At 45.8% G+C, this 1,153,433-nt stretch overlaps 2 protein-coding genes, 1 long non-coding RNA gene, 2 pseudogenes and 2 gene segments (V, D, J or C); all 7 read left to right on the top strand.

The window, feature by feature from the left end:
- Window positions 1-246,875: 246,875 nt before the first annotated feature.
- Window positions 246,876-1,131,166, top strand: LOC136627977 (Ig lambda-1 chain V regions MOPC 104E/RPC20/J558/S104-like). The segment is given in 4 exon segments: window positions 246,876-246,939; window positions 247,014-247,328; window positions 1,127,400-1,127,435; window positions 1,130,665-1,131,166. Coding segments are annotated over 4 exon segments (714 nt in total).
- Window positions 754,453-757,710, top strand: LOC136627195 (uncharacterized; annotated as a pseudogene).
- LOC136626979 (uncharacterized) lies at window positions 908,792-912,326 on the top strand. The gene is made up of 4 exons (XM_066601934.1): window positions 908,792-909,102; window positions 909,222-909,325; window positions 909,419-909,565; window positions 911,249-912,326. Exons 1-4 carry the CDS (start codon window positions 909,010-909,012, stop codon window positions 911,718-911,720), a joined length of 816 nt encoding a protein of 271 aa, XP_066458031.1. The 5' UTR covers window positions 908,792-909,009; the 3' UTR covers window positions 911,721-912,326.
- On the top strand, window positions 1,083,153-1,091,820 carry LOC136627194 (uncharacterized; annotated as a pseudogene).
- Window positions 1,096,934-1,125,439, top strand: LOC136627193 (immunoglobulin gamma-1 heavy chain-like). The gene is made up of 6 exons (XM_066602125.1): window positions 1,096,934-1,097,174; window positions 1,099,498-1,099,815; window positions 1,117,682-1,117,717; window positions 1,119,447-1,119,765; window positions 1,123,458-1,123,543; window positions 1,124,938-1,125,439. The coding sequence occupies exons 1-6, from the start codon at window positions 1,096,934-1,096,936 to the stop codon at window positions 1,125,255-1,125,257; spliced, it is 1,320 nt and encodes a 439-aa protein (XP_066458222.1). The 3' UTR covers window positions 1,125,258-1,125,439.
- Window positions 1,131,167-1,138,547: 7,381 nt separating the features above from the next.
- LOC136626978 (uncharacterized) lies at window positions 1,138,548-1,142,366 on the top strand. Its single transcript, XR_010792725.1, has 2 exons — window positions 1,138,548-1,138,661; window positions 1,141,866-1,142,366. It is a non-coding gene; the product is annotated as an uncharacterized lncRNA (long non-coding RNA).
- Window positions 1,142,367-1,147,861: 5,495 nt separating this feature from the next.
- LOC136628824 (Ig lambda chain C region-like) lies at window positions 1,147,862-1,148,233 on the top strand. The segment is given in 1 exon segment: window positions 1,147,862-1,148,233. A coding segment is annotated over 1 exon segment (372 nt).
- The last annotated feature ends 5,200 nt before the right edge of the window (window positions 1,148,234-1,153,433 follow it).

Raw genomic sequence — 1,153,433 nt, 5'->3', positions numbered from 1 at the left:
CTCTGACTCTGTCCCAGCCTCCACTAAATTCACCCAATGTGCCGTCAGGGAGATATAGTGGCCCTGCCCGCCTGTGCTTGTCCACGTGTCCATTGTTAAGTGGACCTTGGCAGTAACCGCGTTGGTGAGGTCGCGTACAATGTTGCGGGAGACGTGGTCGTGCAGGGCTGGGACGGCACATCGAGAAAAGTAGTGGCGACTGGGAACCGAGTAGTGCGGGGCCGCCGCTGCCATCATGCTTTTGAAAGCCTCCGTTTCCACAAGCCTATACGGCAGCATCTCCAGGCTGATCAATTTGGCTATGTGCACGTTTAACGCTTGAGCGTGCGGGTGCGTGGCGGCGTACTTGCGCTTGCACTCAAACACTTGCGCTAGCGACGGCTGGACGGTGCGCTGAGAGACATTGGTGGATGGGGCCGAGGACAGCGGAGGTGAGGGTGTGGGTGCAGGCCAGGAGACGGTAGTGCCTGTGTCCTGAGAGGGGGGTTGGATCTCAGTGGCAGGTTGGGGCACAGGGGGAGAGGCAGTGGTACAAACCGGAGGCGGAGAACGGCCTTCGTCCCACGTTTTGGGGGTGCTTGGCCATCATATGCCTGCGCATGCTGGTGGTATTACGAGTAGAGCAGAAACAGAACGCTGTAATTAAATGTGCTGCTTATTGGCCTGTGGTTGGAGGCTGACTTCGCTTACGGAATGCACAGCAGAGCCAGGAAAGAATTTTGCGCAAGCCTGCTGTAACACTTAGCTAGCTGCGTATTAATTAGGACTACTACCCCTAGCACAGACGCAGTACACTGAGGACGGTCACAAGCAGGCCAAATAGAAAGTTTTTTCCCAAATTTTTTTGGAAAAGCCCACTGCATATATAGACAGTATATGTCTTTCAGCTTTTTCACTGTCCCTGCCTCACCACTACTTGCCCTAAACTATGTAAAATTACTGCAGACTGTTTCCCTCTGGACAGGATGACAGCAGTGATGTAACGGCCAACGCAGAGCCAGGAAAGAATTTTGCGCAAGCCTGCTGTAACACTTAGCTGGCTGCGTATTAATTAGGACTACTACCCCCAGCAGAGACGCAGTACACTGAGGACGGTCACAGGCAGCCCAAATAGATTTTTTTGTCCCAAATTTTTTTGGAAAAGCCCACGGCCTATATAGACAGTATATGTCTTTCACCTTTTTTACTCTCCCTGTCTCAGCACTACTGGCCCTATACTATGTAAAATTACTGCAGACTGAGGACGCAATGCTCTGCACGGCCGATATACAAAAAAAAAAAGTGCAACACTGCAAAAAGCAGCCTCAACAGTACTGCACACGGTCAGATGTGGCCCTAAGAAGGACCGTTGGGGTTCTTGAAGCCTAAAATCACTCCTAACACTTTCACTATAGCAGCTCCAGCATCAGCAGCACTTTCCCTGAGCTATGTCAGAATGCATCTGTGGCGAGCCGCGGGAGGGGCCGATTTATATACTCCTGTGACACCTGATCTCGCCAGCCACTCACTGCAGGGGGGTGGTATAGGGCTGGAACATCACAGGAGAAAGTTGTAATGCCTTCCCTGTCTTTCTATTGGCCAGAAAAGCGCGCTAACGTCTCAGAGACGAAAGTGAAAGTAACTCGAACATCGCCAGGTGCTCACTTCTAGTAACAAGCATCTCGAACACGCTAATACTCGAACGAGCATCAAGCTCGGACGAGTACGTTCGCTCATCTCTAATATATATATATATATATATATATTATATATATATATATACATACATACATACACACACATTGGAGACAGCATAATAACAATATATACAATAGAGTAAACATAAGCTATCTTTTCTAACATATTAGGGTGCATTTCCACGGCCATGTTTTCACCACATATCGCAGCACGGCAAATGAAAAAAAAAACAGCATACATGGGCTTGCGCAGTGCCATACACAGTCAAATGTGATCTCTGCCAGCAGAGCGTAGGGGCTGCGATGAGTACAGCGCTGTGAGACTCACAGCACTGTACTCAAATTCCTTGCTGAATGATCCCTAAGGGTTAATGTCCATGGGTGGTTTTTCACCATGTATTAAACGCACGTGTGATATGCAGTGAATAGAATCTATGAAAGTCAATGGACTTTCTTTCTTCCATGCACATCAGCATGTGGACAGCGTGTACATACGGCAGAGAAATAAATCACAGCATGCTCTACTTCTCCACGTGTGATACAGAGCCGTTCTATGGGCTCCGTATAAAACGCTGTCCTTACACAGGCATTACTAGAGGGCAGCGTTTCAAAACAAATTTGAAAAAAAAAAAAAAAATCACACTGAGCATATTCGTGACGTCAGATTCCTGGACATGTGCAGTGCATACTCAGCCCATATGCAGCCTCTGCCAGCAGAGCAAAAGGGCTGCGTATGTGTAAAATGATGCAGCAGACCTGCACCGTTTTACGCATACGCTTGTGGAAATCAACCCCTGAGGCCACTCTCACACATGGCATTGGCGAAATGCCGCAATTTTGATGGCAGTGTTTTGCTGCAATTTTTACTGCTGTTTTCAGACACATCTCACAGCGTTCACAGCACTTTTTAATGCGCCCCATCATTGTGATGGGTGATGAGGTGCGTTAAAAAGTGCAAAAACAGCCACAATAAAACAGACAGCGCTTGAAAATTACGACATTAGAAAACACAGTGTTTGAGTGCAGGTCTGCAAGCCCCTCATTGAAATCAATTGGGAATTGTACCACAATTACCATGGCATTCAAAATGCCGCGGTAATTGCGGTAAAAAGCGTATGTGGGAGAGAGGCCTTAGATGTTTTTCTGAGACAGACAGTACTTATAATTTCTGCCAAATTGCCAATGCTCTGTTTCTGCCGCTCCACATCCATTCCCATTCACTGGATGAGTGATTGGATTGGCACTGCAGAAGCCAGGAGAGGGAGCACCATGAAAAGCCCTGGGGTTTGCCCTTCTGACCGCACTTTCACTAGGTTCCCTGAGCACTGCGGGCAGCTTCTCTGGCATGCTGGCACATCCTCCTGGACCTCTGCTCAGGAAGAAGACAAGGAAGGAAACTGAGCAGAGGTCGGGGAGAAAACTGTAGCGTGCCAGAGAAGCTGCCCACGGTGCTCAGAGGACCTGATAGAAAAATGTGGTCATGCAGCGTTAGTGCCGATAATACTAATGGATTTCCCTTTTCAATTCAAAAGGCTGCAATTTCCTCTAAAAATAGCATTTCCGATGAAGATCAATAAGTCTCAAGGGCAAACACTTAAGGTAGTAGGTGTACATTAAGAAAAAAACATGTTTTTCTCATGGGCAATTGCATGTGGTGTGCTCACGTGTATACAGCCCACAAAACCTTTATATCCTAGCAATAGGTGACAAGACCAAAAACGTAGTGTACAGAACTGTGCTGAAGTAGCATATTGCAGTTACATTCCTTTCACTATTTCAACGTTTTAGTTTTCAATATACAGTAAAACACAAATTAGATAAGGAAAAATACAAATTCCACGTGGACAAAGTCGCAGGTAACAAGCTAGTAACTTTTATAATATTGTTTCCTGGGTAAAAGTATTAAATTACTATAATACTGCTCCTATGTACAAGAATATAACTACTATAGTACTGCACCCTATGTACAAGAATATAACTACTATAATACTGTACCCTATGTACAAGAATATAACTACTATAATACTGCTCCCTATGTACAAGAATATTACTAGGATAATACTGCCCCCAATGTACAAGAATGTAACTACTATAATACTGCTCCTATGTACAAGAATATAACTACTATAATACTGCCCTCTATGTACAAGCGTATAACTACTATAATATTGCCCCCTATGTACAAGAATATAACTGCTCTAATACTGCTCCTATGTACATGAATATAATTACTATAATACTGCCTCCTAGGTACAAGAATATAACTACTATAATACTGCTTCTATGTACAAAAATATAACTACAATAATACTGCCCCCTATGTACAAAAATATAACTACTGTAATACTGCTCCTATGTACAAGAATATAACTACTATAATACTGTCCTCTATGTGCAAGAATATAACTACTATACTACTGTCCCCTATGTATAAAAATATAACTACTATATTACTGCCCCTATGTACAAAAATATAACTACTATAACACTGCTATGTACAAGAATATAACTACAATAATACTGTCCCCTATGTGCAAGAATATAACTACTATAATACTGCTCCTATGTACAAGAATACAACTATAATAATATAGTACTCTATGTACAAGAATATAATTTATAATGCTGCCCCCTATGTACAAGAATATAACTACTATAACACTGCCCCTATGTACAAGAATATAACTACTATAATACTGTCTCCTATGTACAAGAATATAACTACTATAATACTGCTCCTATGTACAAGAATATAACTTCAATAATACTGCCCTCTATGTGCAAGAATATAACTACTATAATACTGCTTCTATGTACAAGAATATTACTAGGATAATACTGCCCCCTATCTACAAGAATATAATTACTTTAATGCTGCTCCTATGTAGACAAATATAACTACTACCATACTGCCCCCTATGTACAAGAAAATAAACTGTTATAATACTGCTTCTCAGGTACAAGTATACAACTGCTATGTTACTACTCCTATGTACAAAAGTATAGAACACTATAAAAATCCTTCCTATGTTCTAGAATAGAGATGAGTGAACTGAACCCGTCAAATCCAAATTCTGGACAAATTTTACTAAAAGTTTGGTTCTGCACAAGCTGAACCCAAGCGTTGTTGGTCTTGGCAGAATCATTTAAGATGGCAGGCACCACATGGCAGATAGGAAAGGGAGGAAGGAATTCATATTCTCTGGACAGCCCATAATGTCTTGCAAAAAGGTCTCCCAGCCAATCAGGAGGTCGGAGCCTTTAAAAAAGACTGTGCAGAGCCATTTTAGCCAGAGCAACAGCATTGAGAAGGTCTGTGAGGGATAGTGTGTGTGTGACATTACAGTGTACAGTACTGGGGCACTTGAAAGCAGAGCTTTGTGCATATGTTGTAAGCTGCACACTGTTGCGTCCTCCGGAAATGCAACCTCAACAACACAAACAAAAGGCACAACTGTGCAAAAGGAAACATAAAACTAAGGGGAATTCTCTCCCTATCGTCCCCTAACCCGGGAGGGGGCCCTGCCTACTCAGCGGACCGACCGCTCTGACAAGTACGAGCCCGCACGCGTGCCTGGGCCACTGACATGTCCCTATAACGGAGCCCTCGCACAACAGAAAGGCAAAACAGAAAACCAAACAAAGCATAAAAGAACTTAGCTAGGAGCTTTAGCCAAGGTTTTTTCCTCCGTCGCTGTCCAAAGGTAACTGAAGGATTGACCAGCACAAGAGATCATGCTGGCACTGTTTAAGTAGGAGCCAAGCTACTCAGCACCAGGTGCTGACTGATGTTACTCCTGCAACTATCACATCCCTCAGCTCCAGGAGAAGCAAGGGCACACCCAAAACCTGGTCTGGCCTGCAAGCCAGATGCAGGCCTCAGAACGGCTGCAACAGTACCTCCCCTTCTAGAAGGGGCCCCAGGACCCTTAGGACCAGGACGACCAGGGTTTGATCCATGAAAATTTTTTACCAGCCAATCTGCATGAACATCCGCTGCAGGAACCCATGACCTCTCTTCTGGGCCATAATCGCGCCAGTGCACCAGGTACTGCAGGGAATTCCTGACTAGACGGGAGTCCAGAATGCGACTGATTACAAACTGCTCCTCCCCATCCACTAGCACAGGAGACGGGGGTGGTGAGTCATTCCCAGAATTGATGAATCTTTTGAGCAGAGATTTATGGAACACATTGTTAACCTTTCCAATCCAATTTGTATCCTGGTTTTCCTAGGGGGCTTACTCTTTTTCTGCCATTATACAACGGCGCTATATACTGGCTAAAGCGAGTACTGCATGAGGTGACACGTTGGATAGGCTCCGACAGCAGAGAGGCTGGCAATATACAGTAAGAGAACCCCGACGGATGTCTTCCAACATCAGAGCTGTACAGCCTTAAATCATAATGTCTTCAGAGGGCAGACAGTGGATTAGAAAGGGTTAATTTTCATCGTGTTGGGAATTTCTAACCGGAAGGCCACCGCGTTAATCTTCTCAATTATTTTAAACGGACCGATAAATCGCGGGCCCAGTTTAGCGGATGGTTGTTTGAGTTTTACATTTCTGGTAGACAACCACACCAAGTCTCCAACACAGAATCCCGCCCCCTCAGAGCGGTGCCTGTCTGCAATTCGCTTGCTTCGCCGAACGGATCGCTGTAAATTTTTCTGGAACTACGCCCACCCGGCCTCAATATCGGAACAAAACTCATTTGCTCCTGGTACCTCCGAAACCCTCTTGGAAAGGGGGCCAAAACATGGGTGAAATCCGTAGTTACAAAAGAACGGTGAAGTCCCCGTAGCCTCCAGTGGTCTATTGTTTAGAGCAAATCCGCTAGTGGTAAAAACTTCGACCAGTCCTCCTGATTTTCCGAGGCATAACAACATAAATACTGCTCCAGGTTCTGATTACACCTCTCAGTTTGCCGAAAGCTGGACACCCAAACGAGAGCAGACTATTTGCCAAAAGCTAGACACAAATTGTACGCCGCGATTGGAAGACTATATTCTTGGGCAAACCATGTAGTCTAACGATGTGGCAAATGAACAAACTCACCAACGACTTGGCATTAGGTAAACCGGGGAGTGCCACAAAATGGCACATTTTACTAAACCGGTCCACTACCACCCACACAACCGTGTTGCCATCGGAAGGTGGTAAATCCGTAATGAAGTCTATGGACAAATGCGTCCATGGTCTCTTAGGATTAGGCAGCGGCAATAACATACCGGCTGGCCGACTGCGGGATGACTTGGTTCTGGCACACACCTCACATGATGAAACAAAACTGAACGTATCCCGTCGTAATGACGGCCACCAATAGGTTCTCGAGAGTAATTTACTGGTATTATTAATCCCCAGATGCCCGGCCAACACTGAACTGTGAATCTTGGCCAGCACCTGTAACCCTAGATGAACAGGAACAAAAAGCTTCCCAGCCGGAAGCTTTGACGGGGCCAAATTTTGTGCTTTACGGACTTGCTCCTCTAATTCTAATGACACTGCCGACACCACCACCCCTTCAGACAGGATAAGGGCCGGAGGTTCCTCAGAAACTACTGGAAGAAAACTTCTGGAAAGAGCATTGGCCTTCACATTCTTCCAGCCTGGACGATACGTAACTAAAAAATTGAAACGGGAAAAGAAAAGCTACCAGTGTGCCTGTCTGGAATTAAGTCTCTTGGCAGATTCCAGATATATGAGGTTTTTGTGATCCGTGAAAACCGTTACTTTGTGTCGCGCCCCCTCTAGAAAATGACGCCACTCCTCAAATGCCCATTTAATCGCCAGCAATTCCCTGTCCCCACTGTCATAATTTCGCTCCGAAGACGAAAATGTACGAGAGAAGAATGCACACGGGCGGAGATCTTGCAATGTCTCCATTCCCTGAGATAGAACTGCTCCAACCCTCATCTCTGAAGCATCGACCTCAACAATAAACAGCCTGGAAGAATCTGGCTGCACCAGAACCGGAGCTGTAGCAAAACACCTCTTCAATCTCTGAAATGACTGCATAGCTTCCGTCGACCATTTAGTAGGAAAGCACCCCTTCTTAGTCATATCAGTGAGAGGTTTAACTATCACCGAAAAATTCCTAATGAATCTACAGTAATAGTTGGTGAACCCCAAGAACCTTTGTAAGGCTTTCACATTTTCTGGTAGGACCCAATCCTGTACAGCTCGGACCTTCTCAGGATCCATCATGAACCCTTCGTGGATAATTATATGCCACTAAAATGTAATCTCTTGTACAGCAAACACACACTTTTCTCTTTTGGCAAACAAACAATTCTCACGCAAAGCTTGGAGGACCTGGCGAACATGAGAAACATGGGACTCAAAATCCGGAGAAAAGATCAAAATATCATCCAAGTATACTAGTACAAATCTGCCCACAAATTGAGAGAGAACCTCATTGATCAAGGACTGAAATACAGCAAGGGCATTAGTGAGACCAAAAGGCATCACCAGACTCTTGAAATGCCCCTCTGGGGTATTAAACGCAGTCTTCCACTCATCCCCCTCCTTAATTCGGATTAAATTATATGCCCCGCGCTAGTCTAGTTTGGAAAACCAGTTGGAGCCATTCAACTGCGAAAACAGATCTGGAATAAGGGGGAGAGGGTATGGATTGCGTTTCGAGATTTTGTTCAATTCCCTAAAGTCAACACAGGGACGTAACCTGCCATCTTTTTTCTTTACAAAAAAGAAACCAGCTGCTAGTGGGGAATTAGATGGTCGTATATGATTCCTTCTCAAGCTGTCCTAGATATAATCTTTGAGCGCCTGTTTCTCAGGGACCGATATGTTGAACATGCGACTCTTGGGGAACTTGCAGTCAGGGAGAACTTCAATGGCACAATCCCCCTTTCTGTGCGGTGGTAATTTGTCTGCCCCCTCTTGGGAAAACACATTAGAGAAGTCAGCGATAAATTCAGGCAACTCCTCTGCAGGCTATATCAGCAGAAATGCAACCGGACAGACAACCAGGGCTCCATTTACCAATGTCCCCCTTTTCCCAGTCCACTACTTGCGTAGGGAGGGATTCCATGACATATAGTGTTATACATTCCGTGTGGAACAGCCCAATCCTTAAATGGACATTAGGTACACAAAAACTCAGATTTCTCTGCGATAGTGGAGCAGCATCAATGGCGGACACCGGGATGGGGGAATCCAAAGCACTCATCTCTAAGCCTAAACGTTTGACAGTCTCCTGATGTATTAAATTAATACTAGCTCCACAATCCAAAAAGACTTGTATGGGACTGTCAACATTGCCACAACAAAATTCAGCGGGAAGTACGAGCCTGGAAGAAGATACCCAAGCAATCTGATGGCCTAGAGGAATCTAACCTCCAGGCCATCTAGTTTTCCGACTGAGCATTACGACGTGGGCAAAACTCCCATAATGGAACTGGCTCTTTAAAGCAGTGTCATTCCACTGAGTTTCTGCTGCCCAACGTCGAAACTTAGCACAATAATCTTCAACAGTGGAATCTCTCTGTCGCAAACGTCTGATATTTCCCTCAGCCACCACTATCTTATCGCAGTTGTCATAAATAAGACCCAAAGCAGCAAAAAAGTTATCCACTGAAGTCAGAGCCTCAGACGCCGGGGGTAATGAAAACGCCCATGCCTGTGGTGCCCCCTGCAGTCTGGACATTACAATGCCCACCCTCTGGGCGTCGTCCCCCGAAGAGCGAGGACGCAGTCTGAAATACAGCTTACAGGCCTTTCGAAAGGATCCGAATTTCTGTCTATCACCAGAAAAACAGTCAGGTAGCTCAATTTTTGGTTCCTTGCTGGGAACCTGTAGCGCAAGTTGTCGCTGTTTAATCTCAGCGACCTCAGCATCCAACGTGCCAAGCTGGTGCGACAAAACCTCAAGGGGATTCATGTTAACTGCACAGAATCTCCCTGAGTAGGTAAGGGCTGGTCAATCTGTTGTGTCCTCCAGAAATGCAACCTCAAAAACACAAACAAAAGGCACAACTGTGCAAAAGGAAACATAAAACTAAGGGGAATTCTCTCCCCATCGTCCCCTAACCCGGGAGGGGTCCCTGCATACTCGGTGGACCAACCACTCCAGGAGAAGCAAGGGCACACCCAAAACCTGGTCTGGCCTGCAAGCCAGATGCAGGCCTCAGAACGGCTGCAACACACACAATCTATTCCAGTGCAATTTATAGTAGAGGCGGAGGATGTAATGTTTTCACAGATTTTTTCTCTTCATAGCTGTGTGAGCTATTCGGACGGTTACAGGCAGTTCACGCAGTGTGTTGTGTGCTTTCTAATCTGCACGTAATCTGTTCTTGCGCAATTTATTAGTGGAGTCCAGGAGTAAAATTTTGTGAATGGAGCCAAGTGGGTTGGAATGATCTCTGACCCACTGCACCCCCATTCACTAGCCATGCTTGTTCCTGTGTAAAAGCACTGGAGCGAATATTGCTGGGGCGACCTGTCGGGTATCTGCACCGAACAGGGCCTGAAAACTACAGCTATGTGTATCATTTGGTTGTGCCAGTCACCACATAAGAATATTTTGGGTGGGCAGCCGGTGGCCATGGGTTAGGGAAGAAAGCTAAAATGGCTGCTTTGTTGGTAAATGTTAGGACTTTTAATGCAACAATGGAGAAGAGTAGTTTGGCTGCACTCATACAGCATTGTCTGTGCACATTTGACATATGTTTTGGGAAAGGTCCAATGCATCTGTTAAACATTTCCATAGTGCTCAATCACTCAATGTATGCCAAAATAGTGCCTTTTTAGCCTTTGTTGGGTTAGTATACGTCAGGGAGCCTTTTTCATGTTTGTCGCAAGTTCTCAGTGCGCTAAAAACCTCAATGAAAACCGTGGTAAAACTGTATGTGTATTTTCCAGTGTGGATTTAGTTTCTTTTTTTTTTTACTGCACTGCCTAAATACACCCTATGTTAGGTTTTCAGATCGCTCACATTTAATGGAACATTGCCCAGTTTCCTAACTATTAGAGGGCATATGGCTCTTGTACTGTAAAGAGATTCATTAAATATGGGCAGAATTACACAAAACCACATACAGTACATAACCACTCACAACAAAGAAACGTATATCTATAGGTTTTGCATACTGGGAGGTACAAAGCTCTCTTTATAAGTGACACACCAGTGAATAGACTCAGCTCAGCGGTGTAGTTGTCTCCTGGCACCTGGTGCATCATGGTCAAGTTGCAGAGTATTTGCTTGCTGTTCCTCCTAATAGTTGGTAAGAGAAATGTAACTTATAAAATAGGAGATGCCTTGAGGAACTGTGAGAAGTGCAGCATCATTGTTCTATAATGCCGTCATTATACTATAAATGTAACCCTTATTTCTTCCAGAGTCCCAGGCTCAGCACTCAGTGACCCAGGAACCCTCCATAACAACGTCTCCTGGGCAAACCGTCAGGATGTCATGTACTTTGGGAGGAGGTCTAACTGTGGCCTCAAACGGAGTGTGGTTTTACCAACAAAAGGACAGGAACGTCCCCAGATATATCCTATATTATTATACTGAATCCAGCAAGGGCAAGGGGCCAGATGTCCCAGCACGTTTTGTAGGGTCTGCCAGTGGTAATATAGGTTACTTGAGTATAAATGGCGTTCAGATGGAGGATGATGCCACCTATCACTGTGCGACATGGACTGGTAGCCAGTGACACAGTGTTAGAAGATTATGAGGAAGTAACACAGATACCTGCATGTACCGTCTGTACATTCTCCTGTCACATATGGCAATTACTTTTATTCTGAGCATTCCCTTATTGCTCAGTTGGTGGAGATGGTGCAACCCTTGATCCTGAAGTTTGAATAGAAGTAGTTTTACTGCACTTTTCCTTGGCACACTGAAACTGCAACTCATCTATTGAGATTACTCACAATCGCTGCATACTTCACCCAGTGAATCTCTAATCTTGGTTATTGTGTAATCGGTATATTTGGCTATGGCCTATGACCTTTTCTATTGTATGGATGTGATAGACTCCCAGTAGACGTGCGGTCATCATACAGTCCCCCCAGACTTGGCAGAGGACTGCTTCATAGTGAGCAAAACAGTGAATGGGTTTTCTGAGTTATTTTTTAACTTTTGTTAAAATGCTGGCCATATGGCAAAATAACACAACAGACCATACTTACCAGTCCTGTCTCCCTTCACCTCCAGCAACACCTCTCCATTTACTCCGTCAGGTCGGCTTACAAACTGAAGAGTCAGGATCAGTCTGGCAATAGAAAATCATAGACTGCTGCATTCAATCAGAGACCTCAACGGTTGGCTACTGAGGTTCAAGATTGGCTGCAGTAGCCTGCGACATCGAATCAACAGGCTGACTGCAGCCTGTAAACAGAATGCTAGCAGGGTGAATAAAGAGGTGGCGCTAGAGTTGGGAGCTGGGATTGGTACATTTTTTGTAACAAAGAAAAACTTGGTAAACTTCTTTAAAATGTATCTGAGTTTTCGACAAATTTTCTGAAAATATAATCCGTTGTCTATACCCACTCATTCGCTGTTGATTACACCCATTTTCATGTCTGTAAGTTCTTCAGTAGGGAGGCAGTATCTGAATACCCACCCCTCTGTTTTTTTAGGATGATCAGGTATTTAGAGACATTCTAGCCAAATGGTTAGTGAACCCACTATAATGGGTGTAATGTGTAAGCACACAGAGACACACACCCACATGCTGTAACAGTAGCAGAGGCAGAGACATTGCTATCACAATGTCTGCTGGTCTGTCAGCATGCAGCCCGTAAATGCAGGGGAGCGGCCTATGAAGATATCCTCTCCCCCTGTAATGGAAACATTCCTGTGTCCTTGTTACTAAGGAAGTTCTGTACCTAATGTCAGAGAGTGGATTGCAGAGAAGCTAGAAGGAAGAATCATAGTGGCAAGCACTGCAAACGTTGATTAACAGGTAAAGCAACACAATTTTAATGCAACTATATTACAGAAATTATTAGACAAACACAAGCTAGTAGATGAGTATGAGTTGTATGAAATGTTAGTGCCACTTTTAGTTCTATAACCTTTCAAGTATTTGCGACCTCCAAGTGTGATCTGCAAACACCAAGCTTATATTATGCCATTGTTGGCTTGTAGCCATCAAGCATTTGTGCCTCTGTTGTGAAAGGAAATCATGTCTTCTGTCCAATAGGCAGTGTTCTACAACTGTTTCTTAATGGGAAATCAAATAACTGCCCCCTATGGTCTTCGGGTGTCAATCCCCAGAAATGATAAGTTAGCTATTCAGGAATCTGGAAAGTATAATAAAAATAAAGATATGCTACATGGGGCTGAATGATTGTGCTGGGTACTGAGAGTGGCATGATCATGGTTGGTGACCACAGTAATGCCCCAAGAAAACCCTCACTCAGTGGCAGGTGGAAGGCAGATTGAGTTTTGTTGACTTTGTGGAGATAATTATATGCCACCATAGATAAATGGCGTACAAATAAGGATAAATTTGAATTGCAAATAAGGAAAACGGAACAATACCTCTGCAGCGCCACCTATTGGAAGACAGCATTCCTGCAAGTCATTGTTAGACTCTTTATACAAGCCTTATAACAATTGAAAACAAAGCCAGAATACCATACACAGAGAGCTGTTTCAGGGTTTTTGCCCCCTCATTAGTGTGCAGTAGGCTTCTGGCTTGGCTAGTGAGAGGACTATGCTGTGGGTCGGGAAGGGTATCATCTCTCATTAAGGAGAGCACCTAGAAGGTGTGTGAGGAGACACCTAGAAGGTGAGTGAGGAGACTTTAAAGGCCATCTATGCTCCTCTGGGAAATATGAAAATAAGGAAGATGAAGCAATACCTCTGCAGCACCAGTTAGGGTGTTCTGGCAGGGATCTGTGGTTCTACATGGGTTTCCAGTGCCACAGCCCTACAGGTGGGGGTTGATTGAGATGGGTGGGTGTGGATTTCTCAAATCAGCCAATCACCACCGGTCTGCTGCTCATATATATCAGCTCCTCTGCTAGAAGCTGCTGGGCTTTCCTCTGTGTTCAGTGTGAACAGTGTCATGTTCCTACATGTCGGTGCACATGCTGGATGTGTGGTGTGTACAGTTCTGTTCAGAGTGCATGGTGTTCTGCGTTGTATGCAAATCCCCGGTCTTTTGGTGTGAGTTGTGTTCAGTCCTGCTGTGTTTCTGTTACGGTATCCTACCTGATGATACGCCAGCCCGGGTTGCCCTAGAACTTACCCGCAACCCCTGTCCCTGCCTACTTGCCTCCACTCCTGGCTACCCTCAGGCGGGCAACTGGGCAGCAGTCCCTACACTCGCTAGGGACCGAGGAGGGATGCTGGCGTACCAAGATGGAACAGGGTAGAATACCGACAGGAAGGGCAGATGAATAAACCAACAGAAAATATAAGCAGACCGAGGCAGATTCGATGACCTGGCAGATAAAACAAAAGCTGACAGCAGGAGACTGACAGAGGCAGGATGCTAGCACACTGAACAGAAACCAATAACTGGCAGTGAATGGACCTCACTGCCAGCCTTATAAACAGAAGCCTCCGCCCAGGGGCGGAGAGGAGGAGGCGACACCTCCCAGCAGAATCCCATAGCAGGGACTCGTGCATAGAGCTGCACTCACAGGCGATACTTGTTTAGAACCAAATGTACATTTCTCCAACTTGACAAAAAGTCAAACGGGTCTGAACCAACCTCAGGTGCTGCACATGTGAATCCCAGTCAGGAGAATACACTAGAATGTCATCAAGATACATGACCAGAAATACCCCCAGGAAGTCCTGAAAGACCGCGTTCATAAAACCCTGAAACACAGCAGGGGCGTTACAGAGTCCGAAAGGCATGACCAGACATTCAAAATGTCCTAACGGGGTGTTGAACGCCGTCTTCCATTCATCTCCCTCTCGAATGTGAATTAAATTGTAAGCCCCCCTTAAGTCCAATTTGGAGAACCAGTGGGCCCCTACCACTTTATTCGAGATATGGGACTTAAGGGCTTCATGCTCACGCTCTGACAAACTGAAAATGGCTCCCTTAGGGATGGGACTGTTGGGAATCAGATCAATACCACAGTCCCACTCCCTATGGGCAGGCAAAGTCTCAGACAGTTTTTTGGAGAATACGTTCTGAAAATCCGACAAATACTCCGGGACAAGCACAGTATCTGCTGAGCACATAGCTATAGTAGTTAAGTGATTATGACAGGATGACCCCCAATGAGTCAATTCCCGGGTGGACCAATCAAATTGGGGGTTGTGCAGTGCCAACCAGGGCATAGCAAGCACCACATCAACAGATATCTTTTACATAACCAGGAAAGACAGATTCTCAGAATGGAGAACACCCACAGTGAACTGCAGAATGGGAGTCCTCCATTTAACAACACCTGCGGAGAGAGGGGTTGAATCAATATCAATGAAGCGCATGGGGGGCTTCAGCATGGAAAATTCGGTTATCACAGGTCTGACCAAATTTAAATTAATCAGATTGATGGCAGCACCCGAATCAATATAGGCTTGATCGGAGCGAATAAAATTCCGGAAGCCAACCTGACAAGGCACCAACAACCTAGGGATAACCTGTGACCCTAGGCGACCCTTCCGAGAATCGCCTAGGATCTGTAGTTTTTCCGCCGGTTCAGACTAATGTTACCGTTGCTTCTGTGGACAGGTTGCTACTCAATGTCCGGCTTCCCCACAGTAGAGGCAAAGATGGTGAGTAATCCGAAACTGTTGCCGTTCCCCGGGACTTAGCTGGTCCACTTCCATAGGCTCAGCCCCAGGAGGGGAACGGATCTACAGGACTCCCTAGTTTTACAGGCCTGACATTCCTTTTCTCTAGATCTCAGTCTCCTGTCAGCCTTTACTGCCAATACCATTGCCTCATTAAGTGTTATGGGATGGGAAATAATTAGATCTTTGTTAAGCGGGATGGGAAATAATTAGATCTTTGACAGCATCAGAAAGACCCAACAAAAACACATCTTTGAGGGCACCATCATTCCAGGAGGTTTCACCGGCATACTGTCTAAACCTAGAGCAATAGTCTTCAGCACACTGCTGCCCCTGATACAAAGCCATGAGGAGAGATGCGGCTAACCCCGCCCAGTCCAGCTCATCAAAAATACCTCCTAGTTCCTGAAAAATGCATCAACAGACTGCAGGCAAGCAGAACTCTCGGGTAAGGAGTAGGCCCATGTCTGGGGGGGACCCCGCAGTAAGGACAGAATCAATCCCACCTTCTGGGACTCAGAGCCGGAGGTTCCGGGCCGCATCCGGAAATATAGTCTACATGCCTGCTGAAAAACAAAAAACTTGCTTCTCTCCCCAGAAAACACCTCAGGGAGAGGACACTTGGGCTCAGGAATAGATGGGGCGGCATGAACCTGCACCAACACCCGCTGCTCCTGGGCCACCATACGACCGGACAGGTCTTGGATCACGCCCACTAGCTCCTGCAACTGATTAGCAAGGGCGCTCATAGTCCCCATTGGAGAGCAAACAAAAAACCCGCAGGGTAATTTTAAGGGCCAGTTATTATGTTGCGGTATCCTACCCGATGATACGCCAGCCCGGGATGCCCTAGAACTTACCCGCAACCCCTGTCCCTGCCTACTTGCCTCCACTCCTGGCTAACCCCAGGCAGGCAACTGGGCGGCGGTCCCTACACTCGCTAGGGACCCAGGAGGGATGCTGGCGTACCAAGATGGAACAGGGTAGAATACCGACAGGAAGGGCAGGTGAATAAACGAACAGAAAATAGCAGCAGACCGAGGCAGATGGCTAACCTGGCAGATATAGCAAAAGCTGACAACAGAAGACTGACAGAGGCAGGATGCTAGCACACTGAACAGAAACCAATAACTGTCAGTGAATGGACATCACTGCCAGCCTTATAAACAGAAGCCTCCGCCCAGGGGTGGAGAGGGGGAGGCGACACCTCCCAGCAGAATCCCATTACAGGGACTCGTGCATAGAGCTGCACTCACAGGTGCACGCTGCCGCCTGGCCCTCGAGCGTGCGCACCGCGCCGACCAACCACCCGCGGCCCCGGAAGCCGCCGCATGGTAACAGTTTCGTTTGTCATCTAGGTCTAGGTCCCTAGGTTCCAGCGCAGGGCCATCTTTGTCAGGACAATTGCCCAGCATACAGGCAGGTTTTATGTGAAAGTCTCATTAGAGTAGGGACCCGCGAGACAACAAGGTCCTTTGAATTGGGCTCATGGGCTTAAGTATCTTGGCCAGAATATATGAACCAATACCTTGCATCATATCTATTTACATCTGTTGATGCGTGCAGGTATGCCTTATCATGTTTTTGGCATTTGTCAGTCAGTGTGTTATGTCTGTCTGTGAGTTATGTTCACTGTTTCCAAGTTCCAACGGAGTTTTACCAGTTTATGTGTGTGAATGATGTAACAGAATGCACACATTTGTGTGGTGTGAACTGTGTCCTGTGCTGCTTGAATCGGTTACCATCTAGGATGAATTTAGGTACATAAGTTCCAGCATGGGGCTGTCCTTATCAGGATGATCACCCCGCATGCAGGCAGGTTTCCTGGGGTTAGTTGTCTCATTAGAGGAGAGACTCATGACGCAATGAGGACTTGTGAAGTGGGCTCACGGACTTAAGTATCTTGGCCAAAATACGAACTGATACCTCGTACATTCTATATTTATTCTATCTGGCTTTGAGTGCAGGTATGCAGGTGAGTGTTTTGAGTGTTTGTTGGTCATGGGTTATGTCTGTTTCTTAGTTATATCTGCTGTTTCAGAGTTCTGCCAGAGTTTCGCCAGTTTGTGAGTATGAATGACATAACACCCACCTATTAGAAGACAACATTCCTGCCAGTCAATGTTAGACTCTTTAAACAAGCCTTATAACAATGACTTAAAGGGGTTGTCCCGCGGCAGCAAGTGGGTCTATACACTTCTGTATGGCCATATTAATGCACTTTGTAATGTACATTGTGCATTAATTATGAGCCATACAGAAGTTATAAAAAGTTTTTTACTTACCTGCTCCGTTGCTAGCGTCCTCGTTCCCATGGAGCCGACTAATTTTCGCCCTCCGATGGCCAAATTAGCCGCGCTTGCGCAGTCCTGGTCTTCTGCTCTCTTCAATGGAGCCGCTCGTGCAGAATGCCGGCTCCGTGTAGCTCCGCCCCGTCACGTGCCGATTCCAGCCAATCAGGAGGCTGGAATCGGCAATGGACCGCACAGAAGAGCTGCGGTCCACGGAGGAAGAGGATTCCGGCGGCCATCTTCACCGGTAAGTATAGAAGTCACCGGAGCGCGGGGATTAAGGTAAGCGCTCCGGTAAGCTTTCTTTAGGTCCCTGCATCGGGGTTGTCTCGCGCCGAACGGGGGGGGGGGTTGAAAAAAAAAAAAACCCGTTTCGGCGCGGGACAACCCCTCTAAATTATAAATAAATTATGAAGGATTCTAGATAGGGGATTGATTTGATTACACAATGGGGTAGTAAAAGTCAACTTTTGTACAAATTTTAGAAATAAATTTGCTTTCCAAAATTGCATTAAGGTGAGTATGGATGTCAACCTCTAGGTAAAAATGTTGCGAACACCAAGTTGTCCACTTTCAGTATGATATAGAATGCTGCCAAAGTAACCTGCTCTCACAGTAAAAGATAGAATAACATTTAATTAAAGTAAGTCTTTTAAAGAGAATAGAACATCTACAAGAATATAACTACTCTAATATTACCTGGTTTATATAAGAATGTAACTATTATAATACAACTTCCTATGTACAAGAATACGACTACTATAATGCTGCCCCTCTATGTACAAGAATACAGCTATGATAATTCTGCCTCTTATGTACAAGAACATTACTATAATACTACCCCTATGTACAAGAATATAACTACTATAATAATGCCCCTATGTACAAGAATATAACTGTAATAATACTGCTTGCTAGGTACAAGAATATAACTACCATAATACTGCCCCCCATGCACAATTATATAACTATTATAATATTGCTTGCTAGGTACACAAATATAACTACTATAATACTTCCCCCTATGTGCAAGATTATAACTACTATAATATTGCCTTCTATGTACAAGAACATTATTCAAATACTATCTCTTATGTACAAGAATATTACTACTATAATAATGCCTCTATGTGCAAGAATATATTTCGTGACTCATACAGGGGAACTCCGGTACTCCAGGCAGCGGCTCTACCGGCTGAGCTATCCAACCCTTTGGATAACTCCACTGTGTGACCTGGTTCTGGTTCTGTGCTCCTGTTTCCCTGATTGGCCCCACCTTGTCCCTTGATTAACTACATTATATAAACCTGGCCCTGTCTCTCTCTTCTTGCGAGACTATTGTGCTCCAAGCCTGTAGTTGAGCTCCACTACCTGCCCGCTCCTCACACTGCAAACAGACAGACTTGTATACTGACCACTATCTTCACCCCGACTACGCTACCTGTCTGCTCCTAATGTACTGCAACCGATACTACCCGTGTACTGACCACTGACTTCAACCTGACTACTCTACCTCATCTGTTCCTATTGTACTGCAATCAATACTACCCATGTACAGATCACTGGTTACCCTGACTAGGCTATCGGCCCGTACTGGTCACAACAAGAGCCTCTAACCCAGAACCAGATCGTTACAATTTAACTGCTATAATGCTGCCCCCTATGTGCAAGAATATAACTACTATAATACTGCTTGATAGGTACAAGAATTTAACCAATATAATGTTCCTATGTACAAGAATATAGTTACTATAATCCTGCCCCCTTTGTACAATAATTAAACTACTATAACCACTGTTAGGCCTCTATTTGCTGTGGCAATCCATCAGCGATTTCATGGTAGACAGCCAATAATGTCAAAAAGGGACCTCCTTCCCTCCCTCCCTCTGTTAACTCTGTACATGCCACGATCGCAGCATGAAAGGGGTTAATGAGACGATCTGTGTTCTTGCTGATCCCCACTGTTGCAGAGGAATGCTTGCTGTCATTGACAGCCAACCCCCGCTACAGAAGGTGTGAGCTCAGCTCCATCTACATGCCATAAGTGTATAGAAATTTATGGTAACCCCCTGCCGCCCCTTGATGTCTATGTACGTCATGTGGTGGAAAAGGGTTAAGCTAGCCTCTGATTGGCCACAGCAGTCACGTGCTTCTGCCCTGCCGTCTATCTGGAAGTCGGCACCAGGGCAGTGTGAGCTCTGCTTCGCGGATCCGAGGAGAGGTGAGTATTATCTATTTTATATAGCGGGCCCAGCTGCTGGAAAAGTAATACTAATAACTAGGTGATATACCGGTGAATTGCACGGCGATTGTATGAATAGAAGTCGTGGAATGTACAAAGTGGGTTACAAAAATGAGCCCAGCACCACACTCTTATGAACGGAAATCCAAAGGAAATCTGTGTTGCCCATAGCAACCAATCACAGCTCAGCTTTCATTGCACTTCAGCAGTATAAGAAATAACCAATCACATCGCAGCTTTCATTTTACCTCAGCAGTATAAGAAATAGCAAACAGTCACAGCGCAGCTTTTATTTTACCTCAGCTGTGTAAGATATGGAAGCTGAGCTGCAATTGGTTGTTATTGGCAATATTAGTCAGTATTTGTCGCCTGCTGCTGGAGAAGGCTCATGCAAAATTTAACTCAAATCAGAATAGAGCTGTGGCTTTGTATATGACACAAATAAACAAACAGATTTGCGTTTTATATCTAAACACACCAGGTGGGAGAAAGTGCACAAATAAAAGACCCTTTTACACGGACCGATAAATCGTTCAATTAACATACTGCAGCATCCGAGGAGTGGGCCCCCACCTAGGAGACAGCAGGGTAGAGTTTGGGCCTTGTCACTGGCTCTACCGTCTTCAACCTGGAGGGTAACCATAGACACATCCAAGTGGCCGAGGGCAGGCAATTAAATAGGGAAACCCAACAGTGGTTTACCTGTAGTCCTTTAGTCACATGTGACGCCACCGTTCTGTCCTCCGCGGGGAATTCTAGATGTTGTAATAAAGAGTCCACACACGCAGAGTTGGCTTTTTAAAGGCAGAACCGGAAACAGTCGACAAAACCATTTACTTGGAGCATAACTTAAAGAAACTTAGAACAGTCCAAAACAGTTTTACATCCACCGGCCAAAGACACTGGTGCAGGAGAATACGTGGTGTGACAGGGAGGAAACACGGGAGGACAGAGGGACTTTCACAGACCAAGTTAACTGTGGTTCTCTGTTTCCGGACACACTCCTACTTCCACTCGCCAACTCTCTACTGATACATACTCACGGTTTAGGAATTGCACTCAGCGCTACACGGTGAACGCCCACAGTCTTGCAGTTTCTCTTGATACTCAGCATTGGGGCCCCAATAGGCTAGACCCTGGAGACACAAAGCATCCTCTCTGCGTCTTCCATCCTCTAGCCCCACAGACTGATGGTGTCTGTGTACCAACAGGCTTCCAGAAAGAACAAGCTAAAAGCCCAAAGGGAAAAGAAGTGCTGGAAAGGCTAAAAGACCCACTCATGTTCCTTGCAACCACATATATATCACAAGGTCACATAATATACAAAAAACATACATTTCCAGACATAACCCAGACAGTAACCCATTCAGTGCTGCAGCTATGCAATACACATCATATTTACTCACATGGAAGACACTGACAACACATGAACCCAAAACACACACAGACCATTCAGACATGTCTAGAAAGTTGTTGTGCATTGACTTCAGTACACTAGAATACAATTATCGTTCAGTGTAAATCCATGCCCCGACTGAATGGCAAATGAGAATTTGTTTGCTTCTTGTAATATTTATAATTCAACAATGGAGAAGAGTAGTTTGGCTGCACTCATACAGCATTTGCTCTGCACATTTGATATATGTGCTGGGAAAGGTCTCAATGCATCTGTTAAACATGTCGATAGTCCTCAATCAATCAATAGTGTCTTTTTGACCTTTGTTGGGCTAGTATACGTCAGGGAGCCTTTTCAATGCTTGTCTCAGTTCTCAGTGAGATAAAAACCTCAATGAAAACCGTGATAAAACTGTATCTGTTTTTGTAACTGTATCTGTATCTGGTAAAACCGCATGTGGTTTTTCTAGTGTAGTGTTGGGGCCTTTTTTGTACTCCACTGCCTAAGTTAGGTTTCCAGATTGCCCGCATTAACAGAATATTGCCCAGTTTCCTAACCTTAAGGACGCCTACCCACTTGCATTGCCGATTTTCGCGCGTTTTTCGCGGCGTTTTTTGCGCGTTTTTTGCAGCCCTCCATTGACAATCATGGATGCATTAAGAGAAAAATAAGGAGACATATGCAACTGACAGTTCCTATGTGAAAAAACCCCACGAAACGGAAAAAAAACCCCAGATGGACAAGAACACATTCTATACTAATTGCTCTTGAGAAAAAACGCAAAACATCACAGGAAAAAAAATCGCAAGTGGGTAGGCGCCCTAAGAGGGCACATGGCTCTTGTACTGTAAAGAGATTCATTAAACATGGGCAGAATTACACAAAACCACATCTAGTACATAACCACTCACAACAAAGAAATGTCTATCTATATGTTTTTGCATACTGGGAGGTACAAAGATCTCTTTATAAGTCACACACCAGTGAATAGACTCAGCTCAGCGGTGTAGTTGTCTCCTGGCACCTGGTGCATCATGGTCAAGTTGCAGAGTATTTGCTTGCTGTTCCTCCTAATAGTTGGTAAGAGAAATGTAACTTATAGAATAGGAGATGCCTTGAGGAACTGTGAGAAGTGCAGCATCATTGTCCTGTAATGCCGTCATTATACTATAAATGTAACCCTTATTTCTTCCAGAGTCCCAGGCTCAGCACTCAGTGACCCAGGAACCCTCCATAACAACGTCTCCTGGGCAAACCGTCAGGATGTCATGTACTTTGGGAGGAGGTCTAACTGTGGCCTCAAATAGGGTGGTGTTTTACCAACAAAAGGACAGGAACGTCCCCAGATATATCCTATATTATAATACTGAGTCCAGCAAGGGCAAGGGGCCAGATGTCCCAGCACGTTTTGTAGGGTCTGCCAGCGGTAATATAGGTTACTTGAATATAAATGGCGTTCAGATGGAGGATGATGCCACCTATTACTGTGCTACATGGACTGGTAGCCAGTGACACAGTGTTAGAAGATTATGAGGAAGTAACACAGATACCTGCATGTACCGTCTGTACATTCTCCTGTCACATATGGCAATTACTTTTCTTCTGAGTATTCCCTTATTGCTTAGTTGGTGTAGATGGTGAAACCCTTGATGCCGAAGTTTGAATAGAAGTAGTTTTACTGCACTTTTTCATGACACATTGGAACTACAACTCATCTACTGAGGTTACTCACAATTGCTGCATACTTCCCTTTTATTCTTCACCCAATGAATCTCTAATCTATCTGCATATGTGGGTATGGACTATAGCCCTTTCCCTGCAATGCACTGCTTCAAAGTGAGCAAAAGAGTTAAAGGAGATGTCTCGAGGAAGCAGTGAATTTTTTTTTTGCCCAGTCCCCCCCATTAAGTACACATTACTAAGCCCCCCTGTAAATGACATTTCTAGCTGGTTCGTACTTACCGTTCCAGCGTTTCAGCAACTTATAAAAGTTTCCCCAAGATGGCCGCCGGCTCTTTTCCCGTCGCTCGCTGCAGCCCGACGTGCGCGCTCCCGAGACGCTGCCAGCTGTGTCTCCATGGCAACCAGACGCCCCGCAGCCGCCGACCGGACCCACCGCAGCCGCCGACCAGTCACCCACCGCCAGGCAGCAGGTAACCGGCGCAGCCCCCCCGGCGCAGCGACAGCCCCCCCGGCCCAGCGCTAGTTCCCCCGGCCTAGCGACAGCCCCCCCCCGGCCCAGCGACAGCCCCCCCCCGGCCCAGCGCTAGTTCCCCCGGCCCAGCGACAGCCCCCCCCGGCCCAGCGCTAGTTCCCCTGGCCTAGCGACAGCCCCCCCCGGCCCAGCGCTAGTTCCCCCGGCGCAGCGACAGCCCCCCCCGGCCCAGCGACAGCCCCCCCCCCCCGGCCCAGCGCTAGTTCCCCCCGCGCAGCGACAGCCCCCCCATCGCAGCCCCCCCCCCGGCGCAGCCCGGCGCAGCGGCAGCCCCCCCGGCCCATGACTTACCAGGACAGCTGGACGGCAGGACAGCTGGGCAGCCTCTCCGGACAGCTCGGCAGCTCTGCACCTTCCTCTAACAGAGGAAGGTACAGAATGGCCGCTCCAGCGCGCTCCCGAGCAGTGACAGCTCGTCTGCGCATGCGCAGAAGAGCTGTAGCGGGGAGCACACTGAAGCGGCTCGTGCTAAATGGAGAAGACCGGACTGCGCAAGCGCGTCTAAAAAAGCAAGCTGCCGGCGAATTTAGACGGAACCATGGAGACGAGGACGCTAGCAACGGAGCAGGTAAGTGGAATAACTTCTGTATGGCTCATATTTAATGCACGATGTATATTACAAAGTGCATTAATATGGCCATACGGAAGTGTATAACCCCACTTTGTTTCGCGAGACCACCCCTTTAAAGGTGCTTTCTTAGTTATTTTTTAACTTATGTTAAAAATACAATCCAAGTGGCAAAGTGAATGGGATAGCGCCTAGGATATAGGTTAAAAAAAATTCTTGCAGTGGGACCCGACCCAAAGGCCTGCAGAGAGCACTGTGGACTTACCCGCTCAAACAGCTCCGGCTCTTTCATGTGCCGGCTGTCGTGCAGCTGGCGCATGCGCAGAGCGGAGCAGGCGGCCGGTGAGTGACGTTAGAACATGCCGCGGTTTGTTTGCTGTGCGTAATTTTGCGCAGACAAACAGCGGACGTCTGCATAGGAGTGCGTGCTGTAATGCAATCCTATGCAGGCGTGTACGGGCGGAAATTCTGCGGGGAATCCCGCCATGGAATTTCCGCCTGTCTGCAGGCGGCCTTAGGCATTGCCTTGCTTACAGATGGTGCAGCCGTAGCTACTAAGGTCTCAATATTAGCAGTTTTGTTGCAGTGGCTGTAGGGAAAACATGGTTATAGAAATGTCTTCTACATATCATGTTTATTTCAGATCCAACACTTTTACAACTGTGGCCAGCTCCAAGTGATTCAGGGTGTCAGAAAAAGTTATCTAGATTGCAGCATCTACCAGTGTCCAAAATGCATTGATTCAGACAATGACATAAAACATTTTACACCAGCATAGATGCTGCTGTCTGGTTACATTTTTTACTGAGTTTGTGATAACGATATGAATGAAAAATATCAATTCTCGCATTTTATTATAATTACTTTTTATGCCCTTAACCATGTGGCATAACATTTTTATAGTATAGGTCATTACAAATGTGGCGAAATATATATATTTGATAAAGGGGGTTTGTAGGGAAAAGTGTTTTGTTTAAATAATTTCATTTAAAACATTTTTTTATCGCATTTTTGTACCTCAGAAAGACTTGAAGATGCAATTGTTTGATTGCTGGTATACTACATCGCACTGCTTATGTAGTGCAGTGCAGTATACTTTTGACTGAAGAGGAAGGTCTGATAGGCTAGCATGCCTGGCAGACACGTAGGTCTTAATTAGGCCTCTGGCTACCATGAGAACCCATCGATCACATTGTTGAGCTACCTTCCCCTATCACCCACTTACATGATGTGATCGCTATTGATAACAGCAAGTAAGGGGTTAAACGGTCGGGAAAGGTGGTTTCCCCGCTCCTTGCCGTTAGTGCAGGATACAGGCTGTCATCTAACTCCCAGGAGCCGTCTCTTCCTGGCACGTGATTCCTGTGTGGACCTTAGATTGATCTGCCATAAAAAGACAGCAGCCAACCTAAGACCCCTTACTGCCTGCAATCAAACCCATACGGCTGGTCACTAAGGTGTTAAAACACAATTCAAACCCAAAATGTTATATTGGCCTTATATTACTAAATAATTTTAGTAATAGTTTAATAATTTTGATTTCTTTACTTACAAATATATTAGCATTTTTCTATTTTCTTGTGGCATACATTTTTGTAAAAGTAACAACAGAAAGTTCAACTATACTGAATTTTACCTTTGAATTTGTGAAGCAAGGTGGGTGGTGTTACGATATGGTGCGATGGTGACAGATGGAGGCGGAGGAAGCACATCTATTTTTTTCATAAAAAACTTTACTTAACCAGAAAAGTACAAATGACACTTCACTCCATAAGAGGATATGAGGTTACTTAAACATTGCATAAAACAGCACATAGAATTATACTTCACATGTAATTCTCAGACACATTTCTTTTACACAACCACTGGAACTGGACTGCAACAGGTCACCTGATACAATGTGAACAATTAGTGCATATGTCTGATACTAACTCCAGCACTGGTAGCCAAGACCATCAGCACCCCATTTGGGTGTGTATTTGATATCAAACATACCAATTTGCCTCAGGTCTATCCCTGCTATATCTCACTTCCCCAACAAGTGCTTGTTGCGCCCTCACATACATCATATCACACGTCGCCTTTGGTGTGTCACATTTACAGTTTACTTCACAGCCATATGTAATTCACCCAGGCTTGTCAAACATGTGCCCAACACTGGCCTCATATTAACCCAATCTCTTATGGTACACTAACATCTCCTGCCCAGCAGGGGCCATGTCCTCACACCAGGAGACACCGACATCTTAGACATCAACACTACTCTCGAGGTCTGCCATGCTTTGCACTACTCAGTAATATCCAAATGAAGCGGCAGCATCAAGGGTGTAGAAACTGTATAGAAAAATGTATTGCTCCATAAAAATTTCTATACAATTTCTACACCCTTAATGCTGCCGCTTTATTTGGATATTACTGCGTATACTTGGGATTGGAGGTCCGTGATCCCACAGGTGGTTTGGCATAGTACTGATTGAACCTCTGCACTAATGTGTATCCGCTAGGTGTGCTGCAGGACTCTTCTCTACAATACTCGATGCTTTACACTAGTATCTCTTTTTTCATATCTGGTGCTTTGCTGCACCTTTATATTAGCATACATCATTAAAATAACCATCATTGCTCTACCCAATACAGGGGTACACTGCATCACTGGCTACAATAGGTTAAATATCTTCATTCCAAATTAACCTTTAACTTCTCAGTATGAACTATAAATCAGTCCAAACACTTAGCAAGCCTGATAATTCATTAATGTCTCACACTGGTGCACACCAGTCTTTAACAAGGCCAAGCCTCATTCTCGTGTCCTCTCATCAAGTGGGGCTTAACCCACTGACCCACGAAAGTTCTGACAAACATCCTGCAGTAGGGTCCACAGCAATGCTTGTTGTTTTTTCAACCCTTTCGCCATACACCTTTGCCCCATAGTCATCAAGCCCTTGCCCAGTCTCCTTGAGTGGCCTGATGAAGGAGCCGGTGTGGTTCTGTAATGCCTAGCCCGTATAAAGTTTTATCTCTCTCCGTTCTGCCTGCCTATTGTGCATAAAGCAACGCCGTCTGCGTTTTCATATCCCTGTCCTCGCTGATCTTCCTGACCTTTCTCCAGTGTTCCACATGCAGCCGGGCTACAGCTGTTCTACCACTCTTCATTGGCTGCTGGGTATAAGTGCTTCCTCGTGGTTTGTGTGCCTTCTTACCTTCTTTGTGAGAGCCTGACCACAAAGAACTGGGTAAATTTATCCACATTTTATTTCAGAACTCCAGTGATTCTTGTTCTATGAGAGCACTGTTTCTTTCTATGGTTGCAGAACTTTTCCAAGATGGTCAACGCTGTAGAATCACGTGAGGGAGCAGGGTCAAAGTTCCTTCAGCTAATCCCTAGAGATGAGCGAGCATACTCGTCCGAGCTTGATACTCGTTCGAGTATTAGGGTGTTCGAGATGCTCGTTACTCGAGACGAGTACCACGCGATGTTCGAGTTACTTTCATTTTCTTCCCTGAGAAATTTGCGCGCTTTTCTGGCCAATAGACAGACAGGGAAGGCATTACAACTTCCCCCTGCAATGTTCAAGCCCTATACCACCCCCCTGCAGTGAGTGGCTGGCGAGATTAGGTGTCACCCGAGTATTAAAATCTGCCCTCCCGCGGCTCGCCACAGATGCCTTCTGACATAAATCAGGGAAAGTGCTGCTGCTGGTGCTGCTGCTATAGGGAGAGCGTTAGGAGTTATTTTAGGCTTCAAGAACCCCAACGGTCCTTCTTAGGCCATAGAAATCGCAGATCGCACCTATTCCTGTTCTCTACTCTAATTGTGCTCAATGGGGCCGGTGGCAGCAGCGCCGACCCCATTGAGAACATATAGAAGACAAATCATTCTTCTCTGCCACAGCTGTAACAGCTGTGGCAGAGAAGAACGATGTTTGCCCATTGAATTCAATGGAGCCGGCAATACAGCAGGTTCCACTGAAAGCAATGGGCTGTCGGCGATCGCGGGATGAATTGTCGGGAAGGGCTTAAATATATAAGCCCTTCCCTGCCATTCATCCAGAAATGTGTTACAATAAAAATATATACCGTATATGCCGGCGTATAAGGCGACGGGGCGTATAAGACGACCCCCCAGCTGTCACCTTATACGCCGGGAATACAGCGGAGCAAAGAATAAAAATCGTTACTCACTTCTCCTGGCGTTCTGCAGCGCTGCTGCAGGCTGTCGCTCCCTCCTGGTCCCCGGCAGAGCATTGCTTTCTGGACACAGGGCTTGAAATCCCCGCCTCCAGAAAACACACGTGCCTTCAGCCAATCACAGCCAATGACAATGATGTCATTGAATAGCAAGCACCACATCAACAGATATCTTTTCCATAACCAGGAAAGACAGATTCTCAGAATGGAGAACACCCACAGTGAACTGCAGAATGGGAGTCCTCCATTTAACAACACCTGCGGAGAGAGGGGTTGAATCAATATCAATGAAGCGCATGGGGGGCTTCAGCATGGAAAATTCGGTTATCACAGGTCTGACAAAATTTTAATTAATCAGATTGATGGCAGCACCTGAATCAATATAGGCTTGACCGGAGCGAATAAAATTCCGGAAGCCAACCTGACAAGGCACCAACAACCTAGGGAGTACCTGTGACCCTAGGCGACCCATCCGAGAATCGCCTAGGATCTGTAGTTTTTCCGCCGGTTCAGACTAATGTTACCGTTGCTTCTGTGGACAGGTTGCTACTCGATGTCCGGCTTCCCCACAGTAGAGGCAAAGATGGTGAGTCATCCGGAACTGTCGCCGTTCCCTGGGACTTAGCTGGTCCACTTCCATAGGCTCAGCCCCAGGAGGGGAACGGATCTACAGGACTCCCTAGTTTTACAGGCCTGACATTCCTTTTCTCTAGATCTCAGTCTCCTGTCAGCCTTTACTGCCAATACCATTGCCTCATTAAGTGTTATGGGAGCGGGATGGGAAATAATTAGATCTTTGACAGCATAGAAAGACCCAACAAAAACACATCTTTGAGGGCACCATCATTCCAGAAGGTTTCACCGGCATACTGTCTAAACCTAGAGCAATTGTCTTCAGCACACTGCTGCCCCTGATGCAAAGCCATGAGGAGAGATGCGGCTAACCCCGCCCGGTCCAGCTCATCAAAAATACCTCCTAGTTCCTGAAAAATGCATCAACAGACTGCAGGCAAGCAGAATTCTCGGGTAAGGAGTAGGCCCATGTCTGGGGGGGACCCCGCAGTAAGGACAGAATCAAGCCCACCTTCTGGGACTCAGAGCCGGAGGTTCTGGGCCGCATCCGGAAATATAGTCTACATGCCTGCTGAAAAACAAAAAACTTGCTTCTCTCCCCAGAAAACACCTCAGGGAGAGGACACTTGGGCTCAGGAATAGATGGGGCGGCATGAACCTGCACCAACACCCGCTGCTCCTGGGCCACCATACGACCGGACAGGTCTTGGATCCCGCCCACTAGCTCCTGCAGCTGATTAGCAAGGGCGCTCATAGTCTCCATTGGAGAGCAAACAAAAACCCGCAGGGTAATTTTAAGGGCCAGTTATTATGTTGCGGTATCCTACCCGATGATACGCCAGCCCGGGATGCCCTAGAACTTACCCGCAACCCCTGTCCCTGCCTACTTGCCTCCACTCCTGGCTAACCCCAGGCAGGCAACTGGGCGGCGGTCCCTACACTCGCTAGGGACCGAGGAGGGATGCTGGCGTACCAAGATGGAACAGGGTAGAATACCGACAGGAAGGGCAGGTGAATAAACCAACAGAAAATAGCAGCAGACCGAGGCAGATGGCTAACCTGGCAGATATAGCAAAAGCTGACAACAGAAGACTGACAGAGGCAGGATGCTAGCACACTGAACAGAAACCAATAACTGTCAGTGAATGGACCTCACTGCCAGCCTTATAAACAGAAGCCTCCGCCCAGGGGTGGAGAGGGGGAGGCGACACCTCCCAGCAGAATCCCATTACAGGGACTCGTGCATAGAGCTGCACTCACAGGCGCACGCCGCCGCCTGGCCCTCGAGCGCGCGCACCGCGCCAACCAACCACCCGCGGCCCCGGAAGCCGCATGGTAACAGTTTCGTTTGTCATCTAGGTCTAGGTCCCTAGGTTCCAGCACAGGGCCATCTTTGTCAGGACGATTGCCCAGCATACAGGCAGGTTTTATGTGAAAGTCTCATTAGAGTAGGGACCCGCGAGACAACAAGGTCCTTTGAATTGGGCTCATGGGCTTAAGTATCTTGGCCAGAATATATGAACCAATACCTTGCATCGTATCTATTTACATCTGTTGATGCGTGCAGGTATGCCTTATCATGTTTTTGGCGTTTGTCAGTCAGTGTGTTATGTCTGTCTGTGAGTTATGCTCACTGTTTCCAAGTTCCAACGGAGTTTTACCAGTTTATGAGTGTGAATGATGTAACAGAATGCACACATTTGTGTGGTGTGTCCTGTGCTGCTTGAATCGGTTACCATCTAGGATGAATTTAGGTACATAAGTTCCAGCATGGGGCTGTCCTTATCAGGATGATCACCCCGCATGCAGGCAGGTTTCCTGGGGTTAGTTGTCTCATTAGAGGAGAGACCCATGACGCAATGAGGACTTGTGAAGTGGGCTCACGGACTTAAGTATCTTGGCCAAAATACGAACTGATACTTCGTACATTCTATATTTATTCTATCTGGCTTTGAGTGCAGGTATGCAGGTGAGTGTTTTGAGTGTTTGTTGGTCATGGGTTATGTCTGTTTCTTAGTTATATCTGCTGTTTCAGAGTTCTGCCAGAGTTTCGCCAGTTTGTGAGTATGAATGACATAACACCCACCTATTAGAAGACAACATTCCTGCCAGTCAATGTTAGACTCTTTAAACAAGCCTTATAACAATGACTTAAATTATAAATAAATTATGATGGATTCTAGATAGGGGATTGATTTGATTACACAATGGGGTAGAAAAAGTCAACTTTTGTACAAATTTTAGAAATAAATTTGCTTTCCAAAATTGCATTAAGGTGAGTATGGATGTCAACCTCTAGGTAAAAATGTTGCGAACACCAAGTTGTCCACTTTCAGTATGATATAGAATGGTGCCAAAGTAACCTGCTCTCACAGTAAAAGATATAATAACATTTAATTAAAGTAAGTCTTTTAAAGAGAATAGAACATCTACAAGAATATAAATACTCCAATATTACCTGGTTTATATAAGAATATAACTATTATAATTAGAGATGAGCGAGCACCAAAATGCTCGGGTGCTCGTTACTCGGGACGAAATTATCGCGATGCTCGAGGGTTCGTTTCGAGTAACGAACCCCATTGAAGTCAATGGGCGACCCGAGCATTTTTGTATTTCGCCGATGCTCGCTAAGGTTTTCATGTGTGAAAATCTGGGCAATTCAAGAAAGTGATGGGAACGACACACCAACGGATAGGGCAGGCGAGGGGCTACATGTTGGGCTGCATCTCAAGTTCACTGGTCCCACTATTAAGCCACAATACCGGCAGGAGTGGGCCCCCCCCCCAACAACTTTTACTTCTGAAAAGCCCTCATTAGCAATGCATACCTTAGCTAAGCACCACACTACCTCCAACAAAGCACAATCACTGCCTGCATGACACTCCGCTGCCACTTCTCCTGGGTTACATGCTGCCCAACCCCCTCCGCACGACCCAGTGTCCACAGCGCACACAAAAGTGTCCCTGCGCAGCCTTCAGCTACCCTCATGCCACACCACCCTCATGTCTATTTATAAGTGCGTCTGCCATGACGAGGAACCGCAGGCACACACTGCAGAGGGTTGGCATGGCTAGGCAGCGACCCTCTTTAAAAAGGGCGGGGCGATAGCCCACAATGCTGTACAGAAGCAATGAGAAATATAATCCTGTGCCACCGCCATCAGGAGCTGCACACGTGGGCATAGCAATGGGGAACCTATGTGCCACACACTATTCATTCTGTCAAGGTGTCTGCATGCCCCAGTCAGACCGCGGTTTTTAATTCATAGACACAGGCAGGTACAACTCCCTATTGTGAAGTCCCTGTGGACCGACAGCATGGGTGGCTCCCTGGAACCCACCGGCGGTACATAAAAATATCCCATTGCATTGCCCAACACAGCTGAGGTAGTAATGTTGTGCTTAATGCAGGTGGGCTTCGGCCCACACTGCATGCCCCAGTCTGACTGGGGTTCTTTAGAAGTGGAAACAGATGCATTTACATCTCCCTGTGGACCGACAGCATGGGTGGCTCCCTGGAACCCACCGGCGGTACATAAAAATATCCCATTGCATTGCCCAACACAGCTGAGGTAGTAATGTTGTGCTTAATGCAGGTGGGCTTCGGCCCACACTGCATGCCCCAGTCTGACTGGGGTTCTTTAGAAGTGGAAACAGATGCATTTACAAGTCCCTGTGGACCGACAGCATGGGTGGCTCCCTGGAACCCACCGGCGGTACATAAAAATATCCCATTGCATTGCCCAACACAGCTGAGGTAGTAATGTTGTGCTTAATGCAGGTGGGCTTCAGCCCACACTGCATGCCCCAGTCTGACTGGGGTTCTTTAGAAGTGGAAACAGATGCATTTATAATTCTCTGTGGACCCACAGCATGCGTGGGTGCCAGGAAGCCACCGGCGGTACATAAAAATATCCCATTGCATTGCCCAACACAGCGGATGTAACATCAGCTGTAATGCAGGTGGGCTAAAAATTCATTTGATTACACTGTAGGCGAGGGCCCACAAAAATTGCTGTATCAACAGTACTAATGTACATCAGAAAAATTGGCCATGGCCAACCAAGAGGGCAGGTGAAACCCATTAATCGCTTTGGTTAATGTGGCTTAAGTGGTAACTAGGCCTGGAGGCAGCCCAGTTTAACGAAAAATTGGTTCAAGTTAAAGTTTCAACGCTTTTAAGCGCATTGAAACGTATAAAAAATTTTAAGAAAAATTATATGAGTGAGCCTTGTGGCCCTAAGAAAAATTGCCCGTTCGGCGTGATTACGTGAGGTTTCAGGAGGAGGAGCAGGAGGAGGAGGAGGAGGAATATTATACACAGATTGATGAAGCAGAAATGTCCCCGTTTTGGATGGTGAGAGAGAACGATGCTTCCATCCGCGGGTGCAGCCTACGTATTGCTTAGGTATCGCTGCTGTCCGCTGGTGGAGAAGAGAAGTCTGGGGAAATCCAGGCTTTGTTCATCTTGATGAGTGTAAGCCTGTCGGCACTGTCGGTTGAGAGGCGGGTACGCTTATCTGTGATGATTCCCCCAGCCGCACTAAACACCCTCTCTGACAGGACGCTAGCCGCAGGACAAGCAAGCACCTCCAGGGCATACAGCGCGAGTTCAGGCCACGTGTCCAGCTTCGACACCCAGTAGTTGTAGGTGGCAGAGGCGTCAGGGAGGACGGTCGTGCGATCGGCTACGTACTCCCTCACCATCCTTTTACAGTGCTCCCGCCGACTCAGCCTTGACTGGGGAGCGGTGACACAGTCTTGCTGGGGAGCCATAAAGCTGTCCAGGGCCTTAAAGACTGTTGCATTGCCTGTGCTGTACATGCTGCTCGATCTCCGCACCTCCCCTGCTACCTGGCCCTCGGAAGTGCGCCTTCTGCCACTAGCGCTGTCAGATGGGAATTTTACCATCAGCTTGTCCGCCAGGGTCCTGTGGTATAGCAACACTCTCGAACCCCTTTCCTCTTCGGGAATGAGAGTGGAAAGGTTCTCCTTATACCGTGGGTCGAGCAGTGTGTACACCCATTAATCCGTAGTGGCCAGAATGCGTGCAACGCGAGGGTCACGAGAAAGGCATCCTAACATGAAGTCAGCCATGTGTGCCAGGGTACCTGTACGCAACACATGGCTGTCTTCACTAGGAAGATCACTTTCAGGATCCTCCTCCTCCTCAGGCCATACACGCTGAAAGGATGACAGGCAAGCAGCATGGGTACCGTCAGCAGTGGGCCAAGCTGTCTCTTCCCCCTCATCCTCCTCATGCTCCTCCTCCTCCTCCTGAACGCGCTGAGATATAGACAGGAGGGTGCTCTGACTATCCAGCGACATACTGTCTTCCCCCGGCTCTGTTTCCGAGCGCAAAGCGTCTGCCTTTATGCTTTGCAGGGAACTTCTCAAGATGCATAGCAGAGGAATGGTGACGCTAATGATTGCAGCATCGCCGCTCACCACCTGGGTAGACTGCTCAAAGTTTCGAAGGACCTGGCAGATGTCTGCCAACCAGGCCCACTCTTCTGAAAATAATTGAGGAGGCTGACTCCCACTGCGCCGCCCATGTTGGAGTAGGTATTTCACTATAGCTCTACGCTGCTCATAGAGCCTGGCCAACATGTGGAGCGTAGAGTTCCACCGTGTGGGCACGTCGCACAGCAGTCGGTGCACTGGCAGATTAAACCGATGTTGCAGGGTTCGCAGGGTGGCAGAGTCCGTGTGGGTCTTGCGGAAATGTGCGCAGAGCCGGCGCACCTTTCCGAGCAGGTCTGACAAGCGTGGGTAGATTTTCAGAAAGCGCTGAACCACCAAATTAAAGACGTGGGCCAGGCATGGCGCGTGCGTGAGGCTGCCGAGCTGCAGAGCCGCCACCAGGTTACGGCCGTTGTCACACACGACCATGCCCGGTTGGAGGCTCAGCGGCGCAAGCCAGCGGTCGGTCTGCTCTGTCAGACCCTGCAGCAGTTCATGGGCCGTGTGCCTCTTATCTCCTAAGCTGAGTAGTTTCAGCACGGCCTGCTGACGCTTGCCCACCGCTGTGCTGCCACGCCGCGCGACACCGACTGCTGGCGATGTGCTGCTGCTGACACATCTTGATTGCGAGACAGAGGTTGCGTTGGAGGAGGAGGAGGAGGAGGAGGGTGCTTTAGTGGAGGAAGCATACACCGCCGCAGATACCACCACCGAGCTACCATACACCTTTGCCCCCTAGTCATCAAGCCCTTGCCCAGTCTCCTTGAGTTGGCCTGATGAAGGAGCCGGTGTGGTTCTGTAATGCCTAGCCCGTATAAAGTTTTATCTCTCTCCGTTCTGCCTGCCTATTGTGCATACAGCAGTGCCGTCTGCGTTTCCATATCCCTGTCCTCGCTGATCTTCCTGACCTTTCTCCAGTGTTCCACATGCAGCCGGGCTACAGCTGTTCTACCACTCTTCATTGGCTGATGGGTACAAGTGCTTCCTCGTGGTTTGCGTGCCTTCTTACCTTCTTTGTGAGAGCTTGACCACAAAGAACTGGGTAAATTTATCCACATTTTATTTCAGAACTCCAGTGATTCTTGTTCTATGAGAGCACTGTTTCTTTCTATGGTTGCAGAACTTTTCCAAGATGGTCAACGCTGTAGAATCACGTGAGGGAGCAGGGTCAAAGTTCCCTTAGCTAATCACTATATCAGAGCTGAGCTCCATTAAATAAGGTGACCTCCCTCTGAAGGTCCTGACAGGGACATAAAACAAGGTACACCACTGCATCCATACACATGTACAATAGACTGTTTAACCCATTTTGTTCCACCCTTACATTTGTTTCTCAAAAACAGATGGTAAAACCATCACTTTGTTGTTTAGACATGGTGATGAAATGACAGTTTTACCATACGTTTTTGAGAAGCAAATACAAAAGTTTCTTTTTAGAAGCCCGTTTTTTTTTGAGGCACATTATAATATACGGTACAACATAATTGTTAGGTAGGCCTAATTGCTGAGCCATCCCTCGGTTGTTGGTGAGGCTCAGCTGGTGAGGTAGGTTTGACAGAAGTGATTAAAGGCGCAGGAATTTCTCTGACTGCACTATTTTCTGGTTCAGCATCAAAACTTTGGCAATTTACTAAACAAGTTATGCCAGAATTATGATATTTTAAAAGTTGCAATTTTTTTCTAAATTGTACTTGCTCAAAAATATGCAACTTTACAAGCCTCGTAGCTAATACAGCTTTCATATTCTGGGAAAGGAGAAGAGAAAGGCAGCATGGATTGGCCAAACATACATCAAACTTATTAAAGACTATACACCTATTAATAAATTTACCGGACTTCACTCCTTTTTCACTCTTTACTTAGACCGGCGTAACATCAGTCTAAATAAATTTTCCCCGATTTCTTTTTGCATATATTAATGTTGTTACTAAGTTTGAAGAGACAAATTTTAAAAGAAATTGCTGTAATTTTCACAAATTTTGTCACAGACTATGACCAGTGTTGCGATCCCGGAATCACCATGTCCTTGCTGGTGAGGCCCCAGTAGAAAAAGATTGAGAAGTTGTGATTCAGCCCATACCATCCACAGGTGCTTAGTAGTTGTTACACTGGGTCATGAAAATCGCAATGTCCTATATGTGCATGCAAACTACTGTTGGTGCACATGGCTGGGCTCAGAAGGGAAGGAGTACAGATTTTTCTGGAATAAGGCTGCGATTCGGAATCACCATGTCCTTGCTGGTGAGGCCCCAGTAGAAAAAGATTGAGAAGTTGTGAGTCAGCCCATACCAGGTTTGCATAAAGCAGGTGTGTCCATGTGAGCTAAAAATATAAAGTCCTGTACAGTTGAGTGAAATCAAACAGGAGAGGTCCAGTGATTCAGCATGCACTGGGCAACCATGTTCCTCTTCTTCTTTGTCTACCTGCACTTATGTAAGTAATGCAGTAGTCCAGCTAAAGTTGCTAAGATGATCACTATTTAGAGCAGCACAATGGTTATATTGACTTTTATAAAACAGATCTCTAGAACTATCTACTCGGCTTAACAAAGTATTAAATATCTGCAATGATTTCATTATTCCGTTTTGCAGGTCTCTGTGAAGAGCAGATTCTAACACAGACTTCCTCAGAGACCGTGTCACTAAGTGGGACAGCCAGATTACCCTGTGTCTTTGCATCTAAATATAATAGTGCAACTACATCTATGAGCTGGTTTCAGCTCAAGCCTGGGAGCTCTCCAAAATTTGTGTATCAGTATTACACAAGTACTAACCAGCGAAGAGGTCAAGGAATCCCCGAGAGATTTACTGTGTCTCCAGACACCTCCAAAAATCTTTGGGAGTTGGTGATAGCTGATGTGAAGTCTGAAGATGAAGCAGTTTATTATTGTAGTGTTTGGAGTGAGCCGTGTCACAGTGATTAATAAGAAAGAGGAACTTATAAAAAAACTCAATTCTCATTACTTTTTAGAGGATTGCAGAAAAATGTATTGATTTTCACAAATAAATGTTTAATCAGTGCATTTTTGGACAGCACTGGATGTTGCTGTCTGGATGCTTTTTGTCTGAAAGCTCTATAGGGGTATGAACAACCCCAAGAGATTGTTCCTGCAGGCATAGTTTGATTCTAATTGAAAACTGTACGGTTCTAACTATTACTGTCAGGTTGTGTCAAAGTGACATCATCAACTGAGGCTTCAGTGACATCATATATAGAGACCTATAAAACTGCAAAAAACATTCAAACTATTCACTATGTAGCCAAAGAAAATCAAACCAGCTCATCCTTTGTATAGTTCTCCTGGTGCACAGATCACTCACAAACTTGAGATGTGGAGTCACATAGAAAAATAAACTTGTTGATCCAGCTCACAGGAGATGCTAATTAAAATTCATGTCTTTAATGGAATAAGTTAAAAAATGCACATACCAATACCTACAATGAAATCGTGACGAAGGAGGCATTGTTTAACTATGTTCCAATAAAGATATGAATTTTAATTAGCATCTGCTGTAGACTATGTCAATAAATAATGATAGACTCATGTGTGTTTATTTCTCAACGCGTTTCCCCGCTAGATACCAGCGGATGAACATCATAATAAAAATACTCTTGATACTCCTGATGAGCTCTGTGAGAAATAAACACACATGAGTCTATCATTATTTATTGACATCTGAGCTCTATGAGAAATGAACATACATGAGTTGATCATCGTTTATTGACATCTGAGCTTTATTCTTCAGGAAAGAAATTTTGAATTTCAGTAAAATAGCATTTGCACCAGTGCTACGTGAGCAAGGTTATTTGTATATACGCTCACATAAATAAGGAGCGATTTATATGCAACCCCAAATCGGCACGCATATTAGCACTTTCTACTTAGCTTAAGCAGCGCTGCTGATTAGAGCCACCTGATTGGCTCTTCGGCACCACGTGACTACACAGCGTGCACGCGGATTGCCTTCAGCAGCCATGCACTACACACTACAGTTAAGCAGCACGGGGTTAGGGTTTAGGGTTAGGTTTAGGGTTAGGGTTTAGGGTTAGGTGTAGGGTTAGTTTTAGGGTTTAGGGTTAGGTTTAGGGTTAGTGTTTAGGGTTAGGTAACCCTAACCCTAAACCTAACCCCGTGCTGCTTAAGTGTAGTGTGTAGTGCACGTCTGCTTAACTGTAGTGTGTAGTGCATGGCTGCTGAAGGCAATCCGCGTACACGCTGTGTAGTCACGTGGTGCAGAAGAGCCAATCAGGTGGCTCTAATCAACAGCGCTGCCTAAGCTAAGCAGAAAGTGCTAATATGCAATCGGGACGCATATGGTGTTTTCCATTTTTTCTACACTCCAAGAATATTTGTGTATGAAATTTGGACATACATATGCCTACTCAAATGAGCAGATGTAGGATATAGGCCTTGAATTTTGTGTTTGCATCTATACAATTATCTGTTGATACTGGAACTATATCCAGCTCGTTGTGGTGCAAAGTATCCTAGGCGCTTTTATGTGTCTTCTATGTGTGTCTGTTCTTGTATGTTTGTCATTTCCCCTGGGACCTAATTTGTTTTGTCCCTTGGAGGAACCTGTGGTGTGCCCTGTATTTGGATTTTTAAGTATTATACAAATAAAATCATGTTATTTTAAATTTCGTCTAAACTGTGAAGGGCCTTCTCCAATCCATCTCCACTCTAGCTTGAGCAACCTCAACTGCTGCTCTCTTTTGCATCACACCTCCTCTCTCTCTTCCCGACAACAACCACCTTCTTCAACTCCTTCCCCCTTTTTTCTGACTCAACACACATGTCACGCATTCAGCAGGTTAGGGAGACAGAACACATAACTAAGATAGGATGAGTTGACGCAAAGCACAAATACCAATACACTTACGTACAACAATCCGCAAAAAGAAGACAAACGTCCCAGAAAGACCCTCTGGGCCACTACAATTTCAGAATTTTTGCAAGCCCCTGAAATGCCCAAAATTGTAGGCCAAAAGTGCCTCCTAGTTTGGAAACCAGAGCCCTCAAAAATCATCAAGAAGTGTAGTGAACATTTTACCCCCACGGGTGTTTTGTGATAGTTGTTAACATTGGACTATGCAAATGAAAAACTTCCTTTTTTCCAATAAGTTTAGCCTCAAATTTTTCATATTCACCAAGGACAATAGGAGAAAAAGCACCGCACAATTTCTCCTGAGTATGGAAATGCCTCATATGTGGGCATCCACTGCTGTTTCATCACCTATAAGGAGTGCAGTGACTGTTTTGATCCCACAGGTGCTTAGTAGTTGTTACACTGGGTCATGAAAATCACAATATCTTATATGTGCATGCAAACTACTGTTGGTATATTTTCTGGAATAAGGCCACTTTCACAGGGCGACAAAATCGTGCTATTTTTTTGTGACAGTGCTACAAATTACATGTATGTGAAGCCCGTGCTTTTCAATGAGCTCTTTCACATTAGCGATGTTTTGTTGGCTGTTACATTGCAAAAAGGAAAATTTTTAAACCACATTTGTTTTTTCCACAAAGGGACTTGAACATGCAATCATTTGATTACTTAAATAATACACTGTACTTCTTTTGGAGTGTATTTTCTAAATCGGTCATATTCTTCACTGACAGTAAAGCCTATTACTGTCAATGAGGAAACTGACCACAGTAGGTCTGCATACATGACAGACCGGAAAGAGCTCGTGATTTGACCTAGCTGCCATGGCAACCATTAGCAGTCCATGATTGGTTTGTGGGGGTGCCGATGGGGTGAAGGTGGGAGCTCCTTCCCTCTCCAAATCCCATAGATGCTGTGGTTTGCATTACAGCACCAAATATAGGGTTAAATTGCCAGGATTGGACGTAACTCCAATCCCGACAGGAGCAGCGGAAGCCCAACTATCAATTACAGCCGCCTCCCGCTGACAGCACTGGTGTTTGAGCTCCTGAGTCTGCATAGCGGGACTGCTGTACGTGTATAGTGGCTTCCACTAACACCTTGGTGGCTGCGACATATGTGTACGTCGAATATTGCCACCGTGACATCCCAGACAACTACCCCCGCCATCTCCTCAGTGGTGTGCCTTGTGTCTCGGTCGTTGCAAAAGCACGCAGCAAACATAGGACATGTCCTATCTATACACGCACCTCGGAGCCAACATGCGAGTTTGCACTTGCATGGCCTATCTTTTGTTAGGTGCGCTGATTCAGCGCGCCTAACATTCTCTCATGTAAACGCTTCTATAGAAACCTTTTGGTTCCTATTAGAAGTGTGTTCTGTGCGCTGCTAACAGTGCGAAAACAGCGCTCGTCTGAACGAGGCCTTAGATGTATTTGCCTCTATTTTGATGCGGTGGCATTGTGGTAGTTGCAAGCATTTTATGAGTAAAATACCCATGCTGGTTGACTGGGTCTTCCAAAAAGTTAGAGCCAAAGATTAGCATTGCCTGTAGCAAGTTGAGCATGGTTTTAAGTTAGCATAGTCCAAAGAGTTGAAAATATTGTCACATAAAGGTGTTGTAATCTAAGTATCCAATTTTAGCAATTAAGGCAATGTTTTCCTAATAGCAAAAGAGCACCAAATCTTGTCCTAAAGGTCCTAAAATTACAATATATAAGAAGACATGTTTTCTAGAATAAACATTGCCTCTTGTTGGAACACTTTGTAAGTTGAAAATGTGGGTGTTCATAACTCACAAGTGACTGACACGTCTGGAAGGATGATTTGCATATCTGGAAGTCTTTTTATTATAAAAAGCTTGTTTAAGATGAGACATGATGTCCTTCACCTTCAGATGTGCACAATGTTCTGGAATTGTCTTTGGGTTGTCATTGTGGTGTACTGCACGAGTAAGGCATATTATTATATGTATATTACATGGGGAAATAGTATGCATTTTTGGAAAAATAAGTGTTGTAATAAATCAAATTACTTCTGTATAGTTATCTATTTTTTTTCTTTCATCTAGGTGGTTCAGCCCAACATGTACTGACACAGGAGCCAGTGGTCAGCGCATCCCTAGGTCAAAGGATCATTCTATCCTGCCATTTGAGCACAGGACCTATATTACATACAAACTTTCCATACTGGTATCAGCACAAACCTGGTCAAACTCCTCGTGTCCTAGTATTTGATACCAATATACGCCCCTCTGGAATTCCTGACAGGTTCTCTGGCTCTAGATCTGGTAATTTTTTCTATCTCACAATATCAGAGGTACGAGCTGAAGACGATGCAGATTACTATTGCCTTGTATGGTTCAGTGGTCTAGCTCACTGTGACTAAGGAACTTGAAGAGCTAAAACAAAAACCTCAGACAGTTGTTATCACTTCCTCGAAAAACCATTCTTCTAAGAAAAAAGGACTTTCCCCTTCTTGGGCCGCTTGCACACGAATGGGTCGGATTCCGGATGCGAGTGGAAAATCACAATTGATTTCCACTCGTGTGCAGAAAAAAACGCTTTTCCATAGCATGGTATGGATGGTATTTGCTGCAGAACCCAGGGGCAGACGCTGACCACAGATTACGCAATGCAAATACGCTTGTGTGCAGGCGGCCTTAGACAAGTCATATGAAAATTGTAAGTGTGACATGTGTATGAATTTCCAGAACCACCAGGAAATGGAATTTAGTTCTTGGACAAGCTTTTAGTGACTTGTGAAGAAGTAACCAATAGGCTAAGAACACTATTCCATATCACTATTCTCTATCCCTGAACTTCAGCTATAGACATGATATTTTTTTGAAGGATTGGTCATTGAAAAAAATCATGACTGCTGACAGGCTGCCGTTGCAATCATGTGACAAAAGTTTTGCGATAGCAGAGGATTTTCATCAGAATTTTTCTGGTGGACAAGACGGAGGATGCTTGCACATTAGTTGATTTCTTTATTGTTGGAACTTCCCCACAGGAAATTATTTTGCCAAAAAAAGTTAATAACAAGGAAAGGAAGTTACAGGTCCTCATCTTTTTTAGAAGAGGAGGGAGAAATTTCCAATGGGAGAGAGGATCACACTACCTACGCCCCAGAAGCTTCTTCTGGATATGGAGTGGCTTGGCTTTCTCATACCGCATCCCCTATACCCTTAACCTTCAGGCTAGATCCACCACCTCCTCAAAAAGGTACAAGTAGAGCAAATGTCTGAAATGTGGTTGGCAGAATGATAGACAATTAAAGGAGTCCTCTGAGGTCAGGAGATTTTCCCAAATAGTAATTAAGTCACATTTAGATAAAGATAACCTAATTTCTAGTACTCATACTGAGTTTCCACATACTCTATACAAGCCCAAATATGCCCAGATATTGAAACTGCTTAAATTTCCATCCTGGCTTCCTCACAGAAACAGGACCAGAGAGACTTCCACAGGAATGTGCTTTGTAAGCTCATTAGCTCCCTCCTGTTGACCTATACGAACTGCAATACACATCGCCTGTTCAAGAGTCTTATTACTAGGTGGTAGTGAATCAAGAGATCTTAACCCTTTCCAATCCACTGTGTGACGTCTTCATTCATTCTGATTGAAGCTTGTACAGCTCCAATGTCAGAAGACGTCTGACAAGGTCTTCTTACCGTCTATTGCCAGCCACTCTGCTGTCAGAGCTTCTATGGCACAAACACACTGGCTTTAGCCAGCAGATGGCACCGTTGTATAACAGTAATATGAGAAGGCCTTTTAGGAAACCCTGAATCCAAAATTGGATTGGAAAGGGTTAAAACTTATGAGATAGTCTAAAACAAAACTGGCTTCTGAGTGCAGGGTCATTCCATTGTGTTTCTATTGCCCACTGGCAGAATTGTCCACAATAGTCTTTCCTTGAGATAAATAGAGACTGTCCTTGATGCAAATGTCTGATTTTACCTTCAGCCAAGGAGACTATATCAGGATCATTATACAACAAGCTTAATGTGGAAAAAAAATAGTCGACAGATGAGAAAGCTTTTGAGGCTGGTGGTAAAGAGAAGTCCAGTGCCGTGGATTCTCCCCGTAAATGATACATTATGATCCAATTATGATGCAATCTGAAAAAAAGTCTACAGTACTCATGGAAGGTGAAACAATTCTGCCTTCTGGATGAATATTGCAGGATAAACGATAGGGCAAATTCCCTTATGGGAGCTTGTGGTTTAATTTCTATGACTTCTAGAGAAATAGCCTGGAGTTGACTTTTGAACCTCTCACTGGGATCCATGTTAAATCTATCTCAGAGACCCCTCCAAGAGATGTTACGGCTGGTTGTTATATTATGTTCATGTGGAGCGTAGAAAACTGCACCCCTCATGGACCTCACTTAGATATCACTCTTATCCATGAGGAACAAATATAGACACATATTTAAAAAACAAAACACAGGGAACAGAAAAGAGACCAAAAAACAATGAGAAAAAATGCAGGAATGGGATCACTATCTCTAACCAACTCTGATGTGGTGGACCTGCCTAAAAGTAGGTTGATCACTGCAATAGGGACAGCTCCAAGTCTCATATCTAGGGGATTCAATCTAGCCCTAGGGATTAGGGAAGGGTAGGGAAGAATATAGAACAGATGGAAAAGCAACATATATGCACACAGTAGCAGAGCTAGGCAAAAGGTGAATAAGCAGTCACAGTAAACGTTTCATCACTGGTACTGGCTGCAGATGACCGCTGCCACACCAGACACTTCAGGCTGAAAAATACCCAGCACCCATGTAGAGGTGGGCTCAGAATACATACACTTTCATTATGGCTAATTGGTCAATTAGGGGGAACACCTCCCTGTCAGACAATGAGTCCAAACACCACAGGAGGCATTGTTACAGGGTTTAGAAGGACACATTTTACACTGAGCCCTACTGAGGGATTTTCAGCAGATGATACCTCAGGGACCTTCTGCAGTGAGAGTAAGAAGGTACTCAGCGGCACCCAGCGCATTCATGTGGACTGGGGCTGATGTTGTAACGTACCCCAGCTCCACTTTCTGATTGCAGCCTTTGCGCAGCTACAGAACACTTGGAAAACCATTGCATTTGTCTTCTTTCATGGTTTTCATGTCTTCAATATGAATCTACAATGTACAAAAAAATCAAGAAAAACCATGGAATGAAAGGGTGTGTTCAAACTTTTGACTGGTATGTATTAAAATATTTGGGGAGACAGCCAATTCTAAGTTTTGCTATAGAGCCCTGTGAGCTCTATATACTTGCTTCTATCCTCAGCCTTCTCATTTCATAGATCTCTATGATACTGTGAATATGTGTCAGTAGACCCACAGTTCAACCATACCGTGAGCCCAAAAATGCGGCCATAATACACTTGTTTGAAACTGGCCACATACAGAAGAAACTGGCCATATATAGTTAGCTCGGATGTCATATTTATGTATTGAGCTTGGTTCTTGAGCTGTTTTTTGTGTTATGAGCTTGGTTCCAGTGCTGTATATATATGTACTAAGCTTAGTTTTGTAATTATATTTATGCACTGAGCTTTGCCAGAAATCTTCCACCAATAATTGCAAGTTATGATATGAAGAAGGAAGACAGGAAAATTATAATTCCTAGCTTGCTCATGTTATTGTTAATGGTTGTCACTAGTCTTCTCTTTATACATTTAAACCTGTATAATGCTGTTGGCTATATGGAATGTGATCTCTGCTTGTGCCAGTAGTGGGCAGTATCAGATGGTACTTTTTCACAAACACTAAAAAATGTTTGTCTTTAAATTAAAATCTTTATTTGAAGACATAAACATCTGTCCATAAGTATCAGTTTATTCCTGCTTCTCATCTCATGTAGAATCCCATGCTCACAAGCAACAACACAAATGTTGATTCCCTTGAATAAGTTATTTTGTAACTAAATTGTTGCTTATGATGATTTTGAAGGTTTAGTAATCTATAGTTTTATGATAACATTATTTAGAAAATGGTTCTTTTTATGTAATATGTAGGATCCAGGTTTCAATGGCGGGCAATAGTTCACATTCTGAATAAAAAATTATGGCAACTATAGCTCAATAACAATAATGACATTAAGGCTGGGGCTTCACGATGACTTTTGGCAGGGACAAGGGTGGCACGACGAATCATCACTGTGTAGTCCTGCAACTTCACACTGAGATGCAAGTTGTAGGTTGCAAAAAAAGCCACAGAGGTTGGATTTTTTGCAACCTGTGACCTGTGGTTTTGGCAGCCTGTGAATCTAACTACAACTGCATTGACCATAATGCTAGTGCAAGGTCTCACATTGAGGCCAATGCGGTTGCAGTGGGAGTCACAAGTTGCCACGAATGCAGTTTGTAGGTCATAAAAAATCCAACTTCAATGTGTTTTTTGCAACTTCCGACCTGTGGTCTCAGCAACCTGCAGCTTGCAACATGACCCCATTGATATTAGGCCTCATTCACACAAGTGTCACAATTTTAAGCTGCCCACATTGTGGCCAAAAATCGCATGACACAGGAGTCGGTGATCAGCGCATCCCTAAATCAGCAGGTCACTCTATCCTGCCAGTTGAACACAGGCCCTGTATTAGAGACATATTATCCATACTGGCTTCAGCAAAAGCCTGGTCAGCCTCCTCGCGTCCTGATATATAATACCAACATTCGCCCCTCTGGGACCCCTAACAGGTTCTCTGGCTCTAGATCTGGCAGTTTTGCTTATCTGACAATATCAGCGGCACAAGCAGAAGACGATGCAGATTACGTTTGTTTTATGTGGTTTAACAGTGCAGCTCACTGTGATTAAGGAACTTAAAGCAATATATCAAAAACCTCATTCAGGTCTTATCACTTCCTCCAGAAACCATTCTACGCAGCTCAAGAAAATATTATTAGGGAGTTCAGCAGAGGTGCTGCTAAACTTCCTCCCACCTCCCTTTGCCGGCAGCTCCCATACGCTCCTATAGGAGTCCATGGGACCAGCCGGCGTATTCCAGTCAAAAGATAGGTCCAGAGCCATCTTTTCCGGGCAGCGTAAAAGCGGCCAGGCAGAAGGCGCACCGTCTGCACTATCTTTTCTGGCCGGTGGATTTTATGCTCCAAAGAATCGCCCATCTGAACAAATGCGTTGGTATCCAATGCTTCAGATGCTCACGAATTTTGGCCAGTGCAACGTCCAGAGAGCCGGCCCTCAGCCAAGGAGACAGGGGGGCAGAAAGGCACTGTCACGGGGCTCTACCATCTCCTTCCCTGGGGGTAGCATTGGACCCGACCAAGTTACTGCTGGGAGAGTTTCACAGGGCAACCCAGTATACGGTTTACCTTAAATCCTTTGTCACTCATTACACCATCGTTGCGCCCTCTGCGGTAAATCCAGAAGTTGAAAATAAATAGTCCACACACAGGGATAATGTTTCAGAGCAAACCTGGGAACGCTCGGTTAAGCTTGTTTACTTATAGAAGCAGTTACAATTCAACACTTTACATACGTCAGCAAGGTACCAGTGCAAACACAATAGTGGTGCGACAGGGAGGATTCACAGGATGTCAGACGAGTCCATGGTCTGGATACTCTGACGAATCATACCAAAAACCTAGTCAGGTCTAAAAAACATGAAGATTTATTGAAACGACGTAATGTATCTACATTTGGCCATCTGAGTGGGCAAATTGGGGGGATATTGATGTGTCATTGGCCAATTCTTGCTCGGGGTAATCCGAATATTACAGAATTTAAAAGCAATCCTCTTATGTCCTTTTTTTAGAAGCCCCAATATACGGGATAAATTAGTCAGTCTGTTACCATGCAGCGCGGCAAGGGGTCCCGCGGTCGGCGCGCGTCGCTCCGGCGGCCTGGAGCCTTGTGTCGGGGTTATCCCAGCGGCTTGGGGCGGCCGGTGGGCGGCGGCGTGGGCGTGTCCGCCCGTAGGGTGCCACCCGCACTCCTCCGTTCTTCTTATACAGCAGTGGGTGGAGTTGCCTCCTCCCACTCTCCGCCCCTGGGCGGAGCCTTGTGGTTAAAAGACTGGCAGTGAATTGAGCTCACTGCCAGTTATTGGTTCTGCTTGCACCTAGCCAATCTGTCTGCAGTTTCCTCAGCCAGTCCCTAGTTGCCGGTCAGCTCCCTCTGGTTCCTCATTGCTCTGTCTGCTCTTGTCGGTTCTGTTAGCCTCTAGTTTAGTCTGGCTCAGTCAGCACTAGTTGCTATCCAGTATCCTTTCTGTTTGCCTGTGAGCTCCATCTCCAGCCTTGTAAGTTTTGTTGGTCGGTTCCATCTGCCTCCTCTGTCGGCACTCTGTTCCCCCCATTAGGTAGCTTGCTTCTTGTCAGTCGCCAGGTCCCGAGCCAGGGCAGGGACCGCCGTCCAGTTGTCCGCCTGGGGTTAGCCAGGGCCGAGGCAAGTAGGCAGGGACAGTGGGGTGCGGGAAGATCAGGGCACCCCATCTGGCGCTCGGGGGGCAGAGTGCCGTAACACAGTCCCTTGTATGAATCTCCAAGCTCTTCTCTACAATGCCTACATAAGACATCTAAGCCTGGTTATTTTGCCTGTCTGAATTGTTCGTGGTGTGGCAATTTAATTAGGGGCAACACCTTTAGACATCCCCATAGACATTCCATGTTAATGGCAGATATACCTACACCACATCATTTGTCGTCTATCTCATTATATGACCCTTTTGCCTTGGCATATGTGGGTGAGATGGCAATGCAGGTTCGCTCGCGGAGGATTAGTCATGAGAGTATGATTAGAACCAAGAAGACAGATTTACCCATTCCAAATATGGGTAAATATGAACTACTCTATTAGCCAGTGTAGATTTAAGATAATCGACCATGTTCCGCCACTGACTAGAGGAGGCGACTGAGAAAAAGTTTTTTGAAAAAGGAGCTTAAATGGATTCATACAGTAGATACGTTAACTCCAAAAGGTCTGAATGTGGATTACCACTTCTTTCCATATATTGATCCATCGTCTGTTTGTTCGATTCACCTGTATCCTTGTTATGTTACTGAACGTATTTGACTTTTTTCTCTTTTGGTTTTGTTATTTTCTAACTGATATTATATTTTCTGTTTTTATTCAGTACACATGTTGTGCTCAGGAGAAGTGGGTTTGAATTTCCCGATAACCTAAGAAGCAGCTACCTAAATGCAATATAAGCGCTAATTCTGAAGGATTATAAAATCTTAATAAAACATTATGCAGACATCGCTAATGCTTTCATCATTCTTTATGGCTTGTGACTGCTGCATGTATCTATGACTTATGCTCATATGTTGTTCACATAGTCCCTACGGAATACTGCATATAAAAGACAATAAATTATATTTCTATGTAGAACAATGGGTTAATACTTGTGGTATGATAAAAAAAAACCTCCCGGGTGAATTAGGTTACATTTATTGTGGGTGAATATGAGGATTATGCTTGATCTACATAATATGCATATAATATAGCAGAGGATGAGTATTATTTAATCTTGCACCATTAAGCCTTCTTTATATGGGTGGTATACTACACAGGATTGTGTGAATTATTACACGTTACATCTCTACGGTGAGCGGTCCTGCAGCAGTAAATAGTGAGGGTAATTGATACATATTTTGTTGACGTGTGACGATACTTTCATGGTGATGGGTCATATGACCTATGACATGTGCCTATATACGTTAAGCACTACTCTGACACATGCGCAGTGATGTCTTAATGACATGTGATATTATTGCTGCAGCAATGGCTCCTGTGGCTATGTCATGTGATTCGGGAGACATTTGAGTCTTCTGGACATGCGCAGTGCCATTGACGGATGCATGGTAATGTTTCCATAGTGATAGGTCCCATGACTTCTATCATGTGTCCTTTTATGTTAAGCAATGTTCTGATACATGCGCATTAACATTTCAATGACGCACGATATTGCTTTTGCAATGAAAACTCATGTGACCATGTCATGTGATGCGTGAGATACCCGGCTATTCTGGACATGCGCGGTGACATCATGGGATGCCAGTACTGGGCTTTACATATGGCGGCGGTCCCCACTATATCTTGGAGTATATCATGGTCCTTTTTAGGTATTTAATGTGTTAATTCCTCAATCAAGTGAAGGTTGATGTTGATAGGCTGCTTTTCAGCCACACACGTTACTGTTTGGGGTGGTTTTATGATTGCTACATAAATGTATGTTTGTTCAGTACCACTAAGGAACTCGAAAAAGACCACTTGGCTCGAAATGTTGTTTCCTTGGTTTTTATGGAGGAATAAAACTTTGTGTGTTTTTGCATCCACAACTGCTGCCACTCGTCTATTTACTTCTGGAGTCCACGGTCCAAATTACCTGTGGGGTCTTACTCCCGGACACTCTTTTTCTCTCTCTCCAGCTCTCTACCGGTCAACATACACATTTGGAAACGGGCACTTAGCGCTGCATGGCGGTTCCTCTCACTCTCTGTCCTCCATCTTAGTAACCGGTAGGCCTGGGTCAATAGGGTCCAGGGCACACATCAGGCCATCCCTCAACCTCTTCCATCTTGGGCACACATAGGCCGAGCCGTGTCTGTGTGAATCACTTGCTAACTTGCAGGCTTGTCAGACAAACTCCCAGATCTGTACCTTGCACTGACTTTTGCAAGAAGAACTAGAAGCCAACTCTCTTGCATCCACGTATATAAAACATGATAATGTGACATACAACAAGATACATTTTCTCAGACATAACCCAGACATTAACCCATTCAGTGCTGCGGAGGTGAAATACACATCAAATTCACTCACATAGAAGACACTGACAATACAAATGCACAAGACAAACACATGCATACTTATGGAGGGGCCACGTTAACTCTGGGCCACTACACACGCGTGTATCGTGCCAAAATTGCTGCCATAAGACGCTGATGTGAATAAAGCCTGAGGCTTTGTCCACATCAGCGCTGAGGTCTACGCTGCTGAATTCTATTAAATCTTATATATAAAAAGCTAAATCCGTTTGTTTGTTTGTGTCGTATACAAATCCACAGTTCGGCCCCGGTTTTAGTGAAATTTTGCATGAGCGTCCTTCAGCACCAGGCAATGAATACTGGCTTAATTAAAAATCAAAAACGCACTGACTTCCCCTGTAATTTTTGTTGCCAATAGCAACCAATCACAGCTCAGCCTTAATTTCTTATACTGCTGAGGTGAAATGAAAGCTGCACTGTGATTAGTTGCTAGGGGCAACACAGATTTTCTTTCGGACAGCTGTTATATTGCCAATAGCAACCAATCACAGTTCAGCTTTCATTTCTTATACTGCTGAAGTAAAATGAAAGCTGCACTGTGATTGGTTGCTATTTCCTATACTGATATACCACCAAAACACACTTTTTGCATGTCAGCGACTTCGCTGACAGTGTCTGCTGGTGGCCCTGATGTAGCAACTAATGACATTAATGAACATTTCAGCTTAAAGAAATATTACTGAAGATGATTGCGCATAAGGTTGATGAGTAGAGATGAGCGAGCATACTCGATAAGGCAAACTACTCGAGCGAGTAGTGCCTAATTCGAGTACCTGCCCGCTCGAGTACCTGCCCGCTCGTCTCTAAAGATTCGGGTGCCGGCACGGGTGACAGGTCAGTTGCGGCGGTGAGCAGGGGGAAGAGGGGAGGAGAGGGAGAGAGAGATCTCCCCGCTCTCCCCCAACGCTCCCACCCCCTGCCGGCACCCGAATCTTTAGAGACGAGCGGGCAGGTACTCGAATTAGGCACTACTTGCTCGAGTAGTTTGCCTTATCGAGTATGCTCGCTCATTTCTATTGATGAGCGAACCTGATGAACGAATGATTTGGGGTCACTGCAAAATGGCGTAGTAACATCAGTTATTATGTAGGAGGAGGATATAACTCTGAAAGCCCAATTTTCAATAACCAATCCCTGCACTTATAGCGCTGTGCAATGCACGGGTATATCACCCAGTACAGAAAGAAATAGCATAGTATGTTACACTACTTCTTCCGTAAAAGGCTGAACAGCATGATGGGGACCACTGGCTATAATGGGGCCATTTGGCACTGTTGGTCTCCATCATAAGACTGCTCTGTTTGACCCGGAGTGTCTGCTTTACTGCTCCCATAATGGGGCAGGGAAATGAAAACCACAATGCTGATGGGAACATAGCCTTAGCTGCTGCTAATTGATGACATTTGGCAAGCCTAATTGATATTAATGAGACTGTTAATAGAAAGCATTCACTACATTATGTTGTAAAAAAATGGAGCAGAATGATGAGAAAGGCAACAATGGTGATATACGGTACATAATGTATCATTTCTCTAATTTACATACTTTATCAAAAATGCTATTTATGGTAGTCTGTATTTCATCTGTGATGTGAAGCCGACAGACCAATCTTGACAGTTCATATTACACCACTGTTTTATTATAATACTGTCTTGAATGAAAGCCCAGGACAACTGTGGCCAGTATCACATGCATGATGATTATTAACCCCTTCCAGGCATGTGCCGTACATTAATGATGCAGCATGACAGTAGTTTCGGCATCCTGCTGTACATGTATAGGTCTTTGTTCTTCTCCCATTTTGATATTGTGGTCACCTATCGTCCGAGTAGTTAAAACGTTAAGGCGGATGCCCTGTTAAGAAGTTTTGCCTCTCAAGCCTCCGAGGAGCCCACTACTCCAATTTTGGCCAAAGGATTGGTGATTTCGGACCTCTTCGGATCTAGAGGATCAGATAAGGGAGGCTGAAGATCTTGACTCTCATACTCTTCCAAAAAACAAGTTATTTGTACCCGCTAAACTGCACCTCTAGTTGATCAATGAGATGTATGATTCCATTTTAGCCAGACATCCAGGGATAAATTAATTTCTAGGAAGTTTAGGTAGCTGTCTATCTGCCTATTTCATGTCCCAGAGAAAAATGAGTTCTCATCCTGCCCAGCCAAGGTATGGAAAGAGGTTCAAGTGAACATCAAACGTTTGGTCTTTGGGTATAAGAAAGCAGCAGATAGAAAAATCTCTGTAAGTCCTAGTTTTTCAGTAGGGAAGAGAGTCTGGCTCTCTACAAGATATATTAAACACAAATTTATTTCTTTTAAATTAGGACCCAAGTTTATTCGCTCCTATAAAATAGAGGAGATTATCAATCCTTCAGGTTGGAGATCCCACAGCCTTCAAAATCTCCAATGTTTTCCACAAATCTCTGCGTAAGACATATTCTACAATCACATCTCCTCCTCCACCGGTGATTTTTGATGGTAATATACAATTTGAAATTACAAAAATGTTGGACTCTTGTTGAATGCCTAATTTGTTACAGTTTCTAGTGCATTGGTGTGGGTCTGGACCTGGGAGAGAACATGGGTTCCAGCAATATATGTCAATATTGAGCACTTGATTAACCACTTGCCACCCAAGCTAGTTTTGGTCTGGCCAAGCCCAATTTTTCTAATCTGATATTTTTTTACTTCATGTGGTAATAACTTTAAAATATTGTTACTTATTCAAGTGATTTTGAGATTGTTTCTTCATGGCACATTTTACTTTTTATCTGTAGTAAACCTTGGTTAATATGTTTTGCGTTTATGTAGAGCAAAATCTAAAATGTAAAGAAATTTGAAAAAAATTGTATTTTTCAAAATTTGACATTTTCTGCTTGTAATACATATACGGTAGTCATACCTCACAAACAAGTTAATAAATAACATTTACCATCATGTCGGCATAATTTTTTGACTTTCCTTTTAATGGGCTGCCTGACTTCCGAGATGGAGGGGGAGGGCACAGCAGTGCTTTGTCGCAGTGATGGCTGTGACTGGCTGTCACAACAGTCACCTGCCTGGAGATCACGCAAAGTTCTATGATGTGAGCTGTTATTAGACTCGCAGATCACAGAGCTCCTACACAGCAGGAAAGTGGGGCTCTAGGTGGATTCACTGCACAGATGTTTTAAAACGTGTATGCAGAGATACATCAGGACCGCCCAAATGTTTATAGTTTATGGGTGGTCCTGAAGTCGTTAAAGGGGTTGTCCCGCGCCGAAACGGGTTTTTTTTTTTTTCAACCCCCCCCCCGTTCGGCGCGAGACAACCCCGATGCAGGGAGGTAAAGAAAGCTCACCGGAGCGCTTACCTTAATCCCCGCGCTCCGGTGACTTCTCTACTCACCGCTGAAGATGGCCTCTTCCTCCGTGGACCGCAGCTCTTCTGTGCGGTCCACTGCCGATTCCAGCCTCCTGATTGGCTGGAATCGGCACGTGACGGGGCGGAGCTACACGGAGCTACACGGAGCCCCATAGAAGACTGCAGAAGACCCGGACTGCGCAAGCGCGGCTAATTTGGCCATCGGAGGCCAAAAATTAGTCGGCTCCATGGAGACGAGGACGCTAGCAACGGAGCAGGTAAGTATAAAACTTTTTATAACTTCTGTATGGCTCATAATTAATGCACAATGTACATTACAAAGTGCATTATTATGGCCATACAGAAGTGTATAGACCCACTTGCTGCCTCGGGACATCTCCTTTAAGATATTTCATAAAAGAACCCCCTTCCCATTAGGTCCTAAGGGCCACTCCTCGGAGAGGGGGTACTGTCATGGGGCCGATAGTGTTGTGACTTCCTGGTCTATGGACAGGTTTGGGAGCACGTCACTACAGAGCATGTGACGTGCGGGATGGTGCATGCGCACAATCATTTAGCGCTGGACAACAAGGGACTAACATTTCCCTCTGGGGCCAGCAATGATAAGCTTGCTTGATTGTTTGATAAGCCACTCAGCCTATCAGTTATAATTGTAATGTATATAAACTGGCATTTTAGTATTAAGGGTACAGGTTATGCAGTTTGTATACCTATCACACTGTGCCAGAGATATTTCTAGTACCGTGTTTCCCTGAAAATAAGACAGTGTCTTATATTAATTTTTGTTCAAAAAGGTTTAACTTTTTTACATGTATAGCTGCCTGGACACTATTTAAATAGACCTTTTTAATTAACTGTTAGCAGGGCTTAATTTTGGAGTAGGGCTTATGTTTCAAGCATCCTCAATAAGCCTGAAAAATCATTTTACATCCTCAAAAATTCTGGAAAAATCATGCTATGTCTTATTTTCAGGGTACATCTTATTTTCAGGGAAACAGGGTATGATTCGGTGTATTTACCGTTCTATTATAGTTACTTAGTCAGTTTAGTTCTTCAGTTTTATTTAGTTTCTGTCTCTAAGGGTTAAAGGTAGCAGTTGCCAGTTTCCCTTGGATCTTTTCTGGTCTCTCTCCCATAGTGGGTTCATCGTTTTCAAGGTGAGTGCTCCTCTTGAGAGATCACTTTGGATCAGGTTGTTCTAGTTATCTTGTCTGTGAAACCCTCCATTCCTAGTTATATTCAGTTCTGTTATTTTTAGTTAATCTGCAAGAACCCTTAGCATCAGTCATCGCTTTTCCACTGTCTTGGTATCCTATACTTGCCACTTCCAGTTGTGCAAACATGTCGTCCCAAAAATGACAGATGTGTTTTGAGTTGTTTTTTTAATTTTGCTTTGCTCCCTTTTTTGTTTCATTTTGCTGTTTTTTGTTCTTTTTTTCTTCTTGTTTGTGGCTTCTTAACAAATTTCCAGGGATGTGTCCAAGGAGTGTTACTATTTATTCAATTTATTTTAAATGTCAAGTTCATACTATGGATCAGACATGTCATGAATAAGAACATTGTAGTTCAAAATGCGTAGGAAAACCATTTGCACTTTGACCTGCAGCCATTGGAGTGTTCCTTTAAATTTAGAATGGTCAATAAGACTACCAGGATCTGAGTTATCTCATGTGTTCACCACTGTGCTCTTTCTGCCAATCCAGCCCAGTTAACTTTATTTATAGTGCAAAGCAGAACAAAGGAAAGTATAGTGTCCAGTCATGGTGGACAACACCTTAGAAAGTAGCAAATCATACAAAATCTAACACTGACGAAGGAATTAATTATGTGACGTGTTGCTTACATCACTCTAATCTATTATTCAGAAAACATCATGGAGAGCTGAACCAGAATATGTAATCACAAGTTGGTGTGACATTACCAATAGGGAATGAAGTTTCTTTGAACCCCTTTCAACCACCGCAATTTTTAGCAGCAATGTTTTTCATCTTGGGTTTTAAGGAGTCATATCATTTGTATTTTTCACCAAAGCTGTAAGAATCCTTGCTTTTTTGCAGGATGTGTTGTATTTTAATTGGTAAAACTTATTATGCCATGTAATATATTGAAAACGCTAAAAACAATTGTGGTATGGGATGGAAAACAAAAAATAAAGATGTTACTTTTTTTAAATTGTCTTTTAGAGTTTTTTTTTAACTGCTCTGTAAAAATGACATCTTAACTTTATTCAGTAAATCAGTATAATGAAAGTAATACCAAGTTCATATAGTTTTTACAAAATCAAAATACCTTTAAAAAATAAAATTTTGCTTTTTGGCACTATATTCTGGGCATTTTTATTTTTTTGTCAGTGGTTGTGTGAGGGATTGTTTGTTGCAGGGAGAGTCATAGTTTTGTTCCATTCTCTATTTCCTTTCCTTTCCATTTTCTTTTTACAGTGTGTTAACCATGCAGGAAAAATAATGAAATATTTAAAGTTTGGATGTTTATGTGGAGAAACCATATGTTAACTTTTATTGCTTATATTTTTGCATGAAATCAGTTGAATTTTTTTTCACTTTTAGTATTTTTTTCAAATATTTTTGAAAATTCTATAAACTTTTGTTGACAATTTTGCCGGTTTCATCCTCTAACAGGATTGAATGCAAAAATTGAGATGGCAGGACTAGAAACCTCCATTAGACCTCTGGATGCCATGAAAACGCCTCAGCACCCCAGTGGAGCATGGGAGAAAGCTTACTCCCTCTAACTGCGTAGATACTGTGGTCACTATTGACGGTACCATTTAAAGGGGTTGTCCCGCGCCGAAACGTTTTTGTTTTTTTTTTTCAATAGCTTTGTTCGGCGCGAGACAAACCCGATGCATGTGTTGAAAAAAAACAAACGGATAGTACTTACCCGAATCCCCGCGCTCCGGTGACTTCTTACTTACCTTGCGAAGATGGCCCCCGGGACCTTCACCCTCGGTGGACCGCTGGTCTTCTGTGCGGTCCATTGCCGATTCCAGCCTCCTGATTGGCTGGAATCGGCACACGTGACGGGGCGGAGCTACGAGGAGCAGCTCTCCAGCACAATCAGCCCCATTCAACACGGAGAAGACCGGACTGCGCAAGCGCGTCTAATCGGGCGATTAGACGCTGAAAATTAGACGGCACCATGGAGACGAGGACGCTAGCAACGGAACAGGTAAGTGAATAACTTCTGTATGGCTCATAATTAATGCACAATGTACATTACAAAGTGCATTAATATGGCCATACAGAAGTGTATACCCCAACTTTGTTTCGCGGGACAACCCCTTTAAGGGATTAAAAGGCTAGTATTGTAGTTATCTTCTATCCAGCCATTGCAGGCTGGTGTCAGCCAGGGGCATTGCAAGGGTCTTAAAAGATCAGGGGCATGATTCCCAAGGTATATGTTGAGCCCCCCGCAAATACATACTTTCCACATGACACTGCTGCTGCTATATCGAGACCAATATGGTAGTTTTCTCATTATGCAGCATAGTAGCTAGAAAACTGTCAATCAGGGTAGGTCAGTGGGGTTAGCAGCAGATCATCAATAAACTGGACTTGTCTCTTGCTGGGATCTGCAGGAATATGATGTAAGTTCAAAAAAACACACTGCATTAACTGACAAATTACTGAAATCAGCGTCTCTGTCCCTACTTTAGGCTGCCCTCAGTGACAGCAGCATAAAAGACATCCCAGTTCCCCTTGAAGTTTGTCTCTAACAACAGAGACAATGAAACTCATTTTAGAAGGTGGAGAAGGGTGATGACTATAGAGAGTAGAGGGAGGATGAAAAAAGGTGAGAGAATCATGTCGGCACTGCAGCAGTTCTTTATATGTAACCTAGTTAAGAAGAAGAATCTGCTGTCTTCTCTGCAGCTTCAGAGTTCTGCTGTGGATTTTCACCAGCCAATTGGTCAAATCCTTCTGCGACAACTTGTTACAGTTTATACACAGAATCTCACCAAGAATTGACACATTAACCGTTTCCAATCTACTGTCTGACGTCTGAAGATATTTTGATTGAAAGCTGTAGAGCTTTTGTTGGAAGACGTCCGGTAGGGTATTCTTACTGTATATTACTGCCTGCTCTGTTGTTGCGAGGCCTTTCCAGCATGTCCCATACCGCAATACTGGCTCTAGCCAGCAGATGGCGCCAATGTATAATGGCAGAAAGAGAGAGCCCCCTAGAAAAACCCTGAATCCAAAATTGGATTGCAGAGGGTTAATTCTGTTTTTTGTAATGTGGATTTCAGAATCTGCATGTGGAAAAATCTGTTTGGTAGGAACTATACCTCGTATTTTGACTTGGTGTGGCTATTGCCGTGGATTTAAGCATGGGATTTCTATCTAAAACTGCAACAAAATTCCACCTTGTAAAAGAGAAAAATGTTTAACAGATACACACAAATGTGAATTAAAACATGAGCGTTCAGAAACAGCATCACAGCAAACTTTTTAAAGGGAACATACTTTAACATAAAGTGGGACTATAAGGGTAAGTTCACATGGTGGAGTTTGCTGTAAAATTTTCTATTATGAATTCAGTCTGAAAAGCCTTGTAAAAATCTGCAGCTGTTTACTGCAGCTTTTGATGCTGATCTGCTCATGGAATTTGGCTCGTGCGGAATTTCGACAAAGAAAATCGCATTTCTGCGACAAGTGACATGATACTTCTTGACTCAGAAATGCTCATTTCTGCTTTGGGATTCAGCACATGGAGTTTGCCGAGCGACAGGGCAAATTCCATGTGTAGATGCATGCTAACGCCTGGTTTAGACACAACGATTCTCACTAAAAAGTCGCGTGCATTTTCAGGGCAAGGTGATTGACAGTGTTGAGCAATCACTCTGCGCTCCGAGCGGGGTATACAGAAGACAGCTGGACCGCTATCTTCTGTATACTCGTGCTGTGTTCCCCGAGCACACAGCTGTTATACAACTGAGTGCTCCGAGTGGAGTATGCAGAAGACAAGTGTGGCTGCTTGTCTTCTGCATCCAGCTGTTCTCTTCTCGGAGTGCTCAGCTGGCATACAGCTGAGTGCTCCGAGCGGGGTATGCAGAAGACAAGCAGGGCCACTTATCTTATGCATTTAGCTGTTCTCTTTTGCTCTCAGCGGAATATGAGGAACACAACTGGAGCGCTTTTTTCTTCATACCCAGGCTGTATTCACGGAACGGGATACCACTGAAACAATAGTATCAGCGGTATCCCGCTGTGAACTCCTGATAAGGCTCATTGTTCTCTTTCAGGGTGGCTTCACACGAACGTGTTTTTGTGCATACATAGGTGCGTACATAGGTGTGCACCCATGTACGTGCAAAAACACGTGTGAATGCAGGTTTGTGCATTGTTTTCAATGGAGCCGCTGGATTCTTTCAGGCTACAAAACATCTCATGTGGATAAACCCATTACAAACCATGAGCTTCACAGCCATGTGTTTTGTGGCAATGATTTTCTAGTGAGATGTTCTAGCCCACTTTTGCACAATAAATCTCCTTTATTGTAAAGTAATTTGTTTTTGCATTGCTGCATACAAAGACTGATACCTTTCTTATTTTTACATGGATGGAGCTGGGTGAGGGCTTGTTTTTTGTGTGACAAGCTGTAGTTTTTTATGGTACAACTGCAGATCACACATGACTTCTTTGATCATTTTTATTACATTTTTTGGGAGGCGAAATGTACAAAAAGCATTGTGGTTCTTTTTTTTGCTTTTCTTATAGCAGTTGCTTGGAAAAGAGTATGTTCTTACAATATTGGCTACAACCACAAGTCCAAACAATGTCTGATATTATACAACAGATCAAACACCTCCTCCATATGGATAGGCTGGAAACAGAACGACGGGCAGAATCGCACTCCAAAAGATTCTTCCGACAATGGCGTTACTTCATAGAAACATTTCTCACTACCTCAGAAATCTGGTCATGTGTGTACCCCTTTAAGGATACTACCTGGTCCCTCACCTTGGAAAATGCTGGCCAGCTAGGGAGGTTGAAACTAGATGGCTAAACTATGAGGAATTCCAAATAACTCAGAAGGTTTCTGTATTTTGAATATGACTGACATCTAGACGAGAGTGGAGAGTCCTAGGTCCAAAGTTAAGCTTTAGAAAGTTTGAGATACATTTAAGATGCTATGTAAGGTATATGAATACTACCAATTTTGTTTTTTCTTTTTCTTTTTCCTTTCTCTATTTAATGTCTTGTAATTTTATTTTAAATGTATGTTCTGACAATGGAATATAGGTAACTGGAAGCTCTAACCACTAGAATTTTACAGGATTATGTATGTACAAGCTCATGCGGTTTCCATGATGTAATGCAATGTACTATTATTTCAATCATTCTTATTGTTATGTTATAGCTAAAGGCCAATAAAAAGATGTTTTTTTTTAATTTAGTGGACGGAATTTCTGCGGCAAATCCGCCCTGTGTGAACCCAGCCTAAGTGCTGCTATTTTCTTTATATCAGTATTCTCGAAGAACAGAAAAAAGTCAAGTGCTGTGATCTGATCATTTGCCTACAAGGCCGCACCTTTACCTTCTGCTGTGTTATAAAGTCTCCAGAGAAGCTACAGAAAGTATATTTCTTTGCTTCAGCAAACTTATTTCCTCTTTTCCATCATGTCTTGGTTTTTGATCCTCTATATGCTCATCACTTACTCATGTAAGATTGTGATAGCGGTAGGTGTGAGGAGACTTCCCCTTTCTACTCTTTGTAATATTATGCTCCTCTTACAGATTCTATGGCCCAGGTTACAGTTATTCAGGACAGAATGGTTTCAGTATCTCCAGGCACGAACATACAGATGACCTGCAGTTGGAGTCAAGGCTCAGTAGTTGCATCTAACTTCCCAAACTGGGTATATCAAAAACCGGGAAGTGTCCCTCAAGGTTTAGTCGGCAGTAATGGTAACAATAACCACAACGTGAAACCGCCAACAACGTCAGATCGATACACAGGATCCATATCAAGCGGATCGGCTGTCCTGTCCATCAGTGGAGTACAAGCTAACGATGACGGGGTTTATTATTGTGCTCTTTGGACAGGCAGTGCATACACAGTGATATAAAGTGGTGTGAAACTAGGTCATTAACCATCTGCATCAACCATCTGCGAGATCAACAGATGTACACAGCAAAGCTAGGACCCCCTATTACTCAGAACACATCGTAGAGAGCTGAGCAAGAATATATAATAATTCATCACATCACCAATACAGGCAGGAATTCTGTACCTAAACCCCCTGTAACCAAAGGCATTTTTGCTGTAACTTTTTTCTTTTTGCATGACCGCCTTCCAGGAACCATAACTTTTTTTTACTTTCACATCAACATAGCGACATCAGAGCTTTTTACTCTTAGCAAATTAGTTGTATTTGTTAATAGCACAATTTTTTTCATTGGGTGGAATATAAAAAATATTTGCACATTTAAAAAAAAATTTTTTTAGCTTTGCTTTTACAGCATTCACTGTGCGGTAAAAATCACATCCAAAATGTATTCTTTGGGTCAGTACAATTACAGTCGTACCAATTTTATATAGTTTTTGTTTTGTTTAAAAAAAAATTCAAAAATGTTTTTGAATTGTGTCAGCATATTCTGACACCCATAACATTTTACTTTTTGTTAATTGAACTGTGTGATGGGTTGTTTTTTGCAAGGTAAGCTGTAGGGTTAATTTATATCATATATGAGTTTTCGAGGTGACAAAAAAAACTGCTTTTCTAGCATTATTTCTTTTTTTTGTCATTCAACATGCAGAATAAATAATGAAATATTTTAATAGTTTAGACTTTTACTGATGCAGTGATACCAATTATGCAGGTAGGTTGAGGAGACCGAGGACATGAGGCCTGCTTTTGAATAGGAGAGTTCAGCCAAGTTTATGACAGTTTTCTGTTGTACTGTGAAAGATGTATCCTAAAGATGCAAAATGTTTGGTACCATGTTAGCATGACATATCTATCATGAAGATACAAAAGCTTAATGATTGGCTACATTGATGCAAAACTCACAGTAGTGCAGTATGGAAATTAAGGACATCTGAGAAGGAAACAAAGACACCAGAATACCCATGCCTGTGAGTTACTGCGTATCACACGGGTGTATAGAGCCTGCATAATACATGGTAAAAATATGGTCGTGTGAGCCTGGCCTTTACACAGTAACAGCATGCAGCTGTAGTGGCCCAGCAGGTTCTACAGAACATTCACAGCAACACTTGTCCTGTCACACCTGTCTATGTTTCGTCCTTGGACACAGAAGTTGCCGTCCGTAGGAGAGACCCTGTTTCTTCCCTGGTGTCCTATTGGCTGATAGTCAGCTTCATACTCACTTGTGCAGAGTCCAAGGGCGGGAAAACAATAATACAAGTCCCTATGCAGAGGGGGAGGAGTTGAGAAAGTGCGGGAAAAAGAAGTGATAAAAGGAGGAGACAGTGAACAGTTAGGAGAGTTGCAGCCAGGAGGGAGAGAGGAGAGGTTGTAGTCGTGTCACAGGAGGAGGTACTTGCACAAGAGAGAAAGCAGTTATCAGCACATTTCTTCCCAGGGTCGAGCGAGGTCTAATTACGCTCCCTTGGTGATCCACAGCAGAGAGAAAACAGAGCCTTTCCAGGTCGGTCCTCTACAAAACAGTGAGTCTAAAATTTACCCAGTGAAATCAAAGCCAGAACTAGTTTAGTTCACCACCTACATTCTGCTTCATCTACACTTTGCTATATTCACTTATCCCTTCATCTAAAGTAACTAGTGGGGAAATTGTCTTTCAAATCAGTTTCAAAGAAAGTTAAGAAAAGAGCGTTGAAGTTGATTCTTAATCAAGTCAATATCGCTGTATTCTTCACCGTGTTCAATTCACTACATACTGCTGATTCTTCTTGTGCCATTTTCCAAGTACCATTGTGGAGATTGTATTTTCTATTGTTTGAAATATCAGTTTAGTAAATCTGCATACTCCCAGATTACTACCACAAGCTACTGGACTCGTCTCAGTTATTTCATTGGCATTCCATCTCGAGGGTCCGGTTGGAGTACTGGAGTCACTCATGACAAAACAGGCCTTCTTGTTAAGCGTGCCATGGTATGTTCTTTGGGTCACTGCACAACCCCCGAGCAGAGCATTCTTAGCTCCACTGTCAGGAGGGACCATAGAGCCACCCTTTTGCAAAACCTTGTGGTCTCTCTCACTTTGGCGCGCTTGGCTCGGTCGTTGCACAGCCATTGGAAAAAAGAGCTGATTGTCATGATGTGAAGCCTTTCCCCCAGTTGCATAAGAGAAGGAATCCACCTTCTGCCTGCCAGAGTGAGGGGGAGAGCGCTCATAAGCGCTACTGTTAAGCGCAAGAAAGTGAAGGTCCCTGGTCTCCTGCCAGAGAGTAATGTCAGGGAGCAGGGAAGAGAAGTGCTGGACAACACCATTTTTGAAACCTTGGGTGAAGCTTAATGAGTTGGATCCAGCCTGATAGTGATACAGGCAGTGATGTGAAAAGCGCATCACCATCCAGAAGAGACAGCCCCATGATAGAGAGATTGAAGTAAATAATAGGCAATGCCCCACCCAGTAATGCTGCAGCCAGCGGCAAACATCTTGAGTATAAAATAAATTATAGCTGTGCCATGAGGGCAGAGAGTGGCAACAGTTTGTGTTGTTCAGCCCAGCAGTGTTAAGGGGCTGGAAGAGGATGTGGCAGCAGCCATTGGGAACAGTTTTGAGCGCACTCTCTCCGGTCTGGGGAGCAGCGCAAGAAAAGCAATGCAGTCAATGATGAAAGGGACCAATGACTCAGAGGCTGAACATGACACAGAGTTGTGTGGAAGGAGAGGGAGTCTCCCTTCCCACAGGAAACTTGGTCCCCAATGTAGATGACAGCACTGTGGAATTGAAAGCATGGAACTAGCTGCAGGGTTTGTGTAAGACCAGTTCAACAGGACATTAGTGTGCTCAAACTAGGGACAATGATGATGACGGATGGATTTGGACTGGGGAAGTGCAACGTCTGAGGAGCAGACCCACAGCCAAGGAGATGGTGGGGTAGATAAGGATTTCTGTCATGGTGGCTCTACCATCTCCTCCCCAGATGGTAGCTTGGGACCCATCCAAGTTACTGCTGGGGGGGGTCACAGGGAAAGGGTAACTAGCAGTTACCTTAAAATCCGTTCTCACTTGTAACGCCACCATTCCATCCTGTGCAGTGAGTCTTGAAGTGAGAATAAAGTAGTCCATGCACAGGAATAACTTTCTGGACCAACCGGGAATGGTTGTTAATACCCATTTACTTAACTCCAATAAAGTTCCAATACAACAATAACAGTTCGGCACAATTTACACTTTCATAAAATGGTGTGACAGGGAGGACTTCTCAGAGTAATTCAGACAATCCACAGTCCTAGTTATCTGTGTGAACCTGCTCCTGGCCACGCTATCTTTCTCTCCAACTCTCTACCAGTCAACACCCGCTCTTCTGGTGTCCTTCTTCTCTCTCACTCTCAGTGCTGATAGTGGCAGTGGTACATCCTGGGTGAAGCAGACCCAGGCCACGCTGAGGGATACCTTTCAGCCTCTTCCATTCTGGACCACACAGACCAGACAGTATCTGCATGGCTCACTTGCTTGCAGACTTTGCAAGACTGCTCCACTTACTAACCAACTGCCCTTGCTGCTCTTAGGAACCACACACCCAGGATAGGACACATAAACACGCCACCATGACAGGGACAACTGGACAGAGTAAGTTGACATACAGAGTCGGAATCACACCATGCAGCAGCCAAAATGCAAACGCTAGTAGCAGGTGTTAAGCTATAAATGCCCGGTATTAGTTGACATTTTGATCAAAATATGGAAGCTAGCGGGCCACGTCACGGCTCCTGTCTATACCGCTAGTCCCTACACTAACCAGGAGTCCAGCGCCACCAACCTTTCCTGCAACCACCATGCATAGAACCTGTTCACACCACAGACAGAGACAGAATGAACACTGAACAGGACTGTCCACACCTGATGTCTGGCCACCTGTACAGACACTGGACAAGACGCTGTTCACACACCTAACACATATACAGGCATGCAAGACTACAAACCCTAGAGAGAAGGGATACCAGCTTCCTCTTACAGAGGTGATTGTGAATATATATGCAGCAGACCTGTGGGGATTGGCTGGCAGGAGGAACTCTACACCCAGCCAGCTCAATTATCCCGCACCTGTGAAGGTGTGCTCCTGGAACCCTGTAGTACAACAGATCCCAGCAGCACAACCTGACAAAAACATTTAACATTACAGAGGGGCTCTGTTAACTCTGGGCCACTACAGAAGTATCTCACCAAAGGGACTATAGTACATGGGTTGCAACTTGGTGTTGATAGTTACCTGTTAGTGATGCTAGGTGTAGAACAGCTAGTGAGCCATGTAATGTGTGGCGGCTGGCGCTTCTGCACACATCCGCAGTGAAGAAAAGAGAAGACCCACAGAAGATCTGGATGGATAAGTAAAAGTCCCGCAGTGTCCTCGGCCACGGGTAGGGTCGGATCCTGCTGCAGGCTCCCATATGAGAAATATGATCTGGCCGTGGACATGAGGCCTATGTGTGTCTATTTATTTTTATATGTACAATAAACTTTGGTACTCTGATTTTTGGTGTCGTGTTCATACACACTACCTGTTCTTGGTCTCCTTAGTCTGATATTCAGTGTGTTGCCTACTGCATCCATTTATTATCTGAAACTTACATTCACTATGTATTAAAGTGTTGCCCGTTATTTTCTTGTTTGTTTGATGTTAAGTTAACCCTTTAAATGTTGATGTCAGTTCTGTCAGCAGCATATAAATCACCCGATTGCTTTTGAGATAGTGAGGTGCCGTTTGGTTTCCATGTCAGCCTGGGGCCTTCCGTATGCACCCCAGTGCTGACATGGCTCATTGTCCATTGATAGAATGCCTGTCAGATCTCGGTATAATGTAATACTATGGTTGCTAGTTCACGTCCCCTATGCGGACTAAAATAAAATGTACAACTGATTTTAAGAACATTTTATTAATTATTGAAAGTATAAAATATGTATCAAAAGTTTAAACCCCTCCATGTTTCCCGATATTTATAATAAAAAATAAACATATTTGGCAATGCTGCGTCCATACAACTCTGATCTATCAAGGGTATGCATTATTTATCCTGCATTTGTTCTACAGAAAACAAATACACAATGCCAGAATTGCACTTTTTTCATCTCCCTGTCTCAAAGACAAAATGTAATTAAAAGTGATTAGAAAGTTGTATGTACACCAAAATGGTATCAATAGAGACTACTGGACATCCTGCAAAAAATGAGCCTTCAATAAGAAAAAGTACCTTCACAGATATAGACTTAAAAACAAAAAAATTCTAGCGCTCCTAAATGAGTCACTCTACAGCGTAGGCAGAGTGACCCCTTACTATCTTACTAAGTCTAGAGATAAGGTAGCCAAAGGATAGAGGATGCTTAGCAAAAATAACAAAGGGTATCGCCTGTCGCTCTAATGGTGAGCAACACTGTAGAGTGACTCATTTAGGAGCGCTAGAATTAGTATCAGTAAAGCTCTTTTTCTATCAGCTATCGGACATATAACTGGTGATACATAGTCTGGGGATACCTCTTAGTAAGAGGGATTACGCACGGTGGGTTATATATCTGCCGGGTTCCTTTATAACTAAACAGAACATCCTTTTGAAACTAGACAACTGATTATAGATTGTGCATCTGGTGAAACCCCTCACAATAAAGGGACATACACTGCTTACCATCTTAAGCAGTTGATTCAATTTAATTGGCCGGTAGCTCAATCTATGCGAGTAACATATATGACAAGCTCTAGAACTATCTAGAAGCACGAATACCCGCAGATAGAGTTTTGATGCTCTGCGTCTATTTATTAAGATACGACAGGATATATTAAATCCAGTTAAATTTTCGAATCTCGTGAGATATTTAAAACGGCATTATGCGATTGAGCAATTAGCTCCTGATGAACTGTTTTTGATTTGAACAGGGAAACGCGTCGAGCAGACCACGAGCATACAACCTGAGTTAGCACTGGAGCAGAATATCTGACAACAAGTGTTAGCTCTACAGTGTACTCGCATATTCAAAAGTACCTTGCCAAAAAATCTACTATTTGAAAGGTAATGATCAATCCATATTTCTCAGCTATAAGAGATCTTTAATATTCCGTAACTTGATTAAAGGGGAGTCATTTTAACCCCCATTATAATATAACTGGATATATTGCAACTTAACAAAAAGCATCCTGTATGTGAAACTCTGTGTGACAACTGTGAACTATAAAGTACGGGGATACTAAGACAGCAGTTCAAGACATAAACTATCGAAAAAGACACCGTCATCTGACTCATATATTTTACATAGGATTGTCAGCTTTGTCGGTGCCATGATACTATCGAGCGGCGATAGCCCTTGATCTATCCCCTGTAGTATACACAAAAAAATCCGTAATCTTGCACAGTTCTAGAATCTTTGTCTTGTCGATGTTAATACGTCTTTTTTGTGTTAGCCCAGGCTTTTAATAATTTTCCATAACGTTTTTTTGTTTTTAAGTCTATATCGGTGAAGGGCCTGATTAGTAACATATAGATTATACATACCACTGTGAATTCTTTACAATAAGAAAAAGTAAAAGCGTAATGGCTGACAGAAGATGGCACCCGAAAATAATTTTGTTTTTCCAAACTTTTAAAATTTCTGGATGGAGTGAAGGCCTTTACCCACTAGCGTTGCGATATCACTGCTTTTTTTTCTGCAAATGTCAATGGGACTTTCTAATGTTAAAATCGCATAGCACAAAAATCGCAGAAGCACATACTTGTGATTTTTGTGCGATGCAATTACAACATTAGAAAGTCCCATTGACATTTGCAGAAGTAAAACGCAGCAATATCGCAGCGTTAAGAAAACGCTAGTGGATAAAAGCCCTGAAATGGGAAAAAACTATTTTGCCATTTTTTGGTTTTCAAGGTGCAGTAAAAATGACATCTAGAGATGAGCGAGCACCAAAATGCTCGGGTGCTCGTTACTCGAAACGAATTTTCCGCGATGCTCGAGGGTTCGTTTCGAGTAACGAACCCCATTGAAGTCAATGGGCGACTCGAGCATTTTTGTATATCGCCGATGCTCGCTAAGGTTTTCATTTGTGAAAATCGGGGCAATTCAAGAAAGTGATGGGAACGACACAGAAACGGATAGGGCAGGCGAGGGGCTACATGTTGGGCTGCATCTCAAGTTCCCAGGTCCCACAATTAAGCCACAATAGCAGCAAGAGTGGGCCCCCCCCCAACAACTTTAACATCTGAAAAGCCCTCATTAGCAATGCATACCTTAGCTAAGCACCACACTACCTCCAACAAAGCACAATCACTGCCTGCATGACACTCCGCTGCCACTTCTTCTGGGTTACATGCTGCCAATTCCCCCCCCCCCACGACCCAGTGTCCACAGCGCACACCAAACTGTCCCTGCCCAGCCTTCAGCTGCCCTCATGCCACGCCACCCTCATGTCTATTTATAAGTGCGTCTGCCACAGAAAAAGCAGGCACACACTGCAGAGGGTTGGCACGGCTAGGCAGCGACCCTCTTTAAAAGGGGCGGGGCGATAGCCCACAATGCTGTACAGAAGCAATGAGAAATCCAATCCTGTGCCACCTCCATCTGGAGCTGCACACGTGGGCATAGCAATGGGGAACCTATGTGCCACACACTATTCATTCTGTCAAGGTGTCTGCACGCCCCAGTCAGACCGCGTTTTTTTATAAATAGTCACAGGCAGGTACAACTCCGCAATGGGAATTCCGTGTGCACCCACAGCATGGGTGGCTCTCTGGAACCCACCGGCTGTACATACATATATCCCATTGCATTGCCCATCACAGCTGAGGTAGTAATGTCATGTTTAATGCAGGTGGGCTTCGGCCCACACTGCATGCCCCAGTCAGACTGGGGTTCTTTAGAAGCGGAAAGAGATGCATTTACAACTTCCTGTGGACCCAAAACATGGGTGGCTCCCTGGAACCCACCGGCGGTACATAAATATATCCCATTGCATTGCCCAACACAGCTGAGGTAGTAATGTCATGTTTAATGCAGGTGGGCTTCGGCCCACACTGCATGCCCCAGTCAGACTGGGGTTCTTTAGAAGTGGAAACAGATGCATTTACAACTCCCTGTGGACCCACCGCATGGGTGGCTCCCTGGAACCCACCGGCGGTACATAAATATATCCCATTGCAGTGCCCATCATAGCTGAGGTAGTAATGTCATGTTTAATGCAGGTGGGCTTCGGCCCACACTGCATGCCCCAGTCAGACTGGGGTTCTTTAGAAGTGGAAACAGATGCATTTACAACTCCCTGTGGACCCACCGCATGGGTGGCTCCCTGGAACCCACCGGCGGTACATAAAAATATCCCATTGCATTGCCCAACACAGCGGATGTAACGTCAGCTGTAATGCAGGTGGGCTAAAAATTCATTTGATTACACTGTAGGTGAGGGCCCACAAAAATTGCTGTATCAACAGTACTAATGTACATCAGAAAAATTGGCCATGGCCAACCAAGAGGGTAGGTGAAACCTATTAATCGCTTTGGTTAATGTGGCTTAATTGGTAACTAGGCCAGGAGGCAGCCCAGTTTAAATAAAAATTGGTGGAGGTGAAAGTTTCAACGCTTTAATGAGCATTGAAACGTATAAAAATTGTTTAGAAAAATTATATGACTGAGCCTTGTGGGCCTAAGAAAAATTGCCCGTTCGGCGTGATTATGTGAGGTTTCAGGAGGAGGAGCAGGAGGAGGAATATTATACACAGATTGATGAAGCGAAAAGGTCCCCGTTTTTGATGGGGATACAGAACGATGCTTCCATCCGCGGGTGCAGCCTACCTATTGCTTAGGTATCGCTGCTGTCCGCTGGTGGAGAAGAGAAGTCTGGGGAAATCCAGGCTTTGTTCATCTTGATGAGTGTTAGCCTGTCGGCACTGTCGGTTGACAGGCGGGTACGCTTATCTGTGATGATTCCCCCAGCCGCACTAAACACCCTCTCTGACAAGACGCTAGCCGCAGGACAAGCAAGCACCTCCAGGGCATACAGCGCGAGTTCAGGCCACGTGTCCAGCTTCGACACCCAGTAGTTGTAGGGGGCAGAGGCATCACGGAGGACGGTCGTGCGATCGGCTACGTACTCCCTCACCATCCTCTTACAGTGCTCCCGCCGACTCAGCCGTGACTGGGGAGCGGTGACACAGTCTTGCTGGGGAGCCATAAAGCTGTCAAGGGCCTTAAAGAGTGTTGGCCTGCCTGTGCTGTACATGCTGCCTGATCTCCGCGCCTCCCCTGCTACCTGGCCCTCGGAACTGCGCCTTCTGCCACTAGCGCTGTCATATGGGAATTTTACCATCAGTTTGTCCGCCAGGGTCCTGTGGTATAGCAACACTCTCGAACCCCTTTCCTCTTCGGGTATCAGAGTGGAAAGGTTCTCCTTATACCGTGGGTCGAGCAGTGTGTACACCCAGTAATCCGTAGTGGCCAGAATGCGTGTAACGCGAGGGTCACGAGAAAGGCATCCTAACATGAAGTCAGCCATGTGTGCCAGGGTACCTGTACGCAACACATGGCTGTCCTCCCTAGGAAGATCACTTTCAGGATCCTCCTCCTCCTCCTCCTCCTCAGGCCATACACGCTGAAAGGATGACAGGCCAGCAGCATGTGTACCCTCACCAGTGGGCCAAGCTGTGTCTTCCCCCTCCTCCTCATCTTCCTCCTCCTCCTCCTCCTCACCGCGCTGAGATATAGACAGGAGGGTGCTCTGACTATCCAGCGACATACTGTCTTCCCCTGGCTCTGTTTCCGAGTGCAAAGCATCTGCCTTTATGCTTTGCAGGGAACTTCTCAAGAGGCATAAAAGAGGAATGGAGACGCTAATGATTGCAGCATCGCCGCTCACCACCTGGGTAGACTCCTCAAAGTTTCGAAGGACCTGGCAGATGTCTTTTCTGAAAAGAATTGAGGAGGCTGACTCCCACTGCGCCGCCCATGTTGGAGTTGGTATTCCACTATAGCTCTTTGCTGCTCATAGAGCCTGGCCAACATGTGGAGCGTAGAGTTCCACCGTGTGGGCACGTCGTACAGCAGTCGGTGCACTGGCAGATTAAACCGATGTTGCAGGGTGCGCAGGGTGGCAGCGTCCGTGTGGGACTTGCGGAAATGTGCGCAGAGCTGGCGCACTTTTCCGAGCAGGTCTGACAAGCGTGGGTAGCTTTTCAGAAAGCGCTGAACCACTAAATTAAAGACGTGGGCCAGGCATTGCACGTGCGTGGGGCTGCCGAGCTGCAGAGCCGCCACCAGGTTACGGCCATTGTCACACACGACCATGCCCGGTTGGAGGCTCAGCGGCGCAAGCCAGCGGTCGGTCTGCTCTGTCAGACCCTGCAGCAGTTCGTGGGCCGTGTGCCTCCTATCTCCTAAGCTGAGTAGTTTCAGCACGGCCTGCTGACGCTTGCCCACCGCTGTGCTGCCACGACGCGCGACACCGACTGCTGCCGACGTGCTGCTGCTGCTGACACGTCTTGATTGCGAGACAGAGGTTGCGTTGGAGGAGGAGGAGGAGGAGGAGGGTGGTTTAGTGGAGGAAGCATACACCGCCGCAGATACAACCACCGAGCTGTGGCCCGCAATTCTGGGGGTGGGTAGGACGTGAGCGGTCCCAGGCTCTGACTCTGTCCCAGCCTCCACTAAATTCACCCAATGTGCCGTCAGGGAGATATAGTGGCCCTGCCTGCCTGTGCTTGTCCACGTGTCCGTTGTTAAGTGGACCTTGGCAGTAACCGCGTTGGTGACGTGGTCGTGCAGGGCTGGGACGGCACATCGGGAAAAGTAGTGGCGACTGGGAACTGAGTAGCGCGGGGCCGCCGCCGCCATCATACTTTTGAAGGACTCCGTTTCCACAACCCTATACGGCAGCATCTCCAGGCTGATAAATTTGGCTACGTGCACGTTTAACGCTTGAGCGTGCGGGTGCGTGGCGGCGTACTTGCGCTTGCGCTCAAACACTTGCACTAGCGACGGCTGGACGCTGCGCTGACAGACATTGCTGGATGGGGCTGAGGACAGTGGAGGTGAGGGTGTGGGTGCAGGCCAGGAGACGGTAGTGCCTGAGTCCTCAAAGCGGAGTTGGATCTCAGTGGCAGGTTGGGGCACAGGGGGAGAGGCAGCGGTGCAAACCGGAGGCGGTGAACGGCCTTCGTCCCACCTTGTGGGGTGCTTGGCCATCATATGTCTGCGCATGCTGGTGGTGGTGAGGCTGCTGGTGGTGGCTCCCCGGCTGATCTTGGCGCGACAAAGGTTGCACACCACTGTTCGTCGGTCGTCTGCACTCTCAGTGAAAAACTGCCAGACCTTTGAGCACCTCGGCCTCTGCAGGGTGGCATGGCGCGAGGGGGCGCTTTGGGAAACAGTTGGTGGATTATTCGGTCTGGCCCTGCCTCTACCCCTGGACACCGCACTGCCTCTTGCAACCTGCCCTGCTGCTGCCCTTGCCTCCCCCTCTGAAGACCTGTCCTCAGTAGGCGTAGCAAACCAGGTGGGGTCAGTCACCTCATTGTCCTGCTGCTCTTCCTCAGAATCCTCGGTGCGCTCCTCCCTCGGACTTAATGCCCTTACTACTACCTCACTGATAGATAGCTGTGTCTCATCGTCATCGGCCTCCTCACCCACTGAAAGGTCTTGAGACAGTTGCCGGAAGTCCCCAGCCTCATCCCCTGGACCCCGGGAACTTTCGAATGGTTGGGCATCAGTCACGATAAACTCCTCTGGTGGGAGAGGAACCACTGCTGCCCAATCTGAGCAGGGGCCCGAGAACAGTTCCTGGGAGTCTTCCCGCTCCTCAGAATGTCTCATTTTCATGGAGTGAGGAGGCTGGGAGGAGGGAGGAGCAGCAGCCAGAGGATTCTGAGTTGCAGCAGTGGACGGCGCAGAACTCTGGGTGGACAATAGGTTGCTGGAAGCACTTTCTGCCATCCACGACAGGACCTGCTCACACTGCTCATTTTCTAATAAAGGTCTACCGCGTGGACGCATTAAATGTACTATGAATGTGGGGACGCCAGAAACGTGCCTCTCTCCTAATCCCGCAGCAGTCGGCTGCGATACACCTGGATCAGGAGCTCGGCCTGTGCCCACACCCAGACTAGGGCCTCCGCGTCCTTGGCCGCACCCACGTCCTCTAGGCCTACCCCTACCCCTCAGCATGCTGTATTACCAGGAATGCAGAAACACAACACTGTAATTAAATGTGCCGCTTATTGGCCTGTGGTTGGAGGCTGAGTTCGCTTACGGAACGCCAGGAAATAATTTGGCGCAAGCCTGCTGTAACACTTAGCTGGCTGCGTATTTATTTGGAGAAATACTACCCCCAGCAGACACGGACCCAGAACACTGAGCAGAGTGACAGGCAGGCCAAATAGATTTTTTCCAAATATTTTTTTCAAAAGGACCACTGCGTATATTCAATCTATAATATATGTCTTCTGGCCCTGCCTACACAATTCTGTCCCTGGACTGTGTGACGGAACTGCAGTGTTGCACTGTTATTAACTGCAACAGACCGGTGATTTCAGAGCCAGGAAATAATTTGGCGCAAGCCTGCTGTAAGACTTAGCTGGCTGCGTATTTATTTGGAGAAATACTACCCCCAGCAGACACGGACCCAGAACACTGAGCAGAGTGACAGGCAGGCCAAATAGATTTTTTCCAAATATTTTTTTCAAAAGGACCACTGCGTATATTCAATCTATAATATATGTCTTCTGGCCCTGCCTACACAATTCTGTCCCTGATGTGTGTGTCACGGAACTGCAGTGTTGCACTGTTATTAACTGCAACAGACCGGTGATTTCAGAGCCAGGAAATAATTTGGCGCAAGCCTGCTGTAACACTTAGCTGGCTGCGTATTTATTTGGAGAAATACTACCCCCAGCAGACACGAACCCAGAACACTGAGCAGAGTGACAGGCAGGCCAAATAGATTTTTTCCAAATATTTTTTTCTAAAGGACCACTGCGTATATTCAATCTATAATATATGTCTTCTGGCCCTGCCTACACAATTCTGTCCCTGGACTGTGTGACGGAACTGCAGTGTTGCACTGTTATTAACTGCAACAGACCGGTGATTTCAGAGCCAGGAAATAATTTGGCGCAAGCCTGCTGTAACACTTAGCTGGCTGCGTATTTATTTGGAGAAATACTACCCCCAGTAGACACAGACCCAGAACACTGAGCAGAGTGACAGGCAGGCCAAATAGATTTTTTTCAAATATTTTTTTCTAAAGGACCACTGCGTATATTCAATCTATAATATATGTCTTCTGGCCCTGCCTACACAATTCTATCCCTGGAGTATTACTGCAGGGCGCAATGCTCTGCACGGCCGATACACCAAAAAAAAAAAAGTGCAACACTGCTAAAAGCAGCCTCCACACTACTGCACACGGTTAGATGTGGCCCTAAGAAGGACCGTTGGGGTTCTTGAAGCCTACAATAACTCCTAACGCTCTCCCTGCCTCCACACTTCTGTCCCTGGACTATTACTGCAGGGCGCAATGCTCTGCACGGCCGATATACCAAAAAAAAAAAGTGCAACACTGCCAAAAGCAGCCTCCACACTACTGCACACGGTTAGATGTGGCCCTAAGAAGGACCGTTGGGGTTCTTGAAGCCTACACTAACTCCTAACACTCTCCCTACAGCAGCTCCAACACGATACCACTGTCCCTCAGCTATCTCACAACGCATCTGAGGCGAGCCGCGGGAGGGGCCGATTTTTATACTCGGGTGACACCTGATCTCGCCAGCCACTCACTGCAGGGGGGTGGTATAGGGCTTGAACGTCGCAGGGGGAAGTTGTAATGCCTTCCCTGTCTTTCAATTGGCCAGAAAAGCGCGCTAACGTCTCAGAGAGGAAAGTGAAAGTAACCCGAACATCGCGTGGTACTCGTTACGAGTAACGAGCATCTCGAACACGCTAATACTCGAACGAGTATCAAGCTCGGACGAGTACGTTCGCTCATCTCTAATGACATCTTATCTTTGTTATCTGTTTATTCTGTGAGTCAGTACAATTATAGAAATACCAAATTTGTATAGTATTTTTTGCACTACTTAAAAAATAAAAAAAACATAAAAAAACGCTTTCTGTCTCCATCTTTTTGGCCCCCACAACTTTTTTTAATTTTTCTGTTGATGGCCTGGTGTGAGAGCTTGTTTTTTTGTGGGGAAACCTGTAGTTTTGATAGGCACTAGAGATGAGCAAGCACACTTGGATAAGGCAGTTATTCTCTCACCCCCCCCCCCCCCTGCTCGTGGATCAGCTGAATGGGTGACAGATGGAGCCCCCTGTGTTAGCAACATTTAACAAGTGGGATGTAAGTTACAGTATCCATACAGCTTGACATGTGATATTATAATATCTCAGACTTTTACAAATGTGGCAAAACCAATTGTGTTATTTTTTTTCATGAAAGAACTGGGATTTTTTTTTTCAACTTTTAACATTTTTCTTTCTAATATTTAAAATCTTTAAAACAATGATAACACACGTATAAAGAGTAGATGAATAGTTAGTGTAATCTGGTGAGTAATAATTGTAGGTCCATGTGGACAAGACACTGAAGTGTAGATGATATTTACATAGTGAGGCCCGTCCTCCCCTCTGTGGATGTATATAAGCAGGCGGCCGTCACGGTGTAACTGTCTGCACAGAGAATATCTCCTGCACCATGTCCTGCTTCTTCCTCCTCCTCTCTCTAGTTCTCTATTGTGCATGTAAGCCCCGGATCTCAGCACAGATTACAGGAGACACTCACATTCTCTAGTGTAACATCCATTTCTTTCTCATTACAGATGCATCGGCTCAGTTTACTGTGACTCAGGATGCTTCAGTGTCAGCGTCTCCTGGTGAGACTGTCCGCCTCACCTGTAGTCGAAGTGGGGGGTCAGTAACTGGGGATAACTACCCATCTTGGTACTACCAGACACCAGGAAGCCCCCCTAAACGCCTAGTTTACAATACAGGTACCAGACCCTCAGGAATATCAGATTGATTCAGTGGATCCATATCTGGGGGTTCAGCCATTCTGTCCATCAGCAGAGTCCAGGCTACAGATGAAGGAAGTTATCACTGTCTCCTGTATGATGGTAGTGGCGTAAGCACAGTAGTATATGGTAATGAGGAACATGTACAAATACTTCCTGCATGTCCAATATGAAACAGCAGGGGCAGCAGAGCATCTACTACATCACTGTACTGAAAAATATGCAAAATTTGGAGACATTCATTTTTTATGTTAACCACAAACACCTGGAACTGACATCAACCCTTTAATGACAGGAATAGAGATGAGTGAGCACCCAAATGCTCGGGTCCGCGTCATTTGAGTTGAGCTTTTCGTAAAATTCGAGAGCTCTTCTCGAGTAACGAACCCCATGGTCTACAATGGGAGACTGGAGCTTTTTTGTATGTGGGACGCCGGGTCCCAAGCTTTTTTTTTCTTGGTTCATCTCACTAAGTTCCTGGGGATTAATCAAGACGTGCGGTATGTAAGAGGAACAAAGTGGCATGCATACGGCACCTGATATCCCCTAACGATCTCCCTGACTAGGGCTGTTGCTCTATGCATATTGCCCCATTAACTCCCTAAGGGGCGGTTACGAACGTTCCAATTGGATAAGGAGGCACACACCTTGATAAGGGAGGTGCCAGACCAGGCCTTATAAGGAGGCAGTTGTCCAACTCAACTCAGATGCCTCAAGTCTCCCTTCAAGGCTGGAGTTGCTGCTAGGTTTCCATTTTATTGATTTTGCTTCTTTTACCAACAAACCTGTGCCTGGATACCAGCGATTAGTGCTGGACCCCGAGCTTAGACTAGTGTGATAGGGCACTTCTAGTTTATCTAAACAGGGCTTGTTCTTTAAACCCCAGGCATTTTAGGGTCAGAATATAGCTCTAGAGTGAGATCGAGGGACATGGTTTATGCACTCCTATGTGTCTGACTGAGCTTTATAACCTGGAGGGTTAATTCATAGGAACCTACGACCTAGCATTTTCCATTATTGTCCTTGCTTGCAAGTATATACCATCATTGCTATTGCAAACTTGGACCCCTATTATGGTTCTTATAGATATATACTCGGCTTAGCACTGGGGGGCATAGTGTGACCTATAAGACATATGCCTTTGGTGCTGGCAATACATGAACCTTTTTATCTGGTTCTGTGGCGTGGAGTAAGGCTCCTGATGAGTCGCCCTAGCGACAGAAATGCGTCGAGCCTATAAACAGCTTTATTCAGAGCCAATAAAGAACCTGAGCTTATAAATAGCTTCATTTATAGCCAATAAAGAACCTACTAATAGCTTTATTCAGAGCTAACAAAGAGTTACATTCACACATGAGTACCTTGTTAGGTCCCTTCAATCTGGTATACAACCAGATAAGTTACAAAGTGTTGGTAGGATAGGGTTTTACACACAATCAAGGACTATGTATCTAATCAGTTGATTTTTGGACTGAGACAGGCACCGTTTTGTTCTGGAGCAGGATGCTATAATCAGCAACATGGACCTAGCAAACTATTTCCAGCTGACAGAACATACATCTTGGCCTTTTACATTGGCTGTAGATGACACTGTACACCCTAGCCCCAGCTTTTTTGGCTGTTTAAGGGCCAGTTGATTAGGTGTACTACGGTGCTTATCAGAGCATCTTGCGCACTTTTCTTTTACTAATGTTTTAGAAAAAAACATTAGTAAAAGTTACATTGTAGTTAAAAGGAGTCTAGTCTGTGAAGGTAGTTTTTATCCACATGTATACATAGATGCTATAGGAGTGCCAAGGGAGGTGCCAGGTAAATTCATGGCCAGGGATCAGGTTAAGGTAGGCTTTGAATCCCTATTTGCTATTGTCACTGTTAACAAGAATGTAGACTGGAGGTTTGTAAATTACACCAGGGATGCTTTACAAGGGTTAGCTGACCACTTAGGGCCCACTGCATCCATGGCGTTCCAAAATAGAATGGCCCTGGATATGATCCTAGCGGAAACAGGTGGGGTGTGTAAGATGATTGGCAAAACTTGCTGCACCTACATTCCCGATAACACCGGACCCACAGGTAAAGTGACTGTCGCTATTAAAAAATTAACCAGTCTGTCAGAAGAACTTAAAAGGAATTCAGGGGTTACAGATCCCTGGGACCAGTATTTTTCTTGGTTGGAGGGATGGCAGAAAGTTCTGATTCAAGTGGGTATAATCCTGGGCATTGTTTTGTTAGTTTTGCTGATTTCCTGTACGTGTATTACCGCTTTGATCAAAAGGAGTAGGAGTAAGGGACTGGACAATGTGACACCAACATTTCCTTTGTTTGAAAGAGATGAAGAGCCAGTCCCGATAATGCCAACCACCGTACGTTACAAAAGACATGGAGGGATGGACTAATGCTACACTTGCCCCGGTCTCCTAAGATGGATTATCAGTGGAATTCCCATTTGCCCAGGGATAGTGCAGAAGATCATAGGTTCCAGCGAGGGCGCACTCTGCAGAGTGTTAACTTGTACGTATAGAGGGTATGGATGCCCGGAAAATGAGCCCAGGGAATCCATGGCCTCCTTCTGAGGTGAGGTAGGGCGCTCCCCTCCTAAGAATAGAGTCTTGCGGGCAGTGGGGAAGCCCTGACGGAAAGGAGTGACCGAGGAAGAGTGCGAGGCCTGGTACTTGATCTCCATATTAAGTTTTTAGAGGGGGTTTGAGAGGGAAATATATGTGTATGTAAGTAGAAAATACAAATATGTATATATATTGTTATATGTCTTTTTATGTGTATGCTAATTTTATGCAATGCTATAATGCAAAAAAAAACTTAATATGGACCTTACTGAAGCTTGATTAGATATTATGCTAAAAGCTTTGCAAGGCAAAGAGAAATGTATCCTGGGACTAAGAAAAGATAAAGAAGAACTGAACTTTGCACAGAGACTAGAAATCAGAAGCGTCTTGTCTAGATAAAGACTGTTTAACTACGTATATGACTAACACTGCCTCAGGTGGAACTGCGGACATTACATATATGGTTATGCAGTGGGTTTAAGCCAAAAAGACAGTTACACACTTTTAATGACATGATTAGGGGTATAAAGCCCCATGTAATCTATAATAAAGTGCTCAGTTACTCCCCATATGAGGAACTATACCAGACCTCCTTGTGTGGTGTTTTTTTTCTTTATAGCTGGCAACGGGGCATTGGGGTGGGCCTGATTGGTGCTGTACACAGAATTTCCCTGATATGACTTTTGGGACCTCCACGATACCAAGAACGGGTGTCCCAAAGGGCCCTGCATGAATAGATCTAGAGTTGCGCATGCAGACGGCCTTTAAATTAATTTCAGTGGAAGCACAAGAGATTGCCAAGCACTATCCAATGCTCTCATTGAAAAAAACGAGAGGTGGCTTGCATGCACAATGGCTGCTCTGTTCATACAGGGAGCTTTGGGGTCCCCACTCTTGGAATCAGTGGGGTCCCAATGGATAAACCACAACAGATCATAAAATTATCCTCTGTCCTTTGGATAGGGGATAAGGCCTCATTGACAACAGCATTAGGGCTTCATTAGGGCTTTCAATCTCTCTATTCCATTTTTAGAGCACAAAAAAGGAATTAAAATGGAAATAAGTGTTTCAGTTTTGTTTGCTATTCATTTCCATGTGTCTTAAAAAAAACTGAAAGCAACTGGAAAACTTTGAGTTTGATTCTATTCCATTAGTTTCCATTTAGCAACAGAACAAATAGCGCTGCAGACCGTGCTGTTTGTTATGTAAAAAAAAGAAACGGAAGCCTCACAGAACGGAAGCAAACTTAACTTCAACAGGGGGCATAAAGCTTAGTGGTTAAATGCACAAACAGACAAACAGATGGGTGATTACTAGAGATGAGCGAACGTACTCGTCCGAGCTTGATATTCGTGCGAATATTAGGGTGTTCGGGATGCTCGTTACTCGTAACGAGTACCACGTGGTGTTCCGGTTACTTTCAGTTTCCTCTCTGAGACGTTAGCGCGCTTTTCTGGCCAATTGAAAGACAGGGAAGGCATTACAACTTCCCCCTGTGACGTTCAAGCCCTATACCACCCCCCTGCTGTGAGTGGCTGGAAAGATCAGATGTCACCCGAGTATAAAAATCGGCCCCTCCCGCGGCTCGCCACACATGCCTTGTGACTTAGCTGAGGGAAAGTACTATCGTGCTGGAGCTGCTGTAGGGAGAGCGTTAGGAGTTAGTGTAGGCTTCAAGAACCCCAACGGCCCTTCTCAGGGCCACATCTACTAGTGTGCAGTACTGTGTTAGCACAGTATTTTTTTTGTTTTTTTCCAAAATTGGATCTGCAGAGCATTGCGCCCTGCAATAGGGACAGAAGTGGGGGTTAGGCAGGGAGAGTGTTAGGAGTTAGTGTAGGCTTCAAGAACCCCAACGGTCCTTTCTAGGGTCACATCTATCCGTGTGCAGTACTGTCCAGGCTGCTGTTAGCAGTGTTGCATTTTTTTTTTTTCTTCTCAAAACCGGCTGTGCAGACCATTGCACCCGGCATTAATACTACAGGGATAGAATTGTGTAGGCAGGGCCAGAAGACATACATTATTCATTCAATACACGCAGTGTGGGCCTATCCTTTTAAACAAAAGGGAAGAAAGTATATTTGCCCTGCCTGTGTCAGTCCTAAGGGCTCTGGGTACGTGTGTGCTGTGTGGAGAACGTAAAAAAATCAGACGCAACCAGCTACGGTTGAGTGCAGCCTTGCGCCAATTTCTTTCCTGCCTGGGAAATACCTGCTCTGCCACAGTTAGTAACTCTGCAACAGTAAAGTTCTGTGACAGTTTTGCAGGGCCGCAACACAGTGTCAGTTATTAAACTTATTATTCAGTGAATAGACGCAGTGGGCCTATCCTTTTAAACAAAAGGGAAGAAAGTATATTTGCCCTGCCTGTGTCAGTCCTAAGGGCTCTGGGTACGTGTGTGCTGCGTGGAGAACGTAAAAAAATCAGACGCAACCAGCTACGGTTGAGTGCAGCCTTGCGCCAATTTCTTTCCTGCCTGGGAAATCAAATCACTGGTAATACAGCATGCTGAGGGGTAGGGGTAGGCCTAGAGGATGTGGACGCAGCCGAGGACGCGGAGGGCCAAGTGAGGGTGTGGGCACAGGCCGAGCCAGTGCGGTGGCCAGGGGTAGAGGCAGAGCCAGACCGAATAATCCACCAACTGTTTCCCAAAGCGCCCCCTCGCGCCATGCCACCCTGCACAGGTCAAGATGCTCTACGGTGTGGCAGTTTTTCACAGAGACGCCTGACGACCGACGAACAGTGGTGTGCAACCTTTGTCGCGCCAAGATCAGCTGGCGAGGCACCACCAACAGCATGCACAGGCATATGATGGCCAAGCACCCCACAAGGTGGGACGATGCCCGTTCACCGCCTCCGGTTTGCACCACTGCCTCTCCCCCTGTGCCCCAACCTGCCACTGAGATCCAACCCCCCTCTGAGGACACAGGCACTACCGTCTCCTGGCCTGCACCCACACCCTCACCTCCGCTGTCCTCGGCCCCATCCAGCAATGTCTCTCAGCGCAGCGTCCAGACATCGCTAGTGCCACAGTTTGAGCGCAAGCGCAAGTACGACGCCACGCACCCGCACGCTCAAGCGTCAAACGTGCACATTGCAAAATTGATCAGCCTGGAGATGCTGCCGTATAGGCTTGTGGAAACGGAGGCTTTCAAAAGCATGATGGCGGCGGCTGCCCCGCGCTACTCAATTCCCAGTCGCCACTACTTTTCCCGATGTGCCGTCCCAGCCCTGCACGACCACGTCTCCCGCAACATTGTACGCGCCCTCACCAACGCGGTTACTGCCAAGGTCCATTTAACAACGGACATGTGGACAAGCACAGGCAGGCAGGGCCACTATATCTCCCTGACGGCACATTGGGTGAATTTAGTGGAGGCTGGGTCAGAGTCAGAGCCTGGGACCGCTCACGTCCTACCCACCCCCAGAATTGCGGGCCACAGCTCGGTGGTGGTATCTGCGGCGGTGTATGCTTCCTCCACTAAAGCACCTTCCTCCTCCTCCTCCTCCAACGCAACCTCTGTCTCGCAATCAAGATGTGTCAGCAGCACGTCGCCAGCAGTCGGTGTCACGCGACGTGGCAGCACAGCGGTGGGCAAGCGTCAGCAGGCCGTGCTGAAACTACTCAGCTTAGGAGAGAAGAGGCACACGGCCCACGAACTGCTGCAGGGTCTGACAGAGCAGACCGGCCGCTGGCTTGCGCCGCTGAGCCTCCAACCGGGCATGGTCGTGTGTGACAATGGCCGTAAGCTGGTGGCGGCTCTGCAGCTCGGCAGCCTCACGCACGTGCCATGCCTGGCCCATGTCTTTAATTTGGTGGTTCAGCGCTTTCTGAAAAGCTACCCCCACTTGTCATACCTGCTCAGAAAGGTGCGCCAGCTCTGCGCACATTTCCGCAAATCCCACACGCACGCTGCCACCCTGTGGACACTGCAACATAGGTTTAATCTGCCAGTGCACCGACTGCTGTGCGACGTGCCCACACAGTGGAACTCTACGCTCCACATGTTGGCCAGACTCTATGAGCAGCGTAGAGCTATAGTGGAATACCAACTCCAACTTGCGCGGCGCAGTGGGAGTCAGCCTCCTCAATTATTTACAGAAGAGTGGCCCTGGTTGGCAGCCATCTGCCAGGTCCTTGGAAAATTTGAGGAGTCTACCCAGGTGGTGAGCGGCGATGCTGCAATCATTAGCGTCACCATTCGTCTGCTATGCATCTTGAGAAGTTCCCTGCAAAGCATAAAGGCAGACGCTTTGCGCTCGAAAACAGAGCCGGGGGAAGACAGTATGTCGCTGGATAGTCAGAGCACCCTCCTGTCTATATCTCAGCGCGTTGAGGAGGAGGAGCATGAGGAGGATGAGGAGGAGGGGGAAGAGACAGCTTGGCCCACTGGTGAGGGTACACATGCTGCTGGGCTGTCATCCTTTCAGCGTGTATGGCCTGAGGAGGAGGAGGATCCTGAAAGTGATCTTCCTAGTGAAGACAGCCATGTGTTGCGTACAGGTACCCTGGCACACATGGCTGACTTCATGTTAGGATGCGTTTCTCGTGACCCTCGCGTTACACGCATTCTGGCCACTACGGATTACTGGGTGTACACACTGCTTGATCCACGGTATAAGGAGAGCCTTTGCACTCTCATTCCCGAAGAGGAAAGGGGTTCGAGAATGATGCTATACCACAGGGCGCTGGTGGACAAACTGATGGTAAACTTCCCATCCGACAGCGCTAGTGGCAGAAGGCGCAGTTCCGAGGGCCAGGTAGCAGGGGAGGCGCAGAGATCAGGCAGCATGTACAGCGCAGACAGGGGAACATTCTCCAAGGCCTTTGCCAGCTTTATGGCTCCCCAGCAAGACTGTGTCACCGCTCCCCAGTCAAGGCTGAGTCGGCGGGAGCACTGTAAAAGGATGGTGAGGGAGTACGTAGCCGATCGCACGACCGTCCTCCGTGACGCCTCTGCCCCCTACAACTACTGGGTGTCGAAGCTGGACACGTGGCCTGAACTCGCGCTGTATGCCCTGGAGGTGCTTGCTTGTCCTGCGGCTAGCGTCTTGTCAGAGAGTGTGTTTAGTGTGGCTGGGGGAATCATCACGGATAAGCGTACCCACCTGTCAACCGACAGTGCCGACAGGCTAACACTCATCAAGATGAACAAAGCCTGGATTTCCCCAGACTTCTGTTCTCCACCAGCGGACAGCAGCGATACGTAAGCAATACGTAGGCTGCACCCGCGGATGGAAGCTACGTTCTCTCTCACCATCCAAAACGGGGACATTTCTGCTTCATCAATCTGTGTATAATATTCCTCCTCCTCCTCCTGCTCCTCCTCCTGAAACCTCACGTAATCACACTGAACGGGCAATTTTTCTTAGGGCCACAAGGCTCACTCATATAATTTTCTAAACAATTTTTATATGTTTCAATGCTCTTAAAAGCGTTGAAACTTTAACTTGAACCAATTTTTCGTTAAACTGGGCTGCCTCCAGGCCTAGTTACCAATTTTTGTGGGCCCTCGCCTACAGTGTAATCAAATGAATTTTTAGCCCACCTGCATTACAGCTGACGTTACATCCGCTGTGTTGGGCAATGCAATGGGATATTTTTGTGTATCGCCGGTGGGTTCCAGGGAGCCACCCATGCTGTAGGTGCACACGGAGTTTAACCTACATCTGTCCACTTGTAAAGAACCCCAGTCTGACTGGGGCATGCAGTGTGGGCCGAAGCCCACCTGTATTAAGCACGACATTACTACCTCAGCTGTGTTGGGCAATGCAATGGGATATTTCTATGTACCGCCGGTGGCTTCCTGGCACCCACCCATGCTGTGGGTCCACAGGGAATTATAAATGCATCTGTTTCCACTTCTAAAGAACCCCAGTCAGACTGGGGCATGCAGTGTGGGCCGAAGCCCACCTGTATTAAGCACAACATTACTACCTCAGCTGTGTTGGGCAATGCAATGGGATATTTTTATGTACCGCCGGTGGCTTCCTGGCACCCACCCAAGCTGTGGGTCTACAGGGAATTATAAATGCATCTGTTTCCACTTGAAAAGAACCCCAGTCTGACTGGGGCATGCAGTGTGGGCCGAAGCCCACCTGCATTAAACATGACATTACTACCTCAACTGTGATGGGTACTGCAATGGGATATTTTTATGTACCGCCGGTGGGTTCCAGGGAGCCACCCATGCTGTCGGTCGACAGGGACTTCACAATAGGGAGTTGTACCTGGCTGTGTCTATGAATTAAAAACCCCGGTCTGACTGGGGCATGCAGACACCTTGACAGAATGAATAGTGTGTGGCACATAGGTTCCCCATTGCTATGCCCACGTGTGCAGCTCCTGATGGTGGTGGCACGGGATTATATTTCTCATTGCTTCTGTACAGCATTGTGGGCTATCACCCCGCCCCTTTTAAAGAGGGTCGCTGCCTAGCCGTGCCAACCCTCTGCAGTGTGTGCCTGCGGTTCCTCCTCATGGCAGACGCACTTCTAAATAGACATGAGTGTGGCGTGGCATGAGGGCAGCTGAAGGCTGCGCAGGGACAATTTGGTGTGCGCTGTGGGGGGGAGGGGGGGCGGTTGGGCCCAGGAGAAGTGGCAGTGGAGTGTCATGCAGGCAGTGATTGTGCTTTGTTGGAGATAGTGTGGTGCTTAGCTAAGGTATGCATTGCTAATGAGGGCTTTTCAGAAGTAAAAGTTTTTGGGAGGGGGGGGGGCCCACTCTTGCCGCTATTGTGGCTTAATAGTGGGACCTGTGGACTTGAGATGCAGCCCAACATGTAGCCCCTCGCCTGCCCTATCCGTTGCTGTGTCGTTCCCATCACTTTCTTGAATTGCCCAGATTTTCACACATGAAAACCTTAGCGAGCATCGGCGAAATACAAAAATGCTCGGGTCGCCCATTGACTTCAATGGGGTTCGTTACTCGAAACGAACCCTCGAGCATCTCGATAATTTCGTCCCGAGTAACGAGCACCCGAGCATTTTGGTGCTCGCTCATCTCTAGTGATTACTATTGATAACATAACAGTCTCTCTCAGAGGGCACACAGCATATTATTTACAGGGTCGTCACTTTAACAGAACATAGCGAGGCACTTTGAGTTGGCCCTTCAATAATCTGTGGTCACAACAAGAGTTTTTTTTTATTAGAAATAGTTGCATGTCCTATTATTATCTGTTTTTACCGATTAGACTAGGACATGCAATATGCAGAGTCTGTGGAGATTGGACAGCACACATATGGCTGTGTGAATCTTGCCATATGGCAGATGGGAATGAAAGACAAGGTATACAATTAAAATCACTGTTATCTGGCAATGTGCGGCAAAGTGAGCCAAGTATACTTTAAACAGGAACATTTGTAAAACGTAATGATTAGGCTTTCCACTTAAGAAGAGCAAGATAATTGTAGTTGACAGTGGGGCGGTAAATAGTGGAAGACTACATCAATGTAAACTGTTTGGCTGGAGTTACACAGATGTATTTGCGTGCTGTATGCAGAGAATAAAACCCATTGATTTCATTGGGTTTATTCTCATTCCCCTATTTTTGCGCACGCAATTAAAAAAATTAATATGCTCTATTGTAGGGAAGATTTGTGCCCTCTTATGGGGGTAGTGAAAATGTGAACTCGATACACGTGTAATTGCTCTTTGCACTGCGCAATTTTGTGAAAAAACGCACACATCTGGAATTAATTAGGCTACCCAGCCTTGTAAATCAAGGAACAGGTGTGTCCCACAGCCATAGAAAAGGTCTTCAACAGCAAAAAATGTACCTTAAAATGCGCAAAGGAGCGACGTTCATGGTGCAAATAGGTAGTGCTGCTCTTACAGCTGTTAGTCACTCCTAGCTAGTACTGGGATTGGACAGAGAGTTTTCCCCCTAGCTTAGTATTGGTGGAGAAGAAAAGTATAAAAGGTAGAGAGTGGGCGGGGTTAGTCAGTCTAGTCCAGGCCGGGAGAAAGTCTAGTCCAGAGGACCACAGAGGAACAAGGTGAACATCTACAATAGCCAGTGCGGTGGGAAGTAGAACGTTGTAAGTGTGAGTACTGAAACAACCAGAATTGTTAAAGAGAACAGAATTGGAAGGAGAGAGATAGAGGGCAAGGAGAAGGAAGAGTTGAGAAGGAAGCAGAAAGAAGCAATGTTAAGCCAGCAAGCAAGTCATTAGTTATTCCTTTACAGTCTGTGTCATCTAACTGAATCAATAGTGAAGAATGCATGTGGATTCTGTGATCTAAATAATGTCAACGTAATGGGAGTGCTGTAACTGCTTTTGGGACAAAGAACTCTTCTACTAAAGTTTGGAATTGTTTTTCATCTAAAGTCTGCTTCCTGAAGTGCTTCCCACAACCTACAAGAACTGCACTGAGGTACTACACAACACTCTAGGAGAGCCAGGATACTACCCCCATTTTTGTTTAGTTCTCCAATTTTTATGCGTTATTATTTTTGTCCGGAATGGGTAGCTACCCATATATGGACTGGAAACAAGACAAATTTATATCCTACCCTACACGACGTAGTAGTAAGCCACGGGTAGTAAGCTATAACAGCTGTATATTGTTTATTCTTATTTATTATTTTTACCACTGGTTTAGTTTGGCCTAACAGACTACCATTTTTGCCATCTGCCAGGAGAAGCAGTAGAGCCACCGTGACTACCATCTCATTTCTGTTGCGCTGCTAAAAAGCCTCCTAGGTTGGGTTGTTACACATGCGTGACTGCAATAAAGAGGAAGGGAAACATAGAAGCCCTATTCTTTGAATTGGTCGGGATCTCAGCAGTCAGACCCCCACCAATTAGAGTGTTATCACCTACTATGTCGATAGATGAAAAAAATTGTTCTTGGTTGTTAGCCATTTAGTCATTCATGATGCTCAGCGACCCTAAAAGCTCCCTCCCTCCATGTTTTTCGGTTTTGCACTACTTCTTTCAGTTGTGTGATATCCATGCCAGTATCAGCTTTGACAGTAATAAGCTATCGTGTCCTTTGGTGGCCAGGTTTTCTTTTGCCACTGATCTGTCCAAGAATTATAGACTCTGCTCGCATTACAAGGCCAAAATACGTGCGTCTGAGTCTGGTCATTTTGCCCTCCAGTGATTTATCGGGTCTTATACGTTTGAAGAACTTCTCTGTTTGTTACTCTCGCTGTCCAGGGTACACGCAGCCGCTTTCGCCAGCACCACAGTTCAAATGCATCAATCCTCCTTCTATCAGCTTTTTTTGCAGTCCAGCTTTCACATCCATACATGGCTATGGGGAAAATGGTGGTTTGTACTATCCTGCATTTAATTGCTATACCAATATCCCTACTTTTTCAGATTTTGTCCATGTTTTGCATTCAGCTTCGCCCCAGTGCTATCCTACATTTTATCTCTGGCATAGATTCTTTAGCCTGGTCAAATTTTGAGCCAAGGTAGATGAAGTCTCGCATGTGTTCCATGACCTCATTGTCGATTTTGATTTGAATTTGGTCATTTTTTGTAGTTATCATAATTTTAGTTTTCTTTAAACGGGTTCTGTCATTAAAAGAAAAAAAATCCTATACTTACTTATTCCTCCCCAGGCAGTCTACTTACCATATCTTCTCCCCGCCAATCCTCTCCTGTCTCCTGCAGTTTCCCCAGGTCACCTCACAGCAAGCCGCCCGAATTCTCTTTTTTTGGTGACGAAGCGTCTATTCACAGTCAGTCTTCTTCCTGCTGGGCAATGTACGCTACACCACTAGTAACGCAGTGTTCACAGCCTAGCAGGAAGTGCCGACCTATTGCAGAGACTGCGCATGTGTGCAGTCTCGGCAATAGTGCAGTTTCGTCAATAGATTGTCACTCCCTGCTAGGCTATGAACACTATGTCACAAGTAACGTAGCGTACATTGCCTGGCAGGAAGTAGAATGCAAGGAATGAATGCATCATAACAAGAAAAAGCGGATCTGGGCGGCTTGCTGTGAGGTGACCCAGGGGACTGGAGAAGATCAGTGAGGGAAAGATGTGGTAAGGTATCTCACTGGGGAGGAATAGGTAAATATTGATTTTTTTAATGAAAAAACCCTTTAAATTCAAGTAGAGGCCCATTTTTCCACTTTCAGTTTTAATCTTACATAACAGCTGCTTCAGACCTGCTTCTGTTTCTGCAAGAAGAGCTGTGTCATCTGCATAATGGAGATTGTTGATGTTTCTTCCACCTATTTTCACCCTGATTTCCAATTCATCTAGTTCCATTTTTCGCATGATCACTTCTGTATATAGGTTAAACAAGAAGGGTGAGAGGATGGAGCCCTTTCAGTCACGTTTGCTGATCCCAAACCAATCTGTGTCTCCATATTGTGTTCTCACAGTGGCTTCTTGATTGGTATAAAGTGATTTTATTAGCTTGACTAGATGTGCCGATACACCTATCTCTTGTAGGGCCTGCCATAGCTTGCCATGGTCGGCGCAGTCAAAGGCCTTGATGCAGTTGACGAAGCACATGTAGATACTCTTTTGTTATTCTTGAGATTTTTCCATGGTCCATCGCAGATTTGCAATATGGTAGTGGGTGCCACGTCCTTGCTGGAATCCTGCCTGTGCATTAGGGAGCGCTGCTTCAACTACTGATCTCAGTCTTTCCTGTATAATTTTGAAAAGGATCTTGCATGCATTCAAATGAGGGCTATTGTTTGGTAGTTGGAGCAATTCTGGGAGTCACCTTTGTTTGGTAGAGGGATGAAGACAGATCTTTTCCAGTCCTGTGGGCATTGTGTAAATGCCCATACTGCCTGGCACAGAGTGTGATGGTTTTCACTGGTACTGGCAACAATAGCTTTGCCGGTATGTTATCTATGCCTGGTGCTTTATTTTTGGCTAGTTGTTTCATTGCCATAACCACTTCTGACTCCATAATGGAGGGCTCCAAGTCCACAGGCTCCACCTCATGCAATGGTCCAGGTATGTTGTTGCAGGCATACAGTTTATCTGTGCATTCTCTCCACCTATCCGTGATACTCTGTTGGTCATTCACTTCCTTCCATTTTTTCCTTTGATTGTGCTGTTGCGTGCCAGGAAAGCTTTTCGGGCCATCTTGACCTGTGAGAATAGACCTCGCATATGGTGTTTCATGGCTACTGCTTCGAGCTATTTGCAACGCTCATTGCAGTCCATTTCTTTGTCTTTCCTTGCTGCTCTCTGAAAATCGGCATTTAGTTGCCTAACTTCGTCTTTGTTGCTGGCCGTCTTTGCTTCTCTTCTTTTATCAGCTATTCTGAGGGTTTGCTTGGACAACCAATAGCGTTGTTTTGCCTGCTTCTTATAGGTGAGATGCTTATTATCTGTTTCTAGAACTGTGGACTGTATACCGTGCCATAGTTCCTTTGGATGCATTTCTGATGTGTCAAGCAGTTCGAATCGGTTTGTTATCTCAACAGTGTATGATTAGGGGATTTTAGCAGTGTCGAATTTTCTCAATGGAGCACCTTTCTTAATGATACAGAATTTGATCTTGATCTTAGCTACAATGAGTTCATGTTGTTGGTACGAACCCTTTATTTAGTTTTGTTAGAGACTACATTGCCATTTTTGTGCCCAAAACTCTGTATTAGTTAGATGCAGATTTGTTTTGGATATTGGTACAGATATGCTGCAGATTTCACCTCCTCATTTGAAGGGGTGAAATCCACTGTGAAAATCTGCAGCATAAATTAACCTGCTAAGGATTTAACATCTACCAGTCAATTTACGCTGTAGATCTTTTCCGGAGCATGTGGATAATATTTCTTGAAATCTCATTCACTTGGAATGAACTGGAAGTGGAGTATAGAAAAAGAGAAATCTCTGCGCTTGTAAGGGTTCTATTGTTGTTACTAGTGCAGAGATTTCCTTTTTTCTGTACTCCACTTCCACTGCCTTTTACCCACACCTTTCCAGGTGTAGGGTTTTTGAAGTCCCTAGCTGCACTCCAACTACTGGATGTCCTACGGGTTGTAAGGCACTCAGAAGCATTGCAGCGGATGGGGGTCTGTCTGATTTCTGTTGTGACATCTGGCATTTTATAGGATATAATACCACAGCACGCTGCGCTATTTTGTCTGGGATTTCATGCAGAATCCCCATATATGAACATAGCCTAACATATTGCATGTGTACCTCAAAATCCAAAAGAAAATGTAGCTAGTCCAGAGTAACACAAGTCCTCATACAACTACATTGACCTAAAAATAAAAAGATAATGACCAGTGGAATGCTGGAGGTAGAAAGACTTATAAATTATTTGATCCCTGGGGCCAAAAATGATGTGGTCTTCAAAAGGGTTAAAATATAAATACACATGTATAGAGTAGATAACTATATGAGAATAATGTGGTGAGTAATCATTGTAGGTCCATGGGAAGCCATTCCTGTCTGTAGATGATATTTACATAGTGAGGTCCGTCCTCCTCTGTGTTGATGTATATAAGCACACGGCCGTCACGGTGTAACTGTCTGCACAGAGAATATCTCCTTCACCATGTCCTGCTTCTTCCTCCTCCTCTCTCTAGTTCTCTATTGTGCATGTAAGCCCCGGATCTCAGCATAGATTACAGGAGACACTCGCATTCTCTAGTGTAACATCCATTTCTTTCTCATTACAGATGCATCGGCTCAGTTTACTGTGACTCAGGATGCTTCAGTGTCAGCGTCTCCTGGAGGGACTGTCCGCCTCACCTGTAGTCGAAGTGGGGGGTCAGTAACTGGGGGTAACTACCCATCTTGGTACTACCACACACCGGGAAGCCCCCCTAAACTCCTAGTTTACAATACTGGTACCACAGCCTCAGGAATATCAGATCAATTCAGTGGATCCATATCTGAGGGTTCAGCCGTTCTGTCCATCAGCAGAGTCCAGTCTACAGATGAAGGAGTTTATTACTGTTTCCTGTATGCTGGTGGCAGCATACCACACAGTAGTATACGGTGATGAGGAACATGTACAAATACCTCATGCATGTACAATATGAAACAGCAGGGGCAGCAGAGCATCGTGTACATCACTGTACTGAAAAATAAGCAAGTTTTTGAGCCATTCACTTCATTTTTATGTTAACCACAAACACCTGGAACTGACATCAACCTTTTAATCTGTTTTCTTTTTAATTTCCAAATTCATAGAAACAAAACACAATGATGCGAGGGCTTGTTTTTTGTGGGAGAACTTAAATTTTATTAGGATGAGCGCTAGTCTTCATTGATCCCATTTTTGGGAGCCTATAACGTTTTGATCGCCTTTTATTCCATTTTTTAATGGCTTAAACGGATGGGCGTGATTTTGTCCAGTTATGCGGCCATGAAAAACACGGCCGCTTAATGGGATGAAGCAAAACCATTGATTTCAATGGTTACGTTTTCACTATCGGGATCCTCGTGCATCAATACTATGCACAAGAATAAATAGGACTTATTCTATCTTTCTTGCATGTAGTTTTTCTGGTAACAGACAAAGGTTTACTACTTTTAGGGAATCTGCAGACTATATTTTAGATTGCGCCCCATTTCTTCAGGTGATGAGAGTCAAAGAGTGGGAATTGTGATTTCTGGATTACAGGGAGACCCACCGGCTTGGGCCTTTTATTTATTCCCCACATCCAAGGCTTTGTTATCTGTGCATAATTTTTTTTTTTACTCTCAGACTGACTTATGAAGACCTGGACAGGGTGTCATTGGCAGAGGCGAAGATCAGGGCTTTACGTTAGGGCGGACGTTCCATTAAGGAGGTTTGTGCAGAGTTTCTGGGCTGGGGGTGTCTGAGACACAATGGAATGATACAGCTTTACAGAGACAGTTTTGTTTTGGCCTTAACAATTAAACAAAGAATCTGATGATTTCACATCTGGCACCTTGCTGTTTGGATGACACCATGACATTGGCCATCCACATTGGGCAGCATGTGAGAGAATGACATGGGGAGCAAACTATTGGGTTATCTATGGAATGCGGATGAACCCACACAGTTAGGTTTTGTATATGAGGGGTCTGGGAGAGGGGGCAAGATCCGATTTGGGGGACGTTGTTTTGTGTTCGGAAGAACAGGGCACTTCATCCAGACTTGTTCATATTGCAGATCTGTTGAGGATACTGGGTGATTTGGAGGTTGGAGGGAAGTTTTCCCAGGGCCCATAGAATGCTTGGATGTCTTCACCCAAGTTGGATATTCCCGCCGAGATCTGTTCTGCTGTGGGGGATTTTTTTGTGACGGCCTATTTTGGATTGTGGCAGCAGTGTCAACTTAATCCATCGAGAAGCAGTCAAATACACAGGTTTCGAGATAAGAGTGCTGCAGTACCCTATTCCAGTGTCCACTATTTACTCCACCCTTATCTAGAAACTTTTAGAGTATGTTGTCCTTGAAGTTCATCTTAAAATTGGTCTGTTTCACACCAAGACTAATGTATAGCATGGAGTTGCTCTCGGCATACTGTAATGCTAGGCGTGCCTTGGTTGCACAACCCTGTGGTGGATTGGAAAAAGGGAGATATAAGCAAATACATAAACCAAATCCTTCCTGTACTCAAGATTGTATGTTCGCAGAAGTGTTCTCGGTTCAGGTGGGTGAATTACCTGATTTCATGTAGGAATTTGCGGACGTTTTTTCTGATGAGGGAGCAGACAGGTTACCACCCCATCAAAAAAGGACTTATTCCATTGAGCTTGTCCCACGCTGTAATCTACCCAAAAGTCGCTTGTACAAATTAACGATTTCTGAAAGTCAGACCCTTAGGAAGTATACAGAGGACAGTATAAAAAAGGAGCATATTTCTCCTTCTCATTCTCCATTGGCCGTTTTTTTTGTGAAGAAAAAGGATGAGGAGTTGCAGTCTTGTTTAGATTTCAGGGAATTGAACAAAATTATAAAGCGAGAGCTGTATCCATTGCCACTTATCCCAGATCTTTTTAGTCAGTTATATGGGGCTAGCTGGTTTACTAAATTAGATTTACAGGGTGCTTATAATTTTATTCGGAAGTTGATTAAGGAGGAAGATGAATGGAAGACAGCTTTTACCACCCCGGAGGGACATTTTTAAAACTTGGGCATGCCTTTTGGCTTAACCAATGTGCCTGTAGTGTTTTAAGCCTTAATAAATGAAATTCTACATGAATTTATCCGTCACTTTGTACTCATGTATTTGGATGACGTTCTTATTTTTTCACCAGACTATGAATCTCGTGTTTCTCATGTTTGTCTTGTCTGTGTGCAGTACGCAACAGTAAATTATTTGTAAAAAAAAAAAATGTGTCTTTGCTGTTTAAAAAGTTTCATTTTTGTGCCATATTATCACCCCAAAGGGATTCAGGACGGACCCAGAGAAGGTTTGGGCATTTCAAGACTGGGTGAGACCAGAAAATATTAAAGCCCTTCAGAGATTTCTGGGATTCTTCAATTATTATCGCAAGTGGGGAGCGGCGGGGGAGACGGGGAGGAACGGAGGGGAGATCTCTCTCTCCTTCTCTCCCCCCTGCTCCCCCCGCCCTCGCAACTCACCTGTCACCCGCACCGGCCCCCGAGACGAGCGGGGAGATACTTGGCTAAGGCACTACTCGCTCGAGTAATGTGCCTTAGCGAGTATACTCGCTCATCTCTAGTTGCTTACCATCAAAATGGTCTCCGGAAGCATTACAGTCTTTTCAGTCACTGAAAGAAGTTTTGTAAATGCTCCGCTCTTGGAGCAGCTGGAGGTGTCCAGACCTTTTGGGACAGAGGTGTCTGCTGCTGAACAAGATTATGATATAGAGAACTGTTGGCCATCAAGTTGGCCTTTGAGGAATGGAGTCATCTCCTTGAAGGGGCACAACATAAAGTGATGGTTTTCACAGACCATAAAAACTTGATCTACTTTGAGTAGGCAAAAAAGGCTTAATTCGAGACAGGTGCGCTGGTCCTTATTTTTTTCACGTTTCAACTTTGTAGTCATGTACCGTCCCGGTAGTGAAAATGTCAGGGCAGATGCTTTGTCCAGGAGTTTGGCTCTAGCTGTTTCCGCTGCCGATTCTTGCTGAAGGCATAGGAGTATCAGCGGTGTCACTGGATTTGATTACGCAAATTTATCAGTCTCGGAATTGGGCTCCATCGGGTCTTCCTGAGAGGAAGCTTTTTGTGACAGTACATTTGCGTTTGCGAGTTCTTGGTCTTGGCAGGTCATCCCGAAATAAATAATACTAGAAAACTATCAACTAGAACCTTTTGGTTACCGGGGTTGAATAGGGATGTTTTTAATTTTGTTTCTGCATGTCGGTTATGTACCTAAACAAAACACCTCAGACTCTTACTGCAGGAAGCTTGTTACTGCTGCCTGTTTCTGAAAAACCTCAGACTCATTTGTTTTTGGATTTCATTATGGATTTGCCAGTCTCCAAGAGGAATACAGCCATCTGGGTGGTGGTCGATCGCTTTAGTAAGATGTGCCATTTTTTGGCACTACCTAGTCTCCCAAAAGATATGACATTGGCAAAATCACTTATATCTCTCATGTGATAAGATTACATGGATTACCGGCTAAAATCGTCTCTGGACAAGGAGTATAGTTTGTTTCCAAATTCTTGCGGTGTTTGCGTACTCGGTTGGGAATTCAACTCTCCTCCTCCGCATATCATCCTCAGACTAATGGCAAAACAAAAAGGTGTAATCAAATTTTAGAGCAAAACTTGTGATTCTATATTTTGGATAATCAGGTGGAGTGGTCTGAATTTTTGTCTTTGGCTGAGTTCGCACTGAACAATAGGTCTTTAGAATCTACAGGCACTTTGCCATTTTTTGGTATCAACGGATTTCACCGTTTTTTTTGTTTGTTTACTCATGCACATTCGGGGGTACCAGAAGAAAGAGAGCTTTTCTCTAACATTGAATTAATTTGGGAGAAGGTCCAGGGAAATCTCAAGAGGACCATAAGTAATTACAAGTGGGTAGCTCATAGTAGGCATTCAGTAGGGGTTGATTTCTTAGTGGGATTCAGAGTCTGGCTGTCTACCAGGAATGTTAAACTTAAACAGGCCCGTGATTTGTTGGACCGTTCAAAAAAATTTAAAAGATCAATGTGTTTTCTTTTAGGTTGGAGCTTTCGGACTCCTTGAGGATATGTGTTTCACAAGTCTCTTCTTAAACAATATATTGATCCTTCCTGCCCTGGTAGAAGTGGATGGAGATTTTCAATTTGAGATCAGTCGCATTTAATAATCCAGCTATGTGAGGAACACACTACAGTATTTGATTAGCGCATAAACCGTGTTTTTTTCCTGACAATTCAAACTCTGTGCTATTGCGCAAGTTTAAATAAAAAAGCGGGAAGATAGGTCCTGCCCTATCTTTCTCGCCCGTAGGAAAACTGTGTGCAAGATAGATGGGACAAGCCCTATCTTTTCTCGCAAATAGTATTAATGCATGAGAATCCTGCTAATAAAAATGAAAACATTGAAATCAATGATTTCGTTTTAACCCGTTATACAGCCACAGACACCAAACAGCATGAAATCACGGTCATCTCAAGAATCCCTTGGGGCTAAAACAGATGAAAATATGCGCAAATACGCTGGCCACCACAGAACATATTTGTAAATGAACAAGTTATGAGTCTATGTTGATGTGGTGTATTTTTTACTGTTCAAACCCGTGGTGTTGCGTACAAAAAAAGCATAAAGATAGGGCAAGGCCTATCATTTCTTGTGTATAGGAATTGCATGTGAGAAACACGCTCATGAGAACGAACCCATTGAAGCCAATGAGGTTATGCTACAGAATTTCCGTAGCGGAAAGTTCTGCAGCACTTCCGCATAAAAAGCCTTGTCAGAATCAACACAACTGGTGCATATTTTGACCAGGAGTCTGCTGCCGATGCAGAGCTGATTTTGTCAGCCACAGCACTCATCCTCATCTCGCACCCCATCACACATCACCAGGCAGCCTCTAGTGAGTGCTGAGCCGCTGGTCAGATGATACCACTTTCAAATCACTGATTCTCACAAGTTTTTTATGCGGAAATGCTGCAGAAATTGCAGCTGAATTTGCTAGGAATTCCACAGCACCTCCGCTACGTGTAAATCTCTATCATTATATCTGTTTTATCATATAAAATAATAGTGGGTGAAAACTCTATTCCCATGCCTCAGAATCATTCAACTAAAACATGCTCCCACCACATATGGCTCATTAAACCTCTTACCCCGCAGTCTCTAAAACAGTTTGCAACAAAACCAAAAAAAAATCTATCTAACCTAACTGATGTCAAACAAACACAATGTAAAGTAGTAATGTATGGAAGTTTCAACTCACAACATTTCTTTACTCACTTTATTTAAATTATCACTAATTATCACTAATCCTACCCCACCTACTCAACAGCCATTCAAAATGAAAATCTTTTTTCCTACTTAATCATATAACTTGTTCTAGCTTCCGGAGGCCTGTTAGTGCAGCGCCCAAGGAATGGGTCTCGGCCTAGGAAATGGCGGGGATTGGTGTCGGGCCTTGTCACGGTGGCACTACTTTCTCCCACCCAGACCATAACCAAAGAACGAATCCCAAGGGCAGGCTATTAAATGGGGATCGTGGCTTACTTGGTTCTGTGGTTGTCACGGGTGACGCCTCTGTTCCTTCCTCCGCGGTGAAGCTGTAGATCTAATAAAGTACACACACACACTGGGAGTAGTGAAAACACCCAATTGCTGTGAACAGTCGACAACGGGAACTTTACTTGAAATAACTTGCATTAAATACAGTGGATCAAAACAGTTGCAGAAAAACACACCGGTGCAGGCAGCATAGAATGATGAGGACAGGGAGGCAGACACAGGATGATACCAGGCCCACAGTCTTTGTTATCTGTGTAGCACCGCTCCTGGTAAACAATACTGCTGAGGAGAACAAGAACTCTCTACTGGTCACTCACACAGCTTGAACTCTGCAACTCCACATTTCAGGCACACTTCAGGGTAGGGGTCCTAGGAAAGGCGTCTAGGCCACCTCTCTTTTTCCTCCATCTTCACCACATGCAGGTTGAAGGTACCTGCTCGTGGGCAGACTATTCCGCACAGCTCCAAAAAGCCAAAATCCACACGCCAGCCAGCTTATTTGGAAACCAACAGCCAAAAAGCCCAAAAGCAAAAAACATAAAACTAAACTCCACTAATGCAGCTTGCAACCACATTTATAGGAGAAGGTCACATGACTTACAAAAGTAACATTTCCAGACATAAACAAGACAGTAACTCATTCAGTGCTGCAGCTAGGCAATACGCTTTATATTCGTACAACATAAAACAGACTGACAATACACATAGGGCACGAGACTACATAGATCACTCAGAACCTTTCAGAGCCTCTCTTACATAAACTTCTGTAGACTACATTAGTTTCTGAATATATTAAATAAATAGTGGCATAGTGGCACAGTGGTTACCATGGGCTGTTTCTTCTGGGCGGTGATGCATTAATTGCTACACTGCCCACATCACTGGAGGCAGGTTCTTCTCTCATACAGGCACTTACTACCCACTTCCATCCTTCCCGCTCCCTGTTGCTGCACTGGCATAAGGCCTTTTCACAGACACTTGCCATGTGCTTTTCTTTAGCCTCCTTCCCACTTCAACTGTAGGATAGGCTCGGTGGGGGGTATTCCACACAATTCAGGTGCATGGCCTCCTCAGGCTCCACAGAAGGGCGAGCCGTTAAAAGCTATTGTTCACAGAGCGGTAGAGCCACTTACATGTAAGAGAGAGTACCCATCTTACAGGCCTGCCATGGATTTTTAAAGATACACAAATTAGTTTAGGACTGCGCCCCAAGTAGGTGAATAAAAACAATAGAACCATAAAGAAGTCAGACTCATCCGGTGTGAGCAGCGCATCAACAGGCAGGCCGCCACACTTCTGGTCCTATTTCACCAACATTCACTGGTGACATTGTGGTAAGGAAAAACTGGGTAAGTTAAAAAAATACATCCCTAGACATATGTGCACCATAATTTAGGTCATGGTGCTCATAGGTGGTTCCCTTTAAGTATTAACAACAGTGCTTTCCATTATCTCTGTTATCTTGCTTTACAATGTAAACACACATATGCAGTATCCGCCGCGTAATACACGGCGGAAATCCGCTGCGTTGCCCGCAGCTATTAGGTTCTATTGAACCTAATAGCTCAATGCTCACGGTGCGGAATTCCGCACCGTGAAATCACCCGACCTCACCCGCGGCATGTTCTATTTGCTGCGGGCGTACGCGCGGACGGCTTCCATTGCAGTCAATGGAAGCCGTCCGTCATGTTATCATCCGCTGTAGCACAGCAGAAGATAGCGTGAAACCGCTTCCCTGCCTACCGCCGCTGCGTCATATGACGTGGCCGACACGTCATGTGACGTGGCCGGCGCATCACATGACGCTGCGGCGCGTCACGCCAAAGCGTCATGTGGGACATAGGACGCCGGATCCGGAGGTAAGTATTGGGGTCTCCGGGGGGCACCGTGACGGGCTCCGCCGCGGAATTCCGCGGTGGGACCCGTCACGGCCATGTGAAGCCGGCCTAAAGAGTAGATAAATGAGGGACAGAAAAGGTGCTCTAACAGACCACAATGACTATAATGGGGTCTGTCTGATTTCTCTCATGACGTCTGGCATTTTATAGGGCATAATACCACAGCATGCTGCACTATTTTGTCTGGGATTTTGTGACGAATCTCCATATATGAACATAGCCTAACATATTGTATGTGTACCTCAAAACCAATCCAAAAGGAAACACAGCTAGTTCAATGTAACACAAGTCCTCATACAACTACATTGACCTAAAAATAAAAAGATTATGACCAGTAGAAAGACTTAGGCCTCATGTCCACGGGGAAATTATATTAGCAAATTCGCGCGTGAAAAAAACGCAAATCTGCATCCCATAGGAAAGCATTGACCATCCGCAGTTAATTAAATAGCTGTGGATGGTATTTCAAGTGATTTGCAGATTTCACGCATGTTAAAAAAAAAAGTAACATGCTCCATTTTAGATCATGCGTGCCGGAGCTCCTAGAGCTCATATCTCAATTGATCTCCTGCATGAAAGAAAAGACAATTTTAGTGCATCCACAGCAGAATTCCGCGTGGGCCTGTTTTCCCTGTGGACATGAGGCCTAATAAATTATTTGGTCCTTGGGGCTAAAAATGCGGTGGTCTTCAAAAGGATTAAAATATAAATACTAGAGATGAGCGAACACCAAAATGTTCGGGTGTTCGTTATTCGTAACGAACTTCCCGTGATGCTCGAGGGTTCGTTTCGAACAACGAACCCCATTGAAGTCAATGGGCGACCAGAACATTTTTGTATTTCGCTGATGCTCGCTAAGGTTTTCATGTGTGAAAATCTGGGCAATTCAGGAAAGTGATGGGAATGACACAGTGACGGATAGGGCAGGCGAGGGGCTACATGTTGGGCTGCATCTCAAGTTCACAGGTCCCACTATTAAGCCACAATACCGGCAAGAGTGGGCCCCCCCCCTCCCAACAACTTTTACTTCTGAAAAGCCCTCATTAGCATGGCATACCTTTGCTAAGCACCACACTACCTCCAACAAAGCACAATCACTGCCTGCATGACACTCCACTGACACTTCTCCTGGGTTACATGCTGCCCAACCGCCCCCCCTCCCCCCCACAGCGCACACCAAAGTGTCCCTGCGCAGCCTTCAGCTGCCCTCATGCCACACCACGCTCATGTCTATTTAGAATTGCGTCTGCCATGACGAGGGACCGCAGGCACACACTGCAGAGGTTGGCACGGCTAGGCAGCGACCCTCTTTAAAAGTGGCGGAGCGATAGCCCACAATGCTGTACAGAAGCAATGATAAATAGAATCCTGTGCCACCGCCATCAGGAGCTGCACACGTGGGCATAGCAATGGGGAACCTATGTGCCACACACTATTCATTCTGTCAAGGTGTCTGCATGCCCCAGTCAGACCGGGCTTTTTAATTCATAGACACAGGCAGGTACAACTCCCTATTGTGAAGTCCCTGTCGACCCACAGCATGGGTGGCTCCCTGGAACCCACCGGCGGTACACAGAAATATCCCATTGCATTGCCCAACACAGCTGAGGTAGTAATGTCGTGCTTAATGCAGGTGGGCTTCGGCCCACACTGCATGCCCCAGTCTGACTGGGGTTCTTTATAAGTGTACAGATGTAGTAAAAACTCCGTGTGCACCTACAGCATGGGTGGGTGCCAGGAAGCCACCGGCGGTACATAGAAATATCCCATTGCATTGCCCAACACAGCTGAGGTAGTAATGTTGTGCTTAACCCTTTCCAATCCAATTTGTATATGGTTTTCCTAGGGGGCTTACTCTTTTTCTGCTGTTATACAACGGCGCTATATGCTGGCTAAAGCCAGTACTGCATGAGCTGACACGTAGGATAGGCTCCGACAGCAGAGAGGCTGGCAATATACAGTAAGAGAACCCCGACGGACGTCTACCAACAACGGAGCTGTACAGCCTTAAACCCTAATGTCTTCACAGGTCACACAGTGGACTGGAAAGGGTTAATGCAGGTGGGTTTCGGCCCACACTGCATGCCCCAGTCAGACTGGGGTTCTTTACAAGTGGACACATGTAGGTTTAACTCCCTGTGGACCCACTGCCTGGGTGGGTGCCAGGAAGCCACCGGCGGTACATAGAAATATCCCATTGCATTGCCCAACACAGCTGAGGTAGTAATGTCGTGCGTAATACAGGTGGGCTTCGGCCCACACTGCATGCCCCAGTCAGACGGGTTCTTTAGAAGTGTACAGAAGTATTAAAAACTCAGTGTGCACCTACAGCATGGGTGGCTCCCTGGAACCCACCGGCGGTACACAAAAATATCCCATTGCATTGCCCAACACAGCTGAGGTAGTAATGTCGTGCGTAATGCAGGTGGGCTTCGGCCCACACTGCATGCCCCAGTCAGACTGGGGTTCTTTACAAGTGGACACATGTAGGTTTAACTCCCTGTGGACCCACTGCCTGGGTGGGTGCCAGGAAGCCACCGGCGGTACATAGAAATATCCCATTGCATTGCCCAACACAGCTGAGGTAGTAATGTCGTGCGTAATACAGGTGGGCTTCGGCCCACACTGCATGCCCCAGTCAGACGGGTTCTTTAGAAGTGTACAGAAGTATTAAAAACTCAGTGTGCACCTACAGCATGGGTGGCTCCCTGGAACCCACCGGCGGTACACAAAAATATCCCATTGCATTGCCCAACACAGCTGAGGTAACGTCAGCTGTAATGCAGGTGGGCTAAAAATTAATTTGATTACACTGTAGGCGAGGGCCCACAAAAATTGCTGTATCAACAGTACTAATGTACATCCCAAAAATTGGCCATGGCCAGCCAAGAGGGCAGGTGAAACCCATTAATCGCTTTGGTTAATGTGGCTTAAGTGGTAACTAGGCCTGGAGGCAGCCCAGTGTAACGAAAAATTGGTTCAAGTTAAAGTTCCAATGCTTTTAAGCGCATTGAAACTTATAAAAATTGTTCAGAAAAATTATTTGAGTGAGCCTTGTGGCCCTAAGAAAAATTGCCCGTTCAGCGTGATTACGTGAGGTTTCACGAGGAGGAGCAGGAGGAGGAGGAGGAGGAATATTAGACACAGATTGATGAAGCACAAATGTCCCCGTTTTGGATGGTGAGAGAGAACGTAGCTTCCATCCGCGGGTGCAGCCTACGTATTGCTTACGTATCGCTGCTGTCCGCTGGTGGAGAACAGAAGTCTGGCGAAATCCAGCCTTTGTTCATCTTGATGAGTGTTAGCCTGTCGGCACTGTCGGTTGACAAGCGGCTACGCTTATCGGTGATGATTCCCCCAGCCGCACTAAACACCCTCTCCGACAACACGCTAGCCGCAGGACAAGCAAGCACCTCAAGGGCATACAGGGCTAGTTCAGGCCACGTGTCCAGCTTCGACACCCAGTAGTTGTAGGGGGCAGAGGCGTCACCAAGGATGGTCGTGCGATCCGCTACGTACTCCCTCACCATCCTTTTGCAGTGCTCCCGCCGACTCAGCCGTGACTGGGGAGCGGTGACACAGTCTTGGTGGGGAGCCATAAAGCTGGCCAGGCCCTTAAAGACTGTTGCACTGCCTGGGATGTACATGCTGCTCGATCTACGCACATCCCCTGCAACATGGCCCTCGGAACTGCGCCTTCTGCCACTAGCGCTGTCGGCTGGGAATTTTACCATCAGCTTGTCCGCAAGGGTCCTGTGGTATAGCAACACTCTCGAACCCCTTTCCTCTTCGGGAATCAGAGTGGGCAGGTTCTCCTTATACCGTGGATCGAGCAGTGTGTACACCCAGTAATCCGTAGTGGCCAGAATGCGTGCAACGCGAGGGTCACGAGAAAGGCATCCTAACATGAAGTCAGCCATGTGTGCCAGGGTACCTGTACGCAACACATGGCTGTCTTCACTAGGAAGATCACTTTCAGGATCCTCCTCCTCCTCCTCCTCCTCAGGCCATACACGCTGAAAGGATGACAGGCAATCAGCCGGTGTACCGTCAGCAGCGGGCCAAGCTGTCTCTTCCCCCTCCTCCTCATCCTCCTCATGCTCCTCCTCCTCCTCCTGTACGCGCTGAGAAATAGACAGGAGGGTGCCCTGACTATCCAGCGGCATACTGTCTTCCCCCGCCCCCGTTTCCGAGCGCAAAGCAGCTGCCTTTATGGTTTGCAGGGAATTTCTCAAGATGCATAGCAGAGGAATGGTGACGCTAATGATTGTAGCATCGCCGCTCACCACCTGGGTAGACTCCTCAAAATTACCAAGGACATGGCAGATGTCTGCCAACCAGGCCCACTCTTCTGAAAGGAATTGAGGAGGCTGACTCCCACTGCGCCGCCCATGTTGGAGTTGGTATTCGACTATAGCTCTACGCTGTTCATAGAGCCTGGCCAACATGTGGAGCGTAGAGTTCCACCGTGTGGGCACGTCGCACAGCAGTCGGTGCACTGGCAGCTTAAAGTGATGTTGCAGGGTGCGCAGGGTGGCAGCGTCCGTGTGGGACTTGCGGAAATGTGCGCAGAGCCGGCGCGCCTTTACGAGCAGGTCTGACAAGCGTGGGTAGCTTTTCAGAAACCGCTGAACCACCAAATTAAAGACGTGGGCCAGGCATGGCACGTGCGTGAGGCTGCCGAGCTGCAGAGCCGCCACCAGGTTACGGCCGTTGTCACACACGACCATGCCCGGTTGGAGGCTCAGCGGCGCAAGCCAGCGGTCGGTCTGCTGTGTCAGACCCTGCAGCAGTTCGTGGGCCGTGTGCCTCTTATCGCCTAAGCTGAGTAGTTTCAGCACGGCCTGCTGACGCTTGCCCACCGCTGTGCTGCCACACCGCGCGACACCGACTGCTGGCGACATGCTGCTGCTAACACATCTTGATTGTGAGACAGAGGAGGAGGAGGAGGAGGAGGGTGCTTTAGTGGAGGAAGCATACACCTCCGCAGATACCACCACCGAGCTGGGGCCCGCAATTCTGGGGGTGGGTAGGACGTGAGCGGTCCCAGGCTCTGACTCTGTCCCAGCCTCCACTAAATTCACCCAATGTGCCGTCAGGGAGATGTAGTGGCCCTGCCCGCCTGTGCTTGTCCACGTGTCCGTAGTTAAGTGGACCGTGGCAGTAACCGCGTTGGTGAGGGCGCGCACAATGTTGCGGGAGACGTGGTCGTGCAGGGCTGGGACGGCACATCGGGAAAAGTAGTGGCAACTGGGAACTGAGTAGCGCGGGGCCGCCGCCTCCATGATACTTTTGAAGGACTCCGTTTCCACAACCCTATACGGCAGCATCTCAAGGCTGATGAATTTTGCGATGCGGACGGTTAACGTTTGAGCGTGCGGGTGCGTGGCGGCGTACTTGCGCTTGCGCTCGAACACTTGCGCAAGTGACGGCTGAACGGTGCGCTGAACTACACTGCTGGATGGGGCCGAGGACAGCGGAGATGAGGGTGTGGGTGCAGGCCATGAGGCGGTAGTGCCTGTGTCCTGAGAGGGGGGTTGCATCTCAGTGGCAGGTTGGGGCACAGGGGGAGAGGCAGGGGTGCAAACCGGAGGCGGTGAACGGCCTTTGTCCCACCTTGCGGGGTGCTTGGCCATCATATGTCTGCGCATGGTGGTGGTGGTGAGGCTGTTGGTGTTGGCTCCCCGGCTGAGCTTTGCGCGACAAAGGTTGCACACCACTGTTCGTCGGTCGTCAGGCGTCTCTGTGAAAAACTGCCAGACCTTAGAGCACCTCGGCCTCCGCAGGGTGGCATGGCGCGAGGGGGCGCTTTGGGAAACACTTGGTGGATTATTCGGTCTGGCCCTGCCTCTACCCCTGGCCACTGCACTGCCTCTTGCAACCTGCCCTGCTGATGCCCTTGACTCCCCCTCTGAAGACCTGTCCTCCTGAGTAAGCGTTGCACACCAGGTGGGGTCAGTCACCTCATCGTCCTGCTGCTCTTCCTCCGAATCCTCTGTGCGCTGCTCCCTGGGACTTACTGCCCTTACTACTACCTCACTGCAAGACAACTGTGTCTGATCGTCATCGTCCTCCTCACCCACAGAAAGTTGTTGAGACAGTTGGCGGAAGTCCCCAGCCTCTTCCCCCGGACCCCGGGAACTTTCGAATGGTTGGGCATCAGTGACGATAAACTCCTCTGGTGGGAGAGGAACCGCTGCTGCCCAATCTAAGCAGGGGCCCGAGAACAGTTCCTGGGAGTGTTCCCGCTCCTGAGCAGGTGTCATTGTAGTGGAGTGAGGAGGCTGGGAGGAAGGAGGAGCAGCAGACAGAGGATTCGGATTGGCAGCAGTGGACGGCGCAGAACTGCGGGTAGACGATAGGTTGCTCGAAGCACTTTCTGCCATCCAGGACAGGACCTGCTCACACTGCTCATTTTCTAATAACCGTCTCCCGCGTGGACCCATTAATTGGGCGATGAATGTGGGGACGCCAGAAACGTGCCTCTCTCCTAATCGCGCAGCAGACAGCTGCGACACACCTGGATCAGGAGCTTGGCCTGTGCCCACACCCTCACTTGGCCCTCCGCGTCCTCGGCCACGTCCACGTCCACGTCCTCTAGGCTTACCCCTACCCCTCAGCATGCTGTATTACCAGTGATTAGATTTCCCAGGCAGGAAATAAATTGGCGCAAGACTGCAGGCCAAATATAATTTTTGCCCTTTTTGGAAAACGAAAGGCCCCACTGCCTCTAGTGAATGAATTATCTAAGTTTAATAACTGTGCTGTGTCCCTGCTTATGTGTCACAGAACGTGAGGGTAGCAGAGTTATTATAACTCTTGGAGAGCAGGTATTTTTTTTCCCAATTAAGGAAAGCAAATGGCGAACCCAGCAGTAAAGCGTAGCTGGCTGCGTATGATTTAGCAATGTTTTTCACGCAGCTCACACGTGTCCACCGCCCGTAAGGACGGACAGAGGCTGGACAAATAGATTTGTTTTCAGTTTTTTCCCACCAACAGGCAGCACTGCGTATATTCTATGAACCTGAGAAGTTTAATAACTGTGCTGTGTCCCTGCTTATGTGTCACAGAACGTGAGGGTAGCAGAGTTATTATAACTCTTGGAGAGCAGGTATTTTTTTTCCCAATTAAGGAAAGCAAATGGCGAACCCAGCAGTAAAGCGTAGCTGGCTGCGTATGATTTAGCAATGTTTTTCACGCAGCTCACACGTGTCCACCGCCCGTAAGGACGGACAGAGGCTGGACAAATAGATTTGTTTTCAGTTTTTTCCCACCAACAGGCAGCACTGCGTATATTCTATGAACCTGAGAAGTTTAATAACTGTGCTGTGTCCCTGCTTATGTGTCACAGAACGTGAGGGTAGCAGAGTTATTATAACTCTTGGAGAGCAGGTATTTTTTTTCCCAATTAAGGAAAGCAAATGGCGAAGCCAGCAGTAAAGCGTAGCTGGCTGCGTATGATTTAGCAATGTTTTTCACGCAGCTCACACGTGTCCACCGCCCGTAAGGACGGACAGAGGCTGGACAAATAGATTTGTTTTCAGTTTTTTCCCACCAACAGGCAGCACTGCGTATATTCTATGAACCTGAGAAGTTTAATAACTGTGCTGTGTCCCTGCTTATGTGTCACAGAACGTGAGGGTAGCAGAGTTATTATAACTCTTGGAGAGCAGGTATTTTTTTTCCCAATTAAGGAAAGCAAATGGCGAACCCAGCAGTAAAGCGTAGCTGGCTGCGTATGATTTAGCAATGTTTTTCACGCAGCTCACACGTCTCCACAGGCGTAAGGACGGACACAGGCTGGACAAATAGATTTCTTTTCAGTTTTTTCCCACCAACAGGCAGCACTGCGTATATTCAATGAACCTGAGAAGTTTAATAACTGTGCTGTGTCCCTGCTTATGTGTCACAGAACGTGAGGGTAGCAGAGTTATTATAACTCTTGGAGAGCAGGTATTTTTTTTCCCAATTAAGGAAAGCAAATGGCGAACCCAGCAGTAAAGCGTAGCTGGCTGCGTATGATTTAGCAATGTTTTTCACGCAGCTCACACGTGTCCACCGCCCGTAAGGACGGACAGAGGCTGGACAAATAGATTTGTTTTCAGTTTTTTCCCACCAAGAGGCAGCACTGCGTATATTCTATGAATAATAACTGTGTTGTGGCCCTGCCTATACAATTCTTTCCCTGCAGTATCAATGGAGGGTGGAATGCTCTGCAGAGGCGATTTTGAGAAGCCCAAAAAAAATGCAGCACAGCCAACAGCAGCCTGGACAGTACTGCACACGGATAAATATGGCCCTAGAAAGGACCGTTGAGGTTCTTGAAGGCTACACTCACTCCTAACACTCTCCCTGCCTATGCAGCACTTCTGTCCCTAATGCCAGGTGCAACGGTCTGCAGAGGCGATTTTGAGAAAAAAAAAATCCCACTGCTAACAGCAGCCAACACACAGCTATCAGTGGCCCTAATAAGGACCTTTGGGGGGTCTTGAAGCCTACACTAACTACCAATTCTTTCCCTACAGCAGCTCCGGTATAAACAGCACTGTCCCTCATCTAACTCACACCGCATCTGAGGCGAGCCGCGGGAGGGGCCGACTTTTATATTAGGCGAACACCTGATCTCGCCAGCCACTCACAGCAGGGGGGTGGTATAGGGCTTAAACGTTGCAGGGGGAAGTTGTAATGCCTTCCCTGTCTTTCAATTGGCCAGAAAAGCGCGCTAACGTCTCAGGGAAGGAAGTGAAAGTAACCAGAACACCGCATGGTGTTCGTCACGAATAACGAACATCCCGAACACCCTAATATTCGCACGAATATCAAGCTCGGACGAACGCGTTCGCTCATCTCTAATAAATACACATGTATAAAAAGTAGATAAATATATGAGAATAATGTGGTCAGTAATCATTGTAGGTCCATGTGGACAAGACACTGAAGTGTAGATGATATTTACATAGTGAGGTCCGTCCTCCTCTCTGTGGATGTATATAAGCAGACGGCCGTCACGGTGTAACTGTCTGCACAGAGAATATCTCCTGCACCATGTCCTGCTTCTTCCTCCTCCTCTCTCTAGTTCTCTATTGTGCATGTAAGCCCCGGATCTCAGCACAGATTACAGGAGACACTCGCATTCTCTAGTGTAACATCCATTTCTTTCTCATTACAGATGCATCGGCTCAGTTTACTGTGACTCAGGATGCTTCAGTGTCAGCGTCTCCTGGAGGGACTGTCCGCCTCACCTGTAGTCGAAGTGGGGGGTCAGTAACTGGGGGCGATAACGTACCATCTTGGTACTACCAGACACCTGGAAGCCCCCCTAAACTGCTTGTTTACAGTACTGGTAGCAGCAACCAGAATAACAGACCCTCAGGAATACCAGATCGATACAGTGGATCCATATCTGCGGGTTCAGCCGTTTTGTCCATCAGCAATGTCCAGGCTACAGATGAAGGAAGTTATCACTGTCTCCTCTATGCTGGTAGTGGTACATACAAATGCACAGTAGTATATGGTAATGAGGAACATGTACAAATACCTCCTGCATGTCCAATATGAAACAGCAGGGGCAGCAGAGCATCTACTACATCACTGTAAGGAAAAACAAGCAGGTCTTTGAGCAGTTTACTTTCTTTTTGTGTTAACAGGAAACACCTGGAACTGATATTAATATGATTTGTGATTTAAATTATCCCCTTAATGATGTTAAGCTCAATTTTGCCTTCAGTGTGCAGCATAGATACCTGTTTTTGTCTCATTTCAGAGCTATAACTTTTATATATTTTTTCATAGGTTTTTATTAGAGATGAGCGAGCACCAAAATGCTCGGGTGCTCGTTACTCGGGACGAACTTTTCGCGATGCTCAAGGGTTCGTTTCGAGTAACGAACCCCATTGAAGTCAATGGGCGACCCGAGCATTTTTGTATATCGCCGATGCTCGCTAAGGTTTTCGTTTGTGAAAATCTGGGCAATTCAAGAAAGTGATGGGAACGACACAGCAATGGATAGGGCAGGCAAGGGGCTACATGTTGGGCTGCATCTCAAGTTCCCAGGTCCCACTATTAAGCCACAATAGCGGCAAGAGTGCCCCCCCCCCGCACTGTCAGCATAAAGATCGTTCTCCTCTGCCATAGCTGTAACAGCTGTGGCAGAGAAGAACGATGTTTGCCCATTGAATTCAATGGAGCCAGCCGGGAATACAGTGGAGCAAAGAATAAAAATCATTACTCACTTCTCCTGGCGTTCTGCGGCGCTCCTGCAGGCTGTCGCTCCCTCCTGGTCCCCGGCAGAGCAGTGCTTTCTGGACGCAGGGCTTGAAATCCCCGCCTCCAGAAACACACGTGCCTTCAGCCAATCACAGCCATTCAATGACATCATTGTTATTGGCTGTGATTGGCTGAAGGCACGTGTGTTTCTGGAGGCGGGGATTTAAAGCCCTTCGTAGAGAAACCAATGCTCTGCCGTGGACCAGGAGGGAGCGACAGCCTGCAGCAGCGGCGCAGAACGCCAGGAGAAGTGAGTAATGATTTTTATTCTTTGCTCCACTGTATTCCCGGCGTATAAGGTGACAGTTGGGGGGTCATCTTATACGCCCCGTCGCCTTATATGCCGCTATATATTTTTATTGTAACACATTTCTGGATGAATTGCAGGGAAGGGCTTATATATTTAAGCCCTTCCCAACAATTCATCCTGCGCTCGCCTGCAGCCCATTGCTTTCAGTGGAACCTGCTGTATTGCCGGCTCCATTGAATTCAATGGGCAAACATCGTTCTTCTCTGCCACAGCTGTTACAGCTGTGGAAGAGAAGAATGATTTGTCTTCTATATGTTCTCAATGGGGTCGGCGCTGCTGCCGCCGGCCCCATTGAGCGCATATAGAGAAGAGAACAGGAATTGCAGATCGCACATAGGTGCGATCTGCGATTTCTATGGCCTAAGAAGGACTGTTGGGGTTCTTGAAGCCTAAAATAACTCCTAACGGTCTCCCTATAGCAGCAGCACTTTCCCTGATTTATGTCAGAATGCATCTATGGCGAGCCGCGGGAGGGGCAGATTTTAATACTCGGGTGACACCTAATCTCGCCAGCCACTCACTGCAGGGGGGTGGTATAGGGCTTGAACGTTGCAGGGGGAAGTTGTAATGCCTTCCCTGTCTTTCTATTGGCCAGAAAAGCGCGCAAATTTCTCAGGGAAGAAAATGAAAGTAACCCGAACATCGCGTAGTACTCGTTACGAGTAACGAGCATCTCGAACACCCTAATACTCGAACGAGTATCAAGCTCGGACGAGTATGCTCGCTCATCTCTAGTTTTTATGTCATACAGAAAGCACTTTAAATTGATGTATCATCTGATGTATCATGGGTTGTTTTGTAACTTCTATTTGATAATAAACAGTTTTTGTATTCATAGCAGTCAAAACAAGAGATAATACAACAGACTTCATTTTAAGGCCGCCTGCAGACAGGCGGAAATTCCGCGGTGGGATTTCCCGTAGAATTTCCGCCCCTGGAAGCTGCCATAGGATTGCATTAACAAACACAGACGACATGCTCTATTTCTGTGCGGGGCTCTGTAAGGTCGGTCACTCACCGACCGCCGGCCCTGCTCTGCGCATGCGCCGGCTGCCCGGCAGCCAGCACATGAAAGAGCCGGGGCCGCGGGAGAGGTGAGTGCCCGCGCTGCTCTCTGCAGACGCTCGGCTCGGGTCCCGCTGCAAGAATTGTCGCAGCCGGATCCGACCCGGCTGTCTGCAGGCGGCCTAAGGCAATGAAGAGGTCATAATAGTTACATATATGTGTAGGGTCGTCCTCCAGAGTGAATTCTACTAATGGGGCTAGGTAATTCCAGTCTAACACTCCTTATGAATTAATCATTTTTATTAAATGTATATGTTCCCTTACTTGTTATTATTTATTTACAGTTTAACATAATTAAAGGGGTTGTACAAGAAAACACCACTGAGAACCCCATCAATCCCGAGAATGTCCTCCCATCGATCCTGTCCAATGCCCCTTATTGTGTCATTGGGGGCTCTCTACACCCACCCACAGGGATGTTAGACTGAATGTAGCGGTGGCCTAGCATACATAGTTGCCACCTCAGGTCTTGTTTATTTCACTGAAGCTGATGGAAATAGCCAAGTGCTTATACTCAGCTATCTGTGGCAGCCCCAATAAAAATTAATGGGAGTTTTACCACATGTGTGACCACCACTCCATTCCATCTATTCCTCACTGAGAGGGGTGCAGTAAACCCACAGTGAGTAGGAGGGGGGGCAGAGAACCTCCATTCTCTGCATCAGTGGTGCTCTCAGCTCAGCAGTGACACCCAACCAATCACACTTTTATGACCTCTCCTTCGGAGAGGTGATAAAGGTGTTTTCTTGTAAAACGCCTTTAATACTAGATTCACATCTGTGTTAGAAGCTCCGTTCTGATCCTCTGGCACAGATATGGCATAAAATCCTGGACAAAATAGTTGAAGCCTCTGCTATCTTATCTGGGAAAATGCTGGAGGGCAGTATAAGACCCCATTATAGTTAATGGGGTCTGTGCGGCACCATGTGTTTCAATCATTGGACAGATGCAGCATTGCGTTTTCCTACTCCCATGACAGAGCAGGAAAGTGGAATGTCGAACACTGTTGTGCACCCAGCCTAATTTTGATATATTAAAATTTTGAATAGTTGCCCCCTCAAAAATTCTGCATTATTTGTGTTTTATGTCTAATAATTCTTGGGGCACATGCCTCACCCAGCTAAACTCCTGCCCCACTAGCTTGATTGTGAAATCAGTTTTGAGCGATCACTTTTGCATAATCTATAGTAGCTAAGTAGCTGCTAAAGAGCTATGCAGGCGGAGCAGGACACCGCTGCTATCGCTCAGAAAGCAATACAGCTGTTTTGCATTAGCAAACAGCTGCACTGTTCTCTGCGCTTACAGCTCATGTCCCGCTGTAAACAACCAGCGGGACATGAGCTTAAAGAATCTTATCAGCGCTGCCGACTGTGATAACAGCCTGCACCGCCGATAAGAGTTCATTGCTCAATACTAGAAAACTAGAATTGAGCAAGGAACAAATCGTGCATGAAAACTGCATGATGTCCGTGCATTTAGACGTTATGGTTATTGCTCAAAAGATGGCTTTGAGCGAATTTTGAGCGATAATCGTTGTGTTTAAATGGGCCGTTAGGCAGTTGTGGAAAAATGCTGCAAAGCATGATTTTTTTACAGAAGGTATCTGATTGAATACTAATTTGATCTGCAGCAGAACAACAGTAGATTTAAATCGTAAAGAAGAACAAGGAGTCCTGGAAGTGATGATATAGCCCACACAGAGCCCTGATCTCAACATCATCAAGTCTGCCTGGGATTACATGGAGAGATAGAAGTATTTTTAAAACCACGGTATTTTGTTGTGAAACACACAGCGGCGTAAGAGAATACACCCTTGCAATATGTAACGGGTTAGATGCTGAGGCTGCCACATGCCTTACAAAAAGTGTGAACTTAACGGTTGTGAGAGATGTCATAATATCCTCTTATACGCCATCTTGCTGTGTGTTTCTTTTTCCATCTTTCTTTCTGTATCTTTAAAATAAGACAATGTGTTCAGGTGCAGTGGCTCAAGTACAAAGCAACCAGATGAATGCAAGGCCCCACAGAAAGAAGAATTAACTGTGTCTCCTTCCACGAGGGTGAAGGGCAGCTGAACCATCCTCTTATCCCCAGGAAAAAAGGGTCTGAAGGACAAGGGAGCAGAAACTGGACTTCATTTAAGAAAATATAAATGATTATGCTGCTTTAAAAAATTGATGATAATTAGTTCCTTCTGTTGATATGTCTATATATCTATCTTTCTATATTGATACATCTCTATATAATCTTTAGGGCTTATTCACACGAGCGTCAGCGTGTAAACGTTTGCGTGTGCGCCGCGTAAATGCGCCGATCAGGGCGTTTTTTACGCCGGTTGGGTTTCTGTAACTTCGCCCGTTCACATGGTCGTCGTTAAGTTAGCGAAAATACGGCGAAGCTTTCGGCACGAGCGGTAGTAAATGCTCACACATAGGGTTACTGTTTGGCCCCACCCATCGAGTTTCCTAACGTATTTAGTCCACAGCTCGTAATTCACTGTAGCTGCTTTTGGTGTGGCAGCTTCATGCCACTTTGTTTGTGTGTCAGCTGGTGAACAAAATGATACCTTACACGCGGCATGAAGCAGCCATTTCTTGGCTGTTTCACTGTCGGTTTTGTGCAGCGCGTAGGAGGCGCCATGCTAGGAATACTAATGTCAGTCAAGCGTCCCAGACTGGTCTCGTTTCCCAGAGAAGGAGGGATAGAATACGGCCTTATTGGGTTCACCCCTTGTTACTGCATGCCCAGAGTCTAGGATATTTTGATGAACTTTATGGAAGTCTCAGGCACTATCCTGAACAATTCGTAACCTTTTGCCGACTAACTGCCAACCAATTTGACGACCTATTGGCAGGATTGCTGGTGGCCCTCTCACGCCAAAATACTATCATGCGGGACTGCGTCTCACCACCGGAAAGGCTGTTGATAACATTGCGGTAAGTTGCCTTATTGGTAATCTGTGGTCATGGCTTGCTAGTATTTATATATATAGTGTACGTAGCAGTGTGCTTGGATATGTACTAGTGGCAATGTATGTGCCATTCTTCCTGGGTTTGGCCAGTGTGAATGTTCACATAAATAGTATCTGTATATTTGTGCTGCAATATGCGTCATTTCTCAATTAGTGTTTGGGGGCCGAAGTATTTCTGATGATGAACACGGCATGGTTGTCTGTGTCACTATTGCCAAGGCAGCAGCCTGGATGCAACACTTCGCTCCCTAACTGCTGCCTTCAGTCGTTAGGCTTGACTCTAGACAAAGCAGAAGACATTGTCTTTGTTACCTTGTCTTTCAACATGGTGTTTGTAGCGAATGACCGTCGAGAATCTAAAAACAGCACTGCATGGCTGCAAGTGGGCGTTGTTAGCGTTGCATTGTAAGAAATGCAACACTTTCTCTAGCTTTAGGACGTTAAGTTATGGCACCATTGCATTTCATAGCATCTTGACTGTCATTGTCTTTCCATTTCTGTTGCAGGTTCCTGGCAACAGGAAATTCCTATGCGCCCCTTTTCTTTTATTTCCATCATGGGATCTCAACGGTTGCAAGCATTGTTTCTGAAACATGCCATTTAACCCCTTAGTGACCAGGCTTTTTTGCTTTTTTCCATTTTTGTTTTTTCCTACTCCCTTTTAAAAAAATCGTAGCTCCTTTATTTATCCATCGACGTCGCTGTATGAGGGCTTGTTTTTTGCGGGACTAGTTGTATTTTTCAATGGCACTATTTATTGTACCATATAATGTACTGAAAAACTTTTTAAAAATTCTTAGCGGAGAGAAGTGTAAAAAAAAACGACATTCCACCATCTTTCGGTGCGTCCTGTTTCTACGGCGCACAAACTGCAACAAAAACAACCTGATATTTTTATTCTATGGGTCAGTACGATTACTACGATACCAAACTTATATAGTTTTTTTTTTTGCTGTAGTACTTGTATTTTTTTTTTAAGATATTTAATTTTTTTCAATTATTTTCTGCGGTCATTTAGTGCGCACAATAACTTTTTTATTTTTCTGTCGACGTAGTTGTGCAAGGGCTCAATTTTTGCGGGATGTCCTGTAGTTTCCGATAGTATCAATTTGGAATACATACAACTTTTTGATTGCTTTTTATTGCATTTTTTCTGGAAGACAGAAAAAAGTGTATTTCTGGCATTCTTTATTTTTTTTTTCGGACGACGTTCACCGTGCAGGAAAAATAATGCACTACTTTGATAGATCGGACTTTTACGGACGTGGCGATACCAAATACATATTTTTATTTTATGATTTAGATTTTTTAGTAATTGATATGGCAAAAGGGGGGTGATTTAAACTTTTATAACTTTTTTTTTTTTACAATTTAAAAAACTTTATTGACCTTTTTTCTTACTTTACTTTGAAGTCCCCCTGGGGGACTTTAACATGCGATGCTTTTGATCGCTCCTGCAGTATGACGTAATGCTATAGCATTACGTCATACTGCTTTTTTACAGGCAGTCTATCAAGCCACCCTGTGTGGATAGCTTGATAGGCAGTCTGCTAAGGCAGCCCTGGGGCCATTCATTAGGCCCCCGGCTGCCATGACACATGCACGGCTCCCCCGATCTCACCGCGGGGTGGCCGTGCGGGACCCCCGAACAGCGTTCGGGGGATTTAAATGCCGCTGTCAAAATTGACAGCGGCATTTAAAGGGTTAATAGCCGCGATCGGCCGAATGGCCGAGCGTGGCTATTGCCCACGGGTGTCAGCTGTAATAAACAGCTGACGCCCGCGCTGTATGGAGGGAGGTAGCGGCGCTACCCCCCTCCATACACGTCCTGCAGCTGCAGGACGTAAAAACACTATAGTGTGGTCGTTAAGGGGTTAATATGGGACCTCCTTGTGCCAATGGTGATGGCCTCCCCCTCACAGCAACAGTGGCTGCACATAACGGCTGGTTTTTGGAAGAGTGCCCAGTTCCCAAGTTGTCTAGGGGCCCTGGACGGAAAGCACATTCGTGTCCGAAAGCCCCCACACTCAGGGTCCCGATACTACAACTATCGGCATTTTTTTCCGTGGTCCTTTTAGCCATTACCGACAACTATTATTGCTTCCGCATAGTTGATATTGGCGCCTATGCAAGTGCTGCTGATGCCCGCATCTTCAGTGCTTCCAGAATGAGTAGACGGCTTTTGGCCGGCCAGCTTGCTATGCCTGAACCACGAGCTCTTCCTGGTTTGCCAGGCCCTGCTGCCCCATTTGTTTTTGTGGCAGATTTGGGCTTTGGGCTCTCTACTCATGTCATGCGTCCCTTTGCTCGCAGGGGCATAAATACCAGGAGGCAGGTTTTTAATTATCGCCTTACACGGGCTAGGTGGTATGTTGAATGTGCATTTGGGATATTGGCAAACCGGTGGCGAGTGCTCCACAGCGTGATTCAACTATCTCCTGTCAACATGTGTGCGGTAATTAAGGCCTATTTGGTCCTGCATAATTTCTGTAGGCGTGACAATGCTGCTGACGGTCAACCCCCATTTCTGCCTTCAAATTTAGACCCAATGCAGTTTCAAAGGGCACCATAATCTGCTGTGCGACTTTGGGACCAGTTTGCTGATTCTTTTATGAGTCTGCACAGACACCTTCCCTGGCAGTTGGACCATGTGCAGAGAAGCAGATGAAGTGCTCTCTCCTAGCAGTATTTTTTTTTAAGCCTAACTTTGTTAGTTTTGTAAAAATTTCCCCCCCATTATGGGCAGAGTTTGTTAGGGGCTCGCAATTTTTGAGGCCCCTTGTCGTGGGTTGCGAGCTTAATATAATGTGGGAAGCAGGTATTGGAATATGCCAACTAAATATATACGCTGGTGTTTCAGAACAAGTTGCCCACATTATAAACCAAGACCTCGAAGGGCTCTAGTGGCAAAGGGACAGAAAATGCTAATTTTGATCTTACAAAATGCAAGCCACCAAATGTGTGTTTTGCAGGCACTTTGCCATTAGTGCCCATTAAACTGTTACAGTGATGTAGCCTTTAATGATTATAATTAAATTGCTAGTTGCCCAATAGAGTCAACAGTGCCAGTGAAGACTTAAGAAAGCCTTAAAATGCCGTGCATTGATTTATTTTGCAAATTGCTGCACTTTGTATTGCCTTCTGTTAATACCATTACCCATGCTTAAACATTGTCCCAAGTGTTTTCCATCTCTTTATCTTTACAATGCCATTTTATTGTGTAAAGCAAAGTGTAGCTAGACCACATTGACTTAAAAAAAAACTAGAAAGCAGAAAGATGTGATTCTGTATCTTGTGGGATATGCTTTGCCCTGCAATGTTAGGGCCATTGCAAAAACAAACTGTCAACTCAAGCTGCGCTATTCTTTGTGAAGCCCTAGGCTTTTGTTTAAAAATTATTGTTGAAATTTCTGGTGTAATTTCTTAAAAAAGTCAAACTAGCTGTACAGAAGTGTTTAAAGGTAGGGACGCTTACCCAAAAACTGAAAAACTGTTTCTGTATACGATGTTTGTCCATTTTCAGCACCACAGCATGTGTTAACGCATGGAGATATTGCCATGACGGGGCTTGACAATGTATTTAACAGTCATATACCGTTTTGACATAGGTCGAGGCTGTCACTGGACTGGTTGCTGTTTTGCTGTTAATGAAAAAACATGCTGCCATCCCAGCAGAAATTGCATTTTAACACTGTCCTCTCTACTAGCATCCCGTAGAATGTTGTCAAGCAATGCATAACAAGTGCATAATGTGATGGTAGTGAAGTGCGAAAACCTCTATTTCCATGGAAAATAGTGAGGAGACACCAGTCAGCCCACAGAGTGTCTAATAATTTGCCCTGACATACTTGCACACACTAACATGGCAAGACACTGGCTAAACAGTATCAAATTACTGCCAGTCAGCTGCCGGACGCGGCGCAGCCTGGAGTGCTGAAGTGCCGTAAGAATATTGTGTACATGACAGCTACTGTAAGCAGTTGTGGGCAGCTGCGCATTTTGTAAAACTAGCAAAAACACTCCGGCCTCACACAGCGCAGAACATGTAAAGGCCATTGGTGTCTCAACAAAAATATATAGTCTCTACATCAAATATAACAGCGATCGGTGTTCACTCGTGTGTAGTGCTGCAAAGGACAAATCTTGTTTCACACTTAACCCCAGCCATTCAATATCTGCCTCTGTTTCCTGTGCACCACAAAGGTTGTTCAACCACCATGAGCTGTTTGCTAGCTGCACAGTTTTGCACTCTCAATACCAAATCACACCAGAAGTATGCTTAAAAACTCATTGACTGGCAGTGAGATACCAGGACAAACTATGGTGGCAAAACTGCTTGTGGGTGACAGAGGATGGATGAAGTGGTGGTATAGGGCAGCAACCTCATTGCAGTTGTGACCTTTTTCCATCCGTGACCATCAAACGAAAATGCCCAGTTCTAAGTAGCTTAACACATTTGGCTGTACAGTTGCCAAATTGTTTAGCTGCAGGAGCAAATACGCGCCTATGCCTGCTATTAACAAGGTTAGCAAAGCATTGTTCATTACGGGAGTAGTAAGTGCCTTTTTGAAACCGTAGTGTTCTTGACAACTTAGCCCTGCATGTAATTTCTTGAGATGTTGCGAGTATCAATGTTTGTCACTGGGATAACAAAATACAATAAATCTGCAAAATATGTTTTAATACATTAAGAACTTGGTGTACATATATATTAATATGGCTTGCAGAAGGCAAAAACTTGCCTTCTGTTGTAAGAATAGTTGTTAAAACAAATTATAAACAAAAACAAAGTGCACGCTGTTTAACATGAGCACAAACAATGGCCTGAAACAGTAGTCTGGGAACGACATTACAGTCGCGTGCCAATATTTACTTGCCACCACTCTTGGAGTGTGGCAAGATTCTTCAACACCCCAGCAACCGTACTCTGTAGAGCCAGCACAAGGGCCATGCATGCCGAAAGATTTTGCATGAAGGGGTCGTTTAGCTCACCACTGGGGTAAGTGTCCAATACTGTAGTAAAGAGAAAAGGGGTGGAAAATTAGTTTGCGACACCCCTCTGTCAAGAATATATTTTGCAAAAAACAACTGCCATTCAACCAGGGCTGTAGGCCAAGTGTTCTGTAACTGTAGAAACTCTGAGGCATGACGGAGACAAAAGATGTAGGCCTTTACTTCGATGCAATGCAAAAAGCACAAGGTATTAAGAGTATAGAAACTAAACTTACAATTAGTTGTCACAGAAAATAGGGGCAACGATGTGATGTTGCCGACTGCTATGCATTGTGGTGTTCTTCTATGGATAAGCTAATTCAGTTGGAAGCATGGGTGTTCAAAGGACAGCGAAAACCCACAGGCTATAGCTCCTGAACCATTATTTTACATCAACAGGAAGGCACTGAAGCACGATTGTTACCTAGCTATGCACACGCTGCAACATTAAACAGTCTATGTTTACAAAAACATCCTTAAAGGGGTTGTCCCACGGCAGCAAGTGGGTCTATACACTTCTGTATGGCCATATTAATGCACTTTGTAATGTACATTGTGCATTAATTATGAGCCATACAGAAATTATAAAAAGTTTTTCACTTACCTGCTCCGTTGCTAGCGTCCTCGTCTCCATGGTTGCCGTCTAATTTTCGCCGTCTAATGGCCAAATTAGACGTGCTTGCGCAGTCCGGGTCTTCTTATCTTCTCAATGGGGCTCCGTGTAGCTCCGTGTAGCTCCGCCCCGTCACGTGCCGATTCCAGCCAATCAGGAGGCTGGAATCGGCAATGGACCGCACAGAAGCCCTGCGGTCCACGGAGGGAGAAGATGCCGGCGGCCATCTTCACCGGGTAAGTAAGAAGTCACCGGAGCGCGGGGATTCAGGTAAGCGCTGTCCGGTGATCTTTTTTAACCCCTGCATCGGGGTTGTCTCGCGCCGAACGGGGGGGGGGGTTGAAAAAAAAAAAAAAACGTTTCGGCGCGGGACAACCCCTTTAATGTCTAACTTGGAAGAGCAAGTGACTATCAGTATTGCAACTTGGGTCTTCTCCCATGGTGCACCGTGGGCTCTGTGCGGTCCATTGCCGATTCCAGCCTCCTGATTGGCTGGAATCGGCACACGTGACGGGGCGGAGCTACGTGATGATGCGTAGAAGGGGGCGGAGCCAGAACTCCGCTCATGCCGAGACCCAAGAGAAGGGAGAAGACCCTTCTGCGCAAGCGTGTCTAATCGGGAGATTAGACGCTGAAATTAGACGGCACCATGGAGACGGGGACGCCAGCAACGGAACAGGTAAGTGAATAACTTCTGTATGGCTCATATTTAATGCACGATGTATATTACAAAGTGCATTAATATGGCCATACAGAAGTGCTTACCCCCACTTGCTATCTCGGGACAACCCCTTTAATTCAAAGTGGCCAGATCAAGGTTTTGGCGAGGGAGTTAGGGTTTTGTTAACGGAGCAAACAGCCCACCCATTTAGTGCATTGCACCCAGTTGTAGTGTAGCATTTTTTTGCCAAACTGACACCTATATACATTAAAAAACAAAATGCAATAAAGCGCAGGTTATATGCTAAATGTGAAGGGAGGTATTTATTTAAACACTATCACGCTGCATATAATCCAAGAACTCACCTGGCCTACTGGGCAAAGATGGCGCACCTTCAGGAGGTGGAGTTTGTGGAAAAACAGCAAACCCACGGCAGGATAACATAAAAGGAAATAGATGCAAAGAAGCAGTCACGAAAATGCAAACAACTTTGCCCCAAACTGCCATAAGGCACATGCATGGACAGACAGTCAGGTAGACCGGCTATTTGGTCTTTTCGGTTGTAAACTCCAGTAACACAGCTAAAAGTTATACTTTAGATAAAAACCTTCCATGCCCTAGAGCTTCACACATTTTAAAGGGTGCAAACATGAAATGCAGGCTGCACATAAAACAGACATAATGGCCAGCGCAGACCCTAAATACAAAAGGACAGTTCTACAAAACGCACAATGCATTACAAGACTGCTAAGGGACAGAGAGGCAAACTTTTACTCTACCCAGGGTATTACCAAAGCAACAAATGCACACCTACCATATATACCGGCGTATAAGACGACTTTTGAACCCCGAAAAATCTGCTCTGCAGTCGGGGGTCGTCTTATGCGCCGGTAATACAAAAAAAAAAAAGTGTAAAAAAAAAATTCATTACTCACCTCCCCCAGCGTTCTGTCGCGCTCCGGCAGGATGTCGCTCGCTCCTCGTCCCCGGCGCAGCATTGCTTTCTGAATACGGGGCTTGAAATCCCCGCTTCCAGAAAGCTAATACACACGCCGTCAGCCGGTACAGCTATTCAATGACAGCATTGAATGGCTGTGATTGGCTGAAGGCGCACGTGGCTTCAGCCAATCACACCCATTCAATGATGTCATTGAATAGTGTGATTGGCTGAAGCCACGTGCGCCTTCAGCCAATCACAGCCATTCAATGCTGTCATTGAATGGCTGTAACTGGCTGACGGCGTGTGTATTAGCTTTCTGGAGGCGGGGATTTCAAGCCCCGCATTCAGAAAGCAATGCTGCGCCGGGGACGAGGAGCGAGCGACATCCTGCCGGAGCGCGACAGAACGCCGGGGGAGGTGAGTACAGATTTTTTTTTTCTCCACTGTAATACCGGCGTATAAGGTGAAAGTTGGGGGGTCGTCTTATACGCCCCGTCGCCTTATACACCGGTATATACGGTACCTAACACTTCACGTTGCTGCGTGTCAGCAGACCGCCACTCTGCCCCATGCACATTTTGTGCCACCTCCCACCACAATGCCTACTTCCGTGTTACATTGCGAAAATGTCTGTGTCGGGTGTCCCACAGCGCTGGCCTCGCTTCAACAGCTGGAATCAGGCGATTCATATTGCAGTCAGTAGTGATGGTAAAGGCAAGCAGAATTCTGCCATAGATTGAAGACGCTGCCAGAAGCACTTTAAATGCGTGCGCACACCCATTCATAGGTGTCGGCATAATTACCCACTAAATGCCTTCGCTACGGCAGCGTGATTGCACTGATTAACAGCACCTGCGAACCATTCTGCTGTCCGCCATTACATACGTGAACGGAAAACATCTATCCTGAACACACGCCCAAGCGCCTTTGCGCCTCCTGGAATAGTTTTCAATTGCTATACCGTATATACGTAGCGTTTTTTCAAATGTTTCACGGAACGACGCTTATACGCGACGTACATTCGCCCGTATGCATGCAGCCATTGCATCAAAGGGACCTAATGGTTGCCTATACACGCTCGGACGTATAAGCGCGGTGTTTACTCACTCGTGTAAATAAGCCCTAAAGGTGAATGTACTCTATACATATATTTATTCACATATGAATTTAACCTTGTAAGCCTTAACCAATTGATAACATAGTCAACAGCCTTTTTGCATGTGTTGTGTGATACATACATTCTTATGAATTTTTGGGTGTAGAATCCAAATTTGCCTTTGGAAATGATGTATCACGTAAGGTTTTTATGTAGTGTTGTTTTTTTTGTCTATTTTTAAAAAAGCTTTTTGTGTTGTTTTTGCTCTCCTTTTCTGGTGAATTATGTATATAAAATTAAACCAGTGACTACGCTCAAATCTTTAATTGGATGTAATACACAGTGGATGAAGTTCTAAAAATGGTCAGTAGATGGTAGAACAACGTAGTTGTGCAGGAAGGGTATTGGCGTTAACCTATAGAGGTACTGCTGTTTAGTGTGAGTTGTAACCTGCATGAAGCACTTCATTGTTAGCTCAGCGTATCGGTAATTTTTGAGTTTCTGAATTAGTGTTATCAGTGTTTTTTGTGTTTCCTGTGTGAGTTAGTAAAACTTTCTGACATATCAGAGTTATAGTTAGTACTATGGCAACTAAACTTCATTGTTTTTAAACCACTCTGACAAATTTTGTTGTGTGTGGAAAATTCACTCCAAAAACCCAAAGGAAGCCACTCACTGATTTAGCTACGCTGCCTGTCCATGGGCAATGATCTGCCGGCGATAAATCACTGGCGGATTATGCTGTGTAAAGCTTTCCATAACATTGCTACGGAAAGCACAGCACTGGCGTCCACGAGCGGAGACTCATAGCAAATCTCCGCTCATGGAATTTAAATCGCAGAATGCTGTGATTGCCGCGATTCTCCGCAGTGAGCCTATCTATCAGATGGGCTCACCTCAGAGATCTGTCAGCGCTCCCGCTTCCTTCCCCGCGGCGGAATATTGCTAGCAATATTCCACCTCGGCCGTGGACAGGGGGCCTAAAGAAGGCTTGTAAACAGTATTTTGATTGTGTTCTCAGAGATCAGGATAAAAAATTTGCACCTCATATTGCTTGCATAACAACTCTAACAGAATGGATGAAAGGAAATTGCCAAGCCATGCTGTTTGTTCTAATAGTTTGGTGTGAGCCAACTAATCAAGCGCATTGTTATTTTTGCCTCACAAATATTGCAGGACATTCTAGTAAAACCAGACATAAAATGTCCAGACATACAATATGTGTCTTCAGTGCATAAAACTGTGCCTCATGGGGAAGGCTTGCGTTTTCCTGTCCATAACTTGCAAAACACTGCATCAGAGGGAAGTGAATCAGAAGATGCATGACTTGTAGAAGAGTGCAACCCTGAATCTCATGACAGATCTCCTCCCCTCATGGAATAGAAGGAACTAAACAATTCGGTGCGTGATTTACAACTTTCTAAACAGGGAGCTGAACTATTGGATTATAGATTGAAACAATGGAACCTTCTAGCTGAATGGACAAAGAATTCAACTTTTAGATCGAGAATTAGCTGTTTATCTGAATATTTAAAATGCAGACCTCAATTTGTGTGTGTATATGCACAAATGGTTTGATAATAGAGCTGGGTATTCAACATAACACACAGGAATAGTGACTATTGATTCCAGTAATACTAGCTTAAAAGCAGTGCTATTGCATAATGGCAACAAACTCCCGTCACTGCTTTTGGCCTATGCAGTGGACATGAGAGAAACATATGAAAGCATGGCTTTGGTAGTGGAGGCAATCAAATATAAAGATCATGAGTGGCAGATATGCTGTTGCAGAACTGCTTACAGGTTTGCTGGATGGGTTTACTAAGTATTGCTGTTTTATATGCTTATGGGACAGCCGAGACACCAACGGCCACTACAAAATCAAGGGATTGCCTGTGAGGAAATCATATATACCTGGAAAAAAAATGTGAAAAATACTCTATTGGTTGGACTGAGTGAAGTTATTTTGCCTCCACTTCATATCAAATTGGGCCTGATGAAGAACTTTGTAAAAGCTCTTGATAAAGAAGGTCAGGTTCTTAATCATTTGAAAGTTTCAGCTCCCCTTATGGATCAGATCCATAAGGGGAGCTAAGGATACTCATCCCCATCCTCTGCAATATCCAATTATGTTCTAGTTCTCCAGAACATGACGCCGGCGTCTACGCATGCGAGCCAGAAGGCATTACATCATGCACATGTGCAGAGGGCTGGGAAGCCCGGGAAGTTTAAAAACTCCCTGCCCACAGCTAGTATGATTAGCCGAGAGCACGGAGCTGTCACCGGAAGCTGCTGTATGCGGTTCTTGGTCACATGATCGCTGTTATCTGATGGATAACAGCAATCATGTAAAAGTTACAAAAAAGTGTAAAAAAAGGAAAAAAGTTTGTTTCATCTCCCCCTATGAATCATATTCGTGAGGGGAGATGAAATTATGTCCCTAAGGCCCCGGGATGCATGCACAAAAGTCACAGATTGCCGGGATAATATAAGATGTCCCTGCTTTTGGCTACCGAATGTACCTGAGAGCCCGGACATTTTACGACTGCTGCGGTACGCGTTACCTGGTCACGTTATCCATTGGATAGCAGTGACCACGGAGCAGTAAAAAAAAAATTAAAGTTTCACCTCCCGTCATGGATCTGACCTGTTGACTAGGTGAAATTACTTACCTAAGGCCTTCGGCAATGTCCCCTGATGGGATCTTTATCTGCGGACCTTTCCCCATCTTTGGCACATGCACCTGTTGCAAAAATTGCGAACGCAAGCTCAGAAGCTAGGGAGGGCCCGGGAAATTTAAAACCTCCTTGCTCCTAAAGGTAGCCCAGACCCTGGAGCAGTGATCGAGGGCCGCAGTGACAGGTCTCTGGTCACGTGATCGCCGTTATCCAACGAATAATGCCGATCAGTAAAATTTAAAAGACAGTTGAAGCTTAACGCTCTGATTGGTTTGGGCCCCGTTTGCATACGAAAATAAGACTAGGGCCACAATGGGCATGTCTCTGAACACATAGGATATCAATTTTGGGCTGAAAGTCTTCATTCTTATGTGTGCTATACAAAAAAACCTGTTTTTGAAATGACACAATTGCGGGAAAAAAAACAAATCGTAATTTTTTTCCTTCTACTTTGCTTAGATTCATTCAAAAACTGTGGGGTTGAAATATGCAGTACACCCCTAGACGAATTTGCTAAGGGATTTAGTTTTCAAAATGGGGTTATTTGTGAGGGTTCTCCATCGTTTTGGCTGCTTAAGGGCTCTGCAAGTATGCAATGTGGCCTAAATCACCTTCAAGCAAAATGTCTGTTCTGAAAGCCACCGGCTGCTCCTTTCATTTTGAGCCTGTTATGCATACAGACATAAGATTAGGGCCACAATGGGTATGTTTCTGAACACACTGACAAACATGGGTATACATTTTGGGGTGTAAATCCTCATTTTCACGTGCACTTTAGAAAAAAAAATACTTCTTTAAAATGACATTTTCAAAAATATGAAATTTCATTTTTTCTCTTTTCAATTGCATTAACTCCTGAAAAAAAATGGTGTTGTCAAAATACTCCTAAGGCTGGGTTCACACAGGGTGGATTTGCCGCACGGAATTTTGCCGCGGCAAATCCGCCCGCGGCTGCTGATCTCGGGATTAACCAGCCATGTGGACGAAATTTCTTGCTGCGGCCAAACCGCGGGATTTCCGGCGGGAATACGACCCATATGAACCCAGCCTAACACCCCTCAGTGAATACATTAAGGGGCATCATTTTTAAAATGGGGTCATTTGTGGGGGTATCTATCATTCTCACACCTATGAGCCTTTGCAATCTTGGCTTGGTGTAGGAAAACAAAATGTTCCTCAAAATTTTAATAACTAAGGTAAAATTTATATGTCCCCTAAGTTGTTAAAAAAACCTAAAGTTTTTCAAATGTGCGTCCAGAATAAAGTAAACAGATGGAAATATATATCTTATCAAAAATTTGTGCAATATAGTTGCACATATTTGAGATATTCCAATCAAAAATGTGAAAAAATGACAATTTTTTCAAAATGTTCCCTATTGGCGCTTTTAATAAATATACACGAATTCTATCAGTATATTTTGACCACCTAAATGAAGTACAATTGTGTCGAAAAAACTATGCTAGAATCATTTGGATATGCAAAACCTTAACGGAGTTCTTCTATGTTAAAGTGACATATGTCAGATTTCCAAAATTTAGCCTGGTCATTAAGGCGTAAACAGGCTTGACCACTAAGGGGTTAAAGCCAGTCAATATTTATCAATGCTGTATTACTGTCTCTCTATTAGTGTTGTGTATTTCGGTTGTCCTCATGGAAGATTTTCTTGTCTGTCTCTTTCATTGTAGATCAGAGATCGAATGGTTTTTGAAATAAGGAACGCTCTTGGTTGGGTTAGGAGTGGAATAGTAAACTTGGGGGGATTGGGCATGTGGATTCAGGAGTATCTGAAAGATACAAGCCATCGAGCCATCTTCTCACCTGAGCAAAATCTCTGCTTTTTGTGAGAAGGGTCTTTTTGTGGGAAAGAAAGCTCAGCCATTTTGAATGTTGACTTCTTCTTGTGCTGCTCCAAAACCTGAACTTTTTCTTTTTCCTTCATCAAGCTCTAAAATCTGCATTAGTGTGGGATACTATGAGGTTGCCTGCTTCCAGGGGCTTGTTTGGATCTGTTTTGCCACTCCTGATCAATGTGAGACAGACTTTGTTGTATGTGGCCCTGCAGGCCACAGCTCTGGAACGTTTTCAGCCCTTCTTCTGAGTTGGTGATGACGTCGTTTCTTTCGTTCCTGAAGACTATTAGTTTGATGGAGAATCCACGCTTATACATTATCTTTAGAGATGAGCGAGCACCAAAATGCTCGGGTGCTCGTTATTCGGGACGAACTTTTCGCGATGCTCGAGGGTTCGTTTCGAGTAACGAACCCCATTGAAGTCAATGGGCGACCGGAGCATTTTTGTATTTCGCCGATGCTCGCTAAGGTTTCCTTGTGTGAAAATCTGGGCAATTCAAGAAAGTGATGGGAACGACACAGCAACGGATAGGGCAGGCGAGGGGCTACATGTTGGGCTGCATCTCAAGTTCACAGGTCCCACTATTAAGCCACAATAGCGGCAAGAGTGGGGCCCCCCCCTCCCAAAAACTTTTACTTCTGAAAAGCCCTCATTAGCATGGCATACCTTAGCTAAGCACCACACTACCTCCAACAAAGCACAATCACTGCCTGCATGACACTCCACTGCCACTTCTCCTGGGTTACATGCTGCCCAACCCCCCCCCCCCTCCCCCCCACAGCGCACACCAAAGTGTCCCTGCGCAGCCTTCAGCTGCCCTCATGCCACACCACCCTCATGTCTATTTAGAAGTGCGTCTGCCATGACGAGGAACCGCAGGCACACACTGCAGAGGGTTGGCACGGCTAGGCAGCGACCCTCTTTAAAAGGGGCAGGGCAATAGCCCACAATGCTGTACAGAAGCAATGAGAAATAGAATCCTGTGCCACCGCCATCAGGAGTTGCACACGTGGGCATAGCAATGGGGAACCTATGTGCCACACACTATTCATTCTGTCAAGGTGTCTGCATGCCCCAGTCAGACCGCGGTTTTTAATTCATAGACACAGGCAGGTACAACTCCCTATTGTGAAGTCCCTGTGGACCCACAGCATGGGTGGCTCCCTGGAACCCACCGGCGGTACACAGAAATATCCCATTGCATTGCCCAACACAGCTGAGGTAGTAATGTCGTGCTTAATGCAGGTGGGCTTCGGCCCACACTGCATGCCCCAGTCAGACTGGGGTTCTTTACAAGTGGAAACAGATGCATTTATAATTCCCTGTGGACCCACAGCATGGGTGGGTGCCAGGAAGCCACCGGCGGTACATAGAAATATCCCATTGCATTGCCCAACACAGCTGAGGTAGTAATGTCGTGCTTAATACAGGTGGGCTTCGGCCCACACTGCATGCCCCAGTCAGACTGGGGTTCTTTACAAGTGGACACATGTAGGTTAAACTCCGTGTGCACCTACAGCATGGGTGGCTCCCTGGAACCCACCGGCGGTACATAAAAATATCCCATTGCATTGCCCAACACAGCTGAGGTAGTAATGTCGTGCTTAATGCAGGTGGGCTTCGGCCCACACTGCATGCCCCAGTCAGACTGGGGTTCTTTACAAGTGGACACAGATGCATTTATAATTCCCTGTGGACCCACAGCATGGGTGGGTGCCAGGAAGCCACCGGCGGTACATAGAAATATCCCATTGCATTGCCCAACACAGCTGAGGTAGTAATGTCGTGCTTAATGCAGGTGGGCTTCGGCCCACACTGCATGCCCCAGTCAGACTGGGGTTCTTTACAAGTGGACACATGTAGGTTAAACTCCGTGTGCACCTACAGCATGGGTGGCTCCCTGGAACCCACCGGCGATACACAAAAATATCCCATTGCATTGCCCAACACAGCGGATGTAACGTCAGCTGTAATGCAGGTGGGCTAAAAATTCATTTGATTACACTGTAGGCGAGGGCCCACAAAAATTGCTGTATCAACAGTACTAATGTACATCCAAAAAATTGGCCATGCCCAACCAAGATGGCAGGTGAAACCCATTAATCGCTTTGGTTAATGTGGCTTAAGTGGTAACTAGGCCTGGAGGCAGCCCAGTTTAACGAAAAATTGGTTCAAGTTAAAGTTTCAACGCTTTTAAGAGCATTGAAACATATAAAAATTGTTTAGAAAAATTATTTGAGTGAGCCTTGTGGCCCTAAGAAAAATTGCCCGTTCAGCGTGATTACGTGAGGTTTCAGGAGGAGGAGCAGGAGGAGGAGGAATATTAGACACAGATTGATGAAGCAGAAATGTCCCCGTTTTGGATGGTGAGAGAGAACGTAGCTTCCATCCGCGGGTGCAGCCTACGTATTGCTTAGGTATCGCTGCTGTCCGCTGGTGGAGAAGAGAAGTCTGGGGAAATCCAGGCTTTGTTCATCTTGATGAGTGTAAGCCTGTCGGCACTGTCGTTTGACAGGTGGGTACGCTTATCCGTGATGATTCCCCCAGCCACACTAAACACCCCCCTCTGACAAGACGCTAGCCGCAGGACAAGCAAGCACCTCCAGGGCATACAGCGCGAGTTCAGGCCACGTGTCCAGCTTCGACACCCAGTAGTTGTAGGGGGCAGAGGCGTCACAGAGGACGGTCGTGCGATCGGCTACGTACTCCCTCACCATCCTTTTACAGTGCTCCCGCCGACTCAGCCTTGACTGGGGAGCGGTGACACAGTCTTGCTGGGGAGCCATAAAGCTGGCAAAGGCCTTGGAGAATGTTCCCCTGCCTGCGCTGTACATGCTGCCTGATCTCTGCGCCTCCCCTGCTACCTGGCCCTCGGAACTGCGCCTTCTGCCACTAGCGCTGTCGGATGGGAAGTTTACCATCAGTTTGTCCACCAGCGCCCTGTGGTATAGCAACACTCTCGAACCCCTTTCCTCTTCGGGAATGAGAGTGGGAAGGTTCTCCTTATAGCGTGGGTCGAGCAGTGTGTACACCCAGTAATCCTTAGTGGCCAGAATGCGTGTAACGCGAGGGTCACGAGAAAGGCATCCTAACATGAAGTCAGCCATGTGTGCCAGGGTACCTGTACGCAACACATGGCTGTCTTCACTAGGAAGATCACTTTCAGGATCCTCCTCCTCCTCCTCTTCCTCCTCCTCAGGCCATACACGCTGAAAGGATGACAGCCCAGCAGCATGTGTACCCTCACCAGTGGGCCAAGCTGTCTCTTCCCCCTCCTCCTCATCCTCCTCATGCTCCTCCTCCTCCTCCTCCTCAACGCGCTGAGATATAGACAGGCGGGTGCTCTGACTATCCAGCGACATACTGTCTTCCCCCGGCTCTGTTTCCGAGCGCAAAGCGTCTGCCTTTATACTTTGCAGGGAACTTCTCAAGATGCATAGCAGAGAAATGGTGACGCTAATGATTGCAGCATCGCCGCTCACCACCTGGGTAGACTCCTCAAATTTTCCAAGGACCTGGCAGATGGCTGCCAACCAGGGCCACTCTTCTGTAAATAATTGAGGAGGCTGACTCCCACTGCGCCGCGCAAGTTGGAGTTGGTATTCCACTATAGCTCTACGCTGCTCATAGAGTCTGGCCAACATGTGGAGCGTAGAGTTCTACTGTGTGGGCACGTCGCACAGCAGTCGGTGCACTGGCAGATTAAACCTATGTTGCAGTGTCCGCAGGGTGGCAGCGTGCGTGTGGGATTTGCGGAAATGTGCGCAGAGCTGGCGCACCTTTCCGAGCAGGTATGACAAGTGGGGGTAGCTTTTCAGAAAGCGCTGAACCACCAAATTAAAGACATGGGCCAGGCATGGCACGTGCGTGAGGCTGCCGAGCTGCAGAGCCGCCACCAGCTTACGGCCGTTGTCACACACGACCATGCCCGGTTGGAGGCTCAGTGGTCGGTCTGCCAGTGGTCGGTCTGCTCTGTCAGACCCTGCAGCAGTTCGTGGGCCGTGTGCCTCTTCTCTCCTAAGCTGAGTAGTTTCAGCACGGCCTGCTGACGCTTGCCCACCGCTGTGCTGCCACGCTGCGTGACACCGACTGCTGGCGACGTGCTGCTGACACATCTTGATTGCGAGACAGAGGTTGCGTTGGAGGAGGAGGAGGAAGGTGCTTCAGTGGAGGAAGCATACACCGCCGCAGATACCACCACCGAGCTGTGGCCCGCAATTCTGGGGGTGGGTAGGACGTGAGCGGTCCCAGGCTCTGACTCTGTCCCAGCCTCCACTAAATTCACCCAATGTGCCGTCAGGGAGATATAGTGGCCCTGCCCGCCTGTGCTTGTCCACGTGTCCGTTGTTAAGTGGACCTTGGCAGTAACCACGTTGGTGAGGGCGCGTACAATGTTGCGGGAGACGTGGTCGTGCAGGGCTGGGACGGCACATCGGGAAAAGTAGTGGCGACTGGGAACCGAGTAGAGCGGGGCAGCCGCCGCCATCATGCTTTTGAAAGCCTCCGTTTCCACAAGCCTATACGGCAGCATCTCTAGGCTGATCAATTTTGCAATGTGCACGTTTAACGCTTGAGCGTGCGGGAGCGTGGCGTCGTAGTTGCGCTTGCGCTCAAACTGTGGCACTAGCGACGTCTGGACGCTGCGCTGAGAGACATTGCTGGATGGGGCCGAGGACAGCGGAGATGAGGGTGTGGGTGCAGGCCAGGAGACGGTAGTGCCTGTGTCCTCAGAGGGGGGTTGGATCTCAGTGGCAGGTTGGGGCACAGGGGGGCGAGGCAGTGGTGCAAACCGGAGGCGGTGAACGGGCATCGTCCCACCTTGTGGGGTGCTTGGCCATCATATGCCTGCGCATGCTGTTGGTGGTGCCTCCCCAGCTGATCTTGGCGCGACAAAGGTTGCACACCACTGTTCGTTGGTCGTCAGGCGTCTCTGTGAAAAACTGCCACACCGTAGAGCACCTTGACCTGTGCAGGGTGGCATGGCGCGAGGGGGCGCTTTGGGAAACAGTTGGTGGATTATTTGGTCTGGCCCTGCCTCTACCCCTGGCCACCGCACTGGCTCGGCCTGTGCCCACACCCTCACTTGGCCCTCCGCGTCCTCGGCCGCGTCCACATCCTCTAGGCCTACCCCTACCCCTCAGCATGCTGTATTACCAGTGATTTGATTTCCCAGGCAGGAAAGAAATTGGCGCAAGGCTACACTCAACCGTAGCTGGTTGCGTCTGATTTTTGTACGTTGTCCACGCAGCACACACGTACACGGAGACCTTAGGACTGACACAGGCAGGCCAAATATAATTTCTTTCCTTTTTTGCAAAGGGAAGCCCCCACTGCGTATATTCAATGAACAAGAAGTTTAATATCTGTGGTGTCGCCCTCAAAAAGTGTCACACAACTATAGTGTAGCAGAGTTATTAACTCTAGCAGAGCAGGTATTTGCCAGTCAGGAAAGACAATGGCGCTAGGCTGCAGTAAACCGTAGCTGGTTGCGTCTGATTTTTGTACGTTGTCCACGCAGCACACACGTACACGGAGACCTTAGGACTGACACAGGCAGGCCAAATATAATTTCTTTTCCTTTTTTGCAAAGGGAAGCACCCACTGCGTATATTTAATGAACAAGAAGTTTAATATCTGTGGTGTGGCCCTCAAAAAGTGTCACACAACTATAGTGTAGCAGAGTTATTAACTCTAGCAGAGCAGGTATTTGCCAGTCAGGAAAGACAATGGCGCAAGCCTGCAGTAAACCGTAGCTGGTTGCGTCTGATTTTTGTACGTTGTCCACGCAGCACACACGTACACGGAGACCTTAGGACTGACACAGGCAGGCCAAATATAATTTCTTTTCCTTTTTTGCAAAGGGAAGCACCCACTGCGTATATTCAATGAACAAGAAGTTTAATATCTGTGGTGTGGCCCTCAAAAAGTGTCACACAACTATAGTGTAGCAGAGTTATTAACTCTAGCAGAGCAGGTATTTGCCAGTCAGGAAAGACAATGGCGCAAGCCTGCAGTAAACCGTAGCTGGTTGCGTCTGATTTTTGTACGTTGTCCACGCAGCACACACGTACACGGAGACCTTAGGACTGACACAGGCTGGCCAAATATAATTTTTTGTCCTTTTTTGCAAAGGGAAGGACCCACTGCGTATATTCAATGAACAATAACTGTGTTGTGGCCCTGCCTACACAATTCTGTCCCTGTAGTATCAATGGAGGGTGCAATGCTCTGCACAGATGATTTTTAGAAAAAAAAAAAAATGCAACACTGCTAACAGCAGCCAGCACAGTACTGCACACGGTTAAATTTGGCCCTAGAAAGGACCGTTGAGGTTCTTGAAGGCTACACTCACTCCTAACACTCTCCCTGCCTATACACCACTTCTGTCCCTAATGCCGGGTGCAATGCTCTGCACTGACGATTTTGAGGGAAAAAAAAAAAAAAACACTGCTAGCAGCAGCCTGCACACAGGTAGATGTGGCCCTGAGAAGGACCGTTGGGGTTCTTGAAGCCTACACTGACTCCTAACGCTCTCCCTACAGCAGCACCAGCACGATAGTACTTTCCCTCAGCTAACTCACAAGGCATGTGTGGCGAGCCGCGGGAGGGGCCGACTTTTATACTCGGGTGACATCTGATCTTCCCAGCCACTCACAGCAGGGGGGTGGTATAGGGCTTGAACGTCACAGGGGGAAGTTGTAATGCCTTCCCTGTCTTTCAATTGGCCAGAAAAGCGCGCTAATGTCTCAGAGAGGAAACTGAAATTAACCAGAACACCGTGTGGTGCTCGTTACGAGTAACGAGCATCCCGAACACCCTAATATTCGCACGAATATCAAGCTCGGACGAGTACGTTCGCTCATCTCTAATTATCTTGCTTTCACAGAGAATATTCGTAGTCTGTGTAAATTTTTTCTGAGCCATCATGGTTGCTTCAGGTTGACCTGCAAAAGGCTTGCGGTTCTCATAGGGGTGTGGGAGGGCTTTTAGTTTCTTGGTTGCATACATAATCATGTCCTTTGTGTGGTAAAAGTGGATGTGCACCATAACGTCCCTAGGCAGGTTTTCTGCAATCGCCTTTGGTCATGGTAGCCTATGCACTGTATTCACAATGCGTTCCTCCTGTGAGGTTTCAGGGAGTAGAGCTTTAATAAGATCTTGCACGTATTCTTAGAGTGCTGCTGGCTCTACCATCTCCGCTATTCCTCTTATTTTAATGTTGTTGCAGTGATTTTGGTCTTCTAAAACAGCCACTTTATTTTTACTGCCTCAAGCTCCGCCACTAGCCTGAAGTGGTCATCCATCAGGTCATTATGTGAGCTGGTCATTTCACCCATTTTGTTTTTTCAGATGGTTTATTCTGCCTCCAATCACTTCCATGGAGGAGCTAATGGATGTATGCATAGCTTTCAGTTCTCTTTGCAGAGTCCTCTTTAGTACAAGGTTCATCTCTCTTATAAAATATTCTGATGCGTCCTTGTCTGAGCAACTAATGTTAAGTCTTGGGTCTCTCTCCTTTGCTCCCTCCCTTGCTGCTGCTTCCTCCTCAATGTTTTCATTAACTGCATAAATCTCACTTCTATGCATGTCTCCTCTTGGTTGTGCAGTGGGCACCCTTTCATTTATGGGGCTTTGGGAGTGTGCAGTTTCACCATTACTTCTCTCCTTTCTTCTGTTTTCCCTGCTGCCATCTTCCTCTCCTCCTCCCTGTGGTGCTATGGGTGCCATTTCCTACATGGCGCTTTGCGAGTATACAGTTGCACCACTGCTCATTTCTTGCATTCTATTCTCCCAGCTCCCATCTGCTTTTCCTTCTCTCTTTGGTGTTGTAGACACAAATTCAATCATGGGGCTCTGTAAATGAGTGGCTTCACTACTGCCCCTCTCCTCTCCTCCATCTTTCCAGCTGCTTCCCCTGCCTCCTGTAGTCCTTTGGGTGCCATTTTCCTCGTGGGGTTCTGGAAGTGAGCAGTTGCTCTGTATCTCCCTTCCTCCTCTTCCCTACTCCAGTTCATTTCCTGCCTAGGAGGCAAGGGGACTGGGAAAACCCACTTACTCTGACAACAGTGCTAGGAATACTCCAAGTCCGCCGCGCCCGGTGCCTTCAAATATCCTGCGCCTGCGGCCTGCACCTCCGTCTCTCCTCCTGTGTCATGTGCTGGGAAGAACTCCGTCAGTCTCCGCGGCCCTTCTCTCATCGGTCTCTTCCTCGGTTTCTTCTTTTCTTCTCCTGCTTGGCAGTAAGTTCAGATTCTCTCTCTCTTTCCCTGGTCTGTTGCTTCTTGAAGTCTTGACTAGCGGAGCTCACTACTCAGGGTTTGTTCCCGCCACCATCCAGGCCACGCCGCTTTAAAAAAAAAATCTATTGGACAACAAAATAGATTCTGAGTGTATGCTAATGATGCCAGGTCACTCTGCAAAGTATGAATATTGGCTTGCTGGGCATTGTTCTGGGAGCAGAATGTCACTCTCTCCCTTACGTCTTTGCATACAAAGCCTTCAGCAATGGGCTGCTTGGAGGCTAACAAAATTGCTCCAGGGTTGCCCAAAGAAGTGCAAGGGATTAAGGGGCCTCTCCTTGGTAAATAAGTATTTTTTGTGCACACACATATGTAATCATTCTGTTGAGCAAGGATATTATTTTGCTGTTAACTTTTCTGCTGCCTGTAGCAATCTGCACCACTGCATAACATCATCACATAGCACAATGTACAGAAGGACTGAGCAGGGGAGATATGAATAAATTGCAGCAGATAACTTACCATTAGCTCCAGAAGGCATGTCATTGTGGGAGTGTTACTTTCACCCCATCCTTCCTTTTGCTATCCTAGACTTCAATAAACACTGGCTCATTTCCACTTCCTGTTCTGTGATAGTTCTGTCTCCAGTAACACACTTGACAGTAGGTAGTTGACAGTGATTTTTTAGCACAAAGATGTCATTTTAGGTCAATAACCTACATAAAAAATTTGCTAGTTATCACACTGGCTATCACTCTGGCTAAATAAACACAAACTATTTCAAATGTTATTGACCATTTAGGCCTCATGTCCACTCAAAAAATACAATCCGCGCAGAATCTGCCGCGGATTTCCACGGCGGATCCCGCGCGGATTTGCTTTAACCCATTCCCGCTGCAGGGCGTAAGTTTACGTCCTGGGAGCGGGGTACTTCCCGCAACAGGGCGTAAACTTACGTCCTGGAGATAGCGCTGGATCACATATGATCCAGCGCTATCCCGCAGCGGGAGCCGGCTGTCAGTCACAGCCGGCATCTCGCTGCAGCAGCGGGGGGACATCAGAGATGCGCCCGCCACTTTTAACCCCTTCCCTGCCGCGATCTAAGTAGATCGCGGCAGGGGAAGAGTTCACAGCGGGAGCGCGGCTCCCTCTGTGTCTCCGGCCGGAACTCGCGATGTCATCGCGAGAGCCCGGCCTGTCACCATGGCAACAGGACGCCAGACACTGGCGTCCTGTATTGCCTATGCCTGAGATCGCTGTATGAGCGATAAGGCATGGGAGAGCAGTAGCTCTGCCATGCCTTATGACAGCGATCATCAGGGCAGTGATTAAAGTCCCTCAGAGGGACACAAACAGTGTAAAAAAAAGAAAGATTTAAAAAATGAATTAAAAAAAATGTAAAAAAAAAGAGTAAAAAAACCATTTTTTATGCTTTTTCTCAGATTAGCATAAAAAAAGGTAAAAAAAAAATAAAATCCCACATATTTGGTATTGTCGCGTCCGTAACGATGCGTACAATAAGTTGCACATGCTATTGACTGTGCACCGAAAAAAACGCTAAAAAAAAGCTAAAAAACTGAGGCAAAATGCTCATTTTTAGCATTTTGCCTCACTAAAAACGCAATAAAAGTGATCAAAAAATAAATAATCTACAGCTCGTCTCGCAAAAAATAAGCCCTCATAGAGCTCTGTACATCAAAAAATAAAAAAGTTACGTGACTTTGAATGCAGCAATTTAGAATAGAAAAAAGATTTCCAAAAAAAAGGGGTTTTATTGCAGAAAAGTGGGAAAACCTAAAAAAAATATTAGAATTTTGGTATCGTTGTAACCGTACTGGTCTGCAGAAAAAATGGAAAGTCTCATTTATGCTGCATGATTAACGGTGTAAAAAAAAATAAAAAAATCTATGGCAGAATTGATGCGTTTTCTCTCTCTGCTATCATTAAAAAAATAAAATAAAATTTACAATATAGTCTATGTACCCAAAATTGGCATAGATAAAAACTACAGTTCGCCACGCAAAAAACAAGCCCTTATACGGCCGCGTCCACGGAAAAATAAAAAAGTTATGGCTTTTGAAAAATGGAGATGGAAAAATACCAAAAAATCGCTTGGTCCTCAACGCCAAAATAGGCCATGTCATGAAGGGGTTAAATGGCTTTTTTTTTTTGCTGCAGATATCCGCACACATTGCTATCAATGTGATAGCAATGTTGCCGATCCGCGCGGAATCCGCGGCAAATGGAGCATGCCGCGTTTTTTCTCCCACGCATGAAAAACGCAATTCTTTTAAAATGCCATCCGCGGGTGCAAAAATCAATTTAATGGACCCGCGGATGGCAATGATTTTCTATGGGCAAAATCCGCTGCGGATTCCGCAATTCCATTTACCCAGTGGACATGAGGCCTTAAGGTTAAAAGGCTTCGCAATCACTTAACTACTGATGACTTATCCAGGATAGGTCAAAAATAGTTAACCTGTCCGCCTCTTGGGAATCTGTTGTCAGTGTCTGTGACAACATCTGATTTTCATGGCCGCATAATGTAACAAAAACATGCCTATCTGCTTAAGCCCTTAACCCTTACAGCAGATTCGCAATTAAAAATGTGGCTAGATTCGCACCATTTACAGGCATATTTGGCCATCAAAAATGGTGTGATCTTCAAAGGGTTAAAGTAAAAATGCACATGTATTATGACTAGATAAATATATGAGAATAATGTGGTGAGTAATCATTGTAGGTCCATGTGGACAAGACACTGAAGTGTAGATGATATTTACATAGTAACGTCCGTCCTCCTCTTTGTGGGTGTATATAAGCAGATGGCCGTCACGGTGTAACTGTCTGCACAGAGAATATCTCCTGCACCATGTCCTGCTTCTTCCTCCTCCTCTCTCTAGTTCTCTATTGTGCATGTAAGCCCCGGATCTCAGCACAGATTACAGGAGACACTCGCATTCTCTAGTGTAACATCCATTTCTTTCTCATTACAGATGCATCGGCTCAGTTTACTGTGACTCAGGATGCTTCAGTGTCAGCGTCTTCTGGAGAGACTGTCCGCCTCACTTGTAGTCGAAGTGGGCGGTCAGTAGCTGGGGGTAACTACCCATCTCGATTCTACCAGACACTGGGAAGCCCCCCTAAACTCCTAGTTTACAATACAGGTACCAGACCCTCAGGAATATCAGATTGATTCAGTGGATCCATATCTGCGGGTTCAGCCATTCGGTCCATCAGCAGAGTCCAGGCTACAGATGAAGGAAGTTATCACTGTCTCCTCTATGATGGTAGTGGCGTAAGCACAGTAGTATATGGTAATGAGGAACATGTACAAATACTTCCTGCATGTCCAATATGAAACAGCAGGGGCAGCAGAGCATCTACTACATCACTGAACTGAAAAATATGCAAAATTTGGAGACGTTCACTCCTTTTTTATGTTAACCACAAACACCTGGAACTGACATCAACCCTTTAATGACAGGAATAGAGATGAGTGAGCACCCAAATGCTCGGGTCAGCGTCATTCGAGTTGAGCGTTTCGTAAAATTCAACAGCTCTACTCGAGTAACGAACCCCATCGGCTACAATGGGAGACTTGAGCATTTTTGTATGTGGGACGCCGGGTCCCAAGCTTTTTTTTTCTTCTTAGTTCGTCTCTCTAAGTTCCTGGGGATTAATCAAGACGTGCGGTATGTAAGAGTAACAAAATGGAATCCATACGGCACCTGATATCCCTTAACGATCTCCCTGACTAGGGTTGTTGCTCTATGCATATTGCCCCATTAACTCCCTAAGGGGCGGTTACGAACGTTCCAGTTGGATAAGGAGGCACACACCTTGATAAGGGAGGTGCCAGACCAGGCCTTATAAGGAGGCAGTTGTCCAACTCAACTCAGATGCCTCCAGTCTACCTTCGAGGCTGGAGTTGCTGCTAGGTTTCCATTTTATTGATTTTGCTTCTCTTACCAACAAACCTGTGGCTGGATACCAGCGATTAGTGCTGGACCCCGAGCTTAGATTAATGGGATAGGGCACTTCTAGCTTATCTAAACAGGGCTTGTTCTTTAAACCCCAGGCATTTTAGGGTCAGAATATAGCTCTAGAGTGAGATCGAGGGACATGGTTCATGCACTCCTATGTCAAATCTATTGTATTCAGGCAGCATCAGAAAATGTAAAAATGTGCTTCTTTATTCAAACCATTAAAAAATGGTGGATGTAGCAGGCAGCCACGTATCGGCCCTACAATTGGGCCTTTGTCAAGCTATCAATCCACTCCACACAATAACATATATAGTATTAGTCTACCAATCACCATCAGATCAACAATTTCTACAAACAAGAAACATATGTGCAATGCACTCACCTATCAGGCCCATCACTGAAGCTATAGGGAAGCATGGCAACATCCATAAGCATGGGAACATTACAGCAAATCATCGCGCCACCCGGTCGGCCTCGCTGTGACGTCATCGCGTATTGTGTCATCACGCAAGCGTCCCCATTACGCATGCGCAGGGGATCACAAGCGTTCGGCTTCCTTGAAAGGCATCAGCAGATCGCTGTTATGGACTGGGCCTGCGCGGTCCACGTAGGCACGCTTCAACATAGCCCACAGTTACCGCCCTCCATGTATGTCATCCGCCCATACTTGGTTCATTACCTTCGGTTCAAAATTTATCGGAATCACCATATAGGTATCAAGGAGCCTAATAAAGAGTTACCCAACCAGCGAGGGGTCTATTATTTCGTTATCTTAACTCATATGTAAAGTACCGCTGGCAATATCACTATTCACGGTAGAGGCAATCATTTGGGGCGCAGCATTATGCTGAATCTGATACTCTGACACTTACATGACAATCACTTAGGTAAGAATTATATCTCAACTGGCGATAATGTAGTACCGAGATAGACAACCTACTCAATACTTTTGTACACAATAATAGATCATAGATGCTGCATAACAAACATCATTTATTGACAATATATGCATCATCACATATCCCGAAAGTATCATGTTCATCAATCTGCACATATTGCATTAAACAAAAACAATATATGGTAAACGCCACAATAAATCGTAAACCGTAATGCAAGGCACAGAGTCCCAAAGATTCTAGATTTATGCCAACACAGGATGCCGCCATGTAGTGTTCCCCAACTCCGCAATGGACCTGCAGGGAAATACCAACACATACACAAAATTAAAATAAATATATACAGGTATAGTGCAACACACAAATACATTACAATATAGAGATAGACTTAAAATTTATACAAACATAAACTTTAAAATTGTATAAGCAGTAGGGTCAGTTTACAAATGGCAAAGGGTTATAGTCAAGATTCAACCCATAAGGGGCTAGAGAGTCAAGTTCGAAGATCCATTGTGCTTCGAGAAATTTAAGCCTCTTCTTTCCATCACCCCCACGCAAACTAATAGGGACAGCATCTATAATCCGGTAGCTAAGTTGACTGATATTGTGTCGTGCTTCTTGAAAATGTTTGGCCACAGGACCATCTTTCTTGCCCGTGCACGTTCCAGCCAACAGGTACCTTCTATGGAGTGGACAGTTTTGCGGACATTGTTTCCAAAGAGATCCGTAAATTAAGGTATAGTGAATATAGACACTCAATTTAAAATAATGTTACCAGACTAGAAATGGAGGTTATTAAGGTACTAAGTGAAGACCAGTCCATCACCATTAGGCCCGCCGACAAAGGCGGAGTCGTGGTGGTGATGGACTCGGTATATTACCATACAGAATTGTTGCAACAGTTGTCCGATCAGGACACCTATGAGTCACTAGCCAAGGATCCCACAGAAAGGTACTAGAAAGATCTTAAGCTGTATTCGGAGGAGGCTCATTTATCAGGGATCATTGATGCTAAATTGAAGGCCTTTTTGTTTGTACCGTACCCAATTGTACCAGTTATATATACTATACCCAAAATTCACAAGAACCTTAAGGAACCCCCTGGCCGCCCCATTGTGTCGGGCAGGGGGTCACTTATGAGTAATGTCTCACGCTTTTTGGATAAAGTTTTGAGAGAATTTGTTACATCTACTACATCGTATATACGTGACACCTCCGACTTCCTCCTCAAAATACAGGAAGTGGAGGTATCAGAAACATCTATACTTGGATCATTCGATGTCACATCCCTGTACACTAACATCCAACATGACAAAGGGCTTGAGGCTGTGAATTATCATCTAGTACGTTCCAATTTCAGTAATAGAAAAATCATATTCCTCCTTACACTATTAGAGATGGTTCTCAACAGGAATTTTTTTCTCTATGGTGACACCTTTTACCGGCAGTGCCGCGGAACAGCAATGGGCACTAACGTTGCGCCAATGTACGCCAATCTTTTTATGGCGTACGTTGAGGAGGAATTCATTTACAATTTACATCTTTGGAACAGAATGAGGATGTGGGTACGTTATATAGACGATGTTTTTATTATCTGGGAGGGTAGGCAACATGAGCTCCTTGAGTTCCATGAAGAACTTAACAGCTTGGTCCCAAGCTTAAAATTCACCCTTACATGATCTATTGAATCGGTTCAATTTTTCGATGTCCTAGTATATAAACAGGCAGGACGTTTGAGTTCGGATTTGTTCACAAAAACCACGGACAGAAATAACTTGCTGGCCTACAACAGTTTTCATCCCCCAAAGATGAAAGACTCCCTCCCTTGGAGTCAGCTGCTCAGGGTTCGACGTGTCGTTTGTGATGAACACATTGACAAACGCTTGGAGTAAATGTGCTCCAAGTTTCGTATGCGCGGATACCCTGAGCAGCTGACTTCCAAATTATGTGAGAAGGCGCGACAGACAGATCATAAATCTCTTCTTTCACCGAAAATAAGACAGGATGACAAGAAACGTCTGCCATTTGTCTCATCCTTTGGACCCATGAGCAGACGTGTGGGCCAGATTATTAAGCGACATTGGCCCTTATTGACGAAGTGTTATGAAGAGATACCTGAATTCAGAGTTCCTCCAATCTTTGCGTATCGACGAGTTGCTAACCTTAGAGACAAGTTAGTCCATACAGTAGGTAAACCTAGAGATCAGACAGGACAGATGATGTTGGCCTCGCAGAGGAAAGGTAACTTTCCTTGCCTGAATTGTGCTAGCTGCAGTAACATGGTGCGCGGTAGCACATTTACGCATCCACATACAGGCAGGAGTTACAATATCAATGGTAAATATACATGCAGTACTTCGTTTGTCGTTTAGATCATTTCTTGCCCGTGCGGGCTGCTCTATGTGGGAGAGACGACCCTGGAATGCAGGAGCCGTATCTCCAAACATAAGAGCACAATCTGCACGGGCAAGAAAGATGTTCCTGTGGCCAAACATTTTCAAGAAGCACGACACAATATCAGTCAACTTAGATACCGAATTATAGATGCTGTCCCTATTAGTTTGCGTGGTGGTGATAGAGAGAAGAGGCTTAAATTTCTCAAAGCACAATGGATCTTCGAACTTGACTCTCTAGCCCCTTATGGGTTGAATCTTGACTATAACCCTTTGCCATTTGTAAACTGACCCTACTGCTTATACAATTTTAAAGTTTATGTTTGTATAAATTTTAAGTCTATCTCTATATTGTAATGTATTTGTGTGTTGCACTATACCTGTATATATTGATTTTAATTTTGTGTATGTGTTGGTATTTCCCTGCAGGTCCATTGCGGAGTTGGGGAACACTACATGGCGGCATCCTGTGTTGGCATAAATCTAGAATCTTTTGGACTCTGTGCCTTGCATTACGGTTTACGATTTATTGTGGCGTTTACCATATATTGTTTTTGTTTAATGCAATATGTGCAGATTGATGAACATGATACTTTCGGGATATGTGATGATGCATATATTGTCAATAAATGATGTTTGTTATGCAGCATCTATGATCTATTATTGTGTACAAAAGCATTGAGTAGGTTGTCTATCTCGGTACTACATTATCGCCAGTTGAGATATAATTCTTACCTAAGTGATTGTCATGTAAGTGTCAGAGTATCAGATTCAGCATAATGCTGCGCCCCAAATGATTGCCTCTACCGTGAATAGTGATATTGCCAGCGGTACTTTACATATGAGTTAAGGTAACGAAATAATAGACCCCTCGCTGGTTGGGTAACTCTTTATTAGGCTCCTTGATACCTGTATGGTGATTCCGATAAATTTTGAACCGAAGGTAATGAACCAAGTATGGGCGGATGACATACATGGAGGGCGGTAACTGTGGGCTACGTTGAAGCGTGCCTACATGGACCACGCAGGCCCAGTCCATAACAGCGATCTGCTGATGCCTTTCAAGGAAGCCGAACGCTTGTGATCCCCTGCGCATGCGTAATGGGGACGCTTGCGTGATGACACAATACGCGATGACGTCACAGCGAGGCCGACCGGGTGGCGCGATGATTTGCTGTAATGTTCCCATGCTTATGGATGTTGCCATGCTTCCCTATAGCTTCAGTGATGGGCCTGATAGGTGAGTGCATTGCACATATGTTTCTTGTTTGTAGAAATTGTTGATCTGATGGTGATTGGTAGACTAATACTATATATGTTATTGTGTGGAGTGGATTGATAGCTTGACAAAGGCCCAATTGTAGGGCCGATACGTGGCTGCCTGCTACATCCACCATTTTTTAATGGTTTGAATAAAGAAGCACTTTTTTACATTTTCTGATGCTGCCTGAATACAATAGATTTGCCAGTGGATATTTATGGACCTAGGGAGTCAGGTCCCTTTCTTTTGGGCTCTGCATCATTTCCATATGCTTCATGCTTAAAGCAGAAAACAATTGAGTGCTGCTGCTATCTTCTATGATTTTCGCCTGACTATGCACTCCTATGTGTCTGACTGAGCTTTATAACCTGGAGGGTTAATTCATAGGAACCTTCGACCTAGCATTTTCCATTATTGTTCTTGCTTGCAAGTATATGCCATCATTGCTATTGCAAACTTGGACCCCTATTATGGTTTTTATAGCTATATACTCGGCTTAGCACTGAGGGGCATAGTGTGACCTATAAGACATATGTCTTTGGTGCTGGCAATACATGAACCTTTTTATCTGGTTCTGTGGCATGGAGAAAGGCTCCTGATGAGTCGCCCTAGCGACAGAAATGCGTCGAGCCTATAAACAGCTTTATTCAGAGCCAATAAAAAACCTGAGCTTATAAATAGCTTCATTTATAGCCAATAAAGAACCTACTAATAGCTTTATTCAGAGCTAACAAAGAGTTACATTCACACATACGTACCTTGTTAGGTTCCTTCAATCTGGTATACAACCAGATAAGTTACAAAGTGTTGGTAGGATAGGGTTTTACACACAATCAAGGACTATGTATCTAATCAGTTGATTTTTGGACTGAGATAGGCACTGTTTTGTTCTGGAGCAGGATGCTATAATCAGCAACATGGACCTAGCAAACTATTTCCAGCTGACAGAACATACATCTTGACCTCTTACATTGGCTGTAGATGACACTGTACACCCTAGCCCCAGCTTTTTTGGCTGTTTAAGGGACAGTTGATTAGGTGTACTACAGTGCTTATCAGAGCATCTTGCGCACTTACACATTTTCTTTTACTAATGTTTTAGAAAAAAACATTAGTAAAAGTTACATGTAGTTAAAGGAGATGTCCCGCGCCGAAACGGGTTGTTTTTTTTTTAAACCCCCCCCCCCGTTCGGCGCGAGACAACCCCGATGCAGGGGTTAAAAAAACCACCCGCACAGCGCTTACCTGAATCCCGGCGGTCCGGTGACTTCAATACTTACCGCTGAAGATGGCCGCCGGGATCCTCCGTCTTCGTGGACCGCAGCTCTTCTGTGCGGTCCACTGCCGATTCCAGCCTCCTGATTGGCTGGAATCGGCACGTGACGGGGCGGAGCTACACGGAGCCGCTCTCTGGCACGAGCGGCTCCATAGAAGACTGCTGAAGACCCGGACTGCGCAAGCGCGGCTAATTTGGCCATCGGAGGCCAAAAATTAGTCGGCTCCATGGGAACGAGGACGCTAGCAACGGAGCAGGTAAGTAAAAAACTTTTTATAACTTCTGTATGGCTCATAATTAATGCACAATGTACATTACAAAGTGCATTATTATGGCCATACAGAAGTGTATAGACCCACTTGCTGCCTCGGGACAACCCCTTTAAAAGGAGTCTAGTCTGTGAAGGTAGTTTTTATCCACATGTATACATAGATGCTATAGGAGTGCCAAGGGAGGTGCCAGGTGAATTCATGGCCAGGGATCAGGTTAAGGCGGGTTTTGAATCCCTATTTGCTATTGTCACTGTTAACAAGAATGTAGACTGGATAAATTATATCTATTACAATCAGCAGAGGTTTGTAAATTATACCAGGGATGCTTTACAAGGGTTAGCTGACCACTTAGGGCCCACTGCATCCATGGCGTTCCAAAATAGAATGGCCCTGGATATGATCTTAGCGGAAAAAGGTGGGGTGTGTAAGATGATTGGCAAAACTTGCTGCACCTACATTCCCGATAACACTGGACCCACAGGTAAAGTGACTGTCGCTATTAAAAAATTAACCAGTCTGTCAGAAGAACTTAAAAGGAATTCAGGGGTTACAGATCCCTGGGACCAGTATTTTTCTTGGTTGAAGGGATGGCAGAAAGTTCTGATTCAAGTGGGTATAATCCTGGGCATTGTTTTGTTAGTTTTGCTGATTTCCTGTACGTGTATTATCCCTTTGATCAAAAGGAGTAGGAGTAAGGGACTAGACAATGTGACACCAACATTTCCTTTGTTTGAAAGAGATGAAGAGCCAGTCCCGATAATGCCAACCACCGTACGTTACAAAAGACATGGAGGGATGGACTAATGCTACACCTGCCCCGGTCTCCTAAAATGGATTATCAGTGGAATTCCCATTTGCCCAGGGATAGTGCAGAAGATCATAGGTTCCAGCGAGGGCGCACTCTGCATAGTGTTAACTTGTACGTATAGAGGGTATGAATGGCCGGAAAATGAGCCCAGGGAATCCATGGCCTCCTTCTGAGGTGAGGTAGGGAGCTCCCCTCCTAAGAATAGAGTCTTGCGGGCAGTAGGGAAGCCCTGACGGAAAGGAGGAGTGACCGAGGAAGAGTGCGAGGCCTGGTACTTGATCTCCATATTAAGTTTTTAGGGGGGGTTTGAGAGGGAAATATATGTGTATGTAAGTAGAAAATACAAATATGTATATATATTGTTATATGTCTTTTTTTATGTGTATGCTAATTTTATGCAATGCTATAATGCAAAAAAAACTTAATATGGACCTTACTGAAGCTTGATTAGATATTATGCTAAAAGCTTTGCAAAGCAAAGAGAAATGTATCCTGGGACTAAGAAAAGATAAAGAAGAACTGAACTTTGCACAGAGACAAGAAATCAGAAGCGTCTTGTCTAGATAAAGACTGTTTAACTACGTATATGACTAACACTGCCTCAGGTGGAACTGCGGACATTACATATATGGTTATGCAGTGGGTTTGAGCCAATAAGACAGTTACACACTTTTAATGACGCGATTAGGGGTATAAAGCCCCATGTAATCTATAATAAAGTGCTCAGTTACTCCCCATGTGAGGAACTATACCAGACCTCCTTGTGTGGTGTTTTTTTTCTTTATAGCTGGCAACGGGGCATTGGGGTGGGCCTGATTGGTGCTGTACACAGAATTTCCCTGATATGACTTTTGGGATCTCCACGATACCAAGAACGGGTGTCCCAAAGGGCCCTGCATGAATAGATCTAGAGGTGCGCATGCAGACCGCCTTTAAATTCATTTCAGTGGAAGCACAAGAGATTGCCAAGCACTATCCAATGCTCTGATTGAAAAAAACGAGAGGTGGCTTGCATGCACAATGGCTGCTTTGTTCATACAGGGATCTTTGGGGTCCCCACTCTTGGAATCAGTGGGGTCCCAATGGATAAACCGCAACAGATCATAAAATTATCCTCTGTCCTGTGGATAGGGGATAAGGCCTCATTGACAACAGCATTAGGGCTTCATTAGGGCTTTCAATCTCTCTATTCCATTTTTAGAGCACAAAAAAGGAATTAAAATGGAAATAAGTGTTTCCGTTTTGTTTGCTATTCATTTCCATGTGTCTTAAAAAAAAAACTGAAAGCAACTGGAAAACTTTGAGTTTGATTCTATTCCATTAGTTTCCATTTAGCAACAGACCAAATAGCGCTGCAGACCGTGCTGTTTGTTATGTAAAAAAAGAAACGGAAGCCTCACAGAACGGAAGCAAACTTAACTTCAACAGGGGGTAAAAGGCTTAATGGTTAAATGCACAAACAGACGCACAGATGGGTGGTTACCAGAGATGAGCGAACGTACTCGTCCGAGCTTGATATTCGTGCGAATATTAGGGTGTTCGGGATGCTCGTTACTCATAACGAGTACCACGCGGTGTTCCGGTTACTTTCAGTTTCCTCTCTGAGACGTTAGCGCGCTTTTCTGGCCAATTGAAAGACAGGGAAGGCATTACAACTTCCCCCTGTGACGTTCAAGCCCTATACCACCCCCCTGCTGTGAGTGGCTGGGGCGATCAGATGTCACCCGAGTATAAAAGTCGGCCCCTCCCGCGGCTCGGCTCAGATGCCGTGTGAGTTAGTGAGGGAAAGTGCTGGTCTATTGGAGTTGCTGTAGGGAGAGTGTTTGTAGTGAGTGTAGGCTTCAAGAACCCCAACGGTCCTTCTTAGGGCCACATCTACGTGTGTGCAGGCTGCTGTTAGCAGTGGAAAATTTTTTTTTTCTTCTCAAAATCGGCAGTGCAGAGCATTGCACCCGGTATTAGGGACAGAAGTGGTGCTTAGGCAGGGAGAGTGTTAGGAGTGAGTGTAGCCTTCAAGAACCTCAACGGTCCTTTCTAGGGCCAAATTTAACCGTGTGCAGTACTGTGCTGGCTGCTGTTAGCAGTGTTGCTTTTTTTTTTTTTTCAAAAAATCGTCTGTGCAGAGCATTGCACCCTCCATTGATACTACAGGGACAGAATTGTGTAGGCAGGGCCACAACACAGTTATTGTTCATTGAATATCCGCAGTGGGGCCCTCCCTTTGCAAATTTGCGAAAAAATTATATTTGGCCTGCCTGTGTCAGTCCTAAGGTCTCCGTGTACGTGTGTGCTGCGTGGAGAACGTACAAAAATCAAACGCAACCAGCTACGGTTTACTGCAGGCTTGCGCCATTGTCTTTCCTGACTGGCAAATACCTGCTCTGCCAGAGTTAATAACTCTGCTACACTAAAGTTGTGTGACACTTTTTCAGGGCCACACCACAGTTATTAATTAAACGTATTGTTCATTGAATATCCGCAGTGGGGCCCTCCCTTTGCAAAAAAGCAGGGAAAAAATTATATTTGGCCTGCCTGTGTCAGTCCTAAGGTCTCCGTGTACGTGTGTGCTGCGTGGAGAACGTACAAAAATCAAACGCAACCAGCTACGGTTTACTGCAGGTTTGCGCCATTGTCTTTTGCTGACTGGCAAATACCTGCTCTGCCAGAGTTAATAACTCTGCTACACTAAAGTTGTGTGACACTTTTTCAGGGCCACACCACAGTTATTAATTAAACGTATTGTTCATTGAATATCCGCAGTGGGGCCCTCCCTTTGCAAAAAAGCAGGGAAAAAATTATATTTGGCCTGCCTGTGTCAGTCCTAAGGTCTCCGTGTACGTGTGTGCTGCGTGGAGAACGTACAAAAATCAAACGCAACCAGCTACGGTTTACTGCAGGCTTGCGCCATTGTCTTTCCTGACTGGCAAATACCTGCTCTGCCAGAGTTAATAACTCTGCTACACTAAAGTTGTGTGACACTTTTTCAGGGCCACACCACAGTTATTAATTAAACGTATTGTTCATTGAATATCCGCAGTGGGGCCCTCCCTTTGCAAAAAAGCAGGGAAAAAATTATATTTGGCCTGCCTGTGTCAGTCCTAAGGTCTCCGTGTACGTGTGTGCTGCGTGGAGAATGTACAAAAATCAAACGCAACCAGCTACGGTTTACTGCAGGCTTGCGCCATTGTCTTTCCTGACTGGCAAATACCTGCTCTGCCAGAGTTAATAACTCTGCCACACTAAAGTTGTGTGACACTTTTTCAGGGCCACACCACAGTTATTAATTAAACGTATTGTTCATTGAATATCCGCAGTGGGGCCCTCCCTTTGCAAAAAAGCAGGGAAAAAATTATATTTGGCCTGCCTGTGTCAGTCCTAAGGTCTCCGTGTACGTGTGTGCTGCGTGGAGAACGTACAAAAATCAAACGCAACTAGCTACGGTTTACTGCAGGCTTGCGCCATTGTCTTTCCTGACTGGCAAATACCTGCTCTGCCAGAGTTAATAACTCTGCTACACTAAAGTTGTGTGACACTTTTTCAGGGCCACACCACAGTTATTAATTAAACGTATTGTTCATTGAATATCCGGAGTGGGGCCTTCCCTTTGCAAAAAAGCGAAAAAATTATATTTGGCCTGCAGGCTTGCGCCAATTTATTTCCTGCCTGGGAAATCAAATCACTGGTAATACAGCATGCTGAGGGGTAGGGGTAGGCCTAGAGGACGTGGACGCAGCCGAGGACGCGGAGGGCCAAGTGAGGGTGTGGGCACAGGCCGAGCTCCTGATCCAGGTGTGTCGCAGCCGACTGCTGCGCGATTAGGAGAGAGGCACGTTTCTGGCGTCCCCACATTCATCGCCCAATTAATGGGTCCACGCGGGAGACCTTTATTAGAAAATGAGCAGTGTGAGCAGGTCCTGTCCTGGATGGCAGAAAGTGCTTCGAGCAAGCTATCATCCACCCAGAGTTCTGCGCCGTCCAGTGCTGCAAATCCGAATCCTCTGTCTGCTGCTCCTCCTTCCTCCCAGCCTCCTCACTCCACTACAATGACACATGCTCAGGAGCGGGAACACTCCCAGGAACTTTTCTCGGGCCCCTGCTCAGATTGGGCAGCAGTGGTTCCTCTACCACCAGAGGAGTTTATCGTCACTGATGCCCAACCATTGGAAAGTTCCCGGGGTCCGGGGGATGAGGCTGGGGACTTCCGGCAACTGTCTCAAGACCTTTCAGTGGGTGAGGAGGACGATGACGATGAGACACAGTTGTCTTGCAGTGAGGTAGTAGTAAGGGCAGTAAGTCCGAGGGAGCAGCGAACAGAGGATTCGGAGGAAGAGCAGCAGGACGATGAGGTGACTGACCCCACCTGGTGTGCAACGCCTACACAGGACAGGTCTTCAGAGGGGGAGGCACGGGCAGCAGCAGGGCAGGTTGCAAGAGGCAGTGCGGTGGCCAGGGGTAGAGGCAGGGCCAGACCGAATAATCCACCAACTGTTTCCCAAAGCGCCCCCTCGCGCCATGCCACCCTGCAGAGGCCGAGGTGCTCTAAGGTCTGGCAGTTTTTCACAGAGACGCCTGACGACCGACGAACAGTGGTGTGCAACCTTTGTGGCGCCAAGATCAGCCGGGGAGCCACCACCAACAGCCTCACCACCACCAGCATGCGCAGACATATGATGGCCAAGCACCCCACAAGGTGGGACGAAGGCCGTTCACCGCCTCCGGTTTGCACCGCTGCCTCTCCCCCTGTGCCCCAACCTGCCACTGAGATACAACCCCCCTCTCAGGACACAGGTACGACCGTCCCATGGCCTGCACCCGCACCCTCACCTCCGCTGTCCTCGGCCCAATCCAGCAATGTCTCGCACCGCACCGTCCGGCCGTCGCTAGCGCAAGTCTTTGAGCGGAAGCGCAAGTATGCCACCACGCACCCGCACGCTCAATCGTTAACCGTCCACATAGCCAAATTTATCAGCCTTGAGATGCTGCCGTATAGGGTTGTGGAAACGGAGTCCTTCAAAGCTATGATGGCGGCGGCGGCCCCGCGCTACTCAGTTCCCAGTCGCCACTACTTTTCCCGATGTGCCGTCCCAGCCCTGCACGACCACGTCTCCCGCAACATTGTACGCGCCCTCACCAATGCGGTTAGTGGCAAGGTCCACTTAACTACGGACACGTGGACAAGCACAGGCGGGCAGGGCCACTACATCTCCCTGACGGCACATTGGGTGAATTTAGTGGAGGCTGGGACAGAGTCAGAGCCTGGGACCGCTCACGTCCTACCCACCCCCAGAATTGCGGGCCCCAGCTCGGTGGTGGTATGTTCGGCGGTGTATGCTTCTTCCACTAAAGCACCCTCCTCCTCTTCCTCCTCCTCCTCAACCTCTGTCTCGCAATCTAGATGTGTCAGCAGCAGCAGGACGTCGCCAGCAGTCGGTGTCGCGCGGCGTGGCAGCACAGCGGTGGGCAAGCGTCAGCAGGCCGTGCTGAAACTACTCAGCTTAGGAGATAGGAGGCACACAGCCCACGAACTGCTGCAGGGTCTGACAGAGCAGACCGACCGTTGGCTTGCGCCGCTGAGCCTCCAACCGGGCATGGTCGTGTGTGACAACGGCCGTAACCTGGTGGCGGCTCTGCAGCTCGGCAGCCTCACGCACGTGCCATGCCTGGCCCACGTCTTTAATTTGGTGGTTCAGCGCTTTCTGAAAAGCTACCCACGCTTGTCAGACCTGCTCGTAAAGGTGCGCCGGCTCTGCGCACATTTCCGCAAGTCCCACACGGACGCTGCCACCCTGCGCACCCTGCAACATCGCTTTAATCTGCCAGTGCACCGACTGCTGTGCGACGTGCCCACACGGTGGAACTCTACGCTCCACATGTTGGCTAGGCTCTATGAGCAGCGTAGAGCTATAGTGGAATACCAACTCCAACATGGGCGGCGCAGTGGGAGTCAGCCTCCTCAATTCTTTTCAGAAGAGTGGGCCTGGTTGGCAGACATCTGCCAGGTCCTTCGAAACTTTGAGCAGTCTACCCAGGTGGTGAGCGGCGATGCTGCAATCATTAGCGTCACCATTCCTCTGCTATGCATCTTGAGAAGTTCCCTGCAAACCATAAAGGCAGCCGCTTTGCGCTCGGAAACAGAGCCGGGGGAAGACAGTATGTCGCTGGATAGTCAGAGCACCCTCCTGTCTATATCTCAGCCTGTCATCATTTCAGCGTGTATGGCCTGAGGAGGAGGAGGAGGAGGATCATGAAAGTGATCTTCCTAGTGCGGACAGCCATGTGTTGCGTACAGGTACCCTGGCACACATGGCTGACTTCATGTTAGGATGCCTTTCTCGTGACCTTCGCATTCAACGCATTCTGGCCACTACGGATTACTGGGTGTACACACTGCTCGACCCACGCTATAAGGAGAACCTTCCCAGTCTCATTCCCGAAGAGGAAAGGGGTTCGAGAGTGTTGCTATACCACAGGACCCTGGCGGACAAGCTGATGGTAAAATTCCCATCCGACAGCGGTAGTGGCAGAAGGCGCAGTTCCGAGGGCCAGGTAGCAGGGGAGGTGCGTAGATCGAGCAGCATGTACAGCCCAGGCAGTGCAACAGTCTTTAAGGGCCTGGCCAGCTTTATGGCTCCCCAGCAAGACTGTGTCACCGCTCCCCAGTCAAGGCTGAGTCGGCGGGAGCACTGTAAAAGGATGGTGAGGGAGTACGTAGCCGATCGCACGACCATCCTCGGTGACGCCTCTGCCCCCTACAACTACTGGGTGTCGAAGCTGGACACGTGGCCTGAACTAGCGCTGTATGCCCTGGAGGTGCTTGCTTTTCCTGCGGCTAGCGTCTTGTCGGAGAGGGTGTTTAGTGCGGCTGGGGGAATCATCACAGATAAGCGTACCCGCCTGTCAACCGACAGTGCCGACAGGCTAACACTCATCAAGATGAACAAAGCCTGGATTTCCCCAGACTTCTCTTCTCCACCAGCGGACAGCAGCGATACGTAAGCAATACGTAGGCTGCACCCGCGGATGGAAGCTACGTTCTCTCTCACCATCCAAAACGGGGACATTTCTGCTTCATCAATCTGTGTCTAATATTCCTCCTCCTCCTCCTGCTCCTCCTCCTGAAACCTCACGTAATCACGCTGAACGGGCAATTTTTCTTAGGGCCACAAGGCTCACTCATCTAATTTTTCTAAACAATTTTTATATGTTTCAATGCTCTTAAAAGCGTTGAAACTTTAACTTGAACCAATTTTTCGTTAAACTGGGCTGCCTCCAGGCCTAGTTACCACTTAAGCCACATTAACCAAAGCGATTAATGGGTTTCACCTGCCATCTTGGTTGGGCATGGCCAATTTTTACTGAGGTACATTAGTACTGTTGGTACACCAATTTTTTTGGGCCCTCACCTACAGTGTAATCATAGCAATTTGTATGTTTTTCGCCTGCACTCATGGTACGGAAGTGTGTGTGGGGTTGGCCTACACTTTAGCTACATAAATGTAACTTGGGCCTTGGCTATACTGCAGCTACTGAAATGGAACTAAGACTTTGCTCCCGCTATACTGCTGCTTCGGAATTGTTACTGGGGCCTGTCTTGAGTGCTACTATTGCTGACATGGAACGAAGACTGCGCTCCCGCTATACTGCTGCTTCGGAATTGTTACTGGGGCTTGTCTTGAGTGCTACTATTGCTGACATGGAACGAAGACTGCGCTCCCGCTATACTGCTGCTTCAGAATTGTTACTGGGGCTTGTCTTGAGTGCTACTATTGCTGACATGGAACGAAGACTGCTCTCCCGCTATAATGCTGCTTCGGAATTGTTACTGGGGCCTGTCTTGAGTGCTACTATTGCTGACATGGAACGAAGACTGCGCTCCCGCTATAATGCTGCTAGTGATATGTTAGTGGGGCCTGTCCTAATGCTACGGCTGAAATGTTACTAATTATGGGCTCTGCCTATACCGCTGCTAATGGTATGTCTCTGGGGTGTGGAAACAGAGGCTTCCCAAAGACATGATGGCGGCGAGGCCATTTCCCACCAACGCGGTTACTGTTAAGGTGCATATAACCACGGACACGTGGAGAGGACACGTAGTGCCTCAAAAACATCCCCCTCCTCCTCCAACAGGGAAAACATTCTTGGCAAATGCCTTTGCATTGGTTCGTCTGGTGGCAGTCCAAGAATTTCACCTTTACCGACACTACAAGAGAGCCCCCCCACCATCCCCCCGCCACGGCCCACTTAATCCTGGCCACATTCCGAAAACCAACAAAATAAAACCGCGCTACTAGGTCCGCAGTCACCACCACATTACCACCAACGCGGTTACTGTTAAGGTGCATATAACCACGGACACGTGGAGAGGACACGTAGTGCCTCAAAAACATCCCCCTCCTCCTCCAACAGGGAAAACATTCTTGGCAAATGCCTTTGCATTAGTTCGTCTGGTGGCAGTCCAAGAATTTCACCTTTACCGACACTACAAGAGAGCCCCCCCACCAACCCCCCGCCACGGCCCACTTAATCCTGGCCACATTCCGAAAACCAACAAAATAAAACCGCGCTACTAGGTCCGCAGTCACCACCACATTACCACCAACGCGGTTACTGTTAAGGTACATATTACCAGTCTGACTGGGGCATGCAGACACCTTGACAGAATGAATAGTGTGTGGCACATAGGTTCCCCATTGCTATGCCCACGTGTGCAGCTCCTGATGGCGGTGGCACAGGATTGGATTTCTCATTGCTTCTGTACAGCATTGTGGGCTATCGCCCCGCCCCTTTTAAAGAGGGTCGCTGCCTAGCCGTGCCAACCCCTCTGCAGTGTGTACCTGCGGTTCCTCCTCATGGCAGACGCACTTCTAAATAGACATGAGGGTGGTGTGGCATGAGGGCAGCTGAAGGCTGCGCAGGGACACTTTGGTGTGCGCTGTGGGGGGGAGGGGGGGCGGTTGGTCAGCATGTAACCCAGGAGAAGTGGCAGTGGAGTGTCATGCAGGCAGTGATTGTGCTTTGTTGTAGCTAGTGTGGTGCTTAGCAAAGGTATGCCATGCTAATGAGGGCTTTTCAGAAGTAAAAGTTTTTGGGAGGGGGGGGGGCCCACTCTTGCCGCTATTGTGGCTTAATAGTGGGACCTGTGAACTTGAGATGCAGCCCAACATGTAGCCCCTCGCCTGCCCTATCCGTTGCTGTGTCGTTCCCATCACTTTGTAGAATTGCCCAGATTTTCACACATGAAAACCTTAGCGAGCATCGGCGAAATACAAAAATGCTCGGGTCGCCCATTGACTTCAATGGGGTTCGTTATTCGAAACGAACCCTCGAGCATCGCGAAAAGTTCGTTCCGAGTAACGAGCACGCTCATCTCTAGTGGTTACTATTGATAACATAACAGTCTCTCTCAGAGGGCACGCAGCATATTATTTACAGGGCCGTCACTTCAACAGAACATAGCGAGGCACTTTGAGTTGGCCCTTCAATAATCTGTGGTCACAACAAGAGTTTTTTTTCGATTAGAAATAGCTGCATGTCCTATTATTATCTGTTTTTACCGATTAGACTAGGACATGCAATATGCAGAGTCTGTGGAGATTGGACAGCACACATATGGCTGTGTGAATCTTGCCATATGGCAGATGGGAATGAAAGACAAGGTATACAATTAAAATCACTGTTATCTGGCAATGTGTGGCAAAGTGAGCCAAGTATACTTTAAACAGGAACATTTGTAAAACGTAATGATAAGGCTTTGCACTTAAGAAGAGCAAGATAATTGTAGTTGACAGTGGGGCGGTAAATAGTGGAAGACTACATCAATGTAAACTGTTTGGCTGGAATTACACAGATGTATTTGCGTGCTGTATGCAGAGAATAAAACCCATTGATTACATTGGGTTTATTCTCATTCCCCTATTTTTGTGCACGCAATTAAAAAAATGAATATGCTCTATTGTAGGGCAGATTTGTGCCCTCTTATAGGGGTAGTGAAAATGTGAACTCGATACACATGTAATTGCTCTTTGCGCTGCGCAATTTTGTGAAAAAATGCACACATCTGGAACTAATTAGGCTACCCAGCCTTGTAAATCAAGGAACAGGTGTGTCCCACAGCCATAGAAAACGTCTTCAACAGCAAAAAATGTACCTTAAAATGCGTAAAGGAGCGACGTTCATGGTGCAAATACGTAGCGCTGCCCTTACACCTGTCAGTCACTCCTAGCTAGTACTGGGATTGGACAGAGTTTTCCCCCTAGCTTAGTATTGGTGGAGAAGAAAAGTATAAAAGGTAGAGAGTGGGCAGGGTTAGTCAGTCTAGTCCAGGCCTGGAGAGAGTCTAGTCCAGAGGACCACGGAGGAACAAGGTGAACATCTACGATAGCCAGTGTGGTGGGAAGTAGAACGTTGTAAGTGTGAGTACTGAAACAACCAGAATTGTTAAAGAGAACAGAAGAGGAAGGAGAGAGATAGAGGACAAGGAGAAGGAAGAGTTGAGAAGGAAGCAGAAAGAAGCAATGTTAAAGGGGTTGTCCCGCGCCGAAACGGGTTTTTTTTTTTTAACCCCCCCCGTTCAGTGCGAGACAACCCCGATGCAGGGGTTAAAAAAACAAACTGCACAGCGCTTACCTGAATCCCGGCGGTCCGGCGTCTTCATACTCACCTGCTGAAGATGGCCGCCGGGGTCTGCTCCCTCCGTGGACCGCAGCTCTTCTGTGCGGTCCATTGCCGATTCCAGCCTCCTGATTGGCTGGAATCGGCACGTGACGGGGCGGAGCTACACGGAGCCGGCATTCTGCACGAGCGGCCCCATAGAAGACAGCAGAAGACCCGGACTGCACAAGCGCGGCTAATTTGGCCATCGGAGGCCGAAAATTAGTCCGCACCATGGGAACGAGGACGCCAGCAACAGAGCAGGTAAATGAAAAACTTTTGATAACTTCTGTATGGCTCATAATTAATGCACAATGTACATTACAAAGTGCATTAATATGGCCATACAGAAGTGTATAGACCCACTTGCTGCCGCGGGACAACCCCTTTAAGCCTGCAAGCAAGTCATTAGTTATTCCTTTACAGTCCGTGTCATCTAACTGAATCTATAGTGAAGAATGCATGTGGATTCTGTGATCTAAATAATGTCAACGTAATGGGACTGGTGTAACTGCTTTTGGGACAAAGAACTCTTCTACTAAAGTTTGGAATTGTTTTTCATCTAAAGTCTGCTTCCTGAAGTGCTTCCCACAACCTACAAGAACTGCACTGAGGTACTACACAACACTCTAGGAGAGCCAGGATACTACCCCCATTTTTGTTTAGTTCTCCAATTTTTATGCATTATTATTTTTGTCCGGAAGGGGTAGCTACCCATATATGGACTGGCAACAAGACAAATTAACATCCTACCCTACACGACGTAGTAGTAAGCTATAACAGCTGTATATTGTTTATTCTTATTTATTATTTTTACCACTGGTTTAGTTTGGCCTAACAGACTACCATTTTTGCCATCTGCCAGGAGAAGCAGTAGAGCCACCGTGACTACCATCTCATTTCTGTTCCGCTGCTAAAATGCCTCCTAGGTTGGGTTGTTACACATGCGTGACTGCAATAAAGAGGAAGGGAAACATAGAAGCCCTATTCTTTGAATTGATGGGGATCTCAGCAGCCAGACCCCCACCAATTAGAGTGTTATCACCTACTATGTCGATAGATGAAAAAAATTGTTCTTGGTTGTTAGCCATTTAGTCATTCATGATGCTCAGCGACCCTAAAAGCGAGCTCCCTCCATGTTTTTCGGTTTTGCACTACTTCTTTCAGTTGTGTGATATCCATGCCAGTATCAGCTTTGACAGTAATAAGCTATCGTGTCCTTTGGTGGCCAGGTTTTCTTTTGCCACTGATCTGTCCAAGAATTATAGACTCTGCTCACATTACAAGGCCAAAATACGTGAGTCTGAGTCTGGTCATTTTGCCCTCCAGTGATTTATCGGGTCTTATACGTTTGAAGAACTTCTCTGTTTGTTACTCTTGCTGTCCAGGGTACACGCAGCCGCTTTCGCCAGCACCACAGCTCAAATGTATCAATCCTCCTTCTATCAGCTTTTTTTTGCAGTACACCTTTCACATCCATACATGGCTATGGGGAAAATGGTGGTTTGTACTATCCTGCATTTAATTGCTATACCAATATCCCTACTTTTTCAGATTTTGTCCATGTTTTGCATTCAGCTTCGCCCCAGTGCTATCCTACATTTTATCTCTGGCATAGATTCTTTAGCCTGGTCAAATTTTGAGCCAAGGTAGATGAAGTCTCGCATGTGTTCCATGACCTCATTGTCGATTTTGATTTGAATTTGGTCATTTTTTGTAGTTATCATAATTTTAGTTTTCTTTAAACGGGTTCTGTCATTAAAAGAAAAAAAATCCTATACTTACTTATTCCTTCCCAGGCAGTCTACTTACCATATCTTCTCCCCGCCAATCCTCTCCTGTCTCCTGCAGTTTCCCCAGGTCACCTCACAGCAAGCCGCCCAAATTCTCTTTTTTTTGGTGACGAAGCGTTTATTCACAGTCAGTCTTCTTCCTGCTGGGCAATGTACGCTACATCACTAGTAACGCAGTGTTCACAGCCTAGCAGGAAGTGCCGACCTATTGCAGAGACTGCGCATGTGTGCAGTCTCGGCAATAGTGCAGTTTCGTCAATCGATTGTCACTCCCTGCTAGGCTATGAACACTATGTCACAAGTAACGTAGCGTACATTGCCTGGCAGGAAGTAGAATGCAAGGAATGAATGCATCATAACAAGAAAAAGCGGATCTGGGCGGCTTGCTGTGAGGTGACCCAGGGGACTGGAGAAGATCAGTGAGGGAAAGATGTGGTAAGGTATCTCACTGGGGAGGAATAGGTAAGTATTGATTTTTTTAATGAAAAAACCCTTTAAATTCAAGTAGAGGCCCATTTTTCCACTTTCAGTTTTAATCTTACATAACAGCTGCTTCAGACCTGCTTCTGTTTCTGCAAGCAGAGCTGTGTCATCTGCATAATGGAGATTGTTGATGTTTCTTCCACCTATTTTCACCCTGATTTCCAATTCATCTAGTTCCATTTTTCGCATGATCACTTCTGTATATAGGTTAAATAAGAAGGGTGAGAGGATGGAGCCCTTTCAGTCACGTTTGCTGATCCCAAACCAATCTGTGTCTCCATATTGTGTTCTCACAGTGGCTTCTTGATTGGTATAAAGTGATTTTATTAGCTTGACTAGATGTGCCGATACACCTATCTCTTGTAGGGCCTGCCATAGCTTGCCATGGTCGGCGCAGTCAAAGGCCTTGATGCAGTCGACGAAGCACATGTAGATATTCTTTTGTTATTCTTGAGATTTTTCCATGGTCCATCGCAGATTTGCAATATGGTAGTGGGTGCCACGTCCTTGCTGGAATCCTGCCTGTGCATTAGGGAGCGCCGCTTCAACTACTGATCTCAGTCTTTCCTGTATAATTTTGAAAAGGATCTTGCATGCATTCAAATGAGGGCTATTGTTTGGTAGTTGGAGCAATTCTGAGAGTCACCTTTGTTTGGTAGAGGGATGAAGAAGACAGATCTTTTCCAGTTCTGTGGGCATTGTGTAAATGCCCATACTGCCTGGCACAGAGTGTGATGGTTTTCACTGGTACTGGCAACAATAGCTTTGCCGGTATGTTATCTATGCCTGGTGCTTTATTTTTGGCTAGTTGTTTCATTGCCATAACCACTTCTGACTCCATAATGGAGGGCTCCAAGTCCACAGGCTCCACCTCATGCAATGGTCCAGGTATGTTGTTGCAGGCATACAGTTTATCTGTGCATTCTCACCACCTATCCGTGATACTCTGTTGGTCATTCACTTCCTTCCATTTTTTCCTTTGATTGTGCTGTTGCGTGCCAGGAAAGCTTTTCGGGCCATCTTGACCTGTGAGAATAAACCTCGCATATGGTGTTTCATGGCTACTGCTTCGAGCTATTTGCAAAGCTCATTGCAGTCCATTTCTTTGTCTTTCCTTGCTGCTCTCTGAAAATCGGCATTTAGTTGCCTAACTTCGTCTTTGTTGCTGGCCGTCTTTGCTTCTCTTCTTTTATCAGCTATTCTGAGGGTTTGCTTGGACAACCAATAGCGTCGTTTTTCCTGCTTCTTATAGGCGAGATGCTTATTATCTGTTTCTAGAACTGTGGACTGTATACCGTGCCATAGTTCCTTTGGATGCATTTCTGATGTGTCAAGCAGTTCGAATCGGTTTGTTACCTCAACAGTGTATGATTAGGGGATTTTAGCGGTGTCGAATTTTCTCAATGGAGCACCTTTCTTAATGATACAGAATTTGATCTTGATCTTAGCTACAATGAGTTCATGTTGTTGGTACGAACCCTTTATTTAGTTTTGTTAGAGACTACATTGCCATTTTTGTGCCCAAAACTCTGTATTAGTTAGATGCAGATTTGTTTTGGATATTGGTACAGATATACTGCAGATTTCACCTCCTCATTTGAAGGGGTGAAATCCAATGTGAAAATCTGCAGCATAAATTAACCTGCTAAGGATTTAACATCCACCAGTCAATTTACGCTGTAGATCTTTTCCGGAGCATGTGGATAATATTTCTTGAAATCTCATTCACTTGGAATGAACTGGAAGTGGAGTATAGAAAAAGAGAAATCTCTGCGCTTGTAAGGGTTCTATTGTTGTTACTAGTGCAGAGATTTCCCTTTTTCTGTACTCCACTTCCACTGCCTTTTACCCACACCTTTCCAGGTGTAGGGTTTTTGAAGTCCCTAGCTGCCCTCCAACTACTGGATGTTCTACGGGTTGTAAGGCACTCAGAAGCATCGTAGCGGACGGGGGTCTGTCTGATTTCTGTCGTGACATCTGGCATTTTATAGGATGTAATACCACGGCACACTGCGTTATTTTGTCTGGGATTTCATGCAGAATCCCAATATATGAACATAGCCTAACATATTGCATGTGTACCTCAAAATCCAAAAGAAAATGTAGCTAGTCCATAGTAACACAAGTCCTCATACAACTACATTGACCTAAAAATAAAAAGATAATGACCAGTGGAATGCTGGAGGTAGAAAGACCTAATAAATTATTTGATCCTTGGGGCCAAAAATTGTGTGGTCTTTAAAAGGGTTAAGATATAAATGCACATGTATAAAGAGTAGATAACTATATGAGAATAATGTAGTGAGTAATCATTGTAGGTCCATGTGAAGCCATTCCTGTCTGTAGATGATATTTACATAGTGAGGTCCGTCCTCCTCTTTGTGGATGTATATAAGCAGACGGCCGTCACGGTGTAACTGTCTGCACAGAGAATATCTCCTGCACCATGTCCTGCTTCTTCCTCCTCCTCTCTCTAGTTCTCTATTGTGCATGTAAGCCCCGGATCTCAGCACAGATTACAGGAGACACTTGCATTCTCTAGTGTAACATCCATTTCTTTCTCCTTACAGATGCATCGGCTCAGTTTACTGTGACTCAGGATGCTTCAGTGTCAGCGTCTCCTGGAGGGGCTGTCCGCCTCACCTGTAGTCGAAGTGGGGGGTCAGTAACTAGGGGTAACTACCCATCTTGGTACTACCACACACCTGGAAGCCCCCCTAAACTCCTAGTTTACAGTTATGATACCAGCGACCAGAATAGAAGACCCTCAGGAATATCAGATCAATTCAGTGGATCCATATCTGCGGGTTCAGCCGTTCTGTCCATCAGCAGAGTCCAGGCTACAGATGAAGGAGTTTATTACTGTTTCCTGTATGCTAGTGGCAGCATACCACACAGTAGTATACGGTGATGTGAAACATGTACAAATACCTCATGCATGTACAATATGAAACAGCAGGGGCAGCAAAGCATCTAGTACATCACAGTACTGAAAAATAAGCAAGTTTTTGAGCCATTCACTTCATTTTTATGTTAACCACAAACACCTGGAACTGACATCAACCTTTTAATCTGTTTTCTTTTTAATTTCCAAATTCATAGAAACAAAACACAATGATGCGAGGACTTGTTTTTTGTGGGACAACTTAAATTTTATTAGAATGAGCGCTAGTCTTCATTGATCCCATTTTTGGGAACATATAATGTTTTGATCGCCTTTTATTCCATTTTTTAATGGCTTAAACGGATGGGCGTGATTTTGTCCAGTTATGCGGCCATGAAAAACACGGCCGCTTAATGGGATGAAGCAAAACCATTGATTTCAATGGTTACGTTTTCACTATCGGGATCCTCATGCATCAATACTATGCACAAGAATAAATAGGACTTATTCTATCTTTCTTGCATGTAGTTTTTCTGGTAACAGACAAAGGTTTACTACTTTTAGGGAATCTGCAGACTATATTTTAGATTGCGCCCCATTTCTTCAGGTGATGAGAGTCAAAGAGTGGGAATTGTGATTTCTGGATTACAGGGAGACCCACCAGCTTGGGCCTTTTATTTATTCCCCATGTCCAAGGCTTTGTTATCTGTACATAATTTTTTTTCTACTCTCAGACTGACTTACGAAGACTTGGACAGGGTGTCATTGGCAGAGGGGAAGATCAGGGCTTTACATTAGGGTGGACGTTCCATTGAGGAGGTTTGTGCAGAGTTTCTGGGTTGGGGGTGTCTGAGACACAATGGAATGATACAGCTTTACAGAGACAGTTTTGTTTTGGCTTTAACAATTAAACAAAGAATCTGATGATTTCACATCTGGCACCTTGCTGTTTGGATGACACCATGACATTGGCCATCCACATTGGGCAGCATGTGAGAGAATGACATGGGGAGCAAACTATTGGGTTATCTATGGAATGCGGATGAACCCACACAGTTAGGTTTTGTATATGAGGGGTCTGGGAGAGGGGGCAAGATCCGATTTGGGGGACGTTGTTTTGTGTTCGGAAGAACAGGGCACTTCATCCAGACTTGTTCACATTGCAGATCTGTTGAGGATACTGGGTGATTTGGAGGTTGGAGGGAAGTCTTCCCAGGGCCCATAGATTGCTTGGATGTCTTCACCCAAGTTTGATATTCCCGCCGAGATCTGTTCTGCTGTGGGGGATTTTTTTGTCACGGTTTTTTTTGGATTGTGGCAGCAGTGTCAACTTAATCCATCGAGAAGCAGTCAAATACACGGGTTTCGAGATAAGAGTGCTGCAGTACCCTATTCTAGTGTCCACTATTTACTCCACCCTTATCTAGAAACTTTTAGAGTATGTTGTCCTTGAAGTTCATCTTAAAATTGGTCTGTTTCACACCAAGACTAATGTATAGCATGGAGTTGCTCTCGGCATACTGTAATGCTAGGCGTGCCTTGGTTGCACAACTCTGTGGTGGATTGGAAAAAGGGAGATATAAGCAAATACATAAACCAAATCCTTCCTGTACTCAAGATTGTATGGTCGCAGAAGTGTTCTCGGTTCAGGTGGGTGAATTACCTGATTTCATGTAGGAATTTACGGACGTTTTTTCTGATGAGGGAGCAGACAGGTTACCACCCCATCAAAAAGGACTTATTCCATTGAGCTTGTCCCACGCTGTAATCTACCCAAAAGTCGCTTGTACAAATTAACGATTTCTGAAAGTCAGACCCTTAGGAAGTATACAGAGGACAGTATAAAAAAGGAGCATATTTCTCATTCTCCATTGGCCGTTTTTTTTGTGAAGAAAAAGGATGAGGAGTTGCAGTCTTGTTTAGATTTCAGGGAATTGAACAAAATTACAAAGCGAGAGCCGTATCCATTGCCACTTATCCCAGATCTTTTTAGTCAGTTATATGGGGCTAGCTGGTTTACTAAATTAGATTTACAGGGTGCTTATAATTTTATTCGGAAGTTGATTAAGGAGGAAGATGAATGGAAGACAGCTTTTACCACCCCGGAGGGACATTTTTAAAACTTGGGCATGCCTTTTGGCTTAACCAATGTGCCTGTAGTGTTTTAAGCCTTAATAAATGAAATTCTACATGAATTTATCTGTCACTTTGAACTCATGTATTTGGATGACGTTCTTATTTTTTCACCAGACTATGAATCTCATGTTTCTCATGTTTGTCTTGTCTGTGTGCAGTACGCAACAGTAAATTATTTGTACAAAAAAAAAATGTGTCTTTGCTAGAGATGAGCGAACGTACTCGTCCGAGCTTGATGCTCGTTCGAGTATTAGTATGTTTGAGATGCTCGTTATTCGAAACGAGCACCACGCGTTGTTCGAGTTACTTTCACTTTCATCTCTGAGACGTTAGCGCGCTTTTCTGGCCAATAGAAAGACAGGGAAGGCATTACAACTTCCCCCTGCGACGTTCAAGCCCTATACCACCCCCCTGCAGTGAGTGGCTGGCGAGGTCAGGTGTCACACGAGTATATAAATCGGCCCCTCCCGCGGCTCGCCACAGATGCATTCAGACATAGCTTAGGGAAAGTGCTGCTGATGCTGGAGCTGCTATAGGGAGAGTGTTAGGAGTTATTGTAGGCTTCAAGAACCCCAATGGTCCTTCTTAGGGCCACATCTGACCATGTGCAGTACTGTTGAGGCTGCTTTTTGCAGTGTTGCACATTTTTTTTTTTTTGTATATCGGCCGTGCAGAACATTGCGTCCAGAGCAATGCGTCCTGCAGTAATTTTACATAGTCCAGGGCCAGTAGTGGTGAGGCAGGGACAGAAGACATATACAGTCTATATAGGCAGTGGGCTTTTCCAAAAACATTTGGGAAAAAAAATCTATTTGGGCTGCCTGTGACCGTCCTCAGTGTACTGGGTCTCTGCTGGGGGTAGTTGTCCTAATTAATACGCAGCCAGCTAAGTGTTACAGCAGGCTTGCGCAAAATTCTTTCCTGGCTCTGTGTTGCCTGTTACATCACCGCTGTATTCCTGTCCACAGTGAAACAGTCTGCAGTAATTTTACATAGTCCAGGGCCAGTAGTGGTGAGGCAGGGACAGAAGACATATACAGTCTATATAGGCAGTGGGCTTTTCCAAAAACATTTGGGAAAAAAAATCTATTTGGGCTGCCTGTGACCGTCCTCAGTGTACTGGGTCTCTGCTGGGGGTAGTTGTCCTAATTAATACGCAGCCAGCTAAGTGTTACAGCAGGCTTGCGCAAAATTCTTTCCTGGCTCTGTGTTGCCTGTTACATCACCGCTGTATTCCTGTCCACAGTGAAACAGTCTGCAGTAATTTTACATAGTCCAGGGCCAGTAGTGGTGAGGCAGGGACAGAAGACATATACAGTCTATATAGGCAGTGGGCTTTTCCAAAAACATTTGGGAAAAAAAATCTATTTGGGCTGCCTGTGACCGTCCTCAGTGTACTGGGTCTCTGCTGGGGGTAGTTGTCCTAATTCATACGCAGCCAGCTAAGTGTTACAGCAGGCTTGCGCAAAATTCTTTCCTGGCTCTGTGTTGCCTGTTACATCACCGCTGTATTCCTGTCCACAGTGAAACAGTCTGCAGTAATTTTACATAGTCCAGGGCCAGTAGTGGTGAGGCAGGGACAGAAGACATATACAGTCTATATAGGCAGTGGGCTTTTCCAAAAACATTTGGGAAAAAAAATCTATTTGGGCTGCCTGTGACCGTCCTCAGTGTACTGGGTCTCTGCTGGGGGTAGTTGTCCTAATTCATACGCAGCCAGCTAAGTGTTACAGCAGGCTTGCGCAAAATTCTTTCCAGGCTCTGCTGTGCATTCCATAAGCGAAGTCAGCCTCCAACCACAGGCCAATAAGCGGCACATTTAATTACAGCGTTCTGTTTCTGCACTACTGGTAATACACCATGCTGAGGGGTAGGGGTAGGCCTAGGAGACGTGGACACGGGCGAGGACGCGGAGGCCCAAGTCAGGGTGTGGGCACAGGCCGAGCTCCTGATCCAGGTGTATCGCAGCCGACTGCTGCGGGATTAGGAGAGAGGCACGTTTCTGGCGTCCCCAGATTCATCTCACAATTAATGGGTCCACGCGGTAGACCTTTATTAGAAAATGAGCAGTGTGAGCAGGTCCTGTCGTGGATGGCAGAAAGTGCATCCAGCAATCTATCGACCACCCAGAGTTCTGCGCCGTCCACTGCTGCAACTCTGAATCCTCTGGCTGCTGCTTCTCCTTCCTCCCAGCCTCCTCACTCAATGAAAATGACACATTCTGAGGAGCAGGCAGACTCCCAGGAACTGTTCTCGGGCCCCTGCCCAGAATGGGCAGCAATGTTTCGGAATCCTCTCCCACTGGAGGAGCTTGTCGTGACCGATGCCCAACCTTTGGAAAGTTCCCGGGGTCCGGGGGATGAGGCTGGGGACTTCCGGCAACTGTCTCAAGAGCTTTCAGTGGGTGAGGAGGACGATGACGATGAGACACAGTTGTCTATCAGTGAGGTAGTAGTAAGGGCAGTAAGTCCGAGGGAGGAGCACACAGAGGATTCTGAGGAAGAGCAGCAGGACGATGAGGTGACTGACCCCACCTGGTTTGCTACGCCTACTGAGGACAGGTCTTCAGAGGGGGAGGCAAGGGCAGCAGCAGGGCAGGTTGGAAGAGGCAGTGCGGTGGCCAGGGGTAGAGGCAGGGCCAGACCGAATAATCCACTAACTGTTTCCCAAAGCGCCCCCTCGCGCCATGCCACCCTGCAGAGGCCGAGGTGCTCAAACGTCTGGCAGTTTTTCACTGAGAGTGCAGACGACCGACGAACAGTGGTGTGCAACCTGTGTCGCGCCAAGATCAGCAGGGGAGCACCACCACCAGCCTCACCACCACCAGCATGCGCAGACATATGATGGCCAAGCACCCCACAAGGTGGGACGAAGGCCGTTCACCGCCTCCGGTTTGCACCGCTGCCTCTCCCCCTGTGCCCCAACCTGCCACTGAGATCCAACCCCGCTCTCAGGACACAGGCACTACCGTCTCCTGGCCTGCACCCTCACCTCCGCTGTCCTCGGCCCCATCCACCAATGTCTGTCAGCGCACCGTCCAGCCGTCGCTAGCGCAAGTGTTGGAGCGCAAGCGCAAGTACGCCACCAAGCGCCCGCACGCTCAAGCGTTAAACGTGCACATAGCCAAATTTATCAGCCTGGAGATACTGCCGTATAGGGTTGTGGAAACGGAGGCTTTCAAAGGTATGATGGCGGCGGCGGCGGCCCTGCGCTACTCAGTTCCCAGTCGCCACTACTTTTCCCGATGTGCCGTCCCAGCCCTGCACGACCACGTCTCCCGCCACATTGTACGCGCCCTCACCAACGCGGTTACTGCCAAGGTCCACTTAACAACGGACACGTGGACAAGCACAGGCGGGCAGGGCCACTATATCTCCCTGACGGCACATTGGGTGAATTTAGTGGAGGCTGGGTCAGAGTCTGAGCCTGGGACCGCTCATGTCCTACCCACCCCCAGAATTGCGGGTCCCAGCTCAGTGGTGGTATATGCGGCGGTGTATGCTTCCTCCACTAAACCATCCTCCTCCTCCTCCGCAACCTCTGTCTCGCAATCAAGATGTGTCAGCAGCAGCACGTCGCCAGCAGTCGGTGTCGCGCGGCGTGGCAGCAGACCGGTGGGCAAGCGTCAGCAGGCCGTGCTGAAACTACTCAGCTTAGGAGATAAGAGGCACAAGGCCCACGAACTGCTGCAGGGTCTGACAGAGCAGACTGACCGCTGGCTTGCGCCGCTGAACCTCCAACCGGGCATGGTCGTGTGTGACAACGGCCGTAACCTGGTGGCGGCTCTGCAGCTCGGCAGCCTCACGCACGTGCCATGCCTGGCCCACATCTTTAATTTGGTGGTTCAGCGCTTTCTGAAAAGCTACCCACGCTTGTCAGACCTGCTCGGAAAGGTGCGTCGGCTGTGCGCACATTTCCGCAAGTCCCACACGGACGCTGCCACCCTGCGCACCCTGCAACATCGGTTTAATCTGCCAGTGCACCGACTGCTGTGCGACGTGCCCACATGGTGGAACTCTACGCTCCACATGTTGGCCAGGCTCTATGAGCAGCGTAGAGCTATAGTGGAATACCAACTCCAACATGGGTGGCGCAGTGGGAGTCAGCCTCCTCAATTCTTTACAGAAGAGTGGGCCTGGTTGGCAGACATCTGCCAGGTCCTTGGAAACTTTGAGGAGTCTACCCAGATGGTGAGCGGCGATGCTGCAATCATTAGCGTCACCATTCCTCTGCTATGCCTCTTGAGAAGTTCCCTGCAAAGCATAAAGGCAGACGCTTTGGGCTCGGAAACAGCCGGGGGAAGACAGTATGTCGCTGGATAGTCAGAGCACCCTCATGTCTATATCTCAGCGCGTTGAGGAGGAGGAGGAGCATGAGGAGGATGAGGAGGAGGGGGAAGAGACAGCTTGGCCCACTGCTGAGGGTACCCATGCTGCTTGCCTGTCATCCTTTCAGCGTGTATGGCCTGAGGAGGAGGAGGAGGATCCTGAAAGTGATCTTCCTAGTGAGGACAGCCATGTGTTGCGTACAGGTACCCTGGCACACATGGCGGACTTCATGTTAGGATGCCTTTCTCGTGACCCTTGCGTTACACGCATTCTGGCCACTACGGATTACTGGGTGTACACACTGCTCGACCTACGGTATAAGGAGAACCTTTCCACTCTGATACCCGAAGATGAAAGGGGTTCGAGAGTGATGCTATACCACAGGTCCCTGGCGGACAAGCTGATGGTAAAATTCCCATCCGACAGCGCTAGTGGCAGAAGGCGCAGTTCCGAGGGCCAGGTAGCAGGGGAGGCGCGGAGATCAGGCAGCATGTACAGCACAGGCAGGGGAACACTCTCCAAGGCCTTTGACAGCTTTCTGGCTCCCCAACAAGACTGTGTCACCGCTCCCCAGTCAAGGCTGAGTCGGCGGGAGCACTGTAAAAGGATGGTGAGGGAGTACGTAGCCGATCGCACGACCGTCCTCGGTGACGCCTCTGCCCCCTACAACTACTGGGTGTCGAAGCTGGACACGTGGCCTGAACTCGCGCTGTATGCCCTGGAGGTGCTTGCTTGTCCTGCGGCTAGCGTCTTGTCAGAGAGGGTGTTTAGTGCGGCTGGGGGAATCATCACAGATAAGCGTACCCGCCTGTCAACCGACAGTGCCGACAGGCTTACACTCATCAAGATGAACAAAGCCTGGATTTCCCCAGATTTCTCTTCTCCACCAGCGGACAGCAGCGATACCTAAGCAATACGTAGGCTGCACCCGCGGATGGAAGCATTGTTCTCTATCACCATCAAAAATGGGGACCTTTTAGCTTCATCAATCTGTGTATTCTATTCATCCTCCTCCTCCTGCTCCTCCTCCTGAAACCTGATGTAATCACGCCGAACGGGCAATTTTTCTTAATTTTTGTAAAATTTTTTTATACGTTTCAATGCTAATTAAAGCGTTGCAACTTGCACCTGAACCAATTTTTATTTTAACTGGGCTGCCTCCAGGCCTAGTTACAAATTAAGCCACATTAACCAAAGCGATTAATGGGTTTCACCTGCCCTCTTGGTTGGGCATGGGCAATTTTTCTGAGGTACATTAGTACTGTTGGTACACCAATTTTTTGGGGCCCAAAAATCCAATTAATTTTTGCCCACCTGCAATAAAGCTGACGTTACATCAGCTGTGCTGGGCACTGCAATGGGATATATTTATGTACCGCCGGTGGGTTCCAGGGAGCCACCCATGCTGTCGGTCCACACGGAGTTGTAACTGCATGTGTCCACTTCTAAAGAACCCCAGTCTGACTGGGGCATGCAGTGTGGGCCGAAGCCCACCTGCATTAAGCATGACATTACCTCAGCTGTGATGGGCAATGCAATGGGATATATTTATGTGCCGCTGGTGGCTTCCTGGCACCCACCCATGCTGTCGGTGCACAGGGACTTCACAATAGGGAATTGTACCTGCCTGTGTCTATGAATTAAAAACCCCGGTCAGGTTGGGGCATGCAGTGTGGGCCGAAGCCCACCTGCATTTAATCTGACGTTAGCTCTGCTGTCCAGGGCACTGCAATGGAATACATTTATGTACAGCCGGTGGGTTCCAGGGAGCCACCCATGCTGTGGGTGCACACGGAATTCCCATTGCGGAGTTGTACCTGCCTGTGACTATTTATAAAAAAACGCGGTCTGACTGGGGCATGCAGACACCTTGACAGAATGAATAGTGTGTGACACATAGGTTCCCCATTGCTATGCCCACGTGTGCAGCTCCTGATGGCGGTGGCACAGGATTATATTTCTCATTGCTTCTGTACAGCATTGTGGGCTATCGTCCTGCCCCTTTTAAAGAGGGTCGCTGCCTAGCTGTGCCAACCCTCTGCAGTGTGTGCCTGCGGTTCCTCCTCATGGCAGAAGCACTTATACATAGACATGAGTGTGGCGTGGCATGAGGGCAGCTGAAGGCTGCGCAGGGACACTTTGGTGTGTGCTGTGGACACTGGGTCATGCGGGGGGGGGGGGGGGTTGGGCAGCATGTAACCCAGGAGAAGTGGCAGCGGAGTGTCATGCAGGCAGTGATTGTGCTTTGTTGGAGGTAGTGTGGTGCTTAGCTAAGGTATGCATTGCTAATGAGGGCTTTTCAGAAGTAAAAATTGTTGGGGGGGGGGCACTCTTGCCGCTATTGTGGCTTAATAGTGGAACCTGGGAACTTGAGATGCAGCCCAACATGTAGCCCCTCGCCTGCCCTATCCGTTGCTGTGTCGTTCCCATCACTTTCTTGAATTGCCCAGATTTTCACAAATGGAAACCTGGAAACCTTAGCGAGCATCGGCGATATACAAAAATGCTCGGGTCGCCCATTGACTTCAATGGGGTTCGTTATTCAAAACGAACCCTCGAGCATCGCGAAATTTTCGTCCCGAGTAACGAGCACCCGAGCATTTTGGTGCTCGCTCATCTCTAGTCTTTGCTGTTTAAAAAGTTTCATTTCTGTGCCACATTATCACCCCAAAGGGATTCAGGATGGACCCAGAGAAGGTTTGGGCATTTCAAGACTGGGTGAGAGTAGAAAATATTAAAGCCCTTCAGAGATTTCTGGGATTCTCCAATTATTATCGCAAGTGGGGAGCGGCGGAGGAGACGGGGAGGAACGGAGGGGAGATCTCTCTCTCCCTTTCTCCCCCCTGCTCCCCGCGGCAACTCACCTGTCACCCGCACCGGCCCCCGAGATGAGCGGGGAGATACTTGGCTAAGGCACTACTCGCTCGAGTAATGTGCCTTAGCGAGTATACTCGCTCATCTCTAGTTGCTTACCATCAAAATGGTCTCCGGAAGCATTACAGTCTTTTCAGTCACTGAAAGAAGTTTTGTAAATGCTCCGCTCTTGGAGCAGCTGGAGGTGTCCAGGCCTTTTGTGACAGAGGTGTCTGCTGCTGAACAAAATTATGATATAGAGAACTGTTGGCCATCAAGTTGGCCTTTAAGGAATGGAGTCATCTCCTTGATCTACTTTGAGTAGGCAAAAAAGACAGGTGCGCTGGTCCTTATTTTTTTCACGTTTCAACTTTGTAGTCATTTACCGTCCCGGTAGTGAAAATGTCAGGGTAGATGCTTTGTCCAGGAGTTTAGCTCTAGCTGTTTCCGCTGCTGATTCTTGCTGAAGGCATAGGAGTATCAGCGGTGTCACTGGATTTGATTACACAAATTTATCAGTCTCGGAATTGGGCTCCATCGGGTCTTCCTGAGAGGAAGCTTTTTGTGATAGTACATTTGCGTTTGCGAGTTCTTGGTCTTGACAGGTCATCCCGAAATAAATAATACTAGAAAACTATCAACTAGAACCTTTTGGTGACCGGGGTTGAATAGGGATATTTTTAATTTTGTTTCTGCATGTCGGTTATGTGCCTAAGCAAAACACCTCAGACTCTTACTGCAGGAAGCTTGTTACCGCTGCCTGTTTCTGAAAAACCTCAGACTCATTTGTTTTTGGATTTTATTATGGATTTGCCACTTTCCAAGAGGAATACAGCCATCTGGGTGGTGGTCGATCGCTTTAGTAAGATGTGCCATTTTTTGGCACTACCTAGTCTCCCAAAAGCTATGACATTGGCAAAATCACTTATATCTCTCATGTGATAAGATTACATGGATTACCGGCTAAAATCGTCTCTGGACAGGGAGTATAGTTTGTTTCCAAATTCTTGCGGTGTTTGCGTACTCGGTTGGGAATTCAACTCTCCTCCTCCTCCGCATATCATCCTCAGACTAATGACAAAACAAAAAGGTGTAATCAAATTTTGGAGCAAAACTTGTGATTCTATATTTTGGATAATCAGGTGGAGTGGTCCGAATTTTTGTCTTTGGCTGAGTTCGCACTGAACAATAGGTCTTTAGAATCTACAGGCACTTTGCCATTTTTTGGTATCAACGGATTTCACCGTTTTTTTTGTTTGTTTACTCATGCACATTCGGGGGTACCAGAAGAAGGAGAGCTTTTCTCTAACATTGAATTAATTTGGGAGAAGGTCCAGGGAAATCTCAAGAGGACCATAAGTAATTACAAGTGGGTAGCTCATAGTAGGCATTCAGTAGGGGTTGATTTCTTAGTGGGATTCAGAGTCTGGCTGTCTACCAGGAATGTTAAACTTAAACAGGCCCGTGATTTGTTGGACCGTTTAAAATAATTTAAAAGATCAATGTGTTTTCTTTTAGGTTGGAGCTTTCGGACTCCTTGAGGATATGTGTTTCACAAGTCTCTTCTTAAACAATATATTGATCCTTCCTGCCCTGGTAGAAGTGGATGGAGATTTTCAATTTGAGATCACTCGCATTATATAATCCAGCTATGTGAGGAACACACTACAGTATTTGATTAGTGCATAAACCGTGTTTTTTTCCTGACAATTCAAACTCGGTGCTATTGCGCAAGTTTAAATAAAAAAGCGGGAAGATAGGTCCTGCCCTATCTTTCTAGCCCGTAGGAAAACTGTGTGCAAGATAGATGGGACAAGCCCTATCTTTTCTCGCAAATAGTATTAATGCATGAGAATCCTGCTAATAAAAATGAAAACATTGAAATCAATGATTTTGTTTTAACCCGTTATACAGCCGTAAAAGTCACGGACACCAAACAGCATGACATCACGGTCATCTCAAGAATCCCTTGGGGCTAAAACAGATGAAAATATGCACAAATACGCTGGCCACCACAGAACATATTTGTAAATGAACAAGTTATGAGTCTATGTTGATGTGGTGTATTTTTTACTGTTCAAACCCGTGGTGTTGCGTACAAAAAAGCATAAAGATAGGGCAAGGCCTATCTTTTCTTGTGTATAGGAATTGCATGTGAGAAACACGCTCATTAGAACGAACCCATTGAAGCCAATGAGGGTATGCTGCAGAATTTCCGTAGCGGAAAGTTCTGCAGCACTTCCGCATAAAAAGCCTTGTCAGAATCAACACAATTGGTGCATATTTTGACCAGGAGTCTGCTGCCGATGCAGAGCTGATTTTGTCAGCCACAGCACTCATCCTCATCTCGCACCCCATCACACATCACCAGGCAGCCTCACTGATTTTCACAAGTTTTTTATGCGGAAATGCTGCAGAAATTGCAGCTGAATTTGCTAGGAATTCTACAGCACCTCCGCTACGTGTGAATCTCTATCATTATATCTGTTTTATCATATAAAATAATAGGGGGTGAAAACTCTATTCCCATGCCTCAGAATCATTCAACTAAAACATGCTCCCACCACATATGGCTCATTAAACCTCTTATCCCGCAGTCTCTAAAACAGTTTGCAACAAAACCAGAAAAAAATCTATTCAACCTAACTGATGTCAAACAAACACAATGTAAAGTAGTAATGTATGGAAGTTTCAACTCACAACATTTCTTTACTCACTTTATTTAAATTATCACTAATTATCACTAATCCTACCCCACCTACTCAACAGCCATTCAAAATGAAAATCTTTTTTCCTACTTAATCATATAACTTGTTCTAGCTTCCGGAGGCCTGTTAGTGCAGCGCCTAAGGAATGGGTCTCGGCCTAGCAGATGGCGGGGATTGGTGTCGGGCCTTGTCACGGTGGCACTACTTTCTCCCACCCAGACCATAACTAAAGAACGAATCCCAAGGGCAGGCTATTAAATGGGGATCGTGGCTTACTTGGTTCTGTGATTGTCACGGGTGACGCCTCTGTTCCTTCCTCCGCGGTGAAGCTGTAGATCTAATAAAGTACACACACACACTGGGAGTAGTGAAAACACCCAATTGCTGTGAACAGTCGACAACGGGAACTTTACTTGAAATAACTTGCATTAAATACAGTGGATCAAAACAGTTGCAGAAAAACACACCGGTGCAGGCAGCATAGAATGATGAGGACAGGGAGGCAGACACAGGATGATACCAGGCCCACAGTCTGTTATCTGTGTAGCACCGCTCCTGGTAAACAATACTGCTGAGGAGAACAAGAACTCTCTACTGGTCACTCACACAGCTTGAACTCTGCAACTCCACATTTCAGGCACACTTCAGGGTAGGGGTCCTAGGAAAGGCGTCTAGGCCACCTCTCTTTTTCCTCCATCTTCACCACATGCAGGTTGAAGGTACCTGCATGTGGGCAGACTATTCCGCACAGCTCCAAAAAGCCAAAATCCACATGCCAGCCAGCTTATTTGGAAACCAACAGCCAAAAAGCCCAAAAGCAAAAAACATAAAACTAAACTCCACTAATGCAGCTTGCAACCACATTTATAGGAGAAGGTCACATGACTTACAAAAGTAACATTTCCAGACATAAACAAGACAGTAACTCATTCAGTGCTGCAGCTAGGCAATACGCTTTATATTCGTACAACATAAAACAGACTGACAATACACATAGGGCACGAGGCTACATAGATCACTCAGAACCTTTCAGAGCCTCTCTTACATAAACTTCTGTAGACTACATTAGTTTCTGAATATATTAAATAAATAGTGGCATAGTGGCACAGTGGTTACCATGGGCTGTTTCTTCTGGGCGGTGATGCATTAATTGCTACACTGCCCACATCACTGGAGGCAGGTTCTTCTCTCATACAGGCACTTACTACCCACTTCCATCCTCCCCGCACCCTGTTGCTGCACTGGCATAAGGCCTTTTCACAGGCACTTGCCATGTGCTTTTCTTTAGCCTCCTTCCCACTTCAACTGTAGGATAGGCTCGGTGGGCGGTATTCCACACAATTCAGGTGCATGGCCTCCTCAGGCTCCACAGAAGGGCGAGCCGTTAAAAGCTATTGTTCACAGAGCGGTAGAGCCACTTACATGTAAGAGAGAGTACCCATCTTACAGGCCTGCCATGGATTTTTAAAGATACACAAATTAGTTTAGGACTGCGCCCCAAGTAGGTGAATAAAAACAATAGAACCATAAAGAAGTCAGACTCATCCGGTGTGAGCAGCGCATCAACAGGCAGGCCGCCACACTTCTGGTCCTATTTCACCAACATTCACTGGTGACATTGTGGTAAGGAAAAACTGGGTAAGTTAAAAAAATAGATCCCTAGACATATGTGCACCATAATTTAGGTCATGGTGCTCATAGGTGGTTCCCTTTAAGTATTAACAACAGTGCTTTCCATTATCTCTGCTATCTTGCTTTACAATGTAAACACACATATGCAGTATCCGCCGCGTAATACACGGCGGAAATCCGCTGCGTTGCCCGCAGCTATTAGGTTCTATTGAACCTAATAGCTCAATGCTCACGGTGCGGAATTCCACCGCGGAATTCCGCACCGTGAAATCACCCGACCTCACCTCGGCATGTTCTATTTGCTGCGGGCGTACGCGCGGAAGGCTTCCATTGCAGTCAATGGAAGCCGTCCGTCATGTTATCATCCGCTGTAGCACAGCGGAAGATAGCGTGAAACCGCTTGCTTGCCTACCGCCGCTGCGTCATATGACGTGGCCGGCACGTCATGTGACGCTGTGGGCGTGTCATGTGACGTGGCCGGCGCATCACATGACGCTGCGGTGTGTCACGCCAAAGCGTCATGTGGGACGTAGGACGCCGGATCCGGAGGTAAGTATTGGGGTCTCTGGGGGGCGCCGTGACGGGCTCCGCCGCGGAATTCCGCGGCTGGACCCGTCACGGCCATGTGAAGCCGGCCTAAAGAGTAGATAAATGAGGGACAGAAAAGGTGCTCTAACAGACCACACTGACTATAATGGGGTCTGTCTGATTTCTCTCATGACGTCTGGCATTTTATAGGGCATAATACCACAGCATGCTGCACTATTTTGTCTGGGATTTTGTGACGAATCTCCATATATGAACATAGCCTAACATATTGTATGTGTACCTCAAAACCAATCCAAAAGAAAACACAGCTAGTTCAATGTAACACAAGTCCTCATACAACTACATTGACCTAAAAATAAAAAGATTATGACCAGTAGAAAGACTTAGGCCTCATGTCCACGGGGAAATTATATTAGCAAATTCGCGCGTGAAAAAAACGCAAATCTGCATCCCATAGGAAAGCATTGACCATCCGCAGTTAACTAAATAGCTGTGGATGGTATTTCAAGTGATTTGCAGATTTCACGCATGTTAAAAAAAAAAAGTAACATGCTCCATTTTAGATCATGCGTGTTGGAGCTCATAGAGCTCATATCTCAATTGATCTCCTGCATGAAAGAAAAGACAATTTTAGTGCATCCACAGCAGAATTCCGTGTGGGCCTGTTTTCCCTGTGGACATGAGGCCTATAAATTATTTGGTCCTTGGGGCTAAAAATGCGGTGGTCTTCAAAAGGATTAAAATATAAATACACATGTATAAAGAGTAGATAAATATATGAGAATAATGTGGTCAGTAATCATTGTAGGTCCATGTGGACAAGACACTGAAGTGTAGATGATATTTACATAGTGAGGTCTGTCCTCCTCTCTGTGGATGTATATAAGCAGGCGGCCGTCACGGTGTAAGTGTCTGCACAGAGAATATCTCCTGCACCATGTCCTCCTTCTTCCTCCTCCTCTCTCTAGTTCTCTATTGTGCATGTAAGCCCCGGATCTCAGCACAGATTACAGGAGACACTCGCATTCTCTAGTGTAACATCCATTTCTTTCTCATTACAGATGCATCGGCTCAGTTTACTGTGACTCAGGATGCTTCAGTGTCAGCGTCTCCTGGAGGGACTGTCCGCCTCACCTGTAGTCGAAGTGGGGGGTCAGTAACTGGGGGCGATAACTACCCATCTTGGTACTACCACACACCTGGAAGCCCCCCTAAACTGCTTGTTTACAGTACTGGTAGCAGCAACCAGAATAACAGACCCTCAGGAATACCAGATCGATACAGTGGATCCATATCTGCGGGTTCAGCCGTTTTGTCCATCAGCAATGTCCAGGCTACAGATGAAGGAAGTTATCACTGTCTCCTCTATGCTGGTAGTGGCATAAGCACAGTAGTATATGGTAATGAGGAACATGTACAAATACCTCCTGCATGTCCAATATGAAACAGCAGGGGCAGCAGAGCATCTACTATATCACTGTAAGGAAAAACAAGCAGGTCTTTGAGCAGTTTACTTTCTTTTTGTGTTAACAGGAAACACCTGGAACTGATATTAATATGATTTGTGATTTAAATTATCCCCTTAATGATGTTAAGCTCAATTTTGCCTTCAGTGTGCAGCATAGATACCTGTTTTTGTCTCATTTCAGAGCTATAACTTTTATATTTTTTCATAGGTTTTTATTAGAGATGAGCGAGCACCAAAATGCTCGGGTGCTCGTTACTCGGGACGAACGTTTCGCGATGCTCAAGGGTTCGTTTCGAGTAACGAACCCCATTGAAGTCAATGGGCGACCAGAGCATTTTTGTATATCGCCGATGCTCGCTAAGGTTTTCGTTTGTGAAAATCTGGGCAATTCAAGAAAGTGATGGGAACGACACAGCAACGGATAGGGCAGGCGAGGGGCTACATGTTGGGCTGCATCTCAAGTTCCCAGGTCCCACTATTAAGCCACAATAGCGGCAAGAGTGGCCCCCCCCCCCGCACTGTCAGCATAAAGATCGTTCTCCTCTGCCATAGCTGTAACACCTGTGGCAGAGAAGAACGATGTTTGCCCATTGAATTCAATGGAGCCAGCAATACAGCAGGTTCCAGTGAAAGCAATGGGCTGCCGGCGATCGCAGGATGAATTGTCGGGAAGGGCTTAAATATATAAGCCCTTCCCTGCAATTCATCCCGAAATGTGTTACAATAAAAATATATACCGGCGTATAAGGCGACGGGGCGTATAAGACGACCCCCCCAACTGTCACCTTATACGCCAGAAATACAGTGGAGCAAAGAATAAAAATCATTACTTACTTCTCCTGGCGTTCTGCGGCACTCCTGCAGGCTGTCGCTCCCTCCTGGTCCCCGGCAGAGCATTGCTTTCTGGACGCAGGGCTTGAAATCCCCGCCTCCAGAAACACACGTGCCTTCAGCCAATCACAGCCATTCAATGACATCATTGTCATTGGCTGTGATTGGCTGAAGGCACGTGTGTTTCTGGAGGCGGGGATTTAAAGCCCTTCGTAGAGAAAGCAATGCTCTGCCGTGGACCAGGAGGGAGCGACAGCCTGCAGCAGCACCGCAGAACGCCAGGAGAAGTAAGTAATGATTTTTATTCTTTGCTCCACTGTATTCCCGGCGTATAAGGTGACAGTTGGGGGGTCGTCTTATACGCCCCGTCGCCTTATACGCCGGTATGTATTTTTATTGTAACACATTTCTGGATGAATTGCAGGGAAGGGCTTATATATTTAAGCCCTTCCCAACAATTCATCCTGCGCTCGCCCGCAGCCCATTGCTTTCAGTGGAACCTGCTGTATTGCCGGCTCCATTGAATTCAATGGGCAAACATTGTTCTTCTCTGCCACAGCTGTTGCAGCTGTGGCAGAGAAGAATGATTTGTCTTCTATATGTTCTCAATGGGGTCGGCGCTGCTGCTGCCAGCCCCATTGAGCGCATATAGAGAAGAGAACAGGAATCGCAGATCGCACATAGGTGCGATCTGCGATTTCTATGGCCTAAGAAGGACCGTTGGGGTTCTTGAAGCCTAAAATAACTCCTAACGGTCTCCCTATAGCAGCAGCACTTTCCCTGATTTATGTCAGAATGCATCTGTGGCGAGCCGCGGGAGGGGCAGATTTTAATACTCGGGTGACACCTAATCTCGCCAGCCACTCACTGCAGGGGGGTGGTATAGGGCTTGAACGTTGCAGGGGGAAGTTGTAATGCCTTCCCTGTCTTTCTATTGGCTAGAAAAGCGCGCAAATTTCTCAGGGAAGAAAATGAAAGTAACCCGAACACCGCGTGGTACTCGTTACGAGTAACGAGCATCTCGAACACCCTAATACTTGAACGAGTATGCTCGCTCATCTCTAGTTTTTATGTCATACAGAAAGCACTTTAAATTGATGTATCATCTGATGTATCATGGGTTGTTTTGTAACTTCTATTTGATAATAAACAGTTTTTGTATTCATAGCAGTCAAAACAAGAGATAATACAACTGAAGCTAGACAGACTTCATTTTAAGGCCGCCTGCAGACAGGCGGAAATTCCGCGGCGGGATTTCCCGCAGAATTTCCGCCCCTGGAAGCTGCCATAGGATTGCGTTAACAAACACAGACGACATGCTCTATTTCTGTGCGGGGCTCTGTGAGCCCCGCACAGAAAAGTCACTCACCGACCGCCGGCCCTGCTCTGCGCATGCGCCGGCTGCCCGGCAGCCAGCACATGAAAGAGCCGGGGCCGCGGGAGAGGTGAGTGCCCGCGCTGCTCTCTGCAGACGCTCGGCTCGGGTCCCGCTGCAAGAATTGTCGCAGCCGGATCCGACCCGGCTGTCTGCAGGCGGCCTAAGGCAATGAAGAGGTCATAATAGTTACATATATGTGTAGGGTCGTCCTCCAGAGTGAATTCTACTAACGGGGCTAGGTAATTCCGGTCTAACACTCCTTATGAATTAATCATTTTTATTAAATGTATATGTTCCCTTACTTGTAATTATTTATTTACAGTTTAACATAATTAAAGGGGTTGTACAAGAAAACACCACTGAGAACCCCATCAATCCCGAGAATGTCCTCCCATCGATCCTGTCCAATGCCCCCTATTGTGTCATTGGGGGCTCTCTACACCCACCCACAGGGATGTTAGACTGAATGTAGTGGTGGCCTAGCATACATAGTTGCCACCTCAGGTCTTGTTTATTTTACTGAAGCTGATGGAAATAGCCAAGTGCTTATACTCAGCTATCTGTGGCAGCCCCAATAAAAATTAATGGGAGTTTTACCACATGTGTGACCACCACTCCATTCCATCTATTCCTCACTGAGAGGGGTGCAGTAAACCCACAGTGAGTAGGAGGGGGGGCAGAGAACCTCCATTCTCTGCATCAGTGGTGCTCTCAGCTCAGCAGTGACACCCAACCAATCACACTTTTATGACCTCTCCTTCGGAGAGGTGATAAACGTGTTTTCTTATAAAACGCCTTTAATACTAGATTCACATCTGTGTTAGAAGCTCCGTTCTGATCCTCTGGCACAGATATGGCCTAAAATCCTGGACAAAATAGTTGAAGCCTCTGCTATCTTATCTGGGAAAATGCTGGAGGGCAGTATAAGACCCCATTATAGTTAATGGGGTCTGTGCGGCACCATGTGTTTCAATCATTGGACAGATGCAGCACTGCGTTTTCCTACTCCCATGACAGAGCAGGAAAGTGGAATGTCGAACACTGTTGTGCACCCAGCCTAATTTTGATATATTAAAATTTTGAATAGTTGCCCCCTCAAAAATTCTGCATTATTTGTGTTTTATGTCTAATAATTCTTGGGGCATATGCCTCACCCAGCTAAACTCCTGCCCCACTAGCTTGATTGTGAAATCAGTTTTGAGCGATCACCTTTGCATAACCTATAGTAGCTAAGTAGCTGCTAAAGAGCTATGCAGGCGGAGCAGGACACCGCCGCTATCGCTCAGAAAGCAATACAGCTGTTTTGCATAAGCAAACAGCTGCACTGTTCTCTGCGCTTACAGCTCATGTCCCGCTGTAAACAACCAGCGGGACACGAGCTTAAAGAATCTTATCAGCGCTGCCGACTGTGATAACAGCCTGCACCGCCGATAAGAGTTCATTGCTCAATACTAGAAAACTAGAATTGAGCAAGGAACAAATCGTGCATGAAAACTGCACGATGTCCGTGCATTTAGACGTTATGGTTATCGCTCAAAAGATGGCTTTGAGCGAATTTTGAGCGATAATCGTTGTGTCTAAATGGGCCGTTAGGCAGTTGTGGAAAAATGCTGCAAAGCATGATTTTTTTACAGAAGGTGTCTGATTGAATACTAATTTGATCTGCAGCAGAACAACAGTAGATTTAAAGCGTAAAGAAGAACAAGGAGTCCTGGAAGTGATGATATAGCCCACACAGAGCCCTGATCTCAACATCATCAAGTCTGCCTGTGATTACATGGAGAGATAGAAGTATTTTTAAAACCACGGTATTTTGTTGTGAAACACACAGCGGCGTAAGAGAATACACCCTTGCAATATGTAACCGGTTAGATGCTGAGGCTGCCACATGCCTTACAAAAAGTGTGAACTTAACGGTTGTGAGAGATGTCATAATATCCTCTTATACGCCATCTTGCTGTGTGTTTCTTTTTCCATCTTTCTTTCTGTATCTTTAAAATAAGACAATGTGTTCAGGTGCAGTGGCTCAAGTACAAAGCAACCAGATGAATGCAAGGCCCCACAGAAAGAAGCTACAATTAACTGTGTCTCCTTCCACGAGGGTGAAGGGCAGCTGAACCATCCTCTTATCCCCAGGAAAAAAGGGGCTGAAGGACAAGGGAGCAGAAACTAGACTTCATTTAAGAAAATATAAATGATTATGCTGCTTTAAAAAATTGATGATAATTAGTTCCTTCTGTTGATATGTCTATATATCTATCTTTCTATATTGATACATCTCTATATAATCTTTAGGGCTTATTCACACGAGCGTCAGCGTGTAAACGTTTGCGTGTGCGCCGCGTAAATGCGCTGATCAGGGCGTTTTTTACGCCGGTTGGGTTTCTGTAACTTCGCCCGTTCACATGGTCGTCGTTAAGTTAGCGAAAATACGGCGAAGCTTTCGGCACGAGCGGTAGTAAATGCTCACACATAGGGTTACTGTTTGGCCCCACCCATCGAGTTTCCTAACGTGCTTAGTCCACAGCTCGTAATTCACTGTAGCTGCTTTTGGTGTGGCAGCTTCATGCCACTTTGTTTGTGTGTCAGCTGGTGAACAAAATGATACCTTAGACGCGGCATGAAGCAGCCATTGCTTGGCTGTTTCACTGTCGGTTTTGTGCAGCGCGTAGGAGGTGCCATGCTAGGAATACTAATGTCAGTCAAGCGTCCCAGACTGGTCTCGTTTCCCAGAGAAGGAGGGATAGAATACGGCCTTATTGGGTTCACCCCTTGTTACTGCATGCCCAGAGTCTAGGATATTTTGATGAACTTTATGGAAGTCTCAGGCACTATCCTGAACAATTTGTAACCTTTTGCCGACTAACTGTCAACCAATTTGATGACCTATTGGCAGGATTGCTGGTGGCCCTCTCACGCCAAAATACTATCATGCGGGACTGCGTCTCACCACCGGAAAGGCTGTTGATAACAATGTTCTGCCTATCGTTTTCAGGTATGTGGCAGCGAACTGAATTGTGTTTTCTTCCCATTGCAACTTGCACTGTATGTAAGTGCTGCTGAGCAAAACAATGGTAGTGTTAGGCGCCCTTCCCAGCCTCAATGGTTAAATGTAATTGTGTTGCACACCTTGATGTAAGCGCAACTACTCAGCTGTGCAGGAGATGTGTAGTTGTGTTTTGTGCAGATAAGTGGAGACTAGGTGTGGCTGCTGTATGCAGTGACAAAGGCTGACTGCAACTATGTTCAGTGTGTGTAGCAGTGCTCTAGAGGCAAATCCACAACAGCTCATACTGGGTAATAGTGTTTGGAGGCATGGGATGTGGCATCGAGTCCACTGTATTTTATGTTACAATGTGCGTCATTTCTCAATTAGTGTTCGGGGGCCGAAGTATTTCTGATGATGAACACGACATGGTTGTCTGTGTCACTATTGCCAAGGCAGCAGCCTGGATGCAACACTTCGCTCCCTAACTGCTGCCTTCAGTCATTAGGTTTGACTCTAGACAAAGCAGACGACATTGTCTTTGTTACCTTGTCTTTCCACGTGGTGTTTGCAGCGAATGACCGTCAAGAATCTAAAAACAGCACTACATGGCTGCAAGTGGGCGTTGTTAGCGTTGCATTGTAAGAAGTGCAACACTTTCTCTAGCTTTAGGACATTAAGTTATGGCACCATTGCATTCCATAGCATCTTGACTGTCATTGTCTTTCCATTTCTGTTACAGGTTCCTGGCCACAGGAAATTCCTATGCGTCCCTTTTCTTTTATTTCCATCGTGGGATCTCAACGGTTGCAAGCATTGTTTCTGAAACAAGCCATTTAATATGGGACCTCCTTGTGCCAATGATGATGGCCTCCCCCTCACAGCAACAGTGGCTGCACATAACAGCTGGTTTTTGGGAGAGTGCCCAGTTCCCAAGTTGTCTGGGGGCCCTGAATGGAAAGCACATTCGTGTCCGAAAGCCCCCACAGTCAGGGTCCCGATACTACAACTATCTGCATTTTTTTCCGTGGTCCTTCTAGCCATTGCCGACAACTATTATTGCTTCCGCATAGTTGATATTGGCGCCAATGCAAGTGCTGCTGATGCCCGCATCTTCAGTGCTTCCAGAATGAGTAGACGGCTTTTGGCCGGCCAGCTTGCTATGCCTGAACCATGAGCTCTTCCTGGTTTGCCAGGCCCTGCTGCCCCATTTGTTTTTGTGGCAGATTTGGGCTTTGGGCTCTCTAATCATGTCATACGTCACTTTGCTCGCAGGGGCATAAGTACCAGGAGGCAGGATTTTAATTACTGCCTTACACGGGCTAGGCGGTATGTTGAATGTGCATTTGGGGTATTGGCAAACCGGTGGTGAGTGCTCCACAGCGTGAGTCAACTATTTCCTGTCAACGTGTGTGCGGTAATTAAGGCCTATGTGGTCCTGCATAATTTCTGTAGGCGTGACAATGCTGCTGATGGTCAACCCCCATTTCTGCCTTCAAATTTAGACCCAATGCAGTTTCAAAGGGCACCATAATCTGCTGTGCGACTTTGGGACCAGTTTGCTGATTTTTTTTATGAGCCCGCACGGACACCTTCCCTGGCAGTTGGACCATGTGCAGGGAAGCAGATGAAGTGCTCTCTCCTAGCAGTATTTTTTTTTAAGCCTAACTTTGTTAGTTTTAAAAACAAATTTCCCCCATTATGGGCATAGTTTGTTAGGGATTTACAAAATTTGAGGCCCCTTGTCGTGGGTTGCGAGCTTAATATAATGTGGGAAGCAGGTATTGGAATATGCCAACTAAATATATACGCTGGTGTTTCAGAACAAGTTGCCCACATTATAAACCAAGACCTCGAAGGACTCTAATGGCAAATGGACAGAAAATGCTAATTTTGGTCTTACAAAATGCAAGCTGCCAAATGTGTGTTTTGCAGGCCCTTTGCCATTAGTGCCCATTAAACTGTTACAGTGATGTAGCCTTTAATGATTATAATTAAATTGCTAGTTGCCCAATAGAGTCAACAGTGCCAGTGAAGACTTAAGAAAGCCTTAAAATGCCGTGCATTGATTTATTTTGCAAATTGCTGCAGTTTGTATTGCCTTCTGTTAATACCATTACCCATGCTTAAACATTGTCGCAGGTGTTTTCCATCTCTTTATCTTTGCAATGCCATTTTATTGTGTAAAGCAAAGTGTAGCTAGACCACATTAACTTTTAAGAAAACTAGAAAGCAGAACGTGTGTTTCTGTATCTTGTGGGATATGCTTTGCCCTGCAATGTTAAGGCCTTTGCAAAAACAAACTCTCAACTCAAGCTGCGCTATTCTTTGTGAAGCCCTAGGCTTTTGTTTAAAAATTATTGTCGAAATTTCAGGTGCAATTTCTTTAAAAAGTCAAACTAGCTGTACAGAATTGATTAAAGGGAGGGACGCTTACCCAAAAACTGAAAAACTGTGTCTGTATAAGATGTTTGCCCATTTTCAGCACCACATCATGTGTTAACGCATGCAGATATTGCCATGAGGGGGCTTGGCAATGTATTTGACAGTCATATACCGTTTTGACATAGGTCGAGGCTGTCGCTGGACTGGTTGCTGTTTTGCTGTTAATGAAAAAATATGCTGCCATCCCAGCAGAAATTGCATTTTAACACTGTCCTCTCTACTAGCATCCCGTAGAATGTTGTCTAGCAATGCATAACAAGTGCAGAATTTGAGGGTAGTGAAGTGCGAAAACCTCTATTTCCTTGGAAAACAGTGAGGAGACACCAGTCAGCCCATAGAGTGTCTAATAATTTGCCCTGACATACTTGCACACACTAACATGGCAAGACACTGGCTAAACAGTATCACATTACTGCCAGTCAGCTGCCGGACACGGCGCAGCCTGGAGTGCTGAAGTGGCGTAAGAATATCGTGTACATGACAGCTACTGTAAGCAGTTGTGGGCAGCTGCGCATTTTGTAAAACCAGCAAAAACACTCCCGCCTCACACAGTGCAGAACATGTAAAGGCCATTGGTGTCTCAACAAAAACTTGCTTCACACCTAACCCCAGCCATTCAATTCATGCCTGTTTCCTGTGCACCACAAAGGTTGTTCAACCACCATGAGCTGTTTGCTAGCTACACAGTCTCAATAGCAAATCACACCAGAAGTATGCTTAAAAACTCATTGACTGGCAATGAGATAGCAGGACAAACTATGGTGGCAAAACTGCTTGCGGGTGACAGAGGATGGATGAAGTGGTGGTATAGGGCAGCAACCACATTGCAGTTGTGGCCTTCTTCCATCCGTGACCATCAAACGAAAATGCCCAGTTCTAAGTAGCTTAACACATTTGGCTGTACAGTTGCCAAATTGTTTAGCTGCAGGAGCAAATACGCGCCTATGCCTGCTATTAACAAGGTTAGCAAAGCATTGTTCATTACGAGAGTAGTAAGTGCCTTTTTGAAACCGTAGTGTTCTTGACAACTTAGCCCTGCATGTAATTTCTTGAGATGTTGCGAGTACCAATGTTTGTCACTGGGATAACAAAATACAATAAATCTGCAAAATATGTTTTAATACATTAAGAACTTGGTGTACATATATATTAATATGGCTTGCAGAAGGCAAAAACTTGCCTTCTGTTGCGAGAATAGTTGTTAAAACAAATTATAAACAAAAACAAAGTGCACGCTGTTTAACATGAGCACAAACAATGGCCTGAAACAGTAGTCTGGGAACGACATTACAGTCGCGTGCCAATATTTACTTGCCACCACTCTTGGAGTGTGGCAAGATTCTCCAACACCCCAGCAACCGTACTCTGTAGAGCCAGCACAAGGGCCATGCATGCCGAAAGATTTTGCATGAAGGGGTCGTTTAGCTCACCACTGGGGTAAGTGTCCAATACTGTAGGAAAGAGAAAAGGGGTGGAAAATTAGTTTGCGACACCCCTCTGTCAAGAATATATTTTGCAAAAAACAACTGCCATTCAACCAGGGCTGTAGGCCAAGTGTTCTGTAACTGTAGAAACTCTGAGGCATGACGGAGACAAAAGATGTAGGCCTTTACTACGATGCAATGCAAAAAGCACAAGGTATTAAGAGTATAGAAACTAAACTTACAATTAGTTGTCACAGAAAATAGGGGCAACGATGTGATGTTGCCGACTGCTATGCATTGTGGTGTTCTTTTATGGATAAGCTAATTCAGTTGGAAGCATGGGTGTTCAAAGGACAGCGAAAACCCACAGGCTATAGCTCCTGAACCATTATTTTACATCAACAGGAAGGCACTGAAGCACGATTGTTACCTAGCTATGCACACGCTGCAACATTAAACAGTCTATGTTTACAAAAACATCCTTAATGTCTAACTTGGAAGAGCAAGTGACTCTCAGTATTGCAACTTTTTCAACAATGTGCAACAGCCATTTACACATATCAATGTAATCGCATGAACGTTTGGTTGCCAGGATACATGCAAAAATATTTAGCGCCCATTGTAAGGGTGGAAGTCAACTTTGTTGGAAAGTGAACTTTGGAGACATTAGGGCCAGTAGTACATACCCCACCTTTTTGCTACAGGCAGTAAAGAGAACTGTTAAGCTTCTCATTACGCAAGGTGATGTGACACTTTGTCATGCTTTGTGTATTGGAGACAGGAAGCTTTGGCCAATTGGCCTTTGGCGTGGGACAGCATTAACATTGAACATAGGGTGGGCCATTGTTGCATAGATTTTCAACATATCTGTCCTGTTGAGTTTGTGTATGTGAACAGTGGTAATTTTTTGGGAAATATGTAAGTAAAATATTACTGGTTTCCCATGCGGTTTTGCCCCAAAATAGCCAAGTGCATACATCCCATTGGTGAACAGCACAAATGTAGCATTGATTCTGTCATCCTATTGGAGCTATTGTCATTTTTGTATTGGCCTTACAAACAAGTGTAAGTGCTCAAAGAAAAACACACAAACAATCAGCACTTAAAGGGGTTGTCCCGCGCCGAAACGTTTTTTTTTTAATTCAATAGGCCCCCCGTTCGGCGCGGGACAAACCCAATGCATGTGTTAAAAAAAAAAAAGTTTAGTACTTACCCGAATCCCCGCGCTGCGGCGACTTCTTCCTTACCTTAGCAAGATGGCCGCCGAGATCTTCACCCACGATGCACCGCGGGTCTTCTCCCATGGTGCACCATGGGCTCTGTGCGGTCCATTGCCGATTCCAGCCTCCTGATTGGCTGGAATCGGCACATGTGACGGGGCGGAGCTACGCAATGACGCGTAGAAGGGGGCGGAGCCAGAACTCCGCTTGTGCCGAGACCCAAGAGAAGGGAGAAGACCCTTCTGCGCAAGCGTGTCTAATCGGGAGATTAGACGCTGAAATTAGACGGCACCATGGAAACGGGGACGCCAGCAACGGAGCAGGTAAGTGAATAACTTCTGTATGGCTCATATTTAATGCACGATGTATATTACAAAGTGCATTAATATGGCCATACAGAAGTGCTTACCCCCACTTGCTTTCTTGGGACAACCCCTTTAATTCAAAGTGGCCAGATCAAGGTTTTGGCGAGGGAATTAGGGTTTTGTTAACGGAGCAAACAGCCCACCCATTTAGTGCATTGCACCCAGTTGTAGTGTAGCATTTTTTTGCCAAACTGACACCTATATACATAAAAAAACAAAATGCAATAAAGCGCAGGCTATATGCCAAATGTGAAGGGAGGTATTTATTTAAACACTATCACGCTGCATATAATCCAAGAACTCACCTGGCCTACTGGGCAAAGATGGTGCACCTTCAGGAGGTGGAGTTTGTGGAAAAACAGCAAACCCACGGCAGGATAACATAAAAGGAAATAGATGCAAAGAAGCAGTCACGAAAATGCAAACAACTTTGCCCCAAACTGCCATAAGGCACATGCATGGACAGACAGTCAGGTAGACCAGCTATTTGGTTTTTTCGGTTGTAAACTCCAGTAACACAGCTAAAAGTTATACTTTAGATAAAAACCTTCCATGCCCTAGAGCTTCACATATTTTAAAGGGTGCAAACATGAAATGCAGGCTGCACATAAAACAGACATAATGGCCAGCGCAGACCCTAAATACAAAAGGACAGTTCTACAAAACGCACAATGCATTACAAGACTGCTAAGGGACAGAGAGGCAAACTTTTACTCTACCCAGGGTATTACCAAAGCAACAAATGCACACCTACCTAACACTTCACGTTGCTACGTGTCAGCAGACCGCCACTCTGCCCCATGCACATTTTGTGCCACCTCCCACCACAATGCCTACTTCCGTGTTACATTGCGAAAATGTCTGTGTCGGGTGTCCCACAGAGCTGGCCTCGCTTCAACAGCTGGAATCAGGCGATTCATATTGCAGTCAGTAGTGATGGTAAAGGCAAGCAGAATTCTGCCATAGATTGGAGACGCTGCCAGAAGCACTTTAAATGCGTGCGCACACCCATTCATAGGTGTCCGCATAATTACCCACTAAATGCCTTCGCTACGGCAGCGTGATTGCACTGATTAACAGCACCTGCGAACCATTCTGCTGTCCGCCATTACATACGTGAACGGAAAACATCCATCCCGAACACACGCCCAAGCGCCTTTGCGCCTCCTGGAATAGTTTCCAATTGCCATACCGTATATACGTAGCGTTTTTTCAAATGTTTCACGGAACGACGCTTATACGTGACGTACATTCGCCCGTATGCATGCAGCCATTGCATCAAAGGGACCTAATGGTTGCCTATACACGCTCGGACGTATAAGCGCGGTGTTTACTCACTCGTGTAAATAAGCCCTAAAGGTGAATGTACTCTATACATATATTTATTCACATATGAATTTAACCTTGTAAGCCTTAACCAATTGATAACACTAGTCAACAGCCTTTTTGCATGTGTTGTGTGATACATACATTCTTATGAATTTTTGGGTGTAGAATCCAAATTTGCCTTTGGAAATGATGTATCACGTAAGGTTTTTATGTAGTGTTGTTTTTTTGTCTATTTTTAAAAAAGCTTTTTGTGTTGTTTTTTCTCTCCTTTTCTGGTGAATTATGTATATAAAATTAAACCAGTGACTACGCTCAAATCTTTAATTGGATGTAATACACAGTGGATGAAGTTCTAAAAATGGTCAGTAGATGCTAGAACAACGTAGTTGTGCAGGAAGGGTATTGGCGTTAACCTATAGAGGTACTGCTGTTTAGTGTGAGTTGTAACCTGCATGAAGCACTTCATTGTTAGCTCAGCGTATCGGTAATTTTTGAGTTTCTGAATTAGTGTTATCAGTAGAGATGAGCGAGCACCAAAATGCTCGGGTGCTCGTTACTCGAGATGAAATTTTTGCGATGCTCGAGGGTTCGTTTCGAGTAACGAACCCCATTGAAGTCAATGGGCAACTCGAGCATTTTTGTATATCGCCGATGCTCGCTAAGGTTTTCATTTGTGAAAATCTGGGAAATTCAAGAAAGTGATGGGAACGACACAGAAACGGATAGGGCAGGCGAGGGGCTACATGTTGGGCTGCATATGAAGTTCCCAGGTCCCACTATTAAGCCACAATAGCAGCAAGAGTGGGCCCCCCCCCCCAACAACTTTTACATCTGAAAAGCCCTCATTAGCAATGCATACCTTAGCTAAGCACCACACTACCTCCAACAAAGCACAATCACTGCCTGCATGACACTCCGCTGCCACTTCTCCAGGGTTACATGCTGCCAAATCCCCCCCCCCCACGACCCAGTGTCCACAGTGCACACCAAACTGTCCCTGCCCAGCCTTCAGCTGCCCTCATGCCACGCCACCCTCATGTCTATTTATAAGTGCGTCTGCCACAGGAAAAGCAGGCACACACTGCAGAGGGTTGGCACGGCTAGGCAGTGACCCTCTTTAAAAGGGGCTGGGCGATAGCCCACAATGCTGTACAGAAGCAATGAGACATTCAATCCTGTGCCACCTCCATCTGGAGCTGCACACGTGGGCATAGCAATGGGGAACCTATGTGCCACACACTATTCATTCTGTCAAGGTGTCTGCATGCCCCAGTCAGACCGCGGTTTTTTATATATAGTCACAGGCAGGTACAACTCCGCAATGGGAATTCCGTGTGCACCCACAGCATGGGTGGCTCCCTGGAACCCACCGGCGGTACATAAATATATCCCATTGCAGTGCCCATCACAGCTGATGTAATGTTGTGCTTAATGCAGGTGGGCTTCGGCCCACAATGCATACCCCAGTCAGACTGGGGTTCTTTAGAAGTGGACACATGCAGTTACAACTCCCTGTGAACCCACAGCATGGGTGGGTGCCAGGAAGCCACCGGCGGTACATAAAAATATCCCATTGCATTGCCCATCACAGCTGAGGTAATAATGTCATGTTTAATGCAGGTGGGCTTCGGTCCACACTGCATGCCCCAGTCAGACTGGGTTTCTTTAGAAGTGCACACAGATGCATTTACAACTCCCTGTGGACCCACAGCATGGGTGGGTGCCAGGAAGCCACCGGCGGTACATAAAAATATCCCATTGCATTGCCCATCACAGCTGAGGTAGTAATGTCATGTCTAATGCAGGTGGGCTTCGGCCCACACTGCATGCCCCAGTCAGACTGGGGTTCTTTACAAGTGGAAACAGATGCATGTACAACTCCCTGTGGACCCACAGCATGGGTGGGTGCCAGAAAGCCACCGGCGGTACATAAATACATCCCATTGCAGTGCCCAACACAGCTGATGTAATGTCGTGCTTAATGCAGGTGGGCTTCGGCCCACACTGCATACCCTAGTCAGACTGGGGTTCTTTAGAAGTGGACACAGATGCATTTACAATTCCCTGTGGACCCACAGCATGGGTGGGTGCCAGGAAGCCACCGGCGGTACATAAAAATATCCCATTGCATTGCCCATCACAGCTGAGGTAGTAATGTCATGTCTAATGCAGGTGGGCTTCGGCCCACACTGCATGCCCCAGTCAGACTGGGGTTCTTTAGAAGTGGAAACAGATGCATGTACAACTCCCTGTGGAACCACAGCATGGGTGGGTGCCAGAAAGCCACCGGCGGTACATAAATACATCCCATTGCCGTGCCCAACACAGCTGATGTAACGTCAGCTGTAATGCAGGTGGGCTAAAAATTAATTTGATTACACTGTAGGCGAGGGCCCACAAAAATTGCTGTATCAACAGTACTAATGTACATCAGAAAAATTGCCCATGCCCAACCAAGAGAGCAGGTGAAACCCATTAATCGCTTTGGTTAATGTGGCTTAATTGGTAACTAGGCCAGGAGGCAGCCCAGTTAAAATAAAAATTGGTTGAGGTGAAAGTTTCAACGCTTTAATGAGCATTGAAACGTATAAAAATTGTTTAGAAAAATTATATGACTGAGCCTTGTGGGCCTAAGAAAAATTGCCCGTTCGGCGTGATTATGTGAGGTTTCAGGAGGAGGAGCAGGAGGAGGAGGAGGAGGAATATTATACACAGATAGATGAAGCGAAAAGGTCCCCGTTTTTGATGGGGATACAGAACGATGCTTCCATCCGCGGGTGCAGCCTACGTATTGCTTACGTATCGCTGCTGTCCGCTGGTGGAGAAGAGAAGTCTGGGGAAATCCAGGCTTTGTTCATCTTGATGAGTGTTAGCCTGTCGGCACTGTCGGTTGACAGGCGGGTACGCTTATCTGTGATGATTCCCCCAGCCGCACTAAACACCCTCTCTGACAAGACGCTAGCCGCAGGACAAGCAAGCACCTCCAGGGCATACAGCTCGAGTTCAGGCCACGTGTCCAGCTTCGACACCCAGTAGTTGTAGGGGGCAGAGGCGTCACGGAGGACGGTCGTGCGATCGGCTACGTACTCCCTCACCATCCTTTTACAGTGCTCCCGCCGACTCAGCCGTGACTGGGGAGCGGTGACACAGTCTTGCTGGGGAGCCATAAAGCAGTCAAGGGCCTTAAAGAGTGTTGCCCTGCCTGTGCTGTACATGCTGCCTGATCTCCGCGCCTCCCCTGCTACCTGGCCCTCGGAACTGCGCCTTCGGCCACTAGCGCTGTCGTATGGGAATTTTACCATCAGTTTGTGCGCCAGGGTCCTGTGGTATAGCAACACTCTCGAACCCCTTTCCTCTTCGGGTATGAGAGTGGAAAGGTTCTCCTTATACCGTGGGTTGAGCAGTGTGTACACCCAGTAATCCGTAGTGGCCAGAATGCGTGTAACGCGAGGGTCACGAGAAAGGCATCCTAACATGAAGTCAGCCATTAGTGCCAGGGTACCTGTACGCAACACATGACTGTCCTCACTAGGAAGATCACTTTCAGGATCCTCCTCCTCCTCAGGCCATACACGCTGAAAGGATGACAGGCCAACAGCATGTGTACCCTCACCAGTGGGCCAAGCTGTCTCTTCCCCCTCCTCCTCATCTTCCTCCTCCTCCTCCTCACCGCACTGAGATATAGACAGGAGGGTGCTCTGACTATCCAGCGACATACTGTCTTCCCCCGGCTCTGTTTCCGAGCGCAAAGCGTCTGCCTTTATGCTTTGCAGGGAACTTCTCAAGAGGCATAGCAGAGGAATGGTGACGCTAATGATTGCAGCATCGCCGCTCACCACCTGGGTAGACTCCTCAAACATTCCAAGGACCTGGCAGATGTCTGCCAACCAGGCCCACTCTTCTGAAAATAATTGAGGAGGCTGACTCCCAGTGCGCCGCCCATGTTGGAGTTCGTATTCCACTATAGCTCTACGTTGCTCATAGAGCCTGGCCAACATGTGGAGCGTAGAGTTCCACCGTGTGGGCACGTCGCACAGCAGTCGGTGCACTGCCAGATTAAACCGATGTTGCAGGGTGCGCAGGGTGGCAGCGTCCGTGTGGGACTTGCGGAAATGTGCGCAGAGCCGACGCACCTTTCCGAGCAGGTCTGACAAGCCTGGGTAGCTTTTCAGAAAGCGCTGAACCACCAAATTAAAGACGTGGGCCAGGCATGGCACATGCGTGAGGCTGCCGAGCTGCAGAGCCGCCACCAGGTTACGGCCGTTGTCACACACGACCATGCCCGGTTGGAGGCTCAGCGGCGCAAACCAGCGGTCGGTTTGCTCTGTCAGACCCTGCAGCAGTTCGTGGGCCGTGTGCCTCTTATCTCCTAAGCTGAGTAGTTTCAGCACGGCCTGCTGACGCTTGCCCACCGCTGTGCTGCCACGACGCGCGACACCGACTGCTGGCGTCGTGCTGCTGCTGCTGACACATCTTGATTGCGAGACAGAGGTTGTGTTGGAGGAGGAGGAGGAGGGTGGTTTACTGGAGAAAGCATACACTGCCGCAGATACCACCACCGAGCTGGGGCCCGCAATTCTGGGGGTGGGTAGGACGTGAGCGGTCCCAGGCTCTGACTCTGTCCCAGCCTCCACTAAATTCACCCAATGTGCCGTCAGGGAGATATAGTGGCCCTGCCCGCCTGTGCTTGTCCACGTGTCCGTTGTTAAGTGGACCTTGGCAGTAACCGCGTTGGTGAGGGCGCGTACAATGTTGCAGACGTGGTCGTGCAGGGCTGGGACGGCACATCGGGAAAAATAGTGGCGACTGGGAACTGAGTAGCGCGGGGCCGCCGCCGCCATCATACTTTTGAAGGACTCCGTTTCCACAACCCTATACGGCAGCATCTCCAGGCTGATAAATTTGGCTACGTGCACGTTTAACGCTTGAGCGTGCGGGTGCGTGGCGGCGTACTTGCGCTTGCGCTCAAACACTTGCGCTAGCGACGGCTGGACGGTGCGCTGACAGACATTGGTGGATGGGGCCGAGGACAGCGGAGGTGAGGGTGTGGGTGCAGGCCAGCAGACGGTAGTGCCTGTGTCCTCAGAGCGGGGTTGGATCTCAGTGGCAGGTTGGGGCACAGGGGGAGAGGTAGCGGTGCAAACCGGAGGCGGTGAACAGCCTTCGTCCCACCTTGTTGGGTGCTTGGCCATCATATGTCTGCGCATGCTGGTGGTGGTAAGGCTGGTGGTGGTGGCTCCCCGTCTGATCTTGGCACGACAAAGGTTGCACACCACTGTTCGTCGGTCGTCTGCACTCTCAGTGAAAAACTGCCAGACCTTTGAGCACCTCGGCCTCTGCAGGGTGGCATGGCGCGAGGGGGCGTTTTGGGAAACAGTTGGTGGATTATTCGGTCTGGCCCTGCCTCTACCCCTGGCCACCGCACTGCCTCTTGCAACCTGCCCTGCTGCTGCCCTTGCCTCCCCCTCTGAAGACCTGTCCTCAGTAGGCGTAGCAAACCAGGTGGGGTCAGTCACCTCATTGTCCTGCTGCTCTTCCTCAGAATCCTCAGTGCGCTCCTCCCTCGGACTTAATGCCCTTACTACTACCTCACTGATAGACAACTGTGTCTCATCGTCATCGGCCTTCTCACCCACTGAAAGGTCTTGAGACAGTTGCCGGAAGTCCCCAGCCTCATCCCCCGGACCCCGGGAACTTTGCAATGGTTGGGCATCAGTCACGATAAACTCCTCTGGTGGGAGAGGAACCACTGCTGCCCAATCTGAGCAGGGGCCCGAGAACAGTTCCTGGGAGTCTGCCCGCTCCTCAGAATGTCTCATTTTCATGGAGTGAGGAGGCTGGGAGGAAGGAGGAGCAGCAGCCAGAGGATTCTGAGTTGCAGCAGTGGACGCCGCAGAACTGTGGGTGGACGATAGGTTGCTGGAAGCACTTTCTGCCATCCACGACAGGACCTGCTCACACTGCTCATTTTCTAATAAAGGTCTACCGCGTGGACCCATTAAATGTGCTATGAATGTGGGGACGCCAGAAACGTGCCTCTCTCCTAATCCCGCAGCAGTCGGCTGCGATACACCTGGATCAGGAGCTCGGCCTGTGCCCACACCCGGACTAGGGCCTCCGCGTCCTCGGCCGCGCCCACGTCCTCTAGGCCTACCCCTACCCCTCTGCATGCTGTATTACCAGTAATGCAGAAACAGAACGCTGTAATTAAATGTGCCGCTTATTGGCCTGAGGTTGGAGGCTGACTTCGCTTACGGAACGCCAGGAAATAATTTGGCGCACGCCTGCTGTAACACTTAGCTGCCTGCGTATTTATTTGTAGAACTACTACACCCAGCACACACGGACCCAGAACACTGAGCACAGTGACAGGCAGGCCAAATAGATTTTTTGCCCAATATTTTTTTGAAAAGGCCAACTGCGTATATTCAGTCAATAATATATGTCTTCTGGCCCTGGAGTGTGTGACAGAACTGCAGAGTGCTGCACTGTTATTAACTGCAACAGAGCGGTGATTTCAGAGCCAGGAAATAATTTGGCGCACGCCTGCTGTAACACTTAGCTGCCTGCGTATTTATTTGTAGAACTACTACACCCAGCACATACGGACCCAGAACACTGAGCACAGTGACAGGCAGGCCAAATAGATTTTTTGCCCAATATTTTTTTGAAAAGGACCACTGCGTATATTCAGTCAATAATATATGTCTTCTGGCCCTGCCTACACAATTCTGTCCCTGGAGTATTACTGCAGGGCGCAATGCTCTGCACGGCCGATATATCAAAAAAAAAAAGAAAAGTGCAACACTGCAAAAAGCAGCCTCCACAGTACTGCACACGGTTAGATGTGGCCCTAAGAAGGACCGTTGGGGTTCTTGAAGCCTACAATCACTCCTAACACTCTCCCTGCCTAACCACCACTTCTGTCCCTGTAGTATTACTGCAGGGCACAATGCTCTGCACGGCCGATATACCAAAAAAAAAAAAAGTGCAACACTGCAAAAAGCAGCCTCCACAGTACTGCACACGGTTAGATGTGGCCCTAAGAAGGACTGTTGGGGTTCTTGAAGCCTACACTAACTCCTAACACTCTCCCTATAGCAGCTCCAACACGATAGCATTTTCCCTCAGCTATGTCACAACGCATCTGAGGCAAGCCGCGGGAGGGGCCGATTTTTATACTCGGGTGACACCTGATCTCGCCAGCCACTCACTGCAGGGGGTGGTATAGGGCTTGAACGTCGCAGGGGGAAGTTGTAATGCCTTCCCTGTCTTTCAATTGGCCAGAAAAGCGCGCTAACGTCTCAGAGATGAAAGTGAAAGTAACCCGAACATCGCGTGGTACTCGTCACGAGTAACGAGCATCTCGAACACGCTAATACTCGAACGAGTATCAAGCTCGGACGAGTACATTCGCTCATCTCTAGTTATCAGTGTTTTTTGTGTTTCCTGTGTGAGTTAGTAAAACTTTCTGACATATCAGAGTTATAGTTAGTACTATGGCAACTAAACTTCATTGTTTTTAAACCACTCTGACAAATTTTGTTGTGTGTGGAAAATTCACTCCAAAAACCCAAAGGAAGCCACTCACTGATTTAGCTACGCTGCCTGTCCATGGGCAATGATCTGCCGGCGATAAATCACTGGCGGATTATGCTGTGTAAAGCTTTCCATAACATTGCTACGGAAAGCACAGCACTGGCGTCCACGAGCGGAGACTCATAGCAAATCTCCGCTCATGGGATTTAAATCGCAGAATGCTGCGATTGCCGCGATTCTCCGCGGTGAGCCTATCTATCAGATGGGCTCACCTCGGAGATCTGTCAGCGCTCCCGCTTCCTTCCCCGCGGCGGAATATTGCTAGCAATATTCCACCTCGGCCGTGGACAGGGGGCCTAAAGAAGGCTTGTAAACAGTATTTTGATTGTGTTCTCAGAGATCAGGATAAAAAATTTGCACCTCATATTGCTTGCATAACAACTCTAACAGAATGGATGAAAGGAAATTGCCAAGCCATGCTGTTTGTTCTAATAGTTTGGTGTGAGCCAACTAATCAAGCGCATTGTTATTTTTGCCTCACAAATATTGCAGGACATTCTAGTAAAACCAGACATAAAATGTCCAGACATACAATATGTGTCTTCAGTGCATAAAACTGTGCCTCATGGGGAAGGCTTGCGTTTTCCTGTCCATAACTTGCAAAACACTGCATCAGAGGAAAGTGAATCAGAAGATGCATGACTTGTAGAAGAGTGCAACCCTGAATCTCATGACAGATCTCCTCCCCTCATGGAATAGAAGGAACTAAACAATTCGGTGCGTGATTTACAACTTTCTAAACAGGGAGCTGAACTATTGGATTATAGATTGAAACAATGGAACCTTCTAGCTGAATGGACAAAGAATTCAACTTTTAGATCGAGAAGTAGCTGTTTATCTGAATATTTAAAATGCAGACCTCAATTTGTGTGTGTATACATATGAATGGTTTGATAATAGAGCTGGGTATTCAACATAACCCACAGGAATAGTGACTATTGATTCCAGTAATACTAGCTTAAAAGCAGTGCTATTGCATAATGGCAACAAACTCCCGTCACGGCCTTTGGCCTATGCAGTGGACATGAGAGAAACATATGAAAGCATGGCTTTGGTAGTGGAGGCAATCAAATATAAAGATCATGAGTGGCAGATATGCTGTAAATTAAGAGTTGCAGCACTGCTTACAGGTTTGCTGGGTGGGTTTACTAAATATTGCTGTTTTATATGCTTATGGGACAACCGAGACACCAACAGCCACTACAAAATCAAGGGATTGCCTGTGAGGAAATCATTTATACCTGGAGAAACATGTGATAAATACTCTATTGGTTGGACTGAGTAAAGTCATTTTGCCTCCACTTCATATCAAATTGGGCCTGATGAAGAACTTCGTAAAAGCTCTTGATAAAGAAGGTCAGGTTCTCAATCATTTGAAAGTAATGTTTCCCAAGTTGAGCAACATAAAGCTAAAAGAGGGCATATTTGTTGGGCAACAAGTCAGAAAATTGCTGAAAGATCCAACCTTTAATAATAAACTCACAAATCTCGAATTAGCCCCTTGGTCCTCTTTCAAAGTGACATTACATAGTTTTTTGGGCAACTAAAAAGACAATAACTATGTATCCATAGTGAGCACTTTATTGGACATCTACCAGAACATGGGGTGTAGATTGTCTAAAAATTCATTTTTTACATTTGCACCTTTATTTCTTCCTGGAAATCTTTCACCAAGATATCCTTAGTATGGAGTATCATTATCTAGGACACTGGAGCCCTTCAATGATTGGGCATTACTGCTGGTTCCTGTTTAGGGAGACTAATAAAACACCATACAAGAGAAAAGCTTCATCATCCAATTTTGCCAAATCAGTTTGAACGTAGCCATATGTAAATCTTATTTTTATTATTGGTCTCACGTTCCCAAATACATTACCAGGAAGACAGTGAGTTCTGAGCGTAATTTTATTTTTGCATTTAACCCCTTAGTGACCACCCCATAGTGTTTTTTACGTCCTGCCTAAGTTGGCCTTAATTAATCCCCAAGGACGTAAAAACATACATCCTCTGGGGATTAAAAAACTGCAGACTCTGGACATAACAGCTCTAGGCTCTTGGAGATAGCCGTCAACCTGGAGCTGTCATGGCGAGCCCTGGGAAGCCCCTCCCATCCCGGTCACACAATCGCTGGTAATCGCATTAAAGTCAATGCAGTTAAAAGAAGTTAAAGTTTCAGCTCCCCTTATGGATCAGATCCATAAGGGGAGCTAAGGATACTCATCCCCATCCTCTGCAATATCCAATTATGTTCTAGTTCTCCAGAACATGACGCCGGCGTCTACGCATGTGAGCCAGAAGGCATTACGTCATGCACATGTGCAGAGGGCTGGAAAGCCCGGGAAGTTTAAAAACTCCCTGCCCACAGCTAGTATGATTAGCCGAGAGCACGGAGCTGTCACCAGAAGCTGCTGTATGCGGTTCTTGGTCACATGATCGCTGTTATCTGATGGATAGCAGCAATCATGTAAAAGTTACAAAAAAGTGTAAAAAAAGGAAAAAAGTTTGTTTCATCTCCCCCTATGAATCATATTCGTGAGGGGAGATGAAATTATGTCCCTAAGGCCCCGGGATGCATGCACAAAAGTCACAGATTGCCGGGATAATATAAGATGTCCCTGCTTTTGGCTACCGAATGTACCTGAGAGCCCGGACATTTCACGACTGCTGCGGTACGCGTTACCTGGTCACGTTATCCATTGGATAGCAGTGACCACGGAGAAGTAAAAAAAAAATTAAAGTTTCACCTCCCGTCATGGATCTGATTCGTGAGGGGAGGTGAAATTACTTACCTAAGGCCTTCGGCAATGTCCCCTGATGGGATCTTTATCTGCGGACCTTTCCCCATCTTTGGCACATGCACCTGTTGCAAAAATTGCGAACGCAAGCTCAGAAGCTAGGGAGGGCCCGGGAAATTTAAAACCTCCTTGCTCCTAAAGGTAGCCCAGACCCTGGAGCAGTGACCGAGGGCCGCAGTGACAGGTCTCTGGTCACGTGATCGCCGTTATCCAACGAATAATGCCGATCAGTAAAATTTAAAAGACAGTTGAAGCTTAACGCTCTGATTGGTTTGGGCCCCGTTTGCATACGAAAATAAGATTAGGGCCACAATGGGCATGTCTCTGAACACATAGGATATCAATTTTGGGCTGAAAGTCTTCATTCTTATGTGTGCTATACAAAAAAACCTGTTTTTAAAATGACACAATTGCGGAAAAAAAAACAAATCGTAATTTTTTTCCTTCTACTTTGCTTAGATTCATTCATAAACGGTGGGGTTAAAATACGCAGTACACCCCTAGACGAATTTGCTAAGGGATTTAGTTTTCAAAATGGGGTTATTTGTGAAGGTTCTCCATCGTTTTGGCTGCTTAAGGGCTCTGCAAGTATGCAATGTGGCCTAAATCACCTTCAAGCAAAATGTCTGTTCTGAAAGCCACTGGCTGCTCCTTTCATTTTGAGCCTGTTATGCATACAGACATAAGATTAGGGCCACAATGGGTATGTTTCTGAACACACTGACAAACATGGGTACACATTTTGGGGTGTAAATCCTCATTTTCACGTGCACTTTAGAAAACAAAATACTTCTTTAACTCCTTCCCGCTCCTGGACGTACCTGGTACGTCATGGCAGCCTGGTACTTCCCACAACATGACGTACCTGGTACGTCCTGGAGATAGCACGGGATCACATGTGATCCCGCGCTATCCCGCAGCGGGAGCCGGCTGTCAGTCACAGCCGGCGTCCCGCTCCAACAGCGGGGGGACATCGGAGATGCGCCCGCCGCTGTTAACCCCTTCCCTGCCGCGATCTAAGTAGATCGCGGCAGGGAAAGAGTTCACAGAGGGATCGCGATCCCTGTGTGTCTCCGGCCGGAACTCGCGATGTTATCGCGAGAGCCCGGCCTGTCACCATGGCAACAGGACGCCAGACACTGGCGTCCTGTATTGCCTGTGCCTATAATCGCTGTACAAGCGATAAGGCATGGCAGAGCAGTAGCTCTGCCATGCCTTATGACAGCGATCATAGGCACAGTGATGTAAGTCCCTCAGAGGGACTCAAATAGTATTAAAAAAAAGAAAAGAAAAGTGTAAAAAAAAGAAAAATGTAAAAAAAAAAATGTAAAAAACCCCTTTTTTATGCTTTTTCTAATATTAGCATAAAAAAAGGGAAAAAAAACTAAAACCCCACATATTGGGTATTGACGCGTCCGTAACGACGTGTACAAAAAGTTGAACACGCTTTTTATTTTGTACGACAAAAAGCGTAAAAAAAAAACGCTAAAAAACAGAGGCAAAATGCTAATTTTTAGCATTTTGCCTCACAAAAAATGCAATAAAAGTGATCAAAAAAGGCGTACATTTCCCAAAATGGTACCAATAAAAACTACAGCTCGTCTCGCAAAAAATAAGCCCTTAAAGAGCTACGTACATAGAAAAATAAAAAAGTTACAGGACTTTGAATGCAGCTATAGAGAAAAAAAAAAGATTTCCAAAAAAAGGGGGTTTTATTGCAAAAAAGTGTAAAAACCTAAAAAAAATATAACAATTTTGGTATCGTTGTTACCGTACCGACCCGCAGAAAAAATTTAGTGTGTCATTTATGCTGCATGATTAACGCTGTAAAAAAAAAAAAAAATCTATGGCAGAATTGATGCGTTTTCTCTCCCTGTTATCATTAAAAAAAGAAAAAAAAAATTTACGATATTGTCTATATACCCAAAAGTGGCACCGATAAAAACTACAGATCGCCACGCAAAAAACAAGCCCTTACACGGCCGCGTCCACGGAAAAATAAAAAAGTTATGGCTTTTGAAAAATGGAGATGGAAAAATACCAAAAAATCGCTTGGTCCTGAACGCCAAAATAGGCCATGTCATTAAGGGGTTAAAATGACATATTTTCAAAAATATGAAATTTCATTTTTTCTCTTTTCAATTGCATTAACTCCTGAAAAGAAATGGTGTTGTCAAAATACTCCTAAGGCTGCGTTCACACAGGGTGGATTTGCCGCACGGAATTTTGCCGCGGCAAATCCACCCGCGGCTGCTGATCTCGGGATTAGCCAGCCATGTGGACGAAATTTCTTGCTGCGGCCAAACCGCGGGATTTCCGGCAGGAATACGGCCCGTATGAACCCAGCCTAACACCCCTCAGTGAATACATTAAGGGGCGTCATTTTTAAAATGGGGTCATTTGTGGGGGTATCTATCATTCTCACACCTATGAGCCTTTGCAATCTTGGCTTGGTGTAGGAAAACAAAATGTTCCTCAAAATTTTAATAACTAATGTAAAATTTATATGTCCCCTAAGTTGTTAAAAAAAACTAAAGTTTTTCAAATGTGCGTCGAGAATAAAGTAAACAGATGGAAATATATATCTTATCAAAAATTTGTGCAATATAGTTGCACATATTTGAGATATTCCAATCAAAAATGTGAAAAAATGACAATTTTTTCAAAATGTTCCCTATTTGCGCTTTTAATAAATATACACAAATTCTATCAGTATATTTTGACCACCTAAATGAAGTACAATTGTGTCGAAAAAACTATGTTAGAATCATTTGGATATGCAAAACCTTAACGGAGTTCTTCTATGTTAAAGTGACATATGTCAGATTTCCAAAATTTAGCCTGGTCATTAAGGCGTAAACAGGCTTGACCACTAAGGGGTTAAAGCCAGTCAATATTTATCAATGCTGTATTACTGTCTCTCTATTAGTGTTGTGTATTTCGGTTGTCCTCATGGAAGATTTTCTTGTCTGTCTCTTTCATTGTAGATCAGAGATCGAATGGTTTTTGAAATAAGGAACGCTCTTGGTTGGGTTAGGAGTGGAATAGTAAACTTGGGGGGATTGGGCATGTGGATTCAGGAGTATCTGACAGATACAAGCCATCGAACCATCTTACCACCTGAGCAAAATCTCTGCTTTTTGTGAGAAGGGTCTTTTTGTGGGAAAGAAAGCTCAGCCATTTTGAATGTTGACTTCTTCTTGTGCAGCTCCAAAACCTGAACTTTTTCTTTTTCCTTCATCAAGCTCTAAAATCTGCATTAGTGTGGGATACTTTGAGGTTGCCTGCTTCCAGGGGCTTGCTTGGATCTGTTTTGCCACTCCTGATCAATGTGAGACAGACTTTGTTGTATGTGGCCCTGCAGGCCACAGCTCTGGAACGTTTTCAGCCCTTCTTCTGAGTTGGTGATGACGTAGTTGCTTTCGTTCCTGAAGACTATTAGTTTGATGGAGAATCCACGCTTATACATTATCTTGCTTTCACAGAGAATATTCGTAGTCTGTGTAAATTTTTTCTGAGCCATCATGGTTGCTTCAGGTTGACCTGCAAAAGGCTTGCGGTTCTCATAGGGGTGTGGGAGGGCTTTTAGTTTCTTGGTTGCATACATAATCATGTCCTTTGTGTGGTAAAAGTGGATGTGCACCATAACGTCCCTAGGCAGGTTTTCTGCAATCGCCTTTGGTCATGGTAGCCTATGCACTGTATTCACAATGCGTTCCTCCTGTGAGGTTTCAGGGAGTAGAGCTTTAATTAGATCTTGCACGTATTCTTAGAGTGCTGCTGGCTCTACCATCTCCGCTATTCCTCTTATTTTAATGTTGTTGCAGTGATTTTGGTCTTCTAAAACAGCCACTTTATTTTTACTGCCTCAAGCTCCGCCACTAGCCTGAAGTGGTCATCCATCAGGTCATTATGTGAGCTGGTCATTTCACCCATTTTGTTTTTTCAGATGGTTTATTCTGCCTCCAATCACTTCCATGGAGGAGCTAATGGATGTATGCATAGCTTTCAGTTCTCTTTGCAGAGTCCTCTTTAGTACATGGTTCATCTCTCTTATAAAATATTCTGATGCGTCCTTGTCTGAGCAACTAATGTTAAGTCTTGGGTCTCTCTCCTTTGCTCCCTCCCTTGCTGCTGCTTCCTCCTCAATGTTTTCATTAACTGCATAAATCTCACTTCTATGCATGTCTCCTCTTGGTTGTGCAGTGGGCACCCTTTCATTTATGGGGCTCTGGGAGTGTGCAGTTTCACCATTACTTCTCTCCTTTCTTCTGTTTTCCCTGCTGCCATCTTCCTCTCCTCCTCCCTGTGGTGCTATGGGTGCCATTTCCTACATGGCGCTTTGCGAGTATACAGTTGCACCACTGCTCATTTCTTGCATTCTATTCTCCCAGCTCCCATCTGCTTTTCCTTCTCTCTTTGGTGTTGTAGACACAAATTCAATCATGGGGCTCTGTAAATGAGTGGCTTCACTACTGCCCCTCTCCTCTCCTCCATCTTTCCAGCTGCTTCCCCTGCCTCCTGTAGTCCTTTGGGTGCCATTTTCCTCGTGGGGTTCTGGAAGTGAGCAGTTGCTCTGTATCTCCCTTCCTCCTCTTCCCTACTCCAGTTCATTTCCTGCCTAGGAGGCAAGGGGACTGGGAAAACCCACTTACTCTGACAGCAGTGCTAGGAATACTCCAAGTCCGCCGCGCCCGGTGCCTTCAGATATCCTGCGCCTGCGGCCTGCACCTCCGTCTCTCCTCCTGTGTCGTGTGCTGGGAAGAACTTTGTCAGTCTCCGCGGTCCTTCTCTCATCGGTCTCTTCCTCGGTTTCTTCTTTTCTTCTCCTGCTTGTCAGTAAGTTCAGATTCTCTCTCTCTTTCCCTGGTCTGTTGCTTCTTGAAGTCTTGACTAGCGGAGCTCACTACTCAGGGTCTGTTCCCGCCACCATCCAGGTCACGCCGCTTTAAAAAAAAATCTATTGGACAACAAAATAGATTCTGAGTGTATGCTAATGATGCCAGGTCACTCTGCAAAGTATGAATATTGGCTTGCTGGGCATTGTTCTGGGAGCAGAATGTCACTCTCTCCCTTACTTCTTTGCATACAAAGCCTACAGCAATGGGCTGCTTGGAGGCTAACAAAATTGCTCCAGGGTTGCCCAAAGAAGTGCAAGGGATTAAGGGGCCTCTCCTTGGTAAATAAGTCTTTTTTGTGCACACACATATGTAATCATTCTGTTGAGCAAGGATATTATTTTGCTGTTAACTTTTCTGCTGCCTGTAGCAATCTGCACCCCTGCATAACATCATCACATAGCACAATGTACAGAAGGACTGAGCAGGGGAGATATGAATAAATTGCAGCAGATAACTTACCATTAGCTCCAGAAGGCATGTCATTGTGGGAGTGTTACTCTCACCCCATCCTTCCTTTTGCTATCCTAGACTTCAATAAACACTGGCTCATTTCCACTTCCTGTTCTGTGATAGTTCTGTCTCCAGTAACACACTAGACAGTAGGTAGTTGACAGTGATTTTTTAGCACAAAGATGTCATTTTAGGTCAATAACCTACATAAAAAATTTGCTAGTTATCACACTGGCTATCACTCTGGCTAAATAAACACAAACTATTTCAAATGTTATTGACCATTTAGGCCTCATGTCCTCTCAAAAAATACAATCCGCGCAGAATCTGCCGCGGATTTCCACGGCGGATCCCACGCGGATTTGCTTTAAATGGCTTTTTTTTTTTTTTGCTGCAGATATCCGCACACATTGCTATCAATGTGATAGCAATGTTGCCGATCCGCGCGGAATCCGCGGCAAATGGAGCATGCCGCGTTTTTTCTCCCACGCATGAAAAACGCAATTCTTTTAAAATGCCATCCGCGGGTGCAAAAATCAATTTAATGGACCCGCGGATGGCAATGATTTTCTATGGGCAAAATCTGCTGCGGATTCCGCAATTCCATTTACCCAGTGGACATGAGGCGTTAAGGTTAAAAGGCTTCGCTATCACTTAACTACTGATGACTTATCCAGGATAGGTCAAAAATAGTTAACCTGTCCGCCTCTTGGGAATCTGTTGTCAGTGTCTGTGACAACATCTGATTTTCATGGCCACATAATGTAACAAAAACATGCCTATCTGCTTAAGCCCTTAACCCTTACAGCAGATTCGCAATTAAAAATGTGGCTAAATTCGCACCATTTACAGGCATATTTGGCCATCAAAAATGGTGTGATCTTCAAAGGATTAAAGTAAAAATGCACATGTATTATGACTAGATAAATATATGAGAATAATGTGATGAGTAATCATTGTAGGTCCATGTGGACAAGACACTGAAGTGTAGATGATATTTACATAGTGAGGTCCGCCCTCCTCTTTGTGGATGTATATAAGCAGACGGCCGTCACGGTGTAACTGTCTGCACAGAGAATATCTCCTGCACCATGTCCTGCTTCTTCCTCCTCCTCTCTCTAGTTCTCTATTGTGCATGTAAGCCCCGGGTCTCAGCACAGATTACAGGAGACACTCGCATTCTCTAGTGTAACATCCATTTCTTTCTCATTACAGATGCATCGGCTCAGTTTACTGTGACTCAGGATGCTTCAGTGTCAGCGTCTCCTGGAGGGACTGTCCGCCTCACCTGTAGTCAAAGTGGGGGGTCAGTAACTGGGGGTAACTACCCATCTTGGTACTACCACACACCTGGAAACCCCCCTAAACTCCTAGTTTACAATACAGGTACCAGACCCCCAGGAATATCAGATCGATTCAGTGGGTCCATATCTGAGGATTCAGCCGTTCTGTCCATCAGCAGAGTCCAGCCTACAGATGAAGGAGAATATCACTGTCTCCTCTTTACTGTCTACGCTAGTAGGATGTATACACAGTAGTATCCAGTGATGAGGAACATGTACAAATACTTCATGCATGTCCTCCATTAAACACTAGAGAAAGCAGTACAATTTCTATCATTTTTAAGAACTATACAAGAAGATTTTAGAACATTTCTCACATTTGGAACTGCTTTCAATTTATAGTAAAGAGGTTTTCCAGGGTGAGCCGGCTGTCAGTGCCAGACTACACCAGATTCAGAAAGGAAACTGCTGCTCTGACCCCTGTGTAGTGGCCTGTGCTCATAATTACAAGCATGGCTCCTATTGATTTCAGTGTGCGTGTGGCAGTGTGGGAGGTAAAAGCTTTGGCTCCTGCCACACTTCGGGGGGTTGTGGCATTGCTCAATGCTGGAGGAGACTATCCTCTCTGGGATGAGGTACTGTGAGATCCAAGAGAGGAGCTTATATGTTTGCTGCCCTGAGATGGTTCCTGAGAGAACGCCTGAATGGAATATTGTTGATTTCTTCCCTATGGCGTTGAAAATAAATGGACTTGCTTTACTTTCACCACAAACTGGCCTGTGTGGGTTCTCTCAGTGCTGCCAACCATCTCAGAATAGATGACAGTGATCTTGAGTGAGTGAAAATCCACTAGATGGTCACATATGATGGAGGAACCATTTATGGGCATATTTGGCCTCTGCAGCTTTGTGCTTATTTGCACTGTGGAAAGTATGAAGCTCTGGCTTCATGATCCACCTACAGTTGGACACAAACAACATTTTGCACAAAGAAGTAAACATAATTCTCTGCTGATATTGACCTACATTTACTACATTTTACACCAGTCTGAGTAAAGGAGGCAGCTGGAGTATACAGTATTTACGCACTGGATGAGAAGGGGTTCCCGCAATTGGGTATTCACTTACCTCCTATTGCTTGCATTTGCTCAGAAGCTATGCTTGTGCCATCCGCAGCAGGAATCGGCTGTGACTGACAGTCGGCGTTCCGCTGCAACAGCGGAGATCGGTGAGTACACCGATGCCTGATGTTAACCCCTTACATGTCATGATCAATGTTGATTGTGGCATGAGAATGTGACTACCCTCTGTAACATTATTGGCCATCAACCATGTAATCGCGGAGGAATGATGGGTTGACATTGCAACAGTACGCCAGTCAATGTCATCCGGGTCTGCCAAGGAGTGATCACTATGATAAGTGATAATGCATTGCTTTACTTCTGTACTGCAGTGTTTTATCAGAGTAATCATGGCATATCAGGTTCAAGCCATAGAAAATATAAAAAAAAAATATATTAATAATAGTTAAAAAAATCTTTTTTGGTGCTCTTTCCCCTCTTGTTTAAAATAATTAAAAAAACCACATTTGTACCATACATTGAATAGTTTTAGCTCGCAAGCCAAATGATATAAAAAAGCAAAAAAAAAACAAAAAAACCAAAATGCTTCTTTTATTTACTTCACCTCCCAGAAAACCCTACAGTTAAAGTGATCAAAAAAAGCCAAATGTATCCTAAAATGGTACTAATAAAAACTACAGCTCATGCAAAAATAAGCCCTCAAAGCATTAAGTCGATGAAAAAATTTAAATGTCATGGGACTTTAAATACGGTGATGCAAAAAAAAGTATTTGATTGTGCAAAACTGGAAAACCTAACAAAATATATAATTTTGGTATTGTCGGAATTCCACCAACCCGCAGAAAAAAAATATAATGTCATTTATGCTGCATGACTAATGCTGTAAAAAAAATCATGCCAAATAGGTGTGTTTTTTCTCCCTCCCCTCCAAAAATAATTAATAAAAGTTATGCAGTACATTATATATAACAAAAAAATTGTACTAATAAAAGCTGCAGCTCACCACACAAAGAATAAGGCCTCATATGGCCATATGGATGGAAAAATAAAAAACGTATGACCTTGGAAAAAGAGATGAAAATCTTCAGAAAATTGTTGTGTCCTTAGCTCCGAAATAGGCTGCATCACCAAGGGATTGACAAAAAATTTTTCCTGCCATTTTTCAAGTCTCATGAGAAGCCTTAGGGCTCAGTCAGATTAGCGTTTTTTATTGTTCACCTATGTGCGCAAACAAATGCTCTGCACGGATGTGCAAAATGCACGTGATCGAAGCTCCGTGCTACTGGAGCAGCTGTGCTTGTAGAAGCGCAGCTGCTCCACAAAGGTCTACTGAATACTGAACTGTGACAGCACTGTCACAGTGTTCAGTGATGAGGGGACTGATTGCAGGGACGAAAGAATCCCCTGTCACAGCTGTGGCAGAGGATCGCGATCGCCCCCTTAAAAGCAATGGTATGCAGGCGACCGCAGCAGTGATTTTTAGGCAAGGGCTTGAAACTAGCTGAATGAATAAAAAATAAATGAATACATCACCCAGCGGCGCTGTCGGAGCTTCGGTGCTTCTTCCTTCTGGCTCCCCAGCAGTGTTCTTTAGCATTTTCTTAAGGCCGGGGATTTAAAAATCCCTGCTTCCAGAAAGCGCTGCCTCTAATTGGCTAAGTGCTGTGACTAATCACAGGCAGTGCTCAGCCATTGAATGACATCTGAGCGCTGCCTCTGATTGGTCACGGCGCTCAGCCAATTAGAGGCAGCGCTCAGGCATTCATTGAATTCACAGTATGACCGCTTTCAGGTGAGTGTATTTTTGCTCCATATTAGGTCTGTGTTGAGGAGACCACAACATGGAGCTAATGTAAATCCAAAGAGTTGATCACATAGCCATAGCAGTTTTTTTCTAAAACGTAGCACAATCTATTTATTTTGCGTATTTTCCTCTGGATTTGTGTTCTTTTCTATTCAGTAAACACAGATCACTATTTGTTCAATTGAAAGCAATAAAAATTACAAAGGCAAGGGACATCTAGTAAAATCCACAAAGCATCCATGGAAAAATCCACAAATATTACATGCAGATATTGGTGAGGATAAGCTGCACATTTCAGCCTCTCATTTGAAGAGCTGATATTCGTGGTGATAATCTGCAGCATAATTTGACACTCTGCAGATATACACTTCCCGGTCAATTTACATTGTAGATTTTTTTCTGCAGCATATGGATACAATTTTTTTTTTATCTCACCCACTTGGGCTGAAGTGTATTATGTTGTATATTATTTGCAGGCAAATCCACGATGTGAAATCTGCAGAGTATACATCCCGTGTGAACATACCCTCACTATAACAATCTGTACTGTACATCCATAAAATAAGAAAAGAGGAAAATGCCACTATATTTTACCATTTCCTTTAGAATCTAAATGATATAAACTGAAATCAATGACAGTAATTACTAAGGCTTCACTCACACTTCCGCTTGTATTTGTCTTGTTTGGCTGCGTTATAGAAGCTAAGCAACAAAAATAATGGAAGAGTGGAATTCGGCACTGACTATAATGGAGTTTGTTGGGTTTCTGTCATTACGCCTGGCATTTTTCTTTGAACATTAAATTTTTATTAAAAGAAATTTGAGGGTAACAAGTTACATATGATTTACATGTGTGTATATTTTTGTAAACATACGTATAAATTTGTGAAACACAATAATACTTTTAATAGCAGAGTTAAAGAAAGTAACTAAAATAAACAAAACAAATAAAGCAAATAACACAAATAAGACTGGGCTCAGTTATGGTCAATGTTGACATACTTTTACGCCTGGCATTTTATTGAACAAAATATCACATCATATTGCACAATTTTTATCTGAGCTTTTATACCGGATCTGCAGATGTGAACACTGCCTAACGTGTCGTGTACCTTAAAACCGTTCCCACAAAACTATAGCTAGTCCAACATAGAAGGCCAATATGCTTCAGGCAAAAACAAATAAATCTTTTTGTCCTTAGGATCAAAAATGGTGTGATCTTCAAAGGGTTAAAGTATAAATACACAAGTATAATGACTAGATAAGTATATGAGTATAATGTCGTGAATAATCATTGTAGGTCCATGTGAAGCCATTCCTGTCTGTAGATGATATTTACATAGTGAGGTCCGTCCTCCTCTTTGGGGATGTATATAAGCAGACGGCCGTCACGGTGTAACTGTCTGCACAGAGAATATCTCCTGCACCATGTCCTGCTTCTTCCTCCTCCTCTCTCTAGTTCTCTATTGTGCATGTAAGCCCCGATCTCAGCACAGATTACAGGAGACACTCGCATTCTCTAGTGTAACATCCATTTCTTTCTCATTACAGATGCATCGGCTCAGTTTACTGTGACTCAGGATGCTTCAGTGTCAGCGTCTCCTGGAGAGACTGTCCGCCTCACCTGTAGTCGAAGTGGGGGGTCAGTAGCTGGGGATAACTACCCATCTTGGTTCTACCAGACACCTGGAAGTCCCCCTAAACTCCTAGTTTACAATACAGGTAGCAGCAACCAGAATAGAAGACCCTCAGGAATACCAGATCGTTTCAGTGGATCCATATCTGCGGGTTCAGCCGTTCTGTCCATCAGCAGTGTCCAGGCTACAGATGAAGGAAGTTATCACTGTTTTCTCTATACTGGTAGTGGTAATATATACACAGTGGTATACGGTGATGAGGAGCATGTACAAATACCTCATGCATGTCTAATATGAAACAGCAGGGGCAGCAGAGCATCTACTACATCACTGTAATGACTTTGCTTCTATCACTTTGCTTCTATGTTAACACCAAACACCTGAAACTGATGTTAATGTAATTTGTGATTTCTATGAACCCTTTAATGATACCAAGCTCTTTTTGGCCTTGAGAATGCAGCATACTTTTCTGTTTTTGCCTCACCAAGAGGCATAACTTTTTTTTCATTGTTTTTATGTCATTCAGTAAGCATTTTTAAATTTATATTATGGGTTGTATTATATGGATTGTATGACATGGGTGATTTTTGCCTGAAAGACAGTTTTTATTCAAAATAGCAGTCAAAACAAGAGTTACCATGATGGAACTCAGACTCCATTGTAGGTCAATAGACAAGACAAGAAATCAACAGTTAATATTTGCCTTGTTGTAGGGTGGGCCACAAGTGTCGGTTCTACTGGTGGTCCTTAGGAACTACAATCCAATATGGCTTATAAATTAATGATTTATGTTAAAAACCAGAGACTAATTTGGCTGTCCAGCCAGTTCAATTACAGTGTGGGTGTGTCCTTCACCGATGTGAACAGGCCTGGCAGCATAGAAAAGTACAGTAGAATATGCGGAAATGCAAGCAACAGCTCGCAATAGCAATCTGTTCACAGTGCTATTACGCCACACTATCACGAGCGTATCTATGCATACACTTGTCTGCACGAGCCCTTACACTCATGTGAAGCCAGCCTTATGGAGATCACACTGTCGAAGATCCATAGAATTTCCATAGCAACAGGTTTACAGTGGGTTTTGGTGCAGCAATGCTGTGGAATTGCATTCCAAAGGGTGAAATCTGTACTGAAGATCCACAGCATAAATTATGAATTTAATTAAATCCACATCACAGGATAATTTATGTATAGATTTAGTACAGTGTGTGGTTGGGATTTTGCATCTGCAGTAGGTTTCTTATGTGAAATTCCACTATGAAAATCTGCAGCAAGTTCACCCCATGTGAACCTTAATATGCTTTTCGCTATTGCTCTCTGAGCCCTCTCCTACCATTCACTCACCCATTGGCATCACTTTAGCCTCCGTTATTGGTGCCTGACCCATGCACCCCTCAGAAATCTTCCCATGTATTAATTGCAGTTTACTGCCTATATCCAAGCAAACTGATGAAGTGGCCTTGCACCTTAAAACGAATTTGGCTATAATAAAGAGCAAACATGGCTCATATACTGTTTGTAACAAATGTAATAATAATAATAATAATAATCTTTATTTGTATAGCGCCAAATTATTCCGCACCCCTCTTCTGGAATGGCACGAAACACAGCTTCTGGTTGCAGATGATGGACAAGCCAAAACAATGGCAACGCAGAGCTCTTTCTGCCCCTCAATAGGCATAATTCAATGTGGCATTGAAAGATCCACAGGCGATGGTGTGAATGGGGACTGTGCGTGCGGAGGTGGATGCTGGGTGGAGCGACCTCTGTTCCATCGTCAGTAAGTAATGGGCTCCCCACTGATGAAGGTTGGCCAAGTGCTCCCAGAGTCCATCTAGGTCACTCTGCAGTACATTGATCTGCAGATGAAACAGAAAGAGCTCCTGGAAAAACCAGGCCACCCTCTCCTCAGGGGGAACATCTCACCACGCAGTGGGTTCAAACAAAAAAAAAATGTAATGGAGAATGAGTCCTACCAACACAACAAATACACATTTGTTTCAGTAGTTAATATAATTAGAGATTGACTAAGCAGGAAACATCAGAAAAGTCATGTGTCCCTTGCTTTGCCACTGTAGGTGGAGACAACATTTCTTAAGTCAATTCTGTTGTAACTGTCAAATATTTTAGGACACTTTGGGCTGCTTCTCCTACTGTTATACCAGATGGTTATTTGTTCAGGCCTCAGTGTGTAACCTGTGTTTTGCAATTACCTGTCACAGGGCGGGACGGGTCCAAGTTCAGTCTATCCACCTCCACCAGAGGGACCTCAGAGGACGCATCCCGACAGGGGAACCCTCTGCTGAACTTTTATCCCTCGCAGAGGGCTCTTCTGCTGACAAGGAGAGCAATGCGTTGGAATGCGTATCCCACAATGCGGGGCAGGTTTCTACAGTGCGGATCATCTCCCTTTTATCCATCTTGAATAACATTTTTGTATAAATGTCTGCAGTACTTAAACCACGCTACAAGGACATTTTTTTTAATAGTAGATGCACTTAGAGGCGGGGAAAAAACACCCATAATTCATTGAAAACAGTTGTGAACAATTCGAACGTCAGAGCTTTGAGCGAATGGAAGCGCCCAGATTTACAAATGCTTTAACAAAGGGGAGCGTACTAAGCTGGTGTGGAAACAGATGAATCGAGGTCCAACATAATTACAGACGATTGCAACATTCAGGTGCTGATGTAGAAAATTTCATCAAGTGAAACAAGTATGTAAAATGTGTAATATTATATGTTTTGTCATAAAAATAGCCCGACTAGATTTTACGGGAGAGCAGCTCACCTAAATTAACAAATACGGTTTGGTAATGAAACAAACCGTCGTAAAAATGCATGCGTCTATGAGCCTTCGCCAGGGGCGCAAGTAATGCAAAGCTTCTTTAAATGCCTCCATTCATGTGGCCCCTTTGCCTAGACGTTACACAGTAGCCCCATAGCGGGGACACATCGTCAGCATTTGCAATTGATTTCACTTTCACATAGAAGCCTATGCACTCGTTCACATGATCGGAATACAGAGCAGCGTGTTCTAAAGAACACAATAGCATTTTTGCGAAAATTCTTTGCGAATCACAGAACGCAGATAGCCGCGTTTTAAAATATAGTGTCCTATAATTTGCGTCGAAAAAGTTTTTGTGCATGTAAAAATCGGACATGTGAATCGCAAACGCAAAAAACACGCACAGCAAAAAAACAGCCATCTGACTGAGCCCTAAGTTTGGTATCGTAGTAATTGTACTGAACTATAGAATAAAGTTGTCATGTCATTTTTGTTGCAGTTTGTGCGGCGTAGAAGCAAGATGCACCGAAAGATGGCAGAAGTTTTTTTTTTGCATTTTACGCCACTTAGAATTTTTTAAAAGTTTTTCAGTACATTATATGGTATATTAAATAGTACCATTGAAAAATACAACTCATCCTGCAAAAAAAGACCTCATACAGTGACGTCGATGGATAAATAAAGGATTTTTTTTAAAAGGGGGAGGAAAAAACTAAAATAGAAAAAAAAGGCAACATCATTAAGTGGTTAAACCTGTATAATGCTGTTGGCTATGTGTAATGTAATCTCTGCTTATGCCAGTAGTGGGCAGTATCAGATTGTACTTTATCACTAGCACTGAATTATCAGTATTACAGTAAATTCTTAATTAAAACGTTTGTCTTCAAATGAAAATCTTTATTTGAAGACATAAACATATACAGGCAGCATCTGTCCATAAGTATCAGTTTATTCCGGCTTCTCATCTCATGTAGAATCCCATGCTCACAAGCAATAACACACATGTTAATTCCCTTGAATAAGTTATTTTGTAACTAAATTGGTGGTTATGATTATGTTATAGGTTTAGTAATCTATAGTTTTATGATAACGTTATTTACAAGCCTTTTTTTTTTCGTGTAAAATGTGGGATCCCGGTTTCCATGGCTAGGTAAGTAGAGGGGGTGCAGAGGGTGCGGTCGCACCTGGGCCCAGGAACCCTAGGGGACCCAAAAAGTCTCTCTTCCCCATATTGCAAACCAATACTATCAATGAAGCTTTATAGTTGGGGGCCCAGTTCCAGATTTTGCACTAGGGCCCCGCAGCTTCAAGTTATGCCTCTAGGCGAGAAATAGTTCCCATTCTGAATAAGAAATTATGGCAACTATAGCTCAATAACAAAAATGAGATCAAGGCTAGAGCTACACAATGACTTTTGGCAGAGACAAGGGTTGCACAACTAAAGCTCACTGAGTAGTCCTGTGACCTCACACTCACATTAAGGTCAACGGGGTCGAATGCAAGTTGTAGGTTGCAAAAAACCCACAGAGGTTGGATTTTTTGTAACCTGTTGTCCTGGCAATCTATTGTAGCGGGCCGGAATTTAGAGTAGGTGTAAGTGCCGTTTTGTGTAAACTGTCTAGTGTGTATCTGTGTTCTATGGAAGTGCTAACAAGCTTTGTTGTGGCCAATCTGTTTACCTAACTTGTTTATTGTGTGTGGCAGTATGGGAATTTAGTAGTTGTTGAGAGGCGGAGTCTAGAATAGAGTAGTTAGAGATATTGGAGAGATGTAGTCGGTGGAGGAGGACATGTCGCTTCTGCTTCTGCCTGCGCAGAGCCGTAGGCCTATCTCATTTGCCGAGGGATATTTTCCATCTTCCAGGGGCTAAAGCACAGAGTAACGGTTCCTGCTATGACAAGTCAGTAGAAGTAACTAGCAAGCAGGAAAAGGCAAGAGTTGTGTATTAACACACCGTGTCAGGAGTATACCTCCAGGGAGAGTTTATCAGATAACTTGGACTGAGGACACCTAGATTAGGGGAAGAAAAGTGTCTCCTAGAAGAATGCGTGTGTGAGTAACAGAGTTTAATCAGAAGGAGGCCAACTCGGAATCTCGTGTTTGAGATTGTCAACTTGTGTTATACTTGGAAAGTCAAAATTGAAGAAAATTTATTTCATTACATTACAGTACTTGAGGGGGTACTCAATTAATAAATGGAATGGGAGGTCTGGAATACCCAAAAAGGCTATCAAAATTGGGATTATTCACCTGGGAAAAAATACAGTTATGGGGTGATTTAATAACTATGTATAAATACATTAGGGGACGATACAAGGATCTCTCCCATCATCTGTTTATTCCCAGGACTGCAACGGTAACAAAAGGGCATCCTCTAGTTTCAGAGGAATGAAGGTTTCATCATCAACATAGAAGGGGGTTCTTTCCTGTAAGAGCAGTGAGATTGTGGAACTCTCTGCCTGAGGATGTGGTGATGGCAAAATCATTAGAGGAGTTTAACCCTTTCCAATCCACTGTCTGACCTCTGAAGACATTTATGATTTAAGGCTGTACAGCTCCCATGTTGGAAGACATCCGTCGGGGTTCTCTTACTATATATTGCCAGCCTCTCTGCTGTCGGAGCCTATTCAACGTGTCAGCTCATGCAGTACTGGCTTTAGCCAGCATATAGCACCGTTGTATAACGGCAGAAAAAGAGTAAGCCCCCTAAGAAAACCAGGATACAAAATTGCATTGGAAAGGGTTAAGAGGAGACTAGACATCTTTCTAGAGCGCTATGATATTACAGGATATAGACATTAAATAACCATCGTGGTTGTTTATCTGGGTCTTGGAGTCAGGTAGGAACTTTCAAAATGTTGATCCAGGGATTATTCTGACTGCCATTATGGAGTTGGGAAGGAATTTTTTCCTCCAAGGGGGCTAATTGGCTTCTGCCTCATTTGATTTTATTGCCTTCCTCTGGTTCAACGAGGGGGTGGAAAAAGGCTGAACTATATGGGCATTGTTTCCCTTCTGCCTAGCATACTATGTGACTATGTAAGCAACCGTTTGCTGGAAAAGAGGTACTAGTGTAATGTGACAACTCCGTTAAAACTAATTACAATCTCTTACATCTGCCTGTTGTTTTTGCATTGCACGCGACTGAGCTGGGCCACATTTTCAGGCATTGTTGGGGAGAGACGACTGAGCCAGCCATGACAACAATCTTGAAAGCCTTGTGTTCTCACCCACAATGGCCCAGCCTCCGCTTGGACGCCGCACTTTGACTCTAACTGCAACTGCATTGACCTAATGTGAGTACGAGGTCTCCCTACTTGTGTACAGGAAACCTGTCAGACTAGGGGATTTGAGTGGGAATAGTCCCGTAGGAACCTGCTACCAAGTCCCATTTCCTGTAGATTTCCAAACTATGTTTTTTTTAAAACGCTGCAGCATCTCAGAAAACAAAACACACACATTATGTGTGCTTGTGGTTTGGACAACATGAACCTTGTGACAGAACCTCTTTATGGCCACTCTCAAATATCAGTTCTTTACCGCGATTACCACAGCGATTTGAACGGCACGGTAGTTGCGATATAACGCTTCCAGACTTAAGCTTGATTGCGGCATTTTCCCATGCCGCGATTTTCAAGCGCTGTCTGCTCTACTTTACTGTGTTTAGCACACCTCATCACCCGTCACTACAATGGAGTGTGCTAGATCCCACTGTTGGAAGCTAGAACATGCGGACAAAAACAAGAGTAAAATGATAGCAAAACACCACAATCAAAATTGTGGCGTTTTGCCGGCTGCATGTGTAAGAGTTGCCTAAGGCTATATTCATACAGCCAAGTAAAGTTGCATCAGAGATTCTTGAGCACAACTAGTGGGCATATGCCCATGTGGTTTTTGATACCCGTGGGCAGCAGACATTGCATGTATGATTAGGGTCCATTAATTGCACCAAAATAGGACATACTGTAATGTTTCTCTCGTGGACCATTGGTCTGCATGAAAATCTGCTCACTGCTCATGTGAATTACCTAATTGGCAATAATAGGCCCGAGCACTGCTCATGAAATACAAGGACAGGACTCAGACAGGAAAATCGTCTGTCTGAATGGGCCCTCATCCAGGAAAAAAAACATGGCATGCCAGATTTACACATTCAATGCTTCATGCAGTTGATGTTTTTTGAGCCATACGCAGGAGTGCATCCAGAACAGAGGAAAATGAAGAAGGCCCTTCTTTAGAACGGTTTCAGACGAGCATATGCACAAATATATTTGCCGATACAGAACATATTTTTGCATAAATGAAGTTAGGAGAATGCAAGAAGCAATTAGTTACATCCGTGCCAGCAGATATATAGGGCCAGCTGTCTTCTTTTTCCTGCGTTGTATGCAGAGTAACTCCCTTTTTTTGAGCTGCCATAGAGTTCTAACTTTAACTTTCTAAATTTAACTTTATTTATAGTACAGAGCAGTGTAGTGTACAGAAGTTTATGTGTGGAAGCTTCTAGATGTTTCTGAATGATGTATGTAGTCTTGTGCTTATGTGTATTGTCAATGTGTTCCATGTGAGTGAATATAATGTGTATTGCATAGCTGCAGCACTGAATGGGTTACTGTCTGGGTTATGTCTGGAAAAGTATCTATTTGTTTGTCATGTGACCTCATTTTATATATGTGTATTAGAGATGAGCGAGCACCAAAATGCTCGGGTGCTCGTTACTCGGAACGAACTTTTCGCGATGCTCGAGGGTTCGTTTCGAATAACGAACCCCATTGAAGTAAATGGGCGACCCAAGCATTTTTGTATTTCGCCGATGCTCGCTAAGGTTTTCATGTGTGAAAATCTGGGCAATTCAAGAAAGTGATGGGAACGACACAGCAACGGATAGGGCAGGCGAGGGGCTACGTGTTGGGCTGCATCTCAAGTTCACAGGTCCCACTATTAAGCCACAATAGCGGCAAGAGTGGGCCCCCCCCCCCCCCCCCCTCCCAAAAACTTTTACTTCTGAAAAGCCCTCATTAGCATGGCATACCTTTGCTAAGCACCACACTAGCTACAACAAAGCACAATCACTGCCTGGATGACACTCCGCTGCCATTTCTCCTGGGTTACATGCTGACCAACCGCCCCCCTCCCCCCCCACAGCGCACACCAAAGTGTCCCTGCGCAGCCTTCAGCTGCCCTAATGCCACACCACCCTCATGTCTATTTAGAAGTGCGTCTGCCATGAGGAGGAACCGCAGGCACACACTGCAGAGGGGTTGGCACGGCTAGGCAGCGACCCTCTTTAAAAGGGGCGGGGCGATAGCCCACAATGCTGTACAGAAGCAATGAGAAATAGAATCCTGTGCCACCGCCATCAGGAGCTGCACACGTGGGCATAGCAATGGGGAACCTATGTGCCACACACTATTCATTCTGTCAAGGTGTCTGCATGCCCCAGTCAGACTGGTAATATGTACCTTAACAGTAACCGCGTTGGTGGTAATGTGGTGGTGACTACGGACCTAGTAGCGCAGTTTTATTTTGTTGGTTTTCGGAATGTGGCCAGGATTAAGTGGGCCGTGGCGGGGGGATGGTGGGGGGGGCTCTCTTGTAGTGTCGGTAAAGGTGAAATTCTTGGACTGGCACCAGACGAACCAATGCAAAGGCATTTGCCAAGAATGTTTTCCCTGTTGGAGGAGGAGGGGGATGTTTTTGAGGCACTACGTGTCCTCTCCACGTGTCTGTGGTTATATGCACCTTAACAGTAACCGCGTTGGTGGTAATGTGGTGGTGACTGCGGACCTAGTAGCGCGGTTTTATTTTGTTGGTTTTCGGAATGTGGCCAGGATTAAGTGGGCCGTGGCGGGGGGATGGTGGAGGGGCTCTCTTGTAGTGTCGGTTAAGGTGAAATTCTTGGACTGGCACCAGACGAACCAATGCAAAGGCATTTGCCAAGAATGTTTTCCCTGTTGGAGGAGGAGGGGGATGTTTTTGAGGCACTACGTGTCCTCTCCACGTGTCCGTGGTTATATGCAGCTTAACAGTAACCGCGTTGGTGGGAAATGGCCTCGCCGCCATCATGTCTTTGGGAAGCCTCTGTTTCCACACCCCAGAGACATACCATTAGCAGCGGTATAGGCAGAGCCCAGAATTCGTAACATTTCAGCCGTAGCATTAGGACAGGCCCCACTAACATATCACTAGCAGCATTATAGCGGGAGCGCAGTCTTCGTTCCATGTCAGCAATAGTAGCACTCAAGACAGGCCCCAGTAACAATTCCGAAGCAGCAGTATAGCGGGAGCGCAGTCTTCGTTCCATGTCAGCAATAGTAGCACTCAAGACAGGCCCCAGTAACAATTCCGAAGCAGCAGTATAGCGGGAGCGCAGTCTTCGTTCCATGTCAGCAATAGTAGCACTCAAGACAGGCCCCAGTAACAATTCCGAAGCAGCAGTATAGCGGGAGCGCAGTCTTTGTTCCATGTCAGTAATAGTAGCACTCAAGACAGGCCCCAGTAACAATTCCGAAGCAGCAGTATAGCCGGAGTGCAGTCTTCGTTCCATGTCAGTAATAGTAGCACTCAAGACAGGCCCCAGTAACAATTCCGAAGCAGCAGTATAGCGGGAGCGCAGTCTTCGTTCCATGTCAGTAATAGTAGCACTCAAGACAGGCCCCAGTAACAATTCCGAAGCAGCAGTATAGTGGGAGCGCAGTCTTAGTTCCATTTCAGTAGCTGCAGTATAGCCAAGGCCCAAGTTACATTTATGTAGCTAAAGTGTAGGCCAACCCCACACACACTTCTGTACCATGAGTGCAGGCGAAGAACATACAAATTGCTATGATTACACTGTAGGTGAGGGCCCCAAAAAATTGGTGTACCAACAGTACTAATTTACCTCAGTAAAAATTGGCCATGCCCAACCAAGATGGCAGGTGAAACCCATTAATCGCTTTGGTTAATGTGGCTTAAGTGGTAACTAGGCCTGGAGGCAGCCCAGTTTAACGAAAAATTGGTTCAAGTTAAAGTTTCAACGCTTTTAAGAGCATTGAAACATATAAAAATTGTTTCGAAAAATTAGATGAGTGAGCCTTGTGGCCCTAAGAAAAATTGCCCGTTCAGCGTGATTACGTGCGGTTTTAGGAGGAGGAGCAGGAGGAGGAGGAGGAATATTAGACACAGATTGATGAAGCAGAAATGTCCCCGTTTTGGATGGTGAGAGAGAACGTAGCTTCCATCCGCGGGTGCAGCCTACGTATTGCTTACGTATCGCTGCTGTCCGCTGGTGGAGAAGAGAAGTCTGGGGAAATCCAGGCTTTGTTCATCTTGATGAGTGTTAGCCTGTCGGCACTGTCGGTTGACAGGCGGGTACGCTTATCTGTGATGATTCCCCCAGCCGCACTAAACACCCTCTCCGACAAGACGCTAGCCGCAGGACAAGCAAGCACCTCCAGGGCATACAGCGCGAGTTCAGGCCACGTGTCCAGCTTCGACACCCAGTAGTTGTAGGTGGCAGAGGCGTCACGGAGGATGGTCGTGCGATCCGCTACGTACTCCCTCACCATCCTTTTACAGTGCTCCCGCCGACTCAGCCTTGACTGGGGAGCGGTGACACAGTCTTGGTGGGGAGCCATAAAGCTGTCCAGGCCCTTAAAGACTGTTGCACTGCCTGGGCTGTAAATGCTGCTCGTTCTCCGCACCTCCCCTGCTACCGGGCCCTCGGAACTGCGCCTTCTGCCACTAGCGCTGTCGGATGGGAATTTTACCATCAGCTTGTCCGCAAGGGTCCTGTGGTATAGCAACACTCTTGAACCCCTTTCCTCTTCGGGAATGAGACTGGGAAGGTTCTCCTTATAGCGTGGGTCGAGCAGTGTGTACACCCAGTAATCCGTACTGGCCAGAATGCGTGCAACGCGAGGCTCACGAGAAAGGCATCCTAACATGAAGTCAGCCATGTGTGCCAGGGTACCCGTACGCAACACATGGCTGTCTTCACTAGGAAGATCACTTTCAGGATCCTCCTACTCCTCCTCCTCCTCCTCCTCCTCATCCTCCTCAGGCCATACACGCTGAAAGGATGACAGGCAAGCAGCAGGGGCACCGTCAGCAGTGGGCCAAGCTGTCTCTTCCCCCTCCTCCTCATCCTCCTCATGCTCCTCCTCCTCCCTGAATGCGCTGAGATATAGACAGGAGGGTGCTCTGACTATCCAGCGACATACTGTCTTCCCCCGCCTCCGTTTCCGAGCGCAAAGCGGCTGCCTTTATGGTTTGCAGGGAACTTCTCAAGATGCATAGCAGAGGAATGGTGACGCTAATGATTGCAGCATCGCCGCTCACCACCTGGGTAGACTGCTCAAAGTTTCCAAGGACCTGGCAGATGTCTGCCAACCAGGCCCACTCTTCTGAAAAGAATTGAGGAGGCTGACTCCCACTGCGCCGCCCATGTTGGAGTTGGTATTCCACGATAGCTCTACGCTGCTCATAGAGCCTGGCCAACATGTGGAGCGTAGAGTTCCACCGTGTGGGCACGTCGCACAGCAGTCGGTGCACTGGCAGATTAAAGCGATGTTGCAGGGTGCGCAGGGTGGCAGCGTCCGTGTGGGACTTGCGGAAATGTGCGCAGAGCCGGCGCACCTTTATGAGCAGGTCTGACAAGCGTGGGTAGCTTTTCAGAAAGCGCTGAACCACCAAATTAAAGACATGGGCCAGGCATGGCACGTGCGTGAGGCTGCCGAGCTGCAGAGCCGCCACCAGGTTACGGCCGTTGTCACACACGACCATGCCCGGTTGGAGGCTCAGCGGCGCAAGCCAACGGTCGGTCTGCTCTGTCAGACCCTGCAGCAGTTCGTGGGCCGTGTGCCTCCTATCTCCTAAGCTGAGTAGTTTCAGCACGGCCTGCTGACGCTTGCCCACCGCTGTGCTGCCACGCCGCGCGACACCGACTGCTGGCGATGTCCTGCTGCTGCTGACACATCTAGATTGCGAGACAGAGGTTGAGGAGGAGGAGGGTGCTTTAGTGGACGAAGCATACACCGCCGAACATACCAGCACCGAGCTGGGGCCCGCAATTCTGGGGGTGGGTAGGACGTGAGCGGTCCCAGGCTCTGACTCTGTCCCAGCCTCCACTAAATTCACCCAATGTGCCATCAGGGAGATGTAGTGGCCCTGCCCGCCTGTGCTTGTCCACGTGTCCGTAGTTAAGTGGACCTTGCCACTAACCGCATTGGTGAGGGCGCGTACAATGTTGCGGGAGACGTGGTCGTGCAGGGCTGGGACTGCACATCGGGAAAAGTAGTGGCGACTGGGAACTGAGTAGCGCGGGGCCGCCGCCGCCATCATAGCTTTGAAAGCCTCCGTTTCCACAACCCTATACGGCAGCATCTCAAGGCTGATAAATTTGGTGATGTGGACGGTTAACGATTGAGCGTGCGGGTGCGTGGCGGCGTACTTGCGCTTGCGCTCCAACACTTGCGCTAGTGACGGCTGGACTGTGCGGTGCGAGACATTGGTGGATGGGGCCGAGGACAGCGGAGGTGAGGGTGTGGGTGCAGGCCATGAGACGGTTGTGCCTGTGTCCTGAGAGGGGGGTTGTATCTCAGTTGCAGGTTGGGGCACAGGGGGAGAGGCAGCGGTGCAAACCAGAGGCGGTAAACGGCCTTCGTCCCACCTTGTGGGGTGCTTGGCCATCATATGTCTGCGCATGCTGGTGGTGGTGAGGCTGTTGGTGGTGGCTCCCCGGCTGATCTTGGCGTGACAAAGGTTGCACACCACTGTTCGTCGGTCCTCAGGCGTCTCTGTGAAAAACTGCCAGACCTTTGAGCACCTCGGCCTCTGCAGGGTGGCATGGCGCGAGGGGGCGCTTTGGGAAACAGTTGGTGGATTATTCAGTCTGGCCCTGCCTCTACCCCTGGACACCGCACTGCCTCTTGCAACCTGCCCTGCTGCTGCCTCCCCCTCTGAAGACCTGTCCTGAGTAGGCGTTGCACACCAGGTGGGGTCAGTCACCTCATCGTCCAGCTGCTCTTCCTCCGAATCCTCTGTGCGCTCCTCCCTCGCACTTACTGCCCTTACTACTACCTCACTGCAAGACAACTGTGTCTCATCGTCATCGTCCTCCTCACCCACTGAAAGGTCTTGAGACAGTTGGCAGAAGTCCCCAGCCTCATCCCCCGGACCCCGGGAACTTTCCAATGGTTGGGCATCAGTGATGATAAACTCCTCTGGTGGGAGAGGAACCACTGCTGCCCAATCTGAGCAGGGGCCCGAGAACAGTTCCTGAGAGTCTTCCCGCTCCTGAGCATGTGTCATTGTAGTGGAGTGAGGAGGCTGGGAGGAAGGAGGAGCAGCAGACAGAGGATTCGGGTTTGCAGCACTGGACGGCGCAGAACTCTGGGTGGATGATAGCTTGCTGGAAGCACTTTCTGCCATCCAGGACAGGACCTGCTCACACTGCTCATTTTCTAATAAAGGTCTCCCGCGTGGACCCATTAATTGTGCGATGAATGTGGGGACGCCAGAAACGTGCCTCTCTCCTAATCGCGCAGCAGTCGGCTGCGACACACCTGGATCAGGAGCTCGGCCTGTGCCCACACCCTCACTTGGGCCTACGCGTCCTCGGCCGCGTCCACGTCCTCTAGCCCTACCCCTACCCCTACCCCTCAGCATGCTGTATTACCAGTGATTTCACAGCCAGGAAATAAATTGGCGCAAGCCTGCAGGCCAAATAGAATTTTTTCCCTGCTTTTTACAAGGAACACCCACACTGCGTGTATTCAATGAATACTAAGTTTAATAACTGTGTTGTGGCCCTGCCAATTTGTCCCAGAACTGCAGTGATGCAAAGTAATTCGCTACCTACAGCAGATCAGGGATTTCCCATGCAGGAAAAAAATTGCCGCACGCCTGCGGTAAAACGTAGCTGATTTTTTCTGAACGTTCAGCGCACAGCACACACGTACACAGAGCCCTGAGTACTGTAAGAGGCAGGCCAAATAGAATTTTTTCCCTGCTTTTTACAAGGAACACCCACACTGCGTGTATTCAATGAATAATGTATGTCTTCTGGCCCTGCCTACACAATTCTATCCCTGTAGTATTAATGCCGGGTGCAATGCTCTGCACAGCCGGTTTTGAGAAAAAAAAATATGCAACACTGCTAACAGCAGCCTGGACAGTACTGCACACGGATAGATGTGCCCCTAGAAAGGACCGTTGGGTTCTTGAAGCCTACACTAACTCCTAACACTCTCCCTGCCTAACCCCCACTTCTGTCCCTATTGCAGGGCGCAATGCTCTGCAGATCCAATTTTGGAAAAAAAAATAAAAAATACTGTGCTAACACAGTACTGCACACTAGTAGATGTGGCCCTAAGAAGGGCCGTTGGGGTTCTTGAAGCCTACACTAACTCCTAACGCTCTCCCTACAGCAGCTCCAGCACGATAGTACTTTCCCTCAGCTAAGTCACAAGGCATGTGTGGCGAGCCGTGGGAGGGGCCGATTTTTATACTCGGGTGACATCAGATCTCCCCAGCCACTCACAGCAGGGGGGTGGTATAGGGCTTGAACGTCACAGGGGGGAGTTGTAATGCCTTCCCTGTCTTTCAATTGGCCAGAAAAGCGCACTAACGTCTCAGAGAGGAAACTGAAAGTAACCGGAACACCGCGTGGTACTCGTTACGAGTAACGAGCATCCCGAACACCCTAATATTCGCACGAATATCAAGCTCGGACGAGTACGTTCGCTCATCTCTAATGTGTATGCAAGGTGCATGAATGGGTCTTTGATTGGGTCTGTCCCTGGAGGTCTTCCTATCTGATGTGTGGAGAGGAGGTACTCTACACACAGACACCTTTAGCCTGTGTGTAATGGATATGGAAGAGGCCAAGAGGATGGAGGACGCGTGATGTGGACTCCCTTCTTTGTCCCTGTATGAAGCAGTAGGAGCATGAAAGGCCGCCAGAAGTGCGAGTTCCCACTTACAGTGCAGTGTACAAATCTGCTACTCTGTGAGTGTATACCAGTAGAGAGACGGTAAAATGTCCGTAAGAAAGTGTCCAGGAGCAGAGATTCACAGATAACTTGGACTGTTTAAGTCACTCTTTTCTCCCATGTTTGCCTCCCTGTCACACCATGTGTTTTCCTGCACTGCCAGTGCAGGAAAACACATGGTGTGACAGTGGATGTCAAGTGTAGACTGTACTGAACTTTATTTTCAACTTGTGTTTAAGTAAACAGCTTTACTGACTATTCCCAGTTCTGCCTGTAAACCTAACCTTGCGTGTGGATGGTTTATTCTGACAATGAGAGATCACCGTGGAGGAAGGAACGATGGTGTCACCCGTGACAAAAGTGGATTAAGGTAAACCCTCAATATGTTACCCCAATTTAATAGCCTGCTCTCAGCCCTGTGGACGTGTCTCTGGCTACTCTCCGGATGGGGGGTCGGTAGTGCCACCGTGACAAGGCCTACATCTAAACCTCTGGCTACTCTCCTAGGCTGGGGCCTGCTCCTTGGACGCTGCAGCTGGACAAAGGAAAGTATAGAGTCCAGTCATGGTGGACAACATCTTACAAAGTAGCAAATCATACAAACTCTAACAATGACTAATGAATAAATTATGTAACATGTTGCTTACATCACTCACTACATTTTTAATTTTTAGTTAATAAAGAACTTGGATCCTAATCCAGTGCTGGATTTTTTTTTAATGCCATGATCTTGGTATGTGTAAAGATACTTCATTCTACTCTTTGTAATCTTCTGCTCCTCTTTGGCCCAGTATACAGTTATTAATGACAGAACTGTTTGCTGCTGTTCCCATCATATAATATTACAATTGGATACAATTTAGGGGTAAAAGTGTACATTTTACTTCTACAACAAAAAGATTCCTGTGGACTGTATCATAGGCCGATTTTAATTGTGGAATCTGGAGTGGACGACTGCCTCCAGATTCCGCAGTGAATACTGCCCATAGCATACAATGCAAAAGTGATTCTTCATGCACATCAATTGCGGTTTCCGCACAGATGGCTTCCTTTGAAGTCAATGGAAGCCATCCGATCCCATGGCTTTTTGGTATGCAAAATGCTGATAATTACAGATAATAACCTGTACAAGATCCCCCACCTTGAAAAAGCAGGAGGAGCTTGTTCTGGTTAATTATTAGCATTTTGCAGGTCAAAGTAAATGCTGCTATTTTCTTTATATCCGTATTCTCGAAGAACAGAAAAAAGTCAAGTGCTGTGATCTGATCATTTGCCTACAAGGCCGCACCTTTACCTTCTGCTGTGTTATAAAGTCTCCAGAGAAGCTACAGAAAGTATATTTCTTTGCTTCAGCAAACTTATTTCCTCTTTTCCATCATGTCTTGGTTTTTGATCCTCTATATGCTCATCACTTGCTCATGTAAGATTGTGATAGCGGTATGTGTGAGGAGACTTCCCCTTTCTACTCTTTGTAATATTATGCTCCTCTTACAGATTCTATGGCCCAGGTTACAGTTATTCAGGACAGAATGGTTTCAGTATCTCCAGGCACGAACATACAGATGACCTGCATTTGGAGTCAAGGCTCAGTAGTTGGATCTAACTACCCACACTGGGTATATCAAGAACCTGAAAGAGTCCCTCAAGGTTTAGTCGGCAGTAATGGTAACAATAACCACAACCTGAAACCGCCAACAACATCAGATCGATTCACAGGATCCATATCAAGCGGATCGGCTGTCCTGTCCATCAGTAGTGTACAAGCTAACGATGACGGGGTTTATTATTGTGCTCTTTGGACAGGCAGTGCATACACAGTGATATAAAGTGGTGTGAAACTCGGTCGTTAACCATCTGTATCAACCATCTGGGAGATCAACAGATGCATACAGCAAAGCTGTTCGCTCAAAGCTAGGACCTCTATTACTCAGAACACATCATGGAGAGCTGAGCCAGAATATATAACCACATGTAGGTGTGACATCACCAATGGAGGCAGGAATTCTGTCTCTAAACCCCCTCTAACCAAACCTATTTTTGCAGTAACTTTTTTATTTTTGCATGCTTGTCTTCCAATACCCATAATTTTTTTTTATATTTGCACTAACATAACCACATGAGAGGTTTTTTTTTTAACAAATGAATTGTTCTAGTTAATAGAACAATTTTTCTTGTATTATATAATGTATTCTGAAACTTTTAAAAATGTTTTCATATGGTGGAAGAGAAAAATCTTTTTTTTTGTTTCGCTTTTATGGCATTCACTGTGCGATAAAAATCACATAGTAAATATATTCTTCATATTAGTATGATTACAGTCATACCAAATTTACTGTATATAGTTTTTTCTTTATTAAAAAAACTTGGTTTGTGTCATTAGAGTCTCCCAGAATGTCATCCTGGTCCCCCCATAAATGCCATACATGTTTGTCTTATGTAGATACACTGTGCAAAGCATGTTTTGTCATATCCCATGTGTGTGTTGCACAGCTACAGCACTTGAGAGGTTAACTTCAGTAAAATCATTGCCTGCCTGTAAATGTATCAGTCTGTCATGTCATGTGGTGTAAGTGAAGGTATAAATAAGAGTGCTTGACAGCAGGAAAGGGTCTTCCATTTTGTCTGCTACCAGGTCTGCTACCTAACACAGAGTCACATGGAAGCACCTTTAACTTCCCCATGGTGAAGATGGACGAGAAGAAGAGACTTCCTGTAGCAACTGCATCTTGGATGTGAGTGAGCCCAAAGCTTTAAGAGAGAGACCCTTTGTGAGTAACCACGTCTTCTGGCGAGACTCAATGCAGAGGTACAACTTCAAACACACAAGTTTTTGCCTGTGCGGCCGTCCAAAGCCAGGATCACCGCACAGAAGTACGCGTCAAGTCACAACAATGCGTTTCTAGTGTGGGGTGCAAATTCTAAAAGTAATTGATTAGTAGCAGAGAATCTGAGGAGTGACCACTACCCCCTTTCTCCTCTGGAGTGCTCCCAGTCCAGGAGCAGTGCCGTACAGATAACGTGGACTCTAGGACCAGTTTCATCCTGTGTATCCTCCCTGACCTCTGTTCTTCTTCTTCTTTAGAATTCTATGAATGGACCAAGCGCTGCGTGTGATTGCCTGAGCGCTCAGCCAATCACACACAGCCCTTTCAGCAGGCGGGGATTTTAAATCCCCGTCTGCTGAAAGAACATAATTACAGTTCCGGGACACGAGCAGAGAGACGCGCCTGAGCCCTGGCAGCCAGCGGAGTGGTAAGTATGTATTTTATTTTTTGGCAGCTCCATTGAAATCAATAGGAGTGCCTCGCGGTCTCCTCCCACAGCTGTCCCCTATACTCCCCATGCTCGTTTGAACGCACCCTTTACTCCCCATGCTCGTCTGAACCCACCCTTTACTCTACAAAGCAGATTTTAGCGGGAATAAGTTTACACTGTGGTAATTAAGGCCCCTCAATGAAGAGTGAGTGAAACTAATTTTTCTTCAACATTATTGGACCTGAGCGCAGAATATTGTTTGGCTTCTGACCACATCCTACAATTTTCCAGCCAGATAAGACTTCTAGCTCATTGTGTAATTTACCCCTTGTGCAGTCTTTTGACCAAATAGACTGTTGAAATTTCCTCAGGAATACCCACAAGATGAGTATAGCGCTGAGTGGGATAATGGCAAACAGCAAATGTAAGATTGACATTGCTGCACTGTTTGAAAGTGGCGAAGAAGAAAGCGATATAAGCTACTTGGAAAGTGACAGTGATCTAGAAAATATCAGCAGCAGTGATGAGAGTGACAGTGGTGAAGAACTGCTTGAGAGCGCAGACATTGAGCTACAGAAAAAAACATCGGAGACACTTCAGCACCATTTTCAGTGGACTAAATGGGAATGTAACCCTGTAGAACAGCCCAGTAGAAAACCTTTTTTTTCTGGTTTTGCAGGTGTTTGTGCACCACCTTCTTCAACTGCTTCAGCTCTGCAATGTTTTGAGCTTTTTTTCACTGACGATTTTGTATGCAATATCGTCATAGAAACAAATAGGTATGCAAAAAATTGCATAAATGATGCAGAAGATATGGGAACAGGAGCAGAAGCGAGAATTCGATTTTGGTCGGACGTGTGTGAAAATGAGATGCGGCTTTTTTTAGCTTTGATTTTGACAATGGGCTTAATTAGCAAGCCAGAATTGAAGCTCTATTGGTCCAGAGATTATATATTCCAGACCCCTATTTTTTATGAGACTATGTCTCTAAAAAGATTCCAGCTATTACTTCGCTGTCTATACTTTGCAAATAATGAAGAAGCAGACAGTAATGACCGTCTACGCAAAATTAGGCCACTACTAGAACTTCTTTGTAATTAATTTAGGAAAACATATATTCCAGAACAAAATATTTCCGTGGATGAAAGTCTAATGTTGTTCAAAGAAAGGCTAGCGATGAAGCTTTATATTCCGCAAAAGAGAGCCAGGTTTGGGATAAAAAAAATCTTTTTATGCGAGTCGCTATCAGGATATGCCTGGGACTTTTTCATTTACACTGGACAAGGGGAAGAAACACGGGATACAGAGAGTACTTCACAGAAACTGATAAGCCATGCTTCAGTGACCAAACTCGTGCTCTGCCCAGAACTTTGTGGGAAAGGCTATGTCGTTTTTGTGGACCGGTGGTTCTCAAGCCCTATGCTATTCCATGAGCTGCAGCAGTATGGTTTCAGAGCCTGTGGAACTGTCGACTTATAGTGGAAGGAAATGCCTAAAGAATTGAAGTCTGCTAAATTGGAAAAAGGGGACGTACTTTGCTATGTTTGTGCTGCAATCAAATGGCAAGAAAAAAAAGATGTGGCAATGTTATCCACATATCACAGGGGAATAATATGCAACACCCGGAAAACAGACAGAAATACCAAAGAAGTGGTGAGAAAACCTGACGTAGTCATGGAGTACAATACAAACATGGGTGGAGTTGACAGTTTGGACCAAAAAATAAAGCCGTACGAATGCCTCAGGAAGAGCGTCAGATGGCATCGGAAGCTATTCTTCCATTTCCTAAACATGACTCTTGTGAATGCCCATATTGTGTATGTGAAAAGTGGTGGAGAAAAATACAGTTTCCTGCAATTTAGGCATAAATTAATTCATGGACTCCTAGAGAAGTATACGATGGAAAGGAAACCAGCCCTGGGAGTAAGACCCCCCAAAACAGACACAGCTGCTCGTCTTACTGAAAGACATTTCCCATCTCATATCCCACCCACACCAAAGAAGAAGTTTCCCAGCAGAGTGTGCAGAGTTTGTCCCGTAAGGAAAGAAACCAGATGGGAATGCAAGCTTTGTGGGAATATCGCATTACATCCAGAAGGTTGCTTTGAGACGTATCACACCGAAAGAAAGGATTAGAATTTCTTGGTAGATTTTTTTTCATTTATGAATTCTTTTATTTTATTTTCCAAAATTGTTATAATCAATTCTCTCATTACAAAAAAATGTTGCAAAGTGATTGTCCTGTTTTTTAATAAATACTTGCGTGAGAAAATTGCATGGTTGACTCATTTTAAAAAACCTGCCCTCTGAGGCACGACATGGTAACAATAAACCTGCCACTCAAGGGGTTAATAGTTTAGACTTTTACTGACGCAGTTATACCAATTATGGAGGTAGGCCGAGGAGACCCAGGAAATCAGGCCTGCTTTTGAATAGGAAAGTTAAGCCAAGGCTATGACAGTTTTCTGCTGTACTGTAAAAGATCTATCCTAAAGATGCAAAAAGCTTAGGGGTTGGCTACATTGATGGAAAGGCTCCCACAGAGGCAAGAAACACTCCAGGACTGTGATCAAAAACTCATAGTAGTGCAGTATGGAAGTTAAAGGGGTTGTCCCGAGGCAGCAAGTGGGTCTATACACTTCTGCATGGCCATAATAATGCACTTTGTAATGTACATTGTGCATTAATTATGAGCCATGCAGAAGTTATAAAAAGTTTTATACTTACCTGCTCCGTTGCTGGCGTCCTCGTCTCCATGGTGCCGACTAATTTTCGCCCTCCGATGGCCAAATTAGCCGCGCTTGCGCAGTCCGGGTCTTCTCCTGTTCTCTATGGGGCTCCGTGTAGCTCCATGTAGCTCCGCCCCGTCACGTGCCGATTCCAGCCAATCAGGAGGCTGGAATCGGCAATGGACCGCACAGAAGCCCTGCGGTCCATGAAGACAGAGGATCCCGGCGGCCATCTTCAGCAGGTGAGTATGAAGACGCCGGACCGCCGGGATTCAGGTAAGCGCTGTGCGGGTGGTATTTTTAACCCCTGCATCGGGGTTGTCTCGGGCCGGGGGTTTAAAAAAAAAAAAAAACCCGTTTCGGCGCGGGACAACCCCTTTAAGGACATCTGAGGAGGGAACAAAGCCACGACTGGTACCAATGCCTGTGTAAACTGCTGTTGTTGAAGGATTGTGCTTTAATCTTTGGATGTTGTACCGCACTGCACCTGTAATTGGGTAGGTTTACCATGCTTCCTCTTACACAGGAGTGGCATACAGCTACTGGCAGAGAAAGCTGATGGCCATGGTGTGAAGCCAAGCCCCCAGGTGCAGGAACTCCTGACAGGAGAAGTCCCACTTCTGCCTGCCAGAGTTGAGATCGTGGCGTGTTTTAGACACGACAATCTGCTTATCACCTGATCGTGCAGTTGGTGTCATAAAGGCGTGCATTGTTTTACATAATTTTGTTCGCCTTCTTGAGGAACTGTAGGATCAAGATATCCCCCCTTGCTCACTACCTCCGGTTTTTGGTGGAAATGCACATCAATGTGGTCGTCCTGCTGCTGCAGGCCTAGCCATTCGGGAAATCCTTACCGATTATTTGCAGACCACCGAAGGTGCTGTTGCCTGGCAGCAAGGTGCTGTCCGTCGCTGACAATAGGCTAAAAATACAGTTCATAACGTTCCTGCAAATAATGTGTGTATTCTCCCTCTGAATTATTAATGGTCCGCACTGGCCCATGTTCCATAGGGCGTTAACATTAGTTGCTCGTGTTTTTTTAAAAATTATTATTTATCTTTATGTCGGACTTATATCTAGGCAAATAAGTAAAGTGACAATGACATTTTTATTCCACATATGTTGTCTTAACATTTTAAAATACATGCCTTCTGTATTAGTAATCAAGAAAATTGTTTGATCCATTTTTTTCCACAAATAGCGGGAAACCTCCAGAAATAAATTTTGTTCAATTTTTGTGTTTTATCTCTTTAATTTGCTTAGTGTTTAACTGCTGCTTTGCCAGGCACTTGAAGTCCATTGTGTAAGTAGTCTTGGGTCCATAGTGTGAAGAGTTAATGTTAAGTAATTTTTTGCCCTTAAGACAAGGAAGATGGTGACGTACATTGCCAAAAGATGTTTTTTTCTTGGTTAATTTTGCGGATCTGCTAGCATGATGAAAACATCTGGCTGACCATACTTTAAAAGACTCAAAAATTATAAAAAAAAAAAAAACCTTCGAAACAAAATTGATAATTATTTTAAGCTCGTCTTTTAAATCTTAGCAGTGTGATCCCGACACCAAGAAGACTAAAATGTTCTTAGCATTTTAAAATTGCATGACAAGGCCACATAAAAACTAAAAACATGCAATAGTTTGCCACATCCCTTTTTTTATATCATTTTTTTGGAGATCAAGTGTCGCAGTTTATGTTTGGCCGTGAACGTATGTGAATACCCCAATGTGGAGGAGAGAGGGGGGTATTAACAAACGTTAAAATGGGTATTAATATGATGTATATGTCTGCCTTGTGTTGTGCACTCTTATTCAACATGGCATCCATCCTTGGCCAAACTGGGTAGGTAGTGTCTTCAGCAGTGCGACTGTGGTGCAGTGTTCAGCAACATTACAATCATCAAACCTGAACATTGCCCAGTGTTGACAAGGCACACAAGGATAGATACAAGTCTGACTATGATATATTTATCCTGCTGTGGGACACAAGTCTCCCAAGGCGACTTTCAAACACTTCTATGTCTGTTATGGGTAAACATCATATTCTGAGCATGTTTATAATGAGGACAGTAGTGGAGGAAGTGTGACCAACCACTCCCACTCCCCCTTGCAAAGCAAGTTTGTCTTTTAATATGTTGATACTCCGAATTTTTGTCGCCTGGTAAAAAAAAAATGTTTCTTAATTGGTCCAAGGTACCAGCATTGACCAAAGGCTGATGTGAGCTCAGGCCAATGGTTGACATTGCTCTCAGAACTGATGTAATACCTAAAAATCCTCCAAGCGTGGATCTAAAGAGACAATTGTTGTCTGGACTTAATTGTGTACTAGCTCACTGTGTATAAACAGCAACATAGAGTGCACCTTTGTCATGTAAAGAAAATGGATTTCAGTGTACCTAACATAACATGGTCAACCTTTTGCATTCTCTCATTCACATTACCTCAGACCACTCACGCTTGCAAACAAGACCCACCATTGCCAACAAAGCATGACAAGGCAGCCCTTGACACTTGCCGATATGGCAAATTACATGCTGTAATACAAAATTGCCAACCACAGAGAAGCAGAACTGTGTAATGGGTTGTCATGTCTAATCTTTATAGAAAATGTGGGTCACTTTTTACAACATATATTCCTAAACACTGCCAACAAGGTAAGGGCACGCATTACGTTTATTTGTAAAGTAGTATTTATTGGTTAGGAACACCAGAGTTTTCCGGATTATAAAACACAAATAGTTTTTTCCTATTTAGTTGGAAAACCACATTTAACATTATGTGTTTAATTTGTTTTAACTCTTTTTTTTTTCTTTTTACATAAAAAATGCGATAAAAAAATAAAATACAAATGAACGTTTACATCACTTTTTAGAGATTGGTCTTTTCCCTCAAAGGTGACTGAAGGTGTGTGTGTCACAGTCATAAACAACATAAAAAAGAATGTGCATTTCACAATAACCATGTAGAATAAAACAAACATTTTCAAACATATATTGGCACTGCAGTTTGCAATAGGCGGGCAAATGCTGGGTCGAAGGGCCTTCATCAGCATTCTCATTTATATTTTGCCGCCCAGAAGAAGAATGAGGTGCATTTTGGGGGTTCTCTTGAGCAGTTGGAACAATGGCCCGAAACTCATCACCCTCAAGTAATTGGCAAAATGACCGATGAGGAACTGCACCCTCAAAGGGTGAATCCACACGGTGTGGTCGAAGGTTTGGGGATTCTGGTGGAGGGTGCTGGTGGCTTACCGAGGGCTGGGGAAAATGTACTTCTTGCAAATAGCAAATAGCAGCCAATGCCTGCTATAAGTGGCCGTACCCGTGCTTCATTTTGGCCAGCTGTCAGAATGACAATTACAGTATGGAGTATATCCATCTGCAAAGGCGCTTCTACATGCTGCAGGCAGACTCTTGCTCCTGCTGGGTCCAAAGGTATTTTAGAACCTGCAGATCTACTTGTTGGCCCACTGTAGGAATGGCAGGATTACGGCAGGGTCTCCTTGAGGGCTGGGGCTGAGGTCGTCTTGGTCGTTGAGGCACTCCGGATTCCGCAATGCAAACTCGCCTGTGTGCAGACTGCCTTAACTTTATTCATTGACTCAGTATGATGAAGGTGATACCAAGTTCATATAGTTTTTACAAAATAAACCCCCCCTTTTTTTTTTGTAAATCAATTTTTATTAAGGTTTACAGGTAATAAACACATAAAGCATCAGGGAGCGTATACAGAGAGTTTAGCACTGATATGAAAATACACTACAGTTTGAGATGGTAATGAGCTTATGAAGAACATGAAAAACTAGTACGACTCCCTGGATCGGGGTGAACTTAACATACTATTTGCCATTTCCCTAGGTATAACTTGGGGGCCGGCAAGAATTCTATTAAGTAGGTACCTAAAGACAGGGGGGCGCACTGACAGACAATGGGAGAGGGGGGGGGGGGGGAGTAAAGGGGAAAGGGTGGGAGATAAAAGGTAGAGCAGCAAGGCAGTACAGCAAGATAGGTGCTCTTTACCTGTCCCCCAAACAAGGGGAGGTCCAAGGGCCCAACTCCGTGTTGCTATAGCAATCGGGGCAATAGCGTCCTCAACCAGGACCGAGCTCCATTAGGCTGATAGTGGTTCCATGCTCAGCCTGGAGATTAATGGGCTCGGGACTCAGGGTTCTCATCTGGGCAGCGCCGGCGGGCAGGTCCGTCAGCCAACGTCTCTCCTGATGGCACGCCATGGGGACCATATTTTTAGAAATTTGTCATGGGTCCCGCTGGACCAACCAGATAGCTTCTCAAGGCTCGCTAGAAGGTCTACTCTGTCCCTCCAGAGGGCTAGGGTAGGAGGGTCATGTTGCCTCCACATCATGGGAATAAGAGCTTTAGTAGTATCAATTAACTGAGCAATCAGTTTATGTTTGAGAGCGTGGAAGGCAGGAGATGGCCTCCACAGGAGAACCACCCCAGGGGAAAGGGTCAGATCAGGGGAAAGACTCCTCAGCACCACCTCCACATCCTTCCAAAAGGTGGATATAAGCGGGCACTCCCACCAGATGTGCAAGTATGAGCCGAGCGAAGCTTCACATCTCCAGCACCTGTCCTGCGAGGCTAGTTTGTGATTAAATAACCATTGTGGAGTACTATACCACCTCGTTAGAAGTTTGTAGTGGGATTCCTGTGAAATGACACAGGGAGAAAGTCCGAGAGCTGTTTTGAGGATAAGTTTGGTGTCACTTTGGGAGAGGGATATCCGTAGCTCCCTTTCCCAGGAGGCGAGGAAGGCAGGTTTCGTAGCCAGGGAGAGAGAGATGAAATTTTTCCGAATCAAGGATATTTTCCGTGAGGGTGTGGAGGATGTCCCAATCACCTTCTCAAAGGGAGTCAGGGGCCTGGATGACTTATAAGATTTGAGGAAGTCTCCAAGTATTTTCAATATGTGGTTGGATATCAGGAAAGGTGGCGGCTGATTGGGGAGGAGTTCTTGTAGAGTGGTGGTGGTGGGGTTATGGGATAAGGAGAGGACATCCTGTAGATGCCTACTCGCAAAAACCCTCCATGCCCCAGCAGAGCAAGAGTCAAGTGAAAGATCCATCAGTTTGTAGAGCGCACACAGAGGGGTGCAGGGGGAGGGTCTTGGTGTCAAGGATTCTCTCAGAGCCTTCCATGTCTCCAGAGGTCCTCTTAGTAGGGGACTAGTTCTCCGGTTTCTATGTTTCTTTATATTGGGGAACCAGAGGTCCTCTAGGAGTGTAGGGCCATAAGATCCTCTGGCCAAGGCCTGAATGAGGGGTTCTTTACTCGGGTGGGAGAGCTCCAGCCAGTAATTCAGTTGGGTCGCAAGATAGAAATCTCGAACTCAGAAGGTCCACTCCTAACCAGGAGACAGTGGGGTAGCATCGGTCTCCTCCCCATCCACAGATACCTGGAGAAGATCGTGCGAAGGGTCTTGAAAAAGCTGGATGGGAGGAAAATGGGGAGGAGTCGGATCTTATATAATATAATCGGTATGACATAGGATTTTAGAATATTTTTTCTGCCCAGCCAAGAAATAAAAGGAAGGTCATAAGAGCGTAATAGGTTTTTTATCTTGGGAATCAGGGGGAGAAAATTAGCCGTAAATAGGTCTTCAGCTTTTTTAGTAAATCTGATGCCCAGAAAGTCCATGCCTGAGTCAGACCAAGTAAAGGGGGAGTTAAGACTGAGAGTTCTATATCGGGCGTTGGGAATTGAGATGTTCAGGACAGTCAACTTAGCTAGATTAATTTTGAAGTTGGCGAGAGCGCCGTATTCCTCTAGGAGTGAAATGAGGCGGGGGAGGCCTCTTTCCGGGTTTGTTATCAGGAGAATGATATCATCCGCGTATGCAGCTGTCGTTAGGGTCTCCTTGCCAATCTTCAATCCCTGAATCACCGGGTCTAATCTGATTTTCTGGAGGAAGGGCTCAAGGGCCAAGATGAAAAGGGTAGGGGAGAGGGGGCAGCCCTGGCGAGTGCCGTTGTTTATATTAAAAGGCGGGGAGAGGGAGTTATTAATTTTAAGTCGGGCGTGGGGCATCGCATATAGGGATAAGATTGCAGTTACAAATTTGGGAATGATATTAAAGTGTAGAAGGACAAGTTCCATATATAGCCAATTGACCCGATCGAACGCTTTTTCGGCGTCAGTGCCTACTAGAGCCAGCGGGATTTTGTGGGTTTGAGCGTATCTTGCTGCGTGGAGTAATTTCAGACAATTGTCCTTACCTTCCCTTCCTTTAACGAAGCCGGTTTGCTCCGGGTCAATCAGTGTAGCTACATGTTTTTCTAGTCTTTTTGTGAGTAGTTTAGCCCAGAGCTTCATGTCTAGATTTATTAAGGAAATTGGGCGGTAGCTCCCGCAGGACTCGGGGGCTTTATTTTCTTTATGGACTAAAGTGATGTGGGCTTCTTGTGTTTGTTTGGGTAGGGGGGTTCCCTGTAGTAGTGAGTTGAAATGTTCCGTTAGACGGGGCACTAATACAGCAGTAAATGACTTGTAGTACATTGGGGGAAGGCCATCGGGCCCAGGACTTTTGCCAGGGGGAGAGGAGGATATGAGGTTCTCCACCTCCTGGGGAGTCACAGTGACCAGGAAGTCGGCTGTGTCTGCATTATCAATTCTGGGGAGGTTCAGGTCTGCTAAGAAGGAATCAATCCGTTCCCTTGCAAGGAGTCTGGTCTCCGGGGATAGAGGGTCACAGAGGTTATATAGATGTGAATAAAAGTTCTGAAATTCGCTGGGTGTTGTTGAAACCCGAGAGCCAGTTTGGGTTTTAATGGACTTGAAGAGGTTTCTAGCGTGCGCTTTTTTAATGAGGGAGGACATAAATCTACTTCCTTTATTCCCCTGAGCATACACCACATAAAGATAAAGGTGTTTTTTATTATATTTTGCTTCAAGCAGGAGTTTGAGTTCCCCCCTGAGGGAGGTTAGATTTTCTAGTACCGACTTCGCTTGGGAATGTTTAGCTACCTGTTCGAGCTTGGCGATTTGAAAGAGTTTATCGTCAATTACTCTTGAGCCCAAGGCAATCAGGAGTCCTCTTATAAAAGCCTTGTGAGCCTCCCAGACCACAGGGACTGATAAGCCTTCTGGATTGTTGAGTTGAAAGTATTCCTCGATCTGTTTAGCGAGGCATGTTCTATCGCTTTCCAGGTCGAGGAGAGAAGGATTAAGCCTCCACCACCACTCTCGAGCAGAGGGGTTCGGTATACGGAGATTAGTGTGGACAGGAACATGATCCGAAATGGTAATAGGCCCGATGTAGGATTTCACCGTGGATTGCAGTAGGGAGCAGGACACAAAAATGTAGTCCAGGTGCTGGAAGGAGTGGACTGAAGAGTAGAAAGTATAATCCTTGGAGGAGGGGTTCAGGTGTCTCCATGTATCGACCAGACCCATTTCTGATAGGGTGCCAAGAAGCTTTCTTAGTTTTCTTTGGGAGGATTGGGATTTCCCCACTGACAAGTCCATTAAAGGACACAGCGTGAGGTTAAAATCTCCTCCCAATAGGATCTGGCCACTAGCAAAGTGTCTAAGTACCTCCAATTGCTTAATCAGCCATGGAACCTGGTCGGTATTTGGCGCATATAGATTGGCAAGGGTTATTTTGTTATTGTTAAGTGTGCCTCTCAAGAATAGAACCCTGCCTTCCTCATCTGAGTATTGAGCCTCGCAGCAAAAGGCCATGGATCTGTGAAGCAGAATCGCAATGCCCTTGGAGGCCGACACAGGGTGTGAGCTATAGAATCCCTGAGGGAACAATTTACCCGGGAGGGATAGGCATCTATTTCCCCTGAAGTGTGTCTCCTGCAGGAAGACAACCCCTGACCCATACCTCTTTAATAGAAGCGCTATATGATGCCTCTTGGAGGGAGAGTTCAGGCACTTGACGTTAAATGAGGTGATGCGAAGTGGATCCTCCATGTCGACGCCGCTGCGCAGACGAGCTGGTCCTCTCCTGAAGTGGAGAAAAAGTGTGTATGTTAGAGATGGAAGTAAAGATACTGGCTGGAGCTTGGCTGTTGAACCTCGCTACTATAGGGTGGTGGGTCAAGGGGTGGGGGGACAAGAGTGGGAGGTGGGACGGTAGGGGTGGGACCTACACAGAAGGGGAGTGAGAACACAAAGGCAGTAACGAGCAGAGAAATTTAGCGAAAACAGAAGGGTTGCTTGAAGGTGGGCTCGTCCTTCAGTGGGGGGGAGAGTTGTCTGGTCTTCAACGTATTGAAGGGCAGTCAACTAGTAATACAGCCTGAACAGTCAGGCGCCCGCTGGGTCACTCTTTTTTTTTTTTTTTTTTTGTGAATGAGCTATATCAATAACAGCAAAACCTGTCAGGGGGTGTAACATGAGAGAACAGGGTGAGGGCGGCAGAACAGTTCCTGCAGACACTATTGGTCGCGCCAGCGCCTCGAGGCAAACATGCAGTCAGGAAAGTCTACACGATAGGTGAGGCCAGGTGGTTCCGAGGCCTATCTCCGGATGACCGAGGTGCTATGGGCCGCTAGGAGAAAGTCTGTCCAAAAAAACCCGGAAATCCCTTCATTCCGGTGTCAGACTAATAAAGGTCTGGGGGATAGCAACAGTCAGCAGAACCTGTTAAGAGGTGTAACTTGAGGAGATAAGGTGAGAACATCGGAACCGTTCCCGTGGACATTATAGACTTCCTCCGGACCTTAAGGCAATCAGGTGGTCGGGAGAGTCGGCACAGGAGGAGGGACCAGGTGGTCCCGAGACCCATCTCCAGGTGACCGAGGTGATGTGCGTCAAAAGGAGAGAGTCTCTCATAAGTGAAATAAAAGTCTCTTTGTTCAGACGTCCGAGTTGTTAGAGGGTTCTTTTGGCTTTTTCTTTTTTCCTCTTGGGGACTTTAGATTTCCGGCCTGTTGCCAAACCTCCGGTGGGGGCAGTCTCGGCAATTTAGGGAACTCCGGGAGAGGGAGCCAGCATGGGAGCTCTATGGGGTCGAGCTCTAGGTGTTCCCAACAACCGCGAAGATCCTCTGGGGAACGGATGGTGAATCTGCGTCCCTTATGTGTGATGCCAATACCGAAAGGAAAAAGCCAAGAGTATCTGATTTCCCTTGCTCTGAGGGCTTCTAGAAGGGGTCAAAGAAGCTGGCGTTTTGTCAGAATGGAGGGGGCCAGGTCTTGAAATATTTGTATGGGCTGGTCTCCATACTTAAGGTTCTTGTGAGATCTTGCTGCTTTTAGGATAGCGGAGGTATCTTGGAACGACAGCAGCTTGCCGATAACATCCCTTGGGGGGTCTGTCTGTAGGAGAGGGGGGGGGGGGGATCTGAGCGCCCTGTGAATACCCTCAACTACTATGGAGGAAGCCCTGTCTGTTCCTAGCAAACCCTCAAAAATTTTGGCGGCCACCTTAGGGAGGGCTTCTGTAGCCCAGGACTCTGGAAGGTTCTTAATGCAGATATTGCAATGGCGGTTGCGAATTTCCAGATCTTCCTGCATAGTAAGTGCCCGGTTCAGGTGGTCATGCTGATCTTTAAGCACTTGGGCTATTAGCTGCTAGGGCATGGGAGGTGACTGAGGCAGATGTTGTTTCTAAATCCTCAATTCTGCGCCCCAATTGTTTTATGTCCTCTTTAATTTAGGTCTGTAATAACCGGGTGGAGAGCGTTCATGATAAGCTCTTTCATGAACCCTTTAGAGATAGCTTCTGTGTCCTCTTCATCAGATGAAACCTCCCCCTCCCTCTCCTTACTATGTGCAGGTGCAGTCTCGCAGGCCGGCGCCATCTTAGATGCAGGTCATGGGGACCGGGAGCCGCGCTCTTTCAGGTAATGCTGCATCCCTGTTTGGTTCTTAGTGGAGCAGGGGGTGCCCAGCTGCTCTCCGCTCCTCTCCCTCGTGTTCCCCCGCATCTCCACGCTGACAGGCAGTGATTAGAAGCTCCGGTGGTCAGGCTCCGCACCCAAATAAAAACACCTTTAAGATATAAATTTTGCTTTGTGCTACTATAATCTGAGATCTATCGCTTTTTTTATTTTTCTGTCAATGGGGTTTTTTGGAGAGCCAAATTTACAAGAAGCATTTTGGTTTCTTTTCTGCTCCTTTATAGCATTTGTTGTGCAGGAAAAGAGTATGTTCAATTTATTATACAAGTTGTTATGTATATGGTGATACCAAACATGTATTTTATTTGCAAAAAAGGTAAAAGTGCAAAAAAGGATTTCTAACATTTTTTTAACCTGGATTTTTAAAAAACTTTTAAAAAAGGGATTTGGGTTCCTGGAGAACTGGGCTGACTTTGCTGTCGGCTACAGGCTCTACCATAGGGACGGGCTGCATCTTAATGGGGAGGGTGCAGCTGTGCTGGGGGATAAGATGGCTAGAAGGCTGGAGGAGTGTTTAAACTAGGGACTGGGGGGGAGGGTAAAATGAGAAATAGTGGGGTAGCCAGTGTAACTATCGACCCGGGTCCAAGCAAAGGGAATGGGGGTCGAGCAGGGGGTGGGGTTAGTACAGTTAGAACTGATAGATCAGCCATAAGTACGAAAAGCAACAAAACAAATTTAAAAAACAAAAAAAACAATATAAATTGTATGACCACGAATGCAAGAAGTCTGATTGGTAAAGTGGGTGAGCTTGAAGCGAGAATGACTGATGAAAATTATGATATAGTCGGAATTACGGAAACATGGCTGGATGATAAGTGCGATTGGGCGGTGAATTTGCAGGGGTACAATCTCTTCAGAAGGGACCAAAGGAACCAGAAAGGGGGAGGGGTATGTCTGTACGTCAAATCAAACTTGAAGCCGAGGCTACAGGAGGATATAGGGGTAGGAGAAGAACAGGTGGAATCTTTGTGGCTAGAAATACAGGGAGGAAAAAAATAACAAAATCCTGATAGGGGTCTTCTATAGACCACCAAAAGCAACAGAAGAAACTGATAACTTACTATTAAGGCAGATAGAAGAGGTGTCAAACCGCAATGAAGTAATTATCATGGGGGACTTTAATTATCCAGATATAACATGGGAGAACGAAACCTGCAAATCTCATAGGGGTGATAAGTTCTTGAGAGTAAGTAAAGACAATTACCTGAACCAACTTGTGCAGGAACCAACAAGAGGGAGGGCCATTCTGGACCTAGTACTAACTAACAAACCGGAACGTATAAAGGGGGTGCAGGTTGAGGGGCTCTTGGGGAACAGTGACCACAATATAATCAATTTCCAGCTGTCATTCAATAGGAAGCCTTATCAGGGAGTGGCAAAGAAACTAATCTTTAGTAAAGCAAAATTTGCTGAGCTTAGAACTACTATCGGTAACATTAAATGGGACAACATCCTCAAAAATAACGGTACAGAGGACAAATGGGAAAAGTTCAAAAGGATCCTAATCACCTCATGTGAGCAGTTCATTCCCTTTAAAAATAAAAGAAACTCAACTAAAAGGAAACCAATGTGGCTCGACAAGACGGTAAGAGGGGCAATAAATGAAAAAAAGAAAGCGTTCAAACTACTAAAGCAACAAGGTAGCGAAGAAGCGCTAAAATCGTACAGGGAAAAAAACAAAATATGCAAAGATAAGACCAAAACTGCCAAGGAGGAAGCAGAAAGACAGATCGCCAAAGAGAGCAAAAACAACCCAAAGCTATTTTTCAACTATATTAACAGCAAAAGGATTTGCAGGGAGAGCACTGGCCCTTTAAAAAATAATGCAGGAGAGATCATTGATGATGACGGAGGGAAAGCAAATCTACTAAACAGTTTCTTCTTAAGTGTATTCACAAATGAAAAGGAAATGCCACACAAGATGCAGGGGAATAAAATGAACCCATCACAAACTATCTCATACCTAACGCAGGAGGATGTGCGGAAGCGACTAAAGAAGACTAAAATTGATAAATCGCCGGGCCCAGATGGATTACACCCAAGGATACTAAGGGAACTAAGTGACGAGATAGCTAGGCCGCTATATCTAATATTTCTAGACACTATCAAGACCGGTGTAGTACCATTGGATTGGCGCATTGCCAACGTGGTTCCAATTTACAAAAAAGGGAGCAAAAGTGAGCCTGATAACTACAGGCCAGTAAGTCTCACTTCAGTAACGGGAAAAATTTTTGAGGGGATTCTGAGAGACGCCATCGATGAGCACCTCAAGGAGAACAAGGGAATAACTCCTCACCAGCATGGATTCATGAAGGGTCGCTCATGTCAGACAAATCTGATCAGTTTCTACGATGAAGTAAGCTCTAAGCTGGACCAGGGAGAATCTATTGATCTTGTATATCTGGACTTCTCTAAAGCCTTTGACACAGTGCCACACAATAGGCTAATATACAAAATGAGGCAGCTCGGACTGGGCGAAAACGTGTGTAAGTGGGTAAAAAATTGGCTCAATGATAGAAAGCAGAGGGTGGTAATGAATGGTTCGTACTCTGATTGGACCACAGTCGCTAGCGGGGTGCCACAGAGTTCAGTATTAGGCCCCACTCTGTTCAACATATTTATCAACGACCTGATAGAGGGGCTGCACAGCAAAATATCAATATTTGCAGATGACACAAAATTATACAATATAATTAATGCAACGGAGGACAATGTGCGGCTACAAACGGACCTGGATAAACTGGGGGCTTGGGCAGGAAAATGGCAAATGAAGTTCAATGTTGAAAAATGTAAGACTATGCACATGGGTAGGAGAAACGGATGTCACCAATATTCGATTAATGGAGTACCGCTAGGAAAAAGTGATATGGAAAAGGATCTGGGGGTATTAGTGGATAGTAGACTAAACTGGAGTGACCAATGCCAGTCAGCTGCTGCAAATGCAAATAAAGTCTTGGGGTGCATTAAAAGAGGTATAGGGGCGAAGGATGAGAACATTAGCCTTCCATTATATAAGGCACTAGTCAGGCCTCACATGGAATACTGCATACAATTCTGGTCACTGGTGCTCAGGAAAGATGTTACAGTGCTGGAGGTGGTTCAAAGAAGGGCAACTAAACTAATACATGGAATGACAGGACTGGAATTCCCAGAGAGGCTATCCAAATTGGGATTATTTACTCTAGAAAAAAGACGACTAAGGGGTGATCAAATAACTATGTATAAATACATAAGGGGACAATACAAGGATCTCTCCCATGATCTGTTTACACCCAGGACCGTGACGGTAACAAGAGGACATCCGCTACGATTAGAGGAAAGTAGGTTTCATCACCAACATAGAAGGGGATTCTTTACTGTAAGAGCAGTTAGACTGTGGAACTCTCTGCCAGAGGAAGTGGTGATGGCAAAATCCATAGAGGAGTTTAAAAGGGGACTTGATGTCTTTCTGGAGAGGAAGGACATTATAGGATATAAATCTTAGGTTAATTGTTAATCCGGGTATACAGGCAGGTAGGAACTATTAGGGGTTGATCCAGGGAACAGTCTGATTGCCATTAGGGAGTCGGGAAGGAATTTTCTCCCCAAAAGGGCTATCTGGCTTCTGCCCTTGGGGTTTTTTGCCTTCCTCTGGATCAACACAGGAAGATACACAGGCTGGACTAGATGGACAATTGTCTTCATTCGGCCTTACATACTATGTTACTATGTTAGTCCATGCCTCTGTAGGGGGACTTAAATCTGTGATCTTATGATTTATCACATAATACACTATATTTCTTTATCTTTGCTAGCACAAGCCATTGCAGATCCACGGACATCCAATGTTTAACCACTGACATTCCACTACCAACATTTATTGTGGCAAATAAGGGGTTAATTGTGCAGATCAGCACATGAGCACTCTCCATCTACATGCAGTACATGTACAGCATTTCATGCTAACTGTCTCCTTCCCATAATGTACATATACGTAAAAGGGTTAAACATTTTCCTTTCAGCTAGTATGCCACATTTTTAAGCTCCTGCGCTATTTTTCTTCATAGGTGTCATTTATAACACATTTGTCTGCAGAAATTACACTTAAGTCTTTTATCATTTAAAAATCTTGCTGTCTATTGCAAAAGACCATTATATGAATATGATATATTCCACAGGAATATGAAATGTTTTGTTGTATAAGTAAAATGCACGTTATTAGTCCTAAATTATATTCAATTGTAATATTATATGATGGAAACAGCAGCATTAGATATACCATTTACCCAATATAGATATAGTTCTTTAAAAATAACAAAGGGTGTATCAAAGTACAAGGAGGCAAAAACTAAAAACTTCCCTTGGTCCTTGGAGACATTAGAGAGAAATTACGAAAGAATGATGTAATGATTGCCAACCATTGGTAAATTCCTGGATCGTGTCCATACAAAACCAAAATTGATACATGTGCAAAATTTACAGCATTTTCGTGGCAATTTCCACCCCTTAAAACCATGTCAAAATCCTCGGCTTTTTGGTATGCAAAATGCTGATAATTACAGATAATAACTTTTACAGCTGGAGGAGGTTGAACAGGTTATTATTAGAGATGAGCGAACATACTCGTCCGAGCTTGATGCTCGGGCGAATATTAGGGTGTTCGGGATGTTCGTTATTCGTAACGAACACCACACGATGTTCGGATGTTCGGGTTACTTTAACTTTCTTCCCTGAGAAATCTTTTCTATATGCGCTCAATGGGGCCGGCGGCAGCAGCGCCAACCCCATTGAGAACATATAGAAGACAAATCCTTCTTTTCTGCCACAGCTGTAACAGCTGTGACAGAGAAGAACGATGTTTGCCCATTGAATTCAATGGAACCGGCAATACAGCCGACTCCACTGAATGCAATGGGCTGCCGGCGATCGCGGGATGAATTGTCGGAAAGGGGTTAAATATATAAGCCCTTTCCTGCAATTCATCCAGAAATGTGTAAAAATAAAAAATATATATATACTCACCTGGTGCCCGCAGACGGAGTTCAGCGCGGCAGGCTGCAGTTCTCCTGAACTGCTCTGAACAGCTGTGAGTAGTATTCAGCAGCCGGGGATTTAAAATCCCCGCCTGCTGAATAAGATGCCTCTGAATGGTCACAGCCTGACCAATCAGAGGCCAGCCCTCACTCACACCCATTCATGAATTCATGAATGGGTGAGTGAGGGCTGCCTCTGATTGGCTCAGGGGCAGGAGAGCTGCCCCTGAGCCAATCAGAGGCAGCCCTCACTCACCCATTCATGAATTCATGAATGGGTGTGAGTGAGGGCTGGCCTCTGATTGGTCAGGCTGTGACCAATCAGAGGCATCTTATTCAGCAGGCGGGGATTTTAAATCCCCGGCTGCTGAATACTACTCACAGCTGTTCAGAGCAGTTCAGGAGAACTGCAGCCTGCCGCGCTGAACTCCGTCTGCCGGCACCAGGTGAGTATATATATATTTTTTATTTTTACACATTTCTGGATGAATTGCAGGAAAGGGCTTATATATTTAACCCCTTTCCGACAATTCATCCCGCGATCGCCGGCAGCCCATTGCATTCAGTGGAGTCGGCTGTATTGACGGCTCCATTGAATTCAATGGGCTAACATCGTTCTTCTCTGCCACAGCTGTTACAGCTGTGGCAGAGGAGAACTTGCTGTGTCGTTCCCATCATTTTCTTGAATTGCCAAGATTTTCACACATGAAAACCTTAGCGAGCATCGGCGAAATACAAAAATGTTCCGGTCGCCCATTGACTTCAATGGGGTTCGTTATTCGAAACGAACACCCGAACATCGCGGGAAGTTCGTTTCGAATAACGCGAACCCGAACATTTTGGTGTTCGCTCATCTTTAGTTATTATCAGTAATTATCAGCATTTTGCAGGTCACAGTAAATGCTGCCATTTTCTTCATATCAGTATTCTAGAAGAACAGAAGAAAGTCAAGGCAGTGCTGTGCTCTGATCATTTGCCTACAAGGCCGCACCTTTACCTTCTGTTGTGTTATAAAGTCTCCAGAGAAGCTACAGAAAGTATATTTCTTTGCTTCAGCAAACTTATTTCCTCTTTTCCATCATGTCTTGGTTTTTGATCCTCTATATGCTCATCACTTGCTCATGTAAGATTGTGATAGCGGTAGGTGTGAGGAGACTTCCCCTTTCTACTCTTTGTAATATTATGCTCCTCTTACAGATTCTATGGCCCAGGTTACAGTTATTCAGGAAAGAATGGTTTCAGTATCACCAGGCACGAACATACAGATGACCTGCGGTTGGAGTCAAGGCTCAGTAGTTGCAACTAACTACCCAAAATGGGTATATCAAGAACCTGGAAGACTCCCTCAAGGTATAATCGGCAGTAATGGTAACAACCACAACCTGAAACCGCCAACAACATCAGATCGATTCACAGGATCCATATCAAGCGGATCGGCTGTCCTGTCCATCAGTGGAGTACAAGCTAATGATGACGGGGTTTATTATTGTGTTCTTTGGACAGGCAGTGCATACACAGTGATATAAAGTGGTGTGAAACTAGGTCGTTAACCATCTGCATCAACCATCTGGGAGATCAACAGATGCATACAGCAAAGCTGTTCACTCAAAGCTGGGAACCCTATTACTTAGAACACATCATGGAGAGCTGAGCCAGATTATATAACCACATGTAGGTGTGACATCACCAATGGAGGCCGGAATTCTTTTGTACTGACTCTTAAACCCACTCTAACCAAAGACATTATTGCTGTAACCTTTTTGTTTTTGCATGCTTGTCTTCCAGTAGCCCTAACGTTTTTTTATTTTTATGTCAACATTACCACATGGCAGCTTTTTGTTTTTACCAAATGAGTTGTATTTGTTAATAGCACAATGTTTTGAGCAATATAATCTATTCTGAAATGTAAAAACATTTTTCTTGGGATGGAATGGAAACTTTTTTTTACAGCTTTTAAAAACTATGTTTTTGCTTTCCTTTTATGGCATTCACTGCATGGTAAAAAGAAAATCATATGTTAAATGTATTCTTCAGGTCAGTATGATTACATTGGTACCAAATTTATATATTTTTTTTTACTTAAAAAAAACATTTAATTGAGAAAAACTTTGGTTTGTGTCACCATAATCTGACACCCATCACTCTTTTTTTATTTTTAGTTAATGGAGCTGTGTGAGGGATTGTTTTTTGCAAGGTAAGCTGTAGTTTTCAATTACGTTTTACCCTTTTTTTGTGAGGTGAGGTGACAAAAAATCCTGCATCTGTATCATTATTCATTTATTTGGCATTGAACATGCAGGATAAATAATGGAATATTTTAATAGTTTAGACTTTTATTGATGCAATAATACCAATTATGCAAGTAAGCTGAGGAGACCCAGAACATGAGGCCTGCTGTTAAATTGGAGAGTTAAGCCAAGGCTATGACTATTTCCTGTTGTACTGTGAAACATCTATCCTAAAGATGCAAAAGGTTTGTTCTCAGTAAGATAAACCAAGTAATCTGGTAGATATGGTACCTTTTACTGGCTAACAAAAATACATGATGTTATAGCGAGCTTCCGAACCTGCTCAGGGTTCTTCCTCAGGCTTAAATGGAATAGATCAGAAGTGGCATATATATTAACACACATACATATAGAAAAGCACAGACATGGTGTGATTAATTTGCACTTAAAACAATACCAGAACAGAATGAATAGAGGGTGTAGTTGGCTGGAAAGAGGCACTACATAGCACTATTTAGTTATGGGGACCAGAAATATAATAACCGGCCCTAGGGTTTAATCTGAGTCAGTTTACACAAGGGATGCAGGTGACCTAGCAACCAGATAGGCTGTGATTGGCTGCAGACAAACTGGTCAGGTAATATAGATTATAAACAGCCGGACACCAGTCACAGAAGCCAGAGTGAGCCAGAGGGTGAGCCTATAAAAGAGAGTGAGTGAGACGCATCAGGCAAAGCAGGCAGAGAGAGAGCGCCAGAAAAGAAAAGCACCCGACAGGAGAAAAGAAAGTGGCAGGCAAGAGAGAGAAGTGAAAAGAAACAGAGATCAGCCTTGACAGAGAGAAAGAGAGAAACAAGAGAGAAATCTGACAAACCGTGAGTAACTGAGAAAGAGAAACAGCTTTGACAGTGAATAAAAACAAAAGATAAAAGAGATAGAAATATGAAGAGAGGGAGATAAAGAAATAAAATATATAAATACAAAGAAGGATAGATAGAAGAAATCCAGAGTAAGCTCCCAGGGTTTAAATGTGTTAGACACAGGTGTCTATATTGTTGCAATTTGTGTATCAGTTATCATGTACTGAATGTTATGAAGAAAACTACCTCATCTCACTGCCTTATTTAATAATACCAGTTTTACAACAAATTAAAGGGGTTGTCCTGCGCCGAAACGGGTTTTTTTTTTTTCAACCCCCCCCCCGGTCGGCGCGAGACAACCCCGATGCAGGGAGGTAAAGAAAGCTTACCGGAGCGCTTACCTTAATCCCCGCGCTCCGGTGACTTCAATACTTACCGCTGAAGATGGCCGCCGGGATCCTCTGTCTCCGTGGACCGCAGCTCTTCTGTGCGGTCCATTGCCGATTCCAGCCTCCTGATTGGCTGGAATCGGCACGTGACGGGGCGGAGCTACACGGAGCCTGCATTCTGCACGAGCGGCTCCATAGAAGACTGCAGAAGACCCGGACTGCGCAAGCGCGGCTAATTTGGCCATCGGAGGGCGAAAATTAGTCGGCACCATGGAGACGAGGACGCCAGCAACGGAGCAGGTAAGTATAAAACTTTTTATAACTTCTGTATGGCTCATAATTAATGCACAATGTATATTACAAAGTGCATTATTATGGCCATACAGAAGTGTATAGACCCACTTGCTGCCGCGGGACAACCCCTTTAAGCAAAATATCTGACTCCATGTATTATTCCACACCTCACCACTCACAACTACAAATTGTGCCCAAGGGCACTGGCGTCCAAACAAAACAAATCCCAATTAATTGCCAGCCACAAAGAATAATAAAAAAAATTAGCGCTCACCATAGCGCTTTGTGGCATCATGATAGTGCTTTGGGCAGGCACGAAAACTGCATTGAGGCATCACGACAAGGAGTTAATACTTAATTAGTCCACTGATAGGGAATGTGAAAGATTTATGGTCTCTAAATTAGTATTAGGGAGTCACCAGGCCATCATGTTATCTCTGCTCCAGATTTCTCATATTCTCCACTAATGTAAGAAGCCCCCTCCAAGGTTCATTCTGGTCTTGACAGTGTCAAAGGTTGCTATAAACGTGTACTCCCAAATTCTTCTGTGACGTTGGGATTTGAAATTGCCTTTTAATATTGTAACTTTCATATGTTCTATGTTGTGTCCATGATTAGAAAAATGCTCCAGCGCAGGTACTTCTATTTTTCCTTCTTTAATTGTGTGGCAATTAGATCTAAGCCTTGCTCTAAGTTTTTGTCCTGTTTCTCTAACATAAATACCCCCAACAGGACATTTACTGCACAGGATCAGGTACACAACTTGGACATGGAAAATGTGAATGTCCCAGGGATCTTATAGTCCCGCTGTGTGTTGGGGATTTCTATCCTGTCCGTGATCAGTACATGTGAGCAGGTCTTGCAGCTCCTTACATTGCAGAGATAAGTTCCCTTTTGTGTGTCAGAGGGCAATGCACTCCTGATTATAAAGATCCTCAAATTTGGAAGTTGCCTGCAACACTGAAGGGGAAGATCTGGGAATATGGTTTTTAGACGGTCATCCTTGAGTAGGTTATGATGGAGTTTCTTTGCAGTTTTCCTTTGTACCTCTAGCTGTGAATTGTAGGTCTGTCCTCCTTGTATTGGAGTAGTTGATTTCTGGGTATCCTGGTGGCTCTGGTGATTTGGTCATCAATTGAGGTGGGATGGTAGCCCTGATTTAAAAATGTGCTTTTAAGATGGTATAAATGTTCCTCCCTGTCTGTTGGGATGGAGCAGATCTGGTTGTATCTGATGGCCTGTCTGTAGACGATGAAGTTTTTGCTGTGTTTCGGATGGGAACTGTTCAATCTGAGGTATGTGGACCGATCAATCGGTTTTGGTATAGGGATGTCTGTATGGAGTTGTTTGAAATTTTTATGGTGGTGTCCAAAAAATTGATTTCTGTATACGAGTAGCTTAATGTCAGTTATATGGTGGGATGAAATGCATTTAATCTCTCATGGAATTTTATTAGTTTTTGTTCAGTGTTGGTCCAGATGATTATGATGTCATCAATGTAACGGAAATAGGCCAATGGTTTGCTGGAGCAGGGTGCCATCCTCATACACAATTATTTCTCCTTTGGCAAAGAGATATTTTTGCAACTCACTGGAACCTCCATGGGTAGTAAAATAGCACCACAATATGCCAACTTTTTCATGGCAAAACTGGAGCGTGCTGTTCTGGCCTCCAGTTCCAGCAAACTATTGGCCTACTTCTGCTACATTGCTGACATGATAATCATAATAGGGAAAAAATATGTGCATGTGTTTTAGCCCTGATATAGCTCACAAATAGCAAAATTGATATAGATATATAGACATACAGAAGCTAACAACAATTAAAACAGTATACAAAACAATAAATATGCAGTAAAGGTCACTACAATATGTGACCTAAACACCCATATCTCCTCCAAGGTGTCTTACACAATGCCAACCTGTAAATGAATATAAATGTTCCAAATAAAAGGCCAATACTAAAAAGCCAAAAGTAAATAGTAAGCTTAAAGTGCAAGCATAAAATCAGTAAAAGATCTCTGCACTCAAAAGGGTTGATGAAAAATGAAATTGAGTAGGGTCACTTACATGAGGAGGAGGGGGTAGTGTCCCTGGTGTAGAGAAAGTACCCACTCCTTGAGACTAGAAAAATCCAAAAGGAAATCGATGTAGAGAAGTGGAATCCTTTTATTAGGCAGAACTAGTATGGTGATAGCATGCACCTTTTCAAGCATGAACAGACATGGGGAAGGAAGGGTTTTTATGGTAGACAAAATACAAAATGAAACCAAGATGGGTTAACTCACTGACAGGACTGAGGCTGCTTCCTGCACCCATTTATTATATGGAACTCAGATTTGCTATGAATAAAAATGGGGTGGGTTATTTTCTTGTTTGTTTGGTGTGAGCTCTATAAATGTAGATTTCAGTTCTGTCAGTAAATCCCTTGATTACTTTTGAGATCGTGGGGTACTGTTCGGTTGCTATGGTAGCCTGGGGCCTTCCGGAAGCCCCCCAGTGCTGACATGGCTCATTGCCCATTGATAGAATCCCTGTCAGATCTCGGTATAATATAGTACTATGGTAGCAAATTCAACTCTCATATAGGAACTAACAGATAATTTAAAAATGATTTCAAGAATGTTTTATTAGAAAAAATAAAAATGTATTAACAGTTTAATCCCCACCCCTTCCTTTCCCCATATTTATAATAGAAACTTAAAGCAAAACAAACAAAAAAAAACATTTGGTATCGCTGCATCCATAAAACTCTGATCTATCAAGGTAGTGCATTATTTATCCTGCAGGGTGAAAGTTTTACAAAAAAAAAAAATTGCAATGCCAGAATTATGCTATTTTGGTCACCCTGTCTCCAAGAAAAAGTGTAATAAAAAGCGATCAAAAAGTTGTATATACTCCAAAATGGTACCAATAGAAACTACTGGACATCCAACAAAAAATGAACCCTCACACAACTATGTGGACAGAAAAGTAAATAAAAGTTAGGACTGACAGATTATGGCAGCAAAAAATAATTTTATGTTTTTCCAAAGATGTATTGGTAAACTGTTAAACATTTCCAAATGGAGTGAAATAGAAAAAAAAATATTTTGCTATTTTTTGGAGGTTCTGCTTTTATGGCATTCAAGGTGTAGTAAAAATTATGTTATCTTTATCCTATGGGTTAGTAGTAGAGTTGAGCGAACGTACTCTGTCGAGCTTGATGCCCGTTCGAGTATTAGCATACTCGATGGTGCTCGTTACTCAAACAAGCATCAAATCGTGTTCGACCCCGCCCCAGCTTTTGGCTCCTTCCCCCTATGACGTGCCTGTTTTGGCCCCTTCCCGCTGAAGCGCGCGTCATTGGAAAAGAGAAAGAGAGAGAAAAAAAAGCTCGGGACACGGCATCCCACATACAAAAATGCTCAAGTCTCCCATTGTAGTCAATGGGGTTCATTACTCGAGTAGAGCTCTCGAATTTTACGAAAAGCTTGACTCGAATAATGCGGACCCGAGCATTTCGATGCTCGCTCATCTCTAGTTAGTAGGATTATAGCAATACCGAATTTATATAGTTTTTATTTTTACGTTGCACTACTTAAAAAGTAGAAACCTTAAAAACAATGTTTCTGTCTCCATCTTTTGGCCCTTACAACTTTTTTTTATTTTTCTGTTGATGGGCTTGTTTATTGTGGGGCAACCTGTAGTTTTTATTAACATAAACTTGGGGTATGTATGACTTTTTGATTACTTTTTATTCTATTTTTTTTCATGGAGACAGGGTGACCAAGAAACGCTATTTTTTGTTTCTTTAGAGCTGTCATCATACGAGATAACTAATGTCAATGTCATTTTCAGAAATAAGACTTATATGCATGTGGAGATACAAATTTTCTCATTTTTTAAATAAACTTTTTACATTTCTTAACAATTAAAAAACTTTTATTTTTACTTAAACTCTTGTTTTTGCTTTTCTAGCTCCCATAAGGGAGTTGAACTGATGAGCGCATATGCAATCTATTCCAATAATTAAGTATTGCAGTATATTGGTGATGTATTGGCATTTTATTAAACCTATTGTTGGTGAGCTGCATCAATGATAGCTGGAGCCCCGTGTCAGTAGTATTTAAATAGTTAAGAAGTAGGAGGGGGCGTGGCTTGTGAATGGCGAGCTAGGACGCACCTTGGCTTAGCTCCTGCTATCCCCACGGATTTACTACATTTCGGCCATCCCTTGCATCCTGAGGAGGATTTACTTACCATTATGGGCAAGAGAAGAACACAGTCCAGGGGCCCTGGAGCGGGTGAGGCGGAGAACTCCGGCATCGGCCGCTTCTTCACTGCCACGGCTACAGCAGACCGGGAGGCGGTGGAACACGAGGGAGAGGAGCGCCAGGTGCCCCTCCCTTCAGAAGCCACAGACATTCTGTGCGCTCACTCCCCTGAGGAGGCCCCGGAACCCAGCGCCAGCAGAGAGAGCAGAGAGAGCAGAGAGAGGAGGATCCCGCGCCGTCCGGACACGGCACAGCCGGCGGGTATGCAGCGGCCGCAGAGAGGAGAAAAGACAGTTTACAGCTCCCACTCTGCCAAGACCAATGAGATGAATCAGGAACAGGCTGCTGCGTGGTCCCAAACCCCAGGCAGAGAAGAGACAGTCAACTTTATGAGCCCTGCGTCTCAGATAGGACTGCCTCTCCATCTCCCAAAATGGCGCCCTGCAGGAGCCTGTTTTACCTCATGTGGCACCCCTAGTGCCTCACAGGGGAGAGCTAATACCCTAATATACTGTGGGCCCAACCCAGAGACCAGTGTGAAACATACAGGATGACCCCCCTCCAGCTTGAGCTATGCTCACACACTTCAACAGAGTTCCCCGCTCTCTGCAGAGACTGAAAGTTCTCTCTCCTGGAACTCGTCCCCCACATGCAATACCAAAAATACAGGTGTTCCCTGCTCCCCCTCAGTAAGTGCGATCTCTGACACCAGCCAATGGGATTGGAAAACCCATCTTAAATCTCTTCCCACCAAGTCTGAAATAGACTCACTCTTCCAACATCTTGAATCTACGCATAAACAGGCTGTGGCCCAAATCCAGAAAGAAGTGCACCAAATTGGCCATAGAGTAAATGCAGTGGAGGAGGCGCACGAATGAACCTTGTCCACGCTCGAATCATATAGGCAGGTCATAACAGCCCATTCCACACAGCTGACCAATATTCTATCTCAGATTGCCGAACTCAAAAACAGACACAGGCGAAACAACATCCGCATTCGAGGCCTGTCAGAAGAAATCACGAATGCTCAGTTAGAACAATGGGCCCAGAACTTCTTCGGATCCTAAATACAGAGGCCCCAAGATAAACCGATAGAGATAGACCGGATCCATAGAACCTTGGGGCCCAATCCCCTGACCCCAAGTGGCCACGTGACATCGCATGTCGCATCCACTTCTTCAAAGACAAAGAGGACATTCTAAAAAGAGCTAGGAGTGTCGAAAACCTGTCATTTAATGGATCTCCAATCCTGCTGCTCCAAGATCTAGCCAAAAGGACACTCCAGCTACGTAAAGCTCTGAAACCACTACTAGACACCCTGAGAGGCAAAAGAAATCCCTTATCACTAGGGATACCCCTTCCTGCTCGAGGCTTGGAGAGAGGGCAAGTCGGCAGTCTTCCGCTCCCTGGGCGACCTCCCAAACTTCCTAGGGACATTCAACCTCCCTATGGTGTCTCTACTGGATTGGCCATACCTTCCGTCTCTCCTGGCTCCTGACCCCAGAGACGAATAGCAAACAGTCACCCCAAAACGACAGAGAGAACACCGTTGATCCCGTAGAATGCAGACCTGAAGACTGGATACCTGCCGGAGAATCTACACTTTCTGACTGGGGTGTGCATGTGGGCGTTGCCGTCTCTTGATCTCTTCACAGGTTCAAGAAGGGGTGATTTCCCCCATAGACGGGCCTCGACATGTACACATGTTTTTTCCTTGGTCCCTGGACCCTGTTGTATTAGTTCCTTAGCAGGACTACTCTTCTGTTACTTCTTCCCTCATAATCAATTCCTTCCTCCTCTGACTAACTATCATCCTTCATATAGAAGATACTTAGGCCTGATGTAAGTTTGCAACCCCTAAGGGATTTTCTTGTTATCCGTGGGGACTGGTGGGGGCGCCTACCCTGCCATTTCCTTCTTCGCTCCCATTTAGGCGGGACGACATATAGTGTGGTCCGTTACCAAGTGTTTGACCCATGTCAGCCAAGAAGAGCCCGGAACTGTTCCGGATATCTTGCTATATTTTTCTCTGCTCTCTCTTCTCTTATCTCTTCTCTTTTTTTTCTGTTTTTCTCTCCTTTCCTTATTCTCTCTACTGTCATCATGCATGCTCTCCCCCTCCCTTCTCACTCTCCCCATCCCCCATGTCTTCCTCCCGTCCCCATGGCCCACGGCAGCCACTAATATGAGTTGACAAATATGGACAATCTGACTTTTTGTTCTTATAACGCCAGGGGCCTAAATATGCCAGCCAAGAGAGGTCAGATTCTCTACTATTTTCATAAACACAAAGTGATGATTGCTATGTTTAATGAGACCCACTTCCTCGCAGGCAGCATTCCTAATTTTACCTCCAAATACTACAATACATGGTACCATAGTTCTCATCCAAAGAAAAAATCATGTGGGCCTCGATTGCTATCTATAAACAATTCCCACACCAAATTATATCTACCAAGATTGATGCGGAAGGGGGATATACTTTTCTTAAAATATCATTCAATAACAAAATATTAACAATTGTCAATGCTTACTTCCCCAACCATCTCCAGGTGTCGTTTGGTGTTCGGCTCATTGAAAAACTCTCAAGATTTGCTGCCGACTCCAGAATAATCCTCGGTGGGGACTTCAACTTCTGTCTTAATCCTGAACAGGACTCGTCGGCGGGTAGGTCTAGGGTCTCTACACTTCTCTTAAGAAAATTTAAAAGGGCCTTAGCTTCCCTGAAATTAGTCGACTTGTGGCGAATCCTACACCCAAACACAAAAGATTATAGCTACCACTCGGTTACACACAATAGCTACAATAGACTAGACTATATATTTATTTCACAGGATCTCCTGGACCTGTCCCCTGCTAGTTCTATGGGGATCTTTCTATGGTCTGAGCACGCTTCAGTGTATGGTGCCCTACGCGGGGTTATCGAAAAAAGAGAGAACCATACATGGCGCCTTAATGATAATCTTCTTAAAGGGGTTGTCCCGCACGAAACGGGTTTTTTTTTTTCAACAGCCCCCCCGTTCGGCGCGAGACAAACCCGATGCAGGGGTTGAAAAAGAAAACCGGACAGTGCTTACCTGCATCCCCGCGCTCCGGTGACTTCTTACTTACCTGGTGAAGATGGCCGCCGGGATCTTCTCCCTCGGTGGACCGCAGGGCTTCTGTGCGGTCCATTGCTGATTCTAGCCTCCTGATTGGCTGGAATCGGCACGTGACGGGGCGGAGCTACCAGGAGCCGCTCTCCGGCACGAGCGGCCCCATTCAGAAAAGAAGAAGACCGGACTGCGCAAGCGCGTCTAATCCGGCGACTAGACGCTGAAAATTAGACGGCACCATGGAGACGGGGACGCTAGCAACGGAACAGGTAAGTGAATAACTTCTGATAACTTCTGTTTGGCTCATAATTAATGCACAATGTACATTACAAAGTGCATTAATATGGCCATACAGAAGTGTATAACCCCACTTGCTTTCGCGGGACAACCCCTTTAATGACCCATTATGCGCAGAGGCAATTAGACAAATTCCTGTAACTTTTTACAACCCTGCCACTAAAGCTACCTAAAACTTATTTTGACAGGATCCACCAAGTATCTTGGGACTTTGTGTGGGGGGCTCTAGACCCCGGGTGAAATTCAAGACCCTTATACGTCAAAAAAAAGATGGAGGAGTAGGTCTCCCCAGTTTCTCCTTATACCATAAGGCCTCCATTTGCAACTACATCCTGGATATCTTGCAGAATAGATTATCCAAGCTTTGGGTTGAACCTGAGTACGAAAACATCCCCTCACAATTAATGGGCTCATTCTGGCTCCCGCCTGCAGCATTCTGCAAAATACCATCAATGCCACCTTTTACGAGCCGGCTTCTCAACATCTGGAACGGTTTTGCTATTCGCCTTGGCCTGATATCTAGACTGGGTCCTCTCACTCCTCTGACTGGAAATCCAGATTTTCCCCTAATGTTCGAGGGTCTCTCTCTACCACCAGGGAAGACCCATTCTGCCCTGCGGATCAGGGATGTCATCTCTGCCTCAGTAGTTTGTCCTTTGAATGAGATCCAGGGTAGCAGGGCCACCAGACCTGGAGCGTGGTTACAATATCTTCAGATCAAGCAATTTATGCAGTCTCAGGGATCTATGGATGTTCTCCGGTCTCCTCTCTCTCAGTTTGAACAACTTTGTATGTCTCCCACACTAATCAAATCGGGGGTCTCTGTGATTTACCACCTCCTTGTGCTGGCAGACACCCATAACGATACAGTTAGATGTGTGGGGAACTGGGAGATGGAACTGGGGAAATCTTTTTCAGAAGAGGACTGGCTTAAGTCCTTCACACTAACTCACACCCTCACAATTTCATCCAAATTCCAAGAAACTAATTATAAGCTACTATCCCAGTGGTATAGAACACCCACAAGTCTGGCCAAAATATACCCCCAGACCCCGGACACCTGCTGGCGTTGCTCTCAGGGAGGAGGCAGTTTTCTCCATATGTGGTGGGATTGCCCTTTGATCTTCCCCCTATGGCGAGGTATAATAAACCTCTATAACGCGATTTTTAGAGACCCAGTGGTCCTTTCGCCGGAAGCAGCCTTGTTATCTATACTCCCTGGCTCCATAGCCAAAAACAAAAAAAGCCCCCTCAAATTCTTCCTAATAGCCATAAGACAAATAATTCCAAAGCTATGGAAGTCTTCCTCGCCCCCCACGAGAATCTTATGGCTGGAAACTATGGACCATATAGCCCAAATGGAAGAAATAATCACTCATGATGAAAACAAAAGAGAAACGTTTTACTCAGCTTGGTCGGCCTGGATACTCTTCCGTAACTCAAAGGATCTCAAGATCTGGCTCCAATCAGGCGTTGTCTCAGTCTAACTTTTTCTACTCCCATTGTCCAAGCTGCGTCAAATGTGAGCTGTTCTGGCGATGCAGTTGGCTCTTCCCACTTCCCTTTCCCTACAATCCGCCCCTCCCGACCCCCTCCCCTTTCTCTCACTCAATCTTTTTTCTTGTCTTTCTCTCTATCCCTTTCTTATCTTTCTATTTTGATATCTTGATATTTTGATATTTTATTATATTTTCTCTCACAAAACGCTATGTTGAAGACACTTAGTGATACCAGAACATGTGAGAAGTCTACGATATGATGTTAATGTTAATGTACTTGAAAACCCAATAAAAATACTTTGAACGATAAATAGTTAACAAGTAGAATGTGAGTTACAGTATGTCTGTTGATGTAGCTGTGTGGGCACTTGTTTTTTGCAGGGCAAGCTGTAATTTTTATTTGCACCAGTATAGGATACTTGTGACATTTTAATCACTTTTTATTCAATTTTTTTTGTTTATATTGTACTATTTCAGGCAGCCTTTTAAGCCCTACCACTAAGGTCTACAGGTTTCCCCATTGTTGCTGGCTTGCTAAGGCCCTTGCTTCTCTTATAACAGCAGAACTCTGAATGAGCATGTCTGCAAATCACGTATTTGTATTTAAAGTTACATGAGGCAAAAAAATTACAATGCCCCTCATTGGAATGCAAGCAAGCTTCAGTTTTTTTTCCTGCAGTCAACACACCATTGCTACTGGCAGTGTCTATCTGAAGTCAGGACAGTTTTTCTTGCTACTGATCCAGTATTAGCTGTATCCAGGAATCTGTGGCCTTTGATGCCCAGCCAACACCTGGGCACCAGGGCACTCTGCTATGCAACTTATAGGCATTGTATATTGTATCCAAATACGGTATACAAAGAACTCTGAAACTCTCTCCATGTACTTGTGACTCAAAATATAAGCCATAACTGAAAAGGCCTGTACCCAATTCCAAAAGGTTTTAGTAAATATGACTTTTTATTGACACTTCTTTCTACATGTCTCTCCTTATCAACAGACAATTGATCAGGGAAGATTAGCGACCAAATGTCAAGATATTCATTTTGTTGACGGTTACCTCAGTTATGAAGCTCGTAACCAAAGGACACAATCTGCAAAAATAAGAAGCATAAAACATTGTTTTTGACACTTGACTAGCCATCTCAGGTGAGGTGAAACTGTGCCTAGGGAAAATAAATTTAAGGCCACTACTGTAGCGGAGCCTGCATCTAACTTTTTGATAACATTTTTAAATATATAGACAAGATCTTAATTTCCTGTTTAGCCAAAACCTAAGGAGAATTAGTCCATGCTCTGAGGCAGGGCAACTCACCATCCAACTACTGAAGTGTAGGTCTTATGTCAGACACAGATTAGGGAAACTGTAAAATTAAAGTGATTCTGACATGAAAAAAAAAAGTTACTTACCTTGACTGGCCAGGACCGATCACCAGGCATGTCCCCTCCATCCGGCATCTTCTTCTGTCGCTTCTAGAAGCAGAGCAGGAGCGGTCACAATGACCGCTTCCTGCTCTGCTCCATCCGTCAGCCACTTTTGAGGTAAACGGACGGGCCGCCCACAGCAAGCACGTCACAAGCCATGCTTGCTGTGAGCGGCCCGTCCATCCTGGCTGAACTCTGCGCGTGCGCAGTGGAGACACGGCGCGTCCTGACTCCTGTCAGATGGCAACTTCCACTGCGCATGCGCGCAATCCCGGAGGGGGGGGGGGGCGTCCTTGGCTTGTCGGAGGAAGAAGACTGCCTGCTGGGAGATGACCCCCTGATGACAACAACAACAGAACACAAGGTAAGTATTATGTTTTTATGCTTTAACAGCCAAAAATCGTGGGTTCCCTGTGTCCATTAGGCAGACCAGGGAACAATGGCTGTTAAAGCATAAAAACATTATTCGTGTCAGCACCCCTTTAAGGCTGAAATCCCAGTAGAAACACCATCTGCTTGAGATAACTAGCTCTTACTGACATTGCAACTGCTCTTCTTTGGTGATGATTACTGCCCCTACATTTTGAACTTCTCTCATTGAGACCGGAGGATGATAAGACTCAGAAGACCTAGTTCACTCCCTAGAGAAGTAGCAAGACTCTTTTTGATCCATGAGCAGCATCTCTGGAAATAGATCTGCACCCCCTAGTGGAGGACTGCAATAATTCAGGCACCTGTGGGCTGGAAATAAGCTCCTCTGAAGAAGCATTTCCCTATGGTTCCCTCTGAAACCACAGGGAGAGCATAGGAAATTGGAGAGGAAGGGGGAACTGTTTAACTAGGTTTAGGGGAATCAGGCTGCGCAGTCCATCTAGGGCTGTTTTAATACCTGAATGACCCAGAACATTGGTATTAAAACAGGCCCCCTTCACTGTCACCTCGCCTCCCTTTGTCACCAAATTTTTTGGTTAACCCCCCCCCCCCCACACACACACACACAAATACCTAATCCAGTAGACTGCACTCCTTTGTGTGGCTTTGCCACTGTCTCCCTTCAATTCCGAGTACAGTGTTCATGTGGTTATCAATGCACACAGGCCTCAACAGGTACTGAGATCAATGATTGGCTATAGCGAACACGTGCTTAGGCATGTGATCACTGAAACCAGAGGTGAACAGATACCATGTAGACTGAAGTGGCAGGGGCGCGTAAGAAATGAGTATAACTTGTTTTACTACTTTTGATGCTCCTCAATACTCATTGTGGTCAGAGCTGGAAGTGTAATAGAAGGCATCACTCCCACTGATTTGAAAGGTAGCAGAGGCTTTCGCTTACACTTCCAGCTCTGACAATAATGCGGATTTTCGTCTCTGTACTGACACTGGGCTGAAGGATCATATGATTGGTGGGGATCCTGAGCAGTGTACCCCTGCCGATCAACTACTGCTGACATATTTTTGGGTCAAAAAAATCCCACTAATACCTAATCCAGCAGACTGCACTACTCTTTGAGGCTTCCCCATAATCTCCATTCACATCTATTAACGGTAAATTGGCTGTAGCCATCACGTGCTTAGGCATGTGACCATTGAAACCAGAGGTGAGCAGAGACTGTTGATACTGGAGTGGCAGGGACATGTAACAGGTGAGTATAACTTGTTTTATTATTTTTCATGCTCCTCAATACTCATTGTGGTCAAAGTGTAATGGAAGGCATCTCTCCCACTGATTTCAATGGCTGTGAAGCCTTTGTATTACACTTCCATCTCTGACCATGATGCAGATGTGCACTGTCTCTGCACTAACAGCGTACTGGAGAATCAACTGATTGGTAGGGATCCTGAGAAGTGGACCCATGCAGATAAACTATTGCTGACTTATCCTGAGTATAGGTCATCAATATTAAATGCTCGAAATACCCCTTTAAAAAATAAATTCACATATATAAAGAGTAGATAAATATATGAGAATAATGTGGTGAGTAATCATTGTAGGTCCATGTGGACAAGACACTGAAGTGTAGATGATATTTACATAGTGAGGTCCGACCTCCTCTCTGTGGGTGTATATAAGCAGACGGCCGTCACAGTGTAACTGTCTGCACAGAGAATATCTTCTGCACCATGTCCTGCTTCTTCCTCCTCCTCTCCCTAGTTCTCTATTGTGCATGTAAGCCCCGGATCTCAGCACAGATTACCGGAGACACTCGCATTCTCTAGTGTAACAACCATTTCTTTCTCCTTACAGATGCATCGGCTCAGTTTACTGTGACTCAGGATGCTTCAGTGTCAGCGTCTCCTGGAGAGACTGTCCGCCTCACCTGTAGTCGAAGTGGGGGGTCAGTAGCTGGGGGTAACTACCCATCTTGGTACTACCAGACAGCTGGAGGTCCCCCTAAACTTCTAGTTTACAGTACTGGTAGCAGCAACCAGAATAACAGACCCCCAGGAATATCAGATCGATACAGTGGATCCATATCTGGGGATTCAGCCGTTCTGTCCATCAGAGGAGTCCAGTCTACAGATGAAGGAAGTTATCACTGTCTTCTCTATGCTGGTGGCAACGTACCACACAGTAGTATATGGTGATAAGGAACATGTACAAATACCTCCTGCATGTCCAATATGAAACAGCAGGGGCAGCAGAGCATTTGTTACATCACTGTAATGAAAAACAAGCAGGTCTTTGAGCCGTTCTTTTTTAATAGTAACCACAAACACCTGGAACTGACATTAGTTTGATTTGTGATTTCTATAAACCTCTTAATGATACTAAGCTCATTTTTGCCTTGAGAATGCAGCATAATTTTCTGTTTTTGCCTCACCAAGAGACATAACTTCTAAAATGTTTCATTGTTTTTATGTCATTCAGTAAACATATTTTACATTTATGATAGTTCAGTAACTGGGGTAACTAACTACCCATGGAAGTCCTCCTAAACTCCTAGTTTACAGTAGCAGTATCACCAACCAGACCCTCAGGAATATCAGATCGATTCAGTGGATCCATATCTGGGGGTTCAGCCGTTCTGTCCATCAGCAGAGTCCAGTCTAAAGATGCAGGAGATTATTACTGCTTCTTGTCTACGGGTAGCGTACCACACAGTACTATACGGTGATAAGGAACTTGAACAAATACCTCATGCATGTCCTCCATTAAACACTAGAGGAAGCAGTACATTTCCTATCATTTTTTAAATCTTAATTCTTGGTTTATGAACTTTGGGTTGGTTACAGAAAGGAAAAAGTGGAAGGGGGAGTAGGGGTGTGGTAACCCTAAAATTCTCACGTTAACAAACTTGTACATAGCACTTGAAACGTCAGTGAATGAGAGTACAAAAAGTGAGAGAGGGTTAACAAAGGTAGGAGGGGGGAGTGGGTGGATTAAAAAAGGGAATTCAGAACTCTGCTTGTTGATCCAATTGTACGATATATGTATTACCTTGATGGGGTATGTTGCTTAGCTGAGAAGTAGATGTGTGGGATGGGCATCATTTATGCCTATAGGAAATCCATTTGGACCATGTTTTAAGCTATTTATCCATTTAATTCACCAGAGATACAGCGGCACCACAATCACATCCCCATCAGGGGAAAGCAGCAAAAACTTCGCACAATGTTGCACGTTCTGCAGAGATCCGGACAGCAGGATCCAAAGTTTTACAGTCCATATAATGTAGTGGCAGAGCAGCAGTTGAGGAATTCGATTCAATCTATACTCACACAGAGATCATCTGATCAAAGCGTTTTATTCAGAGCATAAGCTCCACAGCGCTGCAACGTTTCAACTGCTAACCCGGTCTTTGTCAAGCATTTTATGACCGGGTTAGCGGTTGAAACGTTGCAGCGCTGTGGAGCTTATGCTCTGAATAAAACGCTTTGATCAAATGATCTCTGTGTGAGTATAGATTGAATTGAATTCCTCAACTGCTGCTCTGCCACTACATTATATGGACTGTTAAGCTATTTATCCACCTTTTCTTCTTGAAAAAATGTATTTTTTTCCAAACTGCTTAGTGTGCAGATCTCGTTTCTTTCTAAGCTGTTCTTCTAAGGATGCTTAGTCAGAAACAAATGGGTTAATCCAGTAGTGTGGACTTGTTTCCATGTATGTGTTTTTAGTGTAATTTTCAATAAAGACATGTTATCATATTATACCCTGGACCTATGGTGCTGGAGTTCTTAAGTCATGCTGCATATTTATTGTATGTCACCCTGCTCCAGGATTTCCTCCGCGCACATGAGCTCTGGATATATGCAGGTGAGATGGCTTCTGTTTGTTACTTCATTGGTGCAGATTTGGATGCAGTTTTTTGGTGTATCCACTGCAGACTTCACGCTTGCAATTGAAGAGGTGAAATCTACTTCAGACTCTTGTCAATATTCATATCAAAATATGGGATTTTATGCTGTGGAAAATTTGCAATCTTTCAGCTTCATGTGAACGTACCCTCAGTATATACCCCCATACTATATCTCCCCATTCGTCCTTTTTTCCTCGCAGAATACATGCCGTATACTGTCTCTGCCACCAACAGAATGTATTCCCTCCCACAGTACATATCCTCTACAGCATGTATATATTGTGACCATTGGGGGGATTGTCACTCGCTCAGGTTTGCCATTTTCTATTCTGAGATGGTTGGCAGCATTCAGAAAACCCACACAGGACAGTTTGTGCTGGAGGTAAAGCAAGTCCATTTATTTCACCAACATAGGGGAGAAATCAGCAATATTCCATTCAGGCATTTTCTCAGCAACCATCTCTTGGCAGCAAACATACAAGCTCCTCACTGGGATCTCACGGGCCCTCGTCCCAGAGAGGGCAGTCTCCTCCAGCATTGGAGAACTACACAACCCCCTTAGTGTGGTAGGAACCAAAGGCCGTCGGTCTTTTCACAATTTCAACTTTTCCAGGGTCGAAGCACCGTTCTCGGGAATCTCTCTGTTCCTGGTTATCAATGCAACTTTTTTCATGTTCTGTAAAACTCAGAACCTTTTCACTTTCTTACATATTCTCATCTACCTTCAAAACATTTTCTTCAATCTTCACTTCAGCTAACCCACTGGACCCAACTTCAACTTGTATCTTATCTAACACAGGAACTCTTTCTCCAACTTGTTCCTAAACTGGCACTTTTAGACATTCTTCAACTTTCACCTCTGACGCAGTTTCAATAGATGCTGAAACACAACTTTTATCCTCAGTATTAGTGCTTGTAAGGATAACTTCTGTCTCCTCTGCTTCTGACAACTCTTTCACACGAGCTCATATACACCACGTTTTTACGTCGGAGAAAATATGTTCACATGGCGGTGGCGTTTAATCGCCCAAAAGGGCATTTTCACACTCACAGCTAGAGCTAGTATACGTTCTCTCACCCATTCACACAACCAGTGTTTTATGGGCGAAAATATCGTGAAAAGCGTGCAGGGTCAGCGCACAGTAAAAGAAAGGAAAGGGTTAATGACTTTCCCACCCACTTAAGCATAGCTATTTAAAAGGATGCACGTTCTCTCTCTCTCTCTCTCTCGCATTTTGGACTGGTTTGGGTGGCCATTTACATAGTTTTCGCAGCAGTGGCGAAATTATGAATTTGGACAGTGATGATCACGTTGTGACGTAGCTACTTCACCAGCATTTCTGCACTATGCGGAGCAGGAGGCAGGGCAGGTCAGGGTGGCCTGCTTTGCTCATAATGCCAGTCAGGCAAATATTTCCAACAATAGAAGGCGCAAAGTGCTGCGCTTTTGGGTGCACCCCCTGCTTCAGGAGCGCCAGTGTGCAGGCCATTTTCAGGAGACGTATGAGGGTCTGCGGCGGCACCCTGACCAGTTCACTTTCTTTTACCGCCTTAAAATGATGCTATTTGACCTCTGTTTGGCAGAGGTGCGGCCAACACTTTTGTGGAGAGACACTAATATGCAAGCTTGTGTCTCAGTCACAGAAAGACTGCTGATCACCTTGCGGTAAGTACCACCTGCCAAAATTTGTGTAGGTGGTTTTTGGGAGTGCAATTTGCAGCAGCTGGTTTCCTGTAACGCTGCCATGTAGTGCATTCACATGAATGAAACTTAAAAGTGAATGTGGCAGGAAAGCTCACTGTTAATGGTTCAGGTTTTTTTTTAAAGTGGTAAATAAAATTGCCCCCAAACACTAATTACGATTTGTGCTGATAGCTGCAATATTCTGTGTAGGTTCGCCCTGCTGCTGCATGAGATATTGCATGACTTTCCCCCTTCTTTCAGCTACGCAACGTTAAAGGCACGCTAATCTTCCCGCCCCCCAAAAAAACGGTTTTTGGGAGGTATGCGGGTGGGGGATTTGCAAATAACAGTGTGCTTAGTGTTGTGTCTGTGACCCTGCTTCTGCGCCCACTGCTGTTATCTGCGCTCCTTAAGTGTGTTCTAATCTCTAGGATGTCCCTATTATTTCCCTGCCGGCCCACTCTTTTTGCAGATTTGCACGTGGTGGCATGTGACATTAGGTTTATCCAAATGCGTCAGGCCCCAACAGGCTAGAGGTGGCGCATAGAATTTAATGCAGTTATAGGAAAGGCTAGGGGCACATGTCTCTACTTTGTGTTGTGACTAAGTTGTGCCTTTTCCTTTCTGTTCACAGATTCCTGGCTATTGGCAATTCATATGCATCACTACATTTTGAGTTTCGGCGCAGAATTGCCACCATATCTGTCGTTGTCCAAGAGACATGTAATTGCCTCTGGGAGCACCTTGTCCCAAAAGTAATGTCACTTCCAATGTGACAGGGATGGCAGGAGATTGCAAGGGGGTTTTGGGAGACTGCGTAGTTTCCCAACTGCATCGGGGCCCTGGATGAAAAGAACATTCGTGTCCAAAAGCCTTCACACTCAGGGTCCCGCTACTTCAACTATCACTTTTTTTCCTGTGGTCCTTTTGGCTATGGTGGATAGCAACTATTGGGGCCTATGGAAGCACTACTGATGGTTGCATCTTTATTGCTTCTAGAATAAGTAAACGGCTTTCAGACGGCCAGCTTGCCCTTTCAGAACCACGCGTTCTTCTTGGGATGGTCAGCTCAACTGCTCCTTTTGTGTTTGTGGCAGATTTGGGATTTGGTCTGTCTAATCATGTCATGCATCTCTTTGCTCGCAGGGACATGGATACCAGGAGGCGTATTTTTAATTACCGTCTCATGCATCCCTGGCGTTATGTTAAATGTACCTTTGGAATACTTGTAAACAGTTGACGGGTCTTCCACAGTGCCATTCAACTGGAGCCAGACAACATGTGTGGGGTTATTAAAGTGTGCGTGGTGTTGCATAATTTTTGCTGGCAAAACAATGCTGTTTGGAAGGCATTCTTTCAGACAAAATAAAAGGAAGAATAAATCATATTATTGCTTTCTTGTCCACGGTTTTGTGCCTGCACGGGAGCTGGACAAGGTTCCCTCTCTGGCTGTGGGCCCTGTGCCTTCATTGGCCGCTGCATGGAAATAAACAAAGAAGGATTAACAAACTGAGAGGGCCTAGCACCCTTGCAAGCCATCTGTACATATTGACACCTGCACATCCATATTTGCGAACATTAGGTGGCATGCACACCTTTCTTTCTTTAATTGTAAGGTCTGTTCATAAATTGCAACACTAAATCCCTTTTGAGATGGTGGCTCCAATTTCCTCCCTGTGAAAGGTCCCCTATTCATGGGCCTGTCTGACACAGCTAAAATGCAAAAACGGGAACCATAGAACTTCACTTTTTCTTCAGCATATATTGTTCTGCTAGCTTTTAACATTGGGTTGAGAGCTTCTGCACACCATTCACGCACAGCACCTATTAATTACTGACCACAAAATGAGTTTATAGTTTTGCATCGAAAGATGTGAATGTCTGCGCAGTTGCATTAACGGTCCTTTAAAATTACAGCTTGCCTGTTCAATTTTTGGGGAGCAATAAACTGCAGCGCAGTCCAAAAGATATTTACTAGAGATGAGCGAGCATACTCGTCCGAGCTTGATGCTCGTTCGAGTATTAGGGTGCTCGAGATGCTCGTTACTCGAGACGAGCACCACGCGGTACTCGTCTCAATTAAACGAGCACTGACCATTGAATTCAATGGAGCCAGCAATACAGCCGGCTCCATTGAAAGCAATGGGCTGCCGGCGAGCGCGGGATGAATTTTCGGGAAGGGCTTAAAAATATAAGCCCTTACCTGAAAATCACCCTAAAATGTGTAAGAAAAAAAATTTATAGTCACCTTTCTGCTGCAGCCAGAGCTCAGCCGCGTCTGGCCGGCAGTTCTCCTGAACTGCTGTGAGTAGTATTTAGCAGCCGGGGATTTAAAATCCCCGCCTGCTAAATGAGCTGCTTCTGATTGGTCACAGCCTCACCAATCAGAGGCAGCTCTCACTCACACTCATTCATGAATTCATGAATGGGTGAGTGAGTGCTGCCTCTGATTGGCTCAGCGCAGGGACCAATCAGGGGCAGCTCTCAGCTGAATGACAGTGAGGCTGTGATCAATCAGAGGCAGCTCATTCAGCAGGCGGGGATTTTAAATCCCCGGCTGCTGAATACTACTCACAGCAGTTCAGGAGAACTGCCGGCCAGACGCGGCTGAACTCCGGCTGCAGCGGAATGGTGAGTATAAATATTTTTTTTATTTTTACACATTTTAGGATGATTTTCAGGTAAGGGCTTATATTTTTAAGCCCTTCCCGAAAATTCATCCTGCGCTCGCCGGCAGCCCATTGCTTTCAATGGAGCCGGCTGTATTGCCGGCTCCATTGAATTCAATGGGCTAACATCGTTCTTCTCTGCCACAGCTGTTACAGCTGTGGCAGAGGAGAACAATCTTTATGCTGACAGTGCGGGGGGGGGGGGGGGGGGGTCTCACTCTTGCCACTATTGTGGCTTAATAGTGAGACCTCGGAGCCCGAAATGCAGCCCTGCATGTTGCTCCTCGCCAGCCCTATCCATTTCTGTGTTTTTTACATGACTTTGGTGATTTGCTAAGATTTTCACAAATGAAAACCTTAGTGGAGCACCAGTCATATACAAAAATGCTCGAGTCCCCCATTGACTTCAATGGGGTTCGTTACTCGAAACGAACTCTCGAGCATCACTGAGAGTTCGACTCGAGTAACGAGCACTAGAGCATTTTGGTGCTCGCTCATCTCTAATATTTACCCTGAAAAAAAGTGGGCCATACGTAAGCTATGAACACCAGCTCCTAATATCCCAAATAGAGAATGAACAGCAAATTGTGCGAACGTGGCTAAAGGGAAAATAGTGGCAAATAGCAACTGAATGGAAGTTTCACTGTTGTGGGAAAAATGTTCGCACAAAAACACGGACTCCAGTGGCTGAGCAGCCAGAAGCACTCTTCAGTGGGTTCTGGCTGCAAAACCGCTTCTAGTAGAGTCTCACTTGCCGCTTTCATCTTGTGGACATAACGGGGCTGTAGTTTGCAGAAATTATCCTCTAAGGAGCGTCAGTACCACGCGGCCTAGTCTAAAGATTCGCTGTTCTGCTTAGTCTACCTGTGTGCAGGGAGAATGACTGGTCGGCGTGGTGCTGTTGCCCCTACGGGAGGACCACTGCTGCCGCTGGCCCTGCACAGGGCTAACAGGGCCCTCCTGTACCCCAGCCTCCTCTGCATCTTCCTTAGAACTTGCTATAGATCCTGACATGGCAATCAGTGCAGACCGGTCTGCTCCCACTGACTCTGTACTTGGGCCAGAAGCTGGAACTTCCGGGGTGGCCTCCTGGCTGTCCTCCTCCAGAGGAGGTTGAGGTCCTGGGGGAAAACAAGAAAACGAGTTAAAATGGAAAGGAATATCAAGGCCGGGCAAGAAAAACAAAAACACTGTTAAAATAGGGCACTAGCGCCTGATGGGTAGCATCTTAGCCCTGTGCCCAGGTGTTATGGCGAGGGACAAAGGGGTGGATGTCAGAAGGTGGACTCCAAAGGGAAAAAGGAGGTAGGACAGTCCTCCAGATGGTTTATGTTAACGTATGGCAATAACGGCATGGCTCAAAGAGGTGCCAAAATGTGCTGGCACATGCCAGTCACTGTCTGTTAACAAACAGACAGAAGTGTACCTTTACATTCGGCATGTTTTTTTTTTGTAACCCCAATATTAAAAAAAACAAACGCTTTAGGCTATTTTTCTATTAAAAAAGGGAGAAACCACATTAATAGAACATGCATCACTGCAGCACCAATTAACCCCATATGCTGCTACATGTATGGGCTACAAAATAGGCAACAGGATGTAATGCATTTTTTTGCACATGTACAATTCTGGATACTCTTTGGCTTGTAAGGCAAGATTGAGCAACTGGCCGGCCCCCCAAAACTTAAATACCCACGCATTAGATACTTATGATGGCAAATCAAATTTGCTATCCAGAAAGCCTAAAACAGATTGGAATATTTGTATCATTTTTGTGTGTGCTCCCCATCAGCAGGATGGTACCGATTTCCAATTCCTGGAAACTCCAGCTACTATTGTTTTTGTCAATCACTGATGGGGTCCAGACACATATGGAGGAAAACAGGAGAAATTAGTGTCCACAAAACTAAGAACCACCCCTAACTAGCTTTCCTTCACTGTCCTCCGAGCAAGTCAGCAGGAACAAGTGGCTAAAAAGCATGTTGCTTGTGGTTGGAGCATCTGTAAACCCCCCACAAACACTCTTAAAATATTAAGGCTGCGCTAGCCTACAAAATATACCACGCGCCATGTTGTTCGACAATTGCGGCACAGCTTTTTGTGAACAACATGGTGAAAGTCTCTCTACAGCCACTTAGGCAATGGGGTCACACTTTGATACATAGCATATCTTGTTAGAAAAAAAACAATTTACACAATATTTACATAGGTGTAAACCTACCTAGCTCTGCTCGCTTCTCCGGGTCAGCAGCCTCCCACTCTACCCCATGGACTGCGCGGGCAACCTGATGCCACAGGTCTTCTTCATCTAATCTTTTTGTAGCTGGTGTCCCACAAAGCGGGCCTGGCTTCAACGGACGGAATTATTCAAGTCAGCGGCATGTTTTCTCACACGTGCACAGCTGCAAGAAAACTACGCTGTGAGGTGAGGTAGGGCAAAAAGGCGAAGACCTGAGGTGCTGCCCCTTTTACTGAGTTTGGCTGCTAATGCACAGCTGCACACATAATTGTTAGCAGCTCTACAGTGAAAGCTTCACACGCGAAATGGTTAACCATATTTTAAAGATGATTTTACAGAAATAAGAAAATGTTAAAAACTTGCAGCGAGAATTTGTCTGCCATCACATACATGCCGCACCTCAAGTTCGTGCTGATACGACGAAAAGGCAGTACACCCTTGCTTTGCTGCCTGTTGCAAGGAGCGAAAACTACAGCCCCCAACCACCTGCCTTAACTGCTAACATTGAAAACCTATGGCGTCTTCCGCCGTATTTCGCCCAAAACATAGTTCTTGGTTTTGGCATGAGAATATATGCCTAGTCCAACATATATGCAGCGTATGCTCTATTTTTCACGCTGCCAGCATATTTACATGCCATATTTTCGCCCAAGTGAACAAATCCATTGTGAATTTATGCCTCTATTGCAAGCGTATATACACATGTGCATTAATAATGCGTTGTATATGCGCTCATGTGAATAAAGCCAGAAAGAGGAATTTCTTGGCTCTTTACCTCAATTGACATAGAACCAACTTCAAACTGCAGTTCATTTGATGCACCTAAATCTCCTTCAGGGCTCCTACCCACTTGAGTTTTTTTTAACACTGCATTAACGCTGCGTTTTTTTTAATGCAAATGTCAATGGGACTTTCTAATGTTAAAAACGCATCGCACAAAAATCGCAAAGCACAAACTTGCCATGTGTTTTTAACATTAGAAAGTTCCAACTGAAGAACATACAGTTGCAGACAAAGATGCCTTTTACAACCAGCTTGCCACCACCGTGCAGTCCATCCCTCTGCATGATAGACTCACACTGCTACATAGGGCTACGAAGACATTGTTGGACCCCTTGGCGAAGGCCCAACCAACGACAATTCACATCGAATGCTGTTATTCTGTGCCTCAACGGGCCTCACAGTGGCGGAGTCCTGGTTCCAGAGATGTAGCATCCATAGGTTTACCTGGCAATCCAACGATGGACGTACAAAAAAAGGAACTGGACCGCATACTCATTTGTCATCGCAATTCTATCAAATCGTGTCGAGTCTATCGCGGGGCAGAAGCTCCAGCAAATACAGACCACCGTTTGTTAATTGCCAAAATAGCAGTTCCACTCCGTCTGCCCCATAAGACCTGATTACAACCTTTCCTGAATGTTGACGCCCTGAGGGAAGATTCAGCACTCGAAGTTCAGTATAACATCACAATCGAAAACTGGTTGCACGTTCTGGGCAATCTCCCAGATGAACCAAAGGCAGCTTAGAATGTCACAAGAGACGCTATCCGTGAAGCTGCAAAGACCGTTCTTGAATACTTGCGTCCCCGTAGGCAGCCCTGGCTAGTGGACGACACTATGCAGGTCCTTGAAGCAAAGGCCTGTCTTAAGAACGATGTAAGCGGCTGAAGGGCGTGTTCCGGGCAAAGGCCAAAAAAGACAGGGAGCGGTACTATAATACTCTGGCTGATGAAGCTGGGGATTGTCTGAAGTCAACAATCTAAGAGCAGCATACAAAGTAGTCACCAGAATCCAAGGGTTCTCAGGGACCAGCTGGCATACGCCAATCCACAAATCTGATGGCAGCCCTTGTACCAACCGTGATGAGACATTCCAAGGCTGGCGTGAACATCCGCCCTAATCCGTGCCATGACCTCGACGATCTCGCATCCGTTGCTGTTTACGACCATTTTGTGCTTGCGGATGCTCTGTAACGGGAAGATGTCCATTTTGATATTCAGAAACTTAGACACGGACACGCCGCTTGCTCAACTGTTGAAATGCACAATTGAGCCGATAAGCATCAACTATTTCTGCATGCCTGGTCCTGTGGAAAAGTCCCAGTCAAATGGAAGGAGGGCATCATCCTCACCTTGTACAAGGGGAAGGGACCAAAAACTGCATGCTCTCGTTACAGGCCGATAATGCTCCTTTCGGTTCCTGGCAAGATCTTCGCGCACGTTATACTCTTAAGGGTAAAACCACCCCTGACCTCCAAGCGGAGACTCCAGCAGTCAGGCTTCACGGCAGGCCGCTCCACCATGGGTGCCATACTCACTCTTAGGCTCCTCCGAGAGATACACAGAGAATTTAACAGACTGCTCCTTGTCGCGTATGTCGGTCTCAAGACAGAGTTCAACTCGGTTGACAGAGAAGCCCTCTGGAAGGCCTTGCGTGGCATCGGCGTCCCCACATCCCTTCTAAACCTACTAAAAGACGTGCATCAGGGCACATCTGCCAAAGTCTGTATCAATGGTTCAACCTCTGCTAGTTTTGAGATCTCATCTGGTGTTCGACAAGGTTGAGTCTTGGCTCCCTCACTCTTTTGTAGGGCCAGGGACTGGATCCTTCAGCATATTGTCCAATGTAATGGGGTCACTCTTCCGGAGTACCATTTCACCAACCTGAACTACGCCGACGATGTTGCACTCCTGGACTTCGCATCTAATAATCTGAGACACTCATTGGAACAGTTTAATTATGAGGCTTCTCGGCTTGGCCTCCACATCTGGCAAAAAACCAAGCTGCAGAATTTCAGGAGCTGGTGCAATCTCTCCGGACCTAGACATAAACGGCCAGAGAGTCGACACTGTCAGTAAATTTGTGTACCCTGGAAGCGTTCAGCACACAGATGCGAAGGCACTTCCAGACATCCTGCGGAGAATAGCGCTGAGAGCCTTGGTGATGAGGTCCCTGGATAAACTCTGACGGAGGCAGAACATAACACTCAGGACCGAGATTCGATTCTACCAAACCTGCGTTATGCCAATATTATTGTGAGGCTCTGAAACTTAAACCTTGCTGTTGCAAACCACTGAGCTTCTGGAGTCCTTTCACATGTGATGCCAACGCTAGATTCTCCGTGTCGGTTGGTTTGACTTCATCAGAAACAGTGAGATACTGGCTTGCATGGGGCTTAAGTCAATCACAGAAATAATAACAAGGAGAATACTCACACTTTTTGGTCATGTTGCACGCTTGTCAGAAGCTGTCCCGGCCCACGGTGCTCAAACCGCAGTAATTGCTAGAAAAATCAAGAGACGACCCCCTGCCTGATTGCGGAGGCCTCCTGGCCGTCCGCGGCATTTGTTGGTACAACAGATAGGCAACGGTACCTCCTCTGACATCTACACTGAATGGAACAATGCTCTCAGTCGTGGTCATTCTCGATCGGCGCCACAGACCCTCATCGTCCAAGTGAGATAACTGAACTGATGGACATTCGCTTTAAAAACTCATTTGAATTAGAGACACTTTCTTCTGGTTTCACCTCATTTGATGCAATCTTTTCAGGTTGCTTGGTGCAGGTGAAACTTCTTTAAGATCCCTTAACAAGGTCTTTTCTTTTACTTGCTGTCTGAGGGCACCTTCACACTGGCGATGAAATCGCACGATTTCCCAGCGCTGCGAGAAATCGCAAAATTATGACGCCAATGGCTTCAAAATGGCACCATGCACATGTGTGATGTTTTAACGCTTGCGATGCAGCATTAAAACAAAATCGTGGCATGTCCATTCTTTTTACAATCTTGCCCTCTTGCTTCCAGTGGGGCTGGCGGCAGCAGCACCGGTCCCATTGAAATCAATGAGAGATGCTCGCAATCCTCTACCACTGCTGTGACAGCAGTGGCAGGGGACTCCCCGTGGCAAGGATTTTTGGGGAAGGGCTTAAAATATAAGCCCTACCCCAAAACTAATCCATGACTGTAGAAAAAAAAAAAGTACTAATACATCACCTTAGAAGCGCTGTCATCTCCGGCGTGTCCTCTAGCAGGTCCACAGCACTCTTCTTCTCTTCTGGCAAGGGATTGCAAAATCCCCGCCTCCTGAAAGCACTGCTTCTGATTGGCTGAGTGCTATGACCAGTCAGAGGCAGCGCTTAGTCTCACAGTGGAATTCCTCAGTTATTAGGTTCTATTGAACACAGTTCACCACCCATCACAATGATGGAGTGCGTTAAAAATTGCTGTCAAACGCGTTCAAAACCGCTGTAAAATGGTGCGATTTTGAACGCAGCGTTTTGTAAACTCATGTATGAGAGCGGCCTAAGACTAATTTTACACAGGCGAGTTCAATTTGTATCAAAAACGTCTAGCTTCACTTTAGGGAAGTAGCTATCCTATGGCTACATTCAGACAAGTGTATGTATACTGCGCATTTGTTCTGTGTTTTATAGACTGCAATACAGAAACTAAATCAATGTATCTATTACATAGCAATGTTTTAATAGTGCATCAAGCACTACTTTGGTCTGTTTTTGCCTCTGTTTGCATTCATTGGTATTACTAATGAGCGAATATGGATCCATATTTACCCTGCAGAAAATAATACTAATGACGGCAAATACAGATGAAATACGGATAAGATACAGTTGTAAAGTCACCTGTAACATATCTGTAGTACAAGCATGTGAAGTAATGCTTGTGTGAAAGTAGCTTTAGGGGTAGACATTATTGAAATACTTTATGCTCATTGGGTTTATTTTACTACAAGTTCCATTAGTAAGTATTGACACTATTGCTTTCCATTATCTCTGCTATCTAGAGTTACAATGTAAATACGCATGAAAGTGTATGAGAATAGTGTGGTGAGTAATCAATGTAGGTCCATGTGGACAAGACACTGAAGTGTAGATGATATTTACATAGTGAGGTCCGACCTCCTCTCTGTGGATGTATATAAGCAGACAGACGTCACGGTGTAACTGTCTGCACAGAGAATATCTCCTGCACCATGTCCTGCTTCTTCCTCCTCCTCTCTCTAGTTCTCTATTGTGCATGTAAGCCCCGGATCTCAGCACATATTACAGGAGACACTCGCATTCTCTAGTGTAACATCCATTTCTTTCTCATTACAGATGCATCGGCTCAGTTTACTGTGACTCAGGATGCTTCAGTGTCAGCGTCTCCTGGAGGGACTGTCCGCCTCACCTGTAGTCGAAGTGGGGGGTCAATTACTTCGAGTAACTACCCATCTTGGTACTACCAGACAGCTGGAAGCCCCCCTAAACTGCTAGTTTACAGTACTGGTAGCAGCCAGAATAACATACCCTCAGGAATATCAGATCGATTCAGTGGATCCATATCTGCGGGTTCAGCCGTTCTGTCCATCAGAGGAATCCAGTCTACAGATGAAGGAAGTTATCACTGTCTCCTCTATGCTGGTAGTGACAGATGCACAGTAGTTAACGGTGATGAGGAACACGTACAAATACCTCCTGCATGTCCAATATGAAACAGCAGAGGCAGCAGAGCATCTACTACATCACTGCAAGGAAAAAGAAGAAGGGCTTTCAGCCGTTCTTTTTAACAGTTGTTACAAGAGGTTGCTAGCACTATTTTGGATTTTCCTCGCAGCTTTCCCTAGCGCTGGTGGGAGTGTCTATGGGAGTCTTCTGCTACCCGTTGCAACTGCCTAGCAATTAGGGAGGGCTTTTATTCCTGTCTTGGCTATGGACCTGTACTGATTAATCTTTAGGGTACCTTCACACTGGCAGTAAAATTGCACGATGCGAGAGTGAGTGAAAACACAGAATTATGAAACCAATGATTTTCAATGGTTTCCTTCATATTTGTGATGTTTTCACTCACGCGATGTTGCGAGAAAAAAAATCGCAGCATGTCCTATCTTTCTGCATTTCCTTTTTTAATCTCTCATATTTCCTGTCGGAGCCTTCTTGTTATCGCATGGCAAAGCACGAACTTGCGAATTTTGTGTGATGCGTTTTTAACATTAGAAAGTCCTATTGACTTTCGTACTTAAAAATCGTGGCAAAATTGCGTGAGAAAACCAGAAGTAGCAGCGATATTTTAGCGAGAAAAGGCAGCGCTGATGCAAAATTGAGGAAAAAAAGGTGCAATTTTGCCGTGGTTTTCTCACGGCGATATCACGATCACCAGTGTGAAGGAGTCCTCAGTCTTCTGATGCTTGGTGGAGTCAGAACTGGTTCTTGGCCTCTTGTTTTTCCCTGCTCATCTCAGGCTAAGTACAGTGGTTAGCGGTGGAAGTTGTATTCTTACTTAGTTGTTTACTTCTGTTGCTGATAGGAACAGTCAGTGGCCGAGTATCGTGGGTCGGTGTGTTCTTATCAGGATGGGACATCCGCTCTAGGCAGGTACGGTCTCTCATTCTGAGTCATATAGGGAAAGTTCCTCTCTATCTTTTACATTTCCTATGGTGGTTTATGTTTTTGTTCCACTGTGTGAACATAGCCCAGGAACTGTTCGGGGGACCAGTTTCAGTCCATCCTGATCAGATGTGACAATAGTAACCACAAACAGCTGGAACATACATTAGTTTGATTTGTGATTTACATGAACCCTTAATGATACTAAGCACATTTTAGCCTTAAGCGTGTAGAATAATTTTCTGTTTTTGCCTCACTAATGGCTCGTCAACACTGGCGTTTTTCTTGACGGATTCAGTTTTACTAAAAACGAAAATCAGAATATGGATAAATGGAATGTATCAGTAAGCTTTCCACTTACATCCGTTTTTCAGCATTTAAAAAAAATCAATTTTCTTATGTAGCTGCTAAACATGAAGAGGTTTTGTGTGTGGTGCCTCAGGCCTTAGGACTGTTGCTTTTCAGTGCTGGAGTTGTAGGCTTAAATCTGACCAAGGGTGATATCTCTATTAGGTTTTCATGTTCTCCATGTTTATTCTTCTTGCTCTTCTCTTTCTCTGGTAAAGAAAGAACAAGCATAGAAGCTTGGTCGTTGGTGGTTCAAATCTGACTGGGGTCAGACACATTATAGTTGTAAGTCACTATATACATAATGACATACAACTATGGGAAAATAAAAAAAAAGACGTTCCAAAATATAAGGGGAGAACTTGGAGTATAAGGATTGAAAGCTCCCAAAAATGATCAACTAGCAGACTTGTAACAGTCCAAGGTGCAAAAGAGGCCTTGCAACAAAAAAGACAAAGCCCCTATATAACAAAGTAGTGTAGAACAGAACAAATAAGCATTTCTGTAGCTTGCCTCCATAGGATATATAACCCCTTATGTTTGTATATATCACAGTAGAGTGCCCTCAAGGAGCGTCAGACGGCACACATCCCTACTTAACCAGACGTCTAATAATAAGCCAGTAACACTGTAAACATATATTCCTGCCTGTATAATACTGCAAAGATATGCAGTTTGGACACTATTAATGCCTAGCAAGGTAACTGTAACAACCCTGGTTAGTTTCTGAAATAGTAAATGAGCACAGTATAGATATGTCCCTGCCTAACATAATTGCAAAGATGCATAGTTAAGTATACTATTAGTATCTGTCATGGTAGCTATATTATAATTGTCAGCCTCTGAGAAACCAGATTAGACAGAGGTTATAAAGGATTGAGATCCACCCACCACTGCCTCATCATCACTATGTCATCATCAATAGGAAAGTGCCATAGTGATGACCCAATAAGATAGCAACACGTTGGGTTTATCAGTAAGAGTCTTTATAATTTTTGTACTTACAGCCACTGCTCCATCTTGTTGGTGGGGGAGGCTTTATACACACTGACCAGTACCCTTTTCTCTTCCCAGTTTCGACTGGGGTGATAGAGGTGAAACTTCTTTGTGATTTTTTTGTTTTTTCATTGTTGTATGTCATCTGGCAATGTGCGGCAAAGGGAGACAGGTATACTTTAAATAGGAGGATATGTAAGACATAATGAAGAGGATTTGGACTTAAGAGTCGGAGTGAAGTGGTAAACAGTAGAAGACTACATCAGCATGAACTGTTTTAGAGCCTAAAATTGTCCAATGCGCGGTGCCGCACCATTTATTTCAATAAGGTTGACAGAAATAACTAAGTGCAAATGCTTGGCCATCTCCAGCGGTCCCATTGAAAACAAATGGAGCACCACCACATATGCAGTAAGAAGGAAGAGGGACAAGGAAACGCTATTCTCTGGATTGGTGGGGGTCCAAGCAGTAAGATTCTCACAATTCGAGTTTTATTACCTACCATGTTGTTTTACGTTGTAGATGTTTTCGGCAGCGTGTGGATAAGATTTTTTGTAATATGCTATAGATTTTTTGAAGACGTAAAATCAGCAGGGTGAACATACCCTTACCATAACAATGTGTACTGCAAATCTACAAGAGAAGAAAAGAGGAATTGTAACTATATTTTGTCATTCCCCTTAAAATATAAATTATATAAAGCAGCACAGTCAACATCGCAAAGCACCTTGCCAGACTTCTTTACGGACCAATCAAGCGACACCTGTTCTCAAACTGCGCCATCACCCGGAAACCCTAACTTACAGATCACAAGTGAACAAGCAATGGAAGGACAGTCAAGCAAACCTACAGAACCTACTGCAGAAACGACCCTGTCTAAGGCCGCCTGCAGACGAGCGGAAATCCCGCCGCGGGATTTCCGCCGCTGAAAGTCTGCATAGGAGTGCATTACAATACGCACTCCTATGCAGACGGCCGAGGTTTGGCCGCGCGAAATCTCGCGCGGCAAACAAACCGCGGCATGTTCTAATTTTCTGTGGGGCACGCACTCACCTGGCCGCCGGCTCCGGTCTGCGCATGCGCCGGCTGCGCGGCAGCCGGCACATCAAAGAGCCGGGGCCGCCAGGCGCGGGCGAGTACGCGCTCGTCCCTGCAGGCTCTGGGGTCGGATCGCGCGGCGAGATTTCTCGCTGCCGGATCCGACCCGCTCGTCTGCAGGCGGCCATAGTCAGACAGCACCCTACTTACTCAAATTCAGCATATCATTAGAGAGGAATTGCAAACTGTGATGCGGGACATGTCCAAACAACTAGGTGATCTGGGCCAGAGAACAAGTGATCTTGAGCAGAAGACTGATGAAATAGTTGATGCTTTTGATTATGAAAGAACAAGGTGGGAGGACTACGCTACCCACGTGGAAGCACTTGAGTTAAAATGTGAGGACCTGGAGAATCGGAGCCATAGGGCTAATATCAGAAGCAAAGGGCTCCCAGAATCCATCAGCAACCTAAAAGAAGCGGCCCTCAACTTGTTCTCTGCCCCCCTGCCACAGGTCGCCCAAGAATCTCTCCACATGGATAGGATCCACCATTCTTTCAGCAAGCCCAACAATCCGGACACACCGAGAGATGTTTTCCTTAAAATGCACTATTAAGATATGAGAGACCAGATCCTCGTCGCAGCTCGAGAAGTGAGAGCCCTACCAGGGGTACCTTCGGAGGTCCAGATCTTCACCGACATAGCTCCAGCCACATTGGCAAGGAGAAGAGTATTACGGCCCATCACAACCGCCTTATAGCAGGGGGTATTAGGTATCACTGGCACTGTCCGTTTGCACTTCAAGTCAGCCACAATCAGTGTGCCTTCATGATCCGATCCTTGGATGACGGAAAGCGTGCCCTGTAAGAAATGGGAATCCCCTTTGGCTTGGTAGTGAAGGTTCTCCTAGATCCCAACGAACATGGCCCACAGCCGGCGGACAACGAGTACCACGCTTACCGAATTCAGGTCTTCCCTGACTGTCACAAGGAGTCACTGTTCACTCTCTGGGTGCCTAAGGTTTCCAGCCACCGACATGTAATGTATAACCCGGCCCTCTGTGTTGGGTTTCCAATTCAGCCATTCTCCGGTAATGGACACCACATTTTTTAGTGGCTCAACCCCACCCCACCTGCCTCCATGCTCGCATTATTTCATGGACATGATTTCCCACATACCCCTTCCTCATTAGGCACCATAAGTCCTTCAAGACTTTGGACACTGACTCTCGCACCAGCAAGGGGGGCAGATGCGGGACCCTATTCTTCCTGGGGGGAGAGCTCACTTCACTGATTTCTAATATTTTTGCAGTCATAAAGAACTGGGACGGGATAGAGAGACTTGATGCTCTCTCTACTTCAGGCTCCTGGAGGGCCCCTTATAATTATTGGGAGCCCCTCTCAGCCTGGACTACCCAGGATTTTCCTAACCCCATTTGATTTATTTGTGTTTCTATGTTTCATGGTTTATATTTTGTCATTTATATGTTATTGCATGAAAGTTGAACTGCCCTTTGACTGGTGCAATCCTGACAAGTACACCCACATGGCTCTTGACCTCCGCACCCCAAATATAACACACTACAGCACTTAAACCTCAATCCCAATGGCGGTTATTGTTTCCCTGAATGTTCGGGGCTTTAACTCCCCATTTAAGAGGCGTAAAGCCTTTTTACAATATCTCAAGGAAAGACCGGAGGTTATATGCCTTCAAGAAACCCATTTTTGCACCTCCTCAGCCCCTAGACATCTTCATGTCCAGTACTCACAGGTGTTCTCCTCTTTTTCCCTTCACTGTCTCCTTAAAAACACTGGCCCTGGTCGACGTGTGGAGAGTGTTTCATGGGACCAAAAGGGGATACAGCTACTTCTCACAAACCAATAAGACTTACTCTCACTTAGACTGGACCCTGATCTCCACTCACCTTGCCCCTACCCTGGCACAGGCCACACATATACCATGAGCTTGGTTAGACCATGATGTAGTTCCAACACAATTTGTTACACAGAATGCCCTGAGGCCTCCAAAATGGTGGCGACTCAATGAGTCCCTTTTAAAAGACCCAATCACCTGAGCAGAGATATCTCAGCAGCTTGATATATATCTATTCACTAATGTACACCCTGAGTCACAACCAACATGGGTTTGGTGAACACAAAAGGCCTATCTAAGAGGACAAATAACCAGGATAGCGGCAGGTAAGAAAAGAGAGAAAACACAAACTCAAAATATGCTGGAGAAGCGCCTCACTCTGCTCGAAACCGCCAACCAACAGAGACCCAATATTTCACTAACTAAAGAAATCAGGGAAATAAAAGTCAAACTAAATCTTCTTTACCCCTCACTAGCAGAAAAGGCTCTGATCTGGACGCAAGCCACTTATTTTAAACTGGTAAATAAACCCGACAAATTGTTAGCGGCATAATTACATGTGAAAGAACGGATCAACTTGGTCTATTCAATTAGGACAGGAAATGGAGCGTGCACATCGAATCCAGACAGAATCGCTAAGGCATTTCATGAATTGTATACGTCGCTCTATAAATACAAACCCCAGCAAACTCCTTTGGCTCCTATGAACTTTCTAAAACTTTCTAAAACCCCTCCATTTACCTAAGCTCACCACAACCTATAGTAACAAATTAAATAGACCCATCTCTTGTGAAGAAATTGAAGATGTCATTAAGAATCTAAAACAAGGAAAAGCCCCGGGCCCAGATGGATTCACGGCCCTCTATTATAAGAAATTTTGTGACGTCTCTGATCCCCATCTCACAATCTTCTATAATGAGATCCTCACAGGGAAGCATCCACCGAGAGAACTCCTTGAAGCGCATATAACGGACATACCAAAACCAAATAAAGATCACACCTCTCTAAAAAACTACCGACCGATATCGCTGCTCAACCTTGATTATAAAATATTAACAAGTATACTCACCAAACTCCTGAATCCCTTACTTCCTCATCTGATCCACAAAGACTAGGTAAGCTTTATACCTTCCTGACAAGCGCCAGATAATGTAAGAAAAGTCCTAAACCTGATCCATATAGCCCAGGGCTGGAAAATCCCAATGCTAGCTCTGGCGCTGGACATAAAAAAGGCTTTTGATAGCCTATCGTGGGACTACCTCTTCACAGTCCTTAACAAGATGGGGATTCACGGAGCTTATACTAACTCTTAGATCACAATACTATACTCCCTCGGCAACCCTGAAACTCCCTTTTCCAAACCCACCCGATTGTTATACAGAGAGGAACTAGATAGGGGTGCCCCTATCCCGGCTTTATTTGCTTTGGCAATGGAACCACTTGCATAAGGGAGAACCCTGATGTAGCAGGGATCATGCAAGATTGGAAGGCGTATAAGGCCAACCTATTTGCAGATGACATCCTGCTTACCCTAGCTAGACCACTAACATCTCTTCCTACGTTAATGGCCATCCTGGACACATTTGCAGTGATTTCATGGCTACAGGTCAATATAGAAAAAATAGAAGGACTGTATATTAATATCACCCTGAGCATGCAGAAATCAATTGAGATTACCTTTGGTTTTCAGTCCCCGCAACACTACCTCACATACCTAGGTATTAAGATCACTTCATCTTTGGGTACACTTTATAAGTGGAATACCCCCCCCCCCCCTTCCCCGTTTAACAAGCTCAAAAGCGAACTGAAAAAATGGGATCAGGACACACTCTCTTGGATAGGGCGCATATATTCCATTAAAATGAACACATTGTCACGTTTGCTTTATATGTTTCGTTGTCTCCCTATAGCAGTTCCAGCACATGATCTTAAAGATATGCAAAAAGCAATTTTCCAATTTATTTGGAACAATAAAAGACCCCGCGTAAAACAGAAGATCATGTTTTATCATAGGAGAGAAGGGGGACTCTCGGTACCCAACTTGCAGAAATGTTATGCTGCGGCACAATTATCACAAATACCCCCCCATGTTTGTGCTTCCAGGAGCCCCCCTCTGGGTAGATTTAGAAGCCTCATTGGTCTCCCCTGTAGGACTTGGGGCCATGTTCTTGAATAAAGATGAAAAGTCAGGAGACATGCAAAGCAAGTCCCACCTAACATATAATCTCCATCTACTATGGAGGAAAAATAGATTTAAACATTCACTGATGTCAGCGCACCCTCCGATGCTCCCCATTATATCTAACTAGGCCTTTTCACCAAATATTCAAGGAGAGAGTCTGGCATGGTGGAGGAACAGTGGTATCACGTTATTACACCAGTTTACCTCATTAGACAAGCCTGTCCCCACAACAAAACTCTCGGAAATACATGATCCCAGCTCATCTATGGATAGAAGTTAATCAGATATGTAGTTTAATACGCTACAGGCTTTCCTGCCCCTTCACCTCTATGAACCCAACTTCTTTTGAAAGGCTCTGTTTGAGATCACCTATGCAACCAGGGATGATTTTATTCCTGTACTCACATGAGGACAAACTGCCCTTCATAAAGTATTTGGAATCAGACCTGAATTTATTGCTATCGCTTGCAAGGTGGCGTCACTGCTGCACCTTTATTTCTAAGGGAAGTCACCAAGTGACTTTAACGGAATCCTCATACAAAATACTTCACAGGGCGTATAATGTTCCTATAATCCTCCACAAGTTCTCCCCAACTTCCTCCCCCTATTGTTTCACGGGGTGTGGAGCTCTCAGGACTGTATCCCATATATGGTGGACTTGTCCACTGGTGAGATCCCTATGGGAACAAGTAATCAACTTAATAACAAGAGTCTTGGGTAGGACTTCCCACTTCTCCCAACAGCTTGCCTCCTGGCGAACAAACCTAGGGGATTTAACAATCAACAACACAAGCTTTCCCAATACATTTGCATGGCAGCTAGAATCTATATTGCCTCTCAATGGCTCTCGCCTGTTTTACACCTGGAACCAATTTTAAAGAGAATATCCAGAATGATGCTGTATGAGAAGTTGTCCGCTATGAGGGAAGATCGCATAGAAGGCTTTCTTAAGACCTGGCAGACATGGTCTGAATACCTCAACATCCCAGGTCTGTCCCGGTTGCTAGCAATATGAGAGGAGGAATTGACACCTTGAAATGAGGTAGAGGGGAGGGGTAGGGAAGGAACTGGATGACACCATAAAACAGTGGAAGAGAAGGTGGGGTGGTCGGAAGCTGAACACATATCACTACAGAGCCAATCCTGAAATTAACACCAGATGACAAATTTAAACAAGTCAATAAGGCAGTGTATGTTTGTCTGTTTGTAAGTTTGTTTATTTGCTTTGTTAAAATGATTATGCTATTGGATATATAAGATCCCCCTACGAGGGGCAATATCAAGCATATCAGTTTGTTATATTGATAAATATGCAAAAAAAATTTTTAAATCTAAATTATATAAACTGAAATAAATGACAGTAATTACTAAGGCTTCATTCAAATTGTGGCAAGGTGCACAGAATGGCCTGCAGGGGCTGTAACATAGGCCTTCTGTGTACTGGAAGGTGTGTTAATCAGCAGGGACAACTGTACAAGTGTGTCTGGAGGAGCTAAAATCTCCAGACCCATTCAGTCCCAGGTTGAAAGCCAGAGTGGGAGGCTGCGGTAGAAAATGGAGGATGTGCTGGCAGGGAATGGCGCACAAAGTGCTGCAGAGTGCAATTTGCATTTAAAGAGCGAAGTGGCAGAAAGTGCAGTTCCTGCAGGCGACAAAGGTATCTTGCAGCAGACTTCCTTGTTCTTATCGGTATCACAAGTATGAAGCCACATTGGGGTTGTCTACAAATGGACTGTTGCATGTTTAGATGTCCAGAAGCAAAGTGGCCAGTCAAACTCCAATGGAGTATAAATAAAGTCGCAGTAATTGAGAAAGTGAACTGTACTCAAAGGGGTTCATCAGTCTATCCAGAGAAGCTGCAGAACTGTAGGTTGGATCCAAGGAATGGGGAAATTGTTTTAGGAATTCTTTAAAGGGTGCAATATGGACCTAAAAGGGGTAATGTTGCAAATGTTTTGTAGGTTAGTGTAGTAAAAACTGCACAGTGTGCACTGGTATCTAGGTGAGACATATCTGGAGAGTGCACTAACACAAATGTAATTAAAATGTTGCGTGATATGTTTTTCTTGCAGGATGTCATAGTGAAAACGGCACTGCGCATTAAAGTCTAAAGAAAACATGTGTGAAAACTGTATAGCTAAAAATGTGTTACTCAAAAAGTTTTCTATTGACACAGAAACCTCATGTGAGAAGAATTGTGGAATGTTTCATCCTGTCTATGAAATGTCTAGAATTTGCAGAAGTTTTCACCAATCTACACAGGTGAAGGCAGAGTGTGAACAGGCTATTACAGAGAGTTCAGCCACAACCCATGAGGGAGTTAGCTCAAATGTGTCTCTAGTGTTAGAGAGTAGAAATAAGGGAAAAACTGCATGTAGTACTGAAAATGAATGCAAACTAGAGAAAGGGGTTGCCAGTGTAGTTTCCTGTGCAACTGAAATCATTGCCAGTAGCAACCAAACATCAGTTGTGACTACAGATAGCAAAATTGCAAAGAAACAGAAGACTGCTTCTCTTATGACAGTAGAAGTAGTCAGTGTGGATCCTGAAGTCCAAAATGAAAAAGAAAGTGTAAAGTTATTCAGAGTTTAGGAGGAACTTGTCACAATGCGTGTAGTCATGGATGCTCTTGTGAGGCAAGGGTTACTGATAGAAAAGGAAACAGGAAGACTCCAGAGTGAAAGAAAGAATGCTCTCAAGGAAGCAGCTCGGCTGAAAACAGAAAGTCTTAAAGGAGATTGAGCACCTCAGAAGATTAGCTAAAGCTGATTACAGGTTGTTGCTGGAAAAGCAAACTGCTCAGTGTGAACAAGACTTGGAAGAATTGAGAAGTGAGAAAAAGAAATAAGAGGGATATCTTTCAAAAGCCCACAAAGAGATACAAGACCAAAGATGAAGTGGATCGCAGATTATGTCTAAAATTACAAACTAGGCAGTGTGAACAGGACTTTAAGAAAATATAAATAAGAGCCTGAGAGTTAGAGTTGCAAGTCAGAAGGAGAGTCTGCAGATTTGCATAACCAAATTGCAGAGTAGATAATGCAGCTAAGAAAAATGGTGAATTGGAGACTCTGATAAGTGAACTCAAAGAAAACCTGCAAATGGAGAAAGCTGCTTGTGGAAAAGCAAACAAAGATCTTGGAAGAAATACTGAGCTTCAAGGAAGCCCAGGAAGCACTCTATGAGCAAGTGGTGACCCAGCTACAGATAAGCATTGATGAAGCTAAAGTCTAAAAACAGAAACACGCACAGGTTGTGGAAGAACTGACCCAACAGCTAGAGCAAACTGGCCTTTTACAAAGTTTCTTACACTTTTTCAAATGGGCTTTGGACAGTGAGTGTATTGGGCTGACCCATGAGATGATGGTGCTATTGGAAGACACGCGCGACTTCGAATGCAAGAGAAACTCGGTAGAGATGCAGCTTCAAGAGCTACAAGTAAAAATCACTGAAGGTGACAGAGTACAGGCAAAACTGTCTGAGAATGCAAGTAGACTACAGGTGGAAATGGAATCACAGATCCAAGAGTCTCAAAAATTGTTGCGAGAAGAAATTAGTCAGAAGCTACAGGAAGTACACACCTGAAGAGAATGGAAGATGGGAGAAATGTATTCCTCAAGCAGTTAGAGGAAGATGCCAAAATGAAGAAAAACCTTTCAAAGCAGATTTCAACACTTCAGGCCCAGGTGCCCAATATGGAAAAAATGGAGAAGAATACTCCATGCTTGGATTTTGTTGAAGAGTGGAAGAGGAAAATTCAAAGAGAATTAGAAGCTACAGATCAATGGTATGAAGAAAAAGCAGCTGCTTACGATAAACTTGAGAAGTTTAAAACGACTCTTCAGCAGGTATTAGAAGATATTACTCTAGAGCTTGGTCATCAATATCAGATTGTCTCCAAACTGGAGAAGAAACAAAATACTTGTGACCTTGAGCTTATGGAAGAGAAAATCCGGTCTGCGAGATATGCCATTAAATGTGAGCATGCTGAGGAAAGGGCTAATACGAAAGACTGAAGTGCTAACCTTGACATGCACCCTGAAAGTGGTGTAGGATAAAAAGGCTGTGTTTCAAAGGTTTGCCAAAAAGTTAAGCGTGGAGATGAAACACTGGGTATTGAATAATCATGATGCTGAAAGGAGGGTTCGGAGACTAGAGTGGTCTAGAAACCAGTTCAGACAGCAAATAAAAGACAAGATCTTGTTGGAGAATCTTAAAATTTAGAGGCAAGCAGTAAAGCATGCCAAATTATATTTAGAAGGTGACCTGGACACTACAGGGGAACAATTTGTGAAAATTGAAAAAGTCTTGAGGGCAGAAATTGCCTCTGTAAACAATAGTAAAGAGAAGGCAAAAGGTGAGGCTGCTGAAGCTGAAAATATCACTAAAGAAGAAAACTGGAAAAGTTGCCTCAGAATTTGCTGTTGAAGAAAACCATGTAAAAATTTGATGAAAGTAGTAGAACAAAGTCAGTAGAGGCAGACTCTACACAGGGAGCTGTAGAAAAGCAACTGAAGATCCAACAGTAGTTCAGGAAAAAGAAAGATGAATTACAGCAAGAGATGCAAAGTTGAGAGGTGGCAGCTAGGAAAGTGCCAGTCATGGAACAGGAAGAAAATTGCAGTAATAGCCTGGCACATAGAGATTCCCAAGTCTGGAGTTTTGACCCTAGTGGGGCAAAAGCTGTGATTAGGCCTACAGCCTTTATAAGAAGGGAAGGGGGGGGGATTTGTAGCAAGGTGGTGTACAGACTGGCCTTCATGGGGCTGTGAACAGGTCTTCTGTGTACTGGAAGGTGTGCTAATTAGCAGGAACAGCTGTACAGGTGTGTCTGGAGGAGCTCCAGACACATTCAGTCCCGGGCTGCAGCAGCATGAGGAACTGTGAACCTGAGGTCTGTCGCGGCCGAAAATAGGGCCTATCACTTGTCTAACAGAAGAGGATGCATTCTAGACTCCTTGGATGTGGGATAGTGATGAGCACCCTGCAGGTTAGAAACCCTTAAATTGTACTATGTTCCAGTATGTGTTTGCTGCGTGTGAAATAAAATTGGTGGAAGACAGCATTTGAAGTAATCCAATGGTCCTGCACCTTTATACGTGTGGTGCCAACCATCTTGAATAGAGAACATGCCGATCCCAGACAGTGAAAACCCCCCAGGTTACCACAGCATTTACACTTGTATTTCCTTTGTTCAGCTGTGTTATAGAAGCTGAGCCATGAAAATAATGTAAGTGTCAGATTTGGCACATGACAGACAGAAAAGGTGCTTCAACAGTCCCCACTGACTATAATGGGGGCTGCCTGATTTCTGTCATGACATTGGGTATTTTATCAGACATAATACCACAGCATGCTGTGTAAATCTGTCTGTGATTTTGTGTGGAATCTCCATATGTGATCTCAGCCTAACAAACTGTATGTGTACCTCAAAACCAATCCAAAAGAAAATATAGCTAGTCCAATGTAACATAAGGCCCCATACAACTACATTGACCTCAAAATAAAAAGGTTTCGACCAGTGAAATGTAGGAGGCAAAAAGACTAATCAATCTTTTGTACTTGAGGCCAAAAATGGTGTGGTCTTCAAAGAGTTAAAATATATTATAATGTGGTGAGTAATCATTGTAGGTCCATGTGGACACTTAAGCCATTCCTAACCAACAAATAGAAATTAGGGCCACAGCACTCCAATAGTGACCACTTAAGTAGGGAAGACCTCAATCAAGGTGCAGGCTCCAGATGGAAGGCCTCTGACCCAATAGCCTTCAATAATATATCCAAACGTAGAGCCTTTTTAATGGAGTAAATGAAGTTTACATTTTTTATACGAACAGATGTACTACTGAGTCCCTGAGTGCAGCACCTATCTGCTCTACGACTGAAGCCATTCCTGTCTGTAGATGATATTTACATAGTGAGGCCCGTCCCCCTCTCTGTGGATGTATATAAGCAGATGGCCGTCACGGTGTAACTGTCTGCACAGAGAATATCTCCTGCACCATGTCCTGCTTCTTCCTCCTCCTCTCTCTAGTTCTCTATTGTGCATGTAAGCCCCGGATCTCAGCACAGATTACAGGAGACGCTCGCATTCTCTAGTGTAACATCCATTTCTTTCTCATTACAGATGCATCGGCTCAGTTTACTGTGACTCAGGATGCTTCAGTGTCAGCGTCTCCTGGAGGGACTGTCCGCCTCACCTGTAGTCGAAGTGGAGGGTCAGTAGCTGGGGATAACTACCCATCTTGGTACTACCACACACCTGGAAGCTCCCCTAAGCTGCTAGTTTACAGTTATGGTACCAGCGACCAGAATAGAAGACCCCCAGGAATATCAGATCAATTCAGTGGAGCCATATCTGGGGGTTCAGCCGTTCTGTCCATCAGAGGAGTCCAGTCTACAGATGAAGGAAGTTATCTCTGTCTCCTCTATGCTGGTAGTGGTACAAACAAGTGCACAGTAGTATATGGTGATGAGGAACATGTACAAATACCTCCTGCATGTCTAGTATGAAACAGCAGGGGCAGCAGATCATCTACTACATCACTGTAATGAAAAACAAGCAGGTCTTTGAGCAGTTCACTCCATTCTTATGTTAACAACCAAAATCTGGAACTGATATTAAAGGGGCTGTCCCGTTGTGAGAAGTTCATGTCAGCACTTCTGTATGGCCCTTACAATGCTCTTGTAATATACTTAGTGCATTGTAAATGAGTCATACAGAAATTTTATACTTACCTACAGGGGTTTCCTCCCCCCCTGTGTTGACGATCCCGTTGTCCCTGGATCCGACAAATTCTTGCAGCTGGCTTCTTCACACGTCGGGCATGCGCAGTAGAGATTGTTGGCCCCTGGACGAGCCTGGTATAGTTTGTGCATGTGCAGTAGCTGCAGTCAGGCTGTAATCGCTTTTCATTCCTGGACAGCCGCGACGAGAATCAGAAGCGTCCAGCGGTGACTGTAAAGTGGCAGAGAGTAACTGTAAGGCTCACTGCGGAGATCTGTCTGCCGGTTACTGCTCGCGGATGGCGGAGATTTGTCATGGGATTTCGCAACACCTGTGGACAGGCAGCCTTACTGGGAGGGTCTGCTGTCAGGGTACTTGTCAGGGGGCGGGGGATGGGGAGCTGTCAGTATACTTGCCGCACCATAGAGGGAGGGTGGGTGCTGTCAGTGTACTTGTCAGGGGGCTTTGGGGGTGCTGACAGTGTACTAGTCACGCGGGGCTGTGTGCTGTCAGTGCATTTGTCATGCCGGGGGGAAGGTGGGGTTGGGGGTGCTGCCAGTGTACTTGCCATGGGGGGGAGTCATTGTACTTATTCGGGAGGGGTTGTCAGCTTACTTGTCAGGAGGGATGGGGGCTGTCAGTGTACTTTTCAGGAGGGGGGGTGGCTGCCAGTGTACTTGTCGGAGGGGGGGGGGGGTTCACCAACCCAGCCAGCCACCATACCCACCCACCCAGTGTAATCCTGGGGAGAAGGTGAGCTGGGACCATTGTGAATGGTTGTCCTGTGTTCTCTACATATAGGTGTCACCTCTCAGTGTATTCGTGCCCATGCAGGGAGGGGAGGAGGTGAGCTGTTATTATTGTAAATGGTGGCTCCTGTGTTTTCTACATAAAGGTGTCACCTCTCAGTGTAATCCTGTCTGTGCAGGGAGGGGAGGAGGTGAGCTGTGACAATTGTCAATGGTGGATCCTGTGTTATCTATATATAAATGTCTCATCTCATTGTAATCCTGCCTGTGCTGGGAGAAGAGGAGGTGAGCTATGACTATTGTAAATGGTTGGACTGCGGACAACGTGTTGCTGTGGGGGTTGGGGTGCTGACAACTAGTAGCCGCAAGGGCTGGGGTGCTGACAATTAGTTGCCGCCAGGGTTGGGGTGCTGACTAGCAGTCGCCGCAGGGGCCAGGGTGCTGACAACTTGTCGCCATCTGTGGGGGTTGGGGTGCTGGCAACTTTTCGCCGCTGGGGAAAGGGGGCTGTCAGTGTTACTTGTCGAGCTGGGGTGGTGGTGGTGGAGTTGGGGTGAGCTTTCAGTGTTACTTGTCGCGCGGGGGGTGGGTGGGCTGTCAGTGTACTTGTTGCGCCGGGGTGGGAGGCTGTCACCGTAACATAACTTGTGGGTGGGAGAGGCCTGTCGAACGAGTATGCTTGTTTCACAACGGGATGGCTGCAGAAGATTACTCTCCCCTGTCCCTCTCCATTCACTTTACACAGCAGCCGTTCAATATTGAACGGTTGCTGTCTACACTGAACTCTCATCCTGAACAATGAGTGTGCAAAGACAGTCTCTCCTGGCCCCGCCCCCTCTAAATACACTGTACAGCAGAACATGCCTTACTGTAGAGGGACTTAGAGAGGGCGGGGCCTGGGCAGGGAGAGACTGTATATTAGTTCAATAGAGGTGGGCGTGTCGTGGGCAGAGCTAGGATGGGAGCTGAGCGAAGCCAGGAAACCCTGCTTATTCATGTCTGTGTCTTGCTGTCATTGGGAGCGCGCACACAGAGGGGGGAGAGCGCCGGGCATTGTGGGAAGGCAGCACAACGGCGCCATCTTTGAAAGCTACACTGAACATCAGATATCAAAGTAAGAAACAGACATTCCAGCTGATCTGCCTGCCGGTTTGAGCCCCTGTATGCTGTGTGTTCGGATGCTTAGTGAAAGGGAAGCAGCATTTTTATAAAAAAATTTCACCCTGCATGGCGGGACAGCCCCTTTAATATGATTTGTGATTTATATTATCCCCGTAATGATACTAAGCTTATGTTTGCCTTCAGCATGCAGCACAGACATCTGCGTCTGCCTCATTCAGAAAGCACTTTAAATTAATGATATGGGATGTATCATGTGTTGTTTTGTTTCTATTGATAATTATTGACTTCTATTTAATAATATTCTATTTCATAATTGATTACTATTTGATAATACAAAAGCTGTTTATCATAATAAAAATCTTTTGAATTCATAGTAGTAGTCAAAACCAGTCAGACAGAGTTCATTGCAAGGCGATAAGGAGGTCTAAAAATGGGCACGCAATATTTACATGCATGTGTAGGGTGGTCCTCCATAGTGAATTCTACTAGTGGGGCTTAGGAACCCCAGTCAAAAACTCCTTATCAATTAATCATTTTTCGCTAATTACTCTTTTAGGGTAAGGACATACAGTCTGGTCTGGATATGGCTTTGATGCAGTCAAAAGCTGCATGTGGTTGACAGTTTAGTTTTTGTCACCACGTTGTTGCAGTTGCCATGCATCTTTTAACTGCATATACGTTGTTAGTACTGGTGTCTAGTATAATGTATCAATATAAAAGATGGCTGCACTATTGTATAGGACAATCCCTTTTACCGCGTGTGTCTCCCCTATTTCCTCTTGTGAGCAGTGCTCCCACGACTAACTAGTTTAATATTATACATAATGCTTGATTTTGTCTGTCCATGTACCCTCTGATTGGTAAGGAGCAGCATAAAATGTTGACGATATTATCATCATCATTAATGAGCCTGACCGTTGGGTAGTATGAAAAAGTGGCTGTCCAAATAGCTGTCTGCCATCATGGGGCCATGTGCTGTCCATGGAATATTGAGGCTTCATCAGGTTTTGGTTGTACAGATTGGTTAATCAGATTGGTTAATCAGTGACAGAACCTGTTTCTCGGAATTTGGAAAGACATTTGGCAACTGCATTGCGGGTAATTGGAGGTCTGGTTGGGTGGCTTTGATAAGAATAAGCTGCCATTAGTGTGTACATGAGGAACAACACTATTTCTGGCCATTATATGATTTGTATACTGCACTTTTACCTATGTTGTTCCTCTGTGGCCTGTATATGTGATTCTCAGTTCTCTCAGGACTGATGAGAGGAGCCTGTGTGCTGTGTTCTTTAGATTGTACACAGAGAACTTCAGATTCTGCTCTCTAACTCTTTGTAGCACACATACATAACAAGGGGCACACCATCCATGAGGCAATTCGGGCCTCTTGCCTCAGGTAGCACCATCTAATTGAGAAGCAGACAGAAGCAGAGGACCAGCGATAATGTGGAGAGAATGATTAAGAGCTTGTAATTAAGTCATTATCATATGACATGAGGGGGCGGAGATCAGCTGTAAAGAATAGGATAATTGCTGGTTGAAGGACCTGCGATGATACATTCAGGGTTTTCTCTTTTTGGGTGAAATGTAGGAGAATGCTGGGAGTTATAGTTTCCTTCTCTTATATCCCCTTCATAGAATATCCTCTGAAATTCCTTAATAGTCTGGATGTGCTGAGAGTTGTAGTTCTTAATTCTTATACTCCTTCCAATGTAATGTCCTCAAATATCACATAACAACATGTAGCTGTTGGGAGTTGTAATCCCTCCCTCTTATGTTCTTCCACTGTAATTTCCTCTGATAATCCAGAAAGGCGTGAAGATGCTGGGAGTTGTATACAGAGAAGTAGTTGTGAGGGCAACTGGGACAATCTCTAGACCCATTTTCTCATTTCCCTTCTCTGGACTACCAAAGATGTACCCCAATAACCGACCACTGTTTTACATCACCATAAGTGTGACCATTAACCCTTTTTCTGTTCTAGACGCCAAAAATTCTGCCCATTAACCTTTTCCATGCCTTAGGCCAAGAGGTGTGTGGCCACTAACCTTTCAGTGTTTCTGAAACCCATGATACACCATTTTTAGAGTATGTTCACACTTGGCAAATATGCTGCGGATTTTCTGCAGTGGAATTGGTTGACAAAAATTGGCAGTGTATTGCAGTAGCAACAAAGTGAATGGGTTTTTAAGAAATCCCGTTCACATGTTACTGAAAAAATACATTGCATAATTGACCTGTGGTGCTAATGTTATGCTACGGGTTTTCATTGTGGAATTCACCTCTTTAAAGTGTAGCTGCACTTTCTTTTAATGTCCAGAATAGGCGATTCTAAGTACTTTTGCAATATGTTTTATTACGGCTTCTGTCCTTTATAGCATCACTTTTCCACCTTACCCGATGCACGGTTGGGGTGTACAGCACTGTATATAACAACCCGATGCACTGAGACACTGATAGTGCATCAGACCCGGCAAGAAATGGGCTCTGTGCGGGGAGAAGCCATCTGTTGCACAGAACTATCCTCAAGATAGGTCAAAAACAGTTAATAGTTAGGGCTGGTGTTATCAGCGGCTGGGAGAATAGCTGATTGGCTGTGGTACCGAGCAGTGGACCCACACCAACCAGCAATTATTGACCCATCCTAAAGATACATCATCAATAATTTAGTGGTAGACAATCCCTTTAAGGGCTCAGTCAGACGAGTGGAGATACGTGCGTTTTTCTGTGCAGGAAAAAAACGCACTGCGTGCGGACAAAAATCCGTCCACACCAGCGGTGCGTTTTTTTTCCCGCGCAGATCTCCGCTCATCTGACTGAGCCCTAACACTGTTGTATTCCTCAATTACTATGCCCCCTTTCAGTGGTGACCCACAAGTGGGTCAAGGGCCACGCATAATAGCGACCCTCTTACAAGCATGCTTTGTGATCTTTTTGTAAACTCAATACCTGGCTTTAAACTAATTAAAACACAATGCCAAAACTTTCTATGTTGTTAATTGGTTTTCTTTATGTATAAGTTTTAGTTGCTAGCTACGTAATTTCTTTTGGCCATTTAGCTACAAGAGAAGGGCTGCTACTATGTCACAGAGCATGCCTGAAAAGAGTCAGATGCGGTGTATGGATCTCATAGGTGGGTGCTGCGAGAACCAGGGAGCAGGTGAGTATAAAAAATACATCCCCTGGCTCCCGATAACCTTCAATAACTGCACCATAATTCAGTTTATGGTGCTAGTAGGAGGTGACAGGTTCTCTTTAAGGGTGGACACCCACTTGCGTTTTTTTTCCCTGCGATGCGACAGCGATGATTAAGAAAGCAATGCTTTTCAATGGTTTTATACTCATTTGCGATGTTTCAGCAGAGCTGCGCACTGCAGAGAAGAAATTTGTGATATCGCTCAGTGTTTTCAATGGGGTCAGCGGCAGCAGCGCTAGCCCCAATGAAAACATAGGGAGAAAATCGCAGACTTCTGCCACAGCTGTGACAGCTGTGGCAGGAGTTTTGTTCATCCCCGTGGGGACCGCGGGGATGAAGGAATCCTTTGCCACAGCTGTGACAGCTGTGGCAGAAGGGCAGCATGCTATCCCATTGCTTTCAATGAGATCGGCGCTGCTGCCGGTCCCATTGAAAGCTGTGGTTTGTGGCAAACACTGCAGTATGATTTTCGGGGAAGGGCTTGAAATATAAGCCATTCTTTGAAAATCATCCCTAGCTGGTTAAAAAAAAAAAAAAAAACTTTACTTACCTCTCCGCTGCTCAGACGCTGGCTCCCCTGCACTGCTATCTAGCACTTTCAGCAGGCGGGTATTTAAAAATCTCCGACTCCTGAAAGGGCTGTGCTGATTGGCTGAGCACTCAGCCAATTACAGACAGCATTTAGCTATTCATCAATGAACGCTCAGCCAATCTGCACAGCCCTTTCAGGAGGCAGGGCTTTTTAAATCCCCGCCTTCTGAAAGTGCTGGACAGCAGTGCAGGGAAGCCAGCCGGAGGACGCGTCTGAGCGTCGGAGAGGTGAGTAAAGTTTTTTTGTTGTTTTAACCAGCTAGGGATGATTTTCAGGGAAGGGCTTATATTTCAAGCCCTTCCCTGAAAGTCATGCTGTGGGGATAGCCACAAAACCACTGCTTTCAATGGGGCCGACAGGATTGAAGGAAACTCCTGCTACAGTTGTCACAGCTGTGGCAGAAGTCCGTGGTATACTCCTATATGTTTTCAATGGGGCTAGCACTGCTGCTGGCCCCATTGAAAACATTGGTGATATCGCAGCGTTTTTCTTGCACTGCGAGGCGAGTGTTTTTACTCGCTCTCGCAGTGCAAGAAATAAAAACGCCAGTGGCTGTCCACCCTAAAGGAGTTTTCTGGGACTTATCCTTAAGCTAAGACATCAATAGTTGGTTCAGCACTTGGGATCCCTAGTGATCAGCTGATATCGGAGTAGCTGTAAGTGTGGAAGGAACCAGAAGAAGGCAAGCTGTGCATTCTCTGCAGCAGTCCAGGTTTGTACTTGCAGGTTCAGCTCTCAGTGGGAACTGTGCCTGCAATTACAAACCCAGGCCACTTCATTGTGAATGGAGCTATCTGTTTCCGGTTCCATCAGGGCCAAGAACAGCTACTCGCCAGGGGTCCTGAACAGTGGACCTTCGCTGATTAACTATTGATAACCTATTGTGGGGATCGGTCATACATAGTAAAGTCCAGAAAAAACGCTTTAACATCAGGACCTACCTATAGATGCCAAACACCACACACACTGCATTGAAGGTTTAGAATTGGGCTGTTGTGCGAATGCAGCAGTAGAAATGACCATTTAACTATGCACATACTGTAACTCATGGAGAGCTGTCACATTACAGATCCGCTCAGAGGCATGACTTGAAGTTCCTAGGAAACGTAAAATTTGTAAAAAGACCCACAACTACCATGTGCAAAAATCAGGATAGTGCTTCCAGAGTAAACTATAATATTATATCATGATTGTTATACTAGTGTAAAGTCTCACTCACCCGGTGTTCAGTGAAGATCCTGTCTGCTAGGATCCTCACTCACACCCTTAGTACAGGTATTCTTGTATGTCCTGTGCCTTTAACTCCCTGGTGTCCTGCTGGGCCAGTCAGCTGGGGAGCCGCGTTCGTCCTCCGTCTCTCAGCCATACTGGCTGGTATATATAGACCACCAGCTGCAAAAGTATGTAGTTAGTTTACTATCTTACATCAAAGACTCGGGACATCTTTTAGAGATCATCAGAGACATAGAATGGCAATCCACCTTATGGTGTAGTGTAGACGTCGAAGCACTCTATTCAAATATTGGACATAAAATTGGAGTAGAAGCAGTGGAGAAAATATTAAGGGAGGACATACTCATGCCAGACCATCAGAGGCAATTTATCACTAAAAGCATAATGTTCATTTTAAGGAATAACATCTTCATATATAATGATAAATTTTATAGACAGTGCAACGGCACCGCCATGGGAACGAAATGCGCACCTACGTTCGCTAATCTGGTCATGGGTGCATTTGAAAAAGAAAGGTTTGAAGACAAACGGATAAAATTGTATAAACGTTTTATAGACGATCTCCTCATCATTTGGGATGGAACAAAAGAAGATCTCACTGAATTTATAGAAAATCTGTCAGTAAATGAGTTTAATTTCAGATTTACATATGAGATTTCAGCCACAAAGATAGTTTATTTCGATCTGGAAATAGAAGGAAAACACAACAAGATCATTACGCGAACCCACTTTAAGAAAGTTGATGCTAATAGTTATTTGAACTATAAGAGTTGCCACCATAGAAATTGGAAGAAAAATGTTCCTTATGGACAATTCCAACGGATAAGGAAGAATTGCACGAGAGAGGAAGACTATAGAGAACAAGCTAAAATAGTGGAAAAAAGATTTAGAGACAAAGGTTACCCCAAAACTTTGGTAGAGGCGGCTTACATCAAAGCTTTGAACCAGGAAGACAGAATAATGAAAAGGAAAAGACAGAATAACAAAGAATCCGGGAAAAAACAGGAGAGGTATGAAACAGCTTTTACTACGAAATTTAGTGCACACTCAGGCGCAATCAACGGTATATTGAAAAAGAATTGGACCATCTTAAAGGAGGACCCATTCCTAGAGAAACAACTAACAGTAAGACCGTTATGCATCTTTCGGAAGAACAGAACATTAAAAAATCTCATAGCGCCATCTTACCCAAAAAAAGAAAAAGATCAAAAGGGGAAAAAAGACGGAGAAAAAGGCGGAGTATATAAATGCAAAGAAAGAAGATGCATGTGTTGCACAAACATCAACCAGGGTACTAAAAACATACAGTTACCGAATGGAGAAGACTTTAAGATTAAACAAAAAATGACATGCAATGTATCAAAATTAATCTACATGTTAGAATGCCCATGTGGGCTAAGGTACATAGGAAGGACTATAAATACGTTACGTGAACGACTCAATAAACATCGCAGTAATATAAGAAAAGGTTTTGAAAAACATAGCATTTCGCGACATTTTAATACACACCACGCCAAAGATCCTTTACTTTTAAAAGTTACCCCCATAGAACATATCCAGGAAAAATCAATAGAAAAATTACGGACAAGAGAAATGTTCTGGATATTCCGTCTGAATACCCTGGTACCTAGAGGCCTCAATGAGGTTGTAGAGAAGCTATAGAAATATTAAGTTTTCCAATAAAAAAACACAATAGACGGATTCGAGTTTTATCATAATTTTATTTTATTATATTATTATCGTGATTTTATTAATATATATGAATATTATGATATTATAAATACTTAATTTTAATGATACTAACATTTATATATATGAATTTTAGAGTGAGCTGATTTAAATGTTTTATATTAATTTATGTCATTTATGATGAGATAATAGTAGTAACAAATATGAGATACATGTATATAAGTATGAATAGAGATTGAACAATAACGCTAGAAGAATGAAATGTTGTAATTATACAAATAATGATAAGATAGGTGGAGGCCAGTAACACCGATATCTTTATTTCATTTAGATAGATGCGATCGTGCCCGTCCACTCTCTCTCCCACAGAAGGAGCAGCGCCCGATCATGTGACGTCACGACACCACGAGACCCGGTCATGTGACACGGACGGAGGGGGCGTGACGCCGCAGGACGCTGGAGGAGACGCAGGACGGGGCAGACCGCATGGAGATAAGGTATGTGATTTTATTATAAATAGTTTGCATTTTAATGTATTGTCACACTTGAAAAAGTCCCCACGAAGGGACGAAACGCGTTGTGTAAATAAACTTGATAGAAGTACCATATTCCCGGAGCGCGGACCTGTTTTTTACTGCACACTGACACAACTACCATGTGTCATTTATAATACTACTGTACATATACTACAGGCTGTGCCAGGCAGTATGGGCATCCACACAATGGCCACAGGACTGGAAAAGATCTGTCTTCATCCCTCTACCTAAGAAAGTCGACTCCCAGAATTGCTCCAACTACCAAACAATAGCCCTCATTCTGCATGCAAGCAAGATCATTCTCAAAATTACACAGGGAAAACTGAGATCAGTAGTCGAAGCAGCACTCCCTGATGGGCAGGCAGGATTCCGGCGAGGATGTGGCACTCACGACCATATTGCAAACCTGTGATGGACCATGGAAAAAGCTTGAGAATACCAAAAGAATATCTGCATGCGCTTCATCGACTACATCAGGGTCTTTGACTGTATCGGTCATGACAGGCCATGACAAGCTATGGCACGCCCTACAAGAGCTGGGTGTATCGGCACATCTAGTCAAGCTAATATAATCACTTTATATCGATCAAGAAGCCACTGTGAGAACACAGTATGGGGACACAGATGGGTTTGGGATTGGCAAAAGCTTCCGACATGGCTGCATCTTCTCACCCTTCTTGTTTAACCTATATGCGGAAGTGATCTTGCAGAAAATGCACCTAGACGAATTGGAAACCAGGCTGAAAATAGGTGGCAAAAACATCAACATTCTCTGTTATGCAGATCACACAACTCTGCTTGCAGAAACAAAAGCAGGTCTGAAGCAGCTGATATGGAAGATTAAAACTGAAAGTGAAAAAATGGACCTCTATCTGAATTTAAAGGGGTTGTCCCGCGGCAGCAAGTGGGTCTATACACTTCTGTATGGCCATATTAATGCACTTTGTAATGTACATTGTGCATTAATTATGAGCCATACAGAAGTTATAAAAAGTTTTTTACTTACCTGCTCCGTTGCTAGCGTCCTCGTTCCCATGGAGCCGACTAATTTTCGCCCTCCGATGGCCAAATTAGCCGCGCTTGCGCAGTCCGGGTCTTCTGCTCTCTTCAATGGAGCCGCTCGTGCAGAATGCCGGCTCCGTGTAGCTCCGCCCCGTCACGTGCCGATTCCAGCCAATCAGGAGGCTGGAATCGGCAATGGACCGCACAGAAGAGCTGCGGTCCACGGAGGGAGCAGACCCCGGCGGCCATCTTCAGCAGGTAAGTATGAAGACGCCGGACCGCCGGGATTCAGGTAAGCACTCTCCGTTTGTTTTTTTTAACCCCTGCATCGGGGTTGTCTCGCGCCAAACGGGGGGGGGGGGGGGGTGTTAAAAAAAACAAAAAACCCGTTTCGGCGCGGGACAACCCCTTTAAAGAAGACTAAAATTATGACAACTCCAAAAAATGGCCAAATTCAAATCAAAACAACGAAGCCATAGAATGCATCCAAGACTTCATCTTCCTTGGCTCAAAAATTGAACAGGCTGGACTGTGGTGCTGGCGAAAGCGGCTGCGTGAACCTGGATGGTGAGAGTAACAAACAAAGAAGTCCTGAATCGTATAAGACCCGATATATCTGTGGAGGGCAAGATGACTCAGCTTCACGTATTTTGACCATGTAATGCAAGCAGAGTCAATAGAAAAATCTATAATGTTTGGACAGATCAGTGGCAAAAGAAGACCCGGCCACAAAATGACACGATGGTCGATACTGTCACAGCTGATACTGGCATGGATATCAAACAACTGAAAGAAGCAGCGCAAAACCGAAAAACATGGGGGGGGCTCGCCTTTGGTGTCGCCGAGGGTTGTGAATGACTAAACGGCTGTTTAGGGGCATAATATATTCTAGATTAGTTCACTGTTCTGCTCCAAATTGGTTATATTGACAAATAGCATGCATGCAAATGTATCTGAGTCTGACTGCATGTTGGTCATTCTCTAACACACTTCTGGTTTATTCAATGCAATAGCACAGTCTTTTACGGACAAACGTTACATCACAAAAAAGAGTTATTCTGATGATAAAGGATTAGTTAATACAATAATATGGTAATTCACAGAAAAAGTATCAGAAGTGAAAGAATTTGCAGATGTATAATGCTATCTGTAAATGAGCAGCTTCTCCAATCAGGATACAGAACTGCTCTGTGAGAAACGTGTAGGAGGCAGATACAACATGCTGCTTGCACATACCAGTGTATTATACTGGTGCATAATATTGAACTAGTTAACCATTTAACTGATAGCTATTTCCTATGAATAACAACAACAACAATATATATACATTGTATTATATTGCAACTATTGCTTGGCACTCACAAGGAAACTAATACTTTTTGCTTCACTTACTGAATATCTTCTAAGTTTCTACTTCAGCCAGTAGTATCATAGTATGTAAGGCCAAAAAAAGACATCTGTCCATCCAGTTCAGCCTATTAACCCGCAATATCGATCCAAAGGAAGGCAAAAAGACAACAACGAGGTAGAAGCCAATGTTCCCCATTTAAGGGGAAAAAAATTCCTTTCTGACTCCAATCTGCGTTGTACGCAAGTTAACTTCCTCCCCCTCCCTTTTCTTCAGCATAAGGGTTACTACCCACTATAGTTTTTTTTTCACTGTGAAATTCGCAGCGTTTTTTTTTTTCTGCAGGGGTCTATGGGACTTGTAATGTTAAAATCGCGATCGCGCGAAATCACGATTTTGCGATAAATTGCGATTTTGCGCGATCGCGATTTTAACATTACAAGTCCCATAGACCCCTGCAGAAAAAAAACGGCTGCGAATTTCGCAGTGAAAAAAAACTGTAGTGGGTAGTCACCCTTATAGGGCCAAAGATAAGTCAAGGACTATTTTTTTACCCAGTGTTTACAAGATACGTATGAGAAAGATAGAGCAGGTCCTATCTTTTCTCACACAAATACACGTTCTTCTGAGCGATGCCATTGAAATCCAAGACATCGCTTGGATGCTTTATACGTGCGAGTTTTTAATATGCGTAAATGCCTTCACAAATATGTTTGTGTGAATAAGCCCTAAGGGTATGTCTACAAGGGACATATTGCACGCATAGTAAAGGCTTAAACAGATGAACATGTTTATGCACGTTTTTGCGTGTGTGAAAATCACGCCCACAAAATGTGATGAATAGATGCCATTGATTTCAAAGAGTTTGTCCTCATGATAGGACCTGACCTATTTTTTGGTGTTTTAAGCCGCAAGCTGCCATGGAAGTCTATGGCAGGTTCAAAAAAAAAAAAGGGAAGTGTTTGAACCTGCGTAAAACACAGGGAAAAGAGGACAGCTGGCTCTTATTAGGCTTTAAATAGCCTTTTTATTCCAAAGAAAGGGAGTATCATGCACGCATCTGAACTAGCTTAGCAAGTACTACATTACAGTACTGTGCACAGATACGCACGCAATAGCCTATTTATTGCCCTTTCCAGACCTTGCTCATTCTCAAATGTGCTGCGTTGCTTAAAAAGTATACACCATGTGTGAACATACCCTTACCATAATAATGTATACTGTACATCTATAGAATAGGAAAATGTCATTATCTTTGCCATTTGCCTTAGAATATTAAATACATGAACTGAAATAAATGACAGCAAATATTAAGGTGTCATTCACATAATCACTTGAATTTGTCTTCTTTGGCTAGGCTAATGTAACATAAGGCCTCATACAACTACATTTATCTAAAACTGAAAAGCTTATGGCCACTGTTATGCTTGAGGCAAAAGGACAAAAAAAAATCTTTGGTACTTGGGGCCCAAAAATGGTGTGGTCTTTGAATGGTTAAATATAAATACACACATATAAAGAGTAGATAAATAGATTAGTGTCATCTTGTAAGAAATCATTGTAGGTCCATGTGGACAAGACACTGAAGTGTAGATGATATTTACATAGTAAGGTCCGTCCTCCTCTGTGTTGATGTATATAAGCAGACGGCCGTCACGGTGTAACTGTCTGCACAGAGAATATCTCCTGCACCATGTCCTGCTTCTTCCTCCTCCTCTCTCTAGTTCTCTATTGTGCATGTAAGCCCCAGATCTCAGCACAGATTACAGGAGACACTCGCATTCTCTAGTGTAACATCCATTTCTTTCTCATTACAGATGCATCGGCTCAGTTTACTGTGACTCAGGATGCTTCAGTGTCAGCGTCTCCTGGAGAGACTGTCCGCCTCACCTGTAGTCGAAGTGGGGGGTCAGTAACTGGTGATAACCACCCAGCTTGGTTCCATCTGATACCTGGAAGCCCCCCTAAACTTCTAGTTCACAATACTGGTACCAGACCCCCAGGAATATCAGATCGATTCAGTGGATACATATCTGGGGGTTCAGCCATTCTGTCCATAAGAGGAGTCCAGTCCACAGATGAAGGAAGTTATCACTGTTTCCTCTATACTGCCTATGCTGGTAATGGTGTATACACACAGTACTATACGGTGATGAGGAACTTGTACAAATACCTCATGCATGTCATTCAACACTAGAGGAAGCAGAGCATTTCCTATTAATTTTAAGATTTTAGAACAGTTCTCACATTTGGAACTGCTTTAAATTAATATCAACGTCGTTTTTTAAGCAGTGCCAGGTGTCAGTGCCGAATTACACCAGGGTTGGAGAGGAAGATGCTGCTCCGATCCCTGTGTCATGGCAATTGCTCGAAATTGCAGGTGCAGCTGTCATTGAAATCAAGGGGACCGCAGCCTGCTATTACAAATGCAGCTCCCAATGATTTCAATGAGAGCTATGCCTATAATTACAAGCATCGGACACTACACAGGGCTCGGAGAAGTAGCTTACCCTCTGATCCTGATGTAGCTTGGGACTAATGCACCGAGTGAGGCCTAGGAGGGATTAAGTAGTGAGGGAAACGAAGATGGTAGTCACAGTAGCTCTGCTGCTCCTCCTGGCAAGGTGGTAACTATGGTCTGGACGCGGTGCTACACAGTGGTAAATTTTGGAAGTTCTCACTGCATGCTGCTCGCGGGGTAGGGCAAGGTAAGATGTTGGTAAACCAGTGGGGTGCTACTTGTGGAGTCGGGTAGGGGAAGATGTTGTTTTGTCATGATGCCATTTCGTATATGGGTAGGGACCCGTTCCGAACAAAAAATTATAAGTATAAAAAGTGGAGATCTAAACAAAAATGTGGATAGTAGTCCTTGCCTCTGAAACATTGCAGTGTGGTACCTCAGTGCAGATGGTGTAGATGGTGGGAAATTATGTTTAATCTCTTAACCCATTAAGGACCAGGCACCGTAAATTTACAGTGCCTGGTCCTAGGCTTAAAGCACCGCCGATAGTAAAATTACGGCGGCGCTTTAAGCCTCCTGCTCTGCAATCAATCAGAGGCAGGAACGGGTTATTAGCTGTTAGTGACAGCTGATAACCAGGAGAAGAAGGCAGGAGGGGTTTTTAACCCTTCCTGCCTTCTGCTTCCCCGAGTACAGTACTGAAAATGAAAGTAAACTGTAACTTTCACATCGGGAGCCCGGGGGGTCCTGTGACTGCCTGGGTTCCCTGCTACAGCAGAGCTGGACGGTCACACTAGACCTTGGACATCTCTGCCAGTGACTAATGTCACTGCAGGGGCTGTTTTCCCCTGTAACTGGGGCTCCTATGGATGCCCCATCTACAGTGGGAAAGTGTCAAATTAATTAATTAATTAATTAATGTCCCCCAGAGGTCTTACATGACGTCATGGGGGGCATAGATAGTAAAAAACATAATTCCATACATCAGTAAAACAAAATACATACATAAGGAAGAAAATAACAAGAAGCCGACGCCAACAAAAAACGTTGCTGTATGCGCCCTGTAAACCAAAACCATATATACTATATATAAAAACGTCTGAAATAAATAGAGGAACCCATTCCCATACTTTATTTTAGCATAAATATACTATATAAAAAAATAACTATAAATGTTAAAAAAGTCATTTTTTTAGCATTTTACCTATACTATAAAACTAAAAAAAAAAGGGAAAAAGTCAGTGAAAAAGATATTTTAAAATATGCCCTATATGTCATGGAAAAAAAACGCAGTAAAAATAATTTTGGTAGCTAAAGGAAACAAAATAGGGCAGAAAAACCGCCACATGGCTAAAATCCCTAAAAAGTGTCTGGTCCGTACAAAACAGCTTGGTCCTTAAGGGGTTAAAGGTTATCCTATCTCAAACAGCTATGGCTGAAATGAGAATACCCATCTGTATGTAGCAGTCATAGGTGGTTGGGTAAGTAGCTGTGTGTGCTGCTTCCATTACTCCCACAACTTTGCTTCTGTAACAAAGAAGTGAAGATGAGTTATGAAAACCACATAGTACATTGTATTCCCAGTCACATCTAGCTTCTGCATACAGATGGGCATTCCCATCGCAGTCATAATTGCTTGAGATCGGTATAATACTTTAAAAGGAGTATGTAGGCTCCTGTGAGCCCCATAAACTTAAAGGGGTTGTCCCGCGACAGCAAGTGGGATTGTGCACTTCTGTATGGCCATATTAATGCACTTTGTAATATACATCGTGCATTAAATATGAGCCATACAGAAGTTATTCACTTACCTGCTCGTTGCTAGCGTCCCCGTCGCCATGGTGCTGTCTAACGTCAGCGTCTAATCGCCCGATTAGACGCGCTTGCGCAGATGGGTCTTTTCCCTTCGGCTCAGCTCGGCAGCAGTGGCGTTCTGGCTCCGCCCCTTGTACGCGTCATCGCGTAGCTCCGCCCCATCACATGTGCCGATTCCAGCCAATCAGGAGGCTGGAATCGGCACATGTGACGGGGCGGAGCTACGTGATGACGCGCACAAGGGGGCGGAGCCAGAACGCCGCTGCTGCCGAGCCGAAGGGAAAAGACCCATCTGCGCAAGCGCGTCTAATCGGGCGACTAGACGCTGAAGTTAGACGGCACCATGGCAACGGGGACACTAGCAACGGAGCAGGTAAGTGAATAACTTCTGTATGGCTCATATTTAATGCACGATGTATATTACAAAGTGCATTAATATGGCCATACAGAAGTGCACAACGCCACTTGCTGCCGCGGGACAACCCCTTTAAGTTATGGGCTTATAGGAGCCGACATGCTAAATCTGGAGATGAGAGGGGAATATAGTCATGCTGTGGATTTTCAAATCCTTAGCATTTTCTTGTTGTCATGGAAAAATAATGGATTTTTACTGTATATTTAATTCATTGCAATGTAATGAGTGAATGCTGTGAAAATGTGCATGAAAATCTGCAATAAAACCATGTTCTGATTTAATTGTGGATTTACATGCACAAAATTTCGTTGAATTCCTTGAATTTTCTGCCTGTTTTCTATTGGACAGTGTTGTGCTGGTATTGTTCAGTAGCTGCATCAAATTTTACAACAACTCTGTGCTTTGCTGTAATATGGTGAATGTTAGCTAGTGTTATCGGAACCCCAATGGGTCCCTCTTATTTTTACTGTCTGCTCCAAATTGTAATTGAGAAGTTGTGCATGCATATAAAACTGAGGACACAAAGCTGTATCAAAGGCAATATGCTTCTGTTTTTTATCAGAAAGTAACATAGTTTTTTTTTACTGACAAAGCATTTCATCACAAAAGAGGAGTGTACAGAAAGGTAATCGTATTTACATCTGATTGGTTACCTTTCATATACAAAATGACATAACATTAAAGTCATAAGAACTCAGGATAAAATTGTGACAACTGCAAAAAATGACATGATATTAGAGATACATACTTTTAAAGTTATAAGAACTCAGGATGGGTCTAGTTTCTAACGATTAACATATGTTAATGCCTTAAGGTGTGTGTTACTATTAAAACATGTGATTTCTAAGAAGCAAAGAGAAACAAAACTTAACAGAGAATACACGTATTACTATCACTGCTTGGCTAAAGAAATGCAAAGGTGGTGATGAGCAGCTTTTCTTATCAGTGAAGGGGGCCCAAAATTGCTCCCAGACTAGTTCTGCCTGAGAACATTTCACAGGAGAGGATACAAGAATCTTACACATACAAGCATGTAATATTGAACAAGTTAACCATTTAGCTGCTGCTATTTACCTGCTGTTTATTTCTAGCAGGAAGCCATACTAATTGATACATTTTTGCATAGGCTGGTGTGAGAAACATAGGAAAAGATATGTACAATAGAATGCATGTATCCTTACTATAACAGTCCTTTTTTTTTTTTTTATATCCGCCAGGTGCAGAGGCCTGACATGTACATACTCGAGTCCTAATGACAAGAGACAGACTTCCAACACGATTTAACTGGATCCCCTGACTAGTTCCCCATGTACTGCTCACAATGAAAATACATCACAGGAAGGAGCTGGAGGGAGGGACCGAAGGTTGATAGAAAGTAGATTCAGTGTCAGAGTCAATAGGCAAAGCATCATAATATATTATAGGATCAGCTTTGTCAATAGTCTTGGAGATAAATCCTTAAATAATGCAGCAGCCAATAATAGCAATATCAGCAAGAATAGTCACTAAGGTTATAGCAAAAGATGAAATCCAGTGGCTCCATTTGCTGAAAGTATCATTCCACCAGTCGTCAAATAGGCCGGAGACCCAGAATTATTTGCTAGTTCTTCAGAGAGGCTAGTTAGACCTTTCAGCACCTTAGTAATGGAACCATAACTGTGAAAAAGATAACAGGGATTATACAACCCGCGAGAAAGCATATAGTTTTCATAGAGGGGAGATTTTCTTGCAACTTAACAACTGTAATGGTGGTCAGGAACACTTGGTATGGCTGTTGAATCTGCGTTCTAGAGCTTTGTGGCCGTGTCTTTTCATAACCACCCAATCTCCTAGTTTCATGGAATGATATCCTTCTAAGCGGTCAGGATCTGGAAGGGAAGCAAAAACTTGAGAATGTACATTAGTTAGGCATTTTGTGCGAGCGATAACATAGTTTGTCAAGCTATTATGCTGCATCTGGAGTTGCTGTGAAAAATACAATGCTAACCTTGGGGTACCATTTAATCTCTCTACTTTACCACTGCTTTGTGTATGCTACAGAGCATGAAAAGCCTGTTCTACCCCCAATGCTTTCATTATTTTCTTCATCACTTCTCCAATGAAGTTGGTCACTCTTAATTCTCTTTGGTACACCGTACCAGCATACCACCTCAGAAATACGTAATTGGCGGTGGCATTTTTGACCAGGTAGGCCAGACTGCCCAACCTGACAACAGGTCTAGGCAGACCAGAACGCCCTCGTACCTGTTCACCCTTGGCAGTTAGATGTAATCTATTTGAAGACGCCGGAATGGGTAGTCGGGATAAGAGGTGCACTTCATGGAAGTCTTTACAGACCTACCCACATTGTTCTGTGCGCAAATTTAGCTGCCGTGACACTAAATCCTGGTGCAGACCAGTGACTACTGACCACATCTGTCATAGCTGTTTTTGACAGGTGTGTATTTCTATTGGAAGCCTGAGTCATGATGGGATAGAGGGCCTGTGGGAGACAGAGCTTGTTGCATACCATCCATGCTCCTCCAGGTATCTCCTTGGTTGCCTGCTTTTATAACTGCATCAACAGGTCATAATCCCCCGGGGGGTGACGTCTGAAGAGGTACCCCTGAGGGATTAAGTCTGGGCTTCTGTGTGTCCGTCTTTGCAGCCTGATTGGTGATTTCTGGTTGCCTCTTTTATGCCATCCTTAGAGTGGCCTTTTGTTTTGATTCTGGCCACTTTCATGCCAATGTGAGACATTTTTTCTGTCAAAAATGCCTCCCATCACTTCAGTAAAGTAACAATCCTCTGGTTTGGCTTTCAGCCGCGTCAGAGAACAGCAAGTATTTACTATTGTTTACAATGAGAAACCTCTCATCGCATGCCGTGCGATGTGTTTTCCTGTCCAATTGAAAACAATGGGTGATGCGTTCTGAAAAACACAAATATATAGGACATGCAATGCAGGAAAAAGCAATCACTCATGTATGTAACTGCATTCAAAAGAATAGGGTTCGTGTAAGATTTGTGTGTCTCGCAGCACACACAAATCTCACACGATTTTCTCAGCCGTGGGAAAGTGGCCTGACACTGACTGTTTGACGGAGGTGTTGGAACAGAACAGAGGGTGATTAGCTCTCTGATTAGACAACTCCATTTAAGGTGTTTTATTATTAAAATAAAACCCCATCCAACAGCTGCGCCCTGCCTAAAATAATACACAAGGGTATACTCACTTCTCCTGGAGCCCCAGGACACAGCTGGCAGTCAGCACTGGCATCGGTGGTGACTTCTTGCTAGATGGTCTGGCTGGAAGCATGTGACCACTGGGGCCAATCAAAAGACACAGTGTTACATCCCCAAACTCCTAGAATCATGGTGGCCGGGACATGAGCGCAGCTGCCAGAAGCACCGACAGTTGCGCTGCAGCCTTTGATTGCTTCTGCCCCACCCACCTACGTGAAAGTTAACAACAATGCCAGCGCCATTGTACTGCTACAATTGTAGGCTCCGATTGTACTGCTACATGAAATATAATCTGACCCCAGTTTACAAATTCCTTGCTATTGCATTCTGCATATTCTGCAAATCTTGTGCTTTTAGAAAAAGTGTTGTCTTCTCGGAACAAGCCCTTTAATGATCATATTATGCCTTTCTCATTTTCCCCTTCAGATTTTACCATACGTATGCTACAGACATAACAGTATAGCATTATAGTAAGGATATATGTATTCTATGGTATATATCTTTTCCTGTGTTTCTCACTTCAGCCTATGCAAACATGCCTAAATATATATGTGTATATATATATATATATATATAAATATATATATATATATATATATATATATATATATATATATATAAAAATAATTTTGCATTTAGCAGCAGGTAAACAGCAGCAGCTAAATAGTTAACTTGTAATATTACATGCTTGTATGTGCAAGATTCTTGTATCATCTCCTACGAATCGTTCTTATGCAAAACTAGCCTGGGAGCGATTTTGGGCCCCCTCCACTGATAAGACCATTCACAGAAAATGGCTGTTACTTTCTGACTGAGGAGTGCATAGATGAAGTGGTTAGTGGGCTCATGTATCTTGGCCAACATCCAACCAATGCCTTGCATTTATTATCTATTATTCATGTGCAGTGTGGCTTTAAGACTCCAGGGGAGCCCAGGGTGGCAGTATCAATGTGGTTCACTGAAGGAAATGCAGGGCAACCCGCCGAATTATCATGGCGTCATTAATAGGTTGCTGGTCTGCATGGTGAAATACATATATCAGAATGGTCTGGCACCCTGTATCCACTATGTGTGGGAGTGTACACCAAGCATCCACCCAACTTATTATCAGGAGGCACTGTGAGTGGTTGTTTTATCGGTGTCCTGCACAGGTGTTAATGGCTCCTCCATTTGATAGTCAGCTACCTGCATGGTGAGAGGAGGATGCATCTATATGCACTCCTCAGTCGGTAAGTAACGGCCATTTTCTGTGATTTGTTTTTAATTCTTGATTTCCCCTTCTCCACTGATAAGAGAAGCTGCTCACCACTACCTTTGTATTTCTTAAGCTAAGCAGTGATATTAATAAGTTCATTCTCCGTTAGGTTTTGTTTCTCTTTGCTTCCTAGAAATCACGTGTTTTAATAGTAACACACACCTTAAGGCATTAATATATATTAATCATTAGAAACTAGACCTATTCTGAGTTCTTATAACTTTAAGAGTATGTATCTCTAATGTTACGTCATTTTTTGCAGTTATCATAATTTTAGACTTCTTTAAATTCAGGTAGAGGCCCATTTCTTAACTTTTAGTTTTAATCTTATATATCAGCTGCTTCAGACCTGCTTCTGTTTCTGCAAGCTGCTAATGTGGCTTCTGCATAGCGGAGATTGTTGATGTTTCTGCCACCTATTTTCACCACGATTTTTAATTCGTCTAGGTCCATTTTCCGCATGATCACTTCTGCATATAGGTTAAACACGAATGCTTTTCTGATGTGTCAAGCAGTTCAAATGTGTTTGATGCCTCAATAGTATATGATTGGGGGATTTTAGAGGTGTCAAATTTTCTCAGTTGAGCACCTCTCTTAATGCTATGGAATTTGATATTGATCTTAGCTGCAAGGAGTTCATGATCAGTGGCACAGTCAACGCCATGAAAGGTTTTTATTGCAATGACTCAACTTCGCCAATGATGATTACACCAGATGTAATCCATCTGATTTAAATGGAGGCCATTGGGAGATGTCCACATGTACAGTCAGCGTTTAGGTTGCATAAATCATGCATTTGTTATCCTGAGCTGATTTTTCTGACAGAACTGTACCAGGAGATCTCCGGCTTCATTTCTTTCACGAAGCCAAAATCTTCCTGTGATGGTTGATTCTGGCTGGCTGACGACTTTGGAATTGAAGTCGCCCATAATGTAAATGATGTCCTTCTCTGCATCATGAGAAAAACCCTGGCTACTTATAGTCAGACTTTGCTCTTCCCCAGTTGCATTTTGAGAGTCCTTTGGCCTGAGGGGCCAACCATCAGATACCATATCTGAATCATTTGAGAGCTCTTTCATAGGCTTTCCAAGGCAAAATTTTTACAGGGTAGGTCGCCAGGTCTTTCCCTAACCATCCCCATTTATCCGGGTTTGGGATCGGCATGTAAGAATGATTCCTACATGGCTGAGTTACAGAAAGAAGTAGTCTACTATCAAAACTATAGTACCCAACAGGGGGGCGTGGCCTGGACGGCTCTAATGGCGGACGCTTCTTGCTGAGGTCCGTGCAGAAGATTACCCCAAGCGACAATAAAGCGACACAGAAGAGCCCGGAGAACCTAAAAACATACCTGCAAGGCACCGGAGAGGCTGCAGCTCGCACAGATGAGTAGAAGAAGGCAGACAAGAACAGGACCGAAACGCCTGACTGATTTCTTCCAGGCGTGCAGCACGGAGGGGGAGCCTTCAATGGAGGACAACACATCCCGCGCAGTGAGTAGTGAGGAGATCGGAGCGGCGGAAGGGGGAGCCCCCGCTGCAGGAGGGGAAGAGGAGCGGGCTTCCTCCAGCCCCGTGCCCTTACAGTCACCCATGGAGGTCCCAGTAAACCAAAATGCCCATAAATCGCCACATCACCAAACAGCCACCGCACAGTATGTGCAGGAGAGTGACATTCCAGCTTCTCTAAACACAGGGGAGAAGGAGGGGGGGCCAGACAGCCCAGCGACATCTTCTTCTCACTCCCCACAGTCAGTACAACATCAGCAGATATCTCAGGATAATCTAGCTAGGGGAAACAATGATATATACTCCCCTAGCACTAGCCCTGAAAAAAGGAGGCCAAGGAGGGAAGAACCTAGTCAAAAAGAGTTTATATTATACAGTAATACCGGGGATACCACTTTAGACCCCATCTTAAATATTGCCTGTTCCAGCCAAGCTGCCTCTGAATACCTTATTAGAGACATGGTGCTAGCACTAAGAGGATCTCTCAAAAGCGATCGCTCAGCGCTTAATACACAAGTAAGCACTGCCATAAACAACCTGGGAGAAAGAGTTGATAAAATAGAAAACAAAACAAGCGAAATTACAAGCTCGCATAATGAACTCATCGACGCCCTTTACAAACTAGAAGCGGAGGTGGAAGCTCTAAAAAACAAAATTGCGGATATAGAAGACCGTAATAGGCGCAACAATATCAAGTTTAGAGGGTTACCTGAAGAAGTAAGACCTGAAAAACTAAATAGTTTTGCGCAAGATCTTATCAAAATACTAATACCAAACTCCAAACCAGAAGAAAACATCCTGGATAGAATACATAGGCTTCCCAAGCCCAAAAACCTACCAGATAGCATCCCTAGAGATGTGATAGCGAGGGTGCATTTTTACCATACCAAAGATGAAGTAATGCGTGTCTCCAGAAACATGAAAGAACTCCCGAAACCATACAACAACATTAAACTGTTTTCAGATTTTTCACAAACCACTATGCAAGCCGGGAAGAAACTCTCTCCCATAACGGCAATTTTAAGAGATAACAAAATCCCATACAGATGGGGTTTCCCAACTAAACTATATTTAAATATGGAAGGCTCTCCCACTACTATCACTTCATATGAAGAAGGAAAGACTTTCCTAAAAAAGTGGGACCTTCCGGCGCCACAAGAAAGCACCCCCCCCTCTCATGTCTCCAAAGAATGGTCTCAAAAACAAACATCTAAACTCAAGAGACAGCCTCCCGCTCGCCACTGAGATCAACATAAAAAACAATCTCAAACAGAGACTCACAGAATTTAAAGGGGTATTATCCGTCCAGAGGCCGAAACACCATATACCCCCCAAAAATGGCCTTTTTCCGCAGGGTCAAGATGGACTCCAAACCTTGCAAAGGTCCTTTTCTGTTACACACGCGCAACCAAGCGTACCAAACACTGAAAACTGAAAGTTTTACTTCACAGACAACCCCCAAACCCCTCCGCAACCTTCCCCCTACTAAGACATCATCACAGGAACCCCATCTCACCAATCCACTACTCGACCCAAACGAACAAATTCAGCCAAGCAAGATTTCCAAGAAGAGAATCAAGATACTAACAGCTCACTACTCTACGCACAAATGGAGTTGAATCTACTCTCACTAAACGCCAAAGGCCTTAATTCACCTTATAAAAGATCTCAATTGTGGAGAGACGCCCTATCCTCCAAGACGGACATACTCTGTATTCAAGAGACCCATTTCGCAAAAGACAGGGCCCCCAGCATGTCCCACCACAAATTTCCAAAGATCTTTTTTGCTAATGCCCTCAAGAAGAAAGCAGGAGTCTTAATCGCAATCAGAGATTCAGTGGACTTTCATCTCATAGAGGAGATAACAGATTCTGCCGGAAGATACTTAATACTGATATGCAAAATAAGGGACCTTCTCGTCACCCTGGTCAATATCTACGCACCAAATTCGAAGCAAATGGGGGGGTGGGGCCTGACCTCCGAGCGTGATGGCTGCCTGAGTCTAGCGCTCCGTCTGCGAGGTAGTCCTGCGGGGTCCCTTCAGCAGCTGTACACAGCGAACATGCCGAAATCGATGAAGGAGAGGAGCGCGGAGCAGCTGAGCACCCCTCGGGCGCAGAAGAATCAAGTAGGGATGCAGCGGTTCCTGAAGGAACGGGACTCGCGGTCCCCGCACCAGCCGGCCAAGATGGCGCCGTCCCACGAGGGTGCCGCGCCGGTAAACAGTAAGGAGACGGGAGGGGAGTCCTCTTCTGAAGAAGAAGAGGATAATGAAGTCATATCTAAAGGCTTTATGAAGCAGCTCCTCGCTAACGCCCTGAAGCCCCTAATCTCTGATCTATCCGAAATTAAAGAGGATGTGAAGCATCTGGGGCGCAGAGTGGAAGATTTGGAGGCCTCTTCCTCCGCCATTACAGCTCACGCCCGTGCCTTGACGCAGGTGTTGAAAGATCAACATGAGCACCTGAACCGTGCCATGATAGCCCAAGAAGACCTAGAGAACCGTAGCAGGAGGTGTAATGTGAGAATAAAGGGGCTCCCCGAGTCATTTGAGGCAGACTCCCTCCTTAAAGTAGGAGCTGAAATCTTTGAACTTTTACTAGGTCCTGAGAAATCGCTTCAAATGGGGATTGAGCGCATTCACAGGGCGCTTAGGCCCCCGCCTCCTGTAAACGAGCGGCCTAGAGACATTATTTGTAAAATGGTCTCTCATCAAGACACCCTTGCCATTTTAAATTCGGCGAGAAAGCACAATGGGATAAAGTATGGTGGGCACGCACTGCAATTTTTTCAGGATCTGGCTCCCTCTACCCTGTACAAGAGGAGACTCCTGCGACCGCTACTTGAAGCCCTCAGGGCAAAAGACTTGCGTTATGCCTGGCTGTTTCCTTTTGGGCTCGGGATTCCCGTAGGAGGGCGCAGACTTATCATCCGAACCCCAGAAGATCTGCATAAAGCCTGGCCCCTGCTGGATATCCCCCCGCTGGATTTGCCGTGTTGGCTCCCACTTCCAGGGTTCCCGGACCTGCCAAAACTCCCTCCGCCGGATGCTTGGCAACCTGCCTCCAGCGCTAAATCTCCGAGAGGGAAGCGCAGGAAAGCAAAAGACCCCTGTAATAACGAAGACACTTGAATCTCCGGTTGATAATGATAATGTGTACCTTTTTTACAGGCTGGGCTCACACGGACTGTTATGCATGGTTTTGAGTGTGCCTGTGCGAAGCCGAGTCGACATTCGGGCTGTGGCTCCCGTTTGACCCCGTCGTCGATGATACGGTTGTGTATTGTCAATATATGATGATGCTTTATGATTAGTTGTGGTTATTGTTTAGCAGTCTCTTTCGCTTGGATTGTACCTACTTTTCAGCCTACCCGGGAGAGGATACAGGTCCTTCCACCCATCCCCCGGGGCTGTTTGTTTTCAAAGGACCCCGCTGGACCCTTGCGGTTCAGGCTATCTATAGTTGATCGGTCTTTATTCGTATAAGGGCTGACCAACCCGCCTCACACCCTCCTTTCCCCCACCCTTCCCCCATTTTCTCACATTTAGGCGGACAAGTCGCCGTGAGATCCTGTAGTTTCTCTTCACGGAGAGAGTAGAACTTAACTTGTCCGTTCATACGTTCTCTGTTTTGTCTATTCAAAAGTTATCATCCATTTTGTTTCTGTCAAGTTTGTACCCCCCACCCACCCAGTCTCTCCCTAGTGCTGTCTTCTGTCCTTGCCCTCTTTCCCTTAGCCCGCCAGTCTCGTGCATCCGGGTAAACGTCTCTGCATATAGGAGGGGCTTCTGATTCCTCCCATCTGAGATTAACGTCTCCTTCTCTCCCACGTTCTCCAAAGTTAGGCCTGCCAGCGACCGTCTCGACATGAATGACCCACTGAAATGGACCTCGTGGAATGTGAAGGGACTGAACTCCCCATCCAAGAGGCATCACATAGCGCTGCTGCTGAGAAGGTATGGAACTAAAATTGCTTTTCTGCAGGAGACCCACTTCAGGGGAAATAGACGGTTATCACTCCCTGGGAAACAGTTTGGGCAGGCATACCACAGCACGCATCCAACATCCGCTGTTAGGGGAGTTTCTGTTCTGTTCCATCACTCGGTAGCTTTTATGTGTGAGGCTCAACATTCGGACGAAGAGGGAAGGGTCCTCTTTTTAAGAGGTAAACTTCAAAATCAAAAAGTGACGATCGCCAATCTGTACGCTCCCAATGTGGGGCAAGTGCCCTGGCTGCTAGGACAGCTCGAGACCCTGAAGTATTTTGCAGAGGGCCCTATTCTCCTGGGAGGTGATTTGAATTTGACTTTAAGACCTATCCTCGACTCGTCGACTGGAAAGTCCCACGTTTCTCAAGCTAAGCTGGGCCGACTATATCGCAGTTTCTCGGAGTTGGGTTTGGTGGATGCATGGAGACATTTCAACCCATCTACGAAAGATTTTACCTTTTATTCCCATGTCCACCATTCCTTCCAACACCTTGACTATTTTTTCATCCCTTCGTCCCTGTTGAGCTCACTCAGAGGGGCTAAAATAGATTCCATCCTGGTCTCCGACCACGCTCCACTCCACATTAGCATTGACTTTACCCCTCCCCCCCCTCGCGAATGGATCTGGAGATTGAGCCCAGCGCTCCTAGATGCAGAAGAGGATAGACAATATCTCAGGTCCCGCTTGGAGGAATTCTTCCAATTGAATAAATCTCCTGAGGTTTCAGTTCCAATGACATGGGAGGCTCACAAGGCCTATGCGAGAGGTTTGTTAATTGCGTTGAGGGCTAGAATTAAGAAAAGACTACAAAAAGAGACAGATGAAAAGCTACAGCAAATTACCAAATTAGAACAAGCTGCGAAGAGTTCCCAATGCAAGGCCTCTTTAGATAAACTTACCAGTCTCAGGAGGGAGCTGAAAAAGGACTTTGATGAAAAATACAATAAGAAATATCTGCATTTACAAAAAACTGTATACATACAGGGTAATAGGGGGAGTAAGTGGACCTCAGCCCTTATCAAGAAAGCCCAAAAAAGGAACTTCATTAGCTCCTTAAAAACCGGTACGGGCAGGACCATTACATCCTCAAAGGATATAGCGGAGGAGTTCCAAGCTTTTTACTCCCAACTGTATAACATCAGACCCCCCTACGCCCCGGAAGAGAGACAGACGGCTCACACTCGGATACAGGCCTTTTTGGGCGAGTTAGATCTTCCCTGCTTGAGCGAGGAGGCGGTTGAGACTCTGACGAAGCCAGTCTCCTCTCGGGAGGTGGAGGACATCCTGACCTCGTCCCCTTCGGGCAAAAGTCCCGGTCCTGATGACCTACCTGCCGCCTATTATAAAGTCTTCAAATCATGCCTGACTCCGCAATTAACAGAATTGTTTAACTCCCTGCTGCAAGGAGGCGCACTGCCTAAACAAGCGCAGGAAGCGCATATTACGTTAATTCATAAAGAGAATAAAGATCCTGAAGCCTGCGGGAGTTACAGGCCCATCTCTCTAATTAACTTTGACGTGAAGATGTGGGCCAAACTTCTCGCAAAAAGACTAGATAGTTACATCCCATCCCTTATAAATGAGGAGCAGGCTGGCTTCGTCAGAGGAAGAGAGGGCAGGGATAACTCAATCAGACTCTTACACGCTATAAATCACGCACAAACTTCTAACATTCCTCTGGCTTCAGTAGGCTCTGACGCAGAAAAAGCCTTTGACCGGGTCGACTGGCTTTACATGCAAACAGTTCTCTCCCAATTTAAAATACCTCCCACTTTCATCGCCGCCATTTTCTCTCTTTACGCCTCACCATATGCCAAACTAAAAATTAATGGGATCCTGTCGCCTTCTTTTAACATCAGTAATGGTACGCGTCAGGGATGTCCCCTATCTCCCTCCCTATTTATTCTCGCCCTTGAGCCGTTCTTGCAGAAAGTGCGGCTAGATACGAGCATCCGGGGGCTAAAAATAGGACAGAAAACCCTCTCCCTGGCCGCGTACGCAGACGACATTGTCTTCTTGGTCTCTAATCCAGAGGAAGACCTGCCTCGTCTCACCATGTTGTTGGAGGAGTTTGGTTCCTTATCTAATTTTAAAATAAACTATTCAAAATCAAAGGTCCTGAGCGTCTCGATCTCATCTAACCGGAGACGGGCACTGCAGTCAAATTCACCCTTCACATGGGCTACAGCAGACATTGAATTCCTGGGCATTAGATTAACTAAGAAAGTAGAGGATCTATTCTCGGCTAATTTTGCTCCCCTCCTGCCTAGGATAAAAAATCTGTTGCGCTCATATGACTTTCCTTTTCTGTCATGGTTAGGGAGGAGGAACATTCTTCAATCCTACGTCATGCCAATTCTCTTATATAGGATACGTCTCCTCCCGATCCATATTCCTAATTCTTTCTTTAAGTCATTACGCTCAGTTATTTTGAACTATGTATGGAGGGGCAGAAGGGCGAGACTGGCTCACAGTTTGCTAGAAAAGAGAAGGCCGGACGGGGGCATAGATCTGCCTAACCCCAGGGACTTATACTTGTCTACCCAGCTTGGTCTCTGGATGGAGTTGGTACACCCAATTAAGGATCATATGGTACAGGATCTTGCTTTATTATCTCATGGACCCACTCTTCTGGGAGACTTATGGTTCCCGAAGCAGATTCTACGGGGACGAGGGAGAGTTGGCCCCCTCTTGAGAGGGGCTATGGAGACCTGGCTTAAGCTGGGAGATGAGCTAGCACCTCTGCCCTCGCCTCTCATCCCTTTAAATGCTCTGCATTTGGCAATAGGACTTCAACTAGACCCATGCTCCGCAAGTGGTTGGCGGTCCCTAACTGATAGAAAACTAGCAGACTTACAGACGTGGGCTCACCTGCCCCCCTCGGAGATTTTGGAGGCACTGTTGCCCGGGCATAAGCTTCCTTTTCTCGTGACGATGCATATAGAGCATATCTTCAGGAAGTTTCTGACTATGCATAGGTCGACGAGACCCTTGACTAATTTTGAGAAATCTCTTAAAGATCAAAACAAAGCTAAGAGGAAACTCGCTGTCATTCGTAAGCAATATGTGTCTCCCCTACACAACTCTAAACCCGCGTTCATCACCTCCTGGGAGAAGGAGCTCAAGATCTCTCTGTCAGAGAGTGATACGAGGGTCATCCTCAGCAACTCATTTGGCGCTTCCCCATGTGTCACTTCGCAGGAATCACATTATAAGCTGTTGTCTAGATGGTACAGAACTCCCCAGTGGCTGTTGGACCATAAACTTACATCTAGGGGATCCTGCTGGAGGTGTGACCCTGAGACTGGCTCTTATCTACATCTGTGGTGGGACTGTCCGGTGTTGGTTCCTTTCTGGAGAGAGGTTGGGCGCGTGCTGTGTAGGCTAGCACCGGGGCTGGTCCTTTCCCATGAGGTGGTTTTTCTGTGGAGACCGTCCACTACCTTCCATCCGCAGAAGAACAAATTGATAGCACTCTTAATTGATGTTGCTAAGTCTTTCATCCCTCTTCTATGGCTCAAGAAGGATCCTCCCTCCTTGACCAAATGGAAAGAGAGGGTTGATCTCCTGGCCAGCTTAGAGGAGCTGAACAGCTATGCCAATAGTTCCCATGAGAAATTTTTGGAAACGTGGGGCCCTTGGCGAGCCATCAGGAGGGATGTAGGCTAATCCTGGGGGGCCCCCGAGTCCTCGGGGAGACGGCACCAGTTCCCCCACCCTTCCGTATGTTTTTCTGGCACCTGGACTCTTGATCCCCGCTATTATTATTATTATCATTATCACTATCATATCATATTATTACACCACCTCCCCCTTGCTCTGTCCTCACGATTGTAAGAGGCCCCCCGGGTCTCATCAGTCTTGTCGTACTCTGTTTCTCTCGGAACGGACTTCCATTAGGGGCGGTGACTGTAGTGGTACGAGATGACCCCCCTATTGTTCTCTACCCCCCCCACCCTAACTCTCCCCCCCCTATCCTACCCTTTGTAGTGTGCTCCCTATTGTTCCTGTTTCCCCCCGTGTTCATGGATATTGGATTGGACCCAGAGTTATCCCGTCTGGGGCCAACCCCGGACGCGGTTCTCCCTTTCCAAATGGTTATTAATATCGCTGATGTTTTTGTCTCTACGCCAAAATTGGGCGTTTGGTATCTCAAAGATTTGTTTCCTGCTCATATGGGGATCTTTATTTGCTACTGGAGACGTTGTCTTATATTCTTATAGCATGTCGTTGTTTGTTATAAAATTCAAAATGTCAATAAAAATTTGAATAAAAATAAAAAAATAAAAAAATTCGAAGCAAATAAATTTCTTGAGCAAAGTGATGAGGATGATAAAGAAAATCCAGAAAGGAAATCTGATTATTTGTGGGGACTTCAACCTTATAGCGGACAAGAATATGGACACTAGCTCTCCAGACAAACGAAGAGGCCCGACCTTATCATCCTGGATTCAGAAGACAGATATGTATGATGCCTTTAGATGTCTGAATGCAGGTTCGAGGGAATATACCTTTTATTCCCCACGACATATGTCCTTTTCCAGAATTGACATGTTCCTGGTGGACTTCCAAATTCTTAAAAGAATACAGAAAGCAAGTATAGGAATAACCGCGTGGTCGGACCACGCTCCAGTTACCTTAACAATTAAACTAGATTCCCAAGTTCCCCTATGTGGAAATTGGAGAAATAACACGTTTCTTATGAAACTACCAAATTTCCAAAAGAAAATAAAAGGTGTATTGGAGGAATATTTTAAAATCAACGACTCCCCAGGAACATGTCGGTTCATTCTGTGGAATGCACATAAATGTGTGATCAGAGGAGCTATGATCCAACAAGGGTCTATTTATAAAAAAGAGAAAGAAAAATTACTCAAAAATACTCTATCAGAACTAGCCACAATAGAAAAAGAACTACAAGATTCACCATCCATCAACGTACATAATAAGCTAATAGACTTGAGACTCAAAGTCAGAAATATGCTGATAGATAGCCACGAAAAAAAACTGAGACTTTTAAAGTCTACATATTATACGAGCAATAACAAATTCACAAGGATAATGGCCAATAGGGTTAAACAAAAGAGGGTTAAAACAAAAATTCCATACATAGTAGACCCATCCTCTGGTAACAAAATATCCAACTCGCTTGAAATAGCGGAAATTTTTAGGAAATATTATGAATCACTGTACAATATAAATAAGGAGCCCCACACCACGCATCCCTCGGAAGAAGAGATAAATCACTTTCTGTCCTCCATCCAACGACCAACATTGAACAAAACCCAATTGAACAAATTAAATGCACCTGTTTCCCCCCAGGAAGTGTCACAAGTTATCAACAAGTCCAAAAAAGATAAGGCACCAGGACTGGATGGTTTTACCTCCGAGTACTACAAAATATTTCAGAAGCAGTTAGTACCCCACATGCACAATCTATTCAACCAAGCAATGTTAAAAGGCCACCTCCCCCAGGAGATGTTACAAGCTAACATAGTGACAATACCAAAACCCGGAAAGGATGCCTCTTCCCCTATCAACTATAGACCAATATCATTGCTCAATAATGATACTAAATATTACGCAAAAATACTAGCTATGCGTCTTCTTGAGGTAATCCCTAATTTAATCCATAGAGATCAGTCAGGATTCGTAAAAGGAAGGCAGACATCGGACGCTACCAGGAGGCTGATGGATGTGCTGGGAAAGGTGGAGGCCTGTCGGACGCCTTGTCTATTCCTAACTTTGGATGCCGAGAAGGTGTTCGACAGGATCCACTGGGGTTATGCCTTCTCGGTGCTCAAAAAACTGGGCTTCGAAGGAACGATCTTAGGAGCGATTCAAGCTTTATATGGTACCCCTACGGCAAAAATCCTCATTAATGGAGTCATATCGAATGCGTTCACAATTACAAATGGAACCCGGCAGGGGTACCCCCTTTCCCCGGCCCTTTTTATATTAACTATGGAACCCTTGGCTGAGGCAATCCGTATGGAGGCCAATATTAGAGGCGTCTCATTGTCTGCTAGGCAACATAAAGTCGGTTTATTTGCTGACGACGTCGTCCTGATGCTAATCTCCCCCATGGAATCCCTTAGAACAGCCTATGAGCTCCTACAAAAATTTGGAAAAATTTCATACTACAAACTCAACCCCTCAAAATCCAAAATTTTAGCATTCAATATCCATACAGAGCTACAAGCCCAACTTAAAAGAGAATTCCCATTCGCGTTAGAATCTAAAGAAATGCACTATTTGGGCATAACAATCACAACGCCAATGGGAGATTCGATGGAATCCAACATTATAACCCTGATGGAAGATATCCAAAATAACCTACAGAATTACAGCAGAGTAGAGTTTTCCTGGGTTGGGAGAATTGTACTGTACAAGATGCTGGTTCTCCCTAAGATCTTGTACAAATTCCGCACAATAGCAACTAACTGCCCCGCTAAACTTCTCAAAAATTTACAAAAACAGATGATGACATTTATCTGGGGGGGGGGGGGGAAGGCCGAGAGTAGCGGCATCCATTATGTATAGCCCAAGAAAACAGGGGGGCATGGGTGTCCCGAATCTAACTGCATATTATAAAGCGTACATAATCTCCCAGCTGAGAGCTTGGTGCAACCCACAATCAGGGATAAGCTCGCCAAACATCGAACAAAACATAATGGGGAAAAGATCCCTTAAAAATTTACTATTAGCAACGAGCCTAAATTCCATCATAAAACCTATGAAAAACCATATGATCAATATAGCAATAATCACATGGAAGCTACTGATACGTCTATCTAGGAATCACAGCCCTAGGAAGCTAGTTCCCCTTCCAATTGGAATTCTGGAATACTGGTCGGACAACCTATGTGTACAAACCTGGTCAAACAAAGGTATTAAATTAATGTCAGATGTTTTAAGTGAGAGCGGAGTAGCTATGAAAACATTTAAATCTCTTCAGATAGAATTTGGCCTTGCAGACAAGGAATTCTTAACATACGCCCAAATTCGTGGTATACTAGCATCTTCCGCCTTTTGGAAGCTATATTTACCATCTTACTTATATAGCTTTATATTCGATCCCCCACCATACAAATTAAAACTAAAAACTATCTACGAAATATTTTGCGGAAATGGAGACCAGGAACCAAATCACCAGAAAAAATACATTTTTTAAATTGGGAGAAAGAGCTGAGACAATCTTTCCCAATAGAACAATGGAACATAGCACACCAATGGGCTCTCAAGGCATCTTCCAGTGCATCTCTCTTAGAGGTTCACAATAAAGTGGCCACAAGATGGTATAGAACCCCAATCAGGCTAGCTGACTTCTTTGCCGAGGTATCTGAAAAATGTTGGAGAGATTGGGGAGATCGGGGCTCGCTCCTCCATGTTTTTTGGGGATGCCCTAACATACAAATTATGTGGAAGGAATATCTTCTTTTACTCAATAATATCACAGGAGTGAACATACCACCCAAACCTGAATTAGCAATTCTACTGCTAGGTATAAACGACATACCAAGGGAAGTCAGGAAATTAGTGGCACATGGTCTTCTCTCTATCAAACTTTTAATAGCTAGAAATTGGAAAACAAACCGTGTCCCCTCATTAACCGATCTGACCCAACTTCTCTCAGAACATTGTATCTACGAAAAAATATTTGCATACAGAAACGACAGTCAGTCAATTTATGGAAATATGGGAACCATGGATAGTTTACTCCCAATTAGATAACTTTACACCTCATCAAATAAACACAAATAATACAGAGGCACAAGATTAACAGTACGAGTGGTCGCTACAAGAAAATTCTTGGTTCAATTATATATTTGCTTGGCTAGAGTTTTGGATTAATACCCTGTCATTCTACCCCCCCCCACACACACACACACACACACCCCTCCTCCCCCCCCCATCCTTAGTTGTACCCCTTTTTTTTCCCATATGCTTCAGTTTATATGTAGATTTAAAGAAAAATCGTAAAACTGCAATCACATCTCTGTATAATTAAAGTTAATAGTTAGAGATGAGCGAACGTACTTCGTTCGAGTATTAGCGTGTTCGAGATGCTCGTTACTCGAGACGAGTACCACGCGATGTTTGAGTTACTTTCACTTTCATCTCTGAGACGTTAGCACGCTTTTCTGGCCAATAGAAAGACAGGGAAGGCATTACAACTTCCCCCTGCGACGTTCAAGCCCTATACCACCCCCCTGCAGTGAGTGGCTGGCGAGATCAGGTGTCACCCGAGTATAAAAATCGGCCCCTCCCGCGGCTCGCCACAGATGCATTCTGACATAGTTCAGGGAAAGTGCTGTCTTGCTGGAGTTGCTATAGGGAGAGTGTTAGGAGTTATTTTAGGCTTCAAGAACCCCAACGGTCCTTGTTAGGGCCACATCTGACCATGTGCAGTACTGTTGAGGCTGGTTTTTGCAGTGTTGCACATTTTTTATTTTTTTTTGTATATCGGCCGTGCAGAGCATTGCGTCCTCAGTCTGCAGTAATTTTACATAGTATAGGGCCAGTAGTGCTGAGGCAGGGACAGTGAAAAAGGTGAAAGACGTATACTGTCTATATAGGCAGTGGGCTTTTTCAAAAAAATTTGGGAAAAAACATTCTATTTGGGCTGCCTGTGACCGTCCTGAGTGTACTGCGTCTCTGCTGGGGGTAGTAGTCCTAATTAATACGCTGCCAGCTAAGTGTTACAGCAGGCTTGCGCAAAATTCTTTCCTGGCTCTGCGTTGGCCGTTACATCACCGCTGTCATCCTGTCCAGAGGGAAACAGTCTGCAGTAATTTTACATAGTATAGGGTCAGTAGTGCTGAGGCAGGGACAGTGAAAAAGGTGAAAGACGTATACTGTCTATATAGGCAGTGGGCTTTTCCAAAACAATTTTGGAAAAAACATTCTATTTGGGCTGCCTGTGACCGTCCTGAGTGTACTGCGTCTCTGCTGGGGGTAGTAGTCCTAATTAATACGCAGCCAGCTAAGTGTTACAGCAGGCTTGCGCAAAATTCTTTCCTGGCTCTGCGTTGGCCGTTACATCACCGCTGTCATTTTGTCCAGAGGGAAACAGTCTGCAGTAATTTTACATAGTATAGGGCCAGTAGTGCTGAGGCAGGGACAGTGAAAAAGGTGAAAGACGTATACTGTCTATATAGGCAGTGGGCTTTTCCAAAAAAATTTGGGACAAAAAAATATATTTGGGCTGCCTGTGACCGTCCTGACTGTACTGCGTCTCTGCTGGGGGTAGTAGTCCTAATTAATACGCAGCCAGCTAAGTGTTACAGCAAAATTCTTTCCTGGCTCTGCTGTGCATTCCGTAAGCGAAGTCAGCCTCCAACCACAGGCCAATAAGCGGCACATTTAATTACAGCGTTCTGTTTCTGCACTACTGGTAATACACCATGCTGAGGGGTAGGGGTAGGCCTAGAGGACGTGGACGTGGACGCGGGCGAGGACGCGGAGGCCCAAGTCAGGGTGTGGGCACAGGCCGAGCTTCTGATCCAGGTGTATCGCAGCCGACTGCTGCGGGATTAGGAGAGAGGCACGTTTCTGGCGTCCCCAGATTAATCTCATAATTAATGGGTCCACGCGGTAGACCTTTATTAGAAAATGAGCAGTGTGAGCAGGTCCTGTCGTGGATGTCAGAAAGTGCATCCAGCAATCTATCGACCACCCAGAGTTCTGCGCCGTCCACTGCTGCAACTCTGAATCCTCTGGCTGCTGCTCCTCCTTCCTCCCAGCCTCCTCACTCCATTACAATGACACATTCTGAGGAGCAGGCAGACTCCCAGGAACTGTTCTCGGGCCCCTGCCCAGAATGGGCAGCAATGGTTCCGAATCCTCTCCCACTGGAGGAGTTTGTCGTGACCGATGCCCAACCTTTGGAAAGTTCCCGGGGTCCGGGGGATGAGGCTGGGGACTTCCGGCAACTGTCTCAAGACCTTTCAGTGGGTGAGGAGGACGACGACGATGAGACACTGTTGTCTATCACTCAGGTAGTAGTAATTGGAGTAAGTCCGAGGGAGGAGCGCACAGAGGATTCGGAGGAAGAGCAGCAGGACGATGAGGTGACTGACCCCACCTGGTTTGCTAAGCCTACTGAGGACAGGTCTTCAGAGGGGGAGGCAAATGCAGCAGCAGGGCAGGTTGGAAGAGCCAGTACAGTGGCCAGGGGTAGAGGCAGGGCCAGACCGAATAATCCACCAACTGTTTCCCAAAGTGCCCCCTCGCGCCATGCCACCCTGCAGAGGCCGAGGTGCTCTAAGGTCTGGCAGTTTTTCACTGAGAGTGCAGACGACCGATGAACAGTGGTGTGCAACCTTTGTCGCGCCAAGATCAGCCGGGGAGCCACCACCACCAGCCTCACTATCACCAGCATGCACAGACATATGATGGCCAAGCACCCCACAAGGTGGGACGAAGGCCGTTCACCACCTCCGGTTTGCACCACTGCCTCTCCCCCTGTGCCCCAACCTGCCACTGAGATCCAACCCCCCTCTCAGGACACAGGCACTACCGTCTACTGGCCTGCACCCACACCCTCACCTCCACTGTCCTCGGCCCCATCCACCAATGTCTCTCAGTGCAGCGTCCAGCCGTTGCTAGCGCAAGTGTTTGAGCGCAAGCGCAAGTACGCCGCCACGCAGCCGCACGCTCAAGCGTTAAACGTGCACATAGCCAAATTGATCAGCCTGGAGATGCTGCCGTATAGGCTTGTGGAAACGGAGGCTTTCAAAAGCATGATGGCGGTGGCGGCCCCGCGCTACTCGGTTCCCAGTCGCCACAACTTTTCCCGATGTGCCGTCGCAGCCCTGCACGACCACGTCTCCCGCAACATTGTACGCGCCCTCACCAACGCGGTTACTGCCAAGGTCCACTTAACAACGGACACGTGGACAAGCACAGGCGGGCAGGGCCACTATATCTCCCTGATGGCACATTGGGTGAATTTAGTGGAGGCTGGGACAGAGTCAGAGCCTGGGACCGCTCACGTCTTACCCACCCCCAGAATTGCGGGCCCCAGCTCGGTGGTGGTATCTGCGGCGGTGTATGCTTCCTCCACTAAAACACCCTCCTCCTCCTCCGCAACCTCTGTCTCGCAATCAAGATGTGTCAGCAGCAGCACGTCGCCAGCAGTCGGTGTCACGCGGCGTGGCAGCACAGCGGTGGGCAAGCGTCAGCAGGCCGTGCTGAAACTACTCAGCTTAGGAGAGAAGAGGCACACGGCCCACGAACTGCTGCAGGGTCTGACAGAGCAGACCGACCGCTGGCTTGCGCCGCTGAGCCTCCAACCGGGCATGGTCGTGTGTGACAACGGCCGTAACCTGGTGGCGGCTCTGCAGCTCGGCAACCTCACGCAAGTGCCATGCCTGGCCCACGTCTTTAATTTGGTGGTTCAGCGCTTTCTGAAAAGCTGCCCACGCTTGCCAGACCTGCTCAGAAAGGTGCACTGGCTCTGCGCACATTTCCGCAAGTCCCACACGGACGCTGCCACCCTGCGGACCCTGCAACATCGGTTCCATCTGCCAGTGCACCGACTGCTGTGCGACGTGCCCACACGGTGGAACTCTACGCTCCACATGTTGGCCAGGCTCTATGAGCAGCGTAGAGCTATAGTGGAATACCAACTCCAACATGGGCGGCGCAGTGGGAGTCAGCCTCCTCAATTCTTTACAGAAGAGTGGGCCTGGTTGGCAGACATCTGCCAGGTCCTTGGAAACTTTGAGGAGTCTACCCAGATGGTGAGCGGCGATGCTGCAATCATTAGCGTCACCATTCCTCTGCTATGCCTCTTGAGAAGTTCCCTGCAAAGCATAAAAGCAGATGCTTTGCGCTCGGAAAAGGAGGCGGGGGAAGACAGTATGTCGCTGGATAGTCAGAGCACCCTCCTGTCTATATCTCAGCGTGTTGAGGAGGAGGAGGTGGAGGAGCATGAGGAGGAGGGGGAAGAGACAGCTTGGCCCACTGCTGAGGGTACCCATGCTGCTTGCCTGTCATCCTTTCAGCGTGTATGGCCTGAGGAGGAGGAGGATCCAGAAAGTGATCTTCCTAGTGAGGACAGCCATGTGTTGCGTACAGGTACCCTGGCACACATGGCTGACTTCATGTTAGGATGCCTTTCTCGTGACCCTCGCGTTACACGCATTCTGGCCACTACGGATTACTGGGTGTACACACTGCTCGACCCACGGTATAAGGAGAACCTTTCCACTCTTATACCCGAAGAGGAAAGGGGTTCGAGAGTGATGCTATACCACAGGACCCTGGCGGACAAGCTGATGGTAAAATTCCCATCCGACAGCACTAGTGGCAGAAGGCGCAGTTCCGAGGGCCAGGTAGCAGAGGAGGCGCGGAGATCAGGCAGCATGTACAGCACAGGCAGGGGAACACTCTCCAAGGCCTTTGCCAGCTTTATGGGTCCCCAGCAAGACTGTGTCACCGCTCCCCAGTCAAGGATGAGTCGGCGGGAGCACTGTAAAAGGATGGTGAGGGAGTACGTAGCCGATCGCACGACCATCCTCGGTGACGCCTCTGCCCCCTACAACTACTGGGTGTCGAAGCTGGACACGTGGCCTGAACTAGCGCTGTATGCCCTGGAGGTGCTTGCTTGTCCTGCGGCTAGCGTCTTGTCAGAGAGTGTGTTTAGTGCGGCTGGGGGAATCATCACGGATAAGCGTACCCACCTGTCAACCGACAGTGCCGACAGGCTTACACTCATCAAGATGAACAAAGCCTGGATTTCCCCAGACTTTTCTTCTCCACCAGCGGACAGCAGCGATACCTAAACAATACGTAGGCTGCACCCGCGGATGGAAGTATCGTTCTCTATCACCATCAAAAACGTGGACCTTTTAGCTTCATCAATCTGTGTATTATATTCATCCTCCTCCTCCTGCTCCTCCTCCTGAAACCTCACGTAATCACGCCGAACGGGCAATTTTTCTTAGGCCCACAAGGCTCAGTCATATAATTTTTGTAAACAATTTTTATACGTTTCAATGCTCATTAAAGCGTTGAAACTTGCACCTGAACCAATTTTTATTTTAACTGGGCTGCCTCCAGGCCTAGTTACAAATTAAGCCACATTAACCAAAGTGATTAATGGGTTTCACCTGCCCTCTTGGTTGGGCATGGGCAATTTTTCTGAGGTACATTAGAACTGTTGGTACACCAATTTTTTGGGGCCCTCACCTACAGTGTAATCCAATTAATTTTTTGCCCACCTGCATTAAAGCTGACGTTACATCAGCTGTGCTGAGCACTGCAATGGGACATATTTATGTACCGCCGGTGGGTTCCAGGGAGCCACCCATGCTGTCGGTCCACACGGAGTTGTAACTGCATGTGTCCACTTCTAAAGAACCCCAGTCTGACTGGGGCATGCAGTGTGGGCCGAAGCCCACCTGCATTGAACATGACATTACCTCAGCTGTGATGGGCAATGCAATGGGATATATTTATGTACCGCCGGTGGGTTCCAGGGAGCCACCCATGCTGTCGGTCCACACGAAGTTGTAACTACATGTGTCCACTTCTAAAGAACCCCAGTCTGACTGGGGCATGCAGTGTGGGCCGAAGCCTACCTGCATTTAACATGACATTACCTCAGCTATGATGAGCAATGCAATGGGATATATTTATGTACCGCCGGTGGCTTCCTGGCACCCACCCATGCTGTTGGTCCACACGGAGTTGTAACTGCATGTGTCCACTTCTAAAGAACCCCAGTCTGACTGGGGCATGCAGTGTGGGCCGAAGCCCACCTGCATTTAACAGGACATTACCTCAGCTGTGATGGGCAATGCAATGGGATATATTTATGTACCGCCGGTGGGTTCCAGGGAGCCACCCATGCTGTCGGTCCACACGGAGTTGTAACTGCATGTGTCCACTTCTAAAGAACCCCAGTCTGACTGGGGCATGCAGTGTGGGCCGAAGCCCACCTGCATTTAACATGACACTACCTCAGCTGTGATGGGCAATGCAATGGGATATATTTATGTACTGCCGGTGGGTTCCAGGGAGCCACCCATGCTGTCGGTCCACACGGAGTTGTAACTGCATGTGTCCACTTCTAAAGAACCCCAGTCTGACTGGGGCATGCAGTGTGGGCCGAAGCCCACCTGCATTAAACATGACATTACCTCAGCTGTGCTGGGCACTGCAATGGGATATATTTATGTACCGCCGGTGGGTTCCAGGGAGCCACCCATGCTGTCGGTCCACACGGAGTTGTAACTGCATGTGTCCACTTCTAAAGAACCCCAGTCTGACTGGGGCATGCAGTGTAGGCCAAAGCCCACCTGCATTTAACATGACATTACCTTAGCTGTGATGGGCAATGCAATGGGATATATTTATGTACCGCCCGGTGGCTTCCTGGCACCCACCCATGCTGTCGGTCCACACGAAGTTGTAACTGCATGTGTCTACTTATAAAGAACCCCAGTCTGACTGGGGTATGCAGTGTGGGCCGAAGCCCACCTGCATTTAATCTGACGTTAGCTCTGCTGTCCAGGACACTGCAATGGGATACATTTATGTACAGCCGGTGGGTTCCAGGGAGCCACCCATGCTGTGGGTGCACACGGAATTCCCATTGCGGAGTTGTACCTGCCTGTGACTATTTATAAAAAAACGCGGTCTGACTGGGGCATGCAGACACCTTGACAGAATGAATAGTGTGTGGCACATTGGTTCCCCATTGCTATGCCCACGTGTGCAGCTCCAGATGGAGGTGGCACAGGATTGGATTTCTCATTGCTTCTGTACAGCATTGTGGGCTATCGCCCCCCGCCCCTTTTAAAGAGGGTCGCTGCCTAACCGTGCCAACCCTCTGCAGTGTGTGCCTACGGTTCCTCCTCATGGCAGACGCACTTATAAATAGACATGAGGGTGGTGTGGCATGAGGGCAGCTGAAGGCTGCGCAGGGACAATTTGGTGTGCGCTGTGGACACTGGGTCGTGCAGGGGGGGGGGGGTTGGGCAGCATGTAACCCAGGAGAAGCGGCAGCGGAGTGTCATGCAGGCAGTGATTGTGCTTTGTTGGAGGTAGTGTGGTGCTTAGCTAAGGTATGCATTGCTAATGAGGGCTTTTCAGAAGTAAAAATTGTTGGGAGGGGGGGTGGCCCACTCTTGCCGCTATTGTGGCTTAATAGTGGGACCTGGGAACTTGAGATGCAGCCCAACATGTAGCCCCTCGCCTGCCCTATCCGTTTCTGTGTCGTTCCCATCACTTTCTTGAATTGCCCAGATTTTCACAAATGGAAACCTTAGCGAGTATCGGCGATATACAAAAATGCTCGGGTCGCCCATTGACTTCAATAGGGTTCGTTACTCGAAACGAACCCTCGAGCATCGCGAAAATTTCGTCCCGAGTAACGAGCACCCGAGCATTTTGGTGCTCGCTCATCTCTATTAATAGTTTATGACAGTCTAATTGTTGAATGCAAGAAATAACATGTAAGGAAGAGAAATTACCAGATTGTTATGTAATGTGCAAAATGTTAATAAAAATTTACTGAATATTAAAACTATAGTACCCAACAGAGTATGACTTAGCGGTGTGCAACCTGTGTGGCTGCACAGGGGGCAACACCCTCTCAGAGTACAAGGGGCGGCATCATTTAACTTCTTTAGAGATGAAGCCTGTTTGCACCTTAATGACCAACTAATTTTTCAGTTTTTTTTCATCGCTGCATTCCAGGAGCCACAACTTTTTAATTTTTCCATTGGCATAGCCATATGAGGGCTTGTGTTTTGTGGGAAAAGTAGTGTTTTTAATGTCATCATTTTTGAGTACATATAATGTAGTGTATAACTTTTATTATTTTTTGGGGTGGATTGGGGGGGAAAAGAAATTCTGTCATTTGTTTTTTGGATTTCATTTTTACGGCATTCAGTGTGTAAAATAAATAATGTAATAACATTATTCTATATGTCAGCTTGACTCCAATGATACCAAGTTTATACTGTTTTTTTATGTTTCGCTATTTTTGTACACAATTTTTTTTTTGTGTCGCCGTTTTCCAAGAACCATAGCATTTTTATTTTTCCATCGACAGAACTCTGAGGTCTTATTTTTTGCGGGATAAACTTTAGTCTAGAATTTTTGGGAGCATATAACATTTTGACTCCTTTTTATTCCATTATTTGCCAGAGGCAAGATTAACAAAAGCTGCAATTCTGACATATTTTTAAAATTTAGCGGCATTCACCATCCAGAATAAATTATATGGTAAATTAATTTTGCAGGCCAGAACGCTTATTGACATACCAAATTTATATAGTTTTTTTTTTGCAACTTTTTCACTTATTTGGAACCAGACATTTTCATTAATAGTGAATTTCATGGACATACTCTGCATTGTATAATGACTTTGGCTCATGATTGCAAGCAATTTCTTTTCTCACTGTATATGTCCTTGAAACATTCAAAATCCCAAATCATATATTTTTAATTATCGATGTCCAGACTACAAAAGCAAACTTTTTTCGAAATGAAAGTCATTTTCCATTATATTTTACAATAAGCTAACAGGAACAAATAAACTTTTCTTAGACACAAAAAATGCATTGCCTAGTGTAATAAACAACCTGAATTTTACTCCATGGTTACTTACTACTAGGCATGCTAACTCAGTTCTGTGTCCGTTACTAGCAATAAATCAAAACAATATGAAAGCCAGTGGGACATTTAAAAGTAGGGCCCCCATGGGAATTAAATGGTTAATATGTTTGTTTTTTGGCTCTATTAAGAGGGTGCTTGTATAACTCCCCTATACTGAGAGGTGATTTCAAAATCAGCTGAGGAATCCTTGAGCACTTTCCAGAACATCTGCCTGGAGAATCAGGTAGCTTGGTGACACAAGCTGGATTGGCTGTCCAGTGGCTGAAGGGAAGATCTGGAGCCCATAAGAGGAAAAGCGGGAACCTAGCATTGAGAGGTCGATTGAAGACCAGACGTCTCTTACCGCGATGGAGAACCTCTTCAGGCAGCTGATCATCTGTGCTGAAGAAGCCAGTGCAGAAGGATATTTGAAGTGGTGCCTTTTCTCCTCCTGCAGGAAAGCACCGGAGCTGATGCCGGAAAGTGTGTTGATGTCACAGATGTTGGTGATCCTAAAAAGGGAGGTTATGACCTCTGCATCGGACGTGCCAGTAAGAGAGCCATGAGGGAATGGAGGCACTTTCGTAAAAGCATCTGCTTCGTCATTTAACGAGGGCCAATGTAAGTGATTACAGAATTGTAGATACATGAATATTTATTTGTGGTGGACACATGCTATGCTGCTGTCTTTTAAAACAGCTACTCGGTTTAACGTCCATTCCAGTTTTCTGTGCTTTGCGCAAAACTTGTGAGAGAACATTGGTCACGTGAATGCAGCCCAAGAATAACTTCACACGGGCGAGTGCAACCCAGGGCCGCAAATCACGGCCCGATATCATGCTCGTCATCAAGTGAATTCCCTGCGGTTGTGAGGCGTTTTTATGTCAAAACCGCCTCGCATCACTTGGGGGAAAAAGTGTAAAAAATCAGCACCATTTTATCTACGTGTGAACGTACCCCTAGGGTGCTAAAGATAGCAAGCTAGGGAGATATATACTGTGGGGGGGGGGGGGGGGGGATATAGGGAATATATGAGGGAGTTATGCAAAAGAAGTTATGAGAAGGGTTGCATTTGGGTTCAGTGTTTTGGGGGGGTTTTTCAACAAGTTTTTCACCTATTTAGTGATGGCTGATTCATACCAACATGCAGCTGTGAGATGTTGTTTCCTTTTCCACTTCTCCAAGCACTCGTAAACAAAAGTCAAATGGAGCAAGATCGGCTGAATACGGATGGTGGGGCGAGGGTGTCTTACCATTTGACAAACATTGCTTAAAACTCAGCAGGTGCAATTGTGATGGCCAGCTGTCGCAGGTCTGCTGCTCAATGGCGACTCCCTGGCATCCACTGCAGAACCCACTTAACGACCTCCATGTGGCGATAATTGGTTGAATATATTAAAGGTGTGAAGGATTTGTGACGTCAGTGCTTTTCAGCACAATATGTAATGGGTGAGGATACGGAAGAAATCACACAGATGACGTTTGGTGAGGATGGGAAGACCCTCTTAAATAGTCATGTGTGGACAGTTTTCGTTTGAAAGATTGAGAATCACTTTTACTAGGTGTTGCCTGTGTACTTGAAAGTACTCATTTGCATGTACTTGCTTATATGTACATATGAGAATATATTATGCAAACTATAAGGCTGGATTCACACAGGGCGGACTTGCCGCGGTTTTGCCGCAGCAGATCCGCCCGCGGCCGCTAATCTCGGGATTAGCCAGCCATGTGGATGAGATTTCTCAGAAATCTCGTCCACACGGGACGGCTAATCCGCTGCGGTAAATCAGGTCGAAACCATGGCTGCGGCCGCCACAGCTTCAAAAGATGCAGCATGTCTATTTACTTTTTTTTTTTTGTTTATTTACATCGCTGCCGCGCTCTTCTCTATGGGAGCGCCGGCTGCAACGGAAAAGCATGCGGCCGAGCCACTTCAAAGCCGCCGCGGCTTGAACCGCGGCGGTTCTCCCGGCGGAAGTCTCGCGGTTTTTGCTGCGGCCAAACTGCGAGATTGCCGACGGGAATCCGCCCCGTGTGAACCCAGCCTAATACAGTAAACAATTGTAAGGGTTTAAAAGTGTTCATAAAAATTATTTATAAATAACTGTAAAAAAAGCAAACCTTTAAATAATTTTATTACATAGCAGTACCAAACACTGAATGATGTATACACATTTGGAATCACTATATGGGCCATTTTACATGCGTGGAATAATAAATAGTGCAAACTATGAATTTTCATGTGGAATTGCAGGCTGATTTAAGCGATTTTCATTCCACATCAAAATCTGCATGGAACCATTCAAATTTGCTACAGAATTTACCAAAGACTTTCAGTGAAGAATGCGGAAAATTCCACCCGTGTGAAAGGGCCCTAAAGCCTCCTCCATGCACACTTTTATCAATGTTTTAGGGCTTAAATAGGCGACCGTATGCACAAATATGCTTTCTGCAACGGAGCGTACTTACGCATAAACAAGTTGAAACTCTTTGTTGATGGGCCTGTACAAATCCTGTGCTATTGCGTGTACAGCACAAAAAAATGCAGATTGGGTAGGACCTCTGTTTTCTCACATGTAGGAAATGGGAGCGAAAAACACACTTGTGAGAACAAACCCATTGAAATCAATAGCTTTTGATTTTCACGCCCGTAAAACCTTCTGCAAATGCATCCATCTGTTTAAACCCTTAATCTGCTTCCAGATAACAATGAATTTGAAATATTTTTCGCTGCACTTTTACAAGCGTTTTTGTAGTATTTTTTTATTCAAGAGATTTTTTACATTAATTTTTTTCCAGTCGTTTTTCATATCCCATAAGAAGCCATTGGGGAAAAATGCCAGAAAAATTGCCATACCTGGGACGTGCTGCATTTTGACAAAAATACCACCGATCCAAAATAAGCAAAAAATGGCCAGACATATGCCCCAAAGTAGCAATGTTTGTAGAGCATTTTCTAATTCACTGTTGACTTTCTATGCAGAATCTAGCCACAGCATTTTTGGGCAAAAAAAAAAACGCAGGAAAAAAAGCTTAAACAGACAATGGTATATTACAAAAGGCTTGCAAGTTTTTTGCACAATGAACAAGTGTATTTTGTAGGCAAATACTGAGCATATTTGCACAGGGACCGCTCGTTCACAAGGGTGAGGGAATAGGCCTGCTCTCATTTTAAATGGCTAATTATCCTAATGTGGTGACGGTGGTTGCAGTAATGGGCAGCGTTTAATGCTTACCCATGCATGCAGATGTGCATGTTTGCACACCTCTCATAAACCTCTAAGTAGTTCTTTGGTGGGCAAACACACACAAGATAGAGCAGATCATATTTTTTGGGCCCGCAAAAACAGTGGGCACGGGGGAAAAAATGAGAATAAGCCCACTCAATTCAATGGATTCTATTCTCCACGTTTCAGAGGTGGGAATTTCCCATGTGTAAAATCGGAGTAAAACACGCTCTACTGCTTTAAGCCTTAAACCGCGTAGTATGCGAATCCACCCTAAGGGCTCCTTCACAGTGGCAATAAAATTAAACTTTTTTGAGCGATGCAAGAGTGAGTGAAAACGAAGTATTAAGCAATCAATGAATTTCAATGGCTCATTCCGATGCTTTTACTCCTGCGATGTAAAGTGAAAAAGAATCGTGGCACGTCCTTTCCTTCTGCGTTTTGCCCTTTTCATCTCCCATGTTTCCCTATGGAGCCTTTTTTTATCATATCGTAAAGTACAAACCTCCGATTTTCGTGTAATACGTTTTTAACATTAGAAACTACTATTGTCTATCATGAGAAAATCGAAAGTGGCAGTGATGTTTTTGCAAGAAAAAGCATCCCTCAGACATACCATGAGCAAAAATGCGATTTTGCCGCAATTTTTTTTGCAGCAAATTCGCAATCGCCAGTGTGAAGGGGCCCTAAGACTAGGTTCACAAAGAGCATGTTGTTCGCATTGTAAAATCCACAGACTCCATGGTAAATACACATATGTTACATGTGGATTTTGGTTAAGAATTAGCTGCAGATTTTACCCCTCATTGGGGATGAACTTCTTGGTGAAAATCTGCCACATAAATTGATGTGCTGCGAATTTAAAGTCCACGGGTAAATTTATGTGGCAGATGTTTTTCCACAGCATGGGGGCTCCTTCACACAGCTGTATGCGTTTTTACGTTCACCTGTACGCACCGTTTAATCGCATGAATGAAGTTTTGCCCCACTGGACTCTCAAGCAGAAGGTGCAAATTTAAAGCCATTCACACGGGGCTCTGCTGCATGAATGTTAAACAATATGCAAGAGTGATGGCAAGCAACGATCGGAATAATCGTAATGCTTAATTATGTCCTATTTTCCCAGCGTTGTACGCAGGATAACTCCCTCCCCCTCCCTTTTTTCTAGCTGCTATAGAAGTCTATGGGAGCTTGCTGCATATAACATCAAAAGATAGAGCAAGACCTATCTTTTCACGCACTGTATGAAAGAAGACATCCGAAAACGGTCACGTATGTCTTATTTTTCATGCGCCTATTTTTTACGCAGTAAAAAATTTTGTTTGAATGAAGCCATTGAGATACAATGCTTCACATGGTCGCATTTTAAGTGCATTTTTTTACGCACCAAAATACCTGTGTAAATATAGTCATGTGAATAAGCCCTGAGATAGGTTTCTTGAAAGCTTATCTACTTCGTCTAATCTATAATATGTTGTATATTTTCAGCACGCAAACGCACAAGATAAAATCTGCAGAGTATACGCCATGTGTGAACATACCCTTACCGTAACAATGTGTACTGTTCATCTATTGATTAAGAAAACAGTAAATTCCACTATTTTTCACCATTTATCTTAGAACTAGCGTACCGAACATGTTGGGGCATGTTCAAGGGCGTCCGATGTTGATGACATCAGTGATGACATCACAATAGCAGGTGGCTTACTTATTCGATCTACGTGGGGGGGTGGTAACTTTCGATGACGCTCGCGCGCGCGCCATTTATCGTAGGATAGTTGTACTATGCCTATAATCTTCCCAGGAGTGTACTCAACAACTTCCCAAAGTTTCATGGCGATCGGATGAATGGTGTAGTAGCGCATAAAGGACAAACAGACAGACAGACACGCAGACAGACAGACAGATACGCACGCACGCACACAGACATACATTCAATTTTATATATATAGATATATAGTAATATAGTAGTATAGTGTATATAATGTATAAACAGAAATCAATTACAGTAATTACTAAAGCCTGGTTTAGACACTGTTTAGACATTATTGCTCAAAAAATCTTTTGAGCGATTTTTGAGCGATAATCGTTGTGTGCTTTTTTACAGCACAAGGTGATCGCTCAAACGTTGAGCGATCACCTTGCGCTCCAAGTGAGGGATGCAGAAGACAAGCGGCGCCGCTTGTCTTCTGCATCCGGCTGTTCCCCGCTCGGAGCGCCTGGCTATTATACAGCCAAGCGCTCCAAGCTGGGTATGAAGAACACAGCTGAACCCCTGTGTTCTTCATACCCCACCTGTCTTCAAGGAGCGGAATACAGCTGAAGCAGCATTCTAAAAGATCAGCGATCAGTGACAATTTAACGAAAACTGCACAATGTCATTGAAGTGAGACACAATGATTATCACCCAAAAGATGGCTTTGAACGATTTTTGAGCGAAAACGTTGTGTCTAAAACAGCCTTTAGGCTTCATTCACACCTACACTTGTATTTCCCTTGTTTGGCTGCGTTATACAAACCTAGCAATGAAAATAATGGAAGTGAATAAAATCATTGGAGTCTGTTGGACCCCCTGACTATAATAGTGTCTGTCACGTTTCTATCAGGATGCCTGGCATCTTATTGAACAAAACAGCATAGCATCCTGTGCAAATTTATTTTGTACCTGATCTACAGATGTGATCAGTGCCTAACATACTGTATGTGTATCTCAAAACCATTCAAAATGAGAATACAGCTAGTCCAATGTAACACAACTACATTACCTAAGGATAAAAAGGTTATGACCAGCGGAATGCTGGAGGCAAAAACACTAATAAATCTCTAGTACTCTGAGCCAAAAATTGTGTGGTCTTCAAAGGGTTAAAAAATATATATGCACATGTATAAAGAGGCGATATATATAAGAATAATGTGGTGAGTAATCATTGTAGGTCCATGTGAAGCCATTCCTGTCTGTAGATGATATTTACATAGTGAGGTCCGACCTCCTCTTTGTGGGTGTATATAAGCAGACGGCCGTCACGGTGTAACTGTCTGCACAGAGAATATCTCCTGCACCATGTCCTGCTTCTTCCTCCTCCTCTCTCTAGTTCTCTATTGTGCATGTAAGCCCCGGATCTCAGCACAGATTACAGGAGACACTCGCATTCTCTAGTGTAACATCCATTTCTTTCTCATTACAGATGCATCGGCTCAGTTTACTGTGACTCAGGATGCTTCAGTGTCAGCGTCTCCTGGAGGGACTGTCCGCCTCACCTGTAGTCGAAGTGGGGGGTCAGTAGCTTGGGATAACTACCCAGATTGGTACTACCACACACCTGGAAGCCCCCCTAAACTCCTAGTTTACAGTACTAGTAGCAGCCAGAATAACAGACCCCCAGGAATATCAGATCGATTCAGTGGATCCATGTCTGGGGGTTCAGCCGTTCTGTCCGTCAGCAATGTCCAGGCTACAGATGAAGGAGTTTTTTACTGTGTCCTCTATGCTGGTAGTAACAGAAGCACAGTAGTATATGGTGATGAGGAACATGTACAAATACCTTCTGCATGTCCAATATGAAACAGCAGGGGCAGCAGAGCATCTACTACATCACTGTAATGAAAAACAAGCTTTGAGACGCTTTTTTTTAATAGTAAACACAAACACCTGGAACTGACATTAGTTTGATTTGTGTGTTATAATATCCTCTTAATGATGCTAAGCACATTTTGGCCTTGAGAATGCAGCATCATTCTTTGTTTGCCAAGAGACATAAGGTCGATATTTTTTAATTATTTTTATGTAATTCAATAAACATTTTACATTTATGATTTGGGTTGTATGATATGGGTTGCATTATATGGATTGTATGATGTGGATTGTTTTGTGCCTCTCATTTGATGAAAGGCAATTTTTATTCAAAATAGCAGTCCAAACAAGAAATACCATGATGGAACTCAAATTCTTTTCTTAGTCAATGGAGATGACAAAAAATGAACTGTTAATATTTGCATGATTCTGTTCAGAAGCACAGCTGGAATCGATGTGGTGGGCTTGGAAGAAGGAGGGTTCTTCCTCTTGTCATGGCAGATGACACTCGGCTTGTTGCAAATAAAACCTCTGCGAGCAGCTGCAGTAGGCTTAGAGGAAAAAGGGGACATATTCATTGTCACCCATAGGCCATGTACCCAGAACACAGGTACGCCTCTGCCTCTTGGGCTCTCTGCCTCCCAACCAACAGGAACAAAGATGACCCCGAGTTGGTCCCGCAAAAAAACAGTGGAGTCCCATCCTTAACGTTCCTTCTGGCTACCCCCAGCCCGGAGTTTCAGGCGGCTGTGCATGCAGATGCCACCCTGGGGGCGTTAAGGGATCTCTCAGGAAAACCACCATCTGAGTCCAACAAGGAGAGGTTCTTCTGGGAACAAGGGAGGTTATACTGGGAAACTAACCCAGGTAACCCCCAGCTGGAGTGGCGGGAAAAAAAGCAGCTGGTAGTGCCCCATCAGTTCAGGCAAGAGTTACTTAGAGTCACGTATGAGGTCCCACTACCTAGACACTTAGAGGTTAATAAGTCCAATGCTTTGCTAGCCCACCATTTCTGCTGACCTAAGATGGGTGCAGACATAGCCAATTACTATCGCCCATGTATGACGTGCCAAAAAATGGGGAAATCAGGGCCTATCCCAAAGGCTCCCCTAATTCCTTCGTTGATCTATGAAGAGCCTTTCCAGAGAGTTGCTGTGGATTTGATCGAGCCCCTGGCCATCCCCAGCAGCTCTGGGAAACACTATATACTGACCGTGGTTGACTATGACACCAGGTACTCTAAGGCTGTGTCCCTGTCCTTCATCTGGGATAAGAAGGTGGCAGATGCACTTCTGTCCATCTTCTCCTGTGTAGGCTTCCCTAAGGAGATGCTTACCAATCAGGGGCCCCAGTTTATGACCAGCTTAATGCAGTGTCTCTATAAGAAAACACAGGTGCAACATCTGGTAGTCAGCCCGTATCACCCACCAACTAATGGTCTGTGTGAATGGTTCAATGGCACCCTGTAGCAGATGCTTTTATGTGTTTTTCTGCGATTTGGTTGTCATTCTTTCGACTCTGATTTCATGACCTACAGTTGGACAAACACAACATTTTTTACAAAGAAGTAAATTCAATTCTCAGCAGATATTGGCCTATATTTACTACATTTTATACTAATCAGTAGGCAGTTGGAGTGATTTGCAACACATTTATTAGAAGGCGCATTTCTCTAAATAAATATGGGTGCATTTTTACTTCTGTGTTAGTGAGGAAATGGAATCTAGTATCTAGGAGCAAACATAGATTCAAGTCAAAATGTGCATTTTTTTTAGTGTTTTGAATTTAATACTGATATGTTGCACATCATCACTTGCATCCGTTTTATCAATTTTTATAAAGCTTAGATAGCTTCATCAAATGAGATGAGACCTCATAATTCAGATCCAAATGCCAAAATTAAGGCCCCAAAGATAAGTGTGAAAAGGCGGCAGAACATCCCAAAATCGCTGCTTGGCCTGTTTTCATGCTCAATCGACCTTTTGGTTCCTCTTTAGATCCACCGCCACTTGTGGACTGCATGGAGATTCTTTTATAAGATTGTATCTGGATGTTCATTTCAGTGGTGACTATGTATCATTGTTTTTAAGATATACAAAAGATACTGAAACTTTGTGCAGATTCAATTTTTCTGGAATTTAAAGGGTATGGAAATACCCTGATCTGCATACACCATTGTGGCACCTATATGTTGTAGTTACTAATTTCATATTAATAAACCAAAATTTAGATCCCAAACTAAACCCCAAAATTCAGACCCCAGATCCGACCACATATCTCAGATGCCACATAAGACCCCTAGATTCAGACTGCAGACAATACCCCAAAGTTGAGACTTCGGATCAGGCCCCTCTAAGGAGCAGAAGATTTGTGTGGTGTCATAGGTCGACTTCACATGGGTGAGGAAATCACACAAGATTTGTGCATTGCAAGACGCACAAGTCTTGTATGAATATGAACCCCATTTGTTTGAAATGGAATGCAGGAAGCAAATTGTGGCATGTCCTATCTTAGTGATTGCTCTCTAACTGCATTGAAATACGATGCAACATCTGATGCATTGCCATGGACGTAGGAAATGAACAAAGATTTATTCAGTGTCGACACAAATGAGTCTCTAGACACAAAGGATCTCAAATCCAGACAACCTTGTGACATCACAACAGAGCCCTAAATACTATGTAGGCAGTCTAATTAGAAGCTAATACTTATTGGTTCATCTTATCTCTTATACCAGTTACATATACAGAAAGTAATGGTAGACAGAGCTAGCGGGGAACGAGGGAGATCATCGCTGCAACCCAGCATCCAATTTACACTCTCCATATAGGAGACTTGTTAGGTACAGAGGGGAGGGGTACAGAGTTGTGAGAGTGAATTCCTGTGCATGCTCCTAGAACGGCGTTGCACCGTTTCCTTGACTACAAGCAAAAGATTACATACATGGTAAAACAGACTGCATACACAAACATTTTATCTTATAAGTCCTCATACCACATTTTCCTCCCTTTGATAGCTATCACTTGCTTATAGCCTATCATCCTAATTTAGGGTATGCAGTAAATCCTGTGTATCCCATGCTCCATCAGGGTGACTACCCACTAGCGTTTTTTTTTCTGCTGCGAATTTGCTGCTATTTTTTCTTCCAATTGTCAATGGGACTTCCTAATGTTAAAACCGCAACGCCACGCAATGTGACTCAACGCGACACAATGCAACTTTGCGTTTTTAACATTAGAAAGTCCCATTGACAATTGAAAGAAAAACTAGCAAATTCGCAGCAGAAAAAAAACGCTAGTGGGTAGTCACCCTCAGTGTCTATCCATGTTTCAGAAGGAGAGTATACTGGATTATAGCATATGATCTGTGAACCTTGTTCACACTTGTAGTAGGTGGTCTTATTGTATGTGTAACCCCCTACTTGTCTCCCCTTACCTGTGCAGAAGTATGGCACACTAATGTTCGTGTGATGTGCGTACCCATTCTAGCTTCTTGAATACATTTATCGCAATTATTGGCACAAGTCTAAATTTTCCTGTATAAAATAATCTCCCCCAACACAGTCTTTAGTAGGTACTTCATTCTTCTCATTATCTTGCAGCTGTAGCTTTCCCCTTTTTTAGGTGTTTGTGCGAAAACCACTGTCTGTGAAGAAAATACTGTCTCTGGTGCCTTCTGGGCTTCCAGGAGGGGGCAAGGTCCCTGTCTGGTGCAAGGCACTTCTGGAGGTTTTTAAGGTGAACTTCAGGGGATCCATCGGGTGTGGTAAGCAGGCATGGTCAGTGTAGGCCACTTTAACTTTGGTCTGGTGGATTCAAGGTCCCATCTCTGCAACTTTAACAACATTCGGGGTAGACGGGATAACGGTGTATGGACCCTTCCATTTTGGTTTGCGAGGCCTCTGGTGCCAATCTTTCACCCAGACTTTTTTTCCTGGAAGAAAAAAAAAGTACACAGCAGTATCCAGACATATAGGTAACTTTTGCAAAGCAATATTTAAACAAGTAGGTAACCTTTCTCCTGCTCTTTTGGTGATGGTTACCATGGTCTTACCCAGGCCAAGCATCTGCTGGTGATTTATCATCTCTCCCACTATTTTGTTGTCTGCTCTTATCCCCAACACTACTTGTCTAGGCCTACCCTACACCATCTTAAGAGGGGAATAACCAGTTATTTTGGTGGGGGCAGATCTAATTCTAAGCAGAGCAATAAGTAGGACTTGTCTCCTAACAGAGCTTCCCTAAGGCAAGTTTTATAGTTCAGTTCATGCGCTCAGCCTTTCCTAGGTTCTGAGGCCCGTAGGTAGTGTGCAAAGTACAATTTCCATATGATCTTGAGGCAGCTGGCTAGCTCTTGTTTCATCTCTGCAGTAAAGGCTGGTCCATTCTCTGACCCAATCCGCATCGGTAGGCCGTGTCTTGGAATCATGTCTCTAAGTAGTGCTCTGGCCACTTCGGTCACTTTTTCAGTCCTAGTGGGGTAGGCCTCCACCCACTCCATGTAAGTGCAGACAAAGACCAGGAGATACTTCCATCCATCAGCTGCAGGCATTTGAGTAAAATCCATTAGTACATCTTGGAAGAGGGCAGCTCCATAAGATTGTATCCCTGAAGTCTTCAGAGATCCTTCCCTTGTCTGGGACTTTTTGCAATGTAAATGACACATTTTCTGGTACTCACCTGGTAAATCTTGGCATGTACAGCACATCTTGGCTTAGAGCTTCCATAGTGGTGGACCCATAGTGTGTCCTCATGCACTTTCTTAACAATCTCTGATGGTAGTGCTGTTGGGACCACACTTCTTCCATCCAAGGATGAACCAGCCTTCAGGTGTGAATTTCGCACCTTTTGTCTTCTGCCATTCCTGTTCACTTTGATTGTAGCATGGGTTCCAGTTGCTGAGAGGAACCAGGAAAAAGGCTTGTAGCTTGACAGGACTTTTGGCATTTTAGGAGAGTGGAAGCTTGTTTAGCCTCAGCATCTACTTCTCTGTTTCCCTGTGCAACGAATGAGTCTCCCTTCTGTCTTACTTTACAGTGAATGACCCACTCCTCTTCTGACAGTTCCATAATGAGAGGAACATACTTCACTTCTTGACCCACTGAAGGGATCAGACTCTTTTCTTTTCCCAGGGTCCCATTAACATGGAGTGTGAGGGAGGCATACTTTGATTCAGTGAAAATATTGACTTTCATCCCAGCTGCCAGCTGTAGGGCTTCTGATAAGTGCAATAAGTTCTGCCTTTTCAGCTGGAGTTCCTCTGAGCAGCAGTTCTGCTTTTGTAGTAGTTTGTAGGGTGACCACTGCATATTCAACATAGCATATGCCTTTATCCACGAGGCTGCTACCATCTGTGTACTATTCAATATCAGGAGCTTCAAGAGGTTGTCCTGTTGATCAGGATAGCTGGTAAAAACTTCATCCATCACCTCACAGCTGTTATAGTCAGGGGTTCCATTTCTGGTGGACAACAGGGTTGCTGGATTTAGAGTAGTACACACTTCCAACTTCAGTCTTGGGTTTTCACATAGGAGGCCTTGATACTTGATCATGCGAGCATTTGTCAGCCAGTGGTGACCTTTGACGTCCATCAGAGTTAGGACAGAAGGTGGCACATACTGTAAGATCTTGACCCAGGGTTAGCTTATCAGCCTTCGTAACCAAGGCCACTGTTGCTGCAAGTCTTCTCAGGCTGGAAGGCCATCCCAAGTTGCTTGGAGAGATAGGCATTATCAAGTTGTTTAGAGAGATAGGCAATAGGTTGATGTCATGATCCCATCATCTGGGTGAGAACACCAATTGCCAGTCCCTTCTTCTCGTGAACATATAGAATGAATGGTCTTTCCAGATTAGGAAAGGGCAGTGCAGGTGCTTTTAGGAGAGCCTGCTTGAGGTTGTCATGGGCCCTTGCATGTTCCTGCTTTCAGCAGTAGGGGGCATCTTCACCTCCCTTTGTGACTTCATAGAGGGGTTTTACCATTTCAGCAAAGCCAGGTATCCATATTCTGCAAAATCTGTCAGTTTCAAGGAATTCTCTGACTTTTTCTTCTGGTGGTGGATACAGGGATATTGCAGATGGTCTAATTTCTTTCAACTCCTAGTTGTACCTTTCCTTGTGAGATGTGAAATCCCATGTATTTGACAGTTGCTTAGCAGATTTGTGGCTTCTTTCTTGAGACTTTGTATCCGGCTTCATAGAGATGATGAAGCACTGTCTTACTGTTCTGCAGACATCGCTTAGAGGTAGACTTAGTTATGAAGAGGTCATCCACATACTGTAGCAATACATTGCCTGGCTGGGAAGGGAGAGAGCGTTTCCTTAGGTCAGTAGCAAGAGCTTCTCCAAAGAGTGTGGGTGAGTTCTTGAGTTCTCTGGGCAAGTGGCACTTTTCTCCAGTTCCTGGGTCTTCCTATTGGAAGACAAAGATAAGCTGACCATCCTCTGGTGAAGAAAGCATCTTTAAAATTCAGCACAGTAGTGAGTTGCTTCCCGAGGTATTAGTCCAAGCAAAGTGTATGGGTTGAGCACTGTCTGATGCAAAGTAACCACAGCTTGATTCACTGCTCTGAGATCCTGTACCGGGCGATACTCTGTTATTCCAGGTTTCTTTACAGGCAGGAGAAGGGTGTTCCAAAGTGATTGGCTTCTCCGATTGGATACCGTACTTTAGAAACTTTTCCAGGTGCAGTGTGATGCCCTGGCAGGCAGCAGATGGTAGGCAGTATTACTTGATGGACACCGGTTGTGCCCCTGACTTCAGCTGCACTGCGACTGGAAGCATATTATTGTTATGTATTCGAGTGTTGAACCACTGTGTCATCCCTCTCGGCAGGAAAACAACTCCGTGAAACTGACAGCTGACCCAGAGACCGGATACTCACTCCTCAGTGCATAGCTTGGTACGAGATGGAAACTAGGACTGAGCTAGCCCTGCACTGATAAGGAATATGAAATCCCTGCTTAACAGAGAGCAGGGTCATCATCCTGACAAGGACGGCCCTGCACTGGAAACTGGGCGCTGACTAACCCTGTCACGACCCGAACACCAGAACGGGTCATATTAAGCAGGAACAGAGGTCGAGGGTGAGAGTAGGTAATGGAGAACCTGGAAGGTACACGACTTGCAAATAGCTACAGCAGAGTGAAGATCAGTAACAACAGAGATCACTGTAGAAGAAGCAGCCAGAAGCTTTCTTACAATTCTGAGCTAGTCCTGGTGGATCATCTTCCGCCTATTCTGCTAGCAGCTTCATTACTAGGTCCGGGGTGGGACTTGAGTGATCTGACTCATGAATGACAGCAAACAATCTCCATTCTTTCTCCTGAGACACTGTGAGTGAGAGGATGTGAGCAGGAGTTGGAACATCTTTTTCAAGTTGTAAAGGCATCTGTCTGTCCAGTTCAAAGGACATTCAGACCTGTATATTTCTCATCATATCCTGTCCCAATTTTGGTATATGACGGTTCAGTGGATACAGGAATTGATAAGTGACTTCTTTGTCTCCCAAGGTGCATTGCTGTGGTACAATAAAGTGATACTTCCCCCCTTGTCCAGTAGCTCTCACAATTTGGGCTGTTCTGCATTAAAGAGATGCTAGTTGTCAGATTATAACTGAGTGTTCAGCTCCGGTATCAACCATAAAATCCACAAAATGACCCCATACATTTATTTTGACCATAGGTTCCTGTGGGCCCAGCAGGTAGGAACCTGGTTATCCTCATTCAGCATTATCTTCATACAGCGGAACAATAGGAGCAAAACAAGATGGAGGTTGTGGAGGTGGGCCTGAATGGCTCTGCCATTTGGTTGTCTCTGGCAGCGTCCATTTTGGGCCTGGCCCCCTTCCTCCTTCTCTTCCTGTATGAGCAGAGGAAGTGAGGGGGCAGTCTGTACTCCAGTGACCATGCTTCCTGCACTGTCTGCATTGGTTTCCATCAAGGGGGCGGTCTTGGGGCCCACCCTTGTGTACTTATGAAGGAGGTAGGTTGTTTCGGGCGTTGTTCGGTGGTGGGAGCTATTTAGATTGGATTGCTGCAGCCAACAACTCTGCCATATTTCTCATTGTTTAACAGTCCTTTGTCCCCCACCATTGTGTGGCTGTAACTTTCTTCTAATGTCACTAGCTGCCTGAGCTACATCGATGAGTTAAACATACATTGTTTTCAGCTTTGGAGGGGTCAAAGGGGGTATACAATCTATGCGCTTCACACAATGAGTGTTGATTTTCCGGTTCAAAAGATTGGAACTGGTATAAGGAGATATACAGCACAACAACACACAAGGGAATGCATAACACATAGAACATTGCTTATTCATACTATATATGTCCAGCCATCTCTCCAGACCTCCAGAATAACTCACTGTTTACTCTACTGGCCAACACGGTACCAACCCCCTTTTTTCATATCACAAGAACACAGAAGCATCATGACTAGAGCACATACAAGGGTGTCAGGCTACAAGCTAAAGCTTGTTAGAGGCACTGATATACCCAGCTCAGTTATCTCACACTTGTGGCATTTATTCCTAGAACTACAAGTCCCAGCCCACAATCTAACCCCTTCCTCTTTCTTTGTTCTACCTCTGGCCATAGAGACTACTGTAAGAAGGTAGTGGTTTTTCCTCGACTCTAAAGGAGACGCCATATTTTGGGTGCAGCTTTTTCACTACTCTCAATCATCTTTATGCAACATTCCTTTGCATATTTTAATACATAGTGCTTTCATTTTAACAATCTGTATCCATCAATTCAACGTACTGAAGCATATGCTGACTTTTCCAAGCAATTCTAAATCAAGGCTGCATTCTTGTGGGCAAGTTGATAATAGCTTCTGCAATTCTATTTCACACAAATATTTTAACCTTTTGTTGTCCAATTTCACATTACTAACTTTACAGTACAGTTTACTGACGTTTTGTAGCATGCATTCAAGCTGTGATTGTGAGATTGCACTTGTCTGTTATGGGTTACTTTCTCTATACCAAAACATGTAAAACTTGCGGTGCTACATAAATGTGAATTAACCAAATGGTTAGCCACATTTTAGCTGCCAGTTTACCTTTTGCTATATATTGTAGATGATCTGATATTCTGATGCTCAATTTACGTGTAGTGCATCCAATATTTTGTAGCTTACATGCCGTACAACCTGCCATTTAAACAACTCCTCTTGACTTGCAATTTATATATGATTTGATTGGATATACTGTACTAATATTGTCACTTCCAAACTCCTTTACACTTCTTGGTGCAAATTTTCACATAGGGCACTGTAATTGCATGCATCTGTAAAAGCCATTGTTTTTTGCCAATTAATGTTTGTCTGTTTATTAATATTCCTGTTTGGATTATCTCTATTTTTCTTAAACATGTAATCAACTGATTTTGCCCTTCTGCACACACATCTGGTACCTGACTCCAATATAGATTTTAATTTTGGATCTTGTTTTAAAATGGCTAGGTTGTTTAAAAAAATTGACCTGTGTAAATTGTCTGCTAAAAGGGGTTGAAGAAGTGATACATTCTTTGCTTTTGGATCTGTCTATATTCCTTTGATTTAAACTAATTTCTCTTGTTTGTCTAGAAGCTGCTATTTTTTTGCCCGTTGTAGAATACGTGTTCTGTATCCCCTCTTCCTCAACCTATTACAGATTTCTTTTTCTGTGTGTTGATAATCTTAGAGTGCAATTGCGCTTTGCCCTCAATAACTCTCCCAATGGAATTGCTTGTATGGTTTGCATCGGATGGCAACTTGATGAGCATAAAATCGTGTTGCCAGCATCTTTTTTTCTATATAATAGACTGGTGATAGACCCACCCTGACTGTTTTCCTTAATGAGAATATCCAAAAAAGGGATCTGTTTGTAATCAAAATCCATAGTAAAATCCAGATTGCAATCATTTTCATTAATGTAGGTTAGAAAACTGGCTAATTTGATCTTATTGTTTATTTCATATTCATCCCTGTTCATACCATCACTTGTCAAGTGCCATATAATAATTACGTCATCAATATAACGCCCGTACCAACAGATTTTGTCAATAAAGGGGTTATATTGATCATAAATATATATAAATTCCCACTATGACATATACAATATTGCTAAAGAAGGGGGGAATCTTGAGCCCATTGGCGCTCCCACCAATTTTATATATTGTACAGAATTGAACATGAAAACATTATGTGTCAGTAAAAAGTCAGTTGCTTTCATCAAAAAAGCTCTTTCAGAATCATTATATTGTGTATGAGACCTAAGGTGAAATGCAAATGCCTGTAACGCCAAATGGTGTGGGATAGAAGAATAAAGTGCTTTGATTTTGCAAGTTACCCAAGATTTATCCACTCCCCATTTGTATCCTGCCATTGTTTGAATAACTTTATTGCTATTGGCAATATATCCAGGGATTTTTCCTACCACAGGCTGCAATTTCTTATCTAACCAAAAATGCCAAGTCTCTCACATAAGGATCCTCGTCCCGAAACTATTGGGTGCTTGGGAGGTGGAAACACATTTTTATGAGACTTTGGAATTCCATAAATATTTGCAAGAATGGGGTTTTTGGGAACTAGGTAAGCCCTTTCCTTATCACTTAATACCCCCATTGAACCCCCTCTGACAACCAAATCGGACAATGAATGGGCAAATGTCATGGTGGGATCAACCTCTAATTTTCTGTAGGTCTTGTCATCATTCAGTATTTTTTCAACACAAACTATATAATGCATTATCCATTATAGTAATGGTGCCCCCTTTATCTGATTGCTGGATTATTAAATCTGTATCATTAATGAGAGTTTGTAAGTCATGCCTCTGAGACATTGAGATATTGGAACTTTTATATTTGGATACATCTTTCTTTTGACTGGATCTATAAAGATCATTGAGATCTCTTTCCATACTGTTCTGAAAATCATCTACCTATCTTGTTCTAAGATGTTTGGGGTAGAACGAAGGATTAGGAATCTTCATATCTGATGGCATTAGAATTGAATCTGGTATCGTGTTAGTGTCCATCTGTTGTTCTTTTTGTTATTGTTCTAAATCCCAAAGAAAGGCAATATCCCTCATTGTTAAATCTGCATATTTATCATCTTGTTTCACAAGATCATAGCTAGCTGTTCTATTTGACTCATTGATTTTGACTTGTTCACAGAATTGCTTTTTTACTAAGAGGTCCCGTACAAATTTGTTTAAGTCCAGCATAGTGTTAAAAGGGTCAAATGTGCAGTCCGGTACAAAATTCATACCCTTATTTATAATTTCCAATTGCTGGTTAGATAGAAAAGGGGGTGTAAAGAAGATTGTATTGTCCACTAATTCCGAATGGTTGGTCTGCGGCTGGGGTATCTTCTTCTTGGTATATAGTCCCCTCTCGGCGCCTCGTTTTTTGACAATCTCTCCATAGTCTGCACTGTTTGTATTGATTCTACAGATACCTGAGGATCCCCACTGGAGACATCTGATGATACATAAGACATATCTCCATCCCAATCCAAGGAAGAGAATGTGACACTGTTCAGATTACCTGTATGACTTCTCATAGATTGTTTCTTAAAGGGGTTGTCCCGCGCCGAAACGGTTTTTTTTTTTTTCAACCCCCCCCCCCCCCCCCCCCGTTCGGCGCGAGACAACCCCGATGCAGGGGTTAAAAAAGAACACCGGAGAGCGCTTACCTGAATCCCCGCGCTCCGGTGACTTCTTACTTACCTGCGGAAGATGGCCGCCGGGATCTTCTCCCTCCGTGGACCGCAGGGCTTCTGTGCGGTCCATTGCCGATTCCAGCCTCCTGATTGGCTGGAATCGGCACGTGACGGGACGGAGCTACACGGAGCCGGCATCCTGCACGAGCGGCCCCATTCAGAAAAGAAGAGGACCCGGACTGCGCAAGCACGGCTAATTTTGCCATTAGCCGCCGAAAATTAGTCGGCTCCATGGGAACGAGGACGCTAGCAACGGAGCAGGTAAGTGAAAAACTTCTTATAACTTCTGTATGGCTCATAATTAATGCACAATGTACATTACAAAGTGCATTAATATGGCCATACAGAAGTGTATAGACCCACTTGCTGCCGCGTAGCTGCTGCCGGCGGCTCCATTGAAAACAATGGTCTGTCATTTATTCAGCGAGAGCTGCCTGTGATTGGCTGAGTGCCTCAGCCAATCACAATCAGCTCTTTCAGCAGGTGGGGATTTTAAATCCCCACCTGCTGATAAATCAGCACTACAGAGTCGGGGACAGTGGAGAGAAGACACGGCTGAGCCCCTGCAGCTGAAAGGAGGTGAGTATGTATTTTTTTTTTGTTTTTTACACTACTCTTACTGGTTTTTCAGGGAAGGGCTTTAAATATAAATTCAATGACAGGGAGCCGTCAGCAGGATCCTCTACCGCAGCTGTCATGTGTGATAGCTGCGGTAGGGAATTGAAGAATTCCTCTGCTGCATCTGTCACAGATGTGGCAGGTGCAGCAGCAGGGAATTCTTTTTACTTGCGGGGATAAAGGAAACATCTGCCGCATGCGGCTGATGTGTTCTTCATCCCTGCAGGGGACACGGCAGCGGCGGAGAGGTAAGTTTTTTTTTTTCTACCCTAAAATTATTGTTTTTCAGGGAAGGGCTTATATGTAAAGCCCTTCCATGAAAAACAATTCAGGGGTGCCAGCAGACCATTGTCTTCAATTGAGCCGCTGGAAGCAATATGTGGGGAGGAGAGTGGGAAATTTTCCTGAACACCCGAGCACCACGTGGTGCTCTCACGAGTAATGAGTACTTTTGAGTATGCTAATGCTCGGATGAGCATGCTCGCTCATCTCTATTACATACTTATAATTACATTTATACTTAAGTAGTAACAGAAAAATATATATTTAATATGCTTCAGCCTACGGGCTGGTAACAGGGAAACAATAACTTATAAGTCCTCGTACCACAGCATCTCACATTGTTATCAATGGGTCTGGCGGCAGCATCGCCCTACATGCTAGGTGCACGTGGTACGATGTGAGGTCTCACCCATTAAAAACAATGGCAGATACAGTGGAGGATCACCACTTCACCGAAGTGATGCGAGGCTGTTTAGTTACAAAAATGCCTTTACATCCATGGCAAAATAGCATGTTGGCGAGTGCGATATCGAGATGTGATTCACTATTACACAGCTTTACCTTTATGGCATCCATGAATAGAGCAGCACCATGCATGCATGACTACTGCTCCATTCAATCTCTTCCTCACTGCAAGGAGTATAGTGAGCGCACAGTGAGGAAGAGAGGGGGCACAAGACTTCTATTATCCATCCTGTGGCTTGGTGATTAAAGTTGTTTTTGGTAATGCCCCTTTATGTTTTGCTGGCAGCTACTTTGCCATTTTTGCGCCAAACTTACCAAAATGTCACATGCTATTGATAAGTTTTGTTGCTTAAAAAGATGAATGCGATTTCTTCATGTTTCGTATCACATTTCATGTCTTTAAAACCTGGCCAACAGCCACACCCACTTTTCACTACACTTTTAAAAACTAACTTCATTGTGCAAACGGTTCTAATTTCCGGTGTAAATGGATAACAAATGTTTCCTGTAACAGATCAGATACTACTTTGGAGATAAAAGGTGCAAATACATTGATAAATGTGGGCAAGTGTTTACAAATTACATATCATGTAGTTCCTTACTATATGTATTGATTCTTGAGGCCAGTGAACTTTGTTTTTAGGTCAGTTGCACTGCTGTACCTCTATTGATTTGACAGAATATACAATATAATAGCCTGGTCCGGCAGTGTGTGGGACAGGACAGTTCTCCTATAAGGTGAGCAGTGTGGGATGAACAGGAGGCGATGTTTGAAGAAGGGAATATCCTTTTAAATGGTCTTGTGTGGACAGTTTTCATTCGAAAGATGGAGAATCACTTGCACTAGGTGTTGCCTTAACATTTGCATGTACTTGCATGTCATACCTGAAAAGTGGCCCAGAATTGGGCACTACATAATATCATATGTAAAATGGTTTTAATTGTGTATATCCCTTTACATTTTATGATGTTAGACATTGGAGATGTAACTGTCTACTAAAATCTGCTTGACAGCCACCCTGTTCCTCTATAGGCTTTCAGCTGCCCTGTTCTCATTGGCCATTCTACCATATGGCAATAGACAGTAAAGTGACAGAGGAAGCCCGTGATTGGTTGAGGAGTGTCCTGCATGGATTGGTAGATGGGTTCCTGTCAGAAAAATCAGTCTGTTTTAGAGTGTCACATTAGGAGTGAGTGAGTGAGAGAAAGATCAAGTAAAGAGGTATTTACAGTGTGGTGAGAAGGAGAGGTGTAGTGAGTACCAGCAAGGATTACAGATATTGTAACAAGAAAATATATAGAAAGATTTTTTTGCCTGTAATTACATACAGAGAAGAGTACAGATGTGTTTACCTGTAACCGCCTGATAAAGTCTCCAAATAAATTATTTTTTAATTGTTCAACTGTTACCCTGTCTCCTGGAGCACCTTCTCACCCAATACCACCTGCACAGAGCACTACACCACTCTTCAAGGGAAGGGACAGCAACCCCCTTCATCCCCAATTTCTCCCTTTTTTTTACTCATAGCTGGCTTAGAAAATGCTGTGTTCAAACGCATGTCTGCAAGGCCCCATTATAAATAATGGGAGCGTTCTTACGTTCAAAACCTTGTGGTAAAATGTGCATGTGTGAGAGTGGCTTATGAGTATGTCCACAAGGGGCATGTTGTTCGCATAGTAAAATTTACAGACTCCATCACAAAATCTGCATATGTTACATGTGGATATTGGTGAGGATTAGTTGCAGATTTTACCCTCTGATTGAGAGGCGAAAATCTGCAGCATAAACTGATGTGCTGCGAATTTAAAATCCACGGGTCAATTTATGTGGCAGATTTTTTCTATAACATGGGGGCTCCTTCACACAACCATATACGTTCTTATGTTCACCCATATGCACCGTATAATCGCATGAATGAAGTTTTGCCACACTGGACTCTTCCGTAGAAGGTGTGTATTTAAAGCCATTCACGCAGGACGCTGCTGCATAAATGTTAAATAATGCGCAGAAGCGATGGCAGGTAATCAGAATGCCTAATTAGGGCCAACTGTCTTCTTTTCTCAATGTTGTATGCAGGGTAACTCCACCCCCTTCCCCTTTTTTTCCAGCTGTTTGTCTGAATGAAGCCATTGAAATCCAATGCTTCACATGGTCATGTTTTAGGTGCGTTTTTTACGCGAGTAAGTAATGTGAATAAGTACAGTCATGTGAATAAGCCCTAAGATAGGTTTCTTGAAATCTTATCCATTTTGTCTGAACTGTAACATGTTGCATATTTTCAGCACGCAAACGCACGTGATAAAATATGCAGATATACGCCACGTGTGAACATACACTTACTGTAAAATTGTGTACTGTTCATCTATTAATTAAGAAAACAGTAAATTCCACTATTTTTCACCATTTATCTTAGAATATATAGTAATATATTAGTATAGTATTTATAATGTATAAGCAGAAATAAATGATAGTAATTACTAAGGGCTCAGTCACACGCGCGTTCTGACACGTGAATTTGCATGTGCATAACTGAATGAATGAGTGTTGCCTCTGATTGGCTGAGCACAGGGACCAATCAGAGGCAACTCTAAGCTGTCATTCAATAGCTAAGATCTGCCTCTGATTAGTCACAGTGCTCAGCCAATTAGAGGCAGTCCTTTCAGCAGGCGGGGATTTGCTGAAAGCTCCTCATAGCAGTGCAGGAAAAGAGTCGGCTGGACATGGCTGAGTCCCGCAAGCTGCAGAGAGGTGAGTATAGATTTTTTTTTAGGATGGTTTTCAGGCAAGGGCTTATGTTTTAAGTGCAGTGCAGGGCTTGCTGGCAGCCCATTGCTTTCAATGGAGCCGGCTGTATTGCTGGCTCCATTGAATTTAATGGGAGAACATTGCGCTGTGACAGAGGATCGCAATCTTCACTATATGTTCTCAATGGGGTCGTCTGCTGCCGCAGACCCCATAGAGCGCAAGGTGAAACCCCTGGATGTGACAGCATCCAGGGGTTTCACATACACAAAGCACTGGTTTGCCGCAGTTACATGCGTTCTGCGAACCGGTGTCCTATAATTTTCGCCGCAGGCGTTTTTCCGCACGTAAAATTCACTCATGTGACTGCTCACATTGAAAAGCATTGGTTGTAACTAGTGCGATCTTTTTTACATGCGGAAGGCTTCATTCATACCTACACCCTTAAAAATAAAACCTACCCAGGTAATAAGTGTAGACAGCCTTCCGGTCCCTCACGCAGGGCTGCAGTACTATGTAGTCCTGAACACTGACAGAGCATTTCTTCCTGGTAGCAAGCAATTGCTCTGATTGGTTAACCCCTTAATGACGCGGTCACTTTTTCTTTTTCCATTTTCGTTTTTTCCTACCCCCTTCAAAAAAATCGTAACTCCTTTATTTGTCCATCGACGTCACTGTATGAGGGCTTGTTTTTTGCGGGACGAGTTGTATTTTTCAATGGTGCTATTTAAAGTACCATATAATGCACTGAAAAACTTTTAAAAAATTCTAAGTGGAGTAAAATTTAAAAAAACGACATTTCGCCATCTTTTAGTGCGTCTTGTTTCTACGGCGCACAAACGGCAACAAAAGCGACATGATAACTTTATTCTATGGGTCAGTACGATTACTACGATACCAAACTTGTATAGTTTTTTTCCTACTATACTACTCTTTTTTTTTAAAGACATTTAATTTTTTAAAATTATTTTCTGTGGTCATTTTGTGCGCGCAATAACTTTTTTATTTTCCCGTCGACGTAGTTGAGCAAGGGCTCATTTTTTGCGGAATGTCCTGTAGTTTCCGATAGTATTAATTTGGAATACATATGACTTTTTGATCGCTTTTTATTGCGTTTTTTCTGGGAGACAGGGTAACTAAAAAAGTGCATTTCAGGAATTCTTTATTTTTTTTTCAGATGACGTTCACCGTGCGGGAAAAATAATGCACTACTTTGATAGATCGGACTTTTGCGGACGCGGCGATACCAAATACATATTTTTATTTTATGATTTAGATTTTTTAATAATAGATATGGCAAAAGGGGGGTGATTTAAACTTTTATAACTTTTTTTTCAATTAAAAAACTTTATTGATTTTTTTTTAACTTTACTTTGAAGTCATACTGCAATTTAACAGGCAGTCTATCAAGCCACCCCACGGGTCTGGTAAGGCAGCCCTGGGGCCTTTAATTAGGCCCCCGGCTGCCATGACACCTGCACGGTTCCCCCGATCTCACCGCGGGGGGCCGTGCAGGACCCCCGAACATCGTTCGGGGGATTTAAATGCCGCTGTCAGAATTGACAGCGGCATTTAAATGGTTAATAGCCACGAATGGCCGATAGCGGCTATTGCCTGCGGGTGTCAGCTGTTATAAACAGCTGACGCCCACACTGTATGAAGCGAGGTTGCCACGCAACCACTCTTCATAATACCCCGCCGCTCCATGACATACCGGTACGTTAATCGAGCGCTGCATCAGCCAATTAGAGTCGGTGCTCGATTAACCAATCACAGCTATTCAATGATGTCATTCAGTGAATGGCTGTGATTGGTTAATCGAGCGCTAACTCTGATAGCAATGAAAATAATAAAAGTTAAAAAAATAAATAGAGGCTGTTGGACCCCCTGACTATAATAGCATCTGTCAGGTTTCTGACATGATGCCTGGCACTTTATTGAACAAAACAGCATAGCATCAGGGATTTTGTACCTGATCTGCAGATGTGATCAGTGCCTAACATACTGTATATGTATCTCATAACCATTCAGAAAGAGAATACAGCTAGTCCAATGTAACACAACTACATTACCTAAGGATAAAAAGCTTATGACCAGCGGAATGCTGGAATCAAAAACACTAATAAACCTTTAGTACTATGAGCCAAAAATGGTGTGGTCTTCAAAGGGTTAAAGTATAAATACACATGTATAAAGAGCAGATAAATATATGAGAATAGTCTGATGAGTAGAGATGAGCGAACGTACTCGTCCGAGCTTGATATTCGTGCGAATATTAGGGTGTTCGGGATGCTCGTTACTCTTAACGAGCACCACGCGGTGTTCCGGTTACTTTGTTTCCTCTCTGAGACGTTAGCGCGCTTTTCTGGCCAATTGAAAGACAGGGAAGGCATTACAACTTCCCCCTGTGACGTTCAAGCCCTATACCACCCCCCTGCTGTGAGTGGCTGGGGCGATCAGATGTCACCCGAGTATAAAAGTCGGCCCCTCCCGCGGCTCGCCACACATGCCTTGTGAGTTAGCTGAGGGAAAGTACTATCGTGCTGGTGCTGCTGTAGGGAGAGCGTTAGGAGTCAGTGTAGGCTTCAAGAACCCCAAAGGTCCTTCTTAGGGCCACATCTACCTGTGTGCAGGCTGCTGCTAGCAGTGTTTTTTTGTTTTTTTTTCTCAAAATCGGCAGTGCAGAGCATTGCACCCGGTATTAGGGACAGAAGTGGTGCTTAGGCAGGGAGAGTGTTAGGAGTGAGTGTAGCCTTCAAGAACCTCAACGGTCCTTTCTAGGGCCAAATTTAACCATGTGCAGTACTGTGCTGGCTGCTGTTAGCAGTGTTGCATATTTTTTTTTTTTCTAAAAATCGCCTCTGCAGAGCATTGCACCCTCCATTGATACTACAGGGACAGAATTGTGTAGGCAGGGCCACAACACAGTTATTGTTCATTGAATATACGCAGTGGGTCCTTCCCTTTGCAATAAAGGAAAAGAAATTATATTTGGCCAGCCTGTGTCAGTCCTAAGGTCTCCGTGTACGTGTGTGCTGCGTGGACAACGTACAAAAATCAGACGCAACCAGCTACGCTTTACTGCAGGCTTGCGCCATTGTCTTTCCTGACTGGCAAATACCTGCTCTGCTAGAGTTAATAACTCTGCTACACTAAAGTTGTGTGTCACTTTTTCAGGGGCACACTACAGTTCTAAAAGTTATTGTTCATTGAATATACGCAGTGGGGTCTTCCCTTTGCTAAAAAGGACAAAAAATTATATTTGGCCTGCCTGTGTCAGTCCTAAGGTCTCCGTGTACGTGTGTGCTGCGTGGACAACGTACAAAAATCAGACGCAACCAGCTACGGTTTACTGCAGGCTTGCGCCATTGTCTTTCCTGACTGGCAAATACCTGCTCTGCTAGAGTTAATAACTCTGCTACACTATAGTTGTGTGACACTTTTTGAGGGCCACACCACAGATATTAAACTTCTTGTTCATTGAATATACGCAGTGGGGTCTTCCCTTTGCTAAAAAGGACAAAAAATTATATTTGGCCTGCCTGTGTCAGTCCTAAGGTCTGCGTGTACGTGTGTGCTGCGTGTACAACGTACAAAAATCAGACGCAACCAGCTACGCTTTACTGCAGCCTAGCGCCATTGTGTATCCTGACTGGCAAATACCTGCTCTGCTAGAGTTAATAACTCTGCTACACTAAAGTTGTGTGTCACTTTTTCAGGGGCACACTACAGTTCTAAAAGTTATTGTTCATTGAATATACGCAGTGGGTCCTTCCCTTTGCAATAAAGGAAAAGAAATTATATTTGGCCTGCCTGTGTCAGTCCTAAGGTCTCCGTGTACGTGTGTGCTGCGTGGAGAACGTACAAAAATCAGACGCAACCAGCTACGGTTGAGTGCAGCCTTGCGCCAATTTCTTTCCTGCCTGGGAAATCAAATCACTGGTAATACAGCATGCTGAGGGGTAGGGGTAGGCCTAGAGGATGTGGACGCGGCCGAGGACGCGGAGGGCCAAGTGAGGGTGTGGGCACAGGCCGAGCCAGTGCGGTGGCCAGAGGTAGAGGCGGGCCAGACCGAATAATCCACCAACTGTTTCCCAAAGCGCCCCCTCGCGCCATGCCACCCTGCACAGGTCAAGGTGCTCTACGGTGTGGTAGTTTTTCACAGAGACGCCTGACGACCGACAAACAGTGGTGTGCAACCTTTGTCGCGCCAAGATCAGCTGGGGAGGCACCACCAACAGCATGTGCAGGCATATGATGGCCAAGCACCCCACAAGGTGGGACGATGCCCGTTCACCGCCTCCGGTTTGCACCACTGCCTCTCCCCCTGTGCCCCAACCTGCCACTGAGATTCAACCCCCCTCTGAGGACACAGGCACTACCGTCTCCTGGCCTGCACCCACACCATCACCTCCGCTGTCCTCGGCCCCATCCAGCAATGGCTCTCAGCGCAGCGTCCAGACGTCGCTAGTGCCACAGTTTGAGCGCAAGCGCAAGTACGACGCCACGCACCCGCATGCTCAAGCGTTAAACGTGCACATTGCAAAATTGATCAGCCTACAGATGCTGCCGTATAGGCTTGTGGAAACGGAGGCTTTCAAAAGCATGATGGCGGCGGCTGCCCCGCGCTACTCGGTTCCCAGTCGCCACTACTTTTCTCGATGTGCCGTCCCAGCCCTGCACGACCACGTCTCCCGCAACATTGTACGCGCCCTCACCAACGCGGTTACTGCCAAGGTCCACTTAACAACGGACACGTGGACAAGCACAGACGGGCAGTGCCACTATATCTCCCTGACGGCACATTGGGTGAATTTAGTGGAGGCTGGGACAGAGTCAGAGCCTGGGACCACTCACGTCCTACCCACCCCCAGAATTGCGGGCCACAGCTCGGTGGTGGTATCTGCGGCGGTGTATGCTTCCTCCACTAAAGCACCTTCCTCCTCCTCCTCCTCCTACGCAACCTCTGTCTCGCAATCAAGATGTGTCAGCAGTACGTCGCCAGCAGTCGGTGTCACGCGGCGTGGCAGCACAGCGGTGGGCAAGCGTCAGCAGGCCGTGCTGAAACTACTCAGCTTAGGAGAGAAGAGGCACACGGCCCACGAACTGCTGCAGGGTCTGACAGAGCAGACCGACCGCTGGCTTGCGCCGCTGAGCCTCCAACCGGGCATGGTCGTGTGTGACAACGGCCGTAAGCTGGTGGCAGCTCTGCAGCTCGGCAGCCTCACGCACGTGCCATGCCTGGCCCATGTCTTTAATTTGGTGGTTCAGCGCTTTCTGAAAAGCTACCCCCACTTGTCATACCTGCTCGGAAAGGTGCGCCAATTCTGCGCACATTTCCGCAAATCCCACACGCACGCTGCCACCCTGCGGACACTGCAACATAGGTTTAATCTGCCAGTGCACCGACTGCTGTGCGACGTGCCCACACAGTGGAACTCTACGCTCCACATGTTGGCCAGACTCTATGAGCAGCGTAGAGCTATAGTGGAATACCAACTCCAACTTGCGCGGCGCAGTGGGAGTCAGCCTCCTCAATTATTTACAGAAGAGTGGCCCTGGTTGGCAGCCATCTGTCAGGTCCTTGGAGCATTTGAGGAGTCTACCCAGGTGGTCAGCGGCGATGCTGCAATCATTAGCGTCACCATTCCTCTGCTATGCATCTTGAGAAGTTCCCTGCAAAGCATAAAGGCAGATGCTTTGCGCTCGGAAACAGAGCCGGGGGAAGACAGTATGTTGCTGGATAGTCAGAGCACCCGCCTGTCTATATCTCAGCGCGTTGAGGAGGAGGAGGAGGAGCATGAGGAGGATGAGGAGGAGGGGGAAGAGACAGCTTGGCCCACTGCTGAGGGTACAGATGCTGCTGGGCTGTCATCCTTTCAGCGTGTATGGCCTGAGGAGGAGGAAGAGGAGGAGGAGGAGGATCATGAAAGTGATCTTCCTAGTGAGGACAGCCATGTGTTGCGTACAGGTACTCTGGCACACATGGCGGACTTCATGTTAGGATGCCTTTCTCGTGACCCTCGCGTTACACGCATTCTGGCCACTACAGATTACTGGGTGTACACATTGCTCGACCCACGGTATAAGGAGAACTTTTCCACTCTGATTCCCGAAGAGGAAAGGGGTTCGAGAGTGATGCTATACCACAGGGCGCTGGTGGACAAACTGATGGTAAACTTCCCATCAGACAGCGCTAGTGGCAGAAGGCGCAGTTCCGAGGGCCAGGTAGCAGGGGAGGCGCAGAGATCAGGCAGCATGTACAGCGCAGGCAGGGGAACATTCTCCAAGGCCTTTGCCAGCATTATGGCTCCCCAGCAAGACTGTGTCACCGCTCCCCAGTCAAGGCTGAGTCGGCGGGAGCACTGTAAAAGGATGGTGAGGGAGTACGTAGCCGATCGCACGACCGTCCTCCGTGACGCCTCTGCCCCCTACAACTACTGGGTGTCGAAGCTGGACACGTGGCCTGAACTCGCGCTGTATGCCCTGGAGGTGCTTGCTTGTCCTGCGGCTAGTGTCTTGTCAGAGAGTGTGTTTAGTGTGGCTGGGGGAATCATCACGGATAAGCGTACCCACCTGTCAACCGACAGTGCCGACAGGCTTACACTCATCAAGATGAACAAAGCCTGGATTTCCCCAGACTTCTCTTCTCCACCAGCGGACAGCAGCGATACGTAAGCAATACGTATTCTGCACCCGCGGATGGAAGCTACGTTCTCTCTCACCATCCAAAACGGGGACATTTCTGCTTCATCAATCTGTGTCTAATATTCCTCCTCCTCCTCCTGCTCCTCCTCCTGAAACCTCACGTAATCACGCTGAACGGGCAATTTTTCTTAGGGCCACAAGGCTCACTCATATAATTTTTCTAAACAATTTTTATATGTTTCAATGCTCTTAAAAGCGTTGAAACTTTAACTTGAACCAATTTTTCGTTAAACTGGGCTGCCTCCAGGCCTAGTTACCACTTAAGCCACATTAACCAAAGCGATTAATAGGTTTCACCTGCCCTCTTGGTTGGCCATGGCCAATTTTTTGGATGTACATTAGTACTGTTGATACAGCAATTTTTGTGGGCCCTCGCCTACAGTGTAATCAAATGAATTTTTAGCCCACCTGCATTACAGCTGATGTTACATCCGCTGTGTTGGGCAATGCAATGGGATATTTTTATGTACCGCCGGTGGGTTCCAGGGAGCCACCCATGCTGTAGGTGCACACGGAGTTTAACCTACATCTGTCCACTTGTAAAGAACCCCAGTCTGACTGGGGCATGCAGTGTGGGCCGAAGCCCACCTGCATTAAGCACGACATTACTACCTCAGCTGTGTTGGGCAATGCAATGGGATATTTCTATGTACCGCCGGTGGCTTCCTGGCACCCACCCATGCTGTGGGTCCACAGGGAATTATAAATGCATCTGTTTCCACTTGTAAAGAACCCCAGTCTGAACGGGGCATGCAGTGTGGGCCGAAGCCCACCTGCATTAAGCACAACATTACTACCTCAGCTGTGTTGGGCAATGCAATGGGATATTTTTATGTACCGCCGGTGGGTTCCAGGGAGCCACCCATGCTGTAGGTGCACGCGGAGTTTAACCTACATCTGTCCACTTGTAAAGAACCCCAGTCTGACTGGGGCATGCAGTGTGGGCCGAAGCCCACCTGCATTAAACATGACATTACTACCTCAGCTGTGATGGGCACTGCAATGGGATATTTTTATGTACCGCCGGTGGGTTCCAGGGAGCCACCCATGCTGTCGGTCCACAGGGACTTCACAATAGGGAGTTGTACCTGCCTGTGTCTATGAATTAAAAACCGCGGTCTGACTGGGGCATGCAGACACCTTGACAGAATGAATAGTGTGTGGCACATAGGTTCCCCATTGCTATGCCCACGTGTGCAGCTCCTGATGGCGGTGGCACAGGATTCTATTTCTCATTGCTTCTGTACAGCATTGTGGGCTATCGCCCCGCCCCTTTTAAAGAGGGTCGCTGCCTAGCCGTGCCAACCCTCTGCAGTGTGTGCCTGCGGTTCCTCCTCATGGCAGACGCACTTCTAAATAGACATGAGTGTGGCGTGGCATGAGGGCAGCTGAAGGCTGCGCAGGGACACTTTGGTGTGCGCTGTGGGGGGGAGGGGGGGCGGTTGGGCAGCATGTAAGCCAGGAGAAGTGGCAATGGAGTGTCATGCAGGCAGTGATTGTGCTTTGTTGGAGGTAGTGTGGTGCTTAGCTAAGGTATGCATTGCTAATGAGGGCTTTTCAGAAGTAAAAGTTTTTGGGAGGGGGGGGGCCCACTCTTGCCGCTATTGTGGCTTAATAGTGGGACCTGTGAACTTGAGATGCAGCCCAACATGTAGCCCCTCGCCTGCCCTGTCCATTGCTGTGTCGTTCCCATCACTTTCTTGAATTGCCCAGATTTTCACACAAGGAAACCTTAGCGAGCATCGGCAAAATACAAAAATGCTCGGGTCGCCCATTGACTTCAATGGGGTTCGTTATTCGAAACGAACCCTCGAGCATCGCGAAAACTTCGTTCCGAGTAACGAGCACCCGAGCATTTTGGTGCTCGCTCATCTCTACTGATGAGTAATCATTGTAGGTCCATGTGGACAAGACACTGAAGTGTAGATGATATTTACATAGTGAGGTCCGTCCTCCTCTGTGTTGATGTATATAAGCAGACGGCCGTCACGGTGTAACTGTCTGCACAGAGAATATCTCCTGCACCATGTCCTGCTTCTTCCTCCTCCTCTCTCTAGTTCTCTATTGTGCATGTAAGCCCCGGATCTCAGCACAGATTACAGGAGACACTCGCATTCTCTAGTGTAACATCCATTTCTTTCTCATTACAGATGCATCGGCTCAGTTTACTGTGACTCAGGATGCTTCAGTGTCAGCGTCTCCTGGAGAGACTGTCCGCCTCACCTGTAGTCGAAGTGGGGGGTCAGTAACTGGTGGCGAAAACTACCCATCTTGGTACTACCAGACACCTGGAAGCCCCCCTAAACTGCTAGTTTACAGTAGCAGTAGCACCAACCAGAATACCAGACCCTCAGAAATATCAGATCGATACAGTGGATCCATATCTGCGGGTTCAGCCGTTCTGTCCATCAGAGAAGTCCAGTCTGCAGATGAAGGAAGTTATCAATGTCTCCTCTATGCTGGTAGTGGTACTGGTATATACACAGTACTATAAGGTGATGAGGAACATGTACAAATACCTTCTACATGTCCAAAATGAAACAGCAGGGGCAGTAGAGCATCGTGTACATCACTGTAAGGAAAAGCAAGCAGGTCTTTGAGCCGTTCCTTTTTTAACCCTATAGTGACGAAGCCTGTTTGCGCCTTAGTGACGGAGCAGAATTTTGGAAATCTGACATGTGTCACTTAACATATCATAACTCCGTGAAGGCTTTACATATCCAAGTGATTCTGACATTGTTTTTTCGCCACATGTTGTACTTCATTTAGGTGGTAAAAATAGACCCATAGAATTTGTGTATATTTATTAAAAACCCCGAAAATGGGAAAATTTTGAAAAAATTGTCATTTTTTCACGTTTTCAACTGTAATATCTCAAATATGTGCAAACATACTGTATAAATTTTTGCTCAGATATATATTTCCATCTGTTTACTTTATTCTGGACGCACGTTTGAAAAACTGTCGTATTTTTTTAACCATTTAGGAGACGTACAAATTTAACATTACTTAACATTTTGAGGAACGCTTTATTTTCCGACACCAAGCCAAGATTGTAAAGGCTCATAGGTGTCAGAATTATAGATACCCCCCCAAATGACCCCATTTTAAAAACTACACTCCTTAGTGTATTCACTGACGGGGGTCAGGAGTATTTTGACCCCACAGTTTCTTTTCAGGAATTAATGCAAGTTAGAGTAAAAAAAATAAAATTTCATATTTTTGCAAATACATAATTTTTAACACAGGATTTTTTTCTATAGTGCGCATGAAAACGAGGATTTACACCTCAAAATGCATCCCCCCGTTTGTCCCGTATTCAGAAACATACCCTTTGTGGCCCTAATCTTCTGTCCGTATGTACAACGGGGCCAAAACCGAAAGGAGCAGCCGGTGGCTTTCAGATCAGACATTTTGCTTGAAGGCATTTTAGGCCCCATTGCTCACTTGTAGACCCCTCGAGCCGCCAAAACGATAGAGAACCCCCACAAATGACCTCATTTTGGAAACTAGACCTCTTAGCGCATTAATCTAGGGGTGTACTGCATATTTTGACCCAACAGTTTTTGAATGAAGCAAAGCAAAGCAGAAGGAAAAAATTACGATTTTTGTTTTTTTATCAATTATGTGATGTTAAAAACAGTTTTTTTTGGACAGCAGACATATGAATGGAGGCTTTCACCCAAAAATGGATACCCCCGTTTGTCCCGTGTTCAGAAACATACCCATTGTGGCCCTAATCTTCTGTCCGTATGCACAACGGGGCCCAAACTGGAAGGAGCAGCGGGTGGTTTTCAGAACAGACATTTTGGTTGAAGGTGTTTCAGGCCCCATTGCACAATTGTAGAACCCGTGAGCGACCAAAACGATCAAGAACCCCCACAAATGACCCCATTTTAAAAACTAGACCCCTTAATGCATTCATCTAGCGGTGTACTGCGTATTTTGACACCACAGTTTTTTAATGAATCGCAGCAAAGCAGAAGAATTTGGCAATTATGTAATCGCGTGACCGGCGGTGGGGTCCCGCGGCCCGGGATGACAGCTCCATGCTGTCGGCTACCTCCGGTAATCGGCAGCATGGAGCTATCATGTCCTGAGCCTGCAGGGCTGTCATTCCTAGAGGATGCATAAAACTACGTCCTCTAGGAATAAAGCCCAGCCGGCCAGGACGTAGAATCCCGATGGGGCCATCGTTAAGGGGTTAATAGTAACCACAAACACCTGGAACTGACATTAGTTTGATTTGTGATTTAATGATACTACGCTCATATTTTCCTTGAGAATGCAGCATAGTTTTCTGCTTGCCAATGGTCATAACTTCTATATTTTTTCATTGTTATTATGTCATTCAGTAAACATTTTAAATTTATAATATGGATTATATGATATGTGTTGTATGATACGGGTTGTATTATATGGGTTGTATTCTATGGATTGTTTTGTGCCTCTTATTTGATGAAAGACAGTTTTTATTCAAACTAGCAGTCAAAACAAGAAATACCATGATGGAACTCAGACTCTATAGTAAATCCATGGAGAAGACAAAAAATGAACAGTTAATATTTCCATGGTTGTAGGGTGGGTCACAAGTGTCAGTTCTACTTGTGGTCCTTAGCTACTACAGACCAACATGGCTTATGAATTAAAGATTTACGTTAAATTTACAATTTCAGTAATTAATGATCAGCAGTTTCACATGATTATTTGTAGGTTCACACCTGAATTGCCATACAATTCTGGACAAAACAACGCATCATGTAGTGCTACCTTATCTGGGAAAATGCTGGGAGGCAGGACAGACCATTATTGAAATGCCAGTACTGAAGCCCTCAGGGCTGTAAGAAAAGGCAGACATTACTAGGGTTGCCACCTGTCCGGTAAATCACCCGCCTAGGCAGTATTTTTACCGCAAGGCCGGTGCCGGTATTTTTTTTACTGGCCCTATTACAGGCCGGAATGCACACAGCCTGCTGCAGTCCCCGGGGCCTGACAAAAATGCCGGCCTGTAATATAGTCTTCTGCAGACAGCCCATAATGCTGCAGACTAACAGAGACAATGATGATGACACGCCCTGTCTGGTGGCCGCGAGAGCACGGGAAGTCTCGGGAACGCTGGACTAGCAGCAATCAGCCTGTGGCGGGAGTCGGGAGTTTCGATCGGGACATGTACACAGCCTACACAGCACAAGTGATTATTATATGTCTGATCACTGCTTGGAAAACCTGTTTACGCCACTAATATCATTATGTTTCTGTGGTGCTTATGTAGTTCAGAAAATTATCATAGGGAAGAATGTTGGAATATTAGACCTGTGTAATAAAGCGGGAGGCAGATAACACAGGATCCCACAATTGACAAGATGATAAGTACTCAGTCCCTCCTCCCTCTCACTGTACGGGAACATTACACACATCAGTGGCTATGCTAACAACATTCCCTAAAGAAGTCAGTAGGACTTTTTTGGACAGATGATGCTACCGCAGTTGTCATGTGTGACAGAGGGCCACTGTGGGATGTCACCATTACTACAGAGGGCCGCTGTGGGATGTCACCATTACTACAGGGGGACACTGTGGAATGTCACTATTAACGCTAGGGCTGCTGTAGGATGTCACTATTACTGCAGGGGCTGCTGTGGGGTGTCACTATTAATGCTGGGGCCGCTCTGGGGGATGTCACTCGCACCGGCGTTTAGATAATATGTGATGCGAGCGTCTGCAGACTGCAGCGTGTTCTCGTGAGTAGATGACATTTAGTGTGATTTAGTGATTCACACTAAATGTCATCTACTTGCAAGAACATGCTGGCCTGGATCCCGCACATGCACACAACCGCTGGACAGGATCCAGGAGATAAAGGAGGAAAAAATGCAGTGATAAGACACACCCCAAGAAACGCCTCTTTTTACCATGGACGGTGTTTTTTCATGAGAAAGGTGGCAACCCTAGTCATGATGGGTTAACAGGGAGGGAAGGGGTTAATGATCAAGGTGCATGATGGGAGCAGGGGGTGGGGTGGGGGAGAAAAGGGTGATTCAGAGAAAGAGTGGGTGAAGGACAGGAGAGGAGCCAGTTCCAGCAGCAACGGAGAAGAAGGAAGAAGAAAAACCTGGAGCGGGATGGAGAAGAGTGAAGAAAGAAGAGACCTACTGCAGAAATGAAGCAGGACGGCAAACAGAGGGAAGAGGAGAAGAAGAAAGAGCCCGAAGAGAAAGCACTTACTGTGGAGAAGATGGTGTTGCTGACACGGATTTGGGCGGTGGCGAAGGAAGAAGACCTGGCCTGGTTGGAGCAGATTTCCGGTGCGGCCCTTGGATCGGTCAGGGAGCAGCCCGGCCACAGACACAACCAAGCAGGAGGAGTGAGATAGGCTTCATTGTTTAGTGGAGGCAGGCAACATGGAGAAGTTGGTGGGGGATGGCGAGCAGCACGGTTCAGCACAAAACAGGAGGATTTCGGCACCAGAGCGTCCAACAGAGGCTGTGCGCACAGAGTCTGGAGTCTGGAGAAGAGATGGAGGCACACAGCGGTAACGTCATGGACTTAGAGAGGGATCAACTGGAAGATGGATCAGCAGCTGGTGGGCCCACAGCTCCTATGCAGCCCGGTGAGTTACCATCCATATTGGTTTTCTCTAACACAGTTAACCGGAAACGGTTCAGGACATTGGCCCAGGAGGCGGAGAAAGAAGGGAAGACTTGCCCGTCTCGGCTTTGGAACGCGGTAATCAAGCAGTGGAGCACCTGATTGAAGGGTCATTGGCTCAGGGCACTAGGGCTGCATGCGATGCGGATTGACAGCAGTGGTTAGCTCATTTTGATTTTAATAGTTCAGAGGAGGACAGGGTGGGGGCTTTATTGAGTTCTTGGCAGAGGTAGCAGCGAAACAGTTGTTAATAGTAAGGGTGAACCACTTCATGGCAGGGTGGCATTTGGTTGCAAGTTGAGGGGAAGGAGAGATGTTACCAAGAATTTTTTAGTTAGGCAAGCATTAAAGGGTTTTAGGAAGGGAAAAGGAAAAATGGTCATACATAGGCCAGTATCGTTTAGCCTTTTGAAAAAAATAGGAGTAGCGGTAGAAAAAAATTGTGGGGATTCTTATGAGAGGGCATTATTTAGGGTGGCATTTTCCCTGGCCTTTTTGGGGGCACTGAGGATAGGGGAGTTAATTTTGCACAGTAAAAAGGTCAGTGGATGTTTACAGGTGGAAGATGGTTTGGGGGCAGTTGGAGCTTTTCATCCACCACTCAAAAACTGATAAAGCAGGTAGGTGGCAACTAATATGGTTAGGAGGGATTAGAGGGGCAGTGATGTGCCCTATACATACATGGGAAAGGTATAGGGGGGTAGGAAGGGGGTGCACAGGGCCTTTTTTGAAGCATGAGGATGGGCAATTTTTATCAAGGTTTCATTTTACGGTGGTCTTTAATAAGGAGCTGGAAAGTTTAAGTTTAGATAGTTCACATTTTGGGATGCACTCTTTTAGGGTAGTCGTGGCCACAGAAGCATCTGTCAGGGGAATGGAAGTTGAGGCAGTTAAGAAGATTGGTAGATGGCGGTCTGGGCCGTATCAGACTGATAGTCACACCAGAATATGACCCCATTATGAAAAATAGACATCTAAATGTATTCATTGAGGAGTGTTGTTGGTATTTTTATCATACATTTTTTTGAAGGAATTAATGCAAATTATGTGCAAAATATTAAAATTTAATTTTTTCACAAATGTGTCCTTTGGAAAACAGTTTTTTTTGTGCACGAAATTGATTCCCCTGTTTCTTCTGTATTCAGAAATATGCCCATTGCGCCCATAATCCTATATGGGGACACATGGCAGGTTCCAAAATAAAAGGAGCATCCGTGAGCGTTCAGAACACAAATTTTGTTGGTGAATGCTTCAGGCCCCATTGTGCGCTCGTAGAGGCACTGCGCTGCTAAAACGAGAAAAAACCCCAACAAATTACCCCTTTTTGAAAACTAGACAACCTTACGCATATGCCTAGTGAAATAGTGAGCACTTTGACCCCACTGTTTTGAGTGATTTTATCCAAAGCAGTTGGAAAAAAATTACAATTTTCAATTTCTTGACAAATGGGTCATTTTGAAGTGCTTTTGTTTCAGCGCACATGAAAACAGAGATGTGCACTCCAACATTGATGCCCCTGTTTCTCCTGTATTCAAAAATATGCCCATTGTGCCCATAATCCTATATGGGGACACATGGCAGGTTCCAAAATGAAAGGAGCACCTGGAGCGTTCGGAACACAAATTTTGTTGGTGAATCCTTCAGGCCCCATTGCACACTCGTAGAGGCCCTGTGCTGCTAAAACGAGAGAAAACCCCAGCAAATGACCCCAGTTTGAAAACTAGACAACCTTACGCATTCGTATAGAGGAATAGTGAGCATTTTGACCCCACTGTTTTTGAATGATTTTATGCAAAGCAGTTGGAAAAAAATATGAAGCCCTTCCCTGAAAAAGCCATTAGAAACAAAAGAAAATTAACCAGCGCTCCGGTGTTACGGAAAAGAACAGATCATCCAGGTAAATAAGAGGAGTTTGTGTAATAACGGATATTACTTACTTCGCAGGGGTGCTAATGGTTAAGCACCCCTGAATCCAAGATGGCATATAGGATTCAGAAGATGTGTACGAAAATTTCTTTTAATGCGACGCGTTTCGGCCGTAATCTCGGCCTTTCTCAAGCATAAAAAACACATACAACATACCTGCATTATATAGTGCAGGTAATGGACACATAATTGCATGACCTGCACAGATGGTGTTACAATGGGTAAAATAGAAAACATGGAATGGATAATGCATCAGTAAATCTAAGTTAAAGGGGTTGTCTCGCGGCAGCAAGTGGGGTTATACACTTCTGATGTGTGCCGGTTCCAGCCTCCTGATTGGCTGGAATCGGCACGTGACGGGGGCGGAGCTACGCGATGATGCGTACAAGGGGGCGGGGCCAAAATGCCGATGCTGCCGAGCGGAGCCGAAGGGAGAAGACGGATCCGCGCAAGCGCGTCTAAAAAGGCAAGAAGACACCGAAATTAGACGGAACCATGGCGACGGGGACGCCAGCAACGGAGCAGGTAAGTGAATAACTTCTGTATGGCTCATATTTAATGCACGATATATATTACAAAGTGCATTAATATGGCCATACAGAAGTGTATACCCCCACTTGCTGCCGCGAGACAACCCCTTTAATTGTCCTTTAATAGAATATATATATATATATATATATATATATATATATATATATATATATATATATATATATATATATTAGTTCATATGTAAGGTAGTCAGCTTGTTTATATATTACTCCCGGGGGATGTGGGCTGAATGATATATAAATTAAGAAGTTCCTCTGTATATTATTATAGGGTTAAAATAATGCCAGAGTTTTGCTCTCACCCTGTGACGTTATCTACAGGGGATAGCTATAATATATGCACCTATCACATGGTCATGGTGCTATAGTCACGTCACAAACACAGCAAGCACCAGGATCAAGAACATGAGTACAATACCCACGGGGCCTCAGAAACTGGTTGCCTGCTGCCGCTGAGGAGGTAAACAAGCGTGTCTCCAACAACCTTCACGGTGGAGGTAAGACGCTCCATCTTGCGGCGTTTCCGTTGCCATGGTGAATTTCCCGGTGACGTTTATATAAAGAGACGAGGTGCTCCGTCCCGCAGTGTTTGCGTAATCTAGATGACACAAGGGGGAGGGGGGGGGGGCTTTAGTGAGGTAACGCTGGACACGTGATGATCCTCAGCGGTTCATCTCGTTGTGTACCAGTTGTTATGGTAACCCATAGATCTTAGAGAGTCGGCGTTCGGCACGTGATAGTCCCGTGAGCACATGATAACCTCCCAGCGTATTCCGGTTGTTATGGTAACTCATTGGGGGGAGGGGGGATTTTACAATGATAGCGCTGGGCCGTGGTGTTCTATCAGCAATTTTGCCCCGTAAGATCCCCATTGCTATGGTGATTAAACTAACAGAGTTTCTGGGGGAAGCTGTTGTGTATATTGTACTGCCTCATGAGACTAAGGATAGGTGCATCATGGATACTCTCGGTGGATATATCCTTTTAAGTGCTGTCTAGATAGAGTGACAGCTATTTATTGCTGATTTAAAATAAAACTAGATGCTATTCGACTATGCAATATCAAGTAGTCGCAGAAGGAAAATATAGCAGGGTGGAAAGCTAATTATATGCAATCGTTTTGCATCATTTTTTTTTTCCCCCCCTTCTCTCTCCCCCATAATTGTACTAAAAAGTTTATATCACAAGATAAGTGTACAATTACAATATCTTACTAATAAATATAAAACTGAGTATAAAAATGCACCAGAAACTTACAATGCTGACGTATTAAAAATAAAATATATATATATAGTATCCGTAAAGACTACATGTATCCCTAAAAAATACATAATGATATATAATTATAAAATTCCTGTTAAAGCCATTGAAAGCTGCCGGGGCTCAGCAGCTACTTCTGCCACTGTCCCCGACTCTGTAACGCTGCTGAGCTATCAGCAGCCAGGGATTTAAAATCCCCACCTGCTGGTAGCTCTGATTGTGACTGGCTGAACTGCTCAGCCAATCACAATTATAGCTACCAGCAGGCGGGTATTTTAAATCCCCGTCTGCTGATAACTCAGAACTACAGAGCCGGGGACAGCGCCAGAAGTCGCGGCTGAGTCCTGGCAGCTGAAGGGAGGTGAGTATTGTTTTTTATTTTTTTTCTATGCACTTTTTAAAATGGCTTTTCAGGGAAGGGCTTATGAAGCCCTTCCCTGAAAAGCCATTGACGGGGACGCCGGCAGCAGGATTCTCTATGGCAGCTGTCATGTGTGACAGCTGCGGTTGAGAACTAAAGAATTCCTCTGCTGCATCTGCGGGCAGATGCGGCAGATGTGTTCTTAATGCCCGCGGGGGGTTGGGCAGCGGCAGAGAGGTACGTTTTTTTTTTGCAGTAAAATATTTCTTTTTCAGGGAAGGGCTTATATGTAAAGCCATTCCCTGAAAAAGAATGTAGGGGTGCCGGCAGAGCATTGTTTTCCATGGAGAATCCGTAGCGGGTCCCTCCTGCCCCGCGGACATGAGGGCTGAAAATAGCAATTACTCACCTCTCGGCACGCTGCAGATCTTCCCTTCTTCGCGGCTTGATCTTCTCTCCGTCGCGACCGGATCTTCTTTCTTCGGCCCGGCGGATGTGCACGGCACTCCGGCTGCGTGCCGCGCACATGCGCCGGCCAGAAGAAAAAAGATCCGGCCGCGACGGAGAGAGGCCTCATGTCCACGGGGAAAATAAGAATTAAAATCTGCAGCGTTTTTCCCGCACGCGGATCCACGCCCCATAGGAATGCATTGACCACCCGCGGGTAGATAAATACCCGCGGATGGTCAATAAAAGTGAATTAAAAAATTTCTGGAGCATGAAAAAAAATGGACATGCTCCATTTTAGTGCGGATCAGGCGTGCGGGAGCTCTTAGAGCACATAACTCAATTGATCTCCCGCATGAAAAATAAAAGACAATTACAGTGCATCCGCACTGCATCCGCAGCCCAAATCCACATTACAAATCTGCAGGGGATCTGATTTTCCCCATGGACATGAGGCCAGAAGATCAAGCCGCGAAGAAGGGAAGATCTGGAGCAGGTGAGTATATTCTGATTTTAGGTCTCCCGCGGATCCGGACGGCTTCCATAGACTTTAATAGAAGCCTGCGGGAGACGTCCGCGCGGGAGACCCGCACAAAAATGGAGCATGTCCATTTTTTTCATGCTCCATATTTTTTTTAAATCACTTTTATTGACCATCCGCGGGTATTTATCAACCCGCGGGTGGTCAATGCATCCCTATGGGATGCGGATCCGCATGCGGGTGATCCGCTGCGGATTTTAATTATTATTTTGCCCGTGGACATGAGGCCTTAGGGCTTCAACGGACGAACATACGCACAAATACACTCACCACAATGGAGCGTATCTGCGCATGAACAAGAATTGTCTGCAGGGTCACACCCTTCATCTTGATTTTCTAAAACTGCCATAGACTTCCATGGCAGTTTTCTACGTAAAATGCAGAAAGATAGGACAAGTCCTATCTTTTCTCATGCACAGGATTTGTGCGTAAGAACATGGACATCGCGTGCGTATTCTGTGCAATATGCAGGACGTCACCCATTGGAATGTACTACTTTTGTGGAACCCGCACACAAATAGGACATTCTGCGATTTTTTTTTTCCATCTCGTAAGATCACTGCAAGAGAAAAATTATCCAAGTAAATAGACCCATTACAAATAGTGGGTTTTATTTTTGTGTGTCTTGCAGTGCACAAACATTGCGCGAGAATATCAGCCGTGTAAATACGGCCTTAGGCCAGATTCACGCCCCATTGTGCACACAGTGTGTGTGCATAACACTCAGAGAATAGAACCCATTTGTTTAAGCCCTTACCCTCATGTGAAGCCAGTTTTAGGGTATGATCACACACTGTCAAAAATCCACAGAAATTCAAATGGGTTTTGGTGAAGAAGCGTGGCGAATTTGCATTGCAAAGGCTTATACCTGCACTGAAGATTCACAGCATAACTTGTGCAATTAAATCCACATCCCAGGTTCATTTGCACACGGTTTTAGTACAGATTTTAAGCATATCATCCATTTTGCTGCTACTGTAAATGCTGAAGATTTTCCATGTGGAATTTCCACATGAAGTCCTGTGTGAACATAGCCTTAGGGCTTAAACACACAGGCGTGATTTCCCCACCTTTTGCAGCCATGAAAACCACGGTCACAAAACGCAAGAAAGAAAAAAGCATTGATTTCCATAGTTTCATTTTGACTAGCGGGATTCTTGCGCGATTTTACTATGAATTAGATATTTTGGACTTTTTCACAAAATTTCAACTGTAAAAAAAAAACGAATGATTTTTTTTGCCAGGTTCATGCACAAAAAACGCTCTGTGGCTGCAAGGGTATTTGTGCATGCGCCCGTGTGTTTAACCCCTTAATGTGTTTTTTGCTTTTGCGCTCTGAGCCTTCTCCTACCATGCACTCACCAAATCGGCACCACTTCAGCTTCTGTTATTGGTGCTTGACCCATGAGCCCCTCACATCTTCCCATTTATTAATTGCAGTGTTCACTGTCTGTATCCTAGCAGACTGAGATGAAGAGGCATAGGGCCTCAAAACGCATTTTATTGCTGGCACTTCTGATTATATTAATAAACGTTATTAACCTTCATTGAATTGCGAGAAACAATTTCTTGATAGGTTACGCCACGTAAAAGGTTTTGAATTTAATACTGATATGTTGCATATCATCACTTGCATCAATTATTACAAAGCTTGGATAGCTCCATCAAATGAGATCAGACCTCATAATTCAGATCCAAATCCCAAAATTAAGACTCCAAAGGTAAGTGTGAAAAGACGGCAGAATTCCCCAAAACGCTGCTTGGCCTGTGTTCACGCTGGAATTGAAAGGGTATTGAAAAACACTGATCTGCATACACTATTGTGGCACCTATATGTTGTGGTTACTAATTTGATAATCAACCAAAATTTAGATCCCAAACCAGACCTAAAATTCAGACCCCAGATCTGACCACATATCTCAGATGCCGCATTAGATCCCTAGATTCAGACTGCAGACCTGACCCCAAAATTGAGACATCATATCAGGCACCTCTAAGGAGTAGAAGTTTTGTTTGGTGCCTTAGGTGAGCTTCAAACGGGTGAGAAAATCATGCAAGAAAATTCTTTTGAATGGGGCATACACATGAGCGATGTTTTCCTACATTGCACCGCGATGCAGGAAACAAATTGTGGCATGCCCTATCTTAATACGTGCTCTGGCAATGGGGCTGGCGGCAGCATCGCACCACGTGCCAGGTGTACATGTTGCAATGCAAGGTTTTCCCTATTGAAAAAAATGGGAGATACGGTGGAGGATCACTATCTCCCCAAAGCGATTCGAGGCTGTTTTGTTACAAAGATGCTTTTGCATTTGTGGCAAAACTGCATGTTAGTGAGTGCGTTACCAGGATGTGATTCACTATTACACAGCTTTAGTTTTTAAGGCATCCAGTAACAGAGCAACGCCACCCATGCATGACTACCGCTCCATTCAGTCTCTTGCTCATTGTACTTAGTATAGTGAGTGCACAGTGAGGAGGAGAGGGGGACACGAGAACCGGTTAGACTTCTACTACCCATCTATAGTATATATAATGTATAAATGGAAATCAATGACAGTAATTACTAAGGCTTCATTCACACTTACGCTTGTATTTCCCTTGTTTGGCTGCCTTATACAAACCTAGCAATGGAAATAATGGAAGTGAATAAAATCCTTGGAGTCTGTTGGACCCCCTGACTAGAATAGTGTCTGTCAGGTTTCTGTCAGGATGCCTGGCATCTTATTGAACAAAGCAGCATGGCATGCTGCCCAAATTTATCAGGGATTTTGTAACTAACATTCTGTATGTGTATCTCAAAACCATCCCGAAAGAAAATACAGCTAGTCCAATGTAACACAACTACATTACCTAAGGATAAAAAGCTTATGACCAGCAGAATGCTGGAGGCAAAAACACTATTAAATCTCTAGTACTTTGGGCCAAAAATGTTGTGCTCTTCAAAGAGTTAAAGTATAAATACACACGTATAAAGAGCAGATAAATAGTTAGTGTAATCTGGTGAGTAATCATTGTAGGTCCATGTGGACAAGACACTGAAGTGTAGATGATATTTACATAGTGAGGTCCGTCCTCCTCTTTGTGGATGTATATAAGCAGACGGCCGTCATGGTGTAACTGTCTGCACAGAGAATATCTCCTGCACCATGTCCTGCTTCTTCCTCCTCCTCCTCTCTCTAGTTCTCTATTGTGCATGTAAGCCCCGGATCTCAGCACAGATTACAGGAGACACTCGCATTCTCTAGTGTAACATCCATTTATTTCTCATTACAGATGCATCGGCTCAGTTTACTGTGACTCAGGATGCTTCAGTGTCAGCGTCTCCTGGAGAGACTGTCCGCCTCACCTGTAGTCGAAGTGGGGGGTCAGTAACTGGTGGCAATAACGTACCATCTTGGTACTACCAGACACCTGGAAGTCCCCCTAAACTCCTAGTTTACAGTAGCAGTAGCACCAACCAGAATACCAGACCCTCAGAAATATCAGATCGATACAGTGGAGCCATATCTGCGGGTTCAGCCGTTCTGTCCATCAGAGGAGTCCAGTCTACAGATGAAGGAGTTTATTACTGTCTCCTCTATGTTGGTCCTGGTACCGGTATATACACACAGTAGTATATGGTGATGAGGAACATGTACAAATACCTCCTGCATGTCCAATATGAAACAGCGGGGGCAGCAGAGCATCTACTACATCACTGTAATGAAAAACAAGCAGGTCTTTGAGCCGTTCTTTTTTAATAGTAACCACAAACACCTGGAACTGACATTAGTTTGATATGTGATTTAATGATACTAAGCTCATATTGGCCTTGAGAATGCAGCATCTTTTCATGACATAACCTTTATATTTTTTCATTGTCATTATGTTATTCAGTAAACATTCTTAATTTATGATATGGGCTACATGATTTGTTTTGTGCCTCTCATTTGATGAAAGACAGTTTTTATTCAAAATAGCAGTCAAAACTAGCGATACCATGATGGAACTCAGACTCCATTGTAAGTCAATGGAGAAGACAAGAAATGAACGGTTAGTATTTTCATAATTGTAGGGTGGGCTACACGCATCAGTTCTACTGGTGGACCTTATGAACTACAGTTCAACACGGCTTATGAATTAATGGTTGACATTAAATTTATAATTTCACTTAGTAATTATTGATCAGCAGTTTCACATGATTATTGCTAGGTTCACACCTGAATTGGCATAAAGTCCAGGACAAAACAATGCATCATGCAGTGCTACCTTATCTGGGAAAATGCTGGAGGACAGGACGGACCCCATTATAGTCAATGGGGTCTATCCTGCACTCTTATTTCCATCATTGGACAGATGGGGTATTGCGTTTTTCTTCTCCCATGACAGAGCAGGAAAGAATGCCAAACGCTGGTATGAACACAGCCTGATTTGCTTATTATTACATTTTAAGAAATTGCCATCTCAGATTATGCATTATTTGTGTTTTGTGTCATTTTTTAAATAAAATACTCTCTTTTAATTATGGCTACTTTGAATTAATGTCCATTGTGTGTGCAGGTGCGGTGAGGGGTGCCGCAAATTGATATATCTGTTTAGGACACCAAGATGCCTTTTCCTTGCCCTGCTAACAAGACATAGTAGCCATATAAAGTAATAAGTAGAGATGCAGTAGAGAACTCTAAACAAAGTGCCAAAGAAGGACATCATTTACATTATGGGTGACTTCAATTCCATATTCGGCAGCTAGCCAGAAGCAATCATCACAGGAAGATTTGGGCTTGGTGAAAGAAATGAAGCCATTGATCGCCTGGTACAATTCTGCCTAGAAAATCAGGTCAGCATAGCAAAGACATGGTTTATGCAACCCAAATGCCAGCTGTACACATAGACATCTCCCAATAGCCTTCATCAAAACCAGATTGATTACGTCCTGTGTAGAGATGAGCGAGCACACTCGTTTAAGGCCGATGCTCGAGAGAGCATTGGTCTTTTCGAGTAACTGCTTACTAGTCGGAGCACCATGCGGGGTGACGGTGGTGGGGAGAGTGAGAGTATTCCGCATTCAAGCAAGATCCTTCTCAAAATTATGCAGGAAAGGCTTGGATTAATAGTTGAAGTGGCACTCCCTGATGCACACACAGGATTCCAGCAAGGACACGGCGCCTGAGATCATACTGCAAACCTATAATGGACCATGGAAAAAGCTTGAAAATACCAAAAGAATATCTTTGTCAGGACAGTGTCCGGGATATGGGGGTCCCTGATATATCCCGCAACCCCTGTCCCTGCCTACTTGCCCCCCTGGGCTAACCCCCAGGGCGACAACTGGGCGGCGGTCCCTACCCTCACTAGGGAAGCGGGACACGGGGAGACAAACAGACACTGAAGACAAACAACGGTAGAGCGGTCAGACAATCCGGGTCGGCAACAGGAGGGTACGCAGTACAGGGGGGTCAGGCAAAAACGTAGTCAAGGTCCAAAAGCAGAGGTCAAGAAAGCCGGGGTCACAAACAGGAGTCAAAAGAATACGCGGGTGCAGCTGGAAGACCAAACTAACACTGGCAAGGCCTGAGAGGAAAACACACCTATTTAAATGCTGTCAGCGCTCCCGCCCCAGAAGCTGATTGGGGCGGGGAGCCTGACAGCAGCAGGGCTAATCAGGGCGGTGCTGGGGGCACGCCCCCAGTCTCACTGCACAGACAGTTACCAGGGAAGCCAGCCTGGTAGTCAAGCGACTAGAAGTACCAGCTGCCTCCCTAGCAACCCGGCGGCGACCAGTCTTACAGCGGCCCGGGGAGATCACAAGAACCGGGGTACCTCTGCGCCGTGCTCCTGTACCCCGGGTGGCCGGACCGGTGGTGCGGGCACGGCGGCCCCGAGAGTTGCCGGTTCTGACAGTACCCCCCCTTCTACGGGGGGACACCGGACCCCCATGGCCAGGTGCGGGCTTAAGCGGGAAAGCCCTGTGGAATGCCTGGACTAGGCGTGGCGCATGAACGTCCCTGGCAGGGACCCACGTCCTATCCTCAGGGCCAAATCCTCTCCAGTGGACCAGGTACTGCAGCACACCTCTAACCCGTCGGGCATCCACCAGCCTTTCTACTTCATACTCCAGTTCCCCCTGTACCAGAGAAGGAGGAGGCGGGTTCTGGGTGGGTAGAACTGGAGTCACATACTTCTTAAGTAAGCTTTTGTGAAAAACCTTGTGGACCTTCCAGGGGTCAGGAAGTGCCAACTTATATGACACCGGGTTGATGACCTGAGAAACAGTAAATGGGCCAATGAACCGAGGAGCAAGTTTCAGGGAGGGAACCTTGAGTCTCAGATTCTTGGAAGACAACAAAACTTGCTCCCCGACTACAAAAGGTGCAGAGATGGTACATCTTTTATTTGCGTATTTACGCAGTTTCTCTTGGGAACCCTGAAGGTTCTTACGAACCTGGGCCCAAACTGTGCACAGTTCCTCAGAGGATATGTCGGCGGCCGGATTGTTCGAGACCACAGGAGTGGAAAGCGAGAACCGGGGATGAAACCCATAGTTACAAAAAAAAGGTGACAATTGGGTCGACGAGTTAACATGGTTGTTGATAGCAAATTCGGCGAGAGGTAAGTAGTTGGCCCACTGATACTGGTTATCAGAGACAAACAGTCGCAGATACTGGATGAGTTCTTGGTTCATTCGTTCCGTTTGTCCGTTACTCTCGGGATGGAAAGCGGAGGAGAAGGACAAATTTACGTTTAGATTTTTACAGAAGGCTCGCCAGAAGCGAGCGACGAACTGAACCCCTCTATCTGACACAATGTCCTCGGGGATCCCATGTAACCGAACAATCTCCTTGATGAACATTTCAGACAGAAGTTTGGCGTTAGGCAACTTGCAAAGCGGAACAAAATGTGACATTTTAGAGAAACGGTCTACTATTACCCAGATGACCGTATTCCCCAGCGAGGATGGCAGATCAGTAATAAAATCCATGGACAAATGGGACCATGGCCTGGACGGAATGGGCAAGGGAAGAAGAGGACCCTCAGGACGTCTCCTGAGATTCTTCCCCCTTGCGCAAACCGGGCACGCGGACACAAATACCCGTACCTCCTTGGCCATGTGCGGCCACCAATAGAGTCTGGATACTAACTCCAGCGTACCCCTGATGCCGGGGTGTCCAGCTAGGACAGAAGCGTGTGTCTCCTCTAACACTTTCAATCTCAGTGACAATGGGACAAATAATTTGCCTTCCGGAAGGGCTTCAGGAGCAGATTGTTGAGCGGCGTGAATGAGAGGTGAAAGGTCGGAGGAGACAGCAGCGAGGACCACCCCAGGGGAGAGGATGCTCTCAGGCTCCGGCTCGGCAGGTTCCGGAGAACCAAAGCTCCTAGACAGGGCATCAGCCTTGACATTCTTAGAACCCGGTCTATAGGTAACAACAAAATTGAACCGAGAGAAGAACAAGGCCCAGCGGGCTTGCCGAGCATTTAACCTCTTAGCGGAATCTAGATAGGTGAGGTTTTTATGGTCTGTGAGTACCGTGATCTGGTGATGGGCTCCTTCCAAAAAATGCCTCCACTCTTCGAAAGCCCACTTAATCGCCAGCAATTCCCGGTTGCCTATATCATAGTTCCGTTCGGTGGAAGAAAACTTCCTAGAAAAATAGGCACACGGTCTAAGGTTGGTGAGAGTGGAGGGACCTTGGGACAGTACCGCTCCCACACCAAACTCAGAGGCATCTACTTCCACCAAAAAAGGGCTGGACAGATCTGGTTGTACTAGGACAGGTGCAGAAGAGAACGCCGCCTTTAGGGTATCGAAGGCCCTCAGAGCCTCAGAAGACCAGGTCCTCACATCTGCCCCCTTTCTGGTGAGGTCCGTTAGAGGTTTAGCCACCACGGAGAAGTCTTTGATGAATTTGCGATAGTAGTTGGCGAAGCCGAGGAAGCGTTGAAGGGCTTTCAACGACCCTGGCTGGGCCCACTCCGTGATGGCTTTCACCTTTTCAGGATCCATCTGGAAGTCGCATGGCGTGATGATATACCCCAAAAATGATATCTTTTGTACCCCGAACACACATTTCTCGAGTTTAGCAAACAGCTTGTTATGTCTGAGTCGAGCTAGTACAGTCTGAACGTGAGTATGGTGACTTGGCAAGTCGGAGGAAAAAATCAAAATGTCGTCTAGATATACAACCACGAACACCCCCATGATATCCTGAAACACTGAGTTCATGTACCCCTGAAAAATGGCGGGGGCGTTACACAATCCAAAAGGCATAACTAGGTATTCAAAATGCCCGAGGGGCGTATTGAAGGCGGTTTTCCACTCATCCCCCTCCCGAATGCGGATGAGGTTGTATGCTCCCCTGAGATCAAGTTTAGAAAACCATCGGGCACCAGCGACCTGGTTGAGGAGGTCAGGAATGAGTGGAAGGGCATACTGGTTTCGGACTGTGATTTTGTTTAGCTCTCTATAGTCAATACAGGGCCGGAGACCCCCATCCTTCTTCTCAACGAAGAAAAACCCGGCACCCACCGGGGATTCTGAGGGCCGGATGTGCCCCTTGGCCAGGCTGTCCTGGATATAGTCCCTCATGGATTCTCTCTCAGGAACCGTAACGTTATAAATGCGGCCCTTAGGAAGTTTGGCCCCAGGAATCAAGTCTATTTTACAGTCCCATTCCCTATGAGGGGGCAGAGCTTCAGATAATTGTTTGGAGAACACGTCAGAAAACTCGGAGAGGTAATCTGGTAGGGGGGTCCCCTCGCAGGTGGAGATTCCCACCTTCACCGCACAAAGGTGGTTAGCACAGCGGGGACCCCACTTTACCAGTTCCAACGTGTCCCAATTTACTACCGGGTTGTGCTCCCGGAGCCAGGGGAGGCCTAGGACGACGTCCACAGACAAATCTCTCATCACTAGAAAGGTGCAGGTTTCCACGTGTAAGGCTCCTATCGTAAACCTTACTTCAGGGGTAACCAGATGAACCACCCCTGCTTGCAATGGGGTGGAGTCCACTCCTGAAACCAGAATCGGGGTCTCTAAACGTAAAAAAACCCCGGACAGTTGAGCAACGAAATTAAAGTTAACGAAATTCGCCGCAGCCCCAGAATCAACAAAGGCTTGCCCAGTACGGTGGAAAGCATGAAATTCTAGGGTGCAAGGCAATAACATTTTGGATAACACAGGGAGTACCTTAGCTCCTAGACAGTCCTCCCGACAACTGCCTAGGAGCGGGAGTTTTCCTGCCGTGGCTTCTTAGTGCAGGTGGCAATGCGGTGACCCGGCTCCCCACAGTAGAAGCAAAGATTCTTCTTCAGGCGATATTCCCGTCGCTGCTTGGGGTTCATGGCTCCCAGTTCCATGGGCTCGGTGGTGGGAAGTGAGAGAGTCAGGTCAGTAGAAGAAGTGGGCGTGGGGAGTGGAGTGGCCCGAGCGGCGTGTCGGCCCCTCAAACGTCGGTCGGCCCGAATAGCAAGCGTCATGGCTTGCTCCAGGGTTCTAGGCTCTGGGTGGGCCACAAGTAGGTCCTTGAGACCCTCAGACAGACCGGTCAAAAATAAGTCTTTTAGGGCGGCATCGTTCCACCCGGATTCCGTACAATGTTGACGGAATTGGGAACAGTAGTCCTCCGCCATTTTACAACCCTGGCGCAGGGCCAGAAGTTTGGAGACTGCGTAGCCCGCCCGGTCGGGTTCGTCATAAATTTGACCCAGGGCGGAAAAAAAGGCGTCAAGGGATAGTCGGGCTGGAGAGCCTGCTGGTAGCGAGAAAGCCCAATTTTGGGGGTCCCCCCTCAGGCGGGTAATTACAATTCCCACTTTCTGATATTCAGTACCAGAGGAGTGGGGTCGGAGATCAAAGTAGAGCTTGCAGCTCTCTCTAAATGCAAAGAACTGACCTCTCTCTCCAGAGAAGCAGTCCGGCAGCGTGGCTCGGGGTTCTGACATAGTCCCGGGAGCGGAAGGGGGCTGCATGGGACCTGCAGCCGCCACTTGTTCCTGTAGCTGCATGCGGGCGGTTAGGTCCTGGACAAGGTTAGTAAGGACCTGGACCTGGTTCGCTAACGCAGCCACGGCCTCCATCGAGGGATTCAAAGTAGCCGGGCGGATGCACGAGTCTGACCTACCTTCGGCCAGTGTTACTGTCAGGACAGTGTCCGGGATATGGGGGTCCCTGATATATCCCGCAACCCCTGTCCCTGCCTACTTGCCCCCCTGGGCTAACCCCCAGGGCGACAACTGGGCGGCGGTCCCTACCCTCACTAGGGAAGCGGGACACGGGGAGACAAACAGACACTGAAGACAAACAACGGTAGAGCGGTCAGACAATCCGGGTCGGCAACAGGAGGGTACGCAGTACAGGGGGGTCAGGCAAAAACGTAGTCAAGGTCCAAAAGCAGAGGTCAAGAAAGCCGGGGTCACAAACAGGAGTCAAAAGAATACGCGGGTGCAGCTGGAAGACCAAACTAACACTGGCAAGGCCTGAGAGGAAAACACACCTATTTAAATGCTGTCAGCGCTCCCGCCCCAGAAGCTGATTGGGGCGGGGAGCCTGACAGCAGCAGGGCTAATCAGGGCGGTGCTGGGGGCACGCCCCCAGTCTCACTGCACAGACAGTTACCAGGGAAGCCAGCCTGGTAGTCAAGCGACTAGAAGCACCAGCTGCCTCCCTAGCAACCCGGCGGCGACCAGTCTTACAGCGGCCCGGGGAGATCACAAGAACCGGGGTACCTCTGCGCCGTGCTCCTGTACCCCGGGTGGCCGGACCGGTGGTGCGGGCACGGCGGCCCCGAGAGTTGCCGGTTCTGACAATCTTCATGTGCTTCATCGACTACATCAAAGCCTGCATCCTTCACCATTCTTATTTAACCTATATGCGGAAGTGATCATGCGTAAAATGGACCGATATAAATTGGAAATTGGGGTAAAATAGGTGGAAGAAACATCTGCAATCTTTATTATGCGGATAACACACTCTGCTTGCAGAAACAGAAGCAGGTCTGAAGCAGCTAATACGTAAGATTAATATCCAAAGTGAAAAAAGTGGGCCTCTACCTGAATTTGAAGACTAAAATTATGGCAACTGCAAAAAATGGCCAAATTCAAATCAAAATAGAAAATGAGATCATAGTATGCGTATGAGACTTCATCTTCCTTGGCTCAAAAATTGACTGGAAAATCTATGCCAGAGATAAAACATAGGATAGCATTGGGGCAAAGCGCGATGCTAAACATGGACAAAAACTGGAAAAGTAGGGATATTGGTATAGCAACTAGAGATGAGCGAACGTACTCGTCCGAGCTTGATATTCGTGCGAATATTAGGGTGTTCGGGATGCTCGTTACTCTTAACGAGCACCACGCGGTGTTCGGGTTACTTTCAGTTTCCTCTCTGAGACGTTAGCGCGCTTTTCTGGCCAATTGAAAGACAGGGAAGGCATTACAACTTCCCCCTGTGATGTTCCAGTCCTATACCACCCCCCCTGCTGTGAGTGGCTGGCGAGATCAGGTGTCACCCGAGTATAAAAATCGGCCCCTCCCGCGGCTCGGCTCAGATGCCTTGTGAGTTAGCTGAGGGAAAGTGCTGCTGGTGCCGGAGCTGCTGTAGGGAGAGCGTTAGGAGTTAGTGTAGGCTTCAAGAACCCCAACGGTCCTTCTTAGGGCCACATCTAATAGTGTGCAGTACTGTGTTAGCACTGTATTTTTTTTTTTTTTCAAAATTGGATCTGCAGAGCATTGCGCCCTGCAATAGGGACAGAAGTGGTGGTTAGGCAGGGAGAGTGTTAGGAGTGAGTGTAGGCTTCAAGAACCCCAACGGTCCTTTCTAGGGCCACATTTAACCGTGTGCAGTACTGTCCAGGCTGCTGTTAGCAGTGTTGCATTTTTTCTTCTTTCTCAAAACCGGCTGTGCAGACCATTGCACCCGGCATTAATACTACAGGGATAGAATTGTGTAGGCAGGGCCAGAAGACATATATTATTCATTGAATAGACGCAGTGTGGCTTTTCCTTTGAAAAACAAGGGAAAAAATTCTATTTCGCCTGCCTCTGACAGTCCTCAGGGCTCTGGGTACGTGTGTGCTGCGTGCAGAACGTAAAAAAAAATCAGACGCAGCCAGCTACGTTTTACTGCAGGCTTGCGCCAATTTCTTTCCTGCATGGGAAATCCCTGATCTGCTGTAGCGAATAACTTTGCATCACTGCAGTTCTGTGACACATTTGCAGGGCCACAACACAGTTATTAAACTTAGTATTCATTGAATACACGCAGTGTGGCTTTTCCTTTGAAAAACAAGGGAAAAAATTCTATTTCACCTGCCTCTGACAGTCCTCAGGGCTCTGGGTACGTGTGTGCTGCGTGCAGAACGTAAAAAAAAATCAGACGCAGCCAGCTACGTTTTACTGCAGGCTTGCGCCAATTTCTTTCCTGCATGGGAAATCCCTGATCTGCTGTAGCGAATAACTTTACATCACTGCACTTCTGTGACACATTTGCAGGGCCACAACACAGTTATTAAACTTAGTATTCATTGAATACACGCAGTGTGGCTTTTCCTTTGAAAAACAAGGGAAAAAATTCTATTTGGGCTGCAGGCTTGCGCCAATTTATTTCCTGGCTGGGAAATCACTGGTAATACAGCATGCTGAGGGGTAGGGGTAGGGGTAGGCCTAGAGGACGTGGACGCGGCCGAGGACGCGTAGGCCCAAGAGAGGGTGTGGGCACAGGCCGAGCTCCTGATCCAGGTGTGTCGCAGCCGACTGCTGCGCGATTAGGAGAGAGGCACGTTTCTGGCGTCCCCACATTCATCGCACAATTAATGGGTCCACGCGGGAGACCTTTATTAGAAAATGAGCAGTGTGAGCAGGTCCTGTCGTGGATGGCAGAAAGTGCTTCGAGCAAGCTATCATCCACCCACAGTTCTGCGCCGTCCAGTGCTGCAAATCCGAATCCTCTGGCTGCTGCTCCTCCTTCCTCCCAGCCTCCTCACTCCACTACAATGACACATGCTCAGGAGCGGGAAGACTCCCAGGAACTGTTCTCGGGCCCCTGCTCAGATTGGGCAGCAGTGGTTCCTCTCCCACCAGAGGAGTTTATCGTCACTGATGCCCAACCATTGCAAAGTTCCCGGGGTCCGGGGGATGAGGCTGGGGACTTCTGGCAACTGTCTCAAGACCTTTCAGTGGGTGAGGAGGACGATGACGATGAGACACAGTTGTCTATCGGTGAGGTAGTAGTAAGGGCAGTAAGTCCGAGGGAGGAGCGCACAGAGGATTCTGAGGAAGAGCAGCAGGACGATGAGGTGACTGACCCCACCTGGTGTGCAACGCCTACTCAGGACAGGTCTTCAGAGGGGGAGGCAAGGGCAGCAGCAGGGCAGGTTGCAAGAGGCAGTGCGGTGGCCAGGGGTGGAGGCAGGGCCAGACCGAATAATCCACCAACTGTTTCCCAAAGCGCACCCTCGCGCCATGCCACCCTGCAGAGGCCGAGGTGCTCTAAGGTCTGGCAGTTTTTCACAGAGATGCCTGACGACCGACGAACAGTGGTGTGCAACCTTTGTCGCGCCAAGATCAGCCGGGGAGCCACCACCAACAGCCTCACCACCACCACCATGCGCAGACATATGATGGCCAAGCACCCCACAAGGTGGGACGAAGGCCGTTCACCGCCTCCGGTTTGCACCGCTGCCTCTCCCCCTGTGCCCCAACCTGCCACTGAGATCCAACCCCCCTCTCAGGACACAGGCACTACCGTCTCCTGGCCTGCACCCACACCCTCACCTCCGCTGTCCTCGGCCACATCCACCAATGTCTCGCACCGCACAGTCCAGCCGTCGCTAGCGCAAGTGTTGGAGTGCTAGCGCAAGTACGCCGCCACGCACCCGCACGCTCAATCGTTAACCGTCCACATAGCCAAATTTATCAGCCTTGAGATGCTGCCGTATAGGGTTGTGGAAACGGAGGCTTTCGAAGCTATGATGGCGGCGGCGGCCCCGCGCTACTCAGTTCCCAGTCGCCACTACTTTTCCCGATGTGCCGTCCCAGCCCTGCACGACCACGTCTCCCGCAACATTGTACGCGCCCTCACCAATGCGGTTAGTGGCAAGGTCCACTTAACTACGGACACGTGGACAAGCACAGGTGGGCAGGGCCACTACATCTCCCTGACGGCACATTGGGTGAATTTAGTGGAGGCTGGGACAGAGTCAGAGCCTGGGACCGCTCACGTCCTACCCACCCCCAGAATTGCGGGCCCCAGCTCGGTGGTGGTATCTGCGGCGGTGTATGCTTCCTCCACTAAAGCACCCTCCTCCTCCTCCTCCGCAACCTCTGTCTCACAATCTAGATGTGTCAGCAGCAGCAGCACGTCGCCAGCAGTCGGTGTCGCGCGGCGTGGCAGCACAGCGGTGGGCAAGCGTCAGCAGGCCGTGCTGAAACTACTCAGCTTAGGAGAAAAGAGGCACACGGCCCACGAACTGCTGGGGGGTCTGACAGAGCAGACCAACCGTTGGCTTGCGCCGCTGAGCCTCCAACCGGGCATGGTCATGTGTGACAACGGCCGTAACCTGGTGGCGGCTCTGCAGCTCGGCAGCCTCACGCACGTGCCATGCCTGGCCCACGTCTTTAATTTGGTGGTTCAGCGCTTTCTGAAAAGCTACCCACGCTTGTCAGACCTGCTCGTAAAGGTGCGCCGGCTCTGCGCACATTTCCGCAAGTCCCACACGGACGCTGCCACCCTGCGCACCCTGCAACATCGGTTTAATCTGCCAGTGCACCGACTGCTGTGCGACGTGCCCACACGGTGGAACTCTACGCTCCACATGTTGGCTAGGCTCTATGAGCAGCGTAGAGCTATAGTGGAATACCAACTCCAACATGGGCGGCGCAGTGGGAGTCAGCCTCCTCAATTCTTTTCAGAAGAGTGGGCCTGGTTGGCAGACATCTGCAAGGTCCTTGGAAACTTTGAGCAGTCGACCCAGGTGGTGAGCGGCGATGCTGCAATCATTAGCGTCACCATTCCTCTGCTCTGCATCTTGAGAAGTTCCCTGCAAAGCATAAAGGCAGATGCTTTGCGCTCGGAAACGGAGGCGGGGGAAGACAGTATGTCGCTGGATAGTCAGAGCACCCTCCTGTCTATATCTCAGCGCATTCAGGAGGAGGAGGAAGAGCATGAGGAGGATGAGGAGGAGGGGGAAGAGACAGCTTGGCCCACTGCTGACGGTACCCATGCTGCTTGCCTGTCATCCTTTCAGCGTGTATGGCCTGAGGAGGAGGAGGCGGAGGAGGAGGAGGAGGAGGATCCTGAAAGTGATCTTCCTAGTGAAGACAGCCATGTGTTGCGTACAGGTACCCTGGCACACATGGCTGACTTCATGTTAGGATGCCTTTCTCGTGACCCTCGCGTTGCACGCATTCTGGCCACAACGGATTACTGGGTGTACACACTGCTCGACCCACGCTATAAGGAGAACCTGCCCACTCTCATTCCCGAAGAGGAAAGGGGTTCGAGAGTGTTGCTATACCACAGGACCCTGGCGGACAAGCTGATGGTAAAATTCCCAGCCGACAGCGCTAGTGGCAGAAGGCGCAGTTCCGAGGGCCAGGTAGCAGGGGAGGTGCGAAGATCGAGCAGCATGTACAGCACAGGCAGTGCAACAGTCTTTAAGGGCCTGGACAGCTTTATGGCTCCCCACCAAGACTGTGTCACCGCTCCCCAGTCAAGGCTAAGTCGGCGGGAGCACTGTAAAAGGATGGTGAGGGAGTACGTAGCCGATCGCACCACCGTCCTCCGTGACGCCTCTGCCACCTACAACTACTGGGTGTCGAAGCTCGACACGTGGCCTGAACTCGCGCTGTATGCCCTGGAGGTGCTTGCTTGTCCAGCGGCTAGCGTCTTGTCAGAGAGGGTGTTTAGTGCGGCTGGGGGAATCATCACAGATAAGCGTACCCGCCTGTCAACCGACAGTGCCGACAGGCTAACACTCATCAAGATGAACAAAGCCTGGATTTCCCCAGACTTCTCTTCTCCACCAGCGGACAGCAGCGATACCTAAGCAATACGTAGGCTGCACCCGCGGATGGAAGCATCGTTCTCTCTCACCATCCAAAACGGGGACATTTCTGCTTCATCAATCTGTGTCTAATATTCCTCCTCCTCCTCCTGCTCCTCCTCCTGAAACTTCACGTAATCACGCAGAACGGGCAATTTTTCTTAGGGCCACAAGGCTCACTCATATAATTTTTCTAAAAAAATTTTATACGTTTCAATGCTCTTAAAAGCGTTGGAACTTTAACTTGAAACAATTTTTCATTACACTGGGCTGCCTCTAGGCTTAGTTACCACTTAAGCCACATTAACCAAAGTGATTAATGGGTTTCACCTGCCATCTTGGTTGGGCATGGCCAATTTTTACTGAGGTACATTAGTACTGTTGGTACACCAATTTTTTGGGGCCCTCACCTACAGTGTAATCATAGCAATTTCTATGTTCTTCGCCTGCACTCATGGTACAGAAAGGTGTGTGGGGTTGGCCTACACTTTAGCTACATAAATGTAACTTGGGCCTTGGCTATACTGCAGCTACTGAAATGGAACTAAGGCTGCGCTCCCACTATACTGCTGCTTCGGAATTGTTCCTGGGGCCTGTGTAGGCTGCTACTATTACTTAAATGGAACTTAGACTATGCTCCTCCTATACTGCTGCTTCGGAATTGTTACTGGGGCCTGTCTTGAGTGCTACTATTACTGAAATGGAACGAAGACTGCGCTCCCACTATACTGCTGCTTCGGAATTGTTACTGGGGCCTGTCTTGAGTGCTACTATTACTGAAATGGAACTAAAACTGTGCTCCCCCTATAATGCTGCTAGTGATATGTTAGTGGGGCCTGTCCTAATGCTACGGCTGAAATGTTACGAATTATGGGCTCTGCCTATACCGCTGCTAATGGTATGTCTCTGGGGTGTGGAAACAGAGGCTTCCCAAAGACATGATGGCGGCGAGGCCATTTCCCACCAACGCGGTTACTGTTAAGGTGCATATAACCACGGACACGTGGAGAGGACACGTAGTGCCTCAAAAACATCCCCCGCCACGGCCCACTTAATCCTGGCCACATTCCGAAAACCAACAAAATAAAACCGCGCTACTAGGTCCGCAGTCTCCACCACATTACCACCAACGCGGTTACTGTTAAGGTGCATATAACCAAGGACACGTGGAGAGGACACATAGTGCCTCAAAAACATCCCCCGCCACGGCCAACTTAATCCTGGCCACATTCCGAAAACCAACAAAATACAACCGCGCTACTAGGTCCGCAGTCACCACCACATTACCACCAACGCGGTTACTGTTAAGGTGCATATAACCACGGACACGTGGAGAGGACACATAGTGCCTCAAAAACATCCCCCTCCTCCTCCAACAATGAAAACATTCTTGGCAAATGCCTTTGCATTGGTTCGTCTGGTGGCAGTCCAAGAATTTCACCTTTACCGACACAACAAGAGAGCCCCCCCCACCATCCCCCCGCCACGGCCCACTTAATCCTGGCCACATTCCGAAAACCAACAAAATAAAACCGTGCTACTAGGTCCGCAGTCACCACCACATTACCACCAACGCGGTTACTGTTAAGGTGCATATAACCACGGACACGTGGAGAGGACACATAGTGCCTCAAAAACATCCCCCTCCTCCTCCAACAATGAAAACATTCTTGGCAAATGCCTTTGCATTGGTTGGTCTGGTGGCAGTCCAAGAATTTCACCTTTACCGACACAACAAGAGAGCCCCCCCCACCATCCCCCCGCCACGGCCCACTTAATCCTGGCCACATTCCGGAAACCAACAAAATAAAACCGCGCTACTAGGTCCGCAGTCACCACCATATTACCACCAACGCGGTTACTGTTAAGGTGCATATAACCACGGACACGTGGAGAGGACACATAGTGCCTCAAAAACATCCCCCACCACGGACAACTTAATCCTGGCCACATTCCGAAAACCAACAAAATACAACCGCGCTACTAGGTCCGCAGTCACCACCACATTACCACCAACGCGGTTACTGTTAAGGTACATATTACCAGTCTGACTGGGGCATGCAGACACCTTGACAGAATGAATAGTGTGTGGCACATAGGTTCCCCATTGCTATGCCCACGTGTGCAGCTCCAGATGGAGGTGGCACAGGATTGGATTTCTCATTGCTTCTGTACAGCATTGTGGACTATCGCCCCACCACTTTTAAAGAGGGTCGCTGCCTAGCCGTGCCAACCCTCTGCAGTGTGTGCCTGCAGTTCCTCCTCATGGCAGACGCACTTATAAATAGACATGAGGGTGGTGTGGCATGAGGGCAGCTGAAGGCTGCGCAGGGACAGTTTGGTGTGCGCTGTGGACACTGCGTTGTGCAGGGGGGAGGGGGGTTGGGCAGCATGTAACCCAGGAGAAGTGGCAGCAGAGTGTCATGCAGGCAGTGATTGTGCTTTGTTGTAGGTAGTGTGGTGCTTAGCTAAGGTATGCATTGCTAATGAGGGCTTTTCAGAAGTAAAAGTTGTTGGGAGGGGGGGGGCCCACTCTTGCCGCTATTGTGGCTTAATAGTGGGACCTGGGAACTTGAGATGCAGCCCAACATGTAGCCCCTCGCCTGCCCTATCCGTTGCTGTGTCGTTCCCATCACTTTCTTGAATTGCCCAGATTTTCACACATGGAAACCTTAGCGAGCATCGGCGAAATACAAAAATGCTCAGGTCGCCCATTGACTTCAATGGGGTTCGTTATTCGAAACGAACACCCGAGCATCGCGATAATTTCGTCCCGAATAACGAACACCCGAGCATTTTGGTGCTCGCTCATCTCTAATAGCAACTAAAAACAGGATAGTGCAAACCACCCTTTTCCTCATAGCGATGTATGGATGTGAAAGCTGGACTGCAAAAACAGCTGATAGAAGGATTGATGCGTTTGGGCTGTGGTGCTGGCGAAAGATGCTACGTATGCCCTGGACCGCAAGAGTAACAAACAAAGGTCCTGAATCATATAAGGCCTGATATATCACTGGAGGGTAAGATGATCAGACTCAGACTCATGGATTTTGACCATGTAATGAGAGCAAAGTCGCTAGAAAAATCTATAATGCTTGGACAGATTAGCGGCAAAAGGAGACCCGGCTGCCAAAGAACACGATGGCTGATACTGTCAGAGCTGATACTGGCATGGATATCACACAACTGAAAGAAGCAGTGCAAAACCAAAAAACATGGAGGGGGCTCGCCTTTAGGGTCGCCAAGGGACGTGAACTACTAAACTGCTAACAGCAACAACAGAGATGCAGGATGGAGTCAAATATATATCAAGGTCTTCCAGTATACAACAAGTTTGTTGAAGAAATGTAAACATATTATGCAGTATTATTCTATACAGCGCTGCTAAGCTCATTTTACATAACTAGACTACATATAGTCCTTATATAGCCACATCTGTCAGTATATTGCCCTGATAAAACCCTTAGGTCAATCTCACACAGGCATTTGTAAAATGCAGTGCTTTTAAAAGCGACATTTTGCAGCGTTTTTGAACAGCGTTTTTAAACACATTCAATAAAATTTTTAACACACCCCATTATTGCAATGGGTGTTGTCATGCGCTAAAAAATGCTGCAACGCACTAAAATAGAACAAATGTTTGTCCGAGAAGCCCTATTGAAATCAGTGTTTTTAGCGGGTGTTTGAAATGCCCACTGAAGCGCTGTAAAAGATGCCTGTGTGAAAGTGGCTTTAATATGAACATATACACTGGGGTCAGCGTGTAACGTTCTTATGTAAGCTCTGTAATTTCCATGTTCTTTTTCTAGATTTTAAGACTAGTTATTGTGCGTTTTTGTAGTCTTAGCTGTTATTAAGTTCTGTGGTGAAGGTAAGTCCTTCCCCCTTTCTCCTGTCACCATAACTAAAAATTTAGTCAAGTTAACTTATTATAATTAGGGAATTGCCTACTTTCATGTTTTCTGTCTAAATTATTGACACTTTCCGGATTCTTGTATAATAAATCATGTATTGGTCGATGATGTTGTCACTTTATGAATTTTTGTGTCTCTAGCTCTTATCTGATAAACCAACCTTTTGAGAGCTAGAAATACATGTTTATTAAAGATGTGTTCCGATCTTAGGCAAACATATCTGAGGCTGCCATGTACCTTACTTCTTTACTACAAGTGTGAAGTGAACTGTGTCACCATTAGTTATGTTGTACACTGCCAAGGTCCTGAATGTAACTAAGGTAGAACTGTCAAGTTTACATTGATGTTGTATTGTTTTCCATATTATCTGCTAACAATGTTTATTTGCAGATACTGTGGAGTGTAAACAACTGCCTGTTATGTTAAAATGTATGCAAATAATTGGGGTAACTTCCTGCACCTTGTGGTATGTTACAGCTGTGATATAGTGGCAGTGAAGACCTATTGGAGAATGAGAGTCATGCACACTTTGCTATGAGATTGGAGTTTGGTGGTGGTCCGCTGCCCTGGCATCTTGGACTGTGTACTATGGCCTTATGTAATTATGCAACATGCATCAAGTGGCAAGAGGCCTGCACTCTCTGAGTGGTTTCTAAGATATGGCTAAGAAGCCGTGTCATGGTGGTGATGAGTGCAGCCTGCTCTTTGTAATCTTGCACACCGATGAAGGTATAGCAAGGTATAATGGAGTGAGTGAGAGAAAGTAAAGAGCAGGAGGAATAAAGAGGCATTTACAGTGCAGTGAGAAGGAGAGATGTAGTGAGTACCACTAACGATTATAGATATTGTAACAAGAAAAGAGATTTTTTTCTCCTGCACTTACATAAACATAGAAGAGTACAGATGTGTTTACCTGTAACTGCCTGTTCAAGTCTCCATATAAATTATATTTTATTGTTCAATATCGCAGTAAAAAGTGTGAGAGTAGCCTAAGGGTAAGTCCACAAAGCGCACATTGTTTACATAGTAAAATCCATATACTCCATGGGAAAAATCCGCATATGTCACATGTGAATTTTGGTGAGGATTAGCTGCAGATTTTACCCCTCATTGGGGATTAAATCCTTGTGAAAATCTGCTGCATAAACTGATGTGCTGTGAATTTAAATCAGGCGGTCAATTTATGTAGCAGATTTTTTTCCACAGCATGAGAGCTCCTTCACACGACCATATACATTTTTACGTTCACCTGTACACATCATTTAATCGCATGAATGAGGTTTTGCCACGCTGGACTCTCCAGCAGATGGGGTGTATTTAAAGCTATTCACACGGGGCACAACTGGTGGTCCTTAGGAGCTACAGTCCAACACGGCTTATGAATTAATGATTTACATTTATAATTTCACTTAGTAATTATTGATCAGCAGTTTTACATGATTATTGCTAGGTTCACACCTGAATTGCCATAAAATCTTAGACAAAACAATGCATTATGCAGTGCTACCTTATCTCGGTAAATATTGGAGGGCAGGACAGACCCTATTATAGTCAATGGGGTCTGTTCAGCACTTTTATTTCCATCATTGGACAGATGTGGTATTGTGTTTTCCTTCTCCCGTGACAGAGCAGGAAAGAAAAATGCCAAACGCTGGTATAAACACAGCCTGATTTTGGTTATCCAATTTGGTAAGCCAAATTGTCGGCAAGAGCCTGGTGGTCACCCCCCTAACAATTTAGTTGGGCCAGACCATAATCAGCAAGGCACACGCACTGGCACATCTTAGCTAAGCACCACACTAGGTGCAACGAAGGCCAATCACCACCTGCGGGTGACACCGCTGCCTCATCTCCTGTGTTACATGCTGGCATTGCAGTCCAATTCCCCACATGAGCCTGCATTCACAGTGTACTGAAAGCTTTTCCCAGCACAGAGCGTCCCTCTCCTCCCGTCCCCGGGGTTCGGATCAACCCGCCTTTGTCTGGGAGTACTGGCAGAGAGCTGGCGGTCTTTCACCTATTTTCTCAAAGCGCTAAGGAGTGGGGACGCGCACACTGGAGTCCCCACTCTGCCTGTCCGACCCGGGCACCCCCTTCGAGTGGCTGAGCACACAATGGCGCCTCTGCCGGTTGAGGAAGTTTGCAAAAAAAGAAAAAAATATCCCCCTGAGGGGCTTGTTAACCAGTGCCCCAGGGAAAGACTGTATAAACCATGAGGAAATTAGAGTGGCCAAACCAGGCACTGTTTCACCCTGCCCAGGACCTCGGCCTCTGCCCACACTCTCATTCGGTCGCCCACATCCACGTCCTCATCCTTGACTCTTACCCCAAGTCTTCACTGCATCAAAATGATACGCAAACTGCGAGGTGTTTTACGTACACTTTAAGGTATTTTACGTACGCTTAAGGGTAAGTCCACAAGAGGCACGTTGTTAACATAGTAAAATCCATAGACTCCATGGAAAAAATCCGCATATGTCACATGTGGATTTTGGTGAGGATTAGCTGCAGATTTTACCCCTCATTGGGGATTAAATCCTTGCAAAAATCTGCTGCATAAACTGATGTGCTGCGAATTTAAAGTCTACGGGTCAATTTATGTAGCTCCTTCACACGACCATACACACGTTCACCCCTACACACCATTTAATTCCATGAATGAGGTTTTGCCACACTGGAAGAAAAATGTTCATCTGAATGAAGCCCTTAAAATTCAATGCTTCATTTGGTCACGTTTTAGGTGTGTTTTTATTTTTGGGCGCCAAAATACCTGCGTGAGTATAGTCATGTGAATAAGCCCTAAAATAGGTTTTTTGAAATCTTATCCACTTCATCTGATCTGTAATATGTTGTATATTTTCCACACGCAAACGCAGAAGATATAATCTGCAGAGTATATGCCACGTGTGAACATACCCTTACTGTAACAATGTATAATGTATATCTATTAATTAAGAAAACAGTAAATTACACTATTTTTCACCATTTATTTTAGAATATATAATAACATAGCAGTATAGTATATATATTGTATAAACAGAATTAAATGACAGTAATTACCTAGGTTTCATTCACACCTACACTTGTATTTCCCTTTTATGGCTGCGTTATAGAAGTCTACTGTATGTGTACCTCAAAACCATTCCAAAAGAAAATAACACAACTACATTCACCTAAGAATAAAAAGCTTATGACCAGCGGAATGCTGGAGGCAAAATGACTAATAAATCTTAGTACTTTGGGCCAAAAATGGTTTGTCTTCAAAGGGTTAAAAAATAAATACACATGTATAAAAAGTGTGTGTGTGTATATATATATATATATATATATATATATATATATATATATATATATATATATATATATATATATATATATATATAAGAGTAATGGGGTGAGTATTCATTGTGGATTCATGTGGACAAGACGCTGAAGTGTAAATGATATTTACATAGTGAGGTCCGTCCTCCTCTCTGTGGATGTATATAAGCAGACGGCCGTCACGGTGTAACTGTCTGCACAGAGAATATCTCCTGCACCATGTCCTGCTTCTTCCTCCTCCTCTCTCTAGTTCTCTATTGTGCATGTAAGCCCCGGATCTCAGCACAGATTACAGGAGACACTCGCATTCTCTAGTGTAACATCCATTTCTTTCTCATTACAGATGCATCGGCTCAGTTTACTGTGACTCAGGATGCTTCAGTGTCAGCGTCTCCTGGAGAGACTGTCCGCCTCACCTGTAGTCGAAGTGGGGGGTCAGTAACTTCGAGTAACTACCCATCTTGGTACTACAAGACACCTGGAAGTCCCCCTAAACTCCTAGTTTACCATACTGGTACCAGACCCCCAGGAATATCAGATCGATACAGTGGATCCATAACTGAGGGTTCAGCCGTTCTGTCCATCAGCAGAGTCCAGGCTACAGATGAAGGAAGTTATCACTGTCTTCTCTATGCTGGTACCGTAGTGGCATAAACACAGCAGTATACAGTGATGAGGAACATGTACAAATACCTCCCGCATGTCCAATATGAAACAGCAGGGGCAGCAGAGCATCTACTACATCACTGTAATGAAAAACAAGCAGGTCTTTGAGCCGTTCTTTTCTTCATAGTAACCACAAACACCTGGAACTGACATTAGTTTGATTTGTGATTTCTATGAACCCCTTAATGATACTAAGCTCATTTTAGCCTTGAGAATGCAGCATAATTTTCCCTTTTTGCCTCACCAAGAAACATAACAAACGTATTATACAATTTGTATTATATGGGTTGTTTTGTGCCTCACATTTGATGAAAGACAGTTTTTTTTAATTCAAAATAGCAGATAAGAGATACCATGATGGAACCTAGATTCTGTTGTAAGTCAATGGAGAAGACAAATGAACAGGTAGTTTTTGCATAGTTGTAGGGTGGGCTACAAGTGTCAGTTCTACTGGTGGTCCTTAGGAGCTACAGTTCAACACGGCTTATGAATTAATGATTTACATTAGATTTATAATTTCACTTAGTAATTATTAGAGATCAGCGAACGTGTTCGTCCGAGCTTGATATTCGTGCGAATATTAGGGTGTTCGGGATGTTCGTTATTCGTAACGAACACCATGCGGTATTCGGGTTACTTTCACTTCCTTCCCTGAGACGTTAGCGCGCTTTTCTGGCCAATTGAAAGACAGGGAAGGCATTACAACTTCCCCCTGTGACGTTCAAGCCCTATACCACCCCCCTGCTGTGAGTGGCTGGGAAGATCAGATGTCACCCGAATATAAAAGTCGGCCCCTCCCGCGGCTCGCCTCAGATGCCTTGTGAGTTAGATGAGGGACAGTGCTGCTGGTACCGGAGCTGCTGTAGGGAGAGAAATAGCAGTTAGTGTAGGCTTCAAGAACCCCAAAGGTCCTTATTAGGGCCAGTAATACCTGTGTGTTGGCTGCTGTTAGCAGTGCTTTTTTTTTTTTTTTTCTCAAAATCGCCTCTGCAGAGCGTTGCACCCGGCATTAGGGACAGAAGTGTTGGATAGGCAGGGAGAGTGTTAGGAGTGAGTGTAGCCTTCAAGAACCTCAACGGTCCTTTCTAGGGCCATATTTAACCGTGTGCAGTACTGTCCAGGCTGCTGTTAGCTGTGCTGCATATTTTTTTTTCTCAAAATCGCCTCTGCAGAGCATTGCACCCTCCATTGATACTACAGGGAAAGAATTGTGTAGGCAGGGCCACAACACAGTTATTATTCATTGAATATACGCAGTGGGTCCTTTTGGTGTAAAAAAAGGGAAACAAAATCTATTTGTCCTGCCTCTGTCCGTCCTAAGGGCTGTGGACACGTGTGAGCTGCGTGTACAACGTTAAAAAATCAGACGCACCCAGCTACGGTTTACTGCTGGCTTTGCCATTTGCTTTCCTTAATTGGGAAAAAAATACCTGCTCTGCCAGAGTTAATAACTCTGCTACCCTCAAGTTCTGTGACACATTAGCAGGGACACAGCACAGTTATTAAACTTAGATTATTCATTGAATATACGCAGTGGGTCCTTTTGGTGTAAAAAAAGGGAAACGAAATCTATTTGTCCTGCCTCTGTCCGTCCTAAGGGCTGTGGACACGTGTGAGCTGCGTGTACAACGTTAAAAAATCAGACGCACCCAGCTACGGTTTACTGCTGGCTTCGCCATTTGCTTTCCTTAATTGGGAAAAAAATACCTGCTCTGCCAGAGTTAAAGGAGATGTCTCGAGGCAGCAGTGAAATATTTTTTTTGCCCAGTCCCCCTTCTTCAGCATACATTACTAAGTACCAATGTAAATGGCTTTTAAAGCCGGTTCCTACTTACAGTTCTGGCGTTTCATGAACTTATAAAAAGTTTCCCAAAGATGGCCGCCGCTTCTTCTCCCTGCGCTTGCTTCAGCCCGACGTGCTCGCTCCCGAGACGCCGGTCACGCTTCGTATTAGCAGGGAGCTGTCCAGTGCTGATCCTTTCCCCCTGCACAAGTAACCCAGGCTTCGTAATAGCAGGGAGCTGTCCAGTGCTGAATTCTCAGCAGAAGGTACTGTAATGCCTCCCTGCAATTCACTTGCCACTGTTTTAGATGAAATAGTTTTTTCACCTAAATATATATGTGTGTATATATGCGTGTACACATTTTATATATATATATATATCTATATATATAGATAGATATATATAGTATACATGTGTATGAGTATACGCATACGCGTATTCGTGAGTGTATATACACACACACATATATATATATATATATATATATACACACACATACCCACACGTGTTTTTTTATATGCGTGTGTATATATGTGTATGTGTATATATATATATATATAATGTGTGTGTGTATATATGCGTGTACACATCTTTTATATATATATCTCTATATATCTATATATAGATATATAGAGAGATATATATATAGTATACGTGTGTACGAGTATACGCATACGCGTATTCGTGAGTGTATATATACACACACATTATATATATATATATATACACACATATATATATACATATATATATATATATATATATGTGTGTGTCTGTCTGTGTATATATATATATATATATATATATATATGTGTGTCTGTCTGTGTATATATATATATATATATATATATATGTGTGTGTGTCTGTCTGTGTATATATATATATATATATATATCTCTATCTGTCTGTGTATGTATATGTATATGTATATATATATATATATATATATATATATATATATATATATATATGTCTGTCTGTGTGTGTATATATATATATATATATATATATATATATATATATCTGTCTGTCTGTCTGTCTATATATATGTCTGTCTGTGTGTGTGTGTCTGTCTGTGTGTGTGTCCCGGCGGCGGGAGGCTCGGGCAGCATCGGGAGGCTCGGGCAGCATCGGGGGCACGGCGGCGGGAGGCTCGGGCAGCATCGGGAGGCTCGGGCAGCATCGGGGGCACGGCGGCAGGCTCGGGCAGCACGGCGGCGGGCTCGGGGGCAGGCGGTGACCTTCGGGGGCAGGCGGTGAGCTCCGGGGGCAGGCGGTGAGCTCCGGGGGCAGGCGGTGAGCTCCGGGGGTGGGAGGCTCGGGCAGCATCGGGGGCACGGCGGCGGGAGGCTCGGGCAGCATCAGGAGGCTCGGGCAGCATCGGGGGCACGGCGGCAGGCTCGGGCAGCACGGCGGCGGGCTCGGGCAGCACGGCGGCGGGCTCGGGCAGCACGGCGGCGGGCTCGGGGGCAGGCGGTGACCTTCGGGGGCAGGCGGTGAGCTCCGGGGGCAGGCGGTGAGCTCCGGGGGCAGGCGGTGAGCTCCGGGGGCAGGCGGTGGGCTCCGGGGGCAGGCGGTGAGCTCCGGGGGCAGGCGGTGAGCTCCGGGGGCAGGCGGTGGGCTCCGGGGGCAGGCGGTGAGCTCCGGGGGCAGGCGGTGAGCTCCGGGGGCAGGCGGTGAGCTCCGGGGGCAGGCAGGCGGTGGGCTCCGGGGGCAGGCGGTGGGCTCCGGGGGCAGGCGGTGGGCTCCGGGGGCAGGCGGTGGGGCAGGCGGTGGGGTCCGGGGGCAGGCGGTGGGGCAGGCGGTGGGGTCCGGGGGCAGGCGGTGGGCTCCGGGGGCAGGCGGTGGGCTCCGGGGGCAGGCGACTTACATGGGCGGCTTCTCGGCTGGGCTTCTCGTCTCCGCTCGGCTGGGCTGCCGAACTTTCTGCACCTTTCTGCTCCAGCGCGCTCCCGAGAGGTTACAGCTCGTCTGCGCATGCGCAGAAGAGCTGTAGCGTCTAACACACTGAAGCGGCTCGCGCTGAGTAGAAGACCGGACTGCGCAAGCGCGTCTAAAAAAGCAAGCTGCCAGCGAATTTAGACGGAACCATGGAGACGAGGACGCTAGCAACGGAGCAGGTAAGTGGAATAACTTCTGTATGGCTCATATTTAATGCACGATGTACATTACAAAGTGCATTAATATGGCCATACGGAAGTGTATAACCCCACTTGGTTTCGCGAGACCACCCCTTTAATAACTCTGCTACCCTCAAGTTCTGTGACACATTAGCAGGGACACAGCACAGTTATTAAACTTAGATTATTCATTCAATAGAGGCAGTGGGGCCTTTCGTTTTCAAAAAAGGGAAAAAATTATATTTGGCCTGCAGTCTTGCGCCAATTTATTTCCTGCCTGTGAAATCAAATCACTGGTAATACAGCATGCTGAGGGGTAGGGGTAGGCCTAGAGGACGTGGACGCGGCCGAGGACGCGGAGGGCCAAGTCAGGGTGTGGGCACAGGCCGAGCTCCTGATCCAGGTGTGTCGCAGCCGACTGCTGCGCGATTAGGAGAGAGGCACGTTTCTGGCGTCCCCACATTCATCGCCCAATTAATGGGTCCACGCGGGAGACGGTTATTAGAAAATGAGCAGTGTGAGCAGGTCCTGTCCTGGATGGCAGAAAGTGCTTCGAGTAACCTATCGTCCACCCACAGTTCTGCGCCGTCCACTGCTGCAAATCCGAATCCTCTGGCTGCTGCTCCTCCTTCCTCCCAGCCTCCTCACTCCACTACAATGACACCTGCTCAGGAGCGGGAACACTCCCAGGAACTGTTCTCGGGCCCCTGCTTAGATTGGGCAGGAGTGGTTCCTCTCCCACCAAAGGAGTTTATCGTCACTGATGCCCAACCATTCGAAAGTTCCCGGGGTCCGGGGGAAGAGGCTGGGGACCTCCGCCAACTGTCTCAAGAACTTTCTGTGGGTGAGGAGGACGATGACGATGAGACACAGTTGTCTTGCAGTGAGGTAGTAGTAAGGGCAGTAAGTCCGAGGGAGCAGCGCACAGAGGATTCGGAGGAAGAGCAGCAGGACGATGAGGTGACTGACCCCACCTGGTGTGCAACGTCTACACAGGACAGGTCTTCAGAGGGGGAGGCAAGGGCAGCAGCAGGGCAGGTTGCAAGAGGCAGTGCGGTGGCCAGGGGTAGAGGCAGGGCCAGACCGAATAATCCACCAACTGTTTCCCAAAGCGCACCCTCGCGCCATGCCACCCTGCAGAGGCCGAGGTGCTCTAAGGTCTGGCAGTTTTTCACAGAGACGCCTGACGACCGACGAACAGTGGTGTGCAACCTTTGTCGCGCAAAGCTCAGCCGGGGAGCCAACACCAACAGCCTCACCACCACCACCATGCGCAGACATATGATGGCCAAGCACCCCACAAGGTGGGACGAAGGCCGTTCACCGCCTCCGGTTTGCACCCCTGCCTCTCCCCCTGTGCCCCAACCTGCCACTGAGATGCAACCCCCCTCTCAGGACACAGGCACTACCGTCTCCTGGCCTGCACCCACACCCTCACCTCCGCTGTACTCGGCCCCATCCACCAGTGTACTTCAGCGCACCGTCCAGCCGTCGCTTGCGCAACTGTTGGAGCGCAAGCGCAAGTACGCCGCCACGCACCCGCACGCTCAAACGTTAACCGTCCGCATAGCAAAATTCATCAGCCTTGAGATGCTGCCGTATAGGGTTGTGGAAACGGAGTCCTTCAAAAGTATCATGGAGGCGGCGGCCCCGCGCTACTCAGTTCCCAGTCGCCACTACTTTTCCCGATGTGCCGTCCCAGCCCTGCACGACCACGTCTCCCGCAACATTGTACGCGCCCTCACCAACGCGGTTACTGCCACGGTCCACTTAACAACGGACACGTGGACAAGCACAGGCGGGCAGGGCCACTACATCTCCCTGACGGCACATTGGGTGAATTTAGTGGAGGCTGGGACAGAGTCAGAGCCCGGGAACCACTAACGTCCTACCCACCCCCAGAATTGCGGGCCCCAGCTCGGTGGTGGTATCTGCGGAGGTGTATGCTTCCTCCACTAAAGCACCCTCCTCCTCCTCCTCCTCCGCAACCTCTGTCTCGCAATCAAGATGTGTTAGCAGCAGCATGTCGCCAGCAGTCGGTGTCGCGCGGTGTGGCAGCACAGCGGTGGGCAAGCGTCAGCAGGCCGTGCTGAAACTACTCAGCTTAGGAGATAAGAGGCACACGGCCCACGAACTGCTGCAGGGTCTGACACAGCAGACCGACCGCTGGCTTGCGCCGCTGAGCCTCCAACCGGGCATGGTCATGTGTGACAACGGCCGTAACCTGGTGGCGGCTCTGCAGCTCGGCAGCCTCACGCACGTGCCATGCCTGGCCCACGTCTTTAATTTGGTGGTTCAGCGCTTTCTGAAAAGCTACCCACGCTTGTCAGACCTGCTCGTAAAGGCGCGCCGGCTCTGCGCACATTTCCGCAAGTCCCACACGGACGCTGCCACCCTGCAACATCGCTTTAATCTGCCAGTGCACCGACTGCTGTGCGACGTGCCCACACGGTGGAACTCTACGCTCCACATGTTGGCCAGGCTCTATGAACAGCGTAGAGCTATAGTCGAATTCCAACTCCAACATGGGCGGCGCAGTGGGAGTCAGCCTCCTCAATTCTTTTCAGAAGAGTGGGCCTGGTTGGCAGACATCTGCCATGTCCTTGGTAATTTTGAGGAGTCTACCCAGGTGGTGAGCGGCGATGCTGCAATCATTAGCGTCACCATTCCTCTGCTATGCATCTTGAGAAATTCCCTGCAAAGCATAAAGGCAGCTGCTTTGCGCTCGGAAACGGGGGCGGTGGAAGAAAGTATGTCGCTGGATAGTCAGAGCACCCTCCTGTCTATTTCTCAGCGCGTAGAGGAGGAGGAGCATGAGGAGGATGAGGAGGAGGGGGAAGAGACAGCTTGGCCCGCTGCTGACGGTACACCGGCTGATTGCCTGTCATCCTTTCAGCGTGTATGGCCTGAGGAGGAGGAGGAGGAGGAGGATCCTGCAAGTGATCTTCCTAGTGAAGACAGCCATGTGTTGCGTACAGGTACCCTGGCACACATGGCTGACTTCATGTTAGGATGCCTTTCTCGTGACCCTCGCGTTGCACGCATTCTGGCCACAACGGATTACTGGTTGTACACACTGCTCGACCCACGCTATAAGGAGAACCTGCCCACTCTCATTCCCGAAGAGGAAAGGGGTTCGAGAGTGTTGCTATACCACAAGACCCTTGCGGACAAGCTGATGGTAAAATTCCCAGCCGACAGCGCTAGTGGCAGAAGGCGCAGTACCGAGGGCAAGGTAGCAGGGGAGGTGCGGAGATCGAGCAGCATGTACATCCCAGGCAGTGCAACAGTCTTTAAGGGCCTGGACAGCTTTATGGCTCCCCACCAAGACTGTGTCACCGCTCCCCAGTCAAGGCTGAGTCGGCGGGAGCACTGTAAAAGGATGGTGAGGGAGTACGTAGCCGATCGCACGACCGTCCTCCGTGATGCCTCTGCCACCTACAACTACTGGGTGTCGAAGCTGGACACGTGGCCTGAACTAGCGCTGTATGCCCTGGAGGTGCTTGCTTGTCCTGCGGCTAGCGTCTTGTCAGAGAGGGTGTTTAGTGCGGCTGGGGGAATCATCACAGATAAGCGTAGCCGCTTGTCAACCGACAGTGCCGACAGGCTAACACTCATCAAGATGAACAAAGCCTGGATTTCCCCAGACTTCTCTTCTCCACCAGCGGACAGCAGCGATACGTAAGCAATACGTAGGCTGCACCCGCGGATGGAAGCTACGTTCTCTCTCACCATCCAAAACGGGGACATTTCTGCTTCATCAATCTGTGTCTAATATTCCTCCTCCTCCTCCTGCTCCTCCTCCTGAAACCTCACGTAATCACGCTGAACGGGCAATTTTTCTTAGGGCCACAAGGCTCACTCAAATAATTTTTCTGAACAATTTTTAAAAGTTTCAATGTGCTTAAAAGCCTTGGAACTTTAACTTGAACCAATTTTTCGTTACACTGGGCTGCCTCCAGGCCTAGTTACCACTTAAGCCACATTAACCAAAGCGATTAATGGGTTTCACCTGCCCTCTTGGCTGGCCATGGCCAATTTTTCTGATGTACATTAGTACTGTTGATACAGCAATTTTTGTGGGCCCTCGCCTACAGTGTAATCAAATGAATTTTTAGCCCACCTGCATTACAGCTGACGTTACCTCAGCTGTGTTGGGCAATGCAATGGGATATTTCTATGTACCGCCGGTGGCTTCCTGGCACCCACCCATGCTGTAGGTGCACACGGAGTTTTTACTACATCTGTACACTTGAAAAGAACCCCAGTCAGACTGGGGCATGCAGTGTGGGCCGAAGCCCAGCTGCATTAAGCACGACATTACTACCTCAGCTGTGTTGGGCAATGCAATGGGATATTTCTGTGTACCGCCGGTGGGTTCCAGGGAGCCACCCATGCTGTGGGTCCACAGGGACTTCACAATAGGGAGTTGTACCTGCCTGTGTCTATGAATTAAAAACCGCGGTCTGACTGGGGCATGCAGACACCTTGACAGAATGAATAGTGTGTGGCACATAGGTTCCCCATTGCTATGCCCACGTGTGCAGCTCCTGATGGCGGTGGCACAGGATTCTATTTCTCATTGCTTCTGTACAGCATTGTGGGCTATCGCCCCGCCACTTTTAAAGAGGGTCGCTGCCTAGCCGTGCCAACCTCTGCAGTGTGTGCCTGCGGTCCCTCGTCATGGCAGACGCAATTCTAAATAGACATGAGCATGGTGTGGCATGAGGGCAGCTGAAGGCTGCGCAGGGACACTTTGGTGTGCGCTGTGGGGGGGAGGGGGAGGCGGTTGGGCAGCATGTAACCCAGGAGAAGTGTCAGTGGAGTGTCATGCAGGCAGTGATTGTGCTTTGTTGGAGGTAGTGTGGTGCTTAGCAAAGGTATGCCATGCTAATGAGGGCTTTTCAGAAGTAAAAGTTGTTGGGAGGGGGGGGGGCCCACTCTTGCCGGTATTGTGGCTTAATAGTGGGACCTGTGAACTTGAGATGCAGCCCAACATGTAGCCCCTCGCCTGCCCTATCCGTTGCTGTGTCGTTCCCATCACTTTCTTGAATTGCCCAGATTTTCACACATGAAAACCTTAGCGAGCATCGGCGAAATACAAAAATGCTCTGGTCGCCCATTGACTTCAATGGGGTTCGTTATTCGAAACGAACCCTTGAACATCGCGGGAAGTTCGTTTCGAATAACGAACACCCGAGCATTTTGGTGTTCGCTCATCTCTAGTAATTATTGATCAGCAGTTTCACATGATTATTGCTAGGTTCACACCTGAATTGGCATAAAGTCCAGGACAAAACAATGCATCATGCAGTGCTACCTTATCTGGGAAAATACTGAAGGGCAGGATGGACTCCATTATAGTCAATGAGGTCTGTCCGGCACTCTTATTTCCATCTTTGGACAGATGTGGTATTGTGTTTTCCTTCTCCCGTGACAGAGCAGGAAAGAAAAATGCCAAACGCTGGTATGAACAGAGCCTGATTTTGGTTAATATTACATTTGTAGGACTGGCCCTCTCAGATTATGCATTATTTGTGTTTTGTGTCAAATTATTTTTATAAAACAATATCAATAATTTTCTCTCTTTTTACTATGGCTATTTTGAATTAATGTTTTTTGTGCATGCATGTGGGGGGGGGGGGGGGGGCAAATTGATATATCTGTTTAGGAGACCAAAATGTCTTGTCCTGGCCCTGCTGACAAGCCATAGTAGCCATATAAAGTGATAAGTAGAGATGCAGTAGAGAACTCTAAACGAAGTGCCAAAGAAGGACATCATTTACATTATGGGCGATTGCAATTCTACAGTAGGCAACCAGCCAGAAGCAATCATCACAGGAAGATTTGGGCTTGGTGAAAGAAATGAAGCCAGTGATCGCCCAGTACAGTTCTGCCAAGAAAATCGGCTCTGGATAGCAAACACACGGTTTATGCAACCCAAACACTGATTGTACACGTGGACATCTTCCAATGGCTTCCATCAAAATCAGATTGATTACATTCTGTGTAATCATCATTGGCAAAGTTCAGTCATTGTAATAAAAACCTTTCCCGGCGCTGACTGCAACACTGATCATGAACTCCTTGCAGCTAAGATCAAGATCAAATCCCGTAGCATTAAGAAAGTAGTTTCTTGGGGTGCAAACCTTGTCACATAGTCTATGATTAGTCACTCAACATAAAAGTCTCAATATTCAGAAGTTCAAATTGTAATCAAAAGGAAGAAACTGAAAAACACGCCAAAAAATGAACAGTTACTCGCGATAACAAGCTGGGAACTGTCCTCTGGTGATTCCGGTGAAGGGGTACTGTAAAGCCAGGCATCATATACCAGGTCATTGGATCACCATGGTCAAAGACTACAGAGATTGAATTGTTGGTATATGGAGTAAAGTCCAGTTATTTATTGGCCACATCAGGTTCACTGTCAAAGTCTTCTGAAGGTGGGGATTGCAAAGAACACAGTTTAAGTCTGTTCCGATGTACCATCTTTGATGGCTGATTCTTCTGTCCAATATAATACAGCTCTTTACCCGTGTAGGGTTTGGACAAAACAGTGTAAGGCTGTTGCTCCCTTGAAGAGTCTAATTTTTGCAGTCCGTGAAAGTTTCTTTAGCCAGATTTGATAACAAATGTTGAACAAGGTAGCTTTAACATTTTTGTCAAAATCACTTTGCTGCTTCTGATAAACCTCTTTCATGCAGGTATTAACAATTTCCCGCGATTCTTGAAGTCTCCTTTGATGCTATTGTACCCAATAAGTGGTTGGCAAAGGGTTGACTTAATCTGTGGGTTTTATTCCAAGGGCTAGATCTGTAGTTAACTTGCCTGGGAGGCCAAACATTAAGTACTACGGAGGGTACCCAGTAGAACAGTGGGGCATGTTGTTGTACATAAAGATAAGCTCTGGTAGGACCGCTGGGCTGGCCAGTCGGTTCTTTTATTGGCAGGACTTGTTCTCAGCAATCCAAGAATAGTTTGATTAGCTTTCTCACAAAGTCCATTTCCTTGAGGATGGTAGGCAGAGGTTCTTAATTTCTTGCAATGATACAGTTGACATAACTCTTGGAACAGTTATGATTCAAAAGCAGCACCTCTGTCATACAGGATCATCTCTGGACATCTGTAGGGAATTAGGAAATGCTTCCAAACCAACAGGGCAGTAGTTTTTGCAGTCAAGTCTTTCACGGGGATGGCAACAGTGTATTTTGTGTATTAATCAATCATAACTCTAACCGATTCTGCTGGGCTCAATCTTTAGATGGTCGATGGCAAGAATCTTGACTGGTTGTGTGGATTTGATGGGATGTAGAGGAGCTCTTTGGTCTGATTTAACTTGTCTTCTGGTTTCGCACACTGTACAATCTTGGCACCATATTTAAATGTCAGCTCTCATGCCTATCTCATAGAAATGTCTATGAATACTTGCTTCAGTCTTTTGTACACAAAAAGTGTCCTGATTGGTCATAAGTGGTCAGAATCATACTTGCATCTTGTTGGGGAATCAATATTTGTTGCACTTGGTGATTGATAACAGGATTAATAGAATTTCGACATAGCAGATTTCTTCTGAGGAACACTCTTTTTCTTTGTTACCATAGTCACTGTAGTTCTGGATCTGGATGGCCTTGTCTAATTCTTCTGGGTGTGGTACCTGAAGAAAGGTAGTCTAGAAGTTCACAGAAGATTTGACTTTCTGTTTGTAGAGTGTACCACTGTTGATCTTTTTTCTGTATTGCTGGTATGGTGTCTTTGGCTTGAAGAGCGTTCAGACGAGCCGTTTTGGCACCAAAATGGGGTAGATCTATTTATTCCCATTGATCATTGTGATTATCTGCACAATCTCCAGCGTAAGGCAAACAGGATGAGGCATCGGCGTAATCGTTATTTTTTTCCAATGCAGTACTTGATTGTGAAGTTGAAATCGGCAAGACGGGACACCCACCATTGCTCTAAGGCACCCAATTTGGCAGTGTTTAGGTGTGCTAGGAGGTTATTGTCAGTGAAGGCCACAAAGGTAGCTGAAGCAAGATAGTCTTTAAATCTCTCAGTGATGGCCCAAACCAGCACCAGGAATTCCAACTTGAAGGCATTGAAGTTCTGGTCATTTCTTTGGGTACGTTTGAGGTACAGATTGCTGAAAACAATGACACTTTCTTGCCCATCTTGCACCTAAACCCTGGAGATTAGCATCAGTGTACAGGTAAAATGGCAAACTGTAGTTGGGATAAGCTAAAGTAGGAGGGGTAGTCAGTCGCTCTTTAAGAACCTGGAATGCCTGTTCCTGTTCTTCCACTCAGTGTATAGCTACTATTCTACATAACTGAGTTTTGGGATGCCCTCTCAGTATTTCCTGCAAATGAGAGGCAATAGTGGCAAACTTTGGGATAAACCTCCTGTAATATCCTACACAGCCTAAGAAACTGTGTACATCTTTGATCGTCTTTGATGTGGGCCACTTAGTTATTGCTTCTATCTTTTCAGGGTTAGGGCTCACTCCTTCTGCACTGACTATATGCCCCAGATAGGGAACTTGTTTCTGCAGGAAATAACACTTGGAAGGTTTTACTTCAATCCATGCTTGATCAGTATCTTGAACATCTTATCCAAATGTTCCAGATGGTCCTCATACGTTTTGGAGAAGACAATGGCATCATCTAAGTACAGAACGTTTTCAAAATTCTTATGCCCCAAACATCTTTCTAAGTCTATGAAAAATTCCTGGAGCATTACATAGACCAAAAGGAATGCACTTGAACTCAAATAAACACAGAGGTGTAGTGAACATAGTCTTCTCACAATCTAGTTCTGCCATTGGAATCTGCAATTACCCACTAGTAAGATCAAGAATGAAAAAATAAGCAGCAGAGCCTAGTGCAGTAAGGGTTTCTTCAATTCTGGGTAGCAGATATGTGTCTTTATGAGTGAAGTTGTTGAGCTTACGGTAGTCTACCCAAAATCTGATTCCTCCATCCTTTTTCTTTACTAACACTAAGGGAGCCGCCCATGGAATATAGCTATCCCTGATCACATTAGCATCTTTAATCTCTTGAATCATACCATTCACAGTCTGATACAAAGATGATTTTAGAGTTCAATATCTATCTTTGATGGGAGGATGACTATTCGTGAGGATAGTGTGAGTAATGTGTTTGACTTGACCGAAGTCTGTGGCATGCTTGCTGAAGCCTGTGTGATTTTAGTGAGCTACATCAAGTACTTCTACTCATTATTTCTTGGGGGTTTCAGAAGTGCCCACATAAGGGTTACATCACTAGGGTACTTCGGTGGAAGAAGACGCCTTCTCTGTCTGCTGAGAGGATTGTAGAAGGGTAAGACGATCAGAGTCTAGGACATCCTCTGGCTAGAGTAAGGATATACAGCCAGATCATGGAATTAGATGAATGTGACACCAGTGCCTGGATTAAAAGCGATTGGTAGCTAAATAACGCTAACACACATATGTAAGTCAATGACAGGCACACCATTTACTTGCAGGCACATGGCTGTCTGCAATAATATTAAACACCAGCAAATTACATATACAACTTGCTTGCATATACACAGTTTACCACTTTATGCACAGATAAACAAGCCTTGGGGAGGCCACGTCTGAGCTAAGGGGGAGCTATAGAGAGAGAATAGACAAAATCTGAACATTAACCCCCTTAGCAACCACACTAACAGTTTTGCCAACCTAAAAACACTAACTAATATTTTTTCAGTACTCACAAAATTCCTATGAAGATTCTATACTGCTTGTCTGAAGACTGTGTTTGTATTGCTTTCCAGTAGAAAACAGAGCTGGCTTGAACGGACATCAGGTTTGGAAAAACAAACAGTTTCTCTCAGCATGGGGGTAATTTATGAGCTGCTGCACACAGGATTTCTTGAAAGTTTACATAATGCATCTCTAAAAACAGCGGGATAGAGGACAAGGAGAAACTGCAAGCTAGGGCTTCAAATGGCTGGCAGCTTCCTCTGTGTCCATCTCGGCTCCTCTCTCTCCCTTCCAACTGAACTGCTCACCGACTCACTCCAACTCCCCCTTGACTTCCATCTTCTAACCTTGGCAAGAGTTGGGAAGTGATGTTCCAGAAGTAACGTCAGTGGTAGTCTGTGGATCCAGAGAGCGGGAGCAGGGAAGCATTGGAGTGGCACCAGAGCTACAAAAAAACCTGGAGAGCCTTTGGGAAAGAGCCACTGGAGGATCTGGCCAGTGGGGAGAAGAGGAGCAGGTCCCAAGGGGGCAGGAGGCCAGAGAGTACAATTGCTGGGAGAGAGAGGTCCTGATGCTGAGCCTACAGGTGACATCATCAGCTGCAGAGGAACTGTCAGGAGGGGCTGTGAAAAAGACCGCTGCTGACAAAACTGAATAAGAATATTTTGTGTGTGTAAGTGGGTTTAAGTGAGGGGGTGAAAGAGAGTAAGTGAGTGCATAAGTGAAGGGGTGTAACTAAGAGGGTGTAAAAGAGTAAGTGAGGCCTTATTAGGGAGTGACAAAAAACTAAATTTTAGTAAAGTAAAATTTGATCAGCTCAGAACTACTATCAGCAACATTAATTGGGACAGCATCCTCAAAAATAATAGTACAGGCGACAAATGGGAGAAGTTGAAAAACATCCTAATTACCTCATGTGAGCATTCATACCTTTAAAAATAAAAAAAAACTACAAGTAAAAAGAAACCAATGTGCCTCAACAAGACGGTAAGAGGGGCTATAAGCAAACAGAAGAAAGTTTTTAAATTACACTGGTCTACAAAAAAATATGATTTCTTTGTCACAAATGAAGCAATATGTCGTCTCAATGTAATGTTTTGAGGTGATTTCAAATATACTTTTAGTTTTTTTCTATCACGCAAAGTTTCTGAGTGACACCCACTTGAAGTTTTAGGAAAATATTTATTTTAATACATAGGCCAACATGAAAAAAAATATATTTCTTTTCATAAAATGTAGTGACAGAGGATTTTCTGCTATATTTTGCTTGTGGTACATCCCACTTGAGTGTCCAGCAGTAAGCAGCAAGCATGCTGGAACTCCATTTGCCTTGGTACCGCTTCTCCATGCCTGAGATATCTTGATGAAACCTCTCACCATGCTCATTGCTTACTGCACAAAGATTGTCTGAAAAGAAATCCAGATGTGAATGGAGGAAATGGATCTCAAGAGACATGTTACATCCCAGTATTTTGTAGGAAAGCAAGAGTTCATTAACTTAGTCACTGTAGTTTTCAACCTTGACATTTCCTAAAAGAATTTAATGCTGCTGCTTCAACTTCATTTAAGTGATCTTCAAAATTTTCATCCTGCAACAATTCTCGAATCTGTGGTCCAACGAAAATGCCTTCTTTAATTTTTGTATCACTTATGCTAGGAAATTTTTGCTTCAAATAGGCAAATCCAGCAGCATTTCGATCTATTGCCTTGACAAAGTTCTTCATTAATCCCAGTTTAATATGTAATGGTGGTAAGTAAATATTTTCAGACTCGACTAGTGGAGGACGTGCAACATTTTTAAGTCCTGGAGTAAGTGTTTGGCTAGTTCTTTTTAATGTAATGCCTTTCCCTGTCTCTACTATCCCAAGTATATCCAAGCTGTAAACCAAGCAAGAGAGCAATGACTTTAAAGTCACCACAGATTTTCCAACTGAAGCAGTTTTGCTTTTTTGTAAGTCTCTTTTATGTTGGCTGCATGTGCTACTGGCACTGATGGGAACCTATTTCCGTTGAGAAGGAGATCAGCTTTCAAACTAACTTTTGAAAAATCAATGAATAAGCGCCACTCTGCTGTAATATGTTCATGAGCAAGTGTTTCCATTACACCAACAACATCATTGCAGTACACTAAATCCTTTTCTTGTGAAAAGAAGTCTTTAAATTCATCTTGCGGTTTGCGAAAAAAGCATACTTTTATGTCTTTGTGAATCAGATTCCAGCCTTTTAACCCAGAACCTAAAAGTTCACTCAGTTTTTTGGATAAATGTAAACCCCGTATGAGGTCGTTCAAATCTCCCTGGGTTAATAAATGAGGTTTAGATGAAGCACCTGCTTCAAAATTTGTGTCATCTGACTCTTGCTCATGACTATCTGAATCATCGTCACTAAATTTCACATTTTTGGGAGGCTGTGGCACAGGTAAATCATCACTATGAGGAACTGGTCTCCTAGCAAAAGGCAAATTTGGATATTTAACAGTATGTTTTGATTTAGATATAATACCTGTAGTCGTTGTCAAACAGAAATAAGTCTAAAGAATGGTCTTTTGATTCCCTCCATACCATTGGAACTGAAAAAGGCATATGACGTTCACCTTTAATCTACCCTGTAAGAAGCCGAACACAAGTTGCACAGCATTGATGAGGAGCCCAAGTCTTATCTCGGTCACCCACTTTACATCCAAAGTAAAGTTCATAGCACTTTTTGATGAGCGGTGTAAAGTTTCACCTTTGAACTTTAAAAGTTAATTCCCCACAGATGTAACAGAAGATATCTGGAATATTTACGCAACACCTCGGCATATTGACACAGTCTTGTGCACATGATTTGTAATAAAAATCTGATAGAGATTATTGTATATCCCAATATGTATACACAAAAAATATAATTTAACGAAATTGCTGACCCGCAAAAACCATGGGCGATAGAAAATTTCTGATTACATTTTTGAATTCGGCATGAAAAGTTACATAGAAACACCAATGTTTCTTGTGACAAAATTGTTTTTACCAGTGTTATTAAAACAAGAGAGCAGTGAAGAAACACTAAAAACATACAGGGGAAAAAAAATGTAAGGAAAAGATAAAAACTGCAAAAGAGGAGGCAGAGAGACTGATTGCCAAAGAGAGCAAAAATAACCCTAAACTATTTTTCAATTATATAAACAGTAAAAGGATTTGCACTGAGAGCACCGGCCCTTTAACAAATAATGGAGGAGAAATCATAGAAGATAATGGAGGGAAGGTGAATCTATTAAATAGTTTTTTTTTCAAATGAATTCACAAATGAAAAAGTAATGTCACACAAGATGCAAGGGGATAAAACGAACCCCCTGCAAAATATCACCTGCCTAACTCTGGAGGAAGCGCAGAGCTGGTTAAAAAAAATTTTAAAAGACAAATGGCCGGGCCCAGATGAAATACACCCAAGGGTTCTAGGGTAACTAAGTGACATGATAGACAGACCACTAATTCTTATATTTAGGGACTCTATTGAAACTGAGGTTGTACCACTCGATTGGCGTATTGCCAATGTGTTCCCATATACAAAAAGGGGTCAAGAAGGGAGCCTCATAACTACAGGCCGGTAAGTCTCACTTCAATAATTGGAAAAATATTCAAGGGGTTTCTGGGAGATGCCATCCTAGAATACCTCAAGGAAAACAACGGTATAATCGTCATCAGCATGGGTTCACGAGGGGTTGATCATATGAGACCAATTTGATTAGCTTCTACAATGAAGTAAGTTTTAGGGTAGATCTGGGAGAGTCTATTGATATCATATATCTGGATTTTTCTAAAGCATTTGACACCGTGCCGCATAATAGGCTGATATATAAAATGAGGCTGCTCGGTCTGGGCGAAAATGTGTGTAGCTGAGTAAATAACTGGCTCGGAGATAGAAAGCAGAGGGTGGTAATAAATGGTTCAAAATCTGATTGGGCCACGGTCTCTAGTGAGGGTGCCACAGGTTCAGTATTAGGCCCCATTCTGTTCAATATATTTATCAATGACCTGATAGAAGGACTGCACAGTAAAATATCGATATTTGCAGATAATACAAAATTATACAAGGTAATTAATACACTGTATGTCTGCATATGGATCTAGATAAGCTGGGGGCTTGGGTAGAAAAATGACAAATGAAGTTCAATATTGATAAATGTAAGGTTATGCACATGGACAGGAGAAACGGATGTCACCCAATAAACACTAAATAGTGTACTGCTAAGGAAAAGTGAGATGGAAAAAGACCTGGGGGGCTTGTTGACTGTAGACTTAACTGGAGCAATCAATGCCATTCAGTGTTATGTCTGTCTCCTAAGATCTGTGGTACTATAGATGATCTGCAGCTTTCCTGCTCAGGTGTGGGGGATTGTGCTGGCTGGGCATGTGTGTGTCAGCCAGTCAGCCAATCACTATAGGTCAGTACACACATAAGCTGTCTTCTCAGGTGTGGGTGTGGTCTGTTCTCATTCTGTCTCTGTGTGGTGTTAGCAGGTTCTATGTATGGTGGCTGCAAGGAAGGTTTATGTTTGGTTGTGTTGCTGGACTCCTGGTTAGTATAGGGACTAGCGGTATAGCCAGGAGCCTTGACGTGGCCCGCTAGCTTCCATATTTTGATCAAGATGTCAACTAATACCTGGCATATATAGCATTACATCTGCTCCTAGAGTTTACGTTTTGGCTGCTGTATGGTGTGATTATGGCTCTGTGTGTCTTCCTATCCTGTCCAGTTTTCCCTATCTTTTCTTCTTACCCTACTAGAGGAGGTTCTGGAGAAGAATTATTTCTTATTTGGCGATAAGATCTACCGCCAAAAAACAGGTACCAATGGTCATCCTGAAATTATGGAATTTGCCTCCCCCCCATTAATGTCATACCGTAGGGGGCGGAACTTTAAAGACTCTTTGATGAAGACAGCCCCACCCCAATTTTCGGCTATTCGTGCTTCTGACAGACATGGCAACTTCCCCTGTCTGAACTGCGTAGGATGTAATGATCTCATTAGGGGAGACTCTTTTACACATCCCAGAACCAGTAAAAGATACAACATTAGGGGCACGTACTCATGTAATACATCATATGTGATTTATTTGATCAGTTGCCCGTGCAGCTTAATGTATGTAGGCGAGACAATACAGGACGTTAAATCACGTATAAGCAAACACAAAAGCACAATTAGAATGGGACGTACTGACGTTCCAGTGGCTAAGCATTTTCGAGAGGCTGGCCATTCGGTCAGCCAATTACGCTATCGAGTGATAGATCATGTTCCGATTGACACGAGAGGTGGGGATAGAATAAAAAAATTGAAATATCTTGAATTAAAATGGATATTTGAATTGGGGACCCTATGCCCTAAGGGCCTAAACATTGAATATCATGTTACTCCCCATCTGTAATATATGCCTACATATCCTATTCTGATGTGTTTCTATGTACTGCCCCTTTAAACCTGTGAATATGTAAGTTACCCATTACGACCTTCTATATGCATCAGTTGCCCATATAACACCTCAATACATATATGCGTATATAAATGGATTGATTTTATGCATTTTATATTAATTATGTGTTTGTTTGTTTTTTTGACAGGATTGTTCCATGATATCTGTCGTTCCACCTTCATGCAGTTTATACGTCCAATCTGGATACGTTCTGTACCATCTAATATTATTTTTGAACGCGTGTCTAGGGAAATCTGTCCCATTTGATTTAAAAAAAAATTTTGTGGGGTTTTTCTGATGTAACTAATAAAGAGATACACAAACTATGAATGTGATGCATGATGTCTTGATTAGATATCTATGACTTTATGATTAACACACTAAAGTATAACATAACACATAGGATACCTCCTGATGTATCATTTAGTGATTTTGTGTTTCCATTTTAACATCATTATGGATGTAGAATACACTTATTGCCTCAAACAATACAATACTACTCTGATAGGCAGTAATTAACTGCTGTGGATGTCATAACTATAATGTTGCAGGGACATATATATTACTACAATGATCATTGGTTGTAGATTTTCCTTTGCCCTCTGTGTATCCTGATGTATTGTTTGATATATATGGTTTCTATGGGGAATCAAAGATGGCCGCTGCAAGTCATGTGACTAGTCACATGATGATGCTCAGCATGATGACATCATGACGTTGGGACGCGCTGTGTGATGACACAGGGATCGATTTTGCATATGCTAGTACACACCCCGATGTGGGAGGATCTGAACAAACTAAATGGACGCTGCATGATGATGTATGAGACGCTGTATGGACGGTGGAGCGGCGGATGCCTGTTGAACACCTGTGAGTTATATGTTTTAATTGAATGTGGGTGTATACAATGTGGGTGATAGGTTAATGTCACTATTTAAAGCGATCATTGTCTGTTGGTGTATATGCCTGAGCAAGATCACAGCGGATGATCAAAACGTCGCATTTTTTTGTATGTGGATCATGAATAAAAACCTCTTTATGGACATCTACTGGTAAGAGGATCTATTCCAGTGTGCTGCCTTTCTTATACTTATTCCCTGTCAGTGGTGGCATGTGGGTTCTTAGGAGCAGCTAGGGCCCAGATCCGAAGACTGTGGGGCTGCCCTTTATTGGGGCGATGTCCCCACTCAGGTAGGTACAGTGTCACTTTCCCTGGTAGAAGATAGGGAGAGGTGTTAATCTGTGGTAGTTTCACCTGGTGTTCCCTATCCTTCTGGGTCATGTTTGTGTGGGCTTAATGCTCAGTTGCCCACACGAACGTAACAATTAGCTGCTGCAAAAGCAAATAAAGTCTTGGGGTACATTAAAAGAGGTATGGGGCAAGAGACGAGAACATTATTCTTCCACTATATAAGACACTTGTCAGGCCTCACATGGAATACTGTGTACAGTTCTGAACAACGGTGCTCAGGAAAGATGTTGCAGTGCTGGAGGGGGTTCAAAGAAGGGCAACTAAATTAATAAATGGAATGGGAGGATTGGGATACCCAGAGAGGCTATCAAAATTGGGATTATTCTCCCTGGAAAGAAGATGGTTAAGGGGTGACCAAATAACTATGTATAAATACATTAGGGGACAATACAAGGATCTCTCTCATGATCTGCTTATTACGAGGACTGTGATGGTAGCAAGAGGGCATCTTCTACATCTAGAGGAATGGATGTTTCATCACCAACATAGAAGTGGGTTCTTTACTGTAAGAGCAGTGAGACTGTGGAACTCTCTGCCTGAGGACATGGTGATAACATAGTAACATAGTATGTAAGGCTGAATGAAGACAATGTCCATCTAGTCCAGCCTGTCTATCCTCCCGTGTTGATCCAGAGGAAGGCAAAAAACCCCAAGGCCAGAAGCCAATTAGCCCTTTTGGGGAAAAAATTCCTTCCCGACTCCCTAATGGCAATCAGACTGTTCCCTGGATCAACCCCTAAGGCCTCATGTCCACGGGGAAAATCAGGCCCGCTACGGATTCTCCATGTAGAATCTGCAGCGGGTCCCTCCTGCCCCGCGGACATGAGCGCTGAAAATAGGAATTTAAAAGAATTTACCCATCCGGAGCGGGCGGGGAAAGTCTTCTCTTCCTCACGGCCGGATCTTCTTTTTCGGCCGGCGGATGAACTCTTCACGCCGGCGGCACGTCGCCGACGGGCCGCGCGTATGCGCCGGGCACATCCGCCGAGCCGAAGCAAGAAAGATCCGGCCGTGAGGAAGAGAAGACCTTCCCGGTCCGCTCCGGATGGGTAAGTTCTTTTAAATTCCTATTTTAGGTCTCCCGCGGATCCGGACGGCTTCCATAGGCTTCAATAGAAGCCCGCGGGAGCCGTCCCCGCGGGAGACCCGCACGAAAATGGAGCATGGTCTAGATTTTTTCATGCTCCATTTTCTTTTAAATCACTTTTATTGACCATCCGCGGGTATTTATCTACCCGCGGGTGGTCAATGCATCCCTATGGGGTGCGGATCCGCGCGCGGGAGAAGAGTTAAAATCCGCTGCGGATTTTAATTCTTCTTTTGCCCGTGGACATGAGCCCTAATAGTTCCTACTTTCCTATATACCCGGATTGACAAGTAACCTAAGATTTATATCCTATAATGTCCTTCTTTTCCAGAAAGACATCAAGTCCCCTTTTAAACTCCTCTATGGATTTTGCCATCACCACTTCCTCAGGCAGAGAGTTCCACAGTCTAACTGCTCTTACAGTAAAGAATCCCCTTCTATGTTGGTGATGAAACCTACTTTCCTCTATTCGTAGCGGATGTCCTCTTGTTACCATTGTGGTCCTGGGTGTAAACAGATCTTGGGAGAGATCCTTGTATTGTCCCCTCATGTACTTATACATGGTTATTTGGTCGCCTCTTAACCTTCTTTTTTCTAGAGTAAATAGTCCCAATTTGGATAGCCTCTCTGGGTATTCCAGTCCCGTCATTGCATGTATTAGTTTAGTTGCCCTTCTTTGAATCCCCTCAAGCACTGTGACATATTTCCTGAGCACCGGTGACCAGAATTGTACGCAGTATTCCATGTGAGGCCTGACAAGTGCCTTATATAATGGAAGGATAATGTTCTCGTCTCTCGCCCCTATACCTCTTTTAATGCACCCCAAGACTTTATTTGCATTTGCAGCAGCTGACTGGCATTGGTTACTCCAGTTTAGTCTATTATCCACTAATACCCCCAGATCCTTTTCCATATCACTTTTCCCTAGTGGTACCCCATTAAGTGAATATTTGTGACATCCGTTTCTCCTGCCCATGTGCATAGTCTTACATTTTTCAACATTGAACTTCATTTGCCATTTTTCTGCCCAAGCCCCCAGCTTATCCAGGTCCGTTTGTAGCCGCACATTGTCCTCCGTTGCATTACTTATATTGTATAATTTTGTGTCATCTGCAAATATTGATATTTTGCTGTGCAGCCCCTCTATCAGGTCATTGATAAATATGTTGAACAGAGTGGGGCCTAATACTGAACTCTGTGGCACCCCGCTAGCGACTGTGGTCCAATCAGAGTACGAACCATTTATTACCACCCTCTGCTTTCTATCACTGAGCCAATTTTTTACCCACTTACACACGTTTTCACCCAATCCGAGCTGCCTCATTTTGTATATTAGCCTATTATGTGGCACGGTGTCAAAGGCTTTAGAGAAGTCCAGATATACGAGATCAATAGATTTTCCCTGGTCCAGCTTAGAGCTTACTTCATCGTAGAAACTGATCAGATTTGTCTGACATGAGCGACCCTTCATGAATCCATGCTGGTGAGGAGTTATTCCCTTATTCTCCTTGAGGTACTCATCGATGGCGTCTCTCAGAATCCCCTCGAAAATTTTTCCCGTTACTGAAGTGAGACTTACTGGCCTGTAGTTACCAGGCTCACTTTTGCTCCCTTTTTTGTAAATTGGAACCACGTTGGCAATGCGCCAATCCAATGGTACTATACCGGTCTTGATAGTGTCTAGAAATATTAGGTATAGCGGCCTAGCTATCTCTTCACTTAGTTCCCTTAGTATCCTTTGGTGTAATCCATCTGGGCCCGGCGATTTATCAATTTTAGTTTTCTTTAGTCGCTTCCGCACCTCCTCCTGCGTTAGGTATGAGATATTTTGTGAGGGGTTCATTTTATTCCCCTGCATCTCGTGTGGCATTTCCTTTTCGTTTGTGAATACACTTGAGAAGAAACTGTTTAGTAGATTTGCTTTCCCTTCGTCATCATCAATGATTTCTCCTGCATTATTTTTTAAAGGGCCAGTGCTCTCCCTGCAAATCATTTTGCTGTTAATATAGTTGAGAAACAGCTTCGGGTTGTTTTTGCTCTCTTTGGCGATCCGTCTTTCTGCTTCCTCCTTGGCATTTTTGATTTTATCTTTGCATATTTTGTTTTCTTCCCTGTATGATTTTAGCGCTTCTTCGCTGCCTTCTTGCTTTAGTAGTTTGAATGCTTTCTTTTTTTTGTTTATTGCCCCTCTTACCGTCTTGTCGACCCACATTGGTTTCCTTTAGTTGAGTTTCTTTTATTTTTAAAGGGAATGAACTGCTCACATGAGGCGATTAGGATCCTTTTGAACTTTTCCCTTTTTTCCTCCGTACTGATATTTTTGAGGATGTTGTCCCAATTAATGTTACCGATAGTAGTTCTAAGCTCGTCAAATTTTGCTTTACTAAAGTTTAGTTTCTTTGTCGCTCCCTGATGTGGCTTCCTATTGATTGACAGCTGGAAGTTGATTATATTGTGGTCACTGTTCCCCAAGTGCCCCTCAACCTGCACCCCCTTTATACGGTCCGGTTTGTTGGTTAGTACTAGGTCCAGAATGGCCCTCCCTCTTGTTGGTTCCTGCACAAGTTGGTTCAGGTAATTGTCTTTAATTACTCTCAAGAACTTATCATCCCTGTGAGATTTGCAGGTTTCGTTCTCCCATGTTATAGCTGGATAATTAAAGTCCCCCATGATAATTACTTTGTTGCGCTTTGACACCTCTTCTATCTGCTTTAGTAGTAAGCTTTCAGTTTCTTCTGTTGCTTTTGGTGGTCTATAGAAGACCCCTATCAGGATTTTGTTATTTTTTCCTCCCTGTATTTCTACCCACAGAGATTCCACCTGTTCGTCTCCTACCCCTATATCCTCCCGTAGCCTCGGCTTCAAGTTCGATTTGACGTACAGACATACCCCTCCCCCTTTCTGGTTCCTTCGGTCCCTTCTGAAGAGATTGTACCCCTGCAAATTCACCGCCCAATCGCACTTATCATCAAGCCATTTCCGTAATTCCGACTATATCATAATTTTCATCAGTGATTCTCGCTTCAAGCTCACCCACTTTACCGATCAGACTTCGTCCATCCCTGGCATACAATTTATATCATTTTTTTTTTGTTTCTTAAATTTCTTTTGTTGCTATTCGTACTTATGGCTGATCTATCAGTTCTAACTGTACTAACCCCACCCACTGCTCGACCCCCATTCCCTTTGCTTGGACCCGAATCGCTAGTTACACTGGCTACCCCACTATTTCTCATTTTACCCTCCACCACAGTCCCTAATTTAAACACTCCTCCAGCCTTCTAGCCATCTTATCCCCCAGCACAGCTGCACCCTCCCCATTAAGATACAGCCCGTCCCTACGGTAGAGCCTGTAGCCGACAGCGAAGTCAGCCCAGTTCTCCAGGAACCCAAATCCCTCCTTCTTACACCAACTCCGGAGCCACTTGTTTACCTCCCTAAGATCCTGCTGCCTTTCTAGTGTGGCTTTAGGTACAGGTAGTATTTCCGAGAAAACTACCCTGGAGGTCCTCGCCCTGAGCTTGGACCCTAGGTCCCTTGTTCATTGGTGCCAACGTGCACCATGACCGCTGGATTCTCACCAGCCCCTCCCAGTAATCTGTCAATCCGATCCGCGATGTGTCGAACTCGAGCGCCAGGAAGACAACACATCGTTCGACGATCCCGGTCTTTATGGCAGATTGCCCTCTCTGTCCCCCTAATAATTGAGTCCCCCACCACTAGAACCTGTCTAGCCTGCCCTGCACTCCCCGTCCCCATCTCACCGGAGCATTCATCCCCCTGGCGTTCAGAGGGCATGTCGTGCTGCAGCGGTGCTGGCTCTGTAATGGCATCGCCCTCATCTGCCAACGTTGCAGACCTGTTGGGTTGTGCCAGTTCAGGACCAGCCTCCCTGGATCTATTCCCTCTACGCCTTCTTCTATCTGACACCCAGCTGACTGCCTGCTCCCCCTGCACTTCTGTACTACCATCTGCCCCGCCTCTACCCCAGCGAGTGTCTGCTCAGTGAGCAACAAACTCCTTTCCGTGTTGTCAATGGCTCTCAGTGTTGCCAGTTGTTCATTTAGATCCAGAATTTGGGCTTCTAAATGTGCGACGTGCACGCATCTTGCGCAACAGTATGCACCCTTGATCGGCTGATCAAGGACCGCATACATTGCACAAGTAGCACACTGGATGACATTGCCAGACATGGAGCTCATCCTAATGGGGATCTACAATTTACTTGTGGAAGTAGTGAAGATAAACTTGTTCACACTCCGCTCACCCGCTGCTGCAACCGCTCACCCGCTGCTGCAACCGCTCACCCGCTGCTGCAACCGCTCACCCGCTGCTGCAACCGCTCACCCTCTGCTGCAATCGCTCACCCGCTGCTGCACCCGCTCACCCGCTGCTGCACCCGCTCACCCGCTGCTGCAACCCCGCTACTGCAACCGCTCACCCGCTGCTGCAACCGCTCACCCACTGCTGCAACCGCTCACCCGCTGCTGCAACCGCTCACCCGCTGCTGCAACCGCTCACCCGCTGTTGCAACCGCTCACCCGCTGCTGCAACCGCTCACACGCTGCTGCAACCGCTCAACCGCTTACACGCTGCTGCCTCCGCTCACCCGCTGCTGCCTTCGCTCACACGCTGCTGCAACCGCTCAACCACTCACACGCTGCTGCAACTGCTCACACGCTGCTGCCTCTGTACAACCACTCACACGCTGCCGCTCTCGCGCAACCACTTACCCGCTGACACTTATGCGCAACCGGTCACAAAATAATTTTTTTTTTCCCCCTCACAAACTCTTAGACCCCCAGACACACACACACACACACAGAAGACACAACTAGGGCACACCAGATACACAGAAGACACACACTTAGCTCACAAACACACACAGAAGATACTTATCGGCTACTCCACTCCTCCGCTCCTCCTGGTGACGTCACCCGCTGTCCCGGCGGCCGCTCACTCTCCCCTCCTGTCTCAGCTGCTCTGCTGCTCCGTTCTGGTCCCCTCCGCTGCTGCTGGCGCTGGAATCCTGGTGGCCTCTTGGCGCCGGTCTCACCTTACTGCCCCCGCACCTGCTTCGGCAGGTGATGGCAAAATCAATAGAGGAGTTAAAGAGGCGACTAGATGCGTTTCTAGAGTGCTATGAAATTACAGAATATAGACATTTAATAATCAGCAGGGATGTTGATTCGGGTCTTGGAGTAAGGTAGGAGCTATCAAAACATTGATCCAGGGATTATTCTGACTGCCATTATGGAGTTGGGAAGGATTTTTTTCACCCACATGGGCTAATTGGCTTCTGCCTCATGGGTGTTTTTTTGCCTTCCTCTGGATCAACAAGGGAGGGTGGAACTAGGCTGAACTAGACAGACATTGTCTCCCTTCAGCCTAACATACTATGTTACTATGTTTACAACTACGGCTCTTGAAATGAGCCAGAGACACCCTCCTTTTTTACTCACTCCAGGATGGAGGGGGGGGGCTTGTCTCACTCAGCTTCCTCTACATGATTTATGACTGTACACTGCCTAAACACCCTTAACTCTTTAGTTCCCTATCCTGACTCCCTCTTCTTATTAAATGAGGTCCAGCATAGCTACTCTTTGTTAAATGAGCTGGTAGTTAGAATAATTGCTCTTAACTTGTAGGTAAAATACTTCTATTCTGTAAGGCCAGTCCAGGTCACTACATCTACGGTGGGTTGAGGGTCTTTTTCAGCAAATGTTCTTGGTAAAATGGGGCAGTTCTGGACCACTACCTGCAAGTCTGTACTGTGGACTAATTACGCCCTGGAAGTACCAACAAGTGGATTAAGTAGTTTGGCACATCCTGCAGTCCTGCATTTTGTTTTGTTCAAGCGAATGCTCTGTGCAGTAACACACACTGTAACCGCAGCTGAAAGTACTAAATGCGGACATTATTATGTAAAAAGAATTAAACAGGGTCACAACAATAATAATGTTTAGTGCTCATTATACAATAATAATGTCCCTTTCATAATAATGAATAAAAAAGGCTAATAAAATGATAACATTAATATTCATTCACTGTGTAGTGATCATGGTGGGGTGTTTTCTTGGCTATGTACAGTGGTATTGGTAATATTGATTTTTCTATAGTGTTTTTATTCAGTAGTGCTATGGTAATATTAGTCACTATGTATTGGTAGTAGTAATGGTGTGGTGCTATTATTTGGGCCTTGTGTAATGATAACATTGCTCTTTGTATAGTATGTTTTGTTCAGTAACAATATGTAGATAAAATGTAATTATTGTATGAGTAAGTAAGGTATAGAGGCAGCAGAGGATGCAGTAAAACACAACAAACTGTATTCCTCCGTCATAAAACTTGGCTGCAACGTTTCGACCAGTCTCCTACCGGTCTTTGTCAAGCATAACCAGCCAATGCAACAATACATGGTATAAATAACACCCAGCAAAAACATCAACCAATACATACACAGAATACACAGCTGCAGATGATGTCCTGATAACATACATAAATCTAAAACATCACCTGTCGCACCTGGTGTGTGCTACTCCGTCACCTCCTTCATATTCAAACACTATCAGCGTCTGCCATGGTCGATACTAATGCATAACCTCAAATTAAATGAGAGTATATATAACGGCTTTATTTAATGATTATATACATTAAAGGACCACATACAGAAGATGGAAAACGGATCATCCCATAACCCAATAGTGTCCACATATCCCCTAGTACCAAACCGATATTAAAGGGGGAGAAAATTATATATATATATCAAATCCACAATAATGTGCATATACGGGATAAATCAAGCCAGTAACTAGAGGTCCCACTTACTTTCTCCTTGGATTGTGGAATCGTGGTCCGGGTTCCTATTTGAGGCTGTGCACCCCTGGATCCTGCCCTTGCGGGGCAACGAATGATTGCTGCTTGTATGGTATTTCTTCTCCATATGTAATTATTGTATGATGGTAATATTTGCTTCTGGTATAGCGGCACAATGCAATCTCATAACTTTTTATTATTTTTTTGGAGGAAGGGGATACATTTCTTCCCTATCCTTCTGGGTCATGTTTGTGTGGGCTTAATGCTCAGTTGCCCACACGAACGTAACAATTAGCTGCTGCAAAAGCAAATAAAGTCTTGGGGTACATTAAAAGAGGTATGGGGCAAGAGACGAGAACATTATTCTTCCACTATATAAGACACTTGTCAGGCCTCACATGGAATACTGTGTACAGTTCTGAACAACGGTGCTCAGGAAAGATGTTGCAGTGCTGGAGGGGGTTCAAAGAAGGGCAACTAAATTAATAAATGGAATGGGAGGATTGGGATACCCAGAGAGGCTATCAAAATTGGGATTATTCTCCCTGGAAAGAAGATGGTTAAGGGGTGACCAAATAACTATGTATAAATACATTAGGGGACAATACAAGGATCTCTCCCATGATCTGCTTATTACGAGGACTGTGATGGTAGCAAGAGGGCATCTTCTACATCTAGAGGAATGGATGTTTCATCACCAACATAGAAGTGGGTTCTTTACTGTAAGAGCAGTGAGACTGTGGAACTCTCTGCCTGAGGACATGGTGATAACATAGTAACATAGTATGTAAGGCTGAATGAAGACAATGTCCATCTAGTCCAGCCTGTCTATCCTCCCGTGTTGATCCAGAGGAAGGCAAAAAACCCCAAGGCCAGAAGCCAATTAGCCCTTTTGGGGAAAAAATTCCTTCCCGACTCCCTAATGGCAATCAGACTGTTCCCTGGATCAACCCCTAAGGCCTCATGTCCACGGGGAAAATCAGGCCCGCTACGGATTCTCCATGTAGAATCTGCAGCGGGTCCCTCCTGCCCCGCGGACATGAGCGCTGAAAATAGGAATTTAAAAGAATTTACCCATCCGGAGCGGGCGGGGAAAGTCTTCTCTTCCTCACGGCCGGATCTTCTTTTTCGGCCGGCGGATGAACTCTTCACGCCGGCGGCACGTCGCCGACGGGCCGCGCGCATGCGCCGGGCACATCCGCCGAGCCGAAGCAAGAAAGATCCGGCCGTGAGGAAGAGAAGACCTTCCCGGTCCGCTCCGGATGGGTAAGTTCTTTTAAATTCCTATTTTAGGTCTCCCGCGGATCCGGACGGCTTCCATAGGCTTCAATAGAAGCCCGCGGGAGCCGTCCCCGCGGGAGACCCGCACGAAAATGGAGCATGGTCTAGATTTTTTCATGCTCCATTTTCTTTTAAATCACTTTTATTGACCATCCGCGGGTATTTATCTACCCGCGGGTGGTCAATGCATCCCTATGGGGTGCGGATCCGCGCGCGGGAGAAGAGTTAAAATCCGCTGCGGATTTTAATTCTTCTTTTGCCCGTGGACATGAGCCCTAATAGTTCCTACTTTCCTATATACCCGGATTGACAAGTAACCTAAGATTTATATCCTATAATGTCCTTCTTTTCCAGAAAGACATCAAGTCCCCTTTTAAACTCCTCTATGGATTTTGCCATCACCACTTCCTCAGGCAGAGAGTTCCACAGTCTAACTGCTCTTACAGTAAAGAATCCCCTTCTATGTTGGTGATGAAACCTACTTTCCTCTATTCGTAGCGGATGTCCTCTTGTTACCGTTGTGGTCCTGGGTGTAAACAGATCTTGGGAGAGATCCTTGTATTGTCCCCTCATGTACTTATAGATGGTTATTTGGTCGCCTCTTAACCTTCTTTTTTCTAGAGTAAATAGTCCCAATTTGGATAGCCTCTCTGGGTATTCCAGTCCCGTCATTCCATGTATTAGTTTAGTTGCCCTTCTTTGAATCCCCTCAAGCACTGTGACATATTTCCTGAGCACCGGTGACCAGAATTGTACGCAGTATTCCATGTGAGGCCTGACAAGTGCCTTATATAATGGAAGGATAATGTTCTCGTCTCTCGCCCCTATACCTCTTTTAATGCACCCCAAGACTTTATTTGCATTTGCAGCAGCTGACTGGCATTGGTTACTCCAGTTTAGTCTATTATCCACTAATACCCCCAGATCCTTTTCCATATCACTTTTCCCTAGTGGTACCCCATTAAGTGAATATTTGTGACATCCGTTTCTCCTGCCCATGTGCATAGTCTTACATTTTTCAACATTGAACTTCATTTGCCATTTTTCTGCCCAAGCCCCCAGCTTATCCAGGTCCGTTTGTAGCCGCACATTGTCCTCCGTTGCATTAATTATATTGTATAATTTTGTGTCATCTGCAAATATTGATATTTTGCTGTGCAGCCCCTCTATCAGGTCATTGATAAATATGTTGAACAGAGTGGGGCCTAATACTGAACTCTGTGGCACCCCGCTAGCGACTGTGGTCCAATCAGAGTACGAACCATTTATTACCACCCTCTGCTTTCTATCACTGAGCCAATTTTTTACCCACTTACACACGTTTTCACCCAATCCGAGCTGCCTCATTTTGTATATTAGCCTATTATGTGGCACGGTGTCAAAGGCTTTAGAGAAGTCCAGATATACGAGATCAATAGATTTTCCCTGGTCCAGCTTAGAGCTTACTTCATCGTAGAAACTGATCAGATTTGTCTGACATGAGCGACCCTTCATGAATCCATGCTGGTGAGGAGTTATTCCCTTATTCTCCTTGAGGTACTCATCGATGGCGTCTCTCAGAATCCCCTCGAAAATTTTTCCCGTTACTGAAGTGAGACTTACTGGCCTGTAGTTACCAGGCTCACTTTTGCTCCCTTTTTTGTAAATTGGAACCACGTTGGCAATGCCCCAATCCAATGGTACTATACCGGTCTTGATAGTGTCTAGAAATATTAGGTATAGCGGCCTAGCTATCTCTTCACTTAGTTCCCTTAGTATCCTTTGGTGTAATCCATCTGGGCCCGGCGATTTATCAATTTTAGTTTTCTTTAGTCGCTTCCGCACCTCCTCCTGCGTTAGGTATGAGATATTTTGTGAGGGGTTCATTTTATTCCCCTGCATCTCGTGTGGCATTTCCTTTTCGTTTGTGAATACACTTGAGAAGAAACTGTTTAGTAGATTTGCTTTCCCTTCGTCATCATCAATGATTTCTCCTGCATTATTTTTTAAAGGGCCAGTGCTCTCCCTGCAAATCATTTTGCTGTTAATATAGTTGAGAAACAGCTTCGGGTTGTTTTTGCTCTCTTTGGCGATCCGTCTTTCTGCTTCCTCCTTGGCATTTTTGATTTTATCTTTGCATATTTTGTTTTTTTCCCTGTATGATTTTAGCGCTTCTTCGCTGCCTTCTTGCTTTAGTAGTTTGAATGCTTTCTTTTTTTTGTTTATTGCCCCTCTTACCGTCTTGTCGACCCACATTGGTTTCCTTTAGTTGAGTTTCTTTTATTTTTAAAGGGAATGAACTGCTCACATGAGGCGATTAGGATCCTTTTGAACTTTTCCCTTTTTTCCTCCGTACTGATATTTTTGAGGATGTTGTCCCAATTAATGTTACCGATAGTAGTTCTAAGCTCGTCAAATTTTGCTTTACTAAAGTTTAGTTTCTTTGTCGCTCCCTGATGTGGCTTCCTATTGATTGACAGCTGGAAGTTGATTATATTGTGGTCACTGTTCCCCAAGTGCCCCTCAACCTGCACCCCCTTTATACGGTCCGGTTTGTTGGTTAGTACTAGGTCCAGAATGGCCCTCCCTCTTGTTGGTTCCTGCACAAGTTGGTTCAGGTAATTGTCTTTAATTACTCTCAAGAACTTATCATCCCTGTGAGATTTGCAGGTTTCGTTCTCCCATGTTATAGCTGGATAATTAAAGTCCCCCATGATAATTACTTCGTTGCGCTTTGACACCTCTTCTATCTGCTTTAGTAGTAAGCTTTCAGTTTCTTCTGTTGCTTTTGGTGGTCTATAGAAGACCCCTATCAGGATTTTGTTATTTTTTCCTCCCTGTATTTCTACCCACAGAAATTCCACCTGTTCGTCTCCTACCCCTATATCCTCCCGTAGCCTCGGCTTCAAGTTCGATTTGACGTACAGACATACCCCTCCCCCTTTCTGGTTCCTTCGGTCCCTTCTGAAGAGATTGTACCCCTGCAAATTCACCGCCCAATCGCACTTATCATCAAGCCATTTCCGTAATTCCGACTATATCATAATTTTCATCAGTGATTCTCGCTTCAAGCTCACCCACTTTACCGATCAGACTTCGTCCATCCCTGGCATACAATTTATATCATTTTTTTTTTTGTTTCTTAAATTTCTTTTGTTGCTATTCGTACTTATGGCTGATCTATCAGTTCTAACTGTACTAACCCCACCCACTGCTCGACCCCCATTCCCTTTGCTTGGACCCGGATCGCTAGTTACACTGGCTACCCCACTATTTCTCATTTTACCCTCCACCACAGTCCCTAATTTAAACACTCCTCCAGCCTTCTAGCCATCTTATCCCCCAGCACAGCTGCACCCTCCCCATTAAGATGCAGCCCGTCCCTACGGTAGAGCCTGTAGCCGACAGCGAAGTCAGCCCAGTTCTCCAGGAACCCAAATCCCTCCTTCTTACACCAACTCCGGAGCCACTTGTTTACCTCCCTAAGATCCTGCTGCCTTTCTAGTGTGGCTTTAGGTACAGGTAGTATTTCCGAGAAAACTACCCTGGAGGTCCTCGCCCTGAGCTTGGACCCTAGGTCCCTTGTTCATTGGTGCCAACGTGCACCATGACCGCTGGATTCTCACCAGCCCCTCCCAGTAATCTGTCAATCCGATCCGCGATGTGTCGAACTCGAGCGCCAGGAAGACAATACATCGTTCGACGATCCCGGTCTTTATGGCAGATTGCCCTCTCTGTCCCCCTAATAATTGAGTCCCCCACCACTAGAACCTGTCTAGCCTGCCCTGCACTCCCCGTCCCCATCTCACCGGAGCATTCATCCCCCTGGCGTTCAGAGGGCATGTCGTGCTGCAGCGGTGCTGGCTCTGTAATGGCATCGCCCTCATCTGCCAACGTTGCAGACCTGTTGGGTTGTGCCAGTTCAGGACCAGCCTCCCTGGATCTATTCCCTCTACGCCTTCTTCTATCTGACACCCAGCTGACTGCCTGCTCCCCCTGCACTTCTGTACTACCATCTGCCCCGCCTCTACCCCAGCGAGTGTCTGCTCAGTGAGCAACAAACTCCTTTCCGTGTTGTCAATGGCTCTCAGTGTTGCCAGTTGTTCATTTAGATCCAGAATTTGGGCTTCTAAATGTGCGACGTGCACGCATCTTGCGCAACAGTATGCACCCTTGATCGGCTGATCAAGGACCGCATACATTGCACAAGTAGCACACTGGATGACATTGCCAGACATGGAGCTCATCCTAATGGGGATCTACAATTTACTTGTGGAAGTAGTGAAGATAAACTTGTTCACACTCCGCTCACCCGCTGCTGCAACCGCTCACCCGCTGCTGCAACCGCTCACCCGCTGCTGCAACCGCTCACCCTCTGCTGCAATCGCTCACCCGCTGCTGCACCCGCTCACCCGCTGCTGCACCCGCTCACCCGCTGCTGCAACCCCGCTACTGCAACCGCTCACCCGCTGCTGCAACCGCTCACCCACTGCTGCAACCGCTCACCCGCTGCTGCAACCGCTCACCCGCTGCTGCAACCGCTCACCCGCTGCTGCAACCGCTCACCCGCTGCTGCAACCGCTCACACGCTGCTGCAACCGCTCAACCGCTTACACGCTGCTGCCTCCGCTCACCCGCTGCTGCCTTCGCTCACACGCTGCTGCAACCGCTCAACCACTCACACGCTGCTGCAACTGCTCACACGCTGCTGCCTCTGTACAACCACTCACACGCTGCCGCTCTCGCGCAACCACTTACCCGCTGACACTTATGCGCAACCGGTCACAAAATAATTTTTTTTTTCCCCCTCACAAACTCTTAGACCCCCAGACACACACACACACACACACAGAAGACACAACTAGGGCACACCAGATACACAGAAGACACACACTTAGCTCACAAACACACACAGAAGATACTTATCGGCTACTCCACTCCTCCGCTCCTCCTGGTGACGTCACCCGCTGTCCCGGCGGCCGCTCACTCTCCCCTCCTGTCTCAGCTGCTCTGCTGCTCCGTTCTGGTCCCCTCCGCTGCTGCTGGCGCTGGAATCCTGGTGGCCTCTTGGCGCCGGTCTCACCTTACTGCCCCCGCACCTGCTTCGGCAGGTGATGGCAAAATCAATAGAGGAGTTAAAGAGGCGACTAGATGCGTTTCTAGAGTGCTATGAAATTACAGAATATAGACATTTAATAATCAGCAGGGATGTTGATTCGGATCTTGGAGTAAGGTAGGAGCTATCAAAACATTGATCCAGGGATTATTCTGACTGCCATTATGGAGTTGGGAAGGATTTTTTTCACCCACATGGGCTAATTGGCTTCTGCCTCATGGGTGTTTTTTTGCCTTCCTCTGGATCAACAAGGGAGGGTGGAACTAGGCTGAACTAGACAGACATTGTCTCCCTTCAGCCTAACATACTATGTTACTATGTTTACAACTACGGCTCTTGAAATGAGCCAGAGACACCCTCCTTTTTTACTCACTCCAGGATGGAGGGGGGGGGCTTGTCTCACTCAGCTTCCTCTACATGATTTATGACTGTACACTGCCTAAACACCCTTAACTCTTTAGTTCCCTATCCTGACTCCCTCTTCTTATTAAATGAGGTCCAGCATAGCTACTCTTTGTTAAATGAGCTGGTAGTTAGAATAATTGCTCTTAACTTGTAGGTAAAATACTTCTATTCTGTAAGGCCAGTCCAGGTCACTACATCTACGGTGGGTTGAGGGTCTTTTTCAGCAATTGTTCTTGGTAAAATGGGGCAGTTCTGGACCACTACCTGCAAGTCTGTACTGTGGACTAATTACGCCCTGGAAGTACCAACAAGTGGATTAAGTAGTTTGGCACATCCTGCAGTCCTGCATTTTGTTTTGTTCAAGCGAATGCTCTGTGCAGTAACACACACTGTAACCGCAGCTGAAAGTACTAAATGCGGACATTATTATGTAAAAAGAATTAAACAGGGTCACAACAATAATAATGTTTAGTGCTCATTATACAATAATAATGTCCCTTTCATAATAATGAATAAAAAAGGCTAATAAAATGATAACATTAATATTCATTCACTGTGTAGTGATCATGGTGGGGTGTTTTCTTGGCTATGTACAGTGGTATTGGTAATATTGATTTTTCTATAGTGTTTTTATTCAGTAGTGCTATGGTAATATTAGTCACTATGTATTGGTAGTAGTAATGGTGTGGTGCTATTATTTGGGCCTTGTTAAATGATAACATTGCTCTTTGTATAGTATGTTTTGTTCAGTAACAATATGTAGATAAAATGTAATTATTGTATGAGTAAGTAAGGTATAGAGGCAGCAGAGGATGCAGTAAAACACAACAAACTGTATTCCTCCGTCATAAAACTTGGCTGCAACGTTTCGACCAGTCTCCTACCGGTCTTTGTCAAGCATAACCAGCCAATGCAACAATACATGGTATAAATAACACCCAGCAAAAACATCAACCAATACATACACAGAATACACAGCTGCAGATGATGTCCTGATAACATACATAAATCTAAAACATCACCTGTCGCACCTGGTGTGTGCTACTCCGTCACCTCCTTCATATTCAAACACTATCAGCGTCTGCCATGGTCGATACTAATGCATAACCTCAAATTAAATGAGAGTATATATAACGGCTTTATTTAATGATTATATACATTAAAGGACCACATACAGAAGATGGAAAACGGATCATCCCATAACCCAATAGTGTCCACATATCCCCTAGTACCAAACCGATATTAAAGGGGGAGAAAATTATATATATATATCAAATCCACAATAATGTGCATATACGGGATAAATCAAGCCAGTAACTAGAGGTCCCACTTACTTTCTCCTTGGATTGTGGAATCGTGGTCCGAGTTCCTATTTGAGGCTGTGCACCCCTGGATCCTGCCCTTGCGGGGCAACGAATGATTGCTGCTTGTATGGTATTTCTTCTCCATATGTAATTATTGTATGATGGTAATATTTGCTTCTGGTATAGCGGCACAATGCAATCTCATAACTTTTTATTATTTTTTTGGAGGAAGGGGATACATTTCTCTTGGGGCTTGTGTGTCTTATCTTTTAAGACTCTAGCAACACCTCTGACTCAGTGCTTCAACAGACAAACGTATGCGCAAATATGCTCACCATAACGGAGCGTATTTGCCTATAAACAGGGGTTGTCTACAGGGTCACACCCGTCACCTTGATTTTCTAAAACTGTCATATACCTCTATGGTAGATTTCTACGTAAAATGTAGAAAGATAGGGCAAGTGCTATCTGTTCTCATGCACAGGATTTGTGCGTAAGAAATGTGATCGTGAGATCAAACCCATTGAAATCAGTGAAAATTTGCTGAAAGCGGCCATGTACTTACTGATATACTGATACAAGAGAGCAGGTAGAAACACCACATCCCAAACATGCAGCCAGCGAAAATGGAGAAGCAACCGCACAGGTGCTAAGTACTGATGAACAACCACTCATACACCTTCCTTATATTGAGGGGTGGCTGCTTAGTACTAGACTTGTACAAAAAAAAGCATATACAGGGTATCAGGCCACATGATATGTGTAGTGAACCATGCAGGCTTACAACTTATTAATGATGCCATATTACAATCCAGTGGGCTGCCCTGCATTTCATCTTCTTCTCCCCAATCTTCACCTGGCTCCTTCAGTCCCCCGGGTCACGTCACCCCCAGCCGGCTGGATCCTCTTCTTCATGTTTTGGAGCGTCCATTCTCAGCATTTTTGTTCCTGCAGGTCAGTGTATGTTACGTTACTAGTGACGTAGTGTTCACTGATTAGCTTGGAATGCCGAGCTGTCGCTGAGATCTCTCCACGAGTGTTAATATGCTATTGTCACGACACAGCGCGCATGCAGTCTAAGCAATACATCGGCATTCCCTGCTAGGAAATGAAGGCTACGTCACTAGTGACATAGCGTACATTGACGTGAAGTAAGAAGACTGCCAAGAATGGATGCTTCAGTTAGAAGACTGCTGGGGGAGGAATAGGTAAGTATTGATTTTTTTTTCTAATGACAAAACCCCTTTATAATGTGTTTTTCTCATATTGGTTTTCATTTTTTTTCTCCCTTTGGTTTTATGACCTAGTTGGACAAAGAAGTAAATACAATTCTCCACAGATATTGGCCTACATTTACTACATTCTATACTAGTCTGAAGGCAGTGGGAGTGATTTGCAACAAATTTATTAGAAGGTGCATTTCTCTAAATAAATATGTGTATTTTTACTTCTGTGATAATGAGGAAATGAAATATAGTATTTGGGAGTCAACACAGATTTTAGTCAAAATTTGCATCATTTTCATTCACTGTTTTGAATTTAATACTGGTATGTTGCATTTCATCAATTTTTGTAAAGCTTTTAGAATTCAGATTCAAATCCCAAAGATAAAAGCATGAAAAGGCAACAGAACTTCCCTGAATCGCTGCTTAGCCTGTTTTCACGCTCAGTCCACCTTTTGTTTCCTCTTTATATGCACCGCCACTTATGAACTGCATGGAGATTCTATTAGAAGATTGTATCTGGATGTTCACTGAGTGGTAACTAAGTATCATTGTTTGTAAACTACGCAATATATACTGAAACTTTGCGCATATTCAATTTCTCTGGAATTGAAAGGATATGGGAAAACCCCGATCTGCATACACTATTATGGCACCTATATGTTTTAGTTAGTAATTTGATAATAACCAAAATTTAGATCCCAAAATTCAGACCCCAGATCTGACCACATATCTCAGATGCCACTTTAGACCCCTAGATTCAGACTGCAGTCCAGACCCCAAAATTGAGATTTCAGATCAGGCCCCTCTAAGGTGTGTGTGGTGTCTTGGGCCGGCTTCACTCCGGGGAGAAAATCATGCAAGATTTTGTGTGTTGCGAGACGCACAAATCTTCCATGAATATGAACCCCATTCTTTTGAACGTGGTTTATATTGGTGAACCTGGCACAGCTGATATTAACCAGCTGAGAGACCTGGTGAGGTAATATCACACCTGAGTTTTGGTTTGATGATTGGCGGAGGGCTAAATGTACAATACTATATATTAGTGTCTGATTGTCTATATTTTGTAAAACTTGAAAAAGACCTTATCATTGGTCGAAACGTAGTGGGGGATTGTCGCCCGCATTAGGCGGGTGGGCAGGTAAACTTGGGGAGAATTTGGTGGTGGTTAAATTTATCCTCAGTGTTAGTAATAACCCCGTTTAATAAACATCGCGGCCTTTTTATCCTATATTGGTGTCTGTTATTTATAAGAGTTTGGTAAGGTTTTAATAAAGCATAAGATTCCATGCAGATGTGTTTACCTGTAACCACCTGATGAAGTCTCCAAATAAATTATATTTTATTGTTCGACCATTACCCTGTCTCCTGTAGCACCTTCTTACCCAATACCACCTGCTCTGAGCACTACACCACCCTCCAGGGAAAGGGACAACAACCTCTATCATCCTCAATTTTTGCCTTCTTTTTTTGCTTGTTGGTGGTTTAGAAAATGCTGCGCTCGAACGCATGTGTGCGAGGCCCCATTGTAAACAATGGAGCGTTCTAACATTTAAAACATTGCGGTAAAAAGCGCATGTGTGAGAGTGGCCTAAGGGTATGTTAACAAGGGGCATGTTGTTCGCTTCAGGTTTTATCCCCTCATTGGGGATGAAATCCTTGGCGAAAATCTGCAGCAGAAACTGATGTTCTGTGAATTTAAATTCCACGGGTCAATTTATATGGCAGATTTTTTTCACAGCATGAGGCCTCCTTCACACGACCGGATGTGTTTTTACGTTCACCCGTTCGCACTGTTTAATCGCATGAATTAAATTTTGCTACAATAGACTTTTCAGTAGAAAGTGCGTATTTAAAGCCATTCACACGGGGCTCTGCTGCATTAATGTTAAAAAATACACAGAAGTGATGGCAGGCAACGATTTGAATAAACCTAATTAGGGCCAACTTCTTTTCCCAGTGCTGCATGCAGGGTAACTCGCTCCCCTTCCCTTTTTCTCCAGCTTTCATAGAAGTCTATGGGAATTTACTGCATATCACGGAAAAAGATAGGGCAAGACCTATCTTTTCATGTGTTGTATATAAAAGAAGTCCAAAAATAATCGCGTATGACCTATTTTTTCACGTGCATATATTTTACATGGAAAAAAATGTTTGTCTGAATGAAGCCATTGCAATGCAATACTTCCCATGGTCGCATTTTAGGTGCATTTTTTTACACGCCAAAATACCTGCGTAAGTACGGTCGTGTGAATAAGCCCTAAGATAGTTTTTTAAAAATCTTATCCACTTTATCTGAACTGTAATATTTTTTATATTTTCAGCACGCAAACGCACAAGATAAAATATGCAGAGTATACGCCACATGTGAACATACCCTTACTGTAACAATGTGTACTGTTTGTTTATTTATTAACAAAAAACTGCAAATTCCACTATTTTTCACCATTTATAGTATAAATACTATAGTAATATACAAAAATCAATGACAGTAATTACTAAGGCTTCATTCACACCTACACTTGTATTTCCCTTGTTTGACTGCGTTATAGAAGCCTAGCAATCAAAATAATGGAAGTGAAAAAAAAGGAGTCTATTGGACCCCCTGACTATAATAGCATCTGTCAGGTTTCTGCCACGATGCCTGGCATCTTATTGAACAAAACAGCATAGCATCAGGGATTTTGTACCTGATCTGCAGATGTGATCAGTGCCTAACATACTGTATATGTATCTCATAACCATTCAGAAAGAGAATACAGCTGGTCCAATGTAACACAACTACATTACCTAAGGATAAAAAGCTTATGACCAGCAGAATGCTGGAGGCCAAAAGACTAATAAATATTTAGTACTATGAGCCAAAAATGTTGTGGTCTTCAAAGGGTTAAAATATACATACACATGTATAAAGAGTAGATAAATATATGAGAATAATGTGGTCAGTAATCATTGTAGGTCCATGTGGAGCCATTCCAATCTGTAGATGATATTTACATAGTGAGGTCCGTCCTCCTCTCTGCGGATGTATATAAGCAGACGGCCGTCACGGTGTAACTGTCTGCACAGAGAATATCTCCTGCACCATGTCCTGCTTCTTCCTCCTCCTCTCTCTAGTTCTCTATTGTGCATGTAAGCCCCAGATCTCAGCACAGATTACAGGAGACACTCGCATTCTCTAGTGTAACATCCATTTCTTTCTCATTACAGATGCATCGGCTCAGTTTACTGTGACTCAGGATGCTTCAGTGTCAGCGTCTCCTGGAGAGACTGTCCGCCTCACCTGTAGTCGAAGTGGGGGGTCAGTAACTGGTAGCCAAAACTACCCATCTTGGTACTACCAGACACCTGGAAGCCCCCCTAAACTGCTAGTTTACAGTAGCAGTAGCACCAACCAGAATACCAGACCCTCAGAAATATCAGATCGATACAGTGGAGCCATATCTGCGGGTTCAGCCGTTCTGTCCATCAGCAAAGTCCAGTCTACAGATGAAGGAGTTTATTACTGTCTCCTCTTTGTTGCTCCTGGTACCGGTATATACACACAGTAGTATACAGTGTTGAGGAACATGTACAAATACTTCCTGCATATCCAATATGAAACAGCAGGGGCAGCAGAGCATCTACTACATCACTGGCTTTCAGATGTTATAGTAATAGTAACCACAAACACCTGGAACTGACATTAGTTTGATTTGTGATTTCTATGAACCCCTTAATTATACCAAGCTCATTTTGGCCTTGAAAATGCAGCATAATTTTCTCTTTTTGCCTCACCAAGAGACAAAGCTTTGAAATGTTTTATTGTTTTTATGTTATTCAGTAAACATTTTAAATGTATGATATGGGTTGTATTATATAGATTGTTTTGTGCCTCTCGTTTCATAAAAGACACTTTTTATTCAAAATAGCAGTCAAGAGATACAATGATGGAATTTAGACTGTATTGTAAGTCAATAGAGGAGACAAAAATTGACTAGTTAGTATCTGCATGGTTGTAAGGTGGGCCACAAGTGTCAGTTCTACTGGTGGTCCTTAGGAATTACAGTCTAACATGGCTTATGAATTATGATGGCAGCAGAAATGCAGTCCTAAGCTGTTGCTCATGACATGAAGGTTGTGGTTTCCATCCCCGCGTGGTTCAGGTCACCAGTGCAAGGTTGACTCAGCCTTCCATCTTTCAGAGTTTCGTAAAATGAGTACCCAGCTTGCTGGGAGTTAAAAGATGACTGGGGAAGGCAATGGCAAACCATCCCACAAAAACAGTCTGCCCAGGAGTCAGCCATGCACCAGGGGACTTTTTTACCTATTATAATTAGGGAATTCCCTACTTCCATGTTTTGTGTCCAAATTATTGGCACTTTGTTGATTCAAGTATAATAAATCATGCATTGTTACTATGCGGTGGTTGCTGGTCCTCCCAGGGCAGTGGTATGCAGAGTCCCGCGGTCAGGACGCATTCACCCGGCTTGTTGTCCGGCTGCCGGGAGCATGGGTGCCTGGCCGGCGTGGTGCTGGCGGTGCGCGGCCGCGTGCGCACACCTGTGAGTGCAGCTGCCGTGCACGAGCTCCCTTTTATTATGTTCTATTGGGAGTTGGCTGTCTCGCTCTCTCCGCCCCTGGGCGGAGGCTTTTGTTTAAAGGTTGGGCAGAGACTTACAATCACTACCAGTTATTGGTTTCCCTCAGTGTGCTAGCTAGTCTGCCTCTGTTGGTCTCCTGCTTCTTTCATCTTGTCTGCTATACTTTGCTATTATCCGCCAGATTTTTCCATCTGCCTCAGTTCTGCTTAGTATTGTTTGTGTTGGTTATTTACATCTGCCTTTTCTGTCGGTATTCTACCCTTTCCATCCAGGTACGCCAGCGTCCCTTTTTCAGTCCCTAGTGAGAGTAGGGACCGCCGCCCAGTTGCCCGCCTGGGGTTAGCCAGGAGTGGAGGCAAGCAGGCAGAGACAGGGGTTGTCAGTGAGATTTAAGGCACCTGAGCTGGCGTATCACGGGTAGCATACTGTAACATGTATTGGTCGATGATGTTGCCACTTTGTGAATTTTTGTGTCTCTCGTTCTTATCATATAAACCAACCTTTTGAGAGCAAGAAATACATCTTTATTAGGCCGCCTGCAGACAAGCGGGTCGGATCTGGCGGCGAGAATTGTCGCTGCGGGACCCGACCCCAGCGCCTGCAGGGAGCAGCGCGTACTCACCCGCGCCTGGCTGCCCCGGCTCTTTCATGTGCCGGCTGCCCGGCAGCCGGCGCATGCGCAGACCGGAGCCGGCGGCCGGGTGAGTGACGTTTCTGTGCGAGGCTCTGCGAGCCCCGCACAGAAATAGGACATGCAGCGGTTTGTTTGGCGCGCGAGATTTCGCGCGGCCAAACTGCAGCCGTCTGCATAGGAGTGCGTATTGTAATGCACTCCTATGCAGGCTTTCAGTGGCGGAAATCCCGTGGGAAATACCGCCGCGGGATTTCCGCCCGTGTGCAGGCGGCCTTTAATAGGTGTTCCAATCTTAGCCAAACATATCTGAGGCTGCCATGTACCTTACTTCCTTACTAAAGGTGTGAAGTAAATTGTGTTACTATTAGCTATGTTGTGAACCACGAAGGTCCTGAACATAACTAGGACTGTCAGGTTTAGCAACACCATATTGATGTTGTATTGTTTTCCATCTTATCTGCTAAGGATGTTTATTTGCAGATACTGTGGAGTGTAAGCAGTTAACTGTCTCTTATGTTAATAAGTATGTAAATAATTGGGGTAACCTCCTGCACCTTGTGCTCTGTTAAGTGGTGTATGATGCTACATCTGATCAGACATGTGGGAGAACAGAAAGTGAACAAAGATGTATTAGTGTCGACACTTTGCTCAGAGGGAATCATACTTTCACAAATTTATGAGTGGCTATTACATCACATACATCAGTTTATATAGAAAGTAGGTTTGGCTTATTAAAAGCTAACACTTATTGGTACATCCTATCTTTAACATAGAACAAAGAAAACAGGAAGTATATTTTATTTTCACTTAGTAAGTTTCGCACAGAAAGGCAGGAGGGAGACACAGAGAGGGGGAGGGGGGTTCAATGGGGGATCATAGCTGCAATCTTCTTGGTATCCAGTTACACAGTGTTTAACAGATACAAGTTGAGGGACAGTTTCACACAGGAGAAGATTATATAGATAACAAAGCGGACTGTATCTACTTTTGTTAGAGAAAAAAAAAACATATTTTAGTCAACTACGTTTATACCAAGAGGAAGTTAATAAAGGTAAAGTTAGTATACAGTAGCTACATTTCATTTGGTAGATACATATGTAAAAAACAGAACAATATATGATATGCTTCAGGCTGATAAGAGAGATACAACAGCTTATAAGTCCTCGTACAACATTAGAGCTATGATATAGTGGCAATGAGTCAAAGACCTACTGGAGTATGAGAGTCATGCACACTTTGCTATAGGATTGGAGTTATGTTGTGATCCACTGCTTTGGCTTCTTGGATGGTGTACTGTGGCCTTGTGTAACTATGGTGAGTAGAGGGTCTTCTCCCGCAAGCAATCCTGGTAAAATGGGGTAGTTCTGGACCACTACCTGGAAGCAGAGGTGTAGCTAAAGGCTCATGGGCCCGGGTGCAAAAGTTTATCTTGGGGCCCCCAACTTCTCTAAACCCCTTAACACAGAGGCGTAAATCGAAGCTCCTGGGCCCCAATACAAAATCTGTAACAGGGCCCCCAACTATAATGCTTTATTCATAATACTAGGCTCCCTATATGGAGAAGAGAGGCCTCATGGGCCCCTTAAGGCTCCTGAGTCAGGGTGCAACTGCATCCCCTATAGGTACGCCAGTGCCTAGAAGTCTGTACTGTGGACTAATTGAGCCCTGGAAGTGCGGATCAAGTAGTTTGGCATATCCTGTAGTCCTGTATTTTGTTCTGTTTAAGTGAATGCTTTGTGCCGAAACAGACACTGTAACTGCGGCTGAAAACACTAGATGTGGACATTATTATGTAAACCGCATTAAACACAGGCATGATAATAATTATGCCCCAGTTTAGTGCTCATTATACAATAATAATGCCCCTTTCGTAATAATGAATAAAAAGGATAATAAAATGATAAAAGTCATATTCACTCAGTATGTAGTGATCATGGTGGGGTGTTTTCTTGACTATGTACAGTGGTATTGGTAATATTGATCATTCTATAGTGGTTTATATTTAGTAGCAGTATGGTAATATTAGTCACTATGCATTGGTAGTAGTAATGGTGTGCTGGTATTATTTGGGCCTTGTGTAATGATAACATTGCTCTTTGTATAGTGTGTTCTGTTCAGTAACAGTATGCAGGTAAAATGTAATTATTGTATGGTGGTAATATTTGCTTCTGGCATAGTGGCAACAATGCCGTATCATAACTTTATACTATATTTTTTATGGAGAGTTGGCAGATTTCTCTAGCAACACCTCTGACTTAGGTCTTCAACAGACGAATGTACGTGCAAACACACTCACCACAATAGAACGTATTTTCGCATGAACAAGAGTTGTCTACAGGGTCAGACCCTTCAGCTTGATTTTCTAAAACTGCCATATACCTCTATGGTAGATTTCTACGTAAAATGCAGAAAGACAGAGCAGGTCCTATCTTCTCTCATGCACAGGATTTGTGTGTAAGAAACGAGATCATAAGGTCGAACCCATTGAAATCAATGAAAAAAAAAATCACAGAAAGCGGCCATATACTTACTGATACAAGAGAGCAGGTAGAAACGCTACATCCTAAACAAGTAGACAGCCAAACTATTATATGGAGGAGCAACCCCACAGGTGCAAGGTGCTGCTGAACAACCACTCACACACCTTCCTTATACTGGTGGTGGGGGGTTGGGACTGCTTAGTACTATTCTGGTACAAAACAAAGCAGGTACAGGGCATCAGGCCACATGATATGTGTAGTGCACCATGCAGGCATGCAACTTATTAATGATGCCATATTTCCACCCACTTTACAGGTGAACCGCACTGACACCCCAGGCTCACCCAGGCTTCAAAGCCACACTGAATGTTCCTGATAAATACAGATAAATACAATGTATTATTTAATATCTTGGCCAAAATACACAAGCGTTTCCTTTCGAGCCCCTACACTAATATCAATCAAAATCACAGAAAAGGAAAAGGGATATGATCATCTGTTTAAGCCCAAGATTCTCTAGTGAGATTCGCATTGCACAGAACAAGGACAAGAGAAAAATTACCCATGTAAATAGCCCCATTGCAAACAGTGGGATCTATTTTTGTGCGTCTTGCAATGCACAAACATTGCGTGAAAATATCAACCGTGTAAATAAGGCCTTAGGCCAAATTTACATGAACGCATTTGTACAGCATATTGTGCAGCATCCGAGGGGCGAGCTCTCAGCTACGGAGACAGCAAGTAGAGCAAGCCTTGTCACGGAGCTCTACCATCTCCTTCCCTGGGGGTAGCTCAGGACCCAACCACATTAGTGCAGGGTGAGATCACAGGGGAAGTAACCAGGGGTTATCTTGAGTCCATTTGTCACATGTAACACCACCGTTCCATCCTCTCTGGTGAAAGTTGACGATGAAATAAAGTAGTCCACATACAGGGAAACTTTCTGGACAAAACTGGGAATGGTCGGTAATGTCCATTTACTGTAACTTGACAAAGTCCAAACCACATCAACAGTCCTGGCACAACCACTCAGAGTGGTGTGACAGGGAGGATTCCCGGGGTATCTCGGATGATCCACAGTCCAAGTTATCTGTGTGATCCCACTCTCGGCGACTCTTTCTCTCTCACACACTCTACTGGTTCACTGGATTGTGGTGCAGAAGTGCTGCGAATTTGCATTGAAAAGGCTCATATCTGCAGTGAAGATTCACAGCATAAATTGTGCAACTAAATCCACATCACAGATTCATTTGCACATGATTTAACAGATTTTAGTCTGCTGTGGGCAGATGAGATTTTGAGCATATCATCCAGTTTGCTGCTACTGTAAATGCTGAAGGTTTTCCATATGAAAATTCCACAAGAAAAATCTGCAGCAAGTCCACCCCATGTAAACATAGGCTTTGGGGTTAAACACACAGGTGTGATTTCCTAATGTTTTGTAGACGAGAAAACCACGACCACAAAATGTAACAAAAACCTTGAATTCAAAGGTATAATTTTGACTAGCGGGATTCTCGCACGATATTGCTACACAATTAGGGCCTTCCATATCTTTCTCACACAGTTTTTATATGTGCGGGAAAAAATAGGGCAGAACCTCTCTTTTGGCTTTTTTCGCGAAATTTCTACTGTAAAAGAAAAAAAAAGAACTTTTGCTGGGTTCATGCACAAAGACAGTCCATAGTGCCAAGGGTTTTTGTGCATGCATCCATGTATTTAAGCCCTTAGGGTGGCTTTGTAAGGGACTCACCTTAGTAGTGGCTACAGATACAACAAAAAACCTGAACTATCTGCATAGCTCCCTGATGTGTTGAAAACTACAATTCCCAGCATTCCTAGGGAGAGTGAACTGAGCATACTCAGGGGACATTTAGTTTTTTCTGGTCTGTCTTGTTTTTGTGTGTGGTATTCTAAGAAGTTTTGGAGCTGTGTTCTGGAGTGCTGTGCTGAGCTAGGGCTGCTAGAGATAGAAACGTCCCATGAGGAACAAGTGACCAGATCTTCATTACACTCGGAAAGCTAGAGAAGCCCGACAAGGGATATAAAGACTGGAGATTGCTGGTATGGAGTGCTGGACTGTGTCAAGATCTGCAAAGGGAAAGAGCTTAACCCGGCATTTACTGTGAAGCAACAGAGGCACTTATCTGCATTAGACTAGGTTTTGAAGAAAGTGCTAACTTCAGAATTCACTGCCTGATCATTTTGGGAACTCCCGGTGAGGACATTACACTTGTGAGATGAGAAAGGGGTACCCCCAACTATAAGTGTGACTGTGCTAGCATTCTGATTATCGGTGGATGCACGGGGTGGCTTTCAAGAACTTTCATCCTACAGAAGCATCACGCCACTAGCACTATTCAGTCCAATACTACTGCATCTATTTGAGCAGTAAGGGGAGAGAGTGCCCTTGCCAGATCGTAATTGTGCCTTTGCCAAGAAGGTTATTTGCACTGTATATGAGTTGTGTGTTATATTTGCACTGTGTAGGGGGTTGTGTGTTATATTTGCAGTTACATTGCCTTTGTTAACTTCTTCTAAACTGAATTTCTTGCGGTCTATAAAGATACTAGATTTATTATAACCTGTGTACTTTGCTTCCATTCGCAGCGCTGTATCTGAGCCCTTGTCGCACCCTACCTGTGATCTTACATTTGGAATAGTCGGCAGAATACAGCGTCAGTGATGGAGGCGAGTGGTAGTAATGCAGCACCCACATCCTCTGTTAGTGGTGGAACCCCTACAAGGGTTCTTCCAATGAACACCCTATTTAGCCATCTTGTCAAATTTGATGGACAAAACATCATGCTGGCAGACTGGGCAGAGAGACTGCAAAGTACTATACGGATGTATGATGTGGGCCCCGAATTGCAGACACAGTTGGTCCTGACTTCTTTGGAAGGGGACACTAGGAAGACTGTACTCCTGCAGAAACTGACCGGAAAACCCTTAATCAAATTGTCCAGTTATTAGAACATGTTTATGGAGAAACTGCCGGTTCTGGAAGCTTACGAACCAAATTCTTCACACGAGTACAGCTGGAGAGTGAAAATATTCCTCAATGTGCAAATGGAGATATTGTCTAGCATTCCCTGGCAGAGTGGGTCTTACACTCCCACCCTGACAAGAAACAACTCAGACCTTTCCAATTGGGACCAGCCAGCGCCTGGAAGGGATTGAAGTTGTGATCGAGCCCGTGGGCGTTGGGGAATTGGGACAGGATGCTCTAGTAGCTCGAATGCTAGCTGTAGTTTGTAACAGAAGAGTCCCAGTGCAGTGCATTTATTTGGTGTTTCAGGAGATTCCCCATACCTCTGGCGGGGAGCTAGCACAAGTGAACATACTTGAAGAGGACATAATGACAAAACAGAAAATAACATTAGCCCCGATGGACAACAGATCCTGGACCCTTAGCTGTAACCAAGGAAAAAGAAAGAACGCAGACACCCCAATGGAATGGCTGAGTTATATTGGAACAGATGGGAGCGAAATCGCCCTAAACGAGTACGTTCGCTCATCTCTAGTGCTGAACAAATTCAAGCGATTGAAGAAGTGTTATGGCAATACCAAGCTGCATTCGCCAGCCATGTTGATGATTTTGGATGCACAGATGTAATCCAATACGAAATCCCAACAGGGGATGTGGCCCCAATCCGCGAGAGATACCGACAAATACCACCTAAGTTGTATCAAGAGGTCAAGAATCTGCTAACACAAATATTGAGTTCAGGATGTTGTGCAACATAACCAAAGTCCCTGGGCAGCTCCTGTGGGCCTGGTGAAACATAATGCCTGTACTGTCAGGAAATCATACCCACTACCACGAATCGAGGAGTCTCTGACGGCCCTGGGAAAGGCCAAATACTTCTCCACACTTTATCTTTCAAACAAAAACTGGCAGGTGCCTGTTGCGGAAAGAGACTGTCCTAAGACAGCATTCATTCTTCCGATGACACTTTTTGAGTTTAATCGTATTCCATTTTGATTATCTAATGGAGAGATGCCTTGGAGATCTCAATTTTGAAGCAACTCTTATTTACTTGAATGATATTATTGTGTATTCTACAACTTTTATGGATCATCTGAAGTGGCTGGGACAAGTGTTGGATCGCTTACAAGCTCAGAGCCTAAATGTCAAACCAAAGAAGTGTCATTTGTTTCAGCGGGAGATTGAGTACCTAGGTCACATTGTATCTAAGGAAGCTCTGAAGCTCTTTCAGCAGGAGGGGATTTAAAATCCCCGCCTGCTGAAAGGGCTGTATCTGATTGGCTGAGCGCTCAGCCAATCGCAGGCAGCTCTCAGCATTCATTGAATAACAGCTGGGTGCTGCCTGTGATTGGTTACAGCACTCAGCCAATCACAGGCAGTGTTTTGCCATTCATTGAATTCTATTAATGTACCTGGTTTGATCTGAAAGAATATTTAATATAATAGCCTGGTCTGGCAGTGTGTGGGACTGGACAGCTGTTCTCCTATTAGGTGAGCAGTGTGGTCATGTGTGGACAGTTTTCATTTGAAAGATTGAGAATCATTTGTACTAACTGTTTCCTGTGTATTTAAAAATATTCATTTACATTTTCATGCACTTGCATGTACTTGCCAGAAAAAGTGTCACACCCGTGTAGTGGCCCAGAGTTGGGCACTACATATTATCCTATGTGAAATGGTTTTAATTGTGCATATGTCTTTAAATGTCTATGATGCTAGAGATTGGATATGTATCCACTAAAATCTGCCTAACAACAACCCTGTTCAACTATTGGCTGTAAGCTGTCCTGTTCCCATCGGCCATTCTGCCATATGGCAACAGCAATGGGATAGGCTGATAGACAGTGGAGTGACCGAGGAAGCCTGTGATTGGTTGAGGAGTCTCCTGCATGCATATATTGTATTTCAGCCGCACTTCAGTAGCAGTGAGCGATTCCAGCAACCTCATTGGTTGTTGGGTACATACATTCCCTTTGGAGATGTGCACGAGTGCTAGTTCACGAGACCCGCGGGGGCGTGGACGAGTGCTACCTAACGAGTTTACGGCCCATGACATAACCGCTAGCAGACCCGTAAGAGGGTCGACGGCACCCTGCAGCACCCACCAGCGTTACAGTTCTACTGTGTTGTCCGTTGTTCTCACCCCCTGCAGGCTGGTGTTCCCTCTTGTGACATCAGCACAGCACTCCCGGTCACTTAATGTACTCGGCCCGGGTCTGACCACTGACTGTCCGCACCGATCCAGCCTTCTGTAATAAGACACACAGGATGTATGTAGCGGATCTGCCGACCAGGATATACCTTTTCCATTCTTATTATTGAAGGGTGGATCAGTGCAGACAGTCGGGGGTCACACCACGGTACATTAAGTGACCGGGAGTTGCTGTGCTGATCTCACAACAGGGACCAACAGCAGCCTGCAAAGGGTTCATAACATCGGCCAACAGCGTACAAGTTGCCGGCCCTCCTACGGCCTTGCTAGTGCTTATTTAATTGGCTGCGGTGGTTCGTGAGGTAGCACTCGTGCACGCCCCCCGCGGGTCTCATGAACTAGCACTCGTGCACATCTCCAAAGAGTAATTTGCCTTAGCGAGTATGCTCGCTCATCTCTGGACAGCATCATCCCCAATTTTTCACTTTTTTTTTGCTAGTACCAGGTTTAGACCTGCCTATGGGATGGCGTCTTGACAAAAATTACCACAATACCCTACCTGACTGTGGGTAGCCAATAGTTTTAAAATTCTGTACTGAAAATATCCTGTCAGCTGCTGCTGTTTTGGGGGACATCGGAGCCACCGCCACCACCACCACAACAACCCCCCCTTCATTCCGGCGCACCACACCTGGAACATGCTGCAGTTTGAAAAAATAGCACTGATCCAAAAAATGCGCTAAATGGCCAAAAATATGCACAAAGTAGCAATGTTTGTAGGGTGTTTTCTAATTCACTGCTGGCTTACCATGTAGAATCTGGCCACACCACTTCTGGGCCAATAAAATAAATACAGGAAAAAAGCTAGTGAAACGCATAGTATGCAAATTCTCCCTTAGGCCTTAGTCAGACGGGCGTTTTTTTGCGCGATTTGCGCATGCGCATGCGTCCGGCGATTTTTAAAAACCATTGCTTTGCAATGGTATCGGACACATGAGCGCTTTTTATGCGCTCGTCCGATAAATTATAGAACAGAAATCGCAGATCGCACCTATCTGCGATTCCTGTTCTCTTCTCTATAAGCGCTCAATGGGGCCGGCGGCAGCAGCGCCAACCCCATTGAGAACATATAGAATACAAATCATTCTTCTCTGCCACAGCTGTAACAGCTGTGGCAGAGAAGAACAATGTTTGCCCATTGAATTCAATGGACCGGCAATACAGCCGACTCCATTGAAAGCAATGGGCTGCCGGCGCTCAGTGCTGAGCCAAAAGAGGCAAGTCTGACTTACACCCCCTTCACACCCACTGCAGGCCGGCCGCTCTGAACTCCGTCTGCCTGGATACGGTGAGTATATAGATTTTTTTTATTTTTACACTTTTCTGGATGAATTGCAGGGAAGGGCTTATATATTTCAGCCCTTCCTGACAATTCATCCTGCGTCGCTCGCAGCCCATTGCTTTCAATAGAGTCGGCTGTATTGCCGGCTCCATTGAATTCAATGCGCTGGACAGCTCCAGCCCGTTCCTAATGAAACGCGGCTAGGTGCAGATTTTTCGGGCGATTTTTTTGGCTCCAGTCACGCGATTTGCGGATGCGCATCCGTCATGCGATCCGCAAATCGTGCGAAAAAACGCCCGTGTGACTAAGGCCTAAGGGCGAGCACCCACTGGCGTTTGCGTTTTCCGCGGGAAAAAAACGCAGCGTTTTCGCAGCGTTTTTCGCGGCGTTTTCGCGGCTTTTCCATTAATTTCCATGGAGAAAAATAAGGACACATTATGCAACTGACAGTTCCTATGTTAAAAACGCAAACGCAACGCAAAAAAAACGCCAGTGGACAGGAACACATGTTATCTCTATGCCTGTGCAGGAAAAACGCAAAACGCAAAACGCAGGTAAAAAAACGCCAGTGGGTGCTCGCCCTAAGGGTGCTTTAACATGACAGTTTTTGTGTTCAGTTTCCTGTTAGCTAAAATCAGGAGTTTGTCCAAAATATGGTAGAACTGCAAATCTTTCCATTTGTACTTTCTCTCCACTTCCGGTTTTGGCTCACAAAATAAACTTATGTGCTGCAAATTTAAAGTTTATGGGTCAATTAATGTCGCAAATTTGTTCCACAGTATGAGCTTAACGGCTCTTTCACACAAGCTGCACAGCCTTTTAAATTACAGTGTGGGAGCATCCTGCAACGATGTGAATGTTCGGCAGCAAACGCAGATAGTAAAGTAATAAGCATGGATACGTGCGCAATATCGTGACCTTCAAAGAGCAAAAAGGTGCGCTATCACGAGCGTTTCTGCGCATACACTCATGTGAGACCACCCGAAGATAGTTTTCTTGAAAGCGCATCCACTTCGTCTGACCTGTAGTATGTTGCATATTTTCAGCACACAAATGCACATTGTAAAATGAATAGATGTGAACAGTGCCTAATATACTGTATACTATGCCTCAAAGCCAATAACAAAGCTTATGCCTTCCAGAATGGTGGAGGCAAAAGACAACTAAATCTTTTGATCCTTAGAGCCAAATAAAGCACAACCTTCAAAGGGTTAAAATATAAATACACATATAAAGAGTAGATAAATATATGAGAATAATGTGGTGAGTAATCATTGTAGGTCCATGTGAAGCCATTCCTGTCTGTAGATGATATTTACATAGTGAGGTCCGTCCTCCTCTTTGGGGATGTATATAAGCAGACGGCCGTCACGGTGTAACTGTCTGCACAGAGAATATCTCCTGCACCATGTCCTGCTTCTTCCTCCTCCTCTCTCTAGTTCTCTATTGTGCATGTAAGCCCCAGATCTCAGCACAGATTACAGGAGACACTCGCATTCTCTAGTGTAACATCCATTTCTTTCTCATTACAGATGCATCGGCTCAGTTTACTGTGACTCAGGATGCTTCAGTGTCAGCGTCTCCTGGAGAGACTGTCCGCCTCACCTGTAGTCGAAGTGGGGGGTCAGTAACTTCGAGTAACTACCCATCTTGGTACTACCACACACCTGGAAGCCCCCCTAAACTCCTAGTTTATCTTACTGGTACCACAGCCTCAGGAATATCAGATCGATACAGTGGATCCATAACTGAGGGTTCAGCCGTTCTGTCCATCAGAGGAGTCCAGGCTACAGATGAAGGAAGTTATCATTGTCTCCTCTATGCTGGTACCGTTGTGGCATAAACACAGTGGTATACGGTGATGAGGAACATGTACAAATACCTCCTGCATGTCCAATATGAAACAGCAGGGGCAGCAGAGCATCTACTACATCACTGTAATGAAAAACAAGCAGGTCGTAGAGCCGTTCTTTTTTAATAGTAACCACAAACACCTGGAACTGACATTAGTTTGATTTGTGATTTATATAAACCCCTTAATGATACTGTGGTATGAGGACTCATAAGCTATTGTTTCTCTGTTATCAACCCAAAGGCTGAAGCATATTATATATTGTTATGTAGGGGCGTAACTATAGAGCATGCAGGGGATGCGGTTGCACCCGGGCCCAGGAGCCTTAAGGGGCCCATATAAGGCCTCTCTTCTCCATATAGGGAGCCCAGTACTAAGAATAAAGCTTTTAGATAGCAGCAAACGTATAGGGAAGATGCTGATGACTGGGGGGGGGGGGGAGAGGGGGAGGAGAGAGAGAGAGAGGAAGCGACCACAGGAAAGGGAGGGGTTTAACTGGGAGTAAAGAAGAAGGAAGTAAAGGATTTCAGTCGGGACCAGGAGAAAGAAGAGTGAAGACGTGGACCCAGACGAGCTGCAGCATGGAAGAGTTGATGGAACGGATCAAAGACGTGGTGGCCAGCCAGGGCACTAGCTGGCTCGTGAAGATGGCCGAAGAATTATCGGGACCACCTGCAGCGGAGGCCGGGGAAAGCAGTAATACATCCGTGTTGCCCAGCAGTGAGGAGCCCAGGGGAAGACGCGCCCGAAGCCGACCCGTTTTGCCCAGCAGCGAGGAGCCCAGGGGAAGACATGCCCGAAGCCAACCAGTGGTGCCCAGCAGCGATGAGCCCAGGGGAAGACCCGTCCGGAGGAGGAATCCACCCGCCCGTTTGAGCCCCAGCCCGGTGGTGAAGAGAGCTGTGCCTGTGAGGAGCCCCAGAACAGAAGGAGCGAGGAGGAGCGGTACCGCGCGGTCGCAGCGCGGCATGGAGGAAGCAGAGCCGATAGGATGCATCCGGGTCAGCGACGGTGAGGTAGAAGGGAGAGATGGACCTACCTTCGGTGTGTCGGCGAGGCCAGGATCGGGTAAGTCCGGCGCGGGAGGAGGTGTTCCCGCGGCTGTCGGCAGAGCAAGGATGGCGACATCGGAGCGCTCCCCACGTGGCGCGGCAGGCGCGCGTAGGGATACGCCGGGGAGATGTAGTCCCGGCCGCGGAGCGGCGGCAGCCGTTAGGGGGGAGATGCTGGTAAGTGCATCTCCCTCATCACGTTCGAGCAGCAGCGGGGGGGAGAGCAGGGGGAGGGAGGGGGCGAGCGCTGCACAGTGGGGGAGCAGGGGGGGCTGAAATCACAGCGCCACATGCTCGGGGCGCGGGAGGGGGAGGGGGGGGGGGCCCAGCGGCAGCCATTACGAGGCGGCAAATGACCGCTCCGGAACGCCAGCAGCCATAGGCCACCAAGTAGCCCCCTATCATAGGCGCGATAGGCGCATGCAGGCTGCCGGCAGTAGTTATGAGCCGGCGGCCAGACACAGGTCCACAGCGCATGCCATCAGTCAGCGCGAGCGCTACGCTCCTGGCAGGAGGCAGGAGCATAGCAGGCAGCAGGATGCAACGGATGAGAGTCAATCAGCGAGTGAGATGGAGGAGTTTAGCAGCGCGTCATCACCGGTAGCAGGAACGAGGAGGAGGAGGAGCAGAGTCACGCAGGCGGTGGCGCAGTTCAGTCGCTCAGAAGCGGTGGCGCAGAAAGTAAGACATGGCGGCCGAGGGGCGGCCGCACAAATTGCACAATACCCTTTCTTACGCTCACCGGCTTTTTCCGCAGGTAGTGGTGAAGGAGAGAGATTGAGCAGATCGGGAGATGGAGTTTCGGCCTACGGGGCTGCAAAAATAAGGACTCCGAGTGGCCGGGGTGTTACCAGCGGAGAACGACACGCGGCGCACCGACCCTACAGTCAATCATCACTGCCCGCACCCAGCTTTCCCTTGGCGATGCCGGAGGACAACGAGGCGGGTGAGTCGGTACATTTAAATAGAGTTTGGGATAATGTGCCCGGCGCAGGCTGGAAGGATGATTTTATGGCAGCTTTGAGAGCGCTGTGTGATAATTACGAGAAGGAGAAGGGACTACCAGTGTCCCATAAGCAACCGGGGAGGTCGGCCTTGCCCGAGGTTGGTGGTCCTGTACAAGGACGGAAGAGTCTGCCTACGGGGGCAGGAGTGAGTGATGGTTTTAAATTAGCGGATTCGCTTTTTTGTGGTGTAGCCCCGCTGGATGCCGGGCTGGAGGACGAAGTGGTGAGTAAAATAATAAATGGTGGTTACGTGGACATTTGGTCACTGTTGTCGGCTGAACATGTGTCAGTCGACAAGGAACGTTTTTCAGAGCGTGGAGGCGAGAAAAAACCCAAGGTGGCTAAAACTTTTGGGAACTGGCTACAGGCCTTTTTGATGCTGGCGCACGTCGTGTGCCGTCAGTATCCTCAGAAAGGGCCCGAGATGCTTGTCTACATCAACACGATCCACAGTGCATATAAGTTGCACGGGGGGTCGGCTTGGTGGAGATACGACGAAGATTTTCGTCGCAGGATAGCGGGCTCTGACAGTATCAGCTGGGCAACGAAGGCGACAGACGTGTGGATCCAGCTGATACTGGCTCAGAAACCGACGAGACCTAGCTTTCATAGAACGGCCACAGGCGCCGGCGGACAGCAGACTCCTGTGGCCCCTAAGCCATCTGGATCATGCTGGGCCTTCAACGAGGGCCACTGCCGTTTCCAGGCATCGTGCAAATTTAGACACGAATGCTCTATTTGCGGCGGGGCGCATACAGCAATGCGATGTTTTCGGCGTCAACGAGCGGCGGGAGTTCCCGGCAATGGGGCGAACGCCGGTGAGCGTTCAGTACCTGGAGCCGTGGCTCGACCGGTACCCACGGAAACTGGAAGCAAGCCTGCTTAGGGCGGGTTTCGCTGAAGGTTTCTTCATCCCACATTCTAACGTTTCTGCAGCGTCATTTTGCCAAAATTTAAAATCCGCCCGCGATAACAAAGAGTTAGTGCTTGAAAAGTTGTTAAAGGAAGTAGAGTTGGGACGAATGGCGGGGCCATTTCTGGAGCCGCCTTTCAGCAACTTGCGGGTTTCTCCTTTGGGCCTAGTACCAAAGATAGAGACCGGCAAGTTTAGACTCATACACCATTTATCATACCCGTCCGGGGAATCCGTTAACGACGGGATAGCAAAGGAGCAAGCGGCGGTGTCATATGCTTCATTTGACGGGGCAGTTGAGTTGGTTAGAAAGGCGGGCAGAGGTGCATGGTTAGCGAAAGCCGATATAGAATCGGCCTTCCGCCTCTTGCCGGTGCACCCACAGTGCTTCCATCTGCTGGGGTGCAGTATTGAGGAGCAGTTTTTTGTCGATATGTGCCTGCCGATGGGCTGCTCGATCTCTTGTTATTATTTCGAGGTTTTCAGCTCCTTTTTGGAGTGGATGTTAAAGGTTGAGACGGGCAGCGCATCGGTCCTGCACTATCTAGACGATTTTCTTTTTGTTGGACAAGCTAATTCGTCGGTTTGCGAGTTTTTACTTTCGTCTTTTCGTTCTTTAATGCGGAAGGCAGGCGTGCCATTGTCGGTTGAGAAAACAGTGGGCCCAGTGTCAAGGTTGAGTTTTTTAGGTATCGAAATTGACACGGTGGAGATGATTTTCCGCTTGCCCGATGATAAGGTGGCGCGTTTGCGGCAAGCAGTGGATTTGGTGGGTAGTTCGCGGAAAGTTACACTTCACCAGCTGCAGGTTCTGGTAGGTTTAATTAATTTTGCGTGCAAGGTCATACCGATGGGACGAGCTTTCTCTCGACGGTTGTCATTGGCAACTAGAGGGGCAAGAGAGCCCCATCATTTTATCAGAGTTTCGAAAGGAATGAAGTTGGACTTACATGTATGGAGAGTGTTCCTCGGTTCTTTCAACGGCCAGGTCATATGCCCGGAGGATGAGAGGCAAAACGAGGAGATCGGTTTGGTGTCGGATGCAGCTGGATCACATGGTTTTGGAGTTCTATTTGGTAACCGGTGGTGTTGCGCTGCTTGGCCAAGTTCTTGGAAGCAGAAGCAATGGGTAAAAAATGTGGCACTTTTGGAGATATTCCCGTTAATGGTGGCAATGGAGATTTGGGGCCTGAGGTTGGCCAATAAGAATATCTGTTTCTGGTCGGATAACCAGTCGGTGGTACAGGTGGTAAACAGGCAATCGTCGTCATCAACGTTGGTGCTGGCGGCATTACGCCATTTGGTTCTACGGTGTTTACAGCACAACGTAAGATTTAAAGCACGATATGTACCGGGTTATTTGAATGCTACTGCTGATGCTTTTTCTCGCTTTCAGATGTCAACATTCAGGGAGCTGCACCCGACGGCGGAGGTCGAGGGGGTATGTTGCCCTGCTTTCTTGTGGGAAATGATAGAAGAGAGCTATTAGCTCTCGTAAAGATGTCAGTTTCAAGTACCACATGGAGACGGTATAATAACGTATGGAAAGAGTGGATAGCGGCAGCGGGTGGAAGGTTTCCTTCGGTAGAAAAAGCGAAGGCGGTAACTTTAGACACATTAGCGGCAATGCGTAAAAAGGGGGCGTCGGCGGACGCGGCCAAAAAACATTTGACGGCGGTGGCCTTTTTACTGCGGTTACACGGGTCGAGGGATGTGACTAAAGATTTCGTTTTTGGACAGATTATTAAAGGGTGGAAGAAGGACAAAGTAATGAAGGACGGAAGGAGACCGATCACGTTCGAATTGCTAAATGCTATTTTGGAAGTGCTGGGAGAGGTTTGCGAGGAGGGCTCTGAGGCGGAGCTTTTCCGAGTGGCCTTTGTAATTGCCTTTTTCGCAGCGTTGCGGATTGGGGAATTAGTGTCAGCAAGTAAAAGTAGACCTGGGGGACTGATGTACGGAGACATGTTAGTTGACGGAGACTGCATTAAAATTGGCGTTCGGAGATCAAAAACAGATGTTTATGGGGTTGGAGAATGGATCAGGATAGGCAAATTGGGAACAAAATGGTGTCCAGTATTTTTGATAACGGGGTTTTTGGAACGTCACTGCGGAACGGGCCCGTTTTTGAAGCATGCGTCGGGCCTCCCTTTAACCAAATATCAGTTCACGGCGGTCATGCGCGGTAGTCTGAATAAATTGGGCCTCAACCCAAAGGATTTCGGATCCCACTCGTTTAGGATAGGGGCTGCGACGTCCGCTTTTTCGTGCGGCATGGGTATTGAGGGTATTAAAAGAGTGGGTCGCTGGAGATCAGATGCGTACAGGTCTTATGTTCGACCGGACCTTAGAGTTTTCATATGAGTTATACATTGGTTGTGATGTTCTTTTTCGGTGTATGTTTTCTTTATCTATTTATAGTTACTGATTGGTCGGTATGGGTGATAGGCCACTCATATATATACTGGGCCGAGAGGAGAGCCAGAAATAGGCCTATCGGAGGCAATTTAGGCCTCAATGTTCCAGTACATTGGAGAGGGATTAGAGGTTTGCAATGGCCCAGGCTGCTCCAGGAGGTATTGAGAATCAGCAGTTGGGAGAATGATAAAGTGATACTAGTCATTCATGCAGGAGGAAATGACCTCGGGAAAATAAAAGTAGCGGAGCTCATTTCCTTAATGAAAGAGGACATTTATCGTTTTAAACTGTTCTTTAAGCGGATGATAATTGTCTGGTCAGACATAGTGGCCAGAAGAATCTGGAGGGAAGCGCGAGATAACGAGGCAATTGAGCGAGTACGGAGAACGGTTAACTTCAGGATATCGAAGCACGTGCAAGCCTTGGGCGGAATAGCCATCCGTCACTGGGAGCTGGAGAGAAGAGAGCGCGGGATGATGCGGGGTGACGGGGTTCATCTCAGTGAGATAGGGTTAGATATTTTCCTGTCTAGATTGCAGGATGGGGTGGAGTCGGCATTATTGCTGGCATGTGGGGGGCGGAGTGCAGCATAGAAATATGCTGCATCCTTCGTGGCGGTAGTTAGGTCTTCCATGCCAGCTAGGAAGGGTAGGGCTTTACAGGCCGTTAAGGGCCTTCTTATGCCGCAGTATACCAGAACAAGTTTCAGTGAAAAAATGGACATTTAATTTGGCATGGAAGGTAAAGAGAAAGTATTTTACGTTTGAAATAAAGTTTATATGGTTAAATAAAGGCTGTGGCCTACCCACAACAAGCCAGCAGAGGTTGTAAGTATTCTTTGTTTATTGGGGAGCTAAAGTAAGTGTTAAGTCCCCCCAGTCATAGTTGGGGGCCCTGTTACAGGTTTTGCATTGGTGCCCAGAAGCTTCAAGTTATGTCTCTGTGCAGCATGGTTTAGGTATGAGTACAGATACAGATAGAGGAGGGGCCCCAGCTCACGTTTTGCATCAGGGCCCCTGAGCCTTTAGTTATGCCCCTGTTTTTATGTATCTACCAAATGAAATGTAGATACTGAATACTAATTTTACCTTTCTTAACTTCCATTCTTCTAAACATAATTGCCTGTATATGCAGTCTGCTCTGCTGTGTATCTAATCTTTTCCTGTGTGATACTAAACTAGATTGGAATTCACCCACTGCCCCCCCCCCCACCCTTACCTGTACTCACTCTATCCCTCCCTTCTCTGCTGTAATAAGTCTCCCATATAGTTAGCTGAGAACGCAGTGTAAATGAATACTGGGAGATGCAGCTCTGATCCACCCTGTGTCCCCCCCCCCCCCCCCTCCCTTTCGTCAGAACTCCTAGCATTAGTCTGGGCCATGACCGAGAAATTTGCTGAATATTTGACTGGGGCTGAAATACGAGTGAGGACCGATAACAACTATTCGATACCGGTCTAAGATAGAGAACACCAATGCCAACGCCTTGTTGAGGGTGACTCTTGAGGTCGCAGTGGGGGAGATTGATGATCGCCTGGAGGAAGAAGAAACGCCTAACTTTCGCAAGTTTCTCCCTTCTACCATAGCGGTACAGACAGGTGGGGAGGCCCAATCCCCATACATGTTCCTAGGGAAGACTAGCGCCGAATGGGGACAAATTTAAGATGAGAGCCCAGAGATGTGCAGCATGATGGGTTGGGTGATTCAGTGGAAGAAACGAGGAAAGGAGGAACGCTCCCACCTCATACAGAAAGTTTGGCTGTGTTACACCAATGGGATAGACTAGAAGTGAGAAATGGTGTCCTGTATCGAAAGGTACAGCTTTCTACCGATTTAGAAGCACGGTGGCAGGCGGTAATCCCTGGGGCGAAGGCGAAAGATGTTGTAAGAGAAGCGCATGAATGGGGGATCCATTTTGGAACGGCCAAGACATATACCAGTGGTTGCAATACTATGTTTATTGCCCTCAGTTGGAAAAGGCAGTCGAAGACGTCTGCAGAAAATGTCAAATCTGCGAACAGATCAAGGGCCCGGTACAGTGCGCTCCCAGTCAGACCATTAAGACAGGTGAGCCTCTCAAAGTTTTAATGATAGATTACATTCTAATCAGACCATCAACTAACGGGCACCAGTATTGTCGGGTGATGATGGACCACTTCTCCAAATTTACAGTAGTGACTCCGACACGAGACCAAACAGCTCAATCGGCTGCATGTGTTATTTGTCAGAACTTTACACAAATTTCTGGGTGTCCAAAGCGCATACATTCCGATCAAGGAGTGTGTTTCCAAGGAAAAGTGATGGAAGAGTTGTGTGCATTATACAACATCGAGAAATCTCAGACTACTCCCTATCACCCCCAGGGCAATGGAGCCTGTGAGCGATTTAATTGAACTTTACTGCAAATGCTCCGCACTCTGGAAGGTGACAAAAAGACACACTGGCCTCAGTATCTACCTGAATTAATCTGGGCATACAACAACCGAGTTCAAGCCACTATGGGTTATACCCCCTACATGTTGTTTGGTCAAGCTGGCAGGGAAGTAATTGAACCAACTTTTGACCCTCCATAGGTTATCACAGAGAGAACGGTTACTTCCTGGGTTCGTGAACATCGCCACAGATTGCAAGCAGTTTGGTGGTTAGCAGGGCAACGACTTCAAGAGAAGGTACATATTGTAAGGACGCCCGTGCATGAGATACCGTTGGAACCTGGGGATCGTGTTCTGGTACAGGAGAAGCGCCCAAAAGGGGAAATGAGTGGATGTTGGGAAACTGAGCCATATCGGGTGAAAAAGTGGGTCAGCCCTTCGGGCCTAGTATATGAAGTGCAAACAGAAAATCCAGAGGCACGTCCCAGACTCTTACATCCTAATATGTTGAAGCAGTGTCAGTCTAGCAATCCAGCTCCTGTTTCTCGGCTAACTCCCCCTATCCCTAACCCTGAGGTTAGTGACACTTGTTCGAACAAATGGTGGAGCATAGCTCCAGTCAAGCCTCTTCCACATCGTACCGAAGACGTTTCCATGCCTGTGTCAATACCCAGCACTTGTGAGAGTGGGAATCAGCCACTCCGTAGATCTACTCGACCTAATGCAGGGGTTCCGCCACAAAGGTGTGCTGCCAATGAGTTCATCTGGTCGAGTTATTGTATTCAATGTGGATTGCTAAGTACTGTTGTGTAAAGGTTAATGCATATTAATGTGCAATTTTTGCCAGAGACTGGTACGTTTTGGTGAAGAGGAATGTAAGGGACTCACCTTAGTAATGGCTGCAGATACAAAAAAACCTGAACTATATGCATAGCTCCCTGATGTGCTGAAAACTACAATTCCCAGCATTCCTATGGAGAGTGAACTGAGCATGCTTGGGGGACATTTTGTTTTTTCTGGTCTGTCTTGTTTTTGTGTGTCCTGTTCTAAGAAGTTTTGGAGTTGTGTTCTGGAGGGCTGTGCCAAGCTAGGGCTGCTAGAGATAGAAACATCCCATGAGGAACAAGTGACCAGATCCTTATCACACAAGCTAGAGAAGCCTGACAAGGGATACAAAGATTGGAGATTGCTGATACAATGTGCTGGACTGTGCTCAGATCTGCAAAGGGAAAAAGCTTAACCCGGCATTTACTGTGAAGCAACAGAGGCACCTATCTGCACTAGGTGCACAAACACACGTGAATGCAGGTCCGTGCCCATTGTCTTCAATGGGGCTGCGGCTGCTGCTGACGGCCCTATTGCAAGCAATGGGGTGCCAGCAAGCCCTGCAGTGATTTTCGGGGAAGGGCTTTAAATATAGGCCCTTCCCGGAAAATCATCCTTGTTTCTGTAAAAATAAATAAATTTTAAAAAATGATATATATATATATATATATATATATATATATATATATATATATATATATATAAACTCCCCTCTCCCCCATTGCCATGTAAATATTCCCCATGGGGAGCAAAGAAAGAATCCCCTGCCACAGCTGTCAAAACTGTGGCAGAGGATTTCTTCATCTCCGCGGTGAGTAAAGAATCCCCCGCCACAGCTGGGAAAGCTGTGGCAGAGGATTTCTTCATCCCTGTGGGGAGTAAAGAATTCCCATGTCACAGCTGTCACAGGTGTGACAGCTGTGGCAGAGGATCGCGATGTTCTCCCATTGCTTTCAATGGGACCAGCACTTCTGCAGTCCCTTTGAAAGCAATGGGCTGCTGGCAAGCCCTGTGGGGATTTTTGGGGGAGGGCTTTAAATAAAAGCCCTTCCCATAAAATCATCCCTAGAATGTGTTAAAACTAAAAAAAATTATACTCACCTCTCATCAGCTGCCGAAGCTCAGGCACGACTACCCTGTCTTCTCCCTGCACTGCTCTGAAGATCTTTCAGCAGGTGGGGATTTAAAATCCCCGCCTGCTGAAAGGGCCGTATCTGATTGGCTGAGCGCTCAGCCAATCACAGGCAGCTCTCAACCATTCATTGAATAACAGCTGGGTGCTGCCTGTGATTGGTTACAGCACTCAGCCAATCACAGGCAGTGCTTGTCCATTCATTGAATTCTATTAATGTACCTGTTTTGATCTGAAATAATATTCAATATAATAGCCTGGTCTGGCAGTGTGTGGGACTGGGCAGCTGTTGTCCTATAAGGTGAGCAGTGTGGTCATGTGTGGACAGTTTTCATTTGAAAGATTGAGAATCATTTGTACTAACTGTTTCCTGTGTATTTAAAAATATTCATTTACATTTTCATGCACTTGCATGTACTTGCCAGAAAAAGTGTCACACCCGTGTAGTGGCCCAGAGTTGGACACTACATAATATCCTATGTGAAATGGTTTTAATTGTGCATATGCCTTTAAATGTTTATGATGCTAGAGATTGGATATGTATCCACTAAAATCTGCCTGACAACAACCCTGTTCATCTATTGGCTGTAAGCTGTCCTGTTCCCATCGGCCATTCTGCCGTATGGCAACAGCAATAGGATAGGCTGATAGACAGTGGAGTGACCGAGGAGGCCTGTGATTGGTTGAGGAGTCTCCAGCATGCATATATTGTATTTCAGCCGCACTTCAGTAACAGTGAGCGATTCCAGCAACCTCATTGGTTGTTGGGTACACACATTCCCTTTGGAGATGTGCACGAGTGCTAGTTCACGAGACCCGCGGGGGGCGTGGATGAGTGCTACCTAACGAGTTCGCGGCCCATGACATAACCGCTAGCAAACCCGTAAGAGGGTCGACGGCACCCTGCAGCGCCCGCCAGCATTACAGTTCTACTGTGTTGTCCACTGTTCTCACCTCCTGCAGGCTGGTGTTCCCTCTTGTGACATCAGCACAGCACTCCCGGTCACTGAATGTACTCGGCCCGGGTCTGACCACTGACTGTCCGCACCGATCCAGCCTTCTGTAATAAGACACACAGGATGTATGTAGCGGATCTGCCGACCAGGATATACCTTTTCCATTCTTATTATTGAAGGGTGGATCAGTGCAGACAGTCGGGGGTCACACCACGGTACATTAAGTGACCGGGAGTTGCTGTGCTGATCTCACAACAGGGACCAACAGCAGCCTGCAAAGGGTTCATAACATCGGCCAACAGCGTACAAGTTGCCGGCCCTCCTACGGCCTTGCTAGTGCTTATTTAATGGGCCGCAGTGCTTTGTGAGGTAGCACTCGTGCACGCCCCCCCCCCCCCCCCCCGGGTCTCGTGAACTAGCACTCGTGCACATCTCCAAAGGGGAGAGAAACAGTTGGAGTGAGAGAAAGATCAAGTAAAGAGCAAAAGGAACAAGGAAGCATTTATAGTGCGGTGAAAAAGAGAGGTGTAGTGAGTACCAGCAAAGATTACAGATATTGTAACAAGAAAAGAGATTTTATTAAGGGAAGAAAGACAGAGATAAAAGATTGCAGATGTGTTTACCTGTAACTACACGAAGTCTCCAAATAAATTATATTTTAACTCTTTCCAATCCACTGTCTGACGTCTGAAGACATTATGATTTAAGGCTGTACAGCTCCGATGTTGGAAGACATCCGTCAGGGTTTTCTTACTGTATATTGCCAGCCTCTCTGCTGTTGGAGCCTATCCAACTTGTCACCTCATGCAGTACTGGCTCTAGCTAGCATACAGCACCGTTGTATAACGGCAGAAAAACAGTAAGCCCACCTAGGAAAACCAGGATTTAAATTGGATTGGAAAGGGTTAATGATCAACCATTACCCGGTCTCCTAGAGCACCTTCTCACCCAATACCACCTGCACTGAGTACTACATCCCTCTCCAGGGGAAGGGACAGCATTAGAGAGGAGAGAGTGTACTCGCTAAGGCAAATTACTCGAGCGAGTATTGCCTTTTTCGAGTACATGCCCGCTCGTCTCAAAAGATTCGGGTGATGGTGGGGGGCGGGGAGGATTCGGGGGGAGATCTTTCTCCCCCCCTGCTCGCTCCAGCAGCTCACTGCTTACCCCCGCCGGACCCCGAATCTTTTGAGACGAGCGGGCATGTACTCGAGTAATTTGCCTTAGCGAGTATGCTCGCTCATCTCTAGACAGCATCATCCCCAATTTTTCACTTTTTTTTTGCTAGTACCAGGTTTAGACCTGCCTATGGAATGGCGTCATGACAAAAATTACCACCATACCCTACCTGACCGTGGGTAGCCAATAGTTTTAAAATTGTGCACTGAAAATATCCTGTCAGCTGCTGCTGTTTTGGGGGACATCGGAGCCACCACCACCACAACAAACCCCCCCCCCCCCCCCTCATTCCGGCGCACCACACATGGAACTTGCTGCAGTTTGAAAAAATAGCACTAATCCAAAAAATGTGCTAAATGCCCAAAAATATGCACAAAGTAGCAATGTTTGTAGGGTGTTTTCTAATTCATTGCTTGCTTACCATGTAGAATCTGGCCACACCACGTCTGCGCTAATAAAATAAATACAGGAAAAAAGCTAGGTAAAACACATAGTATGCAAATTCATCCAAGGGTGCTTTAACATGACAGTTTTTGTGTTCAGTTTCCTGTGAGATAAAATCAGGAGTTTGTCCAAAATATGGTAGAACTGCAAATCTTTCCATTTGTACTTTCTCTCCACTTCCGGTTTTGGCTCACAAAATAAACTTATGTGCTGCAAATTTAAAGTTTATGGGTCAATTAATGTGGCAAATTTTTTCCACAGTATGAGTATAAGGGCTCTTTCACACAAGCTGCACAGCCCTTTAAATTACAGTGTGGGAGCATCCTGCAACGATGTGAATGTTCGGCAGCAAACGCAGATAGTAAAGTAATAAGCATGGATACGTGCGCAATATCGTGACCTTCAAAGAGCAAAAAGGTGCGCTATCACGAGCGTTTCTGCGCATACGCTCATGTGAGACCACCCGAAGATAGTTTTCTTGAAAGCGCATCCACTTCGTCTGACCTGTAGTATGTTGCATATTTTCAGCACACAAATGCACATTGTAAAATGAATAGATGTGAACAGTGCCTAATATACTGTATACTATGCCTCAAAGCCAATAACAAAGCTTATGCCTTCCAGAATGGTGGAGGCAAAAGACAACTAAATCTTTTGATCCTTAGAGCCAAATATAGCACAACCTTCAAAGGGTTAAAATATAAATACACATATAAAGAGTAGATAAATATATGAGAATAGTCTGCTGAGTAATCATTGTAGGTCCATGTGGAGCCATTCCTGTCTGTAGATGATATTTACATAGTGAGGTCCGTCCTCCTCTTTGGGGATGTATATAAGCAGACGGCCGTCACGGTGTAACTGTCTGCACAGAGAATATCTCCTGCACCATGTCCTGCTTCTTCCTCCTCCTCGCTCTAGTTCTCTATTGTGCATGTAAGCCCCGGATCTCAGCACAGATTACAGGAGACACTCGCATTCTCTAGTGTAACATCCATTTCTTTCTCATTACAGATGCATCGGCTCAGTTTACTGTGACTCAGGATGCTTCAGTGTCAGCGTCTCCTGGAGAGATTGTCCGTCTCACCTGTAGTCGCAGTGGGGGGGTCAGTAACTTCGAGTAACTACCCATCTTGGTTCTACCAGACACCTGGAAGCCCTCTTAAACTGCTAGTTTACAGTAGCAGCAGCAACCAGAATAACAGACCCCCAGGAATATCAGATCGATACAGTGGATCCATATCTGTGGGTTCAGCCGTTCTGTCCATCAGCAGAGTCCAGGCTACAGATGAAGGACATTATCACTGTCTCCTCTATGCTGGTACCGTAGTGGCATAAACACAGTAGTATACGGTGATGAGGAACATGTACAAATACCTCCTGCATGTCCAATATGAAACAGCAGGGGCAGCAGAGCATCTACTACATCACTGTAATGAAAAACAAGCAGGTCTTTGAGCAGTTCTTTTTTAATAGTAACTAGAGATGAGCGAACGTACTCGTCCGAGCTTGATATTCGTGCGAATATTAGGGTGTTCGGGATGCTCGTTACTCGTAACGAGTACCACGCGGTGTTCTGGTTACTTTCAGTTTCCTCTCTGAGACGTTAGCGCGCTTTTCTGGCCAATTGAAAGACAGGGAAGGCATTACAACTTCCCCCTGTGATGTTCAAGCCCTATACCACCCCCCTGCAGTGAGTGGCTGGGGCGATCAGATGTCACCCGAGTATAAAAATCGGCCCCTCCCGCGGCTCGCCACACATGCCTTGTGAGTTAGCTGAGGGAAAGTACTATCGTGCTGGTGCTGCTGTAGGGAGAGCGTTAGGAGTCAGTGTAGGCTTCAAGAACCCCAAAGGTCCTTCTTAGGGCCACATCTACGTGTGTGCAGGCTGCTGCTAGCAGTGTTTTTTTTTCTTTTTTCTCAAAATCGGCAGTGCAGAGCATTGCACCCGGCATTAGGGACAGAAGTGGTGCATAGGCAGGGAGAGTGTTAGGAGTGAGTGTAGCCTTCAAGAACCTCAACGGTCCTTTCTAGGGCCAAATTTAAGCGTGTGCAGTACTGTGCTGGCTGCTGTTAGCAGTGTTGCATTTTGTTTTTTTTTCTAAAAATCGTCTGTGCAGAGCATTGCACCCTCCATTGATACTACAGGGACAGAATTGTGTATTACTGCAGGCTTGCGCCATTGTCTTTCCTGACTGGCAAATACCTGCTCTGCTAGAGTTAATAACTCTGCTACACTAAAGTTGTGTGTCACTTTTTCAGGGCCACACTACAGTTCTAAAAGTTATTTTTCATTGAATATACGCAGTGGGTCCTTCCCTTTGCAAAAAAGGAAAAGAAATTATATTTGGCCTGCCTGTGTCAGTCCTAAGGTCTCCGTGTACGTGTGTGCTGCGTGGACAACGTACAAAAATCAGACGCAACCAGCTACGGTTTACTGCAGGCTTGCGCCATTGTCTTTCCTGACTGGCAAATACCTGCTCTGCTAGAGTTAATAACTCTGCTACACTAAAGTTGTGTGACACTTTTTCAGGGCCACACTACAGTTCTAAAAGTTATTGTTCATTGAATATACGCAGTGGGTCCTTCCCTTTGCAAAAAAGGAAAAGAAATTATATTTGGCCTGCCTGTGTCAGTCCTAAGATCTCCGTGTACGTGTGTGCTGCGTGGACAACGTACAAAAATCAGACGCAACCAGCTACGGTTTACTGCAGGCTTGCGCCATTGTCTTTCCTGACTGGCAAATACCTGCTCTGCTAGAGTTAATAACTCTGCTACACTAAAGTTGTGTGACACTTTTTCAGGGCCACACTACAGTTCTAAAAGTTATTGTTCATTGAATATACGCAGTGGGTCCTTCCCTTTGCGAAAAAGGAAAAGAAATTATATTTGGCCTGCCTGTGTCAGTCCTAAGGTCTCCGTGTACGTGTGTGCTGCGTGGACAACGTACAAAAATCAGACGCAACCAGCTACGGTTTACTGCAGGCTTGCGCCATTGTCTTTCCTGACTGGCAAATACCTGCTCTGCTAGAGTTAATAACTCTGCTACACTAAAGTTGTGTGTCACTTTTTCAGGGCCACACTACAGTTCTAAAAGTTATTGTTCATTGAATATATGCAGTGGGTCCTTCCCTTTGCAAAAAAGCGAAAACATTATATTTGGCCTGCAGGCTTGCGCCAATTTATTTCCTGCCTGGGAAATCAAATCACTGGTAATACAGCATGCTGAGGGGTAGGGGTAAGCCTAGAGGACGTGGACGTGGACGTGGCCGAGGACGCGTAGGCCCAAGTGAGGGTGTTGGCAAAGGCCGAGCTCCTGATCCCGGTGTGTCGCAGCCGACTGCTGCGCGATTAGGAGAGAGGCACGTTTCTGGTGTCCCCACATTCATCACCCAATTAATGGGTCCACGCGGGAGACCTTTATTAGAAAATGAGCAGTGTGAGCAGGTCCTGTCCTGGATGGCAGAAAGTGCTTCGAGCAACCTATCGTCCAGCCACAGTTCTGCGCCGTCCACTGCTGCAAATCCGAATCCTCTGTCTGCTGCTCCTCCTTCCTCCCAGCCTCCTCACTCCACTACAATGACACCTGCTCAGGAGCGGGAACACTCCCAGGAACTGTTCTCGGGCCCCTGCTCAGATTGGGCAGCAGTGGTACCTCTCCCACCAGAGGAGTTTATCGTCACTGATGCCCAACCATTCGAAAGTTCCCGGGGTCCGGGGGAAGAGGCTGGGGACTTCCGCCAACTGTCTCAAGAACTTTCTGTGGGTGAGGAGGATGATGACGATGAGACACAGTTGTCTTGCAGTGAGGTAGTAGTAAGGGCAGTAAGTCCAAGGGAGCAGCGCACAGAGGATTCGGAGGAAGAGCAGCAGGACGATGAGGTGACTGACCCCACCTGGTGTGCAACGCCTACTCAGGACAGGTCTTCAGAGGGGGAGGCAAGGGCATCAGCAGGGCAGGTTGCAAGAGGCAGTGCGGTGGCCAGGGGTAGAGGCAGGGCCAGACCGAATAATCCACCAAGTGTTTCCCAAAGCACACCCTCGCGCCATGCCACCCTGCAGAGGCGAGGTGCTCTAAGGTCTGGCAGTTTTTCACAGAGACGCCTGACGACCGACGAACAGTGGTGTGCAACCTTTGTCGCGCCACGATCAGCCGGGGAGCCACCACCAACAGCCTCACCACCACCAGCATGCGCAGACATATGATGGCCAAGCACCCCACAAGGTGGGACGAAGGCCGTTCACCGCCTCCGGTTTGCACCGCTGCCTCTCCCCCTGTGCCCCAACCTGCCACTGAGATCCAACCTCCCTCTCAGGACACAGGCACAACCGTCTCATGGCCTGCACCCACACCCTCACCTCCGCTGTCCTCGGCCACATCCAGCAATGTCTCGCACCGCACAGTCCAGCCGTCGCTAGCGCAAGTGTTGGAGCGCAAGCGCAAGTACGCCGCCACGCACCCGCACGCTCAATCGTTAACCGTCCACATAGCCAAATTTATCAGCCTTGAGATGCTGCCTTATAGGGTTGTGGAAACGGAGTCCTTCAAAGCTATGATGGTGGCGGCGGCCCCGCGCTACTCAGTTCCCAGTCGACACTACTTTTCCCGATGTGCCGTCCCAGCCCTGCACGACCATGTCTCCCGCAACATTGTACGCGCCCTCACCAATGCGGTTAGTGGCAAGGTCCACTTAACTACGGACACGTGGACAAGCACAGGCGGGCAGGGCCACTACATCTCCCTGACAGCACATTGGGTCAATTTAGTGGAGGCTGGGACAGAGTCAGAGCCTGGGACCGCTCACGTCCTACCCACCCCCAGAATTGCGGGCCCCAGCTCGGTGGTGGTATCTGCGGCGGTGTATGCTTCCTCCACTAAAGCACCCTCCTCCTCCTCCTCAACCTCTGTCTAGATGTGTCAGCAGCAGCAGGACGTCGCCAGCAGTCGGTGTCGCGTGGCGTGGCAGCACAGCGGTGGGCAAGCGTCAGCAGGCCGTGCTGAAACTACTCAGCTTAGGAGATAGGAGGCACACGGCCCACGAACTGCTGCAGGGTCTGACAGAGCAGACCGACCGTTGGCTTGCGCCGCTGAGCCTCCAACCGGGCATGGTCGTGTGTGACAACGGCCTTAACCTGGTGGCGGCTCTGCAGCTCGGCAGCCTCACGCACGTGCCATGCCTGGCCCACGTCTTTAATTTGGTGGTTCAGCGCTTTCTGAAAAGCTACCCACGCTTGTCAGACCTGCTCGTAAAGGTGCGCCGGCTCTGCGCACATTTCCGCAAGTCCCACACGGACGCTGCCACCCTTCGCACCCTGCAACATCGCTTTAATCTGCCAGTGCACCGACTGCTGTGCGACGTGCCCACACGGTGGAACTCTACGCTCCACATGTTGGCTAGGCTCTATGAGCAGCGTAGAGCTATAGTGGAATACCAACTCCAACATGGGCGGCGCAGTGGGAGTCAGCCTCCTCAATTCTTTTCAGAAGAGTGGGCCTGGTTGGCAGACATCTGCCAGGTCCTTCGAAACTTTGATCAGTCTACCCAGGTGGTGAGCGGCGATGCTGCAATCATTAGCGTCACCATTCCTCTGCTATGCATCTTGAGAAGTTCCCTGCAAACCATAAAGGCAGCCGCTTTGCGCTCGGAAACAGAGCCGGGGGAAGACAGTATGTCGCTGGATAGTCAGAGCACCCTCCTGTCTATATCTCAGCGCGTTCAGGAGGAGGAGGAGGAGGGGGAAGAGACAGCTTGGCCCACTGCTGACGGTACCCATGCTGCTTGCCTGTCATCATTTCAGCGTGTATGGCCTGAGGAGGAGGAGGAGGAGGAGGAGGATCCTGAAAGTGATCTTCCTAGTGCGGACAGCCATGTGTTGCGTACAGGTACCCTGGCACACATGGCTGACTTCATGTTAGGATGCCTTTCTCGTGACCCTCGCATTCAACACATTCTGGCCACTACGGATTACTGGGTGTACACACTGCTCGACCCACGCTATAAGGAGAACCTTCCCAGTCTCATTCCCGAAGAGGAAAGGGGTTCGAGAGTGTTGCTATACCACAGGACCCTGGCGGACAAGCTGATGGTAAAATTCCCATCCGACAGCGCTAGTGGCAGAAGGCGCAGTTCTGAGGGCCAGGTAGCAGGGGAGGTGCGTAGATCGAGCAGCATGTACAGCCCAGGCAGTGCAACAGTCTTTAAGGGCCTGGCCAGCTTTATGGCTCCCCAGCAAGACTGTGTCACCGCTCCCCAGTCAAGGCTGAGTCGGCGGGAGCACTGTAAAAGGATGGTGAGGGAGTACGTAGCCAATCGCACGACCATCCTCGGTGATGCCTCTGCCCCCTACAACTACTGGGTGTCGAAGCTGGACACGTGGCCTGAACTAGCGCTGTATGCCCTGGAGGTGCTTGCTTGTCCTGCGGCTAGCGTCTTGTCGGAGAGGGTGTTTAGTGCGGCTGGGGGAATCATCACAGATAAGCGTACCCGCCTGTCAACCGACAGTGCCGACAGGCTAACACTCATCAAGATGAACAAAGCCTGGATTTCCCCAGACTTCTCTTCTCCACCAGCGGACAGCAGCGATACGTAAGCAATACGTAGGCTGCACCCGCGGATGGAAGCTACGTTCTCTCTCACCATCCAAAACGGGGACATTTCTGCTTCATCAATCTGTGTCTAATATTCCTCCTCCTGCTCCTCCTCCTGAAACCTCACGTAATCACGCTGAATGGGCAATTTTTCTTAGGGCCACAAGGCTCACTCATCTAATTTTTCGAAACAATTTTTATATGTTTCAATGCTCTTAAAAGCGTTGAAACTTTAACTTGAACCAATTTTTCGTTAAACTGGGCTGCCTCCAGGCCTAGTTACCACTTAAGCCACATTAACCAAAGCGATTAATGGGTTTCACCTGCCATCTTGGTTGGGCGTGGCCAATTTTTACTGAGGTACATTAGTACTGTTGGTACACCAATTTTTTGGGGCCCTCACCTACAGTGTAATCATAGCAATTTGTATGTTCTTCGCCTGCACTCATGGTACAGAAGTGTGTGTGGGGTTGGCCTACACTTTAGCTACATAAATGTAACTTGGGCCTTGGCTATACTGCAGCTACTGAAATGGAACTAAGACTGCGCTGCCACTATACTGCTGCTTCGGAATTGTTACTGGGGCCTGTCTTGAGTGCTACTATTGCTGACATGGAACGAAGACTGCGCTCCCACTATACTGCTGCTTCGGAATTGTTACTGGGGCCTGTCTTGAGTGCTACTATTGCTGACATGGAACGAAGACTGCGCTCCCACTATACTGCTGCTTCGGAATTGTTACTGGGGCCTGTCTTGAGTGCTACTATTGCTGACATGGAACGAAGACTGCGCTCCCGCTATACTGCTGCTTCGGAATTGTTACTGGGGCCTGTCTTGAGTGCTACTATTGCTGACATGGAACGAAGACTGCGCTCCCGCTATACTGCTGCTTCGGAATTGTTACTGGGGCCTGTCTTGAGTGCTACTATTGCTGACATGGAACGAAGACTGCGCTCCCGCTATAATGCTGCTTCGGAATTGTTACTGGGGCCTGTCTTGAGTGCTACTATTGCTGACATGGAACGAAGACTGCGCTCCCGCTATAATGCTGCTAGTGATATGTTAGTGGGGCCTGTCCTAATGCTACGGCTGAAATGTTACGAATTCTGGGCTCTGCCTATACCGCTGCTAATGGTATGTCTCTGGGGTGTGGAAACAGAGGCTTCCCAAAGACATGATGGCGGCGAGGCCATTTCCCACCAACGCGGTTAATGTTAAGGTGCATATAACCACGGACACGTGTAGAGGACACGTAGTGCCTCAAAAACATCCCCCTCCTCCTCCAACAGGGAAAACATTCTTGGCAAATGCCTTTGCATTGGTTCGTCTCGTGGCAGTCCAAGAATTTCACCTTTACCGACACTACAAGAGAGCCCCCCCACCATCCCCCCGCCACGGCGCACTTAATCCTGGCCACATTCCGAAAACCAACAAAATAAAACCGCGCTACTAGGTCCGCAGTCACCACCACATTACCACCAACGCGGTTACTGTTAAGGTACATATTACCAGTCTGACTGGGGCATGCAGAGACACCTTGACAGAATGAATAGTGTGTGGCACATAGGTTCCCCATTGCTATGCCCACGTGTGCAGCTCCTGATGGCGGTGGCACAGGATTCTATTTCTCATTGCTTCTGTACAGCATTGTGGGCTATCGCCCCACCACTTTTAAAGAGGGTCGCTGCCTAGCCGTGCCAACCCCTCTGCAGTGTGTGCCTGCGGTTCCTCCTCATGGCAGACGCACTTCTAAATAGACATGAGGGTGGTGTGGCATGAGGGCAGCTGAAGACTGCGCAGGGACACTTTGGTGTGCGCTGTGGGGGGGGGCGGTTGGTCAGCATGTAACCCAGGAGAAGTGGCAGTGGAGTGTCATGCAGGCAGTGATTGTGCTTTGTTGGAGGTAGTGTGGTGCTTAGCTAAGGTATGCATCGCTAATGAGGGCTTTTCAGAAGTAAAAGTTGTTGGGAGGGGGGTGGGGCACTCTTGCCGCTATTGTGGCTTAATAGTGGGACCTGTGAACTTGAGATGGAGCCCAACACGTAGCCCCTCGCCTGCCCTATCTGTTGCTGTGTCGTTCCCATCACTTTCTTGAATTGCCCAGATTTTCACACATGAAAACCTTAGCGAGCATCGGCGAAATACAAAAATGCTCGGGTCGCCCATTGACTTCAATGGGGTTCGTTATTCGAAACGAACCCTCGAGCATCGCGAAAAGTTCGTTCCGAGTAACGAGCACCCGAGCATTTTGGTGCTCGCTCATCTCTAATAGTAACCACAAACACCTGGAACTGACATTAGTTTGATTTGCGATTTATATAAACCCCCTAATGATACTGTGTTCTGAGGACTCATAAGCCCTTCACAGTGACAGACAGACTAAAATATAACTTTTATTCAAGACTAACATAAAATAATGACTTGGGCTAAAAACAAGACAAACATAAAGACAGAGAATATTACAGATAGGTGGGTAATTGGAGTTATTAGAGTAACGGTAAGCTCTCTTTAGTATAAGTATAGCTCAATATACAACTCATATAACTCAAGAGAGAAGAATGGATGACCTCTCTTTATGTGAAAGGGTGATTACTGCTCAGGAGTAATTACTGCTCGTAGAAATATGATTACTTGCTCAGGAATAATTACAGCTCAGTTGAGTTATATGAGTTGTATATTGAGCTATACTTATACTAAAGAGAGCTTACCGTTCTTTCCAAATGATATGGACTGATACTACTCTGAGCCAAATACTTGAGGTACTTTTATGGTTTCCTCAAATCATATTATTGGCTAAGTAACTATCAAATCCTGTGATCATCAACCTATCCGAATGTGACCACTTTGTTATAGACGGTCGCTATACTGATGCGTGACACTTTTCTTATAGTTTATAGGTACTGGGGCCCCACTTTAGTGACCATTGGATTAATTAATCGCAAGTGACGACTAAACCAGTGCGATCTCCATAGGTTTTTTGAGCAATTTTGCTCCAGTACCAAAGTGTTCTTAGACTTATATCTGATACCCGTGGTTCTACTCATTAAATTACGGACTATCTGATGCATCACTAGCGACTCTTCAGTCTCGTCTTTACCATAGCCTAGGTGGGGTGACTCTAATAACTCCAATTACCCACCTATCTGTAATATTCTCTGTCTTTATGTTTGTCTTGTTTTTAGCCCAAGTCATTATTTTATGTTAGTCTTGAATAAAAGTTATATTTTAGTCTGTCTGTCACTGTGAAGGGCTCCAATTTGATTTAGTCAGACAAAGTTCTGCCCCTGTGATTCCCCCCCCCCCCCCCCCCCCCCGAGGACTCATAAGCTATTGTTTTTCTGTTATCAACCCAAAGGCTGAAGCATATTATATATTATGCATCTACCAAATAAAATGTAGATACTGTATACTAATTTACCTTTCTTAACTTCCATTCTTCTAAACATAATTGCCTGTATATGCAGTCTGCTCTGTTGTGTATCTAATCTTTTCCTGTGTGATACTAAGCTGGATTGGAATTCACCCACTGCCCCCCACCCCTACCTGTACTCACTCTATCCCTCCCTACTCCCTACTCTGCTGTAATAAGTCTCCCATATAGTTAGCTGAGAACGCAGTGTAAATGAATACTGGGAGATGCAGCTATAATCCACCCTGTCCCCCTGGTCTGACTGTCTCCCTCTTCCTGTATCTACCTCCCAGATACAGGTTAGGTTGTGACAGTGGAACTTCTAGTTCTACCAATAAATGTCACAAGTGTGAGATAATTGAGCTGGCTGGGTATATCAGTGCCTCTAACAAGAGAAAGCTTGTAACCTGACACCCTGGTGTGTGCTCTAGCCATGGGGTTTCTGTGTACTTGTGATATGAAAAAAACAAAGGTTTGGTAACCTGCTAGCCAGTAGAGTAAACAGTGGTTTGTTTTGGACTTCAGGGCAGATGGGCGGATATTTGAAGTATGAATAAGTTATTTTCTGTATGTTATGCATGTGTGTTGGTGTGCTGTATATCCCCTTCTACCAGTTCCAATCTTTTAAACTGGAAAATCAACACTCAGTCATTATTTGAACAACTGCAGAGAATGATGGAATTGTTGAAAATTACTCCATTTAGTATTGAAGAATGTCGCTGTATTGACACAAGTTTAAGGGAGTGCCTGACAGAGCATAATCCCACATGATATAGCAAATGCAGTCGTTCACACAGTTGCCATATATCTTTATGTTGTCACGAACTTGGATGCTAACAGTCACGGTGGAAGAAATGGTCTTCAAATGCGTAGAAAAGTTTTAACAGATTGTTAGAAAAGCTGGGACCAAACCTATGAATTTATCTAAAGTAGCAGAGGTAACACAAGGCACAGATGAAAGTCCTGCCACTTAGTTTGAAAGACTGGTAATTATTAGAAAATTATAGTACCAGTGTTTCTGGCCATACAACTTTGCTAATTGCACATCACACACACAGCTGTGGTATATAGGCATGTGACAGACACAGCTGTGCTACATGCCATGCACCTGACAGACACAGCTCTGCTACATGACACGCCCGTCACAGACACAGCTCTGCTACATGGCATGTGCAGCACAGAAACAGCTCTGCTGCATGACATGCGCATTAGACACAGTTCTGCTACATGACATGCACCTGACAGACATGACATGCACATGGTACAAACACAGCTCTGCTACATTATATGCATGTGACAGGTGCAGCTGTGCCACAGTACATGCACATGTTACAAGCTCTGCTTCATGACATGCGTGTCACAGACACAGCTTTGGTACATGACATGCACCTGACAGACATGACATGCAGATGGTACAAATACAGCTCCGCTATATTAATTGCACCTGACAAACATAGCTTTGCTACATGGCATACGAATGTTACGAACACAGCTCTGCTACATGACAAGCACGTGACAGAGACAGCAGTGCAACAGTGCATGCGCATGTTGCAAACTCAGCTCTGCTACATGACATGTGCGTCACAAACACAGCTGTGCTACATGACATGTGCATGTTACAAGCACAGCTCTGCTCATGACATACATCCATGCTGACTATACACATTACACACACAGCACATTAGAAAAACAGCCACTCGCAGCTGTACTACATTTATGCTGACTGCGCACATGACACACACAGCTCCTGGATACAGTGATGAGTCCCTGGCCATGTGATCCCTGACTCCACCCACACAAGGGATCACATGACGGTGATGTCATTACAAGACCCGGTAGTTTCTGTTGGCTTATCCAGTAAACAGTACTACTAAACTCCAGAATGGCTCCTACAGCAGTGACATCACCACAGGTCCTTCAGCCCACCAGTGGTGGCAATAGGTCGATGTCTCGATGTCAATGTCTCCTGTCTGGACCGCTGAGTTGTGTCTGACATAATAACAGCTTAGTTGTATTCTCAGTGTGTTAGGACCAGCTATGACGTCGCCAAAGGCGGAGTTATGATGTCGCCAAAGGCGGAGCTATGATGTCGCCGGAGGCAGAGCTATGATGTAGCCAGGGGTCGGAGCTATGACATCACCGGGGGGAGCATGAGAATCACTCAGGCACATACATAATATCGGACAAGTGGTCGTTAGTAGTTTGACTGTGTGAAACATAGAATGTATACCCCCTTCGACCCCTCCGAAGCTGAAAACAATATATGGTTATTCATCGTCTGTGGTGCAGGCAACTAGTGATATCAGAAGAAAGTTACTGCTACACAATAGTGGGAGACAAAGGACTGTTAAACAATGAAAGAGATGGCGGACTTCTTGGCTGCAGCAATCCAATCGAGACAGCCCTTACCACTGAACAATGCCCGAAACAGCCCTCCTCATTCATAAGTACACAAGGGTGGGCCCCAAGACCACCCCCTTGATAGAGACCAATGCATAAGGTGCAGGAAGCATGGTCACTGGAGTAGAAATAGCCCCCTCACTTCCTCTGCTCATACAGGAAGAGAATGATTAGCAAGTTCCTATCTGCTGGGCCCCCAGGAACCTATGATCAGAATAAATGTATGGGGTCATTTTGTGAACTTTATGGTTGATCCCGAAGCTGCACATTCAGTTTTAATCTGACAACTAACACCTCTTTCATGCAGAAACACCCAGATTGTGGGAGTTACTGGACAAGGTGGGAAGCATCACTTTATTGTACCACAGCAATGCACCTTGGGAGACAAAGAAGTCACTCATCAATTCCTGTATCTATTGGACTGTCCTATACCAAAATTGGGACAGGGTATGATGAGAAAACTACAGGCCCAGGTGTCCTTTGAGCTGAATGAACAGATGCCTTTACAACTTGAAAAAGATGGTCCAATTCCCACCTACATCCTCTCACTCACAGTGCTTCAAGAGGAGGAATGGAGATTTGTTGCTGTCATTCATGAGCCAGATCACTCGAGTCCCACCCCAGACCAAGTAATGAAGCTGCTAGGACTATGGGCGGAAGATAATCCCCCAAGACTAGCTGAGAATTGTATGACAGCTTCTGGCTGCTGCTTCTACAGTGATCTCTGTTGCTACTGATCTCCAGTCTACTGTAGCTATTTGCAATTTGTGTACCTTCCAGGTTCTCTGTTACCTACTCTCACCCAGACCTCTGTTCCTGCTTGGTACGACCCTTTCTTGTATTAGTGATAGGGTTAGTCAACGCCCAGGTTCCATCTTAGGGCTGTCCTTGTCAGGACGATGGCTCTGCTCTCTGTTAGGCAGGGATTTCACATTCCTCCCCAGTGCAGGGCTAGCTCAGTCCTAGTTTCCACCTCGTACCAAGCTACTCGCTGAGGAGTGAGTATCGGGTCTCTGGGTCAGCTGTCAGTTTCACTGAGTGGTTGTATTGCCCAGAGCAACAACACAGTGGTTCCAAATTCGAATATGTAACAAGTATATACCTTCAATCGCAGGACAGCTAAAGCCAAGGGCACAACCGGCGTCCATCAAGCAATACTGCCTACCATCTGCTGCCTGCCAAGGCATCACACTGCATCTGGCAAAATACGGTATATAATCGGAGATGCCAATAATCCTGGAACACCCCCCTCCTGCCTCTAAAGAAACCTGGAATAACAGAGTACCGCCCAGTCCAGGATCTTAGAGCAGTGAATCAAGCTGTGGTTACTTTTATCCGCCATAGAAGGTCCTCCATCTTAACAGAGGATCTAAAGCTGTGACAGGAATTGATAGCGGAGGTGTGACAGGGAACTTTCACTTGGATGCTGCTTCCTTTCCAGATGATGATGGCCCCACATCTCTGCATCTCCATATATCACTGCTGCTTCTCCCAGCCTTTTCCTCTGGGCCAAATACCAGCCGCTGCATCCAGGAAATAGAGAATTTCCTGCAAAAAGGCAAGATGCCGGTGTGGCTATCAAGAGTGTTATCATATTGGAAGTAGGCTAAGCTCATTAAAGAACTCTTTCTGTATTGCTTATATGTCTAAAAGTTCAAGGGACTCGGCTGTAAAGCGGTTAATAATTTAATTTCAGTTATTTCCTATCCTGATGTAGTTAAAAAAAAATTGATAGGGAAATAGATGAGCGCGGAGTTGCAGGATATGCAGGGGTGACACCCCTCCTTTTTAAATTTGAGGTTGTCCCCTTTAAGGGTGATACCAAAGAAGGAGTCTATCTCCTCTCGGTGATCTCTTAAAGCAATTTTCTCTGAATGTCGAGGTTGACCCTGAGTTACTGTCATTAAAATATGCATCATTTGACTCTGCATTGGCTTTATTATGGCACTACAGTCAGGTAATGTATTATTCAGATGACTTATTTGTTGGCGTTTTAGTTCTTTGGATTTCCAGTTTAAGGGTGACTACCCACTAGCGTTTTTTTTACTGCGAAATTTGCAGCGTTTTTTTTTTCTGCAGGGGTCTTTGGGCTATGGGACTAGTAAAGCTAAAATCGCGATCTCGCGGTAAATCGCGATTTTAACATTTCAAGTCCCATAGACCCCCTGCAGAAAAAAAAACCGCTGCGAATTTCGCAGTAAAAAAACCCTAGTGGGTAGTCACCCTGAGGGTTATTTTTATTTTGACATGGCATTACCAATGAGAGTTGAAGCATCCTGTTATGGTGAGGAAGGAATTTCCTGATGCAGGTGTGATGCACTACTTAGATGATTCTTTGTTTGTGGGGCATCAGGGTAATGAGGGTCTGCACAAGTTTTAGAGGGTATGTGGTCAGGATGGAGGATTTTGGGGTGCTGCTGGCGCACGAAAAAAAACAGTATTGCCATGTATTCAGTTGGAGTTTTAGGTATTCAAATTGAGGGTGAAGTCACACGAACGTATATCGGCTCGGTTTTCACGCCGAGCCGATATACGTTGTCCTCATGTGCAGGGGGGAGGATGGAAGAGCCAAGTGCAGGAACTGAGCTCCCGCCCTCCTCTCTGCCTCCTCTCCGCCCCTCTGCACTATTTGCAATGGGGAGAGGTGGGACGGGGCGGGGCTAATTCTCGAAACTTAGCCCCGCCCCACCTCTTCCCATTGAAAATAGTGCAGAGGGGCGGAGAGGAGGCAGAGAGGGGGGCGGGAGCTCAGTTCCTGCACTTGGCTCTTCCATCCTCCCCCCCTGCACACGAGGATAACGTATATCGGCTCAGCGTGAAAACCGAGCCGATATACGTTCGTGTGACTTCACCCTGATAGTGTTGAGATGGTTTTTCTAATTGACAAAGTCAATAATGTATAGTTTATGGGTTTAATTAGTCAGACATTACGTAAAAAGGAAGATTACATTGAGGGAGTTGCAGCAGCTAGCAGGTCAGTACGTTTTTGCTTCACGGGTGATTATTGGTTGCAGGTTATATGTGGCAATGCGGGGTTTGAAGTCCCATACATCGCATGTGTGGATGTCAAGGGAGCTAAAGCCGGATTTAGTGGTATGGTTGTTTTTTTTTTACAGACTTTAGTGGTCAGCTTGGTAATTGGAGTTTGTGGAAGCGGAGGAGTAATCATTAGGTGCTGCATATCAGTTATTAATGGTTATGGAGTGATTTTTGGTAAAAGCTGGTCGGCAGAAACTTGGCATAATTCTTGGGTGATCTTGCATTTTTGGGGAGACCAGCTCTGCAATAGGCAGATATGTTTATGTTCTGAAAATAAAAGGGTGCAATGAGCGATTAATTGTTTATCCTAAAAATCTGAGCCAGTGATGGGGTTAATTTGTATGCTAGTCAGATTATGTTTAAAATATAACATTTTATTACAGGTTAGAGATGGTCAGTGTGAGATTAATGCGGCTGCTATTTCGTAGTCCTGCTTGCAATTCAAGGAAGCAGTGTCGGGAGCTAATTTGGTAGGCTTGAAGTGTATATAACATCTTTGAGACCTGCAGCTGGCAGTGTATGAGCTGTTATCTCGGTCAGTATCCCCGAAGACGTGACAGGAATACAGTGCAGCTTGGGATAATTGGTTGAAGTTTTGTGAAGAAAATGAAAGTACAAGGAAGTACGCAGAAAGTGACGTGGTTCATCGCATATGTCTGCCCAAAATTTAGGATGAAGTACTCATATATCTCAGTTTTGAAGTTTTGTCGGTAATTGCCTTCTTTCAAGAATCACATAATCTGGTACCTATTAATTCTGTTTTTCAGCTAAAGCAATTGATCAAGGCCTATAAGGACCCACAGTGGACCTTGTAGTAATAGTGACCCCACAGTGGCCCCAGTAGTAATAGCGACCCCCACACTGGCCCCAGTAGTAAAAGTGACCCCTACGGTGGCTTCAGTAGTAATAGGGACCCCCACACTGGCCCCAGTAGTAATAGTGACACCCACAGTGGCCTCAGTAGAAATAGCGATCCCCACAGTGGCCCCAGTAGTAACAGGGTACCCCACAGTGGCCTCACTAGTAATAGTGACCCCCACAGTGGCCCCAGTAGAAACAGCGACCCCCACAGTGGCCTCAATTTTTCGGTCATTGCCGAAACTTAGATATAGGGAAAAAATTCAGAGAAGGGTTAACCAGCTGGTTGAAAAGCTCATGCTAGGAGTGGATTTTTTTCTTTGACATGTTGATTTGGAAGGTTTTGTTACAGGAATGATATAGTACACTTGTCAGAGATTGCGTTGGATATTTTTAATATGGATTTGTGTAGATGATTGAGGAGGCTGCGGTTTGTTGGAAGGGCCATGTCATTAGTGGATGTCATGGCCTGGTGGGGAATTGTCACCCGTATTAGGCAGGTAAACATGGGGAGAACTTTACAGAGTTTACATGAAGTGTTATGCTTATTATTGCTGACATTTATCCCCATTGTTGGTAACCCTGTTAAATAAATATCGCAGCCTTTTTATCCTATATTGGTGTCTGTTATTTATAAGAGTTTGGTAAGGTTTTAATAAAGCATAAGATTCCATGCAGATGTGTTTACCTGTAACTGCTGATGAAGTCTCCAAATAAATTATATTTTATTGTTCGACCATTACCCTGTCTCCTGTAGCACCTTCTTACCCAATACCACCTGCTCTGAGCACTACACCACCCTCCAGGGGAAGGGACAACAACCTCCATCATCCCCAATTTTTTCTTTTTTTTTTCTTTTTTTGCTTGCAGCAGGTTTGGAAAACTCCACATTCAAACGCATGTCTGCAAGGCCCCATCGAAAACAATGGCAGCGTTTTAATGTTCAAAACATTGCAGTAAAAAGTGCATGTGTGAGAGTGGCCTAAGGGTATGTCCACAAGGGGCATGTTGTTCGTATAGTAACATTTACAGACTCCATGGCAAAATCCGCATATGCTACATGTGGATTTTGGTAAGGATTAGTTGCAGATTTTACCCCTCATTGGGGATGAAAATATTGGCGAAAATCTGTAGCATAAACTGATGTGCTGCGAATTTAAATTCCACGGGTCAATCTATATGGCAGAGTTTTTCCACAGCATGAGGGCTCCTTCACACGACCGCATGCGTTTTTACGCTTACCTGTATGCACCGTTTAATCGCATGAATGAAGTTTTGCCACACTGCACTCTACAGCAGAAAATGCGTGTTTAAAGCCATTCACTTGGGGGCGCTGCTGTGCTGCGTGAATGTAAAAAAATACACAGTAGCGATGACAAGCAACGTTGAAAATAACCGGAATGCTTAATTATGTCTTCTTTTCCCAGTGTTGTACGCAGGATAACTCCCTCCCCCTCTCTTTTTTTCAGCTGCCATAGCAGTCTATGGGAGTCTGCTGCATGTAACATAAAAAGATAGGGAAAGACCTATCATTTCATGCGCCGTATAAAAAAGACATCTGAAAACGGTCGCGTATGTCCTATTTTTCACGCGCATATATTTTATGTGAAAAAATTTTTTGTCTGAATGAAGCCATTGAAATCCAATGCTTCACATGGTTGAGTTTTAGGTGCATTTTTTTATGCGACGAAATACCTGCGTAAGTACGGTCGTGTGAATAAGCCTTAAGATAGGTTTCTTGAAAGCTTGTCCACTTTGTCTGATCTGTAATATGTTGCATATTTTCAGCACGCAAACGCACAAGATAAAATCTGCAGAGTATACGCCACGTGTGAACATACCCTTACCGTAACAATGTGTACTGTTCATCCATTGATTAAGAAAACAGTAAATTCCACTCTTCTTCACCATTTACCATAGAATATATAGTAATATAGTATATATAATGCATAAACGGAAATCAATGACAGTAATTACTAAGGCTTCATTCACACTTACGCTTGTATTTCCCTTGTTTGGCTGCGTTATAGAAGCCTAGCAATCAAAATAATGGAAGTGAATAAAAACCTTGGAATCTGTTGGACCCCCTGACTATAATAGTGTCTGTCAGGATGCCTGGCATCGTATTTAACAAAGCAGCATGCCATGCAATTTTATCAGGGATTTTGTACCTGATCTGCAGATGTGATCAGTGCCTAACATACTGTATGTGTACCTCATAACCATTCCGAAAGAGAATACAGCTAGTCCAATGTAACACAACTACATTACCTAAGGATAAAAAGCTTATGACCAGCAGAATGCTGGAGGCAAAAACACTAATAAATCTCTAGTACTTTGGGCCAAAAATGCGGTGGTCTTAAATGGGTTAAATTAGAAATACATATGTATAAAGAGTAGATAGCAGAGTATATATGAGAGCAGCACTCCGGGGGTTTAAATCAAAGATTAAATCTTTATTGTGCCCACAACTTTATTGTGGGCACAATAAAGATTTAATCTTTGATTTAAACCCCCGGAGTGCTGCTCTCATATATACTCTGCTGCTTAAACTATGATCCAGGATCCAGGATCTCTGATGAGCGTGCACCGTCTGGTGAGGATTGTCTTCCCTACGCATTCAAGGTGAAGTGTGTGCTGTGATCTATTAATTACATGTGATTGCTATAAGGCCTCATGTCCACGTGGAAAATCGGGCCCGCTACGGATTCTCCATGTAGAATCTGCAGCGGGTCCCTCCTGTCCCGCGGACATGAGCGCTGAAAATACAAATAAATGAGAATAAACTCACCTCCCATCCGCTCCGTTTCTTCTCTTCGCGGCGGCGTCATCTTCTCTCGTCGCGGCCGGATCTTCATTCTTCGGCTCGGCGGATGTGCATGATGACGTCGGTGACGTGCCCCGCGCATGCGCCGGGCCGAAGCAAAATGATCCGGCCGCGTCGGAGAGAAGATGGCGCGGCGCCGAAGAGAAGAACCGGAGCGTGTAAGTAAAATATGATTTTTGTGTCCCGCGGATCCGGACGGCTTCCATAGGCTTCAATAGAAGCCCGCGGGAGCCGTCCCCGCGGGAGACCCGCATGAAAATGGAGCATGGTCCAGATTTTTTCATGCTCCATTTTTTTTAAAATCACTTTTATTGACGATCCGCGGGTATTTATCTACCCGCGGGTGGTCAATGCATCCCTATGGGATGCGGATCCGCGCGCGGGAGAAGAGTTAAAATCCGCTGCGGATTTTAATTCTTATTTTCCCCGTGGACATGAGGCCTAAAGAGTAGATAAATATATGAGAATAATGTGGTGAGTAATCATTGTAGATCCATGTGGAGCCATTCCTGTCTGTAGATGATATTTACATAGTGAGGTCCGTCCTCCTCTCTGTGGATGTATATAAGCAGGCGGCCGTCACGGTGTAAGTGTCTGCACAGAGAATATCTCCTGCACCATGTCCTGCTTCTTCCTCCTCCTCTCTCTAGTTCTCTATTGTACATGTAAGCCCCGGATCTCAGCACAGATTACAGGAGACACTCGCATTCTCTAGTGTAACATCCATTTCTTTCTCATTACAGATGCATCGGCTCAGTTTACTGTGACTCAGGATGCTTCAGTGTCAGCGTCTCCTGGAGAGACTGTCCGCCTCACCTGTAGTCGAAGTGGGGGGTCAGTAACTGGGGATAACTACCCAGATTGGTACTACCAGACACCTGGAAGACCCCCTAAACTCCTAGTTTACAGTACTAGTAGCAGCCAGAATAACATACCCTCAGGAATATCAGATCGATTCAGTGGATCCATAACTGAGGGTTCAGCCGTTCCGTCCATCAGCAGAGTCCAGGCTACAGATGAAGGAGATTATCTCTGTCTCCTCCATGCTGGTAATGGCATATACACAGTAGTATACGATGATGAGGAACATGTGCAAATACCTCCTGCATGTCTCATATGAAACAGCAGGGGCAGCAGAGCATCTACTACATCACTGTAAGCAAAACAAGCAGGTCGTAGAGCCGTTCTTTTTTTAATAGTAACAACAAACACCTGGACCTCACATTAGTTTGATTTGTGATTTCTATAAACCCCTTAAGGATACTAGGCTCATTTTGGCCTTGAAAATGCAGAATAATTTTCTGCTTGCCAATAGTCATAACTTCCATATTTTTTCATTGTTTTTATGTCATTCAGTAAACATTTAAAATTTATGATATGGGCTGTATTATATGGATTGTTTTGTACCTCTCGTTTCATGAAATACATTTTTTTATTCAAAATAGCAGTCAACAGATACCATGATGGAATTCAGACTCTATTGTAAGTCAATGGAGAAGACAAAAATTGAACAGTTATTATTTGAATGGTTGTAAGGTGGGCCACGAGTGTCAGTTTTACTGGTGGTCCTTAGGAATTACAGTCCAACACAGCTTATGAATTATGACAGCAGCAAAAAATGCAATCCTAAACTCTCGCTTAAATCACACTGGGCCTATAAGTCACCCTGGGGCCCTGGGTCTGATTTGTGCTTTATACCAGATGAGTTATTACATACCTGGTTTATGGTGAATCAGATACTTGAACCGAAGGGTTACCCAGAAAAAAAAAATTTCTTCCGGGTCTTATAACCATCCTATATTTCCGTTTCTGGTGCATCCCTTTGGCAGATCTGCTTCACCGTCTATTTCTACATCATTCATCTTTATTTTCGTTGGTCCTTAATTATTGTGGACGTGCCTTAATTTATGTTAGTTATGGGCGAACAGGCAGGATTGTAGTGGTCAGGGAATTTAAACATTGGTTTCTTCCTTCCCATCCCTATTTTAAAGACCACCACCTTTTTTAGTATTATTCATTCCAATAATCGGCATTACACTAGTTGCGTTTGCAATTTTTAACCAATTATTGAATCCGATACCACGCAGAGTGCCTGTCTCTACATTATGCATGTTTGGGTTGTGTTGTCTTTGTTTGAAAGCCGCTCCCCCTCAGTTTTTATAAATATCTAAATAAAGGTTACGTTTTAAGGAGTTTGCCAGTGATAGTCAGCCCTTACACTAATATCAATAAAAATTACAGAAAATATTCATCTGTTTAAGCCCTTAGGCAGTATTTACATAGCCAATAGTGAGTCCTGCCCCAGATTTTTCGTTGAGATTTGCATTACAAAGAACACGGACAAGAGAAAAATTACCCATGTAAATAGCCCCATTGCAAACAGTGGAATTTGTTTTTGTGCATCTTGCAATGCACAAACATTGCGTGAGAATATCAGCCGTGTAAATATGGCCTTAGGCCAAATTAACACGAACGCATTTGTACAGCATATAGTGCAGCATCCGAGGGGCGGGCTTAAAGCCACGGAGACAGCAAGTAGAGAAAGGCCTTGTCACGGGGCTCTACTATCTCCTCCCCTGAGGGAAGTTTGGGACATTAGTGCAGGGGGAGATCACAGGGGAATTAACCAGGGTTAACCTTGAGTCCTTTTATCACCCGTGTTGCCACCGTTCCGTCCTCTGCAGTAAAAGTTGACGATGAAATAAAGTAGTCCACATACAGGGAAACTTTCTGGACAAAACTGGGAACAGTCGGTAATGTCTGTTTACTGTAACTTGACAAAGTCCAAAGCACATCAATAGTCCTGGCACAACCACTCAGAGTGATGTGACAGGGAGGATTCACTGAGTCCAAGTTATCTGTGTGATCCCATTCCCGGCGACTCTCTCTCTCTCCACCGGTTCACACTCACATTAGTTGTGCCTTCCTCGCTTTGAAGCAGCTTATCTCACTCGAAGCACTCAACAGCTCTACCATGGTTTCCTGGGCAGCTAAGCATAAGGAAGTCGCTTGGCCTCCTCCAAGCTCCACATATAGACCAATCTCTCTCTGTCTGTCAGGTTTCTGTTGTCAGACTTCTAGACTGCTCTCTCCTTTCTCCTTCTTTACTCTCTTTCTTCTACCTACCTTCTATCTAACATCCATGCAAACAGATATATATATATATTTCAAACATAATCATAATCTGGTTCAGTACTGCAGAAGTGCAATACACATAAATCTGATGCATACAACATATAAGACACTGACATGTGACAAATAAAGACATTATACAGGGGCACCATTAACTCTAGGGCAGTACAATTGCGCACACAAAATTTACAGTTGTGAAAACCATGACCACAAAATGTAACAGAACAAAACTATTAAATTCAATCGTATCATTTTGACTAGTGGGATCCTCGCGTGATATTGCTACGCATGAGAAATGATAGGCCTTCCCTATCTTTCTCACACAGTTTTTATATGTGCGAGAAGAAATAGGGCAGAAACTGTCTTTTGGCTATTGTAAATTTCTACTGTAAAAAAGAAACGTGATTTTGCCGGTTTCATGTGCAAAGATGGTCCACAGTTGTAAGGATATTTGTGCATGTACCCGTGTGTTAAAGCCCTTAATGTGTTTTTTGCTGTTGTGCTCTGAGCCCTCTCCTATCATGCACTCACCCAACTGGCACCACTCCTGCTTCCATTATTGGTGCATGACCCATGAACCCCTAAGAAACCTTCCAATGTATTAACTGCAGTGTTCACCACCTGTATCTCTCAAGACTGATGAAAAGGGCATAGCGCCTCAAAACGCATTTTATTAACCTTCATTGACTTGCGAGAAACAATTTTTTTGGTAGATTATGCCAAGTAGCAGGATTTTTCTCAGTTGCCTTAACTCCATATCCCAAGCCTACCCACCTGTGTGAGACATCTAACCTGCTTGGCAGCACCTGCGTTAACATTTTATCTCCAATCTCTGTATCATGGGTTCATATAAATCCCCCTAAATCTTCAGGCACCAATTTTCCAGGTTGCTCTGCCCAAAGATTTTTGTTGTTCATTTATAGCGGTTTTGTCATTAGAAAAAAAAATCTATATTTACCAATTCATCCCCCATCAGTCTTCTTACCGCATCTTCTCCTCATTGATCTTCTCCTGGCTCCTTCAGTCCACCAGGTCACATTACCTTCAGTCAGCAGGATCCTCTTCTTTCTGTTTTGAAGTGTCCATCCTCAGCATTTTTCTTTCTGCAGGTCAACGTACATTATGGCACTAGTGACGTAATGTTCACTGATTAGCTTGGAATGCCGAGCTATCACCAAGACTGCGCATGCGTGCTATTTTGCTATGAGTGTTCATATACTATTGTCGCGAGACAGCGTGCATGCGCAGTCTCAGCAATAGCTTGGCATTCACTGCTAAATAGTGAACGCTATGTCATTGCATACATTGAGCTGAAGGAAGGAGAGTGCTGAGAATGAACGCTTCGGTAAGAATACTGCCAGGGAAGGAATAGGTAAGCATTGATTTTTTTGTTTTAATGTTAGAACCCCTTTAATGTATTTTTCTGTCATCCAGTTTTCATTCTTTGCACTCTTTGTTTTCATGACCTGCAGTTGGACAAACACAATATTTTCTACAAAGTAAATGCAATTCTCAGCAGATATTGGCCTATATTTACTACATTTTATACTAATCTGTAGACACTTGGAGTGATTTGCAACAGACTTAGGCCGCCTGCAGACGGCCGGGTCGGATCCGGCAGCGAGAATTCTCGCTTGCGGGACCTGACCCGAGCACCTGCAGAGAGCAGCGCGTACTCACCCGCGCCCCGCAGCCCTGGCTCTTTCATGTGCATACACAGACTGGAGCCGGCGGCGGGTGAGTGATGGCCAAACCGCGTCTGTCTGCATAGGATTGCGTTTGTTAACGCAATCCTATGCTGGTTTCCAGCGGCGGAAATCCCGCCGCGGAATTTCCGCCTGTCTGCAGGCAGCCTTTATTAGAAGGTGCATTTCTCTAAATAAATATGGGTGCATTTTTACTTCTGTGATAGGCCAAATGCACATGGTTAGAAATTACGCATGGGATTTCCTGCAGAATTTCCGCCCATGCCCGCTGTCATAGGATTGCATTAGGTAATGCAATCCTATGCAGACAGCTGCAATTTGACCGGGTAAAAAACTCATGCGGTAAAGAAATCGTGCCATGTCCCATTTCTGTGCTAGCCTCACAGAGGCCCGCATAGAAACGTCACTGGTGACGTGCCGACTCTGGTCTGCGCACAGCTGACACAGAGCAAAGCGAGATGCCGGGAGGAGGTGAACGCTGGGTCACTGCAGGGACACGGGTTCGCATCCCGCTGCGAGAATTCCGACCCGGCCATCTGCAGGAGGTCATAGTGAGGAAATAAAATCTAGTATTCAGGACCAAACACAGATTTTAGTCAAAATATGCATCATTTTCTTTCAGTGCTTTGAATTTAATACTCATATGTTATACATAATCACTTGCATCAATTTTATTAATGAATAGCTCCATCAATTGAGATTAGACCTCATAATTCAGACGCAAATCCCAAAATAAAGACCCCAAAGATAAAAGTGTGAAAAAGCGTAAGAATTTCCCTGAAACGCTGCTTGGCCCGTGTTCATGCTCACTCCACCTTTTGTTTCCTCTTTATATGCACCGCCACTTATGGACTGCATGGAGATTCTATTAGAAGATTGTATCTGGATGTTCACTTGTGTGGTGACCATGTATCATTGTTTGTAAAATACACAATATATACTGAAACTTTGTGCATATTCAATTTTTCTGGAATTGGAATTGAAAGGGTATGGGAAAACATCGATCTACATACACCATTGTGGCACCTATATGTTGTGGTTACTAATTTGATAATTAACCAAAATTTAGATCCAAAACCAGACCCCAAATCTGACCACATATCTCAGATGCCAAACTAGACCCCTAGATTTAGACTGCAGACCAGACCCCAAAATTGAGACTTCAGATCAGGCCCATCTACGGAGTAGAAGTTTGGTTTGGTGTCTTAAGCTGGCTTCACACGGGCAAGAAAATCATGCCCGTGAGCGATGCTTTCCTGCATTGCTCCACGATGCAGAAAACAAATTGAGGCATGCCCTGTCTTAGTTCGTGCTCTCGCACTGCATCTTCCATTGTTTTCAATGGGGCCAGCGGCAGCATCGGACAATGTGCTAGGTGCAAACGACGTGAGGTTTCCTCTATTGAAAACAATGGAATAAACTCCACTGACAGCTGCAGTGGAGGATCTCTACTTCACAGAATTGATGCAAGGCTGTTTTGTTACCAAAACGTCCCATATCCGTGGCAACATTGCATGTTGGCAAGTCCGATATCGGGGTGGGATTCACGGCCCAAGATCTCACCCATGTGAAGTTAGCCTAACTAGTATGTCAATTTCTAATGTAGGGGTGCATTTGAGTTGTGTGGAGCTTAAGAACTTTTTTTGTGGGGTGGGGGAGTGGAATTCCATCACTATTACACAGCTTTAGTTTTTATGGCATCCAAGAATAGAGCATCACCATGCATGACTACCGCTCCATTCACTCTCTTCCTCACTGCAAGGAGTACAGTGAGCACACAGTGAGGAGGAGAGGGAGACATGAGAACTGGGTAAACTTCTATAACCCATCCTGTGGGTAGGTGATAAAAGTGTTTTTTAGTACAACCCCTTTACGTTTTGCTGGAGGCTATATTGCCATTTTTGCTACAAATTTACCAAAATGTCACATGAGGTTGATAAGTTTTGTTGCACCTCTGAGGGCTTAAAGAGAGGAACGTGATTTTGTCATATTTTGCAGGCATAAAAATCTGACGAAACAAAACCATTGATTTTAATGGTTTCGTTTTCACGGCTGTCTTTCTCCGCGTGATATTACTATGCACGAAGAAAGAGTTTTTCTACGTGTGAGAAAAGATAGGGTAGGACTTATCTTCCTGGTTTTTTTTCTGCGTGTAATATCGCGAAATTTTTTTAAAAAATAACAACTTTTCACTGGTTCATTTGCTAATACACTCCATAGTGGAGAACGCATTTGTGCATGCGCCCGCGTGTTTAAGCCCTAAATATGTACAAAGATGGGAAGTCACTTTTTATGCCACTCACCTACTGGAGTGAGATCATAAAAAATTTTGTGACTTTTTAAATAGTCACATTTAATTTCTTTAAATCCTGGCCAAAATGCCACACTCACTTTTCACTACACTTTCAAAAACTAACTTCCATGGTGCAAATGGCTCTAATTTCTGGTGGAAATGGTTAATAAATGTGTCCCCTAACAGATCAGACACTATTTCGGAGAGAAAATATACAAATGCACTGCGCTAAAGTTGGCAGAAGTGTAGCCTGAGTGGTTGAGCTAACTCTGTCTGTGTCATGGTGATGGCTACTCTGCCGGAGATGGTGGCTCGTGCAGCAGGCAGATTGCAATAGAGTCCTTAGGAACAATAATTAGTGGTTCGTGTATGAGCAGATGTGACACCATTGCCTTGATGTAAGTTAGTATTAAGAAATAAAGAGACAAGTCCAAATACATTACAGTAAAACCGAAGGCACACAGTTTACTGACTAAGGTAGTTTCAAACTCACAATGCATACTTGGTATCTTGACAAGGAATAAGAACTTCCACAACTTTCTGGGTACAGCCATTAACAAACAGTGATTCCCTTGGCTCACTTTCTCTCTCTCTCTCTCTCTCTTTCACTTGGCTGTAGCGGCTGCCAGACTAAGTTGCAGGCTTGCTGGGTTTCGAGGTTATCTGAAGTGGAATGGAGGGCCTAGTGCTTGCTTTGCTGTGACTCCCCTGACTACTCAGGGGTAAACTGCCCTTACGGTTATGTTGACTACTCTCCATACAGCTTCCACGGGTTCTGCCTTTGCTCTGGTTCCTTCCAGCAGGGTCAATCGGATATTTAGCTAGGCAGATTAGCTTTTCCCCGATGCGCAAAGAAAAACAGGGTACCCTCTATGTCCCCTGAGGGCTCATAGCGTGGTGCCTGGGACTTATTAACCCCTATTACTATCCTGTAGGACCATCCGGGTCACTACACAAATACATTGATAAATGTGGCCCAGTGTTTGTAAATTCTGTATTATGTAGTTTCTTACATGACAGTTTTTGTCTTCAGTTTGTTGTGAGCCAAAATCAGGAGTGGGTCCAAAATATTGTAGAACTGCAAATCTTTCCGTTATACTTTCTCTTGCCTTCTGGTTTTGTCTCACAAAAAAACTGAAGACAAAAACTGTCATGTGAAAGCGCCCTAAGGGTGTGTCCACAGGGGGCACGTTGTTCGCATAGTAAAATCCACAGACTCCATGGCAAAATACACATATGTTACATGTGGATGTTGGTGAGGATTAGCAGCAGATTTTACCCCCCCATTTGAAGGGGTGAAATCCTTGGTGATAATCTGCAGCATAAACTGATGTGCTGTGAATTTAAAGTCCACGGGTCAATTGATGTGGAAGATTTCTTTCCACAGTATGAAGTATAAGGGCTCTTTTACATGAGCTGCACAGCCTTTTAAATCACAGCATGGGAGTGTCCCGCGCCGATGTGACAGTTCCCTGGCAAACACAGAAAGTATAGTAATAAGCATGGATACGTGCGCAATATCATGGCCTTCACAGAGTAAAAAGTTGCACTATAACGAGCGTTTCTGTGCATAAGCTCGTGTGAGACCAGTCGAAGATAGTTTTCTTGAAATCTCATCCACGTCCTCTAAACTGTAATATGTTGCATATTTTCAGCATGCAAACGCACACCATAAAATAAATGGATGTGAACAGTGCCTAATATACTGTATACTATGCCTCAAAACCAATAACAAGCTTATGACCACCAGAATGCTGGAGGCAACAGATAACTACATGTTTTGGTCTTTAGAGCCAAATACAGCATAACTTTCAAAGGGTTAAAATATAAATACACGTATAATGACTAGATAAGTATATGTGAATAATGTGGTGAGTAATCATTCTAGGTCCATATGGACAAGACACTGAAGTGTAGATGATATTTACATAGTGAGGTCCGACCTCCTCTTTGGGGATGTATATAAGCAGACGGCCGTCACGGTGTAACTGTCTGCACAGAGAATATCTCCTGCACCATGTCCTGCTTCTTCCTCCTCCTCTCTCTAGTTCTCTATTGTGCATGTAAGCCCCGGATCCCAGCACAGATTACAGGAGACAATCGCATTCTCTAGTGTAACATCCATTTCTTTCTCATTACAGATGCATCGGCTCAGTTTACTGTGACTCAGGATGCTTCAGTATCAGTGTCTCCTGGAGAGACTGTCCGCCTCACCTGTAGTCGAAGTGGGGGGTCAGTAGCTTGGGATAACTACCCATCTTGGTACTACCATACACCTGGAAGCCCCCCTAAACTCTTAGTTTACAGTAGCAGTAGCACCAACCAGAATAACAGACCCTCAGGAATACCAGATCGATACAGTGGATCCATATCTGGGGATTCAGCCGTTCTGTCCATCAGAGGAGTCCAGTCTACAGATGAAGGGAGTTATCACTGTCTCCTCTATGCTGGTAGTGGTACATACAAATGCACAGTAGTATATGGTGATGAGGAACATGTACAAATACCTCCTGCATGTCCAATATGAAACAGCAGGGGCAGCAGAGCATCGTGTACATCACTGTAAGGAAAAACAAGCAGGTCTTTGAGCAGTTCTTTTTTAACAATAACCACAAACACCTGGAACTGACATTAATTTGATTTGTGATTTATGTTAACCCCTTAATTATACCAAGCTGCTTTTGGCCTTGAGAATACAGAATAATTTTCTGTTTTTGCCTCACCAAGAGACACAACTTTAAAAGTTTTTCATTGTTTTTATGTCACTCAGTAAACATATTTTACATTCACGATAGTTCAGTAACTTGGATAACTACCCCTCCTGGTACTAGGAGTAGTAGCCAAACACCTGGAGGTCCTCCTAAACTCCTAGTTTACAGTAATAGTACCACCAACCAGACCCTCAGGAATATCAGATCGATTCAGTGGATCCATATCTGGGGGTTCAGCCGTTCTGTCCATCAGCAGAGTCCAGGCTACAGATGCACAAGATTATTGGTGTCTCCTGTATACTGGTGGTAAGATATAATGTATATGCACCCCCACACTAGATTTGATTAATGAAAATGTACAAATACCTCATGCGTGCCCCACATTTGAGCAGCAGCACTCCTTACTGTATTTTTATAATGTATACAAATATGTTTTGGAGCAGTTTTAACATATTAAGCTGCACTTAAATTTAAATTGAGGCATTCAAGGTCAAGGCTGAAATAGATATACCTATCTGTATGTAGCATCCAGCGGTGGCCAGGGTTACAGGGGCAGCTGAGCTGGCTGTGCTACACTGTTTGCATAACTTTGTCAGGGCTTGAACCCAGGAGTTCTCTTCTGCTGAGCTACCCAGCATTCTGGACAGCTCCCTGCTGGAACTTATCCTGGTTCTCATACCCCGGATCCAATTCCCTGTCTTAGCTTCGGCCTGCTTCCTGGACTTCCTATATAATCCTGGCCCTTCCATTGCACCATTGCAAGATTATTGTGCTCTGTGCCTTTACTCAAGCTTTCTACCTACATCTTCCCTCTACACAATTGCTGCTACCCATTATGGACCTCTGTCTAAATCCTGATTATGTTAACTGCCTGCTCCCTTGTACTGCAGCAGATACCAACCCGTTATCATCCCTTGGCTGTTTTTGACCACGCTATCTGTCCACTCGGGTTACAACACGAGGCTCCAAACTCACTCCAGACCGTAGCAAACTCTCATAGAAGTGAACATTAGTTACAGAAACCGAATAGCACGGTGCAATTCCCGACACTTCTGGCTTTTGCATATCCATGGGCATTCCCATTACAGTCATAATTGTTTGAGATGGGATTAACTTTTAGGGCAGTTGCAGATGGAACGCTACGGAGCATGCTTGCACCGGAACTAGTTTTTTTTTATAACCTCCTGGCTGTTTAAACTTGCACTAAAGCGCAGGAGTTTGAAAAAAAATAGCAGGAAGGGTAGGTCCTATCATTTGTTGCCCACAAAATAAACAGGAGAGAATCCCAATAGCGAAAACAAAACCACTGGAATCCATTGAAATCAATGGTTTCGTTTTGTCCCGTTATATGGCCGTGATTATCCAAGCCGCATAAGGGGAGAAAAACACATTTGTCTAAAACTGTCCTTAACCCCTTAACCCTTTCCAATCCAATGTCGGGCCTGCCCCGACATCATAATTTCCCTCCACAGCTCCGATGTCGGGGCAGGCCCGACACTGCAGTGCAGGAGTGGATCTGCACCCAATCATCAGACACATTGGGTGCAGATACACTCTTGCACTGGTCCTCATTGAGGACACCCGAGAAAAACGCAGAATGGGTTTTTAACCCTTTCTGCCTTCTCCTTTACACATTACATAGCGCTCAATTAGCGCTATATAATGCACGGAGATTCCGGCCGGCGATCATGTGACTGCCTGTGTCACCTGACCCCCAGCGGTCACATGAACGCCGAGCCGGGAGCCTGCACCACGGGGTGGGGGGGGGGGGCTGCTTACCTCTCCGGCGTCTTCCGCATTCTCCCTTCTGTCTCCTGGCTCGGCGATCATGTGACCGCTGGGTGCCACCTGACCCCAGCGGTCACATGATCGCCGAGCCGTGAGGCAGAAGAGAGAATGCGGAAGACGCCGGACAGGTAAGCAGGCCCCCCCACGGTGCAGTGAGCACCTGCACCCTCCTGAACTCTGTCAGTTCAGGAGGGTGCAGTGCAATGTATTTTTTCTCATCCATTCTCACCAGCTCCAATTTATTTGGAGCTGGGGAGAATGGCTAAGAAAAAATAATTGTATTGGAAAGGGTTAAGGACCAAGATCGTTTTTTTTCCATTTTCGTTTTTTCCTTCCCCCTTCAAAAAAAACGTAACTCTTTATTTATCCATCAACGTCGCTGTATGAGGGCTTGTTTTTTGCGGGACGAGTTGTATTTTTAAAATGTGCCATTTACTGTAACATATAATGTACTGAAAAACTTTTTAAAAATTCTAAGTGGAGTAAAATGAAAAAAAAGAACACATTCCGCCATCTTCAGTCTGTCTTGTTTCTATGGCGCACAAACTGCAACAAAAATGACATGATATCTTTATTCGATGTGTCAGTATGATTACAACGATACTAAACTTGTATAGTTTTTTTATTGTACTACTCTTTTTTTTCAGACATTTATTTGTTTTCAATTATTTTCTGCAGCCATCTTCCGCTCGCAATAACTTTTCAGTCGACACAGTTGTGTGAGAGCTCATTTTCTGCGGAATGTCCTGTAGTTTATGTTAGTACCAATTTGGAATACATACGACATTTTGTTCGCTTTTTATTGCATTTTTTATGGGAGACAGGGTAACTAAAAAAAATGCATTTCTGGCGTTCTTCATTATTTTTTTATGTGCTGCTTTCATAGATCGGACTTTTACGGACGCGACGATACCAAATATGTATGTTTAATTTTATTATTTAGATTTTTTAATTATTGATATGACGAAAGGGGGGTGATTTAAACTTTTATATATTTTTCTTTTTCTTTACAGTAAATAAAACTTTATGGCTTTGATTTACACTTTCCCCTGGGGGACTACAACATAGGATACATTGATCGCTCCTGCAGTATGACGTAATGCTATAGCATTACGTCATACTGCTTTTTGACAGGCAGTCTATCAAGCCACCCCACGGGTGCCATGACACGTGCACGACTCCCCTGATCTCACCGCAGGGGATGGGGGTGCGGGGAGCATGGGACCCCCGAACATCGTTTTCAGAATTGACAGAGGCATTTAAAAGGTTAATAGCTGTGATTGGCTGCACGGCCAATTGCAGCTATTGCCCGCGGGTGTCAGCTGTAATAAGCAGCTGACAGCCGCGCTGTATGAAGAGAGGTCACCCCGCGACCTCTCTTCATACCTACCCCGACGCTTCAGGATGTACCCTTACGTCCTTGGTCGTGAAGGGGTTAAAGTGAATCTGTCAGCTCCTATGAGCCCTATCAGTTAGGGCTTAAACAGACCAACGTGTTTGTGCACATTTTTGCATGCGTGAAAATCACACTCACAAAACGGGGCAAATAGAACTCGTTGATTTCAATGGGTTTGTTCTCATGAGCTGCTCTATCTTTCTGCGTTTTATGCAGCAGGCTGCCATAGAAGTTTGTGACAGGTTCAAAAAAAGCAAGGGGAAGAAGGGTGCGACACTGCACAAAATGCAGGAAAAAGAAGACAGCTGGCTCTCTTTAAGCTGTAATAGCCATTCAATCCCACAGAAAGGGAGTGTCACGCGTATGTGTGAATTGGCCGTGCGAGACCAAAAATTACAGTACTATGCGCAGACTTGCGCACAACAGCCTGAGTATTGCCATCTCCAAACCTTGTTCATGCGCAAATATGTTCTGTTGTGGCATGCGTATTTGCGCATATGTTTGTCTGTTGAAGCCCTTAAACTTATAGGCTTACAGGAGCTGACATGCTGAATCCAGCGATGTTAATATTATACTTATACTCCCTACCATTCCTCAGCTGTGCACTGTCAAAGTCATGACTGAATGTATTTAGTGGCCTTTTGGTGTTTGCCCTCTGACACACAGATAGGAACTTAGTCCTGTAATGTAAGTAGCTGTAACACCTGCTCACATGTACGGACCATGGATAGGATAAAAATCCCCAACACACAGTGAATGTCCTGTTAGGAGGCTTTATATTGGGGAAACAGGACAAAAATTGAGGGAAGGAAAGACTGAATTACCTGTGGCAAAACATTTTTGTGGTCACAGTAACAACATAGAACAGATAAATGTTACCATACTGAAGGGCAACTTCAAGTCGCAGCGTCACAGAAGAATTTGGGAGTATAAATTTATGGCCATTTCTGATACCCTTAAGAATGGAATGAACCTCAGAGCGTGGTTCTTGTATCAGTGGAGAATATGAAAGGTCTGAAGGAGGTCAAGAGGGGCATCCTTAAGGAGAGCATCCAGGGGGTGTGTGGAGATGCCTAGGGGGTGAGTGGGTCGGGGGATGGCATTGTCTCTCCCCAAGGAGAGCACCCAGAAGGGGTGCTATTCCCAATCTTAGTTTTACAGACTTGGTAAAAACTCATACATTGATTTGAAGGAATGCTGCCATCCAGTAGATGGTGCTGCAGTGGTATTGTTGCATCTTCCTTGTTTACAGGTCCAAGGCCTCATGCCCATGCCTGTGACAGACTCTGCCAGCGGAATATCGCAGTGTAGTCCACCACGGCGCCCCCTAAAACCCTCCATACTCACCACTCCGGATCCACTGTACGCGTCCCGCCTGCCGAGCTGGCGCGCATATGCAGTACAGCATGTGACACGCGGATGACGAGGCCGTGCCGGATGACGAGGCCGGTGGTGGGCAGAGACGCGTATTGATGCAATACTTCCACTGTGCTACAGCGGAAGTATAGCATGACAGCCCGCTTCCATTGACTATAATGGAAGCAGGCCGTGCGTATTCCCACGGCAAACAGAGCATGCCGCGTTTTCTTTCACACTGCGGAATTTCGCGGGGGAGTTCCGCAGCATGAACATTGAGCTATTAGGTTTAATAGAACCTAATAGCTGCGGGACAACATCGCAAATTTCTGCCACGTAAAACGTGGCAGAAAACCGACCGTAGGCATTAGCCCTTAAGAAGAGATTTCACATTCCTTTCACATTCCCTGTCACTGGACTAACTAAACGGTGCAACAAATTTTTTTAAAAATTTCGTAACAGAAAGTAATTGATATGTTTCTGTAAAAAATAAAACATGCTGATTACACTGGTAAAACTGAATCCTAGTAGCACGTCTCATTTTCAAGTTATTTAACCTCTTGGTGATCAAGCATTTTTTTTTCGTTTTAAAAAGTCGTAACTCTTTTTTTTAGCCATCAGCGTAGCTATATGAGGGCTTGTTTTTTTTGTGGGACGAGTTTATTTTTTCAATGGTACTAAAAAACTTTTAAAAGTTCTAATTGGAGTGAAATGGGAAAAAAAATGAAATTCCACCATCTTGTGCGTCTTGTTTTTACAGCCCACAAACTGCACAAAAATGACGATAACTTTATTCTATAGGTCAGTACGATTACTAAGATACCAAACTTATGTAGTTTTTTTTTTTTTGCTGTACTACTTTTATTGATTTTCAAAGACATTAAATTTTTTTTAAATTATTTTCTGCCGCTACCTTCTGCTCGCAATAACTTTTTTTATTTTTCCATCCACATAGTTGTGCAAGAGCTCATTTCTTGCAGGACGTCCTGTAGTTTACCATTATGGAATACATACAACTTTTTAATCACTGTTTATTGCATTTTTTTCTTGGAGACAGAATGACCAAAAAAGCGCATTTCTTGCATTACCTGTGCGTCGTAAATAATGCATTACTTTGATAGATCGGACTTTCATGGACGCAGCGATACTAAACATGTATTTTTGTTTTATGATTTTGATTATTTTATTTAGTCTAAGCAATGACCTGTAAACGCAGTTCATTACAACTTGCTGGTGGATGATCCACAGTGTTTATGCCACGTGGAAACATACCCTATACATTACCTAATCCTACCCTTATAGTGTTCAGTCTGCGCGCTGTGCCTAACAGTGATTGTGAAATAGTTGTGCAATCACTTTAGTTTTTCTTTTTATTAAGCAAGGTTAATGGCGAGCCTGCTGGATTAATTGTGTATGCAGATTTCCAAAAAATACAATACAGCGGCAATTGAATTACATTATTCCTCATAATTAGAAAACCTTACGTGGCAGAAAAAAAGTGGATATCATAGTTGAATTCAGCGCACTAAAGTTACTATAAGCCGCCTATTTGCTTATCTGTGACAAAAATTGCGCTGTACTTAGTGTCGTGGTCATCCCTCCTTGGTATTTATCTAAATGCTATTAATCACAACATGTCTGTGCCCTCTTACCCTCTGTCTCTATTATTTATCTAGTGCCATTTAAGTTCATCATGTTCGTGCCCCCCTTTGCGATCATGTGTTTTTATTAAATATGTCTGTAGATTTGTTTCATTATGCCTGAGAAAGGACCCTGAGAGGTTTGAAAGCTTGCTATAACATCATGCATTTTTTTTAGCCATTAAAAGGTATCATATCTACAAGATTGCTTGACTTCTCTTACTGAGAACAGTCACACTGAATGAGAAGTTCTTTTATTCTATGCATGCTCGATGTTCACCATGGAAGGCATGGCAGCTGCATAAAGTAGGGGAACTGCAAAGAAAAGTAAAATCCAGCAAGTAGAATATTGACATCACTGGCTTTGTCTTGTCAACTCCTATAAGTGTATAAATGTAACTGATTTAAACAATTTTCAGCATTGCTCAAACCCTGTCAATTACATTTTTAGTTTATTGCATAGTTAGGTTGTAATGATTAAAGGGGCTCTCTGGTGAAAAAACATTTTTCTACCCCTCACCTGTTTGCATCTAACATTCTGGTGGTTCCCTCTGTATATTGCAGTCACTTCTATGCTGTGCATCCCCCTGTCTGATACTCATCAGGCACTATCTTCATCAACCCCATTTTGCATCAGCACAACATTACATGAGCAGCTAGAGACTGTACCATCCCTGCCGGTGGAAGGTGGGCACTATTAAATTCTGTATTCACCTAAACAAACTGCAGAACATAAATATACTTGTCACCGAAAGGACCAAAAGTAATAAAACTTAGCTTTTATTGATTTTTAAATAATAAAAAGGCGTCCTTATATTTTCTCATATGTGCTAAAAGTCACACAATAATTAAAATCAGTAGGGCTTAGATATATAGATGTACACTGCTCTGTCCCAACAATCTAGGTGCATTGGCCAGGAATCGAACCTGGGCCTCCCGTGTGGCAGGCAAGAATTCTACCACTTCTACCACTTTTGTATTCCCTGATGTCTTTTTCTATCCAGGGTTACTCAGATTTCTATTTGTCAATGACTTGCACCACCAGATGTTTATTAAAGTGTGGTGAAGCACTCACTGTCAGTGACCTTGAACACTTTTAATTCTCTATCACAGGGTAGGCCTGATGTCCTCTGATTAGTCACGGTACAGTGATGTCTGTTAATTTACAGTCAGTAATATTGTACCTGACACACACATTTACTAGTACTGTCGTCCCATTTATAACAGTTGCTCATTAATATTGCTTGGGTCGTATTTGTTCTTATTATTTCTAGAACAATATTGCGGTGATTGATTTATATAGAAATCACCCCGATATGTCACCATTAGGTGTTAAGTCCGGAGTATGTTTTTGTATAACGCAGACCCAAGCTTATATTGGCTTGATACTCTATGGTATTCCCTTATGCCTATGACTGATCGCATGAGCCATTCATTTCTTATGGCTCATGTGATTATATACCAAGGTTAATTGCAACCAGACGACAGTTTCAGTGATTATCAAGGATAGAGATAAGTTGTTCCAAATAATAGTGTGTTTTCAATATGTTCCCTCTCCTACTTATACATAGGCTCTATTCCGGAGAGATGATGCTCCCACTTGTATAAGTGATTATTACAGGTAGAACGTATATAAGATGAATAAAGACAGTGGCTGCATTAAATGGAACAGCTGCAGTATTCATCTATGAGCTACTCATCCTTCAGGATTTAAATAGCTGCAATAAAATGCACATAGATAGTTTGGTGGTAGCCCAGAATGAATTCTAGGCTATCACCTATATCCAATGCCCTTTTGGATAAATCTCTGTCTCTGTATATGCAGTCTGTTGTGATGCACCAACAGCTGCTGACTAGAGTGATAATGATAGACTCTGTCTGTTATAGTTGTAGTTGTATATGTCTACGTGGGTTGCATTATGATGAACATACAACCCCCACATAGATTAGTTCTTATGGAGAGAATCGGCCCATGGAACCTATCCCTCCCTCTCAGGCTGTCAGGATGTAAAATGAGCAGAGACAGCCTGAGAGGCTGGTCATGTTAGGTTAGCTCCATCCTGAGGAAGCAACCATCTCCAAGGTTGTGGAAACGCGTAGATGGAGAGGGAGGGATAGGTTCCATGGGCCGATTCTCTCCATAAGAACTAATCTATGTGGGGGTTGTATGTTCATCATAATGCAACCCACGTAGACATATACAACTACAACTATAACAGACAGAGTCTATCATTATCACTCTAGTCAGCAGCTGTTGGTGCATTACAACAGACTGCATATACAGAGACAGAGATTTATCCAAAAGGGCATTGGATATAGGTGATAGCCTAGAATTCATTCTGGGCTACCACCAAACTATCTATGTGCATTTTATTGCAGCTATTTAAATCCTGAAGGATGAGTAGCTCATAGATGAATACTGCAGCTGTTCCATTTAATGCAGCCACTGTCTTTATTCATCTTATATATGTTCTACCTGTAATAATCACTTATACAAGTGGGAGCATCATCTCTCCGGAATAGAGCCTATGTATAAGTAGGAGAGGGAACATATTGAAAACACACTATTATTTGGAACAACTTATCTCTATCCTTGATAATCACTGAAACTGTCGTCTGGTTGCAATTAACCTTGGTATATAATCACATGAGCCATAAGAAATGAATGGCTCATGCGATCAGTCATAGGCATAAGGGAATACCATAGAGTATCAAGCCAATATAAGCTTGGGTCTGCGTTATACAAAAACATACTCCGGACTTAACACCTAATGGTGACATATCGGGGTGATTTCTATATAAATCAATCACCGCAATATTGTTCTAGAAATAATAAGAACAAATACGACCCAAGCAATATTAATGAGCAACTGTTATAAATGGGACGACAGTACTAGTAAATGTGTGTGTCAGGTACAATATTACTGACTGTAAATTAACAGACATCACTGTACCGTGACTAATCAGAGGACATCAGGCCTACCCTGTGATAGAGAATTAAAAGTGTTCAAGGTCACTGACAGTGAGTGCTTCACCACACTTTAATAAACATCTGGTGGTGCAAGTCATTGACAAATAGAAATCTGAGTAACCCTGGATAGAAAAAGACATCAGGGAATACAAAAGTGGTAGAAGTGGTAGAATTCTTGCCTGCCACACGGGAGGCCCAGGTTCGATTCCTGGCCAATGCACCTAGATTGTTGGGACAGAGCAGTGTACATCTATATATCTAAGCCCTACTGATTTTAATTATTGTGTGACTTTTAGCACATATGAGAAAATATAAGGACGCCTTTTTATTATTTAAAAATCAATAAAAGCTAAGTTTTATTACTTTTGGTCCTTTCGGTGACAAGTTTCATTAAAGTTGAAAAAGGATTTCATTGCTACGGTGACAATTCAGAACATAAATATACATTTATGAGGATGAACTGTGTGACAGGAGCTGTGTGATCATTAACAGTAACTGTGATAAGAGTGTCTGCATCTCCCTATGAGCAGTTTCTGTGGTAGGGTCCATCACACAGGAGTTAGAAACTGAACATATAAACCCAAGTAAATCTGAACTTGTGAGAATAAGGTCACGTGACTACCTGTGAAGGAGGCCAGGAGTTTCAGAGAAAGAAAAATTATGAGCCAAGGTAATACTAGCTGACTTATAAATACTGGGGAACTAGTTACCAATGAATGAGAAAAAGAGTTCAACTAAGTGGCCCTTTAACCCCTTAGTGACCAAGCCTGTTTGCACCTTAATGACCAGGCCAAATTTTGGAAATCTGACATGTGTCATATGTCAGTTTAACATAGAATAACTCTGTAAAGGTTTTGCATATCCAAGTAATTCTGACATTGTGTTTTTGACACATATTGTACTTCATTTAGGTAGTATAAATAGACTGATAGAATTTGTGTATATTTATTAAAAGCGCCAAAATTGCAAAAAATTTGAAAGAATTGTCATTTTTTTTCACATTTACAACTGCAATATATCAAATATGTGCAAACATGCCGTACAAATTTTTGATGAGATATACATTTCCATCAGTTTACTTTATTCTGGAAGAACATTGGAAAAACTTTAGATTTTTAATCATTTAGGAGACGAATACACATCTTAATGTATTCCCTGAGGGGTGTCATGAGTATTTTGACCTCACGGTTTCTTTTCAGGAGTTAATGCAATTTAGAGAAGAAAAAAACTAAAATTTCATATTTTTGCAAATATGTCATTTTAACCCCTTCATGACCAAGGATGTAAGGGTACGTCCTGGAGCGTCAGGGTGTGTATGAAGAGAGGTCGCGGGGTGACCTCTCTTTATATAGCACGGGTGTCAGCTGTTAAAGGCTATTAAGCCTTTAAATGCCGCTGTCAATTCTGACAGCGGCATTTAAATCCCCCGAACGATGTTCAGTGGTCCCGCATGGCCCCTCTGCGGTGAGATCAGGTCAGCCGTGCAGGTGTTATGGCAGCCGGGGACCTTTTGAAAGGCCCCAGGGCTGCCTTAGCAGACTGCCTATCAAGCCATCCCCATGGGGTGGCTTGATAGACTGCCTGTCAAATGGCAGTATGACGTAATGCTATAGCATTACGTCATACTGCAGGAGCGATCAAAGCATCGCTGGTTGTAGTCCCCCAGGACTAAAAATCAATAAAGTTTTATTTATTGTAAAAAAAAAGTTATAAAAGTTTACACCCCCCCCCCCCTTTTGCCATATCTATTTTTAAAAAATCAAAATCATAAAATAAAAATACATATTTGGTATCGCCCCGTTTCGTAAAAGTCCGATCTATTAAAGTAGTGCATTATTTTCCCGCACGGTGAATGCACTTTTTCAGTTACCCTGTCTCCCAGAAAAAATGCAATAGAAAGCAATAAAAAAAAATATGTAATCCGAATTGGTACTAGAGGAAACTACAGGACATCCCGCAAAAAATTAGCCCTCAGTTAACTACGTCGACGGAAAAATAAAAAAGTTATTGCGCGCACAAGATGACTGCAGAAAATAATTTAAAAAAAATAAATGTCATTGAAAAAAAAAAAAGAGTAGTACAGTAAAAAAAAAATATACAAGTTTGGTATTGTAGTAATCGTACTGACCCATAGAATAAAGTTATCATGTCGCTTTTGTTGCAGCTTGTGCGCTGTAGAAACAAGACGCACTGAAAGATGACGGAATGTCGTTTTTTTTTTCATTTTACTCCACTTAGAATTTTTAAAAAAGTTTTTCAGTACATTATATGCTACAGTACATGGCACCATTTAAAAATACAACTCATCCCGCAATAAAAAGTTCTCATACAGCGACGTCGATGGATATATAAAGAAGTTATGATTTTTTTTAAGGTGGGAGGAAAAAACAAAAGTGGAAAATGAAAAAGGGGCCACATCATTAAGGGGTTAAAGACAGTTTTTTTTCTATAGTGCACATGAAAATGAGGATTTGCACCCCAAAATGGATACCACTGTTTGTCCTGTGTTCAGGAACATACCTATTGTGGCCCTAATCTTATGTCTCTATGCATAACAGGGCCAAAACTGAAAGGAGCAGCCGGTGGCTTTCAGAACCAAAATTTTGCTTAAAGGTGTTTTAGGCTCCATAGCACACATGTACAGTATAAAGAGTAGATGAATATATTAAAATAACTTAGTGAGTAATCATTGTAAGTCCATGTGAAGCCATTCCTGTCTATAGATGATATTTACATAGTGAGGTCCGTCCTCCTCTCTATGGATGTATATAAGCAGACGGCCGTCACGGTGTAACTGTCTGCACAGAGAATATCTCTTGCACCATGTCCTGCTTCTTCCTCCTCCTCCTCTCTCTAGTTCTCTATTGTGCATGTAAGCCCCGGGTCTCAGCACAGATTACAGGAGACACTCGCATTCTCTAGTGTAACATCCATTTCTTTCTCATTACAGATGCATCGGCTCAGTTTACTGTGACTCAGGATGCTTCAGTGTCAGCGTCTCCTGGAGAGACTGTCCGCCTCACTTGTAGTCGAAGTGGGGGGTCAGTAACTTCGAGTAACTACCCATTATGGTTTTACCACACACCTGGAAGCCCCCCTAAACTGCTAGTTTACAGTACTGGTAGCAGCCAGAATAACAGACCCTCAGGAATACCAGATCGATTCAGTGGATACATATCTGGGGGTTTAGCCATTCTGTCTATCAGCAGTGTCCAGTCTACAGATGATGGAGTTTTTCACTGTCTCCTCCATGCTGATAGTAGCGTAAGCACAGTAGTATATGGTGATGAGGAACATGTACAAATACCTCCTGCATGTCCAATATGAAACAGCAGGGGCAGCAGAGCATCTACTACATCACTGTAATGAAAAACAAGCAGGTCTTTGAGCCGTTCTTTTTTAATAGTAACCACAAACATTAGTTTGATTTGGTATTTATATTATCCCTTTAATAAAACCAAGCACATTTTGGCCTTGAGAATGCAACATAATTTTTTGTTTTTGCCTCACCAAGAGACATAACTTCTAAATGTTTTCATTGTTTTTATGTCATTCGGTAAACATATTTTACATTTACAATCGTTCAGTAGCTGGGGTAACTACCCATCGTGGTACTAGAGGTAGTAGCCAAACACCTGGAGGTCCTCCTAAACTCCAAGTTTACAGTAATGGTACCACCAACCAGACCCTCAGGAATATCAGATCAATTCAGTGGATCCATATCTGAAACACATAACAGGACTATAAGATTCTGAAGGCATTCACATGTTCCACGTTCGATGTTCTGTTCCTGATCCTGTGCAGTGAATGTCTTGTTCAGAGCCTTTATATTGGGGAAACAGGAGGGAAACTGCGAGCCAGGATAAGATCTCATTGCCACACAATTAGAGAGGGAAAGGCTGAATTACCTGAGGCAAAACATTTTTGTGGTCACGGACACAACAGAGAAGCAGATGAGAGTTATTATACTGAAGGGCAACTTCAAGTCGCAGCATCACAGAAGAATTTGGGAGTATAAATTTATGGCCATTTCTGATACCCTTAAGAATGGAATGAACCTCAGAGCGTGGTTCTTGTATCAGTGGAGAATATGAAAGGTCTGAAGGAGGTCAAGAGGGGCATCCTTAAGGAGAGCATCCAGGGGGTGCGTGGAGATGCCTGGGGGGGTGAGTGGGTTGGGGGATGGCATCGTCTCTCCCCAAGGAGAGCACCCAGAAGGGGTGCTACTCCCAACCTTAGTTTTACAGACTTGGTAAAAGCGCATACATTGATTTGAAGGAATGCTGCCATCCAATAGGTGGTGCTGCAGAGGTATTGTTCCATCTTCCTTGTTTATAGGTCTGAAGGAAAAATTTCACATTCCTTGTCACAGGACTAATTACACTGGCCAACCAAAAAAATATTTTGGAATGTTTCCTTAACTTCATGAGTCAAATCTTACTAATTTGGGGGGTGAGAAATACGAATATAACAAAGAAATATTTTTATTAGCTCTAATTTCTGTGATATACAATAGGTGGAAATATATTATTTTAATGGATTAAGAGAAAATTATACATTTTAATTACATATGCTAACAACATTGAAAGTGCATTTGAAATTTTTTTTAAAGACAGTTACATTCTAAAGGCCCTTTTACACTGGACGAGTGTTGGGCAAACGATGACCGACACTTGTCCCTGTGTCTCCGTGCTCCTGTGCTCCTGCATGGGAGCTAGCACAGCTGGCTCGCACACGGAGTGGCCAGCAGGGGTGGCGGGGCAGTGCAGGAGATTCCTCTCGCTCCCCACCCCTCTCCATTGAGATACACAGCAGCCCTTCGCTATTGAATGGCGGCTGTTTAAACTTAACGATGAGCGATGAGCTTCATCGCTCATCTTTTATACAGCATAAAAGATCAGCGATGAAGCTCATCGTCAAGTTTAAACAACTGCTGTTCAATAGCGAATGGCCACTGTGTATCTCAATGGAGAGGGGCGGGGGAGCGAAAGGAGAGAAATCTCCTGCACTGCCCCGCCCCCCCGCTGTCCGCTTCATGACCCAGCCAGCTGTGCTAGCTCCCATGCAGGAGCACAAGAGTGCGGAGACACAGGGACGAGTGTCGGGCATCGTTTGCGCGACTCTAGTCCAGGGTAAATGGGCCTTCAGAATTCCCAATTGATGGAAGAATTCCTGGCAGGTGGTTCGGTATGAAGAGAATCATGTGGTGACTTCATGAGATCGTTTTCTTTTGGCTAGCCTCTTCTAAGTGAGTTCCGGAGCTTCCCTACACACATTCCAGCAGTAATCTGCAAGCATTGCTTCATTCCAACTGTAAATAATTATTTACTGTTATGGTCATCCCTCCCTGGTATTTATCTAAATGCTATTAATCACAACATGTCGGTGCCCTCATACCCTCTGTCTCTGGTATTTATTTAGTGCAAATTAAGTTCACCATGTTCGTGCCCTCCCATGTGATCATCTGTATTTATTAAATACATCTGTAGATTTGTTACATTATGACTGAGGAAGGACCATAAAGAGGTCCAAAAGCTCGCTATAACAACATGTATTTTTGTTAGACATTAAAAGGTATCATGTCTACAAGATTAATTGACTTCTCTTACTGCGAACAATTACATTGAATCAGAGGATTAGTTCTCTCATTCTATGCAAGCACCTTGTTGTCCATGGAAGGCATTGCAGCTACATAAAGTAGGGGAACTGCAGGAAAGGTAGAATCCAGCAAGTAGAATACTGACATAGCTGGATTTGTCTTGTCAGCTCCTATAAACTCATACATTTTACTGATTTAATTTTTTTTAGCATTGTTCAAACACTGTCAATTACATTTTTCATTTATTGTATAGTTAGGTTGCAATGATTAAAGGGGCACTCTGGTGAAAACACATTTTTCTACCCCTCACCTAATTGCCTGTCACATTCTGGAGGTTTCCTCTGTATATTGCAGTCACTTATATGCAGTGCATCCCCCTGTCTGATACTCATCAGGTACTATCTTCATCAATCCCATTTAGCATCAGAACATTATAACATGGACAGCTAGACTGTACCATCCCTGCTGGAGGGAAGGGAGGCACTATTAAATTCTGTATTCACCTAAACAAACACTTAGGAGGATGAGCTGTGATCTCCTTTATTATATATGTGTGACAGGAGCTGTGTGATCATTAACAGTAACCGTGATAAGAGTGCATCTCTTTTTAAGCAGTTTCTGTTGTAGGGTCCATTACACAGGAGTAAGAAACTGACTAGAAACTAAACATACTCGTATAAACCTATAAGTAAATCTAAGCTTCTGAGAATAAGGTCACATGACTACCTGTGAAAGAGGCCAGAAGTTTCAGAAAGAGAGAAATTATGAGCCAAGGTAATACTAGTGTACCTATATATACTGGGGAACTAGTTACCGTACTAATGAATGAAAAAAAAGGAGTTCAATTAAGTGGCCTTTTAACCCCTTAGTGACCAAGCCTGTTTGCACCTCAATGACCAGGCCAAATTTTGGAAATCTGATATGTGTAAGTTTAACATAGAATAACTCGTTTTTGTATATCCAAGTAATTCTCACATTGCTTTTTCGACACATATTGTACTTCAGTCACGTGGTAAAAATAGACCAATAGAATTTGTGTATATTTATTAAAAGCGCCAAAATCTGAAAAAATTATCTTTTTTTTTCACATTTTCAACTGCAATATGTCAAATATGTGTAAACATACTGTACACATTTTTGATGAGGTATATATTTCCATCTGTTTACTTTATTCTGGAAGCACACTGGAAAAACTAGTTTTTTTTACCATTTGGGAGACGTACAAATTTAACATTGATTATTAACATTTTGAGGAACACTTTGTTTTCCAGCACCAAGCCAAGATTGCAAAGGCTCATAGGTGTCAGAATGATAGATACCCCAACAAATGACCCCATTTAAAAAATACACATCCTAATGTATTCACTGAGGGGTGTCATGAGTATTTTGACCCCACAGTTTCTGTTCAGCAGTTAATGCAATTCAGAGGATAAAAAAAAAATCATATTTTTACAAATATGTCATTTTAAAGACAGTTTTTTTTTCTATAGTGCACATAAAAATGAGGATTTGCACCCCAAAATAGATCCCCCTGTTTGTCCTGTGTTCCGGACATAACTATTGTGGCCCTAATCTTATGTCTCTATGCACAACAGGGCCCAAGCTGAAAAGAGCAACCCCCACAAATGACCCCATTTTGAAAACTTGACTCCTTAATGAAATCATCTAGGGGTGTACTGTGTAATTTAACCCTATAGTGTTTGAATGAATCTAAGAAAAGCAGAAAGAGAAAATTATGATTTTCATTTTTTTGGCATTTGTGTCATTTTTAAAAGTTTTATTTTGGACAGCAAACATATGTATGAAGACTTTAACCCCAAAATGGATACCCCTGTTTGTGCTGTATCCAGCAACATACCTATTGTGGCCCTAATCTTATATCTGTATGCACAACGGGGCCCAAACTGAAAGGAGCATTGAATGTTAACTAGTTTTTAACTTTTACGTGATCACCATTATCTATTGATAACAGCAATCATGTGCCCAGGACCTGCTCACCGCGGTCCTCCGTCACTGCTTCAGGCTCTCGGCTCCCATCGGGGGATATTGCAGGAGGCCTTAGGTAAGTAATTTCACCTCCCCTCATGTATCGGATGTGTGACAGGAGGTGAAACTTTAACTTTTTTTTAACTTTTACTTGATCGCCTTTATTCATTGGATAACTGCGATCACGTGACCAGGAATAACAACATGATTATATTTGCTATCCAGTATCAGGGAGATTTTAAATTACCCCACCTATTTGCACATGTAGCTGCCATTTTGGTGATGGGTGCACGCACACTAGCTGGGGATATAATCTGTGAGGTGAGATGAAACAAACTTTTTTTTTTCAGGCTTTTTTTTTACTTTACATGATCGCCGTTATCCATTTGAAAATGGCGATCATGTGACTAGAAACCACATACAATGGTCCCCAGTGACATCTCCCTGCTCTCGGCTAATCATACTAGCTTGGGGCAGGGAGAATTTAAATCTCACAGGGCTCCAAGGCCTTCTATGCATGCGCCTGACATCTTACGTCTTGCGCACATGCACAGAAGACAGCGTCAGGTCCTGAAAGGACCAGAATGCTGCGGGACATCGCAGAGGATGGAGGTGAGTAGTTTCAGCTCCCCCCATGGATTCAATCTATGAAAGGACCTGAAAATTTAACTTTATTTGACTTTTTGTTCACTTTCATGCATTCGTCTTTATCCGTTGGATAACGGCAATCCTGTGACCGGGGGTCGCATATCGCGGTCCTCCATGACAGCTCCAGGCTGTCGGCTACCTCCGGCAGCTGATAGCTGGGATCTGTCACGTCCACAGCTGCCACGGTTTTAATTCCCAGGGCAAGCCCGTTTACAGTCCTAGGAATTAACCCTTTGTAATCCAATTTTAGATTCAGAGTTTCCTAGGCGACTTTCTCTTTCTGCCATTATACAATAGCGCCATCTGCTGGCTAGAGCCAGTACTGCGGTATATGTCGTGCTGTAAAGGCCCCCCGACAACAGAGGAGCGAGTAATATACAGTAAGAATACCTGCCAAATGTCTTCCTACATCGGAGCAGTACAGCCTTCAATCAGAATGTCCTCAGACGTCAGACAGTGGATTGGAAAGGGTTAAAGCCCAGACACCGAGAACGTAAAAGCAGTATAGGACGGTCACTAAGGGGTTAAGCTCCCTTATCACGCACTTTTTTGTAAAAAAAACACCATGAAATTCATGCATTTTTTTCAGACATTTTTTCCTATAAGGATGCCTATGGAAAAAATAGCTGAAAAAAATCCCATACCTAGAGCATGTGCTGTGAAAGAAATGTCATGGACCTAAAGAACACACCAAACATTTGCTAAAACATCACAAGAAGACAAAACAATGTTTGTAGTACATTTAATATCTGCCTATTGCCCTTCAGCTAACATCTGGCCACTACAAAAAGCTTTGGGAAAGAAACAACAAAAAAATGCAATGTTTTCCCTAAAAGCACTGCGTGAAACCAAATTTGGGGCATCTTCCTGCAAAGTAGGATGAAACAAAAGCATTGATTTCAGTCCCTTTGCTTTCACTAGCGGGATTCTCATGCGTTAATACTATAGCTTTTCTGCATGCGAGAAAAATATTAGGACTTATCTTACCCCTTTTTTATTGAAACTCGCGCACAATATCACAGAGTTTGAATAGTCAAAAAAAAAATGGAAAACACTGGTTCATGTGCTAATACTCGCCGTAGTGGTGAGCGTATTAACGCCTGCGCCTGTCTGTTTAAGCCCTTTGGGTAATTTCACACAGGCAAAATGCAGCTTAATGTGCATTCAAATGGGAGAACACGATATCAGTCTGTAAAATTAGAGATTCTGGATGCAAGCACGCCTCATATCTATGTACTTGCGATTTTCACATCTGGTTTTAATGCGCATGAAAAGATCCTAAGTGCTTCCAATAGCTTTCAATGATAAAAATCGCATGTGGCATGTGAATGCTATGCATTTTTTTTTAACTTAAAGATCCCATAATAATGGTTGATTCCCTAAGAGGAATCTCCCCAAAAATAGAACATCTTGCAGCATCGCTGTAAGAGAAAACTTGCTCATGTGAATAAACACATTGAAATCACTGTGTTAGTAACAGGCACGAGTTCCGACTATACTGCTTCCAGACGGAAAGCTGTTACTGCAGCATTTCGCACCAAAATCCGCAGGTCTCACTGCGTATTTTGAAGCAGAATTGCAGGCAGACTTAAGCCATTTTCAATTCCGCATCAAAATCCACAGGTAGCTCTTCGGATTTTGGTGTGGAATTAACCACGTGCAGCGGTGCATCTTGCAGGCTAATTCCACTTGTGTGGAATCCCACATGTGAAGACTGAGCTATTAGCTTCAATGCCGGGGAACGCGGCATAAATCCGTCTGTGGGCATTAGCCCTTAGGATGAGCCTGTTCTTTATGGTTTTAGACTCACAGGGAATAATTATTTATTATACTAACTATGGCAAAACATTATAAAAGTGCTAAAACTATCGCATTGTAATATCCCTAGTGGGTCTAAATAAATAATGAAATAAATGTTAATAAAGTGTATACAAAATTCACACAGGTAAAAAACAAACATTTTTAACTTTTGTTTTGTAAAAATGAAAAGAAGAACCACATACACAATATCACTGCAATCATTATGGCCTGTATAGCTATCTCAATACTGTCACTGCACAAAACCTACTCTACCAAGACCAGCAGTGTCAATAATAACACTATATGTATAAGGGCCACATAATACCACCTGACCATGATCACATATTACCACCACATAGTGACTGAATAATACTACCATACTGTTACTGTATATAGGCTACTACACAGATTTGCATTATCAATAATATTATATGAGTGCCAAATTATACCTCCAGATCATAACCACATAATACCACTATAGTGTTGCTAAAAAAAACACACAAAGACCATTAGTACCCCCATGCAGTGACCACAAGGCAGTATATCCCAGCTCTACAAAGCGGTTCTGAAAACCATATAAGTGATTACAGTACAGCTACCTCTAGTAATCACAGGTAATGTCTTCTCTGACTGGAGTTGTTCACTTTCCCTTTTCTTCTCCATCCAGCTCAGACGGTCATGATGACTTCTCCTGGTCAAAATTTGTTTCTGCAGAATTTGGCACAGGAATTCTTTGTGCCAATTACGCATGGAAGGCCCCCATCTTCCAAAAATTCCATAGTTCACTGCACAATTTTCCCGGTTTAAATGAGAACACCTTGGCCTACTGAGTCAGCTGACCCACTTATTAAGTAGGCTGCCCAACCTACTCAAACATGGCACTGTCGGGACCGCTGGTCCCGCTAGTGCTAAAAAGTACAGTCAAATGCACCAATATGGGTGCAATAGCTTGCGATCATGTGTCTTACGCCTGTGTGAGGTCGTCCTTATTCTGATAATTTACCTTATAATTGATATAAGAGATGACAGGTTCTCTTTAATGTGAATGTCAGAAGTGTTTAGCACCCTGCCACATATGCAAAACCGTTTTAAAGGTGCCATAGACACATGTCAATTGTTAGATCCGATAATAACATAAGAAGGGTAGACTTGACTCGGTGCTTGCAAGCATAGGCCAGTCATTGAAAAGGGGAAAAGTCATAGCAATATAAGGGGCATAACTGAATCCAGACCTGTCAGGTCACCTGGATATCCTGGAAGAGACCTGGCTTTAAAGTCCCCTCCCCCGGTGACTCGTTTTTTTACCTTTTGGTTATGTCAGAAATTTAAAAAAAAAAGCCTACTGAATACAGAAGAGCGAGTACGCTCGGTAAGGTGAGTTACTCGAGCAAGCCTTGCTCATCTCGAGTAACTGCCTACTCCTCCGAGTGTGCTCCGGGGGGTGGCAGGGGGAAAGAGACCTCTCTCACTCTCCCCCCTGCTCCCCTCCACTCTCTCCCGCCGCCCCCCTGAGCATGCTCGGAGGAGAATGCAGTTACTCAAGATGAGCGAGGCTCGCTCGAGTAACTCACCTTACCGAGCGTGCTCGCTCATCTCTACTACTGACCTCTCTTCCTTATATGCTGGCTGCTTCAGGCACTGTCCCTTGGATGCTCGATCCTCCAGTCAATTCCTAGTGTGTTCACATGATCTGATCATATGACTATTGCTGATTGACTATAGTGGTCACATGTTCAAGATCATGTGAACAGCTGCTGGGAGGACTGCAGAGGTTGCCAGAACAGTGACAGGAGCATCAGAAAAGGTGAGCCAAGAAGTGAGTAGCTTATTTTTTTTATTACTGCATTGGGGCCGCAGAAGGGAGATTATTATTACTGTGGGGTTCATATTCTGGACCTAACTACTGGGTGAGTGGGGGGCTAAAATGGTGAACCTAATTATTGTGGGGCAAAAAAGGGGAAGCCGAATCACTGTGTGGGGCAAAAAGTGGAGCCTTACTACTTTAGGGGCAAAAAAGAGGAGCCTAATTACTGTGAAGGCAAAAAAGAGGGAATTATTATATTGTGGAGGGCACAGTGTAGGTACTGTTAATGTGTGTGTGTGGCATTGGAGATAGCGGCAGGAGGGGCAAAGTGTGTAGAAATGAATTGTGGCTAGAAGGTATCTTCATGACAGTTCGGGCCCATATACAGAAGAAAATATAATTTATTTTTGGACCAAGGTGTAGTATCATTTATGTCTAAGGATATAGTGTATCATCTTCTTCTGAAGTCAAAGTGTATATTACTATTTATTTCTGGGCGCATAGTGTAGTATAAGATATTTCTGGTGGGAACAGTGCATTATAATTTATTTCTGGGCGCACACTGTAGTATGTTACTTCTGGTGCACAGTGGTAGCGTTATTTTCAGGTGATACTATGTGATGCTATTATTTTTAGAGGAAACAAAGATGTCTGGGCTGCAAACTTCCCAGAGGCAAGAATTAGCTGGAAGAGGTCATGATGGACTGGAACAGATAGAAAAGAAAAGGAAGGAGTCCAGAGGACATCACCTGTGAGTCACTCAGTGTCATTGTGTTTTCTGTCTCTGACTGTGTCCTCAGCACTCTAGTATCCTATACTCCTCCTCTCAGCATGGTCTTACCATATTATGGTCACACTGGGAGTTGTAGTTTCACATGGTAAAAACTTATATAACACATGATGGGTTGCCAATACTGCTTTGATGTACCAAGAATAGCAAAGCATTATTGGCAATCCAAGTATGCAACACTACTTGACAGCACAGTCTTTCTTTCTCCCTCATTCTTACACTTCTTTTTTTGTTCTCTTCCTCTTCTTGTTCACTCATTCTCTCCCCTTGCTTGCTTTCACCCCTCTCTCTCTTGCTCTAGGTTAAACACGCCCTTTGGATTACCCACACTCTCAAAGGTCATGCCCATCACCCTAGGAAGGCTCTCCCAAATTGACCTCTGTGGATCCATGCAGTTCTACATTTAAGGGAAAACACATAATGTAAGAAATTACATGTGGGGAAAGCATGATCAAATGCATGCAAGCACAGATTAGTCCATATCCAGGGGTGGATTGGGAAATCAAAGTGACCCTGGAAAAAAATTGCAAAGTGGCCCCTTGTTGTAGGTGAGCCCAAGCCAGCTGTAGGTGGGACGAAAACAAGTAGGCAGGGGTTAGCAAATCGCCTGCTGAAGCCATAAGGGTGGTAAGAGTTGAGAAGCCTATGTGGCCTGCATAGCTCGCCACAGCAAATTTCTTATACAGCACAGAAGATGTTAAAACTGGAGGTATATAACATTAAGGTAACGGTTATTTTTAACCAATTAAAGCTGCATGATGTAAATGAACATCATAGCCTGGCTAGTCTTTGGCTCCTATGACAGAAATTTATGTCACGTGTCCTGCACCAGCATGATCCTTGCGCTGACTGACAGCTGAACTCTCACTGTAATGGCCAGAAGGGTAAAGACTCTGATCCCTGCCATTTAACTCTCTATATGCCAGGGTCAATAGTGACCATGTTATCTAGGAGATTAGACAGAGGGTGGGGAATCTCTCTGTCCACATCGGCCCCCCACAAATGCAATCATGGGGTGTCTATGGGATATCGGGCAGCAGATCCGGAGGTGAGTATGGGGTCTTTGGGGGGCCCCGTGACTGACTCCGCTGCGGAATTCCACTTGTGGAGCCTGTCACGGCCGTGGGCACTAGGCCTAAGGGCCAAATAATCCTGCCACACCATGACCACATATTACCACCACATAGTGATTAATACCAACATACTGTCATTAAATAAAGACCACTACAAATATCAAAATTACCAATAATAACACAACATAAGAGCCAAATAATACCTTCAGACTGTGACCACATATTACTATCACATGACAGAATAGTACCACCATAGTGTTACTGAAAAAACACTATACAAAAGCCAATATTACACTACACTACCATTTAAATGTTTACGTGATGCCAGTACCTTTTCTTTAAGACTCCTTCTGATAGTGATGAAATAAAGAGTCCAAACTAGCTTTGATTAAGTAAACCGAAGGTAAACGGTTTACTCAATAACTTCACAGCAACAGAACAGTTTAACTTTACAATGCAGCATGGTGCATAAACTTCTCAGATATAGCTTGAAATACCAGCCCTTTTTCATCTGGTTCTGTCCTGATGAATAAATTCACTCCGTCCTGATAAAAACACTAGGTAAGGGCCGTTTCGTCCTAGTTCTTTGGGGTCTGCCCTGTCAGTGCTTCCTCCACCAGCAGGGGTGAAAAAGACTCCCTCCACTCTGGCCTTTACGTCTTGATTTCTTCATTCTACTAAACTTGGCTATGCTACATGAGCTGACTACTCCTCGACTTAAGCCTGGCTTGCTTAAGCTTCATACTCTGGCTCAGAGCTCCTCACAACCTGAACTTCAACTTCCTCCAGGTTAGACTCTAACTACCTTCTTCAAAGCATTCTCTCCTTCTTCCTCTCCTCCCAAGTCTAACTAAAACCTAGCTTAGCTCCTAGCCAATCCTAAACTAGCAGGTAGTCTGTCTACCCAATCCCAGGGCTGCTCAAGGTGATTGACACAACACAATGACTTACGATGAGTTCTTCACAGTCACTCCTAACACAGGTTAGGTTACACATACACCAGACATTTGGACTATTAAAGCCATTAAACATAACACACAGTCCACCCATTCAACAGTAAAAACACATAGACACACCACAGAAGGCAAACATTAAAGTGCTGAAGGGTCCTTACTAGAGATGAGCGAACGTACTCGTCCGAGCTTGATGCTTGTTTGAGCATTAGGGTGCTCGAGATACTCATTACTCAAGATGAGCACCACGCGGTACTCGAGTCAATTCCATTTCCTTCCCTGCATGTTTAGTGCCATTTTCTGGCCAATAGACATGCAGTGAGTGGCTGGTGAGATCAAGTGACCGCCGAGTATTTAAAGCAGTCCCGCCTGCGGCTCGCCTCAGACACACGCTGGCAGAGATTAGGGAGAGTGCTGTTCCTGCTGTTCCTGCTATAGGGAGAGTGTTAGGCTACTGTTAGCGTCTTCAAGAACCCTAACGGTCCTTCTTAGGGCCACATCTGACCGTGTGCATTACTGTTGGGCTGCTGGGAGCAGTTTTGCACAATTTTTTTTTTTCATCTTGGGCTGTGCAGGCTATAGCGTTCTCAGTCTGCAGTCAATTATACAGAGTATAGGGGCAGTACTGGTGAGGCAGGGACAGTGGTACTTTAGAATCCTGTCAACAAGTACCCCAACGATCCTCCTTGGGGCTACCTGTGACCGTGTGCATTTTACTGCGTGGCTGCTGGGAGTTGTAGTGGCTCACTATTACCCAGCTAGGCCTTTTTGCAGCCTTGCGTATAATTTTTTCGGACTGCAGTTTGCGTTACATAACAGCTGTGAGCCTCCAACTGCAGGCCAATAATTGCATAATTTTTTACACCGCTCTGTGTGTGCCGTCCCCTTCACGCACAGCGTCCGGCGACAGCCCCTGATAGAGGGAAAGACATATATAGGCTGTTTGCTTTTTCAAAAAAAATTGAAAAAAGCTCCTTCTTAGGGCTACCTGTGGCCATGTGCATTTTACTGCGTGGCTGCTGGGAGTTGTAGTGGCTCACTGTTACCCAGCTAGGCCTTTTTGCAGCCTAGCGTAGTGTGCATTACATAACCGCTGTCAGCCTCCAACTGCAGGCCAATAATTGCATAAATATTCAGACCGCTCTGTGTCTGCTCTATTCGTAATACACCATGCTGAGGGGTAGGCCTAGGGGACGAGGAAGCGGAGGTCCAAGTGAGGGTGTGGGCACAGGCCGAGTTCCTGGTCCAGGTGAATCGCAACCGGCTGCTGCGGGATTAGGAGAGAGGCAAGTTTCTGGGGTCCCCAGCTTCATATCACAATTAATGGGTCCACGTGGTAGACCTTTATTACAAACAGAGCAGTGTGAGCAGGTCCTGTCGTGGATGGCAGAAAATGCTTCCAGCAATGTATCGACCACCCAGTCTTCTACGCCGTCCACTGCTGCAACTCTGAATCCTCTCGCTGCTGCTCCTCCTTCCTCCCAGCCTCCTCACTCCAAGAAAATGACACATTCTGATGAGCAGACAGACTCCCAGGAACTGTTCTCGGGCCCCTGTCTTGATTGGGAAAAAAATGGTTCCTCTCTCACCTGAGGAGTTTGTCGTAACCGATGCCCAACCTTTGGAAAGTTCCCAGGGTCCGGATGATGAGGCTGGGGACTTCCGGCAACTGTCTCAAGAGCTTTCAGTGGGTGAGGAGGTCGATGATGATGAGACACAGTTGTCTATCTGTGAGGTAGTAGTAAGGGCAGTAAGTCCAAGGGAGGAGCGCACAGAGGATTCGGAGGAAGAGCCGCTGGACGATGAGGTGACAGACCCCACCTGGTTCGCTAAGCCAACTGAGGAGAGGTCTTCAGAGGGGGAGGCAAGTGCAGCAGCAGGACAGGTTGGAAGAGGCAGTGGGGTGGCCAGGGGTTGAGGCAGGGCCAGAGCGAAGACTCCCCCAACTGTTTCCCAAAGCACCCCCCAGCGCCAAGCCACCCTGCAGAGGCCTAGGTCTTCAAAGGTGTGGATGTTTTTCAGCGAGAGCGCGGACGACCGACGAACAGTGGTGTGCAACCTGTGTTGCGCCAAATCAGCCGGGGAGCCACCAGTACCAGCCTCACCACCACCAGCATGCGCAGGCATATGATGGCCAAGCACCCCACAAGGTGGGACGAAGGCCGTTCACCGCCTCCAGATCGCACCACTGCCTCTCCCCCTGTGCCCCAACCTGCCACTCAGATCCAACCCCCCCCCCCCTCAGTACACAGGCACGAGCGCCTCGCGGCCTGCACCCACAGCCTCACCTCCGCTTTTCTCGGCCCCATCCAGCAATGTCTCTAAGCGCAGCGTCCAGCTGTCCAAGCATTGGAGCGCAAGCGCAAATACGCCGCCACGCACCCGCACGCTCAAGCATTAAACGTGCACATTGCCAAATTGATCAGCCTGGAGATACTGCCGTACAGGCTTGTGGAAACGGAGGCTTTCAAAAACATGATGGCAGCGGCGGTCCCACGCTACTCGGTCCCCAGTCGCCACTATTTTTCCCGGTGTGCCGTCCCAGCCCTACACCAGCACGTCTCCCGCAACATCAATCGTGCCCTCACCAACGCGGTTACTGGGAAGGTCCACTTAACCACGGACACGTGGACAAGTACTAGCGGGCAGGGCCACTATATCTCCCTGACGGCACATTGGGTGAATTTGGTGGAGCCTGGGACCGAGTCACAGCCTGGGACCACACACGTGCTACCCACACCCAGAATTGCGGGTCCTTCCTCAGTTCTGGTATCTGCGGCGGTCCATGCCACCTCCTCCAAACCCTCCCCCTCCTCCTCCTCCTACACAACCTCTACCTCTCAATTAAGAAATGTGAGCAGCACGTCGCCAGCAGTCGGTGTGGCGCGACGCGGCAGCACAGCGGTGGGCAAGCGTCAGCAGGCCGTGCTGAAACTACTCAGCCTAGGTGACAAAAGGCACACGGCCCCCGAGCTGTTGCAGGGTCTGACTGAGCAGACCGACCTCTGGCTTTCACCGCTAAGCCTCCAGCCGGGCATGGTCGTGTGTGACAACGGTCGTAACCTGGTGGCAGCTCTGCAGCTCGGCATCCTTACACACGTGCCATGCCTGGCCCACGTCTTCAATCTGGTGGTTCAGCGGCTTCTGAAAAACTACCTGCACTTGTCACACCTGCTCGGCAAGGTGCGCTGCGTCTGCGCACATTTCCGCAAGTCCACAATGGACGCTGCCACCCTGCGGACCCTGCAACATCGGTTTGATCTGCCAGAGCACCGGCTGCTGTGCAACGTGCCCACACGGTGGAATTCTACGCTCCACATGTTGGCCAGGCTGTATGAGCAGCATAGAGCAATAGTGGAATACCAACTCCAACATGGGCGGTGTAGTGGGAGTCAGCCTCCCCAATTCTTTACCAATGAGTGGGCCTGGATGGCCAGGTCCTCGGAAACTTTGAGGAGTCTACCCAGATGGTGAGCGGCGATGCTGCAATCATTAGCGTCACCATTCCTCTGCTATGCCTGCTGAGAAGTTCGCTGCAAAGCATAAAGGCTGACGCTTTGCGGTCGGAACAGGAGACGGGGGAAGAGAGTATGTCACTTGATAGTCAGAGCACCCTCATGTCTATATCTCAGCGCGTTACTGGGATCTGTCTATAGTGTTACTACAGAAATGTTACAGGGGTCAATGTATACTTCTGCTGCAAAAATGTTACTGTGGTCTTCCTATACTGCTGCCACGTTAAGTTTACAGGGGTCTGCCTATACTTCTACTACAGAAATGGTGCTGGGGTCTGCCTATGCTGCTGCTACAGAACTGATACTGGGGTGTGCCTATACTGCTGCTACATAAATATTACTGGGGTCTGCCTATACTTCTGCCACATAAATGTTACAGGGGTCTGCCTTACTGCTGGTACATAAATGTTACTGGGGTCTGCCTATACTTCTACAACAGAAATGGTGGTGGGGTCTGCCTATACTGCTGCTACAGAAATGATGCTGGGGTCTGCCTATACTGCTGCTACATAACTGTTACTGGGGTCTGCCTATACTTCTGCCACATAAATGTTACAGGGGTCTGCCTATACTGCTGCAACTTAAATGTTACAGGGGTCTGCTTATACTTCTACTACAAGAATCTTACTGGGGTCTGCCTATACTTCTGCCACGTAAATGTTACAGGGGTCTGCGTATACCTCTGCTACAAAAATGGTACTGGGGTCTGCCTATGCTTCTGCTACAGAAATGTTACAGAGGTCTGCTTATACTGCTGCTACAGAAATGTTACAGGGGTCTGCGTATACTTCTGCTACAAAAATGGTACTGGGGTCTGCCTATGCTTCTGCTACAGAAATGTTACAGGGGTCTGCTTATACTGCTGCTACAGAAATGTTAATGGGGTCTGCCTATACTGTTACTACAGAAATGTTACTTGGCTCTGTCTATACTGTTACAACAGAAATGTTACTGGGGTCTGTCTATACTGTTACTACTGAAATGTTACAAATACTGGGCTCTGCCTGTACTGCTGCTACTGAAATGTTACAGGGGTCTGCACATACTGCTGCTACTGAAATGTTACAGGGGTCTACCAATACTGCTGCTACATAAATGTTACTAGGGGGTCTGCGTATACTTCTGCTACTAAAATTTTACTGGGGTTCTGCCTATACTTCTGGCACGTAAATGTTACTGGGGTCTGCCTATACTTCTGCTACAGAAATGTTACAGGGGTCTGCCTATACTTCTGCTAATGAAATGTCACTGGGGTCTATCTATACTGTTACTACAGAAATGTTACTGGGGTCTCCCTAGACTTCTGCAACATAACTGTTACTGGGGTCAGCTTATACCTTTGCTACAGGAATATTACAGGGGTCTGTGTATACTATGGGTGCACTAAGTCTTCCCATCGTGGTGTTCTACCTATCTGGCCCCCAAAAAAACCCCGACTGACTAGGGCATGGATTGTGGGCCGAGGCCAACATGTATTTTCTCTCACGTTACCACAGCTATCCCAGGCACTGCAATGGGATTTCTTTATGTACCGTCTGTGGGTTCCTGCTAGCCACTCATGCTGTGGGTGCACACAGACTTGCCATAGCGGTGTTGTACCTGACTGGCACTTTAAAAAAATAAAACAGAATATCTAGGGCATGGAGTGTGGGCCGCAGCCAACATGTATTTTCTCTCACGTAACCTCTGCTATCCGGGACACTGCAATGGGATTTCTTAATGTACTGTCTGTGGGTTCCTGCTAGCCACCCATGCTGTGGGTGCACACTGACTTCCAATTGAGGTGTTTTACCTGTCTGTCCACAAAGCACTTACAGACTTGGGTAGGGTGCAGAGTGCAGATGGTTTACCCCTTGCGTTGTTGATAAGGTATCCAACACCCAAACAGAATGAGTAGTCTGTGGAGACATGGAGTCCCCATTGCTATATCACTCGCAGCACCTTGGGCCACACAAGGTGTTTGCTGGGACAGAGGCTGACCCAAGGCCCACTCACATACTTCCCACACCGAGTATTGCTGCATTGTGGAGATGTGTAGAAGTGCTGGGCTGGCAGCGAACTCCCCTTTATGCCCACGTTTGCAGCTCCTAACGGAGGTGGCACAGGGTTGGAATGAAGATCGAATGTCAATTTATTATCAATTCTCAACAGCATTGTGGGCTATCGCCCCCCTCCCCCCCCCCCACACACACACACTTTTGAAAGAGGGTCGCTACCTGGCCCTGCCAACCCTCTGCAGTGTGTGCCTCCGGTTCCTCCTCATGGCAGACGCCCTTATAAATAGACATGAGGGTGGTGTGGCTATGAAGCCAGCGTGTGGCATGAGGGCAGCTGAAGGCTGGGCAGGGACACTTTTGTGTGTGCTGCTGACGCAGGGTCGTGCGGGGGGGGGGGGGGTTGGGCAGCATGTAACCCAGGAGAAGAGGCAGCGGTGTGTCCTGCAGGCAGTGATTGTGCTTGGTTTGAGGTAGTGTGGTGCTTAGCTAAGGTGTGCCTTGCTAATCAGGGTTTGTCTGAAGTAAAAATTGTTGGTGGGGGGGCCCACTCTTGCCGCTATGGTGGCTTAATAGTGAGACCTGGGAACCTGAGATGCAGCCCTGCATGTTGCCCCTCGCCTGCCCTATCCATTTCTGTATTGTTTCCATCACTTTCGTAGGTTTTGCAGATTTTCACAAATGAAAACCTTAGCGAGCATGGGTCATATACAAAAATGCTCGAGTTGCCCATTGACTTCAATAGGGTTCGTTACTCGAAACGAACTCTCGAGCATCGCGAAAAGTATGACTCAAGCAACGAGCACCCGAGCATTTTGGTGCTCGCTCATCTCTAGTCCTTACTCTTGAACACTACACCAGTTCCCGGCTGCAGTGATCATGTGTGCAGGTGAGCGTGGACTGCAGAGGCTGGTAGTTGGAGAAACGCTAGAGAAAAAAAATTTTCAAAAAACTATTTCACCAAAAGCTTAAAAAATTTGCTCCCCTCCTCCAGCCCCAGGACCAGACCTGCTTCCAGAAATGTTTCCTATGGGTTGAATGGGCAGTCTGCCCCTGTCTATATCTCACAGCACATTATAAAATAATGACATCACTTTCCTTTATCTCTACTATCTTACTTTACAATGTAACTGCACATGTACAATATAAAGAGTAGATGAATATATTAGAATAACTTAGTGAGTAATCATTGTAGATCCAGGTGGACACTGAAGCCATTCCTGTCTGTAGATGATATTTACATAGTGAGGTCCGTCCTCCTCTTTGGGGACGTATATAAGCAGACGGCCGTCACGGTGTAACTGTCTGCACAGAGAATATCTCCTGCACCATGTCCTGCTTCTTCCTTCTCCTCTCTCTAGTTCTCTATTGTGCATGTAAGCCCCGGATCTCAGCACAGATTACAGGAGACACTCGCATTCTCTAGTGTAACATCCATTTCTTTCTCATTACAGATGCATCGGCTCAGTTTACTGTGACTCAGGATGCTTCAGTGTCAGCGTCTCCTGGAGAGACTGTCCGCCTCACCTGTAGTCGAAGTGGGGGGTCAGTAGCTTCCGGTAACTACCCATCTTGGTACTACCAGACACCTGGAAGTCCCCCTAAACTCCTAGTTTACAGTAGCAGTAGCACCAACCAAAATAGCAGACCCCCAGGAATATCAGATCGATACAGTGGATCCATATCTGGGGGTTTAGCCGTTCTGTCCATCAGAGGAGTCCAGTCTGCAGATGAAGGAAGCTATCACTGTCTCCTCGATACTGGTATTGGAGTAAGCACAGTAATATATGGTGATGAGGAACATGTACAAATACCTCCTGCATGTCCAATATGAAACAGCAGAGGCAGCAGAGTGTCTACTACATCACTGTAATGAAAGAGAAGCAGGTCTTTCAGCAGTTCATTTGTTTTTCTTTTAACCATAAACACGTGGAACTGATGTAAATTTGATTTATAATTTATATTAACTGTCTCCAGTTTCCAGTGAACAACACACTTTTTGAATTGTATATATAGAAATGCTAATTTAATTTTAAACACCCATACTACATATAATCTTTAAAAAAGCCTCATGTATAAGGATATCACCTTGATATAATCTTTAATATGAACATATATACTAAAGTCAGCGTGTAATTTTCTTATGCAAGTTATGTCCAGGTTTTTCTTAGATTTTAAGACTAGTTATTGTTAGTTTTAGTAGTATCAGTGTTACCTAAATGTAACACTGATAAATATATATTCTTGCTGTTCCATATAAAGGGTTAATACGAGCTGCTCGGAGAATCATTGACACGCCACACAGCACTTCAGTAAATCACAGATTATTCTGTTTATTTTGCCTAACAGTCAGAGAATATATAGTCCTTTAAGACAAATACATTGAAGTCAGGTGACCAAAATTCACCTGATTTAACATATGCATAACGTTTTACACGAAGTGATGATCGCTTACAAGTCGCTACAAAGCCATCTTTTGCACCATAATCATTGCATATAAACGTGCGGCCGTAATGCGCTTTTCGTGCACTGCTCGTTGATTGATAAATTCAAGGCAGTCTAAAAATCGTTGTGCGGTCTGATTTCTCCACGGGTAGTGCTGGTAGCATTGTTTCAGCTATTTTTTTTATTTTTTATAAATCAATATTTATTGGTTTTAGAATAAACACAGATATACATAACAAACATATATCAAAGAAGGGGTACAAATATAAACCATAAAGGCACAGGTGCGCCTCCCCCGTGAGTTCTGGAGCAACATATAACGTAACTCTCAATACATCTACAGGCTGGGGGGGGGGCACTTAAGCGAGAAGAGAGGGGAATGTGGACCCCTTCTTGAGTGTGAGGCTGTAACTGAGGTGAGATAGCTATAGGTTGCGCTCAGCCGCCTCTTAGATACAGACAGTACAAGACAAACAGTCGGGGGAGTAAATTACAGAGTAGTGGGGAAGGGAAGAGAGGGGAGGGGTGGGGAGAGATGTGGTAGGAAAGGGGAGGGGAGCTGCACTTCCAGAGTAGATCCGTGTCTCGTTGTGCCGTTTGATCGTATGTGCGATCAAAAGGTCGCCCGATATCTTCCCTCTTTAGAGCTAAGGGGAACAAACGGCGTTTCGGGGATCAACCGCCACACAGGGGAACCAGGAGGAGGGTTCAACCGCCGAGGACTAGAGTGCCTGGGTCACGAGTCCGCTTTCCTAATTTCCTGCCAGGGTTCCCAGATCTTCAAGAATCTATCATGTGTTCCGTTTGACCAGCTTGAGAGCTCCTCTAAATTCGCTAACCTATCAACTTTGGACCTCCATAGGGCCATCGTCGGAGGGTCCCTCTGCTTCCACAAAAGTGGAATAAGAGATTTGGCAGAGTCGATCAGCAGGGCGACAAGCTTGTGCTTGTACGGGTGGAAGGCAGGGGTAGGTCTCCACAGGAGGACCACATCTGGGGAGAGCACTAAGTCTGGTAGGAGTTTTTTAAACACGATTGCCAAATCCTTCCAGAAAGGAATGATATTCGGGCAATCCCACCAAATATGAAGGTAGGAGCCTGTGGAACTCCCACATCTCCAGCACATGTCCTCCGCCACCAAATTATGGTCATGCAGCCACTGCGGGGTCCTGTACCACCGCGCCAGGAGCTTGTAATGTGACTCCTGGGCGGTGACGCCGGGGGAGAGCCCAAAAGCTGTCTTCAAAATCGCTTTGGTCTCGCTTTCTGAGAGGGAAATGTGTAGCTCCTTCTCCCAGGAGAAGAGGAAGGCAGGTTTCCCAGACGAGGGGCGGGAAACGAACTTTTTGCGGATGAGAGAAATTTTCCTCAAAGAGGGGTTAGGGAAGATGCCAATTGCGGTTTCAAAAGGGGTAAGTGGTCTAGAGGGACCGCGGGTTTTCCGAAATTCGCTTAGGACCTTCATCACATGGGCCGACACCAAGAAGGGGAGGGGGCGATTTGGTAGGAGATCGTCCGTAAGAGTGAGGTCGGCCCCCTGCTCAAGGGTAGGTACATCGTGGAAGTGTTTGCCAGAGAGCATCCTCAACGCCCGTGTCGAGCAAGAGTCTAGGGAAAGATTCATAAATTTATATAAGGCAGACAGGGGCGTGCGAGGGGAAGGGGGGGGGGGGCAAGGTCCTCCCCAAGACAGCCCAGGATTCCATTGCTCCCTCCAGAAGAGGATTTTTCTTCCGATCTCTTCTGCTCGTCCCCTCAGGGAACCAGAGATCCTCTATCAGAGTAGGGCCGTAGGATCCTTTTGCCAGGCGTTGTAACAGCGGATCTCTACTAGGGTGTGTAAGCTCTATCCAGTGGTTCAAGAGAGTAGCAAGATAGAACTCCCGTGGACAGGGGAGGTCCACTCCTCCTTCCGTGCGCCTTTTAATCAACAGGCCATAAGCCAGTCTAGGCCTCCTTCCCATCCAGAGATACCTGGAAAAGATTGTGCAAAGTGCTTTGAAGAAGCTGGCTGGGAGGGAAATGGGGAGGAGCCTCATTTTATAAAGGATTATTGGGATAACATAGGATTTTAGGATGTTCTTACGACCTAGCCATGAGATAAAAGGGAGATCATATGATCTTAGCAGTTTTTTAACTTTGGCCAGGACGGGGAGGAAATTTGTCGCGAATAGGTCTTCCGCTTTCTTGGGTATCTTTATGCCCAGGAAATCGATTGTCGTGTCGGACCACGCAAATGGGGATACTTTTTTGACAGCATTAATTTGGTTGGCGGGAATGGAAACATTTAGAGCAATTGACTTGGTGAAATTAATTTTAAAATTAGAGAGGTCACCAAAATTTTGAAGCATAGAAACCAGGCGAGGGAGCCCCTCCTCCGGGTTAGTAATAAGGAAAATAATATCGTCGGCGTAAGCCGCCGTCGAGAGAGTGTCGTTCCCAATTTTGAGACCTTTTATGGAAGGGTCCGATCTCACTTTTTGGAGAAGAGGCTCCAAGGCCAGGACAAAGAGCGTAGGGGAGAGGGGACACCCCTGCCTAGTGCCATTTCCTATTTCAAAGGAAGGGGAGAGAGAACCGTTAATCTTGAGTCTCGCATGGGGCATTGCGTAGAGAGAGAAGATCGCTGAGACGAATTGGGGTGGGAGATTAAAGTGTAGCAAGACTTGCTCCATATATGTCCAATTCACGCGATCAAACGCCTTTTCGGCATCAGTACCTACTAAGGCGAGTGATATGTTTCGTTTTTGGGCAAATCTAGCAGCATGTAGGAGTCTGAGACAACTGTCTCTCCCCTCTCTTCCCCGCACAAAGCCCGCCTGTTCAGGGTTGATCAAGAAGGTAGTATGTTTTTCTAGGCGTTTTGTTAGGATTTTGGCCCACAATTTCATGTCGAAATTAATCAGGGAGATGGGGCGGTAGCTCCCGCAAGACTCAGGGTCTTTGCTCTCTTTGTGCACCAGAGTAATATGCGCTTCTTGCGCTTGTCTAGGCAGGGGGGTCCCGCTCAGGAGAGCATTGTACAAGTCTACTAATCTAGGAATGAGCGAAGTACTCAGGGCCTTATAGTATATAAGGGGGAGGCCGTCTGGGCCTGGGCTTTTACCCGGGGGAGATGAGTTTATAAGGTCTTGTATCTCTTGCGGGGTGATTGGGGACAGGAGGGATGTGGTCTCGTCATCTGGAATTTTGGGGAGGTTTAGGTCTTTGAGGAAGTGGTCGATTTGTTTTTTCAAGACAGCTCTTTCTTCAGGAGTGGGAGGATCTTTAAGGTTGTATAGACGGGAATAAAAGGATTGAAATTCTTTGGCAATATTAGGGGTAGATGTGACGCTATGGCCCGTGGGGGATTTAATGGCCTTAATAAGGTTCCTTGCTTGGGCTTTTTTTATGAGGGACGACGTGAATTTGCTACCCTTGTTACCTTGGGCGTAAGAGATATGTCTGAGGTATAGATGCTTTTTGTTAAACCTAGCTTCCAAAAGGAGTTTAAGTTCAGTTCGGAGGGAGGTGAGTTTCTGCATGGCCGCTACACTTTGTGAGAGCTTAGTCACACGCTCTAATTTGGCAATTTGACCAAGTTTCTCGTCAATGTCTTTCTGTTGTTTCTTCTTTGCTCTGGATCCAGCAGAGATCAGAAGGCCTCTCACATAGGCCTTATGAGCCTCCCATACCACCGGAACTGACATATCCTCAGTGGTGTTGAGTTGGAAATATTCTTCCAACGCTTTGTTGAGCTGGGCTCTATCCTCAGCCGAATCCAGGAGAGAGGGGTTGAGTCTCCATCTCCACTCGCGGGGAGTGGAGCCTGGAAGGTAGATAGACAAGTGGACTGGGGCGTGGTCCGACAAGGCAATGGAGTCTATCTCAGCTTTTTTCGTGTATTGTAGGAAGGAGGAGGAAATAAAAACATAGTCTAACCGCTGGAAGGAGGAGTGGACCTGCGAGAAGAAGGTATAATCCCTGGAGGATGGGTTAGGGTACCTCCAGGCGTCCACGATATGGAGTTGCGCGAGGGATCTGCTGAGTTTACTTAATTTCCTCTGTGAAATCTGGGATTTTCCAGTCGATGAGTCTATGGAGGGGGAGATGGTGAGATTAAAATCTCCACCCAGGATGACCTGCCCAGTGGCGAAGATCCTGAGCGCTTCTAATTGTTTTGTGAGCCATTCTACTTGGTCCTTATTAGGGGCGTAGAGGTTGGCAAGGGTAATTTTAGTTTCGTTTAGGTAGCCCCTCAGGAACAGAACTCTGCCCTCTTCATCTGCGAAGCGAGCCTCGCAACTAAACTTAAGGGTCTTGTGTATTAGTGTGGACACACCCTTGGAGGCGGAGGAGGGGTGGGAGCTGTGGAAAGCTAGCGGGAACTGCCCCCCAGGAAGGGATAGGCATCTGTCCCCTTTAAAATGGGTCTCCTGCAGAAACACTACCCCAGAGCCATACCTTTTCAGAAGAAGGGCCACGTGGTGTCTTTTGCTTGGAGAGTTCAGTCCATTCACATTGAAGGTGGTAAATAGTAGAGGTTTTGCCATCACGGACACGCAGGAGTGGTCGGAAGTACCCTAGCAAGGGGGTAGAGAGAGGAAGCAAGATTATGTAAGTGAGCGCTTAGTGACTTAGAACTAATTCCTTGTCACTCGGTCGGACACGGAGGGAAGAGGAGATGGAGGGGAAGTGCAGAGAGTGAGAGGGGAAAACACTGGGTAGACACAAAAGGGAGAACAAGTGCTAAAAAAAGAAAAAAAAAATGTGTCGCAAACTATGACACTAAAAACGTAAATTTAGGTCAGCAGGTCAGCAAACTTGAGCAGACCCTGCTGGGGGATGAGGGCAAGTTGTGTGTGCCTTATCGGGAAGGCCCACCAACTGCGTCAATAGTAGCCTGAACAGGTAGGCGCCCCCAGGAGCCTAGAGCTGAGGGGCAAATGCCTTAGGTAGTTGATCGCTATAAGGGAGAAGAAAAGGAACATTAATGCATTAACTTGTTTAACGCGGTAAATAACAAAGTCATCATATACGAACACGTTGCTGAGATCTTACGAAAACAATAAAAGGTCGCCAGATCAGGAAGCAGCGGCACAACAGGTACATCCAAAGGATGGTGATAGGAAAAAAGAAAACCTGAGAGTCTCCTCATCTTCACCCGTCAGGGCCAGCAGGAGGGTCCTTCACTTTCTTTTTTTTACCTCTGGGCGATTTGAGGCTACCCGCTGGTTGCCAGACCTCCGGGGGGGTCAGCTTAGGGAGCCTGGGGAACTCCGGGAGAGGCAGCCAGTTCGGCAGCTCAATCGGGTCCATTTCAAGGTGTTCCCATGCATCGTTGAGGTCTTCTGGAGTACGGATAAGAAGTCTGCGTCCCTTGTAGGTGATGTTGATGCCAAAGGGAAAGAGCCATGCGTAACAAATGTCTCGTGCTCTTAGGGCCTCCAACAGAGGACGCATGATTCGTCTCTTTAATAGGGTGGCAGGGGAAAGATCCTGGAAGATCTGGACCGGGGAGTCCCCATATTTTAAGTCCTTGTGTTGTCTGGCAGCTTTAAAGGGGTTGTCTCGCGAAATCAAGTGGGGTTATACACTTCTGTATGGCCATATTAATGCACTTTGTAATGTACATCGTGCATTAAATATGAGCCATACAGAAGTTATTCCACTTACCTGCTCCGTTGCTAGCGTCCTCGTCTCCATGGTTCCGTCTAAATTCGCTGGCGGCTTGCTTTTTTAGATGCGCTTGCGCAGTCTGGTCTTCTGCTCAGCGCGAGCCGCTTCAGTGTGTTAGCCGCTACAGCTCTTCTGCGCATGCGCAGACGAGCTGTAACCTCTCGGGAGCACGCTGGAGGGCCATTCTGCTACCATCCTCTGTTAGAGAAAGGTGCAGAAACTTCAGCAGCCCAGCCGAGCGGAGACGAGAAGCCCAGCCCAGCCCAGCCGAGCGGAGACGAGAAGCCCAGCCGAGAAGCCGCCCATGTAAGTGAGGGGTCGGAGGTGATGTGTTAGCCTACCGCCCTGCCCCGTAGCCCACTAGCCCACCGCCCTGCCCCGTAGCCCACCGCCCTGCCCCATAGCCCACTGCCCTGCCCCGTAGCCCACCGCCCGGCCCCCGAGCTCACCGCCCGGCCCCGGAGCCCACCGCCGGACATCGGAGCCCACCGCCGGACATCGGAGCCCACCGCCTGGCCCCGGAGCCCACCGCCCTGCCCCGTAGCCCACCGCCCGGCCCCCGAGCTCACCGCCCGGCCCCGGAGCCCACCGCCGGACATCGGAGCCCACCGTCGGACATCGGAGCCCACCGCCGGACATCGGAGCCCACCGCCTGGCCCCGGAGCCCACCGCCTGGCCCCGGAGCCCACCGCCGGACATCGGAGCCCACCGCCGTGCCCCCGATGCTGCCGCCGTGCCTCCGGAGTCTCCCGCTGTGCCCCCGATGCTGCCGCTGTGCCCCCCGAGCCTACCGCCGTGCCCCCGAGCCTGCCGCCATGCCCCCGATGCTGCCGCTGTGCCGCCCGAGCCTGCCGCCGTGCCCCCGATGCTGCCCGCCGTGCCTCCGGAGCCTACCGCCGGGGCCTATACATACATACATACATACACGCGCATAAATATATACACATATATACACACACATACATATATATACATGCATACACACACATACATATATACACATGCACACACACACACATACATATATATACATACATACATACACACACATATATATATACACACGTGTGTGTATGTATGTATGTATATATATATATATATATATATATACATATACACAGACACACGTGGGTGTATATATGTATATATACACACACACATATACAAACACGTGTGGGTATATATATATGTGTGTATGTATGTATGTATGTATATGTATGTGTGTGTGTGCATGTGTATATATGTATGTGTGTGTATGCATGTATATATATGTATGTGTGTGTATATATGTGTATGTGTGTGTGTGCATGTGTATATATGTATGCGTGTGTATGCATGTATATATATGTATGTGTGTGTATATATGTGTGTGTGTGTGTATATATATTTATATATGTATATATATATAATGTGTGTGTATATATACACTCACGAATACGCGTATGCGTATACTCGTACACACGTATACTATATATATATCTATATATATATATATATCTATATAAATAGATATATATATATAAAATGTGTACACGCATATATATTTAGGTGAAAAAACTATTTCATCTAAAACAGTGGAAAGTGAATTGCAGGGAGGCATTACAGTACCTTCTGCTGAGAATTCAGCACTGGACAGCTCCCTGCTATAATGAAGCCTGGATTCCCTTGGGCAGGGGAAAGGGTCAGCACTGGACAGCTCCCTGCTAAAACGAAGCGTGACCGGCGTCTCGGGAGCGAGCACGTCGGGCTGAAGCAAGCGCAGGGAGAAGAAGCGGCGGCCATCTTTGGGAAACTTTTTATAAGTTCATGAAACGCCAGAACTGTAAGTAGGAACCGGCTTTAAAAGCCATTTACATTGGTACTTAGTAATGTATGCTGAAGAAGGGGGACTGGGCAAAAAAAAAATTTCACTGCTGCCTCGAGACATCTCCTTTAAGGACGGCAGACGTGTCCTGAAAGGTGAGGAGCCTGCAGATAACATCCCTGGGGGGCTCTGTAGGAGGAGGGGGGGGGGTCTCAGAGCGCGGTGGATACGCTCCACAGAAATTGTCGCTGCTCTGTCTTGCCCAAGTAACTGACCAAATATTTCTGAGGCGACTTTAGGCAAGGCTTCCATCGCCCAGGATTCAGGTAAGCCTTTAAGGCGGATATTACATCTCTGATTTCTGTTCTCCAGACCTTCTTGGAGAATGAGAGCTTTATTTAAATTAGCGTGCTGCTCCTTTAAGACTGCAGCCATAGCTAGAGCATGTGTTGTGACTGATGCAGAGACAGATTCAAGATCCTCCACTCTGCAGCCCATCTCCCTTATATCACCTTTTATCTCTGACAACTCATTGATAAGAGGGCGCAGAGCGTTAGTCAGCAGCTCTTTCATAAACCCCCGGGAAACAGTTCCTGAGTCCTCTTCATCTGAGGATGTATCACCCTCCCCCTCCTTACTGTATGCAGAAGCAGCCTCTGAGGCCGCAGCCATCTTGCTGGACGGGTGAGGAGAGCGGGAGCCCCGTTCCTTTAGAAATCGCTGCATCCCCGTCTGGCTCTTAGATGTCTTCGGTGTGCTGGTATGTTCTCCTCCTTTTTCCTTTGCTTGTTTGGGCATTTTGCCGCTATTATCGCTGCTGGGAGCTCTCTGAGGGCACCGTTCTGTGGGAGCTCAGGTCCTAAGCTGCCATCATGCTCCACAGTCAGGCTCCACCCCCCAGCATTGTTTCAGCTATTTAACCTGCTGGAGAACAAAGGAGCTGAATGCAGATAAGAGCCCTCCAGCTATTAACTGCATTCAGCTAAAGGCTTCATTTGCACGCCAATAAGCTACTAAGTATCTGAGTAGCTACTTAATAGTTTATGCAAAATGATCGATCAAAACTGTCACTCAAACTGTCGTTTTAGTGGTTTTTGAGCGATCATCGCTCGGTGTAAATAGGCCTTAGGCTTAGTCAAGATTTACATATAGTTAAATATATGTATTGAAGATCAAAAAAAGTAAAACACATAATAAAAAAAGAGTTTTATTTGTTAATACATTTCTAAGACAAAGTCCATATTTAATCAGCTGTTTGGCTACACATTTGTGTGGGAAAGTTATTTGCAACTTCTGTTCATTCTTCGGGCCTTGTAATTTTTGAAACAAAATACGTGTGTCACGTAAGAAGATTGAGGCAAGAAAGGAGAGACAAGAAGGTGTTCAACTGATACCATAGTTTCTCTCACAGCAGCTGTGTTTTTAAGTCCTGTGGTGAAGGTAACTTACTTCTTCCTGATAACCTGTTACCATAACTTAAGGCCCATTTACACACGCAGATATCTTTCAAAAGACGGAAAGATCATAGATCGTCTTACATAAAGTACTAATAGGCACTTGAGATGAGCGAGCATACTCGCTAAGGGCAATTACTCAATCGAGCATTGCCCTTAGCGAGCACCTGCCCGCTCGGAAGAAAAGGTTCGGCTGCCGGCGGCGGGTGGGGAGCTGCGGGGGAGAGCGGGGAGAAATGGAGGGGAGATCTCTCTCTCCCCCCGCTCCCCGCTGCTCACTGCCGCAACTCACCTCTCTCCTGCTCCGGCAGCCGAACCTTTTCTTCCGAGCGGGCAGGTACTTGCTAAGGACAATCCAGGAGGAAAAGAACAACAAAGAGGAGGTGGAAGATGATGAGATGCTTGACCCAACATGGACAGACAAGGAAAGTGATGATAGCAGCTCGAGGAGGAAGAGGTAAATGTTGCAGGGCAGCACCATGTTAAGACAAAGAATTTGATGTTGTAGACAAACATAAGGGCTGCACTGTTACCATAAGCTTCTACTAGTCGTATCAGTAATAACAACAGGCTCATAGCAAGGTCTATTCACATGACTTGAGAAATCTTTGAAACCGCACATAATGACAGAAGAGGGAACATCCGTAAGATCTGCGTAAGCATTTAAAACATAACAAGAATGTAAAAAACCTCGACACAACGTGTATGAACAGTTACATGAACTCCCACCACCTGCTGCCTTAGACAGCCGACCTGAGCCAGAGGGCAAAGAGTTAGTTTCATCCTGCTTCCTCTTCTGCTACTGCAGCTGCCTCTTACTCCATCTCCTTCCCTTTTCGTGTAGTAGCCTCTCAGCACAGAGAGGCAGTTTTCTGTAGGGCAGTAGCACGCCTATTTCAGGCCTCTCCTCCGCAATTGACAACTGGACTGCAGGCTTCAGAGCCAGGATGGGAAACGGGAGAGCAGCAGTTGAGCCACCACCACCTTCACCGACATTATTGACATCTACCTCATATTACAGCGTGTCCATGGTCAGCAGCCCACCCTCCATTCCCCAACTATGGGAACGTTAAAAAAATTAAAAATACCACCCCAACTATCCACTAGCACAGAGCCTGAGCGTAAGCATTGCACAGCTACTTGCAATGCAAATGCTGTCCTTCAGGCTAGTGGACAGAAGCCTTCTGCACATGATGCCTCGTGCTAACCCACCAGCCCATTTCTTTGCACAAAAAGCCGTCCCTGCCCTGCACCGCCATGTGATAACATGTTTTTGGTATTAAAGATTGCTGTCAGTGACAGGGTGCATCTGATTATGGATACTGGTCCAGCAAGCAGGGCTAGGGGCAATACATATCTTCAACAGCACACTGTGACAATGTCCTGCAGCTGAGGCATGAAGCCGAAAGGCGTGATCCACGTTTAATGGTACCCCAAAGAGTACATTCATCCTTGTCTGTCCTCTCCTCACCCCCCTCCTGCTCTTCCTCCACCTCTTCACACCACCTTTCAACATTCTCCACATTGGCACAAATATCTGTATATGACAAAGTCCAGCCTCCATACAGCAGTGCGCATGGTATACACCAAAATGCTGTCCTAAAACTCGTATGTCTAGGGAAGTACAGCCATACAGCTGAAGAGCTGTTGACAGCTCTGCATGCCCACAATGCAATGTGGCTGACCTCGCGCAGTCTGAAGCCAGGCATGGTCATGTGTGACAGTGGGACCAATCTTCCAACTGTCCATCCAGGCCACTATTATTCAACACCATAGGAAAGGTGGTTTTGGCAACAAGGAGGAGTGTCTTCTCCATCACATTTCTCTACCCACGGGAAAACTCAAGAGGAGGAAGAAGAAGAGAAAGGGGAGAGGGATAACATAGGGTCAAGGGAGGGGGCTATGCAACATGTCTTTCATCACTAACTACAGCTACTCTATGTGGATGGCAAGACCAGCCAGAGGACACCTTTAGGCCTGATCCTGAGAAATGTGGGCCTTCAACATTAGGCACTTTGAGGCATAAGAGTGCATTTATGTTGCAATGCTTACAGAAGTACCATTGCTTTGTCCACATCAAAACATCAGATCATTACTGGGTGGCCACCTACCTTGATCCCAATTACAAGGATAAAAAAAGAAATCTTGTTCAGGCAATGGAAAGGGACTCAAAATACAGCACTATTAGACAGACTGACTATTTTAGATCTAGGAGACACTATATGGACCTTCTTCTGCTTTCAGTGACACCCCTGAGCTACGATTGACTCCCTACACCACTATATGCTATTTTGATCAATTTTCTGGAAGAGCACATTGTTCCCTGGATGTGTGGCTGTATTCCCGTGCAATTTGGGGGGCTTTAGATGCATTAGGGATCTTTTGGAGGGCAAATTAGTGAATTCTATTTTTACTGCCATTGACTTTAATAAGTGTCGGAATCAACCATCCTGATTCACGTTGATTCTCGTGAAATTGGCTCAATACCGACACAAACTGATTATTCCACTAATCGCTCATCACTAATTGTGAACTGCCATGGTCCTGAACATAACTTGGACCGTCTAGTATAGCACCGCCAAACTGATGTATTGTTTTGCATGTTATCTGCTAACAATGCTTATTTACAGATAGTGTCAAGTGTAAATGGTTAAATAACTACCTGTTATGTCATAATGTATGTATTTTTGCGCACAGATTTTTATATACGTGACAGGCTCAATTTTTGTTTGAATTTGCGCACCTGAGGCTCAATGGGGAGTCTATGGGGGTGCACAAAAGCGCACCCCGTCCACACAAAATTGCAAGTGTAACTGCACGATTTTGCTGAGTTAATTGCAAACACCAGGGACTAATTAGACTGCTAAACCGGTTCAAAACCGGCGTGTGTGTCCGGCACCAATGTAGTCAGGCCTAGTAGTGTAAAAAAGACCAGTAAGCTAGATGTAAACACTCGCAAGAACACGGGATAGCGCTCAATTCACAGTGCAAACAGATCATCCTCTGGTGAGCGTATCTATGCATACGCTCGTGTGCAGGAGCCCGGAACAGAACATGCTGTTTTCTTTTTCAAACATGTATTATACGCAATGTATATACGCTGATGTGAATGCATCAATAAAAATCAATGTACTTTATTGACTCCATTCACCACATAGGGCAGCGATTGTGCACTGCGCACGACAGCACATCTCACGCATGCTGTCAAACGCAGTGTGACTGGTTTCTTTTTTTTAAGTTCGCCACTCTATCTTTTAGTAGCGTTGGATATTAAATGTTGCACATACGCAATGTAATGGCGTATGCACTGCGTTTATTACGCGCCCATAAGGAATAATGGGCTCTATTGCATGTGTTGTTGTTGTTGTTAGTCGTTTAGTCATTCACAACGCTCGGCAACCCTAAAAGGTGAGCTCCCTCCTTGTTTTTCGGTTTTGCACTGCATGGTTCAGTTGTGTGATATCCATGCCAGTATCAGCTTTGAGAGTATCGTGGTAAAATAGAACATGTTCCGTTCTTTTTTATGTGTGTCACGATGAAAAAAGCCAGTTTAAGTGTGACATGTGGTTCTTTATCAGGGGGTTCAGCTGTTCTGATCATTATCAGAGTACAACCCAGAGATGATGGAGGTTATTTGTCTTCTCTATGATCTAAAAAAATGGGGGTTTCAGCTCCCACTTTTCTCATCACTGTGGAGATGCATCTCTCAGCAGCAGTGATGTCACATTAAGTGGGGTGATGGCCGAGCATGCACAGCTGCTGCTCATTCATTTCAATAGATAGATAGATGGATAGATAGATAGATAGATAGATAGATAGATAGATAGATAGATAGATAGATAGATAGATAGATACAAATACACACAGACATATACAGACACATATATATATATATATATATATATATATATATATATGCACACACATATACATACGCACACACATATATACACACACATACATATATATATACACACACACACAAACACATATATACACACATATACATATACCCCGGAGCCCAGACAACTTCTCCGTGTGATAGCAGCAGGGGGCAGCACATGATAACATCATCACTGTGCTCAACTCCCTGCTGGCCCATGTGGCTGCCTCCCTATTCCTCCTCTCTGCTCTTCTCAGCTTCCTTTCAGGCTGGCCGCACTGTCTGTTCCCCAGTGACTGGTGCAGTGCTGCAGACAGAGCGATCAGCCAGTAATGCACTGAATGTGCATATGTATATGGCGGAGGTCAGCCTCTGGGCCCCCTCAGCGGAGGGCCCGAGTCGCCACTGCAACCCCAGCGACCCCTGACTGTACCCCTATGGCTTTGTTCACACCTACACTTGTATTTTCCTTGTTTGGCTGCTTTATACATACCTAGCAATGAAAATAATGGAAATGAATTAAAAAATGGAGTCGGTTGGACCCACTGACTATAATAGTGTCTGTCAGGTTTCTGTCAGGATGCCTGGCATCTTATTGAACAAAACAGCATGGCATCCTGCGCAAATTTATCAGGGATTTTGTACCTGATCTGCAGATGTGAACAGTGCCTAACATACTGTATGTGTACCTCAAAACCATTCCAAAAGAAAATACAGCTAGTCCAATGTAACACAACTACATTACCTAAGGATGAAAAGCTTATGAGCAGTGGAATGCTGGAGGCAAAAAGACTAATAAATCTCTAATTCTTTGGACCAAAAATGGGGTGGTCTTAAAAGGGTTAAATTATAACTACATATGTATAAAGAGTAGATAAATATATGAGAATAATGTGGTGAGTAATCATTGTAGGTCCATGTGAAGCCATTCCTGTCTGTAGATGATATTTACATAGTGAGGTCCGTCCTCCTCTGTGTTGATGTATATAAGCGGACGGCCGTCACGGTGTAACTGTCTGCACAGAGAATATCTCCTGCACCATGTCCTGCTTCTTCCTCCTCCTCTCTCTAGTTCTCTATTGTGCATGTAAGCCCCCTATCTCAGCACAGATTACAGGAGACACTCGCATTCTCTAGTAAAACATCCATTTCTTTCTCATTACAGATGCATCGGCTCAGTTTACTGTGACTCAGGATGCTTCAGTGTCAGCGTCTCCTGGAGAGACTGTCCACCTCACCTGTAGTCGAAGTGGAGGGTCAGTAGCTGGGGGTAACTACCCATCTTGGTACTACCAGACACATGGAAGTCCCCCTAAACTTCTAGTTTACAGTAGCAGTAGCACCAACCAGAATAGCAGACCCTCAGAAATATCAGATCGATACAGTGGATCCATATCTGGGGATTCAGCCGTTCTGTCCATCAGAGGAGTCCAGTCTACAGATGAAGGAAGTTATCACTGTCTCCTCTATGCTGGTAGTGGTGTAAGCACAGTAATATATGGTGATGAGGAACATGTACAAATACCTCCTGCATGTCCAATATGAAACAGCAGGGGCAGCAGAGCATCTACTACATCACTGTAAGGAAAAGCAAGCAGGTCTTTCAGCTGTTCTTTTTTTTATAGTAACCACAAACACCTGGAACTGACATTAGTTTGATTTGTGATTTATATTATCCCTTTAATGATACTAAGTAGAGATGAGCGAACGTACTCGTCCCTGTTTGATGCTCGCTCGAGTATTAGGGTACTCGAGACGCTCGTTACTCGAGACAAGCACCACGCGGTACTCGAGTCAATTCCATTTCCTTCCCTGCATGTTTTGCACCATTTTCTGTCCAATAGACATGCAGGGAAGGCATTACAACTTCCTCCTGTGACGTGCCAGCCCTATCCCACCCCCCTGCAGTGAGTGGCTGGCGAGATCAAGTGACCGCTGAGTATATAAGGCAGTCCCGCCCGCTGCTCACCTCAGACACACGCTGGCAGAGATTAGGGATAGTGCTGCTGGTGCTATAGGGAGAGTGTTAGGCTACTGTTTGCATCTGCAAGAACCCCAACGGTCCTTCTTAGGGCCACATCTTACCGTGTACTATTGCGTTCTCAGTCTGCAGCCAATTATACAGAGTAGCATCTTCAGCAGAGCATCTACTACATCACTGTAAAGAAAAACAAACAGGTCTTTCAGCCGTTCTTTTTTTAATACGTAGTAGTAACCACAAACACCTGGAACTGATATTAGTTTGATTTGTGATTTATATTAACCCCTTAATGATACTAAGCACATTTTGGCCTTGGGAATGCAGCATCGTTTTCTGTTTTTGCCTCACCAAGAGACATAGCTTCTACATTTTTTCATTGTTTTTATGTCATTCAGTAAACATATTTTACACTTATAACAGTTCAGTAACTGGGGTAACTACCCATTAGGGTACTAGAAGTAGTAGCCAAACACCTGGAAGTCCTCCTAAACTCCTAGTTTACAGTAATGGTACCACCAACCAAAACCTCAAGAATATCAGATCGATTCAGTGGATCCATATCTGGGGGTTCAACCGTTCTGTCCATCAGCAGTGTCCAGGCTACAGATGCACAAGATTATTGGTGTCTCCTCTATACTGGTGGTGAGATACACTGGATATACACCCCCCACACTAGTTTTGGTTAATGAAAATGTACAAATACCTCATGCATGCCCCACATTTGAACAGCAGCACTCCCTGCCATATTTTTATAATGTATACAAATATGTTTTGGAGAAGTTTTCACATATTAAGCTGCTCTTAAATTTAAATTCAGGCATTCAAGGTTAAGCATCCAGAGGTGGCCAGGGTTACTGGGGCAGCTGAGCTGGCTGTGCTACACTGTTTGCAGAACTTTGTCAGGGCTTGAACCCAGGAGCTCTCTCTGCTGAGCTACGCAGCATTCTGGACAGCTCCCTGCTGGAACTTATCCTGGTTCTCATACCCCTGATCTAGTTCCCTGTCTTGGCTTCGCCCTGCTTCTGATTGGACTTCCTATATAATCCTGGCCCTTCGATTGCACCATTGCGAGATTATTCTGCTCTGTGCCTTTACTCAAGCTTACTACCTACAGGTCCTCCCTACACAATTGCTGCTACCCATTACGGACCTCTGTCTAAATCCTGATTACGCTAACTGCCTGCTCCCTTGTACTGCAACAGATACCAACCCGTTACCGACTTCTTGCTTAATCCTGACTATGCTACCTGCCTGATCCCTTGTACTGCAACAGATACCAACCCGTTACCAACCCTTGGCTTTCCTTGACCACGCTATCTGTCCGCTCGGGTTATGACACGAGGCTCCAAACCCACTCCAGACTGTAGCAAACTCTCATAGAAGTGAACATTAGTTACAGAAACCGCATAGCACGGTGCAATTCCCGACACATCTGGCTATTGCATAAACATGGGCATTCCTATTACAGTCATAATTGTTTGAGATGGGATTAACCTTTAGGGCAGTTTCAGATGGCCATAGGCGCAACTACGCTCATCACTGCGAAGCTTATTTGCGCCAGAACTAGTTTTTTTTCGTAACCTCCCGGCTGTTTAAACTTGCACCATAGCACAGGAGTTTGAAAAAAAATAGCAGGAAAGGCAGGTCCTATTATTTGTTGCCAACAAAATAAACAGGCGAGCATCCCAATAGTGAAAACAAAACCACTGGAATCCATTGAAATCAATGGTTTCGTTTTGTCCCATTATATGGCCGTGATTATCACAGCTGCATAAGGAGAGAAAAACACGCTTGTCTAAAACTGTCCTTAAAGTGAATCTGTCACCTACTGTGAGCCCTATCAATTAGGGCTTAAACAGACAAACATGTTTGTGCACATTTTTGCACGCCTGAAAATCAAACTCGCAAAACATGGCAAATGGAACCCATTGATTTCAATGGGTTCGTTCTCATGAGCTGCTCTATCTTTCTGCATTTTATGCAGCAGGCTGTCATAAAAGTCTATGGCAGGTTCAAAAAAAGCAAGGGGAAAAAGGGTGTGACACTGCACAAAATGCAGGAAAAAGAAGACAGCTGGCTCTCTGTAAGCTGTAATATCCTTTCAATTTCACAGAAAGAGAGTGTCACGCGTATGTGTGAATTAGCCTTGCGAGAGCAAAAATTACAGTACTATGCGCAGACATGCGCAGAGCAGCCTGAGTATTGCCATCTCCAAACCTTGTTCATGAGCAAATAAGCTCCATTGTGGCATGTGTATTTGCGCATATGTTTGTCTGTTGAAGCTCTTAAACGTATGGGCTTACAGGAGCTGACATGCTGAATCCAGCGATGTTCAAATTATACTCGCACTACCTACCATTCCTAAGCTGTGCACTGTCAAAGTCATGACTGAATGTATTCAGTGGCCTTTTTGGTGTCTGCCCTCTTAAACACACAAATAGGAACTTATCCCTGCAATGTAAGGAGCTGTAAGACCTGCTCACATGCACCATGGACAGGATACATAACCCCAACACACAGCAGGACTATAAGGTCCCTGGGACATTAACATGTTCCATGTCCGATGTCGTGTTCCTGATCCTGTGCAGTGAATGTCTTGTTGGGGGCTTTAAATTGGGGAAACAGGACAAAAACTGAGAGCCAGGATGAGATCTCATCGCCACAAATTTATGGAGGGAAAGACTGAATTACCTGTGGCAAAACATTTTTGTGGTCACAGACACAACATAGAGCAGATGAGAGTTACCATACTGAAGGGCAACTTCAAGTCGCAGCGTCACAGAAGAATTTGGGAGTATAAATTCATGGCCATTTTCTATACCCTTAAGAATGGAATGAACCTCAGAGTGGGGTTCTTGCATCAGAGGAGAATATGAATGGTCTAAAGGAGATCAAAAGGGGCATCCTTAAGGAGAGCATCCAGGTGGTGTGTGGACATGCCTGGGGGGGTGAGTGGGTCAGGGATGGCATCATTTCTCCCTAATGAGAGCACCCATAAGGGGTGCTTTTCCCAATCTTTGTTTTACAGACTTGGTAAAAACGCATACATTGATTTGAAGGAATGCTGCCATCCAATAGGTGACACTGCAAAGGTATTGTTCCATCTTCCTTGTTTACAGGTCTGAAGGACTATTTCACATTCCTTGTCACTAGACTAATTATTTACTGTTATGGTCATCCCTCCCTGGTATTTATCTAAATGCTATTAATCACAACATGTCTGTGCCCTCTTACCCTCTGTCTCTGGTATTTATCTAGTGCAAATTAAGTTCACCATGTTCATGCCCTCCCATCTGATCATGTGTATTTATTAAAACATCTGTGAATTTGTTTTATTATGCCTGAGGAAGGACCGTGAAGAGGTCCAAAAGCTCTCTATAAAATCATGTATTTTTGTTAGCCATTAAAGGTTATCATGTCTACAAGATTACTTCCCTTACTGAGAACAATCACATTGAGTGAGAGGATTAGTTCTCTCATTCTGTGCATACGCCATGTTGTCCATGGAAGGCATTGCAGCTGCATAAAGTAGGGGAACTGCAGGACAGATAGAATCCGGCAAGTAGAATACTGAGATCGCTGGATTTGCCTTGTCAGCTCCTATAAGCGCATAAATTTTACTGATTTTTTTAACATTGCTCAAACACTGTCAATTACATTTTTCATTCATTATATAGTTAGGTTGCAATGATTAAAGGGGCACTCCAGTGAAAACACATTTTTCTACCCCTCACCTGATTGCCTGTTACATTCCCAGAGGTTTCCTCTATATATTGCAGTCATTCTATGCTTTGCATCCCCCTGTCTGATCTCATCAGGCACTGTCTTCATCATTCCCATTTTGCATCAGCACTAACATTACATGACCAGCTAGAGATTGTACCATCCCTGCCGGTGGGAAGGGGGGCACTATTAAATCCTGTATTTAGCTAAACAAACTGCAGACCATAAATAAACACTTAGGAGGATGAGCTATGATCTCCTCTATTACAACTGTGTGACAGGAGCTGTGTGATCATTAACAGTAACTGTGATAAGAGTGTCTCCGTCTACCTCTAAGCAGTTTCTGTGGTAGGGTCCATCACACAGGAGTAAGAAACTGACTAGAAACTGAACATATAAACCCAAGTAAATCTGAGAGAAATTATGAACCAAGGTAATACTAGCCGACTTATATATACTGGGGAACTAGTTACTAATGAATAATTTAAAAAAAGAGTTCAACTAAGTGGCCCTTTAACCCCTTAGTGACCAAGCATGTTTGCACAAAAAATTGTCATTTGTTTCACATTTTCAACTGCAATATGTAAAAAATGTGCAAACATACTGTACAAATTTTTGATGAGATATAAATTTCCATCTTTTAACTTTTTACTGGAGGCACATTGGAAAAACGTTAGGTTTTTTTAACCCCTTAGTGACGGCCCCATCGGGAAACTACGTCCTCAGCAAGTGGGCTTTAATCCTAGAGGACGTAGTTTTATGCATCCTCTTAGGATTAATGCCCACTTGCCTGAGGACGTGACAGCTCCATGCTGTCGGTGCCCGGTGGATAGCGCCGATCGCAATAAAGTAAATAAAAGTGTCCAAAAAGTCAGCTATTTAGCTGCCCTGATGGATTGGATCCATCAGGGCGGCTGAAAATACTCACCCGGCTTGTCCGTGGTGTCCCCCGAAGATCGGGTCCTCCCGGACCTGCCGCCGGCCTTCTGCGCATGCGCGCCAGACGATGACGTCAGGCGCATGTGCAGAAGCCGGGGAGCGCCCGGCAAATTTGAAATCTCCTGGCTCCCGGCTTCTGAAGGTAGCCGGGAAGCAAGAGGTGTTACCGGGGACCGCTGTGAGCGGTCCCTGGGCACGCGCTCAACGCTATCCATTGGTTAGCGGCAATCGCGAAAAAGTTAAAAAGTGTCAGTTTCACCTCCCCTCATGGATCGGATCCATGAGGGGAGGTGTAAATACTCACCTAAGTCCTCCTCGATGTCCCGGGACCCGAAGTCCCCGTCTGCGCATGCGCGCCCCTTGTCAATCATCGGGGGTGTGCACAGAGGGGCTCGAGCCCCGGGAAATTTAAAATCCCTCTGCTCCTGGCTGCAATGTGTAGCCCAGAGCAAAGGGATGTCATCAGGGACATGATCACTGTTATCAAATGGATAACAGTGATCATGTAAAGTAAAAAAAAAAGTGTAAAAAGTAAAAAAAAAACTGTAAAAGTAAAAAAAAAGTTAAAAAAAAACTTTAAAAAGCTTACGTTTCATCTCCCCCCACGGATCATATCCGTGAGGGAGGATGAAATGACGTACCTAAGGCCCGCGGATTTATCCGCGGACCTTACCCCAGCTTCTGCGCACGCGCCCGTCGCCACAGTGGCAGGCGCAGCGCAAAAGCTGTGGATTGCCAGGAAAATTTAAAATCTCCCTGCTCCTGGCTACAAAACTTAGCCGAGAGCCTGGAGATTTCACGGGGGGCCGTGGTGAGAGGTTCCTGATCACATGATAATTGGATAATGGCGATCACGTAAAAGTTAAAAAAAGGTGAAGGTTCATCTCCCCTCACCGATGCGATCGGTGAGAGGAGATGAAACTTTTTACAGGAGGACTCCGTATTTGCACCCCGACGCGATCTTCCTCCGTGAACTTTCCCGGATTCTGCACATGCGACCACCGGCAAAACACCGGACACAAGTGCAGGAGTCGGGGAGCCCAGGAAATTTAAAATCTCCTTGCTCCCAGCGACCAGCGGTCGCCGAGAGCCTGGAGCAGTGACGGGTGGCCTCGTTGAGCGGTCCCGGTCACGTGCAAAAAAGGTAGCGATCTACCTTTGGCCGATCTCACATGACCGGATAGGAATTACTGATTCCGCATGCATCTGATCCGCGGTAATACGCAGATCAATCGCATTGGATGACACAATTCCGCTCACTATTTTACCGCGGATATCCGCAACATAGAGCCCATTGTGCTCCATGGTCGCGGATATACCGGCAGCCCATACGCAACTACCTTGTATACGAGCTGCGGGTACCCGTGTCATCGCTAAGCGATGGTGCGGGAAATGCAAACAAAAAAAAAGTACTGCGCATGACCGCCTGTGTGAGTAGGCAGTTATGTGCAGTACATTACGCGGCCATACGCAGGGTCACAGCCGGGCTCACAGCTGGGCTCCGCTGTGGGCCTCCGCAAGCGGATTCCACCTACGGCTCCGTGAGCCCAGCGTTATTCAGACCGCTACCTGTAATACGCAATTTACAAGAAGCCCCGGGAACGTTCGCCTTCCTGCACTTCCAGGAGCACCTTGTTGAGCATCTTCTGTGCGAGACCGCCGCACCTCATCAAGCTTACGGAGACTCACAGTGCGCCACTTTTTACACCCCATACCCGCAACTGAGGTCATGAAATACCCCCAAAAAGCATGAGAGGAGGGGGGATACACGGTTTTATTGCTCCATGTACCCATCCCAACCAGCCTCCATAATTACCCCTGTCTTCGGAAATACCACACAGTTCACATTATTACTTTTATCTAAGATTTGGGCCACACCGAAAAGGGCACGGAGTGTGTGTGGGGGATATTTTTAGGGAGTCAATTTTTATTCCGTACAAGTGGGCGATGGGGCCTAGAATTATTCAGTTGTGCCCTGCAATCCAACGGGTGTTCCCTGCATTACAGGCCTTGCCATGTGTCCTTTAAGTAGATTAGGGCCACAACGGGTACGTTTTTGAACACGGGACAAACGGGGGTATCCATTTTGGGGTAAAGGTCTTCATTCCTATGTACATTGTACAAAAAAAACTGTTTTTAAATTGACAAAATTGCCAAAAAAATGAAAATCGTAATTTTTTCCTTCTGCTTTGCTTAGATTTATTCAAATACTGTGGGATCAAAATACGCAATACACCCCTAGATGAATTCACCAAGGGGTCTAGTTTTCAAAATGGGGTCATTTGTGGGGGTTCTTTATCGTTTTGGATGCTCAATGGCTCTACAAGTGGGCAATGAGGCCTGGAAATTATTCCGTTGTACCCTAAAATCCAACAGGTGCTCCTTCCATTATAGGCCTTGCCATGTGTCCTTTAAGTAGATTAGGGCCACAAGAGGTATGGTTCTGAACACGGGACAAACAGGGGTATCCATTTTGGGGTGAAAGTCTTCATTCCTATGTGTGCTGTACAACAAAAACAGTTTTTAAATTGATACAACTGCCAAAAAAATGAAAATTGTAATTTCTTTCCTACTGCTTTGCTTAGATTTATTCAAAAATTGTAGGGTAAAAATACACAGTACACCCCTAGATGAATTCGATAAGGTGTCTAGAATTTTTAAAATGGGGTCATTTGTGGGGGTTCTCTGTCGTTTTGGCCACTCAAGAGCTCTACAAGTGGGCAATGGGGCCTAAATCACCTTCATGCTAAATTTCTGTTCTGAAAACCACCGACTACTCCTTTCATTTTGGGCCCCGTTGTGCATCCACACATAAGATTAGGGCCACAATAGGTATGTCTCTGAACACGAGACAAACAGGGGTATCCATTTTGGGGTGCAAGTCTTCATTCATGTGTGTGCTGTACAAAAAAAGCAGTTTTTAAAACGACAGAATTGCCAAAAAAACGAAAATCACAATTTTTTTCTTTTGCTTTGCTTCAACTCATTCAAAAACTGTGGGGTCAAAATGGGCAGTACACCCCTAGATAAATTCGCTAAGGGGTCTAGTTTTCAAAATGCGGTCACTTGTGGGGGTTCTCTTTGGTTTTGGCCGCTCAAGAGCTCTACAAAAGTGCTATGGGGCCTAAAACGCCTTCAAGCAAAATTTATGTTCTGAAAGACACCGACTACTCCTTTCATTTTGGGTCCCGTTGTGCATCCAGATATAAGATTAGGGCCACAATGGGTATGTTTCTGAACACGGGAGAAACGGGGGTATCCATGTTGGGGTGTAAATCCTCATTTTCATGGGCACTATAGGAAAAAAATATGTCTTTAAAATGACATATTTGCAAAAATATGACATTTTATTTTTTCTCCTCTAAATTGAATTAATTCCTGAAAAAAACTGAAAAATAATCATGATACCCCTCAGTGAATACATTAAGGGGTGTAGCTTTTAAAATGGGGTCATTTGGGGGGGTATCTATTATTATGACACTCATGAGCCTTTGCAAACTTGGCTTGGTGCAGGAAAACAAAGTGTTCCTCAAAATGCTGAAAAGTAATGTTAAATTTGTATATCCTATAAATGGTAAAAAAAAAAACACAAAAGTTTTTCAAGTGTGCATTCAGAATAAAGTAAACAGATGGAAATATATATCTTATCAAAGATTCGTACAGTATGTTTGGACATATTTGAGATATTACAGTTGAAAATGTGAAAAAATGACAATTTTTTCAAAATTTTTCCAATATTGGTACTTTTAATAAATATACACAAATTATATGGGTCTCTTTTTACAACCAAAATGAAGTACAACATGTGGCGATGTTCATTTCGAGTAACGAACCCCATTGAAGTCAATGGGCGACCGGAGCATTTTTGTATTTCGCCGATGCTCGTTAAGGTTTTCATGTGTGAAAATCTGGGCAATTCAAGAAAGTGATGGGAACGACACAGCAACGGATAGGGCAGGCGAGGGGCTACATGTTGGGCTGCATCTCAAGTTCACAGGTCCCACTATTAAGCCACAATACCGGCAAGAGTGGCCCCCCCCCCCTCCCAACAACTTTTACTTCTGAAAAGCCCTCATTAGCAATGCATACCTTAGCTAAGCACCACACTACCTCCAACAAAGCACAATCACTGCCTGCATGACACTCCGCTGCCACTTCTCCTGGGTTACATGCTGCCCAACCCCCCCCCCCCTGCACGACAGTGTCCACAGCGTACACCAAATTGTCCCTGCCCAGCCTTCAGCTGCCCTCATACCACGCCACCCTCATGTCTATTTATAAGTGCGTCTGCCATGAGGAGGAACCGCAGGCACACACTGCAGAGGGTTGGCACGGCTAGGCAGCGACCCTCTTTAAAAGGGGCGGGGCGATAGCCCACAATGCTGTACAGAAGCAATGAGAAATCCAATCCTATGCCACCTCCATCTGGAGTTGCACACGTGGGCATAGCAATGGGGAACCTATGTGCCACACACTATTCATTCTGTCAAGGTGTCTGCATGCCCCAGTCAGACCGCGGTTTTTTATAAATAGTCACAGGCAGGAACAACTCCGCAATGGGAATTCCGTGTGCACCCACAGCATGGGTGGCTCCCTGGAACCCACCGGTGGTACATAAATAAATCCCATTGCATTGCCCATCACAGCTGAGGTAATGTCGTGGTTAATGCAGGTGGGCTTCGGCCCACACTGCATGCCGCAGTCAGACTGGGGTTCTTTACAAGTGGACAGATGTAGTAACAACTCCCTGTGGACCCACAGCATGGGTGGGTGCCAGGAAGCCACCGGCGGTACATAAATATATCCCATTGCATTGCCCAACACAGCTGAGGTAATGTCGTGCTTAATGCAGGTGGGCTTCGGCCCACACTGCATGCCCCAGTCAGACTGGGGTTCTTTAGAAGTGGACAGATGTAGGTTAAACTCCGTGTGCAGCTACAGCATGGGTGGCTCCCTGGAACCCACCGGTGGTACATAAATATATCCCATTGCAGTGCCCTACTCAGCAGAGCTAACGTCAGATACAATACAGGTGGGCTTCGGCCCACACTGCATGCCCCAGTCTGACTGCGGTTCTTTACAAGTGGACAGATGTAGGTTAAACTCCGTGTGCACCTACAGCATGGGTGGCTCCCTGGAACCCACCGGTGGTACATAAATAAATCCCATTGCATTGCCCATCACAGCTGAGGTAATGTCGTGGTTAATGCAGGTGGGCTTCGGCCCACACTGCATGCGGCAGTCAGACTGGGGTTCTTTACAAGTGGACAGATGTAGTAACAACTCCCTGTGGACCCACAGCATGGGTGGGTGCCAGGAACCCACCGGCTGTACATAAATGTATCCCATTGCAGTGCCCTGGACAGCAGAGCTAACGTCAGATTAAATGCAGGTGGGCTTCGGCCCACACTGCATGCCCCAGTCAGACTGGTAATATGTACCTTAACAGTAACCTCGTTGGTGGTAATGTGGTAGTGACTGCGGACCTAGTAGCGCGGTTTTATGTAGTTGGTTTTCGGAATGTGGCCATGATTAAGTGGGCCGTGGCGGGGGGATGGTGGTGGTGCTCTCTTGTTGTGTCGTTAAAGGTGAAATTCTTGGACTGCCACCAGACGGACCAATGCAAAGGTATTTGCCAAGAATGTTTTCATTGTTGGAGAAGGAGGGGGATGTTTTGGAGGCACTATGTGTCCTCTCCACGTGTCCGTGGTTATATGCACCTTAACAGTAACAGCGTTGGTGGGAAATGGCCTTGCCGCCATCATGTTTTTGTGAAGCCTCTGTTTCCACACCCCAGTGACATACCATTAGCTGCGGTATAAGCACAGCCTAGAATTATTAACATTTCAGCGGTAGCATTAGGGACAGGCCCCACTAACATATCACTAGCAGCAGTATAGGGGGAGCGCAGTCTTAGTTCCATTTCAGTTATAGTAGCACTCAAGACAGGCCCCAGTAACAATTCCGAAGCAGCAGTATAGGAGGAGCGCAGTCTTAGTTCCATTTCAGTAATAGTAGCACTCAAGACAGGCCCCAGTAACATTCCCATTGCAGCAGTTTAGGGAGATAACAGTCTCTTTCACATTTCAGTAGCTGCAGTATAGACAAGGCCCCAGTTACATTTATGTAGCAAAAGTGTAGGCCAACCCCACACACCTTTCTGTACCATGAGTGCAGGCGAAGAACATAGAAATTACAATGATTACACTGTAGGTGAGGGCCCAAAAAAATTGGTGTACCAACCGTACTAATGTACCAATACACAGATTGATGAAGCAGAAATGTCCCCGTTTTGGATGGTGATAGAAAACGATGCTTCCATCCACGGGTGCAGCCTACGTATTGCTTAGGTATCGCTGCTGTTCGCTGGTGGAGAAGAGAAGTCTGGGGAAATCCAGGCTTTGTTCATCTTGATGAGTGTAAGCCTGTCGGCACTGTCGGTTGACAGGCGTGTACGCTTATCTGTGATGATTCCCCCACCCGCACTAAACACCCTCTCTGACAAGACGCTAGCCGCAGGACAAGCAAACACCTCCAGGGCATACAGCGCGAGTTCAGGCCACGTGTCCAGCTTTGACACCCAGTAGTTGTGGGTGGCAGAGGCGTCACGGAGGACGGTCATGCGATCGGCTACGTACTCCCTCACCATCCTTTTACAGTGCTCCCGCCGACTCAGCCTTGACTGGGGAGCGGTGACACAGTCTTGGTGGGGAGCCATAAAGCTGTCCAGGGCCTTAAAGAGTGTTGCACTGCCTGTGCTGAACATGCTGCTCGATCTCCGCACCTCCCCTGCTACCTGGCCCTCGGAAATGCGCCTTCTACCACTAGCGCTGTCGGATGGGAATTTTACCATCAGCTTGTCCGCCAGGGTCCTGTGGTATAGCAACACTCTCGAACCCCTTTCCTCTTCGGGAATGAGAGTGGAAAGGTTCTCCTTATACCGTGGGTCGAGCAGTGTGTACACCCAGTAATCCGTAGTGGCAAGAATGCGTGCAACGCGAGGGTCACGAGAAAGGCATCCTAACATGAAGTCAGCCATGTGTGCCAGGGTACCTGTACGCAACACATGGCTGTCTTCACTAGGAAGATCACTTTCAGGATCCTCCTCCTCCTCCGCCTCCTCCTCCTCAGGCCATACACGCTGAAAGGATGACAGGCAAGCAGCATGGGTACCTTCAGCAGTGGGCCAAGCTGTCTCTTCCCCCTCCTCCTCATCCTCCTCATGCTCCTCCTCCTCCTCCTCAACGCGCTGAGATATAGACAGGAGGGTGCTCTGACTATCCAGCGACATACTGTCTTCCCCCACCTCCATTTCCGAGCGCAAAGCATCTGCCTTTATGCTTTGCAGGGAACTTCTCAAGAGGCATAGCAGAGGAATGGTGACGCTAATGAATGCAGCATCGCCGCTCACCACCTGGGTAGACTCCTCAAACTTTCCAAGGACCTGGCAGGCCCACTCTTCTGAAAAGAATTGAGGAGGCTGACTCCCACTGCGCCGCCCATGTTAGAGTTGGTATTCCACTATAGCTCCACGCTGCTCATAGAGCCTGGCCAACATGTGGAGCGTAGAGTTCCACCGTGTGGGCACGTCGCACAGCAGTCGGTGCACTGGCAGATTAAAGCGATGTTGCAGGGTGCGCAGGGTGGCAGCGTCCGTGTGGGACTTGCGGAAATGTGCGCAAAGCCGGCGCACCTTTACGAGCAGGTCTGACAAGCGTGGGTAGCTTTTCAGAAAGCGCTGAACCACCAAATTAAAGACGTGGGCCAGGCATGGCACGTGCGTGAGGCTGCCGAGCTGCAGAGCCACCACCAGGTTACGGCCGTTGTCACACACGACCATGCCCGGTTGGAGGCTCAGCGGCGCAAGCCAACAGTCGGTCTGCTCTGTTAGACCCCGCAGCAGTTCGTGGGCCGTGTGCCTCTTATCTCCTAAGCTGAGTAGTTTCAGCACGGCCTGCTGACGCTTGCCCACCGCTGTGCTGCCACGCCGCGCGACACCTACTGCTGGCGACGTCCTGCTGCTGCTGACACATCTAGATTGCGAGACAGAGGTTGAGGAGGAGGAGGAGGGTGCTTTAGTGGAGGAAGCATACACTGCCGAACATACCACCACCGAGCTGGGGCCCGCAATTCTGGGGGTGGGTAGGACGTGAGCGGTCCCAGGCTCTGACTCTGTCCCAGCCTCCACTAAATTCACCCAATGTGCCGTCAGGGAGATGTAGTGGCCCTGCCCGCCTGTGCTTGTCCACGTGTCCGTTGTTAAGTGGACCTTGGCAGTAACCGCGTTGGTGAGGGCGCGTACAATGTGGTGGCTCCCCGGCTGATCTTGGCGCGACAAAGGTTGCACACCACTGTTCGTCGGTCGTCTGCACTCTCAGTGAAAAACTGCCAGACCTTTGAGCACCTCGGCCTCTGCAGGGTGGCATGGCGCGAGGGGGCACTTTGGGAAACACTTGGTGGATTATTCGGTCTGGCCCTGCCTCTACCCCTGGACACCGCACTGCCTCTTGCAACCTGCCCTGCTGCTGCCCTTGCCTCCCCCTCTGAAGACCTGTCCTGAGTAGGCGTTGCACACCAGGTGGGGTCAGTCACCTCATCTTCCTGCTGCTCTTCCTCCGAATCCTCTGTGCGCTCCTCCCTCGGACTTACTGCCCTTACTACTACCTCACCGATAGACAACTGTGTCTCATCGTCATCGTCCTCCTCACCCACTGAAAGGTCTCTAGACATTTGCCGGAAGTCCCCAGCCTCATCCCCCGGACCCCGGGAACTTTCCAATGGTTGGGCATCAGTGACGATAAACTCCTCTGGTGGGAGAGGAACCATTGCTGCCCAATCTGAGCAGGGGCCCGAGAACAGTTCCTGGGAGTCTTCCCGCTCCTGAGCATGTGTCATTGTAGTGGAGTGAGGAGGCTGGGAGGGAAGGAGGAGCAGCAGCCAGAGGATTCGGATTTGCAGCACTGGACGGCGCAGAACTGTGGGTGGATGATAGCTTGCTCGAAGCACTTTCTGCCATCCACGACAGGACCTGCTCACACTGCTCATTTTCTAATAAAGGTCTCCCGCGTGGACCCATTAATTGTGCGATGAATGTGGGGACGCCAGAAACGTGCCTCTCTCCTAATCGCGCAGCAGTCGGCTGCGATACACCTGAATCAGGAGCTCCGCCTGTGCCCGCACCCTCACTTGGGCCTACGCGTCTTCGGCCGCGTCCACGTCCTCTAGGCCTACCCCTACCCCTCAGCATGCTGTATTACCAGTGATTTCCCAGCCAGGAAATAAATTGGCGCAAGCCTGCAGGCCAAATAGAATTTTTGCTCTTTTTTAAAGGAAAGGCCCACTGACTATATTCAATCAATAATAAATGTGTTCTGTGGCCCTGCTGTGTGTCACAGAAGTGCAGTGCTATTAACTGCAGCAGAGCGGTGATTTCCCAGCCAGGAAATAAATTGGCGCAAGCCTGCAAGCCAAATAGAATTTTTGCCCTTTTTTTTAAAGGAAAGGCCCACTGACTATATTCAATCAAGTAACAAATGTGTTCTGTGGCCCTGCTGTGTGTCACAGAACTGCAGTGCTATTAACTGCAGCAGAGCGGTGATTTCCCAGCCAGGAAATAAATTGGCGCAAGCCTGCTGTTAAACTTAGCTGGCTGCGTATGATTTTTTAACGTTCTCCACCCACCACACACGTACCCAGAACGCTGAGGACTGTCAGAGGCAGGCCAAATAGAATTTTTTCCCCCTTTTTTTAAAAAGGAAAGGCCCACTGACTATATTCAATCAAGTAACAAATGTGTTCTGTGGCCCTGCTGTGTGTCACAGAACTGCAGTGCTATTAACTGCAGCAGAGCGGTGATTTCCCAGCCAGGAAATAAATTGGCGCAAGCCTGCTGTTAAACTTAGCTGGCTGCGTATGATTTTTTAACGTTCTCCACCCACCACACACGTACCCAGAACGCTGAGGACTGTCAGAGGCAGGCCAAATAGAATTTTTTCCCCCTTTTTTTAAAAAGGAAAGGCCCACTGACTATATTCAATCAAGTAACAAATGTGTTCTGTGGCCCTGCTGTGTGTCACAGAACTGCAGTGCTATTAACTGCAGCAGAGCGGTGATTTCCCAGCAAGGAAATAAATTGGCGCAAGCCTGCAGGCCAAATAGAATTTTTGCCCTTTTTTTTTAAGGAAAGGCCCACTGACTATATTCAATCAATAATATATGTCTTCTGGCCCTGCCTACACAATTCTGTCCCTGTAGTATTACTGCAGGGCGCAATGCTCTGCACGGCCGATTTGGAAAAAAAAAAAGTGCAACACTGCTAACAGCAGCCTGCACAGTACTACACACGGTTAGATGTGGCCCTAAGAAGGACCGTTGGGGTTCGTGAAGCCTACACTCACTCCTAACACTCTCCCTGCCTAACCACCACTTCTGTCCCTGTAGTATTACTGCAGGGCGCAATGCTCTGCACGGCCGATTTGGAAAAAAAAAATGTGCACCACTGCAAAAGGCAGCCTCCACACTACTGCACACAGTTAAATGTGGCCCTAAGAAGGACCGTTGGGGTTCTTAAAGCCTACACTCACTCCTAACACTCTCCCTACAGCAGCTCCAACACAATAGCACTTTCCCTCAGCTAACTCACAACGCATCTGAGGCGAGCCGCGGGAGGGGCCGATTTTTATACTCGGGTGACATCTGATCTCGCCAGCCACTCACAGCAGGGGGGTGGTATAGGGCTGGAACGTCACAGGGGTCAGTTGTAATGCCTTCCCTGTCTTTCTATTGGCCAGAAAAGCGCGCTAACGTCTTAGAGATGAAAGTGAAACTAACCCGAACATCGTGTGGTGCTCGTTAAGAGTAACGAGCATCCCGAACACCCTAATATTCGCCCGAGCATCAAGCCCGGACGAGTACGTTCGCTCATCTCTAATTATTTCTTTTATTTTCGGAGGTAGGTCTTGAGGATGGTGGTGATGTGGGTGGCGAATCTGTGGGGTTCGATTTTGTTGATGGTTGTTGGAAGTTTAGTTCTTTGAAACATCGTCGAGCTCCTTCTGGCGATAGAATTGTGTGTATTTTGTCTTGGTATGAGAAAGTCAATTTAAATGGGAATCCCCATCTGTATTGGATTTTTTCTCGTTATAGGATCTGTAGGTATGGTTTTAGTGCCTTTCTTTTTGACAATGTTGATGGGGCCAGGTTGGGAAATAGTTGGCAATCGAATCCTTGAAAGGTTAATTTATGAGAAGTACGAGCAGCACGCATTAGCTGCTCTTTGGTACGATGAAAGTGAAGTTTAAGCACTACATCTCTGGGGGGACCATTTGGGTTTAGCGCCCTCAGGGCTCTGTGTATTCTGTCGAACTCCAGGCGATCGATTGGGATACTGGGTCAGAGCTCCTGGAATAATGCAGTTACTGTTGATTGAAGATCTTTTATCGATTCAGGGACTCCGCGGATTCTGATGTTATGTCATTGGGCTCTATTTTCCACTTCTTCTAGCTTGTCGTGTAGAAAGTGAATCTCCTCGTGGAGTTGTTCAATATCTTTTTCGGGAGATTCAAGAACGATGGTAGCATTGTCCATTCTGTCTTCAAAAGCAATTGTTTTCTGGCTAAGTTCACGAATCTCGCTAGAGAGTTTAGTTGTTATTTCTGAGGAGGTTTTGGATAGTTCTTTTTGTAGTAGCGATTCTACTTGGGTTAAAAGGTTTTCCGGAAGAGTAGATGTAAGTCTCGTTGGGGGTTTTTGGCTGGGTTCTTCGCTGTTTGGTTATGATAAGAGCTGCGATTCCTCCATTGATGAGCGGGAATTCTCATCAGAGGAAGTGGGAGTATCTTGGCGTTTTGAGGATTTTTTAGTATGTTGTTGTGAGGTTTGGGTGTTTTTCCCCATTTTGGTTTGCGCTGGGTACATGATTGTAGTATGGTGGTAAGCGGGTTAATAGTTTCTTTTTCTCTTTTTTCTTCCTCCACTCAATCTTTATTTCTCTCTCCTCTCCACTCCCCCTCCTCCCCTCCCCCTGTTCGGGTATCAGGTGGGGTGTAACTTAAGGTCCACTTGTGGTCCACTTGTAGGTTTGGCCACCTTACTGAGCGGCGTGTGGCTAGGGGTGCATTAGGAGGATGGCATCCTTTTTGCAGTCGGGTTTTCTTTTTCTAATAAATTTTGGGGTAATTTTTAGTGTGGCGCACTGATATAGTAGTGCGTATAGATAGTGTTTGCTTTTGCTGCTGAGTTATGAGTTCTTTGTATTTAAATCTCAAGTATTAAGTTGATGTAGTTTTTATTCTGGTGGTATTGGAGTCAGCCTCTTGGTGGCAGTAGAGTCTATGCCCTGTGATAATGGGATTTGGGAAAGTCAAGTTTGGTGCTTTTCCGCTTGTGGTACTGAGGGGGATCGGGAGTGCTGTTCCAATGCGGGGCAGGCTAGAAGGGTTCCCTTTAAGTTTAATTTTGGATTTTTTTCCCCTGAGTGTGGGAAAAGTCTCAATTAGAGGTATTAAGGGTAACCAAGTTTAAAGTGAGTGATCAGCCCACAGGCTTAGTGTTGTTTTGTTAGACGTTGGAGTGTCAGCGGGTTGAAAGGAGGTTAGCTGCTCCCACAAAGAGTGTATTGTTTAGCAGTGTGGCCTCTGGGTGTATGTGCTGCTTGCTCTGCTGAGCAGGGTGTAGCAGAGTTGGAAGGGACTCACCCAGGTAGTCTTTGCGGAGTTGTGCCGGCACTCAGCAGGACCAGCTGCCGTACCTTTGCTGTGAAGTTCTTCTCCTTCTCAGGGTCAGGATGTTTCTGCGGCCCTTAGGAGCAACTCTGCCTGCAGAGGGGGACTAATGGCGTCTTCATCACTGACGGAGAGCCGGGAGATCAGTGGCTTGGCCGCCGCTGTTATTTTCGTGGCAGTCGGACGCTTGGATTCCCTCCAGCTTTAAGGTAAAAGTATTACCTTTGGCTCGATGCTGTTCTCGGCGGTTGTATTCTGTGTGATAGCGCTGATGGATCGCGGTCCTTGTTTCCCGCCAGCTGCCGCCTCCCGGGGCAGGTAGGTCACGGAGGAGTCTGGGCTCTCTTCTCCTCTTCTCTCACCGGCACTCCGTGTGTTGTTCTGGTCGCCAGGATTTTTCCCAAAGATATTTTATTTTTTTAAAGTAGTGTTAGCGCAAATATTCGCTAGTTGGTAAGTTTTCAGGTGACCAAATTAAGAGTTAATTCTCACAGAAAAGAGAAAAAAGAATTCCTGCGCTCAGGGAATCAGAGGAACACTAATACACACACAAAAAGAACTAGACAAATAGTAGGGGGGGTTGCATATGAAAATGAGCCCCTTTTGAAATCAGTGCAGAGTGGTAGTAGAACCTCAGTGATTAGATCAAACAAGATGTTTTTTATTATTGAACAAACCGATGGGTACAACGCATTTCGGAGCTTAAGCTGCTCCTTTCTCAAGCACAAGTCTATTAATAGTTAGACACAGAGTCTTTAATAATACAGCAAAAAAAGGAGAAGAGGTAAGCATAAGAAGTGATGCATGCACATATAGGAAAAGAAAAAAAACAAGAGGGCGGAGGAAAAGAGAAAAGTGTGTGTGTATATATATATATGTGTGTGTGTGTATATATACACATATACACAGTATGTAATGTAAGCAATTAAATACTTAGAAGATGGCAAATCATGAGTTATATATAACTAAATCATTGAGCTTATATACATGTATATGCGGTTGGTCCATAGATAAATATATTAAAATATAAGTATAAAAATATATATAGGCTTACTTATTGGAATTCTATAAAGAATGTTCTAATGTTACATAAAATTGCTCTCTATATCAGCAATAAATAGCCATATATATCAAATATAGTTAATTATCGAGCTCGAGGAATCTTACAAATCAAACACACAGCATTGAATGTGATACGAAGTTCTCTTAATTATTAATCAGCAGAAGGATTTATACAAAGACATTTGAAATGAGGCTAAAACAGGCCTCACTTCTGAATATACCTAACTCATTGTAACTCATTTATTATCATTAGTTATTAAAATCTCAACAAGTACAGTAATGTATCTTTAGAGGCAAGACTTCTCTCAAGCCGATTGAAACTGTTTCTCATGAGACCTCAGTAAATGGCCTTGGAAAAGGTCTTGCACTCCTGGGATAAAAACATTCATAATATCTGAATATGCGCTAAGGAAAGACAGAGAAATAGAGAAGAAGAGCAGGTTACAAGACAAGATGGAGGATAGAAAATATTATAGCTTCTCTCACAGTAGTACAGCAAAAATACAAAAACAATATAAATCTTGTATCATTATAATTGGACTGATCCATAGACTAAAGGTATAATGTCATTTTCCGCTGTAGTATGTATCAGCTACGTTAATAGATAAATAAGAGTTAGGATTTTTTTTTAAGTGGTGGTGCACATCTCACGGTACCCCCAAGAGTTGCGGGACATTCATCCTTGCCTGTCCCCTCTTCACCACCCCTCCTTTTCTTCCTCCTCTTCCTACACTTCTACATACCATTTTTCAACACCCTCCACATTGGCAAAGATATCCGTATGTGAAAAAATCCGACCTCCATGCCATACATGTGGCAAACGCCAAAATGCTGTTCTAAACTGTAATGTCTATGGGAGCACAGCCACAGGGGCAAAGAGCTGCTGATGGCTATGCAGGCCCAGGCCAACACGTGGCTGACGTTACACTATCTGAAGCCGCCATGCGTGCTCTTGTGTGGCAGTGAAGCCAACCGGCTAGCAGCCCTTTGCATTGGCCTATGTGTTGAAGCTTGTAGTGCAGCCCTTCCTAAACAATTACTCATCACAGTTATAGACAATTAAAATGCAAAACTTTATAAAGCTTGATTAACCCCTTACCGCTCCAGGACGTACATTTACGTCTTGGAGCGTTGGGGTATGTATGAAGAGAGGTCTCGGGGCGACCTCTTTTCATACAGCACGGGCGTCAGCTGCTTACTACAGCTGACACCCACGGGCAATAGCTGCAATCAGCCGATCGCGTCTATTAACCCTTTAAATGCAGAATAACATTCTGCATTTAAAGTTATTCTAAATATAGAATAACTCTGGTCTTCAATACCAAAAACAATAACAATACTGAATGAATATAAAACACAACTGTAAAGAATAAATTAACACTGTGTTGTCTGTGGTTTGACATAGGACTGCAGGGACATCATTATAGCAGTACGTATCACTGTGTTATCTGTGGTTTGACAGAGGACTGCAGGGACACACCCCTTCCCTTCCAGTTGCAGGGTGTGTCTCACCAGTGAGCAGGTGCTAGCAGCTCCAGGTCTCTCTCTCTTTCTCCTCCAGGGCCTGGGACTTTTGCTCTCTCCTACCCAGGAGGGAGTGAGGTCCTGGGCTATGGCTAGAGGGAGGACCACTACCCCCACTCTCCGGAGCCAGCCGGCGGAGGATGGGGATGCTTCACAACCGGCTACCCAGGAGGGGCTGAGGAGATCTAGCAGGAGACGCAGCGATGTGTCTCCTGCACCCCTCCTGGAGACCACCCGAGGTGGCCGTCGGGCTAGCCAGGGTGAGGGACGGCGGCCCTCCGGGACCTCGGCTGCTGGGAATTCCAGCAAAGGCCCTCCTGGAGCCAGGCCAGGTACTCCTGGGGGAAACCCCAGTACTACCATCGAGCACTGGGGGACACTGCGGCCTAGGGAGGATGTAACCGTCTTTGCTGCCAGGCTTGCTTCAAGGACCCAGGAGTACCGTGAGGCCAGTGGCACCATCAGAAGGCTTCAGGAGGAGTTAAAGGCAGCCAGGTCCCTGGCCAACAATTCAGGTGGGTCAAGGAGGGCCCAATACAACCAGGCCGTCCAGGAATTGAAAAGTGAGATCCTCACCCTGGTTGAGAGGAGGGCGGACATCTTAAGGGGTGCAGGGCCTTTCGCAGAGAAGTTGGTGAATGGTGACCGGTTTGAAGGGTCTCAGCCGGCTCTGGCTGGGGTCTGTGAGGATATGAAGGGCCTAGTGTCCAAGATGGAGCAGGCCCCTGCTGGAGAACTGCAGACAGCGGATAGTCAGCAGTCCCTGTGCAGTGACCTTCCAGCTGGGCAAGCTACTATTATTTCAAGCTCAGACTCCTCTGGGGAAGAGGGCGAGGACAGCGGCCCGGGGGGGGCAACTAATGGCGTACATAAGTCACCTGGAATCCCCTGGAGGCCTGGAGGGTCTCTATTTTGGCAATGACCTTCCTGAGCGAGACCCCCAGGCTAAAAAGAAGAAAAGTGGCAAAAAGATCACCCAGGTGGAGTACAGGTACGTCAGCCTCCCTGGGCAAGCCTCTGAACCAGGGGAGGGGGGTAGCTGCATGGGTAGCCCCCGGGTCCGACCCAGCCTGGACTCTGCTAATGTGGGTTCAGTGCAAAGGAAGGGGGAGAGTACTAGGCATCCTGATCCAAACAACCCCCCAGTTCGTAATAAAAGGAGGGGTGACGGGCAGAAGCTGGTGTCTGACAGTGACATTCCTAAGAGTGGGGGTCATCCGGCGTCGGATGATCCAGGTAAAATGTCAAAAAAGGCTGCGAAGGTGGGGGGTCATCCGGCGTCAGATGATCCAGGTACAATGACAAAAAAGGTTGCGGAGGTGGGGGGTGCACCGGCATCAGGTGGCCCCCAGAAAGGCCCTGCGGTGGGCCTAAGTAAGGGGGGTCACCCGGCGTCGGGTGATCCCAAGAGTTCAGGGAAGGTGGAGGAACTGGTGGGGGATCATCTGGCGTCGGCTGGCCCCCCGAAGGGCCCTGCGGTGGGCCTGGATAAAGGGGGTTGCCCGGCGTTGGGTGGCCACCAGAAAGGCCCTGCGGCGGGCCTAAGTAAGGGGGGTCTCCCGGCGTCGGGTGATCCCAAGAGTTCAGGGAAGGTGGAGGAACTGGTGGGGGATCATCTGGCGTCGGCTGGCCCCCCGAAGGGCCCTGCGGTGGGCCTGGATAAAGGGGGTTGCCCGGCGTTGGGTGGCCACCAGAAAGGCCCTGCGGCGGGCCTAAGTAAGGGGGGTCTCCCGGCGTCGGGTGATCCCAAGAGTTCAGGGAAGGTGGAGGAAAAGATGGGGGGTCATCCGGCGTCGGCTGGCCCCCAGAAAGGCCCTGCGGTGGGCCTAAGTAAGGGGGGTCACCCACCAGCAGGCGATCCCATAAGTTCACGGAAGGTGGGGGGTCATCCAGCGTCGGGTGGCCCCCAGAAAGGCCCTGCGGTGGGCCTGGATAAAGGGGATTGCCCGGCGTCGGGTGATCCCAAACATCCTGGGAGTTTGGGGGGCCATCCGGCGTCGGGTGGCCCCAATAAGGGCCCTGCGGTGGACCCTAAAAAAAGTGGAGACCCAAAACGCCGGAATTCTTTTGCTGGGGTTACACGAAATATGATGGCAGGAGGCAGAGCCAAAGGTCGTGAATACGTGGCTGGAAGTCCCTTTTCCCCCAGTGCTAAGGGGGGTGGGTCTGGAGGCTCGGAGGGGACTATATTTAAGAAACCCACCCTGGGTTGCTCCCCTGCAGGCAAGGGGGGAGCGGCTGGGAAACCTCCGAGCCGCCAGGTGCCCCTTACTCTTCCGGCCAAGAGAGAAGCCATTACCGGTCTGGTCGCAAAGAATAGGGAGAATGATGAGCGTGAGAGTATGGAAGGCATGGAGGTGTGTGAAAGGGATGAAGGGAGCAACATCATGGTGAGAGGTGTGCGTGAGGGAGAGTCCAGGGGTGTGGGGAATCTAAATAATACAAGATTAAATGTTGGGGTGTCTGCTGGTGGAGGAGTATCGGAGGGAGGTACAGGTAAATTTACAAAAGTCACAAGTGAGGGTGGAGTGTCTGGTGGTTTGGGGAGGAGTGGGGGCCCTGGTCCAGCTGCCGCCCCGGCGGTGACTGCTCCTAGAAGCTACGCTAGTGTTGCCGCCGGGGTAAGTGGGGGACCTTCACCTCCCGGCTTCAGGGACCCCAGGTCACACGAGCTATTCCTATCCGCCTTAAAGAGGGGAGAGAGGTCGGTCACTATAGAGGGTGAAAAGCGCGACCTATCCTTTTGGATAGATAGGTTTGGCACAGGGGCCTTCCGAGAGCAAAGGCAGGGAGAAGAGGCATGGTCGCTTCCTACAGCCGGGCAGGGGGGGTCCAGAAGGAATGTGGTTCGTCTCCGATGGGGAGGCAGTGAAGCCTGCCCTAACCGTGCTAGGGTGGTGGAGCTTCTCCTCGGGATGGAATTCAGGGTGAGTGACATCTTTGCCCTGATCCACCCCTTTGGGACCTCCCTGTTTGATGTTAGCTTTGTGAGACCAGAGGGGCTCGAGCTCTTCTGGTCAAAATACGAGCTGGCTCAGACGGAGCCCGAGTGGCGGGATTTTGCAGTTCAAGCAATTACCCGCCAGAATGACACTAAGAGAGTGACCGTTCTGACTAGTAACGAGTCTCTCTCTTATGTTGACATCATGACCTGGATGGGCAGGTATGGGGAGATTCTCCATCCTCCCCAGAAAAACAGGGACGCGCACGGTATCTGGTCAGGGGCCTGGACTTTCATGGTAAAGTTGAAACGTGCAGGTAATTCCGTTACCCACATCCCTTCTTCTGCGTTCCTGGGAAGGGACAGGATTTTGGTTTTCTACTAGGGGCAGCCGAAGGTCTGCCACAGGTGAGGGGACCCCACACAGTTCAGCGCACAGTGTAAGGTGCTGGTGTGTGCGCTGTGTGGGGGCAGAGACCACCCATCCTCCTCCTGTGGCAGCATTCGGTGTAACCTGTGTGGTGGTTTAGGGCACCCATTCAGTCGTTGTCCCTTATCCTTTGCCAACATCGGCCGAGCCCAGTCAGAGGGCCAGCGGGCCCGTCGCTCCGGGGGTGAAGCTGGTGGCAGCAGGGAGGAGGAAGAGCTACGGGGTCTCGGCGGGGTGTCTGGCCAGCCAGGGCAGGAGGGGAGTCGAGCTGCTGAGGCCCCAAGGGATAGTGATGTGGATGAGGAAACCAGAAGGATGGAGAGAGAGGAGGTGGCTGCCAGTTCTGCCGGATCCTCCCGTGAAGAAAGTGCGGACGAGGAAAGCGAGAAATGGCAAAAGCAGAAAAAAAAGGGTAAGGGAAGAACAAGAAAGAAAAATAGGGGTTCTTCCTCTCTAGAGTGGGATGACTCGGTCCCACTCACTCTGGTGCAGATACCAAAGGAAGGCCCCATCAGTTCCCTTACGGTCGACCTCTCTAACCGGTACCAAGCTCTCAATAACACCTCCTCTTCCCTGCCAGGGGGAGAGGCTGGGGGTGAGGTACCAGAGGTGGTGGTGGCGGAGATAATTGAGGTAGGAACCCCGGGGGACGCTGGGTCTCTTTCTGTGGGGGACCCGGTTTCTTCCGGGAAGGGGGCCACCCTGAAGCCAGAAGGTGAAGGTAAGGATGAGAGTGGTGATATGGATGTTTCAATTTCATTAAAAAGAAATAAAGGAGAGACCTCTTCTTCCGACAGGGAGGAGGGGGAGAGTAAGAGGAAAGCCATCCAGCTCGATCACCAATGATGGCGGCACTCACCCTGTTGACGCTGGCATCCATTAATGTTGCCAGCATTAAGTCAGATGCGGCTAGGTTTGCGGCCTTTGATTTTCTCAGCCGAGTTGAAGCTGACATTTTATTTTTGCAAGAGACCAGGCTGACAGATTTGTCGGTCATGAACAAAGCCAAGCGTGAGTGGAGGTGCGGAGCCTCCTATTGGTCTCTTGCGGCCGAGCCGTATAGCGGGGTGGCGGTCCTTTTTAAGACCGCACAGGTAGAATGCAGACGGGTTATCGAGCTGGAAATGGGGAGGTGCCTGATCTTGGATATTCTCATGGGAGGTCAAGAGTTGCGTCTTATTAACATCTATGGACCCCAGTCAAAGGAGGGGCGCAAAGACCTCTTTATGAGAATTAAGCCTTTCCTTTTTACAAGCCGGCAAGTGGTCTTTGGAGGAGACTTTAATAATGTCACGAGGCTCTGTGATAGAGGAGGTTCCAATAACCAGCTAGGCTATGATAGCGTCACGTTAAATAGAGTAGTTAGTGAGGCACGCCTTGTGGATGTCCACGTTCGGTACACCCCAGGGCGCACGGGATTCACTTGGTTTAGAGGTAGTTATTGCAGGTCTAGGATAGATAGGTTTTATTTAAAGGAGGAAGCCGTCTCCTCACCGTTATCGGTGGTGGAGGTGGAGTTCTCCGACCACTGTATGATTCTTTTTTCTCTGAATGTCACAGAGACCCCTCGGATGGGCAAAGGTTTATGGAAGCTGAATTCGTCACTCCTGGAAGAAGCGGAAATAAGACGGTCCTTTGAGGATTTTCTTCAGAGCCAGGAACCACTACTGGGCCTATGCAGCAGTAAGTCAGAGTGGTGGGAGATGTTCAAACATCGGGTAAGAAGGTTCTTCCGACAGATCTCCAACCTCAGAAGCCTGAACAGAAAGTGTATGTATCAGAGCCTGAGGAGGAAACTCGAGCGTTTGGTCTCGACTGGAGGTAGCCGCGAGGAGATCTCCAGAGTGAAATCCTTGCTCAAGAGATGTCAGTATGATAGGCACGCATCTTTGGTTCTTGAGAGGGACTTTGGGAAGTACCGCTCGCCTGACCCCTACAAGAACTGTAAGATGTCAGTGAGTTGTAAATTGGTTACGGGTCTGCTAGACAGTACAGGCTCCCTGAAAAGGTCCAGATCAGGGATCCTGGAGATCGTCAGATCCTTCTACTCACATCTCTTGGGCGGGAAAGAACTTAATCGGCACGGAATCTCGACTTTCCTGGCAGAAACCGTTCCCGAACCAGGAGCAGACCCCTCTCTTGGCGTTTTGACAGAAGCAATTACGGAAGATGAAGTCGGACTGGCGATTGATGGGCTCCGGTCCAAAAAGTCGCCAGGCCCAGACGGCTTAACATCTGAGTTTTATAAATCCTTTAAGGAAATTTTAGTTCCCCTCTTGACCGAGGTTTTTAATGAATGTCTATCCTTGGGCGTTCTGCCGGAGTCAATGAGGAAGTCGGCCCTAATTATTCTGTCAAAGGGTAAAGATCCGCTCCGTATTGAGAATTGGCGTCCCATAGCGCTCCTCAATACGGACAGAAAGATTCTGGCAAAAGTGCTGTTCAGTAGGTTGGTGAAATTTGCACCCCAGCTCCTTTCTGGGGCTCAGCACTGCTCTGTTCCCGGTCGAAGCACGTTTAGCGCCGTGCTGAGTGTCCGGGAGGCTGTGGAACGGGGCAGGGCGGGTCTCTGGAAGGGGTTTTTACTTTCCCTGGATCAGGCTAAAGCTTTTGATCGAGTAAACCACGAGTACCTTTGGTCTGTGCTTTTGAGATACGGTCTGCCGGTGGGGTTCGTAAAATGGTTAAAAACATTGTATTCAGGGGCTGAGAGTTTCCCGCTCGTGAACGGTTGGGTTGGCCGTCCTTTTGTAGTCGGGTCTGGAGTTCGTCAGGGATGCCCTCTGAGCCCCTTGCTTTACGCGTTCGCTGTCGATCCCTTCCTCAGAAGGGTAGATGGGGGACTGTTGGCGGGGGTGAGGATGGACCCGGGGGTCCCGGACCTGGCCTTGAGGACAGTGGCGTACGCTGATGACGTTACTATCTTTGTCTCCTCTCAGGAGGAGGCGGGGTGGGTGATGTCGGAAGTTGTCCGCTACTCGGAGGTCTCCGGGTCAAAGATCAATCGGGAAAAGTGTGAGAGTCTCTGGCTGGGAGGGGGAGATCCTGCTTTTGATCTTCCGGACGCTCTCCCAGAACCCCAAGATTCCGCTAAAATTTTAGGCATCGATTTCGACCAAGGGAATTATCCCGAGAAAAACTGGGAAGGCAGATTGAGGAATGCCGCTCAAAAGGTGGATCAATGGAAAGGGTGGTCTTTGACCCTGAGAGAAAGGGTTTGCTTGATCAAGACTTACCTGCTCCCTTTGTTAATGTACCTGGGAAGTGTTTGCATTTTGCCAGAACCTCTTTGGTCACGGGTCTACAGCCTGTTCTTCCAGCTGTTATGGGGGAATAGGCTGAACCCAGTCAAGAGGGAGGTTACTTACCGTACGAGGAGACTAGGCGGGTTGGGTATGGTCAACCCAGTGGTATTCCTCGTGAATACATTTTTGAAAGCTAATATCGCATACCTCTGGAAAGAGAGGGCTCCTCCGTGGGTATCCTCCTGTAAGGGATGGTTTCGGCCGTTCTTCCAGGAGTGGGAGACAGGAGGGCGTGTGAAGGACTTTCGTACACCGCACGGACATCTTCCGGCTTACGTTGCACCGGTTCTGAAGGTTTTACGCCAATGGGGGCTGACCGTGGGGGAAGTCAGGACGCTGGCCAGGCGTGTGCTGGACCAGAGGGTCTTGGCAACCCACTTTCAGAATCCATTGGCCCTCAGAGACTGCCCAGGTGGGGATTTGAGGGTGGGTTTGTCTCTTTTAAATTCGGTAAGAATCCCCTCAAAGTATTGGGACTTGACCTGGCGCTGCTTCCATGGTAAGCTATATGTGGGGGACAACTTGAAGCACAAGAACACCGAGGACAGAGGTTGTCCCCGGGAGGCATGTGGCAACACTCTGGAGAGCATGGACCACTTCCTGCTTCATTGTCCCTTCAATATAGAGGTATACAAGAGGGTAGGGGCTTCCATCGGTTGGCCTCAGCTGGCTGACCTTACCTACGCTGAGTGGTGTTATGGAGCATTCAGAGATCTGGGTGGCAGGGACCGCTGCACTTTATTTTTAGTAAGTCTAGTGGTTAGGTATCACACGTGGAGCGCACGGTGTGTAGTATCGACGCAGCATAAAATCCTCCTCGAGGACAAGGTAAGTAGGAATATTCTCGGTGACCTGGTGAAGGTGCGTTCTCTGGAGTTTGAAAGGTTGGGTAGGCCTCGAGCAGCCTTCCTTTGGAGGGGTCTTTGCTTTGGGGTTCCCTAGCCTGGAGAACTGTTTCCCGGTGGGGGGCTGGATACTTTCACCCTAGCTTTTTGTTTTGTTTTAAGTTAAAAGTTGAATAAAAGGCTTACGGGACCCGAACCAGGGATGGGGGTAATGGTTATATTTTTGTTATTTATATATTTTTCTGTATATTTAGGCTGTGGATTATTATGCATTATATGGGTTTGTGGGTGGTATTATGTTTGTTTGTTTGTTTTTTCGTGGGTGGTTTCATGTTTCATGGGTGGTATTATGTGTTTTCGTGGGTGGTATCTTTATGGGTGGTATTATGAGTTTTTGTGGGGGGTTAGTATTACGTTCTGTGTATTTACAAAAAAAATAAATAAATAAAAATACAAAAAAATATGTATGTGTATATGTATATGTGTAGGTGTATGTGTGTGTATATATATATATATATATATATGTGTATATGTATGTGTGTGTGTGTATGTATATATATATATGTATGTATGTGTGTATATATATATATATATATATATATATATATATATATATATATATATATATATAAATATATATATATATATATGTGTTCATAAGCATGATTGGCAGGTATTGGCAGCGGACCAGGGGATGGGTAGAGGGTAATGTGTGTGTAGTTTAGAGGGGAGGGGGGGAATAAATAATAATAATAAATAACTAAATAAAACATACAAATAAAAAAAAATAAAAAAAAACATTAAAAAAAAAATAATTAAAAAAAAAAATTAAGAAAAATTTTAAAAAAACAACAAAAAACAACAAACATTTATATATATTCTTGTTTTACTAATGTGTGTTTTTTTTCTCTGTTTAGTAGGTTGGAATATGCAGCACCACGGGATTATGGAATAGGTTGTCTAGTTTTTGTTGTGATATGTTTTCTTATGTCAATTTTGCAGTGTAAATGGGACGTGTGAGATTGGGGATGCGGCCAGACCGGTAAATTTTCACTCCTGTACAGTTTTTTGTAAAATTTTGTAAATATGAATGTTTGGCTATTATTTCTTGCAAATATTTCTGTTAATTTCTGTTATTTTTGCAAATATTTCTGTTTTGTAAATGTGTGTGTATATATGCTTCTCGTGATTGTATTTGGCAAATGTTTCTGTTATTTTGCTATTTTTGTTATTACGCCCTGTAATGTTTTTTACTTTTATAATAAAAAGATTATCACTATGTTATCTGTGCTTTGACATAGGACTGCAGTATTTATTTGCAAACGTTTCTTTACTGTACTGTACTCATCTGTACAGTACTTACATTTTGCAGTACAGTGGGGATTCAGGAGGCAGGCAGCGTTCAGCCGGCACTTTGGGGATTCAGCTGCTGTACTGTGTCAGGAGGCAGGCAGACACAGCAACATTCAGCCGGCACTGTGGAGAAGGGAGGGGGAGGAGTAGGCACGCGCTGATGCAGGAGAAGCAGGAATTGACCATCATCAGCTGCGCTCCGGCTCACTGAGTGGTGCCCGGGGTCGTGGAGCAGTTGGCGCCCTTATCTGAGGAATGCAACTTTATTTGGGGTAGGAATAGATAAGTAGAGCATTTGTCTGTATTAGACATAGAAACGCATCGAACCTTGAACAATTACCAATGGGATCAGCTTATCAAAACAATAATTTGATCTTTTCACATCTCCAACAGTGAGGCATTATATACCCTGCGCCCCTGAGGGAATGTTGAACTCGTTTTTGTTACGGCTGGCCGGGAAAGGTGGACAGGGGGTCCCTACACCAGCCCTCTCCCGTATCCCTACCTACTTGCCCCCCTGGGCTAGCCCCAGGGCGACAACTGTGCGACAGTTCCTGCGCTGCACTAGGGACAGGGACCCCAAAGGAAAGAGGGACAGGTAGACCTGCAGGTGGGTACTGCGTAGCAGACAAGATGTAAACAAACAAGCAAACAGGGAGAAGTCAGGAAACAGGCCGGGTCAAACCAGAAAGCATGTGCGTAGCACAAGAGGACAAACCAAAAACAGAGTCAGAATTGAAGCCGAAGTCAGAACACAAGTAGTCAGGTCAATCATGCGGGTGTAGGCAGACGGAGTCAGAACCAAACAGTGTTTGGCCCAGCCAGGTATATACGCAGAAGTCCCCACCCAGAGGGGCAGGGAGAGGTCACATGACACCAGGGAGAATCACAAGGTTGCCTTCCCCCGGAGGAGTGCACTGACCAGAGTGCCGCGCGGCCGACCAATGGATAGGCGCGCACGACGCGGGGAGCGCCGCCGACCGCCCCAACCATCCACTAAAGCGGTGGAACCCTGGACACGGCCGCCAGGCCGGGCCCCCACACCTCCAGAACAAGGGCTCTGCCTCACCCGGACACCGGCGCCCCTAGTGGAAACACCATCTCTAACAGTTTTCTGAGTAACCAGACAGGCCATTTTGCTAGTCTGGCTACCTCTCACCCTTTCAGCACAGTATTATTTAATCTTTGCTTCTTTACTGGCAGTTTTTGGATCAGAAGGAAGTTTACTATTTATCTGACTTGCTTCATTTTGTCAAATAACTAAGTTGTTGAGGACATCATACACCAACCAATAAATCCAGTCTAAAGTCTCCATCGACTTTTTGTTACCACAATAAAATCTGCATGAGGCAAGCCGATGCAAGCAATATCTCTATACGGATAGTGATCTATCCGGCTCCAATCAATATAGTGAGCTGTGAGGGATTTATGCTTGGTGTCTCTTTTTTGTTGTTTGTCTGTTTTTGTTGGCCCAGTAATTATTTTAATCAAGCTTAATAAAGTTTGCATTTTAATTGTCTATAACTGTGAAGGGTCTTAGATGTTAACTGCCTCAGTGAAAAGTCTAAACAATTACCCAGGTTTACATTCTGTGCTGGAAAAGGGCAGGAAATTGTGCCTCTCGTTTGGCAGAACTGCAGCGACAGTTTGGGCTACCACCCAACTGTCTCATTAATGACTTGCTTCTATGGTGGAATTCCATGTTACATATCTTGCAAAGGCTAAGCCAGCAGAAAAAAGCAATCACAGAGTACCAGATGATGCATACCGTTACCGGCGCTGTATGGAGATCAGTCACCTGACGCCTGTTGAGTGGCTGCAGATCAAAGATGTATGTGCAGTTTTAGCGTGCTTTGAGGAAGTGACTAAATTGGTAAGTTGTATTGATGCACTGATCAGTATGAGCATCCCTGTTGTCTACCAGCCAGAATAGATGCTACAGGCCCTCAGGGACAATGATGTGTTGGAGGATGAGGAAGGGATACTAATCTCCGAACTGTCTGTCCAGTTCTCCATCACCAAACACCTCAGGAAGTGTGGGTTTGGGCAAGAAAGAGGGGCATCTTCTTCAACAAATCCCTCCATCTGTGGGAGAAGCATAGAGGAGAGAAAGCAGGAGGAGCAAGAAGGAGGGGGGGGGAGAAAGGGGGCATAATATAGGTCCATCGGCAGGGGATGGAGCTACTCAGCATTCCTTCCGTCCATCACTAACCCCAGCTATTCTACAAGGATGGTGGGACCAGCTGGAGGACATTGTTAGGCCTCACCTCAAAGAATGTGGGTCACCATCCGTAGGCACTTTGAGGCATATGAGGCTTTTATTCTGCAGTATTTGCAGAAGGACCATCGCATAGCTCACATCAAAACATCAGATCATTACTGGGTGACCACCCTCCTTCATTTCTGCTACAAGGTCAAAATTTCAAATCTCATTCCGGCAATGGAGAGGGACCTCAAATTCTGCACCTTTAGGACAGACTGTTAAGCAGCTTGAGCAAAGCATTTCACTATGGCCGTGGGGTTGCATCCGCAATGGATTACGGCCTTAGACTCTCTTGTAGTTAGGCTGGCGATACATGGACAGTGGTTGTGTACATTTCCAATAACAACTGTCCATGTCTATAACATCTAGCAGGGCTAATTGCTGTTTGCCTAACAACCACACATGTGGCACAGGTTATAAGTGCAGTCATATTAGTACTTATGTTTCAAAATGTTTCTCAGAAACAAGCCAACAAGTTCTATTACTAATAGGAGAGTTTCAGACAAACGTATTGCCACAGGTCCATAAAATGGATCCGTTATGTGAAAGTGTTACAGATAACATTGCAACGATATGACACATTAGTATCTCATCATTTTTAAATGTGTATTTCGTGTCATTGGCTTTATTTTCTACTCTAATAGGGATCCATATTTGCCCAATAGAAAATAATACCAATAAATGCAACAGTTGTAAAAATAGGAAAAGTAGCGCATACTCCATTTTTAAAATATGGCCGTGAGAATTAAGGCCATTTAAATAGATACCATATATAGTTTTACATTAGCTCCATTGTCAACTATGCATGTTGCAGAATATTCTGGTACCTGTGAAAGCAATCTAAGTACTAAGCCATAGTAACAGACTTTATCTTCTGCCTTAGGCTACCTACACATGGGCGAGCGCGATATCGGCCAAAGTTCCTTGCATTATAGAGGATTAGAAGCGTTTCCCATTGATTTCAATGGTAAAGCTCACATATCACACAACATGCGAGAGCCATGTGAGGCATTAAAGGTCCATTGAAATTAATAGGCGATGTGTTCCAAGGAACGCAAAATGTTAGAGCATGCTGCCCGTGTATACAACTCCATTCAAAAGAATGGGGTTCATATTTGTGCAAGATTTGTGTGTTGCCTCACAACGCACAAATCTCGAGCCATTTTCTCGACCAAGTGAATCCAGCCTAAAAGGAGGTCCAATCGCAGTTTTGATGCTATAAAACTAATAACCATGTATGTGGCCATTTTTCTGTTTGAAGCTGAAATTTTCTTTAATTGAACAGAAGGTTAGTGCTTCTATAAATAACAGTAGTATACAATGCCATCAGCACCTTTCCATGCAAAAACAATATGCTGCACGGTGCCAAGTAGCAGTGGTACACAAAGCCTATTCATAGACTATTGTATATTATCAGCATATAATGCACACATAACTTCTTCTTTCCTTTTGCTGGTAAAGCTCTTAAATTCGTAAAACTTTCTATTATATAAGTACCATTAGAAGTATGAGAAGACAGTATGTATAAAGCTGTATGTATGGTACTGGGGGTGGAGGTATACCTGGCTGCAGTATGCAGCATCCTATCAGATGGGATCACATTTACATATATATACTATATAACAGGAACAGAGCTGTATACAGAAGAGATCTCTGGCTGAGCTCACAAGAAACATGTCCTGGGCCGCCTTATTCTTCACTCTTGTCTCTATTAGCACATGTAAGATGAGCTCTGATGGGAACAGAACTTTTTATTCATTACTGACATTTGCTTTATTCTGTGTTATCTGACATTTGTTCCTGTATTTCAGATTGTGCTGCCCAGATCACGCTGACACAGTCACCCTCTGAATCCGTGTCCCCTGGGGGTACAGTGAAAATGTCCTGTACAGCTAGTGGAGCCAGCCTAAGTGGCTACTATGTGTTTTGGTATCAGCAGAAGGAAGGGAATCCTCCTCGGTTTCTTCTGTATTATTATACTGACAGCATCAAACACCAAGGAACGGGAGTCCCTGATCGGTTTTCTGGGTCTAGAGACGACTCCAAAAATGCTGCCTATTTAACCATTACGGGGGTTCTGACAGAGGATGAGGCACATTACTACTGTGCTGTGAGTAGTGCTGACTAGCACAGTGATGCATGTCTATAGAGAAGTCATACAATAATGTCAGCAAATGTGTCATTTTATCATGAAATAATGTCCCTCCCAGATAAACCATAAGAGCAGCTCAGACTTGATACTTTAGAAAGAGAACATTATTAGTTCTAAAGATACAGGAAAGCGCCTCAGAGAGGAGAAAGTTCAGGCTCACCTGGTGTAGACACCTGGACCCAATGGGGTCTCCAGTTGCCTCACATGGGGTCCTATGGATGGGTCACAGTCTGCTGGTTCCTATGCCTGAGGCATCCACTGCGTCAGAGGAGAGCTGCAAGGATTGAGGGGGACCTCTCAAAGATAATATTCCCCCGTAGCATAAATAAAAAGAGAACAAATTGTTCTAAAAGATCCTGCGCTCAAAGGCCAGCTATATGCTGGTATTCCAGAATGCATATAATTGCTTTTTCCAAGAAATAGCTGACTCTTACTTTGAAGGAGGGGGATATGGTACCACAGAAGCCTCCTTTTAATGTAGATACCTCATGCAGATAAGGTCGTAATGTGCCAATATTCCAACCAGATGATAAAGCAAGTTTCCTTTATTAACCCTTTCCAATCCACTGTCTGACATCTAAAGACATTCTGATTGATGGCTGTACAGCTCCGATGTTGGAAGACATCCAGCGAGGTATTATTACTGTAGATTACTGGCCGCTCTGTTGTCAGGGGGCCTCTCCAGCATGTCCCATAGTGCAGTACTGGCTCTAGCCAGCAGATGGCGCCATAGTATAATAGCAGAAAGAGTAAGCCCCCTAAGAAACCCTGACGTCAAAAATGGATTGCAAAGGGTTAAATAAGGAAACTTTATCTATCATCTGGTCAGAATATTGCCACAATATTGAAGTATCCATATTAGGAGGGGGCTTCTGTGGTACCACATCCCCTTCTTCAAAGTAAGTGTTGGCTATTTCTTGGAAAAAGCTATTATATGTAGAGATGAGCGAACGTACTCATTTAGGGCGATTTCGCAATCGAGCATCGCTTTTTTCGAGTAACTGACTACTCGGGCGAAAAGATTCGGGGGCGCCGGGGGTGAGCGGGGGGTTGCAGAGGTGAGTGGGGGCAAGAGAGAGAGCTCCTCCCTGTTCCCCACTGCTACCCCCGCTTCACCACGCCGCCCCCCGAATCTTTTCGCCCGAGTAGTCAGTTACTCGAAAAAAGCGATGCTCAATTGCGAAATCGCCCTAAACGAGTACGCTTGCTCATCTCTAATTATATGCATTCTGGAATACCAGCGTATAGCTGTCCTATGAGAGCAGGATCTTTTATAACTATTTGTTCTCTTCCTATTATTAGTTCTAAGGAATCCCTCATACAGGGGAAGAAAGTAATAATAATATAATAATAATAATCTTTATTTGTATAGCGCCAACTTATTCCGTAGCGCTTTCAGGCATGGATAAATGCAAAACAATACAACAATTGCAACAATTACAATGTGAGATACATTGGGTTAGACACAAATGAGTTGAGGGTGGTACAGGAGGTGCAGGGGGTGGGGAACACAGGCAATGAGAAATTTCATGTACAGATCATTTATTAGAAGGCAAACAGGGTGGGGCACCATAGGGAGGGTCAAGGGACTGCGTCAGGAGATTTGGTATGCTTCCCTGAAGAGGTGCGTTTTTAAGGCACGTCTGAAATTTCGCGCATCGGGAATTGTCCGGATGCTTTGGGGTAGAGCATTCCAGAGGATGGGTGCTGCTCTGGTGAAGTCCTGTAGGTGAGCATGTGAGGTTCGTATTACAGGGGTGTTTAATCTGAGAGTGTTAGCCGATCGGAGTGAGCGGGCTGGGTGGTGTACTGATAGTAGGGAGGCGATGTATGGTGGCGCAGCGCCATGCAGAGCTTTGTGAGTGAGGTAGAGGAGTTTAAATTTAGTTCTGCAGTGGATGGGCAGCCAATGCAGCGACTGGCATAATGCAGAGGCGTCTGAATAACGACTGGATAGAAAAATGAGTCTAGCTGCTGCATTTAGCATGGATTGGAGTGGAGCGAGTCTAGTGCGGGGGAGGCCAATGAGTAGCGAGTTGCAGTAGTCAAGCCAGGAGTGGATGAGGGCAACCACGAGCGTCTTTAGAGTGTCTGTGGTTAGGAACGGACGTATTTTAGCAATATTTCTGAGGTGCATGTGGCATGTTTGGGCCAGAGATTGGATATGGGGGGCAAAGGAGAGGTCAGAGTCCAGTGTGACTCCAAGGCATTGGGCATGCTGTCTGGGAGTTATGATGGTGCCAGACACTGGAATGGAGATGTTGAGGGAAGGTCGGTTAGAAGGTGGAAAGACAAGGAGGTCAGTTTTAGAGAGATTTAGTTTGAGAAAAGGGGAGGACATAGTGTTAGAGACAGCGGACAGACAGTCAGTGATATTTTGGAGGAATGGTCCAGAGATCTCACGAGAGGAGGTGTATAGTTGGGTGTCATCAGCGTAGAGATGGTATTGGAGACCAAATTTGTGGATGGTTTGTCCAATTGGGGCAGTATAGATAGAGAAAAGAAGGGGACCAAGGACCGAGCCCTGGGGTACCCCAACAGCGAGAGGAAGTGGAGCAGAGATAGAACCAGCAAAGGAAACACTGAAAGAGCGGTCAGAGAGGTAGGAAGAGAACCAGGAGAGAGCAGTATCCTTTAGACCAATAGAGTGGAGCATAGTGAGAAGGAGATTATGGTCGACAGTGTCAAATGCAGCAGACAGGTCAAGGAGGATTAGTAGGGAGTAGTCACCTCTCGACTTTGCAGTCATCAGGTCATTTGTTACTTTTGTAAGGGCAGTTTCGGTCGAGTGTAGAGAGCGGAAACCAGACTGGAGGGGGTCGAGAAGCGAGTTGTCAGAGAGAAAGCGAGTAAGGCGGGAGTAGACCAGGCGTTCCAGTAATTTGGAGATAAAGGGGAGGTTTGAGACGGGTCGGTAGTTGGCAGCATTAGTCGGGTCCAGGGTTGGTTTTTTAAGCAGAGGGGATATAATGGAGTGTTTGAATGAGGAGAGAAAAGTGCCAGAGGTTAGGGAGAGGTTGCAGATTGTGGTGAGGTGAGTAATGAGAGCTGGGGAAAGGGGGCAGAGGAGGTGAGACGGGAGAGGGTCGCTAGCGCAGGTGGTGGGGCGGGCAGTGGAAAGGAGCCTGGAGACTTCTTCCTCTGTCGTTGGTTCTAGCGTAGATAGTGAGTAGGTACTGGGTGCAGGGCTGATGAAACTGGGATCAGGGCTAACCATGCAGCTTTCAGAGATTTCTTTTCGAATGTTGTCAATTTTTTATTTGAAATAAGCAGCTAGTTCTCCAGCAGTCAGGTCTGTCACAGGGGCCTGTTCCTTGGGGCTGAGGAGGGAGTGAAAGGTCTCAAAGAGTCGTTTGGGGTTGTAGGATAGTGAGGAGACAAGGGAGGTGAAATAAACTTGTTTGGCATGGTGAAGGGCTAGGTTATAAGTTTTAAGCATGAATTTGAAGTGCAGGAAGTCTGCTGGCAGCTTTGACTTTCTCCACAGCCTCTCGGCGCACCTAGAGCACCGCCGGATGTAGCGCGTTTGGGACGTGAGCCAGGGTTGCCGTGGTCTGCGTTTGACGGCTCTCGTCACGGGCGGTGCCACTTCATCCAGGGCACGGCTGAGGGTGGTGTGGTAGTATTCGGCTGCCAGGTTGGGGCAGGGGAGGCGAGAGATAGGCGATAGGGAGGACTGAATAGTTTCGGCAAACTGTTTAGTGCGGACAGACTGGAGGTTCCTAGATGTGCGATAGATAGGAGGGTCAGGAGAGATACTAGGGTGCCTGATGGAGAAAGAGAGAAGGTTGTGATCTGAGAGTGGAAGTGGGGAGTTAGTAAAGTGAGAAGCAGAGCAGAGACGGAGGAAAACTAAACTGAGAGTGTTACCATCTCTATGAGTGGGGGAGTCAGAGATTAGTGATAAGCCAAGAGAGGAGGTAAGTGTTAAAGGCCGGAAGGCAGATGAGGAGCTAGAGTCGTTAGTAGGGATGTTGAAATCACCAAGGATGAGGGTTGGGATTTCACAGGATAGGAAATGGGGGAGCCAAGCAGCAAAGTGGTCTAGGAACAGGCGGGTGGGACCTGGGGGGTGGTAAATAACTGCGACACGCAGGGGCAGTGGGCGGAAGAGTCGCAGGGTGTGAACTTCGAAGGAGTGGAAGGTAAGCGAGGGAGCTGAGGGAATGACCTGGAAGGTATAGTTTGGGGAGAGGATGATGCCTACTCCTCCGCCACGTCTGTCATCCGATCTGGGGGTGTGGGAGAACTCCAGGCCATCATAGGACAATGCAGCGGGGGAGGTAGAATCGGACTGCTGAATCCAGGTTTCCGTGAGGGCAAGCAAGTTCAAGTGTTTACTGGTGAAAAGGTCATGGATAGTTGGGAGTTTGTTACACGCAGATTGGGAGTTCCATAAGGCGCATTTGAATGGGGCAGGGGGGGCATTTTGGTAGAGAACAGTACGGGGTGGGCCTGGGTTGGGGGAGATTTCCCCTGCAGCTAGGAGTAGCAGGGTAGCAAGGGTGAGCGCATGGTTAGGGGATTTGTGTGGGTGGCTGAGGTGTTTCTTTGCTGTATTGGGGGGTTGAAGGCGTCTTAGGAAGTTGAACAGTGCATGGGAGCCATACATAGGTGAGGAGAGGAGGGAGGGGCTGATGTGGATGGAGTGTGTTGGGCCTGGGCGTTGGAAGAAAGTGTTAAGGCTTGAAAACAGGATAGTGAAGGAGATTAGTGCAAAGAGGAGAGTATTTCCCTCCAGGCTTTGGACAGTTGTGCATGTTACCTGTCTCCTGCTCTGTCTCACTGCGCTGTATAACTGCATCATTCGACAGCATAAAACACTTGTTGCTGGACACTTAGTGCTGGAGACATCAGGTGAGGCATGGAGGATAGAACTGACTTTAAAGTTCTGGCTACAAGACTTCAGCTGGGAGTGGCTTGTTACATTTCACTAGTCAACCAGCTTACCCACCTTTAGATGGCTAATGAACAAGATGGGGGGGGGCTTTATTGCCCTCTTACAAAAGCAAACTGTGTCCAGCAACACTAACATGAGACAGGGAGAAAGCTATTTGGGGAGGTGAAGAGGAAAATACATATAGTAACAAATAGTCAATTCAATTTATATGAAGCAATGGGACATACCATTGCGCACAGATTATGACAAATTTAAAGATATCACAGCAGATTCACTGGGAGGAAGGCGGTAGCCAGCACAATGGTGGTAGAAGATGGGTTGTGTCTGGTATTGCAGCTCAGCTCCGTAGAAGTGAATGTGGTAGAGTTGTAATACCGCAGACAACTTGTGGCCATCTGCTGAGCAGTTTTAGGCTGCATTCAGACGAACGTATATCGGCTCGGTTTTCACGCCGAGCCAATATACGTCGTCCTCATGTGCAGGGGGGGAAGGCTGGAAGAGCCAGGAGCAGGAACTGAGCTCCCGCCCTGTCTCTGCCTCCTCTCCGCCCCTCTGCACTATTTGCAATGGGGAGAGGCAGGCTGGGGGCGTGGCTAATTCTCGAAATGTAGCCCTGCCCCCGGCCCACCTCTCCCCATTGCAAATAGTGCAGAGGGGCGGAGAGGAGGCAGAGAGGGGGCGGGAGCTCAGTTTCTGCTCCTGGGCTCTTCCAGCCTCCCCCCCCCCTGCACATGAGGACAACGTATATCGGCTCGGCGTGAAAACCGAGCCGATATACGTTCGTGTGAATGCACCCTTATGAAGAAAGCAGTCATGTTTTTCTAAACCTAAAAAACTCCTTCTAGTGAGTGATAGACATTTCAGCATCACTCCACCTTCTGTCACTCAAAGTCCATTCTGCTGCATCTGCCTAATCCTGCTCTATATTTGTTTATCTTATATATCTTTGTCACGGTTTACATGCTCATTTGTCAGTTTTGTTATCAAACAGCATATAATCTGTTCTGTAATACAATTTTGCATGTCTTTCTTGCAGCTGGCAGGAGATGGAACTGTGTGCAATAAGACAGAACGATGTCATGCCTAGCACAGCCACAGGAGGGCAGCATGCTATATGGTGCTTAATGTTTCATTGCCATTAATACATGAAGGATCATTTACTATACAATTTTGGTTTCTTAGGGTCATATGTCTCTTTATGTTTATCGCCATCCCCACGGTGTTGGCAGAACTTCAGATCAGAGTGAGGAACTTGCTATATAGTATGGTGTTGACCACAGTTATACTAAGGTTACAAGTTTAAAGAATACATGTGATGCAATAATTTATCTCCAAGATGTAATGACAGAGATTTGGAGATGATAAAATGCGCATCCCACCTTACATCGTCTATCCGAAGTTAGCAATATACACTGATTAGCCACAACAATAAAACCTGAATATTGTGTCAGTCCCCCTCATGTCCAGTAGCATAACTGGAAGGGGTTAGGATACATGACAAACGTTTAAATGCTCCCCTACTGGACTGATACTTGCTAGGAGGCCCCAAGGAGAAGGTGCACACCTGGCTGATTTATATGACCCAACTCCACAGCAAAATCATTATTTGTAAAGAGTGACGAGGGGGGTGGAAGAAGCCATAGCACCGAGGAGGCCATAAAGCAGGACCAGTGTTGGCGCATGGAGGCAGGAAGCTTGGAGAGAGAGGGTTAGGTAGGAAGGCTTTTCCTCGGTGGAAGTCCAATTTGCACACTGAATCTAAAGGGGGCAGGGGAGGGGACTGTCCATAGGGATGGGCCGCAGATGAAGGTGAAGAAAGTTGGCAGGTACACCCCAGGGATATAAAAGGTGGGACCTATGTAGGGGGACGCCAGTCAGGATTGATTTCCCTTTCTACCCATCCCTCCCTCTCGTGTGGCCCACTGGGTTGTTTTCAATAACTACATTAATAGTTTTGCTTTTGCGCGTGAATTTAGTGCACGCAAAAGACAGATATGACATGCTCTATTTTGACATGCATTTGCGCACCTAAGGCGCCATCAGAGTTTATGCGGGTGCGCAAATGCACATCCGATCCTTGCAAAATTGCACAATGAACTGTATTTTCTGCATAACTTCATTGAAATTGTGATCCTCTGGCTTGTTTCACATGTGTCGGAGGATCAGCAAATGTTTGCCCCTTAATTTCAATAGGAAACATTGCACTCCCGTGCACATCACACGGCATGCAAGGAATTTGACTGTGCCATTGAGAACAATGGATAATGCATTCCAAGGGAAGCAAAAAACTATGTCAAATATTTATATTGCAAAGTTTAAATAGTTTTTCCCGTCCTTGTGGCTGTCCATGTGTTGTTAAGTATGAACCAAGGTAATAAAAAGCTTTAATTTTCAGTCAGATAAATCTATATAGAATTCCAGAGATTTGTTAACCTCTAATTCCACCATTACATCTTTTTCAAGTTTGAATAACTATCGTTATTTTCATAATCATGCCCCAGTGTTCTCTGTCGCTTCCTGATTTCTTTGATCCTACCATGCAGCCTACAAGTGCACGGCTGGGGACTTACAATGAGGACAGGACAGGTCTCACTCCCCCTCTCTACAACAGGTCCAGTCTCATAAACTTCACAAGATCAGTCAGGTCCCAAGAACAGAAGACAGGCATGTATTGTAGCCTGCAAGCTAGGAGGAAGTCTGTTCCAACAAAGCAGTAGCTACAATGGCCTTGACTGCCACATTGGGACTTGGGAATAGAATAGTCATGCAGAATGGGATCATGCACTAGTAAATGGGGAGTCTTTAAAACATACAGTATTACAGGAGTCATTTAGTAAGTTTATACTCTGGTAATAAAATGCCCAGGATAGAAGGGAAACCAATATGTCTGAAAAGGGAAGTACTGAAGATAATAAGACATTTAAAATATTAAAGGGGTTGTCTGCCCACTTTTTCACTGATGGACGGGGGCCCTTTGCTCGTGATTCCCATCTATCGGTTGATCATCTGGCTTGCTGTCCAATGCAGTGGGCCTGATATTGTCATACGTGGACGTACATGTACATCATATAGCGAGAAGGGGTTAAATGCTGCCAGTGTGTGGTATTTTTTTTACAGACTTAAGTATGCAGCATTAGGCTGCCTGTCCACGGGCGTTGCAGTATCCCGGGGGCAGGAGCCGGCAGACAGATGTCCGCTGTCAGCCTATCTGACAGATAGGCTGACCGCGGAGAATCACGGCAAATCGCAGCATGCTGGGATTTGCCAGTCGCAAGCGGAGAATCGCAATGATTCTCTGCTCGTGGACAGGGGAAGCTGTGCTCTCCATAGCATCGCAATGGAGAGCCTTCACTGGGTTCCCCGCGGCCGGATTATCGCCGTGGGGAATGCAATTCAAACCCGCCCGTGGACAGGCAGCCTAAATGAGATGATACATTTTTTCTGCAGATCAATACAATTACAACAATACCAAAATAATATTTTTTAGGCTTTTCCAAAAACCTTTTTTGGGGAAAAAAAAAATTCAACATCTTTATATTCAAAATCCAACAAGTTTTTTTATTTTTCCATGGATGGAGCTCTATGGGGGCTTGTTTTGCCTGATGAGCTCTAGTTTATTTATAGCATTTTTTGATACATGGAGTCTTTTTGATTACTTTTATTGTTTTTTGGGGGAAGTAAAACATACAAAATTAGCATTTTGTCTCCATTTTCTAGTTGTTTTTTTATACAGTTTTTGCTGTGCAGAATGAAAAGTGTGTTTAATTAATTGTGCAGGTTGTTACAGATACAATGATTCCAAATATTTGGGTTTTCAAAAAAAAAAAAAATATATATATATATATATATATACATATATATATATGACATACAAATAGGGGAAAGTGCACAAAAAAGTTGTTTTTTTTTACTTTTACACCACTTGTATTTTATTTTTTTAGAGGACTTGAACTATAACAGCTATGATTACTATGATAATGCATTGCAGTACTTCTGTACTGCAATGCCTTATCAATTACAATAGTCTTCATAGGCCGGGACACATGGTAACCCATCAGTCCTCGACAGAGGGCCGATGATGTCACAGAGGGAGCACACATTTCTATATTTATAATAATTAAAAAAAAACATATTTGGTAATGCTGCATCCGTAGAAGTCCGATCTATCAAAGTAACACATTGTTTACCCCCCCCCCCCCCCCCGTGAACATCATCAGAAAAAAAAACACAATAGATTTACTCTTATTTGATCATCCAGAGTCCAAGGGAGGTTAATAAAAAGTCATCAAAAGGTCATATGTGCTCCAAAATAGTACCAGTAGAAACTAGAGGACATCAAGCAAAAAAAAAAGTCACACAACTATTTGAACAGAAAAATAAAACAGTTATGGCTGTTAGAAGATGGTGGTAGAGGATAATTTTTTTTTTCCCAAAGATATATATTTTTTTTAAGTAGTGTTAGCGCAAATATTCGCTAGTTGGTATGTTTTAAGGTGACCAAATTAAGACTTAATTCTCAGAGAAAAGAAAAAATAATTCCTGCACTCAGGGAATCAGAGAAACACCAATACACACACACACAAAAACTAGAGAAATAGTAGAGGGGTTGCATATAAAAATGAGCCCCTTTTGCAATCAGTGCAGAGTGGTAATAAAAAGCAGTAGAACCTCAGTGATGAGATTTTTTTTATTAATGAACAAACAGATGGGTACAACGCGTTTTGGAGCTTAAAGGGGTTGTCCCGCGGCAGCAAGTGGGTCTATACACTTCTGTATGGCCATATTAATGCACTTTGTAATGTACATTGTGCATTAATTATGAGCCATACAGAAGTTATAAGAAGTTTTTCACTTACCTGCTCCGTTGCTAGCGTCCTCGTTTCCATGGAGCCGCCTAATTTTCGGCGTCTAATGGCCAAATTAGCCGCGCTTGCGCAGTCCGGGTCTTCTTCTTTTCTCAATGGGGCCGCTGGTGCCGGATGCCGGCTCCGTGTAGCTCCGCCCCGTCACGTGCCGATTCCAGCCAATCAGGAGGCTGGAATCGGCAATGGACCGCAAAGAAGCCCTGCGGTCCACCGAGGGTGAAGATCCCGGCGGCCATCTTCAGCAGGTAAGTAAGAAGTCACCGGAGTGCGGGGATTCAGGTAAGCGCTATGCGGTGTTCTTTTTTAACCCCTGCATCGGGGTTGTCTCGCGCCGAATGGGGGGGGTGTTGAAAAAAACAAAAAACCCGTTTCGGCGCGGGACAACCCCTTTAAGCTGCTCCTTTCTCAAGCACAAGTCTGTTAGTAGTTAGACACAAGTTACATAGTCATTAATAACACAGAGAAAAAAAGAAAAGAGGTAAGTATAAGAACTGATGCATACACATATAGGAAATGAAAGTACAAGAGGTGTGAGGAAAGGAGAAAAACATATATATATATATATATATATATATATATATATATATATATATATATATATATATATATAAAACAGTATGTAATGTAAGAGCAATAAAATATTTAGAAGGTGGCAAATCATGTATTATATAGAGCTAAATCATTGAGCATGTATATACAGTGGGGAAAAAAGGTATTTAGTCAGATATCAATTGTACAAGGTCCTGGAGTGGCCTAGCCAGTCTTCGGATCTGAACCCTATAGAAAACCTTTGGAGGGAGTCTGTGTTGCCCATTAACAGCCCCAAAACATCACTGCATTTGAGGAGATTTGCATGGAGTAATGGGCCAACATACCAGCAACAGTGTGTGCCAACCTTTTGAGGACTTACAGAAAACGTTTGACCTCTGTCATTGCCAATGAAAGATATATAACAAAGTATTGAGATGAACTTTTGTTATTGACCAAATATTTATTTTTCACCATAATTTGCAAATAAATTTGTCAAAAATCAGACAATCTGATTTTCTGGATGTGTTTTCTCATGTTGTCTCTCATAGTTGAGGTCTACCTATGATGTCAATTACAGGCCTCTCTCATCTTTTTAAGTGGGAGAACTTGTACAATTGGTATCTGACTAAATACTTTTTTTCCCCACTGTATGTACATGCAGTTGGTCCATAAATAAATATATTAAAATATAATTATAAAAATATACCGTATATAGGCTAACGTATTGGAATTCATGAAGAAAAGAAAGTTCTAATGTCACATAAAATTGCTCTCTATATCAGAAATAAATAGCCATATATATCAAATATAGTTAATTCTCGAGCTCGAAGAAGCTGACAAATCACACACAGCATTGAATGTGATACAAAGTTCTCTTATTTATTAAGCAGCAGAAGGATTTATACAAAGACATTTGAAGCAAGGCTAAAACAGGCCTCACTTCTGAATATACCTAACTCATTGTAATTCATTTATTATCATTAGTTATTAAAAACTCAACAAGTGCAAGACTTCTCTTAAGCTGATTGAAGCTGTTTCTCATTAAACCTCAATAAATGGTCTTGGAAAAGGTCTTGCACTCCTGTGATAACAACATTCATAATATCTGAATATGCGCTAAGGAAAGACAGAGAAATAGAGAAGAAGAGCAGTTAACAAGACAAGATGGAGGATAGAAAATATTATAGCTTCTCTCACAGTAGTACAGCAAAAAAAAACTAACAATATATATATAAATCTTGTATCGTTATAATCGTACTGAACCATAGAATAAAGTTATACTGTCATTTGCTGCTGCACTATGTATACCGTTGAAACAATACCTCCCTAAAGATAGCGGGATTTTCCATTTCACTTGATTTAGAATTTTTTTAACGTTTTTCAGTACATTTTATGGTACATTAAATAGTATCATTAAAAATACAACTTGTCCCGCAAAAAAAGCAAGCCTTCAGACAGCTACATTGATGGATAAATAAGAGATATGTTTTTTTTTAAGTGGTGGTGTCTCTTGTCTCACGGTACCCCCAAGAGTTGCGGGACATTCATCCTTTCCTGTCCTCTCTTCAACACCCCACCTTATCCTCCTCCTCTTTCTACAATTCTACATACCATCTTTCAACACCCTCCACATTGGCAAAGATATCCATATGTGACAAAATCCGACCTCCATGCCATGCATGTGGCAAACGCCAAATAGCTATTTTTAACTGTAATGTCTATGGGAGCACAGCCACACGGACAAAGCGCTGTTGATATAGGTGGAGAGAGAAGTGGAGCAAACCCACAATGAAGACTGAGACTAAAGGCCTGGGAAGATACCCTGGTCTTAAAGTGCCTAAATTGGGTAGATAACAGGAGGTGCTGCCACCCAGATTAACCCATCGATGGTGGGAGGGTAGTATATGCTAAAAGAAAAAACTGTTGTGTAGGCGCAGCTCTCCAGAGGTTCCAATAAAGGTACCAGAAGAATTGGATGAATATTCCACTTCTCATTTTATTTAGAATGTTAAAATTAAAATCCAGCTAATAAACACGTTTCAGGGTGAACCCCTTCATCAGCAGTGCTGGAATGATTTCACTCTCGGAAGGGAACTCATAACCCTAAGTACTAGGTAATAGAGTCATGAGTTGGAGCACAGTGGATGTCCCGTGGGGATACCTTCTTCAACAAATTTTTCCATCCGTGGGAGAAGCATAGAGGAAAAAGAGCAGGAGGAGCAAGAAGGGGGGGGGGAGGGGGATAATATAGGTCCATTGGCAGAGGATGAAACTACTCAACATTCCTTCTATCTATCACTAACCCCAGCTATTCTACAAGGATGGTAGGACCAGCTGAAGGACACTTTAGGCCTCACTTTGAGGAATGTGGATCATCATCCTAGGCACTTTGATGCATATGAGTGCGTTTATTGTGCAATGTTTGCAGAAGGACAGTCGCATAGCTTACATCAAAACATCAGATCATTAATGGGTGACCACCATCCTTCATTTCCGCTACAAGGTCAAAATTACAAATCTCATTCTGGCAGTGGAGAGGGTCCTCAAAATGCAGCACCCTCAGGACAGACTAGGGATATTCTTGCTGTGCGCTCAGAATAGGAGAACATAGGTTGAAAATTAGGGTACTCACTCGATAGGGGGAAGTTCCCCTGGAATGTGTGGGGTATTACCTCCTCCCTATGGGTCCAAGGATGGCCTGTCAAGGTGTCGAGATGTGGAGATTATTCTCCGCAGAGATGATCTCTAATCACTCCAGTTAAGAGAATCTTCTTTATTCAGTGATAGGCACATCAGTCCGACACAGAAAATTCCCTCACACAGGAGGTCTAACAACTGGTGACAAATGCAACGCGTTTCGGCCACTAGATGGCCCTTTTCAAGCTTAAAAAAAAAATCACATACAAAACCGATATATATATATATAGAGATCAGAGTATAAACTTACCATGTTCATGACCCGGTGCTCAGTCGCTCTGGAATGACACTGAGCACAGGATCGCGTCATCACGTCCAAGATGGCGGCGGTGGAACGCATCAACGTGCATTCCATTAGAAACATGATGACATCATTCCGCTTTTCTTCATACTGATTGAATTCAATAGTGGAAACTTTATTAATAAAACTTAAGGAGTACGAAATTTTATCGAAACTAAACAGTGTCGATCAAAAATGAATGTTGTCACTCTGAGGTGATCTTTAGAGTGTTTTGAAAGCCATTTTATAACTAAAATCAGAATAAATAGAGTGTTTAATATATTTTAAAAAAATATTGTAAATTTTTTTCTTTTTATTTATGGAATATGTTAAATAGTTATTACCTAAAAAAAGGGGGAGGAGTACGGGGAAAAATGGGGGAAAGGGGGAGGATAGGGTGGATATTATGAGATTCTTATTGCATAAGAATGTAAGATTGCACTGTGCATGCTATTAATTGGCCATCTATTGGATGGGGTCCTATGCAACTTTTCCATGTGGTGTACTGCCACACAGTGTACACAAAATAAAAAAGGCCTAATTATATGTACCATACGTTGTTTTATAAAAGTGACAGTGACATTAACTAAATAATTATTCCATGCAGTTGCATAAATAACTGTACTATACAATGCCACCAGCACCATTCAACGCAAAAACAATATGCTACATGGTGCCAAGTAGCAGTGGTATACAAAGCCTATGCATAGGGTATGGTATAATACCAGAATATAATGACCACATTCATTCCTTTTGCTGGTAAAGATCTTAAATTCTCAAATTCTTGCATTGTATAAGTGCCATTAGAAATATGAGAATACTGCATGTATAAAGCTGTATGTATGGTACTGGGGGTAGAGTTACACCCGGCTGCAGTATGCAGCATCCTATCAGGTGGGATCACATTTACATATATATACTATATAACAGAAACAGAGCTGTATACAGAAGAGATCTCTGGCTGAGCTCACAAGAAACATGTCCTGGGCCGCCTTATTCTTCACTCTTGTCTCTATTAGCACATGTAAGATGAGATCTGACGGGAACAGAACTTTTTACTCATTACTGACATTTGCTTTATTCTGTGTTATCTGACATTTGTTCCTGTATTTCAGATTGTGCTGCCCAGATCTCGCTGACACAGTCACCCTCTGAATCCGTGTCCCCTGGGGGTACAGTGAAAATGTCCTGTACAGCTAGTGGAATCAGCATAAGTGGCTACAATGTGTACTGGTATCAGCAGAAGGAAGGGAATCCTCCTCGGTATCTTCTGTATTATTATAGTGACAGTAACAAACACCTTTCATATAAACAGCTAACGCCCACACTGTATGAAGAGAGGTTGTCACGCAACCTCTCTTCATACATACCCCGCCGCTCCATGACGTACCGGTATGTCATGGAGTGGGAAGGGGTTAATGGTCAGACCCCAGCTGGGGGTGCGATTGGCCAGGCAAGCTCTCCTGTCTATACGTCGGGATATTGGAATTACACCCGTGGTCATTATCATCTGTGGATTTGTTACACACTGACCGGGGCATGGAGGTGTTAGTGGGAGACCTTCCCCTGGTTCATCCCACTTGCACCGGGTAAGTCCTGTTTTTACTCTAATTTTGGCTATACCTCTGTGGTGTTTTGAGGTGGAGCACTGTCCCTTATACATGATTTATTATTCAATATGTAGTAGCATTTACAAGACCATCAAATTTTACGTTCAGTAATGTCTGTAAGGCACATGTCTAGTTCTGTCCTGGCCTGAGAAAGTGCTTGAAAGTTGTTTTTTGATTGCTTATTCTTAGCCTCCGCCTCTAGCCGTAAGACTTTTTGTTCTAGCTCTAACTGTAGTCTGATGCATTCTCATTTACTTCGGGATGCTAGTTGGATGATGTAGCCTCGGAGCACTGCCTTATGTGCCTCCAATAGTAAAATAGGGGAGGAAACAGAGGGAATATTTATTGTAAAATATTCATCCAATTGCATAGTCAATGCAGATAAAACCTCTGGGATTGTCAGGAGGGAGTCATTTAAGGACAACATGGTATTTGTAGGTTTGGTCATTAGGGAGCTACATGTGATTGACATTGGGCTATGGTTTGACCAGGGGACCGTGAGGATATTAGAATTGGTTATCAGTGGTAAAAACTGGGCAGGAACTAAGATATGATCAATTTTCCTATATAAGGAGTGAGGGGCCGAGTAATGCGTGAAATCCTTAGTTGTTGGATTTTTTTCACGCCAGGCGTCAACCAATTGGAGGTGAAGAAGGAGTGTTTTGAAAGTATGAGATATAGAATGTTGGGGTAATGGGTGTGCAGTTGGAAGGGAAATGGCATTCCTGTCCAGGTTCGGGTCGAGGATGCAGTTGGAGTCACCACATTTGATAACTGTTCCAACTATAGTGGTCTCAACAAGATTAAGTAGTTTTGGTAGGAACGGAGTTTGTCCAGAATTTGGAGTGTAGTATGACACTATTGTCACTGGAATGTCTTGCATGGAGCCAATAAGCATCAAGTATCGGCCTGCAGGGTCTGCTATAGTAGTTGTATGGATGAAAGGGACTGATCTACCAAAACAGATAGTGACACCTTTGGTTTTTGTTGGGGCAGTGGCTGAATAGAAGATGGTAGTGTGGAGAAAGGTATAGTGGGGAGGAGTTATTAGAAAAATGGGTCTTCTGTAAACAAATAATATCAGCGTTAGCGCTTCTATAGTAACGGAGGGCTTTTAAACGTTTCTTGGGAGAGTTAAAGCCCTGTACATTATGGGATATTATTTTCACAACCATGATAAATCATGAAATAGATAATGCAGTGTAAATATCATAGGAGCGAAACCCCATGAGAAAGGAGGGAAGGGAAAGAGAAGGTGGGAAAAGAGAGGATGGGGAAGGCATGGCCAATTAACAGTTTTAACTGTAAAACAATTAGCAAAATGAGAAGGAAAATGGTGGCTAGAGCTGTTGTGGTTGTCTTAACAGCCATAAATTTAGTGGACATCAAACCACAACAGCGCCAGTGAGGATCGCTTTGCGAGATTTTTGTTAGAGAAGAGAGAGAGACCCACGGAGAAAGTGAAAGGGAAGTAAAATAAATAAATCTAAACAAAAAAGATTAGATAATAGGTGGAAGATAGTAATACCACTGAGTACCACAAGTTATCCAATGGAATTTAAACAATTATATCTATTAAGCCGCAGCAGTAATTGTAAAACTTGAATTAAGTTATTACATCTATTATGCAATGACAGAAAATATAAAATCTACAACTATGTCGAGAGACCAAGAGTCCTGTAGTTTGGTCACCTTTGGGAGGATGAAATTAGCAGGGGACAGTATACGCCTGAATATCGCAGGTTACCCAACTATGACATTTATTCAACAGCTGTAAAAATATAAAACTTGCAACAATATCGAGCGACCAATAAGTCCTGTAGCTTGGAAAATCCCTGATAAATGATAGAAGAGAGTGAAGAGAAGAAAAAAAATAAAGAAACATAAACATTGAAGTGTAGTCTGAACTTTTCAGAATGTCCTAATAAGGCAGCCGAGCTATATTATAGGAACAATCCTAGAAGCTAAGGGCTTTTATCGCCGGTGGATCTGGCTGCAGGACTGGAGGTCAGTGATGGAGCAGGCGTATGTTGCTGAGGAGACTTCTTCTGTAGTTGGAGATTCTCAAAACAGCTACAAGCCCCTTCAGAAGAAAGAACTGTGTGCACTTTGTCCCTATATTTAAAGATGAGCTTAAAGAGGAAGCCCCAACGGTACTGAATGCTCTATTGTTGTAGAACCTCCAGATATGGTTTAAGAGCTCTTCTCTTGGCCAGAGTTGTCAGGAAACAGCTGGTACGCATGACCCTGGAATCTTAGGCTGGGAGAGGATCGCGCTGCCTGGAGCACTTGTTCCCAGGTGCGGTGAAAATGTAGCTTAAGTATTATGTCTCTTGGGGGGCCGCCAGGTTTACAGGCATATAATGCTCTATGGACTCTATCCGTTTCCAGCCTTTCGGTTGGGATATCAGGACATAGCTCTTGAAATAGGGCAGTCACAGTCGGTTGTAGGTCTTTAATTCATTCAGGGGGGCTCTTTATTCTTAAATTATCTCTGCGGGCCCTATTTTTTGCATCTTCCAACTTGTCGTAAAGAAATTGTACTTCACTAAGAAGTTGCTCCACTTCTTTCTTATGGGACTCTAACACTGTAGTAGCATTGTCCATACTGTACTCCAAGTCTGATGTTTGTTGACCTAGTTCCCGGATTTCTTTAGTTAGTTTAATAGTGATGTCTGCAGAAGTTTTGGATAATTCTCTCTGTAACAAAGTTTGTATATGAGAAAGAAGGGATTCTTAGTTGGAAGTGCTTGCTGCTTCCAGTGGATTAGGACTCACTGGGGCTGAGTCAAGGGTAGGAGAAGCATCCTCAACAAATGACTGCAAAGAGTCATCCTGAGGGACTGGAGCAGATTGTAACTTAGTGGAGCGTTTGGTTGCTGAGTGAGCGCTGCGTCCCTGTTTTCCTGGCTTAAGCTGAGATGAACTCATAGTTAAAATATTGTGTCGTTCAGACTTAAAAGGGTGTAAGGATAAATTGGGGAACTTGGCGTGGACATAATCTCACTGAGGTGCCATGCTCTCAGGTAGGCTGCTAGGTTGTCTGCACCTAGCCACAAAGGTGCGCGGAACTAGGTTGGTGGGGAGTTTGCAGGCTTTAATTAGTCGAGTGATTTTTGAATTAAATACATTTATTTTATATATAGGAGGAGAGTAGCAGGCTGTATAGTGTTATATGTATTGCATTTACTGCATTTACTGAGGTATGAGTATACAATGGTTGCAATACCAGGTCCGGCCAATAGATGGGGACAGAGTGCTTAATATATTGCCAGCAGCTGAAGTTCTGCACTGATTACAGCGCCCCGTTCAGAGTCCCGGCGTCCCTGCTCACTGCACTCTTGGTTGCTTTACTCAACGACATCTGGATGTCCCCTCACCGTGGATCAGTGAGTACAGCTCGGCCTCTTGTCTCTGGGAGCAGAGATCTTTTAGTGCAGTCGGGTATTCAGCGGGGGGAGGTGAAGGAGAAGACTCTTGCCACGGGCAGGCTCCCGTGCTCTGATTGCTGCGATGGGAGTCTAGAGATCCCCCCTGCCATCCTCTGTGCCCTGGGTGCCTCTGGTAACATCCGCTGCCTCTGGCTAGCTTTTTACTCGCCGGTGTGCAAGTGTAGATGGCAGTGGTCTATAAATTCAGGCCGCTGCTTCAGGCCTACAAGTAGGCCGCTGTTTTATCAGGGTCTTTGGAGCCCTGGAGAGTGGATTCACCCACAGCGCTGACACCAGCGGGCTCCCTGGTGTGAATTGTGGGGTTGTAGGGGTGCCACCTATGGGGGATATACCCCTTAATATGTCCTGGTTCACAGAGCTGCAGTCTCATGCGTCCTGCTGCACTGCCGTGCAAACCACGCCCCCAATGTTATTATAACATTTTAAAATAATAAATGCAATAGAAATCACATTTGCAAACATTATGAAAAAGGGAATGGTAATTTTCAAGTCCTTTCTGGGGCTAAACCGAAATAAATAAAGTCTAATCACTGTGACAGTAGGGTTCTTTTTAAACTTAAAGGGGTGGTCTCGCGAAACAAAGTGGGTCTATACACTTCCGTATGGCCATATTAATGCACTTTGTAATATACATCGTGCATTAAATATGAGCCATACAGAAGTTATTCCACTTACCTGCTCCGTTGCTAGCGTCCTCGTCTCCATGGTGCCGTCTAAATTCGCCGGCAGCTTGCTTTTTTAGACGCGCTTGCGCAGTCCGGTCTTCTCCATTCAGCACGAGCCGCTTCAGTGTGCTCCCCGCTACAGCTCTTCTGCGCATGCGCAGAAGAGCTGTCACTGCTCGGGAGCGCGCTGGAGCGGCCATTCTGTACCTTCCTCTGTTAGAGGAAGGTGCAGAAACTGGAGCTGCCCAGCGGAGAAGCCCAGTCCAGCCCAGCAGCCCCGAGAAGCGTCCAGGTAAGTGATGGGTCGGGGGGGGGGCTGCCGCTGCGCCGGGCTGTGCCGGGGGGGGGGGGGGGGGCTGGCGCCGGGGGAACTAGCGCTGGGCCGGGGGGGGGGCTGTCGCTGCGCCGGGGGGGGGGCTGCCGCTGTGATGGGGGAACTAGCGCTAGGCCGGGGGGGCTGTCGCTGTGATTGGGGGGGGGGGCTGCGCCGGTTACCTGCTGCCTGGCGGTGGGTGACTGGTCGGCGGCTGCGGGGCGTCCGGTCGGCGGCTGCTTGGCGTCCGGTTGCCATGGAGACACAGCTGGCAGCGTCTCGGGAGCGCGCACGTCGGGCTGCAGCGAGCGACGGGGAAAGAGCCGGCGGCCATCTTGGGGAAACTTTTATAAGTTGCTGAAACGCTGGAACGGTAAGTAGAAACCAGCTAGGAAAGTAATTTACAGGGGTAATTAGTAATGTATGTTTAATTAGGGGGACTGGGCAAAAAAAAAAAATCACTGCTTCCTCGAGACATCTCCTTTAATTATTTACACTGGGAAGAGCCCACTAACTAATTTTAAACATAAAATATAACTTTTATTCACTCTGTTAAAAATTGAGCTCACTGACAAACATACACAGATATATATCAATCTAAATGATCAATTTACGATCAGTAAAGTATCAACACTGTAGTTCCAATATCAATAGATTCTGTTGGTGGACAAAAAGTATATAAATTATGCACGATCAACTTGTTTTTGTGTATCGTGCAGAAATTAATTTATTCTCCCACAGTCGACGCGTTTCTTCAGTCACCTCCAACCTGTGACTGATTCATCAGGATGGGGAGACAGTATATTACAGAAATAGGTCCACTTTGATGATGGATAGTGAGGATGTATTAATCACTTATCAAAAACTCCCTTTTTTTTTTCTTGTGGATTTTTATATAGTACGGGAGTTTTCTTTTCCCCAAAATTTGATGATACTTGTGTTGCAAATGGTCTGAATTATGATATTAGTTGGTTTCAGCTCAGTACTTGAAGTATCCAGCCCAGATTGATTTAAGTTTAATCGTGGTTAACGGATGCCACCCGAGCTAAATCTCTAACCACATTAATGATATCATTCAGGAATCATGTGGTTACGATAATACACGGACTGGTAACCAACTGATGTATGTATCTTCACTGTGACTCTGTTAGACTAATGGTCATCAGTGTGATCTTATTCCATAAATTATTCTAGTAACTTACTGGGGTACTTCTGTGTAGCTGTCCCTGATGTTTGTTTATAAACCATCAGTAAGTAGCTAACAGATGTTACACAGCTACTTGAAATGTTTTTATATAGGCGGTCATAAACACAGTTGGGCCTCAATATTATGAGCCCATTGATAAACTGTGTTATCATTAGTGTCCTTAGTGCAGCTTTAGGTTAGTCTAAGTCAAAAGAGCTAGATACTTTGGCTCAATTGCAGTGACTGAACACTAAAGCTGACTTAGTTTGCTGCCCAGATCACTAAAGAGAGCTGTAACATAGTACTGGAATCGGATGTGATATCTGATAGCACCCTTCAACCTTTCCCACACAGCACAGCATGTGCAACCGCTGGGATCAATGTCCCACAATAAACTGACAGACCAGACAGACAGAGATTTAGCTCGGGTGGCATCCGTTAACCACGATTAAACTTAAATCAATCTGGGCTGGATACTTCAAGTACTGAGCTGAAACCAACTAATATCATAATTCAGACCATTTGCAACACAAGTATCATCAAATTTTGGGGAAAAGAAAACTCCCGTACTATATAAAAATCCACAAGAAAAAAAAAAGGGAGTTTTTGATAAGTGATTAATACATCCTCACTATCCATCATCAAAGTGGACCTATTTCTGTAATATACTGTCCCCCCATCCTGATGAATCAGTCACAGGTTGGAGGTGACTGAAGAAACGTGTCGACTGTGGGAGAATAAATTAATTTCTGCACGATACACAAAAACAAGTTGATCGTGCATAATTTATATACTTTTTGTCCACCAACAGAATCTATTGATATTGGAACTACAGTGTTGATACTTTACTGATCGTAAATTGATCATTTAGATTGATATATATCTGTGTATGTTTGTCAGTGAGCTCAATTTTTAACAGAGTGAATAAAAGTTATATTTTATGTTTAAAATTAGTTAGTGGGCTCTTCCCAGTGTAAAGAAATAAATAAAGTCCAGCAAAAAGGGACAAAAAGAAAAGTCTCTCAATACAGGAGTCTCTTTGGCACCAAGTGTTTCTTTTCAGCACTGGTGGATCCACTGATTTTTCGGGCTTGGATTCAGTACTGAACCCAGTGGGGGTGTGCATACTGCTCCAGGAACTGATGCTAATGGACAAACAAAGAGATGGGCTGGAGCAAAGGAAGGCCCTTACCTCATCATCCTCTGACTGTGCAGGGTCCGGGGGAACAGTAAAGGCAGGCAGGGGCCCGCTGAGTGGGTGGTGCAGTCTGACCAAAGGTGCCAGTTGACTCTGGGCCTGAAGGTAGAGCTGCACCTCAGGATCCTCAAAGTCCCTTAGCTGCTGATGCAACCCAGGAGGGATGGCAGCTCTGGCCCTGTTGGATAACAATCCAGGGCATGTGAAAAGGCTCTGCTTGCGGCAAAAAAGTTTCTGGGCCTTGAGTAGACGTGGCCTCCTCTAAAGTAGTGAAAGCGGGAAAAGACCTTTTCTGGCATGCCTCAAGTCTCTAAACCGAACAGACTTCCACCTGGACAGTTCCTTAAGATTTCCCTCTGGCAGTAGAAAAAGAGGGGATGGCAATGGCATCGCGGACCCTTGCAGCTCCAGTTCATTGCCCCAGTAGAATCTGGTTTGAGGCAGGGGATATCCTGCTGACACGGAGCGCAGGGTTATATAGGAGGCCATGTCCTCACTCTCTGAGAATTGCTGATGCCGTCTGTTGAGACAGGTTGAGTGGCTCGCTGGAAGCAGAGGAAGTCTCCTCCTCTGAGCTGTTACCAGCTACGGACTGTTGCTCCGTGGTGGGGGTGACCCCCCCCTACTTTTCCCAAAGGCTTGGCGGGAACAACTTGGCGGGAAATTTTCACAGGCTGAAAATTCACTGAAGAACATGAGGGCTAGGCGCCACCTTGCCTCTGAGTACAGTCAAAGTCCATATTTACAATTTGTTGTTCGCCATGTAAAGTAGGCAACTCTATACGGTCCAGCAACACGACATACTCCCTCTGTAGCCTGTAGCGCATCTCTACTACATATAAATTAAGATTCTCCCTCTGCATCTCCAGCAACTGACTTGGTCTGGCACCACTCTGGTAAAATGTCCATAGGCTGAGAGGACCCGCGATCTATTCATAAGAATCGGAGGGATCTTGTCCTGAACGTCTGAGAAAACACAGGGGGCCTTAGGACCGAAGATAACTTTCTCTAACTTTTTGATGTTTTTTTCAGTGGTTTCTTGAGAACAGGCACATAAAATTCATCCTGTTTATGACGACACGTTAATTCTGCCCTGCAGCATCCAAGAAACCTAAGGAGCCTAAGAGATGGCAGGGTAGAGTTTGGGCATTATCATGGTGGCTCTATTGTCTCCCACTTGTAGGGTAACTGGTGACATGTCCCAGGGCCGAGGGCAGGTTAATAAACAAGAGAACCCAATACTGGATTACCCGAGTCCTTTTTATGTCACGGGTGATACCACCATTTCTTCTGCCACGGGGGAATTCCCGGATGGCGGAGTAAATCCACACACACATGGGATTCTTTTAAGACACAGCCTCCGGAAACGGACGGGTGACTGGTCGCTTTACTTGAAGGAGCTTGATTACAACTTTAAAATGCACAGCAGCAGGAAAACAGTGTAAAATGTCAAAGTGGTGTTATAGGGAGGATACACAGGTGTACAGGGGAAACCACAGTCTCGTTATCTGTAGGTCCTGATCCCGGCAACACTCTCTTCTCTGCAACACTCTACCGGTCAACACTCACATTTGATAGCAAAAGGTACGCTGCATGGCGGTTCCTCATTCTCTCTCTTTTAGCATGGGAAGAGTCCTTCCATATATCTTAGGTGCGGCAGTCCCAGGGCAGGCTGTAGACTTTTTTCAGCCTCCTCCATTCTGAGCCACACAGACTGAAGGTGCCAGTGTGCTCCTCTTGCAGCTGTCCAGAACTCCAGACTCTCCACTCTAGGCTCGACTCAACTCTCCCACTGATACACCTTGCATACACATATATACTACAAGGCCACATGACAAACAAACAAATACATTCTCCAGACAGTCAGCTCGCATACCAGACATTTAAAGGGGTTGTCTCACGGCAGCAAGTGGGGTTAAGCACTTCTGTATGGCCATATTAATGCACTTTGTAATGTACATCGTGCATTAAATATGAGCCATACAGAAGTTATTCACTTACCTGCTCCGTTGCTAGCGTCCCCGTCGCCATGGATCCGTCTAATTCTGATGTCTTCTGGCGTTTTTAGACGCGCTTGCGCAGAAGGGTCTTTTCTCTTCTGCTCGGTCTGGGCACGAGCGGCGTTCTGGCTCCGCCCCCTTCTACGCACCATCGCGCCGCTCCGCCCTGTCACGTGTGCCGATTCCAGCCAATCAGGAGGCTGGAATCGGCAATGGACTGCACAGAGCCCACGGTGCACCATGGGAGAAGACCCGCGGTGCATCGTGGGTGAAGATCCCGGCGGCCATCTTGGAGAAGGAAGAAGTAGGAAGAAGAAAGAAGTCGCAGAGCGGGGATTCGGGTAAGTAATATATATATATTTTTTTAACACATCCCTTGGGTTTGTCCTGCGCCAAACGGGGGGCCTATGCAAAAAAAAAAACTCGTTTCGGCGCGAGACAACCCCTTTAACTCTTACAGTGCTGCAGCTATGCAATACACATCACTCATGCAACTCAGAGGACACTGACAATACATAGACAAATGCATGCATACTGTTATAAATGGACCCTATTGTACCAGGTCACTACACTACTATCACTGAAAAAGTGCTGTCTGAAACTTAACTTTTATTCTCTTAACCCTTTAATAACAAAGCATAGTAAATTTATGGGGCTTGGTCCTGGGCTATAATCCTGGCTGACATTAAAGCTTCTGCAATGTAGCAGGAGCAGGTCAGATTCTTGCTGTTAGTTACAGCTGAGAACCCAAGGTTTCTAACTGCTTTTGCCTTCACTCTTGCAGGCTACGTAGCACGTGATCACCGGGTGCCCCCTGCCAAGGCAAACCTGCAGGGTCCTAGCAGACCAAAGAGACACAGATTAGCTCTGTTAGTGACTACTGTCAATACAGGGAGATATTTTCCTCTGTAACGGGGGTTCCTATGGATCCTATAGATGCCCCAGTTACGTGGAAAAGTGTGAAATTTAAAAAAAGGCAAAGTGAATGACCCCCATAGATCTTATATTAAGTCATAGCAGACAGGGATGTTAACAAAAATAGTTACAAAAATAAGTTTAAAAAATTACAGAATAAAATAAATATATATATATATATATAAAAAAGAAAATAACCGCCTACCGACACCAACCAAAACCAACACCATATGTGGCATGTAATCCGAAACCATACAAATTATATATCAAAATGTTCAAACAAAATGAGGAACCAATTTCTATACTATATTTTAGTATAAATGTACAAATTTTAAAAATAACCATAAATTTAAAAAAAGTTTTCTAGCATTTTACTCCTAATAAAACTAAAATAAGTAAGTGAAAAAAGATATAAAAAATAGCCCTATGTACCCCTACTACAACTAAAAACTAACATAAACAACATAATTTTACACATTACATAAACTAGCACTATAAATTCAGCTGCCATGAATAGATCTATACAACACATAAATATATCAGATGCATGTGCAGTAAGACCTGCATAACAGCAATACATCTAATAGGATATAACTATGGATAATTATACATTCCACTTGGCGTATGAGAAGACTGCATGTATAAAGCTGTATGTATGGGACTGGGGGTGGAGGTATACCTGGCTGCAGTATGCAGCATCCTATCAGATGGGATCACATTTACATATATATACTATATAACAGAAACAGAGCTGTATACAGAAGAGATCTCTGGCTGAGCTCACAAGAAACATGTCCTGGGCCGCCTTATTCTTCACTCTTGTCTCTATTAGCACATGTAAGATGAGATCTGACGGGAACAGAACTTTTTACTCATTACTGACATTTGCTTTATTCAGTGTTATCTGACATTTGTTCCTGTATTTCAGATTGTGCTGCCCAGGTCACGCTGACACAGTCACCCTCTGAGTCCATGTCCCCTGGGGGTACAGTGAAAATGTCCTGTACAGCTAGTGCCAGCATAAGTGGCCACACAGTGTTCTGGTATCAGCACAAGGAAGGGAATACTCCTCGGTATCTTCTGGCGTATGTTAATGATGATAACAAACATCAAGGAACAGGAGTTCCTGATCGGTTTTCTGGGTCTAAAGACAACTCAAAACACGCTGCCTATTTAACCATTAAGGGGGTTCTGACAGAGGATGAGGCACATTACTACTGTGCTGTGTGGAGCGGTGGCTAGCACAGTGATGCATGTCTATAGAAAAGTGATACAATAATGTCAGCAGATGTGTTATTTCATCATGAAATAATGTTCCCTGCTCTCTCTGTAAAAAAACTAGTTTTTTCTCACTGCTTTTATGTGGAGATTCAGAGGATATAATGTTTCCCTCAAGGAAGCACAGAGACATCTGTAAGCTTACTACATTACCAGTAATAGAGGGATCAGAAGAATAGGAAATACAGTACTGCCTCTGCTGAAGTATAGCAGAAGAAAACACAAAGCTACTGGAGACGGCAGCGTTCACATTGCATCACCTGCGTACGCTACATGTATATGTTTTTATGCTGTTAAAAGTATAAAAACGTATGCTTTGACATATACATAGTTATATAGAAAAACGTAGACAAATGTATAGGATACATGCAACTTTTTAACATGCAGAAATGCCTGTGCAAATACGTTCTTCTGAATAAGCTCTTAAAGGGGTTGTCCAGCGGCAGCAAGTGGGGTTATACACGTCTGTATGGCCATATTAATGCACTTTGTAATATACATTGTGCATTAAATATGAGCCATACAGAAGTTATTCATTTACCTGCTCCATTGCTGGCGTCCCCGTCTCCATAGTGCCGTCTAACGCTGTCTTCTCCTTCCATTAGACGCGCTTGCGCTGTGCGGTCTTCTGCTGTGTTCAATGGAGCCGCTCCAGTGTGGTCTGCGCATGCGCAGAAGACCTCGGCGGCGCGAGCATGACATATTCTGTCTATAAGAAGTCAATTGTCAGTCTACCAAAATTAGTGCTATCTGCTACGTACGGGTGGTGGTTAAATTTACTTATTGCGTATGTCTATAATGCACTCATCAACAATAAGTCAAATAACTGCGTCTTCATGTTTCTGAAAAATAGCTAATTTAACTGCACTGTATCTTAAGTTGTGTTACGCATAACAGTCAAGTTAGTCGTCTGTGTAGTCAGTCTGTTTAATGCTTAAAAGGTCTTATTCCCCCAGTCAAAGGGAGTCTCTTTACACACACAATCTTGTCATCACATATACAATTGTCATTCACACATTTAGACATATCATAAAATTGTCAGTCTAAGGCCTTTCATCCAGCGACAGTCAATACAGGAAAAGTTACACAAAGAAATTGGACAGACACAGGATGAGCACATATAAGGGAACATGTAAGCACATGTAAAGCAACAACATTCACCAGTACACTAAATACTGCATCACATCACACACCAAACCACAGAACAATGAGCAGAGCTCAGGAGACAGGCAGTAACACAATGGGTTACTTACCGCGGTCTTCCTGTGTCCTGGTCTCTGCCTCTGGAGCGTCCGTGGCTAAGGGTGCTGTTGTGAGGCCCGCTTTATTCTCCACCAAAAATGTTACGGCAAACATGTAACAGCAGTCCTATTGCTTATAACGTTTGAATCAACTTCCCAGAAAGCCATCATTTTGGCAGAATTTTATACGAGGGGGTGCTGATAAATCTTTGGCTTTACCCAGAAAGAAACACAATAGGAAGATGAAATTTTGCATTTGTTCCACATAGTCTCCACTGATGTCTACACACTTCTTACATCAGTATTCCAAGTTCTGTAAGCCTTGCAAAAAGAAGGATTTCGGTTGTGCTTCAAACCAGTCATCTGTAGCAGCCATGGCATCAGAAATGGTGTGAAATTTGGTACCTTTGAGGTGTTTCTTCAGATTTGGAAACAGATGATAGTCAGAGGGAGCTAGATCTGGTGAATAAGGTGGGTGATCAACCAGCAGGAAGCCTAGCTCCACCAGTTTTGCCGTGGTCTCTTGTGCAGTGTGAGCGGAGGCGTTGTCTTGCAGGAACAAGATTCCTTTGGACAGCTTGCCGCACCTTTTGGCCCTCAAAGCTGCCTTTAATTGCTCCAAAAGTTCAATGTAATACCTTGCATTGATGGTGGAACCATTTTGAAGGTAGTCCACTAGCAGCATGCCCTCCTTATCCCAGAACACAGACGCCATCACCTTAGTGGCTGATTTTTGCACCCTGAACTTCTTTGGGCGAGGAGAACCACTGTGCCTCCACTCTTTTGACTGATCCTTGGTTTCAGGGTCATACAAATAAATCCAGGTCTTATCCATAGTGATCAGTCGATCTAGGAAGTTCTTATCAGTCCGGAAACGCTGACAAATTGACCGGGAAGTTTTCACTCGCATGCCTTTCTGATCTGTTGTCAAACATTTGGGGACCCACTTTGCAGATCACTTCTTTATGTTCAAAAATGTTCATGGATAATAACACAAACACGTTCACCAGAAATCCCCATGATGTCTGCTATTCCTTTCGCTGAAATTCGCCGATTCTCCAGTATGAGGTTGTGCACAGGATCGACGATCTCTGGAACAACAACCTCTCTCGGTCGTCCAGGACGTTCCTCATCATTGGTGCTGAAGTGGCCCGTTTTAAATTTGGCAGCCCAGTTCTTAACTGTAGAATATGAAGGGCATTGATCCCCCAATGTCTGCGACATATCACCATGAATATCCTTCGTGGACTTTCCTTGCAGTAACAAGAATTTTATCACTCCTCTCCTTGAAAACATATATTAGACACATAGGGCTTTCATGTGATGTAATATTCGTTACCATAGAAAGAAAAAAAGAACACAAAGCCAAAGACTTATCAGCAGCCCCTTGTATAATAAAAACGGACAATTCCACCATAACTTTCTGTGCAGTTCCTGTACATGGCTGCGATTCCGATAGTCACATTTACTAATATGGCCACCTCAACTATATAGAGAAAAGCCAAAATCTCAACAAGTGAGAAAAACATAATTTAACACAACATAACATAAAATAGCCCTTTAACTCCAATTTCATACAACACTAATAAGTACTAGAGTTCAGCTGCCATGAATAGATGTATACAACACATAAATATATCTGATACATGTGCAGTAAGACCATGCAGTTGTGTACATAACAGTACTATACAATGCCACCAACAATATGCTGCACGGTGCCAAGTAGCAGTGGTATACAAAGCCTATGCATAGAGTATTGTATACCAGCATATAATGACCACATCAGCCTTTCGCTCTTTGTTGGTAAAGCTCTTACATTCTTAAAACTTTGTATTGCATAAGTGCCACTAGAATTATGAGAAGACTGCATGTATAAAGCTGTATGTATGGGACTGGGGGTGGAGTTATACCCGGCTGCAGTATGTAGTATCCTATCAGATGGGATCACATTTACATATATACTATATAACAGGAACAGAGCTGTATACAGAAGAGATCTCTGACTGAGCTCACAAGAAACATGTCCTGGGCCGCCTTATTCTTCACTCTTGTCTCTATTAGCACATGTAAGATGAGATCTGACGGGAACAGAACTTTTTACTCATTACTGACATTTGCTTTATTCTGTGTTATCTGACATTTGTTCCTGTTTTTCAGATTGTGCTGCCCAGGTCACGCTGACACAGTCACCCTCTGAATCCGTGTCCCCTGGGGGTACAGTGAAAATGTCCTGTACAGCTAGTGGAATCAGCATGAGTGGCTACAATGTGTACTGGTATCAGAAGAAGGAAGGGAATTCTCCTCGGTATCTTCTGTTTCATTATAGTGACAGTGACAAACACCAAGGAACAGGAGTCCCTGATCGGTTTTCTGGGTACCAAGACAACTCAAAAAACACTGCCTATTTAACCATTAAGGGGGTTCTGACAGAGGATGAGGCACATTACTACTGTGCTGTGTATAAGGATGGCAAGCACAGTGATGCATGTCTATAGAGAAGTGATACAATAATGTCAGCAGATGTGTCATTTCATCATGAAATAATGTTTCCTGCTCTCTCTGTAAAAAATAGTTTTTTTCTCACTGCTTTTATGTAGAGATTCAGAGGATATAATGTTTCCCTCAAAGAAGGACAGAGACATCTGTAAGCTTACTACATTACCAGTAATAGACGGATCAGAAGGATAGGGAATTCTTTTGCTATACTCTTCTGAAGTATAGCAGAAGAAAACACAAAGCTACTGGAGACGGCAGCGGTCACATTGCATCATCTGTGTACGCTACACGTATTTGTTTTTCTGCTGTTAAATGTATAAAAATGTATGCTTTGACATAGTTTTATAGAAAAATGTAGACCAACGTATGGTATACATGCAACTTTTTAGTGTGCAGAAATGCCTGCGCAAATACGTTCATCTGAATAAGCCATAAGGGGGTGAAATCTGCTGCAGATCTGCAACAAAATCCACAGCAAATCTGCCACATGTGAGCACACTCTTATGAATAGGGGAAGATCAACAAACTAGACAAACAATTTTACATTTCCAAGTATCCTCTTCTTCTTCATAAAAAAAGTATACTTTTTTTTACAAAACTTTTGAAGACATATACGTGCAAACATATAGTTTTCAAAGGGTACCTTTTTAAGGAAAATGTAAACTGCAAATGAGGAATACCTTTGCATATGTTTTACCACTTTTGTGCCTTATTTTTTCATAATTCTATAGCATTACGTCATACTGTGATTTGGTAAGCAGTCTATCAAGCTACCCCACGGGGACAGCTTAAAAGGCAGTCTGCTAAGGCAGCCCTGGGGCCTTTCAGAAGGACCCCAGCTGCCATGACACCTGTACGGCTCCCTGTGAACTAACGCAGGGGGGGCTGTACGAGACCCCTGAACATTGCTCGGGGGATTTAAATGGTTAATAGCCGCGATCAGCCGTGTGGCCGATTGGAGCTATTGGGCGCGGGTGTCAGCTGTAAAAAAACAGCTGACGCCTGCGCTGTATGAAGAGAAGTCGCGCCGCGATCTCTCTTCATACATACCCCGACGCTGCAGGACGTAAATGTACATCCTGGAGCGGGAAGGGGTTAAATAGAAAAAAATGCAGAATCCAGAAGATTGATTTCCTAATTTTTCCTAGCAACTAAACAGACAATTGCGCAGTCTTGGAAGACCTATCTTTCTGCTTTTTTTAATGTAAGTGCAATAGTGCAGAGTTTGAATAGTTTAAAAAAAATCACTTGTGTAGTAACCTGGGGGATCCTACAGAGTGGTCAAAGAGAGTTAATAAGTTCCTGAGATAGAAGCTGTTATTCCTGAAATAGCTATCCCACCAACAGCTTACTGATTGGTGCTTTGGTTGCAGCTTACTGATTGGTGCTTTAGTTACTTAGCAACACCAGAGCCTGCATGGAGAAGGTCATTTTAAGTGTGCGTACACTGGCAGTTGAAAGTTGGAGATCATAGAATCCTAGAATGGTAGAGTTGGAAGGGATGTCCAGGGTCATCGGGTCCAACCCCCTGCTCAGTGCAGGATACACTAAATCATCCCAGACAAATATTTGTCCAGCCTTTGTTTGTGAGCAGAAGAGGGCAGAGGCAAAGACTAAAGCAGGAGAGGGATATAGTGCAGTGAGACAGCGAGCTTGTCATCAGAAGAGATAGAGGGAGGAAGAACAGAGAGTAGTGGAATTTCTCCTCCATCCTCAGTAAGGAAATCGGAGCCAGTCAGAAAGAGAGGTCATCATAATAGTGAGTGTTACCTCTCCTTGTGCAGTAAACGATCAGTAGAATATAATCTACCCTGCATGAGCTCCTCCAGCCTGTCGCTGACAGCCCGGACAGGCAAAAGGGAAAATCTTTATTATATTCAAATAACCTTCAGCCTGAAAGAAGTAAGAAATCTGACCCTGTCAATGTGGATACAAATGTAACTGTTGTTGTTACCATTGCTCCCAAATCCACAAGAGTTTTTTCGTCACAGAGACAGAATAAGTCTATGTTTGAAAAAGTCGCCCTTCACAGAATAGACTTGGAATAAAACAATAAAATTTTATTTAGAACTTACTAAAAACATACACACACGAGGGCACACACACTGCTGAGATTGGAACGAGGCGATTTGCCAAACTCTTACTCAGACACACATATAACTTGAAAGTACCAATCCCTGGATGCTATATAAAGTATTGTTGAACCTGGGGTAACGTTACACACCGAAGTTTAGCGTAATTCTCAATGGTGGAACATATCCCACAAAGGTTAGTATAGGGTCCGGTACTTATGGAGCTTCGTTAGAGTCCATTCAGGAATGAATAATATCCAAGAATGAACATGAGCTCCAAAAATAGTGTTTATTAAATGAGTTGCAATTTGTAATGAAATGGCAAAAGCTCAAGATCGAATATTTGCTTCAATGTGCTTCACCACAAGGATGCCAGGATCATCAGGAAAAAAGAAAGAGCTTTTCAAGAGCACATACAGCTAATAAGTGAACACTTTAGGTGTCACTTAAACCACAGATCATATTATGTGGATTAAACTGAGTACTAGGGTGAGACCAATGTATCTACCTAGATCAATACACTCAATCTGCTTCTGATAATCAATAATAGAAGTGGATATCTTCCGAAGCAGGTAAAGGCTAAATTGAGAAATCTAGAAGCACTTTAGGGGATATCCGGATTTTTTGTATATTTTTAATCGAGTTCTAAGTAAAATGTATTGTTTTATTCTAAGTCTATTCTGTGAAGGGCAGATCCACAAGAGTGAACTGTCTCTATCACCTGATATTACATAGTAAACTGCATGCCTTCAGTTTACTGGCATCCAATTGGACTGTTCTCGTTATTTCATTACCATAAGTAAAGTTCTTCTCATATAAAGACATTGGCGTCACATACAGATATCAGCAGTCAATATCTAAGCTACGCAGAGACTCTTACCAACCGCCAGCTATGCAAGTCGCCATATTTGTCAGAGTAGCTGCCACTGTGACAAAGTGTAAACTGACACCACCCACTCGAGCTACCTCTGACTCGCTGCAGTAGGAGGGTCAAAACTTGGCGTCTACGAACAGGATAGTGACCACTAAGACCTATTTCACGTTGGTGTACCAAATATTAAAATTTTAAAGGGCCAGCACCCCATTCTTGGCAGATCACGCCAAAAGTAAAACAGACTCTATAACATGTCCAACGAAGGTGATAATGAGCAAACTAGCTCTTGCTCAGCCTGGAGCTCAACCCTGTTCACATTGCTGACAATGTCCTATTGCCTAGGAGCCCCTTGGCTGCCACAACACAGAGGAGAGAAGCATACCTTTCATGAATTTAAGAGTAAAATGGGAGCAATGTTCCAACTCTATCCACTCTTGATGGAACAAAAAGTAGAGATCTTGATAGGAGAATTACAAGGAGCTGCGGCTTGGGAAGCGAAAACCTGGCCCCGTGAGCAACGGAAAACGGTTGAAGAAATATTTGAGTGTATGCAGGGTATCTTTGACGTGAATACTATGTCACAGATCAAAAAGCAGTTCTTCAATAAAGAACAAAAGCCTGGCGAGTCCCTTCAGGACTATGCCTTATCCCTACAAGAGGATATAAGGGTGGTGGTTCAGGCTGATCCCAAAGAGGCTGACAGGGCACATCAAGCTCTCTGAGAACAATTTATAGAGGGAATGCAGACAGAGACCCTCCGTAGCCAATTAAAAATGTTATCCGTCTAGCACCCAGATAGCAGTTTTCTTGAGTTTAAAGAACTGGCCGTACAGGTGCTGTGAAGAGAACTCCAGGTGGCCGAATTAGATGATCTCAGAACCTTTAGGCTGGGTTCACACATGGCGGATTTACCGTGGTTTTTTTGTGGTTTTTCCGTTGCGGATTTGCCGCAACCTAACTGCATCTGCAGAAATTTCCGCACCTGAGGTCACAATTGTGCTGCGGTTTTTAATGCGTATTTTTGAGCGGTTTTACCGCACTGATTTCCGCATGAAAAGTGCAGCGTTTTTAAATGAAAGCCGCATTTTTAAGTGCGGATTTTCGTGCGAAATTTAGGTGCAGATCTTGACTGGGCTAAAAAAAAAAACTGTTTCCTGTAGTGATGTCATTGTCCCTGCCTACTGTTGTCCCTTGTAGGAAGAGGAAAGGCCCTGTGGCCATTTTGTGTTGGTATTTCTTCCAGATAGGCCGCATGGAAAGTGCTCGCACCCTGCGCCTCAGGAGGTCCTACCGCAGGAAACTTCTGCTGCTCGTTGTCCTGATGCAGAATCAGAAGGAAAAAAAGGTGAGTTATTTCACCTCTGATTATGTGTGTTTCACTGGCTTAACTAGAAATACTTGTCGCAAATGTTTGTTGTCACAGAGTGCAATTATGCGCAATTAGGGCCTAATCTCTTATTGCCAATTTCCCCTTACAGACTGACCAAGGATCCCGGCATTACTGGGTCCATCCCCTCCTGTCCGAATGGGGGACAAAGGGGCATTTTGCCAGTCTTTTCCAGGATTTAAAAAAGTAAGCCCACTATAGCACGTAAGGACGGTTGTCGTTGCACAGAGAATTGTTTTTAAATTTGCTCTCTCTCTCTCTCTCTGTAGCCATCCAGAGAAGTTCGTACAATTTTGCCGTCTGCCCATGGAGGCCTACGAACGTCTTCTGGAGCTGGTCTGCCGGGACATTACGTATCAAGACACTCAGATGCATCAAGCGATCACTGCAGAGGAAAGGCTGCTCTTCACCCTTCGGTATGTAATCATTTTTTTATCATTGTTCGCTGGTCCCTAATTTATTTAAAAACTGTGTGTAGGTGCGTCCATAGGTACGTGTACAGCCATGCATTATAGTCAGTGGATGCCTATATTGTGTTTGCTTTTCTTTTTTTGAACCATGTCAAACGTTGCCTTTTCACTGAACACTCGGATATTTCTGTCACAGTGTTTAATGAAAATGCGACACCATAAATTATAGATGCAGTGGCACAGGATGACAATGTCACCACATACAATGCAAAAGAGCAGAGTCTACTTGCGACGCTCCCCTTGATGGCTATAGTTTGCGGGCAATTCACTTTAAACAGCCAACACACTATCTGGCCTTGAGCTTAAGGCCGCCTGCAGATGGGCGGAAATTCCGTGGTGGGATTTCCCGCGTGATTTCTGCTGCTGGAAGCTGCCATAGTATTGCGTTAACAAATGCAATTCTATGCAGACGGCCAAATCTCGCGTGGCAAACTAATTGTGGCATGCTCTTTTTCTGTGTGGGGCTCGCACAGAAACGTCACTCAACGGACGCCTATTCCGCTCTGCGAATGCACCGGCAGCCAGCACATGAAATTCCCAGGGCTGTGGGAGAGGTGATTGCCCGCGCTGCTCTCTGCAGGGGCTCAGGTCGGGTCCCGCTGCAAGGATTCTCGCTGCCGGATACGACCCGGCCGTCTATAGGCGGCCTAAGGCTGCCTGCAGATCGCCTGGTCGGATCCAGGTGAGAGAATTCTCGCCGCGGGACCTGAACCAAGCACCTGCAGAGTGCTCCGCGGACTCACCCGCTTCCGCAGTTCCTGCTCGTTCATGTGTGTCTCCGGGTGAGTCCGCGGAGCACACTGCAGGGGCTCGGGTCGGGTCCCACTGCGAGAATGGGCCGGCGTTGGGTGAGTAACGTTTCAGTGCGGGGCTTTGCGAGCCCAGTACAGAATTAGAACATGCCGCTGTTTGCTAAGCGCCCTTTCACGCATACAAACCGCAGCCGTCTGCATAGGACTGCGTATTATAATGCAATCCTATGCAGGCATCCAGGGCCGGAAATTCTGCGGAATTTCCGCCCATCTGAGAGGATGTGCATAGTTGCTTGTTTTCCGCATGTGTGTGGGTGTGAGCATTCTCGGCGCATCCATGGATAAAGAAGCACAGGTTAATCCAACTTCAAAAATGATTCCTCCAGGATGGAATGGGCATAGAATTTGTGTGCCACTAATCCTGCCAACTAGTCCAGCGTTATAAACAGCTTCCATTGTACCCAAATTACAAACTGAGTGTATGACCTTAGTGATACTTTTGCCATTGTGATTATACTAATTTTTGGTTTTTTTGTTTTTCTTCAAATTTCTTGCCACAAGAGAGAGCTATGCATCCCTGCATCTCCAATCTCGGGTTGGTAAATCAACCATCGCCCAAATTGTGAGGTGGACATACAGCGTCATCTAGTAGAAGTTGCAGCCCATTGTGATGCCTTCACCATCCGAGGAGGCTTGGCACCGTGTCGCAGCAGGCTTTCAAACTGTGGCCAAATTTCCAAACTGCCTAGGTGCAGTTGATGGCAAACATGTCTGTGTGCTTCAGCCAGCGCACTCAGGCTCCAAGTTTTATAAATACAAAAAATATTTTTTTTGTTGTCCTGATGGCTGTGGCTGATGCACATTGCAAATTTGTTTGCATCGACGTCGGCGCCTATGGTAGTACTGGAGATTCTCGGGTGCTGCGAACATCACAGATTGGGATGCAAATTCTCCGAGATGGTGTAACGCTCCCAGCCCCCAAACCTCTACTGGGAACCACACATCAAGTCCCCTTTGTGATGGTATCGAATAAGGCTTTTCCTCTAATGCCAAACCTGCTGCGCCCATATCCGCGAAGAGGACTGAATGCCCGGAAGAAGATTTTAATTATAGGCTGAGCCGGGCACGTAGAGTGGTTGAGTGTGCCTTCGGGATTATGGTTAGTCAGTGGAGAGTTTTAGGCACTACCCTAATGGTAAAATGGTTTAAATTTTTACGATTTAGGGATGTACACAAATATTGTGCAATACAAAAACCATGTATAGAAACACAAAAATAAAAAAGTTGTTCGCATAGAACTAGAGAAGTTGCAACCCCAACCTTGGCGGACAGCCAGCCAGCTAAAATACAACATTAAACGGCAACGTTAAGGCAATTGTTCACTGCAGTGTTTTTTTTTTTTATAATGAAATGTACTCAAAACTGGTATGTTGGTTACATTACAAAGATCATGTACATATACACAAAAATAAAAAAGTTGTTTGCATAGAACTAGAAAAGTTGCAACCCCATCCTTTGCGGACAGCCAGCCAGATAAAATACAACGTGAACCAGCAGCATTAAGGCAATTGTTCACCGCAGTGTTTTTTGAGATAATGAAATGTACTCAAAACTTGTATGTTGGTTACATTGCAAAGATTTAGTATAGAAACACAAAAATAAAAAAGTTGTTCGCGTAGAACTAGAGAAGTTGCAACCCCATCCTTGGCGGACAGCCAGCCAGCTAAAATACTACGTGAACAGGCAGCCATTAGGCACTTGTTCACAGCAGTGGGTTTTTTTCATAATGAAATGTACTCAAAACTTGTATGTTGGTTACATTACAAAGATCAGGTACATATACACAAAAATAAAAAAGTTTTTCGCATAGAACTAGAGACGTTGCAACCCCAACCTTGGAGGGCATCCAGCCAGTTAAAAAACCAAATATATAAGCGCCCAAGAGATAACAATTTAAAAAAGAAAAAATAACACATTCCATCCCGTTCAGTTTCACCCCATTTGGAGACTTTATATTCCCAGCAGCAAACTTGCCTTTGATCATCAGCAGTAAAACGCAACAAAGTGCAGCTTCAAGACACGGGTGGGTTTTGAAGCGACTTTGCCGCACATCTTGAGGACAGCACTCCATAGTAGGTGGGTGATGGCCGCAAGCTTGAAAATTAGTCTGAGTTCAGACGAGGCTGATTTGCCGCGGGAATTTCGTCCGGAACTTTGACGTGGCAAATCCTCCTGTGGGCGCTAATCCCGTGATCAGCCGTCAATGTGGACGAGATTTCTCAAATTAATCGTCCACATGGGGCGGCAAATCCAAAGCAGCAAAGCGGCCAATTGAACATTCTGCGAACGAGGTGACCGTGCCGCAACGCTGCCTTTGACTGTCCTTGCTGCTACGGATTTGCTGTGCCATTAGGGCGATGTTTCGGAGAAATCTCGTCCACATTGGCTGGCTATTCTTGGGATTAGCGATCACTGGTGCATTTGCCGCGGTGCAATTCCTTTCAGATTGTCCGCTTGAAATGAGTCCTGTGTGAACCCAGCAAAGTGATGTAACTGGAGGGGAGGAATGCGTTTTCATTTGTATTTTGCAGCAGAGCAGTGAGAATATGTAGTCATAAATAGAAGATTTTCCCCAATCTTTCCCATGACCATCAATGCAGATTTCTGGGACACACGGCTATCCCATGCAGTGCCCCAGGAGTCGGCAGCATTTACAAAGATGTCCGCAGTGATTGAGTACACGACATTGCAGTGATCCGCATTTTGCTTTTGGATCACTGCAATGTCGTGTAACTCTTGAACAACCCTTCTCCACTTCCGGATTGATAACTGGGTGGTGGTGAGTACAAGACAAAGGAAGTTGGTTGCGTTCTTTGCGGCAAAGGGCTGCTCATCAGGGACAAAAAAGAGGATTGTGAAGTGGAACCGCCTCTCATGGTATCAGTGTAGCCAGTATTGGGAGAGGCATACTGCGTGGGATAGCCAGGTGTCCTAGAAACCCTTTCTTGATGGTCATGGTAAGATTGGGGTGGAGACAACATTCGTCGGGCCGGCTGTACCGCAAAGGCCGATGTTTTTATGGCCTTAATAATATCGCAGCAGTCTGCACTAGGCCTGGGTGAGGCAAAGACCTCCAGAACTGCATAAATGACAGGTGCAATTGCCCACTGATGCTCTGATGTAAGTTCGCGAATGCGGGCCGCCACTGCCGCTCCCATCGTATCCCACTGATCCTTAGTGTCAGCGCGGCGCAACATAGCGAGCGCTTCTTGGGCTGCATCTGGTTGGTTATTTTTTTGCCACGGCTGAGCTGAAGCGCTACGCCCTGACCGCTCGGAACTGACCTCCTGGTTACTCCCTGCTCTGCTACTACTACTGCTGCTACGAGACGCGATTTGATCCACCACTTCTGGGGTAACAGAAGAGGCGTCCAAATCTGGCGTGCTCTGCTGGCTGTCGTCCAAGGTTGGGGTACCTTCACGAACTTCAGCATCCTCCTGTGAGACTTGCGATGGCTGAACATTCCCACTGGATCTGTTGAAGGAAAAGGAGGAAAAATTTAGATATAGTAACAAAAACAATTAACACAAGTCAAGGCACCAAAGAAGCAAGTTAATTCGGAATTGACCTTACGGGCGCAATTCTCTACTTGTCCGCAGAAACGTCAATTCATCATAATGGGCACTTTTTTTTTTTTGATGGGGAAGCGCCACTCTTCTCCAAGTCCTTTTCAAATTTCCTAAATCAGTCACAAACTGACCGCCAATGATTTTTCACATCTTTCACTGCTATAAAGAATGGAGTTAAAATACAAGACTGACAACTAATGTACAGTGGCTGATGCTGATAATCTCACCAACATTATCATCTGCGACACATTAATTTCCATCCGCTGGTACCACGCCATTGCACGGAGTAGATCTGATGCTTTTTTATTAGAAAAAAAAATGAAGTGCCAGTCTTGGTTACAACGACTGTGTGCTATTGCTGCCTGCCTCCAATTCTCTTGCGGCCTGGGGATATTGGAGAGGGGGGAGAAAAATATGGAAATATTATTAATCAGGCCACCATAGGGTAAGACACAACATGTATACGGTGACATGACCTCATGTACCCAAAAAGCAACTCCAAAAAACTTCGGCCGCGCCCATGCAACAGCACACCAGGGACCAGGGAAGAGCATTGCAAAATGGAAAAAGGCAAAAAACAAACGGCCGCACCATTGCAAAACCACAACATGCACCAGCGGGAAGCATTGCAAAATGGAAAAACGCAAAAAAAAAAAAGAGCCCCGCCCGCCCATGCAAAACACCATGCCGCAGGGAGAGCATTGCAAAATGGAAAAATGAAAAAAAAACAAAAATGACCGCGCCCATGCAAAACCACACAATGCAGCAGGGGAAGCATTGCAAAATGGAAAAATGCAAAAGAAAAAAAAACGGCCGCGCCCATGCAAAACCATAGCATGCAGCAGGGGGAGCATTGCAAAATAGAGAAATGCAAAAAAAAAGGGGGCTGCGCCCGCCCATGCAAAACCACACCATGCAGCTGGGGGAGCATTGCAAAATGGAAAAATGCAAAAAAAAAAAGCGTCCGCACCCGCTGATGCAAAACAACACCATGCAGCAGGTGGAGCATTGCATAATGGAAAAAAAGAAAAAAAACAACCATACACAAGCACAGCATGCAGAAGGGAGGGGGAGGCCTGCAGACATATCACATTCACCCCAATGAGGCCTGCAAACTACCATGCATCAGGGGAGACAGAAGGGGACAAACACAATGCATGTTGATAGTTTACCTTTTTCTGCCGGGGAGATGATGGTGGTGGAGGTCCTGTCCGTGGCGTCGCCGGTGGCATCGCCGGTGGCGCCGGCGGTGGTGTTGCCGGTGGTGCTGCCGGTGGCGCCGCCGTTGGTGCCGCCGTTGGTGCCGCCGTTTGTGTCGCTGGTGGTGCCGCCGGTGGCGTCGCCGGTGGTGCTGCCGGTGGTGTCGCCGGTGGTGCCGCCGATGGTGCCGCCGTTGGTGCCGCCATTTGTGTCGCCGGTGGTGCTGCTGGTTGTGCCGACGGTGGTGCTGCCGGTGGTGCAGCCGGTGGTGCTGCCGGTGGTGCTGCCAGTGGTGCCGCCGATGCTGCTGCCGGTGGTGTCGTCGGTGGTGCTGCTGGTGGTATCGGGGGTAGTGCTGCCGATGGTGTGGGCTCTGGTTCTGCCGGTGGTGTCGCCAGTGGTGCCGCCGGTGGTGTCGCCGGTGGTGTCGCCGGTGGTGCTGCCGGTGGTGTCGACGGTGGTGCCGCCGGTGCTGCTGGTGGTGTCGCCGGTGGTGCTGATGGTGGTGCTGCCAGTGGTGCTGCTGGTGGTGCAGCTGGTGGTGCCGCCGGTGCTGCTGCCAGTGGAGTCGGCGGTGGTGTCGCTGGTTGTATCGGGGGTAGTGCTGCCGATGGTGTGGGATCTGGTTCTGGCGGCGGTGCCACCGGTGGTGTTGGCGGTGGTGCCGCTGGTAGTTCTGCCGGTGGTGTGGGCTGTGGTTGTGCCGCCGCTAGTGCTTCCGCCGCTGGTGCTGCTGGTGGTGGTGCTGGAGGTGGTGGTGCTGCCGGTGGTGGTTAGGAGCTCCAGGTTTCTGCTGCTTACCACGGCGCTATCCCCCTGGAAATGGCACCACTCTCCTTCTTCCTCTGTTCTTAAAATGGCCGCAGTAGCATTTCCTGTTTTCTAAACTTTAGTGGCTCACTTTTCCTGACAAACAATCTGCTGCGGATCCGCTATCAAAAACCGCAGCAACAAAAGCAACTGCGGACTTTATAGCGGTTTTAGCTGTGTCCATAGAGGTCCATGGAAAAAAAAGCGCTGCAGAAAAGTCAAAAGAATGGACATGCTGCGCCTTGAAAAACCGCGCCGCAGTTGGATTTTTCGCACTGCAGCTGTGCGTAAAAAAATCCGCCCTGTGAGAACAGCTTTTTGCCCAAACACATTTGTGCTGCATTGCACTGCAAACACAGCGGTTTGGCCGCAATGCGGATATGCAACGGCAAACCGCAGCTAATCTGTGGTAAATCCGCCCTGTGTGAACCCAGGCTTACTGGTCTGGATGAGGAGAAATCGCTTCGACATAGCAAACGGGAACAACCCCCAACAGGCCGGTTAAAGAGGATTAAAATCAATAAATCAACGGGTCCAGATGGAATACACCCAAGCGTTCTAAGGGAACTAAGTGATATGATAGACAGACCACTATTTCTTTTATTTATGGACACTATCAATTCCAGGGTTGTACCATTGGATTGGCGCATTGCGAACATGGTGCGCATCAATGTTGAGTAATTAAAAACCCTGTTAAACAACTGAACACTATCAAAGACACCTTTAGGGTATGTTCACACAGCAAAATTCATGTTGGGTTTTTCAGTGCGGATTCTACCTGAAGATTTACAGCAGAAATCCAGGGCAAACCATATAAAAAAATAACTAATTCTTGTTATTTGCATAGCGCCAACTTATTCCGCAGTGCTTTCAGGTAATTTTTATTACCCCCCACCAAGCTGGGTACTCATTTTACCAACCTCGGAGGGATGGAAGGCTGAGTTGACCTTGAGCTGGCTACCTGAACCAAGCGGGATTGAGCTTGCAACCTTCAGGTCATGAGCGAGAGCTTACACTCTGCGCCACATGAGGCTCATATATTTCTATCACGGAATTTCACCTCACTGTGCCATAATTCTGCACATGGATTTAGCACTTTTGAATGGGTAAATTCACATGCTGATTTCCCCACACAGTTTTGGTGTGGAGTGTGTTTAGAACTTGCATGTCACTTACCCGTACCATATAAAAAATCTCCAGATAAATACATTCAAAGGAACTGTATAGCATCTGTGCAATAACTTACAGGCTCATGCCTCTGTTCAATATCAATGCTAAGGGGACAGTCAAAATGAAAAGAACAGGGGAGAAGCCACTACCTATAAACACTACTATCACTGAAAAAGTGCTGTCTGGAGCTTAACTTTTATTCTCTCAACCCCTTAAGAACCAAGCAAAATTTATGGGGCTTCTCCTGGGCTTTAATCCTGGCTGATAGTAAAAATACAGCGAGGATTAACCCGTTAGTGACCAAGCCTGTTTGCGCCTTAATGACCAGGCCAAATTTTGCAAATCTGACATGTGTCACTTTAACATGGAAAAACACCAGAAAGGTTTTGCATATCCAAGCGATTCTGACATTGTTTTTTTGTCACCTGTTGTACTTCATTAAGGCGGAAAAAAAAGACCAATAGAATTTGTGTTTATTTATTAAAAGCGCCAAAATTGGGAAGATTTTGAAAAAATCGTCATTTTTTCACATTTCCAACTGCAATATCTCAAATATGTGCAAACATAATATAGAAATTTTTGCTAAGATAAATATTTCCATCCGTTTACTTTATTTTGAGCGCACATTGGAAAAACTTCCTTTTTTTTTTTAACCATTTAGGAGACGTACAAATTTAACATTGCTTTTCAGCATTTTGAGGAATACTTTGTTTTCCTACATCAAGCCAAGATTCCAAAGGCTCATAGGAGTCAAAATGATAGATACCTCCACAAGTGACCCCATTTTAAAAACTACACCCCTTAACGTATTCACTGAGGGGTTTCATGAGTATTTTAACCCCACAGTTTATTTTCAGGAGTCAATGCAATTTAGAAGTGAAAAACTAAAATTTCATATTTTTGCAAATATGTCATTTTAAAGACAGGACTTTTTTCTATAGTACACATGAAAATGAGGATTTGCACCCCAGAATGGATACCCCTGTTTGTCCTGTGCTCAGAAACATACCCATTGTGGCCCTAGTATTACGTCTGTATGCACAATGGGGCCCAAAATGAAAGGAGCAACCGGTGGCTTTCGGAACAGAAATTTTGCTTGAAGGAGATTTAGGCCCTATTGCACACTTGTAGAGCCATTGAGTGACCAAAACGATGGAGAACCGCCACAAGTGACCCTATTTTGAAAAGTAGACCTCTTAACGAATTTATCTAGGGGTACGATGATTTTTTTGACTTCACAGTTTTTGAATGAATATAAGCCAAGCAGAAGGAAAAACTTACAAGTTTCATTTTTTTGGCAATTTTGTCAATTTAAAAACTGTTTTTTTTGTACAGTGTACATAGGAATGAAGACGTTCACCCCAAAATGGATACCCCCATTTGTCCTGTGTTCAGAAACATACCCATTGTGGCCCTAATCTACTTAAAGGAAACATGGCTAGGCCTATAATGGAAGGAGCACCCGTGGGATTTCAGGGTACAACTGAATAAATTCCAGGCCCCCTTGCCCACTTGTAGAGACATTGAGCGGCCAAAACGAAAAAGAACCCCCACAAATGACCCCATTTTGAAAACTAGACCCCTTAACAAATTCATCTAGCGGTGTACTGCGTATTTTGACCCCACAGTATTTGACTGAATCTAAGCAAAGCAGAAGGAAAAAATTACGATTTTCATTTTTTTGGCAATTTTGTCAATTTAAAAACTGTTTTTTTTGTACAGCACACATAGGAATGAAGACAGTCATCCCAAAATGGATACCCCCATTTGTCCCGTGTTTGGAAACATACCCATTGTGGCCCTGAACTACTTACAGGACACATGGCTAGGCCCATAATCGAGGGAATGCCCGCTGGATTTCAGGGTACAGCTGTATAAATTCAAAGCCCCATTGCCCACTTATACGGAAAAAAAATTGACTTCCTGAAAATACCCCACCCCCACCCCCCACCCCCGTCATCCCCATTTTTTGGCATTCCCTAAATATTAGATAAAAGTAATAATATAAACCGCGTTTTATGTCCGAAGACAGGGGTAATTACGGAGGCTGGTTGGGTTGGGCACATTGGGCAAGAAAACCGGGTATCCCCCCTCCTCTCTCGCTTGGGGGCATTTTGTGACCTCAGCGGCGGGAATGGGGTGTAAAAAGTGGCCCTTTGTGAGGCTTTGTAATCTTGCTGCAGTGCGGCGGTCTCACATAGAAGGCGCTCAACAAGCTGCTCCTGGAACTGCATGAAGGCCAGCGTTCCCGGGGCTTCTTGTAAATTACGTATTACAGGTAGCGGTCTGAATAACGCCGGGCTCACGCAGCCGTAGGTGGAATCCGCTTGCGGAGGCCAGCAGCGGATCCCAGCTGTGAGCCCGGCTGTGACCCTGCGTACAGCCGCGTAATGTACTGCGCATAACTGCCTACTCACACAGGCGGTCATGCGCAGTACTTTTTTTTTGTTTTTTGTTAGCGATGACATGGGTACCCCCAGCCGTATACAACGTAGTTGTGTATGGGCTACGGGTATATCCACGACCATGGAGCACAATGGGCTCTATGTTGCGGATATTCACAGTAAAATAGAACCTGCTGCATTCTCTTTTCTGCGAGTGGATTACGACATTCCAACCCACTAATGTGAGCGGAATTGTGTAATCCAATGTGATTGATCAGCGTATTACTGCGGATCAGACGCATGTAGAATCCGTAATTCATATCCGGTCATGTGAGACCGACCTAAGGTAGATCGCTACCTGTTTATCACGTGACCTGGGACCGCTCAACGAGGCCACCCGTCACTGCTCCAGGCTCTCAGCGACCGTTGGTCACCGAGAGCAAGGAGATTTTAAGTTTCCTGGGCTCCGTGACTCCTGCGCATGTGTCCGGTGCTTTGCCGGCGGTCGCATGTGCAGAATCCGGGAAAGTTAACGGAGGAAGATCGCGCCAGGGTGTAAATACGTAGGCCTCCGGTAGAAAGTTTCATCTGCTCTCACCGATCGCATCTGTGAGGGAAGATGAAACTAACTTTTTTTTACTTTTACGTGACCGCCGTTATCCAATGGATAACGGCGAACACGTGATCAGGAACCGCTCACCGCGGCCCCCCGTGAAATCTCCAAGCAGGGAGATTTTAAGTTATCCTGGCAATCCACGGCTTTTGCGCATGCGTCTGCCGCTTTGGCGACGGCCGCGTGCGCAGAAGCTGTGGTAAGGTCCGCGGATAAATCCGGGGGCCTTAGGTACGTAATTTCATCCTCCCTCACGGATATGATCCGTGAGGGGAGATGAAGTGTAAGCGTTTTAAACTTTTTTTTTTCCTTTTTAAACTTTTTTTTTTACTTTTTTACACTTTTTTTAAATTACTTTTTTACACTTTTTTTTACTTTAAACGATCCCTGCTATCCATTGGATAACAGTGATCATCTCTGCAGTGACATACCTCTGCTCCTGGCTACACATTGCAGCCAGGAGCAGAGGGATTTTAAATTTCCCTGGTCCTGAGCCCTTCTGTGCACGCGCCCGATGTCAATCATCGGGCGCGCATGCACAGAAGGGGACTCAGGTCCCGGAAGACCAGGACGCCGCTGAGGACAGGGGGTGAGTATTTTCACCTCCCCTCATGGATCCGATCCATGAGGGGAGGTGAAATTAAGCTGATTTTTACTTTTTTTTAAACTTTTTCGCGATAGCGGCGATTAGCGGCGATCGCGGGTCCGGGGACCGCTCACCTTCAGGAGCCGGGAACCAGGAGATTTTAAACTCCCCGGGGTTCCCATTCTTCTGCGCATGCGCGTGACGTCATTCATCTGGCGCGCATGCGCAGAAGAGCCGCGCCGGGTCCCGAAGGACCCTCTCTCCGCGGCAGACATCGGGGAACCTGGGTGAGTATTTTCAGCTGCCCTGATGGATCCGATCCATCAGGGCAGCTGAATCTTTAACTTTTTAAACTTTTTTTTACACTTTATTGCGATCGGATAGCGCCGATCGCAATGCCGGGGGGGCTGCCCGCAGCCCAGGATTACAGCTCAATGCTGTCGGCTACCTGCGGGTACCGACAGCATGGAGCTGTCACGTTCATAGCCCACGGGTCTTTATTCTCTGCAGGACGCATGTTTTTACGTCCTCAGAGAATAAAGCCCACTTGGGCAGGACATAAAAACACTATGGGCTGGTCGTTAAGGGGTTAAAGCTCCTGCAATGCAGTCACAGCTGAGGACCCAGGGTAGAATGCAGAAGGCAGAAGTGTGAAAAAAAAGGCATGGTGACTAACGCCCAGAGGTCTTATATGCAGTCATACGGGAGAGGAGATGCTAACAAAAATAGTTACAAGAATAAGAAAAACAAATTACAGAATAAAATAAAAATATATATAAAAAAAAGACCCAACACCGACACCAACCAAAACCAACACAATAATGCAGTGTGTAATCTGAAACTATACAAATTATATATCAACATGTCCAAACAAAATGAGGAGCCCTTTTCTGTACTTCATTTTAGCATAAAAATACACATTTTAAAAATAACCATAAATTAAAAAAATGCTTTTATAGCATTTTACCCTTAATAAAACTAAAAAACTAAAATAAGTAAGTGAAAAAAAGATTTCCTACAACACTAATAAGTCCTAGAGTTCAGCTGCCATGAATAGATCTATAAGCAGTAAGACCTGTATAACAGCAATACATCTAATAGGATATGACTATGGATAATTATACATTACACTTGGAGTATCAGAAGACAGCATGTATAAGGCCTCATGTCCACGGGGAAAATCAAATCTGCTCCGGATTTGTAACGCGGATTTGGGCCGCGGATGCAGTGCGGATGAGCTTAAAATAGTATTTTATTGCATGCGGATGACACGCGGATGCGTTTTTTTTCACGCGTGTATGCACGCGGATGGCATTTTTGCATCTGCGCGTGAAAAAAAATGCAAGGCCACTGAAAAAGAAGCCAAACTTGTAATCCGCATGCAGATTTCACGCACCCAAATAAATGGCATTTAACACCCGCAGCGGATTTCCCGCACCCCATAGAGATCAATGGGGCCATCCGGAGCGTGATCCGCACCTAAGGCCTCATGTCCACGGGGAAAATCAGATCCGCTACAGATTCTACATGTAGAATCTGCAGCGGGTCCCTCCTGCCCCGCGGACATGAGCGCCGAAAATAAGAATTTAAAAGTATTTACCATCCGGCGCGGGCGGAGAACATCAGCTGTTCCTCACGGCCGGATCTTCATCTTCGGCCGGCGGATGAATTCCTGACGCCGGCGGCACGTCGCCGGCACGTCGCCGACGTGCCGCGCGCATGCGCCGGGCACATCCGCCGAGCCGAAGCAAGGAAGATGCGGCCGTGAGGAACAGCTGACCTTCCCCGCCCGCGCCGGATGGTAAATACTTTAAATTCCTATTTTAGGTCTCCCGCGGATCCGGACGGCTTCCATAGGCTTCAATAGAAGCCCGCGGGAGCCGTCCCCGCGGGAGACCCGCACGAAAATGGAGCATGGTCCGGATTTTTCCATGCTCCATTTTTTTTAAAATCCCTTTTATTGACGATCCGCGGGTATTTATCTACCCGCGGGTGGTCAATGCATCCCTATGGGATGCGGATCCGCACGCGGGAGATCCGCTGCGGATCCTAAATCATATTTTGCCCGTGGACATGAGGCCTAAATGGAGCATGTCCATTTTTTTTCATGCTCCATGATTTTTCTAATTCACATTTATTGACCATCCGCGGGTATTTAGCTACCCGCGGGTGGTCAATGCATTCCTATGGGGCGCGGATCCGCGCGCGGGTGATCCGCTGCGGATTTTAATTATTATTTTCCCCGTGGACATGAGGCCTAAAGCTGTATGTATGGGACTGAGGGTGGAGTTATACCCGGCTTCAGTATGCAGCATCCTATCAGATGGGATCACATTTACATATATATACTATATAACAGGAACAGAGCTGTATACAGAAGAGATCTCTGGCTGAGCTCACAAGAAACATGTCCTGGACCGCCTTATTCTTCACTCTTGTCTCTATTAGCACATGTAAGATGAGATCTGACGGGAACAGAACTTTTTATTCATTACTGACATTTGCTTTATTCTGTGTTATCTGACATTTGTTCCTGTATTTCAGATTGTGCTGCCCAGATCACGCTGACACAGTCACCCTCTGAATCCGTGTCCCCTGGAGGTACAGTGAAAATGTCCTGTACAGCTAGTGCCAGCATAAGTGGCAAGAATGTGTACTGGTATCAGCAGAAGGAAGGGAATCCTCCTCGGTATCTTCTGCGGTATGAGAGTGACACTAACAAACACCAAGGAACAGGAGTCCCTGATCGGTTTTCTGGGTCTAAAGACAACTCAAAAAACACTGGCTATTTAACCATTAAGGGGGTTCTGACAGAGGATGAGGCACATTACTACTGTGCTGTGTGGGACTCTAGCAAGCACAGTGATGCATGTCTATAGAGAAGTGATACAATAATGTCGCAGATGTGTCATTTCATCATGAAATAATGTTTCCTGCTCTCTCTGTAAAAAACTAGTTTCTCACTGCTTTTATGTAGAGATTCAGAGGATATAATGTTCCCCTAAGTAAGGACAGAGGCATCTGTAAGCTTACTGCATTACCAGTAATAGAGGGATCAGAAGAATAGGAAATACAGTACTGCCTCTGCTGAAGTATAGCAGAAGAAAACACAAAGCTACTGGAGACTGCAGCGTTCACATTGCATCACCTGTGTACGCTACACGTATTTGTTTTTCTGCTGTTAAATGTATAAAAATGTATGCTTTGACATATACATAGTTATTAGAGATGAGCGAACACCAAAATGTTCGGGTGTTCGTTATTCGGAACGAACTTCCCGGGATGCTCGAGGGTTCGTTTCGAACAACGAACCCCATTGAAGTCAATGGGCGACCAGAACATTTTTGTATTTCGCCGATGCTCGCTAAGGTTTTCATGTGTGAAAATCTGGGCAATTCAACAAAGTGATGGGAATGACACAGAAACGGATAGGGCAGGCGAGGGGCTACATGTTGGGCTGCATCTTAAGTTCCCAGGTCCCACTATTAAGCCACAATACCGGCAAGAGTGGGACCCCCCCCTCCCAACAACTTTTACTTCTGAAAAGCCCTCATTAGCATGGCATACCTTTGCTAAGCACCACACTACCTCCAACAAAGCACAATCACTGCCTGCATGACACTCCACTGACACTTCTCCTGGGTTACATGCTGCCCAACCGCCCCCCCCCCCCTTCCCCCCCCACAGCGCACACCAAAGTGTCCCTGGGCAGCCTTCAGCTGCCCTCATGCCACACCACGCTCATGTCTATTTAGAATTGCGTCTGCCATGACGAGGGACCGCAGGCACACACTGCAGAGGTTGGCACGGCTAGGCAGCGACCCTCTTTAAAAGTGGCGGAGCGATAGCCCACAATGCTGTACAGAAGCAATGAGAAATAGAATCCTGTGCCACCGCCATCAGGAGCTGCACACGTGGGCATAGCAATGGGGAACCTATGTGCCACACACTATTCATTCTGTCAAGGTGTCTGCATGCCCCAGTCAGACCGGGCTTTTTAATTCATAGACACAGGCAGGTACAACTCCCTATTGTGAAGTCCCTGTCGACCCACAGCATGGGTGGCTCCCTGGAACCCACCGGCGGTACACAGAAATATCCCATTGCATTGCCCAACACAGCTGAGGTAGTAATGTCGTGCTTAATGCAGGTGGGCTTCGGCCCACACTGCATGCCCCAGTCTGACTGGGGTTCTTTATAAGTGTACAGATGTAGTAAAAACTCCGTGTGCACCTACAGCATGGGTGGGTGCCAGGAAGCCACCGGCGGTACATAGAAATATCCCATTGCATTGCCCAACACAGCTGAGGTAGTAATGTTGTGCTTAACCCTTTCCAATCCAATTTGTATATGGTTTTCCTAGGGGGCTTACTCTTTTTCTGCTGTTATACAACGGCGCTATATGCTGGCTAAAGCCAGTACTGCATGAGCTGACACGTAGGATAGGCTCCGACAGCAGAGAGGCTGGCAATATACAGTAAGAGAACCCCGACGGACGTCTACCAACAACGGAGCTGTACAGCCTTAAACCCTAATGTCTTCACAGGTCACACAGTGGACTGGAAAGGGTTAATGCAGGTGGGTTTCGGCCCACACTGCATGCCCCAGTCAGACTGGGGTTCTTTACAAGTGGACACATGTAGGTTACACTCCGTGTGCACCTACAGCATGGGTGGCTCCCTGGAACCCACCGGCGGTACATAAAAATATCCCATTGCATTGCCCAACACAGCTGAGGTAGTAATGTCGTGCTTAATGCAGGTGGGCTTCGGCCCACACTGCATGCCCCAGTCAGACTGGGGTTCTTTACAAGTGGACACATGTAGGTTAAACTCCCTGTGGACCCACTGCCTGGGTGGGTGCCAGGAAGCCACCGGCGGTACATAGAAATATCCCATTGCATTGCCCAACACAGCTGAGGTAGTAATGTCGTGCGTAATACAGGTGGGCTTCGGCCCACACTGCATGCCCCAGTCAGACGGGTTCTTTAGAAGTGTACAGATGTATTAAAAACTCAGTGTGCACCTACAGCATGGGTGGCTCCCTGGAACCCACCGGCGGTACATAAAAATATCCCATTGCATTGCCCAACACAGCTGAGGTAACGTCAGCTGTAATGCAGGTGGGCTAAAAATTAATTTGATTACACTGTAGGCGAGGGCCCACAAAAATTGCTGTATCAACAGTACTAATGTACATCCCAAAAATTGGCCATGGCCAGCCAAGAGGGCAGGTGAAACCCATTAATCGCTTTGGTTAATGTGGCTTAAGTGGTAACTAGGCCTGGAGGCAGCCCAGTGTAACGAAAAATTGGTTCAAGTTAAAGTTCCAATGCTTTTAAGCGCATTGAAACTTATAAAAATTGTTCTGAAAAATTATTTGAGTGAGCCTTGTGGCCCTAAGAAAAATTGCCCGTTCAGCGTGATTACCTGAGGTTTCAGGAGGAGGAGCAGGAGGAGGAGGAGGAGGAATATTAGACACAGATTGATGAAGCAGAAATGTCCCCGTTTTGGATGGTGAGAGAGAACGTAGCTTCCATCCGCGGGTGCAGCCTACGTATTGCTTACGTATCGCTGCTGTCCGCTGGTGGAGAACAGAAGTCTGGGGAAATCCAGCCTTTGTTCATCTTGATGAGTGTTAGCCTGTCGGCACTGTCGGTTGACAAGCGGCTACGCTTATCTGTGATGATTCCCCCAGCCGCACTAAACACCCTCTCCGACAAGACGCTAGCCGCAGGACAAGCAAGCACCTCCAGGGCATACAGCGCTAGTTCAGGCCACATGTCCAGCTTCGACACCCAGTAGTTGTAGGGGGCAGAGGCGTCACCAAGGATGGTCGTGCGATCCGCTACGTACTCCCTCACCATCCTTTTACAGTGCTCCCGCCGACTCAGCCGTGACTGGGGAGCGGTGACACAGTCTTGGTGGGGAGCCATAAAGCTGGCCAGGCCCTTAAAGACTGTTGCACTGCCTGGGATGTACATGCTGCTCGATCTACGCACATCCCCTGCTACCTTGCCCTCGGTACTGCGCCTTCTGCCACTAGCGCTGTCGGCTGGGAATTTTACCATCAGCTTGTCCGCAAGGGTCCTGTGGTATAGCAACACTCTCGAACCCCTTTCCTCTTCGGGAATCAGAGTGGGCAGGTTCTCCTTATACCGTGGATCGAGCAGTGTGTACACCCAGTAATCCGTCGTGGCCAGAATGCGTGCAACGCGAGGGTCACGAGAAAGGCATCCTAACATGAAGTCAGCCATGTGTGCCAGGGTACCTGTACGCAACACATGGCTGTCGTCACTAGGAAGATCACTTTCAGGATCCTCCTCCTCCTCCTCCTCCTCCTCAGGCCATACACGCTGAAAGGATGACAGGCAATCAGCCGGTGTACCGTCAGCAGCGGCCCAAGCTGTCTCTTCCCCCTCCTCCTCATCCTCCTCATGCTCCTCCTCCTCCTCCTGTACGCGCTGAGAAATAGACAGGAGGGTGCCCTGACTATCCAGCGGCATACTGTCTTCCCCCGCCCCCGTTTCCGAGCGCAAAGCAGCTGCCTTTATGGTTTGCAGGGAATTTCTCAAGATGCATAGCAGAGGAATGGTGACGCTAATGATTGTAGCATCGCCGCTCACCACCTGGGTAGACTCCTCAAAGTTTCGAAGGACCTGGCAGATGTCTGCCAACCAGGCCCACTCTTCTGAAAATAATTGAGGAGGCTGACTCCCACTGCGCCGCCCATGTTGGAGTTGGTATTCCACTATAGCTCTACTCTGCTCATAGAGCCTGGCCAACATGTGGAGCGTAGAGTTCCACCGTGTGGGCACGTCGCACAGCAGTCGGTGCACTGGCAGCTTAAAGTGATGTTGCAGGGTGCGCAGGGTGGCAGCGTCCGTGTGGGACTTGCGGAAATGTGCGCAGAGCCGGCGCGCCTTTACGAGCAGGTCTGACAAGCGTGGGTAGCTTTTCAGAAACCGCTGAACCACCAAATTAAAGACGTGGGCCAGGCATGGCACGTGCGTGAGGCTGCCGAGCTGCAGAGCCGCCACCAGGTTACGCCCGTTGTCACACACGACCATGCCCGGTTGGAGGCTCAGCGGCGCAAGCCAGCGGTCGGTCTGCTCTGTCAGACCCTGCAGCAGTTCGTGGGCCGTGTGCCTCTTATCGCCTAAGCTGAGTAGTTTCAGCACGGCCTGCTGACGCTTGCCCACCGCTGTGCTGCCACACCGCGCGACACCGACTGCTGGCGACATGCTGCTGCTAACACATCTTGATTGCGAGACAGAGGAGGAGGAGGAGGAGGAGGGTGCTTTAGTGGAGGAAGCATACACCTCCGCAGATACCAGCACCGAGCTGGGGCCCGCAATTCTGGGGGTGGGTAGGACGTGAGCGGTCCCAGGCTCTGACTCTGTCCCAGCCTCCACTAAATTCACCCAATGTGCCGTCAGGGAGATGTAGTGGCCCTGCCCGCCTGTGCTTGTCCACGTGTCCGTAGTTAAGTGGACCGTGGCAGTAACCGCGTTGGTGAGGGCGCGCACAATGTTGCGGGAGACGTGGTCGTGCAGGGCTGGGACGGCACATCGGGAAAAGTAGTGGCGACTGGGAACTGAGTAGCGCGGGGCCGCCGCCTCCATGATACTTTTGAAGGACTCAGTTTCCACAACCCTATACGGCAGCATCTCAAGGCTGATGAATTTTGCTATGCGGACGGTTAACGTTTGAGCGTGCGGGTGCGTGGCGGCGTACTTGCGCTTGCGCTCGAACACTTGCGCAAGCGACGGCTGAACGGTGCGCTGAACTACACTGCTGGATGGGGCCGAGGACAGCGGAGATGAGGGTGTGGGTGCAGGCCATGAGGCGGTAGTGCCTGTGTCCTGAGAGGGGGGTTGCATCTCAGTGGCAGGTTGGGGCACAGGGGGAGAGGCAGGGGTGCAAACCGGAGGCGGTGAACGGCCTTCGTCCCACCTTGTGGGGTGCTTGGCCATCATATGTCTGCGCATGGTGGTGGTGGTGAGGCTGTTGGTGTTGGCTCCCCGGCTGAGCTTTGCGCAACAAAGGTTGCACACCACTGTTCGTCGGTCGTCAGGCGTCTCTGTGAAAAACTGCCAGACCTTAGAGCACCTCGGCCTCTGCAGGGTGGCATGGCGCGAGGGGGCGCTTTGGGAAACACTTGGTGGATTATTCGGTCTGGCCCTGCCTCTACCCCTGGCCACCGCACTGCCTCTTGCAACCTGCCCTGCTGATGCCCTTGACTCCCCCTCTGAAGACCTGTCCTCCTGAGTAAGCGTTGCACACCAGGTGGGGTCAGTCACCTCATCGTCCTGCTGCTCTTCCTCCGAATCCTCTGTGCGCTGCTCCCTCGGACTTACTGCCCTTACTACTACCTCACTGCAAGACAACTGTGTCTGATCGTCATCGTCCTCCTCACCCACAGAAAGTTGTTGAGACAGTTGGCGGAAGTCCCCAGCCTCTTCCCCCGGACTCCGGGAACTTTCGAATGGTTGGGCATCAGTGACGATAAACTCCTCTGGTGGGAGAGGAACCGCTGCTGCCCAATCTAAGCAGGGGCCCGAGAACAGTTCCTGGGAGTGTTCCCGCTCCTGAGCAGGTGTTATTGTAGTGGAGTGAGGAGGCTGGGAGGAAGGAGGAGCAGCAGACAGAGGATTCGGATTGGCAGCAGTGGACGGCGCAGAACTGCGGGTAGACAATAGGTTGCTCGAAGCACTTTCTGCCATCCAGGACAACACCTGCTCACACTGCTCATTTTCTAATAACCGTCTCCCGCGTGGACCCATTAGTTGGGCGATGAATGTGGGGACGCCAGAAACGTGCCTCTCTCCTAATCGCGCAGCAGTCGGCTGCGACACACCGGGATCAGGAGCTCGGGCTGTGCCCACACCCTGACTTGGCCCTCCGCGTCCTCGGCCGCGTCCACGTCCTCTAGGCCTACCCCTACCCCTCAGCATGCTGTATTACCAGTGATTTGATTTCACAGGCAGGAAATAAATTGGCACAAGACTGCAGGCCAAATATAATTTTTGCCCTTTTTGGAAAACGAAAGGCCCCACTGCCTCTAGTGAATGAATTATCTAAGTTTAATAACTGTGCTGTGTCCCTGCTAATGTGTCACAGAACGTGAAGGTAGCAGAGTTATTATAACTCTTGGAGAGCAGGTATTTTTTTCCCAATTAAGGAAAGCAAATGGCGAAGCCAGCAGTAAAGCGTAGCTGGGTGCGTCTGATTTAGCAATGTTGTTCACGCAGCTCACACGTGTCCGCCGCCCTTAGGACGGACAGAGGCTGGACAAATAGATTTGTTTTCAGTTTTTTTCCACCAAAAGGCAGCACTGCGTATATTCAATGAACATGAGAAGTTTAATAACTGTGCTGTGTCCCTGCTTATGTGTCACAGAACGTGAGGGTAGCAGAGTTATTATAACTCTTGGAGAGCAGGTATTTTTTTCCCAATTAAGGAAAGCAAATGGCGAAGCCAGCAGTAAAGCGTAGCTGGGTGCGTCTGATTTAGCAATGTTGTTCACGCAGCTCACACGTGTCCACCGCCCTTAGGACGGACAGAGGCTGGACAAATAGATTTGTTTTCAGTTTTTTTCCACCAAAAGGCAGCACTGCGTATATTCAATGAACATGAGAAGTTTAATAACTGTGCTGTGTCCCTGCTTATGTGTCACAGAACGTGAGGGTAGCAGAGTTATTATAACTCTTGGAGAGCAGGTATTTTTTTCCCAATTAAGGAAAGCAAATGGCGAAGCCAGCAGTAAAGCGTAGCTGGGTGCGTCTGATTTAGCAATGTTGTTCACGCAGCTCACACGTGTCCACAGCCCTTAGGACGGACAGAGGCTGGACAAATAGATTTGTTTTCAGTTTTTTTCCACCAAAAGGCAGCACTGCGTATATTCAATGAACATGAGAAGTTTAATAACTGTGCTGTGTCCCTGCTTATGTGTCACAGAACGTGAGGGTAGCAGAGTTATTATAACTCTTGGAGAGCAGGTATTTTTTTCCCAATTAAGGAAAGCAAATGGCGAAGCCAGCAGTAAAGCGTAGCTGGGTGCGTCTGATTTAGCAATGTTCTTCACGCAGCTCACACGTCTCCACCGCCCTTAGGACGGACAGAGGCTGGACAAATAGATTTGTTTTCAGTTTTTTGGCACCAAAAGGCAGCACTGCGTATATTCAATGAATAATAACTGTGTTGTGGCCCTGCCTATACAATTCTTTCCCTGCAGTATCAATGGAGGGTGGAATGCTCTGCAGAAGCGATTTTGAGAAGCAAAAAAAAATGCAGCACAGCTAACAGCAGCCTGGACAGTACTGCACACGGATAAATATGGCCCTAGAAAGGACCGTTGAGGTTCTTGAAGGCTACACTCACTCCTAACACTCTCCCTGCCTATGCAGCACTTCTGTCCCTAATGCCAGGTGCAACGGTCTGCAGAGGCGATTTTGAGAAAAAAAAATTTGCCACTGCTAACAGCAGCCAACACACAGCTATCAGTGGCCCTAATAAGGACCTTTGGGGGGTCTTGAAGCCTACACTAACTACCAATTCTTTCCCTACAGCAGCTCCGGTACAAACAGCACTGTCCCTCATCTAACTCACACCGCATCTGAGGCGAACCGCGGGAGGGGCCGACTTTTATGTTCGGGTGACACCTGATCTTCCCAGCCACTCACAGCAGGGGGGTGGTATAGGGCTTGAACGTCACAGGGGGAAGTTGTAATGCCTTCCCTGTCTTTCAATTGGCCAGAAAAGCGCGCTAACGTCTCAGGGAAGGAAGTGAAAATAACCAGAACACCGCATGGTGTTCGTTACGAATAACGAACATCCCGAACACCCTAATATTCGCACGAATATCAAGCTCGGAAGAACACGTTCGCTCATCTCTAATAGTTATATAGGAAAAACGTAGACAAATGTATGATATGTTTGCTTACGTTTCACAGGTTTGTGCTTCAGTTCGTTTATTTTGCAATACACTGTAGCATAGTTGACTATGTTATTGTGTCCCGGAAAAAAAGTACACGTTCATATACGCTTTTTTTACTATGTTCTCTTGTATCCTGTTGTATTGTGCAGTATGCTGTACCGCACAAAATGCTTCACCTCTATAAAACATACGTCTAAGAGTGTGTTCACACATTACGGATTTACTGCGGATTATGTTGTGGATCTAATTTCACCATTTCAATTGAATTGAAACTGAGGGCATAAACAGATGGGCGCATGCGCTAATATGCTTGCCTCTATGGAGCGTATTAGCGCATGACCCGGGGTTTGGGGGCAAGTCCCATCTTTTCTCCTAGTATTAACGCACCAGAATCCCAATAGTGAAATGAAACTATTGAGATGAATGGTTTTGTTTGGTCCCGTGTTGTCCTATGATTTTCACGTCCGCATAGCAGGACAAAAACCTGCCCATGTGTTTAAGCCCTGAGGCCTCCTTCACACGAGTGTATGCATATATATATTCGCCCGTATGGAACTTATATTTGGCATTTTTAAAGCTATTCACACCAAGTGCTGCGGGGCGCATGTAAAAAACGCTAAAATGATGGCAATCAACGATCGTAAGAAATGCTTGGAATGGCGATAAAATGCCTAATTAGGATGAGCTGTCTTCTTTTCCCAGCATTGTACACAAGGTAACAAAATCCACAGGAAATCTGCCACATGTGAGCACACCCTTATGAATAGAGGAAGAGCAACAAACTGGACAAACAACTTCACATTTCCAAGAGTCTCATCTTCTTCATAAAAAGTACACTTTTTTTACAAAATGTATGCAAACATATACAAACATATAGGATTCAAAGGATACTTTAAGGAAAATGTAAACTGCAAATAAGGAATACCTTTGCATACGTTTTTACACTTTTGTGATATATACTTTAACTTATATGTTTAATGTACAGAGATAATGCAGTGTTAATGCTGCCTTATCTTTTCTTTAAAAAACATGGATTTAAGGGGCTTGCTGTGTCTGGAATATTTAAAGGGATTGTCCAACGTAACTTTTTTTAAAATATTTTTGAAACCCGCCTGCTCAAAACTATATAAAAGTAACACAATCATTGTGGCACCAGAACACTGAATTGGGTCTTTTGCCCTGGTGATATACGATATACTTGTCATGTAGGCTCCTAATGTAAAAACTGCCGGCAGGTTTAGAGGACATCTCTGATGACATCTTTGTCAGGTAAACAACCACGTAACTTAAGGTCCTTTTACAAGCAACGATTATCGCTAAAACGGACGACTGAACGAACTGACAACATTTTTGCATAAAATTACAAGTACAGATAATGGCTTTAAGGCCTGTTTCACAGGAGATACAAATCTTGCAACAAAATCATCACTACAAAATGCATATATGTAAAGCCTGAAAGAGCCGATTGGAAACCATGGTCTTCACATACATGCATTTTGTAGTGATGATTTTGTAGCTCCTGTGAAACAGGCCCTAATCATCTTTATTTCCCTCATTAGCTAAAGTAAACTCAGTACAAGTTGCTTGCTGAGGTGGCCGTGTGTTTATACAAGGGATTATCTGGCCAGCAGATTCCATTGTCTTCTCACAACATGAGTAAACAAGGTACTCTTTGTGTATGCAAGGCAAAAACAACATAATTTAGCTGCTCAAAAGACTGGACGAATTCCATTCAAATGAACCGTCTTTTCAGCAGCTGATCAATGTTTTTTATGCTGGCTAAAAACTCGCAACTAATGACAAGTGAACGAATAGTGCATGACCGCCTGCGTTTACACGTAACGATTATCGCACATTTTTGGCCGTTTGAATGAATTTTCAGTGATAATTGTTGCATGTAAAAGGGCCTTAATGCAGGCAAAGTTAACAGAAGACCAAAGCGCAGCAGGGGAGCAGTACAGCAGCTGAGAGGTGAGCACATTTTGCTTTTTCTCCATATATATCGTCCCCCCAATGCCACCAATGATTTTGGTATTGGAAAACCCCTTTAAGAATAGACCATAATTTTTTTAACCAGTGGAGATCCATTTCCTGGTACCCCTGCTATTTTGCAGAATGAAGGCTCTATTAAGGGCTTTTACCCACTAGCAATGTTTTTACCTACAATGCGAGAGAGATGAGTATGAAACCAATGATTTTCAATGGTTTCATACTCATTTGCAATTTTTTACTCCAGCCTCGCATCGCAGAGAAAAAATCTATCGCTCAGTTTTTTCTGCCTGCACATCAATGAATAGCTGAGCGCTGCCTGTGATTGGCTGATCCCTCAGCCAATCAGCACAGCCCTTTTTGACCATCAATGCAGATTTCTGGGACACACGGCTATCCCATGCAGTGTCCCAGGAGTCGGCAGCATTTACAAAGATGTTGTCCGCAATGATTGAGTACACGACATTGCAGTGATCCGCATTTTGCTTTTGGATCACTGCAATGTCGTGTAACTCTTGAACAACGCTTCTCCACTTTTGGATTGAGAACTGGGTGGTGGTGAGTTGTGAAGTGGAACTGCCTGTCATGGTATTGGTGTAGCCAGTATCGGGAGAGACATACTGCGTGGGATAGCCAGGTGTCCTAGAAACCCTTTCTTGATGGGCATGGTAAGATTGGGGTGGAGACAACATTCGTGGGGCCGGCTGTACCGCAATGGCCGATGTTTTTATGGCCTTAATAATATCACAGCAGTCTGCAATAGGCATGGGTGATGCAAAGACCTCCAGAACTGCATAAATGACAGGTGCAATTGCCCACTGACGCCCTGAAGTTAACTCGCGAATGTGGGCCGCCACTGCCGCACCCATCTTATCTCACTGATCCTCAGTGTCAGCGCGGCGCAACATAGCGAGCGCTTCTTTGGCTGCATCTGGTTGGTCATTTTTCCGCCGCGGCCGAGCAGAAGCGCTACGCCCTGACCGCTCGGAACTGACCTCCTGGTTACTCCCTGCTCTGCTACTACTACTGCTGCTACGAGACGCGATTTGATCCACCACTTCTGGGGTAACAGAAGAGGCGTCCAAATCTGGCGTGCTCTGCTGGCTGTCGTCCAAGGATGGGGTACCTTCACGAACTTCAGCATCCTCCTGTGAGACTTGCGATGGCTAAACATTCCCACTGGATCTGTTGAAGGAAAAGGAGGAAAAATTTAGATATAGTAACAAAAACAATTAACACAAGTCAAGGCACCAAAGAAGCAAGTAAATTCGGAATTAACCTTACGGGCACAAGTCTCTACTTGTCCGCAGAAACGTCAATTCATCATAATGGGCACTTTTTTTTTTGATGGGGAAGCGCCACTCTTCTCCAAGTCCTTTTCAAATTTCTTAAATCTGTCACGAACTGACCGCCAACGATTTTTCACATCTTTCACAGCAATAAAGAATGGAGTTAAAATACAAGACCGACAACTATTTATCACATCTTTTGCTGCAATAAAGAATGAAGTTAAAGCAAGCCCATCATTGCTACATGAACAAATGACACAGGAAACCTGGCACATATCACAGTCTACTTACATATCTCACTTTGAACGCTGAGCTAGAATATGGTTTTCTCCAGCAGGCTTTAGGGTATTCTGTAGCTTCCTAATTGTGTAAAAAAACAGTATGCGCACACTGGCCAAAATTAGACGTAAGGTATCAGTCTCATGTCCAAAATGGCTCTCTGAACAGAAACGTCCAGACAGCCTCATTTATTGAAACACATAATACCTGCCCTTTATGGGCGTTTAACAGATTACATCAGTAACATATATATATTCTTATTTGCTGGGTTATATAGAATTCCCCGCCTCCCCCTCTCCACGCCTCTCTCAAGTCCGGTCTACATAGGAGCCTTTGTCTTAACAACATGTGGTCAAAACTGAAAGTATCTCTTTGTTGGAGAAGTTTCTGTGTGGGGGATGGGAAAGAACTGGGAAAACACTCAGTATTGAATACAGGTATACATGTAGTACTAGGACTTTTAACTCTTAGAGGCTGCTTGTGCAACTTTATGTATTAAGCTTATTAAGCTAACATTATACCACACATCTTTCACCATGCCATTGTCCAGCAATTACCATGATGAGATTGTGTGGCCATTAACCTCCACAGAGTTAAACGTCATTACAGTAGCGTAATACATTTGGTTTATACAAATCAATAGACATTTTATACTAACTAATTATCATGTCTACTACAACGCCAGCTGTGGCATTATCCCAATCCGGGTACATTCCAGAGCATACGGCCAGCCAGGCGTCCGCCTTCACATCCCGATCACTATACGCTTCGTCTGCGGGATCCCAGATTTGGGGCTTGCTTTCAACCTACCAGAAATAGAGAAAAGAACATGCTATAGCATTCAATAATTTGTGCAAGTAAAATGTACAGTGGCTGATGCTGATAATCTCACCAACATTATCATCTGCGACACATTAATCCCCATCCACTGGTACCACGCCAATGCACGGAGTAGATCTGATGCTTTTTTATAAAAAAAAAAAATGAAGTGCCAGTCTTGGTTGCAATGACTGTGTGCTATTGCTGCCTGTCTCCAATTCTCTTGCGGCCTGGGGATATTGGAGAGGGGGGAGAAAAATATGGAAATATTATTAATCAGGCCGCCATAGGGATAAGACACAACATGCACACGGTGACATGACCTCATGCACCCAAAAAGCAACTCCAAAAAACTTCAGCCGCGCCCATGTAACAGCACACCAGGGACCAGGGAAGAGCATTGCAAAATGGAAAAAGGCAAAAAACAAACGGCCGCGCCATTGCAAAACCACAACATGCACCAGCGGGAAGCATTGCAAAATGGAAAAGCGCAAAAAAAAAAAAAAGAGCCACGCCCGCCCATGCAAAACAACACGATGCAGCAGGGGGAGCATTGCAAAATGGAACAATGAAAAAAAAAGCAGACGCCCATGCAAAACCCCACCATGCAGCAGGGGGAGCATTGCAAAAATGAGAAACGCAAAAAAAAAAGGGTCCGCGCCCGCCCATGCAAAACCACACCATGCAGCTGGGGAAGCATTGCAAAATGGAAAAATGCAACAAAAAAAAAAACGGCCGCGCCCATGCAAAACCACACCATGCAGCAGGGGGAGCATTGCAAAGTGGAAAAATGCCCAAAAAAAAAGCGGCCGCGCTCGCTCATGCAAAACAACACCATGTAGCCGGTGGAGTATTGCAAAATTGAGGAATGAAAAAAAGCGTCCATGCCCATGCAAAACAACACCATGCAGCAGGGGGAGCATTGCAAAATGGAAAAAAAAACAACCATACACAAGCACAGCATGCAGCAGGGAGGGGGAGGCCTGCAGACATATCACATACACCAAATGAGACCTGCAAACTACCATGCATCAGGGGAGACAGAAGGGGGCAAACACAATGCATGTTGATAATTTGCTTTTTGCAGCCGGGAAGATGATGGTGGTGGTGGTCCTGTCGGTGGTGCTGCCGGTGGTGTCGGCGGTGGTGGCACCGGTGCTGCTGCCGGTGGTGCTGCCGGTGGTGCCGCCGGTGATGTTGCCGGTGGTGCCGCCGGTGCTGCTGCCAGTGGTGTCGCCGCTGGTGGTGTCGGGAGTAGTACTGCCAGTGGTGAGGGCTCTGGGTCTGGCGGTGGTGCCGCGGTGCTGTCACCGGTGGTGCCGCTGGTGCTGTCGCCGGTGGTGCCGCCGCTGGTGCTGCCGTTGGCGTCGCCGGAGGTGTCGCCGGTGGTGCTGCCGGTGGCGTTGCCGGTGGTGCTGCCGGTGGCATCGCCGGAGGTGTCGGCGGTGGTGCCGCCGATGGTGTCGCTGATGGTGCTTCCGGTGATGCCACCGGTGCTACTGCCGGTGGTGCCGCCGGTGCTGCTGCCGGTGGTGTCAGCGGTGGTGCCGCTGGTGGTGTCGAGGGTAGTGCTGCCGGTGGTTCTGGCGATGGTGCCGCCAGTAGTGCTGCCAGTGGTGTGGGCTGTGGTTGTGCCGCCGCTGGTGCTTCCGCCGGTGCGGATTCTACCTGAGGATTTACAGCAGAAATCCAGGGCCAAACCATAAAAAAAAAAAAAAAATCTTGTTATTTGTATAGCGCCAACTTATTCCGCAGTGCTTTCAGGTAATTTTTATTACCCCCCACCAAGCTGTTTACCGACCTCGGAAGGATGGAAGGCTGAGTTGACCTTGAGCTGGCTGGCTACCTGAACCAAGCGGGATTGAGCTTGCAACCTTCAGGTCATGAGCGAGAGCTTACACTCTGCGCCACATGAGGCTCATATATTTCTATCACGGAATTTCACTTCACTGTGCCATAATTCTGCACATGCATTTAGCAGTTTTGAATGGGTAAATTCACATGCTGATTTCCTAACACAGATTTGGCGTGGAGTGTGTTGAGAACTTGCATGTCACTTACCCGTACCATATAAAAGATCTCCAGATAAATAAATTCAGAGGAACTGTATAGCATCTGTGCAATAACTTACAGGCTCATGCCTCTGTTCAATATCAATGCTAAGGGGACAGTCAAAGTGAAAAGAACAGGGGAGAAGCCACTACCTCTAAACACTACTATCACTGAAAAAGTGCTGTCTGGAACTTTTATTCTCTCAACCCCTTAAGAACCAAGCAAAATTTATGGAGCTTGGTCCTGGGCTTTAATCCTGGCTGATAGTAAAAATACAGCGAGGATTAACCCCTTAGTGACCAAGCCTGTTTGCGCCTTAATGACCAGGCCAAATTTTGCAAATCTGACATGTGTCACTTTAACATGGAAAAACACCAGAAAGGTTTTGCATATCCAAGCGATTCTGACATTGTTTTTTTGCCACATGTTGTACTTCATTTAGTCGGAAAAAAAAGACCAATAGAATTTGTGTTTATTTATTAAAAGCGCCAAAATTGGGAAAATTTTGAAAAAATCGTCATTTTTTCACATTTCCAACTGCAATATCTCAAATATGTGCAAACATAACATAGAAATTTTTGCTAAGATAAATATTTCCATCCGTTTACTTTATTTTGAGCACACATTGGAAAAACTTACGTTTTTTTTTTAACCATTTAGGAGACGTACAAATTTAACATTACTTTTTAGCATTTTGAGGAACACTTTGTTTTCCTACATCAAGCCAAGATTCCAAAGGCTCATAGGAGTCAAAATGATAGATACCCCCACAAGTGACCCCATTTTAAAAACTACACCCCTTAACGTATTCACTGAGGGGTGTCATGAGTATTTTAACCCCACCGTTTTTTTCAGGAGTCAATGCAATTTAGAAGTGAAAAACTAAAATTTCATATTTTTGCAAATATGTCATTTTAAAGACAGGACTTTTTTCTATAGTACACATGAAAATGAGGATTTGCACCCCAGAATGGATACGCCTGTTTGTCCCGTGCTCAGAAACATATCCATTGTGGCCCTAGTATTACGTCTGTATGCACAATGGGGCCCAAAATGAAAGGAGCAACCAGTGGCTTTCGGAACAGAAATTTTGCTTGAAGGAGATTTAGGCCCTATTGCACACTTGTAGAGCCATTGAGTGACCAAAACGATGGAGAACCGCCACAAGTTACCCCATTTTGAAAAGTAGACCCCTTAAAGAATTTATCTAGGGGTACGATGACTTTTTTGACTTCACAGTTTTTGAATGAATCTAAGCCAAGCAGAAGGAAAAAATTACAAGTTTCATTTTTTTGGCAATTTTGGCAATTTAAAAACAGTTTTTTTTATACAGTGTACATAGGAATGAAGAGGTTCACCCCAAAATGGGTACCCCTGTTTGTCCCGTGTTCAGAAATATACCCATTGTGGCCCTAATCTACTTAAAGGAAACATGGCTAGGCCTATAATGGAAGAAGCACCCGTTGGATTTCAGGGTACAACTGAATAAATTCCAGGCACCCTTGCCCACTTGTAGAGACATTGAGCGGCCAAAATGAAAAAGAACCCCCACAAATGATCCCATTTTGAAAACTAGACCCCTTAACAAATTCATCTAGGGGTGTACTGCGTATTTTGACCCCACAGTATTTGACTGAATCTAAGCAAAGCAGAAGGAAAAAATTACGATTTTCATTTTTTTGGCAATTTTGTCAATTTAAAAACAGTTTTTTTTGTACAGCACACATAGAAATGAAGACGTTCACCCCAAAATGGATACCCCCGTTTGTCCCGTGTTTATAAATATACCCATTGTGGCCCTAAACTACTTACAGGACACATGGCTAGGCCCATAATGGAGGGAATGCCCGCTGGATTTCAGGGTACAACTGAATAAATTCAAAGCCCAATTGCCCACTTATACAGAAAAAAAATTGACTTCCTAAAAATACCCACCCCCATTTTTTGGCATTCCCTAACTATTAGATAAAAGTAATAATATAAACCGCGTTTTATGTCCAAAGACAGGGGTAATTACGGAGGCTGGTTGGGTTGGGCACATGGGGCAAGAAAACCGGGTATCCCCCCTCCTCTCTCGCTTGGGGGTATTTCGTGACCTCAGTGGCGGGGATGGGGTGTAAAAAGTGGCCCTTTGTGAGGCTTTGTAATCTTGCTGCAGTGCAGCGGTCTCACACAGAAGGCGCTCAACAAGCTGCTCCTGGAACTGCATGAAGGCCAGCGTTCCCGGGGCTTCTTGTAAATTACGGATTACAGGTAGCGGTATGAATAACACCCGGGCTCACGCAGCCGTAGGTGGAATCCGCTTGCAGAGGCCCGCAGCGGATCCCAGCTTTGAGCCCGGCTGTGACCCTGCGTACGGCTGCGTAATGTACTGCGCATAACTGCCTACTCACACAGGCGGTCATGCGCAGTACTTTTTTTTTGTTTGTATTTTCTGCACCGTCGCTTAGCGATGGCACCCCATTGAGAACATATACTATAAAGATCATTCTCCTCTGCCACAGCTGTTACAGCTGTGGCAGAAGAACGATGTTCGCCCATTGAATTCAACGGAGCCGGCAATACAGCCGGCTCAATTGAAAGCAATGGGCTGCCAGCGAGCGCGGGATGAATTTTCGGGAAGGGCTTAAAAATATAAGCCCTTGCCTCAAAACCATCCAAAAATGTGTAAAAAAAATATATATACTCACCTTGTCCCTTCAGCCGGAGTTTAGCCGCGGCCGGCCGGCAGTTCTCCTGAACTGCTCTGTGTAGTATTCAGCAGGCGGGGATTTAAAATCCCTGCCTGCTGAATGGGCTTCCTCTGATTGGTCACAGCCCTCACCAATCAGAGGCAGCTCTCATACACCCATTCATGAATTCATGAATGGGTGACTGAGTGCTGCCTCTGATTGGCTCAGCGCAAGGACCAATCAGGGGCAGCTCTCAGCTATTGAATGACAGCTGAGAGCTGAATGACAGCTGTATTGCCGGCTCCATTGAATTTCAATGGGCAGACAGCGCTCCATTGATCGGGTCCGTTTCACCGAAAACACTGCTAGCTGCAGATTTTTCGGCGAATCGTCAGCCCCGGTCACGTGATTTGCGGATGCACATCCATCATGCGATCCGCAAATCGTGGCAAAAAACGGTCGTCTGACCGAGGCCTTAATAAAACAAAAAACTAAAATAAGTAAGTGAAAAAAAGATTTCATACAACACTAATAAGTCCTAGAGTTCAGCTGCCATGAATAGATCTATAAGCAGTAAGACCTGCATAACAGCAATACATCTAACAGGATATAACTATGGATAATTATGCATTACACTTGGAGTATCAGAAGACTGCATGTATAAAGCTGTATGTATGGTACTGGGGGTGGAGTTATACCCGGCTGCAGTATGCAGCATCCTATCAAATGGCATCACATTTACATATATATACTATATAACAGGAACAGAGCTGTATACAGAAGAGATCTCTGGTTGAGCTCACAAGAAACATGTCCTGGGCCGCCTTATTCTTCACTCTTGTCTCTATTAGCACATGTAAGATGAGATCTGACGGGAACAGAACTTTTTACTCATTACGGACATTTGCTTTATTCTGTGTTATCTGACATTTGTTCCTGTATTTCAGATTGTGCTGCCCAGATCACGCTGACACAGTCACCCTCTGAATCTGTGTCCCCTGGGGGTACAGTGAAAATGTCCTGTACAGCTAGTGGAATCAGCATAAGTGGCAAGAATGTGTACTGGTATCAGCACAAAGAAGGGAATCCTCCTCGGTATCTTCTGTTGTATTATAGTGACAGCAGCAAACACCAAGGAACAGGAGTCCCTGATCGGTTTTCTGGGTCCAAAGACAACTCAAAAAACGCTGCCTATTTAACCATTAAGGGGGTTCTGACAGAGGATGAGGCATATTACTACTGTGCTGTGTGGGACTCTAGCAAGCACAGCGATGCATGTCTATAGAGAAGTGATACAATAATGTTGCAGATGTGTCATTTCATCATGAAATAATGTTTCCTGCTCTCTCTGTAAAAAACTAGCTTCTCACTGCTTTTATGTAGAGATTCAGAGGATATAATGTTTCCCTAAGGAAGGACAGAGACATCCGTACGCTTACTACATTACCAGTAATAGAGGGATCAGAAGGATAGGAAATACAGTACTGCCTCTGCTGAAGTATAGCAGAAGAAAACACAAATCTACTGGAGACGGCAGCGTTCACATTGCATCATCTGTGTACGCTACACGTATTTGTTTTTCTGCTGTTAAAAGTATAAAAAATCGGATACTTTGACATATACATAGTTATATAGGAAAACGTAGACAAATGTATGATATGTTTGCTTACGTTTCACAGGTTTGTGCTTCAGTTCGCTTATTTTGCAATACACTGTAGCATAGTTGACTACGTTATTGTGTCCCGCAAAAAAAGTACACGTTCATATGCCCTTTTTTTTGCTATGTTCTCCTGTATCCTGTTGTATTGTGCAGTATGCTGTACCGCACAAAATGCTTCACCTCTATAAAACGTACGGCTAAGAGTGTGTTCACACATTACGGATTTACTGCGGATTATGTTGTGGATCTAATTTCACCATTTCAATTGAATTCAAACTGAGGGCATAAACAGATGGGCGCATGCGCTAATATGCATGCCTCTATGGAGCGTATTAGCGCATGACCCTGGGGTTTTGGGCAAGTCCCATCTTTTGTCATGCATAGTATTAACGCACCAGAATCCCAATAGTGAAAAGGAAACTATTGAGATCAATGGTTTTGTTTGGTCCCGTGTTGTCCTATGATTTTCACGACCGCATAGCAGGACAAAAACCTGCCCATGTGTTTAAGCCCTGAGGCCTCCTTCACACGAGTGTATGCATATATATATTCGCCCGTATGGAACTTATATTTGGCATTTTTAAAGCCATTCACACCAAGTGCTGCGGGGCGCATGTAAAAAAAAAACGCTGAGATGATGGCAATCAACGATCGTAAGAAATGCTTGGAATGGCGATAAAGTGCCTAATTAGGGTGAGCTGTCTTCTTTTCCCAGCATTGTGCGCAGGGTAGCAAAATCCACAGGAAATCTGCCACATGTGAGCACATCCTTAGGGCTTCTTCCCATGGACGGATTTCCACCGCGTAATACGCGGCAGAAATCCGCTTCGTTGCTCGCAGCTATTAGGTTCTATTGAACCTAATAGCTCAATGCTTACGGTACGGAATTCCGCACCGTAAAATCACCCGTCCTCACCCGTGGCATGCTCTATTTACCGCAGGTGTATGCGCGGACGGCTACCATTGCAGTCAATGGAAGCCGTCCGTTCACGCTATCTTCCGCTGTAGCACAGCGGAAGATAGTCTGAAACCGCCTCTCCGCCTACCGCCGAAGCGTCATGCGGGACATGGGACTCCGGATCCGGAAGTAAGTATTGGGTTCTCTGGGGGGCGCCGTGACGGGCCTCACTGTGGAATTCCGCGGCGGAGCCCGTCACGGCCGTGTGAAGCAGGCCTTATGAATAGAGGAAGAGCAACAAACTGGACAAACAACTTTACATTTCCAAGAGTCTCATCTTCTTCATAAAAAGTCCGCTTTTTTTACAAAATGTATACAAACATATACAAACATATAGCTTTCAAAGGATACTTTAAGGAAAATGTAAACTGCAAATAAGGAATACCTTTGCATACGTTTTTACACTTTTGTGATATATACTTTAACTTATATGTTTAATGTACAGAGATAATGCAGTGTTAATGCTGCCTTATCTTTTCTTTAAAAAACCATGGATTTAAGGGGCTTGCTGTGTCTGGAATATTTAAAGGGATTGTCCAATGTAACTTTTTTTTTAATATTCTTGGAACCCGCATGCTCAAAACTATATAAAAGTAATACAATCATTGTGGCACCAGAACACTGAATCGGGTCTTTTGCCCTGGTGATATACGATACACTTGTCCTGTGGGCTTCTAATGTAAAAACTGCCGGCAGGTTTAGAGGACATCACTGATGACATCTTTGTCAGGTAAACAACCACGTAACTTAAGGTCCTTTTACAAGCAACGATTATCGCTAAAACGGCCGACTGAACGAACTGACAACATTTTTGCATAAAATTACAAGTACAGATAATGGCTTTAAGGCCTGTTTCACAGAAGCCACAAATGCATATATGTAAAGCGCATGGGTTCTTCTTTCACATGAGTAATGTTTTGTAGCCTGAAGGAACCGATTGGAAACCATGGGCTTCACATACATGCATTGTGTAGTGATGATTTTGTAGCGAGATTTTGTAGCGAGATTTTGTAGCTCGTGTGAAACAGGCCCTAATCATCTTTATTTCCCTTATTAGCTAAAGTAAACTCAGTACAAGTTGCTTGCTGAGGCGGGCGTGTGTTTATACAAGGGATTATCTGGCCAGCAGATTCCATTGTCTTCTCCCAACATGAGTAAACAAGGTACTCTTTGTGTATGCAAGGCAAAAAAACCCATCATTTAGCTGCTCAAAAGACTGGACGAATTCCATTCAAATGAACCGTCTTTTCAGCAGCTGAACAATGTTTTTTATGCTGGCTAAAAACTCGCAACTAATGACAAGTGAACGAATAGTGCATGACTGCCTGCGTTTACACGTAACGATTATCGCACATTTTTGGCCGTTTGAATGAATTTTCAGTGATAATTGTTGCGTGTAAAAGGGCCTTAATGCAGCCAAAGTTAACAGAAGACCAAAGCGCAGCAGGGGAGCAGCACAGCAGCTGAGAGGTGAGCACATTTTGCTTTTTTTCCATATATATCGTCCCCCCAATGCCACCAATGATTTTGGTATTGGAAAACCCCTTTAAGAATAGACCATAATTTTTTAACCAGTGGAGATCCAATTCCTGATACTCCTGCTATTTTGCAGAATGAAGGCTCTATTAAGGGCTTTTACCTACTAGCGATGTTTTTACTTAGAATGCAAGAGAGATGATTATGAAACCAATGATTTTCAATGGTTTCATACTCATTTGCAATTTTTTACTCCAGCCTCACATCGCAGAGAAAAAATCAGCGATTTCGCTCAGTTTTTTCTGCCTGCACATCAATGAATAGCTGAGCGCTGCCTGTGATTGGCTGATCACTCAGCCAATCAGCACAGCCCTTTTTGACCATCAATGCAGATTTCTGGGACACACGGCTATCCCATGCAGTGTCCCAGGAGTCGGCAGCATTTACAAATAGGATGTCCACAGTGATTGAGTACACGACATTGCAGTGATCCGCATTTTGCTTTTGGATCACTGCAATGTCATGTAAGTCGTGAACAACCCTTCTCCACTTCCGGATTGAGAACTGGGTGGTGGTGAGTACAAGACAGAGGAAGTTGGTTGCTTTCTTTGCGGCAAAGGGCTGTTTATCATTGACATAAAAGAGGATTGCGAAGTGGAACTGTCTGTCATGGTATCAGTGTAGCCAGTATCGAGAGAGACATACTGCGTGGGATAGCCAGGTGTCCTAGAAACCCTTTCTTGATGGTCATGGTAAGATTGGGGTGGAGACAACATTCGTGGGGCCGGCTGTACCGCAAAGGCCAATGTTTTTATGGCCTTAATAATATCGCAGCAGTCTGCAATAGGCCTGGGTGATGCAAAGACCTCCAGAACTGCATACATGACAGGTGCAATTGCCCACTGACGCCCTGAAGTTAGCTAGCGAATGCGGGCCGCCACTGCCGCACCCATCGTATACCACTGATCCTCAGTGTCAGCGTGGCGCAACATAGCGAGCGCTTCTTGGGCTGCATCTGGTTGGTTATTTTTCCTGAAGTGCTACGCCCTGACCGCTCGGAACGGACCACCTGGTTACTCCCTGCTCTGCTGCTACTACTTCTGCTGCGAGACGCGATTTGATCTACCACTTCTGAGGTAACAGAAGAGGCGTCCAAATCTGGCGTGCTCTGCTGGCTGTCGTCCAAGGTTGGGGTACCTTCACGAACTTCAGCATCCTCCTGTGAGACTTGCGACGCCTGAACATTCCCACTGGATCTGTTAAAGGAAAAGGAGGAAAAATTTAGATATAGTAACAAAAACAATTAACACAAGTCAAGGCACCAAAGAAGCAAGTAAATTCGGAATTGACCTTATGGGCGCAATTCTCTACTTGTCCCCAGAAACGTCAATTCATCATAATGGGCACTTTTTTTTTTTGATGGGGAAGCGCCACTCTTCTCCAAGTCCTTTTCAAATTTCCAAAATCTGTCACGAATAGAGATGAGCGAACGTACTCGTCCGAGCTTGATGCTCGGGCGAATATTAGCGTGTTCGGGATGCTCGTTACTCGTAACGAGTACCACGCGATGTTCAGGTTACTTTCAGTTTCCTCTCTGAGACGTTAGCGCGCTTTTCTGGCCAATTGAAAGACAGGGAAGGCATTACAACTTCCCCCTGTGATGTTCCAGCCCTATACCACCCCCCTGCTGTGAGTGGCTGGGGAGATCAGATGTCACCCGAGTATAAAAGTCGGCCCCTCCCGCAGCTCGCCTCAGATGCCTTGTGAGATAGCTGAGGGACAGTGCTGCTGGTGCCTGAGCTGCTGTAGGGAGAGCGTTAGGAGTTAGTGTAGGCTTCAAGAACCCCAACGGTCCTTCTTAGGGCCACATCTAACAGTGTGCAGTAGTGTGGAGGCTGCTGTTAGCAGTGTTGCACATTTTTTTTTTCAAAATCGGCCGTGCAGAGCATTGCGCCCTGCAGTAATACTACAGGGACAGAAGTGGTGGTTAGGCAGGGAGAGTGTTAGGAGTTAGTGTAGGCTTCAAGAACCCCAACGGTCCTTCTTAGGGCCACATCTAACAGTGTGCAGTAGTGTGGAGGCTGCAGTTAGCAGTGTTGCACTTTTTTTTTTTTCCAAATCGGCCGTGCAGAGCATTGCGCCCTGCAGTAATACTACAGGGACAGAATTGTGTAGGCAGGGCCAGAAGACATTTATTATTAATTGAATATACGCAGTGGGCCTTTCCTTTAAAAAAAAGGGGAAAAATTCTATTTGGCCTGCAGGCTTGCGCCAATTTATTTCCTGCCTGGGAAATCACCGCTCTGCTGTAGTTAATAACTCTGCAACACTGCAGTTCTGTGACACATTTGCAGGGCCACAACACATTTATATTGATTGAATATACGCAGTGGGCCTTTCCTTTAAAAAAAAGGGAAAAAATTCTATTTGGCCTGCAGGCTTGCGCCAATTTATTTCCTGCCTGGGAAATCACCGCTCTGCTGTAGTTAATAACTCTGCAACACTGCAGTTCTGTGACACATTTGCAGGGCCACAACACATTTATATTGATTGAATATACGCAGTGGGCCTTTCCTTTAAAAAAAAAGGGAAAAAATTCTATTTGGCCTGCAGGCTTGCGCCAATTTATTTCCTGCCTGGGAAATCACCGCTCTGCTGTAGTTAATAACTCTGCAACACTGCAGTTCTGTGACACATTTGCAGGGCCACAACACATTTATATTGATTGAATATACGCAGTGGGCCTTTCCTTTAAAAAAAAGGGAAAAAATTCTATTTGGCCTGCAGGCTTGCGCCAATTTATTTCCTGCCTGGGAAATCACCGCTTTGCTGTAGTTAATAACTCTGCAACACTGCAGTTCTGTGACACATTTGCAGGGCCACAACACATTTATATTGATTGAATATACGCAGTGGGCCTTTCCTTTAAAAAAAAAGGGAAAAAATTCTATTTGGCCTGCAGGCTTGCGCCAATGTATTTCCTGCCTGGGAAATCACCGCTCTGCTGTAGTTAATAACTCTGCAACACTGCAGTTCTGTGACACACTTGCAGGGCCACAACACATTTATATTGATTGAATATACGCAGTGGGCCTTTCCTTTAAAAAAAAGGGAAAAAATTCTATTTGGCCTGCAGGCTTGCGCCAATTTATTTCCTGCCTGGGAAATCACCGCTTTGCTGTAGTTAATAACTCTGCAACACTGCAGTTCTGTGACACACTTGCAGGGCCACAACACATTTATATTGATTGAATATACGCAGTGGGCCTTTCCTTTAAAAAAAAGGGAAAAAATTCTATTTGGCCTGCAGGCTTGCGCCAATTTATTTCCTGCCTGGGAAATCACCACTCTGCTGTAGTTAATAACTCTGCAACACTGCAGTTCTGTGACACATTTGCAGGGCCACAACACATTTATATTGATTGAATATACACAGTGGGCCTTTCCTTTAAAAAAAAGGGAAAAAATTCTATTTGGCCTGCAGGCTTGCGCCAATTTATTTCCTGCCTGGGAAATCACCGCTCTGCTGTAGTTAATAACTCTGCAACACTGCAGTTCTGTGACACACTTGCAGGGCCACAACACATTTATATTGATTGAATATACGCAGTGGGCCTTTCCTTTAAAAAAAAGGGAAAAAATTCTATTTGGCCTGCAGGCTTGCGCCAATTTATTTCCTGCCTGGGAAATCACCGCTCTGCTGTAGTTAATAACCCTGCAACACTGCAGTTCTGTGACACACTTGCAGGGCCACAACACATTTATATTGATTGAATATACGCAGTGGGCCTTTCCTTTAAAAAAAAGGGAAAAAATTCTATTTGGCCTGCAGGCTTGCACCAATTTATTTCCTGCCTGGGAAATCACCACTCTGCTGTAGTTAATAACTCTGCAACACTGCAGTTCTGTGACACATTTGCAGGGCCACAACACATTTATATTGATTGAATATACGCAGTGGGCCTTTCCTTTAAAAAAAAGGGAAAAAATTCTATTTGGCCTGCAGGCTTGCGCCAATTTATTTCCTGCCTGGGAAATCAAATCACTGGTAATACACCATGCTGAGGGGTAGGGGTAGGCCTAGAGGACGTGGACGCGGCCGAGGGCGCGGAGGCCCAAGTCAGGGTGTGGGCACAGGCCGAACTCCTGATCCAGGTGTATCGCAGCCGACTGCTGCGCGATTAGGAGAGAGGCACGTTTCTGGCGTCCCCACATTCATCGCACAATGAATGGGTCCACGCGGGAGACCTTTATTAGAAAATGAGCAGTGTGAGCAGGTCCTGTCGTGGATGGCAGAAAGTGCTTCGAGCAACCTATCGTCCACCCACAGTTCTGCGCCGTCCACTGCTGCAAATCCGAATCCTCTGTCTGCTGCTCCTTTTTCCTCCCAGCCTCCTCACTCCACTACAATGACACATGCTCAGGAGCGGGAAGACTCCCAGGAACTGTTCTCGGGCCCCTGATCAGATTGGGCAGCAGTGGTTCCTCTCCCACCACAGGAGTTTATCGTCACTGATGCCAAACCATTGGAAAGTTCCCGTGGTCCGGGGGATGAGGCTGGGGACTTCCGGCAACTGTCTCAAGACCTTTCAGTGGGTGAGGAGGACGATGACGATGAGACACAGTTGTCTATCGGTGAGGTAGTAGTAAGGGCAGTAAGTGCGAGGGAGGAGCGCACAGAGGATTCAGAGGAAGACCAGCAGGACGATGAGGTGACTGACCCCACCTGGTTTGCAACGCCTACTCAGGACAGGTCTTCAGAGGGGGAGGCAAGGGCAGCAGCAGGGCAGGTTGCAAGAGGCAGTGCGGTGTCCAGGGGTAGAGGCAGGGCCAGACCGAATAATCCACCAACTGTTTCCCAAAGCGCACCCTCGCGCCATGCCACCCTGCAGAGGCCAAGGTGCTCTAAGGTCTGGCAGTTTTTCACAGAGACGCCTGACGACCGACGAACAGTGGTGTGCAACCTTTGTCGCGCCAAGATCAGCCGGGGAGCCACCACCAACAGCCTCACCACCACCAGCATGCGCAGACATATGATGGCCAAGCACCCCACAAGGTGGGACGAAGGCCGTTCACCGCCTCCGGTTTGCACCGCTGCCTCTCCCCCTGTGCCCCAACCTGCCACTGAGATCCAACCCCCCTCTGAGGACACAGGCACTACCGTCTCCTGGCCTGCACCCACACCCTCACCTCCGCTGTCCTCGGCCCCATCCACCAATGTCTCTCAGCGCACCGTCCAGCCGTCACTAGTGCAAGTGTTGGAGCGCAAGCGCAAGTACGCCGCCACGCACCCGCACGCTCAAGCGTTAACCGTCCAGATAGCCAAATTTATCAGCCTTGAGATGCTGCCGTATAGGGTTGTGGAAACGGAGTCCTTCAAAAGTATGATGGCGGCGGCGGCCCCGCGCTACTCAGTTCCCAGTCGCCACTACTTTTCCCGATGTGCCGTCCCAGCTCTGCACGACCACGTCTCCCGCAACATTGTACGCGCCCTCACCAACGCGGTTACTGCCAAGGTCCACTTAACAACGGACACGTGGACAAGCACAGGCGGGCAGGGCCACTACATCTCCCTGATGGCACATTGGGTGAATTTAGTGGAGGCTGGGACAGAGTCAGAGCCTGGGACCGCTCACGTCCTACCCACCCCCAGAATTGCGGGCCCCAGCTCGGTGGTGGTATCTGCGGCGGTGTATGCTTCCTCTACTAAAGCACCCTCCTCCTCCTCCAACGCAACCTCTGTCTCGCAATCAAGATGTGTCAGCAGCAGCACGTCGCCAGCAGTCGGTGTCGCGCGGCGTGGCAGCACAGCGGTGGGCAAGCGTCAGCAGGCCGTGCTGAAACTACTCAGCTTAGGAGAGAAGAGGCACACAGCCCATGAACTGCTGCAGGGTCTGACAGAGCAGACCGACCGCTGGCTTGCGCCGCTGAGCCTCCAACCGGGCATGGTCGTGTGTGACAACGGCCGTAACCTGGTGGCGGCTCTGCAGCTCGGCAGCCTCATGCACGTGCCATGCCTGGTCCACGTCTTTAATTTGGTGGTTCAGCGCTTTCTGAAAAGCTACCCACGCTTGTCAGACCTGCTCGTAAAGGTGCGCCGGCTCTGCGCACATTTCCGCAAGTCCCACACGGACGCTGCCACCCTGCGGACCCTGCAACATCGGTTTAATCTGCCAGTGCACCGACTGCTGTGCAACGTGCCCACACGGTGGAACTCTACGCTCCACATGTTGGCCAGGCTCTATGAGCAGCGTAGAGCTATAGTGGAATACCAACTCCAACATGGGCGGCGCACTGGGAGTCAGCCTCCTCAATTATTTTCAGAAGAGTGGGCCTGGTTGGCAGACATCTGCCAGGTCCTTGGAAACTTTGAGCAGTCTACCCAGGTGGTGAGCGGCGATGCTGCAATCATTAGCGTCACCATTCCTCTGCTATGCATCTTGAGAAGTTCCCTGCAAAGCATAAAGGCAGATGCTTTGCGCTCGGAAACGGAGGCGGGGGAAGACAGTATGTCGCTGGATAGTCAGAGCACCCTCCTGTCTATATCTCAGCGCGTTCAGGAGGAGGAGGAGAAGCATGAGGAGGATGAGGAGGAGGGGGAAGAGACAGCTTGGCCCACTGCTGACGGTACCCATGCTGCTTGCCTGTCATCCTTTCAGCGTGTATGGCCTGAGGAGGAGGAGGAGGAGGATCCTGAAAGTGATCTTCCTAGTGAAGACAGCCATGTGTTGCGTACAGGTACCCTGGCACACATGGCTGACTTCATGTTAGGATGCCTTTCTCGTGACCCTCGCGTTACACGCATTCTGGCCACTACGGATTACTGGGTGTACACACTGCTCGACCCACGGTATAAGGAGAACCTTTCCACTCTCATTCCCGAAGAGGAAAGGGGTTCGAGAGTGTTGCTATACCACAGGACCCTGGCGGACAAGCTGATGGTAAAATTCCCATCCGACAGCGCTAGTGGCAGAAGGCGCAGTTCCGAGGGCCAGGTAGCAAGGGAGGTGCGGAGATCGAGCAGCATGTACAGCACAAGCAGTGCAACAGTCTTTAAGGCCCTGGGCAGCTTTCTGGCTCCCCAGCAAGACTGTGTCACCGCTCCCCAGTCAAGGCTGAGTCGGCGGGAGCACTGTAAAAGGATGGTGAGGGAGTACGTAGCCGATCGCACGACCGTCCTCCGTGACGCCTCTGCCACCTACAACTACTGGGTGTCGAAGCTGGACACGTGGCCTGAACTAGCGCTGTATGCCCTGGAGGTGCTTGCTTGTCCTGCGGCTAGCGTCTTGTCAGAGAGGGTGTTTAGTGCGGCTGGGGGAATCATCACAGATAAGCGTACCCGCCTGTCAACCGACAGTGCCGACAAGCTAACACTCATCAAGATGAACAAAGCCTGGATTTCCCCAGACTTCTCTTCTCCACCAGCGGACAGCAGCGATACCTAAGCAATACGTAGGCTGCACCCGCGGATGGAAGCATCGTTCTCTCTCACCATCCAAAACGGGGACATTTCTGCTTCATCAATCTGTGTATAATATTCCTCCTCCTCCTCCTGCTACTCCTCCTGAAACCTCACGTAATCACGCAGAACGGGCAATTTTTCTTAGGGCCACAAGGCTCACTCATATAATTTTTCTAAACAATTTTTATACGTTTCAATGCTCTTAAAAGCGTTGAAACTTTAACTTGAACCAATTTTTCGTTAAACTGGGCTGCCTCCAGGCCTAGTTACCACTTAAGCCACATTAACCAAAGCGATTAATGGGTTTCACCTGCCATCTTGGTTGGGCATGGCCAATTTTTTCTGAGGTACATTACTACTGTTGGTACACCAATTTTTTTGGGCCCTCACCTACAGTGTAATCATAGTAATTTCTATGTTCTTCGCCTGCACTCATGGTACAGAAAGGTGTGTGGGGTTGGCCTACACTTTAGCTACATAAATGTAACTGGGGCATTGTCTATACTGCAGCTACTGAAATGTGAAAGAGACTGTTATCTCCCTAAACTGCTGCAATGGGAATGTTACTGGGGCCTGTCTTGAGTGCTACTATTACTGAAATGGAACTAAGACTGCGCTCCTCCTATACTGCTGCTAGTGATATGTTAGTGGGGCCTGTCCCTAATGCTACCGCTGAAATGTTAATAATTCTGGGCTCTGCCTATACCGCTGCTAATGGTATGTCACTGGGGTGTGGAAACAGAGGCTTCACAAAGACATGATGGCGGCGAGGCCATTTCCCACCAACGCTGTTACTGTTAAGGTGCATATAACCACGGACACGTGTAGAGGACACATAGTGCCTCCAAAACATCCCCCTCCGCCTTCAACAATGAAAACATTCTTGGCAAATACCTTTGCATTGATCCGTCTGGTGGCAGTCCAAGAATTTCACCTTTAACGACACAACAAGAGAGCACCACCACCATCCCTCCGCCACGGCCCAATTAATCCTGGCCACATTCCGAAAACCAACTACATAAAACCGCGCTACCAGGTCCGCAGTCACCACCACATTACCACCAACGATGTTACTGTTAAGGTAAATATTACCAGTCTGACTGGGGCATGCAGTGTGGGCCGAAGCCCACATGCATTAAGCACAACATTACTACCTCAGCTGTGTTGGGCAATGCAATGGGATATATTTATGTACCGCCGGTGGCTTCCTGGCACCCACCCATGCTGTGGGTCCACAGGGAATTATAAATGCATCTGTTTCCACTTCTAAAGAACCCCAGTCTGACTGGGGCATGCAGTGTGGGCCGAAGCCCACCTGCATTAACCACGACATTACCTCAGCTGTGATGGGCAATGCAATGGGATATTTTTAAGTACTACCGGTGGGTTCCAGGGAGCCACCCATGCTGTAGGTGCACACGGAGTTTAACCTACATCTGTCCACTTGTAAAGAACCCCAGTCTGACTGGGGCATGCAGTGTGGGCCGAAGCCCACCTGTATTAAGCACGACATTACTACCTCAGCTGTGTTGGGCAATGCAATGGGATATTTTTATGTACCGCCGGTGGCTTCCTGGCACCCACCCATGCTGTGGGTCCACACGGAGTTGTTACTACATCTGTCCACTTGTAAAGAACCCCAGTCTGACTGGGGCATGCAGTGTGGGCCGAAGGCCACCTGCATTTCATCTGACGTTAGCTCTGCTGTCCAGGGCACTGCAATGGGATACATTTATGTACAGCGGGTGGGTTCCAGGGAGCCACCCATGCTGTGGGTGCACACGGAATTCCCATTGCGGAGTTGTACCTGCCTGTGACTATTTATAAAAAACCGCGGTCTGACTGGGGCATGCAGACACCTTGACAGAATGAATAGTGTGTGGCACATAGGTTCCCCATTGCTATGCCCACGTGTGCAGCTCGAGATGGAGGTGGCACAGGATTGGATTTCTCATTGCTTCTGTACAGCATTGTGGACTATCGGCCCGCCCCTTTTATGGGGGGGTCGCTGCCTAGCCATGCCAACCCTCTGCAGTGTGTGCCTGCTTTTCCTGTGGCAGACGCACTTATAAATAGACATGAGGGTGGCGTGGCATGAGGGCAGCTGAAGGCTGGGCAGGGACAATTTGGTGTACGCTGTGGACACTGGGTCGTGCGGGGGGGGGGGGGGGTTGGGCAGCATGTAACCCAGGAGAAGTGGCAGCGGAGTGTCATGCAGGCAGTGATTGTGCTTTGTTGGAGGTAGTGTGGTGCTTAGCTAAGGTATGCATTGCTAATGAGGGCTTTTCAGAAGTAAAAGTTGTTGGGGGGGGCCCACTCTTGCCGGTATTGTGGCTTAATAGTGGGACCTGTGAACTTGAGATGCAGCCCAACATGTAGCCCCTCGCCTGCCCTATCCGTTGCTGTGTCATTCCCATCACTTTCTTGAATTGCCCAGATTTTCACACATGAAAACCTTAGCGAGCATCGGCGAAATACAAAAATGCTCGGGTCGCCCATTGACTTCAATGGGGTTCGTTACTCGAAACGAACCCTCGAGCATCGCGATAATTTCGTCCCGAGTAACAAGCACCCGAGCATTTTGGTGCTCGCTCATCTCTAGTCACGAACTGACCGACAACTATTTATCACATCTTTCACTGCAATAAAGAATGGATTTAAAATACAAGACGGACAACTATTTATCACATCTTTTGCTGCAATAAAGAATGAAGTTAAAGCAAGCCCATCATTGCTACATGAGCAAATGACACAGGAAAACTGGCACATATCACAGTCTACTTACATATCTCACTTTGAACGCCAGCTGTGGCATTATCCCAATCTGGGTACATGCCTGAACACATGGCCAGCCAGGCGTCCGCCTTCACATCCCGATCACTATACCCTTCGCCTGCAGGATCCCAGATTTGGGGCTTGCTTTCAACCTACCAGAAATAGAGAAAAGAACATGCTATAGCATTCAATAATTTGTGCAAGTAAAATGTACAGTGGCTGATGCTGATAATCTTACCAACATTATCATGCGCGAAACGTTTCTCCCCATTCGCTTGTACCACGCCATTGCACGGAGTGGATCTGATGCTTTTTTATAAAAAAAAAACAAAAAACGAAGTGCCAGTCTTGGTTGCAACGACTGTGTGCTATTGCTGCCTGCCTCCAATTCTCTTGCGGCCTGGGGATATTGGAGAGGGGGGAGAAAAATATGGAAATATTATTAATCAGGCCACCATAGAAATAAGACACAACATGCACACGGCGACATGACCTCATGTACCCAAAAAGCAACTCTAAAAAGCGCCCATGCAACAGCACAGCAGGGACCAGGGAAGAGCATTGCAAAATGGAAAAAGGCAAAAAACAAACAGCCGCGCCATTGCAAAACCACAACAGGCACCAGCGGGAAGCATTACAAAATGGAAAAACGTTTTTTAAAAAATGGGGCCGCGCCCGCCCATGCAAAACAACACCATGCAGCAGGGGGAGCATTGCAAAATTGCAAAAAAATGCACAAAAAAAAACAAAAAACAACCATACACAAGCACAGCATGCAGCAGGGAGGGGGAGGCCTGCAGACATATCACATGCACCCCAAAGAGGCCGGCAAACTACCGGCATCAGGGGAGACAGAAGGGGGCAAACACAATGCATGTTGATAGTTTACCTTTTTCAGCCGGGGAGATGATGGTGGTGGTGGTCCTGTCGGCGGCGTCGCCGGTGGTGCTGCCAGTGGTGTCGCTGGTGCTGCTGCCGGTGGTGTCGCCGGTGGTGCTGCCGGTGGCATCGCCGGTGGTGCCACCGGTGGCGCCGCCGTTGGTGCTGCCGTTGGTGCTGCTGGTGGTGCTGCCGGTGCTGCTGCCGGTGGTGTTGCCGGTGGTGCTGCCGGTGGTGCTGCCGGTGGTGTCGCCGGTGGTGCTGCCGGTGGTGCCGCCAGTGGTGCTGCCGGTGGTGCAGCTGGTGGTACCGCCGGTGCTGCTGCCGGTGGTGTCGGCGGTGGTGCCGCTGGTGGTATCGGGGGTAGCGCTGTCGATGGTGTGGGATCTGTTTCTGCCGGTGGTGTCGCCAGTGGTGCCGCCGGTGGTGCTGCAGGTGGTGCTGCTGGTGGTGTCGCCGGTGGTGCCGCCAGTGGTGCTGCCGGTGGTGCAGCTGGTGGTACCGTCGGTGCTGCTGCCGGTGGTGTCGGTGGTGGTGCCGCTGGTGGTATCGGGGGTAGCGCTATCGGTGGTGTGGGATCTGGTTCTGCCAGTGGTGTCGCCAGTGGTGCCGCCGGTGGTGCTGCAGGTGGTGTCGCCGGTGGTGCCGCCGGTGGCGTCGCCAATGGTGCCGCCTGTGGCGTCGCCGGTGGTGTCACCGTTGGTGTCGCCGGTGCTGCTGCCAGTGGTGCTGCCGATGGTGCTGCCGGTGGTGCAGCTGGTGCTGCCGCCGGTGCTGCTGCCGGTGGTGTCACTCGGGGGTAGTGCTGCCGATGGTGTGGGCTCTGGTTCTGCCGGTGGTGTTGCCACTGGTGCCGCCGGTGGTGTCGCCGTTGGTGCCGCCATTGGTGCCGCCGGTGGTGCTGCCGTTAGTGCCGCCGGTGGTGTCGCCGGTGGTGCCGCCTGTGGTAACGCCGGTGGTGCTGCCGGTGGTGTCGCCGGTGGGGCTGCCAGTGGTGCTGCCGATGGTGCTGCCGGTGGTGCAGCTGGTGGTGCCGCCGCTGCTGCTGCCGGTGGTGTCACTCGTGGTGTCGCCGGTGGTGCCGCTGGTGGTATCGGGGGTAGTGCTGCCGATGGTGTGGGTTCTGGTTCTGGCGGTGGTGCCACCGGTGGTGCCGCTGGTAGTGCTGCCGGTGGTGTGGGCTGTGGTTGTGCCGCCACTAGTGCTTCCGCCGCTGGTGCTGCTGGTGGTGGTGCTGCCGGTGGTGGTGGTGCTGGAGGTGGTGGTGCTGACGGTGGTGGAACTCCGGTTTTCTGCTGCTTACCACGGCGCTGTCCCCCTGGAAATGGCACCACTCTCCTTCTTCCTCTGTTCTTAAAATGGCCACAGTAGCATTTTCTGTTTTCTAAACTTTATTGGCTCACTTTTCCTGACAAACAATCTGCTGCGGATCCGCTATCAAAAACCGCAGCAACAAAAGCAACTGCGGATTTTATAGCAGTTTTAGCTGCGTCCATAGAGGTCTACAGAAAAAAAAGCGCTGCAGAAAAGTCTAAAGAATGGACATGCTGCGTCTTGAAAAACCGCGCCGCAGTTGCTTTTCTGCACTGCGGCTGTGCGGAAAACAATCTGCCCTGTGAGAACAGCTTTTTGCCCAAACACATTTGTGCTGCATTGCACTGCAAACGCAGCGGTTTGGCCGTAGTGCAGATATGCAAAGGCAAACCGCGGCTAATCCGTGGTAAATCCACCCTGTGTGAACCCAGGCTTACTGGTCTGGGTGAGGAAAAATCACTTCGACATAGCAAACGGGAACAACCCCCAACAGGCTGGTTAAAGAGGATTAAAATCAATAAATCACCGGGTCCAGATGGAATACACCCAAGGGTTCTAAGGGAACTAAGTGATGTGATAGCTAGACCACTATTTCTTATATTTATGGACACTATCAATACCAGGGTTGTACCATTGGATTGGCGCATTGCGAACATGCTGCGCATCAATGTTGAGTCATTAAAATCCCTGTTAAACAACTGAACACTATCAAAGACACCTTTAGGGCATGTTCACGCAGCTAAATTCATGTCGGGTTTTTCAGTGCGGATTCTACCTGAAGATTTACAGCAGAAATCCAGGGCAAACCATATAAAAAAATAACTAAATCTTGTTATTTGTATAGCGCCAACTTATTTTGCAGTGCTTTCAGGTAATTTTTATTACCCCCCACCAAGCTGGGTACTCATTTTACCGACCTCGGAAGGATGAGTTGACCTTGAGCTGGCTACCTGAACCAATCAGGGATTGAGCTTGCAACCTTCAGGTCATGAGCGAGAGCTTATACTCTGCGCCACATGAGGCTCATATATTTCTATCACGGAATTTCACTTCACTGTGCCATTATTCTGCACATGGATTTAGCACTTTTGAATTAGAAAATTCACATGCTGATTTCCCCTCACAGATTTGGCGTGGAGTGTGTTTAGAACTTGCATGTCACTTACCCGTACCATATAAAATATCTCCAGATAAATACATTCAAAGGAACTGTATAGGATCTGTGCAATAACTTACAGGCTCATGCTTGTGTTCAATATCAACGCTAAGGGGACAGTCAAAATGAAAAGAACAGGGGAGAAGCCCCGAAATCTCTTAAGAAAGTCACTACCTATAAACACTACTATTACTGAAAAAGTGCTGTCTGTAACTTAACCTTTATTCTCTCAACCACTTAAGAACCAAGCAAAATTTATGGGGCTTGGTCCTGGGCTTTATCCTGGCTGATAGTAAAAATACGGCGAGGATTAAAGCTCCTGCAATGTAGTCACAGCTGAGGACCCAGGGTAGAATGCAGAAGGCAGAAGTGTGAAAAAAAGGCATTGTGAATAACCCCCAGAGGTCTTATATGCAGTCATACGGGAGAGGAGATGTTAACAAAAATAGTTACAAGAATAAGAAAAAAAATTACAGAATAAAATAAAAATATATATATAAAAAAAGACCCACCACCGACACCAATCAAAACCAACACTATAATGCAGCCTGTAATCTGAAACTATACAAATTATATATCAACATGTCCAAACAAAATGAGGAGCCCTTTTCTGTACTTTATTTTAACATAAAAATACACATTTTAAAAATAACCATAAATTTAAAAAAATTGCTTTTATACCATTTTACCCTTAATAAATCTAAAAAACTAAAATAAATAAGTGAAAAAAAGATTTCCTACAACACTAATAAGTCCTAGAGTTCAGCTGCCATGAATAGATCTATAAGCAGTAAGACCTGCATAACAGCAATACATCTAATAGGATATGACTATGGATAATTAATTATGCATTCCACTTGGAGTATGAGAAGACTGCATGTATAAAGCTGTATGGATGGGACTGGGGGTGGAGTTATACCCGGCTGCAGTATGCAGCATCCTATCAGATGGGATCACATTTACATATATATACTATATAACAGGAATAGAGCTGTATACAGAAGAGATCTCTGGCTGAGCTCACAAGAAACATGTCCTGGGCCGCCTTATTCTTCACTCTTGTCTCTATTAGCACATGTAAGATGAGATCTGACGGGAACAGAACTTTTTACTCATTACTGACATTTGCTTTATTCTGTGTTATCTGACATTTGTTCCTGTATTTCAGATTGTGCTGCCCAGGTCACGCTGACACAGTCACCCTCTGAATCCGTGTCCCCTGGGGGTACAGTGAAAATGTCCTGTACAGCTAGTGGAATCAGCATAAGTGGCTACACTGTGTTCTGGTATCAGCACAAAGAAGGGAATCCTCCGCGGTATCTTCTGTATTATTATAGTGACAGTGACAAACACCAAGGAACAGGAGTCCCTGATCGGTTTTCTGGGTCCAAAGACAACTCAAAAAACACTGCCTATTTAACCATTAAGGGGGTTCTGACAGAGGATGAGGCACATTACTACTGTGCTGTGTGGAGCGGTGGCAAGCACAGCGATGCATGTCTATAGAGAAGTGATACAATAATGTCAGCAGATGTGTCATTTCATCATGAAATAATGTTCCCTGCTCTCTCTGTAAAAAACTAGCTTCTCACTGCTTTTATGTAGAGATTCAGTGGATATAATGTTTCCCTAAGGAAGGACAGAGACACCCGTACGCTTACTACATTACCAGTAATAGACGGATCAGAAGGATAGGAAATACAGTACTGCCTCTTCTGAAGTATAGCAGAAGAAAACACAAAGATACGGGAGACGGCAGCGTTCACATTGCATCACCTGTGTACGCTACACGTATTTGTTTTTCTGCTGTTAAAAGTATAAAAACGTATACTTTGACATATACATAGTTATATAGGAAAAACGTAGACAAATGTATGATATGTTTGCTTACGTTTCACAGGTTTGTGCTTCAGTTCGTTTATTTTGCAATACACTGTAGCATAGTTCACTACGTTATTGTGTCCCGCAAAAAAAGTACACGTTCATATACGCTTTTTTTTACTATGTTCTCCTGTATCCTGTTGTATTGTGCAGTATGCTGTACCGCACAAAATGCTTCACCTCTATAAAACGTACGTCTAAGAGTGTGTTCACACATTACGGATTTACTGCGGATTATGTTGTGGATCTAATTTCACCATTTCAATTGAATCCAAACTGAGGGCATAAACAGATGGGCGCATGCGCTAATATGCTTGCCTCTATAGAGCGTATTAGCGCATGACCCTGGGGTTTTTGGGCAAGTCCCATCTTTTGTCATGCATAGTATTAACGCACCAGAATCCCAATAGTGAAATGAAACTATTGAGATCAATGGTTTTGTTTGGTCCCGTGTTGTCCTATGATTTTCACGACCGCATAGCAGGACAAAAACCTGCCCATGTGTTTAAGCCCTGAGGCCTCCTTCACACAAGTGTATGCATATATATATTCGCCCGTATGGAACTTATATTTGGCATTTTTAAAGCCATTCACACCAAGTGCTGCGGGGCGCATGTAAAAAAAAAACGCTGAAATGATGGCAATCAACGATCGTAAGAAATGCTTGGAATGGCGATAAAATGCCTAATTAGGGTGAGCTGTCTTCTTTTCCCAGCATTGTGCGCAGGGTAGCAAAATCCACAGGAAATCTGCCACATGTGAGCACACCCTTAGGGCTCCTGCCCATGGACAGATTTCCACCGCGTAATACACGGCGGAAATCCGCTGTGTTGCCCGCAGCTATTAGGTTCTATTGAACCTAATAGCTCAATGCTTACGGTGCGGAATTCCGCACCGTAAAATCACCCGGACACGCCCGCGGCATGCTCTATTTGCCGCAGGTGTACGCACGGATGGCTTCCATTGCAGTCAATGGAAGTCGTCGGTTCACGCTATCTTCCGCTGTAGCACAGCAGAAGATAGCGTGAAACCGCCTCTCCACCTACCGCCGAAGCGTCATGCGGGACGTGGGACTCCGGATCCGGAAGTAAGTATTGGGTTCTCTGGGGGGCGCCGTGACAGGCCTCACTGCGGAATTCCGCGGCGGAGCCCGTCACGACCGTGTGAAGCAGGTTTATGAATAGAGGAAGAGCAACAAACTGGACAAACAACTTTACATTTCCAAGAGTCTCATCTTCTTCATAAAATGTACACTTTTTTTACAAAATGTATGCAAACATATAGCTTTCAAAGGATACTTTAAAGAAAATGTAAACTGCAAATAAGGAATACCTTTGCATACGTTTTTACACTTTTGTGATATATACTTTAACTTATATGTTTAATGTACAGAGATAATGCAGTGTTAATGCTGCCTTATCTTTTCTTTAAAAAACATGGATTTAAGGGGCTTGCTGTGTCTGGAATATTTAAAAGGATTATCCAAATTAACTTTTTTTTTAATATTCTTGGAACCCGCTGTGCTAGATCATATTTTCTGCAGCAGGCTTCGGGGTATTTCTGTAGCTTCCAAATTGTATAGTGTGCACACATCATCGACCAGATCAGACACAAATGCTGGTCTAAACCGGGAGAGTCTCTACCCAAATGTGTAGAGTCTCAGGCTTTTAATTATAACACATAACACCTGCCTTTTAATGGGCGTGCAACAGATTACATCAGTAACATATAAGATTCTCATTTGTCGGATCATATAGAATCCCCGCCTCCCCCTCCCCACACCTCTCTCAAGTCCAATGTAGCTTGGACTTTGTCCTAGCTGAAGGAATTTCTGTGTACGTGGCAAGTCATTGTTCGAGAGGTCTCTGTGTTATTTAAGAAGTTTCTGTGTGGGGGCAGGGCTGGGGAAATATCCAAGATGAACACAAGCAATAACATATAACACTGTGATTTAACTCTTTCCTTATGCAGCAGAGTTCCACATTAGGCTGAAGTCATTACAATAGCATAATACATTTGGTTTATACAAATCAATAGACATTTTACACTGACTAATCATCATGTCTATAATAATCCCCCCTTAAAATGTCTATCCTCTAACTCTTCCCGTCAAATTTTCACAGTTCTCTGCATGTGAGCCTATAATCGGAGCGCGTTGAAGGTTTGTTTTAGAGTCTTCAAGGGGGTGTAGGACTTGTCCACTCCTTCTGGGGATGCATCCAGCGAACTCATTGTGGGAGTAGCTTTTCCAGCATCAGTTTCACAGGTTTCTCTGACACAGGGGATAACACAGCAGACTAGAACAGAAAAGGTTTTATCAGTTCACATACAACAGCGACGCCCGTCTGTGCCAGGATCCTTTACCACCCGCTCATCCATGGCGAGTGCTGATCCCAAAGGTTAGCTCTTTTTAGTTAGTGCGGTCAGCTTCTTAATGGCAACTGCGTCTTTACCTGCGGGTCACGTGTCGTCGGGGATGTAGGTACAACAAGTCTCCCCTATCATCTTACAGACACTCCCCTTTTTAGCCAAAATCATATCTAAGGCCATTCTATTTTGAAAAGTCATAGTCGAGGTAGATCCTATTGGTCGACTAGTCCCTATAAGGCATCTCTAGTATAATTTATAAACCGCTGCTAATTATAATAAACATAATTAATCCAGTCAACGTTTTATTTACCATAATGATCAGGAAAATGGACTCGAATCTAGTTTTAACTTGGTCTCTATTTTTTTAAAACTCGTCAGGTACCCCCTTGGCTATCCTATGATGTCAATGTACACGTGTAGATCAAAACTACCACCAGGAGTCTCTCTTCTCACTCTAGTATAATGTTACAATACTAGTAGTGTGCACAGGTACGCACGGCCTGGGACTTGCTAATCTTCACCCACACCAATGTCCCTCCTGGAGATAGCCCAGATGGTGGACACGTCCAGGCCGCCTGCACTGACCCTACACTGCCTAGTGACAAGACTGGAAGGAACCGCCGTACCTATGCGGAAAACAAGGATAGACCAACATGACAGGATAACCACAAAACACAGACTGAGTTGGATCGAGATAAATTAACTATTGGGGGTAACCTCATTATCCTCAATGCTGTCTGACAGGATGTGGAGGAGCATAAGGGCTTTACTAAGGCACACTCCCCTGTCCAATTACCCTCCAGGCGGGTCCTCTACCTCATGTCTCCACAAAGCCAGTAAACATCTTCTAGGGACTGGACCTGATTCTGCATCCATTCCCCTCCTATCGTACCATAGGAGGAGCAATACCCGTTAGTGAGTTCCCCAAGAATCTCCCTCCACCCTGCCTATTTGCCTGGCAGGTGTAGTTTCCAGGGTAGTCAGTAATACCCTCTCCGATGCAAAACACTTAAGTAGTTATAGAGTATTCCTTCTTCCACTTCTCACGGACAGTGTAATTAGCGGAAATGTTCGTGAAGAGACTAATAAACCACTCTTCAGCATCTACCGGGAGATTTAGGGGGACCATCCCCGAGTGTAGTCGAGCACTACGGCACACGCAACAGTTAGACTTGTTGCTCCTGTTAGCATTGTACCTCATCAACTCCAACCAGAGATTCTGGTCAGAGTAGCCAGTCGCTACTGTCAAGGTGTCCGCAAAAGGTAGGGTCGGCTATGATCATCATGTTCGTCAAGGTCTTTATCTTACGGCGGAGGGGGTTAATTATGGGCACGGGACTAAGTGAAGGCTTCTATTCGGGTGCATCTACCATATCCCTTATTTTAAACTTCCCTAAGGGATCTGTCCTCCCGTACCGGTATATCCCCAGACTATACGTCCCCCCGTCCCCCGGGCTTGGATCTTCCATGGTTAGTGTAAAAACCGCATTAAAACCAAGCAACATACTAAGTTCAGCCTTCCAATACCTGCTGTCCTTATTATTCTCAAGGAGGGTTATACGACTAATTAGGGATTTCCCGCTCTTATCTTTCTTATTTACGGCACTTCGCAGTTTATATGACTAGTCTGTTCCTGAGTTCCATCCCACTAATCCCCAATAATGGCAGTCTTCTCCCCAGACATTATCAGTGGCGTGAACATATTGTATTCCCCGGGTATATAAGTCATATAACCAGCTGGACTGAGCTAAATCTGGCCTGCGGTGGGATCTTGCACCTAGACACGGGATCACAGTACAATAGTCGAAGGAATATGCGGCTACTTGAGTATTGGACGAGTTATACCAGAAGGTAACCATACCCTCATATTCTTCCGACTAAGGATTCCAGTTGCCACCCTCCTCTCTCACTAGCCCTAACCAGAGTAATGTTCTTGGCACAACTAAGACTGGTCTCCCGGATCTGAAGCTTTCTTACAGTATGAAGCATGGATCCATGTAACTCTTTCGGCTAGTTTCACAGCTGTGGCAGTAGTCAGAAGCACCTGGTAGGGACCATCAAATCGGGGCTCAAGTGGGTGCTTCGTGAGGAACTTCTTGACGCACACCCAATCCCCAGGCTGCAAGATATGTGTCCCAGTGTCTGCCTCTGAGTCTGGAAGAGAACACCTGTGCATAGGCTTTGGTTAGTTCTTTAACAACGGAAATCACATACTTAGTCAACACATCAGATTGTAATTGTAACTACTGAGGATAATAACGACCTAGCCTTGGGGCTAGCCCAAACAATCTCGTAGGGAGATAATGTATGATCCCCCATGGGTTCATATCTAACACTGAATAGGGCTATTGGATGACAGTCTTTCCAAAGTAGTGTCATTTTTAAGTATCTTACTTTTTAGCGTGCCACCAAGTCTCTCCACCTTTCCACTACTCTAAAGATGGTAGAGTATGTAAAAGGCCTGGGATACACCCAGAGCAGACATGACATGTTACATTCACCTGCGAAGTTTATACCTCTGTCTGACTCTGAATCACTTCTGGTACCCCATATTCACAGTTTACCTCATTCATGAGCTTCTTTGCGGTTACCTACTTGTTTGCCTTGGTAACAGGGTCGGCCTCCAACCTGCAAAGATAACAACAAGCACATATTCATACTTCCCAACAAGTGGGAGCTGAACGTAGTCAATTTGCAATCCCTGAAATGGGTAGAGTGGTCCCGGCAAGTGTGATGTGGCAAATTTACTTCTGCCCTGACTCACCTATGGCATAGATCATGCTAAACTGGACAAATGATGCAGCAGCTACAGAGAACCCAGAAGTCGCCCATCCTCTTTCAAGCGTCGTCGTCATTGCTGCTTTACTAGGTGGGTATTTCCGTCCATCAGCTGGGCCATCATGGGATACAGGAACTGTGGTGGGCAAGTGCTGTTGACTGTTTACCATACGCTGTCCTGTTTCTGCTGCTCCCATATTAGTCCATTTATTCTTTCCTTCCTTGCTGGCTTGTAACTGTAAAAGTCTTTAGCATATCAAAGTCCACGTTTTTGTCAATGTCCAAAGTTTTTACCACTGACTCATGCTGTCAGTACCTTTCTTCTTTCTTCCACGGCTTGAGGCCGCTGCCTTTGCTGCACTGTTGGTGAGGGTGTCGTCTTTCGCTTCTCCAGTGTAGGAATCTGTGCGAACTCTCAGCTTTGTCAGGTAGAAGTAGGGCCTCCATGAGACTCTGCACCGCTGCACCATTCTCAATTGGTTGTCCTGCTAAGGTAAAAACTGTCTGGCCTTCCATATTGGGCCGTAATCATGAGCTATGCCAAATGCATACCAGGAGTCAGTGTAAAGGATTGCCGTCTTACCTCTCGCCACTCTACTCGCCTCAGTGAGGGCCTTCAATTCCGCTTCTTGTGCTGAGACATGCGGAGGCAGAGCTTCTGCTTCTAGGACATCTTGTTGTGTGACCACTGCATATCCGATGTGGAGTCATCAATCCTCACCCTAGTACCATCTGCAAAAAGCTCAACATATGCATTATCAACAGAGGTTCCGGTAACTGTTTGCATACCTGCAGTTTCTTACTGTATTAGTACTAAATAATCGTGCTGATGTTCTATTTCACATGGCTCGGAATCTTATAGCACAAAATCATTTATTTCCTTTTTATCTTATTTCATTTATTTATTTAATTTTTTTTTAAACCCAATAGCTGATCTACAACACCTAGATCATCTATGACCCAGATCACCTATGCCTCCCCCCTTTTGAACCGGAATACTCAATGGAAAAAAGAGTAATTGCGTTCAAACTAGTACAAGTTGAAAAAGGAAACCAAGAGGCACAAAAACAAGTACTTTGTAGGTCATGGTGACATTGTATGCAGCGAAGTCTGAGCGAAAATATACTTTAGATTTTTTTTTTTAACTTCAGGTCGCAGTAAGCATTTTTTAACACAAGGGGGCGCAACACAAGTAAAATTTACCTCACCCAGAGTAATAGTATTTCAGGGAATGCCCAGCGTTTAACATTTACTCTCCTGTCGGAATATAATTATAGTTTCAGTGTAGACTGACACTAGAATATACAAAAGACTTAAGGAAAAACTAAAGAATACGGATGAATTAACATCCTACTCTGGGCAATTCAGTCCCTCTTTCTCACATAAAAAGTAAAATTACTTCATCAAATTGCGTGAAAAAGTTTGCTGGGTGACTATAGGGAAATTATTCCATCTGTAGGAGCATTCCATAACATCATCTGTCTGAACATCCATTGGAGAAGCGGGCAGTGGAAAACAGAGCCCCTGGGAACACACCATGAGAGAGCGTCCCCTTTCATGGCTCCCTGGCCTCTGTCCCCCATGCATCAACTCCAATCTTCCATACACTATAAACCAGCTTAGTCGTCTACTATGTCCCAAGCTGCATCTTCACAAAGGTTTGTTTCCCTGAACCTATCACACATCCAAAGTGGCCACATCTTGGAGTGCAACAAAGTCCGGTCAAACAAGACCTTACTTCAGACAATCATGAGGTTAGCACTGGATACAGTGGCATTGGGGAATGTAGGCCTCCCAAGTGCAGCAAAATGGCCGCCAGAGGCAGAAAGGGGCGGGGCTACAAGTTTCCCAGGTGAGGGAAGATGGCTGCTGGAGGAGGAAGGGGCGTGGCTTAGTCCTATCCCGGATTGGAATGGCCGGAAGTAACATCACACACCCTGAAAGTGAGCACATGGGGGGAAGTGACTTCAGGGTGGAGGCAGGGCTCACCACATTTGCTGCAGAGTCACACTATGTGGGGTTTTAAACATTGCAAGTGCGGCCGCCATTACAGGGAGGGGCTGTAGTCAACACAAAGGCATTACATTGTTCATAAGCAATACACATCCCCCACTACACGCTTTCCCCTCTTGAATCTCTTTCCTACGTTAATACCACCTCCTAGCAAAAAACTAGCTAAAACACCATTCTTTCTGCTGGGCTTCCTGCTCATCTTCTGAAAACGTTCTACAGTCTATCTTACCATACTCATTTCTGCAACTTTTCCTGATCCTTTTCTTTGTAAAACGTTTCTACATGTTTTGCATATTCCAAAACAGCCTGTACTGACTGATCCCTCATTCTATTCTGCCTGCTTATTCTATCCTATTTGAACTTTCTAGACACAGTAAAACTCCTTTACTAAATTCCACCTCTTATATCCCTCGTATATCACAATGCACATTAACACTACAAAACACAAGACAAAGGGAACAGAAGGGTTAATTGGGAAATGCTTTCAGTGGCTTAACTTCAGTCCACTCTCTTATCAGTAACCCTCTCCCAATAATAAACACTGCACATTAATTCTATAATACGGAACAGACGGGATTACTGGAGAATACCCACAACGGCTCAAGGTATATATCTCACCTACCTTTGCAACAACCCGCCCTCTACTAGTAATCCCCAACAGCACTCCCTGCACACAGTCTGGACAGGACATTTAGCTATACACAGAGACTGACGATTATTTTCAATGACCAAGACCTCAACAATATCCGGAGACTTCAGCCGTCACACCACGGCTATAATTCCCGTGTATATACCTTTCCACATATGAGAACATAACACGCTCAATCATACAGGTGCATACGCATATCATAAATTTTCCTAACCTCACACTAGTTACCTAGGAGTAAGTGTCTCTCTCTGGCGTGTTCCCTCAGACTTAAACAGCCAAGTCCGCCCTTCTGACACATTAACCCTCACAGAATTTATCTCTTGGTCTTGTATACACAATCTTTAACCGTCTCAGACATATCATACCCAGCATACAGAATACCCCTTAGGCAGGTTAAAGCGGTGTTTTTTTCTGAGTAGAAAGAACTATATTACCTGCCTTTCATTGATTTATCACTCTTGATCAGAAACAGGCAGATTAGCAGTTAGAAATCAGCTCACATCGGTAGATTTGCATAAAGCAATCTTACCGTGTTCTGTAGATTTTCGGGCCCCTGAGTTCTGCGTGCTATCTGCCAATCTCTGTATTTTTCCAGAATGAAAGAAATCAAAAATCTCTACTCGGCTCACCCAGGAGACGCCAATTGTGCTAGATCATATTTTCTCCAGCAGGCTTCGGGGTATTTCTGTAGCTTCCAAATTGTATAGTGTGCACACATCATCGACCAGATCAGACACAAATGCTGGTCTAAACCGGGAGAGTCTCTACCCAAATGTGTAGAGTCTCAGGCTTTTAATTATAACACATAACACCTGCCCTTTAATGGGCGTGCAACAGATTACATCAGTAACATATAAGATTCTCATTTGTCGGATCATATACAATCCCCGCCTCCCCCTCCCCACACCTCTCTCAAGTCCAATGTAGCTTGGACTTTGTCCTAGCTGAAGGAATTTCTGTGTACGTGACAAGTCATTGTTCGAGAGGTCTCTGTGTTATTTAAGAAGTTTCTGTGTGGGGGCAGGGCTGGGGAAACATCCAAGATGAACACAAGCAATAACATATAACACTGTGATTTAACTCTTTCCTTATGCAGCAGAGTTCCACATTAGGCTGAAGTCATTACAATAGCATAATACATTTGGTTTATACAAATCAATAGACATTTTACACTGACTAATCATCATGTCTATCACACCGCATGCTCAAAACTATATAAAAGTAATACAATCATTGTGGCACCAGAACACTGAATCGGGTCTTTTGCCCTGGTGATATATGATACACTTGTCCTGCAGGCTTCTAATGTAAAAACTGCCGGCAGGTTTAGAGGACATCACTGATGACATCTTTGTCAGGTAGACAACCACGTAACTAAAGGTCCTTTTACAAGCAACGATTATCGCTAAAACGGCCGACTGAACGAACTGACAACATTTTTGCATAAAATTACAAGTACAGATAATGGCTTTAAGGGTGCCTTCACACGAGGGTAGGCGTATTTACGTTCGCACGTGCGCAGCGTATAATCGCCGGAAAGAACATTTTTCGGCGATTATGACCAGAGCTAGAAAGCGTATTATCGTTTGTTCCTACTTTTCAACCGATCTTTTTGGCCATCGAATATACGTTGGCACGTATTTCGGCCGCGTATGTTCTGTTTTCTGCGGGTTGCCGTTTTTACGTGCTGTGTGAACGAATACATTGGAAATCAACGCCTCAGATGGTCATGTATATACGATTGGGCGCAAAAACGCGCCGTTTATGCGCTCGTGTGAACGCACCCTAAGGCCTGTTTCACAGAAGCTACAAAATGCATATATGTAAAGCCCACGGGTTCTTCTTTCACATGAATAATGTTTTGTAGCCTGAAGGAACCGATTGGAAACCATGGGCTTCACATACATGTATTTTGTAGTGATGATTTTGTAGCGAGATTTTGTAGCTCGTGTGAAACAGGCCCTAATCATCTTTAATTCCCTCATTAGCTAAAGTAAACTCAGTACAAGTTGCTTGCTGAGGTGGGCGTGTGTTTATGCAAGGGATTATCTGGCCAGCAGATTCCATTGTCTTCTCACAATGTGAGTAAACAATGTACTCTTTGTGTATGCAAGGCAAAAAAAACCATAATTTAGCTGCTCAAAAGACTGGACGAATTCCATTCAAATGAACCGTCTTTTCAGCAGCTGATCAATGTTTTTTATGCTGGCTAAAAACTCGCAACTAATGACAAGTGAACGAATAGTGCATGACTGCTTGCGTTTACACGTAACGAGTATCGCACATTTTTGGCCGTTTGAATGAATTTTCAGTGATAATTGTTGCGTGTAAAAGGGCCTTAATGCAGCCAAAGTTAACAGAAGACCAAAGCACAGCAAGGGAGCAGCACAGCAGCTGAGAGGTGAGCACATTTTGCTTTTTTCCATATATATCGTTCCCCCCAATGCCACCAATGATTTTGGCATTGAAAAACCCCTTTAAGAATAGACCATAATTTTTTAACCAGTGGAGATCCAATTCCTGGATTTCTGCCGCCGTGGGTTTTTCCGCGGCAGAAATCTCGCAGTTTTTGCTGCGGCCAAACCACGGGATTTCCGACGGGAATACGCCCAGTGTGAACCCAGCCTTAGAGTTCAGCTGCCATGAATAGATCTATAAGCAGTAAGACCTGCATAACAGCAATACATCTAACAGGATATAACTATGGATAATTATGCATTACACTTGGAGTATCAGAAGACAGCATGTATAAAGCTGTATGGATGGGACTGGGGGTGGAGGTATACCCGGCTGCAGTATGCAGCATCCTATCAGATGGCATCACATTTACATATATATACTATATAACAGGAACAGAGCTGTATACAGAAGATATCTCTGGCTGAGCTCACAAGAAACATGTCCTGGGCTGCCTTATTCTTCACTCTTGTCTCTATTAGCACATGTAAGATGAGATCTGACGGGAGCAGAACTTTTTACTCATTACTGACATTTGCTTTATTCTGTGTTATCTGACATTTGTTCCTGTATTTCAGATTGTGCTGCCCAGATCACGCTGACACAGTCACCCTCTGAATCCGTGTCCCCTGGGGGTACAGTGAAAATGTCCTGCACAGGTAGTGGAATCAGCATAAGTGGCTCCAGTGTGCACTGGTATCAGCAGAAGGAAGGGAATCCTCCTCGGTATCTTCTGTGGTATTATAGTGACAGCAGCAAACACCAAGGAACAGGAGTCCCTGATCGGTTTTCTGGGTCTAAAGACAACTCAAAAAACGCTGGCTATTTAACCATTACGGGGGTTCTGACAGAGGATGAGGCACATTACTACTGTGCTGTGTGGAAGGATGACAAGCACAGTGATGCATGTCTATAGAGAAGTGATACAATAATGTTGCAGATGTGTCATTTCATCATGAAATAATGTTCCCTGATCCCATTGTAAAAAACTAGTTTCTCACTGCTTTTATGTAGAGATTCAGTGGATATAATGTTCCCCTAAGGAAGGACAGAGACATCCGTACGCTTACTACATTACCAGTAATAGACGGATCAGAAGAATAGGAAATACAGTACTGCCTCTGCTGAAGTATAGCAGAAGAAAACACAAAGATACGGGAGACGGCAGCGGTCACATTGCATCACCTGTGTACGCTACACATATTTGTTTTTCTGCTGTTAAAAGTATAAAAACGTATACTTTGACATATACATAGTTATATAGGAAAAACGTAGACAAATGTATGATATGTTTGTTTATGTTTCACAGGTTTGTGCTTCAGTTCGTTTATTTTGCAATACACAGTAGGCCTGGGTTCACACAGGGCGGATTTGCCGCGGATTGCCGTTGCATATCCGCACTGCGGCAAAACCGCTGTGTTTGCAGTGCAATGCAGCACAAATGAGATTTGCCAAAAAGCTGTTCTCACAGGACGGATTTTTTCCGCACAGCCACAGTGCGGATATGCAACTGCGTCGCGGTTTTCAAAGATGCAGCATGTCCATTCTTTGGTCTTTTCCGCAGTGCTTTTTGTCCATAGACCTCTATGGATGCAGCCAAAACCGCACCAAATACGCGACAAAAGTAAAAAAGCGCTGCGGAAAAAAATGCTTGCGGATTTTTCCGCACGAAAATTCGCAGCAAAATCCGCATGCCCAAATTAACCTTTGAAGCGGTTTTGCTGCAGAAGCAGTTCTTCTGCATCAAAACTGCGACAAATCAGTCCTTTGTGAACCCAGCCTAGCATAGTTGACTACGTTATTGTGTCCCGTAAAAAAAGTACACGATCATATACGCTTTTTTTTGCTATGTTCTCCTGTATCCTGTTGTATTGTGCAGTATGCTGTACTGCACAAAATGCTTCACCTCTATAAAACGTACGGCTAGGAGTGTGTTCACATATTACGGATTTACTGCGGATTATGTTGTGGATCTAATTTCACCATTTCAATTGAATTCAAACTGAGGGCATAAACAGATGGGCGCATGCGCTAATATGCTTGCCTCTATGGAGCGTATTAGCGCATGACCCAGGGTTTTGGGCAAGTCCCATCTTTTGTCATGCATAGTATTAACGCACCAGAATCCCAATAGTGAAAAGGAAACTATTGAGATCAATGATTTTGTTTGGTCCTGTGTTGTCCTATGATTTTCACGTCTGCATAGCAGGACAAAAACCTGCCCATGTGTTTAAGCCCTGAGGCCTCCTTCACACAAGTGTATGCATATATATATTCCCCGTATGAAACTTATATTTGGCATTTTTAAAGTCATTCACACCAAGTGTGATGGCAATCAACGATCGTAAGAAATGCTTGGAATGGCGATAAAATGCCTAATTAGGGTGAGCTGTCTTCTTTTCCCAGCATTCTACACAGGGTAACAAAATCCACAGGAAATCTGCCACATGTGAGCACACTCTAATAAATAGAGGAAGAGCAACAAACTGGACAAACAACTTTACATTTCCAAGAGTCTCATCTTCTTCATAAAAAGTCCGCTTTTTTTTACAAAATGTATACAAACATATACAAACATATAGCTTTCAAAGGATACTTTAAGGAAAATGTAAACTGCAAATAAGGAATACCTTTGCGTACGTTTTCACACTTTTGTGATCTATACTTTAACTTATATGTTTAATGTACAGAGATAATGCAGTGTTAATGCTGCCTTATCTTTTCTTTAAAAAAACATGGATTTAAGGGGCTTCCTGTGTCTGGAATATTTAAAGGGATTGTCCAACGTAACTTTTTTAAAAATATTCTTGGAACCCGCATGATCAAAACTATATAAAAGTAATACAATCATTGTGGCACCAGAACACTGAATTGGGTCTTTTGCCCTGGTGATATACGATACACTTGTCATGTAGGCCTCTAATGTAAAAACTGCCGTCAGGTTTAGAGGACATCACTGATGACATCTTTGTCAGGTAAACAACCACGTAACTTAAGGTCCTTTTACAAGCAACGATTATCGCTAAAACGTCCGACTGAACAAACTGACAACATTTTTGCATAAAATTACAAGTACAGATAATGGCTTTCAGGCCTGTTTCACAGAAGCTACAAAATGCATATATGTAAAGCCCACGGGTTCTTTCACATGAGAGATGTTTTGTAGCCTGAGGGAACCGATTGGAAACCATGGGCTTCACATACATGCATTTTGGAGTGATGATTTTGTAGCGAGATTTTGTAGCTCGTGTGAAACAGGCCCTAATCATCTTTTTTTCCCTCATTAGCTAAAGTAAACTCAGTACAAGTTGCTTGCTGAGGCGGGCGTGTGTTTATGCAAGGGATTATCTGGCCAGCAGATTCCATTGTCTTCTCCCAACATGAGTAAACAAGGTACTCTTTGTGTATGCAAGGCGAAAAAACAACATCATTTAGCTGCTCAAAAGACTGGACGAATTCCATTCAAATGAAACGTCTTTTCAGCAGCTGAACAATGTTTTTATGCCGGCTAAAAACTCGCAACTAATGACAAGTGAACGAATAGTGCATGACTGCCTGCGTTTACACGTAACGAGTATCGCACATTTTTGGCCGTTTGAATGAATTTTCAGTGATAATTGTTGCATGTAAAAGGACCTTAATGCAGCCAAAGTTAACAGAAGACCAAAGCGCAGCAGGGGAGCAGCACAGCAGCTGAGAGGTGAGCACATTTTGCTTTTTTTCCATATATATCGTCCCCCCAATGCCACCAATGATTTTGGTATTGGAAAACCCCTCTAAGAATAGACCATAATTTTTTAACCAGTGGAGATCCAATTCCTGGTACCCCTGCTATTTTGCAGAATGAAGGCTGTATTAAGGGCTTTTACCCACTAGCGATGTTTTTACCTACAATGCGAGAGAGATGATTTTCAATGGTTTCATACTCATTTGTAATTTTTTACTCCAGCCTCGCATCGCAGAGAAAAAAATCTGTGATATCGCTCAGTTTTTTCTTCCTGCACATCAATGAATAGCTGAGCGCTGTCTGTGATTGGCTGATCCCTCAGCCAATCAGCACAGCCCTTTTTGACCATCAATGCAGATTTCTGGGACACACAGCTATCCCATGCAGTGTCCCAGAAGTCGGCAGCATTTACAAAGATGTTGTCCACAGTGATTGAGTACACGACATTGCAGTGATCCGCACTTTGCTTTTGGATCACTGCAATGTCGTGTAACTCTTGAACAACCCTTCTCCACTTCCGGATTGAGAACTGGGTGGTGGTGAGTACTAGACAGAGGAAGTTGGTTGCGTTCTTTGCGGCAAAGGGCTGTTCATCAGTGACAAAAAAGAGGATTGTGAAGTGGAACTGCCTGTCATGGTATCGGTGTAGCCAGTATCGGGAGAGACATACTGCGTGGGATAGCCAGGTGTCCTAGAAACCCTTTATTGATGGTCATGGTAAGATTGGGGTGCAGACAACATTCGTGGGGCCGGCTCTACCGCAAAGGCCAATGTTTTTATGGCCTTAATAATATCGCAGCAGTCTGCAATAGACATGGGTGATGCAAAGACCTCCAGAACTGCATAAATGACAGGTGCAATTGCCCACTAACGCCCTAAAATTAGCTTGCGAATGCGGGCCGCCACTGCAGCACCCATCATATACCACTGATCCTCAGTGTCGGCGCGACGCAACATAGTGAGCGCTTCTTGGGCTGCATCTGGTTGGTTATTTTTCCGCCGCGAAGCGGAAAAATAACCTAGCCTAAAAATAGCTGAAGCGCTACGCCCTGACCGCTCGGAACTGACCTCCCGATGACTCCCTGCTCTGCTACGAGACGCGATTTGATCCACCACTTCTGGGGTAACAGAAGAGGCGTCCAAATTTGGCGTGCTCTGCTGACTGTTGTCCAAGGTTGAGGTACCTTCACAAACTTCAGCATCCTCCTGTGAGACTTGCGATGGCTGAACATTCCCACTGGATCTGTTCAAGGAAAAGGAGGAAAAATTTAGATATAGTAACAAAAACAATTAACACAAGTCAAGGCACCAAAGAAGCAAGTAAATTCGGAATTGACCTTATGGGCGCAATTCTCTACTTGTCCGCAGAGACGTCAATTCATCATAATGGGCACATTTTTTTTTTGATGGGGAAGCGCCACTCTTCTCCAAGTCCTTTTCAAATTTCTTAAATCTGTCGTGGACAGACCACCAACGAATTTTCACATCTTTCACTGCAATAAAGAATGGAGTTAAAATACAAGACCGACAACGATTTATCACATCTTTTGCTGCAATTAAGAATGAAGTTAAAGCAAGCACATCATTGTTGCATGAGCAAATGACACAGGAAAACTGGCACATATCACAGTCTACTTACATATCTCACTTTGAACGCCAGCAGTGGCATTATCCCACTCCGGGTACATTCCAGAGCATACGGCCAGCCAGGCACCCGCCTTCACATCCCGATCACTATACCCTTCGTCTGCGGGATCCCAGATTTGGGGCTTGCTTTCAACCTACCAGAAATAGAGAAAAGAACATGCTATAACATTCAGTAATTTGTGCAAGTAAAATGTACAGTGGCTGATACTGATAATCTCACCAACATTATCATGCGCAAAATGTTTATCCCCATCCGCTGGTACCACGCCATTGCACGGAGTAGATCTGATGCTTTTTTATTTTAAAAAAAATGAAGTGCCAGTCTTGATTGCAACGACTGTGTGCTATTGCTGCCTGCCTCCAATTCTCTTGCGGCCTGGGGATATTGGAGAGGGGGGGAGAAAATATGGAAATATTATTAATCAGGCCACCATAGGGATAAGACACAACATGCACACGGTGACATGACCTCATGTACCCAAAGAGCAACTCCAAAAAACTTCGGCCGCGCCCATGCAACAGCACACCAGGGCCAGGAAAGAGCATTGCAAAATGGAAAAAGGCAAAAAACAAACGGCCGCGCCATTGCAAAACCACAACATGCACCAGCGGGAAGCATTGCAAAATGGAAAAACGCAAAAAAAAAAAAAAGAGCCGCGCCCGCCCATGCAAAACAATACCATGCAGCAGGGGGAGCATTGCATAGTGGAAAAATGCAAAAAAAAAAACGGCTGCGCCCCTGCAAAACCAAACCATGCAGCAGGGGGAGCATTGCAAAAAGGAGAAATGCAAAAGAAAAAGCGTCCACGCCCACCCATGCAAAACAACACCATGCAGCAGGGGGAGCATTGCAAAATGGGAAAAAATGCAAAAAAAAAAACAACCATACACAAGCACACCATGCAGCAGGGAGGGGGAGGCCTGCAGACACATCACATGCACCACAATGAGGCCTGCAAACTACCATGCATCAGGGGAGACAGAAGGGGGCAAACACATGGCATGTTGATCATTTGCCTTTTTCAGCCGGGGAGATGATGGTGGTGGTGGTCCTGTCGGTGGTGCTGCCAGTGGCGTCGGCAGTGGTGCTGCCAGTGGTGCCGGTGGTGCTGCCGGTGGTGCCGGTGGTGCTGCTGTCAGTGGTGCCGCCGGTAGTGCTGCCCATGCTGCTGCCGATGGTGCTGCTGTCGGTGGTGTCGGCGGTGATGTCGCCGGTGGTGCCGCTGGTGGTGTCAGGGGTAGTACTGCCGGTGGTGTGGGCTCTGGTTCTGGCGGTGGTGCTGCCAGTGGTGTCGGTGGTGGTGCCGCCGGTAGTGCTGCCGGTGGTGTGGGCTGTGGTTGTGCCGCCGCTGGTGATTCCGCCACTGGTGCTGCCAGTGGTGGTGGTGCTGCAGGTGGTGGTGGTGGTTAGGAGCTCTGGGTCTCTGCTGCTTACCACGCCACTGTCCCCCTGAAAATGGCGCCACTCTCCTTCTTCCTCTGTACTTAAAATGGCCGCAGTAGCATTTCCTGTTTTCTAAACTTAATTGGCTCACTTTTTCTGACAAACAATCTGCTGCGGATCGCCTATCAAAGACCGCAGCAACAAAAGCAACTGCGGACTTTATAGCGGTTTTAGCTGCGTCCATAGAGGTCCATGGAAAAAAAAGCGCTGTAGAAAAGTCGAAAGAATGGACATGAGGCGTCTTGAAAAAATGTGCCACAGTTGCTTTTCTGCACTGCGGCTGTGCGGAAAAAAATCCGCCCCATGAGAACAGCTTTTTGCCCAAACACATTTGCACTGCATTGCACTGCAAACGCACAGTTTGGCCGCAGTGCGGATATGCAACGACAAACCGCAGCTACTCCGTGGTAAATCCGCCCTGTGTGAACCCAGGCTTACTGGTCTGGGTGAGGAGAAATCCCTTCGACATAGCAAACGGGAACAACCCCCAACAGGCCGGTTAAAGAGGATTAAAATCAATAAATCAACGGGTCCAGATGGAATACACCCAAGGGTTCTAAGGGAACTAAGTGATGTGATAGCTAGACCACTATTTCTTATATTTATGGACACTATCAATACCAGGGTTGTACCATTGGATTGGCGCATTGCAAACATGGTGCGCATCAATGTTGAGTAATTAAAAACCCTGTTAAACAACTGAACACTATCAAAGACACCTTTAGGGCATGTTCACACAGCAAAATTCATGTTGGGTTTTTCAGTGCGGATTCTATCTGAAGATTTACAGCAGAAATCCAGGGCCAAACCATATAAAAAAATAACTAAATCTTGTTATTTGTATAGCGCCAACTTATTCCGCAGTGCTTTCAGGTAATTTTTTATTACCCCCCACCAAGCTGGGTACTCATTTTACCGACCTCGGAAGGATGGAAGGCTGAGTTGACCTTGAGCTGGCTACCTGAACCAAGCGGGATTGAGCTTGCAGCCTTCAGGTAATGAGCGAGAGCTTACACTCTGCGCCACATGAGGCTCATATATTTCTATCACGGAATTTCACTTCACTGTGCCATAATTCTGCACATGGATTTAGCACTTTTGAATGCGCATATTCACATGCTGATTTCCACACACAGATTTGGCGTGGAGTGTGTTTAGAACTTGCATGTCACTTACCCGTACCATATAAAAAATCTCCAGATAAATACATTCAAAGGAACTGTAGAGGATCTGTGCAATAACTTACAGGCTCATGCCTGTGTTCAATATCAACGCTAAGGGGACAGTCAAAATGAAAAGAACAGAGGAGAAGTCCCGAAATCTCTTAAGAAAGTCACTACCTATAATACTACTATCACTGAAAAAGTGCTGTCTGTAACTTAACTTTTATTCTCTCAACCCCTTAAGAACCAAGCAAAATTTATAGGGCTTGGTCCTGGGCTTTAATCCTGGCTGATAGTAAAAATACGGCGAGGATTAAAGCTCCTGCAATGTAGTCACAGCTGAGGACCCAGGGTAGAATGCAAAAGGCAGAAGTGTGAAAAAAAAGGCATTGGGAATAACCCCCAGAGGTCTTATATACAGTCATACGGGAGAGGAGATGTTAACAAAAATAGTTACAAGAATAAAAAAAAAAATTACAGAATAAAATAAAAATCTAAATAAAAAAAAGACCCACCACCGACACCAACCAAAACCAACACCATAATGCAACTAAAATAAGTAAGTGAAAAAAAGATTTCCTACAACACTAATAAGTATTAGCCTGGGTTCACACAGAGCAGATTTGCCGCGGTTTTTCTGTTGCGGTTTTGCCGCAGAAGAACTGCTTCTGCGGCAAAACCGCTTCAGAGGTTAATTTGGGCTTGCGGATTTTGCTGCGGATTTTTGTGCGGAAAAATCCGCAAGCGTTTTTTTCCGCAGCGCTTTTCTACTTTTTGTCGCGTATTTGGTGCTATGGACAAAAAAGCGCTGCGGAAAAGACCAAAGAATGAACATGCTGCATCTTTTAAAACCGCGACGCAGTTGCATTTCCGCACTGCGGCTGTGCGGAAAAAATCTGTCCTGTGAGAACAGCTTTTTGGCAAATCTCATTTGTGCTGCATTGCACTGCAAACGCAGCGGTTTTGCCGCAGTGCGGATATGCAATGGCAATCCGCAGCAAAACCGCGGCAAATCTGCCCTGTGTGAACCCAGCCTTAGGCTGCATTCACACAGGGCAGATTTGCCGCGGAAATTCCGCGCGGAATTTCGCCGCAGCAAATCCACCTGCGGCCGCTAATCTCAGAATTAGCCAGCCATGTGGACGAGAATTCTCAGAAATTTCGTCCACACGGGACGGCCAATCCGCTGCGGTAAGTCAGGCTGGAACCGCGCCTGTGGCGACTGGAGCCGCGGTTTCAGAATATGCAGCATGTCTATTTATTTTTTCTTTCCACCGCGGCCGCGCTCTCCTCTATGGGAGTGCCGGCCGCAGCGGAAGAGCGAGCTGCCAGGCCGCTTCAAAGCCGGCGCAGGTTTTTCCGCGGCGGTTCTCCTGGCGGAAATCTCGCAGTTTTTGCTGCGGGCAAACCGCAGGATTTCCGACGGGAATACGACCAGTGAGAACCGAGCCTTAGAGTTCAGCTGCCATGAATAGATCTATAAGCAGTAAGACCTGCATAAGAGCAATACATCTAATAGGATATGACTATGGATAATTATTAGAGATGAGCGAGCGTACTCGTCCGAGTATTAGGGTGTTCGAGATGCTCGTTACTCGAGACGAGCACCACGCGATGTTCGAGTTACTTTCACTTTCATCTCTGAGACATTTGCGCACTTTTCTGGCCAATAGAAAGACATGGAAGGCATTACAACTTCCTCCTGTGATGTTCCAGCCCTATACCACCCCCCTGCAGTGAGTGGCTGGGGAGATCAGGTGTCACCCGAGTATTTAAATCTGCCCCGCCCGCGGCTCGCCACAGATGCATTCTGACAGAGATCAGGGAAAGTGCTGCTGATGCAGCTTCTATAGGGAGAGTGTTAGGTGTTATATTAGGCTTCAAGAACCCCAATGGTCCTTCTTAGGGCCACATCTGACCGTGTGCAGTACTGTTGAGGCTGCTTTTAGCAGTGTTGCACAATTTTTTTTTTTGTACATCGGGCGTGCAGAGCATTGCGTCCTGAGTCTGCAGTCATTGTACATAGTATAGGGCCAGTACTGGTGAGGCAGGGACAGTGGGAAAGGTGAAAGAGATATACAGGCTATATAGGCAGTGGGCTTTTTCAAACAAATTGGGGAAAAATACTATATTTGGGCTGCCTGTGACCGTCTTCAGTGTACTGCATGTCTGCTGGGGGTAGTAGTCCTAATTAATACACAGCTAAGTGTTACAGCAGGCTTGCGCAAAATTGTTTCCTGGCTGTGCTGTCTCCGTTACATCACCGCCGTCATAGCGCCAGAGGGAAACAGTATACATAATATACGCTGCCTACAGTATCTGTCTGCTGTATCAGCTCAGCATTTAAAAAAATAGAAGCAAAATACCTAAGGCCTACTACTGGCCTTTGGCCACTTGACTGCTTCTGCGCTGTGAATTCCACTAGCTGAGTCATACGCACCTACGTCTCACTACAGGCGTGCGCAAAATTGTTTCCAGGCTCTGCTGTCTCCGTTACATCACCGCCGTCATCCCGTCCAGAGGGAAACAGTATACATAATATACGCTGCCTACAGTATCTGTCTGCTGTATCAGCTCAGCATTTAAAAAAATAGAAGCAAAATACTTAAAGGGGTTGTCTCATGAAATCAAGTGGGGTTATATACTTCTGTATGGCCATATTAATGCACTTTGTAATGTACATCGTGCATTAATTATGAGCCATACAGAAGTTATCCACTTACCTGTTCCGTTGCTAGCATCGCCATGGATCTTCTGGCGCCATGGATCTTCTGGCGATTTTAGACGCGCTTGCGCTGTGCGGTCTTCTCCGTGTTGAATGGGGCCTCTCGTGCCGGAGAGCTGGTCCTCGTTGCTCCGCCCCGTCACGTATGCCGATTCCAGCCAATCAGGAGGCTGGAATCGGCAATGGACCGCACAGAGCCCACGGTGCACCATGGGAGAAGACCCGCGGTGCATCGTGGGTGAAGATCCCGGCGGCCATCTTAGTAAGGTAAGGAAGAAGAAGGAAGAAGTCGCCGCAGCGCGGGGATTCGGGTAAGTACTAAACTTTTTTTTTTTTAACACATGCATTGGGTTTGTCTCGCGCCGAACGGGGGGCCTATTGAAAAAAAAACAACCCCGTTTCGGCGTGAGACAACCCCTTTAAGGCCTACTACTGGCCTTTGGCCACTTGACTGCTTCTGCGCTGTGAATTCCACTAGCTGAGTCATACGCACCTACGTCTCACTACAGGCGTGCGCAAAAATGTTTCCTGGCTCTGCTGTGCGTTCCGTAAGGGAAGTCAGCCTCCAACCACAGGCCAATAAGCGGCACATTTAATTACAGCGTTCTGTTTCAGCTCTACTCGTAATACACCATGCTGAGGGGTAGGGGTAGGCCTAGAGGGCGTGGACGCGGGCGAGGACGCGGAGGCCTAAGTCATGGTGTGGGCACAACCCGAGCTCCTGATCCAGGTGTATCGCAGCCGACTGCTGCGGGATTAGGAGAGAGGCACGTTTCTGGTGTCCCCAGATTCATCTCACAACTAATGGGTCCACGCGGTAGACCTTTATTAGAAAATGAGCAGTGTGAGCAGGTCCTGTCGTGGATGGCAGAAAGTGCATCCAGCAATATATCGACCAGCCACAGTTCTACGCCATCCACTGCTACAACTCTGAATCCTCTGGCTGCTGCTCCTCCTTCCTCCCAGCCTCCTCACTCCATTACAATGACACATTCTGAGGAGCAGGCAGACTCCCAGGAACTGTTCTCGGGCCCCTGCCCAGAATGGGCAGCAATGGTTCCTCTCCCACCGGAGGAGTTTGTCGTGACCGATGCCCAACCTTTGGAAAGTTCCCGGGGTCCGGGGGATGAGGCTGGGGACTTCCGGCAACTGTCTCAAGAGCTTTCAGTGGGTGAGGAGGACGACGACGATGAGACACAGTTGTCTATCACTCAGGTAGTAGTAATTGCAGTAAGTCCGAGGATTCGGAGGAAGAGCAGCTGGACGATGAGGTGACAGACCCCACCTGGTTTGCTAAGCCTACTGAGGACAGGTCTTCAGAGGGGGAGGCAAGTGCAGCAGCAGGGCAGGTTGGAAGAGACAGTGCGGTGGCCATGGGTAGAGGCAGGGCCAGACCGAATAATCCACTAACTGTTTCCCAAAGCGCCCCCTCGCGCCATGCCACCTTGCAGAGGCCGAGGTGCTCAAAGGTCTGGCAGTTTTTCACTGAGAGTGCAGACGACTGACGAACTGTGGTGTGCAAGGTTTGACGCGCCAAGATCAGCCATGGAGCCACCACCACCAGCCTCACCACCACCAGCATGCGCAGACATATGATGGCCAAGCACCCCACAAGGTGGGACGAAGGCCGTTCAGTGCCTCCGGTTTGCACCACTGCCTCTCCCCCTGTGCCCCAACCTGCCACTGAGATCCAACCCCCCTCTCAGGACACAGGCACTACCGTCTCCCGGCCTGCACCCACACCCTCACCTCCGCTGTCCTCGGCCCCATCCACCAATGTCTGTCAGCGCACCGTCCAGCCGTCGCTAGTGCAACTGTTTGAGCGCAAGCATAAGTACGCCGCCACGCACCCGCACGCTCAAGCGTTAAACGTGCACATAGCCAAATTGATCAGCCTGGAGATGCTGCCGTATAGGCTTGTGGAAATGGAGGCTTTCAAAAACATGATGGCGGCAGCGGCCCCGCACTACTCGGTTCCCAGTCGCCACTACTTTTCCCGATGTGCCGTCCCAGCCCTGCACGACCACGTCTCCCGCAACATTGTATGCGCCCTCACCAACGCGGTTACTGCCAAGGTCCACTTAACAACGGACACGTGGACAAGCACGGGCGGGCAGGGCCACTATATCTCCCTAACGGCACATTGGGTGAATTTAGTGGAGGCTGGGACCGAGTCAGAGCCTGGGACCGCTCACGTCCTACCCACCCCCAGAATTGCGGGCCACAGCTCGGTGGTGGTATCTGCGGCGGTGTATGCTTCTTCCACTAAAGCACCCTCCTCCTCCTCCTCCTCAACCTCTGTCTCGCAATCTAGATGTGTCAGCAGCAGCAGGACGTCGCCAGCAGTCGGTGTCGCGCGGCGTGGCAGCACAGCGGTGGGCAAGCGTCAGCAGGCCGTGCTGAAACTACTCAGCTTAGGAGAGAAGAGGCACACGGCCCACGAACTGCTGCAGGGTCTGACAGAGCAGACCGACCGTTGGCTTTCGCTGCTGAGCCTCCAACCGGGCATGGTCGTGTGTGACAACAGCCGTAACCTGGTGGCGGCTCTGCAGCTCTGCAGCCTCACGCACGTGCCATGCCTGGCCCACGTCTTTAATTTGGTGTTTCAGCGCTTTCTGAAAAGCTACCCATGCTTGTCAGACCTGCTCGGAAAGGTGCGCCGACTCTGCGCTCATTTCCGCAACTCCCACACGGACGCTGCCACCCTGCGCACCCTGCAACATCGGTTTAATCTGCCAGTGCACCGACTGCTGTGTGACGTGCCCACACGGTGGAACTCTACGCTCCACATGTTGGCCAGGCTCTATGAGCAGCGTAGAGCTATAGTGGAATACCAACTCGAACATGGGCGGCGCAGTGGGAGTCAGCCTCCTCAATTATTTACAGAAGAGTGGGCCTGGTTGGCAGACATCTGCCAGGTCCTTGGAAACTTTGAGGAGTCTACCCAGATGGTGAGCGGCGATGCTGCAATCATTAGCGTCACCATTCCTCTGCTATGCCTCTTGAGAAGTTCCCTGCAAAGCATAAAGGCAGACGCTTTGCGCTCGGAAACAGAGGCGGGGGAAGACAGTATGTCGCTGGATAGTCAGAGCACCCTCCTGTCTATATCTCAGCGCGTTGAGGAGGAGGAGGAGCATGAGGAGGATGAGGAGGAGGGGGAAGAGACAGCTTAGCCCACTGCTGAGGGTACCCATGCTGCTTGCCTGTCATCCTTTCAGCGTGTATGGCCTGAGGAGGAGGAGGAGGAGGAGGATCCTGAAAGTGATCTTCCTAGGGAGGACAGCCATGTGTTGCGTACAGGTACCCTGGCACACATGGCTGACTTCATGTTAGGATGCCTTTCTCGTGACCCTCACGTTACACGCATTCTGGCCACTACGGATTACTGGGTGTACACACTGCTCGACCCACGGTATAAGGAGAACCTTTCCATTCTCATACCCGAAGAGGAAAGGGGTTCGAGAGTGATGCTATACCACAGGACCCTGGTGGACAAACTGATGGTAAAATTCCCATTTCTCAAGTCAAGGCTGAGTCGGCGGGAGCACTGTAAAAGGATGGTGAGGGAGTACGTAGCCGATCGCACGACCGTCCTCCGTGACGCCTCTGCCCCCTACAACTACTGGGTGTCGAAGCTGGACACGTGGCCTGAACTCGCGCTATATGCCCTGGAGGTGCTTGCTTGTCCTGCGGCTAGCGTCTTGTCAGAGAGGGTGTTTAGTGCGGCTGGGGGAATCATCACAGATAAGCGTACCCGCTTGTCAACCGACAGTGCCGACAGGCTTACACTCATTAAGATGAACAAAGCCTGGATTTCCCCAGACTTCTCTTCTCCACCAGCGGACAGCAGTGATACCTAAACAATACGTAGGCTGCACCCGCGGATGGAAGCATTGTTCTCTATCACCATCAAAAACGTGGACCTTTTAGCTTCATCAATCTGTGTATAATATTCATACTCCTCCTCCTGCTCCTCCTCCTGAAACCTCACGTAATCACGCCGAACGGGCAATTTTTCTTAGGGCCACAAGGCTCACTCATATAATTTTTCTAAACAATTTTTATACGTTTCAATGCTCATTAAAGCGTTGAAACTTGCACCTGAACCAATTTTTATTTTAATTGGGCTGCCTACAGGCCTAGTTACAAATTAAGCCACATTAACCAAAGCGATTAATGGGTTTCACCTGCCCTCTTGGTTGGGCATGGGCAATTTTTCTGACGTACATTAGTACTGTTGCGGGAGGAGGGGGGTTGGGCAGCATGTAACCCAGGAGAAGTGGCAGCGGAGTGTCATGCAGGCAGTGATTGTACTTTGTTGGAGGTAGTGTGGTGCTTAGCTAAGGTATGCATTGCTAATGAGGGCTTTTCAGAAGTAAAAATTGTTGGGAGGGGGGGGCCCACTCTTGCCGCTGTTGTGGCTTAATAGTGGGACCTGGGAACTTGAGATGCAGCCCAACATGTAGCCCCTCGCCTGCCCTATCCGTTGCTGTGTCGTTCCCATCACTTTCTTGAATTGCCCAGATTTTCACAAATGGAAACCTTAGCGAGCATCGGCGATATACAAAAATGCTCGGGTCGCCCATTGACTTCAATAGGGTTCGTTATGCGAAACGAACCCTCGAGCATCGCGAAAATTTCGTCCCGAGTAACGAGCACCTGAGCATTTTGGTGCTTGCTCATCTCTATTATTGACCCTTGTTTTCAGTTTATTAATGGTTCTTTCCACATATTTTAGCTCGCAGGGGCATTCAATAAGATACACTAATTGAGCAGTGTTACACGTCATAAATTGATGTAACGGAATTTTAGTATCATTAAATTCAATATTAATACGTTGGTGTGTAATCACAGCACAACATTTACAGTTATTTTTAAAACATTTAAAACTACCGGATTTTTTAAAATTACTTTTATTTTTAACTAATTTTCTTTTTTTAGCCGGATTGGAGGGTGCAATAAGATTTTGTAACGTGGTGTTTCTTTTAAAAATAACAGACGGAGTTTTTTCTATGTGGCTCGATAAATATGGGTCATTCAATAAAATGGACCAGTGTTTTTTAAAAATATTTTTTATTGCAATATGGTCATTATTAAATCTGGTAACGAAAGACAGGTTTTTATTGGTTTGTTTGGGAACCATTTTGGGGCTTTTTCTATTAATATTAGATTTATTAATTAATTTATCATATGCGTCCTTTATTAATTGTGAGGGATATTTTTTCTCTTTAAAACGTTTTTTTTAAATTGTGGATTGTTCTATAAAATCTGAATCTAGTGTACAATTGCGTCTAACGCGCTGTAACTGGCCATATGGGATATTCTGCTTCCAAGATCTAGCATGACAACTCCGAAAATCTAAATAGGAGTTCTTGTCCACCTTTTTAAAATGGGTTTTTGTAGTGATTTTAAAATTATCATGTTTTAATACTAAATCTAAAAATATTATGGATTGACTACTATATGAACTGGTAAATTTTAAATTTTGATTATTATTATTAAGATTACTGATATAAGAATTAAGATTGTCTTCTGATCCTCCCCAAATAATTAAAATGTCATCAACATATCGCTTATAAAAAATGACATTTAGGTTAAAAATATGTTTTTTCTCGAAATTTCCCATAAATAAATTTGCTATAGCAGGTGCGAATTTGCAACCCATTGCGATCCCGAGCAACTGTAGATAAAATGTGTCTTTATATAAAAAATAATTATTTTTTAATATTTATTGGATATGCCAAGTTATTTTTAAGGGAGATGTCGACAAGTTCACCAATGGATTCTATCAAGAAGGAACTGGTTACATTGCCGAGCAGGATTGAGAGGGCAATATGGACAAAGTGCCCTGAGTTAAGTAAAATGAAAATTTCTTTTCATGATGATTTTCTCCTTGATTTATGGCCAGCGGACAATGATGTGATTTTAAATCAAAACGCGATTTCATTGAAGGCTATGAAAAATCTTCATAGTAATGTTTGGAGTTATTCTCTGGATTTATGTTTTCTTTGGATATATCAGATTAATCTCATGTCTCCTCGTGAACTGCGTGTCCCATTGAAACCAGCATTTATGGACGATAAGGACTTTTGTAGTGAATGGCAAATCATGTTAAACACATTTTCTAATCTTATGATTAACAAATTAATAGATAAAAGGAAAAAATTATTTATTCTATCGTTACATAATTTATTAGCCAATAATTACTATAATGATACTTTATTGAACAACCTTGTTTCTTTTACTAACTTTCTAGAAATTCCATCACTACATTCAAAACTAATTAAATTAAATCGTGATTTTAAAGATTTTAATAAAAAATTGTATTATCTTAGTGATTGTTATAAAAATAATAGAAACCCTAATGTTGGTACTACTCTACTAATTTTCATAATAATTGTATCAAATGAAAAAAAATTCTTGAAAATAAAAATAAAAGTAATAAAAAGGATGCTAAATCAGTTACAATATGGACAGGAGAGTCACGTATATTTTCAAGGACACCTAATAGTAGCAAATATTTTGGTGATATAAAATCACATAAAAATGAAAATGTTAAAAAATCTTTGGAAATTTCTATAAAAAATACACACAAAGACATAAATAGTAAACCAATGACCCCCAATGATTTAATAATTAAACCTATAGAAATAGTGAATTTATCTACTAACCCAGATGTAAAATTAATAACCAATTCGGTAATCAATCCTTCCTCCGTTCCTAGATCTTTGATTCGGACCAAATCTCCTGAATCTGATTCATTATTTTTAGTTTGTAACCCTTCCATTACCAGAAAACAATTTGGATCACTACCTAATAGAGATGAGCGAGCACCAAAATGCTCGGGTGCTCGTTACTCGAGACGAAATTTTCGCGATGCTCGAGGGTTCGTTTCGAGTAACGAACCCCATTGAAGTCAATGGGCGACTCGAGCATTTTTGTATATTGCCGACGCTCGCTAAGGTTTCCATTTGTGAAAATCTGGGCAATTCAAGAAAGTGATGGGAACGACACAGCAATGGATAGGGCAGGCGAGGGGCTACATGTTGGGCTGCATCTCAAGTTCCCAGGTCCCACTATTAAGCCACAATAGCGGCAAGAGTGCACCCCCCCTCCCAACAATTTTTACTTCTGAAAAACCCTCATTAGCAATGCATACCTTAGCTAAGCACCACACTACCTCCAACAAAGCACAATCACTGCCTGCATGACACTCCGCTGCCACTTCTCCTGGGTTACATGCTGCCCAACCCCCTCCCCCCCCCCCCCGCACGACCCAGTGTCCACAGCGCACACCAAAGTGTCCCTGCGCAGCCTTCAGCTGCCCTCATGCCACACCACCCTCATGTCTATTTATAAGTGCGTCTGCCATGAGGAGGAACCGCAGGCACACACTGCAGAGGGTTGGCACGGCTAGGCAGCGACCCTCTTTAAAAGGGGCGGGGCGATAGCCCACAATGCTGTACAGAAGCAATGAGAAATATAATCCTGTGTCACCACCATCAGGAGCTGCACACGTGGGCATAGCAATGGGGAACCTATGTGCCACACACTATTCATTCTGTCAAGGTGTCTGCATGCCCCAGTCAGACCGGGGTTTTGTATAAATAGTCACAGGCAGGTACAACTCCGCAATGGGAATTCCATGTGCACCCACAGCATGGGTGGCTCCCTGGAACCCACCGGCTGTACATAAATGTATCCCATTGCAGTGCCCTGGACAGCAGAGCTAACATCAGATTAAATGCAGGTGGCCTTCGGCCCACACTGCATGCCCCAGTCAGACTGGGGTTCTTTAGAAGTAGACACAGGCAGGTACAACTCCCTATTGTGAAGTCCGTGTGGACCGACAGCATGGGTGGCTCCCTGGAAGCCACCGGCAGTTCATAAATATATCCCATTGCAGTGCCCAGCACAGCTGAGGTAATGTCATGTTTAATGCAGGTGGGCTTCGGCCCACACTGTATGCCCCAGTCAGACTGGGGTTCTTTAGAAGTGGACACATGCAGTTACAACTCTGTGTGGACCGACAGCATGGGTGGGTCCCAGGAAGCCACCGGCGGTACATAAATATATCCCATTGCAGTGCCCAGCACAGCTGAGGTAATGTCAGGTTTATTGCAGGTGGGCTAAAAATTACTAGGATTACACTGTAGGCGAGGGCCCAAAAAAATTGGTGTACCAACAGTACTAATGTACGTCAGAAAAATTGGCCATGCCCAACCAAGAGGGCAGGTGAAACCCATTAATCGCTTTGGTTAATGTGGCTTAATTTGTAACTAGGCCTGTAGGCAGCCCAGTTAAAATAAAAATTGGTTCAGGTGCAAGTTTCAACGCTTTAAAGGAGATGTCTCGAGGAAGCAGTGAATTTTTTTTTTTGCCCAGTCCCCCTAATTAAGCAAACATTACTAAGCCCCCCTGTAAATGACTTTTCTAGCTGGTTTCTACTTACAGTTCCAGCGTTTCAGCAACTTATAAAAATTTTCCCAAGATGGCCGCCGGCTCTTTTCCCTTCGCTTGCTGTAGCCCGACGTGCGCGCTCCCGAGACGCTACCAGCTGTGTCTCCCTGACAACCAGACGCCCCGCAGCCGCCGACCGGACCCCTGGATTCAACGCAGCCGACCACGGCACACAGTCACCCACCGCCAGGCAGCAGAAAACCGGCGCAGCCCCCCCCGACCCAGCGACAGCCCCCCCCACCCGGCCCAGCGACAGCCTCCCCCGGCCTAGCGACAGCCTCCCACGGCCCAGCGACAGTTCCCCCGGCCTAGCGACAGCCCCCCCGGCCCAGCGACAGCCCCCCCCCCGGCCCAGCGACAGCCCCCCCCCCCCCGGCCCAGCGACAGTTCCCCCGGCCTAGCGACAGCCCCCCCCGGCCTAGCGACAGCCCCCCCCGGCCCAGCGACAGTTCCCCCGGCCTAGCGACAGCCCCCGGCCCAGCGACAGTTCCCCTGGCCTAGCGACAGCCCCCCCCGGGCCAGCGACAGTTCCCCCGGCCCAACGACAGCCCCCCCCCCGGCCCATCATTTTCTCGGCTGGGCGGCTCTGCACCTTCCTCTAACAGAATGGCCGCTCCAGCGCGCTCCCGAGCAGTGACAGCTCGTCTGCGCATGCGCAGAAGAGCTATAGCGGGGAGCACACTGAAGCGGCTCGTGCTGAAAGGAGAAAACCGGACTGCGGAAGCGCGTCTAAAAAAGCAAGCTGCCAGCGAATTTAGACGGAACCATGGAGACGAGGACGCTAGCAAAGGAGCAGGTAAGTGAATAACTTCTGTATGGCTCATATTTAATGCACGATTTATATTACAAAGTGCATTAATATGGCCATACAGAAGTGTATAACCCCACTTGCTGCCGCGAGACAACCCCTTTAATGAGAATTGAAACGTATAAACATTGTTTACAAAAGTTATATGACTGAGCCTTGTGGGCCTAAGAAAAATTGCCCGTTCGGCGTGATTACGTGAGGTTTCAGGAGGAGGAGCAGGAGGAGGAGGATGAATATAATACACAGATTGATGAAGCTAAAATGTCCCCGTTTTTGATGGTGAGAGAGAACGATGCTTCCATCCGCGGGTGCAGCCTACGTATTGTTTAGGTATTGCTGCTGTCCGCTGGTGGAGAAGAGAAGTCTGGGGAAATCCAGGCTTTGTTCATCTTTATGATTGTAAGCCTGTCGGCACTGTCGGTTGACAGGTGGGTACGCTTATCCGTGATGATTCCGCCAGCCGCACTAAACACCCTCTCTGACAAGACGCTAGCCGCAGGACAAGCAAGCACCTCCAGGGCATACAGCGCGAGTTCAGGCCACGTGTCCAGCTTCAACACCCAGTAGTTGTAGGGGGTAGAGGCGTCACGGAGGATGGTCGTGCAATCGGCTACGTACTCCCTCACCATCCTTTTACAGTGCTCCCGCTGACTCAGCCTTGACTGGGGAGCCATAAAGCTGTCAAAGGCCTTAGAGAGTGTTCCCCTGCCTGTGCTGTACATGCTGCCTGATCTCCGCGCCTCCCCTGCTACCTAGCCCTCGGAACTGCGCCTTCTGCCACTAGCGCTGTCGGATGGGAATTTTACCATCAGTTTGTCCGCCAGGGTCCTGTGGTATATCATCACCCTCGAACCCCTTTCCTCTTCGGGTATGAGAGTGGAAAGGTTCTCCTTATACTGTGGGTCGAGCAGTGTAAACACCCAGTAATCCGTAGTGGCCAGAATGCGTGTAACGCGAGGGTCACGAGAAAGGCATCCTAACATGAAGTCAGCCATGTGTGCCAGGGTACCTGTACGCAACACATGGCTGTCCGCACTAGGAAGATCACTTTCAGGATCCTCCTCCTCCTCCTCAGGCCATACACGCTGAAAGGATGACAGGCAAGCAGCATGGGTACCCTCAGCAGTGGGCCAAGCTGTCTCTTCCCCATCCTCCTCATCCTCCTCATGCTCCTCCTCCTCCTCCTCCTCCTCAACGCGCTGAGATATAGACATGAGGGTGCTCTGACTATCCAGCGACATACTGTCTTCCCCCGCCTCCGTTTCCGAGCGTCTGCCTTTATGCTTTGCAGGGAACTTCTCAAGAGGCATAGCAGAGGAATGGTGACGCTAATGATTGCAGCATCGCCGCTCACCATCTGGGTAGACTCCTCAAAGTTTCCAAGGACCTGGCAGATGTCTGCCAACCAGGCCCACTCTTCTGTAAAGAATTGAGGAGGCTGACTCCCACTACGCCGCCCATGTTGGAGTTGGTATTCCACCATAGCTCTACGCTGCTCATACAGCCTGGCCAACATGTGGAGCGTAGAGTTCCACCGTGTGGGCACGTCGCACAGCAGTCGGTGCACTGGCAGATTAAACCGATGTTGCAGGGTGCGCAGGGTGGCAGCGTCCGTCTTGGACTTGCGGAAATGTGCGCTGAGCCGGCGCACCTTCCCGAGCAGGTCTGACAAGCGTGGGTAGCTTTTCAGAAAGCGCTGAACCACCAAATTAAAGACGTGGGCCAGGCATGGCACGTGCGTGAGGCTGCCGAGCTGCAGAGCCGCCACCAGGTTACGGCCGTTGTCACACAGGACCATGCCCGGTTGGAGGCTCAGCGGCGCAAGCCAGCGGTCGGTCTGCTCTGTCAGACCCTGCAGCAGTTCGTGGGCCGTGTGCCTCTTCTCTCCTAAGCTAAGTAGTTTCAGCACGGCCTGCTGACGCTTGCCCACCGCTGTGCTGCCACGCCCCGCGACACTGACTGCTGGCGACGTGCTGCTGCTGACACATCTTGATTGCGAGACAGAGGTTGCGTAGGAGGAGGAGGAGGGTGGTTTAGTGGAGGAAGCATACACCGCCGCAGATACCAGCACCGAGCTGGGGCCCGCAATTCTGGGGGTGGGTAGGACGTGAGCGGTCCCAGGCTCTGACTCGGTCCCAGCCTCCACTAAATTCACCCAATGTGCCGTCAGGGAGATATAGTGGCCCTGCCCACCTGTGCTTGTCCACGTGTCCGTTGTTAAGTGGACCTTGGCAGTAACCGCGTTGGTGAGGGTGCGTGCAATGTTGCGGGAGACGTGGTCGTGCAGGGCTGGGACGGCACATCGGGAAAAGTAGTGGCGACTGGGAACCGGATAGCGCGGGCCGCCGCCGCCATCATGTTCTTGAAAGCCTCCATTTCCACAAGCCTATACAGCAGCATCTCCAGGCTGATCAATTTGGCTATGTGCACGTTTAACGCTTGAGCGTGTGGGTGCGTGGCAGCGTACTTGCGCTTGCGCTCAAACACTTGCACTAGCGACGGCTGGACGGTGCGCTGACAGACATTGGTGGATGGGGCCGAGGACAGCGGAGGTGAGGGTGCAGGCCGGGAGACGGTCATGCCTGTGTCCTGAGAGGGGGGTTGGATCTTGGTGGCAGGTTGGGGCACAGTGGGAGAGGCAGTGGTGCAAACCGGAGGCGGTGAACGGCCTTCATCCCACCTTGTGGGGTGCTTGGCCATCATATGCCTGCGCATGCTGGTGGTGGTGAGGCTGGTGGTGGTGGCTCCCCGGCTGATCTTGGCGCGACAAAGGTTGCACACCACTGTTCGTCGGTCGTCTGCACTCTCAGTGAAAAACTGCCAGACCTTTGAGCACCTCGGCCTCTGCAGGGTGGCATGGCGCGAGGGGGCGCTTTGGGAAACAGTTGGTGGATTATTCGGTCTGGCCCTGCCTCTACCTCTGGCCACCGCACTGCCTCTTCCAACCTGCCCTGCTGCTGCACTTGCCTCCCCCTCTGAAGACCTGTCCTCAGTAGGCGTAGCAAACCAGGTGGGGTCAGTCACCTCATCGTCCAGCTGCTCTTCCTCCGAATCCTCTGTGCGCTCCTCCCTCGGACTTACTGCAATTACTACTACCTGAGTGATAGACAACTGTGTCTCATCGTCGTCGTCCTCCTCACCCACTGAAAGCTCTTGAGACAGTTGCCGGAAGTCCCCAGCCTCATCCCCCGGACCCCGGGAACTTTCCAAAGGTTGGGCATCGGTCACGACAAACTCCTCCGGTGGGATAGGAACCATTGCTGCCCATTCTGGGCAGGGGCCCGAGAACAGTTCCTGGGAGTCTGCCTGCTCCTCAGAATGTGTCATTGTAATGGAGTGAGGAGGCTGGCAGGAAGGAGGAGCAGCAGCCAGAGGATTCAGAGTTGCAGCAGTGAACGGCGTAGAACTCTGGGTGGTCGATAGATTGCTGGATGCACTTTCTGCCATCTATGACAGGACCTGCTCACACTGCTCATTTTCTAATAAAGGTCTACCGCGTGGACCCATTAATTGTGAGATTTATCTGGGGACGCCAGAAATGTGCCTCTCTCCTAATCCCGCAGCAGTCGGCTGCGAAACACCTGGATCAGGAGCTCGGCCTGTGCCCACACCCTGTCTTGGGCCTCCGCATCCTCGCCCGCGTCCACGTCCTCTAGGCCTACCCCTACCCCTCAGCATGGTGTATTACAAGTAGAGCAGAAACAGAACGCTGTAATAAAATGTGCCGCTTATTGGCCTGTGGTTGGAGGCTGACTTCGCTTACGGAACACACAGCAGAGCCCAGAAAGAATTTTGCACAAGCCTGTAGTGAGACGTAGGTGTTAATGACTGAGCTATTGGAATTCACAGCGCTGAAGCAGTCAAGTGTACAAAGGCCACTAGTAGGCCTTAAGTATTTTGGTTCTATTTTTTGAAAGGCAGAGCTGAGACAGCAGACAGATACTGTAGGCAGCGTATATATGTATACTGTTTTAATGTGGACGGGATGACGGCGGTGATGTAACGGGCAACGCAGAGCCAGGAAACACTTTTGCGCACGCCTGTAGTGAGACGTAGGTGCGTATGACTGAGCTAGTGGAATTCACAGCGCTGAAGCAGTCAAGTGTCCAAAGGCCACTAGTAGGCCTTAAGTATTTTGCTTCTATTTTTTGAAAGGCTGAGCTGAGACAGCAGACAGATACTGTAGGCAGCGTATATATGTATACTGTTTCAATGTGGACGGGATGACGGCGGTGATGTACCGGGCAACGCAGAGCTAGGAAACACTTTTCCGCAAGCCTGCTGTAACACTTAGCTGCGTATTAATTAGGACTACTACCACCAGCAGACACGCAGTACACTGAAGACGGTCACAGGCAGCCCAAATATAGTTTTTTTCCCAAATTTGTTTGAAAAAGCCCACTGCCTATATAGACAGTATATCTCTTTCACCTTTCCCACTGTCCCTGCCTCACCAGTACTGGCCCTATACTATGTAAAATTACTGCAGACTGTTTCCCTCTGGACGGGATGACGGCAGTGATGTAACGGGCAATGCAGAGCCAGGAAACACTTTTGCGCAAGCCTGCTGTAACACTTAGCTGCGTATTAATTAGGACTACTACCCCCAGCAGACACGCAGTACACTGAGGACGGTCACAGGCAGCCCAAATATAGTTTTTTTCCCTAATTTGTTTGAAAAAGCCCACTGCCTATATAGACAGTATATCTCTTTCACCTTTCCCACTGTCCCTGCCTCACCAGTACTGGCCCTATACTATGTACAATGACTGCAGACTGAGGACGCAATGCTCTGCACGCCCGAAAAAAAAAAAATGTGCAACACTGCTAAAAGCAGCCTCAACAGTACTGCACACGGTCAGATGTGGCCCTAAGAAGGACCGTTGGGGTTCTTCAAGCCTAAGATAACTCCTAACGCTCTCGCTATAGCAGCAGCAGCATCAGTAGCACTTTCCCTGATCTATGTCAGAATGCATCTGTGGCGAGTCGCGGGCGGGGCAGATTTAAATACTTGGGTGACACCTGATCTTCCCAGCCACTCACTGCAGGGGGGTGGTATAGGGCTGGAACGTCACAGGGGGAAGTTGTAATGCCTTCCCTGTCTTTCTATTGGCCAGAAAAGCGCGCTAATGTGTCATAGATGAAAGTGAAAGTAACTCGAACATCGCGTGGTGCTCGCCTCGAGTAACGAGCATCTCAAACACGCTAATACTCGAACGAGCATCAAGCTTGGACGAGTACGTTCGCTCATCTCTACTACCTAATGATACCTCTAAAATTATAGAATCCTCAAGTTTAGAACACTTTGAACAATCCATACCTAATCTTTCACCTTGTAATTCTCCACCAGATTTTTCTCAACTAGTAGTTACAAACTCTAAAACCACTGTTCCAAACATTTTGCCTATTCCAACAAATTCACCATCTTTACCTTCATGTGATAAAAATATATATATTTCTAGTAAAAATAAAAATTCACCCAATTCTATTTCTTTTTTAGGGGCGCGCCCAAAGACACGTTCTCCATTTCCTATAAACCCCGAAACAGTTCCTATAAAAAAAGAAGAAAATTATAAATCCATCAACCCCACCGGTAACACGCTCAAAGATCGTGAACCTTTTTCAGCCATCAGTTCTAAAAACACCAAAAAACTCCGTAGGAGAGGGAAGAGGGGTGGGAAAAGAAGTAATAATAAAAAACAACAAAAAAACTGTGTCAATACGAACACAGAAATAAGCCCCCAGGAAGCCGTCTTACACGGCATTTTTAATATTTCTAGTCATAAACTTTTAAAAAATGAGCTCCAATTATTAAGTAAAGGTCTTTCTTTTTGTCCGTCCACAAAATCTAATCTCTTTGAGTTATTTACAGATTAAAATTATTTTTTACGCAAGATCACTCTAAATAAATATTTTATCATTAATAATGAATATGACAGTACTAAAGAAGTGAATATAGATTTTAATTTGAATGATCCAATAGTTACAGAACTAAAATCAAAGAGTAAATTTTATCCCACTGAAATTAAAGGTCCGTTTTTAGAAACATTCTATCATAATACACTACAAGATTTTACTAAATTATGTGAAACTAGCGTTATTAACGCTTCTAATGATAATTTAACTTATAGTGAAAAACAAGTTTAAAAATTTTTTCGGAATGATTCTAACCTTGTAATAAAACGTGCCGATAAGGGAGGGGGGATTGTCCTTATGGACTATGAGCGTTACGACCTAGTTAATTTAAAAATTTTAAATGATAAAAAAAACCTATAAAAAATTATCTAGTGACCCAACGAACATCATTAAAATAAATTTAAAAATGTTGATAGACGAAGGACTAGCTAATAATGGATTAACTAAAACTGAAGCTAATTATATAACATCAGTGGAACCAGATATTCCGTTTTTATACCATTTGCCAAAAATACACAAGGATTAATTTGATCCACCAGGGCGACCAATTATATCGGGTGTAAATTCATTAACATGTAGACTAGCAGAGTATATTGATAGGCTCCTTCAGAAATATGTTTTAACTTTACCCACCTATTTAAAAGAGACCGGACACCTACTAGACCTGATTAGTGATTTTACCAGGCAGGATAACTATATCTTCTGTACCTTAGACGTTGAATCTTTATACTCCAATATTCCCCATGAGCTAAGTGTTTTAGCAGTCAGTAACTTCCTTAATGATGATCCCCTTATGCCATCTAACTAGAGATGAGCGAACACCAAAATGTTCGGGTGTTCGTTATTCGGAACGAACTTCCCGGGATGCTCGAGGGTTCGTTTCGAACAACGAACCCCATTGAAGTCAATGGGCGACCAGAACATTTTTGTATTTCGCCGATGCTCGCTAAGGTTTTCATGTGTGAAAATCTGGGCAATTCAGGAAAGTGATGGGAATGACACAGTGACGGATAGGGCAGGCGAGGGGCTACATGTTGGGCCGCATCCTAAGTTCACAGGTCCCACTATTAAGCCACAATAGCGGCAAGAGTGGGCCCCCCCCCTCCCAACAACTTTTACTTCTGAAAAGCGCTCATTAGCATGGCATACCTTTGCTAAGCACCACACTACCTCCAACAAAGCACAATCACTGCCTGCATGACACTCCACTGCCACTTCTCCTGAGTTACATGCTGCCCAACCGCACCCCCTCCCCCCCACAGCGCACACCAAACTGTCCCTGCGCAGCCTTCAGCTGCCCTCATGCCACACCACCCTCATGTCTATTTAGAAGTGCGTCTGCCACGACGAGGGACCGCAGGCACACACTGCACAGGGTTGGCACGGCTAGGTAGCGACCCTCTTTAATAGGGGCGGGGCGATAGCCCACAATGCTGTACAGAAGCAATGAGAAATACAATCCTGTGCCACCGCCATCAGGAGCTGCACACGTGGGCATAGCAATGGGGAACCTATGTGCCACACACTATTCATTCTGTCAAGGTGTCTGCATGCCCCAGTCAGACTGGTTATATGCACCTTAACAGTAACCGAGTTGGTGGTAATGTGGTGGTGACTGCGGACCTAGTACCACGGTTGTATTTTGTTGGTTTTCGGAATGTGGCCAGGATTAAGTGGGCCGTGGCGGGGGGATGGTGGGGGGGCTCTCTTGTAGTGTCGGTAAAGGTGAAATTCTTGGACTGCCACCAGACGAACCAATGCAAAGGCATTTGCCAACAATGTTTTCCCTGTTGGAGGAGGAGGGGGATGTTTTTGAGGCACTACGTGTCCTCTCCACGTGTCCGTGGTTATATGCACCTTAACAGTAACCGCGTTGGTGGTAATGTGGTGGTGACTGCGGACCTAGTACCACGGTTGTATTTTGTTGGTTTTCGGAATGTGGCCAGGATTAAGTGGGCCGTGGCGGGGGGATGGTGGGGGGGCTCTCTTGTAGTGTCGGTAAAGGTGAAATTCTTGGACTGCCGCCAGACGAACCAATGCAAAGGCATTTGCCAACAATGTTTTCCCTGTTGGAGGAGGAGGGGGATGTTTTTGAGGCACTACGTGTCCTCTCCACGTGTCCGTGGTTATATGCACCTTAACAGTAACCGCGTTGGTGGTAATGTGGTGGTGACTGCGGACCTAGTACCACGGTTGTATTTTGTTGGTTTTCGGAATGTGGCCAGGATTAAGTGGGCCGTGGCGGGGGGATGGTGGGGGGGCTCTCTTGTAGTGTCGGTAAAGGTGAAATTCTTGGACTGCCACCAGACGAACCAATGCAAAGGCATTTGCCAACAATGTTTTCCCTGTTGGAGGAGGAGGGGGATGTTTTTGAGGCACTACGTGTCCTCTCCACGTGTCCGTTCCATGTAAGCAATAGTAGCACTCAAGACAGGCCCCAGTAACAATTCTGAAGCAGCAGTATAGCGGGAGCGCAGTCTTCGTTCCATGTAAGCAATAGTAGCACTCAAGACAGGCCCCAGTAACAATTCTGAAGCAGCAGTATAGCGGGAGCGCAGTCTTCGTTCCATGTAAGCAATAGTAGCACTCAAGACAGGCCCCAGTAACAATTCTGAAGCAGCAGTATAGCGGGAGCGCAGTCTTCGTTCCATGTAAGCAATAGTAGCACTCAAGACAGGCCCCAGTAACAATTCTGAAGCAGCAGTATAGCGGGAGCGCAGTCTTCGTTCCATGTAAGCAATAGTAGCACTCAAGACAGGCCCCAGTAACAATTCTGAAGCAGCAGTATAGCGGGAGCGCAGTCTTCGTTCCATGTCAGCAATAGTAGCACTCAAGACAGGCCCCAGTAACAATTCTGAAGCAGCAGTATAGCGGGAGCGCAGTCTTCGTTCCATGTAAGCAATAGTAGCACTCAAGACAGGCCCCAGTAACAATTCTGAAGCAGCAGTATAGCGGGAGCGCAGTCTTCGTTCCATGTAAGCAATAGTAGCACTCAAGACAGGCCCCAGTAACAATTCTGAAGCAGCAGTATAGCGGGAGCGCAGTCTTCGTTCCATGTAAGCAATAGTAGCACTCAAGACAGGCCCCAGTAACAATTCTGAAGCAGCAGTATAGCGGGAGCGCAGTCTTCGTTCCATTTCAGTAGCCTTAGTATAGCCAAGGCACAAGTGACATTTATGTAGCTAAACTGTAGGCCAACCCCACACACCTTTCTGTACCATGAGTGCAGGCGAAGAACATAGAAATTACTATGATTACACTGTAGGTGAGGGCCCCAAAAAATTGGTGTACCAACAGTACTAATGTACCTCAGTAAAAATTGGCCATGCCCAACCAAGATGGCAGGTGAATCGCTTTGGTTAATGTGGCTTAAGTGGTAACTAGGCCTGGAGGCAGCCCAGTGTAACGAAAAATTGGTTCAAGTTAAAGTTCCAACGCTTTTAAGCTAATTGAAACTTATAAAAATTGTTCTGAAAAATTATTTGAGTGAGCCTTGTGGCCCTAAGAAAAATTGCCCGTTCAGCGTGATTACGTGAGGTTTCAGGAGGAGGAGCAGGAGGAGGAGGAGGAGGAATATTAGACACAGATTGATGAAGCACAAATGTCCCCGTTTTGGATGGTGAGAGAGAACGTAGCTTCCATCCGCGGGTGCAGCCTACGTATTGCTTACGTATCGCTGCTGTCCGCTGGTGGAGAACAGAAGTCTGGCGAAATCCAGCCTTTGTTCATCTTGATGAGTGTTAGCCTGTCGGCACTGTCGGTTGACAAGCGGCTACGCTTATCGGTGATGATTCCCCCAGCCGCACTAAACACCCTCTCCGACAAGACGCTAGCCGCAGGACAAGCAAGCACCTCAAGGGCATACAGGGCTAGTTCAGGCCACGTGTCCAGCTTCGACACCCAGTAGTTGTAGGGGGCAGAGGCGTCACCAAGGATGGTCGTGCGATCCGCTACGTACTCCCTCACCATCCTTTTACAGTGCTCCCGCCGACTCAGCCGTGACTGGGGAGCGGTGACACAGTCTTGGTGGGGAGCCATAAAGCTGGCCAGGCCCTTAAAGACTGTTGCACTGCCTGGGATGTACATGCTGCTCGATCTACGCACATCCCCTGCTACCTTGCCCTCGGTACTGCGCCTTCTGCCACTAGCGCTGTCGGCTGGGAATTTTACCATCAGCTTGTCCGCAAGGGTCCTGTGGTATAGCAACACTCTCGAACCCCTTTCCTCTTCGGGAATCAGAGTGGGCAGGTTCTCCTTATACCGTGGATCGAGCAGTGTGTACACCCAGTAATCCGTCGTGGCCAGAATGCGTGCAACGCGAGGGTCACGAGAAAGGCATCCTAACATGAAGTCAGCCATGTGTGCCAGGGTACCTGTACGCAACACATGGCTGTCTTCACTAGGAAGATCACTATCAGGATCCTCCTCCTCCTCCTCCTCCTCCTCCTCAGGCCATACACGCTGAAAGGATGACAGGCAATCAGCCGGTGTACCGTCAGCAGCGGGCCAAGCTGTCTCTTCCCCCTCCTCCTCATCCTCCTCATGCTCCTCCTCCTCCTGTACGCGCTGAGAAATAGACAGGAGGGTGCCCTGACTATCCAGCGGCATACTGTCTTCCCCCGCCCCCGTTTCCGAGCGCAAAGCAGCTGCCTTTATGGTTTGCAGGGAATTTCTCAAGATGCATAGCAGAGGAATGGTGACGCTAATGATTGTAGCATCGCCGCTCACCACCTGGGTAGACTCCTCAAAATTACCAAGGACATGGCAGATGTCTGCCAACCAGGCCCACTCTTCTGAAAGGAATTGAGGAGGCTGACTCCCACTGCGCCGCCCATGTTGGAGTTGGTATTCGACTATAGCTCTACGCTGTTCATAGAGCCTGGCCAACATGTGGAGCGTAGAGTTCCACCGTGTGGGCACGTCGCACAGCAGTCGGTGCACTGGCAGCTTAAAGTGATGTTGCAGGGTGCGCAGGGTGGCAGCGTCCGTGTGGGACTTGCGGAAATGTGCGCAGAGCCGGCGCGCCTTTACGAGCAGGTCTGACAAGCGTGGGTAGCTTTTCAGAAACCGCTGAACCACCAAATTAAAGACGTGGGCCAGGCATGGCACGTGCGTGAGGCTGCCGAGCTGCAGAGCCGCCACCAGGTTACGGCCGTTGTCACACACGACCATGCCCGGTTGGAGGCTCAGCGGCGCAAGCCAGCGGTCGGTCTGCTGTGTCAGACCCTGCAGCAGTTCGTGGGCCGTGTGCCTCTTATCGCCTAAGCTGAGTAGTTTCAGCACGGCCTGCTGACGCTTGCCCACCGCTGTGCTGCCACACCGCGCGACACCGACTGCTGGCGACATGCTGCTGCTAACACATCTTGATTGTGAGACAGAGGAGGAGGAGGAGGAGGAGGGTGCTTTAGTGGAGGAAGCATACACCTCCGCAGATACCAGCACCGAGCTGGGGCCCGCAATTCTGGGGGTGGGTAGGACGTGAGCGGTCCCAGGCTCTGACTCTGTCCCAGCCTCCACTAAATTCACCCAATGTGCCGTCAGGGAGATGTAGTGGCCCTGCCCGCCTGTGCTTGTCCACGTGTCCGTAGTTAAGTGGACCGTGGCAGTAACCGCGTTGGTGAGGGCGCGCACAATGTTGCGGGAGACGTGGTCGTGCAGGGCTGGGACGGCACATCGGGAAAAGTAGTGGCGACTGGGAACTGAGTAGCGCGGGGCCGCCGCCTCCATGATACTTTTGAAGGACTCCGTTTCCACAACCCTATACGGCAGCATCTCAAGGCTGATGAATTTTGCGATGCGGACGGTTAACGTTTGAGCGTGCGGGTGCGTGGCGGCGTACTTGCGCTTGCGCTCGAACACTTGCGCAAGCGACGGCTGAACGGTGCGCTGAACTACACTGCTGGATGGGGCCGAGGACAGCGGAGATGAGGGTGTGGGTGCAGGCCATGAGGCGGTAGTGCCTGTGTCCTGAGAGGGGGGTTGCATCTCAGTGGCAGGTTGGGGCACAGGGGGAGAGGCAGGGGTGCAAACCGGAGGCGGTGAACGGCCTTTGTCCCACCTTGCGGGGTGCTTGGCCATCATATGTCTGCGCATGGTGGTGGTGGTGAGGCTGTTGGTGTTGGCTCCCCGGCTGAGCTTTGCGCGACAAAGGTTGCACACCACTGTTCGTCGGTCGTCAGGCGTCTCTGTGAAAAACTGCCAGACCTTAGAGCACCTCGGCCTCCGCAGGGTGGCATGGCGCGAGGGGGCGCTTTGGGAAACACTTGGTGGATTATTCGGTCTGGCCCTGCCTCTACCCCTGGCCACTGCACTGCCTCTTGCAACCTGCCCTGCTGATGCCCTTGACTCCCCCTCTGAAGACCTGTCCTCCTGAGTAAGCGTTGCACACCAGGTGGGGTCAGTCACCTCATCGTCCTGCTGCTCTTCCTCCGAATCCTCTGTGCGCTGCTCCCTGGGACTTACTGCCCTTACTACTACCTCACTGCAAGACAACTGTGTCTGATCGTCATCGTCCTCCTCACCCACAGAAAGTTGTTGAGACAGTTGGCGGAAGTCCCCAGCCTCTTCCCCCGGACCCCGGGAACTTTCGAATGGTTGGGCATCAGTGACGATAAACTCCTCTGGTGGGAGAGGAACCGCTGCTGCCCAATCTAAGCAGGGGCCCGAGAACAGTTCCTGGGAGTGTTCCCGCTCCTGAGCAGGTGTCATTGTAGTGGAGTGAGGAGGCTGGGAGGAAGGAGGAGCAGCAGACAGAGGATTCGGATTGGCAGCAGTGGACGGCGCAGAACTGCGGGTAGACGATAGGTTGCTCGAAGCACTTTCTGCCATCCAGGACAGGACCTGCTCACACTGCTCATTTTCTAATAACCGTCTCCCGCGTGGACCCATTAATTGGGCGATGAATGTGGGGACGCCAGAAACGTGCCTCTCTCCTAATCGCGCAGCAGTCGGCTGCGACACACCTGGATCAGGAGCTTGGCCTGTGCCCACACCCTGACTTGGCCCTCCGCGTCCTCGGCCGCGTCCACGTCCTCTAGGCCTACCCCTACCCCTCAGCATGCTGTATTACCAGTGATTTGATTTCACAGGCAGGAAATAAATTGGCGCAAGACTGCAGGCCAAATATAATTTTTGCCCTTTTTGGAAAACGAAAGGCCCCACTGCCTCTAGTGAATGAATTATCTAAGTTTAATAACTGTGCTGTGTCCCTGCTTATGTGTCACAGAACGTGAGGGTAGCAGAGTTATTATAACTCTGGCAGAGCAGGTATTTTTTTTCCCAATTAAGGAAAGCAAATGGCGAACCCAGCAGTAAAGCGTAGCTGGGTGCGTATGATTTAGCAATGTTTTTCACGCAGCTCACACGTCTCCACAGGCGTAAGGACGGACAGAGGCTGGACAAATAGATTTGTTTTCAGTTTTTTCCCACCAAAAGGCAGCACTGCGTATATTCAATGAACCTGAGAAGTTTAATAACTGTGCTGTGTCCCTGCTTATGTGTCACAGAACGTGAGGGTAGCAGAGTTATTATAACTCTTGGAGAGCAGGTATTTTTTTTCCCAATTAAGGAAAGCAAATGGCGAACCCAGCAGTAAAGCGTAGCTGGGTGCGTATGATTTAGCAATGTTTTTCACGCAGCTCACACGTCTCCACAGGCGTAAGGACGGACACAGGCTGGACAAATAGATTTGTTTTCAGTTTTTTCCCACCAACAGGCAGCACTGCGTATATTCAATGAACCTGAGAAGTTTAATAACTGTGCTGTGTCCCTGCTTATGTGTCACAGAACGTGAGGGTAGCAGAGTTATTATAACTCTTGGAGAGCAGGTATTTTTTTTCCCAATTAAGGAAAGCAAATGGCGAACCCAGCAGTAAAGCGTAGCTGGGTGCGTATGATTTAGCAATGTTTTTCACGCAGCTCACACGTCTCCACAGGCGTAAGGACGGACACAGGCTGGACAAATAGATTTGTTTTCAGTTTTTTCCCACCAACAGGCAGCACTGCGTATATTCAATGAACCTGAGAAGTTTAATAACTGTGCTGTGTCCCTGCTTATGTGTCACAGAACGTGAGGGTAGCAGAGTTATTAACTGTGGCAGAGCAGGTATTTTTTTTCCCAATTAAGGAAAGCAAATGGCGAACCCAGCAGTAAAGCGTAGCTGGGTGCGTATGATTTAGCACTGTTTTTCACGCAGCTCACACGTCTCCACAGGCGTAAGGACGGACAGAGGCTGGACAAATAGATTTGTTTTCAGTTTTTTCCCACCAACAGGCAGCACTGCGTATATTCAATGAACCTGAGAAGTTTAATAACTGTGCTGTGTCCCTGCTTATGTGTCACAGAACGTGAGGGTAGCAGAGTTATTATAACTCTTGGAGAGCAGGTATTTTTTTTCCCAATTAAGGAAAGCAAATGGCGAACCCAGCAGTAAAGCGTAGCTGGCTGCGTATGATTTAGCAATGTTTTTCACGCAGCTCACACGTGTCCACCGCCCGTAAGGACGGACAGAGGCTGGACAAATAGATTTGTTTTCAGTTTTTTCCCACCAACAGGCAGCACTGCGTATATTCTATGAATAATAACTGTGTTGTGGCCCTGCCTATACAATTCTTTCCCTGCAGTATCAATGGAGGGTGGAATGCTCTGCAGAGGCGATTTTGAGAAGCCCAAAAAAAATGCAGCACAGCTAACAGCAGCCTGGACAGTACTGCACACGGATAAATATGGCCCTAGAAAGGACCGTTGAGGTTCTTGAAGGCTACACTCACTCCTAACACTCTCCCTGCCTATGCAGCACTTCTGTCCCTAATGCCAGGTGCAACGCTCTGCAGAGCCGATTTTGAGAAGAAAAAAAAATCCCACTGCTAACAGCAGCCAACACACAGCTATCAGTGGCCCTAATAAGGACCTTTGGGGGTCTTGAAGCCTACACTAACTACCAATTCTTTCCCTACAGCAGCTCCGGTACAAACAGCACTGTCCCTCATCTAACTCACACCGCATCTGAGGCGAGCCGCGGGAGGGGCCGACTTTTATATTAGGCGAACACCTGATCTCGCCAGCCACTCACAGCAGGGGGGTGGTATAGGGCTTAAACGTTGCAGGGGGAAGTTGTAATGCCTTCCCTGTCTTTCAATTGGCCAGAAAAGCGCGCTAACGTCTCAGGGAAGGAAGTGAAAGTAACCAGAACACCGCATGGTGTTCGTCACGAATAACGAACATCCCGAACACCCTAATATTCGCACGAATATCAAGCTCGGACGAACGCGTTCGCTCATCTCTACATCTAACCAAAAAATAATTTTTTTTTATATAAAGACACATTTTATCTTCAGTTGCTCGGGACCGCAATGGGTTGCAAATTCGCACCTGCTATAGCAAATTTATTTATGGGAAATTTCGAGAAAAAACATATTTTTAACCCAAATGTCATTTTTTATAAGCGATATATTGATGACATTTTAATTATTTGGGGAGGATCAGAAGACAATCTTAATTCTTATATCAGTAATCTTAATAATAATAATCAAAATTTAAAATTTACCAGTTCCTATAGTAGTCAATCCATAATATTTTTAGATTTAGTATTGAAACATGATAATTTTAAAATCACTACAAAAACCCATTTTAAAAAGGTGGACAAGAACTCCTATTTAGATTTTCAGAGTTGTGATGCTAGATCTTGGAAGCAGAATATCCCATATGGCCAGTTACAGCGCGTTAGACGCAATTGTACACTAGATTCAGATTTTATAGAACGATCCACAATTTAAAAAAAACGTTTTAAAGAGAAAAAATATCCCTCACAATTAATAAAGGATGCATATGATAAATTAATTAATAAATCTAATATTAATAGAAAAAGCCCCAAAATAGTTCCCAAACAAACCAATAAAAACCTGTCTTTCGTTACCAGATTTAATAATGACCATATTGCAATAAAAAATATTTAAAAAAAACACTGGTCCATTTTATTGAATGACCCATATTTATCGAGCCACATAGAAAAAACTCCGTCTGTTATTTTTAAAAGAAACACCACGTTACAAAATCTTATTGCACCCTCCAATCCGGCTAAAAAAAGAAAATTAGTTAAAAATAAGAATAATTTTAAAAAATCCGGTAGTTTTAAATGTTTTAAAAATAACTGTAAATGTTGTGCTGTGATTACACACCAACGTATTAATATTGAATTTAATGATACTAAAATTCCGTTACATCAATTTATGACATGTAACACTGCTCAATTAGTGTATCTTATTGAATGCCCCTGCGAGCTAAAATATGTGGGAAGAACCATTAATAAACTGAAAACAAGGGTCAATAATCATCGTTTAAATATTAAAAATAATTTGAGAAACCATAGCTTATCGCGACATTTTAATGACTTTCATGCTGGCAATTTTTCCAAGATGCGTGTAACACCTCTTGAGTATATAGAAGAGAAATCGATCAGTACTTTGAGAAAAAAAGAAATGTACTGGATTCACCGTTTAAACACATTAACCCCTGGCGGACTCAATGAGGTTTTAGAGAAATTTTAGCAACCTTTTTATACAGCTTACCACAATTATAGATGTATGATAAGCATCTTTTTTATATTTTTCGTTTGAGAACAATTCTTTTTTACTAGGTATAGATTTTCTATATGTGAAAATCCTGAAATATTTAAATTCCGGTATGACTATTACTCTTTATTATAAGGGGGAATAACTCTGTGATTTGGGTTTATTTTTAATAATATCTCATGATTATATTTGTAGATATTGTTTGATGTAGTAGTTTTTTATAGTTTCTAAACAAATAGAGAAACATTATTATAACGCCAATCGGTTTCAGTATGGCGTGCTACCAAGTGGATCAAGCTGTGTTACACAATGTTAACTGGCAGCTAATAAAGTTAAGTGTTAAAAACATGACAGGCTATGTGTTTCATGTTCCACTTAAATGTATTGATGTCACTCGCAGCCCGCACTGCTGCGAGCACGCCCTTTTGGGTGGAGTAGCCTTGACTTCTGCATAATTAATTGATCCCGGTAATTGCAGCCGGATGTTGTAAGTAAATGTTCATTAACTTGTATATAAAATGTTCGTTTGTTTAATAGTATGCTGAGCTTGAAAAAGGCGGTATTTGTCCGCCAAAATGCGTCGCTCTGTTATTATAATAAAAAAATCTTTATTCCCACGAGCGCAATCAGCTGTTTGTCCCTATTACAAATTGTCTGTATTACACACTCAAGCGTATTGTATTCTGAGTCCCGCTGAGTGGAGGTACTTGTCTGGCAGAGAGTCTGTCTGCCTACCCCTTTTCCTCCTCTGGAGAGTTCCCCTTCCAGGAGCGGTTCCTGACAGATACCATGGACAGCAGGAACAGTATAATCCTGAGTTTCCTCCCTGACCTCCAATCTTCTGTTTTACCGGCACTAGAGTATCTTGTGAATTTATGTCTTGTAATACTGAAGTAGAGTTTACAGTAAAGTTGTTTCCAGACTCTGACCATTCCCGGGAACCTGAGGTACTTAAACTGTCTGTTGCTCGTTTATTTTTCCCCGACAATGGTCATGCCGGGGGGTACCAGGATGGTGGCGTCACACGAGACAATTACAACCCCTGTTCTCCAGTTTATTGGGCATCCCCATCCCAGGGGTGTCCAGATGAGGCCCAGCGCTGCTCTGGCCTTAGCTACATGTGTCTCTCAGGAAGGGAGCCTGGTAAGTGCCGCCATGACAAGCCAAGACTTTACCCTCCCAGCTCCGCAGCGTATGTCATGTGTCTGGGGTTACCCTACGGGACACTGCAGATGGATGGAAGAAATATTGCATAGCTCCTTCTCTGCCTCTGGACCTATATTTTCCTCCTTCCTCTTCCTTCTTCTTCTTCCTCCTGCTCTTTCGATGGGTGGAGAAATGTTTTGGAGAAAACGCACCACTTTCTTCCTCAAACCCACCTTCTTTGCAGTGTTGCGTAATGGCATACTAGTTAGACAATTTGGAGATTGGTATCTTTTCCTCCTCCTCCTGCAACAACAATACATCATTGTTAGAGATGAGCGAGCACCAAAATGCTCGGGTGCTCGTTACTCGGGACGAACTTTACGCGATGCTCGAGGGTTCGTTTCGAGTAACGAACCCCATTGAAGTCAATGGGCGACCCGAGCATTTTTGTATTTCGCCAATGCTCGCTAAGGTTTCCTTGTGTGAAAATCTGGGCAATTCAAGAAAGTGATAGGAACGACACAGCAACGGATAGGGCAGGCGAGGGGCTACATGTTGGGCTGCATCTCAAGTTCACAGGTCCCACTATTAAGCCACAATAGCGGCAAGAGTGGCCCCCCCCTCCCAAAAACTTTTACTTCTGAAAAGCCCTCATTAGCATGGCATACCTTTGCTAAGCACCACACTACCTCCAACAAAGCACAATCACTGCCTGCATGACACTCTGCTGCCACTTCTCCTGGGTTACATGCTGCCCAACCGCCCCCCCTCCCCCCCACAGCGCACACCAAAGTGTCCCTGCGCAGCCTTCAGCTGCCCTTATGCCACACCACCCTCATGTCTATTTAGAAGTGCATCTGCCATGACGAGGAACCGCAGGCACACACTGCAGAGGGTTGGCACGGCTAGGCAGCGACCCTCTTTAAAAGGGGCGGGGCGATAGCCCACAATGCTGTACAGAAGCAATGAGAAATAGAATCCTGTGCCACCGCCATCAGGAGCTGCACATGTGGGCATAGCAATGGGGAACCTATGTGCCACACACTATTCATTCTGTCAAGGTGTCTCTGCATGCCCCAGTCAGACCGGGCTTTTTAATTCATAGACACAGGCAGGTACAACTCCCTATTGTGAAGTCCCTGTCGACCGACAGCATGGGTGGCTCCCTGGAACCCACCGGCGATACACAAAAATATCCCATTGCATTGCCCAACACAGCTGAGGTAGTAATGTCGTGCTTAATGCAAGTGGGCTTCGGCCCACACTGCATGCCCCAGTCAGACTGGGGTTCTTTACAAGTGGAATCAGATGCATTTATAATTCCCTGTGGACCCACAGCATGGGTGGGTGCCAGGAAGCCACCGGCGGTACACAGAAATATCCCATTGCATTGCCCAACACAGCTGAGGTAGTAATGTCGTGCTTAATGCAGGTGGGCTTCGGCCCACACTGCATGCCCCAGTCAGACTGGGGTTCTTTACAAGTGGACACATGTAGGTTAAACTCCGTGTGCACCTACAGCATGGGTGGCTCCCTGGAACCCACCGGCGGTACACAAAAATATCCCATTGCATTGCCCAACACAGCTGAGGTAGTAATGTCGTGCTTAATGCAGGTGGGCTTCGGCCCACACTGCATGCCCCAGTCAGACTGGGGTTCTTTACAAGTGGAATCAGATGCATTTATAATTCCCTGTGGACCCACAGCATGGGTGGGTGCCAGGAAGCCACCGGCGGTACATAGAAATATCCCATTGCATTGCCCAACACAGCTGAGGTAGTAATGTCGTGCTTAATGCAGGTGGGCTTTGGCCCACACTGCATGCCCCAGTCAGACTGGGGTTCTTTACAAGTGGAATCAGATGCATTTATAATTCCCTGTGGACCCACAGCATGGGTGGGTGCCAGGAAGCCACCGGCGGTACACAGAAATATCACATTGCATTGCCCAACACAGCGGATGTAACGTCAGCTGTAATGCAGGTGGGCTAAAAATTCATTTGATTACACTGTAGGCGAGGGCCCACAAAAATTGCTGTATCAACAGTACTAATGTACATCAAAAAAATTGGCCATGGCCAACCAAGAGGGCAGGTGAAACCCATTAATCGCTTTGGTTAATGTGGCTTAAGTGGTAACTAGGCCTGGAGGCAGCCCAGTTTACCTAAAAATTGGTTCAAGTTAAAGTTTCAACGCTTTTAAGAGCATTGAAACATATAAAAATTGTTTAGAAAAATTATGAGTGAGCCTTGTGGCCCTAAGAAAAATTGCCCGTTCAGCGTGATTACGTGAGGTTTCAGGAGGAGGAGCAGGAGGAGGAGGAGGAATATTAGACACAGATTGATGAAGCAGAAATGTCCCCGTTTTGGATGGTGAGAGAGAACGTAGCTTCCATCCGCGGGTGCAGCCTACGTATTGCTTACGTATCGCTGCTGTCCGCTGGTGGAGAAGAGAAGTCTGGGGAAATCCAGGCTTTGTTCATCTTGATGAGTGTTAGCCTGTCGGCACTGTCGGTTGACAGGCGGGTACGCTTATCTGTGATGATTCCCCCAGCCGCACTAAACACCCTTTCCGACAAGACGCTAGCCGCAGGACAAGCAAGCACCTCCAGGGCATACAGCGCTAGTTCAGGCCACGTGTCCAGCTTCGACACCCAGTAGTTGTAGGGGGCAGAGGCGTCACCGAGGACGATCGTGCGATCGGCTACGTACTCCCTCACCATCCTTTTACAGTGCTCCCGCCGACTCAGCCTTGACTGGGGAGCGGTGGCACAGTCTTGCTGGGGAGCCATAAAGCTGGCCAGGCCCTTAAAGACTGTTGCACTGCCTGGGCTGTACATGCTGCTCGATCTACGCACCTCCCCTGCTACCTGGCCCTCGGAACTGCGCCTTCTGCCACTACCGCTGTCGTATGGGAATTTTACCATCAGCTTGTCCGCCAGGGTCCTGTGGTATAGCAACACTCTCGAACCCCTTTCCTCTTCGGGAATGAGAGTGGGAAGGTTCTCCTTATACCGTGGGTCGAGCAGTGTGTACACCCAGTAATCCGTAGTGGCCAGAATGCGTTGAATGCGAGGGTCACGAGAAAGGCATCCTAACATGAAGTCAGCTATGTGTGCCAGGGTACCTGTACGCAACACATGGCTGTCCGCACTAGGAAGATCACTTTCAGGATCCTCCTCCTCCTCCTCAGGCCATACACGCTGAAATGATGACAGGCAAGCAGCATGGGTACCGTCAGCAGTGGGCCAAGCTGTCTCTTCCCCCTCCTCCTCATCCTCCTCATGCTCCTCCTCCTCCTCCTGAACGCGCTGAGATATAGACAGGAGGGTGCTCTGACTATCCAGCGACATACTGTCTTCCCCCGGCTCTGTTTCCGAGCGCAAAGCGGCTGCCTTTATGGTTTGCAGGGAACTTCTCAAGATGCATAGCAGAGGAATGGTGATGCTAATGATTGCAGCATCGCCGCTCACCACCTGGGTAGACTGCTCAAAGTTTCGAAGGACCTGGCAGATGTCTGCCAACCAGGCCCACTCTTCTGAAAAGAATTGAGGAGGCTGACTCCCACTGCGCCGCCCATGTTGGAGTTGGTATTCCACTATAGCTCTACGCTGCTCATAGAGCCTAGCCAACATGTGGAGCGTAGAGTTCCACCGTGTGGGCACGTCGCACAGCAGTCGGTGCACTGGCAGATTAAACCGATGTTGCAGGGTGCGCAGGGTGGCAGCGTCCGTGTGGGACTTGCGGAAATGTGCGCAGAGCCGGCGCACCTTTACGAGCAGGTCTGACAAGCGTGGGTAGCTTTTCAGAAAGCGCTGAACCACCAAATTAAAGACGTGGGCCAGGCATGGCACGTGCGTGAGGCTGCCGAGCTGCAGAGCCGCCACCAGGTTACGGCCGTTGTCACACACGACTATGCCCGGTTGGAGGCTCAGCGGCGCAAGCCAACGGTCGGTCTGCTCTGTCAGACCCTGCAGCAGTTCGTGGGCCGTGTGCCTCCTATCTCCTAAGCTGAGTAGTTTCAGCACGGCCTGCTGACGCTTGCCCACCGCTGTGCTGCCATGCCGCGCGACACCGACTGCTGGCGACGTCCTGCTGCTGCTGACACATCTAGATTGCGAGACAGAGGTTGAGGAGGAGGAGGAGGAGGAGGGTGCTTTAGTGGAAGAAGCATACATCGCCGAACATACCACCACCGAGCTGGGGCCCACAATTCTGGGGGTGGGTAGGACGTGAGCGGTCCCAGGCTCTGACTCTCTCCCAGCCTCCACTAAATTCACCCAATGTGCCGTCAGGGAGATGTAGTGGCCCTGCCCGCCTGTGCTTGTCCACGTGTCCGTAGTTAAGTGGACCTTGCCACTAACCGCATTGGTGAGGGCGCGTACAATGTTGCGGGAGACGTGGTCGTGCAGGGCTGGGACGGCACATCAGGAAAAGTAGTGGCGACTGGGAACTGAGTAGCGCGGGGCCGCCGCCGCCATCATAGCTTTGAAGGACTCCGTTTCCACAACCCTATACGGCAGCATCTCAAGGCTGATAAATTTGGCTATGTGGACGGTTAACGATTGAGCGTGCGGGTGCGTGGCGGCGTACTTGCGCTTGCGCTCCAACACTTGCGCTAGCGACGGCTGGACTGTGCGGTGCGAGACATTGGTGGATGGGGCCGAGGACAGCGGAGGTGAGGGTGTGGGTGCAGGCCATGAGACGGTCGTGCCTGTGTCCTGAGATGGGGGTTGTATCTCAGTGGCAGGTTGGGGCACAGGGGGAGAGGCAGCGGTGCAAACCGGAGGCGGTGAACGGCCTTCGTCCCACCTTGTGGGGTGCTTGGCCATCATATGTCTGCGCATGCTGGTGGTGGTGAGGCTGTTGGTGGTGGCTCCCCGGCTGATCTTGGCGCGACAAAGGTTGCACACCACTGTTCGTCGGTCGTCAGGCGTCTCGGTGAAAAACTGCCAGACCTTAGAGCACCTCGGCCTCTGCAGGGTGGCATGGCGCGAGGGGGCGCTTTGGGAAACACTTGGTGGATTATTCGGTCTGGCCCTGCCTCTACCCCTGGCCACCGCACTTCCTCTTGCAACCTGCCCTGCTGCTGCCCGTGCCTCCCCCTCTGAAGACCTGTCCTGTGTAGGCGTTGCACACCAGGTGGGGTCAGTCACCTCATCGTCCTGCTGCTCTTCCTCCGAATCCTCTGTGCGCTGCTCCCTCGGACTTACTGCCCTTACTACTACCTCACTGCAAGACAACTGTGTCTCATCGTCATCGTCCTCCTCACCCACTGAAAGGTCTTGAGACAGTTGCCGGAAGTCCCCAGCCTGATCCCCCAGACCCCCGGAACTTTCCAATGGTTTGGCATCAGTGACGATAAACTCCTCTGGTGGTAGAGGAACCACTGCTGCCCAATTTGAGCAGGGGCCCGAGAAAAGTTCCTGGGAGTGTTCCCGCTCCTGAGCATGTGTCATTGTAGTTCCTGGGAGGAAGGAGGAGCAGCAGACAGAGGATTCGGATTTGCAGCAGTGGACGCGCAGAACTGTGGCTGGACGATAGGTTGCTCGAAGCACTTTCTGCCATCCAGGACAGGACCTGCTCACACTGCTCATTTTCTAATAAAGGTCTCCCACGTGGACCCATTAATTGGGCGATGAATGTGGGGACGCCAGAAACGTGCCTCTCTCCTAATCGCGCAGCAGTCGGCTGCGACACACCTGGATCAGGAGCTCGGCCTGTGCCCACACCCTCACTTGGCCTTCCGCGTCCTCGGCCGCGTCCACATCCTCTAGGCCTACCCCTACCCCTCAGCATGCTGTATTACCAGTGATTTGATTTCCCAGGCAGGAAAGAAATTGGCGCAAGGCTGCACTCAACCGTAGCTGGTTGCGTCTGATTTTTTTACGTTCTCCACGCAGCACACACATACCCAGATCCCTTAGGACTGACAGAGGCAGGGCAAATATACTTTCTTCCCTTTTGTTTAAAAGGATAGGCCACTGCGTCTATTCACTGAATAATAAGTTTAATAACTGACACTGTGTTGCGGCCCTGCAAAAGTGTCACAGAACTTTACTGTTGCAGAGTTATTAACTGTGGCAGAGCAGGTATTTCCCAGGCAGGAAAGAAATTGGCGCAAGGCTGCACTCAACCGTAGCTGGTTGCGTCTGATTTTTTTACGTTCTCCACGCAGCACACACGTACCCAGAGCCCTTAGGACTGACAGAGGCAGGGCAAATATACTTTCTTCCCTTTTGTTTAAAAGGATAGGCCCACTGCGTCTATTCACTGAATAATAAGTTTAATAACTGACACTGTGTTGCGGCCCTGCAAAAGTGTCACAGAACTTTACTGTTGCAGAGTTATTAACTGTGGCAGAGCAGGTATTTCCCAGGCAGGAAAGAAATTGGCGCAAGGCTGCACTCAACCGTAGCTGGTTGCGTCTGATTTTTTACGTTCTCCACGCAGCACACACGTACCCAGAGCCCTTAGGACTGACAGAGGCAGGGCAAATATACTTTCTTCCCTTTTGTTTAAAAGGATAGGCCCACTGCGTCTATTCAATGACTAATAACTGTGTTGTGGCCCTGCCTACACAATTCTGTGCCTGTAGTATCAATGGAGGGTGCAATGCTCTGCACCGCCGATTTTGAGAAAAAAACAAAAAAAAAGCAACACAGCTAACAGCAGCCTGCACAGTACTCCACACGGTTAAATGTGGCCCTAGAAAGGACCGTTGAGGATCTTGAAGGCTACACTCACTCCTAACACTCTCCCTGCCTAAGCACCACTTCTGTCCCTAATACCGGGTGCAATGCTCTGCACTGCCGATTTTGAGAAGAAGAAAAAATTAGCAACACAGCTAACAGCAGCCTGCACAGTACTCCACACAGTTAAATGTGGCCCTAGAAAGGACCGTTGAGGTTCTTGAAGGCTACACTCACTCCTAACACTCTCCCTGCCTAAGCACCACTTCTGTCCCTAATACCGGGTGCAATGCTCTGCACTGCCGATTTTGAGGGAAAAAAAAAAAATTTTCCACTGCTAACAGCAGCCTGCACACACGTAGATGTGGCCCTAAGAAGGACTGTTGGGGTTCTTGAAGCCTACACTCACTACAAACACTCTCCCTACAGCAACTCCAATAGAACAGCACTTTCCCTCACTAACTCACATGGCATCTGAGCCGAGCCGCGGGAGGGGCCGACTTTTATACTCGGGTGACATCTGATCACCCCAGCCACTCACAGCAGGGGGGTGGTATAGGGCTTGAACGTCACAGGGGGAAGTTGTAATGCCTTCCCTGTCTTTCAATTGGCCAGAAAAGCGCGCTGTCTCAGAGAGGAAACTGAAAGTAACCGGAACACCGCGTGGTACTCGTTATGAGTAACGAGCATCCCGAACACCGTAATATTCGCACGAATATCAAGCTCGGACGAGTACGTTCGCTCATCTCTAATCATTGTCCCTGTAGTGTCTGTTCCAGCAGTCAGAAAACAGAAGTCGTCATACTGAGCAGTGCATCATCACAACTGACTATTTTAGTCACTTCCAAAAAGCAGGCTAAAACCGCATTAACCCCTTGAGTGGCACGCCCGGAAATTTTCCGGGACGAGCTCCACTGCCGATAGTGATATAGCCCGGAAGATTTCCGGGCTATGTATCACTATGGGAGCTGCAGAGCACAGTGCCACAAGCTGTGACAGTGTGCTCTGCCTGCACAGACCCACAGAGAACAAAGCAAGGGCTTTGAAAAACCAGCAGAAGATATTGCCGATCTGCCGGCCATCTCCTGCTTCTAAGTCTCCTGCTTTGTTTACAGGTTGCCATAGAGACCATCGGCTTGTCAGAAGCAAGCCGATGGTCTCTGTGGCAGGGAGAGCTGGTGCTTTGCTGTCAGAGGACAGCTAGGTACCAGCTCTTACAGCAGAGATAAGAGAAAACCTCCGATCTCTGCTGTGTTAACCCTTTACATGCTGCAGTCTATGTGACTGCAGCATGTAAAGGGCTGTCACTGCAGCATGTAAAGGGCTGTCACCATCGGACCCCCGGAATGTGATCAGGGGGTCCTGATGGGTTCCTGTGGAAGTCCCCTAAAGGGACAAAAAAAAAAAAGTAAAAAAAAAAAAAAAAGTAAAAAAAATGATTTAAAAAAAAAATAAAAACACTTGTCTCCCTTTACTTTGTAAAAAATCAAAAATAAAATCACATATGTGGTATCCATGAGTCGTAATGACGCAGAGAAGGAAGTTAATACATTATTTACCCCCTTAATGACATGGCCCCTTTTTTTCTTTTTTCCCCATTTCTTTTTTTCCTCCCCCCTGTTTAAAAAATCACAACTTGTCCCGCAAAAAACAAGCCCGTATATGGCCATGTCAATGGAAAAATGAAAAAGTTATGGCTCTTGAGACGCAACTGCAAAATTAGTTGAAATTCAATGATTAGACCATTTTAAAAAACCTGCCCTGGTGGGTCTGACAGGGTGGTAAGAAACCCGCCACTCAAGGGGTTAAGTGACCAATTGGCATACAGTAGCTGCTAATGGCATACACCATCTGGTACTCCGTGATCACTTTCTGCTACTGGCTTAGCCTTTGAAACATATGTAACAGACTCCTATGGGGCCTGTTACATATGGGGCACAAATGCACACAAAAATACAGCATGTCACACAAAAATGCATAATGAGAGGGAAGCCATTGAAATCAATGTGTTCTAATCTCTGCGCGGGCTCCTTAAGACTCCTTCAGATGTTCGTATAATTATGCACACAAACGTTGCATGTGCAATATGCAGAGAATAGAACCTATTGATTTCAGTGGGTTTGTTCTCATTTTCCATATTTTGCACGTGCATTTCTCACGCATTCAAGAAAATAGGACCTGCTCTATTTTGGGTGCATTTACGTACATATTACATAAGGCTCCTTAGAAGTCTATGGGAGATGCAAAAATACATGCGCAATTTGAACAAAAATACACAACATGCTGCACAATTCTATGAAAAGAAGAACCCATCTGGGCCTCATTAGACTAAATAGCCATTTAAAGCAGTGCACGAGTGCGTTGCACATGCATATGAACATGCCCTGCATGCACAGAGAAGTACAGTAAAATGTGTAGACGTGCAAGAGTATACTCACTAATTTACTTGGTTGCAGGTTGCAATATCCGAAAGAATCCATGGGAGACCTTATTAAATTGAAAATAATTGCAGAATCTAGAAGATTGATTTCTTTATTTTTCTGAGCAACTAAACAGACAATTGTGCAGTCTTGGAAGAAGGCCTCCTCGGAGTTTTTGGAAATAAAAAGGCGATTAAGCTGGTACTTAATGAATGAAAAATTTACTTCAATAAACCATTACCGCTATGAGGCATTTCTGAGAGTCTGGATGCCACGGGTAAACTATATGTTCCCTTCACAAAACATATCAGTAATTTCCCTAACATTGCTGCATCAGTAAAGATGTAAATATGTTGTGACTCCGCGAGAGCTGAAACCCCTCCCTTTCTGCCCGCCCTACTTTTGTTGACTCCTTATCACCCTAATAATTGAAGGTTAGGCCCTGACCAGGCCATTATTTGATGGGTGACCCCATAGCAGAGTTAGGGCACTTTTACACGACAGCTTTTATGTTCAGTTTTTTATGAGCCAAAACCAGGAGTGCAGTGAAAGTATAATGGAGAGATTTGCATGTCTTCCATATTTTGGACCCACTCCTGGTTTTGGCTTACAAGCAAGTAACAACTGAACCTAAAAACTGTCATGTGAAAGCACCCTTAGAGATATAAACCACCAAGAGAAAAACCTATTAGAAACACAATAAGCACCTATCAATGGATTATGCTTTGATTATAGTTTATTTTGTATAGATGAGCGAGTATACTCGCTAAAGGTAATTGCTCGAGCGAGCATTGCCTTTAGCGAGTACCTGCCCGCTCGAGACGGAAGGTTCGGGTGCCGGCAGCGGGCACGGAGCTGCGGGGGAGAGCGGGGCGGAACGGAGGGGAGATCTCTCTCTCTCTCCCCCCCCCCCCCCCTGCTGAGAGCCGCTACTCACCGCTCCCCCGCGGCGGCACCAGAACCTTCCATCTCGAGCTTGGGAGATACTCGCTAAAGGCAATGCTCGCTCTAGCAATTACCTTTAGCTAGTATACTCGCTCATCTCTATTTATTTGCATAATTATATGATATGTCATCAATGCTCAGTTAAAACTGTATTCTGCAAAATTTAAAATATATAAACACGAATGAAAAAGAAAATGCACAGACATGCGCGCAAATGTCATAGCGCAAATACGTTGCGTTGAAGCGTGCGACTGTGCACCTGCTGGGCTGAAGGAGCCCTTAGAAATCATGGCCGCAAAAAGTGCTGAAATGAAACGATTGATTTCAATGATTTGTTCCCACCAGTGTGATTCTTGGGCGATATTACTACACGCAAGAAAAGATAGGACTTGCCCCATCTTTCTTGTATGCTGCTTTTCTGCTTGCGTGAAAAGATAGAGCAGGACCCTTCTTTCTGCTTTTTGTTTAACTCACGTGCAATAGCGCAGAGTTTGAATTGTCTAAAAAAAATCACTGGTTCAATACGCTCCATAGCAGTGAGCATGTTTGCACATGCGCTTCTGTGTTTGAACCTTTAACCCCTTAAGGCCTTAGTCACACGGGCGTAAATACGCGCGTATATACGCGCTTAAAAAACCACGGGCGTTTTTACGTGCGTATATACGCGCGTAAAAACGCACCTACAAAAGATAGAACATATTGGTGGCAATGGACATGGTTTTTTTACGCGCGTATAAACGCGAGTATATACGCGCGTATTTACGCCCGTGTGACTGAGGCCTCATGACGCAGCCATTTTTCTTTCTTTCAGCCATTTTCGTTTTTTCCTCCCCCCTTTAAAAAAAATTGTAACTCCTTTATTTATCCATCGAGGTCGCTGTATGAGGGCTTGTTTTTTGCGGGACAAGCTGTATTTTTCAATGGTGCTATTTAAAGTACCATATAATGTACTGAAAAACTTTTAAAAAATTCTAAGTGGAGTAAAATAAAAAAAAAACGACATTTCGCCATCTTTTAGTGCGTCTTGCTTCTACGGCACACAAACGGCAACAAAAACGACATGATAACTTTATTCTATGGGTCGGTACGATTACTACGATACCAAACTTGTATAGTTTTTTTTTTTACTATACTCCTCTTTTTTTTTTCAAAGACATTACATTTTTTTCAATTATTTTCTGCCGTCATTTTGTGCGCGCAATAACTTTTTTATTTTTCCGTCGCTGTAGTTGACCGAGGGCTCATTTTTTGCGGGATGTTCTGCAGTTTCTGAAGGAACCATTTTGGAATACATACGACTTTTGATCGCTTTTTATTGCGTTTTTTCTGGGAGACAGGGTAATTAAAAAAGTGCATTTCTGGCGTTCTTTTTTTTTTTTTTTTTTTAGACGATGTGCGTGAAAAATAATGCGCTACTTTGATAGTTCGTACTTTTACAGATGTGGCGTTACCACATACATATTTTTAATTTATTATTTAGATTTTTTAAAAATAGATATGGCAAAAGGGGGGTGATTTAAACTTTTACAACTTTTTTTTTTTTTCAATTAAAAAAAACTTTATTGATTTTTTTTTTACATTACTTTGAAGTCCCCCTGGGGGACTTTAAGATGCGATGCTTTGATCGCTCCTGCATACGTCATACTGCTTTTTGACAGGCAGTCAATCAAGCCACCCTGTGTGGATGGCTTGATAGGCAGTCTGTTAAGGCAGCCCTGGGGCCTTTCATTAGGCCCCCGGCTGCCATGACACCTGCACGGCTCCCCCGATCTCACCGCGGGGGGGGCCGTGCGGGACCCCCGAACATCGTTCGGGGGATTTAAATGCCGCTGTCAGAATTGACAGCGGCATTTAAATGGTTAATAGCCACGATCGGCCGCGCGGCCGCTCGCAGCTATTGCCAGCGGGTGTCAGCTGTTATAAATAGCTGATGCCCGCACTGTATGAAGAGAGGTTGCATCGCAACCTCTTTTCATACATACCCCGCGGCCACAGGATGTACCAGTACGTCTTTGGTCGTGAAGGGGTTAAAGATCTTGCAGACTTGCGTTTTTCTTACTCGTTTTTTTCACGCGATATCACTGCATTAGAAAGTCACATTGACATTCGCGTTAAAAAAATGCAGCGATATCGCTGAAAAAACGTGAAAGAAAACCGCAAGTGTACAAGAGCTTTTAGGGTTTGTTGACATAGAGGTCAAAATCGCGCAGAACATAGCTGCCCAAAAAAATCTTGGCAAAATCACCTTCCATTTTTTGTTATCAAATTCCGAGCCTCATTAGCGTTAAAACTACCCATTCGCACGATCGGGAGAGGCATGTTGCCGAAAAAAAGCGCTGCTGAGAGAGAGAGAGACATTTTTATTTTGTGTGGGCAGCACAAAACCTTCAACTCACTACATACACCCATCTGACATTCTTTATCAGCACTACTGGCTGCTACATCTCACTCCTCCTCCCACTGCCATTGTTTAGCAGTGTTAGCTAGATAATAGCAATGTTTAGCTAAGGGCTTATTCAGAGGACTGTATATCGGCTGGGTATTTACACTGGACGATATACAGCATCCCTCTCTGCAGGGGGAGGAGGCTCGAAGAGTCGGGAGCAGCTGTCCAGCTTCCCTGGCAGCTGTCATAGGCTCCCATAGGAGTCTATGCAGCAGCCGCCGTGGTAAAATCATCCGGCCGTGGAAATATGCCCATGTAAACTGATGCATTGTTAATAGAGATGAGCGAGCACACTCGTCCGAGCTTGATGCTCGTTCGAGTATTAGGGTAGTTCAGATGCTCGTTACTCGAGTCGAACACCACGCGGTACTCGAGTGAATTGCATATCCTTCCACGCATGTTTAGCACCATTTTCTAGCCAATAGACATGCGGGGAAGGCATTACCACTTCCTGCTGTGACGTGCCAGCCCTCCTCCGCCCCCCCCCCCCCCCACAGTAGTGAGTGGCTGGGCCGATCAGGTGACCGCCGAGTACTTAAACTGGTCCCGCCCGCGGCTCACCTCAGACGCATGCTGGCAGAGGTTAAGGATAGTGCTGCTGCTGATATAGGGACTGGATGTTTTTGCTTATATATAAAGATAATAATTTTGCACCCAGAGGTCTAAGGGTAAACATTAGATCAGCCTTTCCCGGGGACGATACGTTCTCAGGAGAATGGCGAGTCATGTTGGATACATTTTCTAATTTGATCTTAGATAAAATTATAACAAAAAGAAAAAATATGATAATACCATTATTGCACAAAGTAGCATTTATATCAGAATTTTGTAATGCTTCAGATTTTGAGTTTGAGATAAACGTTCTATTTCGTAAATTTGGTAAGATTAAAAGGGATTTGAACAATTTTGCACAAAAAACTTTCTTTTCATGGGAATATAAAAAACAGAACAAACCCAAAAATAATTCATCAGCACATCAGGATATGAAAAATAAAGATTCACAGAAACCTACAGTCTGGTCAGGTACTACTAGAGTATTTGTGAACCAAAATCGAATAGATACCCACCTCAATAAGACATTTAGTTCTAATTATAAAAACACTAATACAAAAATTAATAAATCTATCAACAATAAAAATAAGAATAGAAAAGAGCAGCAGCAGAAAAATACGCCAAAAACACTCCCTCACAAAGAAGGTACATTACATAAGATAGCTCTAGCAATAGATAAACCAAAGAACAAAACTAAGGAAAAGGAAAACTTAACAATTAAATCGCCCATAAATCCGTCTACCATTGCTTCCAAACGAGATGCAGCGCCTATATTGCATACAAATCCTCCTTCCCCGTTACTCATAGAATTTTCCCCCATCATAAAGAAAAAATCCATAGATTTAAATTCATCCATACGGAAAAAAGATGAAAGTCATTTGATAGATGAAAATATAAAAAGCAAAAAAGGTACAATTCCTTCTCCTATTAAAGTTACAGTACACCCTGTAGAAAGATATCTACTAAGATCCCCCTTAGCAGATTCACCCCCGAGTTTTTTAGAAGTCAAGTCACCGGATCTAATCACATTGGACCCGGTGACGATCATTTCAGACACAATCACGACACAGCCATCCCAGACCATACTATCCGTAGATCCACTTCTACCTTTCCTAACAGTGAATTCCACACACCCCGAATTTAATGCAGTCCAAAAAGATTTTTCAATTTTATCAACCTCTCCCCCCCATCAGGACGACGAAAAAAAGAGGATTACAAGAAGAAGAGGAAAAAGAGGGGGAAAACGATCCAAAAAAAACAAGATCCCAGCATTAGATGAAATAATTAATAATACAGATGCTAGAGAAATGGGCATCTTTAATTTGTCAAGTCACTTACTCTTCTTCTCTAATAAGAAATCTCACACTCAAGAGACATTTTGCACTCAGAAAAGAGAATCATTCAATCATGAATGAAGAAAAGAATGAATTTGATCTAGATGGTCCCATTTTAACGGGATTAAAACCAAAAAGCCTTTTCTTTCCAATAGAAAGCAAAGGTAAACATATAGATATGTTCTATCAAAATGTTTTAAACGATTTTTCAGCATTATGTAATATGAAACATCATAACACTCCGAATATGAGTCAAAACGAAATAGTGACTATGAAAGACCTATCTAAGGACAAATCCATCATCATAAAAAGGGACAAGGGAGGGGGTACAGTAATTATGGATACTGAATATTATAATAAAGAAGCCCTGAGAATTCTGAGCGACAACAACTATTATAAGAAATTAAGCTCAGACCCCACCAAAAAGATATCAGGATCTCTGAGTGTCCTAATAACGGAAGCTCTGAGTAACAATTGTCTATCACAAGAAGAATTTAAATTTATCAATAATAAAAACCCAGAAATTCCATACTTCTACTTCTTACCGAAGGTCCACAAAAACAGCAAGGAACCACCAGGGCGACCGATAATTTTGGGAATAGACTCAATCACTAGTCCTCTGTCTGAGCATATAGATAAACATCTCCAGAGGTACGTGATTCATGTACCATCTTTTATAAAAGACACAGGAAATATTTTAACCCTCCTGAGAGAAATCTCCTGGAAAAAGACCTATATATGGTGCACTTTAGATGTCTGCTCCCTATACACGAATATTTCACATGAATTGGGATCAGAAGCCATTTCACATTATTTAGAGACAGATCTGCTAATGCCTCTAAAACAAAAATTTTTTTTAATTGAAGCGATAAATTTTATATTAAAAAATAATTATTTTACATATAACGGGAATTTTTACATGCAAATAAACGGTACGGCGATGGGGACAAAATTCGCCCCAAGTTATGCGAATCTTTTTATGGGGTATTTTGAAAGAACTATTTTTAAGGACAAAAGAATAATATTTTTTAGACGTTTTATAGATGACATTTTATTGATCTGGTAAGGCGAAATAGAAGATCTTAATGAACTTGTTACAGAAATAAATAATAATTCTTTTAACTTAAAATTTGAACACAACATCAGCAAAACAGAGGTAATATTTCTGGACCTAGTAATATCCTCTGGTAAGGGACATATAGAAACGAGTACCCATTTCAAAAAAAAAGATTGCAACAGTTTCCTCAAATTTTCCAGTTGCCACAAAAAGGAATGGAAGATCAACATTCCATACGGGCAATTTAAAAGGATCCGCAGAAACTGTTCCTCTACAGAAATGTATTCCTTTCAATCAAACATCTTGAAAGATCGTTTTAAACAAAAAGGATATCCCACGGACTTAATAGACGCTGCTTATAGAAAAGCATTAAATGATCCCATCTATCCCACCGAAATCTCTCCGAATAAAATAGAGACAGACAGTAAAAAAATAAACCCAACGAAAAATGTTTTATTTATAACAAAATATAACTCTCAATCCAGTAGGATAGAAAAAATAATAAAAGATAATTGAAACATTTTATTAAAAGACCCAATTTTACACAAAGAGATACAAGAAAAACCAAAGGTGATATACCGTAGAAACAAAACCATACAAAACACTTTAGCTTCATCCAACCCCCATAAGAAACTAAATAAAGCGGTTACTAATAAACCTCTAGTGACAGGAGTATACTGTTGCGGTAGGAAAAAATGTAAGTGTTGCAATAACATCACACAGGGGAGAAAAGATAAATATTGTCCAAAAGAGCAAAGAAATATTAAAATTACCGTATTTTCCGGACTATAAGGCGCACATAAAATGCTGAGAATTTCTCAGAAATAGAAAGTGCGCCTTATAATCCGGTGCGCCTTATATATGAACCCGACAGTAAAGAAAGGGGTTCATACAGGATCCTTTACCTCTATCGTGGGCGGCATACCACAGCACACACCATGCTCCTCCCCCCCCCCCCCCGTGCGCCTATGAATTTATTCTTCACTTGGGTTTTTACAGTACAGGTGCTCCCCGACTTGCGAACAGGTTCCGTTCCGGGAGCCCGTTCGCAAGTCCGTTTTGTTCGCAAGTCAAACAAGTAGTAGTATGGAGCGGGATCGCGGGTGGATCCTGCTCCATACAACGTCGGGTGCCGGCTGTTCTTACAGCGGGCACCCGGCGGCAGCAGTTCCGACGAGCCGCGCCGCTTGTCAGAACTGTTAACACTCTGACAGCGGTATTTAAAGTGTTAACAGTTCTAACGAGCGGCGCGGCTCATCAGAACTGCTGCCGCCGGGTGCCCGCTGTAAGAACAGCCTGCAACCGATGTTCAGGGGGCCCGTACAGCGTCCCACGATGAGATCGCGGGACGCTGTGCGGTTGCTAGGCAGCCGGGGACCTCCTGAAAGGCCCCAGGGCTGTCTATGCAGAGTGCCCATCTAGCGCACGACTTGCTAGGCGCTCTGCATAGACAGCCCTAGGGCCTTTCAGAAGGCCCCTGGCTGCCTAGCAACCGCGATCTGACCGGACAGGCTTCTATCAGGCTTGATAGAAGCCTCTCCGGCCCCTGCACAGCACTAATGTGCTGCGCCTTATAATCCAGTGCGCCTTATATATGAAACAAGATTGCTTATAATGCGCTCATAGAAAGTGCGCCTTATAATCCGGTGCGCCTTATAGTCCGGAAAATACGGTAACCAATTTTTAAATTGCTGTTCTAAATTCATCATATACCTAATTGAATGTCCATGCGGACTGTTATATATAGGACTCACTACGAACACTTTAAATATAAGACTAAACCAACACAGGTTTAACCCCTTAGTGACCAAGCCTGTTTGCGCCTTAATGACCAGGCCAAATTTTGCAAATCTGACATGTGTCACTTTAACATGGAAAAACACCAGAAAGGTTTTGCATATCCAAGCGATTCTGACATTGTTTTTTTGCCACATGTTGTACTTCATTTAGGCGGAAAAAAAAGACCGATAAAATTTGTGTTTATTTATTAAAAGCGCCAAAATTGGGAAAAGTTTGAAAAAATCGTCATTTTTTCACATTTCCAACTGCAATATCTCAAATATGTGCAAACACAATATAGAAATTTTTGCTAAGATATATATTTCCATCTGTTTACTTTATTTTGGGCGCACATTGGAAAAACTTTCGTTTTTTTTTTAACCATTTAGGTGACGTACAAATTTAACATTACTTTTCAGCATTTTGAGGAACACTTTGTTTTCCTACACCAAGCCAAGATTGGAAAGGGTCATAGGAGTCAAAATGATAGATACCCCCACAAATGACCCCATTTTAAAAACTACACCCCTTAACGTATTCACTGAGGGGTGTCATGAGTATTTTAACCCCACAGGTTTTTTTTTAGGAGTCAATGCAATTTAGAGGAGAAAAACTAAAATTTCATATTTTTGCAAATATGTCATTTTAAAGACAGGACTTTTTTCTATAGTACACATGAAAATGAGGATTTGCACCCCAGAATGGATACCCCTGTTTGTCCAGTGCTCAGAAACATACCCATTGTGGCCCTAATCTTATGTCTGTATGCACAATGGGGCCCAAAATGAAAGCAGCAACCGGTGGCTTTCGGAACAGAAATTTTGCTTGAATGAGATTTAGTCCCCATTGCCCACTTGTAGAGCCATTGAGTGACCAAAACGATGGAGAACCCCACAAGTGACCCCTTAACGAATTTATTTAGGGGTACGATGACTTTTTTGACTTCACAGTTTTTAAATGAATCTAAGCCAAGCAGAAGGAAAAAATTCTGATTTTAATTTTTTTGGCAATTGTGTCAATTTAAAAACAGTTTTTTTGTACAGTGTACATAGGAATGAAGATGTTCACCCCAAAATGGATACCCCCATTTGTCCCGTGTTCAGAAACATACCCATTGTGGCCCTAATCTACTTAAAGGAAACATGGCTAGGCCTATAATGGAAGGAGCACCCGTTGAATTTCAGTGTACAACGGAATAAATTCCAGGCCCCATTGCCCACTAATAGAGCCATTGAGCGCCTAAAACGATAAAGAACCCCCACAAATGACCTCATTTTGAAAACTAGACCCCTTAATGAATTCATCTAGGGGTGTACTGTGTATTTTGACCCCACAGTATTTGAATGAATCTAAGCAACGCAGAAGGATAAAATTACGATTTTCATTTTTTTGGCAATTTTGTCAATTTAAAAACAGGTTTTTTTGTACAGTGTACATAGGAATGAAGACATTCACCCCAAAATGGATACCCCCATTTGTCCCGTGTTCAGAAACATACCCATTGTGGCCTTAATCTACTTACAGGACACATGGCTAGGCCCATAATGGAGGGAATGCCCGCTGGATTTCAGGGCAGAAATGAATAAATTCCAGGCCCCATTGCCCACTTATACGGAAAAAAAATTGACTTCCTAAAAATAATTAGAGATGAGCGAGCACCAAAATGCTCGGGTGCTCGTTACTCGAGATGAATTTTTCGCGATGCTCGAGGGTTCGTTTCGAGTAACGAACGCCATTGAAGTCAATGGGCAACTCGAGCATTTTTGTATATCGCCGATGCTCGCTAAGGTTTTCATTTGTGAAAATCTGGGCAATTCAAGAAAGTGATGGGAACGACACAGAAACGGATAGGGCAGGCGAGGGGCTACATGTTGGGCTGCATCTCAAGTTCACAGGTCCCACTATTAAGCCACAATAGCAGCAAGAGTGGGCCCCCCCCCAACAACTTTAACATCTGAAAAGCCCTCATTAGCAATGCATACCTTAGCTAAGCACCACACTACCTCCAACAAAGCACAATCACTGCCTGCATGACACCCCGCTGCCACCTCTCCTGGGTTACATGCTGCCAAATCCCCCCCCCCCACGACCCAGTGTCCACAGCGCACACCAAACTTTCCCTGCCCAGCCTTCAGCTGCCCTCATGCCACGCCACCCTCATGTCTATTTATAAGTGCGTCTGCCACAGGAAAAGCAGGCACACACTGCAGAGGGTTGGAACGGCTAGGCAGCGACCCTCTTTAAAAGGGGCGGGGCGATAGCCCACAATGCTGTACAGAAGCAATGAGAAATCCAATCCTGTGCCACCTCCATCTGGAGCTGCACACATGGGCATACCAATGGGGAACCTATGTGCCACACACTATTCTGTCAAGGTGTCTGCATGCCCCAGTCAGACCGCGTTTTTTTATATATAGTCACAGGCAGGTACAACTCCGCAATGGGAATTCCGTGTGCACCCACAGCATGGGTGGCTCCCTGGAACCCACCGGCGGTACATAAAAATATCCCATTGCATTGCCCAACACAGCTGAGGTAGTAATGTCATGTTTAATGCAGGTGGGCTTCGGCCCACACTGCATGCCCCAGTCAGACCGGGGTTCTTTAGAAGTGGAAACAGATGCATTTAAAACTCCCTGTGGACCCACAGCATGGGTGGGTGCCAGGAAGCCACCGGCGGTACATAAAAATATCCCATTGCATTGCCCAACACAGCTGAGGTAGTAATGTCGTGCTTAATGCAGGTGGGCTTCGGCCCACACTGCATGCCCCAGTCAGACTGGGGTTCTTTTGAAGTGGAAACAGTTGCATTTACAACTCCCTGTGGACCCACAGCATGGGTGGCTCCCTGGAACCCACCGGCAGTACATAAATATATCCCATTGCATTGCCCAACACAGCTGAGGTAGTAATGTCATGTTTAATGCAGGTGGGCTTCGGCCCACACTGCATGCCCCAGTCAGACTGGGGTTCTTTAGAAGTGGACACATGTAGTTACAACTCCCTGTGGACCCACAGCATGGGTGGGTGCCAGGAAGCCACCGGCGGTACATAAATATATCCCATTGCATTGCCCAACACAGCTGAGGTAGTAATGTCATGTTTAATGCAGGTGGGCTTCGGCCCACACTGCATGCCCCAGTCAGACTGGGGTTCTTTAGAAGTGGACACATGTAGTTACAACTCCCTGTGCACCCACAGCATGGGTGGCTCCCTGGAACCCACCGGCGGTACATAACAATATCCCATTGCATTGCCCATCACAGCTGAGGTAGTAATGTCGTGCTTAATGCAGGTGGGCTTCAGCCTACACTGCATGCCCCAGTCAGACCGGGGTTCTTTAGAAGTGGAAACAGATGCATTTACAACTCCCTGTGAACCCACAGTATGGGTGGGTGCCAGGAAGCCACCGGCGGTACATAAAAATATCCCATTGCATTGCCCAACACAGCGGATGTAACGTCAGCTGTAATGCAGGTGGGCTAAAAATTCCTTTGATTACACTGTAGGCGAGGGCCCACAAAAATTGCTGTATCAACAGTACTAATGTACATCAGAAAAATTGGCTATGGCCAACCAAGAGGGCAGGTGAAACCCATTAATCGCTTTGGTTAATGTGGCTTAATTGGTAACTAGGCCAGGAGGCAGCCCATTAAAATAAAAATTGGTGGAGGTGAAAGTTTCAACGCTTTAATGAGCATTGAAACGTATAAAAATTGTTTAGAAAAATTATATGACTGAGCCTTGTGGGTCTCAGAAAAGATGCCCGTTCGGCGTGATTATGTGAGGTTTCAGGAGGAGGAGCAGGAGGAGGAGGAGGAATATTATACACAGATTGATGAAGCGAAAAGGTCCCCATTTTTGATGGGGATACAGAACGATGCTTCCATCCGCGGGTGCAGCCTACCTATTGCTTAGGTATCGCTGCTGTCCGCTGGTGGAGAACAGAAGTCTGGGGAAATCCAGACTTTGTTCATCTTGATGAGTGTTAGCCTGTCGGCACTGTCGGTTGACAGGCGGGTACGCTTATCTGTTATGATTCCCCCAGCCGCACTAAACACCCTCTCTGACAAGATGCTAGCCGCAGGACAAGCAAGCACCTCCAGGGCATACAGCGCGAGTTCAGGTCACGTGTCCAGCTTCGACACCCAGGAGTTGTAGGGGGCAGAGGCGTCACGGAGGACGGTCGTGCGATCGGCTACGTACTCCCTCACCATCCTTTTACAGTGCTCCCGCCGACTCAGCCGTGACTGGGGAGCGGTGACACAGTCTTGCTGGGGAGCCATAAAGCTGTCAAGGGCCTTAAAGAGTGTTGGCCTGCCTGTGCTGTACATGCTGCCTGATCTCCGCGCCTCCCCTGCTACCTGGCCCTCGGAACTGCGCCTTCGGCCACTAGCGCTGTCGTATGGGAATTTTACCATCAGTTTGTCCGCCAGGGTCCTGTGGTATAGCAACACTCTCGAACCCATTTCCTCTTCGGATATGAGAGTGGAAAGGTTCTCCTTATACCGTGGGTCGAGCAGTGTGTACACCCAGTAATCCGTAGTGGCCAGAATGCGTGTAACGCGAGTGTCACGAGAAAGGCATCCTAACATGAAGTCAGCCATGTGTGCCAGGGTACCTGTACGCAACACATGACTGTCCTCACTAGGAAGATCACTTTCAGGATCCTCCTCCATCTCCTCCTCCTCCTCCTCAGGCCATACACGCTGAAAGGATGACAGGCCAGCAGCATGTGTACCCTCACCAGTGGGCCAAGCTGTGTCTTCCCCCTCCTCCTCATCTTCCTCCTCCTCCTCCTCCTCCTCACCGCGCTGAGATATAGACAGGAGGGTGCTCTGACTATCCAGCGACATACTGTCTTCCCCCGGCTCTGTTTCCAAGTGCAAAGCGTCTGCCTTTATGCTTTGCAGGGAACTTCTCAAGAGGCATAGCAGAGGAATGGTGACGCTAATGATTGCAGCATCGCCGCTCACCACCTGGGTAGACTCCTCAAAGTTTCGAAGGACCTGGCAGATGTCTGCCAACCAGGCCCACTCTTCTGAAAATAATTGAGGAGGCTGACTCCCACTGCGCCGCCCATGTTGGAGTTGGTATTCCACTATAGCTCTACGCTGCTCATAGAGCCTGGCCAACATGTGGAGCATAGAGTTCCACCGTGTGGGCACGTCGCACAGCAGTCGGTGCACTGGCAGATTAAACCGATGTTGCAGGGTGCGCAGGGTGGCAGCGTCCGTGTGGGACTTGCGGAAATGTGCGCAGAGCCGGCGCACCTTTCCGAGCAGGTCTGACAAGCGTGGGTAGCTTTTCAGAAAGCGCTGAACCACCAAATTAAAGACGTGGGCCAGGCATGGCACGTGCGTGAGGCTGCCGAGCTGCAGAGCCGCCACCAGGTTACGGCCGTTGTCACACACGACCATGCCCGGTTGGAGGCTCAGCGGCGCAAGCCAGCGGTCGGTCTGCTCTGTCAGACCCTGCAGCAGTTCGTGGGCCGTGTGCCTCCTATCTCCTAAGCTGAGTAGTTTCAGCACGGCCTGCTGACGCTTGCCCACCGCTGTGCTGCCATGCCGCGCGACAGCGACTGCTGCCGACGTGCTGCTGACACATCTTGATTGCGAGACCGAGGTTGCGTTGGAGGAGGAGGAGGAGGAGGAGTGTGGTTTAGTGGAGGAAGCATACACCGCCGCAGATACCACCACCGAGCTGTGGCCCGCAATTCTGGGGGTGGGTAGGACGTGAGCGGTCCCAGGCTCTGACTCTGTCCCAGCCTCCACTAAATTCACCCAATGTGCCGTCAGGGAGATGTAGTGGCCCTGCCCGCCTGTGCTTGTCCACGTGTCCGTTGTTAAGTGGACCTTGGCAGTAACCGCGTTGGTGAGGGCGCGTACAATGTTGCGGGAGACGTGGTTGTGCAGGGCAGGGACGGCACATCGGGAAAAGTAGTGGCGACTGGGAACTGAGTAGCGCGGGGCCGCCGCCGCCATCATACTTTTGAAGGACTCCGTTTCCACAACCCTATACGGCAGCATCACCAGGCTGATAAATTTGGCTATGTGCACGTTTAACGCTTGAGCGTGCGGGTGCTTGGTGGCGTACTTGCGCTTGCGCTCAAACACTTGCGCTAGCGACGGCTGGACGCTGCGCTGACAGACATTGCTGGATGGGGCCGAGGACAGCGGAGGTGAGGGTGTGGGTGCAGGCCAGGAGACGGTAGTGCCTGTGTCCTCAGAGCGGGGTTGGATCTCAGTGGCAGGTTGGGGCACAGGGGGAGAGGCAGCGGTGCAAACCGGAGGCGGTGAACGACCTTCTTCCCACCTTGTGGGGTGCTTGGCCATCATATGCCTGCGCATGCTGGTGGTGGTGAGGCTGGTGGTGGTGGCTCCCCGGCTGATCTTGGCGCGACAAAGTTTGCACACCACTGTTCGTCGGTCGTCTGCACTCTCAGTGAAAAACTGCCAGACCTTTGAGCACCTCGGCCTCTGCAGGGTGGCATGGCGCGAGGGGGCGCTTTGGGAAACAGTTGGTGGATTATTCGGTCTGGCCCTGCCTCTACCACTGGCCACCACACTTCCTCTTGCAACCTGCCCTGCTGCTGCCCTTGCCTCCCCCTCTGAAGACCTGTCCTCAGTAGGCGTAGCAAACCAGGTGGGGTCAGTCACCTCATCGTCCTCCTGCTGCTCTTCCTCAGAATCCTCGGTGCGCTCCTCCCTCGGACTTAATGCCCTTACTACTACCTCACTGATAGACAACTGTGTCTCATCGTCATCGGCCTCCTCACCCACTGAAAGGTCTTGAGACAGTTGCCGGAAGTCCCCATCCTCATCCCCCGGACCCCGGGAACTTTCCAATGGTTGGGCATCAGTGACGATAAACTGCTCTGGTGGGAGAGGAACCACTGCTGCCCAATCTGAGCAGGGGCCCGAGAACAGTTCCTGGGAGTCTGCCCGCTCCTCAGACTGTCTCATTTTCATGGAGTGAGGAGGCTGGGAGGAAGGAGGAGCAGCAGCCAGAGGATTCTGAGTTGCAGCAGTGGACGGCGCAGAACTCTGGGTGGACGATAGGTTGCTGGAAGCACTTTCTGCCATCCACGACAGGACCTGCTCACACTGCTCATTTTCTAATAAAGGTCTACCGCGTGGACCCATTAAATGTGCTATGAATGTGGGGACGCCAGAAACGTGCCTCTCTCCTAATCCCGCAGCAGTCGGCTGCGATACACCTGCATCAGAAGCTCGGCCTGTGCCCACACCCGGACTAGGGCCTCTGCGTCCTCGGCCGCGCCCACGTCCTCTAGGCCTACCCCTACCCCTCAGCATGCTGTATTACCAGGAATGCAGAAACACAACACTGTAATTAAATGTGCCGCTTATTGGCCTGTGGTTTGGGGCTGAGTTCGCTTACGGAACGCCAGGAAATAATTTGGCGCAAGCCTGCTGTAACACTTAGCTGGCTGCGTATTTATTTGGAGAAATTTTACCCCCAGCAGACACGGACCCACAACACTGAGCAGAGTGACAGGCAGGCCAAATAGATTTTGTTCAAATCTTTTTTTGCAAAAGGACCACTGCGTATATTCAATCTATAAGATGTCTTCTGGCCCTGCCTACACAATTCTGTCCCTGATGTGTCTGACGAAACTGCAGTGTTGCACTGTTATTAAGTGCAACAGAGCGGTGATTTCAGAGCCAGGAAATAATTTGGCGCAAGCCTGCTGTAACACTTAGCTGGCTGCGTATTTATTTGGAGAAATTTTACCCCCAGCAGACACGGACCCACAACACTGAGCAGAGTGACATGCAGGCCAAATAGATTTTTTTCAAATCTTTTTTTGCAAAAGGACCACTGCGTATATTCAATCTATAAGATGTCTTCTGGCCCTGCCTACACAATTCTGTCCCTGATGTGTCTGACGAAACTGCAGTGTTGCACTGTTATTAAGTGCAACAGAGTGGTGATTTCAGAGCCAGGAAATAATTTGGCGCAAGCCTGCTGTAACACTTAGCTGGCTGCGTATTTATTTGGAGAAATTTTACCCCCAGCAGACACGGAGCCACAACACTGAGCAGAGTGACAGGCAGGCCAAATAGATTTTTTTCAAATCTTTTTTTGCAAAAGGACCACTGCGTATATTCAATCTATATATGTCTTCTGGCCCTGCCTACACAATTCTGTCCCTGATGTGTGTGATGGAACTGCAGTGTTGCACTGTTATTAAGTGCAACAGAGCGGTGATTTCAGAGCCAGGAAATAATTTAGCGCAAGCCTGCTGTAACACTTAGCTGGCTGCGTATTTATTTGGAGAAATTTTACCCCCAGCAGACACGGACCCACAACACTGAGCAGAGTGACAGGCAGGCCAAATAGATTTTTTTCAAATCTTTTTTTGCAAAAGGACCACTCCATATATTCAATCTATAAGATGTCTTCTGGCCCTGCCTACACAATTCTGTCCCTGTAGTATTACTGCAGGGCGCAATGCTCTGCACGGCCGATATACCAAAAAAAAAAATGTGCAACACTGCTAACAGCAGCCTCCACAGTACTGCACACGGTTAGATGTGGCCCTAAGAAGGACCGTTGGGGTTCTTGAAGCCTACACTAACTCCTAACACTCTCCCTACAGCAGCTCCAACACGATATCACTGTCCCTCAGCTAAGTCACAACGCATCTGAGGCGAGCCGCGGGAGGGGCCGATTTTTATACTCGGGTGACACCTGATCTCCCCAGCCACTCACTGCAGGGGGGTGGTATAGGGCTTAAACGTCGCAGGGGGAAGTTGTAATGCCTTCCCTGTCTTTCAATTGGCCAGAAAAGCGCGCTAACGTCTCAGAGAGGAAGGTGAAAGTAACTCGAACATCGCGTGGTACTCGTTACGAGTAACGAACATCTCGAACACGCTAATACTCGAACGAGTATCAAGCTCGGATGAGTACGTTCGCTCATCTCTAGTAATAATATAAACTGTGTTTTATGTCCGAAGACAGGGGAAATTACGGAGGCTGGTTGGGTTAGGCACATGGGGCAAGAAAACCGGTATCCCCCCTCCTCTCATGCTTTTTGGGGGGTATTTCGTGACCTCAGTGGCGGGGATGGGGTGTAAAAAGTGACGCTCCGTGAGTCTTCGTAATCTTGCGGAGGTGCGGCGGTCTCACACAGAAGAAGCTCAACAAGCTGCTCCTGGAACTGCAGGAAGGCAAGCGTTCCCAGGGCTTCTTGTAAATTACATATTACAGGTAGCGGTCTGAATAACGCCGGGCTCACACGGACGTAGGTAGAATCCGCTTGTGGAGGCCGGCAGCAGATCCCAGCTGTGAGCCGGCCGTGACCCTGCGTACGGCCGCGTAATGTACTGCGCATAACTGCCTACTCACACAGGCGGTCATTCGCAGTACTTTTTTTTTTGTTTGTATTTCCCGCATCGTTGCTTAGCGATGACACGGGTACCCGCAGCCCGTATACAACGTAGTTGCGTATGGGCTGGGGGTATATCCACGACCATGGAGCACAATAGGCTCTATGCTGCGGATATTCGCGGTAAAATAGAACCTGCTGCGTTCTCTTTTCTGCAAGTGGATTATGCAATTCCGACCCGCTAATGTGAGCGGAATTGTGTAATCCAATGCGATTGATCTGCGTATTACCGCAGATCAGACGCATGCAGAATCCGTAATTCCTATCCGGTCATGTGAGAGCTACTTATGTTAGATCGCTACTTTTTTATTACGTGACCGGGGACCGCTCAACAAGGCCACCTGTCACTGCTCCAGGCTCTCAGCGACCGTTGGTCGCCAAGAGCAAGAAGATTTTAAGTTTCCTGGGCTCCCCGACTCCTGCGCATGTGACTGGTGTTTTGCCGGCGGTCGCATGCGCAGAATCCGGGTAAGTTCACGGATGAGGATCGCGTCGGGGTGCAAATACGGAGGCCTCCGGTAAAAAGTTTCATCTCCTGATGAAACTAACTTTTTTTTTACTTTTACGTGATCGCCATTATCCATTGGATAACGGCGAACACGTAATCAGGAACCGCTCACCGCGGCTCTCCGTGAAATCTCCAGGCTCTCGGCTAAGTTTTGTAGCCAGGAGCAGGGAGATTTTAAGTTATCCTGGCAATCCACAGCTTTTGCACATGAGTCCGCCGCTTTGGCGACGGCCGCGTGCGCAGAAGCTGTGGTAAAGTCCGCGGATAAATCTGGGGGCCTTAGGTACGTAATTTCATCCTCCCTCACGGATATGATCCGTGAGGGGAGATGAAATGTGAGCGTTTTAAACTTTTTTTTTACTTTTTAAACTTTTTTTTTTACTTTTTAAACTTTTTTTTTTTATTACTTTTTTACACTTTTTTTAAACTTTACATGATCACTGTCATCCATTGGATAACAGTGATCATCTCTGCAGGGACATCCCTCTGCTCCGAGCTACACATGGCAGCCAGGAGCAGAGGGATTTTAAATTTCCCGGGTCCTGAGCCCCTCTGATTGACATCGGGCGCGCATGCGCAGAAGGGGACTCAGGTCCTGGAAGACCGGAACACCGCTGAGGACCGGGGGTGAGTATTTTCACCTCTCCTCATGGATCCGATCCATGAGTGGAGGTGAAATTAACCTTATTTTTACTTTTTTAAAAACTTTTTCGCGATCGCCGCTATCCACTGGATAGCGGCGATCGCAGGTATGGGGACCGCTCGCCGCGGTCCCCGGGGACATCCCCTGGTTCCTGGCTACCATCAGGAGCTGGGAACCAGGAGATTTTAAACTCCCCGGGGCTCCCATTCTTCTGCGCATGCGAGTGACGTCATTCGTCTGGCGCGCATGCGCAGAAGAACCGCCCTGGGTCCCGGAGGACCCATTCTCCGCGGCAGACATCGGGGATGCTGGGTAAGTACTTTCAGCTGCGCTGATGGATCCGATCCATCAGGGCAGCTGAAACTTTAACTTTTTTAACTTTTTTTTACACTTTATTGCGATCGGCGCTATCCATCGGATAGCGCCGATCGCAATGCCGGGGGGGGGAGTCCCCGCAGCCCAGGATGACAGCTCCATGCTGTCAGCTACCTGTGGGCACCGACAGCAAGGAGCTGTCACGTCCATAGCCCACGGGGCTTTATTCTCTGCAGGACGCATGTTTTTACGTCCTCAGAGAATAAAGCCCACTTGAGCAGGACGTAAAAACACTATTGGCTGGTCGTTAAGGGGTTAATATAGTAACAGGTTACAAAAAACACAGTGTCTCACGTCATTTTCTGGAGAAACACAACAAAAATCCGGAAAACTTGAAAGTAACCGCACTAGAACAAATCCATACACACTCCTTTGCTAAATTAAGAGATGTTTTGGATTTTTAGATTGAACACTTTAGCCCCTTTTGGTCTTAATGAGGCCTTAGAGAAATTTTAATATTCCTTTAGATAATTAATTATACATCATTAGGGCTCAGTCACACGAGCGTTTATTGCCGCGATTTGCGCATGCGCAGGCGTCCGGCGATTTTTTAAAACCATTGCTTTGCAATGGTATCGGACACATGAGCGCTTTTTATGCGCTCGTCCGATAAATTAGAGAACAGAAATCGCAGATCGCACCTATCTGCGATCTGCGATTCCTGTTCTCTTCTCTATATGCGCTCAATGGGGCCGGCGGCAGCAGCGCCGACCCCATTGAGAACATATAGAAGACAAATCATTCTTCTCTGCCACAGCTGTAACAGCTGTGGCAGAGAAGAACGATGTTTTCCCATTGAATTCAATGGAGCGGCAATACAGCCGCTCCATTGAAAGCAATGGGCTGCCGGCGTGCGCAGGGTTAATTGTCGGGAAGGGGTTAAAGGGGTTGTCCCGCGGCAGCAAGTGGGTCTATACACTTCTGTATGGCCATAATAATGCACTTTGTAATGTACATTGTGCATTAATTATGAGCCATACAGAAGTTATAAAAAGTTTTATACTTACCTGCTCCGTTGCTAGCGTCCTCGTTCCCATGGAGCCGACTAATTTTCGCCCTCCGATGGCCAAATTAGCCGCGCTTGCGCAGTCCGGGTCTTCTGCAGTCTTCTATGGGGCCGCTCGTGCAGAATGCCGGCTCCGTGTAGCTCCGCCCCGTCACGTGCCGATTCCAGCCAATCAGGAGGCTGGAATCGGCAATGGACCGCACAGAAGCCCTGCGGTCCACGGAGACAGAGGATCCCGGCGGCCATCTTCAGCAGGTAAGTATGAAGACGCCGGACCGCCGGGATTCAGGTAAGCGCTGTGCGGGTTGTTTTTTTAACCCCTGCATCGGGGTTGTCTCGCGCCGAACGGGGGGGGGGGTTTAAAAAAAAAAAAAACGTTTCGGCGCGGGACAACCCCTTTAAATATATAACCCCTCCCCTGCAATGCATCCTGAAAAGTGAAAAAATTAAAAAAAAGATGTACTCACCTGCTCCCGGCAGCTGGAGATCCCCGCGGCCGGCCTGCAGTGGGTGTGAAGGGGGTGTGACTCAGGCTTGCCCCTGATTGGCTCAGCCTGAGCCAATCAGAGGCTGATCTCAGTCACACCCATTCATGAATTCATGAATGGGTGTGACTGAGACTTGCTTCTGATTGGCTCAGCGCTGAGCCAATCAAGGGCAAGTTTGAGTCACACCCCCTTCACACCCACTGTAGGCCGGCCGCCGGGATCTCCAGCTGCCGGGAGCAGGTAAGTACATACATTTTTTTTATTTTTTCACTTTTCAGGATGCATTGCAGGGGAGGGGTTATATATTTAACCCCTTCCCGACAATTCATCCCACACTCGCCCGCAGCGCTTGCATTCAATAGAGCCGCTGTATTGCCGTCTCCATTGAATGCAATGCGCTGGACAGCTCCGGCCCGTTTCTAATGAAACGCGGCTAGGAGTAGATTTTCGGGCGATTTTTGGGCCGATTTTCCGGCGCCGGTCACGCGATTTGCGCATGCGCATCCGTCATGCGATGCGCAAATCGCGTGAAAAAAACGCCCGTGTGACTAAGGCCTTAATCTGAATTTTAAAAAAACCATCAGCACTAGAGATGAGCGAACGTGTTCGTCCGAGCTTGATATTCGTGCGAATATTAGGGTGTTCGGGATGTTCGTTATTCGTAACGAACACCATGCGGTGTTCTGGTTACTTTCACTTCCTTCCCTGAGACGTTTGCGCGCTTTTCTGGCCAATTGAAAGACAGGGAAGGCATTACAACTTCCCCCTGCGTCGTTCAAGCCCTATACCACCCCCCTGCAGTGAGTGGCTGGGGAGATCAGGTGTCCGCCTAATATAAAAGTCGGCCCCTCCCGCGGCTCGCCTCAGATGCCTGGTGAGTTAGATGAGGGACAGTGCTGTTTGTACCGGAGCTGCTGTAGGGAAAGAATTGGTAGTTAGTGTAGGCTTCAAGACCCCCAAAGGTCCTTATTAGGGCCACTGATAGCTGTGTGTTGGCTGCTGTTAGCAGTGGCAATTTTTTTTTTCTCTCAAAATCGTCTCTGCAGAGCGTTGCACCCGGCATTAGGGACAGAAGTGTTGCATAGGCAGGGAGAGTGTTAGGAGTGAGTGTAGCCTTCAAGAACCTCAACGGTCCTTTCTAGGGCCATATTTAACCATGTGCAGTACTGTGCTGGCTGCTGTTAGCTGTGCTGCATATTTTTTTTCTTCTCAAAATCGCCTCTGCAGAGCATTGCACCCTCCATTGATACTGCAGGGAAAGAATTGTGTAGGCAGGGCCACAACACAGTTATTATTCATTGAATATACGCAGTGCTGCCTTTTGGTGGAAAAAAACTGAAAATAATTCTATTTGTCCTGCCTCTGTCCGTCCTAAGGGCGGTGGACACGTGTCGGCTGCGTGTGCAACGTTTAAAAATCAGACGCACCCTGCTACGGTTTACTGCTGGCTTCGCCATTTGCTTTCCTTAATTGGGAAAAAAAATACCTGCTCTGCCAGAGTTAATAACTCTGCTACCCTCACGTTCTGTGACACATTAGCAGGGCCACAGCACAGTTATTAAACTTCTCATGTTCATTGAATATACGCAGTGCTGCCTTTTGGTGGAAAAAAACTGAAAAAAAAACTATTTGTCCTGCCTCTGTCCGTCCTAAGGGCTGTGGACACGTGTCGGCTGCGTGTGCAACGTTTAAAAATCAGACGCACCCAGCTACGTTTTACTCCTGGCTTCGCCATTTGCTTTCCTTAATTGGGAAAAAAAATACCTGCTCTGCCAGAGTTAATAACTCTGCAACCCTCACGTTCTGTGACACATTAGCAGGGACACAGCACAGTTATTAAACTTCTCATGTTCATTGAATATACGCAGTGCTGCCTTTTGGTGGAAAAAAACTGAAAATAATTCTATTTGTCCTGCCTCTGTCCGTCCTAAGGGCGGTGGACACGTGTCGGCTGCGTGTGCAACGTTTAAAAATCAGACGCACCCAGCTACGTTTTACTCCTGGCTTCGCCATTTGCTTTCCTTAATTGGGAAAAAAAATACCTGCTCTGCCAGAGTTAATAACTCTGCTACCCTCACGTTCTGTGACACATTAGCAGGGACACAGCACAGTTATTAAACTTCTCATGTTCATTGAATATACTCAGTGCTGCCTTTTGGTGGAAAAAAACTGAAAATAATTCTATTTGTCCGGCCTCTGTCCGTCCTAAGGGCGGTGGACACGTGTCGGCTGCGTGTGCAACGTTTAAAAATCAGACGCACCCAGCTACGGTTTACTGCTGGCTTCGCCATTTGCTTTCCTTAATTGGGGAAAAAAATACCTGCTCTGCCAGAGTTAATAACTCTGCTACCATCACGTTCTGTGACACATTAGCAGGGCCACAGCACAGTTATTAAACTTCTCATGTTCATTGAATATACTCAGTGCTGCCTTTTGGTGGAAAAAAACTGAAAATAATTCTATTTGTCCTGCCTCTGTCCGTCCTAAGGGCGGTGGACACGTGTCGGCTGCGTGTACAACGTTTAAAAATCAGACGCACCCAGCTACGGTTTACTGCTGGCTTCGCCATTTGCTTTCCTTAATTGGGGAAAAAAATACCTGCTCTGCCAGAGTTAATAACTCTGCTACCCTCACGTTCTGTGACACATTAGCAGGGCCACAGCACAGTTATTAAACTTCTCATGTTCATTGAATATACGCAGTGCTGCCTTTTGGTGGAAAAAAACTGAAAAAAAAACTATTTGTCCTGCCTCTGTCAGTCCTAAGGGCTGTGGACACGTGTCGGCTGCGTGTGCAACGTTTAAAAATCAGACGCACCCAGCTACGTTTTACTCCTGGCTTCGCCATTTGCTTTCCTTAATTGGGAAAAAAAATACCTGCTCTGCCAGAGTTAATAACTCTGCTACCCTCACGTTCTGTGACACATTAGCAGGGACACAGCACAGTTATTAAACTTCTCATGTTCATTGAACATACGCAGTGCTGCCTTTTGGTGGAAAAAAACTGAAAATAATTCTATTTGTCCTGCCTCTGTCCGTCCTAAGGGCGGTGGACATGTGTCGGCTGCGTGTGCAACGTTTAAAAATCAGACGCACCCAGCTACGGTTTACTGCTGGCTTCGCCATTTGCTTTCCTTAATTGCGAAAAAAAATACCTGCTCTGCCAGAGTTAATAACTCTGCTACCCTCACGTTCTGTGACACATTAGCAGGGCCACAGCACAGTTATTAAACTTCTCATGTTCATTGAATATACGCAGTGCTGCCTTTTGGTGGAAAAAAACTGAAAAAAAAACTATTTGTCCTGCCTCTGTCCGTCCTAAGGGCTGTAGACACGTGTCGGCTGCGTGTGCAACGTTTAAAAATCAGACGCACCCAGCTACGTTTTACTCCTGGCTTCGCCATTTGCTTTCCCTTATTGGGAAAAAAAATACCTGCTCTGCCAGAGTTAATAACTCTGCTACCCTCACGTTCTGTGACACATTAGCAGGGACACAGCACAGTTATTAAACTTAGATTATTCATTCACTAGAGGCAGTGGGGCCTTTCGTTTTCAAAAAAGGGAAAAAATTATATTTGGCTGCAGTCTTGCGCCAATTTATTTCCTGCCTGTGAAATCAAATCACTGGTAATACAGCATGCTGAGGGGTAGGGGTAGGCCTAGAGGACGTGGACGCGGCCGAGGACGCGGAGGGCCAAGTCAGGGTGTGGGCACAGGCCGAGCTCCTGATCCCGGTGTGTCGCAGCCGACTGCTGCGCGATTAGGAGAGAGGCACGTTTCTGGCGTCCCCACATTCATCGCCCAATTAATGGGTCCACGCGGGAGACGGTTATTAGAAAATGAGCAGTGTGAGCAGGTCCTGTCCTGGATGGCAGAAAGTGCTTCGAGCAACCTATCGTCAACACGCAGTTCTGCGCCGTCCACTGCTGCAAATCCGAATCCTCTGTCTGCTGCTCCTCCTTCCTCCCAGCCTCCTCACTCCACTACAATGACACCTGCTCAGGAGCGGGAACACTCCCAGGAACTGTTCTCGGGCCCCTGCTTAGATTGGGCAGCAGCGGTTCCTCTCCCACCAGAGGAGTTTATCGTCACTGATGCCCAACCATTCGAAAGTTCCCGGGGTCCGGGGGAAGAGGCTGGGGACTTACGCCAACTGTCTCAACAACTTTCTGTGGGTGAGGAGGACGATGACGATCAGACACAGTTGTCTTGCAGTGAGGTAGTAGTAAGGGCAGTAAGTCCGAGGGAGCAGCGCACAGAGGATTCGGAGGAAGAGCAGCAGGACGATGAGGTGACTGACCCCACCTGGTGTGCAACGCTTACTCAGGAGGACAGGTCTTCAGAAGGGGAGTCAAGGGCATCAGCAGGGCAGGTTGCAAGAGGCAGTGCGGTGGCCAGCGGTAGAGGCAGGGCCAGACCGAATAATCCACCAAGTGTTTCCCAAAGCGCCCCCTCGCGCCATGCCACCCTGCAGAGGCCGAGGTGCTCTAAGGTCTGGCAGTTTTTCACAGAGACGCCTGACGACCGACGAACAGTGGTGTGCAACCTTTGTTGCGCAAAGCTCAGCCGGGGAGCCAACACCAACAGCCTCACCACCACCACCATGCGCAGACATACGATGGCCAAGCACCCCACAAGGTGGGACGAAGGCCGTTCAGCGCCTCCGGTTTGCACCCCTGCCTCTCCCCCTGTGCCCCAACCTGCCACTGAGATGCAACCCCCCTCTCAGGACACAGGCACTACCGCCTCATGGCCTGCACCCACACCCTCATCTCCGCTGTCCTCGGCCCCATCCAGCAGTGTAGTTCAGCGCACCGTCCAGCCGTCGCTTGCGCAAGTGTTCGAGCGCAACCGCAAGTACACCGCCACGCACCCGCACGCTCAAACGTTAACCGTCCGCATAGCAAAATTCATCAGCCTTGAGATGCTGCCGTATAGGGTTGTGGAAACTGAGTCCTTCAAAAGTATCATGGAGGCGGCGGCCCCGCGCTACTCAGTTCCCAGTCGCCACTACTTTTCCCGATGTGCCGTCCCAGCCCTGCACGACCACGTATCCCGCAACATTGTACGCGCCCTCACCAACGCGGTTACTGCCACGGTCCACTTAACAACGGACACGTGGACAAGCACAGGCGGGCAGGGCCACTACATCTCCCTGACGGCACATTGGGTGAATTTAGTGGAGGCTGGGACAGAGTCAGAGCCTGGGACCGCTCACGTCCTACCCACCCCCAGAATTGCGGGCCCCAGCTCGGTGCTGGTATCTGCGGAGGTGTATGCTTCCTCCACTAAAGCACCCTCCTCCTCCTCCTCTGTCTCGCAATCAAGATGTGTTAGCAGCAGCATGTCGCCAGCAGTCGGTGTCGCGCGGTGTGGCAGCACAGCGGTGGGCAAGCGTCAGCAGGCCGTGCTGAAACTACTCAGCTTAGGCGATAAGAGGCACACGGCCCACGAACTGCTGCAGGGTCTGACACAGCAGACCGACCGCTGGCTTGCGCCGCTGAGCCTCCAACCGGGCATGGTCATGTGTGACAACGGCCGTAACCTGGTGGCGGCTCTGCAGCTCGGCAGCCTCACGCACGTGCCATGCCTGGCCCACGTCTTTAATTTGGTGGTTCAGCGCTTTCTGAAAAGCTACTTACGCTTGTCAGACCTGCTCGTAAAGGCGCGCCGGCTCTGCGCACATTTCCGCAAGTCCCACACGGACGCTGCCACCCTGCGCACCCTGCAACATCACTTTAAGCTGCCAGTGCACCGACTGCTGTGCGACGTGCCCACACGGTGGAACTCTACGCTCCACATGTTGGCCAGGCTCTATGAACAACGTAGAGCTATAGTCGAATACCAACTCCAACATGGGCGGCGCAGTGGGAGTCAGCCTCCTCAATTCCTTTCAGAAGAGTGGGCCTGGTTGGCAGACATCTGCCATGTCCTTGGTAATTTTGAGGAGTCTACCCAGGTGGTGAGCGGCGATGCTACAATCATTAGCGTCACCATTCCTCTGCTATGCATCTTGAGAAATTCCCTGCAAACCATAAAGGCAGCTGCTTTGCGCTCGGAAACGGGGGCGGGGGAAGACAGTATGCCGCTGGATAGTCAGGGCACCCTCCTGTCTATTTCTCAGCGCGTACAGGAGGAGGAGGAGGAGCATGAGGAGGATGAGGAGGAGGGGGAAGAGACAGCTTGGCCCGCTGCTGACGGTACACCGGCTAATTGCCTGTCATCCTTTCAGCGTGTATGGCCTGAGGAGGAGGAGACAGAGGAGGAGGAGCCTGAAAGTGATCTTCCTAGTGAAGACAGCCATGTGTTGCGTACTGGTACCCTGGCACACATGGCTGACTTCATGTTAGGATGCCTTTCTCGTGACCCTCGCGTTGCACGCATTCTGGCCACAACGGATTACTGGGTGTACACACTGCTCGACCCACGCTATAAGGAGAACCTGCCCACTCTCATTGCCGAAGAGGAAAGGGGTTCGAGAGTGTTGCTATACCACAGGACCCTTGCGGACAAGCTGATGGTAAAATTCCCATCCGACAGCGCTAGTGGCAGAAGGCGCAGTACCGAGGGCAAGGTAGCAGGGGAGGTGCGGAGATCGAGCAGCATGTACATCCCAGGCAGTGCAACAGTCTTTAAGGGCCTGGCCAGCTTTATGGCTCCCCACCAAGACTGTGTCACCGCTCCCCAGTCAAGGCTGAGTCGGCGGGAGCCCTGTAAAAGGATGGTGAGGGAGTACGTAGCCGATCGCACGACCATCCTCGGTGACGCCTCTGCCCCCTACAACTACTGGGTGTCGAAGCTGGACACGTGGCCTGAACTAGCGCTGTATGCCCTGGAGGTGCTTGCTTGTCCTGCGGCTAGCGTCTTGTCGGAGAGGGTGTTTAGTGCGGCTGGGGGAATCATCACAGATAAGCGTAGCCGCTTGTCAACCGACAGTGCCGACAGGCTAACACTCATCAAGATGAACAAAGGCTGGATTTCCCCAGACTTCTGTTCTCCACCAGCGGACAGCAGCGATACGTAAGCAATACGTAGGCTGCACCCGCGGATGGAAGCTACGTTCTCTCTCACCATCCAAAACGGGGACATTTCTGCTTCATCAATCTGTGTCTAATATTCCTCCTCCTCCTCCTGCTCCTCCTCCTGAAACCTCACGTAATCACGCTGAACGGGCAATTTTTCTTAGGGCCACAAGGCTCACTCAAATAATTTTTCTGAACAATTTTTATACGTTTCAATGCGCTTAAAAGCGTTGGAACTTTAACTTGAACCAATTTTTCGTTACACTGGGCTGCCTCCATGCCTAGTTACCACTTAAGCCACATTAACCAAAGCGATTCACCTGCCATCTTGGTTGGGCATGGCCAATTTTTACTGAGGTACATTAGTACTGTTGGTACACCAATTTTTTGGGGCCCTCACCTACAGTGTAATCATAGTAATTTCTATGTTCTTCGCCTGCACTCATGGTACAGAAAGGTGTGTGGGGTTGGCCTACACTTTAGCTACATAAATGTAACTTGTGCCTTGGCTATACTAAGGCTACTGAAATGGAACTAAGACTGCGCTCCCACTATACTGCTGCTTCAGAATTGTTACTGGGGCCTGTCTTGAGTGCTACTATTGCTGACATGGAACGAAGACTGCGCTCCCGTTATACTGCTGCTTCGGAATTGTTACTGGGGCCTGTCTTGAGTGCTACTATTGCTGACATGGAACGAAGACTGCGCTCCTGCTATACTGCTGCTTCGGAATTGTTACTGGGGCCTGTCTTGAGTGCTACTATTGCTGACATGGAACGAAGACTGCGCTCCCGCTATACTGCTGCTTCGGAATTGTTACTGGGGCCTGTCTTGAGTGCTACTATTGCTGACATGGAACGAAGACTGCGCTCCCGCTATACTGCTGCTTCGGAATTGTTACTGGGGCCTGTCTTGAGTGCTACTATTGCTGACATGGAACGAAGACTGCGCTCCTCCTATAATGCTGCTACTGATATGTTAGTGGGGCCTGTCCTAATGCTACGGCTGAAATGTTACGAATTCTGGGCTCTGCCTATACCGCTGCTAATGGTATGTCTCTGGGGTGTGGAAACAGAGGCTTCCCAAAGACATGATGGCGGCGAGGCCATTTCCCACCAACGCGGTTACTGTTAAGGTGCATATAACCACGGACACGTGGAGAGGACACGTAGTGCCTCAAAAACATCCCCCTCCTCCTCCAACAGGGAAAACATTCTTGGCAAATGCATTGGTTCGTCTGGTGGCAGTCCAAGAATTTCACCTTTACCGACACTACAAGAGAGCCCCCACACCATCCCCCCGCCACGGCCCACTTAATCCTGGCCGCATTCCGAAAACCAACAAAATACAACCGTGCTACTAGGTCCGCAGTCACCACCACATTACCACCAACGCGGTTACTGTTAAGGTGCATATTACCAGTCTGACTGGGGCATGCAGACACCTTGACAGAATGAATAGTGTGTGGCACATAGGTTCCCCATTGCTATGCCCACGTGTGCAGCTCCTGATGGCGGTGGCACAGGATTATATTTCTCATTGCTTCTGTACAGCATTGTGGGCTATCGCCCCGCCCCTTTTAAAGAGGGTCGCTGCCTAGCCGTGCCAACCCTCTGCAGTGTGTGCCTGCGGTTCCTCCTCATGGCAGACGCACTTCTAAATAGACATGAGTGTGGCGTGGCATGAGGGCAGCTGAAGGCTGCGCAGGGACACTTTGGTGTGCGCTGTGGGGGGGAGGGGGGGCGGTTGGGCAGCATGTAACCCAGGAGAAGTGGCAGCGGAGTGTCATCCAGGCAGTGATTGTGCTTTGTTGTAGCTAGTGTGGTGCTTAGCAAAGGTATGCCATGCTGAGGGCTTTTCAGAAGTAAAAGTTGTTGGGAGGGGGGGGGCCCACTCTTGCCGGTATTGTGGCTTAATAGTGGGACCTGTGAACTTGAGATGCAGCCCAACATGTAGCCCCTCGCCTGCCCTATCCGTTGCTGTGTTGTTCCCATCACTTTCTTGAATTGCCCAGATTTTCACACATGAAAACCTTAGCGAGCATCGGCGAAATACAAAAATGTTCTGGTCGCCCATTGACTTCAATGGGGTTCGTTGTTCGAAACGAACCCTCGAACATCGCGGGAAGTTCGTTCCGAATAACGAACACCCGAACATTTTGGTGTTCGCTCATCTCTAATCAGCACACATTATGCACTTTTAGAGACATATTTATAACAGAATACTTGATCGCATTTTAGTTATGTACAAAGATAAATAGTTGGGTCTATTTTATATATATTTTATATACATTTGTACATCTATTTATATATTTATATACATATAGATATATAATGCAATAAACCTCTCTTTTTAATTTTTTGTCAATATATATATATATATATATATAATAATAATTTGTCTGTTTTATTCCATGTTCACTATATTTATCCCCATCACATTTATTTATATATTAGCTATGAATTATTAACTATGCATGTAGAAGTTAGATTATTAGGATCCCGATATTAAGTATATAATTATTTTATCCTTATATAAGATTTTTTACCTGTTATGAATTTGATGGCTATAGAAACAACCACAAGAAGCGACAAATGATATTTATTCTTCTGGAGGTCGGAGTACCATCCACAAGCGCCCCGCCAGGGAATACGCTACTAGCGTCCCTCCTCTCTATCTCTACAGAATTTCCTTCTAGACTCGGCACACATTTGCGCTGACACCCCCCCCCCCACATCTTTTTTTGGAAGGAATACTATGACGCTCAGAGATCGCGCCAGAGCGACGGAACACGGAGGCGCGCACGGTGCATTTGGAACTCCCACCTCCACAAGGTAATGCACACTATTTAAAGATGTAATTTCTATTGTATGCTATGCTTGAAAAAGGCGTTTTAATACGCCGAAACGCGTTGCATGACCCTCGCTGAAAGAGATGTCTTTTATATGTATTTTTTGGATGCATTTTCTTGCTTCCAAATAGACCTATTATTTAAAAATACTGTCTGAAATGACAGTTAATCTATTCTAAACAAGAAGATCTACAGCAGGAGCGCGGAAAGAAGCTGTTTTTTCCTCTACACCATTTTTTATTTAACCCATTGAAGGAATATTTTGCTTCCTTGGGGTTTTTCTTCCCTGCGGCTCTCCTTCTTCAGCGAAGGATATCTGGAGATTCTCTGCACATTATACAAGGCACACTCGGACCACAGGTGCAGGCGGGGTGTCCCTGAATATCCCACAAGAACCCCGCTGTGCACCAGGTGAGTTATTTAGATTTTTCAATCATATGGTGGCGCGGATCGTTGTTCCAGTTTGATATAGGGACAGTGTTAGAATAGGATCCTGTCGTCAAGAACCCCAACGGTCCTTCTTAGGGCTACTCCTCATATTGTGCATTACTGTTGTGGTTGGCTGGAAGAAGTAGTGCACCATTTTTGTTTAGCATCTAGGGCTGTGCAGGCCATTTCAGCTATACTGTTCTGTATGTGCAGTGCATAAGGCAGAGTGTAGGGACACAGCTACTTATATAGGGAAAGTTTTACAGTCCTCCTGATCCTCTGTACAAGAATCCCAAAGGGCCGTCTTAGGGCTACATCTCACCGTGTGCATTATAGTTGTAGCTGGCTGGGAGCAGTAGTGCATTCATTTTTGTATTAAGCATCTAGGCCTGTTCCCAGCCTTTTAGTAATTGTGTTCTCAGCCTGCAGTGCTGTACAACCAGCTCTCACCGTGAAAATGCACTCTAACATTTCCTAGCCTGCTGCAAACTACTTCAGTTATATCGTTCTGTGCCTGCAGTGCATTAGACAGAGGTCTCACCGCTAAACAGTACTGTAATATTTCCTGGGCCACTGCAAACTATTTCAGCTCTGCCGCTGTGCAGAGCGTCTCACAATACCCTTTCCTTGGTGGGGTTGAGATAGCCGCAGTTACCAGCACTATCCACTGGCTTTAGAGTCTTCTCCCACTCCATACAGCCTCTATTATCTACAAGTCTCTGCGAGTGGTAAATTACCCCTAGGTGTAAACGCAAGACAGTGGGTTTTTCAAGTCACGGCACAGAGCTTCTGCTATCTACAAGTCTCGGTGAATTAGCCACAGTTGTCAGCACTGTACAGTGGGGTAATTTATTTGGGCCCTGCTCTATTCTTAATCCGCCATGATGAGCAGTAGGGGTAAGGGTCGAGGACGCGGGCGTCCAAGTGAGGGTGTGGGCACAGGCCGAGTTCCTGGGTGTAGTGAATTAAAGCTGGCTGCTGCGGGATTAGGAGAGAGGCAAGTTTCGGAGCTCCCCAGCTTCATATCACAATTTACGGGTCCGCTTCGTAGACCTTTATTACAAACAGAGCAGTGCGAACAGGTCCTGTCGTGGATGGCAGAAAACGCGTCCAGCAATGTATCGACCACCCAGTCTTCTACGCACTCCACTACTCCCGGCCTAGGGACTGCAACTCTGAATACTCTGGCTGCTCCTCCTTCCTCCCAGCCTCCTCACTCCATGAAAATGACATATTCTGAGCAGGCAGACTCCCAGGAACTGTTCTCGGGTCCCTGCCATGAGTGGGAAAAAACAGTTCCTCTCTCACCTGAGGAGTTTGTCGTGACCGATGCCCAACCTTTGGAAAGTTCCCGGAGTCCAGGTGATGATGTTGGAGACTTCCGGCAACTGTCTTGAGAGCTTTTTGTGGAGGAGGATGATGAGACACAGTTGTCTGTCAGTGAGGTGGTAGTAAGGGCAGTAAGTCTGAGGGAGGAGCGCACAGAGAATTCGGAGGAAGAGCAGCTGGACAATGAGGTGACTGACCCCACCTGGTTTGCTAAGCCTACTGAGGACAGGGCTTCAAAAGGGGAGGCAAGGGCAGCAGCAGGACAGGTTGGAAGAGGCAGTGGAGTGGCCAGGGGTAGAGGCAGGGCCAGAGCGAAGAATCCCCCAACTGTTTCCCAAAGCACCCCCTCGCGGCAAGCCTCCATGCAGAGGGCTAGGTGTTCAGAGGTGTGGGTGTTTTTTAGTGAGAGTGTGGACGACCGATGAACAGTGGTGTGCAACCTATGTCGCACCAAGATCAGCCAGGGAGCCACCACTACCAGCCTCATCACCACCAGCATGGCCAAGCACCCCACAAGGTGGGACGAAGGCCATTCACCGCCTCCGGGTCACACCACTGCCTCTTCCCCTGTGCCCCAACCTGCCACACAGATCCAACCCCCCTCCCAGGACACAGGCACGAGTGCCTCCCAGCCTGCACACACACCCTCACCTCCACCGTCCTCCACTCCATCCAGCAATGTCTCTCAGCGCTGTGTTCAGCTGTCGCTAACACAAGCGTTGAAGCGAAAGCGCAAATACCCACACCCAGAATAGCGGGTCCTACCTCGGTGCTGGTATCTGCGGCGTTTTATGCCACCTCCTCCAAACCCTCCCTCTCCTCCTCCTCTGCCACCTCTACCTCTCAATTAAGAAGTGTGAGCATGTCGCCAGCACTCGGTAGCGCGTGGCGTGGCAGCACAGTGGTGGGTAAGCGTCAGTAAGCCGTGCTGAAACTAATCAGCTTGGGTGACAAGAGGAACATGACCCCTGAGCTGCTGCAGGGTCCGACAGAGCAGACTGACCTCTTGCTTTCGCCGTTGAGCCTCCAACCGGGCATGATCGTGTGTGACAACGGCCGTAACCTGGTGGCGCCTCTGCAGCTCGGCAGCCTAACACATGTGCCATGCCTGGCCCACATCTTCAATCTGGTGGTTCAGTGGTTTCTGAAAAACTACCTCGACTTGTCTGACCTGCTCGGCAAGGTGTGCCGCATCTGCGCACATTTCCACAAGTCCACCACGGACGCTGCCACCCTGAGGACCCTGCACCATCAGTTTCAGCTGTCAGAGCACCAACTGCTGTGCGATGTGCCCACATGTTGGAATTCTGCGCTGCAAATGTTGGCCAAGCTGTACTAGCAGCGTAGAGCAATAATGGCATACAAGCTGCAACATCGGCGGCAGAGTGGTAGTCAGCCTCTGCAATTCTTTACTGAGGAGTGGGCATGGATGGTAGATATCTGCCAGGTCCTCAGAAACTTTGAGAAGTCTACCCAAATGGTGAGCGGTGATGCGGCAATCATTAGCGTTACCATCCCGCTGCTTTGCCTGCTGAGAAGTTCGCTGCTAAGCATAAAGGCCAATGCTTTGCAGTTGGAACAGGAGATGGGGGGTGACAGTATGTCGCTTGATAGCCAGACCACCCTCATGTCTATATCTTAGCGCGTTTTGGAGGAAGAGGGGGAGGGGGAGGAGGAGGAGGAAGAGGGGGAAGAGACAACTGGCCAGACTGCAGAGGGTACCCATGCTGCTTGCCTCTCATCTGTTCAGCATGTATGGGCTGAAGAGGAGGAGGATCCTGAAAGTCATCTTCCTAGTGAGGACAGCGATGTGTTGCATACTGGGACCCTGGCACACATGGCTGACTTCATGTTAGGCTGCCTTTCCCATGACCCTCACGTTAGACGCATTCTGGCCAACACGGATAACTGGGTGCACCCTTCTCAACCCACGATATAAGGAGAACCTTTCTACTCTCATTTCCAAAGACGAAAGGGATACGAGAGTGATGCAATACCACAGGGCCCTGGTAGAAAAAGTGATGCTAAAGTTTCTATCTGACAGCGCTAATGGCAGAAGATGCAGTTCAGAGGGCCAAGTAGCAGGGAAGGAGTGGGGATCAGGCAGCATGTCCAGCGCAGGCAGGGGTACACTCTCTAAGGCCTTTGCCAGCTTTATGGCTCCCCAGCAAGACAGTGTCACCACTCTCCAGTCAAGGCTGAGTCGGAGGGAGCACTGTAAAAAGATGGTGAGAGAGTACATAGCCGATCGTACCACCGTCCTCCGTGATGCCTCTGCTCCATACAACTATTGGGTGTCAAAGCTGGACACGTGGCACGAACTTGCGCTGCACGCCCTGGAGGTGCTGGCTTGCCCAGCCGCTAGTGTCTTGTCAGAGAGGGTGTTTAGTGCAGCTGGGGGAATCATCACGGATAAGCGTACCCGCCTGTCAACTGCCAGTGCCGACATGCTTACACTCATAAAGATGAACAAAGGCTGGATTTCTCCAGACTTCTCTTCTCCACCGGCAAAAAGAAGCGGAACCTTCTACTGCAACAGGAGGAAAAAAAAGTATTCTCTATCACCAGAAAAAAAGGGGGAATTAGCTTTGTCAATCACTCTCGGATATTATTACTCCTCCTCCTCCTACTCCTCCTCCTAAAACAGCATGTCATCACGCTGAACTGCCAATTTTTCTGTGGCCCAAAAGGCTCTGTTTAAAAGTTTTTTACAATTTTTCAAAGTTTCAAAAGTATTGATACTTTAACAGAAACCAATTTTTTTCACAGGGCTGCCTCCAGGCTCTGTTACAAATTAAGCAACAGCGAACTGTATCTTTAAAAAATCTTTATGGGTTTCACCTGCCCTCGGAGTTGAGCAATTTTTAGGGGTGCACTTGTACTCTTGGTACACCAATTTTTCTGGCCCTCGCCTATACTGTTATCTTACTAATTTTTCCGGCCTTCGCCTACTCTTGGTAACCAAATTTTTTCAGGTGTTTGCCTATACTCTTGGTACACCAATGTTTCAGGGGTTCGCCTACACTCTTGCTACAGAAATGTTACAAGGGTCTGCCTATACTTTTGCTACAAAAATGTTACTGGGGTCCACCTATGCAGTTTCTACTGAGCTCTCGAGCATTACGAAAAGTTTGACTCGAACAACAAGCACCCGAGCGTTTTGGTGCTCGCTCATCTCTAATTGTAAATCAATGCATCCGAGGGGCAGCGTATGTCGGCCAGGCGGGAAAACGTGGCTGAAATACACTTATGTGAATCCAGCCTAAACCATATATTTCTATCACAGAATTTCACCTCACTGTGCCATAAATCTACACATGGATTTATCCCTTTTCAATGGGCACATTCACATGCTGATTTCCCCACACAGATTTGGCCTGGAATGTGTCTAGAACTTGCATGTCAATTACCCATACCGTATAGAACACCTCCAGATAAATACATGCAAAGAAACTGTATAGCATCTGTGCAATAACTTATAGGCTCATGCCTGTGTTCAATATCAATGCTAAGGGGACAGTCAAAATGAAAAGAACAGGTGAGAAGCCCATAAATCTTTTAAGAATGTCACTACCTATAATACTACTATCACTGAAAAAGTGCTGTCTGGAGCTTATCTTTCATTCTCTTAACCCCTTAAGAACCAAACACAGGAAATGTATTGGGTTTGGTCCTTGGCTGTAATCCTGGCTGATGGTAAAAATACGGTGCAGGTGCGGTACGATTAACCCCTTAGTGAAGGAGCTTTTTTGCTTTTTTCCATTTTTGTTTTTTCCTACTCCCTTTTAAAAAATCGTAGCTCCTTTATTTATCTATCGACGTCGCTGTATGTGGGCTTGTTTTTTGCAGGATGAGTTGTATTTTTCAATGGCACTATTTATTGTACCATATAATTTACTGAAAAACTTTTAAAAAGTTCTTAGCGGAGAGAAATGGAAAAAAAACGACATTCCACCATCTTTCGGTGCGTCCTGTTTCTACAGCACACAAATTGCAACAAAAACGACCTGATATTTTTATTCTATGGGTCAGTACGATTGCTACGATACCAAACTTGTATAGTATTTTTTTTGCTGTAGTACTTTTATTTTTTTTTTAAGATATTTAATTTTTTTCAATTATTTTCTGCGGTCATTTTGTGCGCGCAATACCTTTTTTATTTTTTCGTCGACGTAGTTGAGCAAGGGCTCATTTTTTGCGGGATGTCCTGAAGTTTCCGATAGTATCAATTTGGAATACATATGACATTTTGATCACTTTTTATTGCGTTTTTTCTGGGAGACAGGGTAACTAAAAAAGTGTATTTCTGGCGTTCTTTATTTTTTTTTCACACGACGTTCACCGTGCGGGAAAAATAATGCACTACTTTGATAGATCGGACTTTTATGGAGGCGGCGATATCAAATACATATTTTGATTTTATGATTTTGATTTTTTTAATAATGGATATGGCAAAAGGGGGGTGATTTAAACTTTATAACAATTTTTTTTTTTAACAATTAAAAAAACTTTATTGATTTTTTTTTTACTTTACTTTGAAGTCCCCCTGGGGGACTTTAACATGCGATGCTTTGATCGCTCCTGCAGTATGACGTAATGCTATAGCATTACGTGATACTGCTTTTTTACAGGCAGTCTATGAAGCCACCCTGTGTGGATGGCTTGATAGGCAGTCTGCTAAGGCAGCCCTGGGGCCATTCATTAGGCCCCCGGCCGTCGTGACACCTGCACGGCTCCCCCGATCTCACCGCGGGGGGGCCGTGCGGGACCCCCGAACAGCGTTCTGGAGATTTAAATGCCGCTGTCAGAATTGACAGCGGCATTTAAAGGGTTAATAGCCGCGATCGGCCGAACGGCCGAGCGCAGCTATTGCCCGCGGGTGTCAGCTGTAATAAACAGCTGATGCCCGCGCTGTGTGGAGGGAGATAGCGGCGCTACCTCCCTCCATACACGTCCTGCAACAGCAGGACGTAGTTTCCCGATGGGGCGGTAGTTAAGGGGTTAAAGCTCCTGCAATGTAGCAGAAGCAGTTCAGATCCTTGCTGATAATCACAGCTGAGGACCCAAAGTAGAAGGCAGAAGCATTTTTTAAACGCTTCTGCCTCTCTCTTGCAGGCTACATAGCACATGACCACTGGGTGCCCCGTGCCAATGCAACCCTGAAGGGTTCTAGGAAACCCAGATCAGCTCTGTTAGTGACTACTGTCTATATAGGGGGGATTTTCCTCTGTAACCGGGGTTCCAATGGATCCTATAGATGCCCCAGTTACGTGCAAATGTGTGAAATACAAAAAGGCAATGTGAATGACCCCCAGAGGTCGATATACGCTGCCCCTCTGATGCATTGGCTTACAATGCCTCAGTGCACAGGGGCGTATTTCTGCAGCATAAAAGCACCCCACCGCGTTCGCCCAAGCCGGTGGCAGCAGCTGCAAAAATTCCTATGGGAGCCTATGCTAGCTGCCGGAGAAGGGAGGGGGGAGGGAGGGAGTTAACTCCCTCCACCCTTCTCTTCTCCTCTCCACACCTTGCAGCTGTTTGCAATAGGAGGGGGCGGGGCAGAGCTAAGCTCTGCCACTCCGCCATCTCCCATCGCTGGCTGCGGACAATGGGCAGGGAGGGGGCTGGAGCTTAGCTCCACCCCCATCCCACCCGCCCTCCTATAGTAAACGGCTCGAGGGTAGGAGAGAAAAGGTAAGCCAGCGAGGGGGAGGTAAGGTGGAATGTCTCCCCAGGCCCAACCGCATTGCGCCCTCGGCATATATGTGCTGGGCCCTTTGACGTTCAGGCACTTTTACGGCGTCAGTGGGCGCACGTAAAACCCTCACGGCCGTGTAAATGGGCCATAAATCCAATAGAATTTCCTACAACACTAATAAGTACTAGAGTTCAGCTGCCATGAATAGATCTATAAGCAGTAAGACCTGCACAACAGCAATACATCTAACAGGATATAACTATGGATAATTATGACTCTTCTATAAAACCTTCTATTTTAAAATGCTGTATTGTATACATTCCACTTGGAGTATCAGAAGACTGTATGTATAAAGCTGTATGTATGGGACTGGGGGTGGAGTTATACCCGGCTGCAGTATGCAGCATCCTATCACATGGGATCACATTTACATATATATACTATATAACAGGAACAGAGCTGTATACAGAAGAGATCTCTGGCTGAGCTCACAAGAAACATGTCCTGGGCCGCCTTATTCTTCACTCTTGTCTCTATTAGCACATGTAAGATGAGATCTGACGGGAACAGAACTTTTTACTCATTACTGACATTTGCTTTATTCTGTGTTATCTGACATTTGTTCCTGTATTTCAGATTGTGCTGCCCAGATCACGCTGACACAGTCACCCTCTGAATCCGTGTCCCCTGGGGGTACAGTGAAAATGTCCTGTACAGCTAGTGGAATCAGCATAAGTGGCTACACAGTGTTCTGGTATCAGCACAAGGAAGGGAATCCTCCTCGGTATCTTCTGTATTATTATAGTGACAGTTACAAACACCAAGGAACAGGAGTCCCTGATCGGTTTTCTGGGTCTAAAGACAACTCAAAAAACGCTGCCTATTTAACCATTAAGGGGGCTCTGACAGAGGATGAGGCACATTACTACTGTGCTGTGTGGGACTCTGGCAAGCACAGTGATGCATGTCTGTAGAGAAGTGATACAATAATGTTGCAGATGTGTCATTTCATCATGAAATAATGTTCCCTGCTCTCTCTGTAAAAAAAATGTTTTTTTTCACTGCTTTTATGTAGAGATTCAGTGGATATAATGTTTCCCTTATTAGGCTGGGTTCACACAGGGCGGATTTGCCGCGTAAACGCCGCGGTTTTACCGTCGCGGTTTTGCCGCAACCCTGCCGCATCTGCGGCAAATCCGCATGCAATACCCAAATGTATTCGCGGTTTTCATCGCGTATTATTCTGCGGTTCCACCGCAGTTAAATCCGCAGGTCGTTTGCTGCGGAAAAAAACGCAGCATTTTTTTTTGGAGAGGTGCGGTTTTAGTTGCAGATTTGACTGCGTATTTTAGTAGGTGCAGATTATAAGAAAACCCTTTCCTGTGAGGTCATCGTCCACGCCCATTTCTGCACAGGGTAGGAAGAGGCAGAATTTGTGGCCATTTTCTCTTGAGTTATGGAGCCTACCACAAGAATTCGGCTGAGGCGCGCCAGCCGCCGCACACTCATCGCCCTAATATTGTACATGCAAGGAGAAGAATCCGAAAAGGTGAGCAGTGTTTCGACAGTGTGTGCTTTGTTTTCTTGTTGTTTCTTTTTATAGATGCATTGTGGACTAGAGTGCGATTGCTGCCATGTTCTTTAATTCCTGCTAATATTCTTTTACAGACTGATCGTGCTTCCCGGCGCCGGAGGCGCTACTGGGTGCATCCCCTACTCACCGAGAGGGGGACGAAGGGGCATTTCGCAAGCCTTTACCAAGATTTAAAAAAGTATCATGTGATGTGAATAGGTTTGAGATTGTGCAAAGAATTTGTATTTAGTTTAGCCCGCTCTCCCTTTCTCTCTCTCTCTGCAGCCATCCGGAGAAGTTCGTAGCCTTCTGCAGGCTGCCTATGGAGGCCTTTGACCGCCTTCTGGAGCTGGTGCGCCGGGATCTTACGTACCAGGATACGCACATGAGGAAGGCGATCACTGCAGAAGAAAGGCTGCTCATCACCCTTCGGTAAGTAACCTTTCTTATCCTGTCCCAGTTGTTTTATCCGTAATGTAATTTGCAACTGTATATTTTTTTTTTCTTACACGTTTTGTGCAATACATTTTATTTTTTCATGCGATGCTGTGATTGCTCCGGCAGTAGGACGTAATGCAATTGCATTACGTCACACTGCTTTTGGACAGCTTGGCTATCGAGCACCCCTTTCATTAGCAACACCGCCATAATTACATGTGCACGGCATCCCCGAACTCACCGGTCGGGTGGGTGTTTGGTTGCGTGACCCCTCAACACTATTTGTGCTATGTAAATGCCGCTGTCAGAATTGCTAGTGGCATTTCAATGGTTAACCCTTTCCAGCATTTTTTTTTTTTTTCTCACCCATTCTCCCCAGTTCAAAATAAATTGGTGCTGTGGAGAATGGGTGAAAAGAATTCCTTTGTCCCTGCACCCTCCTGAACTGACATAGTTCAGGACGGTGCGGTTAGGGAACTGCTTACCTGTCTGGCGTCTTCCGCATTCTCCTTCTGCCTCCTGGCTCGGCGATGATGTGATCGCAGTGGTCAGGTGGCACCTGGCCATCACATGATGGCCGGGAGACAGAAGGAGAATTTGCAAGAAGCAAGTCAGGTAAGCATGTCCTCCCACAGTGCTGGCTCCCAGCTCGGCTTTGATGTGACCGCCGTGGGTCGGGTAATCGCAGCGGACACATGATCGCCGGGCTGCCGGAATCTATGCATTACATAGCGCTAATTGAGCAGTATGTAATGTGTAAAGGAGAAGGCTGAAATGGTTGAAAACCCTTTCTGCATTCTCTACGGGGGTCCTCGATGAGGATGAGTGCAGGAATGCATCTGCACCCGATGTGTCTGATGATCGGGTGCAGATGCACTGCTGCACTGCACCGTTGGGCCTGCCACCACATCGCAGCTGTGAAGGCAAATGATGATGTCGGGGCAGGCCTGAGAATGGATTGGAAAGGGTTAATAGCCGCCATTGCCCCAGCGGACGTGTGTCTTAGTTCAAACCACCTTACGCCCTTGCTGCATGGAGTGAGACAGCGCTGCTAGCTGCCAAGACACACGTTCTTCAACAGCTGGAAATAGGTTAATTTTGTGGCGTCACAAAGGGCTTCATCCAGCGGAAGACAAACTCCATTTTTTAATTCGCAGGCGACGTTGCTGAAAATGTACAGTTGTACGTTTTCCGGTTCTCCTCTACTAGTTTTGGGAGAGGGCGGTGGAACAGTTCGTTGTCTTTGGTATTCTGTCTTCTGCCACATAACACAGGCATCATCATCTTGTGGGTGGTTGACTTCCGAAACACATTGGCAGAAGTTAGATTGTTGAACTTACCATAGCAGCCAAGTTGGCCAACCATTGTTGCGCAACGGCAGTCAACGTACCCTAGTTATGTACCTGAGTGTGGCAGGAACATCTTTGCACTTTAACTTTCTTTCTCCCCTATGTTGTAGATGGGGAGAATGGAATTGTGAACCATGTGTGGCGTGTAAAGTGACAATGTAACCTCTCCCATGGCTACCTCTGCAATGCTCATGTTATTTCCTTCACATGAATTATACTGTGCTCTCATATAAATGTTGTGTTGAGATTAATATCTGAATACTTAAATAATTGTTTGAAGTGTTGACATAATGCAAGTCTTCATTGTGTACTAACTTTTGTTTCTCTTCTCTGCTTCTTTTCAGCTTCTTGGCCACAGAAGAGAGCTATGCATCCCTGCATCTCCAATTTCGTGTTGGTAAATCTACCATCACCGAAATTGTGAGGTGCACATGCAGCGCTATCTGGCAGAAGTTGCAGCCCATCGTGATGCATTCACCTACCGAGGATACTTGGCAACGTGTTGCAGCAGGCTTTCAAGATGTTGCCAAATTTCCTAACTGCATAGGCGCCATCGACGGCAAACATGTGCGTGTGCTTCAGCCAGCCCACTCAGGCTCCAAATTTTATAATTACAAAAATTTTTTTTCAATTGTCCTGATGGCCGTGGCTGATGCACATAGCAAATTTGTTTGTTTGCATCGACGTCAGCGCCTATGGCAGCACTGGAGATTCTCGGGTGCTGCGAACTTCACAGATTGGGATGCAAATTCTTCGCGATGGCGTTTCGCTCCCAGCCCCACAACCTTTCCCGGGAACCACACATCCAGTCCCCTTTGTGATGGTATCGGATGAGGCTTTCCTGTTGTTGCCAAACCTGTTGCGCCCATACCCACGAAGAGGACTGAATGCCCGGAAAATAATTTTTAATTATCGGCTGAGCCAGGCACGTCGCGTGGTTGAGTGTGCCTTCGGGATCATGGTTAGTCAGTGGAGAGTTCTAGGGACTACCCTAATGGTAGACCCTACCACAGTTGATGACCTTGTCAAGGCATGTTGTGTTCTTCACAACTACCTCCGGGACTATCCCCCCGAGGTAGATGTCGAAGAACTCGCTCCTGCCTTTGACACGGTCATCAACTGGGGTGCAGGTCGCACGGCTGCTACCGCAGTGCAGGTTCGAGAACACTTCACTGACTATTTCCTTAGTCACGAAGGCACCGTGCCATGGCAGTTCTCCTGTGTCGGTGGTGTGCAGCCCTAAACTGGAGTGTGACCCTCCCCCGGCGCCCAGCCTTAGAAGGATGCAGAAGACATTATTGGCATAAAAGTGCATTTATTCAAGACCCACCAAAGGCGGTCCATGCAGTTTGTGATCGGTCATTAAAGTTTACAAAATAGTTAGACAAAAGTTTGGACAAATAAATTTTACTATATTTAATGAAAAATATCACTCTTCTTTTTTTGTCGTTGAACAAAATACCAGAACTTTGGTTTTTAATAAGTAGCCTAATGAACATGGCAGGTGTATTGCTTTTTAAACGTAACCTTTTTGAAGCATTTCAGCACTTAACGATTACAACAACATGAGTAGCACAATACATTTCACCCAAGCAATGGAACCACATTCACAAGCTTCACGCCACAGCACTACCAAGCGTTACATTAGGCACGCCCCAGGAGCACATGGAATCGACGTATGTGACCGTTTTTTATCCACTAAAATACTGACATTAATTTACATCAATGTTGGATAGCGAAATTCAGGGTTTGGTGTTTCATTGCTCTCCACACAGTTGCAGTCATTTTGCACGTGGTGTTTTTTGTTTTTTGGTAAATGGTGTAACATTTCTCTCTGTCGCCGGGCGATCCAATACCAATTTGGCTTTCGCCACACTTGACGGATATACTGCAAGGGGAAATGCTGATGGGAACAGGCAGACAGACAGACTGCCCCTGTTCTCATCAGCATTTCTTGGAGTTTATTTCATGTTTGAACTCCGGTAACATGCGTTACACTGGAGCAAACATGAAAATAAAAAAAAAGGAAAACAACAAACAAAGGCAATGACCCCGAGAAGTGAAATACCCCAACCTTGGAGGACAGCGAGGCAGCGGACAAAAATCACTCTAGATGCACATACACAATCCTTCACGTACAGTCGCACAACCTGCGAATAATTTCACGGTCATGCCACTCACGGGAATGAGTGTGTGTGCCTTGCCTATTTAGCAGCAGAGCAGATAGTAGCCGGCAGTGAGCGATGGAAGAAATTGCACCCCAATCTTTCACCTGAGCATCCGTTAGGATTTCTGGGACAGCAGGCAACTGCATGCACCGCTACAAAAGGCAGCATCACAACGGATCCTGCACTTTACAATGCTTGCGTATAAGACATTGCAGTTATCACCATGCAACAGCTGTTATCACTGCAGTGTCGTATAATTGATAAAAGAGCCGTCTCCTGTACTGGATTGAGATCCGCTTGGCGGCGTGTACAGTACCGTGGTTGTGTGTTGCGAGGTCTCATGCACAGGGCTGCTCATCATTGATAGAAACGATTGCTGGGAAGGGGAAGGGGACCCGCCAGAGACCGTGTCGCCGTAGCCAGTGTCTTGAGAAACATGGTGCATGGGGTATCCCGTTGTCCTAGGAACCCTGCCTGGTTGGTCAGCAAAAGATTGGGGTGGAGGCAACATGCGCTGCGATTCTGGTGCTGCAAAGCCTGTTTTTTTCATTGCCGAAATAAGGCTACAGCTATCAGCAATGGGCCTTTCAGAAGCAAAAAGCTCTAAAGTATAGTAAATAACGGGCGCAATAGCCCACTGACGGTCCGGCCTCAGTTCACGAATGCGTGACGCAATGGTGGCACCCATTGTATCCCACTGATCCTCCGTGTCAACCCGCCGCAATAACGTCAGCGCCTCGTTTGCGGCATCTGCCTTGTTCTTCTGACGCGGACGAGCAGCAACGCTGCGGCTCGTCCGCTCGGAACTCACCTCCCGGCTACTGCATGCTCTGCTGCTAGTGCCAGCACTGCTGCTACGCGACACGTTTTGTTCCACCACTTCCGGTGTTACAGAAGTGATGGACAAATCGGGCGTGCTCCGCTGGCTGTCTTCCAAGGTTGGGGTACCTTCTGTGATATCATCATCCCGTGACTCCTCTTCCTGCCCTTCTGTGTCGGCTGCAGCGGTTTCGACCGTGGGAGCGGCGGCCGTGACGTTCCCGCTGGATCTGTGGACGAAACAAGAGTATTGTTAGAGACATAGAACATCAAAATGCAACAACAGTGAAGCTGAGCTATAAAAGCTCGCCTAAAATACAGCACTTACGGACGCAATGCTCGACTTGTTCTCAGGAAATGCAGTATTTCCTGGTTTGGACACTACTTCTGAGACGGGGACATGCCGCTTTTTTCACACTCTTTCTCGTGTTTCTTGTAGCGGTCCCGAACTGTCCTCCAGCGATTCTTGATGTCTTTAACTGCAATATATTAAAACATGGTTAAAAGCAGAATGTAAAAGTATGGAATCCACCGAATGCTGCAATAAATAGTGTGGTTAGATGCAGTACAGTTCAAAATACATGGAAGAAAGAAACACCAAAGCGTTACAAGCAATACTGTTAACTTACGGATTTCACTTTGGGTGGCAGCTGTAGCAGAGTCCCAATCGGGATGCATCCCAGTGCAGACCGCATTCCAGGCGTCCGCCTTTAAAGGGGTTGTCCCGCGCCGAAACGGGTTTTTTTTTTTTTAACCCCCCCCCCCCGTTCGGCGCGAGACAACCCCGATGCAGGGGTTAAAAAAACCACCCGCACAGCGCTTACCTGAATCCCGGCGGTCCGGCGTCTTCATACTCACCTGCTGAAGATGGCCGCCGGGATCCTCTGTCTCCATGGACCGCAGGGCTTCTGTGCGGTCCATTGCCGATTCCAGCCTCCTGATTGGCTGGAATCGGCACGTGACGGGGCGGAGCTACACGGAGCCCCATAGAGAAGAGGAGAAGACCCGGACTGCGCAAGCGCGGCTAATTTGGCCATCGGAGGGCGAAAATTAGTCGGCACCATGGAGACGAGGACGCCAGCAACGGAGCAGGTAAGTATAAAACTTTTTATAACTTCTGTATGGCTCATAATTAATGCACAATGTACATTACAAAGTGCATTATTATGGCCATACAGAAGTGTATAGACCCACTTGCTGCCTCGGGACAACCCCTTTAAGTCACGGTCACTGTAGCCCGGCTCGGCTGGGTCCCAAATCTCCGGCCTACTTTCAACCTGCAGGGGGGGGGGGTTGGAAAAACCAGTTGAATTGCATTCAGTGGGGGGTGGATATGGTTGTGTCAGCGGAGACTACACTCACCAAGGTTATCATCCTGACGACGTTGATCCCCATTCGTTGATACCAGGCCATTTTCCGGAAAGTGGCTTGACGTTGCAAAGGGAATGCACTCGGCGACTTCAGAAAATGTTGGTAGTCCTGTGAGCAATAAGAAACAGTTAACATTCATCATATACACATGTTGGCCCACTAGCGCACAATTGCAAGTCGCCAAAAATATCGCTTACAATCACATCTGCAAAAAAGTGACAGGCCAAAGTGAGAACAACAATGTAAAAGGAAAAATGGTAAGAAAAAATGTGGGTCGGCTATGCAAAAATTGGACTAAACGCGTGTCCTCGGCCGTGCCCAAAAATGCCATGCAACCGGGTGTGGGGGCCATACAATGGTGGAAATGACCGATGTTACACCGAGTGTGACCCTTGGAAAGGTACACCATGCAACAGTTGAGTAAAGCAAGTGAGCTAACCAGCGAATACCGCTGGTGGCAATGGCCAAAAAAGCCGCGCAAAAGGGCGTAAAGCTGCGAAGAGAGAGCACAAGAAGGTGGAGAGGGTGGAGCTGGACGCGGGTTGCCTTCAATGCATAATGTGGTGAAGTAGTTACTGACCTTTTTTAGCAGAGGTTCCCGATGCTGCTAGAGGTGATTGCGATGGCGGTGCTGAAAGTGCTGCTGCCGGTGGTGGTAGCTGTGGTGGACAGGCTGCTCGCCCCGTTGGGGGTTGTAGTGCTGCTGTGGTGGACAGGCTGCTCGCCCCGTTGGGGGTTGTAGTGCTGCTGTGGTGGACAGGCTGCTCGCCCCGTTGGGGGTTGTAGTGCTGCTGTGGTGGACAGGCTGCTCGCCCCGTTGGGGGTTGTAGTGCTGCTGTGGTGGACAGGCTGCTCGCCCCGTTGGGGGTTGTAGTGAGGCTGTGGTGGACAGGCTGCTCGCCCCGTTGGGGGTTGTAGTGCTGCTGTGGTGGACAGGCTGCTCGCCCCGTTGGGGGTTGTAGTGCTGCTGTGGTGGACAGGCTGCTCGCCCCGTTGGGGGTTGTAGTGCTGCTGTGGTGGACAGGCTGCTCGCCCCGTTGGGGGTTGTAGTGAGGCTGTGGTGGACCCGCTGGGGCTAGTGGTGCCGCCGCTGCTTTTCCGGCCACTGGGCGTGGTCACAATGGGGGTTGTAGTGAGGCTGTGGTGGACCCGCTGGGGCTAGTGGTGGGCCCGCTGGAGCTAGTGGTGGGCCCGCTGGAGCTAGTGGTGGGCCCGCTGGGGCTAGTGGTGCCGCCGCTGCTTTTCCCGCAACTGGGCGTGGTCGCAATGGGGGTTGTAGTGAGGCTGTGGTGGACCCGCTGGGGCTAGTGGTGGACCCGCTGGGGCTAGTGGTGGACCCGCTGGGGCTAGTGGTGGTGCCGCCGCTGCTGGCGGTGCTTTTCCCGCCACTGACGGGGTTGGGAGTTCCCCGCCTGTTGGGCAATATTTTCCCCTGGGCGTCAGTGAAGTGCCTACTGGTGGTGGTGATAGTGCTGCTGCCAATTGGTGTACTGGTGCCGCTGGGGAGGGTCTGGTGCCGCTCGGTGGGGTGCTGCCAGCGGAGCTCCTGCTCCCTGCTTCCTCTGTGTCTTCTGAAGTATACCAGAAGAAAACACAAAGGTACTGGAGACGGCAGCATTCACATTGCATCATCTGTGTACGCTACACATATATGTTTTTCTGCTATTAAAAATATAAAAATGTATGCTTCCTCATGAAATAATGTTCTCTGCTCTCTCAGAAAAAAAAAAATAGTTTTTTCTCACTGGTTTTCTGTAGAGATTCAGTGGATGCTAGTAATTATTAGGAAATTATAGTACCAGTGTTTCTGGTGGTGCAATGCATCACACAGCTTTGCTACATGCACGTCACACACACAACTGATGTACATGGGCGTGTGCTAGAAACACCCAACTGTGCTACTGTTACGGCTGTCAGGGGCAGATTGACAGGGGATCCCTACGCCAGCCCTCTCCCGTGTCCCTACCTACTTGCCCCCCTGGGCTAGACCCCAGGGCGACAACTGGGCGATGGTCCCTGCGCTGCACTAGTGACAGGGACCCCACCAAAGGAGGGACAGGGAGACCGGCAGGTGAGCACCACGTAGCTGACTGGAAGCACCAAATAAGCAAACCAGAGAGTAGTTGTTAAACAAGCCGGGTCAAAGCAAAAGACACATGCGGAGTACAGGAGGACAAAACAGAAGTAGAGTCAAACGAAAAGCAGAAGTCAGAACACACTAAGGTCAGGTCAAGTATTGTGGGTGTAGGCAGACAAGTCAAACCAAACACTGGCAATCAGCGCCAGGACGAGCAACCCACACCACCCCCAGTGGTAAACCCATTTCTAACAGCCACATGCCATGCCCCTGATAGACGCAGCTCTGCTACATGACATGCCCGTCACAGACACAGCATTGCTACATGCCATGCGCCTGACAGCACGGCTCTGCTACATGGCAAACGGGGCACAGAAACAGCTCTGCTACATGACATGCGCATCATAGACACAGCTCTGCTACATGACATGTTCGTCACAGACACAGCTTTGGTTCATGACATGTGCCTGACAGACATGACATGCGCATGGTACAAACACAGCTCTGCTACATTATATGCGTGTGACAGACACAGCTGTGCCACAGTACATGCACATGTTACAAACTCAGTTCTGCTACATGACATGCGCGTCTCAGACACAGCTTTGGTAAATGACATGTGCCTGACAGACATGACATGCGCATAGTACAAACACAACTTTGCTACATTATATGTGGCTGACAGACACAGCTGTGACACAGTGCATGTGCATTTTACAAACTCAGCTCTGTACATGACATGCGCATCACAGCACAGACACAGCTCTACTACACGACATGTGCGTCATAGCATAGACACAGCCCTGCTACATGACATGCGGGTCACAGCACAAACACAGCTGTGCTACATGACATGCGCATGTTGCAAATACAGCTCTGCTGCATGACATAAATCAATGCTGACTATACACATTACACGCACAGCACATTAGACAAACAGCCACTCGCAGCTGTACTACATTTATACTGACTGCACACATGACACACATAGCTCCTGGATACAGTGATGAGCCCCTGGTTATGTGATCCCTGACTCAACCCTCACAGGTGATCACATGATGGTGACTTCATTACAGGTCCTGGTATTTTCTATTGGCTTATCCAGTATACAATACCACCAAACTCCAGAATGGCTCCTCCCATAGCAGTGATGTCACCACAGGTCCTTCAGCCCACCAGATCTCTGTGGTGATGGTAGGTTGGTATCTCCTGTCAGGACCACTAAGTTGTGTCTGACATAATAACACCTTAGTTGTATTCTCAGGAACTATTACATTACAAGGAGGCAGGGCTATGATGTCACCAGGGGGCAAGGCTATAATGTTGCCATGGGCGGGGCTTTAAAATTGCCATGGGCAGAGCTATGATGTTGCAAGGGGCGGCGCTATGGAGTCACCAGGGGGCGGAGCTATGAGACTCACTCACATATATACATACTAATGCACAAGTGGTCATTAGTAGTTTGATAATGCGTCCCTTAAGGAAGCACAGAAACATCTGTAAGCATTACCAGTAGAGATGAGCGAACGTACTCGTCTGAGCTTGATGCTCGTTTGAGTATTAGCGTGTTCGAGATGCTCGTTACTGGAGGCGAGCACCACGCGATGTTCGAGTTACTTTCACTTTAATCTCTGAGACATTAGCACGCTTTTCTGGCCAATAGAAAGACAGGGAAGGCATTACAACTTCCCCCTGTGATGTTCCAGCCCTATACCACCCCCCTGCAGTGAGTGGCTGGCGAGATCAGGTGTCACCCGAGTATTTAACCCCTTAGTGACGAAGCCTGTTTGCGCCTTAGTGACGGAGCCAAATTTTGAAAATCTGACATACTTCGTTCAACGTAGCATAACTCCGTAAAGGCTTTACATATCCAAGTGATTCTGACATTGTTTTTTCGCCACATGTTGTACTTCATTTGGGTTGTAAAAGGAGACCGATATAATTTGTGTATATTTATTAAAAGCGCCAAAATTGGGAAAATTTTGAAAATATTTTCAACTGTAATATCTCAAATATGTCCTTACATACTGTACAAATTTTTGATAAGATATATATTTCCATGTGTTTACTTTATTCTGAAGGCACATTTGAAAAACTTTTGTGTTTTTTTAACCATTTAGAGGACATACAAATTTAACATTACTTTTCAGCATTTTGAGGATCACTTTGTTTTCCTGCACCAAGCCAAGTTTGCAAAGGCTCATTAGTGTCAGAATAATAGATACCCCCCCCCTCCCCAAATGTTTTAAAAACGACACCCCTTAATGTATCCACTGAGGGGTGTCATGAGTATTTTGACCCCACAGTTTTTTTTCAGGAATTAATTAAGTTTAGAGGAGAAAAAAATACAATTTCATATTTTTGCAAATATGTCATTTTAAAGACATATTTTTTTCCTATAGTGCCCATGAAAATGAGGATTTACACCCCAAAATGGATACCCCCGTTTCTCCCGTGTTCAGAAATATACCCATTGTGGCCCTAATCTTATGTCTGGATGCACAAAGGGGCCAAAAATGAAAGGAGTAGTCGGTGTCTTTCAGAACATAAATTTTGCTTGAAGGCCCCATAGCACCTTTGTAGAGCTCTTGAGCGGCCAAAACCAAAGAGAACCCCCACAAATGACCCCATTTTGAAAACTAGACCCCTTAACGAATTTATCTAGGGGTGTACTGCCCATTTTGACACCACAGTTTTTGAATGAATTCAAGCAAAGCAAAAGGAAAAAAATGTGATTTTCATTTTTTTGTCAATTCTGTCATTTTAAAAACTGCTTTTTTTGTACAGCACACACATGAATGAAGACTTGCACCCCAAAATGGATACCCCTGTTTGTCCCGTGTTCAGAGACAGACCCATTGTGGCCCTAATCTTTGGTCTGGATGCACAACGGGGCCCAAAATGAAAGGAGTAGTCGGTGGCTTTCAGAACTGAAATTTAGCATGAAGGTGATTTAGGCCCCATTGCCCACTTGTAGAGCCCTTGAGCGGCCAAAACAACAGAGAACCCCAACAAATGACGCCATTTTGAAAACTAGACCCCTTAACGAATTTATCGAGGGGTGTACTGTGTATTTTTACACTACAATTTTGGAATAAATCTAAGCAAAGCAGTAGGAAAAAATTACAATTTTCATCAATTTAAAAACTGTTTTTTTTGTACAGTGTACATAGGAATGAAGACGTTCACCCCAAAATGGATACCCCCGTTTGTCCCGAGTTCAAAAACATACCCATTGTGGCCCTAATCTACTTACAGGACACATGGCTAGGCTCATAATGGAGGGAACACCTGTTGGATTGCAGGGCACAACTGAATAAATTACAGGCCCCATTGCCCACTTGTACGGAATAAAAATTTCTTAACTTTTTTGCGATCGGCGCTATCCATTGGATTGCGCCGATCGCAATGCCGCGGGGACTGCCCGCATCCTGGGATGACAGCTCCATGCTGTCGGCTACCTGTGGGCACCGACAGCATGGAGCTGTCACGTCCTCAGGCAAGTGGGCATTAATCCAAAGAGGATGCATAAAACTACGTCCTCTAGGATTAAAGCCCACTTACTGAGGACGTAGTTTCCCGATGGGGCAGTCGTTAAGGGGTTAAATCTGCCCCGCCCGCGGCTCGCCACAGATGCATTCTGACATAGATCAGGGAAAGTGCTACTGATGCTGCTGCTGCTATAGGGAGAGCGTTAGGAGTTATCTTAGGCTTGAAGAACCCCAACGGTCCTTCTTAGGGCCACATCTGACCGTGTGCAGTACTGTTGAGGCTGCTTTTAGCAGTGTTGCACTTTTTTTTTTTTTTTTTCAGGCGTGCAGAGCATTGCGTCCTCAGTCTGCAGTCATTGTACATAGTATAGGGCCAGTACTGGTGAGGCAGGGACAGTGCGAAAGGTGAAAGAGATATACTGTCTATATAGGCAGTGGGCTTTTTCAAACAAATTTGGGAAAAAAACTATATTTGGGCTGCCTGTGACCGTCCTCAGTGTACTGCGTGTCTGCTGGTGGTAGTAGTCCTAATTAATACGCAGCTAAGTGTTACAGCAGGCTTGCGCAAAAGTGTTTCCTGGCTCTGCGTTACCCATTACATCACTGCCGTCATCCCGTCCACATTGAAACAGTATACATATATACGCTGCCTACAGTATCTGTCTGCTGTCTCAGCTCAGCCTTTCAAAAAATAGAAGCAAAATACTTAAGACCTACTAGTGGCGTTTGGCCACTTGACTGCTTCTGCGCTGTGAATTCCACTAGCTCAGTCATACGCACCTACGTCTCACTACAGGCGTGCGCAAAAGTGTTTCCTGGCTCTGCGTTGCCCGTTACATCACCACCGTCATCCCGTCCACATTGAAACAGTATACATATAAACGCTGCCTACAGTATCTGTCTGCTGTCTCAGCTCTGCCTTTCAAAAAATAGAAGCAAAATACTTAAGGCCTACTAGTGGCTTTTGGACACTTGACTGCTTCAGCGCTGTGAATTTCAATAGCTCAGTCATACGCACCTACGTCTCACTACAGGCTTGCGCAAAATTCTTTCCTGGCTCTGCTGTGCGTTCCGTAAGCGAAGTCAGCCTCCAACCACAGGCCAATAAGCGGCACATTTAATTACAGCGTTCTGTTTCTGCACTACTGGTAATACACCATGCTGAGGGGTAGGGGTAGGCCTAGAGGACGTGGACGCGGGCGAGGACGCTGAGGCCCAAGTCAGGGTGTGGGCACAGGCCGAGCTCCTGATCCAGGTGTTTCGCAGCCGACTGCTGCAGGATTAGGAGAGAGGCACGTTTCTGGCGTCCCCAGATTAATCTCACAATTAATGGGTCCACGCGGTAGACCTTTATTAGAAAATGAGCAGTGTGAGCAGGTCCTGTCGTGGATGGCAGAAAGTGCATCCAGCAATCTATCGACCACCCAGAGTTCTACGCCGTCCACTGCTGCAACTCTGAATCCTCTGGCTGCTGCTCCTCTTTCCTCCCAGCCTCCTCACTCCATTACAATGACACATTCTGAGGAGCAGGCAGACTCCCAGGAACTGTTCTCGGGCCCTGCCCAGAATGGGTAGCAATGGTTCCTATCCCACCGGAGGAGTTTGTCGTGACCGATGCCCAACCTTTGGAAAGTTCCCGGGGTCCGGGGGATGAGGCTGGGGACTTCTGGCAACTGTCTCAAGAGCTTTCAGTGGGTGAGGAGGACGACGACGATGAGACACAGTTGTCTATCACTCAGGTAGTAGTAATTGCAGTAAGTCCGAGGGAGGAGCGCACAGAGGATTCGGAGGAAGAGCAGCTGGACGATGAGGTGACTGACCCCACCTGGTTTGCTAAGCCTGCTGAGGACAGGTCTTCAGAGGGGGAGGCAAGTGCAGCAGCAGGGCAGGTTGGAAGAGGCAGTGCGGTGGCCAGGGGTAGAGGCAGGGCCAGACCGAATAATCCACCAACTGTTTCCCAAAGCGCCCCCTCGCGCCATGCCACCCTGCAGAGGCCGAGGTGCTCAAAGGTCTGGCAGTTTTTCACTGAGAGTGCAGGCGACCGACGAACAGTGGTGTGCAACCTTTGTCACGCCAAGATCAGCATGCACAGGCATATGATGGCCAAGCACCCCACAAGGTGGGATGAAGGCCGTTCACCGCCTCCGATTTGCACCACTGCCTCTCCCCCTGTGTCTCAACCTGCCACTGAGATCCAACACCTCTCTCAGGACACAGGCACGACCGTCTCCCAGCCTGCACCCACACCCTCACCTCCGCTGTCCTCGGCCCCATCCACCAATGTCTCTCAGCGCACCGTCCAGCCGTCGCTAGCGTAAGTGTTTGAGCGCAAGCGCAAGTACGCTGCCACGCACCCGCACGCTCAAGCGTTAAACGTGCACATAGCCAAATTGATTAGCCTGGAGATGCTGCCGTATAGGCTTGTGGAAACAGAGGCTTTCAAAAACATGATGGCGGCGGCGGCCCGGCGCTATTCGGTTCCCAGTCGCCACTACTTTTCCCGATGTGCCGTCCCAGCCCTGCACGACCATGTCTCCCGCAACATTGTACGTGCTCTCACCAACTCGGTTACTGCCAAGGTCCACTTAACAACGGACACAAGGACAAGCACAGGCGGGCAGGGCCACTATATCTCCCTGACGGCACATTGGGTGAATTTAGTGGAGGCTGGGACCGAGTCAGAGCCTGGGACCGCTCAAGTCCTACCCACCCCCAGAATTGCAGGCCCCAGCTCGGTGCTGGTATCTGCGGCGGTGTATGCTTCCTCCACTAAACCACCCTTCTCCTCCTCCTCCTCCTCCTCCTCCTACGCAACCTCTGTCTCGCAATCAAGATGTGTCAGCAGCAGCACTTCGCCAGCAGTCGGTGTCGCGCAGCGTGGCAGCACAGCGGTGGGCAAGCGTCTGCAGGCCGTGCTGAAACTACTCAGCTTAGGAGAGAAGAGGCACACGGCCCACGAACTGCTGCAGGGTCTGACAGAGCAGACCGACCGCTGGCTTGCGCCACTGAGCCTCCAACCGGGCATGGTCGTGTGTGACAATGGCGGTAACCTGGTGGCGGCTCTGCAGCTCGGCAGCCTCACGCACGTGCCATGCCTGGCCCACGTCTTTAATTTGGTGGTTCAGCGCTTTCTGAAAAGCTACCCACACTTGTCAGACTTGCTCTAAAAGGTGCGCCGGCTCAGCGCACATTTTCGCAAGTAGCACATGGACGCTGCCACCCTGTGCACCCTGCAACATCGGTTTTATCTGCCAGTGCACCGACTGCTGTGCGACGTGCCCACACGGTGGAACTCTACGCTCCACATGTTGGCCAGGCTCTATGAGCAGCGTAGAGCTATAGTGGAATACCAACTCCAAAGTGGGCGGCGCAGTGGGAGTCAGCCTCCTCAATTCTTTACAGAAGAGTGGGCCTGGTTGGCAGACAGTATGTTGCTGGATAGTCAGAGCACCCTCATGTCTATATCTCAGCGCGTTGAGGAGGAGGAGGAGGGGGAGGAGCATGAGGAGGAGGGGGAAGAGACAGCTTGGCCCACTGCTGACGATACCCATGCTGCTTGCCTGTCATCCTTTCAGCGTGTATGGCCTGAGGAGGAGGAGGAGGATCCTGAAAGTGATCTTCCTAGTGAGGACAGCCATGTGTTGCGTACAGGTACCCTGGCACACATGGCTGACTTCATGTTAGGATGCCTTTCTCGTGACCCTCGCGTTACACGCATTCTGGCCACTACGGATTACTGGGTGTACACACTGCTCGACCCACGGTATAAGGAGAACCTTTCCACTCTCATACCCGAAGAGGAAAGGGGTTCGAGAGTGATGCTATACCACAGGACCCTGGCAGACAAGCTGATGGTAAAATTCCCATCCAATAGCGCTAGTGGCAGAAGGCGCAGTTCCGAGGGCCAGGTAGCAGGGGAGGCGCGGAGATCAGGCAGCATGTACAGCACAGGCAGGGGAACACTCTCTAAGGCCTTTGACAGCTTTATGGCTCCCCAGCAAGACTGTGTCACCGCTCCCCAGTCAAGGCTGAGTCGGCGGGAGCACTGTAAAAGGATGGTGAGGGAGTACGTAGCCGATCACACGACCGTCCTCGGTGATGCCTCTGCCCCCTACAACTACTGGGTGTCGAAGCTGGACACGTGGCCTGAACTCGCGCTCTATGCCCTGGAGGTGCTTGCTTGTCCTGCGGCTAGCGTTTTGTCAGAGAGGGTGTTTAGTGCGGCTGGGGGAATCATCACGGATAAGCGTACCCGCCTGTTAACTGACAGTGCCGACAGGCTTACACTCATAAAGATGAACAAAGCCTGGATTTCCCCAGACTTCTCTTCTCCGCCAGCGGACAGCAGCGGTACCTAAACAATACGTAGGCTGCACCCACGGATGGAAGCATCGTTCTCTATCACCATCAAAAACGGGGACCTTTTAGCTTCATCAATCTGTGTATTATATTCATCCTCCTCCTCCTGCTCCTCCTCCTAAAACCTCACGTAATCACGCCGAACGGGCAATTTTTCTTAGGCCCACAAGGCTCAGTCATATAACTTTTGTAAACAATGTTTATACGTTTCAATTCTCAATTCAATAAAGCGTTGAAACTTGCACCTGAACCAATTTTTATTTTAACTGGGCTGCCTCCAGGCCTAGTTACAAATTAAGCCACAGTAACCAAAGCGATTAATGGGTTTCACCTGCCCTCTTGGTTGGGCATGGGCAATTTTTCTGAGGTACATTAGTACTGTTGGTACACCAATTTTTTTGGGCCCTCGCCTACAGTGTAATCCTAGTAATTTTTAGCCCACCTGCATTAAACCTGACATTACCTCAGCTGTGCTGGGCACTGCAATGGGATATATTTATGTACTGCCGGTGGGTTCCAGGGAGCCACCCATGCTGTCGGTCCACACGGAGTTGTAACTGCATGTGTCCACTTCTAAAGAACCCCAGTCTGACTGGGGCATGCAGTGTGGGCCGAAGCCCACCTGCATTAAACCTGACATTAGCTTTGCTGTCCAGTGCACTGCAATGGGATATATTTATGTACCGCCGGTGGCTTCCTGGGACCCACCCATGCTGTCGGTCCACACGGAGTTGTAACTGCATGTGTCCACTTCTAAAGAACCCCAGTCTGACTGGGGCATGCAGTGTGGGCCGAAGCCCACCTGCATTTAATCTGACGTTAGCTCTGCTGTCCAGGGCACTGCAATGGGATACATTTATGTACAGCCGGTGGGTTCCAGGGAGCCACTCATGCTGTGGGTGCACACGGAATTCCTATTGCGGAGTTATGCCTGCCTGTGACTATTTATAAAAAAAAACCGGTCTGACTGGGGCATGCAGACACCTTGACAGAATGAATAGTGTGTGGCACATAGGTTCCCCATTGCTATGCCTACGTGTGCAACTCGCCACTACTTTTCCCGATGTGCCGTCCCAGCCCTGCACGACCACGTCCCCCGCAACATTGTACGCGCCCTCACCAACGCGGTTACTGCCAAGGTCCACTTAACAACGGACACAAGGACAAGCACAGGCGGGCAGGGCCACTATATCTCCCTGACGGCACATTGGGTGAATTTAGTGGAGGCTGGGACCGAGTCAGAGCCTGGGACCGCTCACGTCCTACCCACCCCCAGAATTGCGGGCCCCAGCTCGGTGCTGGTATCTGCGGCGGTGTATGCTTCCTCCACTAAACCACCCTCCTCCTCCTACACAACCTCTGCATTAAACATGACATTACCTCAGCTGTGCTGGGCAATGCAATGGGATTTATTTATGTACCGCCGGTGGCTTCCTAGGACCCTCCCATGCTGTCGGTCCACACGGACTTCACAATAGGGAGTTGTACCTGCCTGCGTCTACTTATAAAGAACCCCAGTCTGACTGGGGCATGCAGTGTGGGCCGAAGCCCACCAGCATTTAATCTGTCGTTAGCTCTGCTGTCCAGGGCACTGCAATGGGATACATTTATGTACAGCCGGTGGGTTCCAGGGAGCCACTCATGCTGTGGGTGCACATGGAATTCCTATTGCGGAGTTGTGCCTGGCTGTGACTATTTATAAAAAACCCCGGTCTGACTGGGGCATGCAGACACCTTGACAGAATGAATAGTGTGTGGCACATAGGTTCCCCATTGCTATGCCTACGTGTGCTACTCCTGATGGAGGTGGTACAGGATTGGATTTCTCATTGCTTCTGTACAGCATTGTGGGCTATCGCCCCGCCCCTTTTAAAGAGGGTCGCTGCCTGGCCGTGCCAACCCTCTGCAGTGTGTGCCTGCGGTTCCTCCTCATGGCAGACGCACTTATAAATAGACATGAGGGTGGTGTGGCATGAGGGCAGCTGAAGGCTGCACAGGGACACTTTGGTGTGTGCTGTGGACACTGGGTCGTGCTGGGGGGGGGGGGGTGGGCAGCTTGTAACCCAGGAGAAGTGGCAGCGGAGTGTCATGCAGGCAGTGATTGTGCTTTGTTGGAGGTAGTGTGGTGCTTAGCTAAGGTATGCATTGCTAATGAGGGTTTTTCAGAAGTAAAAATTGTTGGGGGGGGGCACTCTTGCCGCTATTGTGGCTTAATAGTGGGACCTGGGAACTTGAGATGCAGCCCAACATGTAGCCCCTCGCCTGCCCTATCCGTTGCTGTGTCGTTCCTATCACTCTCTTGAATTGCCCAGATTTTCACAAATGAAAACCTTAGCGAGCATCGGCGATATACAAAAATGCTCGAGTCGCCCATTGACATCAATGGGGTTCGTTACTCGAAACGAACCCTCGAGCATCACAAAATTTTCGTCTCGAGTAACGAGCACCCGAGCATTTTGGTGCTCGCTCATCTCTAATTACCAGTAATAGAGGGATCAGAAGAGTAGGAAATACAGAACTGCCTCTTCTGAAGTATAGCAGAAGAAAAAAACAAAGCTACTAGAGATGGCAGCATTCACATTGCATCATCTGTGTACACTAAACATAAGTTTTTCTGCTGTTAATTCCGAATGCACACGGGCATATTTGCACTGCGGGATCCAGAGCGGGCATCCGCCTCCAGATCCGCAGTAAATACTGCCCATAGACATGCTATTAAAAATCGTTTTTTCCTGCCCACAAGCGGAAATCAACTGCGATTTTCTGCTCACCGGGGAAAAATCGCAGCATGTTCTATTTTAGTGCGGGCCTCGCACAGACAGCTTCCATTGATGTCAATGGAAGCTGTCCATCCCGCGGCCCTTCTGCAAAGAGCATTGCAGACGGTTCGCAGGATCCACTTCATCGCCTAGTGACAGCGCCGTACAATCTGTACTGCGGATGTGCGCTGGCACTACGATCTGCACATGCGCAGTACAGAAGCCGCCTGCACACAAACACATCAGACAGGTACGCCGGGGTCACCGCCGAGGCACAGGGTTGGATTTCTCTGCGAGATCTGGCAGCCGGAATCTGACCTGTTTGTGTGCATTCGAACTTAAAGTATAAAAATATATGCTTTCACATGGACCTAGTTTTAAAGGAAAAACATAGACAAATGTATGGTATATGTTTGCTTACATTTCACAGGTTTGTGCTTCAGTTTGTTTATTTTGACATACACTGTAGCATAAAGTACACATTCATATACAGTTCTTTTTACTATGTTCTCCTGTATGCTGTCGTATTGTGCAGTATGCTGTGCTGCACGAAATGTTTCCCATCTAGAACATGTACATGTTTTGGGATGTGTTCACACATCGCGGATTTACTGCAGATTATGTTGTGGATATTGTTGCAGATCTGATTTCACCATTTCAATTGAATTCAAACTGACGGTTTAGGCTACATGTCCACGGGCATGATTCCGCCGGCGAATCACGCTGTTTGAAGCTTTCCATAGCATTAAATCATAGCAATTTTCCGCTCGCGTGTAGAAATGAGCGAGCATACTCGCTAAGGACAATTGCTCAATCGAGCATTGTCCTTAGCAAGCACCTGCCCGCTCAGAAGAAAAGGTTCGGCTGCCGGCGCGGGTGACAGGTGAGTTGCGGCAGTGAGCAGGGGGAGCGGGGGGGGGGAGGGGAAGAGAGAGATCTCCCCTCCGTTCCTCCCCGCTCTCCCCCGCCGCTCCCCGCCCGCCGCCGGCAGCCGAACCTTTTCTTCCGAGCGGGCAGGTACTTGCTAAATGCAATGCTCGATCGAGTAATTGCCCTTAGCGAATATGCACGCTCATCTCTACTCGCGTGATTCAAATAGCAGCATGCTGAGATTTGCCGAGATTCTGTGCAGTGAGCCTATCTGCCAGAGTTGCATGCGCAACTACACTCTGTAGCGGCGAGCATAGTTGCACATAAGCTCATGTGTTTTTGCCTTGAATGTGATATTGGTCTGATTTTCCAGAAACTATATCACATTTGCCTGTGTAAATACAGCCTGGGGCTTATTCACACATCAGTATTTTTCATCAGTATTTTGTAAGCCAAAACCAGGAGTGGAGCCAACAGAGAGAAAGTATAATGGAAAGATTTGCAGTTCTTCTGTATTTTGGACCCCCTTAGTTTTGGCTTACAAAAAACTGATAAAAAATACTGACGTGTGAATAAGCCCTAAAACTGGAAAACGTATTTAATATTCAGTTGCAGAAGCTATTTTGCAGTTATTACGGCAAAAATATATGGCCGTTTAAGGAAAACTGAGTGTACCTTGTGAATGACATCATATGACCCATTTTACGGTGATAGCCTGCTGAGGGACAGCAGAGTGTACCCTGTGACTGAAGTCGAGGTGGCACGTGTGGTAGGGCTGCTCACACCAAGACTTCAGTACGTCATATGACGGAGAAATTAAATGACAGAGCCCACACAGTTATGGATTCATCAAAGAATTCCTAACTGATGGCTATCAGGCATCTTTATTTATAGCGCCCATACATTGGCGTGTCACAGCATCATTGGACAGTTAACTATGCAAGTTTATTGGTTAGTTTTCAATCCAAACTTTGATTAGTTACTTCTTAGACATTGCATGGCATTCATTGGATACATTCTGATTCTTTATTTGCATTTCTTAAAAGAAACTTTAAGTCGCAGTAAATAACATCTTGACCAAGTTCCAAGCTGCGCAGTAGAAACTTCTTAAAGTTCTTTGCACTCGAGCACCGCTTTTTCCGAGTAACTGACTACTCGGATGAAAAGATGCGGGGGCAGGGCGGGGGGTTGCAGAAGGGAGTGCGGGGGCAGAGAGAGAGCTCCCCCCTGTTCCCCACTGCTACCCCGCTCCACCACGCTGCCCCCCGGTGCCCCCCCACCCCCCCGAATCTTTTCGTCCGAGTAGTCAGTTACTCGGAAAAAGCGGTGCTCGAGTGCAAAAACACCCGAACCGAGTACGTTCGCTCATCTCTAGTTCTTATCTTTTCTTAGCATATGTGTCCCTGTACATAGCTAAGAACATGGTCATGTGGTTTATCTAATACATTCCATGATTATTCCGTGGCGCAGGTAATCATTCAAACATCACTTACATATATATATATACACATATATACACATTCAGTCCATGATTACTTTACATTTCATTATTACATTATTCTATCGGTTAATAAAGGCATCAATCTATTAGTTATATCTTGATATTCTTGATACTCTTATCTTACCTTGACATATGTCTCTCGGTACATACAGAAATTAGACAAGTTGTTTTCTGGTATATTCGACGGTGTCTGCTACTGAGTAGTTTAAATTCATACTATATATATATATATCAATTGTCCATAATTAAATATTTTCCATTACATTCCCTCCTCTAGTATGCATTTAAACAAGGCAGTTTAATCTTCCCGCGGTGTCTTCTTTGTGTCCTCTACTTCATATATATATCATATTCTATGTTGTTATTATCTTATGCTTTCATCAAGGATGACCTCTGTGATAACAGGTGTTTCATTACCAGTTCCTGGTCTCACAGGTAGTTATAGTGCTTTCACCTTGGTTACTTGCTTCTTAAGAGAACAGCAACTTACATGGTTTATTCTTCCAACACTATGCATATACTCATTGCACACAAATATATATATATATTTCAACTTCTATAGTTTCGCACATTATATTGTAAACCCTAAATTCTAAAGTTCTAAGCAACACAACACTTTATTATCTTCCAGACCAGCCCTATTAATGCTACTCTTAATCATGAGTGTAACTATAGAGGATGCAGAGGATGCGGCTGCACCCGGGCCCAGGATCCTTAGGGGACCCATAAGGCCTCTCTTCTCCATATAGGGAACCCAGTACTATAAGTAAAGCATTATAGTTGGGGGCCCTGTTACAAGTTTTGCATCGGGGCCCGGAAGCTTCAAGTTACGCATCTGCTCTTAATGTTTCAATATATGTTAACTCAAAGACACATATACAATTTTATCATCATAAATAATTAAGGCATGTGAATAATCAATCTGGCAATTTACACCAATATGAATTCTCCATTGCTTCCACTGTTTTGAGATCACTTCTACTGTCTTACTATGTTATTCCACGCAAACCACTCACTCTCCTTCCCAACCCCAAAATAAACTATCCTACAGGGGCAGGTTGCCTTACCTAACACTGGGAGAAGGGCATAAACGCCTTGGGCTCTCTTCGGGAGTCCACACCCTTTACCCATAGAAGGTAACACCCCATAGGGCGTCCCCTCGCTGGAACCTATGGCAGCTGTGCTATCCCTGGGTAGGAGAAAGAGCATGTGTATGTTTACATGAGACAAGCAGAAGCAGAACACAATATTATAAAGAGCTTTTTAAAAAAAACACATTTCAAAGCACAGTCCATCTTTGTTCAGCTGTCCATAATTCATGCGGAATGCACTCTGTGTAAGCGAACAGTACTTGCTGCTTTGCTCTATGGTTCAATAGGTTCATAGATCAGGTCAACAAGTATGATAGTCATCATAGCGATTTCTCCTTGGAGATGATACTGGAGGGACAACAATTCCACAATGTTAGAAGAACACAAATGTTAGACCTTTTAAAGTTTTAATTGTCTGTTTCTCAGTGTCAATGTGTGACTTGTAAATGGTTTTTCACTGTGCTTTGTATTTTATACAAATACTCATTAAGTTAGACTGAGTGTACATACATCTCTCAACCTACATTCTATAGCATTATAATTCTAATCTTCAAGCAAATTAAGCTAAGTAGCTAAGTTAACATTTTTAATATTTTTAACACATTTTATCATAATCCACACATGAAACGCTGAGCAAAATAAACACATATGGCATCCACTGGGCCAGTAGATTTACTGCTTGAGCCTCATTGGCTCTGGCCTGTGGTCATATCAGTGGAGTTCAGTACTCCCACTGCAATACCTATTGCTCCCAGTAGAGTGTCATATCATTTTCCCTTCCGCATTATTATTATGAGGATAAGCATTACAAAAGGTATAATGAAACATGATTACTCTCCTGCCATGGTCACTCTCTGGCAGTGACCAGCGTGAACCCAGTTTGTTTTCTCTTCAGGCTTTACTGAAGTGACTGTTGTCATCAGAACTTGGTAAGGACCCTCGTAGCGTGGTCCCAGAGATTTACTTACATGTTTCCAATATCCTAGCTCCAGAACATGTGTTGTATACACAGAGTCAGGATGTCCCTGACATGAAAGAAACTTTCAATCCTATACATTTATTTATTCATCTCTCCGCCCATTAGGAATGCCATACACATCCAAGAGTCTGATTGTAATATACCTGTGAGGGCTGTATAGCACTTCAAAGAAGCGGAACTAATACATATATTTTCAATATATATCATACACAGCCTGAGCTGGATATTTACTTTGTATATTATAACTATTTTGCACACATTTGTACAATATTTTCTAGCACAGGTGAAATACTTAATTATAATTACCAAGGGCGGTTACAAGCATCATTCTGCCTGGTCAGCTAAAACGAAGTGCCTATATTGTAATGCTGACATTTTGTTTTTACCAAAACCATCACTACCCAGCAGTGGCCTCCTACTGATTGTGAGAGAGACAGAATCACAAAATATATAAACAGTATACAAATATTATATAGATATGCAGTTATTAAATGTAAAGAGAAATTCTATCAACAGCTCAGATGCGAAAATGTTGTGTCATCTGTTCCTACTGTGTCTCTATTGTCTACATTATCGAAACTCTAAGTCAATCTATTGCAATCAGCGCGTCTGACGGGACTGCTTTCTGTCTCCTGGACTATCTGCCTAGTGGGCGTTTGAACACATACTTCCCCTTACCCCTCATTTCCCAGTGAGCCTTCCATGATCCACCTGGTTATTACTAATCCTCAGGTGTATCCTGCAAAATCATGTACAAAGCTGGATGCTCCCCCCCCCCCTCCTTTTTCTGGGGCTGACACCACCCCAATGCCATCACGACGGGTCACTAGGCGAAAAAAATCCACCTCCGTCTTGTACCCTCTGGGGCTGATACCACCCCAAAGTGTCAAGAAGGGTGATGATGCAAAACTCATTGGTAGTACTCACTGTTTTATTGTAATGGCTCACTTCATCTTCATACCCAGGTCGCGCATACCCAGGACATGTTGGTGAATAATCAGAATCTCACCTACCTCAGGACAAAAAAAACTTTTTATCACTCAGAGAAACAATTAAAATTTTAGCCAGCCGGCATCCATACATTGGCATCCATGACATACATTTTATACTTACGGGAAATGGGGGCAACTCAACTGCTACTGCTATTCATACATTAATGACTTAAAGGCAAAACAGTACATTGAGTCATTTCCCAATTCACCATATCTGACATGGTGGAATTGGTTTACACATATACATTCAGAAATCTGGGGAATTGTCAGTTCCTGAAGACCTACAGGTACTTCACAGCAATCTATCAAATATGTCTTGTTTACAAAAATTTTAAAAGCCCACTAGGAATTTAATTTAATATATATATAATTTTCCCAAATTTGCACTGACAGCAATAAACTCCAATCTATATACATATTCTGTCTATAAGAAGTCAATTGTCAGTCTACCAAAATTAGTGCTATCTGCTACGTACGGGTGGTGGTTAAATTTACTTATTGCGTATGTCTATAATGCACTCATCAACAATAAGTCAAATAACTGCGTCTTTATGTTTCTGAAAAATAGCTAATTTAACTGCACTGTATCTTAAGTTGTGTTACACATAACAGTCAAGTTAGTCGTCTGTGTAGTCAGTCTGTTTAATGCTTAAAAGGTCTTATTCCCTCAGTCAAAGGAAGTCTCTTTACACACACAATCTTGTCATCACATATACAATTGTCATTCACACATTTAGACATATCATAAAATTGTCAGTCTAAGGCCTTTCATCCAGCGACAGTCAATACAGGAAAAGTTACACAAAGAAATTGGACAGACACAGGATGAGCACATATAAGGGAACATGTAAGCACATGTAAAGCAACAACATTCAACTGTACACTAAATACTGCATCACATCACACACCAAACCACAGAACAATGAGCAGAGCTCAGGAGAATGGTCATCCTGTGTCCTGGTCTCTGCCTCTGGAGCGTCCGTGGCTAAGGGTGCTGTTGTGAGGCTGGCTTCATTCTCCATCAAAAATGTTACGGCAAAAATGTAACAGCAGTCCCATTGCTTATAACTTTTGAATCAACTTCCCAGAAAGCCATCATTTTGGCAGAATTTTATACGAGGAGCTGCTGATAAGTCTTTGGCTTTACCCAGAAAGAAACGCGATAAGAAGATGAAATTTTACATTTGTTCCACATACTCTCGACTGATGTCTACACACTTCTTACATCAGTATTCCAAGTTCTGTAAGCCTTGCAAAAAGAAGGATTTCGGTTGTGCCTCAAACCAGTCATCCGTAGTAGCCATGGCATCAGAAATGGTGTGAAATTTGGTACCCTTGAGGTGTTTCTTCAGATTTGAAAACAGATGATAGTCAGAGGGAGCTAGATCAGGTGAATAAGGTGGGTGGTCAACCAGCTGGAAGCCTAGCTCCACCAGTTTTGCCATGGTCGCTTGTGCAGTGTGAGCGGAGGCGTTGTCTTGCAGGAACAAGATTCCTTTGGACAGCTTGCCGCACCTTTTGGCCTTCAGAGCTGCCTTTAATTGCTCCAAAAGTTCAATGTAATACCTTGCATTGATGGTGGAATCATTTTGAAGGTAGTCCACTAGCAGCATGCCCTCCTTATCCCAGAACACAGACGCCATCACCTTAGTGGCTGATTTTTGCACCCTGAACTTCTTTGAGGGAGGAGAACCACTGTGCCTCCACTCTTTTGACTGATCCTTGGTTTCAGGGTCATACAAATAAATCCAGGTCTTATCCATAGTGACCAGTCGATCCAGGAAGTTCTTATCAGTCCGGAAACACTGACAAATTGACCGGGAAGTTTTCACCCGCATGCTTTTCTGATCTGTTGTCAAACATTTAGGGGCCCACTTTGCAGATAGCTTCTTCATGTTCAAATGTTCATGGATAATGACACAAACACGTTCACGAGAAATCCCCATGATGTCTGCTATTCCTTTAGCTGAAATTCGCCGATTCTCCAGTATGAGGTTGTGCACAGCATCGACGATCTCCGGAACAACAACCTCTCTCGGTCGTCCAGGACGTTCCTCATCATTGGTGCTAAAGTGGCCCGTTTTAAATTTGGCAACCCAGTTCTTAACTGTGGAATATGAAGGGCATTGATCCCCCAATGTCTGCGACATATCACCATGAATATCCTTCGCGGACTTTCCTTGCAGTAACAAGAATTTTATCACTCCTCTCCTTGAAAACATATATTAGACACATAAGGCTTTCATGTGATGTAATATTCGTTACCATAGAAAGAAAAAAAGAACACAAAGCCAAAGACTTATCAGCAGCCCCTTGTATAATAAAAATGGACAATTCCACCATAACTTTCTGTGCAGTTCCTGTACATGGCTGCGATTCCGATAGTCACATTTACTAATATGGTCACCTCAACTATATAGAGAAAAGCCAAAATCTCAACAAGTGAGAAAAACATGATTTAACACAACATAACATAAAATAGCCCTTTAACTCCAATTTCATACAACACTAATAAGTACCAGAGTTCAGCTGCCATGAATAGATGTATACAACACATAAATATATCTGATACATGTGCAGTAAGACCATGCAGTTGTGTACATAACAGTACTATACAATGCCACCAACAATATGCTGCACGGTGCCAAGTAGCAGTGGTATACAAAGCCTATGCATAGAGTATTGTATACCAGCATATAATGACCACATCAGCCTTTCGCTCCTTTGTTGGTAAAGCTCTTAAATTCTTAAAACTTTGTATTGCATAAGTGCCATTAGAATTATGAGAAGACTGTATGTATAAAGCTGTATGTATGGGACTGGGGGTGGAGTTATACCCAACTGCAGTATGCAGCATCCTATCAGATGGGATCACATTTACATATATATACTATATAACAGGAACAGAGCTGTATACAGAAGAGATCTCTGGCTGAGCTCACAAGAAACATGTCCTGGGCCGCCTTATTCTTCACTCTTGTCTCTATTAGCACATGTAAGATGAGATCTGACGGGAACAGAACTTTTTACTCATTACTGACATTTGCTTTAGTCTGTGTTATCTGACATTTGTTCCTGTATTTCAGATTGTGCTGCCCAGATCACGCTGACACAGTCACCCTCTGAATCCGTGTCCCCTGGGGGTACAGTGAAAATGTCCTGTACAGCTAGTGGAATCAGCATAAGTGGCAAGAATGTGTACTGGTATCAGCAGAAGGAAGGGAATCCTCCTCGGTATCTTCTGTTTCATTATAGTGACAGTGACAAACACAAAGGAACAGGAGTCCCTGATCGGTTTTCTGGGTACCAAGACAACTCAAAAAGCACTGGCTATTTAACCATTAAGGGGGTTCTGACAGAGGATGAGGCATATTACTACTGTGCTGTGTGGAAGGATGGCAAGCACAGTGATGCATGTCTATAGAGAAGTGATACAATAATGTCAGCAGATGTGTCATTTCATTATGAAATAATGATCCCTGCTCTCTCTGTAAAAAATAGTTTTTTTCTCACTGCTTTTATGTAGAGATTCAGTGGATATAATGTTTCCCTCAAAGAAGGACAGAGACATCTGTAAGCCTACAGCATTACCAGTAATAGACGGATCAGAAGAATAGGAAATACAGTACTGCCTCTTCTGAAGTATAGCAGAAGAAAACACAAATATACTGGAGACGGCAGCGGTCACATTGCATCATCTGTGTACGCTACACGTATTTGTTTTTCTGCTGTTAAATGTATAAAAATGTATGCTTTGACATAGTTTTATAGAAAAATGTAGACAAACATATGGTATACATGCAACTTTTTAATGTGCAGAAATGTCTGCGCAAATACGTTCATCTGAATAAGCCATAAAGGGGTGAAATCTGTTGCAGATCTGCAACTAAATCCACAGCAAATCTGCCACATGTGAGCACACCCTAATAAATAGGGGAAGATCAACAAACTAGACAAACAATTTTACATTTCCAAGTATCCTCTTCTTCTTCATAAAAAAGTATACTTTTTTTTACAAAATGTATGAAGACATATACGTGCAAACATATAGTTTTCAAAGGGTACCCTTTTAAGGAAAATGTAAACTGCAAATGAGGAATACCTTTGCATATGTTTTTACACTTTTGTGCCTTATTTTTTCTTTTAAAAACATGGATTTTTAAGGGGTTTGCTCTGACTGGAATATTTAAAGGGATTGTTCAACTTCATTTTTTTGAATATTTTTGAAACCTGCATACCCAAAACTATATAAAAGTAATACAATCGCTGTAGTGCCAGAGCACCAAATTGGGTCTTTTGCCCTGGTGATATATTATAAACTTGTGATGTGTGGCTTCTAATGTAGAAGCTTCCAGCAGGTTTAGAGTACATCACTGATGACTTCTTTGTCGGGTAAACAGCCACATGACTAACGGCCATTTTACATGTAACCATTATTGCTAAAACAGAACTGAACAAACTGAGGACGAATTTGCATAAAATCACAAGTACAGACAATGGCTTTTAATCATGTTCATTTCCCTCATAAGCTAAAGTAAACTCAGTAAGAGTAGTTTTCCCAGCTGGGCGTGTGTTTATGCAAGGGATTAATTGGCAGGCAGATTCCATTGTCTTCTCCAGACATGAGTAAATAATGCAAGGCAAACAAAAACCATCATGATGCTGCTAAAAAAAACTGGACGAATTCTATTCAAATGAATCGTCTTTTGAGTGGCCGAACAACGATTTTTATGACGACTAAAAACCTGTGGCTAATAACAAGTGAACGAATAGTGCACGACTGCCTGAGTTTACACCGAACAATTATCGCTCACTTTCGGCCATTTAAATGAATTTTGAGTGATAATTATTGCATGTAAAAGGGCTTTAATGCAGCTAAAGTAAACAGAATTCCCAAACGCAGCAAGGGAGAAGCACAGCTGCTGAGAGGTAAGTATCTTTTGTTTTTTTTTCCATATATATCGTACCCTTACTGCCACCAATGATGTTGGTATTGGAAACCACCTTTAAGGATAGAACATCAATTTTTAATCGGTGGAGATCCAACTTCTGGTACCCCCACTGATCTGCTGAATAAGGGCTCTAGTAAGTGCCATATCCACCTTATTGTTTGCAAGGCGCATTATAATACATTTATTTATGGCTGTGCCTGGTGTTGCAACTCAGTCCTATTCACTTGAATAGGAATGCTGCTGTAAGCTGAATTGATTTATATAGTCTGCAAAGTGTATGTGTAGAATTGCTACCTGACTACTATATGGTCACTGTTTGGTGGCATTATTGGTAAATGAGATCCTTGTCGTACAAATATATGCAAATAGTAGGGGTAGACATATCATGTGTACAATACGTGGTGGACCTAGTAAGTGGAAGACAGCTCTGGTGTCTCATTGAAAACAGTTTTCTAATTAATGATGAGCAATTAGTGGAATAACTGCTTTGTACTGGTATCGGGCCACTCGCACGGAAATCATTGTGAATCAGGAAGACTAAGGCCTCATGTCCACGGGGAAAATAAGATCCGCTGCAGATTCTCCATGTAGAATCTGCAGCGGGTCCCTCCTGCCCCGCGGACATGAGCGCCGAAAATAAGAATTTAAAAGCATTTACCTATCCGGCGCGGGCGGAGAAGGTCAGCTGTTCCTCACGGCCGGATCTTTTTTTTCGGCCGGCGGATGAATTCCTCACGCCGGCGGCACGTCGTCGACGTGCCGCGCGCATGCGCCGGGCACATCCGCCGAGCCGAAGCAAGGAAGATGCGGCCGTGAGGAAGAGGAGACCTTCCCGGTCCGCTACGGATGGTAAATACTTTAAATTCCTATTTTAGGTCTCCCGCGGATCTGGACGGCTTCCATAGGCTTCAATAGAAGCCCGCGGGAGCCGTCCCCGCGGGAGACCCGCACGAAAATGGAGCATGGTCCAGATTTTTCCATGCTCCATTTTTTTTAAAATCACTTTTATTGACCATCCGCGGGTATTTATCTACCCGCGGGTGGTCAATGCATCCCTATGGGATGCGGATCCGCATGCGGGAGATCCGCTGCGGATCTTAAATCATATTTTGCCCGTGGACATGAGCCCTAACTCCGACTCCCATTAAAATCAATGGGACTAAAAATTGTGTGGATAAATTATGGATAAATGCTGCCTGTCACTGTGAGCCCTCTCCTATGTTAAGGTTTCTCATCTTGACCATGTAGCTTGGAACAATAAGTGTGGTCCATGCGACAGTCCTTCTGCAAGTACTGCAGTATAAAAGCTCTCATATGCCTCAAAGTGCCTTAAGGGTCATGCCCCACATTCCTTGGGGTTAGGCCTAAAGCCGCTCTTACACATGTGTTAGCAAAATGCCGTGTTCAAAACTGCTGCATTTCACTGTGATTTTGTGTGGCATTTCTAACGCATTCCACTGCATTTGACAGCATTTTTTTGTGCACCCCATCATTATGATGGATGATGAGGTGTGTAAAAGGCGTGAAAATGCACAAAAACAGTCCAGACAGTGCTCAAAAATTGCAGTATTAAAAACTACACATTCGAGCGCAAGCCTGCAAGGCCCAATTGACATCAATAGGAGTGCTGTACCACGATTAGTGCAGCATTCAAAACCCAGAGCTAAAAAGCGTCCATTGTGTGAGTGACCTAAGAGCGTCCTCTGTCTAGTCCCGCCATCCACGTAGAACAGCTAGGGTTAGTGATGGATGGAAGGAAGAAATATTGCATAGTCCCTTCTTTACTTCTGGACCTATATTATCCCCTTCCTCTTCCTTCTTCTTCCTCCTCCTGCTCTTTCTTGCCCAAATCCACCCTCCTTGCAGTGTTGCGTAATGGCGTATTAGTTAGACAATTTGAAGATTACTATCTTTTCCTCCTCCTCCTGCAACAACAATATGTCAGGGAAAATTCCGCATACAGCACCAATCAGGCCCACCCCAATGCCCCGCTGCTGGCGGTAAAGAAGAGACACCACACACGGAGGTCTGGTATAGTTCCTCACACGGGGACATGACTGCGCACTTTATTACAGATTACATGAGATCTTATACCCTTTGGTCTCATCACTAGGAATGGGTGATGGGCTCATTGGCTCAAATTCACCGCATAACCATATATGGGAAGTCCGGATTTCCGGCTTGAGACGGTGAAAGTTATATACGTAGTTGAACAGTCGTTATCTTGATATGGCGCTTCTGGGAAAACAGCCAAGTACACGCGGCCTTCGTGTCTGGTTCTGTATCATCTCTGAATTTCTGGAAACATCTCTCTCAGCCTTGCAAACTTTTGGAATATCTGATGTAAGGCGACATATAAGTTTTTCTCATTTTAACTTTGAATAGAACTTGCATACAGGTAAAAAACATAAAAAACATTTGGCAATATATACATATACCCTCACAAACCCCCCTAAAAACTTATATGGAGATCAAGTACCAGACCTTGCACTCTTCCTCGGTCGCCTCTCCCTTGCGTCAGGGTTTCTCCACTGCCCGTAAGTCCCTACTCCTAGGAGGGGGGATCCCTACCTCACCTCAGAAGGAGGCCATGGATTCCCTGGGCTTATTTCCGAGCATCCATACCCTCTATCTGTACAAGTTAACACCCCACAGGGTGTGCCCTCGCTCGAACCTAAGGTCTTCTGCACTATCCCTAGGCAAATGGGAAGTCTACTGACAATCCATCTTAAGAGACCGAGGCAGCGCAGTACTAGTCCATCTCTCCATTCTTCTGGTAACGTACGTGGTTGGCATTATCGGAACTGGCTCTTCATCTTTTTCAAACAAGGGAAATTTTGGTGTCACATTGTCCAGTCTCTTACTCATACTCTTTTTGATCAAAGGGATAATACACATACAGGAAGTTACATACCCCACCTCTTTCTGCTAAAATCATTTTGGAATGCCATGGATGCAGTGGGCCCTAACTGGTCAGCTAACCCTTGCAAAAGCATCTCTGGTGTAGTTTACAAACCTCTGCTGATTGTAATAGATATAATTCATCCAATCTACATTATTATTAACAGTGACAATAGCAAATAAGGACTCAAAACCTGCTTTAACATGATCTCTGGAATTAAATTAATCTGGCACCCCCCTTGGCACTCCTATTACATCTATGTGTACATGTGGATCAAAGCTACCACCTGGAGCATCAACTTCTCTCTTAGCACAATGCGGTGTTAGATTCTCACTGAGTGTAGCCTTCATATTGCAAATTTGATTGTATTAATTTGTTCTGATTCCTGAAACAGGGGGCTAGTGTACAGTAGTCAAAGGTGTGTGTTAGAGGAATTGTACCACATTATAGCATGTAAAGGATATGCAGGATCATGAGTTCTTTCAGTGCGAAGTGTGGATCCAAGTGGGCTTTCCTTCGAGCTTGACTGCAGTCGGGGTGGTGAGCAACATCTGGTAGGGACATTCAAACAGGGTTTCTCTCTCAAACTTTTTCACATAGACCCTGTCACCTGGTTTCAGATTGTGACACTCATCTGTAGGACCTGGGAGAAAAGCAGAGACTGCAGAATGCATTATTGACAATTCCTTGGAGAGACCTATGACAAAATTAACAAGAAAATCATTCCCCAAACTCTGATACTGTGGCATGTACCCTCCGGAGAAAAAGAAAAAACTAATGGAAGACAATTCAAGATTTGCCCATTTCCTTCATTGCCTTTTGTATCTACTTTCCCACTACTCCGCGGATAGTAGGGTGTGTGAAAAGCCTGGAATATACCCAAAGCAGATATGATGTGTTGCATTATTTCACCTGTGAAGTGTGTACTTTTGTTTGACTCAATCACTTCCGGTACCCCGTATCTGCAGATTATCTCATTCATGAGCTTCTGTGCGGTTACATGCTTATTTACTTTGGTAACAGAGTAGGTCTCTCCAACCTGAAAAGAAATCAACAACAACAAGCACATATTCATACTTCCCAACACGTGGGAGCTGAGTGTAGCCAATTTGCAATCCCTGAAATGGGTAGAGTGGCCCCGGCAAGTGTTATGTGGCAAATTTACTTCTGCCCTGTTGCTTTACGGCAAAGATCATGCAAAATTGGACAAATGATGCAGCAGCTACAGAAAACCCAGGAGCCACCCGTCCTTGTTCAAGCGTCGACATCATTGCTGCTTTGAGAGGTGCGTCTTTCCGTGCGTCAGCTGGGCCATCATGGGGCACAGGGACCATGGTAGGCAAGTGCTGTTGACTGTTCACCATACACCATCCCTTTTTAGTCCATTTTTCCTTTTCTTCCTTGCTGGCTTGTAACTGTAAAGTCCTTAGTATATCAAAGTCCAAAGTTTTTGTCAAAGTACAAGTTTTTTATCAAAGTCCAAAGTTTAGTCAAAGTCCAAAGTTATTGTTAAATTCTTTTCTTCTTTTCTTCCACGGCTTGAGGGCCGCTGCCTTTGCTGTGTGGTATGTGATGGCGTTGCCTCTTGTTTCTCTGGTGTAGGAATTGGTGTGAGCTTTCCACTTTGTTAGGTAGAAGTAAGTAGGGCCTCCGTGAGACTCTGCACCGCTGCACCATTCTTAATTGGCTGTCCTGCTGAGGTAAAAAACTGTCTGGCCTTCCATGTTGGGCCGCAATCATGAGCTATGCCAAATGCATACCGGGAGTCAGTGTAAATGTTTGCCGTCTTACCTTCTACCACTCTACACGCCTCAGCGAGGGCCTTTAGTTCCGCTTCTTGTGCTGCGACATGCGGAGGCATTCTGCTTTTAGGACATCTTGTTGTGTGACCACTGCATATCCAGTGTGGAGTCGTCAATCACCCTGGTACCATCTATAAAAAACAACTCAAAATATGCATTGTTAACAAGGGCTTTCAGTAACTTTTTAAAACTTAAATTTTCTTGTTGCATCAATGCTAGACAATTATGCTGATATTCTATTTCAAAAAGATCAGAACCTTGTTGCAAGAAATTTAAAAATGGTTGATTTGCAATACCTGGATTACCTATGCCTTCTCCTCCCCCCTTTGAACCAGGGTACTCAATTGTAAGAAGAGTAACCGGGTTTAAGTAGTACAACATTGTAAAAAGATTTGATGGATGCAGATGAGGCCTGTAAGATGTTAGCACCAATAACAGAGACATGAGTTACATCAGGGCAGAATACTCTACAAACATCTATTAATATTGGAAATGTGATAACCTCTAAGCAAATTCATTATTAATCTGATCCTGCCTGCAATGTCTTATCAAATTTGAGAGAGAAAAAAAACAAAAAACTTTTACTAGCTGCTCAAGATCCTCACCCCCTCCCTTGTGGACAAGAGAGATGAAACATTACGTCCTTTACATCATCTAGCTCCACCCCTTCGATATTGGCTGCTTGCGTCTTTTTTCACAGCTTCATATTAGCTCCACAGTCTAAGTAAAGTCTTATGCATGGGGGGACTTTTATCCCCAGTCAATATCTGCATCACACATTTTACATTCATCCCAGCCTGAACACGGGTCACTAACTCTCATCGATCCATGCGCTCAAGTTTGCCCCGTTACCCCCCATTGAAGGTGTCCCAGTACATACAGATGCACAGACAAAAAAAGTTTGACAAACAAACATAGATCAGTTGAAAAACATTGAGGTGAGTGCTATAATGTTATAAAGTACATGATTCTATTGAGATGAGATTGTGAATGAGCGCTATCTTTTACAAATTATGTGAAAAAAAAATTTCTGAGTGACTGAGACATTCTATATTTCTTATCTACTGAAGCTATTATATGTTTTATTAAACGCTGAAGTATTTTAGAATGCGTGAGTATCTTTCAGCCCCCCTTGTCTTTCTTTCTCTGTATTTGACCCTGAGCTGAAAGCCCCCACCTTTGCAAAATATCTGTTATCTCTATATGAATATGCAAAACCAACTGAACCGAGTTGTTTTAGTTTAACTATTCCCTGCATTTGAACTCATAATTAACACATATGCTGGGACCTTGCAACATGTTCTTCATTTTTCAACCCCTGTATAAGTAAGAATATACCTTAGAAATTGCTATATTTCCTGCCTACTCAGACAGTATAATTAATTAAATTCATTTCAAGCCTCCATTCCATTTAAGCAAGCAACGATATTATCCAGGGTTATTATTTCATTCTCTCTGCTTTGTTATCGCTTGACCTTGAAAGCTAGACACAAGCTCTGCAGCTTCAGGTAAACAATCCTTCTCCTCTAAAAGCAAGCTCAGTTAACCATTTGCACACATATATATACATATATATACACACACATATACATCTATATCTATCTAGTATTATACACCATTTTCTCTCTCTTTGCCAACAAATCACATGTCTTGTAACCTTCCTCTCGACTTTGCTTGTTCCCCATATTTCTCTCCCTACCTAACTGCCAATGTAACCTTTAATAGACACTCTCCTGACACCCTCTTGATCACTTACTGTACTTTCCAACATTTCACTTACGGATACTTTCTTAATACGTGTACATACTTAAATTTCTCTGACTGTCTCTCTCTCTTCCTCACTCCAGCACTTTCTAGCAAACCTTGGTCTTTTAAGGCGCGCTTCTTGGTCCTAAAGACCTCCTCCCAGTCACCATACTGTAATCTACCGTGCGGGTCGATATCACACATTTTCATAAGTTTTCTTACATTTTACAGATTGGGACCCTTGTCTCTCCGTCATCAATTGATCCGCACGGCGGCAGCCCTTGAGGGCTCCGTCTTCTTTAATAAGGTCTTACGCATATTAGAACAACAATAATAATAATAACACGCTCCATAGAATGTATCCTTCTTAATTCCAAATTGTCAGCCCCTTATATACCGGAAAAACAACCGAAGGTCTCTTCTCCTATGGAACCAGCCTCACAGAATGCATCCCTCTGAAATCAAATCGTTAGCCCCATATATAAGGCAAAACAACCGAGGGTCCCTTCTCCTATGAAGCCTGTCTCACAAAATGCATCCCTCTCTGCTAAACCATTAACAACTAACTAAACTAAAACCGAGGGTCCCTTCTCTTATGAGACTAAATGAAAAGAAAGAGAAAAAAAAAAGTTCTGCAGATACAACAAACAACCTTCACTATCATTAAAACACTACGGACTTCAAAGTACAAATAGACTAATGACTAGTCCCTGGGTGAGAGATTGGTGCGCATATCACGGTCCGTGGTCCGTGACGGCAAACCCGAAGCCCACGAGTTACCGTGTAGAACTCTTAACCCAACCCGTCCGGTCACAAAACACAGATAGTCCTTCCCGCTGCAAAACTCTCAGCGTAAAACACAACATAAATATATGCTGGTCTTACCTGGAGTTCTGTGAGTTGATCAGGCTCGGTTTGCAGCAGGACGGCTTCCCCGTGGCGTGGATCTGGGTGGACAGGGCTGCACGGCTCCGGTTTTACCATCCCACTTTCGTTGGGCGCCATTGTCAGGGAAAATTCCGCGTACAGCACCAATCAGGGCCACCCCAATGCCCCGCTGCCGGCGGTAAAGAAGAGACACCACACACGGAGGTCTGGTATAGTTCCTCACACGGGGACATGACTGCGCACTTTATTACAGATTACATGAGATCTTATACCCTTTGGTCTCATCACTAGGAATGGGTGATGGGCTCATTGGCTCAAATTCACCGCATAACCATATATGGGAAGTCCGGATTTCCGGCTTGAGACGGTGAAAGTTATATACGTAGTTGAACAGTCGTTATCTTGATATGGCGCTTCTGGGAAAACAGCCAAGCACGCGGCCTTCGTGTCTGGTTCTGTATCATCTCTGAATTTCTGCAAACATCTCTCTCAGCCTTGCAAACTTTTGGAATATCTGATGTAAGGCGACATATAAGTTTTTCTCATTTTAACTTTGAATAGAACTTGCATACAGGTATAAAAACATAAAAAACATTTGGCAATATATACATATACCCTCACAAATACATCATTGTCCCTGTAGTGTCTGTTCCAACAGTCAGACAACAGGAGTCGTCATACTGATCAGAGCGTCATCACAACTGAACATTTTAGTCATTTCCTCGAAGCAGGCTAAAATGGCATCAAGTGACCTATCGGCAAACAGTAGCTGCTAATGGCATACACCATCTGGTACTCCGTGATCACTTTCTGCTACTGGCTTAGCCTCTGCAACATATGTAACAGACTCCTATGGGGCCTGTTACATATGGGGCACAAATGCACACAAAAATACAGCATGTCACGCAAAAACGCATAATGAGAGGGAACCCATTGAAATCAATGTGTTCTAATCTCTGTATTCTGCTCGGGCTCCTTAAGACTCCTTCAGACGTTCGTATATTCGTGTTTATTTACGCACACAAAAGTTGTGTGTCCATATGCAGAGAATAGAACTCATTGATTTTAGTGGGTTTGTTCTAATTTTTCATATTTTGCACGTGCATTTCTCACACATGCAAAAAAATAGGACCTGCTCTATTTTGTGCACATTTACGCACCAAAGGCCCCATAGAAGTCTATGGGAGATGCAAAAATATATGCACAATTTGGACAAAAATGCACAACATGCTACACATCTGGGCCTTTTTAGACTAAAGAGCCATTTAAATCAGGGTGTGGGTGCGTTGCACGCTCATATGAACATGCCCTGCATGCACAAAAAAGTACAGTAAAATGCGTAGACACGCAAGACTATACTCATTAATTTACTCAGTTATAGGTTGCAATATATGAAAGAATCCATGGGAGACTTAATTAACCACTTAATGACATGGCCCCTTTTCATTTTTTTCCATTTTCGTTTTTTCCTCCCCCCTCCTTCATTCATACATCGGCGTCGCTGTATGAGGGCTTGTTTTTTGCAGGACGAGTTGTGTTTTCCAATGGCGCTATTTACTGTACCACATAATGTACTGAAAAATGTTAAAAAAAATTCTTAGTGGAGTAAAATGAAAAAAAAAACAACAACATTCCACCATCTTTCAGTGCATCTTGTTTCTACGGCGCACAAACTGCAACAAAAATGACACGATAACTTTATTCTATGGGTCAGTAAGAACTTGTATAGTTTATTTTTAGCTGTACTTAGTGTACTACTTTTATTTTTTTTCAAAGACATGCAATTTTTAAAAATTATTTTCTGCCGCCATCTTCTGCGCGCAATAACTTTTTTATTTTTTGTTGACGTAGTTGTGCGAAGGCTCATTTTTTGCGAGATGTCCTGTAGTTTATGTTACTAGCAATTAGGAATATATACGACTTTGTCATCGCTTTTATTGCATTTTTTCTGGGAGACAGGGTGACTGAAAAAGTGTATTTCTGGTGTTCTATTTTTTTTTATAGTACAACGTATACCTTGCAGAGTAAATAATGCACTACTTTAATAGATCTGACTTTTACGGACGCGGCAAAATCAAATTTTTTTTTTATGATTTTGATTTTTTTTTTATAAATATGGCAAAAGGGGGGTGATTTAAACTTTTATTACTTTTTTCTTTACAATTAATAAAACTTTATTGATCTTATCTTACCTTTTTTTTGTTCCCCTGGAGTACCACAACCAGTGATGCTTTGATTACTCCTGCAGTATGATGTAATTCTATAGCATTACGTCATACTGCGATTTGACAAGCAGTCTATCAAGCTACCCCACGGGGACAGCTTAAAAGGCAGTCTGCTAAGGCAGCCCTGGGGCCTTTTTAAAAGGACCCCAGCTTCCAGGACACCTGCACGGCTCCCTGCAATCTCACGCAGGGGGGGCTGTATGAGTCCCCTGAACATTGCTCGGGGGATTTAAATGCCGCTGTCAGAAATTACAGTGGCATTTAAATGGTTAATAGCCGCGATCAGCCGAACGGCCGATTGGAGCTATTGCCCGCGGGTGTCAGCTGTAAAAAAACAGCTGACGCCCGCGCTGTATGAAGAGAGGTCGCGCCGCAATCTTTCTTCATACATACCCCAACACTGCAGGACGTAAATGTACATCCTGGAGCAGAAAGGGGTTAAATAGAAAAAAAAAGGCAGAATCTAGAAGATTGATTTCCTAATTTTTCCTAGCAACTAAACAGACAATTGCGCAGTCTTTGGAAGACCTATCTTTCTGCTTGTTTTAATGCAATTGCAATAGTGCAGAGTTTGAATAGTTTAAAAAAATCACTTGTGTAGTGACCTGGGGGGTCCTACAGAGTGGTCAAAGAGAGTTAATAAGTTCCTGAGATAGAAGCTGTTATTCCTGAAATAGCTATCCCAGCAACAGCTTACTGATTGGTGCTTTGGTTGCAGCTTACTGATTGGTGCTTTTGTTGCTTCCTACTGATTGGTGCTTTAGTTGCTTAGCAACACCAGAGCCTGCATGAAAAGGTCATTTTAAGGCCGCCTGCGGCGGGATTCCCCGCAGAGTTTCCGCCCCTGGACACCTGCATAGGATTGCATTACAATACGCAATCCTATGCAGACGGCCACGGTTTGTCTGCGCAAAATCACGCGCAGCAAACAAACCGCGGCATGTTCTAATTCCGTGCAGGGCTCGCAGAGCCCCGCGCAGAAACGTCACTCACACGTCCGCCGGCTCTGCTCTGCGCATGCGCCGGCAGCCCAACAGCTGGCACATGAAAGAGCCAGAGCTGTGGGAGCGGGTGAGTCCGCGGTGTTCTCTGCAGGCGCTCGGGTCGGGTCCCGCTGCGAGAATTCTCGCAGCCGGATCCGACCCGGCCGTCTGCAGGCGGCCTAAATGTGCGTACACTGGCAGTTGAAAATTGGAGATCATACTGTGTTTCCCCGAAAATAGGGCACCCCCTGAAAGTAAGATATTTGCAGAAGTCCCAAATATAAGGCACCCCCCCAATAGTAAGGCATAGTAAAGTGTACAGGCAAGTCAAGAGGCCCGTCCCCTGCTGGCATCCCCGTTGTCTCCTACCTCCAGATGTATAGGTAGATCTGCAGACAGTCTGCTGTTATCCTGTCCCTGCTGTGCTGTACGAGTGTGCTGTTGTGAGCTCCCCTTGCTGGCTGGAAAAGTCCATACTGTACGTTCTGTTCCTGCTGTACACGTCTGCTGTGATGAGCTCCCCCTGGTGGCCGGAAGCTGCAATACCATCCCTGCTTACAAGTGGTACAGGAACATCTGTCTGCAGACAGGTACGTTACTTTACAGCCCTTATTTTTTTTTATGGCTCTGTGTGTGAGTCAGGCAACCTGTGTGTGACTCTTAAGGCTGCGTTCTCACAGAGCGTATTTCCAGCGGAAATCTCACAGTTTGGCCACAGCAATATACAGCGAGATTTCCGCCGGGAAAGCGCTGCTTCAAAACCCACGGCACTTAGCCACTTGTTTTGAAGTAACCTGGCTGCACGCTTTTCCGTTTCTGTGGCCGGTGAATCCGCACCACAACACCAGCTTCTCCCAGCTTTGCAATGACAGATTTGCTGTCCCATGTGGACGAGGTTTCTGAGAAATTTCGTCCACAAAGCTGACCAATTGAGGGATTAGCGGCCACAGATGGATTTGCCGCGGCGAAATAAGACACCCCCTGAAAATAAGACATAACCCCCTGAAAATAAGACATAGCGCATATTTGGGAGCAAAAATTATTATAAGACACGTCTTATTTTCGGGGAAACAGGGTAGAATCCTAGAATGGTAGAGTTGGAAGGGATGTCCAGGGTCATCGGGTCCAACCCCCTGCTCAGTGCAGGATTTACTAAATCATCCCAGACAAATATTTGTCCAGCCTTTGTTTGTGAGCAGAAGAGGGCAGAGGCAAAGACTAAAGCAGGAGAGGGATATATTGCAGTGAGACAGCGAGCTTGTCATCAGAAGAGATAGAGGGAGGAAGAACAGAGAGTAGTGGAGTTTCTCCTCCATCCTCAGTAAGGAAATCGGAGCCAGTCAGAAAGAGAGGTCATCATAATAGTGAGTGTTACCTCCCCTTGTGCAGTAAACGATCAGTAGAATATAATCTACCCTGCATGAGCTCCTCCAGCCTGTCGCTGACAGCCCGGACAGACTAAATGGAATATCTTTATTGTATTCAAATAACCTTCAGCCTGAGGGCTCCTTTCCACTGACGATAGCGATATTGCTGCGAGAAAATCGCAATGTTAAAATCGCATAGCAACGCTGCAAAATTGCAAGCTTTTGTGTTGCGATGCGAGAATCTGTTTTGCCATTGCACTGTATGGGTGACAGAAAAATGCCAAACGCTGAAACAATCCTCCCGCTGTGATTTTTAATCCTCGCATCGCAGCTTGCCCTTAACCCTTTCCAATCCACTGTCTGACTTCTGAAGACATTATGATTTAAGGCTGTACAGCTCCGATGTTGGAAGACGTCCGTCGGGGTTTTCTTACTGTATATTGCCAGCCTCTCTACTGTCGGAGCCTATCCAAGGTGTCACCTCATGCAGTATTGGCTTTAGCCAGCATATATCGCCGTTGTATAACAGCAGAAAAAGAGTAAGACCCCTAGGAAAACCAAGATACAAATTGGATTGGAAAGGGTTAAACATCGCTAGTGGAAAGGTTGTCATAGAACAACATGTGTGGGATTTTCTTGCGAGAGCTCACACTCTCGCATCGCACTGAAAACGTGCGATTACCTCGCCAGTGGAAAAAAGCCCTGAGAGAAGTAAGAAATCTGACCCTGTCAATGTGGATACAAATGTACCTGTTGTTATCATTGCTTCCAAATCCACAAGAGTTTTTTTGTCACAGAGACAGAATAAGTCTATTTTTGGAAAAATCGCCCTTCACAGAATAGACTTGGAATAAAACAATAACATTTTATTTAGAATTTGACTAAAAACATACACACACGAGGGCACACACACTGCTGAGATTGGAACGAGGCGATTTGCCAAACTCTTACTCAGACACACATATAACTTGAAAGTACCAATCCCTTGATGCTATATAAAGTATTGTTGAACCTGGGGTAACGTTACACACCAAAGTTTAGTGTAATTCTCAATGGTGGAACATATCCCACAAAGGTAAGTATAGGGTGCGGTACTTATGGAGCTTCATTAGAGTCCATTCAGGAATGAATAATATCCAAGAATGAACATGAGCTCCAAAAATAGTGTTTATTAAACGAGTTGCAATTTGTAACGAAATGGCAAAAGCTCAAGCTCGAATATTTGCTTCAACGTGCTTCACCTCAAGGATGTCAGGATCATCGGGAAAAAAGAAAGAGCTTTTCAAGAGCACATACAGCTAATAAGTGAACACTTTAGGTGTCACTTAAACCACAGATCATATTATGTGGATTAAACTGAGTACTAGGGTGAGACCAATGTATCTACCTAGATCAATACACTCAATCTGCTTCTGATAATCAATAATGGAAGTGGATATCTTCCAAAGCAGGTGAAGGCTAAATTGAGAAATCTAGAAGCACTTTAGGAGATATCCTGAATTTGTGTATATTTTTAATTGAGTTCTAACTAAAATGTATTGTTTTATTCTACGTCTATTCTGTGAAGGGCAGATCCACAAGAGTGAACTGTCTCTATCACCTGACATTACATAGTAAACTGCATGCCTTCAGTTTACTGGCATCCAATTGGACTGTTCTCGTTATTTCATTACCATAAGTAAGGTTCTTCTCATATAAAGGCATTAGTGTCACATACAGATATCAGCAGTCAATATCTAAACTACGCAGAGACTCTTACCAACCGCCAGCAATGCGAGTCGCCATATTTGTCAGAGTAGCTGCCACTGTGACAAAGTGTAAACTTACACCACCCAATCGAGCTACCTCTGACTCACTGCAGTAGGAGGGTCAAAACTTGGCGTCTACAAACAGGATAGTGACCACTGTGACCTATTTCACGTTGTTGTACCAAATATCAAAATTTTAAAGGGCCAGCACCCCATTCTTGGCAGATCACGCCAAAAGTAAAACAGACTCTATAACATGTCCGACGAAGGTGATAATGAGCAAACTAGCTCTTGCTCAGCCTGGAGCTCAACCCTGTTCACATTGCTGACAATGCCCTATTGCCTAGGAGCCCCTTGGCTGCCACAACACAGAGGAGAGAAGCATACCTTTCTTGAATTTAGGAGTAAAATGGGAGCAGTGTTCCGACTCTATCCACTTGTGATGGAACAAAATGTAGAGATCTTGATAGGAGAATTACAAGGAGCTGCGGCTTGAGAAGCGAAAACCTGACCCCGTGAGCAACGGAAAACGGTTGAAGAAATATTTGATTGTCTGCAGGGTATCTTTGACGTGAATACTATGTCACAGATCAAAAAGCAGTTCTTCAATAAAGAACAAAAGCCTGGCGAGTCCCTTCAGGACTATGCCTTATCCCTACAAGAGGATATATGGGTGGTGGTTCAGGCTGATCCCAAAGAGGCTGACAGGGCAGATCAAGCTCTCTGAGAACAATTTATAGAGGGAATGCAGACAGAGACCCTCCGTAGCCAATTAAAAATGTTATCCATCCAGCACCCAGATAGCAGTTTTCTTGAGTTTAAAGAGCTGGCCGTACAGGTGCTGTGAAGAGAACTCCAGGTGGTCGAATTAGATGATCTCAGAACCTTTAGGCTAGGTTCACACAGGGCGGATTTACCGCGGTTTTCTTGCGGTTTTTCCGTTGCGGATTTCCCTCAACCTAACCGCATCTGCAGCAAATCCGCACCTGAGGTCACAATTGTGCTGTGGTTTTTAATGCGTATTTTTAAGCGGTTTTACTGCACTGAATTCCACATGAAAAGTGCAGCGTTTTTTAATGAAGGCCGCGTTTTTAAGTGCGGATTTTCGTGCGGAATTTAGGTGCAGATCTTGACTGGGCTCAAAAAAAAAAACTGTTTCCTGTAGTGATGTCATTGTCCCTGCCTACTGTTGTCCCTTGTAGGAAGAGGAAAGGCCCTGTGGCCATTTTGTGTTGGTATTTCTTCCAGATAGGCAGCATGGAAAGAGCTCGCACCCTGCGGCTCAGGAGGTCCTACCACAGGAAACTTCTGCTGCTCGTTGTCCTGATGCAGAATCAGAAGGAAAAAAAGGTGAGCTATTTCACCTCTGATTATGTGTGTTTCACTGGCTTAACTAGAAATACTTGTCGCAAATGTTTGTTGTCACAGAGTGCAATTATGCGCAATTAGGGCCTTATCTCTTATTGCCAATTTCCCCTTGCAGACTGACCGAGGATCCCGGCATTACTGGGTCCATCCCCTCCTGTCCGAACGGGGGACAAAGGGGCATTTTGCCAGTCTTTTCCAGGATAAGCCTACTATAGCACGTAAGGACGGTTATCGTTGCACAGAGAACTGTTTTTAAATTTGCTCTCTCTCTCTGTAGCCATCCGGAGAAGTTCGTACAATTTTGCCGTCTGCCCATGGAGGCCTACGAGCGTCTTCTGTAGCTGGTCCGCCGGGACATTACGTATCAAGACACTTAGATGCATCAAGCGATCACTGCAGAGGAAAGGCTGCTCTTCACCCTTCGGTATGTAATCATTTTTTTATCATTGTTCGCTGGTCCCTAATTTATTTAAAAACTGTGTGTGTAGGTGCGCCCATAGGTACGTGTACAGCCATGCATTATAGTCAGTGGATGCCTATATTGTGTTTGCTTTTCTTTTTTTGAACCATGTCAAACGTCGCCTTTTCACTGAACACTCGGATATTTCTGTCACAGTGTTTAATGAAAATGCGACACCATAAATTAGAGATGCAGTGGCACAGGATGGCAATGTCACCACATAGAATGCAAAGGAGCAGAGTCTACTGGCGACGCTCCCCTTGACGGCTATAGTTTGTGGGCAATTTACTTTAAACAGCCAACAAACTATCTGGCCTTGAGCTTAAGGCCGCTGCAGATGGGCGGAAATTCCGTGGCGGGATTTCCCGCGTGATTTCTGCCGCAATTCTATGCAGGCGGCCGTGATTTGCTGCATGCCCTTTTTCTGTGCAGGGCTCTGCGAGCCCCGCACAGAAACGTCTCTCAACGGACGCCGGTTCCGCTCTGCGAATGCACCGGCTGCCCGGCCGCCAGCACATGAAAGACCCGGGGCCGCGGGAGAGGTGATTGCCCGTGCTGCTGTCTGCAAGGGCTCAGGTCGGGTCGGGTCCCGCTACAAGGATTCTCGCTGCCAGATACGACCTGGCCTACTGCAGGCGGCCTAAGGCTGCCTGCAGATGGCCTGGTCAAATCCGAGTATTCTCACAGCGGGACCAGCCCGCACGCCTGCAGAGTGCTCCGCGGACTCACCCGCTTCCGCAGTTCCTGCTCGTTCATGTGCGTCCGGGTGAGTCTGCGGAGCACTCTGCAGGGGCTCGGGTCGGGTCCCGCTGCGAGAATGGGCCGGCGTTGGGTGAGTAACGTTTCAGTGCGGGGCTCTGCGAGCCCGGTACAGAATTAGAACATGCCGCTGTTTGCTAAGCGCCCTTTCGCGCATACAAACCGCGGCCGTCTGCATAGGACTGCGTATTGTAATGCAATCCTTTGCAGGCATCCAGGGCCTGAAATTCTGCGGGGAATTCCGCCGTGGAATTTCCGCCCATCTGAGAGGATGTGCATAGTTGCTTGTTTTCCGCATGTGTGTGGGTGTAAGTATTCTCGGCGCATCCATGGATAAAGAAGCACAACTTCAAAAATGATTCCTCCAGGATAGAATGCACATAGCATTTGTGTGCCACTAATCCTGCCAACTAGTCCAGCATTATAAACAGCTCCTATTGTGCCCAAATTACAAACTGAGTGTATGACCTTAGTGATACTTTTGCCATTGTGATTATACTAATTTTAGCTTTTTTTGTTTTTCTTCAGCTTTCTTGCCACAGGAGAGAGCCATGCATCCCTGCATCTCCAATCTCGGGTTGGTAAATCAACCATCACCGAAATTGTAAGGTGTACATGCAGCGTCATCTGCTAGAAGTTGCAGCCCATTGTGATGCCTTCACCATCCGAGGACACTTGGCACAGTGTCGCAGCAGGCTTTCAAACTGTGGCCAAATTTCCAAACTGCCTAGGTGTGGTTGATGGCAAACATGTCTGTGTGCTTCAGCCAGCGCACTCAGGCTCCAAGTTTTATAATTACAAAAAATATTTTTCGGTAGTCCTGATGGCGGTGGCTGATGCACATTGCAAATTTGTTTGCATTGACATCGGCGCCTATGGTAGTGCTGGAGATTCTCGGGTGCTGCGAACATCACAGATTGGGATGCAAATTCTCCGAGATGGTGTATCGCTGCCAGCCCCCAAACCTTTGCTGGGAATCACACATCAAGTCCCCTTTGTGATGGTATCGGATGAGGCTTTCCCTCTAATGCCAAACCTGCTGCGCCCATACCCGCGAAGAGGACTGAATGCCCGGAAGAGGATTTTTAGTTATAGGCTGAGCCGGGTACGTAGAGTGGTTGAATGTGCCTTCGGGATTATGGTTAGTCAGTGGAGAGTTTTAGGCACTACCCTAATGGTAGACCCTAAAACAGTTGATGACCTTGTCAAGGCATGTTGTGTTCTTCACAACTATCTCCGGGAATATCGCCCCGAGATAGATGTTGAAGATCTCGAACCTGCCTTTGACATGGCCATCAACTGGGGTGCTGGTCGCCCTGCTGCTACTGCTGTGCAGGTGAGGGACCACTTCACTAGCTATTTCCTTAGTCCCAAAGGCACCGTGCCATGGCAGTACTCCTGTGTGGGAGGTGTGCAGCCCTAAATGCAGCTTGATCCCCCGGCGACAGACTCCAGAAGAACGCAGAAGACAAGTTCAAGAATATGCTTGTCTATTAAGGCAAAATCTGAGACGCTCCAATACATATGATGGTGTCTTCACACCAGTGTGCACTTTTGTACCAAAATAAAATTGTTATGTTTATTACAAAGATTTTGAAAGATTGTTTCATCTACCACTTTATTCTACCTTGAAATGGTTCAATTGCAATAAAACAGTTGTTTGTTAAGTTACCATATCTGGCCTTGAAAGGCAATTTTTCTGAACACTGTATTTTTAAAGATTTTTACGATTAGGAATGTACACAAATATTGTGCAATACAAAAACCATGTATAGAAACACAAAAATAAAAAAGTTGTTCGCATAGAACTAGAGAAGTTGCAACCCCATCCTTTGCGGACAGCCAGCCAGCAAAAATACAACATTAAACGGCAACGTTAAGGCAATTGTTCACTGCAGTGGTTTTTTTTTAAATAATGAAATGTACTCAAAACTTGTATGTTGGTTACAGTACAAAGATCATGTACATATACACAAAAATAAAAAAGTTGTTTGTATAGAACTAGAGGAGTTGCAACCCCATCCTTGGCGGACAGCCAGCCAGCTAAAATACAAGGTGAACCGGCAGCGTGAAGGCAATTGTTCACCACAGTGCTTTTTTGGGATAATGAAATGTACTCAAAACTTGTATGTTGGTTACATTACAAAGATCAGGTACATATACACAAAAATAAAAAAGTTTTTTGCATAGAACTAGAGAAGTTGCAACCCCAACCTTGGAGGCCAGCCAGCCAGTTAAAAAAACAAATAAATAAGCGCCCAAGAGATAACAATTTAAAAAAGAAAAAAATAACACATTCCATCCCGTTCAGTTTCACCCCAATTGGAGACTTTATATTCCCAGCAGCAAATTTGCCTTTGGTCATCAGCAGTAAAACGCGACAAAGTGCAGCTTCAAACACGCAGCACTGAGTTGTGGGTTTTGAAGCGACTTTGCCGCACATCTTTCTCTTGAGGACAGCACTCCCTAGTAGGAGGGTGATGGCTGCAAGCTTGAAAATTAGTCTGGGTTCAGACGAAGCTGATTTGCCGCGGGAATTTTGTCTGGAATTTTGACGCGGCAAATCCACCTGCGGGCGCTAATCCCGTGATCAGCCGTCAATGTGGACGAGATTTCTCAAATTACTCGTCCACATGGGACGGCAAATCCAAAGCAGCAAAGTGGCCAATTGAACATTCTGCGGACGAGGTGACCATACCGCAACGCTGCTTTTGACTGTCCTTGCTGCTACGGATTTGCTGTGCCATTAGGGCGAGGTTTTGGAGAAATTTCGTCCACATTGGCTGGCTATTCCTGGGATTAGCGGTCACTGGTGCATTTGCCGCGGTGCAATTCCTTACGGATTGTCCGCTTGAAATCAGCCCTGTGTGAACCCAGCAAAGTGATGTAACTGGAGGGGAGGAATCTGTTTGCATTTGTCTTTTGCAGCAGAGCAGTGAGAATATGTAGTCATAAATAGAAGATTTTCCCCAATCTTTCCCATGACCATCAATGCAGATTTCTGTGACACACGGCTATCCCATGCAGTGTCCCAGGAGTCGGCAGCATTTACAAAGATGTTGTCCGCAGTGATTAAGTACACGACATTGCAGTGATCTGCATTTTGCTTTTGGATCACTGCACTGTCATGTAACTCTTGAACAACCCTTCTCCACTTCCGGATTGAGAACTGGGTGGTGGTGAGTACAAGACAGAGGAAGTTGGTTTCTTTCTTTGCGGCAAAGGGCTGTTCATCAGTGACAAAAAAGAGGATTGTGAAGTGGAACTGCCTGTCATGGTATCGGTGTAGCCAGTATCGGGAGAGACATATTGGGTGGGATAGCCAGGTGTCCTGGAAACCCTTTCTTGATGGTCATGGTAAGATTGGGGTAAAGACAACATTCGTGGGGCCGGCTCTACCGCAAAGGACGATGTTTTTATGGCCTTAATAATATCACAGCAGTCTGCAATAGGCATGGGTGATGCAAAGACCTCCAGAACTGCATGAATGACAGGTGCAATTGCCCACTGACGTCCTGAAGTTAGCTCGCGAATGCGGGCCGCCACTGCCGCACCCATCGTATCCCACTGATCCTCAGTGTCAGCGCGGCGCAACATAGGGAGCACTTTGGCTGCATCTGGTTGGTTATTTTTCCGCCGTGGCCGAGCTGAAGCGCTACGCCCTGACCGCTCGGAACTGACCTCCTGGTTACTCCCTGCTCTGCTACTACTACTTCTGCTGTGAGACACGATTTGATCCACCACTTCTGGGGTAACAGAAGAGGCGTCCAAATCTGGCATGCTCTGCTGGCTGTCGTCCAAGGTTGGGATACTTTCACAAACTTCAGCATCCTCCTGTGAGACTTGCGATGCCTGAACATTCCCACTGGATCTGTTCAAGGAAAAGGAGAAAAAATTTAGATATAGTAGCAAAAACAATTAACACAAGTCAAGGCACCAAAGAAGCAAGTAAATTCGGAATTGACCTTATGGGCGCAATTCTCTACTTGTCCGCAGAGACGTCAATTCATCATAATGGGCACATTTTTTTTTGATGGGGAAACGCCACTCTTCTCCAAGTCCTTTTCAAATTTCCAAAATCTGTCACGAACTGACTGCCAACGATTTTTCACATCTTTCACTGCAATAAAGAATGAAGTTAAAGCAAGCACATCATTGCTACATGAGCAAATGACACAGGAAACCTGGCACATATCACAGTCTACTTACATATCGCACTTTGAACGCCAGCTGTGGCATTATCCCAATCTGGGTACATGCCTGAACACATGGGCAGCCAGGCGTCCGCCTTCACATCCCGATCACTATACCCTTCGTCTGCAGGATCCCAGGTTTGGGGCTTGCTTTCAACCTACCAGAAATAGAGAAAAGAACATGCTATAGCATTCAATAATTTGTGCAAGTAAAATGTACAGTGGCTGATGCTGATAATCTCACCAACATTATCATTTGCGACACATTAATCCCCATGCGCTGGTACCACGCCATTGCACGGAGTAGATCTGATGCTTTTTTATAAAAGAAAAAAAAAAAAAGGAAGTGCCAGTCTTGGTTGCAACAACTGTGTGCTATTGCTGCCTGCCTCCAATTCTCTTGCGGCCTGGGGATATTGGAGAGGTGGGAGAAAAATATGGAATTATTGGTAATCAGGCCGCCATAGGGATAAGACACAACATGCACACGGTGACATGACCTCATGCACCCAAAGAGCAACCCCCAAAAACTTTGTCCGCGCCCATGCAACACCACACCAGGGACCAGGGAAGAGCATTGCAAAATGGAAAAAGGCAAAAAACAAACGGCCGCTCCATTGCAAAACCACAACATGCACCAGCGGGAAGCATTGCAAAATGGAAAAACGTAAAAAAAAAAAAAAAAGAGCAGCGCCCACCCATGCAAAACAACACCATGCAGCAGGGGGAGCATTGCAAAAATGAGAAATGCAAAAAAAAAAGGGGCCGCGCCCATGCAAAACAGCACCATGCAGCTGGGGGAGCATTGCAAAATGGAAAAATGCAAAAAAAAAAAAGCATCCGCACCCGCCCATGCAAAACACCACCATGCAGCAAGTGGAGTATTGCAAAATAGAGAAATGGGGGGAAAAAAGCGGCCGCGCCCGCTCATGCAAAACCACACCATGCAGCTGGGGGAGCATTGCAAAGTGGAAAAATGCAAAAAAAAACAACAAAAAACAACCTTACACAAGCACAGCATGCAGCACAGAGGGGGAGGCCTGCAGACATATCACATGCACCACAATGAGACCTGCAAACTACCATGCATCAGGGGAGACAGAAGGGGGCAAACACAATGCATGTTGATAATTTACCTTTTTCAGCCGGAGATGATGGTGGTGGTGGTCCTGTCGGTGGTGCTGCTGGTGGTGTCGGCGGTGGTGCTGCCGGTGGGGTCAGCGGTCGTGACGCCGGTGCTGCTGCTGGTGGTGTCAACGGTGGTGCCGTAGGTGGTGACGCCGATGGTGCCGCCGGTGGTGTCGGGGGTAGTGCTGCCGGTGGTGTGGGCTCTGGTTCTGGTGGTGGTGCCGCCGGTGGTGTCGGCTGTGGTGCCGCCGGTGGTGTGGGCTGTGGTTGTGCCGCCGCTGGTGTTGCCGGTGGTGGTGGTGGTGGTGCTGCCGGTGGTGCTTAGGAGCTCCGGGTCTCTGCTGCTTACCATGCCGCTGTCCCCCTGGAAATGACGCCACTCTCCTTTCTCTGTTCTTAAAATGGCCGCAGTAGCATTTCCTGTTTTCTAAACTTTATTGGCTCACTTTTCCTGACAAACAATCTGCTGCGGATCGCCTATCAAAAACCACAGCAACAAAAGCAACTGCGGACTTTATAGCGGTTTTAGCTGTGTCTATAGAGGTCTATGGGAAAAAAAGCGCTGCAGAAAAGTCGAAAGAATGGACATGCTGCGTCTTGAAAAACCGCGCCGCAGTTGCTTTTCCGCACTGCGGCTGTGCGGCAAAAAATCTGCCCTGTGAAAACAGCTTTTTGCCCAAACACATTTGCACTGCAAGCGCAGCGGTTTGGCCGTAGTGCAGATATGTAGCGGCAAACCGCGGCTAATCCGTGCTAAATCCGCCCTGTGTGAACCCAGGCTAACTGGTCTGGGTGAGGAGAAATCGCTTCGACATAGCAAACGGGAACAACCCCCAACAGGCCGGTTAAAGAGGATTAAAATCAATAAATCACCGGGTCCAGATGGAATACACCCAAGGGTTCTAAGGGAACTAAGTGATGTGATAGCTAGACCACTATTTCTTATATTTATGGACACTATAAAGACCAGGGTTGTACCATTGGATTGGCGCATTGCGAACATGCTGCGCATCAATGTTGAGTAATTAAAATCCCTGTTAAACAACTGAACACTATCAAAGACACCTTTAGGGCATGTTCACACAGCAAAATTCATGTTCGGTTTTTCAGTGCGGATTCTACCTGAAGATTTACAGCAGAAATCCAGGGCCAAACCATATAAAAAATAACTAAATCGTGTTATTTGTATAGCGCCAACTTATTCCGCAGTGCTTTCAGGTAATTTTTATTACCCCCCACCAAGCTGGGTACTCATTTTACCGACCTCGGAAGGATGGAAGGCTGAGTTGACCTTAAGCTGGCTACCTGAACCACGCGGGATTGAGCTTGCAACCTTCAGGTCATGAGCGAGAGCTTACACTCTGCACCACATGAGGCTCATATATTTCTATCACAGAATTTCACCTCACTGTGCCATAATTCTGCACATGGATTTAGCACTTTTGAATGGGCAAATTCACATGCTGATTTCCCCACACAGATTTGGCGTGGAGTGTGTTTAGAACTTGCATGTCACTTACCCGTACCATATAAAATATCTCCAGATAAATACATTCAAAGGAACTGTATAGGATCTGTGCAATAACTTACAGGCTCATGCCTGTGTTCAATATCAACGCTAAGGGGACAGTCAAAATGAAAAGAACAGAGGAGAAGTCCCGAAATCTCTTAAGAAAGTCATTACCTATAATACTACTATCACTGAAAAAGTGCTGTCTGTAACTTAACCTTTATTCTCTCAACCACTTAAGAATCAAGCAAAATTTATGGGGCTTGGTCCTGGGCTTTATCCTGGCTGATAGTAAAAATACGGCGAGGATTAAAGCTCCTGCAATGCAGTCACAGCTGAGGACCCAGGGTAGAATGCAGAAGGCAGAAGTGTGAAAAAAAAGGCATTGTGAATAACCCCCAGAGGTCTTATATGCAGTCATACGGGAGAGGAGATGTTAACAAAAATAGTTACAAGAATAAGAAAAAAAATTACAGAATAAAATGAAAATATATATAAAAAAAAGACCCACCACCGACACCAATCAAAACCAACACCATAATGCAGCGTGTAAACTGAATCTATACAAATTATATATCAACATATCCAAACAGAATGAGGAGCCCTTTTCTGTACTTTATTTTAACATAAAAATACACATTTTAAAAATAACCATAAATTTAAAAAAAAATGCTTTTATAGCATTTTACCCTTAATAAAACTAAAAAACTAAAATAAGTGAAAAAAAGATTTCCTACAGCACTAATAAGTATTAGAGTTCAGCTGCCATGAATAGATCTATAAGCAGTAAGACCTGCATAAGAGCAATACATCTAATAGGATATAACTATGGATAATTATGCATTCCACTTGGAGTATGAGAAGACTGCATGTATAAAGCTGTATGTATGGGACTGGGGGGGAGGTATACCCGGCTGCAGTATGCAGCATCCTATCAGATGGGATCACATTTACATATATATATACTATATAACAGGAACAGAGCTGTATACAGAAGAGATCTCTGGCTGAGCTCACAAGAAACATGTCCTGGGCCGCCTTATTCTTCACTCTTGTCTCTATTAGCACATGTAAGATGAGATCTGACGGGAACAGAACTTTTTATTCATTACTGACATTTGCTTTATTCTGTGTTATCTGACATTTGTTCCTGTATTTCAGATTGTGCTGCCCAGATCACGCTGACACAGTCACCCTCTGAATCCGTGTCCCCTGGAGGTACAGTGAAAATGTCCTGTACAGCTAGTGGAATCAGCATAGGTGGCTACACTGTGTACTGGTATCAGAAGAAGGAAGGGAATCCTCCTCGGTATCTTCTGTATTATAATAGTGACAGCAGCAAACACCAAGGAACAGGAGTCCCTGATCGGTTTTCTGGGTCTAAAGACAACTCAAAAAACGCTGCCTATTTAACCATTACGGGGGTTCTGACAGAGGATGAGGCACATTACTACTGTGCTGTGTGGAGCGGTGGCAAGCACAGTGATGCATGTCTATAGAGAAGTGATACAATAATGTCAGCAGAGGTGTAATTTCATCATGAAATATTGTTTCCTGCTCTCTGTAAAAAACTAGTTTCTCACTGCTTTTATGTAGAGATTCAGTGGCTATAATGTTTCCCTCAATGAAGCACAGAGACATCTGTAAGCTTACTACATTACCAGTAATAGAGGGATCAGAAGAATAGGAAATACAGTACTGCGTCTTCTGAAGTATAGCAGAAGAAAACACAAAGCTACTAGAGACGGCAGCGTTCACATTGCATCACCTGTGTACGCTACACGTATACCTTTTTATGCTGTTAAAAGTATAAAAACGTATACTTTGACATATACATAGTTATATAGGAAAAACGTAGACAAATGTATGATATGTTTGTTTATGTTTCACAGGTTTGTGCTTCAGTTCGTTTATTTTGCAATACACTGTAGCATAGTTGACTACGTTATTGTGTCCCACAAAAAAAGTACACGTTCATATACGCTTTTTTTTACTATGTTCCCCTGTATCCTGTTGTATTGTGCAGTATGCTGTACCGCACAAAATGCTTCACCTCTATAAAACGTACGGCTAGGAGTGTGTTCACACATTACGGATTTACTGCGGATTATGTTGTGGATCTAATTTCACCATTTCAATTGAATTCAAACTGAGGGCATAAACAGATGGGCGCATGCGCTAATATGCTTGCCTCTATGGAGCGTATTAGCGCATGACCCTGGGGTTTTGGGCAAGTCCCATCTTTTGTGCTGTATGTATTAACGCACCAGAATCCCAATAATGATATGGAACTATTGAGATCAATGGTTTTGTTTGGTCCCGTGTTGTCCCATGATTTTCATGTCCGCATAGCAGGACAAAAACCTGGCCATGTGTTTAAGCCCTGAGGCCTCCTTCACACGAGTGTATGCATATATATATTCGCCCGTATGGAACTTATATTTGGCATTTTAAAAGCCATTCACACCAAGTGCTGCGGGGCGCATGTAAAAAACGCTAAAATGATGGCAATCAACGATCGTAAGAAATGCTTGGAATGGCGATAAAATGCCTAATTAGGGTGAGCTGTCTTCTTTTCCCAGCATTGTGCGCAGGGTAGCAAAATCCACAGGAAATCTGCCACATGTGAGCACACCCTTAGGGCTTCTTCCCATGGACGGATTTCCACCACGTAATACGCGGCAGAAATCCGCTGCGTTGCTCGCAGCTATTAGGTTCTATTGAACCTAATAGCTCAATGCTTACGGTGCAGAATTCCGCACCGTAAAATCACCCGGACACACCCCCGGCATGCTCTATTTGCCGCAGAAGTATGCGCGGACGGCTTCCATTGCAGTCAATGGAAGCCGTCCGTTCACGCTATCTTCCACTGTAGCACAGCGGAAGATAGCGTGAAACCGCCTCTCCGCCTACCGCCGAAGCGTCATGCGGGACGTGGGACTCCGGATCCGGTGGTAAGTATTGGGGTCTCTGGGGGGCGCCGTGATGGGCCTCACTGCGGAATTCCGCGGCGGAGCCCGTCACAGCCGTGTGAAGCAGGCCTTATGAATAGAGGAAGAGCAACAAACTGGACAAACAACTTTACATTTCCAAGAGTCTCATCTTCTTCATAAAATGTACACTTTTTTTACAAAATGTATGCAAACATATACAAACATATAGGATTCAAAGGATACTTTAAGGAAAATGTAAACTGCAAATAAGGAATACCTTTGCATACGTTTTTACACTTTTGTGATATATACTTTAACTTATATGTTTAATGTACAGAGATAATGCAGTGTTAATGCTGCCTTATCTTTTCTTTAAAAAACATGGATTTAAGGGGCTTGCTTTGTCTGGAATATTTAAAGGGATTGTCCAACGTAACTTTTTTAAAAATATTCTTGGAACCCGCATGCTCAAAACTATATAAAAGTAATACAATCATTGTGGCACCAGAACACTGAATCGGGTCTTTTGCCCTGGTGATATACGATACACTTGTCATGTAGGCCTCTAATGTAAAAACTGCCGGCAGGTTTAGAGGACATCACTGATGACATCTTTGTCAGGTAAACAACCACATAACTTAAGGTCCTTGTACAAGCAACGATTATCGCTAAAACGGCCGACTGAACGAACTGACAACATTTTTGCATAAAATTACAAGTACAGATAATGGCTTTCAGGCCTGTTTCACAGAAGCTACAAAATCTTGCAAGAAAATCATCGCTACAAAATGCATATATGTAAAGCCTGAAAGAACCGATTGGAAACCATGGGCTTCACATACATGCATTTTGTAGTGATGATTTTGTAGCGAGATTTTGCAGCTCCTGTGAAACAGGCCCTAATCATCTTTATTTCCCTCATTAGCTAAAGTAAACTCAGTACAAGTTGCTTGCTGAGGTGGGCGTGTGTTTATACAAGGAATTATCTGGCCGGCAGATTCCATTGTCTTCTCCCAACATGAGTAAACAAGGTACTCTTTGTGTATGCAAGGCAAAAAAAGCCATTATTTAGCTGCTCAAAAGACTGGACGAATTTTATTCAAATGGAACGTCTTTTCAGCAGCTGAACAATGTTTTTTATGCTGGCTAAAAACTCGCAACTAATGACAAGTGAACGAATAGTGCATGACTGCCTGCGTTTACACGTAACGATTATCGCACATTTTTGGCCGTTTGAATGAATTTTCAGTGTTAATTGTTGCGGGTAAAAGGGCCTTAATGCAGGCAAAGTTAACAGAAGACCAAAGCGCAGCAGGGGAGCAGCACAGCAGCTGAGAGGTGAGCACATTTTGCTTTTTTTCCATATATATCGTCCCCCCAATGCCACCTATGATTTTGGTATTGGAAAAGCCCTTTAAGAATAGACCATAATTTTTTTAACCAGTGGAGATCCAATTCCTGGTACCCCTGCTATTTTGCAGAATGAAGGCTCTATTAAGGGCTTTTACCCACTAGCAATGTTTTTACCTACAATGCGAGAGAGATGATTATGAAACCAATGATTTTCAATGGTTTCATGCTCATTTGCAATTTTTTACTCCAGCTTCGCATCGCAGAGAAAAAATCAGCGATATCGCTCAGTTTTTTCTGCCTGCACATCAATGAATAGCTGAGCGCTGCCTGTGATTGGCTGATCACTCAGCCACTCAGCACAGCCCTTTTTGACCATCAATGCAGATTTCTGGGACACACGACTATCCCATGCAGTGTCCCAGGAGTCGGCAGCATTTACAAAGATGTTATCTGCAGTGATTCAGTTCACGACATTGCAGTGATCCGCATTTTGCTTTTGCAATGTCGTGTAACTCTTGAACAACTCTTCTCCACTTCCGGATTGAGAACTGGGTGGTGGTGAGTACAAGACAGAGGAAGTTGGTTGCTTTCTTTGCAGCAAAGGGCTGTTCATCAGTGACTAAAAAGAGGATTGTGAAGTGGAACTGCCTGTCATGGTATCGGTGTAGCCAGTATCGGGAGAGACATACTGGGTGGGATAGCCAGGTGTCCTAGAAACCCTTTCTTGATGGTCATGGTAAGATTGGGGTGGAGACAACATTTGTGGGGCCGCCTGTACCGCAAAGGCCGCTGTTTTTATGGCTTTAATAATATCACAGCAGTCTGCAATAGGCCTGGGTGATACAAAGACCTCCAGAATTGCATAAATGACAGGTGCAATTGCCCACTGACGCTCTGATGTAAGCTCGCGAATGCGGGCCGCCACTGCCGCTGCCATCGTATCCCACTGATCCTCAGTGTCAGCGCGGCGCAACATAACGAGTGCTTCTTGAGCTGCATCAGGTTGGTTATTCTTCCGCCGCGGCCGAGTTGAAGTGCTACGCCCTGACTGCTCAGAACTGACCTCCCGGTTACTCCCTGCTCTGCTACTACTACTGCGAGACGCGATTTGATCCACCACTTCTGGGGTAACAGTAGAGGCGTCCAAATCTGGCGTGCTCTGCTGGCTGTCGTCCAAGGTTGAGGTACCTTTACGAATTTCAGCATCCTCCTGTGAGACTTGCGACGCCTGAACATTCCCGCAGGATCTGTTGAAGGAAAAGGAGGAAAAATTTAGATATAGTAACAAAAACAATTAACACAAGTCAAGGCACCAAAGAAGCAAGTAAATTCGGAATTGACCTTACGGGCGCAATTCTCTACTTGTCCGCAGAAACGTCAATTCATCATAATGGGCACATTTTTTTTTTTTGATGGGGAAGCGCCACTCTTCTCCAAGTCCTTTTCAAATTTCTTAAATATGTCACGAACTGACCGCCAACGATTTTTTACATCTTTCACTGCAATAAAGAATAGAGTTAAAATACAAGACGGACAACTATTCATCACATCTTTTGCTGCAATTAAGAATGAAGTTAAAGCAAGCCCATCATTGCTACATGAGCAAATGACACAGGAAAACTGGCACATATCACAGTCTACTTACATATCTCCCGTTGAACAGCAGCTGTGGCATTATCCCAATCCGGGTACATTCCAGAGCATATGGCCAGCCAGGCGTCCGCCTTCACATCCCGATCACTATACCCTTCGCCTGCGGGATCCCAGATTTGGGGCTTGCTTTCAACCTACCAGAAATAGAGAAAAGAACATGCTATAGCATTCAATAATTTGTGCAAGTAAAATGTACAGTGGCTGATGCTGATAATCTCACCAACATTATCATGCGCGCAACGTTTATCCCCATCCGCTGGTACCACGCCATTGCACGGAGTGGATCTGATGCTTTTTTATAAATAAATAAAGTGCCAGTCTTGGTTGCAACGACTGTGTGCTATTGCTGCCTGCCTCCAATTCTCTTGCGGCCTGGGGATATTGAAGAGGGGGGAGAAAAATATGTAAATATTATTAATCAGGCCGCCACAGGAATAAGACACAACATGCACTCGGCGATATGACCTCATGCACTCAAAAAGCAACTCCAAAAAACTTCGGCCGCGCCCATGCAACAGCACCCCAGGGACCAGGGAAAATGGCATTGCAAAATGGAAAAAGGCAAAAAACAAACGTCCGCGCCATTGCAAAACTACAACATGCACCAGCGGGAAGCATTGCAAAATGGAAAAACGCAAAAAAAAAAAAAAGCGCCGCGCCCGCCCATACAAAATCGCACCATGCAGCAGGGGGAGCATTGCAAAATGGAGAAATGCAAAAAAACCCAACCATACACAAGCACAGCATGCAGTAGGGAGGGGGAGGCCTGCATACATATCACATGTACCACAATGAGGCCTGCAAACTACCATGCATCAGGGGAGACAGAAGGGGGCAAACACAATGCATGTTGATAATTTGCCTTTTTCAGCCGGGAAGATGGTGGTGGTCCTGTCGATGGTGCTGCCGGTGTCATCGCCAGTGGTGTCGGCGGTGCTGCCGCCGGTGGTGCGCCAGTCGTGATGCCGGTGGTGCTGCTGGTGATGTCGCCGGTGGTGCAGCCGGTGGTGCTGCCGGGGGTGCCTCCGGTGGTGTCACCGGTGGTGCCGCCGGTGGTGTCGGCGGTGGTGTCGGCGGTGGTGCCGCCGGTGGTGCCAGGGGTAGTACTGCCGGTGGTGTGGGCTCTGGTTCTGGCGGTGGTGCCGCCAGTGGTGTCGGCGGTGATGCCGCCGGTAGTGCTGCCAGTGGTGCTGCCGGTGGTGGTGGTGCTGCCGGTGGTGGTGGTTAGGAGCTCCGGGTCTCTGCTGCTTACCAAGCCGCTGTCCCCCTGGAAACGGCGCCACTCCTTTCTCTGTTCTTAAAATGGCCGCAGTAGCATTTCCTGTTTTCTAAACTTTATTGGCTCACTTTTCCTGACAAACAATCTGCTGCGGATCCGCTATGAAAAACCGCAGCAACAAAAGCAACTGCGGATTTTATAGCGGTTTTAGCTGCATCCTTAGAGGTCTATGGAAAGCAAAGCGCTGTAGAAAAGTCGAAAGAATGGACATGCTGCGTCTTGAAAAACCGCACCACAGTTGCTTTTCCGCACTGCGGCTGTGCGGAAGTAAATCCGCCCTGTGAGAACAGCTTTTTGCCCAAACACATTTGCACTGCATTGCACTGGAAACGCAGCGGTTTGGCCGCAGTGCGGATATGCAACGGCAAACCGGGGCTAATCCATGATAAATCCGCTCTGTGTGAACCCAGGCTTACTGGTCTGGGTGAGGAAAAATCACTTCGACATAGCAAACGGGAACAACCCCCAACAGGCCGGTTAAAGAGGATTAAAATCAATAAATCACCGGGTCCAGATGGAATACACCCAAGGGTTCTAAGGGAACTAAGTGATGTGATAGCTAGACCACTATTTCTTATATTTATGGACACTATCAAGACCAGGGTTGTACCATTGGATTGGCGCATTGCGAACATGGTGCGCATCAATGTTGAGTAATTAAAAACCCTGTTAAACAACTGAACACTAGCAAAGACACCTTTAGGGTATGTTCACACAGCAAAATTCATGTTGGGTTTTTCAGTGCGGATTCTACCTGAAGATTTACAGCAGAAATCCAGGGCAAACCATATAAAAAATAAATATCTTTGTATAGCGCCAACTTATTTCGCAGTGCTTTCAGGTAATTTTTACTACCCCCCCACCAAGCTGGGTACTCATTTTACCGACCTCGGAAGGATGGAAGGCTGAGTTGACCTTGAGCTGGCTGGCTACCTGAACCAAGCGGGATTGAGCTTGCAACCTTCAGGTCATGAGCGAGAGCTTGCACTCTGCGCCACATGAGGCTCATATATTTCTATCACGGAATTTCACTTCACTGTGCCATAATTCTGCACATGGATTTAGCACTTTTGAATGGGCAAATTCACATGCTGATTTCCTAACACAGATTTGGCATGGAGTGTGTTTAGAACTTGCATGTCACTTACCCGTACCATATAAAATATCTCCAGATAAATAAATTCAAAGGAACCGTATAGCGTCTGTGCAATAACTTACAGGCTCATGCCTGTGTTCAATATCAATGCTAAGGGGACAGTCAAAATGAAAAGAACAGGGGAGAAGCCACTACCTATAAAGACTACTATCACTGAAAAAGTGCTGTCTGGAGCTTTTATTCTCTCAACCCCTTAAGAACCAAGTAAAATTTATGGGGCTTGTCCTGGGCTTTAATCCTGGCTGATACCATGTTTATCCGAAAATAAGGCACCCCCTGAAAGTAAGACATAGTAAGACATTTGAAGAAGTCCCAAATATAAGGCACCCCCCGATAGTAAGGCATAGTAAAGTGTGTTTGTATGTAAGTATGCCTGCCGAACAGAACACCAGAGCATGCAGCTGTGATGCTTTTTAGCCCGCCGCCGCTGTCCCCTACCTTCACCGTCCGTTGCAGAGCAGCTGCATGCAGGACATGAAGACAGTCACCTGTCGCCGAACCCGATGTTTCCTTCCGCGGCCATCGCTTGTAAATGTGCAGGCATGTCAAGAGGCCCATCCCCTGCTGCCATCCCCGTTGTCTCCTACTGCCAGATGTATCGGTAGATCTAAAGACAGTCTGCCGTTACCCTTTCTGCCGTCACCGTTATCCTGTCCCTGCTGTACTGTACGAGTGTGCTGTCGTGAGCTCCCCCTGGTGTCCAGAAGCTGCAATACCATCCCTGATTACAAGTGTTAATTTTTTTTGTTAAACAATAGATGTGAATTGTTCTTCATTGAAAAATAAGACACCCCCTGAAAATAAGACGTAGCGCATATTTGGGAGCAAAAATTAATATAAGACACGTCTTATTTTCGGGGAAACAGGGTAGTAAAAATACAGCGAGGATTAACCCCTTAGTGACCAAGCCTGTTTGCACCTTAATGACCAGGCCAAATTTTGCAAATCTGACATGTGTCACTTTAACATGGAAAAACACCAGAAAGGTTTTGCATATCCAAGCGATTCTGACATTGTTTTTTCGCCACATGTTGTACTTCATTTAGGCGGAAAAAAAGACCGATAGAATTTGTGTTTATTTATTAAAAGCGCCAAAATTGGGAAGATTTTGAAAAAATCGTCATTTTTTCACATTTCCAACTGCAATATCTCAAATATGTGCAAACATAATATAGAAATTTTTTCTAAGATAAATATTTCCATCTGTTTACTTTATTTTGAACGCACATTGGAAAAACCTTCGTTTTTTTAACCATTTAGGAGACGTACAAATTTAACATTGCTTTTCAGCATTTTGAGGAACACTTTGTTTTCCTACATCAAGCCAAGATTCCAAAGGCTCATAGGAGTCAAAATGATAGATACCCCCACAAGTGACCCCATTTTAAAAACTACACCCCTTAACGTATTCACTGAGGGGTGTCATGAGTATTTTAACCCCACAGGTTTTTTTTCAGGAGTCAATGCAATTTAGAAGTGAAAAACTAAAATTTCATATTTTTGTAAATATGTAATTTTAAAGACAGGACTTTTTTCTATAGTACACATGAAAATGAGGATTTGCACCCCAGAATGGATACGCCTGTTTGTCCCGTGCTCAGAAACATATCCATTGTGGCCCTAGTATTACGTCTGTATGCACAATGGGGCCCAAAATGAAAGGAGCAACCTGTGGCTTTCGGAACAGAAATTTTGCTTGAAGGAGATTTAGGCCCTATTGCACACTTGTAGAGCCATTAAGTGACCAAAATGATGAAGAACCTCCACAAGTGACCCCATTTTGAAAAGAAGACCCCTTAACGAATTTATCTAGGGGTACGATGACTTTTTTGACTTCCCAGTTTTTGAATGAATCTAAGCCAAGCAGAAGGAAAAAATTATGATTTTCATTTTTTGGCAATTGTGTCAATTTAAAAACAGGTTTTTTTGTACAGTGTACATAGGAATGAAGACGGTCACCCCAAAATCGGTACCCCCTTTTGTCCCATGTTCAGAAATATACCCATTGTGGCCCTAGTATTACGTCTGTATGCACAATGGGGCCCAAAATGAAAGGAGCAACCTCTGGCTTTCGGAACAGAAATTTTGCTTGAAGGAGATTTAGTCCCCATTGCCCACTTGTAGAGCCCTTGAGTGATCAAAACGATGGAGAACCCCCACAAGTGACCCCATTTTGAAAAGTAGACCCCTTATCGAATTTATCTAGGGGTACGATGACTTTTTTGACTTCCCAGTTTTTGAATGAATCTAAGCCAAGCAGAAGGAAAAAATTACACGTTTCATTTTTTGGGTAAATTTGGCAATTTAAAAACTGTTTTCTTTGTACAGTGTACATAGGAATTAAGAGGTTCACCCCAAAATGGTTACCCCTGTTTCTCCCGTGTTCAGAAATATACCCATTGTGGCCCTAATCTACTTAAAGGAAACATGGCTAGGCCTATAATGGAAGGAGCACCCGTTGGATTTCAGGGTACAACTGAATAAATTCCAGGCCCCCTTGCCCACTTGTAGAGACATTGAGCGGCCAAAATGAAAAAGAACCCCCACAAATGACCCCATTTTGAAAACTAGACCCCTTAACAAATTCATCTAGGGGTGTACTGCGTATTTTGACCCCACAGTATTTGACTGAATCTAAGGACACATGGCTAGGCCCATAATGGAGGGAATGCCCGCTGGATTTCACGGTACAACTGAATAAATTCAAAGCCCCATTGCCCACTTATACGGAAAAAAATTTTTTTGGGCATTCCCTAAATATTAGATAAACGTAATAATGTAAACTGCGTTTTATGTCCGAAGACAGGGGTAATTACGGAGGCTGGTTGGGTTGGGCACATGGGGCAAGAAAACCGGGTATCCCCCCTCCTCTCTCGCTTGGGGGTATTTCGTGACCTCAGCGGCGGGGATGGGGTGTAAAAAGTGGCCTTTTGTGAGGCTTTGTAATCTTGCTGCAGTGCGGCAGTCTCACACAGAAGGCGCTCAACAAGCTGCTCCTGGAACTGCAGCGGATCCCAGCTGTGACCCTGCGTATGGCTGCGTAATGTACTGCGCATAACTGCCTACTCACACAGGCGGTCATGCGCAGTACTTTTTTTTTGTTTGTATTTTCCGCACCGTCGCTTAGCGATGACACGGGTACCCGCAGCCCGTATACAACGTAGTCGCGTATGGGCTGCGGGTATATCCACAACCATGGAGCACAATGGGCTCTATGTTGCGGATATCCACAGTAAAATAGAACCTGCTGCATTCTCTTTTCTGCGAGTGGATTACGACATTCCAACCCACTAATGTGAGCGGAATTGTGTAATCCAATGCGATTGATCAGCGTATTACCGCGGATCAGACGCATGCAGAATCCGTAATTCGCATCCGGGCATGTGAGACCGACCTAAGGTAGATCGCTACCTTTTTATCACGTGACCTGGGACCGCTCAACGAGGCCACCCATCACTGCTCCAGGGTCTCGGCGACCGTTGGTCACCGAGAGCAAGGAGATTTTAAGTTTCCTGGGCTCCCCGACTCCTGCGCATGTGTCCGGTGTTTTGCCGGTGGTCGCATGTGCAGAATCCGGGAAAGTTCACGGAGGAAGATCGCGCCGGGGTGCAAATACGTAGGCCTCCGGTAAAAAGTTTCATCTCCTCTCACCGATCGCATCTGTGAGGGGAGATGAAACAACTTTTTTTTTTTTACTTTTACGTGACAGCCGTTATCCAATGTATAACAGCGAACACGTGATCAGGAACCGCTCACCGCGGCCCCCCGTGAAATCTCCAGGCTCTCGGCTAAGTTTTGTAGCCAAGAGCAGGGAGATTTTAAGTTATCCTGGCAATCCACGGCTTTTGCGCATGCGTCTGCCGCTTTGGCAACGGCCGCGTGCGCAGAAGCTGTGGTAAGGTCCGCGGATAAATCCGGGGGCCTTAGGTACGTAATTTCATCCTCCCTCACGGATATGATCCGTGATGGGGAGATGAAATGTAAGCGTTTTAAACTTTTTTTTTACTTTTTAAGCTTTTTTTTTTACTTTTTTAAATTACTTTTTTACACTTTTTTTAAATTACTTTTTTACACTTTTTTTAAATTACTTTTTTACACTTTTTTTAAATTACTTTTTTACACTTTTTTACTTTAAATGATCACTGCTATCCATTGGATAACAGTGATCATCTCTGCAGTGACATGCCTCTGCTCCTGGCTACACATTGCAGCCAGGAGCAGAGGGATTTTAAATTTCCCGGATCCTGAGCCCCTCTGTGCACGCGCCCGATGTCAATCATCGGGCGCGCATGCGCAGAAGGGGACTCAGTTCCCGGAAGACCGGGACACCGCTGAGGAACGGGGGTGAGTATTTTCACCTGCTCTCATGGATCCGATCCATGAGGGGAGGTGAAATTAAGCTGATTTTTACTTTTTTAAAAACTTTTTCGCGATCGCCGCTATACAATCACGGGTCCGGAGACCGCTCACCGCAGTCCTCGGGGACATCTCCTGGTTCCCGGCTACCTTCAGGAGCCGGGAACCAGGAGATTTTAAACTTCCCGGGGCTCCCATTCTTCTGCGCATGCGCGTGACGTCATTCGTCAGGCGCACATGCGCAGAAGAGCCGCGCCGGGTGCCAAAGGACCCTTTCTCTGCGGCAGACATCGGGGAACCTGGGTGAGTATTTTCAGCTGCCCTGATGGATCCAATCCATCAGGGCAGCTGAATCTTTAACTTTTTAAACTTTTTTTACACTTTATAGCGCCGATCGCAATGCCGGGGGGGGAGTGCCCGCAGCCCAGGATGACAGCTCCATGCTCTCGGCTACCTACGGGCACTGACAGCATGGAGCTGTCACGTCCATAGCCCAAGGGGCTTTATTCTCTGCAGGACGCATGTTTTTACGTCCTCAGAGAATAAAGCCCACTTGGGCAGGACGTAAAAACACTATGGGTTGGTCGTTAAGGGGATAAAGCTCCTGCAATGCAGTCACAGCTGAGGACCCAGGGTAGAATGCAGAAGGCAGAAGTGTGAAAAAAAAGGCATTGTGAATAACCCCCAGAGGTCTTATATGCAGTCATACGGGAGAGGAGATGTTAACAAAAATAGTTACAAGAATAAACAAAAAATTACAGAATAAAATAAAAATATATATATAAAAAAAAGACTCACCACCGACACCAACCAAAACCAACACCATAATGCAGCGTGTAATCTGAAACTATACAAATTATATATCAACATGTCCAAACAAAATGAGGAGCCCTTTTCTGTACTTCATTTTAGCATAAAAATACACATTTTAAAAATAATCACAAATTTTAAAAAATGCATTTATAGCATTTTACCCTTAATAAAACTACAGAACTAAAATAAGTAAGTGAAAAAAGATTTCATACAACACTAATAAGTCCTAGAGTTCAGCTGCCATGAATAGATCTATAAGCAGTAAGACCTGCATAACAGCAATAATCTAACAGGATATAACTATGGATAATTATACATTACTCTTGGAGTATCAGAAGACTGTATGTATAAAGCTGTATGTATGGGACTGCGGGTGGAGTTATACCCGACTGCAGTATGCAGCATCCTATCAGATGGGATCACATTTACATATATATATACTATATAACAGAAACAGAGCTGTATACAGAAGAGATCTCTGGCTGAGCTCACAAGAAACATGTCCTGGGCCGCCTTATTCTTCACTCTTGTCTCTATTAGCACATGTAAGATGAGAGCTGAGGGGGACAGAACTTTTTACTCATTACTGACATTTGCTTTATTCTGTGTTATCTGACATTTGTTTCTGTATTTCAGATTGTGCTGCCCAGGTCACGCTGACACAGTCACCCTCTGAATCCGTGTCCCCTGGGGGTACAGTGAAAATGTCCTGTACAGCTAGTGGAAGGGAATGCAGCACAACGGATAATGTAGATGCATAGGGACTGTGGGCAGAAAGGGGTTAAGGATAGAGCGAGGTCAGAGATAGGGTGGAGCCTGAAAAGGAAGAGGAGGAGTGGAGAGAAAGAAGAAGAAGAAGAAGGAAGACATGGGAAGAAGAAGAGAGAGGAAGAAAGGAGAGGGCTAAGAAGAGAGGAAAAACCGAAAACCGAGGATAAAGACCAAAGAAGACAGAGGACCGAAGATAAGAAGCGGCAGAAGTCAGAGGACAAGAACGACTACTAAAAAAGAGGAAGATGGAAGACTTGTAGATCAAGGAAGCAGTCCGTCAGGATGGAACAGGATGGCTGGAGCAGTTGCTCGAAGCATGCAGAGCCCCACAAACTGCAGCACCGGCCCTGCCAGGAGGAACAGAAGAGGAACAGCAATCAGTGTCGGCGGCGCGGCAAGCGGATCAGGAGGAGGAAGAGTCAAGGGGGAGACCGAAGAGGAAGAAGAACCCCCCGGTACGCCTTAGCCCAAGCCCGGCGGCGAAAGAGGAGCCATGAGACACAGCACCGGAACGGGAGAATCCCCGGGACCTGCATCGCAGAGCCGTCCGGTACTACAGAAGGCGGGAGGACAGAGGGGCGCCGGCGGGTGCGCACAGCACGGAAAGGAGGGCCCCCATAACAGGAATCGGCATGTACCGGTGAGCCGAGGAGTCGTACATGCGGGAGCGGTGAGAGCGTCAGAGGCAGAGCGGCGCGCGGGCGGGCGCACACAGCAAGGAGTGGAGTGCCTCCAAAGCAGGGATCCGGAATCGCTGGTGAGCCAAGGAGCCTTAACGGTGGAAGCCGGGAGGACGGCAGAGGCGGAGCAGTGCGCGGTCGGGCGCTCGGCAAGGATAGGTAAGATGCAGCGGGGCGAGCTCCAAGATGGCGGCCGCGGGAAGCAGCGTGGTCACACAAGATGGCGGCGCAGGCACGCGCCACGTGGGCGGCCAAGATGGCGGCTCCGTAAGCCGCGGCTGGGGGACACAGCAGGGAGGGGAGCCGATACAACTCGGGTCGCAAGGGGGGGAGGGGGGCACCTGCGGGGGTGGCGTGGCTCGGCCAGAAAGGGCAGCGAGGAGTAAAAGGTTAAGCAGGAGCAGGCTCCTAGAGAATAGGGGGGGAGAAGGGGGGGCCTTCAACAGAGACACCAGGGGGGAAGGGGAATATATGCCCAGGAGCAGGGGGGGCAGCAGCCCCCTGTTCAGCTCGGGTGACAGTATGTCACCATCCAGCTTTCACACCCCCCCCCCCCCCCACTGCTAGAATTTACAGCCACCAGGGGGCCCAACAGCAACGTCAGAATTATTTTTCCACCCCCCCCCCCCCCCTCGGGGATCGGGCCCCCCCCTCACATAGTTCCCTTTCCCCGGACCAGGATTATCTCTCCGCCAGTCCCATGGAACACAGGCCTCTTTAGGTCATCCCCTCCCGAGGCAGAGGCCCGCGCGACGCGGCCTCGGACGTATATGGCGATAGAGACAGCGCAGCATCCCAGTCAGCGGACAGGCGGTTTCCACCAAGCTATAGCAAGGAGGGCGTCGGCACAGCCCCCCGATCCGGTCATTTGGGTCAGCGCGCAAGGCAGCATCCATTAGGTGCGCGGCGGCTGGAAGGATCACAGAGCGGTAGTGGAATGGAGAGCAGGCGCACAGGCAGGCCTTGTCTCCCTACAATTTCCCGGCAGGCATATCTCTCCCCAGCATCGTCGGCTAGTGAGGGGCAGCAGCGCCAAAGGAGGCACGGGCACTCCCGGGAGTGGTCCAACAGGGTCCAGGAGGCAACAACACGGCTGGACAGTGACCGAGGGGCACTACCAGAAGTCTATCAGAGGTATCTGTACACGGAGCGTAGAGATCGACCTTTGGAGACATCGCAAAGCATTGCATCGGTACCAGAGCGTGGTCGTGGTGGTGAGTCATCATGCTCTGCAGCATGGCAAAATGTAATGGATCCGGCTAAGGTGGCCGGTAATGCTGATTTCGTAACAGTACTAAGGTCATTATTAGAAAAAATTGAACAAAAACAAGGGCTTTTAGTGTCCTGCTCGCCAGGGGGCGTGGGCCCGCCTGATGGTAAAAATGTTGTAACAGAACAAAAACAAGGGCTTTTAGTGTCCTGCTTGCCAGGGGGCGCGGTCCCGCCTGATGGTAAAGATGTTACAGTTGAACACAATGATGGTTTAAAATTTGCAGATTCACTTTTCTGCGGTGTGGCCCCTTTGGGGGTTGGTTTGGCTGAAGAAACGGTTGAGAAGATAAAGAAAGGTCTTTATATTGAGATTTGGTCATTGCTGTCACCTGAACATATGACGGTAGATAAAGAGCGCACGTACGAACGAGGCGCGGAGAGGAAGCCTAAGATCGCCAAGACCTTTGGTAACTGGCCTCAGGCTTTCTTGCTTTTGTCACATGTCACATGTCAACACAACCCTGGTAAGGGTCCGGAGTGGATGGTCTACATGAATACAATATACAGTGCATATAAACTACACGGAGGATCGGCGTGGTGGAAGTACGATGAAGACTTCAAGCGTTGGGTGTCAGGTGTGAGTCAAGTCAGCTGGGCGTCCAAAGCAACGGACGTTTGGATACAGCTGATGTCTCAGCGCCCACAAAAAACAGTCCTTTCCAGGGGGAGCTGCGGTGGCCGGGCAACAGCCAGCCGCGGCCGCCCCGCGACCTGATGGATCGTGCTGGTTATATAACGAGGGACATTGTAGGTTTTTCGCGACGTGTAAATTCCGCCACGAATGTTCGGTCTGCGGAGGACAGCATGCAGCAATTTGCTGCTTCAGGAAGCAGAGAGGCTCGATTGCAGTGGGAGGTGCCAATAACCCGGCGCACCCCAGTGAGAAGCAGTTACCTGCTCAGGTGGCTCGAACTATATCCCAGGAAGCGGGAAGCAAACCTGCTCAGGGAGGGATTCACTGAGGGATTTAGGATTCCTTTCGTGGATCAACCCGCAGCGTTTTTCTGTACAAATTTAAAATCAGCATTGGAGAAACCGGATTTAGTAAAAGAAAAGTTGATGAAAGAAGTGGAGCTGGGCCGGATGGCTGGCCCCCTTCTCGTCACCGCCGTTTTCCAATTTGCGCGTTTCCCAGTTGGGGTTAGTCCCCAAGAAGGAACCCGGTAAATTCAGATTAATTCACCATCTGTCTTTCCCTAGCGGCGAATCGGTGAACGACGGGATAACAAAAGAACAAGCGGCGGTTCAATATACGTCTTTCGATTGCACAGTGCGGTTGGTCAGGTCCGCTGGAAGGCGGTCCTTACTAGCAAAGGCGGATATCGAATCTGCTTTCCGGTTACTTCCGGTGCATCAGGAGTGTTTTCATCTCCTGGGTTGCGGGGTAGACGGCCAGATGTTTGTCGACATGTGTCTGCCGATGGGTTGCTCCATCTCTTGCTATTATTTTGAGCTATTCAGTTCCTTTTTAGAATGGATGGTAAGATATGAGACGGGCATCCCATCAGCAATTCACTATCTCGATGATTTTCTATTTGTCGGCCCGGAAGCGTCGGGAGATTGCGAGCTATTGCTGTCTTCTTTTCGCAAGCTTATGTACCGGGCGGGGGTCCCGCTCTCAGAAGAAAAAACGATGGGCCCAGTCACGAATATAGCTTTCCTGGGCATCGAAATAGATACCGTCGAAATGGTTTTCCGGCTACCGGCGGAAAAAGTAGCGCGGCTCCGACAGACAGTGACAACAGTAGCAGGATCAAAAAAGGCGACGCTGCGACAACTATAAGTTCTGATAGGCTTGCTAAATTTCGCCTGCAGAGTCATCCCTATAGGATGTGCTTTTGCAAGGAGATTGTCTCTAGCCACGGTAGGGGCAAAGGAGCCCCACTATTTCGTGCGCGTAACGCGGGGGATCAGAGCGGACCTTCACATGTGGAAAATTTTTCACCGAAGAGACAACAGGTTTCGACAAAGACTTATGGCACCCCGTGCGACCCCTCCTTTTGCGATTTCCAGAGGACCGGTACCCCTTCTGTTCGACTGAGCAGGGGGGAGGGGGAGCGCGATGGCTATGGCAGGACGGCCCCCACTGGGTTAGCTCCCCAGTGGCCCAATCGAATTGGGGGTTGTGCAACGCCAGCCACGGCATCCCCAGTACCATGTCTACCGACATTTTCTCCATCACCAGGAATGATAGACCTTCCGAATGGCGACCCCCCACCATGAGTTGTAACACTGGGGTCCTCCATCGAACCAAGCCCGAAGCAAGAGGAGTAGCATCAATGCTAGCAAAACGAATTGGCGTCTTCAGCGCCACAAATTCAGCCCTCAGGGGCTCAACGAGACGCATGCTTATCAGGTTAGCAGCTGCTCCGGAATCAATAAACGCCTGCCCTAGGCGGGAGAAGTTCCGGAATCTAACCTGGCAGGGTATCAGAAGTCTAGGACGTACCTGAGGTCCTAGGCGACCCTCCCTGCAGTCGCCTAGGACTGGAAGTCTTTCTGCCGATTCAGACTGTGGACGCTGAGGCCTCCAGGGGCAAGTTATCACCCGATGTCCAGCTTTCCCGCAGTAGAGACAGAGATTATGTAATAACCGAATCCGGCGTCGCTCCTTGGGGTCCAGCGGGTCCAGTTCCATAGGTTCGGGAACAGAGACTGGTACGGACGGGGAGGGAACAGGACAAATGACCTCCCTGACTCTATGGGTCGGTCTATCTTGCTTCCCAGCCCTGAGCCTCCTATCTGCCTTCACTGCTAACTCCATAGCCTCCTTTAAGGACCCGTGAACGGGATGGGAGATCAATAGTTCTTTGACCGCGTCTGAGAGACCTTGCATAAAAACGTCTTTCAGGGCACTATCGTTCCATGCAGTATCACCCGCATAGCGTCTGAAATTGGAGCAATAATCCTCCACACAAAGCGACCCCTGATGCAGCGCCAGCAACCGAGAAACCGCCAACCCCACTCTGTCCGGTTCATCGAAGATGCCCCCAAGTTCCTGAAAAAAGGAGTCCACCGAATGCAGGGAGGGGGAACCCTCGGGAATGGAAAAGGCCCAAGTCTGGGCCGAGCCCCGCAGCAGGGACATTATGAGCCCGACCCTCTGGACCTCCGAGCCGGAAGAGCGGGGACGCATCCGAAAAAACAGGCGACACGCCTGTTGAAAAACAAAAAACTTGTTCCTCTCCCCAGAGAACACCTCGGGAAGAGGGCACTTGGGTTCGGGACTGGTAACGGCATTCTGCTCCTGCGACAATGCCCACTGCTCCTGGGCCACCATGCGAGCTGACAAATCCCGGATCACCGGCACCAGGTCTTGCAGCTGGTTTGCGAGGGCGCTGATCGCCGCCATGAAAAGAAAAACAGTATTTTAAGGGCCAGTTATTATGTTACGGCACTCTGCCCCCCGAGCGCCAGTTGGGGTGCCCTGATCTCCCGCACCCCCACTGTCCCTGCCTACTTGCCTCGGCCCTGGCTAACCCCAGGCGGACAACTGGACGGCGGTCCCTGCCCTGGCTAGGGACCTGGCGACTGACAAGCAGGAACCTACCTAATGGGGGGAACAGAGTGCCAACAGAGGAGGTAGATGAATCAGACCAACGAAACTGACAAGGCTGGAGATGGAACTCACAGGCAAACTGGCAGGGTGCTGGATAGCAACTAGTGCTGACTGGGCCAGACTAGATTAGAGGCAAACAGAACCAACTAAAACAGACTGAGTAACAGGGGACCAGAGGGAGCTGACCGACAACTAGGGACTGACTGAGGGGAACCGCAGACAGACTGGCTAGGTGCATGCAGAACCAATAACTGGCCATGAGCTCAGTTCACTGCCAGTCTTTTAACCACAAGGTTCTGCCCAGGGGCGGAGAGTGGGAGGAGGCAACTCCACCCACTGCTGTATAAGAAGCACAGAGGAGTGCGGGCGGCACCCTACGGGCGGGCACGCCCACGCCGCCGCCCACTGGCCAACCCAAGCTGCTGGGATGACCTCGACACAGGGCTCCAGGCTGCTGGAGCCGACGCCGGAGCCGGAGCGACGCGCGCCGACCGCGGGACCCCATGCCGCACTGTATGGTAACAAAGGATTTGTTTCTGGTCAGACAATGCAGCAGTGGTTCAGATCGTGAATAAGCAGTCGGCTGCATCTGAAATTGTGCTGGCATATCTGAGGTACTTCGTGTTACGTTGCCTGCAGCTGAATATCGGTTTTAGAGCAAAACACATACCGGGTTGCGAGAACGGGAGAGCTGACGCGCTATCTCGTTCGCAGATGAAGGAGTTCAGGGAACGACACCCCATGGCAGACATGGAAGGGGTGCGTTGCCCGCCGCACTTATGGACGCTGGCAGACGAGAATTAATGTCTTTGGTTCGGGCGTCAATAGCCGAGGCAACGTGGAAAGCTTATGAGGCTATATGGTATACATGGCTGAGTTTTATTAATGGCAGCGGAATGGAGGAACAGCAAGCGCGGACGGCAACATTGGATATGTTAGCGTCGCTGCGCGCAAGAAGAGTCTCAGTAGGAGTGGCAAGGAAACACCTGGCTGGTGTTGCCTTTTTTCTTACAACTAAATGGACTAAAAGACGTGACAAAGGACTTTGTCGTCAAAAAGATAATGTTAGGTTGGAAGAAGGAGGGGGGACGGGTGGACTCCCGTCGCCCCATCACCTTTTCCATCTTGTTGGAGTTACTGGAAAGCTTGAGTGCGATATGTCGAGACGGACATGAAACTTTACTATTTAGAGTAGCGTTTCTTGCGGCCCTCCGAATAAGTGAGCTGGTTCCGGTAAGTAAGAAGAAACCGGGGGGTCTTCAGTGCTCGGACGTGCTAGTGTCGGATACAGTGGTAAAGATATGCGTACGAAAATCAAAACAAATAAGTACGGAAGAGTTAAAAGACTTGGAAGATGGAGGTCGGATGCATACAAGTCATATGTTAGACCGGACTTGATTGTTAGATAAGGCAGATGTATATAAGTGTTGTGGGGACTCATAGATGCATAAGTATTGTGATATTTATATATATGCAAAAAAAAAAAAAAACAATGTTATATTTGTTTCTATATGGTTTGGAAGTTATAGTTTGCGGTAGTACAGAATTTTAGTTTTGTTATTCCAGTGGGAGAACAATGGACTATATGGATAGTCGGGCACTCCTACGTGCATTGGGCCGAGAAGAGGGCTCGATTCGCCCAATGGGAAAGAATCTGGGACTGCAAGGTATGAAGGTGCACTGGCATGGAATACGTGGACTTCTATGGCCAAGGCTCCTACAGGAAGTTATGCAAATAGGCAGGTGGACCCCCCGAAGAGTTATTCTCGTGATACATGCCAGGGGGAATGACCTGGGAAGGAAAAAGATGGGAGAGCTCCTGGTTCTCATGAAGCATGACATACTTCGCTTCAGAGATTGCTTTCAGGAATCAGTAATGGTTTGGTCGGACATTGTGGCGAGAAGATATTGGAGAGATGCCAGGAATCCGGAGGCTATCGAAAAAGCGAGAAAACTGATAAACCTGAAGATGTCCCAATTCGTACAGTCGTTAGGCGGAATTGCTATTCGGCATTGGGAGTTAGAGGATAAAGAAAGAAGAGCATTGAGACGTGATGGGATTCATTTGAATAATATTGGTTTAGATACGTTCTTATCAGGTTTGCAGGACGGGGTAGAAGCAGCGTTGGTAGGGGCGTGTGGGGTGGGACGGCCTGTGGCATAGAGGTATGCCACATTCCTGGTGGCGTAAAGCTTCCATGCCTGAGGTGTTTATCGAGGGTGGTTGGCAAGCACGTAACGAGTACGGGGCTTTCAAACACCTCAGGATGGATTGGATTTCCTACTGAAATAAAGTGTTGTCAAGCATGGAAGATTGGTGGTGATATTAAAGTTAAAATTTTGAAGTTAAAGTTTATGATAATTAATAAAGCTGTGGCCTACCCACAAATTTAGCAGAAAGAAGGAGTGAGAGTTGTTCTCTGTTTAAGGTTATCGAGCTCACTTAGGAGGTAAGATAGTGGGTGCACACAGTCGGGAATGCAGCACAACGGCTAGTGTAGATGCATAGGGACTGTGGGCAGAAAGGGGTTAAGGATAGAGCGAGGTCAGAGATAGGGTGGAGCCTGAAAAGGAAGAGGAGGAGCGGAGAGAAAGAAGAAGAAGAAGAAGAAGAAGAAGGAAGACATGGGAAGAAGAAGAGAGAGGAAGAAAGAAGAGGGCTAAGAAGAGAGGAAAACCCGCCCGCCCAGCCCAGTTAGATAGGGAAGGGAGGAATAGGGCGTTTTATTGCAAGAAGGCTAGGAGTTAGGAAGTCGTCACAGCTGGTATAGCGTAAAGCTTCCATGCCTGAGGTGTTTATCGAGGGTGGTTGGCAAGCACGTAACGAGTACGGGGCTTTCAAACACCTCAGGATGGATTGGATTTCCTACTGAAATAAAGTGTTGTCAAGCATGGAAGATTGGTGGTGATATTAAAGTTAAAATTTTGAAGTTAAAGTTTATCATAATTAATAAAGCTGTGGCCTACCCACAAATTTAGCAGAAAGAAGGAGTGAGACTTGTTCTTTGTTTAAGGTTATCGAGCTCACTTAGGAGGTAAGATAGTGGGTGCACACAGTCTCAGCATAAGTGGCTACACTGTGTACTGGTATCAGCAGAAGGAAGGGAATACTCCTCGGTATCTTCTGTGGTATTATAGTGACAGTAACAAACACCAAGGAACAGGAGTCCCTGATCGGTTTTCTGGGTCTAAAGACAGCTCAAAAAACGCTGCCTATTTAACCATTAAGGGGGTTCTGACAGAGGATGAGGCACATTACTACTGTGCTGTGTGGAAGGATGACAAGCACAGTGATACATGTCTGTAGAGAAGTGATACAATAATGTCAGCAGATGTGTCATTTCTAGAGATGAGCGAACGTACTCGTCCGAGCTTAATATTCGTGCGAATATTAGGGTGTTCGGGATGCTCGTTACTCGTAACGAGCACCACGCGGTGTTCTGGTTACTTTCAGTTTCCTCTCTGAGACGTTAGCGCGCTTTTCTGGCCAATTGAAAGACAGGGAAGGCATTACAACTTCCCCCTGTGACGTTCAAGCCCTATACCACCCCCCTGCTGTGAGTGGCTGGGGCGATCAGATGTCACCCGAGTATATAAATCGGCCCCTCCCGCGGCTCGCCACACATGCCTTGTGACTTAGCTGAGGGAAAGTGCTGCTGCTGGTGCTGCTGTAGGGAGAGCGTTAGGAGTCAGTGTAGGCTTCAAGAACCCCAACGGCCCTTCTCAGGGCCACATCTACTAGTGTGCAGTACTGTGTTAGCACAGTATTTTTTTTTTTTTTGTCCAAAATTGGATCTGCAGAGCATTGCGCCCTGCAATAGGGACAGAAGTGGGGGTTAGGCAGGGAGAGTGTTAGGAGTTAGTGTAGGCTTCAAGAACCCCAACGGTCCTTTCTAGGGCCACTTCTATCCGTGTGCAGTACTGTCCAGGCTGCTGTTAGCAGTGTTGCATTTTTTTTTCTCAAAACCAGCTGTGCAGAGCATTGCACCCGGCATTAATACTACAGTGATAGAATTGTGTAGGCAGGGCCAGAAGACATTTATTATTCATTGAATACACGCAGTGGGGTCTTCCCTTTGCTAAAAAGGAAAAAAATTATATTTGGCCTGCCTGTGTCAGTCCTAAGGTCTCCGTGTACGTGTGTGCTGCGTGTACAACGTACAAAAATCAGACGCAACCAGCTACGCTTTACTGCAGCCTAGCGCCATTGTCTTTCCTGACTGGCAAATACCTGCTCTGCTAGAGTTAATAACTCTGCTACACTATACTTGTGTGACACTTTTTGAGGGCCACACCACAGATATTAAACTTCTTGTTTTTCATTGAATACACGCAGTGGGGTCTTCCCTAAGCTAAAAAGGAAAAAAATTATATTTGGCCTGCCTGTGTCAGTCCTAAGGTCTCCGTGTACGTGTGTGCTGCGTGTACAACGTACAAAAATCAGACGCAACCAGCTACGCTTTACTGCAGCCTAGCGCCATTGTCTTTCCTGACTGGCAAATACCTGCTCTGCTAGAGTTAATAACTCTGCTACACTATACTTGTGTGACACTTTTTGAGGGCCACACCACAGATATTAAACTTCTTGTTTTTCATTGAATATACGCAGTGGGGTCTTCCCTTTGCAAAAAAGCGAATACATTATATTTGGCCTGCAGGCTTGCGCCAATTTATTTCCTGCCTGGGAAATCAAATCACTGGTAATACAGCATGCTGAGGGGTAGGGGTAAGCCTAGAGGACGTGGACGTGGACGTGGCCGAGGACGCGGAGGGCCAAGTGAGGGTGTGGGCACAGGCCGAGCTCCTGATCCAGGTGTGTCGCAGCCGACTGCTGCGCGATTAGGAGAGAGGCACGTTTCTGGCGTCCCCACATTCATCGCCCAATTAATGGGTCCACGCGGGAGACCTTTATTAGAAAATGAGCAGTGTGAGCAGGTCCTGTCCTGGATGGCAGAAAGTGCTTCGAGCAAGCTATCATCCACCCACAGTTCTGCGCCGTCCAGTGCTGCAAATCCGAATCCTCTGTCTGCTGCTCCTCCTTCCTCCCAGCCTCCTCACTCCACTACAATGACACCTGCTCAGGAGCGGGAACACTCCCAGGAACTGTTCTCGGGCCCCTGCTTAGATTGGGCAGCAGTGGTTCCTCTCCCACCAGAGGAGTTTATCGTCACTGATGCCCAACCATTCGAAAGTTCCCGGGGTCCGGGGGAAGAGGCTGGGGACTTCCGCCAACTGTCTCAAGAACTTTCTGTGGGTGAGGAGGACGATGACGATGAGACACAGTTGTCTTGCAGTGAGGTAGTAGTAAGGACAGTAAGTCCAAGGGAGCAGCGCACAGAGGATTTGGAGGAAGAGCAGCAGGACGATGAGGTGACTGACCCCACCTGGTGTGCAACGCCTACTCAGGACAGGTCTTCAGAGGGGGAGGCAAGGGCATCAGCAGGGCAGGTTGCAAGAGGCAGTGCGGTGGCCAAGGGTAGAGGCAGGGCCAGACCGAATAATCCACCAAGTGTTTCCCAAAGCACACCCTCGCGCCATGCCACCATGCAGAGGCCGAGGTGCTCTAAGGCCTGGCAGTTTTTCACAGAGACGCCTGACGACCGACGAACAGTGGTGTGCAACCTTTGTCACGCCAAGATCAGCCGGGGAGCCACCACCAACAGCCTCACCACCACCAGCATGCACAGACATATGATGGCCAAGCACCCCAGAAGGTGGGACGAAGGCCGTTCACCGCCTCCGGTTTGCACCGCTGCCTCTTCCCCTGTGCCCCAACCTGCCACTGAGATCCAACCTCCCTCTCAGGACACAGGCACAACCGTCTCATGGTCTGCACCCACACCCTCACCTCCGCTGTCCTCGGCCCCATCCACCAATGTCTCGCACCGCACAGTCCAGCCGTCGCTAGCGCAAGTGTTGGAGCGCAAGCGCAAGTACGCCACCACGCACCCGCACGCTCAATCGTTAACCGTCCACATAGCCAAATTTATCAGCCTTGAGATGCTGCCGTACAGGGTTGTGGAAACGGAGTCCTTCAAAGCTATGATGGCGGCGGCGGCCCCGCGCTACTCAGTTCCCAGTCGCCACTACTTTTCCCGATGTGCCGTCCCAGCCCTGCACGACCACGTCTCCCGCAACATTGTACGCGCCCTCACCAATGCGGTTAGTGGCAAGGTCCACTTAACTACGGACACGTGGACAAGCACAGGCGGGCAGGGCCACTACATCTCCCTGACGGCACATTGGGTGAATTTAGTGGAGGCTGGGACAGAGTCAGAGCCTGGGACCGCTCACGTCCTACTCACCCCCAGAGATGCGGGCCCCAGCTCGGTGGTGGTATCTGCGGCGGTGTATGCTTCTTCTACTAAAGCACCCTCCTCCTCCTCCTCCTCCTCCTCTTCAACCTCTGTCTCGCAATCTAGATGTGTCAGCAGCAGCAGGACGTCGCCAGCAGTCAGTGTCGCGCGGCGTGGCAGCACAGCGGTGGGCAAGCGTCAGCAGGCCGTGCTGAAACTACTCAGCTTAGGAGATAGGAGGCACACGGCCCACGAATTTCTGCAGGGTCTGACAGAGCAGACGGACCGTTGGCTTGCGCCGCTGAGCCTCCAACCGGGCATGGTCGTGTGTGACAACGGCCGTAACCTGGTGGCGGCTCTGCAGCTCGGCAGCCTCACGCACGTGCCATGCCTGGCCCACGTCTTTAATTTGGTGGTTCAGCGCTTTCTGAAAAGCTACCCACGCTTGTCAGACCTGCTCGTAAAGGTGCGCCGGCTCTGCGCACATTTCCGCAAGTCCCACACGGACGCTGCCACCCTGCGCACTCTGCAACATCGCTTTAATCTGCCAGTGCACCGACTGCTGTGTGACGTGCCCACACGGTGGAACTCTACGCTCCACATGTTGGCCAGGCTCTATGAGCAGCGTAGAGCTATAGTGGAATACCAACTCCAACATGGGCGGCGCAGTGGGAGTCAGCCTCCTCAATTCTTTTCAGAAGAGTGGGCCTGGTTGGCAGACATCTGCCAGGTCCTTCGAAACTTTGATCAGTCTACCCAGGTGGTGAGCGGCGATGCTGCAATCATTAGCGTCACCATTCCTCTGCTATGCATCTTGAGAAGTTTCCTGCAAACCATAAAGGCAGCCGCTTTGCGCTCGGAAACAGAGCCGGGGGAAGACAGTATGTCGCTGGATAGTCAGAGCACCCTCCTGTCTATATCTCAGCGCGTTCAGGAGGAGGAGGAGGAGGATGAGGAGGAGGGGGAAGAGACAGCTTGGCCCACTGCTGACGGTACCCATGCTGCTTGCCTGTCATCATTTCAGCGTGTATGGCCTGAGGAGGAGGAGGAGGAGGAGGATCCTGAAAGTGATCTTCCTAGTGCGGACAGCCATGTGTTGCGTACAGGTACCCTGGCACACATGGCTGACTTCATGTTAGGATGCCTTTCTCGTGACCCTCGCATTCAACGCATTCTGGCCACTACGGATTACTGGGTGTACACACTGCTCGACCCACGCTATAAGGAGAACCTTCCCACTCTCATTCCCGAAGAGGAAAGGGGTTCGAGAGTGTTGCTATACCACAGGACCCTGGCGGACAAGCTGATGGTAAAATTCCCATCCGACAGCGCTAGTGGCAGAAGGCGCAGTTCCGAGGGCCATGTAGCAGGGGAGGTGCGTAGATCGAGCAGCATGTACAGCCCAGACAGTGCAACAGTCTTTAAGGGCCTGGCCAGCTTTATGGCTCCCCAGCAAGACTGTGTCACCGCTCCCCAGTCAAGGCTGAGTCGGCGGGAGCACTGTAAAAGGATGGTGAGGGAGTACGTAGCCGATCGCACGACCATCCTCGGTGACGCCTCTGCCCCCTACAACTACTGGGTGTCGAAGCTGGACACGTGGCCTGAACTAGCGCTGTATGCCCTGGACGTGCTTGCTTGTCCTGCGGCTAGCGTCTTGTCGGAGAGGGTGTTTAGTGCGGCTGGGGGAATCATCACAGATAAGCGTACCCGCCTGTCAACCGACAGTGCCGAGAGGCTAACACTCATCAAGATGAACAAAGCCTGGATTTCCCCAGACTTCTCTTCTCCACCAGCGGACAGCAGCGATACGTAAGCAATACGTAGGCTGCACCCGCGGATGGAAGCTACGTTCTCTCTCACCATCCAAAACGGGGACATTTCTGCTTCATCAATCTGTGTCTAATATTCCTCCTCCTCCTCCTGCTCCTCCTCCTGAAACCTCACGTAATCACGCTGAACGGGCAATTTTTCTTAGGGCCACAAGGCTCACTCATAATTTTTCTAAACAATTTTTAGATGTTTCAATGCTCTGAAAAGCGTTGGAACTTTAACTTGAACCAATTTTTCGTTAAACTGGGCTGCCTCCAGGCCTAGTTACCACTTAAGCCACATTAACCAAAGCGATTAATGGGTTTCACCTGCCCTCTTGGTTGGCCATGGCCAATTTTTTTCAGGTACATTAGTACTGTTGATACAGCAATTTTTGTGGGCCCTCGCCTACAGTGTAATCAAATAAATTTTTAGCCCACCTGCATTAAGCACGACATTACTACCTCAGCTGTGTTGGGCAATGCAATGGGATATTTCTATGTACCGCCGGTGGGTTCCAGGGAGCCACCCATGCTGAGGTGCACACGGAGTTTTTACTACATCTGTACACTTGAAAAGAACCCCAGTCAGACTGGGGCATGCAGTGTGGGCCGAAGCCCACCTGCATTAAGCACGACATTACTACCTCAGCTGTGCTGGGCAATGCAATGGGATATTTCTATGTACCGCCGGTGGCTTCCTGGCACCCACCCAGGCAGTGGGTCCACAGGGAGTTTAACCTACATGTGTCCACTTGTAAAGAACCCCAGTCAGACTGGGGCATGCAGTGTGGGCCGAAGCCCACCTGCATTAAGCACGACATTACTACCTCAGCTGTGTTGGGCAATGCAATGGGATATTTCTATGTACCGCCGGTGGGTTCCAGGGAGCCACCCATGCTGTAGGTGCACACGGAGTTTTTACTACATCTGTACACTTGAAAAGAACCCCAGTCAGACTGGGGCATGCAGTGTGGGCCGAAGCCCACCTGCATTAAGCACGACATTACTACCTCAGCTGTGTTGGGCAATGCAATGGGATATTTCTATGTACCGCCGGTGGCTTCCTGGCACCCACCCATGCTGTAGGTGCACACGGAGTTTTTACTACATCTGTACACTTGAAAAGAACCCCAGTCTGACTGGGGCATGCAGTGTGGGCCGAAGCCCACCTGCATTAAGCACGACATTACTACCTCAGCTGTGTTGGGCAATGCAATGGGAAATTTCTATGTACCGCCGGTGGGTTCCAGGGAGCCACCCATGCTGTGGGTGCACACGGAATTCCTATTGCGGAGTTGTACCTGCCTGTGACTATTTATAAAAAACCGCGGTCTGACTGGGGCGTGCAGACACCTTGACAGAATGAATAGTGTGTGGCACATAGGTTCCCCATTGCTATGCCCACGTGTGCAGCTCCAGATGGAGGTGGCACAGGATTGGATTTCTCATTGCTTCTGTACAGCATTGTGGACTATCAGCCCGCCCCTTTTATGGGGGGGTCGCTGCCTAGCCATGCCAACCCTCTGCAGTGTGTGCCTGCTTTTCCTGTGGCAGACGCACTTATACATAGACATGAGGGTGGTGTGGCATGAGGGCAGCTGAAGGCTGGGCAGGGACAGTTTGGTGTGCGCTGTGGACACTGGGTCGTGCGGGGGGGGGGGGGGGGTTGGGCAGCATGTAACCCAGGAGAAGTGGCAGCGGAGTGTCATGCAGGCAGTGATTGTGCTTTGTTGGAGGTAGTGTGGTGCTTAGCTAAGGTGTGCATTTCTAATGAGGGCTTTTCAGAAGTAAAAGTTGTTGGGAGGGGGGGGCCCACTCTTGCCGGTATTGTGGCTTAATAGTGGGACCTGTGAACTTGAGATGCAGCCCAACATGTAGCCCCTCGCCTGCCCTATCCGTTTCTGTGTCGTTCCCATCACTTTCTTGAATTGCCCAGATTTTCACACATGAAAACCTTAGCGAGCATCGGCGAAATACAAAAATGCTCCGGTCGCCCATTGACTTCAATGGGGTTCGTTACTCGAAACGAACCCTCGAGCATCGCGATAATTTCGTCCCGAGTAACGAGCACCCGAGCATTTTGGTGCTAGCTCATCTCTAGTCATTTCATAATGAAATAATGATCCCTGCTCTCTCTGTAAAAAACTAGTTTCTCACTGCTTTTATGTAGAGATTCAGTGGCTATAATGTTTCCCTAAGGAAGGACAGAGACATCTGTAAGCCTACTACATTACCAGTAATAGAGGGATCAGAAGAATAGGAAATACAGTACTGCCTCTGCTGAAGTATAGCAGAAGAAAACACAAAGCTACTGGAGACGGCAGCGTTCACATTGCATCATCTGTGTACGCTACACGTATTTGTTTTTCTGCTGTTAAAAGTATAAAAACATATACTTTGACATATACATAGTTATATAGGAAAAACGTAGACAAATGTATGATATGTTTGATTACGTTTCACAGGTTTGTGCTTCAGTTCGTTTATTTTGCAATACACTGTAGCATAGTTGACTACGTTATTGTGTCCCGCAAAAAAAATACACGTTCAAAAACGCTTTTTTTACTATGTTCTCCTGTATCCTGTTGTATTGTGCAGTATGCTGTACCGCACAAAATGCTTCACCTCTATAAAACGTACGTCTAAGAGTGTGTTCACACATTACGGATTTACTGCGGATTATGTTGTGGATCTAATTTCACCATTTCAGTTGAATTCAAACTGAGGGCATAAACAGATGGGCGCATGCGCTAATATGCTTGCCTCTATGAAGCGTATTAGCGCATGACCCAGGGGTTTTTGGGCAAGTCCCATCTTTTGTCATGCATAGTATTAACGCACCAGAATCCCAATAGTGAAATGAAACTATTGAGATCAATGGTTTTGTTTGGTCCCGTGTTGTCCTATGATTTTCACGTCCGCATAGCAGGACAAAAACCTGCCCATGTGTTTAAGCCCTGAGGCCTCCTCCACACGAGTGTATGCATATATATATTCGCCGTATGGAACTTATATTTGGCATTTTTAAAGCCATTCACACCAAGTGCTGCGGGGGCGCATGTAAAAAAAAAAAACACTAAAATGATGGCAATCAACGATCGTAAGAAATGCTTGGAATGGCGATAAAATGCCTAATTAGGGTGAGCTGTCTACTTTTCCCAGCATTGTACGCAGGGTAACAAAATCCACAGGAAATCTGTCACATGTGAGCACACCCTTATGAATAGAGGAAGAGCTACAAACTGGACAAACAACTTTACATTTCCAAGAGTCTCATCTTCATAAAAAGTACACTTTTTTTACAAAATGTATGCAAACATATACAAACATATAGGATTCAAAGGATACTTTAAGGAAAATGTAAACTGCAAATAAGGAATACCTTTGCATACGTTTTTACACTTTTGTGATATATACTGTAACTTCTATGTTTAATGTACAGAGATAATGCAGTGTTAATGCTGCCTTATCTTTTCTTTAAAAAACATGGATTTTTAAGGGGCTTGCTGTGTCTGGAATATTTAAAGGGATTGTCCAACGTAACTTTTTCTTTAATATTGTTGGAACCCGCATGCTCAAAACTATATAAAAGTAACACAATCATTGTGGCACCAGAACATTGAATTGGGTCTTTTGTCCTGGTGATATACTATACATTTGTCATGTAGGCTTCTAATGAAAAAACTGCCGGCAGGTTTAGAGGACATCACTGATGACATCTTTGTCAGGTAAACAACCACGTAACTTAAGGTCCTTGTACAAGCAACGATTATCGCTAAAACGGCCGACTTAACGAACTGACAACATTTTTGCATAAATCTTGCAACAAAATCATCACTACAAAATGCATATATGTAAAGTCCACGGGTTTTTCTTTCACATGAGTAATGTTTTGTAGCCTGAAGGAACCGATTGGAAACCATGGGCTTCACATACATGCATTTTGTAGTGATGGTTTTGTAGAGAGATTTTGTAGCTCGTGTGAAACAGGACCTGATCATCTTTATTTCCCTCATTCGCTAAAGTAAACTCAGTACAAGTTGTTTGCTGAGGTGGGCGTGTGTTTATGCGAGGGATTATCTGGCCAGCAGATTCCATTGTCTTCTCGCAACGTGAGTAAACAAGGTACTCTTTGTGTATGCAAGGGGGAAAAAAACCATAATTTAGCTGCTCAAAAGACTGGACGAATTCCATTCAAATGAAACGTCTTTTGTTTTTTATGCTGGCTAAAAACTCGCAACTAATGACAAGTGAACAAATAGTGCATGACTGCCTGCGTTTACACGTAACGACGATCGCACATTTTTGGCCGTTTGAATGAATTTTCAGTGATAATTGTTGCGTGTAAAAGGGCCTTAATGCAGCCAAAGTTAACAGAAGACCAAAGCGCAGCAGCGGAGCAGCACAGCAGCTGAGAAGTGAGCACATTTTGCTTTTTTTCCATATATATCGTCCCCCCAATGCCACCAATGATTTTGGTATTGGAAAAACCCTTTAGGAATAGATCATAATTTTTTAACCAGTGGAGATCCAATTCCTGGTACCCCTGCTATTTTGCAGAATGAAGGCTGTATTAAGGGCTTTTACCCACTAGCGATGTTTTTACCTACAATGCGAGAGAGATGATTATGAAACCAATGATTTTCAATGGTTTCATACTCATTTGCAATTTTTTACTCCAGCCTCGCATCGCAGAGAAAAAATCTGTGATATCGCTCAGTTTTTTCTGCCTGCACATCGATGAATAGCTGAGCGCTGCCTCTGATTGGCTGATCACTCAGCCAATCAGCACAGCCCTTTTTGACTATCAATGCAGATTTCTGGGACACACGGCTATCCCATGCAGTGTCCGAGGAGTCGGCAGCATTTACAAAGATGTTGTCCACAGTGATTCAGTTCACGACATTGCAGTGATCCGCATTTTGCTTTTGCAATGTCGTGTAACTCTTGAACAACCCTTCTCCACTTCCGGATTGAGAACTGGGTGGTGGTGAGTACAAGACAGAGGAAGTTGGTCGCTTTCTTTGCAGCAAAGGGCTGTTCATCAGTGACAAAAAAGAGGATTGTGAAGTGGAACCGCCTTTCATGGTATCGGTGTAGCCAGTATCGGGAGAGACATACTGGGTGGGATAGCCAGGTGTCCTAGAAACCCTTTCTTGATGGTCATGGTAAGATTGGGGTGGAGACAACATTCGTGGGGCCGGCTCTACCGCAAAGGCCGCTGTTTTTATGGCTTTAATAATATCACAGCAGTCTGCAATAGGCCTGGGTGATGCAAAGACCTCCAGAACTGCATAAATGACAGGTGCAATTGCCCACTGACGCTCTGATGTAAGCTCGCGAATGCGGGCCGCCACTGCCGCACCCATCTTATCTCACTGATCCTCAGTGTCAGCGCAGCGCAACATAGCGAGCTCTTCTTTGGCTGCATCTGGTTGGTCATTTTTCCGCCGCGGCCGAGCGGAAGCGCTACGCCCTGACCGCTCGGAACTGACCTCCTGGTTACTCCCTGCTCTGCTACTACTACTTCTGCTGCAAGACGCGATTTGATCCACCACTTCTGGGGTAACAGAAGAGGCGTCCAAATCTGGCGTGCTCTGCTGGCTGTCGTCCAAGGATGGGGTACCTTCACGAACTTCAGCATCCTCCTGTGAGACTTGCGATGGCTGAACATTCCCATTGGATCTGTTGAAGGAAAGTATCCCACTGATCCTTAGTGTCAGCGCGGCGCAACATAACGAGCGATTCTTGAGCTGCATCAGGTTGGTTATTCTTCTGCCGCGGCCGAGCTGAAGAGCTACGCCCTGACCGCTCGGAACTGACCTCCCGATTACTCCCTGCTCTGCTACTACTACTGCTGCTGCGAGACGCGATTTGATCCACCACTTCTGGGGTAACAGAAGAGGCGTCCAAATCTGGGTGCTCTGCTGGCTTTCGTCCAAGGTTGAGGTACCTTTACGAACTTCAGCATCCTCCTGTGAGACTTGTGACGCCTGAACATTCCCGCAGGATCTGTTGAAGGAAAAGGATGAAAAATTTAGATATAGTAACAAAAACAATTAACACAAGTCAAGGCACCAAAGAAGCAAGTAAATTCGGGAATTGACCTTACGGGCGCAATTCTCTACTTGTCCGCAGAAACTTCAATTCATCATAATGGGCACTTTTTTTTTTTGATGGGGAAGCGCCACTCTTCTCCAAGTCCTTTTCAAATTTCTTAAATCTGTCACGAACTGACCGACAACTATTTATCACATCTTTCACTGCAATAAAGAATGGAGTTAAAATACAAGACCGACAACTATTCATCACATCTTTTGCTGCAATAAAGAATGAAGTTAAAGCAAGCCCATCATTGCTACATGAACAAATGACACAGGAAAACTGGCACATATCACAGTCTACTTACATATCTCACTTTCAACGCCAGCTGTGGCATTATCCCAATCCGGGTACATTCCAGAGCATACGGCCAGCCAGGCGTCTGCCTTCACATCCCGATCACTATACCCTTCGTCTGCGGGATCCCAGATTTGGGGCTTGCTTTCAACCTACCAGAAATAGAGAAAAGAACATGCTATAGCATTCAATAATTTGTGCAAGTAAAATGTACAGTGGCTGATGCTGATAATCTCATCAACATTATCATACGCGAAACGTTTATCCCCATCCGCTGGTACCACGCCATTGCACGGAGTAGATCTGATGCTTTTTTTATTAAAAAAAAAATTTGAAGTGCCAGTCTTGGTTGCAACGACTGTGTGCTATTGCTGCCTGCCTCCAATTCTCTTGCAGTCTGGGGATATTGGAGAGGGGGGAGAAAAATATGGAAATATTATTAATCAGGCCGCCATAGGGATAAGACACAACATGCACACGGTGACATGACCTCATGAACCCAAAAAGCAACTCCAAAAAACTTTGGCTGCGCCCATGCAACAGCACACCAGGGACCAGGGAAGAGCATTGCAAAATGGAAAAAGGCAAAAAAACTAACGGCCGCGCCATTGCAAAACCACAACATGCACCAGCGGGAAGCATTGCAAAATGGAAAAACGCAAAAAAAAGGAGCCGTGCCCGCCCATGCAAAACAACACCATGCAGCAGGGGGAGCATTGAAAAATGGAAAAATGAAAAAAAAAAAACGGCGACGCCCATGCAAAACCACACCATGCAGCAGGGGGAGCATTGCAAAAAAGGAGAAATGCAAAAAAAAAAAGGGTCCGCGCACGCCCATGCAAAACAACACCATGCAGCTGGGGGGGCATTGCAAAATTAAAATTTTTTTTAAAAAGCGGCCGCGTCCACTCATGCAAAACAATACCATGCAGCAGGTGGAGTATTGCAAAATGGAGAAATGGGGGGGGGGGGGAAGCCGCCGCGCCCGCCCATGCAAGACAACACCATGCAGCAGGGGGAGCATTGCAAAATGAGAAAAAATGCAAAAAAAACAAGCATACACAAGCACAGCATGCAGTAGGGAGGGGGAGGCCTGCAGACATTTCACATCACCACAATGAGGCCTGCAAAATAGCATACATCAGTGGATACAGAAGGGGGCAAAAACAATGCATGTTGATAATTTGCCTTTTTCAGCAGGGGAGATGATGGTGGTGGTGGTGGTCCTGTCGGTGGTGCTGCCGGTGGTGTTGCCGGTGGTGCTGCCAGTGGTGTTGCCGGTGGTGCTGCCAGTGGTGCTGCCAGTGGTGTTGCCAGTGGTGCTGCCGGTGGTGCTGCCGGTGGTGCTGCCGGTGGTGTCGCCGCTGGTGGTGTCGAGAGTAGCGCTGTCGGTGGTGTGGGCTCTGGTTCTGGCGGTGGTGCCGCCGGTAGTGCTGCCACTGGTGCTTCTGCCACTGGTGCTGCCGGTGGTGGTGGTTAGGAGCTCCGGGTCTCTGCTGCTTACCTGGAAATGGCGCCACTCTCCTTCGGATCCCTCTCCTGCTGCGGATTCGCTATCAAAAACCGGACCAACAAAAGCAACTGCGGATTTTATAGTGGTTTTAGCTGCGTCCATAGAGGTCTATGGGAAAAAAAGCGCTGCAGGAAAGTCAAAAGAATGGACATGCTGCATCTTGAAATACCGTGCCGCAGTTGCTTTTCCGCACTGCAGCTGTGCGGAAAAACAATCTGCCCTGTGAGAACAGCTTTTTGCCCAAACACATTTGCACTGCATTGCACTGCAAACGCAGCGGTTTGGCCACAGTGCGGATATGCAACGGCAAACCGCGGCTAATCCATGGTAAATCCGCCTTGTGTGAACCCAGGCTTACTGGTCTGGGTGACGAAAAATCGCTTCGACATAGCAAACAGGAACAACCCCCAACAGGCTGGTTAAAGAGGATTAAAATCAATAAATCACCGGGTCCAGATGGAATACACCCAAGGGTTCTAAGGGAACTAAGTGATGTGATACCTAGACCACTATTTCTTATATTTATGGACACTATAAAGACCAGGGTTGTACCATTGGATTGGCGCATTGCGAACATGGTGCGCATCAATGTTGAGTAATTAAAAACCCTGTTAAACAACTGAACACTATCAAAGACACCTTTAGTGCATGTTCACACAACAAAATTCATGTTGGGTTTTTCAGTGCGGATTCTACCTGAAGATTTACAGCAGAAATCCAGGGCCAAACCATATAAAAAATAAATAAATCTTGTTATTTGTATAGCGCCAACTTATTCCGCAGCTCTTTCAGGTAATCTTTATTACCCCCCACCAAGCTGGGTACTCATTTTACTGACCTCGGAAGGATGGAAGGCTCAGTTGACCTTGAGCTGGCTACCTGAACCAAGCGGGATTGAGCTTGCAACCTTCAGGTCATGAGTGAGAGCTTACACTCTGCGCCACATGAGGCTCATATATTTCTATCACGGAATTTCACTTCACTGTGCCATAATTCTGCACATGCATTTAGCAGTTTTGAATGGGCAAATTCACATGCTGATTTCCCCACACAGATTTGGAGTGGAGTGTGTTTAGAACTTGCATGTCACTTACCCGTACCATATAAAATATCTCCAGATAAATACATTCAGAGGAACTGTATAGCATCTGTGCAATAACTTACAGGCTCATGCCTGTGTTCAATATCAATACTAAGGGGACAATCAAAATGAAAAGAACAGGGAAGAAGCCCCTAAATCTCTTAAGAAAGTCACTACCTATAAACACTACTATTACTGAAAAAGTGCTGTCTGTAACTTAACCTTTATTCTCTCAACCCCTTAAGAACCAAGCAAAATTTATGGGGCTTGGTCCTGGGCTTTATCCTGGCTGATAGTAAAAATACGGCGAGGATTAAAGCTCCTGCAATGCAGTCACAGCTGTGGACCCAGGGTAGAATGCAGAAGGCAGAAGTGTGAAAAAAAAGCATTGTGAATAACCCCCAGAGGTCTTATATGCAGTCATACGGGAGAGGAGATGTTAACAAAAATAGTTACAAGAATAAGAAAAAAAAAATTACAGAATAAAATAAAAATATATATATAAAAAAAAGACCCACCACCGACACCAACCAAAACCAACACCATAATGCAGCGTGTAATCTCAAACTATACAAATTATATATCAACATGTCCAAACAAAATGAGGAGCCCTTTTCTGTACTTCATTTTAGCATAAAAATACACATTTTAAAAATAACCATAAATTTGAAAAAAATGCTTTTATAGCATTTCACCCTTAATAAAACTAAAAAACTAAAATAAGTAAGTGAAAAAAAGATTTCATACAACATTAATAAGTCCTAGAGTTCAGCTGCCATGAATAGATCTATAAGCAGTAAGACCTGCATAAGAGCAATACATCTAATAGGATATAACTACGGATAATTATGCATTCCACTTGGAGTATCGCAGCGGGACAGCGGTTGCGGCAGCGGGACAGCGGTTGCGGCAGCGGGACAGCGGTTGCGGCAGCGGGACAGCGGTTGCGGCAGCGGGTCAGCGGTTGCGGCAGCGGGTCAGCGGTTGCGGCAGCGGGACAGCGGTTGCGGCAGCGGGATAGCGGTTGCGGCAGCGTGTGAGCGGAGTGTGAGCAAGTCTATCTTCACTACTTCCACAAGTAAATTGTAGATCCCCATTAGGATGAGCTCCATGCCTGGCAATGTCATCCAGTGTGCTACTTGTGCAATGTATGCGGTCCTTGATCAGCCGATCGAGGGTGCATACTGTTGCGCAAGATGCATGCACGTTGCAAATTTAGAAGCCCAAATTCTGGATCTAAATGGGCAACTGGCAACACTGAGAGCCATTGACATCATGGAAAGGAGTTTGGTGCTCACTGAGCAGGCACTCGCTGGGGTAGAGGCGGGGGCGGATGGTAGTACGGAAGAGCAGGGGGAGCAGGCAGTCAGCTGGGTGACAGAAAGAAGGAGGGATAGAGGGAAGAGAACCAGGGAGGCTAGTCCTGAACTGGCACAACCCAACAAGTTTGCACGATTGGCAGATGAGGGGGATGCCATTACAGAGCCAGCACCGCTGCAGCACGACATGCCCTCTGAACGCCAGGGGGATGACTGCTCCAGTGAGACGGGGACGGGGAGCGCAGGGCAGGCTAGACAGGTTCTAGTGGTGGGGGACTCAATTATTAGGGGGACAGAGAGGGCAATCTGCCATAAAGACCGGGATCGTCGAACGGTGTGTTGTCTTCCTGGCGCTCGAGTTCGACACATCGCGGATCGGATTGACAGATTACTGGGAGGGGCTGGTGAGGATCCAGCAGTCATGGTGCACGTTGGCACCAATGAACAAGTTAGAGGTCAATGGAGGGCCCTCAAAAATGATTTCAGGGACTTAGGGTCCAAGATCAGGGCGCGGACCTCCAGGGTAGTTTTCTCGGAAATACTACCTGTACCTAAAGCCACACTAGAAAGGCAGCAGGACCTTAGGGAGGTAAACAAGTGGCTCCGGAGTTGGTGCAAGAAGGAGGGATTTGGGTTCCTGGAGAACTGGGCTGACTTTGCGGTCGGCTACAGGCTCTACCGTAGGGACGGGCTGCATCTAAATGGGGAGGGTGCAGCTGTGCTGGGGGAAAAGATGGCTAGAAGGCTGGAGGAGTGTTTAAACTAGGGACTGGGGGGAGGGTAAAATGAGAAATAGTGGGGTAGCCAGTGTAATTAGCGATCTGGGTCCAAGCAAAGGGAATGGGGGACGAGCAGGGGGTGGGGTTAGTACAGTTAGAACTGATAGATCAGCCATAAGTACGAATAGCAACAAAACAAATTTAAAAAACAAAAAAAATGAAATAAATTGTATGACCACGAATGCACGAAGTCTGATCGGTAAAGTGGGCGAGCTTGAAGCAAGAATGACTGATGAAAGTTATGATATGGTCGGAATTACTGAAACATGGCTTGATGATAAGTGCGATTGGGCGGTGAATTTGCAGGGGTACAATCTCTTCAGAAGAGACCGAAGGAACCAGAAAGGGGGAGGGGTATGTCTGTACGTCAAATCGAACTTGAAGCCGAGGCTACGGGAGGATATAGGGGTAGGAGACGAACAGGTGGAATCTCTGTGGGTAGAAATACAGGGAGGAAAAAATAACAAAATCCTGATAGGGGTCTTCTATCGACCACCAAAAGCAACAGAAGAAACTGAAGACTTACTACTAAGGCAGATAGAAGAGGTGTCAAAACGAAACGAAGTAATTATCATGGGGGACTTTAATTACCCAGTTATAACATGGGAGAACGAAACCTGCAAATCTCACAGGGGTGATAAGTTCTTGAGAGTAATTAAAGACAATTACCTGAACCAACTTGTGCAGGAACCAACAAGAGGGAGAGCCATTCTGGACCTAGTGCTAACTAACAAACCGGAACGTATAAAGGGGGTGCAGGTTGAGGGGCACTTGGGGAACAGCGACCACAATATAATCAACTTCCAGCTGTCAATCAATAGGAAGCCTTATCAAGGAGTGACAAAGAAACTAAACTTTAGTAAAGCAAAATTTGATGAGCTTAGAACTACTATCGGTAACATTAATTGGGACAACATCCTCAAAAATATCAGTACGGAGGAAAAATGGGAAAAGTTCAAAAGGATCCTAATCGCCTCATGTGAGCAGTTCATTCCCTTTAAAAATAAAAGAAACTCAGCTAAAAGGAAACCAATGTGGCTCGACAAGACGGTACGAGGGGCAATAAACGAAAAGAAGAAAGCGTTCAAACTACTAAAGCAACAAGGCAGCGAAGAAGCGCTAAAATCATACAGGGAAAAAAACAAAATATGCAAAGATACGATTAAAACTGCCAAAGAGGAAGCGGAAAGACGGATCGCAAAAGAGAGCAGAAACAACCCGAAGCTATTTTTCAACTACATAAACAGCAAAAGGATTTGCAGGGAGAGCGCTGGCCCTTTAAAAAACAATGCAGGAGAAATCATTGATGATGACGAAGGGAAAGCAAATCTAATAAACAGTTTCTTCTCAAGTGTGTTCACCAAAGAAAAGGAAATGCCACACGAGGTGCAGGGGAATAAAACGAACCCCTCACAAAATATCTCATACCTAACGCAGGAGGAGGTGCGGAAGCGTCTAAAGAAAACTAAAATTGATAAATCACCGGGCCCAGATGGATTACACCCAAGGATACTAAAGGAACTAAGTGACGAGATAGCTAGGCCGCTATACCTAATATTTCTAGACACTATCAAGACCGGAGTAGTACCATTGGACTGGCGCATTGCCAACGTGGTTCCAATTTACAAAAAAGGGAGCAAAAGTGAGCCTGGTAACTACAGGCCAGTAAGTCTCACTTCAGTAACGGGAAAAATTTTCGAGGGGATTCTGAGAGACGCCATCAATGAGTACCTCAAGGAGATTAAGGGAATAACTCCTCACCAGCATGGATTCATGAAGGGTCGCTCATGTCAGACAAATCTGATCAGTTTCTACGATGAAGTAAGCTCTAAGCTGGACCAGGGAGAATCTATTGATCTTGTATATCTGGACTTCTCTAAAGCCTTTGACACCGTGCCACATAATAGGCTAATATACAAAATGAGGCAGCTCGGACTGGGCGAAAACGTGTGTAAGTGGGTAAAAAATTGGCTCAACGATAGAAAGCAGAGGGTGGTAATAAATGGTTCGTACTCTGATTGGACCACAGTCGCTAGCGGGGTGCCACAGGGTTCAGTATTAGGCCCCACTCTGTTCAACATATTTATTAATGACCTGATAGAGGGGCTGCACAGCAAAATATCAATATTTGCAGATGACACAAAATTATACAATATAATTAATGCAACGGAGGACAATGTGCGGCTACAAACGGACCTGGATAAGCTGGGGGCTTGGGCAGAAAAATGGCAAATGAAGTTCAATGTTGAAAAATGTAAGACTATGCACATGGGCAAGAGGAACGGATGTCACAAATATTCACTTAATGGGGTACCACTAGGGAAAAGTGATATGGAAAAGGATCTGGGGGTATTAGTGGATAATAGACTAAACTGGAGTAACCAATGCCAGTCAGCCGCTGCAAAGGCAAATAAAGTCTTGGGGTGCATCAAAAGAGGTATAGGGGCGAAGGACGAGAACAATATCCTTCCATTATATAAGGCACTTGTCAGGCCTCACATGGAATACTGCGTACAATTCTGGACACCGGTGCTCAGGAAAGATGTCACAGTGCTTGAGGGGGTTCAAAGAAGAGCGACTAAACTAATACATGGAATGACGGGACTGGAATACCCAGAGAGGCTGTCCAAATTGGGACTATTTACTCTAGAAAAAAGAAGGTTAAGAGGCGACCAAATAACCATGTATAAGTACATGAGGGGACAACACATGGATCTCTCCCGCGATCTGTTTACACCCAGGACCACGACGGTAACAAGAGGACATCCGCTACGATTAGAGGAAAGTAGGTTTCATCACCAACACAGAAGGGGGTTCTTTACTGTAAGAGCAGTTAGACTGTGGAACTCTCTGCCTGAGGACGTGGTGATGGCAAAATCCATAGAGGAGTTTAAAAGGGGACTTGATGTCTTTCTGGAGAAGGATATTACAGGATATAAATTTTAGGTTAAGTGTCAATCCTGGTATATAGGCAGGTAGGAACTATTAGGGGTTGATCCAGGGAACAGTCTGATTGCCATTAGGGAGTCGGGAAGGAATTTTTTCCCCAAAAGGGCTAATTGACTTCTGGCCTTGGGGTTTTTTGCCTTCCTCTGGATCAACACAGTAGGATAGACAGGCTGGACTAGATGGACAATGTCTTCATTCGGCCTTACATACTATGTTACTATGTTACTATCAGAAGACTGCATGTATAAAGCTGTATGGATGGGACTGGGGTGGAGTTATACCCGGCTGCAGTATGCAGCATCCTATCAGATGGGATCACATTTACATATATATACTATATAACAGAAACAGAGCTGTATACAGAAGAGATCTCTGGCTGAGCTCACCAGAAACATGTCCTGGGCCGCCTTATTCTTCACTCTTGTCTCTATTAGCACATGTAAGATGAGATCTGACGGGAACAGAACTTTTTACTCATTACTGACATTTGCTTTATTCTGTGTTATCTGACATTTGTTCCTGTATTTCAGATTGTGCTGCCCAGTTCACGCTGACACAGTCACCCTCTGAATCCGTGTCCCCTGGGGGTACAGTGAAAATGTCCTGTACAGCTAGTGGCAGCATAAGTGCCAGTCGTGTGTGCTGGTATCAGCAGAAGGAAGGGAATCCTCCTCGGTATCTTCTGGGGTATTATAGTGACAGTGACAAACACCAAGGAACAGGAGTCCCTGATCGGTTTTCTGGGTCTAGAGACGACTCCAAAAATGCTGGCTATTTAACCATTAAGGGGGTTCTGACAGAGGATGAGGCACATTACTACTGTGCTGTGTGGAAGGATGGCAAGCACAGTGATGCATGTCTATAGAGAAGTGATACAATAATGTCAGCAGATGTGTCATTTCATCATGAAATAATGTTTCCTGCTCTCTCTAAAAAACTAGTTTCTCACTGCTTTTATGTAGAGATTCAGTGGATATAATGTTCCCCCAAGGAAGGACAGAGACATCTGTAAGCCTACTGCATTACCAGTAATAGAGGGATCAGAAGATTAGGAAATACAGTACTGCCTCTTCTGAAGTATAGCAGAAGAAAACACAAAGATACGGGAGACGGCAGCGTTCACATTGCATCACCTGTGTACGCTACACGTATTTGTTTTTCTGCTGTTAAAAGTATAAAAACGTAGACAAATGTATATGTTTGTTTACGTTTCACAGGTTTGTGCTTCAGTTCGTTTATTTTGCAATACACTGTAGCATAGTTGACTATGTTATTGTGTCCCACAAAAAAAAGTACACGTTCATATACGCTTTTTTTACTATGTTCCCCTGTATCCTGTTGTATTGTGCAGTATGCTGTACCGCACAAAATGCTTCACCTCTATAAAACGTACGGCTAAGAGTGTGTTCACACATTACGGATTTACTGCGGATTATGTTGTGGATCTAATTTCACCATTTCAATTGAATTCAAACAGAGGGCATAAACAGATGGGCGCATGCGCTAATATGCATGCCTCTATGGAGCGTATTAGCGCATGACCCAGGGTTTTGGGCAAGTCCCATCTTTTCTCCTAGTATTAACGCACCAGAATCCCAATAGTGAAATGAAACTATTGAGATCAATGGTTTTGTTTGGTCCCGTGTTCTCCTATGATTTTCACGTCCGCATAGCAGGACAAAAACCTGCCCATGTGTTTAAGCCCTGAGGCCTCCTTCACACGAGTGTATGCATATATATATTCCCCGTATGGAACTTATATTTGGCATTTTTAAAGCCATTCACACCAAGTGCTGTGGGGGCGCATGTAAAAAACGCTAAAATGATGGCAATCAACGATCGTAAGAGATGCTTGGAATGGCGATAAAATGCCTAATTAGGATGAGCTGTCTTCTTTTCCCAGCATTGTGCGCAGGGTAAAAAAATCCACAGGAAATCTGCCACATGTGAGCACACCTTATGAATAGAGGAAGAGCTACAAACTGGACAAACAACTTTACATTTCCAAGAGTCTCATCTTCTTCATAAAAAGTACGGTACACTTTTTTTACAAAATGTATGCAAACATATACAAACATATAGGATTCAAAGGATACTTTAAGGAAAATGTAAACTGCAAATAAGGAATACCTTTGCATACGTTTTTACACTTTTGTGATCTATACTTTAACTTATATGTTTAATGTACAGAGATAATGCAGTGTTAATGCTGCCTTATCTTTTCTTTAAAAAACATGGATTTAAGGGGCTTGCTGTGTCTGGAATATTTAAAGGGATTGTCCAACGTAACTTTTTTTTAAATATTTTTGGAACCCGCATGCTCAAAACTATATAAAAGTAATACAATCATTGTGGCACCAGAACACTGAATCGGGTCTTTTGCCCTGGTGATATACGATATACTTGTCATGTAGGCCTCTAATGTAAAAACTGCCGGCAGGTTTAGAGGACATCACTGATGACATCTTTGTCAGGTAAACAACCACGTAACTTAAGGTCCTTTTATAAGCAACGATTATCGCTAAAACGGCCGACTGAAAGAGCTGACAACATTTTTGCATTAAATTACAAGTACAGATAATGGCTTTAAGGCCTGTTTCACAGGAGATACAAATCTTGCAACAAAATCATCACTACAAAATGCATATATGTAAAGCCTGAAAGAGCCGATTGGAAACCATGGGCTCAGTACAAGTTGCTTGCTGAGGTGGGCGTGTGTTTATACAAGGAATTATCTGGCCTGCAGATTCCATTGTCTTCTCCCAACGTGAGTAAACAAGGTACTCTTTGTGTATGCAAGGCAAAAACAACATAATTTAGCTGCTCAAAAGACTGGACGAATTCCATTCAAATGAACCGTCTTTTCAGCAGCTGATCAATGTTTTTTATGCTGGCTAAAAACTCGCAACTAATGACAAGTGAACAAATAGTGCATGACTGCCTGCGTTTACACGTAACGATTATGGCACATTTTTGGCCGTTTGAATGAATTTTCAGTGATAATTGTTGCGTGTAAAAGGGCCTTAATGCAGGCAAAGTTAACAGAAGACCAAAGCGCAGCAGGGGAGCAGTACAGCAGCTGAGAGGTGAGCACATTTTGCTTTTTCTCCATATATATCGTCCCCCCAATGCCACCAATGATTTTGGTATTGGAAAACCCCTTTAAGAATAGACCATAATTTTTTTAACCAGTAGAGATCCATTTCCTGGTACCCCTGCTATTTTGCAGAATGAAGGCTCTATTAAGGGCTTTTACCCACTAGCAATGTTTTTACCTACAATGCGAGAGAGATGAGTATGAAACCAATGATTTTCAATGGTTTCATACTCATTTGCAATTTTTTACTCCAGCCTCGCATCGCAGAGAAAAAATCTATCGCTCAGTTTTTTCTGCCTGCACATCAATGAATAGCTGAGCGCTGCCTGTGATTGGCTGATCCCTCAGCCAATCAGCACAGCCTTTTTTGACCATCAATGCAGATTTCTGGGACACACGGCTATCCCATGCAGTGTCCCAGGAGTCGGCAGCATTTACAAAGATGTTGTCCGCAATGATTGAGTACACGACATTGCAGTGATCCGCATTTTGCTTTTGGATCACTGCAATGTCGTGTAACTCTTGAACAACGCTTCTCCACTTTTGGATTGAGAACTGGGTGGTGGTGAGTACAAGACAGAGGAAGTTGGTTGCTTTCTTTACGGCAAAGGGCTGTTCATCAGTGACAAAAAGGAGGATTGTGAAGTGGAACTGCCTGTCATGGTATCGGCGTAGCCAGTATCGGGAGAGACATACTGCGTGGGATAGCCAGGTGTCCTAGAAACCCTTTCTTGATGGGCATGGTAAGATTGGGGTGGAGACAACATTCGTGGGGCCGGCTGTACCGCAATGGCCGATATTTTTATGGCCTTAATAATATCACAGCAGTCTGCAATAGGCATGGGTGATGCAAAGACCTCCAGAACTGCATAAATGACAGGTGCAATTGCCCACTGACGCCCTGAAGTTAACTCGCGAATGTGGGCCGCCACTGCCGCACCCATTTTATCTCACTGATCCTCAGTGTCAGCGCAGCGCAACATAGCGAGCTCTTCTTTGGCTGCATCTGGTTGGTCATTTTTCCGCCGCGGCCGAGCGGAAGCGCTACGCCCTGACCGCTCGGAACTGACCTCCTGGTTACTCCCTGCTCTGCTACTACTACTTCTGCTGCAAGACGCGATTTGATCCACCACTTCTGGGGTAACAGAAGAGGCGTCCAAATCTGGCGTGCTCTGCTGGCTGTCGTCCAAGGATGGGGTACCTTCACGAACTTCAGCATCCTCCTGTGAGACTTGCGATGGCTGAACATTCCCATTGGATCTGTTGAAGGAAAAGGAGGAAAAATTTAGATATAGTAACAAAAACAATTAACACAAGTCAAGGCACCAAAGAAGCAAGTAAATTCGGAATTGACCTTACGGGCGCAAGTCTCTACTTGTCTGCAGAAACGTCAATTCATCATAATGGGCACTTTTTTTTTATGGGGAAGCGCCACTCTTCTCCAAGTCCTTTTCAAATTTCTTAAATCTGTCACGAACTGACCGCCAACGATTTTTCACATCTTTCACTGCAATAAAGAATGGAGTTAAAATACAAGACCGACAACTATTTATCACATCTTTTGCTGCAATAAAGAATGAAGTTAAAGCAAGCACATCATTGCTACATGAACAAATGACACAGGAAAACTGGCACATATCACAGTCTACTTACATATCTCACTTTGAACGCTGAGCTAGAATATGGTTTTCTCCAGCAGGCTTTAGGGTATTCTGTAGCTTCCTAATTGTGTAAAAAAAACAGTATGCGCACACTGGCCAAAATTAGACGTAAGGTATCAGTCTCATGTCCAAAATGGCTCTCTGAACAGAAACGTCCAGACAGCCTCATTTATTGAAACACATAATACCTGCCCTTTATGGGCGTTTAACAGATTACATCAGTAACATATATATATTCTTATTTGCTGGGTTATATAGAATTCCCCGCCTCCCCCTCTCCACACCTCTCTCAAGTCCGGTCTACATAGGAGCCTTTGTCTTAACAACATGTGGTCAAAACTGAAAGCATCTCTTTGTTGGAGAAGTTTTTGTGTGGGGGATGGGAAAGGACTGGGAAAACACTCAGTATTGAATACAGGTATACATGTAGTACTAGGACTTTTAACTCTTAGAGGCTGCTTGTGCAACTTTATGTATTAAGCTTATTAAGCTAACATTATACCACACATCTTTCGCCATGCCATTGTCCAGCAATTACCATGATGAGATTGTGTGGCCATTAACCTCCACAGAGTTAAACGTCATTACAGTAGCGTAATACATTTGGTTTATACAAATCAATAGACATTTTATACTAGCTAATTATCATGTCTACTACAACGCTAGCTGTGGCATTATCCCAATCCGGGTACATTCCAGAGCATACGGCCAGCCAGGCGTCCGCCTTCACATCCCGATCACTATACCCTTCGTCTGCGGGATCCCAGATTTGGGGCTTGCTTTCAACCTACCAGAAATAGAGAAAAGAACATGCTATAGCATTCAATAATTTGTGCAAGTAAAATGTACAGTGGCTGATGCTGATAATCTCACCAACATTATCATCTGCGACACATTAATCCCCATCCGCTGGTACCACGCCATTGCACGGAGTAGATCTGATGCTTTTTTATAAAAAAAAAAATGAAGTGCCAGTCTTGGTTGCAACGACTGTGTGCTATTGCTGCCTGTCTCCAATTCTCTTGCGGCCTGGGGATATTGGAGAGGGGGGAGAAATTATGGAAATATTATTAATCAGGCCGCCATAGGGATAAGACACAACATGCACACGGTGACATGACCTCATGCACCCAAAAAGCAACTCCAAAAAACATCGGCCGCGCCCATGTAACAGCACACCAGGGACCAGGGAAGAGCATTGCAAAATGGAAAAAGGCAAAAAACAAACGGCCGCGCCATTGCAAAACCACAACATGCACCAGCGGGAAGCATTACAAAATGGAAAAACGCAAAAAAAAAAAAAAATGAGCCAAGCCCGCCCATGCAAAACAACACCATGCAGCAGGGGGAGCATTGCAAAATGGAAAAATGAAAAAAAACGCAGACGCCCATGCAAAACCCCACCATGCAGCAGGGGGAGCATTGCAAAATGGAAAAATGAAAGAAAAAAAAAGAGCCACACCCATGCAAAACCACACCATGCAGCAGGGGGAGCATTGCAAAAATGAGAAACGCAAAAAAAAAAGGGTCCGCGCCCGCCCATGCAAAACCACACCATGCAGCTGGGGAAGCATTGCAAAATGGAAAAATGCAACAAAAAAAAAAACGGCCGCGCCCATGCAAAACCACACCATGCAGCAGGGGGAGCATTGAAAAGTGGAAAAATGCCCCAAAAAAAGCGGCCGCGCTCGCTCATGCAAAACAACACCATGCAGCAGGGGGAGCATTGCAAAATGGAAAAAAAAACAACCATACACAAGCACAGCATGCAGCAGGGAGGGGGAGGCCTGCAGACATATCACATACACCAAATGAGGCCTGCAAACTACCATGCATCAGGGGAGACAGAAGGGGGCAAACACAATGCATGTTGATAATTTGCTCTTTTCAGCCGGGAAAATGATGGTGGTGGTGGTGCTGCCGGTGATGTCGCCGGTGGTGCCGCCGGTGCTGCTGCCAGTGGTGTCGCCGCTGGTGGTGTCGGGAGTAGTGCTGCCAGTGGTGTGGGCTCTGGGTCTGGCGGTGGTGCCGCGGTGCTGTCACCGGTGGTGCCGCCGGTGCTGTCGCCGGTGGTGCCGCCGCTGGTGCTGCCGTTGGCGTCGCCGGAGGTGTCGCCGGTGGTGTTGCCGGTGGCGTTGCCGGTGGTGCTGCCGGTGGCATCGCCGGAGGTGTCGGCGGTGGTGCCGCCGATGGTGTCGCTGATGGTGCTTCCGGTGATGCCACCGGTGCTGCTGCCGGTGGTGCCGCCGGTGCTGCTGCCGGTGGTGTCAGCGGTGGTGCCGCTGGTGGTGTCGAGGGTAGTGCTGCCGGTGGTTCTGGCGATGGTGCCGCCAGTAGTGCTGCCAGTGGTGTGGGCTGTGGTTGTGCCGCCGCTGGTGCTTCCGCCGGTGGTGGTGGTGCTGCAGGTGCTGGTGCTGCCAGTGGTGGTTAGGAGCTCCGGAACTAAGTAATGTGATAGCTAGACCACTATTTCTTATATTTTTGGACACTATCAAGACCCGGGTTGTACCATTGGATTGGCGCATTGCGAACATGCTGCGCATCAATGTTGAGTAATTAAAAACCCTGCTAAACAACTGAACACTATCAAAGACACCTTTAGGGTATGTTCACACAACAAAATTCATGTTGGGTTTTTCAGTGCGGATTCTACCTGAGGATTTACAGCAGAAATCCAGGGCAAACCATAAAAAAAAAAAATCTTGTTATTTGTATAGCGCCAACTTATTCCGCAGTGCTTTCAGGTAATTTTTATTACCCCCCACCAAGCTGTTTACCGACCTCGGAAGGATGGAAGGCTGAGTTGACCTTGAGCTGGCTGGCTACCTGAACCATTCGGGATTGAGCTTGCAACCTTCAGGTCATGAGCGAGAACTTACACTCTGTGCCACATGAGGCTCATATATTTCTATCATGGAATTTCACTTCATTGTGCCATAATTCTGCACATGCATTTAGCAGTTTTGAATGGGTAAATTCACATGCTGATTTCCTAACACAGATTTGGCGTGGAGTGTGTTGAGAACTTGCATGTCACTTACCCGTACCATATAAAATATCTCCAGATAAATACATTCAGAGGAACTGTATAGCGTCTGTGCAATAACTTACAGGCTCATGCCTCTGTTCAATATCAATGCTAAGGGGACAGTCAAAGTGAAAAGAACAGGGGAGAAGCCACTACCTATAAACACTACTATCACTGAAAAAGTGCTGTCTGGAACTTTTATTCTCTCAACCCCTTAAGAACCAAGCAAAATTTATGGAGCTTGGTCCTGGGCTTTAATCCTGGCTGATAGTAAAAATACAGCGAGGATTAACCCCTTAGTGACCAAGCCTGTTTGCGCCTTAATGACCAGGCCAAATTTTGCAAATCTGACATGTGTCACTTTAACATGGAAAAACACCAGAAAGGTTTTGCATATCCAAGCGATTCTGACATTGTTTTTTGCCACATGTTGTACTTCATTTAGTCGGAAAAAAAAGACCAATAGAATTTGTGTTTATTTATTAAAAGCGCCAAAATTGGGAAAATTTTGAAAAAATCGTCATTTTTTCACATTTCCAACTGCAATATCTCAAATATGTGCAAACATAACATAGAAATTTTTGCTAAGATAAATATTTCCATCCGTTTACTTTATTTTGAGCACACATTGGAAAAACGTACGGTTTTTTTTTAACCATTTAGGAGACGTACAAATTTAACATTGCTTTTTAGCATTTTGAGGAACACTTTGTTTTCCTACATCAAGCCAAGATTCCAAAGGCTCATAGGAGTCAAAATGATAGATACCCCCACAAGTGACCCCATTTTAAAAACTACACCCCTAAACGTATTCACTGAGGGGTGTCATGAGTATTTTAACCCCACCGTTTTTTTCAGGAGTCAATGCAATTTAGAAGTGAAAAACTAAAATTTCATATTTTTGCAAATATGTCATTTTAAAGACAGGACTTTTTTCTATAGTACACATGTAAATGAGGATTTGCACCCCAGAATGGATACCCCTGTTTGTCCCGTGCTCAGAAACATATCCATTGTGGCCCTAGTATTACGTCTGTATGCACAATGGGACCCAAAATGAAAGGAGCAACCGGTGGCTTTCGGAACAGAAATTTTGCTTGAAGGAGATTTAGGCCCTATTGCACACTTGTAGAGCCATTGAGTGACCAAAATGATGGAGAACCCCTACAAGTCACCCCATTTTGAAAAGTAGACCCCTTAAAGAATTTATCTAGGGGTACGATGACTTTTTTGACTTCACAGTTTTTGAATGAATCTAAGCCAAGCAGAAGGAAAAAATTACAAGTTTCATTTTTTTGGCAATTTTGGCAATTTAAAAACAGGTTTTTTTATACAGTGTACATAGGAATGAAGAGGTTCACCCCAAAATGGGTACCCCTGTTTGTCCCGTGTTCAGAAACATACCCATTGTGACCCTAATCTACTTAAAGGAAACATGGCTAGGCCTATAATGGAAGAAGCACCCGTTGGATTTCAGGGTACAACTGAATAAATTCCAGGCCCCCTTGCCCACTTGTAGAGACATTGAGCGGCTAAAATGAAAAAGAACCCCCACAAATGATCCCATTTTGAAAACTAGACCCCTTAACAAATTCATCTAGGGGTGTACTGCGTATTTTGACCCCACAGTATTTGACTGAATCTAGGCAAAGCAGAAGGAAAAAATTACGATTTTCATTTTTTTGGCAATTTTGTCAATTTAAAAACAGTTTTTTTTGTACAGCACACATAGCAATGAAGACGTTCACCCCAAAATGGATACCCCCGTTTGTCCCGTGTTTAGAAATATACCCATTGTGGCCCTAAACTACTTACAGGACACATGGCTAGGCCCATAATGGAGGGAATGCCCGCTGGATTTCAGGGTACAACTGAATAAATTCAAAGCCCCATTGCCCACTTATACGGAAAAAAAATTGACTTCCTAAAAATACCCACCCCCACCTCCGCCATCCCCATTTTTTGGCATTCCCTAAATATTAGATAAAAGTAATAATATAAACCGCGTTTTATGTCCAAAGACAGGGGTAATTACGGAGGCTGGTTGGGTTGGGCACATGGGGCAAGAAAACCGGGTATCCCCCCTCCTCTCTCGCTTGGGGGTATTTTGTGACCTCAGTGGCGGGGATGGGGTGTAAAAAGTGGCCCTTTGTGAGGCTTTGTAATCTTGCTGCAGTGCAGCGGTCTCACACAGAAAGCGCTCAACAAGCTGCTCCTGGAACTGCATGAAGGCGAGCGTTCCCGGGGCTTCTTGTAAATTACGGATTACAGGTAGCGGTCTGAATAACGCCGGGCTCACGCAGCCGTAGGTGGAATCCGCTTGCAGAGGCCCGCAGCGGATCCCAGCTTTGAGCCCGGCTGTGACCCTGCGTACGGCTGCGTAATGTACTGCGCATAACTGCCTACTCACACAGGCGGTCATGCGCAGTACTTTTTTTTTGTTTGTATTTTCTGCACCGTCGCTTAGCGATGGCACTCCATTGAGAACATATACTATAAAGATCATTCTCCTCTGCCACAGCTGTTACAGCTGTGGCAGAAGAACGATGTTCGCCCATTGAATTCAACGGAGCCGGCAATACAGCCGGCTCAATTGAAAGCAATGGGCTGCCAGCGAGCGCGGGATGAATTTTCGGGAAGGGCTTAAAAATATAAGCCCTTGCCTGAAAACGATCCAAAAATGTGTAAAAAAAAAATATATACTCACCTTGTCCCTTCAGCCGGAGTTTAGCCGCGGCCGGCCGGCAGTTCTCCTGAACTGCTCTGTGTAGTATTCAGCAGGCGGGGATTTAAAATCCCTGCCTGCTGAATGGGCTTCCCCTGATTGGTCACAGCCCTCACCAATCAGAGGCAGCTCTCACTCACCCATTCATGAATTCATGAATGGGTGACTGAGTGCTGCCTCTGATTGGCTCAGCGCAAGGACCAATCAGGGGCAGCTCTCAGCTATTGAATGACAGCTGTATTGCCGGCTCCATTGAATTTCAATGGGCAGACAGCGCTCCATTGATAGGGTCCGTTTCACCGAAAACACTGCTAGCTGCAGATTTTTCGGCGAATCGTCGGCCCCGGTCACGTGATTTGCGGATGCACATCCATCATGCGATCCGCAAATCGCGGCAAAAAACGGTCGTCTGACCGAGGCCTTAATAAAACAAAAAACTAAAATAAGTAAGTGAAAAAAAGATTTCATACAACACTAATAAGTCCTAGAGTTCAGCTGCCATGAATAGATCTATAAGCAGTAAGACCTGCATAACAGCAATAATCTAACAGGATATAACTATGGATAATTATGCATTACACTTGGAGTATCAGAAGACTGTATGTATAAAGCTGTATGTATGGGACTGGGGGTGGAGGTATACCCGGCTGCAGTATGCAGCATCCTATCAGATGGGATCTCATTTACATATATATACTATATAACAGGAACAGAGCTGTATACAGAAGAGATCTCTGGCTGAGCTCACAAGAAACATGTCCTGGGCCGCCTTATTCTTCACTCTTGTCTCTATTAGCACATGTAAGATGAGATCTGACGGGAACAGAACTTTTTACTCATTACGGACATTTGCTTTATTCTGTGTTATCTGACATTTGTTCCTGTATTTCAGATTGTGCTGCCCAGATCACGCTGACACAGTCACCCTCTGAATCCGTGTCCCCTGGGGGTACAGTGAAAATGTCCTGTACAGCTAGTGCCAGCATAAGTGGCAAGAATGTGTACTGGTATCAGCAGAAGGAAGGGAATCCTCCTCGGTATCTTCTGTGGTATTATAGTGACAGCAGCAAACACCAAGGAACAGGAGTCCCTGATCGGTTTTCTGGGTCTAAAGACAACTCAAAAAACACTGGCTATTTAACCATTAAGGGGGTTCTGACAGAGGATGAGGCATATTACTACTGTGCTGTGTGGGACTCTAGCAAGCACAGCGATGCATGTCTATAGAGAAGTGATACAATAATGTCGCAGATGTGTCATTTCATCATGAAATAATGTTTCCTGCTCTCTCTGTAAAAAACTAGCTTCTCACTGCTTTTATGTAGAGATTCAGAGGATATAATGTTCCCCTAAGTAAGGACAGAGGCATCTGTAAGCTTACTGCATTACCAGTAATAGAGGGATCAGAAGAATAGGAAATACAGTACTGCCTCTGCTGAAGTATAGCAGAAGAAAACACAAAGCTACTAGAGACGGCAGCGTTCACATTGCATCATCTGTGTACGCTACACGTATTTGTTTTTCTGCTGTTAAAAGTATAAAAAATCGGATACTTTGACATATACATAGTTATATAGGAAAAACGTAGACAAATGTATGATATGTTTGTTTACGTTTCACAGGTTTGTGCTTCAGTTCGTTTATTTTGCAATACACTGTAGCATAGTTGACTACGTTATTGTGTCCCGCAAAAAAAGTACACATTCATATGCCCTTTTTTTTACTATGTTCTCCTGTATCCTGTTGTATTGTGCAGTATGCTGTACCGCACAAAATGCTTCACCTCTATAAAACGTACGGCTAAGAGTGTGTTCACACATTACGGATTTACTGCGGATTATGTTGTGGATCTAATTTCACCATTTCAATTGAATTCAAACTGAGGGCATAAACACATGGGCGCATGCGCTAATATGCGTGCCTCTATGGAGCGTATTAGCGCATGACCCAGGGTTTTGGGCAAGTCCCATCTTTTGTCATGCATAGTATTAACGCATCAGAATCCCAATAGTGAAATGAAACTATTGAGATCAATGGTTTTGTTTGGTCCCGTGTTCTCCTATGATTTTCACGTCCGCATAGCAGGACAAAAACCTGCCCATGTGTTTAAGCCCTGAGGCCTCCTTCACACGAGTGTATGCATATATATATTCCCCGTATGGAACTTATATTTGGCATTTTTAAAGCCATTCACACCAAGTGCTGTGGGGACGCATGTAAAAAACGCTAAAATGATGGCAATCAACGATCGTAAGAAATGCTTGGAATGGCGATAAAATGCCTAATTAGGGTGAGCTGTCTTCTTTTCCCAGCATTGTGCGCAGGGTAGCAAAATCCACAGGAAATCTGCCACATGTGAGCACACCCTTAGGGCTTCTTCCCATGCACGGATTTCCACCGCGTAATACGCGGCAGAAATCCGCTGCGTTGCTCAATGCTTACGGTGCGGAATTCCGCACCGTAAAATCACCCGTCCTCACCCGCGGCATGCTCTATTTGCCGCAGGTGTATTTGCAGTCAATGGAAGCCGTCCGTTCACGCTATATTCCGCTGTAGCACAGCGGAAGATAGCCTGAAACCGCCTCTCCGCCTACCGCCGAAGCGTCATGCAGGACATGGGACTCCGGATCCGGAAGTAAGTATTGGGTTCTCTGGGGGGCGCCGTGACGGGCCTCACTGTGGAATTCCGCGGCGGAGCCCGTCATGGCCGTGTGAAGCAGGCCTTATGAATAGAGGAAGAGCAACAAACTGGACAAACAACTTTACATTTCCAAGAGTCTCATCTTCTTCATAAAAAGTACGCTTTTTTTACAGAATGTATGCAAACATATACAAACATATAGATTTCAAAGGATACTTTAAGGAAAATGTAAACTGCAAATAAGGAATACCTTTGCATACGTTTTTACACTTTTGTGATATATACTTTAACTTCTATGTTTAATGTACAGAGATAATGCAGTGTTAATGCTGCCTTATCTTTTCTTTAAAAAAACATGGATTTAAGGGGCTTGCTGTGTCTGGAATATTTAAAGGGATTGTCCAACGTAACTTTTTTTTTAATATTCTTGGAACCCGCATGCTCAAAACTATATAAAAGTAATACAATCATTGTGGCACCAGAACACTGAATCGGGTCTTTTGCCCTGGTGATATACGATACACTTGTCCTGTGGGCTTCTAATGTAAAAACTGCCGGCAGGTTTAGAGGACATCACTGATGACATCTTTGTCAGGTAAACAACCACGTAACTTAAGGTCCTTTTACAAGCAACGATTATCGCTAAAACGGCCGACTGAACGAACTGACAACATTTTTGCATAAAATTACAAGTACAGATAATGGCTTTAAGGCCTGTTTCACAGAAGCCACAAATGCATATATGTAAAGCCCATGGGTTCTTCTTTCACATGAGTAATGTTTTGTAGCCTGAAGGAACCGATTGGAAACCATGGGCTTCACATACATGCATTGTGTAGTGATGATTTTGTAGCGAGATTTTGTAGCTCATGTGAAACAGGACCTGATCATCTTCATTTCCCTCATTAGCTAAAGTAAACTCAGTACAAGTTGCTTGCTGAGGCGGGCGTGTGTTTATACAAGGGATTATCTGGCCAGCAGATTCCATTGTCTTCTCCCAACATGAGTAAACAATGTACTCTTTGTGTATGCAAGGCAAAAAAAACCATTATTTAGCTGCTCAAAAGACTGGACGAATTCCATTCAAATGAAACGACTTTTCAGCAGCTGAACAATGTTTTTTATGCTGGCTAAAAACTCGCAACTAATGACAAGTGAACGAATAGTGCATGACTGCCTGCGTTTACACGTAACGATTATCGCACATTTTTGGCCGTTTGAATGAATTTTCAGTGATAATTGTTGCGTGTAAAAGGGCCTTAATGCAGCCAAAGTTAACAGAAGACCAAAGCGCAGCAGGGGAGCAGCACAGCAGCTGAGAGGTGAGCACATTTTGCTTTTTTTCCATATATATCGTCCCCCCAATGCCACCAATGATTTTGGTATTGGAAAACCCCTTTAAGAATAGACCATAATTTTTTAACCAGTGGAGATCCAATTCCTGATACTCCTGCTATTTTGCAGAATGAAGGCTCTATTAAGGGCTTTTACCTACTAGCGATGTTTTTACTTAGAATGCAAGAGAGATGATTATGAAACCAATGATTTTCAATGGTTTCATACTCATTTGCAATTTTTTACTCCAGCCTCACATCGCAGAGAAAAAATCAGCGATTTCGCTCAGTTTTTTCTGCCTGCACATCAATGAATAGCTGAGCGCTGCCTGTGATTGGCTGATCACTCAGCCAATCAGCACAGCCCTTTTTGACCATCAATGCAGATTTCTGGGACACACGGCTATCCCATGCAGTGTCCCAGGAGTCGGCAGCATTTACAAAGATGTTGTCCACAGTGATTGAGTACACGACATTGCAGTGATCCGCATTTTGCTTTTGGATCACTGCAATGTCATGTAATTCGTGAACAACCCTTCTCCACTTCCGGATTGAGAACTGGGTGGTGGTGAGTACAAGACAGAGGAAGTTGGTTGCTTTCTTTGCGGCAAAGGGCTGTTTATCATTGACATAAAAGAGGATTGCGAAGTGGAACTGTCTGTCATGGTATCAGTATAGCCAGTATCGGGAGAGACATACTGCATGGGATAGCCAGGTGTCCTAGAAACCCTTTCTTGATGGTCATTGTAAGATTGGGGTGGAGACAACATTCGTGGGGCCGGCTGTACCGCAAAGGCCAATGTTTTTATGGCCTTAATAATATCGCAGCAGTCTGCAATAGGCCTTGGTAATGCAAAGACCTCCAGAACTGCATAAATGACAGGTGCAATTGCCCACTGACGCCCTGAAGTTAGCTCGCGAATGCGGGCCGCCACTGCCGCACCCATCTTATCCCACTGATCCTCAGTGTCAGCGTGGCGCAACATAGCGAGCGCTTCTTTGGCTGCATCTGGTTGGTTATTTTTCCGCCGCGGCTGAGCTGAAGTGCTACGCCCTGACCGCTCGGAACGGACCACCTGGTTACTCCCTGCTCTGCTACTACTACTTCTGCTGCGAGACGCGATTTGATCTACCACTTCTGAGGTAACAGAAGAGGCGTCCAAATCTGGCGTGCTCTGCTGGCTGTCGTCCAAGGTTGGGGTACCTTCACGAACTTCAGCATCCTCCTGTGAGACTTGCGACGCCTGAACATTCCCACTGGATCTGTTCAAGGAAAAGGAGGAAAAATTTAGATATAGTAACAAAAACAATTAACACAAGTCAAGGCACCAAAGAAGCAAGTAAATTCGGAATTGACCTTACGGGCGCAATTCTCTACTTGTCCGCAGAAACGTCAATTCATCATAATGGGCACATTTTTTTTTTTTTATGGGGAAGCGCCACTCTTCTCCAAGTCCTTTTCAAATTTCCAAAATCTGTCACGAATAGAGATGAGCGAACGTACTCGTCCGAGCTTGATGCTCGAGCGAATATTAGCGTGTTCGGGATGCTCGTTACTCGTAACGAGTACCACGCGATGTTCGGGTTACTTTCAGTTTCCTCTCTGAGACGTTAGCGCTCTTTTCTGGCCAATTGAAAGACAGGGAAGGCATTACAACTTCCCCCTGTGATGTTCCAGCCCTATACCACCCCCCTGCTGTGAGTGGCTGGGGAGATCAGATGTCACCCGAGTATAAAAGTCGGCCCCTCCCGCGGCTCACCTCAGATGCCTTGTGAGATAGCTGAGGGACAGTGCTGCTGGTGCCTGAGCTGCTGTAGGGAGAGCGTTAGGAGTTAGTGTAGGCTTCAAGAACCCCAACGGTCCTTCTTAGGGCCACATCTAACAGTGTGCAGTAGTGTGGAGGCTGCTGTTAGCAGTGTTGCACTTTTTTTTTTTTCCAAATCGGCCGTGCAGAGCATTGCGCCCTGCAGTAATACTACAGGGACAGAAGTGGTGGTTAGGCAGGGAGAGTGTTAGGAGTTAGTGTAGGCTTTAAGAACCCCAACGGTCCTTCTTAGGGCCACATCTAACAGTGTGCAGTAGTGTGGAGGCTGCAGTTAGCAGTGTTGCACTTTTTTTTTTTTCCAAATCGGCCGTGCAGAGCATTGCGCCCTGCAGTAATACTACAGGGACAGAATTGTGTAGGCAGGGCCAGAAGACATTTATTATTAATTGAATATACGCAGTGGGCCTTTCCTTTAAAAAAAAGGGGAAAAATTCTATTTGGCCTGCAGGCTTGCGCCAATTTATTTCCTGCCTGGGAAATCACCGCTCTGCTGTAGTTAATAACTCTGCAACACTGCAGTTCTGTGATACATTTGCAGGGCCTCAACACATTTATATTGATTGAATATACGCAGTGGGCCTTTCCTTTAAAAAAAAGGGAAAAAAATTCTATTTGGCCTGCAGGCTTGCGCCAATTTATTTCCTGCCTGGGAAATCAAATCACTGGTAATACAGCATGCTGAGGGGTAGGGGTAGGCCTAGAGGACATGGACGCGGCCGAGGACGCGGAGGCCCAAGTCAGGGTGTGGGCACAGGCCGAACTCCTGATCCAGGTGTATCGCAGCCGACTGCTGCGCGATTAGGAGAGAGGCACGTTTCTGGCATCCCCACATTTATCGCACAATTAATGGGTCCACGCGGGAGACCTTTATTAGAAAATGAGCAGTGTGAGCAGGTCCTGTCGTGGATGGCAGAAAGTGCTTCGAGCAACCTATCGTCCACCCACAGTTCTGCGCCGTCCACTGCTGCAAATCCGAATCCTCTGTCTGCTGCTCCTCCTTCCTCCCAGCCTCCTCACTCCACTACAATGACACATGCTCAGGAGCGGGAAGACTCCCAGGAACTGTTCTCGGGCCCCTGCTCAGATTGGGCAGCAGTGGTTTCTCTCCCACCAGAGGAGTTTATCGTCACTGATGCCAAACCATTGGAAAGTTCCCGGGGTCCGGGGGATGAGGCTGGGGACTTCCGCCAACTGTCTCAAGACCTTTCAGTGGGTGAGGAGGACGATGACGATGAGACACAGTTGTCTATCGGTGAGGTAGTAGTAAGGGCAGTAAGTGCGAGGGAGGAGAGCACAGAGGATTCAGAGGAAGACCAGCAGGACGATGAGGTGACTGACCCCACCTGGTTTGCAACGCCTACTCAGGACAGGTCTTCAGAGGGGGAGGCAAGGGCAGCAGCAGGGCAGGTTGCAAGAGGCAGTGCGGTGGCCAGGGGTAGAGGCAGGGCCAGACCGAATAATCCACCAACTGTTTCCCAAAGCGCACCCTCGCGCCATGCCACCCTGCAGAGGCCAAGGTGCTCTAAGGTCTGGCAGTTTTTCACAGAGACGACTGACGACCGACGAACAGTGGTGTGCAACCACCAACAGCCTCACCACCACCAGCATGCGCAGACATATGATGGCCAAGCACCCCAGAAGGTGGGACGAAGGCCGTTCACCGCCTCCGGTTTGCACCGCTGCCTCTCCCCCTGTGCCCCAACCTGCCACTGAGATCCAACCCCCCTCTGAGGACACAGGCACTACCGTCTCCTGGCCTGCACCCACACCCTCACCTCCGCTGTCCTCGGCCCCATCCACCAATGTCTCTCAGCCCACCGTCCAGCCGTCGCTAGCGCAAGTGTTGGAGCGCAAGCGCAAGTACGCCGCCACGCACCCGCACGCTCAAGCGTTAACCGTCCAGATAGCCAAATTTATCAGCCTTGAGATGCTGCCGTATAGGGTTGTGGAAACGGAGTCCTTCAAAAGTATGATGGCGGCGGCGGCCCCGCGCTACTCAGTTCCCAGTCGCCACTACTTTTCCCGATGTGCCGTCCCAGCTCTGCACGACCACGTCTCCCGCAACATTGTACGCGCCCTCACCAACGCGGTTACTGCCAAGGTCCACTTAACAACGGACACGTGGACAAGCACAGGCGGGCAGGGCCACTACATCTCCCTGATGGCACATTGGGTGAATTTAGTGGAGGCTGGGACAGAGTCAGAGCCTGGGACCGCTCATGTCCTACCCACCCCCAGAATTGCGGGCCCCAGCTCGGTGGTGGTATCTGCGGCGGTGTATGCTTCCTCTACTAAAGCACCCTCCTCCTCCTCCAACGCAACCTCTGTCTCGCAATCAAGATGTGTCAGCAGCAGCAGCACGTCGCCAGCAGTCGGTGTCGCGCGGCGTGGCAGCACAGCGGTGGGCAAGCGTCAGCAGGCCGTGCTGAAACTACTCAGCTTAGGAGAGAAGAGGCACACGGCCCACGAACTGCTGCAGGGTCTGACAGAGCAGACCGACCGCTGGCTTGCGCCGCTGAGCCTCCAACCGGGCATGGTCGTGTGTGACAACGGCCGTAACCTGGTGGCGGCTCTGCAGCTCGGCAGCCTCATGCACGTGCCATGCCTGGCCCACGTCTTTAATTTGGTGGTTCAGCGCTTTCTGAAAAGCTACCCACGCTTGTCAGACCTGCTCGTAAAGGTGCGCCGGCTCTGCGAACATTTCCGCAAGTCCCACACGGACGCTGCCACCCTGCGGACCCTGCAACATCGGTTTAATCTGCCAGTGCACCGACTGCTGTGCGACGTGCCCACACGGTGGAACTCTACGCTCCACATGTTGGCCAGGCTCTATGAGCAGCGTAGAGCTATAGTGGAATACCAACTCCAACATGGGCGGCGCAGTGGGAGTCAGCCTCCTCAATTATTTTCAGAAGAGTGGGCCTGGTTGGCAGACATCTGCCAGGTCCTTGGAAACTTTGAGCAGTCTACCCAGGTGGTGAGCGGCGATGCTGCAATCATTAGCGTCACCATTCCTCTGCTATGCATCTTGAGAAGTTCCCTGCAAAGCATAAAGGCAGATGCTTTGCGCTCGGAAACGGAGGCGGGGGAAGACAGTATGTCGCTGGATAGTCAGAGCACCCTCCTGTCTATATCTCAGCGCGTTCAGGAGGAGGAGGAGGAGCATGAGGAGGATGAGGAGGAGGGGGAAGAGACAGCTTGGCCCACTGCTGACGGTACCCATGCTGCTTGCCTGTCATCCTTTCAGCGTGTATGGCTTGAGGAGGAGGAGGAGGATCCTGAAAGTGATCTTCCTAGTGAAGACAGGCATGTGTTGCGTACAGGTACCCTGGCACACCCTGGGATATTTTTATGTACTACCGGTGGGTTCCAGGGAGCCACCCATGCTGTAGGTGCACACGGAGTTTAACCTACATCTGTCCACTTGTAAAGAACCCCAGTCTGACTGGGGCATGCAGTGTGGGCCGAAGCCCACCTGTATTAAGCACGACATTACTACCTCAGCTGTGTTGGGCAATGCAATGGGATATTTTTATGTACCGCCGGTGGCTTCCTGGCACCCACCCATGCTGTGGGTCCACAGGGAATTATAAATGCATCTGTTTCCACTTCTAAAGAACCCCAGTCTGACTGGGGCATGCAGTGTGGGCCGAAGCCCACCTGCATTAACCACGACATTACCTCAGCTGTGATGGGCAATGCAATGGGATATTTTTATGTACTACCGGTGGGTTCCAGGGAGCCACCCATGCTGTAGGTGCACACGGAGTTTAACCTACATCTGTCCACTTGTAAAGAACCCCAGTCTGACTGGGGCATGCAGTGTGGGCCGAAGCCCACCTGTATTAAGCACGACATTACTACCTCAGCTGTGTTGGGCAATGCAATGGGATAATTTTATGTACCGCCGGTGGCTTCCTGGCACCCACCCATGCTGTGGGTCCACACGGAGTTGTTACTACATCTGTCCACTTGTAAAGAACCCCAGTCTGACTGGGGCATGCAGTGTGGGCCGAAGCCCACCTGCATTTCATCTGATGTTAGCTCTGCTATCCAGGGCACTGCAATGGGATACATTTATGTACAGCGGGTGGGTTCCAGGGAGCCACCCATGCTGTGGCTGCACACGGAATTCCCATTGCGGAGTTGTACCTGCCTGTGACTATTTATAAAAAACCGCGGTCTGACTGGGGCATGCAGACACCTTGACAGAATGAATAGTGTGTGGCACATAGAATCCCCATTGCTATGCCCACGTGTGCAGCTCGAGATGGAGGTGGCACAGGATTGGATTTCTCATTGCTTCTGTACAGCATTGTGGACTATCGGCCCGCCCCTTTTATGGGGGGGTCGCTGCCTAGCCATGCCAACCCTCTGCAGTGTGTGCCTGCTTTTCCTGTGGCAGACGCACTTATAAATAGACATGAGGGTGGCGTGGCATGAGGGCAGCTGAAGGCTGGGCAGGGACAATTTGGTGTACGCTGTGGACACTGTCGTGCGGGGGGGGGGGGGGTGTTGGGCAGCATGTAACCCAGGAGAAGTGGCAGCGGAGTGTCATGCAGGCAGTGATTGTGCTTTGTTGGAGGTAGTGTGATGCTTAGCTAAGTGTGTTCTATTGCTGCCTGCCTCCAATTCTCTTGCGGCCTGGGGATATTGGAGAGGGGGGAGGAAAATATGGAAATATTATTAATCAGGCCACCATAGAAATAAGACACAACATGCACACGGCGACATGACCTCATGTACCCAAAAAGCAACTCCAAAAAACTTCGGCCGCACCCATGCAACAGCACAGCAGGGACCAGGGAAGAGCATTGCAAAATGGAAAAAGGCAAAAAACAAACAGCCGCGCCATTGCAAAACCACAACAGGCACCAGCGGGAAGCATTACAAAATGGAAAAACGGTTTTAAAAAAATGGGGCCGCGCCCGCCCATGCAAAACAACACCATGCAGCAGGGGGAGCATTGCAAAATTGCAAAAAAATGCAAAAAAAAAAAAAAAAACAACCATACACAAGCACAACATGCAGCAGGGAGGGGGAGGCCTGCAGACATATCGCATGCACCCCAAAGAGGCCGGCAAACTACCATGCATCAGGGGAGACAGAAGGGGGCAAACACAATGCATGTTGATAGTTTACCTTTTTCAGCCGGGGAGATGATGGTGGTGGTGGTCCTGTCGGTGGTGCTGCCGGCGGCGTCGCCGGTGGTGCTGCCGGTGGTGTCGCTGGTGCTGCTGCCGGTGGTGCTGCCGGTGGTGTCGCCGGTGGTGTCGCCGGTGGTGCCGCCAGTGGTGCCGCCAGTGGTGCAGCTGGTGGTACCGCCGGTGCTGCTGCCGGTGGTGTCGGCGGTGGTGCCGCTGGTGGTATCGGGGGTAGCGCTGTCGATGGTGTGGGATCTGTTTCTGCCGGTGGTGTCGCCAGTGGTGTTGCTGGTGGTGTTGCTGGTGGTGTTGCCGGTGGTGCTGCCGGTGGTGCCGCCAGTGGTGCTGCCGGTGGTGCAGCTGGTGGTACCGCCGGTGCTGCTGCCGGTGGTGTCGGCGGTGGTGCCGCTGGTGGTATCGGGGGTAGCGCTGTCGATGGTGTGGGATCTGGTTCTGCCGGTGGTGTCGCCAGTGGTGCCGCCGGTGGTGCTGCAGGTCGTGTCGCCGCTGGTGCCGCTGGTGGCGTCGCCGATAGTGCCGCCTGTGGCGTCGCCGGTGGTGCTACCAGTGGTGCTGCCGATGGTGCTTCCGGTGGTGCAGCTGGTGGTGCCGCCGGTGCAGCTGCCGGTGGGGTCACTCGGGGGTAGTGCTGCCGATGGTGTGGGCTCTGGTTCTGCCGGTGGTGTTGCCACTGGTGCCGCCGGTGGTGTCGCCGTTGGTGCCGCCATTGGTGCCGCCGGTGGTGCTGCCGTTGGTGCCGCCGGTGGTGCTGCCGGTGGTGTCGCCGGTGGGGCTGCCAGTGGTGCTGCCGGTGGTGCAGCTGGTGGTGCCGCCGCTGCTGCTGCCGGTTGTGTCACTCGTGGTGTCGCCGGTGGTGCCGCTGGTGGTATCGGGGGTAGTGCTGCCGATGGTGTGGGCTCTGGTTCTGGCGGTGGTGCCACCGGTGGTGCCGCTGGTAGTGCTGCCGGTGGTGTGGGCTGTGGTTGTGCCGCCACTAGTGCTTCCGCCGCTGGTGCTGCTGGTGGTGGTGCTGCCGGTGGTGGTGGTGCTGGAGGTGGTGGTGCTGACGGTGGTGGTTAGGAGCTCAGGTTTTCTGCTGCTTACCACGGCGCTGTCCCCCTGGAAATGGCACCACTCTCCTTCTTCCTCTGTTCTTAAAATGGCCACAGTAGCATTTTCTGTTTTCTAAACTTTATTTGCTCACTTTTCCTGACAAACAATCTGCTGCGGATCCGCTATCAAAAACCGCAGCAACAAAAGCAACTGCGGATTTTATAGCGGTTTTAGCTGCGTCCATAGAGGTCTACAGGAAAAAAAGCGCTGCAGAAAAGTCTAAAGCATGGACATGCTGCGTCTTGAAAAACCGCGCCGCAGTTGCTTTTCTGCACTGCGGCTGTGCGGAAAACAATCTGCCCTGTGAGAACAGCTTTTTGCCCAAACACATTTGTGCTGCATTGCACTGCAAACGCAGCGGTTTGGCCGCAGTGCGGATATGCAACGGCAAACCGCGGCTAATCCATGGTAAATCCGCCCTGTGTGAACCCAGGCTTACTGGTCTGGGTGAGGAAAAATCACTTCGACATAGCAAACGGGAACAACCCCCAACAGGCCGGTTAAAGAGGATTAAAATCAATAAATCACCGGGTCCAGATGGAATACACCCAAGGGTTCTAAGGGAACTAAGTGATGTGATAGCTAGACCACTATTTCTTATATTTATGGACACTATCAATACCAGGGTTGTACCATTGGATTGGCGCATTGCGAACATGGTGCGCATCAATGTTGAGTAATTAAAAACCCTGTTAAACAACTGAACACTATCAAAGACACCTTTAGTGCATGTTCACGCAGCTAAATTCATGTTGGGTTTTACCTGAAGATTTACAGCAGAAATCCAGGGCCAAACCATATAAAAAAATAAATAAATCTTGTTATTTGTATAGCGCCAACTTATTTTGCAGTGCTTTCAGGTAATTTTTATTACCCCCCACCAAGCTGGGTACTCATTTTACCGACCTCGGAAGGATGAGTTGACCTTGAGCTGGCTACCTGAACCAAGCAGGGATTGAGCTTGCAACCTTCAGGTCATGAGCGAGAGCTTACACTCTGCGCCACATGAGGCTCATATATTTCAATCACGGAATTTCACCTCACTGTGCCTTAATTCTGCACATGGATTTAGCACTTTTGAATGGGCAAATTCACATGCTGATTTCCCCACACAGATTTGGCGTGGAGTGTGTTGAGAACTTGCATGTGACTTACCCGTACCATATAAAAGATCTCCAGATAAATACATTCAAAGGAACTGTAGAGGATCTGTGCAAAAACTTACAGGCTCATGCTTGTGTTCAATATCAACGCTAAGGGGACAGTCAAAATGAAAAGAACAGGGGAGAAGCCCCTAAATCTCTTAAGAAAGTTACTACCTATAAACACTACTATCACTGAAAAAGTGCTGTCTGTAACTTTACTTTTATTCTCTCAACCCCTTAAGAATCAAGCAAAATTTATGGGGCTTGGTCCTGGGCTTTATCCTGGCTGATAGTAAAAATACAGCGAGGATTAAAGCTCCTGCAATGTAGTCACAGCTGAGGACCCAGGGTAGAATGCAGAAGGCAGAAGTGTGAAAAAAAAGGCATTGTGAATAACCCCCAGAGGTCTTATATGCAGTCATACGGGAGAGGAGATGTTAACAAAAATAGTTACAAGAATAAGAAAAAAAATTACAGAATAAAATAAAAATATATATATATAAAAAAAGACCCACCACCGACACCAATCAAAACCAACACTATAATGCAGCGTGTAAACTGAATCTATACAAATTATATATAAACATGTCCAAATAAAATGAGGAGCCCTTTTCTGTACTTTATTTTAACATAAAAATACACATTTTAAAAATAACCATAAATTTTAAAAAATTGCTTTTATACCATTTTACCCTTAATAAATCTAAAAAACTAAAATAAATAAGTGAAAAAAAGATTTCCTACAACACTAATAAGTCCTAGAGTTCAGCTGCCATGAATAGATCTATAAGCAGTAAGACCTGCATAACAGCAATACATCTAATAGGATATAACTATGGATAATTAATTATGCATTCCACTTGGAGTATGAGAAGACAGCATGTATAAAGCTGTATGTATGGGACTGGGGGTGGAGTTATACCCGGCTGCAGTATGTAGTATCCTATCAGATGGGATCACATTTACATATATATACTATATAACAGGAACAGAGCTGTATACAGAAGAGATCTCTGGCTGAGCTCACAAGAAACATGTCCTGGGCCGCCTTATTCTTCACTCTTGTCTCTATTAGCACATGTAAGATGAGATCTGACGGGAACAGAACTTTTTACTCATTACGGACATTTGCTTTATTCAGTGTTATCTGACATTTGTTCCTGTATTTCAGATTGTGCTGCCCAGATCACGCTGACACAGTCACCCTCTGAATCCGTGTCCCCTGGGGGTACAGTGAAAATGTCCTGTACAGCTAGTGCCAGCATAAGTGGCTACTATGTGTACTGGTATCAGCACAAAGAAGGGAATCCGCCACGGTATCTTCTGTATTATTATAGTGACAGTGACAAACACCAAGGAACAGGAGTCCCTGATCGGTTTTCTGGGTCCAAAGACAACTCAAAAAACACTGCCTATTTAACCATTAAGGGGGTTCTGACAGAGGATGAGGCACATTACTACTGTGCTGTGTGGAGCGGTGGCAAGCACAGTGATGCATGTCTATAGAGAAGTGATACAATAATGTCAGCAGATGTGTCATTTCATCATGAAATAATGATCTCTCTCTCTGTAAAAAACTAGCTTCTCACTGCTTTTATGTAGAGATTCAGAGGATATAATGTTTCCCTAAGGAAGGACAGAGACATCCGTACGCTTACTACATTACCAGTAATAGACGGATCAGAAGGATAGGAAATACAGTACTGCCTCTGCTGAAGTATAGCAGAAGAAAACACAAAGATACGGGAGACGGCAGCGGTCACATTGCATCATCTGTGTACGCTACACGTATTTGTTTTTCTGCTGTTAAAAGTATAAAAACGTATACTTTGACATATACATAGTTGTATAGGAAAAACGTAGACAAATGTATGATATGTTTGCTTACGTTTCACAGGTTTGTGCTTCAGTTCCTTTATTTTGCAATACACTGTAGCATAGTTGACTATGTTATTGTGTCCCACAAAAAAAGTACACGATCATATACGCTTTTTTTTACTATGTTCTCCTGTATCCTGTTGTTTTGTGCAGTACGCTGTACCGCACAAAATGCTTCACCTCTATAAAACGTACGGCTAAGAGTGTGTTCACACATTACGGATTTACTGCGGATTATGTTGTGGATCTAATTTCACCATTTCAATTGAATCCAAACTGAGGGCATAAACAGATGGGCGCATGCGCTAATATGCTTGCCTCTATGAAGCGTATTAGCGCATGACCCAGGGGTTTTTGGGCAAGTCCCATCTTTTGTCATGCATAGTATTAACGCACCAGAATCCCAATAGTGAAATGAAACTATTGAGATCAATGGTTTTGTTTGGACCTGTGTTGTCCTATGATTTTCACGACCGCATAGCAGGACAAATACCTGCCCATGTGTTTAAGCCCTGAGGCCCCCTTCACACAAGTGTATGCATATATATATATTCGCCCGTATGGAACTTATATTTGGCATTTTTAAAGCCATTCACACCAAGTGCTGCGGGGGCGCATGTAAAAAAAAACCGCTGAAATGATGGCAATCAACGATCGTAAGAAATGCTTGGAATGGCGATAAAATGCCTAATTAGGGTGAGCTGTCTTCTTTTCCCAGCATTGTGCGCAGGGTAGCAAAATCCACAGGAAATCTGCCACATGTGAGCACACCCTTAGGGCTCCTGCCCATGGACAGATTTCCACCGCGTAATACACGGCGGAAATCCGCTGTGTTGCCCGCAGCTATTAGGTTCTATTGAACCTAATAGCTCAATGCTTACGGTGCGGAATTCCGCACCGTAAAATCACCCGGACACGCCCGCGGCATGCTCTATTTGCCGCGGGTGTACGCACGGATGGCTTCCATTGCAGTCAATGGAAGCCATCGGTTCACGCTATCTTCCGCTGTAGCACAGCAGAAGATAGCGTGAAACTGCCTCTCCGCCTACCGCCGAAGCGTCATGCGGGACGTGGGACTCCGGATCCGGAAGTAAGTATTGGGTTCTCTGGGGGGCGCCGTGACAGGCCTCACTGCGGAATTCCGCGGCGGTGCCCGTCACGACCGTGTGAAGCATGTCTTATGAATAGAGGAAGAGCAACAAACTGGACAAACAACTTTACATTTCCAAGAGTCTCATCTTCTTCATAAAAAGTACACTTTTTTTTACAAAATGTATGCAAACATATAGCTTTCAAAGGATACTTTAAGGAAAATGTAAACTGCAAATAAGGAATACCTTTGCATAAGTTTTTACACTTTTGTGATATATACTTTAACTTATATGTTTAATGTACAGAGATAATGCAGTGTTAATGCTGCCTTATCTTTTCTTTAAAAAAAACATGGATTTAAGGGGCTTGCTGTGTCTGGAATATTTAAAAGGATTATCCAAATTAACTTTTTTTTTTATATTCTTGGAACCCGCTGTGCTAGATCATATTTTCTGCAGCAGGCTTCGGGGTATTTCTGTAGCTTCCAAATTGTATAGTGTGCACACATCATCGACCAGATCAGACACAAATGCTGGTCTAAACCGGGAGAGTCTCTACCCAAATGTGTAGAGTCTCAGGCTTTTAATTATAACACATAACACCTGCCCTTTAATGGGCGTGCAACAGATTACATCAGTAACATATAAGATTCTCATTTGTCGGATCATATACAATCCCCGCCTCCCCCTCCCCACACCTCTCTCAAGTCCAATGTAGCTTGGACTTTGTCCTAGCTGAAGGAATTTCTGTGTACGTGACAAGTCATTGTTCAAGAGGTCTCTGTGTTATTTAAGAAGTTTCTGTGTGGGGGCAGGGCTGGGGAAACATCCAAGATGAACACAAGCAATAACATATAACACTGTGATTTAACTCTTTCCTTATGCAGCAGAGTTCCACATTAGGCTGAAGTCATTACAATAGCATAATACATTTGGTTTATACAAATCAATAGACATTTTACACTGACTAATCATCATGTCTATCACAATCCCCCCTTAAAATGTCTATCCTCTAACTCTTCCCGTCAAATTTTCACAGTTCTCTGCATGTGAGCCTATAATCGGAGCGCGTTGAAGGTTTGTTTTAGAGTCTTCAAGGGGGTGTAGGACTTGTCCACTCCTTCTGGGGATGCATCCAGCGAACTCATTGTGGGAGTAGCTTTTCCAGCATCAGTTTCACAGGTCTCTCTGACACAGGGGATAACACAGCAGACTAGAACAGAAAAGGTATCATCAGTTCACATACAACAGCGACGCCCGTCTGTGCCAGGATCCTTTACCACCCGCTCATCCATGGCGAGTGCTGATCCTAAAGGTTAGCTCTTTTTAGTTAGTGCGGTCAGCTTCTTAATGGCAACTGCGTCTTTACCTGCGGGTCACGTGTCGTCGGGGATGTAGGTACAACAAGTCTCCCGTATCATCTTACAGACACTCCCCTTTTTAGCCAAAATCATATCTAAGGCCATTCTATTTTGAAAAGTCATAGTCGAGGTAGATCCTATTGGTCGACTAGTCCCTATAAGGCATCTCTAGTATAATTTATAAACCGCTGCTAATTATAATAAACATAATTAATCCAGTCAACGTTTTATTTACCATAATGATCAGGAAAATGGACTCGAATCTAGTTTTAACTTGGTCTCTAATTTTTAAAACTCGTCAGGTACCCCCTTGGCTATCCTATGATGTCAATGTACACGTGTAGATCAAAACTACCACCAGGAGTCTCTCTTCTCGCTCTAGTATAATGTTACAATACTAGTAGTGTGCACAGGTACGCACGGCCTGGGACTCGCTAATCTTCACCCACACCAATGTCCCTCCTGGAGATAGCCCAGATGGTGGACACGTCCAGGCCGCCTGCACTGACCCTACACTGCCTAGTGACAAGACTGGAAGGAACCGCCGTACCTATGCGGAAAACAAGGATAGACCAACATGACAGGATAACCACAAAACACAGACTGAGTTGGATCGAGATAAATTAACTATTGGGGGTAACCTCATTATCCTCAATGCTGTCTGACAGGATGTGGAGGAGCATAAGGGCTTTACTAAGGCACACTCCCCTGTCCAATTACCCTCCAGGCGGGTCCTCTACCTCATGTCTCCACAAAGCCAGTAAACATCTTCTAGGGACTGGACCTGATTCTGCATCCATTCCCCTCCTATCGTAACGTAGGAGGAGCAATACCCGTTAGTGAGTTCCCCAAGAATCTCCCTCCACCCTGCCTATTTGCCTGGCAGGTGTAGTTTCCAGGGTAGTCAGTAATACTCTCTCCGATGCAAAACACTTAAGTAGTTATAGAGTATTCCTTCTTCCACTTCTCACGGACAGTGTAATTAGCGGAAATGTTCGTGAAGAGACTAATAAACCACTCTTCAGCATCTACCGGGAGATTTAGGGGGACCATCCCCGAGTGTAGTCGAGCACTACGGCACACGCAACAGTTAGACTTGTTGCTCCTGTTAGCATTGTACCTCATCAACTCCAACCAGAGATTCTGGTCAGAGTAGCCAGTCGCTACTGTCAAGGTGTCCGCAAAAGGTAGGGTCGGCTATGATCATCATGTTCGTCAAGGTCTTTATCTTACGGCGGAGGGGGTTAATTATGGGCACGGGACTAAGTGAAGGCTTCTATTCGGGTGCATCTACCATATCCCTTATTTTAAACTTCCCTAAGGGATCTGTCCTCCCATACCGGTATGTCCCCAGACTATACGTCCCCCCGTCCCCCGGGCTTGGATCTTCCATGGTTAGTGTAAAAACCGCATTAAAACCAAGCAACATACTAAGTTCAGCCTTCCAATACCTGCTGTCCTTATTATTCTCAAGGAGGGTTATACGACTAATTAGGGATTTCCCGCTCTTATCTTTCTTATTTACGGCACTTCGCAGTTTATATGACTAGTCTGTTCCTGAGTTCCATCCCACTAATCCCCAATAATGGCAGTCTTCTCCCCAGACATTATCAGTGGCGTGAACATATTGTATTCCCCGGGTATATAAGTCATATAACCAGCTGGACTGAGCTAAATCTGGCCTGCGGTGGGATCTTGCGCCTAGACACGGGATCACAGTACAATAGTCGAAGGAATATGCGGCTACTTGAGCATTGGCTGAGTTATACCAGAAGGTAACCATACCCTCATATTCTTCCGACTAAGGATTCCAGTTGCCACCCTCCTCTCTCACTAGCCCTAACCAGAGTAATGTTCTTGGCACAACTAAGACTGGTCTCCCGGATCTGAAGCTTTCTTACAGTATGAAGCATGGATCCATGTAAATCTTTCGGCTAGTTTCACAGCTGTGGCAGTAGTCAGAAGCACCTGGTAGGGACCATCAAATCGGGGCTCAAGAGGGTGCTTCGTGAGGAACTTCTTGATGCACACCCAATCCCCAGGCTGCAAGATATGTGTCCCAGTGTCTGCCTCTGAGTCTGGAAGAGAACACCTGTGCATAGGCTTTGGTTAGTTCTTTAACAACGGAAATCACATACTTAGTCAACACATCAGATTGTAATTGTAACTACTGAGGATAACAACGACCTAGCCTTGGGGCTAGCCAAAACAATCTCGTAGGGAGATAATGTATGATCCCCCCTGGGTTCATATCTAACACTGAATAGGGCTATTGGATGACAGTCTTTCCAAAGTAGTGTCATTTTTAAGTATCTTACTTTTTAGCGTGCCACTAAGTCTCTCCACCTTTCCACTACTCTAAAGATGGTAGAGTATGTAAAAGGCCTGGGATACACCCAGAGCAGACATGACATGTTACATTCACCTGCGAAGTTTATACCTCTGTCTGACTCTGAATCACTTCTGGTACCCCATATTCACAGTTTACCTCATTCATGAGCTTCTTTGCGGTTACCTACTTGTTTGCCTTGGTAACAGGGTCGGCCTCCAACCTGCAAAGATAACAACAAGCACATATTCATACTTCCCAACAAGTGGGAGCTGAACGTAGTCAATTTGCAATCCCTGAAATGGGTAGAGTGGTCCCGGCAAGTGTGATGTGGCAAATTTACTTCTGCCCTGACTCACCTATGGCATAGATCATGCTAATCTGGACAAATGATGCAGCAGCTACAGAGAACCCAGAAGTCGCCCATCCTCTTTCAAGCGTCGTCGTCATTGCTGCTTTACTAGGTGGGTCTTTCCGTCCATCAGCTGGGCCATCATGGGATACAGGAACTGTGGTGGGCAAGTGCTGTTGACTGTTTACCATACGCTGTCCTGTTTCTGCTGCTCCCATATTAGTCCATTTATTCTTTCCTTCCTTGCTGGCTTGTAACTGTAAAAGTCTTTAGCATATCAAAGTCCACGTTTTTGTCAATGTCCAAAGTTTTTACCACTGACTCATGCTGTCAGTACCTTTCTTCTTTCTTCCACGGCTTGAGGCCGCTGCCTTTGCTGCACTGTTGGTGAGGGTGTCGTCTTTCGCTTCTCCAGTGTAGGAATCTGTGCGAACTCTCAGCTTTGTCAGGTAGAAGTAGGGCCTTCATGAGACTCTGCACCGCTGCACCATTCTCAATTGGTTGTCCTGCTAAGGTAAAAACTGTCTGGCCTTCCATATTGGGCCGTAATCATGAGCTATGCCAAATGCATACCAGGAGTCACTGTAAAAGATTGCCGTCTTACCTCTCGCCACTCTACTCGCCTCAGTGAGGGCCTTCAATTCCGCTTCTTGTGCTGAGACATGCGGAGGCAGAGCTTCTGCTTCTAGGACATCTTGCTGTGCGACCACTGCATATCCGATGTGGAGTCATCAATCCTCACCCTAGTACCATCTGCAAAAAGCTCAACATATGCATTATCAACAGAGGTTCCGGTAACTGTTTGCATACCTGCAGTTTCTTACTGTATTAGTACTAAATAATCGTGCTGATGTTCTATTTCACATGGCTCGGAATCTTATACCACAAAATCATTTATTTCCTTTTTATCTTATTTCATTTATTTATTTTTTTTTTTTAAACCCAATAGCTGATCTACAACACCTAGATCATCTATAACCCAGATCACCTATGCCTCCCCCCTTTTGAACCGGAATACTCAATGGAAAAAAGAGTAATTGCGTTCAAACTAGTACAAGTTGAAAAAGGAAACCAAGAGGCACAAAAACAAGTACTTTGTAGGTCATGGTGACATTGTATGCAGCGAAGTCTGAGCGAAAATATACTTTAGTTTTTTTTTTAACTTCAGGTCGCAGTAAGCATTTTTTAACACAAGGGGGCGCAACACAAGTAAAATTTACGTCACCCAGTGTAATAGTATTTCAGGGAATGCCCAGCGTTTAACTTTCACTCTCCTGTCGGAATATAATTATAGCTTCAGTGTAGACTGACACTAGAATATACAAAAGACTTAAGGAAAAACTAAAGAATACGGATGAATTAACATCCTACTCTGGGCAATTCAGTCCCTCTTTCTCACATAAAAAGTAAAATTACTTCATCAAATTGCGTGAAAAAGTTTGCTGGGTGACTATAGGGAAATTATTCCATCTGTAGGAGCCTTCCATAACATCATCTGTCTGAACATCCATTGGAGAAGCGGGCAGTGGAAAACAGAGCCCCTGGGAACACACCATGAGAGAGCGTCCCCTTTCATGGATCCCTGGCCTCTGTCCCCCATGCATCAACTCCAATCTTCCACACACTATAAACCAGCTTAGTCGTCTACTATGTCCCAAGCTGCATCTTCACAAAGGTTTGTTTCCCTGGACCTATCACACATCCAAAGTGGCCACATCTTGGAGTGCAACAAAGTCCGGTCAAACAAGACCTTACTTCAGACAATCATGAGGTTAGCACTGGATACAGTGGCATTGGGGAATGTAGGCCTCCCAAGTGCAGCAAAATGGCCGCCAGAGGCAGAAAGGGGCGGGGCTACAAGTTTCCCAGGTGAGGCAAGATGGCTGCTGGAGGAGGAAGGGGCGGGACTTAGTCCTATCCCGGATTGGAATGGCCGGAAGTAACATCACACACCCTGAAAGTGAGCACATGGGGGGAAGTGACTTCAGGGTGGAGGCAGGGCTCACCACATTTGCTGCAGAGTCACACTATGTGGGGTTTTAAACATTGCAAGTGCGGCCGCCATTACAGGGAGGGGCTGTAGTCAACACAAAGGCATTACATTGTTCATAAGCAATACACATCCCCCACTACACGCTTTCCCCTCTTGAATCTCTTTCCTACGTTATACCACCTCCTAGCAAAAAACTAGCTAAAACACCTTTCTTTCTGCTGGGCTTCCTGCTCATCTTCTGAAAACGTTCTACAGTCTATCTTACCATACTCATTTCTGCAACTTTTCCTGATCCTTTTCTTTGTAAAACGTTTCTACATGTTTTGCATATTCCAAAACAGCCTGTACTGACTGATCCCTCATTCTATTCTGCCTGCTTATTCTATCCTATTTGAACTTTCTAGACACAGTAAAACTCCTTTACTAAATTCCACCTCTTATATCCCTCGTATATCACAATGCACATTAACACTACAAAACACAAGACAAAGGGAACAGAAGGGTTAATTGGGAAATGCTTTCAGTGGCTTAACTTCAGTCCACTCTCTTATCAGTAACCCTCTCCCAATAATAAACACTGCACATTAATTCTATAATACGGAACAGACGGGATTACTGGAGAATACCCACAACGGCTCAAGGTATATATCTCACCTACCTTTGCAACAACCCACCCTCTACTAGTAATCCCCAACAGCACTCCCTGCACACAGTCTGGACAGGACATTTAGCTATACACAGAGACTGACGATTATTTTCAATGACCAAGACCTCAACAATATCCGGAGACTTCAGCCGTCACACCACGGCTATAATTCCCGCGTATATACCTTTCCACATATGAGAACATAAAACGCTCAATCATACAGGTGCATACGCGTATCATAAATTTTCCTAACCTCACACTAGTTACCTAGGAGTAAGTGTCTCTCTCTGGCGTGTTCCCTCAGACTTAAACAGCCAAGTCCGCCCTTCTGACACATTAACCCTCACAGAATTTATCTCTTGGTCTTGTATACACAATCTTTAACCGTCTCAGACATATCATACCCAGCATACAGAATACCCCTTAGGCAGGTTAAAGCGGTGTTTTTTTCCGAGTAGAAAGAAGTATATTACCTGCCTTTCATTGATTTATCACTCTTGATCAGAAACAGGCAGATTAGCAGTTAGAAATCAGCTCACATCGGTAGATTTACATAAAGCAATCTTACCGTGTTCTGTAGATTTTCGGGCCCCTGAGTTCTGCGTGCTATCTGCCAATCTCTGTATTTTTCCAGAATGAAAGAAATCAAAAATCTCTACTCGGCTCACCCAGGAGACGCCAATTGTGCTAGATCATATTTTCTCCAGCAGGCTTCGGGGTATTTCTGTAGCTTCCAAATTGTATAGTGTGCACACATCATCGACCAGATCAGACACAAATGCTGGTCTAAACCAGGAGAGTCTCTACCCAAATGTGTAGAGTCTCAGGCTTTTAATTATAACACATAACACCTGCCCTTTAATGGGCGTGCAACAGATTACATCAGTAACATATAAGATTCTCATTTGTCGGATCATATACAATCCCCGCCTCCCCCTCCCCACACCTCTCTCAAGTCCAATGTAGCTTGGACTTTGTCCTAGCTGAAGGAATTTCTGTGTACGTGACAAGTCATTGTTCAAGAGGTCTCTGTGTTATTTAAGAAGTTTCTGTGTGGGGGCAGGGCTGGGGAAACATCCAAGATGAACACAAGCAATAACATATAACACTGTGATTTAACTCTTTCCTTATGCAGCAGAGTTCCACATTAGGCTGAAGTCATTACAATAGCATAATACATTTGGTTTATACAAATCAATAGACATTTTACACTGACTAATCATCATGTCTATCACACCGCATGCTCAAAACTATATAAAAGTAATACAATCATTGTGGCACCAGAACACTGAATCGGGTCTTTTGCCCTGGTGATATACGATACACTTGTCCTGCAGGCTTCTAATGTAAAAACTGCCGGCAGGTTTAGAGGACATCACTGATGACATCTTTGTCAGGTAAACAACCACGTAACTTAAGGTCCTTTTACAAGCAACGATTATCGCTAAAACGGCCGACTGAACGAACTGACAACATTTTTGCATAAAATTACAAGTACAGATAATGGCTTTAAGGGTGCCTTCACACGAGGGTAGGCGTATTTACGTTCGCACGTGCGCAGCGTATAATTGCCGGAAAGAACATTTTTCGGCGATTATGACCAGAGCTAGAAAGCGTATTATCGTTTGTTCCTACTTTTCAACCGATCTTTTCGGCCATCGAATATACGTTGGCACGAATTTCGGCCGCGTATGTTCTGTTTTCTGCGGGTTGCCGTTTTTACGTGCCGTAAAATCGGCCGTGTGAACGAATACATTGGAAATCAACGCCTCAGATGGTCATGTATATACGATTGGGCGCAAAAACGCGCCGTTTATGCGCTCGTGTGAACGCACCCTAAGGCCTGTTTCACAGAAGCTACAAAATGCATATATGTAAAGCCCACGGTTTCTTCTTTCACATGAATAATGTTTTGTAGCCTGAAGGAACCGATTGGAAACCATGGGCTTCACATACATGCATTTTGTAGTGATGATTTTGTAGTGATGATTTTGTAGCTCCTGTGAAACAGGCCCTAATCATCTTTAATTCCCTCATTAGCTAAAGTAAACTCAGTACAAGTTGCTTGCTGAGGTGGGCGTGTGTTTATGCAAGGGATTATCTGGCCAGCAGATTCCATTGTCTTCTCACAATGTGAGTAAACAATGTACTCTTTGTGTATGCAAGGCAAAAAAAAACATAATTTAGCTGCTCAAAAGACTGGACGAATTCCATTCAAATGAAACGTCTTCAGCAGCTGAACAATGTTTTTTATGCTGGCTAAAAACTCGCAACTAATGACAAGTGAACGAATAGTGCATGACTGCCTGCGTTTACACGTAACGAGTATCGCACATTTTTGGACGTTTGAATGAATTTTCAGTGATAATTGTTGCGTGTAAAAGGGCCTTAATGCAGCCAAAGTTAACAGAAGACCAAAGCGCAGCAGGGGAGCAGCACAGCAGCTGAGAGGTGAGCACATTTTGCTTTTTTCCATATATATCGTCCCCCCAATGCCACCAATGATTTTGGCATTGAAAAACCCCTTTAAGAATAGACCATAATTTTTTAACCAGTGGAGATCCAATTCCTGGTACCCCTGCTATTTTGCAGAATGAAGGCTGTATTAAGGGCTTTTACCCACTAGCGATGTTTTTACCTACAATGCGAGAGAGATGATTATGAAACCAATGATTTTCAATGGTTTCATACTCATTTGCAATTTTTTACTCCAGCCTCGCATCGCAGAGAAAAAAAATTTGTGATGTCGCTCAGTTTTTTTCTCCTGCACATCAATGAATAGCTGAGCGCTGTCTGTGATTGGCTGATCATTCAGCCAATCAGCACAGCCCTTTTTGACCATCAATGCAGATTTCTGGGACACACGGCTATCCCATGCAGTGTCCCAGGAGTCGGCAGCATTTACAAAGATGTTGTCCACAGTGATTGAGAACACGACATTGCAGTGATCCACATTTTGCTTTTGGATCACTGCAATGTCGTGTAACTCTTGAACAACCCTTCTCCACTTTCGGAGTGAGAACTGGGTGGTGGTAAGTACAAGACAAAGGGAGTTGGTTGCGTTCTTTGCGGCAAAGGGCTGTTCATCAGTGACAAAAAGGAGAATTGTGAAGTGGAACCGCCTGTCATGGTATCGGTGTAGCCAGTATCGGGAGAGACATACTGCGTGGGATAGCCATGTGTCCTAGAAACCCTTTCTTGATAGTCATGGTAAGATTGGGGTGGAGACAACATTCGTGGGGCCGCCTGTACCGCAAAGGCTGGTCTTAATAATATCACAGCAGTCTGCAATAGGCCTGGGTGATGCAAAGACCTCCAGAACTGCATAAATGACAGGTGCAATTGCCCACTGACGCCCTGAAGTTAGCTCGCGAATGCGGGCCGCCACTGACGCACCCATCGTATACCACTGATCCTCAGTGTCGGCGCGGCGCAACATAGCGAGCGCTTCTTGGGCTGCATCTGGTTGGTTATTTTTCCGCCGTGGCCGAGCTGAAGTGCTACGCCCTGACCGCTCGGCACTGACCTCCCGGTTACTCCCTGCTCTGCTACTACTACTGCTGCTGCAAGACGCGATTTGATCCACCACTTCTGGGGTAACAGAAGAGGCATCCAAATCTGGCGTGCTCTGCTGGCTGTCGTCCAAGGTTGGGGTACCTTCAAGAACTTCAGCAACCTCCGAGACTTGCGATGGCTGAACATTCCCACTGGATCTGTTGAAGGAAAAGGAGGAAAAATTTAGATATAGTAACAAAAACAATTAACACAAGTCAAGGCATCAAAGAAGCAAGTAAATTCGGAATTGACCTTACGGTCGCAATTCTCTACTTGTCCGCAGAAACGTCAATTCATCCTAATGGGCACATTTTTTTTTTCATGGGGAAGCGCCACTCTTCTCCAAGTCCTTTTCAAATTTTTAAATCTGTCACGAAATGACCGCCAATGATTTTTCACTGCAATAAAGAATGGAGTTAAAATACAAGACCGACAACTATTTATCACATCTTTTGCTGCAATAAAGAATGAAGTTAAAGCAAGCCCATCATTGCTACATGAACAAATGACACAGGAAAACTGGCACATATCACAGTCTACTTACATATCTCACTTTGAATGTCAGCAGTGGCATTATCCCAATCCGGGTACATTCCAGAGCATACGGCCAGCCAGGCATCCGCCTTCACATCCTGATCACTATACCCTTCGTCTGCGGGATCCCAGATTTGGGGCTTGCTTTCAACCTACCAGAAATAGAGAAAAGAACATGCTATAGCATTCAATAATTTGTGTAAGTAAAAGTAGATCTGCACGGAGTAGATCTGATGCTTTTTTATTTAAAAAAAAAAATGAAGTGCTAGTCTTGGTTGCAACGACTGTGTGCTATTGCTGCCTGCCTCCAATTCTCTTGCGGCCTGGGGATATTGGAGAGGGGGGAGAAAAATATGGAAATATTATTAATCAGGCCGCCATAGGGTAAGACACAACATGCACACGGGGACATGACCTCATGTACCCAAAAAGCAACTCCAAAAAACTTCGGCCACGCCCATGCAACAGCACACCAGAGACCAGGAAAGAGCATTGCAAAATAGAAAAAGGCAAAAAACAAACGGCCACACCATTGCAAAACCACAACATGCACCAGCGGGAAGCATTGCAAAATGGAGAAACGCAAAAAAAAAAAAAAGAGCCGCACCCGCCCATGCAAAACCACACCATGCAGCAGGGGGAGCATTGCAAAATGGAAAAATGCAAAAAAAAAAAAAACAAGCGGCCACGCCCATGCAGCAGGGGGAGCATTGCAAAATGGAGAAATGCAAAAAAAAAAGGGGGCCGTCCCCGCCCATGCAAAACAGCACCATGCAGCTGGGGGAGCTTTGCAAAATGGAAAAATGCAAAAAAAAAGCGTCCGCGCCCGCTCATGTAAAACTACACCATGCAGCAGGTGGAGTATTGCAAAATGGAGACATGCAAAAAGAAAAGCGGCCGCACCTGTCCATGCAAAACCACACCATGCAGCAGGTGGAGCATTGCATAATGGAGAAATGGGGGGAAAAAAGCGGCCGCGCCCGCCCATGCAAAACAACGCCATGCAGCAGGGGGAGCATTGCAAAATGGAAAAAAAAACAAAAAAAAAAACAACCATACACAAGCACAGCATGCAGCAGGGAGGAGGAGACCTGCAGACATATCACATGCACCCCAATGAGGTGGTGCTGCCGGTGGCGTCGCCGGTAGTGCTGCCGTTGGTGCCGCCGGTGGTGTCGCCGGCGGTGTCGCCGGTGGTGCTGCCGGTGGTGCCGCCAGTGGCGTCGCTGGTGGTGCTGCCGGTGGTGCCATGGTGTCGCCGGTGGTGCTGCTGGTGGTGTCGCCGGTGGTGTTGCCGGTGGTGCTGCCGGTGGTATCGGGGGTAGTGCTGCCGATGGTGTGGGCTCTGGTTCTGCTGGTGGTGTCGCCGGTGGTGTCATCGGTGGTGCCGCCATTGGTGTTGCCGGTGGTGCTGCTGGTGGTGCCGCCGGTGGTGCTGCCGCCAGGAGTGCTGCCGGTGGCGCTGCCGGTGGTGCCGCCGGTGCTACTGCCGGTGGTGCCGCCGGTGCTACTGCCGGTGGTGTCGCCGGTGCTACTGCCGGTGGTGTCGCCGGTGGTGTCGCCGGTGCTACTGCCGGTGGTGGTATCGGGGGTAGTGCTGCCGATGGTGTGGGCTCTGGTTCTGGCGGTGGTGCTGTCGGTGGTGATGGTGGTGGTGTCGCTGGTAGTGCTGCCGGTGATGTGGGCTGTGGTTGTGCCGCCGCTGGTGCTGCGGGTGGTGGTGCTGCGGGTGGTGGTGGTGCCGGTGGTGATTAGGAGCTCCGGGTTTCTGCTACTTACCACGGCGCTGTCCCCCTGGAAATGGCGCCACTCCCCTTCTTCCTCTGTTCTTAAAATGGCCGCAGTACCAGAGCAATTAGACTCCCTCTCTGCGCCAATCTCCATACAGGAAGTATTAGATACAATTAAATTATTAAAGCCTCATAAGACCCCTGGCCCTGACGGCTTCTCTAACGGCTACTACAAAAAATTCGCCCCAACTCTTGCCCCCCATCTGGCGTCTGTGTTTAATGGAGCAATGAGGAGTGGTTCCTTCCCGCCTGAGATGCTGGAAGCCTTGATTGTCACCATCCCTAAGCCTGGGAAGGACAACACATCCCCGGCTAACTTCCGCCCCATCTCTCTCCTGAACACAGACGTTAAGATATACGCAAAACTTCTTAGCACAAGATTACTCTCGATCCTCCCCCTATTAGTGGCAACAGACCAGGTGGGATTTGTCCCCCAAAGGCAGGCCCCCGACGGAACCCGAAGATTCTTGAATCTGGTCAGGGTGGCAGAAAGGAATAAAACCCCGGCCCTGCTTCTGGCGTTAGACGCCGAAAAAGCGTTTGATCGCATACACTGGGGATTCCTGGAAGCCACCCTGGAAAAATTCGGTTTCTTAGGACCCATCAAATCTGCTATCTTGTCCCTGTACTCGGCACCGACTGCAAGGGTCCTATCCTCAGGATGCCTCTCCTCCCAGTTTGCTATTTCCAACGGCACGCCCCTCATATTTGCCCTGATCATGGAACCGCTGGCGGAAACAGTCAGAGGTAACCAAAACATACAGGGAATAAAAATAGCCTCGCAGGAACATAAAATTGGATTATATGCAGATGATGTTATTCTCGCCATTACAAACCCGCTGCCCTCTCTGAGACAGGCCCAAACTGCTCTTATTATACCGCTATTATAAGATCAATGATACCAAATCCCAAATGTTGAATCTGGGCATAGACGCGAAGACCACTCAGTCTATCTCGGAATCCTTCCCCTTTTCCTGGTGCAAGGGTTCCCTGCCATACTTAGGTATTAATATAACATATCCTAGCTCCCTAACCTTTTCCCAAAACTATACACCACTCCTACATCGCATCCCGAACATTCTAAGTAAATTCCGCAAACCCTTTATCTCCTGGGCTGGCAGAATAGCAGCGGCCAAAATGATGATTCTCCCACGTATATTATACGTTTTTAGAACGGTCACTATCCCAATCCCCACCTACTTTATATTAAAACTCCAAGCTCTTATCAACAAATTTATCTGGGGAGGAGCACATGCCAGAATTAAATTCTCAACTCTGGCAAAACCATATGAGCTAGGGGGTATGCAAGCCCCTGACATTAAAAGATACTTTGCCGCAGCTACACTGGACCAAATTAAACATTGGTGGACCCCGGTATCCCAAAAGAAATGGGTGAGCATAGAGGCAGCAACCCTGGGAACCCCCTTGATCTCCCTCTTAGGAGCTTCTCCCCCCCCTCCCGCCCCATTCTTTACCAAGTATTCAAGCGTCTGTACAGATATGGAACCAACTAGTCTCTTCGTCCTCGGAAAGGGTGCCGGCCACACTCCTCCCACTGAGATTCCTATATTCCATCCTCCCAGATTTTGAATATGGGACCTGGGAGAAATCTGGAGTTAAAAAGATTGGAGACCTCTATAGAGAGGGGTCCATTATGGACTTCCCCACAATAAGTGAGATACATAAACTCCCCAATAAACTAGGCTTCTCGCATCTAAGACTAAGGTACGCTTTACAATCTATAGATGTTCAAAAGCCCATATTCCCTAAGGTGGCCTCCATCTTTTATTCACTATCAACAGAGGTCTCCGGAGGCATATCTACCTTTTACGAGTCTTCATTCTCCCAAAAGGCCCAAACTAAATCTAATCACATGACCCTATGGGAGCTTGATTTCAAACAAACTTTCAGTCTGGAGGAGTGGGGCCGGGCGCTCTCATGGATGAAGAAGATTTCACATGGTATCTCCCACTGGGAATCTTCCCAGAAGATATTCCTCCGCTAGTATCTTACCCCAGCTAGGATAGCGAGAATGAACCCCTCAATCTCAGAAAATTGCTGGAGAGAGTGCGGTGCAAAGGGTACCTACTTCCACATGTGGTGGCTATGCCCCACCATACGGTCCTTTTGGAACCTAGTATTTAATTTAATATACTCTGTCACAAACCAGCACGTTCCCCCGGACCCTAAACTCGCTCTTTGTTTCCTGAAAACAGACAAATTATCCCCCTTCTATGCAGCCATCACCTCCCACATTATCTTAGCGGCACGTCTAGCAATAGCTAAGCACTGGAAATCAAAAGAAGCTCCATCCATAACAGAGGTTAGAAACTCGGTGGAACTCACCTTCCACCTGGAGGAAGCCTTCTCACGTAGATTTGTTTCTCAACACCCTCGTACATCTTTTGGGCAACTTGGCTGGACTACACAACCAAGAACCCCCTCTAGAGTAACAACCATTTCCGTAAATAAGGAAATGTACCTCCGCTAATTGTGTTTATGTTTGTATATCTGTATATGTTTTTGTTTATGTTGATGTTTGAATTCCAATTTTGCTATGAGTACTGTTCACCTATTTAAGGTGTCTTTCCAAGACGGTAAAATGTTGTTTATGTTTATTATAAAAAATTCTAATAAAAACTCAATTATTAAAAAAAAAAAAAAAAAATGGCCGCAGTAGCATTTCCTGTTTTCTAAACTTTATTGGCTCACTTCTCCTGACAATCTGCTGCAGATCCGCTATCAAAAACTGCAGCAACAAAAGCAAGTGCGGACTTTATAGCGGTTTTAGCTGCGTCCATAGAGGTCTATGGAAAAAAAGCGCTGCAGAAAAGTCAAAAGAATGGACATGCTGCGTCTTGAAAAACCGTGCCGCAGTTGCTATTTCGCACTGCAGCTCTGCAGAAAAATTCCACCCCGTGAGAACAGCTTTTTGCCCAAACACATTTGCACTGCATTGCACTGCAAACACAGCAGTTTGGCCGCAGTGCGGATATGCAATGGCAAACCGCGGCTAATCCATGGTAAATCCGCCCTGTGTGAAGCCAGGCTTACTGGTCTGGGTGATAGCGCCAACTTATTCTGCAGTGCTTTCAGGTAATTTTTATTACCCCCCACCAAGCTGGGTACTCATTTTACTGACCTCGGAAGGATGGAAGGCTGAGTTGGCCTTGAGCTGGCTACCTGAAGCATGCAGGGATTGAGCTTGCAACCTTCAGGTCATGAGCGAGAGCTTACACTCTGCGCCACATGAGGCTCATATATTTCTATCACAGAATTTCACTTCACTGTGCCATAATTCTGCACATGGATTTAGAACTTTTGAATGGGCAAATTCACATGCTGATTTCCCCACACAGATTTGGCGTGGAGTGTGTTTAGAACTTGCATGTCACTTACCCGTACCATATAAAATATCTCCAGATAAATACATTCAAAGGAACTGTATAGCATCTGTGCAATAACTTACAGGCTCATGCCTGTGTTCAATATCAATGCTAAGGGGACAGTCAAAATGAAAAGAACAGGGGAGAAGCCCCGAAATCTCTTGAGAAAGTCACTACCTATAAACACTACTATCACTGAAAAAGTGCTATCTGTAACTTAACTTTTATTCTCTCAAATCCTTAAAAACCAAGCAAAATTTATGGGGCTTGTCCTGGGCTTTATCCTGGCTGATAGTAAAAATACGGCTGCAGTCACAGCTGAGGACCCAGGGTAGAATGCAGAAGGCAGAAGTGTGAAAAAAAAGGCATTGTGAATAACCCCCAGAGGTCTTATATGCAGTCATACGGGAGAGGAGATGTTAACAAAAATAAATACAAGAATAAGAAAAAAAAATTACAGAATAAAATAAAAATATATATAAAAAAAAGACCCACCACCAACACCAACCAAAACCAACACCATAATGCAGCGTGTAATCTGAAACTATACAAATTATATATAAACATGTCCAAACAAAATGAGGAGCCCTTTTCTGTACTTCATTTTAGCATAAAAATACACATTTTAAAAATAACCATAAATTTGAAAAAATTGCTTTTATAGCATTTTACCCTTAATAAAACTAAAAAACTTAAATAAGTAAGTGAAAAAAAGATTTCCTACAACACTAATAAGTAGGCGCCATTCATACAGGGCGGATTTGCCGCGGAGTTTCGCCACGGCATATCCGCCTGCGGCCGCTAATCTTGTCCACACGAGACGGCCAATCCGCTGCGGTAGGTCATGCTAGAATTAGGTTTCAGAATATGCAGCATGTCTATTTATTTTTTCTTTCCGCCGCAGCCGCGCTCTCCTCTATGGGAGAGTCGGCCGCAGCGGAAGAGAGAGCTGCCGGGCCGCTTCAAAGCCGCCGTGGGTTTTTCCGCGGCAGAAATCTCGCAGTTTTTGCTGCGGCCAAACCACGGGATTTCCGACGGGAATACGCCCAGTGTGAACCCAGCCTTAGAGTTCAGCTGCCATGAATAGATCTATAAGCAGTAAGACCTGCATAACAGCAATACATCTAATAGGATATAACTATGGATAATTTTGCATTCCACTTGGAGTTTGAGAAGACTGCATGTATAAAGCTGTATGGATGGGACTGGGGGTGGAGTTATACCCGGCTGCAGTATGCAGCATCCTATCAGATGGCATCACATTTACATATATATACTATATAACAGGAACAGAGCTGTATACAGAAGAGATCTCTGGCTGAGCTCACAAGAAACATGTCCTGGGCCGCCTTATTCTTCACTCTTGTCTCTATTAGCACATGTAAGATGAGATCTGACGGGAACAGAACTTTTTACTCATTACTGACATTTGCTTTATTCTGTGTTATCTGACATTTGTTCCTGTATTTCAGATTGTGCTGCCCAGGTCACGCTGACACAGTCACCCTCTGAATCCGTGTCCCCTGGGGGTACAGTGAAAATGTCCTGTACAGGTAGTGGCAGCATAAGTGGCTCCAGTGTGCACTGGTATCAGCAGAAGGAAGGGAATACTCCTCGGTATCTTCTGTGGTATAATAGCGACAGTAGCAAACACCAAGGAACAGGAGTCCCTGATCGGTTTTCTGGGTCCAAAGACAACTCAAAAAACACTGCCTATTTAACCATTAAGGGGGTTCTGACAGAGGATGAGGCACATTACTACTGTGCTGTGTGGAGCGGTGGCAAGCACAGTGATGCATGTCTGTAGAGAAGTGATACAATAATGTCAGCAGATGTGTCATTTCATCATGAAATAATGTTCCCTGCTCCCATTGTAAAAAACTGGTTTCTCACTGCTTTTATGTAGAGATTCAGTGGATATAATGTTCCCCTAAGGAAGGACAGAGACATCTGTAAGCCTACTGCATTACCAGTAATAGAGGGATCAGAAGATTAGGAAATACAGTACTGCCTCTGCTGAAGTATAGCAGAAGAAAACACAAAGATACTGGAGACGGCAGCGCTCATATTGCATCACCTGCGTACGCTACACGTATTTGTTTTTCTGCTGTTAAAAGTATAAAAACGTATACTTTGACATATACATAGTTATATAGGAAAAACGTAGACAAATGTATGATATGTTTGTTTATGTTTCACAGGTTTGTGCTTCAGTTCGTTTATTTTGCAATACACAGTAGGCCTGGGTTCACACAGGGCGGATTTGCCGCGGTTTTGCCGCGGATTGCCGTTGCATATCCGCACTGCGGCAAAACCGCTGCGTTTGCAGTGCAATGCAGCACAAATGAGATTTGCCAAAAAGCTGTTCTCACAGGACGGATTTTTTCCGCACAGCCACAGTGCGGATATGCAACTGCGTCGCGGTTTTCAAAGATGCAGCATGTCCATTGTTTGTTCTTGTCCGCAGCGCTTTTTGTCCATAGACCTCTATGGATGCAGCCAAAACCGCACCAAATACGCGACAAATACGCGACAAAAGTAAAAAACCGCTGCAGAAAAAAATGCCTGCGGATTTTTCCGCACGAAAATTCGCAGCAAAATCCGCATGCCCAAATTAACCTTTGAAGCGGTTTTGCTGCAGAAGCAGTTCTTCTGCATCAAAACTGCGACAAATCAGTCCTTTGTGAACCCAGCCTAGCATAGTTGACTATGTTATTGTGTCCCGTAAAAAAAGTACACGATCATATACGCTTTTTTTTACTATGTTCTCCTGTATCCTGTTGTATTGTGCAGTATGCTGTACCGCACAAAATGCTTCACCTCTATAAAACGTACGGCTAAGAGTGTGTTCACACATTACGGATTTACTGCGGATTATGTTGTGGATCTCATTTCACCATTTCAATTGAATTCAAACTGAGGGCATAAACAGATGGGCGCATGCGCTAATATGCTTGCCTCTATGGAGCGTATTAGCGCATGACCCAGGGTTTTGGGAAAGTCCCATCTTTTGTCATGCATAGTATTAACGCACCAGAATCCCAATAGTGAAATGAAACTATTGAGATCAATGGTTTTGTTTGCTCCCGTGTTGTCCTATGATTTTCACGTCTGCATAGCAGGACAAAAACCTGCCCATGTGTTTAAGCCCTGAGGCCTCCTTCACACGAGTGTATGCATATATATATATATATATATTCCCCGTATGAAACTTATATTTGGCATTTTTAAAGTCATTCACACCAAGTGTGATGGCAATCAACGATCGTAAGAGATGCTTGGAATGGCGATAAAATGCCTAATTGGGGTGAGCTGTCTTCTTTTCCCAGCATTGTGCGCAGGGTAACAAAATCCACAGGAAATCGGTCACATGTGAGCACACTCTAATAAATAGAGGAAGAGCAACAAACTGGACAAACAACTTTACATTTCCAAGAGTCTCATCTTCTTCATAAAAAGTACACTTTTTTTACAAAATGTAAGCAAACATATACAAACATATAGCTTTCAAAGGATACTTTAAGGAAAATGTAAACTGCAAATAAGGAATACCTTTGCATACGTTTTTACACTTTTGTGATCTATACTTTAACTTATATGTTTAATGTACAGAGATAATGCAGTGTTAATGCTGCCTTATCTTTTCTTTAAAAAAAACATGGATTTAAGGGGCTTGCTGTGTCTGGAATATTTAAAGGGATTGTCCAACGTAACTTTTTTAAAAATATTCTTGGAACCCGCATGCTCAAAACTATATAAAAGTAATACAATCATTGTGGCACCAGAACACTGAATCGGGTCTTTTGCCCTGGTGATATAGTATACACTTGTCATGTAGGCTTCTAATGTAAAAACTGCCGGCAGGTTTAGAGGACATCACTGATGACATCTTTGTCAGGTAAACAACCACGTAACTTAAGGTCCTTTTACAAGCAACGATTATCGCTAAAACGTCCGACTGAACAAACTGACATTTTTGCATAAAATTACAAGTACAGATAATGGCTTTCAGGCCTGTTTCACAGACGCTACAAAATGCATATATGTAAAGCCCACGGGTTCTTTCACATGAGAGATGTTTTGTAGCCTGAGGGAACCGATTGGAAACCATGGGCTTCACATACATGCATTTTGGAGTGATGATTTTGTAGCGAGATTTTGTAGCTCGTGTGAAACAGGCCCTAATCATCTTTATTTCCCTCATTAGCTAAAGTAAACTCAGTACAAGTTGCTTGCTGAGGTGGGCGTGTGTTTATGCAAGGGATTATCTGGCCAGCAGATTCCATTGTCTTCTCCCAACATGAGTAAACAAGGTACTCTTTGTGTATGCAAGGCAAAAAAACAACATAATTTAGCTGCTCAAAAGACTGGACGAATTCCATTCAAATGAAACGTCTTTTCAGCAGCTGAACAATGTTTTTATGCCGGCTAAAAACTCGCAACTAATGACAAGTGAACGAATAGTGCATGACTGCCTGCGTTTACACGTAACGAGTATCGCACATTTTTGGCCGTTTAATGAATTTTCAGTGATAATTGTTGCGTGTAAAAGGGCCTTAATGCAGCCAAAGTTAACAGAAGACCAAAGCGCAGCAGGGGAGCAGCACAGCAGCTGAGAGGTGAGCACATTTTGCTTTTTTTCCATATATATCGTCCCCCCAATGCCACCAATGATTTTGGCATTGGAAAACCCCTCTAAGAATAGACCATAATTTTTTAACCAGTGGAGATCCAATTCCTGGTACCCCCTGCTATTTTGCAGAATGAAGGCTCTATTAAGGGCTTTTACCCACTAGCGATGTTTTTACCTACAATGCGAGAGAGATGATTTTCAATGGTTTCATACTCATTTGTAATTTTTTACTCCAGCCTCGCATCGCAGAGAAAAAAATCTGTGATATCGCTCAGTTTTTTCTTCCTGCACATCAATGAATAGCTGAGCGCTGTCTGTGATTGGCTGATCCCTCAGCCAATCAGCACAGCCCTTTTTGACCATCAATGCAGATTTCTGGGACACACAGCTATCCCATGCAGTGTCCCAGAAGTCGGCAGCATTTACAAAGATGTTGTCCACAGTGATTGAGTACACGACATTGCAGTGATCCGCATTTTGCTTTTGGATCACTGCAATGTCGTGTAACTCTTGAACAACCCTTCTCCACTTTCGGATTGAGAACTGGGTGGTGGTGAGTACAAGACAGAGGAAGTTGGTTGCGTTCTTTGCGGCAAAGGGCTGTTCATCAGTGACAAAAAGGAGGATTGTGAAGTGGAACTGCCTGTCATGGTATCGGTGTAGCCAGTATCGGCAGAGACATACTGCGTGGCATAGCCAGGTGTCCTAGAAACCCTTTATTGATGGTCATGGTAAGATTGGGGTGGAGACAACATTCGTGGGGCCGGCTCTACCGCAAAGGCCGATGTTTTTATGGCCTTAATAATATCACAGCAGTCTGCAATAGGCCTGGGTGATGCAAAGACCTCCAGAACTGCATAAATGACAGGTGCAATTGCCCACTGACGCCCTAAAATTAGCTTGCGAATGCGGGCCGCCACTGCCGCACACATCATATACCACTGATCCTCAGTGTCGGCGCGGCGCAACATAGTGAGCGCTTCTTGGGCTGCATCTGGTTGGTTATTTTTCCGCCGCGAAGCGGAAAAATAACCTAGCCTAAAAATAGCTGAAGCGCTACGCCCTAACCGCTCGGAACTGACCTCCCAATGACTCCCTGCTCTGCTACGACATGCGATTTGATCCACCACTTCTGGGGTAACAGAAGAGGCGTCCAAATCTGGCGTGCTCTGCTGGCTGTGGTCCAAGGTTGGGGTACCTTCACAAACTTCAGCATCCTCCTGTGAGACTTGCGATGGCTGAACATTCCCGCTGGATCTGTTCAAGGAAAAGGAGGAAAAATTTAGATATAGTAACAAAAACAATTAACACAAGTCAAGGCACCAAAGAAGCAAGTAAATTCGGAATTGACCTTACGGGTGCAATTCTCTACTTGTCCGCAGAGACGTCAATTCATCATAATGGGCACATTTTTTTTTTTATGGGGAAGCGCCACTCTTCTCCAAGTCCTTTTCTGTCGCGGACAGACCACCAACAAATTTTCACATCTTTCACTGCAATAAAGAATGGAGTTAAAATACAAGACCGACAACTATTTATCACATCTTTTGCTGCAATAAAGAATGAATTTAAAGCAAGCACATCATTGCTACATGAGCAAATGACACAGGAAAACTGGCACATATCACAGTCTACTTACATATCTCACTTTGAACGCCAGCAGTGGCATTATCCCAATCCGGGTACATTCCAGAGCATATGGCCAGCCAGGCACCCGCCTTCACATCCCGGTCACTATACCCTTCATCTGCGGGATCCCGGATTTGGGGCTTGCTTTCAACCTACCAGAAATAGAGAAAAGAACATGCTATAACATTCAGTAATTTGTGCAAGTAAAATGTACAGTGGCTGATGCTGATAATCTCACCAACATTATCATGCGCGAAACGTTTATCCCCATCCACTGATACCACGCCATTGCACGGAGTAGATCTGATGCTTTTTTATTTTTAAAAAAAATGAAGTGCCAGTCTTGGTTGCAACGACTGTATGCTATTGCTGCCTGCCTCCAATTCTCTTGCGGCCTGGGGATATTGGAGAGGGGGGAGAAAATATGGAAATATTATTAATCAGGCCACCATAGGGATAAGACACAACATGCACACGGTGACATGACCTCATGTACCCAAAAAGCAACTCCAAAAAACTTCGGCCGCGCCCATGCAACAGCACACCAGGGCCAGGAAAGAGCATTGCAAAATGGAAAAAGGCAAAAAACAAACGGCCGCGCCATTGCAAAACCACAACATGCACCAGCGGGAAGCATTGCAAAATGGAAAAACGCAAAAAAAAAAAAAAAAAGAGCCGCGCCTGCCCATGCAAAACAATACCATGCAGCAGGGGGAGCATTGCAAAGTGGAAAAATGAAAAAAAAAAAAAAACGGCTGCGCCCCTGCAAAACCAAACCATGCAGCAGGGGGAGCATTGCAAAATGGGAAAAAATGCAAAAAAAAAAAACAACCATACACAAGCACACCATGCAGTAGGGAGGGGGAGGCCTGCAGACACATCACATGCACCACAATGAGGCCTGCAAACTACCATGCATCAGGGGAGACAGAAGGGGGCAAACACATGGCATGTTGATCATTTGCCTTTTTCAGCCGGGGAGATGATGGTGGTGGTGGTCCTGTCGGTGGTGCTGCTGGTGGCGTCAGCGGTGGTGCTGCCGGTGGTGCTGCTGTCAGTGGTGCCGCCGGTAGTGCTGCCGATGCTGCTGCCGATGGTGTCGCTGGTGGTGCTGCCGGTGCTGCTGCCGGTGCTGCTGTCGGTGGTGTCGGCGATGATGTCGCCGGTGGTGTCAGGGGTAGTACTGCCAGTGGTGTGGGCTCTGGTTCTGGCGGTGGTGCTGCCAGTGGTGTCAGTGGTGGTGCCGCCGGTAGTGCTGCCGGTGGTGTGGGCTGTGGTTGTGCCGCCGCTGGTGATTCCGCCACTGGTGCTGCCAGTGGTGGTGCTGCAGGTGGTGGTGGTTAGGAGCTCCGGGTCTCTGCTGCTTACCACGCCACTGTCCCCCTGAAAATGGCGCCACTCTCCTTCTTCCTCTGTACTTAAAATGGCCGCAGTAGCATTTCCTGTTTTCTAAACTTTATTGGCTCACTTTTTCTGACAAACAATCTGCTGCGGATCGCCTATCAAAGACCGCAGCAACAAAAGCAACTGCGGACTTTATAGCGATTTTAGCTGCGTCCATAGAGGTCCATGGAAAAAAAAGCGCTGCAGAAAAGTCGAAAGAATGGACATGAGGCGTCTTGAAAAAACGTGCCACACTTGCTTTTCCGCACTGCGGCTGTGCGGAAAAAAATCCGCCCCGTGAGAACAGCTTTTTGCCCAAACACATTTGCACTGCATTGCACTGCAAACGCACAGTTTGGCCGCAGTGCGGATATGCAACGGCAAACCGCAGCTACTCCGTGGTAAATCCGCCCTGTGTGAACCCAGGCTTACTGGTCTGGGTGAGGAGAAATCCCTTCGACATAGCAAACGGGAACAACCCCCAACAGGCCGGTTAAAGAGGATTAAAATCAATAAATCACCGGGTCCAGATGGAATACACCCAAGGGTTCTAAGGGAACTAAGTGATGTGATAGCTAGACCACTATTTCTTATATTTATGGACACTATCAAGACCAGGGTTGTACCATTGGATTGGCGCATTGCGAACATGGTGCGCATCAATGTTGAGTAATTAAAAACCTTGTTAAACAACTGAACACTATCAAAGACACCTTTAGTGCATGTTCACACAGCAAAATTCATGTTGAGTTTTTCAGTGCGGATTCTACCTGAAGATTTACAGCAGAAATCCAGGGCCAAACCATATTAAAAAATAACTAAATCTTGTTATTTGTATAGCGCCAACTTATTCCGCAGTGCTTTCAGGTAATTTTTTATTACCCCCCACCAAGCTGGGTACTCATTTTACCGACCTCAGAAGGATGGAAGGCTGAGTTGACCTTGAGCTGGCTACCTGAACCAAGCAGGGATTGAGCTTGCAACCTTCAGGTCATGAGCGAGAGCTTACACTCTGCGCCACATGAGGCTCATATATTTCTATCACGGAATTTCACTTCACTGTGCCATAATTCTGCACATGGATTTAACACTTTTGAATGCGCATATTCACATGCTGATTTCCACACACAGATTTGGCATGGAGTGTGTTTAGAACTTGCATGTCACTTACTCGTACCATATAAAATATCTCCAGATAAATACATTCAAAGGTGATAGGGGTCAATCAATATTAATCAATAACCTAACATAAGAAAGATAAGGAAACAGTGTAATGAATGTGACATTAGTTATTTGGTTATATAATGTTATGTATTATATGTAAAACATTCCGGAAGTTGCTAGTAGAATTTGGATATAGAATCATATGTAAAAAGGTATATTCAAGCGTTTATTTGAATATTGATTTTAAAATACTAAATGTATGACTAATTAGATTTTATTCAGTTATCTTACTGAATACCAACTTACCAACTTTGTGCTGACTTCCGAGTAGGTGGCTGAACCAGTTTTGTCTATGTGAAAACTAGAAACAATGTCCCCTCTTTTGATGTGCAAATTGCTGATGAACTTTGAAGATTACAGTTCTTCCCAAACAAGAAATGTAATTAACAAAACCTGTATTATCACACTGTAACTGTTTCCATGTCTACTTCAAACAGTTTTGTTGATACCTTTTGTTTAGAAAAGCTTGTTGATTTACAATTGCCAAAAGTACTTTGTAACCAGGCATCAGGTAACATTGGAAACGCCTTCTTTCCAACTTGCATATAAACTAGCAATGTACAACAATAAACAGAATTCATTCTGATTTACTAGACAGTCTGTGTATAGTGGGTCATTATGGTTCTCAACTATGAGTACTCTATATAATATTTCCTCTTAATTTGGATACAGGCAACATTCGCATTACGGTCTGCGTTCCAGACCCCCCACAGTTTATTTGGCGCCCGACAAGTGGCGCAGAAGCTAACTCCTTACCTGCAGCCGATACCTGACTACACTACCTGCCGACCAGCCAGACGAGAGGCCACGGGACCCCAGATCTACAAAACACCGGTATACGGTAAGCTCTTGACTTGCCACTCAAGCTCTGGGCTCTCCTGACTTCATTCAGTCCTCGTGTCGACAGGGGGTGACTTGCTGTATGTTATATAGGACGCTTCTGCCTGTTATTTACGGTGTTCTTAGTGACCGTGCTAGACGGAAGAACCCTTGTGTGTATATTGCCATGTTGCCTGTAGTAATTGTTGAAATCTGTACGTTGATAGTCTGTGTCGTGTTAGCCATAATTTGCTTTTACTGAGTCTGTTATAATATCACCAGAAGTTCCCTTAGAAGAGAGGTCTGGTCTCCCCTAAACCCCCCCCTTAAGGAGTCCGTAAAATTATTCCAGGACCAGGGGTCCTTAGTGTACTGTGTGAAATAGAAGCCTGTGTGACCTATAGAAGCCTGTGTGACCTATAGAAGCCTGTGTGACAAATAGAAACCTGTGTGACAAATAGAAACCTGTGTGACAAATAGAAGCCTGTGTGACAAATAGAAGCCTGTGTGACAAATAAGGTTCTGTGTGCCATAAGCTGTGTGAGAAAGGGAAGGGGGAGACGATTGCAGACAAGTGTATAAAATATAGAAAGATAGGACTTAGAAAAACGGGAACCTTTAACTATGAGTTCTGGTAACAGTACGGGAAAAAGCATATGAAAGATATCAGAGACGCCGGTTTAGATAAAGGAACAGACAATATGGGAAACGTACAGGGCAAGTAGTATGCCTATATGGAAATCAGCTAGAGAAATAGTAAAAGACAAAGAAGGCACGTTAGCTGTGGGAAGAAGAATGTAGTAAGGTGTTTAGAATTTTGGGAGTCTTAGACCAGCACGTTTGGGGAAAAGATTCAGAGATAGTCAAAAGGTTGTATAAAAATATGTTAGACAGATGGATTAAGGCAAGTATAGATACGGCAGTAAGGGGTTATCAGAGAAAGGGAATCCTCTTATAGTTTGTGTCCCTCTGGGACATAAAGTAAGTTCATGCAAAATCTGTGGACAATTATGTGACAAATAACCACTATTGTTTGTCTTGTAAGTCTTGTTGTTATGTAAACTAATCTTTGTTGTACGTCTTAGTGTTCTTGTAATGTCTAATTTCTAAGTGTAAGAAAGTTATACCCCACTCACATCTGTGGGGGTTCAAAAGAACAATGAAGTATATATATACTGGGTGTTTTTTTTGTTTTTTTTTCCTGAGTGTAAAGAAGGTATGAGCTATGGGGGGTTGTATTGTCTCTGTAGTAAGGAATGGTGTAAGCAGACTGTGCAGGTTAATAGGGAACAAAGAAAGTGTAGTATAACTTGTTAAAAGAAAAAAAAAAAAAAAGCAAGTCAATGAGTTAAGGAAAGGTAGAAGGTTTAACAATGCATGGTAATAATAGTTGCTATCTGGAGTGGTGAATATAAGTATGTGGGTGGAAATGGGCATAAGTTGTATTATGTTTGTCATTGGGTAGCCTATTCTGAGCGAATTGTGTAAAAACCGCGGTACTAAGAGTTTTTCTTATCTATACATAATTCGCTCATTATTGGAAGTCTGGTGTACAGTAAATACAATCCCAATTTCTACTTCACATATTATCAGTCCGTATAGGAATAAAAAAAAAAAAAAAAAAAAAAAAACCCCTTAGTGAGTGTGAATTTGCAGTTTAGAAGATGTTTACAGGCAGTGGAACCAGTTATACAGCTATTTGTCTGGAGAAGTTTCTGTGTTCTATAGAAGATAATATACATTTCAAAGGGTGGGGAGTACTGGGCTTTAGAAGACCTACTTGTCTTTGCAAAGAAATGTGAATTAAGAATTGGTTATATTTGGCTACACAGGAAGTATGTTGTATTATATATATACTGTTCAATAGCTAAAAATGAAATGAGAAAAGAATTCAAAGCACAGGTATATAATGTTCTCTCATTGTGGGGTCAGTTCCCTCTTCAACCTTCACCCCCTCCTTCATCTCAATTCCAACCGTCTCCTCCCCCCCACCCTATGCCAAGTCATCCACTCCAAGGTCAAACATTGGACTGGAGGGATGGACCTGCTGGCATTGTGGACAACAGAACCCGGATTGGAGAGAGAGCTGCCCTGCTTGCGGAGCTCCTCGGTGCAAACCGGTTATGCCTATGCTCACTAGATCCTAGGCTAGTGAGTGGAAGCATGAGGACAAGAAAGAGATGCAGGGAGCGGAGGGTGATATAGAAGCAGATGTAAAACAGGGAAGGCAGTGAAAACTATAATCTAAAATTATGTGAAAGACTATTGTGGCACAGATTGGGATAAAAATAAACATAAGAGAAGTAGTAGAGACGAGGGAAATAAGCAGGGTTGGGAAGTACCGACACTTTTAGACAAGTGAGGAAGTACTGACACTTAAAAAGTAGTAACTGACATGCAAATGTTTTTGTCTTTATGTGTGTGTATTAATGAAGGGCCCGTATGAGAGTTAGATTGTGTTATATGGTGTATACTGTCCGGTGGCTAGAAACTAAATGAGGCAAGAAAGACCAAACACTGAGCCAGACCACAGGGGGTGGAGCTAGGTGATGTAAGGAGATGGGAGGGAAGAACAATAGGAAGAGGTCTTCCACCCTCAACACAGACCAGCCTAGGAGAGAAGTAAACGTCTTGTAATTACTAATAATTAATGCTGTTTAAAGTCTGAATGTTTTAGTTGCTTATTAATATCTTAGCTATTGTTCTGTTTCATAGAGATAAAATTCAGTGTCATAGAAAGGAAGACAGACGCTGATGAAATAAGAAACTTGTAATGAATTATGTGAATTACACGGTCTTAAAAATAGAGAACATAGGGATTTTAAGATATATATATATATTTTTTTTTTTGCTTTTTGTGTAAATGTCAGTTCTGTGATTGGTTGGACGTCTATATCACTGCTAAATGCTGTTAGTACTGCATTGTCTCTGAGAGAATGTTCTGTAGGAGAGACATGCAGATGACCAGCATCGAAGGGGTGGAGCTAGATAATGTAAAAGTAGGTAATGTTTCATCCTTCTTTTGTCTACAAAGGAGGGGGTGAGGAGCTTGGGCAGTTAGGAAGTTTTTTTTTCCCTTCTCAAATTTGATGAGACATTGCAGGCAGGATCAGATTAATAATGAATTTGCTTAAGGAATATCATATTTCAATGTGGATAGATGTTTGTGGATTATTCTGCCTTGTTGTAATTCATGTCTCTGTTATTTGTATTGATATCTTACAAGCCTTATCTGCATCCATCAAATTTTCATTGGATGGATCGATACGGGTTGAGACCTCAAATGACAGTTCAGAGGAGGTTTTGTAAACTAACTGCTCTCTTGGTAGATCCGGCTCATGCATTTGTCTTGATAGCTACTGCAGAAACTCAGCTTTCCGCAGGTCCTGACAAATAGTAAGTCACCTCCAAGACAAACTCCAATTCCTGAGTCATTGCTTAGCCCAAGGAACTGGACATCTGACATAATTGATCCAGGTATTGCAGGTCAGCAATTTCTAAATTTTTAATTTTTTTTTTGCTACAAGATTCTGATCTATTTTAAATAGAATACCAGCCTGATTGTCTAGCAGTAATTGGTGCAAGGGGTTTCAGGAATGCCAATTCAGCTGGCAGAAACTGAACCGCTAGAGGTAATGTTTAAAGGGTCACGATGCCTCATGCGCTTCCTTGTGCTGGAAAGTCCTGAAAGCATATTGGGAACCGAAATGATGGGATCCTTGGGATCTTGTATCGAACTTCACTCGTCCGGTGAGGCTCGTATACACCCCAGGTCTGAAAGTCACCCGACCTTCGGTCGGATGGCAGCAGACCTAGCGACACCTCTCCCTGTCTTCACTCTTACGCACGCAGAGAAACAAGTTCTTAGTGTCGTTCCTTCGAGCCTTTGGGCTACCAGTCAGACGGACCTCGATAGACTGTCTGTATTTGTTTGTATTTAATTTCAGAGGAAAGCAGTACTGTTGGATAGTGCTGCCACAAGGGGCACAGAATAGCCCAATACCAGTTCACCAGATGCATGAAGCTGGTATTAGACGCCTGGCCAATTCGCGAGGGCACCGCCCTCTTGTAATATGTTGATGATTTGTTTTTAATTTTCTTTTATGTACTGCTGACACAAATAGTTACCTCAATGCATCACTAAGCCTTTTGTGTTTCCTCCATCAGAGTAGAATGGCTGCAAAGCCAGCAAAAAGAAACTTCTTAGATCACACCATGGTGATCTACACCCCACATGACATACATGGTATCCTGACACAGGTAAGCCGTAGACATCTGTCTCTTGCTAGACGGATCAAAATGGAACTTGCATTTACACTCTTCATCCAATGTCTCCTTTCAACGTTGCACCACTTTGAATCCGGCCACCTTATTGCCATTAGGTGACACTGATTCAAATGGGGGAGTAAGTACAGAGGACCAGCTTTTTGCAAATTCTCTGACTGATGATGAAGAGGAGGCCTTTGACGCAGAACACCAGCATGATTGTGACAGCTGGGTTCGCACATGTCACTGACAAACCCCTCCTAAACCCCCACCTTGAAATGTTTGTGGATGGATCTAGATACCTGAATGACGAAGGAAGGTTTGTAACAGGTTTTGAAGTAGTCACACTGAATGAGATACTTGTACAAAAACCACTGCCGCCATACATGTCAGCGCAGGAACTGAGGCCTGTACGATTGAAAAAGGTACCACTGCTAATATCTACACTGATTCCAGGCTCGTCTTTGGTACTGCACACGATTATGGACCCATTTGGCGGTCCAGGAGCTTTCTCACGGCACAAGGCAAGCCCATTAAGCTATCATGTTGCCAGGACAGGTGGCCATAATAAAGGTTAAAGCACACACGCAGGGGCAGTCACCAGAGAACAAGGGGATAGGGCAGCCAAGGCTGCAGCTCTCCTAGGACAGGACGCAAGACCCCTTGTGCTGTAAGTTGGATCTTGGTTCCACCACTCTTGTTGATTTGGGATTTGGCGTCCTACGGGACGTAGATGATGTACCAGCGGCTGCCTACCCCCACCTCGCCGCCCTAGCTCACGGGAAAGTGCATGCCTCTCGGAATGCCATGGTTTCTGTTATGGACAAGGTATGGTATGCTCCAGGGTTGGACAGGTTGGCAAAGGCATATGTGAAGGCATGTGAAGTGACCACTGTATCCTATTCAGAGATTACAAATCGATTACATCCAGCTTCCCAAATCAGGCAGGTATGAGTACGTCCTTGTGTGCGTGGACCTGTTCAAAGCCACCGCACAATGTACAGTGGCTAAACTTGTGTCAGAACTTGTATGTAGATTTGGGGTACTAGAGACAATTGAGAGTGACAGAGGTACACAATTTACAGGTTAAGTGATGCGAGAGGTGATGTCAGCCTTGGGGTGGAACAAGCGTTTTACACTCCATACCACCAGCAGAGTGTAACAAAGTTGAAAGAACTAAAATTATATGCTTAAGTTAAAAGAAGTGTTGTTTGGCTCTATGCCAAGATTAGGCCTGTACCATCCACAGGCCCTACAGCGGGGGGTGTGATAAGGTTATTGAATATGTACAAGAACTATGTCGTAAACTGAAAATAACACCCGATCTAGTGTTTTCCCCAATTCCAGACCCTGACAACCTAGAGGGGACTCATTTCTTGCCACCTGGAGATTGGGTGGTCGCAAAAAGACACGTAGTAAAGGCCTTGGACCCAAGGTTTGACGACCATACCAAGTTCTGTTGTCAACGCCTACTTCTGTAAAAGTGGATACATGCCTCCCACTGCAAGAAAGTTCCCGAGCCAGAGGAAAAGTGATGGGTGGGATCCCGGCGTTGTTTGGGTGGGGGAGGTAATGGACATTTTGATTTTGACTTTTGCATTTGTCTTATTGGACTGTCTTCTTATTGGGAAACACCACTACGAACGATCCACATTGAGAAGCGATGGACTGGATGGGCAAATATTTCCCACACGTGTATGCCCAACCTCAGGAGTGGAGAGGACATTTTGCGGACTTGTCTATTATGTGTCCCCACTCCTGTAGAGACTCTTCGAGACATACCCAAAAATACACCCCTTTAAGTGTCTAATATGACGATGACGATATTGATGTTGATAAATCTAAAGATTACTGTATTGTAAACTTGATTGACTTGCAATATTTGATATTATGTCTTCATATCTTGATGGACATAGAGTGCACCATTCCTACCTGGGAACCCGGCACCTATGGGTGACAGAACCAGGAGATAATGGTGGCTCTGATGTCCAAATGGGGGAATGATAGGGGTCAATCAATATTAATCAATAACCTAACATAAGAAAGATAAGGAAACAGTGTAATGAATGTGACATTAGTTATTTGGTTATATAATGTTATGTATTATATGTAAAACATTCCGGAAGTTGCTAGTAGAATTTGGATATAGAATCATATGTAAAAAGGTATATTCAAGCGTTTATTTGAATATTGATTTTAAAATACTAAATGTATGACTAATTAGATTTTATTCAGTTATCTTACTGAATACCAACTTACCAACTTTGTGCTGACTTCCGAGTAGGTGGCTGAACCAGTTTTGTCTATGTGAAAACTAGAAACAATGTCCCCTCTTTTGATGTGCAAATTGCTGATGAACTTTGAAGATTACAGTTCTTCCCAAACAAGAAATGTAATTAACAAAACCTGTATTATCACACTGTAACTGTTTCCATGTCTACTTCAAACAGTTTTGTTGATACCTTTTGTTTAGAAAAGCTTGTTGATTTACAATTGCCAAAAGTACTTTGTAACCAGGCATCAGGTAACATTGGAAACGCCTTCTTTCCAACTTGCATATAAACTAGCAATGTACAACAATAAACAGAATTCATTCTGATTTACTAGACAGTCTGTGTATAGTGGGTCATTATGGTTCTCAACTATGAGTACTCTATATAATATTTCCTCTTAATTTGGATACAGGCAACATTCGCATTACGGTCTGCGTTCCAGACCCCCCACAAAGGCGTCTGTGCAATAACTTACAGGCTCATGCCTGTGTTCAATATCAATGCTAAGGGGACAGTCAAAATGAAAAGAACAGGGGAGAAGCCCCGAAATCTCTTAAGAAAGTCACTACCTATAATACTACTATTACTGAAAAAGTGCTGTCTGTAACCTAACTTTCATTCTCTCAACCCCTTAAGAACCAAGCAAAATTTATAGGGCTTGGTCCTGGGCTTTATCCTGGCTGATAGTAAAAATACGGCGAGGTAATGCAGTCACAGCTGAGGACCCAGGGTAGAATCCAGAAGGCAGAAGTGTGAAAAAAAAGGCATTGGGAATAACCCCCAGAGGTCTTATATGCAGTCATACGGGAGAAGAGATGTTAACAAAAATAGTTACAAGAATAAAAAAAAATTACAGAATAAAATAAAAATATAAATAAAAAAAAGACCCACCACCGACACCAACGAAAACCAACACCATAATGCAACTAAAATAAGTAAGTGAAAAAAAGATTTCCTACAACACTAAGGCTGGGTTCACACAGGGCGGATTTGCCGCGTAAACGCCACGGTTTTACCGTCGTGGTTTTGCCGCAACCCTGCCGCATCTGCGGCAAATCCGCATGCAATACTCAAATGTAGTCGCGGTTTTCATCGCGTATTATTCTGCGGTTCCACCGCAGTTAAATCCGCAGGTCGTTTGCTGCGGAAAAAAACGCAGCGGTTTTTTTTGGAGAGGCGCGGTTTTAGTTGCAGAGTTGACTGCGTATTTTAGTAGGTGCAGATTATAAGAAAACCCTTTCCTGTGAGGTCATCGTCCACGCCCATTTCTGCACAGGGTAGGAAGAGGCAGAATTTGTGGCCATTTTCTCTTGAGCTATGGAGCCTACCACAAGAATTCGGCTGAGGCGCGCCAGCCGCCGCACACTCATCGCCCTAATGTTGTACATGCAAGGAGAAGAATCCGAAAAGGTGAGCAGTGTTTCGACAGTGTGTGCTTTGTTTTCTTGTTGTTTCTTTTTATAGATGCATTGTGGACTAGAGTGCGATTGCTGCCATGTTCTTTAATTCCTGCTAATATTCTTTTACAGACTGATCGTGCTTCCCGGCGCCGGAGGCGCTACTGGGTGCATCCCCTACTCACCGAGAGGGGGACGAAGGGGCATTTCGCAAGCCTTTACCAAGATTTAAAAAAGTAAGTGAAGTGTATCATGTGATGTGAATACGTTTGAGATTGTGCAAAGAATTTGTATTTAGTTTAGCCCGCTCTCCCTTTCTCTCTCTGCAGCCATCCGGAGAAGTTCGTAGCCTTCTGCAGGCTGCCTATGGAGGCCTTTGACCGCCTTCTGGAGCTGTTGCGCCGTGATCTTACGTACCAGGATACGCACATGAGGAAGGCGATCACTGCAGAAGAAAGGCTGCTCATCACCCTTCGGTAAGTAACCTTTCTTATCCTGTCCCAGTTGTTTTATCCGTAATGTAATTTGCAACTGTATATATTTTTTTTTTTCTTACACGTTTTGTGCAATACATTTTATTTTTTCATGCGATGCTGTGATTGCTCCGGCAGTAGGACGTAATGCAATTGCATTACGTCACACTGCTTTTGGACAGCTTGGCTATCGAGCACCCCTTTCATTAGCAACACCGCCATAATAACACGTGCACGGCATCCCCGAACTCACCGGTCGGGTGGGTGTTTGGTTGCGTGACCCCTCAACACTATTTATGCTATGTAAATGCCGCTGTCAGAATTGCTAGTGGCATTTCAATGGTTAACCCTTTCCAGCAATTTTTTTTTTTTTCTCACCCATTCTCCCCAGTTCAAAATAAATTGGTGCTGGGGAGAATGGGTGAAAAGAATTCCTTTGTCCCTGCACCCTCCTGAACTGACATAGTTCAGGACGGTGCGGTTAGGGAACTGCTTACCTGTCTGGCGTCTTCCGCATTCTCCTTCTGCCTCCTGGCTCGGCGATGATGTGCTCGCAGTGGTCAGGTGGCACCTGACCAGAAGGAGAATGTGCAAGAAGCAAGTCAGGTAAGCATGTCCTCCCACAGTGCTGGCTCCCGGCTCGGCTTTGATGTGACCGCCGTGGGTCGGGTAATCGCAGCGGACACATGATCGCCAGGCTGCCGGAATCTCTATGCATTACATAGCGCTAATTGAGCGGTATGTAATGTGTAAAGGAGAAGGCTGAAATGGTTGAAAACCCTTTCTGCATTCTCTACGGGGGTCTTCGATGAGGATGAGTGCAGGAATGCATCTGCACCCGATGTGTCTGATGATCGGGTGCAGATGCACTGCTGCACTGCACCGTTGGGCCTGCCACCACATCGCAGCTGTGAAGGCAAATGATGATGTCGGGGCAGGCCTGAGAATGGATTGGAAAGGGTTAATAGCCGCCATTGCCCCAGCGGACGTGTGTCTTAGTTCAAACCACCTTACGCCCTTGCTGCGTGGAGTGAGACAGCGCTGCTAGCTGCCAAGACACACGTTCTTCAACAGCTGGAAATAGGTTAATTTTGTGGCGTCACAAAGGGCTTCATCCAGAGGAAGACAAACTCCATTTTTTAATTCGCAGGCGACGTTGCTGAAAATGTACAGTTGTACGTTTTCCGGTTCTCCTCTACTAGTTTTGGGAGAAGGCGGTGGAACAGTTCGTTGTCTTTGGTATTCTGTCTTCTGCCACATAACACAGGCATCATCATCTTGTGGGTGGTTGACTTCCGAAACACATTGGCAAAAGTTAGATTGTTGAACTTACCATAGCAGCCAAGTTGGCCAACCATTGTTGCGCAACGGCAGTCAACGTACCCTAGTTAGGTACCTGAGTGTGGCAGGAACATCTTTGCACTTTAACTTTCTCTCTCCCCTATGTTGTAGATGGGGAGAATGGAATTGTGAACCATGTGTGGCGTGTAAAGTGACAATGTAACCTCTCCCATGGCTACCTCTGCAATGCTCATGTTATTTCCTTCACATGAATTATACGGTGTTCTCATATAAATGTTGTGTTGAGATTAATATCTGAATACTTAAATAATTGTTTGAAGTGTTGACATAATGCAAGTCTTCATTGTGTACTAACTTTTGTTTCTCTTCTCTGCTTCTTTTCAGCTTCTTGGCCACAGGAGAGAGCTATGCATCCCTGCATCTCCAATTTCGTGTTGGTAAATCTACCATCACCGAAATTGTGAGGTGCACATGCAGCGCTATCTGGCAGAAGTTGCAGCCCATCGTGATGCATTCACCTACCGAGGATACTTGGCAACGTGTTGCAGCAGGCTTTCAAGATGTTGCCAAATTTCCTAACTGCATAGGCGCCGTCGACGGCAAACATGTGCGTGTGCTTCAGCCAGCCCACTCAGGCTCCAAATTTTATAATTACAAAAATTTTTTTTCAATTGTCCTGATGGCCGTGGCTGATGCACATAGCAAATTTGTTTGTTTGCATCGACGTCAGCACCTATGGCAGCACTGGAGATTCTCGGGTGCTGCGAACTTCACAGATTGGGAATTCTTCGCGATGGCGTTTCGCTCCCAGCCCCACAACCTTTCCCGGGAACCACACATCCAGTCCCCTTTGTGATGGTATCGGATGAGGCTTTCCCGTTGTTGCCAAACCTGTTGCGCCCATACCCACGAAGAGGACTGAATGCCTGGAAAATAATTTTTAATTATCGGCTGAGCCGGGCACGTCGCGTGGTTGAGTGTGCCTTCGGGATCATGGTTAGTCAGTGGAGAGTTCTAGGGACTACCCTAATGGTAGACCCTACCACAGTTGATGACCTTGTCAAGGCATGTTGTGTTCTTCACAACTACCTCCGGGACTATCGCCCCGAGGTAGATGTCGAAGAACTCGCTCCTGCCTTTGACACGGTCATCAACTGGGGTGCAGGTCGCATGGCTGCTACCGCAGTGCAGGTTCGAGAACACTTCACTGACTATTTCCTTAGTCACGAAGGCACCATGCCATGGCAGTTCTCCTGTGTTGGTGGTGTGCAGCCCTAAACTGGAGTGTGACCCTCCCCCGGCGCCCAGCCCTAGAAGGATGCAGAAGACATTATTGGCATAAAAGTGCATTTATTCAAGACCCACCAAAGGCGGTCCATGCAGTTTGTGATCGGTCATTAAAGTTTACAAAATAGTTAGAAAAAAGTTTGGACAAATAAATTTTACTATATTTAATGAAAAATATCACTCTTCTTTTTTTGTCGTTGAACAAAATACCAGAACTTTGTTAAGTTGAAACAAATGTTAGGCTATGTTGGTTTTTAATAGGTAGCCTAATGAACATGGCAGGTGTATTGCTTTTTAAACGTAACCTTTTTGAAGCATTTCAGCACTTAACGATTACAACAACATGAGTAGCACAATACATTTCACCCAAGCAATGGAACCACATTCACAAGCTTCACGCCACAGCACTACCGAGCGTTACATTAGCCACGCCCCAGGAGCACATGGAAGCGACGTATGTGACCGTTTTTTATCCACTAAAATACTGACATTAATTTACATCAATGTTGGATAGCGAAATTCAGGGTTTGGTGTTTCATTGCTCTCCACACAGTTGCAGTCATTTTGCACGTGGTGTTTTGTTTTTTTTGGTAAATGGTGTAACATTTCTCTCTGTCGCCGGGCGATCCAATACCAATTTGGCTTTCGCCACACTTGACGGATATACATCAAGGGGAAATGCTGATGGGAACAGGCAGACAGACAGACTGCCCCTGTTCTCATCAGCATTTCTTGGAGTTTATTTCATGTTTGAACTCCGGTAACATGCGTTACACTGGAGCAAACATGAAAATAAAAAAAAGGAAAACAACAAACAAAGGCAATGACCCCGAGAAGTGAAATACCCCAACCTTGGAGGACAGCGAGGCAGCGGACAAAAATCACTCTAGACGCACATACACAATCCTTCACGTACAGTCGCACAACCTGCGAATAATTTCACGGTCATGCCACTCACGGGAATGAGTGTGTGTGCCTTGCCTATTTAGCAGCAGAGCAGATAGTAGCCGGCAGTGAGCGATGGAAGAAATTGCACCCCAATCTTTCACCTGAGCATCCGTTAGGATTTCTGGGACAGCAGGCAACTGCATGCACCGCTACAAAAGGCAGCATCACAACGGATCCTGCACTTTACAATGCTTGCGTATAAGACATTGCAGTTATCACCATGCAACAGCTGTTATCACTGCAGTGTCGTATAATTGATAAAAGAGCCGTCTCCTGTACTGGATTGAGATCCGCTTGGCGGCGTGTACAGTACCGTGGTTGTGTGTTGCGAGGTCTCATGCACAGGGCTGCTCATCATTGATAGAAACGATTGCTGGGAAGGGGAAGGGGACCCGCCAGAGACCGTGTCGCCGTAGCCAGTGTCTTGAGAAACATAGTGCATGGGGTATCCCGTTGTCCTAGGAACCCTGCCTGGTTGGTCAGCAAAAGATTGGGGTGGAGGCAACATGCGCTGCGATTCTGGTGCTGCAAAGCCTGTTTTTTTCATTGCCGAAATAAGGCTACAGCTATCAGCAATGGGGCTTTCAGAAGCAAAAAGCTCTAAAGTATAGTAAATAACGGGCGCAATAGCCCACTGACGGTCCGGCCTCAGTTCACGAATGCGTGACGCAATGGTGGCACCCATTGTATCCCACTGATCCTCTGTGTCAACCCGCCACAATAACGTCAGCGCCTCATTTGCGGCATCTGCCTTGTTCTTCCGACGCGGACGAGCGGCAACGCTGCGGCTCGTCCGCTCGGAACTCACCTCCCGGCTACTGCATGCTCTGCTGCTAGTGCCAGCACTGCTGCTACGCGACACGTTTTGTTCCACCACTTCCGGTGTTACAGAAGTGATGGACAAATCGGGCGTGCTCCGCTGGCTGTCTTCCAAGGTTGGGGTACCTTCTGTGATATCATCATCCCGTGACTCCTCTTCCTGCCCTTCTGTGTCGGCTGCAGCGGTTTCGACCGTGGGAGCGGCGGCCGTGACGTTCCCGCTGGATCTGTGGACGAAACAAGAGTATCGTTAGAGACATAGAACATCAAAATGCAACAACAGTGAAGCTGAGCTATAAAAGCTCGCCTAAAATACAGCACTTACGGACGCAATGCTCGACTTGTTCTCAGGAAATGCAGTATTTCCTGGTTTGGACACTTCTTCTGAGACGGGGACATGCCGCTTTTTTTACACTCTTTCTCGTGTTTCTTGTAGTGGTCCCGAACTGACCTCCAGCGATTCTTGATGTCTTTAACTGCAATATATTAAAACATGGTTAAAAGCAGAATGTAAAAGTATGGAATCCACCGAATGCTGAAATAAATAGTGTGGTTAGATGCAGTACAGTTCAAAATACATGGAAGAAAGAAACACCAAAGCGTTACAAGCAATACTGTTAACTTACGGATTTCACTTTGGGTGGCAGCTGTAGCAGAGTCCCAATCGGGATACATCCCAGTGCAGACCGCATTCCAGGCGTCCGCCTTTAAGTCACGGTCACTGTAGCCCGGCTCGGCTGGGTCCCAAATCTCCGGCCTACTAGACCCCCTAACGAAATTATCTAGGGGTGTACTGTGTATTTTTACACTACAATTTTGGAATAAATCTAAGCAAAGCAGTAGGAAAAAATTACAATTTTCATTTTTTTGGCAGTTGTATCAATTTAAAAACTGGGGTTTTTTTGTACAGCACACATAGGGATGAAGACTTTCACCCCAAAATGGATACCCCTGTTTGTCCCGTGTTGAGAACCATAACCCTTGTGGCCCTAATCTACTTAAAGGACACATGGATAGGCCTATATTAGAAGGAGCACCCGTTGGATTTCAGGGTACAACGGAATAAATTCCAGGCCCCATTGCCCACTTATAGAGCCATTGAGCGGCCAAAACGATAAAGAACCCCCTCAAATGACCCCATTTTGAAAACTAGACCCCTTAACGTGTTCATCTAGGGGTGTACTGCGTATTTTGAACCCACAGTATTTGAATAAATCTAAGCAAAGCAGAAGGAAAAAATTACGATTTTCATTTTTTTGGCAATTTCATCAATTTAAAAACTGGTTTTTTTGTACAGTGTACATAGGAATGAAGACTTTCACCCCAAAATGGATACCCCCGTTTGTCCCGAGTTCAAAAACATACCCATTGTGGCCCTAATCTACTTACAGGACACATGGCTAGGCCCATAATGGAGGGAACACCCGTTGGATTGCAGGGCACAACTGAATAAATTACAGGCCCCATTGCCCACTTGTACGGAATAAAAATTGACACCGAAAAAAAAAAAAAAGAAAAGGGCAACACTGCTAAAAGCAGCCTCAACAGTACTGCACACGGTCAGATGTGGCCCTAAGAAGGACCGTTGGGGTTCTTCAAGCCTAAGATAACTCCTAACGCTCTCCCTATAGCAGCAGCAGCATCAGTAGCACTTTCCCTGATCTATGTCAGAATGCATCTGTGGCGAGCCGCGGGCGGGGCAGATTTAACCCCTTAACGACTGCCCCATCGGGAAACTACGTCCTCAGTAAGTGGGCTTTAATCCTAGAGGACGTAGTTTTATGCATCCTCTTTGGATTAATGCCCACTTGCCTGAGGACGTGACAGCTCCATGCTGTCGGTGCCCGCAGGTAGCCGACAGCATGGAGCTGTCATCCCAGGATGCGGGCAGTCCCCCCGGCATTGTGATCGGCGCAATCCAATGGATAGCGCCGATCGCAAAAAAAGTAAAGAAAACAGTGTAAAAAGTTATATATTCAGCTGCCCTGCTGGATCGGATCCAGCAGGGCAGCTGAAAATACTCACCCGCCTTCTCCCCACTGCCGGCTGAAGATCTGGTCCTCCCGGACCCGCCGCCGGCCTTCTGCGCATGCGCGCCAGACGATGAGGTCACGCGCACGCGCAGAAACCCGGGAGCCCCCGGCAAATTTTAAAACTCCTGGCTCCCGGCTCCTGAAGGTAGCCGGGAACCGATCCAGCAGGGCAGCTGAATATATAACATTTACACTGTTTTCTTTACTTTTTTGCGATCGGCGCTATCCATTGGATTGCGCCGATCGCAATGCCGGGGGGACTGCCCGCATCCTGGGATGACAGCTCCATGCTGTCGGCTACCTGCGGGCACCGACAGCATGGAGCTGTCACGTCCTCAGGCAAGTGGGCATTAATCCAAAGAGGATGCATAAAACTACGTCCTCTAGGATTAAAGCCCACTTACTGAGGACGTAGTTTTCCGATGGGGCAGTCGTTAAGGGCTTAAATCTGCCCCGCCCGCGGCTCGCCACAGATGCATTCTGACATAGATCAGGGAAAGTGCTACTGATGCTGCTGCTGCTGCTATAGGGAGAGCGTTAGGAGTTATCTTAGGCTTGAAGAACCCCAACGGTCCTTCTTAGGGCCACATCTGACCGTGTGCAGTACTGTTGAGGCTGCTTTTAGCAGTGTTGCACTTTTTTTTTTTTTTTTTTTTCGGGCGTGCAGAGCATTGCGTCCTCAGTCTGCAGTCATTGTACATAGTATAGGGCCAGTACTGGTGAGGCAGGGACAGTGCGAAAGGTGAAAGAGATATACTGCCTACAGTATCTGTCTGCTGTCTCAGCTCAGCCTTTCAAAAAATAGAGGCAAAATACTTAAGGCCTACTAGTGGCGTTTGGCCACTTGACTGCTTCTGCGCTGTGAATTCCACTAGCTCAGTCATACGCACCTACGTCTCACTACAGGCGTGCGCAAAAGTGTTTCCTGGCCCTGCGTTGCCCGTTACATCACCACCGTCATCCCGTCCACATTGAAACAGTATACATATAAACACGGCCTACAGTATCTGTCTGCTGTCTCAGCTCAGCCTTTCAAAGAATAGAAGCAAAATACTTAAGGCCTACTAGTAGCTTTTGGACACTTGACTGCTTCAGCGCTGTGAATTTCAATAGCTCAGTCATACGCACCTACGTCTCACTACAGGCTTGCGCAAAATTCTTTCCTGGCTCTGCTGTGTGTTCCGTAAGCGAAGTCAGCCTCCAACCACAGGCCAATAAGCGGCACATTTAATTACAGCGTTCTGTTTCTGCACTACTGGTAATACACCATGCTGAGGGGTAGGGGTAGGCCTAGAGGACGTGGACGCGGGCAAGGACGCTGAGGCCCAAGTCAGGGTGTGGGCACAGGCCGAGCTCCTCATCCAGGTGTTTCGCAGCCGACTGCTGCGGGATTAGAAGAGAGGCACGTTTCTGGCGTCCCAGATTAATCTCACAATTAATGGGTCCACGCGGTAGACCTTTATTAGAAAATGAGCAGTGTGAGCAGGTCCTGTCGTGGATGGCAGAAAGTGCATCCAGCAATCTATCGACCACCCAGATTTCTACGCCGTCCACTGCCGCAACTCTGAATCCTCTGGCTGCTGCTCCTCTTTCCTCCCAGCCTCCTCACTCCATTACAATGACACATTCTGAGGAGCAGGCAGACTCCCAGGAACTGTTCTCGGGCCCCTGCCCAGAATGGGCAGCAATGGTTCCTATCCCACCGGAGGAGTTTGTTGTGACCGATGCCCAACCTTTGGAAAGTTTCCGGGGTCCGGGGGATGAGGCTGGGGACTGCTGCCAACTGTCTCAAGAGCTTTCAGTGGGTGAGGAGGACGACGACGATGAGACACAGTTGTCTATCACTCAGGTAGTAGTAATTGCAGTAAGTCCGAGGGAGGAGCGCACAGAGGATTCGGAGGAAGAGCAGCTGGACGATGAGGTGACTGACCCCACCTGGTTTGCTAAGCCTACTGAGAACAGGTCTTCAGAGGGGGAGGCAAGTGCAGCAGCAGGGCAGGTTGGAAGAGGCAGTGCGGTGGCCAGGGGTAGAGGCAGGGCCAGACCGAATAATCCACCAACTGTTTCCCAAAGCGCACCCTCGCGCCATAACACCCTGCAGAGGCCGAGGTGCTCTAAGGTCTGGCAGTTTTTCACTGAGAGTGCAGACGTCCGACGAACAGTGGTGTGCAACCTTTGTCACGCCAAGATCAGCATGCGCAGGCATATGATGGCCAAGCACCCCACAAGGTGGGATGAAGGCCGTTCACCGCCTCCGGTTTGCACCACTGCCTCTCCCCCTGTGTCCCAACCTGCCACTGAGATCTAACACCCCTCTCAGGACACAGGCACGACCGTCTCCCAGCCTGCACCCACACCCACACCTCCGCTGTCCTCGGCCCCATCCACCAATGTCTCTCAGCGCACCGTCCAGCCGTCGCTAGCGTAAGTGTTTGAGCGCAAGCGCAAGTACGCTGCCACGCACCCGCACGCTCAAGCGTTAAACGTGCACATAGCCAAATTGATCAGCCTGGAGATGCTGCCGTATAGGCTTGTGGAAACAGAGGCTTTCAAAAACATGATGGCGGCAACGGCCCAGCGCTATTCGGTTCCCAGTCGCCACTACTTTTCCCGATGTGCCGTCCCAGCCCTGCACGACCATTTCTCCCGCAACATTGTACGTGCCCTCACCAACGCGGTTACTGCCAAGGTCCACTTAACAACGGACACGTGGACAAGCACAGGCGGGCAGGGCCACTATATCTCCCTGACGGCACATTGGGTGAATTTAGTGGAGGCTGGGACCGAGTCAGAGCCTGGGACCGCTCACGTCCTACCCACCCCCAGAATTGCGGGCCCCAGCTCGGTGGTGGTATCTACGGCGGTGTATGCTTCCTCCACTAAACCACCCTTCTCCTCCTCCTCCTCCTCCTCCTACGCAACCTCTGTCTCGCAATCAAGATGTGTCAGCAGCAGCACTTCGCCAGCAGTCGGTGTCGCGCGGCGTGGCAGCACAGCGGTGGGCAAGCGTCTGCAGGCCGTGCTGAAACTACTCAGCTTAGGAGAGAAGAGGCACAAGGCCCACGAACTGCTGCAGGGTCTGACAGAGCAGACAGACCGCTGGCTTGCGCCGCTGAGCCTCCAACCGGGCATGGTCGTGTATGACAACGGCCGTAACCTGGTGGCGGCTCTGCAGCTCGGCAGCCTCACGCACGTGCCATGCCTGGCCCACGTCTTTAATTTGGTGGTTCAGCGCTTTCTGAAAAGCTACCCACACTTGTCAGACTTGCTCTGAAAGGTGCGCCGGCTCAGCGCACATTTTCGCAAGTCCCACATGGACGCTGCCACCCTGCGCACCCTGCAACATCGGTTTTATCTGCCAGTGCACCGACTGCTGTGCGACGTGCCCACACGGTGGAACTCTACGCTCCACATGTTGGCCAGGCTCTATGAGCAGCGTAGAGCTATAGTGGAATACCAACTCAAAGATGGGCGGCGTAGTGGGAGTCAGCCTCCTCAATTCTTTACAGAAGAGTGGGCCTGGTTGGCAGACATCTGCCAGGTCCTTGGAAACTTTGAGGAGTCTACCCAGATGGTGAGCGGGGATGCTGCAATCATTAGCGTCACCATTCCTCTGCTATGCCTCTTGAGAAGTTCCCTGCAAAGCATAAAGGCAGACGCTTTGCGCTCGGAAACGGAGGCGGGGGAAGACAGTATGTCGCTGGATAGTCAGAGCACCCTCATGTCTATATCTCCGCGTTGAGGAGGAGGAGGAGGAGGAGGGGGAGGAGCATGAGGAGGAGGGGGAAGAGACAGCTTGGACCACTGCTGACGGTACCCATGCTGCTTGCCTGTCATCCTTTCAGCGTGTATGGCCTGAGGAGGAGGATCCTGAAAGTGATTTTTCTAGTGAGGACAGCCATGTGTTGCGTACAGGTACCCTGGCACACATGTCTGACTTCATGTTAGGATGCCTTTCTCGTGATCCTCGCGTTACACGCATTCTGGCCACTACGGATTACTGGGTGTACACACTTCTCGACCCACGGTATAAGGAGAACCTTTCCACTCTCATACCCGAAGAGGAAAGGGGTTCGAGAGTGATGCTATACCACAGGACCCTGGTGGACAAGCTGATGGTAAAATTCCCATCCGACAGCGCTAGTGGCAGAAGGCGCAGTTCCGAGGGCCAGGTAGCAGGGGAGGCGCAGAGATCAGGCAGCATGTACAGCACAGGCAGGGGAACACTCTCTAAGGCCTTTGACAGCTTTATGGCTCCCCAGCAAGACTGTGTCACCGCTCCCCAGTCAAGGCTGAGTCGGCGGGAGCACTGTAAAAGGATGGTGAGGGAGTACGTAGCCGATCGCACGACCGTCCTCGGTGATGCCTCTGCCCCCTACAACTACTGGGTGTCGAAGCTGGACACGTGGCCCGGAACTCGCGCTGTATGCCCTGGAGGTGCTTGCTTGTCCTGCGGCTAGCGTCTTGTCAGAGAGGGTGTTTAGTGCAGCTGGGGGAATCATCACGGATAAGCGTACCCGCCTGTCAACTGACAGTGCCGACAGGCTTACACTCATAAAGATGAACAAAGCCTGGATTTCCCCAGACTTCTCTTCTCCACCAGCGGACAGCAGCGGTACCTAAACAATACGTAGGCTGCACCCACGGATGAAAGCATCGTTCTCTATCACCATCAAAAACGGGGACCTTTTAGCTTCAGCAATCTGTGTATTATATTCATCCTCCTCCTCCTGCTCCTCCTTTTAAAACCTCACGTAATCACGCCAAACGGGCAATTTTTCTTAGGCCCACAAGGCTGAGTCATATAACTTTTGTAAACAATGTTTATACGTTTCAATTCTCAATTCAATAAAGCGTTGAAACTTGCACCTGAACCAATTTTTATTTTAACTGGGCTGCCTCCAGGCCTAGTTACAAATTAAGCCACAGTAACCAAAGCGATTAATGGGTTTCACCTGCCCTCTTGGTTGGGCATGGGCAATTTTTCTGAGGTACATTAGTACTGTTGGTACACCAATTTTTTGGGGCCCTCGCCTACAGTGTAATCCTAGTAATTTTTAGCCCACCTGCATTAAACCTGACATTACCTCAGCTGTGATGGGCAATGCAATGGGATATATTTATGTACCGCCGGTGGGTTCCAGGGAGCCACCCATGCTGTCGGTCCACACGGAGTTGTAACTGCATGTGTCCACTTCTAAAGAACCCTAGTCTGACTGGGGCATGCAGTGTGGGCCGAAGCCCACCTGCATTAAACCTGACGTTAGCTTTGCTGTCCAGGGCACTGCAATGGGATATATTTATGTACCGCCGGTGGCTTCCTGGGACCCACCCATGCTGTCGATCCACACGGAGTTGTAACTGCATGTGTCCACTTCTAAAGAACCCCAGTCTGACTGGGGCATGCAGTGTGGGCCGAAGCCCACTTGCATTAAACCTGATGTTAGCTTTGCTGTCCAGGGCACTGCAATGGGATATATTTATTGACCGCCGGTGGCTTCCTGGGACCCACCCATGCTGTCGGTCCACACGGAGTTGTAACTGCATGTGTCCACTTCTAAAGAACCCCAGTCTGACTGGGGCATGCAGTGTGGGCCGAAGCCCACCTGCATTTAATCTGACGTTAGCTCTGCTGTCCAGGGCACTGCAATGGGATACATTTATGTACAGCCGGTGGGTTCCAGGGAGCCACTCATGCTGTGGGTGCACACGGAATTCCTATTGCGGAGTTGTATCTGCCTGTGACTATTTATAAAAAAAACCCGGTCTGACTGGGGCATGCAGACACCTTGACAGAATGAATAGTGTGTGGCACATAGGTTCCCCATTGCTATGCCTACGTGTGCAGCTCCTGATGGAGGTGGCACAGGATTGGATTTCTCATTGCTTCTGTACAGCATTGTGGGCTATCGCCCCGCCCCTTTTAAAGAGGGTCGCTGCCTGGCCGTGCCAACCCTCTGCAGTGTGTGCCTGCGGTTCCTCCTCATGGCAGACGCACTTATAAATAGACATGAGGGTGGTGTGGCATGAGGGCAGCTGAAGGCTGCACAGGGACACTTTGGTGTGTGCTGTGGACACTGGGTCGTGCGGGGGGGGGGTTGGGCAGCTTGTAACCCAGGAGAAGTGGCAGCGGAGTGTCATGCAGGCAGTGATTGTGCTTTGTTGGAGGTAGTGTGGTGCTTAGCTAAGGTATCCATTGCTAATGAGGGTTTTTCAGAAGTAAAAATTGTTGGGAGGGGGGGGGACACTCTTGCCGCTATTGTGGCTTAATAGTGGGACCTGGGAACTTGAGATGCAGTCCAACATGTAGCCCCTCGCCTGCCCTATCCGTTGCTGTGTCGTTCCCATCACTTTCTTGAATTGTCCAGATTTTCACAAATGGAAACCTTAGCGAGCATCGGCGATATACAAAAATGCTCGAGTCGCCCATTGACTTCAATGGGGTTCGTTACTCGAAACGAACCCTCGAGCATCGCGAAATTTTCGTCTCGAATAACGAGCACCCGAGCATTTTGGTGCTCGCTCATCTCTAATTACCAGTAATAGAGGGATCAGAAGAATAGGAAATACAGAACTGCCTCTTCTGAAGTATAGCAGAAGAAAAAAACAAAGCTACTAGAGATGGCAGCATTCACATTGCATCATCTGTGTACACTAAACATAAGTTTTTCTGCTGTTAATTCCGAATGCACATGGGCATATTTGCACTGCGGGATCCAGAGCGGGCATCCGCCTCCAGATCCGCAGCGAATACTGCCCATAGACATGCTATTAAAAATCGTTTTTTCCTGCCCACAAGCGGAAATCAACTGCGATTTTCTGCTCACCGGGGAAAAATCACAGCATGTTCTATTTTAGTGCGGGCCTCGCACAGACAGCTTCCATTGATGTCAATGGAAGCTGTCCATCCCGCGGCCCTTCTACAAAGAGCATTGCAGAAGGTTCGCAGGATCCACTTCATCGCCTAGTGACAGCGCGGTACAATCTGTACTGCGGATGTGCGCTGGCACTACGATCTGCACATTCGCAGTACAGAAGCCGCCTGCACACAAACACATCAGACAGGTACGCGGGGGTCACCGCCGAGGCACAGGGTTGGATTCCTCTGTGAGATCTGGCAGCCGGAATCTGACCTGATTGTGTGCATTCGACCTTAAAGTATAAAAATATATGCTTTCACATGGACCTAGTTTTAAAGGAAAAACATAGACAAATGTATGGTATATGTTTGCTTACATTTCACAGGTTTGTGCTTCAGTTTGTTTATTTTGACATACACTGTAGCATAAAGTACACATTCATATACAGTTCTTTTTACTATGTTCTCCTGTATGCTGTCGTATTGTGCAGTATGCTGTACTGCACAAAATGTTTCCCATCTAGAACATGTACATGTTTTGGGATGTGTTCACACATCGCGGATTTACTGCAGATTATGTTGTGGATTTTGTTGCAGATCTGATTTCACCATTTCAATTGAATTCAAACTGACGGTTTAGGCTACATGTCCACGGGCATGATTCCGCCGGCGAATCACGCTGTCTGAAGCTTTCATAGCATTAAATCATAGCAATTTTCCGCTCGCGTGTAGAGATGAGCGAGCATACTCGCTAAGGACAATTGCTCAATCGAGCATTGTCCTTAGCAAGTACCTGCCCGCTCAGAAGAAAAGGTTCGGCTGCCTGCGCGGGTGACAGGTGAGTTGCGGGTGTGGGCAGGGGGAGCGGGGGGGAGGGGAAGAGAGAGATCTCCCCTCCGTTCCTCCCCGCTCTCCCATGCCGCTCCTCGCCTGCCGCCGGCAGCCGAACCTTTTCTTCCGAGCGGGCAGGTACTTGCTAAATGCAATGCTCGATCGAGTAATTGCCCTTAGCGAATATGCACGCTCATCTCTACTCGCGTGATTTAAATAGCAGCATGCTGAGATTTGCCGAGATTCTGTGCAGTGAGCCTATCTGCCAGAGTTGCATGCGCAACTACACTCCGTAGCGGCGAGCATAGTTGCACATAAGCTCATGTGTTTTTGCTTTGAATGTGATATTGGTCTGATTTTCCAGAAACTATATCACATTTGCCTGTGTAAATACAGCCTGGGGCTTATTCACACATCAGTATTTTTCATCAGTATTTTGTAAGCCAAAACCAGGAGTGGAGCCTGCAGAGAGAAAGTATAATGGGAAGATTTGCAGTTCTTCTGTATTTTGGACCCCCTTAGTTTTGGCTTACAAAAAACTGATAAAAAATACTGACGTGTGAATAAGCCCTAAAACTGGAAAACGTATTTAATATTCAGTTGCAGAAGCTATTTTGCAGTTATTACGGCAAAAATATATGGCCGTTTAAGGAAAACTGAGTGTACCTTGTGAATGACATCATATGACCCATTTTACGGTGATAGCCTGCTGAGGGACAGCAGAGTGTACCCTGTGACTGAAGTCAAGGTGGCACGTGTGGTAGGGCTGCTCACACCAAGACTTCAGTACGTCATATGACGGAGAAATTAAATGACAGAGCCCACACAGTTATGGATTCATCAAAGAATTCCTACCTGATGGCTATCAAGCATCTTTATTTATAGCCCCCATACATTGGCGTGTCACAGCATCATTGGACAATTAACTTTGATTAGTTACTTCTTAGACATTACATGGCATTCATTGAATACATTCTGATTCTTTATTTGCATTTCTTAAAAGAAACTTTAAGTCGCAGTGAATAACATCTTAACCAAGTTCCAAGCTGCGCAGTAGAAACTTCTTAAAGTTCTTTGCACTCGAGCACCGCTTTTTCTGAGTAACTGACTACTCGGATGAAAAGATGCGGGGGTGAGTGGGGGGTTGCAGAGGGGAGTGGGGGGGTAGAGAGAGAGCTCCCCCCTGTTCCCCACTGCTACCCCCGCTCCACCACGCCGCCCCTTGGCGCCCCCCCGAATCTTTTCGTCCGAGTAGTCAGTTACTCGGAAAAAGCGGTGCCCGAGTGCAAAAACACCCGAACCGAATACGTTCGCTCATCTCTAGTTCTTATCTCTTCTTAGCATATGTGTCCCTGTACATAGCTAAGAACATGGTCATGTGGTTTATCTAATACATTCCATGATTATTCTGTGGCGCAGGTAATCATTCAAACATCACATATATATATATATATATATATATATATATATATATATATACATATATATACATACACACACACACATATATACACATTCAGTCCATGATTACTTTACATTTCATTATTACATTATTCTATCGGTTAATAAAGGCATCAATCTATTAGTTATATCTTGATATTCTTGATACTCTTATCTTACCTTGACATATGTCTCTCGGTACATACAGAAATTAGACAAGTTGTTATCTCTTATATTCGACGGTGTCTGCTACTGCGTAGTTTAAATTCATACTATATATATATATATATCAATTGTCCATAATTAAATATTTTCCATTACATTCCCTCCTCTAGTATGCATTTAAACAAGGCAGTTTAATCTTCCCGCTGTGTCTTCTTTGTGTCCTCTACTTCATATATATATCATATTCTATGTTGTTATTATCTTATGCTTTCATCAAGGATGACCTCTGTGATAACAGGTGTTTCATTACCAGTTCCTGGTCTCACAGGTAGTTATAGTGCTTGCACCTTGGTTACTTGCTTCTTAAGAGAACAGCAACTTACATGGTTTATTCTTCCAACACTATGTATATACTCATTGCACACAAATATATATATATATTTCAACTTCTATAGTTTCGCACATTATATTGTAAACCCTAAATTCTAAAGTTCTAAGCAACACAACACTTTATTATCTTCCAGACCAGCCCTATTAATGCTACTCTTAATCATGGGTGTAACTATAGAGGATGCAGAGGATGCGGTTGCACCCGGGCCCAGGAGCCTTAGGGGACCCATAAGGCCTCTCTTCTCCATATAGGGAACCCGGTACTATAAGTAAAGCATTATAGTTGGGGGCCCTGTTACAAGTTTTGCATCGGGGGCCCGGGAGCTTCAAGTTACGCATCTGCTCTTAATGTTTCAATATATGTTAACTCAAAGACACATATACAATTTTATCATCATAAATAATTAAGGCATGTGAATAATCAATCTGGCAATTTACACCAATATGAATTCTCTATTGCTTCCACTGTTTTGAGATCACTTCTACTGTCTTACTATGTTATTCCCCGCAAACCACTCACTCTCCTTCCCAACCCCAAAATAAACTATCCTACAGGGGCAGGTTGCCTTACCTAACACTGGGAGAAGGGCATAAACGCCTTGGGCTCTCTTTCGGAGTCCACACCCTTTACCCATACAAGGTAACACCCCATAGGGCATCCCCTCGCTGGAACCTATGGCAACTGTGCTATCCCTGGGTAGGAGAAAGAGCATGCGTATGTTTACATGAGACACGCAGAAGCAGAACACAATATTATAAAGAGGTTTTTAAAAAAACACATTTCAAAGCACAGTCCATCTTTGTTCAGCTGTCCATAATTCATGCGGAATGCACTCTGTGTAAGCGAACAGTACTTGCTGCTTTGCTCTATGGTTCAATAGGTTCATAGATCAGGTCAACAAGTATGATAGTCATCATGGCGATTTCTCCTTGGAGATGATACTGGAGGGACAACAATTCCACAATGTTAGGAGAACACAAATATTAGACCTTTTAAAGTTTTAATTGTCTGTTTCTCAGTGTCAATGTGTGACTTGTAAATGGTTTTTCACTGTGCTTTGTATTTTATACAAATACTCATTAAGTTAGACTGAGTGTACATACATCTCTCAACCTACATTCTATAGCATTATAATTCTAATCTTCAAGCAAATTAAGCCAAGTAGCTAAGTTAACATTTTTAATATTTTTAACACATTTTATCATAATCCACACATGAAACGCTGAGCAAAATAAACACATATGGCATCCACTGGGCCAGTAGATTTACTGCTTGAGCCTCATTGGCTCTGGCCTGTGGTCATATCAGTGGAGTTCAGTACTCCCACTGCAATACCTATTGCTCCCAGTAGAGTGTCATATCATTTTCCCTTCCGCATTATTATTATGAGGATAAGCATTACAAAAGGTATAATGAAACATGATTACTCTCCTGCCATGGTCACTCTCTGGCAGTGACCAGCGTGAACCCAGTTTGTTTTCTCTTCAGGCTTTACTGAAGTGACTGTTGTCATCAGAACTTGGTAAGGACCCTCGTAGCGTGGTCCCAGAGATTTTCTTACATGTTTCCAATATCCTAGCTCCAGAACATGTGTTGTATACACAGAGTCAGGATGTCCCTGACATGAAAGAAACTTTCAATCCTATACATTTATTTATTCATCTCTCCGCCCATTAGGAATGCCATACACATCCAAGAGTCTGATTGTAATATACCTGTGAGGGCTGTATAGCACTTCAAAGAAGCGGAACTAATACATATATTTTCAATATATATCATACACAGCCTGAGCTGGACATTTACTTTGTATATTATAACTATTTTGCACACATTTGTACAATATTTTCTAGCACAGGTGAAATACTTAATTATAATTACCAAGGGCAGTTACAAGCATCATTCTGCCTGGTCAGCTAAAACAAAGTGCCTATATTGTAATGCTGACATTTTGTTTTTACCAAAACCATCACTACCCAGCAGTGGCCTCCTACTGATTGTGAGAGAGACAGAATCACAAAATATATAAACAGTATACAAATATTATATAGATATGCAGTTATTAAATGTAAAGAGAAATTCTATCAACAGCTCAGATGCGAAAATGTTGTGTCATCTGTTCCTACTGTGTCTCTATTGTCTACATTATCGAAACTCTAAGTCAATCTATTGCAATCAGCGCGTCTGACGGGAGTGCTTTCTGTCTCCTGGACTATCTGCCTAGTGGGCGTTTGAACACATACTTCCCCTTACCCCTCATTTCCCAGTGAGCCTTCCATGATCCACCTGGTTATTACTAATCCTCAAGTGTATCCTGCAAAATCATGTACAAAGGTGGATGCTCACCCCTTTTTCTGGGGCTGACACCACCCCAATGCCATCACGACGGGTCACTAGGCGAAAAAAATCTACCTCCGTCTTGTACCCTCTGATGCTTATACCATCCCAAAGTGTCAAGAAGGGTGATGATGCAAAACTCATTGGTAGTACTCACTGTTTTATTGTAATGGCTCACTTCATCTTCATACCCAGGTCGCGCATACCCAGGACATGTTGGTGAATAATCAGAATCCCACCTACCTCAGGACAAAAAAAACTTTTTATCACTCAGAGAAACAATTAAAATTTTAGCCAGCCGGCATCCATACATTGGCATCCATGCCATACATTTTATACTTACGGGAAATGGGGGCAACTCAACTGCTACTGCTATTCATACATTAGTGACTTAAGGGCAATACAGTACATTAAGTCATTTCCCAATTCACCATATCTGACATGGTGGAATTGGTTTACACATATACATTCAGAAATCTGGGGAATTGTCAGTTCCTGAAGACCTACAGGTACTTCACAGCAATCTATCAAATATGTCTTGTTTACAAAAATTTTAAAAGCCCACTAGGAATTTATTTTAATATATATATAATTTTCCCGAATTTGCACTGACAGCAATAAACTCCAATCTATATACATATTCTGTCTATAAGAAGTCAATTGTCAGTCTACCAAAATTAGTGCTATCTGCTACGTACGGGTGGTGGTTAAATTTACTTATTGGGTATGTCTATAATGCACTCATCAACAATAAGTCAAATAACTGCGTCTTTATGTTTCTGAAAAATAGCTAATTTAACTGCTCTGTCTCTTAAGTTGTGTTACACATAACAGTCAAGTTAGTCGTCTGTGTAGTCAGTCTGTTTAATGCTTAAAAGGTCTTATTCCCTCAGTCAAAGGGAGTCTCTTTACACACACAATCTTGTCATCACATATACAATTGTCATTCACACATTTAGACATATCATAAAATTGTCAGTCTAAGGCCTTTCATCCAGCGACAGTCAATACAGGAAAAGTTACACAAAGAAATTGGACAGACACAGGATGAGCACATATAAGGGAACATGTAAGCACATGTAAAGCAACAACATTCACTAGTACACTAAATACTGCATTATGTCACACACCAAACCACAAAACAATGAGCAGAGCTCAGGAGACAGGCAGTAACACAATGGGTTACTTACCGCGGTCTTCCTGTGTCCTGGTCTCTGCCTCTGGAGCGTCCGTGGCTAAGGGTGCTGTTGTGAGGCACGCTTTATTCTCCACCAAAAATGTTACGGCAAAAATGTAACAGCAGTCCTATTGCTTATGACTTTTGAATCAACTTCCCAGAAAGCCATCATTTTGGCAGAATTTTATACGAGGAGCTGCTGATAAGTCTTTACCCAGAAAGAAACGCGATAGAAAGATGAAATTTTACATTTGTTCCACATACTCTCGACTGATGTCTACACACTTCTTACATCAGTATTCCAAGTTCTGTAAGCCTTGCAAAAAAAAGGATTTCGGTTGTGCCTCAAACCAGTCATCCGTAGCAGCTATGGCATCAGAAATGGTGTGAAATTTGGTACCCTTGAGGTGTTTCTTCAGATTTGAAAACAGATGATAGTCAGAGGGAGCTAGATCAGGTGAATAAGGTGGGTGGTCAACCAGCTGGAAGCCTAGCTCCACCAGTTTTGCCATGGTCGCTTGTGCAGTGTGAGCGGAGGCGTTGTCTTGCAGGAACAAGATTCCTTTGGACAGCTTGCTGCACCTTTTGGCCTTCAGAGCTGCCTTTAATTGCTCCAAAAGTTCAATGTAATACCTTGCATTGATGGTGGAATCATTTTGAAGGTAGTCCACTAGCAGCATGCCCTCCTTATCCCAGAACACAGACGCCATCACCTTAGTGGCTGATTTTTGCACCCTGAACTTCTTTGAGGGAGGAGAACCACTGTGCCTCCACTCTTTTGACTGATCCTTGGTTTCAGGGTCATACAAATAAATCCAGGTCTTATCCATAGTGACCAGTCGATCCAGGAAGTTCTTATCAGTTCGGAAACACTGACAAATTGACCGGGAAGTTTTCACCCGCATGCTTTTCTGATCTGTTGTCAAACATTTGGGGACCCACTTTGCAGATAGCTTCTTCATGTTCAAATGTTCATGGATAATGACACAAACACGTTCACCAGAAATCCCCATGATGTCTGCTATTCCTTTAGCTGAAATTCGCCGATTCTCCAGTATGAGGTTGTGCACAGCATCGACGATCTCCGGAACAACAACCTCTCTCGGTCGTCCAGGACGTTCCTCATCATTGGTGCTAAAGTGGCCCGTTTTAAATTTGGCAACCCAGTTCTTAACTGTAGAATATGAAGGGCATTGATCCCCCAATGTCTGCGACATATCACCATGAATATCCTTCGCGGACTTTCCTTGCAGTAACAAGAATTTTATCACTCCTCTCCTTGAAAACATATATTAGACACATAAGGCTTTCATGTGATGTAATATTCGTTACCATAGAAAGAAAAAAAGAACACAAAGCCAAAGACTTATCAGCAGCCCCTTGTATAATAAAAATGGACAATTCCACCACAACTTTCTGTGCAGTTCCTGTACATGGCTGCAGTTCCGATCACATTTACTAATATGGCCACCTCAGCTATATAGAGAAAAGCCAAAATCTCAATAAGTGAGAAAAACATAATTTAACACAACATAACATAAAATAGCCCTTTAACTCCAATTTCATACAACACTAATAAGTACCAGAGTTCAGCTGCCATGAATAGATGTATACAACAAATAAATATATCTGATACATGTGCAGTAAGACCATGCAGTTGTGTAAATAACAGTACTATACAATGCCACCAACAATATGCTGCACGGTGCCAAGTAGCAGTGGTATACAAAGCCTATGCATAGAGTATTGTATACCAGCATATAATGACCACATCAGCTTTCCGCTCTTTGTTGGTAAAGCTCTTACATTCTTAAAACTTTGTATTGCATAAGTGCCATTAGAATTATGAGAAGACAGCATGTATAAAGCTGTATGTATGGGACTGGGGGTGGAGTTATACCCAACTGCAGTATGCAGCATCCTATCAGATGGGATCACATTTACATATATATACTATATAACAGGAACAGAGCTGTATACAGAAGAGATCTCTGGCTGAGCTCACAAGAAACATGTCCTGGGCCGCCTTATTCTTCACTCTTGTCTCTATTAGCACATGTAAGATGAGATCTGACGGGAACAGAACTTTTTACTCATTACTGACATTTGCTTTATTCTGTGTTATCTGACATTTGTTCCTGTATTTCAGATTGTGCTGCCCAGATCACGCTGACACAGTCACCCTCTGAATCCGTGTCCCCTGGGGGTACAGTGAAAATGTCCTGTACAGCTAGTGGAATCAGCATAAGTGACTACCGTGTTTACTGGTATCAGCAGAAGGAAGGGAATCCTCCTCGGTATCTTCTGCGGTATTATAGTGACAGTAGCAAACACCAAGGAACAGGAGTCCCTGATCGGTTTTCTGGGTCTAAAGACAACTCAAAAAACACTGGCTATTTAACCATTAAGGGGGTTCTGACAGAGGATGAGGCACATTACTACTGTGCTGTGTATAAGGATGGCAAGCACAGTGATGCATGTCTGTAGAGAAGTGATACAATAATGTCAGCAGATGTGTCATTTCATCATGAAATAATATTTCCTGCTCTCTCAGTAAAACACTAGTTTCTCACTGCTTTTATGTAGAGCTTCAGTGGATATAATGTTCCCCCAAGGAAGCACAGAGACATCTGTAAGCCTACTGCATTACCAGTAATAGAGGGATCAGAAGAATAGGAAATACAGTACTGCCTATGCTGAAGTATAGCAGAAGAAAACACAAAGATACTGGAGACGGCAGTGTTCACATTGCATCACCTGTGTACGCTACACGTATTTGTTTTTCTGCTGTTAAAAGTATAAAAACGAATACTTTGACATTTACATAGGCCGCCTGCACACGGGCGTAAATCCGGATTTCCGCCACTGAAAGTTTGCATAGGAGTGCATTACAATACGAACTCCTATGCAGACGGCCGCGGTTTGGCCGCGCGAAATCTCGGCATGTCCTATTTTTGTGTGGGGTACGCACTCACCCGGCCGCCGGCTCCGGTCTGCGCATGCGCCGGCTGCGCCGCAGCCGGCACATGAAAGAGCCGGGGCCGCCAGGCACGGGTGAGTACGCGCTCGTCCCTGCAGGCTCTTGGGTCGGGTCCCGCGGCGAGAATTCTCGCTGCCGGATCCGACCCGCTCGTGTGCAGGCGGCCTTAGTTATATAGGAAAAACGTAGACAAATGTATGATATGTTTGTTTACGTTTCACAGGTTTGTGCTTCAGTTCGTTTATTTTGCAATACACTGTAGCATAGTTGACTACGTTATTGTGTCCTGCAAAAAAAGTACACAATCATATACGCTTTTTTTACTATGTTCTCCTGTATCCTGTTGTATTGTGCAGTATGCTGTACCGCACAAAATGCTTCACCTCTATAAAACGTACGGCTAAGAGTGTGTTCACACATTACGGATTTACTGCGGATTATGTTGTGGATCTAATTTCACCATTTCAATTGAATTCAAACTGAGGGCATAAACAGATGGGCGCATGCGCTAATATGCTTGCCTCTATGGAGCGTATTAGCGCATGACCCAGGGTTTTGGGCAAGTCCCATCTTTTGTCATGCATAGTATTAACGCACCAGAATCCCAATAGTGAAATGAAACTATTGAGATCAATGGTTTTGTTTGGACCCGTGTTCTCCTATGATTTTCACGTCCGCATAGCAGGACAAAAACCTGCCCATGTGTTTAAGCCCTGAGGCCTCCTTCACACGAGTGTATGCATATATATATTCGCCGTATGGAACTTATATTTGGCATTTTTAAAGCCATTCACACCAAGTGCTGCGGGGCGCATGTAAAAAAAAAAACGCTGAAATGATGGCAATCAACGATCGTAAGAAATGCTTGGAATGGCGATAAAATGCCTAATTAGGGTGAGCTGTCTTCTTTTCCCAGCATTGTGCGCAGGGTAGCAAAATCCACAGGAAATCAGCCACATGTGAGCACACCTTATGAATAGAGGAAGAGCAACAAACTGGACAAACAACTTTACATTTCCAAGAGTCTCATCTTCTTCATAAAAAGTACACTTTTTTTACAAAATGTATGCAAACATATACAAACATATAGCTTTCAAAGGATACTTTAAGGAAAATGTAAACTGCAAATAAGGAATACCTTTGCATACGTTTTTACACTTTTGTGATATATACTGTAACTTATATGTTTAATGTACAGAGATAATGCAGTGTTAATGCTGCCTTATCTTTTCTTTAAAAAACATGGATTTAAGGGGCTTGCTTTGTCTGGAATATTTAAAGGGATTGTTCAACGTAACTTTTTTTAAATATTCTTGGAACCCGCATGCTCAAAACTATATAAAAGTAATACAATCATTGTGGCACCAGAACACTGAATCGGGTCTTTTGCCCTGGTGATATACGATATACTCGTCATGTTGGCTTCTAATGTAAAAACTGCCGGCAGGTTTAGAGGACATCACTGATGACATCTTTGTCAGGTAAACAACCACGTAACTTAAGGTCCTTTTACAAGCAACGATTATCGCTAAAACGGCCGACTGAACGAACTGACAACATTTTTGCATAAAATTACAGGTACAGATAATGGCTTTCCGGCCTGTTTCACAGAAGCTACAAAATCTTGCAAGAAAAACATCGCTACAAAATGCATATATGTAAAGCCCACGGGTTCTTTCACAAAGTGATGTTTTGTAGCCTGAAGGAACCGATTGGAAACCATGGGCTTCACATACATGCATTTTGTAGTGATGATTTTGCAGCTCATGTGAAACAGGCCCTAATCATCTTTATTTCCCTCATTAGCTAAAGTAAACTCAGTACACGTTGTTTGCTGAGGTGGGCGTGTGTTTATGCGAGGGATTATCTGGCCAGCAGATTCCATTGTCTTCTCCTGGTGTGAGTAAACAAAGTACTCTTTGTGTATGCAAGGCAAAAAAAAAACATCATTCAGCTGCTTAAAAAACTGGACAAATTCCATTCAAATGAAACGTCTTTTGAGCGGACGAACAATGTTTTTTATATTGGCTTAAAACTCGGGACTAATGACAAGTGAACGAATAGTGCATGACTACCTGCGTTTACACGTAACGATGGCCGTTTTAACGAATTTTCAGTGATCACAGGCCAACACATTTTTTTGAATTTTATGTTGCATGAGATTTTTTAACTGTTTCTAGGTCTATTTTCAATGCTGATTTCAAATCTGTCATCAGTTTTTTGTGTGGATGCTATAGTTTTCTTGCAATTTGATATTTTTGATTTTAGTCGGAAAATCTATGCTTTCCTATTTAATTTTTTTTCGTCTTTCAGGTTCTACTGACTACGTGCTACATTGTGATTTGTTACAGTCAAGTAGAGGAGGTTAAATAGAGTAAAGGTTGAACCTCAGAAGGGAATAAGAACACGTCAATCTCACAGTTTGTAATATGGCTTCATCAAGTAGAGACAGATGTGTAAATAAACCTGATGCCTTCTGCTACATATGTGGATGCTACACACTTCCTCATCGGAGACGGAATATAGCATCTTTTGTGAGACTTGCTTACAAAACTTACTTCAAAATTCCTCTTGGTGACCAGGACAAGAAATGGGCTCCGCATATTGTGTGCCATATCTATGAAGAAATGCTTTGTGACTGGACGAAAGGAAAATGAAAGGGTCTACCTTTTGGGGTTCCCATGGTTTGGCGAGAACCCAAGGACCTCATTACTGACTGCTATTTTTGTCTTGTCAGCATAAGAGATGTAGGGGAGAAAAATCGTCATGCAATCACGTACCCCAATATTCCTTTGGCAATAAGACCTGTACAACATGGTAAAGATCTCCCGGTTCCACTTTTCAAAGTCTTTGCAAGTAAAGGAGGTGAAGATAGTGAGAATGATGAAGACCATGATATGGGAATGAAATGCTTCTAGAAAGAGAAGAATCCTCATCTGACGCGGCACAGTCTTCGTGTCCTTAAAAACTTAATAAACAAGAACTGAGTGACTTAGTGCGTGATTTGGGCCTCTGCAAGCAATCGTCAGAGCTGTTAGCCTCAAGACTCCAGGAAAAACATTTGCTACATCGCTCAGCAACAGTTTAATACTTCCAAAAGAGAGAGTAAGATTTTTTTTGATTCTTTTCAGAGAAAAAGGATTTTGTTTTTTGTCACAATATTCCAGGCCTTCTCCATGAATTGGGGATAAACCCGTACAGTGCAACAGAATGGCGATTGTTTCTTGATAGCTCCAAGCGTAGCTTAAAGTGTGTTCTCTTGCACAATGGTAACGCCTACGGTTCAGTTCCAGTTGGACACTCTGTGAATTTGTGAGAAGAGTACAATGATGTCAGGAGAGTAATTGATCTACTGAAATATCATTTGTGTGGATGTGAAAATGGTTAACTTTCTTCTTGGGCAACAAAAAGGTTTTACCAAGTATCCGTGCTACATATGTATGTGGAATAACAGAACTCGAGAAAAACACTGGGTACAAAAGAAATGGCCATACGGAGAAACTTAGGAAATAAACTAAGGTTTTTATTTCCCTATGTACCATGTACTTAATTGTATCAAAAATGCTTAAAGTGAAATGTTTAAATGCTAACTTGCAAAAAAAGTAGAGCTTACAGCAAAAAACTAGCTCCAGATTTAAAGTCAGCATACTCAAATTATACTAAAACAAGTGTTCATATAAATGCAACAATAAATTTGTTGGCCAGTGTAATTGTTGCATGTAAAAGGGCCTAATGTAGCCAAAGTTAACAGATGACCAAAGCGCAGCAGGGAAGCAGCACAGGTGCTGAGAGGTGAGCATATTTTTTTTTCCATATATATCGTCCCCCCAATGCCAACAATGATTTGGTATTGGAAAAACCCTTTAAGGATAGACCATCAATTTTTAATCAGTGGAGATCCAATTCCTGGTACCACTGCTAATCTGCTGAATAATGGCTCCAGTAGGGGCTTTTACCCACTAGCAATATTTTTCCCTACAATGCGAGAGCGATGATTATCAAACCAATGATTTTCAATGGTTTCATACTCATTTGCGATTTTTCACTCCAGACTCGCATCGCAGAGAAAAAATCTGCGATATTGCTCAGTTTTTTCTGCCTGCACATCAATGAATGGCTGAGCGCTGCCTGTGATTGGCTGATCACTCAGCCAATCAGCACAGCCCTTTCAGGAGGCAGGGATTTTTAAATCCCCGCCTGCTGAAAGAGTTTTACAGCAGTGCCGGGGAACCAGCTGCAGGACACGCCTGAGCGGTGGAGAGGTGAATATATACTTTTTTATTTTATTCACCAGCTAGAGATGATTTTCACGGAAGGGCTTTACAATTAATAAAACTTTATTGATCTTATTTTTAATTTTTTTTTTGCTCCCCTGGAGGACCACAACTAGCGATGCTTTGATTACTCCTGCAGTATGACGTAATTCTATAGCATTACATCATACTGCGATTTGACAAGCAGTCTATGAAGCTACCCCACGGGGACAGCTTGATAGGCAGTCTGCTAAGGCAGCCCTGGGGCCTTTCAGAAGGACCCCAGCTGCCATGACACCTGTACGGCTCCCTGCGACCTCACGCGGGGAGGGGCTGTAATGCTGCTGTCATAAATGACAGTGGCATTTAAATGGTTAATAGCCACGATCAGCCGCGTGGCCGATTGCAGCTATCGCCTGAGGGTGGCAGCTATAAAAAAACAGCTGATGCCTGCACTCTATGAAGAGAGGTCGCGCCGCGATCTCTCTTCATACATACCTTGACATTGCAGGACGTAAATGTACATCCTGGAGCGGGAAGGGGTTAAATAGAAAAAAATGCAGAAGATTGATTTCCTAATTTTTCCTTGCAACTAAACAGACAATTGCGCAGTCTTGGAAGACCTATCTTTCTGCTTTTTTTTTAAGGCAAGTGCAATAGTGCAGAGTTTGAATAGTTTAAAAAAATCACTGGTGTAGTAACCTGGAGGGTCCTACAGAGTGGTCAAAGAGAGTTAATAAGTTCCTGAGATAGAAGCTGTTATTCCTGAAATAGCTATCCCAGCAACAGCTTACTGATTGGTGCTTTGGTTGCAGCTTACTGATTGGTGCTTTTGTTGCTTCTTACTGATTGGTGCTTTAGTTGCTTAGCAACACCAGAGCCTGCATAAAAAGGTCATTTTAAGGCCGCCTGCGGCGGGATTCCCCGCAGGATTTCCGCCCCTGGACGCCTGCATAGGATTGCATTACAATACGCAATCCTATGCAGACAGCCACGGTTTGTCTGCGCAAAATCACGCGCAGCAAACAAACCACGGCATGTTCTAATTCCGTGCAGGGCTCGCAGAGCCCCGCGCAGAAACGTCACTCACACGTCCGCCGGCTCTGCTCTGCGCATGCGCCGGCAGCCCAACAGCCGGCACATGAAAGAGCCAGAGCTGCGGGAGCGGGTGAGTCCGCGGTGTTCTCTGCAGGCGCTCGGGTCGGGTCCCGCTGCGAGAATTCTCGCAGCCGGATCCAACCCGGCCGTCTGCAGGCGGCCTAAGTGTGCGTACACTGGCAGTTGAAAGTTGGAGATCATACCGTGTTTCCCTGAAAATAGGGCACCCCCTGAAAGTAAGATATTTGCAGAAGTCCCAAATATAAGGCACCCCCGATAGTAAGGCATAGTAAAGCGTGCAGGCAAGTCAAGAGGCCTGTCCTCTGCTGCCATCCCCGTTGTCTCCTACCTCCAGATGTATAGGTAGATCTGCAGACAGTCTGCTGTTATCCTGTCCCTGCTGTGCCGTACGAGTGTGCTGTTGTGAGCTCCCCTTGCTGGCTGGAAAAGACCATACTGTATGTTCTGTTCCTGCTGTACACCTCTGCTGTGATGAGCTCCCCCTGGTGGCCGGAAGCTGCAATACCATCCCTGCTTACAAGTGGTACAGGAACTTCTGTCTGCAGACAGGTACGTTACTTTACAGCCCTTATTTTTTTTTTCTGGCTCTGTGTGTGAGTCAGGCAACCTGTGTGTGATTCTTAAGGCTGGGTTCTCACAGAGCGTATTTCCAGCGGAAATCTCGCGGTTTGGCCACAGCGATAAACAGTGAGATTTCCGCCGGGAAAGCGCTGCTTCAAAACCCACGGCACTTAGCCGCTTGTTTTGAAGCGACCTGGCCGCACGCTTTTCCGTTTCTGTGGCCAGTGAATCCGCACCACAATACCGGCTTCTCCCAGCTTTGCCGTGACAGATTTGCTGTCCCATGTGGACGAGATTTCTGAGCAATTTTGTCCACAAAGCTGGGCAATTGAGGGATTAGCGGCCACAGACGGATTAAGGGCGAAATAAGACACCCCCTGAAATTAAGACGTAGCGCATATTTGGGAGCAAAAATTATTATAAGACACGTCATATTTTCGGGGAAACGGGGTAGAATCCTAGAATAGTACAGTTGGAAGGGATGTCCAGGGTCATCGGGTCCAACCCCCTGCTCAGTGCAGGATACACTAAATCATCCCAGACAAATATTTGTCCAGCCTTTGTTTGAGCAGAAGAGGGCAGAGGCACAGACTAAAGCAGGAGAGGGATATAGTGCAGTGAGACAGCGAGCTTGTCATCAGAAGAGATAGAGGGAGGAAGACCAGAGAGTAGTGGAGTTTCTCCTCCATCCTCAGTAAGGAAATCAGAGCCAGTCAGAAAGAAAGGTCATCATAATAGTGAGTGTTACCTCCACTTGCGCAGTAAACGATCAGTAGAATATAATCTACCCTGCATGAGCTCCTCCAGCCTGTCGCTGACAGCCCGGACACACTAAACGGAAAATGTTTATTAGATTCAAATAACCTTCAGCCTTAGGGCTCCTTTCCACTGGCGATAGCGATATTGCTGCGAGAAAATTGCAATGTTAAAATCGCATCGCAACGCTGCAAAATCGCAAGCTTTTGTGTTGCGATGCGAGAATCTGTTTTGCCATTGCACTGTATGGGCGACAGAAAAATGCAAAACGCTGAAACAATCCTCCCACTGTGATTTTTAATCCTCGCATCGCAGCTTGCCCTTAACCCTTTCCAATCCACTGTCTGACTTCTGAAGACATTATGATGTAAGGCTGTACAGCTCTAATGTTGGAAGACATCCGTCGGGGTTCTCTTACTGTATATTACCAGTCTCTCTACTGTCGGAACCTATCCAAGGTGTCACCTCATGCAGTATTGGCTTTAACCAGCATATATCGCCGTTGTAAAACAGCAGAAAAAGAGTAAGCCCTAAAGATGAGCGAGCACCAAAATGCTCGGGTGCTCGTTACTCGGCACAAAATTATCGCGATGCTCGAGGGTTCGTTTCGAGTAACGAAACCCCACTGAAGTCAATGGGCGACCGGAGCATTTTTGTATATCGCCGATGCTCGCTAAGGTTTTCATTTGTGAAAATCTGGGCAATTCAAGAAAGTGATGGGAACGACACAGCAACGGATAGGGCAGGCGAGGGGCTACATGTTGGGCTGCATCTCACGTTCCCAGGTCCCACTATTAAGCCACAATAGCGGCAAGAGCGCCCCCCCCCCCTCCCAACAACTTTTACTTCTGAAAAGCCCTCATTAGCAATGCATACCTTAGCTAAGCACCACACTACCTCCAACAAAGCACAATCACTGCCTGCATGACACTCCGCTGCCACTTCTCCTGGGTTACATGCTGCCCAACCCCTCCCCCCCCCCCCCCCCGCACGACCCAGTGTCCACAGCACACACCAAAGTGTCCCTGCGCAGCCTTCAGCTGCCCTCATGCCACGCCACATTCATGTCTATTTATAAGTGCGTCTGCCATGAGGAGGAACCGCAGGCACACACTGCAGAGGGTTGGCACGGCTAGGCAGCGACCCTCTTTAAAAGGGGCGGGGCGATAGCCCAAAATGCTGTACAGAAGCAATGAGAAATCCAATCCTGTGCCACCGCCATCAGGAGCTGCACACGTGGGCATAGCAATGGGGAACCTATGTGCCACACACTATTCATTCTGTCAAGGTGTCTGCATGCCCCAGTCAGACGGCGGTTTTTTATAAATAGTCACAGGCAGGTACAACTCCCCAATGGGAATTCCGTGTGCACCCACAGCAAGGGTGGCTCCCTGGAACCCACCGGCTGTACATAAATGTATCCCATTGCAGTGCCCATCACAGCTGAGGTAACGTCCGATTAAATGCAGGTGGGCTTCGGCCCACACTGCATGCCCCAGTCAGACTGGGGTTCTTTAGAAGTGGACAAATGCAGTTACAACTCCGTGTGGACCGACAGCATGGGTGGGTGCCAGGAAGCCACCGGCGGTACATAAATATATCCCAAGGCATTGCCCATCACAGCTGAGGTAATGTCATGTTAAATGCAGGTGGGCATCGGCCCACACTGCATACCCCAGTCAGACTGGGGTTCTTTAGAAGTGGACACATACAGTTACAACTCTGTGTGGACCGACAGCATGAGTGGTTGACAGGAAGCCACCGGCGGTACATAAATATATCCCATTGCATTGCCCATCACAGCTGAGGTAATGTCATGTTAAATGCAGGTGGGCGTCGGCCCACATTGCATGCCCCAGTCAGACCGGGGTTCTTTAGAAGTAGACACATGCAGTTACAACTCCCTGTGGACCCACAGCATGGGTGGCTCCCTGGAACCCACCGGCGGTACATAAATATATCCCATTGCAGTGCCCAGCACAGCTGATGTAACGTCAGCTTTAATGCAGGTGGGCAAAAAATTAATTGGATTACACTGTAGACGAGGGCCCCAAAAAATTGGTGTACCAGCAGTACTAATTTACGTCAGAAAAATTGCCCATGCCCAACCAAGAAGGCAGGTGAAACCCATTAATCGCTTTGGTTAATGTGGCTTAATTTGTAACTAGGCCTGGAGGCAGCCCAGTTAAAATAAAAATTGGTTCAGGTGAAAGTTTCAATGCTTTAATGAGCATTGAAACATATAAAAATTGTTTACAAAAATTATATGACTGAGCCTTGTGGGCCTAAGAAAAATTGCCCGTTCGGCGTGATTACGTCAGGTTTCAGGAAGAGGAGCAGCAGGAGGAGGATGAATATTATACACAGATTGATGAAGCTAAAAGTCCACGTTTTTGATGGTGATAGAGAACAATGCTTCCATCCGCGGGTGCAGCCTACGTATTGTTTAGGTGTCGCTGCTGTCCGTTGGTGGAGAAGAGAAGTCTGGGGAAATCCAGGCTTTGTTGATCTTGATGAGTGTAAACCTGTCAGCACTGTCGGTTGACAGGTGGGTACGCTTATCTGTGATGATTCCCCCAGTCGCACTAAACACCATCTCTGAAAAGACGCTAGCCGCAGGACAAGCAAGCACCTCCAGGGCATACAGCGCGAGTTCAGGCCACGTGTCCAGCTTCGACACCCAGTAGTTGTGGGGGGCAGAGGCGTCATGGAAGACGGTCGTGCGATTGGCTACGCACTCCCTCACCATCCTTTTACAGTGCTCCCGCCGACTCAGCCTTGACTGGGGAGCGGTGACACAGTCTTGCTGGGGAGCCAGAAAGCTGTCAAAGGCCTTAGAGAGTGTTCCCCTGCCTGTGCTGTACATGCTGCCTGATCTCCACGCCTCCCCTGCTACCTGGCCCCCGGAACTGCGCCTTCTGCCACTAGCGCTGTCGGATGGGAATTTTACCATCAGCTTGTCCACCAGGGTCCTGTGGTATAGCATCACTCTCGAACCCCTTTCCTCTTCGGGTATGAGAGTGGAAAGGTTCTCCTTATACCGTGGGTCGAGCAGTGTGTACACCCAGTAATCCGTAGTGGCCAGAATGCGTGTAACGCGAGGGTCACGAGAAAGGCATCCTAACATCAAGTCAGCCATGTGTGCCAGGGTACCTGTATGCAACACATGGCTGTCCTCACTAGGAAGATCACTTTCAGGATCCTCCTCCTCCTCCTCCTCAGGCCATACACGCTGAAAGGATGACAGGCAAGCAGCATGGGTACCCTCAGCAGTGGTCCAAGCTGTCTCTTCCCCCTCCTCCTCCTCCTCCTCCTCAACGCGCTGAGATATAGACATGAGGGTGCTCTGACTATCCAGCGACATACTGTCTTCCCCCGCCTCTGTTTCCAAGCGCAAAGCGTCTGCCTTTATGCTTTGCAGGGAACTTCTCAAGAGGCATAGCAGAGGAATGGTGACGCTAATGATTGCAGCATCGCCGCTCACCATCTGGGTAGACTCCTCAAAGTTTCCAAGGACCTGGCAGATGTCTGCCAACCAGGCCCACTCTTCTGTAAAGAATTGAGGAGGCTGACCCCCACTGCGCCGCCCATGTTGGAGTTGGTATTCCACTATAGCTCTACGCTGCTCATAGAGCCTGGCCAACATGTGGAGCGTAGAGTTCCACCGTGTAAGCACGTCGCACAGCAGTCGGTGCACTGGCAGATTAAACCGATGTTGCAGGGTGCGTAGGGTGGCAGCGTCCGTGTGGGACTTGCGGAAATGTGCGCAGAGCCGGCGCACCTTTCCGAGCAGGTCTGACAAGCATGGGTAGCAGTTCGTGGACCGTGTGCCTCTTCTCTCCTAAGCTGAGTAGTTTCAGCACGGCCTGCTGACACTTGCCCACCGCTGTGCTGCCACGACGCACGACACCGACTGCTGGCGACGTGCTGCTGCTGACACATCTTGATTGCGAGACAGAGGTTGCGTAGGAGGAGGAGGGTGGTTGAGTGGAGGAAGCATACACCGCCGCAGATACCACCACCGAGCTGGGGCCCGCAATTCTGGGGGTGGGTAGGACGTGAGCGGTCCCAGGCTCTGACTCTGTCCCAGCCTCCACTAAATTCACCCAATGTGCCGTCAGGGAGATATAGTGGCCCTGCCCGCCTGTGCTTGTCCACGTGTCCGTTGTTAAGTGGACCTTGGCAGTAACCGCGTTGGTGAGGGCGCGTACAATGTTGCGGGAGATGTGGTCGTGCAGGGCTGGGACGGCACATCGGGAAAAGTAGTGGCGACTGGGAACTGAGTAGCGTGGGGCCGCCGCCGCCATCATACCTTTGAAAGCCTCCGTTTCCACAACCCTATACGGCAGCATCTCCAGGCTGATAAATTTGGCTATGTGCACGTGTAACTCTTGAGCGTGTGGGTGCGTGGCGGCGTACTTGCGCTTGCGCTCCAACACTTGCGCTAGCGACGGCTGGACAGTGCGCTGAGAGACATTGGTGGATGGGGCCGAGCACAGCAGAGGTGAGGGTGTGGGTGCAGGCCAGGAGACGGTAGTGCCTGTGTCCTGAGAGGGGGGTTGGATCTCAGTGGCAGGTTGGGGCACAGGGGGAGAGGCAGCGGTTCAAACCGGAGGCGGTGAATGGCCTTCGTCCCACCTTGTGGGGTGCTTGGCCATCATATGTCTGCGCATGCTGGTGGTGGTGAGGCTGGTGGTGGTGGCTCCCCGGCTGATCTTGGCGCGACAAAGGTTGCACACCACTGTTCGTCGAACATCTGCACTCTCAGTGAAAAACTGCCAGACCTTTGAGCACCTCGGCCTCTGCAGGGTGGCATGGCGTGAGGGGGCGCTTTGGGAAACAGTTGGTGGATTATTCGGTCTGGCCCTGCCTCTACCCCTGGCTACCGCACTGCCTCTTCCAACCTGCCCTGCTGCTGCACTTGCCTCCCCCTCTGAAGACCTGTCCTCAGTAGGCGTAGCAAACCAGGTGGGGTCAGTCACCTCATCGTCCTGCTGCTCTTCCTCCGAATCCTCTGTGCGCTCCTCCCTCGGACTTACTCCAATTACTACTACCTGAGTGATAGACAACTGTGTCTCATCGTCATCGTCCTCCTCACCCACTGAAAGCTCTTGAGACAGTTACCGGAAGTCCCCAGCCTCATCCCCCGGACCCCGGGAACTTTCCAAAGGTTGGGCATCGGTCACGACAAACTCCTCCGGTGGGAGAGGAACCATTGCTGGCCATTCTGGGCAGGGGCCCGGGAACAGTTCCTGGGAGTCTGCCTGCTCCTCAGAATGTGTCATTGTAATGGAGTGAGGAGGCTGGGAGGAAGGAGGAGCAGCAGCCAGAGGATTCAGAGTTGCAGCAGTGGACGGCGCAGAATTCTGTGTGGTCGATAGATTGCTGGATGCACTTTCTGCCATCCAGGACAGGACCTGCTCACACTGCTCATTTTCTAATAAAGGTCTACCACGTGGACCCATTAATTGTGAGATGAATGTGGGGACGCCAGAAACGTGCCTCTCTTCTAATCCCGCAGCAGTCGGCTGCGATACACCTGGATCAGGAGCTCGGCCTGTGCCCACAACCTGACTTGGGCCTCCGCGTCCTCGCCCGCGTCCACGTCCTCTAGGCCTACCCCTACCCCTCAGCATGGTGTATTACCAGTAGTGCAGAAACAGAACGCTGTAATTAAATGTGCCGCTTATTGGCCTGTGGTTGGAGGCTGACTTCCCTTACAGAACGCACAGCAGAGCCAGGAAACAATTTTGCGCACGCCTGTAGTGAGACGTAGGTGCGTATGACTGAGCTAGTGGAATTCACAGCGCAGAAGCAGTCAAGTGGCCAAAGGCCAGTAGTAGGCCTATAGTATTTTGCTTCTATTTTTTTACAATGCTGAGCTGATGCAGCAGACAGATACTGTAGGCAGCGTATAATATTATGTATACTGTTTCCCTCTGGCGGGATGACGGCGATCATGTAACAGAGACAGCAGATCCAGGAAACAATTTTGCGCAAGCCTGCTGTAACGCTTAGCTGAGTATTAATTAGGACTACAACCCCCAGCAGATAGATACTGTAGGCAGCGTATAATATTATGTATACTGTTTCCCTCTGGCGGGATGACGGCGATCATGTAACAGAGACAGCAGATCCAGGAAACAATTTTGCGCAAGCCTGCTGTAACACTTAGCTGCGTATTAATTAGGACTACAACCCCCAGTAGATAGAAACTGTAGGCAGCGTATAATATTATGTATACTGTTTCCCTCTGGCGGGATGACGGCGATCATGTAACAGAGACAGCAGATCCAGGAAACAATTTTGCGCAAGCCTGCTGTAACGCTTAGCTGCGTATTAATTAGGACTACAACCCCCAGCAGATAGATACTGTAGGCAGCGTATAATATTATGTATACTGTTTCCCTCTGGCGGGATGACAGCGCTGATGTAACAGAGACAGCAGATCCAGGAAACAATTTTGCGCAAGCCTACTGTAACGCTTAGCTGCGTATTAATTAGGACTACAACCCCCCAGCAGATAGATACTGTAGGCAGCGTATAATATTATGTATACTGTTTCCCTCTGGCGGGATGACGGCGATCATGTCACAGAGACAGCGGATCCAGGAAACAATTTTGCGCAAGCCTGCTGTAACGCTTAGCTGCATATTAATTAGGACTACAACCCCCAGCAGATAGATACTGTAGGCAGCGTATAATATTATGTATACTGTTTCCCTCTGGCGGGATGGCGGCGATCATGTAACAAAGACAGCAGATCCAGGAAACAATTTTGCACAAGCCTGCTGTAACGCTTAGCTGCGTATTAATTAGGACCACAACCCCCAGCAGATAGATACTGTAGGCAGCGTATAATATTATGTATACTGTTTCCCTCTGGCGGGATGACAGCGCTGATGTAACAGAGACAGCAGCTCCAAGAAACAATTTTGCGCAAGCCTGCTGTAACGCTTAGCTGCGTATTCATTAGGACTACAACCCCCAGCAGATAGATACTGTAGGCAGCGTATAATATTATGTATACTGTTTCCCTCTGGCGGGATGACGGCGATCATGTAACAGAGACAGCAGATCCAGGAAACAATTTTGCGCAAGCCTGCTGTAACGCTTAGCTGCGTATTAATTAGGACCACAACACCCAGCAGATAGATACTGTAGGCAGCGTATAATATTATGTATACTGTTTCCCTCTGGCGGGATGACGGTGATCAATTTTTTGGAAAAAGCCCACTGCGTATATAGCCTGAATATCTCTTTCCCTGCCTCACCAGTACTGGCCCTATACTCTGTACAATGACTGCAGACTGCGGACGCAATGCTCTGCACGGCCGATATACAAAAAAAAAAATTGTGTAACACTGCTAAAAGCAGCCTCAACAGTACTGCACACGGTCAGATATGGCCCTAAGAAGGACCGTTGGGGTTCTTGAAGCCTAAAATAACTCCTAACACTCTCCCTATAGCAGCTCCGGCACCAGCAGCACTTTCCCTCATCTATGTCAGAATGCATCTGTGGCGAGCCGCGGGAGGGGCCGATTTATATACTCGGGTGACACCTAATCTCGCCAGCCACTCACTGCAGGGGGGTGGTATAGGGCTTGAACGTCACAGGGGGAAGTTGTAATGCCTTCCCTGTCTTTCTATTGGTCAGAAAAGCGCGCTAACGTCTCAGAGATGAAAGTGAAAGTAACTCGAACATCGCGTGGTGCTCGCCTCTAGTAACGAGCATCTCGAACACGCTAATACTCGAACGAGTATCAAGCTCGGACGAGTACGTTCACTCATCTCTAGTAAGCCCCCTAGGAAAACCAGGATACAAATTGGATTGGAAAGGGTTAAACATCGCTAGTGGAAAGGTTGTCATAGAACAACATGTGTGGGACTTTCTTGCGAGAGCTCACACTCTCGCATCGTACTGAAAACGTGCGATTACCTCGCCAGTGGAAAGGAGCCCTGAGAGAAGTAAGAAATCTGACCCTGTCAATGTGGATACAAATGTACCTGTTGTTGTTATCATTGCTCCCAAATCCACAAGAGTATTTTGTCACAGAGAAAGACTAAGTCTATGTTTGAAAAAGTCGCCCTTCACACAATAAAATTTTATGTAGAACTTGATTAAAAACATGCACACACGAGGGCACACACACTGCTGAGATTGGAACGAGGTGATTTTCCAAACTCTTACTCAGACACACATATAACTTGAAAGTACCAATCCCTGGATGCTATATAAAGTATTGCTGAACCTTGGGTAACGTTACACACCAAAGTTTAGCGTAATTCTCAATGGTGGAACATATCCCACAAAGGTAAGTATAGGATGCGGTACTTATGGAGCTTCATTAGAGTCCATTCAGGAATGAATAATATCCAAGAATGAATATGAGCTCCAAAAATAGTGTTTATTAAATGAGTTGCAATTTGTAATGAAATGGCAAAAGCTCAAGCTTGAATATTTGCTTCAACGTGCTTCACCGCAAGGATGTCAGGATCATCAGGAAAAAGGAAAAAAGAGCTTTTCAAGAGCACATACAGCTAATAACTGAACACTTTAGGTGTCACTTAAACCACAGATCATATTGTGTGGATTAAACTGAGTACTAGGGTGAGACCAATATAGCTACCTAGATCAATACACTCAATCTGCTTCTGATAATCCATAATGGAAGTGGATATCTTCCGAAGCAGGTGAAGGCTAAATTGAGAAATCTAGAAGCACTTTAGGAGATATCCTGAATTTGTGTATATTTTTAATCAAGTTCTAACTAAAATGTATTGTTTTATTCTAAGTCTATTCTGTGAAGGGCAGATCCACAAGAGTGAACTGTCTCTATCACCTGACATTACACAGTAAACTGCATGCCTTCAGTTTACTGGCATCCAATTGGACTGTTCTCGTTATTTCATTACCATAAGTAAGGTTCTTCTCATATAAAGGCATTAGCGTCACATACAGATATCAGCAGTCAATATCTAAACTACGCAGAGACTCTTACCAACCGCCAGCTGTGCAAGCTGCCACTGTGACAAAGTGTAAACTGACACCACCCACTCGAGCTACCTCTGACTCGCTGCAGTAGGATGGTCAAAACTTGGTGTCTACGAACAGGATAGTGACCACTAAGACCTATTTCACGTTGGTGTAGCAAATATCAAAATTTTAAAGGGCGAGCACCCCATTCTCTGCAGATCACGCCAAAAGTAAAACAGACTCTATTACATGTCCGACAAAGGTGATAATGAGCAAACTAGCTTTCGCTCAGCCCGGAGCTCAACCCTGTTCCCATTGCTGACACTGCCCTATTGCCTAGGAGCCCCTTGGCTGCCACGACACAGAGGAGAGAAGCATACCTTTCATGAATTTAAGAGTAAAATGGGAGCAGTGTTCCGACTCTATCCACGCTTGATGGAACAAAAAGTAGAGTTCTTGATAGGAGAATTACAAGGAGCTGCGGCTTGGGAAGCGAAAACCTAGCCCCGTGAGCAACGGAAAACGGTTGAAGAAATATTTGATTGTCTGCAGGGTATCTTTGACGTGAATACTATGTCACAGATCAAGAAGCAGTTCTTCAATAAAGAACAAAAGCCTGGCGAGTCCCTTCAGGACTATGCCTTATCCCTACAAGAGGATATATGGGTGGTGGTTCAGGCTGATCCCAAAGAGGCTGACAGGGGCAGATCAAGCTCTCTGAGAACATTGTGAGGTGAAATCAGCCCTGTGTGAACCCAGCAAAGTGATGTAACTGGAGGGGAGGAATCTGTTTGCATTTGTCTTTTGCAGCAGAGCAGTGAGAATATGTAGACATGAATAGAAGATTTTCCCCAATCTTTCCCATGACCATCAATGCAGATTTCTGGGACACACGGCTATCCCATGCAGTGTCCCAGGAGTCGGCAGCATTTACAAAGATGTTGTCCGCAGTGATTAAGTACACGACATTGCAGTGATCCGCATTTTGCTTTTGGATCACTGCAATGTCGTGTAACTCTTGAACAACTCTTCTTCACTTCCGGATTGAGAACTGGGTGGTGGTGAGTACAAGACAGAGGAAGTTGGTTGCTTTCTTTTCGGCAAAGGGCTGTTCATCAGTGACAAAAAAGAGGATTGTGAAGTGGAACCGCCTGTCATGGTATCGGTGTAGCCAGTATCGGGAGAGACATACTGCGTGGGATAGCCAGGTGTCCTAGAAACCCTTTCTTGATGGTCATGGTAAGATTGGGGTGGAGACAACATTCGTGGGGCCGGCTCTACCGCAAAGGCCGATGTTTTTATGGCCTTAATAATATCACAGCAGTCTGCAATAGGCCTGGGTGATGCAAAGACCTCCAGAACTGCATAAATGACAGGTGCAATTGCCCACTGACGCCCTGAAGTTAGCTCGCGAATGTGGGCCGCCACTGCCGCACCCATCGTATCCTACTGATCCTCAGTGTCAGCGCGGCGCAACATAGCGAGCGCTTCTTTGGCTGCATCTGGTTGGTAATTTTTCCGCCACGGCCGAGTTGAAGCGCTACGCCCTGACCGCTCGGAACTGACCTCCTGGTTACTCCCTGCTCTGCTACTACTACTACTTCTGCTGCGAGACACGATTTGATCCACCACTTCTGGGGTAACAGAAGAGGCGTCCAAATTTGGCGTGCTCTGCTGGCTGTCGTCCAAGGATGGGGTACCTTCACGAACTGCAGCATCCTCCTGTGAGACTTGCGATGGCTGAACATTCCCACTGGATCTGTTGAAGGAAAAGTTGGAAAAATGTAGATATAGTAACAAAAACAATTAACACAAGTCAAGGCACCAAAGAAGCAAGTAAATTCGGAATTGACCTTACGGGCGCAATTCTCTACTTGTCTGCAGAAAAGTCAATTCATCATAATAGGCACATTTTTTTTGATGGGGAAGCGCCACTCTTCTCCAAGTCCTTTTCAAATTTCTTAAATCTGTCACGGACTGACCGCCAACGATTTTTCACATCTTTCACTGCAATAAAGAATGGAGTTAAAATACAAGACCGACAACTATTTATCACATCTTTTGCTGCAATAAAGAATGAAGTTAAAGCAAGCCCATCATTGCTACATGAACAAATGACACAGGAAAACTGGCACATATCACAGTCTACTTACATATCTCACGTTGAACGGCAGCTGTGGCATTATCCCAATCCGGGTACATTCCAGAGCATACGGCCAGCCAGGCGTCCACCTTCATATCCCGATCACTATACCCTTCGTCTGCGGGATCCCAGATTTGGGGCTTGCTTTCAACCTACCAGAAATAGAGAAAAGAACATGCTATAACATTCAGTAATTTGTGCAAGTAAAATGTACAGTGGCTGATGCTGATAATGCAAAAAAACAACAACAAAAAACAACCACACACAAGCACAGCATGCATTAGGGAGAGGGAGGCCTGCAGACATATCACATGCACCACAATGAGGCCTGCAAACTACCATGCATCAGGAAAACAGAAGGGGGCAAACACAATGCATGTTGATAATTTGCCTTTTTCAGCCGGGAAGATGATGGTGGTGGTGGTCCTGTCGGTGGCGCTGCCGGTGTCGTTGCCGGTGGTGTTGGCGGTGGTGCTGCCAGTGGTGCCGCTGGTGATGTCGCCGGTGGTGCAGCGGGTGGTGTCTCCAGTGGTGTCAGGAGTAGTACTGCGGGTGGTGTGGGCTCTGGTTCTGGCGGTGGTGTCGGCGGTGATGCCGCCGGTAGTGCTGCCGGTGGTGTGGGCTGTGGTTGTGCTGCCGCTGGTGCTGCCGCTGGTGGTGCTGCCGCAGGTGGCGGTGGTTAGGAGCTCCGGGTCTCTGCTGCTTACCATGCCGCTGTCCCCCTGGAAATGGCGCCACTCTCCTTCTTTCTCTGTTCTTAAAATGGCCGCAGTAGCATTTCCTGTTTTCTAAACTTTATTGGCTCACTTTTCCTGACAAACAATCTGCTGCGGATCCGCTATCAAAAACCGCAGCAACAAAAGCAACTGCAGATTTTATAGCGGTTTTAGCTGCGTCCATAGAGGTCTATGGGGAAAAAAGCGCTGCAGAAAAGTCGAAAGAATGGACATGAGGCGTCTTGAAAAACCGCGCCGCAGTTGCTTTTCCGCACTGCGGCTATGCGGAAGAAAATCCACCCTGTGAGAACAGCTTTTTGCCCAAACACATTTGCACTGCATTGCACTGCAAACGCAGCAGTTTGGCCGCAGTGCGGATATGCAATAGCAAACCGCGGCTAATCCATGGTAAATTCGCCTTGTGTGAACCCAGGCTTACTGGTCTGGGTGAGAAGAAATCGCTTCGACATAGCAAATGGAAACAACCCCCAACAGGCCGGTTAAAGAGGATTAAAATCAATAAATCACCGACTCCAGATGGAATACACCCAAGGGTTCTAAGGGAACTGAGTGATGTGATAGCTAGACTACTATTTCTTATATTTATGGACACTATCAAGACCAGGGTTGTACCATTGGATTGGCGCATTGCGAACATGGTGCGCATCAATGTTGAGTAATTAAAAACCCTGTTAAACAACCGAACACTATCAAAGACACCTTTAGGGTATGTTCACACAGCAAAATTCATGTTGGGTTTTTCAGTGCGGATTCTACCTGAAGATTTGCAGCAGAAATCCAGGGCAAACCATATAAAAAAATAACTAAATCTTGTTATTTGTATAGCGCCAACTTATTCCACAGTGCTTTCAGGTAATTTTTATTACCCCCCACCAAGCTGGGTACTCATTTTACCGACCTCGGAAGGATGGAAGGCTGAGTTGACCTTGAGCTGGCTGGCTACCTGAACCAGGCGGGATTGAGCTTGCAACCTTCAGGTCATGAGCGAGAGCTTACACTCTGCGCCACATGAGGCTCATATATTTCTATCACGGAATTTCACTTCACTGTGCCATAATTCTGCACATGGATTTAGCACTTTTGAATGAGCAAATTCACATGCTGATTTCCCCTCACAGATTTGGCGTGGAGTGTGTCTAGAACTTGCATGTCACTTACCCGTACCATATAAAATATCTCCAGATAAATACATTCAAAGGAACTGTATAGCATCTGTGCAATAGCTTACAGGATCATGCCTGTGTTCAATATCAATGCTAAGGGGACAGTCAAAATGAAAAGAACAGGGGAGAAGCCCCGAAATCTCTTAAGAAAGTCACTACCTATAAACACTACTATCACTGAAAAAGTGCTGTCTGTAACTTAACTTTTATTCTCTCAACCCCTTAAGAACCAAACAAAATTTATGGGGCTTGGTCCTGGGCTTTATCCTGGCTGATAGTAAAAATACGGGGAGGATTAAAGCTCCTGCAATGTAGTCACAGCTGAGGACACAGGGTAGAATGCAGAAGGCAGAAGTGTGAAAAAAAGGCATTGTGAATAACCCCCAGAGGTCATACGGGAGAGGAGATGTTAACAAAAATAGTTACAAGAATAAGAAAAAAAATTCCAGAATATAAAAATATATATAAAAAAAAAATGACCCACCACCGACACCAACCAAAACCAACACCATAATGCAACTAAAATAAGTTAAGTGAAAAAAAGATTTCATACAACATTAATAAGTCCCAGAGTTCAGCTGCCATGAATAGATCTATAAGCAGTAAGACCTGCATAACAGCAATACATCTAATAGGATATGACTATGGATAATTATACATTACACTTGGAGTATCAGAAGACAGCATGTATAAAGCTGTATGGATGGGACTGAGGGTGGAGTTATACCCAGCTGCAGTATGCAGCATCCTATCAGATGGGATCACATTTACATATATATACTATATAACAGAAACAGAGCTGTATACAGAAGAGATCTCTGGCTGAGCTCACAAGAAACATGTCCTGGGCCGCCTTATTCTTCACTCTTGTCTCTATTAGCACATGTAAGATGAGATCTGACGGGAACAGAACTTTTTATTCATTACTGACATTAGCTTTATTCTGTGTTATCTGACATTTGTTCCTGTATTTCAGATTGTGCTGCCCAGGTCACGCTGACACAGTCACCCTCTGAATCCGTGTCCCCTGGGGGTACAGTGAAAATGTCCTGTACAGCTAGTGGAATCAGCATAAGTGACTACCGTGTTTACTGGTATCAGCAGAAGGAAGGGAATCCTCCTCGGTATCTTCTGCGGTATTATAGTGACAGTGACAAACACCAAGGAACAGGAGTCCCTGATCGGTTTTCTGGGTCTAGAGACGACTCAAAAAACACTGCCTATTTAACCATTAAGGGGGTTCTGAAAGAGGATGAGGCACATTACTACTGTGCTGTGGGGGACTCTGGCAAGCACAGTGATGCATGTCTATAGAGAAGTGATACAATAATGTCAGCAGATGTGTCATTTCATCATGAAATAATGTTCCCTGCTCTCTCAGTAAAAAGCTAGTTTCTCACTGCTTTTATGCAGAGGTTTAGTGGATATAATGTTTCCCTAAGGAAGGACAGAGACATCTGTAAGCTTACTGCATTACCAGTAATAGAGGGATCAGAAGAATAGGAAATACAGTACTGCCTCTGCTGAAGTATAGCAGAAGAAAACACAAAGATACGGGAGACGGCAGCGTTCACATTGCATCATCTGTGTACGCTACACGTATTTGTTTTTCTGCTGTTAAAAGTATAAAAACGTATACTTTGACATATACATAGTTATATAGGAAAAACGTATACTTTGACATTTGACATTCACTTATTTTGCAATACACTGTAGCATAGTTGACTATGTTATTGTGTCCCACAAAAAAAGTACACGTTCATATGCCCTTTTTTTACTATGTTCTCCTGTATCCTGTCGTATTGTGCAGTATGCTGTACCGCACAAAATACTTCACCTCTATAAAACGTACGGCTAAGAGTGTGTTCACACATTACAGATTTACTGCGGATTATGTTGTGGATCTAATTTCACCATTTCAATTGAATTCAAACAGAGGGCATAAACAGATGGGCGCATGCGCTAATATGCCTGCCTCTATGGAGCGTATTAGCGCATGACCCAGAGGTTTTTGGGCAAGTCCCATCTTTTCTCCTGCATAGTATTAACGCACCAGAATCCCAATAGTGAAATGAAACTATTGAGATCAATGGTTTTGTTTGGTCCCGTGATGTCCTATGATTTTCACGTCCGCATAGCAGGACAAAAACCTGCCCATGTGTTTAAGCCCTGAGGCCTCCTTCACACGAGTGTATGCATATATATATTCCCCGTATGGAACTTATATTTGGCATTTTTAAAGCCATTCCCACCAAGTGCTGCGGGGCGCATGTAAAAAAAATAACGCTGAAGTGATGGCAATCAACGATCGTAAGAAATGCTTGGAATGGCGATAAAATGCCTAATTAGGGTGAGCTGTCTTCTTTTCCCAGCATTGTGCGCAGGGTAACAAAATCCACAGAAAAACTGCCACATGTGAGCACACCCTTATGAATAGAGGAAGAGCAACAAACTGGACAAACAACTTTACATTTCCAAGAGTCTCATCTTCTTCATAAAAAGTACACTTTTTGTACAAAATATATGCAAACATATACAAACATATAGGATTCAAAGGATACTTTAAGGAAAATGTAAACTGCAAATAAGGAATACCTTTGCATACGTTTTTACACTTTTGTGATACTTTAAAGGGGTTGTCTCGCGAAATCAAGTAGGGTTATACACTTCTGTATGGCCATATTAATGCACTTTGTAATATACATCGTGCATTAATTATGAGCCATACAGATGTTATTCACTTACCTGCTCCGTTGCTAGCGTCCTCGTCTCCATGGTTCCGTCTAATTTCGGTGGCGGCTTGCTTTTTTAGACGCGCTTGCGCAGTCCGGTCTTCTACTCTGAGCACGAGCCGCTTCAGTGTGCTCGCCGCTACAGCTCTTCTGCGCATGCGCAGACGAGCTGTATCTTCTCGGGAACGCGCTGGAGCGGCCATTCTGCTACCATCCTCTGTTAGAGGAAAGTGCAGAAACTGGAGCCCCCCAACCGAGAAGCCCAGCCCAGCAGCCCAGCCGAGCCGCCCAGCCCAGCCGCCCAGGTAAGTGATGGGTGACGGACTGACGGGGGTGACGCGTGACTGACTGCCGCTGTGGCCCCGGAGCCTACCGCTGGGCCCCGGAGCCTACCGCTGGGCCTGTGAGCCTACCGCTGGGCCCGGGAGCCTATCGCTGGGCCACGGAGCCTACCGCTGGGCCCGGGAGCCTACCGCTGGGCCCCGGAGCCTACCGCTGGGCCCGGGAGCCTACCGCTGGGCCCGGAGCCTACCGCTGGGCCCGGGAGCCTACCGCTGGGCCCCGGAGCTTACCGCTGGGCCCGGGAGCCTACCGCTGGGCCACGGAGCCTACCGCTGGGCCCCGGAGCCTACCGCTGGGGAGCCGGGGCCTACCGCTGGGGAGCCGGGGCCTACCGCGGGAAAGCCGGGGCTAACGCGGGGGAGCCGGGGGCTAGCGCCGGTTACCTGCTGCCTGGCGGTGGGTGACTGGTCGGCCGCGTTCAATCCTGGGGTCCGGTCGGCGGCTGCGGGGCGTCTGGTTGTCAGGGAGACACAGCTGGTAGCGTCTCGGGAGCGCGCACATCGGGCTACAGCAAGCGACGGGAAAAGAGACGGCGGCCATCTTGGGGAAACTTTTTATAAGTTGCTGAAACGCTGGAACTGTAAGTACAAACCAGCTAGAAAAGTCATTTACAGGGGGGCTTAGTAATGTATGCTTAATTAGGGGGACTGGGCAAAAAAAAAATTTCACTGCTTCCTCGAGACAACCCCTTTAACTTATATGTTTAATGTACAGAGATAATGCAGTGTTAATGCTGCCTTATCTTTTCTTTAAAAAACATGGATTTTTAAGGGGCTTGCTGTGTCTGGAATATTTAAAGGGATTGTCCAATTTAACTTGTTTTTTAATATTCTTGGAACCCACATGCTCAAAACTATATAAAAGTAATACAATCATTGTGGCACCAGAACACTGAATCGGGTCTTTTGCCCTGGTGATATACGATACACTTGTCCTGTGGGCTTCTAATGTAAAAACTGCCGACTGAAAGAACTGACAACATTTTTGCATAAAATTACAAGTACAGATAATGGCTTTAAGGCCTGTTTCACAGAAGCTACAAAATCTTGCAAGAAAATCATCGCTACAAAATGCATATATGTGAAGCCCACGGGTTCTTTCACAAAGTGATGTTTTGTAGCCTGAAGGAACCGATTGGAAACCATGGGCTTCACATACATGCATTTTGTAGTGATGAGTTTGTAGCGAGATTTTGCAGCTCATGTGAAACAGGCCCTAATCATCTTTATTTCCCTCATTAGCTAAAGTAAACTCAGTACAAGTTGCTTGCTGAGGCGGGCGTGTGTTTATGCGAGGGATTATCTGGCCAGCAGATTCCATTGTCTTCTCCCAACATGAGTAAACAAGGTACTCTTTGTGTATGCAAGGCAAAAAAAAACATCATTCAGCTGCTTAAAAAACTGGACAAATTCCATTCAAATGAAACGTCTTTTGAGCGGCCGAACAATGTTTTTTATATTGGCTTAAAACTCGGGACTAATGACAAGTAAACGAATAGTGCATGACTACCTGCGTTTACACGTAACGATGGCCGCTTTAACGAATTTTCAGTGATCACAGGCCAACACATTTTTTTAAATTTTATGTTGCATGAGATTTTTTAACTGTTTCTAGGTCTATTTTCAATGCTGATTTCAAATCTGTCATCAGTTTTTTGTGTGGATGCTATAGTTTTCTTGCAATTTGATATTTTTGATTTTAGTCGGAAAATCTATGCTTTCCTATTTAATTTTTTTTTGTCTTTTAGGTTCTACTGACTACATGCTACATTGTGGTTTGTTTACAGTCAAGTAGAGGAGGTTAAATAGAGTAGAGGTTGAACCTCAGAAGGGAATAAGAACACGTCAATCTCACAGTTTGTAATATGGCTTCATCAAGTAGAGACAGATGTGTGAATAAACCTGATGCCTTCTGCTACATATGTGGATGCTACACACTTCCTCATCGGAGACGGAATATAGCATCTTTTGTGAGGCTTGCTTACAAAACTTACTTCAAAATTCCTCTTGGTGACCAGGACAAGAAATGGGCTCCGCATATTCTGTGCCATATCTGTGAAGAAATGCTTCGTGACTGGACGAAAGGAAAATGAAAGGGTCTACCTTTTGGGGTTCCCATGGTTTGGCGAGAACCCAAGGACCTCATTACTGACTGCTATTTTTGTCTTGTCAGCATTAGAGATGTAGGGGAGAAAAATCGTCATGCAATCACATACCCCAATATTCCTTTGGCAATAAGACCTGTACAACATGGTGAAGATCTCCCGATTCCACTTTTCAAAAATGTGCAAGTAAAGGAGGTGAAGATAGTGAGGATGATGAAGACCATGATATGGGGAATGAAATGGTTCTAGAAAGAGAAGAATCCTCATCTGACGCAGCACAGTCTTCGTGTCCTCAAAAACTTAATAAACAAGAACTGAGTGACTTAGTGCGTGACTTGAGCCTCTGCAAGCAATCGTCAGAGCTGTTAGCCTCAAGACTCCAGGAGAAACATTTGCTACATCGCTCAGCAACAGTTTAATACTTCCAAAAGAGAGAGCAAGATTTTTTTTGATTCTTTTCAGAGAAAAAGGATTTTGTTTTTTGTCACAATATTCCAGGCCTTCTCCATGAATTGGGGATAAACCCGTACAGTGCAACAGAATGGCGATTGTTTCTTGATAGCTCCAAGCGTAGCTTAAAGTGTGTTCTCTTGCACAATGGTAACATCTACGGTTCAGTTCCAGTTGGACACTCTGTGAATTTGTGAGAAGAGTACAATGATGTCAGGAGAGTAATTGATCTACTGAAATATCATGAGCACAACTGGATCATTTGTGTGGATCTGAAAATGGTTAACTTTCTTCTTAGGCAACAAAAAGGTTTTACCAAGTATCCGTGCTACATATGTATGTGGAATAACAGAACTCGAGAAAAACACTGGGTACAAAAGAAATGGCCATACAGAGAAACTTTAGAAGTAGGAAGAGCAAACATTGTGAACGAACCTATTGTCAGTCGAGACAGAATAATTTCCCCCCACTGCACATCAAGCTTGGCCTGATGAAGCAGTTTGTGAGAGCATTGGATACATATGGCGATTGTTTCCAGTATATTGTTTCTGCACTTCCAGCTTTATCTTTTGAGAAAATTAAGGCAGGAGTGTTCAACAGTCCTCAAATTCGAGTTCTTTTACGTCATGAGAAATTCGTCAAGAAGATGAATATGAAGGAACAGGCAGCATGGATGTCTTTTGTAGAAGTTACTAGACCGAATATGTAATAAAAAGCTTTCTTTATTCCAAATCCATAAAACCGGATACAAGCTGCGACGTTTCGGCCAGTTGCTTGATAAAGGCCAGCAACTGGCTGAAACGTCGCAGCTTGTATCCAGTTTTATGGATTTGGAATAAAGAAAGCTTTTTATTACATCTTTGGTCTGCTGTGGATCCTCTTTATACTTTGATTGACAACTACTAGAGGCTTGTCCACCCTTCCTTGATCGGCTTGTGCAGACGGTTCCTCCCCTCTTTGGGTATGTAATACAGTGCTGCAGGGTATCCCGTGGATTTCAGATTTGTAGAAGTTACTAAAAATTTTCTTGATAACAAAAAAGCTGAGAATTATGAGGTACTTGTTGAAAAAATGTTAGTGGCCTTTCGTGAACTTGGATGCAACATGGGTGTTAAGCTGCATTTCCTTAATAGTCATCTCAATAAGTTCCCAAAAAACCTTGGGGATGTTAGTGATGAGCAGGGAGAACGCTTCCATGAGGACTTGCGTACAATGGCTAAAAGATATCAAGGACGATGGGAGAAGAACATGATGGCAGACAACTGCTGGTCCATAAAACGGGATTGCCCTGAGCAAGTACATAAATGCAAAAGCTATAAACGTAAATTTCTGCCAGACTAGAACTAGTGCCGACTGTAATGGCCTGTAAGTTGTTGTTCATTACCCTACACGTTTTGTAAATTATAAATACATTTGCATCATATCAACTAAGGTTTTTATTTCCCTATGTACCATGTACTTAATTGTATCAAAAATGCCTTAAAGTGAAATATTTAAATGCTAAATTGCAAAAAAACTAGAGCTTACAGCAAAAAATTAACTCCAGATTTAAAGTCAGCATACTCAAATTATACTAAAACAAGTGTTCATATAAATGCAACAATAAATTTGTTGGCCAGTGTAATTGTTGCGTGTAAAAGGGCCTAATGTAGCCAAAGTTAACAGATGACCAAAGCGCAGCAGGGGAGCAGCACAGGTGCTGAGAGGTGAGCATATTTTGTTTTGTTTTTTTCCATATATATCGTCCCCCCAATGCCACCAATTATTTGGTATTGGAAAAACCCTTTAAGGATAGACCATCAATTTTTAATCAGTGGAGATCCAATTCCTGGTACCACTGCTAATCTGCTGAATAATGGCTCCAGGAGGGGCTTTTACCCACTAGCGATATTTTTCCCTACAATGCGAGAGCGATGATTATCAAACCAATGATTTTCAATGGTTTCATACTCATTAGCGATTTTTCACTCCAGACTCGCATAGCAGAGAAAAAATCTGCGATATCGCTCAGTTTTTTCTGCCTGCACATCAATGAATGGCTGAGCGCTGCCTGTGATTGGCTGATCACTCAGCCAATCAGCACAGCCCTTTCAGGAGGCAGGGATTTTTAAATCCCCGCCTGCTAAAAGAGCTTTACAGCAGTGCCGGGGAGCCAGCTGGAGGACACGCCTGAGCGGTGGAGAGGTGAATATATACTTTTTTATTTTATTCACCAGCTAGAGATGATTTTCAGGGAAGGGCTTTACAATTAATAAAACTTTATTGATCTTATTTTTACTTTTTTTTTGCTCCCCTGGAGGACCACAACTAGCGATGCTTTGATTACTCCTGCAGTATGACATAATTCTATAGCATTACGTCATACTGCGATTTGGTAAGCAGTCTATGAAGCTACCCCACGGGTACAGCTTGAAGAAAATAATGATCAGGAGGGCGCTCCAGCCGAAAACCAATGCACAATAAATAAGGGTGGGTAAACCGGTGAATATATGCGACTTACCCGGTGATAAGTGAGGACTGGACTGGCCCCACTATCACCTCCACATCCAAGCGAGCCTGTAGTAATATATATATATATACGCAGGTATATATATAAATAGGTGGTGGGGATTCGTTGCGCCAATCCAGGGGGTCTGGGTCTGGAGAGCTGCTGATGATGGTGGGTGCTATTGGCAAATAGTACCCACTGCGGATGAGCCAGAGAGGTTGCACGTGAGTGCAAAAAAATGCATCAGCGCTGCTTACAGGGGTCTGTAATCGCACAAAGAATCCACCGAGTAGTAATAACATCCCTTTGATGTAATCGCGCATATATATATATAATATATATATATATATATATATATATATATATATATATATATCTCTCTTTCATGGTATTTTAGTACATTATTTTAGATATAGGTATGTTTCATACATTTATTCTAATCATCTTTATTCTTATAAGATTATTGTCTGCATTATCCTTCTATGTTTAACCGCATGAATTATACACCTATCATGTACCATTTTAGCGGGTATTACATCCATATATGTGTAACTGAGCTTTTTGGGGCCCTAGTTCGGTTGCCATATATATACATGAGACCGCATACATTTTTTCTCCTTGTTATGCAGTATACACATGACAGTACATCACCAGGTTTTATTGAATAAGTTTTATCTCTGTATAAATCCATTGATCGCATCATACAAAGTTAACTTATAACTATCTTAATTCTGGTCCTATATTGCTGATTTTATAGCAGCAATTAATTATCCATAAGCCCTGTTGATTAACATACTTTATGGGATTACTTCAAAACCCCCCTTCCCCCTCCCCCTCCCCCCGTATTCATACAGGTATACATTATAATATGCCTTCATAAATGGTTATACACCGTTATCTAAAGAACGGGTTACAACCCCCCCCCCCCCCCCTCCCTTCACTGAGGTTTTATTACCTCCAGTCTATACACATTATGTGCCAACAACGATAATTCATGTAGCCCTTTGTATTGTATTGTATTGTCTCCATCAGTTCAGCCACTACATTTTATCTCCAGGTATGTCGGCGTTTTCAGCCCCGCCCCATCCTAAACATGTGACCACTACGTCACTCCTCTCTATCACGGGGCTCTGCGTTCAAACAAACACGCCCCAGTGCAACACGTGTTGCTATCACGTCACCCGGATCCTTAAGCCGCGCTCCCCTGTTTATAACATGTGACCCCTACGTCAGTCCCATTCCGGTTAGCGGCGTTACCGCCATCACATACGGGCTCATTACTAACATAGAGCTCACCCAACCTATCCATACTACTTGTATATTCATTATGAACATCTGTAAGGCATGGTTTGGGCTGTCAATAAGCAATGTTATACTACAACGCCGCCCCCTCCCTGATGACGCCTCCTGTCGTCATCACGTCGCTATCACGTGACCTATCACGCTATCAGGTGACCTGCAATCCCCACCCCCATCATGGCCGCTGCCACGTAGCAACATGGGCAAGTACTTTCATTTTCTTTTTCCATTCCTCTTCATAGATACATATGTATATAAGGTGATGTCTCTGTGTACAGTTTATACTATGCTTTTTGTGTGCTTGACAAAGTCTGTTTAGACGAAACGCGTTGCACTGAAGGACTTGTGCGTCCTAATAAAGAATCCTTTTTTGTTATTACTACTCGGTGGATTCTTTGTGCGATTACAGACCCCTGTAAGCAGCGCTGATGCATTTTTTTGCACTCACGTGCAACCTCTCTGGCTCTCCCACGGGTACAGCTTGATAGGCAGTCTGCTAAGGCAGCCCTTGGGCCTTTCTGAAGGTACCCAGCTGCCATGACGACCTCACGCGGGGAGGGGCTGTAAATGACGGTGGCATTTAAATGGTTAATAGCCACGATCAGTCGCGTGGCCGATTGCAGCTATTGCCTGAGGGTGGCAGCTATAAAAAAACAGCTGATGCCTGCGCTCTATAAAGAGAGGTCGCGCCGCGATCTCTCTTCATACATACCCCGACATTGCAGGACGTAAATGTACATCCTGGAGCTGGAAGGGGTTAAATAGAAAAAAATGCAGAAGATTGATTTCCTAATTTTTTCTAGCAACTAAACAGACAATTGCGCAGCCTTGGAAGACCTATCTTTCTGCTTTTTTAATGTAAGTGCAATAGTGTAGAGTTTGAATAGTTAAAAAAAATCACTGGTGTAGAAACCTGGGGGGTCCTACAGAGTGGTCAAAGAGAGTTAATAAGTTCCTGAGATAGAAGCTGTTATTCCTGAAATAGCTATCCCACCAACAGCTTACTGATTGGTGCTTTGGTTGCAGCTTACTGATTGGTGCTTTTGTTGCTTCTTACTGATTGGTGCTTTAGTTGCTTAGCAACACCGGAGCCTGCATAAAAAGGTCATTTTAAGGCCACCTGCGGCGGGATTCCCCACAGAATTTCCACCCCTGGACGCCTGCATAGGATTGCATTACAATACGCAATCCTATGTAGACGGCCGCGGTTTGTCTGCGGAAAATCACGCACAGCAAACAAACCGCGGCATGATCTAATTCCGTGCGGGGCTTGTCACTCACCGTCCGCCGGCTCTGCTCTGCGCATGCGCCGGCTGCCCGACAGCCAGCACATGAAAGTGCCGGAGCTGCGGGAGCGGGTGAGTCCGCGGTGTTCTCTGCAGGCGCTCGGGTCGGGTCCCGCTGCGAGAATTCTCGCAGCCAGATCCGACCTGGCCGTCTGCAGGTGGCCTAAGTGTGCGTACACTGGCAGTTGAAAGTTGGAGATCATACCGTGTTTCCCTGAAAATAGGGCACCCCCTGAAAGTAAGATATTTGCAGAAATCCCAAATATAAGGCACCCCCCGATAGTAAGGCATAGTAAAGTGTGCAGGCAAGTCAAGAGGCCTGTCCCCTGCTGCCATTCCCGTTGTCTCCTACCTCCAGATGTATAGCTAGATCTGCAGACAGTCTGCTGTTATCCTGTCCCTGCTGTGCTGTACGAGTGTGCTGTTGTGAGCTCCCCTTGCTGGCTGGAAATGTCCATACTGTACGTTCTGTTGCTGCTGTACACGTCTGCTGTGATGAGCTCCCCCTGGTGGCCGGAAGCTGCAATACCGTCCCTGCTTACAAGTGGTACAGGAACTTCTGTCTGCAGACAGGTACGTTACTTTACAGCCCTTATATTTTTATGGTTCTGTGTGTGAGTCAGGCAACCGGTGTGTGATTCTTAAGGCTGGGTTCTCACAGAGCATATTTCCAGCGGAAATCTCGCGGTTTGGCCACAGCGATAAACAGCGAGATTTCCGCCAGGAAAGCGCTGCTTCAAAACCCACGGCACTTAGCCGCTTGTTTTGAAGCGACCTGGCCGCACGCTTTTCCGTTTCTGTGGCCGGTCAATCCGCACCACAACACCGGCTTCTCCCAACTTTGCCATGACAGATTTGCTGTCCCATGTGGACGAGATTTCTGAGAAATTTCGTCCACAAAGCTGGCCAATTGAGGGATTAGCGGCCACAGACGGATTTGCCGCGGCGAAATAAGACACCCCCTGAAAATAAGACGTAGCGCATATTTGGGAGCAAAAATTATTATAAGACACGTCTTATTTTCGGGGAAACAGGGTAGAATCCTAGAATGGTAGAGTTGGAAGGGATGTCCAGGGTCATCGGGTCCAACCCCCTGCTCGGTGCAGGATACACTAAATCATCCCAAACAAATATTTGTCCAGCCTTTGTTTGTGAACAGAAGAGGGCAGAGGCAAAGACTAAATCAGGAGAGGGATATAGTGCAGTGAGACAGCGAGCTTGTCATCAGAAGAGATAGAGGGAGGAAGACCAGAGAGTAGTGGAGTTTCTCCTCCATCCTCAGTAAGGAAATCGGAGCCAGTTAGAAAGAGAGGTCATCATAATAGTAAGAGTGCTACCTCCCCTTGTGCAGTAAACGATCAGTAGAATATAGTCTACCCTGCATGAGCTCCTCCAGCCTGTCGCTGACAGCCCGGACAGACTAAATGGAATATCTTTATTGTATTCAAATAACCTTCAGCCTGAGGGCTCCTTTCCACTGGCGATAGCGATATTGCTGCGAGAAAATCGCAATGTTAAAATCGCATCGCAACGCTGCAAAATCGCAAGCTTTTGTGTTGCGATGCGAGAATCTGTTTTGCCATTGCACTGTATGGGCGACAGAAAAAGGCAGAACGCTGAAACAATCCTCCCGCTGTGATTTTTAATCCTCGCATCGCAGCTTGCCCTTAACCCTTTCCAATCCACTGTCTGACTTCTGAAGACATTATGATTTAAGGCTGTACAGCTACGATGTTGGAAGACATCCGTCTGGGGTTCTCTTACTGTATATTGCCAGCCTCTCTGCCTTCGGAGCCTATCCAAGGTGTCACGTCATGCAGTATTGGCTTTAGCCAGCATATAGCGCTGTTGTATAACAGCAGAAAAAGAGTAAGCCCCCTAGGAAAACCAGGATGCAAGTTGGATTGGAAAGGGTTAAACATCGCTAGTGGAAAGGTTGTCATAGAACAACATGTGTGGGATTTTCTTGCGAGAGCTCACACTCTCGCATCGCACTGAAAACGTGCGATTACCTCGCCGGTGGAAAGGAGCCCTGAGAGAAGTAAAAAATCTGACCCTGTCAATGTGGATACAAATGTAACTGTTGTTGTTATCATTGCTCCCAAATCCACAAGAGTTTTTTTGTCACAGAGACAGACTAAGTCTATGTTTGGAAAAATCGCCCTTCACAGAATAGACTTGGAATAAAACAATAAAATTTTATTTAGAACTTGACTAAAAACATACACACACGAGGGCACACACACTGCGGAGATTGGAACGAGGTGATTTGCCAAACTCTTACTCAGACACACATATAACTTGAAAGTACCAATCCCTTGATGCTATATAAAGTATTGTTGAACCTTGGGTAACGTTACACACCAAAGTTTAGTGTAATTCTCAATGGTGGAACATATCCCACAAAGGTAAGTATAGGGTGCGGTACTTATGGAGCTTCATTAGAGTCCATTCAGCAATGAATAATATCCAAGAATGAACATGAGCTCCAAAAATAGTGTTTATTAAATGAGTTGCAATTTGTAACGAAATGGCAAAAGCTCAAGATCGAATATTTGCTTCAACGTGCTTCACCGCAAGGATGCCAGGATCATCAGGAAAAAAGAAAGAGCTTTTCAAGAGCACATACAGCTAATAAGTGAACACTTTAGGTGTCACTTAAACCACAGATCATATTGTGTGGATTAAACTGAGTACTAGGGTGAGACCAATATAGCTACCTAGATCAATACACTCAATCTGCTTCTGATAATCAATAATGGAAGTGGATATCTTCCAAAGCAGGTAAAGGCTAAATTGAGAAATCTAGAAGCACTTTAGGAGATATCCTGAATTTGTGTATATTTTTAATCGAGTTCTAAGTAAAATTTATTGTTTTATTCTAAGTCTATTCTGTGAAGGGCAGATCCACAAGAGTGAACTGTCTCTATCACCTGATATTACATAGTAAACTGCATGCCTTCAGTTTACTGGCATCCAATTGGACTGTTCTCGTTATTTCATTACCATAAGTAAGGTTCTTCTCATATAAAGGCATTAGCGTCACATACAGATATCAGCAGTCAATATCTAAACTACGCAGAGACTCTTACCAACCGCCAGCTATGCGAGTCGCCATATTTGTCAGAGTAGCTGCCACTGTGACAAAGTGTAAACTGACACCACCCACTCGAGCTACCTCTGACTCGCTGCAGTAGGAGGGTCAAAACTACGAACAGGATAGTGACCACTGTGACCTATTTCACATTGGTGTACCAAATATCAAAATTTTAAAGGGCCAGCACCCCATTCTCTGCAGATCACGCCAAAAGTAAAACAGACTCTATAACATGTCTGACGAAGGTGATAATGAGCAAACTAGCTCTTGCTCAGCCCGCAGCTTAACCCTGTTCCCATTGCTGACAATGCCCTACTGCCTAGGAGCCCCTTGGCTGCCACGACACAGAGGAGAGAAGCATACCTTTCATGAATTTAAGAGTAAAATGGGAGCAGTGTTCTGACTCTATCCACTCTTGATGGAACAAAAAGTAGAGATCTTGATAGGAGAATTACAAGGAGCTGCGGCTTGGGAAGCGAAAACCTGGCCCCGTGAGCAACGGAAAATGGTTGAAGAAATATTTGATTGTCTGCAGGGTATCTTTGATGTGACTACTATGTCACAGATCAAAAAGCAGTTCTTCAATAAAGAACAAAAGCCTGGCGAGTCCCTTCAGGACTATGCCTTATCCCTACAAGAGGATATAAGGGTGGTGGTTCAGGCTGATCCCAAAGAGGCTGACAGGGCAGATCAAGCTCTCTGAGAACAATTTATAGATGGAATGCAGACAGAGACCCTCCATAGCCAATTAAAAATGTTATCCGTCCAGCACCCAAATGGCAGTTTTCTTGAGTTTAAAGAACTGGCCATAGAGGTGCTGTGAAGAGAACTCCAGGTGGCCGAATTAGATGATCTCAGAACCTTTACTGGTCTGGACGAGGAGAAACTTCTTCAACATAGCAAACGGGAACAACCCCCAACAAGCTGGTTACAGAGGATTAAAATGAATAAATCACCGGGTCCAGATGGAATACACCCAAGGGTACTAAGGGAACTAAGTGATGTGATAGCTAAATCACTACTTCTTATATTTATGGACGCTATCAAGACCGGGGTTGTACCATTGGATTGGCGCATTGTGAACGTGGTTCCAATTTACAAAAAGGAGTCCAAAAGAGAGCCTGGTAACTATAGGCCGGTAAGTCTCAATTCAATAACTGGAAAAATATTCAAGGGGTTTCTGCGAGACACCATCCTAGAATACCTACAAGGAGAACAACGGAATAACTCCTCACCAGCATGGGTTCATGAAGGGTCGATGATATCAGACCAATCTGATCAGCTTCTACGATGAAGTAGGTTCTAGGCTGGACCTGGGAGAGTCTATTGATCGTGTATATCTGGATTTCTCTAAAGCATTTGACACTGTGACGCATAATAGGCTGATATATAAAATGAGACAGCTTGGATTGGGTGAAAAGTGTGTATCTGGGTAAAGAACGGGCTCAGAGTTAGAAATCAGAGGGTGTCAATAAAAGGTTGGTACTCAGATTGGGCCACCGTCGCTAGTGGGGTGCCACAGGGCTCAGTACTAGGCCCCATTCTGTTCAATATATTTATTAATGACGTGATAGAGGGACTGCACAGTAAAGCATCAATATTTGCAGATGATACAACACTATATAAGACAATTAATATAACGGAGGACTACAAAAGGACCTAGACAAGCTGGGGCTTGGGCAGAAAAATGGCAAATGAAGTTAATATAGATAAATGTAAGGTTATGCACATGGGCATAACAGTTGTCACCAATATGCACTAAATAGGGTACAGCTTGGGAAAAGTGAGATGGAAAAAGACCTGGGGTACTAGTGGATTGTAGATTTAACTGGAGCAACCAATGCCAGCCAGCTGCTGCAAAAGATAATAAAGTCTTGGGGTGTATTAAAAGAAGTATAGGGACGAAGGATGAGAACATTATTCTTCCACTATGTAAGGCACCTGTCAGGCCCCACATGGAATACTGTGCACCATTCTGGACACCACTCTTCTCAGGAAAGATGTTGCAGTGCTTGAGGGGGTTCAAAGAAGGGCAACTTAACTAGTAAATGGAATGAGAGGACTAGAATATCCAGAGAGACTATCAAAATTAGGATTATTCACCCTGGAAAAAAGACCGCTAAGAGGCAATCAAATAACTATGTATAAATACATGAGGGGACAATATAAGGATCTCTCCCATAATCTGTTTATACCCAGGACTGCGTCAGTAACAAGAGGCCATCCACTATGTCTAGAAGAAAGCAGGTTTCATCAAAAACACAGAAGGGGGTTCTTTACTATAAGAGCAGTGAGACTGGAATTCTCTGCCTGAGGACGCGGTGATGGCAAAATCCATTGAGGAGTTTAAGAGGGGACTAGACGTCTTTCTCGAGTGGAAGGATATTACAGGATATAGACATTAGGTGACCAGCGGGTTTGTAGTTCTGGGTCTAACAGTCAGGTAGGAACTATCAAAGGTTGATCCAGGGATTATTCTGATTGCCATTATGGAGTCGGGAAGGAATTTTCCCCCAAATGGGCTAATTGGCTTCTGCCTCTTGGGGTTTTTGCCTTCCTCTGGATCAACTAGAAGGTGGAAATAGGCTGAACTAGATGAACATTGTCTTCATTCAGCCTAACATACTATGTTACTATACTAGCGTTAAAATTACCCATTCACACGATCGGGAGAGGCGTATTGCCAAAAAAATGCACTGCTGGGAGAGAGATTTTTATTTTGTGTGGGCAGCAAAAAACCTTCAACTCACTATATACACTTATCTGGCATTCTTTATCAGCACTATTGACTGCTAATCTTATTCCCTCTCCCATTGCCATTGTTAAACAGTGTTAGCTAAACAATGGCAATGTTTAGCTAACATGGCTAATCTCAAACCCCCCCCCCCCCCCTTCCCTTATGTACATTTCTATAGCACTCTTTGTCAGCTAATTGCATTTTTCAGTCAAAAGATAGGTCAAGACCTATCTTTTTGCACAGCAGGGAATTTCAGTCACTGAGTTTAGTCACTGATGTCCTATCTTTTTAGGTGCGATTTTTGTGCAGCTTAAAATCATTCATCTGAGCATTTCCATAGACAACCATTGGTTCTATTAGTCACGATTTTGTTTTGCACATGCATTTTAGCTGCACAAAATCATCCATGTGAATGAGCCCTTAGGGCTCAGTCACACGGGCGCAATGGCATCCGTATACCGGTGCCGATGCGCCCGTGTGACTGACAGTTAGAAGACGGCCGTACCTGCAGATGGCCGTCTCTCTCCAGCGCTGATGAAAGAACCCATGACCGGCAATGAAGCTGGTCACATGTTCTTTCCCCCGGCGCTGCAGAGAGACGGCCGTCTTCAGGTACGTCTCCTTCCTGCAGTAACACGGGCGCCAATGCGCCCGTGTGACTGAGGCCTTACACTGATAAGTGTGCTGGCAGAGAAAGGTTACAGAAAGCAATTTTCCTTGTGTCAGCTCCAGGGTCAAAGTAGTGTTGCCAAACACCAAGGACTCCTGCATAAGCACCAACCAGTAGATACATTACACTGAGCACAGGCACTCAAAAACATAAGCCACTGTGCATGAACGTAAGCAATTAAATTGGCATGGCGATGAAATGAGCTCTATAGTTTCTGCACTGTTCTGACCGGCTGAGGTCTCAGAGGTCAGACCTCTACCAGTCGAGGATAGCGCATCAATGTTGAGTAATTAAAAACCCTGTTAACTAAATACCATCAAAGACACCTCTAGGGTATGTTCACACAGCAAAATTCATGTTAGGTTTTTCAGTGCAGATTCTACCTGAAGATTTACAGCAGAAATCCAGGGCCAAACCATATATTTCTATCACGGAATTTCACTTCACTGTGCCATAAATCTACACATGGATTTATCCCTCTTCAATGGGCAAATTCACATGCTGATTTCCCCCCACAGATTTGGCGTGGAGAACTAGAACTTACATGTCACTTATCTATACCATATAGAACAACTCCAGATAAATACATTCAAAGGAACTGTATAGCATCTGTGCAATAACTTACAGGCTCATGCCTGTGGTCAATATCAATGCTAAGGGGACAGTCAAAATGAAAAGAACAGGGGAGAAGCCCCTAAATCTCTTAAGAATGTCACTACCTATAAACACTACTATCACTGAAAAAGTGCTGTCTGTAACTTGACTTTTATTCTCTCAACCCCTTAAGAACCAAGTAAAATTTATGGGCCTTGGTCCTCGCTTTTAACCCCTTGAGTGGCACGCCCGGAAATTTTCCGGGAGGAGCTCCTCTGCCCATAGTGATATAGCCCGGAAGATTTCCGGGCTATGTATCACTATGGGAGCTGCAGAGCACAATGCCACAAGCTGTGACAGTGTGCTCTGCCTGCACAGACCCACACAGAGCAGTTCAGGATTTTGAAATCATAAGCAGAGAGATAATGCCGATCTGCCGGCAATCTCCCGCTTTTAATTTTAAACTCCTGCACTAGTTTGTATACAGGTTGCCATAGAGACCATCAGCTTGTCAGAAGCAAGCCGATGGTCTCTATGGCAGGGAGAGCTGGTGCTTGGCTGTCAGAGGACAGCCAGGCACCAGCTCTTACAGCAGAGATCAGAGAAAACCTCTGATCTCTGCTGTGTTAACCCTTTAAATGCTGCAGTCTATGTGACTGCAGCATGTAAAGGGCTGCCACAATTGGACCCCCAGAATCTGATCAGGGGGTCCTGATGGGTCTCTGTGAAAGTCTCCTAAAGGGACAAAAAAAAAAAAGTTAAAAAATTATTTAAAAAATAAAAAACAAAAACACTTGTCTCCCGTTACTTTGTAAAAAATTAAAAATAACATTACACATATGGTATCCCTGCATCATAATGATTATTTAACCTCTTAATGACACGGCCCCTTTTTTTCTTTTTTCCCCATGTTTTTTTCCCCTCCCCCTGTTTAAAAAATCATAACTCTATTATTTATTCATTGACATCGCTGTATGAGGGCTTGTTTTTTGCGGGATAAGTTATATTTTTCAATGGTGCTATTTAAAGTACCATATAATGTACTGAAAAACTTTTACAAAATTCTAAGTAGAGTAAAATGGAAAAAAAATGACATTCGGCCATCTTTCAGTGCGTTTTGTTCCTACGGCACACAAACTGCAATAAAAACTACATGATGACTTTATTCTATGGGTCAGTACGATTGCTACGATACCAAACTTGTATAGTTTTTTTTGCTCTAGTACTTGTATATTTTTTCAAAGACATTACATTTTTTAAAATTATTTTCTGCTGCATTTTCTGCGCGCAATAACTTTGTTATTCTTCCATCGACGTACTTGAGCCAGGGCTTATTTTTTGCAGGATGTCCTGTAGTTTCCGTTAGTGCTAATTTAGAATACATAGGACTGTTTGATCACTTTTATTGCATTTTTTCTGGGAGACAGGGTGATTGAAAAGGTGCATTTGTGGCGTTCTTTATATTTTTTTTGGACTACGTTCCCGTTCAAGGTAAATAATGCACTACTTTGATAGATCGGACTTTTACGGACGCGGTGATACCAAATATCTATTTTTTTTTTAGGATTTAGATTTTTTATTATAGCTACGGCAAAAGGAGGGTGATTTTAACTTTTATAACTTTTTTTTTTCAAGTGTGAAAAAGTCGTGAAAAAGAAAAAAAAACTATTACAATTTGGTATTGGCATAATCATACTGGCCTGTAGAATGACTTTAATATATTATTTATACTGCTCAGAGAATGCAGTGAAAAATAAAAACAAAAAACATGCCAGAATTACAGATTTTGTTAATCTTGCCTCTAGAAAAAATGGAATAAAAAGCCATCAAAATTTTACATGTTCCAAAAAAATTAGATAAATGAAGACTAGAGTTTATCCTTCAAAAAACAAGGCCTTCTAGAGCTCTGGCAATGGAAAAATAAAATGATATGGCTCTTGGAATGTGGCAACACAAAAGCAAACCTTTAAGAAAAAAAAATGTTATAAATGTACAAAAATAGCAAAACATAAAAAAAACTGTATAAACTTGGTATCACCGGAATCGTGCTGACTCAGAGAATAATGTTATCACATTATTTATTCTGCACACTGAACGCCATAAAAATGAAATCGAAAAAACGAATGGCAGAATTTCTTTTTTTCCCCAATCTCCCAACAAATTTTTTTTACAAAAGTTATGCAATACATTATATATACCCAAAAATGATGCCATCAAAAAGTACAACTTGTCCCGCAAAAAAACAATCCCTCATATGGCTGTGTCAATGGAAAAATGAAAAAGTTATGGCTCTTGGAACGCGACTTCAAAATAAGTGGAAATTAAATGATTAGACCATTTTAAAAACCTGCCCTGGTGGGTCTGACAGGGTGGTAAGAAACCCGCCACTCAAGGGGTTAATCCTGGCTGATAGTAAAAATGCAGCAAGAATTAAAGCTCCTGCAATGCAGTCACAGCTGAGGATCCAGAGTAGAATGCAGAAGGCAGAAGTGTGAAAGAAAGGCATTGTGAATAACCCCCAGAGGTCTTATATGCAGTCATACGGGAGAGGAGATGTTAACAAAAATAGTTACAAAAATAAAAATTACAGAATAAAATAAAAATATATATATATAAAAGAAAATGACCCACCACCGACACCAACCAAAACCAACACCATATGCAGCGTGTAATCTGAAACTGTACAAATTATATATCAACATGTGCAAACAAAATGAGGAGCCCTTTTCTGTACTTCATTTTAGCATAAAAATACACATTTTAAAAATAACCATAAATTTTAAAAAATTGCTTTTATAGCATTTTACCCTTAATAAAACTAAAAAACTAAAATAAGTAAGTGAAAAAAAGATTTCCTACAACACTAATAAGTATTAGAGTTCAGCTGCCATGAATAGATCTATAAGTAGTAAGACCTGTATAACAGCAATACATCTAATAGGATATAACTATGGATAATTATGCATTCCACTTGGAGTATGAGAAGACTGCATGTATAAAGCTGTATGTATGGGACTGGGGGTGGAGTTATACCCGGCTGCAGTATGCAGCATCCTATCAGATGAGATCACATTTACATATATATACTATATAACAGAAACAGAGCTGTATACAGAAGAGATCTCTGGCTGAGCTCACAAGAAACATGTCCTGGGCCGCCTTATTCTTCACTCTTGTCTCTATTAGCACATGTAAGAGGAGATCTGACGGGAACAGAACTTTTTATTCATTACTGACATTTGCTTTATTCTGTGTTATCTGACATTTGTTCCTGTATTTCAGATTGTGCTGCCCAGATCACGCTGACACAGTCACCCTCTGAATCCGTGTCCCCGGGGGGTACAGTGAAAATGTCCTGTACAGCTAGCGTAAGTGGCTACTATGTGTTATGGTATCAGAAGAAGGAAGGGAATCCTCCTCGGTATCTTCTGTGGTATGACAGTGACACTAACAAACACCAAGGAACAGGAGTCCCTGATCGGTTTTCTGGGTCTAGAGACAAATCAAAAAACACTGGCTATTTAACCATTACGGGGGTTCTGACAGAGGATGAGGCACATTACTACTGTGCTGTGGGGAAGGATGGCAAGCACAGTGATGCATGTCTATAGAGAAGTGATACAATAATGTCAGCAGATGTGTCATTTCATCATGAAATAATGTTACCTGCTCTCTCAGAAAAAAACGAGTTTTTTTTCACAGCTTTTATGTAGAGATTTAGTGGATATAATGTTTCCCTCAGGGAAGCACAGAGACATCTGTAAGCTTACTACATTACCAGTAATAGAGGGATCAGAAGAATAGGAAATACAGTACTGCCTCTGCTGAAGTATAGCAGAAGAGAACACAAAGCTACTGGAGACGGCAGCGTTCACATTGCATCACCTTTGTACGCTACACTTATATGTTTTTCTGCTGTTAAAAGTATAAAAACGTATACTTTGACATATACATAGTTATATAGGAAAAACGTAGACAAATGTATGATATGTTTGTTTACGTTTCACAGGTTTGTGCTTCAGTTCGTTTATTTTGCAATACACTGTAGCATAGTTGACTACGTTATTGTGTCCCGCAAAAAAAGTACACGTTCATATGCGCTTTTTTTTACTATGTTCTCCTGTATCCTGTTGTATTGTGCAGTATGCTGTACTGCACAAAATGCTTCACCTTTATAAAACGTACGTCTAAGGGCTCGTTCAGACGAGCGTGTTTTGGTGCGTACTAAGGTGCGTACATACGTCCGCACCTAGGTACAAGCAAAAGCACGTGTGAACACAGCTGCGTGCTTGTTGTCAATGGAGCCGCGGCTGCTGCCTGCGGCTCCATTGAAAAGAATGCTCTGCCGGTCCTCTGCATTCTTTTCCAGGGAAGGGCTTTACATATCAGTTTAGTGCAAAACAAAAAAAGAATTTAAAAAAAAACTTACCTCTCCGCCGCTGCTGTGACCCCGCGGGCATGAAGAACACATCTGCCGCATGTCCTTCACCCCCGCTAGTTAAAAGAATTCCCTGCTGCTACATCTGCCACATCTGTGGCAGATGCAGCAAAAGGAATTCTTCAATTCTCAACCACAGCTGTCACACATGACAGCTGCGGTTGAGAATCCTGCTGCCGGCATCCTATCAATGGCTTTTCAGGGAAGGGCTTCATAAGCCCTTCCCTGAAAAGCCATTTAAAATAGTGCAAAAAAAAAAAAAAAAAACAATTCTCACCTCCCTTCAGCTGCCGAGGCTCAGCCGCGACTTCTAGTGCTGTCTCAGGCTCTGTAGTTCTGAGCTGTCCCCTGCACTGTGGTGCTGAACTGCTGATCTATCAGCAGCCAGGGATTGAAAATCCTGCTGAAAGAGCTGAATGTGATTGGCTGAGGTGCTCAGCCAATCACAGGCAGCTCTCCCCGAATGAATGACAGGTGAGAGCTGCCTGTGATTGGCTGAGCACCTCATCCAATCACTTGCTTCAGCCAATCACAATCAGAGCTACCAGCAGGAGGGGATTTTAAATCCCCAGCTGCTGATAGCTCAGCAGCGCTACAGAGCCGGGGACAGCGGCAGAAGTCCCCGCTGAGCCCCGGCAGTTGTTAGTGGCTTTGCAGGGAAGGGCTTCTTAAGCCCTTCCCTGAAAAGCCTTTTAAAATAGTAAAAAAAAGAAAAAAAATAGGTACTCACCTCCCATCAGCTGCCGGGGCACGGCCGCGTCTTCTCCTGCTGTCCCCTGCACTGTGTTGCTGAACAGCTAATTGATCAGCAGCCGGGGATTTAAAATCCCCGCCTGCTGAAAGAGCTGAATGTAATTGGCTGAGGTGCTCAGCCAATCACAGGCAGCTCTCACCTGTCATTCATTCGGGGAGAGCTGCCTGTGATTGGCTGAGCACCTCAGCCAATCACATTCAGCTCTTTCAGCAGGATTTTCGATCCCCGGCTTCTGATAGATCAGCAGCTCAGCACCACAGTGCAGGGGACAGCAGGAGAAGATGCGGCTGTGCCCCGACAGCTGAAGGGAGGTGAGTATCTATTTTTTTTGTTTTTTAAATCACTTTTAATTGATTTCCAGGGAAGGGCTTATATGTAAAGCCCTTCTCTGAAAAACAATTCAGGTGTGCCACAGACCATTGTCTTCAATAGAGCCGCCACCAGCAGCACTGGCTTCATTGAAGAGAATGGCTGCATTTTTATTTTTTTTTACACTAAAATCTTTCTTTTTCAGGGAAGGGCTTATATGTAAAGTCCTTCCCTGAAAAGGAATGCAGGGAGCCAGCAGGTCAGTGTTTTAAATGGAGCCGCTGGCAGCAGCCGCGGCTCCATTGAAAACAATGCGTGCATTCCCTATGGTGCACGCATGTCCTATCTTTGCAGGCACGCACCTGCAAAGAACGGACATGTGCACACACCATAGGGAATGCAGTGTTGTAAATACAAGCGTGTTTTTGTGCGTGCGTATGCATGCATCAAAACACGCTCGTCTGAACAAGCCCTAAGAGTGTGTTCACACATTACGGATTTACTGCGGATTATGTTGTGGATCTAATTTCACCATTTCAATTGAATTCAAACTGAGGGCATAAACAGATGGGCGCATGCGCTAATATGCTTGCCTCTATGGAGCGTATAAGCGCATGACCCAGGGTTTTTGGGGAAGTCCCATCTTTTCTCCTGAATAGTATTAACGCACAAGAATCCCAATAGTGAAATGAAACTATGATTTTCACGTCCCTATAGCAAGACAAAAACCTGCCCATGTGTTTAAGCCCTGAGGCCTCCTTCACACGAGTGTATGCATATATATATTCGCCCATATGGAACTTTTATTTGGCATTTTTAAAGCCATTCACACCAAGTGCTGCAGGGGCGCATGTAAAAAAAAACGCTGAAATGATGGCAATCAACGATCGTAAGAAATGCTTGGAATGGCGAAAAAGATGTTTAATTAGGGTGAGCTGTCTTCTTTTCCCAGCATTGTACACAGGGTAACTCTCCCTCCCTCCCTTTTTTTCAGCTGCAATAGAAGTCTATGGCAGATTTCTGCATAAAATGGCGAGAGACAGGTCGAGACCTAACTTCTCACGCACTGTATAAACTATACGACCAAGAAAGATCCAGCAAGTCCTATTTTTTCTTGCACAAATATTTTTCCGGGAAAAAAACACATTTGTCTGCATGAAGCTATTGAAATCAAATTCATCACTTGATCATGTTATACGTTCGACTTTTATAATGTGTGGAAATGCCTGCGCAAATACGTTCATATGAATAAGCCCTAAAGGGGTGAAATCTGCTGCAGATCTGCAACAAAATCCACAGGAAATCTGCCACATGTGAGCACACCCTAATAAATAGGGGAAGATCAACAAACTGGACAAACAACTTTACATTTCCAAGAGTCTCATCTTCTTCATTAAAAGTACACTTTTTTTTACAAAATGTATGCAAACATATACAAACATATAGGATTCAAAGGTTACTTTAAGGAAAATGTAAACTGCAAATAAGGAATACCTTTGCATACGTTTTTACACTTTTGTGATATATACTTTAACTTATATGTTTAATGTACAGAGATAATGCAGTGTTAATGCTGCCTTATCTTTTCTTTAAAAAACATGGATTTAAGGGGCTTGCTGTGTCTGGAATATTTAAAGGGATTGTCCAACTTAACTTTTTTTTTTAATATTCTTGGAACCCGCATGCTCAAAACTATAAAAAAGTAATACAATCATTGTGGCACCAGAACACTGAATCAGGTCTTTTGCCCTGGTGATATACGATATACTCGTCATGTAGGCTTCTAATGTAAAAACTGCCGGCAGGTTTAGAGGACATCACTGATGACATCTTTGTCAGGTAAACAACCACGTAACTTAAGGTCCTTTTACAAGCAACGATCATCGCTAAAACGGCCGACTGAACGAACTGACAAGTTTTGCATAAAATTACAAGTACAGATAATGGCTTTAAGGCCTGTTTCACAGAAGCTACAAAATCTTGGAACAAAATCATCGCTACAAAATGCATATATGTGAAGCCCACCTGTTCTTTCACAAAGTGATGTTTTGTAGCCTGAAAGAACCGATTGGAAACCATGGGCTTCACATACATGCATTTTGTAGTGATGATTTTGTAGCGAGATTTTGCAGCTCATGTGAAACAGGCCCTAATCATCTTTATTTCCCTCATTAGCTAAAGTAAACTCAGTACAAGTTGTTTGCTGAGGCGGGCGTGTGTTTATGCAAGGGATTATCTGGCCAGCAGATTCCATTATCTTCTCCTGGCGTGAGTAAACAAGGTACTCTTTGTGTATGCAAGGCAAACAAAAGCCATCATTCAGCTGCTTAAAAAACTGGACAAATTCCATTCAAATGAAACATCTTTTGAGCGGCTGAACAATGTTTTTTATACTGGCTTAAAACTCGCGACTGGCTTAAAACTCGCGTTCCACTTTTCAAAAATGTGCAAGTAAAGGAGGTGAAGATAGTGAGGATGATGAAGACCATGATATGGGAATGAAATGGTTCTAGAAAGAGAAGAATCCTCATCTGACGCGGCACAGTCTTTGTGTCCTCAAAAACTTAATAAACAAGAACTGAGTGACTTAGTGCGTGACTTGAGCCTCTGCAAGCAATCGTCAGAGCTGTTAGCCTCAAGACTCCAGGAGAAACATTTGCTACATCGCTCAGGAACAGTTTAATACTTCCAAAAGAGAGAGCAAGATTTTTTTAGATTCTTTTCAGAGAAAAAGGATTTTGTTTTTTGTCACAATATTCCAGGCCTTCTCCATGAATTGGGGATAAGCCCGTACAGTGCAACAGAATGGCGATTGTTTCTTGATAGCTCCAAGCGTAGCTTAAAGTGTGTTCTCTTGCACAATGGTAACGTCTACGGTTCAGTTCCAGTTGGACACTCTGTAAATTTGTGAGAAGAGTACAATGATGTCAGGAGAGTAATTGATCTACTGAAATATCATGAGCACAACTGGATCATTTGTGTGGATCTGAAAATGGTTAACTTTCTTCTTAGGCAACAAAAAGGTTTTACCAAGTATCCGTGCTACATATGTATGTGCAATAACAGAACTCGAGAAAAACACTGGGTACAAAAGAAATGGCCATACGGAGAAACTTTGGAAGTAGGAAGAGCAAACATTGTGAACGAACTTCCCCCCCCCCCCCTCCCCACTCCACATCAAGCTTAGCCTGATGAAGCAGTTTGTGAGAGCATTGGATACATATGGCGATTGTTTCCAGTATATTGTTTCTGCACTTCCAGCTTTATCTTTTGAGAAAATTAAGACAGGAGTGTTTAACGGTCCTCAAATTCGTGTTCTTTTACGTGATGAGAAATTTGTCAAGAAGATGAATAGGAAGGAACAGGCAGCATGGATGTGTTTTGTAGAAGTTACTAAAAATTTTCTTGATAACAAAAAAGCTGAGAATTATGAGGAACTTGTTGAAACTTGGATGCAACATGGGTGTTAAGTTGCATTTCCTTAATAGTCATCTCAATCAGTTCCCAGAAAACCTTGGGGATGTTAGTGATGAGCAGGGAGAATGCTTCCATCAGGACTTGAGTACAATGGCTAAAAGATATTAAGGACGATGGGAGAAGAACATGATGGCAGACAACTGCTGGTCCATAAAACGGGATTGCCCTGAGCAAGTACATAAATGCAAAAGCTATAAACGTAAATTTCTGCCAGACTAGAACTAGTGCCGACTGTAATGGCCTGTAAGTTGTTGTTCATTACCCTACATGTTTTGTAAACTATAAATACATTTGCATCATATCAACTAAGGTTGCTATTTCCCTATGTACCATGTACTTAATTGTATCAAAAATGCTTAAAGTGAAATATTTAAATGCTAAATTGCAAAAAAACTAGCTCTTACAGCAAAAAACTAACTGCAGATTTAAAGTCAGCATACTCAAATTATACTAAAACAAGTGTTCATATAAATGCAACAATAAATTTGTTGGCCAGTGTAATTGTTGCGTGTAAAAGGGCCTAATGTAGCCAAAGTTAACAGATGACCAAAGCGCAGCAGGGGAGCAGCACAGGTGCTGAGTAGAGATGAGCGAATGTACTCGGATAAGCACTACTCGTCCGAGTAATGTGCTTTATCCGAGTATCGCTGTGCTCGTCTTGAAAGATTCGGGGAGCGCCGCTGCTGACAGGTGAGTTGCGGCGGGGAGCAGGGGAGAGCGGGCAGGACAGAAGGAGAGAAAGATCTCCCCTCCGTTCCTCCCGGCTCTCCCCTGCAGCTCCCCGCTCCGCGGCACTCCCCGAATCTTTCAAGACGAGCACAGCGATACTCGGATAAAGCACATTACTCGGACGAGTAGTGCTTATCCGAGTACGTTCGCTCATCTCTAGTGCTGAGAGGTTAGCATATTTTTTTTTTCCATATATATTGTCCCCCCAATGCCAACAATGATTTGGTATTGGAAAAACCCTTTAAGGATAGACCATCAATTTTTAATCAGTGGAGATCCAATTCCTGGTACCACTGCTAATCTGCTGAATAATGGCTCCAGTAGGGGCTTTTACCCACCAGCAATCTGCGAAATCGCTCAGTTTTTTCTGCCTGCACATCAATGAATGGCTGAGCGCTGCCTGTGATTGGCTGATCACTCAGCCAATCAGCACAGCCCTTTCAGGAGGCAGGGATTTTTAAATCCCACCTGCGGAAAGAGCTTTACAGCAGTGTCGGGGAGCCAGCTGGAGGACACGCCTGAGCGGTGGAGAGGTGAGTATATACTTTTTTATTTTATTCACCAGCTAGAGATGATTTTCAGGGAAGGGCTTTACAATTAATAAAACTTTATTGATCTTATTTTTACTTTTTTTTTTTTGCTCCCCTGGAGAACCACAACTAGCGATGCTTTGATTACTCCTGCAGTATGACGTAATTCTGTAGCATTACGTCATACTGCAATTTGGTAAGCAGTCTATGAAGCTACCCCACGGGGACAGCTTGATAGGCAGTCTGCTAAGGCAGCCCTGGGGCCTTTCAGAAGGACCCCAGCTGCCATGACACCTGTACGGCTCCCTGAGACCTCCCGCGGGGAGGGGCTGTAATGCTGCTGTCATAAATGACAGAGGCATTTAAATGGTTAATAGCCACGATCAGCCGCGTGGCCGATTGCAGCTATTGCCTGAGGTTGGCAGCTATAAAAAAACAGCTGATGCCTGCGCTCTATGAAGAGAGGTCGCGCCGCGATCTCTCTTCATACAAACCCCGACATTGCAGGACATAAATGTACATCCTGGAGCGGGAAAGGGTTAAATAGAAAAAAATGCAGAAGATTGATTTCCTAATTTTTTCTAGCAACTAAACAGACAATTGCGCAGTCTTGGAAGACCTATCTTTCTGCTTTTTTTTAATGCAAGTGCAATAGTGCAGAGTTTGAATAGTTTAAAAAAATCACTGGTGTAGTAACCTGGAGGGTCCTACAGAGTTGTCAAAGAGAGTTAATGAGTTCCTGAGATAGAAGCTGTTATTCCTGAAATGGCTATCCCAGTAACAGCTTACTGATTGGTGCTTTTGTTGCAGCTTACTGATTGGTGCTTCTTACTGATTGGTGCTTTAGTTGCTTAGCAACACCAGAGCCTGCATGGAAAAGGTCATTTTAAGGCCGCCTGCGGGGGGATTCCCTGCAGAATTTCCGCCTCTGGACGTCTGCATAGGATTGCATTACAATACGCAATCCTATGCAGATGGCCACGGTTTGTTTGCGCAAAATCACACGCAGCAAACAAACCGCGGCATGTTCTAATTCGGTGCGGGATTCGCAGAGCCCCGCACAGAAATGTCACTCACCGTCCGCCGGCTCTGCTCTGCGCTTGCGCCACATGAAAGGGCCGGAGCTGCGGGAGCGGGTGAGTCCGCGGTGTTCTCTGCAGGCGCTCGGGTTGGGTCCCGCTGCGAGAATTCTTGCAGCCGGATCCGACCCGGCCGTCTGCAGGCGGCCTAAGTGTGCGTACACTGGCAGTTGAAAGTTGGAGATCATACCGTGTTTCCCCGAAAATAGGGCACCCCCTGAAAGTAAGATATTTGCAGAAGTCCCAAATATAAGGCACCCCCCGATAGTAAGGTATAGTAAAGTGTGCAGGCAAGTCAAGAGGCCTGTCCTCTGCTGCTATCCCCATTGTCTCCTACCTCCAGATGTATAGGTAGATCTGCAGACAGTCTGCTATTATCCTATCCCTGCTATGCTGTTCAGTGTGCTGTTGTGAGCTCCCCTTGCTGGCTGGAAAAGTCCATACTGTACGTTCTGTTCCTGCTGTACACGTCTGCTGGGATGAGCTCCCCCTGGTGGCTGGAAGCTGCAATACCATCCCTGCTTACAAGTGGTACAGGAACTTCTGTCTGCAGACAGGTACGTTACTTTACAGCCCTTATTTTCTTATGGCTCTGTGTGTGAGTCCGGCACCCTGTGTGATCCTTAGGGCTCATGTCCACGGGCAAAATAGGATTTAGGATCCGCAGCGGATTTCCTGCATGCGGATCCGCATCCCATAGGGATGCATTGACCACCCGCGGGTACATAAATACCCGCGGATCGTCAATAAAAGGGATTTAAAAAAAAATGGAGCATGGAAAAATCCGGACCATGCTCCATTTTCGTGCGGGTCTCCCGCGGGGACGGCTCCCGCGGGCTTCTATTGAAGCCTATGGAAGCCGTCCGGATCCGCGGGAGACCTAAAATAGGAATTTAAAGTATTTACCTATCCGGCGCGGGCGGGGAATGTCAGCTGTTCCTCACGGCCGCATCTCCCTTGCTTCGGCTCGGCGGATGTGCCCGGCGCATGCGCGCGGCACGTCGACGACGTGCCGGCGACGTGCCGCCGGCGTCAGGAATTCATCCGCCGGCCGAAAATGAAGATCCGGCCGTGAGGAACAGCTGACATTCCCCGCCCGCGCCGGATAGGTAAATACTTTTAAATTGCTATTTTCGGCGCTCATGTCCGCGGGGCAGGAGGGACCCGCTGCAGATTCTCCATGTAGAATCTGCAGCGGATCTGATTTTCCCCGTGGACATGAGGCCTTAAGGCTGGGTTCTCACAGAGCGTATTTCCAGCGGAAATCTTGCAGTTTGGCCACAGCGATAAACAGCGAGATTTCCGCTGGGAAAGCGCTGCTTCAAAACCCACGGCACTCAGCCGCTTGTTTTGAAGTGACCTGGCCGCACGCTTTTCCGTTTCTGTGGCCGGTGAATCCGCACCACAACCCCGGCTTCTCCCAGCCTTGCCATGACAGATTTGCTGTCCCATGTGGACGAGATTTCTGAGAAATTTCGTCCACAAATCTGGCCAATTGAGAGATTAGCGGCCACAGACGGATTTGCAGCGGCGAAATAAGACACCCTCTGAAAATAAGACGTAGCGTATATTTGGGAGCAAAAATTATTATAAGACATGTCTTATTTTCGGGGAAACAGGGTAGAATCCTAGAATGGTAGAGTTGGAAGGGATGTCCAGGGTCATCGGGTCCAGCCTTTGTTTGTGAGCAGAAGAGGGCAGAGGCAAAGACTAAATCAGGAGAGGGATATAGTGCAGTGAGACAGTGAGCTTGTCATCAGAAGAGATAGTGGAATTTCTCCTCCATCCTCAGTAAGGAAATCGGAGCCAGTCAGAAAGAGAGGTCATCATAATAGTGAGTGTTACCTCCCCTTAGGCAGTAAACGATCAGTAGAATATAATCTACCCTGCATGAGCTCCTCCAGCCTGTCGCTGACAGCCCGGACAGACTAAACAGAATATCTTTATTGTATTCAAATAACCTTCAGCCTGAGGGCTCCTTTCCACTGGCGATAGCGATATTGCTGCGAGAAAATCGCAATGTTAAAATTGCATCGCAACGCTGCAAAATCGCAAGCTTTTGTGTTGCGATGCGAGATTCTGTTTTGCCATTGCACTGTATGGGCGACAAAAAATTGCCAAAAGCTGAACAATCCTCCTGCTGTGATTTTTAATCCTCACATCGCAGCTTGCCCTTAACCCTTTCCAATCCACTGTCTGACTTCTGAAGACATTATGATTTAAGGCTGTACAGCTCCGATGTTGGAAGACATCCGTCTGGGTTCTCTTACTGTATATTGGCAGCCTCTCTACTGTCGGAGCCTATCCAAGGTGTCACCTCATGCAGTATGGGCTTTAGCCAGCATATATCGCCATTGTATAACAGCACAAAAAGAGTAAGCCACATAGGAAAACCAGGATACAAATTGGATTGGAAAGGGTTAAACATCGCTAGTGGAAAGGCTGTCATAGAACAATATGTGTGGGATTTTCTTGCGAGAGCTCACACTCTCGCATCGCACTGAAAACGCGCGATTACCTCGCCAGTGGAAAGGAGCCCAGAGAGAAGTAAGAAATCTGACCCTGTCAATGTGGATATAAAATGTAACTGTTGTTGTTATCATTGCTCCCAAATCCACAAGAGTTTTTTGTCACAGAGACAGAATAAGTCTATGTTTGGAAAAGTCGCCCTTCACAGAATAGACTTGGAATAAAACAATAAAATTTTATTTAGAACTTGATTAAAAACATATGCACACGAGGGCACACACACTGCTGAGATTGGAACGAGGTGATTTGCCAAACTCTTACTCAGACACACATATCACTTGAAAGTACCAATCCCTGGATGCTATATAAAGTATTGTTGAACCTGGGGTAACATTACACACCAAAGTTTAGCGTAATTCTCAATGGTGGAACATATCCCACAAAGGTAAGTATAGGGTGCGGTACTTATGGAGCTTCATTAGAGTCCATTCAGGAATGAATAATATCCAAGAATAAATGTGAGCTCCAAAAATAGTGTTTATTAAATGAGTTGCAATTTGTAATAAAATGGCAAAAGCTCAAGCTTGAATATTTGCTTCAACGTGCTTCACCGCAAGGATGCCAGGATCATCAGCAAAAAAGAAAGCGCTTTTCAAGAGCACATACAGCTAATCAGTGAACACTTTAGGTGTCACTTAAACCACAGATCATATTATGTGGATTAAACTGAGTACTAGGGTGAGACCAATATAGCTACCTAGATGAATACACTCAATCTGCTTCTGATAATCAATAATGGAAGTGGATATCTTCCGAAGCAGGTGAAGGCTAAATTGAGAAATCTGGAAGCACTTTAGGAGATATCCTGAATTTGTGTATGTTTTTAATCGAGTTCTAAGTAAAATGTATTGTTTTATTCTAAGTCTATTCTGTGAAGGGCAGATCCACAAGAGTGAACTGTCTCTATCACATGACATTACATAGTAAACAGCATGCCTTCAGTTTACAGGCATCCAATTGGACTGTTCTCGTTATTTCATTACCATAAGTAAGGTTCTTCTCATATAAAGGCATTAGCGTCACATACAGATATCAGCAGTCAATATCTAAACTACGCAGAGACTCTTACCAACCGCCAGCTATGCGAGTCGCCATATTTGTCAGAGTAGCTGCCACTGTGACAAAGTGTAAACTGACACCACCCAATCGAGCTACCTCTGACTCACTGCAGTAGGAGTGTCAAAACTTGGCGTCTACAAACAGGATAGTGACCACTATGACCTATTTCACGTTGGTGTACCAAATATCAAAATTTTAAAGGGCCAGCACCCCATTCTCGGCAGATCACGCCAAAAGTAAAACAGACTCTATAACATGTCTGACGAAGGTGATAATGAGCAAACTAGCTCTCGCTCAGCCCGGAGCTCAACCCTGTTCCCATTGCTGACAATGCCCTATTGCCTGGGAGCCCCTTGGCTGCCACAACACAGAGGAGAGAAGCATACCTTTCATGAATTTAAGAGTAAAATGGGAGCAGTGTTCTGACTCTATCCACTTGTGATGGAACAAAATGTAGAGATCTTGATAGGAGAATTACAAGGAGCTGCGGCTTGGGAAGCGAAAACCTGGCCCCGTGAGCAACGGAAAATGGTTGAAGAAATATTTGATTCTCTGCAGGGTATCTTTGACGTGACTACTATGTCACAGATCAAAAAGCAGTTCTTCAATAAAGAACAAAAGCCTGGTGAGTCCCTTCAGGACTATGCCTTATCCCTACAAGAGGATATAAGGGTGGTGGTTCAGGCTGATCCCAAAGAGGCTGACAGGGCAGATCAAGCTCTCTGAGAACAATTTATAAAGGGAATGCAGACAGAGACCCTCCGTAGCCAATTAAAAATGCTATCCGTCCAGCACCCAAATGGCAGTTTTCTTGAGTTTAAAGAACTGGCCATAGAGGTGCTGTGAAGAGAACTCCAGGTGGCCGAATTAGATGATCTCAGAACCTGGTCTGGACGAGGAGAAACTTCTTCAACATAGCAAACGGGAACAACCCCCAACAAGCCGGTTACAGAGGATTAAAATCAATAAATCACCGGGTCCAGATGGAATGCACCCAAGAGTTCTAAGGGAACTAAGTGATGTGATAGCTAAATCACTACTTCTTATATTTATGGATGCTATCAAGACCGGAGTTGTACCATTGGATTGGCGCATTGTGAACGTGGTTCCAATTTACAAAAAGGGGTCCAAAAGAGAGCCTGGTAACTATAGGCTGGTAAGTCTCAATTCAATAACTGGAAAAATATTCAAGGGGTTTCTGCGAGACACCATCCTAGAATACCTCAAGGAGAACAACGGAATAACTCCTCACCAGCATGGGTTCATGAAGGGTCGATGATATCAGACCAATCTGATCAGCTTCTACAATGACGTAAGTTCTAAACTGGACCTTGGAGAGTCTATTGATCGTGTATATCTGGATTTCTCTAAAGCATTTGACACTGTGACGCATAATAGGCTGATATATAAAATGAGACAGCTTGGATTGGGTGAAAAGTGTGTATCTGGGTAAAGAACGGGCTCAGAGTTAGAAATCAGAGGGTGTCAATAAAAGGTTGGTACTCAGATTGGGCCACCGTCGCTAGTGGGGTGCCACAGGGCTCAGTACTAGGCCCCATTCTGTTCAATATATTTATCAATGATGTGATAGAGGGACTGCACAGTAAAGTATCAATATTTGCAGATGATACAACACTATATAAGACAATTAATATAACGGAGGACTACAAAAGGATCTAGACAAGCTGGGGCTTGGGCAGAAAAATGGCAAATGAAGTTAATATAGATAAATGTAAGGCTATGCACATGGGCATAACAGTTGTCACCAATATGCACTAAATAGGGTACAGCTTGGGAAAAGTGAGATGGAAAAAGACCTGCGGGTACTAGTGGATTGTAGATTTAACTGGAGCAACCAATGCCAGTCAGCTGCTGCAAAAGATAATAAAGTCTTGGGGTGTATTAAAAGAAGTATAGGGACGAAGGATGAGAACATTATTCTTCCACTATATAAGGCACCCATCAGGCCCCACATGGAATACTGTGCACCATTCTGGACACCACTCTTCTCAGAAAAGATGTTGCAGTGCTTGAGGGGGTTCAAAGAAGGGCAACTTAACTAGTAAATGGAATGAGAGGACTAGAATATCCAGAGAGACTATCAAAATTAGGATTATTCACCCTGGAAAAAAGACCGCTAAGAGGCAATCAAATAACTATGTATAAATACATTAGGGGACAATATAAGGATCTCTTCCATGATCTGTTTATACCCAGGACTGCGTCGGTAACAAGAGGCCATCCACTATGTCTAGAAGAAAGCAGGTTTCATCAAAAACACAGAAGGGGGTTCTTTACTATAAGAGTAGTGAGACTGTGGAATTCTCTGCCTGAGGACGCGGTGATGGCAAAATCCATTGAGGAGTTTAAGAGGGGACTAGATGTCTTTCTAGAGCGGAAGAATATTACAGGATATAGACATTAGGTGACCAGCGGGTTTGTAGTTCTGGGTCTAACAGTCAGGTAGGAACTATCAAAGGTTGATCCAGGGATTATTTGACTGCCATTATGGAGTCGGGAAGGAATTTTCCCCCAAATGGGCTAATTGGCTTCTGCCTCTTGGGGTTTTTGCCTTCCTCTGGATCAACTAGAAGGTGGAAATAGGCTGAACTAGATGAACATTGTCTTCATTCAGCCTAACATACTATGTTACTATACTAGCGTTAAAATTGCCTATTCACACGATCGGGAGAGGCGTATTGCCAAAAAAATGCACTGCTGGGAGAGAGATTTTTATTTTGTGTGGGCAGCAAAAAACCTTCAACTCACTATATACACTTATCTGGCATTCTTTATCAGCACTGTTGACTGCTAATCTTATTCCCCCTCCCATTGCGATTGTAAAGCAGTGTTAGCTAAACAATGGCAATGTTTAGCTAACATGGCTAATCTCAACCCCCTCCCCCTCCCAACAATTTTTACTTCTGAAAAGCCCTCATTAGCAATGCATACCTTAGCTAAGCACCACACTACCTCCAACAAAGCACAATCACTGCCTGCATGACACTCCGCTGCCACTTCTCCTGGGTTACATGCTGCCCCACCCCCACCCCCCTTCGCACGACCCAGTGTCCACAGCGCACACCAAATTGTCCCTGCGCAGCCTTCAGCTGCCCTCATGCCACACGCTGGACTCATGCCACACCACCCTCATGTCTATGTATAAGTGCGTCTGCCATGAGGAGGAACCGCAGGCACACACTGCAGAGGTTTGGCACGGCTAGGCAGCGACCCTCTTTAAAAGGGGCGGGGCGATAGCCCACAATGCTGTACAGAAGTAATGAGAAATAGAATCCTGTGCCATCGCCATCAGGAGCTGCACACGTGGGCATAGCAATGGGGAACTTATGTGCCATAATCCTGTGCCACCTCCATCAGGAGCTGCACACGTAGGCATAGCAATGGGGAACCTATGTGCCACACACCGTTCATTCTGTCAAGGTGTCTGCATGCCCCAGTAAGACCGTGTTTTTTTAAAAATAGTCACAGGCAGGTACAACTGGGAATCCCCAACTCTGCAATTGGAATTCCGTGTGCACCCACAGCATGGGTGGCTCCCTGGAACCCACCAGCTGTACATAAATGTATCCCATTGCAGTGCCCTGGACAGCAGAGCTAACGTTAGATGAAATGCAGGTGGGCTTCGGCCCACACTGCATGCCCCAACCTGACCGGGCTTTTTAATTCCTAGACACAGGCAGGTACAACTCCCTATTGTGAAGTCCCTGTGGACCGACAGCATGGGTGGGTGCCAGGAAGCCACCGGCGGCACATAAATATATCCCATAGCATTGCCCATCACAGCTGAGGTAATGTCATGTTTAATGCAGGTGGGCTTCGGCCCACACTGCATGCCCCAGTCAGACTGGGGTTCTTTAGAAGTGGACACATGTAGTTACAAGTCCGTATGGACCCACAGCATGGGTGGCTCCCTGGAACCCACCGGCGATACATAAATATATCCCATTGCAGTGCCTATCACAGCTGAGGTAATGTCATGTTTAATGCAGGTGGGCTTCGGCCCACACTGCATGCCCCAGTCAGACTGAGGTTCTTTAGAAGTGGACACATGTAGTTACAACTCCATGTGGACCCACAGCATGGGTGGCTCCCTGGAACCCACCGGCGGTACATAAATATATCCCATTGCATTGCTCATCACAGCTGAGGTAATGTCAGGTTTAATACAGGTGGGCTTCGGCCCACACTGCATGCCCCAGTCAGACTGGGGTTCTTTAGAAGTGGACACATGTAGTTACAACTCCGTGTGGACCCACAGCATGGGTGGCTCCCTGGAACCCACCGGCGGTACATAAATATATCCCATTGCAGTGCCCATCACAGCTGAGGTAATGTCAGGTTTAATGCAGGTGGGCTTCGGCCCACACTGCATGCCCCAGTCAGACTGGGGTTCTTTAGAAGTGGACACATGTAGTTACAACTCCGTGTGGACCCACAGCATGGGTGGGTGCCAGGAAGCCACCGGCGGTACATAAATATATCCCATTGCAGTGCCCATCACAGCTGAGGTAATGTCATGTTTAATGCAGGTGGGCTTCAGCCCACACTGCATGCCCCAGTCTGACTGGGGTTCTTTAGAAGTGGACACATGTAGTTACAACTCCGTGTGGACCCACAGCATGGGTGGGTGCCAGGAAGCCACCGGCGGTACATAAATATATCCCATTGCAGTGCCCATCACAGCTGAGGTAATGTCATGTTTCATGCAGGTGGGCTTCAGCCCACACTGCATGCCCCAGTCAGACTGGGGTTCTTTAGAAGTGGACACATGTAGTTACAACTCCGTGTGGACCGACAGCATGGGTGGGTGCCAGGAAGCCACCGGTGGTACATAAATATATCCCATTGCATTGCCCATCACAGCTGAGGTAATGTCATGTTTAATGCAGGTGGGCTTCGGCCCACACTGCATGCCCCAGTCAGACTGGGGTTCTTTAGAAGTGGACACATGTAGTTACAACTCCGTGTGGACCCACAGCATGGATGGCTCCCTGGAACCTACCGGCGGTACATAAGTATATCCCATTGCATTGCCCATCACAGCTGAGGTAATGTCATGTTTAATGCAGGTGGGCTTCGGCCCACACTGCATGCCCCAGTCAGACTGGGGTTCTTTAGAAGTGGACACATGTAGTTACAACTCCGTGTGGACCCACAGCATGGGTGGGTGCCAGGAAGCCACCGGCGGTACATAAATATATCCCATTGCAGTGCCCATCACAGCTGAGGTAATGTCATGTTTAATGCAGGTGGGCTTCAGCCCACACTGCATGCCCCAGTCTGACTGGGGTTCTTTAGAAGTGGACACATGTAGTTACAACTCCGTGTGGACCCACAGCATGGGTGGGTGCCAGGAAGCCACCGGCGGTACATAAATATATCCCATTGCAGTGCCCATCACAGCTGAGGTAATGTCATGTTTCATGCAGGTGGGCTTCAGCCCACACTGCATGCCCCAGTCAGACTGGGGTTCTTTAGAAGTGGACACATGTAGTTACAACTCCGTGTGGACCGACAGCATAGGTGGGTGCCAGGAAGCCACCGGCGGTACATAAATATATCCCATTGCAGTGCCCAGCACAGCTGAGGTAACGTCAGCTGTAATGCAGGTGGGCAAAAAATTAATAGGATTACACTGTAGGCGAGGGCCCCAAAAAATTGGTGTACCAACAGTACTAATGTACCTCAGAAAAATTGCCCATGCCCAACCAAGAGGGCAGGTGAAACCCATTAATCGCTTTGGTTAATGTGGCTTAATTGGTAGCTAGGCCTGGAGGCAGCCCAGTTAAAATAAAAATTGGTTCAGGTGCAAGTTTCAACGCTTTAATGAGCATTGAAACGTATAAAAATTGTTTAGAAAAACTATATGACTGAGCCTTGTGGCCCTAAGAAAAATTGCCCGTTCGGCGTGATTACGTGAGGTTTCAGGAGGAGGAGCAGGAGGAGGAGGATGAATATTATACACAGATTGATGAAGCAAAAATGTCCCCGTTTTTGATGGTGATAGAGAACGATGCTTCCATCCGCGGTTGCAGCCTACGTATTGCTTAGGTATCGCTGCTGTCCGCTGGTGGAGAAGAGAAGTCTGGGGAAATCCAGGCTTTGTTCATCTTGATGAGTGTAAGCCTGTCGGCACTGTCGGTTGACAGGCGGGTACGCTTATCTCTGATGATTCCCCCCAGCCGCACTAAACACCCTCTCTGACAAGACGCTAGCCGCAGGACAAGCAAGCACCTCTAGGGCATACAGCGTGAGTTCAGGCCACGTGTGCAGCTTCGACACCCAGTAGTTGTAGGGGGCAGAGGCGTCACGGAGGACGGTCGTGCGATCGGCTACGTACTCCCTCACCATCCTTTTACAGTGCTCCCGCCGACTCAGCCTTGACTGGGGAGCGGTGACACAGTCTTGCTGGGGAGCCAGAAAGCTGGCAAAGGCCTTAGAGAGTGTTCCCCTGCCTGTGCTGTACATGCTGCCTGATCTCCGCGCCTCCCCTGCTACCTGGCCCTCGGAACTGCGCCTTCTGCCACTAGCGCTGTCGGATGGGAATTTTACCATCAACTTGTCCGCCAGGGTCCTGTGGTATTGCATCACTCTCGAACCCCTTTCCTCTTCGGGTATCAGAGTGGAAAAGTTCTCCTTATACCGTGGGTCGAGCAATGTGTACACCCAGTAATCCGTAGTGGCCAGAATGCGTGTAACGCGAGGGTCACGAGAAAGGCATCCTAACATGAAGTCCGCCATGTGTGCCAGAGTACCTGTACGCAACACATGGCTGTCCTCACTAGGAAGATCACTTTCAGGATCCTCCTCCTCCTCCTCCTCCTCAGGCCATACACGCTGAAAGGATGACAGGCAAGCAGCATGGGTACCCTCAGCAGTGGGCCAAGCTGTCTCTTCCCCCTCCTCCTCATCCTCCTCATGCTCCTCCTCCTCAACGCGCTGAGATATAGACAGGAGGGTGCTCTGACTATCCAGCGACATACTGTCTTCCCCCGGCTCTGTTTCCGAGCGCAAAGCGTCTGCCTTTATGCTTTGCAGGGAACTTCTCAAGAGGCATAGCAGAGGAATGGTGACGCTAATGATTGCAGCATCGCCGCTCACCATCTGGGTAGACTCCTCAAAGTTTCCAAGGACCTGGCAGATGTCTGCCAACCAGGTCCACTCTTCTGAAAAGAATTGAGGAGGCTGACTCCCACTGCGCCGCCCATGTTGGAGTTGGTATTCCACTATAGCTCTACGCTGCTCATAGAGCCTGGCCAACATGTGGAGCGTAGAGTTCCACCGTGTGGGCACGTCGCACAGCAGTCGGTGCACTGGCAGATGAAACAGATGTTGCAGGGTGCGCAGGGTGGCAGCGTCCGTGTGGGACTTGCGGAAATGTGCGCAGTGCCGGCGCACCTTTCCGAGCAGGTCTGACAAGCGTGGGTAGCTTTTCAGAAAGCGCTGAACCACCAAATTAAAGACGTGGGCCAGGCATGGCACATGCGTGAGGCTGCCGAGCTGCAGAGCCGCCACCAGGTTACGGCCGTTGTCACACACGACCATGCCCGGTTGGAGGCTCAGCGGCACAAGCCAGCGGTCGGTCTGTTCTGTCAGACCCTGCAGCAGTTCGTGGTCCATGTGCCTCTTATCTCTTAAACTGAGTAGTTTCAGCACGGCCTGCTGACACTTGCCCACCGCTGTGCTGCCATGCCGCGCGACACCGACTGCTGCCGACGTGCTGCTGCTGACACATCTTGATTGCAAGACAGAGGTTGCGGAGGAGGAGGAGGAGGAGGAGGGTGGTTTAGTGGAGGAAGCATACACCGCTGCAGATACCAGCACCGAGCTGGGGCCCGCAATTCTGGGGGTGGGTAGGACGTGAGCGGTCCCAGGCTCTGACTCTGTCCCAGCCTCCACTAAATTCACCCAATGTGCCGTCAGGGAGATATAGTGGCCCTGCCCGCCTGTGCTTGTCCACGTGTCCGTTGTTAAGTGGACCTTGGCAGTAACCGCGTTGGTGAGGGCGCGTACAATGTTGCGGGAGACGTGGTCGTGCAGGGCTGGGACGGCACATCGGTAAAAGTAGTGGCGACTGGGAACTGAGTAGCGCGGGGCCGCCGCCGCCATCATACTTTTGAAAGCCTCCTTTTCCACAACCCTATACGGCAGCATCTCCAGGCTGATAAATCTGGCTATGTGCACGTTTAACGCTTGAGCGTGCGGGTGCGTGGCGGCGTACTTGCGCTTGCGCTCCAACACTTGCGCTAGCGACGGCTGGACGGTGCGCTGAGAGACATTGGTGTATGGGGCCGAGGACAGCGGAGGTGAGGGTGTGGGTGCAGGCCAGGAGACGGTAGTGCCTGTGTCCTGAGAGGGGGGTTGGATCTCAGTGGCAGGTTGGGGCACAGGGGGAGAGGCAGCGGTGCAAACCCGAGGCGGTGAACGGCCTTCGTCCCACCTTGTGGGGTGCTTGGCCATCATATGTCTGCGCATGCAGGTGGTGGTGAGGCTGGTGGTGGTGGCTACCCGGCTGATCTTGGCGCGACACAGGTTGCACACCACAGTTCGTCGGTCGTCTGCACTCTCAGTGAAAAACTGCCAGACCTTTGAGCACCTTGGCCTCTGCAGGGTGGCATGGAGCGAGGGGGCGCTTTGGGAAACAGTTGGTGGATTATTCGGTCTGGCCCTGCCTCTACCCCTGGCCACCGCACTGCCTCTTCCAACCTGCCCTGCTGCTGCCCTTGCCTCCCCCTCTGAAGACCTGTCCTCAGTAGGCTTTGCAAACCAGGTGGGGTCAGTCACCTCATCGTCCTGCTGCTCTTCCTCCGAATCCTCTGTGCGCTCCTCCCTCGGACTTACTGCCCTTACTACTACCTCACTGATAGACAACTGTGTCTCATCGTCATCGTCCTCCTCACCCACTGAAAGGTCTTGAGACAGTTGCCGGAAGTCCCCAGCCTCATCCCCCGGACCCCGGGAACTCTCAAAAAGTTGGGCATCGGTCACGACAAACTCCTCCAGTGGGAGAGGATTCGGAACCATTGCTGCCCATTCTGGGCAGGGGCCCGAGAACTGTTCCTGGGAGTCTGCCTGCTCCTCAGAATGTGTCATTTTCATGGAGTGAGGAGGCTGGGAGGAAGGAAGAGCAGCAGCCAGAGGATTCAGAGTTGCAGCAGTGGACGACGCAGAGCTCTGGGTGGTCGATAGATTGCTGGATGCACTTTGTGCCATCCACGACAGGACCTGCTCACACTGCTCATTTTCTAATAAAGGTCTACCGCGTGGACCCATTAATTGTGAGATGAATGTGGGGACGCCAGAAGCGTGCCTGTCTCCTAATCCCACAGCAGTCGGCTGCGATACACCTGGATCAGGAGCTCGGCCTGTGCCCACACCCTGACTTGGGCCTCCGCGTCCTCGCCCGCGTCCACGTCCACATCCTCTAGGCCTACCCGTACCCCTCAGCATTGTGTATTACCAGTAGTGCAGAAACAGAACACTGTAATTAAATGTGCCGCTTATTGGCCTGTGGTTGGAGGCTGACTTCGCTTACGGAACGCACAGCAGAGCCAGGAAATAATTTTGCGCAAGCCTGCTGTAACACTTAGCTGGCTGCATATGAATTTGGACAACTACCCCCAGCACAGACCCAGTACACTGAGGACGGTCACAGGCAGCCCAAGTAGAATTTTTTTCCCAAATGTTTTTGGAAAGGCCCACTGCCTATATTCAAGAAATATGTCTTCTCTCTCTGCCTCACCACCACTACTGGCCCTGGACTATGTATAATTACTGCAGAGTGTTGCACTGTGGACTGGAATACAGCGCTGATGTAACAGCCAACACAGAGCCAGGAAATAATTTTGCGCAAGCCTGCTGTAACACTTAGCTGGCTGCGTATGAATTTGGACAATTACCCTCAGCACAGACCCAGTACACTGAAGACGGTCACAGGCAGCCCAAATAGAATTTTTTTCCCAAATGTTTTTGGAAAGTCCCACTGCCTATATTCAAGAAATATGTCTTCTCTCTCTGCCTCACCACCACTACTGGCCCTGGAGTATGTATAATTACTGCAGAGTGTTGCACTGTGGACTGGAATACAGCGGTGATGTAACAGCCAACACAGAGCCAGGAAATAATTTTGCGCAAGCCTGCTGTAACACTTAGCTGGCTGCGTATGAATTTGGACAACTACCCCCAGCACAGACCCAGTACACTGAGGACGGTCACAGGCAGCCCAAATAGAATTTTTTTCCCAAATGTTTTTGGAAAGGCCCACTGCCTATATTCAAGAAATATGTCTTCTCTCTCTGCCTCACCACCACTACTGGCCCTGGACTATGTATAATTACTGCAGAGTGTTGCACTGTGGACTGGAATACAGCGGTGATGTAACAGCCAACACAGAGCCAGGAAATAATTTTGCGCAAGCCTGCTGTAACACTTAGCTGGCTGCGTATTAATTTGGACAACTACCCCCAGCACAGACCCAGTACACTGAGGACAGTCACAGGCAGCCCAAATAGAATTTTTTTCCCAAATGTTTTTGGAAAGGCCCACTGCCTATATTCAAGAAATATGTCTTCTCTCTCTGCCTCACCACCACTACTGGCCCTGGAGTATGTAAAATAACTGCAGAGTGTTGCACTGTGGACTGGAATACAGCGCTGATGTAACAGCCAACACAGAGCCAGGAAATAATTTTGCGCAAGCCTGCTGTAACACTTAGCTGGCTGCGTATGAATTTGGACAATTACCCTCAGCACAGACCCAGTACACTGAAGACGGTCACAGGCAGCCCAAATAGAATTTTTTTCCCAAATGTTTTTGGAAAGGCCCACTGCCTATATTCAAGAAATATGTCTTCTCTCTCTGCCTCACCACCACTACTGGCCCTGGACTATGTATAATTACTGCAGAGTGTTGCACTGTGGACTGGAATACAGCGGTGATGTAACAGCCAACACAGAGCCAGGAAATAATTTTGCGCAAGCCTGCTGTAACACTTAGCTGGCTGCGTATTAATTTGGACAACTACCCCCAGCACAGACCCAGTACACTGAGGACAGTCACAGGCAGCCCAAATAGAATTTTTTTCCCAAATGTTTTTGGAAAGGCCCACTGCCTATATTCAAGAAATATGTCTTCTCTCTCTGCCTCACCACCACTACTGGCCCTGGAGTATGTAAAATAACTGCAGAGTGTTGCACTGTGGACTGGAATACAGCGCTGATGTAACAGCCAACACAGAGCCAGGAAATAATTTTGCGCAAGCCTGCTGTAACACTTAGCTGGCTGCGTATGAATTTGGACAATTACCCTCAGCACAGACCCAGTACACTGAAGACGGTCACAGGCAGCCCAAATAGAATTTTTTTCCCAAATGTTTTTGGAAAGTCCCACTGCCTATATTCAAGAAATATGTCTTCTCTCTCTGCCTCACCACCACTACTGGCCCTGGACTATGTATAATTACTGCAGAGTGTTGCACTGTGGACTGGAATACAGCGGTGATGTAACAGCCAACACAGAGCCAGGAAATAATTTTGCGCAAGCCTGCTGTAACACTTAGCTGGCTGCGTATGAATTTGGACAACTACCCCCAGCACAGACCCAGTACACTGAGGACGGTCACAGGCAGCCCAAATAGACTTTTTTTTCCCAAATGTTTTTGGAAAGGCCCACTGCCTATATTCAAGAAATATGTCTTCTGTCCCTGCCTCACCACCACTACTGGCCCTGGACTATGTATAATTACTGCAGGGCGCAATGCTCTGCACGGCCCATATACAAAAAAAAAAAATGTGCAACACTGCAAAAAGCAGCCTCCACACTACTGCACACTGTTAGATGTGGCCCTAAGAAGGACCGTTGGGGTTCTTGAAGCCTAAAATACTCCTAACACTCTCCCTATACCAACTCCAGCAAGACAGCACTTTCCCTGATCTCTGTCAGAACGCATCGCTGGCGAGCCGCGGGAGAGGCCGATTTATATACTCGGGTGACACCTGATCTCGCCAGCCACTCACTGCACGGGGGTGGTATAGGGCTTGAACGTCACAGGGGGAAGTTGTAATGCCTTCCCTGTCTTTCTATTGGCCAGAAAAGCGCGCTAACGTCTCAGAGATGAAAGTGAAAGTAACTCGAACATCGCGTGGTGCTCGTTTCGAATAACGAGCATCTCGAACACGCTAATACTCGAACGAGCATCAAGCTCGGACGAGTACGTTCGCTCATCTCTAGTCAAGACCTATCTTTTTGCACAGCAGGGAATTTCAGTCACTGAGTTTAGTCTCTGATGTCCTATCTTTTTAGGTGCGATTTTTGTGCAGCTTAAAATCATTCATCTGAGCATTTCCATAGACAACCATTGGTTCTATTAGTCACGATTTTGTTTTGCACATGCAACTTAGCTGCGCAAAATCATCCATGTGAATGAGCCCTTAGGGCTCAGTCACACGGGCGCATCGGCATCCGTATACCGGTGCTGATGCGCCCGTGTGACTGACAGTTAGAAGACGGCCGTACCTGCAGATGGCCGTCTCTCTCCAGCGCTGATGAAAGAACACATGACCGGCAATGAAGCTGGTCACATGTTCTTTCCTCCGTCGCTGCAGAGAGACGGCCGTCTTCAGGTACGTCTCCTTCCTGCAGTAACACGGGCGCCAATGCGCCCGTGTGACTGAGGCCTTACACTGATGAGTGTGCTGGCAGAGAAAGGTTACCAGGCAAAGCTTCAGGAAGCAATCAGCTCGGAATTAAAGGAATACACACAGGAAAGCACATACTGAACCGATCAGATAACTGTACACTCTTCACACGTGTCGCCCAGCAATTTTCCTTGTGTCAGCTCCAGGGTCAAAGTAGTGTTGCCAAACACCAAGGACTCCTGCATAAGCACCAACCAGTAGATACATTACACTGAGCACAGGCACTCAAAAACATAAGCCACTGTGCATGAACGTAAACAATTAAATTGGCATGGCGATGAAATGAACTCTATAGTTTCTGCACTGTTCTGACCGGCTGAGGTCTCAGAGGTCAGACCTCTACCAGTCGAGGATAGCACATCAATGTTGAGTAATTAAAAACCCTGTTAACTAAATACCATCAAAGACACCTCTAGGGTATGTTCACACAGCAAAATTCATGTTGGGTTTTTCAGTGCGGATTCTACCTGAAGATTTACAGCAGAAATCCAGGGCCAAACCATATATTTCTATCACGGAATTTCACTTCACAGTGCCATAAATCTACACATGGATTTATCCCTTTTCAATGGGCAAATTCACATGCTGATTTCCCCCCACAGATTTGGCGTGGAGTGTGTCTAGAACTTACATGTCACTTATCTATACCATATAGAACAACTCCAGATAAATACATTCAAAGGAACTGTATAGCATCTGTGCAATAACTTACAGGCTCATGCCTGTGCTCAATATCAATGCTAAGGGGACAGTCAAAATGAAAAGAACAGGGGAGAAGCCCCGAAATCTCTTAAGAATGTCACTACCGATAACACTACTATCACTGAAAAAGTGCTGTCTGTAGCTTGACTTTTATTCTCTCAACCCCTTAAGAACCAAGTAAAATTTATAGGGCTTGGTCCTCGCCTTTAACCCCTTGAGTGGCACGCCCGGAAATTTTCCGGGAGGAGCTCCACTGCCCATAGTGATATAGCCCGGAAGATTTCCGGGCTATGTATCACTATGGGAGCTGCAGAGCACAATGCCACAAGCTGTGACAGTGTGCTCTGCCTGCACAGACCCACACAGAGCAGTTCAGGATTTTGAAATCATAAGCAGAGAAATAATCCCGATCTGCCGGCAATCTCCCGCTTTTAATTTTAAACTCCTGCACTAGTTTGTATACAGGTTGCCATAGAGACCATCAGCTTGTCAGAAGCAAGCCGATGGTCTCTATGGCAGGGAGAGCTGGTGCTTGGCTGTCAGAGGACAGCCAGGCACCAGCTCTTACAGCAGAGATCAGAGAAAACCTCTGATCTCTGCTGTGTTAACCCTTTAAATGCTGCAGTCTATGTGACTGCAGCATGTAAAGGGCTGTCACCATTGGACCCCCAGAATCTGATCAGGGGGTCCTGATGGGTCTCTGTGAAAGTCCCCTAAAGGGACAAAAAAAAAAAAGTTAAAAAATTATTAAAAAAATAAAAAACAAAAACACTTGTCTCCCGTTACTTTGTAAAAAATTAAAAATAACATTACACATATGGTATCCCTGCGTCATAATGATTATTTAACCTCTTAATGACACGGCCCCTTTTTTTTCTTTTTTCCCCATTTCTTTTTTTCCTCCCCCTGTTTAAAAAATCATAACTCTATTATTTATTCATTGACATCGCTGTATGAGGGCTTGTTTTTTGCGGGATAAGTTGTATTTTTCAATGGTGCTATTTAAAGTACCATATAATGTACTGAAAAACTTTTACAAAATTCTAAGTGGAGTAAAATGGAAAAAAAAAGACATTCGGACATTTTTCAGTGCGTTTTGTTCCTACGGAGCACAAACTGCAACAAAAACTACATGATGACTTTATTCTATGGGTCAGTACGATTGCTACGATACCAAACTTGTATAGTTTTTTTTGCTCTAGTACTTGTATTTTTTTTCAAAGACATTACATTTTTTAAAATTATTTTCTGCTGCATCTTCTGCGCGCAATAACTTTGTTATTCTTCCGTCGACGTACTTGAGCCAGGGCTTATTTTTTGCAGGATGTCCTGTAGTTTACGTTAGTGTTAATTAAGAATACATAGGACTGTTTGATCGCTTTTTATTGCATTTTTTCTGGGAGACAGGGTGATTGAAAAGGTGCATTTGTGGCGTTCTTTATATTTTTTTCGGACTACGTTCACCGTTCAAGGTAAATGATGCACTACTTTGATAGATCGGACTTTTACGGACGCGGTGATACCAAATATCTATTTTTTTTGTTAGGATTTAGATTTTTTATTATAGATATGGCAAAAGGAGGGTGATTTTAACTTTTATTACTTTTTTTTTTCAAGTGTGAAAAAGTCGTGAAAAAGAAAAAAAATATATTACAATTTAGTATTGGCATAATTGTACTGGCCTGTAGAATGACTTTAATATATTATTTATACTGCTCAGAGAATGCAGTGAAAAATAAAAACAAAAAACATGCCAGAATTACAGATTTTGTTAATCTTGCCTCTAGAAAAAATGGAATAAAAAGCCATCAAAATTTTACATGTTCCAAAAAAATTAGATAAATGAAGACTAGAGTTTATCCTTCAAAAAACAAGGCCTTCTAGAGCTTTGGCAATGGAAAAATAAAATGATACGGCTCTTGGAATGTGGCAACACAAAAGCAAACCTTTAAGAAAAAAAAATGTTTTAAATGTACAAAAATAGCAAAACATAAAAAAAATGTATAAACTTGGTATCACCGGAATTGTGCTGACTCAGAGAATAATGTTATCACATTATTTATTCTGCACACTGAACGCCATAAAAATGAAATCGAAAAAACGAATGGCAGAATTTCTTTTTTTTCCCCAATCTCCCCAAAAATTTTTTTTACAAAAGTTATGCAATACATTATATATACCCAAAAATGATGCCATCAAAAAGTACAACTTGTCCCGCAAACAACAAGCCCTCATATGGCTGTGTCAATGGAAAAATGAAAAAGTTATGGCTCTTGGAACACGACTTCAAAATAAAAGGTAATTAAATGATTAGACCATTTAAAAAACCTGCCCTGGTGGGTCTGACAGGGTGGTAAGAAACCCGCCACTCAAGGGGTTAATCCTGGCTGATAGTAAAAATGCAGCAAGAATTAAAGCTCCTGCAATGCAGTCACAGCTGAGGATCCAGAGTAAAATGCAGAAGGCAGAAGTGTGAAAGAAAGGCATTGTGAATAACCCCCAGAGGTCTTATATGCAGTCATACGGGAGAGGAGATGTTAACAAAAACAGTTACAAAAATAAAAATTACAGAATAAAATAAAAATATATATATAAAAAAGAAAATGACCCACCACCGACACCAACCAAAACCAACACCATATGCAGCGTGTAATCTGAAACTGTACAAATTATTTATCAATATGTGCAAACAAAATGAGGAGCCCTTTTCTGTACTTCATTTTAGCATAAAAATACAGATTTTAAAAAAAACCATAAATTTAAAAAAAAAATGCTTTTATAGCATTTTACCCTTAATAAAACTAAAAAACTAAAATAGGTAAGTGAAAAAAAGGTTTCATACAACATTAATAAGTCCTAGAGTTCAGCTGCCATGAATAGATCTATAAGCAGTAAGACCTGCATAACAGCAATACATCTAATAGGATATGACTATGGATAATTATGACAGTTCTATAAAACCTTCTATTTACAAATGCTGTGTTATATACATTCCACTTGGAGTATCAGAAGACTGCATGTATAGAGCTGTATGTATGGTACTAGGGTTGAGTTATACCCGGCTGCAGTATGCAGCATCCTATCAGATGGGATCACATTTACATATATATATACTATATAACAGGAACAGAGCTGTATACAGAAGAGATCTCTGGCTGAGCTCACAAGAAACATGTCCTGGGCCGCCTTATTCCTCACTCTTGTCTCTATTAGCACATGTAAGATGAGATCTGACGGGAACAGAACTTTTTACTCATTACTGACATTTGCTTTATTCTGTGTTATCTGACATTTGTTCCTGTATTTCAGATTGTGCTGCCCAGATAACGCTGACAGTCACCCTCTGAATCTGTGTCCCCTGGGGGTACAGTGAAAATGTCCTGTACAGCTAGTGGAATCAGCATAAGTGGCTACTATGTGTTCTGGTATCAGCAGAAGGAAGGGAATCCTCCTCGGTATCTTCTGTGGTATGATAGTGACAGTAACAAACACCAAGGAACAGGAGTCCCTGATCGGTTTTCTGGGTCTAGAGACGACTCCAAAAACACTGGCTATTTAACCATTAAGGGGGTTCTGACAGAGGATGAGGCACATTACTACTGTGCTGTGTATAAGGATGGCAAGCACAGTGATGCATGTCTATAGAGAAGTGATACAATAATGTCAGCAGATGTGTCATTTCATCATGAAATAATGTTCCCTGCTCTCTCAGTGAAAAACTAGTTTCTCACTGCTTTTATGTAGAGATTCAGTGGATATAATGTTCCCCTAAGGAAGCACAGAGACATCTGTAAGCCGACTGCATTACCAGTAATAGACGGATCAGAAGATTAGGAAATACAGTACTGCGTCTTCTGAAGTATAGCAGAAGAAAACACAAATCTACTGGAGACGGCAGAGTTCACGTTGCATCACCTGCGTACGCTACACGTATATGTTTTTCTGCTGTTAAATGTATAAAAACATATACTTTGACATATACATAGTTATATAGGAAAAACGTAGACAAATGTATGATATGTTTGTTTACGTTTCACAGGTTTGTGCTTCAGTTCGCTTATTTTGCAATACACTGTAGCATAGTTGACTACGTTATTGTGTCCCGCAAAAAAAGTACACGTTCATATACGCTTTTTTTACTATGTTCTCTTGTATCCTGTTGTATTGTGCAGTATGCTGTACCGCACAAAATGCTTCACCTCTATAAAACGTACGGCTAAGAGTGTGTTCACACATTACGGATTTACTGCTGATTATGTTGTGGATCTAATTTCACCATTTCAACTTAATTCAAACTGAGGGCATAAACAGATGGGCGCATGCGCTAATATGCATGCCTCTATGGAGCGTATTAGCGCATGACCCGGGGTTTTTGGGCAAGTCCCATCTTTTCTCCTGCATAGTATTAACGCACCAGAATCCCAATAGTGAAATGAAACTATTGAGATCAATGGTTTTGTTTGGTCCCGTGTTGTCCTATGATTTTCATGTCCGCATAGCAGGACAAAAACCTGCCCATGTGTTTAAGCCCTGAGGCCCCCTTCACACGAGTGTATGCATATATATATATTCGCCCGTATGGAACTTATATTTGGCATTTTTAAAGCCATTCACACCAAGTGCTGCGGGGGCGCATGTAAAAAAAAACTGCTAAAATGATGGCAATCAACGATCGTAAGAAATGCTTGGAATGGCGCTAAAATGCCTAATTAGGGTGAGCTGTCTTCCTTTCCCAGCATTGTGCGCAGGGTAGCAAAATCCACAGGAAATCTGCCACATGTGAGCACACCCTTAGGGCTCCTTCGCATAGATGGATTTCCACCGCGTAATACGCAGCAGAAATCCGCTGCTTTGCCCGCAGCTATTAGGTTCTATTGAATCTAATAGCTCAATGCTTACGGTGCGGAATTCCGCACCGTAAAATCACTTGGACACACCCGCGGCATGCTCTATTTCCCGCGGGTGTATATGCAGACGGCTTCCATTGCAGTCAATGGAAGCAGTCCATTCACGTTATGTTCCGCTGTAGCACAGCAGAAGATAGCGTGAAACCGCCTCTCCGCCTACCGCCGAAGCGTCATGCGGGACGTGAGACTCCGGATCCGGAAGTTAGTATTGGGTTCTCTGGGGGGCGCCGTGACGGGCCTCACTGCGGAATTCCGCGGCGGAGCCCGTCACGGCCGTGTGAAGCAGGCCTTATAAATAGAGGAAGAGCAACAAACTGGACAAACAACTTTACATTTCCAAGAGTCTCATCTTCTTCATAAAAAGTACACTTTTTTTACAAAATGTATACAAACATATACAAACATATAGGATTCAAAGGATACTTTAAGGAAAATGTAAACTGCAAATAAGGAATACCTTTGCATACGTTTTTACACTTTTGTGATATATACTTTAACTTATATGTTTAATGGACAGAGATAATGCAGTGTTAATGCTGCCTTATCTTTTCTTTAAAAAACATGGATTTAAGGGGCTTGCTGTGTTTGGAATATTTAAAGGGATTGTCCAAATTAACTTTTTTTTTAATATTCTTGGAATCCGCATGTTCAAAACAATATAAAAGTAATACAATCATTGTGGCACCAGAACACTGAATTGGGTCTTTTGCCCTGGTGATATACAATACACTCGTCATGTAGGCTTCTAATGTAAAAACTGCCGGCAGGTTTAGAGGACATCACTGATGACATCTTTGTCAGGTAAACAACCACGTAACTTAAGGTCCTTTTACAAGCAACGATTATCGCTAAAACGTCCGACTGAACGAACTGACGACATTTTTGCATAAAATTACAAGTACAGATAATGGCTTTAAGGCCTGTTTCACAGAAGCTACAAAATGCATATATGTAAAGCCCACGGGTTCTTCTTTCACATGAGTGATGTTTTGTAGCCTGAAGGAACCGATTGGAAACCATGGGCTTCACATACATGCATTTTGTAGTAATGATTTTGCAGCTCATGTGAAACAGGCCCTAATCATCTTTATTTCCCTCATTAGCTAAAGTAAACTCAGTACAAGTTGCTTGCTGAGGTGGCCGTGTGTTTATACAAGGGATTATCTGTCCCACAGATTCCATTGTCTTCTCCCAACGTGAGTAAACAAGGTACTCTTTGTGTATGCAAGGCAAAAAAAACCCATTATTTAGCTGCTCAAAAGACTGGACAAATTCCATTAAAATGAAACGTCTTTTCAGCAGCTGAACAATGTTTTTTATGCTGGCTAAAAACTCGCAACTAATGACAAGTGAACGAATAGTGCATGACTGCCTGCGTTTACACGTAACGATCATCGCACATTTTTGGCCGTTTGAATGAATTTTCAGTGTTAATTGTTGCATGTAAAAGGGCCTCAATGCAGGCAAAGTTAACAGAAGACCAAAGCGCAGCAGGGGAGCAGCACAGCAGCTGAGAGGTGAGCACATTTTGCTTTTTTTCCATATATATCATCCCCCCAATACCACCAATGATTTTGGCATTGGAAAACCCCTTTAAGAATAGACCATAATTTTTAAACCAGTAGAGATCCAATTCCTGGTACCCCTGCTATTTTGCAGAATGAAGGCTCTATTAAGGGCTTTTACCCACTAGCATGTTTTTACCTACAATGCGAGAGAGATGATTATGAAACCAATGATTTTCAATGGTTTTATACTCATTTGCAATTTTTTACTCCAGCCTCGCATCGCAGAGAAAAAATCAGCGATATCGCTCAGTTTTTTCTTCCTGCACACCAATGAATAGCTAAGCGCTGTCTGTGATTGGCTGATCATTCAGCCAATCAGCACAGCCCTTTTTGACCATCAATGCAGATTTCTGGGACACACGGCTATCCCATGCAGTGTCCCAGGAGTCGGCAGCATTTACAAAGATGTTGTCCACAGTGATTAAGTACACGACATTTCAGTGATCCGGATTTTGCTTTTGGATCACTGCAATGTCGTGTAACTCTTGAACAACCCTTCTCCACTTCCGGATTGAGAACTGGGTGGTGGTGAGTACAAGACAGAGGAAGTTGGTTGCGTTCTTTGCGGCAAAGGGCTGTTCATCAGTGACAAAAAAGAGGATTGTGAAGTGGAACTGCCTGTCATGGTATCGGTGTAGCCAGTATAGGGAGAGACATACTGCATGGGATAGCCAGGTGTCCTAGAAACCCTTTATTGATGGCCATGGTAAGATTGGGGTGGAGACAACATTCGTGGGGCCGGCTCTACCGCAAAGGACGATGCTTTAATGGCCTTAATAATATCACAGCAGTCTGCAATAGTCCTGGGTGATGCAAAGACCTCCAGAACTGTATAAATGACAGGGGCAATTGCCCACTGACGCCCTGAAGTTAGCTCGCGAATGCGGGCCGCCACTGCCGCTCCCATCGTATCCCACTGATCCTCAGTGTCAGCGTGGCACAATATAGCGAGTGCTTCTTGGGCTGCATCTGGTTGGTTATTTTTCTGCCGCGGCCGAGCAGAAGCGCTACACCCTGACCGCTCGGAACTGACCTCCCGGTTACTCCCTGCTCTGCTACTACTACTGCTGCTGCGAGACGCGATTTGGTCCACCACTTCTGGGGTTACAGAAGAGTCGTCCAAATCTGGTGTGCTCTGCTGGCTGTCGTCCACGGTTGGGGTACCTTCACGAACTTCAGCATCCTCCTGTGAGACTTGCGATGCCTGAACATTCCTGCTGGATCTGTTGAAGGAAAAGGAGGAAAATTTACATATAGTTACAAAAACAATTAACACAAGTCAAGGCACCAAAGAAGCAAGTAAATTCGGAATAGACCTTACGGGTGCAATTCTCTACTTGTCCGCAGAAACGTCAATTCATCATAATGGGCACATTTTTTTTTTTATGGGGAAGCGCCACTCTTCTTCAAGTCCTTTGCAAATTTCCTAAATCTGTCACGAACTGACCGCCAACGATTTTTTACATCTTTCACTGCAATAAAGAATGGAGTTAAAATACAAGACCGACAACTATTTATCACATCTTTTGCTGCAATAAAGAATGAAGTTAAAGCAAGCCCATCATTGCTACATGAACAAATGACACAGGAAAACTGGCACATATCACAGTCTACTTACATATCTCACTTTGAACGCCAGCTGTGGCATTATCCCAATCCGGGTACATTCCAGAGCATACGGCCAGCCAGGCATCCGCCTTCACATCCTGATCACTATACCCTTCGTCTGCGGGATCCCAGATTTGGGGCTTGCTTTCAATCTACCAGAAATAGAGAAAAGAACATGCTATAACATTCAGTAATTTGTGCAAGTAAAATGTACAGTGGCTGATGCTGATAATCTCACCAACATTATCATCTGCGACACATTAATCCCCATCCACTGATACCACGCCATTGCACGGAGTAGATCTGATGGTTTTTTATAAAAAAATAAAAAATGAAGTGTCAGTCTTGGTTGCAACGACTGTGTGCTATTGCTGCCTGCCTCCAATTCTCTTGCGGCCTGGGGATATTGGAGAGGGGGGAGAAAAATATGGAAATATTATTAATCAGGCCGCCATAGGGATAAGACACAACATGCACACGGTGACATGACCTCATGCACTCAAAAAGCAACTCCAAAAAACTTCGGCCGCGCCCATGCAACACCACAACAGGGCCAGGGAAGAGCATTGCAAAATGGAAAAAGGCAAAAAACAAATGGCCGAGCCATTGCAAAACCACAACATGCACCAGCGGGAAGCATTGCAAAATGGAAACCCCCCCCCCAAAAAAAGAGCCGCGCCCGCCCATGCAAAAATCACACCATGCAGCAGGGGGAGCATTGCAAAATGGGTAAATATGCAAAAAAACAAAACCAACCATACACAAGCACAGCATGCAGTAGGGAGAGGGAGGCCTGCAGACATATCACATGCACCACAATGAGGCCTGCAAACTACCATGCATCAGGGGAGACAGAAGGGGGCAAACACAATGCATGTTGATAATTTGCCTTTTTCAGCCGGGAAGATGATGGTGGTGGTGGTCCTGTCGGTGGTGCTGTCGGTGGTGTCGCCGGTGGTGCGCCAGTGGTGATGCCGGTAGTGCTGTTGGTGATGTCGCCGGTGGTGCTGCCGGGGGTGCCTCCGATGGTGTCACTGGTGGTGCTGCCGGTGGTGCCGCCGGTGATGTCGCCGGTGGTGCCGCTGGTGGTGTCAGGGGTAGTACTGCCGGTGGTGTGGGCGGTAATGCCGCCGGTAGTGCTGCCGGGGGTGTGGGCTGTGGTTGTGCAGCCGCTGGTGCTTCCGCCGCTGATGCTGCCGGTGGTGGTGCTGCTGGTGGTGGTGCTGCTGCAGGTGGTGGTGGTTAGGAGCTCCGGGTCTCTGCTGTTTACCATGCCGCTGTCCCCCTGGAAATGGCACCACTCTCCTTCTTTCTCTGTTCTTAAAATGGCCGCAGTAGCATTTCCTGTTTTCTAAACTTTAGTGGCTCACTTTTCCTGACAAACAATCTGCTGCGGATCCGCTATCAAAAACTGCAGCAACAAAAGCAACTGCGGATTTTATAGCGGTTTTAGCTGCGTCCATAGAGGTCTATGGGAAAAAAGCGCTGCAGAAAAGTCGAAAGAATGGACATGCTGCGTCTTGAAAAACCGCGCCGCAGTTGCTTTTCTGCACTGCAGCTGTGCGGAAAAAAATCTGCCCTGTGAGAACAGCTTTTTGCCCAAACACATTTGCACTGCATTGCACTGCAAACGCAGCGGTTTGGCCGCAGTGCGGATATCCAATGGCAAACCGCGCTAATCCATGGTAAATCCGCCCTGTGTGAACCCAGGCTTACTGGTCTGGGTGAGGAGAAATCGCTTCGACATAGCAAACGGGAACAACCCCCAACAGGCCGGTTAAAGAGGATTAAAATCAATAAATCACTGGGTCCAGATGGAATACACCCAAGGGTTCTAAGGGAACTAAGTGATGTGATAGCTAGACCACTATTTCTTATATTTATGGACACTATCAATACCGGGGTTATACCATTGGATTGGCGCATTGTGAACATGGTGCGCATCAATGTTGAGTAATTAAAAACCCTGTTAAACAACTGAACACTATCAAAGACAGCTTATGGGTATGTTCACACAGCAAAATTCATGTTGGGTTTTTCAGTGCGGATTCTACCTGAAGATTTACAGCAGAAATCCAGGACCAAACCATATAAAAAAATAACTAAATCTTGGTATTTGTATAGCGCCAACTTATTTCACAGTGCTTTCAGGTAATTTTTATTACCCCCCACCAAGCTGGGTACTCATTTTACCAACCTCGGAAGGATGGAAGGCTGAGTTGACCTTGAGCTGGCTACCTGAACCAAGCGGAGATTGAGCTTGCAACCTTCAGGTCATGAGCGAGAGCTTACACTCTGCGCCACATGAGGCTCATATATTTCTATCACGGAATTTCACCTCACTGTGCCATAATTCTGCACATGGATTTAGCACTTTTGAATGGACAAATTCACATGCTGATTTCCCCACACAGATTTGGCGTGGAGTGTGTTTAGAACTTGCATGTCCCTTACCCGTACCATATAAAATATCTCCAGATAAATACATTCAAAGGAACTGTATAGCATCTGTGCAATAACTTACAGGCTCATGCCTGTGTTCAATATCAATGCTAAGGGGACAGTCAAAATGAAAAGAACAGGGGAGAAGCCCCGAAATCTCTTAAGAAAGTCACTACCTATAAACTCTACTATCACTGAAAAAGTGCTGTCTGTAACTTAACTTTTATTCTCTCAACCCCTTAAGAACCAAGCAAAATTTATGGGGCTTGTCCTGGGCTTTAATCCTGGCTGATAGTAAAAATATGGCGAGGATTAAAGCTCCTGCAATGCAGTCACAGCTGAGGACCCAGGGTAGAATGCAAAAGGCAGAAGTGTGAAAAAAAGGCATTGTGAATAACCCCCAGAGGTCTTATATGCAGTCATACGGGAGAGGAGATGTTAACAAAAATAGTTACAAGAATAAGAAAAAAATTACAGAATAAAATAAAAATATATATATAAAAAAGACCCACCACCGACACCAACCAAAACCAACACCATAATGCAACTAAAATAAGTAAGTGAAAAAAAGATTTCCTACAACACTAAGCCTAGGGTCACACGGGGCGGATTGCCGTCGGAAATCTCGCGGTTTGGCCGCAGCAAAAACCGCGAGATCTCCGCCGGCAGAGCCGCCGCGGTTTAAGCCGCGGCGGCTTTGAAGCGGTCCGGCCGCTTGCTCTTCCGTTGCGGCCGGCTCTCCCATAGAGGAGAGCGCGGCCGCAGCGGAATGAAAAAAAGAATGAGCATGCTGCTTCTTTTGAAACCGCGGCTGCGGCCGCCGCAGCCGCGGTTTCAACCGGATTTACCGCAGCGGATTAGCCGTCCCGTGTGGACGAGATTTCTGAGAAACCTCGTCCACATGGCTGGCTAATCCCGGGTTTAGCGGCCGCGGGCGGTTTTGCCGCGGGCGGATCTGCTGCGGCAAAACCGCGGCAAATCCGCCCTGTGTGACCCCAGCCTAATGAGTATTAGGCTGGGTTCACACAGGGCAGATTTGCCGCGGTTTTTCCATTGCGGTTTTGCCGCAGAAGAACTGCTTCTGCGGCAAAACCGCTTCAGAGGTTAATTTGGGCTTGCAGATTTTGCTGCGGATTTTTATGCGGAAAAATCCGCAAGCATTTTTTCCGCAGCGCTTTTCTACTTTTTGTCGCGTATTTGGTGCAGTTTTGGCTGCGTCCATAGAGGTCTATGGACAAAAAAGCGCTGCGGAAAAGACCAAAGAATGAACATGCTGCATCTTTTAAAACCGCAACGCAGTTGCATTTCCGCACTGCGGCTGTGCGGAAAAAATCTGTCCTGTGAGAACAGCTTTTTGGCAAATCTCATTTGTGCTGCATTGCACTGCAAACGCAGCGGTTTTGCCGCAGTGCGGATATGCAACGGCAATCCGCAGCAAAACCGCGGCAAGTCTCCCCTATGTGAACCCAGCCTTAGGCTGCATTCACACAGGGCGGATTTGCCGTGGAAATTCCGTGCGGAATTTTGCCGCGGCAAGTTCGCCTGCGGCCGCTAATCTCGGGAGTGGCCAGCCATGTGGACGAGATTTCTCAGACATTTCGTCCACACGGAACGGCCAATCCGTTGCGGTAAGTCAGGCTGGAACCGCTGCTGTGGGGACTGCAGCCGCAGTTTCAGAATATGCAGCATATCTATTTATTTTTTCTTTCCGCCGCGGCCGCGCTCTCCTCTATGGGAGCGCCGGCCACAGCGGAAGAGCGAGCTGCCGGGCCGCTTCAAAGCGGCCGCGGGTTTTTCCGCGGCGGTTCTCCTGGCGGAAATCTCGCAGTTTTTGCTGCGGGCAAATCGCAGGATTTCCAACGGGAATACGACCAGTGAGAACCGAGCCTTAGAGTTCAGCTGCCATGAATAGATCTATAAGCAGTAAGACCTGCATTACAGCAATACATCTAATAGGATATAACTATGGATAATTATTAGAGATGAGCGAACGTACTCGTCCGAGCTTGATATTCGTGCGAATATTAGGGTGTTCGGGATGCTCGTTACTCGTAACGAGTACCACGCGGTGTTCCGGTTACTTTCAGTTTCCTCTCTGAGACGTTAGCGCGCTTTTCTGGCCAATTGAAAGACAGGGAAGGCATTACAACTTCCCCCTGTGACGTTCAAGCCCTATACCACCCCCCTGCTATGAGTGGCTGGGGCGATCAGATGTCACCCGAGTATAAAAATCGGCCCCTCCCGCGGCTCGCCACACATGCCTTGTGACTTAGCTGAGGGAAAGTGCTGCTGCTGGTGCTGCTGTAGGGAGAGCGTTAGGAGTCAGTGTAGGCTTCAAGAACCCCAACGGCCCTTCTCAGGGCCACATCTAATAGTGTGCAGTACTGTGTTAGCACAGTATTTTTTTTTGTCCAAAATTGGATCTGCAGAGCATTGCGCCCAGCAATAGGGACAGAAGTGGGGGTTAGGCAGGGAGAGTGTTAGGAGTTAGTGTAGGCTTCAAGAACCCCAACGGTCCTTTCTAGGGCCACTTCTATCCGTGTGCAGTACTGTCCAGGCTGCTGTTAGCAGTGTTGCATTTTTTTTTTTTTTTCTCAAAACCGGCTGTGCAGAGCATTGCACCCGGCATTAATACTACAGGGATAGAATTGTGTAGGCAGGGCCAGAAGACATTTATTATTCATTGAATACACGCAGTGGGGTCTTCCCTTTGCTAAAAAGGAAAAAAATTATATTTGGCCTGCCTGTGTCAGTCCTAAGGTCTGCGTGTACGTGTGTGCTGCGTGTACAACGTACAAAAATCTGACGCAACCAGCTACGCTTTACTGCAGCCTAGCGCCATTGTGTATCCTGACTGGCAAATACCTGCTCTGCTAGAGTTAATAACTCTGCTACACTATACTTGTGTGACACTTTTTGAGGGCCACACCACAGATATTAAACTTCTTGTTCATTGAATATACGCAGTGGGGTCTTCCCTAAGCTAAAAAGGAAAAAAATTATATTTGGCCTGCCTGTGTCAGTCCTAAGGTCTGCGTGTACGTGTGTGCTGCGTGTACAACGTACAAAAATCTGACGCAACCAGCTACGCTTTACTGCAGCCTAGCGCCATTGTGTATCCTGACTGGCAAATACCTGCTCTGCTAGAGTTAATAACTCTGCTACACTATACTTGTGTGACACTTTTTGAGGGCCACACCACAGATATTAAACTTCTTGTTCATTGAATATACGCAGTGGGGTCTTCCCTAAGCTAAAAAGGAAAAAAATTATATTTGGCCTGCCTGTGTCAGTCCTAAGGTCTGCGTGTACGTGTGTGCTGCGTGTACAACGTACAAAAATCTGACGCAACCAGCTACGCTTTACTGCAGCCTAGCGCCTTTGTGTATCCTGACTGGCAAATACCTGCTCTGCTAGAGTTAATAACTCTGCTACACTATACTTGTGTGACACTTTTTGAGGGCCACACCACAGATATTAAACTTCTTGTTCATTGAATATACGCAGTGGGGTCTTCCCTAAGCTAAAAAGGAAAAAAATTATATTTGGCCTGCCTGTGTCAGTCCTAAGGTCTGCGTGTACGTGTGTGCTGCGTGTACAACGTACAAAAATCTGACGCAACCAGCTACGCTTTACTGCAGCCTAGCGCCATTGTGTATCCTGACTGGCAAATACCTGCTCTGCTAGAGTTAATAACTCTGCTACACTATACTTGTGTGACACTTTTTGAGGGCCACACCACAGATATTAAACTTCTTGTTTTTCATTGAATACACGCAGTGGGGTCTTTCCTTTGCAAAAAAGCGAAAACATTATATTTGGCCTGCAGGCTTGCGCCAATTTATTTCCTGCCTGGGAAATCAAATCACTGGTAATACAGCATGCTGAGGGGTAGGGGTAAGCCTAGAGGACGTGGACGTGGCCGAGGACGCAGAGGGCCAAAGTGAGGGTGTGGGCACAGGCCGAGCTCCTGATCCAGGTGTGTCGCAGCCGACTGCTGCGCGATTAGGAGAGAGGCAAGTTTCTGGCGTCCCCACATTCATCGCCCAATTAATGGGTCCACGCGGGAGACCTTTATTAGAAAATGAGCAGTGTGAGCAGGTCCTGTCCTGGATGGCAGAAAGTGCTTCGAGCAAGCTATCATCCACCCACAGTTCTGCGCCGTCCAGTGCTGCAAATCCGAATCCTCTGTCTGCTGCTCCTCCTTCCTCCCAGCCTCCTCACTCCACTACAATGACACCTGCTCAGGAGCGGGAACACTCCCAGGAACTGTTCTCGGGCCCCTGCTTAGATTGGGCAGCAGCGGTTCCTCTCCCACCAGAGGAGTTTATCGTCACTGATGCCCAACCATTCGAAAGTTCCCGGGGTCCGGGGGAAGAGGCTGGGGACTTACGCCAACTGTCTCAAGAAGTTTCTGTGGGTGAGGAGGACGATGACGATGAGACACAGTTGTCTTGCAGTGAGGTTGTAGTAAGGGCAGTAAGTCCAAAGGAGCAGCGCACAGAGGATTCGGAGGAAGAGCAGCAGGACGATGAGGTGACTGACCCCACCTGGTGTGCAACGCCTACTCAGGACAGGTCTTCAGAGGGGGAGGCAAGGGCATCAGCAGGGCAAGTTGCAAGAGGCACTGCGGTGGCCAGGGGTAGAGGCAGGGCCAGACCGAATAATCCACCAAGTGTTTCCCAAAGCACACCCTCGCGCCATGCCACCCTGCAGAGGCCGAGGTGCTCTAAGGTCTGGCAGTTTTTCACAGAGACGCCTGACGACCGACGAACAGTGGTGTGCAACCTTTGTCACGCCAAGATCAGCCGGGGAGCCACCACCAACAGCCTCACCACCACCAGCATGCGCAGACATATGATGGCCAAGCACCCCACAAGGTGGGACGAAGGCCGTTCACCGCCTCCGGTTAGACACCGCTGCCTCTCCCCCTGTGCCCCAACCAGCCACTGAGATACAACCTCCCTCTCAGGACACAGGCACAACCGTCTCATGGCCTGCACCCACACCCTCACCTCCGCTGTCCTCGGCCCCATCCACCAATGTCTCGCACCGCACAGTCCAGCCGTCGCTAGCGCAAGTGTTGGAGCGCAAGCGCAAGTACGCCGCCACGCATCCGCACGCTCAATCGTTAACCGTCCACATAGCCAAATTTATCAGCCTTGAGATGCTGCCGTATAGGGTTGTGGAAACGGAGTCCTTCAAAGCTATTATGGCGGCGGCGGCCCCGCGCTACTCAGTTCCCAGTCGCCACTACTTTTCCCGATGTGCCGTCCCAGCCCTGCACGACCACGTCTCCCACAACATTGTACGCGCCCTCACCAATGCGGTTAGTGGCAAGGTCCACTTAACTACGGACACGTGGACAAGCACAGGCGGGCAGGGCCACTACATCTCCCTGACGGCACATTGGGTGAATTTAGTGGAGGCTGGGACAGAGTCAGAGCCTGGGACCGCTCAAGTCCTACCCACCCCCAGAATTGCGGGCCCCAGCTCGGTGGTGGTATCTGCGGCGGTGTATGCCTCGTCCACTAAACCACCCTCCTCCTCCTCCTCAACCTCTGCCTCGCAATCTAGATGTGTCAGCAGCAGCAGGACGTCGCCAGCAGTCGGTGTCGCGCGGCGTGGCAGCACAGCGGTGGGCAAGCGTCAGCAGGCCGTGCTGAAACTACTCAGCTTAGGAGATAGGAGGCACACGGCCCACGAACTGCTGCAGGGTCTGACAGAGCAGAACGACCGTTGGCTTGCGCCGCTGAGCCTCCAACCAGGCATGGTCGTGTGTGACAACGGCCGTAACCTGGTGGCGGCTCTGCAGCTCGGCAGCCTCACGCACGTGCCATGCCTGGCCCACGTCTTTAATTTGGTGGTTCAGCGCTTTCTGAAAAGCTACCCACGCTTGTCAGACCTGCTCGTAAAGGTGCGCCGGCTCTGCGCACATTTCCGCAAGTCCGACACAGACGCTGCCACCCTGCAACATCGCTTTAATCTGCCAGTGCACCGACTGCTGTGCGACGTGCCCACACGGTGGAACTCTACGCTCCACATGTTGGCTAGGCTCTATGAGCAGCATAGAGCTATAGTGGAATACCAACTCCAACATGGGCGGCGCAGTGGGAGTCAGCCTCCTCAATTCTTTTCAGAAGAGTGGGCCTGGTTGGCAGACATCTGCCAGGTCCTTCGAAACTTTGAGCAGTCTACCCAGGTGGTGAGCGGCGATGCTGCAATCATTAGCGTCACCATTCCTTTGCTATGCATCTTGAGAAGTTCCCTGCAAACCATAAAGGCAGCCGCTTTGCGCTCGGAAACAGAGCCGGGGGAAGACAGTATGTCACTGGATAGTCAGAGCACCCTCCTGTCTATATCTCAGGGCGTTCAGGAGGAGGAGGAGGAGGATGAGGAGGATGAGGAGGAGGGGGAAGAGACAGCTTGGCCCACTGCTGACGGTACCCATGCTGGTTGCCTGTCATCATTTCAGCGTGTATGGCCTGAGGAGGAGGAGGAGGAGGAGGAGGAGGATCCTGAAAGTGATCTTCCTAGTGCGGACAGCCATGTGTTGCGTACAGGTACCCTGGCACACATGGCTGACTTCATGTTAGGATGCCTTTCTCGTGACCCTCGCATTCAACGCATTCTGGCCACTACGGATTACTGGGTGTACACACTGCTCGACCCACGCTATAAGGAGAACCTTCCCAGTCTCATTCCCGAAGAGGAAAGGGGTTCGAGAGTGTTGCTATACCACAGGACCCTGGCGGACAAGCTGATGGTAAAATTCCCATCCGACAGCGCTAGTGGCAGAAGGCGCAGTTCCGAGGGCCATGTAGCAGGGGAGGTGCATAGATCGAGCAGCATGTACAGCCCAGACAGTGCAACAGTCTTTAAGGGCCTGGCCAGCTTTATGGCTCCCCAGCAAGACTGTGTCACCGCTCCCCAGTCAAGGCTGAGTCGGCGGGAGCACTGTAAAAGGATGGTGAGGGAGTACGTAGCCGATCGCACGACCATCCTCGGTGACGCCTCTGCCCCCTACAACTACTGGGTGTCGAAGCTGGACACGTGGCCTGAACTAGCGCTGTATGCCCTGGAGGTGCTTGCTTGTCCTGCGGCTAGCGTCTTGTCGGAGAGGGTGTTTAGTGCGGCTGGGGAAATCATCACAGATAAGCGTACCCGCCTGTCAACCGACAGTGCCGACAGGCTTACACTCATCAAGATGAACAAAGCCTGGATTTCCCCAGACTTCTCTTCTCCACCAGCGGACAGCAGCGATACGTAAGCAATACGTAGGCTGCACCCACGGATGGAAGCTACGTTCTCTCTCACCATCCAAAACGGGGACATTTCTGCTTCATCAATCTGTGTCTAATATTCCTCCTCCTCCTCCTCCTCCTGCTCCTCCTCCTGAAACCTCACGTAATCACGCTGAACGGGCAATTTTTCTTAGGGCCACAAGGCTCACTCATAATTTTTCTAAACAATTTTTAGATGTTTCAATGCTCTGAAAAGCGTTGGAACTTTAACTTGAACCAATTTTTCGTTAAACTGGGCTGCCTCCAGGCCTAGTTACCACTTAAGCCACATTACATTAACCAAAGCGATTAATGGGTTTCACCTGCCCTCTTGGTTGGCCATGGCCAATTTTTTTCAGGTACATTAGTACTGTTGATACAGCAATTTTTGTGGGCCCTCGCCTACAGTGTAATCAAATAAATTTTTAGCCCACCTGCATTAAGCACGACATTACTACCTCAGCTGTGTTGGGCAATGCAATGGGATATTGCTATGTACCGCCGGTGGCTTCCTGGCACCCACCCATGCTGTGGGTCCACAGGGAATTATAAATGCATCTGTTTCCACTTCTAAAGAACCCCAGTCTGACTGGGGCATGCAGTGTGGGCCGAAGCTCACCTGCATTAAGCACGACATTACTACCTCAGCTGTGTTGGGCACTGCAATGGGATATTTTTATGTACCGCCGGTGGGTTCCAGGAAGCCACCCATGCTGTAGGTGCACACGGAGTTTTTACTACATCTGTCCACTTGTAAAGAACCCCAGTCAGACTGGGGCATGCAGTGTGGGCCGAAGCCCACCTGCATTAAGCACGACATTACTACCTCAGCTGTGTTGGGCAATGCAATGGGATATTTCTATGTACCGCTGGTGACTTCCTGGCACCCACCCCTGCTGTGGGTCCACAGGGAATTATAAATGCATCTGTTTCCACTTGTAAAGAACCCCAGTCAGACTGGGGCATGCAGTGTGGGCCGAAGCCCACCTGCATTAAGCACAACATTACTACCTCAGCTGTGTTGGGCAATGCAATGGGATATTTCTATGTACCGCCGGTGGGTTCCAGGGAGCCACCCATGCTGTAGGTGCACACGGAGTTTTTACTACATCTGTCCACTTGTAAAGAACCCCAGTCTGACTGGGGCATGCAGTGTGGGCCGAAGCTCACCTGCATTAAGCACGACATTACTACCTCAGCTGTGTTGGGCAATGCAATGGGATATTTCTATGTACCGCCGGTGGGTTCCAGGGAGCCACCCATGCTGTAGGTGCACACGGAGTTTTTACTACATCTGTCCACTTGTAAAGAACCCCAGTCTGACTGGGGCATGCAGTGTGGGCCGAAGCCCACCTGCATTAAGCACGACATTACTACCTCAGCTGTGTTGGGCAATGCAATGGGATATTTCTATGTACCGCCGGTGGCTTCCTGGCACCCACCCCTGCTGTGGGTCCACAGGGAATTATAAATGCATCTGTTTCCACTTGTAAAGAACCCCAGTCTGACTGGGGCATGCAGTGTGGGCCGAAGCCCACCTGCATTAAGCACGACATTACTACCTCAGCTGTGTTGGGCAATGCAATGGGATATTTTTGTGTATCGCCGGTGGGTTCCAGGGAGCCACCCATGCTGTCGGTCGACAGGGACTTCACAATAGGGAGTTGTACCTGCCTGTGTCTATGAATTAAAAAGCCCGGTCTGACTGGGGCATGCAGAGACACCTTGACAGAATGAATAGTGTGTGACACATAGGTTCCCCATTGCTATGCCCACGTGTGCAGCTCCTGATGGCGGTGGCACAGGATTCTATTTCTCATTGCTTCTGTACAGCATTGTGGGCTATCGCCCCGCCACTTTTAAAGAGGGTCGCTGCCTAGCCGTGCCAACCTCTGCAGTATGTGCCTGCGGTTCCTCCTCATGGCAGACGCACTTCTAAATAGACATGAGGGTGGTGAGGCATTAGGGCAGCTGAAGGCTGCGCAGGGACACTTTGGTGTGCGCTGTGGGGGGGAGGGGGGGGCGGTTGGTCAGCATGTAACCCAGGAGAAGTGGCAGCGGAGTGTCATGCAGGCAGTGATTGTGCTTTGTTGGAGGTAGTGTGGTGCTTAGCTAAGGTATGCCATGCTAATGAGGGCTTTTCAGAAGTAAAAGTTTTTGGGAGGGGGGGGCCCCACTCTTGCCGCTATTGTGGCTTAATAGTGGGACCTGTGAAGTTGAGATGCAGCCCAACATGTAGCCCCTCGCCTGCCCTATCCGTTGCTGTGTCGTTCCCATCACTTTCTTGAATTGCCCAGATTTTCACACAAGGAAACCTTAGCGAGCATCGGCGAAATACAAAAATGCTCGGGTCGCCCATTGACTTCAATGGGGTTCGTTACTCGAAACGAACCCTCGAGCATCGCGAAAAGTTCGTCCCGAATAACGAGCACCCGAGCATTTTGGTGCTCGCTCATCTCTAATAATTATACATTACTCTTGGAGTATCAGAAGACTGCATGTATAAAGCTGTATGTATGGGACTGGGGGTGGAGTTACCCCCGGCTGCAGTATGCAGCATCCTATCAGATGGGATCACATTTACATATATACACTATATAACAGGAACAGAGCTGTATACAGAAGAGATCTCTGGCTGAGCTCACAAGAAACATGTCCTGGGCCGCCTTATTCTTCACTCTTGTCTCTATTAGCACATGTAAGATGAGATCTGACGGGAACAGAACTTTTCATTCATTTCTGACATTTGCTTTATTCTGTGTTATCTGACATTTGTTCCTGTATTTCAGATTGTGCTGCCCAGGTCACGCTGACACAGTCACCCTCTGAATCCGTGTCCCCTGGGGGTACAGTGAAAATGTCCTGTACAGCTAGTGGAATCAGCATAAGTGGCTACTATGTGTTATGGTATCAGCAGAAGGAAGGGAATCCTCCTCGGTATCTTCTGCAGTATTATAGTGACAGTAGCAAACACCAAGGAACAGGAGTCCCTGATCGGTTTTCTGGGTCTAAAGACAACTCAAAAAACGCTGCCTATTTAACCATTAAGGGGGTTCTGACAGAGGATGAGGCACATTACTACTGTGCTGTGTATAAGGATGGCAAGCACAGTGATGCATGTCTATAGAGAAGTGATACAATAATGTCAGCAGATGTGTCATTTCATCATGAAATAATGTTTCCTGCTCTCTCAGTAAAAAACTAGTTTCTCACTGCTTTTATGTAGAGATTCAGTGGATATAATGTTCCCCTAAGGAAGCACAGAGACATCTGTAAGCTTACTGCATTACCAGTAATAGACGGATCAGAAGAATAGGAAATACAGTACTGCCTCTGCTGAAGTATAGCAGAAGAAAACACAAATCTACTGGAGACGGCAGCGTTCACATTGCATCACCTGTGTACGCTACACGTATTTGTTTTTATGCTGTTAAAAGTATAAAAACGTATACTTTGACATATACATAGTTATATAGGAAAAACGTAGACAAATGTATGATATGTTTGTTTACGTTTCACAGGTTTGTGCTTCAGTTCGCTTATTTTGCAATACACTGCAGCATAGTTGACTACGTTATTGTATCCCGCAAAAAAAGTACACAATCATATACGCTTTTTTTACTATGTTCTCCTGTATCCTGTTGTATTGTGCAGTATGCTGTACCCCATAAAATGCTTCACCTCTATAAAACGTACGTCTAAGAGTGTGTTCACACATTACGGATTTACTGCAGATCATGTTGTGGATCTAATTTCACCATTTCAATTGAATTCAAACTGAGGGCATAAACAGATGGGCGCATGTGCTAATATGCCTGCCTCTATGGAGCGTATTAGCGCATGACCCGGGGGTTTTGGGCAAGTCCCATCTTTTCTCCTGCATAGTATTAACGCACCAGAATCCCAATAGTGAAATGAAACTATTGAGATCAATGGTTTTGTTTGCTCCCGTGTTGTCCTATGATTTTCACGTCCGCATAGCAGGACAAAAACCTGCCCATGTGTTTAAGCCCTGAGGCTTCCTTCACACGAGTGTATGCATATATATATTCACCGTATGGAACTTATATTTGGCATTTTTAAAGCCATTCACACCAAGTGCTGCGGGGGCGCATGTAAAAAAAAACGCGGAAATGATGGCAATCAACGAAGAAATGCTTGGAATGGTGATAAAACGCCTAATTAGGGTGAGCTGTCTTCTTTTCCCAGCATTGTGCACAAGGTAAAAAAATCCACAGGAAATCTGCCACATGTGAGCCCACCCTTATGAATAGAGGAAGAGCAACAAACTGGACAAACAGTTTTACATTTCCAAGAGTCTCATCTTCTTCATAAAAGTAGACTTTTTTTTACAAAATGTATGCAAACATATACAAACATATAGCTTTCAAAGGATACTTTAAGGAAAATGTGAACTGCAAATAAGGAATACCTTTGCATACGTTTTTACACTTTTGTAATATATTCTTTAACTTATATGTTTAATGTACAGAGATAATGCAGTGTTAATGCTGCCTTATCTTTTCTTTAAAAATATGGATTTTTAAGGGGCTTGCTGTGTCTGGAATATTTAAAGGGATTGTCCAAATTAACTTTTTTTTTAATATTCTTGGAACCCGCATGCTCAAAACTATATAAAAGTAACACAATCATTGTGGCACCAGAACACTGAATTGGGTCTTTTGCCCTGGTGATATACAATACACTCGTCATGTAGGCTTCTAATATAAAAACTGCCGGCAGGTTTAGAGGACATCACTGATGACATCTTTGTCAGGTAAACAACCACATAACTTAAGGTCCTTTTACAAGCAACGATTATCGCTAAAACGGCCGACTGAACGAACTGACAAGTTTTGCATAAAATTACAAGTACAGATAATGGCTTTCAGGCCTGTTTCACAGAAGCTACAAAATCTTGCAAGAAAATCATCGCTACAAAATGCATATATGTAAAGCCCATGGGTTCTTCTTTCACATGAGAGATGTTTTGTAGCCTGAAGGAACCGATTGGAAACCATGGGCTTCACATACATGCATTTTGTAGTTATGATTTTGTAGCAAGATTTTGTAGCTCGTGTGAAACAGGCCCTAATCATCTTTATTTCCCTCATTAGCTAAAGTAAACTCAGTACAAGTTGCTTGCTGAGGTGGGCGTGTGTTTATGCTAGGGATTATCTGGCCAGCAGATTCCATTGTCTTCTCCCAACGTGAGTAAACAAGGTACTCTTTGTGTATGCAAGGCAAAAAAAAACATCATTCAGCTGCTCAAAAGACTGGACAAATTCCATTCAAATGAAACGTCTTTTCAGCAGCTGAACAATGTTTTTTATGCTGGCTAAAAACTCGCAACTAATGACAAGTGAAAAAATAGTGCATGACTGCCTGCGTTTACACGTAACGATTATCGCACATTTTTGGCCGTTTGAATGAATTTTCAGTGATAATTGTTGCATGTAAAGGGGCCTTAATGCAGCCAAAGTTAACAGAAGACCAAAGCGCAGCAGGGGAGCAGCACAGCAGCTGAGAGGTGAGCACATTTTGCTTTTTTTCCATATATATCGTCCCCCCAATGCCACCAATGATTTTGGTATTGGAAAACCCCTTTAAGAATAGACTATAATTTTTTAACCAGTGGAGATCCAATTCCTGGTACCCCTGCTATTTTGCAGAATGAAGGCTCTATTAAGGGCTTTTACCCACTAGCGATGTTTTTACTTAGAATGCAAGAGAGATGATTATGAAACCAATGATTTTCAATGGTTTCATGCTCATTTGCAATTTTTTACTCCAGCCTCGCATCGCAGAGAAAAAATCAGCGATTTCGCTCTGTTTTTTCTGCCTGCACATCAATGAATAGCTGAGCGCTTTCTGTGATTGGCTGATCACTCAGCCAATCAGCACAGCCCTTTTTGACTATCAATGCAGATTTCTGGGACACACGGCTATCCCATGTAGTGTCCCAGGAGTCGGCAGCATTTACAAAGATGTTGTCCGCAGTGATTGAGTACACGACATTGCAGTGATCCGCATTTTGCTTTTGGATCACTGCAATGTCGTGTAACTCTTGAACAACCCTTCTCCACTTCCGGATGGAGAACTGGGTGGTGGTGAGTACAAGACAGAGGAAGTTGGTTGCGTTCTTTGCGGCAAATGGCTGTTCATCAGTGACAAAAAAGAGGATTGTGAAGTGGAACTGCCTGTCATGGTATCGGTGTAGCCAGTATCGGGAGAGACATACTGTGTGGGATAGCCAGGTGTCCTAGAAGCCCTTTCTTGATGGTCATGGTAGGATTGGGGTGGAGACAACATTCGTGGGGCCGGCTGTACCGCAAAGGCCGATGTTTTTATGGCGTTAATAATATCGCAGCAGTCTGCAATAGGCCTGGGTGATGCAAAGACCTCCAGAACTGCATAAATGACAGGTGCAATTGCCCACTGACGCCATGAATTTAGCTCGCGAATGCGGGCCGCCACTGCCGCTCCCATCGTATCCCACTGATCCTTAGTGTCAGCGCAGCGCAACATAGCGAGTGCTTCTTGGGCTGCATCTGGTTGGTTATTTTTTTGCCACAGCTGAGCTGAAGCGCTACGCCCTGACCGCTCGGAACTGACCTCCCGGTTACTCCCTGCTCTGCTACTACTACTGCTGCTGCGAGACGCGATTTGGTCCACCACTTCTGGGGTTACAAATGAGTCGTCCAAATCTGGCGTACTCTGCTGGCTGTCGTCCAAGGTTGGGGTACCTTCACGAACTTCAGCATCCTCCTGTGAGACTTGCGATGCCTGAACATTCCCGCTGGATCTGTTGAAGGAAAAGGAGGAAAAATTTAGATATAGTAAAAACAATTAACACAAGTCAAGGCACCAAAGAAGCAAGTAAATTCGGAATTGACCTTAAAGGCGCAATTCTCTACTTGTCCGCAGAAACGTCAATTCATCATAATGGGCACATTTTTTTTTGATGGGGAAGCGCCACTCTTCTCCAAGTCCTTTTCAAATTTCTTAAATCTGTCACGAACTGACCGCCAACGATTTTTCACTGCAATAAAGAATGGAGTTAAAATACAAGACCGACAACTATTTATCACATCTTTTGCTGCAATAAAGAATGAAGTTAAAGCAAGCCCATCATTGCTACATGAACAAATGACACAGGAAAACTGGCACATATCACAGTCTACTTACATATCTCACTTTGAACGCCAGCTGTGGCATTATCCCAATCCGGGTACATTCCAGAGCATACGGCCAGCCAGGCGTCCGCCTTCACATCCCGATCACTATACCCTTCGTCTGCGGGATCCCAGATTTGGGGCTTGCTTTCAACCTACCGGAAATAGAGAAAAGAACATGCTATAGCATTCAATAATTTGTGCAAGTAAAATGTACAGTGGCTGATGCTGATAATCTCACCAACATTATCATGCGTGAAACGTTTCTCCCCATCCGCTGGTACCACGCCATTGCACGGAGTAGATCTGATGCTTTTTTATTTTAAAAAAAAATGAAGTGCCAGTCTTGGTTGCAACGACTGTGTGCTATTGCTGCCTGTCTCCAATTCTCTTGCGGCCTGGGGATATTGGAGAGGGGGGAGAAAAATATGGAAATATTAATAATCAGGCCCCCATAGGAATAAGACACAACATGCACTCGGCGATATGACCTCATGTACCCAAAAAGCAACTCCAAAAAACTTCGGCCGCGCCCATGTAACAGCACACCAGGGCCACGGAAGAGCATTGCAAAATGGAAAAAGGCAAAAAACAAACGGCCGCACCATTGCAAAACCACAACATGCACCAGCGGGAAGCATTGCAAAATGGAAAAACGCAAAGAAAAAAAAGAGCCCCGCCCACCCATGCAAAACCACACCATGCAGCAGGGGGAGCATTGCAAAGTGGAAAAATGCAAAAAAATCGGCCGTGCCCATGCAAAACCACACCATGCAGCAGGGGGAGCATTGCAAAGTGGAAAAATGCCCCAAAAAAGTTGCTGCGCCCGCTCATGCAAAACAACACCATGCAGCCGGTGGAGTATTAGAAAATGGAGAAATGAAAAAAAGTGGCCGTACCCATGCAAAACAACACCATGCAGCAGGTGGAGCATTGCAAAATGGAGAAATGGGGGGGGAAAAGCGGCGGCGCCCGCCCATTCAATACAACACCATGCAGCAGGTGGAGCATTGCAAAATGGAGAAATTGGGCGCAAAAAGCGGCTGCGCCCACCCATGCAAAACAACACCATGCAGCAGGGGGAGCATTGCAAAATGGAAAAAAATGCAAAAAATACAACCATACACAAGCACAGCATGCAGCAGGGAGGGGGAGGCCTGCAGACATATCACATGCACCACAATGAGGCCTGCAAACTACCATGCATCAGGGGAGACAGAAGGGGGCAAACTAAATGCATGTTGATAATTTACCTTTTTCAGCCGGGAAGATGATAGTGGTGGAGGTTCTGTCGGTGGTGCTGCCGGTGGTGTCGGCGGTGGTGCTGCCGGTGGTGCCGCCGGTGCTGCTGCTGGTGGTGTCGCCGGTGGTGCTGCTGGTGGTGCCGCCGCTGGTGCTGCTGGTGGCGTCGCTGGAGGTGTCGCCGGTGGTGCTGCCGGTGGCGTCGCCGGAGGTGTCGGCGGTGGTGTGGCCGCCGGTGCTGTCGCCGGTGGTGTCGTCGATGGTGCTGCCGCCGGCGCTGCTGCCAGTGGTGCCGCCGATGCTGCTGCCAGTGGTGTCGGCGGTGGTGCCGATGGTGGTGTCGGGGGTAGTGCTGCCGGTGTTGCCGCCAGTAGTGCTGCCAGTGGTGTGGGCTGTGGTTGTGCCGCCGCTGGTGCTTCCGCCGGTGGTGGTGGTGCTGCAGGAGGTGGTGCTGCCAGTGGTGGTTAGGAGCTCCGGAACTAAATGATGTGATAGCTAGACCACTATTTCTTATATTTATGGACACTATCAAGACCAGGGTTGTACCATTGGATTGGCGCATTGCGAACATGGTGCGCATCAATGTTAAGTAATTAAAAACCCTGTTAAACAACCGAACACTATCAAAGACACCTTTAGGGTATGTTCACACAGCAAAATTCATGTTGGGTTTTTCAGTGCGGATTCTACCTGAAGATTTACAGCAGAAATCCAGGGCCAAACCATATAAAAAAAATAAATAAATCTTGTTATTTGTATAGCGCCAACTTATTCCGCAGTGCTTTCAGGTAATTTTTTATTACCCCCCACCAAGCTGGGTACTCATTTTACTGATCTCGGAAGGATGGAAGGCTGAGTTGACTTTGAGCTGGCTACCTGAACCATGCAGGGATTGAGCTTCCAACCTTCAGGTCATGAGCGAGAGCTTACACTCTGCACCACATGAGGCTCATATATTTCTATCACGGAATTTCACTTCACTGTGCCATAATTCTGCACATGGATTTAGCACTTTTGAATGGGCAAATTCACATGCTGATTTCCCCACACAGATTTGGCGCGGAGTGTGTCTAGAACTTGCATGTCCCTTACCCGTACCATATAAAATATCTCCAGATAAATACATTCAAAGGAACTGTATAGCGTCTGTGCAATAACTTACAGGCTCATGCCTGTGTTCAATATCAATGCTAAGGGGACAGTCAAAATGAAAAGAACAGGGGAGAAGCCCCTAAATCTCTTTAGAAAGTCACTACCTAAAAACACTACTATCACTGAAAAAGTGCTGTCTGTAACTTAACTTTTATTCTCTCAACCCCTTAAGAACCAAGCAAAATTTATGGGGCTTGGTCCTGGGCTTTAATCCTGGCTGATAGTAAAAATACAGCGAGGATTAAAGCTCCTGCAATGCAGTCACAGCTGAGGACCCAGGGTAGAATGCAGAAGGCAGAAGTGTGAAAAAAAAGGCATTGTGAATAACCCCCAGAGGTCTTATATGCAGCAAAAGTCCAGGTGCAGTAAAAAACAGGTTTTCTTTATTTCATCAGTAAGACACACGACGTTTCGGCCATTGCAATGGCCTTTCTCGAGCTTGATTGGTCCCTGCGCTCAGCCAATCAGAGGCAGCACTCACCCATTCATGAATTCATGAATGGGTGAGTGAGAGCTGGCTCTGATTGGTGAGGGCTGTGACCAATCAGAGGCAGCCCATTCAGCAGGTGGGGATTTTAAATCCCCGCCTGCTGAATACTACACAGAGCAGTTCAGGAGAACTGCTGGCCGGCCGCGGCTGAACTCCGGCTGCAGGGACAAGGTGAGTATATATATTTTTTTTTTACACATTTTTGGATGGTTTTCAGGCAAGGGCTTATATTTTTAAGCCTTTCACGAAAATTCATCCCGCGCTCGAGGGCAGCCCATTGCTTTCAATGGAGCCGGCTATATTGCCGGCTCCATTAAATTTCAATGGGCAGACAGCGCTCCTTTGATCGGGCCTGTTTCGCCGAAAACGCTGCTAGCTGCAGATTTTTTGGCGAATCGTCGGCCCCGGTCACGCGATTTGCGGATGCGCATCCATCATGCGATCCGCAAATCGCAGCAACAAACGGTCGTCTGACCGAGGCCTTAATAAAACTAAAAAACTAAAATAAGTAAGTGAAAAAAAGATTTCATACAACACTAATAAGTATTAGAGTTCAACTGCCATGAATAGATCTATAAGCAGTAAGACCTGCATAAGAGCAATACATCTCATAGGATATAACTATGAATAATTATGCATTCCACTTTAAGTATCAGAAGACTGCATGTATAAAGCTGCATGTATGGGACTGGGGGTGGAGTTATACCCGGCTGCAGTATGCAGCATCCTATCAGATGGGATCACATTTACATATATATACTATATAACAGGAACAGAGCTGTATACAGAAGAGATCTCTGGCTGAGCTCACAAGAAACATGTCCTGGGCCGCCTTATTCTTCACTCTTGTCTCTATTAGCACATGTAAGATGAGATCTGACGGGAACAGAACTTTTTACCCATTACTGACATTTGTTTTATTCTGTGTTATCTGACATTTGTTCCTGTATTTCAGATTGTGCTGCCCAGGTCACGCTGACACAGTCACCCTCTGAATCCGTGTCCCCTGGGGGTACAGTGAAAATGTCCTGTACAGCTAGTGGAATCAGCATAAGTGGCTACTATGTGTCCTGGTATCAGCAGAAGGAAGGGAATCCTCCTCGGTATCTTCTGTATTATTATAGTGACACTAACAAACACCAAGGAACAGGAGTCCCTGATCGGTTTTCTGGGTCTAAAGACAACTCAAAAAACGCTGCCTATTTAACCATTAAGGGGGTTCTGACAGAGGATGAGGCACATTACTACTGTGCTGTGTGGAGCAGTGGCAAGCACAGTGATGCATGTCTATAGAGAAGTGATACAATAATGTCAGCAGATGTGTCATTTCATCATGAAATAATGTTTCCTGCTCTCTCAGTAAAAAACTGGTTTCTCACTGCTTTTATGTAGAGATTCAGTGGATATAATGTTCCCCTAAGGAAGCACAGAGACATCTGCAAGCCTACTACATTACCAGTAATAGAGGGATCAGAAGGATAGGAAATACAGTACTGCCTCTTCTGAAGTATAGCAGAAGAGAACACAAAGGTAGTGGAGACGGCAGAGTTCACGTTGCATCACCTGTGTACGCTACACGTATTTGTTTTTCTGCTGTTAAAAGTATAAAAACGGATACTTTGACATTTACATAGGCCGCCTGCACACGGGCGGAAATCCCGCCGTGGGATTTCCCACGGGATTTCCGCCACTGAAAGTTTGCATAGGAGTGCATTACAATACGCACTCCTATACAGACGGACGCGGTCTGGCCGCGCGAAATCTCGCGCGGCAAACAAACCGCCGCATGTCCTATTTTTGTGCGGGGCACGCACTCACCCGGCCGCCGGCTCCGGTCTGCGCATGCGCCGCAGCCAGCACATGAAAGAGGCGGGGCCGCCAGGCGCGGGTGACTACTCGCTCGTCCCTGCAGGCTCTCGGGTCGGGTCTCACGGCGAGAATTCTCGCTGCCGGATCCGACCCGCTTGTATGCAGGCGGCCTTAGTTATATAGGAAAAACGGACACAAATGTATGATATGTTTGTTTACGTTTCACAGGTTTGTGCTTCAGTTTGTTTATTTTGCAATACACTGTAGCATAGTTCACTACGTTATTGTGTCCCACAAAAAAAGTACACGTTCATATGCGCTTTTTTTTACTATGTTCTCCTGTATCCTGTTGTATTGTGCAGTATGCTGTACCGCACAAAATGCTTCACCTCTATAAAACGTACGTCTAAGAGTGTGTTCACACATTACGGATTTACTGCGGATTATGTTGTGGATCTAATTTCACCATTTCAATTGAATTCAAACTGAGGGCATAAACAGATGGGCGCATGCGCTAATATGCCTGCCTCTATGGAGCGTATTAGCGCATGACCCAGGGGTTTTGGGCAAGTCCCATCTTTTGTCATGCATAGTATTAACGCACCAGAATCCCAATAGTGAAATGAAACTATTGAGATCAATGGTTTTGTTTGGTCCCGTGTTGTCCTATGATTTTCACGTCCGCATAGCAGGACAAAAACCTGCCCATGTGTTTAAGCCCTGAGGCCCCCTTCACACGAGTGTATGCATACATATATTCGCCCGTATGGAACTTATATTTGGCACACCAAGTGCTGCGGGGGCGCATGTAAAAAAAAAAACACTGAAATGATGGCAATCAACGATCGTAAGAAATGCTTGGAATGGCGATAAAATGCCTAATTAGGGTGAGCTGTCTTCTTTTCCCAGCATTGTACGCAGGGTAACAAAATCCACAGGAAATCTGCCACATGTGAGCACACCCTTATGAATAGAGGAAGAGCAACAAACTGGACAAACAACTTCACATTTCCAAGAGTCTCATCTTCTTCATAAAAAGTACACTTTTTTTACAAAATGTATGCAAACATATACAAACATATAGCTTTCAAAGGATACTTTAAGGAAAATGTAAACTGCAAAGGGAGTGAATTTCTTACCGAAAATTCCTTTTTCCCGAGCCATCCTGACGGCAGACATGGAGGTTGCACCTTGACCTTGTAGGGACAGGAAGCAAGAGACTTCAAAAGACTCCTCCTGCCTCCCATTCACCAGTGTCTTCTAAATTACTTACATGGACATGTCGTGGTTAACCAAGGAAGATTTTATTGCTCCGAGACAAAACGTTTGCACAGGTTTTGGAGGACTAAGTTTAGATCCCATGGGGGAACCATACTGCGGATAACTGGCCTCATTCTCTCTGCTGCTTTCATAAACCTGCGGATTAGTCTATGCTCCGCTAGGGGCTGATCTAGGATGGCCGAGAGTGCTGACACCTGCACTTTCAGGGTTGCCGGCCTCAGGTTTTTGTCTAGACCCTCCTGGAGGAAATCCAAAATCTCAGCCACAGAAGTGTCGAGATTGGAGACTTCCAACCCCCTCCAGGAGGAGAATCTTTTCCAGATTTTATTATAGATAGCAGAGGTCACGGGTTTACGGGACTGGCGTAACGTCGCGATGACCCTAGAGGACAGACCTTGACTTAGTAGCGTCTGTTCCTCAATATCCAGACCGCGAGGTTCAGTCTCTCTAAGTTGGGGCACAGAACTGGGCCCTGCGTTAGAAGATCCATCCTGGATGGAAGGCGGATTGGTTCCGTGATGGCGAGTTTTAGGAGTACCGGAAACCATGCCCTTTTTTCCCAGTGTGGAGCAATTAGGATCAGTGTGATGTTGCTCTGCTGGACCTTCTGAAGAACCCTCGGGATCAGGGGTATGGGGGGAAAGGCGTATGCCAGACTGAAGTCCCAACTCTGGGAAAAGGCGTCTAACCCCTCGGCCCTGTCCTTCGGATCTAGGGAAAAGAAGGCGGGGCATTTTGAGTTTTTTCTGGTCGCGAACAAGTCCACCTGTGGACTGCCCCAGGTTTCTGCAATATGACGGAACTCCTCTTGATTCAGCGACCATTCTCCGGGGTCCAGGCGTCTTCGACTGAGGAAGTCGGCTGTCTGGTTCTGGGACCCCTTGAGGTGGACCGCTGTCAGGGATTGTACTGTGGCCTCGGCCCATCTGAAGATCCGGGCTGTTAGTTTCAGCAGATGAACGTTTCTGGTGCCCCCCTGGTGGCGAATAAGCGAAACGGCGGTCACATTATCAGAGAAGACTTTTATGTGCCTCTTCTTTAGAATATCCTGGGATCTGTGAAGCGCTTCCCAGATGGCCCTAAGTTCTCTGTAATTCGATGTCTGGGTACGCAGCGTCGGGCCCCACTCGCCCTGGAGCAGGCACTGCCCTACTTGTGCTCCCCAGCCAGACTGGCTCGCATCGGTTACTATCGTGATGAAGGGTTCTGCCACCCATGGTGACTCAGCCTGTAGAGTGTGGGTTGACCGCCACCAGCGGAGGGACTTTAAGACAGATGATGACATGGGCATCCTCTTATCCAGGGAGATGGGTGTCCCATCCCAGTTACCCAGGATGGCTCTCTGTAGTGTTCTGGAGTGCGCCTGGGCCCAAGGGATAATGCCGATGCAGGAGGTCATGAGGCCCAGGAGCCTCATTGCGTCCCTAATTACCATTTGCTTTTTCTGGCCGCCCTCCTGTGCTGCCAATCTAAGACTTTCCTGTCTGAGTGGAGACAAGGACAAGGTCTGAGATACTGAGTCTAGCCGCACCCCCAGGAAGGTTTTCTGTGTTTCGGGGAGAAGACTAGACTTGGGGAAGTTGACTATCCACCCCAATCTTTGAAATAGAGAGATGACCCTGCTAGTGTTGTCTCTGAGGGTCTTGGATGAGGAGGCGATTACCAGGAAGTCGTCCAGGTACGGGATGATATTTATACCTGCTACATGGAGATGCGCCACCATCTCTGCCACTATTTTAGAGAATACTCGGGGTGCTGTAGAGATGCCAAAGGGTAGGCACTGAAACTGAAAATGGCGTACCCGACTCCCTATTCTGATGGCAAACCTCAGGTATTTATGGTGTTCTGGCAGGACTGGGACGTGGTAGTACGCGTCTTTTAAGTCGACGGTACTCATAAAGTCTCCTCTTTCGATCAGGGTTACCGCTGACCGAACTGTCTCCATTTTAAACCTTTTGTAGGTAATAAATTTATTCAGGCCCTTCAGATTCAGAATCATTCGAAAACTGCCGTTTGGCTTTTTTATCAGAAATAAAGGCGAGTAGAATCCCTGGCCCTGCTCTACTGTGGGGACCCGAACTACCGCCCCGATTTGCAGCAGTTTAAGGATTTCATTTTCAAAGATATCCTGCATGGCAGGGGATTGTGTGGGGGTGATTCTGAAGAAATTGGGGGGCCGGGTGAAGAATTCTATCCTGTACCCCTGGGCTATGAGCTGCAGGACCCACGGGTTATCTGTTATCTCCTGCCATTCTCGGGAAAAATTTAGTAACCTGCCCCCCACCTGGTATTCTTCTATAGGGGTAGGGGTTGTTTTTATCTTACCCCTGCCTCCTTTGGGGTAGGACCAGCACCCAGTTTTTCCTTTGCCCCGGTATGGCTTGAAGGATGGCTGGCGTTTGTAGGGAAATCCCGTTCTGGCTTGATCCGGGAAACTGTGAGTTTTGTCCGTGGCTCTTTTTAGGATCTCCTCTAAATCCGCGCCAAAAATGTGCTGGCCATGAAAGGGGATGGAACACAGTCTTCCCTTAGAGGCTGTATCTGCCTTCCAGGTTTTCAGCCAGACTGCCCGTCTGGCCATGTTGGATAATGCGGCGCTTCAGGCCGCCAGCCTCATGGACTCGGCGGATGCGTCTGCCAGGAAGCCTGTTGCGGACTTTAGTAAAGGCATACATTCCAGCAACGCCTCTCTGGGGGCCTTCTGTTTGATTTGGTCATCTAGTTCCCCTAACCAGAGGAACATCGACCTTGCTATGGAAGTTGCTGCGATGTTGGACTCTAGCGTGTAGGCCGTCGTTTGCCAGGCCCGTTTCATCAATGAATCAACCCTGTTGTCCATTGGGTCTCTAAGATGTGAGGAGTCCTCAAATGGCAGGGCTGTCTTCTTTGCCATTCTGGCCACCTGTGCGTCTACTTTAGGGACTTCTTCGTAGACGCTCACATCCTCCTCCGCGAAGCGGAGTCTTTGTTTGTACTCGCGGGACAGGAAGAGATGTCTGTCCGCAGTAGCCCATTCATGCATGATTACTTTTTTCAAAGTATCATTGACTGGGAACACGATGCGATTCCTTGGCCTGAGCCCGCCAAACATGTCGTCCTGTACGGACCTAGGCTCCACCGCATCTTCTAGCTTCATTGTATCCCTGATGGCTCTAATCAGGTCATCCAGGTCCCCGGATGAGAAAAAATACTTCTTATCCTCATCCTTGGTGTCAGAGGGACGGTCTGAGAGTTCCCCGTCTGACAGGTCGCCCGGGGATTGCTCAGAGTCTGAGCTCGACAGCCGTATGTGGCTTGCTCTCTTAGTGGCCTTTTTTTCCCGCTGGGCTGGGGGGAGGCTGGAGATCGATGCCCGGACCTCCTCCCTGACTAGGGATCTAATATCCTCCCTAAATGCGGCCTGTTCATCCGTGAGTATCTTTGAAGTACAGTCTTGACATAACGGTTTTTTGTACGCCTCATCTAACTTTTTGAGGCACAGGGCGCATTTCTTGCACTTTTTCCTAAGGTCTTGCTTAGACCGGGTGGATTCCCTGTCCTGCAAAAGACACATGCATGCACATAAGGGAAAAACCCCTACACAATGTTAATCCCTGGGCATAACATTCCTGCAGCAAGTCACACTTATGGTTTGCAGGGCTTCCATCTCTGAATCCTTTGTAGTCATACTTGCCAAAAGTGTAGACAGGATCAGGCAGACAGATAAATCCTTCCCTGAAGGTGTACTGTCAGTGGAAGCTTGCCGGGGGGTCTCCATTTTTAAATCTCCCGCTGGGTCCCGGTCAGCTGGCGGCGTCTGACATCACCGTGTCACGCCGCGTCCTTAGCTCCGCCCCCCGACGTTGCGCGCGGCCGCGCCGGCGTCCTGGAGGAGAGAGGCTTCTGAGCCCATGGCCCGCCGCTCTCCCCGGCTGAAAGACGCTGCCCAGAGCCCCGTGCATGATGCAGGAGCGGACTCAAGGACCTCTGGTCCGCCGCTCCGATGCGCTGCGGTGGTGATCCCCGGGCGGTCAGACCCGTGGCCTGCCGTGCTCCCGGACCGCGCTGACTCTCCGGAGGGGAGGTAAGCGGGGAAGCAGCCCCATGGACCGTCCGCCCCGCTGTCAGCAGATTCCTTCTGGAGAAGGTGAGAGGGGAAAACGGCCCGTGCCGGTGTAATCCTGTGGCTCCCTGAAGGGAGCACCTCTTGCATGTCCCTGTAGGGACAGGAAGCACTGGTGAATGGGAGGCAGGAGGAGCCTTTTGAAGTCTCTTGCTTCCTGTCCCTACAAGGTCAAGGTGCAACCTCCATGTCTGCCGTCAGGATGGCGCTGGGAAAATAAGGAATACCTTTGCATATGTTTTTACACTTTTGTGATATATACTTTAACTTATATGTTTAAAGGGGTTGTCCCGCGCCGAAACCGAAACGGTTTTGTTTTTTTTCAAACCCCCCCCCGTTCGGCGCGAGACAACCCCGATGCAGGGACTTAAAAAAAAAACCGCACAGCGCTTACCTGAATCCCCGCGCTCCGGTGACTTCTTACTTACCTGTTGAAGATGGCCACCGGGATCTTCTCCCTCGGTGGACCGCAGGGCTTCTGTGCGGTCCATTGCCGATTCCAGCCTCCTGATTGGCTGGAATCGGCACGTGACGGGGCGGAGCTACACGGAGTCGGCATCCTGCACGAGCGGCCCCATTGAGAAAAGAAGAAGACTCGGACTGCGCAAGCGCGTCTAATTTGGCCATTAGACGCCGAAAATTAGGCGGCTCCATGGAAACGAGGACGCTAACAATGGAGCAGGTAAGGTACATTACAAAGTGCATTAATATGGCCATACAGAAGTGTATAGACCCACTTGCTGTTGCGGGACAACCCCTTTAATGTACAGAGATAATGCAGTGTTAATGCTGCCTTATCTTTTCTTTAAAAACAGGGATTTAAGGGGCTTGCTGTGTCTTGAATATTTAAGGGAATTGTCCAACTTAACTTTTTTAAAAATATTTTTGGAACCCGCATGCTCAAAGCTATATAAAAGTAATACAATCATTGTGGCACCAGAACACTGAATTGGGTCTTTTGCCCTGGTGATATACGATATACTTGTCATGTAGGCTTCTAATGTAAAAACTGCCGGCAGATTTAGAGGACATCACTGATGACATCTTTGTCAGGTAAACAACCACGTAACTTAAGGTCCTTTTACAAGCAACGATTATCGCTAAAACGGCCGACTGAACGAACTGACAACATTTTTGCATAAAATTACAGGTACAGATAATGGCTTTCCGGCCCGTTTCACAGAAGCTACAAAATCTTGCAAGAAAATCATCGCTACAAAATGCATATATGTGAAGCCCACGGGTTCTTTCACAAAGTGATGTTTTGTAGCCTGAAGGAACCGATTGGAAACCATGGGCTTCACATACATGCATTTTGTAGTGATGATTTTGTAGCGAGATTTTGCAGCTCGTGTGAAACAGGCCCTAATCATCTTTATTTCCCTCATTAGCTAAAGTAAACTCAGTACAAGTTGTTTGCTGAGGCGGGCGTGTGTTTATGCGAGGGATTATCTGGCCAGCAGATTCCATTGTCTTCTCCTGGCGTGAGTAAACAAAGTACTCTTTGTGTATGTAAGGCAAAAAAAAACATCATTCAGCTGCTTAAAAAACTGGACAAATTCCATTCAAATGAAACGTCTTTTGAGCGGCTGAACAATGTTTTTTATATTGGCTTAAAACTCGGGACTAATGACAAGTAAACGAATAGTGCATGACTACCTGCGTTTACACGTAACGATGGCCGTTTTAACGAATTTTCAGTGATCACAGGCCAACACATTTTTTTGAATTTTATGTTGCATGAGATTTTTTTACTGTTTCTAGGTCTATTTTCAATGCTGATTTCAAATCTGTCATCAGTTTTTTGTGTGGATGCTATAGTTTTCTTGCAATTTGATATTTTTGATTTTAGTCGGAAAATCTATGCTTTCCTATTTAATTTTTTTTTGTCTTTTAGGTTCTACTGACTACGTGCTACATTGTGATTTGTTTACAGTCAAGTAGAGGAGGTTAAATAGAGTAAAAGTTGAACCTCAGAAGGGAATAAGAACACGTCAATCTCACAGTTTGTAATATGGCTTCATCAAGTAGAGACAGATGTGTGAATAAACCTGATGCCTTCTGCTACATATCTTGGTGCTACACACTTCCTCATCGGAGACGGAATATAGCATCTTTTGTGAGACTTGCTTACAAAACTTGCTTCAAAATTCCTCTTGGTGACCAGGACAAGAAATGGGCTCCGCATATTCTGTACCATATCTGTGAAGAAATGCTTCGTGACTGGACGAAAGGAAAACGAAAGGGTCTACGTTTTGGGGTTCCCATGGTTTGGCGAGAACCCAAGGACCTCATTACTGACTGCTATTTTTGTCTTGTCAGCATAAGAGATGTAGGGGAGAAAAATCGTCATGCAATCACGCACCCCAATATTCCTTTGGCAATAAGACCTGTACAACATGGTGAAGATCTCCCGGTTACACTTTTCAAAGTCTTTGCAAGTAAAGGAGGTGAAGATAGTGAGGATGATGAAGACCATGATATGGGAATGAAATGGTTCTAGAAAGAGAAGAATCCTCATCTGACGCGGCACAGTCTTCATGTCCTCAAAAACTTAATAAACAAGAACTGAGTGACTTAGTGCGTGACTTGAGCCTCTGCAAGCAATCGTCAGAGCTGTTAGCCTCAAGACTCCAGGAGAAACATTCGCTACATCGCTCAGCAACAGTTTAATTCTTCCAAAAGAGAGAGCAAGATTTTTTTAGATTCTTTTCAGAGAAAAAGGATTTTGTTTTTTGTCACAATATTCCAGGCCTTCTCCATGAATTGGGGATAAACCCGTACAGTGCAACAGACTGGCGATTGTTTCTTGATAGCTCCAAGCGTAGCTTAAAGTGTGTTCTCTTGCACAATGGTAACGTCTACGGTTCAGTTCCAGTTGGACACTCTGTGAATTTGTGAGAAGAGTACAATGATGTCAGGAGAGTAATTGATCTACTGAAATATCATGAGCACAACTGGATCATTTGTGTGGATCTGAAAATGGTTAACTTTCTTCTTGGGCAACAAAAAGGTTTTACCAAGTATCCGTGCTACATATGTATGTGGAATAACAGAACTCGAGAAAAACACTGGGTACAAAAGAAATGGCCATACGGAGAAGCTTAGGAAATAAACTAAGGTTTTTATTTCCCTATGTACCATGTACTTAATTGTATCAAAAATGCTTAAAGTGAAATGTTTAAATGCTAACTTGCAATAAAAGTAGAGCTTACAGCAAAAAACTAGCTCCAGATTTAAAGTCAGCATACTCAAATTATACTAAAACAAGTGTTCATATAAATGCAACAATAAATTTGTTGGCCAGTGTAATTGTTGCATGTAAAAGGGCCTAATGTAGCCAAAGTTAACAGATGACCAAAGCGCAGCAGGGGAGCAGCACAGGTGCTGAGAGGTGAGCATATTTTTTTTTCCATATATATCGTCCCCCCAATGCCAACAATGATTTGGTATTGGAAAAACCCTTTAAGGATAGACCATCAATTTTTAATCAGTGGAGATCCAATTCCTGGTACCACTGCTAATCTGCTGAATAATGGCTCCAGTAGGGGCTTTTACCCACTAGCAATATTTTTCCCTACAATGCGAGAGCGATGATTATCAAACCAATGATTTTCAATGGTTTCATACTCATTTGCGATTTTTCACTCCAGACACGCATCGCAGAGAAAAAATCTGCGATATTGCTCAGTTTTTTCTGCCTGCACATCAATGAATGGCTGAGCGCTGCCTGTGATTGGCTGATCACTCAGCCAATCAGCACAGCCCTTTCAGGAGGCAGGGATTTTTAAATCCCCGCCTGCTGAAAGAGCTTTACAGCAGTGCCGGGGAACCAGCTGCAGGACACGCCTGAGCGGTGGAGAGGTGAATATATACTTTTTTATTTTATTCACCAGCTAGAGATGATTTTCACGGAAGGGCTTTACAATTAATAAAACTTTATTGATCTTATTTTTAATTTTTTTTTTGCTCCCCTGGAGGACCACAACTAGCGATGCTTTGATTACTCCTGCAGTATGACGTAATTCTATAGCATTACATCATACTGCGATTTGACAAGCAGTCTATGAAGCAACCCCACGGGGAAAGCTTGATAGGCAGTCTGCTAAGGCAGCCCTGGGGCCTTTCAGAAGGACCCCAGCTGCCATGACACCTGTACGGCTCCCTGCGACCTCACGCGGGGAGGGGCTGTAATGCTGCTGTCATAAATGACAGTGGCATTTAAATGGCTAATAGCCACGATCAGCCGCGTGGCCGATTGCAGCTATTGCCTGAGGGTGGCAGCTATAAAAAAACAGCTGATGCCTGCGCTCTATGAAGAGAGGTCGCGCTGCCATCTCTCTTCATACATACCCCGACATTGCAGGACGTAAATGTACATCCTGGAGCGGGAAGGGGTTAAATAGAAAAAAATGCAGAAGATTGATTTCCTAATTTTTCCTTGCAACTAAACAGACAATTGCGCAGTCTTGGAAGACCTATCTTTCTGCTTTTTTTTTAAGGCAAGTGCAATAGTGCAGAGTTTGAATAGTTTAAAAAAATCACTGGTGTAGTAACCTGGGGGATCCTACAGAGTGGTCAAAGAGAGTTAATAAGTTCCTGAGATAGAAGCTGTTATTCCTGAAATAGCTATCCCAGCAACAGCTTACTGATTGGTGCTTTGGTTGCAGCTTACTGATTGGTGCTTTTGTTGCTTCTTACTGATTGGTGCTTTAGTTGCTTAGCAACACCAGAGCCTGCATGAAAAGGTCATTTTAAGGCCGCCTGCGGCGGGATTCCCCGCAGAGTTTCCGCCCCTGGACGCCTGCATAGGATTGCATTACAATACGCAATCCTATGCAGACGGCCACGGTTTGTCTGCGCAAAATCACGCGCAGCAAACAAACCGCGGCATGTTCTAATTCCGTGCAGGGCTCGCAGAGCCCCGCGCAGAAACGTCACTCACACGTCCGCCGGCTCTGCTCTGCGCATGCGCCGGCAGTCCAAGAGCTGGCACATGAAAGAGCCAGAGCTGCGGGAGCGGGTGAGTCCGCGGTGTTCTCTGCAGGCGCTCGGGTCGGGTCCCGCTGCGAGAATTCTCGCAGCCGGATCCGACCCGGCCGTCTGCAGGCGGCCTAAGTGTGCGTACACTGGCAGTTGAAAGTTGGAGATCATACCGTGTTTCCCTGAAAATAGGGCACCCCCTGAAAGTAAGATATTTGCAGAAGTCCCAAATATAAGGCACCCCCGATAGTAAGGCATAGTAAAGCGTGCAGGCAAGTCAAGAGGCCTGTCCTCTGCTGCCATCCCCGTTGTCTCCTACCTCCAGATGTATAGGTAGATCTGCAGACAGTCTGCTGTTATCCTGTCCCTGCTGTGCCGTACGAGTGTGCTGTTGTGAGCTCCCCTTGCTGGCTGGAAAAGATCATACTGTATGTTCTGTTCCTGCTGTACACCTCTGCTGTGATGAGCTCCCCCTGGTGGCCGGAAGCTGCAATACCATCCCTGCTTACAAGTGGTACAGGAACTTCTGTCTGCAGACAGGTACGTTACTTTACAGCCCTTTTTTTTTTTTCTGGCTCTGTGTGTGAGTCAGGCAACCTGTGTGTGATTCTTAAGGCTGGGTTCTCACAGAGCGTATTTCCAGCGGAAATCTCGCGGTTTGGCCACAGCGATAAACAGTGAGATTTCCGCCGGGAAAGCGCTGCTTCAAAACCCATGGCACTTAGCCGCTTGTTTTGAAGCGACCTGGCCGCATGCTTTTCCATTTCTGTGGCCAGTGAATCCGCACCACAATACCGGCCTCTCCCAGCTTTGCCGTGACAGATTTGCTGTCCCATGTGGACGAGATTTCTGAGAAATTTTGTCCACAAAGCTGAGCAATTGAGGGATTAGCGGCCACAGACGGATTTGCCACGGCGAAATAAGACACCCCCTGAAATTAAGACGTAGCGCATATTTGGGAGCAAAAATTATTATAAGACACGTCATATTTTCGGGGAAACGGGGTAGAATCCTAGAATGGTAGAGTTGGAAGGGATGTCCAGGGTCATTGGGTCCAACCCCCTGCTCAGTGCAGGATCACTAAATCCTCCCAGACAAATATTTGTCCAGCCTTTGTTTGAGCAGAAGAGGGCAGAGGCAAAGACTAAAGCAGGAGAGGGATATAGTGCAGTGAGACAGCGAGCTTGTCATCAGAAGAGATAGAGGGAGGAAGACCAGAGAGTAGTGGAGTTTCTCCTCCATCCTCAGTAAGGAAATCGGAGCCAGTCAGAAAGAGAGGTCATCATAATAGTGAGTGTTACCTCCACTTGCGCAGTAAACGATCAGTAGAATATAATCTACCCTGCATGAGCTCCTCCAGCCTGTCGCTGACAGCCCGGACACACTAAACGGAAAATGTTTATTAAATTCAAATAACCTTCAGCCTTAGGGCTCCTTTCCACTGGCGATAGCGATATTGCTGCGAGAAAATTGCAATGTTAAAATCTAGAGATGAGCGAACACCAAAATGTTCGGGTGTTCGTTATTCGTAACGAACTTCCCGTGATGCTCGAGGGTTCGTTTCGAACAACGAACCCCATTGAAGTCAATGGGCGACCAGAACATTTTTGTATTTCGCCGATGCTCGCTAAGGTTTTCATGTGTGAAAATCTGGGCAATTCAGGAAAGTGATGGGAATGACACAGTGACGGATAGGGCAGGCGAGGGGCTACATGTTGGGCTGCATCTCAAGTTCCCAGGTCCCACTATTAAGCCACAATACCGGCAAGAGTGGGCCCCCCCCCCTCCCAACAACTTTTACTTCTGAAAAGCCCTCATTAGCATGGCATACCTTTGCTAAGCACCACACTACCTCCAACAAAGCACAATCACTGCCTGCATGACACTCCACTGACACTTCTCCTGGGTTACATGCTGCCCAAACGGCCCCCCTCCCCCCCACAGCGCACACCAAAGTGTCCCTGCGCAGCCTTCAGCTGCCCTCATGCCACACCACGCTCATGTCTATTTAGAATTGCGTCTGCCATGACGAGGGACCGCAGGCACACACTGCAGAGGTTGGCACGGCTAGGCAGCGACCCTCTTTAAAAGTGGCGGAGCGATAGCCCACAATGCTGTACAGAAGCAATGATAAATAGAATCCTGTGCCACCGCCATCAGGAGCTGCACACGTGGGCATAGCAATGGGGAACCTATGTGCCACACACTATTCATTCTGTCAAGGTGTCTGCATGCCCCAGTCAGACCGGGCTTTTTAATTCATAGACACAGGCAGGTACAACTCCCTATTGTGAAGTCCCTGTCGACCCACAGCATGGGTGGCTCCCTGGAACCCACCGGCGGTACACAGAAATATCCCATTGCATTGCCCAACACAGCTGAGGTAGTAATGTCGTGCTTAATGCAGGTGGGCTTCGGCCCACACTGCATGCCCCAGTCTGACTGGGGTTCTTTATAAGTGTACAGATGTAGTAAAAACTCCGTGTGCACCTACAGCATGGGTGGGTGCCAGGAAGCCACCGGCGGTACATAGAAATATCCCATTGCATTGCCCAACACAGCTGAGGTAGTAATGTTGTGCTTAACCCTTTCCAATCCAATTTGTATATGGTTTTCCTAGGGGGCTTACTCTTTTTCTGCTGTTATACAACGGCGCTATATGCTGGCTAAAGCCAGTACTGCATGAGCTGACACGTAGGATAGGCTCCGACAGCAGAGAGGCTGGCAATATACAGTAAGAGAACCCCGACGGACGTCTACCAACAACGGAGCTGTACAGCCTTAAACCCTAATGTCTTCACAGGTCACACAGTGGACTGGAAAGGGTTAATGCAGGTGGGTTTCGGCCCACACTGCATGCCCCAGTCAGACTGGGGTTCTTTACAAGTGGACACATGTAGGTTTAACTCCCTGTGGACCCACTGCCTGGGTGGGTGCCAGGAAGCCACCGGCGGTACATAGAAATATCCCATTGCATTGCCCAACACAGCTGAGGTAGTAATGTCGTGCGTAATACAGGTGGGCTTCGGCCCACACTGCATGCCCCAGTCAGACGGGTTTTTTAGAAGTGTACAGAAGTATTAAAAACTCAGTGTGCACCTACAGCATGGGTGGCTCCCTGGAACCCACCGGCGGTACACAAAAATATCCCATTGCATTGCCCAACACAGCTGAGGTAACGTCAGCTGTAATGCAGGTGGGCTAAAAATTAATTTGATTACACTGTAGGCGAGGGCCCACAAAAATTGCTGTATCAACAGTACTAATGTACATCCCAAAAATTGGCCATGGCCAGCCAAGAGGGCAGGTGAAACCCATTAATCGCTTTGGTTAATGTGGCTTAAGTGGTAACTAGGCCTGGAGGCAGCCCAGTGTAACGAAAAATTGGTTCAAGTTAAAGTTCCAATGCTTTTAAGCGCATTGAAACTTATAAAAATTGTTCAGAAAAATTATTTGAGTGAGCCTTGTGGCCCTAAGAAAAATTGCCCGTTCAGCGTGATTACGTGAGGTTTCACGAGGAGGAACAGGAGGAGGAGGAGGAGGAATATTAGACACAGATTGATGAAGCACAAATGTCCCCGTTTTGGATGGTGAGAGAGAACGTAGCTTCCATCCGCGGGTGCAGCCTACGTATTGCTTACGTATCGCTGCTGTCCGCTGGTGGAGAACAGAAGTCTGGCGAAATCCAGCCTTTGTTCATCTTGATGAGTGTTAGCCTGTCGGCACTGTCGGTTGACAAGCGGCTACGCTTATCGGTGATGATTCCCCCAGCCGCACTAAACACCCTCTCCGACAACACGCTAGCCGCAGGACAAGCAAGCACCTCAAGGGCATACAGGGCTAGTTCAGGCCACGTGTCCAGCTTCGACACCCAGTAGTTGTAGGGGGCAGAGGCGTCACCAAGGATGGTCGTGCGATCCGCTACGTACTCCCTCACCATCCTTTTGCAGTGCTCCCGCCGACTCAGCCGTGACTGGGGAGCGGTGACACAGTCTTGGTGGGGAGCCATAAAGCTGGCCAGGCCCTTAAAGACTGTTGCACTGCCTGGGATGTACATGCTGCTCGATCTACGCACATCCCCTGCAACATGGCCCTCGGAACTGCGCCTTCTGCCACTAGCGCTGTCGGCTGGGAATTTTACCATCAGCTTGTCCGCAAGGGTCCTGTGGTATAGCAACACTCTCGAACCCCTTTCCTCTTCGGGAATCAGAGTGGGCAGGTTCTCCTTATACCGTGGATCGAGCAGTGTGTACACCCAGTAATCCGTAGTGGCCAGAATGCGTGCAACGCGAGGGTCACGAGAAAGGCATCCTAACATGAAGTCAGCCATGTGTGCCAGGGTACCTGTACGCAACACATGGCTGTCTTCACTAGGAAGATCACTTTCAGGATCCTCCTCCTCCTCCTCCTCCTCAGGCCATACACGCTGAAAGGATGACAGGCAATCAGCCGGTGTACCGTCAGCAGCGGGCCAAGCTGTCTCTTCCCCCTCCTCCTCATCCTCCTCATGCTCCTCCTCCTCCTCCTGTACGCGCTGAGAAATAGACAGGAGGGTGCCCTGACTATCCAGCGGCATACTGTCTTCCCCCGCCCCCGTTTCCGAGCGCAAAGCAGCTGCCTTTATGGTTTGCAGGGAATTTCTCAAGATGCATAGCAGAGGAATGGTGACGCTAATGATTGTAGCATCGCCGCTCACCACCTGGGTAGACTCCTCAAAATTACCAAGGACATGGCAGATGTCTGCCAACCAGGCCCACTCTTCTGAAAGGAATTGAGGAGGCTGACTCCCACTGCGCCGCCCATGTTGGAGTTGGTATTCGACTATAGCTCTACGCTGTTCATAGAGCCTGGCCAACATGTGGAGCGTAGAGTTCCACCGTGTGGGCACGTCGCACAGCAGTCGGTGCACTGGCAGCTTAAAGTGATGTTGCAGGGTGCGCAGGGTGGCAGCGTCCGTGTGGGACTTGCGGAAATGTGCGCAGAGCCGGCGCGCCTTTACGAGCAGGTCTGACAAGCGTGGGTAGCTTTTCAGAAACCGCTGAACCACCAAATTAAAGACGTGGGCCAGGCATGGCACGTGCGTGAGGCTGCCGAGCTGCAGAGCCGCCACCAGGTTACGGCCGTTGTCACACACGACCATGCCCGGTTGGAGGCTCAGCGGCGCAAGCCAGCGGTCGGTCTGCTGTGTCAGACCCTGCAGCAGTTCGTGGGCCGTGTGCCTCTTATCGCCTAAGCTGAGTAGTTTCAGCACGGCCTGCTGACGCTTGCCCACCGCTGTGCTGCCACACCGCGCGACACCGACTGCTGGCGACATGCTGCTGCTAACACATCTTGATTGTGAGACAGAGGAGGAGGAGGAGGAGGAGGGTGCTTTAGTGGAGGAAGCATACACCTCCGCAGATACCACCACCGAGCTGGGGCCCGCAATTCTGGGGGTGGGTAGGACGTGAGCGGTCCCAGGCTCTGACTCTGTCCCAGCCTCCACTAAATTCACCCAATGTGCCGTCAGGGAGATGTAGTGGCCCTGCCCGCCTGTGCTTGTCCACGTGTCCGTAGTTAAGTGGACCGTGGCAGTAACCGCGTTGGTGAGGGCGCGCACAATGTTGCGGGAGACGTGGTCGTGCAGGGCTGGGACGGCACATCGGGAAAAGTAGTGGCGACTGGGAACTGAGTAGCGCGGGGCCGCCGCCTCCATGATACTTTTGAAGGACTCCGTTTCCACAACCCTATACGGCAGCATCTCAAGGCTGATGAATTTTGCGATGCGGACGGTTAACGTTTGAGCGTGCGGGTGCGTGGCGGCGTACTTGCGCTTGCGCTCGAACACTTGCGCAAGCGACGGCTGAACGGTGCGCTGAACTACACTGCTGGATGGGGCCGAGGACAGCGGAGATGAGGGTGTGGGTGCAGGCCATGAGGCGGTAGTGCCTGTGTCCTGAGAGGGGGGTTGCATCTCAGTGGCAGGTTGGGGCACAGGGGGAGAGGCAGGGGTGCAAACCGGAGGCGGTGAACGGCCTTTGTCCCACCTTGCGGGGTGCTTGGCCATCATATGTCTGCGCATGGTGGTGGTGGTGAGGCTGTTGGTGTTGGCTCCCCGGCTGAGCTTTGCGCGACAAAGGTTGCACACCACTGTTCGTCGGTCGTCAGGCGTCTCTGTGAAAAACTGCCAGACCTTAGAGCACCTCGGCCTCCGCAGGGTGGCATGGCGCGAGGGGGCGCTTTGGGAAACACTTGGTGGATTATTCGGTCTGGCCCTGCCTCTACCCCTGGCCACTGCACTGCCTCTTGCAACCTGCCCTGCTGATGCCCTTGACTCCCCCTCTGAAGACCTGTCCTCCTGAGTAAGCGTTGCACACCAGGTGGGGTCAGTCACCTCATCGTCCTGCTGCTCTTCCTCCGAATCCTCTGTGCGCTGCTCCCTGGGACTTACTGCCCTTACTACTACCTCACTGCAAGACAACTGTGTCTGATCGTCATCGTCCTCCTCACCCACAGAAAGTTGTTGAGACAGTTGGCGGAAGTCCCCAGCCTCTTCCCCCGGACCCCGGGAACTTTCGAATGGTTGGGCATCAGTGACGATAAACTCCTCTGGTGGGAGAGGAACCGCTGCTGCCCAATCTAAGCAGGGGCCCGAGAACAGTTCCTGGGAGTGTTCCCGCTCCTGAGCAGGTGTCATTGTAGTGGAGTGAGGAGGCTGGGAGGAAGGAGGAGCAGCAGACAGAGGATTCGGATTGGCAGCAGTGGACGGCGCAGAACTGCGGGTAGACGATAGGTTGCTCGAAGCACTTTCTGCCATCCAGGACAGGACCTGCTCACACTGCTCATTTTCTAATAACCGTCTCCCACGTGGACCCATTAATTGGGCGATGAATGTGGGGACGCCAGAAACGTGCCTCTCTCCTAATCGCGCAGCAGACAGCTGCGACACACCTGGATCAGGAGCTTGGCCTGTGCCCACACCCTCACTTGGCCCTCCGCGTCCTCGGCCACGTCCACGTCCACGTCCTCTAGGCTTACCCCTACCCCTCAGCATGCTGTATTACCAGTGATTAGATTTCCCAGGCAGGAAATAAATTGGCGCAAGACTGCAGGCCAAATATAATTTTTGCCCTTTTTGGAAAACGAAAGGCCCCACTGCCTCTAGTGAATGAATTATCTAAGTTTAATAACTGTGCTGTGTCCCTGCTTATGTGTCACAGAACGTGAGGGTAGCAGAGTTATTATAACTCTTGGAGAGCAGGTATTTTTTTTCCCAATTAAGGAAAGCAAATGGCGAAGCCAGCAGTAAAGCGTAGCTGGCTGCGTATGATTTAGCAATGTTTTTCACACAGCTCACACGTGTCCACCGCCCGTAAGGACGGACAGAGGCTGGACAAATAGATTTGTTTTCAGTTTTTTCCCACCAACAGGCAGCACTGCGTATATTCTATGAACCTGAGAAGTTTAATAACTGTGCTGTGTCCCTGCTTATGTGTCACAGAACGTGAGGGTAGCAGAGTTATTATAACTCTTGGAGAGCAGGTATTTTTTTTCCCAATTAAGGAAAGCAAATGGCGAAGCCAGCAGTAAAGCGTAGCTGGCTGCGTATGATTTAGCAATGTTTTTCACACAGCTCACACGTGTCCACCGCCCGTAAGGACGGACAGAGGCTGGACAAATAGATTTGTTTTCAGTTTTTTCCCACCAACAGGCAGCACTGCGTATATTCTATGAACCTGAGAAGTTTAATAACTGTGCTGTGTCCCTGCTTATGTGTCACAGAACGTGAGGGTAGCAGAGTTATTATAACTCTTGGAGAGCAGGTATTTTTTTTCCCAATTAAGGAAAGCAAATGGCGAACCCAGCAGTAAAGCGTAGCTGGCTGCGTATGATTTAGCAATGTTTTTCACGCAGCTCACACGTCTCCACAGGCGTAAGGACGGATACAGGCTGGACAAATAGATTTCTTTTCAGTTTTTTCCCACCAACAGGCAGCACTGCGTATATTCAATGAACCTGAGAAGTTTAATAACTGTGCTGTGTCCCTGCTTATGTGTCACAGAACGTGAGGGTAGCAGAGTTATTATAACTCTTGGAGAGCAGGTATTTTTTTTCCCAATTAAGGAAAGCAAATGGCGAACCTAGCAGTAAAGCGTAGCTGGCTGCGTATGATTTAGCAATGTTTTTCACGCAGCTCACACGTCTCCACAGGCGTAAGGACGGACACAGGCTGGACAAATAGATTTGTTTTCAGTTTTTTCCCACCAACAGGCAGCACTGCGTATATTCAATGAACCTGCGAAGTTTAATAACTGCGCTGTGTCCCTGCTTATGTGTCACAGAACGTGAGGGTAGCAGAGTTATTATAACTCTTGGAGAGCAGGTATTTTTTTTCCCAATTAAGGAAAGCAAATGGCGAACCCAGCAGTAAAGCGTAGCTGGCTGCGTATGATTTAGCAATGTTTTTCACGCAGCTCACACGTGTCCACCGCCCGTAAGGACGGACAGAGGCTGGACAAATAGATTTGTTTTCAGTTTTTTCCCACCAACAGGCAGCACTGCGTATATTCTATGAATAATAACGGTGTTGTGGCCCTGCCTATACAATTCTTTCCCTGCAGTATCAATGGAGGGTGCAATGCTCTGCAGAGGCGATTTTGAGAAGCCCAAAAAAAATGCAGCACAGCCAACAGCAGCCTGGACAGTACTGCACACGGATAAATATGGCCCTAGAAAGGACCGTTGAGGTTCTTGAAGGCTACACTCACTCCTAACACTCTCCCTGCCTATGCAGCACTTCTGTCCCTAATGCCAGGTGCAACGGTCTGCAGAGGCGATTTTGAGAAAAAAAAAATCCCACTGCTAACAGCAGCCAACACACAGCTATCAGTGGCCCTAATAAGGACCTTTGGGGGGTCTTGAAGCCTACACTAACTACCAATTCTTTCCCTACAGCAGCTCCGGTATAAACAGCACTGTCCCTCATCTAACTCACACCGCATCTGAGGCGAACCGCGGGAGGGGCCGACTTTTATATTAGGCGAACACCTGATCTCGCCAGCCACTCACAGCAGGGGGGTGGTATAGGGCTTAAACGTTGCAGGGGGAAGTTGTAATGCCTTCCCTGTCTTTCAATTGGCCAGAAAAGCGCGCTAACGTCTCAGGGAAGGAAGTGAAAGTAACCAGAACACCGCATGGTGTTCGTCACGAATAACGAACATCCCGAACACCCTAATATTCGCACGAATATCAAGCTCGGACGAACGCGTTCGCTCATCTCTATTAAAATCGCATCGCAACGCTGCAAAATCGCAAGCTTTTGTGTTGCGATGCGAGAATCTGTTTTGCCATTGCACTGTATGGGTGACAGAAAAATGCAAAACGCTGAAACAATCCTCCCGCTGTGATTTTTAATCCTCGCATCGCAGCTTGCCCTTAACCCTTTCCAATCCACTGCCTGACTTCTGAAGACATTATGATGTAAGGCTGTACAGCTCTAATGTTGGAAGACATCCGTCGGGGTTCTCTTACTGTATATTACCAGTCTCTCTACTGTCGGAACCTATCCAAGGTGTCACCTCATGCAGTATTGGCTTTAACCAGCATATATCGCCGTTATAAAACAGCAGAAAAAGAGTAAGCCCTAAAGATGAGCGAGCACCAAAATGCTTGGGTGCTCGTTACTCGGGACGAGATTATCGCGATGCTCGAGGGTTCGTTTCAAGTAACGAAACCCCACTGAAGTCAATGGGCGACCCGAGCATTTTTGTATATCGCCGATGCTCGCTAAGGTTTTCATTTGTGAAAATCTGGGCAATTCAAGAAAGTGATGGGAACGACACAGCAACGGATAGGGCAGGCGAGGGGCTACATGTTGGGCTGCATCTCACGTTCCCAGGTCCCACTATTAAGCCACAATAGCGGCAAGAGCGCCCCCCCCCCAACAACTTTTACTTCTGAAAAGCCCTCATTAGCAATGCATACCTTAGCTAAGCACCACACTACCTCCAACAAAGCACAATCACTGCCTGCATGACACTCCGCTGCCACTTCTCCTGGGTTACATGCTGCCCAACCCCCCCCGCACGACCCAGTGTCCAAAGCACACACCAAAGTGTCCCTGCGCAGCCTTCAGCTGCCCTCATGCCACGCCACACTCATGTCTATTTATAAGTGCGTCTGCCATGAGGAGGAACCGCAGGCACACACTGCAGAGGGTTGGCACGGCTGGCAGCGACCCTCTTTAAAAGGGGCGGGGCGATAGCCCACAATGCTGTAAAGAAGCAATGAGAAATATAATCCTGTGCCACCGCCATCAGGAGCTGCACACGTGGGCATAGCAATGGGGAACCTATGTGCCACACACTATTCATTCTGTCAAGGTGTCTGCATGCCCCAGTCAGACCTCGGTTTTTTATAAATAGTCACAGGCAGGTACAACTCCCCAATGGGAATTCCGTGTGCACCTACAGCATGGGTGGCTCCCTGGAACCCACCGGCTGTACATAAATGTATCCCATTGCAGTGCCCATCACAGCTGAGGTAACGTCCGATTAAATGCAGGTGGGCTTCGGCCCACACTGCATGCCCCAGTCAGACTGGGGTTCTTTAGAAGTGGACACATGCAGTTACAACTCCGTGTGGACCGACAGCATGGGTGGGTGCCAGGAAGCCACCGGCGGTACATAAATATATCCCAAGGCATTGCCCATCACAGCTGAGGTAATGTCATGTTAAATGCAGGTGGGCATCGGCCCACACTGCATGCCCCAGTCAGACTGGGGTTCTTTAGAAGTGGACACATGCAGTTACAACTCCCTGTGGATCGACAGCATGGGTGGTTGACAGGAAGCCACCGGCGGTACATAAATATATCCCATTGCATTGCCCATCACAGCTGAGGTAATGTCATGTTAAATGCAGGTGGGCTTCGGCTCACATTGCATGCCCCAGTCAGACCGGGGTTCTTTAGAAGTAGACACATGCAGTTACAACTCCCTGTGGACCCACAGCATGGGTGGCTCCCTGGAACCCACCGGCGGTACATAAATATATCCCATTGCAGTGCCCAGCACAGCTGATGTAATGTCAGCTTTAAGGCAGGTGGGCAAAAAATTAATTGGATTACACTGTAGACGAGGGCCCCAAAAAATTGGTGTACCAGCAGTACTAATTTACGTCAGAAAAATTGCCCATGCCCAACCAAGAAGGCAGGTGAAACCCATTAATCGCTTTGGTTAATGTGGCTTAATTTGTAACTAGGCCTGGAGGCAGCCCAGTTAAAATAAAAATTGGTTCAGGTGAAAGTTTCAACGCTTTAATGAGCATTGAAACATATAAAAATTGTTTACAAAAATTATATGACTGAGCCTTGTGGGCCTAAGAAAAATTGCCCGTTCGGCGTGATTACGTCAGGTTTCAGGAGGAGGAGCAGGAGGAGGAGGATGAATATTATACACAGATTGATGAAGCAAAAATGTCCCCGTTTTTGATGGTGATAGAGAACAATGCTTCCATCCGCGGGTGCAGCCTACGTATTGTTTAGATGTCGCTGCTGTCCGCTGGTAGAGAAGAGAAGTCTGGGGAAATCCAGGCTTTGTTGATCTTGATGAGTGTAAACCTGTCAGCACTGTCGGTTGACAGGCGGGTATGCTTATCTGTGATGATTCCCCCAGCCGCACTAAACACCCTCTCTGACAAGACGCTAGCCGCAGGACAAGCAAGCACCTCCAGGGCATACAGCGCGAGTTCAGGCCACGTGTCCAGCTTCGACACCCAGTAGTTGTAGGGGGCAGAGGCGTCATGGAGGACGGTCGTGCGATCGGCTACGTACTCCCTCACCATCCTTTTACAGTGCTCCTGCCGACTCAGCCTTGACTGGGGAGCGGTGACACAGTCTTGCTGGGGAGCCAGAAAGCTGGCAAAGGCCTTAGAGAGTGTTCCCCTGCCTGTGCTGTACATGCTGCCTGATCTCCACGCCTCCCCTGCTACCTGGCCCCCGGAACTGCGCCTTCTGCCACTAGCGCTGTCGGATGGGAATTTTACCATCAGCTTGTCCACCAGGGTCCTGTGGTATAGCATCACTCTCGAACCCCTTTCCTCTTCGGGTATGAGAGTGGAAAGGTTCTCCTTATACCGTGGGTCGAGCAGTGTGTACACCCAGTAATCCGTAGTGGCCAGAATGCGTGTAACGCGAGGGTCACGAGAAAGGCATCCTAACATCAAGTCAGCCATGTGTGCCAGGGAACCTGTATGCAACACATGGCTGTCCTCACTAGGAAGATCACTTTCAGGATCCTCCTCCTCCTCCTCCTCAGGCCATACACGCTGAAAGGATGACAGGCAAGCAGCATGGGTACCCTCAGCAGTGGGCCAAGCTGTCTCTTCCCCCTCCTCCTCATCCTCCTCATGCTCCTCCTCCTCTTCCTCAACGCGCTGAGATATAGACAGGAGGGTGCTCTGACTATCCAGCGATACACTGTCTTCCCCCGCCTCTGTTTCCAAGCGCAAAGCGTCTGCCTTTATGCTTTGCAGGGAACTTCTCAAGAGGCATAGCAGAGGAATGGTGACGCTAATGATTGCAGCATCGCCGCTCACCATCTGGGTAGACTCCTCAAAGTTTCCAAGGACCTGGCAGATGTCTGCCAACCAGGCCCACTCTTCTGTAAAGAATTGAGGAGGCTGACCACCACTGCGCCGCCCATGTTGGAGTTGGTATTCCACTATAGCTCTACGCTGCTCATAGAGCCTGGCCAACATGTGGAGCGTAGAGTTCCACCGTGTGGGCACGTCGCACAGCAGTCGGTGCACTGGCAGATTAAACCGATGTTGCAGGGTGCGCAGGGTGGCAGCGTCCGTGTGGGACTTGCGGAAATGTGCGCAGAGCCGGCGCACCTTTCCGAGCAGGTCTGACAAGCATGGTTAGCAGTTCGTGGGCCGTGTGCCTCTTCTCTCCTAAGCTGAGTAGTTTCAGCACGGCCTGCTGACACTTGCCCACCGCTGTGCTGCCACGACGCACGACACCGACTGCTGGCGACGTGCTGCTGCTGACACATCTTGATTGCGAGACAGAGGTTGCGTAGGAGGAGGAGGGTGGTTGAGTGGAGGAAGCATACACCGCCGCAGATACCACCACCGAGCTGGGGCCCGCAATTCTGGGGGTGGGTAGGACGTGAGCGGTCCCAGGCTCTGACTCTGTCCCAGCCTCCACTAAATTCACCCAATGTGCCGTCAGGGAGATATAGTGGCCCTGTCCGCCTGTGCTTCTCCACGTGTCCGTTGTTAAGTGGACTTTGGCAGTAACCGCGTTGGTGAGGGCGCGTACAATGTTGCGGGAGATGTGGTCGTGCAGGGCTGGGACGGCACATCGGGAAAAGTAGTGGCGACTGGGAACTGAGTAGCGTGGGGCCACCGCCACCATCATACCTTTGAAAGCCTCCGTTTCCACAACCCTATACGGCAGCATCTCCAGGCTGATAAATTTGGCTATGTGCACGTGTAACGCTTGAGCGTGTGGGTGCGTGGCGGCGTACTTGCGCTTGCGCTCCAACACTTGCGCTAGCGACGGCTGGACAGTGCGCTGAGAGATATTGGTGGATGGGGCCGAGCACAGCAGAGGTGAGGGTGTGGGTGCAGGCCAGGAGACGGTAGTGCCTGTGTCCTGAGAGGGGGGTTGGATCTCCGTGGCAGGTTGGGGCACAGGGGGAGAGGCAGCGGTGCAAACCGGAGGCGGTGAACGGCCTTCGTCCCACCTTGTGGGGTGCTTGGCCATCATATGTCTGCGCATGCTGGTGGTGGTGAGGCTGGTGGTGGTGGCTCCCCGGCAGATCTTGGCGCGACAAAGGTTGCACACCACTGTTCGTCGAACATCTGCACTCTCAGTGAAAAACTGCCAGACCTTTGAGCACCTCGGCCTCTGCAGGGTGGCATGGCGTGAGGGGGCGCTTTGGGAAACAGTTGGTGGATTATTCGGTCTGGCCCTGCCTCTACCCCTGGCCACCGCACTGCCTCTTCCAACCTGCCCTGCTGCTGCACTTGCCTCCCCCTCTGAAGACCTGTCCTCAGTAGGTGTAGCAAACCAGGTGGGGTCAGTCACCTCATCGTCCTGCTGCTCTTCCTCCGAATCCTCTGTGCGTTCCTCCCTCGGACTTACTCCAATTACTACTACCTGAGTGATAGACAACTGTGTCTCATCGTCATCGTCCTCCTTACCCACTGAAAGCTCTTGAGACAGTTACCGGAAGTCCCCAGCCTCATCCCCCGGACCCCGGGAACTTTCCAATGGTTGGGCATCGGTCACGACAAACTCCTCCGGTGGGAGAGGAACCATTGCTGGCCATTCTGGGCAGGGGCCCAGGAACAGTTCCTGGGAGTCTGCCTGCTCCTCAGAATGTGTCATTGCAATGGAGTGAGGAGGCTGGGAGGAAGGAGGAGCAGCAGCCAGAGGATTCAGAGTTGCAGAAGTGGACGGCGCAGAATTCTGGGTGGTCGATAGATTGCTGGATGCACTTTCTGCCATCCACGACAGGACCTGCTCACACTGCTCATTTTCTAATAAAGGTCTACCACGTGGACCCATTAATTGTGAGATGAATGTGGGGACGCCAGAAACGTGCCTCTCTTCTAATCCCGCAGCAGTTGGCTGCGATACACCTGGATCAGGAGCTCGGCCTGTGCCCACAACCTGACTTGGGCCTCCGCGTCCTCGCCCGCGTCCACGTCCTCTAGGCCTACCCCTACCCCTCAGCATGGTGTATTACCAGTAGTGCAGAAACAGAACGCTGTAATTAAATGTGCCGCTTATTGGCCTGTGGTTGGAGGCTGACTTCCCTTACGGAACGCACAGCAGAGCCAGGAAACAATTTTGCGCACGCCTGTAGTGAGACGTAGGTGCGTATGACTGAGCTAGTGGAATTCACAGCGCAGAAGCAGTCAAGTGGCCAAAAGCCAGTAGTAGGCCTTTAGTATTTTGCTTCTATTTTTTTACAATGCTGAGCTGATGCAGCAGACAGATACTGTAGGCAGCGTATAATATTATGTATACTGTTTCCCTCTGGCGGGATGACGGCGATCATGTAACAGAGACAGCAGATCCAGGAAACAATTTTGCGCAAGCCTGCTGTAACGCTTAGCTGAGTATTAATTAGGACTACAACCCCCAGCAGATAGATACTGTAGGCAGCGTATAATATTATGTATACTGTTTCCCTCTGGCGGGATGACGGCGATCATGTAACAGAGACAGCAGATCCAGGAAACAATTTTGCGCAAGCCTGCTGTAACGCTTAGCTGCGTATTAATTAGGACTACAACCCCCAGCAGATAGAAACTGTAGGCAGCGTATAATATTATGTATACTGTTTCCCTCTGGCGGGATGACGGCGATCATGTAACAGAGACAGCAGATCCAGGAAACAATTTTGCGCAAGCCTGCTGTAACGCTTAGCTGAGTATTAATTAGGACTACAACCCCCAGCAGATAGATACTGTAGGCAGCGTATAATATTATGTATACTGTTTCCCTCTGGCGGGATGACAGCGCTGATGTAACAGAGACAGCAGATCCAGGAAACAATTTTGCGCAAGCCTGCTGTAACGCTTAGCTGCGTATTAATTAGGACTACAACCCCCAGCAGATAGATACTGTAGGAAACGTATAATATTATGTATACTGTTTCCCTCTGGCGGGATGACAGCGCTGATGTAACAGAGACAGCAGATCCAGGAAACAATTTTGCGCAAGCCTGCTGTAACGCTTAGCTGCGTATTAATTAGGACTACAACCCCCAGCAGATAGATACTGTAGGCAGCGTATAATATTATGTATACTGTTTCCCTCTGGCGGGATGACGGCGATCATGTAACAGAGACAGCGGATCCAGGAAACAATTTTGCGCAAGCCTGCTGTAACGCTTAGCTGCATATTAATTAGGACTACAACCCCCAGCAGATAGATACTGTAGGCAGCGTATAATATTATGTATACTGTTTCCCTCTGGCGGGATGAAGGCGATCATGTAACAGAGACAGCAGATCCAGGAAACAATTTTGCGCAAGCCTGCTGTAACGCTTAGCTGCGTATTAATTAGGACTACAACCCCCAGCAGATAGATACTGTAGGCAGCGTATAATATTATGTACTATTCCCTCTTGCGGGATGACGGCGATCATGTAACAGAGACAGCAGATCCAGGAAACAATTTTGCGCAAGCCTGCTGTAACGGGTAGCTGCGTATTAATTAGGACCACAACCCCCAGCAGATAGATACTGTAGGCAGCGTATAATATTATGCATACTGTTTCCCTCTGGCGGGATGACGGCGATCATGTAACAGAGACAGCTCCAGGAAACAATTTTGCGCAAGCCTGCTGTAACGCTTAGCTGCGTATTCATTAGGACTACAACCCCCAGCAGATAGATACTGTAGGCAGCGTATAATATTATGTATACTGTTTCCCTCTGGCGGGATGGCGGCGATCATGTAACAGAGACAGCAGATCCAGGAAACAATTTTGCGCAAGCCTGCTGTAACGCTTAGCTGCGTATTAATTAGGACCACAACCCCCAGCAGATAGATACTGTAGGCAGCATATAATATTATGTATACTGTTTCCCTCTGGCGGGATGACGGCGATCAATTTTTTGGAAAAAGCCCACTGCGTATATAGCCTGAATATCTCTTTCCCTGCCTCACCAGTACTGGCCCTATACTCTGTACAATGACTGCAGACTGTGGACGCAATGCTCTGCACGGCCGATATACAAAAAAAAAAAATTGTGCAACACTGCTAAAAACAGCCTCAACAGTACTGCACACGGTCAGATGTGGCCCTAAGAAGGACCGTTGGGGTTCTTGAAGCCTAAAATAACTCCTAACACTCTCCCTATAGCAGCTCCGGCACCAGCAGCACTTTCCCTGATCTCTGTCAGAATGCATCTGTGGCGAGCCGCGGGAGGGGCCGATTTATATACTCGGGTGACACCTGATCTCGCCAGTCACTCACTGCAGGGGGGTGGTATAGGGCTTGAACGTCGCAGGGGGAAGTTGTAATGCCTTCCCTGTCTTTCTATTGGTCAGAAAAGCACGCTAACGTCTCAGAGATGAAAGTGAAAGTAACTCGAACATCGCGTGGTGCTCGTCACGAGTAACGAGCATCTCGAACACGCTAATACTCGAACGAGTATCAAGCTCGGACGAGTACGTTCACTCATCTCTAGTAAGCCCCCTAGGAAAACCAGGATACAAATTGGATTGGAAAGGGTTAAACATCGCTAGTGGAAAGGTTGTCATAGAACAACATGTGTGGGACTTTCTTGCGAGAGCTCACACTCTCGCATCGCACTGAAAACGTGCGATTACCTCGCCAGTGGAAAGGAGCCCTGAGAGAAGTAAGAAATCTGACACTGTCAATGTGGATACAAATGTAACTGTTGCTGTTATCATTGCTCCCAAACCCACAAGAGGTTTTTGTCACAGAGAAAGACTAAGTCTATGTTTGAAAAAGTCGCCCTTCACACAATAAAATTTTATGTAGAACTTGATTAAAAACATGCACACACGAGGGCACACACACTGCTGAGATTGGAACGAGGTGATTTGCCAAACTCTTACTCAGACACACATATAACTTGAAAGTACCAATCCCTGGATGCTATATAAAGTATTGCTGAACCTTGGGTAACGTTACACACCAAAGTTTAGCGTAATTCTCAATGGTGGAACATATCCCACAAAGGTAAGTATAGGGTGCGGTACTTATGGAGCTTCATTAGAGTCCATTCAGGAATGAATAATATCCAAGAATGAATATGAGCTCCAAAAATAGTGTTTATTAAATGAGTTGCAATTTGTAATGAAATGGCAAAAGCTCAAGCTTGAATATTTGCTTCAACGTGCTTCACCGCAAGGATGCCAGGATCATCAGGAAAAAGGAAAAAAGAGCTTTTCAAGAGCACATACAGCTAATAACTGAACACTTTAGGTGTCACTTAAACCACAGATCATATTGTGTGGATTAAACTGAGTACTAGGGTGAGACCAAAAGAGCTACCTAGATCAATACACTCAATCTGCTTCTGATAATCCATAATGGAAGTGGATATCTTCCAAAGCAGGTGAAGGCTAAATTGAGAAATCTAGAAGCACTTTAGGAGATATCCTGAATTTGTGTATATTTTTAATCAAGTTCTAACTAAAATGTATTGTTTTATTCTAAGTCTATTCTGTGAAGGGCAGATCCACAAGAGTGAACTGTCTCTATCACCTGACATTACATAGTAAACTGCATGCCTTCAGTTTACTGGCATCCAATTGGACTGTTCTCGTTATTTCATTACCATAAGTAAGGTTCTTCTCATATAAAGGCATTAGCGTCACATACAGATATCAGCAGTCAATATCTAAACTACGCAGAGACTCTTACCAACCGCCAGCTGTGCAAGCTGCCACTGTGACAAAGTGTAAACTGACACCACCCACTCGAGCTACCTCTGACTCACTGCAGTAGAAGGGTCAAAACTTGGTGTCTACGAACAGGATAGTGACCACTAAGACCTATTTCACGTTGGTGTAGCAAATATCAAAATTTTAAAGGGCGAGCACCCCATTCTCTGCAGATCACGCCAAAAGTAAAACAGACTCTATTACATGTCCAACAAAGGTGATAATGAGCAAACTAGCTTTCGCTCAGCCCGGAGCTCAACCCTGTTCCCATTGCTGACAATACCCTATTGCCTAGGAGCCCCTTGGCTGCCACAACACAGAGGAGAGAAGCATACCTTTCATGAATTTAAGAGTAAAATGGGAGCAGTGTTCTGACTCTATCCACTTGTGATGGAACAAAAAGTAGAGATCTTGATAGGAGAATTACAAGGAGCTGCGGCTTGGGAAGCGAAAACCTAGCCCCGTGAGCAACGGAAAACGGTTGAAGAAATATTTGATTGTCTGCAGGGTATCTTTGACGTGAATACTATGTCACAGATCAAGAAGCAGTTCTTCAATAAAGAACAAAAGCCTGGCGAGTCCCTTCAGGACTATGCCTTATCCCTACAAGAGGATATATGGGTGGTGGTTCAGGCTGATCCCAAAGAGGCTGACAGGGGCAGATCAAGCTCTCTGAGAACATTGTGAGGTGAAATCAGCCCTGTGTGAACCCAGCAAAGTGATGTAACTGGAGGGGAGGAATCTGTTTGCATTTGTCTTTTGCAGCAGAGCAGTGAGAATATGTAGACATGAATAGAAGATTTTCCCCAATCTTTCCCATGACCATCAATGCAGATTTCTGGGACACACGGCTATCCCATGCAGTGTCCCAGGAGTCGGCAGCATTTACAAAGATGTTGTCCGCAGTGATTAAGTACACGACATTGCAGTGATCCGCATTTTGCTTTTGGATCACTGCAATGTCGTGTAACTCTTGAACAACTCTTCTTCACTTCCGGATTGAGAACTGGGTGGTGGTGAGTACAAGACAGAGGAAGTTGGTTGCTTTCTTTTCGGCAAAGGGCTGTTCATCAGTGACAAAAAAGAGGATTGTGAAGTGGAACCGCCTGTCATGGTATCGGTGTAGCCAGTATCGGGAGAGACATACTGAGTGGGATAGCCAGGTGTCCTAGAAACCCTTTCTTGATGGTCATGGTAAGATTGGGGTGGAGACAACATTCGTGGGGCCGGCTGTACCGCAAAGGCCGATGTTTTTATGGCCTTAATAATATCACAGCAGTCTGCAATAGGCCTGGGTGATGCAAAGACCTCCAGAACTGCATAAATGACAGGTGCAATTGCCCACTGAGGCCTTGAAGTTAGCTCGCGAATGTGGGCCGCCACTGCCGCACCCATCGTATCCCACTGATCCTCAGTGTCAGCGCGGCGCAACATAGCGAGCGCTTCTTTGGCTGCATCTGGTTGGTAATTTTTCCGCCACGGCCGAGCTGAAGCGCTACGCCCTGACCGCTCGGAACTGACCTCCTGGTTACTCCCTGCTCTGCTACTAGTACTACTTCTGCTGCGAGACACGATTTGATCCACCACTTCTGGGGTAACACAAGAGGCGTCCAAATTTGGCGTGCTCTGCTGGCTGTCGTCCAAGGATGGGGTACCTTCACGAACTGCAGCATCCTCCTGTGAGACTTGCGATGGCTGAACATTCCCACTGGATCTGTTGAAGGAAAAGGAGGAAAAATTTAGATATAGTAACAAAAACAATTAACACAAGTCAAGGCACCAAAGAAGCAAGTAAATTCGGAATTGACCTTACGGGCGCAATTCTCTACTTGTCTGCAGAAAAGTCAATTCATCATAATAGGCACATTTTTTTTGATGGGAAAGCGCCACTCTTCTCCAAGTCCTTTTCAAATTTCTTAAATCTGTCACGGACTGACCGCCAACGATTTTTTACATCTTTCACTGCAATAAAGAATGGAGTTAAAATACAAGACCGACAACTATTTATCACATCTTTTGCTGCAATAAAGAATGAAGTTAAAGCAAGCACATCATTGCTACATGAGCAAATGACACAGGAAAACTGGCACATATCACAGTCTACTTACATATCTCACGTTGAACGGCAGCTGTGGCATTATCCCAATCCGGGTACATTCCAGAGCATACGGCCAGCCAGGCGTCCGCCTTCACATCCCGATCACTATACCCTTCGTCTGCGGGATCCCAGATTTGGGGCTTGCTTTCAACCTACCAGAAATAGAGAAAAGAACATGCTATAGCATTCAATAATTTGTGCAAGTAAAATGTACAGTGGCTGGTGCTGATAATGCAAAAAAACAACAACAAAAAACAACCACACACAAGCACAGCATGCAGTAGGGAGAGGGAGGCCTGCAGACATATCACATGCACCACAATGAGGCCTGCAAACTACCATGCATCAGGGGAGACAGAAGGGGGCAAACACAATGCATGTTGATAATTTGCCTTTTTCAGCCGGGAAGATGATAGTGGTGGTGGTCCTGTCAGTGGTGCTGCCGGTGTCGTCGCCAGTGGTGTTGGCGGTGGTGCTGCCGGTGGTGCCGCTGGTGATGTCGCCGGCGGTGCAGCGGGTGGTGTCTCCAGTGGTGTCAGGAGTAGTACTGCCGGTGGTGTGGGCTCTGGTTCTGGCGGTGGTGCCGCCGGTGGCGTCGGCGGTGATGCCGCCGGTAGTGCTGCCGGTGGTGTGGGCTGTGGTTGTGCTGCCGCTGGTGGTGCTGCCGCAGGTGGCGGTGGTTAGGAGCTCCGGGTCTCTGCTGCTTACCATGCCGCTGTCCCCCTGGAAATGGCGCCACTCTCCTTCTTTCTCTGTTCTTAAAATGGCCGCAGTAGCATTTCCTGTTTTCTAAACTTTATTGGCTCACTTTTCCTGACAAACAATCTGCTGCGGATCCGCTATCAAAAACCGCAGCAACAAAAGTAACTGCAGATTTTATAGCGGTTTTAGCTGCGTCCATAGAGGTCTATGGGAAAAAAAGCGCTGCAGAAAAGTCAAAAGAATGGACATGAGGCGTCTTGAACAACCGCGCCGCAGTTGCTTTTCCGCACTGCGGCTATGCGGAAGAAAGTTCACCCTGTGAGAACAGCTTTTTGCCCAAACACATTTGCACTGCATTGCACTGCAAACGCAGCAGTTTGGCCGCAGTGTGGATATGCAATAGCAAACCGCGGCTAATCCATGGTAAATCCGCCCTGTGTGAACCCAGGCTTACTGGTCTGGGTGAGAAGAAATCGCTTCGACATAGCAAACGGAAACAACCCCCAACAGGCCGGTTAAAGAGGATTAAAATCAATAAATCACTGGATCCAGATGGAATACACCCAAGGGTTCTAAGGGAACTGAGTGATGTGATAGCTAGACTACTATTTCTTATACTTATGGACACTATCAAGACCAGGGTTGTACCATTGGATTGGCACATTGCGAACATGGTGCGCATCAATGTTGAGTAATTAAAAACCCTGTTAAACAACCGAACACTATCAAAGACACCTTTAGGGTATGTTCACACAGCAAAATTCATGTTGGGTTTTTCAGTGCGGATTCTACCTGAAGATTTACAGCAGAAATCCAGGGCAAACCATATAAAAAAATAACTAAATCTTGTTATTTGTATAGCGCCAACTTATTTTGCAGTGCTTTCAGGTAATTTTTATTACCCCCCACCAAGCTGGGTACTCATTTTACCGACCTCGGAAGGATGGAAGGCTGAGTTGACCTTGAGCTGGCTACCTGAACCATGCAGGGATTGAGCTTGCAACCTTCAGGTCATGAGCGAGAGCTTACACTCTGCGCCACATGAGGCTCATATATTTCTATCATGGAATTTCACTTCACTGTGCCATAATTCTGCACATGGATTTAGCACTTTTGAATGGGTAAATTCACATGCTGATTTCTCCACACAGATTTGGCATGGAGTGTGTTTAGAACTTCCATGTCACTTACCCGTACCATATAACATATCTCCAGATAAATACATTCAAAGGAACTGTATAGCATCTGTGCAATAACTTACAGGCTCATGCCTGTGTTCAATATCAATGCTAAGGGGACAGTCAAAATGAAAAGAACAGAGGAGAAGTCCCGAAATCTCTTGAGAAAGTCACTACCTATAAGCACTACTATCACTGAAAAAGTGCTGTCTGTAACTTAACTTTTATTCTCTCAACCCCTTAAGAACCAAACAAAATTTATGGGGCTTGGTCCTGGGCTTTATCCTGGCTGATAGTAAAAATACAGCGAGGATTAAAGCTCCTGCAATGCAGTCACAGCTGAGGACCCAGGGTAGAATGCAGAAGGCAGAAGTGTGAAAAAAAGGCATTGTGAATAACCCCCAGAGGTCATACGGGAGAGGAGATGTTAACAAAAATAGTTACAAGAATAAGAAAAATAAATATTAATATTTATATTAATATTAATATAAGAATATAAAAATATATATTAAAAAAAAATGACCCACCACCGACACCAACCAATACCAACACCATAATGCAGCGTGTAATCTGAAACTATACAAATTATATATCAAATTGTCCAAACAAAATGAGGAGCCCTTTTCTGTACTTCATTTTAGCATAAAAATACACATTTTAAAAATAACCATAAATTTAAAAAAAAATGCTTTTATAGCATTTCACCCTTAGGGCGCCCACCCACTGGCGTTTTTTTACCTGCGTTTTGCGTTTTGCGTTTTTCCTGCACAGGCATAGAGATAACATGTGTTCCTGTCCACTGGCGTTTTTTTTGGGTTGCGTTTGCGTTTTTAACATAGGAACTGTCAGTTGCATATGTGTCCTTATTTTTCTCCTAATGCACCAATGAAAGTCAATGGAAATTAATGGAGAAGCCGCGAAAACGCCGCGAAAAACGCGCGGAAAAATCGCGGTAAACGTGGCGAAAACGCAAACGCCAGTGGGTGGGCGCCCTTAATAAAATTAAAAAACTAAAATAAGTAAGTGAAAAAAAGATTTCATACAACATTAATAAGTCCCAGAGTTCAGCTGCCATGAATAGATCTATAAGCAGTAACACCTGTATAACAGCAATACATCTAATAGGATATGACTATGGATAATTAATATGCATTCCACTTGGAGTATCAGAAGACTGCATGTATAAAGCTGTATGGATGGGACTGGGGGTGGAGTTATACCCGGCTGCAGTATGCAGCATCCTATCAGATGGGATCACATTTACATATATATACTATATAACAGGAACAGAGCTGTATACAGAAGAGATCTCTGGCTGAGCTCACAAGAAACATGTCCTGGGCCGCCTTATTCTTCACTCTTGTCTCTATTAGCACATGTAAGATGAGATCTGACGGGAACAGAACTTTTTATTCATTACTGACATTAGCTTTATTCTGTGTTATCTGACATTTGTTCCTGTATTTCAGATTGTGCTGCCCAGATCACGCTGACACAGTCACCCTCTGAATCCGTGTCCCCGGGGGGTACAGTGAAAATGTCCTGTACAGCTAGTGGAATCAGCATAAGTGGCAACTATGTGTTCTGGTATCAGCAGAAGGAAGGGAATCCTCCTCGGTATCTTCTGTATTATTATAGTGACAGTTACAAACACCAAGGAACAGGAGTCCCTGATCGGTTTTCTGGGTCCAAAGACAACTCAAAAAACACTGCCTATTTAACCATTAAGGGGGTTCTGACAGAGGATGAGGCACATTACTACTGTGCTGTGTGGGACTCTAGCAAGCACAGTGATGCATGTCTATAGAGAAGTGATACAATAATGTCAGCAGATGTGTCATTTCATCATGAAATAATGTTTCCTGCTCTCTCAGTAAAAAACTAGTTTCTCACTGCTTTTATGCAGAGGTTTAGTGGATATAATGTTCCCCTAAGGAAGCACAGAGACATCTGTAAGCTTACTACATTACCAGTAATAGAGGGATCAGGAGGATAGGAAATACAGTACTGCCTCTGCTGAAGTATAGCAGAAGAAAACACAAAGATACTGGAGACGGCAGTGTTCACATTGCATCACCTGTGTACGCTACACGTATTTGTTTTTCTGCTGTTAAAAGTATAAAAACGTATACTTTGACATATACATAGTTATATAGGAAAAACGTATACTTTGACATTTGACATTCACTTATTTTGCAATACACTGTAGCATAGTTGACTACGCTATTGTGTCCCACAAAAAAAAGTACACGTTCATATGCCCTTTTTTTTACTATGTTCCCCTGTATCCTGTTGTATTGTGCAGTATGCTGTACCGCACAAAATGCTTCACCTCTATAAAACGTACGTCTAAGAGTGTGTTCACACATTACGGATTTACTGCGGATTATGTTGTGGATCTAATTTCACCATTTCAATTGAATTCAAACTGAGGGCATAAACAGATGGGCGCATGCGCTAATATGCATGCCTCTATGGAGCGTATTAGCGCATGACCCAGGGGTTTTTGGGCAAGTCCCATCTTTTCTCCTGCATAGTATTAACGCACCAGAATCCCAATAGTGAAATGAAACTATTGAGATCAATGGTTTTGTTTGGTCCCGTGTTGTCCTATGATTTTCACGTCCGCATAGCAGGACAAAAACCTGCCCATGTGTTTAAGCCCTGAGGCCCCCTTCACACGAGTGTATGCATATATATATTCACCGTATGGAACTTATATTTGGCATTTTTAAAGCCATTCCCACCAAGTGCTGCGGGGGCGCATGTAAAAAAAATAACGCTGAAGTGATGACAATCAACGATCGTAAGAAATGCTTGGAATGGCGATAAAATGCCTAATTAGGGTGAGCTGTCTTCTTTTCCCAGCATTGTGCGCAGGGTAACAAAATCCACAGAAAATCTGCCACATGTGAGCACACCCTTATGAATAGAAGAAGAGCAACAAACTGGACAAACAACTTTACATTTCCAAGAGTCTCATCTTCTTCATAAAAAGTACACTTTTTGTACAAAATATATGCAAACATATACAAACATATAGGATTCAAAGGATACTTTAAGGAAAATGTAAACTGCAAATAAGAAATACCTTTGCATACGTTTTTACACTTTTGTGATACTTTAAAGGGGTTGTCTCGCGAAATCAAGTAGGGTTATACACTTCTGTATGGCCATATTAATGCACTTTGTAATATACATCGTGCATTAAATATGAGCCATACAGAAGTTATTCACTTACCTGCTCCGTTGCTAGCGTCCTCGTCTCCATGGTTCCGTCTAAATTCGCTGGCGGCTTGCTTTTTTAGACGCGCTTGCGCAGTCCGGTCTTCTGCTCTGAGCACGAGCCGCTTCAGTGTGCTCGCCGCTACAGCTCTTCTGCGCATGCGCAGACGAGCTGTATCTTCTCGGGAGCGCGCTGGAGCGGCCATTCTGCTACCATCCTCTGTTAGAGGAAGGTGCAGAAACTGGAGCCGCCCAACCGAGAAGCCCAGCCCAGCAGCCCAGCCGAGCCGCCCAGCCCAGCCGCCCAGGTAAGTGATGGGTGACGGACTGACGGGGGTGACGCGTGACTGACTGCCGCTGTGGCCCCGGAGCCTACCGCTGGGCCCGGGAGCCTACCGCTGGGCCCCGGAGCCTACCACTGGGCCCCGGAGCCTACCGCTGGGCCCGGGAGCCTACCACTGGGCCCTGGAGCCTACCGCTGGGCCCGGGAGCCTACCGCTGGGCCACGGAGCCTACCGCTGGGCTCCGGAGCCTACCGCTGGGCCCCGGAGCCTACCGCTGGGGAGCCGGGGCCTACCGCTGGGCCCCGGGGCCTACCGCGGGAAAGCCGGGGCTAGCGCGGGGGAGCCGGGGGCTAGCGCCGGTTACCTGCTGCCTGGCGGTGGGTGACTGGTCGGCCGCGTTCAATCCTGGGGTCCGGTCGGCGGCTGCGGGGCGTCTGGTTGTCAGGGAGACACAGCTGGTAGCGTCTCGGGAGCGCGCACGTCGGGCTACAGCAAGCGACGGGAAAAGAGCCGGTGGCCATCTTGGGGAAACTTTTTATAAGTTGCTGAAACGCTGGAACTGTAAGTACAAACCAGCTAGAAAAGTCATTTACAGGGGGGCTTAGTAATGTATGCTTAATTAGGGGGACTGGGCAAAAAAAAATTTCACTGCTTCCTCGAGTCAACCCCTTTAACTTATATGTTTAATGTACAGAGATAATGCAGTGTTAATGCTGCCTTATCTTTTCTTTAAAAAACATGGATTTTTAAGGGGCTTGCTGTGTCTGGAATATTTAAAGGGATTGTCCAATTTAACTTGTATTTTAATATTCTTGGAACCCACATGCTCAAAACTATATAAAAGTAATACAATCATTGTGGCACCAGAACACTGAATCGGGTCTTTTGCCCTGGTGATATACTATACACTTGTCCTGTAGGCTTCTAATGTAAAAACTGCCGACTGAAAGAACTGACAACATTTTTGCATAAAATTACAAGTACAGATAATGGCTTTCAGGCCTGTTTCACAGAAGCTACAAAATCTTGCAAGAAAATCATCGCTACAAAATGCATATGTAAAGCCCACGGGTTCTTTCACAAAGTGATGTTTTGTAGCCTGAAGGAACCGATTGGAAACCATGGGCTTCACATACATGCATTTTGTAGTGATGATTTTGTAGCGAGATTTTGCAGCTCATGTGAAACAGGACCTAATCATCTTTATTTCCCTCATTAGCTAAAGTAAACTCAGTACAAGTTGTTTGCTGAGGCGGGCGTGTGTTTATGCGAGGGATTATCTGGCCAGCAGATTCCATTATCTTCTCCTGGCGTGAGTAAACAAGGTACTCTTTGTGTATGCAAGGCAACAAAAAAAAACATCATTCAGCTGCTTAAAAAACTGGACAAATTCCATTCAAATGAAACGTCTTTTGAGCGGCCAAACAATGTTTTTTATATTGGCTTAAAACTCGGGACTAATGACAAGTAAACGAATAGTGCATGACTACCTGCATTTACACGTAACGATGGCCGCTTTAACGAATTTTCAGTGATCACAGGCCAACACATTTTTTTAAATTTTATGTTGCATGAGAATTTTTAACTGTTTCTAGGTCTATTTTCAATGCTGATTTCAAATCTGTCATCAGTTTTTTGTGTGGATGCTATAGTTTTCTTGCAATGTGATATTTTTGATTTTAGTCGGAAAATCTATGCTTTCCTATTTAATTTTTTTTTTGTCTTTTAGGTTCTACTGACTACGTGCTACATTGTGATTTGTTTACAGTCAAGTAGAGGAGGTTAAATAGAGTAAAGGTTGAACCTCAGAAGGGAATAAGAACACGTCAATCTCACAGTTTGTAATATGGCTTCATCAAGTAGAGACAGATGTGTGAATAAACCTGATGCCTTCTGCTACATATGTTGGTGCTACACACTTCCTCATCGGAGACGGAATATAGCATCTTTTGTGAGGCTTGCTTACAAAACTTACTTCAAAATTCCTCTTGGTGACCAGGACAAGAAATGGGCTCCGCATATTCTGTGCCATATCTGTGAAGAAATGCTTCGTGACTGCACGAAAGGAAAATTAAAGGGTCTACCTTTTGGGGTTCCCATGGTTTGGCGAGAACCCAAGGACCTCATTGCTGACTGCTATTTTTCTCTTGTCAGCATTAGAGATGTAGGGGAGAAAAATCGTCATGCAATCACGTACCCCAATATTCCTTTGGCAATAAGACCTGTACAACATGGTAAAGATCTCCCGGTTCCACTTTTCAAAGTCTTTGCAAGTAAAGGAGGTGAAGATAGTGAGGATGATGAAGACCATGATATGGGAATGAAATGGTTCTAGAAAGAGAAGAATCCTCATCTGAGGCGGCACAGTCTTCGTGTCCTCAAAAACTTAATAAACAAGAACTGAGTGACTTAGTGTGTGACTTGAGCCTCTGCAAGCAATCGTCAGAGCTGTTAGCCTCAAGACTCCAGGAGAAATATTTGCTACATCGCTCAGCAACAGTTTAATACTTCCAAAAGAGAGAGCAAGATTTTTTTAGGTTCTTTTCAGAGAAAAAGGATTTTGTTTTTTGTCACAATATTCCAGGCCTTCTCCATGAATTGGGGATAAACCCATACAGTGCAACAGAATGGCGATTGTTTCTTGATAGCTCCAAGCGTAGCTTAAAGTGTGTTCTCTTGCACAATGGTAACGTCTACGGTTCAGTTCCAGTTGGACACTCTGTGAATTTGTGAGAAGAGTACAATGATGTCAGGAGAGTAATTGATCTACTGAAATATCATGAGCACAACTGGATCATTTGTGTGGATCTGAAAATGGTTAACTTTCTTCTTGGGCAACAAAAAGGTTTTACCAAGTATCCGTGCTACATATGTATGTGCAATAACAGAACTCGAGAAAAACACTGGGTACAAAAGAAATGGCCATACGGAGAAACTTTGGAAGTAGGAAGAGCAAACATTGTGAACGAACCTATTGTCAGTCGAGACAGAATAATTTCCCCCCCACTGCACATCAAGCTTGGCCTGATGAAGCAGTTTGTGACAGCATTGGATATGTTAGGGATAAATCCATGTTACGTTAATATGCTGTGGGGCTCCAAATCAGAGGTGGTTATGGCGGCCACCGTGAGAAAGCAATAGACACAGGCATCACGGTCGTGTCTTAGAGCAATCTGCGTTTATTGTGTACATTGCCTTATTCTTATACAAAAATAAGTAGGCGTATCCAAGTGTCGTCCGAATCAAAGGCTAGTGTTACAGAGGTTGAACTGCTATACAAAGGTCGACCTGCTTTACTGGTTAAACATAGACTTCTTGTCTGGTGTCTTGATCCCAATCTACATTTCAATCATATGCCCTACCTAGACAGCAGTTAAAAACAAAGCATTCCACACAACCTTTTGATCAGTGTAACGAGATAAACAAGATCTTGGAGACATGATGGACATTTAAGATTACACCTCTACTTAATGTAATTAAGTACTAACCTAAATGTACAAGCATTTAATGTATACAAATTCAGGCCTAAAGCCTCCGGAAACGTATATCACAGATGGATGAAATGTATACATATATAAGTTTTCATGTTCATGACCCTCACAGTCCCCCATTTTGAAACAGTCCATCTTGAAAAGAGCCTTTGTTGTGGTATTATCAAGGGTGCTAAGCCACCCTTGCCGGTCTTTCTATCCTCTTCGCCGGATCCCCACTGTTGTTGCTCTTTTACGTATGACTGTTTTAACAATATCGTAGAGGGAGCGATTCCAGATAATTTGCTTGTCTCCGTATCCCACAGAATGTCCAGAAATTGCAAACACTCAAAGGAATGAACAAAAGAAACAGTATTAGTAATGGGTGAAACATAAAATCCATCATCTTTCCTGCTGTAGGTGACCATCCAGTAAAAATATCATACCAGTTATACTCTGTGTGTACCTGGATCTTAGTACCTATGCTGACCAACTTATCTCCTACCCCTACATGTTTTTCTAATTCCATAAGGGAGAGGTTAGTAACATCCAAATGCTTTTGAAGGTGTTCAGTGTCTTTCATTAGTCTTACAATTCTACCCAAGGATACAGTCAGAGTTGACATAGGGATAGCATCTGGGTGCCAGTAATACTTTATTGCAGCTTCAGCATCTGGCAAAAAGGTGTAAGTTTCTGTAAACCAATGTATTACCGATATGTTCTGTATACATCCAGATAATGGAGTGGTGAGATTATACATACTGGTGGTTCCAGTTCGGTTGGCAACAAAGAATATATATTGGGGGCCAACTTCCATCAGCATATGGAAAGAAGCAGGTAGCACCGCCCAATCACATATGCTGACTGAAGGCTGCAGGAAACATGGCTCATATGCGGCTGTACTCCGTCCGCATACTAGGCCATCCAGTGTTTCTTCACAGTTCTCTATACCATGGGTTTTATTTTCACTATAAATCATCATACCTGTGAACTTGGGCAACCAATATTGTAAAGCATATAGAGGCAGTCCAAACACCACAGGTAGTACTACAGACTTACACATCAGGCTTGTGTCCTTTACATCATAAAATCATTTCCCCAGTGCTATACTCATCAGAGCATTCTACACCATCAGCCCAGGGCCGTATCCAGGATGCTACTGGAATTACATTATTGAGAATATTTCTCCACAATTTTTCATTATTTGTCATCACATCTGACTGCTTTGTCCCTCTCGTGAATCATATATACATATTGCAGGCTACATTGTGTATAGTTCATGAATTTACTCATATTTACAAACAAATCCTTTTAAACTGCAAAACCAGATTAAAAAGCGTTAATACATCCTTATCATATCCTAATGCAAGACATCGGGGGAGGAACAAGGAAGGCATGCATTGTGCCTGAACATTTATCAATCTAGAAACATCCTGTCCTACCCCAGCCATTTTATTCTTCATCACCTCTAAATCTATAGAGTTCAGAACCCCTACACCTGTACCAATTCCCCCTAATAGGGTATCATACCATTTTCGTTTTCCTCTGGTGCAGGGTTTCATTGCCTGAAGAGAAATATTATAATGCACAATGGTTTTATGGCTCTTTGTGGATGATAAGGGGTGTCAAATGCCTGGGAGTTACCCAGGGCAGACATGAAGTGTTGCATTATTTCACCTGTGAAATGTGTACCTCTATCTGACTCGATTACCTCTGGTACCCCGTATCTGCAGATTACCTTATTCATGAGCTTCTTTTCGGTTACCTGCTCATTTACTTTTGTAACAGGGTACGCCTCCAACCTGAAAAACATCAACAACAACAAGCACATATTCATACTTCCCAACACGTGGGAGCTGAATGTCGTCAATTTGCAATCCCCGAAATGGGTAGAGTGGCCCTGGCAAGTGCCTTTGTGGTCAATTTACTTCTGCCCTGTTGCTTACGGCATAGCTCATGCAAAATTGGACAAATGATGTAGCAGCTACAGAGAATCCAGGGGGAAACCCTTTCTCTCTCAAGCATCAGTAGCATAGCTGCCTCCAATAGGTGAGTCTTTCTATGGATCAGCTGGGCCATCATGGGGTACAGGGATCGTGGTAGGCAAGTTACTGACTGTTTGCCATACGCCACCCTGTTCTACTGCTCCCATATTAGTCCATTTATCTTTTTCTTCTTTGCTGGCTTGTGACTGTCAATGTTCAAATTTTTATCAAAGTCCAAATCATAGTCTCTGACTTATGCGGTCAGTATCTTCTTTTCTTCTTTCTTCCACGGCTTAAGGACCACTGCTTTTGCTGTGAAGTCTGCGAGGGCGTTGCCTTTTGCTTCTGCAGTGTTGGCTTTAGTATGAGCTTTCACCTTTAGGATTGCTACTTTATCTGGTAGGAGTAGGGCTTTCATAAGGTTCTGCACTGCTACACCATTCTCAATGGGTTGTCCTACAGAAGTTTAAAAATGTCTGGCCTTCCATATTGGGCCGTAACCATGATCTATGCCGAATACATACCAGGAGTCAGTGTAAATGGTTACTTTCTGTCACTCTACACGCCTCAGTGAGGGCCTTCAGTTCCGCTTTTTGTGCTGAGACATGCGGAGGCATTTTTAGGACATCTTGTTGTGTGAACACTGCATATCTGGTGTGGAGTCGTCAATCACCCTGGTACCATCTATAAAAAAAAACAACTCAAAATATGTATTAACAAGGGGTTTCAATAAATCTTTAAAACGTAAACTTTCTTGTTGCATCAATGCTAGACAATCATGCTGATATTCTATTCCAAATAGATAACGTTCTTATCTGCAAAAAAATTTTTTTAAAATAGCTGATCTGTAATACATAGATCACCTATGCATCCCCCTCCCCCATTTGAAACAGGATACTCGATTGGAAGAAGAGTAGCCGGGTTCACCATTGAAAAGAAATATTAAAGGGGGGGCATGAGCAAAGCACATTGCAACCTTATTTGACGAGCTAGAGACAGATGTTTAGGTTGCACTTGAGTGAGTATACTCTGGATGTCATGAGGGGTGAGAACCACTAGGGGGGGTAGTTCAGGACCAACTCAGAAGACTTGTCAACCATTACTTGTACTGCTGCCACCGCACAGACACAGGAGGGGGCTCCTCGAGCTACCGGATCCAATCTCATGGAGTAATACCCAAGTGACCGTGGACGTCCTCCATGTTTTTGCGTCAATACTGCTGTCGCATGAAAGGCCAGGGACGGCAGTATGAGACAAGTCCCAAAAAGGTGCGAAGCTTTGGCAGCAGAAGAAGATACAGAAATGGCTTGAACTGCAGCCCTGCGTCGTTCTGTGAGATGTCTGCCTTCTTGAGCTAGACAACAACCTTTTGTTTACAAAGCTGTAATTTTTCCTTTTTAAGCCTTGCAGCCATTTTATGCTAAAAAAATTTTTAGAAGAGAAATGGATGCAGATTGACATGTTTTCAGATCCTCAGCACAAAGCTGGAAAGTCATTAACATATTGCAACAGCACAGTTCCCTCAGGCGGAGTCCAAGCCTGCAGGACAGACTGTAATGCCTGGTTGTACATGTTTGGAGAATTCTGCATTCCTTGTAGCAGGACTGTCCAAGCATTTTTATTTTTTTTTCTTTTAGCTTTACCATAATGCCCTTTTGTCTGAAAAAGGGCCGGAGATTCAGACTGTCTCCACTCTGGTTTATTATCTATGACCTTAGGGATTCCAATAGACCTTCTACAAAGGCCATACTAAGTACATGTTTGCCCATCTTTTCTATGCCCCTATACCCCAGATCTGACTAATGTTGTTGAAGGCGGGCATAGAATTGTTTTACACTTTCTTCCTTCTCTTTGTGTGATATTAGAAAGAGACAAGGAGGATTCTCTCAATTTTTTTTTCTTTTTCCCCAATGTTTCAGACAAATTAAAAATATTTTACCACTTCTCAATTCTCTATGTTTAATTTTATCCCAATCTGTGCCACAATAGTCTTTCACATAATTTTAGATTATAGTTCCCGCTGCCTTCCCTGTTTTACATCTGCTTCTATATCACCCTCCGCTCCCTGCATCTCTTTCTTGTCCTCATGCTTCCACTCACTAGCCTAGGATCTAGTGAGCATAGGCATAACCGGTTTGCACCGAGGAGCTCTGCAAGCAGGGCAGCTCTCTCTCCAATCCGGGTTCTGTTGTCCACAATGCCAGCAGGTCCATCCCTCCAGTCCAATGTTTGACCTTGGAGTGGATGACTTGGCATAGGGTGAGGAGGAGACGGTTGGAATTGAGATGAAGGAGGGGGTGAAGATGGAATAGGGAACTGACCCGACAATGAGAGAACATCTTTGAATTCTTTTCTCATTTCATTTTCAGCTACTGAACAGTATATATATATATATATATATATATATAATACAACATACTTCCTGTGTAGCCAAATATAACCAATTCTTAATTCACATTTCTTTGCAAAGACAAGTAGGTCTTCTAAAGCCCAGTACCCCCCCCCCCCCACCCTTTGAAATTTATCTTATCTTCTATAGAACACAGAAACTTGTCCAGACAGATAGCAAAGCTGTATAACAGGTTCCACTGCCTGTGACCATCTTCTATTGTGTGTAAATAACCTGGGCTGTCTATTTAAGATTAACCCAGAATGTAATACACTTGCCCCCACCTTACAAAACTGCAAATTCACACTCACTAAGGGGTTTTTTTTTCATTAACTCATACACAGACTGATAAGTATATAAGTATATATGTGAAGTAGATACTGGGATTGTATTTACTGTACACCAGACTTCCAATAATGAGCGAATTATGTATAGATAAGAAAAACTCTTAGTACCACGGTTTTTACACAATTCGCTCAGAATAGGCTACCCAATGACAAACACAATACAACTTATGCCCATTTCTACCCACATACTGATATTCACCACACTGCGACCACTCAGCGGCCAATATATTATAGGGGGCTTTATTCCACCCTGGCATAATTAACAATTCATCGGACACTTCTTTGTTCTTAGCTACCGACATTTTCGTACTATTGCGGATTTTCTTAAAAGGCGACATTTTCACACTATGCCAGATTATCACAAGAAATTCTTCAACTATCAGTTTATCAAAATTTTTCCTTTAAAACAAACTAGTGTATTACTCTCTGCGTAATCCTGTTCACAGCGCCATTTATGTATTGCTGCAAGGAGCAAGACTTAGTTCAAATTACGCTTTAAAGAGAGTTAGACACTATAAAAGGTTCATACTGTAGTTGATTGGGACCCTAATAAGTGGGATGGGGACCAATATTCATTTGCCAATTTCTTTAGCTATCTTTCACACCTTATCCTCTTTACCAGCAGTATGGACAATGGCTGGCGGCTTATGTACACCAAGAGGCTTATTGTTTTTATTCTTTCACACACATAAAACAATTGTTTGTTTCACTATTTTCTGTGCAGTCTTTTACACCTTATCCTCTTTACCAGCAGTATGGCCAATGGCTGGCGGCTTATTTACACCAAGAGGCTTATTATTTTTATTATTATTTTCTTTGTACACTCTTCAAATAAAATACTGTTGTTAATTGAAAATGAATTACACTTTAAATAGAACTTTTGTTATTAATTTGACTAAAGTACTTATCGGGTGTTTCAAGTACACAATTATCTCATATTAATATCTTAATTCAATAATATTCAAATTAACACAACTCAATATTTTTGAATTCCACATATTCCACGAATCTGTATATACATATATACACTGTGGTAATCCTGGGCTATTATCTCACACAACTAGTCTCAGGAATAAAATTAGATGCCCCTCCTTTGGTCACTCCATTTGTTCAAGTGAGAGACTTAACATGGAGTCTAAGAGTGACCTTCACTCTATACATTACCACAATATACATATATATACACCAACATCCACTTAAAATGGAGACACACTTCTCACCTAGGCTGGACTGTGTGGAGGGTGGAGCAAGACCTGTTCCTATTGTTCTTCCCTCCCATCTCCTTACATCACCTAGCTCCACCCCCTGTGGTCTGGCTCAGCATTTGGTCATTTTTGCTTCATTTCGTTTCTGGTTACCGGACAGTATACACCATATAACACAGTCTAACTCTCATACAGGTCCTTCCATTTATACACACACATAAAGACAAAAACATTTGCATGTCAGTTACTACTTTTTAAGTGTCAGTACTTCCTCACTTGTCTAAAAGTGTCGGTACTTTCCAACCCTGCTTATTTCCCCCCGTCTCAACTTCTTCTCTTATACCCATAAGAGGCTCCCATCAGGGATTTTATCCCCTGAAAATTTTAGGCTTCCCTGGTACAATTTATACCATGCCTTCCAGAGATCGGCAAGAGGGTTTCATATTCTGTACACTGACCATGCAAAGTAACAAATAAAGACAATAACAGTTAAACACCTGCACAGCATATTCAGACCACCATATGGATTCTTAAAAGCTTGAAGATTTATAAGAAGCATGCACTTCTTACCCCTCGAACAGGAAAGGAGCAGCCAGGAAGCACGGATAGATTGTGGCAAGATAAAACCTTACCTTACTGCGCAGTTTTTGTCAATCCGTGGTTCCGAGTGGCTCCTTATCCCATCTGGGTCTGGGGGGGGTTCGAGGTGTAGGTGGTCCTCTTGTTCCATCAAGCCCCGCGTTCGGGCGCCAATTAATGTTAGGGATAAATCCATGTTACATTAATATGCTGTGGGGCTCCAAATCAGAGGTGGTTATGGCGGCCACCGTGAGAAAGCAATAGACACAGGCATCACGGTCGTGTCTTAGAGCAATCTGCGTTTATTGTGTACATTGCCTTATTCTTATACAAAAATAAGTAGGCGTATCCAAGTGTCGTCCGAATCAAAGGCTAGTGTTGCAGAGGTTGAACTGCTATACAAAGGTCGACCTGCTTTACTGGTTAAACATAGACTTCTTGTCTGGTGTCTTGATCCCAATCTACATTTCAATCATATGCCCTACCTAGACAGCAGTTAAAAACAAAGCATTCCACACAACCTTTTGATCAGTGTAACGAGATAAACAAGATCTTGGAGACATGATGGACATTTAAGATTACACCTCTACTTAATGTAATTAAGTACTAACCTAAATGTACAAGCATTTAATGTATACAAATTCAGGCCTAAAGCCTCCGGAAACGTATATCACAGATGGATGAAATATATACATATATAAGTTTTCATGTTCATGACCCTCACAGATACATATGGCGATTGTTTCCAGTATATTGTTTCTGCACTTCCAGCTTTATCTTTTGAGAAAATTAAAGCAGGAGTGTTCAACAGTCCTCAAATTCGAGTTCTTTTACGTCATGAGAAATTCGTCAAGATGAATATGAAGGAACAGGCAGCATGGATGTCTTTTGTAGAAGTTACTAGACCGAATATGTAATAAAAAGCTTTCTTTATTCCAAATCCATAAAACCGGATACAAGCTGCGACGTTTCGGCCAGTTACTTGATAAAGGCCAGCAACTGGCCGAAACGTCGCAGCTTGTATCCAGTTTTATGGATTTGGAATAAAGAAAGCTTTTTATTACATCTTTGGTCTGCTGTGGATCCTCTTTATACTTTGATTGACAACTACTAGAGGCTTGTCCACCCTTCCTTGATTGGCTTGTGCAGACGGTTCCTCCCCTCTTTGGGTATGTAATACAGTGCTGCAGGGTATCCCGTGGATTTCAGATTTGTAGAAGTTACTAAAAATTTTCTTGATAACAAAAAAGCTGAGAATTATGAGGAACTTGTTGAAAAAATGTTAGTGGCCTTTCGTGAACTTGGATGCAACATGGGTGTTAAGCTGCATTTCCTTAATAGTCATCTCAATAAGTTCCCAAAAAACCTTGGGGATGTTAGTGATGAGCAGGGAGAATGCTTCCATGAGGACTTGCGTACAATGGCTAAAAGATATCAAGGACAATGGGAGAAGAACATGATGGCAGACAACTGCTGGTCCATAAAACGGGATTGGCCTGAGCAAGTACATAAATGCAAAAGCTATAAACGTAAATTTCTGCCAGACTAGAACTAGTGCCGACTGTAATGGCCTGTAAGTTGTTGTTCATTACCCTACACGTTTTGTAAATTATAAATACATTTGCATCATATCAACTAAGGTTTTTATTTCCCTATGTACCATGTACTTAATTGTATCAAAAATGCCTTAAAGTGAAATATTTAAATGCTAAATTGCAAAAAAACTAGAGCTTACAGCAAAAAATTAACTCCAGATTTAAAGTCAGCATACTCAAATTATACTAAAACAAGTGTTCATATAAATGCAACAATAAATTTGTTGGCCAGTGTAATTGTTGCGTGTAAAAGGGCCTAATGTAGCCAAAGGTAACAGATGACCAAAGCGCAGCAGGGGAGCAGCACAGGTGCTGAGAGGTGAGCATATTTTGTTTTTTTTTTCCATATATATCGTCCCCCCAATGCCACCAATTATTTGGTATTGGAAAAACCCTTTAAGGATAGACCATCAATTTTTAATCAGTGGAGATCCAATTCCTGGTACCACTGCTAATCTGCTGAATAATAGCTCCAGGAGGGGCTTTTACCCACTAGCGATATTTTTCCCTACAATACGAGAGCGATGATTATCAAACTAATGATTTTCAATGGTTTCATACTCATTTGCGATTTTTCACTCCAGACTCGCATAGCAGAGAAAAAATCTGCGATATCGCTCAGTTTTTCTGCCTGCACATCAATGAATGGCTGAGCGCTGCCTGTGATTGGCTGATCACTCAGCCAATCAGCACAGCCCTTTCAGGAGGCAGGGATTTTCATATCCCCGCCTGCTAAAAGAGCTTTACAGCAGTGCCGGGGAGCCAGCTGGAGGACACGCCTGAGCGGTGGAGAGGTGAGTATATACTTTTTATTTTATTTACCAGCTACAGATGATTTTCAGGGCAGGGCTTTACAATTAATAAAACTTTATTGATCTTATTTTTACTTTTTTTTTGCTCCCCTGGAGGACCACAACTAGCGATGCTTTGATTACTCCTGCAGTATGACATAATTCTATAGCATTACATCATACTGCGATTTGGTAAGCAGTCTATGAAGTTACCCCACGGGTACAGCTTGATAGGCAGTCTGCTAAGGCAGCCATAGGGCCTTTCAGAAGGACCCCAGCTGCCATGACGACCTCACGCGGGGAGGGGCTGTAAATGACAGTGGCATTTAAATGGTTAATAGCCACGATCAGTCGCGTGGCCGATTGCAGCTATTGCCTGAGGGTGGCAGCTATAAAAAAATAGCTGATGCCTGCGCTCTATGAAGAGAGGTCGCGCCGCGATCTCTCTCTTTATACATACCCCAACATTGCAGGACGTAAATGTACATCCTGGAGCGGGAAGGGGTTAAATAGAAAAAAATGCAGAAGATTGATTTCCTAATTTTTTCTAGCAACTAAACAGACAATTGCGCAGTCTTGGAAGACCTATCTTTCTGCTTTTTTAATGCAAGTGCAATAGTGTAGAGTTTGAATAGTTTAAAAAAATCACTGGTGTAGTAACCTGGGGGATCCTACAGAGTGGTTAAAGAGAGTTAATAAGTTCCTGAGATAGAAGCTGTTATTCCTGAAATAGCTATCCCAGCAACAGCTAACTGATTGGTGCTTTTGTTGCTTCTTACTGATTGGTGCTTTAGTTGCTTAGCAACACCAGAGCCTGCATGGAAAAGGTCATTTTAAGGCCACCTGCGGCGGGATTCCCTACAGAATTTCCACCCCTGGATGCCTGCATAGGATTGCATTACAATACGCAATTCTATGCAGACGGCCGCGGTTTGTCTGCGCAAAATCACGGGCAGCAAACAAACCGCGGCATGATCTAATTCCGTGCGGGGCTTGTCACTCACCGTCCGCCGGCTCTGCTCTGCGCATGCGCCGGCTGCCCAACAGCCGGCACATGAAAGGGCCGGAGCTGCGGGAGCGGGTGAGTCCGCGGTGTTCTCTGCAGGCGCTCGGGTCGGGTCCCGCTGCGAGAATTCTCGCAGCCAGATCCGACCTGGCCATCTGCAGGTGGCCTAAGTGTGCGTACACTGGCAGTTGAAAGTTGGAGATCATACCGTGTTTCCCTGAAAATAGGGCACCCCCTGAAAGTAAGATATTTGCAGAAATCCCAAATATAAGGCACCCCCCGATAGTAAGGCATAGTAAAGCATGCAGGCAAGTCAAGAGGCCTGTCCTCTGCTGCCATCCCCGTTGTCTCCTACCTCCAGATGTATAGGTAGATCTGCAGACAGTCTGCTGTTATTCTGTCCCTGCTGTGCTATACGAGTGTGCTGTTGTGAGCTCCCCTTGCTGGCTGGAAATGTCCATACTGTACGTTCTGTTCCTGCTGTACACGTCTGCTGTGATGAGCTCCCCCTGGTGGCCAGAAGCTGCAATACCGTCCCTGCTTACAAGTGGTACAGGAACTTCTGTCTGCAGACAGGTACGTTACTTTACAGCCCTTATATTTTTATGGCTCTGTGTGTGAGTCAGGCAACCTGTGTGTGATTCTTAAGGCTGGGTTCTCACAGAGCGTATTTCCAGCGGAAATCTCGCGGTTTGGTCACCGCGATAAACAGCGAGATTTCCCCCAGGAAAGCGCTGCTTCAAAACCCACGGCACTTAGCCGCTTGTTTTGAAGCGACCTGGCCGCACGCTTTTCCGTTTCTGTGGCCGGTGAATCCGCACCACAATACCGGCTTCTCCCAGCTTTGCCATGACAGATTTGCTGTCCCATGTGGACGAGATTTCTGAGAAATTTCGTCCACAAAGCTGGCCAATTGAGGGATTAGCGGCCACAGACGGATTTGCCGCGGCGAAATAAGACACCCCCTGAAAATAAGACGTAGCGCATATTTGGGAGCAAAAATTATTATAAGACACGTCTTATTTTCGGGGAAACAGGGTAGAATCCTAGAATGGTAGAGTTGGAAGGGATGTCCAGGGTCATCGGGTCCAACCCCTTGCTCAGTGCAGGATACACTAAATCATCCTAAACAAATATTTGTCCAGCCTTTGTTTGTGAGCAGAAGGGCAGAGGCAAAGACTAAAGCAGGAGAGGGATATAGTGCAGTGAGACAGCAAGCTTGTCATCAGAAGAGATAGAGGGAGGAAGAACAGAGAGTAGTGGAATTTCTCCTCCATCCTCAGTAAGGAAATCGGAGCCAGTCAGAAAGAGAGGTCATCATAATAGTGAGTGTTACCTCCCCTTGCGCAGTAAACGATCAGTAGAATATAATCTACCCTGCATGAGCTCCTCCAGCCTGTCGCTGACAGCCCGGACAGACTAAACGGAATATCTTTATTGTATTCAAATAAACTTCAGCCTGAGGGCTCCTTTCCACTGGCGATAGCGATATTGCTGCGAGAAAATCGCAATGTTAAAATCGCATCGCAACGCTGCAAATCGCAAGCTTTTGTGTTGCGATGCGAGAATCTGTTTTGCCATTGCACTGTATGGGTGATAGAAAAATGCCAAACGCTGAAACAATCCTCCCGCTGTGATTTTTAATCCTCGCATCACAGCTTGCCCTTAACCCTTTCCAATCCACTGTCTGACTTCTGAAGACATTATGATTTAAGGCTGTACAGCTCCGATGTTGGAAGACGTCCGTCGGGGTTCTCTTACTGTATATTGCCAGCCTCTCTACTGTCGGAACCTATCCAAGGTGTCACCTCATGCAGTATTGGCTTCAGCCAGCATATATCGCCATTGTATAACAGCAGAAAAAGAGTAAGCCACCTAGGAAAATCTGGATATAAATTGGATTGGAAAGGGTTAAACATCGCTAGTGGAAAGGTTGTCATAGAACAACATGTGTGGGACTTTTCTGCGAGAGCTCACACTCTCGCATCGCACTGAAAACATGCGATTACCTCGCCAGTGGAAAGGAGCCCTGAGAGAATTAAGAAATCTGACCCTGTCAATGTGGATACAAATGTACCTGTTGTTATCATTGCTCCCAAATCCACAAGAGTTTTTTAGTCACAGAGACAGAATAAGTCTATGTTTGGGAAAGTCGCCCTTCACAGAATAGACTTGGAATAAAACAAAAATTTTTTATTTAGAACTTGATTAAAAACATACACACACGAGGGCACACACACTGCTGAGATTGGAACGAGGCGATTTGCCAAACTCTTAATCAGACACACATAACTTGAAAGTACCAATCCCTTGATGCTATATAAAGTATTGTTGAACCTGGGGTAACGTTACACACCAAAGTTTAGTGTAATTCTCAATGGTGGAACATATCCCACAAAGCTAAGTATAGGGTGCGGTACTTATGGAGCTTCATTAGAGTCCATTCAGCAATGAATAATATCCAAGAATGAACATGAGCTCCAAAAATAGTGTTTATTAAATGAGTTGCAATTTGTAATGAAATGGAAAAAGCTCAAGCTCGAATATTTGCTTCAATGTGCTTCACCACAAGGATGTCAGGATCATCAGGAAAAAAAAGAGCTTTTCAAGAGCACATACAGCTAATAACTGAACACTTTAGGTGTCACTTAAACCACAGATCATATTATGTAGATGAATAGATCAATACACTCAATCTGCTTCTGATAATCAATAATAGAAGTGGATATCTTCCAAAGCAGGTGAAAGCTAAATTGAGAAATCTAGAAGCACTTTAGGGGATATCCTGAATTTGTGTATATTTTTAATCAAGTTCTAACTAAAATTTATTGTTTTATTCTGTCTATTCTGTGAAGGGCAGAGTGAACTGTCTCTATCACCTGACATTACATAGTAAACTGCATGCCTTCAGTTTACTGGCATCCAATTGGACTGTTCTCGTTATTTCATTACCATAAGTAAGGTTCTTTTCATATAAAGGCACTAGCTGATATACCCGGCTTCGCCCAAGTTAATTTGGTACTGGTGTTTATCTGGTGTTCACACGGAAAATTTTCTGAAGTCATGGTTACTTTAGAGATACCGGAAAAACATATGTTCACCATTTTGCATAGTTCTCTGCGTTACCCAGGAAACACCACGGGGAGGTAGCCATGCGACGTTTCCTTTACATAAAATGACATCAGGAAGTGAGAGAATTAGATTCCATACGTAAAATTTGGACGCTAATTCTTTTGCGCATAGAATTGAATAATCGGGTTGGGACCCATTAGCTTTTCCTATTTATGACATAATCAATGCTCGTGCCAAATTTCACATTTCTATGACACCAGAAAGTGAGAAAATTACATTCCGTACGTAAAATTTGGACGCTAATTCTTTTGCGCATAGAATTGAATAATCGAGTTGGGACCCACTAGTTCTTCCTATTTATGACATAATCAATGCTCCTGCCAAATTTCGAGTTTCTATGACACCGGGAAGTGAGAGAATTAGATTCCGTACGTAAAATTTGGACGCTAATTCTTTTCCGCATAGAATTGAATAATCGAGTTGGGACCCATTAGTTTTTCCTATTTATGACATATTCAATGCACGTGCCAAATTTAAAGTTTCTATGTGAAAAAATTACATTCCGTACGTAAAATTTGGACGCTAATTCTTTTGCACATAGAATTGAATAATCGAGTTGGGACCCATTAGCTTTTCCTATTTATGACATAATCAATGCTCCTGCAAAATTTCGAGTTTCTATGACACCGGGAAGTGAGAGAATTAGATTCCGTACGTAAAATTTGGACGCTAATTCTTTTGCGCATAGAATTAAATAATTGAGTTGGGACCTATTAACATTTCCTATTTATGACATTTTCAATGCCCGTGCCAAATTTTAAGTTTCTATGACATTGGGAAGTGAGAAATTTAGATTATGTATGTTAAATTTTGACGCTAATTCTTTTGCGCTAGAATTGAATAATCGAGTTGGGACCCAATTACTTTTCCTATTTTGGAGATAATCTATGCTTGCGCCAAAATTCATGTTTCTACGACATTGGGAAGTTGGAGAACTTTTGGCGAGTCAGTCAGTCAGTCAGTGAGGGCTTTCGTCTTTATATATATAGATTAGCATCACATACAGATATCAGCAGTCAATATCTAAACTACGCAGAGACTCTTACCAACCACCAGCTATGCGAGTCGCCATATTTGTCAGAGTAGCTGCCACTGTGACAAAGTGTAAACTTACACCACCCACTCGAGCTACCTCTGACTCGCTGCAGTAGGAGGGTCAAAACTTGGCGTCTACGAACAGGATAGTGACCACTATGACCTATTTCACGATGGTACTGTGAAGAGAAGTCCAGGTGGTCGAATTAGATGATCTCAGAACCTTTAGGCCTCATGTCCACGGGGAAAATCAGATCCGCTGCAGATTCTCCATGGAGAATCTGCAGCGGGTCCCTCCTGCCCCGCGGACATGAGCGCTGAAAATAACAATAAATAAGAATAAACTCACCTCCCATCCGCTCTGTTTCTTCTCTTCGCTGCGGCGTCATCTTCTCTCGTCGCGGCCGGATCTTCTTTCTTCGGCTCGGCGGATGTGCATGATGACGTCGGTGACGTGCCCCGCGCATGCGCCTGGCCGAAGCAAAATGATCCGGCCGCGACTGAGAGAAGATGGCGCCGCGCCGAAGAGAAGAACCGGAGCGTGTGAGTAAAATATGATTTTTGTCTCCCGCGGATCCGGACGGCTTCCATAGGCTTCAATAGAAGCCCGCAGGAGCCGTCCCCGCGGGAGACCCGCATGAAAATGGAGCATGGTCCAGATTTTTCCATGCTCCATTTTTTTTAAAATCCCTTTTATTGACCAACCGCGGGTATTTATCTACCCCGCGGGTGGTCAATGCATCCCTATGGGGTGCGGATCCGCGGGCAGGAGAAGAGTTAAAATCCGCTGCGGATTTTAATTCTTATTTTGCCTGTGGACATGAGCCCTTAGGCTGGGTTCACACATGATGGATTTACCGCGGTTTTCTTGCGGTTTTTCCGTTGCGGATTTGCCGCAACCTAACCGCATCTGCGGCAAATCCGCACCTGAGGTCACAATTGTGCTGCGGTTTTTGATGCGTATTTTTGAGCGGTTTAACCGCACTGAATTCCACATGAAAAGTGCTGCAGTAAAAACCGCAGCGTTTTTTAATGAAAGCCGCGTTTTTAAGTGCGGATTTTCGTGCAGAATTTAGGTGCAGATCTTGACTGGGCTCAAAAAAAAACTGTTTCCTGTAGTGATGTCATTGTCCCTGCCCACTGTTGTCCCTTGTAGGAAGAGGAAAGGCCCTGTGGCCATTTTGTGTTGGTATTTCTTCCAGATAGGCAGCATGGAAAGAGCTCGTACCTTGCGCCTCAGGAGGTCCTACCGCAGGAAACTCCTGCTGCTTGTTGTCCTGATGCTGAATCAGAAGGAAAAAAAGGTGAGCTATTTCACCTCTGATTATGTGTGTTTCACTGGCTTAACTAGAAATACTTGTCAAAAATGTTTGTTGTCACAGAGTGCAATTATGGGCAATTAGGGCCTAATCTCTTATTGCCAATTTCCCCTTGCAGACTGACCGAGGATCCCGGCATTACTGGGTCCATCCCCTCCTTTCCGAAAGGGGGGCAAAGGGGCATTTTGCCAGTCTTTTCCAGGATTTAAAAAAGTAAGCCTACTTTAGCACGTAAGGACGGTTGTCGTTGCACAGAGAATTGTTTTTAAATTTGCTCTCTCTCTCTGTAGCCATCCAGAGAAGTTCGTACAATTTTGCCGTCTGCCCATGGAGGCCTACGAGCGTCTTCTGGAGCTGGTCCGCCGGGACATTACGTATCAAGACACTCAGATGCATCAAGCGATCACTGCAGAGGAAAGGCTGCTCATCACCCTTCGGTATGTAATCATTTTTTATCATTGTTCGCTGGTCCCTAATTTATTTAAAACTGTGTGTGTAGGTGCGTCCATAGGTACGTGTACAGCCATCCATTATAGTCAGTGGATGCCTATATTGTGTTTGCTTTTCTTTTTTTGAACCATGTCAAACGTCGCCTTTTCACTGAACACTAAGATATTTCTGTCACAGTGTTTAATGAGAATGCGACACCATAAATTATAGATGCAGTGGCATAGGATGGCAATGTCACCACATAGAATGCAAAGGAGCAGTGTCTACTGGCGACGCTCCCCTTGACGGCCATAGTTTCCGGGCAATTCACTTTAAACAGCAAACACACTATCTGGCCTTGAGCTTAAGGCCGCCTACAGACTGGCGGAAATTCCGTGGTGGGATTTCCTGCGTGATTTCTGCTGCTGGAAGCTGCCAAAGGATTGCGTTAACAAACGCAATTCTATGTAGACAGCCGTGATTTGGCCGTGCGAAATCTCACGTGGCAAACTAATTGCGGCATGCTCTATTTCTGTGTGGGGCTCCCAGCACATGAAAGACCCGAGGCCGCGGGAGAGGCGAATGCAGGGGCTCAGGTCGGGTCCCGCTGCAAGGATTCTCGCTGCCGGATATGACCCGGCCGTCTGCAGGCGGCCTAAGGCTGCCTGCAGATGGCCTGGTCGGATCTGGGTGAGAGAATTCCCGCAGCGGGACCCGACCCAAGCGCCTGCAGAGTGCTCCACGTACTCACCCGCTTCCGCAGTTCCTGCTCGTTCATGTGCATCCGGGTGAGTCCGCGGAGCACTCTGCAGACGCTCGGGTCGGGCCCCGCTGCGAGAATGGGCCGGCGCTGGGTGAGTAACATTTAAGTGCGGGGCTCTGCGAGCCCCGTACAGAATTAGAACATGCCGCTGTTTGTTTGCTAAGCGCCATTTCGCGCATACAAACTGCGGCCGTCTGCATAGGACTGCGTATTGTAATGCAATCCTATGCAGGCGTCCAGGGCCGGAAATTCTGCGGGGAATCCAGCCGCGGAATTTCTGCCCATCTGAGAGGATGTGCATAGTTGCTTGTTTTCCGCATGTGTGTGGGTGTAAGTATTCTCGGTGCATCCATGGATAAAGAAGCACAGGTTAATCCAACTTCAAAAATGATTCCTCCAGGATGGAATGCACATAGCATTTGTGTGCCACTAATCCTGCCAAGTAGTCCAGCTGTCGTGGATTTCCTTTGTGAGTCCACGGCCTACTCAATAGGAAATGTTTGCACCCTTCCAGATTAATTATGGATTGGTTATGAGACTGTGCGCACAGCCTGAAGCAATCACACTGACACAAGTTCAGCATATGAAAACTTCCTTACTTCCTTTATTTGTGGGCGCGCAGCCTCTTTCAAAGAGTTTAACATATCTGCCCATCTGGGCAGGTCAAAGATTACATAGATACAACGTATTGTTTAATTATTGGATAAGCATCTTGAAATTCTTCCATCATCCAGTCATCTGTTATTGGCCATCATGTGGTAGCAGTCCGGAGAGGGCAGGACGAGATGAGTGGGTTGTCTTGGACCCACGTGTGGTTTCTCCAATATGATTGGAGGTTATAGCTCGAACTATTAATTGCATAAATTTCCTATGTTATTTGCATAAGTTTCCAGTAAAACTGCTTGGGTTATTATTGCGGTAGCTAAAAGCGGTAATGGTTCAGACTGCAGTTATTTATGTCTGATTTTACCCCTGCTAAAGTTACTAAGAATCGGGAAATAGACCGTTCTTGCTAAATGTTAAATGCTAGCTTCTGCTTGCATCTATAGGAGTTTAGAGAATGGAACGTTTCATCATTTTTTACATATAAGGAAGTGAATACATTGGATACACAAAGAATATATCTATATTTGTAGAAGAGCAAACAAAATGGAATAATCCTGTCATTGGTATACAGAATGCCTAACATATGAAAAACAGGTCCACTGTCCACTACACATAAAATGTATGTCCATTTCCCCGAAAATATAGATATGGCGGATATCCACTCCAAATCCCCCTTGAAACTGTCCGTTTCACTAAACTAACTACACTAACTGTCCCTACACTACCCCATATTAGTCCTCAACCATTGACCCTCCTCGACGTCCCAGATCGTGGTAGGCACACAATGGAGCAGGTAGTCATCGGGGTGGAACAGGTAGTCATCGGGGTTGGAATTCACTGTACACAACAACAAATAGAAATTAGGATAATTATAGAGGTGACAAATATAATTAATAACTTCTTAATCAGAATAAACTCTAGTGTAGAATGTTCTGAAAACTCAGTAGAGTGGGCGGTCTTTCACAACTGTCGCTCAGGCTGTAAATGCCCCTCTGATACCTAAGTGTGGGTTCATGGCAATCGGGTCTTTGGTACATAAGGATACTTAGCCGGGACACTGCGCACGGCCCTCCTGAAATATTGGTGGGGATATTTGTGTAGGAAAAATTACCACAGGACCAGACCCATCCTGCTTTAACTTGATCTCTGGCTTTATATTCATCTGGTACCCTCATAGGTACCCCTATGGCATCTCTGTACATCTGGAGGTCTAAGCTACCACCTGGGATCTCGAGGCATTAGGTTAGGAGAGGTTCGGCTTTTACTATTTCAGGTAAACACTGCATAACTTGTGTAGATCCCGCCTTCTTGATGCTACCTCAATTCATCCACAAAGAGTGCAAAATTAGGGCTATCTAATGACTGATCAACATGACCGAACCTCTGTCTCATTAGTAAGTGCATAATCATATCTATCAGTCTGGAAGGAAAAACTACAAGGTGAATATTCCCCTTTCCCTTTTCCAGAGGCGGCAAGTTAGCGGGATCGGGGGCGTTGTAACGCTGGCATGTTGCATGGCATGAGCAGAGTGCACTGCAGATAAAATAAAGCAAAATCTTAGCGAAAACCTATCACAGTGTTCTAAATACACAATGTTTTAAACTTTTTTTTTTTTCTCCTGTTGGGTATGTACCTAACTGAGGAAACAGGCTAATAAAAGACACTTAGTCCGTTTTCTCCACTGCCTTTGTACCTTAGATTTTTAGGGTACCTTTCATCTTTCCTACTTCCCCACTACTCCGTGTATGGTAGGGTGTGTAAAAGGCCTGGGATGTACCCAGAGTAGACATGATGTTGTATTAATTCACCCGTGAAGTGTGTACCTTCGTTTAACTCATTCACTTCCGTTACCCTGTATCTGCAGATTACCTCATTCATGAGCTTCTGTGTTGTTACCTGCTCATTTACCTTAGTATCAGGGTGGACCTCCGACCTGAAAAGACACCAACAACAAGCACATATTCATACTTCCCAACAGGTGGGAGCTGAATGTAGTCAATTTGCAATCTCTGAAATGGGTAGAGTGGTCTAGGCAAGTGTTATATGGCCATCTTACTTCTGTCCTGACTCGCATATGGCAAAGATCATGCAAACTGGACAAATGATGCAGCAGCTACAGAGAACCCAGGTGTCACCCATTCTCATTCAGTGTCGACGTCATTGCTGCTTTTGATAGGTATGTCTTTCTGTGTACCAGTTGGGCCATCATGGGGCACAGGGACCTCTGTAGGCAAGTTCTGCTGACTGTTCGCCATACACCGTCCTGTTCTGTTGCTCCCACCTTTAGTCCATTTTTGCTTTCCTTCCTCGCTGGCTTGTAACTGTAAAGTCCCTAGCATATCAATGTCCAAACTTTTGTCAATGTCCAAAGTTTTTATCAATGTCCAAAGTTTTTGTCAATATCCAAAGTTTTTGCCACTGACTCATGCTGTCAGTATCTTTTCTTCTTTCTTCCATGGCTTGAGGGCCGCTGCCTTTGCTGTGCAGTCGGCGAGGGTGTCGTCTCTCGCTTCTCCATTGTAGGAATCGGTGTGAGCTCTCCACTGCCAGGTAGTAGTAGTAGGGCCTCCATGAGACTCTGCACCGCTGCACCATTCTTAATTGGCTGTCCTACTGAGATAAGAAACTGTCTGGCCTTCCATATTGGGCCGTAATTATGAGCTATGCCAAATGCATACCAGGAGTCAGTGCAAAGGGTTGCCGTCTTACCTTCTACCACTCTACACGCCTCAGTGAGGGCTTTCAGTTCCGCTTCTTGCACTGAGACATGCGGAGGCAGAGCTTCTGCGTTTAGGACATCTTGTTGTGAGACCTCTGCATATCTGGTTTGGAGTCATCAATCCTCACCCTGGTACTATCTACAAAAGAAAACTCAAAATATGCATTGTTAACAGTGGGTTCTAATAACAGTTTTTATCAGAATCTTGTTGTAAAGAATGAAAAAAATTTAAAAAATAGCTGATCTGCCATACTCAGATCACCTATGCCTCCCCTCCCCTGTTTGAACCGGAATACCTGATTAAAAGAAGAGTAGCCGGGTTCAAGGTAGTACAACATTGGAAAGAAATATTAGGGGAGGCATGGAAAGAGCACATTGTAGCTGGATCTAACAGGCCAGAGATAAGTGCTTGGGTTGCACTTGCATGAGTATACTCTGGATGTCAATTGGGGTGAGGACCACTAGGGGTAGTCCAATACCAACTCAGAAGATTTGTCAACCATTGCCTGTACTGCTGCCACCGCGCAAACACATGAGGGAGCTCCTCGAGTCACTGGATCCAACCTCATGGAGTAGTATCCCAGTGGGCGTGGTTGTCCTCCGTGCTTTTGTGTCAATACTGTCGTCACATGGCCAGAATAGATCCATGGGCGACAGTATGAAACAAGGCCCAGAAAGGTGCAGAGTTTGGCAACGGATGTAGGTACAGGTATGGCCTGGACAGCAGCCTTTTGTTCCTCTGTCAGATGTCTAGTTCCCTGGCTAAACAATGATCCCGGAGAATGACCTTTCCTGCAGAACTGGGGTTTGTCTTTGGAGGCCTCCAGGCCTTACAGCCATCTTCTGCAAGGGAAATTAACAGTGAAATTGTGGCCGGTCGGCAGTTTTTCTGAAATCATCAGCACACAGCACCTAACATGCATGGCTGACCCTTCACCCCTTTTTTTTTTTTTTTTTTTTAACTAAGGGGATACTGTTTGACCCAGGGGTGTGTATCCTGGTTTCTGATATATCATCATGGTACATACATTCAATTTCCCTATGTCTGTCTTGTAGGTGGCCCATAATTTGTCAGGAACCGTGGAAAGCTGAGTTTCCGCAGCGGCTATCAGGCCAAACACATAAGCCAGCTCCACTAAAAGAGCAGTTTAATTTACAAATTTTTTTCTGAAATGGCACCTGAGGTCCCAACCCGTACCAATCCATCTGACGCCATTTTGATGGATGCAGACGAGGTTTGCTAGGACATCAGTGCCAATAACAGAGACATGAATTATATCAGGACAGAATAATCTACAAACATCTATCCATATTAGAGATGTGATATTCTTTAAGTGAATTCATTATTAGTTTAATCTAATTTAATCTAATCCGCCTGCAATGTCTCATCAAATTTGAGACCGGAGCAAAAATAAAACAAAACTTTTTCTGGCTGCCCAAGATTCTCACCCCTCCTTTGTGGACAAGAGAGGGATGACCCATTACGTATTCTTGCATCATCTAGCGCCACCCCTCTGAATTTGGCTGATCCCTTACTTCCTTAAATTTTCATTCAAAGTTTGCAGTCCTCGGATACACATCACAACCAAGTAAAGTCTTATGCATCACACAATTTACATTTTACGGGTCAATCTGCCCCGTCCCTCCTGTGGATACCAGGCCTTATAGTTACCTGCTTGTTTCCCATTCTTTGGCTTCTCCGCTTAAAGGGGTTGTCCCGCGCCGAAACGTTTTTTTTTTTTTTTCAATAGCCCCCCCGTTCGGCGTGAGACAAACCCGATGCAGGGACTTAAAAAAAAAACCGGACAGTGCTTACCTGTATCCCCGCGCTCCGGTGACTTCTTACTTACCTGGTGAAGATGGCCGCCGGGATCTTCACCCTCGGTGGACGGCAGGGCTTCTGTGCAGTCCATTGCCGATTCCAGCCTCCTGATTGGCTGGAATCGGCACATGACGGGGCGGAGCTACGAGGAGCCGCTCTCAGGCACGAGCGGCCCCATTCAGAAAAGAAGAAGACCGGACTGCGCAAGCGCGTCTAATCGGGCGATTAGACGCTGAAAATTAGACGGCACCATGGAGACGAGGACGCTAGCAACGGAACAGGTAAGTGAATAACTTCTGATAACTTCTGTATGGCTCATAATTAATGCACAATGTACATTACAAAGTGCATTAATATGGCCATACAGAAGTGTATAACCCCACTTGCTTTCGCGGGACAACCCCTTTAACCTAGATCTATACCTAACTCCCTGTAATTTATTTAATTTTATACTGTCTGCTAATTTATCTACCCAGGGACTGCTGGACGCTGCAGTACTAATGCTTCTCCCAGTGACTTCCTCTTTTTAAAATCTCTCCCTCGTACAGCCCCTCCTTGCCCTCCGCAGACCACAATGTATATTAACTCTATAACACAGAATGGAAGAGACAAAGAGTCAGGAGTATAATGGAGAACGTGGCTAATTTACTTTTACAACAGTTCTGTCCCAGACTTGTTCCTGGTCGTCCCTCCAGCGTCAATGCTTCACCATCGCCCACAAGGCCCTACTCTTAGGGGGATTGTAATCCCTACCTCACCTCAGAAGGAGGACATGGACCCCCCCGGGCTATGTTTTTCAGGTATCCACGTCCTCTATCTGTACAAGTTAACACCTCGTAGAGTGCGCCCTCGCTGGATTCTACGGCCTTCTACACTATCCCTAGGCGAAAGGGAAACCAACTGACATTTTAAACCAGAGAGCGGAGCAGATGCAGTCTTAGATGCCAGGCATCTCCATCTGATTGATAACGTACTGTAATTCACATATTGTGTGCCAAAGGTTGCTGAGTGACTGAGATATTATTCTATCTCCTTATTTACTGAACTGTTATACAATTAACCTGTTATATTGAACGCTGGTGTCTTTGGCATGCGTGGGTACCGACGCCATTTCAGCCAGCCTTCTCTCCCTCTGACTGACATTCAGGAAAATTCTAACGTCTAATGTATAACTACTATGCTGTAACTTTACGGTCACAGCTGTGACCACCTAACATTGTATGTGGTTACAATTGAATTTGGGGACTTGGCAAACATAGATGTATTTTCTGGTGGGCACGGCGGACTATGCAGTTTGTTACAGTTTGTAACGCAACATTTTCTGCATTCTTTAACCCTTGTATTCTTAAAGCCCCCACAGGATGTGAGTGGCATATAACTCCTTACATTTGTATGAAGGACGTACAACAAAGATTAGATTACATAACAAAACATACGAACAGTAGTTGTTATTTGTCACAACACATAAATTTGCTTTCTCTTCTATCGCTTGGGTCTAATCCACCTGCTCTAACAATTTAGTTGATCACTGAATGTCCATCTGTGACCCTAGACACTATGTGCCTTAAAACTTCTATCTTACCTGCCTTATGCTGAACTTGTGTCAGTGTGATTGCTTCAGGCTGTGCGCACAGTCTCATAACCAATCCATAATTAATCTGGAAGGGTGCAAACATTTCCTATTGAGTAGGCCATGGACTCACAAAGGAAATCCACGACACAGCATTATAAACAGCTTCTATTGTGCCCAAATTACAAACTGAGTGTATGACCTTAGTGATACTTTTGCCATTGTGATTATGCTAATTTTTGTTTTTTTTCAGCTTTCTTGCCACAGGAGAGAGCTATGCATCCCTGCATCTCCAATTTCGGGTTGGTAAATCAACCATCACCGAAATTGTGAGGTGCACATGCAGCGTCATCTGGCAGAAGTTGCAGCCTATTGTGATGCCTTCACCATCCGAGGAGGCTTGGCACCGTGTCGCAGCAGGCTTTCAAACTGTGGCCAAATTTCCAAACTGCCTAGGTGCAGTTGATGGCAAACATGTACGTGTGCTTCAGCCAGCGCACTCAGGCTCCAAGTTTTATAATTACAAAAAATATTTTTCGGTTGTCCTGATGGCGGTGGCTGATGCACATTGCAAATTTGTTTACATCGACGTCGGCGCCTATGGTAGTACTGGAGATTCTTGGGTGCTGCGAACATCACAGATTGGGATGCAAATTCTCTGAGATGATGTAACGCTCCCAGCCCCCAAACCTTTGCCGGGAACCACACATCCAGTCCCCATTGTGATGCTATCAGGTGATGCTTTCCCTCTAATGCCAAACCTGCTGCGCCCATACCCGCGAAGAGGACTGAATGCCCGGAAGAGGATTTTTAATTGTAGGCTGAGCTGGGCACGTAGAGTGGTTGAGTGTGCCTTCGGGATTATGGTTAGTCAGTGGAGAGTTTTAGGCACTATCCTAATGGTAGACCCTAAAACAGTTGATGACCTTGTCAAGGCATGTTGTGTTCTTCACAACTATCTCCAGGAATATCGCCCTGAGATAGATGTTGAAGATCTCGAACCAGCCTTTGACACGGCCATCAACTGGGGTGCTGGTCGCCCTGCTGCTACTGCTGTGCAGGTGAGGGACAACTTCACTGGCTATTTCCTTAGTCCCAAAGGCACCATGCCATGGCAATACTCCTGTGTGGGTGGTGTGCAGCCCTAAATGCAGCTTCATCCCCCAGCAACAGACTCCAGAAGAACGCAGAAGACAAGTTCAAGAATATGCTTGTTTATTAGGGCAAAATCTGAGACACTCCATTACATATGATGGTGTCTTCACACCAGTGTGCACTTTTGAACCAAAATAAAATTGTTATGTTTATTACAAAGATTTTGAAAGATTGTTTCATCTACCACTTTATTCTACCTTGAAATGGTTCAATTGCAATAAAACAGTTGTTTGTTAAGTTACCAAATCTGGCCTTGAAAGGCAATTTTTCTCAACACTGTATTTTTAAAGTTTTTACGATTTAGGAATGTACACAAATATTGTACAATACAAAAACCATGTATAGAAACACAAAAATAAGAAAGTTGTTCGCATAGAACTAGAGAAGTTGCAACCCCATCCTTGGTGGATAGCCAGCCAGCTAAAATACATCGTGAACCGGGAGCGTTAAGGCACTTGTTCACCACAGTGTTTTTTTTTTTGATAATGAAATGTACTCAAAACTTGTATGTTGGTTACATTACAAAGATCAGGTACATATGCACAAAAATAAAAAAGTTGTTCGCATAGAACTAGAGAAGTTGCAACCCCATCCTTGGCGGACAGCCAGCCAGCTAAAATACAACGTGAACTGGCAGCGATAAGGCAATTGTTCATCGCAGTGCTTTTTGGGATAATGAAATGTACTCAAAACTTGTATGTTGGTTACTTTGCAAAGATTAAGTAAAGAAATACAAAAATAAAAAAGTTGTTCGCGTAGAACTAGAGAAGTTGCAACCCCAACCTTGGCGGACAGCCAGCCAGCTAAAATACTATGTGAACCGGCAGCCATTAGGCACTTGTTCACAGCAGTGTTTTTTTTTATAATGAAATGTACTCAAAACTTGTATGTTGGTTACATTACAAAGATCATGTACACATACACAAAAATAAAAAAAGTTTTTTGCATAGAACTAGAGAAGTTGCAACCCCATCCTTGGACAGCCAGCCAGTTAAAAAAAACAAATAAATAAGCGCCCAAGAGATAACAATTTAAAAAAGAAAAAAATAACACATTCAATCCCGTTCAGTTTCACCCCAATTGGAGACTTTATATTCCCAGCAGCAAATTTGCCTTTGATCATCAGCAGTAAAACGCGACAAACTGCAGCTTCAAACACGCAGCACTGAGTTGTGGGTTTTGAAGCGACTTTGCCGCACATCTTTCTCTTGAGAACAGCACTCCCTAGTAGGAGGGTGATGGCCGCAAGCTTGAAAATTAGTCTGGGTTCAGACGAGGCTGATTTGCCGTGGGAATTTCGTCCGCAATTTTGATGTGGCAAATCCTCCTGTGGGCGCTTATCCCGTGATCAGCCGTCAATGTGGACGATATTTCTCAAATTACTTGTCCACATGGAACGGCAAATCCAAAGCAGCAAAGCGGCCAATTGAACATTCTGCGGATGAGGTGACCGTGCCACATCGCTGCCTTTAACTGTCCTTGCTGCTACGGATTTCCTGTGCCATTAGGGCGATGTTTCGGAGAAATCTCGTCCACATTGGCTGGCTATTCCTGGGATTAGCGGTCACTGGTGCATTTGCCGCAGTGCAATTCCTTATGGATTGTCCGCTTGAAATCAGCCCTGTGTAAACCCAGCAAAGTCATGTAACTGGAGGGGAGGAATGTGTTAGCATTTGTATTTTGCAGCAGAGCAGTGAGTATCCGTAGTCATAAATAGAAGATTTTCCCCAATCTTTCCCATGACCATCAATGCAGATTTCTGGGACACACAGCTATCCCATGCAGTGTCCCAGCATTTACAAAGATGTTGTCCGCAGTGATTGAGTACAAGACATTGCAGTGATCCGCATTTTGCTTTTGGATCACTGCAATGTCGTGTAACTCTTGAACAACTCTTCTTCACTTCCGGATTGAGAACTGGGTGGTGGTGAGTACAAGACAGAGGAAGTTGGTTGCGTTCTTTGCGGCAAACGGCTGTTCATCAGTGACAAAAAAGAGGATTGTGAAGTGAAACCGCCTGTCATGGTATCGGTGTAGCCAGTATAGGGAGAGACATACTGCATGGGATAGCCAGGTGTCCTAGAAACCCTTTCTTGATGGTCATGGTAAGATTGGGGTGGAGACAACATTCGTGGGGCCGCCTCTACCGCAAAGGACGCTGTTTTTATGGCCTTAATAATATCACAGCAGTCTGCATTAGGCCTGGGTGATACAAAGACCTCCAGAACTGCATAAATGACAGGTGCAATTGCCCACTGACGCCCTGAAGTTAGCTCGCGAATGCAGGCCGCCACTGCCGCACCCATCGTATCCCACTGATCCTCAGTGTCAGCGCGGCGCAACATAGCGAGCGCTTCTTGGGCTGCATCTGGTTGGTTATTTTTCCGCCGTGGCCGAGCTGAAGCGCTACGCCCTGACCGCTCGGAAATGGACCTCCTGGTAACTCCCTGCTTTGCTACTGCTGCGAGATGCGATTTGATCCACCACTTCTGGGGCAACAGAAGAGGCATCCAAATCTGGTGTGCTCTGCTGACTGTTGTCCAAGGTTGGGGTATTTTCACGAACTTCAGCATCCTCCTGTGAGACTTGCGACGCCTGAACATTCCTGCTGGATCTGTTGAAGAAAAAGGAGGAAAAATTTAGATATAGTACCAAAAACAATTAACACAAGTCAAGGCACCAAAGAAGCAAGTAAATTCGGAATAGACCTTACGGGCGCAATTCTCTACTTGTCTGCAGAAACGTCAATTCATTATAATGGGCACATTTTTTTTTCCGATGGGGAAGCGCCACTCATTTCACAGTTGCAGGAAGAACACCTAGATGAAGAGTAGACTTGTCACAGTAGGGTTCTGTTATATCTCTAAAACATAACTTTTAATCATCAATAAATAAAAAGGAATTTGTATCACAAAGTCCTAAATTCTAGACACACAAATACATAAATAAAAACTGCACCCCTATGTTTTAGGAAGGGGAAAACAGTGTAGAAATCACCTAGGAGACCGATAATTTGTACCAACGGTATCGGAATTTCTATCCCTATACCCAGTGGTATACGTCCTAGGGCTAGAATAGAAACTAGGTCGGCTCACTAAAGATGATGTTCCCGGCTTGCTTAGATAGCTACAGCTATTCAATAAATGAGAGACATAGAAAAACACCTCCGCTTTTAGAGCAGGTGCGTTATTCCTCCCATAGAGAAAATGCTGTCTTTGCTGTCAAAAATGCCGTAATTGTGAGAGCAATCATGCTATTTCGGCTAATTTCAAAGAAATCAGGTATATAGCTGACATCTAGGCGCTAAAGCTCAACACAGTTTTTTTTGTGAGCTGTAGCCAACCGAAAAAAAGTGCAGTACACCAAGCTGCCAAATTATTTCGTGGGTTCAACGCGTTTCCGCTACAGATGGCGTAGCTTCATCAGGAACCACCAAAAAGATTTTTGCGAACAAAATCAGTCAGCTTCTAGCTAATCGGTTATTCCCAAAATCGGGAAAATATAACCTCAAAGAAGAGGGAGATAGACGATCCTATCACTAGGCAAATCAAATAAATAAACCCAGTTTCCCCCAAAATAAAGTTGCAGGAACAAAAACAACAAAGTAGCAGCACCAGCCTCTGTGGTAAAAGTTATGTTTTAGAGATATAACAGAACCCTACTGTGACAAAAAAAGGAAGCGCCACACTTCCCCAAATTTCTTAAATCTGTCACGAACTGACTGCCAACGATTTTTCACATCTTTCACTGCAATTAAGAATGAAATTAAAGCAAGCCCCTCATTGCTACATGAACAAATGACACAGGAAAACTGGCACATATCACAGTCTACTTACATATCTCACTTTGAACGCCAGCTGTGGCATTATCCCAATCCGGGTACATTCCAGAGCATACGGCCAGCCAGGCACCCGCCTTCACATCCCGATCACTATACCCTTCGTCTGCGGGATCCCAGATTTGGGGCTTGCTTTCAACCTACCAGAAATAGAGAAAAGAACATGCTATAGCATTCAATGATTTGTGCAAGTAAAATGTACAGTGGCTGATGCTGATAATCTCACCAACATTATCATACGCGAAACGTTTATCCCCATCCGCTGGTACCACGCCATTGCACGGAGTAGATCTGATGCTTTTTTATTAAAAAAAAAAAGAAGTGCCAGTCTTGGTTGCAACGACTGTGTGCTATTGCTGCCTGCCTCCAATTCTCTTACCTGGGGATATTGGAGGGGGGGGGGAAATATGGAAATATTATTAATCAGGCCGCCATAGGGATAAGACACAACATGCACACGGTGACATGACCTCATGCACTCAAAAAGCAACTCCAAAAAACTTCGGCCGCGCCCATGCAACAGCACACCAGGGACCAGGGAAGAGCATTGCAAAATGGAAAAAGGCAAAAAACAAATGGCCGTGCCGTTGCAAAACCACAACATGCACCAGCGGGAAGCATTGCAAAATGGAAAAACGCAAAAAAAAAGAGCCGTGCCCACCCATGCAAAACAACACCATGCAGCAGGGGGAGCATTGCAAAATGGAAAAATGAAACAAAAAAAAACCGACGCGCCCATGCAAAACCACACCATGCAGCAGGGGGAGCATTGCAAAAAGGAGAAATGCAAAAAAGGGGCCACGCCCGCCCATGCAAAACAACACCATGCAGCTGGCGGAGCATTGCAAAATGGAAAAATGCAAAAAAAAAAACCTCCGCGCCCGCCCATGCAAAACAACACCATGCAGCAGGTGGAGTATTGCAAAATGCAGAAATGCAAAAAAATGCAGCTGCGCCCGCCCATGCAAAACAACACCATGCAGCTGGGGGAGCATTGCAAAATGGAAAAATGCGGGGGGGGGGAAAGCAGCCGCGCCCGCCCATGCAGGACAACACCATGCAGCAGGGGGAGCATTGCAAAATGGAAAAAAATGCAAAAGAAAAAAAAAATAAACAACCATACCCAAGCACAGCATGCAGCAGGGAGGGGAAGGCCTGCAGACATATCACATGCACCACAATGAGGCCTGCAAACTACCATGCATCAGGGGAGACAGAAGGGGGCAAACACAATGCATGTTGATAATTTACCTTTTTCAGCCGGGAAGATGATGGTGGTGGTGGTCCTGTCGGTGGTGCTGCCGGTGGTGTCGGGGGTAGTGCTGCCAGTGGCGTGGGCTCTGGTTCTGGCAGTGGTGCCACCGGTCGTGCCGCTGGTGGTGTCGGCGGTGGTGCCACCGGTAGCGCTGCCGGTGGTGTGGGCTGTGGTTGTGCCGCTGCTGGTGCGGCCGGTGGTGGTGGTGGTTAGGAGCTCCGGGTCTCTGCTGCTTACCACGCCGCTGTCCCGCTGTAAATGGCGCCACTCTCCTTTTCCTCTGTTCTTAAAATGTCCGCAGTAGCATTTCCTGTTTTCTAAACTTTATTGGCTCACTTCTCCTGACAAACAATCTGCTGCGGATCCGCTATCAAAAACCACAGCAACAAAAGCAACTGCGGATTTTATAGCGGTTTTAGCTGCGTCCATAGAGGTCTATGGAAAAAAAAGCGCTGCAGAAAAGTCGAAAGAATGGACATACTGCGTCTTGAAAAATCGCGTCACAGTTGCTTTTCCGCACTGTGGCTCTGCAGAAAAAAATCCGCCCTGTGAGAAAAGCTTTTTGCCCAAACACATTTGTACTGCCTTGCACTGCAAACGCAGCGGTTTGGCCGCAGTGCGGATATGCAACGGCAAACCGCGGCTAATCCATGATAAATCCGCCTTGTGTGAACCCAGGCTTACTGGTCTGGGTGAGGAGAAATCGCTTCGACATAGCAAACGGGAACAACCCCCAACAGGCCGGTTAAAGAGGATTAAAATCAATAAATCACTGGATCCAGATGGAATACACCCAAGGGTTCTAAGGGAACTAAGTGATGTGATAACTAGACTACTATTTCTTATACTTATGGACACTATCAAGACCAGGGTTGTACCATTGGATTGGCGCATTGCGAACATGGTGCGCATCAATGTTGAGTAATTAAAAACCCTGTTAAACAACTGAACACTATCAAAGACACCTTTAGGTTATGTTCACACAGCAAAATTCATGTTGGGTTTTTCAGTGCGGATTCTACCTGAAGATTTACAGCAGAAATCCAGGACCAAACCATATAAAAAAATAACTAAATCTTGTTATTTGTATAGCGCCAACTTATTCCGCAGCGCTTTCAGGTAATTTTTATTACCCCCCACCAAGCTGGGTACTCATTTTACCGACCTCGGAAGGATGGAAGGCTGAGTTGACCTTGAGCTGGCTACCTGAACCATGCAGGGATTGAGCTTGCAACATTCAGGTCATGAGCGAGAGCTTACACTCTGCGCCACATGAGGCTCATATATTTCCATCACGGAATTTCACCTCACTGTGCCATAATTCTGCACATGGATTTAGCACTTTTGAATTGGCAAATTCACATGCTGATTTCCCCACACAGATTTGGCGTGGAGTGTGTTTAGAACTTGCATGTCACTTACCCGTACCATATAAAATATCTCCAGATAAATACATTCAAAGGAACTGTATAGCATCTGTGCAATAACTTACAGGCTCATGCCTGTGTTCAATATCAATACTAAGGGGACAGTCAAAATGAAAAGAACAGGGGAGAAGCCCCGAAATCTCTTGAGAAAGTCACTACCTATAAACTCCACTATCACTGAAAAAGTGCTATCTGGAGCTTAACTTTTATTCTCTCAACCCCTTAAGAACCAAGCAAAATTTATGGGGCTTGGTCCTGGGCTTTAATCCTGGCTGATAGTAAACATACGGCGAGGATTAAAGCTCCTGCAATGCAGTCACAGCTGAGGACCCAGGGTAGAATGCAAAAAGCAGAAGTGTGAAAAAAAAGGCATTGGGAATAACCCCCAGAGGTCTTATATACAGTCATACGGGAGAGGAGATGTTAACAAAAATAGTTACAAGAATAAAAAAAAATAATTACAGAATAAAATAAAAATATATATAAAAAATAGACCCACCACCGACACCAACCAAAACCAACACCATAATGCAGCGTGTAATCTGAAACTATACAAATTATATATCAACATGTCCAAACAAAATGAGGAGCCATTTTCTGTACTTCATTTTAGCATAAAAATACAGATTTCAAAAATAACCATAAATTTTAAAAAAATGCTTGTATAGCATTTTACCCTTAATAAAACTAAAAAACTAAAATAAGTGAAAAAAAGATTTCATACAACACTAATAAGTCCTAGAGTTCAGCTGCCATGAATAGATCTATAAGCAGTAAGACCTGCATAACAGCAATACATCTAACAGGATATAACTATGGATAATTAATATGCATTCCACTTGGAGTATCAGAAGGCTACATGTATAAAGCTGTATGTATGGGACTGGGGGTGGAGTTATACCCGGCTGCAGTATGCAGCATCCTATCAGATGGGATCACATTTACATATATATACTATATAACAGAAACAGAGCTGTATACAGAAGAGATCTCTGGCTGAGCTCACAAGAAACATGTCCTGGGCCGCCTTATTCTTCACTCTTGTCTCTATTAGCACATGTAAGATGAGATCTGACGGGAACAGAACTTTTTATTCATTACTGACATTTGCTTTATTCTGTGTTATCTGACATTTGTTCCTGTATTTCAGATTGTGCTGCCCAGGTCACGCTGACACAGTCACCCTCTGAATCCGTGTCCCCTGGGGGTACAGTGAAAATGTCCTGTACAGCTAGTGGAATCAGCATAAGTGGCAACTATGTGTTCTGGTATCAGCAGAAGGAAGGGAATCCTCCTCGGTATCTTCTGTGGTATTATAGTGACAGCAGCAAACACCAAGGAACAGGAGTCCCTGATCGGTTTTCTGGGTCTAAAGACAACTCAAAAAACACTGCCTATTTAACCATTAAGGGGGTTCTGACAGAGGATGAGGCACATTACTACTGTGCTGTGTATAAGGATGGCAAGCACAGTGATGCATGTCTATAGAGAAGTGATACAATAATGTCAGCAGATGTGTCATTTCATCATGAAATAATGTTTCCTGCTCTCTCTGTAAAACACTAGTTTCTCACTGCTTTTATGTAGAGATTCAGTGGATATAATGTTTCCCTAAGGAAGCACAGAGACATCTGTAAGCTTACTGCATTACCAGTAATAGACGGATCAGAAGAATAGGAAATACAGTACTGCGTCTGCTGAAGTATAGCAGAAGAAAACACAAAGATACTGGAGACGGCAGCGGTCACATTGCATCATCTGTGTACGCTACACGTATTTGTTTTTCTGCTGTTAAATGTATAAAAACATATACTTTGACATATACATAGTTTTATAGGAAAAACGGAGACAAATGTATGATATGTTTGTTTACGTTTCACAGGTTTGTGCTTCAGTTCGCTTATTTTGCAATACACTGTAGCATAGTTGACTACGTTATTGTGTCCCCCAAAAAAGTACACGTTCATATACGCTTTTTCTACTATGTTCTCCTGTATCCTGTTGTATTGTGCAGTATGCTGTACCGCACAAAATGCTTCACCTCTATAAAACGTACGTCTAAGAGTGTGTTCACACATTACGGATTTACTGCGGATTATGTTGTGGATCTAATTTCACCATTTCAATTGAATTCAAACTGAGGGCATAAACACATGGGCGCATGCGCTAATATGCTTGCCTCTATGGAGCGTATTAGCGCATGACCCAGGGTTTTTGGGCAAGTCCCATCTTTTCTCCTGCATAGTATTAACACACCAGAATCCCAATAGTGAAATGAAACTATTGAGATCAATGGTTTTGTTTGGTCCCGTGTTCTCCTATGATTTTCACGTCCGCATAGCAGGACAAAAACCTGCCCATGTGTTTAAGCCCTGAGGCCTCCTTTACACGAGTGTATGCATATATATATTCGCCGTATGGAACTTATATTTGGCATTTTTAAAGCCATTCCCACCAAGTGCTGCGGGGGCGCATGTAAAAAAAAACGCTGAAATGATGGCAATCAACGATCGTAAGAAATGCTTGGAATGGCGATAAAATGCCTAATTGGGGTGAGCTGTCTTCTTTTCCCAGCATTGTGCGCAGGGTAACAAAATCCACAGGAAATCTGCCACATGTGAGCACACCCTTATGAATAGAGGAAGAGCAACAAACTGGACAAACAACTTTACATTTCCAAGAGTCTTATCTTCTTCATAAAAAGTACACTTTTTTTACAAAATGTATGCAAACATATACAAACATATAGGATTCAAAGGATACTTTAAGGAAAATGTAAACTGCAAATAAGGAATACCTTTGCATACGTTTTTACACTTTTGTGATACATACTTTAACTTATATGTAGAGATGAGCGAGCGCACTCGTCCGAGCTTGATACTCGTTCGAGTATTAGGGTGTTCGAGACGCTCGTTACTCGAGACGAGCACCATGCAGCACTCGACTCAATTACATTTCCTTCCCTGAGAAATTTGCGCCCTTTTCTAGCCAATAGAAACACAGGGAAGCCATTACAACTTCCTCCTGTGACGTTCCAGCCCTATCCCACCTCCCTGCAGTGAGTGGCTGGCGAGATCAAGTGACCCCCGAATATTTAAATCAGCCCCGCCCGCGGCTCGCCACAGACACACGCTAAGAGAGATCGGGGACAGTGCTGCTGCTGCTGCTATAGGGACAGTGTTAGCATCTTCAAGAACCACAACGGTCCTTCTTAGGGCCACAGCTCACCCAGTGCATTACTGTTATGGCTGCTGTGAGCAGTTTTGCACATTTTTTTTTTAATGTATATCGGGCGTGCAGGCTATAGCGTTCTCAGGCTGCAGGCAGTACTTGAGTATAGGGGCAGTATTGGTCAGGCAGGGACAGTGGTAGTGTAGAATCCTGTCTACAAGAACCCCAACGGTTCTTCTTAGGGCAACCTGTAACCGTGTGCATTTAACTCCGTAGTTGCTGGGAGTTGTAGTACCTCAGTATTGCACAGCAGAGCCTGCGTGCAGCCTTCATTTAAATATTTTTCTGTCCGCACTTTGCGTTGCGTCAGCTCAGTCTGCCTCTAAGTGTACGCCAAGAAACCACAAATTTTCTACGCCGCTCTGTGTTATACGCGTGCTGTCTTGTCTGTCAATTGCAGGGTGTGTCAGGCGGCCATACATTGAAAGTGCAATACACACTGCATAGCCTCAGCCTGCATTGCCTAGAAAAAACAGGAGATATAAAAAAGAAATCCTTTTTACGGCTACCGGTGACCCAGTGCATTTGCCTGCGCGGCCTGTGGGACTTCACGTCCATCCAAACTGCATAGTGCACAGCAAGGCCTAAGTGCAGCCTTCATTTAAATATTTTTCTGTCCGCACTTTGCGTTGCCTCAACTCAGTCTGCCTCTAAGTGTACGCCAAGAAACCTTCAAATTTTCTTAATTCACAAACAGTTTTACACCGCTCTGTAGGGGTAGGGGTAGAGGACGTGGACGCGGTCGAGGACGCGGAGTCCCAAGTGTGGGTGTGGGCATAGGACGAGTTCCTGGTCCAGGTGAATCGCAGCCGGCTGCTGCGGGAGTAGGAGAGAGGACAGTTTCTGGGGTCCCCAGCTTCATATCACATATTTGGGTCCACATCGTAGACCTTAATTAAAAAATGAGCAGTGTGAGCAGGTCCTGTCATGGATGGCAGAAAGTGCATCCAGCAATCTATCGACCAACCAGTGTTTTACGCCGTCCACTGCTGCAACTCTGAATCCTCTAGCTGCTGCTCCTCCTTCCTCCCAGCCTCCTCAGTCCATTAAAATGACACATTCTGAGGAGCAGGCAGACTCCCAGGAACTGTTCTCGGGCCCCTGCCCAGATTGGGCAGCAATGGTTCCTCTCCCACTGGAGGAGTTTGTCGTGACCGATGCCCAACCTTTGGAAAGTTCCCGGGGTCCGGGGGATGAGGCTGGGGACTTCCAACAACTGTCTCAAGAGCTTTCAGTGGGTGAGGAGGACGATGACGATGAGACACAGTTGTCTATCAGTGAGGTAGTAGTAAGGACAGTAAGTCTGAAGGAGGAGCGCACAGAGGATTCGGAGGAAGAGCCGCTGGACGATGAGGTGACTGACCCCACCTGGTGTGATAAGCCAATTGAGGACAGGTCTTCAGAGGGGGAGGCAATTGCAGCCGCAGGACAGATTGGAAGAGGCAGTGGGGTGGCCAGGGGTAGAGGCAGGGCCAGACCGAATAATGCACCAGCTGTTTCCCAAAGCACCCCCTCGCGCCAAACCACCGTGCAGAGGCCAAGGTGCTCTAAGGTGTGGCAGTTTTTCACTGAGACGGCGGACGACCGACGAACAATGGTGTGCAACCTTTGTCACGGCAAGATCAGCCGGGGAGCCACCACCACCAGCCTCACCACCACCAGCATGCGCAGGCATATGATGGCCAAGCACCCCACAAGGTGGGGCGAAGGCCGTTCACCGCCTCCAGCTTGCGCCACTGCCTCTCCTCCTGGGCCCCAACCTGCCACTGAGATTCAACCCCCCTCTCACGACACAGGCACGACCGTCTCCGGGCTTGGACCCACACCACCTCCGCTGTCCTCGGCCACATCCAGCAATGTCTCTCAGCGCAGCGTCCAGCTGTCGCTAAGAGAATCGTTGGAGCGAAAGCGCAAATATGCCGCCACGCACCCGCACGCTCAAGCTTTAAATGTCCACATAGCCAAATTGATCAGCCTGGAGATGCTTCCCTATAGGCTGGTGGAAACTGCGTTCAAAAACATGATGGCGACGGCAGCCCCGCGCTACTCTGTCCCCAGTCGCCACTATTTTTCACGGTGTGCCATCCCAGCCCTGCACGACCACGTCTCACGCAACATTGTACGCGCCCTCACCAACTCGGTTACTGGCAAGGTCCACTTAACAACGGACACGTGGACAAGCACAGGCGGGCAGGGCCACTATATCTCCCTGATTGCACATTGGGTGAATTTAGTGGAGGCTGGGACCGAGTCAGAGCCTGGGACCGCTCATGTACTACCCACCCCCAGAATTGCGGGCCCCAGATCGGTGCTGGTATCTGCGGCGGTGTATGCCACCTCCACTAAACCTTCCTCCTCTTCCTCCTCCAACGCAACCTCTACCTCGCAATCAAGACTTCTCAGCAGCAGCACGTCGCCGTCAGTCTGAGTGGCGCGGCAGCACAGCGGTGGGCAAGCGTCAGCAGGCCGTGCTGAAACTACTCAGCTTAGGAGAGAAGAGGCACACGGCCCACGAACTGTTGCACGGTCTGACAGAGCAGACCGACCGCTGGCTTTCGCCACTGAGCCTCCAACTGGGCATGGTCGTGTGTGACAACGGCCATAACCTGGTGGCGGCTCTGCAGCTCGGCAGCCTCACGTACGTGCCATGCCTGGCCCACGTCTTTAATTTGGTGGTTCAGCGGTTTCTGAAAGGCTACCCACACTTGTCAGACCTCCTCGGTAAGGTGCGCCGGGTCAGCGCACATTTCCGCAAGTCCAACACGGACGCTGCCACCCTGCAACATCGTTTTTATTCTGCTAGTGCACTGACTGCTTTGCGACGTGCCCACACGGTGGAACTCTACGCTTCACATGTTGTCCCAGGTGTATGAGCAGCATAGAGCTATAGTGGAATACCAACTCCAACATGGGCGGTGTAGTGGGAGTCAGCCTCCTCAATTCTTTACAGAGGAGTGGGCCTGGATGGCAGATATCTGCCAGGTCCTTGGAAACTTTGAGGAGTCCACCCTGATGGTGAGCGGCGAGGCTGCAATCATTAGCGTCACCATTCCCCTGCTATACCTGTTGAGAAGTTCCCTGCAAAGCATGAAGGCTGATGCTTTGCGGGCGGAAACGGAGGCGGGGGAAGACAGTATATCGCTGGATAGTCAGAGCACCCTCATGTCTATATCTCAGCGCGTTGAGGAGGAGGAGGAGGGTGAGGAGCCTGCGGAAGAAGAGACAGCTGGGCCGATTGCAGAGGGTACCCATGCTGCTTGCCTCTCATCCATTCAGCGTGTGTGGCCTGAGGAGGAGGAGGCTACTCAAAGTGATCTTCCTAGTGAGTACAGTCATATGTTGCGTACAGGTACCCTGGCACACATGGCTGACTTTATGTTAGCATGCCTTTCTCGTGACCCTCGCGTTAGACACATTCTGGCCACTATGGATTACTGGGTGTACACACTGCTTGACCCACGGTATAAGGATAACCTTTCCACTCTCATTCCCAAAGGGAAAGGGGTTTGAGAGTGATGCAATACCACAGGGCCCTGGTGGACAAACTGATGGTAAACTTCCCATCTGACAGCGCTAGTGGCAGAAGGTGCAGTTCCGAGGGCCAAGTAGAAGGGGAGGCGCGGAAATCAGGCAGCATGTTCAGCGCAGGCAGGGGAACACTCTCCAAGGCCTTTGCCAGCTTTATGGCTCCCCAGCAAGACTGTGTCACACCTCCACAGTCCAGGCTGAGTCGGAGGGAGCACTGTAAGAAGATGGTGAGGGAGTACGTAGCCGATCGTACCACCGTCCTCCGTGACGCCTCTGCTCCGTACAGCTACTGGGTGTCAAAGCTGGACACGTGGCCCGAACTCGCGGTGTATGCCCTGGAGGTGTTGGCTTGCCCTGCGGCTAGCGTCTTGTCAGAGAGGGTGTTTAGTGCAGCTAGGGGAATCATCACGGACAAGCGTACCCGCCTGTCAACTGACAGTGCCGACAGGCTTACACTCATAAAGATGAACAAAGCCTGGACTTCCCCAGACTTCTCTTCTCCACCAGCGGACAGCAGCGCTACCTAAAGACCTTTGTCAATCTGTGTATGATATTCGTCCTCCTCCTCCTGCTCCTCCTCCTGATGTAGTGGAAACCCAATATATCTATATTCTGGACTGTGGGCCTTTGGTAATGGACAATGAACCTGTTTTTATTTTGTATACTAAGTGCCAGTACTTTTCCATTACTGATACATTGGATATGCATGCTGAACCTTGTGTCAGTGTGAAAACTTCTTATGCGCGTATAATCAATTCAGAATTAATGTGGAAGGGTGTAAACATTCCAAATTGAGTAAGCTGTGGTTCCACAAAGGAATGCCACGTCACTGAAACCTCACGTAATCACCGCGAACGGGCAATTTTTCTGTGGGCCAAAAGGCTCATATAACTTTTCTAAATAATATTTATCTGTTTCAATTCTCATTAAAGCATTGAAACTTCCACCTGAACCAATTTTTATTTTGACTGGGCTGCCCCCAGGCCTAGTTAAAAATTAAGCCACAGTACGCTAAGCGATTAATGGGTTTCACCTGCCCTCTGGGTTGGGCATGGGCAATTTTTCTGGTGTACATTTGTACTGTCGGTACAACAATTTTTCGGGCCCTCACCTACAATGTAATCCAACTAATTTTTATGGGCTTCGCCTGCACTCATGGTACACCACTGTGTCTGGGGTTGGCCTACACTTTTGCTACAGAAATGTAACTCTGTTCTGCCTACCTATACTTCTGCCACAGTAATGCTACAGGGGTCTGACTATACTTTAGCAACAGAAATGTTACTTCGGTCTGCCGATACTTCTGCTCCTGAAATGTTACCTTGGTTGATGTATACTGTTACTACTGTAATTTTACTAATACTAGGCTCTGCCCATAACGCTTCAACGGAAATGTTACTGGGGCATGTCTATACTGCTATAACAGAAATGTAACTAATAGTGGGCTCTGCCCATACTGCTTCTACGTTAATGTTACTGGGGCCTGTCTATACTGCTACTACAGAAATCTTACCAATGCTATGCTCTCCCTACACTGCTGCCAGGGAAATGTTTATCTGCTGCTTTGCCCATACTGCTTCTACGTAACTGTTGCTGGGGTCTGACTACACTGCTACTACTAAATGTCACAAATGCTGTGGTCTCCCTACACTGCTGCCAGGGAAATGTGAATCTGCTGCTTTGCCCATACTGCTTCTACGTAAATGTTACTGGGGTCTGACTATACTGCTACTACTGAAATGTTACAAATGCTGTGCTCTCCCTACACTGCTGCCAGGAAAATGTGAATCTGCTGCTTTGCCCATATTGCTTCTACGTAACTGTTACTGGGGTCTGACTATACTGCTACTACTGAAATGTTACAAATGCTGTGCTCTCCCTACACTGCTGCCAGGGAAATGTGAATCTGCTGCTTTGCCCATACTGCTTCTACGTAACTGTTACTGGGGTCTGCCTATACTGCTGCTACTGCTATGTTACAGGGTTGTGGAAACAGAGACTTCCCAAAGACATGATGGTGGCGAGGCCGCGCTACTAGGTACCCAGGCGCGACAACTTTTCAGCGACACGGTCACTGGGAAGGTGCATATAACCACGGACACGGGGACAGGCCACATACTGCCTCAAAAACATCCCCATCCTCCTCCTCCAACAATGAAAACATTCTTGGCAAATGCTTTCGCGGTGGTCCGTCTGTCGGCAGTCCAAGAATTTCACCTTAAACGACACAATAAGAAAGCCCACCACCACGGCCCACTTAATCCTGGCCACATTCTGAAATCAACGAAATAAAACCGCGCTAATAGGTCCACAGTCGCGATCACTATCCTACCAATGCGGTTACTGGTAAGGTGCATATAACAACAGACACAGGTACACGACACGTACTGCCTCATAATCATCCCCCTCCTCCTCCTCCAACAATGAAAACATTCTTGGCCGAAGCCCACCTGTATGTAATCAGACGTTAGCTTTGCTGTCCAGGGCACTGCAATGGGATATATTTATGTACCGCTGGTGGGTTCCAGGGAGCGACCCCTGCTGTGGGTCCACAGGGACTTCACATTGGGGCGTTGTACCTGCCTGTGTATACTTATAAAAAACCCCAGTCTGACTGGGGCATTCAGTGTGGGCTAAAGCCCACCTGCATTTAATCTGACGTTACCTCCGCTGTGCTGTGCAATGCAATGGGATTTATTTATGTACCGCCGGTGGCTTCCTGGGACCCGCCCATGTGGTCGGTCCACACAGAGTTGTACCTGCCTGTGTCTACTTATAAAGAACCCCAGTCTGACTGGGGCATGCAGTGTGGACAGAAGCCCACCTGTATTTAATCTGACGTTAGCTCTGCTGTCCAGGGCACTGCAATAGGATGTATTTATGTACCACCGGTGGGTTCCAGGGAGCCACCCATGCTGTGGGTCCACAGGGACTTCACATAGGGGAGTTGTTCCTGCCTGTGACTACTTATAAAGAACCCCGGTCTGACTGGGGCATGCAGTGTGGGCCGAAGCCCACCTGCATTTAATCTGACGTTACCTCAGCTGTGCTGGGCAATGCAATGGGATTTATTTATGTACCGCCGGTGGCTTCCTGGGACCCACCCATGCTGTGGGTGCACACGGAATTCCCATTGCAGAGTTGTACCTGCCTGTGTATACTTATAAAAAAACCCAGTCTGACTGGGGCATTCAGTGTGGGCCAAAGCCCACCTGTATTTAATCTGACGTTAGCTCTGCTGTCCAGGGCACTGCAATGGGATATATTTATGTACCGCCGGTGGGTTCCAGGGAGCCACCCCTGCTGTGGGTCCACAGGGACTTCCCATACGGGAGTTGTACCTACCTGTGTCTACTTATAAAAAACCCCAGTCTGACTGGGGCATGCAGTGTGGGCCAAAGCCCACCTGTATTTTATCTGACGTTAGCTCAGCTTGCAGGGCACTGCAATGGAATTTATTTATGTACCGCCGGTGGCTTCCTGGGACCCACCCATGCTGTCGGTCCACATGGAGTTGTACCTGCCTGTGTCTACTTATAAAGAACCCCAGTCTGACTGGGGCATGCAGTGTGGACCGCAGCCCACCTGTATTTAATCTGACGTTAGCTCTGCTGTCCAGGGCACTGCAATGGGATGTATTTATGTACCGCCGGTGGGTTCCAGGGAGCCATCCATGCTGTGGGTCCACAGGGACTTCACATAGGGGAGTTGTTCCTGCCTGTATCTATGTATTAAAAACCCCGGTCAGACTGGGGCATGCAGTGTGGGCCGTAGCCCACCTGTATTTAATCTGACGTTAGCTCTACTATCCGGGGCACTGCACTGGGACAAACTTCAGGAGCAATACAGCGCTAATGAGACGTGCACAGCTACGCTAGCATTGGAGTCCGCTGTAGGCCCACGATTGCTGAGGGTTTGTGCAGAGGCCTATGTCCTGGATGCAGTGAAAGTCCGCTTCCTGCCTAGGATTGCTGAAGCTGTGGACCGAGGCCTATGTCGTGGGCGCGGTGCAAGTCTGCCATGTTTGGCCGCTCAGATCAATTTTTGGTTCATGTCTTGGGTTTCCTAGGACCCACCTATGCTGTTGATGCAAACTTAGTTCCCATCGCGGTGTTTGACCTGTCTGGCACAAAGACACTGACTGACTTGGGTAGAGGGCAGAGCGCTGACGACTTTCCCCTTGCAGTGTGGATTGAGCTATGCGACACCTTGACAGAATGAATACTGTGTAGCACATGGATTCCCCATTGCTATGCCCACGTTTGCAGCTCCTGACGGAGGTGGCACAGGATTGGATTTCTCATTGCTTCTGTACAGAATTGTGGGCTATCGCCCCACCCCTTTTAAAGAGGGTCGCTGCCTGGCCCTGCCAACCCTCTGCAGTGTGTGCCTCTGGTTCCTCCTCATCGCAGACGCACTTAGAAATAGACATGAGGGTGGTGCGGCTATGAGGCCAGCGTGTGGCAGGAGGGCAGCTGAAGGCTGCGCAGGGACACTTTGGTGTGCGCTGTGGACACTGGGTCATGCGGGGGGGTTGGGCAGCATGTAACCCAGGAGAAGAGGCAGCGGTGTGTCCCGCAGGCAGTGCTTGTGCTTAGTTGGAGGTAGTGTGGTGCTTAGCTAAGGTGTGCCTTGCTAATGAGGGTTTGTCAGAAGTAAAAATTGTTAGGGGGGGCCACTCTTGCCGCTATTGTGGCTTAATAGTGGGACCTGGGAACCTGAAATGCAGCCCAGCATGTTGCCCCTCGCCTGCCCTATCCGTTTCTGCGTCGTTTCCATCACTTTCTTGGGTTTTCCAGATTTTCACCAATGAAAACCTTAGCGGAGCATGGGTGATATACAAAAATGCTCGAGTCGCCCATTGACTTCAATTGCTGTGTCTGGAATATTTAAAAGGATTGTCCAACTTAACTTTGTTTTAATATTCTTGGAACCCGCATGCTCAAAACTATATAAAAGTAACACAATCATTGTGGCACCAGAACACTGAATTGGGTCTTTTGCCCTGGTGATATACGATACACTTGTCATGTAGGCTTCTAATGTAAAAACTGCCGGCAGGTTTAGAGGACATCACTGATGACATCTTTGTCAGGTAAACAACCACGTAACTTAAGGTCCTTTTACAAGCAACGATTATCGCTAAAACGGCCGACTAACCGAACTGACAACATTTTTGCATAAAATTACAAGTACAGATAATGGCTTTAAGGCCTGTTTCACAGAAGCTACAAAATCTTGCAACAAAATCATTGCTACAAAATGCATATATGTAAAGCCCACGGGTTCTTCTTTTACATGAGTAATGTTTTGTAGCCTAAAGGAACCAATTGAAAACCATGGGCTTCACATACATGCATTTTGTAGTGATGATTTTGTAGCGAGATTTTGCAGCTCATGTGAAACATCTTTATTTCCCTCATTAGCTAAAGTAAACTCAGTACAAGTTGCTTGCTGAGGTGGGCGTGTGTTTATACAAGGGATTATCTGGTGACCAGATTCCATTGTCTTCTCCCAACATGAGTAAACAAGGTACTCTTTGTGTATGCAAGGCAAAAAAAAACATCATTTAGCTGCTCAAAAGTCTGGACGAATTCCATTCAAATGAAACGTCTTTTCAGCAGCTGAACAATGTTTTTTATGCTGGCTAAAAACTCGCAACTAATGACAAGTGAACGAATAGTGCATGACTGCCTGCGTTTACACGTAACGATTATCGCACATTTTTGGCTGTTTGAATGAATTTTCAGTGTAATTGTTGCGTGTAAAAGGGCCTTAATGCAGCCAAAGTTAACAGCAGACCAAAGCGCAGCAGGGGAGCAGCACAGCAGCTGAGAAGTTAGCACATTTTGCTTTTTTTCCATATATATCGTCCCCCCAATGCCACCAATGATTTTGGTATTGGAAAACCCCTTTAAGAATAGACCATAATTTTTTAACCAGTGGAGATCCAATTCCTGATACCCCTGCTATTTTGCAGAATGAAGGCTCTACTAAGGGTTTTTACCCACTAGCGATGTTTTTACCTAAAATGCGAGAGAGATGATTATGAAACCAATGATTTTCAATGGTTTCATACTCATTTTCAATTTTTTACTTCAGACTCACATCGCAGAGAAAAAATCTGCGATATCGCTCAGTTTTTTCTGCCTGCACATCAATGAATAGCTGAGCGCTGCCTGTGATTGACTGATCACTCAGCCAATCAGCACAGCCCTTTTCAGGAGGTGGGGATTTTTAAACCCCCGCCTGCTGAAAGAGCTTCACAGCAGTGGCGGGAAGCCGGCTGGAGGACACGCCTGAGTGGTGGAGAGGTGAGTATAAACTTTTTTTTCACCAACTAGGGATGATTTTCAGTGAAGGGCTTATATTTCAAGCCCCTCCCTGAAAATCATCGCTGCGGGGGTTGCCCACAACCCACTGCTTTCAATGGGGCCCCAGCAGCGCTGACCCCATTGAAAGCAATGGGATAGCATCCCAGACTTTTGACACAGCTGTGGTAGAAGTCCGCGATATACTCCCTAAGCTTTCAATGGGGCTGGCGCTGCTGCTTATAATCTATGCCAGAAATTGGTGTTGATCATACCAAAAATCTACTTTAGCTCCTAGCTGGTGTAGGTTTTTCACCTGCTGCACAGAGGTGCTGCAAGATGAAACAAATTTATTAAGGGCTTTGTGCCTTTTAAATCAGGACAGTAGTGTTTTGCGCGCGCATGTTAACAGGCCCTGCGTGTGCAAAAAGTACAGTACTATGTGCTGATATGTGCACAAGTCTACCTCATTCTCAGTGCAAATGCAATGCACTGCAGCTTGCACAATTGAGCATAAGGTCGTCTGAAGAGATCGTCAGTCCTGTCAAATTGAATTTGTGGAGAAATTAAAATTTAGAAAGCTGCCAGCAAAGTCATGTATTCAGTAATTAGTAAAGAAACTGGAAACGACAGGAACGTTGTTGGACTTGCATGGTGGAGGCAGGCCGCAAATGCTCCAAGAAAGTGTGTAGGGCGTTAAAGACAGATTATAGGCTTCTCTAAGAAAGTCTTTGCGCAATTTGGCTCAGCACATGCAGGCATTCATGTGCTTCATGCATGCCCAAGTGACTGTGCTTCATGAATTAAAAGGTCCCAATAAAAACAAATGCCTTGCGTACTGTTTGAAGCATTTCTCACCATGAAATCCACAAACCTCCGTTCATGCTAAAAAATTTGGCATCTGGTTCATGATATCACAGTGACACATAACTTTTTTCACAGTGTGTGGAACTTTTCCCATGCATTAATTTGCATAATAACGATGTCAATTAGCGTATTTAAAACCATTAACACGGGGCGCTGCTGCATGAATTTTTAAAAACACGCTGAAGCAATGGCAACCAATGATTGGAATAAAATGCTCAGAATGTCAATTGTCAATGTTCTATGCAAGGAAACTCCCTCCACCCCTCCTTTTTTCCAGCTTCCATAGACGTCTATGGGAGCTTGCAGCATATCATTCCAAAAGAGATCATAAAATATACAGCCAAAAATAATCACATATGTCCTATTTTTTCTCACGCTAATATTTTACATGTAAAAAAAAACGTTTTTCTGAATAAAGCTATTGAAATCCAATGCTTCGCATGGTCGCGTTTTATGTGCCATTTATTCATGCACTGAAATACCTGTGTAAATACAGTCATCTAAATAAGCCCTTAGGAAATACTCACATTGCCACATCTTGTCAAAGGCCTACTGCGTGTAAAACAAAGTTTTATGTCATATACTATACTAGCAGACTCTAAAGATTTGTACACTGTTATCCAAACTGTATGTTTTAACATGGATTTACTTTGTAGAACATGTGCCTTTGTCATCACATTCTAAACCTCTGAAAAACTGCTGAAAAGTCCATACTGACCAGAGACATGTTCTGCATATGACTGCTCTATCAGTGGTGCAGAACTCCTGCCTGTCAACAACAACTGCCACTTTAGCATGCATGACAATGTTACGTATGTCAAGGAGAGTACAGATCTACCTGGAATGCATGAGGATGTATGACCTCTTTGGTGTCTTGCCTGGGACTACATCAGTATGGGCAGGGGTATTAATAGCCAAACTGAGCTAATGGTCTAACTTTGGTCCAAAAAGTATGGAATGATTTTTATGAGGACTTAGCCAATCAAGTGAGGTAAGCACTATTGATAAAACTTTGTTCTTTATGGATACGAATACAATCTTGCATTATTATTGTATCTAAACATATATTCTGATTAAAGATGAGCGAGTATACTCACTAAAGGCAATTGCTCGAGTGAGCATTGCCTTTAGCGAGTATCTCCCCCGCTCGAGACTGCAGGTTCAGGTGCCGGCAGCGGGCACGGAGCTGCGGGGGAGAGCGGAGCGGAACGGAGGGGAGATCTCTCTCTCCCTCTCTCCCCCGCTCCCTCCTGCTGACAGCCGCTACTCACCGCTCCCCCGCGCCGGCACCCGAACGTGCAGTCTCGAGCGGGGGAGATACTCGCTAAAGGCAATGCTCGCTCGAGCAGTTGCCTTTAGCGAGTATACTCGCTCATCTCTAATTCTGATCAAATAAATTGCCTGACTTCAAGAGTTACCATGTCAAACTACCAATTCTTATATCTTACTCTTTTCTATGGATTATAAATATTGTTTAGAAAAATTATTTTCCCTGTTTAAACCTTATGTATAGGCATGATAAATCATAGTCCACAATTTTGTGTAATAGAAACCAGGATTATAGAAAATTTTTAGGAAAGAACAGGAAAATAGAAGAAAAGACAGAAGAAAACACTTAACTGTAGTTAGTTAACATTGAGCTACATAACAGCATGTTGAAGAAATCATTGGTCTTCCTTAGCGAAAATCCAAAAACTGAGCCATGACACTGACTACAAACTATATACAAATGCAAGCCTAATTTATGCACATGTTATTGAGTATTAGTCATCATTCATACAGACATATTATGGCTGGCTGTCATTTCAATGTTGTACAAAGCTGTAATATGGCACCCATAGACTACTGCAGGGCCCAATTGTGCTTCCTAGTGCTTCTGATTTCCTATGTAGATACAAAGTTTTATATCATATTCATTCTCTTCATCATATATTTATGTTTCATAAAATGAAATCAACTTAGATTTAAAATGAAATTGAAGTGTAAAATTATTTTTTAAACCAGATAGTTCAACCCATAGCCCTTCTGTTAGCAAGTGTCATCAATCTGACAGGCATAAAAGTCATTTACGTTTGTGATACCTGTAGGAAAAGAAGTATGAGCAATGTCCAAAAAATATTCCCCTATGAGAAATAATTGATGTGACAGGATATACCGTACACCATGTCCTACCACAGTTTTTCCCAATATTTAACATGTTCCAACTGACGGAGCAGATTTCCATTTGTGGTCCTTCTTATTCAAGTCACATTCATCACAAAAAGAATGCACCAAAGAACGCAATCACAATGTGAACAATGCTTTATTTAGATCATTTAATTACATTTTTTCCCTTATATTGCGTCCCATAATAATTGTCAGCTCTGCTAATAAAATAATTTTGATAAATTAGTCTGACCATGTAGTTATTAACACCTTTAAGGGGGTTTTCAGGGTTATTTTTATATAGTTTTGGTTATCTTCTACCCAAAACTATATAGAATCAATATACTCACCATGGTGCCGGAACACCATTTGAGTGACCAGCGCCTCAGCATCTGACAGATGATGTCACTGGGCAAGAGGACCTAGAGGTGTCCCTTTTTGGCCAGTGACATCATCTGTCAGATGCCAAAGCACTGGTCACTGAAGTAATGGTCCGGCACCATGGTGACTAAATTGATTCCATATAGTTTTGGGCATAAGGGGACCAAAACTATATAAAAATAACCCTGAAAACCAGGATTTTCATATGAAAACAAAACAGCCTCATATCACTAAGGGAAATCTCTTCATCCCCGCAGGGATGAAGGATTTCCCCAGCCGTGGCTGAAGGGATTCCCGTAGCCACTGCTGATGAAAGGAGCTCTACCATTGCTTTCAATGGGAGAGGGGGAGGGGAGGGGGAGGGAGAACCAGAAAGAGAGAGAGTGGCATAGAGAGAGAGAAGCGGCGAGAAAGAGAGGGAGAAGTGGCGAGAGAGAGGAAAAAAATTCACATTTCATAAAGTGTATATTTTGCAATATATTTCTTAATATTCACTATTTAGCTGAGATAATCTCTCTTTCTACCATTACTATGTTCGATCACACATGGTATATTATGACAAAGTAGAACTATTCATAATCATTTACTCTAAGCAATAAAATTGTAGAGATTGTGTTTAAGATTTTGTGTTGTTATAATACATTGGGTATTCCTGTCTTACTGCTCATTTTCACAATAAGATGAGCCCCAATACTTGGTTACTGATATATTTTGCTGTGTTGTTGATCTCAGGTGTAATTATATTCTTCCAATGAGTAGTACTTTTACTATCTGTGTAATAACTCCTATTTGTTTCTATTGTTAATAATTGTTATTTTTTGTATCAGATACACTGATACATGAGTCAGGCTTGTGTCACTGTATTCTGTTTTAACTAGAGTTATGTACATTTTGTAACATATTGTCACAAGAGTTTAGCATCATAGTTAGCTCAGAAATGGTAACTAAGCCCAGCTCATAAATGGCCTGAATCAAACCCTAAAATTTACTGTAAGATTAACAAAGCAATTTCTGTGGTTACTGTATTTTCCTCAAATTTTCATCAAGCTACAAAAAAGATAAAAATTATAACGATTACCTAACTAATATTATCAAATTTATCAAAAAAATATAGCTGAGATAGATAGATGAGAACCCCAAGTACACTATATGTATTTAACATCTCACTACACTGGAATAGGATGCAGTCCAATTGAACTTAACAGATGCAATGTACGGACCCACCAGATCCTCCAGGGAAGGATATTCCCATTGTAGCTTCCCTCCTTTTTAACTAATAAATAAGTATCCTAAATAGGGGATCCCTATGTACTTTTTACATTAGTAAACCGCACGAGTTAGCTGATTGCCATTCATCAAAAATAATCTGTAGTGTGTGTACCATGTGGGAAGGTTTTTGTATAGCTGTTAAACACTGTGGGTATATATTCGGAAATGGATGCCTACTCAACATGCTCGGTAAGTACTAAAAGTATTTTTTTTTTAACAAAATATCATTAATCTCATGCCATAAATTCAGATTTGTGACTTTTTAAATCTAAATTCTGCATTTATTAATTGATAATGGTAATCACTTATTATCTGTCATCATGTACTGATATTTCCCTAGTTTTTAGCTATTGAATATAGTGTGTGATATACATAGGAGAAACTAATAAGAAAACATTTTTCATTTTTTAAGTTATGTTTTTTATCTCGGGGAGCATTTCAAATTCTTGAAATTAGTTTTTCAGCTCTTGGAAGACATATAACTACACATATTTAGCTTTATGTGATTTTCAAACTTTCCTTCACTGCCTTTATCAATGGTTTTGGAGACATATAATCTGCAAGGTATAAAAGTAAGCAGTAGACATTAGATTATTCACACAAAAACAAAACAAAAAATCACGAAACAGCTTTGCTCTTCAATTTTTGTGGCTTGACTTTTTAACACGAATCATTAGAAAGTCATACTTGTGGGTCGTTCTGGATGGATTCACACTTACAGTTTTAGTGGCTGTTTTTGAGGCAGTTATTTGAGCCAAAGCCAGAACAAAAAAATGGAGAAGTATAAAAGCAAGTGTGAATGAAATTTTAACCTGTTTATACATGCAAGTGTTTTTATGAGCAGTTATGTTTTTTGTGCGTCATAATATTCAAGGTTGACTGTATGTACTAAATAAAATTTGTAATATCTAATTAAAGAAATAGTAAGACATTTTGAATAAACTAGCCATAACAGTGTTGTACACCACCACGTGCTCTAGTTAATAATTGTTATTTTTTGTATCAGATACACTGATACATGAGTCAGGCTTGTGTCACTGTATTCTGTTTTAACTAGAGTTATGTACATTTTGTAACATATTGTCACAAGAGTTTAGCATCATAGTTAGCTCAGAAATGGTAACTAAGCCCAGCTCATAAATGGCCTGAATCAAACCCTAAAATTTTCTGTAAGATTAGCGGAGCAATTTCTGTGGTTACTGTATTTTCCTCAAATTTTCATCAAGCTACAAAAAAGATAAAAATTATAACGATTACCTAACTAATATTATCAAATTTATCAAAAAAATATAGCTGAGATAGACAGATGAGAACCCCAAGTACACTATATGTATTTAACATCTCACTACACTGGAATAGGATGCAGTCCAATTGAACTTAACAGATGCAATGTACGGACCCACCAGATCCTCCAGGGAAGGATATTCCCATTGTAGCTTCTCTCCTTTTTAACTAATAAATAAGTATCCTAAATAGGGGATCCCTATGTACTTTTTACATTAGTAAACCGCACGACTTAGCTGATTGCCATTCATCAAAAATAATCTGTAGTGTGTGTACCATGTGGGAAGGTTTTTGTATAGCTGTTAAACACTGTGGGTATAATATTCGGAAATGGATGCCTACTCAACATGCTCGGTAAGTACTAAAAGTATTTTTTTTAAACAAAATATCATTAATCTCATGCCATAAATTCAAATTTGTGACTTTTTAAAGCTAAATTCTGCATTTATTAATTGATAATGGTAATCACTTATTATCTGTCATCATGTACTGATATTTCCCTATTTTATAGCTATTGAATATAGTGTGTGATATACATAGGAGAAACTAATAAGAAAACATTTTTTAAGTTATGTATTTTATCTCAGGGAACATTTCAAATTCTTGAAATTAGTTTTTCAGCTTTTAGAAGACATATAACTACACATATTTAGCTTTATGTGATTTTCAAACTTTCCTTCACTGCCTTTATCAATGGTTTTGGGGACATTTAATCTGCAAAGTATAAAAGTAAGCAGTAGACATTAGATTATTCACACAAAAACAAAACAAAAATCACGAAACAGCTTTGCTCTTCAATTTCAGTGGCTAGACTTTTTAACACGAATCATTAGAAAGCCATACTTGTGGGTCGTTCTGGATGGATTCACACTTACAGTTTTAGTGGCTGTTTTTGAGGCAGTTATTTGAGCCAAAGCCAGAACAAAAAAATGGAGAAGTATAAAAGCAAGTGTGAATGAAATCTTAACCTGTTTATACATGCAAGTGTTTTTATGAGCAGTTATGTTTTTTGTGCGTCATAATATTCAAGGTTGACTGTATGTACTAAATTAAATTTGTAATATCTAATTAAAGAAATAGTAAGACATTTTGAATAAACTAGCCATAACAGTGTTGTACACCACCACGTGCTCTAGTTTTTGGTGGCTTTAAAACATTTTGGTAGCAATTTGGACATGTACCCTACCTTATAATTCTGAGTAAGTACAACATCTGCTTGCAAGATGATAACCTATCTGCCCTTTACTTTTTGGTTTTATGTATTTGCCTTCATCTTTCATATTTGTATCACTCAAATTTTAACTTAATTTTCCAAATATTTATATGGTCAAATCAGCATATCACGTTAAGTTTTTTTTGTGGAAATTCTTCCTACTAAACAGCATTTCCATTTTTAAATGACAGGAGGCAACTTAAAATGTTATACCGCAATGTTTGATATTTGTTAAGAAATTAGGTAGTTTTAATTAAACACAGGTGCAAAGAGAGGAATCAGATAATTTCCTTTTATATATATCTCCGATGTTATTTCAACATGCTCCATTACATTTTGCCTCTAGAGGTGGAATCTATGTTATTAAGTTCCCAAGTTTCGCTTGCATAGTAATTAATATTGATAAATAATTGGTATTTGGTCGTTATTATACATATAATTACTGAAATAACACAAACTATGAGTGACAAGTGGATGATAAGCTTACAATCTCAATAACTACTAATAAATTCTGCTACCAGAGATAGTTATAAAGCTAAAAATTATCATTCTATTGGCATACCTATGCCTAATATAAAAGCCTATATTTCAGTATCCATAAAGTTCTCGTTGGTTTGTAATATGTCACTGCTGTATAGTGATTTCTTGAAAATAAAATACTCTATTCTTAGGTCTTCTTGTAATCCTGTTACAATATATAAAGTCATCTTTAAAGGATCAGTTTAAATCATTTCACAGATATGTATAATATAAACAGCTATTGTATGAATACACTACAGTAAGAATGAAAAAAGAAAACCTTTTCAAAGAAAGGAAAAATGTTTGCTTTGTATCTGGGTTGTGACTGTGTCCTTTACATTTATCCAACAGGCGGTGAAGTGAAGGCTCCTTCTATGTCCATATTTCCTCCATCTAAGGAAGAGATAGATACAGGAAAGGCCACTACGGTCTGCGCTCTGAGTGACTACACCCCCAGGACTGCGGATTTGGAATGGATAGTGGATGGGACAAAGTGGACGAATGGAGTACAGACCTCAGTGAACAGCAAGCAGGCTGATAATATGTACGGGGGAACCAGTTTCCTCACCATGTCCCAGTCCGAATATAACAGTTGTAACAACATCGCTTGTAAAGTGACTCATCAGGGAAAAGAGTTTATCCAGACCCTGAAGAAGTCAGAATGTTTATAATTACCTATACCTTGTTCTGTGTACTAATATATTGATTTTATTTGGCTTTAAAGTTAATCCATTTTAAAGCAATTATTAAATTTATTGTTTTGTGCCCTTTTGTTTCAAAACCCAATTTTCTTTGCTACAATCTTAAATCCAATGTTTTTATCTTCTTTCAAATAAAGCTTCATTTATCCAATATAGAGATTTCATTACCATTCATTGATGCATCTGCACAGTAAACCAGTGGCTATATTCTGTCTTCTCGTTGTCTTTCAAAGTCTATATGAATCACTTGAAGAGGACCTGTTTTAGGGGTCCATTCCTAGTTTGTGTTACAAAAAAAAATCTGCAGCAAAATGTAAATGTGGCCTAAATGCCCTAAGTGTATCCAAAGATGAATTACTGTAAGAGAGGGGAGGGAAAATATGGAATGTGATTTCATGAAACTATTTCACATAGTTAGATTGTGACTGATGTGAGTCAGTACAATCTGTGTACAGATCTGTAGGCAACACAAGCTTAATATTGCTTGTTAAGGTCTGGAACCCACAAAACTGACAATCCCATAAATGATATGAAGAAATAATAATCATATATACAGTTTGATCTGAAAACAACTACGTCTCATAAAAATGACATACTACCTTTTGCAACCCCTGAATAACCTTACACTATATTGGATTCTAGTGCACTAAGGCCGTGTTACTTGCAGCTCTGTAACAGGGATCAAATAATCACCAATCACCAATACTGTAACAGTGGGGCTCCAAACTCATGGTTGACTGGGCTGGTTTTACACACAAAGATTTCTCTGCAATCACACCGATTTAACAGATTTTGTATTTTCTCTGCCATGGCTATTTAGACATACATATATTTTGTTAATAGGGTTGTCTGGTTACCAGACAACATCCCTTTAACTAGACTACCGGCTATAAAATAATAAACTGAGCAGTGCTTTTCTCCCCGCTGCTGCTTATCTCTCCAGCGCTGCAGTCGCGCTGTGGTCCCATTGTTTGTGTCACTGGAAAGTCAGGTGACTGCTGAAGCCAAACAGAGGCAGCAGCTTCATTGCTCACTCTCATGGAATTGGCAATCACATCCTGAGCATCATGATGCCAGGAGTTTGGGAACTTGGCGCTGTAGCCTTTGATTGGTGGCAGTGGTCACTGGACTTCCTGTGACATCAGCTGTTATAAGAAATGACGACACCACAGCAGGGCTACAGTGCTGGATCTCAGTGGTGGTGAAGAGGTAAATACAGCTCAGTTGATTATTTTTTACAGGCATTTAAAGGGATACTATATGGCAATTGGACAATGCCTTAAAGATTGACTCAGTTCTCATCCTTCACATCTTTTATCATCTTTGCGAAATAGAATTGCTTGATTCTCTATAATAGAGTTGTCATTCAGATATCTTTCTGGTGATATTTATACACTATGGCCGTAGTAACTGGCAGACAGATTTCTAAGCACCTCAGATTACTTTTCTGGCAGATAACACAAATTCCATTTATATTCACTGGTCATTTACACACATTAATTTAGAGGGATATTGGTCTTAATTGATGGAAATTGGACAGATATCTTCACATATAAGCAAATATCACTACATGGCACCAGCATTATCTGTTGATGGTAGTGATCACATTTTCCAGATATTTGCCAGGTTCACATTGCTAGTACCGATGTAGCTCAAGAATTAGCTCTAAAAAATGAATCAGTGTGAGGGTGTTTTCACACAGGACGGAACGTCGTCCCGGAATTTCGCACCAAAATCCTCACAGCTATATGTGGATTAGATGCAGAATCACCAGCAAAATCCATCTATTTTCTATTCCATGTTCAAAATCTGCATGTTAGTAGTGTAGATTTTGGGGCTCGATATTCCGCAAGAGGGTATATTCTGCAACATCGTGCACTAAAGGCACCCGTTCATCAGATTTTTCCCAAATATAAAATTGTGCATCATTGGTCTACAATATAAGTAGCAATGATCTCATATTCTGAACCACTTGAACACTTCAGATTTCATCTTGACTTTTCCTCTGTCAGCCATTCTCTATGTAATTAGACTTTACACAGTTTTTGTACAGGTCTGTAACACTGTGATACATTTTCGGACCTGGAACACCACTTACATGTCTTGGTAAGTACCATAATTACTCACCCATAACACTTGTCCTAGTTCTGTATTTACTGTATTAGAAAAGTAACTATTTTTCCTATAATACAAGTAAATGTAGTGAAAACTTGGTAATATGTTTCTTAATATCCAATATTTAGCAGAGATGACATTCTCTTCTCACTTTCTACCATTACAATGTTCTATCAAATGTTTACATGTGAAATATTATGACAATGTAGAACAAGTCATAATCATTGGTCAAATGTAGTAAAATTGCTGTAGAGATTGTTTTAAGGTTTTGGGCGGTTATAATACATTATTCTTGTCTGACTGCTCATTCACACAATAAGATAAGCCCCATTACTCACTTACTGATACATTTTGCTGTGTAGATGATCTCAGATGTAATTATAGTCAACCAATGAGTAGTACATTTAATATGTGCGTCATTATTGCCATTTATTCTCACAACAGTTTGAGATTTCAGTGAATGGCAGATCCCCTATTATTGGTGGACAGAGTACAATTGTAAAACTGTGACTTGTTACAAATGCTGCAGATTAAACATACAATATATAGTAGAATTACACTGAGAGAGACAACAGCAGTGACTCTGTATAGATAATATTTTACATCTACATAACAGACTATAGAAAGTTGCTACCATCATGAAAATATATATGTCAGAACTAAAGCAAAGCTTAGTTATTTCCAGGGTATTTGACCTGCAATCATTATAATAGAATTAGAAGAGAAGAAATCACATGTTGATAAATTATCAGTACTTCTGTTACTAAATGTAGATAACTATACACACTGTACTGTTCTTAATGTAGTCAGCCTTCTATATGTGTCTCTAGTCTGTGTATGCCTGCAGTACCTCCTAAAACACTGGTAAGTAGACAAGTCACTGTGAATTTACAATAATAATCTCTAGTAATATATTTAGCCCTCATGCTCTCAGCCGGGCTCTCAAAAAGCAGGTAGAATGGGGAGAGATGTAGTTATATGCTCTCTGGTCCATATGTATTTATTGTCATACTATCATGGGATAGCAAAGTACTTATCAAACTGTTATTGTTATTTGCAAGTACGTTACACACCTGCCATATAAAAAGACCCATGTATTATGAATAGTATGTGGCAAGTTAAGTGGAGGACCCTGTTACAGATTTTGCAATGGCGCTCAACCACAGGTCCATTCTCTCAGGGATGCACCAGACCCCAGTTCTTAGGATTTGTGGGGGTTGCAGTGGTCAGATCTCCAACAATTAGCAAATCAAACCCTTTTAATTATAATTATTGGAACAAATAGCTGAGACACATGTATACCCCAAGTACACTATATTTATTTAACACTTCACTACACTGGAATATGATGCAGTTCAACTGAAGTCAACAGATGGTTTATGCAATGCACGGACAGGCCAGGTCCTACACAGAAGGAGATTCCTGTTGTGGCTTCTCTCCATTTTAACGAATAAATAAGAGTCCTGAATAAAAGACCCCTGTCTACGTTCTACAATAGTAAGCCACCTAAGTGAACTGCACTCCACTAATCAGAAATGATCTACAGTGTGAGCTCCATGTGGGAGGGTTTTTGTATTGCTGTCAAGCACTGTGCACATATATTTGGAAATGGATGCCTACTCAACATCCTCGGTAAGTACTAAAATGACCCCAAAAAACATCTCATTATTAATTTCCTATGTTGTAAATTCAAATTTGTGACTTTTTTATCTAAATGTTACATTTATTAATTAATTATAGTAATCATGTTTTATTTGTCATCATGTATTGATATTTCTCTTACTAATGTCTATTGAATATAATCTGTGATATAAGTAAGACAAACGAATGGGAAAAAGTAAGGAGAAAAAAAACATTTTTAAGTAATATATTTTATTTTGGACAACATTTCAAGTTCTTAATATAAGTTTATCTTTTGCTCTTTGGAGGCATATAACGCATATTTATCAGTATTTTCTTCTATATTTCCTTTGCCAATTTTTTTAATGGGTTTTGAGAAATGTAATTTAGAAAGTATGAAAGTAAGTGATAGTAGTTACATTATTTACACAAACAAAACAAAACAAACAGCTTTCTTTTTACATTTCTGTAGATAAAATTTTTAACACAAAGCATTAAAAAATAGTAATTATGGGTCATCGTGGCTGGATTCACACATACAGTTTTACTGGCTGTTTTAGAGGCAGGTATTTGCGCCAAAGCCAGAACAAAAAAGTGGAAACGAATAAGAGAAAGACTTCAACATCTCCTATCGCTATTCACTCCTGTGATTGGCTAAAAAATGTATGAAAAACTGCATGTGTGAGTGCAATCTTTAGCTGTTTATGCATGCAAGTCTTTTTATGAACAGTTGGGTTGGTTGTATGTCAAATTTTTGATATTGGTGAAGAAATGAGGTAGTTTTAATTAAACACAGGTGCAAACAGAGGATTCACATCATTTCCTTTCACATACGAGCACATCTCCTATATTATGGCGACACGCTCCACTACATTTGGCCTCCAGAGGTGGAATCAATGTTATTAAGGTCCCAAGTTTTATTTGCATAGTAATTAATGTTAATAAATAATTGGTATTTGGTTGTTATTCATGCAAATTATTATTGAAATAACACAAACTATGAGTGACAAGTTGATGATAAGCTTACAATCTCAGTAACTACCAATAAATCCTGCTACCAGAGATAGTTATAAAGCTAAAAATCCTCATTGTAATGACATACCCATGCCTAATATAAAAGCCTATATTTCATTATCCATAAAGGTTTTGTTGGTTTGTAATATGTTACCGCTGTATAGTGATTCCTTGAAAAAAGTACTCTATTCTCAGATCGTCTGTAATCCTGTTACAACAGATGTCATCTTTAAAGGATCAGTTTAAATCATTTCACAGATATGTATAATATAAACAGCTATTGTATGAATACACTACAGTAAGAATGAAAAAAAGAAAAACTTTTCAAAGAAAGGAAAAAATGTTTGCTTTGTATCTGGGTTGTGACTGTGTCCTTTACATTTATCCCACAGGCGGTGAAGTGAAGGCTCCTTCTATGTCCATATTTCCTCCATCTAAGGAAGAGATAGATACAGGAAAGGCCACTACGGTCTGCGCTCTGAGTGACTACACCCCCAGGACTGCGGATTTGGAATGGATAGTGGATGGGACAAAGTGGACGAATGGAGTACAGACCTCAGTGAACAGCAAACAGGCTGATAATATGTACGGGGGAACCAGTTTCCTCACCATGTCCCAGTCCGAATATAACAGTTGTAACAACATCGCTTGTAAAGTGACTCATCAGGGAAAAGAGTTTATCCAGACCCTGAAGAAGTCAGAATGTTTATAATTACCTATACCTTGTTCTGTGTACTAATATATTGATTTTGTTGGGCTTTAAAGTTAATCCATTTTAAAGCAATTATTAATTTTATTGTTTTGTGCCCTTTTGTTTCAAAAATCCCATTTTCTTTGCTACAATCTTAAAGCCAATGTTTTTATCTTCTTTCAAATAAAGCCTCATTTATCCAATATAGAGATTTCATTACCATTCATTGATGCATCTGCACAGTAAACCAGTGGCTATATTCTGTCTTCTCATTGTCTTACAAAGTCTATATGAATCACTTGAAGAGGACCTGTTTTAGGGGTCCATTCCTAGTTTGTGTTACAAAAGAAAATCTGCGGCAAAATGTGAATGTGGCCTAAATGCCCTAAGTGTATCCAAAGATGAATTACTGTAAAAGAGGGGAGGGAAAATATGGGTTGTGATTTCATGAAACTATTTCACATAGTTAGATTGGGACTGATGTGAGTCAGTACAATCTGTGTACAGATCTGTAGGCAACACATGCTAAATATTAATTGCTAAGGTCTGGAACCCACAAAACTGACAAACCCATAAATAATATAAAGAAACAATAATCTTATATGCAGTTTGATCTGAAACCAACTGCATTTCATAAAAACTACATACTACCTTTTGTGACCCCAGAATAACATCACACTGTTTTGGATTCTAGTGCACTGAGGCCGTGGTACTTGCAGTTCTGTAACAGGGATCAATTAACAATTCCAGGGAAAATAATCACCAATACTGTAACAGTGGGGCTAAAAAGTAATGGTTGACTGGACTGGTTTTACACAAAAAGATTTTTCTGCAATCACATTGATCTTATAGATTTTGAAATTGCTCTGACTTGGGTATTTAGACATACAGATATTTTGTTAAAGGGGTTGTCTGGTTATTAGACAACATTCCAGGTTTCCAGCCAACAACTGGACAACCACAAAAAAACTGAGCAATACTTTTTCTTTTTACTGCCGCTTACCTCTCCAATGCAGCAGCCACGCTGTAGTCCCATTGTTTGTGTTACTGGAAGTCTGGTGACCACTGCAGCCAATCAGAGGCAGCAACTTCACTGCTAATTCTCCCGGCATTGGCAATCACACAATGAGCGTCATAATGCCAGGAGTTTGGGAACTTGGCGCTGTAGCCTATGATTGGCTGCAGTGGTCACTGGACTTCCTGTGACATCATCTGTCACAAGAAATGATGGAACCACCGCGGGGCTGCAGTGCTGGATCCCAGTGGTGATGAAGAGGTAAATAGGCTCAGTTTATTATATTACTACAGACAGTCCTTTTAATGGGATGTTGTCTGGTAACTGTACAACACCTTTAAGATTGACTTAGTTCTCATCCCCCTCATCTTTTATCATCTTCCTGAACTAGAATTGCTCTATTACCTATAATAGAGTTGTCATTCAGATATATTTCTGGTGATATTTATACACTACGGCCGTAGTAACTGGCAGACAGATTTCTAAGCACCTCAGATTAGTTTTCTGGCAGATAACACAAATCCAATTTGTATTCATTGGTCATTTACACACATCAATTTAGAGTGATATTGGTCTGAATGAATGGAAATTGGACAGATATCTTCACATATAAGCAAATATTGCTACATGGTGCTCTTTGCACAACCATTAGCTGCCGATGTTAGCGGTCACATTTTCCACAGGTGTAACTCAAGAATTAACTCTAAATAATGATGCTATGTAAGAGTGTTTTCACACAGGATGGAATGTCGTCCCGGAATTCTGCACCAAAATCCTCACAGCTATATGGGGATTTAGATGCAGAACTGCCAGCAAAACCCATCCATTTTCTATTCCATGTTCAAAATCCGCAAGTTAGCAGTACAGATTTTGGGGCTCAATATTCTGCAAGAGGGTATATTATGCAACAATGCAGCGGAGTATTTTGTCCCAGTTGAAAACACCCTAATAATGCCCTAAAAGCACCCGTTCATCAGACTCTTCCCAAATATGAAATTGTGCATCATTGTCCTACAATATAAGTAGCAATGATCTCATATTCTGAACCACTTGAACACTTCAGATTTCATCTTGACTTTTCCTCTGTCAGCCATTCTCTATGTAATTAGACTTTACACAGTTTTTGTACAGGTCTGTAACACTGTGATGGATTTTCGGACCTGGAACACCACTTACTTGTCTTGGTAAGTACCATAATTACTCACCCCTAACACTTGTCCTAGTTCTTTACTTACTGTATCAGAAAATTAATCGTTTTTCCTAAAATACAAATAAATGTAGTGAAAATTTGGTAATATGTTTCTTAATATCCAATATTTAGCAGAGATGACATTCTCTTCTCACTTTCTACCATTACAATGTTCTATCAAATGTTTATATGTGAAATATTATGACAATGTAGAACAAGTCATAATCATTGGTCAAATGTGGTAAAATTGCTGTAGAGATTGTTCTAAGGTTTTGGGCTGTTATAATACATTATTCTTCTCTGACTGCTCATTCACACAATAAGATAAGCCCCATTACTCACTTACTGATACATTTTGCTGTGTAGTTGATCTCAGATGTAATTATAGTCAACCAATGAGTAGTACATTTAATATCTGTGTCATTATTGCCATTTATTCTCACAACAGTTTGAGATTTTAGTGAATCACAGATCCACTATTATTGGTGGACAGAGTACAATTGTAAAAATGTGACTTGTTACAAATGCTGCAGATTAAACATGTAATACAATATATAGTATATGTTCACTGAGAGAGACAACAGCAGTGACTCTGTATAGATAATATTTTACATCTACATAACAGACTATAGAAAGTTGCTACCATCATGAAAATATATATGTCAGAACTAAAACAAAGCTTAGTTATTTCCAGGGTATTTGACCTGCAATCACTATAATAGAATTAGAGGAGAAGAAATCACATGTTGATAAATTATTAGTACTTCTGTTACTAAATGTAGACAACTATACACACTGTACTGTTCTTAATGTAGTCAGCCTTCTATATGTGTCTCCAGTCTGTGTATGCCTGCAGTACCTCGTAAAACACTGGTAAGTAGACAAGTCACTGTGAATTTACAATAATAATCTCTAGTAATATATTTAGCCCTCATGCTCTCAGCCGGGCTCTCAACAGCAGGTACAATGGGGAGAGTTGTAGGCATATGCTCTCTGGTCCATATGTATTTACTGTCATACTATATAGGATAGCAGAGTAGTTATTAAACTGTTCTTGTTATTTGCAAGTATGTTACACACCTGCCATATAAAAAGACCCATGTATTATGAATAGTATGTGGCAATTTAAGTGGGGGACCCTGTTACAGATTTTGCAATGGCGCTCAACCACAGGTCCATTCTTTCAGGGATGAGCCAGACCCCAGGTCTTAGGATTTGTGGGGGTTGTAGTGGTCAGATGTCCAACAATTAGCAAGTCAGACCCTTTTAATTATAATTATTTGAACAAATAGCTGAGACACATGTATACCCCAAGTACACTATATTTATTTAACACTTCACTACACTGGAATATGATGCAGTTTAACTGAAGACAACAGATGGTTTATGCAATGCACAGACAGGCCAGGTCATACACAGAAGGAGATTCCCGTTGTGGCATCTCTCCATTTTAACTAATAAATAAAAGTCCTGAATATAAGACCCCTGTCTACGTTCTACAATAGTAAGCCACCTAAGTGAACTGCACTCCACTAATCAGAAATGATCTACAGTGTGTGCTCCATGTGGGAGGGTTTTTGTATTGCTGTCAAACACTGTGTACATATATTTGGAAATGGATGCCTACTCAACATCCTCGGTAAGTACTAAAATGACCCCAAAAAACTTATCTCATTATTAATTTCCTATGTTGTAAATTCAAATTTGTGACTTTTTTATCTAAATGTTACATTTATTAATTGATAAAAGTAATTGTGTTTAATCTGTCATCATGTATTGATATACAGTATTTCTAACTCATATCTATTGGATATAATCTGTGATATAAGTAAGAGAAACTAATAGGAAAAAGTAAGGAGAAAAAAAACATTTTTAAGTAATATATTTTATTTTGGGCAACATTTCAAGTTCTTAATATAAGTTTATCCTTTGCTCTTTGGAGGCATATAACACATATTGAGCAGTAATTTTTTATGTTTCCTTCGCCAATTTTTTAAATTGGTTTTGAGAAATGTAATTTAGAAAGTATGAAAGTAAGCGATAGTAGTTACATTATTTACACAAACAGAACACAAATCACAAAAAACTGCTTTCTTCTTAAATTTCTGTAGATACAATTTTTAATACAAAGCATTAGAAAATAGTAATTATGGGTCATCGTGGCTGGATTCACACATACAGATTTACTGGCTGTTTTAGAGGCAGTTATTTGAGCCAAAGCCAGAGCAAAAAAGTGGAAAAGAATAAGAGAAAGACTTCAACATCTCCTATCGCTATTCACTCCTGTGGTTGGCTAAAAAATGTATGAAAAACTGCATGTGTGAGTGCAATCTTAAGCTGTTTATGCATGCAAGTCTTTTTATGAACAGTTGGGTTGGTTGTATGTCAAATTTTTGATATTGGTGAAGAAATGGGGTAGTTTTAATTAAACACAGGTGCAAACAGAGGATTCACATAATTTCCTTTCACATACGAGTATATCTCTTATATTATGGTGACACGCTCCTCTACATTTGGCCTCCAGAGGTGGAATCAATGTTATTAAGTTCCCAAGTTTTATTTGCATAGTAATTAATGTTGATAAATAATTGGTATTTGGTCATTAGTCATACAAATTATTATTGAAATAACACAAACTATGAGTGATAAGTGGATGATAAGCTTACAATCTCAGTAACTACCAATAAATTCTGCTACCAGAGACAGTTATAAAGCTAAAAATGGTCATTGTAATGACATACCCATGCCTAATATAAAAGCCTATATTTCATTATCCAGAAAGGTTTTGTTGGTTTGTAATATGTTACCGCAGTATAGTGATTCCTTGAAAAAAATATAATACAATGTTTATTGGAAATGGCTCAGATTCCTTGGTGGTGTAGCATATGTGGACCTGTATGCCTCACCTTTTTGGGTTGATCTACTTTTGTGTGCTGCTGACAGCACTTTATTTTGCATTTGAGTTGGTTTGTAATATGTCACTGCTATATAGTGATTCCTTGAAAATAAAATACTCTATTCTAAGGTCTTCTTGTAATCCTGTTACAACATATAAAGTCATCTTTAAAGGATCAGTTTAAATCATTTCACAGATATGTATAATATAAACAGCTATTGTATGAATACACTACAGTAATAATGAAAAAAGAAAACCTTTTCAAAGATAGAAAAAATGTTTGCTTTGTATCTGGGTTGTGACCGTGTCCTTTACATTTATCCAACAGGCGGTGAAGTGAAGGCTCCTTCTATGTCCATATTTCCTCCATCTAAGGAAGAGATAGATACAGGAAAGGCCACTACGGTCTGCGCTCTGAGTGACTACACCCCCAGGACTGCGGATTTGGAATGGATAGTGGATGGGACAAAGTGGACGAATGGAGTACAGACCTCAGTGAACAGCAAACAGGCTGATAATATGTACGGGGGAACCAGTTTCCTCACCATGTCCCAGTCCGAATATAACAGTTGTAACAACATCGCTTGTAAAGTGACTCATCAGGGAAAAGAGTTCATCCAGACCCTGAAGAAGTCAGAATGTTTATAATTACCTATACCTTGTTCTGTTTACTAATATATTGATTTTATTGGGCTTTAAAGTTAATCCATTTTAAAGCAATTATTAATTTTATTGTTTTGTGCCCTTTTGTTTCAAAAACTCCATTTTCTTTGCTACAATCTTAAATCCAATGTTTTTATCTTCTTTCAAATAAAGCCTCATTTATCCAATATAGAGATTTCATTATCATTTATTGATGCATCTGCACAGTAAACCAGTGGCTATATTCTGTCTTCTCATTGTCTTACAAAGTCTATATGAATCACTTGAAGAGGACCTGTTTTAGGGGTCCATTCCTAGTTTGTGTTACAAAAGAAAATCTGCGGCAAAATGTAAATGTGGCCTAAATGCCCTAAGTGTATCCAAAGATCAATTACTGTAAGAGAGGGGAGGGAAAATATGGAAGTCGATTTCATGAAACTATTTCACATAGTTAGATTGGGACTGATGTGAGTCAGTACAATCTGTGTACAGTTCTGTAGGCAACACATGCTAAATATTACTTGCTAAGGTCTGGAACCCACAAAACTGACAATCCCATAAATGATATGAAGAAATAATAATCATATATACAGTTTGATCTGAAACCAACTGCATTTCATAAAAATTACATACTACCTTTTGTGACCCCAGAATAACATCACACTGTTTTGGATTCTAGTACACTGAGGCCGTGGTACTTGCAGTTCTGTAACAGGGATCAATTAACAATTCCAAGGAAAATAATCACCAATACTGTAACAGTGGGGCTAAAAACTAATGGTTGACTGGACTGGTTTTACACAAAAAGATTTTTCTGCAATCACATTGATCTTATAGATTTTGAAATTGCTCTGACTTGGGTATTTAGACATACAGATATTTTGTTAAAGGGGTTGTCTGGTTATTAGACAACATTCCAGGTTTTCAGCCAACAACTGGACAACCACAAAAAAACCTGAGCAATACTTTTTCTTTTTACTGCCGCTTACCTCTCCAATGCAGCAGCCACGCTGTAGTCCCATTGTTTGTGTTACTGGAAGTCTGGTGACCACTGCAGCCAATCAGAGGCAGGAACTTCACCGCTCATTCTCCCGGCATTGGCAATCACACAATGAGCGTCATAATGCCAGGAGTTTGGGAACTTGGCGCTGTAGCCTATGATTGGCTGCAGTGGTCACTGGACTTCCTGTGACATCATCTGTCACAAGAAATGATGGAACCACCGCGGGGCTGCAGTGCTGGATCCCAGTGGTGATGAAGAGGTAAATAGGCTCAGTTTATTATATTACTACAGGCAGTCTTTTTAAAGGGATGTTGTCTGGTAACTGTACAACACCTTTAAGATTGACGCAGTTCTCATCCCCCTCATCTTTTATCATCTTCCTGAAATAGAATTGCTCTATGACCTATAATAGAGTTGTCATTCAGATATATTTCTGGTGATATTTATACACTATGGTCGTAGTAACTGGCAGACAGATTTCTAAGCACATCAAATTAGTTTTCTGGCAGATAACACAAATCCAATTCGTATTCACTGGTCATTTTACACACATTAATTTAGAGTGATATTGGTCTGAATGAATGGAAATTGGACAGATATTTTCACATATAAGCAAATATTGCTACATGGTGCTCTTTGCACACCCATTAGCTGCCGATGTTAGCGGTCACATTTTCCAGATACTGTATTTGCCAGGCTAACATTGCTAGTATAGGTGTAGCTCAAGAATTAGCTCTAAATAATGAATCCGTGTAAGGGTGTTTTCACACAGGATGGAATGTCGTCCAGGAATTCTGCACCAAAATCCTCACAGCTATATGCGGATTTAGATGCAGAACTGTCAGCAAAATCCATCTATTTTCTATTCCATGTTCAAAATCCGCAAGTTAGCAGTGCAGATTTTGGGGCTCAATATTCTGCAAGAGGATATAATCTCCAATGTTGCAGCGGAATATTTTGTCCCAGTTGAAAACACCCTACCAATGCCCTAAAAGCACCCGTCCATCAGATTTTCCCAAATATGAAATTGTGCATCATTGTCCTACAATATAAGTAGCAATGATCTCATATTCTGAACCACTTGAACACTTCAGATTTCATCTTGACTTTTCCTCTGTCAGCCATTCTCTATGTAATTAGACTTTACACAGTTTTTGTACAGGTCTGTAACACTGTGATGGATTTTCGGACCTGGAACACCACTTACTTGTCTTGGTAAGTACCATAATTACTCACCCCTAACACTTGTCCTAGTTCTTTACTTACTGTATCAGAAAATTAATCGTTTTTCCTAAAATACAAATAAATGTAGTGAAGATGTAATAATATGTTTCTTAATATCCAATATTTAGCAGAGATGACATTCTCTCCTCACTTTCTACCATTACAATGTTCTATCAAATGTTTATATGTGAAATATTATGACAATGTAGAACAAGTCATAATCATTGGTCAAATGTAGTAAAATTGCTGTAGAGATTGTTTTAAGGTTTTGGGCTGTTATAATACATTATTCTTGTCTGACTGCTCATTCACACAATAAGATAAGCCCCATTACTCACTTACTGATATATTTTGCTGTGTAGTTGATCTCAGATGTAATTATAGTCAACCAATGAGTAGTACATTTAATATCTGTGTCATTATTGCCATTTATTCTCACAACAGTTTGAGATTTCAGTGAATCACAGATCCACTATTATTGGTGGACAGAGTACAATTGTAAAAATGTGACTTGTTACAAATGCTGCAGATTAAACATACAATATATAGTATATGTTCACTGAGAGAGACAACAGCAGTGACTCTTTATAGATAATATTTTACATCTACATAACAGACTATAGAAAGTTGCTACCATCATGAAAATATATACGTCAGAACTAAAACAAAGCTTAGTTATTTCCAGGGTATTTGACCTGCAATCATTATAATAGAATTAGAGGAGAAGAAATCACATGTTGATAAATTATTAGTACTTCTGTTACTAAATGTAGATAACTATACACACTGTACTGTTCTTAATGTAGTCAGCCTTCTATATGTGTCTCCTGTTTGTGTATGCCTGCAGTACCTCCTAAAACACTGGTAAGTAGACAAATCACTGTGAATTTACAATAATAATCTCTAGTAATATATTTAGCCCTCATGCTCTCAGTTGGGCTCTCAACAGCAGGTACAATGGGGAGAGATGTAGTTATATGCTCTCTGGTCCATATGTATTTACTGTCATACTATATAGGATTGCAGAGTAGTTATCAAATTGTTCTTGTTATTTGCAAGTATGTTACAAACCTGCCATATAAAAAGACCCATGTATTATAAATAGTATATGGCAAGTTAAGTGGAGAACCCTGTTACAGATTTTGCAATGGCGCTCAACCACAAGTCCATTCTTTCAGAATGCGCCAGACCCTAGGTCTTAGGATTTGTGGGGGTTGCAGTGGTCAGATCTCCAACAATTAGCAAGTCAAACCCTTTTAATTATAATTATTGGAACAAATAGCTGAGACACATGTATACCCCAAGTACACTATATTTATTTACAATCCAATTGTGGCTTCTCTCCATTTTAACTAATAAATAAAAGTCCTAAATAATAGACCCCTGTGTGCGTTCTACATTAGTAAGCCACCTAAGTGAACTGCACTCCACTAATCAGAAATGATCTACAGTGTGAGCTCCATGTGGGAGGGTTTTTGTATTTGAGTCAAACACTGTGGGTATATGTTTGGAAATGGATGCCTACTCAACATCCTCGGTAAGTACTAAAATTACCCCCAAAAAACTTATCTCATTATTAATCTCCGATGTTATAAATTCAAATTTGTGACTTTTTTATCTAAATGTTACATTTATTAATTGATAATAGTAATTGTGTTTAATCTGTCATCATGTATTGATATATTTCTAACTCATATCTATTGAATATAATCTGTGATATAAGTAAGAGAAACTAATAGGAAAAAGTAAGGAGAAAAAAAACATTTTTAAGTAATATATTTTATTTTGGGCAACATTTCAAGTTCTTAATATAAGTTTATCTTTTGCTCTTTGGAGGCATATAACACATATTGAGCAGTATTTTTTTATGTTTCCTTCGCCAATTTTTTAAATTGGTTTTGAGAAATATAATTTAGAAAGTATGAAAGTAAGCGATAGTAGTTACATTATTTACACAAACAAAACACAAATCACAAAAAAACTGCTTTCTTCTTAAATTTCTGTAGATATTTTTAATACAAAGCATTAGAAAACAGTAATTATGGGTCATCGTGGCTGGATTCACACATACAGTTTTACTGGCTGTTTTAGAGGCAGTTATTTGAGCCAAAGCCAGAGCAAAAAAGTGGAAAAGAATAGGAGAAAGACTTCAACATCTCCTCTCTATTCACTCCTGTGGTTGGCTAAAAATGTATAAAAAACTGCATGTGTGAGTGCAATATTTAGCTGTTTATGCATGCAAGTCTTTTTATGAACAGTTGGGTTTGTTGTATGTCAAATTTTTGATATTGGTGAAGAAATGGGGTAGTTTTAATTAAACACAGGTGCAAACAGAGGATTCACATCATTTCCTTTCACATACGAGTATATCTCCTATATTATGGCGACACGCTCCACTACATTTGGCCTCCAGAGGTGGAATCAACGTTATTAAGTTCCCAAGTTTTATTTGCATAGTAATTAATGTTGATAATGGTATTTGGTCATTAGTCATACAAATTATTATTGAAATAACACAAACTATGAGTGATAAGTTGATGATAAGCTTACAATCTCAGTAACTACCAATAAATTCTGCTACCAGCCACAGTTATAAAGCTAAAAATGGTCATTGTAATGACATACCCATGCCTAATATAAAGGCCTATATTTCATTATCCACAAAGGTTTTGTTGGTTTGTAATATGTTACCTCTGTATAGTGATTCCTTGAAAAAAAATATAATAGAATATTTATTGGAAATGGCTCAGATTCCTTGGTGGTGTAGAATATGAGGACCTGTATGCCTTACCTTTTTGGGTTGGTCTACTTTTGTGTGCTGCTGACAGGACTTTATTTTGCATTTGAGTTGGTTTGTAATATGTCACTGCTATATAGTGATTCCTTGAAAATAAAATACTCTATTCTAAGGTCGTCTTGTAATCCTGTTACAACATATAAAGTCATCCTTAGAGGATCAGTTTAAATCTTTTCACAGATATGTATAATATAAACAGCTATTGTATGAATACACTACAGTAATAATGAAAAAAGAAAAACTTTTCAAAGATAGAAAAAATGTTTGCTTTGTATCTGGGTTGTGACTGTGTCCTTTACATTTATCCAACAGGCGGTGAAGTGAAGGCTCCTTCTATGTCCATATTTCCTCCATCTAAGGAAGAGATAGATACAGGAAAGGCCACTACGGTCTGCGCTCTGAGTGACTACACCCCCAGGACTGCGGATTTGGAATGGATAGTGGATGGGACAAAGTGGACGAATGGAGTACAGACCTCAGTGAACAGCAAACAGGCTGATAATATGTACGGGGGAACCAGTTTCCTCACCATGTCCCAGTCCGAATATAACAGTTGTAACAACATCGCTTGTAAAGTGACTCATCAGGGAAAAGAGTTTATCCAGACCCTGAAGAAGTCAGAATGTTTATAATTACCTATACCTTGTTCTGTGTACTAATATATTGATTTTGTTGGGCTTTAAAGTTAATCCATTTTAAAGCAATTATTAATTTTATTGTCTTGTGTTTCCTTTTGTTTTCAAAATCCCATTTTCTTTGCTACAATCTTAAATCCAATGTTTTTATCTTCTTTCAAATAAAACCTCATTTATCCAATATAGAGATTTCATTACCATTCATTGATGCATCTGCACAGTAAACCAGTGGCTATATTCTGTCTCCTCATTGTCTTACAAAGTCTATATGAATCACTTGAAGAGGACCTGTTTTAGGGGTCCATTCCTAGTTTGTGTTACAAAAGAAAATCTGCGGCAAAATGTAAATGTGGCCTAAATGCCCTAAGTGTATCCAAAGATCAATTACTGTAAAAGAGGGGAGGAAAAATAAGGAATGTAATTTCATGAAACTATTTCACATACTTAGATTGTGACTGATGTGAGTCAGTACAATCTATGTACAGTTCTGTAGGCAACACAAGCTAAATATTACTTGCTTCGGTCTGGAACCCACAAAACTGACAATGCCAGAAATGATATGAAGAAATAATGATCATATATACAGTTTGATCTGAAACCAACTGCATTTCATAAAAATGACACACTACCTTTTCTGACCCCAGAATAACCTCACAATGTCCTAGTACACTGAGGCCGTGTTACTTGCAGTTCTGTAACAGGGATCAATTGACAATTCCAGGTAAAATAACCTCCAATACTGTAACAGTGGGGCTAAAAACAAAAGGGTTGACTGGGCTGGTTTTACACGCAAAGATTTTTCTGCAATCAGACTGATCTAATAGATTTTGAAATTGCTCTAACTTGGGTATTTAGACATACATATATTTTGTTAAAGGGGTTGTCTGGTTATCGGACAACATCCCAGATTTCCAGCCAACAACTGGACAACCGTAAAAAATTGAGCAATACTTTTACTTTTTACTGCTGCTTACTTCTCCATTGCTGTAGCTGCTCTGTGGTCCCATTGTTTGTGTTACTGGAAGTCGGGGGATCACTGCAGTCAATCAGTGGCAGCAACTTCACTGCTCATTCTCCCAGAATTGGCAATCACACTGGGCGTCATAATGCCAGGAATTTGGGAACTTGGCGCTGTAGCTTCTGGTTGGCTGCAGTGGTCACTGGACTTCCTGTGACATCATCTGTCACAAGAAATGATAGAACCACAGTGGGGCTGCAGTGCTGGATCCCAGTGGTGGTAAAGAGGTAAATACGTCTTAATTTATTATACTACTATAGGCAGTCCTTCTAAAGGGATGTTGTCTGGTAACTGTACAACACCATTAGGATTGACTCAGCTCCCATTTTTTATCATCTTCCTGAACTAGAATTGCTTTATTCTCTATAATAGAGTTGTCATTCAGTCTGAATGAATGGACAGATACGTTCACATAAAAGCAAATATCACTACATGGCGCTCTTTGCACAACCGTTAGCTGCTGAAGTTAGCGGTCACATTTTCGAGATATTTGCCAGGCTGACATTGCTAGTACAGGTGTAGCTCAAGAATTAACTCTAAATCACAATGCCGTGTAAGGATGTTTTCACACATGACGGAATGTCGTCCTGACAAAATCCTCACAGCTATATGTGGATTTAGATGCAGAATTGCCAGCTACATCCATCCATTTTCTATTCCATGTTCAAAATCAGGCATTAGCATTGCAAATTGTGGAGCACAATATTCCGCAAGAGGATATAATCTGCAATGTTGCAGCGGAATATTCTGTCCTAGTTGAAAGCACCCTAATAATGCCCTAAAAGCACCCGTTCATCAGACTCTTCCCAAATATGAAATTGTGCATCATTGGTCTACAATATAAGTAGCAATGATCTCATATTCTGAACCACTTGAACACTTCAGATTTCATCTTGACTTTTCGTCTGACAGCCATTCTCTATGTAATTAGACTTTACACAGTTTTTGTACAGGTCTGTAACACTGTGATACATTTTCGGACCTGGAACACCACTTACTTGTCTTGGTAAGTACCATAATTACTCACCCATAACACTTGTCCTAGTTCTTTACTTACTGTATCAGAAAATTAACAGTTTTTCCTATAATACAAGTAAATGTAGTGAAAATTTGGTAATATGTTTCTTAATATCTAATATTTAGCAGAGATGACATTCTCTTCTCACTTTCTACCATTACTATGTTCTATCAAATGTTTATATGTGAAATATTATGACAATGTAGAACAAGTCATAATCATTGGTCAAATGTAGTAAAATTGTTCTAAGGTTTTGGGCTGTTATAATACATTATTCTTGTCTGACTGCTCATTCACACAATAAGATAAGCCCCATTACTCACTTACTGATATATTTTGCTGTGTAGTTGATCTCAGATGTAATTATAGTCAACCAATGAGTAGTACATTTAATATCTGTGTCATTATTGCCATTTATTCTCACAACAGTTTGAGATTTCAGTGAATCACAGATCCACTATTATTGGTGGACAGAGTACAATTGTAAAAATGTGACTTCTTACAAATGCTGCAGATTAAAAATACAATATATAGTAGAATTTCACTGAGAGAGACAACAGCAGTGACTCTGTATAGATAATATTTTACATCTACATAACAGACTATAGAAAGTTGCTACCATCGTGAAAATATATATGTCAGAACTAAAACAAAGCTTAGTTATTTCCAGGGTATTTGACCTGCAATCACTATAATAGAATTAGAAGAGAAGAAATCACATGTTGATAAATAGTACTTCTGTTACTAAATGTAGATAACTATACACACTGTACTGTTCTTAATGTAGTCAGCCTTCTATATGTGTCTCTAGTCTGTGTATGCCTGCAGTACCTCCTAAAACACTGGTAAGTAGACAAGTCACTGTGAATTTACAATAATAATCTCTAGTAATATATTTAGCCCTCATGCTCTCAGCCGGGCTCTCAACAGCAGGTAGAATGGGGAGAGATGTAGTTATATGCTCTCTGGTCCATATGTATTTACTGTCATACTATATGCGATAGCAGAGTAGTTATCAAATTGTTCTTGTTATTTGCAAGTACGTTACACACCTGCCATATAAATAAAGACCCATGTATTATGAATAGTATGTGGCAAGTTAAGTGGAGGACCCTGTTACAGATTTTGCAATGGCGCTCAACAACAGGTCCATTCTTTCAGGGATGCGCCAGACCCCAGTTCTTAGGATTTGTGGGGGTTGCAGTGGTCAGATCTCCAACAATTAGCAAATCAAACCCTTTTAATTATAATTATTGGAACAAATAGCTGAGAAACATGTATACCCCAAGTACACTATATTTATTTAACACTTCACTACACTGGAATATGATGCAGTTCAACTGAAGTCAACAGATGGTTTATACAATGCACGGACAGGCCAGGTCCTACACAGAAGGAGATTCCCGTTGTGGCTTCTCTCTATTTTAACGAATAAATAAGAGTCCTGAATAATAGACCCCTGTGTGCGTTCTACAATAGTAAGCCACCTAAGTAAACTGCATTCCACTAATCAGAAATGATCTACAGTGTGTGCTCCATGTGGGAGGGTTTTTGTATTGCTGTCAAACACTGTGGGTATATGTTTGGAAATGGATGCCTACTCAACATCCTCAGTAAGTACTAAAATTACCCCCAAAAAACGTATTTCATCATTAATCTCCTATGTTATAAATTCAAATTTGTGACTTTTTTTAATCTAAATGTTACATTTATTAATTCATTATAGTAATCATGTTTTATTTGTCATCATGTATTGATATTTCTCTAACTCATATCTATTGAATATAATCTGTGATATAAGTAAGACAAACTAATGGGAAAAACTAAGGAGAAAAAAAACATTTTTAAAGTAATAGATTTTATTTTGGACAACATTTTTTAAGTTCTTAAATAATATAATTTTATTTCTTGCTCTTTGGAGGCATATAACACATATTCAGCAGTATTTTTTTTCTATGTTTCCTGCGCCAATTTTTTAAATTGGCTTTGAGAAATTTTAATTTAGAAAGTATAAAAGTAAGTGATAGTACTTACATTATTTACACAAACAAAACACAAATCACAAAAATACTGCTTTCTTCTCAAATTTCTGTAGATAAAAATTTTAACACAAAACATTAGAAAATAGTAATTATGGGTCATCGTGGCTGGATTCACACATACAGTTTTACTGGCTGTTTTAGAGGCAGTTATTTGAGCCAAAGCCAGAACAAAAAACGGGAAAAGAATAAGAGAAAGACTTCAACATCTCCTATCGCTATTCACTCCTGTGGTTGGATAAAAAATGTATGAAAAACTGCACGTGTGAGTGCAATCTTTAGCTGTTTAGGCATGCAAGTCTTTTTATGAACAGTTGGGTTTGTTGTATGTCAAATTTTTGATATTGTGAAGAAATGGGGTAGTTTTAATTAAACACAGGTGCAAACAGAGGATTCATATCATTTCCTTTCACATACGAGTATATCTCCTATATTATGGTGACACGCTCCACTACATTTGGCCTCCAGAGGTGGAATCAATGTTATTAAGTTCCCAAATTTTATTTGCATAGTAATTAATGTTGATAAATAATTGGTATTTGGTCATTAGTCATACAAATTATTATTAAAATAACACAAACTATTAGTGACAAGTTGATGATAAGCTTACAATATCAGTAACTACCAATAAATTCTGCTACCAGCGACAGTTATAAAGCTAAAAATCATCATTGTAATGACATACCCATGCCTAATATAAAAGCCTATATTTCATTATTCATAAAGGTTTTGTTGGTTTGTAATATGTTACCGCTGTATAGTGATTCCTTGAAAAAAAATATAATACTGTGTTTATTGGAAATGGCTCAGATTTCTTGCTGGGGTAGCATATGAGGACCTGTATGCCTCACCCTTTTCAGTTGATCTAACAGGACTTTATTTTGCATTTGAGTTGGTTTGTAATATGTCACTGCTGTATAGTGATTCCTTGAACAAATATATACTCTGTTCTAAGGTCTTCTTGTAATCCTGTTACAACATATAAGTCATCCTTAGAGGATCGGTTTAAATCATTTCACAGATATGTATAATATAAACAGCTATTGTATGAATACACTACAGTAAGAATGAAAAAAGAAAAACTTTTCAAAGATAGAAAAAATGTTTGCTTTCTATCTGGGTTGTGACCGTGTCCTTTACATTTATCCAACAGGCGGTGAAGTGAAGGCTCCTTCTATGTCCATATTTCCTCCATCTAAGGAAGAGATAGATACAGGAAAGGCCACTACGGTCTGCGCTCTGAGTGACTACACCCCCAGGACTGCGGATTTGGAATGGATAGTGGATGGGACAAAGTGGACGAATGGAGTACAGACCTCAGTGAACAGCAAACAGGCTGATAATATGTACGGGGGAACCAGTTTCCTCACCATGTCCCAGTCCGAATATAACAGTTGTAACAACATCGCTTGTAAAGTGACTCATCAGGGAAAAGAGTTTATCCAGACCCTGAAGAAGTCAGAATGTTTATAATTACCTATACCTTGTTCTGTGTACTAATATATTGATTTTGTTGGGCTTTAAAGTTAATCCATTTTAAAGCAATTATTAAATTTATTGTTTTGTGCCCTTTAGTTTCAAAATCCCATTTTCTTTGCTACAATCTTAAATCCAATGTTTTTATCTTCTTTCAAATAAAGCCTCATTTATCCAATATAGAGATTTCATTACCATTCATTGATGCATCTGCACAGTAAACCAGTGGCTATATTCTGTCTTCTCATTGTCTTTCAGAGTCTATATGAATCACTTGAAGAGGACCTGTTTTAGGGGTCCATTCCTAGTTTGTGTTACAAAAGAAAATCTGCAGCAAAGTGTAAATGTGGCCTAAATGCCCTAAGTGTATCCAAAGATCAATTACTGTAAGAGAGGGGAGGGAAAATATGGAATGTGATTTCATGAAACTATTTCACATAGTTAGATTGGGACTGATGTGAGTCAGTACAATCTGTGTACAGATCTGTAGGCAACACAAGCTTAATATTGTTTGTTAAGGTCTGGAACCCACAAAACTGACAATCCCATAAATGATATGAAGAAATAGTGATCATATATGCAGTTTGATCTGAAACCAACTGCATTTCATAAAAATCACATACTAACTTTTGCAACCCCAGAATAATCTTACACTGTTTTGGATTCTAGTACACTGAGGCCGTGTTACTTGCAGTTCTGTAACAGGGATCAATGGACTATTCCAGGGAAAATAATCACCAATACTGTAACAGCGGGGCTCTAAACTAATGGTTGACTGGGCTGGTTTTACACATAAAGATTTCTCTGCAATCAGACCGATTTAACAGATTTAGAATTTTCTCTACCATGGCTATTTAGACATACAGATATTTTGTTAATAGGGTTGCCTGGTTACCAGACAACATCTCTTTAACTGGACTACCGGCTATAAAAGAATAAACTGAGTAGTGCTTTTCTCCCCGCTGCTGCTTATCTCTCCAGCACTGCAGCCGCGCTGTAGTCCCGTTGTTTTGTGTCACTGGAAAGTTATGTAGCTGCCGAGGCCAAACAGAGGCAGCAGCTTCATTGCTTATTCTCCTGGGAATTGACAATCACATCCTGAGCGTCATGATGCCAGGAGTTTGGGAACTTGGCGCTGAAGCCTCTGATTGGTGGCAGTGGTCACTGGACTTCCTGTGACATCAGCTGTCATAAGAAACGATGACACCACAGCGGGGCTGCAGTGCTGGATTCCAGTGGTGGGGAAAAGGTGAATACGGCTGAGTTTATTATAATTCTACAGGCATTTAAAGGAACAGTGTATGGTAATTGGACAATGCCTTTAAGATTGACTCTGTTCTCATCCTCCACATCTTTTATCATCTTCCTGAACTAGAATTGCTCTATTCCCTATAATAGAGTTGTCATTCAGAAATATTTCTGGTGATATTTATACACTATGGCCGTAGTAACTGGCAGACAGATTTCTAAGCACCTCAGATTACTTTTCTGGCAGATAACACTAATTCAATTCATATTCATTGGTCATTTACACCCATCAATTTAGAGTGATATTGGTCTTAATGGATGGAAATTGGACAGATATCTTCACATATAAGCAAATATCACTGCATGGCACAAGCATTATCTGCTGATGGTAGTGATCACATTTTCCAGATATTTGCCAGGTTCACATTGCTAGTACCGATGTAGGTCAAAAATTAGCTCTAAATAATGAATCCGTGTAAGGGTGTTTTCACACAGGACGGAACGTCGTTCCGGAATTTCACACCAAAATCCTCACAGCTATATGTGGATTAGATGCAGAATCACCAGTAAAATCCATCCATTTTCTATTCCATATTCAAAATCTGCATGTTAGTAGTGTAGATTTTGGGGCTCAATATTCCGCAAGAGGGTATATTCTGAAACGTTGCAGTAAAATATTCTGTCCCAGTTGAAAGCACCCTAATAATGCCCTAAAAGCACCCGTTCATCAGATTTTCCCAAATATGAAATTGTGCATCATTGTCCTACAATATAAGTAGCAATGATCTCATATTCTGAACCACTTGAACACTTCAGATTTCATCTTGACTTTTCGTCTGACAGCCATTCTCTATGTAATTAGACTTTACACAGTTTTTGTACAGGTCTGTAACACTGTGATGGATTTTCGGACCTGGAACACCACTTACATGTCTTGGTAAGTACCATAATTACTCACCCCTAACACTTGTCCTAGTTCTTTACTTACTGTATCAGAAAATTAACAGTTTTTCCTAAAATACAAGTAAATATAGTGAAACTTTGGTAATATGTTTCTTTATATCCAATATTTAGCAGAGATGACATTCTCTTCTCACTTTCTACCATTACTATGTTCTATCAAATGTTTATATGTGAAATATTATGACAATGTAGAACAAGTCATAATCATTGGTCAAATGTAGTAAAATTGTTCTAAGGTTTTGGGCTGTTATAATACATTATTCTTGTCTGACTGCTCATTCACACAATAAGATAAGCCCCATTACTCACTTACTGATATATTTTGCTGTGTAGTTGATCTCAGATGTAATTATAGTCAACCAATGAGTAGTACATTTAATATCTGTGTCATTATTGCCATTTATTCTCACAACAGTTTGAGATTTCAGTGAATCACAGATCCAATATTATTGGTGGACAGAGTACAATTGTAAAAATGTGACTTCTTACAAATGCTGCAGATTAAAAATACAATATATAGTAGAATTTCTCTGAGAGAGACAACAGCAGTGACTCTGTATAGATAATATTTTACATCTACATAACAGACTATAGAAAGTTGCTACCATCATGAAAATATATATGTCAGAACTAAAACAAAGCTTAGTTATTTCCAGGGTATTTGACCTGCAATCACTATAATAGAATTAGAAGAGAAGAAATCACATGTTGATAAATTATTAGTACTTGTGATACTAAATGCAGGTAATAGAGATGAGCGAATGTACTCGTAACGAGTACTTACGCACCCGAGTACCGCCATTTTCGAGTACTTCAGTACTCGGGCGTAAAGATTCGGGGGGCGCCGGGGGGCGGGGAGCGGCGCGGCGGTGCGGGGGGAGGAGCGGGGAACAGGGGGGAGCCCTCTCTCTCTCCCTCTCCCCCCCACTCCCCACTGCTACCCCCCGTGCCGCCACGGCGCCCCCCGAATCTTTACGCGCGAGTACTGCTGTACTCAAAAATGGCGGTGCTCGGGTGCGTAAGTACTCGTAACTAGTACGTTCGCTCATCTCTAGTAGGTAACTATACACACTGTACTGTTCTTAATGTAGTCAGCCTTCTATATGTGTCTCCAGTCTGTGTATGCCTGCAGTACCTCCTAAAACACTGGTAAGTAGACAAGTCACTGTGAATTTACAATAATAATCTCTAGTAATATATTTAGCCCTCATGCTCTCAGTTGGGCTCTCAACAGCAGGTACAATGGGGAGAGATGTAGGCATATGCTCTCTGGTCCATATGTATTTACTGTCATACTATATAGGATAGCAGAGTAGTTATTAAACTGTTCTTGTTATTTGCAAGTACGTTACACACCTGCCATATAAAAAGACCCATGTATTATGAATAGTATGTGGCAAGTTAAGTGGGGGACCCTGTTACAGATTTTGCAATGGCGCTCAACCACAGGTCCATTCTTTCAGGGATGCGCCAGACCCCAGTTCTTAGGATTTGTGGGGGTTGCAGTGGTCAGATCTCCAACAATTAGCAAGTCAAACCCTTTTAATTATAATTATTGGAACAAATAGCTGAGACACATGTATACCCCAAGTACACTATATTTATTTAACACTTCACTACACTGGAATATCATGCAGTTCAACTGAAGTCAACAGATGGTTTATGCAATGCATGGACAGGCCAGGTCCTACACAGAAGGAGATTCCTGTTGTGGCTTCTCTCCATTTTAACTAATGAATAAGAGTCCTGAATCAAAGACCCCTGTGTGCGTTCTACAATAGTAAGCCACCTAAGTAAACTGCACTTCACTAATCAGAAATGATCTCCAGTGTGTGCTCCATGTGGGAGGGTTTTTGTATTTGAGTCAAACACTGTGGGTATATGTTTGGAAATGGATGCCTACTCAACATCCTCAGTAAGTACTAACATTACCCCAAAAAACTTATCTCATCATTAATCTCCTATGTTATAAATTCTAATTTGTGACTTTTTTATGTAAATGTTACATTTATTAATTGATAATAGTAATTGTGTTTAATCTGTCATCATGTATTGATATTTCTCTAACTCATATCTATTGGATATAATCTATGATATAAGTCAGAGAAACTAATAGGAAAAAGTAAGGAGAAAAAAAACATTTTTAAGTAATATATTTTATTTTGGGCAACATTTCAAGTTCTTAATATAAATTTATCCTTTGCTCTTTGGAGGCATATAACGCATATTTAGCAATTTTTTTTTCTATGTTTCCTTCGCCAATTTTTAAAATTTGCTTTAAGAAATATAAATATAAAGTATAGAAAGTATAAAAGTAAGCGACAGTAGTTACATTATTTACACAAACAAAACATAAATCCCAAAAAAACAGCTTTCTTCTTAAATTTCTGTAGATAAAATTTTTAACACAAAACATTAAAAAATAGTAATTATGGGTCATCGTGGCTGGATTCACACATACAGATTTACTGGCTGTTTTAGAGGCAGTTATTTGAGCCAAAGCCAGAACAAAAAACGGGAAAAGAATAAGAGAAAGACTTCAACATCTCCTATCTCTATTCACTCCTGTGGTTGGCTAAAAAATGTATGAAAAACTGCATGTGTGAGTGCAATCTTAAGCTGTTTAGGCATGCAAGTCTTTTTATGAACAGTTGGGTTGGTTGTATGTCAAATTTTTGATATTGGTGAAGAAATGAGGTAGTTTTAATGAAACACAGGTGCAAACAGAGGATTCACATCATTTCCTCTCACATACGAGTATATCTCCTATATTATGGCGACACGCTCCACTACATTTGGCCTCCAGAGGTGGAATCAATGTTATTAAGTTCCCAAATTTTATTTGCATAGTAATTAATGTTAATAAATAATTGGTATTTGGACATTATTCATGCAAATTATTAATGAAATAACACAAACTATGAGTGACAAGTTGATGATAAGCTTACAATCTGAGTAACTACCAAGAAATTCTGCTACCAGAGACAAATATAAAGCTAAAAATCATCATTGTAATGACATACCCATGCCTAATATACAGGCCTATATTTCATTATCCACAAAGGTTTTGTTGGTTGTAATATGTTACCGCTGTATAGTGATTCCTTGAAAAAGAATATAATACTGTGTTTATTATTTGGTCTTTATTGGAAATGGCTCAGATTCCTTGGTGGTGTAGCATATGTGGACCTGTATGCCTCACCCTTTTGCGTTGATCTACTTTTGTGTGCTGCTGACAGGACTTTATTTTGCATTTGAGTTGGTTTGTAATATGTCATTGCTGTATTCCTTCAACAAATATATACTCTGTTCTTAGGTCTTCTTGTAATTCTGTTACAACATATAAAATCATTTAAAGGATCAGTTTAAGTCATTTCACAGATATGTATAATATAAACAGCTATTGTATGAATACACTACAGTAATAATGAAAAAAAGAAAACCTTTTCAAAGAAAGGAAAAATGTTTGCTTTGTATCTGGGTTGTGACTGTGTCCTTTACATTTATCCAACAGGCGGTGAAGTGAAGGCTCCTTCTATGTCCATATTTCCTCCATCTAAGGAAGAGATAGATACAGGAAAGGCCACTACGGTCTGCGCTCTGAGTGACTACACCCCCAGGACTGCGGATTTGGAATGGATAGTGGATGGGACAAAGTGGACGAATGGAGTACAGACCTCAGTGAACAGCAAACAGGCTGATAATATGTACGGGGGAACCAGTTTCCTCACCATGTCCCAGTCCGAATATAACAGTTGTAACAACATCGCTTGTAAAGTGACTCATCAGGGAAAAGAGTTTATCCAGACCCTGAAGAAGTCAGAATGTTTATAATTACCTATACCTTGTTCTGTGTACTAATATATTGATTTTGTTGGGTTTTAAAGTCAATCAATTTTAAAGCAATTATCATTTTTATTGTCTTGTGTTTCCTATTGTTTCAAAAATTCTATTTTCTTTGCTACAATCTTAAATCCAATGTTTTTATCTTCTTTCAAATAAAGCCTCATTTATCCAATATATAGATTTCATTACCATTCATTGATGCATCTGCACAGTAAACCAGTGGCTATATTCTGTCTTCTCATTGTCTTACAAAGTCTATATGAATCACTTGAAGAGGACCTGTTTTAGGGGTCCATTCCTAGTTTGTGTTACAAAAGAAAATCTGCAGCAAAATGTAAATGTGGCCTAAATGCCCTAAGTGTATCCAAAGATCAATTACTGTAAAAGAGGGGAGGGAAAATATGGAATGTGATTTCATGAAACTATTTCACATAGTTAGATTGTGACTGATGTGAGTCAGTACAATCTGTGTACAGTTCTGTAGGCAACACATGCTAAATATTACTTGTTAAGGTCTGGAACCCACAAAACGGACAATCCCATAAGTGATATGAAGAAATAATGATGATCATATATGCAGTTTGATCTGAAACCAACTGCATTTCATGAAATGGCAAACTAACCTTTGTGACCCCAGTATAACATCACACTATATTGGATTCTAGTACACTAAGGCCGTGGTACTTGCAGTTCTGTAACAGGGATCAATTGACAATTCCAGGGAAAATAATCACCAGCACTGTAACAGTGGGGCTCCAAACTAATTGTTGACTGGGGTGGTTTTACACACAAAGATTTCTCTGCAATCAGACTAATCTTACAGATTTTGAAATTGCTCTGACTCGGCTATTTAGACATACAGACATTTTGTTAAAGGTGTTGTCTGGTTACGACACAACAACTGGACTGCCAGCCATAAAATAATAAACTGAGCAATGCCTACCTCTCCAGCGCGACAGCCACACTGTGGCCCCATTGTTTGTATCACTGGAGGTCAGGTGACTGCTACAGCCAATCAAAGGCAGCAGCGTCACTGCTCATTCTCCTGGAATCGGCTCCCATATCATGGCAGGAGTTTGGGAACTTGGCACTGTAGCCTGTGATGGTCTGCAGCGGTCACCAGAATTCCTATGACATCAGCTATCACAAAAAATGGCGGGACCACAGCCGGGCTACAGTGCTGGATGCCAGTGGTGGTGAAGAGGTAAATACAGTTCAGTGTATTATTTTATTACAGGCAGTCCTTTTAAAGGGATGTTATCTGGTAACTGGACAATGTCTTTAAGATTAACTCAGTTCTCATCCTCCTCATCTTTTAGCATTTTCCTGAAATAGATTTGCTCTATTCCCTATAGTAGAGTTCTCGTTCATATAACTTTCTGGTGATATTTATACACTATGGCTGTAGTAACTGACAGACACATTTCTAAGAACATCAGATAAGTTTTCTGGCGGATGACACAAATTCAATTCATATTCATTGTATTCATTGGTCATTTACACACATCAATTTAGAGTGATACTAGAGTGACTCTGAATGGATGGAAAGTGGACAGATATCACCACAATTAAGCAAATATTGCCACATGGCGCTCTTTGCACAAGCATTAGCTGCTGATGTTATCGGTCACATTTTCCAGATATTTGCCAGGCTGACTTTGCAAGTACAGGTGCAGCTCTAAGTAGCAATGCCGTATAAAGGTGTTTTCACACAGAAGGCAATGTCGTCCCTGAATTCCGCACCAAAATCCTCATAGCTGCAAACATGCCCGTGTGAAGCTGCTCTTAACCCGTTTATTAATATGGCACCAGAACTTATCTCAAAACATGATTACAGCAGAAAAACAAGCTCAGAACATGAATACAACAGAACTATGTTGATAACATAAATACAGCCTCAGAACTAAGCTCATAATATAAATACAGCTCCAGAACTAAGGTCATAACATAAATGCAGCACCAGAACTGATCTATTAACAATTCAGCACCAGAATGAAGCTCATAACATAAATATAGTACTACTACCAAGCTCAGTCCATAAATACAGCACTAGAACCAAACTCATAACATGAATACAATACCAGAATGAAGTTCATGAAATAGATACATCACCAGAACCAAGCTCATAAACAAATACAGCGCAAATGAACTTCAGTACATAGGAACAATAACAGAACCAAGCTTAGTACATAAACACATCAATACAACCTCTTAAAAACAATTATATATTCTATAAGACAACTTTTATTATGCAGGAGACTTAGATACCGCAGCTTACCTCCAGTATACTTCTAAATAATAAAGTTACCATACAATGTGCCAAAATACTGGCTCAACACAGTGATAGTGATTACAACACAATTACCTCCAGTGATTATCGATATTGTCTATTTTTGAAGTCGTCCTTATTCACTTTTCTTCTCTTTGGGCCTAGACTGCCACTGAGATTTCTAACAGCCATGATTCGTCTCTGCAACCCCTAATTAACTTTTCAGTGCCATAGTAAAACTGTGCTCTATGTGGTCTCACCTATTAACCCCTTAGTGACTGTCCTATTTTGCGCCTTAAATGGGTTTTCCATGGAAATACTATTGATCACCTATCATCAGTAAAGTTGATTGGCTGGGGTCCATCGTTCGGGACCCCGACCAATAAGCTGAGTGGGCGCATGTTGTCAGCGCCACAATAACACATAGGTCGGAGCTGAAGTCTCCACGCTGACCTCTGTGTAATGGCCGATTCTTGTAACTGCAGGCACGGTTCTCATTGAAATCAATGAGAGCCGTGCCTGCAGTTACAAGTGCCGGCCACAATAGGGAGGTCAACGCAGAGGCTTCCACTCGGGCCTCTGTGTTTTTGGAGCTTCAGCGCCGACCTCCCATATAGTGGCCGACAGGATAGCCTGTAGTTTTCAATGGTACAATTTTGAGCTATAGGTGAATTTTAATTGTTTTTGAGTGAGTTTTTTTTATTTTTAAACGATGTTTAAATGACCTTTTAGCTTCATTTTGCAGGTCAATGCTATTACAGTGATAGCAAATTTATATAGTTTTTTAAATCTTTTACTGCTTTTACACAATAAAAACACTTATTTAAGGAAAATAAATTGAATTTGCATTGCTGCATTTCAAGACCCATAACCTTTTTATTTGTCTACCAACAGAACTAAGTGAGGTCTAAATAAATATTTTCATTGTTTGGGTCATTATAAGTGTGGTGATGCCTATTCTGTGTTTTTTGGGGGTATTTAAATTTTTTAAAAAGTGTTTTGTATGGAAAAATGTGGGGTTTTTTTTTACAGTAGATTTTTTTTAAACTAAACTTTATTGAACTTTGTCTTACACTATTTTTTTGTCTCTTTTCTCAAGGAGACTTGAAGATGTGATTGTTCAATCGCCAGTATAGTAAAACGCATTATTTCTGTAATGCAATGTACGATATTAATGATGTCAGCCTATTAGGCATTGTCAGATGCAGGGTGGGAAAATCTAAGTGATATGGCATACACGGAAGCTTTTCTCCTACTTCTGGCTGCCATGGCAACCCATTGACACCGCACAATCAAATTGTGTGGTGCCAATGGGTGACAAGGGGAGTCCCCTCACCCGTCAATCACTAACCTGCTGTGTTCGCTATTGATTGCACCATTGAAAAGATTAAACGGTTGGGAACAGAGTGTTTTCCACTTATGGCTATTACAGCAGGAGTCTGGCTGTCAGTAGACAGCCGAGCACCTGACCTGCTCCTGCTGGATTACAGGAGCAAGGGCTTTAAACTTGTGCCATTATTTTTGATGGTGCGGGTTTAAAGCCAAGGACCAAGCACCATATATTTACAGTGCTTGATCACTAAATGGTTAATAGGGCTGGAAAGGATTAAACTCTTGAACACACTCACATTTGGGTTGCCATCTAAAGAAGCTGTAATGCAAGATACAATAGCACACAGCCTCAGAGCAGACAGCAGTTTGATTGCAGGCTGAGTTTTAAGAAGCAAAGCAACCCCCTTTGTCTAGGTGATGTGATGCACATGAAGGTAAAAGATTCTTTGACTAGAGAAGGGTTTAGGGTACTTGCACACGGGTGATAAAAAAGTTGGACAGCACATGGACATCCCATCCGTGTGCTGTTCGATGTGCTGAACAACGCACATTGTCGTGCTATTCATCTGAGTAAAAATAAGACCATGTGTTTACACCTATTCAAATTAATTTGTGCTATTTACTTCTGATGAGTCTGAAAATTGGATGAAAAAAAGCCTACGTACATGTACCTTTAATTAATGGATTATTTAACCGTTTCAAGCTCAGAGATTTTACAGTTTTTCATTTCTTTCTTGCCACCTTGTAAGAGACATAATTTCTTATTTTGCTATTGATTTAGTTTTATGAGGGCTTCTTTTGTAGGAGGAGTTGTATAATTTAATGGTACAAGTTAATTTACCATAAAACTTTTTAAAACCATTTAAGAGGGGTAGAATTTAAAAAATGCCACTGTGCCATTTGGATGGGAAGTGATTTATTTTTTTGCGTTACTCACAGTGCAGTAAAAATTACATTAACTTTATTCTGTGGGTCAGTACTAGAGATGAGCGAGTATACTCGCTAAGGCAAACTACTCGAGCGAGTAGTGCCTTATTCGAGTACCTGCCCGCTCGTCTCTAAAGATTCGGCTGCCAGTGGGGGGCGGGGGGCGGCGGGGGAGAGTGAGGAGGAACGGAGAGATCTCTCTCACTCTCTCCCCCCTGCTCACTCCCGCAACTCACCGCTCACCTGCGCCGGCAGCCGAATCTTTAGAGACGAGCGGGCAGGTACTCGAATAAGGCACTATTCGCTCGAGTAGTTTGCCTTAGCGAGTATGCTCGCTCATCTCTAGTCAGTACATTTTCAGAAAATAACTTTTATTTTTCCATCAATGGAGATGTGTGGGGGGGGGGTTTTATTATAGAGAGTGCTATAGTTTTTGTTGGCACTATTTAGTAGTGCATTCAAGTTTTGAACACTTTTTAATACTTTTTTAAGAGATGGGGTGTCCAGAAAATTAAATTCTGGCATTGCACATTTTCCTTACATTCTTCACTGTTCTGGATAAATAGTGTAATATTTTAATAGTTCTGACTCTTAACGACACAATGATGCCAATTATGTTTATTTTTTTATTATAGGAAAAAATGAAGAAAATTATTTTAA

Source organism: Eleutherodactylus coqui, chromosome 5 (assembly GCF_035609145.1).
Source record: "Eleutherodactylus coqui strain aEleCoq1 chromosome 5, aEleCoq1.hap1, whole genome shotgun sequence".
Taxonomy (NCBI): domain Eukaryota; kingdom Metazoa; phylum Chordata; class Amphibia; order Anura; family Eleutherodactylidae; genus Eleutherodactylus; species Eleutherodactylus coqui.
The sequence above is the reverse complement of the archived record's forward strand: the minus strand, read 5'-3'. Positions and strand labels throughout refer to the sequence as shown.

What these genes read in the sequence shown, in the direction of transcription:
- LOC136627193 (XM_066602125.1), top strand. Translation starts at nt 1,096,934, where the DNA reads ATGATGGTGGTGGTGGTCCTGTCGGTGGTGCTGCCGGTGGTGTCGGGG. An exon ending in TACCACGCCGCTGTCCCGCT is followed by an intron (nt 1,097,175 to 1,099,497) that starts GTAAATGGCGCC and finishes CCTGTATTTCAG; the next exon opens with ATTGTGCTGCCCAGGTCACG. An exon ending in TGTGTATAAGGATGGCAAGC is followed by an intron (nt 1,099,816 to 1,117,681) that starts ACAGTGATGCAT and finishes ACACTGTGGGTA; the next exon opens with TAATATTCGGAAATGGATGC.
- LOC136626979 (XM_066601934.1), top strand. Translation starts at nt 909,010, where the DNA reads ATGGAGCCTACCACAAGAATTCGGCTGAGGCGCGCCAGCCGCCGCACA. An exon ending in AAGGAGAAGAATCCGAAAAG is followed by an intron (nt 909,103 to 909,221) that starts GTGAGCAGTGTT and finishes ATTCTTTTACAG; the next exon opens with ACTGATCGTGCTTCCCGGCG. An exon ending in CTTTACCAAGATTTAAAAAA is followed by an intron (nt 909,326 to 909,418) that starts GTAAGTGAAGTG and finishes CTCTCTCTGCAG; the next exon opens with CCATCCGGAGAAGTTCGTAG.